Below are 934,643 nucleotides of genomic sequence, written 5' to 3' on the forward strand. Positions count from 1 at the left end.
TCTCATAGTGAATGTTAATAATAAACCCTCCGTCAGTGTCGTCACATTTTGGAACGCTATTTGTCTCGTGGTGCCTCACAGACACCATTTTCGAATGGTTAAAAAAAATGCATGAAAGTAAATAACTGTTTTACCTAAAATAAATCATTAATTGAATACTTAATTTCATGAATGGACAACAAATTTATGCGTGATAATGGTGAAGATGTTTGAATTTTTAAAAGACTGAATACTACTTATTTTGAAGTTTCTTATAGTGTTTTTTCATCAAAATCATATCAAAATGTTTAAAACTGACAATAAGTGCAAACATATTTTATACAGTTTCACAGTACGGATATGCTAATAACGTAACAAATAATTTTCAACACAGGGGGAATTATTGACTTTGGAGACATTTTATATTGATAGCTCGTTTGGTTGAACTTAAATTAAATATCTCCCATCGGATTGGGAAGCTGAGAATTCAATGCAGCTACAAAATTGTTATGTGTATGTTTACCATTAATGTATTGCATCTACACTAATGTAATAAGCCGCCATAAACGTATGTAGCAGCGCGGTAAACAGTGTATTAAACGCCAAAGTGCAAATAATGTAAGAACCGCATAGTAAATTCATCACAATAGTAATTCATCGCAATATTAGTTTTATTCTGGTCTTAAATTGATTAAAATAAAAAGAAATCGTAGCAGTAAGTCGCATGTACAAATTTTAATGCTTTTAAATAGTTGTTAGCTTAAATTATTAACGTATTTAAAACAATTGCTATGAATATCAAGAAGCTATTAGCATGTAACGTATTGTAACTTAAGTTGTATCGTGGCATCTACACTATAGTGGCACTCCAAAATCAACAAAATATCAAAATTAATTCCCTAAATATGGCAAAACATCTGATCATATCGGTGACTATTTCAGAATCCAAAAATAATAAGATACAATGTATATAAGTTTCCTAACCATAAAAATACGATGTGGGCAACGAAAAGAATATGGCCTGGTGTCTGGTAGACGCCACGCGACTAACCTAGGGTTAATTCACTATGAATAACTCATTTTTGCCCATGGAAATAACGTATAAATTTACTCGAAGCTTTGTTTTTCCGCTGTATATGTTGGAATATATGAGAATGCAATTTCAGTACTTATTTTTGTGAGTTACTACGTGCGTTGTTGTTCGTTGGTTTTTTAAATATAAGTTTCAGTTTTTGTAAATCTTTCAATAGGTAATACATGTGCTTTTGAAGTTCAAGTTATTAATTAATTTCCATCCTTGAAAACCAACTCGGGACCACAGTTTCAATGTACCCTTCTATTTCGCTGTCCCCTTCAATGCAACACATTAAAAAAAATGTAATGGTTCTACCTACGTCACCAAGAAACTTCTTCCATGGCTTTACTCTTCTGTTTTTGCCGAATGATTTTCTCAGTACAAATATAACATCAGGTGACGTGGGCCACAGCTTATGGCTAATGATTTTTATTGCTATCTATAACATAATTTTTTTAAAATATCCCTCACATAACCTGTTAATTCCTTTTTGGCAATCAATATTATTCTTTCAATACTCCTACAAAGCCTCGCGCCCTTGCCGAAGTTTTCAATGTTCGAGGAAATTGCATCACTATATCAATTCACGGCATAATTTGAGTTTTAGGAGGCTTTTGCTATAGGAGGAGAGATTTGTAACGACAAGGACTATCAGATAGGGAAACATTATTTTTAAGACTTTTTCATGAAAATTTGGTCGTATAAATATATCATCCTCAGCTTATCCTCCTTTGATGATGCCGAGGTTGTGTTTGGAATGCTTTTCACGGCCTAGCATCACGGCACTGGATAGAGCGTGGAGTATTGATTTTTCTCTGTCCTTCAGGAAGTGGCCATAATTTGTCGTTCCACCCTTAACATTTGGTGAAGTCATAATGCAGTGCTGACAGGACCTCGGGTTCCGGAACGCGGGGTCGGGCACACGCATCAATTGTCACGCTTCGGCAGGGAACGATTGAATTGGGGCTGCGAGGCATTCAACATGTTACCGGGCAATGGGGTGGAAGTTAATAAAATGGCATATCAGGGGTCGAAGGTTATTTGATAGAGCTCGAGATCAATTCGAATCATTACCCTCTACAGTATTCGTGATCCAGTGAAAGTTTAAGATAAGTCATATTGTTGACTGAAGGGTAGCTTATCATAATTATTATTCTGATTTCAAAAAATCTCTGACTAATATGTCAACATCTAATTCGCGAATGTTGTTCATTTTGTAAAATACTCGAAAAATTATTTTTTCCTCGTGTTGTGATTGTGTGCACGAAAAACCCACAATTTTATGTTGAAATCCGAATATTTTGGAATTGTTACATGCTTTGTAAATGCGTATTTTACGATGATTTTGTAATATAATGCTTCTCTTATGCTAAAATTACGTTTTTATACCTTTACGCCGAATTACATAAAAATATTTATTTTTTTATGAATTAGGTTTAAAACTGTTTTGAAGTTTTTTTTTAAACCTTATTCATGTGCAGTTCGAGTTCTAAGCAGGTGGAAAGAGTCAATGAGACTAAATAATTAATCCTGGGGCAATTGGTAGCGTACTGTCTTAATAATATACATCGATAAAATGGAACGTAATTATTTTAGGTGGTGATCGCAATTATGTTTACCATATTCATTGCCTGCTATCTACCGAAATACATCCAAAATATTTTATCCGGCTACTTCCTTTTATTTTTTGAGCTATATCAATGCAAAAAACCATCATCTCATGGGGTATCAAGCTTGTGAATGAACGGATGCTGCGGATAGCATTGAAAATAAAGTTCCTTTGCTACTAAGGCAAGGGATTTAAAAATTTCCCCACTAGAGTAAATCAAGTCCCTCCAAGTTCTCCGTCTAAATAACCAAAGTAACACCTTATGAACGTAGAATTATAACTTGTAATTAAGATAACCGCTTCATCAGAGAGGCACTTAATTTGTTAAAGACATCTTTATCGGAAAATACTTCAGATACCTCATCCTAATCAACACCAAGACATTAAAGAAATTTTCACGGCTGCTCTAAATTGCATCCCCGCTCAGAGAGTGCATCTATTTTTTTAACTTATAAAATGCTCTCACCTCCTTTTCCGATCGGCTCAGATTTCACCGCTTCCCATTCATGATCGCTTCACGGTGGATCCTCCAAACCCATGAATTGGTGCCAGGGACGCCCCGCGAGGTCTAACGCCAGGATGCCTGTAAGGGCGCCGCTAATTAGCTCATCTTAATTCATCAAGTTCCGCACTTCCTAATTAAGTTCAATTTTGGAAGTACCCCTTTAATTAGAGCATTCGTGGGTCTCCGACAATGGTTCGCGAAAGCAGTCTGGCGGGTGGGCGGTCGGGTTGGGGGGGATCAATAAGACGTGAGATGGGCCGCCGCCGCTGACGCCCGCTTTTGGAAAATTTCCTTTAAAATCGCTTAGTCATACGCATCTTGCGTTTGGCGGGAATTGTAGGATTTGATGAGAATAGGTCCGCTTCTCATAGGGCCATTCCGCCTACGAAAAGATTGGTTTGGACTTGTTTTGGACTAGAGTGTAATTTAGACTACTCTCTCTGGGAAAGGGGACTTATTAGTCGCAACCTCGCCCGAATAAAGGAATCTATTATAATTACTATTCCTTTGGTAAAGTTGGCTCACTTGGCTACCAAATATGTTTTTAACAGGAATGAGTAGATTGCAAATATCGTATCTCGATTCCACCGAGTCTCCGGCACGGAATCAAAATCAAGAAGCATTCGCGTATAATCAATTCCGATTCCAGTAAGATAAATATTTTGAACATAGACTTCAGGCTCAGGGCATAAAAGCCCCCCCAGACCTGAGCAATTGTGCACTGTACGTCATAAAGTTAACAATTCATGTCTGAAACAATGAAAATGTTCATTATTTTGTTGAGTAAGTATATTATACCAGTTCGCTAATCCAAATAAATAAACATTTTGCCCCACTAAATTGTCTTCGTTATTTTATTCCATTCATCTATTTACTTTTAACGATAGCAAGCCTACAGAAAACCCAGTGATAGTACGAATAAAAATTGACGGAAGTGGATTCAACATTCATGACTGAATTGAGATAGTGTGATCATTTCCATTTCAACAGTGGTCCATTAAAGCAGTGTACACTTAATAAATACTTTGAGAACTTTCAGCCTCATAACTTGGCATTAAATACCAATATTTTTTGAAAATCATAGTTTAGGAATTATTTATTTGGCTGGTCTTGTAATATACCTGGGGGTTAAATGCATCCTTTTAATCCACTTGTTAGTATGTAATATATTTTATTTTCACGTCAGATGCTGCGATTAACGAGTTTATAAAGTTAATAATCATAGTGCTAAAGGATATTTTCAAGTAAATCCTGTGACAAATAGGATAATGGAAACGACCAATTGGAATAATTTACATTAATTTAAGAAACATTAATTTAATGTTTCTTAAAATGGTTTAAACTATCAGCTGTCCTGGCTCTGCTCACGACTACGATATTGAATGTGTATTATGTTCCTCGATCCTGGCATTTTCTATACAATGCATTGGCGTATGAGTTACTTACCTCTGGTAAAATTGAATTTTAGTTATTCACACTGGTATTTTGAACATAGACTATAGGCTTGCGGCTACTTCAGAGCTTCCTGACTGATGACAACATCGTACCGAAGCATGATTCACGGAGTCCAATAATATTGTTAGTTAACATCTAATTTACCAGAAAACATGAAACATCAGATCATAAATAACGGAAGATGTGCCCCGAGACTGAGAAGGAAACCTCTCTTATTCCATACCAGTCTTATCACGTGCAACATAAACTTCGAGATAGGTAAAAGTATAATGCTGGTCGCAATTCGTGTGCATATTGCACATCTGTGGTGGCCAACACCCCCTGCCTTTACCCTATTCTGACTGCCTCGCAGTGTGCATTGTACATACATCCACTCATTCCATTCTTTTTGTCTCCCCCTACTTCTCTCGAAAGGTTGGATTTTGCAGCAGGGTCAACGAAGTGGTATGGGGTGTACCCTGAAGGCTCCCCTTTCCCCTTGAAACCCTTCGCTTCGCTGGAATGGGCCTGCCCTCTGGGGGAAGATGCTCCAAAGGGATTGATGGCGGTGGGGAATGTCAAAGCAGGGGTGCTCCAGGGTGTACAGTGTTGGGACCTCTCGCAGTGCAAGGAGGGAAGGGCAGCGGGAATGGGGTAGGATCACGGTGTTTTGGTAAGAATCCCTCCTCCCACTTCCTTCGCTACGCTACACTCATCCTATTCCCTGGTTGTTCTTTTTCTGGGTGGGGGAGATCGAAGATGTATCTCCTCACTTAAGAATCAGGGGTGATAGTGGTACTCTTCCGATATCGTCTACTAGATCGTGGGAGACCAAGCAGAGCCCAATGCCTCCAGCAATAGGGAAGTCTTGTTGGCTGACTGCATTTACGAATGCTTTACGGATTTCAAAAATTGTTACGTTAGAGTGCATTTAGGACACTTGGATTACTAAAATATTTACACCCCGTAACGATCCCCCCAGCAATTAAATTGCTTCATGTCTCACAGAGGCTTAGTGTTATTTAAGATCGCTTTATGTGGCAGTGATGGTATCATAATATTTTTCTACGGCCTAGTGCAATACGATTTCGTGGACTTACTCTAGTTGAAATTTTATGTTACAAATTTTTTTGGGGAAAAATAAAAGCACTGTCGGTATGAAAGTAAGGGGATTTATGTATAAGTCAGTGAACAAGATTTGACTTGTCAGGTGACAGGACTCTGGAAGAAGCCTTAGGTAAACCGTTTGAATAACTGGGTTAATTGCAAGAAGAAATAAATTGGGAAGATTTTTTAAGTTTTTAGAGCCAGAAATGTGAGACTTAAAATGGAATTTCATGTTTACAAGCTTGAATAGTTAGAACAATATGGATGTTTTTGGATCTTTTTAGGGGAAACGGAAGCAGTAGCATGCATATCAAGAGGAGAATAGTGCTGGCTAAGTTGGAAAATGATAAAGAGTTAGACAGAGAGAGAGTCATTTAGAGTTTAAAAAGGCCAGTTGAGATATTTCGTAAAGCTAGAACTTAAATAGCATTATATGGGCAAAAGTTTTCAATTTTTGGAGGATCAAGCGGCTTAAAGCAACTTATATTTGGGATATGCTACTAATCTTTTTGAGCATTATCCCCATAACCTCTTAACAACTAGTTTATAACCGAGTATCAAAATATAGTATTATTTGGCTAAAATTTTTCATTCTCAAATTGACTCAGACCTATTTACATATTTGAAAATCTTTCTTTGCTTTATCCTTTTTCTGCGTTCAAATAGTTTAAATGACCTCTGGAAGAACTAGTATCAACACTTTCTCCTCTTGCACAACTTTGATTAAGCGATTACATTCCCCAAGTTTTGCAAGCAGATGTTATAGGTATGTAGGAAGGCGTATCCTCGATCATTGTTCGTTTCGAAACCATGATTTGTAAACCAAATCACCTCATGCCTCAAAATGCTAAGTGGTCGGATTCAATCGGGCATTGATTCGTCAGCTCTTGCTCAAGTTTATTTTCCTCCGATACACACTCTATTCCCTCTGTATCAAGCTGAACAGGACGTGATGGATTGATTTGTATGTTGGGCTGAGAAAACTGCTCGGCAGCGTGTACCCTAGGGTGAGGATTGTGTTTAATTCCACCATTGATTTTTATCTAGATGAGCTCTTAGCTGTTTTCTATGCATTTTGTACTGAATATGTACTACCAAGATTTGCCAAATTTATTTTTTTTTCAAAAATATTTTCATTGGAAAATATAACCTTCCAATAAGTATAAGAGCCCATACAAACAAACAATTGGTGAGTATCAGTAAAACTAACGATGAAGACTTAAAAAAAATAAGGTTTGAAATTGAATCTGGAAACGCAAAATTAGATTTTCTTGAAATAAATAACAGAATATGGATAAAACAAAAAGTTACGCATTGCACTTTCGAAAGGTTGTGTGTTTCCGTATAATTTAACATAATATTCCAACGAATGACGCGATTTGCAAGAGGAAGGGAAAGAAAAATCCTTTTATGTTGTCTTACGGCATTTGAAGATTTGGAACGCTTTAGCGATCCGGATGTACTTCTGAGCGCAAATTTACTGTTCTTAATACTCGCCGTGTCATTTAAGTACGCATACTATACATTGTTCCAAATTCAATTTTTTATAATGCCTATCATTATTTTTATTATTTTATGAGGCTGGATTTTTTGGATCTGATTGTTTTTTGTTTTGAGATCTTTGATGTCACATGTGTTGAAAAACATTCTGTCTGCATTCGCGTGCATTGAAAAGTTGGCGCCAGGAGCGAGTAAGAATTTTTGAACTTAAATTATTAAAATATTCTTTTATACCTACAAAGGCATGATACGCTTGAAATAAACAGTCATAAGGCCTATGAGTACGACTGAATTTGTTATTAATGGAGGCTTTACTATCCATCCTTTTTCAAGGCCATCGGAATCACATTGGTTATCACTTCATCTGGCTGCTAAATTTGTTTCTACTTTCAATTCCGAGATTCGTATTACGGCTGTCTCCTTAAAATGATAGATAATGCCACGTTCTTACGAAGTACCCAGTTATTCCATTCAATAGAATTGAGACGACCATGTTCGCTATTAAATAATTAGAACGGCTATTTTTTCACTGATTCATTTTTTACCCTATGCACTGTTTTATAATCTATTTCCCCGTCTGCGCATATTAGGTGAATAAAAACACGAGTTCGTATGGAAATAGAAGCTTTTATCAAAAATAATAATGCACGATACCCAACTCCATATAGGGAATGACACATGTCATTCCCTATATGGAGTTGGGTATCCTGATATTAATTCGATTCCTCTGCGTAAAATGAACATTCTTCATTTATCTCTCTGATATTTATTATCAATCAGTATCTTCGTGGAAAAATTAATATGTTGGAATTATAATTCTATTAATTCGAAAAATAGCGTCTTTCATTAAAAAATTAATACATTTCTTGTTCCCTTGCTCTTTCTGACAATCTACTTCCTTATCCGCATAATAAGGCCAGGTTCTAATTTGAATCTAAATATAACCTGTGTGCATACGCAGTCATGTTGAAATTTTGAACATTTTTATTCTCACAGTCTGTCACCTTCAATATTTGTATACTCATACCCTCAATTGGTATAATCTGGAAACATTCCTGAACTGCAGTTGCACTCAACCTGCAACGCCTATGAAAAAAACATCGCGAAAAAAATTCGCATTGCCGAGTTGAATCCCTGAAACATTCAAGAGGGCTTGGACGTGAAAATATTCCTCATACTTCGATGAATGAGAGCTCGTGTCCCTAGAATTCCTTTTCCTCCCTTTTCTTTTTGATAAGTTTTGATGTTTGGCTAATGTCCTAGGCGAGATTCGACGGGCACGTGCATAATATTCCGGATAAGATGAGCGCGAACGAAATAAAAATATATGTAAATGCATGTGCATTTGTGTGTGTGTGGGTGTAAGCAAGACTCGGGACCAGTGAGCAAGCAAGCAAGTGCTTTCTCACTAATGGCCATTTCGCCCCAAGTAGTGCTCAACGTGAGCGCGATGAAAAATATACAGAGGCTGCAAACGGACTTCCACCACTACTCAACCCGTCTCTGCTCTCAAAAGCGCGGAACCACTCACTGCCTGCGGAACGAGGACAGCGGAAAAGGCGAGGGAGAAACGGCAAAGCGTAGTGAGGACTCTTGAAACGCGGGAATTGCCGTCTTTTTGCGTACCGCCTGGTAGTAGTTACCATCACTACCACCGCGTCGCCTCGAGCGGTCCTGAGACTCAACCCTCCGCCGCACGTTGATGTCTCCAGCTTCATGGAGACAAACGTAACTACACTATTCCACACGAAAAGTTCTAAGACAAGGAAATGGAACCGCTCTGAGTAAAGAAATGTGTAGAGGGCATAGAGAGATTTTGTTTATTCTCACAAATGAAAATAAAAGCGTTCAAATAACGTTAAATCATGCAAAGGGCACCATTGGCCCAACATGATTTTGCGGAAGTTAATATTTTGATGGAAACAAAACAAAACTCCCTAACTCACTGTTTCATTCGTCTTCAAGTTTTTTTTTGATAAATGAGGTTTGAATTCCATCGAGAGTGTTTATAAGGCGCGTTAATGTCACACATTCATGGTTGGGAAGGGGGGAGGGGCAGTTCCATCTGGATTACCTCGTAATCCGACGATTATTCTTAAGGATCCTTATGGATTATAACCCGGATAAGAATTTAAAATAATATTTAACGGCATTAAAAGCTTCGGTATAATTCATCTTACCACCCACTTTACCCATGTGGCTTTAGTGCTCATAATGACAGCTGAAATAGTCAAATGCAAGCTACTAAAAATAATACTACTCGTATGATTACCAAAAGAGTTTTCCCCATTTTCGGAAAGCTTATGGCAATGTAAGATCACGTGTAAACGGAGTATTTAAATATCGATGGGGTGTCCGGAAGACTATTATTATCCCACTGCAAAACTTTACCACGACAATCGCCTGGTAACGCGGTGACTGTATTGTTGTACTCTAGCAGCAGTCGCCTAACAATAAAATGATACAATATCTTAGAATTAAAAGATGTGCATTGTTAAAAAAAAGTTTTTGAACCATGTAAGGTGAAAAATAACTTTATATGCTGAAATAGAAAGAATATTTCTTGTATTCAGCAATTTTGCTCTTGATTAACTTTTACGTGACTCCGATTAGTAACACAATGCAACAATTCCAGTTTTTTGCTGAAATTGACAAGGTTTCGTCTTTAAATGCATTTCATGTCACATCCCTTGATCTCCCTCCTTAATTTAGCAGCCATAGCCATTTTCATTTCGAGAAATAGGGCTATCAAATACGGTATGGTATTTGTAGGAAGCGACCGACAGCTGAGGTTATTCCCGCCATGAGAGAAGGGTATGGAGGGAAGAGTGGAGAAAAACCTGGCGTCGGCATTAGCCTCATCATAACGATAGGCCCAAGGAGACCACGGCTTAACGTCCCACCAGACGGACGAAGTGTTGATATGTCCTCCACACAACACACAAACAGGGTTCGGGCAATCTTTGAAAATTCTCTGCCGCCGCCAAGATTGGAATCCGAGCCCACCCGGTGGGAAGCCAACACTGTAGCTACGACACCAAGCTGATTCCCATAGGGCTATTAATTAAGGGTAACTCTTACCTGTCTACCCGCTGTACCCTTATTTTTTTCTTGAAAACATGAATTAGTAATCTCAAAAATAAAATAAAAAGGATTTAATAGGGTAAACTTTTTTTCAAAAACAGTGTAAAATGTACTTAACACTTAAGGGGACGCATGGGCAGTATGGGTTTTATTCATGTGTCCTTTTTCATATGATAGCACAATGTGAACGTGATTTTTAGTAGCTGCACATTATTAGCCCTTTAAAGACGAAACTAACTCACCAACTGATTTTTTTCGCATAATATATTTATTTTATAACCAATTAAGAGATATTACGAAAGAAAACCCGAACAAAAATTTTTAAATGCTTTTTCTAAATTTTACTCTTTCCCGGAAGCAGAATATTTATGCTTTTCTCGGATTTCCTCGCGGGCAGTATATTCAAAGAGCGCCGGCGTTTCGGGTTCCGACTCTTTCGGTTTGTTTTTTGTTTTTTTTATTTTTGGGTTCCCGTTCGGGTAGCCTTGAGAATGGGTGACGAATCGGAACCCGAAACGTCGGCGGTCTTCGAATTTCTTAACCGCGCAGGGTCCAATGAGAGAGCAGCAGCCACAACTGGCGGGACTGAGCATGTAATTGCATAAGGACGAGAATCGTGGACCGACATCTTTGACCTGAAGACTCTGGCAGCAGTGCCCGCGAAACTGTTGTCTTACACCAACAACCGACGCGGTAGCACCGTAAGAATGGAGGCATAGTCCAAATTTTTTATCTCTAAATTTTTTTGCAAAAAAGGTTGAAAACTTAAGGCAATTAAAAGAAATGAATTTGGGCCACCACTGTGGTCCACGCGCCAAACCAAGTAACAAAATTTAATGCACCCTCTGAAGAGTTAAAATTAAAGCATAACTTTTTCATCACTCAAAGAACATATCATTGGATCTGATTAGATCAATTTGAAATGAGTGTGAACGAGGCTGATAGGTGAATAAAATTGGCACCCAGGCTTAATTTTCCGAGTAATTAAAAGGTTATTTATTAAATTTTAGTTTTATTCTTTGTGATAGTGAATCACGTAAACGATTAAACTAGATCTGGTGAAGAAACGTTAGCCAAATATATATTACTAACGCTGTCTTTTGAGAAAATTAAAAACTATTTTTATATTCGTATTTTTTAAATTCCGAATTCGGAAATATTTTATTAATTTTAGTACAATGGAAAAAAATGAAAAGTCTGATTAATGTGTATGATATTGTCATCAGAGGCAAGTAAATGTGCAAAATTTCAATCCACTACGATAATGAAATAGGTGTTAAAATCAATTACAAAGTTCCATCGATAAAACAGACAGACGAAGTAAACCAAGAAAAATCATATAAAAATGGCAAAAAAATCTTCAAGATAATTTTAGCACTATCCCTCTGTATATCTTTTCGCTGTGAAAACGGTCCATGTATATAAGCGCTTATGTATAGGATAACCACAAAGGGAGTATGTCCCAAGTCTTTTCTCACAGAAACGCTTTTACCGTCTCTTGGCGCTCATACTCAGACATGCGACGAAAGCGCCACAGGCTATCCAGCGGTCGGAATTTTCCCTTCGACCACGCCAACGCAGTCCGCCCAGAAATGTCGAGGGCTCTCTCTATCTGAGCGGGCGTAAGTGTTTAGGCCCTACACAAGGAACTTACAATAGTGTCCAAGGCCATCACGTCAAGATGAAACGGCTTATCTTCCAAGGTTTTCATGAGGCTCAATCTTCTATTACAAGTGGTAAAAGACATGATCCAAGAAAAAGAATTGCTCCGCTTAGTAGGCATTGTCATTGCAGTTCTCTCCATATTTTTCGGATTAGCTGCGTTGTCGAAATTGATTTCAGATGACGTCTCGTGACCTATGCTTGCCACATCTTCAGATCAGGTCCGAGTTCCAGTATGTGGAAATGGCCCTTTATGTATAGAGTAGCATAAAATCTTGCCCGATTGTTAAAATTTATCACAGAATAGCCATTTGACATATTAATTTAAATTGATGGTACTACATAAATCGGTGTTACTTCTTTTACTTACCAATTTACGACCACTTACATTAGTTAACTTCAGTGTGTGCCCCCTTGGAAGCTCGGAGAATGTCAAAAAGACATCAGACGTCGAAAGACGTCAGAAACTGGTGTGGTAAAGAATCTGTCATCGATCTAGCCATTTAAATTAAAATTACTATGTCAAACGGTTATTCTGTAACAATTTTTTATAATCACGGCAATACTTTATGCTCACTCCACATACCATCCTGAGGTAGTCAGACCTGATCTGAAGATGTGACTGGCATAGGCCACGAAACGTTATCTGAATTTAACTTCAATGTAGCTAACTCGAAAACAATGGAGAGGAGTGCAATATAGCGCAGCGGAAACCTCAATCAGAAAAAGACATTGTAATTCCCACTGAAGCCAATCATTTTATTCTCATTATATGTGGCGATAGCCAATGAGTTCCTTTTATGAAATCATTTTTAAGTTTACAAATTCCATATCGATAGTTGTGTTTTTTCAATGATATGTTGGCCATGATTGGATAGCCAACATCAAATTTATATTAATCGATGACTATTTTGAGATTGGAGGCATATAATAGCGAAGCACCTCATTCTTATCCTTGGCACTACTTTCCATGTAGGTAAGTTTATGACCACCAAAACAATCCATCCCCATTCATCTCTATCTTCTGCAACTCGCCTTTTTCTCCTGACGCCTAGTGTTCACAAGCTGGCCTCAAACTTATCAATCTATAACTTTGTGGTCTCCCCCAGCTTCTTCTTCTTCCTGGGGTGCCCAAAAACTCTCTTAAGATATATTTATGAATTTCATTTCTTCATTGCCCGTAGTTATCAATCTAACGGTGGAGGAAATTTTTTTATCTTTCCTATTCAAAAAAATTAAATTTTAAGAGCCCAATTAATTTCAGGATAGCCATATAAAGTCAATTTATTACCATGTGGATATCTTTTAGGGTTTTATGCACTTTCAACAATGTTTTATGCCTTGTCATCATAATATTGCCACGTACTCAATTAAAGGCTTAATTTTAACAAATGAATGCTCAATATTTACAGGTATTTTCATAGTGTAAAAGCTAGTAAAAATTGAATTTTTAGCTACGAATTGATTACGAATAATCAAATTTCCGACATTTTCACTGTGTGGTATACGCTAAAAATTAAAATAACCACGCAATTTGAGAATTTCATATTTAATTTGTCGGAGTAGTTCCAATATTCTAGGTATTGAAATAAGCATTTACAATTTTCTACGATTATTAACCTTTCTTCCGACCTATATTTCGATGCTACTATTTTTCAGAGTTTTTTACAGTTGTTCTTTTTTTCGTTTTCAAAATACGATAAGAATTAATCGTGTTTATTTGGTACTCCGCTTTGCTATTTGAAAATAACTTTTATTCAGTGAGGGAAACTTTTGCCACAAAAACTACAATGCGGTGTAAAATGCGAAATAATGGAGTATTCAACTCCTCACTTTTGCGCCAAGTTAGGTGGAAGTTGATCGTTATTAACTCAGCCCACTTGTCGGGGAAATAATGCTTCGCTACTTCGCGTTTGCTGGCTTCGTTATAGTCACGGGCGTCGGTGAATGCGTCGCCATTCCCGCGCTCTGCTGTTGATAGATGCGCCAGCGCATCTGCCTCTTCGAAGACGGAGAGCACGCCATCAATATCCCCGCAATCGTCTGCTTTTATCCGCCAGAGTCTGCCATTTGACGCTCCGTCGCCTCTCGCGCCTTCCTATTTCTTCGCAAATATCTTCTTCGTTCTGCACTCAAATGCATTTGTTTAAAATTCATTATGCATTGCACATTTAGTGAACGAGACGAGATACGACAAAAAGTCATTGAATCAACACCCTCTAGAACCGTAGAAAAAATAGTCGAAACACTAAATTTTCTATCCATTGCATGTTTTCAATTTCCCCTACTTGTTTGGGAAACATGAAGGTCAAAAACTCGAATTTTCGGCCTTGAAAAATCGAAAATAAGATTCCTGGTAGCATTTTCCTTTAAAAACTCCAGTTATTGTTTTTCAGGATATTTTTTGTATTTGAGAAAAGGTGAAATACGGCCTTAGGTTTAATATATTAAAGCTCAAAAAATTCAGATAATAGACAATATTAACGAATGGTAGGCAAAATAAATCAAGAGTAACTCGCCCATTTAATCTATTTTTTTCTTCTCAATCTTGTTCATCTTATATAATCTGTTCCATATATTTCATTCAATCATGATACAGTAGATTCCGTTTAATGGGTCCACCGGTTACTTGGGGCAGCTGCTTAATTGGGGGAGATCTTGAAGAACAGAACCCAATAGAGGAATATCCCTGAGTATTCTCCGCATAACTGGGACAGCATGCCGCTTTACTGGACCATGAGTCGGCGACATAGACTCTATACTCGCGACGAAATTAATTTTTTTGTTTTCAGAATACTATTTTTTTTTTATTTTCCTCCTTTTATTTACTCTTATTTTTCACAAATGTTCCTATTATTGCCCTACTTTGAAATTTCTTGTTTTTATACTATCCGCAAGAGGATAGGACTTTTCTTTAATAGTAAGAGATATTCATTTAGCATCGCCCGAGGCTGTGAAAAATATTTTTAACTAAATTGTTATAATTCTAAAAAATCATAATAAATTAACTAAACTCGCTGATTTACTAATCAAATTAATAGCTTAATAAACTTATGATGCATTTTAATCATTCTTTAGTCTTCTTTCTATCATTTCAACGTTTGTTTATGCCCATATGCAGGATAGTTCGCCTAATTGGGACAGCTGCTTAATTGGGGCATAGTGCACAAGTCCCGATGTGTCCCAATTAACCGGAATCTACTGTATGTTGATATTAAGTTGAAATATGGAACAAATTTGCTACGAAACAAACAAGGATGAACTTGATTCATCAAAGAATGGAGGAAATATGTCGCATTCATTATTTCTCTATCTAGTTTTCCAGTATATTGGCGTAGTTGGTAGATTGAATCAACGAAAGGTTTATGGTCAAAATTTAGGGAAAAGTTTAGGAATTTCTCCTTAAAAATATCCTCGTGATGCGAGATGACCCAGGGAAAAGAATTGGCCACCCTAACATGAATGTGTGTTATTCACTCACATGTGTCTTAGTTTATAGTGAGCTTTGCCCTCATTCATCAGAACCAATCCTCGTCTTCAGAAGAGATCTATGAAATAGGTGGATCAAATGGTGATGACTCTAATTATAAGGTAGTGCCTGCGGTACGTCTCCGAACTACGGATTTTTATAAGCTGGAGTTTGCACGTAGAAACTAAAAACTATTCTCTCCTATTATTCCGATTTAACAACTCTTCATGCCGAAAGATTTGATGGGGTCTTCAGCATTGAATACAAGTGGTATATTAAGAACATGCCGCGTTATTGGTCACATAATTACAATTCACAATAATTGCCACGAGGAAGAATTCCCAAAGACTGGAATCAAAACACTGACCTTTGGCTTTTCAGGATACTAGGTGGGTCCATCCGACTGCCCACTCGATTGCAACGTCATATAATTGTCGGCGAAGTGAACCGGAAAATCAAATATCCTAGGAACTGGGAATTTTTTTACAAGACAATTTTTGTAAATTAAATATTAACTTGAAAATTAGCCTCGAATCGTCATTTTTATGAATATTCATTCATTCACCGGATCAGTCATTAGATTATTGAGATAAGAATTGATCTCGCCCATTTGTTTCCGCAAATATTAAATTATTTATGCTTGGTGAATAATACCATGCCTGTAGAAAATGCCAACAATACGTTCACTGGTACTGTAATAAACTCTATTAGGCTCATATAAAGAATGAGCAAATGTGCAACACTATGGGAGGTTATTACAAAATTTGTGGCCTAATCAAGATGCTAACAGCTTCGATTAATCCGTAACAAAGCAAGCATGGAGGAGAACGTCAGGCATCCTAAACTGCATTCTTCCGTGCCAGAATCGGCGGGCTATTCCAGACCATCGTTCATTAGCCAGCATCAGCGTGATCACAAGATACAGGGTGTTTGATTGAACGCTAAGCCGGGGAATTGTAAAGTTTCACCGGTGATTAGAGAATGATTAATTGCCTCCCATCTCTCTTGCACTGCAGCGGAAACCGTGTAAGGGATAGGAATCGTTAAACTGCTACAAAATCATTGCTGAATACTTGAGCTCCAATAACGGATACAGCAACCTCAGTATATCCGAGCACCTACGTGTCCAGTTGCCTACTTTGTGGCCCTATAACCAATTAAATTTTTATGAATGGCACAATCAAGTTTTTCTTTATGCATATCTACCACTTGGCTTAATGGAGGAATCGTACTTTCGTCATGGAATATACTAATTCAAACTTAATACGCCGGTACATTTAAACGCCGAAATTCATACATTTTGTGCAACTTTGTTTGATGAAAACCTTACGTAGCCACGGCCGGTATAAAACCGATTCATTTTTAGAAATGCTGATTATGTCAAAAAGCAAGGCCTTTTGAGTAAGCTATTATTTGTTAATGTCGCAAAAAAAATTGCGAGGCTGTTTTTAAAATTATGATTATTTTTTCCTCATTGGCCTCAATTTTAATTTTGAATTGTGAGGAGAGATGGTATAAAATATAGTTTTCGCGCGACTTCTTTGGGTTCAAGCCTTGATTTGTTCATGTTTGAAAATTCACTAATTGAAATAGTTAAGAATTTTTGGAGTGACATTTTGGTATTCAATTATTTGCCAGTTTCCTTAAACGCCTCTGTAGCATGAAATTCTTCAGTCTTCATCGATGACATTGGCTGAACCTAATGATAACACAAAGCTTCCAAAAATCCCGGTTTATTTGGACCAAAACCTATATTTTTTTATTTACATAAGACATCAAAATTTTTCTCTTTACTTGCGAGCTCAAGACCTTTTGTGCTGTATAATAAAAATTATTTTGTAGATTATTCGTATGTTTTGATAAGGAATTAAGCACATTGTGCTAAAATAAATCAATTGGAAATTTAAGTGATGTCTACTGCAAACAATACTTAGAATTTTTATGTATCGTGACAGATACCTAATGTGGTAATTGTTTTTCTTTAATTTAAAAGCTGCATTTGAATCATCTAACGTATAGTGTGCTTATATTATTGACTTTGTGTCTTTCCTTCACCAATCGATGAAACGTGCATAAATACATCTCGATTCCATGCCATCCTTCTCAGTTGTCACCCCCTGCCAGTCCCCACACCTCCACCCCGAGGTCTAATCTGCCATCCGAAAATCCCTTAAATCCTTGCCACGTCTCCAGGTCACGTACCGCATCCCCTGTCCCTTTTATTTCTCACCCTACTCAATCGCGCGTGTATAATAACATCTCTTTGAAGAGGGCATGGCCGCTAACTTTTCTTTCACATATTGAACGCTTAATGGCCAGAACTAGAAGAATGATACCTCGAGAGACGTTCCTTTTACGAGGCAAAATTTTGGCGTCATCGGTGAAACTTAATCTAAATCTCACTTTCTGTGACTATTAGACAGATATCTCTACAGTTTTAGGTATAATATGAGTTTTACAAACTAATTTATCACTCAATTATTTTATTTACTCTTTTGCCAGCAAATTAATGGAAATAATGAGCATTGATACGTAGTTTTACTGCCAAAAAAGTGAATTAAAATATTTGTTTGTGTTGGCTCTCAAGAAGCACAAAATATTTAATTTGGCACGTGTGAAAGTATTTATGCCTCGAAAAAATTAATGAATATTTGGAAATAATACTCATGAATATAAGCTGTCGGCATCTCCTCGTTAACCATAACTTAACTTAACTTTACTTAGCTTAACTATGGTGTTAAGAGTTTGAGAAAATAGTTTTGCTTGCTCAAAAAAATGGTAGTTTAGATCAATTGAGCAACCAATGAGTAAGTCTTACTGATAGTGATAGAGATGAGATGAATATTTAAACTTACTAAGAAAGCGAGACAAGTTAATTCGCCATATCTTGAGGCATGAAAGCCTGGTAAAGACAGTCGTCCCAGGAAAAATGGATGAAAATAAGGGATAGGAAAAACCTCGAGTAAAATATATATGAACCTGGTAGCGAAGGTCATTAAAAAAAACTAATGCCTTGGTGGTTAACTGGTTGATGGTAGGTTGAATACAAAATATTGAAAATTAAAAAAAATCAATGTTCCAACCGCAAACGTTTTATTTTCAACCCCAAAAAGTTAGGAATGAGTTCCCTTCTTTATACAGGCAAAATCACCAGCGCAAAAATATGCACCCAATTTTCATTGCAGATATTTGTAAACTAGTTGGTTGGGGTAAGTCAATGGAGTCACTGGTATGGCATTCTCTAACATGACTTCAGCGCGGTTTTTGATATCGTGCTCCCAGAATACAAACCTAACTTATTCAAATTCAACCTTGAATTTTCAAATTCTTCTTACGAAGTTATAAATTCTCATGGAGTAATTTAATAAGTGGATAGTGACTTATTCGCGTCGTTGAGGCCATTGGTATTGACCCCGGCATCCGCCGCACACCATATATAGTACGAGATGCGCAGATAGAATAATATTTTTTGTAAATTTTCTTAAATTTGTTCGCATAGGGATTTTGATCTCATTGTCAGAGTTAATCATAAGACCTTTTTTTCGCCCATAATGGGATTCAAAGTGACTGATTGGGTATAACGCATGTTATTGGGCAAAAGGAGTATCCACTGCTGTATTAGTCGTGTGTGACCCATGACATTTTTTTGCATTTATTTACATTCATCAGTTTCTAATTCCAGCACGTGCTTCATTACGATGCCGAATCACACAAGTTGGATCGGGTAGAGAGTAACGCCGCGTTCTGAAGCAACTGCTCCCTCTGGTGCAGGTCCGGACCATGAAGTGGTTAGGAGATCACGAAAAAAAATGGAGTTTAGGAGAGGAAGAGAGGGTGCTTAAAGGAGTCTCCCTTTGCAAAACTGTGGTATTACACATACCTTTGGTTTAGCCTAGGGTGAGCTCTGCCGTAACATATCCCTGTCAATCTGTGGGCTTAATCATTGAGTGAGTGAAATCCTCTTTCTACTAATTGATGAATCAAAATGACGAATTAAACATGGCCGATCGCCGTGAGAGTACCGGCGCGGCGCATGTTAAAGTAACTTCCTCCCAAAGGTGTGCTTCGCTGTCAATTGAAAAAAAAAATTCCTCGCCAACGCCGGGTCTACTGGAATAATTCATGAATTTTCAAGAAAATATTATTTTTACTAAAATATATGCATATTATTATTAGTTTTTGTGCATTTTTATTCTTGATACCTACTCAATTTTTAAACCTTGAATGATCAATCCATGCCGTTGAGATTATTAGTGTAGACGCCGAGGGTCGCAAAATGACGCCCAGACGCCGTTACCATGCACTCTTTATTGTCAGCGCCCGCGTGTGCAGCATGATTAGACTCCTATCAAACGCACCAATTTTGGACGGATGGTAGAAGAACCGGTGGAGCTTTGCTGGGACATTTTATCGGTAGAACGCTGCTACCACAGACCGGTCAAACTATCACTTTCAACGGATTTCAACCGGTCAGACGACCACTTGCTTCATTTTTGTGACCAACCGACTATTTATCGGTATCGGTACGTGGTCGGACGATGTGCAAGCTCACGTTCCCTTCAATTTTTCACTACTGGAATGTGAACGACCGATATTTTACCGCCCGTCAAAAATCGGTGGGTGCAAGGGGCCTTAACTACCAGCCTTACGTCTACCGGCTCTAGTCTCGTAGTAGCGGCGCGGCGGCTATAAGTGATGTGACTAACTGTGATTGAATCACCGTTACTGAAAAGTAGCAATCACAGTCGGTGATTTAATACTCGAAATCACTGTGATTAGATCACTGGATTCGGTGGTGAAAGCACAGGCTGCTACCATGTGATTAACGATATATCGCTACTTGTGATTGAGGAGAAGTAACCTATCACTGCCGGTGACTAAATCACTGAATACTCGAAATCACTGCGACTGTGAATGCGGTGAAGATAGCTTCGGCTGCTACCACTGCTACCATCAGTATAATAAAGACATTCTTTACGAAATATACAGTGTATGTATACAGTGTATGTACAGTATACGAAATGTACAGCTAACGGCTTGAATCACGATGGTTTGAATACAAAATATGTTAAAAAAATACCGACAGAAATTTAATAATTGCCCCTTATCAATTCCGTTATCATATCAAATTTACTTAATTATCGTTATATAAACTCAGAATCGGAATTAATCCCTCAAAAATAATGTTTTGCCTAATTTTCCAATTCTAAATAAATTTATTCGTTTCTTTTGCGGAGAACTCATTCAGTGGAATTGGACAAAGAAGCAGAAATAGCAGCGCCGCAAATCACCGCTTACTTTTATGAGTGACTCTCCTCGGTGATCGCAATCACAGTTAAGAATCATCGTTACTGATGAGTAGCAGTCACAGGAGACGAAGTGATTGGAAAATCACAGTTCCGCTCATCACTAGCGGCTATGTCCGGCGCGGAGGAATGCTGGAAGCCGGCGGACTGGGCCACGGAAAACGCAGTTGTGAGGAGACGCTGGAGAACGAATGGAGGGGAGGGAAGAAGGAGGGGGTCCTTTACGAAGACTCGCGCCTGCTCAGTTATCAATCGATACGGCGCGCGCGCGTTGCCAACTTCTTCCCCATGTGGACACTTCCCCTACCACGCCTCGCGTAACTTCCCCTCTCACGGCAAGGGGGTGTCCCTTCCCCTCCTGTCCCTCCTCGGGCCCGTTCGACGTCTCCCACATGCAGTCACCGGCAATGTTTCCGCGGGAGTAGTGGCAGTCCCCAAGCTAACCCAAGAGGCAGCAGTTGTACCTTCTCGGACCGCACGGGAGACGTCGCCAGGTCGTGACAGTCAGCTCGACCGGACTGTGTGCTTGCAAAAGCCGGCAGATCGGCTTTCCTCGGGCCGCTCGAGGGAAAACATTGACGTGCCAAGTGTTTATCAAGACTTCTCAAGTCTTCTTAAGTGAATGAAGGGTATGTCTCCTGGAAAGGAAAAAATAGTGAAGTTGTTTGAAACTGTCTGCCATTTGGTCTCACAACAGTGAGTTGATTTTTCCCTGATTTGAGAGAATTTGATAGTGTCCCTGCTTGGGAAACTGCTGGAAAACTATTTGATTCCATCCCATTCTTTTTTGTTTTCTTGACGATTTTGATTTTAATTGCGAGTTGGGTGTTCTTTTACTTGGGCCACGAATTATTACTGTGACAACTGTTTCCCCTCAAAGAGTTCATCTACTTCCTCGACGGACCACGTGCGGTTTTTCGGAACATCCAGAAGTTTTCTGCAAAAACCATAGAAAGGCTGTATAAGGAGGTGAGGAGGAAGGATAAGAAGTTCGATGCGTCGTGGAGGAGTGAGTCTCCGGTTGGAAGACGGAATCTAATCGTCTCCTTGCAAGAAATGGTGTTGGGATGGCTGTTGGAGAGTGTTTATCGTTCGGCGTCCCAAGGAGGAGGATAGGCGCTGGGTATGGACAAGTCACTGGCAGTACCGGGAGAATGTGCCGCTATGTCCTGCTGTCCTGCGCCGCTATCGCCTCCTGGGCCATGCTCCCCAGCGCCGAAGGTTGGTCACCAGACACTATTCAATCCAAAGAAACTGAGTATAATTGCCTTCCAAATGGCAGGATATCGATGATCAATTTGTTGATATTTTTAGGCATTATCATTATATTAAGATGCTCTAAGAATCCTCATCAAAGGACAAAATTTTCGAGCAACTTGGAATAATTGTCCTCCAAATGCAAAGTCATCGATGATCCATTTGTTAATATATTTAGGCCTTATCATCATCTAACAATACCCTTGGTGAACTCAGAAAATGTCGAAAATTTACACGAATTATATCCCTCGGGTAAGCGTATTTTGGAAAAATACAATTTACCACGAATATCAAGCGTTTTCACTAAGACAAAACGGACCCAATCAAATACTTTGTGACTTTGTTAAATTTTTTAAAACATCCATTTTCACGTTGAAATATTATCAAAAAATGGCCGTTACACAAATTTAGCCTCCAAAAATATTTAACCGATTCAAGCGTGATATAGTGGAAGTTCGAATTACTAAAGTAAAATATAGTGGCTCTTTTCCACAGTTGATTCTATGCATGTGACCTGACGACTTTTCACGGTCGTTGTCGCGCCGTACGCATGAAAATAATTCTGAAAAAGCGAATTTACCGTTTTTTTATTATATCTATTATTAAGTGTAATAAAATTTATTTTACTATTACTATTACTTTATTTTACTATTGCTATTACTTTGCATTTTTATGAGTCCTTAGGCCAGTGCCTATTAGCTTATTACTTTATAATTTTTCATGGCGTTTCTGGCACAGCCTTTTAGAATTTCGCTGCCATAATAAGAAGTGAAATTCTTTAAAAAGTCTATTAAAATTCTTCATATTTGCGATGGGTTTCGTCTAATAGCTTGTGGTCATTTCATGAAAGAATTTCAGCGGATCTTGTCCTTATTTTTATTAATAAGTCTCATTTTAAATTTATTACGTTCATTGTTTTGCGTCTCATTTTTACTGGTCGTATGGCATTGTGTAGTGTATGAACTCCGTAATGAGAAAGTTTAACTTGCATAATACTGGCTTAGGAAAATTCATTATGCATAACAACGGCAAAAGCGTACTTCAACTCAAAAAATTATTAGACTTTAATAAAACTTTGGGAGACAAGAAATTTGTATGGGAATATGTTGTAGATGGCGTTTCTCTGAGAATGTTTGGGATATTCATACTTTAATAAATTACCTTAAATTTTCTAATGCACAATTCATACCTCTAATTGAAGTATAGCGTGCATAATAAAACAGTCTGTTATACGCTACAAACTATTTTCTTCAACAATTTAGCTTACCAAATGAAAAATTAAACCTTTTTTTTACGGACTATTAATGCCCTCATACATTCAGGAAATATTCCAATTCTCTCAATCCGCTTGAAAGATACTTGCGTTTGCTGCGGTTTACCTGATTTCCTATTTTCCTCAATGATTATTTAACTAATTAAGCCTTGTAAGCCCTTTGGATTAGTTCAAAAATTAGAAATGCAGGGGTATTGAGAATGGCAAGGCAATTTATTCATCTGCAGGAAAGCCCCGATTAAGAGAAATGAATGAGAACATTTCACTTATTCGCGCGTCGAAGTCTCGGCATGGTTTCCCTCATTTCAATGCCAAACGTTTTCTAAACGTTGGCTCCGGCAGAGATGATTTGTTTATTTATCGTCACCATCACCAAAATACTTCAATACCAATCAGCCTTTTTATTTTGGAAAAAATGGAATATGTGTGAATGTCACAATTAATAAATGTTATCAGCAAATTGACTAAGAGGAAGAATCTTGTTCGGTAAAACTAATTTGGATAAATAGATGCGGCATTAATCCGTCAGTTACTAAATATGTTACATCCTTGCATGCACTACAAAATTCGCACAAGTGTAAATAATCACTGATTTTTACCCGCAGTACCACCTTATAACTTTGTGGTATTTGTGTACGATATTCCGCTCATTTGCCGGGAAATACTGTTGGAACTAGCAGTATTCAATATTAGAAGTACTACTCCATTACATAACATACTTGTACTTACTCCAACGATGAGTATTCTGTGGTTTATTTCATCCAGTTAGAAATTATTTTGCAATGGAAAATAGATACCCTCGGAGCAACAGCTGATCATTATGCTAGGGGACTATTCTATTCCAATTCATGCCGAAGGTGCGATATCAGCATCGTGGAAATTTCTCAAAAAATATATTTTTTTATCAGTATGACTGACTTGAATGATTATGTACTTAGAATAAAGTAATATTACACGCATTGAAGCAATTCAAAATTACCAAAAATGGTTATTATGTCCAGCTGGGGGAAACCTTACTTTAAAATATACAAAATAATACATATAAAAAATAAACTTCGGACGTTAAACGGATAAAATATTGGAAATTTAATGATTTTTTAGTTATTTTTTAATATTTTCACATATTTTATAATTTACAAGCTGAATAGGAAGTGTATTATCGCGTAATACGTACTATCTTCAGCAAATATCAGGGTAATGTTTGAGCGGAAGGAAGGAAAAATATTCCATTTTTCCACCTTATTTTTTCACCAATACCTAATGTTTTCCTGGCCGTTCCGCGTATCAGACAAATCTATTTAACCACGGGGGCACTGCGGTGTAATTTACCTCATTTCTTCCGGCAAAATCACCGGTCCACGGGTCTCGATTACTCGTGATACTTACCTCTTATTGCTAACTCATGAATTGAAATATGCATTGAAGGAATAAAAAAAAACATCAAAAATGGTTATTCCGTCGAGCTGAGGGAAACATATAACATTCAAATGCTTTTGCTACGAACGTTGAAAGGATAAAAATGTTAAAATTTCATTATCTTGTAGTTTTTTAATTATTTTCTCATAATGAATAGCTTCTAAGCTGAATAGGGCATGCATTAATACGTCGGAATTAAAATCTTTATATCTTTTTTATCTTTAATTCATTAAATATCAGGGTTATGATGTATGAGTTAACACTTTCCCGGTGAGCATAATAAATAAACTTTTTTCGGGTTTCCGTGCGGGTTAGAAAATCTATAAGCGCCTGCCAACGTTTCGGTTTCCGCCTTGTCACGTACTAACGAAACGTCGGCACCCTTAGATATTCTACTCTCACGGAAACCCAATAAAAGTTTATTTATCAGGGTTGTGTTCGAGCGGCAGGCAAACACAACAAGAAACTATATTCCATTTCCCAGTTGAATTTTTCACCAAGACCAATTCTTTCCCTGGGCGTTCCGCCTATTAGACAAATCAATTTAACCACGGGAGCAATGTGTAGCGACGTTACCTCATTTCTTCGGCCGAAACCGCAGGTCCGCGGATCTGGATTACCCGGGATACTTCCCGCTTATTGCTGACTCATGAATCCCCTGGGAGTTGCTACACACGCTGAATTCTGTTATGGGTTCTCCGCTGTATTTTTTCCCTCCATCCCCGGTCCATTTGAGGGCGGAGAGCCACGTTCCTTCGTCACGCGCCCTTCTTGAATTCAGCGCATTCAGCGGTTGAGATGGACCATTACGTCCTGATTCGTTCTTCGCCCGTGCAGTCCTTCGAATGCTGGGTGGCATCTTGAACTTTTTTGTGGCCTGCCTCTCCCGGCACAAATGATTTCGAGCGTATATCCCCGTTGTAACTCGCTCTCGAGTCCCAAAGTGTATGTAATAGCATTGTGTCACGAAGACGAATCTTTTTCCCCGGCAATGAATGCGAATTGTGAAGTTTCTCAGATGAGGTTTTGAAATGAAGTGCTGCGTGCGTCAAGTTGGATGAAAATAATCATTCATTGGGGTGACTCCAGTCGGAGATTAATTTAAAATATTTCTTCAATCACATGTAATCTGTTTTTTGTGGAACGCTTTTTTTATTCATTACTCAGTAAAAAAAATGTATTGGTACATTTATGCTTGAAATGATTCCTCAGTTATTAGAATTTCATTTAATATACCAATATTTGAAATTTATTTCGTCGATTTAATTTATTTGATTCATGATTGAATCTCGAGTTTTAGTTTTGAAGCCAATTTATATAAAATATTTAGCATACCTGTCTGCAAGTAATAAAACGGTTTTGTATCAAGAAATCTTCTAACATTCGGATGCCAATTTTGAAATGAAAAGTTGCAACAGGCAGGATTATTTTAATCCGAATATTAAGTATCTTAGCTGATTTATAAAATTGTAGAGGTATTCGAGAGTAAAACACTTCTCGAATCCTTACTTTTAAGTCACTCAAATTGAATAAATATCCTATTTAGTTTTATTTTTAAATAAAATATCAACCATAAGATAATTTACGTTGTTCCGTGACTTATAATACCACCGCATGCCGTGGAATTCAAGGAGAATAAAATTGGATTTACAAAATTGAGATTTTTTTTATGAGGGTAATTTTTACTTTTGCGTGGAAGATTTTTCATGACGCGCCACTAAGTATTTGAAGAGTACATAAGCCCAAAGCGCTCCTAAAGTGGCTTGCTAAGTCTTTGCAAACATCATTTTTCTGAGGTTTTGTCTCATACATAAAAAAGTTTCAGAAGGTATTACAGTATCCGTAAGAGAAACACTTAGATTAAATGGAATACATCATTCTGTAGCAAAACATAAATTGAGGGGGAATTATTCATTATTGCGGCCAGTGATCTTGGAGGAGACTCAGAGAGATTGAGTTTTGATGGGGAAATATAATCCGTCAGCAGCTTGCGTCTGAAAGGCTACCTATCTCTCGTCCAATTATCGTGCGTCACTTTCCGTTACTAGTAATTTCATTAGTGGCCATTTTCCACGAAAAAATAAAGAGGACGATATCCTTCACCGCTGCGACATTAATGGAAATGTGTCACAAGTCATTTTTTATCGTCAATGTCATTTATATCACCAAAAATGCGAGGGTTTGTGATATAAACCCTTTTTCACTCCATGAGAAATTTAATATAGAAATGACAGCTGTGATAGTGCCAGTGGTAGGAATGGACATTATAAGCGAACCATTTTCTGTTTTATTTTAGGCAGATGTGTCACCTTTACGGTACTCAAAGTGTTTTAACATTCGAAGAAGTTATTAGAAATAGCAAAATATAATATTCATATTTTCCCAATTTCGAGTGAAAATTTCTACAGAAGATTCTTAGCCGTATAAATAATTTGATTCTCCGTTTAAGTTACTTTTTTAGGTCACCGGTAAATGTAAACAAGTTTGACTCAGTTTAAGTATTCATTAAAAATCTAGAAATACATGTAATAAACTTCCATAATTAGCCATATTGCTCGTAAAGTGAATTGAATTCGTGTCCCAGGATCAGTTTACTTCAGAATTAAATTTATGCCTAATGGTTGACCTTGCTTGTACTGTCAAATGATCTTACTATCAAAAGATAATGTTCTTCCAAGAGACCGTGTTGAGGTGCTCACTGTCGGTCTTCTTTGTGGGATTTTCCCTTCTAATTTTTCCTCATTATGCTTAACACGTAATGTCTGCGTCTTATGATGTGCCGAACTTGACTTTTTTTGTAAAATATCTTTCCCAGGTCCTTTTATTCTTTGAGTCCTCTTTATATATCCACGTTTCTTACATTTGATATTCTTTACCTTCTCATCATCCGTGTCTAGCACTAATATTCCTCTACCTTCTGTAAATTCTGCGTTGGTCCTTTTTGTCAGAGCCGAGAGAAATTGTTTCACATGCTTTAATTATTCCTTCCAATATTTTGTTGTTTAAGCAACACAGCGGATTTCTTCAATTAATGCCGTCTTAGTTTTGGTCACTTGTTTCTTTATTTATGTTTTTTAACAATGTTTAATAAATTGGAGCAGTCTTATATGCAGGTTACGAATCATCTCTGCGTTCTTTACAAATAAATGTAATCAGATAGGAATGGAATACATAGCAATAGATTAACTAATATGCAGAACAATTGCAAATAAAATATTCCTTTTCTAATTACGGCTTTGGCAGCTAAACAAGGCGATAAGGATCTCTGTTAACATGCATTACCTCTCATACTCTTTAGCACTTCTTCACCGGTTTTGCCATTTTAGCTGTTTACTTCTTTTTGTAATACGCGTGTACTGCAAATTGTGAGAATATTGCTTTGCTGCTGTAATGGAATTATATCGCTATTTTATCTAGATATTTAGTTTTTTTATGAAAGGAAATTTTGTTCATACTGAATTTTACAAGAGGGTGCCAGTGGGAAAGACCTGTTTATTATAGTTTCCGTTTTAGGTCTACCGTAAAGGTTTTTAATTTTGCTGCTTGGTTTTAAAAAAATGGGCAGTTGCAAAATTTTAGGTGAAATTGATAAATCTATGGTTTTCATGTCCATAACTAAGAAATTCTCAAACTCTTATGAAGCACAACACTTCCGTATGGGTTTCATTTTTCTAAAGAATATCGTATTGAGGGAATCGTGGAAGTTATCCATTTCCCTTATGTTCATGTTCTCCGGGAGTTTTTATGTTTTGCCACAAATCTTTTCTTAAATTTCAATTTTCCCTTAAAAACACGAATTCTTTATAAAAATGACTTCGTTTATCTACTTCTTTTGTTTTTAGCACTCAACATAGATCCAAATTCGTGTTAAAACTCCTGCTTGCCAGCTTTCTGACTCATAAAATACTCTTTGCTTCCTCGGCTCTCTCGTATCAAATTACCCAATCGGTGTACAGCTGTTTCATAATAGAAAATCCGCTGTGCTGAGTCCGATTACTCCGATCTCTACTTCATGGTTGAACACTTTCAAAACATTTTTGGCTGGCCCACTTAGAAAAGAGTGTTATGAAACTCATATGATGCCGTATTGGATGCATAAACCATAATATTCATTTTCTCTAAACTTCTTTTATATTTTTTCCTTTTTTAGTGTCTGGGTATTGCGAGTTCGCTTAAATTCACGGAAGCGTGAAATTCGACGAAAATTTCATAAACCTTATAGACGAATGAAACAAATTGAAGTTAAACTTCCAGGGAATATCCCTTTCCTTGTATCACTTTCTTGATCATGTGCACGATGCGTATTACTGAATGAGATCGTAAGTATTTCTTATGTTTGTAAGACTGGTTTCCAAAATCGAAAAGGAAACCATCATTACTGTATATCATGGTGTAGTAAAAATATATGTATTTACGATGCACTTAATATGTTCCACTAGAAGTTAATACAATTATTACCCTGTAAGCATTTCCTTTGTCTTCATCGTCTATTAATACCAATTAGTAACCAGGTAGACATAAATGAGTGTCCGAGTCTTGAATACAGTCATGGGGAATATTTAGACGGTTTCAAAATTTAAATAAATGCCGTTTATCCGTAAAAATGTAGGCAAGAACATGTATCGTAACGAATTTATAAATAAAAGTTACAATTACTGTACTTGTCATTCAAAATAGCGAGTTTTATAAAATTATTTGACTGATAAATCTCAGTTCCCAGAATTCACCTGGTCTTATTTTGATACTACGTTGTCGTTGTAAAATTTTGCTGCAAACCCATTTATCTTTAAAAAGCTTTCTTTTGCCTATCTTTGCGTTTTCAAATTGCGTTATTTCATTTAAATTGTACTTACCGTTTCTCTGCACGGGCCATGATTTCCTTATTTGTATCCTTTATTTAATAAATACTCAAAGGAAGAGACACAATTTATTCTTATTTAATGCATGCATTTTTTTACAAAATTTATTCACCTCCATTTTCTCTGAAATAAACATGCCAAATGCCTACATCGTCTCTATTTATTTAAAGTTGCTACATTAATGGCACGAGAAGCTTTTGTCTGTTACTTTTTGTACCGACGCATTTAATGTTAATGTTCTAGGCCCTCCTTGTGTTAATGACACATTATGCCGTCCACGTAACTATTGTCCTTTTTCTATCATTCTAACTAGTTCCTGGTATTACTCTGTTTAATACGCTTGGTTGATTCTAGAAAAGGGTATTTGGCTAATCCTCTTCATGAATTATCTAGATAAACTGGTACTACCCTGCGTTATATTGCAGTAAAATCCTTGAAAACCGTGTCATGCCAACTAGGCCGTGTTCAATTTTTTTCTATCGTGAATAAAATTACAAACAGCTGTTAATATCAGTGCTTTAGTTTCATAAAAAAATTGCACAGAGTGCATGTAAGTATTAGCTGAATAAAGAAATATTTAGTAGAATTCTTACCATTCCCTCTGCCCTTGCGTGCGTGGAACGGTGAAAATGCAGATGGCGAAAAATTAATGCTTGGTGTTAATGCATTTTATTTCCGCTATCATCTCAAGCGTTAGTTTTTTTATTCCAATTTTCTATTTTTATAAACTGCCACTCAAATATAATGCCTAGACATACGCATCCATCACAATTCCTATTAAAGAGAATAAAATTGGGTGGTAACAATGTTTATCTCTCCTGAATTTTTCGAGCCATTGAGCGATTGAGCGTTATTTTACCACGTTGAAAATTTGAATTGGTTTAGATATATATGTTTTTCCTGCTTTTCTAGTCGTTCAAATTTACCTTATTTTTTTTCTCCCATCCTATCTTCATTATCGGTGCTTTTTCACACTCAATGACTCAATGCAATTCAGAGCGTTAAATACTCTTCTGCCATAAATTTGGTTTAACCCATCATGATTGAAATATAAATACCAAATTTGAATTCTTTCAGGAATTTTGTTTTAAATTTAAAATCTTTACTTTAGGTTTCATGGAGATAATATTTAGTTAATTTTTTTAAGTCAGGCGATATAATTTTAGGAAATATAAATTCGGTGCTAGTTAGGTCTTATGATATGATTTTTTGATACTAAAAGCGTCATTCCGTGCCGGAAATTTTTGCCCACAACGCACTGGAAGGATTAATCAGTAATTAAGACCAAACTGTGTATGAAAATCTATTTTAAGCGTCTGAAGAGCTGAAAGGTTATGGTGCAGAAAGGGAACCCCTTGTAGCGTTATTTGATACGGACAGTTCCACTATCCGTCCCGTCTCCTTTATTCATTCCTTAGACCTTACGAGGGCATTCCTGAGTCCGAATCTTGTTTTTTACGACATCATGCCCAAGATTTATTCGTTATCTGGTCAAGTATTCATCGTGCGGAATAAATTTGAACGGCAGCGGTGAAGTGAATCGGCGAATTCGTATGTGCACATACGAATGACCGAATATTTTTATGCGACTACGCATGTACTCTGGCATACGAGATGACATCTGTTACCCCCACGGATATATTTATTAGATCACCATCAACGAAATATTTACTCCCCCAAGAAGTGTTGTCTCTAGCCCCCAACCCTCCTATTTATGATTTGCAATAAGGCTCCCTACCGTCTGGGGGGAGGGGGGGGTGAGAAGGAATATAAACCTAACCCCCCTCCCCCTTTCTGCGCAAAAATCTTGGCCGTAACATGCTGCATTCCTCCCGTCGCCCGAAACAAACAAAAATAAAAATGACGGGAACCGTAAACAAAAAAGCATCATCGCGCACAGACCCAGTTACACTCGAGCGCTTGAGCGAAACTCGGGAAAACGGCCGCTTCTTCGCTTTTATCGCCTGTCCGTTGGCGCGGAGGGACGACTCGCAGGGCCTCGGCCGATGACGGTGGAACGGCGGGGCGTCGCGTTAGGGCAACAGCTGGGACTCATCCGGCGGGCAAAAAGCACGCCGACTGACTTCACGAAATTCGTCATATTTTCTTTCCAACAGATCTCTTTTATTCTCTTGCTCCTTCATCATCGTTTCCCAGTTCCCCTCGTCATCACTCCAGCATATTCCTCTTCTGATTCCTCAGCGGAGGTAATATTTTCCGATCCTTTTTAGGGATACTTGGGAATGCTTCAAGACCTAAAAAATGATTTGAATTTTCTCAGATCAACTTTTTAGAGTGCAATTTCAAGGATCATCGGTCAAATTCACAGTTTTTATATTAATTCCCATATTTCCGAATCACTAATTAAATGCGTTGATATAAATTCCCAAGGTCATATCGTTCAAATTCATTTCACATTCATTTTCTTGGAAACTCTGACAATCGAAGTACTTCAGCACCCAACAAATGATTGGAATTTTTCAAAATAATGTTTAGATAATTACAAAGGATAATCAGCCAATGTCACAGTTTTAAAAGTAATGCCCACATTTCCGAGTCACTCATAAAATGCATGAAAATTACCAAGAGCACATTTGCAGTTTCAAATGGACATTTCTCTGCGTTCATTTTCTGTCCCAATGAATAACGTTACCTCCCCAATCACTCATTTGGTTTTTGAACCCCAATGTTGGTTTGGCAAGATGAGAGTAGAGCTCATCCTAGACAAAGCGTTAGCCGGATTTATTGTAATCTTGTGCTCCTTCAACATCGTTTACCCGTTCCATTTGCCATAATTCCCGCATATTTCCCTTCTGTTTCCTCAGCGGAGGTAATTTTTTCTACCCCTTTTCTTAATCTTGGACTTGGTACTTGTGGAGAATTTTGTAAGGAAAATGAGTATTTTAGGGTTTTCCGGGTAATTGGCTGCATGTCTCCTAATGTTTCGAAGAACGACTCGCACTTCATTCTCAGGGGATTTTCTGAAAATTTCCTGTGATCGGGTTCAGAAAATCCCCTTAGGATAAATAGCCAGTAATTTTTCGAAACGTCGGAAGACATGGAGACAACTGCCTTTGATACTCCGGGAAAACCTTAGACCTTAAATTGGAGTACTTCAAATCTTATTCACTGTCTATTATTTGTCCAATGCTGTACCTTTTTCTCTGTCATATTTCTTTTTAGAGGTTATTTTCGAAAGTCTACATTGATACGTTAAATTGTTGTGGATAAAATGACTTATGTGTTTGATTTCAAAGGTTCATAATGGCCGAATCAATTAAGTTTTTCTTTACTAACTCACGCAATGCTTTAATGTGAAGAAAACTGTTTCGGATATATGTTATACTCTTAGAAAGTATTCTTATCAAAAGATTATTTCAATAATATTATAGGGTCTGACCAAAACCGTGTAAGTGAGGCAAGCATTTGAATCAAAAAGTGTTGGGTTGAATACACTGTTTTGAATCTAAGTTCTATGTCATAATCTATTATACTACACTTATCAATAATTTTCATCTATTATTTTGATTTACCTTTCCAACACTCCATAAGACATCCAAATGTTATAATCTAAGCTTTTGGGTTCTATACGTTTCTTGTAATAGAAATGTTTATAGTGCTACATTGTTCCGTCATTTGAATATTGCTCGTAATATCTTTGATTAGATGATAGATTTTTCACTACTCGTACTTGATGAATTCCATAAAACTTTTGGGACGAACGGATTTATATAAATACAAATGTAAGATTATCTCGTGTGATACTTTATTACATTCCCGTATTTTCTAGTCGTCTGTGTTCTTGATTCCTTGTTTACCCTGTGCCACCGCCATACACATTGGTAATAATAATTGGTATATCAATGCATTCCTGGCGCATGGCATTCCAGATCAATTTATTCATCAGTATGATAATATCTCTCATTGTTAGCCTTCTGATTGTCCAATGTAACTGAAGTCCACCAGAGATTGCGTATGTTTTTCGCCCATTCTCTTGGATCCAATCACCATCGATTATTAGGACAGCAATTGGAATTCGACTGGAGCACTTCAGTATCGCGTGCCTTATCTTTTGGAATTCGAGACAAATTTATGAGGCAGATAAGCCGATTTCTGGCAAACTTGATGAGCTCTTTTGAGTCATAAGTTCTTCTTGTCGTTCAAATCTAACTTTCAAGTAACAAGGCTGTAGATCCATTTAAAAATTTACTCCAGATTTCATTATCTATTTTACGCTTTTATGAAACTCGATACAAGACGGTTTGGAGATATAGCTTATAAGGTCTCGTATATGTCTACATATTTTAAACCACATGGCCTATTTGCATGAAATTTGAAGAATACTCATATTGGGTTCGGAATGTGTCAAACAGTGATATACTTGTTAATGTGCCCAACAACGTTGGAGAGAATGGATTAGGAGAGCAATGAATTTCTCTTTGGCTCCGTGAATCTCTCGGGGTTTGACGCGTTAGATGTCAGCGGTTGGCGACTCCAATAGGCGTCTTCAGGTGGAAGATCTTTCTCTTTTGTTGGCTAAAACTTTTAAAAATTACAGTTTTTATCAGTTTTTGGATTTATGTGAATGCGTCCAAACGATCTTATTCTTGGCCATTGAGTCTTTGTGAAAACTTGAAATTTTTGCAAAAGCCTATGGTTGCCGGCGCAAGTGAACATTTCGCAAATCATGAAGTAGGGATGGTTTAAACCAACGCGAAGACTAGGAGTCGTACCCACACCCTGTTCCTTGGGAAAATTTCTTAGTGAGTGAGGTAGTGTTTATGAGTGTATGTGTGTGCTTATGTTACACTTTTGTTATGTCTTTTAATGTAATTCTACGTCTCTTTCCATCTGCCTTACTTCTTGACATCCACTCTAAGCCAATCTATTCCATCCTAATCCCTTACTCTGCCCGGAATGGAGTCTCGAGGAATTAATTTATAAAAAACCTCGAGGTAATTATAGTTCTTTTATAGACATAGCTGTAGGTCACCGCATTGTTTTTTTCGTATTCATTTGGCAGGTGGTTTAGCTGAAAAATTATGATTACTATTTTCATGGTTTTAAAATTGGAATGACGCAAAGCTTTTAGTCTTTGCATAAAAATTCAATTATATCTTACGTACACTCCATGTAATGCTCACGAATGGCTTGTTAATGCTATGGTAGGACGCGAAATCTATAATTACTCTCTTATGTTGGAACTCATTTGATTCCCTCACTTGGTCCTAGGAAGTCAGTTTGCGATTTCGGTGCTGCGTGCATCGTTATGAATAAAGAAGTAACAGGTACCGTAATAAAATTTGCGGACAATAAAATCAATATGAAGTAATTGCTCTATCATCAAATGCAATCTTCCAGCCTGATTGGTGGCGGGATAAAGTCCTCACTTGCCAAACTGAAGGTCACGAGTTCAAGTTCCGCGTGGGTTGGTTGGCTCTATCCAGGATATGGGAATTTTTGATCATTATTCGTTGTTATTCGTTAGATTTTTCCACTGTTGAGGCCTTAAGTGCGCTGCTTTCGGGGCGAGGAATGTAACTAAATAAAAAAACCAACATGAATGAGGAGTTGGAGACGAGTAGAATAAAGCAGCATTCCATAAGTGAGGGACTTACCAGTTACGATACAACTTTTGGAATCGGACATTGCTAGTGCTTTCTTCTCTTTTGAAAAGAAAATGATTGATATGGACATGTGTAAACTACTGACTACTGCTATTTGCACACTTTGATTCCTTTGGTATCTGATTATATCTGGTATGTTGGAATAAGCCTAGCTATGCCAGATTTGAGGAAAGTTCATCCATTTCTTGAGAATAATCCCAGCTAAATTCTCTTGCTAAATTCCTTTTTATGCGCAGAGTGTAATGGCTAATGAAAAAAGATTTTAAATTCTGTTGATGCCCGAATTAATTTTTTGTTATTATGGCAATTACATTAGTTTTTCTCTGTTCTCGGGAAATAATAAGGTCTAAATAGAGCTCTGATAGAAATAAATGTGAAAAATTCATTCAGTTAACGTATTAAACAATTTTTCTATGAATGATTTTAAAATCCTAATAAAGTGAATATAAAAAAATATACCATGTGTATAAATGTATATCTATAGGGTGAGTTATTTATTAACCTTGAATGTAAATATTTTTAACAAGCCAAATGCTTTACCCGCGTAAAAATATGTAGTGAAAATGGCTAAATAACTTATCAGGTTTATAAACGGAGAATTGGGTAGTTTCCTTCATCAAAGGAAACGAAAGACATTGATTGCGATTCGTTACTCACCATTACTGTATTCATAATTTACAAATTATTTGGTTTTAGAAATCCCAATGTAGACGATTGTTAATGGTCAAATTTAACCTCATTTGAAAAAGGCCAGATTGGCGCCCATGCGATGTCACTCCACTTGACGTCAGAGGGACCTAGATGCTATTCGAGTAGTCAAGAGTTTTACATTGTCTCAGATTACCAATGCATGCATGAGGCACTGAACTGTGCAAAACATCTCAATATAATCACCTATTAAAATTGCCTATGGTCGGAAAGTTTCCTTCGTTTGATAGGGTATTAATAATTATTATTTAAGTCAAGCGATAACTGCGAGGAGGGTTCTCTGCTATCTGATGGCAGCATGCATCGTAGGAGAACTAATAGCCTCTCACCAAGGTGGCCTCACACGGCGGCAGCTGGAACCAGAATGACGTCACACGGGCTTTTCCCAGCGTTCATATTTGGCTGTCGCATTTTCGCGTGCCTTTTTTTCGTTTTTTCACTTTTTCACACTTCAATTTTCACTTTTCATTTAATCGCAAAAAATAGATATCGTCATTTAAAAATCTAAAAGCGTGAATAACGTGCCCCAGGGGTAATAATCTTTCGATTTGGGCAGTAAAAAATAATAGGAAACCACCTTATTGAATAGCCAAAAGCTGTAGATATAGGTATTAATAGATGGGAACAAATCAGTTTCAATGATCATTTGCCATAAAAGTGGTGTTCATTAAATATAGCAGTAATCATAAGGATTCCAACTATCACGGGGCACACGAATTATTACCAGTCGATACACAAAGTACGCCTTTCAATTCTTCTTGCGACATCATACCCTCCACTATCTCCGATCGCAAAATGCAGGGACGAGAGAATGCAGAATATGGCGGAAGGAGAAGGGGTCCCGTGGACGAAAAACAAAGTTATTCCCTCCTTATTTTTTGCAGCCCACAAATTCAGACTCCATCACACGGGGCGCTCTTCCGAATCGTGTGCGCTGGTGGGAGATGGTGGCGTAAAGGAAGAGAAGTCACATATGTAGGTGGAAAAAAAGACATTTGTAATGGTTGGCATTGGGCCAGGAGGGTGAGGGAAGGCTTGTGGTTCGAGACCTACCCTTTTTCCACCTCGCAGGCGACCTAACGTTATCGCAGACCGACGCTTTTTCTAACCTTTTTCCCGCCTGCGTGAACCATCCCTCCCTCTCCAGGCTTCCCTGCTGGGACCCGGATGTGTGTTCCCTCCTCCACTCTTCCCCAGAATCTCCTAGTTCTCCCGCCCCTACCCTTTTCCGGGGGTGCAACGTAGCTATCTCCTCCCACAGATCTCCCTGGTATCAGGTGTGGGATCGCTTAGTGCCTCGGGCTTCTTGCCATCGGTACAAATCGTGGCACGGGCTCGCTGCTCGTGAAATACGGATTTTTTTTCTTCTATCTCCTCGCGAGAAGAAATATACTGTTGCGTATGGGGAAGATTGGAGAGGGTAATCTAGATTGTCTTGCCCTGAACGTAGTTTTTAATTGGTTCAGATGGGCGTTATAATGGGATTACCTTCGATATGAATCTAGGTTTTCATGGATGTTCGATATTTATTTTTGATGCTCTTGTGTGCCCGACTATCAATGTTGCAAGTAGTGGAAATAAAATGGCACAGTGACCTATGATGTATGACCATAGTTCAGCCCGTGGTAAGGAATTTTTATTTTGATGGACTCTATGTGATGATATCAATTCTTTTTTCCCATGCTGCCTCGGATCCATGTTACGATATAGCATAACATTTTCAAAAAGTATGTAACTTAACACGTATTAAAAGTTTGAAGCTAAATTTTAAGTAATTTATAACACCGTATTTCTCCTTTTTGGCTAAGTATTTGGTTGCATTACTGCGAATAGTGCCATGCCGGTAAGCGATGCAAATTAAAGTATTTAAAAATTGCGCATAATTAATGAAGACGGAGCTAAGGGTAGATACTATTTCCTTAATACTACCATCTCTATTTTATTCGGACATTCAGTTGCTAATAGTAAATAAACATGATTTACCTAAATGAAATGTGGAATGAACCCTGTTATTGATATCTCTCTAGTTCAACACTCATATAATGGAGGCACAACTAATATTCGTTTCTAAGTTTAGCGTGTGAGTGGATATTCAAATCAGAAAATAGAGAATAATGTGCACAGAAAATAAAGAGTTCATGCTCGTGGACCATTTTTGAATGAGACAACTGGGTTCGTATCATATTGTTGGACATAAGGTTAAATAGTGATAGCATATTATAGGTCTCTAAGTCAATTTTTTATTCAATAGTTAATATTTATGGAAAAATATAAAAAATCGATTTCTTCCGATAAGATCTGTGGAGGTAGAGATGTTGGCAAGTTAGGAGTAAATTACGGTCCTATCGTTTTTCCAAGGACGGTACGCAAGTCCTATTATTATTAATGGGTAAAAGAGGAGGTATTTATGCCAAATTCATATGTAGCTATTTCGATAACTAACCCGTTCCAGTAGTTTTACTAATGTCCAAACATGTCCTCGTGGAAGTGAACAAGGCTCTGCGTAGTATAATTATAAATTTTACGCTAATATTTCAGTTAAACATGACAAATTTCGAAATAATGTTGATTTTAACCTGTTGATCCCTTTTATGACCCCTACTAGTAGTGCAACTTAGCTAATCTTTCGTAAGATGACCTGCAAAATCATCCGTGAATTTTTCAGGCTTGCCATATAGTTACGCATTGTGTGTGTTTTTTTTTTAATATGATTACATTTGTATGGCCACGCTACTTTTGTGACCTTGGGTTGTATTCGATCGCAATTTTCATAGCCTTGTTCATTCTTACCTCTTAAGAGCGAATATAAGACATGGATAATAAACTTGTCTTCGATCGTCGAAGTCTCTCAGTTCTGAACAATCAAAGCCAGCGTCTTCTGGGACCTGTTGTTCACGACCCGAATGCATTAGCAAGTGCAAAAGTCACTCGTTTCCCTTAGGTGTGTTTTTGTTTACATTATGCGTTAGTTTTTACCGAGTGGAACTTTTTAGTTTTTACTTTCTGTAAACACAACCATTTGCTCAATGTTTCTGATGAAATACATACGCAGACGCCCAAAATTTCCCGATTGAAAACCACTGAGTTTGGCTGGCTCAATACTCTGACTTCACTCAGCTCTGCGGAACTTCCGAGTAAATTTCCCCTTAAAGGAGGGAGGAAGAGTAGTCCGCGACACATGGCATATGCAGCTAATATTTGGAGCCTTGAAGTGGGGCTAACGGCGCAGAAAAGGTAGTCAAAATTCAATTCACAGTCAACTGCCCTAATGGTTGTGCAAGATTGGAGTTGAAATTCAACAATTAAATGAGCGCCTAAGAATTCAGTAGCCGTATAGCATTCTCTGGACCTCGTGATAGGTTTTGAGAAATATTAAGATCAGAAAAATGTCCACAATAAGTGTGCAGCATCAAATCATCCGTCACTGAGACTTGGTCCATGGAACCTCGAATTCGTGGCGGAAAAATTGTTCATTAAGGCAGTTTAAATGCCTAATATGTCGGCTGTGTTCACAGGTGTCACGACGGGAGTGAACTCCATTCTAGGTGAGTCGTGGGTGAAGCATATTTGGGAGAATATAGGGAAGAATACGTAGCTGGATCTTTTATGCGTTCTCGGAATGCAACGGATCTGATTATTTCTCCGGTATAAGGGGCATATAGCTTTACAAAATCCTAGTTGTATGAGAGCATTACGAGGGCTAAATTTTGGAAAACTAGAAGTTCCTGAACTGGCTGCTTTCATTCGCCAATGAGCTGTGTGTTAATTTTTTTCAGCCACTCTACCTTCATGGAGTGAAATGCAACGCCAATAAATGAAATTGTTGCTTCTACTTCCCGAATTGAATCTGAGTTTTTGACTCATTCAACTAAACTTCTCCCGGAGTGGAAAATTCGAATTTTGCTCATTCCAATAGGTAAAAATTCCACCGTGTCTTTTCTGACGCTCTGTAATCATATATCCGAATGTTAATTTGGAGATGTAACATTGAAATGCTCAACGACATCTTATGTAGCTCTTGAACTTAATGGTAGCCGTGGTTCATGGAATCGGAAATTCTTTTTGCCATGCCTTCCTTTGACTAGGCAAATGGACTGACCTAAGAAAGTTGAAGACCTATAATGCATTTGTCATTAGATTGAGTGTACAATACCAGTTTAGTTTATATATTGAGGTTTATGTCAAAAGATATTTAAAAACGAAATGCCATTTAAAATTGCTCATTTATTTTTGAATTCGTACTTAAGACTGTCCACCATGGAGTATCCGCCTAGTTTTCAGTCGGCCTTGGTTTTTAGCATAAAAATAATCAGATAATTAATAATCCATTTGAATGCACCCTGTCGTATTGGCCCCTTGAAATAAAGCTGTGGTATTGGGTGTATGATCAATTTGGAAATCATATAAAAAATTACTGCTTAGGATGAGTCAATGCATCTTTTTTTTCGAATCCGATTCCAGATCCCACTCTTTCAAATCGATTCCCGGTTCTTGATTCCGATTCCATCGATTCGTATTCGCATTTACAAGAGGGATATAGATTTGTAAGTAGGATTGATGTTATTAAAATTTAAAGATTGAATGATATGAAATAACAGAGACAATTAAGCGGCCCAAAAAGTATCGTCATCATTATGAGTCAACAATCCTAAAACTAGGTCTCCATATTCAGCTCAACAGCTCTCCATTCCTCTCTCCTATGTGCTAGCCTTTTCATGAATACGTATTTCTTCTCTTTTGCGTCCTTTATAACATATCCTACGTGACTCCCAAGAAAGATATTTATAAAAGAAATTGCGAATTATTTATTTGTATTTTATTCCCAAACCACCGAGTAGAGCTCTCGTAGGCCATTTTATATCGGGGAATTTAACAAATTCAGCAATTGCACGTATCGAACAACTATACCCTGGATTGGGGAAACTTATCCAAGCGGGACTTGAACCCGTGACCTCTTGTTTGGCAGGCGAGGACTTTACCCCACAGCCAATGAGGCCAGCGCGACGTTGTGGTAATTATTGTTGTGTTAATATAGCCTCAGCTTTAATAAAATAAAGAACACTTTAACAGTTTCAGTATGAAAAACAGTTCAACAGTTGTATAGCGTACAGTGCACAATGCGATACCTCCACCACATAAACGCTCAAAAATCACTCACCGTATCAAATCCGTTCATCTGGTACTATAAGGGCTATCTAGATGAGCGGATTTGATTCGGTGCTCGATTGTTGAGCGTTTTTGCAGTGGAGGTATCGAATGGCTCTGGTGTGTGATGGCCTTTATGCATCAAGGTTATACTGAAATTTCAAAATATTCATCCTCCTGAATCGATGGAATCGGTTTCGACCCTATGTGATCGATTCTTGATCCCGATTTCGTGCCCGAGAAACGGTGGAGTCGAGAATCGATATTTGGAATGGAATCATCCCTAATCACTATTGAAGGATTTCATTCAACTGTTCTCAAAAATTTCCCTCTACCGTTACTAGACGGTTGTCCAAAGGCACTGTAGGAATCAAGTGACCTTGTTTGCAGTCACGCGCACTGCTGCATAATGCATGTGCAACTTGGGCAAAATTTACAAAATTTGCATGAATAAAAATGCCTTTTTGGTTTTGCTTTGTAAAATCTCCATCAATGAATGACGACAATACACGATCTTCCATCTGAATATGGCTTGATATCACAATCTACGTTTCATTGGTCCCAACGTGGATTTGAAGCGCTTAAACTCTTTTCGGTTACCCAGTCTGCAAATTTTCTTTGCTGGAAGATAGCTTCGCTGACAACTGGGTTCGAAACTCGGGAAAGGAAAATTATTGTATTTATTATAATATTTCAAAGTAAAAACATTGCTCATCGAGAAAATGAACTGGTGGATGATATTGAGCAAGTGTTAAAGCGTTGAGTGACATGCAATCAAGACTTTGATTGGGTCGTAACAGCGTTATCGGTCTTCGTGGCATATAATCTAGTAAGTGAAAAAATTAATAGTTAGTTTAAGTACAGTTCAATGATACTCTTTTCTCAATTTTCCCGTTTCTTGCTTCATGTTGAAGAGCTAGATCATCATTTATGTTGTCGTGAGGGAAAACATCATTTGCTGAGAGGGGAGGAAATCATGTTTAATTTTTGAAGCCGAAATACAAAACTATCCCGTATTAGTTCGTGTACACTTTAAAAACCTATTTTATTTATTTCGCATAAATTATTACTTTTTGAGCATAAAAACTCTTCAACGAAAGGGTTTTACCTTAGCAATAACGGGAGATTCCAATTGTTGACAGGAATTTGAATTATGACTGTCATTTTGAATTTTGTGCCATATTTTTTACTTCATTTGGGTTGTATAACTTTAGCTCTTTGACCTAATATGTGATTATATATAATCAATCATAAAAGATTTTGGTGCCGTTAATCCTATTGTAATTACTGTGAATAGTATTGAATCACACTGTATTAAACGTCAATGTGCTGTAGGATTCATTTTATTTCCAAAATATTTTATAAGAGCGGTTACCCAGTGGGTAGACCGGTTGCTTACTAATTGAAAGGTCCCGCGTTCAAATTCAATATGAGACCTTTCCTCATTTTCCGCTGGCATTCTCGAAGCTCGTCGTTGCAGAAAATACGGTAGTGACCTCCCCTAGCTAGAATGATTAAAATTCTTACACACTTGGCTTAAAAACAATTATTTTGAGCTCTACCCTTTCCTATACATATCGTACTATCCATTTTGGGTTGAAAAACAGGTGTGAGTGGTGCTGGAATAAAACTTTAAATTTTTTTCTCAAAGGGAGAGACTAATAAATGTTATGTTAATCTTATGCTCCAGAGAAACACTTTGATGCATCGACACGCCCAACTCAGCCCTCCGTTAAGTTGCATTTATTTATAAATATCTAATGAGTTTGTCGTTCTTCATTGAATCTAGACCTTGATTCGTTGATATTAATTAATTTACTGAAAGCCATAAACGGCTCCAACTAATAGGCTTATGCAAAGCTGTAGAAAAACGCTTTGATGAATTGTCTTGCCCGACATTGCACTCCGCAAAGTTACATTTAATTATAAATATTGAATGCGTTTATTGCTTTTTTTGATTCATGGATATTTATTTATTCACTGAACGCAAAAATAACAGCTCTAAGGTACAGTCACTTTCAAAAGTAGGTCCCCACGGCCAGCGCGAGCAACTACGTTTTTCTCGGAGGTCGAACTTCGGGTATTGGCTATGCCTTCTGTGTCTTGAACGGGCCAGTTTGACTTACTCTCACCGTCCGCGCAAGTCTTCCCGAGGCATTCTTCACTATTCCTAAATTCTTCGCGACTTCCCCGACTCCCAGTGCCACAACACAAGGCGAAGCATATGTTCTCAGTCATGGGATTCCCACCCTGATAGTATTCTGAGATGGATATTCCGAGTAGTCTGGCTTGCACTAAAAAATAACGAGACGTATCTGCGTCGCAACGCACATATGAGGAAGAAACGAAAATTGGAATTTACGTCTGAAAGAGTATTCAAAAAGTTTCCTACAAAATAACCTTTTAGATTATACCTTCAACACATTATTACCAACACCATCAATATATATTGCTCTATGTTTAAGTATTTTAAACACACTGTTTGGCGCATTCACTATTCCTAACCATTTTCTTAGGATACATATGTTTACCATGGTTTATACTACATTTTTCTACGTGTCTCATCACGCGAGAAAACAAAAATATTAATGTGCGCTAAATTGTAATGTTTAATTCTGTATCATATTTATTCCAGTCGTTACTAACATATCCTATATGAACAAATATTAAAATAATGCTTAATACATTCGAGGTATCAGGAAGTAATTAACCGATATCTTTATGTTCATCGAAAGTTCGAATGTCTTAATAGTTACCATAAATATATTTTCTATAATGAAAATACCAACGGAAGCATTAATTACATGACTTGTGTGCCTATTTCTTACCATTTAAAGGCACATTAATACTATATGTTTTATCTTTGCCCCTTCATTGAGAGGTTAACTCTTCCCCCTTTTTCGTTTCTTTTTTTTTCTGCTAAAACCAGTCGTAATTGGTGCCTGCTGATATCATGCAGGGCATTATCCTACACATTATTATGTATAAGTGGTTTTACATCATAAATAGACCTTAAGATCATGTAATGAATACCATGAGTCAGTCTTACGTGCGAACAAATACTGATCATATTCCTACTGACACTAAACTACGCACGCATAATATTCATCCGATAAAAATATACTGTGTTGGGTACCTAATGACTATTTCTGCATTATTAATACAAATTAAACTTATGAGCTGCCAAATATACTGCTTGGGATGTAGCGTTTGACGGTGTGGAAACTTAGGCGACGACAAAAGAGGGACAAGAAAAGAATGAAGGCATCCGAGATGTGAGTATAAAAAAGAAAGGAAAAGGTGAGAAGGATGGAGAGGAAAAAAAGAAGAAATGCTATCCATGGTCGAGAGATTTCTGGTAAGGGGGGAGGGGAAGGATGAAAGTAAGGATATGGTTAGAATGAAAGGGCCTAATGCGAATGGGCGTCACTTTTAATTAAAGGGGTAAGTTCAAGTTGGGAGGGGCGCAGGCACGGTGATTCGTAAAATCTTCAATTCAGAAAGGCAGGTAAATGATGTTTTTCTATGACCACCATAACTGGTTGACTCACCATCATAACTCCACGCACATGCTGCTTGCACTGTTTTTCTTAAAAAAATGAACAATATTAATGTAAGGGTATTTCCCATAAACAAAAGGACAACACTTCCTACGACGCATTATGGTCTAACAGCCTGCCATTTCACTTGATGCCAATAAACATCTCGCTGCTTCTTTTAATGAAAATTTATGTTTATCTTAAAAGCAATTCAATAAAATTTAAAGACAATCCAATTGCTTATTCGAAAAAATAATGCAAAATTATCTTCTCCCATAAAAAATTGCCGTACCGGTAGTTTTGACCGGTAAAAATTTAAAAACTTCTTCTGATTTTCTATTCACAGTATGGGGATAAGTTGCGTTATTCAAAATGTAGGCACTACTTGGGGAGTGACTGCTATTTAACTTGTAAACATTGAAAAAATGTCTGAAAATCTTTAACCGCCGGCATGGATGAACGCGATGACGGATGGTAACCGTGACGCAAATGACAATATTTACATAGGCGTATATATTTACGTATTTTTCACCAGGCGATGTGAAGAAAAAATATTGGAGGTACATGCTCGAAATGCTCCGAAAATTTATTTGCACAATATGTTTTGTATAATTTTACCAAACTACACAGATGTCTCCTCTCTTCCTCGTGCGATGGGTTACTTGCCGGAAAAACCCACATATTCTTCTCCGCTTTCTTCGGTGGTGGAATTGTTTGGCTGTGTGGGGGGGGGCTTCCTACCTCTGAAATCGTGCGTGGGGCTCTTGACGACGGTTAAAGTAGTCAAGTTGCACCATTTGTACTACCTGATCAAGTTGAATCGATCCCCAGTGGACAAGGAACGTGTAAGCAATACGCGAAGGTCGACTTCGGAGAATAACGGAGACGGCTGCGCCAGCTATGGGGACCGACTTTTGAAAGTGACTGTACATCGGTTTATTTGAAATTGCAGAGAAATTCATGAAGAGCTTAAATCTATTATCGAAACGATGATTTACATAAAAATTGTGAGTAATTTAATAGAAAGGCCCAGAAACTAAGGTTGAAAAATATTACGTGAGTCAAATATATCACAGATAGAGGAGGTGACAGAGAAAAATGCGTTTATGAAAAGTGTTTACTCTTATTATTTTTTCCTATATTGTTGAGTTAATGTCAAAGTTCACATCTAGAGAATTTGGCTAGTTGGCTCTACCCTTATATATACATACCATTTATTTTGGTTTGGAACACAGGAGCAAGTGATGTTGAGGTAAAACTTTCTTTTTTTTTACAAGGGAAAAGGTTCATAACGCTTATTCAAAGCTTATATTGCAGAAAACGCATCGATTAATTGCAGTGTAGATGACAGAAGGCAGAAGTGTTTTGCAGAAGGAAAAAAAACAGGAAAGGTGGGAAAGTTTCTACCCTTATGATTTTTTATACATTGTTGAGTTAGATATCTAGGGTAGGTGGCTAGTTGGCAGTAGTTAGCATTTAATTGGATTGGCATGTTGGATTGAAAGTTTTCTTTGATGTTTCATTATTACTTACCTATACCACTATTTTTTCTGGCTTACTCTATGTAATTTATAAATACAAAATAAAAGCATAAAATTCCTACGTCTCATCGAGTGTAAAAAATTAACACGCTGACAACTACGTTGAAAAAAATCCCTAAACTTGAACAATTAATATTTACAGTTCCTAAGAAATGTTTTTCTGAAATGCTAAAAAATATGTTCAAGGTATTTAGGGCTAAGCCGGGAAATTTTTAGCCTCCTCAAAAAAAATATTAAAATACCCATTAATGAAAACGGGGAAATTCTCTTCATTGTATGATATTTAATGATACCAATAGCTTTTAACATTCAAAAGTTCATATATATGGTGCGAGCGTATAGAGTTTTTCAGCAAAACAGAAAAAATCTTACCAATCGGACTTACTATAAATGCTTAAATAACTGGTAAATGGAAATTTTCCAATAAACAGATTAGTTATTATTTTTTCATCATAACAAGACTATTTTTCGTATTGTTTCTTTAATTTTCATGTCCTGATATAACGATCCTACCTTTGATGAGAAACCTTACATTGGAATACCACAAAGTTAATAATGAGTCAGTGAATTATGGTGGATAGAGTATTTTCCTTTTGATTCAACCGCGTTGCTGAGTTGAGGTGGTAAAGAACTCGACCGAAAAGAAAACAGGGAAGAATCAATCGATGGGGTGAGGTAAGAACTCCATCCCCCTAACCATCTCTGGCCAAACTCTTTCCTCTTTGGCACCCATTGAAGGGATCCCACATTACCCTGCCCCATTGCCTTATTTACCCTTCGGAAACCCGTCCTTGAGACAGGACGAGGATGATCTGGAGTGTGTGCTGTGGCGTATGGGAACGTAGCCGGGGCTACGTTCCCATACGCCACAAGGAAGAAGGAAGGAAGAAGAGCCAAGAAGAAAAAGTTCAGCTCAAGGAATTCGGAAAAAATGTGTGTATGGCAATGCCTTTTTGTGAGGAGAAACCCTGTTATTTTCACCAAAAATGACGAGGATGAGGAGACAGGACGAGGATGATCTGGAGTGTGTGCTGTGGCGTATGGGAACGTAGCCGGGGCTACGTTCCCATACGCCAGGAAGAGGAAGGAAGAAGAGCCAAGAAGAAAAAGTTCAGCTCAAGGAATTCGGAAAAAATGTGTGTATGGCAATGCCTTTTTGTGAGGAGAAACCCTGTTATTTTCACCAAAAATGACGAGGATGAGGAGACAGGACGAGGATGATCTGGAGTGTGAGCTGTGGCGTATGGGAACGTAGCCGGGGCTACGTTCCCATACGCCACAAGGAAGAAGGAAGGAAGAAGAGCCAAGAAGAAAAAGTTCAGCTCAAGGAATTCGGAAAAAATGTGTGTATGGCAATGCCTTTTTGTGAGGAGAAACCCTGTTATTTTCACCAGAAATGAAATTTCTCGCGCCATCACCGAGACGAACGTAGAAAACATGAAAGGAGAGGCGGGCGAGGGGTAATAGAACGTTGGAAAAGAAGTTGTGTAGCAGGAAGATATACGATCCATGCGAAAACGTTGAGCGAACTGGAAAAAAGGATGTGTACAAAGAGTAACGTTTAGATATTTGAAGGGATGTGATCGCATGGTTTTGCTGGAGATTTGCCCACTAGTATGTTGGGCGTTGATTCCTTCTCAATGACCGTTGAATCGCCGCGACGATTGTGTATTTTGTTGTGAAGCCGTCATTTTAGCTGATTTGTTTCTCCGAGTCATATTATCAGTAATTTCTCAAAGCAAAGCGTAAGCTTTTCCCATATTAATGTTATATTACTTAGAGATTAACTTAGCATATGAAAATGAAAAGTTACAAACCGAACGTAATGTTATAAATATTAACCTAAATTATATAGAAGTTTTCCAGTAGAGGTATTAGTTATTATTTTTTATTGTTACAAAACTATTACTCGCATTTTTACAAACGGATTAGTTACAGAAAATTATCTTTTTCAGCCACAGCCAGTGGATAAGCAAATCCCATGCATGCATTTTAAACCTTATTTTGTGGTAAATGAAGAGCAAACTTAGTGCATGTCCACAGTAATTTTATTTGGTACGACGCGTTTCAGCGACCTTACTTCGCTATCATCAGGTACAAAATGCCATATTTTCGTCAAGAAGTCATATATATATATACAATCATGCAAATGGGAGGGGTATATTTATGAGTCGGCGGAAGTGGGAGAGGGTTTGGGGGGGGGTAAAGGATGGGGGAAGGGGGTGGGGAGGTGGTTGGGATACGTAAGGATTTGGGGTTCGGTTGAAGGTTTTGAGAGGGGGGAGGGCTAACAACGGGGAATGACTCAGGAACTCAATGTCATTCAAAAGATTTTCCTTGCGTTTTGTCCTCCTGGTAATTTCCCATTGCTCGAGTGCGTCGAGCCGACGTCCTTTTCCTTCGAAGGCCAGTATTTTAGGTTGGAAACTGCATGAATGGTTCTCGTTGATAAGGTGAGTGGCTAGCTGGGATTTGGTGTCTTTCTTATCAAAACATCTTTTGTGCTCTGCTGTCCTTACTTTGAAATTTTTTGAATTTTTGTTGAATCACATGAGTCGCAGCTGATTGCATAAATGCCGGATCTTAAAAGAGGGTCCAATTTATCTAATGATTTGTCAAATAATTCAAAATTCATTTACCATTGTATCATTATGTTCCACAACATCTCACCGAACACCGTTGAATACACCTTATTTTGTGTCTATATTTGTCGTAGAATGAACTAGAATAAGAAGGAAGTATCCGACAGCATGAAAGGTAAAAAATAGTTGAATTAATGCTTGAGATTTTCTAGAGGTGTGCCCAATACTTAAGAATGCGTGCCACAAAAAATTAATATAATTCAGAAAAAATGAAGACGACATAAAAACTTGTAGGCTTCGTGATGAAGTGCGAAGAGCTTATTCGTCAAATTAATTATAGGTTTGGTCCCTTTGGTGATAAAAGCAAAGCAGTCGAACAAATTTGCTGGATATGTATTTACCAACATGTACAGCCTTTACTGCTTCTCAATTCCATCGGAATCGCAACGAAGATAAAAGCTGCCACCCCGACGTTATATTCCCAGAGGACTGAAAGTTTTTTATGAATTGGTATATAGATTAGAGTGGTGTGTGGAACAGAGGTGATCTTTTACATTCATATTACTTCGGGGACATAACTGCATGATATTTAGGAGGAAAGGTAAGTATTAGATATATTCTCCAATTGCTGGTTTCCTATTCGTAGAAGTTAAATTGCCTATTATTATCAAGTTTCGTACTTACTAGAAAGAATAATTTTTTATCAACATCAATTCCCAAGCATTGCAATTTTTCTACAGGATGTATTTTAAGACTGTTAAATTTCTCAGTTATAATGCTATATAAAGGAAAAGTTATAAACAATGAAGTTATCGATTAATTTTAACATAAACGAAGAAATATTTATACATTTGCTACCCGTAAAATAGCCGGTAATGGTCCTTCTAGGTAGCCATACGACCCCGTCCTGCAAGTTTTAATATGTATTCACGTTCATTTCCCAACCTTCCTTTTTCTGGCTCATTCTATGTTATTTATAAATACAAAATAAGAACACAAAATTCCTGCGTCTCATTGAGTGTAAAAAAGTAACACGCTGACAAATACCTCGTAATAATCCCTAAATTTGAACAATTGATACAGTTCGTGAGAAAGGTTTTTCGGAAATGCTGAAAAATATGTTCAAGGTATATAGGTCAAAGCCGGGAAATTTTTAGCCTCCTCCTAAAAAAGAAAGATTATAAAAATACCCATGAATGAAAAAGGGGAGATTCTTTTCATTGTGTGATATTTAATATTACTAATAACTCTTAACATTCAAAATCATCATATGTAGGGTATATGTATATGTATGGTATATGGATCATGTATATGGTGTGCATCATTCATAGTGTATTTTTTCCTGAATTTCCATGTCCTAAGATAAGGATTCTTCCATTGATTTAAAGTTAAAACTGGTGCAACTTTGATGTGCCTAGTCAGCATAGTAAAAGTTGTCGAATATTAGGAAAGGAAGTCTGTAAAATATACAATAAAGCATAATATTTCCTACGAATTTAAAATAGAGAATACGCCAACATTTTTATCTCTTCCGATAGACGTATAAAGCGTGGGAACAGGAGGAAAAAATAGTAAAGCTTCTGGGAAAGGATGGGGGTGGAAGGAGATAGGATAAGCGTTTGCTGGAAGACGCTCGGATTTAAGGGAATGTTTTTGGTCGGGGGGATAAGGAGGCCAAGCGGAAGATAAGAGCGATGCCAGGTCAACCGCTGGGTAGGAACTAACCATCCATGTGAAAAGTAGGTGTTAGGGGAGAAAAAGGATGGCAAAATGGGGCGATATCTCCCGAAATTTCTGCGCTGAAGTCTGACAGGTTTAGGCGATTTTATTTTAAATTCTAGTCGAAATGTTTTTATTTGTTTCCTTTCTTTGGACAGCGCAGGATTGATAAATATTCCACTATTATTGTCCTGCTTGGGCATTTCCTTTGATAGTTCCATGAATATTACAAAAGAGGATCCTCAAGCCTGCTTCTGAAAGTTTTATCACCCGCTGCGCATTTAAATGGGTTTACAATAGTCGCCACTCGTTTCGCTGACGGACAAAGCGGCTCGAGTTGCACGGGGAAATACGGCATAATCAAAAGTGTTAACCGAAATTGATATACTTCATGATGTCATCTAGCAAATTCATTGCTTTCCAATGCTATTACTCGCACTGACAATGAGAAAGATTATACTGCAAAATATTGGATGAGAGTGGATCGCATTGCGCTAATCACCGCGAAGAGAACATTTTTGTAAACCCATTAAATTGCATCTGAATTGGCATCAGAAATCAGCCCTTTAAGAAATTGAATTGGGCTGTCTCTATGCAGTACCCTTGGCTAGATCTAAAAGCGGTTTGGTTGAAAAAGTATTAATTATAAGTAAAAATGAACTTATTCCACTTTCGTCTCGGAGTCTTCCGTGGCGTACAGAATTATTGGTTTTCCTCATTTTCGGGTTATCGCCGCGTTTCGTGGTCAGAGGTGACGACAGTTTCGCCAGAATAGGGTAGTTTCCTTCATCAAAGAAAACGAAAGGCATTGATTGCGATTCGTTACCCACCATTAGTGTATTCATAATACACAAATTATTTGGTTTTTGAAATACCGGTTTAGACGAATGGCAAGGGTCAAATTTTATCCTCATTTGAAAAAGGCCAGATTGGCGCCCATGCGATTCCACTCCACGTGACGTCACAGGGACCTAGTTTCTACACGAGAGGATAGGAGTTATACATCGTCTGAGGTTACCAATTCATGCATGAGGCAAAGAGCTCAGGGAAACATGTCTTAATAATCACCTACTAAAACTGGCTAAGGTCGGAAAGTTTTCTTCGTTTGATAAGGTATTAATAAACCTTTTTTAAGCCAAGCGCTACCATTCAGCAAGGTACTCAGCTACCCGCTGGCAGCCTGCGACGTATCAGCGCTAAGCCTCGCCTCAAGGTCACCTCACCGGGCGGGAGGGGGAACCAGAAATACGACGTACGGAGATATTTCCCGGCATTCATACTTGAGCGTCGCGTTTTCGCGCGCTTGAAAATTTTCACTTTTCATTTAATCGCGAAAAATAGATATTGTCATATAAAAATCTAAAAGCGTGAAATACGTACTCCAGGAGTAATAATCTTTCGATTAAGGCAATAAAAAAATAATAAAAAACCACCCTATTCCACCAGGCGTCTTCGACCTGAAGATACCTGGTGGAATCCTGGCGAAACTGTCGTCACCTCTGACAACGCAACGCGGCGATAACCCGAAAATTGAGAAATCCACTTATTCCACTTTCGTATACTTACAAAAATATGTCCAGGAATACAAAATATTCAGAATAAGCACTCCTGAGTTGGAAAGTCTTTTTTGAGAAGGCCAATTAGCAAAAAGAAAAAAATTTACAGACTCGCAGGCAAAAATACACAGTTCAAAAATGCATTATGGAATGGAATAAGGCCAGGTTTCCAAACGTTCTTGTATAACATACTTTCCTTCTATTTTGGAAAAAATATGCCTACTCCTTTCAATGACTGAATAATTCTTGCATGCACCAGCGCTGGGACCAAATTTAAAATGTTCATGCAAAGATTCTGCGTCAAATTCAACAAATCCATCCCCGTAGTACTTGAATTGACTGAGATAGACTCCAAATGTGACTGCGCAAAATTCAGACCAACTAACGCACTGAAAACCTAATGTATATACAAGGGGGGACCCAATAATAACCGGACGGAAATCGCTGCGCACTTAAATCTTTCACTTAGGGCATCTCCCACTATAGAGGTGTTATTTCATCATTTCTGAATCAAAGTACTAAATGGCGTGGCTTTAGACTGTTTAAGCGAGCCCCTGTGGCAGTTTACATTTGAAGAGTTTTTTATCACTTCGATTTTTGAAATGGCTGATATTCGAGAGCAGCGTGCAGCTTTGAAAATTTGTTCTCTGCTCGATAAAATCTAGTTTTACACGGTTAATCTGTTTTCTACACCTTATAAAGAGCAAACATTAAAAAGAATTGAAGTGGTATTCGGAATTCAAACGCGGTAACCTGTCTGTCGAAGACATTTAACGCCCGGGCCGGCCTTCCATGTCCATAGAGCAGATGAAAATAAGGAAAAAAAAGTCGTGCCCATTGGCACGAGGATAAGAGGCGTACTATTTACGAAGTCGGTGAACAATTTGGTCTTTGTTTTAGTTCAATGCAGTGAGTTTAAGCTGAAGATTAATAGATGAGACGAATCGCGGAGAAATTCTTACCCCGCTTGCTGACTCCTAATCAAAATGCGGCATGTGTTGCTGCTTGCCGCGACTTGAGATTTTAAAGAGAGAGGTTAAAAATTTCATGACACTGCTTTCTCACCCACCCTACTCACTAGATCTCGCACCTTGTGATTTCCGTATGTTCCCTCGGATGGAAATGGTGATGAAAGGGAAATGTTTTGGTCACATTACTGAGGAGAAAATGGAATCGAAGGCGGTCCTGCAAGGCATCGAAAATAACGAGTACCAAAAGTATTTCGCGTAGCGGAAAAAAAGTGCTTACCAATGTATCAGGTTAAATGGAGAGTACTTAGAAGATGACTAGATTTTGTAACAAAAAAAATTATATTTTGTTTTTTTTTATTGTGTCCAGTTAGTTTTGGGTGCTGCCTCGTAGATTGATTAATTCTTCGAGGAAAGGATCTAAAAGAGCTTTCAAATTTCAAGGCTTTGCCTTCAAAATTAAATACAGGGGTAGCGTAGCAATGATTTCATTGAAGAGGGAGAGTGATTTTCCATTTTCCAGCCGAATGGCAATTGGGTGTCCTCGGGATGATCACGATTTGCACCGAAAAATGGAATTGATCAAAGCGACAATGCATTCCGCGCGGTGAGGGCTCCATGCAAATCCGCCGTCCTCCCCATTCTTCACACAAAGTTGGGGGCAAAATCGCATATTACGTCGAGGAGGATATCAGCTGATTAAGTCATTCCGACCGGTGATCCCTGACCAATATTGTCATTGCAGCTCCCAACATCGGTCGCGAAAATGTGGCGATGAGTGCGAGGCTTAGAGGAAAGTGACAGGTTGAATTTTTATGTGAAAACAAAGCTTTTTAAGTGTTCCCTTTGTGTGCAGAGCAAATATATTTAAACTGAGAGTTTGCTTTGTTTAAATTGGAAATCACAGTGACAAGCTTCATAAAAATAGAATTAATATAATTTAGATGTGCTGCTTTTAGTGATATTTAAAGTTTTTTTTAAGGAGTCTACCCTATGTAGTGGGAAACATTAAATAATTCACTAAATACGTCGCATGATTAAATCTTTGACAATTTTTGAGATAAAATAATGCACCACGGTTAACAATATTGATGAATATTTTCATTTTTATTTGATGCCCGCATTTTATTTCATTGTTGGTCTCCTTTATGAAGCGTAAATTGTTTTTTTACTTTTCCGGTAGTGATGAATGCGCTTTATTCGATAATACTTTATTTATGGCACAAGCGAAGGTTATTTCTACACCATTTTTATATCATTTCTCCCATGTGTATTCATCAAGTAAGCAATCTTTTTTTAATGATGGAATATGCTTTGTAACAATTAATTAATAACTACTATTACTAATGAATTTGCTACTATTGTAACCATAATCTTGCTTTTCTCTTTCATTATAACATTTATTCTTTGTCACAGCAAGGTGTGACCCATATTCTTTTGGAAATTAAGTGCCATATTTGAAAACAGAAAATAAATTTATTGTTTATATGTCAACATTGAGGTATTTAAAAATATTTCTCCAAGAAAGTTATATTTTATTTGTGAAGTTTAATGACATAAACATCAAATACTTGGACACACTCAATGCGTTTCAAGGAAATTTGATATTATTCATTATCTTTTGTTTTTTTTATCAAGGTGATGTTCAAATTTGAACTGGTAATCAAGTTGAATTTCAATCGATGAAATAATTTTAAGGATGGCGAAATTCTTACTGCATTCGAGGAGTGAGAGGTAATATAATATGGTCTGAAGTGGAAGTAGTATTGATCTGTAACCTCACGGAAACGATTTTTTTCGCATTTTATAGTTTTTATCAAAGGGAAGAAAATGGTATTGCTATTGCGACAAAACGCATGCGGGTAAAAGTTAGGGGGCGAGGCTACTTTTTAAAATTCTACATCTTTTAATGTTATACGAGAGAAGTCATGTCCCAAAATGTTGCTGAAAATCAAGATAATAAATTTTCAACGATATTCTTTCCCGAATTGTCAATATTGAGGCAATATATCATATTTATTTGCATACGAGAATATAAAAGTCTTTGCTCTGATGTTTCTGATGGTGATTAATCGCGTCACCGGTCGTTGTGCACGTTGAAAGTGAGATCTGAATTTTACGTTTTTCGATGTTTGATTTTGTCACTGTTGTAACAAGCAATGCCTTTTCATGGTTTTATCAAAAAATATATATGTTTGCTAACAACTTTTATTGGATATGCATTCATATACTCAAGTTATATTTCCCTTCTAATTGATTTTACTCTAATTTTGAGTGCGTTGAGACTCTTTTTATAGCTATTTATCTCATCCTCATGAGAAATAATTAACCTATTGTCTTTATTCTTCTGTTTACATTGATCATGAAATAATGATTAAAAATTTCGAACTCTGCAATAACGAATGGACCGGTAGAAAACTCCCATCCAATTATCTACCAGCACAATTCATTAAATATGCTTGATAGATTTTTCATGCTTTCTGGGGAATTGTATTATTATGTTAAATTTAATCACACTATTTCCTCACTTTAGTGTAACTTACTCGACTGAATAAATAGTGGAATAATCAACTCGTTTGCCACAAGGTCACAGGGTTATGGCATTAAATAATGAAATTATCAACTATGAAATAGAAACAATAATATTTTTGGAATTCTGATTTTATTGTGAATACTGTTGTTTTGGTAATATCAAGGAAATAGTTTTTTCGTGAGAACATATGACGAAAATTTATTGTTGGCGCTGGAGGCCGAAGTCACCGCTCATTCTGCAGTCGTTTATGTCACTATTGTAGGTTTAACTATATAGCATGATTATTTACCTTTCCGCACGTACGGACAGAAAACTTTGCCCGTCGAAAAGTGAAATCACGTTTGTCGCTCGGAATGCGTCTAATTAACCCATATGCCTATTCGCTGCGGCACTGTCATATCTGGGTCACGTGACACGACTCCAGGGTCGCGCCGCAGGTCATTAGTTTACCCTGCCGAATACGAGATTCCCCGCGGTAGATAGCCGTGCATTTTCCGCACGCCGGAGGAAAACTAATTGACGCCTCATCACCACCAACCAAACTCAAACATGCTCACGCCACGGAGCGCCAGTTTAAGCAACAATGTTTATTAATGCCACGGTGTCGACGCGTGGAGCGTTGCATTCTGGTGTCAGCGGCGGGTTGAACCGGCAAGTAGTCCCCTCCGGCAGCAGCCGAGGGAGGCTCTAGCCATGATGTTTACAGTGCGCCGCGCAGAATAAGAGAACAGCTCGCCCGGTGGTCGGAGCAGCCCGAAAATCGCGGTGAAACGGGTGCATTTATGCGCCCTATGTCGCTTCTCCGGTGCATTCTCCCATCTTGGAACCCAGACGCAGCCGCTCCGCAATATAAATGAGACGCTGGGAAGACATCAGCAAAGGTGCAAACCTTGTGAGACTCCGTTAGTGGGAATGCTGGTAGGTCAGAGAAGATTGTTGTTGCCTACGCGTTGAGATTAGCTCGTGTTTCCTTCTATGCTTAAATTTTCTGAATTCATCTTCGAAGATAGACTAAATAGTAAACCTTATTGTATTGCACACAATATTTATTAAAACACTCAACTGGGTTCAAACTATCTAGATCCTTATCAGTATTTGAGCTCGTGATAATGACCTAAAAAGGTTTTAACCGACTGAGTATTTTAATAAGTATTTTGTGGATTACAACTAAGTTTACTTTTTAATCTATGATGTTACGATTCCATAAGGTAACACCGCTAACTTTTTTATTCCATATTGTTCTGCAGGAGTTATTTATTAACCTTCCCTATACAAGGTATTTTAGAAAACTGTTGGGCATTTACTTACTCATTAGTTATAGCTTTGATTTATTCCTTTCTTTCTTAGAATTCAGATATATTTACCATCTATTTGTTTATATGACGTGCCTTTCTAAGAGATTCAGAAAATGTGGTATTAAATACACCAACGAATGAACTTTTCCATGAAAAAACATTTGACTTAGCAGGGATTCGAACCCCGACCTCCCAGCTAAGTCAAAATATTTAAATGGTAAAATTCATCCATTGGTGTATTTAGCATACATGACTGCGTACCACTTATTTCTGCAGTGCTCTGAATATTTTATTAAAATTGTTATGTATTTTTAAGTCCGACAGAAACTATAAAATCGAGTTGTATAATGCCGAAAGGATAGGTGTAGTAACGAAAGAAGCACTTCAATAAATACTGGGTTGACATCACCCAGTCAAATCTCTCACAAATCCTAACCAAATAATTTTTAGCATCATCGCATAGTTTTACGACTGGTGGCCTAATCCTTGCAGCATACCTGCATTTTTGTAAATATTCTCTTTTCTCTATGCATTAAAATTAATCTTTGACCTACTGCGAAAAATATGCATCTTTCGCAGCGCTTTTGTATCCACCGTTTTACATGAAAAAAGTACGTCCCTACTCAAACTAGCCTTTAATATTTTATTCTATATTATTCGTTATCAATTTGCGTCCATATTTCATGGTATTCGCTCTGCCATTAATACGATTTAGCATCTGCGCAAACATTTTCAAAGACTATTAAGGTCCAAGCATCTTCCGACTAAATGTGAAGTATATTTTTATGCAATACTTTTGTGTTTTATACTCATTTTCTCTTCAAAGCCAGGTGTACAAAACAGTATGTGAATTGATTATAAATTTAATCAAAAAATCCGATGAATCGTTATTTTGTGGTGCTGAGGGCTGGACCATTAACTGTGTTCTTCGAATAGATAAAACGTTTAATGAATCGTTCACCAATTAATTATTATCGATTGAAGACAATTTATCGTGGCTGGCTTTTTTGCTAGCTTATGTTATTCTTCATAATGATTACTTTTATTGAGTCCTATATCCGATAATAGCTGTTAAATTCAATTCATTTTGGAATTGCTTTTATTTTTATGACGAAAAATCTAATTTGACTAACACATTCCTAAATTTTAAATGCCTGGGCTAATTTCCATTAATTTTCTGTTTTGAGAAGGATTTCCGAAATTGTAAAAATTTTTTCCTTTCTCCCTCATGGAGCAGTGAATGAATCCCAGTTTCATGTCCATCTGTTAAGTTTCAGATCCAGTACAGAGCATTATTCTAGTGATGAGTAAGTTCCCATTTGTATATTTTCCAATCCATGTAACTATCAAATTATATGTTCCGCTAAAACATATGCAATATAAGATCAGTATGGATGAATACTAGCTGGTAACCTTAAATCTACCGAGCCTTCAGCTGCAACATCAGTGAGTTTAATCGTCAAATCAGCAGTCGTGGACAATAACTGACGTATTCCGAGGTATTATGGGCCTATAAGTCAGATAGGTCAACTAAATGATGCTTTAAAACTGTGACAATGCCGTAATTTGGCATCGTTACCGGTATTCAATCGTGAGGCCGCCAACAATTATGCTTCCCATCACTCTGAGGAGAGGGCTAATCCTATATATGGGTGAAAGTGAAAACCTCAGTCATCAGTGCACCGACATTCATTTCACAGGCGTGGTATAATTTACTTAAACGGAGGCAGTACTGCGATATAGAAGGCATGGGGAATATGCAAAATGAAGTGGCCAGAAAAGAAGGAACTTTTAGATTGGAAATTAGAGGATAGTTCACGCAGGATTTCCAAAGTTTAGGGATGGAGCCAGGGTAATTGTAAATAAGAGCACAGGAATGCAGGTGAAAAGCTTTTTCGTGATCACGAAAGGATAATTGTGACTAGGATAGAGGCCAAACCAATGGGTACCGTAGATACAGTCTTATATTACATAGAACGATGAAGATGAAGAGGTTTGCGAGGATATCGTGTAAGTAATCAAAATGGTAAGAGTGAAAGAGAAAATTTATTTAAGAGAAATGTATGAAGATAATTTTTTACCTGGAAGAGGGACTCGCAAATGGTCTAAAGTTACACTTTGCTTGCCAACAATATGCGTGATGCGGAGACTAAAAGTTATCCTACATTTTTCTGTAGTTCATTCAACACATTTACTTTAAGATCACGCACTTCGGAGTTTCATATCCTACCATATACATACTCAATAAAAGCGATCGTTTACATCATCATTCTCGTTGGAGCCTCAACCATACAAGCTAATCCAAACAAAATCGAAGCATTTTAATAATGATCGGAATCATTTATTAGCAGCATAATATTAGCTTTAAGGTCACTAACAACAATTAAGCTACTTTCTATGCTTTTAAATACGTCTTCAAATCAGATAAAAACAGGATAACTGGAAAATTTTGGATCATGCTAACATAAAATAAATTAAATTCGATACATTCTAGCGTGGAATTCAATATGACACAGTCTGTAGCGACAGTATTATTTGATCTCGAGTGGAATTTAATAGTATTTTTAACATACACTACTACATCTCTTGCTTGGTCACTATCTTAAGAGCGGGAATAGTTTTATAAATATTATTCTCTCTCCTAATTTGTAAATATTCTGTTTATTTTTATGTGCTCATATTTCAGGAAATATTATGCCATGGAGTATACGGGAATCTGCATAGACTCGCAACAAATATATCAAAGGTACATCAAAACTGCTAATGTTGTAATGGATTAAAGATTTTGCATTTTCATGAAACATGTAATTAATAGGAGAAAATTACATCGTGAGTCACAAATTGCTATTATCTTCAAGTCATGCACAGCCTTATTTTTAGCTTCTCTCATTCAGATTTTACCGCCACGTGTATACAAACACAAATATTGCTTACTAGTTAACCCGTGTGAAACTTTCACACTTTCACGCTTCAAGGATGCTACAAGTATATTAACGAAACGGTTTCATTAAGTTTTAAATAGAGAAGGTGTATCATACAGTACTTTCTTTATGCTTATTTTCTTGCAAAAATATACAAAACAAATGAATACAATACAGGCAAGAGAGTTTGGTTACAGGAGGAACCACCTCGACGTCTGTTATGTAAGATTTCACTTTTTCCCGGTGTATGAAAAGGATTTTATCGAAACGTCGGCAGCGATGGAGATGGAGCTCACCCGGATGGAAACCCGAGAAGAATTCATCGACGTCTGTTAATTTTGGTCATGAGTTTTCTTCATACTACCTAAATTTGATTTCTAATATTTTTGCTTGCTTACCTTAGTATCGTATGAAATCTTTTCACGCTCGATTTTCTGGAAGTTCAATATATCCATGATAAAAGAACGCAAGTGGTAAAATTCCAAACTTTTAATTCTAAACTCAACAACCAAAATTTTATTTTCGAAAGGTTTTTTATTTAGAATTAAAAGTGAGGAAATTAGTATTTGTGTTCTTTTGTCATGCTTATGCAAGTTACTTTGATTTAGTTATGGATTTAACGGGATTTTATGCCATTTGTTGAAGTTTGAAATAGATGATGTGCGTAGTCAATATACCTCGAGCGAGTATTAGCCATGGAAAAATCGAAACTTTTAAGTGAGATTCATGGGTATATTGTAAAATTTGAGATTGAGATTGGATTTTTTGTCAGAAGATGGTGATTCAACTTCAAAAATGATACCTCATTCATCACTGAAGGAACAGTATTAACATATACGGCATGACAGAAAAAGACCTTTCTGAAATAATATATATGATATCGCTCTACCGCCATAGGTCATTCAGGACTTTCTTCTCCTAGGACAGAGGGCTTCGTTGACATAAAGAGGGACTGTCGTAACCACCAGAGCAAGGTGTCTTGTTTGCCAAGGTGGCAAGTCCTTGTTTAGGAAAGGAATCATCCTTGACTTTCTGTCGCAAGAACCTCACATGTATCCCGCGTGCGGTTTCAATCGGAAGCTGCGGTCAATGCCGTCACAACCCACAAGTCGGTCTAGATTATATGTTTTCATTTTTTTGGTGCGGTTAACCGTAATTGTGAGTTGGAGAGTACTCTACTCAAAGTGACTAGACTTCTTCGTGACTTGGGTAAGTTGTTTCTTCATATGAAGATTTTACAGCATTATGACTCAATTTTTGGCGTAGAACTCGACATAATTCTTGCTTTTGGACTCCAGCACTGCGAATAGGTCACTAAATCTATCGTACAACTTTTTGATTGGCTTAACTAAACAATTCTACGTATATTTTAGTTCTTTTTTTATTCCGGAAATTATTTACGAATTGTATCAGTTGATACATCTCTGAATTAGCTGTTCTTTTCTTTAATTCCTGAAATTCGATATTCGATTCTGATACTCGACGCAGTTGAGCATATTTTTTTGCAAAATTTCTTCCTCAGTTTAGAATATCGAGGTTTTAACTATTCAAGGATAACATTTTTGTCAGAAATTAGGAATCGGATATCAATTTTATCGCAACTACCTCTATACTGTATCATATTTAGCGCCTGAAACATACAGCGATATTACTTTTCCATCTTTGCATTTGAGTGAAATGATTTTCAAAATTGAAAAAGGGGATAACATACCTCCGCCCGTAGAAGTCAATATTTATTCTTCCGCTCACCACCCGTTTACGATATCTTGGCATCCCTCGGTGCAGTAAACAAAAAGAAAAAAAAAAACAATGTTTTTCAAGTTCAATACGAATAAATCCGGTACATTCCCAGTCGCCCGCAGATCTCCTGGTATTCACCAATTTTTTTCCCTTTCTTTTCTTCCTCATTCGAAACAATTCCGAAGCGTTTCCCTACGTGACACATATCCCAAGCATGATCTGATACACGATTTATCCGACTCCGTGACCAGGGACCGAAATAAACCTTTATATGTCGAACCGTCGAACGTGGAGCCAGGCATTGTAGTTATGTTCGCAGCACGAAAACCCAAGACAAAATGCATCGCAACGGAATTCTTGGGTAGAAAACAGAAGAATGCAGACAACCGCAAACTCTTTACGAAGAACGACACATTATTCTCATGTTATTAATTAGCTGTGACAAAGCATAACTTTACTGGTTATTTCAGGGAAATTGAAATGTATAAATGAAAAATCAAAACTCGGAATTTTAACGGAATGAAATAAGTGAGGCATGGATTAATTCCAATGTAAAATGTGTGCAAATTGTGAAATGATAATTGATCAGGAAAAAGAACACGAGGTAAATTTCTTGTTCCGAAAACATCTAAAATGAAGGCCATTTCTGGATTAAATAACCCATATTCCACAAATGCAATGCACACAACTCTCAATTGAAACAAAAATCACCTATTCATGAATTTTTTTTGAGCTTCAGACCAAACTATACAATCCCTGAGCATCTTTTTTTACAGAAATAATACTCCATCAGAGTGACGCTATGCTGAACTTTTTTTCATTAAATTCTAAGAGAAAATTACAGTAAAAGCCCTGAGGAAATCGGAACAAGCATTTAATAACTTCTGACAAAGTGGTAGTCCCGAGAAAAATTAAATTAAATTCTGTGCTAAAGTTTAAAAATATTAGTGGAAATTAAACTCGAAAGCTGTGTGGAAAGAACAAGGTTGTATCATTTGCCATGCTAATCCTCGTTTTACCCTTTAAGAGCATCAATCAGTCTGCTGCGAGTATGTATTACCAAATATATGTTTAGAGGGGGTGAGCAAGTTTCTTCCCTGCAACTACCTCGCGAGAATAAGATGAAAGTTTTGAGATTTCAAAGCCTTTGCCCTGCACTCAAATCCGTAACCCATAGGTCGGTAATTAGCAATCATCCGTATACCGAATTAACTGGCAGCTTATTATTGTCTATAATACATTTATTTAATAATGAATCACTAAAATGGTTACAGTAAGTAATTTATGAGACATTACTCATCAATCATTTGCCAAGATAAGGAGGAGTAAACATAAATAATGTTTTTGAAATTTTCAACGTGGTCCTTTCCTAGAAAGAGAGCTCAAGCCCGATTTTTGAGATTTCAGTTTTAATTAAAATATTTATGTCAGAGATAATTCTTGAAATATGTTTATAAAATGCTTACTTGATCCCCAGAAAATGGTAGAATAGAGATAAATTAAAATTAAAAATATTAATACATTTTAATATTAAATAATTGAACAAATATTTCCACAAATACCCGGCCGATATAACTACATCATTGTTTTAAGGTGAAAACTGAGAGCCGATATCTTGGAAATATAAGGTTCAAATTTGGAATGATGGTGAACTAAAAGTGCGAAATGGTGGTAGTTGTATATTAAGTCCCGCTGGTCCTAGAAAACGACACTATAGTATTGGGGACGAAAAAAAAACTTTATCCCACCCCTTGCTTAGAGATATCCACGAGTGGTATTGTCCCTAATGCGGCACTTTCCTGGTCACGAAAAGAAAAGGGCCCAAAAATCCATTACTGTCGTGCGACGCAGGGAGATGCACTGAGGATGCTTTATGGGAGACACGGCTGAAAATATATAGGTCGCTCCGACTTGGCTCCGGGACCTAAAACATCCTCTAGTGAGTCGCATTTTTTTCCAGTGCCTATGCAGTTTTGTCACGCTCGTAGCATTCCACCCACCTCCAGGACCGGGCATCAAGACCCTCTGGGGTCAAAGACAATGTGATTTACTCAACAAATTGTATTTCCCATTTCAAATCCAAGAAGCGGAAGCTCCCTTCCTACAGAGCAGACGGCAAAATGAGAAGACTCCGTATTAGGAACTCTCCGAGAAAAAGCAGCATTCTTTTACGTTCATCTGCCGCCTCCAACTTAATTAGCGCCTCCAAATGCTTAGGTCAATGCGATTTTACATTCAGGTGGCATCGGTGCCAACCCGTCTAAGGATATTATAGCCGCCTATCTCAATTTTTCAGAAGAAGTTAAAAGTTACGACTAATGTCATACTACAGCCTATATATAAATGTATAAAAAAGGAAATACCTAAGTATACGTATCCGCATTAAATTCAAACTTCAAGCCTGATCAAAATAACGAGAATGAACAGCTTAGAAGATGTACAAGAGCTGACCTGAATTTCAGTATGCTAATCTCAATCAAGTTGTTTAAAAATAGTGATTGGTATTGATTACGTAACACAAATTTGCACAAATAAATTGTCACTTACTACTTTCTCATTGTTTATTTTGAGCACCTATACATTGAACACTCAAGTACCTCTATTTAGTAGTTCACCTGAATGCTTAATTAAAACAGCAAAATTATAAATGCTAGTAGGCATAGAGTTATCGATCAGATACTTTTGTACTTTTCTAGTCAATTTCAATGAAAATTTGATAATTGCAGAGCATGAATTACAAAATTCTACTCCTGCCAAAACTGTCTCCATGAAAAAATATATTGATAAATGAGGAGCTTGAAACTTGTTAAGAAAATGAATGAAATGAATTTTATTAAACAGGTCACTGATAGAGGATTAGGCTTGAAACAGACAACAATGAATCAGCATCATGAAATACTTAATGTAGGCAAAGCCGTACACAATAGTCGTGTGAGACCAAAACAGAGGCCATTAAATTAAATGGGAGGGTACTTTTGGGAAAATGATACTTTTTTAAAATGAAAAAAATTAATTACTGAATCTTTTATAGTTACGATGTCATTTTTATCTACTTCTGGCTGAGTGCACACCTCTACTAGCTCGCAACGTTCCTTAACTCCGTTACTCGACTGAAGGTGTTTCAATGGTCAGTGGTGGATCTTTATGGGGGCGGCCAAGGGGGATATAGCCTCCCCGTGGATCCCCCACCCTCTCATTGGGTCAAAACACACACTAGATTGAATCAAAATTTTTGGTGGTTGTCAGTTGTATATGAAATAAATGTATAGTTGTATTCGCCAATGTATTTACCTACTTTAACGTATTGAAATACAAATAAGCTCAAATCTTAGGGTCTATTTTTCACGCTTTTGGTATATTAAAATCCAGTGACAGATCCAGAGATGGGCTATCCTCCTCTCTTTGAGTACCTAATTTACAATAGGTAAAATAGTAATTTTTCCGGACCCCACAACCGCTGGTAGGTTACCCGCCACTTAGACACCCTTATCCTTATCCTGGATCCGCCACTGATAAAAGTGAGTGTGTCACGGACATGAACCCGTGCAAGATTAGTGACACATATGTTCGGAGCACGGTGCATTTGGAGTGCATACACTGTCACGTGTCGTCACTTACATAGGAAACAATTCCAAAATTTTCTAGCTAAGCAGGAAATCAAAGGACTATCTGCTGGCTGACAAGTGTGGCGGTATAGGCAGTCCAAAATGGTTCATAAAAAAGTATGAGCGGTGAACCTCCCGTCATTGTTCCAAATATTTCTTAGTTTATGTTTAAATTAATCGATATCTTTGTACCTTAGATGCAGCATATTTTATTCATAAATTCTGCTAAGTATTTTTTTACTAATAATTTAACAATAGAAAATGAAAATGAACTGCGTTCACGTCTTTACTGATTCCACTGGTCTTGTAACATGCCACTCGGTATAGTATATATTGCGCTTATTTCCAGTTAAAATATAATAAGGAATGTTAAATATATAAATGCGCTAACTAAAACATCAAAATGGCCTGGCGTAATATTTCCTGAATAAAACGTGCATTACCGTTACAAATATAACAATAACACAATTATTTGTGAAAAGTTCAATAATATTTTAACAGAATACGTGACATTAAAAATTAATAAAAGCTATAAAAAAATGAAGACGACAGAAATAATAGGCATTATGATTAAGTAAGAAGAGGTTACCCGTCAGAATGACGGGTCTGTTGCTTCTAGTATTAAGTCATAAGATTTCGTTACACTTGTCCATGCTCATTGATGATAAGCTTCTAAAGAATCTTGGGCTGTGTCAGTGGCGGATCTATGAGGAGGGGGGTCCAAGGGGGCTATTAGCCCCCCCTTGAGTATCCAATTTACACTAGATAGGATGGTAATATTTTTCCGACCCCCACTACTGCTGGAGTTTGAACCCCCACTTATCCCCCCGCTTGTCCCTATCCTGGATCCGACACTGAACTTCGATAGATTCTAACTTATTATGGCTGAGTTTACTAAAATTCACTGAACGGTTTGGGGAAAGATGATTGGGCATTAGGGGCTAAAAATGATGCACAAGCCGTCATTACTGGCATGTGCGACCTTCTAGCCATGTAACATTCCTCACTGTCTCGTGGCGCTGAACTTTGTGCATTCACAGATCCAGCCTACAACTGGCCACGCTCAACCGCTAGAGCTTCATCACACATGACACGGCGAGACTTCGCCAGAATTGGGCGACGGAAGTTGCTCAATAATTCAAACCATAGTATAAACAATTTTATTATGCTCAAAAATTAAGACACTGTAACTATTAAGTTAAAATATTGCAGTAAAGAAGTCCTAAAAAGGACTCCTAAAAATGGAAATTTTCAACATTTTGGCAAATGTTAGGCCCTATGCGCGACAGAAAGATATCAACTGGTCTTTAAAAAATTGAGACACATTATTTAAATTCTCTATTTGAAGAAGTTACAAGCTATTAAATTGTGAAAACATTTAAAATCAAAGTTTAGAATAATAATTGCAAAAATGAAACTTTTTCCATTTTTTTGCCAAATTTTAGGGAATATGTGCTGCCGCAAGATCACTTTGTTGTTACTAGCTGAATATTTAATGTAAGCCATAATATTTCATTCTTCCTGTCAGTGATCACTAGTGCTAATCTTATAAAAATCTTGGACTGTGTCACTAAAATATTCGGGAAAATTGAAGTGGGCATTTTTAAAATAGTGTTCTAACGATTAAGGTAGTTTCCCGTGGAGTGCTAAAGAAGTGATGTGGGAGTGTCCCTTTCCTTCCAGCACTGCATTCTTCAATTCATTTTAAGGCCTACTCCCTTTCAATCCATCTAAAACCTATTCGTTTCTTTCCCCTCCCTCGTTTCCCTAACATTTTACCCTCTAACACCGTTTTCAACATTCCTTTCCCGCTAAGTAATCCTCCCATCCATACCTTCTGTCTCCTCCGTATCTCATTTAAAAGCTGCCTCTCCTCGCCAACCATATCCAGCACTTCGTCGTTCCTTTTCCTCTCCGTCCATTTCACCTTCTCCATTACCACATCTCGAATTCCTCCAATCTTCTCTCGTCTTCTTTCCTAAGTGTCCACGTGGGAGCCGAAAACGATGAGGAGTACGAGGCACAGGTCGTCGCTACTGGCATTACCGGCCTCTTACCCCTTTTCCTTGCTTTCCCTCTTGGTAATTCGGTATGCTGCCCTCCGTACGTCCGCAGAACCCGCTTGCAACTGGCCGCGCTCAACCGCTGGAACTTAATCACTTATGACACGGCGTGACTTCGCCTGAACTTTCATTGCTCCCTTGCATACTGCTCGTTCTCTGTGTAACCTCGCACGTCATGCCCACCACCCGTATGATTCGTCTTCCTCTGACGCTTTCCTTCGAAAATTGCAATCTCTCCGTCCACGAGTCGCGTTCTCCCGCTCCTCCAAATCCCATTGTCTATCGTGAAAGCCTCTGTTTTTGGGATAACCTCGTTTGGTTTCAGTACCTAACCTCATAAAAATTTTCAGCATTCAACGTGGCTGCGCAGTAACCTTATTCTGAGGACAACATTGAAATATCTGACATCAATACATCTCAGTAAAATTTAAGTAAGTGGTTGGCTAAGTAGATATTTAAAATATTGATTATATAATCCCACTCGGGTAAAGAACCGGCAATTCGCCGGCCTATTCCGAGTTTCCTTGTGGTAAAAAGCCCGCAAACTGCCGTTTACATACATTCTTCTTTATATCCTCGATGAGGTATTTACCACAAACATAACACAAGTTGGGAAATACACAGTATAAAAGAGGCAATAAAAAAGAGACAAACATGAATTTATATTTTCGGTAGCACTATCACCTTCCTCAGAGTTAGGAGCAAGAGAAGTAAGTGTAGAGAGGCGTTGGTCCATAAATTCTTTGAAGAAGTTAGTGGTGAATGGGGTAAGTATATTATTATAATTAACGATGATGCATTCACCACCTAGCGGCATTAAAATTTAATTGAAATGAAAGTTGTATTCGAAATGAAGAAATATAATAGAACCCCATGGTCGAAAGGGACCTACTCCCTTCATCAGAGCAGCGATCTTTCCTGACTATGGGAAGTTAAATACGAGGTTAGAGATATGGAGTTAAGTGATTTTGTATGTTTCCATGTTCGTTTGGCTCTCATGCACAGAAATCAAGGTGTGCTCAAAAACAAAACATTTAAGCCAAAATACTTCAGATAAATGTGGATGTTTTCATGTAGAATAGAAAACACCGCCCGCTACAAGCAAGCCAGTACTGAAGCATTATGGTTAAAAAGAAAGCTTATTTCCTAAATTCCACTTTGGCAACTTATTAAGCCAAAGAGTCAGGTGGTTATACAGGGAGTTCTGGTTTAGGTACATGATATTTCCTACAAGGAATTTTGGTAATGTTTCACCTCATTTTTTGTGTTTTTTACCGGCAAACGTAGACGTAACATCTCCCACATGCAATGTATTTGTCACCTAGCATTTTAAACCATCACTTTAGTCATTCTTGCATAATTAATTCTGTCTATTCACAAATATCAATTAAATTTATATTTACCTTTATTAAATGGTCGATTCGTTACATTATAAAGCTTTGCCTTCTCGCTGAGTGTGGAAGCAAAATTAACAATATCTATTAAAACAATGTATTTCTCCCTCTCGATCAGTCAATTTTTGTGAAGTATTACTGGAATGAAACTGAAGCAATCATATTGAAATTTTCAGAAAATATAATAAAGGCCCTTGAGAATATTATTCTTTTCGCTATATTTTTTTAAATTTTATCAAAAGTTTTGGGATGTAAAATTTTCCTCGTTTATGATAATGAGCCTTGCTTTTCCCGGAAAAATTCCAAAATTAAAATTTTATTTTATGGCAAGCAATGCGCGAAAAAAATCGACCAAGTAGAACCAATTTACTTTGAGTGATATCTTTTCTGAGTAGCTTAAAGCTTCAACATGAGGAATTATAATCTTATTACCTTATGTATTTTTGGTAGATGTAATATGGTATGCTTTCATTTCAATCCCTTTCATTCAACCCGAAGGTTGTTTTGGAAAGTTGTGGGTAGAGCTCACCCCAGACAGACTTATAAATATCACACAGTGAGGGTAGGGGAGCTAGATCGATTAAATTAGCCACCTCGCACATCGAGGATTTTATTTGAGGTGCACGAAAGCTTCACCGAGACTTTGAACCAAGGACTCTTCTATTAGAAGCCAAGGTTGCAAACTGCCCCCTATGCTACAACGATTTTATACTCATCATGCATTTCGTTAATAGATTGAACAACATGATAAAATTTATCATTTACTAGGAATAATTATTTTTAGAAAGAATAATTCACTGTCAGACCACAAGGCTAAGAACTGCTTATTCACTGTGCGAAAATTTTTTTTGGCAGGATCTAAGTAGTATCCCTCGTCATTCAACAGTAATTTATTTTGGCTTCTCTGGGGTATTGAGTGCGGTGAGAAGGCACCCACTCTTGCTTTACTGGTAAAAAAGAGCAGTAGTTGTGTACACGTCCTTATTTTTTGTCCCTCTCACCATAAATGGCTTCCCGTCCTGAATGTCGAAGCCTTCTCTCAGAGTAAAGCGCTTTAAGTCCCGGGGAGTGATCTGCAACCTGTGGTGCCGCTCTTGTAGAGCTACGGAATGGAAGGCAATGAAAATCCTTGCCTAAAAATCCCCCTTTCCTACTCCCTGCTCTATTTCTTTCATCCTTCATTTCGTGGGATGCTTGCTTCAAAGCGCGGGTCCTTTTGAACTAACCAACACACACCCTCCCCCTCTCCGGCTTGAAAGCGCTTCCATTTTCGCGGAAACCGCTGCTGCCCTCTTGCGATAGAGAGGCAGAGCCTCGGCCCGCCGTCAGTCGATTGTCCTTCGGGCTTGCGTCGCGTCAAAAGTTCCCGTCAACAGCTTTGACCCGCATGCTCTCTTCGGCCCAGTCTTGCTTGAACGCCCTGACCTCCACGGTCCAGATTCCCACGGACTTCTACGCCTCTTTCTCCATTCTCTCAATTAGATCTCGCGTTTCCCTGCCAGAATTGTAGTTTAAAAAAATACATTTTACAGTATTGTATGTAAACTTGGCAATGCCATTGCTTTTATAAAGGAATTTCCGTTTTTATAGGTACTTCTTGAAATGGTAGAAGTCAAATTATTGATGTTTCTTGAAAATAATTAGTAAAGTTCATTACTTAATGGACAAATTGTAACTAATTGTACTCCTAAAAAATCATGGCTTGAAGCTAAGACCAAGCTGATTTTGTTTTTTTTTAGCTTACATGATTTGACTATGCATTATTTATTATGTATTATATAAAAATTGATATTCAATGTAAATGAAACAAGTAGGACCTTCGACCAAAAAAAAAACAACTAATAATCCGCTCTTCCACTCAAATTCATAATGCTCCCTGAATTTCGAAAACTTATTTCAAAACTGTCTCAAGGTTAGCTTTCAGGTAAACTTTGTATAATATTCCAAAATTTATTTGGCTAGTTAATACAAAGAAGCGCATCTCCTAGCGTTTAGCTCATTCTAATATGCCAAATAAATAACCGTTGTAATAATACATTTCCATTGCTTAGTTATTTTTTCATTTTTACTTATGTGATTCATAATGGAAATTTAGTAGAGTAATGGGAAAATCTAGTGGATATCTAGTGGTTTTTGGACTACTGACTGCAGGTCCTAAATTCTATTATACTTTTACTAATCCATTGAAAGTTCACACGCTAATGGCTTACTCTGGGATGAGATATACATTCACCTTCCGATATCAACCATATCAATCTTCTACTTGAAATGCTGAGTGATATCTCTGCTTGAACATGTCAGTCTTAAAGCCGTGATAAAGAAGAAACATGATTAAATACTATGTTGCTAACGGCTATCAGGAGTAGCTGCGTGTTGCGCTTTGTCGTACGAGCTTTCGCGTCCATTACAGAGCGCATCATCAACAATGCATGAAAATTGGGAAAAGGTTGTCAATTAATATTATTAATTATTGTCAGTTATTGTATATGTCAATTATTAATTGACAACCTTTTCCGAATTTTCATTCATCGCTTAATGATGCGCCTTGTGATGGACGCGAAAGCTCGCTCAACAAAGCGAAAAAAGCAGCTTCTCCCAAAAGCCGTTAGCAAAGATGCCTCTCGCTGCGAGAACCTGCATTCCATGAATAAATACATACACATACATGTCCATGGTAGCTGAATTATAATAATTATTATAGAATAAACCGAATTCCTTTTAAAATTCAATGAAACGTGATTAGAAGTCGTGGTGCGTAGGATGTTTTAGTCAAGCTTAGTAGGGAGTATCTGCGTCCAAGCTCCAACTCTATTCACGTGGGAATCCCACAGCGTTCGACCATCCGCGTGGATTCCCAGGGTTTTCCTCTCGGCTACTCAATTGGACCGGCAGGGAGGTGGCAGCGAGGGTGACATTCGCGCCTATTCCTGCCTCCATTCCATCCCAACCGAAAGCCGTGACCATCCCTGAACGGCGACTCCGCACTGACGAGACGCCGGAATGAGGTCGTTCATTCACACCCGAAATCCTGATGCGCGGAAAGAATTCGGCAGGTTGAAGGGAATGATAGGTTACGGCGAGATCAAATTCTTCATTCAGCCAGGATATAGTGCTTCCCTCTATCGAGTTCAAGATGTTTACTATAAAATATTATAAAGTAAATATTAAGGGTTTTAATAATTCAGCTTATGTATTGACGTGAGTGAATTTAAACTCCAACGTGCAAAGTAAAGATAGGAGGACTTGAGGACTGCAGTGAAGCATTAATTACAAAACTAGATTAAGACTCGCTGACTGATTTGGTCCTAATTCACTGTTTACGACGTTTCTAAAATTGACTTGTTCTAAGTGTATTAACTTTACATCGGATTCCATTTCTATATGTTTGTCTGTGCTCGAGTTCACTTAAACCGGTTGGGCATCGCTTGAGTTAAAATAAATGTGTTTTTTCCATTATAAACTTTGAAAGGGAAGTATTTGACAATTGAATTCAAGTTTTATGTGCTTGTTAAACGTTTATATTAAAAAACGGAGCCTTTTTCCAATAAAATACTTCAGATGCTTCCTCAAGTACCTACCTCAAGTGGCCTAGAAACATATTTAAGTGAATATTATATTGTTAATCTACTGTACATTACATCATTCCCTTGAGTATGGAGAGTAAGTAGCTCTTCGAAACGTAGAGAGTCATGGAGAAAATTACCCGGTTGAAAACCCGTGACATCTTTTTGCACTAATCACGTTTAAAATTTCGTGACATAACTTTTCTCCACCCTGTAGAATATACAGTGTATATACTCTGAGGCGGCTCTTCCCCACTGACGCCGGAATTCGGCCCGCCCCGATTACCTACCGCTGGTCGGCTCTCGAGCGCTCACCTCGTGTCGATGATGGCCTTTTATTTTTCCATCAACCCCTGCGGTGAAGCCGGTCAGATGGGTGGGACGCGTGATAAGTGGCGGTTGTGTTTTCGGGCGAGAGTAGTGGGTTAAATAGGACGTGGGTAGTCCGGATGATGGGCGTCAGACAGCGCCACCATCGCAACCGGGGGTGGGAAGCGTTAACTCGAAGACTGGGGAATTAGCGCAATATGTGTCGCGGCGTTTTTCGGTTGGGTCGGTCAGTTGGATAAGGGATATCGTCCCGCCATGGTCAGCAAATGAATGTTTTATCGTTGGAGAGCGAAGCCCCAGACAAAGTACCTAACGCGCGGCTTGATGATTATTACCATTAAAAGTCCGGTGATTCATTTTTGCCGAGCGATCCCGGCGATGATGTCTCTGTTAAGCGTAAGGTTTCCGGCATCACGGGCAATGATGTAATGACCGGCTAGTTGCCCGACAAAAGGAAGCTTAATATGCGTACCTAATACATATGTATTTTATTGGCTCAACAACATTTATTTGATGTTGCATGAGTGTAACCATGGGCGTGTTTATTATTTCTTCGCGTAAATTGTAAGAGTTCCGAGAGGACTTCGAAGTTAATCTTTTTAAAGAATTATTATGACATTTTCCTTTTAGTAACAAAATTATAGTACGGATGGGTATCGTATTTTTTTAATTCTCTTAGTGAGATGTTAACACTACAGGTAGCTATAAAGTTCAGGAACTCAATGAAAACGAGAGTTTATCCATATTTTCCAATGAAGAGTCGCAGGTGGTTTTATTCTGTCAAATAATTAATGATTATATTCAGTATTCATAATCTGTTATTCATTTAATAAGTTATTCATTACGTTATCTCAAACTAATTGGAAATTTGGTATGATTATTGTTTAATCGTAGTCTTCCATTCCTTCCATGCAATTAAACACCACCATATGGGTACTGCGAATATTATTTTATTATATTGAATTTCGCTCGTTAGATGATTCGGAGATTATCAACAAGAGCGTAGTCACGTATTGCTTCATTGAAATTGATGAGTCAATAAAGGTTCAATTGCATGGGAATAATATAATGCACTGCAGATTACTAATCTAGTATCCACTTGCATAGATTTTTAGGACAATTGAGGTACTTCATGAAGCATCTGAAGTAGTTTATTGGAAAAAAGGCGCTCCGTTTTTTAATTAAAACGGTTAACGAGCACATAAAACTTGAATATACTTTCCCTTTAAATGTTATTAATGGAAAAACACATTTATTTTAACACAAGCGATGCCAACCGGTTTAAGCTAACTCGAGCACAGACACAAATAAATGGAATCCGATGTAAAGGTAATTCTTATCACATGGTTGCAACATTGTACAATCAACCGGTTTGTACATTTAATAAATTTACAAATACGCATCACTAATGTCTTCATACCAGTGCTGATGTCGTTGTCTGTGCTTTAAAAGAATGCGATTGCAAGTGCATAAATAGCGAATTATAACCATAACCGTTGGATAGCCTTTATGTACTCTTTCGCTAGAGTCCCTCTCTTTTTCCATTACATAATGGGTTCTTAACAGCCGAGTCAGTACACTAGTTAAAATTATTCAAACCCTTAATATTTTCAGATGGCTATTTTTTATCTGCAATCTGGCCATCCCTTTCCCATCATGAACAGAACACATGACGATCTCTCGGAGCTAAGTCCTTTTAGACAATGTTTTTTTTCTCGTTTTCTATCATTATTTATCGGAGAAGCCTTTTTAAATATGTGAAATTATAAGTCTTCTGATTTTTTTAGTTCCGCAACTAAAGAGCTTACGCATTCAGATATTGTTATATAGCTGTTTTGATTGAATTTCATGAAGTCATCCTTTTGTTTGATAAACGTAAAACCTTTATCCGTCAAAGACCCACGATACATTCAAGTTCGAATGAAATGCTCCCGGAGTAACAACATCAAAGGGAAACCACATTAAAGCTTCGTTTAATAGCATTGAAGCAGCTTGATTGAAAAAAATCAATACTTGATGTGGAGAGATCAATGCGATTTAACATTTCATCTGGGTGTAATAATGAACTTCAATGACGTTTTCAAGAAAGAATCCAATATGTTATGAACCATAATGCTACTTAAATGATCAGGAAGCACTTGAAAGCACTTTAAACATCCGTTTCTCTTCAAATTTTCCAGATACTATTTTTGTGCGTATTAGACGGCTATATTTATCATCCATTGTTCGTCCAAGCTTTTGTATTTGCAACATCATTGAATTTGATTAATTTAAAATAATTCCATTTAAAGGCTATGCTTCGTACGTGAATTCTGTGCTAGGTGTATTTAAATAGAGATCGTTATTGTTGATATACCGTATTTTATCCTTATTACACAAGTATATTCTCAAATTATCGTATATCTGACATAACTTGTTCAGAAAAACGAGATTTTATGACACTATGTCCCTCCATCAAAGTTCCTGCGGAAATTTTTAAGGATTTTTGTTTGAATTTTTTTCGAAACGCTAGAATTGTAATCAAACCGGCCACAGTTGTAAAATTTCGTCAGAAAAACCTACATTTCGCACGAACTTACATCAGAATTCCACCGCACGGAAGAGTAAATCCGCAGAACGATTTCCGCAACACGCTTCGTGGAGAGCTCAGAGAAAATAAATATATTTAAAATGAAAATAAAAAAAGTTAAGAAGGCGCTTTTTCCAGTCTAAAATGCACTAAAAGTAAAAAATAAGCTTTTATTCAATATGTGAATATAGCTAAGTTGCAGAGTACAAATGAGTGTAGAAGATTTCGATAGGAGGGTAAGAATGGCACGAAATATTAATAAATGAACGAAATCAGAACCAACGCTATATTCTCCGACTGCTGAACAGCTCATCTTTTTCATTTTTAATGTATTTTGTACTGTATTTTCAAAATTTTTATTTTTATTTTCACCTAATCGTTTAAATCAGATATTTTAAATACATTTCTGCAAAAAAATATAACTAAAGCTATACATTCAGAAAAGTCGAAACTATTATCCCGTATGGAGTTTATGGTCATTAATTTACCCATTGAAGTTTATTTTATGAATGATTTAACAAATTGTTTTCATTTTGTTAATTAATTAGAGCATAACGGAACAAAATTTCAAATGCTTAATAATAAATATTTTGCTGTCATCAGAAGTAAGCAAGTGTGTAAAAATTCATGCCGGTCTGACAACGGTTAGTGGGTTGAAAGTCAGTTGCAAGAATCAATTGAAAAGGACAGACGGAGCAAGTTAAGATAAAGCGGGTAAAAAAATTAGAAACTTGCTATCGGTGGCGAAATCTTTGACATAAATTAATTGAAACTGGATCGTGAGGAAATTGCTTGAGTAAAGAAAGGTTTTGCAAGGGATTTGTTAGTGACGCCACTCTAAGCTGCTAAGGGCTGGGAACTGAAATGGGTTCATTGGATGGGCACTCCTGACGCATTCCATTTTGACGGAGTTAGTCGCAAAGATTTTACGCCTGGCGTTGGTGAATCTATTTCCTGTCACACGCAACGTTATCTAAGCTCCCATCCGCCATATCCTGCCGTCTCTTCGTCCTCAATCCTTACCTATCTACCCATCTGTCTCCCTCCCCGTCGCTCTCTCTTCTCTTCCTCAACTGTCCTTCTTCCATCCACCTCTCAGCCATCCGCTACCCTTCCTGATATCAAATGTCTCTATGCAAAATTTCTCGGAAATTAGGTGTATCTAGTCATCGCTGGTACCAACATACGGTATGGGTGTGCAGGTCGCACATTTTTCACACAACGGGGATTTAACCCTTCCTTGACTGTACGTAGTAATTTAGTTACCCCGAATTATGTTAATGTTGCATAATATTCTTATTTTTGATGTTGTCCCTTTGATATTCTACGTATTTTAGCTCAATCACTGTGTTGTTATTTAGGTGACGAATGATTGTTTTACATTTGAATTTTTTTAACTTCAATTTTTATCAGTAGAGTAACTCAGTTACCCCAAAAAACTATTGACGGGAAGAAAAAAAAACTTGTTTGTTATATGAATGCAGGGGTAAAAGTTGAGGGCTATAAATTTTATTATGTTATAACTTCAAGGACGCCAGTGTTTTACATGAAGGCACACAATGTACTTGTTTTTTAATAGAATATAAGTCAATGTATAGTTGCAATAGCAAAATATAAGTGACTCCTGCCATTTTGCCAAATCAATAAAAAAACTAAATGTAGCATAAAATGTATTTATAAATTATGCAAAACAAGATATTATATCATTAAAAAAGATTCGTGGTGTCGAATAACAGAAATTGCTAAAATACACCATAACATTTATGAATTATGAATGGGATACCTAAAATACCCACACAGTCGTTCGCGTAAGTTTTCTAGATAGGGGTTATGAAGTGAAACACTTTGCACTTTCCACATAAAAAATTTATTACACTAGAGTCGACATGTTTCGCTAAGTTTTATAGGCACAGTCACGGATGGGTAAAGGCAGAGGCAGTTACCCCGTCCCTCATCACACAAATGAAGCTCAAATGAACTTATTAAAGCCACATATTTTTATACAACCGGGTGTTTCAAGATGAGCAGCAAGGTTTTAACGCTTTATAATATTTAGTACACTTAACATGCATATATAAATGAGGCATCAAATGAAAAAGCAACACACAGTTCTGTTTGTTGATAACAATGCAAAAGTCTATTTAAACTTTTCCCGCATTTCCGCGTGGGAAAGATATTCTAAGACTGCCGACGTTTCCTGTTCCAAATCGTCACCCATTCTAAAGGGTTCTATCTCGAGTCAGAACTCGAAACGTCATATTCTAACAGCGCCGACGCGTCGGCGCTGTTAGAATATCTTGCCCGCATGGAAACCCTAGCAAAGTTTAAATATTCTTTTCGCCACGAAAGTGTAAAATCATACATATTGCCCAAGTGCACCCAATGTTTACGCTTCAATCTGGTGAGAAAGCGCTAGTAGCAAAGATTATGACTTGTTAACAAAAGGTTTGTGTGTTTTCAAGTTAACTGTTAAAACTCAAGTTAATGTGAGTAGTGCGTTCCATATTGTGTTCGGTTGTAATCCTCAAGGCAATAATAACATCCGTGCCTCCACTAAAAGCTCAAATTTTCTAATGCAGGAACAGGAACGAAGCAGCTGTTGGAAGAATAAGAGGAGAGACTATTTTCAACGTTTTGGAAGAACTCGCATATCATCTGGACGTATGCCGTGTTACGAATGGTTCTCTCATTTAACATTTAAAGGCTTTCATGCAAAACTGCTTAGGCTGCTCTGTCATTTTATGAACGATTTATAGCTGCAAGTTTAGTTTAATAAATGCCAGACAGCGTGAAAACCCCGCTATTCACTTTGAAACGCCCGGCCCATGGATTTCCAAGTAATGTATCAAGTTGTTTTTTCACAGGTCGTAAATTATGCTAGTCAACGAGAACAATTTCATAACGGTAAAAAAACCTAGCCACTATAATCGTTATATACTTGGGAATTTGGTAAAATAACCCATATTTGTTGGATAATTAACTTAGAACCAAACATAGAATTGAGATTTTTAAACTGGTTAAGACTTCAAAGGAGATCAATGAAAATGAAGTTACTGCTTTCGTAGAGAAGAGTTTTAGGTCTTGAAGTGAAGTCATTTTCATTTTGTACGACTAAATAAATGAATATCCCATGGAAGAGTATTTTAAATTATAGATTTTGAAACATACTATTGACTTCTAACGGTAAAGGGACAATTAAAGGGTTTATATCATTCTTATAATACACAAAGTATTGATCTTGAATATTACCGATATATGTGGGCATTAAGCTATATTTCACTCTTCGCTTAGGTATTGATTCAAAGTTTAACTCAGCTACTTACTTAAAAACGGTTCTCTGTGTCCAATAGTAGGTGTTCACAATTTAGGACTAGTTAAATTAAGATTATTATCACTCGTAAAAGTTAGATACTGAAAGCTGCTAAAAATATATACCACACTTGTCAATTTTTACGTAATATTACTATAATTTTCCTTTATTTCGAGTGAAGAATTCGTTTACCTCATATATTTGCTTGAATACGCGGTTACATCTCCTTTAGTTTCTGTTCACAAAATTAGCACAAGTTAATTCGTCAAGCTGCATCCTCTTACACTCCCATTGCTCAGTACCACCTCTCTTGAAACCTTGACATCGAGCTCTTCTTCCATCAGTCGCTACCATAATTTTCTTTCTCCAAGTGCCACTCGTGAATCTCGAACGTGGGAGACGAGAGCCTTTACAATCACTGCGCTCGGAAAGAAGTTTCCTCTGTATGTCCCGCATTCCTCTTCAGTTTCCTCTCCGCCCACGTCCTCTTCCTGCTACACCAAGTCCTTTCCCATAACTCTGTCTGGTTTCCCCCATCGCTGTTTCCCACTTCAGCTCTGTTCTACCTTCCGTAACACCCCTATGTGGTTCCTTTGTATCTTTCCATTTTTTACCCTTTCCTCGGCTAACTCTGACTTTTATTCGTCTCTTGAACTAATTTATTTAAATAACTAGCAGTGACAGAGTTATAAAAATATAGGCGCCCGTATTCACCTGTTTTTTCATCCTACTATTCGAGTTGTTAGCGGCGAAAATTTGATGAAATCTCCCCTATCTAATATGAGTTGATGACGTAATGAATTCCTACCTAAAGGGTCACCACTTCTCAGATACTGCTCGTGCTCACGTGTTTCGTTATTTTTTACGCTGTTACGGGGAACTCTTTCCCTCAATAAGCGGTTCTCCTTGGAAGAGTTCATGAAATTGACCTCTGCTGAGGTAACCAACTCATTTATAGTGGGCGGCGATGTTTGCAGTTTTTTATATAAAATAAAACTATGAGAGAAGAACTGAATTAGAAATATTTTTTTGTTTTAATCGGCTAATTTCAATATCTAACTGTGAAAGAGTTTGAAAAATAAATGGACTCGTGTTTGTCTGTTTTTAAATGCCACTACTTGAGTTTTTCGCGTCAAAAAATTGCGTCAAAAATCGCGTTAATGCGATGAAGGGTCGAAATTTTCTTTTGCAAACTTTGGGAAACGAATCTTCAACTTCTCACTAGTAATTGAAGCATACACTACTTACTAACCTTTTTTACTCATGGATTTTCGTAACATAAATATGAATTTATAATATTGCATTCATGTTTTAAGTGCAAATTTAAATAAGTTGTCTCGACGCTTGATCATCATCATCAGCAGTCAGCTATCCTAAAACTGATTGGACGCAGTTCTCTATTCAAGTAATTAGCTATTAATTTTACACTTATACAAATTATAAGTTTTATACCCTTTAATAATACTTAACTATTACTTTAATAATACTTTAAAAACATCCGTGTATGTCAATCAAGGCCTTCCTGCCGTTATTCTTTCCCACGTTATATTCAAAGATTGTATAGAGTAGTTTATCGTGACATTTATCAGTACATGTGACTAACTGAGAATTGTAATCAAACCTGATTGATGGAATGACTAGTTGATAATACCTGGCCAAGTGTTGCATCCTTGAAGTATTTCAATCACATTTTTGAAAAAGGTTGGCATTTTTGTTACTTTTTCAAAACTATTTATTTATTTATATTTTCTCTGAAATTGAATAAGACTGTCCTCTATCGTAAGATTCTGTGAATCGCTTCAAAATTCATCCATGCCAATCCTAATGCATCTATAAATTTGATGATGAAAATTTGGAATTGCCATATTCAATTCACTGTGTCTTTAGGGAATTCTTTTTGATGACTTTTGCGTTTCATTGAAGGGATAATAAATAATTTTCCTTCTCTTTTATCATCGAAACAGGGTCATTTATTAAAATCCTCTCTATTAGTGTTGGTTTCTCGGGTGCTTTACTGGGGTAATCTCTGGCATGGCTGCCGATGTTTCGGGGTACGAATCGTACTCCACCCTCAGGGCTGGCATTCAGCCCATGAAAGGTATTCAGCCCTGAATTTAGAGTATTAGTCGTTCCCCGAAACGTCTGAAGCATTGGAGGAAATTTCCCGGTGGATCACCCGAGTAGCCCTCTATCAGCGTACGACAAGAAAGCATCAGATCTTTTTACAATCTTCTCTCTACTCCGTCAGTTCAGGCAGGCACATATGCCAACTGCCTTTTTTTGAATGGATATGTGTTGCATTTCTTAAACTTTAGAGGAAAGTTCTATCGAATTCATGCCAGTTAATGTGAAGAAATACTAAAAAATGCTACAACTATATTCAAAAGTTTCAATTTTCCATCTTAGATGACCCTATGAGATTGAGGTTTCGGCCTCTCGTTAGGGAATCGGTCCCCCCGCCGAGGTAACAATGACGTAGCCAGGGGAGGGGGTTTGGGGGGTCCTTACCCGCCCTCCCGAAATATAAAACACAATTATTTTCACTCATAAAAGAAAACAAAATTATGAAACACTATGAATTTACAAAATATTTCTTTTACAAATGAAGTTTTTTTCGATTATGATGGGTGTTAAAAATAAAAAAAACCCACAAGTTACAATTAGTACCTACCCTGTTATTCAAGAATTTCCCCCCTGGTTTTGGACCCCTCCGAACGAAATTCCTGGCTACGCCACATGCCCAGAATGTTTGCAGCTCACGACTATGTGGCTCTGCTTTAGTATGGAGTGAGCTTTACCCTCACCTAACCATGTCAACCCTTGTGCTGACTCATTGTTTTGATCTAATAGTTTGGCTGGAGGAATGCGGGGAGGTAAATGTCCCATTATCTCTGCCTCCTGCCTTAGTAGCGCTGAAAATATCGTATCTTTCTAGGCCATCCTATCGCAATCACGTTGCCATCTCTCCCTTTGCCCTTACACCCGCTGCCATCGACAGTTCGTAAGCTTCCGATTTTCTCGCCACCTCACCGCATCCGCTTCCCGTCCCATCAAACGTGATTATCTGACGCCCGCGCCTCCAGTGTTCGTGCCACCTACTCTTTGCGGCTCCTCGCGCACCCAGTACCCCTGAACCCGTCACTCAATCCGACAGGCTCACGTCCTCCGCACAATCCACCCGGAGAGCTCCGACAGGGTTCGCCTTAAAAACCCTTTCCCCTCCCGAACGACCGCGTGGAAGTAAAACGTCCAGTCCCTTTATTTCAATTCCACCATGCTCCATGCGTTGAATTCAATCTTCTACCTCAGCACGGTACCTATAGTAATTATCAACGCTTTAGTAACTCATCGTTTTAAGTCAGCAATACTAAAAGCCTGTCCACACGGTACATTGATATGCACGAGTTAATATCTGTTTGCGTGAATGACTTTTGTGGGCCGGGACGGAACATATACGAATGCATGAACCAAATTAGAAAAGGTTCTATTTTCCGTTCATGCGTTCGCATAAGTTGGGTTGTTACACGGGGCGTTTTCGTGTTCATTCACTCGTTCATATATTTGGACATAAACTTGCACGTGATAATGTATCTTGTAACTGGGCCTTAAGATTGGTTTGATGCAGTTCTTCATTCTGCTCCACTATCTGCGAACCATTTCATAACAACGTATTTTTTTCTTTAATGTCCTTTTAAATATCCCTACGTAACTCTTTTGGGGCCGTCCCTTTCGCATTTCCCCCGGACGAAATTTTATAAAATTTTATGCAACCTGATCATACATTAATTTTGATAATCATAGATAATATCACATTCAATAAAAATTACACCAACTCCGATAGATATTTCCGATACTTTAAATATCCCCAAAGTTACTCTTTTGGGGCCGTCCCTTGCCCATTTCCCCAGGACAGAATTTTATAAAATTTTATGTAACGCAATCATGTATTAATTTTGACTATTTTAGATAATATCACATTCAATAAAAATTACACCAAATCCGATAGGGTTCTCCTTAAAACCATTTTCCCTTCCGTATGGCCGCGTGGTGATAAAGCGCTCAGAAGAGAGCCTTTTATTTCAATTCCACCACGTTACACCATGTTCAATTAAATTATCCTCCTCAATACGGCACCCAGAGTAATTTTCAACGCTTTAATAACTCGTCATTTTAACCCTGGAGAGGGCGCATAGTGAAATGTAACGTTAAAAGGATTCTCCTTAAAACCTTTTCCCTATCCGAACGGCCCACTATCAATCCCTATCCGCTAGCCTTTACGTAGTGATGTATACCTATCTTATTTTTCCTTCCTTTGCATCAGTCGTATGTAACTCATTCAGGGTTGCTCCTAGTCCTTCTTCCCTTATACCTTATATATCATCAAATAAGTCTTCCCCGTGTTATGGATGCGCAAAATTTATGAAATTAGCAATAAATATATTTTCAGAAGCAATTATAACTAGTTGATATTGTCCCTACGCCTAAATGACTTTACTCCACTTATAAGGGTTACAGCATAATTAAAATAAAGTTATGAGCATCGCTATAACTTGACATGTGAATATATATTGCAGAAGATTCACTACCTTTACATGCGGTAAAACTGTTCATGAATATGTTTTTTTGGAATCAAAGCTTCTGTTACGGAACAAATAGCAACGGACATTACGTATTAGACGAAATACATGAAAATAGTGATAGTGAAATCTTTACTTCCCACATAAAATTTATTTTAAATACATATTTTTTTCTCCATTTTACAACTGATTTATTTGCATATAAACATTAAAACAGAGCACACATATAAACAGCAATATTTATTTTTGCATCAACATATTTGGGCTCGTTCTTCTTCATTAATGCATTACATTTGTGCCTGATGATGACCTAATAAGTCGAAAACGATTGGGAAAATACTTTCGGCGATAAAAAAAATATAAACCACCAAAAATAACCTTCGTGTGGAGTAACAAAGTTTCCAACTTTTAAAATTTAAAAATGATAATGTAAGTTTAAATGATGATTATAGGTTTACCTTTGTGAAACCTTCCCATCGTGGGAAATAAAAAATAAACTTTGTTTGGTTCACTTATGTAAAGAAAAAGCACGTCCTGTGTTTCACAACATGGTGACATCTTCAAGTAAACAAATCATTCATGCATTCCTTTACGAACCAGACTTGATATTCATGGCGATGCATACATGATCGAGACACTGAAGATGTAAACATAATATGAAATCCGGGTTTTGTTTTCAATATGTATTAGTGAACCAAGCGATGTTTGATCTTTCATTTTTCATTGCCTAAGTCTAAGTTTTGCCGGAAACGGTGAATTTGATGAGACCACGCATACGTATATACGTATATACGATAATCTTCCACACTGTGCCGTCGCGAGACAGAATCTTGGTTATGCTCACATCATATAGAGGGTGGGTTCTATGCCACTGTTTCTCTCCCTATTGCACCATCACAGCGAGGCTTGAAAACCATCGTGCGCGCCTAAGTGAAGAACTTCATCGTCTATAAATCTTCGCTTCAGACGCACGATAAAGCGCCGTCCGCGCTCGGACACTTGATGAAGAGGGGAGTTAAGGTGTCGTTTTGACCATCGGGCTGTCGAGGGTGGGAGGGAGGGGGATTGAGGACCCCTGGTCCAGATCGATGAGAAACACCATCTCCCTACCCCCTCTCCCGCCTCCCCTCCTCCCCGAAGAGTAAGGGAACGCATCATCCCCGCTAGTCCTGTCCGTATTCCTGACGTGTTACTTGTCCAAAGATAATGCATTCGTAAATGCAGTTCAATTGGGTTCGTATAGCGGTTTTATTTCGCTGTTTATTAAGATAGAGTTTAAAAAATAAAAATTATTAAATAAATAAGAATAAACTATCACGCTTTTTCGAAAAATAGTATAAAATGCAGTAAATAATAAAAAGTATGAGGTGGATAAATTGGGGTATTTAAGGAATTGTTTTCCTCTTTCTAACCAGCATTAACTACTTTTTAATTTGTATACGTGACTAAATAATATAAAACTAAAATTTGATCAAGATTATAAAATAAATTCCCTCTCCAAACACAATGTCAAAATCACTAAAGAATAAAAATTAATAGTTTCATTCATTGGAAAATGTAACCTGGGTTATGATTTAACTAACTAGAAACGAACGTGGAACAGCCTGATATGTAAGTAAGGCTTGGCACGCAATATTAATATCTAAATCTAATCAGCATCGTGTGATATAAAAATTCTTATTTACTCTTTAGTACATTTTATACACTTATTGTACTACTTGTACCAAACTTCAAAGCTAAATACAATTGTAAATACAATCCAATGGGTTCTATCACCAATTTTCGTTCATTTTCGTTTGAGATACAGTTTAAAAAACAGCAACAAATATTAAAAGAAACGAACATGCTTTTCCCAAAAGCACTTTAAAAATTAAATAGCAAGATTTTCATTATTAATGTAAAAATAAAGCGTGGACGATGATAATTTTTTTATTAGATATGAGTGTAAAATAGAGGGTTATTGCAAAAGAATGGTGTAGTTTTGAAGATAGTTCTGAAAACAGAATTTATCACTGTGTATGCTCTGTGTTTTTCTAATTTGTCCTTCAAAACTATTCTTACGTGACTATCAAATGTCAATCTGTGCTTCCTTCGTTGCTTTGCAAATTACAAATGATACTCAACTTTTATCCAAAGAACAGTTAACATTGACTCCATGATGGCTGTCATTAGGTCATTAATCGTTTTCCTTTTATGCTTTAGGCCGAAAATTTGTCAAAATTTTATACTTTTTTATTTTTAATGTAGCGAATGAGGGATAAAATACAGCATTTTGAATTTCCCTACTATATTGCAATGAATTTCTAGAATAGTACCATTCCATTATAGATACCCTGTACTGAGTAAGGTCGGGTGGAATTCTCTTGAACGTTCATGTTGTTGACGTATTGGCAACATATTAATTATATATTAGCCGAATGGATCACCATTAAATAATTTAATAATGGATTAATTTATAATTAGATGCCTTAAGTAGCGAAACCAGTTTCAGAAAAATTTCATGCAATAAATTTTAATTTTTCATATTTTTTTAATATCACCCTTACCCAAGTATTACCCTCTCTTGAACTAAAAATTTGATTTCAAGATGAGCCCTGGACACAAGAAAATGAACTCTTTATTTTTCCCCCTGCTGTATTCCTTTGGCTGACCACTCCTTTCTCCCTCATCTCAAGACGCAGAACACGAAAAAATCTTTATCCACGTTTCATTTCCCATTCCAACGTCTCATCGTCCTTCACCCCCGGCCTTTTTCCCTCCCTCGCCTGTTTTTTCACCTCCCGCGCGTCGAAACCTCGATCTTTTCCCCAGCTTCTCTCAACTCTTCGCCCGGCCTCTCCGTACGCTTCTCCCGCATTTTTCCTCCTCTGGCACCACCCTCTCTCCCTCAAAGCCTCCCGCCTCCCTCCGCGTAGCAGTCCCTCAAACCCTGCAGCCTCCTCCTCTCGCTAGCAGTCCACGACATTCATCGCCCTGAATATTTCACTCGATTCAGATTTATCGCGGGATTTTTTTTTATACGGCCGTGCCCCTTTCTTCTCTTCCTCAGTTTCACTTCCAGCTTTTCTCTTTCATTTCCTCCCACTCAGTCTCCCTTTTTAACACTTCCCCCTTCTTTTCCCTCTTCCATGGCTCCTTAACCTCGTTCGCAACGACGTAACTTGGCGTAACGCGGCCAAAGGTTATCTACCACTGCAAGGGACATCAAATTAAATTTTTATTGAACTATTGCCCGTTACATATAATATTTAAAATTGGCTTGGCCAAAAGCTATCTACATCTGTAAGGGATTTTAAATTAGATAAATAAACTATTACCCTTTACATTTGAGTGAGCCGAGGGATACAATTGATTTCTTTTTTCATACATAGTTAGGTTCAGAAATTGGATCTAGAAAACAAACGAGATCGATTAGGTTTTAGTAGTTCATTTGATTTTCCACTCGATGCCAGCAAATAACAGAAACCTATTCATACCCCATGACAACCAAGTTTTTATTATTTTTCTTCTTACAATTAACTTTTAACCTTGTATGTTACAACGTAACTCGGCGTATCCAAGCCTGAGGCAGCTTGGCCAAAGGTTACTTACTGCGGTAAGGGATTTTAAATGAAATTTTAACAAATAAGTACTCTTTATGTATAAAACTTTACTGGAAATACATGCTATTACGGTGATAAAAATAAATTTGTGTGGCATTTAGATTAGCCATAGATTGTATCTGGTGATTTTTACGGGTATTCTTCCGCGTTTATCCATTTTGTAGGACAATATTTCGATGATTATGAATATAATAATGAATCTTCAGTGGACCTGAGGAAGCCAACTGGAACGTTGGCGAAATATTGTCCTACAAAATGGATAAACGCGGAAGAATACCCGGAAAAATCACCAGATATCATCATAATCTCCGCGGAAGCCTACTTGGAAACTTTAGCTATAGATTATTTCATTTATAACTTTACGGATTTTCGGTTAAATTACATGAGACGTCTTTTTATTTCAGTTGTGGTTGCGATCGCACAAATTTTGTGCTGTTTCAACGCTTATTCATTTCATTTTACGTTTTTCAAACTTCTCAACTTACTCTGCACCGACGTAGCTCGGCGTAACCTGTTCAAAGGTATCTTCGTCAAAGGTTACCTACCAAGTCATGGTGTTTCAAGTTAAAATTTAAGGAACTTTTACTCTTATCGCAAAATGCTCAAAAAATGCTGATTTCACGCGTGACCTGCTACGATATCATTGAGCAAAATAAAAGTGCGTGGCATTTAAATGAATCATGGATTATTTAATTACACTTTCATTGATTTTATAGGATTAAATACGAGCCTTTTTATTCCAACTATCTCGCTTTCGCAAGCTTTGAGCTCTTTTAACGCTCATTCACTTCTTCCTCCTATTTCCAAACTCTTCAACTTTGACTGCGGAATACCCTTGCCTAAGGTATTTTAAACAATTTTCAAGGAATTATTACCCTTAGAGTTTAAAATTTAGCGGTAAAAAATATTTCTTTTGCTTGTCATTTGCTCTGATGATCAATAGGTACAAATCACAATAACCTTATCTCTATACCGTCACTGCAAGATCTAAGGGAAAATAACATTAATGTAAGCGTGATAAATGGACGCTAAAATCTGCAATATCATATTTTTTTATGATGCATGGCTTGTTTTCATTCGGATGGGACACATTATATCACATATAGAAATGAACGGAGTACTTTTTATTCAGGGATTACTTTTGGGGATGTTTAAAAAATATAATTCATTTCCGCAAAATTCCAAATAATATCATACCTAAATATTATGGCATTAGGAAACAAAAATCAATTCATACTAGCTGGTTGTCTAATTTTCCGTACAAATCTCGCAAAGGGCTCGCCAATAGTATTTAGTAATTGGTAGAATACATTAATAATAACACAATAAAATAATTGTAATAATTAATTATAAGTTTAATGATTATTTTGAACAGAGAGTACTGTAGTATGCATAAAAATTGGGAAAATGATCCTTACCTGAAGTTGCCATGACCTAGTCAAATAAAAAAAGCTGCCTGGTTACACCACAGAGAAGAAGAACAGTCAGCTACTAATTCCAAACTAAGTATCGACTGTAATTTTGACAAAATATTAAAATAAGCTGCTGATCAACGAACTTACTAGAGAATCATTAATATTAATTAGGTAACCGGTAAATTACTTTAATAATAATAACCGCTATTGATCTCTACATGCGGTATTTGGTTGCCACTAATGTATAGGGAGTGAGTTAGTGAGGTAGATAATCATGGGCGTACCCAGCGACGGGCAGGGGTGGATGCAACCACCCCCTAGAAGCTAAAATCGCAAATGTCTTTAAGGAAAATAATATTTTTTCAAGCAAATATGCTTAAAAACTGATCAAGAGCTGTTACAGTTTCCGTAAAATGTTGGTTTCATTAACATTTGCTTGCCATGCTTAAGTCTTACCTATACCTTGAACAACCATGGCTCTCCCCCCTAGTTTTAATACTTGGTACGCCCTTGTAGATAATTTTGGAGAGTATTTCCAAATTAGATATTTAATTTAAACGAACTTACGCCGATTTAATACGTCACCAATGAAGGTTACCTTTATTTCCCCTCAGTCCCAGCTTCCCCTCTTTTTCCATTCGCCCTCTTTTTCACCTCATAACCTTCCACCCCTTTGGCCTTCTTTCCTCGGCTTCCTCTTCGCAACCAACTCTCGCTGTCGTGAAGAGCGCGGACTGTTGGGACGGGAGTGAGGGAAATCTCGCGAGCCTCTGTCTCCAACCAATTCATCCCCTGCTCCTCTTCCTCCATCTCCATCTCCTCGGCAACTCACATCGGAGAGGGGAAGAAGAGTGGCTGTCTTGCCGTCCATATCTACTGAATCTTCATCCTTCTCTTTTTCTCACGGCAGTGTGCAGGAGATTCTTTCACTCAGAGATTAACTCGTCCACATGCTTGTTCCTTCAAATTGTCTTTGCTAGGCGAGATTGTGCGTGAAAAATCTAAGCCGGTATTCCGCCGAACATCCGCCGATGAAGAGTAAAAGTGTGAAAAATCGCTATTCTATATAGATGAGTGTATATTACGGTGATGCTTATTTTTTATTTTTTTCTCGAATTTTTTATTTCTACCTCTTAAAATATGCTATGGGGTGCCAAATGGATATCCTAAAAATTTCAGCTCGACATCCATTTTCATTATCCAACATTTAGAGGTCGCTCAAATGCAATAACATTTAATTTTCTCGATTTTTTAAATAACCACATTTTTAGGGGTAACGCACAATTTTACAGGTCTTCGGGGCCAAAGTTCGCTCCATTTTTACGTCCTCTCAACAGTTTTCCAGGAATACAATACTTTTCCGCGAGCTACAGCCACGCGTCACAACCCGGACGGCGAGCTGCTCGCTCGTAAGCTGTACGTCGTCGCACGGTCAACCGGTAGATCCTGCGACCCTCTTTGCCTTACGCCCCCCTCGCGCCTTTCCTAACGAGAGTCGGCAAGAGGAAGAGATGAGTTACTTAAAAACTTGCTTTTTTTCACATTGATATAATTTCAGGAGACTGTTTCGTTGCGATTAAGCAGAATAGATGGAACCATTAAGAATGATGTTTAGAGACAAATATGTGTGTTTTCTTACCCAAGTTTGCGTGTTTCATACTTCCTTTAACCCTATCGCAGTCGGGTATCGAATGGCATAGAGTATATTGTTGGAGTCGAAACGCTTAAAAAAATTCCGGTACATACCATGCAAATGTTTTAGCTCCTCTCTTAACGTCAAAAGGGAGATACTGGATATAAGTTAATGATTAAGATGTAATGATATATACTCTAATGTTCAATCACTTAATGATTAAAAATTTAATCAATGTTTTTCTCTTATGCATGGATAAGATCCAGTAGTCGATGCGGAAAATATCGTTTGCATTTATAGCTTTTCCATATATTGCTTTATGGTCCATGTTGTTATTCACTCATTTTTCGGAGATGGAATAAGGTTTTGGAGTGTGGCACCCATTTCTTCCCATAGTTTGGTGAAGATTGAAATTCTGGCGCCAATGCCATTACCAGGTAATTTTACTTTGAGAACATGATATGTTATGCCACATGCAATATCTTTGCAGTTCGGTAAAATATGTTTTCATATTGTTGGCGATATTTTTCGAGACTGCTACGAATAGGATGTAGATTATGTTATTTTTATGACCGTTTAAGAACTAACGTTCATAATAGTAGCAGAAAAAGTATTATATTTGTGAAACTGCGAAGGGGGAAAAAAGGGTTTGCGTCACCTCCTTTCCAGGAAAAAATGGATTAAAAGCGTAGAGTAGGATGAAATTTCTACTCCTATAATTCCATTGTCCAAGTAAAATGTGCGAGAATTTTCTATTAAAAGCCCTCATATTTTTATCGCGCATTAAAATTTGAAAATATAAAAAAAATGCTTTCATCAGTTCCATTTTAACACATTCCTTCTCCATTGGATAATGTTTTTTTATATAAACCGAGAGAGCTAAACTCAAATTCAGCCATTGTTTAAAAATTATTTAACGAGCTAATTGAATTATAACACATAAATTAGAAAATAAGGATTCCAAGGGTTAAGGAACTATTTAGAAAATATCAAATTTTAGTCGTAACTTTCAAAATTTGCTAGATTTATTAATATTAAGAAGATGCTTGAACAAAAAATCCCCGTTACCAAAATGGTTGTTTTGAAATAAAAATTTACTACAGCTTCTCTGGGTATCATTTGGATTTTTCGTGCACGGCATTTATAAATTTCATCTCACTTTATCCGTGAAATCGGAATGAGATGTTTACGTAAATATTAAATTCATCGTTTTCTCCCAAAATTTTGCGAGATCCTTATTCCATCACATCAATGACACTTTCTCTCTCTTGTGATGCAGTTTTTTTTATTAAGCCGTATCGTGGAACCATGCATGACGTTTCACGGAGTCCGTGGGATTATGAGATTTGTATCGATCCCAATTTAGAACGGGTGGGCCTTGACTAACCTATCCCTCGTATCCGGCTACATTGATCCCATTATCTCCACTGCCACCACTCCTGGTTTTGAAGCTAATTTGGAATTTTGGTGAGGGATGACACCAATCGCGATCATGTTGGTAATCATAATTTTAAGATATATCGTAATTATTCCTCATATCTGCGCTGTAAAATTTTAAGCTTCAGTTGAATTTCTTTGGCCAAATCAACCTTGTTATTAAATTTTAAACCTTCAATGTACCAATTTTTTTACTGTAAATTTAGGAAATTTTTTCTGTTTGATTTATGCATTTTAAAAATAAAATGCCATCGTTTTATCTCACATTGTAACAAGTATTACGTAAATATTGCTTGAATACGTAATCCTAATAATTGGGGGCATTCAACGCATGTTATTATATCCCACACCACCGTTTTTGGAATAATGAGTTTCTATTATACATTTTTGCAAGCCAAGGACTACATTGTTGAAAATTTGTAATGCACGGTGAGTAAATAAAATGGTTAAAATAGATTGAGGGTATAAAATATGCTTCAGTGAAAATGTAAAAGTCCCTAGTTAATAATTGAAAATCGTTTTTTTTACCATAAATTTTGGAAAATGAAAAAGGTCTTAAATCAGTACCCTGATATCTATTACGTTTCTCATGAAAAAAAATTAATGCCGCAATCTACATTTAACAATTATCATGTACTTATACGGTGAAGTGTGAATTTATTGAAAGAACTGTGGGATTGGTTCAACTAGCAGGGAAGTTCGCTGAATGGCGAATTGGGTCACTTGCATTTCGCAAAATTCAACGAGTATCATCTTGAAGTCAAAACCCTGGACAAATACCGAAGTAGCTTTGGTCCATCAGAGTTTGCTTTGCATAATGTTGCCCAGGTGACGAAGCTTTAAGGCAACCTTTGACTTACTTTGACAATCCATAGTGTTGAGATTTGGGCGATCGATTGTCGGACTCAAACTAACTCAAACTATTTTCTCATTACAAATTTTACTCTGGATAAGTTAACCAATAACAATTTCGGTTAGTATTTTACACTCTTATTTACATTAATTAATTTATTCCATAGAGGCTGTGATTTATTGCAGATACCTACTATATTCTAAATATTTTCATTGGCTTCTAACTTATGTTATGTATAATTTTAAATGGATTTCTTTACGCATCTCGATAATAAAATGAGACTGCTATTTTCGAACACCGTCTTCAAAGTATTGCTCTCATAATCATTTCCATCGCGGCCATTTCTATTCATTCTTATTATTGAGTTTATAACTTAGTATATCATTGTTTATTTTCTTCCAATAATCTTGTATATCAAGTCTTAGGCTGCATTTTAGCAAGGGTGTTGTATTTCTTCACACATATTTGAACCTTTGATATTGGAGACCATAACTTTTTACTTATCTTGTCTGTGTTTCACACGGCCTGTCACTCTAAACAAAATAGGAAACATACATCCCAGGGTAAAGATATTGCATAATGTGTCAAACCATAGACAGGGCTTATATTGGTAGGACGTGGATATCATCACCTACCAATGTTTTTGATTTAAATAAACTTTTCAGGTTAAAAAATGGTTGCTCTTGGGTAACTGCTTGCCCATAAATGCAAGGCAAATCAAAATTCCTCTGTTTAGTATCCGTAGGTGAATAATCTTGATAGCAGGTCGTAGTTCATGGTCCGCGCCAGTGGTGTAAATATGGGAAGGGGGGATAAGCGAATAGATCCCCCCCTCAAAGCCTCAGAGAAATAAAAAATATTTTAAACTATTGTCTATTGACAATTTTTTACATTCAATAACTGTATCTGCTTAAAGTTAAATTTTTAGTGCCAAAATGATGTAGCACGTATTTCCCAGGAATGTCAATTTTTTCAAATATTTTCTCTGCGTTTTCGCCACCCCAAGCCATCTCATCCCCTCCAAAGCATATTCCTCGTTACGCTACTGGTCCGTGTAGTGATATGATTTTGCATTGCAACAAAAAAATGAAAACACGTAGGTGATGATTAATCTGAAGGGCCGCGGAGTTCATTCTCAGTGTTTGTTTGTGGATGGACCCCTTTTGTATTTCCTTCCCACGGATAGATCAGACGTGGGCACGGTTAAGGAGTTTTGCCGACCGCTCATAAGCACACAAACACTCTCCCTTCGCGTGGATGTCGCGTGAGTAGTGCTGGAGCAGAAAGGTATGTGCGTCGTTTCCGAGTGGCCCTTTAGCCTCCATTCCGTCGTGTCACTTTGAAGGGTTTGCTTCGTATACGCTCTCTCTCCTCCTGCTCTTCGACGTCGCACTCAAAACTTCATGACAGTTCTCCCCGTATCCTTCAATATCCCATACCCATTCCTCTTCCTCATCCTTCCCCTCTTTCCGCGACACTCCACCAGGTGGCTCTGTCCGTCCCCGCCTACACTTGACGGCGGCGTTCCACATCTCGTCAACTCCAACGGTCCTCTCCAACCTTCTCCCATCTCTCACACCACTCTTCTTTTTTCCGTTATGAGTGGGCGGGCTTTACATTCATGCCAGTTCTTGTATGCTCCCTCTCCAAACTGAGGATTTTCCAGGATGTTTGCGTCCAACTAACATTTTCCGTTGCCGCAAAAAGAGAGGGAGAGGAAGGTACGTTGGTCGGAAGTGCTTCGTGGGACGGGTGCGATGGGGTCTTACGCTCCGTAAAGCTTTTGACAAACGGTTTTCAGTCCCTGCGGAAACTTCTTTCCCATCATCTCCTTGGCCTAACGCACCTCACCGGAGGAACATAGTATGTGTACTCGAGTGCAGGTATTCTAAGAATACGGTTTTCAGCCTCTGCCAAAACTTCTTTCTCGTCGTCTCCTCGGCATTACGCCCCTCACATTAGGAGTGTACTATAGATACTCGTGTGCAGGCATTCTAATTCCCATATCGATACTCCCACTGTATAAACGCTCAATAATCGCCCGCTCGCCGGCCTCGGTGGCGGCGGGGTTAAATCCTTGCCTGCCAAACCGAAGGTCCCAGTTTCGAGTCCCGCCTTGGTAGGTTGCCACCACCCAGGGAATGGTTGTGTGTGATAGTCGTTGTTTCATGTTATTTCCTCCGATGTAAAAGGCCTTAAATGAGCTGTTTTCGGGGGGATGAAAATAAATAAAAAATAAAACAATGGCAAACCGAAACAAATCCGGTCATCTGGTTGCCCTAGTAGTACTAGATGAGCGGCTTTGATTCGGTGTGCGATTGTTGAGCGTTTTCGCAGTGGAGGTATCGATATAGTACTATATAGTACCAAGATAGGTCAAAAAAGATCTGATGCTTGCCGGTGTAAGCTGGTAATGAAGGCCGCTATGGTGTTCCACCGGGTGATCACCTCCATGGACTAGTCAGAATAAAATTTGAGGACCTTTATCCGCTACATAAGGCGACCACTTCCTGAACCACGATATCCATCACTGAGGATGGAGTACGGCTTGTGATCCGAAACGTCACTAGCCATGGAGGAGATTACCCGGTGGAGCATCCTTCACTACCCAGTTAGGTCATCGATTAATGTGACAGGTCCATAATAATGTGGAGGATACGCTTGACAACTCAGGTCATCTGCTACGCACAAAAATTCTTTTGTAAAGAGTTTTTATTTAGAAATTAATAAACTCCCTAATAAAAAAAACTCTCGTTCTTTGGAACATCAATTTTCTCATAATTCATTTCTCAAGGTAAGGTTGCTGTTTTCTTCATAAGAAAAAGAAGTAATGATTTTCCACATAAATGGTATAAATAGTACCTACTCATATAGTACCCGTATAGATCATCGTTTGAAGAGGCAGGTCAGTACCCAGACGGCACAGAATCCTCCGTATCTAATTCGTATGCAGATAGTATCCATTGACGAAAAGCGACGGAGCGGTAGTCAATGGATACTATCTGCATACGAATTACATACGGAGGATTCTGTGCTGTCTGGGTAGTAACTCGGAGGATGCAACCGTTAGCTAGATCATTTGTGCCAGAAAGAAGGACTGGGATGGAAGGGTCGAGAGAAACTACGTCGTTATTGCCCCTGTTCTTAACGAAAGGTGTCAGAAAGACCGCGGTGTTCTTCAATTGTCCTCCACAGAGCAATCATTCAACTCTCGGGTGACACTTAGATAACCTCTGAAAAATCTCTGCCACCGCTAGGATCCAGCCCCACATGGTGTCAAGTCAACACTATCGCCACCATATTAGCCCAACTCCTTAAAAATACAGGTAATCGAGTATCTATTTGATATATTAGTCTTAATCCTAGAGTAATTATAATAACATATGAATATTAAAATAGTACTGAGTTTTCATTTTATACATTGTAGACAAATCGGGAAATCTACGTGGTACACTGCCTCTGGGCTTTATTTCTCCCCTCTTTCATTCAGCCAATCATCAACTATAGTCAATGCGAAAACTTAAAACGATGAAGAGTAGATGAAATAAAGACAGAAAAAGCTACTAAAGTGAGTGAAGGTCAATATCCAAATAGCTCCCGTTATACGTGCTATAAGGCGGCTTTCGGGGTATTATGCACAACAATATTACTTAGTCTTATTTTCGGAAATGGAGTAATGTTTTGGTACTCGCATACCTCTCCTTGAGTGTGTTTGACTTGGTCTTCCTACCCTGAATGTATTCTGCACTCTGGAGTCCACATGCCTATGACCTTATCCGGGGTGGCCTATACCCTCGCATAACCGGAACAAGCTTCGGTTTTATTCGCTGAGTGGGTGAGTAAAGGTGATTGGCTGATTTCCTATTACCATACGCGCTATGGGGCTTCCAGGGAAGATGAGTGCCTACTTTGGTAATGGCACTCCGGGAACTTGGACGGGGAAAAAGGTCACATGCCCCGGGCGGAAGATTTAAGCGGGTAGCAAAATTTGAAATGTTTAATAAAAAATTAACTTCATTCTTTTAAATCAAATTATTTAACATCTTATTCCCAAGTCCGTTTTCCTGATTTCTTTTAGTTCCTTTTCCAATGCCGAATTGAAGAGTATAGGCAGTAGGCCATCTCCTTGTCTCACACCAGTCTTTACTTCAAAGCTTGTGGAGTATTCATTTCCAACTTTTACCTTGCATTTACACTTGCTATTTTTTCTGAGCCTAACTAACTGAATTAATGTCCTAGGAATTCCTAAGCTTTCCATTTTTTCACACACTTTTTCCCGGCTTAAACCACCATAAGCTTTGCTAAAATCGACAAATAAGCCATAAAAGTGTTTATTAAATTCCCAGTATTTTGAAACGGCCTATTTAAGTATAAATATCTGGTCAGTAATAGATCTACCTTGCATGAATACTGCTTGGTGTTCTTCCACAGCCAGGATTCATTCATTAATATTGTTGTGAATTATTACACAACGATATTAATAAAACTTCCTTACAGCAAACATGCGGTGTAATTTCCACTAACGCATCTCAAAAAAATTACGGATGTGTTACATTTTAGTGGTGGGGAAGGGGAAGGGATGGACGATGGGGATATCAGGGGAAGGGGGTCTGCCAAGTGATCTTTGTCCCCCTTGACAAAACTCCCAGTTCCAGTCCTAGGTAATGGTGTACCGTATCGGTACTCAAATATCTCTACTTGAATGTGTTTGACACACTTCCTTCACACCGCATGGTCTTTCTCGATGTCCTCCCCCACGCGTCCCTTCCTTCCCGCCAGTTCGCCCTTATATCATGCCGCGGAATCTACGCGGAGGGCACTCGCCTCATTTTGCCACCCCTGGACCGTCTGCGGTTTATACAAGGAACGGCCAATATGCACGCAAAGCGAGTGGAGAAGGAAGGATTTGAAGTTGTGCATACTTTTTTTCTCCCTTTCCTTCCCTTGAACTGGAGGGATCCTTTTGGATTAAGTTAAGCCTCGCCGTTGAAGAAGGACACGTCGGCACATTTTCTTCGTCTCCTTTTCCTATCCTCTGCTTCATCCCCTTGAGTTCATATTTTTTTCGCTAGAGACGCTTTGCCGCTTTTCTTTTTAAGTTATTTTTTTCTCTGTCGCTTCTTCTCTCTCCGCCATCTCCGGGTTTATTCGCCCGTTCCCTTCGCAGCACGATGCTCACTTGTCTCCTCTGGATGATTCTTCACTCTGCCGCAGGGTGGCCTTGGTTGAAAGCCGGTCTTCTTGCTCTTTTTTTATTCTTGGCCTCGTGTCTCTCGTTAAAGGGGTCCCCGTTGTTCACCTACTAGGTCTTATTTTGCTCGAAAAAATAAACAAAATGAGGCTTCAATGTAAAGAACCTTTTTTTCCCCCTTTTATTTTTGGTCATCTTGGGCTCTATATCGTGTGCGAGCGAGAAAAGTTTAAAAATTTGGCAAGTACGTTACCAGCGATGTGCTTTTTTTCATCGAAACACAGCCTCTTCTCCAAGCAATTTTTTCAGTTTTCTTCAAGCTTTAAGAAATGAAATTCTCGCAGTTCTCAACAGTTGCTACAGTTAGGAAACGAAGTTTTAGAATTTTCCATTTGATGTGAGTTTTTTTTTTTAATTTGTCTTCTTCGCACGTGTTAGCTCATCAAGAAATAGCGAGAATGATAACTGTTAGACTTAAGTTTGTTTTATAAGTATCGCATATTATTGAGTGTGGTTTCACATAGTTTGGATAAGAGTGCAAAGGGAAAGAAGAGGTCAGAGTTCATTGATAGTCTAACGGTTATTAAAGACTGTAACGAGCCGAAGAAATTAATTAAATACGGAGATTGGGGCAGGTTTCGGTGGTCAGTAACATTGATATTTCATCTATTGTTATAAAGTAACATATGCTTTTGATCAAACTCACGAAAAAGTATATAATAATTACGCCAGGAATGAAGGAATCGGTTCTTGTAGCGGTTGACATGCGTTAGGAGGAAAGATTACCAGGATAAGCGATTGATTCGTTTGATAAATATATTCACTTTCGAATAAAATTTCATGGTCGATCGTACAATTATTTTTGGGAGCTGTAGATTGTAGTGGATTTGCATTAAAATTACAACTAACCTGAGTGGTCCTGCCTAATTTATCAACATTTATCTATATAAGTCTATGTATCTCTTATAGTTTCTTGCTCACGTTTAGGTCGCCGTTTTATTTAATATTTTACTATATCTTAAAAATGTAGTGAAGATATTCTAGTAACCATATGGTATTCATGTACCCGTATAGATCATCATATTACAAATATGGTAAGTTAATATTCGGACGATGTGACCCACAACTTTGGCACAAAAGGGAAGGATAGAAAAGGAAGTGTGGAGAGAAACCCGTCAGACAGTGGGTTGAAATAAAAAAAAAGCTGGGAAAAAGCCGCTTAAGTAAGTAAGGATAATTTAATTTAACTTTTTGCAGTATATGTATTCTAAAGATGCGATGAAATTTATTTATGGAGCAGTCCACAATATTGTTTAGAAAGCCGATAACAATTAAAAATAGAGAAATGTGATGCTGGATGCATAGTTTCTCCGTAAGAGTCGAAATTTTGCTACTGGAGCATCTGGAGACAGATAGAATTACTTCTGTCATCAACGATTTTAAACCTAAAAAAGCTGCACATTAAGTAAATGAGAATTAATTATTTATTGGTATTAGTTCTTTAGACTCGAAGTTTTGGTCATTAAAGCGTAATAATATAAAGTAATACCACTAGAAATACTTTATTGCTAATTGCTCAAACACTGAGGCGTGCTGCTGTAATATCTATTTTGAAACAGAAGATGAAAATTTTTCATATTGAAAAAAAATTCTTTTTACATAAGAAGATGTTTTAACTCCTCTGGCGTTTCTATACTAAGGGTAACCCACGCAGAACAAGAAATAAAAGGAACTTATGTGAGACGAGGCCTATTGAAAAGGTCATGATTTATGGCAATCCTAGACACTTTTCTGGATATTATTTTACATTATCTTCTTAAATTCCCGTGTCATGATGTCACCTTGCCTCAGCGAAAAGCTGTGCAATAGGAAGAATGGCATGTTTAACATTCTCCGCTCCATGCATTAGAGCTTAGTAAATAGCTGGTGGTATGTGATACCATAGATAATGGTTTACAATGAGCTTAGATGTTTTTAGGAATGAGAAAATCGTAACATTTACTCAAAGTCCAGTGAAAATGTTTAAAAATCACTGAGAAGCGGGTAATAAAGTCGACCGGAATTCCTAGAAAATGATTTTAAACTCTGTTACCATTGTTGTTTAATAATTTTGTACTAACTGAAAGATATTAGAGAGATATTTTAGCACAGAGTCAGGAAGTGTTATTGGCTCTTTTAACCAAATTTTATTAAAATTCAGAAATCCGCTACTTACCGTAGAGCACTCATCCCACTTCCTAAAATATTGATGAAAACACTCGTTTTGAAAGAAGGCCACAAGTATCTTTTTTAATATCTCGCTTCCTTCCAATAAAAATTTCGTATAAAAACTGTTATACGAATGATTTCATCTGCATCGTAGATCCATCTATATTTACTGAGATCATACTCCATACTATGTAAATCTCGTTGAGTCATTTTTGTTGTAGCCACAACTCGGTAACTACACTTATAATGTCCTTCGGCACAAACTTCGACAAGGAATACAAAAGGGAGACTGATGATGAGCACTCGGCTGGAAATGATTGAGACAATCGGTTATATGACATATTTTGGGAAAATCCAATTCATAGAATGCAAATTTTCACATGCTTAAAGTAAAGAACAAATCTGGGGGCATAAAGGGCGAGCTGTTGAGGATAAATGGCTTGAGGGGGCGCGAACTGTTGGGTTTATTACAGTCCGAACGCAGCTTCCGCGCAAAGACCCGTTGGTAAAATCGTCAGAAAAGGTACATGCCATAAAAGATTCGCAAACAAGAAGTAATTGAGTTAAATTCATTCAAGATTTAGGGAAAATCCAGTCTCTAAACGAACTCTTACGCGTATCACGCTAAGTTCCCGATAGGATATCCAATGTATTGCGGGTCACCGGGCGCGAGAACCTCCTGGCAACATTACTTACCACAAATAAATGGGATGGGAGCAAATTGGGGCAGGATTTTTCTTTTGAGAATTAAATTTGACACTTTGCTATTTCATGTGGTGTAAAACCCATTATCAAGCTAAGTGAAAAATATAGTAAAGTTTTCCTCTACACTATGTTGAAAATACTTGAAAAATTGGTCATTTTTATTGCTTGAAAAAATTAGTGAAAACTATGAATGTAATAAAAAACTAAACTGCAACGGGTTCCTAAGATGCTCATTTTTATAATGGCATGGTTTTAATTTTGTCATTTTAAAGCAAAAAGCAACTGCAACAAAATACTTAAGTCAATTTTTTTTAAATAGGGAAAACATTTTGAGATAATTCTATACCAGCTTCGCAGACGTCTCCTGCTTTAAAAATGACTAAGAAATAAAATTATTTCAGCAATGTGTTCACTGACTATTCTATAATTAAGGAATATAATCTTTTTTTTCTTTAAGCGAAAGTGAAAAAAAATATTTTTGGACAGATTTTTTCAATTTCAGCCCGCAAAGCGTCGTCAGAATTAGCCTATTCTTAACGAAAGACCCCAAAAGGACCGCAGTGTTTTTGAAGTTTTCGCCACAAGACGCTCTGATAACTCTCGGGTAACTCTTACAACCTCTGATGAACACTTGCCCCTGTTTTAATTTTCTTAAAAAAAAATAATTTTTCTACTGCGGCTAGATGATTATGCTTCTTATGGTAAGTAATTTTTTAGATCTTTTGAAGTATTTTTAACATGAACGTAAATCCTTTATAAATTATTACTTTGTTGTCAATTCAAACGTAATTAAATGTTCCAAATACAAATATTGAAGTGATTTATTGGTGCCTTTCCAGCTGCTAATTTGATCATCTTCCATTCGGGCAGGAACGGTAGTAGTTATTCTTTTGTTCGAACAAAAATCCCTATGAAATGACCTTCTTCGAAGCAATCCGTCCTATTCAATTCTTGCACATTTAAACTCTCGTGAAAGAGTGTGGTTTTCCCCAGCAGCATTGCACCGACTTTATAATCGCACGGAATGTTGCGTGATTCAAAGCTGACATTCGGAGCACCTCGACTACGTTGAGTATGCCCAGGTGAGCTTCGTTCGCTCTTTCTTGGTGACGGCGCTGAACTTATATACACCCGCCCACCGTTTCAAGTAAACCTCTGTTGTTTTTTTCGCCGGAGATAACTCGATTCCCACCCTTCCCCCTCTTCGCCTCAAGTCTCTTTTCTCGATATACAAAAGGTTTTTCCCTTTTGCCCGGAGCGTACTCCTTCGCACGCATCGGAAGAAAAAACTTCACACCCCACCTGGTCTCCTCTCTCCCCATTTCCCCATATTTTCCTACCTCTTTTGATCAGCGCAAACCGCGAGCGGGCCCGCAAAAATACTGCCTCAGAAGAGCCGGAGGGCAGAAAATTCCTTTGACTTTAGACGTCCCGTGGGGGGTTAGCGCCCCGTTGAAATCATTTGTTTACCGGAGACGTGTTGTCAGATAGTGTCAGACGTCATGAGGCCACGGTTTCTTGCTTTTCAATCTTGCCCTCAAGGCAAAGAATTTCATACCTGTATTCATGGTGATAGTGGATTATTTTTATGTCGTACATAACCATGACTTTAATGTCACCCAGCTTTAAAAAATATATAGCACGTGATTTAGAGAATTCCTATCATTTTGAAACTGTAGCACCTATTCTTTTACAATTAATTACTGCAATCTCAGTTTACAGAGCCTAATGTCTATTAAAGTTTCGTACCTAATATCTTATTCGTATGTACTTAAGGAATGCGAATTTTGAGAATTTTTTGCTATCCGTTATAATATACTTATCAGGGAAGTTTTTAAAAATTGAAAAAATAATTTAATGAGCAGTGACTTCCAGAGGAAATGTCTCCATTCAATTGCTTCTCATTACAAAGGGTTATCTACAATTTCATGATTCCTCTCAAATAATATACTTTACTTAATAGTTACGTTTAAAATAATAATTAGGTTAAATTATTGGGATTCGTTTCAATACCCATAGCTGATCAAGAAGTTTTATTCTGCACATGCTAAATTCAAAGCTTTTATGGTGGTTGTAAACATAAAACAAAATTAATATGCGAGTTTCCATGGATTACTACAAATAATGCTGCCTATAATTCCGTCTCAAAAGTCCTAAATACGCTAAATTCCTTAAAATAAATAAGCTATGTTGTCTACGTAGTTTCACCATGTTTTATATTTTTTAAGGAGCGCTTCTTATTGCAAGGATCGTAACAATACAGAGATAATCCTCTAGTCTGTGTGTATATCGGTTGTCTTTCGTCGCCTAACTAACGATTGCCGTTAGCTACTGAAAAGGGAGCTGTCTGTGCCGAAGGGATCTTTTGCTTTACTTGTCGGAATGGGATTTCGTTCACATACTCTTTTCGGACTCGCACTCTTACTGCCCTTTTTTGTAAGCTATTTATTTTAGGTTGTTTTGTTGTTTCCATCAGTTGTGTATGCGTTACCCTTCGTTCACTTTTGATGTTGAATTTTCCTGCGTGAGAAATCGAGAGGATTGGTTCCCTCCCTTGTGTTGTTGGTCTGTCGTATTTGTGGTGCAGCGTGAACGGGAGTGCTGTTGGGTGTGTGTGACGATATAGGTGAAAGCTTTCGCTCCCAACAGCATCCCCCGGCATTAAGAATACATCGCGCGAATAAATCTGCGGTTTGAATTTTGCATCCCTTCCATTAGTCCGTCCAAATTCTCGCGAAAACCCCGGAGTGAACTGGGCTTACGTGCGAAAAAGAAAATAAAAGGGAATATTTCCCCTATACTTTCTCTTTTTTTTGTCCTTACAGTGGATTTTGGTGACACGCACCGGGTTCCATATTCTCCTTTGGTCCTTTTGTCGTGGTTGTAGCGTGTCCGTGTCGAATTCTAAAGGGGTCATGGGGTTTCGGAAATGGTACCATGAGCCAGTATGGACTTCGTTGGCCCGCTATCCGAGTGGCTGCTTTTACGAGTGCATTTTTCAAGGACTCGTCCAGGGGTTATGGAGAAGTGCAACCTCCTGGATTTTCATTTATACCTCGCTCTCCCGCTTGTGAATATGTAGAAAGATTTCAGCTGTGATTACTCGCGAGGGCAAATTATTTCGGTCGAAATCGTTATTCATGACTTTTTCAGCATGACGCGCCCGGTTAAAAATTCTCTCCACCTGACAGACTCGTTGTTAATTGATCCGCTTTAAATGGATTATCCGGGTAGACCGAAACCTTTGAGCGTAGTAGTAGTGTTACGCGCCTTCAGGCATAGAATTTGACGTTGGAGCTTGACTGAATCGAACTCGCTTATATTCATGTCTTCTGAGTATACCATAGTTAATCGATTCATGAGTTCTAGCGTGATAAATTAATCTCGCATTTCATTTGGCTGCAATTCTGTTCGGTCGATATGTGAGCAAAGGTTTTCTCATATGCTTTAATTGATTCACGAGCTTCGGTTTACTTTTTCTTTGACTCTTTTCTTAATTATAAATAGAGCCTATTTTTATTTGGAACTGTTTAACTGGCATAAAATTAAAAGTCATTTAAAAATAGTTATGCGGATATACCAATTTAAATATTATTCTCAATGCATTTCTTTATGATTTTGGTTGATGCTCCTCCAATTAAAATTAATTATTATTCATTAACTGAAGTTACGCCACTGTGTAAATGTATATGCATCGTACGGCAACATGTAATATTATAACATCATTTGAGTAGATTGAAATTATAGCAATGTATCTAGCTAAATTCATTATAAATGTTGCTTTCGGGATTTATGAAACTTCTGTTTTATATTCTGACTTTTTTCACGGCTAATACTCGAAAATATTTGACTGGCAGTTATTAAATTCTTTCTAACAATAATTGATGCCCATTATCTACGGAAAAAATGCTTGATTTTACATTGAATGCGGTAGAATAAATATATTCTTTATTATGCCGGCTTCTATTCATTCCCGTAAGTGGCTATCTCTTAGTTTTAATCGTTAAAGGGCATATTTGATTCGATTGTGACATGAGAGTTCGAACCCTTGGTTACCGTTCCCAGATTAGTGGGCTTTTTGTGGAATAGACCTCGGTGTACACTTAACGGGTCGAGAGAGGCTGATAGCATATACGAAAAGGTGCAAGTTGATTTGAAGGACTTTTAACTGCTCCATTCATGCGGCGGTGGATGTGGAAGAGCTATCAAATTTATGTGTAGGAAGGTGTTTTGTTTATATGCTGCCTCTAATGAAACGCTATTGACGCCCGTTTCACCATCATCGATTACATTATTTTGTCCTCAAATGATGAAATCCACTTATCAAAGGATGAGGCATTCGTTTTTTTTTTTGCTATTTGGCATGCAAAATTCAAAGGCTCGCCCCATATTTAAATAAATTTCGACATTCATGACCCCTGATCGTTTCCAGGGTCTTTTGCAAGCCTTGGATTTTCACAAAACGCCCAGAGAAATTGCCTGGATGAGTCAATGGTTTACTGGATGGGGCGCATAGTCTTTCGCCAATATATGCCTGGAAAAAATCTTATGCAGGGCAAAAATTTTATATGCAGACAGAACCCTCAGGGTTTAGGTCTGGGTCTGGGTTTAGGATGATAATTTACACAGGATCGGGAGACAAGAAGTTGGTGGTTTAGTGCTCGTCAACAAAGTAGCTAAAAAATTGTTGGAAGGGTTCAAAGGGAATTGGAAATTCCGTGTATCTTGATAACTTCTATAAAAGCACGGTATGCATATATTTCAGTTGCTGCTAATCAACAGTTATATTTTGTGCTTTCGTCACTGAGGTAAAAAATTTCCCTTTATGACTACCTACTGGAAATAATCAAGTCAATCTTACCAGAAACTCCTCCCCGTGGTTCGCGAACCTCAACCACTAGATCCACGCTTAAGCACTCCCCAGAATTCCTTCTAAGCTATTGCGAATTACTGCTTAAGAAGACGAGAAAATTTTTGAGGATAATTTTTTATATGAATACGATACAATTGTGCGGTACCTATTCTGGCTTTAAAACATGAAATTAACAAAATAATCCACACTGAAAGTATAATATTGTGAAATAGCCGAAACAATTTTGGTAGAAATAAGAAAATAATGCAAGTACAAGGACATAAATAGCCGAATTTATTAGTTAGCCTTTATTGTTGAAAATACATCCTCTAGTATATCCTTTATATTTTGGGGTGATTTAAGCCACATAGTTTGCAACACCGATACTAGCCTGAAGAAAAATACCGCTATTAATTAAGCTTAGTAACAAGCGCATTGCCATAAATATCATTGAAGCGGAAGTTTTTGGATTTAAACCATAGTTGGAGAAACTGGAAAATTAGTTATAAATTCTGGGTTGGTGGATGTATTTTGGTTTTAATTGTAAAGTTGAGAGAATTCATGAATATGTGTGGCACACTTCCTTATGTTGAAAAAGAAAACATTTTTCAATCCCAGGGACTTTAAAATGTATTTCCTTATTTCATATCGGTAAATAAATGATTAACTCGGAATAGGGGAATTTGAAAGAGAAAATGGAAAACCAAATCTATTCTTCGTAAACCGCCATAGAAAGGGGAATTGCTGACTTTTTCCGTAGGTATTTAATTTGGAAAAATATCGATATTGTTTGAAAACCTTTTAGATATAGACGAATCATGTGAATTTAATGGACTGCAATTTTTATGTCTCATTTAATTTGTAAAAAAAATATCTAGTAGTAACCGTAGTTTTCTCAAACCTGTTTCCTTATTACTAACCGTTTTATAGATGATTAGTTCGGAATAGGATAAATGAAAAACAGAATCTTAGCTTAACAAATAACAATAGATAGGGAAATAACAATAAACAATGTATTTTGAAAAACATTAGATTTTGTTTCTTAACTTTTTATTTACTGCCGAATGCTGTGATTTTAATGAACTGAAATCATTGTGCCTCACAGAGACTGTCAAATGGTCAAAGAATCTTTACGTGTAACGTTCACCGAGTCATTTAGAGCAGTATGCTCCGTTTTATCATATCGTGAATTTGGCTGATATTTACCGTCTACATTGGTATCTAGAGGGAAGCAGCTAATAAATCACTTGGGATTCGCTAAATGACGTTCCTGAAATGAGACTCTGGTTGCTTCTCAAGGCTCGTATGTCACTATATCCCCATACGTATGTGATAAAATGTGCTCATGACCTCTACAAGGTCTCGCAGAACAGATAGTTCATTTCACGCTGCATATTTCTAGTCGCTTCTGCCGCTAGAGCCTTCGGAATAAGAGGCATGATAGAAGCTTACCGCATTCAGGGGAAACCTTTCACATACCCATCTCTCTGACTAGTTTATGTGACGAGGCCATTAAATAGTGTGAATCAAGGTGTATGTGCATCTAGGGCGACGTTGGTTTTCATTTGCGAGGCCCACGATTGCTAGATTTGTTATCCGCGCGGAGCCCTCTCGTGATACTTAAGAAGGGTTGTCAGAGAAACGAAGAATATTTTATTTCATGAAAATTTTAAAATATGAACTGACGTTATGCCATCAGCTGACGGCAAAAAACATATCATAGCTACATTTAATGGGAATTTCATTTTAAAGTCATTTTTATACAGGCTCTTACTATACGCGCTCTGTACCTGTCTTAGCATAGGGATAATTGATAACTATTTGCTCGCCTTTTTTTAAATTGATCTTTACCTTGTATTTATTCATAGTTCGATATCTATGTATATTTTAACATTTTGCATTTATTAATGACCAGTTTAAAGATATTCTCTTGAATTTTAGTGGGTGGTAAGACCTAAGATATAGAATTACAGTAACTAAGCAGTGGTTTAGTGTTAAGGTGAAAAATATAATAATCCCTTCTCTATGTCATACCTACTAATTGAACGTCTCCTTTTCGTCCTATCTCACATAGGAATACATTGCACCTAAGATGTACGTGTTTTAGATCTGCTAAAACACATTTAAATGCATCTTTATCCTTAGAAGGAGCAGAAATGTCCACTGAGAGAAATTAACTATGATAAAGATTATAAAAAAACTTCGCATAAATTAAATAAGTTCGAGAAATTGCTGATAAGTGAAAATGATTTTGAAGCTGATAAATACACTTAATTTATTCATATTAAACACTATCTGCAACCTACTGTTTTCCTACTATCGTGCAAACGAATTTAGAAAGCCACTTGCTCAGTTAAATCAGCATTGATTCTCTTCACTCAATTATTCTTCCTATTCAAAATTTCTACTGTCGCCATGCCAAGTAAAAAAAAATTAAAATTAAATTTCGCAGCTAATCATTTTTTTCATACACAGGATGGTTCAAATAAATGTTGCCTAAAACCCGTTCCTTTGAATTATATTCCATGGCTACAACAATTTCGGCAACGTAATGCTACCTATTTTTCACCATGCTAGATCGGTTCAAGTTTTGCTTGTATTCCAGCGTATGGTTTTGAATCCAGTTTTGTCTTACGTGTTCCTTACCACTTCCATCATAAATTTGGTGAAGATATTAATTAAACGTACTTATAAATAAGGAATAAAAATATATGTGCATTTGTCTTTAAACGCAATCACAATCGATTGTTAAATAAATTTTGTAGAAAAGCCCATTTTTGGATTTTAAAGTAAAACATCCATAACATTTTGTGCATAAATAACAATCTTTTGGCAGACAGTCGACGCATTACAGCTAGAAGAGCATATTTTTATGAAAAATAATTGAATTTTTTATTTTTGTCTTAAAACATTATCGCAATGGGATATTGAATAAATTTAAGAAAAAGCCCATCTTTCGATTTAAAATGCAATATACATGAAATGAAAAGAAAAACATTCTTTTGGTAGATAGTCGTTACATTGCAAGCTAGTAGAGCATGTTTTCATGAAAGAAATTCGATTTTTTCGACTTTTATCTGTTAAACACTATCGCAATATAATGTTGAATAAAAAAAACATTTTTGTATTTTAAAATGCATTATTTGTAAGATGTAGTGCATGAACATCAGTATTTTAGCAGACAGTCGACGAAGTGTAGCTTGAAGAGCATTTTTTTTACGAAAAATAATGTTTTTTTTACTTTATCTTTTAAACACTACCGCTGTTAATTTTTGTACAAATTGTAGGAAAATCCCGTTTTATAACTTTGCAATTGCAAATTTCATTTCTTGGAAAATTTAGCATGGTAATATTATTCTTTTGGTTGTCAATCGATGAAGTGCAACTAGGAGAGCATGTTTCTCGATTTTCATGAAAATGATATTCATCTTCGTCTCTCCGATGAGCCTTCATAAGGTACTTCTGCTTTAAAACTCGCTTGGCCTTAATCAGTTCCCATCTCCCTAGCGTTCTCAGTCACTCCCGTTCTCTTCATATCTCGCGGAAGGCTTCCTGTTGCGGATTTTTTCTTCACTTTTTTCATCCAGGAGCATTGAAGTATAATGAGCATATTCCCACTGCGAGTTGAGGGCATATTTTAGCCGCGGTAAATATCGCTCGCATCTTCACGGTCTTGGTGCTCGAGGGGTTAAATAAACCCTTTGGTGGAATGCGTAAAGGATTTCTCTCGCTCATATTTTGATATGAAATGTATCCGATGATGTCGCGTGAAGTGTGCATTGATCAAGTTTCAGTGGTGTGGTTTATATGTTTTCTGGGAAATACAATCCGTGATGGAATTACTAAAACTCTTAGCAGCGTTTTAAAATCTTCTATATCGATACATCCACTGAACAAACGCTCAACAATCTCTTACCTAATCCAATCCGCTCATCCAGTACTACTTGGTCAGCGGATTTGATTCGGTGGGCGAAAGTTGAGGTTTTGTGCAGTGGAAGTATTGATGTGTGAAGGATTATTTTTTAATTAATTTCTTTTTTATTGTTATTTATATTAATGATAAGCTACTATCAAATTCAATATCAAATTGATGCGTTTATAATCGTTTTATCTTGAATATACGTCACTCATGGTCCTGATACCCCATGATATATTTTCGTGAGTATACAATGTGCTTTCATTGCAGTGATTCATTCATTTAATAATACATTCATTGTTCGTTACCTATGAATACCGAGGATCGGTTGCTATTATTTTATTTGAAAAATAATTACCATTTAATGAATGAGGTTTCACTGCATATATCTCAAGATATCCATTGCTAAAGGCAATGCAATATGAAGGAATGAATCCAATTCCCTTTAATTGAGGGAGAATAAATTTTGCATTTAATTTTTTTCGTTTGACAGTTTTCCCTAAAAATTCCCACTTCCTCATATGCCCTTGTTACTGTTGGGAAAGCTGTGCTCATCAACACGTTCTAATGGAAAAGTTTGCGGCAATCAAGGCATATTGTTTAAGGTGGTTTTCTGAATGATGCAAAACTTTTTTCGGAAGGACTCTTAAACGTTAGGTGAAAAGAGCCGGGGAAAGAGGAAAAATATTCCTTACATAATCACTTTGACGCTAAATATATAAGTAAGTTTTACGTCTACCTGAGCTTCTAATTGATTCATAGTCAGCTGTGTTGCATCAATTAGAGCGTTATCGTTATAATTTGATTTTTACCCGGCGTTTAGTTTAGAAGAACAACTTGGCGACTGATTCTCTGTGTTCAAAAGTAACGAACAGTGAATTAATGTTGAAATAATGTTGATTCTCAAAATCCCTTGAGAAAGCGACCAGCATCGTTCGGGAAACGTTGGGGCCAACCAAAAATTGACGCAGCGACATAGCCTAAAAGTTATTATTTGACATTGCGAAATTTTTAACGAATAGTTAGCGAATTAATGGACAGAACGACTACAAATGCAGTGATGCAATCTCAAATCGGAAAACTATTAAAATAATGTTGTTTCATAGTCTTCCGTGACCTTCTTGATCTTTAGTTTCTCCATCTTTCGGGTTTTATCCGTGTTGTTTGTCAAATACTCTTCATTGCACTTTCGATTTCGACTTTCGACCACTTAGCAATTCGACCTGAAGACTTCTGGTGTATTTCCGGTGAAACTGTCGTCCACCTATAACAAAAAAATGCGGAAAATACCCAAAAGATGGAAAAACAAAGAACTGTTAAACAACTTAATGACATAATCCAGCAGTAGAAAATATAGTGTTGGTACCAGAAGAAACTGAATCAAAATTTTTCTACTTAATTCAAACTAATTCGTAAAGTGTCTTCACTGCGATGGAGATAATAATAGCAATAATTCTTTTTGTTCTCCTTTTTCAACCATGGTATAGGTTCATGTGTTTCTCTTTCGAACACTTCACAGTTTGATCTAAAGACGCCTGCTGGTATCCCAGTAAACTGTCGTCCACATATGACAAAAAACGCGGCGATAACCCAAAAGATGAAGATATCAAAGAACTGTTAAATAATTTTATTGGCAAAATTCATTAGTAGAAAATAATGCATTTGTACCAGCACAAACTAAAACAAAAAGTTTTCAGTTAGTTAAATTAGTTAGGAAGGCATCTGCAGCACATTGTTGGTAGAGATGAAAATTGCGGTAATATTTTTGTTCCCCCTTTTGCAACCATGGTATTTGTTCACGCCATCCGCGATGCCCATAGCTCTCGAAACCGAATTCACGTTCCACAAACGATATCTTCCACGCCATTAAACCAACTCGGCCACATATCAAGCGAATACGCATTCCTAGGCCCTTTTCCATCCGCAAACCCTTCGTTTTTCCTCCACTGCCTGTCAGGTCAACCCATCCTTCCCACCTTGGTGAGATCCCCTACCCACTCCTCCCACATCCACGCCCAGCGTCCCGAAAAGGGTGCTATGTTATTTTGATGCTCCGTTCCGTCAGAAACTCAAAGATTGGATTTCCTTCCACAAACACGGTTACTTTGCTCTCCCGTTTTCAAGCCTGCCTCTCTCTCTCTCTCTTGCCTCGTCCCTATTTCCCTTCTTCCAGCCTCTCACACCCCTTTCCCACCCTTTATACCTTGCTACCCGCTTCGTGCCATATCCCAAGTTCAGGCGGTCCTCTGTGAACAGTCCTGTTATTCGGAAACCTTTTCATAGGCAGGCCTTTCACTGGTAGTTCTCGTTCCGATCATATTTCCTGCACGAACATATATGCAGGGAGACTAGGCCACGTGTTTTTGCACAGTTTTTTTTCCTCTGATCCATCGGTGTGGCTTGATCTAATAAATGGAAAACAAGTTCTACAAATGGTGAAAATTTAATATTTGTGGAGTGATTGTTGTGAGAGTTATAGTGATAGCTTTCCAGCTAGTGGTTCTGAGTTCAATTGTTGGCGGTGGCGTAGACATTTCACACAGCCCAATCTTTCTTTTTGTCTGTAATTTGTTCATTTCATTGGTCATCGTAAGACTTTATCTTTAATACGCCCTTGTTAGTTTCCATCTTATTGTTAAATTGACATTCTTGGTCTATTGTGTACCCATATTTGCGTATCCATTTTGCATTGTGTGGCAAACTGGAATAAGTTGATAATAAGAAAATTAAAGATTCTTGAAAAGGCGTATGGGGCTGACTTAAGTTTTTTACGCTATGCTGCACTCCAATCCCAGTAGTGGAGACGATATTTCAGAGACTGCCCAATCTTTCTTTTTTTTCGTATTTTGTTAATTTCAGAGATCGTAGGGCGTAAAATTAATACACCTTTGTTAGTTTCCTTCGTGATTGTAAAATGGTCAGTCTTGGTCTACTATATGCACATACTTGAATACCCGTTTAGCATCTTTATTAGACTTTTCTCGTGGTTGCATGATATCTAGTTCATTGCAACAAATCCTTTCCTTCTTAATTAGGAGCAACTTTTCATAGCCCGTTCACTGGTAGTTACCTCGTTTCGATAATATTTTCCGCACGAACTAAGTAGAAATCTAAGTAGACTTGGCCACATGTTTTCGCACAGTTTTTATTTCCTGGTCCATCTTCGTGGCCTACTAGAATAAGTAGAAAAAGATTTCTAAAAATAAAAGAATAAAATATTAGAGAAAAAGGTGTAATATAATAATGTGTGAAGTAGGCAGCAACCCTTCTACCCTGTAGGTATGAGTTCAAATCTTGGATGAGCAAGAGAATGAAGCTATTTTAGGAACTGATCAATCTTTAAATTTATCCGTAATTTGTTTCGAGGGGCTCATTAGGCCTATTCTTAAATAAGCCCCTGCTAGAGTACATCTTATTGTAATTCGCGCATTATTCGCCAGTTGAGTACCAGACGCACATGGATACCCCTAGAATAAATTAGGCTTTCCTCGTGGTAGCGTTAAATAGGGTCTATTGAAAAAAACCCTTTCTATTTTAAATCGGAGGACCTTTTCAAAGGCAGCTCTTTTATTGCTAACAATAATTCCGACATATGTCCTGCACTGGCGTAAATATAATTACATGAATATGCAATGAGAGAGACTTGGGTATATATTTTAGCGCAGTTCCTCCTCCTGATGCATTTGTGTGGCTGCAACAAACACATTGCAAAACATTTTTTAAATGTCAGTGAAAATAAAATAATCTTGAAAAGGGGGATAGTGCTTATATAGGGGTTGGATATAATGAGCAATCAAATTAACTATTTAAAGTTCATAATTCAACTCTCTCGCTGAAATAGTATTATGGTCACCATGGATTTCTTAAAACCAGCGCTACTTTTTGGATTTTAATCGCTTTTACCATCAGAGTACTAGGTCCACTAATGTACTCCTGTAATTTAATTTGTAGACACAAATTATACTACGCAACGCCTTACGTCACACCGACATTCAGACACTCACGTCGGATATTTATGCTAAAAACCAGTTAAAAATCATTTTCCTTCAGCTAAAAATATTGCATGTTGACGGGATATTGAGTGATAATTCTGTGAAATGGTTTTTGACACGAATAACGGTCGATAAAACTTCAACTGCGAGCCTTTGAGATATATACTTTTGGAATGCTTTAAATGAAGGATAATCTCCCCGGTCAGTATCTAAACGGACATGCATAATGTTTTTCTTAGAAAGGTCTCCCTCATCATGCTTGTGAACTCAAGATTATTTCCACTTTTCACTGAGTATCTATAAAAAAATTTCAATGGTGAAAATTTTGAGATAAAAGGCTTATTCGCGTGTTATCGAGTGGAATACATAAAAAATAGCTTCTTTTTAAACTATCGGATATTAAAAATATTTAAAAAGTGAGAAACATCTAAAATAGTTTTATAGGGGCTAATCCATCCTACCTTTTCCGTATTGGGATTTTTTTCCTTTCTCTTTAAATAGTTAGTTATACCTCTTTATTTTAAGTTCTCAGCAATAAAGAATAACCGGGTTTTCAACCTCTCCGATATTAATTTTTTAAATGTAATACCCGATTCAGTAACCATATAATCTTGAACCATGCTTGTGGCAAAAAAATACATTCCAGTTTCTTTATTTTGCAGTACTTTTGCTAAATAATTTACAAAAGTACATGACCAAAGAGGTCATTGATAGCGCATTACGGCTCCGTTTGAACTAGTAGTGTTTCTAGCTGCGATTAAATGTGTGAAAAAATATATTTGCTGCGATTTAATGATGGTTTCATGCTTCGAATGATTTTGATTACCAAAAGAAAAGACCCATTACCACATTAATTGTTTGGTCTCGTATGATTCTATTGCTGTGAGTAATCCCCTGCATCATGAAAATATACCAAAGAATTGGACAAATTGATGACACAAGTATGCTTGAAGCTAAAGAACTTAACAGGGCAAAAGGACCCATGATCGTTCTTCTAGGTTGCAAAAAAATTACCGTCCTTATATTGTCAACACAACCGTGTTTTAACAGTCATTGTGTCATCCTCAAGGGTACAGCACCAAAGTTTTTGGAAGAGGGTTTCACAGTTATACGAGTAGAGATGGGGTTTTACGGGTACAGATGCCTAACTAAAAGAGGGAAAAAAGCGACGCTAATTGGTCAGCCAAGATAGGGTAAGGTGATTGAATCTTAAATTATTTCCAGTTCAAAAAATGGTGTAAATGTTGAGAGTTAAAAGTATGAAATAACTTAAATATTTATAGAAAGTGTATGCCTTTTAGCATTTACCTCAGTCTCTTGTTTGAAAATTTTATTCAATATTTTTTCAGGTAGTATTCAAAATGTTGTTTTTGTGATACGGCACATTTTTAAAAGTGTTTGATACACTCTGAAAACTCTGATGTGATAAATTTATTTTTGAAGCAAGTATTTCGCATCGAAAAAGAAATCATACGACGCATACTCTTGAATAAAATTCATAAAAATAAAGTTTTACGAATATTTAATGTCTTAAGTGAAAGATTACTTTTGTAAATTTCGATTTCCTTCATTACATGCCGCCTATTGTTTCAACTTATCAGAGTAATTACTCAGGAATTAAGGGTAGTTCTGCGACGTAAATTCAGAAATTTTCACACAAAAAAAGTAATGAACGAAGAGGAAATTCACAAAATTAATATTAAATTTGTGTCATCATGTATTTCCCCAAATTACACACTTAAGTTTCGCGTTTTGATATTTAATGTGCTTTGCATGAAAATAACAATTTTCATAGGAAATTCATGATTATTAACTCAACGACTTCAATGAAGCTATGAAATCTCTTTACATACCTAAGTTTGTACGCAATATTTTATCCAGGGGAATCCTTAGGAGACGCTCTCTTGGTGCAGTGCCCAAGAGTTCCGTAACCACTTCAATTTGCGATGTACTTCAACCTCTTCGGCGGTTTGGTACCGTAGCCTCTACGTAGACGAGGCACAGAATTAGAACTGACGCCCGAAGACTCGTGGAACGAACGCATGGGCTCGGAGCGCCGTCAGAGGCTTTTCGTCCAAGCCAATTACACTTGCCTGGAAGCCGGGGACAGACCTTGTCCGCTATCCCCTCCCCGCGATAATTTTGGCCTCCAGCAGCTTTCAATTTTTGATGCGATTTTCCCACTTGTCAACCTTATTCAAGGGCGTCTCACGGCCCAGCGCTAGCGCGTGCGTTTACTCCATCCGAAACCATTACCTTATTCTCCTCTCTCATTTCGAATGAATATCGGTCTTATTTACCTCCCAACACTCAAGTCTCGGTTGCTTTATAATTATGATTTAGTTTGTGATTTAGTGACTTGCATCAAGGATGGATCCTTTTCTCTTTCTGTTAGTTGTCGAAAATCAGTACAGAGTTAGAGAATGCGGAAAGAGATTAAGATGAGGCGTCACTTACTCTCGACCCGTTACATTTTTCTTTTTTTTCGCGAGAAATTGTAATTGTAATTTTTAAATTATGCTATTACATTGAAACTTTCTTGTAGTCATTTCAGTTTTTTCCTATTCTTTCTGTTCCTCAAATACAAATGGTTTACTTCAGAGAAAACTTTGAGGTGAAAATTTCAAATTGTAGATATAGGGATACGCTAACACCCACATGTCAACGCTATGCCGTATTACAAATCTAACAATATTACTTCCGGGAAAATACTGCAGTAAATATATATATTCAAGGTACAAGAAATGTTGGTCAGTCCTATTTTACACACTGGAAATTTTTAAAGAAGTATGCGTGCTTAAATCAAGTAATACGCCACGATAAAAATACCAAATACATTTACTTACCACATACATTCTGTGGTAAATATATTTATCAAACTTTGGCAGTGCTAATGATTTAAATTCAGTCTTTGATCAAAAATCGTGAAAGATTCCAAATCTACGTATAAAAACGTTCGAAAGTTCTCAAGTTCAACATGGCTTATTTCCGCGGCATCTAGCATTAGTATATATTGGTGAGTGGCATTTGTTTCCACGATTAGTAATTCGTGAAATATTTTGAAATTTACTAGCACTTACATTTACTTTTAATTATGATGAAGTTACTGTTCATCCAGTAATTTGGATGAATAAGTATTTCACTTTAGAAAAGTTATTTTCCTACGAAACTACGTTTGGTTGACATTACTTCTTTGTTTTACGATTTTACTAGTTTATATGTATTCAGCTGGAGTTGTCGACCTCAGGAGAATCATTTTTTTTACTTTCTCTTTTCATTTATCTTAGGATTAGGTGATAAAATGTGAAAAGAAGCTTTGAAAACATTTTTTAAACCACCGGTTTTGCCTATCACTACTCATGCTTCCCATTATTAATCTTGACGAGGATTTACAAGTGTATCAAAACATTGGCAATGCCTTTTTTATGTTATATGACCTGACCGTCAGTAAAATAATAAAACTTGTTGATATATTGTCAATTAAGTGGCCAAAAATAACAACATAACTGTAATACCAATGGAATATAGGCCAAATTACCCTGAGTAAGTCATAGGGAAATGTACTTGGGAAAAATTAATTGGGGTGAAATTATTAAGAATCGAAAAAAGGAAAACGAACATTAGGTGACTGTAGAAAACTGCTTAGGAAAGAGAGGGCTGTACAGTACCATTATTAGGATTATGGTACCATGTATGAATAATACAATTTTACATTAGTAGTTTAAACGGCGTTAACAGTAAAATCAGAACCCTTCTTTCGCGAAGAAGAAGAAATCCACGCCAAATCAATCTTATTTCTTCTCCTTTTCCAAGATGGTGGGTCTGGTTATACCGGGTGGGGATTGTAAATCTCTGCTCGTTTCTTCTTCAATTTCCTTTTTTATATTTCTCGCATGCCCGGAGAACGTGTTATTAAAGTCTCCAGCCGCTTTTCTTTGCTCGAATACGAATTTCCTGCCTCCGGTTCCTTCTTCACTTTCCGCCTCTTATATATATTTTTTTCGCTCTATTCTTCCTTTGAGCCGCTACCACCAGGGATGAAGGACTCCGCTGGTCATGTCGGAATCAATTACCTCGTGCGTCAAGCAGAAAGTGGACCCCGCCGGTTAAAATATTAAGGGCGAAGCGGTAATCTGTGCGTGTTCAAATCTGGCCTCAAGCTGCGGGGATGAATAAATATTAGCGCTGGCTTTTGTGAGGGCGGAGGTCGTGGTGTAAAATTATAGTCGCTTTCGACCTCACGGTTCACAGCTAGGGATATTACATAGAGGAGGCCCCATTCCGTGACGTGGAAGCTTCATTTCTGTCACTATTGAGGGCTTATTTTTATACTTTTCAAAAATGTCCGCAGCGAGGCGTTGAGTGCAGAACGATCCATTTATTCTCAATAGTTTCAAAGTTCAACCCATTAGGGCGTGATATAGGCAGTTGAAGTTAAACATATGGAAGTAAAAGGTAATTGCACTTTATTTAATGTGTACGTCGCGTTTCGGCTCACAGGGCAATCATGTGGTACAGCACTGTAAACACAATACAATTCTTGTTCAATATGATGACTCTCTGAGCCGAAATGCGTCGTGCACATTAAATACCTGAGGAAACTTGTAACAACCTTTTATTTCAAAGTTGCAATAGTGCTTGTACTATCTAGGAATATCATTGAAAAGTATGAATTTGATGAATGATTTCATCCAATATATGAATATCGTTATACATGCCCGATAAAAAAACATTTACCTGTGAAATTTGGTACGCCCTGACGTTATCGACGTGAGCGGAGACTTTTGAAAACTCTTTTTAATGTTCTGGCAGATTTTACAATCCTTTTTTGTAATGTTCTTGGTCAATGGAATCAGTTGCAAGTAATTTTTTTATATTCACAGCTCTCAATGAACGCGCTATGTGCTTTTAATTTAATTTGCGATACGAGCAAGTGGCCTCGTGGTCACCTTACTAGTTATTGTTAATTGAGTGCTATGATGTTAAATCACTTTTTAGCGGGTCCTAATAATCGACAGAGACTTAAATACCATGTATTTGAGTTTAAAAAGTATCTTGAGCTTACTTAGATAAAATTGGGGCAGTGTCTTATTCTTCGGGAAATATTCTATCATTTATTATGTAATCCCAGTCATACTGCGGATAAGAAATACTTTGTGACAACTGGTAAATATTGTTGAATAATATGATAATAGACCAAGTCATTCACTTTCGAAAACTATATTTCTTTATTCGCTACGTTTATGTAGCTCTAAACGTTGTGTAGCTAGCCGTATTGTTGATTAAACTATTTTACAGTGCTGTGAAATCGAAGCAGGACGATATTGACCTGACATTGCATAAGAATAAGAAAATAGTACTCATTTTTTGAAAAATGAAAATTTCTGGCCTATTTTTGTTAACTTTATCAAATTTATTATCACTATGATTCGGCAAAAATAATTAACTTTAATTTCACTATTGCTACTTTGAAGCAATAGTTTTTTTTTCTAAATTTTAATAGAACGCCATTTTTTAGTTGAAGATACGTAAATTATGTTTCGTAAAAAGAAGAAAGGTAGATACCACCTTCTTCGTCTGGTCATGTAATCCGATGAATCCACGATATAGGCAAAATTGCAAGGACGTTTCAGCCGAAGAGAAAGTTTTACTTGCATTTACCATTCAACGTATTTTCCAGAGCAGATTTTTTTCTCTATTACCTCATTATAAATTCAGGGACATAATTGTATTTTGACGTGAGATAGTCTTTTTAAGTGATGAAACATCTATTATCAGCAGCGCGAGTATATTTTTAGAATGGTGGCTTAAAATCTAACCCATATCGGATGAATAAGCGTAAGAATTCCATATTTTTGAAGATATTTTGCATATTTTTTAAATTATTTTTATTAGCTATCTCTCCAATTCATTTTTGGAGTCCATACTATGCCTCAATATAGGTACCTCATTTCTTAAAATCTGACTCGTGGGTATAATTTTAAAAAATTAGACTTTTTTGAGATTATATGAGATAAGATCTCAGGAGTTTTATGAGACGCGAGCAAAATAAATGTGCCATTATACCAGACTAAGTCGTGATCATCCGCGCCGTCTGGCGAAACGAAATTGCTCCCCTTTAAATCAGGACCCCGTATGATTTCAGCTGGGATCCACGCTCTAACGCGTCCATCTCAAAAGAAAGACGTAATCTATCTTCCTTTTTCTCTCCTCGGATGTAGTCCCCATGACAACATCTGTACGTGCCACGCCTGTCATTTTTTTAAGCAGAGATTGAACGACCATTCTAAAAGTGAGTAATGAATCTCGCCATCTTTCTCTCTCCCTCTTCCTTTCTTTCTGATTTCCTGACGGGAATGTTTGGGAGTTGGGTGAGTGAAACGGTGAGGAAATGGAAGATTTGAGGTGATGCATCGGGCGGGAGAAAGGTTATGTATCAGATTGACTACCATGGAGACAACTTGGGCAGTTATTGTGTGAAAATTCAGAGGAGGGAAAAATACTTTGCCCCTATTGGGATTCAAACCCGTATCCCCGAGTACGAGTGAAGTCCTTTTCAGTATAAGAGGACGTGCTACTCCTAATTAACCAGTTCTCTACGACTAATTGCTCGTCCAAAACTTAGACTTCCATCTTTGAATTTTAAAGTAGGTGAGCAGAGTATAGTCCTATTAACATTTCCTGGTATCTCAAGTTTGAAATTTTACTTTAGTCCTTTCCTATAAGTAAAATGTTTAGGTTTGTTATGTAGGCAAGTATTCATAGATGAGCGTGCTATTAAAATTTCAATATATATATTTCAGAACATTTCAGTAGCGTAAGATTTAATCGACTACTTATTTGCACTAAAGGACGAAGTTTGATCGGTGGAGAGGAAGTAATGCTTCCGTTGAAGTTGGCAAGGTGCTTCATTATTTTGAAAATTATTTTATTCTGGCTAGAAATCGGTGGGTAATTTAATTGAGAAATGCATTAGGCAGCATTTTCCTTCAAGAGCAGGTAAATTCCTGGGTTGATATGGCTGGTTCAGAATGCATAAGTATGGATAGGTCTTCAATTGATCTCTTCCTAGGTTTTAAAGGTATTCATTATCTTTGATATTTCACAATGACTGTTATTATCTGTTCATTTTCAATGTCCATTGAACGTTAATCGCTGCCTATCCGCTTCCTTGGGTGGAGTTGAGTCCAGTTGCAGCTTCGTTTCTTCCGTGAAAAATGAGTTATATACCTAATTACTGATTTATTAATGATAATTAGGCGTCATATTTTTTACATTTGTAGAAATCATGCATGCGTTTTCCACCAATATATAGGATAGTCAATTCATTCAGATTGTACTGTAAATAGACGTGTAATGACTATTAGGCGTATAACAGAGGACGTCCCCTAAGACCAAAAAAATAAGGGCAAAACTTGTCGTTGAAGCTTTCGCAAACACTCGTCATAGTATAATAGAAATAAAACTTTTGGCCTATGTCGCGGAGTCAAATTTTGGGTGATCGCTAAGTATCGCGATCCATTCTGGTCGATTTTCCCCTTAAAGTTTTCATGGCCACGAGGAACTTTGACAAAGCAAACCAGCACGATTTCATTGTGCTCATTTGGCTTGTACACGAAGTTTTCAGTCTGATTAGTTTCAAACCACTACAAAGGAAATACACTTATTTTCCCTGCTGCTTGAGATTCCTATGCCCTTAGCGATTTATTGGCGTCAAAAATTGAAGGTACAAAGTTTGCATAAGGTTTCACACGCCTTTTCGCGGAAAAGCTTTTGAATTTTTTCTTGCCATTTATAGTTTTCATCTAATCTACAAAACACGTTTCACCGCGTAACATATTTCAATATACAAACGTCTCCATACCCTTTATTACTGTTTGTTATAGAGTGGAACGAATTGTAATAGATACATATCTTCTCAATTTCAGCTTAATTTACCTTCCAGTGACAAAAATTATAAGTAAAATAGTTTTTCCGGTCGGAATAAATGACGGCATTAACTATATTAATGACACATAGTAGTTATACATGGCCGGTATACATAGGGGTACGTAGAGATGTATAGGAATTTAAATAGCTATAAAATCGATTTTTTGACCATTTTTGGAGGAAGCGATTATCTTTGTTACTAGTTAAAATGGACTATGGGGTTGGAGAAAGATGAATGAAGGTAATGAAGAAAGTGAAATTCGTTGATGCTTAAGTATTGTTTTTCTGCCACAAATATGCATAGTTAAAAGGAGTCGCTTTGCTTTACCAAACATCTTGCGTCATTTCCGCAAAAGTGATTGGGAGTCCTGGAACTTCCATAAAGGATTGCCATGATTAAAAAAATATTTGGTGAATAGTTCTCGGGATCGCCACCGGGTCAGGAACTCCATATCTGCCAACTTTTCGATGTCCGACTCGGTCATCGTCCTCAGGGCTGTGAATGAGATGAGAAAACAATGTGAATCCACAGCCCTGAGGACGATGACCGAGTCGGACATCGAAACGTTGGCAGATATGGAGTTCCTGACCCGGTGGCGATCCCGAGAACTCTTCACCAAGTCCATTCGCCAAGAAAGCACGAAATTAAAAAAAATATTTACTCATCTCTCTGATTAATAAGCACCTACTTAGCATTATCCATACGATTCAATTCTCAGCTCCATTTCCTAAATTTTTGAGTTACTGATAGACTAAAAATTCCATTTCGTCTTACAGTATATGCAACTCATGCTAAAAATTTGATTCATACCGGTGCGTAAAAATTCTACAGTTATTAATGGATGAATGATTTAGATTTAGTTATTTCACCAAAATTTTTGCATAAATATTTACTAATTCGTTAATTTTTATGTATTATAGTATTGATTGGTGTAAATAATGTAATAAATAAGTAATTTTACTAAAAGAAAATATGCTTATTTTAGCTTATCCTTTGTTGCATCACTTTAAATGACATACTATTTTCTCCTTGCAGGTATGTATCGCGGCATTTTTCTTATTGTTTACGGTACCAGATGCGCTGAAGAGGAAGATGCTTCCCGTGAATATATATGCAAGTATTACAAATTACAATTAAGTACTTAGTATATGTATTGCAAATAATTTTGTTGCAATATTTTTAATGTATGCTTTTGGATGAGTAAAAGAGCTCAACCGTAAAGAATCAGCAGAAAGAGTGCTACAATGTGCTGCTGGTCGGTTTTATTTTTATCTTGTTTATAGACCTGCAAACTTATGTCTACCGCTTCTTTTCAAGTAATTTATAAATCACGCTATCGTTAATATTAAGATTTCACTCGACGTTTGGTACAAATTCGTTTTAGAGTACTTGCAGGCATAATTATAGGATCGGGGTACTTAGTCAGTAATCAATTGTTTTGTAATCTATAAATTCTATCTGGCTAAAGCCCAGATCACGAGTAAGTCACGACTCCTGAACGGGTCAACATGTCCTTTCGTGAATTCGTGATCTGGATATCATGCCCACGTTGAATACACGCAAACATGCAGTTATTTTGGCTTAGTAATGCAACAAGGCATTCGTTCACTGTTAACTAATTGCATCGCAATGAACTTGCAATTTAAATTTTTACAGTAGTTTGTTCTGAGCATTAATAGAAGACTTTAACTGCCACGCTTCTTTTTTAGTAACTAGGTCTCATGATATTCTATTGAAAAATAGATAAATAGAAGGAGTGTTGTTCGTATAAAGTTGATTAATTTCTTTAAAAATAGGCAATGAAGTTATAAAGCTAAAGAATTTCCTGAAAATGTATTTTGATCAAAGATCAATAAATAATTTTGTCGAAGGCTATATGATTATGTAAAAATAAAGACACAGTTGGCAGCCCAGCTGTAACTCTTAAGAACCTCATGGTGACAGGTTAAAGTAGTGGGATACAATTTAGCAAACGAGGAAAAACCAGGAATGGGAACATATTTTTTCCCCGGCGATAAAATTGCATCGTGTCGTATAAGTGAAGGATTGTAACACCCATTTGAAAGGCTATCGAGGTTAATATCCCCTCTCGGATCTTAAGGGGGAAAGAATACTTGAATCAAAAAAAGGCCCACGCGTGCTACTGTGGTAATTTGGAGCAGGGAACTCCAATGCATTTTTTTCCCATCCGATACCGTATCGAACGCCATCATCTAAATCGATTCCCTCTTTCGTCTCTTATTTTTGCCACGCGAGAAGGCGCTAAAAAGTGGTGCCGTTGGACACGGAAACGGATTTTGTATGTGAGTGTGCGGGTCATGTAGTAGTAAGTTGGTTGGAGCGGGGGTAGGCAGCGCCTGAGCTATAGGCGGGGTTGGAACGAATTCCCATGGAAGGAGCTCCCAGTTGCCTTGGCTCGGTCGTTATTCGCGTTGTGATAGGAGCGATGCCAAGTTCCCCGGCGCTATTTGTAACCTGGAAAGGGGAGTTCACACCGATTCCCCAATGGGATACTCCTCCCTTTACTCTCCACGGACCTCCCTCCACACGCCTTCTCCTGGCGCTGTGTCCGAAAAGAGTTTTTCTTTTTGGGAGATTCCCCCGAAGAATAGGGCAAAGGTTTCTTTTTTACTTCTGCCTTCCTGGGCTGCATTTAGTGTAGAATAAGTGTAATGGTACCAATGACTACATTTTCGATGGAAAACCATTGGACGGCCTCCTCCCTTTTCAGTAATTAATGGAAAAATTGAAAAGATCGTCTCTCCTCTTATTTTTGCCCCGCGTGTAGGAGCTGAAAAGTGGCTCCGTTGGACATGGAAAAAGATTTTGTGTGAGTGTGTGTGTCATGTAGTAGTACGTTGGTTGGATTACTGCCTCTTCTGTGGAAAAATAGAAAAGATAAGAAATAAATCTTTCAGGTGGCTCTCATTTACGAGGGTTGTTTGATAAGTCCGTGACTTTTTTCATTTCTCACCTAGAAACCATAATAACAACAATTCTCTCTTTTGTTGTATTCTAGCTGAAAACAGCTGTAAAATTAAGCTAGTTAAATCGTTTGGTTTACGTTTGAGAGCCATTTAAACCAGACAACTTTGTAAATTTTAACAATAATGGAAAATAGTGAATTTCGTGCACAAACTAATCATTACTTTTAGGGCATAAAAACTGTCACCGATACCAAGAAAAGGCTTTACAAATAAAATGGATACTCTACACTATCAATTCCAATGATAAAGAAGTGGTTTACTGAATTCCTTTGGGGTCGCACAAGCACAAATAACGTCGAACGAATAGGACGTCCGAAAGAGGTATTGACGCCATAAATCATCGATAAAATCCATGTAATGATACTGGATGGTCTAAGAAAGAATGTTGGTAAGATTATTGATGCTGTAGACATCTCAAATGCGAGTTTATGCCACATTTTACATGAATATTTGGACATGTAAAATCTATCCGCGTAATGGGATGGTCCACATCGAGCTTAATAACAACCTTATGAACACTTCAGAGAAATTTTTGGCGATGTTCAAATGCTAATGAACGAGTTTTTTCACCGTTTCGTAACCGTGGACGAAATATGAGCCATCACAATACAGCAGAGACCATTGGTTTATGTGGGTGAACATACACCTAAGAGGCCAAGGTGGGTCTGTCGCCCAACATGGTCATGACCAAAGTTGTTGGGATAAAAGCGGTGCTATTCGCATAAATTATTTTCAAAAGTATAAAACGTTCACCTGCAAATATTATTAAGAGTTTCTGGACAGATTCGATATTGGTTTGAAGGAAAAAACGAGCACATTTTAAGGAGACAAAAGAACTGTGCCGTCAAGACAATGCACACGTGCACACGTTTTAGTCATCATAGAAAACAATCTGTAAATTAGGCCACGAACTGCTAACCCACCCAGTATATTCTCCAGATTTAAGCCCCTACGACTACTTTCTGTCTCCAAATATGAAGAAATGGCTAGGTGGTAAGATATTTGGGCCGAACCAAAAGGTTATCATTGAAGCGAACGGTTTTTTGAGGTCCTTGGTAAATGCTATAATTTAGAAGAAATAAAAAAAAACTGGAAAAACGTTGAACTAAATGTATCGGGCTAATAGGAGTCAATGTATATAAATTAAACATTTTTTGCCGAAAAAAATATATTTTATCCAAAAAGTCACGGACTTGTCAAACAACCCTCGCAAAAATATTTACTTAATCAGCTAAAAAAGCAATAATTAATTTTATAATTTCCTGATGAATATTATTTATTTTATTATATTATATATTTATATAATATTATATAAATATTATAAAAATATATAAATATATAAAAATAACGTAAAACAACCCTAGGTTGGGCAGAATCACAGAACACACTAAAAAAAAGATAAAAACACTCACAGTAAGTACCAAATTTTCGGTAGCGTATTACCACCTTCCTCAGAGTTAGGTAGGAGACTATCTAGGAGTGATTTTTTTTTTTAGTGTGTTCTTTGATTCTGCCCAACATAAGGGTTTTTTTACGTTATTTACCTCGTCGAGGAACATTTCAAAGTGTATATTAATAAAAACATTATATATATTATATAATATTTTTCGGCTGTGAATATCCTCGCGCTTCCCATCGGGTTAGAAATTCCATTTCTGCCGAAATTTCAATGAAATGCTTCTTTCATCGTCCTCAGGGCTGGTTGGTGAAAAAGGAGGATGAATGAGCCTGAGGTAGGTAAAGAGAGGGAGATTGCTTTAGAGACACTTATCTGCTCTAATGCCAACTCTACGCGCTACAGAGTTAACGAAAAATAATTGTTTTCAGCTAAAATTCAAATCCGGGTAACTCCATACCCTGCCAGGTGTGCTACTAATAGGTGTTGAATGTAGGCTCTTTTCCAGTTTAAGACAGATGAATTTTTTTGTAGATTGCGTTTATTTGAAGAGTATATTTTTGTCCCAATGAAAGTGACTAATTATGGCAACTTGTATTTTATTTTATTTTATTTTTATTTTATTATCAAACCACCGGATACAGCTCTCATTGGCCATTTTACACCGGGGTGTTCAACAAATGTAACAAGTAAACGTACACAAACGACCATGCCCTGGTCCGGGGAAACCTACCCAGGCGGGACTCGAACCCGCGACCTCTTGTTTGGCAGGCGAGAACGTTACCCCGCCGCCACCGAGGTATCTGGTGTCCCTGGGAAATGTTTGTACCAGCGCCAAGGAAGAATTTCACCATGAAAAAACCAGTAGGAGACTAAACCAAAAATGTCATATTTCCGACTTGGCCTTCATTTTAAAACCTTTTTATTACTGTTTTACTCCTTGCATAACTCATCAGATACTTTTATAGAAATAAAAATGCATTTATATCTGTTACTGTTCGGTGGAAGAGTCAGTTATTTTGGCCACCAAAATCATATTATATGGTGATGAGTTAAGAGAAGATTAGAATGAAGCATCGAAAAGGGGTCATTTATCTAATTTTCCACTAATTTGAAATTGCGTTATCTGCTTTTTTGAATCCCTACTTTGGAAAAACTGATTTAATTTTATTAGTTTTACCTTAAAAGTACTAAAATAAAAATTATGAATATTTTAAAAAGTATTTTCGCATAATATTATGCTATTATATCCATGTTCACTCAGAAAATGCTGTTTTTGCGCTCTTTGACTTTTACTTACAATGTCATTTTGTTTTATAATTAACGTTTTCTATCTTCAGTTTTAAACGCCACACAAAAATGTGCGTGCAAAATAACGCTTTTATTTTCCCTAAGTTATGTTTGCCTAAAAATTTTAAATTCATTTAATTGACTTCGTCAAAGAGAAAACATAATGTTTTACCTGATGATGTCACAAGCCGACGAAACAGGTCACGTGGTATACATGAACTTATTGGGAAAGTAATGAGTCAATGCTATGAATGGGAGGAATTTGAACGAAGTAAAGCCATTCTTATTGAGTGTAAATTAAAAGCTTCTATTGTGCCACGCACTGATTCTCTAATTTCAAAATTGTTTCACAGATTGACAATCGCTATGAAAAATAAGTAATAATTAATCAAATTTTGAGTAAAATTGCCATCCCCTTATTCCTCCAGTTGTAAGTTGTTGTTGAGTAAGATTCTTTGAGTATGATTGAGTAAGAATTCTTTCCCTTCGCAGGATTTTACTCTAGCTCTGACAATGTCAAAAGTTACGAACAAAGTTATAATACAAAAGGTATTAGAAAGAAATGAATAGAGAAAAATGTATTACTTCCGTGAAATTGGGTGCAAATCAACTATCAGTGAAAGCAATCAGGTATAAAAAAAAAACATTCTCTGAAAGTATTCTTGAGGAGGTGATTTTACGGTAGTAATAATGGCTTATCGGGCAGACGATTATTGTGCTAGAATAAACATTTCATCCCCGTAATTATCCTTCGCATTAGCGTCCCTGCATTCATATCCCTTGGTTCATCTTCCGTCAGATAACGAAAACGCATTGTGGTTGGAAGAGTAATCACTTATAGATGGCACCAGGATATTTTTTTCTTTCTTCCAAAGCGGCGCTGCTGAAAAAAAATACATCGACGGCCATCAGAAGGGACTCAGTGCCTTGAGTGAATGGCTATCGCTTGCAACTAGCATTTCGCCCGTTCGAAAGACGGTGATAAAATCAGTCATTTTGGAGCTCTGTACTTGAGACGCGAAACGATTCCAAGGGGGCGTAGAAAAAGGTGTTTGCGAAACCGTGAGCGTAAAAGCAATGCAGTGCCGATGAAAAATTCATGAATAGTCTTTTTCAATGCTTCGAAAGTGATAAAAACTGCTTTTATTGCACTTAAAGTTCGTATTGGAGACAAATAAGGGTAGTCTTAAATGACGTCGTCATGTATCAGAAATTGCTGGTGGAATTTAACGATTTGTAGATAGTAGGTAGGCTAGGTAGTGGCTATTATTACTAAACTTTATTGTGTCATTTATTAAATTGTTTAACGACGTATACGATTGTTTTTAAATAGTGACTCCTGCCAAATCTGACCAGTTAACTTGAATCGTATCTAAAAATGGAACTAAACGCACCTAGATTTATTTCATTTGAAAACATTGATTTAATCTGCGGTATTTACTGTCACTCCGTTTTTCATCGTTTGTATTTCAAATTCCTTTTCTAGCCTGTCTCGGTTAGTTTTGATCCATCCCTATAAATAGTGACGGGTCTATGAGGGTGGAGGCTAAGGGGAGGGCCCTCCCCATTGGGTCGACACGCACACAAGGTAAAATCGAAGTATTTGGGGGTTACCACTTTGCACAAAAAGTGTTTAGTTATATTTTCCTACACATTTACCTTCTTTAGCGAATTGAAATACAAATTAGCTCCAAACTTAGGGCATAATTTTTGTACACTATTACAATGGTATATTCTATGGTGTATTACAATGCAGAGGTAGATCCAGAGAGGGGCTAGGTGGGGCTATAGCCCCTCCTTGCGTATTCAATTTGCACTAGATAGGATCTTAATCTTAGCCCCCCCTTGTCCCTATCCTGGATCCGCCACTGCCTATAATTGTTTAATCCTAGCTGTGTATAAGCGTAATGGGGTGGACTTCTAGCATTCAACTTTATTCAAATACATGCTGATCGCCGTAATTTCAAATTTTTTTCACGAGATATTTTATTAGGAGAACTCTGCAACTTTGCAGAAAAATAGCTGTGATCCCATTTAATACTCTCACGACTGTCGAATTCGTTTATATTGTATTTTCAGATTAAAAAATAAAAATATTGGGTTATATAATTTTAATAGGGTGGGTTGAGTGTGGTTTCTACTCATACGTGCACAGTGTTTAGCGATCGCCATTACATTTTATTGAGATTAGCTTGGGAAACGATGGGGTCATGCAGCAATCAATTACCCTTAATGATTGACAGTTATCGAAAATAATTTGGTTATTCAATTTTTTAGTTCCCATAAATGGATTTGGAAGTCATCTGATTTATGCAGAGGTCCATCGATTTATTACCAGTATGCGCCAAAAATTTATGCTTTACTAATATGATAATTTTTCAATTTATTTGCAATAAATAGACTTTATATTATCAAATGATCTTAAGTGATAAAAATACAAATTTTTAATTCAAATTTATTGATTTTTATCGTGGATCTTGATGTCTTCCTCTATAAAATCTCAGTGAGATGCCATGATTAAATATCCGCAATAATTGGCCACTAAATCCTCCCTTAGCACTATTATACTAGCCCTCATCGACCTAAAACAGGCCGTCCATCCGGTTGATAATTTCCTAGACAAGCGAGAATGCGTTTTCGAGACATTTTTCCTTCAAATAAAGAAGCAATTGGAATATTGTACTCGGGCATATTCTCCGATAGTAAAATCACTGTATTAATTTAAGCAACTGACATTCGATAGTAAAAACTACTCAAGCATCTAGTTCTATTTAGAGGGCCGAAATATCGAAGTCTTATCGCAGCCAAGGCAAGAAAAGTTTTGTTTGTAGAAAGTAAGCACTTTAGCGCGTAAATGTGGGTGACCCCACTGGGGAGTGAAAGCTACTCTGGTGTCTTTTTCCTTGAATATTAGTATCGCATTCTGGTCCTTCTCCATCTTTACACCTCCTACCAAGTTTGTCAAATGGGGCCGTAGAGAAGATTCAAGGCATTCTCGTTGTCAAGATAATTAATTTTTCCTCTGCATTTCACGTGAAAATGTTGGTGACCGCGCATTGGTGCAGCTAGCTCGTCCTGTGTATTTTTCCTTGAATAATATCGCAGAATCGCATGCCGATCCTTCTCCAGCTTTGCACCTCCTCCGTCAAATGGGTCCGTGGGGAAGATCGGAGGCATTCTCCTTGGCGATGACGACGCGTAAGCCCGCCATTGATGCCACGGACCGTTCTCGACGGCGCTTCACCCCCTTCCCCGCCGTAATTCCCGACCTGCCGCGCAGGAGTCCCTAACCCTCCCCGCACTTTGCGGCTTCCTCCATTCAGGGGGATCAAAAGCAAAGCCTATCGACTTGGCGGAGGTCTCCACTCTTTTCAAGGAGAAGTCATTTTTCCTGCCTTCCACAAACCCATCACGCCAGGCCACCTCCTTAACGTTTCTGGGGTTCCATACCCTCTTGTTCCTGGCATATGACCATCACTGCTCTTCCCACGCCACCCATCAGAACAGCCTCCCTCTTTAGTCTTCTTTTCATTCCTTATCCTTCCTCCCGGTTGACCTCGGAAAGGATGGTGCACAGTCAACCGTCTCGTTCCGTTGTGCATCCATTCAAATAACCAATTCTTTGTGTCCATGCAAACAACAAATATTTCACCTTGTTTTTTGTGCATAAGTTTTGTTATCGCTTTCTTCGATTTGTTCGCATCATTTCATATCGCCGTAATAAATTTTTCGCATAACTTTTTCTATTTTGTGTTTGCTTTATGTACCGGTGAACCTCTTTCCGTCATCATTTTAATATGAATACAACATTGGGTCTGGCATAATTCTTTTTACCCGTAACTTTTTTGCCAAACCTTGTGCTGATATATCTTTGCCCTCGGATTTTATTTATGTAAAGTTATTTTGTATATATACTGTAATTCTATTTGATCGACGCAAATGCCTTGCTCTCATGGATGACAGGTTGGTGAATTCTGATCACAGAAATTCTGCCAGGTACAGAAGTACTTTAATAGAGTCTTAGTGTATCAGTCGTGGGCTATTCTAACTCCTCTATTTCTCTTCTTGAGACTTACAAAATCTTATCCAATGTAACTGCATTATTAATGATTTAGTTCTGGAATATTTACATGTAAAAATGCACACGTGTTACTTTTTAGGGTTCATTACGGATATAAAAGAGCTATTTACGCCAAAGAGTAAAACATGGCCAACGCGTTGAATATATTAATTAATATTGAGCGAATATAGATGATATTTTTACTTAACTGATATTGCATTTTCTTAATGCACCATAAAATGCATTTTATCTACTGAAATTCTATAGATTTCAATAAGCATTATTTTTCTATGTCCAAATCTCGATAAATTTTAGTACCCTGAGCTTGAACCATCACAATATTGAAACTTAACAAGATTGTATTGAATTTGGCTGCACTTCATGGCTATCAGATCTAAATAGTTACAAAGCATTAACTAGCTGAAAATTATGAGCAAAAACTTCCATTTGAAGCATATTTAAAGGGAAGACTCTTCATCTAAATGGCGATATTCTGGGTTATGTGAAATTAAACGATTTACAAAGTTATTGAGAGTTAAAATAAAGCAGCAGGAATAGGGGCAAGGAGGAATCGCGTTTGAAGAAATGACAGTGGAAAATGTCATTCATCGCGATAGTGGGTGTGATATAGGTTAATTCAAATAGAATACCGCAGCTTTAAAATCTATAGCACTACAGGGAAGAAAAGAGGAGCTAATCGCTATCTATCGTCGAATTAGGAAACTTTAAAGTTCTAAATTTTCATTTAGATGCTCATTTGTTTCCTCATATGTTTGTCCGTGATTATCTGAACGACTACTCCTCGAGGCAGTGGATCGGACGACAGGCAGCCCATGAGATTGCATTTTCATGAATGGCCTCCAAGAAGCCCTTTCCTCACTCCCTGTGTTCTTTCCTTTTGGGGGCATATTATGCATCGTTCAGATTACGATTGTTCCAGCAATCGTTGGAACTACCGTACACTCAAACAACGATGGTTAAAATCTGTGCTGCCCTCTGGTGCTGACATCTAAAGTGAACGAGAAATTGACGGTCAGCAAAGCTGTTGAGGTATGCAGGGTCAAAATATTACTTTGTTCAACGTGTATTTAACGAATAATTTTCTTCCGCCCCTATTCTTCCTTGCTTGGAAAAGTCCATAAAAAAATCTAACGAAGGGAGCTTAACGAACTTTTCGTCTTTCTCTTGTAGCATCCTCTTCCGGCCTCCCAGCGCCTAACCATCGTAAAGTGGCAAGGTTCGGAACTGCAGTAACTATTGTTAGGACATGCATTCACACGGCTAGTTCGGCTAACTATCGTTAGGACGATCGCTCGGTCAATCGTAATCTGAACGAGGCATTAAGGATATGGCCTTTCCACCACCTCTACCATTTAGAATTGAACATGTTAAACGGGAATTAACATCAAATATCCAAATTGTTACGCCCGATATACTATTGAGAGTGTGAAACGAGTTTGAGTATCGATTTGATATCGCTCGAGTGTCGTTAAGGGGTCACATTGAACATTTTTATACGTGTTTTCAATAAAAATACTTTTCTTAATATTTTTCATATCGATGTACAACACAAGATTCTATTATGATTTTTTGATTACATACAAATTTTTAAAGATGTGGTATTCTTATTGAATCACCCTGTACATTCCATTACTGTGAATCAGAAATGAGCTCGCGTGCCATTTTTTCATTAATCTTGATTGCAATAGAGTTTGAAAAAAAGGCTTATATTTTTTATCCATTCCATCTTTTGCCTTTTTCTCTCGCTATTTGCAGCGAATATTCGACGCGCTTAAACCTTTCACTCATAAGTCAATGACGTCAATGACAATTCTTGCCAAAGCCGCTACTCCGCGACCTCGCTTATCCGACTTACATAGGTCATTGTCACTAAAAATCTAATGAGCAATTCTTTATTCAGGTATTTGTTTACGCCTTAATGAGCCAGAAATCGAATGACGTCGTTTACCCATGAAAAGTAGGTGGAGACTTTTATATTTTTTCATTTTTAAGTTATGTAGAAATCTGAAAGAGGATGATTTTTTTCTCTCCATAACTTATCCTTCACATCCATTTGCAGAATTATCGCATTAAATTGTGATTTCAGGTCTGAGTGAACGGTCCCATTTTCTACGCTCGCTTACGGGGACTGAATAGGATGCGGTGACGCAAATTTATGTGAGAACGTCTCCATGGTTACGAGTTCCCCATTCCGAGCGGCTTGGATTCGAAATTGCAGAATAAGAGACTAAAGGTGTCGAATAAAAGAAGAAGACTGCATGAGTGAGAAAAGAGTGGTGTGAGGAGCTATTCGGGACATCCATGTCAAATCCCTTCAACTCGACTTATCGCCCGAAGGGAGCCATTACTCCGTGATCCTCCGACATTTGCGCAGGACGAAACGATGCAGAGATAAAAAGTGCTTTTGCAGAAATATGAAATTTTATCCGATCGCTCTATTTCTCATTTGTTTTCCGTTCGTCTCCCATCTTACACCCCATCCGCAGTGGCATCATAAGATCTTCATTTCGGAGGGATCCAGGTCCTCAAAGACCAACTCCCTATTGTAATATGTATGTACAGTGGGGCGGAACGGAAAAATCGATTTTTTTCAACTCCATCTGGCCCGATGAAAAAAGTTGTGGGACTGATCAAAAATCATCATCATCACTGGTCGACGATACTAGGATTGGTTTGACGCAGCTCTCCACTCAGTTCTCCTATCAGCTTATCTTTTCACACCTACGTATTTCTTCCCTTTCACATCCTTCTTTACTTGTTCCATATACTTTGCTCGAGGTCTTCCTTTTCCGTTCTTGCCTTCCACTTGTCCCTCGACGATTGTCTACATCAGGCCATGCTGTCTCAAGATGTGGCCTATAAGGTTGTTCCGTCTTCTTCTTAAGGTTTCCATGAGGCTTCTCTTCTCTCCTACTCTTCTTAGGACTTCCTCGTTACTAACTCGGTCGATCCATTTGATCTTCACCATTCTTCTTAAATATAAGGCCTGAAAATTTTGAGACCTCTGGGTGAACCGCTGTGCCTCGCTCAAATGCCTTTTAGGGAGGAGCACCAAAAAGCGATTTGTTTAACGCCGACGAGGCGCCAAAAATGGGACAAATCGTCGCACTAAACATAATTTTTTACCTTCTAACACCTGCCGATTTACTATACCAAAGATAAGCACCGTCTTAGCAGCGCACGCAGGATGAATTTTGCTGTATTCGGGGCGTGGGAGGGGAGAGGCGTGCGGTAAGGGGACGGGAGCAGCCTGCCGCTCCTCTATCCGCTGCGTGAGCGTTGGAATATTTTCTTCGCGGACGCGCACTAAAATTAGGCATTTTGTGGCTTAGTGGTGGCAGAGTAATTTGGAAAAATATATTGGAAATGATTATAAAATATTAAATTTTTCGATTTTTGACACTTCCTCCCCCCCTAGAAGGCATTTGAGCGAGGGTCAGGGGTTCACTTAGAGGTCTCAAAATTTTCAGGCCTTATTTTTGATCAGTCCCACAACGTTTTTCATCGGGCCAGATGGATTTGAAAAAAATAGATTCTTCCGATCCTCCCTAATGTATAGTTGAACCTGGATAAGCGTGAAATGTATAACCTAGGAACCTCTAAAATGGCAGGCTTCGGACGGGGATATGTACTTACGCAGTTCGACGCAATACGGAATGAAAGCTATGTCACACTCAAACATTAGACTTGTGTATTTTATTTGACGTTTACATGCAGGGAACACAATCTTCATGAAGTTTACACACCCACCGTTTCCAAACATACAATTTGACGGAATTTAACCCTTAAAAACACGCGCCCGCAAGGATTACGCCTGTGCACGCTTGCGGCATTTTTGCAGCATTTTAATATTTCCGGTTTTCCTAAATATGAATTAAAATTTGAGAGAATTTTAACCTCTTTGGATAACTTCTAATAATGAAAAGTACTTTAAATATTTTTTATTTCACTTATAAACAAAAATAAGCATAATATTATGCAAATTTATTGGGAAATACTTTGAATAATTTTTCTTAAGGAGTTGCAGACGGCAATGCTCTTGGTCGAGGAAAACGTAAAGAAATTGAATACCAATATGTGCCACCAGTAAAGGCGCCAATTCAAATTTTCGAAATATGCAGCGATATCCCCGCTTAGCGTGTAACTAAGTATTAAGTGAGTAAGATGGACAGTGACTTTATTCCGGAGAAAATTTCAGGATTTTAAATTGTTTCATCTTTGAATCCAGTTAATAAAAATGTGCTGTTGTTGAGTCGTTTCGAAATTTATTTTTACGTAACAATCTATTTTTATTGATTTTTAATGGAATCGGAAAACCTGTTAATAATAACAAAACAGAAAAACATAACTAGATCCTTTAAATAAAAATAGTAAATTATTTAAAATATGTAGATAATCACATTCATATTAAGTTAATCTTTTAGGATTCCCTGTGATCTCCTCCCCATACTTCATTGCTATTTGTACGACCTTAAGCGGGAGAGGTCATCCCGGAACATTTATGTGTGGGAAACTGGGTAAATGTAACGAAAACTGTAAGCTGAGGAAATCTCTGTAGCCTCTGTAAGCTAAAAGAAAATGTCGGTCCCTTGACCTCTCACTTATCAAGGTTCGACTGCATATGATATGCTGCCGTGATCCATTGCCTACGGCGTTCGACTCATATGCGAAGATTCTAAGATCATGACTCGTGGGCAGTTCTTTTTGTCGGCCTCGGTGGCACCTGGGTAAAGTCCCCGAGTGCCAACCTAAAGGTCACGGGTTCAAATCCCGCCTGCGTGGATTTACCTCCATCTACGGCATGGATGAACGTGATTGTCAAACAAATAAATTATAAGAGGGGACTATGGAGTCCAAAATTCGGTTGTAATAAATGCTAAATCATATTTGTTATTCGCTCCGGAGAGGTCAAATATCATCAACTCTTGATGTATTTTAGGCCTTAACACCACGATAAGTGGAAATATGTGTAATATCTATCCAATTTTCAAGGTGAAATTTTATGATGATATGAGCAGTAAATAGATGAGGGCAGAATAAAATTGGTGAAATCAGTGGAAACGTCTTATGGAAACTACATTCGAAATTTATTCGTGACAAATATAGTTAAAGACGAATAGCAGTAATTATGTAGACATATACGAAGATGAATAAATGTATGCCAAGCGAATAACTTAGCGGATGATTTTTTTAACAACGGTACGTAATTATTTCTATATTTTGCTAATTTCGTGGAAGAAGCGAGGTCGGCGTCCATAAATATGTCCCTCCCAATCTAAGAATTGCGGCTTTCTGGATTTCACGTCTTGTTTCGCTAAATCGCCTCCCACTTTTCCGTGTTGGCGATATCTGGGATATCTGTCTAGGTTGGTGGTGGTTAGGGTGCCTCGTTTTACCACTTTTTTTTAGGAGCGAATCGTAATACCCGGCAAAAGTTGCGTACCTGGGTGGATATTACAGATATGATTTTTTTTCAAAATCGGTTAATATCTTCTGTTCGCCATTTTGTCTTGAAATTTCGAAATTTTCAACGAAAAACGTTAAAAATGTAAATAATGTAAATTTGGTTTCAGCAAGCACTCATTTTTTCCAATGGTGTATAACATTGGTCTTTCCTTGATATTTCAGACCAAATATGTCAGCTCTATTCCTTTTAATTATCGAGAAAATGACCTTTTATCCTGTCCCGGAAAGCAGTTTTTGTGGGTAGGCAACCCGCATCACGCATTGTCATTCTACGCTATGTATGCGATAAATGACGCGAAATAGAGATGTTTTTCAGTCAAAAACGTGTAAATGATGTCTGAAGTTGTCAAGGGTAGTCACTAGGATGAGTGTATGCTCTTTTATGCCATCGCCGACTATATTGATCATATTTTCGTGTAAGAAGATATCACTGAAGTTCCTGTCAAGGTATGTGCCGTTTAGAAAAAAGCGTCTATTTTAGTAGTTACGTAAACCAGAGTACTTCAACTTATCTCACGCTACATGATGAAAACAATATGGCAAATTAAATCCTATGGAGTAAAACGGTATTTCAGAAAACATAGGAAGACTTATAAAAGTCTTTTACTAAGGAGGCGACGAAACTATTTGATATAGCCTTCTGCAAATGTGCCAACTTTCCCAATTGTGTCTGTCACAAGAAAAAAATGTTTCTATCCTAGAGTACCAGTTCCTAATGGAACAGCGAGGTCGAAGAATAATCCGAATTGGAACTATTGACATCCCTTCGTCAAAAAATGCGAGAAAGGGCTGAACGTAATAATATAAATGAGCGGCTTAAACTCAAATCATCTGAATCAACATTTGTCGTTTTGTAATGATAGTGAATACTTTGAGGATACTCAAGTTGATGAGGAAAACAATGACGAGTGGTGCGCTAAGGATGTGTCATTTACCAAACCAAGAGAAAGAAAGTCCATAGTCGAATTAGACTTGACTAACAATAAGACTGCCATAATTCACCAGAGATGTAGCGTAAGTGGGGGGGGGGGGGGCTGCAGCACACATTAAATCCACTGTACTTAACTCAGCTTTAAAAGCTGGAATTGTAGTTCAAGACCAATATAGCGACATAACGTTAAGCAACATAGTTCTTGGGTATGACGGGACGAACACCAATGCGGGTTGGAAGGGTGGTTTCCTGCGAAAATTGGAAGAAATGTCGAGAAAACCTATGCACTGGGCTATTTCCCATCTGCTTTTCATTGAGTTGCCGTTTCAACCTCTCTCCGCCCACATTGACCGCGCTTTTTCCACCCCGTATTTTACACAGCTAACATACCTAGTTTCAAAACTGCCTGAATGTGAAAAGCTCCTAGTGGTGCCATTTCATCTCATAAGTTGTGACTTGCCAAACGACAGCCCAGAAGAAATCTGAAATCTTAATAAGGAACTGAAGTACTTAGTCAAGATACCCCAAGCCATTGCGTCTGGAATATGTCCAGAAGGGCTAGTCACTATGATTCCTGGGAAACTAAATAAAGCCCGTTGGTTGACAACAGCTAACACAGTTCTTAGGCTATACATTTAGACTAAGAAACCTACCAATAAATTCTTCGAAATAGTAACATTTATATAAAAGGTCTACGTAGTGATGCAATGTAGGATCAGGACTCAATCTTCGTTCACCGATGATGATCGTCACGTCTGTGAGACCATTCATAGATATTGATACTTGCCAAGGAAGTACCAAGCAGTAGTTTATTCATCCATCCAAACAAAAGTGTTTCCCGCACTCCCAGAATATATTCTTCTCGTAGTGATAAGTGATCGTCGACTGACTGTCCAACAGAAGGCACTAAATAAAATTCTTAGAGCTATAGATCACGAAGTAGGTAATTTAAACCATGGCATCAGATGCAAAAGTGTTCCCCATTTGAATTTTGAAGCCATGGATTATGGAGAAATGATTCATTGGGAAAGCACCGATGTTTCTACTATCGTGCTACCAGTTGTGAGGAATATATCAAATGAAGAAATCGTTGAAAGACTGTCACTTCCTGAAAACACTTCGCCAGAATAGTCATTCGCCGTATATCTCCACACCACAGTGGCAGTGGAACGGACAGTGAAGCTAGTCTCCGAAGCTGCTTCCCATGCATGCGGCAATAACGCCAAGGATGACGTTATCAGATCCACTTTGATTTCACGGCGAGTTCTGCCAAAATTTCAATCGAAATCTCCATTTTTCACAATATTTCCGGACGGTGACGATTCAGAACAAACAAACTGGTCTGCATAACGTTGGTTGGTTGGGTAGAGGAGGCGAAGTAGCCCAAGGTGCAGCCACCTCCACGTGATGGGCTCTGGGTCGCATGGTTAGATTCTCTGGATAGATGAGCGAGGAGCTCTACATTTGCTAGATGATACTAAAATAAATCTCTTTTCTGAATGCAGGGGAGGTGAATTTGACCCTTGAGGGACATAAAACCGTCTCAGTGAATCCCGAATGATAATTTCCATCTTCAGTGATATCTTATTACACGAAAATATGGTCAATATAGTCGGCGATGGCATAAAAGAGCATACACTCATCCTAGTGACTACCCTTGACAACTTCAGACATCATTTACACGTTTTTGACTGAAAAACATCTCTATTTCGCGTCATTTATCGCATACATAGCGTAGAATGACAATGCGTGATGCGGGTTGCCTACCCACAAAAACTGCTTTCCGGGACAGGATAAAAGGTCATTTTCTCGATAATTAAAAGGAATAGAGCTGACATATTTGGTCTGAAATATCAAGGAAAGACCAATGTTATACACCATTGGAAAAAATGAGTGCTTGCTGAAACCAAATTTACATTATTTACATTTTTAACGTTTTTCGTTGAAAATTTCGAAATTTCAAGACAAAATGGCGAACAGAAGATATTAACCGATTTTGAAAAAAAATCATATCTGTAATATCCACCCAGGTACGCAACTTTTGCCGGGTATTACGATTCGCTCCTAAAAAAAAGTGGTAAAACGAGGCACCCTAGTGCTTTCCTCACGGCCCGCTTTAAGCGCGAATTCTTTTTACTGCCCCACAAAATTTCAAAGAGTTAAGCGTCAATGGAGTGTCAGGCATTGCTCCCTCCCTCATAGAAGTCGTAGAGTCGGAGCCAAAAGAATGGTGTTGGTTGGATTCTATGGGAGGGAGAGTAGGGATGAAAAAACCTTTAAGGCTGAAAATGACGTCCTGGGAATAAATAACGAAAAGCACTTGGTGAGAGCTTTTCTGCTGATGAATAAGTCAATAACACGAAGCACCTCCCATGAATAAGTCATCGGGTGCCTCGCGTTGGGAGGGGTGGGAGGATACGGGAGAGGAGAGAGAGGCGATATCAGTGGAGGGGGAAAATGGTAGGTGTACTTAAGAAGATGCATACCTCCCGCTCGATCAGTCGTTTTTGTTGACAGATTACTCTCTTTTTATACTTATCTTATTGTATTGAAATTTTCAGGCTAAATAGAATAGACCCTTTACAATATCAGACAGTTAACTAAAAATTTAAAAAAATCTCAGAATATTACGAGATGCAGTTTTTTAATGTGTTAGCAACTGGAAAATGTTGGCAAAAGTTACTTTACTCCTTTAAAAATTAAACTTAATAGAATAGCGATTTGAAATCACTGACCGATTGGCAAGCTAAAAAATGATTTGTGCATGAAACTATGGTAAAGAAGTAGTAAAATTATCATTGCCTGTTTATAGTTTTTCTGTAAAGAGATTAATTTTTGCTCGAAAACTTTGATGCAAGGTAAAATATTTATTGCTCCTAAAAAAAATAAATATTATATAATTTAATTGGTACACAACCAATTTCGGAGCTTCAGGTCACCCCAGAGGTTCTTGTATGTTTGCGGAATCACCATCGGGAAACAATGTTGATACCTACTGTGCACATTCAGATAACTTTTGATGCAAAACTAATATACAGTTAAGATATCCTAAAGGAAATACAATGGATTACAGATTAAATTTTTGAAATTAAAAGAAACATGGCTTGAAGATACTTCTATGATATATCCCTTAAAAACTTTTGTTGATAAATAGCCAGTGTATATCATAGTAAATATTTTAATTTTGCGATGGTTTTTATATGAACCTAAACTTTGTATTTAAGGAAATGCAGTGCATCATGAGAATTTAAAGGAGATATCTTTGTAAGATAAATGATAATTATTAAATTTTAAACGAAGAATGAGATAATGAAGAGGGAAAAGTATGACCGTTTGAAATGGAGGTACGCATTCTGTTAAAGGTGAGACGGGCGAGATAAGGACCGCTGTGCTACTTGGAAGCCAGGCCACGTGGTTTTGGCGCCGTTGAAAGACTCCAAGAGGCAAATAAATTGAGTGTTGACGTGATGATTTTCGTTTTTCCTTTCAATCATTCTTCCTCTATGGACTGGAGATTATTTAAAATCATTATTTTTTATTGCACGAAGGCGACGCGCGGTTGTCGTGGTGACGAAATAATGTAGAAATAGCGTCTTCAGGTTGTGGTGAACAGTCAAGAGAGAAGGGACTGTCATCAGATGGAAGTCTTGCAAAAAAGAAGCTTAAAGGGAAACGGAAATCTTTTTATTTCGAGGGCTCAGACGGAGGTGCGCTAATAGAGATGGAGTAATTGTGATCGGCGATAAAGACTTCGCCTTCCAAGGTAGCTTTTCGGAATAAGGAAGGAGGTTTAGGAAAAAAACATTGATTTCTTGTGAGTTGGGTGCTTTTGAGTTCCACCTTTTTCCGCTTTGGGTGTCTGAAACTTAATTTAATGAAGGTAATGGCTTTTTTGAAGCTTTTATGATATAAATACTTTTATTTTCTGTATATTTATATGTATACAGCAACTCTTACTAAGGGGATTATTCAAATATGAAGGATTTACCAGATTACTTAAACTTTTAGATCTAAAAATGCCATTTTTATCATCAAAAGCCTTGAGAGTAGAGAAAAAGATGTTTTTATAATTATTTTTGATTAAAAAAATAAATAATGTATTCCTACGATACTTAATTATGTCAGACAAGTTTTCCATTGAAATTTATATAATTTCATTTTTTATTATTTTTACGTTTCTTTGATCATTAATGTGAGCAAGCATCAAGCCTGTCAACCGATATTTTTCTTTATTTTCTATATTTTTTGTGAGTTTTCTACCGTCGGGAACCAGGAAATGCTAGTCTTTTGAGCCCATTGATGCTACCAAATTAGTTTTCCATTTAAAGCCTTCTCCTTTTAACTCTTCCTTCCTTAAAGACGCCTACACCTCATTCTACGAAAGTTACTTTCTCATCCCATTGGATTCCAATGTGTCCGAGATTAGGTTATGCTTTCTTCATCAACTCAGGGATGTTGTTTGGAGGCGTGCGAAATGCCTTGATCCGTTAACCAACGGGAATAATTTCCCTGAAACGGATTTAATCTCCTGAGACCCGAAACGCTTTTGCATGAAGAGATTGTATCCGTAAGGAAGTCCCGCTGAATAAATTGATGAAGGCTGTTGACGCATGTAATTTTATCCCTTCCTTAATGTTAAGATTAAGGAAATCAAATTCTACACAGGCAAATGAGGGTTAAAAATGTATTTGCTTTTTACTAGATTTCTTCTCCTTTATGTTTCCTGTGACTATGACACGATGCCTATTAAGGATATTCATGTGAACGCACCAGCTATCCTTATCCCCGATCATATATCGAAGAAGAGCTAGTAATTTTAAGCATTTTCTTGAAGCCGAGGTCAGTAAAAGCTGTTATAAGTTTATTTGATGCTGTTATGAGATTTAGTGCCAAACACGGCAATTCTTATGGGTAGGACTTTTGGAGGACTTTATTAGTCAATATTTTGGGCTACTGTAACTTTGCCTTTGATACTTTCCATCTAATGGATGTTACATTATGAAAAGTTGTTATTCAATGGAATAGTTATATTTCAATATCTAATTTTACTAATAAATGATTGAAATGGATAGTTAAAATGCATAAGAAATGGGTACTGATAACTGAGTACCTCATCTGTAATAAATGCGTTTAATGAAAGAAACGACTACCAAAGGCTGAATAAAAGAGCAATGGTTTTCAGAATATCATGATATTGTACTATCGTTTTCAGTAATATGCAGGCACCCACGTGTCCATTATACTGATTGGGCCGGGTCGTTGTGTTCGGTTGCCACATGTGGCCACCTGCTGTCTTTGACATCACGTCAGCAAGAGCCGACGAGTGTGAACGTGGATATGACTGTCCCGCAGTGGGCTTAATTCGAAAGAAGCTGTACAAAACCTCGAAAATGTTTCTCTTTCAGTATGGAAATTTAAATAATGCGCAATTGTTACCAATAGATCAATCCATGATTCGATCCAAACCGTTTTTTATGAGTTAAACTTTTTAACTCATAAACTTTGAGAACTTTTTAACATAATACATGGCTCAAATTTGAACAAATTTTGTAAAGATTTTTCGAAATTCATTTTTCAGAAATGCATTCAAAACGAATGCCAAATCGTTTGCAAAAAATCATAGAAATAAAAGTTAACAAATTCAGTAAATGGTCCGTTATTGTAAATTATCATCAACTCTCACGACTAATTTGTGGTCCATATGAACCAAAATGACGGATTCTGGTTTTCGAAAGTCGAAATTTTGTCCTTATATAGGATAATAAAAAATATCATCGATTTTCCTCGACATATTTGGACTACATACACATTTAAGCCTATAAGGGCACCAAAATTTCCGCTGCCGACATTTTCCTGTTGGTAGCATAGTAGGGAACCGAAATTTTGGAACCCATTGAGTTCTGTACCCGGCTGTAGGTAAGTTCAAGAACTCTTTTTCAATTCGATAAGATTTCCTCACATGTAATCAGGTTTGACTTTATTTAAAAATTTTGACAGGACTCTATTTAAAAATGGAGTTTTCGCTAAGTTAAAAATTACTACTGCATCTTGCAATAGAATCGACATTTTTGGCTTTTTTAAGCCTTTAAGCAGGATATAGACCAGATTCGCTTCAGTAAAAATCTGTTTTAAAGCATTATAAAGTTCTCATCTCAATGTTATTTAATTTTTCGTTTCATCATTTAATTTTGGTGCTCAATTTACATGTATTTGTAAAATTCTTGTACTGTATATAATAGAAGGCGAAGGTTTCAGCGCTGAATATTTTTCATTCAGGTTGACTTTTTGCATTGATTGAACCTGATGCTAAATAAAATTTCTCAAGGCAATGGAATTATGGGGATATCGTTTTTTGATATATACAGCTGGTATTGAGACAGAAATTGTTTTTTAACCGTGCGTTTAATATTTTACTCGTGATTTCATCCTGTAAATTAATCACAAACTGAATCTCATTTTCAGACATTAATTTGTTTTCTTTACCCGCTTAAGTGCTTTTTGTTTACAGCTTCAGTGATGCGTTGGTGTGGTGGCTTATTTGAGGATATCCTAAACCCTTGCCCTAATCCTTAAGCGATAATGAGTTGAACCATTCATTCGACTGGATTTGACTCTAATTAAACGCGTCACATATGAAAAGGATCATTACTGTTTCTATTTGCATAATTAACTCGTATGTTGATTTCATGTTATGTGATTTTTAAAAGAACCATTGAATTTGAGCAGCTCTATGCGTTTGTTGTGACCCAAACGACTTATGATCCTCTATTAACAGGAGTGTATGTATGTGTCGGATATGGCAGGTTGAGTCCCAGTAATTTTACAGCAGTTATTAGCTTTAATCAGTTCTCTTATAAACCGCTATCTCGTTTGAAGCAACACGCTCACAATTGATGCGCGCACTAGCGATAATGACTGAAATTTCGTTTATGGGGCCGCAGGAAAACGGAATAACTAATGTACAGAATTAAGCCCTTATCGTCTCCGGCAATGCGATTCCTGATTAAACCTGTGATTGTAAAAGGAGCTAGATTTCCAATTCAGAAAGCTTAGAGCTGCATTTTTAACATATATGTGTGTAACGTTTCAAATTCTTGATCGTATTATTTTATGTATTTGCGTAAATATTTCAATTTGACGCGTAAATTTGAGTACCTCATCCCCATGAAGCCAATCTAAATATGCTTCCATTTTTATCTCATTTGTTTGAGCCATTTCTTCCATATTATGGAAAATAAAAGAGTAAAATTTGTACGTTTCACTAATGTATTTATATACCAGAACCCGGATTCTATAAAATTGTTACATCTTCACATACCCGAATATGTAACCATGATGACCGAATCGGGTCTTGCTTTTTTTTAATATGATAGTGAACCTTGCAAAGTTAATCCTTTTATTTTCTATAATGAAAGGTTTCACACAGCTTGAAGTAAGCAGGCATACCGTCCATATCAGTTTGTGCTTTTAAATTCGTTAGCGCCAAAAATATTTTTCTATTTCACATGAAAACTTTTCTGTTGGACTTATATTTTGTAAGGAGCTATGTGTGCATCAATCAATGTTTGTCTCATGCATTATCGACTGTTTGTGTCTGGAGTTGAGTAGAGAGTAACGAACTACAGACACAATATTCGGAACTAATAGATGTTTCTCGGGCTCTCCGAGCAAATACTCGAGTCTGTTAACGTTCAATCAGGAGGACATTTGCAGTCAAAATTACGGAAAACCGAGACCCATACCACATTTTATACCGCGTTGATTCGTCTGTGGCCAAGAATGGGATGTCCTTTTGAACCACTCGCACAAACTTTGCGGGGAATACTCATTTAATACTCAATCATTTCCCATTTGGCATTAGGTGCTACAGAGTTATTATAAATTACTAATGTATAGATTTTTCCCCACCTTTCAATTCCATATTTACCTTTTTTTAATGTCGGCGAGCAACTTTTTCATATCTTCCTTTTATCGTCCTTGTGTCACACTGGGAGTTGTTGTTTTCATAGATTTAAAAAAAGATTTGAATTATAATTTTATGATCCATTTACTGAATATATAAATTGTTGCTGCGTAGCACTTAATAGATATTATCTAATTAAATACGTAATAGTTGATATCATGAAGGCATTTTAAAACTCTGAGATGTTTCTCATGGTGTGCCCTCAAGCAGGGTGCAAAAACAGAGTTTCCTAACAAATTTGATTAGGGGTGTGCGAGAAATCGAAAATTTGAGTCGGATAGTTGGTAGTCTTTATCACACTTGTGCAAATGCCTTTACGCAGGGCTCTCCGTAACAGTTTGGATGCATATATGTATTTATTAAATTTACCAAATAGCAAAAGAGGTCAATTCAATTCAAATGCCCCAATGGAACTGTTTAAGACACATTCATTTTCATTAATATCCTAATTCTGATACAATTTCCATCAACGTAACTTATTATCTTTTCCTTTTTACATAAGGCTAAGCATTCAGAATAGAAAATTAACTTAGGCATAGGAAAAATAAAATATGTTATAGAATGCATTGTTTTATTGCCTGGTCAAAAAATGACCATAGTACTCGACTTGACTCGACTCGATACTCGCGAGAAGTTTTTAACTCGACTCGATATCAAAAAGTGCTACTCGCTCATTCGTGTATTTGATGGATATATACGAATAAATTGATTCTTTCAATTCTTAATTATTTTTCACGGTGTATTTCATTCTTGGTGTTTATAGCTTTTATTCCGTGTGAGTTTACACGCTCATAGTAATATATTTCATTGCATTTTTTAGGAAAACGCCTATTGTGGATTGAGGACAAAGCAGGGTTTACCTCTCCTTAAGTAGCCTTAGAAAGCACGACTTCCGTATCCTATGGTACAGCGTGAACTTGAGACGGCAACAGCTTGCTCTGGAAACTCAGTCTAAGATTCGCCTTGAAAGGAAATGATTTTTTGTTGTGACTACTGGTACCTCTGATCAGCAATCGGCTATCGATGATGCCTCCATGTTCCTGGGTTTCACCGCGTGGATTTTCTTTGTGACGACAGTTTCGCCGGTGTTCCAACCGGCGTCTTCAGGTCAATGTCGGGATTCAATTTTTGGTGACTTACATAGTTCATTTTTGGCGCCAATTTTTCATGCTGGATGCTGATTGGTCCACCTTCTTTTCTCTCGTATGACCCTCTTCCACGAGCTGTGGAGAGGCTATCGGAATATTTGGATTCGTATTCAGCCTGAACCAAATGAGCTTTTCCTGGTGAATTTCATCGATGGTGAGCATAATTTACCGTTGACATTACCCGTAGAAGTGACTACGTGCAAATAAATTTTATATTTCAATTCGTGGTGTCATCACAAGGTCATCCGATATTATTAAAGTAAATAACGCAGAATTTGGTGTCGTGAGAACATTTTAATTCACAGAGCTTGTTTTTATTTCATACTTTCAGGCAGAGTGCAAAAATAATGTTTGATACCAAATTTGGTTGATACTTCAGAATGGTTGAAAAGGAGCCAGTTCAAAATAAAGCAATTGTTCATCGATCAAAGTACAAGAAATTTTTTTCTGAAAGAGGTGCTTTAAAATTAATGGCATTTTTATCGCTACACATGACTAATAAAGGAAACTGTTTCAAAAAAAAAAATAAATGTGAAGCTTAATAAATTCAATAATGATGTACGAATTTCCCACTTCAAATTTCTAAAATTAATGCTAATGGGTAAAATAGAATCGTTCTCTAAATAAAACGAAAGGGAATGTAGCCGAATTGAAGGATTAATATGAATTTATCAACCTAGCGGGAATGCCGTTTGCAAATTTACGGCCATCGGAGTTGATAATTCATCTATAGCGGGTAATCCATATTGAATCTAGTGGATGATTGACTTAAGCTTATGGGAATCCTATAATTGAATTACCAATTTCATACTACTACACCAAAGGCCGCTTCATTGCTCACGCTTGTCGTTATCATTCGATCTATGATGAGCAATGCTCCCTAAACCAATTTGAAACTGGGACAATGGAAGAGTGTACGTATATGTATCCATTAATTCAGAATATCTGGCGGAAGTATGCTATGAAAAAAGAATTGTCAATTCTCAGCGGTCAATGTTTCATTTTCCAAAGCCCAGGAAGTAGGATATAAATGACTACAATGCGAGACGCTTCCTGAGTGCATATTTCATGCATGAGCTTGCTTTCTCGATCCGATTATTGTCCCTCTTTTATAGAAAATTACTTAACAATGAATACAATGTATTTTGACATAAAATATAATAATTTACGTGTTAAACATAATATAATTCATTCCTTACAATATGATCACAATTTGTTTTATTTACTCGGCATCCATTTTGTTTTGTTGACAGCTGTCGAATTGCACTTCACTTGTTGTCTGAGAAGTATTTTGTCATGTATTAAATTGAAACCTACAAATTAAATTTAGAAAAAACAGCATTATTGATGCTCACTTTTACGCTATATTCAGTCTTACTCTTTAACTATTTCATTTGCATTCTGTCCTCTTTCCAGATTGCCATACGAAATTATTTTGAAATCATTCTAAGGAATAAATCGTCTACCAATTCATTAACCTTAATTTGTACTCTGTAGGGTGAGAGTATGATTTTTAGCATGTTGTCTGTGTTCGACCATAAACTGATGTCATGTTCACAATAGTTATCTTTTATATTTTGCGTTTGTTTCTCAAAAGGTACGAGCGGCTTCAATATCGAGTAGCATATGCCTGAACAGTAGTGGTTATCCGTGTTTTATTGCAGAGAATACCTTTATTTTAAATCCTATAAACAATTATTGCAGATTGGTGTATACAGGCATTGTTTACTCGGTGGCACTACTATTTCCATGTGGACCAGTGCCTAGCAGCATTGCTTTCCTTTAATTTTAACCCGTCGAGTGACACTAATACTTGGGTTTATTTCCTACACATGATTGTGACACTACGAGGTGGTTGGATATGATTTGCGGTTTCAATAAGGTGCAATATTTCAAGCGCTGAACTGTATTCACGGTCATAAACTATCTATTGAATCAATATAATTGCCGTCATTTGCATAGTATTTGCTTGCGTAGTAGGTAGGAGGGAGGACAGAGGTTAGAGGGTAGGGTGTAAAAACGCTCACAACATTATTAAATTTCATGTCATTAAAAGGATTGTCTATCAAGGAGATGTACTAGAATAACACTAAATATTATTGCTTGCAATCGTTTAATGAGTTATTTTTTTCGGCAATTTTGGTTTTTATAGTTTATTATAGCTATAATAATCCGTTTTTGTACCGCAATCAAGTGAATTTACTTACGTATTCTAACCCTAACCTGCAATTTTATGGCTATGTTAGTACTGTGAGCTATAAATATTTACTAAGGTATTTGATATACATTCTCAATAGTTTTAAACTTCTGGAGTTGATAAGTTCAGTCGTCTTGCCAATGACCTGCAACGTATGTGCTTAACTTCATCTCCTAGGTGATATTCAAGGTAGGGAAGGTTAAATAGGCACATAAAATAATGGGATTAATCAAAAATTGATTGACGAACATAAAACTTTTTCCGCGATATTCACTGGACGACGCGACGTCACTGATTTACTGCGGGGTAGCGCCCTGGGGGGTGGATTATATTACATCGGACGATATCTCGTAAACGCTTAGACATAGGTCAAAACAAACAGAAATTCCGCCCATGTGGCTTTACTTTTACGTTTTACAGAGAAATAGCTCTTTATCACCCCCAAAAACTCAATTGAGGGTCCTGAGTGCTTAGGGCCCTTGGGACAAGGGTTTTGCCGTTATTTTAAAGTAACCAAATTTTAACACGTGAATATAAACCTCATTTGGATCTTTTTGAGGCTAGGAAAACATAAATTTTCTCAATTCTGAAAAATAAGGGCCGGCCTACTGGACGTGCTTCTTTAATATAATTTTTTAGTGATTTGAGTTATTTTGATCTAAACTATTACCATTGGGGCCAAATTGGGTAAGAATAAGGAAGATTCTTAATCTATGGGTCGACTTCTTAAATACAGTAGGCTTAAAAAATAATTTTACTTTAAGACGCAGGTACACCTCAAGATTTATGGTACTAAATTATAAGCTTAGACTGCTTACCAATAATCTGGTATGTACATGCCTAAGAATAAATCTGAGGTGATATCCGTGTACCTATTTAACGTCACCTTAGAGATGAAAATGAAAATATTGGAACTACATTAATTAATATATAATTAATAATTTGCCCGCAAGATTTCTTGGACGTACTTTTGTATTATTATTCTTTTCGTGTGCACTAATGCGGCCACATATGGGTCATTGTTTTATGCGTCATAGTCTAAAAACTAATGGTATTACGACGCAGGTAGACTTTAAGAATTGTGTGGTCCTCAACAGATAAAAGGTAGTCAAAGTATATTGCCTGTAAAATGTATATTATTGGCCCGCTTAAGAATTTCAACGAACGCAATGCTTCTCGTAGATTTGTTCATCGACGTCCACATTAAACAATCTGATAAGCGGGTTCGAGAATAGAGCTAGTGAAAGGAATGAATGAAAGACCTAGATTGGTGGGACAGAGGCGGCATAATACGTAAACACGAAGGGATTGGGAGGCGCAAGGAAAGTGAGGAGTCTGTGTTTTTGTAGTTTGGCCGTGCTTTATGCTGTGCGATTTACTTAATACCAAATGGCGAGGATGAGATATTTGTGTATGATTATATAGATGTCATTTTTTTCAACACTTTAAAAACAGGCGAAGTATTATTTTTTAACGATACAAGTGAAACACATTTTTTGACACTAATTTTTTTGTGTAGTTAATATTTTTTGTGGCGTTCAATTTTTTCCCTTGCAATACGCCTAACCCAAACACATTATCAGAGCACTTCTACAGTCGTTTAGTAAAAATATGGAGGGAAAACATATGAATGACCGCCAGAAAAAGGTGAACGGTCAATGGACCGCTTTGACGTCATTTGACTACCTGCATATCACTCCTTAATTGGACCAATGGAGCTGTACTTTCTGCACCTCCAATTACATTTATGTACTGAAGAACTACTGTCTATTGTACTGAGGTGTATTTATTTACCACTTTTTTATTTTATAAAATTTATTAGACAATATAGTGGTCTCAAAATTCCATTGATGCATCTGCAAAATCCTGAATGGTTTTCAGCATTTTTAAAAGGCGGAGAACTATACGTATATTTAGATGGAATCTACAGCTGATTTTTACAGCATCTTATACGATCAGTATGGTCAATGGAGTATTTACAGCACTATAGACCCTGCTATAGCAACAAAGGTTGCAGATTCATAAGTCATAGTTGTTGAGTTTTTATCACAACGAAATTGTGCATTACAAAAACGGTTAAAATGGAATTCCACAGTAGGTTACCAGGAGTTTTCCGTTCCAAGTAAATGGTGTTACCCTATGATGAAAAGGTTTTACAGTGATCTTTCGACGGCTTTCTTAATTTCGAATCCATTTATCTGTTAATTAGTGCCCAGCTGTATTTTATTCAATCGTCTTGAAGTGCCACTGTGGGACCGACCATTTGGCCAAAAACTTATTTCAATTGGAAAGAGGAAACAAGATTTTCATCGGCCCGATTGCAGACGCGTTCCCCTTTAGAGATACTTCGAGATAAACTTAAGCCAAACACCCAGGTGCAGAAGAACTTGGGCCAAATCCCTAAGGTGTGTTTCTTTTTTGAAAAGTTTTCCGATGTTGTTACGGAATTTTTGACCTCCTAAAAGAAGACCCGGAAAAATTCAACGAATGAAAATATACGTATAACTGCCTTTTCCTTCAGGGAAAATTTTCAGTCGTTACTCGGAAATTTCAGTCAATTCAATCAAATTTCAACACTCAAATATATTTCAACTGTTAAATTTCTTTGTTTTATTTTTTTAACGTAAATCACACCATACAAGGGAGTAAGATGGAAAGGGGTACAAGTCATTTTTTTCAAAATAGAGTGAGACATAGAAATTTATTGAAGATATATACAAAAACTTGATAGCCAAGGAATACGAGTGAGTCTTTGTCTAATGCTGGCATCCAATAAATATCGAATGCACAACTAATTATTATCCTAGATGATCTCTATTTCTTTCTTTGCCTAATTTCTGCACCTAGCTATGCTCAGAAAAAAATCACTTGTAACCATTGGCTTCTCAACTCTCTCACATATCTTCACTTCCTTGACTACTTGATCTCAGCAGTGTTGTAATCAATCTTGAACTGGAAGAATTAGCCGTCTGAAACCAGATGGCAGTCCTAACCTCGATGGGCCAGAGTCCTCTATATTGCCATATAATGACTTGATGAGAGAGTAGTGTTGAGAGAGCAATCTAGAGGACTCTGCGATGGCCATTCTTGGATAAAGAATGGAGCAGCGATGGAGGGAATTGCAGGTTTCGGAGACTCTCATTAGGTACTTGCAGTGACGTCCAAACTCTCCTTAAAATATATCTTATACTAATTTATTGATTTAAGTTTGATTTTTTTTTTTTTTTGATTTATTAAATTGGAGTCAAACCGGGGGGATCCGGGTTCGAATCCCAGTCAATGAGAATGATTTTTACCCCGTGGATTTTTCATTCCTCAAACTACCTATTACTTCAGGATAAGTCTACCACACTAACGCACAAAATATCAATCTTATTCCATGAATTAATATTTCGTTATTTTATCGTAAATTACACCTATAACTCCACTTCCTTTGCTTCCTGATCTCGGCAGTGGTGTAATCAATCTTGAACTGGAAGAATTAGCCGCCTGAAACCAGATGGCCGTCCTGAGCACGATGGGAATTCCGTGAAAAAGAATGGAGTAGCGATGGAGGAAACTGCAGGTTACGGAGACTCTCGTGAGGTACCCATTGGGACGTCCAAAACTCTCCTTTATACCTAACTAACCTAACGCACACACGCCACGACTGCGCCAGCCCGCCTTCCTGACGGAATTGCCTTTAAGATTTACTCAGCCACCCACCCCTGACCCCTTCTAACCCCCACTATTCACCCGTCGCGACCTCTGAGACTCGAAACTCCCCCTTCCCAAGGCGTTCTCTTCAATCTCACCCTCGCCCCTTGCAAGACCCGGAGGGCAAAAGTTGCGGACTTCGGGCCACGAGGGAGAATTTCGCTTGCAGAACTCCGAGGCATTCCGCTCACGTGCCGTCAAATAAATTTGGGCGAATCGATATGTACCAGCAATAATGCGGGGTTTGCAGCGGATTAATTGGAGAAAAATGAAAAAGTAGAGTTTAATTCGGGGTTTCCGCCAGAAATTTTTTTCCAGTTTTTAGAGTGGAGGTATTTTATTTTAAGTAAAAAATAAATATAAACAAATTCATAATTCAATTTTCTGAATTTGCTAACCTAATCAAATCGAACAAATTCAGGGAATGTTTACGGTAGAAAATGTTTACATTGATGGCGGCCGGTTAATTAGTTAAAATAACTCATTAGAAAGAAAAATTACCCAATAATACAGAAAATTCCATAATTAGTGACTCACAAAAATACCAAAAAAAATTCTAGACATGAAATAAGTCGTTTCTATGAAAGCAGTCACGAAAACGAGTAGAAATGTAATAAATGGTTTTTACTGTGCCCGCAAATTCCATATTAGGAGCATTAGTCCCACATGAATTTGCTCAACATCAAGAATGCATATGTGCACGAAGTGTAACTGAACGAATTATGGATCTAATTTAAGTCGGGAATAAGTCCGACGATTTTTCAAAGTTACTTCATTAAACTGCAAATTTACTGATATTTAACTGCTTCTTATAAACTATTTTGGGATCCTGGTTGATGCACTAGTTATAGCATAACTAAAATTTTAAATTTCTAATATTTTTCCTGGTGTATCATAGCTTCATCGATTATCCCAACCCAAAGAATATTGCGCACTCAGTGCAGGTATAAAATCATAAAAACTGATTTAACATTCTCTAAGCAACGTTTTTTATATATTTTGATCCCATCTCGAGGGTCACAAATTCAAACCTTGCTTATAAGAGTAATCCCCATTTATTTTAGTTAAATGCTTAGTCTTAGAAACAACGATTTTCGCATGCTAAACCGAGTTTATGGTCAGTTGCGCTAAAATACCAATAGTAAAGTGATTATTGATGAAATCACTTGAAAGAAAAATGAAAACAAAATAAACACTAAAAAATGAAATCACGTTTTAAGATTACCGGGACTAGCCACGATGATAACTATAACGGCATCACCCGCAATGGACAAATCGTACAAAATTCCGCGGACCAAAAATAATTCACCTTGACCGGTATTCGTACCCGTATCCCCCCATTTCCATTCGAGTGCTTTAACCAGCTGGTGGCTTTACTGGCTAAAGCACTCAATCTGAAATCGCGGGATCCGGGTTCGAACTCCGGTCAAGGCGAATGATTTTTTATCACCAAGCGCCCTCAGAAAATGAGCTATGACATAATTGACAAATAAATCTCCTATCAGGCTGCAAATGATGGTATACATACGTCGATGAGAACGAGAGCGGAAAGGTTCAGCAAAAGAAACGAAGGATGGAGAAGAACAGAAGAGAAATAGAATGAAGAAGACGGTGTAAGGGTTAGATTTATCGCATCATAAATCTTGGATAGGTGAAGAGAGGAGGAGAGGAGATTGGAAGGAGAGCGCAGGATAAGAATGAGGCAGAAAGGTATGGGGAAGCGGTGAGGGTAAGTCCGCCGGTATAAGAGGCCTTGAGGGGAAGGGAAAGGTACAGAATACACCTGCAACGGCAAAAGGGGTAGCGCGGGACGGTAAAGAAGTTAAGGAGGAAAGGGAGTCTGTGTGTGTGTGTGTGTAAGAGAGAGAATACCCTGGAGGATTCCCTTGAGGGTTCCAGGATGAGGAAGCCCTGCTGGAGGATCTGGGGGTGCAGGGAGAAGGGGCTAGCAAGCACCCTGATTGCCCGTTTTCGTATCCCTCCCAAAAACCCCTTCTGCTCTCTTGAAATGGTGCAGCAAGTTGGATCTAAAACCTCCGCCAGAAAACCTGCTCTCCCACCCGAACATTATCGATCAGTGGATGGGAGAGGAAAGGACGAAGTGAGATCGCGCGGCACAAACCGCCGTCAGACTGCGAAAGCACGGGCTTCTCCTCTCTTTCCTCGCGCTTCCCCCAATCCCACCGTGTTCACGCATTATGTCGGCTCTGTCCCACTGATCTGGGCCCATCCATTATTCCACTCCAGTAACTCCACCCATTCCCCAGCCCGCTAATCTGATTGTTTAGTCGGGGCGTCGATGAACACGTCTCCGGGAAGTATATTGTACCCCTTGAACGTATTCCTCCTACCTTTACATTTGATCGGTGAGACAAAAATTGAGGTCCGCTGAGTAAATTTCGTAAAGAAAAAGAAAATAATAATTATTTCAATTTGAAAGTATTTTAAGGCCATCTTATATTTAGAATATTTTGAGCTTGGGTATCAAAACGGAATGTATTTTGTGAAGAAAAGTTGTATTGCTCTTTCACTTGAAAGTTTTTTTTTTGACCTTCTGATATTAAGATTCACCTTGCTTGAATATCTGAACCAAAATTGATGTTATTTTATGTACTTACCCGAAAATACAGTCATGAAATTCAGTTGGCACTGGGCCAAAATTATTCCCCAGTGAAAATAAGCTCTATTTTCTGTTTTTAATTATTCAATCCCACCGTGTTTACGCATTATGTCGGCTCTGTCCCACTGATCTGGGCCCATCCATTATTCCCCTTCACAACCTCCGTCCATTCCCTAGCACGCTAATGTGATTGTTTACTCGGTGCGTGAATTAATGAAGTAGTCTCTGTGAGAAGGAATGGCAACTGAAACGAAACGAAAATGTTTCGTTTTGACCCGGAGAGGAACTAAAATAAGAGGCCCATATGTACTTTCGTTCCCGCACGAAACTAAAATCACCAAGGAGTTTAGTTTCGACCCGGGGCGAAAATTCACTCCCAGAAACGAAAGTGAATTAATCGAAACTCCGCTGCTCATGGCTAAGTTGGTATGGTATTTGGAGGAGGCGACTGACAGCTGGTTTGGTTTGGGATGCTTGGTTTCCCAGTGTGCACAAATTCACAAAAGATATATCTACAGGCAACACCCAAGCACCCCTGAAGCATACCGCACATGGTGAAGCATATTGTGGCGACGGACAGCTAAGGCCGTTTGCTAAGGTTTGCGCCTTGAGGGAAGGATAGGAAAGGAAAGGCGGAGAGAAACCCGGCGTCGGCATTAGCCTACTCTTAACGAAAGGCGATAAGGGGACCACGGCTTAACGTCCCATCTGACGGACGGAGTATTGTCCTTGAAATGTCTTCCACACAACATTCAAGCAGGGATCGGGCAGTCTGAAAATTCTCTGCCACCGCTGGGATTTAAACCCGAGCCTACCGGGCGGGAGGCCAACACTCTAGCCACCACACCAACCTGATCCCCATCGTTAAGTTTAGATCCCACAAGTTGAGCGGATGGGGAATGAGAGGGAATAGTTTCGACACATTTCATGATAAAATGCGTATAGTTTAAAACATTGAGCTTAAAATCGAATGGCCAGTTTGTGTTCACCGTTTTCCTGTTCGTGGTAAAAATACGAGTGCCCCCTTGCATCTGATGGTGGTAAGCCGAACCTCTACTTCATTCGACCATACTTCGTACTCGGTGTGTGGGTCAAAACAGAACAGTACCTACGATGGTGAAGTACGTGGTCTCTCCGGTTCGGAACATAATCTGTTTTTCGTTTCGTCCCAGAGGTTCAGTTTGGTTTTGACCCGAAGTAGTTTTGACTCCGATTTCACTTCCACCCCGAGTTTAGCTCCCCAGGTTTAAGTCTTTTTCGTTTCTTTTCTTCATTTCGCTCCCGGGAACGGAACTACCTATTAAAATTTTACTGGTGTTTACTTTCGATTGCCATCCCTTCTGGGAAGAGCGGGTGCCTCGAACACCTTCCTCTCACCTTTAGCATAACCTCATCGAAGGATTATTGTTATTGTTCAGAATAATGTAACTGATGTGGGAACTAGTGCGCTATGGAGATAAAATATGTATGCATATGTATGCTCTTAGAGAAGGAAGACAATAAGTTATATTCTCTTTCACTTGGCTAAATTTGTTTGGGGTGTCAAAAAAAAACCCCACAATGTATTTTGTGAAGAAATATAACATCCTTTTTTCATGTAATTTTCGACCTATTTCAGATCATCTTATATTTAGAGTTCGCCACTTTGATTATCAAAACAGAAAGGTAAGTTATATTTATACAAAAAAATCGTCATGCTATTCAACTTGTAGAGCGCGAAAAATATTTTCCTATAAAAAGAAGGTCTGCTTTCGGTATTCAAATGAGATAATTATATCTTATTCGTAATTTGACTTACACATTTCTCGATGTTGGCTGATTTTATCAAGTATTTTTCCAGGTAAAACTTCCGAAACTAATAAATCGCGCTGCACAGCTGCAGTTAGGCTAAAGAAGCTCTGACTCCTCCCGTCTTTCCTAGCGCTTACTCCAATTCCATAGGGTTCGCATATTATTTTGATTTTGTCCCATATATATGAGCCCACCCATTTTTCTCCTACACTATCGCCATCATCTACTTATCTGATTGTTTCCTATGGAACACTTTTCCGAGGAATATTAGATGCATTTATGGTCTACAAGTAGTACAGGTATAATTCCTCATTTATGCTTTATTTTCTAGTGAAGGCCATATTATTTCTGATAAGCCTTTTCAAGCACATCTTTACTTAAAATGGTGTATACATGGATCTTTTAGCAAGCGTCACGTCCGTAGCTTCAAAAACTTAAAATGGAGTAAATTTACTTATAAAAGGCATCATTTGGAAAAATCGAAAAATTTTCTAAAATTTTACATTTAGCCGGAAGAGAATTTTGTCTATCGAGAGGCGTAGAAACTATTTCAATTGCCCTAAAATAAGATATATGAGGGATTTTTACTGTCATTAAAGAATGCCATATTAATAAGTCGGGGTCAATAACTAAAGCTTTGTAAAGTAAAGTATTTTCAAATAGAGCTTTATGATTATCGTTAATTTTTTTACGGTTAAAATATTGCCTTCGATATTACATAATTAACACTAACAACCTATTTGTGTTATTACTTCCACGTCATTTCCTTTTTGATCTCGTGGACAGAAATAGAGACCCAATTAATATATATCTTAGCAAAATTTTAATACGACGGAGGTCTGTCGTAGAATTTAAATTGAGCATCACCTAGCTTGATTAGCGGCTCAGGAATGATCAAAGTCGCTTTAAACGAGAGGGTATTAGTGAAATTTGATTGGCAAAGGGTAAAAATGATTTTCAATTAAGATCAGCCGTTGCTTCGATTAATTTATTTAAATACTTATTTCTTATTTGATTCTGCCATTAATTATCTGATTTGGAGTGAGGTGCGAGTATTCTAAATTTATTTGTGGATTAATCCTCGTATTTTAGTGGCAGATGAAATGCTATTTCACTAAAGCTTCATATAGTTTACTTGTTTGATTGTGTAAATCTAAGCTCCAAGAATGCTATTATTGGCAATAGAGTAACCATAAAATAAACATGTTCCACTTGACAAACAACAGACATAAATAATACTTTATTGTTGTAACTATGAATAGGAAATTCGTGGTTTGATAGAAAATGGGCGAAGTCTTTCATTCTAATTTGCAATCAATTACTGATTTTTGCTCAAAAATCATGTTCACTCTCTGAGACTTCTAAACAACCATTCTTATTTTTCAAACTTTATAATTGCTTATTTTATTCAAGGAGATGGATGCTTAACAAGATAGTACCTTGTTAATTGTGCCTCTAAAATCCATGAAACTTGGCATCAATGCAAGAAAATTTTCTGAATATCACCATTATTTCATTTTGTCTGAATTGAGCTAATATATACTCGAACACACGTCTCTGAGCCGTATCTACCTTAAATTTTGATATTAGCATTCGCGAATGAACCTTCATGCGCATGATCAGTCAGTGAAAATTAGAGCATGTTCTATTTTGCCCGCATGATCCTGTTAATGATCACGTGATCATTCAGCATGATCATTCGCATGATCATTCACCGTGTATAGCGACTTTTATAAATGACATTTGCTGAGGAGTGTACGTGAAAGTAATGCACCGGATTTCTTTGAGTTTCGGAATAATTTTGATGTAACTGTACGTGTTAGCTAAGAAAATCCACTAGGATCGGTAGAATATTAATTGTGTAAGCTTGGTTTCGCTGTTAGTAGGGCCCGCCCGCCTTTGTGACGGTGCGGGATTCCTCGTCCCCTCCCTTCCTTTCCTTGGAGGTGTCGTCGGGCTCTCATCGCGGCGATGCCTCCCATCCTTATCCTTCCTCTGTCCTCCCCCTCTCGAGGTGGCACGGGCGTATAAGTCTCGGACTTGGTTCCCGGCCTCTCGAGAGCGTATCCTTTGCGGGGCCCGCCCTGGGACCCCCGAATCCACTGCACGTTTTAGCACTATTTTCTCTTAGCCAATCTCGAACAGGCACACCTGAGTTTCATGCTGGTAACAATACCCTCCAAAAGCTGTGAAAAATCTTACTTTTAGCAGCCTACAAATTTCTTATAATTAAAAATACATTTCAAGCCATCTCAGAAAAATATTCATCAATATACTTATGCCTTGGTAGATGCATGCATCAAAATAAAAAATGAATTCTTTATAGCTGCAACCATTGGAAATTGACTTTAGTCACGACCTTATTAATCACGTTCAAACGAAGATATTTTTTGCAACAAGAGGCGTTAAACTTTTACCTGTAGCAGCTATTATTACTTCAGTGTTGGTATTTCATTTATATATTCAAGTTCTCTTTTTTACTCACTTATTATGACCCACTAACTCTCGCTAAAAACAAATTTATTGTCATGATTTGCTATCAACTTCTAATGATCACAGCGCTGTCATCAGATTTTGGTGTCCAATTTTTTAACTACTCCCCAAAATCCATTTTAAATGAACTGATATATTATAAAAAATAGAAAATTTAGTTTTTCAGCAATTTTTAAAAGGTTTCAGACGATTTAATAAGGGTGGATTACATGTCTTTTTGTCGTATCTCGTCTCGTTCATCCCACGTATGGGTTAGTGGATGGTCAGAAGTTGTGTTATATAGTATAAAGAAATTATTTATCTTCCAATTTTTAAACGTATTTTTTGGGATTCGAAATTTAATCATGTTCAAGGTTTTATTAATACAGAAAAGTAATCAGCGCATTGGATGTTTTTAGTAATAAAACTCCCAATGGACAGGTATCGGGATACATCGCGTTCGGAATGTCCTCGTACGTGCTCTTACTAGCTCGAGGGCCTTATAGGACGCGTTTCATTCGGCCTTTGATATTAACGTCGTTTCATGGAGTACGTATTTAATAGCCGCATAATCTTACCGAAGCTTGATTAAAACTTGGCGCTGATGGTTCATGTTTATGAAGACGTGGGAGTAGATTAAAATGGTTAAGCATGACCTGAAATTACTTTGGCCATTTATTGAGGTTCTGAATGTCCATATTGGAAGGAAAATCCCCGTAAGAAAACTTCATTTATAGCTCCTATACTTGAAGAGTTTTGTATCACGAAAGGCATCGCAGAGGTTTGGCTCTGTGCAGATGTAACGTAAGTATTCCAAGTGGTATCAATCATATCGTTATGCTTGAGTATTTCCAACTTTTATATTTTAGGACCCATTGTAGTTTATGAGCTTAGATCTGGATCAGTCTAGGATTGTAGGGAAACGCAGCTTTTATTGCCCTTGCATTGTATACACGTAGCAAAAAATGAGTTAAAGACATTTTTCGTTTTAGGGCCTCAAATATGGAGTAACTTCCAAAAAAGTAATGCTAATATTTTCCAGGATAAAATAAACATATATAATACCATGTAATTGAATTGTATCCAATGCTTGCAAGTTTTTATTAATTTTAAAGTTCAGTTGCTGTATGGTATTTTTTACATTTGTAACTGGAAATATAATGCGCAGAGTGAGGACTTAGGAGCACATAAAAACTGTTAGCCTAGCTTTCCTGTCTCCGATGTTAAATTTATGGGTTTCTACAGGTACCGAAAAATTGTTTGCAAAGTTAGAATTAAGAAGCAGGTGAATTCTCAAATACTATTTTCAATTTTGAGATTCCTTCACATAAATGAAACGACCGTGAAATAACCTCATATACATAATTGTTTCATTTACGTGGTTGTGGAAAACGAGCTCTTACTCTAGCAGAGTAATGCCTGAATTATCTTTTTTTCCTATGTGGGTAGATGACTTGTATTTAAAATGGGATTTAATTATTAGCTGGTGAATTTTTTTATATTTTAGGATGAAAAACTTGAAATTGATATTTTCAAGATGAATGTTTACGGACGGATCTGATGAATAAGAATATTGCAAGATTTTATCCAGAAAGCTTCCAAATTGAGTGCTTTTAATGCATCACTTCTCTATATTTTTCCTTTTTTACTGCATTGATAAAATGTAAACAGCAAATCTTCTCGAGGTTTGCTGGAGAAAGTGCTTTGTAAAAACTGTTTCCTTCCCTTGAGGAAGTAATTTACTCGCCCACTTTCGTAAAGATTACTTTTTCTTATTATACTGCTTTTTCCATCCAGGGCAATATTTAATTTTAATCCACCCTCGTGTTTTCGTTTTCATAGCTGTGCAAACTATTTTCATCAAAAAATATCCAGAAAGGTCAAATATTTGCGGTTCAAAGGGAAATTTGAAAGCTTTCGTTTTCGCTTTTCTTCCTTGTGGTTATTGCTTCGGTTTTTCCTTGAGTATTCGTTCTCATTGATTATACATGCTCCCTCGTGAGATTTTGGAATAATTTTTCAAGACACGTTAATGGATGTCTGTTTATCTGTATCCATCCTCTCTGCTACTTAACGTGTTCTCTGCCACCCACCCTATACCTTGAGTCGTCCTTCCCAGCCCCAATCTTCCCGTACCTTTACCTCGGCGTACCATAATATACAAGGTGTTACAGGAAAAATTTTCAATTCTTTAGGAGGTGGTAGGGGAGACAATTTGAAGCATTTTTGTCAATAAACAAGGACTCGCAGCTCCTTAGTTCATGATCAATGGTTACGCTAATATTTTTTTGGATTCACTTTGTAGTTTCCATGGAAACGGTTTTTCTAGAGTATCCAGCCTTTTCGACATTTTATTTGATACTCTGTATTTTAAGGACATAAACTAACTAAGCTTGAAAGAAAAGATGCTCTTATCATCCAATATTTCCACTGCAAAAATGCTCAACAATCGCCCGCCGAATCAAATCCGCTTATCTAGTAATCAAACCATATGAATCCACTCAGCTGGCAGTGCCCGGAGCATAAACGCTGACCTTCAAGCTTGGAGAATAGGAGATGAGCGTTTATGCTCCGAACTTCTTCTTCTTAATCGTGCAATTTCAAGAAATTTGCTCCCCTCCCCACGATTTGTGGAGCCGTTGCAACCCCTGTTACCAGGTATTCAAACCCAAGACCCTCCGGCCAGCAACTCTACACTCTACTCACTGGCCCAAAATGTAATCCTTTACATCCATTCATTAGTAATCATGAATTCGATAACTAAGTCTCCTTGCACGCATACCGATAGTGGAATTCATCATTCTTCTAATGCACCACATTTCGAGGGCCTCGATTTATCCGCTACTGCCATTTTCCATGCCACACTTCCGTGCAGAAGTATAACTCACATGTATAAAATCGTTTCAGGCTTGATTTGGTGGAAGATCGACATATCCATGATATACAAGAAAAATTCAAATGGTATTTCATTCCCACAATTTGATAAAAATTCTACTATCGAACAAGGCTTTAACATATTGTCATCATCAGGGTGAAAATTACATAGTATTTTGAAACCATGGCCGGTAGTTGAGTTTTGTGTTAAGTTGTGGAAATTACCATGTGAAGTTCTTATCATGCATACAACAAATATATGATCTGATAATTTTTTTCCTTACTTCTATGTTTAAATTCTATTAATATTCTATTATTATTCCTACCTTTATGCTTACCCTCCCTTTACACCGTCTTTTACCTTACAGCCACCGGCCTTTTCTTAATTTCGCCTTTCTCAGTCCCTAATTCTTTATTCTAGTCCCTCACACGCATACTACATCCACAAGCTCTCGGCCCCGTCTACTTACTTACCCTCCGATTCGGCCCCACCTCTTCAGTCTGCCCCCTTCGTTGTTATTATAGGCCTGGCGTTTCATCCCACGCCTTCGTGTTAATCACAGTGCGGGAGAAGGAGAATAAAAAAAGAAGAAAGTGGGGCGTTTTAATCCCAGAGTGCCTCAATTTAAACCCTTTTTCCCTTCCCCTGCTGCGCGAAGTATTGGCGATTAAAATCGTTAAATATGCTTCGTCCCTGCCTTTTTAACCCTTTCCGTGCTGTGTAATCGTTAGGTGGTCAATTTACAGCTCTTTGGGAGTAACCTTTAAGATAAAATTAGTATAGCGGGAAGGGAAAGGTCTTAAGAGATAAGTGTGTTATTGATGAGTTCGGCACCAACTTTCTGTTTCATTAGCAACCCCCGCTTAGCTTGAAGGTGGTTATTCCCATTTGTGGAACATGAATAACACAGAGCATGATAGAACTTCAGCCGTTTGACTTTTAAAGATCAAATATCTCTGGTTCGGTAGCCTAAGATACATCCTTTGTCATTTCTCATTGATTCCTTTGATGGTTTTACCACGGTGGATGACTATATTTTCGATGATTTTCTTTGATCAAATAATTTACCTAATTAAAAGTATCTAATTTGAGTTGAGCTAATTATTGCAATACTTACGGTAACCACACAGCTAGACTAAATTGCAAATTATGAGCAACCTGCGACCTTTTATGATTATGACATGGCCACCAAGTTAGCTCCTTCGCATGCAGGGCTAGTGAATTGTAAGTTTTATTCGCGTTATGGAAGTTATTAAAAGCAAGATATTTCAATGACTCTACTTCGTCAGGGCAGTTACGGCTTAGAGAGTGGCATTATATTCAAACAAATCTTTGTTAGATTAGTGACTCATGATTTGAGCCAGCAATATTTGAGAGGGATCAAAGCATCTTTCTATTTAAAAAGGTTATGGGAGGGAATTTCAATTATCCTAGGGGCATTTTCATGGACATCTACGTGCTACTTTGCAAACCGCCTCAATAGGAGTGTGGCGGGGGTTTTAGGGCGCTAGCTATTAACAAATAAAAAGTAAATGTGCACATAAATTTCCGACTAGAAATTATTAAAGTCATAGTTCGGGGGACGAATTCCCTTACCTATCTGCAAGGCAAAGTATATTTATGAATTTATCATTTCTTTGGGACCGGGAAATACAGTGGGGTTTTAATATGATGTTCTCCGTGTCGCCCTGAAAGATATTTATCATTATTTGCTCAAGCAATCTAAGCCTAGCGGGAAACCTCCGAGTCGGTAGCGGCTCCCAGACTAATTCGCTTAATATCTTTGTAACGAAAATGATGGGGATCGGTATGGTGTGCTGTCTAGAGTGCTTGCTTCTCACCCCGCTGACGCGTCGGCTCGGGCTCAAATCCTGGCAGCGGCTGAGAATTTTCGGAGACTGTCCGATCCCTGCTTGAATGCTACGTAGAGGACATTTCAAAAGCAGCACACCGTCCGTCAGATGGGACGTTAAGCCGTGTTCCTCTTGGCGCCTTTCAGTAAGAGCAGGCTAATGCCAAAACCGGGTTTCTCTCCACCCTACCTTACCAACCAATCGATAATGGCACAAATGACCCAAGCCATCGGTCACCTCCTCCTAATACTATACCATATGAATTTGAGTAAGTGTATATTCTTTCTATTAGAGATTAAATACATTATTAGTGTGACAAATTATCACACTCTCGCAAAAAATGTCCTACCTAAAGAAATTCACCGCTATGCTTATATTTTTATTCCTCTATTTAACACACCCTCGCATTATGTGCTTCATTAACAAATTTTAGCAACTCAAAGTACTTTATCCACATTTCATGACGATGTTTAATGTTTTCACAAAAATATGTCTCGGGACTTGCAGTTTGGAGTTTTTCAACGCAACTTGTATTCCCACTCGGGTCCTTGTCCGGAATTTCTTTATTGGATATTCTTTCAAATTTTAAATCAACGTTATGAGGAGAGATTTTGTTGAACATACTGTTGCCGGTTACTCCTGAAGATTACTCATGAAAGGGTCGAAACTAGTTGAACGTAAAAACATTCAGGTGGACATAATGCTACATCCTTTACGTATTTCATTTACTCTTAAAATTCTTGCTTTGAGTCCTAGATTTTAATATGCCCTAAATCTGTCAAGGATGTCATAGTTGAAAGTGGGAGAACGAACGTGTGTTACCGCCTAGTGCTTGGAGTATCCCCTTACATCCTCCTCTCACATAACCAGGGCATTTGGTGCGTAAACGACTTTATTTACTCTTTCATAAAACATTAGACGCTTGTTACAGATTCGTAAGCTGAAAAAGACTCCATGCACACTGTGTATTTAAGCTTTATGATAGGGGAGAGTTGCTTAGATCGCACCGCTTCCCAAATCGCACCACCAACCTATAAACCAATGTATTAGATATATATACACATTCTAATGGCTGCATTTGGAACTTCCTGCATCACCAAGTACAACACCCTTCAATTGTGGCCACCAGTGTAGTGACAAGTCTGGAGCGTAGGTATTAAGACAAGAAGTGTCTCATCTGCTATTTTTTTCGTTTTAAGAATATTGAAAACAAATAAGTTTAATTTACACAGTTTCAGCTACATATCGTATTGAAGTATATTGCGTTTCATTTAATGCTATTAACAGAGTGGTATTATCATGTGTTAAGGCAGTGGAAATGATTTCACATAAAACAGGGGTCGCTCCCAAATCGAACCACACCTCTCTTTACCTGTGCGATGTAAGGAGTCTTGAAAAACCTGCCGTGAAAAGACTATTCTAAATCATAAACACTTCTTCAAAAGGCTGATAAATTTTATTTCAATTAATGTAGATTTTTATCAAGTAAAAATACTACATCTATTATTAATGTCAAAGATATGACTTATTTAATTTTTTTGGTTCCTTATGTTACGGGTATTTTAATGCACATGTTTGCTCTGTTAAGAGATCTAAAAATAACCTTAAATAACTTGCCGCTCTGCCTCTCATTGTCTTTGAAGTATCATTTCATAATATAGGGCTACAGTGGTGCGGATTAGGAAACCGGTTACCTAAATCGCATCGTTTGCAAAGGTTTGAAACTGATTTTTTACGCATGAGTTCAGCTTGGAACTGATTGTCCTCAAAATTGTGAGAGAAGTAGACATTCCTCCTCATATTAAGCATCATTAAAACTTATACTGCGTCACTTATCTTTGAGTTAATTCGTTTTCTTTCAAAATTGGTGTGATTTAGACAACCTTCCCATGTAGCTAGAATCTTCAACATATGTAAAAGAGGATGTCAGTTTGTCTGTCATCTTTGTTTTTTTTCTATCGGATGCATGGATTACACACAAAGTTGGTTCGTAGGTGCATCTCATGCTCTCTAAGCCCGCAGTGCTACTTATGGTTGTGTCTAACGCGTCCTTTGCGTCGATTTCTCATTCCCGTTTCTCTTTACGTCACGTCATACAACTTCTGTGGTTTGACATCGAGTTGACACAGCCTTTGACTCCCTCAAATAAAAAATAAAAATCCTGCTATGTGACCATGAATTCCAAGTTCCATGGATCCCACTTCTCTGCGTACTATCCTTCCCGATCTGCGCCGGAGTTCCTGTTTGTTATCTATAAATGTAGTTCTAAAGGTAAACATGACGGCCTGATGTTAAGCATTATGGCATATTAGGTCATAAACTGTAAACATCAAGACTTCGGCAAAAGTGTGAGAGATACCCCACTATTTGTACGTAAAAACATTAAAGTGGAAATTATAATACATCGTTTACGTTTTTCATTTTCTCTTAAATTGCTTGCTACGAGGCCTTGATTATTATTTTAAATCATCAGACTGCGTATATCAAGGATATCATGGTGAAATCTTCTTGGGTTTTCCACCTGGTTAGTTCATTGTAAGCTGACGTTTCCATAGCTATGTAGCTGCCATCATCCTCAGGGCATGAGGACGATGGTAGAGGTAATTATGTACCTACCTACTACAATCATCTCACCCGGTGGAAAACCAGAGAAGATTTCACCTGTATCATGCGTCGGAAAGGAACAAAATGACGTATCACACTCTTCTACAGGAATATGATGGTGGAAAGTTGGAGGACAAACGTGTGGTTCTGCGCAGTGTTGGAAGTAGTCCTTCACATCTTCCCCGCGCATAACCAGGCCACTTGGTGCGTTAACCGCATGATTTCCCACTCCCTCCACACCTTCCCCTGCTATCATCCTCCGAATCCAGCATGAAATTGAATCCAATGACTCACCTCTCCTAATACCCAACGTTATGGCCTCCTGAGCGTCCTCGTATCACTTGAGAGAGTGGGTTGGGACATCAGTAATGGTCCATCAGGATTAAACTGGGTAAGAGAGGAAAGAGGAACCTGGGTTTCGAATGGTAGCGGCCTGGTGGAAGGAAGCACTGGAATAAAGGCATCGGGATGATAGTTTTAGAGGAGGAGGTCGACCCTTCAGTGGGGGATGGAAATCGAGGAGAGGTTGGGAGGTATATAAACCGGGCCACCGTGCATGTTCAAGCAGGGGAGAAAGGGGGCTGAGGTTCCGCGGGACTATTTCAATGAAGGTACGTGAGATGGCGGCACGTAGGGAAGAATTAAAAAAAAGTTGAGCATCGGAATGAGCGGGGATGTGGGGGCGCTGAAGTCGAGAGATATAACGTGGGGCAGTTAAGAGAAAAGCCCTGTGAGGTGGTAGAGGGGAGGGGTTGTGCTGGTGGTACCCCTACAATCCCCGCTTACCCTAGGGTTCCTCCTCCTTCCCAGCCTCCCCTACGCTACCTTTAACACACGTACTCAGTTCCGCGAAATCACATCCCATACAGAGCCGCAAAACCTTTTATACACCCCTGTAGATCTAGGGAGACCATTGCCGCTGACCATACCTCTTTAATCGCAGCGCTCCAACCCTTTGCCCTCTGTCTTTCGAGCGACTCTCCATCTTCTTAAGTCCTCACACGTCCAGTTCCCACCTCACTATTGACCCAATATTGGGCTTTGAAAACTTTCATAGGATGGTCGGTTCCAAAAGTGTCTGGGCTTATTCCCATTCGTGGGAAGAGAATTCAAATGGCCTAATAACCATGGAAGGCATCCGCTCTCGAAGGATAATTTATGGCCTTCCTCCGAGAGGATGACGATCCCTTTGCCGTAAACATCGGTGACCAAGTGAATAGCATTATGGAGCCATTCACTTCTTTGGAAATCGTCCCATGGTTATTCATCAAGCAGGATTTCTCGTTGGCCTATACAATTACCTGCATGTGAGGATGCTGCAGATTAGTGAATTAGGGTCTCTTTCAGTGTGTTCTAGCTGGTAGAAGTAGCTCAATGGGTGCACTACATAACCTAATGGGCAGTTTTTTTTTTAATTTGGTCGAAATAGGAGAAAAAATCTATGGCGTTTTTTCAGCGATTAAAAAAAAAATTAGGATGATACATTTTTTTTACAGATTGCTATAGTGCACATATTTATTTGGCCAAGTTGTAGGACTCCTGTATTTAACCCCTGCTCTTAATCAATTGTTTGATTTATAATTGAAATCTACAAACAAAACTATGGCGCTATATAATACCTTATTTAACTCTTAAAACGAATAAATAAAGTCGTAAATGATCCATCTGTAGCATAAGTGGTATATATCTAACGTTTAAAAAAATATCCACGTGGTATAGAATAATCTAGCTATCATTTTTCAGAAAAAAATGAATAATTTACTTGGGAAACTCAGTTGCTAAATTATCAATAGATACGATTTTTAACATACGAATTTTATTGCGACGCTTGATTTAATTGAATAACCTCATTCATAATGACACATGTTTGAACCAAAAATATCTTAATGCCATATAAATTATTTGCCAATTGAAACCTTTTTGATGCTTTTAAAATTAAGGACCCATTTAATTAATTAGTTCACCCATCCATCATGGCTCATTATTTACTTGTATTTTAAATATTTGCGTTTGAATTATTTCAGATTCCCGATCATTTGCATATTAAATTTTATATAAATACGGTTGATTACTCCAATATTACCAGCTTTTGTATCGAGCCCTTCATAATTTGATAACTTCCTGAGCACACATTCAATGCTTGACATTTTTATGTGTTTTCTCATTATGATTACTCACAAAAGTTGAAGATTATTTTGACTTTACCGTCCAAACTCGGAAAATGATCCATTTTATACCAATGCTGTGGTAACATGATGCCTGTATTATTAAATCGCACAATTATTGCTGAGTTATAAAATTTGTAATCCGAGAGTCTGGATGAGACCCAGCGCTATCATTAGCAGGGGAAAATATTAAAACTGAAAAATTAATTTTCATTTCGTGAATTTTTCTGCGCATGTATATTGTCAGTGAGAGCCGTCGTAATATTAGAACTAGGGAAGAAATATGATTCGAAAAAAAATTATTCGACCTCATCGGGCTTTAAAAATGCATGTATAAATTCTCTATATCCGAAATTCAGGAAAGCTGGGTTTAATTCCTGAACGAGTCAAATTATATTTTTACTTTCGATTTCTTTCTTTTACTTATAAGTATGGGTGATTCATTACATGTAAATTAAGAGTCTCGCTTAACCCAACCCTTACCGATATGAGCTATGCATAAACGTCCGTTAGTTAATTTGTACTTTTTATGTAGAATTCAAAAATGTATGCTTAATCGCTGTACCTCTGTTGCAAATGGAGTTATTGACTTCAATCTATAGCTTAAGTTTAAGAGACATTTTTGAGTTTCACAAAATTTCCATCTTTAGAAAAACCACTCTTAATTGCTAATTTAAAAACCACAAATTGGTTATTCGTTTCTTAAAAACGTATCTGAATTGAAATACAAATAAATTGAAAATTTGGGGTTGAATATGTAATAATACTGTGTTGAGCTTTTCATGGAGTACCTCTCATAGCTTCCCTTTTGGGAGCGTGATTGCAAGTAAAACATCATTTGATTGTCGTGATTTAGAAGTTAATGTAAATGATGTCCACGAAAGTGTTTAAAAAAAAAGTGGTGGCGGTACTTCAGGGAGCAAGAGAGAGATAATTTCTGAAACCAATTTCTAATCTAACACCAAATTTCTAATCTAAAACCAATCATCCCATACCACACGCACTACTGTCATTATGTGGGGAAATGTTTTCAACATGTTGCTCCTTTCTAGTCTTTTGCATTGCACTTCACAAGTTGCCTCCTGCATTTAGCATTTTTAATGCTATAATTGGGAGATTTCATGCCAGCGATTACGTTTGTGTGAGGAGGAGATCAATTATGCAGGCAAAAATTTTCTTCTGTCAGAGTTAAAAATAATTCGTCGGATAATGACCCATTTAATGTTATTATTAGTAATAATAACCATTTATGGATCGGTAAACTTTAAGTTCGACTAACGGTAAGATAAAAGTAACAAAAGCACGCAAAATGTTGTGGAATAACATCCTGTAAGCATTAAAAGAAAATAGAGATGGCACTTTTCCACAGGTTTATTGAAAGTACGACGTGTTTCAACCGTTAGGCCATTAACAAGTACAATAATGCCAAGTACAATAGTCACAATTATTGTACTTGATAATGGCCTAACGGTTGAAACGCGTCGTACTTTAACTAAACCTGTGGAAAAGTGCCATATCCATTTTCTTTCAATACTAACAGTAAGATATATATTTCAGCAAAATTTGTTCGGCTAAAAATAACTACTTAGCCAGAATTTGAACCTGGAATCTTCTGATCCGTAGACCGAGGGGTAGCAGTTCTCCAACGAACGAGGGTAAAACAATCTTTCAGGAAATCAATCATCCCTTTAATTATAATCGTAGAGCCGTCACGCGTGGCACAATGGCGGACCACGTTTGGCACGTGGCTGGGCTCTACTCTTCTTCTCTGCCTCTCATAAATTTCGTTCTTCATACAAATTTTATAATAAAGTTGTCGGGATGTGCTATGGCACATATTCCATCGATCGTTTAAGTAAGGAGATCTCTCCCTTGATGGGAAATAGTAAAAAACTACATTTAGACTGAAAAATTATCAGGCGATTATCCGTTTATTAATATTCATAGGTAGATCAACGTTGCCTACCATGTAACAAAATTATTTAATAAGAACAGTCTCAGTTAAAATAGCCTGAATTTATCTGATCTAATCTCATCCGGACGTGGATGCAGGGGTAGTTAACGCTCAAAATGTTATTTAACATAAAGGAGATAGGCAAAAAATAGCATAATATAAAAACTAAGATAATAAATAAAAATAGCATCATCTGGACTCAGTGGCGTAGCTAGGAATATGCTTTGGGGGGATGAGAGATCTTTGGGGGGGATTGTAGGGGTTAGTGGGGGCTACTCCCCCCCAGGTATCGGGTAGTTCAGGAAAAATTTTGAAAAATAACATGCCTGAATATTCATTTTACATCATTTTCACATCAAATTCATTTATTAGCAGATGCAGTATTTTACTATCAAATCCAGACAAGATTTTAAATATTTTTTTTTGGTTTCTCTTAGGGTTTGGGGGAGATGCATCCCCTCATCACCCCCCATAGTCATGCCACTGTCTGGACTGAATATACCCGTACGTAAACGCGTGGCAGTTGCCACACAAACGAGAAGTAAAAGTAGTGGAAACCAACCAATCCAATGCAATAGAATCCATAGCCATCACACATGGCATTCTACACTAGCAAACCTCTTTTGGCACGGGGCCGAGCTTTGCCTCTTGCGGTCTACCCTTCACGAGTTGCGCTCTGCATTCAACTTTTGTACTACAGTTGTCGGAAGATTTCATGCAACCGATTCCGGTTGTATAACCGTTGCCCAGGCGGCTCAATTATACGCCCTTGGAAGCTTAGATAGCATCGGGGGGGAGGGGTGGTACCCACGCACACCAGCGCTCCGCGAACTCGGAGAGCTCACGAACTATTCCGGCAGAGTTTTGCGGCACGGATCCCTGATTTCGACTTGAATGTCCCTACAACCTATCCGAACCACCGCCGCTTCCCCACTCCATGGTGGGACCTCTTTCCTCCCTTCTATGCTCCTCATTATACATAGCCACGCGTACTTTGACAGTGAAACGACCTGGGCCGTGGCCTAAACTGCCCCCGGCCCGGCAGCTAGTTGTCGCTATTCGCCGCAGTCTACCTCGGGAGGGAGATTATATAGGGTGGGGGAAGGGTATTGGAGAGGTTATACCTACTTTACCCCTGTATTTCTCCTCCCTTACCTCTCTCTCTTACCTTATAGCCATGTCTCTTTCTCTTACGTGGCCACTTCATTCGTACTCCAGCTCTCTTTAACCTCTTAGCCTTTCTGTGTTACCTCCAAAACTTTAGGACATTATTCACAATACCTTACCTAAGCTAAAATTGACATAATGTAGAACTTTAAGTAAAAATTTCAAGCCATCTCTCTCTTACTTAGCTACCTCATTAGTAGTCCAGCTCTTTTCAACCTCCTAACCTATCTTTGTTCCCTCCCAGACCTCAAGGACCTAAAACCCTGTTCACAACAACTTGTCTTTTCTTAAATTTACATAAACTAGATCTCTTTTTGCAACCAAATAAATACAGACGATGTAATAATAATGAAATCGCTTTTACTTACTGGTATTGATATTACTAATCTTACCTTTCTTTTTGCAGGTATGTATTATGATATTTTACTTCCTACCTTACCGGAGCAAATGCTGTAATGTGGAGGTAGTTTTCTAAGGTATCTATGTGGTGAGTGTTTATTTATTTATACCCATAGTTCATTCTCAATTTCAAAGTTTCAATAGCTGTCATGGCACCAATGTGATAGGGTCGGGACTGTTTAGCCATTTACAAAATACTCATTTGTAATATTTCAGCTTTCCTATTTACCAATTTTTCATCAAATTGTTATATAAAATTATGTTATGTTAATAATTCTACTTTTAATCATTTTGATAGTTCATTCCCTGGATAAATGTTAACATTTAAAATTTAAGAATGCCTCTCTGATTGGATACGATCATGTATATGGTAGGTACAAGGCTTTGAATATAAACATCAACGGAAAAGTTACGCAACGAAATAATATTACTAGACTCCACCGAGAACGCGTTGATTGAAATATTTCGCTTTCTTGCTTCTGGATAATTTTTAGTGAAATTTGTGCTTTTTTGGCCAATTGCCACTGTTAACTATTTTGAACCTATTGATGCTCTTATTATGTTTCTACTCCTTAGTTACACCGAGTTAGTTAGGTTTTTATGAGCGAGACCATAAGCTCGATGGATTTAAATTTTACTTGACGCAACTTGATCAGTGAGTACTCAGACCTAAGAGTTAAAACAATTCAATAAATCGCAGTTTAGACCGTCCATTTATCATTTAATTTATTTTAGAAGATCTAAGAGATTTTTATTTTACATTTCAACAGAAAAAACATTTTATCCGATACTGGTAAATATGTAGATATAATTGTGCTTTCCTCGCCTACTGACTTGGCTAATTTAGTTAAAGGAGTTACGCCACGTTAAGCGCTCGTTAACCATCAGACACTTCTCTCAAGTTTTTAACTCATAAGTTACGCCAATTTAAGTTGTTGTGCACGAGACCTAACCTCTCCTGCCTACCCTTTCCCACTCTCTTTCTCTCTCTCTCAACCCCCTCCACCGCCTGGATTTGCAAGCTTGTTTAGCTTGTGCGCCAGGCTACCTTAAGCCCTTGATGAATGACTCACAATAATGGAGCCTCATACACCTAACGGAGCCTTTCGGCTGCTCTCTCTGTATCTCACTTACTCCTTCTCTCCATCCCTCTCACCATCTACCTCTCTCTCTCTCTTTCCGTGGAGTGGGAAACAAGAGAGTTCTGAAGTCGGCAGTGTGAGGATGTGGGGTGAATTTTTTTTGTGTGGGTGAGGAAACAAGAGGGTTGGTAAGGATTGAGTGGCGGTTGGTTTTGGATGAGTTTGGGTGGCTTGCTTGGCTTTTAAACACACAATCAGACTATCGATGATTTAAACAGCATATGTTTTATGGAAACACAAATAATTTAGTTGAAAGTTAAATTATAGATTATTATGCTTTAAGAAATAGAAGTATTTTCTCTGGGATAATCGTAATCTATAAAATCTATATAAATAAGACAGGAATTACGTATGTTTGTGCGCCATGTAATTCCATTCGGCTGTATATATCGTGACCAATACTTGTAAATAGGTGCACTATATGCTTCAAAACCTCTTAATTCTACTTTCAGTTGTGTCCATCTTGTCCTCTATGTCGTTTTCTCATTACCGTTTGCTACGTAACGTCATGCAACCCCTGCGGTTTGACATCCTTCCGGGTAGGCAAACAAATTGACACGATCATAGAGAAAACAAAAATCCTATATGTTGATGAATTCCAAGTTTCAAGTTTCCCTCTTCTCTGGATGCTATCCTTCCCGAGCAACGCCAGGTGGCCTGCTAGTACTGTATAAATAGAGGTCAGCGTGAATGCAAAATAATCTTTGGGATAGTTTCACTGAAAGAAATATTTTTGATTCGCAAAAATATGTTTAGTAATATTATCATAGAAATGCAATTAATCGCTCAAAATTGAACCAATTACTCCATGCACCTAGTGGTAAAAAAGAGAAATATAGAGTCGACGGTGTAAGGATGTGGGGTGAACTTTTTGTGCGGGTAAGGAAAGAGAGTTTTTGTAAGGAATGAGTGGCGGTTGGTTTTGCATGAGTTTTGGGTGGCTTTCTTGACTTAAAAGCACACTCTCAGGCTATGGAGGATTTAAACAACATAGTCTTATGGAAATTCAAATGTAGTTGAGGGAAAATTATAGATTATTTTGCCTTATGAAAAAATGATATTCTCTCTAAGACAACCACATTGCGCTTAATACGAGTTGTACATCGAATAAAATAACGTGGCACATCGAAAATTTGAATGGGAAAATTTCGCTGAAACAATTAGTTTATGCTTGATTAGAAATTATTTTTTGAAGTATTTAATCTCAGATATATAATGATATCACAAAATCTGACCAATCACACAATATACGTGATTTAAAGTTAAACGCTGGACCATGAGGTCTTTTAAATAGCCAATCGAATAGTTTTACTCAAACAAATCTTTAATTTTCTTTGCTTGCTTCTCTAATTTTTCTCTCTCATTTTCACACTTTTTCTTCATAGCGAAAGAGTTTGTAAATGGTAATTTAGTTAGGGCACATGTCTTGGGGTTGATTGTTGTGCATTGAGTAAGGTAATTAAGTTGGGATTTTATCACAAGCTATTGTTGTCGCATAAATATAAGATTAGGTACACCAAAAAATCTAACATATAGCAGTATAATGCTGGTAAAAAATTTCAAAAATCAATCAGTGAAGATGCAGCGTGCGTGAACTTCGAAGAAGGGTGAAAACAGCTGGAGGCGCTCATATTGATGTATCTGGAGGTAACTAATAGTGAAGATGGACCGAGAGGAAGAGATACGACAATTTGCTAGACACGTTGAGAAAGGAGAGGAAACCTCGATAAAGTATGTAGAACGTTTTAATGAAGCAAATACTGAGCGAAAGTTAAAGACAATATATATTTATTGAGCTCTGGGCACCACAAGTGGAGCAAATACTCAGCTGCAAAGAAGAATAACTTGGCTGAGAAAAACTATCAATAGGTACATGAAAGCGAGAAATAAATAGCTCTTATTAAACAAAAAAAGAGATGATAGTAAATAAACAAGATTTAAATTATTGCCATATCCGCATTTTTAATCTGTGATTTATTGACCTGAGTGAGTTTTAATTCCATTTCCACTGAGAAAAGTCATGCGTATTACATTTTTAATTTCTGGAATGAAGCCCTTCTGTTGTAAACTAAACGTAATCTGGTAAGTAAGCGAACAGGACAAATTTAAATACCATTTTTAGGGAATGACGGTAGATAAGTGGGAAGGGGAAGAGAGTGGGATTTGATTATTGAATGAAACGGAGTATGACTCATTACAAACTTTAGAGGAGAGTATAATCAAATCAATGGTTCACGAGTTAACTTCGTGGAATGGTACCTACCAAAACAGAATCGAAAATAAACTCTATTATATTTCACTCAGTATATATCTATTAGTTCCTCTACCGGTTGCCACCATATCAGGTCATTATCAAGATGTAACAGAACCTGTTACCTCTTTGTTACCCCTTGATAATGACCTGAAAATGTCTTAACATTTACAGGTTTTAATAATACGATGTGGACTACAATAAAGCTTATTTTTTATTCTATTAGGGGAGCCTAAGGTGGTAGATAATACAGGCTGGAATGAGTCGCAAAGTGCTCCATATAAACCTACCTTAACCAGTATTCCACTTTGATAATATTGATTTATTTCCTCATTATATTTGCACCAGACTTGGGTCAAGACACATGGTAGTGGAAGCCATATTTTTTGGGTTGGGAAAGGAGAGTAGGGGGTTCAAAAGGAGTAGGTTATAGCTGGTTTCAGATTGGGGAGAATCATGCGCGCGAGGGTTGTTGGTTGAAGAAGAATGGTTGAGGTTTGAATGCGTGCGTTGGGTAAAGGGGGTTATGTTTGGGCTCAGGAGGTGGTAGGATTTAAACTGTGTGGAATTCGTCCAACTTTGGGAGCGTGGTTGGTGTGCGTGGGAAATATATTTATTATGCTCGGTCATGCGGTCAGCAGGGTATTGGGTCGGGTTTTAGTCCGAACGCTTAAAAAGCCTGAATCGCTTTTGGGAGCTTACACGCCCATGAAGTTGTTTGGAAGAGGTCGGAAATTTAGTTCAAACTTGAATAATAAAATTGCTGAGTAAATTATGCGTGTTGAAAATTCCGTGAGGATATAATTCTTAACGTCACTGGAAGACATCAACAAATAGTTAAATTAGGGGCAAAGACTAAAAGCAGGGCGTGTAAGTTAACGTTCTATTAATAAAAATATAGTATACCTAACTAGGAATATGTTGTTAAAAATCATCCACTAATTAACCCTAGGGATAACAAAATGCTATCGTTTCGGTCTGAAACTTAGTTTGAATCAATTGTCGAGATCTTTCACAGCCATGGAGGTGTTTGTAAGAGGGTGGAAATTTAAATCAGAATATAATAATTACCAAGGTTAAAGTATAAATTTCGTTTGTGAAAAATGCCGTAAGGTTGTAATTCTTCAATTCACAAGGAGGGATCAAAATATGGGAAAAGAGCGACAGGATGCCGCAAAGAGAACTTTATATTGGTGAAAATATTCTGCGCGTTGTGAGCTACATGTTTAGAATAATCATCTCCTTTGGTTAAAAATGATGATATCATTAAGATGCAGGCGAAGCTATGTCCTGAAATAATTTATCATTGGGAGCCTTTGGATATGTGCATAGATATATTTTTTTTGATGAATTGTTAGAAAAACTATGAATGAAATACCTTAGAATGTGTTGAAATAGCGTTGTAAGATTAAATCGGCATAATAATCAAAATACTCTTGTGTGTGAGCTATTGACTTGATTTTTTAAATAATTATAATTTATTTGAAGAGAATTATGAATTCATAAATTAATTTTGCGTTTAGTTAAGGCACTATCGTTCAAGCTAACTCTATTCTGTGCAAAAAAAACAGGTAACACCCCTAATTAACGTTGAACATGACTATAAGGACATATTTTGTTTACAGATGTAGGAAAGTGACAGAAGATACGTTATACTGGTAGAGAACGATTTTAATCCCAATAGCCAAAAAGGAAATGTAGGCTTAATTTGATGAATATAGCATTGAGTTCTTAGAAATTGTGTACTTATTGCGTATGGCTCAAAAATTAAGAATAATTCTACTAATACCACATTACAGAAGTGTAAGAAGCTAAAATTGGGATAGAAATAAAAATTCCCATGTTTTAGATAAGAATTAGCTTGATTTAAAATACTTTTTAATAAATTAACATACGATTATAAATAGATACATTTTCGCAGTACTATCGTGTACGTAACGATTTTATCGCTTGCTCTTGAAAGAGTAACTCATTCTCTATCTAACTCTGGAGATAAATAGCAGTATATTGTTTGCTATGGATGGAGTTGAATGACCGAAAATACGTTATACGTTGCGATTGCGTAATCGCGATTGAGTGTTGCGCGGTAGAAGCGATTGGTGCCGAATTCGAGAATCACACTCGTCATCCATGGCTACGTGTGGAGAAATGTCTTTCAAACTGACCCTGTGGACACAATCCCGTCCGACGGCAGGCAAATGCATTTCAGCCGAGCGCAACCACTTCGCCGAATAGAGAGATCCCTAAATCGATTTCACCTCCATTGCGTTCCGAAGCTTTATCCCCTGGCATACTCATTTTCTTCGTTCCTCCATTACCCAATCATGTCCTGTCCATCTATAACCATCACTTTTTCCCTACGGTGTCTCTCTGCCGTCATTTCCCTTCTCGTAGGACACCTCTCCGAGTCCGCTCAATGTTTTAAACAGATTACCGAGATCGTGATAATCGTCGTGGCAATGCCAAGTGCAGTTTCCGACAGCGTTGCATGCATGCCGGGGTAAAGGGATATCTATCGCCGCCCGCATTAACGAGAATCAATGAAACGCGAGGACTGTGATGGATGGATTCTGGGCTAAATCAGGGTGGATGGACGTAATACTGTGATCATGTGAGGGCACTACGGGATCTATCCCATCGATTTTTCATTTGCGCTGATCCATTTTCATCACGCAGGTGGTATTTGCTCCGGGCTACGCGTCCACGCATGTCTACGCATTAAACGGCTGATTTATTTGTGGTAATAAGGGATCGGGTTCACCAGTGAGCGTTGTAAGCTCCTGCGTAAAGCGCTTGGCTACACGCCTAGGTGGCTTAGTCTGGGGTGAGCTCTATCCTCGCATATCCTAACTAACCTTTATATTACTTCGTTTAGTAAGTGAATGAAGATAGGTTCATTGTCCGCTATCTGCATTCGGTGTTTACTAAACATAATCGTGTATAAATAGACCGTTGACCGTTTTAAAATGACTGAGTTGCACTTGTAGTAATAAATATGATTATAAACTTGGATTAAAGTTCATTTTTTTTGCCTACCCGAAATTTAGCTGAATTTTACCAAAATGTTTTTCCAATTTAGGCATAGTACATTAAATAACGTATGATGGAGCAATGAAGAATAACCTGGATCATTAACAATAGGTCATTATTACGATATCAAGAGGTGAAATTCAAGAGGGCATTCGTGCTTCAACTTTTGATTATGTAAGGACCATTAGAGTTCAAAAATTGTAGATATTTTAATGATAAATACGGTGTATAATATAAAAAAGTTAATTTTTGAATCTACCATTCAGCGAAGTGATCTCCCTTTTGGTTTCTTAAATTTCTTAAAATTATGCGCTGCCTTTTTTCTCTTGAAATTCGTGTTTACCCTACGTTGCACTCCAAAATAGCGATAGTCTGCGTTTCTCCCTGCGCACTAATTCGTTCGCACGCTCCATCCGTTCCCCCGCTTAATCCCCAGGTAAGGTCTTACAACGGTTACGAAGAGCGCCTCGCGAAAAAATATTTTTCCCGACTGTAATTTCATTCACGCTCTTCATTTATCTCCAGTTCAGTCCGCGTGGAGGAGCTTAGCTCATCCGTTGATTTTTTTTCTCTATCTTTCTCTCTCACACTCCTCTGCTTGGCGAGAGGAAAAAAAAGACACCGCAGCCAGCGTGACGCTCCCTCACACGTGTTGCGATTCGTTTTAACCCGTGTTCTACTCACCTATTACCCCCGTCTTGGCATTAACTTTACGGCCGTAGGCGTAACGAGCTGGGAAGGGGAAGGGAGGCCTGTTTGACGCAGGTGGTTTGCCCCGGAATACGGGGGACGGGCTGCGGGAGTTTTCGGACGAAGGGAACGGAGTATCTGGACCGAATCTGAGAGGCTGGAAGGGGGGTGGGCGCGTTAGGAGGTACTTTGAACTCGGGTTGGAGAAGTGCGGGTATACGAGGCTTTGACGCGGAAAAGCGCAGGGCCAATGCGCTCTGTGTCCTTGTGCTCGGTAGGGATTATTTCGCTGAGTTAAGACGATCCTTATGCAGTCTTCCCCTACGTCCAGTTTGCACGGTGTAAACTATTGTAATGTTGAGTATTTCCGCGATTGTCTCTCATCATCGTATATCACCACTCATCGGTCGAAGTGTGTAACTAATACTTTTTTTATCCTCTTTGAAGTATAAACTATGATAAACCTTTTTAATCTCTTATAAAAGCGTGGAGAATCATTTTAAACGTCCTCATCTCCGGTGATTTTTTTCCGTGTATAATGGTTTTAAATAAGAGCTGTGAGCGACTTTTAATCAATTTATACGAGAAAAAAAATCTTGAAATGTCTCTCAGCTAAAACAACCCTTGTATCCATAATTTAAGGAAGAAGTTATGTTTATGATTTTGACTTTTGGGGTACTATCATTATAGTTACGTATACCACTGACATAAATTGAATTATTTATTACCTAAGGTGGAGTTCGTAAACATTTTCTCATAAAAATAGTTCTAGTTATTTTCATCATTAAACATTTGGAGTGTACACAGCTACCGAGTGGTTGAGCCCTACAAGTCAACTTTCTGATGTAATCGATTATGAGATATGGAAGTCTCCAATAATTTTCAACCAAGTTCGGATAGTACTAAATTAAGTACATGTATTGTACATGCTACCATACAATCACTCCCTCAGTGATTCAAACCGAAGACTATTCTCTCAGGTGAGTTTAGAGCTCACCCGAGACTAAGTCATGGCACGTGATCAACTCTCATTCAGGGTTGTGGGGCTAGTTATTTTCCCTTTGCCATTAACCTCACTGCGTAAGGGCAGCTAGAATATTCTAATCTCGATACACACAATTTCACGATGCCTTTATTTTTTGATACTTGATAATTTCGGTGCCATAAAAATTTTCGTATCTGCTGACGGGGAAGGGCACATTAGTATGTAAAATGACCTCCGATAGGGATGGGTGCACCCGCATGGATATTTAGCACCTCCCACTTTGAAATTCGTCTACCATTTCTATTGCCTTTCAACTATTTAAAACAATGTTTGTGAAGTAATGGTAAGAGTATTGCTGAGGAGGTAAATTCGTAGTTCCACTCCTTAGCGATTTTTTTTTCCTTCTCAGTCTCTTCAATTACATTTTTCATGTAATATTTACGTTTATATCGGTTTGAATCGAGCTACCAGTATCGTAGATTAAATAAAATTCACGATTATTTCGATACCACTTTGCGTCGAGTGGTATCGTCAGATAGAGTATAAAAATTCCTAGTATATTTCGTTGTCTCGCGCGTGACTTCATGGATTCGACTTTGCAAAATAAAATGCAAATAAACTTTATAACTTCATTTGAATTTAATACCGTACGATCTAAAAAGCACGTGGCACGTCAACATCTGGTGATGATAAAGCGTCACTTGAAACATACATCGTACAAGTATTAAATTTATGTGAAATTGTAAAGTTTTTTATATTTCATAGCATAGTTTTTTTATTCAACTTCAAATTAATTTCTTTACTGGTCTTTAATCACTATTGTGGGTGGATGGCGCATCGAACTCGAACCAAGTGGGAGGTTTTAAATCCATAGTTCATATTTTTCCTTGGTCTAATCAGTTCTCTCTCACCTTACCCCTATTAGCCTGCTACTGCAACACTCCAGTTCCATGCATGGATTCAGCAGCGTCCCCTACCATGGACTGCGACCCTCCCTACACCCATTTTCCCACCTTGCCCTCCCTTACATGCCCAAAGTCACTTCCTATTACCTCCTCCTCCTTCCTCTTCTCCCTTTAAAGCCCTTAACCCTTCACCCGGCCTTATAACTCTTCCTCGTGTCTTCCCGCAACCTCACGCACACCAGCTAAGGCCACTTTCCTCCCTCCCCTTCCCCTGCCGCCCCTAGCATCGCACTGCCTCCACCAACGCTATCCGTCTTCCCCTTATAACCACCCTTAACTACGCCCCAAGCCCACCGCAATCGCCGTTACGCCCTTCCCACTCCGATACTAATTTCACCTCGTTGCCTCACCTCTGCACTCTTCTTTCCCAATTCTACTTCCTCACCGTTCCGCTAAGGGGAATCGCCACGTTAGAGGCCTCTACCACTGCAGTACGGTGGCGTTTCCAGTCGTTTTAATTTTTTTTTTAGCTTTTTTGTTTGCTCTTGGTGTGAGTAAAAAGGGCTCAAATATCGATGCTTTTTTCACGTTGACCCTATAAGTAAAACATCCGTAATTGTTAGCGTGCAATTAAGTCAATGGTCATTCGCATTAGAAATTCTACATATTTATCATCTATGGAAATAATTTCAAGGAGTTATAATATCCCGATTCTGTTCTGAACAAAAAAAAAACGATACGTATTATAAATGGGTTCTTCTACGAATATATTTTCGTCGATTCTTATGCAATCGTGTCACTTCCGGACAGAAACTGCTGAGGGACAGAAAAGCAGATTAGTGACGATTCCACCGTCTATTTTAAGATCAATATGTAGTTTGCGCATAAAAACAGATTGCATAATCCACCGTTGGCTACCTCGTTTCGTTTGTAATTGAATAAATGGCATTCCTTGAGGTCTAAACTAGGATTTTTATTGAAACCTAAGGTGGCTAGTGTAAAAACTAAAAGAGACTTAAATAAACTAAACATCACTCCCTTCAAAGCTCTCAGTAGTTGTCCTCATAAATACTCATATTGCCGTGGCTCCACCGGGGTTGTCTGTCTTCTCCGTATAACCATCCTTAACTAAGCCCCAAGCCCACCGCAATCACCCTTTCCCTCTCCTCGCTGTTCCGCTAAGCGTAATCGCCACGTTAGGGGTCTCTACCCTTGCAGTCCGGTGGTATTACCAGTTGCTTTAATCCTTTTGATTTTTAAAGGATTTTTTTGCTCTTGGTGTGTGTAAAAAGTGTTCAAAGAGCTCAGAAATAAGGCAAATCGATTAGATAGTGTATGATGGGTTGAGAAACCAAGGGGCAAGAGGCCAAACAGATATTTATTAGTGGATTTGATTTTCTGCATGGAATCAGCACAGAACAGAGAATAATTCGTTTGCCTTGGCAACCAAATTTTTATTCAATTTCTATCAATTTCTCTGCTTGGTAAAAAATTCACTTAAAGCCCTTGGCTTCTCAACTCCTCGTATGAAACTGTGTAGATGGAATTTACCGCTGGCATGTTGAAAAAGCGATTTGACAGGCAAAACTAATGCTTACATGATGACCTCTGTACAGAAACTGCTCGGCATTAAGGTGGATTGTCTTTTTCATTTGATTTTATTTGCGTCCTTTTCTCATTTTTTCTAGGATTATTAAGAGTTAGTTCCGTTTTTTTCGGTTCATTTAAATAGATAGTTCAGTTTTGTCAAGTAGAAAGAGTAATATCAGTTTTTATAACGTGGTTAGAATACATTTCTGTATAATCTGATGTCACACAATTCGTAAAGAAGTCATTTAGTTCATTCTTTTACGAGATTAATGTTTTTACTTAGTAGAAGTATTAGTAGCTGAATTCATTATGTTTCGGTGCACTGATATAAATGAAAAGATGTTTATGTTAAAAGAAGAGTGGATAAGTGCTGATAAGGTTATCTGAAAAATTTGTATCACCGAATATCACAGGATTCGTATAGGGATCTAACAATTGACTTTTATTGGAGTTACTCTTTCATTTTCAGCAGGAGTGTTAGAATAATTTTCAGTATACTGTGGTTCATTGCAATATGAGAGAAAAAGAAAAAATGTACCAGCTTTAATAAGAAGATATATATTTTTAAATGATCTAATATCACTGAGTTCTAAATCGGCAAATTTTGATTTTTTATAGCATGCGCCAAATTTGCTCTGTCGCCGAATCTATCGAAAATTGAACCCATGGGGACAACATTAACACTTTCAATGCTGACCATGTAAAACTCAAAATCGACCCCCGGTGCGGCTGTCGTTTTTTAATGCAAAACGCATGCATTGGTGCCAAAAGAGCTGGGAAAAATAATGAAAAAATTTTCTTGGCCCTAATTTGTTAGCTATGAATTTTTTTATTTATGACGTGATATCACGTCACCCGCACAGCGGGATATAAACGTAATGCGGGTTGCATACTGTCGGCTTTTTCCCCGCGCTACCGTTTTCTTTCAATTTTTTTTCTGCGCTATGTATCCAAACAAATACGAAGAAAATGAATTTGTTATGTTCTACTGGTATCGCCATTGGTATTTTGCCACTGCCATAGGGAAATTTTTGGCTTAGATGGATGTAACGCAAGTTATAAGTACAAGGAATCGCCGTGAAAAGCTGTTTGATTGTGATGGTAATTCTGGGCAAGATATTTCGGCGTATTCCTTGTACTAGTAATCCTAAGTATCGGGGTAGGGTTCGATAATATTGAATGATTTCTACATTTTCTTCTGAAGCCACTATTCTCGTCACAAATTCCATCACTCGTTTCATGTTTTCACCTCCAATTCCTTTCTTCCCATACGACCACCCGTTAGCATCAGATATTTAACAAAAATGGTTTTCACATGCCATTATGTATTCCCTTCACTGCAGGTGCTTGAGATGGGTGGCACTCCGCTTTCGAGATTATTTTCCGACGGTGTATTAGGGTGTTTCTTGACGTGCACCACTCCTGCCGGCTGTTCTAAGGTTGGAGGGGGTACGACGGAGATGAAGCGAGTGGTGATAGTAAGATTTAGTCGGTCCACTTGTAAGAACTAGGAATAACTTTTTTGGAAGTGCCAACGGCACATCAAAAACATGGGGAAGGTATGGGGAAAGATTTTGCTGATACGTGTCCTTTTTGGGTCATTGGGGTATAGACTCCGTTGCCGAAATAAAAATGGATGTGGAAACAGAAATAATCAACCCATAACTTCCTCATTACTATCTTCTGAACTCAAGCCAATAACATATTTTTGCAATATGATGTTACCGAGTTAGAAATTAATGCATAGAAACTGGAACTAATAGTATTTGTAAGTAAACTCTTACAAGTAATCTTCATTTAGCCCACGTATCGCGGTTCTTACTACGAATATTCTGATTTAAATTTTTACCGCAATAATATTTTTTCATTTGGTGCATAATAATATTAATTCGAGTAAACCATTCAATAATACGTATTGCTAGGAATAGATTTGCAGCATACTTATTACTTACCCGATTACCGAAAGCAACGATACGTTTTCTTTCTAATTACACGAGGGAAAGACTAATTCCATCGTGCTTGGAAATCTCTAGTTGCTTCTTATTTATGTAAGAGCCCTAGTCTATTAAAAAAATGAGCACATGACATGAAAAAAAAATTATATTTACCCAAAACAAATTCAATACAATCGAAATGATGACCATTTTTAAAGTATATATTATATACAACTACGTACAGTCATTTATGTTTTACCAATGTAGGAAATACCTCTTTCACAAATTTTATAACAATATATTTAACCTATAATACTATTGCATTATATGATACAAAAATGTATAATACTATTTATGCCTTCTTATGAAAGAAAGAAAAAAGCTCGGGACAGAGTAGAGGAGATCTAGCAGCCAATGTAGATATCTGCAGTCTCTTTCCTACGCCCAAGAGTGCTTGCACCGTAATAGTGCAATACTTGCACCATCGATTCTTCTTTCTGCCACCTTCCTCTTGGATGAGTTCAGGGAAGTGATATTGAGATATTGATGGTAAAAGTGGCTTGGGATAAGGAATGTAGGATGGAAGAATAAAGGATCTAATGACAGAAAGACGGAATTTATAAGGGAAATCTTTCCGGCGGGTTCACGATAAAAGAAAAAGCGTGCATAGCTTTCGGGAAGGCATTATTAGGGAATCAATGGAGGAGTGAAATGAATCTAAAAGGGACGGATTTTTTAGAGGAAATACTCAGGCTCTGAATCGTTTGGGCCGGTGTTCGGTGAAAAATGTAGGGCTTGAAGAATGCTAAAGAATCAATCACGACTCATGTATTTTCGAAAGCAAAGCAGATCAAACAAGATAGCAATGCTCCATTAGTCGGATATATTGGTTATAGGAATACCTACCTTGTGAAATATTAGGCCTATGAAGGTAAAACTCTTCATAGGTCAATTGTTTCCGATTCCTAACCTATTCTTTCGAAGATTATGAGAAAGTTTGTCGGTATACGAAAGAGGGTGTCTGTGAAAAGGAGACGCAAAAACACTTGGGTCGTTGGAAGGGGGTGGAGTGGTTAGAGCTGGGTTTTCTATGAAAGTGATATTTTGAGGGGTCACTGAACTACGGGTCCACCGCGAAGGACGTTCGGATGGAGAAGGACTGACGTTATTGCAAGAGGGCTCAGGGAAAGAATAGGACAAAAGGTCGTCGATTGACATAAAGGGATCTGGCATAGAAGGAGGCAACGGAGTACCTGACTGTGAGGGTTCAACCTCCTCCCCACCCTCCTCCTCTCTAATTTCTAGCTCGGAGTCTTCAGAGAATGCCTGATCCCGCTCTCTTCCAGGAGCTCCCCCTTCTCCGTGTACATTCGTCTTGTGAAGGCAGAGAGCTAAGAAGGAAATGTTTGTGTCCTTGCGGAGGTTTCCTCCCTCGACGTCGATGGCTGCAAGTCCTGATGGAAGGTCGAAGACTGCTGAGCATCTACAAAAGCTGATGAATAGAGAATTTCACCTCTTTCAGGCGGTATCGACTACCGGCCAGCATGAAAAATGTTCCGTTTTACTACGCGCTTCCGTACCATCTGCAATAAATACATTGTATTTTTTTGTAAAAATTCCGATAAATAACAGGATCAAAGTAAACACTCGGTGAAATAGGCCAAAGCTGAAATGCTACAAATAGCTATACTAAAGTAAAACTATGTTTAGGAACTAAATATTCACAATGGCGAGACAAAGAATGGAAAGCACCCATAAGCCATTGATTTCACAGTTATCGATAAAATAAAAGCATTTTTATAAGCACTTCTTCGCCAATCCATGGGATAATGTGCAAACAGTTATTTGCAATTATAATAAGAATGTTTATAGGTGCATAATATACATATATCAACAATAAATATTATGACTAACTTACACTTTTTCCGTAAATAACTTCCTTCACTCTCGTAATATTGCCGCTTGTCGATTCCCTCCCTGCTTAGGAGTTGCACTGACAAACAAAGGAAGGGTGCAAAAGTTAGAGATATGTTACGTTGCATAAAAAAAATGTAATGGCATTTTAAAATTTACATTAAAGTTTAACTAATCACAGTACTTCATGTATTAATTGAATAAAACTTATTAACATCAGACAATAAAGGTTCGAAAAATACTAGGCTCGCAAGAAGAAAAAAAGGAAGGATGGAAAAAATCTATATTCTCGCTAAACATTATTAAAACAATAAAAAATTAATAAACACACATAATTAAGTTCCAAATATTAAATACTTATGATTTGTAAGATAAAACTCCAATAAAATTTGTCATACTCACGCATTAATAAAAAGAAATAAAAATAATACAGGGTGGAAAATGAATGGAAATTGGCTTACCTTAAGATAAAAGAAAAAATTTCTCCCGATCCTCCCAGGAAAGGTTGCTTGAAACGGCGTCCACAAATGCGCTGCTAGATCCCTGCTGAGCAACTTAGGGGCACAAAATGTCATAATAGAACTGAACCGAGCTCTTAGGGAGGGCCGGAACCCTCGGGGTACGCATGACGTGATATCACGTCATCAGCACCAGGGAATAGCGCACCATGACGTGATATCACGTCATGCCGCACTCAAGGTGTTAATATTTTTGGTTAGTACCTCCAATCAAAGTGAATTTTCCCCAGCGTAATAAATATTAGGTTAACTCTGTGTTGACTTTAATCAATTCCGTTTGCAAGCCAAATTTATAAAATTCATTTAAAGCGCTAAGCCTAGGTGGATACATGTAAAATTACTTTAAAAACGGAATCCGACGATGGTATAAGACAGTATGGGAGAACTTCTTCATTCAAGAAGTTCTGTTATTCGACCTGAAGCGCTGGATGGGGAGCCAGCCAAGCTGTTTTCATGGCCACAGCAATCGACGAGGTCCTAAGCGGAAATGAAGAAGTTCAACGCATACTGCGGAAATCCGCGTTCTCCGAAATAATTAAATCTTGCCCTAATTTTCCTCTGCTATATAGGTGTTGGTTATCTGTAATTAGTTTAATGCTTGCGGTGAAATTTCCTTGTCAAGTCACAGTAATCAATGAAAGGTACGATTAATACCCAGGTTATCATGGTCGATGTTGCAACTTAATTTCTCAAGGTATTAAGTATTCACGCATTATGTTTTTTAATAAGTGATAATCATATCAATGAACGTGTTCGAAAACCATGTGAATAATTCGTGAAATGCAGTGAATGGAAACTCGATGGTTAAGTATAAAAATGGAAGTCGATGTATTGTTACTGTGTTTCTCAATTTTTTCCTCTGTATTAAAAAAAACTCGCAAAAAGAAATAGCTGGAGCCATCTTAGATGTATTTAATTCATTTTGAAAGGATTTTCATATTTATTAATGTTCTTTGGTAAAGCTCAACAAGAATTTAATAAAATACATAGTATTTCTGCGTAAAAAAATAGATAGGACTACGCTTTCTCCATTTTGATACTCAATTCTTTACATAAATGCAGGTGTAGAATGTGTTCCGGTGTAAAAAGTACCGTGTAGCAGTTCTTGCTCTGAAAACATCGATACGATTTGAGGTGTCATTACTGCAAAAGAAGTCACTCACATGTGTAAACCCATTTTAATCACAGGTCTCTCACTCGTCCCCTCATAACGTTGCCGTTGTGTAGTCAGTAGAAATAGAGATGTGAAGGGAAATAAAACAGCTTGTTGTATTTAGGTAAGACTCGACAAGAAAATAATTGCGTATATAGTATTTCTGCGCATAATTAACGACAGGAATACGCATCTCAATTTTGCTACCCATTTCTTCGCATGCAACCCGGAAACACCGTGTTAGCAGTTCTTGCTCTGAAAGTAGCGACGCTATTCGAAGCATCTCTAATGCCATGTGTAATCCTTTTTCTAATCCCTTTACATTTTTAAACCAGAAATACTCTAACTTGAGACATAATAGTTTTTTATTGACATTTAAGAGTAAAAAATATATCTGCGATAAAACACATGACCCTAAGAAAATATATTAATAATATGCACTGAATTGTTGAGGCCTTTACTTTGTAGAATTCCATATTTAATGTTTGGAAGGAAATTTCTTAGCTTTTCTACAAAAACACACATTTTATTGCCGACTAGTTTCGGTTACACTGTACCATTTTCAAGACTCTTGAAAATGGTACAGTGTAACCGAAACTAGTCGGCAATAAAGTGTGTGTTTTTGTAGAAAAGCTAAGAAATTTCCTTCCAAACATTATATATTAATAATAATCTAATAAATGTAATAATCTAATAAATAAAAACTACTCTATACGATTCGAGGTGTCGCAACTGCCAAACCAGTCACTTCCAAGTGTAAACCCCGGCCTTAATCACAGATATCTCACTCACCCCTTCATAACGTTGTCGATGCGAAGTCAGTAGAGATTGGGGCTTGAGGGGGTGGTTGAGGTTGAGTGAGGAGGACGAAGAGTTAGGGTCGAGGCCGGCTTTACGTGGGTTTTTGGCGGTTTCGGGGTACGAGGGTGATCGCTGTTCCCTGGCTCGTTCGCGGCCCCAGAACCTCCCCCGCCTTCGGTGTGGCGGTCGCCCGGGACTGTTTTTTGTGTCGCCCGAGAAGAGAGGGAGTGAGCTCTGCGGTGCAAATGTCCCGCTCGCTCTAAATTATGGGTTCGGTTCTCTCTCGCGGTGTGGCCGAAACTACCGGGGAGGAGTGGAAGTGGTGTCAAAGTAATCGATATGGGCACCCTTAACGGGTTCATGATTCCCGGCGCTAGATTAGAAGGCGGAGGAGAGAGAAAAAGTGGGTTTCTGGACGAAGGGATGGATGCCATGGTAATGTGATCGGATCAAACGATCGTGGAGGACTGTTTCCCTATATCTTTAGCTAGTGCCACTAGCTGGAGAAGTTAAGGCACATGTATAGTCAATTGCAAATGACGTGGGTGTCAAAAAAATAAATGTTCCTCAGGCTATATATTGTAAAAAGCTTATTCATTGTAATAAGACTGCCAAAATACTAAGATAGGACGCACTGGGATCAACTAATATTTTCCCTCTTAGGAATTTTTTTCCATTTCATATCCTTCACTAACCGTTCCATATACAGGTTGAAGATAAATAATGTCACCAAATAGCTGACACCAGTGAACTGGAGAATTTACCGCTGATGTGTACTTAATAAATGCCTACCACTTTAGCGGTGGGTTAAAATGTTCACCTGCTAGACAAGGGGTCGCGGGTTCGAGTCCCTTCTGGGTAGGTGGTACTTAACCAGGACATGGGTTTTTGAGCATGTGTAATTGTTGCTTTATTGAAAATCCCCGATCTAAAAGGCCATTATACTTAGTTTTCGTTTTTATAGAAACAAAAAAAATACCTCTAATGGACGTGGAATTAAACAAAATAAATAATCATGACGTTATGTAGTAAATAGCTTCATCGTTACAATCAGATATCCACAATCCTAGTATGGAATAAACGTAGCTCTCCGCTCAGTTCTTCTATCAACTAATCTTATCATGTCTAGGTATTTTTTATTTCATATGTAATCGAGGAAAATTGCAAGTGTTTATATCAATATGGAAAAATTTCACTCCATCACGCTTACCTCTTCTGGTTTTATCCTTCGAATTAACTCGCATAATTGAGCGGTTTTGGCTGTTTCAGCATGCTTCATTGAAAATTCTTTCTTATCAGAAGTTTTATGCATTTATAATGGATAATATACATATATAATACATAAATAATGCATGCATATACTGTCGCGCAATTTGACCTAGAACTGGAAATCGGTTCGGGCGTAATTTTTTCTAAAATTTTAAGCATTCATGTGGAAAGAAGTTTTTGTATCAAGTAATAGTGTTTATTTGAACATAGACAACCTAACAAAGGACGCCTTTTTGAACGGAATTCAATATGTTTTCTTAGCACTATAACGTCAGCTCACCATGTTAACAATCACTGTGTTGATTTTGAGTTTCATCATTAAAATCGTTGATGCTCGGTTTGATAAAGCTCAATATGATGTTTAGCGTTATGTTCCTTTAGATATGAATGTTAATATGATTTTCCCGTTATTTATCAACTAAACCAACGCTATTTCAATGAGACATCTTTAAGGATTAAATTTTTAAATTTGTAGGACTCTTATTGTAGTTTTTATTCCGAATGTCTTTTTTAAGTATACCTACTTAGTATGCGGGATGATGTTATGACACATATGGAATGATTATAGAACCGTTCTGTGAGTAATTTTTCTATTATATCAGAAACTTCTGGAACATGCGTGCGTTAGAGAGTTATATTTAAGTTTCAGAAGGTATATTATCGTGAAGCAAGTACCAAAAAATAGGTGGTTTCAGTGGCCGGTGCATCCATATAATAAGGGAGCCGTACGTTGAGTTCTGGCTGCACCGTGGAACCCCTTACAACGTGGCCAAAACTCTTACCAGTGCTGCTTGAATATTAATCAGACCGCACTATGTTAATCAGATGCCCGAGATGTGTTCTGCTTCCCTTATTAAGGCCGCGGAGCCACAGTGGTCTGGCCGATAAACCTTCCTAGCAGCCGTTTTCACGGTGGACACTATAAACTTAAACGCAGCAAGGATTCACAAACGGTGGGGCGCAATTTTCAAGCAAGACAAGGCGATTTTTATGCTCGCTATTAGCGTAATTAGGAAATTTTGAAGCGTTAGATAGCAAAATCTGTTAATTAAAAGCGTAATTATTTAATCCTTATTTATGTGGTGAATATTATAGAGATTAGGACTGTTAATTAATAACGGCATTAATACATTGTTGCTAAGAGATTTTTCCCAGAGATATTTGTTGCTCTAAGTGCAAAATTCATCTTATTATTGAGGTCATCTTTGGGTCATTTTATACCACACTTACATATCGTCTAAGAGACTTTTTTAGAATTGAAACAGAACTTTATTAATAGACATTAATATTTTATTTTTTATTTATTTATTTTTTTATTCTCAAACCACCGGATACAGTTCGTATTGGCCATTTTATACCGGGGTGTTCAACAAATGCAACAATTAAACGTACACAAACGACCATGGCGGGACTCGAACCCGCGACCTCTTGTTTGGCAGGCGAGAACGTTACCCCGCCGCCACCGAGGCCGGCTATACACATGGAACCTCTATTACAGTATTATCAATTGTTTACGATTCGCTTGAGATGTATATTTCATTTTACCCATTTGAATGGTAAACGTTGCCAATTCATCCATTTAAATTAGCCTCAAATTAATAGCGCCTCTATATTTTTTAGTCATAAATGACAAAAGGCCATGTTTTGAGCAATTTTAACTTTTGTAGCATTGATTGTGACTGGATCTATGGTAAAAATTAACTATATGATGCTGTCTTACGCGCTTACTATGTTCGGAAGTCTGTGAAGGGAAATAAGTGCATGTATAACGCCATGAAATAAAACTTTTGCCGAGAGTGAAATACAGCGCCGAAGTGGAATTATAGAGGTATCTGGGAGTTAACGTCATAGCCTCACCAGTCCACTTGCTTCATACAATTCTAGGAATAGAGAAATTAATATAGGATGTTCGACTGCTTGCGTTCTTGGAAAATTGATGTTCCTTAGTTTGAGGGAATGCTTATCCATGAAATCCATTTGCATGAGACCATTATACAATATTTTCCTGAGAGAGATTTTAGAGCAAAATTTGGGTCTAGAAGCTAAAGTATACGAGAGTATCAATTTATTTCCACCGTGTCACCTATTTGGTTTTTTATTTTTGGTATTTGTTGGCTTGTCCCTACGCCATTTGCACTCAGCGTGAATACCTTTGTAAATAAAATTAATGGGAATTTATAATGACGTTGGTCTCTTGAGCCAAATTAAGTTTCGAAATTGATGTTTTTATGTTTTTATAGAGTTATTATTTTATAGGGTATATTATTTCCTTTATACAGATTTAGTTGAAAATGGTGTAAAGACAGCATAAAATAAGCATTTAAGACTATCAAAAGATGGTTAAAAGCTCTAAAAAGGCCCTTAATAGCGGTTAAATATATTTTAAACGTCCATTATTGCTTCATTCATGCATGTTAAAGTGAGTGAAAGAATCGCGGGAATGGGTTTAGGCCGAATTGAGCGTTGAAAAGACGTAGGGTCTCTCCAAACCAACGAAGTTAAAAAAAATCCCGTAATTTTCTGACCTCGTAAAATGCTAGATGCTCGAAACGTCGTAAATGCTAAATATTTTACTCCATTGCAGGACGATGAAAACCTGAAGAAGGCGCTGAATAACGATGAATTGCAATTTATACATTTATTATTTTCTCATTCACGCATGTTAAAGTGAGTGGATGCTCCCCTTGCAAGAGTTTGGGCCGAATTGAGCGTTGGAAAGATGTAGGGCAAGGGTTCTATGGTGGACGGGAGAGATGCTAAAGGGTGTGGGAGAGATTTAAGGAGCAGGGCAGGGTGCGAGGGTCAGACATCCGCCTTCTAAATCTGACGCCTCGTGACCCTCACAACCGCAATCTCGGCCCGCAGCCGGGCTGACCCTCGCAAGAGACGAGAGAAATGAGTGTTGCCCAGCTCCTACTAATCCTCGGTCTAAGGATAAAACCTCCTCCCCGCTCCGCTGAGTGCTTGGACGTCTTCATTCCGGCAAGTCTACTTGGATTCCTCCTATCTACTTAGATTTCAGCCCTCCAATTCTCCTAGCAACTACTCCTTAGCACTATTAGTGCTACCCCTTAACCCATTATAGCCCAATGTTGCTTGTAAGTAATATCAAGGTTATAAATACAGTTTCTTCTCCTGACCTTCCTTATTATTACAACAGTGTAGTGTTTATGATTTTGGAGTATAGGTCATGATTTAAATTAAATACACTTTTTGCCAACGTTTCTGAGATTTATTCTCCTTCCTCAGGGCTCTTAATTATGATGAATGTTTACAAAGAAAATAAAGAAAATAAATTAATTAAGTGGTTACAAAAATTTGAATACAATTGTGCAGTACAAATTCATTGGTAAATTAAAAATTGTGAACAGAATTAAACAACATACCTGTGATAGAAAATTTTCGTTACTAGGCTAATCATGGTTACTAATAAATATTGATTCATTTGTTAACAAATGGTATCTAAATTATACTAAACAATTCTAATTTCGATGAATTAAATAATAATAAATTTTACTTAGGTGTTCGATGTCCGATCTTTTATTGCAACTGTTATTTGATTTGGATATGTAAAACATTTCTTTAAATAATCTTTTCTTAAAATTGGTTTCTATGTCTAAAATTTTGGTGTTCTCGAAATCAAAATGATGGCTATAGTCTAGACTGTGATTTGCAAGAGCAGAAAGAGTGATTTTATTTTTTATTGATGATTTGTGCTGGGATATTCGGTTTTTTAAATATTGAGAAGTTTGACCAATATAACAACTATTACAATCGAGGCATGGTATGTGGTATATTATGTTACTTTTTAGTTTTTTTGGGGTTTCTGATTTAATTTTTGTGTACAGAAGTCTGCTTTGCGTGTTAGAAATTTTGTGTGCAATTTTAGCTTTAACAAACACAATAACGTCCCCATACCGTGGAATCATTTATATAAATAAATTATCTGAACAACTTACTAGAGTTTTCAAAAAATTAGATTATAAAATTGCACACAAAATTTCTAACACGCAAAGCAGACTTCTGTACACAAAAATTAAATCAGAAACCCCAAAAAAACTAAAAAGTAACATAATATACCACATACCATGCCTCGATTGTAATAGTTGTTATATTGGTCAAACTTCTCAATATTTAAAAAACCGAATATCCCAGCACAAATCATCAATAAAAAATAAAATCACTCTTTCTGCTCTTGCAAATCACAGTCTAGACTATAGCCATCATTTTGATTTCGAGAACACCAAAATTTTAGACATAGAAACCAATTTTAAGAAAAGATTATTTAAAGAAATGTTTTACATATCCAAATCAAATAACAGTTGCAATAAAAGATCGGACATCGAACACCTAAGTAAAATTTATTATTATTTAATTCATCGAAATTAGAATTGTTTAGTATAATTTAGATACCATTTGTTAACAAATGAATCAATATTTATTAGTAACCATGATTAGCCTAGTAACGAAAATTTTCTATCACAGGTATGTTGTTTAATTCTGTTCACAATTTTTAATTTACCAATGAATTTGTACTGCACAATTGTATTCAAATTTTTGTAACCACTTAATTAATTTATTTTCTTTATTTTCTTTGTAAACATTCATCATAATTAAGAGCCCTGAGGAAGGAGAATAAATCTCAGAAACGTTGGCAAAAAGTGTATTTAATTTAAATCATGACCTATACTCCAAAATCATAAACACTACATTGTTGTAATATCAAGGTTATAGGCATTTTCAACTCTATTCAGGAAAGATTTGAAGTACGTGTTCTTTTGTGCTTTAGTTTAATGCCAAAACGCATAGCTCCCGCAATAATTATTATTGAGTAGACATTTTCACATTTAAAAAATGAGTAGGCTTTAAATTTAATTTCTTCGAGAAGCAGCTCTGCGTTAGAGATTATCCTTTAGAGAGAGAAACCTGATCCCTTACTCTACTGTTTTGCATTTTTCCACAGTTTTAGAAATTTTTGGTACAATGAACGTTGCCAATCTATCCATTGTGAATTCGCCTCTAATTAATAGCACCTCTATATTTTTAGTCAGAAATGATAAAGGGGCATGTTTTAAGCAATTTTGAGTTTTGTAGCATTGATTATGACTGGAATTATGGTTAAATTAACTGTATGATGTTCTATTACGCGCTTGCTATTTTCGGAAATCTGAGAAGGGAAATAAGTGCCTGTATGACGCCATGGAATAAAATTTAGCCAAGAGTTAATATAGTCTGAAAGAGCCCCCCAGCGCAAAACAAGGTGTTATGCACTAACGTATCTGAGAGTGTACGTCATAGCCGCACCAGTCTACTTGCTTTATATGACTTCCGGGAATATAGAAATTAACACACATAGATTGATTTTACCACATACACAGTACATAGTTAATTGGAATGGAAACTTCTATCTCTTATACTCTTCCATCCACTTTATTTTAAATGCACTAACTCGTCTAATAGCATAATAATTATAGATAGGTATTTGACGGTAATGTAACGGCGAAATATGAAAGACGATCAAATTAAAATAGACGCAATATTATAAACGTTGCCCACATTTCTACGATGTCTCGTGAGAACGTAACATTACGTCATTTGCACGTCACTGCGTTTTTAATTGTAATGCCATCACGCAAGCTCGCTTTCTTAGATACCTCTAAAGCCAAAGTTTTGCGGAAGGAAGTACAGTATATTAGCCAAGGAAGGCTATAAAGTGTTCCACGGCTATACGTATTTTTAAACTTTGACTTGTTTCTGACATGAAAAAAATTATTGCTGGACTATTTTCTCTGAGAGTGCATCTCTATGGTTTATAGATAAGGAAAATCACGTGAAATTGTTGAAAATTAAATGAAAGAAGGAGGAACTAATAAACCAACTTTCCTACTTCACACACTTACGGCCAAAGTTGCGAAAACGCTAAATGAAAAAGAAATTTTAAAAAATGTTTCCAATTAATTTTATTTATGTAGAATTCTCTTTTTTCGATAGATATAGGCTTAAATTGATTTTCGGTGAGATAATAATGGTTTTTATAAATATTTTTAAAATTTAAAAAATACTCAAAAAGTGTAAATTATCAAATCATTTAATACGCAAGATAAATATGGTTTCATAAAAGTCACTATACCCATTACTAAGTGCTTTATTAGTCCATTTGTGCAACAACGCTTCATTTTATAGATATTACAACTTAAACTCGTTTTGAAATAAAAATTAATATCGGATTGGGAATATACCGTTGCTTTTTCGCAACTGCGGCCGAATTAGTTATTCTACATGAAGTTATGCAACCCGCATTGTCATAATTTGCTGTCTCGTAGGAATGTGCCGTGATACTTCGTGCTTTTTTAATTATGTATAATGAATAGTTATTGATAATAATTGATAATGTACACCAGATATCATGCGAAATAAGCAAAATGAGAAGTATTATAGACTTTAACCCTTTCGCTGCTGTTCAATCTCAGAAAACCTACTCCTATCATGCGGCTAAAATGTTAAAATGCGTTTCCTGGGCCCATGGAGCAGGTACTTCCAGGATGGGTGTGGTACACCCTCCGAAGGATCGCTAATCCGCGGCCCTATCCTTGACGAGCTCACCCACGCAGGACCGTCTCTTCGACCCTACCAGCAGGGGCCCTACCTCCTGAAAAATGACCGCTCTGACTGCAATTTGAAAATCAATGACTCAATCCAATCATCAAAAAATGATTGTTTTCATCGCAATAAATTTTTTCTTTACCTAATTTAGTTGATTCCGAAGTGTTTTTGAATCTGCTTTCATTTCTAAGGTTGAAAATGAAGCCCATTAGGGTGGAAAATAAAATTGGTACAAAATTATAACAGTTTAGCTGATTTATTACATTCCTTGTGTCATTATTTTATTTTATTTTTTTTAGTTGCATAGTCTTCAATGTTTCCTCAAATATGGGTTGATCGGTAAAAGTGTGAAACCGTTTTCACGGATTATAGAAATTAACTTGAGCTTGGATTGATTATTATCTTAATCTATAGAAACGAGAAGTTCAGGAATGAGAAACAAAGGAACTGCATCTTATTGGTGCGAAAATGATTTTTTTACCGCAGGTTAAAGTTTTTGCATGAATTTGACATTTTATGTTAATAAATACGAATTAATTAATCTTTTATTCTGTAATGCTCGTTATCAGCGCCAAATCCCGCTCAAAGTCTATCGCTAGCTAGAATCTTTTACCTGCCTACGGCTTGTGACATTCTTCAAGGCCCGCCTGACATCTAGTGGAAGAAAGGAGAGAGCTGATAACGGTGATGGTAGCCGAGAGGTTGAAGCAATCATAATAAAGGTTTCACCTCGTGGTAATAACCCTGGCGAGGGAGTAGGTGCGCTTAAGAAGGGCAGAGGGTGGCGTTAGGGCATAGAGGTTACTATACCCTGGGAAGGTCCATAATCATACTGCGGAGGCGAGGAGAGGTTGCTCGGCAACAAGGCCTCCCAGCTCAGCGGTATTTTTGCCGTCGTTAAATCTTATACGGAGACAGCCGTGATTTCGGGGCATATAGTTAAGGGCCGAGGTCCTTCCACTGGTTAAAAATGGAACGATGGCGGTAAACAACTCGAGTCGGATAATTAAATTAAGTACAATCATCAAGGGCCTCAGCTAGTTCTGAGAAGGTTACTTGTCTACAGGAATTGGGAAAATAATTGATTCAAAAATACATAATAATAATAACTAATAGATTCCGCGAAAAAAAGTTATATAAAAGATGTGAGTTCAATAATTATAAACAATACACTTAGTTTTATCTTCACTAATATTCTTTTCACCAAAGCAAAAGTGTATTTTTTCCTTTTATAAAATAAAACAGATGGTATACTTGGTCGTCGTTCTAGTACTCGTTGATAGTTAGAATAGGTTTTTTTAATAAACCTCATTAGTTTTTAATCGATAAGAAAAGATTACTCCGGTGGATGAGGTTATAGTTCAACTATTTCTCGCTAGAATGCGCTGAAATTTTGGGCATTTCCCCACAAGTTTCCCTCTCTTAAAATAATGGCAAATCTTTCCAAAAGAAACACTGCTCATATTGCACACTCAAAGCAAAGGGGCTATCTTATCCTCGCGGGCGTGGGTGCAACTGTCCCCGAGACCCGCTCGTTGCGTCGCCGGGACGACTTCTTAGCGCCTTCTTCTTCTTCCTTTTGGGATGCGCCGTAATTAAGTCGTTACTCCTCCCGCGGTGCAGGTCCGCCTCGCACCATCTTCGTTCTGCACTTCCCTAACGATGTCGGCCCTCGCGAGTCGCCGATGTTCACCGGCAGTCGGTACTCATTCTCCCGCGTAGGTTGAGGCCCATTAGGGCCGCTTGTTTTTAACGCCCCGCGCCGCGGAACAAGGGTTAACATCTTTATATCGCTGTGGGAGAAAGGGCATTCTTAGTGAAGAGAGAAGGCTTCCTGGCTTCCTTATCGCCTCTGGAACACTCACTCACCGCGGAAAGGGGCCTCGCGATTCCCCGTCCCTTGTGGAATCTTGCCTCCTCATGTCAAGAATGAAACGGCTTCTGCCGGTAAGCGAGTGGCTCGTTTTCGAAAGGTGCGAGGAATGTGTGGGTAATAATTTTTTTATACCCCTTCTTACTCCCACCCCAAACCTCTGATGCGACAGTGATTTCGTGGTAGTTAACTTCTCGTTTATGCATTGAATCAGGGTTTTAATTTTTAGGTCTCCTTGATGTATGATACATTGGTTTTTAAGTACGCATTCCTTTTTTTCGGTGTACCGCGCTGTAGAGATAAGCCTTTGACGTCTTTTGATAACTTTACCGTCTTGATCTTTCATTCACTTACGAATCTTGAATATGTCATCATCCTAAAGTAAGAGGAAGGAATTAAGGTATGAGTGTGTGTGGAAAATAGTGATTTGAATATGTTTAGCAAATTTATGAAGAATATTCAGGTAAAAGAATGATATGACGTAAAAGTATGGGCTAACGACATTATTTTCCTCTGCTTCAAGCCTTCAACTCATTAAAAGAAGAATTCCATCAATCTCTTTTCGGTACAAACTGCATAATACTCTCGGTCAATCATGGATCAACTTTGCTTTAATTGTTCATGTTTTACATATCCAAGTGGCGAGTGCAATATGACGAAAGTAAATAGAACTTCTCTGAGTCCTTTACTTTTTTTGATCACCACTTTTTGGTTTCCAGACATCCTTTTTTTATTTTTTTATTTCCCTAGCTAATATGGTGTTTGATGGATTGAAATGTACATGGTTGCAGCCTTCAATACGTATGCTTTACAGGTACCTAATGAACTCAATTTTCGTGCTAGCTATCTTTATGTTATTTAAGTGTAGCGCACATAAAATATTTAAGCACTTTGTAAGCAAATAATCGGCACTTGAAATACTGACTCGGATTCACTTTTGCTCCATAGGAATGCAAATCACAAAGGTTCAACGCACTGGCATCTTGAAGTGGAAAATTACCCAGGAAATAAACGTTGCAGGCAAAAGACTCGCCCATTACCATTCCAGAACGTACAAGTACCATTAACCATCGATATTGTGTGGATAGAGAGACGTGTTAGTGGCGCTCTTGAAGTAGATGTAAAGTCCTAAAATAAACTCGAGCACACTGACATTTATATTTTTTTATAGATTTTTACTCGATTTTCCCGGTGGTACTTTTCCATCTTCGACACCATTAGAAATCGCGCTTGAGTGGGCGGTAACAAAACGGTGTACAGTCGCCTGTTACTTCGCGACTCCTTTTTTTTTTAATGGTCTCTTAAATGTGCCTTGGGAGATATCTAAAAAAAGAAAGCTTAAAGAGAGGTCGGATCGGAGCAATTTTTATAGGTCGACCTCGCCCAATTAAGGGCGATATTCCCGTATTCTCGCAGACGATAGAATTGAGGCCGCGTTGGCGGAAGACGTGGGGTTGGGAATTATGACAGGCTTGGACCAACTTGGATGGGGAGCGCGGGGGTTGGTTGGGGAGAAAGGAAGGAATGGATTTATTCATTGCTCGATAAATTGACTGCGTGAACCACATTGAGACTTTATGCCCGCAATGCATGTGAGACGGCAAGGAGTGGGTGCTTAAAAATTGCTTTATCCGTCATTTTCCACTCGACTGCGCTTTTGGTCATCATTTGATTAGCACCAATGGAGTAAAATCCGGCTTTTTAGAGAATATGATAATAATACATAAATATTGAGGCTTTAATATTTCTAAGTAGAATAAATTGTTTTATAGAATAAAATACACCATATCATTACCAGATTCTGACAATAATGCAATTATTCCATGCTTACCTATGCTTTTTCCACTGATTTCATCATTCTATGTATTAAACACTTAGTTTTCGATTAGTTCGACTTATGATGGATTCTGCATGTGATCTGAGCTGGTTTTAAATTCCAAATTTCGCCGATGTCGTCGAGGAGATGAAATTGGAAGCAGGATTTGGTTACGTAATACTTAAATACAAGGCTTTAGTTTATATAAATTAATTCGGGTATAATATCATTTTGACTTTTCTTTGAGTTACCCATTAAAAACACCAACGGGAGTCAATATCTGTATGACGTTTTTCAACTGCATTTGGACGTTGTTTGTCTGTTCAGTCAAAAATTTCAAACAAATTTATCGACCAATTTCAACTTACCTAGAGCACTAAAATTTTCCGATTACCTTAGAACCGTATGTAAATGCAGTATTATTTCACTTTTACCATGATCGGAACAGCATATCGAATAATATTCAGAAATAAAAATCTAAATAAATATGGAGATTAGTTACAATCTTATTGATGCGCTGCAATCATTACGGGTGTGATGAACACTTTTCAGAACACTTTTATTTTTAAAGGAAGCCTGGGACTAACCGTTCCTTTTTTGATTTATCAGTAGTATTGTTTTTTTATGCGTGGACTTTATTGTCTTCACACATAGCATCCGCCCACTCTAAATTTCATCAAATATTCAGGTGACTCTTCTTTAACGCCCAATATTCCGCTTTACGGTACTTCTATGCTCCAATCACCCTCTTTCGCCGCTGGAGCAATGCTTTGTTCATTCTACGATGGACTTGTCGTTGACGCCCTCTTTATGCTATGGTTTTGCCACCATAATTGATAACAAAAATATACGCTATAATTAAAGCATGAAAAACTTTTTTTAATAAAGACTTTATCATGAAGTAAAAAGAAGAAAATAATAATTTTAATATGTGTCTGACAAGAGCTCTGAATTAATTGTTGCACTTAAAACGAAAAACGTCGGGCAGTACAAATTAATAGCCGTGTAAAGAAATTTTTAGAATATATAATCATATATGTAGCATAATGAAACTAAAAGCACCCATCGTTCATTGATGCACTTGAAGCAATTTTTTATGCATTCTTTTTACCTAAATTGCCAGTGAAAAATTTCCCCTTGAAGTGATTATTTTCCATTTACTGAAACCCATTATTTTCGATCTGCTTAATAATTTCCTTCCTCTTTTTTGAGTTCTTGACGAAAACGTTCTTTTATAAAAGTTTCTTTAATTTGTTTTTAGTATTTTAATAAAATTTGACAGATTATTCCCTTAAAACCATTTCTATCCCATATACTGACGGGAAGTTATCATTTCCCAGCAGCGTTTATTCTACAAATACCTCACAGAAAGTGCAGTATCTGACTTTTGAAAAACCTTCATAATATTTTTATTCCTTTCAATAATCCAGTGTGCCTTCAAGCGTTACCCTGTGACTTCTAGTGTTATAACACAAGACTTTATGTGAATGAAAATGTAATTCATCTCGAAAAATATAGTCTCTATGAATTTTATGTTGAATTCAGGCGATGAAATGTGAAGCCATTACTTGCGCTGGGAAATTAATTTTTTTCACTTTCTTTCCCTGACAGAACTTTGTTCCTCATTTGCGGTCCTCTGATCAGATTTCAATTTTGACGGTGGTGACATATCCGTTGGGCCGAGAAATGAATTTTTCATCACTTCCCTGTCTTCTCTCTCCCACTAATCCCGTTTTCTACTTCCTCAATGTGTCTAACCCATTATTTTCGATCTCCTTCGGAGGTTCCTTCCTTTTATTTTCTTCAAATTCGTCTGCGGGCCCAAGATTTCCTCGAAGATTGCTCGTGTGTCATGGAATTTCTTTCGTCGTCTTTTTGGTTGGAATCGTCTTTCCAACTTGCGATTTGTTCATTTCCTTCCTTGCCCTAATATTTTTCCTCCTTTCAAAGCAGAGTCGTGATTAATTGTGGTATACTGCTCCGAATAACACATAACGTTCTTATGCTAATAGCATGATAAAAGTTCGTAGGCTTTTTCGGCGATTATTACTTGTGCTTTGTTCTTGATTTAAGCATTAGTAACAGTGACGCAGCGAGGGGGGTTTTTGGGGGTTAAACCCCCCCAAGTACTCAGAGAATTGTTTTTAAATATTTAAGTGTGATAAACTTTGTAAATCATATTAGGGGGACGGAGGACTCACAAACAAAACATATCCAACTATTGACACAGCCGTAAAAATCACCATTTTGAACCATGTATCTTTAAAAATTTCTGCTGGAGGGCCTCCGTACCTCTCACTCACCTTGGCGGGTTTTCTATACACCCCAGACCCCTCAGTATTAGTTGCGCCTAAAATCTTCTTAGCCTTAATTCCTAGCTGCGCCCCTACTGAGTAGGGTAGTTGAAGACCGACTTACAGTGTTCCCAAATTGAAAAAAAGTTGGCCAAAAATAACATCGCTCTAATTACTAAATGTAAGAATATTACGTCATGTTTCGATTAAAGTGTTGATTTCGATAGTTTTTGATCCATTGATTCCAAATTTTGAGATTTATTTTAATTTTCACTTAATATTTAGTTTAAACATTAATTAATAACACAAAATTACATATACGTTGATGTGAAGGTCCATTTCCAAATTTTTAATTGATAGTCTCGATGAAAAAATACTTTATGTATATTTTTGGCATTTTAATTTTTACATTACATTTTTTTAGAGTTAGCTATTTTAAAATGAATATGAAGGTGAAGATCGTTTCCACAACAGTAAATTCGAATAATATAGCCGGATAAAATGAATACCATATTTTCAATCACAAATCTAATGAACACCATTGTGTAGTTTTGGAAAAGTATGAAACAATATATTACGCTGATAAATTGAACGGAGAGAACTTGCTATCTCCAATAAATAATCTTTTAAGTAGCTAATAGTTCAATAAAATCCTATATGTATTTGTACGAGTAATAATAGAATATTCTATCGTTATTACAGTCGAGTTAACTTTGGGAATGAATTTATAAATTGAATAATCAGCCATTTAATTTGATGCCACGCTTAGATATTATACGCCATAAAGTTTTCAGGTGATTATCTTAAATACCGAAAAGTTTATCAACAACGTCTGGTTCCACCTTTAAACCGGAAAGAAATGATGGAAAGGGGTTCGTTCTAAAAATGGTCGAGAACTATAATTTATGAAACTATTGACTTTTAATATTCGATAATAGCCATACGGTCGATTCAACTTATGGGTAATTCACCATTGTGTAGTTCCTTTTTGACAGGAATTAAAATTTGATGCAAAATATGGAATTAGATATAGTCGCTGACTATGCTTGGTGGAATACCGTTATGATAACGCAAATTTTGCGGCTAATTTTTATGCAAATAACTTCATGATAACCTCAATTAAAAGATACTATCATTAGACACTCCGTTTAAGCATAGTATAACTTAACTAGGGTCGTGCCTCAGTGTCGTTTTGACTTTACTGTGAGAGTTTTTACGAGATCAAAGTTTTCATCCTATTTACCCTACTTATTCGAACAGTACTGGGAAAACAGGTGCATTCATATGCCCATCGTACCGTAAGTAACCTCTGGTAGCAATCAGTACACAAATGTGTGTAGGGTGTTTTTACCACCTGCACGCTACGGTTGGGATCGCTATAGATTCGACTCTTAGATTACATTGATTTTTAGTCGAGGACATTTTTTTTCTCCTCCGGGCGGTCCTCTGCCTACATCAGATAATCGTTTAGTGCAAGTTCTCACGTATTTAAGGGGCGGAGCAGGCAGACGGCGACCAGAGTCCCAACACCTTTTCCGTAGGAATGAAGGCGAAGTATTTTTTTTATTCCTTCAAGGAGGGATCTTTCCCGCATTTTTTTTATTCCTCAAGAGACACTCACACGGAGGCAAGAGTGAGGAAAGCACTTCTACTACAGCGCCGTCACCGCCGTCGGCCCGTGATCGTTAATGTGAGTGGAAGGGGTATCGTGCCGTGAGCGTCGCGACGCGTGTCGACGCCTATAAAGCCTCTTTCCTTTCCACTCCCATTCGCGAGGAGAACTCACCTTAAATGGACTCATTTACGCCGTAGAGCACGCGACCACATGCAAGGTATACCTTGGCCTCTCATCTTTCGGGTTGCGGCCATCTGCATATTTCGTATGATGCTGGTTTGTCAGATGTCTGACCAGGATTTTCAAAATAAAAAATGCAAAATGCAAAAATAGAATGTTCTGCATCTGCGCATGAAACCGTGATTAATAAGATAAAATTTGGAATGAGGACTTCGGTCTGTTTGGTGGGAACGACAACAGTATTTGTTCATTTTTTGTTTTTCTTTCACTGAATTCAAATGAATACTAAGAATAATTATCCGAGGATTAAAAAAATATGTTTATGATTGTCGAATGAGCATTTTTTTTATTTTTGGCACACAGAAAATTTTACTGTGCTTATTTCGGCGAATTCCGTCACGCAGCGACGAATTTTGTCACGGGTTAACTGTTACTCTATTAGGATGCGTGTTGACGTCAACTTTGCATTTTCTCTTTCTGCTCCCCTTCGATATGATAACGCTTCACCTGAAACGGGCCCATTTACGCTAAAGTGCACTGGACCACATGCAGGCCACACCTTGGCCTCACTCTATGACATCTACATAGCGTCCCGCAAGCTGCCATTAATAGGCACAGGGATGGGGTTGTTAACAAAAACAGAAGAAAAAAACATTTTAGTTGGAGTCATCCCATTTATTATAATTTTGCATTGTTCAGGGTAAATAAATTCCTAGAGATACCCGTGCGGGAAAATATCTCTTTTTTTATCCATTATGTCAAACCTAGAAACATAAAGAAGTTCTGGGGTGATGTTATCTGCATCGCTCAGGAATGTATTTATCCAAGAGCTCATGCAATCTGTACCTAGCGTGTATGTTCCTAGTCTCTAGCGACTGCAAGCCTTATGCGTGAAAAACATAATGTGCTCCGATCAAAATAGTGCATCACCTGATTTTTTTAACATATGATCAATGGGAAACCCTGGTCTATGCAACACTTGGTTAAGGTAGTACTAAACTGATTTCCTTTTTAAAGATGTTCAACTGATTTTCAAATATTTATGAAAACCTGGTTCACAATAGAACAACAAAAGTTTTGCTCTTTTTAACAACCACTACGTAGCACAGAGTAAACATTTTTCGTATCATATTGAAAATAAAGGACGCACAGTATGAGTAAAGTGTATCATGAATTGAGATCGCCAAATTTAATCCGCAAGTAAGTAAAAGGAAGAATTTTTAGTCCTATAACTCATTTGTATTCCACATTTGGAATCATTATCCTAGGGATGTCTTAGGGATATCTGGTCTTCTCTCCTGCAGCTTAGATGGAACGTTGCGAATTGGGTTGGAATGCGAAACTCTTTTCTAGAATACCACCGTACGTAAGCCATATTTTGCCGCACCAGTGGAAACCATTAAACTATCGATCACATAGCAGTCCAACTGCTTGTTGTATAATTTTGTATTTTCAATGATCAACCCACCACCTTGTCCAGTTGCCAGTCGCCATGATCTCCGAGTACGTACGCAGCTCAACCGTGGCTGTATGATCGACCAAGGTTGGCCATTTTCAGCGCTACCACTACGAACATTCCGCTTGTTGTATTGTGAGTGTGCTCATTGTATGGTAGTCGTGGGAAAAAATAAACATGCCATTGCGAAAAACACGTTACGCACACTGAGACTCAAATGTCACACGCCCAACACACGCATTTGAGCGCTAAAGGGACCGTGAGAGGACAGAGAGAAATATAAATATAGCTGCAAGGCGGGGTAAAAAAAAATAAATAAAAATCGCGCGTAGTAGTGGTAGTAAGTATAAAAAAAGTGAAGTGCGAGTCCCGCCACGTTCCAAGTTTCCGCTTTATCCCGCCGCGCGAAGAGTGTGTGAAGACGAACGACGCGTAAAAAAGGGGACGTGGAGAAAATAGTCCCTCGAAAAGGCGAGAAAGTTGGGAGGCGAAGAAGTCGGCCGAATAGAGGTGGAAGAGGGAAAAAAAAGAGGGAAACGGTTTCCAAAGTGATCGAATCAGCTCGAGTGCTGGCTCGGAATGGAGTCGTTATTTATACGGGGCGAAAAAATACTCGCAATTCGAATTCGTTCGGGAGGAGGTTTTTCGCTGAAATATGAGGACTCTTGATCTAAAGGGAAGCGATTCCGAGTAGTCGTGCGTGAGTGTGTGCGTGGATTGGTGAGATATTCTACCCGATTTGCATTGGAAACCTCATTTCCATCGGCGATGTTCGTGCCTTCCTTATATCCGTGGTGCAATGAACGCTCTTCCTACTATTTCTCACCGAGAGAAAAAAATTATGAATGTAGGATGCGTCAATTTATGAACCGACTGATTATGATGTGATCGATCTTTATTTTTTTCCTTTAATGGCATTCGCATATTTTGTGTGGTTGCCATTAGTGTAATTGAATAGTAATTGCCTTAATGTGCCGTATTTAATTGCTAAAAATATCTTAGTGTTAATATCAAGCGGCAATACAATAGAGTTAATATCATTTCCATCGGCGATGTTCGTGCCTTCCTTATATCTGTGGTGCAATGGACGCTCTTCCTAGTATTTCGCGTCGAGGGGAAAAAATTATGAATGTAGGATGCGTCAATTTATGAACCGACTGATTATGATTTGATCGATCTTTATTTTTTTCCTTTAATGACATTCGCATATTTTTTTGCGGTTACCATTGGCGTAATTGAATAGTAATTGTCTAAATGTACCGTATTTAATTGCTAAAAATATGGTGTTAATATCAAGCGGCAATACAATAGCGTTAAAATTATTTCCATCGGCGGTATTCGTGCCTTCCTTATATCTGTGGTGCAATGAACGCTCTTCCTACTATTTCGCGCCGAGGGAAAAAAATTATGAATGTAGGATGCGTCAATTTATGAACCGACTGATTATGATTTGATCGATCTTTAGTTTTTTCCTTTAATGACATTGGTATATTTTTTGCTGTTACCATTGGTGTAATTGAATAGCAATTGCCTTAATGTGCCGTATTTAATTGCTAAAAATACCGTAGTGTTAATATCAAGCCAGTAGAATTTGAGTTCATCCACAATTTTTCGAGATTTATAGTCATATAGCTGTGTTGATGATTCATATTAATTGAAATTTCATGGATTGATCAGTGATTATAGTCCTTAAGCCTTGTTTTCTGTTGTACAACCGAGTTCTTTGTATTTTTACTCATAATATCATTATTATTTTTATCTTCTGACGATTGCCATTGGTGTAAATGAAAAGTGACAGCGTTAATGTACCGCATTTGGTTGCTGAAAAAATACTAGTGCTGATAGCCCGTTGAATATGAGTTTATCAATGAGTTCTCAAGTTTTATAGTCTTTTAGCTCTCCTGACCATCCATATTCATTGAAAGGCCATGGATCGATCAGTTATCACATGTGTTTCCCGGTGAACGGCCGAGTTCTTTGTATTTTCATTCAGAATATCATGATAAGGACTAGCTTGAGTGACTACGTTTCCAGTGAAAAGAGATTTTATGGTGCATTTTATTAATAAATATCCATGCGATTTTCTGCATTGATAGAATTATGGTGCAAATCAAAAGAAAAGAGGGTAAATAGACCCTAGAAAGAACTTTTGCGAACACAACGATCTAAATATGAGAAATCCTTCCTTTGATAATCCACGAACGGCCATATTTAGGACGAACTTTTGGTATAATAGACCTGCACCGCAACGCAGGGACTTATTCAATTACCCAAATGCCTTGCCTATATAAGTTTTTAACCTTTCTTTATGACATTTTTATCCCACAGGCACGTATTCCATGCTGGAAATTTTATTTTCCACAAGGCCTTATTCTGAGTAAAAGGGTGCTTGTGAGGTTATTTAAATGCAAGCCTGCCCTATTTTTATCCGCATTCCTAGGTCAGGTCTTGCCTCTTGATAGCGTTAATACTAGGAATATAGGGGGTTTCAATTATTAATGCAAGATTTGAATTGCAACAGCTGTACGAGATATAATTCAATTAGCGGTATTTTTCATCGAATCTATATTAAAATAGGACACGTTAACTTCGCGTGTGAATTGAGTATTGATATAGGTTCCGGAAGAAATTCAAGCACAGTGGTGAGGATTTTAGCAGCAAAGTAATGCTAGAAATTGTGACTCCTAATTTAGAAGCAATGAATACGAAGTATATGGTTGAAATTATTTGGCGTTTTAAGGAAATAAGACTTAAGAAATACTTTATTGCTGTTCACAGGTTTCAGAAGTGAAAATTTTAATTTTCGGAGTTATGTCACTTTTGCATTAGTGGTCCGTAATTGACTAGCATTCCTTCAACTCTACTGACTGTTAGGCGGCACTCTTTCTGACGTAAATTGGAAAAAGCAACGTAGGCAGGTCAGTCTGTCCTAGATCCTTCTTAGACTGAAAGTGTCCCATTTTTCATCCTTTAGAGCATTTTCTTTTAAAATTTTGATTTTCCCAGTTCGAACAGTAAAATGATACTTGAATTTATTCGTAGTTTCTCATTGTGTAACGATTTGTTGGAAAGCGCAACAATTTAATTTCCCAACCCATATTTCAATTAGCAGCTCAAGGTTTTTTACCTACCCTAATAGTGAGTAATGGAAATACAGCCATTTATCTAGCTTAGTGCCATCTTATAAATCAAATTATTGGTGTCTGTATTGTAACACTTATTTTTGAGTTGTTTTGGGTTCTTTTGAGTTGGATTTTGGTGTGATGATGGATAGAAGGTGAACAATGGAGCGAACAATAATAAGCAGCAGAGGTGGAGTGGGGCGATTGTTGTTGACGGCGCGGAATGGAGAGTTGGATTGTAATAGTTGTGGCTTACGGTTGTCTCTGTGCTCCAAAGTTTGTTAATAAAGTGCAATAATAATATTTGTAAGTGATTTGAAGAGAAAATAAAAAAAATTACAGTATGGATAATTATATATCACTTTTATCATCTTTCCACTCGGATCGCTTCAAACGTCTCACTTATATGATCTTTCCATTCTATTCGGGTTTCCACCGCGTCTGTTGTGTTTTAATGACAACGGTTTCGCTGGCATTGCAGTCAGCGTCTTCAGGAAACCGTTGTCATTAAAACACAACAAACGCGGTGGAAACCCGAATAGAATGGAAAGATCATCTAACCAACGCCGCGAAAATCTTCGAACCTACATTGTTACACTTATATGTATATATGCGGTGACATAAATTTTAGTTTTATATACTGTCGGAATTTACGCCATAAATTTAGTTTGTGATTAAAATTTGTGCAATGGGTCAAAAATACGTTCACGTTTCAACGGGTAATAAATTTCGTTTCACTTTCTTGGTTCAATTCTTTGTATAGTGTTGGAGAATATCGAGATATTGGGTGGAATTCGTCTTCATGCTCGCCCTTTCTAATCGGATTAACCGCCCAGAGGTTGCAGTCAAACTTTTTTCACAAAATTCCATCGATGAAATTTTAAAAGGAACGGAAAAGCAGGAGAGGAATCCGTGGTGGAAAAAAATATGGACTCGATCGGAACTAAGCCCGCACCGCGACATAAATTCCGATTTGCGGCCAGGAAGAAAAAAAAATCCCTTGCTCCCGCTTGAAATGAATGGGACTAATTGCTCCGCAGGCCTGATTGCCTCCGTTTTATTTTCATTGCCGTTTAAGGTGGGGACGATGAGAATGGCAGAGCCGGATGGAATGTGCCTACGAGCGTGTGTTTGTTTGATGGGAAATGATTTTCTTCCCTTCCCAAACGTGTGAGGAAATGGTTTTTTGGGAAGGTGAATGGAGAATCATCGACCTTACGTGGTTGTGTGTGTTTATTTTTTTTATCTCCCTGCCTCCCAAAGCTTAACTCTTCTTTATGGCTTACACACATTTTGAGCTTGAAGGAGTGAGTATTGGAGGAAATGGGCAGGATATGTGTTGTCTTCCTACCTGGTGATATTCTTATCTTTCCTCGAGCAGTTGATTTAATGAAGCGATGAGTTGTTACATATGGGGCCCAGTATTGACTCAGATCGTTAGCAGATGGGCGACGATGACATGGGTTTGACGAGGTGACAGACACAGTCCTGGTGACTTTAAGTGGCCTTGCAGTGGAGCATGCTGTGGAGAATCGTTTGCAGTTTGGTGCGGTCCTGAGATCGAGGTTAGCAAGTGAATTGGAGCTGTTTGATGGCGTGTGTTCTTCGAGGTGGTAGTGGTAAATGTGGGTGTTGAACAATCTTATCTGTGGACACAGATAGCGCTTCCGAAAGTAGTATTGGGAGAAGCGATATGATCCATACGTCCCAACCCCGCACGCAGGTTGACGAAAGGTTTTGCCACGTTTTATTTTCGCGTGTATATGCTCTTGGATCAGTGGTTGTGTGGTTTGTTCGTTCTGGTGGGTTGGATGGGAGCTTGTTGGGGATATTAATGGCACGGCGCTGCCGGCTTGAAGAGGGGCTCGGTCATGTGTGGGCAGGCCAATTAACGGTCCTTGCGTACAACCCTCGACGTTTCGGTGTGGGAAGCGAATTGCCTGGGCCCTTAGTCAATCCGTCCGCCATCCACGTGAGGTTTTTATTGCCTTGGCTCGACCTAATTTGACTCCTGTTGTTATCCACGCCATCTCTTTCACTTTTTGGTGCGACTTCGCGATTTTCATTGGGGGTTGGCGTTTTCGATGAAAAAATACGGCCGCAGTCCGCGATGGGCGAACAGGTAATCCAATTGGGTGGGCGGAATTTTTAGTTGTGCGCGCTCGGAGAGAAATAATTTATGGGGACGTCGTTGCTTAAAAAATGGATTACGACCATGATATGCGTTGATGGTGATGAGAATTAGAATTTAATGAAATTTTGATTCAGTAAATTAGGTTTTCCTGAGTTTATCGCCTTTTTTGTAATCCCTTCAATTTTCCACCAAATATCTGGTTAACTACGCCGGTTCTCAATTATTTAAGTAGGTATCAAATATAAATGAGAGTTGTATAAATTATTTCTGGTGCAAGTCTAGTTATAGAGGTAAACTCAACTCAATGGTAACTGAGACTATAAAAAAATTGTTTGAAATATATATTCCACAAAGGTTCGCATGAGTTACCTATCGTGCTGCTTCCTTTATTTGAATTATGCGTTGGAATTGTTTTTTCTCTGCCTTCAAAATCTGTCAATTTTTTAATGAAAAGTTTTAGGCTTTAGAACTGAATCTGTTCAGCACATGCTTCATATTTGAAATTGTTTATGTAAATACTGCTCACTTTGTCCATTAGCTATAAATAACATCTTTATTCCCATTGTTTGTCTGAAACTCAATTTGCAGACCATGATGCATGTTAAATACCACATGACCTGCAAATAACTGCAAATAATTATGAAATAAATTATGCAATAAATGGCTGAATTTAATCACATTAGAAGGAATAACCTCACAGCGGGGACTATGAGTGTTGCAGTTCGGAAGTAATTTCATAGCGCTTATATTCAGGGAAAGCTTCTTTATGATAGTTAGACGACAGCGGAGAAACCAAGATTGGATGGAAGATTATTTAAAATCAATGGTGTGAGGTGTGATGTTGTGGAACATAACGATGTAAAATGAAATACGCAATGGTTGAAGTGCATGTTAATTTTAATGTTGACTGGTGCAACTATATTTGCGTCCTCTCCATATTTTACTTTAGAAGACTAGATTTTTGCAAAACAGAAAAAAATTGAAGATGATAGATTTATTTTAGAAATCTTGGATAAAAGAAGGAATATTTTTATCGACCACACCATGAGACTCGGTCCAATTTAAATTATCGTTGAAGGTTATGTGTATGGGAAGAATAGCAAGCAAAGATCACGGATGGGAGACAAAGGGCAGGTGATGAAGAATTAAAAGCCGTTAACTTTTATTGGTGTTAAAAGATTGCCTGATAGAAAAATTGAGTGGGTTGGCAGCGTCAAAATTATCTTAGGATTGATTGCTGCTAAATATTGATGATTGTCTAGAAAAAGGAATCTAAACTGAGCAGCATGAAATTAAGTTTCTTCTTTGTCCTCAATTTTGGGTGTTACCCCAGTTTTTTGCAATAGTAGATACAAACTTTGTTTTTAGTTTCGAATACAAATTAAGCATGTCTACTACCTATGCCAAAATATTTCTGATAATTTTTTTCTCAAATGTCCCTTGATACTGTATATTATGTATTTTCAGCCATGCCAATCAAGACATAAAAATTAAATTCTTTAAGATGGCATTGAAGATATAGTTATGTGAGTTTGCTGAAGAATCTTAATGGAATGTTATGGTTTCGTCAAAAGTAGATCACAACCTGTTTGGCGGTTTTGTTTTGGTGCAGTTGCACTGCCATGAAATGTATCACACAATATTGCTTCCTTTATGAGATGAACTAAATTTTGAAGATCATATGAATCCATCCTGCCTTAATGAAAAGCATAAGCCATCAGAAATGCTCACTGTGAATTACAACCGTAAAAAAATGAAAATAGATTTTTTTAAGCCAAAGAATAGAAAAAAATATTCCTTTCTTAGAAATAACCGCTTTGTGTTATACCATCAATGTGATATCAGTCTATCTTCCATTATAATACAGGATGGGTTTTATTCTTACCTTTTATTTACAGTAGATTGAGAATATTTCTCATTAAGCAACTGGGTTTCAAAATTTTGAGAAAATAATCCGTTCAATGTTCTTTTTCCACTAGGTAGAACACGATACGTCCCAAATATACGTTATTCAGTCTCTTCGAGAAACTACTTTTTTCCCAATTTCCAATTGGGCTTACGTATTTCCTCATGCCGATTTTCATCTAAAAGTTCTATTTGGGGGAAACTCTCTCCACACTCTGAAGTTCCATCTGGAGAACGCCTAAACCCTCTATTACAGAGAATAAAGCACTCTTTCCTCATCGCTTTCTCAAGCGATCAGTTCTCATTGCTTTATCTTTCTGATGTTTCAATAAAAAGGATACCTCACTTTTTATAATTATTTTTTTCCCGAGTTTCAATCTTGATATTCCTCGTTCTTTCCCTGTCGTCCTTCTCCCGTAATCTCTCTTTCCGCCAACATATTGTATGGAAACTATTCGAATATTATGGAAAAAAGGTGAATTTAGCTCTCAAAGTAGGAGTGAGTAGATAATAATTACGTTCTTAGTATGCCAAACTTGTAGGACCAAACTTGTAGGACTCCATCTAACTTCTGTAAAGCAAGGTAACATTTCGCTACCTTGGTTTGACAAGGTTCTAACCGACATTTTTGCAAAATTTGGTGTTTTCACTCAAGATAACTAAGTTCATGTTTCTCTATGTGTTGCACCGGTTTTTATTCCTCTGTGTAAAATAATAACAGATTTAGAACAGTGACAAAGTTCCAACTGCAAGGAGAAAAAACTAATATTTGGTGTGACAAGGTTCTAACTGCATTTTACTTATTTTATTACTCATATAAACACGTAAAAAAATAAAATAAATAACATATTTTCTCAAAGTAATAATTACTACTGTATCTAGTGGATCACTAGTGTATGTGCCAAAAACCAAAAATAAATTCCTATTATTAATAGAAATAGAGCAGTTTAAAACGTTGACAAGGTTTTTCTCAAAACCAGCTGGTGGTCAGTTAGGACCTTGTCAAACCAAGGTAGCGATTTGTAAAAGTTTTCTGAATTACTGATTCAATCACAAGTAAAATATAACTCAAACAATTGTTCGCGCATTTTTTTTAAAGCTTTACTCGTCGGAAACAGTTTTTGGGAATTATTTCATCCCGTTTACATTCGCTATTTGACCCTATTAACGAAAGCAGTGAAGAAAGTTGATACTTGTGACAAAGCACTAAGTGTGGTCAACCATCTTCAATAGAAGAGCATTAAACTGATAAAAGGGCATTGCCTTATGCATAGTAAATTGAGAAAAAGAAAGCGTTATATCTAATTATTTTCTGATTTGATCATACATTAACGCATTGATATCATTCCAAAATTAATTCACCTTCCGTTGAAAATCGTAGGCTCTCCCGCCTGTACCATACGGCGTAACTACTGCCACTAACCCCTGTGTTGTGGGGTACACCCCATTTTACTCTTTTAATATGTGATAATGGTGGCAGTGAGTATATTATTCTCAATATATTGAGCTTTAGTCAGAGAAGACGTATATACTAGCAGGCAGAGGGTAGAAACTTCAGTGGCCCGTATTACTTGCCGTTTGGGTATTACCAGTGACAGCTTAAAATTAAAAACTTTGCTCTACTGTCACTAGACGCTTCATAATGCCTGATGAAGTTAGTTATATCTGGTCTGATCTCCAGCAGCGTAGATGAAACGTAACATTTTGAAACTCTTTTTTAGTTAAATATTTTTAAAAGGTGCTCACTTTATTAAGTATAAAAATAACAGTTATTGTTCTAATGATTCAAAACTGGTAATAATTTCTCAGGTGATACATTGTAATTGGATGCATTTTTTGCAGATGTATTTAGCAATCATATTTTTATTATTTTTCATCCATCCAGAGTTAACGCCATTTCTCTGTAGCCACGTTGTCTCATTATTAACTTCAGTTTCATCCATTGCACATTCGCATCCAGCTCTCTGGCTGATTCTGGATATTTTTTTCTTTGTAGATATTAACACTTAAAGCCTATATCATATACAGTGGAACTTGGTTGTAACGTCATCAAAGGGACCAGAAGATTTTTAACGTTATATCCGAGTGACGTTGTAAAAAAAGCAGCCTTTAATCTGAGTGAAAGGACAAAGTAAAGACGCAAATGTTCTGCTATATACAACACTGTTTATTGAAATCTACTCGTACTAAAAAAATGTTAATAAAAAAATGATATTCACAATTCAATATTTTATAGCCTAATAAAAACCCTACTTTACTGTCGAAAAAATCTGTGATCTTCTTTTGAACGGTCCTTTCAGAAATATAAATTCTCTCCGTTGTGCAACAAACGTCTTGAAGCGAGTGTTGAAGCAGTGTAGCAGTGAAGCACTTTTGCAACCTAAGAATCGCAAAATTTTTGACGCTATACCCGAGCGTCGCAATATTTGTCGACGATATAAACTGGTTTTCGTACAACAGAAAATGTTCAATTTTGGCTGGTCTATATAAAATGTGACGTTAAACCCGAGTTGACGTTACAGCCGATGCCGTTATAACCATGTTCCACTGTATATACATATCATATCGCTTAAAGTAATCATACCATGTGTAAACACGTAAATGAATATCCATATGACTCAACAAAATACAAGATAAGATTTAGTACACATGAGTTCTTGGCCACGCTGTCGGTTCACGCTAACTCTCTTGTGGAATGATCACGACTGCCGAGGCAAGCGCGTAGATCAAAATGGTGGGATTTCCATAGCGTCATGCGTGGGCTCAAGGAATGAGGGTGGAACTCCTCTCTTCAAGGGATTATAAGAAAAAAAGGCTATTCATCAAATCTCCGACGATGCCTTCGTGTTGTTTGGTGAATCTATCTCGTGGATACAGACCGTCGATGATGCGAAGAGGAAAAGGGTGCAGGGATGGACTAATGAATCCGTCAATACATCCGGAAAAAATATATCTTCCACCCTCCATTTTTATGAGGCAAGGGAATGGTTTATTAGGAGTTTGGGTCGGAAGACGCAATTGTAGGGGCGAGAGGAAGTTTTTTTTCATTTTCTTCAGGTTTTTTTTCCAGCGGGTTATCGGTTGGAAATTTTTTCTGATATTTGCCGCAGAATGAAAAAAAATTAAATAAACAAACGAGGATTATGCTACCACTTGGTGTTTGATTTGCTTCCGGGTTTTCTGTTTCATTTCTCTCTACCCTACCATATTTTTCCTTTAATGGTTAACTTTTCCTCGGTATCTCCCCGTTTTATTATGCGTTTTCATTATTTTTTATTCGACGCTCTCGCAAATTTTCCTCGTGGTTCATTGATACCTAATTAATCCACCGGGAAATGAGAAGTCTCGCTGATCTCTTTATTTTCCTACACTATTTGTTTTTGTTCGTTTCATGCTTTCTGAGCCTCTTTCCAAATTCTGTTAGCTCATATTTTCGTCCTTCCAGTATTTTTCCTTTTGTTCCCTTACCGCAAACACTCTTCCGGTGTTTGCCATTCCCTTAAACTGCTTTCCGGTCATATGCCTGTTATAATTACCTCTTTTGCCTTTTGTGGTTCCAAAGGATTTGTTTACAGTGAAATTTATTCTTATTTTGAAGAAAGTCTTCATTCCAAGGATGCAATTGCAATCATTCTGAAACATTTGGCTAATGAAAGAATGGAAATTGATAAAGCTCACTCGTAATGTTTGATTGACACGACCCATCCTTCTTACCATTGTTTTGTCTTCAAGTGACTGTTCCTGTTTTCATCCGTTTTTTGCCCTTTCGTATGCATATGCATCTGTGAGTCAGACACTTGGAAATGCAGTTATACTACGAAACTAAAATCTTGCCCATTTTGCCTAGCAATATTGAATTTTTTTATCATTCAAAATGAAATACTTTTTCATAGTAAGGCCTGAATTTATCAGTTACATTCCATGAACGTTCATTTGTATTAGTTTTGTTACTATGGACAGAAATATTCTTCGATTAGACAATATCTCTGTATTTATTTGGCATATATGTTTAATTTTGGTGTATTAACCTTCCGTCACGCGTAATAATGGCGCAATGTGCCTGACAGGCACAGATGCGAGAAAACATTATCAACTCTTAGCATGGCTCAGTGGTACACCTTAAATGTTAAAAGCATCATTGTAAGTGTAAGCGAACACTTAAATTATGTCTTATATACCATTTATGTACCCTTTTACACACCAACGCTTTCATACTGCCCCGGACCGATCCAGCAAAGTGCGATTTAATGTACACTTTATGCTATTAAGTACTATTGTATCCAATTTATTTTATCCTATGCATTCTATAAGATCAGTGTTTTTTATTTGGCTAATTATGCTTTTATTTTGCTATATTGTGCCGTTATTTTGTTTAACTATGATAAATAATCAGCCACTGATCTTTCGGAATAAATAAGGAAAGCAAAATACTGCATAGAGAATGCCAAAATAAACAGCTACTATAAGCACCAAGGGTCTAAGCCGCCTAGTGTCACGGAGAAATGAAAAAAAACACTCGCTCTGTGCCTGTCAGTTCCATTGCGCCCGATGAAAGGTTAAAGAGTAGTGAAATCACGATAAACTACTTTGTACCTTGTAGGCCTGCTCGTAAGTCTCCACAGAATCAGATGAAAAAGCAATCAATTTTTAAATCAAAAGTAAATTTACGAAAATGAGTTCCTAAAACACAATTCACTCGTGAATTTCTATAATACCTATGCACTACCATATTTCAAAGACATCATGCAATGATATTTACTTTACTTTCATTTCTTTCCCTTCAGCTTGAATAATTTAACTAATAGAAATTCAGATTTTTATTGTAATTGCGATTTTATCTGAAAAATCCATTTTCAGAAGCACTGCGAAGAAAGTACTTGTATTGGTATTTTTCAAAACCTATCTAGTTTTTTTAAACGGCCTTTTCGTCTGCTAGTACCTTAAATATGTTTTCAGGCCAGCTCTTTTATCTTTAAATTTTCCCAAATCTACAGGATCGATCAAAATATATGAGCTCTCTGATTTGATAGTGATGACTAAGTACATCTTCGACACTGCACATCCAATTATAATGTTTGTTTATGAGTGAAATGGGAATCAGTTCTAACTAATTAGTAAAAAAAATATAATTTCTATGCTTAATAAACTATTTGGCTTTTTAGCACGTTCAGAAATTTGATAAAACAGGTTGTTTGCAAAAAATAAACATTTTATTCCTAATATTGACCTCGTTTAATTCATGTTAAAATAGTTCTTGGAGTGTAGATCACTGTATGTTATGCAAAAAAGTATAAACTGAAAGTTTAAACAAAGTAATGTATAAGTAAAGTATAAAATATAAAAGTATAACTAAAAGTATGAAATGTTATTAAAAAATAAACTAAACATTTTCAATAAATCTACTGGGTTGAATTTCGTATCTATATTGTGTATACCTATCTGCAAAACCCTTCAATATGTATGAATTGATGCACATATACACATTTATATCTAGCATACTCTGAATCGGGATGCAAATAATATGCATCGTAAGTTGCACGAGTCGTTCGAGTAAATAAATAGTTTTCAAGTTTTCACTTGGGTTCGTTCCACGTGCCCTCTGAGATGGCGTCGAGACTAGAGGCGCTTCTGAACTCCACACGCGTGAACACTATTGAGCATCACCCGCTCTGCGAGCTGCTCAATTCGTGCATCATTAGGCTCTGCCCTTATCTCGCGAGCTGTATCTCTCAGGCAACAATGCGCCCTCTAGAGGTGGAAGGGGGTGGTGTGAAAGCCATACGGGCACCACCCTCAGCCCTTTGCCTCCACTTCCATTGGGGGAGGCGATAGAGGGTGGTGCAGGCTAAAGGCAGGCGGGCGAGGGAGAGTGGGAGAAGGTTCGAAACTTGAGGTTTCAATTCGCGTTTGATCGGAGTCAGTCGAGGAATCACTGGCGTGGAAAAGATCTCTGACGCTATCATCATAGCGATAATTCCACGATGCAGTATCTAGAGAAGCGTTTTGGAAAAGGTTTTTTTAAGTGATTTATTTTTTGAGATTCAATTTAATAATGAGAGCAATCATTTGTGGACAAACTACGTCATTTATTTATTTAATCCAGTCCAAAAACAGCACGGGGCCAATTACACAGGACTGACAATAACATAGTTTAATTGTAATATTTTTGACGAAAAAGGTGATTTGGGTAGAGTTAAAAATCAATCTGTACACAAAACTCTTTCTTCCTCATGAATATTATGAACAAGGTATAACAAAGCCAAACGAGAGATAATCGCTCGTAATTATAGCGTTAGGAGACATTTTAGGATTGCCTCAACAAAAATCTTGAGAAAAATTTGTGAACGTATTATCAACTTACCATAATATACCATAATTGGCGATGGTTGAGAGGTTGGAGGCTTGAAGTTTCGATGCATATTTGATCGGAGTAAGTCTAGAAGTCACTGGTGTGGAAAAGAGATCTGATGCTATAATCATAGTGATTATGCCACGATGGAGATCTTAGAGTAGCATTTTTTTTTTGTAAAAATGTTTAAGGTTTTTTTTCGAGATTCCATTTTAAAGCGAGCATTTATTTAAGACTTTGTAATAGTTTGTTTTAAATACTGATGAGGATAAAGGTTATTTGTATAGAGGTAAAATTACACAGGATTGACTCAGTAATATCATTGAAAATATTAATTTGTGAACCTATTATCAACTTATCAAAAATGATCAATATGTGAGAGTATCGATGTTTGTGGATTTCATGCATGCTTGATTAGAGTCAAGGAGCCACTGGCATGGAAGAGATCGCGGACTCTACAATCATGGACATTATGGCACGATACATCATCTAGAGAAATGACTGGGAAAAGTGTATTCGAATGATTTTGTTCCAATTTCGATTTTAGCGTAAGCCTGACTTTGCCATAGTTTGCTTGTGTTCATGAGAGAGAAGGTTAAATGTGTAGATGTTAAATTATTGCATTAATAGTCGTTTAACCATGGAAACAGTTATACCCTTGTAAAAATATAATTTGTGAACATCTTATCTATTTACTGACAGAAAGCGATTAGTGAAGGCTCGAAACTTAAGGTTTGAATGCGCGTTTTGTCGGAACCAGTCGAGGGTGCCATTATTACCATAGATATATATTACCAAAGAGATACTTCCATGATGAAGCAACTAGAGAAACGCCTAGGAAAAAAATAGTATATTGATAAGAAGTATACAAATTACATTTTTTTTCAAAAATATTACTGAGTCGATCCTGAAAAAATTGCTCATGCTAAAATTGAACCTTTACACAGATTCAATTTTTCCTCATAAATATTCATTGAAACCTCTAGCTACGAGCCTCTCACCTATCTTTAATTTTTAGCAAATGGATATTATGTGGTGAGGAATAGAGGTCTGACGCCATCATCATAGCGATAATGCCCCGTTGCAGTATAGTTGCAGAGAATCCTTTATTGCAAACATTGCTTAGAAGGTTTCTGTCTGTTGAGATTCCATTTTAACACCGGTTACAGCAGCGCAATTTGGCTCACTATGACCCAGACCTAGATGCAAAGCATATTGCCAATCAGAGGTCACAATGCGCATCAAAAATGAAATTGGTAGTAATAAATATCGTCATTGCTATCCAGAATCATGAAAAAACCGAAGCTCTTCTCAACTAATCATGGTGCTAAGTCGACTTAATCCACTTTAAGTTTCTGGGAACTAGCAAAGACTCTCCTAAAATTTCCTACGTCACGCCTAGCTGTTGTCAATGTATATTAAGTGTTGGAATTTGGGAGAGATTATATGGATTTCATATTTTGCATGCCTGTAATTTCTATATCACCATGTTTTTAAACGGTATTGTACTGTTTTTACTTGCGAATGCCTTTCGTATTTTTCATTTACTATTTCAATTGGCTATGCGAATCACTGCAAATATTTAGTATCGGCTGGAAGAATGAACTTCACAATCTTAATATATCTCCCCAATAAAAATATTTTAACACTATTATAAAAATTAATGTGCCGTTCTCCATGTTAGCCTGTAAAAGCTGGATTTCGGATGTAAAACTGGATATCATCACAAATAAATTCACTGCAGTGATAAAAAATTATGAAATAGTAATCATAATTCTAAAATTCATATAAATTATTTAATTTTTCCTCTAAATTCAGATCATCTGAGGAAATTTCTTTTTTTGAGCAATCAAACTGCATGGTTTAAGTATTCTGTGATGATTATAGTAATACACCATACTGTTTCGCTTAGAATGCATTCTTATGATTCAATGCGGGGTGATTCGAGGTTGGATCTGCATTTTCCGTCTTTTTTATAGTAATTAGAGTGCTCTCTTGATGAATGCAAGATAACAGTGAGCTGCGGAGTGGTGTGGAAAGTATTGTGTCGTGCACGAGAAGGGTCGCAAGGTTTTTTCGCAGATGTTGCATGAAAACAATGCGGGCTGTCACTGTCAGTATTATGAAGCGTACACTCTGTATTCCACGATAATTTATTTAAAGAGAGAAGGTGCATTGGAACTGAAACGTCTTTTTTCCTCAATGCTAAGTCATGTACGAATGATAAATTATTTTATGTTTATTATGTTTATGCAGCTGTGTCCGGTGAGATGTAATGAATGCACGTCTGAATGTCATCACTAAAGAGATATACGCCATGCAGTTCTAAAGAACAATTTTTTGAATCAGCATACTACGTATTTGTAATAGGTTGCTCTCCGTAATATGGTATCGATGCTATATTCGGCTTAATAAATAATAAATGATTTTTATTACTAATATTTTCTGTACTACTTGAAGATTAAGAGAGAATTGAGCATAAAAATAATTGCGCGGAGCCTTAGCATTATCCTTTCTCTCTTTGGGCTCACATTTTCCTTCATCAAGCAAATTTCCTCCCCACCGTTAGTGCATACAGTCTACTTCCTTTCTTTTATCTCACCCTTTAAAGTTGCGGGTATAGATTAAGGGTAAATATGAGGCCAGAGAAAATATTAAATGCCTTTATTACTTTTGAGTTTGTCCGATAGTAGATAATAATATTTTCGAAAGATAAAAGAAAATATTTGCGTCATTTCAGATAGCTCTCTAACATTACATGTTATATTTAAGATGATTAGAACCATTAAAATTTAAAAGGATATAAGGAATGGGATAAGAGTATAAATTTTAGTGGACTTCGGTTTTTATGAAAAACAATAACCAATCTATCCATTTTTAAATTTTTTGTGGGTATTAAGAGGGACTATTAAAATTTTATGTGAGTAATAGCGCAAAAATATTCCATCTAAAACAAATTTTTGCGGATAAATTATCGTGATGTTTGTCACTCATTAATCCATGACTGCGGTCTCAAGATCTCTTGATCTTTGTGTCTGATTATCTAGTACCATGCTTGATTAAACCTAATGCCGTCATCTAGAATTTTTCAGGGTACATGGGGTAGACCTCGGCAAATATTTACACTCATTCTTATAATTCATTGCTTACATCTGAGAATATATAGAAGTGAAGTTTTGAAATTTTAGTAGTGATCTAATATTGGCGAGGGTAAGGATTCCATAAAAACTAGTTTCTCTTGCCAAAACACTAATTTTGGTAACCTTATTATTGAAATTTTCCGAATGCTTAGGTCAGCATAGCCTCTGGAGGCCACACAAAAATGGAATTTCAAAAATATATCCGCTTGAACGTAAATAAACCGATGATGTAAAACTGTAATTTTATGTAATAATTGTTCTAAGAAAAATCTCTATTCCAAGACGCACAATTCGATAAATCCATTGCATAAACGCTCAACAATCGCCCACTGAATAAAAACTCCGCTCATCTAGTAGTCCTAGTGGTATTAGATGAGCGGATAAGCGGAGCGGTGGGCGATTGTTGAGCGTTTTACAGGGGAGGTATCGAATCCCCTCTCGATAGGTCGTGCTTTATTTTATTTTCTGAAGTATTATTTCCTTTAAGCCTTCGTTATCATCTTTAAATTTTCACGTTACACACACGAGATATCGATCAACATTTCCCTTAGAAATATACACCTGTATTCTTTTAACTTATTATATATGATGTAATAGAAATATTGACAAGAGGCAACGATATACGAGCCTACACCCAGGTCATATAATGGTATTTTTGTAATTTTTAAACAACTAATATTTGAGGAAATGAGATCAGCTGAGCGTAAGCAATGCATCTTCATAGTAATGAATATTTCTGCTAAAATTAAGCATGGAGAAGATATTGATTGACTTGTTCTGAACATTCAAACATGAAAATTTTGTTTAATTTAATTCAGTGAGGTAAATTTTTATGTCTACAGTATCGGAAATTGTTGATGAGAGGCTGCCACGAATATATAAACACGCTGAAAATTTGAAGGTGAATACCTTAGTTTTCAGCAGGCAATAATTGAAAGAATAACATCAGTCGAATGGAATGCGTCAGCGTAATAATACAAAATAAAAATGTTTTTAACGAAAAAAAAGTTTTAATCCCAAATTGAAAAGGATAGGTAAAATAAATTTTCTATGAGCCTGACAGAATCTCTACATAAATTGCTTTATATTAAACGAAAATTCTGGGCATAGGTATGTTCCAAAATAATATTCAATTTATAATTTCTGTAGTATATACCAATAAATACAGTTAACTACAGTTAATTACATTTTAACTGCATTTCCATCTGGTTCTCCTATATCCTGAGAAATTTAGCTTGACAGCTGATCGAAAAGTGGGTAAAAATTGAGTCGCAAGGTTTGACCCAAACAAACAGCAAAGCACGATAAGAAATATAACGAGTAATTTAGTGCTTGCTTTCTTCAAGCGGGTAGTCGATAGGTAAAGAGACGTAGTTATGTCAGAGTCATCAATTATTTCGTTTGAAGGCGGGAAACATAAAATACGCTTAATCGTAGTTAGCAATACTGTATGTCGTCTAGTCAAGTTTGCGCCTGTGGAATTTCAAGTTCCTGAGACATGTATAAATACCCGATAATAACGAAATTCTTTTAGTCCCATAAAGCTCCCATATTAATTCAAGTAGATATATCTCGTAAACTAAATGACTTTTTCGAGTTTTCGGATTTTTCCTTCGGATGAATTTTTTTACCTTTAAGTCCCATAAACATTTTTAAATTATGAATAACATCAATTACAGTTAAATATAATTTACAGTTAAAATTGTAATAAAAGTTATATAATATTGAATTTTCGTCTGGGTCTTTGTTATTCTGAAAATTAGAGCTTGAAAGCTAATAGAAAAGTGGGTTAAAATCGTGTTTTAAGTTTTGACGCGGACAAGATAGCAAGAAACTGAGTTTTAAAAATCGTTATAAAAATACAAAAAAAAAACATTTTAAAACTTTATGAAAACGTTATATAATGAGAATTATCTGCGAAAATCAAGTGGCGAGCCGGATTAGCATCCCTATGGTGCTTCCTTCCGCGTTGGTGCACGCTCTAGTCCCGTGCACCGCTTTCTCGCGTCCCTCGCAGCGAAATGTCCATGCACCGCGTTTGGGACCCTCGTAGCTTGGGGTTCAGATGGGGCGTCCGATTACCTGTGCGAAAACTCTCCTCTCTCCCTCACGGGCGGCCGATTTGCACTCTGGGGCCTGTTGTGCCCGCAGCCGGGGCAGTCAGGTCGCGCTGACTGAGTGAGTGAGTGGGCTATTGGGTCACGGAGCCGCCGGAGGCAGCGTAGAATTGGGAATGCACGGAGCCAGCAGGATTGGAGCATTCGGAGCTAATTGCATTTAGGACGGAATCTGCTTGGGGGTACTCATCATTTCATTCAAGCAGCTTAGCGTTCGTTGCTATGGCATTGTGTGCTTCCAAATTCGCTGAAAGAAAAGAGAATTCTACATAAATCACTCTGTTACCCTAATTAATTAAAAAAATGAATTCCTACATCTACGTATCTATTATACATGTCTATTACGTATACGTCTCTACTTGAATATCTACTGTTTCCTCTCGGCGAAGCTTATGAAATGATAAATGTCGTGTCTACAAGAGGCATAATTACACTGTTCTCCAAAAAAAAGTTAAAAAAATGCCCGGCTACAATTTAGGGTGTTTCTGGCTAATTTTGGTTCGCTGAATCCAAAAACGACCTCCGTTTTTTATATCACCCTCCATTTTTACGAGCAACCCCTAAATTCGGGAAAACAACCCCGTATCTAAACATATTGCTTTTCAAGGGAGTTTTACTAATGTAAACTGCTTCTGATTGAAAAAACTTACGTTTTAAGGCTATCAGGGCCACGAGAGAGGCAAACTTGACTGGAGTTGAAAAGATTTAGTGGGTTTAAATTGAAAAACTAACTTCAAAAACCATTGAAATAACAATTTTTCTTCGCTGTTTGTTGCATATGATATGGTAGCTAATAGAAAATTTTTTAAGGGATGAATACACTGTTCATCCCCCCACATTTTGTAAAGGATTAATGTAACATAAAATATAAGAGGGGAAGCGAGGTATTGGAGGTGGTATAAAGAGCTGTATTCTTCACCTCTGCATGCTTCTTATGTAAAGCAACCTTCTGACATGCCTTATGGCTTAGAAGGACCAAGTTTTTTATGCACACCAAGGCAATCAATGAATATAATTATTACCCGGCCACATTCGTGTAAGGTTAATGCCAACCAATTGGAGAGCAATGATGCCTCCTGTGATCGACGCCCATTTTGGTAAAAAGAGGTCAATAATAGTACAAAAAAACTTGACGTGGCAGAAAAAAACTAGCCATAGTTTTGGAACAAGCATGTCATTTTAACTCTAAACAAGCTCAAAAATTGAAGACAACAAAAAATATGTTAAAAATTGTTCCCCAGAGTTATTGACAAGGGGACTGCATAGAGGAAACCCAATTCCATCCCAAAGAAGGCCAATTACTGCTGCCACATCTGTCGCATTTTAATTGGTTTTCAAAAATGTCCGCAGCGCGGTGATGAGTTAAATTAGATCCACGTTATTTCCAATACTCCGCAGTATAATGTTTGTCATTGCAATAATTAGCATTGAAAAACAATGAATTTGATAGATTACGTCAAAATGTGAATACATTTCTTTTAATATCCCTAATGATATCCTATTTTCCCGCAGTAGTGGGGGTCTGAACAAAATAACCATTCTATCTAGTGTAAATTGGATATCCAGGGTATCCAAGGGGGCTTAGCCACCCTCCCTCCCCCCCCCCCCCCAAATATCCACTGTTTCCCCGTGAAATACGGATCAATTTTTCCGTCAGAGACAGTAGCGGCGATTATTGTGAACCTATTTAAATGTGCGGTGGAAGACGATATATTAAGAGGTCTACTTGAGGATTCTCTTACGCAATATTCATGGTAATTAATATTTTTTATGGCCCCTGGAAATTCGTGGTTAGCGTTATGCGTGCGTTATGTAAAAAGACTGGTCGAGGTAGACTACCGTTGCGTTCTCTGCAGAGCGGTGACCGTGATAATGAGGAACTATGAGCTGCGTTAAGAAGTGGAGGAAGGGAAATGCATTGGCGTGGGAAAAGAGGCCGGTGATTAAATGAACGCCGCCGGGAGACGAGATATAATGAGCACCCTTAATGCAGCAGCCAGTGTGCTTGAAGGTATCGGCGGCGGCGACGGATCCTTTGTCTCCCGCCGCCCGGACGGGCCTCCTGCCTTCTTCGCTCGCAATAGCGTATGCGCGAGTCTAGTGTGCCGACTCCCTTTCCCCTTGTGTGTGCGCGCTAGTACTGACTCGGGCTGCTTTCCACTCGTTGGCGTGCCACGGCGTGATCCCTGTGCACACTGGGATGGGTCGGAAGGTCTCCTGGCTTGACGAATGAGATTTGGAGTGAGGAAAGGAATGAGTTTTCGGAGCGTCGTCGTCGCCTGAATTTGACTTCACCGTGTATCGTACTACTGCTGTTTGAGTCTATTTCGCCTAAGTAGGTCTCGTATGGCAGATGGCCTTTTTAAATTCCGCAAGGTCCTGAAATGGCATACAAAATAAATGGAAAGAGTGACCCTCGAATAGTAATAGCTGATATTAAGCCTGCATTCTTGCATGGAGTCTATAAAGAGAATTGTAGGTATTATAAATTAAATCTTTACATATTACTGATGACTTCAAGCTTTACGTTGTGAAACCTCTCCATATTGGAAATAAAGGAATAAAACTGTAAGATTCACTATTATATTAATATGGGCACAACCCAGGTTTCGTAACGTAGTAAGGTACCTGAAGATGTAACTACGTTACGAAACCCGGGTCGTGTCCATATTAATATAATAGTGAACCTTACAAAGTTGTATTCCTTTATTTCCTAAATCTTTACAACCTAGTTACTCATAGTTCGATCATTGTCAATAACGCCTTGCCGATAATATTGACTGCGATTTATCCAATTAGGATTTCATTAATGTTGGTTTTTATTCATAAACGAACTCCTCTGAGTTTGGCAAGTCTTTCCTGATAAATTTTTAATGCGATCATTGCCGATTACTGCCAATAAGATCGTGATGTTTACATCTTCACTAATTGGGTTGCTCTCTTCCTACTTGTTCAACTCTTACTACAAATTGGGTTGCAACTCTTGGGTTGTAACAACTTCTCCTATTGCTTGAAGCTTTTTACTTTTCTGATATTTAACTGGAACCAATGGTTGGCGAGGTTGATAGCAGGAGACATCTACATTTTAAATAAAATTCGTAAGTAAACTTTTGATATCGCGTTCTGGTTTAGAGGTTCGAATTAGCGTGAAAAACTCTTAGTTAAAAACTGTTTTCTAAAAATCCGTTGCGCTGAGTAGCTTCCACCAAAAAATTAAAGGAATATCATTTTTCCAAAACTTGGGCTTCTCGAATACCGTATCGACTTTTGGTGAAAATTTGAGCTCACCGTGATAAAGGCCCTGGACATTGTTTTATAAGTTTCCATACTTGACCAAAACATATATATAATAAAAATGCCGTTATGGCAGTAAAAACTTAGGTATAGAGTCGTTACATTTAAATTGTGAAAAATATATCATAGACTATTCTCAACACTACATTTTATTCGTTGGCGCATGAACACAGAAACTTAACTAATGACACATTAATTGCATGGAAATAACACTGCCTGGAAATAATGTGTGTAGAGCTCATGTATGCTAAATATATTTTTTTTGGAATTCTTAAGCGCTTTTTCACATCAAAATTAGAAATAAAGGATGGACAGGAAATGAATGCAAGAATCCTAGCAGTATTTCATGCTCTTGTACCAAGAAGAGTGCATTGGATGAACAGACGTAATTTTCCGCGTGAAACCACACGAAATGGGAGAGAATGCAGCGAATTGATGCTATCGACCATATGACAAAGAACCGGAAAGAATTCCAGGCATGCTGTTTACCAAGTATTTTTTTCACTCGAAGAAAATTGCATAGATATCTGGGAGATCTGAAGGCAGGTAAGATTTTGGAGTGCATTGGAGAGAAAATAAGGGCAGTATTCGAGGAAATGAAGTTGAGCTTGAATTATGCTTATCCTAACTTACGTAGCTGGTACCTTACCTAGAGCAGTCACGAAGGTGGCATAAAAATGTAGAAAATGTTGAGAGAATATACATTGACTATAAATTTGGCTTTGGGGTTGATGCATAGAGGAGGTTAGAAGGGATTGACTGTGATAATGCGATGGTAGGGTTGGACATCAAGGTAAAGAAAGTAATTAGGATGAGTTGACGAAATACCCATTGGTGAATAGGTCGGTAAGATAGGCAGATTAATCTAATAAAAACAATCTACCATTCACATTTCTGGATGCCTGTGGTGGTATTTTCCGTGAGGATAGGATAGGATAGTCAAATATATATTTTGTACAGTGGCTGAATTCACATTAATTGGACTGAATCGATATGAGGTCGAAGATTTTAGCCCTATCTCAAGTTCTGAATTCGTGGGGTTTGATTTTTACCAATGAAATGTATTAGTCAGAACATCATAATTTGTAGAAATCCGAGCAGTTCCTTATGTCTTGAGTAATTTGGACGATGGATTAATTTTTTCACCTACAAAATTTATTTTTTGCACTAGTTTTAATTGTATTATCCTGAAAAATCTGTAATTACGCGGTAAAATCCATGGTTATCCAGGAAAGATGAGTTTTTGTATCATTGACCCAATGTAACCAAATGTTGATTTTCAGTCATGTTAAAAATTTATAAATTTTCGGCTCTATTCAGGAAGAAGATAAACATTGTGTTCTTTTGTAGTGTAGAGTTTTGTGGCGCAATATGTAAATGTCACAATAAATATGATTGTAGGGAACATTTTCAGTAATTTTAAGAAAAAAGTCTTGAAATATGATTTCTCCCAGAAGCAGCTCTGGTCACAGAAGGTTAAAACTGATTACTCTCACGCATACTAGCAAATTTCAGTTGATGTGATTCGTTGAAAATTAAAGGCGTAATGAGAACTCATGGCGGTATGACAAGTACGGTATTCTCTCCGGGATATATTACCTCGATTCAGCCAGGCAGGAGTTCTCACTGCGTTGAAGACATCGCATTTTCCCCGCCAGAGGATTTGACTATCCAATTTGGCAATCGCTATCCTTTTCTCCCGCGTCAGGCCAGGGGAAGGAAGATATGTCTTTGCCGCGGACGAAGATAAAGGAGGATGCGAAATGCCCGTGGAGGAGGAGGGAGTTCTAGAGGTTCAATCGAGTGAGTCTTTCGGTAGCGCGCCCTTTTCTTCCTTGCAGTGGCAAACGAATGAATCCCGGACTCCACCTTTTTCCCTCGCGGGAGATGCCGCTTCTTTCCCCCGCAACAATGCAGCCAGCCGTCTTTGTGCATTTATTTTTTTTCGGATTCGAATCCCGTAGTTTTTTCATTTTTTATATTTTTTCACCACCTTTCCATCCCCTTACTCGGGATAACATCTCCCCGATTGGCCTGCCGCACTCGTGGTGGTTCCGCGAAGCTCACGACAATGCGTCCATTGTTGCGAGACCCGCCTCACGGGGTCGCCCCCTTTCCCACACAAAGGGACACGGGTGTGACTGAGTATACCGTCTATCACCAATCTTTCTCAATAAGGGCAGTTTTGCGTTACTTCTCTTGGGGTTATTTTTCATCACTCGCGCATACTTTCCTTATATCTGTCTACCGAAGCATGGTCGTGAATTGGTTTTATGGAATGCCTCATATTATATGGATCATATATTTTTTTAAACTAAGATGTGTATTTTTAGCCTTAGTTTTTATAATTAGCCATAATGTTGTGGAGCGTATGTTCATTAAAAATCTTACCTTTCCTGCATTCCTCCCATCTATCTAAATTCTACCTGCAGCTAAATTTTTACTACCAGGCTTCAGATTCAGATTGTGGTGTTCATGCTATTACTAACAGTTTTCGTTGACCCCCCCACCATTTCATGAATGCATCTGATAGTTTAAAAAAATATGGCTTGATTTTGTAGTGAAAATCAAATTCCGATAACCCTGAAATTGTGTGAAATAGGAGGTCATCATCGTGGTCAACTACTGCTACAGGACTTTCATCATTTTAATTTCATTGTGTGACAATTCAGTCATCTACAATTGGGTCTATACAGTCGCAATCAGTAGCAATTATTTTTCTCGAGGCTAGAGTGTTTATCTATTGACACATGTTTGTATCACGATTATATCTTGAAGTCTCTCTGATTATAAAGATAGTAATGTAAAATAATAACGTTATGGTGTACCTACATCATAAAACCCACCAAAAAATTACAAGTGACTTTATTTCGTCAAGTAATGACCCAATATGCCTGAATGAGAAAGTGTGCCTAAAGAGTATTTATATCTACTTACTATTTATTTAAGAAACTGACACAGTAGCACCAATAATAGCGAATATTTAATCCACCACGTGCCAAGTAAATAGTTCAAAACATACATGTTTTGCATAATTCCAAGGAGATACGTCTATATGACTTGTATTTTCTATTGTGGTGTCCACACGTTTGCAATATTTTTATTTGACCAACTCTTCTTACCTTGAATCCATGTTATAGTTATATCGAATTTTTGCTTGATTTTGATGAAAAAATTACGTTGTGGTGCTGCAATAAAATTGGTACTCACTTCGGGTAACAATATTATTGCAGCACTATGTCATGATTCCGTAGGTACCTCCAGAGCGTAGATTTGAACTGCCAGGAAAACGTTATATTCAGCTAAATTTTTCTAATGTTAGGCATGCTCCCCAAGAGTAATATTATATTGCAATAAGTAATTTTCCCCTTAAGGGAACAATTTGAAGATTGCAACAATAACGCTGACCCTACAAGGCCAGCCAAGACCCAAGGTGGACCTGCCTGGTTCATTTAACTACTAAAGTCAGATCAGAAAGCAGAAAGCTTGATCATTTCACATGCCGTTTAACGAATTTTTCCTAAATTTAACCGAATACAAGTGTTATCCACCAAATGTTTAATAATATTTTCTCCATGAATATTAATTTTTTCTCCATGGGTATTTTCTCCCGAGGCCTTTTCTTTGATTTCATTAATGGATTTCTCGATGTAAACGTTGAGAATAACGGATGACAATGCATATCATTGTCTCACTTATTTCCTAATTCTTGCTTCTTTACTGTTGGGCCTTGATTTTATTAGCCTCGCTACTAGGATTATGAATAAGTGGATGATTCTTAGGTTATTGTAAATAACTCCAATTTCTTTTACGATTCCGAGCATTATGTTCTAATAGACGTTGTCAAATGCCTTCTCTAAGTCCACGAACGCAACAAATGTTGGCCTGTTCTTCTCTTTTTATTCAACAGCCTAAGGGCCGAAATTGCTTCCCTTGTGCCGATGTTTTTTTTCTGAATCCGAATTACATTAGAAAAATCCTTTATCAAGCTACTAAAAATTAGGCTCATTTTTCAAGCAATAATGTGGATAATTGTGCAGAGCTCTTTATCTTAGGCATTCATGAAAAGGAAATTTTAAGGAGCTTAAAAGCCTTTAAAAATATCACAGGCAAAACAAGCAACATGCTTTCTTGATGACTGATAAATAAATTTCACATATTCAAAGAACCTGGGTGATAACTCCCGGCATGGATGGAGGTGATATCATTAATGAAGCAGGTCATTTCAAGTAGAGAGGTTGCTTCCACAACAGTCGAGAGTTAGATATTCAGCCATATCTCTAGCCTTGAGCGTCATTCCAGATCTGGAATCACATAAAAAAATTAAGCCAGCCTGAGGGTGATAATAAAGTTTAGAATTACGGACTCGTGCGTTCGTCCACGAATTTCATAGAGGACGCTCTACGGGATTCAAATCTCTCTGACCCCGTTAAACAAGCCGAGGAGTGAGCTTTAAAAATTCTCGCATTAAACTTCACAAATTGAAGGACATCACATTTGCCCGCGTCCGCTACCGGCCCTTTTCCTTCAAAGCAGCGGTCTTGCTTTTATCCTATCAGCCCTTCACTCACATCCCGTCACTGTACTTTTGAGCGAGCCGTATTACGTTTGAAAATGCAATTTTACCCTATATAAAAAAAAATCACCCCCAAAAATTCCACTTTGACATGAAGCGTACTCCAGTCCGTGAAAATTGAAAGAGATATGTGCACGAAAATCGTCAAATATCGTGACACATCTCCACCTTATGCGCAAGCGTTAAACATTCATTTACACGTACTGGACCCATTCATGGAGTACAATAGGAATAGTATTCACTTCCGTGAATAATATGGTTGGTCTGATACGAATAACACGACGGGTGTCATATGGACGTCAGAATATTTGGCACAAGGGAATAATAAATGTTTTCCTCCATCCATCATTTCGTGCCATGTGTGAAAAGGTAGAATTATAACGATGGTAATGCTGGCGTAACAAACTATTGCCACTCGGGAACTGTAGGCTTGACTGCTTGGGAATTTATTGCATATCAAGAGGCCACCATTAATCTCTAGAAAATACCCCCTCCTACAGCCACCTTTTGCTTTAGCCTTAGTTTAAATAGCTAGCTGCCTATGATACCTAGCATAGATTTCATTTTTTTGGCCACAATAAATCCTGTGACATCATCGCACAGATGTTACTAGGACGTTCTGCTCCCTTACTCTGAAATTATTTTCTCCATTGCATCAAGACACCAGTCCTGCGGCATTAGGCTCTCAGCTACTAGAATGAGAAAAAAACCTTTCGATCGCATCTCGCTACCGATAGGAGAGGCTAGCGGGATCGTGACGCGGTGCCACACTGTAATCATGGTCCCCTCAGAGCCGTACTCACTCAATTTCCGCCTGAAATGTTTATCTCGTCACATTGACAGTGCCTAATTGTTCCATTAAGCCACGCGCGAGTATTCGCGTGTCCATATGCTATCCCCTACTTTGTGGCGCCCAAAACCCCGCCGCCGCGCCGTCACGAATGCCTTTCAGCCGTTGAAACACCGTGTGCCGCCGACGTCACAGAGGGACCTAATCCCCACAGGTTTACGCATCAGTGACACGGCGGGAGAGAATTCAAACCAATCCATTCATCTCCAGCCATCCCTGCCCCCGTGGATTCCGTAAAACCTAGAATTATGACCCTTTGACTGGAGTCGGATAATTTCCGTCGCTTTGCGCGTCGTTTGAAAAGGTAATCGCTACGTTAAACGGCGTCTGGAACTTTAATAGCACATAGCTACTGGTTGAAATCCCCATTTTAATCGTTTCTACGGTGGTAAACATAGGAATTATCCATCTCGCGTTACGTTAAGGCGAGGACATCAGTGTGAGACGGGGCTCAGTGGCAATGACGAATGGAATGCTAGACCGCGGAGTCGATAACAACAAGCTGACGCCATCAAGGCCACGATTGCGACGCTGACGAGCTTACGAGTCGGTGTAATCCGCCACCCCTGAGATTTCCCCGTGCGGAATTCTTCGTCATGAGGCGAAATTGTAAATTTATTAGAAAAGACTCGAGCTTTGATTATTCTTTTCCATACTAGGCTCCTCACGGTTCTCGCTTAGTGTTTCATTACGGAATGATTCCGCCTGCTTTATGAGATTATTTCTTGAGCGTAGCATCTCATTTGCATTGTGATTTTTCCGTCTTTAAACCTCATGAATGGTTCAAAAAATCCTCGAATGAATTGTGCATAAAAATATAACTCACTTGCGTTGTGAAATAATATATTCATTGGCAGCTCGGTTATTTACTCTCAGCGAATGATTAATTTGAAACGCGTAATCTGCAAATGATTTGCTTTTATATCACCTTTTCAATATTTTTTTTATTGCGAGTCATCTAATAGTTTGGTTGTTTTGCTCTTAATTTCCATTACATAAATGGAAATTGTTTTTCGTTACATAAATAACACCTTGGAATAATGCGTGATATGCGTTTTGAAGCAGAATTATAAAGTAATAAGAGTGATTGATTATGTTGCAGTGCAGCCAACTAAATTTTGCAAGATCATTTTGAAAATCAAATAATATGTTGCATTTTGCAAAGAAAAAATTTTATCCCAAAGTTATTGATGCTACATGCAGGGTCACATGTAGATGAAAAGGAGGAGGACCTTTCCGCTCCCGTTTTTAAAATGTTTAAATTACATGAGGGATAATAAGATACATCATTACGTGATACATATCAATATTCAAATTATTATCTGAATGTAAATAATTGAGTGCATCGGTATTTTATTTCAAATTTCTAAAATAGCTTTAGTTTAATTGCGTGTGCTTCTCTAATTGTAATTTTGCTAACAATATGAATTTAGGTACCTCTTGATCTTGTAGCCCTTGGCTGAAGCCTAAATTGCCTATAGGAAAATCCGGCCTTGACTACATAGTTTCCACTCTTGGATATGTTAGACTTTGAAGAAGAATATTTTATTTTATTAAAGGGGTTTGACAGTTTACTAACATTCCTCTATCAATGCTTGGCTTTGTTTCTCTGCTGATTATTTAGGCCACGTCACGACATCGCCTAAACCATCGATACGCGTCGAGATTTAGTAAAAATAAAAATGATTACTCGTATTAAAACAAAATAGAGGCATTGAAAGTATTTCATACAAACTTCAAAACTTGAGAGACCGTCCTTGACTCAAATGTATTTCTTTCTACTCGATTTATTAATATTTTTTTAAAGAATCGGACTTGCAACGCCCAAGTTTTCTCCAAACGGATTTGCTGAAAAAAATAAAACAAGACACGTTGGCTATCGATGAGTTTTGACTGACTTCAGTCGACTGGGCGAATAATTCTATCACCTAAATATAGACGGAATTTCCAAGAGCCAGGTTCTGAGTAAATTGGAGAAAAGAAAAGTTGAATGGAGTCGAGAGCACGAAATATTTCCATCGATTTATTCCCGTAACTGAAAAAGACTGGGTTTTTATTTGGCCTCGACCTCTCAGGAGAGAATAAAGCTAAATAATCTCACGTTCTCTAGCGTACCGCTGTTTAACGCTGTTATGACCCAGGTGAAATAACGTAAATGGCCTCGCTTACAGTTTGTTTTTGCAGTTATAATCATTTAAAATGACTAAATTAAATTTTAATAAGGGACAAGTTACATTCGTAAGTACATTAAGAGTTAATTTTACTGCAAAGAAAACTGCTCAATTGTCCCTCAAAAGCTAATTTTTAATATACTCTCACCTTTTTTAGCATTGACAATTAAGGAGTACATATTCCCATTTTTAGCTGGTGCCTGCATTGTGTAGTTATTGTGTAAACTATGAAAGTACAAGCGTGTAGTTAAAGCAGCAGTTATCTTCCGGCTATAGTGAATAGATATCATGAATGTATAGGTTACATTTCTGGCAATTCACTATGATAACTAAGCAATAACTCAAAGAGAACCGTTACTTGTAGTTTTCAATTATTTAGTTTGACTCAGTGAAAACTAGAATTTACAATTCCAAAAATAATTTGCACAAGGTCGCAAGTGCAGACCAAATTAGTTATTTTCGGAGTAAATTAAGTAGATTGAAAGAAGTCAATGATCCGAAGATTGGTTGAACGACACCCTCCAATCCGCTATTCTATCAGCTGACCTATTTATATTTTTTTCTTTTTCTTTTCTTTTACATTCTTAATAAATTATCCTGTAACCCTCTTTCAGGGACATCATTTACCCTTATTCTTGTTAATTTCTCCTTCAAAAATTGGTATTCTATGCAACTCCTGCTAGTAAAAATTAACTGAAGTGTAATCGTTTTCATTCGTTTTAATGAATTCAATTTTTTATCGAGTTAAAAGTACACACTGCGCTCTTAAAAAGGAGTTATTTCCTCTTACAAGCAGTTTTTTCTTCTTTCTCTGGATCTCAATGTTTAATGTTCATTCAGTGTCACAGAGTATAGGCCTTCAAGAATTTTACATGCTAATTTTTACCAAAGTGTCGGTATATTTATACACCTTCATCAGGGCTATGCATGAGTATGAGAACAAACTTTTGTTGCGTAAGAGATAAAAAAGTTATCATAATGTTTAAAAATAAAATATATAAACATTATTCAGTGTAAACTAATTAAGAAGAAGAGACCAGGACTTTGATTTACCTTATTTTTTTACAGTGAATTGGATACGTTTATTGATGTTAAGTAAGCTAATTCAGTTCATAGTTACCTATACCTACTTTGATTAATAAAATATCAATAAATTTTGCTTAAATTGTCCATAACATATTGCTCATTACATACATTTGTCCTTGGAAATATACCAGCTTCGGTTGCGTTCTCGCTTGTCAAGAAGAGGGTTCAACTCCCTCCTTGGTAGGATGCCTTGAGCTTGCACACGTGTAATTTTTAAATTTGTTGGACAAACCGATGTAAAATGGCCAGTATATGCTTTAATAATCTTTAAGTTCATGATTTATTTTTTATTTGCTTTGTTGAAATGTACAATTCTTGAATTTTCTTTTCTTTATTCCACTCTTTCACATCACACATTATGTATTTGAATATCAACATTGTGTACATGCTATTAGATTGTTTAAATGTCCGTAATCCTGTACAAGCCGCTGCTTTAAGATATGCGGATAACCCCAGTTCAGGATAATCTATGGGGTACCTATATTCCATTTTATTATTTTATTTATTGTATGTGTGTACTTAGTAATTTTTTGAATGAGTGGAATATTTATAACTATTATTATCATATTCGTTCGTATAGGAATGATTAAAAAAAATATAAAATGCATATCCCCTTCAATTTCTTTACAAGCAGTGTTGCAGTTACTTTCCTTAGTACTTATCATTCCTGATCACCACTACTCCATTAGATATGCTTCCTATAACTCCCCTTGACGTTTTTCTCTTGTTCTCCGAGCCCCGCATACACCTCCACCCCCTTTTCTCACGTCGCTAATTCCTGTTTGTGGTTTGGAGCCGGCATAGAAGCACAGGGGGAGTGGAAGGAAAGTCGTTTTTTTTTCTCGTGTGCGGGCAGAGAGGAGGGGAGACGTGAAAGTGTAAAATGAGGAGAAACTCGCCTCTTTGAACTCTTCGCACGAAATCGGTTGATCTTTTGAGGGCTTTCGTGAGAAAATTGGAGGGAGGTTGAGGGGACGGGTTAGGTGGTTGGTAGGTAGGGGTGGGGGTGTAGGACCTGGGAAATGGGGCGGAGGGATGAGTAGTGCAGGTTGGAGATGGATGATAGGCAATGAGTGTGGGGGACACAAGTCCCAAGGGGTAGCAGAAGGTTTGGGAGTTGGTTGAGGAGTAAAAGCAGCGGAGCGAAGTGATGACAACAATTTTCATCTGAGAAAATAAAAATCGCTCTACGCACTAGAGCTGATATATATTTACTTTATATTGAAAACTGAGGAACTAAAAAATGTTACATTAAATGGGGCTGATATATGATAGCCTTAATGTAATGGATGCCACTACAAATGTCTTCTATCGTTGTTTCTTATTTCTTAATAATAAAAATCTTAATTCATCAAAGCATGTACAATGATTAGAAAAACGCATAGATAGGCAAGCTTTAGGTTACCCTCAAGATCAAGTGGAGTGGAGGACAAAAAGAACGCAAACATTTCTAAGAAAATGAATGACATGTTAGAGTGATATACATGGCGCATATATTTGCAGCATTAAGCATATAGGAGACTTATTTTACAGTATTATTTCATAGATTTGCTTCACATATTCATATTGTAAAAAATTTCATACCCGTTTTTAAATAAAATTTCAATGCCATCATATTAAAGCAACCATTTTTTAGCTTGTTTTGAACATAATACCTTTTTTCCTTTTTATATATATGCGGTAGATACAGAAAGTAACATTAGGAGTTGTAGCTACAGGTTTACCAGATGTGTCAACACATTGTTAGTGTTATTATTACTTACTTAAACTAGTAAATAACTCCTGGTGTCCCTTTATGAAAGGATTGCGTATTCATGATCGAAAATAATACTGGTAATATACCAATCTTATTTAATACACAAACCAACGCGGGGTTTGGGTTTCATTATACTGCCAAGTGTCATGCTACAGTGTGCCAAGAAAATGATTCTGAGTATAAGAAGCCCTGATTGGGTTTTCGTTCAAATATTTTTGGAGGATATTTGGAGTTTTTCTCCATCATGGATATGCACAATTTGAACATGCGCATATCTGCTTAGTGACCGTTTTCAGTTTTTAACTATTTTAAATCTGCTTAAATTAGTACTACTCAATTATTTTCCCTGTGCCATATGTTAAGTTGAAAATATTTTAATTTAGCTCATGTAGCTGTCATTTCTGCTAATTCAGGCCAACTAAGCGAAAAAAAAAACCAGTAAAGAGATAAAAGTGCGGTATTACCTTTTAAATTCTTACATTTACCTTGATAATGAATTTTCTAATCACCTTTTTGAAATTAGCTGAAATAATTACTCGCTGGTCGTTGAAAATTGAGGGAAAATGATTTTTTTTCTTTGTGATCAATAATTTCCATTTATTCCGAGGTAACGGAACGTAAGTAATTGAACTCGAACTTCTAAAATGGACAGATTTTTTCAGACGAGTATTGACTATTTCCAAATTGCCTTTCAAATTTGGGTTTTTTTTCCTTTCCTACGATTTTGAATAGCTCGTGATTCCATTCCAGAATCAGAAATAAGTATTCTAATCGAGGTAGTTAGTATGCAGCAAGCTTCCGCTGAAGAATTCGCAGTATTCGGCCTACTTATGCATGTGCGATTTCTCCTCTTCCACTAGGGTGCACTTGATGTATTCGTAGGTAATGAACAAGGTCACGTCAGAAAAGTAATTGGGAATCATTTTTATAACCTTCTCGATTACTACCCTCGGCTTGTCAGAACTGCGAGCCATCAAAAGCCTTTGTACCTTTACGAGGAAGTTTTCATGAAGTGCCTCCAGTACTTAAGTCGCAGAAGAGGCGCGCATGTCACAAAGCTAAATAGGATTGCCTCCGGTTGGAATTAGAGCGAAATTTCTCGGCTGCGATAGATCAGGGGAAGGATTCTAGCGCCCAAATCACGACCTCGTTTATCCTATTAGTCTTGTTTTCCAAGTTTGCGAAGGAAGAACTGCGTTATTAGCACTTGAGTTTAACGTGCTTCGACAGCAGGTACCATTTGGCACCCACGTTCTGCCCTCTCAGGGACGTAATATCTGCACCTGGAGCTATATTGATGATAATCTTTCCCTATTCGTTTCGAAACTTAATATGCGGGACTACACTAATCAAAATAGATAGTTGTTTTTTTTACGGACTGGTCCAAATGGTTATGGTTTCAAGATCCTTAATTTTCTCCCATTTCTCAGACTAGATTCAAGATTTTTTGATGAATTACTCTCACAACTTTTCCATGCATTAAACGCAATGCATCAGTTCATCCCTATCGGTCGTATTATACTTTTTGATGAATTACCTCTCCTCAACTGGAGTTGTCACGTTGATATTTTCACAAAACATGGAGTAGACGTTCATCAGTATTTGAATTTGTCTAAAATACACAAATTACATTTACACAAATAACTAAAATACACAAATAACTAAATTACACCTGAGAAATGACTACAAGGCATGGTGTTATAATTATGAATTAAAGTAATATAAAATAGGTGCTACTCAACATACCCTGAAAATGTCTACATGAAAGGCTATTTTCTTAACAAGTATCGTTGACAAAAAAGATCGGTCCAGGGATATACCTAATAAAAATTCTCAAGTAGTGAAAAACAAATTTCCTACCGTCTTAGTTATGAATTCTTTCGGCATCGGTAAACGATGCGGGTCATCGATATTCATTAATAATAACTGAATCCACATACTGATCCGTAATACATTCAATGGGAATATGACTTGGGGTGTTTTGATGCCATGCCTTAACTTCTAAGCATATATACGTTTTAGGTACTGAGGCTGGCATACTATTTTGATTACTGCCTAATTTTATCATGGTCAATCAAATGGAATAAACGAGATGGGCCTGTGGAATAAACAAAATTCTATGAATTTCCGAACACCCTTTGTTCTGGGTGACGTCTATTCTCGGTCGCTCAAATAACTTAAGCCTATCCTTTAGCCTCCTATCAGAATGTATATCCTGACCTGGCCAGTTATTAAAAACATTTTATTTACTTGCTTTTAGTATGATTGCTTTGAAAACTATTGCATTGGATATTGGCTTATGCATGGGCTTCGTTGAAAGTATTTGTAAATCCAATATCTATTAATCATTTTCTACTTCCTAGAAGCTACTAATACCATCTTAGACGAGTTATTTTGGTTAAAAGAATTTGCATCGTAATCTCTAGCTCCTATATATATGTACTGAATAGCACTCTGCTTCAGTTTAATAATTATCCTTAGTTGACAATCTCTCACATGTTTTACTATCATACGGATAGAGATAATTACGCCGGTAATAGTCTAAGAGAAAGTATCAACAAGAGTGATGATCGCTTACTGCTCATGGACCTTGAAAATGGGACATGGTATTAAAATATCATAAACAAAGTTCCCTTTCTAATCCTCATTTGCGTTTATTTGAATTTTATGTTGTATTTCGAAAACAAAAGGTAAAGCAGAACCATCATAACTTTAATAATAGTCATCTTTAAGTATTTGATTCACTAGTTCTTCTATTAAACACAATAATTCAAATTTACAAATTTAGCCTGTTGTATTGGTTTCTGAAAAAAATATATTTACATTTTATGTATGTATTTTCTATGAGTTGATAATCCTTGAATATCATTTGAAGTGATCAAATACGTTCAGTATACACTTCAGTCTGGAGAGAATAGCAACGGGTGAAAAATAAGGGAATAATTTGTAACCTGGCTATGTAGAGAAGTTTGGGTGGGGGGAAGTCAGAATTAAGCGAAGATAGGAGGCAAAATGTCTATGGTGAAGCTATGAAACGAGAAGGAATACCTAGTGCCAAAAAGCTAAATCGGATAAAACCTCAATAGAGAAGATCGCGCGTGGGTGCTGGGAGTAGAGTTGTTAAATGAAGGAGGAACAGAAAATGAAGGAGAGAGGGAATGAAAGGAGGATTTTGCCTCTCTGTGTCTGAATATAAGATCATTGGGGCGTTTGCTGAGAGAAGGGAAGCTAGTATGAGGCAGGAATTAATGCTTAAGAAAACAAGATCCATAATCCATGGGATTCACGCGTTTGTGGTTTTAAAACTTATTCCATGCAAAACACAGGAAAGTAGTCATGTAAAGTTGTAGGATCTTCTACGTGCCGTATTCATTTCCTCTGAAGGCATTTTAATTAATAGCTGCACAAATACTCTTCCGTCAAATGGAGCCTAATTTTACATGATTTCATTTCATTTGCTATGAAAAAAATTTCTTTCGTTACGAAAGATTTGAATTAGGGAGAAATATTTTAGCCTCCAGCACCGCATAGTTGGTATTTTATCTTTGTCATCACTTTTGTTAAGTCCCATGGAAGAAAAATTATTCTCCATAATAAGAACTTTTGCCTCGAGAGATTTTCAAATGGGGGAGTATTTCGCTTGGAACATCATCTTCGTATTTTATTCGTGGCCGACTTTGTCAATTTCCCATTTGAGTGAAATAACTCAATGGGACGAGAAACGTTACAAGTTCAAGTTATTTTTTCAAACTCTGAATAGGAATTAACTTTGTGTTCGAACTTCAATTTATGCAGCATACAAGTAAATTTTACTCAGTGAATTTTCTTATCCCAAGCAAAATCTTCGTGGGAATGTTGAAAATATAACAATTGAAATATAAGACTGTATTAAAAGTGATAAGTTTGCTATTCCACGTAATATGATTCTGGAATCCAAGATTTGACGTGAGCATAACACTATGTCCTATGAAAACTGATGTATGTGAAATGAAAAGATTACTTTTTTCAATAACAAGTTTTGCATATACGATTAGGTTACAAGATCTTGAGGAATATATTTCGCTTTGATCGTGATATTTTAATGATATTGAGTTCACTTTGTTTCGTACAATTCTACTTCATAGGTAATGCTTGAGGAGTGATCGGTGTATTCAGGAATAGAAGACCATGTCGTATGAAATATTATGCCGAATGATTAAGGCATTATATTTTAATTTGTATTTTTCCTTAAACGGTACGCTTAAAAGATATTACGAAATAGATGTTACCTCGTCCTGATGTTTAATGATAGTCAGTTCAATTTGTTACGCACAAAACTATTTTAAAGGACAGCTGGAGTAACGATAAGCATTTTAGGAAAGATAAATATGTTTTTATTAAAAATTGTGTGAAATGAAAAGTCAGTATTTTTTATGAAAATACCACGATAAAAACTTCAAATGAAAATTTCCTCATTTACATACAACACTCAACTACCGACCAATGTTTCAGCTTATTATGTCCTTGAAAATGAAATATTATGTTGAAATAATTTTAATTTTTCATCAGGAAGATATACAACAAACGATATTATGCGTACATTATTTTTTATTCGTAATTTTTGCTCATGCGGTTCGCTTAAAAGACATTAGGAAATAGTTTTTTCTTCAATCCTGATATTTTAATGATGCCGTGTTCATTTTTGTACGCACAGCACTACTTTAAAGTGTATTCTGGAGCAGCGAGAAGCGTATTGGAGAACATACCATCACCACGTACGTCTCTAACGCCTCCAACACCACGACCGCCGCTCCACTAGTTCCAGATACGTTTCTTTCCCCACCCGCCTCCAACCCGTCCTTATTTCGGCTCATTAATATTCCCCCGTGTTGAGTGGCGGAGATCAAAAGACTCTCAGTTAGAACGGGACGGAGGGAGAAGAGGGGGGGTAGGCACCCCCCCTGGTGTCGGAGGCGGTGTTGCTCTCATGGCTGCGGGGGCGGGAATTTTGGAGGGTGGGACGTGAAAGCTCACATACAAACCCCCTTCACCTCCCTTCCCCCAGGCAACTCTCCACGTCAACCAGAAACCCATTTTTCCTTTGCATAAAAACCGCCGAATATCCTCCGTGCCAACGATAGGCCATTTATCCCTCGCGTCCTCGACTGAGCACAGACTTCCCCATAGCTTTCCTCGTTTCCTTCTCTCTTGCTCTGTTCACAGAGCCGTTACCACTTCACGCACCCTCCTTCGCTCTCGGCAAACCCTTCATCTGCATGCTCGCGAATACCTCGTCCATCCCCTCTCCAAACAGACAGGGTGGCCACTTGGTAGTTCCGGGAATATATATATTCCCGAGTTTTCCATCGAATGTCCCAAGTACTCATTTAGTTGAACGAAGTATCTATAAAGGTTCGTAATTATCAAAAAGGAGACAGGGAGATTAAATTGGTGAAATAAATATTATTGAAAGTGTGTCCGCAAATATTTTTATCTCATGAACGGTTTTTGTAAATTTTGTATTTTATTTTGGTTACTTTCTCAAAAAACATTTTATTTCAATTCCCTGGAGATGATAGAGGGTGTTTATACAAATAGTTTTGAGCAAAAATCACCTGATTTTTTTTACAAAATTTATCGAAACTGGTCAAAGAGGCTTAACTTTTTGCGGAAACTTTTTGTAATTTTTAATTAATTGAGGTGCTAGAATTCCACGATATCAACGCACAAAAAACTCTCATATCAAACAACATTTCAAACATTTTTTCGGTTGACTTGATAAGCAATTGGTGTGCATTAGTTGAACGTGAGAACTGCTTGAACAGCAACGCAAGCACTTTAATTTGCATAGGTGATCGGATAGTAGAGCTTGGTTACCTAGTGGTCTTATAATTTGGTTGCTAGGGTACCGGTTTCAAGCCCCGGGTAAAGCCTTTGGACACATACATGCAAAAATCTTGGAAGCACTGGGTGGACCAGGGAAAGCAAATGACCACCATTCCTTTAACGTGTGATTTTTACTCGTATGTGGATTAGTGCGAGTGGAGATCTATATTCGCGTATCAACTTCCAACTTCGCATAAAATCACTGCGTTGATGATGCGCTTATGTGCTCAAAATAATTTATTCCCTGGCAGAATAATTATAGGGCATGCTGCTGTGTGTGAAGAAGGCAAAACATCTTGAGAATATTCACATAATTGGTTTTTATATCAAGATGCACTACGTTATGAATCTACGTGAATTCTAGGTAATCAGCAAATTTCTGAATGAGTGAGTCATTTCCCTTAATTTCTCGGAAATTTATTAAGATCTTTGCTCTGTTTACTTGCCGAAAAATATTCGTTAACTAGGTTCAATTTCCAATTTTTCCCGGAATCGTTCCGATAGCTTCTGGTTCTCGAAATTTTCACGCATTTCCCGTGCATGTGGCCACCCTGCAAATACCATCCCTTCCAAACTCAATCCCTTTCCCTGACCGCACACTCATGAGGGTGAAAAAATACGCTTTTTATCATCCCCCTGAATAGCCCACACCCCTCGTGATAGCCGACTTGGGTAATTGCGATCGGAGGGAATTTGATTGATGAAGCCGGCGATGTATTTTTTTATTTCTCCTTTTCCTGTCCTCAGCACTCAAAAACCCAGCCTACCATTGTGTCCTCAAATCCATTGATAGGCCTTAATGAGATCACTTTTTTGTTTAGACGCACGCCGGTTTGGGCTCGGGTTTCATATTTCAAGTGTTTTGGAGAGTTTTATTGGACAGCCTCCCTTAGTTTTTTCGTGCATCTTCGCTAATTACGATGTTGCAGAAACGTGCTCCACGAAAATAAATTAGTTCTAGTGTATGTTTTTATAGTAGCATTTTTGGATAATAAATTGGTTTTTTAGCGATATTACTTGACTTTGATGGATTTAAAATAGTTTTTGCTAATTGATGAGTTGATTTAATCGGTAATAAGTTGCAATGCTCTCATTTGCGAAAGTAATGGGTTGGGTTGCAATCGGCACGCAAGGCTATTTCATGCAGAGTACATAGTAGGCGGTAGCGGATCCAGGATAGGGATAAGGGAGAGGCTAAGTATGGGGTAAAATCCCAGAGGCATTGCTGGTCAGAGCAAAAATTACCATTCTATCTGGTGTAAATTGGGTTTCCAAGGGGGGCTATGGCCCCCTTAGCTCCCCCCTCTAGATCCGCCACTGATAGTAGGTACCATGATTTCAGAGCAAGTATGAAATTACTGCCATGAATGCCTTAGTAGACTGCTATTCTGCATTTATTTCGTGCAAATGAACTACGATGAGGAATTCCTGAGTTCCGAAGCAAGGATAAACAAATTATTATTACTGAAGTAACTATAATCTCCACTCAATAGAGGCAAAATACATCGATAAAGGAGTTAAGCTGTGAATTAATAACAAGAAGTAATAAAATATCAATAAAATCTCTTTCAACCTATAAAATAAGAGGAAAAAAGGTTCCTATCGAATAAAATAATGAAATTCCTGAAATGATATGAAAGTAATTTGAATTCAGGTTAAAGACGCATGGTGTCTTGTAAGAATGTTTAGTATGCATGCGCCTATAATATATAATATAATGTACAAATGGTCATAGCAAAGACGTGGAAATAAAGAAAGTTGGGAAAACTATTTCTCATGATGCTAATATTTTTTACTTGAATTTCTTATTTATCTCTGGATGATTTTTAGATAATTTTTTTATGTTCTTGTGAAAATATGCCCCAAAATTTTGCATGAAAATGGTACATGATCTACGCTTATTTATTGCTTACTACGAATTATTTTCCACTTCCATTTCTTTAGCGTTAGCAAAGTAATAAATTATTGAGTCTGTTCATTGCTCAATTCACTTGTTGCGTCATGATTCATAATTACCTCCCCAACAAGAATAGAACATTTAATAATACATTCTTTGAAAATTTCGATTCTTTTAATAATTAGAGGAGATCTGAGGAGGAATTTATAAATACTTTCACCTAAATCATCTCTAGTATTCACGTTAAAGAGGCAGGTAAAATCAATTTAAAACTGAGGTGAGAGCGAGGGTTCTGCGCTATTTGTCACGTGGATGCTTTATTGCTTCTCGTGAAAATCTGACTAACTTAGAATTTACGACGTGATGAGATACGTCTCGTCATTTTAGGGCCCGTTCAGATGAATGAGCCCTTGTGATAAACCCTTCACGTCTTTATTTGTCGTTTGGATTAATGGGTGGCGCTCCCTTTGCCTACGCTTTGAATTTCACTCTGCCGCCGCGCTTTCAGACACGCGAGGGCCTCCTTCACCGTGATCCTGGATGCATGACGGCGATTATGTAATAAAAATGCCCGTATACTCCCTTTTCCGTTGCTCACAAGTGTTATCATTAGAAGGAAATCAGTCATTTTTCTATTGGACGCTGAAAAATCCTTCCTTTTGTGTATTTGGTTCGCAGTTCAAATTTTCTCCGCCCTTGTCGCATTTTAAGAATGCATCCAGTTTACTTTAGCTTCGTTGATACAATGGCTAAAATTGAGCGATAACCCCTGGAAGATTTTCATTTATTTAACTTACTCTTATCTTTGTTTCTTTGTTAGATGGACAAGTAATAATCTTTTCCATCAAATTATTATTGAAAGTTAAACTAAATCATTAATGTTAGGTGGCTTAGCAAACGACTCAGTTCGGAGATTTGTGTCAGGCACAATAAATGACAATAAGTAAACCCCTGAGTGTACCAAATGAACTCAATGCAAGTATGTTTTCGTTGACTTCCAGGTCTTTGTTGACAAATACTTAAGAAAAGCCTTCGATAGCATTACAATTAGGCTACTGGGAAAATTATATGGTCCTATGATGATAAAAAATAATTTGGTTACGTATGGGATCGTAATTACTTTTGAATTAGTGAACGGACCCAGTTTGCTTTAGTTACGTCGACAGCAATGGCTAAAATTTACTTATTCTCACCGGGGGATATTCAATTGTTCAACATATGTTCTTATATATATTATTATCATTATGTTCTTGTTTATATTCACTTTCTTATGCTCATATTTCTTGTTTATATTCACTTTCTTATGTTCATATTTCTTGTTTATATTCACTTTCTTATGTTCATATCTCTTGTTCATATTTCTTTTGTTTGTCACCTTTAATTTTGTAATTAGTGTGTTATATCGAAGTGCGATTATTTATTATTATTTTTTTTTGTCGAAAATATTGTATTGTTTCTTTCATGTACTAGGCGATATGCACTGTTCAAATTTGACTTTATATGTATATATATTTATTTACTTTTTATTTTATTTATCTATCTCAATGTGAAATGTAGAAAGATGTACTTATATTTTCTTATGGGCCCCAGTGCCTACGAAAATAAACGATATTATTATTATTATTATTATTAACATACCCTTAGTTTTGTGTCTTTGGTAGGCAAAAAAACTAAGATCAAGGGGGCATATTTGGTATTCGAGCAGCAATCATTAAAACCGAATAGAATGCGGGCTAGTATCGAACGTAGATCCCTCTCATGCTGCTCTCTCCCCGCAAAATGGCTTGCCAGTAACACCTCGCAGATGTAGAACAGGAAGCTTGCGATTGCCTCCTCACCACACGAGCAGATAATTCCTTGGCCTAAAACTTTGCCGAAACTCTCTCGCCATTTTTCCTCAAGAGTCAAGAGGAAAGACCATTTATGAGGAGCTATTCGGCTGGGAAGAGAATCATCGGAGAACGTGTGCGCGGGAGAGACGGTTTTAAAGCGATAGTGGTATGCTGAAAAGGGGAAGTTTCCCCGTCGGAAACAGCTAACCGAGTAAATTCACCTCACCTCTTTCTCACCTCCCTCCATGCTCATTCCGAGGGAACACTCCGTCTCGCCGAAAATTTCGCGAGTGGGTAAAGCGGGTCGTGGCTTTCTCCCTCGCAGATAGGATTGTGTGCCAAATGGCACGTGAATGGGAAGGAAGAGGGAATTAGGGGGGAATAAGGGGTGATGCTCCCCTTTCAACCCCCTCAACCCTCCCCCCCCCCCCCTGTGCCTTAATTAGCCCTCCCTATCTCACTCGTTCTCACTTTCAGTCACACTTTCTCTGCCTTCCTCTCTTCCCGTTCCTTTTGCGGTTTTCGTCCCCACGGGACCGCCCAGTACCATCGAGTCAGTAGGAACCTTACTCACTCGTGCCGTACCAACCAAAGAAAAGGACTTACTTGCGCCTATCTAATTCGTGTGGCATGGGGTGGTATCTGGCTCTTGACTTCCCACTTCTCTGAATTGGGGAATTGCAATCCACTCGCTAAAATAATCATGTCGTAATTATCTGGAATACACATTTCTCCTACGCTATTAATCTACATATATACTTTACAGTAAAACCTAATATTTTAAAGCAGTAAACGATTACTTAAAATTTTATCTAGCTCTTTGATTTAAGCTTACTCAGTCAGCCAAAAATCATTCCGTAATTATCTAAAATGCAAATTTCTCTTAAACTTTTTATACATTATTTTTAAATTTACAATTTCCCCGCAAATTACTACCGGCAATTAATGCTGTAGTGTTTATACCACTTCTAAGGGTTCTTTAGTTCCTAATAGCTTGAGATCTAATGGTGTCTGTCCCGTGCTATGTTTTTTGATTTCTAAGTTATTCTTACCAATGCTAGTCATTTATTCATTGAAATTTTCTCAAGGAAAGAAACTAGTCCCCATTTTCTTGAATTCACGATATCTTGCGCTTATTCAGGGATGTGATCAACCCAAACTTACATCAATCTACCCGCAGGTTAAAGAGATGATACTGAATAAGTGGGCTGTATGCCACATTACCCAAATCCAAAGTGAAACTTGGGACTGTCTCATTAAGTTAGACGACGGAAGTGTTAAATAAGACTATATTTCCTTTGGCTGAATTGAATTTTTTTCATTACAGTCCTCGGTTGTCTATTATTTCAAGAGAAGAATAGCGGAAGTTTTCTCTTTGTATTTTCCGACGGTTTCACACTTATTTCAAGGTAAATGGCTACGACCACTGCTTTCCTGATCACTAGTCTGCCGCATTTCTTGTTTATTAATCTTTTGCATTTATTCTTTCACCTTAGGTCGCAAATGCCCTTACTTTAATTTGATGAATGCTGAGTTGAGTGAATTTATTCCCACGTTTTTTGGTATTTTGGGCAGAGATGTGTCCAGGGATATGAATTCACGCACAGCTAGTTGAATGTGTTCCTTATTATTTTTCTATAATAAATTGGAATGAATTTATTACCATTTCTGATAGCATTTGGCACGAAGAGTCAATCTTGGAAATTTTGGGCTTTGGAACGAAAAATTTCCTGGGGTACGAATTCCAAATGAGTTACTAAAATACAAGTACAGTGAGTAGAGCTTATCTTGTATTCTAACTAGTTTGGTTAAAGTCCAAAGGACCAAAATACTTTCCTTTCATTCAGCTTTTATATCCTTATGCAAGCTTCTCAGTTGGAAACATATTTAAAAAGTATTTTGCTGCACTGGTATGCAGGCGAATAAGCGGAAAAAGATTTGGACCCTCTCCGAGAGAGAGAGCGTTACGTAGGGTGTCAATGTTGGAGGTATGGTTTGAAGGGACGTGTTGGATGAGATAAACATTGGGTCGCGGGTGAAAGTGTTTCGATGACGGGGATCGTGGTTGGCTTCCCTTTTACCTGCAGCCCTGTGTATGGGTGCGTCTGTCGCACTGCAACGGAGCCATTCGGAGCGTGCGAATCGAGCGAATTTGGACGCTAATTTCGTTTCGAAGACGTGGAAGGCGCTCACATGCAAATGACAGCGTGAGCTGCGGCCTTTTGGGAGATCATTCGTCCGGATATTTTCGTCGTGTCAATGCGACTGCGTTCCGTTCACATTCGGATGAAGCGCGCGAGGTCGTGAATTCTTTTGAATCGTCGAAATAAATTCCTGGCAGCTCATCCATCATGATAGTGCCGTTAAATTTCATTACGAGTCTTTTATTCAGGATTCCTGGTTTCTGTACGCTCAAGCGTGAATCTGCTTATGGCATTAAAATATGTGTTAACCTGTGATCTGCCCTCAGGGTGTATGGCAGGGGTGAGTATTACTCCGCAGTATGCATAAAGCTACATGTAGATACTACCGCGACTAGAAGTGAAACATTGCCGGAAAGGTTAATTTACACGGGGATTCCTTCTTTCACCTACGACAACACTTTTTCCCATTTGTGTAGGCACTTGCAGCTGCGACGATGTATCGATTCGTGTCCGTGTTTTGATTATGAAGATTCATGGCCAATAGAGGCTACGTCTTCAAATAGATCCTGCATTAACCACCAAATGTCGAAGCCAAAGATGAAGGCGTAATTTTGATACACAGAATACATTTGGATATATCATCGGTAATGGAATCAATAATATGAGCATCTTAATTATAAAGGTCATGCGGGTCGGAAGTATACATTTTTAAGTATTTTTTAATTACACTGGGGTATAGTGTGACCATACTCTTTACTTCTTTAAGGTAATAGTAGTGTTTGATGTTGACTCGTTGAGTGACATGGGCATTCCATAAGATTCATCCACTGATTTTGATTTTCTTATGAAATTAATGTTGTATATGAAGAATGATCGTAGGCTTTCCCGGCGTATTGAATTGTGGAAGGCTACACGGGATTTCCACTGGGTCAGGTTCTCACGTTTCGATGGGCGAGTTGTCCATCGTCTTCAGGGCATGTCGAGTCTTGAAAATCGTCCTCCTTATATATGGAAGCCAGTCCACGCCATCTGTTGAGAGAACACCAAGGTCCTTTGTCGCATAGAGAAATTTTGGGCAAGACTGACAAGGGAGGCCATTGAAATTCGTCTTAACACCACCATTAATCGTGACACTGGCTACAGTCTGAGCGCCTCATGGAAACCAGTGCTGAGGAGCATCCGTGAAGAACGAGGAAAGAGGCGGGAAGCTCTCGACCAATCACAGAACACCTGCCCCGGTTGATACCGCCGTCTTCCATATATAAGGATGACGAATTTCAAGACTCGACATGCCCTGAAGACGATGGACAACTCGCCCATCGAAACGTCGGCCGAGATGAAGTTGGAGAACCTGACCCGGTGGAAATCCCGTGTAGCCTTCCATAATGTTGTATATGTTCGTCATTCAAATGAATAAACCAGTATTTTTGGTCAAGTGGCGCAGTTTCAAGGGATTTATGTGAGCGTAATAGTTTCGTGCTTATACGCGTTCAAGTTGTAGTATAGCCAAAGGTGAACTACTCTTCCAAATGAAATGAGGCTTGGGGGAAATATTTCCGAGCGTTTTTTACCCGAATGGGCAACGAGCGTGGCTGTGGGTCGGTGACTGATCGATGCATGTGCGAGGAGATAGGTAAAACAGAAGTTTCTTTTAAGAAAACTTCCAAACGTACCTACTGGTGTCATTATCCATTTGTGCTGTCAAAGGAGAGTTAATCTTGATGGAACAACTCAAACCTTAAGCTATTCATTTTCTTGGTCTAAAATTTTTTCTCCTTCACAGGCGGAATTCGTTTATGACTTTAGGCAAAGAAAGGCTCGCAGGAAGTGGAACATTCTATCCTTGAATTGTTAAACTAATGCGTAATGCTTTTTTAAAGCTTGGTGGGTCAGGTGTCTCTCCATTTCCATATTATTAACTTAATTTTTCTTCAATTGGCAATATTTTGATAGTAATAACTCAAAACTTAGAGTGGTGTCGTGTCAATGCGATTTATACTTTTATTGCGAATATTTGGTCATAACGAACGTTATGTCCATTTTCGTGAAAATTAAAGTTATATTTTTGTTGAAAATAACATTTTTGAATGTTCAAAACTACACTTCCATCAGAGCCCATCTAAGTTTTCAATTACTACCGAGGAAAACCGATGTACTCGGGTGAACCCCTTATTTTGGGAATGGTGGTTTAGTTGCAAGAGTCTATTGAAATATCTTGGCTTCGCAGTAAAGGGAGATCGGATTGGTTTAAAAAGGGGGCGTATCGCTGGATTAATGAAACTATCCTCTTCTACGTAGTCACATTAGCTGATTGCAAGGTAAACGCATTTGCGTGGTAAAGCGAGGCTGTTTCCATATTTGTATAATATGATTTCATGTTTTTAAGAGAAAATTATTTTTTCATTTATTCCAATTTGTGAGTTTAAATTAAACTCAGGCTGAGTTTTCATGTGTTCAGGCACAAATAAGTTCTTTACATTCTTCATGCGCCTAAATGCTGCTGAATATTTGTCATCCGTCCTCAAACTCCAGATCCTTCCTTCAAGATGCACTGCTGGTATGGTGTTTCTCTTCCTCTCCCAGTTTATTCTCTCCTAGCTTCCAAAGCAGTACAACCAGAATCCTTTATCATAATGCGTAATAGCTCTTCTTTGTTCTGTCGGGTATAAACTCTTTACAATGTGGCGTTTGTATCAAAATCATGTGAATACACCAAAAAGCTATTCTGGCAGTTAAAATAATCATTGGTAAAAAATTTCAAGTTTTTATACGTTAGTACAGGAATGTTTCACCTCATAGGATCACGAGCTATCTCTCAGTTAGGATAAGTAAGAATTTAACTGGGTTTGAAATGGCAAAATTTTCACCGCAATTAATTTTACGGGTAAATGACGTTAAATGTTACGCGTGATTAGAAGGATAGTAATTTTCGACTTTTTTTCTAATTCCATGGGTTTATGTTGAAAATGAAAAACTATTTTTAAAGACTCAATTCATTTTAAGTCAAAGGAATTGTTTTGACGCACATTAGCCCCAATTAAAGATAGGTACTATGAAAGATCGAAAGCTCGAAAGCTTAATTTGGCTTTTTTCTCAATGGTTATACTAAAACCAGGCGAATTTTATTTCCTTCTAGGTCTTATACCAGCCAAAATCCAAGAAACCCTTCGCCAATCCCAAGTTTTCTGAATTAATAAAGTTGGTTTTTAAAAAGAGAAATAATTGAATGACCCTTTGAAGAAATGATTGAGAGTTCTTGTAGTTTTCCGCTCGACTTGAGGAAGCGATTGTGCAGAGGAGATAAATGACGAAAAGCCTCGGATTGAATTATCTTAACGCGCTCCATTAAGCTCGAAGCAGACGGGACAAATGAAACAGTTGAAGGGGACAAAGGGAGCCTTTTCATGAGTGGAAGAAGCGATTTTGATTGTGCTCCGCCGTTCCTTTTTACCCTTCAGAAAAGTTCCCCACTTCGTTCTTAAGGCACTTTGGATCCTTCATGCAGAAGGACCGCGTCGAGACGGGAATAATTGACCGGCCTTGTCCCATTCGTGCGCCGCATCCTCACAGTCCCTTCTCCGGGTTGAAAATAAACATTCAAGTCTCACAATGAAGTTCTTATAATCCCTTTCGAAGATGCAAACCTGCGTGAAGAATTACATAAGGATTTAAATTTCTTTAAAGAGAAGAAAACCAGTTGCAAACTATATTGGCATAAAAACCATTGAGAAAATATGGTTGGGTATACATGAACTGCCATGAAAAAAATCCCTGTATCGGGAATCGAACCATGGACCTTTGAAATTACATCAAGTACCATGAGCCTCGGTATAATTGCCGTTGAAATCAAGGAACCTGGATGACGTGTTGGTCTACTCAGAGGCCCGGAGGGGATTTTTTTTCTCGTGGTAATTCATGTATATTTCATCGCTGTTCATTTGGCAGGATTCAAAGTATTAAACGTATGGTAGGGTATCTAAATATTTTTAATGCTGGGAGAATCTGAGGCTGCACGCTAGATCGTTAGATCACTTTCTTAGATATCTTTCACAGCGAGACGGAGAACATGATCTTAGATAATAGACCAGATAATATATGATCCCTCTATATTTCCAGGCCCAACAGAAGCAATGAATTAAGAGAGTTATATATGCAGAACGGATAGATATGGGAATAAGTTTCTCTCCCGCATAATGGACTTTAATAAATACTATTCGACTTTTATTGAATCATTTCCTTTTTACTAGGGAGGATCCAAAAATAACCGGGCGCAATTAAAAAAATTGAAAGAATAATTTTTTGTTCTAAAAACGTTAGTACCTTTGAAGTACTCTGCATTTACAGTAATGAATTGGTTAAAATGTTTTTCAACTGCGCGAAACACCTTTGGTACTCGTCATTCCCGATGCCTTGCAGCGGCGCCTTCGATTTTCTTTTCACCTCCCTAATGTAAGAAACATATTTTCTTTTCATCACCATTTTTATCCAGGGGAACAAAATTAAATCACAAGGTACGAGATGTGGTGAGTGGAGTAAGTAGGAAGCATTTTCATACATTTTTTACCAAAAACTCAAGTCACGGAAAGGACAACATGTGCTACGTTTTGATCAGGAGTCAACAAGCGGGGGATGAATTTCCCTGCGAATCTTAGAATTTGCTAATTTTCGGCTAAAACCCGATGCAATGAACTCCACGAAAGACCAGATTCTTCAGAGATTTTGACAATAGTACTCCTCTTAACCTCGTGCATCAGGACAAGAGTTTTTTTCCACATTTCCATCAGTTCTGGACCCGGAAGGTCGGCCCAGGAGTGGAATGTCTTCGATCGACAGTTACCACGTACGAATTGTGAAAACCACTCGTAAACTTAAATTCTTTCTAAGGTGTGTCTTTTATAAGCTTAAGTTAACTTAACTGAGATCGACTCAATTACACCTGGCAGAAAACAAAATTTCAACGCTGCACGCTGTTCTCAAATATCAGCCATTTCAAAAATTTAAAGGTCAAAAAATTCCGTGACTGTACACCCCCCCTCCATCCCCTTCCCCCGCCTTACCGCCCACCACCCCCTCCTACCTTCCTATTTAAGCACAGCGCACTTGATAATTTTGTACCTGATGATGCTGAAAAGCGAAACCGGTAGTATTAATAAATGTAAAATTGTGGAAATTGCTCCTGCTTTTTCATTTTCATTCGTCAAAAAATTCTTCGAATGTAAATCCACGCCATTTCGCATGCTGACTCGGAAATGATGAAAAAATACCCATAAAGTGGGAAAATCCCAAAATATAACTCTGCTTCACATTCCGCGATTCCGTCTCTCCATCTCTCAACACTCTCTGTTCTACTGAATTCCAACCTTATTTAACCCCTGGCTTCAAAAATCCCTTTCCTGGTCCTATTTTCCTCTGCCACTAGTTACAAATCCTCCTCAAAAGGCCATCTGAATAATTCACCATTATCTAAGCAATAGTGCCCCTTCTTATGTTCAAAAATTAGTTTTTATTTACTGTGCTATTGTTTGTTATCATTTATCTATTATTTATTTAAGGAATAGCCAGTGTAAAAGCCTTTGTGCCGTTTTTAGTGGTAATTTAAATAAATATAAGAGGTACACGCGTAGTAATTACTTATTTTTGGGTCCTCCGTCCCATTAGTGGCACACCATCGGTTGGGTCAGGGGTGGAAAGTGAAATGGTACGAAAATATTTCGTTTCCGCACGGAGGCAGAGGTGTCACGGTGCCGGAACGCCGCACAGTGGGCTAGAATCGTAAAAGAGCAGGCCAAAACCTCAAAAACGATTTTTTTGAGCTAGTAAGTTGAAACTTCGCATACATATTTTAAAATAAATTGTGTATAACTTGCCAGACTATTTCTTTCCTGTACGGTTAATTTTTATTTATGCCTTATGCTCAATTTAAGGTACTGATTTCAATGTCTTACGTACATATCACAGTCATTATTCTTAGTAAACTAAACAAAATCGTTATTTCTCTGAAATATTTTACCGTACAAACAAAACATAAACACAAATAACACAATTTACACTTTTCCCAACTTACACACTGCAATTAGCACTTCTTTGGCTCAAAATTTGGTGGAAAGAGATGTTATTTTTATCAGTGGGAAATTCTCGTCTTTGTATCTTTTTGATAGGGAGCTTTCTTTTTTCATGACTACATCTCAACGATAGCTCCTGTGAGCATTAATTCTTTCCCTAATATAAGTTGACATCCCCATTATTAATTTATTGCCACGGCTTATAAGTATATACACTACTTATACTTACTCATGAAGTGTACACTTATCAACGTTTTCGTATACCTCAGCTCTAAAAAATTAGTTCACTTTTAAATGCAAAAATTTGACTTAGAGGGAAGTGATAAATGACGTTCAGTTTATAAACCGAGAATACTTTAAGACGCTAGCATCTAGCATCGCTACGCAACAAAAAGAGCATGACATGAGAAGCAGGAGTTATATGTCCTCATTTGAAAAACTTGATGCAAATTATTCTGCGACTGTAATGCTCCAACCAGTTAACCAACTATAGTCCAGAGCAAATGAGGTTAGGCCGCGACCAAGAATTCGCATTTAACTACTTTACTTTAAAATATAACTAATTTTCATTCCTTACTTTATATGCCACTCATAGATGTGCCACCCACAGTGTAATAATATGTTGAAGGGCAACCTTTCATAAAATATTTTTCCTTTTTTAATGAATTTTGAAAAGTTTTCTGTTCATATATTTTTGAGAGAAAGATGCAGTTTCTGTTTCTGTATACTTCAGTTAGCATCTCCCAAAAAATGAATGGGTTTCCGAAAAGTGATTGTTTATTTCATCAAGTGTGTGCGGAATGTGAGATCTCTGCTCATTTATAGTCAAAATATCTTGGGAGGAACCACTCAGGTTTGAAACACATAATTATTCGTTCACATATATGCTTTGCATAACACACATTCCTCTCCTGCTCAGAAAATACTTTGTCTAAGGCCCGGTGGACACGATTCTTAAGAAATTTAAAGAAAAAAAATTAAAATATTATAAGGGACTGACAAGGAGCAGGAAAAATAAATTTGAATAGAGAGGAGATGAAGTAGTCGATGGCTGAAGAGCCGAGAAGAAAAGGCAACAGCGCTTCGGAATCACGCAAAATAAAAGCGGTCGAGCTGGTATCCGGAGGAAGAGGTATATATTGAAGAAAAAAAATATGGACGCGGATGACAGGAGATAAGAAAACGAATAAAAAAACTCAGTTCTATCAACTCATTTTTTATCTCTCTTCGAGTAGAATATGCTGGAGCTTGTGAAGGGGTTGGGAGGAAATGGGGGAGACTGGGTTCGAGACAATCTGGTTTCGTGGAGAGATTGGAAGGGGTAATATATACAGACATATATATGTATGGAGTGGGAGTGGAGATAGCTTCGTATAGTGAGAGGAGATGGGCTTTGTGGGTCTCGCGAAGGGATTTGGAGAGGGGGGAAGGCCTTTAAGTTCTAATTGAGAAGAGATGTGACATCTCAATAATTAACTGTAAAGGAGTCTGAGGTATGAGGAAGGGATTTTGCGAGGAGGCGTTGATATAGGGAGGGAGGAAGGGGTTGAGTAGGGGTAAAGCTTCCATGGGAAGGGCCTGGAGGATGTGTAAGACGCTGGAGAAGTCTGGGGGGGGGTTGGGGGTGAGAGTTTTGGAGGTGGGGAACGGCGAGAAACTTTAGCGTTCACATCCATCCAAGAGTCCTTTCTTGTTAAGGCCTTAATTGGGCCCCCAGATCCTCCATCTTATATTACCCCCACCAACCTTCCTCCCTGCCTCTCTCTGGCTTCCATGCTGCTGTCTTAAAAACTAAGGTTACAAGTTTTTCGTCAGTCTGGAATTGTAATTCTGATTATGTTCATGCAGCATATTGCATTAATCTATAAGAATTACGCTGAGGTATGCCATTCAAAACGGAAATCGTTACGTCATATACGCACATACCTAATCATGTGGCGGAATATTTTTTTCTCAAATTATTTTGTCTTATGACAGAGACCTATTTTTCCAAAGACATTTTACTAAGAATCGAGAACTTGCCAATCGTAATGAATGATCTTTGTAGCACTGGAATCGTATTCTTGTTTTTTTCGTCCTGTGAATAGCTACATATATCGCGTTGATTTCAAAACACTCAGTTTAAATGGAAAGCGTTAATTTATGTACTGCGCTATTGATCATGTTACGGAATAAAGTTTTATGCAAAACTTCCATGGTATTTTTGTAATAGCAACAAATATTTTGTTCCAAATTTTATCTAAAAGTTAATTGCTTATTTTCAAAGATCCTCGATAAAAATGTGGTGTATTAAATTATGTGATACTATTAAACGGTTATAATGGAAACGATAACAGGGCTTAGTGCTGATAAGTCTCTTAGAGGCCTGATAAGTCTTAGGTTTTTAATTGGAAGCAGAGTGAAATAATTTTTTCCTTCATTGAAGCATGCACAGCATATAAATCACCGGTTATAGGTTTATTGTGACTATTGAACTATATTCTATATGAATATAACTGTACATGAGTTAAAAACCAGGCACTTCTCGAATTCCTTTTGATAATATGGAATTTGTGAAGCTAATTTTTTGTGGAGGACAAATATGTCCTTTTGTACCCTGCGTAAGAAATTGATCAAATTTAATCAAAACTGCTACGGATGGCATTATCATATATATCAGTATAACATTTGGTACCTGCAATGCTGTTCAGTATTCTTAAGGGCGTCAGATTATTGCTTGAAGTGAATTTCCCGCTAGTACTAAATTACTTTTTATAGATTTACATCTATCTTCTGTTTTAATACATTCTCCTATCACCTTCAATCGTTGACTCGATTGACCCAAATACTACATTTGTCAGCAGAATAAACGCTTTGTACTGGAAAAGGTATTATACCAGCAATTACAGACGATTTTATGGTGGAAATACGATCGCAATGTTCAAGTTACGAACTTGTGTGAAGTATTTAGTGGCCCTGGGACATCTTGCCTTGTGAGCTCCTTAAACTAATAGCACCTCTCTCGGTAGTTCTTGAGTTGCCGACATCAATATTTGAATCCAGCTATATATATATATATTTTTTTATGCAGATTTTTACGTCAATGTTCTTCAAAAGGTCACCAATTTCAAATCTAACGCTTCTGTTTAGCAAAAAAGCTTTAAAAGTTCATCCGTAGCAATGAATGTTTGATCGTGAAGCGATCTAATTTGCACCGACATCAGTTAGCATCACTCATTAATCAAAAATGCAATCTAAAGTAGATGCCTAGCCATCAAAGATTCGGAGGAGGTAAAGGCAAGGCTGCTATGAAAACTAAAGAAGGAAAATTCTTGTCGAAGGAAAATCAAAGAGTTTTCAATCCAAGAAGTCTCTTTTTCGATAAAACGCGTAGCTTGCAAGCTCTTGTATTTCGTCGGGTTAGGCGCAATGTCCCTTACGTATTGAATGAATGCCGTCTTTGATTCGAAATGTCAGAGTATCTGTGAAGATATCTTTTCCACCATAGTAGACGGACTAATTAGGTACCCCCACTAACCTTAGCTCGCCTCAGGAGGATTTGCCCGCCTGAGAAATCTCTTCCCTCGTTCCACTGCGAGAACTCGGGAGCCTGCCTCCGTCACTTTCACTTAAAGAAACAGGAACAAGAGATTCCCGTGGTGCGTGGATTTCTTTCTCCAGCCCGTCGTTCTGCGGAGGAGGAGATCCGGAGGCTTTCTTATTCTTTAAAGCGGAGCTAGAAAATGAACCCTCTTTTATCTCAAGCTAACTCCTTCCCTTGAACCGAGAGAAGGCAATGCAGAGGGCTTTGTTCTTAGAATGGATAACTTTGATTTTATCGTTTGACTCGCCTTACCTTACCTTACTATGCCTATTCCCCACTGTATGAGCACTCTCATTAGTGCATCTCTATCATTATATTTAATATCTGTATTCTTCCTTTTTCCCATGATCTTCCTGAATAAGATATTTTTCTTCCTCCAACACGACTTTCATTTCTTCTTTGCCCTTTTGGATATTTGTTCTTCCATAATAACTCATCCTACTCCTGAAGTTTACTCTAAAAATATGGATATATAATTCAGCTATCATGACTTATTTTGACATGATAGCACTGATATTGTATAGACGTCATTTTCATCAATATCTTATATATTTCTTCAGGTTTTTTTGTGGATGTGAGTTCAGTTTCACATATTGCTCTCCTAGGAAATTTTCTTACCTATGCATTATGTTTCCCTATATTGAATAAAATAATTTATTACCTATTGGTCTCTCGATTGCAATTATGTACCTTTTAAAGTCACATTTACAACAAAAAAATACTCACTACCTCAAAAATTAAACATCCTTTCCCTTGGCCTCCTGGCACTTTGTCTTGACGCCTGACATGGTTTACCCAAGGGATTTGGTGGATTGGCTGCTCATTGCCTTACCGACTGGGTGACTTACAAAAGGATAAAGTGGAGCAATTCTATTTATTCAATGAATGCAATAATGAGGGAGTTCATTGAAGCCCTAAATCTTGACTCAGTTAGATAAATTGATCGATGGTAAGGGAAATATAAGTTACGCCGAATAAAAACTCATCCTCATTCCACAAATCTCAGGTAATTTTGGATTTAAAAAAATATATAGCACAGGTTAATTAGTTTAAGACCTCAATTGAGTCATTTGCTTGTTTAAGGAGAACGGGTAATCGAGAAGAGTTCAGACAAACTTAGCTGTTGCTCTCAGAATTGTAAACATCAACGAAACTCGGTGGATGTGAGGAGGAGAAGAGAAGGAGATGTGGCATTCATCATTCCGACACAGGTTTTTTTATTTCTAAAAACTACAAATTCTTTATGAGTCTATCGCCTATGAGCCTATCGGTTATGATTCCTTGTCTATCGCAATCGATAATACAAGAGTAATTGGTGAACTAGGCCATTCCTGTTAGTAGCTAAGAGGTGCATGGTGACGTGAATCAACCCAGAGAGCATACGCCTACCTACACCATTATCGTACACACGCCTAACCACATCCATTGCACATATTTATGCGTAATCCGATGTTAACCCCCCAAGTGGGCCCACCATACACCCTCTTTGCCTTGCACTCTCAGTGGTGGGTTGCAAACCGGCGGGCATGACGGACAAAAAGTCACTCGACTTCAGCCATGTGATTGCCTGTTACATGTTTCCCATGGGAGTGAAGTAGCATTCCAATGTTAAAAAAATTAATTGTTTGAACAAAATGTGAAATAACAATTAAAGTATTGCAAATACATAAAACATAGTAATAAATTCAGAACAAGCGAATCAAAAACAGTAGGAATAGGCCTTTAGGTCAAATATATACATAAAAACAACGGCGTAATTAATTTTGGCCAGCTTTTTTCGATTTGGGACCACTGGGCGCCGTCTGCATCCGTGGCTCCCGGAAGGGATGAACATACGGGTGTAACCCTAGGACCCGAATATCTCACAGTTTCTGGTCTCAGTTTTCTCGCTCTTCTTATTTTAACCGTCTAAAGCAAACGTAAAATGTGAGCTTCCCTCGCAACCCTCCTGCCTTTGATATAGGGAAGTAAATTCCCTAATTCTTCTTGGTCATTAATCCAAATGAAATGGGATAATTCAAAATAACGGAGGCTTTCTGGCGAATTAAAAATTGCCGAAAATGTCTCTAGGATAATGTAGTTCTGTGATTATCAATATTTAATGTTAAGACAACTTAAGTTATAATGGAATGCAAGTACCCTTTAAGATTTTTGTTCTTCGAGTTCTGGGCTCAAAACCAAATCACTCTCTATTGTGTGTATATTCATATACAGTGTAGTTAACATAGTTGAAGCCTTTTTAAGTTAAAGTTTGTCTCATTCATGGAAAACGATTTGACAACGCATTTATTTTTTACTAATTTCATAACTTTTCAAATATTTGAGATATTTGTACTTTCCCTCAACAGAGAAATCCATTATTTTGCAGCTGTCTTAAATATTTGTAAATCAAACCTTGTACCAAGGATATTCATACAGCTCGGCCAACAAAATTTTCTTTCTAAGTAATAATTTTTATTCATGTCAACATTTCTAATTGATTCGTATTTTTCTTTCAGGTAAGATTTCACCAGCCATAAATGCAATGAATTGATTCCCATCCTTTGTGCTCTATGCCGTCATAAGTTGTAAGTATGCCTACAAATTCCTCTAAATAACGATAGATCTCATGTATACCGAAGTAACCTATGAAGAATGATTCAATGATAAGATTACTTACTCTACACAAATGAATTAGTTTATGGATTAGTCTGTTCGATATAGATATATCGTGATGGCCAACATGTTCTATCTTTAATCTAGCTCCAAATATTTTGGAATGAAAAATTGCGTGGCTGAATAATCTTGCTTGAGCTATCGCTTATAAACTCATGAATTCACAAGTTCAGGTATTACTGTCGAAATATTCTTTTTTTCTTAGGATTTAATATTTTTACAATCACTCTGCTGGAAAAATTGTGTGTTAATCAAATTTCAAGACGTACAGTCTCGAGGTTATAGACACTTATTAACTATGAGGTACTATTTGGATGCCGATTGAAATCTATTTATTTCGTAATTAGTCCATGCATAATATTTCGCCTTTCGGCCTCACTTCATGCGCAGAGAGTCAACCATCTTATTTTTAATTTTTAATCATATAATTCATTTTAATTTTCACGAATAAAAAATGTTCTGTTTTCCCTCAGCATTATTTCTTGAGTAGGTATCATATCGATAGTATGAGGAGCATATGTTTTATCACGGATCTCAATACAGTGTCTATTGCTTTCTTTTACTTGTCTTAGGAAACTCTTATACTCTGTGGCAAATATTACTCCTTCGAAGGATTACCTCTCACTCCTTATAATATTCACCTCCTTGAGTTTCCTTCTATAGTTTTTAATGACTAACCATGTGTTGATGACGGTATGTGCATTTAGTGTAGGAAGTGTCTTTGAGGTGACTCAGTGGTAAGTCGCACATTTGGCATAAACAATACCGCCATTCTCGATAAAAAAACGTTTCATTTCCTACTATATGACTACATATGATTTTGTCTCCGGGCCTATCTTCTTAATTATGCTATCGAGCATCCTATGTGTGACACATATGTTCCAAAGTATTCCACTGACAATATTTTGGGAAACTAAGATTTTTCGTGAATGGCGCTCACATTCTATCAGGTCTTCCTCGTCCCATCACTACAGTTTAAATATCACTCATTTATATCGTAATACTATATGCCCAAATTAAAAACCAGCCGTAACATAGCTTAAAATTTTAATTTATTGACATGTTTTCGGCACTAACTGCCATTATCAGGGTATATATCTCCAAGGTGAATGGGATGATGACACTTGTATTATACTACTTTGCCGCTCCATTAATCAAATTTACGTCGATTGCCATTTATTAATGCTTCTAATTTCGACTTAATATTTGAAAATATTCCACAGGGTTAGCCAAAATACGTTCAATGATACATCCCGTATCCAGTGCCTGTGTAATCGGCCATTGCCTTTTGTAAAACCTTGGCATTTATTTCATTTCTTTCTCATTCCCAAAGGACGAAATAGTCCTTTGAACTCTCTTCCCGGTAATATCATGCACCTTGTGCTTCCTAGTATCATTTTCGGCTCCGATGCTTAGATTCACGAGTGCGATTAGACGGGTGGAGTGCCGGCAGAGGGGTCTTTGAGGTGACTCCGCAGTAGGTCGCGTAAGGGTAGTAGTGGTTCACTCAGCGTGCCAAGGTGACGTCCCATCCTTTGGAACAAGGGTTCGGGGGTCGGAGGAAGAGGTACGCAGGGTTCGTGAATGGACCTTAAGGGTCGACGGCGGGAGGTCGGGAAAGAAGATCCAGGTCTTCTGCTAATGGACCCGCCGGAACGGGTCACTCGTTGCCGGAGTGCACTGCCGTGGGAGAGAAGGGGGCGGGGAGATAAGATTGTAGTAGGTGCGTGTGTGATCCACCCAGTGCTCTGGGAAGCGTCCGCCTCGAAAGGTCTCCAGTGCCTGTGTAATCGGGTAAGAGATGGGGGTGTTTGCGCCCACCCTGGCGTTGAATATTGGCTTTCGGAGAAGATGGTGGGAGCACAAGGGGATTGATTCCGTATTCGGGCGCTCCAGTGCCCCATTTGGAGTCACGCTGATGTATAACTAGGATGACGTAGATATGGGTGGAGCGAAAAATGACCTATTCTCGAAATCAAATTTTTTAAAATAGTAACAGATGACAAAAAATAGTAACAGATGACTTGTAACGATTACTTTTTCTGTATTTTGCATTTTAACAGATAACTTTTTAGGGAATGTCATTTTTTACACATAATTTACTCTTAAGGGTGAAAGAAGAATCGTATGTCGAACGGCGATTTAACTGCCGTGGTCATCCTCGGAGAGTGAATATTTTTGTTGGGAGTTACCAAAAGATTCATCTGGGAATTGAAGCTGGGATCCTTTAGTCAGTATCAAAGCGATCCCAAAACTTGAGATGACAAATGCAGAGCAACAATTGCCGTGAAATATGTATTATTACATAAATGTCTTGCCATTTTAGCTGAAAGTACCTAAAACGGGTTAAATTAGCACATTTATTAATAAATTACGTATATAGTCAAATTAGCTTTAAAAAGGACCTTAAAAACGGACATAAACACATTGTATTGTATTTTAAAGAACGTATTATTACATTGGATACAATCATGGTTATATTCATGAAATGCTATTTGAAAAAATTTCTCTGGATCGGGAATCGAACCACTTTTCACTTTGCCTTGGGACCTATTTTTATTTATATAATAATTTTTATTGGGACAATTACAAATTCCCTAAGGACAAATCTGATTGAATGGACAAAAATGGAGTGTATAAATTTAAGTGTGAGGACTGTGGTATGTGTTATGCTGGCCAGACTGGTAGAAGGTTCAAAGACAGAGTGAAGAAACACAGAAGTTTTGCATATAATGATGGAAAATCTTTTTTTGCTAACCATTTATGCCTGAATAACCATTTTAGCAATTTTGACGTAAATATTTTATATTGTACTGACAAAGGGCTTAAATTAGTTTTTATAGAAAAATTCGAAACTGCCAACAGCCCGAATGGACTTTGTAATGATGTTTTATTTTGTACTGATTCACCTTTGTTTAAGTTCAGCATCCGAATGACATGAATACCCTGACCCTTACTCACGCTCCACCTGTTGTATGTTTTCTGTTATCCCTTCATTCACTTGTTCACCTAAATTCTTCCTCCTCCCACTCCCCTCAAATCAATTCCATATGCCCCCACCTTCTATCTTGTCCTCAGTATAAATACTGACAGAGTGTTCCTTGTATCACGTGGAAAGTAATACAATGTGTTGAACCCCTGGTCGGTTGTTGAGTGTTGAGTTAAAAAGTGTGGAAATTACCATTTGTGTTCTTCACCAAGGATATAGCAAACTTCCCCAAGCCTGAAACGATTCTATACGTTATACTTTTGTCTTAATATCTAGATTAGAGGTCATGTATTGCCGCCAAAATCATACCCAATTCACATGTCCATCTGAAAGATGGTCTCAACAGCTCTTTTCACTCGGAAGAAGACCTTCCAAAGGATCACAACATGCTATTTCTCCGCACTGGAAAAACACGGGGTAAGCCTAAGCCCAAAAAAGACCCATGTTGGCGAAAGGATTATAAGAAAGCCTACTCGTTCCCCGTAATAAATCGTTTATCTTCTATATCCTCCCGAGTAACTGAGTGAATGATTTCGCCGGGAAGCAGTTTTCCTCTGGGAACATCGATCCGATTACGAGGAAAGAGCTTATGGCCTGATAGGAAAATGTCATGCGAGAAAAGAAATTGACAGACCGCGAATGGAAGCATGATGCGTGTTATTGTCAGATATCCTAATACAATGGGCCATCAACCATAGGAGAACATCAAAAGGACAAGCATTGAAACATGTGTCTTACAGCTCCGAGCATGCAAAAATAAAATAAAAATATAATAGATCTGAAGGAAATTTTAAATACAATTCTGGTCATTCTGGTTTTCAAAACCATTTTCCTTACATATGTAGTCAATGGCTTGTATTGGGAAAATCTATTGTAACTATGCATACACCAAAAAAAGACATCATACGTTACAGAATGTGCTTATTAGCGAACATAACTATTGCCTAATTTCATTTGCGTACTGAAAATTGCAAATACCATTAAATAAAATTTATCCTTCATAACTAGATTGTAATTATTGAGGTACTTTTTACAAGAAAGGAATTAAAATTTGAAATGCTCAATTTTTATGAGAATTATACGTAATAACATGCATTTTGGTGATTAACCTATGCGTTTCCTTGTTACGAAGAAGATGATTTAATTGTCATTATTTAAGGATAGCCGGGAAGAGCATGGGAATATTAAAGAATTGAAGAAATACTCAATTATTCTCCATGTGATTAAGCCTAGTAAAGCACAAAAATTTTCCAGTCATAGTTTGTCGTTCATTAATATTTATTTCGCCCCGATTAGTACATGGGAGACATTAAAAATAAATTTAAACTGGCTGAAAAATTAATTAATTTCAGCTTTAAGCATAATATAATTATTATATAATATAATGTTAATAGCAGTAGCCATTTATCCTTGGATATTTAAAATAAAGGTATTATCTTGAATTCTATAAAATGTCATATCCTCAAATATAATTCCCTTAATAATAATATTTCTTACAAATAAATAACGTGAAAGATAATAATTTTCGGACGAAATTTAAAATTGTTAACTTTGAATATTGATGCCTCCATTGTTTTAATAACAAAAGAAGCTCAGAATTTTTCAATTAACTCCTAATGAACTCATATTATTTTCTGACATGACCAGGGCTCAATAAACCTCACCAGTATCCGAAAGTGATTTTGATCGTCTTTTAGCCGAATATCTAACCGTGGAATTTTACCCTTCGTAAGCCTATGAAATGAAAACTACCTGTCAAAGAAAAGGGGGCAAAAAGGTAAAAACACAATGCTCAGGATAAAAAAATGGAATTAATGACAATTAGAGAGGAAGACAGGATGACTTGTGATATGAAATTCGAAAGATGGGCATGATAACATAGGAGATGAAATATACAAATGATCAGTTTAAACCAGCTCGGGATCTTACGTCGTATTCCTCCTGCCATGCAACCCTAATGCGAAGTTATTAAAACGTGGTCCATCGTATTAATTTATGGAAAAATATCGCAATAAAAGGGTAAAATGAAAAAAATAGGAAATATGGGCAAGCATGGATACGAGAGAGCTGCGATGGAAACTGGTTGGCAGGGCTGTGAGGCTAAATAGGATGAAGCTTGAAATCTTTTCCGTGGGTAGGGCCGTGCGAGGGTGAAATGGGGCAAAGAATGATGTTCCCTTTTCGAAGGGAAGGTTGTCAAACCGTTCGACACGGTTCATTAGCGACATATTCTCCTCGCATCGCGTGTTGAATGGGCGAAAAAAAGCCCGAAAAGAAAATTTGGACTTTGGATCACCCACACTACGCAGCGCCCGTGTGTTTTTCTGGCAATACATGCGTGTTTATACATAATGCATTGCTAAAATGAGGTTGTTACATGAGCATCATTATTGAAAAATAAAATTGCATAAACAAAAGTCCACGCATTATATATAAGGGATTGAACGAACTACGGCCGTTAAACAGTTGAAAGAAAATTAATTTCCCAAGACCGTACTCTTTGAAATTATATGTCACGCATTATATAATCCAAAGACCAAGGCTTCAACTTAACGTGCCAGTTTCAGGTCGGAAACAATGAAAAATCACAGACTCATTGAATTCATGTAAGGTTTTTGCTTAGATATAAGTTATTTTCATGATTTAACGAAAAGGAGTATCAATGAGTATTGCCAGGGACAATATTTTCCCAGTAAATAAAGAGTCACCTAAAACAGTGCCATGATTTGCGTAAAAAAATAATCCTTAATATCCTCACTATAGTTAAATTTTAATGTTTATCATTTAATTGCTTATTTTAGTGAAACATAAAAATATATAGAATGAATGATGGTAATTAGAGACTTATAAAAATAATAATTAAAATGGCACTCATAAAATTATAAAAATTTATATAGAGGAGCCTTTTTTGGCTTACAAAAATGTATTAGTTATAAAATTCTTAATCACACTTGATATAATATTAGCTCATTTAAGAATGGAAGTGTTACTCCCAAGGAAAAATATGTTGTAAGAAAGGTAGAGTGACTTTTAAGTGATTTTTAATCCTACTCACTGTAATTGGCTCAGGGACACTAAAGAGATGGTGAGAGAAAGCGAACGAAGGCAGAAAGGGAACCGTCAATCACAAAGAAGCAAACGTGGTGGAAAGACGAGAGAAAAATGGAAGAAAGAAACGGGGAAAAAATCCGTAGGGTTGCGGAGGAGAAAAAAAAACAAAAACGAATCGAAAACCTTGGGCAATGAGAATTAATGGGGCGAAAAAGAGCGCTCCTCGGGGCTTGACTCCTGCAGTTGTTTTTATTTATCTACACCCCACCCCACGTTCATTTTTTTGTTTCGTTTTCATTTTGTTTTTTTCGTTTTTCTCTTTTTTTTGTTCCCCGCTCTCGCCCCAAATGTCTCCTTCCTCTTCCTCATCCCAAGTTCTTCGTTTTCGCAAAGGGGAAGAAAAAGAGAGAAAGAAGGCGTGAGAAGATGGATGGAAAGAAAAAAAAACAAGAGACCAACAGCGATGCTATATACGACCCGGTGTTGTTTCACACTCCTCCCTTTCGTCTCGACGGCAGATGGCGTAAAAATTGGTGGCGAAAGCTTGAAGAAGTCGCCCTTATGGAGTCGACTCAGCCGTTTAGAGAGGAAGAAAAACGAGGTTCGATCATTGACACGCTATGTGGACTCTGGTGAATCCGAATCTGCGCTAGTCACATCGTTGGCCCGCATGACAGTCAGGGGAAGGGTCAGGGTGGCGTGAGATAGGAACGACAGGGTAACAGGGTTGTGAAAAGGGTGTAAAGAAGAGCAGACTCGTGGACCAAAACGGTGCCAGAGAAGAAGAGGACAAAATCTGAACAATTGAGCGTCGCGAGTGTGCCCGATTGAAACTAAGGAAGATCGAAAACAGTTTGGCTTTCTTTTTATTCGAGCGGGGACGATAAATTAGTCCGAGCATACAACAGGGCAGTTCCAGCGCTGGCACCCGTTGCAAAGAGGAATAGCGGAACTAGGACGAGGGAGACGCCTTCAATGATGTGTGCGATTGGTCACCGTCTCCCCTTTTTCATTTTCCTCGAGGATAACGAGAGCGGTTTTTCGTTAGTGCCGCGGGTCCTAATCAAGGAGAGATCCGTTTACTTTCTTTTTACATTCCTGAAATGAATCAGTTCCACCATTTTCCACCACGACCTACGTTGAAATAAGGTTCTCCTTAAGGGGGGGAATCATATACTTGGTTTATATCAATTAAAGGATAAGAGCGGTCATTTTGACGGTTAAACTATTTTTAATTAATCATATTGCGTAAAAAAAATTCTGTTGTTTTAATTATTTCTGACATTTATTTATTTATTATAGCATACATTTTTGTAATATAATTTAATTTTTCCACGTATAAATGGATTAATACTATCTGACTACCTTAAAAAAGCAACGCCCGACGAAATGACGGATTAAGCGATTCTATTCTATTTGTAGCTGCAACGCGTATTTTATGCAGAAAATCACTAGTCTATATTACGTCTGGCCATTCTGATTATCACATTTACGCATCGCACATTCCTTATTATATTTTTAATAGACATAAGCAACATACCTACAATACCGAGTGGCTTGTGGTAGGCCAGGGCAGGGGAAGCAAGAGTGACGATAAATTTAAAACCTTTAAATGTGAAATGGCTAGAAAAAAATACTCAGTTGTATTGATTAAGATAAAGGTTACAGTTAACGAATTTTTCAATTAATTTTAGTAAGCAAAGCAAAGCATACTTAAAATACATACTTTGCGTAAAAATGGCCCTTCTATTTAAAATCTTTAAATGTGAAATAGCTAGTAAAAATATTCGGTTATATTGATAAAGAAAGATGTTATAATTTACGAATTTATGAATTAATTTTAACATGAACGAAGACTTACTTAAAATTATTACTATCCGTAAAAATTACGGGTATTGGTCAATCTAAGTAGCCAACCCCGGTCCTTCTTGTGATATACATACTATCGGAAATGCTTGCATTGGTCATTTTATGCGTGCGTGGGGTTTATCTCAGCTTTTAGACAATTGGTAAACCGCCCCATCCTTTCATTCTTCCGCGCTCCGAACATTTTTACCGTCCTCTCGGCATCCTTTTCTCTTGCTTCCTGCTCCCCTTTTGCCGTCTCTGCACCCCGTTCCTCGCCGCACCCCTTCCGTCTCCCCCTCGGCGTGGCCTCAAGTCAGCATAAATGTGTGCAGCCAGTGACTCGGAAAATGAACTCGGCCGAAACATTATCCCAGTCCCTTTCTCGGCTTTCCAAAAACACCCCTACTCCAACTTCCCCTCTCTACCCCCTTTCCCCTCTATTCCCAGAATGCACCGCTCTCTGTGCCCACCTGTTTCCATTCCCAGTGACCCTATTGCTGGGTACGTAATGCGACCCGATGAAGCTCACTCGCTCACCGGAGCGATATTAATCACCGAATCACTGGAGTGATATTAACTTAATATATCATGCTGGTGTGAAATAGTCCTTTGGTGATTCTATGTATGACGGGAACAGAAAATCATTTTTACATCGTTTTCATATAATTTCATTGGAGCTATTCATATCAATTAGGTTCTTAAGCGATACTTCTAAGAATTCGAAAAAAAAATATATTTACAACAATTTAAAAATGTCTTTTTGGAATATACAGATTTAAAGTTAGTTATAGCACACAAAATTTTTACTACGATTCATTACCGGTCTACTTTCGGTGACATTAGCATAAAAATGATGCATATGAATTGAACACTGGAGATTAGATTAGCCTGGATAGCTCGGTGGTCTGAGCATCTGCCCGGAAAGCAGAAGGTCCGTGGTTCGATTCCCGGTTCAGGTGAACTTTTTCCCATGTGTTTTCGGCCTTCATTCCATCTCCACGCCACAGTGTGTCATCGTCTTGTATATATGTTTCTATCTCTTTGTTTCAATTTCTATTATATTTTATTATGATTGTATATTCGCCTGTGGCGACCTGAGTGAATGTGAATTTGAAATGTATGAGACCTATATGGTTCGTTTCCTCTTCTTGGGATCAGCGTTCCCCGAAACGCATGTGCTATATCTATTCTACTGTGGGTGTGATTGTGACCATCTTTAATTCCATTTCTTCTTCTGTCCGCGTTGAATTCTTCGTTCGTGGCGGGACCTACGCCCAGAGCCATCTCTTGGCCAAATAATAGGGCTAGACCTCGGGGGATTTGGTGTATAAACCCCCGCCGAAAACACTGGAGATTAGATTAGCCTGGATAGCTCGGTGGTCTGAGCATCTACCCGGAAAGCAGAAGGTCCGTGGTTCGATTCCCGGTTCAGGTGAACTTTTTCCCATGTGTTTTCGGCCTTCATTCCATCTCCACGCCAAAGTGTGTCATCGTCTTGTATATATGTTTCTATCTCTTTGTTTCAATTTCTATTATATGTTATTATGATTGTATATATATATATTTATATACAGCATGCCTGGAGGTAAGTGAGTGAAGCGGGTGGTTCCGCCTGTCTACGGGTCCAATAGTGCTTGTTTGAGTGCAAATGCGTACATATTTAAAGTAAAATTGAAGCTCAGACAGTGTAATAGAAGTTCGAAATAAGAAAGAAGCTTCTGAATGACATGGACTGCGGCATGTTAATCTTTGCCTACATTACCATAAATATCGGACTGCCAGTTTAAAAGATCGTGCATCAGCTTTTTGGTTCCAAGTAAATATGCATTTAATTTTCAACATTCTTGGTACTCGTAATTTTCTCTTTAACCTCTATAAATGCCATTATATTATTTTATGAATTTTTTTTAAACCTCACAGTCGTAAATCCAATATAATGAACTTGATAGGCCTGCACAAGAAAAGTTGCGAAGAAAACAAGATACTTATGTGCGTTGTCCTCAGCAACTATTTTTAAGTATCCATGAACAAAAAATACAAATAGGATGTTACAGAAGATTTCATTATTTACTTGAAAAAGTCTCTGAAGCATTTTGAAGAGGATAGTAAAAGTATTGCCATGATAGTATAAGGAACAAATTCTTTACAACCGCTTTAATTTGCTTATTAGAATTATTGGTTGGCGTGCATGTTGAAGAAAAGGTTATAATCGCATTTGTAAAACGTTAAATCAATGCTCGAGCTTTGCCAATGATATATTTTTTAAAGAAAGCGTCGATCGACACCCGCCAATATTTTATTTAAATACCATCTATTTCTTTATATATCAGCAAAAGACGATTGGCTCCCTGTTTTCTGCGGAACAAAACGCAAACTGGTCCAACCCGTCGATATGGCGATGGAAGATTTCCATTGTGTTTGCGATATATGCGGCTATAATAAGCTCCACGGAATCGGATTTCAAGTGGTTTCCGAGTCTCAAGGGCGTCTCCGGTATTAAAGAAAGCTATTACCCGCTTCCTTTGCTTTCATTGTTGGAATAACCTCGAATCCGAATACAGGCCAACGAGTAAAGTATTCATGAGTCGGTAGAGTTAGGCGGCAGTGCATTGCAGCTGAATTCTGTTACTGTTTTAACACCCATTGCTCCACCAATTCATTGAGTTTGAGCTCGTTCTCTGTCGTGTTTCTTTTGCCTGGTGCTAAGAAACGGTAGTTTGATCAAGGCAAACAGTACATACGCGATACTTTTTCTGAAGATTCAAAATGAGGGCGACCCAGGTTGATTTGCTAATGAGTTATATATCTTGTTTGCATATTTTTTTGTTCTTTAGTGTGCAGAGCGCACATATTTTGTTGGATTGATCATTCTTTCCCAAAATACGTAGAGGCATGATGTGTCTCCTTCAATTCCTGTGGTTATTGAGCATTGAAATTCCGTCTATTGTGGACTGAGATTTAAAATTCCTTCTCCGTGATTTACGTTGGATTTAATTATTTTTCCGTATCCATTTAGAAACCTTTACTGTGACAAACATTACCAAGAGATGCAGTATTTTCCGTGCTTAATCAATAGAAATTCCGTGTGATTTTATGTTGGACTGTGATTTCCTTCGGCCTTAATGGAAACGAAAAATGTTTCTTGTATTAATTTTTTTTTGTAAATTGAGATTATTTGTAAATAAAATAGTTTTCGGGGTATATTCAATATTTATTCAAGTTTATTAATGAGCAGGTTGGTGAAACCTTTTGAAGAACACTTTAAAAGTTTACATACTAATAGGTTAAATCAAAAATGTGAATTTTAATTTAAATCCTGTTGCATTGATAGACCGTTCCTATCTTAAGCACAATGGAATGATTAAAAAAATGGCTCGATTGCATGTTTATTAGCCAACTCAGATCTACCTGTCATCGATGACCATATAGAATAGCCATTTAAAAAATCCATTTCTTTCATACATTGGTTTATTTTCTTTGTTACTTGCATTTTGGTTACAAAAATATTGGAGAGGAAATTGAAGTAAATGATTCTCTAACCTAGCCTTATTGTGATGATGGGCTCGTCCATGACATCCTACAGCACTGATAAAGGGTCAAGGTCAAGTTTACTAATTTGGTAAATGGATAAGTTAAAGTAAATCGATAGGCTAAATTCCGAAAATCAAAAGTTTTAAGTTTAAAATCTGATAATGTGAAATGTGACCCTCGGATACACTTGGTCTCTCGAGTTGGTGACGTCATTAGATGTTGACCTCATTTCTCGCTATAGGGGTTGTCCTATTGAAGGCAAAAATGACTCATATCGATCTAAGTGACCAAAAAATGAAACGCTAACCCACTAAAATGAGGGGTACCAAGAAGACTAGATAGGCTCGATACAATGCAGTGACGTCAATAACTTACCAGCGAAAGGTCTAAGGCCGTTGGTTTTTCGTCGCGAATAACTCGATAAGTAGGTGACGGATGGAAAAACGGAAAAATACATGTCCTTTTACTTTTCAAACTCTATTAAAATCGAAAATAATAAATAAAAAATGGTAAACGAACCCATTTTTTTGTGCTAATTGGCTTTGTTGTAGAAAAAACGTGGAAGTTGATTGTTGTATTCCATCACATGCCTCAACTCAATCCTGCCTCCAGGCCTTCCATTTGCAGTTTCTTCCGTTTTCTCCGTCCTCACCAATTCCTTGCTTGCATTGCGTGTCCAATAGACATTCATCGCTTGTAGCGGCTTTTATAAAAACCGATAAGGGTCCATATCTTCTCGTTTTGTTAACAGTTTCACCGGAAATATATCAGAAAATGCTTCTTAATTTCTCGCCTGTCAGCTTACAAATTTGAGTGGTTTCGTGGCCATTACCCAAATATCTTAAAATTACACCATTATATCACCGAGTAATGATAGGTTTTTAAATTCTGATAGATTGGAAATGAAATATCATCGCCATCGAGATATGGTGATTAAGTTATAGATATTCGTTAACATTGGAGAAATGGTAAAATAGATAGTGATTTTTTGCTGACTATTATCCATCTTACGTTTGCATAGGTAGTATATTTTCTACAGTTGTAAATAGTTTGGAAACTCACCATAACACCTGATGCCATATGCACTTGAAGGAATCAATACATTTTTCATTAGCTTGTATGCTATTGCGTTGTGGAAGAAGACGCCACGGAGATTTTCAGCATTTTCAATTTGAACAGGTATTTTTAGCCACTGAATAATATCTGTCTTATCTCAAAATGTATAGTTTTTTAGTTTCAGAACCATTCTGTGAATCACTACGAAGTTCAATTAGGATAGGTGAGGGTAGAGTTTGCATGTGTATAAGGTACAAACGTGAATGTATCGCTCAGTTACGGTAAGGTGGGCAGATTCCATGGTTTTTGTTTTGGAACATTCGAGGGCTTTATAACTAGGGTTGAAACTCGAGGCTTTTCGGATGGGTGCTAAGTTTTTCTTATTTTTTAGGTTACTATGATCTTCACTATGATAAGAAATAAATTAATATGGAGAGGAGCATAAAGAATGAGTAACTCAACACATGGGTGGCGCTTTAAATCAAGAGATGGCTGAAGGTGTGGATGAACTATTTGCTCGAAGGCGATGGGTTTCATGTAAGAAATAGGCGAGTGATTAAATGAGAGTTATGAGTGAGGCAAAGAGTGGTAGATGCAATATTGAAATGAACATTGAATAAGGACCAAAGTGGATATACCCGTTTGTTAGCGAGGTTAGAGCTCTTACTTACAGTCTCGTAGAAATCAATCGATTCGGCATTAACTTTGTGAAAATCCATGTTGAAATGAAAATACACAACCTTGGTAACTTTACAATGGAAAAGTGCTTACTTTGATTTAGAATGACACTTGAGAATTACGCCTCAGCGTCGAAACGCGTCGTACCAATAAATAATTTTCCAGTGAAAATTTACCAAGGATGTGTATTTTCATTTATACAGTCTCGAAGGTTAAAATTCCAGGTGTGAGGGTTGTTGAGGGCATAATGAGGAGATTACTCTGTGACAGGACCCGTGAATCAATTGCTTACTCATGTGACATTCGCGGCTTAAAAGACATAGCTCTCATGTTTAAGCATACCGGGACTATACACAGTGATAACTTTACGGGAGTACCCGAAATGCACAAATTGTGCGAATAATCCACAGAGAAAAAAATCATTCGTCTTGATTGAAATCAGTCGTTTCACTGCTTCATAACCTGAAATTAGTACCAACGAGCGTAATGTGCCCGCTCCCAGCGGGCTTTCCCCGCTCTTTTCTGTGCAGGTCCACAGAGGGATAGGCGCGTTTCTAATTTTAAAATGTAGAAAAAAGGCAGGGTCTTATGTAAAAATATAATTGGAATGTTCATGTACAATTTGAGGTCAGAGGACCTCTTTAAACACAACATTGGAAGTAATTACACTATCCTCTGTTAAACGCACATGATGACTCATACTTACCTATCAACAGGGGACTTGAATGTGGAATCAGCTGCATTTTGGGAAAAGTTATTTAAAGAATGCGAGATGTTGTTGCAAATGAACAAATGTATCAGTTTGTAGGCCGTTAACGTCAGGAATATTTATCGGTTTTTGTTTTTTTTTGTTTTTTTAATTATTTAAAAACCAATTTTAGGAAACAATAGCAATATTTAGGAAGTAAGATATGCCGTCGCATGTTCTCTGATAAATTCTGTGCATTTTGGTACCTCATTTGTAGAGTTTGGTTGCGTATAAGTTGGGTAAAAGGTATCTATACAGTAGAAATAATATAGAGGATTGCAATCGGGATCGGGTTATTCTAGTTTCTATTGCATTGTTTTCCTAACTCAAGGGCCAGGGCTCAAGTTCAAGCGGTTGCAAAATTTTACGAACGTTGTCTAATCCCACTTGTGCGCTGTACGGAGATCACCTCATGCACTCGGATGAGACAAATGGGTAGGATGGGACGATAAGCCAATGTCTCTTTGGCACCTTTCCTTAAGAGCAGGCAAATGCCGAATATATTTTTCTCCTCATAATTCCTTCCCAACCTCTAAATAATAGCTACCTTAGCCAAATTTCGGTAACTCCTTTAAACTCGTATCCAACCTACTAATTACAGCCACTGTTAAAAGGCGTAAAGTTTGAACTGATAATTTTTTACTTTCTTCCACGTTTACCGACCATAGATAGTAGTTCACCACTACCAATGGTCAAAGGATCCACCCATGTAATTACGTTGCTCCTTATTTATTAAACCACTATCTTCCTCGATATTTCCCGAAGATTATCTGGTTTATTGGGTAAACTGATCCAGAATATCTCCGTAATCTCTGGCTCCAGAGTGAATTAGTCTTTTCTCAACCCTCAGATCCTGTCAAAGACCCCAATTCCTGAAACCTATTCCCACGTCACCCTTGTATCCTTCGTACTCCCTTTCGTTTGTCTATAATGCGTTTTGAAGATTCACCCCTTGTTATTTTCGCTATAATGGGATGATGCAAAAATGAAGACGAAACGTGGTGTATTTATAACTGTTACTCAATGCAAGCAAGTGTATTTTTAGTAGGAATGAGTGTTCTAGAATGAAACTATTCGCACAAGAATTATCGTGAATGGAAATGCTAGATATCCTGTTTTTGATCTCCTCCCGAAGAGCAACTCACTCTCAGCGCGTCTTAATTCCGCCAAGAACAAATGCTAGCTTTATGAATAAGTGCTTTACAGATAAATTTTTTCCGATTTCTGAATGTATATTCTCTCTGAAAATCTAAGTAATAAAAATTGTAATTGTAAAACTGCTTGAAAAAAATCACTCATGCTAATACATTGGTAACTTCCAGTAAAAATGTAACGGCAGCCACGGCGAAAATCCCTTCTTCATTGTTTTTGCCCTAATTTCATGGCTCAAATAACATAAAACTCTTGGTCCCTTGGTAGTAATAAAATATCATCATAAATTAAATTCACTGAAAGCATTTTTTCTATTTATTTAACTAGCTGACCCGACAGACTTCGTCCTGTCAAAAAAATTTGTAATGTGGCAGTGTTTTGTTCCTACCTTTTTTTATATTCTTTGCAAAAAATTATCCTGAACAGAACCGTCACCCTGGTAATAATTCGGTGTGAATTAAAAATAATTAAATAAAACACTATAAGCATTTAAAAGTTTTAATCATGTAAATCATAATTATTTTAAAAAATCAGTTCTATTTTCATTGTAGTGCTTTGTGATAAACGATGTTTTTTTTTTATTACCTGGCGCATAGACAAACAAATCTGATGGTTTTCCAATACGGGAACAGGCAACATACAATTGACCATGTGAGAAACATGGGTTTTCCAAATTAATACCACAAACACTAAATGATTGCCCCTGGGACTTGTTTATGGTCATAGCAAAAGCAAGCCGCACTGGAAACTGTAGTCGTTTAAACTCAAATGGCACATCAGTCGGAATCATTGGGATGCGCGGTATGAGAACATCTTCTCCTTTATACTTTCCTTTCAATATAGTTGCTTCTATCACGTTGTTTAGTAGTTTTTTTATCGCTAACCGTGTGCCGTTGCAAAGGCGCGGTTGGTTGATATTTCGCAACATTATAATTACCGATCCAACCTTTAATTGAAGATTGTGAGGTGGCAATCCTGGCAAATCCAGCGAGTTTAAAAATTCCGGTAGATAGTTAACTACATCGTCTTGGTTAGTTGGCGAATCAACTGATTTATATATCCTCGATTCGCCTGTAATTTGTTCTTGAATTTTGAAATTTAATTCATTTACATCAATGTTTTTGGCTGCCAATATAGCTCGTTCGCTTAACCAATCATGGTTTCTGTAATTTTGAGCAACATATGGAAATACCTTCTGAATGAGTTCTTCTTTTGATTGAGTTAAATGACAAAAGCTTTGTGGAAAGTTAATGCATCCAGTCAACATGTCAATAGGAAAATTGCCATTACCAATGTCAATGAGTTGTTTAGAGAATATGTTTCCAGATTGGTCATTTTGCAACTCAACACGCATATTCTTGCTTAAATGAAGTACTTTGACATATTTCCACAAATTGGATGACTTTAGACATGCGTTGAGTTCATCAGCTGGCGTTGATCGTGGAATCACTGGCAATGTTTGACGAAAATCTCCTGCTAATAAAATCATTGCACCACCAAATCGGTTCTGATTGCTCCGTAGATCTTTTAAGGTTCTGTCTAAAGCCTCCAAAATTTTTTATGTGCCATCGTGCATTCATCCCAAATGATCAATTGAAATTGCTGCAAAACCTTTGCCATTGCAGAGTTCTTCGAAATGTTGCAGGTTGGAGTTTCATTGCTTTGCATATTTAATGGCAATTTTAGTGCTGAATGGGCTGTTCGACCACCTTCAAGCAAAGTTGCTGCGATTCCCGACGAAGCGAGTGCAAGTGCAATTTTATTTTGTGAGCGAATTGTTGCTAATATTAATGAAATCAAAAACGTTTTTCCTGTACCACCAGGTGCATCTAAGAAGTAAATCCCCCCAGTTTCATCATTTGTTACTTTCATAAGAGTATCAAATACATACCTCTGTTGTTCATTCAACAGTGGAAGATTTGTTTGAATTAATTCTTTCAAAGTGTTGAGATCATACAGTTTTTCTCGGTGCAACTCTTGGTTAAAAGATTCATGCATTGGACGATTGGGCGCGGCATTGGCTTCGTTTTTGTATTTTAATGCTTTGCAATGTGAGCAAACCGAGTTCATAGAACCAATAACAACACATTGGTAGTTACTGTAGTCAATTGACACATCGTAACTGAAAGCAGCTCAATTCAAATTTGCGCGATTATTAGTTGAAAGTCGTGCTCGCGCTTCACGTGTTTGTGATATCCTAATTATTTCATGTTCATTTCGGTCGTCACGTTCTTGTGCAGTACGATTAGATCGGTAATTAGCTTGGTTTGTAGCATTTCGTGTTCTTCTACTTAAATTGCCTCGTCTTATAGGAGGCATTATTAAAATATTGTGTCACATGCAATAACTTTTTTTTCATAGGTAGATAACAAAACACTGCAAACAAAACAAAAGCACACTCAGTAGAGTATAACAGAAAATCCAAGAAAAACAACACCGGCAAAGGCTGCAAATCGACATTGACAGTTGTTTTTTTAATTTGTTTTTTTTTTAATCTGATATGACTTGAAGTCAAATCCTTTAAAGCCATACCAATGTTTTATTTTTTTTGTCGCCTACCGAAAGTAAAACAAAAGAAATAATATCGCGAATCCAACCAAGTTGTTATTATTATATTTTGTGACTATTCAATTTGGTCGGGTCCGCGATCACTTTTTTTTAGTTTCGGAACGCGACATTAAATCCTCCAACGACGTATTCTGTGCTCCAACGCACACACGCACACTGTTTTGATAGATATGATTGAATTTGAACTTTGTATAGCGGTAAGAAAGTGCAAATTTACTTTTTGACGTTAGGAACACACCTACATTTCTTAGATAACAGTGAGTGCTTGTAATTTAATATGAACTTTATATAATAGCAATAAAGCTCAAATTGATTCTACGTTTTAGTTAGAAAACCTTTGTATGTGAAAAAGAAAAGGGCTGTTTTTAGGGTTTTCCCGGCAATTATTCGATTTTTTCTCGCCGTAAGAACCATCCTTGGACTTCAACGAACATTTAAAAAAAAGAATTGGCCAAATTGGTCCAGGCGTTGTTGAGTTATGCGCTTACCAACACATTTTGCGATTCATTTTTATATATAAGACTAGCTGACCCGACAGACTTCGTCCTGTCAAAAAAATTTGTAATGTGGCAGTGTTTTGTTCCTACCTTTTTTATATTCTTTGCAAAAAATTATCCTGAACAGAACCGTCACCCTGGTAATAATTCGGTGTGAATTAAAAATAATTAAATAAAACACTATAAGCATTTAAAAGTAAGTAATTTTAATCATGTAAATCATAATTATTAACAAAAAAAATCAGTTCTATTTTCATTGTAGTGCTTTGTGATAAACGATGTTTTTTGTTTGATTACCTGGCGCATAGACAAACAAATCTGATGGTTTTCCAATACGGGAACAGGCAACATACAATTGACCATGTGAGAAACATGGGTTTTCCAAATTAATACCACAAACACTAAATGATTGCCCCTGGGACTTGTTTATGGTCATAGCAAGAGCAAGCCGCACTGGAAACTGTAGTCGTTTAAACTCAAATGGCACATCAGTCGGAATCATTGGGATGCGCGGTATGAGAACATCTTCTCCTTTATACTTTCCTTTCAATATAGTTGCTTCTATCACGTTGTTTAGTAGTTTTTTTATCACTAACCGTGTGCCGTTGCAAAGGCGCGGTTGGTTGATATTTCGCAACATTATAATTACCGATACAACCTTTAATTGAAGATTGTGAGGTGGCAATCCTGGCAAATCCAGCAAGTTTAAAAATTACGGTGGATAGTTAACTACATCGTCTTGGTTAGTTGGCGAATCAACTGATTTATATATCCTCGATTCGCCTGTAATTTGTTCTTGAATTTTGAAATTTAATTCATTTACATCAATGTTTTTGGCTGCCAATATAGCTCGTTCGCTTAACCAATCATGGTTTCTGTAATTTTGAGCAACATCTGGAAATACCTTCTGAATGAGTTCTTCTTTTGATTGAGAGAAATGACAAAAACTTTGAGGAAAGTTAATGCATCCAGTCAACATGTCAATAGGAAAATTGCCATTACCAATGTCAATGAGTTGTTTAGAGAATATGTTTCCAGATTGGTCATTTTGCAACTCAACACGCATATTCTTGCTTAAATGAAGTACTTTGACATATTTCCACAAATTGGATGACTTTAGACATGCGTTGAGTTCATCAGCTGGCGTTGATCGTGGAATCACTGGCAATGTTTGACGAAAATCTCCTGCTAATAAAATCATTGCACCACCAAATCGGTTCTGATTGCTCCGTAGATCTTTCAAGGTTCTGTCTAAAGCCTCCAAAAATTTTTTATGTGCCATCGTGCATTCATCCCAAATGATCAATTGACATTGCTGCAAAACCTTTGCCATTGCAGAGTTATTCGAAATGTTGCAGGTTGGAGTTTCATTGCTTTGCATATTTAATGGCAATTTTAGTGCTGAATGGGCTGTTCGACCACCTTCAAGCAAAGTTGCTGCGATTCCCGACGAAGCGAGTGCAAGTGCAATTTTATTTTGTGAGCGAATTGTTGCTAATGTGTTTGTGATATCCTAATTCTTTCATGTTCATTTCGGTCGTCACGTTCTTGTGCAGTACGATTAGATCGGTAATTAGCTTGGTTTGTAGCATTTCGTGTTCTTCTACTTAAATTGCCTCGTCTTATAGGAGGCATTATTAAAATATTGTGTCACATGCAATAACTTTTTTTTCATAGGTAGATAACAAAACACTGCAAACAAAACAAAAGCACACTCAGTAGAGTATAACAGAAAATCCAAGAAAAACAACACCGGCAAAGGCGGCAAATCGACATTGACAGTTGTTTTTTTCATTTGTTTTTTTTTTTAATCTGATATGACTTGAAGTCAAATCCTTTAAAGCCATACCAATGTTTTATTTTTTTTGTCGCCTGCCGAAAGTAAAACAAAAGAAATAATATCACGAATCCAACCAAGTTGTTATTATTATATTTTGTGACTATTCAATTTGGTCGGGTCCGCGATCACTTTTTTTTAGTTTCGGAACGCGACATTAAATCCTCCAACGACGTATTCTGTGCTCCAACGCACACACGCACACTGTTTTGATAGATATGATTGAATTTGAACTTTGTATAGCAGTAAGAAAGTGCAAATTTACTTTTTGACGTTAGGAACACACCTTCATTTCTTAGATAACAGTGAGTGCTTGTAATTTAATATGAACTTTATATAATAGCAATAAAGCTCAAATTGATTCTACGTTTTAGTTAGAAAACCTTTGTATGTGAAAAAGAAAAGGGCTGTTTTTAGGGTTTTCCCGGCAATTATTCAATTTTTTCTCGCCGTAAGAACCATCCTTGGACTTCAACGAACATTTTAAAAAAAGAATTGGCCAAATTGGTCCAGGCGTTGTTGAGTTATGCGCTTACCAACACATTTTGCGATTCATTTTTATATATAAGATATGTCTTTTCGCCTATTCAATCTTTAATGGTCTAATGTAAATTAGCGTCATGTAATGATGGATTGAGAGTTGAATTGAGTTATTTACAAATCGGCCGTTACATCCAGGTTATAAGCAGTGGAAGTGTTTGCAGTTAAAATATATTATTTTATTTAACCGATAGCTTAGAAACCAAGGAGTTGTGCATTGCTTTAAGTTTCATGTTATGTGCATTATTTTCTAAAGTTTAATGGAAGTAATTAATTTAGGGCTAGATTTAGTTTTTTAATTTTTTTCTTATTGTATTCAATGGAATAACTGATCCTCGTAAATTAGAATGCCTGCGGTAAAAAAAATTATAAAATTAAATATTATTAAAACCCTTTCAACGTTTATATAAACCAAAATGGATTGCTTCTACCTGGTTAGTATTATTAAAAACACATTTGGAAGGAGGATATAGCCTTAATTTTTAAAAACAATTGAAAAAATAACTCCTTCAATGGCTTTCTTTGGTTTACATGTAGTTGCTACTTTTTTTAATATCCGTAAACTACAGAATCTTAAGATACCACAGAAAGGGTGGTGTTAATCGTTGCTTTATTTAAATCCCATGTGTAGATGTGCTATTATAACTTCATGGAGTACGCAATCTGTAGAAATCGTGATCCAAATTGCAAATAAGCATAGCTTATTCTTTTTAATGTTTTCTTTCAGTATTTATGTTTACCTTCGTTAGCTCGCAAAATAGATTTCATTCTTTTTATCTTTACCTTATATCTAATGTAGATATTTTCCTACAGATGTTATCTATTGGTAATTGGTACATTCTCGGCTTTGATATCGAGTTCTTTGTTGATTCGCAGTACGATAATAATATTTAGGGATATTGGACTGTTATAATACTTTATATGATATTTTTTTAAATGCTGATATATTCATCGTCGTCTTGAAAAAAATGAGGTCAATTATGTCTTGTAATCAGATGAGTTCTTGGCTGAAAACGGGTATCGCTACAGACTTAATAACTTGGAATAAAATAGGTACGTGCATAAGGGAATTCAGTGCCACGTATATTGTGGGAAAATATAATTGTGTCCTCGTTACTCCTTCCTTGCGTTCTCGAAAGCGAGCTCAAAGCACCGCGACAATTTCTTTTACGTATATTTTTTGCAATTTGTGGAATTCCGCTATTCTCCGTACTCATTATGGAGTACACACTGGTGGACTACAAATTTACCTTAACATTCCTGGATGTTTTAGCCTTATTTTTCCAACTTTTTTCTATTCCTAGAGTACATGTGGCTTACCCAGTGATAACACATATACTAATAGGCGTGAAAAATAAGTTTGGAGTAGGTCGCGCTGCCCTTGAATTATACTTTTAACAGCTAGTTTTTTCTCCATGCTGTCATTCGGGTCATGCTAGGTCTAAACTATTTTTTTTAATACAAGAGGTATTTGCACTTACGTTTAAAGGGAAATAGCCCTTCTCTCCTAGATTCTATCAAAATGTTTTTGTAAACCAATAATCACCTCTAGTTTACCGTTCAGTCGCCGTTATCTGAAAATAATCCTGGTTAATTCAGACGCATTAACTTTTTTATGTTAGGTAAAAGCCTAATGTTAACATCACATTTATATTAAAATCTCCTTTTTTTATAATATACTCTTATATTAATCTGTGTTTATTTAATTTAGTGTTTTTTACGTATCCAATTGTAATTGCCTCTGAGTAATTATTTCTGGCTCAATATGAAATTACCTCCTTGCGTGAATTATCTATTTAATGTCATATTTTACAATTAATGGATGACCTTTCTATTCCTTTCATTTTCATTTATAACGATTAAAAATAAAAAATTGAAATGTATTTGTCTGTATCATATTCACTTTAACCTTTAGATTGTTTGTATTTCCCGAATTTTTCTAATTTTCTTGAATTTTCCTCGGACTAAGAGTGTTTTTTTTGTATAATCTATTTATTATTATTATTATTTTATTTGAATGTGTATTTTTAATAATGTTCTTTTTACCATAATTATTATGGCATCATAGATAATATCAGTAGTCGTAAATCAGCCCACATTGTCATGAGCATGCTTTCAGGCTGTTTTGAATACATTCACGCCTAGGAAGATAGCATTTGCTCTAGTAGCCCACGTAACAGCGTCGACTCACACAAGTATAATGAATGCGCGGAATCAGAGCATGAATTGAGTCCCGTGGCGCGGATTATGAAGTGATTGGAGGTGGGTGTTAAAAATGATTGAGATAAGGAAATCCTGGGCGGTGACGAGGTATATACCAGATTATGTGGACGGGGGAGCATGGAAATTGACCAACCAAAAAAAGGCGAGCAGTCAGACATGGATATAATGCTAACGGATACCGAACACGCAACTCAAAAGTGCCTCCAACTTAATGGCTCTTGGATTTCTGAAGGTGAAAATACCATTTTGGCTCTCCCATTGCCTCGTAAATAAATTAAAGCTATTTTTTCCATTATTTCCTTTTTTTATTCGGTTCTAGTTATCAAAGGTCTAATCGTCACTTATTTTACGATTTTTTGAGGCATTTTTTCCTACTCAAAGCTTGTGTATCACGAAAGAGAATGCTGGCGACACGATTATCTCCACCGCTCTTCAAAGCGCCCGTAAGTATGAGTTATTTTGACTTTAATGCATGCTAGCATGCGGCTCTGCTTTTTGTAAGAGGGCAGAGAAAAAAATCCTCAATAGGTATTTTATCGAACCCGCATTTCTAGAATGGATCTGATTTGGGCTTTAATGGAGAGTTTACGAGAGATTTCAAACCAAGAGAGTTCAATGGTTATTCACAGAGTCTGTTTTGCCATTTTCGCCTCTACCTTTTTGTAATTGTGGCAAATGGTGCTGACTGTGCAGAGTAAGAATATGTTATGCATAAATTCTATTAGGCCAAGGGAATCCGCGCATTATTAGTGTTTTAAAATTATTCAATTTTAATTATTCTAAATTATACGACGGTGAAAAATACTTGAATTTTTTAATCTCTGGCTTTTTGTTGTGTTATAGAGCAATTTGTATTACAGGCGATACTGCGTATGTATCGGTCGTTACTGATAATCCCCATTTATGAAACTCAAATTCCATTAATGCCCACCGTAACAAGTCACTCCGTCACGTGTAATAATTACTAAGTTATAAATAGATACGAGATTTCTTTCAATATTGCTCAAGTGCTCTCGCCATTTTCCTTGAGCTCCTAATACCGGATACTTTGGCACCACTATCGTTGATAGTGTTCTTCACCTGCAAAAATTCTTTTCGTCTCGTTAAGCATGCTCTTGTTCCACCGATTTTGACGTACAATTATAATGATCATTCTCTTATGCCTCTTTTATTGCTTTATTTTCGTCATCGCTGATTTTAACGCGGCCGTACGTGCTAACAAACGAAAAAGATAGTGATAATTGAAAGAAAAATAGTGTATTTCCACTTTTTTTATTTTATCTCAAACGTTTTCAAAGCTTACTCATCATTGGCAGTTCTTGATAATAATGCGTAAGCATTGAAACCGGTCAAGGAAGAATAAAAAAGTGTGGAAAAATACTATTGCTGTTTCAATTATCACTATACATAGACTTCCACAAAGTCAACTCAATCAGTTTGAAACAAACAAGATTCATTCTTCTCGAAGCGCTCTTCTGATATGACAAAATAATAATCTTAATAATCGACTTATCTTCGCTTTTACTTAAAGTAGGTATCCTTGAAATAATTCAGTTTAATGATTCGTGACTCACCGCTTGCAAACAGCAATTTTTCTCTTGGAAATTAACTGCTAAAGTGATAACTTCAGGAGAAATGACAAGAACCATTACCAATTTCGTCTGACCATCAAAATATTGACGGCATTACAACGAAAAATTTCCACTATTTCTGGGTCTCTGAACTAGCCATTCTATTATTGAGAATTTGTATGCTCTATGCTCTAATGGACAGTCTATATTTACTGGAAATCTGGTTTCTATGGTTTTAATTATTTTCAAATAATATTCGTCATAGCCGTAACATTTAATTCTATTTAAGTTCTGCACTCTATTTTAAGTCCCTGTCCATTCCATTTAAGTTACACCAAAAAGCTTTAATCAGTATTTCTGTAGTTCACCTCCAGTGTAAAGTGATAAAATTTCTTAAAGCCTGAAAATTTAAGCAGTTTAGTTGCAAGTTTCTCTCAAAGAAATCTTAAAACGCACAATTCAGTTATATTTCACCTTCATTGATTATTTCTCTATAGTGTGAATTAATTAAGAGGGAAGAAAGAAATCTTTTAGTGCATGCTAATTCTCCTGGTTGCACTGCATTGATATTTAGAGTTTCAATTCAATAGAGCTTAGAGTTTTCAGTTCAATTTCTTTCGTAGTTTAATAATGATTCTTTGAAAACTTTACTTCATAAAAATTCAGTTGTTTCATAAAAGTTCCTCATGGGAAATATACATTTTACAGCTAATATTTGCAAGCAAGTACATGCAACCTTTTAATAAAAAATACTCTCTATAGGTACATGAAATCTTCCTAATTTTTCTTCATCTCATTGTCACAAAATAGAATCATTTCGTACTTAGATACAAGCTATTTTTCCCCATTACACACGATTTGAATTAAGTGTGGCCTCCAATGATAGTTCTTTATCTGATAACAGCGGCCAATTCGTGCGCAAACGATCACATTACATGGCACTTCCATAATCATCCACCTATTAAGAGCACGGGCTGCGATATAATTACTTAAGTTGGACAGTAACCGTGATTAATACCGCAAGCCTTTTAAAACCCCGTTAATTGCAAAAGTTTGGCCGCGGCGGTGGGTTGGATGATAATGAAAGACGACAGTGAAAAAAAAAATAAAAAAGAGACCTCGCCGCATTTATTCTGAAATATTATTAATGCGACCGGGAGCGAATGTAGCCAACTCATTTGCCTAAACAAGCGACTAAATTAAAATACACTTCACGCCGGTAGGGGGGGATGTTATGTGGGGAAAAAGGAGGTGGCTGAAATAAGAGGTGGGGGAGGAGATGGTATGAGAAAAAAAGAAGCCGGTAACACGCCTCGCGCGCAAATATTTCAATGTCTCGTGGAAGGACGGGAGAACTAACACCCTTCCCCTCTCCCCTACATCCGGGTATCTCTTTCTACCCCCCTCCCCAGCTCCCTCATGGTCGAATAACACCGTCGCTTCTTCCACTACTCTCCGGGAATCGAAATATGCAAGTGCCCGCCGAAAAATATAATTCTCTAGATGTTACCCCCTCTATATTTTCCCTCTCCGCCCTCTGAATTTTTCCTCGGGAGGTATACAAATGAAAGCGGGGGGAAAATATATTTCCCTCGTGACTTTAATGAATAAAAGGGTTCTCCTCCGGCGAGGACGCCGTGGGAAACCTTGCTAAGCTCTCCCCTCACCCCCAACGCTTTTCCATCTTCTCATTCTTTTCCCCTCCAACCCCGTTCCCCTTTTCGCTCTCACCCCTCCCTGCGCTGACAAGCAAATCCTACGTTTTTCGTCGACGCATGGCAATCTTGACGTCACTCATATCTCTTTTCTTTTCAGACTTTTTCCCTTGTTCCCTGACTTCTATTCCTTGCTCGTCCCCCCTCCTCTCTCCGCCGGTTTTTGTAACTTACCCCTCATCTCTCCTTCCCAATGTTATAATATCGGTCATCTAGCTGGAAATATGGGAGGAAGGTAAAGAAGGTAAAGGAAAAAGACTAAAGAACGGGAAGATTTAATTAACGGGAATCACCACAGCAGCTTAAAGCGCCATCATAGAGCGTCATGATTTCGCATTCCATTGCTTAACAGTGATCGTGGTGCAATTAAATTTCAGTAGGTCCTAGACTAAAGATGAGTGGGTGTTCGGCTGTCCACAATCACTGCCGTCATTATGAGGCATAGTTATGTTAAACTTGGATTCGACAGAAAGTATCCACGAAGTGATGTATTTCCTTATTTTTACAACATATATACATACAGTTTCAACCGCTAAAATGAAGGTATCAATAAATTGCACCATACTTTTTTCTTTTATCTTTCAATGAAACATAGAATTCAATTTATGAATAAAAATTTAATTGTTTTAAACGATTACCTGCCTATCCTTCGATATTTTCCCCTGGTGCTCACTCGCAGTTTCCTGGAAATCTCAAAGTATGTATTTGTAAATTCTTAAGTACACACATATATTTTAAATTCAGTATTGCATTGAGTTTTCGCAGAAGATTAAGTACCATTCGCTTTTACTACATTTCGATCTTTCTGCTGTGATGGTGCGGGTCATTAAGATGTCATTCTTTCCTCGTCCTATTAGGTAAAGAAACGGTTTTTCCAGCCTTGAAGTTGATATCTACGAAGAATGTTTGTACATTTTTAATTTTTTTAAATATCATACCGCATTTTTGTTTCATTATTTTTTTCAGGGTTACATTGATTTTATTTCTAAACGGTAAACCGTTGGTTTCGGCATACCTTGGCATGGAAATACATATTCTAATTACTCAGCCGTTAGTAAATTTTATAATAATTTAGTAATCCTGCTAAGTAAGTTTCATATTTTGCGTTACGTGGAGCGATGCATGCTTGTGGAATCTCGCACCACATGAACAAATGTATCCTTGTTATTTTTATTATTGCTTTATAATCAAGTATATAACGCACTTACTGGATCATGCTTGGTAGTGATTTTTCACTCCTTGCCACACAGCTTATAGTTGACGTGCACAATTCCATGCAGATGTAGATGTTCCTTATTCAACGTTTCTTGTTTCTCCTCTTTTCTTAGCGGCCCTCCACCCCGTGTAATGTTGACAGGGAAGACGGTGTGCGGAATGTCTGGAATCGCTGTTTCGTCATTTGATTATTTTCTCCTCCTTTATACCCTCCTTCCATCCCCCGCATAGCATCCAACAGGGAGGAAGAGAATTCGAATATTCCTTCGGGGCGTAAAAATATTTTCGAGAGTAATTTTCGCTACGAGCTATGATGCAGCGAGAGGTGGCATTGCAAGAGTGGTGAAAAAAAGTTATATATTTTTTTCTCCTTTTTCTCCATTTCCATCTCCGCGTTCATTTCTTCCAGAACCTAAGCTCTTCCTTCCATTTGATTTGAGACAGCTCAGATTCTTTTTCTCGAGCCAGCGAGCGAAGACAACCTCTTTTCTTATGGATCAACCTCCTCATGCGGCCTCCATATTCGATTTATTTTTTTTATTCCTTCTTCTGTTTTTGTGGTTTTTTTTATCCCGCTTCCAATTTCACGAGCGCAGATGCCCTTCAAGATGCCCCTGTGATGTCCATGTAAAGTCATGTTGGATGAATATAATTACGCCGTCAAGTGCGAGCAAAAATAATGCAGCGCGGTGGTTCGATAAAAAAATTTTGTCCCGCGCCACCGAAGAGGAATATTCGTCGAAAATCAAATACTTCCACACTTTGTTGCAGCTGTAGCTTTCACAGTTTACGCTGCGAGTCTTTGGTACCTCCATAATTTTTTCAGAGGGTGTCTAGCTTTCTTGTGTTCTCCTGTTATTTTCCAGTTGGTATTCTACAGTCCCACATCACGGGAATCACTTTGTAACGCGTCCTTTGTGTGTGCCACGGTATTGAACGTTGCACCTCTTTTTCGCTGTCAGTCTTACCGGCCGTGGTGCTTGAAGCATTTGTTACTTGACTATATTTGTCCTGGTAGTAAAATATGCTGTATTAACGGCAAAAAATCTTTTTCCGGAGCAGGAATGACTTCTTTACGGCAAATGTCAGCCAGCTTCGTGGATGACAGCCATAGCCCACGTTCCGTTTTAGCCACCATGCAGCTAGTTCAGCTTTGTTTTCAGTGTGTAACACTCAATTCAAATACTTCAACTTCCTAGTATCTTAGAATAGTTAATGTTCATTTCATGCGGAATTCCTTGATTTATTTCATTCATGAATCATGTTTTTATTCTGATATGAAAGAACTTGCGTAGAAAGCAGAAGTATTGCGTAATTATGCTCGTAGATTATTGACTACTTGCACTTACGAATGAAATTAAATATCAAAGCTGCCTTTTCTGCAAGTCTGCTTGACACAATAATTAAATTAAATGTGAAATGAAATAATAAATTAAAACAATGATTTCCACTCATTGAAAATGTTTGTTTTAATTCTTTCGTGTAAAAATATATGTGTGAAGTTTATGAGGGTAGACTTATAATTGGTAGGCTATAATATCGGTGGGAAATGGGTAAATTTGTCATAGGCAGCTGTTAATTCTCATTCGTATAATTAATTTTAATAAAAAATAAATTCAAAGCTTTAGTGATAGAAGAGAAGGTAATTCTCAAAAATATTCTTACAACCAACCGATTTAGACTTTTTGAGACTACTATCCAAATGAGCACTGTTATATCTACTAGCTTTGCTACACATCTGAGTTACTTATCTACCCTCATTTTAAATTCACTTTTTATCGACAATAAACAAGAGATGATTTATCGGGGTCAAATATCAAAGAAGAATATTTTTAACAAGCCCCAACGTGCGAAAAAATTCTCAAATTATGTACTTCAATGAAGGGAAATCTAAGGAAAAGTTTAGTGGCCAAATTAAGAAGGAAATTCTTCAACGAGGAAATATTATGAAACAATTGATAAATAATTTAATGCTATGGAAAGTCATGATAGTAAAAATGGGGTACACATTAAACCTATCCTTACATTGCTGAGCTAAATAGCTCTAAACTAATGGAAAGTGATATGCTATGTATTGCATAATCCATTCTTTGGAAATAACTTTTTATATTCTATTAATATTCTACCTGAGTTACATGATTTGTTTGAAGTGTTAGGATATTTTAATCTTATTTTTATGCTACCAATACTCTTGTAGTGATGTTAATGATATGTCGTTCGCATTAAGCACTGAATAACATAGGCCATAAATCGCATGTCATATTCAGAGTGTATTAATATTTTAATCTTACATAAAAATGCACAGCATAGGTACGCACGATACCTCACATTATTCATTTTTATTAAAAAATATATATAAATATTTATTGTAAGTTCTCAACCCATCGCTTGAAATATTCTGATGGTTAAATTTGCAGGAGATAGATAGAAATGAAAAGATAAAATTCAATGGCACAATTCCACCACCTGTAATCATTTAAAATTCATTTATATTATTCTTGGAGCAGAGATGAGAAACACTGAAAATGTATACCCCCTGGCGACTTAAAGCAGTGTTTCATTTCTTAAAATTTTTCTATATTCGTCTTTGAGCATAGAACTGTACATTAATAACCCTCACATACTTAAATTAGCATTTTTTCAGTGTGGGAGAGTTGCAAGGGTAACCCTCAATCCTTCCAATATTTGCAGAAATAATTTCTATGGCGCGTTCGACCTTGTATAAGATCACTCAGTCAATGGCCTCCTGGCCTCCAGTCCAGCTTCAAGTGAGCAAGTGGCTTAACTCACCCGGACTAACGCCATTGTATTGCTAACCCTTGAATTCACGTCCAGACTCCCACAGAATCCCCGAGTTTACCCCCAGGGGATAGCGCAGCTCTCTCAGTTCACGTCGAACCTCTCAATACCGTCAGTGGCTGGGATCCCCAATTTTTAGACGGTTACGCTGGCGGAGCATGTCGTGCCAGGCAACGGAAGATGTTAACGTCGTCGGTAGTGGATTCCCGGCTTCTTACAAGGGGGATAACATTTTTGCGAGATGGGGTTTTCCGAAGGAGTGGCTTGATGGGAGGAGATGCTGAGGGAAAAAAAATATATAAGCTCCGGGGAAAAGACGATCGGAACCAAATCCTCAACTCCTCCAGTGCACCGCATCGCCTCGTTTTGCCTTTTTTCCCTGACGGAATCGCAGCTCCCGGGAAAAGTTTCCTACCAGTATCGATATAGCCGATGAAATTTATTTGATCGGTTAAAATCGATTAATGCCTTCTGCTTCTTCCGGTGCACTCTTCAAAGTGGAGTGCTAATTCAGTAGCTCATAAACGATATTTCGCTACTATTTTGAACGCATAAACGCCAACGTCTACCCCTATTTTTATTAAATTAACCAGCAATTTTTTTTGATCCCCTGGAAATATAGCATATAGGAATTATATGATTATTTTATCGTCAAAGCTTTGTAAAATCAAAAATAATTGTAGCTCAAAGACGATATTATTCTATCATTTTGAACAAATAAGTGCCGCCACAGTCTACCCCCATAACCTAATATACATTTATGATTAAAACAGATTTCTTCTCAGAATAGATTTAACATTAAGTAATGATATAATTATTGTATCATCAAAAACTAAAAAGTTCAGGCCTGTACTGCACAGCAATGCACTTCATAAGTTTAATATCCTTCCCCTGAAAAGGTTTGCATGTCAAAAAATCCCAGCCTAATTTTGCTCCGAAATTCTAAGGCTTTTATTCACAGAGTAAAAACAATGCTCGAAATGTTGAAGTAAAACTGTGACCCAAGTAATTCATGTTTTGCTAAAAACATAAAACCTTACCCTTTTGTACTCAGTACTTCGCTACTCAGTCGATTCTGTAAAAGTTGCGGTAAAAATATATCCGTATAGGTGAAAGGGATTTGAAAGTGATTTAAAATGGTCATGCCAATAGCCACTGATAGCGTCTCTTACAGCACAATTTCCTCTCATTTCGAAGTAATTCAATTACAGTTTTCCTATATTTTGTCTAAAATTCGTTCATTTGAGGCAAAACTTCCAATTCACTTGAAAATTAAATTTTAAAAATTTTTATTTCATTGTAATTCAACTTTCAAAATAGATGCCCAAATAAATGTTAATAAATGATGAGCATTATATTATTGCAATCAAAATCCCTATGAAAATTTCCATTCATTTTTATAATTTTTATTTTCGACATATTTTATACACCATATATCTTTGTAAAATCTCATTTCTGCACCAAATACGAATGCATGCCTGAACGCCATGACCTAAGGGTACACATCGGTGGATATTAGGAACGCTCATTCGCAGAAGGCGGCTCAATCCAAGCTGAATTGCTCGGCTCTCATGTCAGATTAGAATCATAGGCAGGTAAATGGATTGGCTTGAGGAATGATGAATATGCCAGCTTGGTAATTATTTGATTGCCAAGTGAGAGCTCAATTTGGAAGCATTTTGGAATCCACTGTAGCAATAGAATGCTCTAGTTGCAAAGCTCCAGTAATGTGTTTCCTTTGCATTCACCCGCTATGAGCTAGTGCTTTGTTCTCGACGGTGTTTAACTATGCTGGGTTGTTGCGCGAGCTGAACTGGCGTAAAGCCATCTATCGGTTCCTTGGCAAAGGTTATCCGTGAAAGATATGACTTTTGTGTGCTTTGTCTTTCTTCTGATCAGTTGTTCCTCATATTCTAACATTCAAGGTTTTAAGCTAAGAATCTTCAACCCGCGACTCCCGGGATGGATGAAGGTCCGCCAACTATTTTTTTCAGTCCCTAGAGGCTAAAAAAATATTGTATCGAGAACCAAATATCGACACTCGTCAAAAATAAAATGTCAAATCGCATTGATTGATTTAACTTATTTACCAATAACGACCATTGCACTATGAAATTACATGTTTTTTAATTTTATTGATGTGGTGGTAAATTGACTTAGAGCATAGTTTCCCTCCGATGCGTCGGGCGATGTGAAATCGATTTTTGGCTCTTGCAAAAAAGGTTGGAGATCCTTGCTTAATGCGTTGTGAAGTACAGACTAACCAGCGGCAAGCGGGCCGCACATATTTAAACTTTATCTGGCCCGGGATATGCAATTTCCGTTTGCAAAATACATTTAATTAATAATGGCTCAGATATTGAAAACACTTCCATTAATGATGCATAATTTTAGCATTCATTTACTGAGAAATAAGACAGCCTTATCTTTTAGGCGGCCCGCGGCGTTACAATGCATTTCAAAGTGGCTGGTAACATCATTTCCATCAATAGATAATGTGTCAGGTTGAAATTGGTGGAATTTCTTTCTATTAAGTAAAATAATTTTGTAAGTATCACACACAACACAAAAATTATCAACATTTAATTTGCCTTCATTTTTATTGACTATCCCTGGTTTTGTTACTCAAATAACCTCTTTGTTTTTTTATACAAAATAGAATCTGAATATGGTTGGTATCATTTCTTATTTATGATGGCTGACTTATTTTAAATGTTTCCCAATTTTTTATATTTAAAGGATTTTCCATGGCATAAATGATGAATCATTATCAATTTTAATTAAATGTAGCTACCATATTAGCCCAAAACCAAAGTGTATGCAGTACACATTAGCTTTCTAGTTGGCTGTTTCCGATAACCCTCGTCTGGCAATTAGCATCTACTGTGAAGTGAATTTCTATCAATCTTCGAGTGATTGGTGAAGTATTTTGTCCAAGGATAACAGACTGCATTTTAAAAATATGCTGAACGTCAATGTCTAGCGTCCCAACTGGCTATTCATCATCTCTACATAAATTTAGTAGTAGTATACGTATTTGTCTCTGAAAAACTTAACTCTGTCTACAAACATTTGTAGAACACATTCGGCTGTTGAGCAAGTGCATTTGATCATAATTCAACACATTGTGATAATGTGAACTACCCTTACTCCCTCCATCTCGTGACGAGAACTACAGCTAATTATTCTAATTTTATCGATAGAGTCTTCAATTAGGGTTGCTTGGATTTAAATTACTTTATTTAACATAAAATTAAACTTAAACTAAAACTTAAATTAAATTTCGATAGAATTTAAATTGCTCTAAGCAAAACTTGAACATTTGCTGTAAACAATTGAAGACTTTTGTTTAGGTGTATTTACCTCCTATTGAGGTCTAATTAAATACTTCTCTATACCATGTTATTATACCATTTTCGTATTATTGATTTATCCGTCCATTTTCGTGATTTTTTAGTAAGTATTTGATTCCATTTTCAGCAACTATTCAGCTCCGTATGCTACTCTTTCATGTAAAACCTCAGTAGACCAGCTCAAGTCTAGTAAATTGACCTTTTCTTCATACTATCTGTGACAGTTTCCTGCTTCTTCTCATAAAAATAATCCACCACAATCTTTTCTCAACTGCATCAGTTTGTTTGCGGATCATTCTGTAAACCGTAATACTTCCATTCCCTCAATCTATGTTCACCCTCATTCACATACCTGCTGCTGACATTCTCCGGGGTATTTATTGTTTTTTTTAACTCGAATGCATGTATTACTCTGATATTCTAATTTTAGATCCGAAATTTCACCATCATTAATCTGGCTGTACTTTGGTCCTTTTCTTGCCGCTGGGTGCTATTCAAAATGCCCTGAATTACTACAGTTTCAAAAGTTAAGAATTCCACTCGAGCATAATAGTTTAGAATTCAGTGAATGATTCTTGTTCGAAAATAGAGAATGTCAGGGGGATTATTTTCCATCTTTAATAGTGAATAACAGGCCAGATACATTCCTGCAAGAGCATTGGATTCTTCTCCGCATCTGAGAATAATGACTTCATTTTTCGCTTTCGAGACAATTCCATTTTCCGGTAATGAATTCTCTTGGGTTTAATGCTGCAAGCAGGTAGAATGGCTTTGGAAATACTGCTCTGAATGTTACCAGAGCGGGCACACTAAATACTGCGATAGCGTGGGCTGGTGTAATTTTTTCGTTTAAAATTGGTATTTAGGACTTTTCAACTTTTATTCGGGAAGTTAATCTAAGAATATTCAAAAATTGAAATCCTGCTTCAGTGCTCTATTCATAAGTCCTCGAAGTTTGTAACCACTCAGTAGAAACGGAGAAATGTCTCTCATGTCTTACTAAAAATTTTAAAACCTGCATCCTATTTTTAGTCTGGGTTGGCTGGTATGATTAATTTATTCAAAAATATATTAGTAGCCTGGACAACGATATTTAGAAAATATTTATTTTCCAGATATTGTTGATAATAGAAGATGGAAAATATATTTATTCCACCAAAAGCTGTATATAAATATTTTAATGGGTGAAGTCCACAACACGCTGTAAGATCAAATGTGTTTTTCTTAATGAGTTATATTGGCTCTTTTTATACTGTAAGTAGATGGGGTTTAGTTTGATTAATCTAGTAACGAAAAATCAATTCGTGGTAAAATTATGATGATTAAAAATCGGGAAGATGACATCAATTATTCAATACATGAATTAATCTTAAGTTTACCTCTATACTCGATATTTTTAAACTTATATTTTTGCCAAATGCTATTGATAACTTTTTAATTTGCGATGTAATAGTAAACGATGAGTTCTGGTATTGTGGTTAAGTTTTCTGCTATTTAAATTGGAAATTTTCGTTAAAATACGGTTCTTCTCATTTTTATTTAATATGGTTTTAGCATAAAAGTTATGCAGAAAAGTCATATTTTGGTTGCGTATCAATAAGTAGCTTTAAGTAAATAAAAGCAGGTATATACCATACCTTCAAACCTTTCAATATGATATTACTCTTTAATATTTTGTAAATTTGTGAATTTGATATCACTCCGGAATTCGTATAAATCCTTCACTATACGCTAGCACCGGTGATTGTTACTCTTTGGAATATCAGAGGAAAATTTCGTGGAGGCTAACACGAAAAAGTAATCTACGAAATGACTCGGATTCGCCGTTTCTCCATTCTCCTCTCACATACCATTCGTGCGGTATACTCGTGGAGAACCTGCCGCAAAAACCGATGTTTCACCGCCCTCTTCCCTCAATGCGGATGACGGTGAAAGCAAAAATAAAATAATGTATATAAAGCATCACTTCTCCGAGAAACCGGACGAAATATGTCTCCTTCACTGCAAAGCTAACGATTTGAGGAGCAGATTGCGTTTTCGGCGTGATAAATAACAGATAATCCATTTTCTTGATTCGGGGTATGGCCAGGGTTTCATATATATATTTTTTTCCAGAATCCATTTCTGCTCTTCTCAAGAGGAGATTTTTCTCTCCGACTTCTGCGGTTCTCTCAGTATCGGAGTAGTTTTCCTCCTTCTACCCGAGGAAACTTGTCTATAGCCTTCAACCTATTTTAATTTTTAATTTTTGCGATTGTTTTTTCATGTATTCGTCTCATTATTAATAAACTATTATAAATACTCACCATTTGTTTAATTAAATTTCTCATGAGATTAATTTTAGTTCATTTATTTATGCGTATCTTTATTAAAAAATTTAGGTATTCCTCATTCTTATAACTATGAATTTAATTTGAGGTAATTTTTTTTCCACGAAGAAAATATTGTAATCTAGTAGTTTAGTAAACTCAGCCATAATAAATAATAATCTATCGGGGTTCAGTGGCAGATTCAGGATAGGGACAAGGGGGGACTAGGTACGGGGTAGACTCCAAGCAGTAATGGGGGTCCGAACAGAATAACCATTCTATCAATGTAAATTAGATATCCAAGGGGGGGGGGGCTGAGAAGTCTCCAGCAGCGGAGACGAGTCTGTAGGTGGGTATATTTAATTGTCAAGTGGGTGTACCCAAAAAAATGTCTATGGATATTCATAACTAGTTAAAACATTCATGGTATTCATGACTTCATCTTTATAATTCCCTTTATAACTCCCCCAATATATCCGCCACTGTCGAGGTTTATTGGTATAGCAGGTGTACTGAATTGTGCTCATTCTTTTAGCAAAAACATCATATATTTGTTATTAATTAATCTCTATATAGTCTGTGAGTTTAATGGTGAATCTCATTGTAATCATTATTACCTCAACATCCCGGAGTGGGACTTGGCTTCTTCTACATTGTGCCTCCATTCCATTCTTATTGTTGCTATATCCTTCATATGACTATGATACAGCATATGACTATGGTTTCCTTCGACTCCTCTTCATCCTGAAAAAACTTCCATAAAGTTACAAATATCTTCATGAATCAGAAATCGAATCTGTATTAAGCACACTGGGGTCCGGTGGACCCCAGCAGTTTTTTTCTTTGCTGTAACTTTTGTAATGCACAAAATATTGAAAGCTCATACCAATGTAAATTTCCTTTTACATCTTAATAAAAGTTTCTAGTGTGTGGTGATTTTTTCAACGCGCTTATTGCTTTATAATTTAATATTGAAAATGGTCTGGGGTCCATTGGACCCCAGTGTGCACTTCATGAAATTTTTTTGAAATTGCGAAAAAAAATTAACACATTTGTTTATTGCCTTTTTGTTGCAAATACATTTGTTATAATCGTATTTATACGTTTAAAGTAATTAAAATGCCATTTATCATTTTTTATCACTTTGGGATATTTGAGGACATCAACTTTTTTGTGAAATATCTTGGTTTCCTCTTATGCAAATAATTTAGGAATTTCGGAGTGAAAGACGTACGAACAAACTTCAATGGAATGGATTGTAGAACAATAGTTTTGAACATATATTAATCATAATAGTAAACTATTCATCAAACATTGACGTTTGAAATCATTTGGAGATCGAAAGAGAGAGCGAAATTTGGTTTAGGATCTGCCTGGACCAAAAAGAGCAGTGCGCGACGTCAAAACTCCCCGGCAAGCTTGGAAATTACTGTTGGATAGCGCTTTACGAAATAAAATAATGACGCACACAAATGAGGAAATACAACGGCAGCGTCAAAATGTCACAATTCCTCAATCGTACCTACCACGGTGATGTAGATGTTGAGGAGATTGAGGCTTGTTTTGAACTTCTATGTTTTTCTGGGGTGCAGAAGACGTGCAACACAAATTTGTATGAACTGTGGTCAACTGAGTTTGGATCTACGTTGTATCAATGCACCATGTCTCTTCACCGATTCCTGTTTTTGCTGTCAACTTTGCGTTTTGATGATAAAGACACGAGAATGCTGCGCAAAACGATCGATAAATTTGCGACATTTCGTGAAATTTGGGAAGGGTTTGTAGATAATTGCAAGAAATATTACACTCCTCATGAGTATTGTACTGTAGATGAACAACTTCTCGGTTTTCGTGGCCGTTGCCCCTTTAGGATATATATGAAAGGAAAGCCATATAAGTATGGCATAAAAATTGTAATGATGAATGATACAAAAACGTTTTACATGGTAAATGCCTGTCCTTACATAGGAAAAGTAGTTACCAATCCAGATGAAACTGTTCCGACATATTATGTACGGACATTGTCAATACCAATTCATGACACGAATAGAAATATTACGTGCGACAATTGGTTCGCTTCTGTTGAGCTTGTAAATATGCTAAAAGATTGTTCAATGACTATAGTGGGCACCATTCGTAAAAACAAGCGTCAAATTCCAGTGGATTTTACAAGAAGTACTGTTGTTCGGTCTTCACGATTTGCCTTTGACCCTGACATGACCCTGGTGTCTTTCACACAGAAAAGAAATAAAATAGTGATTTTGTTTTCATATTTTCATTTGGATGGAGCTATAAATGAAGAGAATGGAAAGCCCGAGATTATTTGCATGTATAATGCCACTAAAGGAGGAACAGACACATTTGATCAACTGTGTCATGAATGTACAACAGCCAGAAAAACCCTTCTATGGCCAATGCAGATTTTCTATGGCATGCTAGACCAAGCTGGTATGAACGCAATGGTTCTCTACTCTCATATTGATAGTAATGAAAAAATAAACCGGATAACATTTTTGAAAAACTGGCTTTGTCACTCATCAAACCTCATTTGCATCAACGGATTTTGAAAAAAAACCTGCGTTCTTCAATCAGGAATACCATTGCGGAAATGTTAAAAATTGAAATATCAGCAATTGATAAATCTGAAATCCTTCAAAGCAAAATGCGATGTAGCTTATGCCCAAGGAATAGAGACAGAAAAACAAGAATTATATGCTCATCGTGCCGCGCTCCGATGTGTGACGATCACCGAAGTTATCTGTGTACTACCTGTACTGGAGTGAGAAATTAACAACAAATCATTTTTTTCTAAAAATTTATATTATACGTGTAAACTAAATAATAGTAATGTACATTTTGGAGCAATAGGAAGTCCTAATGAAATTTGTGAAAAAAATTTAAAAAAAAATACACAGGAAAATTTTGTTGTTTTCAATTGCTAAAATTAATACGTTTTATGGAAAGAAAAAATATGAAACATTTTTTTACATGAACTACACAATGTAATACTTAAGCTGTTAAAACTATTTGTCTGTACATCTAAAACGTTCATAAGAGTAAATAAAAGTAGGATTGGTGACTTTCTTAAAGAATTTTTTTGTCTTTAGAATGAAAAATATTGTTTTACTTTCATTTTATTATGTTTAAATAACTTATATTTACATATTTGTGTAAGAAACACTTCTATTATTGATATTTACTATATTAATAGTAAAAAAATATCAGGGGGTTGAAATTAAAAAATTTAAAAGTTATGGGGTCCGCTGGACCCCAGTGTGCACTTTATGATTGAAAAAAGAAATGTGCACTTCTAGGGTTAACAAGCAGTACGAGTAAAATATATATTGTGTAAACATTTACAGCACTTAAGCCCCTATACGTTTTTTTAAATCTCTAACAATATAGCAAAAATAATGTTTATTATAATAAAAATGATGTTATTTCTCCAAATTACTGATAATCATTGACAAATAATATATAGGAAGCTTTAGGTATTCTAGAAGCCACACCTGTGTTTTGGTTACCATCATTATATAAGTATTTTCCAGCATTGGTTTGAAAATGAACATGTACCGGCATGACAAAAATAATGGCTTGGGCTAAATATACTATTGCAATTAAAAGATTTGAACTAAAAAAGAATTCATTTAATTTGAGGATAAGTATACAGCCAATATTTTTAAAAATAATAGGAAGGTTTACCACCATTTTGTACTCGGTAATGGGTTATCCCTATACAACTTGGCTAAATATATGTATGAAACTTTTAAAAGAATTTTTAATGTGAATTGACAGGCAGGATGGGTCGCATTACTGTCGGTTTAAAATGGGATAAAATAAGCATATTTTCTTCCTTTCTTTCCTTGCTCATGAGAAAATGAATAATTTTTCTACCCGATATCAATGTACGTATTAATTTTTACGTTTCATGACGTCCACCTTTCTGTACCCTACCCCATGATCTAATTATTTCCAGAAGCTCCTCTTAAAACTACATCCTTCGTCGTCTTTTTTTACCATTCCGTACAGAAAAAGCATCAATTCCTCCTCCTTCAACCTTTCTACGTTTCTTTGGTGGAAACTGCCCCTTTGAATGCTTAATTTTTCCATTAAATTTCACGACGCCGTGGATAAATTTCCTTCAATTTTTTGTGTATCGCTCACCATCTTCTCCGCTTCTCCTACTTCACTCCTTCCTCTTACCCTTTCCTTTCATTCGTTTATTTTTCCTCGAGGAATGCTCCTTGGATTCCCGTTTAATGCATTAAATAACCATTTTTTTTAAGAGGCCCAATGTTTCACGGAATTAATATGGACGAGATTAATGCCTTTCTATTGGACAAAAACAGTTTTATTAATAGCTGGGTTTTGCCCAATAATTTTTCATGACGGTTTATTCTCGAAAGAGTTTTTAATCATAAGCTTTCAGAACTCATGTCATTTTTTGTCGTAATATCCATCCCCTTATGCATGGATTATTACTTATGATTTTTTTTTGTTTTTATTCTGTAGAGACGCGTTTGAACAATTAATTTTAGTAAAAACTCTTTTTATAAAGCCATAATGAAGCTTTCTTTCTTAATTGAGTTTTAGTTGCATTTTGATACCTCGTCAGAATCATGGTTTATTCTAAATACGAATTTATTTTGAGCATTGTCGATCTAGTTATTTTTTTTCAACGGTCCAAATTGTTTTTGAAAATTTTCATTATATACTCATAAATTTTTCAACGTACATGTGGAAACGCTAAACCCTGATTTAAGTCTTTAGATTTTCTACGGTTTCCAATCATAGAAACCAAAATGATTGTGCTATGGAATATTATTTACATGGAACATGGTAATAATAATGCGACCCAACGAAGTAAATTTTAAAATCTTCTCCGAAAAAAGTACATCTTCTCAAACGTGTAGATGTGGCAAAATATTTGATTGATTCAAAGCTCTGAAGCTACGGAATCGTTTCATAATTATACTTGGAATATACTGTATATACTTGTCTAAACATATGTATACTTGAAATAATATGTAAAAATGTAATACAAAAATTATTTCCTACGAATATTTATGAGTAAAAGCTTTAATGTTCGTAGGTGAAGGTTCGTATTAAGGTTCATAAAATAATATATGTAATCCTGAGGAAAGAGGACTATTTTGTTGATATTTCATGGTCAACTGTCATAGGAAATTTTAGGTATAATTCAGCAAATTCTTAGAAGATAACTTTCTATTATCCTCTCAAAGATTTTGAGCTGCGGGGTACCTCCTAGCATCCTATCATTGTAAGTAGATGTGCAATCTAAAATTTTCAATTACGCTGAAGTACTTAATTTTAAACTTCCTAACACGTGAAGACAGAGGGCATTAACTCACTAGAACGATATCCAAAGATAGCATTGCGTATTAGCATTCGTCATTTAGAAATCAAGTCTCCCAGCAGGGGATCAACGCTATGGATAATAATGATTCACAGCTCCTGAGCACAGCAAAAGGCGCTCTGGCCGCTTAATTATTGCCAATATGTACACGTGCTGCTGATGGAAAGCTGGCAAAACAGAGCAAAGTCGGTGATGACATTCAGGATGAAAAAATAACTGTTGAGTGCTTTGACGCGCACAAAAGGAAAAAAATCTCTCTCTCTCACAGATAAATAAACATCTGTTTGTGAAAAAGGAAATAACGGATTCCGCGAAAAAAAGTTTCGATGAAAACAGGGATAACGTGAAGCATCTATGGTTCCGGTACATTCACAGTTGACTAATCCGGAGGAAAATAACGCTATTGCATTTATTGCTTTTTTTGCTGAACAAGGATATCATAGATATCGGTATCAATACTCTCATACACCGGGTGAACGTGCGTAAATATCCATGTGTGTAAAATATAATAGGTAAGTACTGAGGTGTATTGTTATGATTACGACACGGAAAAAGGCGGGTTGCCTGAGAGGTAGAGGACGGCGACCAGCCGAAAAAAATAAAAGAAGCCTCTTTGGCGAAAAGAAAAGAAAACTCAATGAGAGAGAAGGGTAAAAAAAAATGACGGTGTAGTTGCGGGTGGTGAGAGGGACGTATGTTGGGTTAAGGGGAGTGTGTGGTGGAAAATCATTCAGAGGGAGCCCCATAGATGGCAGTAATGCTGTAGATGCGGGAGCGTGGAGTGGGTAGCTACGAGAGAGGATGGGGTTTTTGGCGTCGCTATGGGTTTGGCTCGGTAAAAGGATGGATGGCCAGGTAGCCGAGCGGCCGGCACAATGGCTTTTAAAAGGCTTTTCGTGAGCCCGGCGCTTTGTCGTGGCGGGTTAATAAAGGGAAAGAAGAAATGTACCTTTGCAGGCCATTAATTTTAACGATATAGGGACCTTCCAAGCATTCTTCCCAGTCCGCTCATGCTATCCCATTCCTTTTTTTCTGCTTTCCTTCTTCGCACCCTTTTCCTCCCTATTAAAAACCTTTCCCCTCTTTAGAGAAGTTCTTCATGTGCTCCGCGGTATCTACATTTTCTTTGCCAGAGGCATTCATCCTTAATCCTTTTTCCCTCACAAAACTACTTGCAAGCTCGAGTCGGTAGGCGTTGGTCTCTTCCTCACAATAATGCTCACTACGTGGACATCAAACGGTTGGTCTAATTAATGATGAACACGGACCTTGTTGTTGAATCTCTCAGTTCCGTACGTGACAAAAACTCATTTAGAATCTACATGAACGTGCACTTGAGCAATAGCTGTGTTCAAATTTTGTGAGCTTAGCAGAGAGATTTTTATTGGAAACGCAATCAATTATGATGTTTTTAATTACAAATATTGCCAAAACAGTGTTGTCTTGTGACTTGAGAAATTCATCAATTTTATTAGTTGTACCGTGGATTGAATGCTCATAAAAGTTAGAAAACCGGCCTCGTTGGCGGTGGGGTTAAGTCCTGGCCTGCCAAACCGTAGATCGTGGGTTCGAATTCCACCTGGGTAGGTGGTCCTTATCCAGGGCATGGATGTTTATGTTGTGGATTGTTTATCCTCCGTTGTAAAGGCCTTGAAGTGCTGTTTACGGGGAAGAAATACATTTTTTTTTATTAAAAAAAAATGCATATTTGAATAAGTTAATATTTAGAATCGCAGGTTTGGAATCAAATTTTAAGGAATTCATATAGCAATATGATATCTTCTGCCAAACAAAGGCCTATTAAAGAAGAATACCAATCCATATTCACATTTTAGCATTATTGAGAGTATTTTTCTTGTTACATCATTAATTATCATTTCAATGTTTATCTCATCAAGCTACCGGGATCAATTTATGTCACAAGGTGGTTTCTTTCCGGTGCTTACGTCCACATGGCCTTCCATTACTATCAGCATTAATATATCATGTCTAATGACTCGCCCAATTAGGGTGTTTTTCCTCCCCTAATGGCATACAGAAGACTTATCGTCCTCACTCTATTTCTTGGGCCTCATCATCTTTTGCTAGATTTCATTATTCACTAATGCAACATTATGACTGATTCCATGTATATTTTAAACGAATCTCCACAATTAAATGTTCCTTCAATACTACTCCGTGATTATTTTACCTCTCTTTTCTGCAGTAACATCTTATTTTATTCTTGCCGCAAACACAACCAATCTCAATAAACATCAATTTTATGAATTAAAATAATAAATTAAGTTTGCAATGCGATTTTATTCTTAATTTATCTGAAGCAGGAAAAATGTAATTACCAATCTTCAGGCTACGAGGACTAAATTCAATTTGAATTAAAGTTTGAAATATATTGACGTATTCACCAAATAAATTATCCCCTCCTGAATCTCTTATAATTAATTCGCTGGCGAATGAAAAAAGTATAGATGATATTTTTAGCTGGTTCCACGAAATCATGCTTGGGATAACGAAATTTTAAGGATCCACCTTTGCTTGCTAGCTGGAGTTTATGGTTTTCAGGAAAGAGCAACTGAAGAGTTATTCTTCAGCTTGAAGAAGATTTTATTTTTCCATTTCAGTGAAATATATTAAAAAATTATTCGTACATTTTTTTTAATTCCCAGCCAATTCGCAGAGCTATTAAGGTGATGTTTCAAGTAGATCTGAATGAGATTCTAAAGGGTACTTAGTCTAAACTACCTCTGCAAAAATGATTCAAGCTCGAAGGACACCTTTTTCTCGATCTTGACAGTTTAATTATTGCTATTTGAGTATTTCTTGTCTCAATATGCTATGTATTTCTTATACAGCAGGCCATCGTTTGCGATTTATTTGTTTTTTTCTTACCATCCGGTCCAATTAAAACATTTACTTTACAGTGGAGTTGAGTTTCTCTCTTACTAGGGGTAGATGGAGTATCATCTTTACTGCTAACTGGTCCATTTCTGATTCGCTAAGTAGCAGAACGCGGCTTTTCACTCGTTTCCAAAGTTTTGTCTGGAGTTTTTCGCACTAATTGCTTCGAGTTTGCCTCTTATCTTTTCAAATTCGTCGGTTGAATAGGTATCCATTGGAGAAAACTCGCTCACTAGAAGGGGCGAAACATTTTGCCTCAATGGAATCGTTTTCGACGATTTAGGGTGAATCGGTCCAAGAACTAGGATTCCTTTCTCATTGGTACGTAATTTACACATTTCTGCGATTGGGCTCAATAATTTGCGCGTAAAACTATTCTTTGAGTACTTGACTAGTCGAACCTCGTGAGACTGTGCTGGAATCCTGAATAATTCAAGACATATCTCATGTCTGATTGACTCTGGAGATAATTTTGTGAATATAAATCGAGAATGAATGAAAAATGACATGCATATTAAATTGCACGAAAACAACTTTTCCTCAGAAAAATCTTCTCGGGATTGCGCGCGGGTTAGATTATTTAAGAGCGCCGACGTTTCGGGTACCGACTCACTACCCATTCTCACGGGTAGCCGTGGGTAAGCAATTGGGTACCCGAAACGTCGGCGCTCTTAAATAATCTAACCCGCGCGCAATCCCGAGAAGATTTTTCTGAAGTTATTCGCCGGGAAAGTGTAAAATCATACATAACTTTTCCTCAATTATAGGCTAACTCATGAAAAAGTTTTCTTATTCGTTTCTATTTCACAGAAATTGATATGAGGTGCGTATGCCATTATTGAAAGATTTTTAAACTTCCTTGAAGTAAAATTTAATTATCTAGCCCTCAATGTGTGTGATTTAATTTTCCGACAACTAATACTGATTATGGGCCTTATGGAAGTGTTAAAATACGAAACAAACGCTAAATACATCGGAGCCGGTCAAGCGAGATCACATTTGTTTCCAGTTACTTATTTTTAAAACTCGGAAAACACATTGCTTATAGGACTCGTTAATTTCCTTAAATTGAATTCTCATATGCATCTGCAATTATGAGTAGTGCTCTAGAAGGTGCTGATATTTCCCTATAAGGTCCTATTGTTAAGTATTTTACTGAGAGATTGGGCACAGATTCTTGAAAATTATAGTTCCTATTGTTAAATCATTATTTTAATCCACCATTCTTTCTCAACTATTTTTTTAATATTTTCATCTCATCTTTTTAACTGCACAAGTTGGCTATAATTAAAGTGTCATGGTTTTCAGCTGTTAATGCCACCTCAATGAAAAGGATGCAGCACGTTGGACATTTAAATCTACATGCTACCTCGCAAGCCGCCTAAATGGTGTGTGGCAGGGGGTGTTAGGACACCAACCGTTCACACATAAAAGGAAATGCCTCACGAAATAATGACTAGCAAGTTTACAACAAGCACCAATTACGATAAACTAGTTTACAATCGCGTCGACTGAGAGTACATTCATAAGACAATTGTTCGAAAACTTGTGCAAAAATGAGCGTCAGACTCACTCGCCTAATATAGCTTGAATTCTAAATTTTCGGTAACTTAAGTTCCTTGATCAATTTTTTGCCCGTTCTTCTCGACCTTAACATTACAAATCCATTTAGTTGAATTTCTTGATTGAAGCTTTCGCGGCTCATAATAATTAAAAATAAGTCCCATACGGGTGTATGCCACGTGTCATACTGGAGATTGCCCCAACGTTTCGCGACCGACTGCTGGTCACTTTTTCAATATAATAGAGATACCGGATTAAGAATCAGCAGTACTTAGAACCCAGTCATCCGCAACATTTCCTTATCTTCCCCCTCCAGTCTTAACTCCTCACACCCTCCGCCCACCCCTCCCAAGTGAAATATAAAAAAGGCAGCAAAAAAACCAATCCCAGCATTATTCTCTTGAAAAAGTGACCAGCAGTCGGTCGCGAAACTTCGGGGCAATCTCCCGTACGACACGCGGCATACACCCGTACTTGACTTATTTTTAATCATTTAGCTGAAGTCTAAGAAACTATGACTGCATGGACTAATGACATCGTTTACAGGAACCTGTTTTGCGGCAATTATAACTTCTCTTGAAAAAGTGACCAGCAGTCGGTCGCGAAACGTCGGGGCAATCTCCAGTTCGACACGCAGCATACACTCGTATGTGACTTATTTTTAATCATTTAGCTGAAATCTAAGAAATTATGACTGCATGGACTCATGACATCATTTACAGGAACCTATTTTGCGGCAATTTTAACTTCAAACGGAAAGTGGTCGACATAATTTAACCGGTTGACCACACGAGAATCCATGCAAGCGATATGTTGGTGTGCAAAACCTGAGCATCAGACGGCACTCGCGCCAGACGTAGGGGGCCTTCCGGCGCATAAGCATTTTCGAGACCTCTTTATTCCGCTTCGCTCCAATAAAGCGAACACGCCTTTTTCTCGTCCCACCCGGCGCGTGAGAATTCGGAAGGGGGAGAGAATGCAGAGGCGGAGTGAACGTTGCTTGCATCGCGATTCTGTATGAAAGCTCGGCCCTGAATTCAATGCGCATGGTCAAGTTTCAATTGAGATATTTTGCGAAGGCACGCTCGCCTCTGTGTTGATGCCTTCCGTATTATGGGGCTTCGGCGGCGAAAAAGGTTTGAGGGATTTCAGATGGAAACACTTATCACCTTCTTGCAATATTCCATGGGTCTTTTGATCTTTGAATATTCACCGCTGCACTGACCGTGGGATAAAACTCAACCGTGCTAAAGAGATGGGAGTACTGCTTAACTTGCTTGCACGTCCTATTTCAATGAACAAACGCTGTTGAAATATTTCATTTCATATTTTAATGAGTGATGTATCTGTAAAATTTAAGTATATTTTACATATTCTTTAAAAATAAAAATTTGTTTCCACAAATTAGATTTTAAGGACTCTGCCAAAATTATTGGATTCCAGAATTTAATGTGCCTTTTTCTAAGTCCTTCATTGTTAATACTTATATTTGCAGTATCGTTGCCTTTTTTATTTCTAAATAACCTTCTAGGAGTTTTTTCATGAGATAGTAGTTGTTGTAGCATGCTTTACAATTCAGTGAAAATCAATAAGCAGCAGATCTTCTCTTTCAATGGAGAGTATTTCCGTTTACATACCATCAGTAGTTATATAATGTCGGAAGTTTTCTTTAAATTTTAAATGGAAATTCTCCATATTGATTTTTCTCCAATTTTGAATTTTAGTTTTCATATTTGTATGAAATGAAGAGAATACCATATTCAATGTAAGCATCAAGATTTTTTGATAAAATTCAGATGGTTTATTGGTCTCTATTGTGCATTACGTGGATGATTTAAAAGTATCAATGTATTCAGAATGGTTTTATAAGTATCCAACAGTGCTATTTATTAATATCCTTTACGCTTATTTTTCACAACCATAGTCAGCAAACTAATCATAATATACTTAATAAGCTCATGCTCGTTTATCGTATGAAAAAATGAATAAAAATCTTTGCTGGATGCCTATGTGTAATTATCGGAAATTAAATGGAATGTTGAAGTGAAAAATAAGGAATTTGGTACAATTACGACTAAAATTCGGGGATCTATAGACTACTATGACATAAAAAAGAACAAGTTGTGCGGGTAACATCGTGAAGGCAACAAGGCAATGTTGAAATCTTGGAACGGGTGCGGTAACGCCAAATGAGAAGCACTTCAGGCTTATTACTTAAGAATATCAGGTTGGATCTAGGATTGGAGGAGCAAGGGATACAATACCTGAATGATGAAAATTAAATGAGAATAAATGGATTTGGAAATTGAGAATAGTAAATTTTGGCTACTAAACCATCGGTATTGATAAGGAAAAAATGGGAGTAAGATATTTGAATACTTCATGCAATGTGATTTTAAAATCTAATGGGTGATAACTCGTTTCGATCGACTGAAGTGTTTTGCTGTCCGCTAAAGAATGTACACAGTCCAGCTTGAGCGATTCATCGCGAGGGGAACTGCAGTGTTAACATTGAGAGCATTAAACTTCGCCAGCGACGGTCGTCCGCCAGGAACAAGATTATTGGCCGCCTCATTACATTTCACGCGGGGCGCGTTCCACCACGGAATCCCTCCGAGGGTTTTCCGCCTAGGGGTCGCCGCGCATGCGCCCTGCGGTGGGTGCATCGTTCCCACACTCTCCCCTCCCCGCAACCCCCAGAAGCACCGGGATCAAGTGCAATTGCTTTTGGGGCAAAATCATGCATACGAATGAGTAGTCGGAGGGGTTGGTCTGCCGGAACAAGCCTGGGCATCCGTCTGGTGGAGGAGCCGGGAGATTACACACGGCCGCGCGCAGGAATTGGAAACCGCGGGAGCAGAAGGGTCGGTTGGCGGACTGTGGAGCGATCCTTCCCCGGTGTATATTAATGAATGGATCGGCTATGATGGCGATTAGAGCAGCCGTCTCCGGCGGAGCTGCAGAAACGAAAACAACTAGATCGGAGAACGTTGGATATCACAGATATATTCTGCGAGGCTGAGACAGATATAATGGTGTCAACTGATGTCGTTGGAAGACTTACGCGTTGATGTATGAAATTAAGTATTCTGATTTGCATAAATAAGCAGCAAGAAAGCCATTCAAGTTCACATTGATCACATCGGTTCACACACGCATCGGTTGTTAAGGCAATTAGAACAGCTAGGAATTTTGAGTTCGCATCTCTCTCTGTTAATATTGCTTAAGACATTATTATAAAATTATCTCCAATTTATGAATTGAAATGGTCTGTTGACAGGTAACCATCCTGCCTTTTCCATGTAAATAACATGACTGAAATCACGGAATTCACTTGCTATTGACTAGAAAAGTTGCCTTTAGCTGGGACGGACCATCTGTATTCAATTAAAATAATGGCAATTATGGTTGAAGAAAAAAGGGATTCATCTTTAATTTTCTATTTTTATGCCAGTTAAAAATTAATTAGCTCTGATGATCCAAAGTACATGTGCAATATTCAATTAGCATATAATGTTTCTAATAAAAATATTTTTTTTTCTTATAATCCCACTTCACGGTCTTGTAGCTCCAGTAGGTGTTAATAATATATAAATTTGATTTAGGAAGTTATGTCTAGGTGGAGTTTCAGAATATGCAGCTTTCATTCTCCACGCTTAACTTCCATTAAATAATTCTGTCGATTTTCCCTCCTCAGTGCGGCTCCGCCAACTGTAATCATTTCATCCTCAAGGCAACATTCACACAACCCTCCTGCCCTCTCGTGGCGTCTGTATGAAATTTCCTCGCCGTCCCAAAACGACTTCCCATTCCGAACCTCTTCCATCTATTTTGCCCTCTTTAAATATTTCATGCATTGCTTTACACTCCTGTTGATCTCCTGCGACACGGAAAACACGATCAAAATTTCAGTCACCCTTCTGTCTGCGTGTGTTAATATTTTTCTCTCATTTTTGCGCCCTTTCCTCATTCGTACTAAGTTTTCCCTTATATAGCCTCGTTGACGGCGGGGTTGATTCCTAATCTTCAATTTAAAGGTCGTGGGTTCGACTCCCGCTAAGGTGCACAATAATATTTGAAAAAATATAAAGCTTCTACCACTCATAAATAACGTGTTGCGGTCAGAATGCATGAATAACAGCTCTGGTGATTTGAAGCATTGTGACCCATGTAATTTTATCATGTAATATTATCTCCTTCGACAATAGAGGCGATAAGATAAGTACTCTGAAGAATTAAAACCTTTTCAAAATCAGTTGCCTGGAAGAAGCCTTCCGATACTTCCAAACGAATATCTGGGGAAAGGAACTACCCCATATCTCGAATCTTCGATATCGCCACCCAGTAGCAGTATCTCGAGTAAGGTATAGGGTTACCTATTTCAATCAACCTTCGCCTTCATTCACTTATTGTTATTAAGAATAGGTAACTTTTTGTGGCTCTGATATGATGATATTTATATTTAATTCCAATCCCACATAAGCACGTCATATCCGGAGGGACAATATTCAACAATGATATGTGCGGTACAAAAACATGAATAAAAATCAATTTCCCATTACTGCCCATTGGGCAGTAATGGGGAAAATCTTTATACTATCACGGGCAAAAGGATTTTTATTGCAAAATTTCCTATTTCATACGGCATCCATTTTTGACCCTTAGCCTCGAAACTTGAGAGGCCTTTTTCCTCTATCAGTTATCATCTCATATTTTTACCAATCTAGGTATTAGGGTATTTGTTTCCTTTACAGATTTCTGAACAATTTTCTGAGAATGCGTTTTCTAGCCAATTGCTGCAGATGATTAAATTAATGTTCGACGATCACTTACACCAGTTCTTTTTTTTCAATGATTATTTGAGACTGAAATCGAATTTGTGTCTCCCAACATACCTTAAAAATGAGTCGATATATCGTACTAAAAACGAAGATATTTATACTTTAATCATTATTATCGTCTTTACTTTTTTCACCATATTTTCGTTTTTCTCGCCCCTTTGCGTGTTTTTCGGGAGCCAGATGCTTAAGCTCGACAGGACTTTCTTTGGCCGTCTTTCCATATCGCATTCACCACTGAATCTCGTGTTTGCGCATTAACTACATAAGTATTCTCATGCATGTTTATTTCATGGAACGTTTACAGCCCTCTTCGATTTCTGCCGATAAATTTAGCCTAAAATGACTTCTTTTAAACTTTTAGAGCAAAGCATCATCGTTGTAGTTCATCGTGGAATTATTTAGATGGTTTTCTTTCCGCTTGGTTACATTTTTATTTTCAAATATCGTAGGTACACGTTTAGATTCCACGGGGGAAAAAATAAAGAAGAAGTAAGTTGAAAGCACCAAGCAAATATTATATCGTGGGCCGTCAAATAAGGGACCACCTTACAGTTATTATTTCACAACTCAATATCTTTTAGAGTATTTTTTTATTTAAATTGACTTTTAATATTAAATCAATCAACTACCGTAAATTCCAGTACTAATAGTAATATGGCAGAGCTTCAATTGTTATTTCAGGACTCTAATCAAGTACTTATAACTATGTTGCTAGTTACACTTCATCATTAATAACCACTGAACTAGCGCAGAAATATCTGCAATATTATTTGATACCCAATTTTCACTAGTCATTAAATCCTATCCTCATTCGAGTAAGCATAATTTTTCTTGACGGCAGATAGTTGAGCCTCATGAAGCGCAATAATGGGCTAACGAAATCATGCAAATCTAAATATAATGTCTTCCTCTAAATAAATGGTAATGAACTGATATACTTTGGAGGTATCTCTGAAATATTGCCTTTCGATAAAAGAAAATCTTTCAACTATCTAAAATGGCTCTCTTTTGTAATGTTAATCAACCCAACAGATGAAAATTTCAGTGCCATATAAACCTCGCCATTTAATTGAATCAACAGATTAATTATCAGCGGCCAGTGTAAGATTGAAGAGATTCTGTTGTAAATTGGTGATTTAATGATTATAATTGTAAGGATAAGTAGTATTATTATACGATCAATGACACAGTGGCCGAATACTCTTTGAAATAAAAAAATTTATATCCATGAAATTGATATCAATTTCTCACCTATTCATATGCCGGCGTGCATTAGAAGAATCATTTGCACTGCCAGTAATTTTGTTAATCAATTGATATTTTTATACGTGATAGCTCATTTCGGCAGCCAAATGTTTGAAATGAATGGCTAAAAGAACTCTTTTAATTTTTTTTCCTATTTCTAGTAGTCTAAACTTAGTTTCAATTCGTCTTTCTATTAACATTTTTGTTCAGATTTTTATGGCTTAGCAAGAATTCTGAAATTAAATTGTCCTTAACCCATTTTAACTCAATGCTTCTTCTAATTAACATAAAAAATGCATGCATTTTCAGCTCTATTCAGAAAAAAATTAAAACTACGTGTTCTATCTCTGTTGTCAAGTTTTATGCCGAAATATTTAGTTGCCACAATACCTATGGATGACGGGAAAAGATTCACATTTTTAAATTGGAAAGTCTTAAAATTTAATTTCTCCCAGAAGTATCTCTGGGTTGGAAAGGGCTATAACAATGATTTCTTCAATTGTCACTCGTGTGATGATGAGAATCTGTGATGGTGTAAGAGCCATTATTATTTCTCTGCCTTTGTATTTACAGTGGGAGGTGAGAAAAGACATATGCCTCTACGTTGTAGGGTTGGCAAACCTGCTTTTAGCAGTCACGCAAGGAGTGCCACTTACCTCCTCGAGAGAAGATTATGGAGTCACATATTTTTCCTTTAGTTTTTTCACCACTTTGAAAACTTAAGCTCTTAACCTCGACCCAGAATTATATTGTATCGATCTCGGTCTGGAGTTATTTAATATAGATTCTGCTATCGGTATTTTTTGCCTTCTCAATTTCCAAGAAACCCTGCGCACATGAAATATCAAATCAGGCTATAAAAAGAAGAAAAAAAAGGGCCATCTGCTCTCAATCTATCGTATTTTTTCCCCGTTCCTCTGGTTTTTCATGAGCTATATTTTCGAGCTTAAGCCGGTGTCCGTCTCTATATAGGGACACGGCTAGGATGCGGGAAGATATTTTGGAATTAAATAGGTATCTTTGCAGTTTCATGTTTCGCGTTTTCGATTATTTTTCAAACTCTGCTAATGCATATAATTTATTTCTCACGTATACCTTCCTTCATTTCTAGCGTAAGAGATTGAACATTCACATTTCCCGGACGATTCATCAAATCAGTGACGACGTCTGTCATTTATGCCACTGCAATTCCACGATTTATCATCACTGAGATTTACCTTCCAGCGGAATCATGAGGGTTATAAAAATAACTACACGATAAGATAATATTATCAGTACTTTTTGATCTCTCTGGAAATTTAAAATTAATCCAAATGTTCATATTTAAATCTTTAAATAAAGTTTTAAAAACCATCAGTGAATATTCAAGTAGGATTATGCATTTAAAATTGTTACAATTATTTTAAGCAGTCTATAATTTTCTGATTATTTATTAGACGACATATTTATTTTTGTGCTTTGTGGCGTTTTTCAATGAACTCGCTACTCAAATAGGTGAGCTGATTTAAAAATCAATTTTATACTGTTATGGTAATTGAGTGAATGCATTTGACGTTGCTATGACACTCTTGGAAGCCATAATACTAAGTAAATGATTGTTTAAATATTTTATCAATTATTTATTTTTTTGTCGGATCAATTAAATCAGGATAAATACATCAGGTTCATGTATCAAAAAGATTCGTTGATGGTATTACGATAAAATACAAGTAAGGAACAACCCACGCGTTACAATGCGTTGGATTTACAATGAATTAGCTAGACGAAACAAACTTGTTTGCGTCAGCTTTTAAAATCTTTATGTCTCTTATTTTATATCCACTCGCCTATTACATTACTTTTTAATAATGAAATGTTACCCCTCATTTGTTGGCAACACATCTTTTTTAAATATCACCATTTAGATGCGCTCATATCCAATAATAGAACTCTACGTAATGCTTTGACGTAGAATTGGTATACCATGGAATTGGATTTGAGATCAGTCCTTTGGAAGGCATTTTTATTGTTAAGTTCCCGTATAAGTTTGTGTTTAAGTATATATGAAATGGAATCTAGGGAAGACGACAGAGAGTTAACTTCATTGGCACCATGCGAGAAGGGTATGGAAATAAGGTTGAAGAGAAACCCGGCGTCGGCATTTTCTCGCTCATATGTGGAAGGAACCTCAGGGGCAAAAACTTAGTGTCCCATCCGACGGACAAGGTTGAGCTTCCTCCTCGCAATTTTTCCAGCTATGATTGGGTTACCTCTGCAAGTTTTCTTCCATCATCAGAATTTGAATCCAGGACCATGGTCCTGACACCATGTACATTGTACATCTGTTGGATTCACTTTCCGGGAATGAGTATAAATAATGGTCACTCACTTATCCAAGGCAATAGGTTTTTAGCATTTACAACAATTTTTTCGTAAATAAACTCTTTAATCAGTTTCAGTGTATTCATAGATCTTAACTTCCTGAATAACGGTAAATTATTTGACGTAAAAACGGGTATATACTACGATTTATTCCAAACAGTGGAAGTTAGCTCTCATCTCTTTAAAAGGACATATCACTTCCGAACAGTCTATTGTGTTTTGTCTTCGTGAAGTATCACTTGTTGTGAACGCACCAAATTGTCTTGCCAATATATTTTGGATGATTTTTATGCTTTGGCATTTTTTATAAAGATTTTTATTGCCATCGTCTGTGCATCTCTTTGAGTTGAGGAAAATAGTAACTATGGTTGGTATTTAAAGGGCCATGATAATACAGGCTTTTTTCACTAGCATTGCGGCTGATACTTATTGTCCATCCGAAATTCAATGTTCAATTAAAGCCTTGGTGAAATCTCATTTGTCGTGCCGAGTGTTCCTGTTTTTAGTCTCTCTTTTTAAGGGGCTCAAGCTTTTATTTATACAAACAGCTCCTAGCATAATTAGTGTTATAATACGTAATATGTTAACCAACAGTGAAAGCCGGGTCATGAACGCAGTTAACTCTCACAAAATAATCATTTAATCCAACGTATGTCGATACTGAACGATAAATTTGCAATGATAATGAAGTAAATTTTCCCATTGAGCCCATATATATTCACGCGCAAACGATATACTTGTGGTGTGTAACTAAGGACAACAAAATGAGTAAGTATGATCTTAGGTTTTCCCGGCGTATCAGCTGCAGAAAATTTTCTCGGGTTTTCCACCGGTTGATGTCTACCATGTCTCCAGACGTTTTAAGCAACTCGCTGCTCAAGATGTCGGGAGACATGGAAGACATCAACCGTTGGAAAACCCTAGAAACTCTTCGGCAAAAGGAGTAAGGGTAGCTAAATTTTGCTTATAACCTGAAGTGGCGCCTTAAGCTTTGTCCAAGTTGCATTTTTAAGTGACTGTTTCTAAATTCGCGATATCAATGTGTCAAAAAAGAATATGTCCACGAGGTTTATTTGATAATAATAATAGGTTAATGAAGTTTAAGTATAAATAATGTAGTTAAAAATATTGAAAGTATTTGCAAATGCTTTTATCCTGCGATATCAACGACACGCATTACTAGCCGGCGTAGAGATTGCGTGACTTCGGGATACCTAAAGTCAACAAGAAAGGAGAACCATGTGACAGAAGTTGCCTTGTGGGTCATATCAAGCTATTCAACGAACAGCGAAGTCTTACGCGAGGGGCCACATACATGTAAATTTTAAATTTATGAGTAAGTTGATAACCTCGAATTAATTACCATGACACCGTTTAAATAAGTATTTTTATGATTAATGAGCATAATAATTGCTTCACATTATGACAAAGATACGTATTTTTAATAATTCCTCATATCTATTCACATAATGGCTTTACAAATTTAGCTTTTATTGCATTTCACGATGTCGTTTAAAAAAAATCGTTGCCTATGATGAAAATATATTATTTATTTAAGACTGTCCGCTGTCTTCACAAAATAGGCATTGAGTATCGCATTTACTCAAAAATCTATTAAATAATATCGGGAAAATAGAGAGGGCTCTCATATAGCCTAATAAGAACTCGTTCGCTTGTTGAATTAAAAGCCCTTTCGTATCGCTTCATATTGAAATATTATCCCGACGCAAAATACGCTTTAACAAAAATATGAGCCTAAAAAAAATATGCTTTCAGGGCTCATATTTTTTTAATTGAGAAAGTTTGATACCGCAAGTATGCGTTAATATTTTTACAGGTATTTTTATCTATCCGAAACCGCTTTGACATGCCGTGTAACTTTCATAAAAGAGTATCCATCACCGCTTTCAATGTATTAGCTAAAGTTTATCTTGTGTTGATACGCGAGAAATTAAACATTTTTGTCATCCGCCTGGCTTTATTAACGCTCTATCCGCCGATCGACTTAGTTTTTGTTTCTCGTGCTTTTTTTATTTTTTGAATGAATTTTTTTCGATGCGTGGACAAGGTGAAAGGCTACACTTCCTATTTTGTTGAGGGTCAGCTGATGTGCAGCGCTTGGCAAATTTCCTGCTGTTTGCTCACCCGGTCGTTGCATTTCTACAGGATGATATAAAATCTGCCGCAGACATCGACGCCTCTTCTTTTGTCCTCCCCAGGCTTAACTAACGATGATGATGTAGTGTGCCAAAGCGTATAATGTTATTTTCCTCAATAGCAACATAAAAATAAATGAGTTAAACAGCTGATCAGAACTTTTAAAAACTATTTTCAACGATAAGAGCTCAATTAAATTCGAGATTTTGTTTAAATATTATTTTCGATTTCTGTATTAGATATATATAATTTCATCAATAGATTGCGTAAAATACTTTTGGCACTCCAAATGCTCATCATTATTTCATTATTCCCAAACCGATGATAAAACTGAAGAAGATTTGAGTATTCCTTATATCATTTTAGGTCATCGACTTATATAAATTTTAATTATTTGTGGTTAACAGCAAAGGCTAATTTATATTTTAAAAATTTATGACTAGTATTTGGTTCCAGTCAACTCACAGAATGGGGTAGACTTACCTTTTATTTTCAAAACGTCCAATAATTTTGCACTTGCCTCCCGCGATTAATATATTCCGTGACTTTATTAAAAATGAATTATTATAATGCGCATTATTGCCCAGAAAGTCCCTCTTCTTCTTTTAAAATGTAGCAGGAAGATTCTTAGTATTCCGAAATAATAAGTAAAATTATTTGAAATTGACGAGTAATGAAAATTATTCTCGAAATATTAATTAATATTGAAACCATTTTCTTTTTTTAAACCACCTAAGCAAAATACATAGTAACTTATATTCATGACACGAGTTTTTACCGCATGATAATGATTATTTCTTCATGTTTTAAGTTAGTTTAACTATGGATAAGGGACTGTTTTTCATCGTGCATGGAAGCAAAGGTGGTTTTTTACCTATAATGTCTACTACCTTAGGTGATGCAGTGATGAGTTTCCATATTCGAGAAAAAGGTAAAAACTCCTATAGTAAAAATACATATTTTAATTTATTTAAACTATGTTTCGTCATTGACACTATTTTTGTATGCACATCGTCGTGTTTACATGTTTATTTTTTATGATTTCCTTTTCAATTTTGCTTTTAAATTCTATAAATACCTTATTTATATTCCCAAAGAATAATACGATTTCCAAAATTTTATTTTCGGATAGGATAATTAGTTTGACAAGATCAAGCAAGGATGCATTTAAAGATTGAGTTCAATTCGTGATTTGAGTGTGCATTAAGATCAAAATATTATCTTTCTTGGGAAATTTGCTCAGAGCCAATGGCCTATGGCAGCTACTTACTACATCGATCACGATTCATCTAGTGTACCGGTATATTTGAGTAATGAGACTTCTAGAATCTTCGAATCTGTTCCTTCCTTTTTGAGATGGGTAGAAAAAAAATGAGAGTGCAAGATTAACAAGGAATGAGGAAATTGTCCAGTGAACTTTCATTTTTGTGGCTTGCAGTTAGAAAAGAAAAAAATAGCTCTTTGTTCCTGGTTTCCTATCAAATATTTTGCTAAAAGTATAGAAAAATCATAATGAAAACTTAATGGGATACACCATAAACATATCGTTTGAATATGTGAGATTCCATGTAACTCTTTCCCCGCCGTATTGAATGAGATTACCAATATTTTTTTACTATAGAATAGCTTATCTGGTCCATAATGAAAAGCTCAACATCGCTATTCAATTTTGTGATAAATACCTTAACCTAAAATTTTAATCAACTATTACTGCCATAATAAATTATATCTTCTTAGATTTAACTTTTCAATATGGTTTAAGTAAAAGAAGCAAAAATACCTTTTGAATTGCGTGAAATGCGTTATTTTAGCGCAAATTTGTAGCATAAAATTATCACATCGAGAAGTTGTCTGAGCTAATCTCAAAGTTACATAGATTCGTTCATTCGAACATTCGTAGTTATCGGTATCGTTCACTCTCTTCCTTTTCTTTTTAGATTTTTTATTCCTCATTTTCTTAAGCCAAGAGATGTTTGGACTAGAAAAGGAGGGTGTGAAAGATAGACAAAGAATGTTGAGAGTCTGAAGAGGACAGCAAGAGTTCCACGTGGGAGAAGAGCGGTGATTGGGGTGGGCCAAAGAGGGGGTTTTTCCTTCGCTTGCTTTCCGCCAATCCGCCGCCAAAACAACTTAATTACTCCCTCACCTCGCACTCCTCCTTAGCGGCGCCCTGACCCTTGCACCCACCTCCTCCTACTTCACCCCTCTAATCTGGTGCCTTTTTTTCTCCAGCCACCCTCTACTAACCACCACCATTCTCACCCTCGTTAAATCCACACCCTCTCCAAGACGCCGGTCTCCCTACCCCCTAGCGACTTCCCTAAAGACCCCTAACACACCCCGCCCTCCTTCGCTAATTCACACTCCTGACACCGCCACCTTTTTGGGCTTGGAAAAGGGGGACTTGCCAGGCCAAGACGTGAGAAGTTTTCAATACAACGTGAAACGGTGTCTTTTTGCCCTCCTTTGACTCTGCTCTGAGATGCCGTGCCGATCCCATCCCATCCTCCTCCGGCCTTTTTCTCCCTCCCCGACGAAACCCTCAAGAGTTTTACTTGATCCAAAACCACCCTTCCCTCGCCAGCTCCTCTAACTCAGGCTGGGTTAAGGGGATCCGACTAGTTTTCCTCGGGTTTCTCGGACCGGATTCCCGTCAGCAGTTATTAACTTAGTTTGGCCGGTCATCATCGCTTTCTGCTCTATTTTGTCTTCTTATTGATGCCTTGGGAAAGCTTTGGGTTCGCAGTAAATTATCGCGATTGTCATCCTATTTGCTTTCTTTTTGGTTTTCCTTATAGTGTCTTTGGCGTTATTTTCTGGCTCATCTAGCTACAAAGGAATTCTTTTTTTGCACTTTTGAATTACAAGCTCTCTTCAAAGTGCTTGATGGTTATTTTCGCTTTCAGTGGTTTCTTGATGGACTATTATCTCTTGGAAACGATAGCCAAACGGTGGTGAGAGGATTGAATTGGTAAATATAATGCTATAATGTCATTCCGAGGTTATTTATTCTAACTTGCTATCCTTTCCTTACTCCTTGTCACATAAATTGATGTCATGGAGGATAGAAGTGTATGTTAAAATTATTATCAAATGGTAATAAATGTGAGACAAGTGTTAGTTTATTACTAGGAGATTTTGGCTGTAAATGTCTTTGAATTATTTGTCGGCCATTGGAGCATTACTATAACAACATGTATGACAATGAGGATAGCTATTGATTAGCTATGTTGATTTTATTTCGAAGAAATAGAGGCATTTATGGGAAAGAGAGTTTTCATTCATGGAAGAGGGGTTTGTAAGCCCTGATTTTTTAAATTTTATTTTGAAAAAGTCTCAGTTTATAAGTATTTTGTTCCTAAATAAATTTGTTGGAATACAAAACGTTTTGAACTTCTTGACTAGACCCAATTTGATATCCATCTTTCATGAAGGGTCTTTATATCAAATTTTACGTCATGTGCAATAACATATAAAGAATATCCATTAGGAATTTAGAGTTCAATTATAAGTTTTAGGGTATATCTAATAAGTCATTGTGCAGCAAAGGGAATAAAATCACAACATTTTTTTAATATGCAAACAAGGGTAGACTGAGTTAATTCAATATTCAGGGCACGTTTTTAATACCATGATATCGCAGTTTGGTTTTCCATGCCTCTAATTTTTTTCTTACGTTATTAAAAATATATATCTATACGAGTTCTAATCAAAGTTGTTGTTCTGCTCCCTTCTTTCACTTCTCATATAGAATTTTGAAGTTTGAAGTCAGTAAAGCACATTTATATGAATTTCACACGAACAAAACTGAATTCTTCAAAGAAAATAACGATATCCTTGAAGGTTGAAAAATATCTTTCATTCAGTTCCAATCCAGAATTATAAGGGTGAAAAATAATTAATCAAGCATAACCCCTGTCACGGTTGCAGATGTGAAAAATGTATTTTGTTCTATTACCGTGACTTGTAGACATGCTCTAGTTCATGCTGTAACGACAGAAATCCATTAACCTTTTACGGCATAATTTTTTCTCTTTTTCTCGATTTATTTAAACCTAGTTCTAAAAAATAACAATATTTTTACCATTGTTATTATGAGGCACTCATTTTTGCGTTCATAAAAGCTCAGCGTGATGTGCGGCCTAATTTCCTGAGGTAGGGTATATAAAATAAAAATATGTTTAGTTATATCCTTTCTAATATAATTTAAATTTTTATTTATTAATTTTAGATGAAATTGGTTTATTGCTATGGATAAACAATTAAATTCATGATTTATTGTTGACTATCTGTAAACAGTTTTTCTGCCTAAAATGGAATGGACGATTAATTTATCCTTGGCACTCTCATACTTGATTTCCATCTTTGTTTCACTCTTAAGTTGAAATATATATTTAACTCCTTGTTACTAAAATTACTGGAGATGTACTCATGTGCAAGGATAATTAGAGAAATATTCATGTTAAATATGTGGTCGATCTTCTAAATAAGCAATTTCATTTTATCAATGAGCTGAATTATCTGCATGGCCCCGGTAGAATCCCACTTTAGGCTGTGATGTGGATAGATTTGATTACAAAGCATGCTCAGTGTACGTGACTAAATATATAGATTATTTTACCGATTTTACCGAATTCACGCTGCTTAATTTATCATGGAGCACAAGCAATTAAACCAGCCGCCACAGTATCTCATTCGTCTGTCGAATCATCTACATTATTTCTCATGGAATTACATCCGTCATATTTTTGGCGTGAGATTTCGATCAAGTAGTAGCCCAATAAGTTTCTCCGAAAGTTATCAATCGTTCCTCTCAAACGGCTGCATTGGAATTTGCATTTAGATTAAAAGTCGTCGAAATACCCGCAGGGTGACAGACTCTTTTTGCCGCGAAAGTTTTCCTTTCCTTTTTTGTTTCCTTATTTATGTATAAGTTATTTTTTTTATACCCTTCGAGAAGTAGTTATCTTTTCCCCCGCATCATTTGGAAGTGGCGCTCGGGTATGAGTTCACGAGGCGTTTGGGGACGACCTTTAGGACTTAATGGGGTTTCTCCAGGGGCTGTTACATATCCTTCCCCGGGGTCTCACGTCATCGACTTTGAGGAATGATTCCAGTTCCCTTGAGAAGCTTCAATTCCTGCCAAGGATACCCATACAATTCCACCATAAGCTTTCCCAAGTTTGCCTTCTCCAAGACTCTTCTACCGTGGAAATGCGAAATATCCTATCGTTCGCCGCCAGGTTGAATTTTCACCGCAAGTGATCAATTGCGGCGATATAAATTTATATTGGCAATATATTTTCACTCAAGTTTGAAAATATTAATTATTTGCTTTTAAGTGATAAATAATAATCATAAATACTATAATTTAGCGATAATTAATTTTTAAAAAATAATTCTTAAATTTTTCGTCAAAAGTAACCTCAATTTTCCGTATTACATTTCAAGTAGTACATAAAATCGATGAACATCATATTTTTGTTTCATTAATATGCAATTTAAATTATTTCTCAAACTTATACCGATTAAACACCACCTCAATCCTTCCCAAGTTTTCGTTCTCTAAAATTCGTCTACATTTGGAGAAGTATCAGTATTACTCGCCACCTGGTCAAATTTTCACCTTAAGCGATCAATCGCAGTGATTTAAATTTCTATCGGTAATAACTTTCAATTCATTTTTGGCAATATTAGTCATTGACTTTTTAGTGATAAAGAATAACTTTAATTTTTTATTCATAGGTAATATCTATTTTTTTAGCTCAGATGTTCAAGTAATTAAAAAAAATTAATGAAAACCATGTTTCTTATATAAATATTCAATGTTTCATATTTGTCTAGATGATCCCATGCAATTCCACCCCAATGTCTCTCAAGTTAGTGACATCTAAGAGTCTTCTACCATGGAGATGCAAAATATCCTATCGCTCGCCGCCAGGTTTAATTTTCACCGTTAGTAATCAATCGCTGCGATATTGGTAATATTTTTTTGATCATGCTTGGCAATATATCTTATTTTCTTTTTAGTTTTCAAGAACTTCCTTGAATTCTTATTCATTGGTAACATACATTTTTAGCTTTTACTTTGAAGTAATTGATTAAAAATTCAGGCGTAATACAGTAGGAATTCGGCATATTTAAGTGGAAGTTAGTCGCAAGTTTCCACTATTATTTAAAGTGTGCGATGCGTTTCGGATCAGGAAACCATCATCTGGTATAAGAAATTGAAGTGAACAATACGTACAATACAGTGACTAATAAATTTCTCACTGTCTTCCAGTTATACGTCTGTTTAACACCCCTTCCAAAAACTTGTCAAATCCAAACGTAGGTTGGTTCTCCTTCTTTAAAAGTATAAATGTGATGTTCTCACGTACTAAAATTTCTTGTACCCGATGATGGTTTTTTGGGGCGAAACTCGTCGTACGCTTTAAATAAGTTTGTTAAATTGCACATACCTTTGGTTTTTATAATTAATAACAAATTGACAAAAAACATGTATCTTATTTTAATATCCAATATTTCATACATGTCAAGCTCGTTTCAAAGCGTTCAGAAAGTCACGGTTCATGCGAGGATTTTCGGTAATTATATTGAGTTCCGCAAATTAATAATGATAAATATCCCGCAAACTAATAATAAAGTATATCCTCAAAGCCCATCCTACGAATTAATTTTGTTTATTAACTTTCATGCCCTCTTTCGCCGGTGATAAAAGTTTCGTTTTTATAAAAGGAACACTGATCTCTCTAAATATAATTTCAGCTCTGATGAATTCCATGAGAGAGATTTTATTAGCAGTATTAAATTATCTTCTTCCAATATTTATCTACATCTTTGATAACCATTTCTTTAAAAATGTTACTGATTAATTTAAACGCACTATTTCGCAAAATTTGTGTAAAAATGTATCTCAAGTGAAAAATGTCTATTGTTTGGTTTCGAAGCGTTTATCTCAAGATCTCACCATTCGTCTAAGTTTTCTCCTTATGAGTTTATATGAAGGTGATATGTGTAGGATATATGATAATAAAATTCAAGTTGTACAAACCTGGAGTATCGGATGAATGTATAATTGTTAATGAAGAACTGATTATAAACACATGCAATTTAGATTGCAATGGTGGTAACACTCACGTGATTTTATGAAATAATACTTGTAAACGAATAATTAGTTTATTGGTCAGTTATTATTCTTTATTAGCTTAACTAATTGCACGACTGGATATTTCATAGAATATGCCTTGCAAACCACCTAATGCTTGTAAGTACTCTTGAATACATCTTACTATGATAGTTTTCATAATAATTTTATTGGCAATCAGCAAACTCTCAATTTGGTGATTTCCCAGAGCATAACATATAGGGTTGGGAAAAAATATGTAATTGCGCGTATATAATATGCTCTGTAAAAATCACTGTGTTCAATCCGTATTATTTACGTAGGTAAACTTTCATTCAACATTTTATTTTTACCGGCTAGTTAACCATAAACTGATATGAATCGGGACTACTTATATTGAATACGATATATTTCATAGAAGTGAAGCGTAGGAAATTATATTAGGACATTATTGTGAGACTTAGCCAATGGAAAATAAGTCCTAACAAACTATTTCAAAACATTTCCATGAACATTTAAATGAAATAAAGTTTGACTAAGGGTATCTTAACACTAATTAAGACTAAGGGTAGGGTAAAGATTCTAGCAAGTTCAAATTATTAGTGCATACATGTAGGCATTTTACCAAACCACGTTGAACAGAGTTGACTTAAAGCACTCATCGGTTTAATTTTTTTTTTATATTTGACCATCTATCGTTATAATCTTTGAGAACCTAGAACGAACGAATGATTCACTCAATGTTTTGCAGAGTAGTTTGATTTGGAGTTGCAACTGAATTCATCTGGGCTTTCAATCGAATGGGATTACTTAATGGAAAAAAATCATTATGCAGGCAAGAGGAAAGGAATAAATGTGTAGGGTAATACTCAGAAATAGTTTTGAAATCCAAAACTCAACGAGAATAAACTATTATTTTGTATCGATATGGCCAAGGAAGTAGAAACCATGAGAGGATGAAATGTATGAGCATCATCGAATAGATATGATTAGGCCGAGAACTCAAAATCGAAGAAAGCCAACAAAGAATCATTCTGAACTTAATTTGTCTCACTGATATTTTACCCGGCTTACATTAGTTGACATGGGAACGGTATTGAGAGGTTATAACTCACGAGTTTTGCAAGCAGTAAAAGTTATAGTTAATAGAAGATAATTCTCAGAAACGCGTAAATTATTGAAAATGGATGCAAACTCTCGAATAGTGTGTAGATAGAAACTATTGGAATGTCTCCTTACAAATAGTCAGTATTTGTAATAATCAATGGCCGAAAATTATTCATTATGTCCTATTAAAGAGTATGGTGGCTGGAAATTGAGCTGAACAGAAAGATTTTTTTCTCGAATGTAAATAGTGACGTAATTAAGACGCAAATATTTTCCTTGTTTTGGATTTATCAATTGGAATTTTAATATCCCCCCCTGATGTATTTTTTTTCTTATGCATCTTATTGATTAGTTATTAGACTTTTCATTTCCAGATTGTTACTTATAGCTTTGAAGGAAAAGAGCAGGAAATGTGTTAATTTTTTCATAATATAAGGTGAATATCATTTCTAATTCAAGTATTCAAATTAAGCACACCTCAAATTCTTTCGTGTCCCGCCATTAAGAACTCCTAAGCCACATCGTATTTCGCCGAGAACTGGTCTTGTTTTGCCACTCTTCTTTTATGGTAAATTGAATATTGTAAGTAATAGATTAAAGTGGCAAGCATAATGATTCTATTAATTTTTACAAATTTTTCTTCGTCATTTTAAATTCGAATAAAATCATGAATAATTTTTTTAGACTGAAAAAGCAGTCACATATTTTGGAATGCAGAATTATTTCGTATCCCGTCTTTAAGTGTTCTAGTTTTGCCATTTTTATCTGATAGAAAAGTTAATTTTTGAAAACGTTTATAGAATGGTATGCATGAAATTTTCATTTACGTGTACTTTTTTTCTGATTCTTTATCAATTCGACCAAAATCATGATTTGTTCCTTGCATGGGAAATTTCTTTATAGTTTTGAGCATTGAAAATTAGAATGAATAATGCATTCAAGGGTAGAAGGGTAGATAAGGTACCTCCGTGGTGGCCATGATTGCGCGGATAGTCTACAGAATTAGGTTTTAATTTCAATTTTCTTAATTTGCCATTGAAACTTTGCAATGTGATCTCCTTAGTCAAAAAGCATTTAAATGTTTGAGTACTATGTGTAGCTTAATGAATGAAATGGGCTCTTAGCAATTGCCTTCAAATTTATAATGATGAAAGAAATCTAAAGTTGTAATAAAAGATACTGTTATATGTCATAGAATTCTTACACAAGTTGAAATTCTCAAACTTAATTTGCAGTTTCTGTTCATCTATGCAAATTCGAACGTCTTTTTGTTTGTGAAGACTTTTTTTGAACCTTGTGTTACTTTTGGATCAGCGCCTGCAAATACCTATGCAAAAAGGGGATAAAAATAAGGTGTGTACAATATGCACTACCTTCTTTTATAAGTGACAGCAATGCTTCGGTGTATATATCTCCTCACTATTCCGACTCTTGCCAGCTATTGCTTCTCCAATCGGCTTCTCTTCTGCTGTCTCCTCCCCTTCCCAGTGGGCTCTCTGCCATTATCATCCATTGCCCCTTTTCCATTCATCGCAATCTTTCCTTCTCCCTTACTTCTGGTGGGCATGTGCGTGGAATTATCTTTTGGTCTGTGCGGGAGAGGAGGTGGAAAAGAAGTAGGAGACCAGATCCCTTCAACTGCGGGGCTTAAAACTCTTTTCTTTTTCTCTCTCTCCCTCCGGAGACTCCTTAACATAATCTCATGAATAATTATGGAAGCGGTCCAAAGATGGAGTTGAGTGAATAGAGAAGGTAGAATGCGGGATGGATAAAAATAAGCGATGGGATGGATTGGCTTGGAGGGGTTCGATGGGGTGGGAGGTGCAAGTCTCGGATGAGAAAATTGGAGTGGGAAGATATGGAGGTTTGGAGAAAGGGTTTCGGAATGTGATTCTCTCTCCCGGAATCGGAGGGAATTCGTGCCGGGATGCAGGATGTGGCAAACTCTTTGGTGGTTGGCGGACGGATGAGAGGAACCGAAAGGGAATTGTTTTGCGAGCCTAGGGTTTGTCGCTGGGGGAAGCAGAGATTAGCAGTTAAATGAGGATTTGTGCGACTGACTCGTGATGTTCTCTAAAGATTCGGAACGCTCGTTATCGTCAAGTGAAAGCGGCTCAGTCACTTTTGTTTTTGGATTCCTTGTTCGCCTCGATTTGGGTGCTTTTAGTGCTTTAACTACATAATTACTTCGCTGATATTCTAAATGTATATTTAGGAGTAGGGATTTCTCGGACTCAATCTGTTGTACTCGATTTCTTTTCGTAGCTTATTCCTTTTTTTACAATTTCGTTTATCATCTTTAAATCAACAGGGTATGCAGCGGAACTTTGGCACGGAGAGCTTACATTTTATAGCTGAGATGCAGGCAAATATTTGAAAGGGTGTATTTTGAGCACGCTGAAAATTTGGGGTTCATAGTTGTAGATATTTGAAAATAAATTGGTCAAGCGGGAGGGATGAGTCATCTTAATTTGTTTTTTAATTCTTTCGCATAACTCGTTCGGCGAATAAGCCTCTCTATCAAATTTACACTACGGCATACGATAAAAAAGCTTTCTAAAATAGAACTACTTTGGGGTTTTGTGTAAATGGAATGATTATGCGCCACTTGTGGAAATTCATCACCTAGCACAGCGGTGGTGAACCTTTTGGCAATTGAGTGTTACAGTTTGTTTAGTAATATCGAACCACCTACTAACCCATGCCTTTATCACCCTTAAAAATCTACTAGCAGAAATAATTACTTCAGGTGTCATTTTCGGCAAACATGTAATAGATGAAATGTTTAAATGCCTGAGGAGTGTATTTTAAGCTACTGCTCTTCAAACTTCACGGTTCTTTTATGGCAACGCGGGCGATATCAAGTATTATAACAGTAGCAAAATTTTAGAATTTCATTTCATTTACAAAGTTTTATACACATAGTACGTGTGTTTACACGATGTGATTCCCTTTCATTTTTTACGTTATACAAATATGGTGCATTTAGATTTTATAATTGGAAGACCGATATTTTGAAATGTATTAATGAAATGAACATTAATGCGTACAAATTTCGTTAACATGGTACCATGAATAACAATCATCAATACGTACGACGCTACTAGTGAATTGCAAGTGCTAAGTATCATTCCTCGAGTAGAATTTAATTACTAGTTTCAGGATGGAAGATAATTTTCAGAAATTCAATTTCATATTCCATAAGGTCATTGTGACTTGTTCTTACCTTATCTTACCATCCTTTGATGTAATATCTTCTTTGGGAACACTATGGAATATATTTAATAATTTTATGATACTCCTAAAACCACATTAGAGATTGATTAGAAGTTGATTGGAATTTTCCGGTTTAGACAATCTTTAGGTCCTGAGGACAATACAAAATGTTGTGAAACCAGTCGCGGATAAACATTAATGTAAAAAAAGGAGAGTCAAAATTAAATTAAAAAGTGAAGTAATTGTGTGTAATCATCTGAAAACTTACATTTTATAATATGTTTTCACCGAATTTCACCAAATCAAGCCAGAGACCACTTGCGACCAAGTAATTGACACCGTCAGGTATTAAGAAAGAAGTATAATATGAATTTTAACCTAACTTTAAACAGCGACTTAATTTCGAAATATAGAAATATTCAGTCACATTTTCCTTCGTACAAAAATTCTGTCGGAGTCCCAAACGGTGTCCAAGACTTCCTTTCACACCCTCACCCAACTTGGATCCATTAAAATAAAATCGTCCGTCCACGCCAGGCCGCTTAATTCCACCCTGACCCCAACCGCCACTTTATTCAAATCCGAAATTCCCTATCCAACCACCCCGGTCCGTTTTTTTTTACCCCTTACACGTCCTGCCTCCAACCTCTCCTCCCTTACGTTTATATAACACCTTTCAGGAGCCTTCGTCCCTCACCGCTCTTAAGACCCGCAAAAATTTTCCAAACGACTCCTTGCACTGCCTCTTGACTTATACATTCATCTCTTAACTAAGAGTCTTTCCCAAACACCCCGCTTTGTTCACCCTCTACAAAAAACAGTCCGATTCACCTCTGAGTTTCCTCTCCAGAGAACCCATCCGTCTGTAAAGCAGGCCGAAACTCGGGAATCCTTCATTCTATCGGGACAAATGTGATAAAATCCGGGAATTTCCCGAGCTATTCGGGAAAACTCCTGATTGCCTTTTCTTAAAAAAAAATTGTGTTCAAGCAATTAGATTTAGCATCGTAGAAATGTCACTGTAGATGTGACTCATGTATTTCAATTATATGAGTAGTAATGAATAGCGGAATAAGTCCTAAAATATGAGTCGTTTATTCATATGATTTAGGCCCATAGGAACAGTAAAGGTTTCTTCAAGCAATTAATTCCGCATTAATTGTAATATGAGCTAAATTTCATATTACCACGCAGTAACATAAATGTCATGAGAGAAGATATTTTTCTTTAAGTAAAAACAGGGAAGTTTTTATTTAGTCAGCCAATCAAACATTAAACCCGAGGCTGGTGAGGCATCGCATCTTTTAGGATAGGGAGGTCTGTTACATTCCCGAGGCTATCTCGTGCTCAATATAAGTATTATTTGTTTCGTTGTGTCCTGAGGCTTCACTGGGGGTTTGTTCTCAGAACCCTCCAACTAGGCAAGCGTTATACCCACGTTACCGTCACACACTGGTATACGTATAACATGGCACCTTGAATATTCTAGTTGTAAATTTAAAGTCCTTCTTTCTCTGTAATAATACCGCAGAAAGTATTATGAATCTAGACATATGAATCGTCAGTCAGCGATTCAATTCGAGAATTGGCATGGATGAGTATAGTTAGACCTTACACTAGACTTGGGTATAGGTGTTTGATGCCATTTATACTCTTAGTAATATCTGCTAATAATGCTAATTTAATGATATATTGTACTTTGATTATGTTTATAAATAAAGAAGGCATGCTTCACATGAAGCATCCATTTCATTGATGGCTCAACAAAGCAAAATAACAGAGAAAAGCTTAGACTGTGCTTCGGGAAAACCGGGAAATGTTGGGGATTTTTATTTTTGTGGCATGGGTGATTACCCTGTTCAGTTCTTTTTCTCCTCACCACAAAATTTGTCCCCAACCCCGTCTCTGTTGCCTTTTTGTGATTGCCACCCTCACTCGGATCCACTACAGTCCCAGCAAAAGGGTGGTGGCGTTGGGGAGACGGACCAGGAGGAATTATAAAAACATCGCAATTTTCAATTAAGTCTCCACGTTCCCTTCTTTTTTCTCCCATTCTGTGCCCTCACTTCCCGCAAACTCTGTCCCCATCTCTTCACTAATTCTCTCCCTTTTCTTTTTCACCTTCGTCATTATCCTTGTCACTTCCCTCCATGACCTTACACTACTCCGACTCTTCCGTCTCCTTCCCTCAATTTGCATTAATCTCCCGGCCATGTTTCAATTTATACGTGCACTTGTACAATTATATCCCCGTGCTAGGAATATGTCTCCTATCTCTCTCTTAATGAATGAATGAGTAAAACACACTTTGCCGTTTCGTATGTTACGTGGGCACTTTTTTCTATCTGCACTCTGTCCCTTATGGTCATACTCGTGCTTAGATAATGAATGTCCTAATGACATTGACACAGAATTGGACTAGTGATACTACCTCGAAAGTGCATGTCTCATGAATGTTAAAGGTTGTCGGGCTTAGTAGTGTGACTATAGTCTTAGTTATGTGGGCCAATTACTTTGTGTTATACGCGAGGAGGAAAAATATATAAGCTCCCCGAATGAAGATTGTTAATTTCAACTAAATTTGCTCCTCGTATAAAATTTTGAGTCCTGATTATGATAGACGAGTAACGTATCTAACGTTGACGGAAAAAAACGGGCATGAACAAGGATTTTTCCCAGAATTTCAAAGGAGGATTTATGGATGATTTCCATAAATCCTCCTTTGATCCATAAATCATCATCCATAAATCATCCACTTGAGTTTCAATGTTTAAAGACTTTCAAAAAATACTTTCGGTTTTCATTTTATCCTCATTGATGTGGCAGTCGGCCTATTTCTATGTTGCACTTTTTGCCAAAATTCATCTTACCACCAACTTGAGTACTGATAAAAAAAACGAAATTAAACGAAATTTTCGTACTTTTAATATTTCCATGCTAGATTTTCCAATGGCATCGGAATTAAAGCATGGAAATCGAGATATGGAAAAGTATGGGCCTAAAACAGCGCACTGGTGGTCATGTACGCCTAAGTTATCAGCGCCTACGTTTACATTTTTCCTTCCACGTTGTCCTCGTTGCGTACAAATTTACTATACTTATTATTCCACACCAAGTTTATGAGTTTCAAGCTCTAAAGCATCAAGTCAATTAATATTATTTTAAAGCTTTTTCAATATTTCTTTCATGATACCTTTGCAGCATTGTATCATAGATAACCATACACATATTTAATGGTATTAAGATTTTAAAATACTACTCACTTTTATCTTTTAAATAAAAACTAGATACGTACGATAGTAGATATAATTTTTCTTCAAAATTCTCTGATGTAGCCATTTAACATAAGGTTACAAAATAATATTGACCTTTGTGAAAATTTAGGGCTTCATTCATGAGATGTTCACCCTTCGAGCTAACCGCTGCACCAAGGTAATGTGAATGCAAGAGGAAAAGAAGGTCGAGGAAGCTTTTCTAGTTTTCTGGAGTCTTTTCAGGTACTTCGATAAAAAAGCGTACATTTTTTTGGCTTGCGGTGAACGTTTCTTTTCCCTTACTTTTCTTTCTCATTGAATGATCATTAGAATGTTTTACCATTTAGTTGCTTGTCTTGATTGGCTACAAGACCTGAAGTGATAAACATAATTATTTTTATAACTTTATTATTGTCATTGATTAACTTTTTTACAATCTGTGGTGTAAATATTTTTAACCTGAAGCACTTCAAGAAACTCTTCATGAATAAATAGTTATCAAGACAGTGGCTATGATTTTCATCACACTACTGCATTTAAAGATGTTTACATCGATTGTTTTCTCTTATTAAAGGTCTACTTCAAGAGTTTTATGTACTTAAATGGCATTTTGTCCCTTACTTGTGAAATATTCCATTGCATATTTTCAGTGGTATGAGGATTTTAGTAGCTGTAAAAAAGATTTGGCTATATTATTTAGTCCGAGTATAGCCATATTTATATTTAGCTTCAATGATAAATGTGAAATTCTGGCATGATAAGTATAGACATTCCATATGGTGGACTAAAATAAAGATTTGCTATTCTAAATGATTTGGACTGTAAATTGAAATTGAAATTTTGCTTTACTCCTCTGGCATTCGCAACCGGAGATATACTATCTTAAACCACCTTAGCATTAAAAAGAGTTAGGACTTGCATATTATTTGCTAGTTTGGGCTAATAACTACAGGTGCATGAAAATCTTTAACACAATCCATCTGGTTCTTTCTGGTATTAATTAAGTACAGCTGCATACATATGTAATTATCCACTTTGTTTAGATCATCAATTTATGTGAACAAAACGTTTCGGCATATTAAAGCATTAAATCTTCAAGTTCAAGAAAGTTCCATCTCATATATGTACTGTAAAAGCTTTAATTCAACTGTCGTCAAAATTTGTGATTGGAATGATTTGAATTTCTTTATCTCACGCTGTGAACATTTTTATCAACTCAATGACCTAAAAAAGCGACACAAAATTGTCACGATGTTCTAATTTAACATTTTTGGAACGGAATTTCGGCTAAGATGGCTCACATTGCATAGCCTAGAAATAACCAAAGCGGCAAATACTGCTTGAAGGTGTCAGCTCTGATCGGAAATAGGGAAATAAATATGTAGTAGTAGTAATTTATTTATAGTTTAAAAAAACTAATGCGTACAAATATCGGCATTAAAGTATCAAAATAATTATATATCACAAGGTATTTCAAATAAAATATGTAATAATACTTGCTCTTATTTCACACATAATTTTGTACTCAGTAACAATGCGGAGGTTAAATTGTTGTCACGGGTCATACAATATCATGCAACACTTCGATGTATATAAATGTAACTACAAACGTGTTATTGGAATTTCTTTTAAATCAATAAAAGTTTTTTTACAAGCTCGCTCATCTCTTTTTACATCCATGATTTTATTTACCACTTGCTTCATTTATAATTTTGTTGCATATTTTTATACAATTAAAAAATTATATTTTCCTGTTCGTAGCGCATTGCTCATTTAAATAAAATTCGTTGCAGTTTATTATTTTTAATTGTGATTTCTTGTTAGTAAAGAAAAGTGAATGATTTATTCCCGGAATATTTGGACTTGCATACTAAATCCTGGTTTGAGCTAATGATTATTGATAAATGAAAATATTTTAGACAAACCATGTGGTTCTTTCTGAGATGGTTAAACCATGTCTGTACGAATATTAAACACTTAAGGTTACCAATTACGCCAATTGGCGAAATGGTGAGACAACTGCGTCCAAAACTGCTTCTCACGGCAATTGACGGAATAGTCTTTTCAAAAATATTTTATGAATTATTCTGTCACGAAATGTATTTTTCTCTGTGCATTGCTTTGTATTGTTAGTTACGTTTGAAGCCAATTTATAGCATAAGCATACATAAGTGGTGTGGTTGTTTTGTAATGGATTCTATAAAAGTATCATAAACAGCCAGCAAACAGGGAATGACCACCGGTTTTTGGGCCGGCATTCTAAGTGCTAAGAATCCATTTTTTGTGGCTCATCCATTATTATGATATAGCACCTTTATCATATCAAGCATATAATCTCGAGAAGAAGTCAGCAATGAAGTGCTGGAGTTAATGGGATTGGGATTTAGGAGGATCCTTAAAGATTTCAGGTTCAAAAAGTAACCTTTTGTTTTATCTAGTACGAGGAATTTTTTCCAAATTCATGTGAGATACCTTTGCTTTCACTCAGCTGAAAGCACTTATTTTAATATCGTGGTTATATGAGTGAACAATCAAATATGAGTAAGTATCTTGTTTCATAGTTTTATTTTCAATTCTTGAATGTTGCCAAAAGGAAACAAATGGTATTCTAACACTCGTAATACGATTGCGATACTAAAATTAGTATAGAAAAATTCGGCAAACACGTTAAAGTCATTTACTTCTTCGGAGTTGCATCATCTAAAGTCACAAGATAAATATTGTGGTATTGTTAAGGTTTTTTGCTTCTACTGCTCATTCTCTTATGGCAATATTACTGAGTAATTTATAAACTATCTTGCCGAATGCTCTTCTGTGTTGGGTTAAAATTAGTGCTTACATCATTACATGATGCTGAGGTACCCATGCATATTTTTTTATGTTCTCTCATTCATTTTATCTTTTTTATTGATTTAATTTTATTACTGTATTATGGCTATATGTTGAATTATGATTAAACGTGATTGAAAATTCGGAAAAAATTTTATACATCGCTATGGTGAGCCACAATGAAAACTTATTGTAGTTAAATTTGTAAATTTCAATAGGTGTTTTCATATTATCCACGTAATTGTATTTACCACATTGTGCAGATAACTATTTGAAAGCAGATTACATGTGAATGAAGTGTATAATGAGCAAAAATGGCATATCATGGTGTTTTTTTATAATTAGGCTTGAGATATGGCGGCAGAATGTATTGTTAATAATTGAATACCTAGATGTTATCATAAAGTTCATATATTATACATACTCGCGCTAAATTTTAGACTAGAGCACTTCCAGAACTCATTAAGGCAAGGAAAACCAATAACTGACCATGGCTCCTAATTGCGTGGCATGTTTATCATCTGCTTTTGATGGGAGGTGGGTTATGATTCCGTGTTGCAATTGGGCTTACTAGAGGAATGCTGGGTGCAACCCTCCCTTCAAAGTTCGTAATAATGGCCCGTAGGCTTTACGGGTCAAATTGATCGGCATACACTTTCCCTTGGCACGGCCCGTCGGACGTTCGGCCTCATTCAATCTTCACTGAACAGAAATTGTTCATTACGACCATGTTTCAAGTGCACAATACCCTCGGTCTGAGGTCCGCCGTTTAAACTGTAGCCCCAGGTGATTTCCATGGTTAGTAGGAGGAACCACATAGATATTTTAAACCTGAAGTACTTAAAAAAACACTTCATAAAAGAATAGCATTCAGGACAGTGGCAATGCATTTCATCACAATAGTCTATTCAAAATTAAGTTCATCACATTTACCAGTATTTTATATCCCATTTCTACCTGGAGCGATTTCATCTATGCAAGTGGCATTTGTGTTCGTTGATTACTCTTGTTCATAGCAGTTAAAAGGCTTATTATGTCCAGATTCTTTTTGAGTGGAATTTGCGACATGGGTTTTCTTTGCGACATTTATTCTATCCTATTTCAGCTTTTTCAATGGCCTATATGAACTTTGATTTTCATTCAGAATGAATACTAATTATATTTCAAACCCTCCGTATGGTTGTTATATAATGATTGAAATATATTCAAATACTCAAAGAAGTTATAGTTTTTATTTTTTAATGAACATGCCTTAACATTAAAAAAAAGTCAAACTTTCCTCTCATTTTATGGAGCAATCTTTCCTTTGCCTCCTTTTCATCATTTGAAAATCTGGCCTTCATCCATTTATCAGCATACCAAGTACTTTTACACTCTTCATTTCCACTTTCGCATGTGCATGTCTCATGGAAGCGAGAACTTATATGAGTTGCCTACGACTAGAAACGTCCCTTTAATTTTGGAGAATTTTGCTAGCTGTTGAACATGAGATTTATTCATCGACGGTTGGATGGCATTACAAGCGTGTTTGAACGTTGTACCTTTATAAATGCAAGCCAATTCCTATCCCAATAACCTCTTTTTCTCTGCCCCTCATTAAGTTTCTTTAGTTTGCTAATTTCCTCGTCGCAATTTAGCTAATGGCTTCCTTAAACATTGCCATTGCCTTAATTGGTAATTGAGTATTTTTATTTGCTATTCGCCCTATGCGCCAACAATCACTTGTATGGTTATACTTCCTATTTATGGTATTCTATGACTATAAAATTGAGAAAAACCCTAAGGAGTATTTCATCAAATACTTTGAAGTAAAATAAGTGGTACACGATATGAGAAAGAATGAAGAAAACTTCGCACGGAGATTCTTTTCAATTAGTTCTTGATAATTACTCTTAATATTTCATCCTCAGTTTTTTTTACAATTCAAACAAGCTTTTTATTTTTATTATCCACATTATTTTCTTTTGTGACTCTCGGAGCTGTTCATACTTCTTATTTGCTTGTAGTTGTAAGGCTAATTATTACAATATTCCTTTTTTATAAGATTCACGTCATGGTATTGCTTTGGGAAGTTTTTCCTTTTCCTATTTCAGCTTTTGCAATGGCCTTCGTGCGCTTTAATTCCCTTTTGTCTCTCACCTTTCTGCGTTAATTTTTTAAATATTCATTAAACATTTTACGCATTGTATACCAAAGCAAATTTATTCGTGGGCAGGTGGCTAGAAATACTCCTAATTTTAATTTAACGTTTCAGGCAAGCAAGTATCATTGAGAGAGAATTTTTGTATGCTACGCTTTTGTCTGGATTTCTCTCTACTTTTTTATTTGCAATAAATAACTCTTTATAGTCTTTAAAACTTCTCCATATATTTTATTATATACGTTCGCCATGTTTTTGTAGCTTGGGCGTTATACCAGTGCTCCTTTTCCACTTGGAACGTGCTTCTTTCTTCTAGTTAAAAAATATCTTTTACAGAAATAATATACTCACAGTTGAATTAAAATAAATAATCTTATCGTGCAATGACATATTTTCCAATATTCTTGTCATTAAATGTTTAGCCGTGAACTGTACAATGCCGAACCTTACTATTCAATTTCACCAAATTCCATTCAACATTTTATTACCCTTTCCCTCAAAACATATTGAATAGGTTAACGTTTCCAAGCTCTTTGAAAAATCCCATCCGAAACACAAAGGAACTTTTATGTATGAAAGGGAGAAAGTAATCTTCCCACTTGCTTGGCACAAACTACTGTTTTGCTTCCCAATCGTTCACACTCCGATGAATCTGTCCGACGCTTCACGATTGATTTGTGTAGCTGCTTGAATCACAGCGCGGATGAGTAGTAATGGACATTGATTTTCGGTCTGTGTATGTTCATGGGAAGGTAGGAAAATAGGCGATAGAATCCGGAGAAAAGGTCTAAGTATGAGCGTTCTAACAGCGGGAAGTTACCGTGGAGAAGTAGCCAGCTATGAACTTTTAAAATGTTACCCCTCCCCCTCATCTCAATCGAGATGCTGCAATTAGATAAAAGGGAAAAAATCACCTGAGCTGGGTCTTAGGTTGGTTTTGAGAAGTAAACAGAGTTGTTTTAGGTATAACGTCATGAAATTCAAACATTAATATAAGTTAAAGGATCCTGGAAATTTCCAACAGATACTTCAATTTCTCGGCCAGATTCTATGCATTGTGTATGGTCCTTCCGTGGCGTTTATTTATTGAGGTATTTTGCATGTTGACATTGAATCAGCTCGTGTGGAATGGGGTTGTAAACTCAGGCCCAAAATCGCAGCCCATTAAAATCTTTGGGTTGTTGAAAAAGAAGATAAAAATGAATAAAAAAATCCTTCAGTCATTCTCTTGAAGGCTTAAAATTAAAAAACTAATATTTCCAACTACTTTTCAGGAGTTGGTGACGTCACTCAAGTTCCGTTGCGTTGAATACCTTCAGTCACACTTTCAAGGTGAAAAAGTTTCTTTGAATGAAATCTATCCATTGGATAAATTGTAAGGAAAATGTCAAAAAACGTTACTTCATGTAATGTTATCCCATAATAGCATTTAGAATATATATTAATGACACACGTTTTTTTATGATCTCTACTAACTCTTTATTTTGAGTTGAAGCCTCACCAAATGATCAAGAACTACAGCTTGCTGCCAAAGAAATAGTTTAATTGGACCACAGCCTACCCAACTTGAGCAAAGTTATGTTTTTTCTCATTTAACACAGCTACTTAGCTGCCAAATATCAGTTGCTAAGAGCATGACGTTTACACTGTATATAATTTTGTTTTCAGCGCTATCTCCTATCTTAAAGTTAACTAATTCTGTTTCAGTTACAAATATAATTTTTTAATGCGCCGTTGCCGCCAGAGGAATTGTAACGGAGGCAATGATTCAAAATTTGGGAGGAATATTTTATGCTGAAATATGTGTCCAGAAGGCTATAAGGATAATTTTCAGCCGTCAAATAAATAATTCCTGAAAAAAAACTTCAAGGATTCCGAAATGTTTCGAATTCGACGTTATTTCAAAACTATAACTTTAACTTGCTGACGCACCGTATATTCTATTTTAACATTATCTGAGGAAGATTTCGATTGGAATCGAGTGGCACCTTTTTATCGACACTTCAATGGGTGTATGCACACATTCTGTCGATAAAATATTTTTTAACGATAAAATTTTCGGTCATTGTCATTCCGATCTTTTACTCTAATTTAAATGCTAGAGTATATTTGTCATAATAAGTGATGTTTTCAGGGTAATCCAACCTACTACTCCAGTTCGTCTGTTACGAGAGCCAACTGTTTCGAAAGGCATCCTGCTTGCCGTAGAAATCTTCGTAAGAATTTAAAGTATGTTTTTTCTAGAGTTAGCTGCTATGTCACCATCTTTGGGCAAAAATCAAGCAAGACTCTTTGAGAATAGCAGCACCATTCGTGCAATACTTTGAGGTCATTTAAGTCGTCTTCGGCTTTACCGAATAACTCCATGGACAGATATCAAGAGGATAGCGTAGAAGTCAATGTAGGGGGGCTTCAGGAGGTTTGAGAAGGCCGGCTGAAAGAGCAGGGACGGTGGATTGGAAGTTGGCAACCGCAGCCGCATGAGCAAACATAGCCTTCCCTGCTCCCCTCCCTGCCCGCCGCGCCCAAGGAGTTTCCAATTAGGATCGACTACACCCAATTAAACGTTCGGCGGAACGGCTGCGGAGCCGTGAGGGGAGGAATAAAGGCAAGGTGGATGAGGAAAGAGGCTTTTGGAATCTCGGGAACGAAGAGGATGAAGGACCATAGAGATGGAAAGCAAAGGAACGACAGATAGCGGTGGATATGGCATTGCCATTTATTTGTTCATCTCCGTCCATCAGTGAACACTATCAAATAGTTGTGTTTTGAGTTGAATTTCGCATGGACTTTGATCTTGATAACTATTAAGATAGCGCTTGGATATTGGAAGCATTATGATGGTAAACTATTGTAAAATCTAATCTAGAACGAGTACATCCATTGCTCGATTTAGATGTTTTCTATATTGTCGTATTTTTCTTATATTTGGCGCGGCTCATTTGGTTTATTTTCTTGATTAAATCACGGCCAAAAGAGTTAATCACGTTATTTTATCCCATTTTTGCTCTTGACTTCTAAAAGTTAGATCCCTCATCAGCATATTGTTACAATATCGTGAACTAATTTCAGTTAACGTTGAATTTTTATTCCTAATTGTTGCTAAATTCCATACTTGCATATAGTATTAGTAAACTTATAAGATATCTTTACGTGCTATAAACTTGAATTGTAGGAGTTCAATCAATTTCGCTCGTAATTTAGACTGACCATAAAAATTCTGTTCATGCGGCCTCGGTTTTTCATCATGTTATTTTTCTAGTAAGTTTTTTTATATCTTGAATCCACTAAGCGATTGATGGTTTGTGTTGAAAGTTAATTATTGACTTTGAGTACTTAATGATGTTTACGAAGGATCTGTATTTTTAATTAAAATGTTTTTTCCTAGATTCCGTACACGTTTAAAGTATTGTTTTCTTACCTATCACCTCGGCTATGATAGATAAATAGGTAAATACGTGAAAAGTATGCATAAAAATATTAATATGTTTAAAAATGAAGCTTCTGATAAAATCGCTGATTGGAATTTATCCTTCGTCCTTAACTTTTAAATCATAAAAATCAAATTTTTTTCCCTTTCATACAATGATTAGATGTACACATCACGGATTAAAAAATTTTATTCCCTCCCAAAAAGGTATTTTTTATGCTTCGCAACACAATAAAGGTATTTGATGAATATAGAAATTTAGAGTATGATCAATTAACAGGCATAAACATTGTTTGCACTTGAATTGGAATTTATCTTGAAGCAGATCTAACAGTTACTTTTCTGCATCAGCACGCAAATTATACGCAACCAATGTGAAAGTGAATATACGAGGGACATTTTTTTTCGACCTCCGATAGCTCAGCAGAAACACCATACAAGGGACAGGCGGGTACTGCGCGCATGAAGAAACTGCACATCCTTGGCACCACACGCTCAAGTCATTCCTGATCTTAAGTTTTTAGTTTAAGGCTGGCAGCAATCTCATAAACCACACTGCCTCAATTGATTCTTCCGCCAAGTGTGCACTGCGGAACGACAGCCAGATAACTCGCCGAATGGCTTCAGCATTGACATGTCTTGACCTTTATGCTGATAAAAGAGAATATTTATTTAATCCAATGTGGCTAGAGTGTGAAACATTACACCCATTCCCATTCAAAATAAAAGAGGAGACATGCTGGCTTCAGGAAGTGTTCTGATCCATGACAACGACCATCATCTCAGCGCTGATGCAGCCCAACTGCTCCTGGAGCAATTTTAATGGGATATTTCCGATCCCCCGTCGTGCAATATCGACATAGTGCCGTGTGAATTCCATCTTAACACTGTAGGTAATAAATGGCTAGGAGGGAATGGTTTTCAAACAGGCTTTGAGCTTCAAAATTAAGGCAAAAAAATTCAACGTAGGTCACTGGCGCTAACATCTTGTGAAAAGGGTATTGTGAAACTTGTTCACAGGCACGACCAATACCTCAATTGCCGATGCGATTATTTCGAAAGGGAACTCAAGATTTAACAATGAAAAAAAATGTAATCATTCACTTCGTCTTCTGTTCATGGCCTATCGGAGGTTGAAAAAAACGTCCTTCGTGTATATATTGATATGAATATCTGCATAAATCTGAGCATAAATATTCTTTTGTATTTTACCCAATAATTGCTTATTCAATTCTGCTTGTTTGACTACACCGGAAAATAAGGACAAATATGTGTACCACGAATCTCATTTACCAAATGATCTCTGCAAGAGTATTCTCATTGAGGTTCGTTTGCATTAGGTGCTGTCGATTCTCGATGGTATACCGGAAAAGAAGAATTTTAGCTTTCACGTGGTAAATATGGTCGAAGAAAGATGCTATCAGGATAGGAACTCAGCCTCATATTGCTCGAATGCCTCTCTTCCACTCACGTTTCGGATGGTTTACCTGTAAAAAGGTGAGCGGCCGTGGACACTGACGTTTTTTCTCTACATTTAACCATCCGTTCGGTAGGTGAGTCATGCGAAAGATTCACAGAGAAAAAATCATTCGCCTTGACCGGGATCCCGGTCAAGGCGAATGATTTTTTCTCTGTGAATCTTTCACACGATTGTGCATTGCGGGTGACTCCCGTAAATGTTATCACCGCGGCTAGTCCCGGTATACTTTAAAACTAGGTGAGTCATATTACTATTTTTTCTCCCAGCTTTCTATGCACGTGGAAAGATTTTTTTCTTGCTTCTTACACCGGGTGTGACAGGTAATATAAGCAAAATTCGTGGAAACTATTCATAAAAAGATAAATATGTTTAAAATTTAAGTTTCTGATTACATAGCTGATTGGTACTCCTTCGTCTTCCACAATATTTCGATAGTGTCAAGATCTATCTTTATCCTACAATGATTAGACGTACACTTGGTTCACGGATTAGAAAAAATTACTTCCTCTACATTATGTTGTTTTTTGTGTTCCGCAAAACCAGGACGGGATTTGATGGATATATACGATTTTGAAGTATGATCAACTAACTGACATAGCCATTGTTTGCACTGGAATTGGAATTTATCTGGAGTTCTAACAGTTAGTTTTCTGCATCAGCAGGCAAATTATACGCAACCAATTTGAAAGTAAATAATTATCGTTGGATATGAATACCTGTTAGAACATGATTATTTATAATCACTTGTACAGTGAAATATCTCCTTAACGGAATCTCTCAAACCTATTACTTTTTCCGGATAAGACAGTATTCCGCTTAACTCTAGGCCTGACTATTAAAAAAAGACCATGACAGCCACATCATGTCTATTTTATGCGTCTCCTAAAAGGTTGGTTTGACTCTAATTCTACATGTAGACAAAATTATTACGAACTAATAAAAGAACAGCATCGCATTGTGGTTAAAGTTGTGAACAAACGGCAACTTTGGCTGGTTCCGCTTTTCGGATTGTTTTATAGGGAGGCTCATTTTAGGATTTTATTTCCTTACGTTAAAATTTTTCCATGTACTTGTTTTTATAATTCTGCTTAACCGTTTCCGGCAATCAATTCCGTATCCTCATTTGACAGTTTCCGTTTAACAGAGGGCACCAATACACGTAAAAACCTATTGCGACCGCCAGGACCAACATTTTCCGCACAAGACAGGTTTCCGCTTAACTCAGGTCCCGCTTAAGGCAGGTTTTGCTGTATTTGACCCATTAATTGCCTATTGTATTCTGCTTGGAGCCTGCGAATGCATTTTTTATGTTCGTTTACTTTAGGGACTTTCAGTTCTCGATGGTTTATTGGAAAAGATAAATTCCGGCATTCATGAGGCGAACATGGTCGAGGAAGGTGACATCAGGATGGGAACTCAGCCTCGTATGGCTTCAATGACTCTCTTCTACTCTCCTCTCTGATGGTTTTTCTGGAAAAAAGTGAGCGGACGAGGACACTGTCGTTTTTTTTCTGTACATTTAACCATCCGTTCGGTAGGTGGGTCATAGTAAGTACGTGAGGTCTGGGCTGAGGACCCTAATCCATAAAGGGTACGCTTTTGGAAATGGAAGGAAAAAAAGAATGAAATCCTCCATCCTCGCGTAATGCGAAGGAGATTTTAGCTTTGTGGCGGTCGGAGAATGAAGCCGTAATGGCGCGCCGTAAAAGTTTCGCGGCAAGGGTTGATGCCAGCGTGTTAAGGGATGAGGGTGGAAAATGAGAAAGGAAATGAAGGAAAAGCCTCTTTCGCAGTGCTAAAGATAAAGGCCCTAAAAAGTATATTCGATCACGTACGGGGAATTAAAACTCCTCCGCAGAGGTACGTTCCCCCCTTCGTAATTAGGCTGGTAGGTTCCTCCTGCGGGCCTTAAATATTGTTTCGCGTTCCCAATAAGCCCCGAGATGGCTCGCTTATAAGGCGCATGAGGTCTGACTATCGACTCGAATTTAAAGATCATATGGCCTGAGTAGATTCGGAAAAATTAAAAGTTTTCGTTCGGTGCGTGAAGGAAATTCTGCTCATGCACCGTTATGTGCAGACGATGTTATTTTTTCCTTAACCTGAAGGGTTTGGAAGCAGTTAATATCCCGTTTAATTTCAGGAAAATGGTATTTCGTGCAAAATTAAAATGGTGGTAAGTTTTTATGTACTTTGTATTAAATATTAGTCGTGTAAATCATTAATTCTAAAAATATACTGCTGTACTTCATATGTGCTTTTACTTCAATTATAATTAATAAAAAAATTATTACACCTGTATAAAGATACCTGTGAATTGGTATGCGCATTGGCAGAATATCGATATATCTTTTGTAGATTAATGGAAAAAATTGAAAATTTATGATCCTAATGCAATAATTCTTTAAAAAGTTTCATTGACTATTGAATAAGATATGCATGATGGTACCTCCCTCTAAGCTACAAGGAATTCATCCCTGGAATCCGTATCCAATTGCTTTGTTGATTGATTTCACGATTTTCTGAGTAGGATACAACATTGAAAGATCTCACTGATCAAGTCTTAAGATTGGTTTGATTGGTCCACTCAGTTCTCTTTTTAGTTCATCTTTTCACTTTCATTCTTTCAGCTAATTTATCTTTAATTCCGTTTCTCATCCTTTATTACAAGTTCCAATCCCTTTATCCGATCCTTCCTTTTCTGTGCTTGCCATTCATTGTCCCTGGACTGCTTTCGTCAAGCTATTATGCCTCAAGATATGTCCTATTGATTTATTCCATTTCTATAAGACCTATCTTCTATCCCACTTTTCCAAGGATTTCCTCATTAGATAAATATCTTTGTTGATAAATTCAATGCTTGTTATTCGACTGAAGCACCATATTTATATATCCTTCCAACCATGATTTCTTTGTTGATGTCATCCACTTTTTTCAATTCAAGGAATCGGTTTCAAAGAGTCGAAGAAAAATATGAAGTAGATGAAATATGAAATAGAGTAGATGAAAATATGAAATTTATCTATCGAAGAAAAATATGAAGTACCATCTCCAATTTATTACGTAATTTAACATTTAAAAATCTATAATTAATACTTATGTGTTGAAATTATTTGTTAAACAATTATAAAGATTTATAGGTTTTACCAAACTTTAATATGCTAAAATATCTCAAAACTATAAATGATGCTTAGCCCTTTTTTTTAACCCAACCCATTCCATAGTGCCAAGTAAAATATTGGAAAACATATTTCAATATTGTTCTGTGTACGTAATGTTACAAGCTCCTGTATCAGTTCCCATTCGGGGTGAGAGAACTCGTAGATTCATCATGTCTGATCCATAATTTCCTCTCCAACTCGTCATGGACCCTGCTCTTACTAAGAGCGCTCCCTCCACGGTGGTTCTCACGTGCAGAAATGTTGAGACTCCCGTACTCTCCAGCTCTCTCAAAATCTGCTGCCCGCTGTTCATAATGAGATCCGATTCAGATACCCTTCACAAAACTGGAGCTTGGATAAACAAAAGGATTTTCGCTCGTTATCTCGCCTGTTTTCACTCCGAGACCGAGGAAGAAAATAGCTTTACGCAGGGAGAATTGTTCAATGACCACCCTAATATATTCCTCTAACGTACAAGCGTAGTTTAATGTTTCCGGTCCATGGTTAGGCTCGATCTAAGTTGATGTGTACCTGTTTGTTCTCTGTGTTGGCCAATAATTAGGGGTAGCCATCCTATTTTAGTAGCTATTATAAAAAATATGGCTCAAATAATTTGGTTTTGGCTGTTTTTGTAAGGTAAGAGAAAAATATAATAATAATTATTGTTTCCTGAAACATATTTTTGCGGTCACATATCTTCTTTAGATCAAAAGTATTTTAAAAATTGCGTTTCATGGCTCGGTCAATTTGACGTTGCTGCGGAATGTAAAGACTCCCCGTTATGGTAAATAAACAGGACTATCTGAATATATGCCGATCTATTATGCCTTAAGTTTTGCATGGTGGTTTTTTAAGATACACTTTGGCTGTAGTATATGCCCACTTTAATGTTTTCACATACAACTTCGGGTAACCGAAAATGACGCATTCATGGCACGTCATTTTCGGATACCCGAAGTGGGCATATGCTACATCCTTTGGGTATTTTATTTATTTATATTGATACTGGAAGTTTTTATATTTCCATTTCCAGGAACAATTTTCCTTGAAGCCAATTTGTTCCTTAAAATTATGCTTGTACCGTGCCCTCTATTTTTTACGGGAATGTTTCCGAAATGGCATTTTTTAATGATTGTAAAATACATATATCAGCCGTGTGGGTTGTGGTTGCTATCTTTACTGGTAATTTATGTGCTCAATGACATTAAAAAAGCTGAAAATAAACTTCACGTAAGGTCTCTCAATTCTCTGACAGCGTCAACTACTTTGTGCCACCTTAAAAATTTAAGCTACATTTCGTGTTCCATTGAGTACCCCTATCCTCTAGCGTTCTGCATTATTCCCCGGAAATGGTATTTTAACAGAATAAAAAATGAATATTATCAGGCATGTGGGTTCTATCAATGTGATCGCTATCTTTAGTGGTAATACTTATGCTCAATGTTTCTCGCAAAGGCGAAAATAATCTACACGAAAAGTTTTGTACCCATCTTCCGACATCTTCAGCGATTTCTAGCCATCCTTCAAAAAATTCAAGTTACTTTTTGTATTCCTTAGAGTATCTCTATTTGCAAAATCTCCTATTTTCTTTCGATGCGGAACCATTTTGAAATATGCCACGAAAAGGGTATTTTTCCAGATTATGAAATGAATATTATTAGGCATGTGGGATTTATTAATGTGGTTGCTATCTTTACTGACAATTTTTGCGGTCATATTATTCATTTTCATATTCATGAAATAATTTTCACCTAAAGTTTATTAGCTATCTTTTGACAGCTTCAATGATTTCTTCACCACCACTACGTCACCTTCAAGCACTTCAAGTTACATTTCGTATTCCATGGAGTATCCCTATTTGCAAAATCTCCTATTCTCTTGCGAAACAGAACCGTTCTGCAATATTCCACGCAGATTCATCAGCCTCGACCGCGGATTTGGTACCTCAGTGCCATTGTCAAGGATCGTGAGGAGCCTCACTAGATCTAAAGCTCCGGACGTAGTGTCTTGAGTCAACAATGAGAGAGTGTTGAAGGGAGGGGCCGGAGGAAAGGGTAGCCAAGAAGACGTAATGGGTGTGGGAAACTGAATGGCGTGGGTGGTTACGAAAAGGGTTGATAATGGATGCGACTCAAGGAAGGAGTAGAAGGTCTTTGTGAAGGCATTGCCACTAAGGCTTCGTGGTTTCTCGGGCTATCTCCTCAAGATCAAATCTCGCTGAGACGTTTCCGTGGTAGCGAGGAATTGGTTGTGGATCTAGGGATGTGAGGTGGGAACCGGGCTATGGTTTGAAAGGATGGATGTAAGGGTATTCGGTTTTGGGAGTTTGGGCGAGATGAAGAGGGAAAAGAGAGACAGGGTATTGTACTACATCCATGTTGTCAATACGAGCTTCCTCGCCAGAAAGCATGGTGGTGAGGCAGTGCCGTTCTTTTCAACTCGCAGTTCCTTTTGTAGGTGAAGCTTATCTAGTTGATTTTCAGTGCTTACGTTCATTTGTGTCTATTTTAGACAGAGGTGTAGAAGTGTGGTATATTCTGAATAAAGTAATAACATTATTCTAAAACAAAATAAAACACGCCGTCAAAACTGTATTAATGTAGCATTTGGTATTTACTAAACGTTAAGAAAACTTTGTATATGAAAATGAATTTTTCAAATAGGTATTCAAAGTACTTAAATGATACACATTTTTATTCATTAAAAATTAATAAGATATCAAATACCTAGAATATAATACACCTGGAAGAAGGGAATTTCATAGGGGTACAATTTTTTTTGTGAATGGGGAATAAATTTGGGATATTCTTGGCGTTAATAATTTAAGTATGTGATAAAAAATTCTTTGAATCAAGAATAGTTTTCTTTTTAATTTTCTGACGATCATTATGGCGATGATGAAGACATTTTATAATTAATTTACCCTCTCAAACTTCTTTAAATTCCAACATTAATTGTGCTTGTGCCATTTGAAAAGCATATATTTTGCACTCTCAAAAAGCAGGAATAATTGTAAAAAATTGAAAACCATCGTATGTTTTCACGAGTTTTTTTTTATCAATTTCAGGGAGAAGAGCTAGGGACATGTCCACTGGAGGGAATTCAAATGCACTTGAAGAATTCAGTGATGGTAAGTCATACGAATACTTTCTCGTAAAAAATAGAATTCCATGCTACCGAAATATTTTTTCAGATAAGCAAAGAGGTTTTGAGGCCCGAAATCAAAGTTGTGATAAGTTTATGGAAGTTTTTGTTATAAACTATCCTTAAATTTTGATATCTTTAAATAAATATCGATTTAGGGTATCCTTGTGTAGGCTTTTGCGGTGTGGTGAGGATTCAGCGTAGATGTTTTCTGGGTTACTACCGCGTAGATTCATCTCTGCAGACGACAGTTTCGCCGGCATTGCAGCAGGCTTCTTCAGGTCAATGAAGGGGAGATCCGTGGTATCGCCCATCTCTTATATACCCCGTCGGAGGCCGATGTCTTTTCATTGGATGGTTCTTCTCATTGGTTGATTCTCAAGCCACCCGGGCCTCCTGAATCAGCCAATGAGAAGACACCGGCCTCCGACGGGGTGTATATCAGACGGGCGATACCACGGATCTCCCCTTCATTGACCTGAAGAAGTCTGCTGCAATGCCGGCGAAACTGTCATCTGCAGAGATAAATGTACGTGGTAGTAACCCCGAAAACCTCCACGCTTAATATTTGGGGTAATTAATGTATCTTGATTCCTGGAGGAAGCCATGGTTATGCTTCTTATAGATATTCCAAATGCATGTTACTTATACACTTGACGATGTAGCTATGTTATGAAAATTAAGGCTTGCTTTTTCAAATATATTATTGAACCTAACAAGGTTTATTCTATCATTTCCCATAATGGAAAGGTTGCAAACAGTTAAGCCTGAAGTCATCGGCTGTACTTTCTATTTTCTTCGCCTTATAAATAGGAAATCAAAGATTTTAACCAAAAAACTCCAGTAATCCGTAAATATGAAAACGTCTTGCTTTTTTCCACTGGAAGAACTACCATTTTAAACCTCACATTACTATATTCTTTATCTTGGTACTACCATCAAGCTACTGACATGCAATTACCTGATGTGTCGTCAGAAAGTCTTTTTTGTCCTTATTAGTGGAAAAAAAACATTTCTTTTACTACGGTTCTATGCAATGAAATATGCTATTTTGGAGAACATAATATCGTTCTTTTGTGGTCAAGAACAATACCTTGTAGAATACCCTTGGGATATTATGTTACTCCTGAATATTTTTTTTTACTCCTTGAGATTTTTATCGGAAAATATCTAGGTTGCGTCAAGCCAAAAAACAAATTGTGGGTATTGGAGAGGATTAGAATGTCGCAATATCGAAAGATAGGAATAGTCGGTTAATGTGGCGTCACTACAAAGGTTTCTCTCGAAAGTAACGGGGATCAGTCGGCTTAGAGATTGAAACTCAGGGCCGTAATGGAATATATATCCTTATTGAAGAGACGTAAAAGGACCAGAAGCGGAACAAGGAAAACCACATGTCAGGCGCCACAAGTGATTCGATAAGAAAGCCTGAGAGAGTAAAGAGGATCAAAATGAGTTACTCTCGACTCTGTACTCGGGTCGTTCGTTTGAAATTATGATGAAAATGAATTTAAAGATAAGGCCTACGCGCGACAGTCTCATTCCTAGCATTTTTTCCTCTACATCTTTCCTGGAATGCGATACTGCCTGTGTAATCGTAGGATTTAAGGTATTGGGGATCTCATGTACTACGATTGAAACGAAATATGAGTATCTTTAATGTCTCATCTGCCGTACTGAAAAAATGAGCTCTTTTTAATCAAATTACTCAAGAAAACAACCAAAATGGGAGTTTTAGATAGATTTTATGGTTGTAGGGTAAGCTTAATCCATTCGACATTCCCTCAAATGACAGAAATATTACCATTAATCCATTTATGTAGACCAACTCTGTTCTTGCCTGATTGTGCATATTTCATCGATATAATCTTGCATTGGTTTGGAGTGGTTGATGTATTATCAATTCGAACTATTTTATGCCGCAGATTATTGTTACTCTTTTTTAATTTTATAAGCTATTTCTTTCCTAAGATATGTTCCAATGCAACATTCCCCATGGATTTGCATCACGTCCCACACATATATTGCTTTCTTATGGTGCTTATTACTGCCCAGTATTACATTAGTTGTTGTCAATCGCTTAACTTATTCTGATGGATTATTATTCTTAGGGTTAAAAAAATAGAAATTAATCACTCATGACGCTGACACTAGGAACCCCATGTGTTTGAGGAGGGATATTTTTTTCCTGGGATTGGTTAGCTGAAAACAACTCTGGAACTTAACGTGGATAGTTAATGATTCATACTAGAATATGAAGCCCTGTGATGAGGTATTATTTGACTGAGTGTTGGGGAAATGAATTAGATATTTTATTTCTCTATTGAACAAAAACTATAATTGATTAAAAAAACTGTGAAACTCTAAATTGATTGTGGTTTTTAAGGGTTTATGTTTCGTTCAGTATTTTTTTAAATTCTCCTAGAAGGTTCAGATTCTTCAGAAGACAAACACTATTTTTAAACAAACTCTAAACTCTAGCTGTGGCGTAGTTCGGACGACTTGGATTTCTAGATGCATAATATGCTCAGCAATCCAGGCTAACCTGAACGATATAGTCTAAAATGTCCATATTTGGGAATAATATCTCGGTAGGTTAAGTGATTTAAGTACTCGACGGGAAGTCGGGATTTGATTTCCGGTAAAGGTGAACCATTTTCAGCTTATTAAAACAACTTGTCTATTTCCACACTATTTTATTTTCTCCGACCATGGTTTTGGCAACTTGTTCCAAAACCATGATTTTGGTCACTTGTGCCTTGTCAAAGTGACCTTGACAATAAGCTGATGAAAAGGATGAGGTCAGTAAAGGAATATTATAATACAGTAAGTGACTGTGAGACTGAAATGATTCCTGATAATATTTATTGGCTCTTCAATTAGTTCTGGTAATACTTATGTGACCTTGACAATGGCACAAGTTGCCGAAACCATGGTCGGTGAAAATAAAATATTGTGGAAACAGACAAGTTGTATATCAAAGCACCCAAGCTGAATATCAAAGATTTGCACCGCATCACGCCGGACACTGTATCTTTTATGTGAACGATTTTTTCCCTGCGGAATTTTTTCACAATTCTTGTGCAATGCGGGTGAAATCGAAAAGAGCTGTCACCGTGGCTATTCTCAGTACACTTAAAATACTGTAATGAGAATAAAACCCCAGAGGAAGTTTACCCATCTCATTATATGCGAGGGTTGAACCGATTAAACGCAGAAGTCACGCATCCTAATGGATAGAAGGTCGTGGGGGTGAAAGTAGACTACGGAGCAATCTTTTGAGGGTGGGCGAGGAAACGGACTTGTATCCGATTCGATCTGGGGTCCATCGGTTGGAAGGCAAGCACATTAATCCGTTCTGTAGGGTTTACGCTTGAGCGGTGTAGATACGCAAGATGGGGCATTGAAGGTTGAAGGGGGATGTTCAGTGTATTGAGGGTTTGAGCAGTTTGGGTTGCGATGGGAACGGTGGTGCTACGTGAGCTTTGAGACCAAGATAATTGTATGATAATTGGAATTCAGATATCTATATATTATAACATTTCATGATTTCTCGGAGTATGGTCGGTACTTTTTACTCATGAAATCGATGGTTTGCAAAGTTAGTATTTTTTGGAATCTTGGCATGACATATTAAAATTAAACTTTGCTGTATTTCACATAGACTTCAAATTTCACAGGTTTCAACCTTTCTTAGGGTGTCTTATCAAGAGTCTTCTATCAAGTGTTAATAAATCTGTGTTGAAAATAACAAATTTTAATTTTAATACATCATTGATTCCTTAATATAAAATCGCCATGCCTAAAAAAGTTTCGCTTTTTGTAAAACTTATCATTTGGGCTACAGAAATTATTTTCGTCGCTAACTTCCCATTTTTGCCCACGGGTAAAATAGGCTACCAGCAGATACTGTTGAATTTAACCATCTGTAATGTCAAAATAATGTGTTTCCTTGTAATTTCAATGTTATTCTTATATATTAGGTTTCTTTCATATCATTTAGACATGAACATGTTTTCTCTTGCATCAACCTACCCACTCATGCATATTGCAATAAGTTCCATTTTCTGAGTCCACAATCTTCGTTAAATCGTTCGAGATGAAACTTTTTAAATTATAGAGTAAGCGATAAGAAAATTACGGCACTGTGTTTTTGTCGGAGAATATAGTACGAATTATTCGTATAATTTGATGTAATTGTTTCTCATAGGTAGTTTTCAAGAAACGTAAACTCTTCAATAAATTGGTCGGCAACGGTCAAACTATGAAACCAATGAAAGAAGCCCGATAATCCTAATGGCATTTCAGAAATCCCGCTGAAATTAACTGAAGCGTATGTAGTGAGGTGTTATGGTCCCGCAGACATTTACTAAAACGCAAATATCTGCAACACCGTAATATACGACTGGTCATAACCAGTTGCAAATCTTTGGTTTACAATTCTACTATTTATAAAATATTATGTATTTTCTGTTTCAAATAGAAAATTTGGTGAATTAAATGCAAGTTGAATGTTGCCAATATGTTGCGTTGGTCACGTTTGTACTGATGCATGAAAGGCCAATCTATTGATTACATGAAAGACGTGTAAAAAAAGACTTACAAAATTTGAAATAAAAACAAGAAATGGAATTGTATCAATGGATACCAGAAAAATAACGAGAAAATACTGGCCAACCTCCAACGAGCATGGGCGTATTATCATCCATAAAAAATAAAACAATCTATATTCTGTTTTCCACAGCTTTCCCCTATAATACATTTATTAATCAGCAGATGTTTTCCATACCATTAGGATAATCGAGCTTCCATCATCCTTTCCTAGTTTAAATTTTGTTGACCAATTTATCGAAGAAATCTCACCCTAGTTTTACAGGTAATAAAATATGGGTGCATCTGCATCTAGTTCCTTTGTGTTAAGGTCCTGGATGGATATATTTAGCTCATACGGAATGTAAAGTAATATATATTTGTTTTGATACAAGTTTTCCTTAAGCATATGCATTGATATTTTGATAAGCATTGGATATGCATTGATATTTTTCCTGCACGATTATCTTTTATAATTTGAGGTCGCACTCATAGAACGCTGAACGGATATAGGAAGACTCAAATGTTTCTGTTAATACAATGCACGTTGAGGAAATTTTCCTAATATTCTTTCATTCTGAACATCTCTGTTTTTAAGTAATAACTCTCTTTGGCTGGAACTGGATTAATGACTTTTGACTGTCCATACTTCCGCCTGTAAAGCCTCTCCCTTGTGCCTTATTTCAAGACATAAAACGTCAATGAAATAAATAAAATTGAGAAAATTTTGGTGAAAACTTCATCACCACGTGGACCTCTTCTAGCGGAAAGCCAAATAGGTCATCATTACACGGTTAAGGAAAGGGCACTGCGTTCTAACTCATTCATATCTTTTCACATAGAATGAAATATCAACCTCTTGTGAGAACTGCGACACATCCCTCAGTGTACAGGATACCTTGACGTGATAGACAAATACAAAGCTGTAAGAGGAACACTAAACATTTAAGGAGAAATCAAAACGTTTTTAGATGAAAACCCCGATTATATAGACACTGTTATAGGTTCCCTCGCATCTCTAAGCTTTTTAATAAATTATAACGTTTCTTTCTTATATTTTTCACGATTTTGTAAGAATTTTCCCAAATATATCAATCAATTGCAGTATATTTTAGAATAAAAACAAAAAAAGAAGAGATAGGTGGGAATGACCATAGCCGTCGAAGCAGCTCAGGAAATCAGTTCTTATGCCTGACAACTATTGATTGCCATTCAAATAAAAAATTCTTGATTTTCCTAGTAATATTGTCTTCCTGTAGGTATTCAGCATCATGTTCAAAAGATAATATTTTATTTATGTGGACGGGTGGAAATTCATTCATAACCAGTTAGTAAGATGGTGTTGCATGTTAGGAGGATGTATTTGCTGATAGGTTCCTTTTCTTTCTTTCTATCCCGATAGAGATCGCGTCATGGGTATGAAAGCGTTGTCTGTTCAACTGTGACTTGTTGGAGACGTGCCGGATCAATCTATGAACCCACTGGACCGTATTTCGGATGACTTGTGCATCTTTTGGAGCATAAATGTTCTTCTTCACATTTCTGCTCTTCTTATAACTACCTCACTCTTTCATTTCTGGCTTTGATAGGATTAGTATGTATGGTAGGAAGCGCTTAAAAAGTTGCATTTTTCAAAACGCGTTATTTCGTAAAATCGAGGGTTTTATTTGTATGATTGATTCCGGCCATAATGATCTAGAGTTAAAGAATTTATTAGAAGAATTTTTTTATCATTCTGCTAGGTTAATTTCTTACTTGTATCTTTTTCTAAATGCCTTTCTTATTTCATTCTCTTACGCTTAGATGGAAGGGCAAACATCACGGTTTATGTTCAAAGTTTATACATCAGTGTTAAAAATCATTGATTGGATCAATCAATCGCGTGGATATTTCTTCCGTATCATTAATATTTTTTCCCCTACAATCATTATACATACATATTTTTACGCTAAAGATACACATCCAATTAATTGCATTGGATTCTAGTAATCCCTATGAAGTCAAAAACTTTTGAGTAATGGAAAATAAAGTAATAAATAAATTGGTTGTATTCCACAGCGCAAGGTACATTAGAATTTCCAGCTGTAGACATAATCTCTTTTATCTTTTTTATTTGAAATGGGGAGCCTATGTGAGGAATCAATGTGCTCACTCGCGGAGCACGTTATGTGAAATTAAGGCGGAATACCAAATCACGGGAAAGGAGGCAATGGAAAAATGTCCGAAGACGACGGAGATAGGATGATTGGTTGAACGTACCCCGGTTGGTTAAGGATGCGACGGGTGAAGACAGGCGGGGATGAAGAGGACTTTGGGGAACTGGGCCAGGTGGAGGGGAGATGAACGAAGAGCTGAGGTCTCCCAGAAAATGAAACAGTCAGCTGGAAATACTTCCGCGCGGAAGGAAAAGAAGGAAGAAGAAAAAATAAGAAGAATAATAATAATCTTTTCTACTAGGGAAGACTTCCTCCCATAGGGTATCTCACAGAGATGTTCTCTAAGGGTATATAGGAAAGACTGAGGAGACCTCGCCCATTGTCCTTACCATTCTCACCATCCCTCCAAGTCCTTAGTCCCTTCTTATTCCCATCCTACCGCTGCCAAAATCCCTTCCACTCCTTCCAAAAGGGGTCCCACAACGGGCCCCTCACTTCCCTCGCTGTCCCCAGCGAGCGTAATGGGGCAGAACGCTTGGCTGGGCAGACGAAGTCATTTGTCTGCTGAAGCGAGACGGTCCGAAGAGGAGTTGGGGCAGATTGCAGAGGGTGGGAGGAGCCGGCAGGGACAGGGGTCGGTATCTTGGGAGAAACGGAGGGGTAGGTGGTCAGGGTGGGCGAAGAAAATGGCGAGAGTTGGCACTCCACTCCCCCTTAATCTTTCTTTTTTTCTGGGATGATATTTTATCCTACGATTCCCTCTCGTTTTTGTTTCTGGAGCGTGATTGTCACATGTTCCATTAATGCGTCGTTAATTGTTTAGCAATTAGTGTGGCAATCTATTTTTTCACCTACGAACGCTTCATCTTCTGTTTGGAGGGGTAAGTGTAAAGTGATCTTGTAATGCGTGCTAAGCTTTTTTATTATATTGTTTTATGGTTTGCCTATAGCATTATTTTACCATTTAATTAATGGGTTGCGTTTTTTGGAACAAGTGAGGCAATGTTATATTTTTCGCCTAAAACTGCCCTTTTTTGCTAGGAGTGAATGTTAAGTGTTCTTGTAATACGTGCAATTCGTTTACATTTTTATTGTTTTATGAAAGGAAATAGAATGATACTGTTTGGTTGTGGCTTCCATATGTCAATAAAATAATAGGTTGCGTTTTTTAAGAATTGGTGAGGCAATTCATTTTTTTTTCGCCTAGGAATGCTCCTTCCTCAGCCTTCTGTTCGGGAGGGGTATGTTTTAATTTCTCCTCAAATTCGTGGTAATGTATTTTTCATTTTTACTTTTTATTGAAGCCAATGGTATGGCAGAGTCTTAGCAAATACGATTTTGATTATAAACTAATGGGTTGCGTTTTTAATAACGTTTCAATATTTATGGATGCCAAAGAGTAATGCCTCATTATTGATCGATATCTTTGAGATATTCAGAAATTACCTCGTACGATTTCAATTGCCATTCTTTCTGGAAAATTTGTTAAAAAATGTGTGCTCCCTTTCGGCTCATTGTCAGCTCGAGAATACAGAGAAAACGGAATTTAACTATGTGAATTATTACACTCCAAATATTCTTGTGCTTGAATTGCTCAGCTGGAAATATACCGGTGGAATTATTTCTTCATTCTTCCAAAACTATGTAAAAATTGCTATAGTTTTTCGCTTGCATTTTATTCCTATGTCATTTTCAATACGCCTTTTCTGCAGTTCTGAGATTTATATCGAATATTAATGTTCAAACAATATATTTTGATGGATGGTTTTATGACAAAGTTTTACCTATTGTTGCATTACTTCATAATTTACAGTATTTCTAGCTTGTTACTTGAGGCATTGTTTTTAGCGCAAAGTTACCCATCATTTTGACAGACTCGCTTATGGCTTCGGAATTTAGAGTTGATATAAGACATCTTCTTGTTCTCGACTATATTTTAAAAGGCCCTCATAGCATAGGAATGAGGGAGGAAAATTTGTGCCTTCAGGCATTCTTACCTAAATCCTCAATTGGGAATCATGTTTTCATTATTTATTATTTGGAACGCTTGATCTCGTTTTTGTTATATATATGTAGCTAGATCGATTCAATTGTCTTAAGAAAAATCAATCAAATGGGTTATTTTGTAGTGAATTGAAAGAGCTAAGCACATGTCCTTACTGCGGGCTATAGATAGATACATTTTTTTCCAAAAACCATGCGGTACATCATTTGGTTTTCTACAATTTTGAGCGTACATCCAGGCCCACGCAGCACGATGAGGGTACCGGAGTAATACCTTGAGCCCCGGAACGCAGTTGAAGAGGCATAAGAAAAGTTGTCGGATAATTCTTGGCCCACGAAAAGGCTTGGAAACCTCGTTAATGAGGATGAATATTTTCAGCAACCATTTAAACGCATCCACCGCTCAATTTCAACATGCATATTACTTCAAGATAAAAGACCTTGAATCGGGACGTGAACGCCTGTGAAGGACCCTACATGCACGCTTAGTCATGCTTAATTTCCTCTTGCAGTATTCTGAATTCGAGTGGCATTTCTGGACGATGAATGAATGCGCTCAGGCAATGAGGGCTTGAATGGAGCAAGGGTGTGTGAAAGGATTAAGTGGACATGCATGAGTTTATAAGCCTTTCACTGAATGCCTGATTCTCATTCCGGCCTTTATCATAAGAGTATAAATGTAGGTCATTTGTTTCCCGGGTGACCACGGAAGTTCATTTCATAGGTCTACTAATGCTTTAGCATCATTTGATTTTTTGCTTCGTGATACAGTTCTTAACCTTTATAGGGCTCAATTATCTAACTTCATACAAAGCCTTTTCCCCCATTTGTGCATTATGAAGCCACTTTAGTGTAACCTGATGTGTATATCCTCTAATGTAAGGAATGTGATACCAGTATTATCCTATTCTGTTAACCATCGTTCAACCTGCGCGGGAAATGTTCCCTCAAGAAGAAGAAGGAAGTATATCTGCAGGGTTATAGTTGCTAAATTATTTTTTTAATGGTTTAAATCATGCAGTGCCCCTCTAAGTTTTTAGTGGTAATGAAGCGTACTTAAAGCCTTCTGAGAAAATTCAAAGAACCTATGAGTAAGCAAATCTGCACCAATGCTGAAATATATGTTCCCTCATACGAAGATTGAGTACATGTGCCCATGCTCCAGTACATACATGGATATTGAAACTCAATGCTCTGATAATTTTCATTTTACTCTTTTGCATTTTTACTCCGCAAATTTCTTTAAAATATTCCGCTGCTATAAGTGTACGGTTTTAAACAAATCCTTGCATTACTAAGGTAGAATATGAAATTCAATCACTTCCACTTGATAAATCACAATTCAATCACGCCTACATACCTAACTTCAAGGCACCAAGAGAATTTCTTGGTAAAGTTAGTGTTTTAAATGAAAACCTTATTACTAATTTCATGACCTGAGTACCCAAGTAACATAGAACTTATTTTAATACTCTTTTTTTAATTATTCAGATTGCTATTTATATATGCATATATATTATTCATCAACGGTAGCATTATAACATTTTAGATGATTTTCACCTCAATTTATTTTTCATTAACAGCAATGATTACATTAGATGGAAGAGCGAATTTTATAGTTTTATTCAAAAAGATACAATAAATTCATTGCAATAGACCATTTAGGCTAACGCATCTGTTCGCAGATTGAATTTTGACTATCTCTTTGGTAAGATTCATTTATCTTTCCCACTGATTCCCTTCTTTCGTCACATCATGGAAGAAAATCGCAGGGAGTACCCAGTAAACTACATTGACTTCGACTCGCCTTTCGCTGCTCATTTGTTCTCCTCTTCATTGACTTCTCCACGCTCTTCGCCTTTGGGGGAAGAGTCATGGTCGTTAAGGGCATTATTTATCGAGGTAGGCACGCGTAAAAGCGTCGGTATTAAAGTTTCAGCTCTGTATAAAAAAAGAAGAAAATTAAAGGAAGGAAGAGTGTGAGACTTCGAGGGGAGGTCTTGTAGCCTTTTCACTACGCTTCTCTGACCCTTCCCCCGGATATATATAACTATCCGTATCCTTCCTGGATTGAGATCGCAAGGGATTGGCTTGAGTACCGTTTCGCTCCCTCATCCCACCCTCTCTGTGAAGTCAACTCCCCTCACCCTCCCTGCCTTCGCTGCCCAAGCTGGCCCTTCCGGAAAGATGCTGACTGCGCTGTCTCTCCCCATTTCTCTCTCTCCGCCACGCACACAAACCGTGGGCTGTGCCGTCCGCAACCTCACGTATATCCTCCCCTGCCCCCTGCTGCTACATGGTAAAAGGTCCATTTCAGACCATTCCAAAAGGATTTTTCCCCTTTAGCTTCTATGATGTGCCTTATATTTCCTGACATGAAATTTAAAATGCAACTGCACCTATTTTACTGGATGAAAGTGTCTTCAATTACTCATTTTTAACTGTGTGGTATTCCGTTTTAAGGTTTCTTATTTTAATTAATTGTACCATGCCTTTTTTTCATAAAGCGGCCCGGGTTTCAATGAATTATCATCATTTACAAGCGTAAATTATAATCAATTTATATAGTTACATGCTGCAACTTTATTTACGTAACAGAAGAAGTTGATTATATATCGAACCCCTGGTCGCTTTGTTAAAAAAAAGAAGTGGTATAAGTAATATTTAACCAGACAAAATATCTAATAAGTTCTGCGTTGAAATACCATACCTTTTTCGATACCATCAATGCATCAGAGTTGGGACTCGAACTTAATCCGAGAAAATGAACGGCGGTATATATCTTTCGTAAGTCGTCCAATAATCTCCTTGTATATGGTGTGGATAGTTTCAACATAAAGGCGGCAAATGAATTATCTCGCAGTTATAATAACTTGAACCTATAGTGGGGAACACATGTAAGAAATATTTGTGGTAGAACCCTGAAGAAACTAGGACTCGTCAAGCGTGTTATTGGAAGATTTTCGGATAAAAAAATAAAAGACAGTTGCTATTTTGCACTCGTCCAGCCACTCCTTGAGAATGGAGGGAGATTATTGGATTCGGCGCACAAAGAATTAATCTGTGAACTTAATTGAATATAAAGGAAGACTACAAAGTTAGTCAAATACTGTTACGAGCGTTCAAAAAGCGTTTCATGTTCGGAAAACATCGTATTAGAAACCCACTATATTTCCAGGTCCGGCCGAAACGATTAAAAAAGATAGGTATTTTGCCGAAGAGATAGGTATGGGGATTAATTTTTCCCCCGAATAATAAAGAATTTTAATCAATGCTAGGCGTAATTTTGATACCAACACCCTTTATTGATACTGAGAAATTATGATCAGTAACCCGATGATATTCCTACCAAGTCACTCCCCCGTGTAGGGATTACAGGAATAGTTAAGTTGATCAAGCATGCTCACATTTTGATTTCGGCCAAACTCTACCTGTCATACTAGCATATTACCGTATTTCATCCAAGACATACTTTCACATTACAGTGGAACTTGGATAATTCGAACATCAAGGGACCATTTAAAAATCTCGAATTATCCATAAATTCAAATTAAAGAAGTCTTTATTAAGAGGTCTAAAACAAACAATTCATATTTCCAATCGAAATTCTCTATTAAATTGACACTCTTGAAATATAAATACTATGGTGAATGACTATTAACAGGATTAAGTTAACTTTAAAAGAGGAATATTTATTTCAACAAACTACGAAGTAAAGATTGGTAACATTTTATTATAACCTTACTAGCTGACCCGGCGAACTTCGTACCGCCTAACAATCAATGAACTTACGGTTTACTTACACCATTTATAAATCAAGAGCGGCTGTATCGTTTTTAATCATGTTTATCATAATAAAATAAGGATACAAATTCAATAAAACTACGTAAATGAGTACCAAAATTTCTTGTCAGAAAGACATTTTCTTTATTGAATCTACATGGGGTGGATCGGAGCACGTTTACGCGGATTTTTTTCAACAAATTTTCTTACGTTTTGGCTTAAGAAATTTTGGGCATTGTGGTTTAATAAAGCAGTTTATGAAATAAAAATTATACGCATTCAGTTGTTGGCTATTTGCGTTATTAGCTGTATAAAAATGTTTTTAGGTCCAAGTCTGTTGCATACACTTGGCCCTTTCAGAGGGCAGGTTGACACAACCCCAGACCGACGCTTGACTGATGCTCAAAATCGTGAAAGAAAAGCCCCTATGAAGCAGCATTCGCATTAAATGACTTAAGGCGCGCCAGTTTTAGCATCTTTATTTGGAAAAAATGCACTGCGTAAACGTACTGCATGCGTAAACGCACCACGGTGAGCCCTACACATTCGGGTTTAATGTCTTGCGTCAACCACCTTCTGATAAACAACAGTTTTTGTTTTGTATCAGGCGCAAGATGAAGCGGATGAAGCTAAATAAATATAGCGAAGCAAAGCAGTGACGCAGCGAGGGGAGGCTTTGGGGTATAAACCCCCCCCCCCCCCCAAGAGCTTAGAGAATTTGTTTATGAAAGATTTTGTTATTAATATTAGGGGGACGGATGACTAACAAACAAAACATATTTAACTATTCACACAGCCACAAAACCCACTATTTTGAACCATTTATCTTAAAAAATGTCTGGGGGAAGTGCCCCCACACTTCCCGCTTACCTTAGCGAGTTTTCTATACCCTACAGACCCGTGGTATTAGCTGCGCCCAAAACCCCCTATCCTAGCTACGCACTTGAAGCGAAGGAAGAAATACAGAGGATGGTTTATCGACTCGTGAACATAGCACGCTAAATTGACCATGAGAAAATCATGGGTTTTCATTAGCACATGATCACAAACAACACAAAAACTGAAAGAACGACCATGCGAGTTTTTAATCGTTATCACGAATGCATAACGAATTTGAAATTGGATACGTTTAAGCTCAAAAGGGCATATGAGTTGAGATCATGGAATCTACGGAATGAGGACTTCCTAACCTTTGAATTTTCCTTTGAGTAAAGTTGCGTGAATCACATTCATCACCAATTTTTTAATGATCACACACGTTCCGTTGGATAGTTATGGTTGGTTTAGGCTTCGAAAGATCATGAGCACAGAAACTACATTTTTCTGTAAATCGTGCCTTGGTAAGCCAGGTACGTCCAAGGACTTAAAATATTCAGATAGATAGTTTGTGATTTCGTCTTCGTGTGTTACACATTTAAAAGATTCGAATCCATGCAGAGTACGAACTATTTCAATTTACCTCGTTTTAGTCATCCACATCTTCGTTCTTGCTCGCTAAATCAACCATCTTTGACTCGGAACACGGACATTACCGTTTGTCAACAATTGCTTGGAGATTTGTTTACAAACACGGTAGTGAAGTGTCAACTCGAGCTGGGCCACGGCTGGGCTTACAATCAGCTCGAATTAAATTTAAAAAATGTAATTTCAATTTAATTAATATTTTGAATATATTTAGTAATTAAAATGTTATGTTGTTACTAAATTCAGTTATTAAAGTGGTAAAAACAAAACAAATTATTTAATTTGTAGTTTTGACCGACTTATCAATTGTTGTGTTACTATAACTCCTAAAAGCATGTCCATATGAAAGAGATGAATTTTTTTTGTGAAATTATCCTTTTTTTAATGGCCTATATGTTAACCCCGCCTGAGACGAATCCTAAGAACCTAATCTCATTGAAATCGGTGCAGCCGTTCTCGAGTTATAAGTGTTCTAACTAACACGATTTTCGACTTTTTTTTATATATATAGATAATGTCCTTAGCAGGATCTGAACTGCTGTGGACTACCAACTTGACTCGCATTATTATACGTTTAGACAAAATGTCATAGAATAATACACTGGAATAGAATCATAATAGCAAAAGAGATAAAAAAAATTGAATACGAACTTTATCGATTAACAGAATATTAGAAAATAAAGATAAAGCTCCTGGGATCGCACCCATAAAACAAACTCTACTGTTTTTCAAAAAAGGATGATATTTTTGCCTGTTTCCTCGAGTTAAGTCTCACGGCTGTTGAAAAAGCATATTTTCCGATGGAATCACAATTATTTTGAGTCGCAGATTATAATTTATACCTTAATTTGACACACCAATGATTCGAATTAACGAAAATATTATTCAATTATCCACGAACTTTTAGCATTTTGTAATACAAAATGCTAGCGACCTAAAAAAAATATTCGAATTAACGGATATTTCGAATAAAAGAATTTCAAATTATCCAGGTTCCGATGCATTAAAATCCTAAGAATGGTATGATAAAGCCCTCTATTCCTCTAGCTATTCCTATCCCAAAGCAAGTTCCTTCGCTTACCACGAGATCTTTGTCTTTGTGTCTTCCCTATCTATCTCTGGGTCTTACTAGGGGAACGTTTCTTCAAACATTTCCTATATTATGCTCCCTTCATCATTTTTATACTCTGTATTATCCTACTCCACGTACTAATATCTACCAGAAATCATTTCTGATAACGTGATCAAAATTTTGGAATCCTCTCCCTGAGGATCTTAGACATAAGGGCTCCATCCATGCTTTTAAAATTAAATTATACATGGCTTTACTCAGTGGAGAGCTAAAATAAAACTCCCACGAAAAATACAGCCTATTATGTATTATTATTATTATTATGTATTATGTACTATTGCCCAATATTCTGTCTGCCTATGATGTCAAATTTCAATCCTTGTTACGTGTTAATTCTTTTTTATATGTGTGTATCAAACAACTTTACTTGACATTTTTCATGAACTTTTTTCTTTGATGAGCCATTTTATTGTAAATTGTGTTTTTGATCCAAGGGTTTTTTCCAAGAGCATAATTAATATCTATTCTATTCTATTATGACAGATTCACTGGCCCCGTTCTCTGGCAAATGGAGCTCTACAACACACTCGCTTGGTGAAAAATGGCCCTAGTTCTACGTGACACTAAAATATATCTTTTATTCATTGTTCAAGAAACCAAATTCAATACTTGACATTAAGCTTACCAATCTTTATCAACCTTTAAGTACCCAGCATTATCGTTATCTTCCTCTCCCAAATTTACATATCCAATACCTTTCACCTTGTCTGCAGAGAGTACCCCAATTTTCAATTCTGCTATAATATGCTTTCTCCTCTCCTATTCTTTGGTACACATCTTAAACTTACTTGGTGAAATTCCTGAGAAGATTTTACCTTAATCGTACCCCCAGGAAGTGTCAAATCTTACGATTGCTCTTCTTTTTTCCGTTAAAAATGACGTGACCCAGCTGAAAGCTTTCGTAGCAGGATAATGGAAAGAGTGTGCGTGATGATTTAAAAAATTCCCTCTTTTTCCCGTGTCCGGGTGACATCTGCGTGCGGTGGACCGTGTCATGAGATCCAGACCAACTGGTGCCCAGTCGCTCGCTTCCTTGCCTCATCAACGCCTCCTTGACTCACCCGATAAACGCCCGGACCAACTCAGTCCATCAGCTCTGTGTGCGTGTTAAAACCCAGCCTCCCCAAACCCTTTTGCCCCCTTCTATGTCAGGGGAATATTATCCCCACTCCAACCCTTTTCCTCCTCCCCAAAACCCTCCCTCTCTTTTGACTTCCCTCAGTAGCACGTCTTTTGCACCTGGCTCTGCGGCTGGCCTCAGAATAGGCCCTATAGTGGTTGGTTATTGGTATCCCCTTAAGGATGGGGTTTTGGGTGTGTATATCCCCTGGGGTATGGGGTTTATATATGCGAAGAGGTCTCCTGGGGAGGGGACCAGCAAGGTTACAAGGGCTCCGGGGAAGGGCTGGTCCCAGGGAGTCATTTGCATGGCTTCGCGTGTACTGATGGCCAATTACGAAACGGGCTGGATAGGGACGTCGTGGACTGCCCCCAGCAGCTCCTCTCCCCAAAATTCCCTAGCCTCGTCTCGTCGCATACCTCATACCAGGCCCGTTTCGCTCGTCCTCAACGGTTTAGTTCCCATCCATCCATGTCGGCGACGTATTCCTAATTTAACTCCGAGAGGGAGATAGACACCGTTGCGAGCGAAGCAAATAGAGAGACCGAGGAGTTTTTTTTATCATGCCCCCGCACAACACGGCTTGCGGCTGCGTCACCAGTGTAAACAATGAGCGAAGTCGGTTTGTAGGGTGTTAACAACGTCGTTAAGGGGAACACGAGCGAGGAATTTAAATTCCATGCGCCCTCTCTGCATCTGCCCCACGCAATCTGTTTATTTTGCGTCCTCTTCCTCTGTGTGGGAGGCAAAAAATATATTTCACGTGCTTCGCGAGTTGCATATTTTGGTGCTATTAATTTCGTCTCAGTTTCATGATGTGCCTAAGGTCCTCCGTTTGAGCCCTGATTAATTTTGAGCCTCAGTAATTGTCATCACCATCCGTAGAAAGGATCTGGTGAAATGAAGTACAAGAAAATTTACAGTTTTAATGGAATCTTTATACTATTAAGCCCACTTCCGACCACTAACTCATACAAATGTTTGGGGTGAACGATACGAGATTCGACAAAAAGTCTTTTGACGACCTACTCTAAAATTGCCTGAAACTCCAGGAAAAAATTGTGCAAGCACTAAATTTCTCATTATATATCTGTCTATTCATATAAAATTGAGCATGGGGATAAGTTAAAAAGATTGCCACCTTAATCCATTGGCGGCGCGGCGATCTTAGGAAAGAAGATACAAACAAATAATCATTGCAGCATATTTGTTTATGCAAGTAATAGAAGCAAAATTGAAAAAGAAGATAAAGATAAAGAAGAAGGAATCAAAACAAAAAGATGGCAAAGGTAAGGTAGGAAATTTACAAAGTTACTTTTTAAAAAGTCAATGTATTAATGGCTTCTTTCCAAATGAACAAAAATCTGTTTCATTTATCTTTACGTTCTTTTTTTTCTTCTAAAATCGTTTTAATGTGAAATGTTATCCGTGAGCGGGTGCATAAAAAAAAGTGAATAATAGAATATGGAGGATAAGTGCAATAGCAGGAATTTTTATTCAATTATTTCCCTTATGAAAGTGGCGTTTCATTGAGACCCTAAGTTATATTGACGTTATAATCTTTGAAATCATGACATTATAGCGTCTTGTTCATCAAAAGTTGTCATCTGCTACTCACCAGATGATTTTATTGCGCATTGTATTGGATATTACAGGTTTTTGGAGATGTATCCCGACGCATTACAACTAAAAAGAGAGGTATTCTTTTTAGAGTATTTATCAAACTACAATTTACAAACATGTTTGGTGAAAGTAATAGAAATATTCAATACTCCATATTAATCCAAATTGCGATGAGTTCGATCATAAACTAGTATCCTTAATATGTTATGATATTAAGTATAAATTGATTATTGCAGTGGAACATGCTATCAACGTTTTTTATTTGAATTGAATAATTTATAGACTCTGTTAGACTCCTAGAAATTTATTTTATGTATTTAGTCCCTCAGGAAAACTTTGCTCGTCTATAATTTTTCTTCTCACATTATAACCTACGTACCATGCGCTCGTTTTAATTGAGAGTGGACTTTATACTATTCGTGTAGTTCTATTCTATTCTTCGGCAGTGGGATTCTATATATTCTCGTAAATTTTTCAATTATGTCTTAATCAAATAGTGGAACTATGGAAAATGAAAAAGCAGGAGCAATTTCCACAATTTTAAATTTATTGGTACTACCTGTTTCGATTTATCAGGTACAAATATATCAAGTGCGCAACGTCTTAAATAGGAAAGGCAGGATGGGGCTGGTACGACGGGAAGGCGGGGGAAGGGGAAGAAAGGAACTATCATTCTATGAAAGAGGTACAAAATCAATGCATCAATGATTGACATTTTTTATATAATTTATCAAAAAATCAGTATATTTTCCTTCAGAAATTTTCAATCTACATCCAAAAACTCTGTACGGTAGACAAACCGAATTCTATGTTCAAGCATCTGTATTATGGTATCATTATTTGATTCACGCGCTGAATGCCATATTTTAGACCAAGAAAAGGAACTATGACGTTGTGCTTAGATCAAGTGCTTTCCGGGTTCTACTCGGTACTCAGGCTCAACGTGAAGGCCTTTCTCAACTGATAAACTCCATAGTGAGAATAAAAAGGAAACAATATTTGTTTTAATTTAAATATTTTCAAAGCCGATCTGGGTTTAAGCATTATCTGGCTTGAAACTGTGATGTAATCCTGGCTGGTTTGGGAAAAGTATGAGTCGAAAAAATATTTTCATTAAAATTTATCCTTACTCAAACATTCATAGAATTTTTACTGGAGTGAGTTTAGATTGAATATAATTGTTCTCGTAATGTTCGTTGCTTGGCCTTTCTTTTAAGCTATATGCTGCACGGGCCTTTACTTTCCCCGCTAATTTCTGCGCAAAAATGTCAAACCGAGGAACTAAATCTGCCGAGATATGTGAAGCGTACTATGAAGTTAAGGCAGACAAAGATTTTACAAGCCAAAGTTTGCGCCCAGGGAACTGGCAGGAAGGGTAGTCTGACTTCATCCGCTCCCTTCTTTCCATCTCGCGCGCGAACATCCAACCGTAGAATTCCTTCCGTCTGGGTCCGAAATATTTCTCGAAGACGAGAGTTTAATTAGTCGCTCTCGTGGATGCATACGATAGGTCCCATAGGATGCAGCAGCGAGCGGGGCCAGAACTTCTTGGCAATGGTTTTGGCCGGGACAAGACTGCCGCGGGAGATAATGCCTTCCCTCTTTTCGGGAGTTGTGAGACAAACCACGGAAGCGTGAAAGAAGGAAACCCCGCTGGTCCACTCTCACGTGCCGTAAAGATTGCCAGGCGAAGTACCCTCTGAGCACTTGAACCGTAAATGGCCCACACAAACATGTTAAAGGCGATTTGCTCGAGAGGAGTTGGGTAGTTTTTGGGATCCCGACTTGTTTTCCTGGCGTGTGCAGCGTTTCTCAGGGTCCGTTTGGGGCAGAACCGTTTTAACTTCCGCGAGGAAACCAATTACAGGTGCTCGAGACAAACAAGAGTTTGCCTTCTGCGGAGCACGAGGCGTATTCTAGGTACTAGAATGCATCTCGGTTAACGTAAGGTGATGCAAAGTGCCTTTTGAGTCGTACGTATTCATTTGAGGATGAGAGCGTGAACGAGTTATAATGAGAATTCATGCTTTACACTTGTGATGTGATAATCTGCGCATTTTCCACCTAGCAGACATGCCTTCTCGCAGCGTGCAGCTAGAGATACTCGTTCAGGAAGTGATTTATTCCACCAAGGTCAACATTTTTTCTAACTTAATAATTATGACATTTTAGCTCATTAAAGCTTAAAATCCATGCATGAGTTATTTTTGAATTAAGAGTTTATGCTATTTTTTATTTATCTTGAAGCATGTTTTTTCTTCACAATTATTTATTTGGATCTTGTTGCTGTACTTTTTTCACATTACCTCCAAATTATTTGCCAGTTTCAATGCTCTTATGATAGTCAGCATTGCTAAAAACTCCATAAATGGCCAATATATTGCTATAATTGGATATCAAATGCTTAAATGGATAAACTCTTCAACAATATTTCACAATATTGTAGGTACTGGTTTGCGTAAAGTTAAAATAAGTCATCGTTGTCATTTCAATTTATTTTTATTAAACTTCAGTAAGGATATGAACAAATTTTTATATATTCTTCTTCTACTGCCTTTGTCTTTTTAGGAAAACTTCGTGATTAAAGAAATCAGCTCTCCATTAATTTTAATTCCTTATTTAGTCAAGCCGGTTTACCAATTGCCTTGCAGCCAATAAGAATAAGAATTTGAAATACGTTTTTATGTTGAAAATCCGGACTCATTATACATTTTTAAGGTTGAGAATGACGTGATTTTTTAGTATCTTAGAGCTCAAAATCGATAATTCCTATGTTTTCACATTTATATAATACCGTGTATTGGTACGAAGTAGCTACCATTGCCAGCTACCTAAAGGGAAAGCTAAAAAGGCAGATTTAGCATTTATGTTTTCCTTACATTTCTTTTCATCGAAAGATTCTTATTTCACCATGTACATTGTACAAATGAGACATTTTAAAAATGGGACGTTTTATCTCTTAAATACTGTTCATAAATAATATAAATGACTTTATGAAAATTACTTACAAGGGCTTCAAAGCGACGCCTGTTATGTAACTAAACAAATGCGATCATTTTTTGCCATTGATTTTGACCAGTTAGCAAATGGTGTCATACAAAAATAGTTTAAGCAACCCTCCTTTCATCCATGCATAAACCTTGAAATAAATTTAACCATTATCTTCTTGGGGCTCTTAAAAATTCTATTTTGCGTTCAATACAGCTTTATAGCCCTTCCCAACACGGTTTTACTTTCAACTACAAATATTTATTGGTTTTCTTATGCACAATCTTGCATTATTACTCGCAATTTATGACTGCAAGGCTTGGGATAGGAGAATTTCCTTCAAACCACGCCTGTTATGTAACCAAAACAATGCCATATTTGAAACAGTAATTTATTGTGATTAGGAAGAAAATGGGGTCAAATTACAATAGTTTCAAATTCAAAAACTCTTCATTAACTTGGTGGCATTCCACTATACATTTTCTTGGATATTACACAATTACTAATACCACTTATTTTTTTTACAGAGCGCGACCCGCATTTCAATGAATTATCACCACCTTAAAAAATGTAATTTAATTAATTGAATTTAATTTAATCTTAATTTTCGCCTGAAGATGATGATAATTTATTGAAACCCGGGCTCTGTAAAGAAATAAGTAATGGTATAAGTAATTGTGTGATGTCTAGGAAAACTAACAATAGTTTAAGCAACCTGTCTCATATATGTATGCTCTGAATTTATTTTGACCATTATGTTATTGATACTCTTAAATACTGAGATGATCTGCGTTTAAAACATTGTGGTTAGCCTTTCATAATGTTTTTAGCGGTGGCAATGGATATATTTTGATTTCCTTACGCACAATCTTGTATTACTACGTGCTATCTGTTTGATGGAATGAAGCGAAAAACTTTTGCAACTTCAAAAAACCAATAGGGAAACTTTGCCCTTCTCATCGGGGTCTGGGGGCTGGAGATTTGTTTTCGATCCCCAGGAGCGTAACAGGATAGGCAAAGGATATGTCCTGCGGGGAATGAGGAACAGATATGGAGCTGTGGGATCGTTATATTTGGCTACGTTTCAAAATCCTCACACATCCACTTTTTTGCAGGAGGGATGCCCTTGAGGGAATACTCCCTATGAACGTTTTTAGAGGGATTTATTGCGTATCGGGACACGTCATTCGAGTTTTACATCCCAGGTTGAGGGATACATGCTAAATCCCCTATCCCTTATGACCACGTCTTCTTCTTTCTCGTATCCTACGATGTCTCTACGGACGAATTCCCGCACCACCCAAGGCGTTCAAGTGGGGCCTTCGACTCATCCTTAGAGGCAACTGCAAACTTATGCTGCAACATCTTCAACTTTCCAAGATTCTTTTTTTTTCAGTATTACTTTTGCTGCTAATCCGCCCTGAGCTTCAGTCAGGATTTTGTTTTTTTCTCACATTCCGGCTGTCATCGCGGAAATGTGATATATTATTCTCCTATTTTATCTCTTTTCCACGTTTTTCTCCGATTCTCTGATTCGTATTCTCCACCACAAGGGACGAGAGAAGTTTCTCTGCATCTAGCGGAAAAAACGTGTCTCGGAAGAATACCTAAGTTAGAACTATCTATACGTTTATTGCCGTTACGCACAACCTTTACTGAGGGAATTTACTGAGTTACTCTGAGGTAATTTCCTAAATTTGACGGCATGCAATATTTCTTTAGCGTATACAATGCTGGAAAATGAACTTATTTTATGTATTAATAAGTATGTGACCACGTAGTATGTGTGTGAACAGACTTTTTTTACAAGAAACTAACGAAGATATTTTGTGACCGATTATCTGTAAAAATAAATGGTGGAGGAATATTGAAATAAAACCTGAAATGTGCATAGTTAATTTGAAAATCTCAACTTCGGAATTTCAATATTTTTATTTAACGATAGCACAAAGGATTTAATATTATTTATTGAAAATTATCCTAGTCTTACAACGATTATTTCGCAAATATGAAATTATTCGGTAAATATTTTTAAATGTTAAATTATTATGTTTTTCTATTTCTCTTTATTTCCGGAATACCTTTTTCAATTTTTGAAAACGGGTCAAGGGTCAATACATTTCGAAATATAATACAGTGTCCGTATTGAAATCTACTGGTGGATGCATTCATTCCGCCTGCACAGCAATCTTATGGACGTATCCGTCGTCTGTATGCTACGGATCTACTATTTTCCCGTTCATTGGCATTGTAAGGGTACTTAAGAGCGGCAAGCGTTATCTTTGCTCGTCTTACATCCTTTAGAAAGCACGTACTGTTCCGGAGTAAACTTCAATATTGCTCTCGTGTAACTGGGCTTAAACCTTGCGAGATGATTCTTTCGATATGCCCTTCACGATTCTTCGCCGTAAAACTTCTACTCGATTACGTCTTTAGATTCTCTTTGCACCACCTATTACTCGCAACCTGAATTTTGGAATTGATGATTGAGTGACCCTAAGAGAGGCTTGCATACCGTTTTACATACTTTTTTCTTCTTCTTATCGAATACCAGATAACCCGAAAGAACGTTCGAGCATGAGTTTTCAGGGCACTTGGCTGTTTCATCCTAGATGTCTGTCGTCGTTATTTCTTAAGTGCTACATTTACCAGCGTTTTTTATGCGTGGTGAGGTTAAATACACAAGCAGAGTGACACGCATTTATGTATACGTAGATATAGGGAGGTTAGTTATTTTTTTGATAGTCTTCATGTGTTCACGTTGGTGTTGCTTGGAATTTTACACATTATTTGGAACAAATAGTGGTCAACTAATATGGACAATTCCATTTGTGACGGAATTACCTATAGAGAAAATTATGCAATAGGATATTTCGATTGAATTGTAAAATATAAAAAAATTGTTAAACTTATAATTGTGCATGATCAAAAAACATTTATGAAGGTAATTTATTGTACAGAAACAAAATTAATTTCCGAAATACCTTCTAAATAACCCCATAATAAACATGTGACGGAATTACTGCCAGGTCAACCTCCTAACTGTGATGATATCAAACATCTTCAAAACTCTATGAATCGAAGTATAGTTTGAAAACTTTTAGCAAGGCAGTGAATAATATATCAAACATTTATTTCTTGAAATTCAATCAATTAGCTGTTGCTATATAAAGATAAAATATTTCGAGCATGAATTTTAAATTGTGAGAAAAAGTTGACATTTTCATGCAAATCCCCATATGCTGTATTTTCCCTCGGCCTGCCTTTTTTACATCAATTTTATAAAAATATCTTCATTTGCTCATGTATTTTTTTATTTCCTTTTTTAAAATAACCTATTCTTATAATTAATTGATATATTTTTCATCTCACTTTTTCTTAAGAATCATAAACAAAACGTATCAGAAAGGAAAAACAATGGCAGGTTTCAAAATTTATCAATCACTGTGACCGATTTCGATTACATAGCATCATCAACTTATAGCCTGATGATGATACTATGTAATCGAAACTGGTCGCAGTAATTAATAAATTGTGTAACCTGCCATTGTATTTCCTTTCTGAAACATCATGAAGGAGTTCCATCATGTTTCACCTTGAACTTGAACTCATAAATAAACCGATTCCTTGTTTAGCTATTTATTTTTTTCCTCTTGCATGTTGTCAATAATAAATAGATACTATCATGCATTTAAGCCTTCCTAATATCCGTTTGTTTTTGTTAATAAACTAAAAAGATAATAATCCGTGATACTTATTTTAATCAAATTTGATGAATGAATATTATTTTCACTGATATGCAGGAAAAATTTAGTCACTTGATTAATATTGTTTGGCATCAATATACTTGGAGCTACGAGAATCTGAATATAATCAATCGTCCTGTACTCAAGAACAACTCTTACTTACTCCTGGTGTATCAATGAACATGATCCAAATTGCCCCAAAATCACAAATATTTGTCTTTTCTTTTCCTTCCCCAATCGGCAAAGCCCCCCTTTATTCCACTTTCTTGGCCAGGTTTCGGCCACTCTCCACCCTGACCGCTTCGGCAATCTAATCGAGTTTCTTCCCTTGGACGAAAAAAAAGAGTAATTTTTTGCCTCATATCTCTCTTAAAGAACGATGAATAAAAGATGTGGTCTGCACCGGGTGCTGCCCAGCCGCTAAATCATTCCTGGAGCCGGCTTGCAAGACGGGAAGAGAGCGGGAAAAAGTGAGGTTCGGGGAGCTTTAGCTTGACTTTCACGATCCATGGCCATTCACAAACTGAAAAATGCTAGTGAGCATATTAGGAGGTACAGTATTTTCAGGGTTGCGTGAATTAGAGTAGCATTATGAATATTATGAATTATCGCTAGTAATCAAAATAGAATCTTCCGGTGAATGAAATGCAGAACTACAAGAATCCCCCACAATGCTTTCAAACAGTGATTGGACAGCCTCTAAATGTAATGCTTCTCTCCGATTCTGAACGTGAACCCATTGGATAGAAAGTCAACACTTTGGTTATTACCAAATCCCGGTACCCAGCAAGTACACTTGCATGGATCTAGTGTTTCTGGATAATTAGTGGTATTCATAAATTCTTCACCGATTTTAAAGTAGGTTAAAATCTCCATATTTGGTGATGCAGCGTTTCATTAAGATTGAATCACTCAATATTTTGGACGTACAAGACCTGTGTTCAATTCAGCTGTTCTTTTGAATGAAAGAAAAAAGTAGATTTCTCATACCTTGCAGGAAAAAGTTCTGGGATTTTTGCATGGTGTGACTGAGGTATTAGACCTGGTGAGGGTAGAACTGAATCGCAGAGATGACCTTAACAGGAAAGTAGAACAGTATTATCGCGTGAGAAAGCTGTAGGGACGAGAAGGACGAGTAGCCAAGTAGAAGTGGAGAGGATAAGGTGCCTGCAATTGACATTTCGTGTTGACTCGTTTGTTGCGTGATGAGGCGTCGGATAGTTCGTGACAACTCCGTGAAGCAGGAGTGAAAAATATTCAGGCTTGGATTTTTTATGCTTAAAGGCTATGTGAGTACGAAATTGCCTTGTCAGCAAATCTGAATATTCGGAGTTTTTATCTTAAAATATTTTTTTTGTGGGTAACTACTTTCAAAAAAACGTAAGCTGATTAAATGGTAAAGATATTTAACGTTTAAGTTTCCATATCTTATTTTTTGTTATTGAGACAAAGAATTTGTCTTGAGTAAAGTTTATGAAAAATCACTGGCCTAATAAGTGTTTCTGCTGACGACGAATAAGAATTTTTCTATACCGGCAAAATGTGTCATGAGTAAATTCTGTTGCATACTTTCAGCAATTAATAGTCCACTACTGATACAGTGAATCTGTATGCAACAGCAATTTACACTTGAAATTTGAATGATGCATTAATATTGAACCAATGACAGATTAAAGCCGAGCTTAAGATTTTTTTACTCTAAAATTTATTCTAAGTGACTAAATGATAGCGTAATCTACAAACACGTAAGATGAAATTGATCTCAGCTTGCCGTCCGCATTTCATGCAACGTTGAATTTTTCACCGCTTGTCCAGCGTTTTCACTAAAAAAAATTCGCTCGCCATGCTCATGGCATACTGTTTCTCGTTCTTCTTTCCATGAGGATAATAAAAAGTACCCCTGTGGCCTCGAAGGAAGTTCAAGTTCATTAACGCTATTTATTAAATTGTTCCTGAGTATTCATATCGCTGAGAATCTGGAGTTTAAATACAATGTGAAAAAAAATTATGCCACGAAAGTTTAACACTGAATAGCTGACAATATTATTGCGTACCGATCAATGTAACCGATAGGTCACTGATATTGTCAAGAAATATTTACCCTAAATTTCTGATGACAGTTGAACAAAAATTAGCGATGATGATTAGGGCGAAAACAAAACCTTATATAAACTACTTTGAGCTAAGCGCTGCGATTGGCCGCGAGTTTGCCAGCTGATCTGGACAACTCATGAATTTAAGTGCTTTAACTGCCACAGAGGGGATCAGGATGGCTAGAGTGTTGTCTTTCCACACGACGGGCTTGGGTTCAAATCCCGGGGATGGTAGAGAATATTCGGAGACTGCCCCATCCCTGCTTGAATAGTCTGTGGAGGACATTTCAAGCGCAACACTCCGTCCGTCGGATGGGACGTTAAGCCGCGGTCCCCATGGCGCCTTTCGTTAAGAGCAGGCTAATGCCGACGCCTGGTTTTTCTCCACTCTTTTCCTTACCTACCCTTTCTTCATGGCGCAAATGACCTTAGCCGTAGGTTACCTCCTCCACGTACTATACCATACCATACCTGCAGGCGATCACGTAAGGTAGAAAAGAACTGCAAGACCTTTTTGACGCATTCATGTTTCATGTTGGGAAAGTACAGGGTGATGGAAGTTTGTTCGTGTGAACTTGCTACCTCAGCGCTGCTGGTCAATTGATGAATCGTTAAATGCGTTCGTAAGACAGGACGTTTTGATTATGACGCCATCTCCGGCAGGTAAAGCATTCGAAGCCATGAGTTGTCACGAGTCTCTGGTAACAGGACAAATTCGGGGCCTCAAAATTTCTCTTCTTTAAAAAAAAAGTTGCGTTTTCTACCTAAAAATTATCGCTAATTTTGATTCCTACTGTTATCACAAATTTAGGGCAAATATTTCGTGACAATTTTTCTGCACCCTGTAAATTAAACCTGAGTTTTCTAGTGAAGATATAATTCAAATTCATAATTCAAACTAATTCAAAACAGAAAATCCATTTTTTCACTTGGGGAGAATTTATTCATTCCATATTAACAGTTATCATTCCAATAAGTTTGTCTAAAAAATCACTTTTCTTCTTCAAATTCATGATTTATTTCGCATTTGCATTTTTATTTTTTATCATTCTTGAATTTCATTTTCTCCATTTCCGTCAGGTACAGCACAAATATATTTAATGATCAAAATTATTTTTGTCTTTTTATGTTGTTTTTAAATGCTTATAAATCAGCATCAGCCGCTGCTTTGGGATATAATAGTAACCCCTATTTAGGTATACCTAAGGGGTACCTATATTCGAATTTACTCTTTTATTTATTGTATACATGTATTTTGCAATTTATGAATAAGTAGAATGAATAATATTAGTACTTAAATACATCACTGTGAAAGCATTTAATCGGGGGGCTATAACAAATATCAATAACTGACCACAAACATTTACATCCTAGTCAGGGGTCACGTACCAAAACGTGGATCGAGCAAGCTATCTTAAGTATGGTAATATACTACACAAACTATGCTATACCGCAACCGAGGCCGGAATGAAATCTTTAAGTATCATTTTCTGTCGTTTTATCATGCTCAGCATCTTTTTTTTATCCATCCCTCTCACTCCCCAGCTAAACTTCTCAGAAGGCCTTACATATTCTTGGATGCAAGAAAACGCATTCAAGGGAAGTTGGTGGAGAGGCTGGAGAAACCAATCTCCATTTGCGCGTGGTGAACCTCCCTTCACTCCCCATTGCGACCTACTCCCGCCTACCCAACGCAAACCTCTTTTTTATTCATGGCTTTTGACCGCCGGCTTAATGTCTCAGAGTTCCTGGGATTTAATTTTCCCTCCTTTTCCTCCCTTCTGCTGCGGAATAAACCTTTCCAATCCCGCTTCATCTCGTGCGTTTACCCACACCAAAATCTCAAGCCAATCGGATTATTTTTCCCCATGTTCCAGCTTCGTGAATGTGCTTTGTGTGTGAGGATGTGTATTTCAATTGTGTCGTTTCTCTTTGTCTCTCTTTTTCCGCCATTTAGTACATTTTTGCGGATTTTTTTTACCGTTTCGTTTTCTTAAGAGTATGGTCTTTTCCATAAGTTTCCATTTTTTTTTTAATTGAAAAAAAATAATGCATACGTAGTATCGCTTTCAGGGAGATGGCAATAAGGTTAGGCTTAAGTTTCCTGAAGCTGTGCGTGTATGCGTAGGGTCAAATCATTTTTGACAAATATTAATTCTTATTACATTTGTTGTAGTTTAATTTTAACCTTAAAGAAGGCCTAAACGATATAATGAGAAGATGCCTTTATATCTGAATCGACTATTAATGTTCAATCTTGAACTAATTTCTACCAATAAAGATAAATTTCAACAAAAATCTATTATCGTGTGAATGCATATGTTGAGGACAAATTGCGCCACGCGCCCGGTCGTGTAAAAATATCAGGCGCGCCCTCTGGAGGGTTAAAAGTTAGTCTATGTAAAATATTGGCAGTATACTATGCCGTTTTTAATTTAATCTTCATCTTCAATTCCTCCGTGGTCCTCCTTCTTTCATCCGTGTGCTCAACTCACCGCTTTAGTCCCACCTCTACTTCCTCTCTCTCCGCGATTTTTTCCCTCTTTTCCTGAACAGAGAGCACAGTTACAAAGTCCCGCTCTCACCATCCTCCACGCCTTGGGGCCAACTTCCGATCCGGCGAAAGGGGTTTGGCTCCGGTGGGGAAAAAAGCGCGCCTTTGATATTCTCTAACCCTTTCAATGACCGCAACCTTCGCATTCTTCCTAAACCCCCAAACCCGGTGGTATTCATCCCTTGCGTCTACAGCGGTGAGAGTAAGAGGAAAAACTCCCTTTTTCTCTTTTCCTCTAATTTTTTTTTCTTTCGCCAAAGTGCGAGTGATCCAGGGTTTGCAACCTCCACGTGCCCTGCCAAAGCCTACCCGAGGAGATTCTTGCCTCCACCCGCTGCAGCTAAAAAACTGCTCCCTGCTCGAATGAACTGTTTTCGAGAGAGAGGGAAAGTGAGTGGTTGGCGTGTCTGTATCCACTTCTGCTGTCGCCCGCTCCTCGCCTCTTCTTTGTCCAATTCCTTCTTCTTCTCCTTGACCTCTCCTTGAGTCTCCTTTCTTGTTCCTTTCAACGTAAGCACTTTCACCACCCAGAGCTTCCCTGCAATTCTTTGACTTTTTGAGGCGAAGTCGAGGTATTTATTTTGGCGAAAGCCTTGAAACTGGGGTATTTTCTTCCAAGAATCTATCAACTACAAGACTACAAAGTTATCAATTATTTTTTTATATATTTTCCCTATGAACTTTTAAGTTGCGAAAGCACTTAAACACTACAATTAAGGTCACCATTAAGATCATTTTTGTCAAGATCTAGGTCTTCTCAACGAACTGGGTGGGAAATTTTCAATCGGTTCCCCCACCGAATGAAGTGACCACGCTTTCTTAAGCTTTGATGGATGACACGTTTTTTTTTGTAGCACTGCGTCATTCCTGGGCTTTTGAATGTTAATCCTACGAACTTGGCTAAGGACCTCTGGATTTACGGGCTATTGAATTACGATGCGTCCCTAAAGACGATGAAGCTGAATAGCTAAATGAAAAATAATTGGAAACAGCTCAATATATTACTATGTTACATATAACCTCTGGTTATTACAATTTACGCGTCTTTCTTTTTTATTACTTTAAGTCACCTGATCACGTTCCTTGATGTAAAATTTGTACATAGAGGCATGTAGTATTAACAAATAGTCAACTTGCAAGGGGACGTTTGTTAGTTTTTTGATGCTCACCAGAAATATAGGTGAAAACAAAGGCCGAGAAATTCGAGATAAATCTTAGCAGTTGAAAGTGTGGCCTTAATAAAAAGCAAGGCAAGTTACATAATTTTCTATCGACATATATTTCCCTGTTCCTCAGCCCATCTCCCTTGCATTGATCCTATCTGGTCAAGAAGCATTATTTTAAATCAATTGCTGTTTAAGTTAGCATCAGACAAGTATTTCTATCGTTAATGCATTTCGTTTACTATTGCCTCTCTGATACTGAACTACTATTATGTGTGTAATAAATTAATAGGGAGCAAATGGGGTAAAGTTCACGGTCATTCAGTGGCCAGGTATTAAATACTTTTAAAGTATATAGAACAAGCTTTCTTTGTGTCTAAAACTCTCAATTCTGGTTGCCTACGTATAAGAGAGTCTTATGCAGCAGTGGCACATGTCTGACCTAGTTGCTTACTTTTGTTAAGTCGAAGGATTTATCCTGATGGAGTTTGTTTTGTAATAATCCCTTACATTTAGGTATGGATAGCTAGGAAATAAAATTCCCAAGATGAAGAAGGACTCAAAATGGTATTAGATAGAATTGATTTTTTGGAATGCCGATGGATTCATTCGCACGAAAGAATAAACAGTAAAGTCAGTTACTCACCAGTATTATATTCTAAAGCCTCTTTTCAGCAATTTTATCTTGTCGATTTCAAGGTAATGACTTTCGAAATTATGAAATGATAATAACGTTATGAGATTGTCGGACCCTAGTCAATAAAATATATATAAATGAAATAGGCTAATTTTTTTATTTTTCTGTGAGAGAGAAGGTAAAAATTGTTACCAATATAAAGACTCCACGTTTAATGTTCTGAGTTCACTGGTATTTTCCTGCATTTGACATTCGTGAGCGTTTGGAGTAATATTGATGAATTTCTTCCGGGATACATACTAGTTCAACTTCTCCACTTCTACTGAAAACTCGGCTTCGGACAACAGCGCTTATTCTTACTAAATTCAATCATTGTATGGCTCTATAGACCCCCTATAAGATTTGATACTTGTCGTACCTTAATTACTGTTAGCGGAATGGGAAACGAAATGAGAAGGTGAAATACTATTTATATTTTCTATTAGAATATACTCGACTCTGTAATTCTATTTCGGTCTTTCTTCCTTCAGTTACACTTATTCCTTAAATCAACATTTCAATAGTCAAAATGGTTGATTTAAATGCTGCATCGTCCTGGAAATGGTTGGTGTAACCTTATGACCCTCTCTGATGGTGAAAGTAATGGCACATGGAGATATGATCAGACTCAGGCTTTTACAAAGTATATGTCATTATACTGGCCGTGGGATAAATTTCCATTGTATGGTCCCCTGCCCTCCCAAATCAGTTGTGCGAAGATTTAATCATGACGAGTTTTTACAAAGCCATCCTTGGTACGTGGGTGGGTTGCACGTGCCACTCTGTGATACGGGAATTTTCTTCGGTCACCATTCTTTGCAAGGACCTGTGTTTTATATTGACGTAGGCGGAAATCCTTAATATAAATTAATGATGTTGAAAATAACGCAGAGAGTATTCTAACATATTTTAAATATGTCTTTTGTATGTCAACATGTACCCATCATTGGTTTTTACCGTTAAAATAAGATTATAAAACTGGGGTCGGAGAAAATTAAGATTTTTAAAATTATACAGCGTTGAATTATTTTCGTAATGTAATTAGATGATCTTGGAAAATGCTTACGTTATAGAGTAACATTTTTTTGGCACGTATTAATTTTTTAACGTGTTGCCAGCATTGCGCTCTACCGATAATGTAAGGCGATGAAAATTTGGTCGGGCAATATTGAGTTTTTTAAATTTTACTGCATTGAATTATTGTTGTTACCACTGTGTGATGCTAGATATATGGATGCATAACGAATTCATCTAACTTTTCTCTTAAGGTGAGGAGGAAGACCCAGGAGACAGGGGAAGCCGTGGCATACATTTCCACAGTTTAGTCCCATGCGTTCCCGAATCCCTTGCGCGGAGTTTTTGTCATGACGATTTTTTACAAAGCCATACGCGGGCTACTCCGTAAGCCTCCCGCGCTTCTCCTCTCCCTGATCGCCGGGAAGTTTTCCTCAGTCCCCAACCGGCCACCCCATTCTAATACCTGCCCCTAACCATTCCAAACAATTCCTTCTCTCTCCCCTTACCTTCTGCCCAACTTTCCTTCCCACTGCACCGCCGAAATCCAACATTTCGCCTCCCTTACCCCCTGAGGGGTTAACGGAGACCACCCCCTATTCTTCTACATTCCCCCTCAGTCCCAAACCCAATCGGCCACAACCGTTCGCAGGGAAATAAGGGGTTGGAGGACTTAGGGAAGGAGAAATAAAAAAGGGTTTTCACGAGGATTCGAAAAGTGGAATAAAAAAGTTGGATGGGAATACGAATGGTTGGAATGGTTTTGGAAGTAGATGGTTTTAGGGATGTTGCAAGAGCCAATAACGGCCGACCATCGAATGCTTGGAGGGTTTTGTGGGTTGAAGAATGGGTGAGTGAGTTCTGGAATACTTTCGCTGATTCCAGTGGCTGGGGCAGTTTTTGTTTGGGCAAGTTGATTTAAATCAACTTATACCAACGGTAGATGGAAGCGGCAATTTTTTTTCTGCCACAATATTCTTTAATATAGCCTTGTAATATACCTTAAGTGGAGTTAATGTATGTTCTGGTCATATGTAATTTCCCTCTTCCACACATGTAAACAAAATGTTCATTATATGTTTTACAACGGCATACCACTCTCTGTAGGGTATGCAATAGAGATTAAAGTAAGCATAACATAATGTTACTCATCGATTCTCATAACACTTGTAGAAAATGCACATTTCATAAATGTAGCAATTTATATATGCATATATTTTAAAAACTTTAACTAACTTTGTTTAGAAGGGTAAAAGTTACAAAATATAATAGATTATTAGGGTTATCCTCATGACTACCCGGCTAAATTAGTTCATTAGCTTTTATAAAATTTGATGAAGTTTTATCTTAACATCACAAGTGTATGAACAAGGCAATCTTTTCAGTTTTCTGTTGGTTGTGCATAATTTCAATCACGAGAGAGATTGGATTCACTTTTTGTTCCGTATTGGCACTAAATACATAACGATATGTTAAATTTTTACTTGTACGTTTCGGTGTATAATTACTCATGATAATGAGTTTTTATAGCATTATTGACGGTAATCTTTGCTGATACACCTTCCAATTAATGGTATCAATATTGCCTCCTCCTCACCACCAAACCTCGCCAGATTTTATTCCAGTGCGTTTTGGACAAAGGAACATATATTAATACTTCTTCCTTGATTTTCAGCGGTCTATGAGGCTGCTACTATCCTGCAACATATGTGACATCAAAGATGCGAACGGCTCTGTTGATGCATAATTCTAAGGATATAAATCACATATGAGTTGGACCGTTTAGCCGAGAGATAATTTCTGCAATTCGAGTACATGGGAATATTTAATTTTTTTTTACAAAGAAAGTGCAATGAGTCATATTCCACCTTTTATTACCAGTACTAGATATTGTAGATATATAAGTAATGGTGATTTAATATATGATTAATGATGATCTAATTTCAAGAGTCGTCTTTGATGTTGATGTAGAAGAGGTAAATGGTATACATTGATTGATATGATTAATTATTGTATCATATGTTCTTTTTTTATTTTCCATCATAGAACCAGCTGAAATGTTTTTTTTTCATCATTTATGCGTAGTTTCACAACCAATTCTAGAATTACATTGGATGCACCAATAGATTAATCTTTCACTGTTTTCTTTTGTAAAACATACCTCGCTACTTATTACTCATTAGGATTGATTTTAACATGTGGTACTATAGCCAAAATGTATGCTTGTACCTATGGCAGAATGTTGCAGAGCATATTTTTTTCACCAGCAATGCAAATGCATTGACTGGCAATGTATTTTTTTTTATCATTTCCTGTAAGAGAAGGGGCTGGTAACAGGTTTATTTTTTATGCAATTATATCATGTTACGAGAATCACTCCAATGCCAACAAGATAAAAAATATTGAAATTTGAGGAGACAGTAGATCTAATATAAAATTTATTATAGTAATTCAATGGTTACGAAACGTTGAAAGACATAATAATGCTTTATGTAAAAAGAATGAATTCTTAGGTAAACAACGAGAATCAGTATACCTTTTCTGCGTATATAGGTGAGAAACCTGTGGAATTGCACTTCATGGAGAAGCACGAGCATCCACCTTTAAATTCATCGTGAGAAGAGAAAGTTAAAGAATTCGATATAATTCGAATAATTTTCCCCAGTAAAAATGTGCATTAATTACTAGTTAATTTTTTCCTATCGACAAATTACTGTAGGAGGTGAAATTACCAGGTGAAATTGAACACCTTTGACTTAATTTTTTTCTCTATTTTCTAATTGAACGTATTTGCTTATAAATGGAAATTTTATGTGAAAAATGTTTGTAACTTCATCTCTAAAAATACTCGGTGTTAAAAAATCCTTTGATAACGTCTTTTGTCTTTTTCCAAGACTTTTCATTTATTTTATCAGGAGCGTTAAAAAGTATCAATTAGATTTTGAATTAGGCGTGTGACAGGGTTTGTTGATGTAAAATTCATTGACTAAATACACCTCTACTTGATATTTGCACGGTTATGTCAATTTTTTGCCAGTTAAATATATTAATTTTCTTATTCTTTTTCCAATTTAAAGTGGATAATTTTACAAGCTTTCCAAGCAACTTAAAGTTCATTCTCCATCATATGGCAAGAAGTATCGTAAATTAATTTCGGAAAGTACAATACGCAGCCCACAAACGTTTTTGGGTGTTTTTATCAGGGTCTTATAATGCGGACGAAGGAACTTCACCATATAGCTGAAATTGCGATTTCCTGAGATATCAAAGTTTAGTTACATAATAAGATAATGGCTTTAATGGAGCCATAAACTGTGGTATTCGTACAGGGATTGATTCTATCTCTGGATAATTACGCATGTAAAGGCATAAAGTTCTTCCTCAGCATTTTGATATGCCTATTTTGATCCAAGACCTATATTGCATTACGATAAAACAAAACATATGGCACCAAATTCATTCTGAGATAGGCTGTGTTTATTATCAGGTTATTTAATCTTAGATTATTCAGCAAACCTTTTTTTTCCGCAGATTCACTTGGGGTTCATTGTTGATTGACCTTTACGGTCTTTGAATTGCTTCTTAATTTATTTATTTTTTGAAAACGCGGTAACTAATCTACAACCTTACTGTTGAAAATAAGTGGTAGAGCTCAATCTATTTCATTATATTTTCAAAAAAAAGGTGAAAAATTATTTTCCGGTCATGGCGAATTTTCATTTCAAATTTAATCGTTTGCCATACGCCAAAAAGTATTTTCAAGTATCTGGAATTCATAAGTCTAAAATAATTTGTAGATATTTTTGGCATAATTTTATTCAAATGTCTTTCACAGATCCATTAGAATTAATCTTCGCTCTGTGAAAAAATAGTGTTCGCCACTTACATTATAAAATGATTTCGCCAATTCTGCACTTGAGGTCTACATAAAAATCTTAAAGCGGTATATTTGTTTTATGTGTTCCCATTTTTTCGTATAATTAGAATGCTGTATTTAAGTTATTATGCATAAAATATCTGGTTTTACAAAAAGTGCCTTTTACCGAAGTTTCACCAATTATAATACAATTACTTGGATTTTTACTTTTGAATTGTTTATTCTGTTGGCAAATTGTTTAAAAAAGATCTATAATCAAAATAATGCTAATATTTGCCCTTATTCGTGGAGAAGTTAGAGATACCATTCTTTATTTTCCGCCTTGCGTTTCTACTGAGCTTAATATTATTATTGTAAAAATCAGCAGCATGTATCGTAAGGGAAATAATTGAAAATGTTAATTAATAAGTGAATTAAATAAAAATATTGATATATTTTGAACGTTGAAATATTCATAAATTGATAAGTGAAGCTATTTCTTGATTATCTTTTCTAACTACTTCAAAAAAAATCTGCTTCATATCTGCTTATGGCATGTTATTTTCATATTCCTTTGGTATCTCTTCTTTCCTCATTTGATACTGACCTGTTTTGTCTTGAACGCCGAGTAAAGAATCTTTCAAGAGCTAGAAGTTTTCGGACGCTTTCAAAAAGAATCTTTATATTTCTGCTCTTCCTTCCCGTTTGAGCTGTTCAGTCAGGGGCTTTAAAGAATCAAAGAACTAAATGTTTCAGTGAGAAAAAAGATTGCGACGGTGAAAAAAGACAGATGTTTACTGAAAATCCCCGTGTTATATGACTTTTTTACTTTATAACGTTGAATTTTCCATTTTTTCGCCAAACTTCGAGAATTTTTAGTTATTTTTCTTTCATCCTCATGAAGTCGGAAGATGCACAGATCGGGTCTGTGTGTAAACAAGCAGACTCTGTTCAGAGTTTCACTCAACTTAGTCACTCACGGGGAAAGTGGGAGTAAAGAGGAAGAAAGTTGGTGTTTATTGTGTGGTGAAGCTGTGTCCATGACAGAATCATTTTCTTTAAAGAGATCCCTCATGTAGAACGTATTGGATCTTATATTCAAACGGGAAGTTTTCTCCTTCCATTCCACAAATTTTTATTTGAGGTTTGAGAGTATCTGAAAACTGAGGAACCACCGGGAAAAATACGAGTTCCTCTCTTTGACCATCTCCCAATAATTACAAGGAAATGCATTACCTAATTCTACCAAGTCCACTTCTTTTTGCGTTAAGGTAAGAAGTTTCTGGGCTATGCTTTGTAATTATTTCGATTTACTTCTTTTGATCCAAGGTCATTTTAAATAAAATAAATAATTCTATGTTTATCAAGGTAATATATATATGAATATAAGGTTAAAATATGTGTCAATGAATGCATTAGTATATATATATGGAATTTTACCAGCCTTAAACAAAAGTATAAATCATTTTATGATTTAGGAGGTTTTTTATGAAACATTTTAGCTTCAGTAGTGAGTGATGCGAAAAGTAATATAAAATTACTCTGTAGATTAAAAAGGTATTGTTAGAAATTACCAGCAATAAAATATGATGAATTGATAATGTGTCAAAGAGATGATTTTGTTTAGAAATGAAAAGTGTTGACCTTGAATGAAGTGAATGTGATTGATATTCCAATTTTGTTCACGGCGCGACACGGATATGCATATCCGTGAATTATTTGCCAACGAAAAGTATATAAACTGGTGTATGCTTGTGATTTAATAATGTCCTTTATAATCCTTTCACATAAATCGCATTTAACGCTGGCATGAACTGCATTTTTAATTTATAATAGTCCGCAATTGCTTTTCCGATGAGTTTGAATACGATCAGGTAGTCAATACGATACGCATTTGTTTTGAATACCGAAATTCGACGGCGATTTTTTGCGGTAAGACACGATGGTGATCTGTAAAAACAGAAAAAAAAACTCAGCTCTATTCGATCCCTTAATTTTAATGGTCCGTGAGCAACATGAATATACAGTTTGGACTTTTTGAACTGAATATTTCATATTCCTTTTCTAATAATGTGTTTTTTTTTTACTTAAATGTTCTGACGCTACTCCACCAGACTTTTCGCAATCATTGTATTTTTTTACCTCACTTTTTCATTCAATTACCTATTATCTCAACACTATCCCTCGTATACGGACTTCCTGTCATTAATACAATGTTAATATTACTTATGCTCTCCAAAACACATTTGGGGATATTTCACCACGAAAGTGCTGGTACAACTCTTTCCCTTTATTATCTTCAATTTCAGGCAAGTTTTGGTTTATTTCCATATATCCTAAAGCATGTTTTGTAATCACCTCTGGTCACGGAATAACTTTCCTTTTTGTTTTTCTGCTGTCGGATTTTGACTTTATGTCTTTTACGAAATTTACCGTTATATGGAAAATCCTTTCATTATTTTGTATTATCTCATCTTAAATTGATATTTCCACTCCAATGATTCTCATTACCTCCATGTGATAGCATACTATTAGCTCAATGGTATCTGAGAAGAATGCTTGGGCTTGAATACTAATATTTGCTCATCCGCAAAGACTGTAAATATAATTTTGTTTGTAGGGTTTTTGTAACCCTTAACCGTCACGATGGGATCCTTTACAGCCCTCTTAGCTGTCGATCAAAACACGTCCTTCACTGTAGACCTGGCGGAGAGCTTGCGAATAAATCCACTTTCCTTTGAAGTTTTGGTCCAATGCGTCATATAAATTCTCTTTGGTTTGCATGAAAATTGAAAAATGGATTCTAACGATGTCGTATATTCTTCCTTACGGCCATGAAATTGTGATTTTTATATTAATTCCGTCTTCTTTTTCTTGATAGAAGTAAAGAAAATAATCGAGTAAAGAATTACTGATGAGTTACATTAGCAAATGGCTATTTTGTGCATAAAAGTTCAAACCACAAACGAATGGAAAAAAGACGAGAAAAATTAAATAAGATATTGATCATCCCCTTTTCATTTTAAATTTTGGAATAAAATCATTGCTTCTAGCTTATTGACCTCTTCAATAGATTATAATTTTTGTGTGTGTGTTGTGAGTTCGCTCAAAATTCTGCTTACATTTTTAGTTTAGAGCACCGAAAATGTCTCCGCTTCAAAAATGAAAATAATCACCCGAACTGAATCTTATTCTGGTACGAGTGGCAAGTAAAAATATCACTTGACCTTGCACTACGCTCAAATGGCTTACAAATGTAACCCTTAATTGGTCACACCCCAAAACTTAAGTAACCCGTCGATTGAGGTCGTTGTGACTCGAGTTGAGTTTATTGAGATTTTCAAAGATGTCAAACATTTTTATCAATATATTGATGAAACTTTTACTGCTACTCACAAAGGTTCGAATAAGGTTTATATATTTTTATAGGTTTAAATGAAGGTAGATAGACATTAAGCATTGCATAAGTATGGCCGATGCATAGAAAACTGTACCAATATTTACGCATAGGACATAAATAGAATCATGAGTTTTATAAAAAGAGGGAAATGCATTGAGCTTGAAAATATTAGAAGAAATCAGCCTAGTATATATAAAACAGAATAATATTAGACTAGAACAAAATGAAGTGTGGGGTCAAAGGCAGAAAATCTTATACGCTCACGGTTGCCTCGGGTGAAAACATCGGTTACAGTGAAACAAAGCAATGCTTTGAAAACCCAACTTACCGGTAGAATTACAAGAAATAATAGACTAGAAAAAAATTCGAACGATGTAATTTTATTTAAAAAAAACCTTTATAGAAATCAGACGCTACCAATTAATGGCTACAATTCTGCAAATTATCATGTTAGTATGACTCTCTTTAAAGCTCTTGTAAGCCATATTAGGTGAGAATTTTCACTAATTACAGATTTTCTTTAATTTTTTCCATAATTTGCATTTTGTATTGGGGAATAAATCCATGCCCATTTGATTTAAGCGGAAAGTGAAAAAATGATTATAAAAGTTTGAGCATCCCCCCTTTTGTTTTAAATTGTGGAGTGTAATTATTGATTCCAGTTCGATGACTCTGGAATTTCCTCTTTGGAGCCGAACCTCTTTCGTTCAAACTTCACCCACAGGATCCCATCCATATATCTTAATCAGCAGTGACTCAGCCATTTCGAGAGCAAGCCTTTTCAGAAGCGAATAGAACGGGGAAAGAGAAGGTTTCACTTGAGTATAGGAATACTTTAATTTTTGTGAAACACTTTACTAGGGCTAGTGGGAAAAGTGAATTAATGTTTTTTTTTGACCGCATTCTTTTCGAGCTTCATAAACATTTAGTTGGATTCCGGAGGCATTTTTAAAATTCCTTATCGCACGCCATACAAGAGGCATACTGCCCGTTAATTCTCACATGCTACCACTACGAGGCGCTGCATCCGTGCTCCAGCGACACGCTCTGATACCACTGCTTGCTGGCCTGGTATGTTCCGTTCCTTTTATTTCTTCACCGCCTAACTGAATGCGCGACTTTTCTGGAATGGGATGCCGAAACGCTCTCAGCCGCGAAATTCGATACGAATCTCGTATATCATGCGTATCCGACAGTCCCTGGGACACTGGCTGCTTTATATCAATTGCGCGCGAGGCTGCCCAAAATAGGCAAATGGAAAAGTGTGAGAAGGAACAGGGAATGACGACAGCATTTCCGTAGATTTATAACTTTCAATCTATCGGCGATGTTTTTCTTGAAATTCACCTCCAAATATCACCGATCGAACAAGTTTTTTCCTGCTCCGTGTGGGTTTCACTTTATTACAGCTTATTCGAGATCAATCGCAATTTATGCACCAAACATTTTTATTACCCCCCTTGCAAATTTTTGCATAACAATTTTCTGTTTAATTGCACCGCTAAAAATGCTTTTTATTGAGCATAAAACATCATCGCTACTTTTATCATGAGCGAATTGCATGGCCCTTTTTACCTGTTTTTGTTTTGTGGAAAGATGTATGGTTTCATCGTGCCTGAACAACATGGACTTCTTTTTCCACGTACAGAATTTTTAATTGCTGTTTTACCTTTATTAATACTGTAGGTTTTTACGTAGTTAGATGTAATTCACTGATCTCAAAAATATAGTTGGTATACTCCTGGCAATTTGAGAAAGTTAGGTTAAAGGTAAAAATGCGTAGTAAATTAACAATATTTAAGGAATATATCTTTGATAATAATCCTCCAATCATCTCTTTCTCCTCATTTTCTAATTCTAATTGATACAGATTATTACATGGCGGATTTCAAAGTGTAAAATGATTTTGAGGAAATGATAAACGTGAGATCCGATCTTTCAGACTGCATTTGGTTTAATCCAACCCTAAATTCTTTAATTTCATGGCAACAACGATGTTCATTTCACCGTAGATGGAAGGGTTATGGAAATCATGAGGGAATTGACACTCTAACGATTAATCCGTAGCAAAATGGAACGCTCTATAACTTGACTGTTTTACTGCCGCCCAATCATAGCTTTTTAACCATCCAAGTAATCAGAGTATTGCTGCAAGGCAATAGTTTCCGGCCATCTCCGTCAATCCTTAAATTAAGTACATACTAATAACAAACTACATTTCTAGGTAATATTTACACTATACCCATAAAATTACGAAGACGTATGTGTCAACAAAACCATAGAAAAGATTCTGCCAATACACAATCAGCATTGAAATGTAACTGAATCCTAACTAGACGAAAGGAAAAGCGAAAAATTATTCTGGAGCAAATTAGTTTCCCTGTCCAAGGAATGCATTTTCAAATATATTGCTTGAAACATCCAACTGTAGAAATCAATATAATTTTTTTACCCATATATCATGCCTGTATATATGTCCATGCCTGAAGGAAAACTATTTTTAAATGTAACAAAATGTGTATCTCATATAGTTAACGCAGCTACTACATAGCCCACCGCTTAATTTTCGTTTAATGTCAATGACTCTGTCATTTCGCAATGTTCTAATGGTTTACTGTGACGCTATCATTGTGAATACGATATATTTTTTTAAACTCTGAAATCAGAGTTCCTATTATTCATAATCATATGCCTTCAGTTTATTTTTATCAATTTTCGTTCACGAAAAACATTTTGAGGAGGGGATTAAAATATATCCCGGATTCTTTTATTTAAGGGATATGCACCCCAGTGAAGACAATTTTGGTTATTTTAAGGCAACCAAAATTAAATTCCATACATCCAATTTTTTTAACTTTCTTGTATTCTGCTTGCGGTTCTTCCCATCATTCTTTGCGAGGCTTTCGTCTATCCTACCTTTAATGTTACTCTCAAAATCCCTATTTTCATCCCAAACCAACCCTCCCTTCTGAGCGAATTGCAGCAAATATATTCAAAGTGGATTCCTTCACTTACACCCCAGCGGAGCATACGTTCTCCGACACCTCTATCCACTTTCTTCTTTGAATTCCATACCCTCGCATATTCTTGCGTCATGCATAAAAGGCACTGGTGTTCGATTTTTCAAGTATGCCACTGTAGTAATAAATATATATATTACTATTGCTTGAATAGAATGCGAGAAGAACATTGAATCGTTTTTAATATATTAATTGCCAATAAATTAAAAAATCACTTGCTCGTAACATGAAAAATAGGTCTTATTTCGTATATTTATTTATCCAACATTAAAGGTTTATTTGCTTATAATAGTAATCTGCTATTAGACTAAAAAACTTATTTTTCACACAAAATTTCTCAATGGAAACTAAAAAAATATATACCATTAGTTATTTAAAACTGGGAAAGTCGTTGTCTTGTGATGTATTTTCTATAGTATGGTTTCATATCTTGCCATTAACAATTACGTGTTATCTCAGATTTTATTGTTCGCGCCAACTACATTTTCTTCTCTTTGTGATCTAAAATTGTTTTTTAATGCATCATATTTTCGTTTTTCTTACTCTCATATTTTATGTAAAATGCTTATCATTTTATTATAATTTATGAAAAAGTTAAACCAGCAGATAAATAAAGAAACAGGCAAAATAATCTTCAACTAGTCTTCTTTAGGGATATGCAAGTTCTCGAAAATCCGAGTCAATTCGAGTAGCTGGTACTCGACTCGAGTGTTTCGAGTTGCAATACGAATGTCGAGTCGAGTAATTTCAATTTAAGAGCTGTTGACACCAGTGAGTTCAGGAAGCGCTTTAATGAAATGCATGTATTGATACCGTTTTTAAAGTCAATACGTAGTTCTAATACCTTAGCCTGGCATGCTATATACGTAGCAGTCAACCTGTATATTCGGCGACGTGGACGTCAAAGACCTTTTCGTCAGCCGCGTAGTTTTTCGCGTGTACCTCTTCACTCCTTCGACCGTAGAAGCTAAGCGTTTAAGTTTAAACAATGTTTAATGATTCATTGTTGTAGCCAAATAAACAGTGAGTAAAACGATATATGACACGACCCTATGGAGCTTCGGCAAAATTTCGTACAACTGCTTAACCCGGTAACGCCTGAATCTAAAATATCATCCGAACTTGTTCGTAATATTCCATTTTAAAATCAATGAAATTTTCTTTAATTAGATGCAAATTTTATTGTATTAGCACTAATAGTCTTGAAGATACAGCCTGGTACAATGTGGTACCGCTAGGCCCTTAAGGAGTCAAAAAATCTAAATTATATAAAAATTGGTAATTTCACATTTTATTGCCAAACACGTTGAATATTTTCTTTTTTTTCACAAGAAGAAAGATTCATTTTCATCCAAAATCACTCAAAAATGTCAAATCTTGCTTAAAAAGGCAAACTGTTCTGAAAAACGTATCTATAAATGTGTTTATTAGTTTAAAACTCTCAAAATCCTAAACAAATTACAATAAATAACAAAAAAGGTTCGTTTATTATTGCACAGCCTACTGGTACCGCATAGTACCGCTAGGCATTATCGGGTTAAAATTCAGCGTTCTACCTTTTTTGCGCCGATAATAGTCTTCTTTGTTGCATATCATCACCCATGCATGCGTATATTCTAAATGCTTCAGGTAAGAGGTCCAGTATCTTAATTGGAGAAAATTTTACGGATATATTTCCCGCAATGTACTGTATTTTAAACCCTCCCCTTCCTCTCCCTAATTCATTTCTATTCTTGACTCTTCTTATTACCTACTTCTTTCGTCTCCACGTTCATATCTCCTCCAAATTCTCTCGGCTACGGTCATGAAAATCCGAAAAATAGGCGTGGAGAAGGAAGTTAGGGCTATAAGGCGTAAGAGGATGAGTGATTCGGGTTGGAAAGGACGGGGGTGTGCTGGTTTTTCCGGTTGAATTGTGCGACTTCTTCCTCTTCCACTCGTTTCCTTCCACCTGCCAAAACCTCCTTCTATTTTCGAGTTCGAGGAATAGGGAGCCTAACCCATCACCCAGCCACTATGCTTCACCTCATTCCCGGCATCCCTCTCTTGCCGAGTCTGAAAGGGAAAACCTCGTAAACGAATTTCTCGACTCAGAATCCCGTGAGAAGGTTCTTATGGTTATTTCATATGTGCCGCCTCCCTCGGATGAGCAAAGGGTATGTGCTCCGATGCCTTCGATGCCTGCCTGCTCCCCTGCAGTTTCAGCTCACAAAGCAACGCCGAATAAACTTGCTAGCAGCTTTAGTGATAATGGTTGTTAGTATTTTCAATAAATAGGGATCGAAAAAATCCTGAGGTTCACAGGGTAGTGATTTATGGATTATAGAACGTGCCATGAGGTAAAATTACTAAATATGTGCATATATTTTGAGGAAAATTAGCAATGAGACAACCTTAAAGTGTTTTTTGAAAACTCAAAGTTCTCAAAATTTTCTTAAATTCCCAGACCATTACTACTGGTGGGGGGTTATACTCCCCCCAGACCTTCACTTAGTCCCCCCCTTCTCCTTATCCTGGATATGACACTACTGCAATTATAAGATTAGTTTACCATACCTTCTCTATTTCTTTCACTCCCAAGCTAAATCCAACAGTTTCAGTATGTTTTTCTTCTTTTTATCACTAAGCCATCACAATTAATTACCTCAGTTTTCCGTGGGAGAGTTGTCCTTCAGTTTTATATTTCACCCGTTTCCACATTCTCTAATGGGATAGCCTACTCAGCGGACCAACCTATGAAGAGTCCTGATATCCCAGCGTAAAATATTGCTTAATGTTTTAAATGGTAATATATTTTCACGGATAATGCCCTATGTGATACTTCATTTTGTATACCTAAATATTACCCATTTATTGGTGACTGCTACGTAAATGCTATTGGTGGTTAGGGATCGTAAAATATTAGAAATGCATCAACTTAACGCTACCGCAACTTTTTAACAAAGAGAAATGATCATTAAGCTCGATCCCTTACTTTTGTAACCGATGTTCAACATTTCAACGATTCAGCGGGTCGCATCTGCATGCCATTAATTCTGCGCCCCGGCGGCGGTGCGGTCACCGTGAGATCGGCTCAATGAATCAAACAAGCGAATGTCTAAATGCCAAACGCCGGGTCACTATCGGTGAGCCGACTGTGAGAGGAGTTTTTACGATATCCGTCGCTTTGCGGGATTTTCTGTGGTCGAGGGCCCGTATTGTAACCGGCAAATATGGGAAAGTAACTAGCACCCAGGTGAATATCTACTCATTTCCGTCAATCTGAGAAAAAAAGGCTATCCTATGTAAATGGCAAGGGTTTTCGTTATAAAACTATTCAGGCTTTGTGTTTATTCTTTGTTACATAGTTATCTATTTGTTTGCAAGGAAAGTACAGAGACTACAACAAAGTCTGTCCGGTAGAGGCTTGTTTTTAGCTACCACTTCAATAGCTTTGTAGTTTGTTTTCAAAATCCCCATAGTGTGGAGGTGGGCGCATAGCGACCCATTCATTCCCAACGCTTGGATTTGAGTGTTTCCACTCGCCAGAAGGGCTATTAAAACTTTTTAATTCGATGGACGATCTTGAACATAAAATGGTGACAAAACCTCTAATTATTGCTTATTTTTATTTTAAATTCTGATCCACTTACCATCCGCATTACAAGTGGGGATTTTTGTTTTCCACCAAACCAATTTTGATGCACGGTCTATGATAGTGCTTGAAGTGGCTGACTAGAGATTCTCGTGGTAATATTGTGGTAGTGCCATTCATTCCAGTTCACATCGACTCGATCAATATCGTTCTGCCGAATCATGATTTTTTTCTAATCGTAACGCGCACCGTATTCTGCGGGCCTGTGTACCTTCTCAATACAATCCATATGGCTATGTTGATCCCGAGCGTATTTGTCGTTGGTCTTACTGAAAAAGTTTGCTCGCCACGTTTTCCGTCGGTTTTAATTCGAAAAATTACCTTGAATATAAATTACGTTTAATATCTTTAATTGTTAATACTTACTTTTCTGTGAAATTCTGAACTTTCTACCATCATAGCGTCTGAAGACTTTTGCTGACTTATAATGGTGTAAGATAGTGCTTTTACTTTCTGAATAGATATTCCTGTGGTTGTTCCTTTCAGTTAGTATCACATCGCTCTATATCGTTCCACCTATTGATGACCCCATCTTTAGAATGGTAAGGCGCACCTGGGTTGGCTGAGGCCTAGGCGTATTCTGCGGGCGTGTGTACCTGCGCTACACCATCCATATGGCTACGTTTACCCCGAGCGTATTTGCCGCTGGTCCTATTGGAAAAGTTCGGCTTGCCACTTTTCGCGAATTTTCAGGCGACGAAAAAGTAAAGCGGGGGCAAAGTTGACGGCGCCGATTCGAATCCAAGGATTCGTCCTGCCTCGCGAAAGTTCCCCTGGAAGGGCTTCACTCGGCCATAATTCGCTTAAAGAGTATCCGTCGAAGATTTAAACGTGAGCGGAATAGGTTGGCCAAGTTAACTTGCGCGATGGTGCCACTTACTCGAGTTACACATGCCGTTCGGCTTAAAAAGAGTCTCCTGTTGGCCCGACTTCCGAAGGTATGACGACGGGCTGCTTTTCCGGGAGTGACTCAGTTTTAGGTGATTTTCCAATCAAACATCGTTTAGGTTGAGTTTTTTTTTCTTTACTCGTCCAGAGGAAACTCGGAAGATATCCTCCACCTGCCTGTGTACATTTATTTACCCCAAGATGTACTTAAAAACACAGTATGAAAGAGGACTGATTCTTTGTATAACCTTCCAGCAATTACAAATAACCTTAAAATTTTATCTTATTTTTAAAAAATATCAATGCGTAAGACTGACAATGAGTATGTTCTGAAAGAGATAACTAATTAGACCAAGGGGAGTTAGCTTGTACATCTGTGTGTGCCTCTCATGGGTCCATTCATCACTTTTTTCCTGAGTTTTTCATGCCCTCCAATGATATGTGTTGAGGTTTTCTCTCCTTATGTAGGGGACTTTAAATACTTCTTTAAGCATTGCAAGTATTCCGTGGTAAGAGTTAAGGCGGCCAATTCTTCTTTGCTGGCGACATTTAATCCGTGGAAACTAATTTTTATTCCAGCACAGAGGAATTATTGTTTTGGTCAAAGAAATTCGCGGTTAGTTACTATTTGCAGGCTTACTACATTTTCAAGACGTTTTTCTGCCCCTAACTGCTAATATTTCACTTGACCGAGATTAGATGTGTGGTATAAAAGTCACATGATCCCGAGTTAAATTGCTAGCACTGAGAAATATTTCAAATAGAGAAATCCTAATCATGGCAATATTTTTGCATAATTATGCATTTTTAGGCTCATTGTTTATATTTTTATTTTTTTTATTTCCACACCTCCGAAAACAGCACTATTCGGCCTTTTACATAGGGGATTTTCGATTACATTTTAACAATCAAACAGTCACAAACAGACATGCCATGGATAGAGTTAACTTACCCAGGCGGGACTCAAACCCGCGACCTTTGGTTTGGCAGCTAAGACTTTACCCCACCGCCATCTAGGCCTGCATTAGTATTTGCAGGTTAATCCATTTTATAAAAGAATAACTCAAGAAGAACAATATTTTAACAAAGGCGTCTTTGCGTTAATTTTCAGCATCTGGCAACTTTTTTCACTCATCCTTCAAGTATCATTTTATTTCACCCCTAAAATTATTGATTGGGTATACTTTTAGAATGTTCCTCTTTTTTTGGCACTTTTTCGACAAATGTCAAGCCTTTTCCAGCAATGATGAGAGAGGAAGAGTAAGTGTCAGGAAATCATTCGTACTTACCTAGATAGTAAAGACACATGAAATCATGGTGCATCAATTATAAAGCGTAATTTTTTCTTGTATTGTCATTTTAAAATGCAATAATTTAATCTTCACCTCATGTGAACTTTAATCTTAATTTTCAGAGACTTGAAACTCGTAATAACTTTGAAAACCTCTCAGGCCTTAAAGATTCAGCTAATCTTCTTCACCACGCGTCAGATTTACCCATAATCCAGCAGTCAACCCCTTTCTTCATCGACCGCCTTTTTGTGGCCGAACGTATAACCATGCTAAATCATATTTAGAGCAATACGCGTTACATTCTTAAGTTTTTAAATGTAAAAGGAACGACGTACCTGAGGTGTTGAGATTGAAAATATGTGCCAATATGGGCGAACTACCTTTGGTTTCAACATGAATAAAAAGCAACAGTTTAAAATGAATCTTTTCCTATTCAAAAATTACGATAAGTCTATTTTTAATAAGTAACGAAAAGTAATTGAAAAAGTACGATCGAATTTCTAAGGCATTTACGAAATCTTCGAATCCTAGTCGAGGTGAATGATTTTTTCTCAGTGGAATTTTTGCAAAATTCGTGCATTGTGGGTGACTCCGTAAAGTTATTACCATGGCAAGTTCTGGTATATTTTAACCTAAGCTTTTAATTTTTTAAGTTTTCATCCCTTCGTCATGCGTCTTTCTTCCACGTCATTCGTACGCAACGTGTTTAAACAAAGCATCAAAGAGGAGCAGAGGCACAACACAATCATTAATGTAAAAGTAATCAGACGCTGCCACAGGCATTAAATATAATTTTGTTCTACAGCAGCGTATAGTTTTGATCTTATTCCTTGGATTTTTCTCCTCTAGCACTCTCTTCAACGCATTTCCCATCCATTCCATCACCTTCCCTTTAAGTCCTTACCTTCCGATCCCTTTTGCACTTCTCCTTGACACCTTTGTCCCTTCATCTCCTCTCCTGTGGTGTGGTGTCGCGACCCCACGCTCAGACGGAGGGAAAGGGACTTTATCCCTTCCATTTTTCGTCAACGTGAGCGTATATATATATATGTATATCTTCCCTCTTTTTCTCTCGCCTTATTTCCATACAGATCGTTTCCAAGGTGCTTTTAGCGGTGTGGCCCTCTCCCCCGCCCGAAAATATGCACCCGGGACGAAAAAGGACATTTTGTGCGTTACCAGGGGAAGGGTCGCGGGGGTACGGAACGTAAAGGGTCTGGGGGCAGGGCGCGAGGAATTGTGTCGAAGGCGGAAGTCGAGAACGACGCTGTGAAGGTGTGAATCCATTTAAAGTTCCTTTTCCCCTCCCTCACTCTTTATCGCCACTGCATGGGATTTTATGTCGCGAAACAGGCCACAGCACGTGTTTATTTCCCGAAATGGTAAATGCAAGAAGAATATCTTGTCGAATGTTAGATGAATTGTTTTTCAGGTTTAGGAAATGGTAAGCGTGTGATAGCCGATCTCAGGGACTCTGTGAGTAATCCAGTTCATAATTGTATTGATAATACCGATTGGCTGTAAATTTGATGCAATGCCATTCCAATGTCACTCAACCTAAACTTGGGACAGGATAGTAATAAGATAAGAATAGAGGAATAGGTCTTGTTAGATGAATTGTTTTTCCCGTAAAGGAAATGGCAAAGATATGATTGCCAATCTTATGAACTTCCTGAGAAATTCATTGCAAAATTATATTGATATACGCATAAATGGCACAAGATACAACACGTTCATATTCCCTGAAATGGAAAATACAAGAAAATATCTCTTAGAATGTTTGATGAATTGTTCTTCTCGTAAAGGAAATGGTAAACATAACACGTTCTCGTGAAATCTTCGCGACGAAGCCGATCTCAGGTATTTCCTGAGATATAAATTGTGCATTTTTATTGATAATACCGATCAGCTCTATACTTGTCGGAACGTCATTCGGAGACTCAACGTGGAGGTAGATTTGGACCGGTGGTGGTAGGTCTCACTCTTGAACTTGGATTAAGGAACGAACTTGTGGATTTTCACGTATTTAGAGTAAGGAGCGGGAGTACATTTTCTTGGGCATCTCGCAATTTCAGGATTTATTACTTGCGGATGTATAATGCCTACTTCAGTGATTTGAACCAGGAACTCACCGATCTATAACCAAACGCTCTACTCACTAAATAACGGCACTCTAGAATGATATGGCATGTAAATTCGCATACATTTACGTGGCTTGGTACATTCAAATATGGTTTTAAAAATTTAATCGTATTTGCATTCATTTTCTTATTTAATGGCATTGGTATAAAGATTTTTTACTTAATCCTGTACGATCTCATTGATTATCTATGTACGACTTCCCAAATGCTGAGTGCCATGGTAATCTAGATAATGAAACGTATGTTTCTAAACTGGGTGCATGACATAATTACAAATGGATAATTCACAGGAAAACGAATATTTAGGAGAAAGTTTCAGCATAAGCCTTCATTTTTTTATCATAACAATCCACTGTCAGTCGATGAATTTTATATTATGCGTGAACATTACTACCAGTCAATCTTTAAAGGCTATTTTAGAAATTCCAATGTATGCGCGAATCAATTTGAGATAAAACTAGAATATAAAGAGCACTTTTGACTGAAAACGGATGTGCCGGGAAAATTTTGACTATGACGGTTAACAGATGGCTTTTCTGTAAATGATACTTAGAAAGGAAACAATGGCCTATAAGAAGTGAATTTCACATCACTGGTGAGGTAAAAAAATGGTGATATAACTGATATAAATGGTTCTCAAAACCAAGATTTTATTTCTACTATTAAATTTACAAGTCATGTGTTTAATGCCTTCCTATTCCCACTTCATAGTAAATCTCCCTGGAGCAATACCTCCACGAAATATAATTTTGTTAAGTGGTATTTTATGCCCTTCAGTGACTTAAAATGCAGGTATTCCCCTGAAAATGAGTTTTTTTGCACATATTTACTAGGGGATAAATACGTTGAAATCTCCAGATAGTAAATGCCTTTCATTTGGATTATTGGTTAACTCAAACATTGCTGTATTCCATGGCATCGTAGTGTCAGCCCTAACTGCAGCGAGGACAAGAGAGTGTGTCGTCTAAACGTTGACAAACATGGATACTTATGTCGCGCAATAAAACATGATCCAAGTGGTTTCTCGGAGAAGTCCGACATCATTCGATAGATGAGAAGCCATTATTGTCAGACAATAGTATGAGGCGCAAAAATAGGACAATGGACTTAAAGCCATGACTTGGAGCAGAAAGAGGGAAAAATGAGGCAGGAATCAGAGATGATTTGAGGAATAGCGAAGGGTTTGAGGTGGATGGAGCAGCGGATGTAATTTGAACAAAAACTCTTGGCACGGAAAAAGAGTTATACAGGGAATCCGGATTAAAAGCGTTCCAATAGGTTTCGATCGTCTTTTTTTTCTCTTTCCTTCTCAGACCTCATCCAGCCCCCCACCCCCTTTTCCGGCAAATCTCCATCGCTACCATCAGTCGTGTACGCAGTTATCTCCGCCCCCATTTCTGCGAGCCATCTTAACCGCGTCACCCTTCGTTTTTTTTATCGCAACCTCACCCTCATCCGGAGTGGTTCCCAAAATGGAGTCTCTCTCAAAATGCCTTCTGCATCAATTATTTTCGCCTCGATCTTCGACCGAATGGGGTGGAATGAGACACGTGGGATGTTTTGCGGAAAATTCGCACCGAGAATTGCTACAGTGATGTGCAAAACTATATGGTTTAATAAGAAAATAAAATGTCTTCGATACCCACAGTTCGAAAAATCCACAGAGAAAAAATCATTTGCCTTAAAGCACTCGACCGAAAATTGGGGAACCGGGTTCGAATCTTTTCCGCACTGTTTGTGCGTTGCGAGTTATTCCGTAAAGTTTTCATCGTGGCCAGTATCACCTAACTTCAATACTCACTCTCATTGATTGATCAGCTGTAAGATATAACAGATGGTCTCAGTGGTATCAGGGTCAAGTACTTGTTTGCAAGCCCTAAGGTAGCGTGTTCGAACTTGGCTGTGCGGATTTTTCATTGAGGTAAGAATGGATGCTTGTGATTTTCCACATCGCTACATATAAGGGGAAAGCATCGTAACGTAGTGGCTAGGACATTACGCTTGTAACGTAATGTTCTATTCCCAGTATACGTCACTAGTAGATCTGATTGGGCAATATTTCATCAGGAGGAATGCCATCACATAATATTGAATGCAAGGCTGCTTCTTCTAAGAAAAGTAATGTCGTGTTTTACCGTTGCTTTCTACATCGCAGTACTCATACTGATTCGGAGAACGGAATAGTCTCGAGTTCAGTTCTCAAGTGTAGCCCTTGGACGCCAAACATGTGGATTCTTGTTGTAGGAGGTGGTCCATGTAAAAAAGAACTCACCCCCTACCCTGAATATGTATCATTCTCGTGCCAGCAGGTTAGGGTATATTTTATTGAATCGATAAAAACCTACGGATTGATTTGATAACTTAAAAAATTATTTTAAGAGAATTTGTCCAGTAGAGGGATGGATATAGAAATCATAGATACACTTCCGAAAGTTTATAGAAATAATCATATGTTTTCTTTATCACTCAAAACTTTGTGGTGGGAAATCACGTAAAGTAAGGATCGTTCAGTTTGTCTTTCTTTACTTTTGGTCGCAAGAGCTTGAGAAAAAAATCGCATTAAGTACCCTTGCCAGTCCATACCTTGAAATTGCAAAAGGTTTCTACGGCAGACATTTTGCAAGAAACGTATGTTGCATAGCTAAGAGTAAATTGAAAACAGAGCCTCTCAACCACCTATCCTTGACATGAATGAAATGCCTTACTTTTAATGGCTTCAGCTTTAACGACATTCCGTACATTTATTTAACCGTATGGAAGAAATAGCACAAGAATTGTCGTTAAAGTCACTTAGAGCATTGAAAAAAGAGAAGTTTGCTGCCTTAAACTTGCTGATACAGCACAGGATCTGGTAACATTACGAGGAATTACATTAAACGTTTCAAAGATGCGGAGGAAGAGAATGAAAATTTAGTGGATCAGCTTTGGGATTAATTATAAAGTCCTTGGACGAGTAGGACAAATAAAAGTCTTTTTAAACCTTCAGGAGGAAACAGAAAGAATTATTCGTCCTCGTGTGTGTATTGTTAGACTTACTAAATAAATGAGAAATGAAGAAAAAAAAAGAGTTTTCAACAGAGAAATTGTAGACACGATGAGTCCAGTTATATGTTTTACATTATAATTAACTTTCAGTCCGATAAACTTAATGATAAAAATCATCAGACATGATGGTCTGATGAGGATATTCTTTGGATAAAAGTCAGAAGGAAGTCAATGAAATGTAACGGATAAAATATGCTTATGTAACAGACGTAGGTGAATGTAAAAGAGATAAAAATGTGTATATTTTTTAACGGCCATACCCAATTACCGTACTGACGTCAATATCTGACCTGATCTCTACCCCAATGCTTTTTTGTTATTTCTTAACAAGCCTTTGATGCGAGGAGTAGGTGCTTAGTATCATCTTAAAGGAAGAGGTTTACTTTTCTTCATTGGTTTATTTAGAGGCTAGATTTAATGTTTAACCGCTTTGTTAAAAATGTCAAGCTACGATTTTTCATGAGACGGATGGTGTGATATTACGCCCTAACCAAGAATCGTAGGACTTCGCTCGGCGTAATATTACCCCCATATCATGCAAAGTGTAAACATACAAGTTGCGTTGAAGGCTCGTTTTTTACTCATTGGTGCGAAGTAACGGATTATATCGGTTAATTTTTAATAAACCAAGATAAAAATGATTGAAAAGTACATGTCTGTAAAAAGAAGTTGAGTAATCCATAAAAAAATAGAAGTCAGGTCAATTCCAGACTCTGGACATTATTATATAATCGACCTGCAATCAGAAGGCCTTAACGACTCTCAATGAAGCCTTATGAGGTACAATATAAAGTTTTGATTGGAAGCACATTTCCCATCGAGAAAGCTAATGTTGCCGCACGACCTAGCGCACCAGTGCCATATAGGTCCGAGGCGCAGAATTAATGGCCATCCTCCTCCCTCATCCTACTAGCGTCTTCATTTCCTTTCCCCGTACCACCCCCACCCTTCCTCACGTAATGACCAGGAATTCACTCATACCAGCGCGGAGCGGCTCATTGGACATCCCGTAAGGGTCTCTTCCCCCTGACTCAATCCCAAAACCTCGGTCCATAAAACCCTTTTTATGGGCTTTAGGCCACAAAACCCCTGCCGTTTCCCTTTCCCGAAAAACTGAAATCAGGATTCTGCTGAGGAATTCTGCAGATTCCTTTTTGCTTTCCAATAAAAGCGGGGAAAGTGAGAGATGAGGAAGAGGTAGTGGTGGTCTGTGGGAGTGAGGAATCGGAGAAAGTCGGAGGAAGCATGCGAGATAATAGATCTGGTGGGGTATGAGGCAATTACGTAGCCGGGGAAAAGGAATGGAGGAAGTTGAACATGGGGGATTTTTATTTTTATTTATCCGTGTGGATGGGACCAGTGTGGAAGGGGATCGTGGTGGGATCACCCGATTGAAAATGACAAAAGTGAAAAGCGGAGCACAGTTCGGAATCTGGGAACAAGAACGTATTGGCCTTGGGAGTGGTATGAGGGTGGAAAGGAATGCAGTCGATGGAGGAGCTAAGAAGTCGGCGGAATGTGAGTCAAGCCTAAGGATCCAGTATCTCAGAAAGCGGATCAAATGATGTGAAGACGAGTACCAATCTACATTTCCCATATCTGCGTTCAATTGTAGTCTCGTTATTTTATAAGGACTGCCAAATAGGGTGGTTACCTATTATTTTTTTTATTGCCTCAATCGAAAGATTATTACTCCTGAAGTACGTATTTCACGCTTTTAGATTTTAAAATGTCTATATCTATTTTTCGCGATTAAATGAAAAGTGAAAATTTTCAAGCGCGCGAAAACGCTACGGCTAAGTATGAATGCTGGGAGAACTCCGTGTGACGTCGTTCTGGTTCCCGCTGCCTCAAGTGAAGTGACCTTGGGGCGAGGCTTTGAGCGCTGATACGACGCAGGATGCTAGCAGGTAGCATAGTACCCTGCTAACTTGTAGCGCTTGGCCAAAATAAGAATTATTAATAGCTTATCGAACGAAGAAAACTTTCCGACCTTAGCCAGTTTTAATGGGTGATTATTAAGACATGTTTCCCTGAGCTCTGTGCCTCATGCATGCATTGGTAATCTCAGACGATGTAAAAAGCCTATTTACTCGTATATTAACTAGGTCCCTGTGGCATCACGTGGAGTGGCATCGCATGGTTGCCTATCTGGCCTTTTTAAAATGAGGATAAAATTGACTATTGCCATTTGTGTAAACCGGTATTTCTATAACCAAATAATTTTTATTTTATGAATACACAAATGGTGGGTAACCAATCGCAATCAATGCCATTCGTTTTCTTTGATGAAGGAAACTACCCTATTGTTATCGAAAATATTGATAAACATCGAGGTGCCGGGAAATATTACTTACGCCTAGGAATCAAAGAGCATATTCTGCCAAAACTGAAATATAATAGTAAACAGCCTCGATGATACATGAGATGCTACGAAACAGAGACAGCAGCACCAGTCGTCAGCCTGACGTTAATGCAAAAAATATCTCGACGTAGCCAATATTTGCACTTTATTTTGAGAACAATAATCGGATTCCTATAGCAATGCGTTCGGCAAAACATCTATCTTATTTTATCGTTCCTTTCAGTATTTTTTCTGTCAAAATGACAGCACGCTTCAACCCTCTAGCGGGCGCGCCTGATAACTTTACATGACCGGGCGCGTGGCGTACTTTGTCCGCGATACATTTATACGATAACTCTCGATTTTGTTAAAATTTATCTATATATTTGTAGAAATTAGTTTAAGCTTGAACACTTCTAGGTGATACAGATATAAAGGTACACATGTGGCACAGCTGGTACGCGGCCGGTCGCGCGGCGTTATTTATATGCCACGGGCGTCGGGTTCCTTTTGCCGATTTAAAAATATTTTCTACAATACTTTGTGCTTTAAAAACTCTCGCTACAGACAGTCAAAACGATATTGTACGAATATATGAGTCCATTCTAGAGTAGAATGAAAGTAAAATGTTGAAATCCTTGGTTTTGGAAGATAGGCATACTTTATACGCCAGGGCGTTTATTCGAGGGTTAAAAGTATTGGCATTGGGAGTGGAATGGCAGAGGTAAAGAATGTTGGCTAGGGTCTAAGAGCTGAGCGCAATAAAAAAACGGAGAAATTTTGTCCAAACAATACTCTTGAGGCGGACAAAATCACTACAAGACGACTATCAATCTACACCTCCATGATTATTGGGCGCTAGCTATTACTAGAAAACACATAAACAATATAAGTAGAAATATATAGTAAAAATTGATGCTCGTTGAGCGATAGTTTATTGACTGAGAACAAAAAAGGGTTGCGATTGAGACTAAATTTTCCCGCGAAAGTTATCGTGCAAATGATTTTGGATGACTTTCTCATTGAGGTGAGAATTGCGAAACACAAACTGCCCATGCAAGTCCGTAATCCATACAAGTTTGAAAAGTGTCTCAGTTGAATCGTAGTCATTATGTCATATGTAGCAAGATGAGTCCATTCATTATACATGATTTTGAAAATGTGAAGAATGACCATTTGCGTAACAGAGACGCTAAAAAATTAAATTTTCCAAACTGATTACACGCGTAAATCACGATTATGAAAATTAAAAAATACTATACAGAAAGATACACATTTGCGTAATGCTCCCAAAGCTGCCATAATGGCCTGGGAGACTACGAAAAACTTAGAAGCCCGTTAACAAGGTTTGACCTCTAGAGTTCAACTATTGCTCAGTTCTGCACTCAATGTTCAAGGGAGGAACGACTTTTTCTGCATAACAGTACATAAAAATATCTTTTAATGCTAATATTTTTGGACCTGGAAATACAGAGCGATTCTAAGATAACGCTCCCTGTGCTGCGCTAAAAGACATCTGTCCCATATGTGTCGATCAATCAAGTAGACAGAAAATTGGACCACTAACATCTCGGTGAGCAAGGAAAACAGGAGTACAATAGTATGAAACCTCTTGTCAAAAGACTGGTGTCTTGACAATCGTTCTTATGAACTTATTTTATGAGATTACTGACAAAATCTTAAAATTAATCGACCAGTTTTTATTAACTTAGACGATGAAACATTCCCTTTTATTACGTTCGCCACTTCTGGAACGCACTTTATGAATAATCACGTGAGTTCTAAAAGGTAATTTTTTTATCAACGAAAAGAATGTAATGAGCTTTTTCCTAATTGATGGGAAAATATGATCCAATCAGAGAGATATAAGTTATACCAATCAACGTTAGAAAGTAAACAAACCGCGTAAATATATTGTAAAAAGGTTTAGTAATTCATAGAAAAACCTCTCATTGGTTAGCACTTCTGCATTTAATGTTGGTAACTAACTTTTATTAAAAAAAAAACTTATGTCCATTTTCTCTTTCATTGAGTAATGGCAAAGGTTCGGGAATTCGGTTAATTTTGGATGTTTCGTGGGATCAGAACAGCAGGCGAATAAAACTTTTCTTGGAATACTACGCCATTACAACGCATCTTATGGCGTTGAACGAGCATGACTACCGAAAGCAGCCCTCATTTCTCAGCATAATACCTGTTGTCTATAAATTCAAGTTTATTGCACGTAAAATAATCTATCAGGAAGCAATCGCATACCCAATAAACTGAGAGACATGAATAAATCATTTAAGGTAATGAAAAATATGTATGAAGGGACAATTCAGGTGTGTACTAATAACGTTCCGATGATATTTTGTCTTGTTGCTAAAATATAATACTCCGACCTCTCAGACAACCTGAACTCTTTCTTGTTCTATTTTTTTAAATATAAAATCTTAGAGTGATGAAATCAAAGCTTTTATTCTCACATAAGTAATGTTGTGTTTTTACACGAATTGTGTTGATTTTTAAGCTCAAATGGAAGTTTACTAAAAAAGAATATAAATTTGATGCTACGGCGAGGTGTTGACTGAAGAGATGGATTCTGGGTCGTCATTTTGAGATTCAAAACAGGTAATTATCTGCAAATTTATTGAAGGTATATACGGGTAAACAAATTTTATGGATGCAAAAGCTCTACATTATTGACGTTAAAGCAAGATAATAGGATAATAAAGAACAAAACTAGTCCTTCAGTGCATTATCAGACCAATGAGATATGAAGTGAAACACTTTGCACTTTCCACATCAAAATTGTGGACAAAAGTGCAGAGTGTTTCTCTTCATATCTCATAATGGATCTCCACAAAGTATCTGCCTCATCCATCCAATTCATCAGGCCAATGATTTTTCCAGCTTTTAGAGGCAACTTCAATGGAATTAAAAGAAGCTTCATTCTTATGATTTCATCATTGATTAATGGTGATTTCATTTCTAGATAATTCTTACTTTTCGATATCACGAAGCTTTCCGCTTTTTGCTAATTCGCTTATCTACCAGACACGTGCGTGAAACTTCATCCGCAGGGCCTCTGAATGCCCACGTCCAGACGACGCTGTCGGAGACTCGAAGATCATCTCCATCCACAAGGCCTAGCCGAAAAAGTGTTCTCCGGTCCAAGGAAGAATGGATAGGATTAGGATTGGGGGTGGGGCGAGGATTTCTTGAGCTCAAAATCCCTTTTTACAATCTTGGGTGTCGGCCGATCACAATCGGCTCCTTCGCATGCCGGACCGTGGAAGGAGCACGTCGAAAAAAAATTCTTACTTGCCCTTTTCTTTAGTGCTAGATCCTTTCTTTCCTCGGCCTTGTAAAGCACTTTCTTTCCTTCCTCTCCTCATGTCACTCATGCATGTCCCGAAGAAGGAGAAATCATTTTAAACTATCGTTTCGAATAATATTTCCGACGGCAGAGTAAAATATAATTTTCATATAAAAGTGTATTTATCCGTGGTGCCATTTTGTAGCCATTCTTTGCTGTAATTTTGTGAAATACATTAATCTGTGTTTTCAAAATGCCTGCTAATACTTCCTATTATCTTGTAATGGTTTCAGTTAAAATAAAATTTGATCATAGAAGGAATAATGCTCGTAAATTATGTTTTTTTAGCAAGTACTGGCCAGTTCTCAAATTTAATTTTTTCAGTAGTTGGTATTAACCAGTGAAATTGTAATTCTTAGAATAGTTGCCTCGTTTTTATTATTTTTATAATATCTTTTACCTTAAAATGATTTTATGGCCTTTTTTAAACAATGCACAATAGATTCATTAAAAAAATTCATCTGGATAAATCCCTGATTCATCGACTCATACTATTACGTTTGAAACACTTAAATTCATTCTTTTGTCTTGAGGCAGGTTATTGTCTTAGGAATTATCTCTGGTCTAATATGTATGATCATTTGATGTTATGTTTATATATAATCATTTGATGATTTTAGAATAGCCCTAATTCTACGGTACGGCTTACTTAGAAATAACAATAGATTGTAATTCATTGGCTAATAGGTAATAAATTTATAGTTGGAAATTGCTATGTTTTTCTTTTATATTTAATTGTCGTGAACAATATTATGCTTGTAGCAGATTATATACGTTACATTTGTCATATGTCTTAGATATTATTGCTCGGTCATTAAAAAAATATTTTGTGCTTTGATATATAAATTCTCATTCACCGAAATTGCGGTTGATAAAAATAAGAAGTTCTTTGAAGTTGACAGCGGAAAAATGCCTCTGACTCATTAATTCTACATTTACTGGGTTTCTTGAGTCATTTTCATCTTGCCTGCCCCTTGAGTGTTATCGGACTTAATTTGAGGAGATCAGCAAAGTAAAGCCGACTCAGTTTTCGAGTTCAGAAGGGACCGTCGCGAGTTAAGCTGCAAACAATCGCATGTTGGTAAATCTACTACCTCGGCCTGGCCGCGCGCGCACGGCCTGCCCCAGTTTCCTCAAAACGCCTTACTATGGAGGCACTGGGGACGAAAAACGAGCATAAAATCTCCCAACTTCTGTTATTCTCTCGACACTGTGAATGAAACTCCTCCTTCCAGCTAGAATAAAGTTTCACATTTTCAAAAACTATGTTAGAGAATGTGCTATTCACACGCTGTTTCATGGGTTATAGGACTTATTTCATGTTTCATGAACTGCAATTATGATGGTTGTCATGAAATGCCGCTGCCGCCATTATCTCACATTTAGTTAATGATTAGCGTTTAGTCCGTCGGAAAGAACAAATAGGTATTTTTTGTTCATTTGACTCATTTCACTCTTTAAATTTTTTCGCCCTTACCTATATTTTGATATTACCTACCTTTCTCAATTACCATAGAAAATTTTTTATTAAAAATACATGTTTCTCGGCACAATTTTTCAATAAAATTGGGCACGCATCAAATTCTCTGCTATTATTTTTTATCATTATCCTTCTTTTTAATGACCACAGCTCTGCCATCGGATTTTGTTGGACATATTTTTTAACCAATCTCCATATTTAATTTTACGTCCTGAATGAAAATCGAGGTACTGTTCCAATCATAGGAAAAGTGTTAGAATATTGCATTGCCATCTGGTTCAGAGTCACCTAGAAAATATCACCTGGATATATAATTGAAAAGTGAATTAAAATTGAGCAGCAAAATTTGACCCATGCAAGACGGAAAACAACAAAAAAGAGTTAAAAAATATCGTTGTAAAATTATAATGATTTCATCACAGGTTGAGATAAAGGTAAAATGAAGAGACATTAGCTTTTACCCTCCATGAAGAGACCTTGATAAATTGGTTTGTTGCCGTTTCATTGCCAGAAAATTGCCATGGTTAACCAGATAATAATTCTTCTACACGTAAACCTCCATCAAAACGTAAGTATGCAATATTTTTGCGGACATTCACCTGTCAACAGCTTTCGTGTTATTCATTTATTTTCCTATTTATATTATAATAATATATTTTATGTGAAATAGTTCAAACACCGAAACCTACATTAACTTTCTTAATGTACACGTTGGAAACTTTGGCTAAGTATATTTGATTTAATTACTTCAGTTAATCTTATGGGCTACTTTCATGGAAGACGCCTCAAAAAAATTCAGTTACACGGTAGATATGTGATCATATCTTCTGGTAGAGGCATAAATTGGTACGAATTGATTAAAATCATAAAATATATGCATAGAATAAAAAACAAGGAAGTAACTAGAACGCATAAGGTAAAAACTATATAACTGCTAACTAACTAGTAAAATATCTTCCTCATAGCATTCTTTACGCCAATCAATGCAAGTTTAATGATTTCAACTAACGTATCCGGGTAAAAATGTCCCGTGGTTATATCAAGTTACATAACTTCTGGGTTAACCCGCTACTTGTGATGTAAAAGTCAACGTTTCTTCCCCTCTGCCGGGGACCTCTTCAGGGCTAATGTGAGGTGTGACTCATTTATGACAATTTATTAATTGACCAATATTAGAACACGAACGTTTTTACAACTTCGTCAAACAATTAATTTATCACAAGGGAAAATGTATTATGCCTAAAATGTGTCCACTTCTCTCGAGCATTAAGTATTGCAGTACTCTTAAATCTCATGAGAGTAATCTTAGGATTTCCTGCGGCATAAGTTGTGGGTTTTTAAATCAACTGTGAGACTATTTCAGATCTTTAATTTTTCCTCTCGTATTACTTGGTTCCTTATTACTTGCACATGCCTAGTCCAAGTGTCCTTGACTTTCTCCCTCCTTTTCCCGTTCAGCTTGGCCCTTAGAGCGCCTCGTGGTCGATTCTCTCCCCGTCTGCCATCAACTCCTGGCACTGAGCCACCAAAACCCTTGAGTAAGTAAACTCCGGGAGTTTCACTGAATAGGGAAGGCAATTCCTTCGTACAGAAAGCTTTCCAAATGGTTCTCTAATATCCCATATCCTTTTGTTTCTCGTCTCATTTAATTATAGTTATCGTCCGACTCCATTCAGGTAAATATCGAGGACCACTTCCGATTGCTAAGCTCAATTTTCTTGCGTCATTTAATTTTGTCGGAGCAGATAATATCGATTGAAAGATATCAGAGCGATGAGCTTTAGTTATTGTCTACTAATAAGTCGGACCAAATTCTACGGGGTTTTGTATTTTTTAAATATTTTATGTGGCTGTTTTTGCTAGCTTTTAAATAATAACTTGTGGATCAGATACGGTTAGAAAAATTTTAAATGATACTTTCACTCTCTCTTTTTTATAGAATATGTTTGGTAAATTTAATTAAAATCGATTGAATTTATTAAGCATGCAAAATTATTGAATTATATCCTTATTTCTTTTTCATATGAAGGTATCTTCACACAAGCATTTTTTGATGGATAATGTATGAAGTAACTTCAAAAGATAGGAAACTACAAAACATTTGAATAGCAAGTAAATTCCAAGGTGGCCAGGTTGGTATTGATCACGAACGATCTTTCAATAACATTTTAAACGATCTTTTTCACTTTATTTGGTGAGGCCGAGTGCCCAACTCGCCTGCTTGTAACCCAATCCTTCCGAAGAATTCCTGATTTATATCATGTTTACTTTAAATCTATAGGTGTGTTGAAGATTGCTTTCCCTTTAGGTTTAAGGGCCAATTTGGATTTAGTGCATAATAATCCAATCGCCATGATTTCGTCCTAAATCTCATAAGGAAGGTGATTGCATGGAGTTTTTTTTCTGCCGAAGTCATTCTAATTCGCTCACATTCAAAAACTACTTTTACCTTTCCATTTAATTTATTTTACCTGTAGCCAAATTTTCTTCTGTGTATAATCAGTTTGAATACACATAAATCAAGTATAGATAAAGCAATGCAGCTAGCTTAAATTGAATCATAGAAAACAAGAGCCGCAATTATTTTGCCTCATTGTTTACTCTCTCTTACGCTAATGCACAAATTATCTCCATGTCATTGACGGAGGAAAGACGAATTGTGTAAATTTAAAATATTGCTCTTTCTCTTCTAGAATTATCATTTGTAATCGCGTTATCCATAAAAAAAATGGTTCGATGTTATGTATTATGCAATCATATATCCAGTCCATACAAATTCATAACTGAAAAAAAATTATTTTACCCAGTCCAAATCTCTATCGCAGAAGAGGATATATTACTGGTAAATTATTTCACTTGACCTTTATAGCTGATTGAGTTTACTCTGTTACGGATAGAAACTAATATTTTAAAGCAAACTCTGAAATAATTTAGCAGTTTAGACTTTATTTAACTCCTCTGGCATATATACAAGCATTACATCATTCTATGAAAGTTAACGGAGTGAAAACCTCTATTTTGGACTTATTTATGGCCTGAGTAATTTACACTGGTATGATTAATTGTGGTCGATCTCATTGGCTTACTTACGGCTCAAGACCACGAATTTTAATGTTGCCTAATTTTCAACGTCATACCTTCAATTTAAACTTTTATATTCCGATCAATCGCTGAACTCCTTCGATTATTGGGCATATTTGTTAAAAAAATCTGAGATAGATGGACCAGTATTTCCAGATAAGGAGATAACGGTTGGGTAATCTACTTGCTGAAAAAAGAACTCTAGTTTAACTAATCTTCTTCGTTTGCTAGCTCAGCTCGGATAGGCGACGATTCATTCTCAGAAGATTCATCAAACTCCCGAAGGAGATCAGAAAAGGCTGTAGGTTCTCCCTTTTGAAGAGGATTGTAGGGGGAAGTGCAGGAAATGGGCACTCCGGTAGGTGGGATGAGGGTTATCGTTCTTAAAAAGACGAACGCCAATGGGAAGAGGATGGCGGGGATAGGACGATGTGTTGCTGTGAGGAAGGAGGGAGCTTAATGGTTTTGGAAGCACATACAACGCCTATCCCCCTCCGGCAGAGTTAAAAGAAGAGAGGCAGATGGGATGATGTCGAGGTAAGGGTACACAAGGACGTTGGAGGCTGAGGTTTTTGAGGTTTTGGTTTAAGGGGGACCGTGAGTAGTTCGTTTTCACGCCGGAGAGGGCAGGGATGTAGCGGCGAGGGGTGACGTATCGGGTGGGGAAGAGGAAGCGAGAAAGTAGGGGGATGGTCGCTTTTTTGAAGAGATGCGTAAGGCAAGGGGAGGAGGAGAGAGAAGGGTGAGGTTTTGCATTGTGCCATTGATGGGACCAAAAATGGCGCAGTGAGAAATGGTTCGTGTTGATGCGCCAAAGACCTCCTCTCCACCCTACTCCCTCCTATCTCACCACTCTCCCGGAGCAGAATTGCCTGAGTGGTTCTTTGAGGAAGCTGTTCCTGTGTATGCGTTTTGGATTCCGTTCGCCTCGATATAATATAATGGTGGGAGGACGTGGTTGTGTGCGGAGGATTGAAGATCAAGCAGCGCGAGATAGGCGGAAGACGGACGACTGTGGGCCATGAGTGGGAAGGAGGCTGCAGGAAGAAGGATTGACTGAGGGTGAGGGGCAGAAAGGGGTGGATCATGGAGGAAAATTGAGCCGAGAAATACGGCACAAAGGAATGGGATGCAGAGCAGATTTTATTGTATATATTTTTGGCAAATATTTTGCATTTTAATCAGATTTGCTCAGATAAATCATGAATTTCCGTTTAAGTATAACGCTCCTTCATGAAGGTTCAAATAAGGAGAGCAGCGTTTTATTCCGAGCTAATTTTCTTAGAATTTCAAACAGAATATTTTCATGTTCTACCTTCATATGCACATTGCATTCAGAAGTAGGATATAGATTAATCCCATAGCTTATGTGTAATATATACCGTGCATGCTACTGAGTTCACATTCGTTGAAGTAAATTTTAAGCATTAAAATACGAACATTCAAGCGCGACGGAGTGGAATTTTTCCATGTTGAAGATGTTGTAGCAACATTAAAACCTGATGGTAAATAAATTTATTAAAAAAGGGAAAATTTATTAAATTATAGACTTTTATCCCCTAGTGCATGTTGGTGGTGGTTTACCTCCTGGCAAGCACCTCTGTATGCGGCTTGTAGAGAAATATGTAGGTTTAATGTTTCGCAATATGATTTCTATCATCTCCAGAGTTTTGCATAGATGAATTTTTGTGCACTCACTTCTTAAGGAAGGTTTAGGTTGGTGGGTTAGCAGTAGTGTAGGGTTCCACTCTTAGGATTCAGATTGAAATCTTGAAGCTTTCGGGGATCATTTGAGAGATTTGCCGATCCTTGCTTGAGTGCTACTTTTGTTATTTTTTATCAAAATATACCACTTTCTGTTTTTTAATCATTTTTTAAACAATCGATGTTATTTTATTTCAATTTATTTATTATTACAAGCTGGTATAAGCTATATTTAATGCACTGCATACCATTACGTCGTATTTATAATGCTAATGCACTATAAAGTCACCTCAAAGGATGAATATTTTTATGAATGGAAAGGTAAAGATACCATTCGTATGTGTGCTAGGCACTGGACGTAACCGAAAGATAAATGAATATTCCCGAAAAATATCATTTTTTCAAACAATGACATCATTAGACTCAACTTTCAACTTTGGTCGAATTAATTTGTGGATTCGTGAAATTTCAGGACAATTGGAAGTGAAAAAAACTCGCCACTCTGCTTTCTTTTCCAATGCCTCGATTCCGCCCTCTGTATTTCAGTCGTCATTACAGGTGATTTGCAAAAATGATTTTTATCTGAATGAAAGTTATGAAGTACTTTTGAAGTTCTTCGTGGAAGAGTGGACCTTGTATATTTTTGCATGATGTGGACCAAGTCAATAATGTAATCACAACTAGATTTATCTAGTAAATCACTCGCCTTACAGTAAAAATCGTCAACCAATTCAAGTTTTATGTTTACATTTATGGTATTTATAAAAAAATTATTTATTTTTTGAGAAAAAATATCGAAAATTGGAGGGTGCAATGACAGACAATTGAAAAAGCATTATTCCTGGTTGATCATTTATCATTTTTGACCATTTGAGCACTCGTTTAAAGCTTTGGCTATAATCTTGAAATATTCAGGGTATGCAAAGTTGACCCTTTTCAACATTAGCCTGTACCACAAACGTGGCTTTATTATTTCACTGCTTCCTCAGACGCAAATATTGTAATTATGTGTACAAGCTTATCCTGATAAAGGTTTGCTTAATATGCCATGAATATACCACTTTATAACATGGATTTTTACGATGGCAGTACTATTTCAAGCCTCAGAGATATAGCCAAATCTGTTGGTATTTCCATAATGTGATTAAAAATTTTAAAATTTTAGGGAAGGGGACAAAATATCGGAGGATTTTTAATTATTTACCTACTTCAATTGCCTATCCGAAGCTGCCAATGTACGAGTATTTTAGTGAAATCGGTAAAAGGGTGTATTTATCCAAGGCCTTATGATATAACTTGTTGACAATTCCTAGTAGATACTGGCCGTTTTAATAAATCATCATTTTCAAGATATTTTCCCACTCTTTTGACGAAAAAATAGTCCTTTGAATGGATAATAACATTGTAATATTTTGACTCTAGAAGGATCATAATGAGTTTTTTCTAGTATAAAATTATTTTCAAGAGAATTTATTCTTGTATTTCGCGTGCGTGTAAGACTTTATATTTTTTTCCAATTGTACGACTCTTATAGCAATAATTGCAATTTTGGAATAGAGTAAACGCTCGTTGCATACTCTGTTGCTTCTCGTTCCCCTCCAGTCTGGTGTATCAATGGGAGAAAGAGGCTCGTATCAGGGAACTGGGGCTTGGAAATCGGAGGGATTTCTTGCTAAGGGTTTCCGCGAAGGTCTTCTGGATCCCCCGACAGAGCCCCTTGCCGCCTGCTTCGCTTCATCCACCACCTTCCTCGGTGGAGAGATGCCAAAGGGTTCGTAAATGGCAGGAGAAGGCCTCGGCAGCGTCGGCTTGGGTTTGTTAATGGGGTGAGAATTAATTAATTACATATTGCCTCATTGTGTACGTTTTCCCTCAGCCCGCTATACTCCTCGAGCTTTGCTCCGGAGATTAATGAGGGAGCATTGTTTGGAATGGATTTTTGGCGGCCCTCCACATAGCGTTCGCATAAATACCCTTGTTATTATTGAATACACGTATTTCCTCTTAGGGAGCCTATGCCGGTGCACCTTTTAATGGCTGTTGCTCTGCCTCCAGGGTTTTATTAATCACTGAGGCCGCGTTACTTTGCTTTTAAAGGATATCCGTCGCCACTATAAAGAAAGACACACAGATTAGGAAGCTTTTTGTGGGGAAAATTAAAAGAGAAAATGGTAACCAGATCACTATTTATCACAGGGAGCAAAGTATGCTTTTTATTTCATTTTTCAGCGTCAGGGTTTATCGCTAGACGATATCGAATATGATGTTACTTCAATTTAGTTTTGGTCATTTAACCCTCTGTCGCGCGCAATGGATCTGATAGGCACAACGCGAGCTTTTTCCCATTTCTCCTTGCCGCTAGGCGGCATAGACCGTTAGCGCTTAAAGTAGATGTATGTTTTCACGTGTTCAATAGAGCCTTTTGCTTTTCGCATTTATGCTGACAGATCGGTGGCAGATTATTTATATATAACAAAATAATGGCAAAGAAAAGCGAAATATATGTATTATTAGCTAAATAAGTCAGCAAATAAAGAAACACTGATCTTATAGAATTCTCGTGCTAAAATGCATTACCTATTATAATACATAATAGCCCAAAGAGCACGTTAAATCGCACTTCGCTGGATCGGTCCGGAGGCCTATGACGGTGTGGAAAGTGGATTTATACATAGCAAATAAGGCATCAAGAGCTCGTTTACACTAATAATGGTGCTTCAAAATTCAAAGGTGTACCACTGAGCCATGCCACGATTTCATAATGTTTTTTCACATTTGTGCCAGTCAGGAACATTGCGCCTGAAGTCAGGAATTCCAATATTGCGCCTAACGGAAGGTTTGATCCAATGATGGCTTTCAGAGTGTGAATTGATTAAATTATTTTCAGCATGGCTTTTGTCAATGAAACAAAACTAAACAAACATAATGCGACTTTAAATTCTGTAATTATATTCCAACATTTATCCCGGCTCAGTATTTACCCTCGAGCACGCTGAAGTGAAAAGTATTTAAGTATTTAAAATGGCCGCACACTACTAATATTTTTATAGCCAGCAAGTTTAAGAACTTCTCCATATGCAATGTGCTGACGAAATATTTTATTCTTAATGATATAGAAATCCGTTTAATAAAATTAGAAAATTGTTTTTTTGTGAATTACGATTCCAAAATGTTTCCAACACATAAGCACGTAATAAATTAACAATATATGTTTTTGTTGTTAAATTTATTATTTTATTAGCAACATAAGAAGGAATGCTATGGCGGTAGACCATATTTCTGGTAGGGTATCATCATTTTCTTACTTACTGGTGCATTTAAGAAGAAATGTACATCCGATCAAAACGAGGTCTTTCTCCTTGTACTAGTTAATATATCATACACGTGTAGCACTATTGTTACACACATTGTATTTGCGTATCAAATGTAACAGTAGGTTTCCAGTATATTATAATCTATACGAAAATTAGATTAGCTTTGATAAAACATTTGTTTTAGCTTTTTATTTACCTCTTTGAGCAGCATACATTGAACCCTACATACTTAATATAGTCGTCAATTTTGGTTTAGTATAGAGTTGTATTGAAAACAATTTGTTCTGTACTTTTTGCAGAAATTTCTTTAGCTTATCCATAAATATCGCTCGTAATATTCCCTCTGAAGCTAAATATGATACCTTTGCCGTCATATGCAAATCGTATTTAATTCTCAGTATTTATTTATTAACTCACATGGCAATGAACAAGTCTACCGCATTACTATTAAAGAACTCTACGTTAATATTAATTTTTGGTTCATTAAATTTTCCCTTTATTTCTAAAGGATTCATCTTTCGTCAATTTTTTTCTTGCATGGAACATCATTATTTTTCTTCTCGGAAATCCCATCTCACATTCTCGTATCAAAGTATATAACTGGGCATATATCCTCATGGCCGCCGTAATTCCTCCCGATATTAGTAATGTAATCGCATGTGAAAACCGCCACAACAAAGGGCCGCGTCTTACCCTTGCGGACCCTAAACTCCTCATGCACCCTTTTGTTTTCCTCCGAAAAGTCCCCGACCGGTCGCTTCAAAAGAAGAAAAAAGAAAATGAAATGAGAACGAAAAGAAAAAAATTGCAACCCCCCTCCCGCACGACGTAATAACCTTTCATTTCCTATGCACCCCTGCGGTTTTCTTCGAGCAAATAAACTTGCCCTCCCTCTCACTCTTTCAATTGTACTTTTTTTTGTCTTCCAAAACTCTCTCCTCCTCATTCTGTTTTCTCTCAAGCGCCATTATAATACCTCTTGCCTCGCTTTTCCTTCCTTCCATCTTTACTTTCCACTGCGTTTCTTCCTTTGCTCTGGAGCCGGGAGCGGAGAAAGGGGAAATTGCGAAAACCTCCAATTTTGTTGCTCATTTGTTTTTCCTAGATTTCCCTCTCTCTTTTCTTCGACTCAACATCTCTGTCCTTTTTTCCCTCAATAATTTCCCTACCTTCTTTTTTCTTTTCCGCGCATTTTGTCTTCTTTTAAGTCAAGGAAGACCAAGGGGCGAGTGCCTATGACGGATCGAGAATGATGCGGAGATAAGAAGCCTAGGTAACAGAACTCGCGTGGGATGGGGAAAAATTGATTGCGTTCATGGGTCATGATCCCCTCACCGAAATTGCATCAAAAGTGTAATATTTTAAATCCTGCCGCGTGAACGACGGTGAAATATTCATGAATTGCCATAACAAAAAATTCCTCTGGACCGGGAATCGAGCCGCGGCTTTCCGGGCCGATGCGCAGACCCTCCCTAGGCCCTCGCGGTCCTATCAAGGATGGCAACGCGAGGGAGAAAGGGTTTGAAATGTTACAAATACCGCTTTGCGCTGCCTTAGCGCAGGTTTGACGCTCTAAACCGGTTGTTGCTTCTGGGAGGTCCTTTCTCCCTCGCGTTGCAATCCTTGATGGCCCGTGAGGAGATAAATCCTAGTAGGATAACGTTCGGTACAATTGCCGCGGGAATCAAGGAACCTGAACAGCGTAGTGGTCTACGCGTTGTCCCGGAAAGCATAAGGTCTGTGGTTCAACTCCCGGTCCAGGGAAATTTTTTTTCTCATGACAATTCTTGAATATATGGAAATTTTTAAATTATTATTAGTTTAATAGCTTTGGTATCCTTATAAAGAGTGTGTTTATGCAAATGCATAGCAACAAGTCTCAATGTGAGATAAGGTTGGAGTCCTATGTATCATAAGGAGCAGCTCTCCATACTGAAAAAACGCCCTTCTCACGCGGGGACATACCATACCACTCGCAGCGAGGTCGTGACCCCTCTCCCCAAATTTAATGCTGAATTCGCCACTGGGTGCAATATACTAATCTTACGATTGCTTTACTTCCAGGCCAAAAACTAAGAGCGAATTTATTGACCATAGCTCGTGGAATTTTTTTTTGTTTAAGTTTATGTCTTCATGTCTTCAATTGTCAGTTATCATATATATGTATGTTTATGCTCTTGCGCATTTTGTCTGGCTTTCATTCCGTACAAGCCTCTTGTTGTAGCATCTGTAGTAATTTAAATTGTTTTCAGGTATTTCACAGAGCGTGGGCGTTAATTTTGAAAAGAGAAACTGTCTTTCGGATTGTTAATTGATTTTTTTGTAGTTTCAATTTCAATGGTCGCATGATAACGAAATCGATTTCGAGGGTTCCAGTAATGTCTTTGGGTTTTGCTGAACGTGGCGCTGTATACAGTAAAATAATATTTTTTCTCAGATTCTCTAGTAATAGATTCCTAAATTCATGTAGGCCAGTAGGTTAAGATAATGTTATATAATTTCACATAATTTTCAATATACTATCACATGTGATTTATATTTTTATCTAATGTTCAACTGATAGAATACTGAAATTTAGTCAGCTATTTTGTTGATAAATTGCTAAATATCAGATGGCATTGGTTCATAAATACTAGTTTTATTCAAGGACATGAATATTTAAGAATAAGCAAGTCTTTCATCGAATATTTAGTTTTACGATTGATTAAGACTGCCATCAAATGGTTTACTATCGTTATTGGTGCCCATAATTGTGGTTATCTAACAAGCCACTCAAAATAAAATATATACTATGGTCTTTTCCAGACTTTGTATTATACGACTACCATAGATATGAATCAGGTATGAAAAAATCGATATTTCGAAAGTAGAAATCGAAACCGTCAGAAGTGGTGAGTAGTGAGAAGGATAAAAATATTAGGAATAAAACGTTTTTATACATCTGTTAGGAGTTAAACAATTCAAAACGCTAATCTAATTTTTAAGTGTGCAATTTCCATAAAATTTCACCAATCATATCTGAATAATGGTTACACAGACATTATTACAGGCAAAATTGTTTTATTATCACTATTGATCGTTGATGTCTCATCACGGCTCCTAGGGTTTTGAGTTCTCATATTTTCCTTTTTCTCTCATTTTCCCGACCTTCACTATTTATCCGTTCCTTCCTTTGCTCTGCATTCGTCTTTCGTTATTTTTTTTCCACCAGTCAGCCTTGCCTTTCGGCCACGCTTGCTCTTTCCTCGTGTGCATCACTCCGTTCCCATGGATATGGGATGCACACACAATGGACGTTTGGGCCATGCTGTTTTATTTTCGCTGGGAAAAAAACGAGGAAAAGAAATGAATAAATGAAAATTTGAAGCGCGCCCCGAGGCCGATACGGTTCCATACAGCTCGCGCCTCCTCACACTGAAGAGGGAAACGCATTAACTAGTTTTTTGCCTTCCGGCGGCGGCAAAAATGTGTGGTTTCAGGTGTCGCATAAAAGCTTCTGTTTTGTGTGAGCGCCGCGCGCCGTTCCTTGGCCTTCTGGGCTTGTTGTTTTGCTTCGCTACCGCTTGCCCGCACTCTTTTGTTTGTTATTTTTTTGTTATTTAATGTTTTTGATCCCCCGGGCGATTTCACCTGGACAAAACCGTCTCCCGTTTCACGACCGGAGTGCTCATTTTAAAAAAAATCGTGAAGGTTTTTCATCTTTTAATCCCCGAAAAGAAAAAAATGTCTAGCGAATTCAGCTGATTTCCAACGATTGATTCCAATAATCACTGGCATTGGTTTGATTCGTAGGGAATCCATCCTGCTTTTCTGTTTGTCATTAAACCTTTCTCGAAATTAATCAGTTTAATTCCTGGAATGGGTTAATGGGCTTCATTGCTTCATCAAGAATATGCATCTCCTATTCATTTCACTAAATTTAATGGGATAACAGTTGAATAAACGTACAATTTTTCAAGCCATTATATTAAAAGGAAATGGTATTTCTTATTTAATTGTCAACGGGGCTAATAAATATTTTCAAATTGTTTTCTAAAATATTTTTCACCTTTCATGGAATGAAAAATTTTATGCGTTAATGCCTTCACATTAGTTTTTTGGCTCGTTATTTAAGGAACGGCAATGCTGTATTCTACACAAGCCAGAATAGTTAAAACAGCTCTTCTAAGCTCTTCAATTATTGTTAACTTTATTAAGATAAAGTTCTTGTGACCTTTATCTTAAGAAAAGTGAAAAATGAAGTTAAGTGAAGATTCATCTTTAATTATGAAGGCCATACGAGATAGTATAGATTATGTATGAGTTCAACTGGCCACTTGGACATGCTAGATTCTGGAAAAAGGCTTTGCGTTTTAATAATTGCGCTGACTATAAATCTTTTAGAATCGTCTATTTTATTTAAATATATCGTCTACAATGACGGCAATATTACTTTTCTCATTTCTCCTCGTTTACATCCTTAAATAAAATGAAATTTTCTTCTTCGGTCAATGGGTAGCCCGGTCAAAAGAGACATTGACCCTTGCATAAATTGCCAACAAGCTGAAAATTTGCATGAACCTTAAGAATACCATTCTAATGAAATCCTGAAAAGTCCCCATCGATCCCGTGTGTGCAAAAATTTTTATTCAAGGTCAAAGGTCACAAAAATGGGTTTTTTGCATTTTTTGGCCAAACGGCCATGGGTGTCGGATTCCCCTTGCCGATCTAAATAAATTTGCTACAGTACTTTGTGCTTTACAAACTCATACTATAGGCAGTCAAAATGAAATTGTAAGAATATCCGAGGCCATTCAAGAAAAGCAAACCACCAGGTACAGAGCCGGTTGTACGGCGTAATTTGTACGCCACGAGTGTCGGCTCCTCTTGCGGATCTACATATAAATTAGCTGCAATACTTCGAGCTCTGAAAATTCGCACAATAGACAGTCATAATCTATTCTAAGAATACACGAGACCATTCTGGACCATAATGTACGCACAATGTAGAATCCTTGGTTTTCGAAGATTGGCGTCATTTTTACGCCAGCGCGACCGCTCGTAGGCTAATGACGTCATAAACTCATTAAAATTGAACGGCAACATTTATGGATGCATAAATGAATTTCTTTTCATACCTAAGAAATTTCATCAGAAAAAGTTGGAAATGAGGAAAAATTTTTTTTCCTAATAATTTATGAATTTCATCTAGCGAACTGTCTTGACTGCGATTTTATTACATTGCGTATTAAAATCATTGCAATTTCCAGTTTAAGTGAACGACTCCATAACTCTGACAGTGTCCCAACTGTAATACAATACGTCCAGTAAGTCCTCAGTATTCATTGTGACTTGATCGAAAATAAGCTTATTGTACTCCTGAGTCGTCCCAAGGGAAGCCTCGATTTGATGGTCAATAAATAACGTTCGACATAAACGAGCGGTCACATGTAGCCGGAAGGCTGAGCGAAAATACATCAAACCAGGGAAATTTTTTATGGCTCATAGCTCCCGTGCTTCGTGGGCAAGTTCATTACTACTCGGAATGGGGTCAGCGGTTTGTCAGAGAGAGCGAAGAAGGATGGAAAAAAAGTAGGAAGAGCACCATCCTAATTCAGGAGCAACTATTGCTTTTTTTATGCGAGGCCAGATCCCTTTTATTTTCAAACTCTGTCGTGTCTGCGAGCCAAATTTTTAATCATTCAACTCCTGGAAGGTCTCCAATGCTCTGAAAACGCGACGATGGATAATTGTTGGGTTTTTGAGTGATAAAAGAAGTAACGTTACCTTCATCCTTAATTTTTTCCACGTCCGTGGACAAAAAAAGCCATTTCAAAAGGTTCATATGAGCGCGACCACTACATGAAAGAATCTAGCGTCCCATTTCGAGTACACCAATCAAATTTTCAATCAGTGTAATTGGTGTGCTTCTATTTCGTTCTGCGCATACTTTACGGAAGCGAGTCGCGAACTAAAGCAATTTTAGAGCCTGCAGAGGGTGTCTATAGGAATATAGCATGATGCTGTGTTGAAACAGGAATGGGATAAGAATTATAGATAAATAAAAACGCTCTATTTGATCGTGGTATAGAAAATAGTGTTGATATAGCTTGAAAAATGATAAATGTTAGGGTGGTAGTATAGTACTTACAATAATCGTTCCGAAAAAGGAAAATACAGGGAAAGATTATCCTTTAACCGTATAATTATTGCTTATTGTTGCGATTAACTAGGTTCCAAAAAGTGAAAAAGTATAGATCACATTTTATTTAATTATTTCTTTCTTGTGTAAGTTATAGAATGTAGCTAATGTATTGGTCACCAACTAAGTATATGAACGCCAACTTTGTATTTCATAGCCACATAATATATAGTTCCCGGAGAATCACGTACATCACAAAAACTTACTGTTGTTTACCCCTTGCTTTGCTTTCATTGATTTAGTTGTAATTCAAATGTAAACTCTCAAAAGTACAAATATACATTGGATTGAGTGTACATTATGTCTATGTGTCAAAGAGCTAGGTTTTTCTTATTGAAATAGTCTGGATTGGAGTGGCTCATCATATTATCACTTTAAGACTCATATTATGCATCTGGATAGAGAATATAGAATGTCATTTGTTATTTTTTTTCATGGGAGCATATTTTTTTCCTTCGGTTTGTCTTGCATATCAGTGCCTCAATGATGTCCGTTTATTTCTTATGTTGCCAATCAGTAAGAATAATCCTTTCTTTTGTTTCGACCAAAATTATGCGCAGCTGAAGTGAGAGCCTTTAATATTATCAGGACCTAATGGTGGCTTCCTTTAGAAAAAAATCAATATGGTATGAGTTTTTTTTGAAGGCTTATAACAGCAAAATGCATGAAGTTTCTTCAAAGCATTTCTTTTGAATTTTATATGTGTATCTACTATTTTCAATTATTTATTTCTTGGACGGGTCGAATATACTGGGCTTTTTTGTCATCAAAACTTTGTCCAGCTTCAACTGTATGAATATTGCGACTTTAAGGGAGAAATTCTTTTATTCATTTTTAGTGTTTTCATCGGATTTTATCTATGCGAAATCCTTTAGAGTGTCAAATTTGTTGTGATTTTAATTTAAATTATTTTATTTACAATTTTTGTAATATTATCCCTGGAGACTAGAATATGATGTAAGTCAAACATACGAAAATGTCTTCGTTCAGATTCATCTGAAGGATAAAGTCTTTGATTACCCTCTTGATTTATCATATATGAAATAATAATGTATGAGTGCACTTTTATTATTTATATTATTGATCAATATTAAAGTTTCAGGCGTCGTAAAATGACGCCTGAAAGCCATCGGCTTATTTTTCTTTTAAAAATGCACTAAAGGTCAAATGCGTTTTGCCCCAGTACTCGTTGGAATGATATATTAGTTTAACAAATATTTTATTCGTATATCCCTCTATGAGCACGAACACCTGTCATTTTATACAATGTTTACCTCCGTATGATTGATACAATGGGAAAATTAAGGGTATTAATGCTATTTATATTAAATGAAAATACACATTAGCCTTGATATTGGGACGTTACATTCAAATATTCGGTAATATTGGTTTCTTCACTAGAATAGTTAAGTATACAGTCATTAATTTTCGTAATATACCAGCTGATACTGTTTTTTCTACACTTTCTACCTCTAACACTCCAACTTTAATTCTCAAGTCCGATTTAGAACTAATAAATAGATTTCTCAACTCTGCCATACATTGTCCTGATCTCACCTCTAAGTTAACCTTAAAAGTTCCATGCAGACCCACTCGCACGCATTCGCTCCTTCATATGCCCATTCCCAGATTGTCACCAACCAAACTTTCCCTACTCTTTCGCCTCTTTTCCCTCATAACTTCTCTTCCAGGCCACATTGACCCGTTCTCTTTTCCTAGCCACACTTTTACAAACCGCGCTCTCTCCTATCTGAATAGAAACTCTTAAGGCTAATATGGTCACATTTAATACATTTTTATTTATTTACATTTATTATGTTTAATTCTGTTTGTAATTATTTATGTTTTTTTATTGTGTCACTGTAAAATGGCAAATATGCTGTTGTGGACTACTCAATAAAGAAATAAGTACACTCCCTCAGGTGAGTTGGTGACGCTGTGCCGAGGTTTCGATACTAAAATAGGACATGGAAACGTTAGCCATACCTAATAAAGGCATTTAGTGGCGTGCCCGATAAAAATTCACCCATAACCTATCAAATGCTAAGCGCAATACTTTTTATTCAAGAAATAATTCAAGCATCTTCAATCAACTTTTTTAATGAACATGCTTATCAAAATTTAATCCGAAGAGGAAACTATTTTTCATTTGCATCCTCACGTTATTTTGTTTCCTTTAAACTTTAAAGACGAGAATAATTTTGATGAATTTTAAAAGTATTCTAATAGGAGCAGAACATATAAGAAATAATGCAATTAAATATACCTGTGTTACTTCAGACTTTTTCGTGAATTTGACTATAGTTTTCCAGCTTTAAGTAATTAGATCAGAGATTTATAACAAATAATTCGGCATCAATTTTGATTCCACATAAGTCTCAACATATCTCAGCTGAACGTTTACGATTCAAACAAACGCAAATATATTGTTACAACTATATCTTTATAATACTCAATAGCATAATAGATTTTGCCTTGTCATGCATTTTTAATGTGTCCAGTCACTTTTATTCGCATTTACATTTTTAAGTATATACGTCAGTATATCTTGAGGTCATGAAAATGTCTTAATTTGATTATAACATTAAATCATTGAAATTATTCTGCATAATGTCCTATGCGAATTTATTATTGTAGATTGTATAGTTGTTTTAGCATAGATACACAAGAGCACTAGCAAATAATTTAATACAGGGTAACATTTCATGTACAAGGAGCTGGAAGAAAGGGAATATTTCCTTAAGACAGCTTTCATAAGCCGGTCGCATGTTTTAGCTATACTTGAGTTTATTCTTAAAGAAATTCTTGAAAAAATAATGGCTATTTGTTCCGCGAAATTTCACTTGGAAAACAAATGCGTTTTTTTTAAGTCCGTGATCACGCGCCAGTAGCATTTATTTTTATTTTCTACGATAAGAACGCTCTAATTCTCAGGCACCTTCTTGTAGCTGTCTCTCGAGTGACACGCGTTTATTCACGTTCGCAGAGGAAAATGACTCGCGAGTTGTTTAGTTTTGAAGCGATGAGATCAGAGAGATGAAGGCTCGATACAACGGGATTAGGAGGCATTCACCCACAGGGAAGACCCCTTGCCCTCCTCTCCCTCTTAGCTCCAGTATATATATTTTTTTATCTCGAACCATATTCCCCAGGCGGACTTGCGCTCAAAATCCCAAGTCGCATGTCACGAGACGAGGTCCTCGGCGTTGTTTTGACTGGGTAACTAAGTCGTCCTCAGTCTCCAAGGCTCAAGGAAGAAGCCGGAGGGATAATTCAAGAGACTTGATCCCCCGTCGGGGAGCAAACAACGGCAGCTCTCCTTCGCAGCCCGAAACTCATCCCTCATCTGATTCCTACCCTCTCCACCCCTTACCCCAACCCCCCGCGAATTATCTACCCCCATTCCACGAACATTGCTCCCTTTCCTTCCTTAAACGGGACGCTACACATGACGCCGCCTGCTGATCTTCCCATAGCAATCTCTGTCCAAAAATCTCCTCTCATCCACTCTCTAACCCTTCCTTTATCCCGCATATTTTCAGTGGCATGGCCTCTTCCTTGGGATGGTGAGAGATATCAGCAGAGAGATAAGAGGTGTTTGCGAGCAGTGATTTGCAAAATATCTCATGACCTCATAGGAACATGAGATTAAAAGTTTTGGGCTTAGTTTTGAGATTTGGTATTATCATTTAACGGATTTGTATCTTTGAATGTGTAGTTAGAAAGTGGACAGTCTTATAACTTTGATTAATAGACTTGTAGAGTTTCAGTATTCGCAGCCTCAACTTTCCCTATTCGTTCTCATGTCCATTTAGATATTATATCTGTTTATGCGAGGCTTTAGGCCTGTAAGCAGCGAGGGAAGAGTACTGATAGCATGAGTTTTTTTATTACAGCCATCTGAATATGAATAGCTAACTTTAAGCTCCTTCGCCTTCTTCGCCTCTGGGCGGAGAAACTCGAAGAAATTATTTATTGCTGTAATCTTTGAGGGTTATGCTCAGTTAATTTGATATGTGTGAGGAAAATAAGTAATAAAGAGTTTCAATTACAAATCCATTTGGTTAGGCTTGCAGTAATGCTAATCAGGGTATTCAAACAGTAAAAAAATGAAGTTTTGATAAATATAAATGATTTTAAAATACTAAATTAACTGCAGCGTACTCAATGAAAATATGTTCGTAGTGACTAATCATCATCAACTGGTTTTCAGCCCACTGGCAGGTCTCAAACGCCCTTCTCCATCCCCTCCAATCGAAAGCATTCTTTTTGGTTTCCTTATACCAGTTTGCTAACCTCACTGCATCTCTCATCTTCAGCCTTCTTTCTATTTTAGCGATTAACCCATAAAGAGCCAATTTCCCAGATTTAAGACTGAAATAAAAATTTAATATTCATAAATCATCCCATTCTCTATATTAATCTCCTTAAATGTTCTCTGTACATAGTTCATTCCCACCATTAAAATTATAAAAATTGTCGATATTCTTTCCCTCACAAGAACTTTAAATATTTTACTTGTCAACATATGCTTTGCATTCCATACCGTTTGTATCCTGTATCTCAAGATCGTAAACTTAACCATTGTATTTTCCCAAGTATGGTACCGTTGGTGACTTTGTGACCAGGAGTCCATTTTTCGTATTTTGAATTTTTCGTCGCGACTCATCTCATTGTCGCTTGTCTCATGAAAGAGATGTACTTCGCGTTTCATTTGCCAGATATTCCGCACCATGTTGCCGTAGCCAGGTGGAGCTTTTAAGCACGTGTAGTTCCTTCTGGTGATGATGTCTGGCAATACTGATTTTTACGCTTTCGGAAAAAGAGGGAAACTTTACATCGCGAAAAATATCTGGTAAAGACACATCTAAAACAGCTATGTACATTGTTTATGAATATATTTGGTTATTTGTTCTACAATGTCGATTAATTCAAGCTATGTTTGTTGAGCATGTGAGACAAAACTGGTATGCATTCACTCTGTGTGGTAACTTTGTGACACGTGAGCTTGTCACAAAGTCACCCCGCCATGGTTTTAAAGTAAGTTATATTATGGATTTTGTCTTTGCAACGCTGAAAGAAAGATAAGGAATTACGAATAGAAGATTGGTGCAATAGCTTATAGAAATTAATTTCCATAGACGTTAAATAAGGCCGTTAAAACTGGTTTTAACAAAGAAATTGACCTTGCAAGCAGCATCTTAGAGGTTAGTGACCATTCGTACAAACATTGCTGTTATAAAACGGGTTTCTGAACCTATATGGATATTCTGGCATTTCACCCTAATAAAGGAAGGATCTATGCAAAATTTAAGCTTACCATATTAAAGTTCTGATAAATTTAGATTATTTAACTTTTTTCTCTTGAATATCTTTAAGAAGCTATTTTTCTCTGATTTTTAATAAATAAAAATTAAGTCCGGTACGCGATACCGTATGCATGTTTTATGCGTTCATTTTTGCTGCTTTTAGATTCAATGTTAATACAATTTGTAGAGTATCACCAGAGACAAAAAATTTTCGGCCATCTTAGATCTTTCAAAACATAAATCACTTGTAAATTAAGTAAGTACAATTTTTGATTGGTCAAAGTGGTGACATTATTTTTTTTAACATACCTGGTATCCCCAAAAATATTTTGTTACAAAGTCACCCCACGCACTGGGGTGACTTTGTGACAACTTTTTTCCTCATATATAGTTGCTCATATTAAAGATACGGATTTTTTAAAGAAATAACCTTTTAAATAAAGGCTGAAGCGATCTTATGGAATTCTAGTTTATGATCAAAATTGATCAGTGTACGAGTGAAGATGTGCAAAACTTGTCACAAAGTCATCCCATTTTACGGTATTCATTTATGTGACTTAAAGGTCAAAAAAAAATATTCTACTCTTTATAATCAGATGATTTCATAATAGATTCGTTATTTTTAAGTAATCATCACGATATAACACTACCAGCTGAAAGAGACTGTTACCTCAACATTTTATCGTCGGTGTCGGAAAATAAACTTCTCTCAAATAATAACGAAAGCAATCTTAATTCATTCTCAATCTACTAGCCTTCTCTTTTCGCCCATATTTCTCTCCAGCGAAGATTCTTGAAGCTTCTATCCCGGCAAAACATCTCCACCGTACACACAAGGGACCTTGTCGTTTTCTCACGGCAAAACGACCGATCCCGTGAGACTTAAAATCCGTCACCGACGCCAATAAGGGCCCGCCGTGGCAAAAAGCGGCCGACGCTGAGCTTATCCTCTTACGCCCATGGCGGACGAAGCAGTCCCTTCTACCCCTTCAAGCCACCTAGACCTCGGTTCCCCGGTGGGACTCTTCCCTTCCCTATGTCCACTTCCACAGCCCTATCAAGGCCTCGGCTTATCCTCACTCGCCGCTATCTCTCGTTTTCTTATCCGTCCGAGTCCGGCGGGAAGGGAGAAGGGAGGCTTTCTGGCTCTTATCACCGTTTACCGTCAAATTGCCGCTCTAAATAGTAGCTCATCTCTCACTCATTTCTTATGGGCTTACTTTCATACTTCGTTATTTTGCCGGTCTTTTTTTTCTTTATGCTATTATTTATGGGCACTTAAGCCTTATCATATACACAGCTATAGCCAAAAGCTATCTTGATCTTCGTATTTTATTTGCAAGATGTGGATTCCTTGGCTGGACTATATTTTTGAACAAATATTACATAAATTTCCTATTTTTTTCTCTATACTTAACCCTTATGTCGTTATTATTAACTTTAACATTATTATAATTCTTAATGACTCCTCATTCTCATATTTTTTGTGTCTTTATGGAGGTTTGGTTGGTTTTTAATCAGAAAAATTTGGCTTCATATTATCTTTACCATAACTGGGTTAAGGCTGTTCTGCTTCGTCGTATTTATCATATGATTATATGTATTAATCGGTAGGAGATTGTTATTTTGGGTTAGGTTTGGTACATAAGATATATTATAATATCTGGTGATTTTTTCGGGTATTATTCCGCGTTTATCCATTTTGTAGGGCAATATTTCGCCAACGTTCCAGTTGGCTTCCTCAGGTCCACTGAAGTGAGTAAGAATACCCGAAAAAATCACCAGATATCATCATCATCTCCGCGGAAGCCTACTTGGAAAGATATATTATAATTAGAACTAAAATATAGTAAATACTAAAATATACTCTTCCCTTCCCCATGTCCACTTAAACCGCCCTATAAAGGCCTCGGCTGTTCCTCGCTCGACGCTATCTCTCGTTTTTTTATCCTTCCGATCCCAGTGGGACAGGAGAAGGGAAGGAGGCCTAGCTTATATCACCCCTTACTGTCAAAGTGTCGCTGTAAATAGTGGCCAAAAGATCAACTCTCACTCATTTCTTTCAGGCTCTCTCATTAACGCGCTTCATTCTTTTACATCTCCACTCTTTTTTACCTTTATACTATTATTCAAGAATGCTATAGACATGTAAAAGACTTAGCTATAGAGGAAGAATGCCTGTTGATCTTCATATTTTATTTCTAAGATATCGATTCCTTGGTTGGTCCACCGATATAATTGCTTAAATAGCCATTGTTTATTCTTTCTGTTTGTTTCTCAAAATTTTTATGACTTTGCTATTAACTTTTCTACTAATATTTTAATTTATTAAAGTGTATCGGGACTAGCCACGGTGATAACTTTTTACGGAGTCACCCGCAATGCACAAATAGTGCGAAAAATCCACAGAGGAAAAGCACTCGGCCGGAAATCGAGGGATCCGGGTTCGAATCCCGGTCAAGGCGAATGATTTTTCCTGGAGTAGCACTCGGCCGGAAATCGAGGGATCCGGGTTCGAATCCCGGTCAAGGCGAATGATTTTTCCTCTGTGGTTTTTTCGCAATATTTTAATTATTAACTACTCCTTTTATATTTCTCTATCTCCATCGAGATTTGGTATGGTCACTGTTTTTGCCAAGGAGAGAAATTTGCCTTAAAAATTAAGCTTTATTGTAACATAAAGAGCATTTATTATGTCGACTGTATTTTCGCGAAAGAAGTTTGTTATCTTTAGCTAGGTTTTGTGTATTATGTATTGTAATTAGAGTAAGGGTATGGTAAATATCTATTCGGTAAGAATTGGAAGTTTAATAAAATGTGAAATTTGAATAGACCTTTCAAATGGTCACAGATTCAACGCACGGTTCTTTTGCCGGTTTGCAGTTGCTCTACGCAACTATGCATTTCGCATCGGATATCTCTTCCGTGGTCGCACAAGTGATACCAAGCGCTTTCTACGAGCTTACAGTGAAGGGTTGAGTGGGAATTAGTCGTTAGCTTTACCCTTCCCTTACTTATCCACGTCCTTGATGATGCCATTCCGTCGCGTGGAAATATTCCGCCGAAGCGTGAAGCGTTCTATTTCCTATGCAAACTTGGAAGGCTGCGAGTTGGAGCGTATCGCCTTGAACTTGAAGTAACTCTTTGCCCGAGCAGCAAGCTGGCTTTCGATTACGGCAGTTGCAAAAAAGGAAATAAGTTAGTGAATACCTCAACACATATACGGCTGTTTCCAGAAGCCAGGCCGAGCGATGGTTAGGAATACTAATCATGGCAGATGCGATCTTTAATAGGAATCGATCTAGTAGCATTCAGTGATCTCACCTAACAAACTAATGGAAATATGATCGTAGTAATAATTTCGTAAACAAATGCATGAGGGCCATTAGAGTGAATTTTCTTCGTCCTCATGGTTTGATTATAAACAGATGAATGCTGATTAAAGAAAGCAGTTATTTGTACTAATTTTCGTTTTGTAAATATTTTTATCATTAAATAATGACGGTATTCACATAGATTTGTTTTAAAATCTAATACGGTATTGTGATAATTAACTGAGTAAAAGAATTAGAAAAAAATCTTTAGAACCCCTAAGCCTATTGTTGGTTGTCGTTGGTCGACATAGTTAAAACGGTTTAAAGGTATTTGCTGAGTAAAATAAATTGTATTGCTATATAAATAGGTGCCAACTTCGCTCAAACCGCGATCTAATAGTAATGAAGATTTCAAGACAAATGCGGTTCATTTTTCAATGATATTTTCTCAGATATCGTGCTAAGGTCGCCATATGAATGGAGATTACGAAGAGAGATTCCAATTGTAAAGGAGCTTTGCTAAGCGTTATTGAAGTACGGTAATTGTTTTACATACTGGGTATATATTTCAGAGATAAAATAAGGTGATTCATCTTCGATCTCTTTCCTATTATTGGGTCTACCATGGCAAAAATATTCCCGGATAAGGTCTAATTGGCTTAGTGGCTCACATAGTGGGTAAATAATCAGCTGGTGAATAAAGTTCTGAAGTGAAATCCTTTTATTTAACCCCTGACGTGTTTTTGCTTGCTTATTCGTGATTGAATAAAATGTTGATAGATTTATGCAAAATTCCGTGAAATGGATTAACCCCACAAATTTTAAAATTCCTAAGAGTAATTTCTTGATTTTACCTGTCGCGGCTCATGATGATTAAAAATAACTCACATTCAGGTGTATGCCGCGTGTCGTAGTGGAGATTGCCCCGACGTTTCGTGACCGACTGCTGGTCACTTTTTCAAGGGAATAATCCCTTGTATAAACATTATTCCCTTGAAAAATTGACCAGTAGTCGGTCGCGAAACGTCGGGGCAATCTCCACTACGACACGCGGCATACACCCGAATGTGAGTTATTCTTAATCATTCATCAATGCTTTTATTTCATTATTATTTATTGGGGAGATTTGGAAATTCGATGATTTGGTTCAAACTTAATGTATCAGTTTTATATACTGGAATTTATGTATTTTTTGCATTCAAAAGGTGTATTTTCTGTCCCTTTTGTTTGTTTGTACAGAGGAGGACTTTTAATTCATTTATTTAAACTTCATGCTACCACCTGGCAATATCCTACATGTAGCAACAATAAATATTTCATATAATTATAAAATAATAAATATTTCATAAGAAATATATATTTCATTTTTAAATGCTATGACACTTCGGGTCCATATACCACATTTATAATCATTACAACACGAATCATCAAATATATTCTATTCATTTGCCATTGGAGAAGATAAAGTTTAGTTGCTTGGCATACAATATTTATGGTTAATTTTTGTAAACTGTAATCTTATAATATTGTCTTTATCTTGGCACCGTTTACCGCCGAAACTCCATCGTATCCTTACAGATAATTGGGTTGTTTTTATAAGCGTGAGGAAACTAGGAACATCACTTCATCTTTCTGCTCTTTCTCTGAGTGAGGCATTTAATTAAAATTGATTTTATGCTGCTCGTGTAGTTTTTTTTAGACTCGTACGTTCTTCAATCCCACTTTCCGCTGTTTACATCCCCTCAACGATTTAGAATCAATTACCTGGGCGTCAATTTAATCCGCAAAGGCCCATGACTCGTGACAGCTGTTAAAACCAGCCGCCGCCGCGGTACGTATGTATCCATTAGCATACGCTTGTCGTCTCAGTTGGGGTGGATCCCTCATGAATAAATATCGGAAGATGGGTGAAAGGAATGAGTGTCGGTAAGGGCAGATACGGAAGAAGTTTTAGCGATTGTTGCAAGTAGTTTGAGGAGGGACGTAGAGAGGGTAGGCTGGGAACACGGGGTTGGAGTTATTGGGGTGAGTATAGGAGGTGATTGACGCATACAATCCATGGATTCCATTCGGCTGCGGGAAACCTTGCCACGTGTCCATGAGAACTCCTTTCGCTTATGTCATGCAAAGCTTTTGACAACTTATCCTGAATAAGTTCCTCCCTTCCTCGTACGATATTTGAAAGTTATATTTCCATAGTAATTGGATAAAGCTGTACGAGTTTCCTAGGGTTTAAAATCTTAGTATTCTGACGAGGTAAAGTGATTTTTTTCAATATGGAGTATTACGATGTAACCTTCCCTCACTATTCCCGAAGCTATTCAACTTTTCAAAGTATGCGTAAATTGAATTTTTTTCATTATTATTTGTACCCTAACGAGGTAGTGACATTAAAACCTGGATAGAATTTTTATGTTTTCCTTAAAACCTAATCATTTTCTTAGGTTATTTTGTCACATATTATTTTCGATTAATGAAGTTTAATTTTCGATCTAAAGGCATCCAATGATTCATCAGGGAAAACTGTAATCCTTACAAACTATTGATTAACATACAAAGCCATGCTGTGAGTCTTTTACCATGTATTTGGTACTATTGAAAAAGATAAAATTCGGTACATTATCGGAACTAGAATAAATTGTATTATTTTTAATTATTCTAAATCTAAGTCAAAAATATTCGTTGAAGTCTTTGGATAATATGTTAATAATTTTTAAGTTAATAAACATCCAGTCAAGTAGAGAACACCATTTCGGAAATACAATTTTTTTCAGGGATATGTTGTATTTTCATAATTACCTACAGTATCTCATACATAATTACCTTTATCTCCCAGATTTGAGGGAATGGTTTTGCTGACATTATTGGCAATTTAAGATGATAACACTAATTGTCAGCATTAAATATTTCACGAAAAAAATATTAAGTGTTACAATATGGCAGAATTATTTATTTTTCAAATGAATAGAAGCATAAATACCGATAGGAGATTGGAAAACGAGTTTTCATGAGCAGCAGATCATCAGAAATTTTAGGGAAAGAGATGTTGATATTGCTGTAATGATACGTTTGTTCTTCCTCATTTAAAGCGTTTTTTTTTTACTATTGCCTTTGAAACAAGGGTATATTTTACATTTGGAGAATATCTTCTCTGATTCGCGAAGAAGACGGAAGGCTTGTAAAATGTGAGATAGGTTATTTGGAAAGGGGGCGTGGTGGTCTATAGGGTAGAGCACTTGGCTGCTGATCGAAGGGTCCTAGTTTTAAATCCAGAGTGAAGCCTCAAATATCCCCAAACATAACCCATTAAGTGTGGGGTGGCCTAGGTAAAGTAGCTGGCCCCCATAGCCTAAATAACTATAGTATGATGATGGCGTTCGTTTTATCAACGTACAATTTCAACAATCACTTTTAACCCTTGACGGTAACCGGTGACGTGCGGTCTGAGAGACCGCTGCGTTCCTAAAAATATGAATATTTTCAAAATTAATATTTCAAAATATCTATAATTCTCGTTAGCTTCATATTTTTGCATAACAAGGACGTCCCACTCTTAAAATTTAACGTTCCTTTTATTAATTTATGTAAATTTTCAATTGAATTTGATTAGCGGTGAGACCGCACGTCACTAAATTAGAAAAAGCAATGAAGGCAATGCTGGTGAAATGATTAAAAAAGTTGTTAAAAACAATTCGTAGTGGTTTATTAAGCATAAGAATTATTTATATTTTGATAAGAAGCATCCTTTGTAGTACAAAGTGGGTATTCAAGCACTTAATTTTTCTAAAATTCATTAAGTTAGAATAAATGACCAATCAAGAATTTTCTGAAGGCGAACGTAAAACAAATGAAAAACAGTTTTTATTGGAAATATCACTTAATTTATTGCTTAAATTATAACATTTTTTATAAATGTTATCAATAACTAGAAGAAAATAGTGGTGAATTTCTCGTACCCTTAGCAGGTAGTACACGTCCAATATAATTTGTAAATTGGAACCAATTGAACCGAAATTTCGCGCGCTCACGGCTGGAGCGCAATATTTGTTTACGGGTATCTTTCAGCAGCCGGTCTCCTTGTAAATATTTGGGGACAGAACATCTTAGCATTGAGTTTTACCGCAAGAAGAAATAATAAAAGCACCGAGAGTGAAACGTCGAAATGCAAGTGAAATTACGTCTAGATTTGTCCGAGACGTTTTTTTGGCCCCTTTTCTCAAGTAACAAGAAAACCCTCGAGTGCGTAGTTTCTGAAGTAGTTCGAAAATCTGTCGACAAATGTCGGCAAATACAACTGATAGTGAAATAGGGAGCACAGATGATGATAGTAGTGGGATAGAGACATGAAAAAGATCTCCCCAGGTAAGAACAATTTTTTTACAGGAGAAATAGCTATCCGTGGTCATCAAATGAGCCAAAGTGGAAAATTCGTGTTCTCTTCCATAACATCGTTACTCACTTGGTTTTAAGGATTACATTGCATCACTGGTAGAGATATTGAACCCCTTGATTATTAGTCTCAGATTTTTGGTGAGCGAATTTTACAATCGAATACGTTGGTACGGTCAAAAAAATGGAAGGGCCTAATCATGGGATGATATAGAGTCAGGGAAACCAGTGGTAATTGCATTTAACAACACAACTAAAGTTGGCGTAGATACTTTACACAATTTGTACTGTACATACACATCCGGGAGGTTGCCGATGACAGTATTTTTCAGAATATTATATATTTCCTTTGTCAACTCTTTTATGCTTCAGCAGTCTGAGAAAGATGGAGAGATATGACACAATTTAATTGCATTAAATCAATGGCGGAGATCTCGTTAGACCCCATATGGGAAGGAGAATGTCAAATTTAAGGCTCCCGAGAAGGGTAGGATAAATTGTTGCGCAAATTCTCCATCTAGCATAGGAAGAGGCTGAAGAAAATTGTTTGAAATGCGGTAGATTATTCCCGCCGTACAAAACACGGAAAGCCTCTTTCTTACTTATCCAATGCCAAAAGCCTGTGTGTGCTTTTGTGAAAAATTGTAATTTTGATTGCCTGCAGAAAGCATCAAGAAAATGAATAAGCGGGATAAATTTCAGGTCTACTTATTACTTAGTCATCTAACTTTAACATTTAAGGCGTTATTTTTAAATCTGGCGAAATATTGATTCATAAATATTAAAATTATAACTCAAGTGTTTTTTAAATCAGTTTTTGACCCTGCTTAAAATAACAATTTTTATTGACAAATCGGTTCGTATTGGGAATGTTAACTTTGTTAGTGTTAGAATAGTTAAGAATTTGAAGAAAACTTAAACAAAACAATAAAAATGGCGTTGCAACATTTTATGAATTTTTGAGTTAATGCGGTCTCCCAGACCGCACGTCACGTAATGTAACAAGAATTGCACGCCACTGGTTATGGGTTAAGGTACCAGTTGAATTATTTCTGAAAACATGGTTTCTTATTAGCAAAAACCAATTTGAAAACTTTTCCAATAAACATATGATAGTAATCCAGAGTTAGCATTATGATAAATAATCCAATCAACTCTGGTTCCGATCCTATTCCTAGCTTCAATCTCTTCAAAATCATTTATAGGTTATTGGTGTCAGTGGCTTAATGCTAGAGAAGAATTTGAAAAAGGTGATAAAATTTTGAATTTTACGGAGAGAATTATTGTGTAGTTTTCCTGCGATCGTCGAGTTTTATGAATGGAAAAGCATTACTTATGTTACTGCATAAACCTCAAAATTAAGAGACTTTGCGCGAAAATATCTACGAATCATGAGAATGCATACATTGGTTGGTGGTCAAAGGATGCTTCGCCGGGTAGGATCTCTAGATTCGTTTAATTGAATAAATTGTTAAAGCTCATTTAGTTACATAAGCAGGGAAAACTTTAATGAAGCATTTCAGCGAAGAATTAATGAAGAAAAGCATAAGACCCGAAGATCAAGAAGAAGTAAGGGCATTTTTCTTTTACACCCGCGAGAAATTTTCACTCACATTTTTTTCGACCCACAAGCCTCATTCCTTGGATCAGTTCCCCGTCTTAAGTTCCTCGGCCAGGTGGCTTCCACGAACTACCCAAGCCGCGAGAACGCACAACTTTTTTCTCTCCCCGATCGTCTTCTTGCGAAAGGAAAAAAAAGGTGAAAGAAAAGAATTTATAGAACCCCGACTTTTCCGAGCCAAATGCCATTTCTCTAGCTGTCCTTCCACTCCTTCACACTCCCAGCTCACCTTTCCCCATCGAAACTTTATCTCCACTTTCCCTTTCCTTTCCACCTTTCTCTTTTTCGCTTCGACTTCGTCTCCTGACTTCGTTTCGACATGTTCCCATTCTCTCGCGACCGAACACATCCGATTTTCCACTTCTCGGGGCGCCCGTATGAATTCCCACCTGGCTTTTTCTTCCGCGATCATTCTTCCGATACTGTGGAGGAAGAGTTTCTTTCAGCCTCCTCGGAGTCCCTATCACCTTTGTTTGCCGGAGAGTTTACCTCCTACTTGATGTCTCCCAATCAGGCAGCCAGTGGAGTAGACAGTAGCTAACATTTTTCTCCACTTACTTGTAATTCACTAATAATTTATTATTCTTTCACTGAAATTTATATTAAAATATTACTTCTCAACGCATTGAGGGTACTTGGGTAATGAGAGAAACAGTATAATCTAATATGAACATCTATTTAAGTTAAATTGGTTACAGGTTTTGGGTATTTTTTCTTCATTCTTCCCATTTTCACACTTCGCGAATTCACCGCATTGTTACGCTCCAAAAAGGCTATTGTTTATAAATAAGCAAATTTACTTTATATTTTATTTAAAATATGTGAGAATTTTATTTAAAATACTCACAAAACTATCGCTTTTAGATAGATGGCAGTCTATAAGTGAAAAAGAGGTATGAATCGAGGAATGAAATTATGTTTTCCGCGATCATTCTTGCGATACTGTGGAGGGAGTTTCCTCAAACCTTCTCTTGAGTCCCCATCACCCTCTTTTGTGGGAAACTTTACCACCACCCTGATGTCCCTCAATCAGGCAGCCGGTAGAGTCGACAGTAACTCACATTTTTCCCCACTGACATAGCATTAACTTATCACTCATTATTATTTCCCTCAAAATTATCTTAAACTATTAATCTTCTCTTCACTGAGGACAACTTGAGTGGAGAGAGTTACAATAGAATTTAATCAAAATTATCAATTTAATTTAAAGCAGTTAAAGTCAACTTTTTCCGGTAGAACATCATATAGAATGACAAACAAAGAAATCGCACTGCCAACTAATTTTATTTAACAACTATCTAATAAAACAAGTGAGCATTACGATATCTTTGTTTATCATTAAAGCAGTGACATGGCTTGAGTATATTCGATTTCACATTTCACAATTTTCGTTGAATTGTTTTGCCACAAAAGGGCTATCGTATAGTTGCATACACACCCATATTTTCTTATAATTTCATGTACATATTCGTTCATCTACATAACTGTTAAATAGACGGCAATTTTAAAATCGAGTAGAAGAATATATCAAGTGATATAATTGTTTTTTTCCACGGCCCATCTTCCCATACATTTGGGGAGTTCTCTTGAAACTTCTTGGAATATCTACACTCCTTTTATGTGGGAAGTGTTTTTCGCCTCCTTGATGTCCTCAATGAAGCAGTCAGTAGACCAGACAGACATTCATTTTCTTATCTGTCGCACTTTCCTTATTTCCCAATCCTTATTTCATTTTGTTTTTTTTTTCTCTCCCTCAAACTGTATCAGGAAATGCTACTTCGACGCGTATTATCAAATTTATCGGAAGCTACTTTCCTTTTCAGCGAGAATCACCTGAATGGAAGTTCGAAAGAGATTAAATACAATAAATTCAAATTTTTGTTTAATCTAGTGGACGTATTTCTTCCCTACAACCGTGTCTCATTATTGTTTTTTGTAATGCTTTGCTTAAAATACTTTTCCGATCAACTTGAAATTTCCAAAAAATATATAGTAGGGCATCTTGTCCAGCATTTTCTTGTCATAGTGATTAAGCGTTCAGTATAAAGATTTTGTATCACAGTATATCCTTAGGAAGAATTTGAGATCTTAAAATGGTGGTAAAAATTGAAAATAATCTCTAGCATCAACCATGAGAAGTACAAGAGTTAGAGCATAAATTATAAGCGGAATGTTCGTCACGATAAACGACCTGTCAAGTACCATTGATACTCTCTCTTAAAACTTGTCGCGACATAATAACGGAAGAAAGTCATTCCTGCTTTACACATCTCACACAAAAGCAACCTTATTTACGTGGCAATTCAAATGATCACAGAATTTTATAACAAAACTTATCACTTTCAAAATTCAATGTAATATGGAAATTGATGAATGCCATGGAAGAATAATTGGTGGTAAAAAATTATTTCCACATCTTTCTTTCGTTACAGTGTATTATTTTCATCCTACTTCTCTCCGTTTCCATCAAACCTACTAGTAAGAGCGTTTGATTGACGCCCCAAAAAACAACTAGACACATTCTTCACTACCTTATTTTATTCATTTCTCATTAACCCTTAGCGTGCTGAATTTGCATTTATAAGCCGAAATTTTGAGTGAGACCAGCTTCTGAAATAAGTAAATTATGTAAATTATGATTGCAGTTAAAGTGAGCCTTATTTAAAAAAAATAATATCCCCTATTAGTGTTTTTGGCGCATTTAAATTACCAGGCAAGAGTTTGTGGTTCAAGCAATTTCGTCGAAAATAGGTCAAGTACTGGATAAAATCCAAGTTCCATAAATCTATCATCAAGAATTTCTCAAAACGCTTTGAGAAGTAATTGTTTATAGTTTCTTAGAAAATTATACTTAACTACTTGAATTCATTTGCTTAAAATTCTCAGTCTTTAGTCGTGACTCAAAATTCATTTCAACTTTATCTATCTGCATCAAATTCGGGTTCGCTTTGATTAGTAGTTCTTTCTTCCCTCTTTTTGCAAGCAGCATAGAAGGGCAGAAATAAATGCTTTTTTTTAATGATATAAACCTCTTTTCCTTGCTTGAAAATTGGATTGTACTTAAGAAAGTGAATTGAATGAAAAGTCCTTGCAATTTTTATTGGTATTCATGTAGCTGTGGCCTCCGTTTTCCCCTCTCCTTATATATACTTTATCACATTTAATTCATAATTGGCTTAAAAATTGGCTTAAATGGCAAATTTGGCTTAGTTGGATTAATAATTGCGATACAAATATTCAAAGACTTTTGATTTTTTTATCGTCATTTCATATTTATTGTTAAAGTTTTTTTAATAAATCATTTGATAGGCCCACTTTTATCCCTCCAATTCACTCTACCTGGGCTACGAGAAGTTAACATTAGTTTTTAATTTGAAATTGTAAGCTTACTAATTCAAAATTCACCTCGGCAAAATATCTGTGCCAAAAAATGCAGAGACATCTCATAGTCCTTAATATTCAATGTACTTAATAACTATTGTTTCTCAAGGTTCCGTCGCATAAAAACCAATAGTTTGAATAGGGTATTAAACCTTTAGATGCTTGCTATTTCTTGATATTTTTTAAGAATTTCTTAATTCATTGATAAATAGAAACACATCTTGAAAGGCAGATCTTGAAAAATTAATTTTTATTGCTTGAAGTAAACATGAAATTGCTGCTAGTTTAAATAACACAAAAATAAACATTCTCACGCATATTCTGGCTCTGGCAAAACTGGCTCATGCAAAACTCTTCTAGGCTCAAAGTTCACGGATGATAAAACGAGCGAGCTCAAAGCAATCCCGAGCGAGAATTGTGATCTCCCGCCGCGCATTGAGGTTTAGGAGGCATATCGCAGCGGAGCAATCTCGATATCGGGTCTCTTCAAATTCCTCCCGCACCTCCGAGCGGCGCTTCGTCACGAGGCGCGTCGGAAACGCCAGTCATGAGAGTGCTTGTCAAGATTGGATCAATTCCATCGATTGCAGTGCGGTGCAGCGGTGGAGAGAGGGGGAGGACAGCTTCAGTAATCGAGGGGGATCGCGGCTCTGTGGTACCCACTTGTGCAGCTTCTCATCGGCAGCCAATCGAGCAGGATATCGGAGTAATTATAGGCAGATGTGATGTGGGTAAGCTTCAGACTTCGTTCATTTCCGACTACGCTCCTGATCATTTTGTTTTCGGTCAAGGAAATGGAGTCGATTACTTAGTTTGACCCGAAATCGCAACATAATTTATTCATCTCGGTTCAGTTATGTTTGAAATGGAATTTATACTGCAAAAAACAATAATCCACATTCAGCTATAGTATAAAAATAAAATTAACTGTAATTTAAAAGCCTACCTAATTTGCAGCCTTTTAGAGTTAAGATATTGTTCGTTATTAACATTTTATGAGAAGAAGTGTCATTGCCTTTCTTTAACTTTTAATTTCCTAATAGCCACACCACAGAAACCAGCGCTATTACGTTTTTACAACCAGGATTGAATAACATTTATCAATAAAACGTTTACGAACTTCAATGCCTTTGATAGGATCAACCTTCCCAGTGGGGACTCGAACCTGGGAGCTTTAGTCTAGCAGGTAACAACTTTACCCCACCGCAGCCGCGACCATTAATGTTACGCCTAATCGACGCTGATTGCGGTCAATCTAATGGATATTAGGTGTTGTAAAATACCTCACCTGACGGCTATGAAGTGCGCATTGTGTTATTTTCAATACTTACCTCGATAGACCTTCGACAAGGAAATGAACTACCCTGGGAACTCTTGTCGTATAATGATCTGCCTTTGGTACACATGCACAATACGAGATGTGGTATAGTGCGTAAGCACCGTTTAAACACAGAGCATGAGGAAAAGGTTAGAAGTGATTATCATGCCCCCGTCCTCTGCGCCAGTCAGATGTTATCTACCAAAAGCTGAAATTCTCTGCATTGGGGCGGAGTGTGAGATTTTATCACATGTCAAGGGATACGTAATTTGCAGATTAATTCGTGGTAATATCCCACGCAAAATAGTGTTTACTGGTCATGAATCATGCACTGTCCATTAAATACTCTTTGGAGACAAGACCGTATATCTTAATAGTTGGCCCTTGAAGTGGAGAAATGATTTCCCTTAGCCCTCTTATTTTTTCTCTTATCTTTTACACTAGTTAATGTTTCAATTCAATGGATATGTGCAATAGAAACTATCCCATTTGGTTATTATTCTATAGACAACATTAATTTTGATGGAAGTCCTGTTGGATTTTGGTTCTATTTACGCAATTTGTTTGGTAAAAAATCCTATTCCTTGGAAGATGTTCAGTTTTCCTCTGAATAGAGATTTATTAATTCTATTTGCTCCTTAATTTTGGTTGGAATCACCTTTCTGTTTACCTGTACCTTCCTTGGATGCTCCTAAATGGACTAAAAAGTTCCAAACATCAGGGTAGGTATACGAATCATCAATTGCTTAAAAAATGGATGATGTATTGCATGGTTTTTATTAATGTGCTTTTATCATGCATAAAATATTTATCACGTATTGAAAAGCCTCTGCTACGTTTTTAAAAATTATAATCATGTTTTTTTTAAACTGGACTACGGTGAAAAAGTGGCGTTTTATTGGTTCACTAGTCTGACAGTCTTATCCATTGATCCCTAGTGCCCAAGTAAGTATCTTAGGCGCGAAATTGTCATGACTTAAATGTACCAATTATTAATGTTATCTCTCAAATTAGGAATCAAAGACTGTCTATTGAAATATCAATGGTAACGAATATTAACGGAAGACGCAGCTGCCGCTTTTAAAATCCAGCGCATTGAACTTGGATAATAATTTCATGCAAATAATTATATTTTTTTTAATATACGGTAATAATCATGTGAATGGAACAACCTCGTGTTCTTCTTTGCCTTAAATGTATATTGATGAACGTATGAGGGGAACTAGTGGTAGACTTTCATCCGGGACCGCTATTCGTTGGCTTATCGGGCAGCAATGAGCGTAGGCTCTTTTACCTCTGTGACCTAAGTTCCTCCTCTTGTGGAATTGTAAGCATACCAGTGCAGAATGTAAATTTTCGCGCCAACGTGACTCGATTGCTCGTCTGAAGTAGTAATACCGCCGTTTTCCTCGAAGGAAGAACTTACATGCGTGAAAGAACTCAATTTTTTCTAGTACCCTGGGGAGGTGCAAACACGGATAAATTGCAATTGGGTCACGCTGTTCAAATTTGCGGGGTAGAATGGTTCAGAGCAATTGGAGTTAAGGAAACTAGTACCTGGTGCTCATATTCTCCTCCTCGTCTTGAATAACTTATGATGTGAGCTGGAGACAAAGATGCTATTGGCAGTCTTGAGTTGAAGTAAGCACAGCAGAAATTTAGTAAGTAGGAATGATATGCTCCATTGAATGACGTTAACGCGTTAGATGATAAATGTAGTCTATTGATTGGCTCAAAATCCAGATCGTATGGGTCTGGAATAAATAATGTGAATACATTTCTTTTTCTTGACCTCAAGAATTTAATGATGAATAACATTTCGGAGTAAATGTCTCAGAATGATATGCAAAATTGTTTGGCAACGTTTCAATATATTTCTAAAACCTTCTTAAGGGCAATGATTCATGGCAGTTACAATAAATTAACACATGAAAGTATTTGTGATTTATACAATGTTTTTTAGATTAATAGTACAATAAAAATATAGAAAACAATTAAATTGCACATAATTAAAAGGGAAGAGACAAGAAATTTGACGTACCTTACTTGCAAAGCATTACTTGCATTGTTTACCGATTGCTAATTATCTCGCATAATATCACCATCATGCTTCATACCCCTACAGGATATACAAGGAAGATATCGAAACATTGGAAAAAATAACACATTATTCTCACCCATGTCTATACTCCAAGAAGTTATTCATCAATATTGTGAATATTTCCGAATCCATAAAAGGCAAACTACTGTGTTGGATTAATATTCATTTTACTTCTTGTCAGCGTAATATCACTCTAAATTATTGCATCGAAGACTTACTGAATATAATTTCTGTTCTCATTGCGTCCTTAGAGTTACAATATTGTGCAGCATCACAAACTTTTATGGATAAGTTTATGCTTATTAATCAGTTTTCAAGGTTTGGCTTGCTGGCGCAGATATTTCTATGAACCTCAATTTATTTTTCTTTGACCTTATTTCTATGAAGTTAAATAACTTTTGCTGAGTTCATTTATTAGTGAAGGTGGAATTATCTCTATATGAATGGCTGTTTTCTTCTGTTATATAAAATAATTCATGGCTTGAAAGAGAACTTATGGTTGCTACAATTTTTTATTATTTTTTCCTTGAACCGTTTTTTTGAAAAACTATATTTCTCTAGTATTCTTTTAACGCCCAAACTGTTAGATGTACTGCATAATTATTTCGGAAAATCTGAGTTGATGACGGGTTAGTAATATTTTGGTGGATGCAGAGAAAGGATAAGTGTCAGTTGTGAAGAAATGTATCGAGATAGTTTAAAGTATACCGGGACTAGCCGCGGTGATAACTTTTACGGGAGTCACCCGCAATGCACAATCGAGAAAGTTGGTAAAATATAGAATGTTTTATTTATGATAATCTTGAGGTGGGCATGTGGAGTAGCGAGTTAAATCTGGGTGAGTCGAGATGATTTTCTTACGTTTAAAAAAGCTCTGGGCATTAAATGTGGACATCAAAGACGCTGAAAATGTGTTCTATAGCCGAGTTGGAAGAGCCTCACGGAAAATTACCATAATATTTGGACGCCTGGCACAGATTTGAGTTTCTAAATTTCACAAATTTTGAGAAAACAAATCGTAAAAGCTGGCAAGATATGTGAGAACAAGCAAATTAATGTATTCATTATGTATTTTAATCCTTTGCGATTGCTTTTAAGAACCTATATACATTCCTAAAAGGTAATAAGTGACAGTTTCAATCATTAAAGATCTCGAAGGGAATTCCACCTGGGAAAACGTCAATTCTTCCTCTGAATCACCTGCCAAACGTTTAGTCGATGTGCTATGAAGGAACCTAAGCTTGGAGAAGATGATTCAAGAAGCTGGGGAAGGTTTATACATCCAAGGAGGATGTCCTTGAGGTGAAAATGTAGAATCGGGGGCTGAAATAGGTGTGTTGAAGAACAGAGGAGTTCGCGGTTCACAGACACGTGAAGCATATAGCATGTACATGAGGGAATATCGCAGTGATGGGAAAACGTGTCGCTCATACGTCAGGCGAGCCGTTATTTCACGACTGCGACACTCCTTAACTTCAGCACCGCGGAGGTGAGCGAATCAGATGACGTCTCTGCCGTGAGGTTGGGAGTTGTGATGACTACCGCGCCTGGAGATGGAGTAATAATAAGTCTGGTGAGCGTAGTGATGGAAGCATGGCTCTTCCTCAGGAGTGAGTAGGGGCGAATGTTTTAGTGGAACGGTGATGAGAAGACTTGGATGAGGACTGGTTTTCCCCTCGGCACTCTCTTCCTCTTTTTAGTCCCGTGTCGCCCTCGTAGTGTCGAAAAAGTTGGTCGTTCCGCTGAGCTCATGCAAGACGGGAGAATAATCATCTCTTGAGTTAGCGTTACCACAAGGGGTGTCGTCTCGTCCTGTTTTGTACATGTGATAAATCTTACCTCTGACTTGCCGCAAATAAGCACCGTGAGTGACGTAGACTTCTCGGGTATATAGCCAGATGTTTTCTACAATGAAGAAAAATCGTTTGCTTCAACATGGATTTGAAATTAGCTCTCCCAAATTATGATATGGCATTTGGAGGAGGCAACCGACGGCTTAGGTCATTTGCGCCAGAGGGAAGGGTAGGTTTGGTGAGAGAGAAACCTGGCGTCGGCATTAGCCTGCTGTTAACGAAAGGCGCCAAGGAGACTACGGCTTAGCGTCCCATCCGACGGGCGGAGTGTTACGTTTGAAATGTCCTCCACGAAACATTCAAGCAGGGATCGGGCAGTCTCTAATTCTCTGAACCCGAGCCCGCAGGTTGGGAAGCCAACACTCTAGTCACTACACCAACCTGAACTCCTCCGAAATTATCACCGGGTGCTTTCATACTTAAGGCATTTTTCTGTAATGTAAATGTATATTTAAGTTCGAATCCTAATCAAGACAAGTTCAATGCTTTGGAACCTTTGATTTCCTCTACAAAATTTTCTCACTTATCTTGCAGTTTTTAGTGACGCCGTAGTGGGAAAAATACCCGTTATTATACGGTCAATTTCTTTTATAACGAGTTTCTATCATTTTTACGGGAATTTACTTACTTCAGTGAGCTTAGAAACACTTGGCTAAGTGTGCAAAACGCAGGTTAGAACTTTGGACATCCATGAACAACATTTCTGGCACTTTGAGGTCAACCATGGGAGGGAACAGGCCCCTACTCAGAATGCGTCATATTCACACGCTTCTGCCTTAGCCTGAAGTGGGCTCTGCCCTAAGGTATCCAAACCAACCTTAAATTGAGTCTCTAAAGGAGTGGTGCCGCTATTGACATCGTTTCGATATCGTAGTTAGCTAGCATATTTTGGTCAAAGGCAAGCCTAAACATTTATGACCTCTGATTAACAAAAAAGTTGACTTATCTTAGCGATATGTTTCAGTAAGAGACCTAATGTAACCATCTCTTGAGCATTTATGAGGGAAGCCTGTGAATTCAAAAATGCATTTGTTAAAAATCCTCATTTGTAAAAGCAGATAAACCCATCACTCTATAACTGCATTTAATGTGAAAGTTGAAAGAACGCTCAAAATCACGCAATTTTATACATATTTATTGCACCGCTTCCGTGTAACTTTAAGCGATTCAGTGCGGTTATTTTTCCAGTCTGGATCTTATGGACAAAAAAAGAACTCTTTCATCTTCTCAGACGCTGGTTTTATTACGTAGCCACAAGCATATCCATTTTTCACCAGCCGAGTAAAAATTAAATATTTCATCGCCAATGTTTGTCTCATGCGTGTTTTCATCATAATCTTCGGATAATAACGATATCATTTATTGATTGAATATGCACAAGAAAGACAGTTACGAAAGGAATAGCCTTTAAAAAAAACTGTGATTCTATTAATACCATTGTAGTTTCCTAAGTTGATGGTAGAGTAATTAAATTATTCAAAACATATAGGAAATGGCTACAAATTCATAATATAAATGCATTGTCCAATAATGTAAATTATCTCATATAATGGTAAATTATCTTTTATTTAAGTCATTAACTTTGAATATAATTAGGGGAAAAACTCTGTCAATAGAATAATATATTTCTCCAGCTGGGCAAGACTTCAGATTATAACACGTGTTTGATAATTAAATTCATCTCTGTCATCGAATCGAGGCCTCTGTGACGGGTTCTTGCCCTTATCTCTTGGCTGATATCTATCGTACTCGGTGCTATAATTAATCTAATTTATAACGTTTGGCAGAGAACCATTAAATGTGAGCAGAGCCAAGAATAATCAGACCACCGTATGTCACTGTAGAGAGTGAATCATTCACACATGGAATTGTATCCTGCGTACGAAAATTAAAGTCGTTTTCTCATTGAAAATACACGCATCGCTGCGTTGACCCAAATCTAATTAGCACTTGGAACAATCCATATTCTCAGCCTTAATATATCAGCCATAACTGGAGATTTTTACAAATATAAATTTGATGAATATATCTTGATATTTTCTGTTTCCAATAACGCGTATGCGTTGATTTGAAAATGCCTAATTTTGCGTGAATAATATCGTTATTTTGCTCTTTAAAAGGAAAGATAATTCACAACACTTTACTCAATTTATTTTTCATCGTTGCATTTTTTATCTCAATCTCATTTCAGTTTTTAATTCAGTTTGGTCTCGTATCTTGCCACGAAAATATTTTTGTCACATGATTAAAGCAGTTACAGAAATTTTACTCATACTGATGCATATATTGTATAAATATTTACTTGTATGTAATTTGTTCTGCTATTAACCGCTTTCGACGTCCGCAAACCTAGTGAGTCACTTTATCAAGCGGTGGGGCACAATAAATAAAATAAAATGAAAAAGAAAAGTAGATGATAACCTGATATAGTTCTATTTGTACTATCACCGTCTTTTTTCATTGCCAACCTCGGTGTAGGCGGGGTAAAATGCTCGCTTGCTAATCAAGAGACCGCGGGCTTGAGTCCCTATCCAAGACATGTTTCTCCGTGCATTAATATTTTTTGAACTGTTGAATAAACCCCTATGAAATAGGCCATTATGTGATGTGTTCGGTGGTAAGGGAAAAAAATTACGATTGTTTTGGATTTTTGATTTAATATTTAAGTTATTTTGGGAAAACTCTGATATGGGAGAAATTCATCCAGGAGCGTTGAGTAAACAATATTGGGATGATATAAGTCTCCTAAAGTCTTAATCATTTTATTGTAAACGTTTACTTACTTATTAAAATATTAATAAAGAATGTTTCCCCCGAATGTATTATTTTCTTTCATTGCTTAGTGATTTCTGGTTCATTAAATCAAATTTAGTACGGTTTTTGCTTTTAATTTAATTTATACGCGACTCGTGAATTTACAAAGGACCAGGGGTGGATCCAGGATTTTTTTCTATAGGGGGCCCAACGGTCTGACAGGCTAGCGATCATCTCATACATTTTTTTTTTTATTTTATTCTCCAACCACCGGATACAGCTCTTATTGGCCATTTTACACTGAGGTGTTCAACAAATGTAACAAGTAAACGTACACAAACAACCATGCCCTGGGCCGGGGAAACCTACCCAGGCGGGACTCGAACCCGCGACCTCTTGTTTGGCAGGCGAGAATGTTACCCCGCCGCCACCGAGGCCGGCGATTCATGAGATTAAAGACAAGATACAAAAATTACTGTACGAAATATTATCTTTATTTTGATATGAAAGTAATTGATATGAAATTAAATGATTGAGGCTCCGTACACAAAATCATACGAACGTAATGATAGCAGTATAAAAAATATTTTCAACTTATTAAGCGTCTGAAGGGGGGCACGTGCCTCCCCCCCTGTAATCAGCCTATTCAAAGGACTCACTCAGGCCTTGAGGAGACAATATTCACTGTAAATTTTCATAGTTATACACATCTAAAATAGGGCCCCTTTCACGACAGCTAATAGTGTATTAGCAAGTTGTTTTTCCTAATTGAATGGGAAATGAGAAAATTAAGACTATTTTCAGGAACACTTCTGAGGAAGTCGGACTGATTCCTGGAAGTCATCACCCAGGCGCATCCCCTTCCGATCGTTGAATGACTCACTAATGGCACTAAAATGCCTGCCACTGATGATTTAGTGAGATGCTCCCCTTCGTTCTACCGAGTGAACTCTTGTTTTGAGGTTGGCTTGGAAGATGCGGAGCAGCTGAGCGCGAAGAGCTGTCAAACTCACTAAATAAAGGAATGTGGAAAATCCGGGCCAATTAACTCCACCCAGACGGCGAAGAAGGCGCAGTGAAATTATATTTCCTGCAGACATCTCACACCAACGTAGTCAGTGGGTTTCCATGTTAGCGCCATAAAACTCACACCAGTGATCATCGGCGAAAATAGTGGAATGATTGAAATTGTGATGGTATTGAGTTTTTGATGAGTAATACATTTATAAGTTTTTTTTAAATTTTTATCTGTTATCAGGGCCCGAAAAAGATCAGTTTGGCCTTTAGATTTAGAGGGGGGTTTCTAAAACTTAACATTGGACAACTAGAAAAACAACCATGGTTTGTGGTTATCTACCCAGGCGTTACACGAACCCGCATTCGACCCGAACGGCCTTCAGTGTAGCAGGTAACTACTCATTTCTACCGAGGTTGGCGATATAAATTTTTTTAATAATTTCATAATTATATTTTTATAAATATATAAGGAAATTTTATAGTATTTAAATTTTTTACATATTTATAATTAATTTATTTTCATAAAATGATACATAATTTTGCCTCGCGCAATCGTTTTGGGACAAATTTTTACCGACGGGAATGGAACGGTATTAATGCAAATCATTGAACGGTCCTCATATTTCCTCATTATCCGTATAAATTCTTATTTCACCATTTTCTGAATGAATTTTACCTGAGTGTGGGGAGGCAGCGATTCCTCGGATGTAACCATATGAAAATGCTGCGCATCCGCTCCTACAAGCAACAGTAAGCACAAAAATTTCTGATGTTTTCTTAAAATTCTTCATAATATCAATAACAAATCGTTATAAAATTTTGTGGAAGAAATATCCAAAATATTATCCACATGTTTGACCTAAATTTATTGCAGTTGAAATAACCGCTATTAATCATGCAAATTCATCATTAAATAGTTCGCTTTTTCTATTTGGTTATTTTTTTATTTTTTCGGGAATTGAACACTTCAGGTGTAGTTTCCTAGAACAAAGGTCTTCCTGATAGAAATAAGTAGGGCGCGAAAAAATAGTAGAGCTAAAAATATATACGCTCCCATATAAAATAAATGCTGTCTCCAGTGAACTCAAAATATGTATTTAAAGTATTGATTGAAGTTTAAGAAGACCCAACTTTTTCAGGATTTGAGCTCCCGCATGCAAATACTCGTTCCCGCTAAAACTTTTTAATGATGAATGTTGAGGGATTTTTGGAAAAAATAACCGTTAGCTGAACCCAAATCTAAAATTCTAGAAAACGACTTCATGAAATGGTACAGACTCCATATGCATAGCAATAAGCTTTAGTACTATCTTTTCTTGGCTTTCATTTTCCTCATAGAATTCTTTAAAACCGATGTATCCGGCTTATTTCTTTCCTTGTAACTGATTTATGTAGACTGCGAAGCGAAGTATGGCTATATGGAGGAATGTTTTGTGAAAAATCGTAGTTTTGATGAAGAATAATTCAATTTAGGTGATATTTTATATCGATTTATGCACTACCGAAGTACTAATTACGGATTCTTTCAATTGGCTGCCAGTTCTCAAAATAATATATATGTACATATAATTCTCCGACACATTCAGCTGTTGTAGTCTCTTTCTCCCCAATAGTTTGGTGTGATATCCCCTGCTAAGGGCATCGAAAAAAAGGTAAACTTTTTTTAGTTTTGTGAACGAATTTTTTTTCGGGAAAGACGTATCAACTAAAAAAATAGGTAGTTGGTTCACCTGCAGCATATGACTGTTTCTCAATGATCCTGAAGTTTCTGCTTTGCTAAAATCAAAACAAGAGATCCAGGAATGAGATTAAATATCTGCACGTAACCTATGAATCTATGAACTTGACTCAATTTTGTGCCCTATCAATTCTTATCATACTTTGTTCTATAAATCATTACGCCTCGATATTTTCCTCTCATAAGGATAAAGATTTTAGGAGTGAGTACTGATTTCATTTTAGTGGCCTTTCAACGTATCCTTTAGGTTTCTTTTGAGCTAGACTATTGCAGATGAAGACTACCTTATAGCATGTTTTTCGTTATAATGCGGCCAAATAAATAAATTTGGCCAGTTTTTTGGGAAGAAAAAATGCGCATTTTTATGGTGAAATAAAAAAGAATAGCTACAATGAGAAATGTGGCTTACATTATATTTTTCCAAATGGGTGATAGGAAATTAAATCAAATACATGTACTTAATACCGCTGTGTATAGCTGTTTTAATTTTGTTCGAAACGGTAAATATGACTTCTTGTCTTACAGAAACCCGTCAATATTTTCGCTCAATTTTATTTCTCGTTTAACTTTGCCCATTTAAATCATACAATCACTATAAAGAGTGATTTTTCGGCCTTTAGCATGCAACCATTTATTCTCATGAAGCTATTTTTTTCCAAATTGAAACTTTATTTTTTGCGTTATATGTATTACGTGACCCCGGTCATTCTCTCTCGCATTTTCATAGCTTTCTAGCAATCCATATTTTTCTACTTTCTCTTCGAACGGAGACTTTGCTTCGGAAAACTTTCATGTATTAAGCTTCATAAAGAAAATTTATGTGCCCAATTGTTTGAGTATAGCATTATCCTTGCACTTTACAACTTAGTTTAAGCCTCATTATGTTTTTTTAGTTCTACATCGCATAGTAATACCAGTTTCAATGCATTAATTTTCAGTAGCTTGGTATTAAGTTTGAGCCCATTTTTTTAAATGCAGTATTTGCTTTAAATTGTCCAGCCACGGAATGCCGCCTTAAGTCTGATTACCAATATTTTGTAAACTATCACTACAGTGTAATTGTAGCTGCCATCGGCAGCGATACGATAGATGGAGTTAGAAGACAAAAGATACGCTCAGGTAGAAGACATAAAGGAGTTAAATGGCGAGGGAACGGAAACCTGTTATTAACAAGTTAACCATAAAAACTAATATATACTTGCTTGCTTGCTTGCTTGGATATCAAATTACATACAAAGCCTTTTAAAATTGTGGAACCACCACTGCACTGAGCGTTACCCCTTTTTATTCAAGTAATCAACGGAAAAATGCCATTCACTAGTAAGAGACGGAATTATTTATAAATTTTTGGCCGCGCAAATTTTTTCCCTCATTTTTTAATTCCCAAACCTTTGTTAAATGAAATGGAAGTGGTCAATAAGAATATAAAAGTGCAAATTATTAATTATTTTCCCCAATGAAAATTAATTTTTCCCAAAATGTGAAGCGCAGTGGTATCTGTTCTAAAATCCCCAGTCGTAGAATAGAGTGGTCGTACTACCTCTTCATGCAAGTTATTAACGCATTTCATTTGAGCAACCATCGGCAACGATTCAATATATGGAGGAAGACGATAAAAGACGTAACGGGTACGATTGGGTGGGGGAGAGAATGGAAGGAAACGTCCCTCGGGGGAGAAATGCCGAGTGATGGACATTTATTAATGCGCCCCATCTGAACTCTATCCATCAACGGCATTTTGGTGGGTTTCGGGACTGATACGGACGTCTGCGGAGGAGGAGGGCCGACGGTTTGTGGGAAAAAGAGATCCCGATGATATCGTGGGGCGAGGAAGTGACGGGGGTGGAGGTGGTTGTGCCCAAACCGCCTTTGGGGTTGTGAGGACGGAGATGGGAATGGCAGGAGACTGTAGAGCGTTGTTCGGTAATGGTGGAGATGATCGTAGGATAAGGACTGAAGGTAATGGAATTCATGCGAAAAAATCATGTCTCGCTGTGTCAATAGGGACCGGAAAACAGTAGGTATTGGGTACTGATAATTTTGACGAATACCTAATAGAAAATGGTGGAAGATTTCTCAGATCATTGGAATATTAACTATTATTTGAAATATATCCGCGTATTTTAAGTCAAGATTTCCCTACCCTGCTGAGGGTTAAGTAAATGTGCAAATCACAGGTAAAAAATACAAGATTCATTCGAAACTAGAATCTTGACGTGTTGAAGGGCTCCATATTAGCAATGATAGCATTTCCACATTTATTTTAAAAAAATACAGCCTGCTTCGTGTGTCATGCCACTATCAAGTATATGAACAATAAATCACTCACACAGCAAGTCATAATTTTTAAATTAATTAAGGTGAGTGTTGTCATTGCTAAGTATCATTCACCAGAATACCTATGCTTGATAGAATTCGAGCAATAATTGGGATCGAAAGTAACGTGCATGAGCTAAGCTAGGTTTGCATAGTATAGGCTGTAAATTCAAATATCATGCTCCCAAATGTATCAGTTTCAATTTTTTATTGCATCAACTGGGAGCGGAAAAAAGCTTCTGCATGGATTAAGATAATGTTTTCAGGCTCCTAATTATAAAGTTGCACATGGGTCAGCAATCACCAATTACATGCTTCTGAATATCGAGGGAAGTTGGTGTCAATATACCCCTATTTTACCACATATCCACGTATTGGAGTATATGTGGAAGTGGTAAACTTTGGTCACAGCATATGGCCAATGAAAGCTTTTTTCGTGCAACTATATACTTCTAGAAATAACTCGTAAAAAATTTCAACGAAAGTGTCTAAAATAAAACTAATGACATAGAAAAGAAGTTTTCAGAAGGAGGCACTTTGTAGATGAACTTTCCCTGCTGTTGATGGAACCTAATCTCAGAAACCGAGCCACTAACTGGAGGCTTCCGAAATAAACCCTATCCTTTCTCTTCGAATACAAGGATTTCTCAGCCGTCACACCTAATTCCACGTCATACCTTCCAATTTTTACTTATACCAGTCACAAAAAAATAATGCAGCAAGTCTTGCTACGAGACATTTTCACGGAGAGTGCGAAAATATAGCAAAATAACAGTAATTTGCGAAGATGTCATGGATATGAGGAAGAAGACAGATGGCTGACGGGAGGATCCAGGCTAAAATATATCCCACGCGATATAGTCTCTGGGTTTGGTGATGTGTAAAAAAAGAAAAGGAGCAAGGAATTTTTATAAAGCTGAATAGAATTGTTTCTTCGCTAGAATGCAAAGTGATGCATTATATGTTGTGTTCAAAATAAAATTGTTTTTATGTAAGCACGAAGATATCACTAAATTCAAACGTAGTGATATCTTCGTGCTACCGAATAGCTAGGAAATTTTGCCGTAGGAACAAAAAACATTCATTTTTTTCATACGGCCAACTTTCCGCCACGCAAAATCTACTGTAACACCAATTTTCGGGAGTTTCAGAGGGTTAATCCAAGTTAAGTTGTTGTTGTGGACGGGGTTTTGCATTGTTAAGTACTCGTGTGGTATGGTAGGGGGAGACGACTAACAGCTTAGGTCATATGCGTGATGAGGCAGGCAAGGACTGGGCAGTCTCTGAAAATTCCGTGCCACTGCCGGGATTTGAACTCGATCCCATAGGATAAAAACCCATTGCTCCATCTGCCGAACCCATTTGCAGGGTTCAATGTTTAATAATTGCGCTGAGACCTCTCCAGTAAATGCGAAGAAAACTTAGCCTCACGCATTTCCTTCAGCTATCCGGACTATGTGAAAATGTAATGTGTCGTGCGAGCGTGTGATGACGCGGAGATAAAAATAAAAGAGTATCTTCGGAAACGGAACGGAAGATGCCGAGAGGTGCCGCGAGAGGGTAGCATCGTCGGAAACAATGACTCGCGATGCTCCCAGTCTGTGGCGATGCCTCGCCATTAGTGCGGGTCGTTTTTTGGTCCAAGCAGGATCGCTAAGTGCTAAGAGGAAAGCTTTTAAGCAAGCTTCAGAATAGGGTCGCCCCGTTTTCAGAATTTGAGCTTCGCATTGCGATGAAAGTTTCCAACGAGGCGCGCATGGAGCAAAACGTCAACAACAATGTGCGTGAATTACCGTGTCGCGTTCCTCATAGCCATGTGATACGAAATTTCGTTCCTGTGACATAACTATATTTAGCATTGTTTGGCATATAGTCATAAAATAGTCTCCGAGAGAGCTTATGTCCTCCAGGTGATGCAAAGAATAAAATAAATGAAAGATGTTGAGGGAGTTACAGATGGGAACGACGGGAAAATTAAGCAGATTGCAGGCAAAATGGCAAAATTGTCTATTGGACCAAATATTGACTCTACGTCTCAGACATGTCGAAACAAATACCCTCGAAAAGCGAGGTGGACCAGAGGATGGAACTAATGCTCTTACACTGATTGTGTGAATTTCTCTCACCAGTAGTTTAGACCGAATTGAGATGTACCCTCGCCGACTCGAACCAATCCTCGGGTTGAATCACTGGTTGTGAGTTTCTTCGCAAAGAAATGGCATGGCGTCTCTTCCTTGCAGCTAAAATTGTCACTCATTGAAAAACTCAGCGGAATTACCTGGATGATGATAGGGTAAAAAATGTATAGCCAATGCAACTGAATATCCATTATTTAGGTGCTTGGTATTTTAGATTAAGTTTCAGCTTAAAATGTGCGCCACTATTACTTAGTCGCCCGCAAGTATAACTTTGCTCAAGGGAAATTATCTAAGAAGATAATGCGTTTCCTCTTTCATCGAACAATATGTTCGGACGCTTCGGACTGGGATTTCAATGATATCAATATTTTATTCCGTCCCTCTCTTGATAAGTTTATTCCGGGCGTACTTTTCCCGCAAGAGATAAATGTTAATTTATTTCACAGCTGTCGCAAGAGAATAAATCATTTTCGCGGGATTGGAATTCCTCGATGGTTTTGTCGATGATAATTTCGCTCTTTTAGGCAATGTTTTCGCTTTCCAGGGTGCAATTTTGTGGTGGTCATTGAATTTTCGTTACAATTTGTGAGTTTAAGTTGAAATGAACAGAATATTAATGGAAATATACTCCATGGATTTGCAATTATCCGATACTTTTGGGATGAGTCTAAATCAAATCGACTTCCTTATAACGATAATAGGTAGCCCTTTATTAAAAAACACCGATAGGCTGAAAGAAATCAATTATTCTGCCTTGTGTTTGATTTTTTAAAAATTGCCATTAATGAAGGCTTCCAAAACCATACTCATTAGCCAAGAGCGGGATATTTTACTTCACAGCACGTGTAGTATTAATTTGTGAGAGTCTAAATGAGTTTTTTATATTTCACTGATGATATTGTATTGGTTCCCTACGCAAAGTAATTATAACATTGCACCTTTTAGTTGATTATCATTGCGTTGGTAAAATAATAGATTGATTAATTGATTCTGGTGAAGTACATAAAAATTAAAATGAAACAGCACTTATTTCACATCATGGAATGGATGCTGTGTCATTTCCATGCCCCAAACGCTGGGATATAGCTTGAATGAATAGGTGCCGTTCTGAGGAAAATTAAATAAGACATATATTGGAAAATAGATTGAGGGGAAAAAGTATTGAATTTGTGTTTAAAATGAAGGGAAGGAAAAATGAAACTTTTTGTTTGTTTGATATCTATCTCTTTTTTATAACGATAAATCTTGAGGTAAATGCCCATTTATATAAAAAAACATACTAGCCAACATTTTCAAAATAAGTTTTCTACCTTAAAAGGTTCATACTAAAAGCAGAGACGTACAAAACATACAAAAACTTGTCAAGTATCAAATATTAACCTCTCAGTGCAAAAATATTCAATAACATTTAAACGAATATGCTTAAAATTCAAACAAAAATTGGGAAAATCTATGTGTCCTTATATGTAGTATGTTATAGTGTCATACCTTATATTTGGTATGCTACTAGCTATGTTATAATATCATGTTTACATTTTCATCAATTTTGAACAGTTAGATCACAATATATTTTACTTAAATGTATTACATTACTTTTCAGTACAGTCAATTTGATAATTTACATTTTTTATCCAAAAGTATCATAATCGAATTTGTGGTTAATAATAATTCAATAATTAAAAATTGTACAGAGCTGTATGTTATTTATAAATGATGATTTGCGCTATGAAAGATAATCTTAGAGGCAATGATATGTTTGCACTTCGTAATCATGGCAAGATATTTATTTACTTTATTGATTCTTCCACTTTTGGGGACTCTTGATTTTGGCTGTTTGTGCATAAATTGAAGGTGAGTATTTTGATTCACATGAATTGTTTGGTATCCTATTTTTTCCGAAACTTTCGTTATTATTAGTGAATATTTTCTGTTGAAATTATTCCACGGTACTGGGAGTAGGAGTTTGTTGGAATTTGAACATTTTAGTTTTGTTTCATGAATTAGGGGTGCACGGACAGAAATTTCTTGAGTGCAGAAAAAATTAAAATGTTGGTTGGAAAAGTTTTCTCTACAATACATTCGTTTATTTTTTAGATTAAAAATATTTTCGTGAATATCTCTTTTCTCTATCGACATACTTCAGCCATGTGAAGCTATGAACTCCTCCCTCATGAATTACAGTAGTGTGTCTGATCCTCAAACTGTTTCATCGATGCTTTTGTATGCCCTTAAATTATCATTCTCTCGTTAAAGTTGGGAAAATAACCCATGGAAATATTTTTCGTTTCTCTGTACATTGACACTGCTTAAATTTCTCTGAAACTTCCTGTGAAGGGTGCCATTGTAAGATATAATCGATTTAAAAAGGTGCTTTTCCGTATTCAACCAGTTTTGACCTAGAAATTCAAACTGTTATCAGTATAAAATGCTAAATTATGCCTTGGTTAGTCAAAAACCTCTTTTGTACATATTGATATCAAACTTAAAGGTGAGTCTCAATAGTCATTGATAATGTCTTTTTATAAGGGGTCATTCTACACTACTCTGCCAGAGACTTAATTAGAGAAAACTATATCAGAAAAGTAGGAAATATATATTATCTATATTTGCAAGAAAGTAAAAACCCAAATAATATACTATATAGTATCAAAATACATTCTTTTATCCTTGTTCCTCAATATTTTTTATATTGTTTGGATACCTACGTCAAATATTTTTTGACAAAAAGCGCAGTTAAAATGCCAATCGGTGTTGCATATGTAGCTTAATGGTCAGGTAACTCTCTGATTTTCTCCTCTGTATTGAGAATCGTAATGTAGGTAACGAAGAAAAAGCTCGTTGAATTTAAAGGATCCTTCATTCCGCTTCCTGGAACTTAATTAAAAAATCCACGTGGGAAGCAAAGTTTGTAATCATTCGCGTTCCTTCTCATTACATACTTCCATATTCCAAATGCGTTTGTGTGCTCATTATCCTCTGTAATGTTCCTTTTCTAGAGTTCACATTCGGAATTAAAATTTTCATGGCGAAATGAGGCATGCTCTACTTATAACTGCCGTAATTGCCCTAAAAAGAAGTATTACCGTCTCAACCTCAATCTTCAATCGATATTCTCTCCAGGAATAGATTTATGGTTAATTAAGCGCGGTTTTTTTGTTCATGGTTAATTCACGGATTTAATAAAAATTAAGCTTTCTTCCAGCGTACTCTTTCGTGATGGGTGAGACTTGTTATTAATTGGTAAAAATTTCTCGGGTTTTCTACCGGATCAGTTGCTTGTAGGCCGAAATTTCGATATATACCTCTGCCATCGTCTTGAGGGTATGCCATAACTGAGGAGGAGTATTGGAGATTCAATTAAGGTTTCATAATTGGTTACTATCTTTGTATATTTATTTTAGTATCAGGGTACGCATTTTTAGCCACTGTCTATGTATTATAGTTTTTTTAAGTGTAACACGCCAAATAAGAAGTAAAAGTAAAGTTTATTATTTCAAGTACCCATAAGAATTTTTTAAAAATAAGTTTACAAAATCATACCAAATAACCAATATTAATGACCTAAGGGCGATCTCAGGAATTGCTATCGAAACGCCTGCTTACAAGCAACCCACCCGGTGGAAAAACCGTGAAGATTTCACTAGTTTCATACGCCGGTAAAGACCAATATCATATCGTAGGTAATTCTTGTAATTATTTGCATAATCTTTAAAATTCCAAAATTACGGGTAATATCCCAGAAATGCCTCAATTAGCGCTGTTTCTCCAACCTAGGAAAGCATAAGCTTGAAGAGGTGAGTTCTCTTACCTGGGAAGCCGAATTACCAGCAATGGACGGAGCAAGAAAGTAATAGCAAGTAGAATAGCGCAGGCGGAGAGGGCTTTCTACAAAAAGAAGAATCTTCTTACAGCTGAAAATACCAGCATAGAAGTAAGGAAACAATTCATCAGATGCTACATATGGAGTATGTTTCTCTATGGAAGCGAGGCTTGGACGTTGACAGCAGCAGAAAAGTCATGAGTGGAAGCATTCGAAATGTAATGCTACCGAAGAATGATGAAGATAAAATGTATTGACCGTGTGAGTAACCAGGAAGTGCTAAGTAGAGTAGGAGAAAAGAGAAGCCTCCTAAAAACATTAAGCAGAAGAAGGGACAACTTAGTTGGCCACATTTTGAGGCACGATGGTCTGATGAAGACAATCGTTGAAGGACAAGTGGAAGGGAAAAAGGGCAAGGGACGGCCCCGAATGAGTTATATAGGACAGGTTATAAAGGATGTAAAAGAGAATAAATATGTAGCTATGAAGAGATTAGCGGATAGGAGACAGAAATGGAGAGCTGCGTCAAAACAATCTTAGGATTGTTGACTAATGATGATGATGATGATGATGGAGATAGGTATTCTAGCATTCAAAGTTGGTAACGCGAAGCATTTCTACCATTCATTTACACATTTGCCCACCTCTCACATTGAACGTCCTTCTTCAATTCGCAGTAAGCCTTATTTCCATTCATTCCACCTATAATTCCTATTCCCCTACTCCTATCTCCGTGATTGGCCGATATTCCAGCCTAAAAAAACTTTTTATCAATGCCTTTTCGCACTTTATTAGCACTAATTATTCATGTTAAAGATTCAGTTTCGAAGCCCCACCAAATCAAATAATTTTTTCATTAGTTGGTTTAAATATTAATGAACCTGAAAGTATGTATTGTCATACAATAATTTTAATAATGCAATCATTTGTTAAATATCCATTTTTTGCTGTCAAAGGAAGAGATGGATTTATTTTTACAGACAGTGGTTTTTCTTGGCACAATAAACTCTCGGTGATCGAAAATAGACTTTGTGTCCTCTTACCTCTTTCGATTAACGCAGTAAGCAATGCTAGGCAGCTATCTTCTTAACCGAAATTAAATTTTCCAATTAAATAGTGCAATAACCGCAGTTTGATTGCGGTTAAGAATATAGCTGCCTGATATTTTAGTTAGGCAGGACTTTTGTGTTTACTGCTCAATATAGTGTCATATCGAATTGCACTTTATTTCTCATTCTTTCGAGTCAATCGGAAGCATGTGACATATTCAAAATCGTTTGATCCCTGGGAACTTGATTTATATATTAAAAATGGGTTTAAATGACTTATCTAATTTTCCTAAATTTCATGCATTTAGTAAATGGCCGAGAGAGATTAGTGGGCCACTGCACAGAGCTGTTTGCTGCTTCTCGAAAGTTTTGGGGCAAAAATCGTGGAAATCTTTTGAAAACCCAATTTTAAATTCCTCTATTTGCAAGGGGGACAGAAAAAGGAACTTCCTCCTCTTGACCTGTCAGTGTAAAATTAACACGCTTTGGTTCATCATGGGGTGAGCTCTATCCTTACCAATGCTAGTTAACTAATCCTAATGAGGAATTGGTAAAATTGCAGGATAAAACGAGGATAGCATATTTTACATGAGGTGCAACTTTGTATAATAGTCTCGCACTAACCTCCATTCTAAATCAAAAATTCTCTTGAGTCGTATGCATTGAGTCCAAAATACTCCTTAGGACTCGTTTGTAAGGAATCTGCCCTTAACGTGTGCAGTTTGGAAAGAATCATCACTGAAAAATAAGGCCTCGGGAATTACCTCGGCACTGCCTTACTTCCTCCATTGCCCGAATCAAGTCTTCAATCTGTTTTGGCTCGAGCATCTTCCCCGGTAGATTTTCCGTCTGGGAATCACAGCTCTTCCTTTTTACCTTAACTCCCCAGCCGTCCACTTAAAACTCCTCTTTAACTGAGTGGGGCAGAGAAGAGGGCGTACCAATTTCTGGATGGGCATAATAGCTATCATGGAGGAGAGAGGAAAACTTTTTCCCCTGGAGAACCGAGTTGAAAGCAGGGTAGGAGTGAGAAAAAAGGAGATTCACAGAATAGGATTTTGCTCTTCTCTTCGGACGATAAAGTCCCCTTTTGCCTTGCATGCCTTTTTCTTCACTCTATTCGTAAAACCTTGCAGCTTTTTATATTCATTCTTTCATAACCCGAACACCTTTCACCTTTCGTGCAGGTATCTTTATTGTGCGTAGAGTTTATCACTATGCCTTATTCACCCCCTTGGCTCGACCGTTGGTGGCGTTGTTGATTTGCATACTAACTATCTGATGAAGACTCATTCCTCTTAAACACCTTTCTACTCAGGCTTAACATATGTTTTTCAAGATTAGCACATCTTTACTGTCTTACTTCCTTTCCACAATATCCCAATTTTGTTATGCTTTTAGGTCCACTTCGGCGAAGTATCTCTCTTAATTTATAATTTCTGTTGGAACGGGAAAAATGATGAGGCTCCAATATGATGTTATCCGTGTCGCTCTTAAAGATGTATATTACCAAGTGCTCAAGCAATCCAAGGCTAAGCTTTTGAGCTTCTCTTTGAACGGAAAGTCTTCTTTTAAATGTATTTTTCTCCACTCTCGTCGTAATACCTTGCAGCTTCTTATATTATATATTCACTCTTTCAAATCCCGAAAACCTTTCAACTTTCAAGCTTTTCTCTCTTTCTTCTACGTAGAGTTTATCACTATCACCCTCATGGCTCAACCGTTAGCGGCGTTGTCGATTTGGGTGGTAACTATCTGATTAGGACTCTTTCCTCTTAAACACATCTTTTTCCAATGCTCTAAAAAATGTCATTATGTTCTTCAAGATTTCGCACTTTTTTACTTTCTCGTTTCCTTTCAACAAGTACCCAAGTTTTTAAAAATCCTTTCAAGCTTCAATTTGGCAAAATATTTGTCTTAATTCATCGTTTTTATTGGACCGGGAAATAAAGTGGGCCTTTAATATGATACCCTTGAAGTCGCTCTTAAAGATGTATGAAGGGTTGAGAAGCCAAAGGATACAAGTGATTTTTTCCCCAACAGAGTTAGGTAAAGTTAATTTTTAGAATAAATACACAAATACTTGGTTGCCAAGGGTTACGCTATATGCTGACATCGAGTGGAAAATAAAATGCACTACTAAATATCTAATTCATCTGCTTTGTTTTCTATGCCTAATTTCTGTACCTAACTCTGTGTAGAAAAAAGAAATCACTCGTACCTCTTGACTTCTCACCCACTCATATATCCTCAATTGCTTAAGCAATGTAGTACTAGCGCGCAGCCTCAGAATCTCTAGGGGCTCCCAGCATAATTCGTTTGACATCTGTGTAACGATTTCTGTACGCCCTTAGCAGTTTTGACGGATCTCGAAGCTTTATTTTGTATTTTATTATTCATACACAATCGAGAGAGATGAAAATGAGGGGAATGAGGGACTCAAACTTGAATTCTCCAGCAAATCTGAACTTCGATATATCCCTCCTATTTATTTTCTCCTCAAATTCAAAATTCTTTACCATTCCTTTTCTTTTTATGCACCTAAGTAGTCTTCCTCCAAATATTTATTCTTTTTGGTTTTATTATTCAACTTCTGGAAAAAATTCTTTCATTCAATATTGTAAGGCTAAAAAATGACTTGGTAGAAGCACAAACATTCGCTAGGGTCAAATAAGAAACGAAACTTAAGATACTCATCATTTGATTGGAATATTTCGTTTAGAGTTACAGAGCAGAAATATCTGGTACAACACTCGCCCGCAAGCAACTACATATTATTAATGTATTGCATGTAAGAAAAATTGATGTCCATAGCTTACATGGATAAATGATATATCCATGTTGATCTGCTTCATTTGGTTCATTGTAAAAATGTATTTTCTTAGTTTCTGGAACACTGAAAGCGCTTAGTTTATTTAGTATTTCTGAATGACAAATTTGTTAAGCGAGAAAAATTATGTTACAGGACCGTCATTTTAGAGCTTATGTCTTCAATTCATATCGACTAATTTAAGTAAATATACTAATATTAATCAGGCTTGATGGAATAACGATATTTATTAACATTCAAGACTTAAGAGATGCATCATCTTTCAAAGCATATCATTATCAATATAAGAGCAGAAATGCGTTTATTTCCCTTGGGTGTTATAAAATGTGTTTTTTTAAGCTCTAAGAACTAAAAGAAGCAGCATTATTTAAATTTTATCTTTGGGGAAATAGGATCATTTTATCTGAAAACGCTGATTTACTAATTTGAGGAGCTCATTGAAGCAATGTAAAGGGCAATAATATCTTTGCACCTACGTTAACGAAATCCAATTAGAAGGTTGAGTACATTCGTTGCCGATCCTCTTGAGTTAAATACCTTATAATTTAAGTCTCTCAAAATTCTCTCAAAACACATTGTTTCTGAAGCGTTCAGAAACAAATGCATCACTTCAATGTTAGCCAATTTTTCCATTTCTATGCGTTTCTTATTTCATTACGTATGGATTTATTCACGGGATTATGTTCTCAAAAAGACAGGAAACAAGAGGACAACCATCGTCTAGGAAAATATTTCCTTACTGCTGTTGAAGCCAATTAAAAATTTATTGAATACATTTACGACAAAGGCAATGTTTATTCATTATATAATTGGATTTTATTCATTATATCCCATGAATTACGTCAAAATTTAATTAAAAAATGGATTTATTAAAACAATTACTGGGAGACAGTAATATTTTTAGTAAATATTTATTGGTTTCGGAAATTATAGCTGAAATCTAACAATTTGTAATGAGTGTACAACAGATTTAATTGTATCCAAAGCTATTATGACCCTTTTTTGTCATGAATGATCATATCAATATTTAAATCCGTTCTTAAAATGATTACGCGCAATCTCAAAATAGTGGTGAACGATATCTGGCGACATATAATTTTAAATATTTCAACCCTATCATGCAGCTTTGGATAACCTTTCAAGCTCAAACCGTGCATAACTCATTGCCGTCGAGCGTACCCCGAGGCGAGGAGATTTCTTAAATATTGGGGCCTTACGATTTGGAATAAATGGAAATTTCAAATGGAAAAGGTCGCGAGATAATTTCATTGCAAAATTTTATTTAGTGGTTTTAATATCCTGTAAATTTTTATGATAGACGCTTTTAAATCGTGACGGAACGTGCCAGAGTATAATCGGATGGTAGCTTTTATTTTATCTGACCTTGTATTCTTATTCTTGGCTTGATAAAGCAAGCCAAGCTGCTCGTAAACAGGATTTAAAAAAACGTGTTACCTTCGAAGTGTGTGATGGCAGATAATTTGAGTTGCGTGGCAATTTTAAGTATAATGTTCTCCTTTTTCCTCTTATCTCAATGTAGTCACTTGATACTTTCATTAAACTGCCCACCCGGCGTTACTCAGACGTGGATAGCCGCTGAAAGTTGCTATTGCTGTTATGTCATCGCCTTTACAACCGTAAACACTTTATTTTACTTCCATCAGTGTTATATCGTAGCTTAATAGTTGCGTATTTGGTCTCTGCGATAAGATTTTACTCGTAAGAATTAAATATATATTTGTTCCTATGCACAGGTACTATTTGATACGAATGAGTACGGCACCAAGACTTAAGTGATGAAAAAAAATTATTTGGCTGTTATTCTTGATCTTGGGGAAATTCTTGTTAATGGGAAGGTGTTATTGCTTGAGTGCATCATTTCAAGTCTTTATGGGAATATAAATAACTCGCTTAGTGAGTGGTGCAACTCATAGGTTGGTTTTGATGGGTATGCGTAGGACAAACAAGGAACTAGCCAGGACTAACTAATCCAGGGGGTATCAACCAGAACTTAGCCAAGTGTTCAAATATTTAGGGTAAATAGAAAAGTTCGTTTCACTTAGGGGGTTTTAGTTTTGGGAATTCTTCACAGCTTCACGCGCTTAAGCCTCCAAACGCGCTAACCACTAGGCTACTTATATTCTCCTCAATGAATACGCAGAGCCTCAGTATTTATTTTTTTTCTCAATCAGCAGGAAATCAATGCTGGTATTGGCAAACATTCTCAATATAGTGCCTTTATTTAGTCACTCACGTTCGGAACATTTATATTGTTTTAGTGAACACTTTTGACATGACGAGTACCCGCGAAAGTTTTGACGAAGTTAAGTTTTACTTATATTGTTGTCTGCTCATCTCTTGTGCGTACAGTACATCGTTATAACTTCTTCCTCCATCAACAGCATAACCCACCCCTGACAAATACTCCAGTATTTTCGATGTGTATGGAAACTTTCTAATGAGATCTCTTTCCTCCTTAGGACCTATATCCTCCTTTCTTCGCTGTCGCCTCATGCCATTGAAGCTTTGGACTTCTTCCATTGCGATATTCCTTAGTCCACAGTTCCCACTCCTGCAATACTTTTTTATATCACCTCCTCTCTTTGTCAGTAGAGCTGTTTGGAGGTTTTCTCGGAATAGAAGTCACTCAATTGTCAAATGTATTCAAGAATTATAAAAATCTTTATTGTAAACGAAAAATGGCTGAAATTATGATTTCGTAAGAGCACTAAGAATAGGTTGTGTTTATGCTTTATAGTCTAATTATTTTCTGTCGTATGAAAATTAAGATGATTTGAGAAAACTCGATACAGTCCTTTATAGGAATTGCACGGGCACGTTTTTGTTTCAAAACTTTTCGAAGAGTGTTTCACCAAGATCAAAAACCTTGGATACAGCAGGCAGCTAATTGCGTTGATGTAGGATGAAGTAGGATGTAACATCCCGATTCCATGTTACCTTTTTGAGGAGCTCGTTGAAGTAATGCGAAGGGAAATAATATCTCTGTTACAACACAAACGAAATCCTCTCATGAGATTGAGTTCCTCCATTTTCGAACCTTTTTACTTAATTTCTAATAGGTCTCTCAAAGTGCTTTCAAAACACATTGCCTCAGATTTATATTGAAACAAATGCACGTCGTCAATGTGATGTTTTATTAATGCTCCTTTTCGTACAAGATTTTGCGAACTTATTATAATGGGAGAACTTTGGCGGGTCCATGTTTTATGAAATATTGGTAGAAAAAGGAGCCATCGTCAAGGAAAATATTTCTTAGCTATGCCTAAAAGAAATTGAAAGTTGAATGAAAATGTTTAAAAGATATATTTATTGTTGATATTTTTTATTTATTTTATGTGAGAATGAAGTTGGGGTGTTCATTGAACAAAACAAAATGATTATAAAAGTTAGTTGGAGAACATAATGTCGGTATTTAATGACTTTCTGCTGAATATCCAAAAAAGAAGAAGAAGAAGGAGAAGATATATGATCCCCAATATATAACCCACATTACATGCGATGGAAGATACTTCTAATAGCATGGCAATTTTAAGCACAACTTTCTAATTTTTCCTCTTGTTTCAATTTAATCATTTAGTACTAAGAAATATCCACCCAACCGCCGTTACTTTGCACCAGCCGCTGGGAACCCTAATAGCCATTTTAATGCGTTGATGGGTATAAATACCTTCACTACTGGTACATTACATGTTTGAACGAATGAATATTTGGCCTCCACATGAGAAAAATCCGTCGTAAATAAAGGAAGTTTTCGGTACATACGTGATAATACATCTGGATTGTACTTTTATAAGGCACCATAGTAAACATGATGGAATGAAAATATAAGTGGCCATTCATCTTAATCTTAGGCAGCCTTTTCAAATATAAAAACATTGAAATGACCCTTTTGTCGTCTTAAAACATCTCTACTTAAATTATAATTATCATCAATGTAAGATAAACCACCAGTTTTCACTCTCTTTTTCTCTGTTGATTTATGTCTGGAGGAGCAATTTTTATTAAATATATCTCATTTCTGCCCATGAGATATCAGACGGTGATAGTCCCATAGATATTTCTTATAAACCTGTAAACTGAGGTATATACTGCAAAAAAGCAGCTATCCGGATTCTAAATTTTTGAAGAGCTCCATCATCGCGTTCGTTGTAAATTATGCGTACCTTACGCCATTACCTCTTACCGGTGAGGAAATGTAGGCTTGACTTGGATTGGAGTTTTTAGGACGGACTGGAATTTGCTGTACTTGGATACTTTTAGATTTAATTGCATTCATTACATAGCATTCATTTCATTGCCTTACATTTAATTGCAACACCAGCTGACACCATCTCAATATTTCTAGAGCCTGACTCATTTAGAGGCACTAGATTTGTGTGTACTTGGGCACAAGTCAAAAGACTAGCACGACTTTCCATTATTGGCTGGAAATACCTACTATGTCAAATACCTGTTTCCATAGCTTAATTTTATGAAATATTGTAAAAATTTATATCGCCATTGCAATTACACAGACATGATTTTTGTTGAGCAAAATAAAATGTACAATTGAAAATAACCCTAAAAAACTCCTAAAAATGTGGCTTTCTTCCTTATAATTCATAGATTAATTATAGCGACATTATTAAAATGAAATAAGGGATTAATTACTTTTACTGAAAATCACTTTACATTACAATACTTCCCAATGAACTATTATTCTTTGAGTTGCAAGTCAATTGCATCTATCTTCCCTGTCCACTTGTTAAAGGCAATAATTACTTCATGAGTTGATCTGCAAAGACTTTCTGGACCAATTTGATAATTATAAGGATAAATAGCATAATTTATTGCTCTAAAACAATATTTAAAAATTAAAAAGCCGTTAAATATCACGATGACGTGGAAACAAGTCCAGCTAAAAGTATTTGTTGTTGAATCCCATAATGTTGCTTGCATTACTGATAATGATAAAGTAATAAAATGCACCTTGTTTTTTACAGGGATGTAATCTCTCCACGAACAAATTTTTAATATTCCCGGAATGTCGGAATTGTGACACAGAATCTAGACTTTCTCATGCTAGAGAAACAATGAAAGGAAAAAATTAAACATATTTGCTGCAGTACGTTTACTTATAGGGGGTAAAATTAACGAATTTGAAATGAAATTGAAGGAAGAAGCGGTAATAATCGTGAGAATTGTGTTGTGTAAGGTAAAGGAGTGTGAGATGGAAGGAGAGATATTTTTTGGGCGCGAACGAGAGAGTTTATTTTATTCTGCTTTATTTTTCCCCAAAATGCATAGTTAGGAGAGTAAACTCGGAAAAAACGCCCCTGAGGTATCTATTGCGCCGGGATACGAGACACAGGCGAAAGGAAGGCACCCGAAAAAGGGACTGTGTGTCCCTTTTGCCTGCGGATATAACCCATTATGATTTCTTTGCGTTCCCGAGTGTGTGAGGGGGTTATGTTACTGCGAAGGATTATATGACTAGCTTAAAGCGATTTCCGCGGGTTTTTCTCTTAAATTAAATACGTGAATGCAGCTATGCTCTCTTCATATAGCACTACCCCTGGGTGTCTCAGTATCCTGCCGTTTCTGAACTTATATAAATAAATAATTATTCGAATATCAAAAATAATCATATAAAGTTATACATTGTAGTCACAATTATGACTATCATTATTATATCATATTTTTATTTTCGAAAAACTACAACAGAATTTTATATAAATAAACATGCCAAAATTTTAATTACTCAGACCAAAAATAAATCAATTATCCACATATTAGCCTTATTTTTATTACTAGGAATTCTCTGTTACTGTGTATTTTCACAAATAACTGATGCTAAATAAGCGAATTCATTTCAAAGGTATTGTGCTCAGCAATATTATTTTGATAGTTTTTATATTTATTTCAGGTAACTTTTGACCAATAAGGAACTAATTTTAGTATTAAGTTACTTTAGAACCCCAGTCGTCATAATTTGGCTATACTCCTAGAGAGATTTAGTAATTATCTCGAAAATACATTTGCAATTAATCGTCCATTCTGAAACCGTCTTAGTAAAATTTGACTAAGATAATTTTTTTAGGATTCAATTTTTTTAATGCAGCATTTTATAAAATCACTCTATTTGTTTGAGTAAATATGTGTCATCAACAAATGCATATTTTCAGGAATAAATTAGAGATAATTTGTTTTGCACGACATAGAAGAGAGTTCCGTATTTCTAGGTATACTTAAAACAGCTAATTGTCGATAAATCTGCGTGGTTTGTGACAGCTGTCTGTCTATACTACATCTAAGTTATTTGTGAAAATCAAGAGTAAAAGTGAATTCCTATTAATCAAACAAAGACTGATATATGGATAATTGATTTATTTTTCTTCTTAGTAATTAAAATTTTGGTATGATTATTAATATAAAATTCTGTAGTGCATCTCTCAACCATCGCCGTTTTACATTAACTTTTAAACTTTTTCATAATTGATTTCGTGATACTTTCACTTCCTATTGTTACTTAAAATATTTTGTTTTCATCGATAGCGAAAAATTTTAATAAAATGAAGATATTGCAAATAAAAATATATTTGATAGGCTAGCGTCTAATATATGTAAAGGGGAGCATTTTAATATGCACTATCTAATTAATCACGAGAAAAATGTTTGAATAATGTTCAGAGTGCGTATTGTGGAGGAGTTTGGGGATAAAGGATCTCAGATATTCGTTGACTGAAATCCAAGAACTGACGTAAAACTGAGCGGAGGAGAGAGGAAGAAATGTCCCAAAGCTAAAAGAGCGGAGATTTCTCTGAATAATAAATAGATGCTATTATACCCTGAAAAAAATGTAGCTTGAAAACTCAATCTGCAAAATGTGAAAACTTTCGTTGATTTTCCCAACTTTCTTATGTGCTTTAAAGGAATTTAATGAATCCGTGTACAAATGTCCGTTAATTATTTAGTAAAGTCAGCTGAGAAACTCCACTTCCATGCTAAGAGTTCGTTTCTTAGCACAAAATACGTATCCCAAACGTGCCATTTAAAGTTTTATCTCATGTCTTGAAACTGCAGATAAGCTTTGTGGGTTTCGAGTATTCTTTTGGTGATGTGAGGTAGAATGTCACTGGATCTGATGATCAAAAGACCTACAGAATCATTGAGTGAAAAATTTGTGAATGGAATAGTAACGTATCAACTTGTTTAGAAAATGAATAGAGAATTAAGATTTTGGTGAGATATTGAACATACTTACACTATCTAAGCGTTAGGATTGGATTAGCAAGTTACGTTTTTCAAAATTTTAAGTTATTATAAGTTAAGTTCAAATATAGCCTGTAGTACCAAGCAAAGAGGAATATAATTATTTTTCCGATAAACGCCACCCACACGGTAGCATCAAGACTACGAGGAGAGTGTTTGGCCTACGAAGCAGCACCGTTAAAACTCTATTTCTCCAGCAAATTCTTGGTCAATTGCTTTTCCTAAAAAAATTGTGCATCACTATCATTATACATTTCCAAATTATCCCTTTCAGATTAATACAATACTTAGTTAGTACATGTCTCTCAATTGTAAATTAGTATTGAATGATAAAAAATATTTTCATGTCATATGTTGTGGTTTTATTGTAGTAATCATAAGAGAAACATGGGTGCAGAATGAATATGTTCACAGCTTGTATATAAATAGGCATAAAATGTTTCTATGTTTATTATTATTAAAGTTAACACATTGATAGGTGCAATTTTCTTCAAATGGTGCTCTTGAATGTAATAGGTCCCATCGTTTAGAGCATTGGGTATTCTTACAAGCAGTCTAGTGATGGCAACGGGTGACTTTCCACCTATTCTCTGCTTGCCAAATGTTTCGAGTGGCAAAAAATAGATCCAAAATCCATAGATTCAAGCGTGATGGAGTGGAATATTTTCATATTCAAATAAACACTTTCAATTTTCCACGATGACAAAAATTTAATACGGCCTAGGTTTCAAAATTACACAACATCATTCGTAGGTACAAATGCACTACACCATTTTTACCTTAAAGATGATGTAGTAATGTTAAAACTGCGATCGTAATAAATTTTATAATCGGAAAATGCTAGCAATTATTCCGATAAAAAAGAAACTGCCAGCTAGACCCGTTAGGTACGTTTGATACATCACTTACCACATCGAGCATTAGAGCTATTCTAAATTTCTTGATTATTGTTTTTTCTGAGGCTCGATTCAAGTTTTTCGTTAAATACCAGGGCCTATAATTCTTAATTGCCGTGATACTTACTAAATATGGAACAGTTTAGTTATGATGATATCTACTTCAGATAAAACGGGAGCATCTGGGCGCTTGAATCAGGAGATGAAGTGAAGACTTGATGTTTTTTTTCCTCTTTCGTATCTTTTTGGGGAGAAAAGTATGGAAGAAAGGGAAGATGGATGGAATGCCGTGAAAAGAGGGAAATATTGGGCGAGGCGGGAATCGCCATAGCGGGTCTCTTACACTCCAAGGGGCCCCTGAGGATAGGGCAAGGGCCTTAGGGCGGGAATGAGGGCCGAAAAGGAGCTGAAAGGCATTGGAAGGTAGCTGCGAGATGGCAGGGTTTAGGACCGTGATGATCTCGGACGCAAGAAACCACGGAATAAATCCCAAAAGAGGGGGACGGCCTGGCCCCGATCCAGGGATATCTCTTCCAAACCTCTTCTCTATAACCCCTTTCCAACCAGGGTGACCACCCTGTCGGGATCGGTGAGAAAAACTCGGCAAGGAGGAGAGTATGGGAACTTCCATTTCGGAGTTTCGGAGGAATAAAGGCAGGGTTTGAAGCATAGTCTTCATATGGTAGCATAATTAAAGTAACGATTTTCACCAGTGCCCTTTATTCCAGCCTTTATATCAACTCACCAACCTGTCTGTTTGTTTGTCTGTTTGTCTGGTACAAATCTTGTAACTCAAATTTGACTCACTTCCTGTGAAGCAAAAACGCTGAAATTTTGCACACTTCTTCATTTCCGATGACAATACATGAAAATATAACTTTTTCTCTCCAACCCCCCTTTAACCACCCCCCAGTCAACCTATAGCCCCCCAAAACATATTTTTGATCTAAGAAGTTCCAAATGGTCGATTTTCGTGTTTTTTTTTGCTTTGTGTCATCTATAAACGTTGCTCATCCCCTGTAATCTAAATATAAAGGCTGGTTTAAAAAAAAAAAAATTTTATAAGAGCTTATTTTTTCTCGTCGTTTTATAACGAGTCTTTACGCTGTTTAAGAGCCACGAAAATTTTTTCATCAAAAGAGTCACTATATGATGCCCAACAAAATCTTTATTAAATTCTAGGGACTTTGCGTCTTAATTTGGGTTTCAAGTTTCCTGCATTAAATTATATTTACGTTAAACTAAATATATTTGGTCCATTATTCGGAAACAATTGGGTAAGCATTTCGAGTCTGAACCTTAAAATTATTTATTTGTTCGCTCAATAAGTGCATATGCTCGTATTAGTATTTCATTTATTTTAAAATGTTCTCTTTTGATGAATCCATTGGTATTATAATAATAGGGGTACCTTTAATTCTTTATATTAGTTATATTCGTTGATTTTATTTCATTAATTTCCTTGCATAATTTTCAGCACAGTTAGCCTAAAAAAACGAAGTAATCGGTTTCACCTCAGTTGTTTTTTTAAATTCTATAGTCTAATAGTTTTGAAATAATTCCAAAAAATTTCAGTTAATGTAGTAATTGACATTTCGGCAGTACCAATCCAAATATGTCTGCCTACAATCGATGTGTTAAGATGCTTTATGAGGTATTTTGAGTTATTTTCTATATCTTGACCTGAATTTTTAATGCCAATATGTGTTTTGGATTGAAGGTTTTTATGAATCAATGCATTATGCCATAAGATATTGTGCAGAAATTAGGTATAAAAATCTACACTTAAAGTCACTAATCAACATTCATGACTCATGAGATATTTCGGAGTAACTTTGAATTTTAGTCAAGTATAGGAGTATAATACAAATGCATAGGGAATTAACTGGTAAATATGGAAACGCAGTCCAGTATACTCGGAAAAATTGGGAATTTTACTTTATGCAGCCGAATCGCCGCTCCCTGCTTCTTACCCTGCTTACTTTCCCCCTAAACCCTGAAGGGAAGTTCCCTTATATACCCTTTTCCCCCTTTTTTCCTTCCATCCCACGATAAAACCTCCGAAGATCCTCTTTTTCTGGCTCTATCCTCCCTTGCTTTTTGGTCCCTATATATATTGGTCTTTTCCTACCCTCGGGGGTCAACTCAATTCTGTATTCCTATTTTCCGAACCCCTCCCACGCTTTTCCTACCGTCCCATCTTTCGGAGCGCATGGCATTCTTCGCTATTTTTTTTATTTTGATGACTCAATAACTGAAAGTCTCTCCTTTATCAGGAGATGTTATTATCCGCAGGGGGCTTAATATTAGGCGTCGGGAATATGGCAGCCGGACAAGCTATCGTTTTGGAGTACGCATGGAGTGCCCCTTTGGCATGGCTGAACAGTTGAAAGGGCCAAATTGAGGGTATCCGGAATATGAAGGAGAATTTTCACTTTTCAGGTTATTTTCAAGCTCTTTCCATTCTTCACGTGATATGGAGCATTTTTTTCATAGGTATCCGATAATCATGAATGGTGACTTGGTTGAAGAGGAGAAAATAAATTCTCAACATATAAATCCTTTATTATAATCAGTGGCGTTTTAAGTTGTTATTCTACTCCTTTGAAGTTTAAAGCTCATTTTTTTGTGACTAAGTTTAGATTGGCTGCCTATAATTCGTGTACTATCTCAGCGATAAGGCGCTAGCTAACTAGTTAATAGCCTTTGAGTAGCACTTTAGTCTTGACGCCTTTATTTAAAAGCCACGTGCATTGAAAATAAGCACATTGAGTTTTCCATCTGAAGTATTCCTGTAGCTACTATTATTATCTCGGTTATAACATAAATTTATGTACTTGAACAATGCGTGTGTTTATCAACAGATAATTTACGCAAAAACTGTTTCCCCACCTCCCTTCGTGTGGTATTGATCATTTCTCAAATTTTTATTGGAATTGGGTAAGGAAAACATTAGATTTGGAGCGTCAAAATGGCCGAGTATTTATGCAATAAGCTGTCAAGATGCTACATGCTAAATTTAATTCATTCGATGCAAGTTGTAACTGATTAGAGGTGACCATAGTATGCTGTTGTCTTGCAACTACATTCATCTTGGATGTTTCCGCGTAATGCAGGCAATGGTACTTATCTGATGCTATGATATTTTCTCTTTCCACTATAAAAATTAGGTTAAGTATTTTTAAATGGTCTGCAAAACGTTTTTTGCGTCATTAATTACACCCAGTTAGATTGTTTTGCTTTTAATTTTATCATACGATACAACATTTCAATCCTTTATTCTTGGGGTATGTTTATCATATGCTGAATCCAGATGCTGAGTTTTCATGAACTCTTGCGATGGAGATACTTACAAATGATTTTAAAGAGTATTTATGGACATGAAAATTAATTGGCCTGGAATAAATTCTTTCAGTGAGTAAAAGGTTTTTCAATGCAATGACTGGGAATTGCCGACCTAATCGCTGATCGAAGGATAAGGCTTTGTTCCTAGGGTTTTCCAATTGGATTACGAGTCTTTGGAAACACCCACGACTGGCTTTAGTTCTTTTTTTCTAAGGAGACCATCCACCCACGTATATCCAGCCATAAAATAAGAATATCTGCTACTGCTATTTTATTTCCCGAAGAAACATGTCTTCTACAATCCTTGTCTCCCGAAGACTCTTCATTACTTTGAGTACAGTGTCGTACTCATACATTCGAGGCGTATGGTTGTTACAAGTGGGAAAGAAATGAATTGAAACTTCCAGAAAAATTTTAGGCAGCTAAATGAAGGATCGTTAGCAGAATATTTTATTCAATCCCATTCAAAGGATTTCTTCTATTTATTAATTAATTATAATTTATAATAATAATGTTAAAAATATTTTTTATTTGCCATAACAATGTACAGCAACTTTTTTCAACATTATACAAAACCATTTAATATATAAACAATACTAAAAATAAAAAGCCACACATCATGCCCATTATACTCGAATCACATTATACCCTGCTAAAATCATCAAATTAGGACATTCAACCTTTCATATTTGAAGGAAAATAAATCATTCCTAATGTAGCGGACATCCTTTATTAGTTGATCAACAGAATGTAAGACCACAACATAGAGTAATATGTAACACATATATGGTTAATTTCAATGTTTAACAAGCAAACCAAAACAAAATAAATACACACAAAAACCTGTACAGAACTTGAACTTTCAGTAGAGACTAAAAAGAGTCTCCATTGAGTCTCGTAACATTCGAATTATTTTACAACCACAGCTTTTCGAAAAAATATTTATATAAATGCCACCTACCCCGTTATCTAATATGATATCAAAGTTTTTCAATAGTCCTGCTAAGCTATTAAAAACTTGTCAGCAGAATCACTATTTTTCATTTTTCCTCTCCTTCTTTTTACCGTCTTTAGCTTTGCCTACGCCATTTTTAACTTCACTCAATTTATTTAATTTTTTAGATTTAGTGGCTTATTGTTAAATATTTTTGGTACTGCAACGTGCAAATTTCTTTCACAATACTCGGTGATACACTTGTTAACTTTATATCTTACGTTATCTCTTAAGGCAGATTCTGGCTTTAATAATATTAATAATAAGAATAATAACATTAAACATAATAATAATAAAGTTTATAATAATAATAACTAATCATTATTAAGGTTAGGTATATTTTGTATTTCCATCCTTAAAATTGTAACCGTACCTTCGTAAGTGCTTTTTCTTGGAGATTATCACATGCGTATCCGTATGCCATTTTTTGTAAAATACATTTTTTCGGAGTCTGTTGATTAAAATTTTAATATGGTTCACTTTAAATTCATCTTCTAATACTTGTTAATACTCCATACTTGTCCCTGTAATCCTCTTCTCCCGTATTTTTTACACATTGAGAACTAAAATAGGCAAAAAATACAAAACTTTTAATTAATTTTTCGTATTTTTCTACAATATGGCTTTTGATATTTGAACTCTATGACTACGTCTTTTTATCATAGGTTTTAAATAGTTATTGTTACCATGTTCTTACAAATGATCACAATTATCTTCATATTTTTTGCTATAATCTCATCGTTGATATTTAAAATAATTCTTTTCTGCACTCTTCATTAATTGACTGGTATTCTAAAAAGCCATTTCAGCAAGGAAACATTCAGTTTTGTTGAAGCATAGTTATACATTTTTACCAGTTTACGTGGTTGCCTTCTAGGTTCATTACTCAGAAGAGTTTAAAAGAAACTTTTATCCGACCTCCTTTCTGCAGTTGCAGAGCAAGTTAAATTGCTTCCCACTCTGAACACACTTTTTCATTAGCTTAACTGTACGAAATGACCTCTTTTGATGACGTTTAAGAGTTTGATATTTTGAAAGTTGCAATACCTAAAATACTACTACTACTATGTATTATTACCTAGGTACTTATTTCTCCGAAGCGTTGTTAGGTGAATGGCAATAAATTTCTCCAAAATATTTATCTGCTGAGGTGACATTTATAATCAGACTACAATATTTTAGTATTTTTCAGAGTGAAAAATGTTTCAATGTAACATTTTTATGAATAAAACTAATTATTCAAGTCCATTAAGTAGGGTATAGACAAGGATAGTCATTTTGGGCAAAATTTTACTGATTTTGAAGTTAATATATTTTATAAAATGTTATTCGAAAACATTTACAGCCCTTCACTCTATTTTGATGGTTTCTCACAAACCTCATCTGCCGATAGAACGCTACTCTGCACACTAGATATTTTAGAGTAGAGGCATGGATTTTATTATTATTTATGGCATGGATTATATTTTATTCTCATTAATTGAATCAGCTATTTTAATTCACATCGATGCTTCTAGCCATTTTTCAAAGCAAATTTTCATTACAAAAAGTTTTTTTTAATTTTCTGTTATAAATAAAATTTTCCATGCCTTTACTCTGCGATTGGGGTCATTTTTAAAAACGATGCACATGCTTTCATAGAGACCCTTGGATATTTATCGAAGGACAACCTATTTGCTTATTTAATTATTGGGTAAATAAATTATCTTCCTGTAGCACTTATATTAATTTTTATGTCTAATCGAAAAATAAGAAAAAAATTTATGTTACATTGTTTTAAGTTTGCCTATATGAAATTATTCAGAGATAAATGCATGACTGTAACCCAGTGTGGAAAGCATTTGATCCAACAAAACTGATTTATTTCAACTCTGTAACATAAAAAATTCTGACGGTAGCATCAATTTCCTCTTTTCAAACGACGCGGTGTAATTTTCCATTCTTCTATACAACTGTTTTCTCTCTCGGCACTTTTCCTTATTTAATGACCTCACTAGGCTGGTGGCTCACAACCTTAAAGGGCTTAATGAAAGGGGTGCATCAACCGCGGAGGCAATTATCCATCTTTTCAAAACTATTTCTTTTTTTCTATTTATTCTTTCATTGTGAAGGCAAGTATGCTCTTCTTCCACCGATACTGGGACATTTTTATAAATATATTTTTCGTCTAAAATTATTTTTGAAACCATTTTATCGTGCGTTTTGCTCCAAAAATGTCTTCTCTCTTCCCTACGGAGATCCATATTTTTTATTAATGCAAGCATTCTTTATCGGCAATCAGCGAACCATCGCGGTCATTCGACCAAGCGACCCATTGTGATCGGTTAACGTCATCAAACTTACCATCCACGAGGAAAATGATCTTCATTTTTTCTTTTCTTCCTGCACACTCAATAATTCTGCTCCTAATGATAAAATATGAAAGAAGACACTGGGTTAAGGGGTGGGAAAGGCTGAGGTTGGGTCGAGCGAGGCAGAATGGAAAGATATAATAGAGACTTTTAGGGCTGTGGGTGCTTGAGGAGGGGGAGGTAGAATGCAGGAACTAAGGGATGAAAATTTCCTCTTCGAAAATAAAGGATAGATCTAGAGTCACAGGCTGCTGCACTCATCCACAGTTAATGTACGACTTCCGAGTCATTTGCCCCGTATCTGCCGGGTGAGGGTCAGGATAGCTCGGTGGAAGTAAAGGGTAGAGTATGAAAGGGTTGGGGATGTGGGGTGCAGTGATAAATCGTTTCTTAGAACCACGAAACTGAGGGGTAGTGATCAGGTCTGAATTGTGATCCTTATGAGCGACCGGTACTTGGATCCCACGGTCTCGCTGGTTGATTTTTCCTGAAATTGGGGAAGTTGGTAAATGTCTTCGGTCGAGTGGAAATTCTTAAGCAGGATATTCCAAGAAATTTCAGAAATGTTATTACCATGGAAATCCAAAATAGGCTCCTAAAGCTGTGCTATATCAACTAATTATTTAAAAATGCTCCTTAAATATATTAAGGTACGTACAATGCATCATATAAATTGTTTTCTAGAACCACGAAACTGAGGAATATTGCACAGGGTTGAAAAGCGACCTTATGAGCGACCGCTGCATGGAACTCATTGCCTCTCTGGTTGAGTTTTTCTAAATGTGGGGGATTTGGTTAAATCTGTCACTGGTGTGAAAATTTTTAAGGAGGATCTTCCGAGAAATTACGGAAAAGTCGCTAGCAAGGAAATCCCAAAATAAGCTCCTGTTACTGTTCCACATCCACTGCATTTTTATAAAATGCTACTTTAATATATTATTTTATGGAAAATACATTATAAAATCAAAATATTTACTCAGGCTCTCATGCGGATCATGATCTAAGCTTCTTAGTAATCATGAATAATAGGCTCTGTAAAGTGTCTACTGAGTAGTTTTGAGTTCAAGTAATCTAATCCAAGTTAATAGTTTTTAATTCACATTAAAGCGAATTAAGGAAGAATGAAATAACTCTTCTTCATTATCCGTAGTCATTTGCCGTCTCATACATTCGGCTTTCGTTAAAAATTGCTTAAGTTATTTACAGCGTCAAAATTTGGTATCGTAAGTCGCAAACAGGAAAAGAGCAAAGAAGTTGCAAGTGTGAAATAGAAAATAATGATAACGAGATTTTGGGAATTCTATTTTTAGGGATCTTTTTAAAGATGTTTGCCTATCTATGGGCAAAGTTTCGATAAAAGAATATTGCCTGAAAACATAAATGGATTGTTAATTGAAAACAGGTTAATAGTGTGTGAGGACTGTGTATCTCGGATTTTGCGTTGGAAGATTGTTATATCACTTTTATTCTTAGGTAAATAAAAATGCCGAGTCGGTAGGGTAGGAAGGTAGGAGTTAATATTTAATTGTTTTTCTGACTGGTTTTGTTCTTGTTGAGAAAATTTATAGCAAGACGTGGACGAACTCCGAGCAAGCTAAACAGGATAAAATAAACTAAATAAGGCAGAAGTTGATAGAGTCAGGTTTTCTTGATTATAGTCGTGTTATTTCAATCGTAAGAAGAGGTGTTTTATATTATCTTTCATACAGGTTTAATCGTTTATACCAAAAGCCTCTGTATTTTTCCTTTTGCCAACTACTTTCAATTGCCTTATTTCTTACCATTCTCACAACAAACATCAACTGAAAGCTTCTCTTGACGTTACCATGAAGCAAAAATGCTTCAACTATATGCTATAAGGAACTTTCTTGGATTTTTTACCGGTTAATATTCTCCATATCTCCATGCGTTTCGAGCAGCGACTTGCTATTCATCCTCTGGGGATCTTCTGAATTATTGATTGATTGATAGGGAAAACCTAGAGTTCTTTTGTTTATCTAATAATTTTTTTTAATTATGTCACACAAACATGTGATCGTTATCAGAACATTAATGACTAAGCTCTTACAACACGTATCTCAAAATGGCAACTTTTCAGGAGAGCAAAATATTGATTTTTTAATTGTATATAATTTTAATTTTAATTAAAAACCAAAAATAAATATAACAGAAATAAAAGCAAGCATTTGCAAACAAAGAGTTGTTTTATGCTTAATTTAATTTTTTATTAACAGTATTAGGAATATTAACTCAGACCGGTCAAATTTGAGGTACGAGTTGTTAGAACGTAGCTATCGATATTTCCTTTCTTGCATAAATACCTTAACTTTGATATATTAAAGGGCGAAGAACTGAGTGGGGAATAATAAATAAACCAATTGACCCCCTTTTCCCCTCGAAATATATTCCTCTCTCCAAAACAACCTCGGAAAATGGTTTACTGGCTTTGAATGAATCATCTAGTAATTATTGCTGTCAGTCTTAAAATTATTTGTATAATATGGTATTTCCTGGAGTATAGGTCATTTATACAAAAGTTAGCAGCCAACGTTTCGATTTATTTTCTTAAATCATCTTCAGGGCTATGTTAGAAAAAGTGTAAAAACCGTATTTTGATTTCATAAAGCATTCATGAGACAAAGAATTAATGCCATGACTTAATTGTGTAAATTTCATTTTTCTCTTGAAAGTGATATCACCGTATTTGCACGTCAGTGGTCACACAGAACTTGGAAAAAAAATTCTATTTGTTTTTCACAGTGGCTCAAAAGAGATAAAGAAAATGAGAAAAAACAATCACCATGCTCATATAGCCTTCAACAGCCTTCAAATATATATATAACAACATATAGCCTTCAAACATCACAGTATTTAAAAAATAGAATTTCACAACACAAATCAACAGTAAAAGGTGGTATAACTCTGTGTGCTCTTGCTAGCCATTGCATAAGCAATGGCCATAGTTTTGATTTTGAGAACGCCGAAATTTTAGATCATGAAGTTATATTGGAAAAAAGACTTTTCAAGGAAATGGTTTATACTTCAAAAACAAAAAATTGTTGTAATAAAAAAACAGACATCGATAACCTCAGCAAAATTTATTTTTATTTAATACATCAAAATTCATGGTAACCTAGGTTGTGGCAAATCCTTAGAAACAAAACATCAATAAATATGTTCAAAGTTTAGAGGTATGTCAAAATTTTTTGTATATTCCATTCTGTTCTTATATATATGTTTATATATACACATTTCTTTAAATTATATTGTATTAAAAAAAACCAATTGTTCCTTTTCTATGTATAAATATTGTGTATCGTCTTATTCTCCGTATTTTATATTGTTTCACACTTTTTCTAACATAGCCCTAAAGATGATTTAAGAAAATAAATCGAAACGTTGGCTGCTTACTTTTGTATAAATTACCTATACTCCAGGAAATACCATATTATATATTAAATAAGGTCAAGAAAAGGAAAAAAAATTATAATAAAAATTATTTGTGTGAACCAGCTGAGAATAAACTGAATTAAAAGCTCTTATTCTCTTCAAGGTTAATGCCTATTCCTATGATGTCCTATTAACTCGCACTAATCTTTACGTACTTTTCTTGCAGGTAAGCTACTTCATTTTGGCCCTGAGATCTCATGGATTCCTAATCGTATGCTGACTCCCAGCAATAGTAAGTCAATTTCGCTCTATCATTCCACCTGAAAGTAACGTATGAATATTGAACGCAACCCATTATTTACCCATTGCTGGTAGCTTAGCGCAAACTTTTGTTTTCCCCACTTTAAGAATTATTTGAACCTCTACCAAGGTTTTTTTTTACAGTTTGTCTACCTTTAAAGATGAGTTGATGCATTTGCATTTTGTTGATCAAATGTCATGCATCCTTTTAAAATACCGAACTGTATGATTTGCTGTTTTTTGCGATCCAAATGTATGTCAACCCACCGACCTGAATTTGTGGCTCGAGGCATGATGCAGTTATTATCCCCTTTGCTTACCTATTGGCTGTTTGAATTGATCGTTACATTCTTGATATGCTTGAATTTTATGGTTTTAAAATATGATGCATCGATTACGCTTCCAAGTGTAAGGCATCACATATAGGACAATCACCGTTAAGTTCTAAGGGCATAACTTTCAGCATCGTCATGATGAAAAAATACCGCTGTTGGTCGTGCATAAAATGTTTTCCTTCATTTTTGTAGGATATACCTACCCGTCTCGTTTTTGTGACGTCGTATTTCACGGCAGGGCTCGTAATGCAAAGACAAATGTGAAAGTAGGTTGTGATGCTAATTCGTAAAAAGAGTATCAATTCCACGAAAATAATTCAACTTTCATCTTTGAATACTGCATAGATTCTAAATAGCAACAGCAGAAATGTTTGCATAGCCACAAATCTTTTGGAGGATTTTGAAATTCTTTTTAAATTGAAAATCTGGGTTTCATATTGCCTTGCTGCTATTTTCACAATTTTGTTATCAGAAATTACCTATACGGTAAGAAATCTAGACGTTTTTTGCGAGTAGTTTCATTATTTTAGAAAGGGAACGAGTTTCTAAGCATAATTTTCTCACGTTGCTATGCATATTTTTTACGATTTCTGCAGTTCTAATCTATTGACTACTCTAAAAGTTTGGCGAATCTGACGACTTTATAAATCTGGGTTACGCAGGTATGTACAAAATCATTAATTCGTTCGGACTTTAAATATTTGTTAGGTTTATTATTCGATTCTTTACATGGAAATAGTGATTCTGAAACACATAAATTAATAAGTAGGTTCATTTTCTCAGCAATAGTTGCATTTTACTGAAAGAAATTTTTCTTTTTTATGCTCCACATCTTCAAAATTAATAGCACGTAATCTGCACACCATAATTTTACTCTCACAGCCTCAACATGCCAGAAGCCGACATTGGCATACGCGTCTTCACCACTCCACCTAAGCTATAATATGTTGTGCTGGTTACCTTCGATTAACTGTCAATTTTCAATTTCATGATTTAATTTCTATGAAAAAGCATAGGAGGTTTCACGCTGCTGATTGACTTTTTTCAACTCAATGTAGTAATTTTGAAACATGTTGGTTCAATGTTTCTGTATATTGCCCAGTATCGTGGGTTTGATTTTTTAAATATCAATTTCCTTTATTTACATTATCTACTTCAAAAATATTTTACTTTATTTCTTTGTTACCCTAAGATTAAAATGTAAAAAGACGTTAATGAGGGGATCGGGTTGGTCTGGTGGCTACAGTGTTTTCTTCTCATCCCTTGGGCTTGAGTTTCATTCCCGGCGTTAGTAGAGAATTATCCGACTGCCCGATCCCTACTTGAATGTTGTGCGGAGGATATTTCAAGCCCAACTCTCCGTCCGTCGGAAGGGACGTTAAGCCGTGGCCCCCTCGGCGCCTGACGTGAACAGCAGGCTAATGCCGACGCCGGGTTTTGTCACCATACCTTCTTCCCTTCCCTCATGGCGCAAATAACCTCTTGGTCACCTAGTTCAAAATACCATAGACTTTAACGAGTGTACGTCTCAGCATTTCTCAGCCGTTTGCGTTGTTTGTTTTTGGGAACTTAATGTATGTGAAGGATAACACTCCCAAAATTTACGAATGAAATCGATGAGTATATTTCACGAAGCTTCCCTCTGAGCCTCGATGTACATGGTATCATGCAGGTTTCAGCGAAAGTGGATATGGAGAGGTCGGATAGTAAGGCGTGTAGTGTATGCAATCGCGTGCGTGGAGGCCGACTCAGAGGGACGTGTAAAGGCAGATACAACTCTGCCGATCTCCCCACACCGCCTGCCTCGCACTCAGGTGGGATATGGCAAGGAATGCCGAAGAGGAAGTCGGTTGCCATATCGACCAGGCTTTTTGCCCGGCGTCGCCGTCGTCATCGTAGCAGGAGGGCACCCCGGCGACCTTTCCTGAACCCCCTTCTCGCCCCCCCCCCCTCCCTTCTCCTTTCCTGCAGCCACTTCCCGCCACGGGAAAAAGAGGCGAAGGAAGGATAACCTCCCACCCTGCTGTGTATCTTTTTCATCCTTCCCGGCCGCGGTTTTTACCGTTTCGCTTTTCTGTCAACCGACGGAAAAAATCTACCACTCTTTTCGACGCACGAGTAATAGTATGCAGTTTTTCCTGCTCTTCCACATCTGGCAGGCAAAGGTTTGTAAATTGGACGGTTACTATGTTCTTCTGCAAAGCCAGGAATAGTGAGTTGGCTTTTTGTAATATTTTATAGGATCAAGAAAGTGTATTGGAACTAGATACGTTGATGATGATAAATTGGAGAGCTGTATCAAGCCAATTTGAGGAATTTGCTCAGAGGATTGACAATGGACTTAATGCAGAATTTTTTTATAATTTTGAGAATAATTCTGCCTTTCTACTCAAATAGTCTGAGCATAAAGTCTGTTGCAGGTTTTTGACGGTATCTTCCATGCGCTCTGTGGAAGCAATATTCGACACGTGTTGGATTATGGACTTCGCTGCTCTGCATAGCAGATCTAGCAAACTTTTGTCACTTAAAAATCTTATTCCAGTTCAAGGGCTGTAACTGAAGATTTGGTCATTGAGAGTTTGTAAAAAAAAGAATGCTTAAAAAAAGGAAATATCACTTGATACAAGATTCATGAAGACAGCTGCGCTTATGCAATGTTAGGTCCGGTTGTCTCGCAATGATGATGGAACGATTTATTGATAAATGTGGTTCATACCAAGTTATTATCATGGATAGAATGCTCTAGAACCCTCAATTCAAAAGGCCTGATTCCAATTCTGGTATTCGTTTTGTAATTTAACTCCAATGCTATGTGGTAGATAGGTTCTGTTAGGAGGACGCCACTTAGCATCCTAGATTGTTTACTTTTTCTTTCTCTCCAACACTATTTAGTTAGCTAAGGTAGTTTAATGGCTGTAATTTTGTTTTTTCTCTTATTTTGACTCAAAATAAAGGTATATCTAAAATACTTATTCATTATATCGTAATGTGAAGTTAGCCAGTATGAATTGCAAGCATTAATATTTTTGCCAATTTGGTGTGTTAGATGGTGGGGGTCATTTTTAATGTAGGTTATCTGCAGTAGATGAATTCCTGTACCTTATGATTTTTGTGGTGCGGGTAACGCTAAAGTTATAATTTCAAGTCAGTATATAGAGGTTTCATGTGCCATTAATGAATTTTGAAAACAAAGCTGAGTGTTAATTAAGGTGAAAATAACTTTTTTATCGTTCTACGCGCTCCTAATTTAGAAAAGTAATTTTCATGGAATTTTTAATTTGGTCTCTTCTGCAATTGCATTAAAATATCGTTACCATGCTCAGAATTCCAAAATATAATTCACCTAAGTGGGACGAGAATGGATTTAAGCACTTATTATTACAACAGTTCAATGCCAACCGATGAGAGGTACCAAGGAAAGGTATAGGCCCATAACTCCTTGAGCAAAACCCAATCCCGGTAATGGAGATCTGTGCCTGATTTTGAATTCAACATTTGAAGGTACTGTTCTCTCTTCCTTACTTGCCCTTTCGATTTATTGTTTTTCCGTTTGATTGAATTTCTAGTCTCCTTGACTTCTATTGGCCCATCTCTCTCTGTTTTTGCCGATCACTGCAAATTTTGCGATCAATAGCGAGTCCCATTTGCAAAAAAAATCTCATGAATGCCTCCACATATCCTCTAATCCATGTTAATCCGTCCGTCTCATTCCAATAGCCTCTTGGTATTATTATAATGGAGGGGGGAGTGAAACTTGATTCTCTGTCTTCGTCTCATTTAATTTCGCATCTATAATGAGTGTGAGATAATCTCGGGTCGTTATCCAAAGCTGACCCCGTTCACAACATATTTGATTTGTTTTCAATTTTTCGTTTCCATTTCGATGTTTAGAATTACGAATAGTTCCATTGGAAAAGTATGAAAGATGGGTTTAATGTGATTTAATTTCTTGTCCTTTACTCAGTACATGATATTTCAACACCATTAATAAGCTGAGATGAATAATTTTATGATGGTGTACGCTTAAATTTTTATGCTTGATGTCCACCCGGAAGGCAGGAATTACATACTGTAATATGATTTTCAAATTTTACATTTATCCGAGGTTACGCACTGAAAAAAACATTATAAACCATATAAAGCAGTGCAAGAATTCTGACAGAATAACTTATATCATAGTTGTAATATAAATGGTATTGTAAACTTAGTGATTAGCAAAAAACCTCTTTCTTCAATGATGATAACACGTTGTTGATGAATGAGAGCTAATGGGTGATTTTAATTCATTCTTTCAAATGTTTTAAAGATTAATCCAGCTATAAGTATGATGTAACGTAATTCATAATTATATTGAATACGTTAATAATGATGCCCATAATTGTTAGAAAAATAATTCAAAGTAAACATTACCATGGATGCTGGTATTTTTAATGATGATTTCAATCTATTCAGTGTCGCATACTTCGATTTCACGGAATCGGTCCAAAAATAAAAATAAAATGAAAGGAAACTGGTGAAAGTAAAAAAATTGCTCTGAGACGGAGTCTCAAGATAAATCTCCAAATCGAAGTTGAAATCGAAACGTCCCAAGAGTGCGTCGAGGGAAGGAAAGGCAATCTTCAAATCCCACTCCACGATCTTTCCCTCGCTCCAACCACTCCGCGCATTTCTCCTTTTTTCGTCTCGCTCTTTTGCGATCTCCGTATCCTTCATCTTCATCCGCCTTTCCTCTGCCGTCTCAAAATCCACCAACACGGATCACCTTTGAAGACATAATTCCGGTAGGATTTTCCGTTTTTCAATTTTGAAATTCAACTTTCCGCAAATTTATGCATTAAAAAATGGGTGCAACAGTAAAATTACTGAGACCAAAAGACTATTTAAGCCTAAACAAAATATAATAAGTAAATGAAGGCATAAATTTTCTACCACAGTTGGAGTAGGAATTTTAACTTTTCCTATTTATGGCAAAAGTGTAGTCTTTTTGGGTTAAAGAATGGGATAAGAAAAAATAACTGCGCACACTTACAATTAGCTAAAAATAAATGCTTCTATGCACCTGTAGATTAATGGAATTTTCTTGATATTGATTGTAATATCTAATAGCACGATGGAAGATCATTTTGAATTCTGTCTTGATCTTAACGTGTTTTTTCGTATGTTTTAGGGATTAGTTCATCCGCTCTATAATTACTCAAAATATATATATTGACCTTATTGGAAATGGATCATGTTTAATGTTTTCTTTAATTTACCAATTTTATTTCCAATGTTTTACAATTATATTTTTTTTAATCTATCTATACATATAAAAGATTATGACTGTTTGTATGTCCACTAGGTGTTTCCATACGGTCATTTCCACGGATTGCGACCAAAGTTAGTACACAGTTGCATTACATTCTCCTTAACCCCCCAGTTATACTTTCAGTTGCGTCCGATGTTTCCTTTGCGTCATTTTCCCATTACCGTTTGTTATGTCACGTCAAACAATTTCCGGTGTTTAACATCCAGTCGGGTGTACACCTCTTGACACGCACCAAGAGAAAACATGAAAATCTTGCTATGTGATCATGAAATCCAAGTATCAAATGTTCCTCTTCTCAGGTTACTATCCTTCCCAAGCAACGCCGGTTGGTCTGTTAGTCGATAATAATTTAAGAATTGAATCTTCAATAGGTTCAAAACATATATTAATTTTTAAAAAAGTACAGAAATATCCATCAATAGTTAATGTTTTTCGTCTCCTTCCGTCTTCCATTGCAGCCTCAAAATCCACCTTCGGAGAGAAATATACCTTTGACGGTATAGGTTGGGAGAGATAAAGAAAAGACTTAGCAATCCTTCAAGCGAGGTTTCAGAATGTGAGCAGACGGATACACAGCTTCGTTGCCATTCTTTGCTTTCCCACCCAACACACCGCTAGCATACCCTTACCCTCTGCTATCACCGCGGCGGGATTTCCCGAGCTACCCTGTAGCGTGCTGCAAAATAAAGAATGTTAATAAAAGCCGTAGCCGTGCTAAGTGTTTTCGAAGGGGAAGTCGTGATTTTTCATCCTGGAGAAATGCATAATGTGGCCGCCTCAGTTAACCGCAACGACCAGGAGCAAGCTGTATCCGTGGTTACAGCGGAGCACTCGGAATAAGAATGTAGTACCAATAACATTTGCTTTGTGGTTTCAACATTCAATATTTTGACGTGCAACTTGAATTCAATGCTTTTAAAGTACAATATCGTAATTTGAAATACCATCTTAGTCCTATCCTTCTTCCCACGGTTCTGCCGAATAAGGCGGAGGGTATTCTCATAAAATGAAGCAACTAGGAAAAAAATGCAAAGCTATTTTATTACATATCCATAAGCAGTTTTTTTAAGTTATTGAGGTTAAAACGGTTAATGTAAACGAAATATTTTTACGTTTACTGAAATATAATACGTCAATGTAATAAGTCATAGCAAAGTTAATAATGTACTACATGAGGGCCAATATATCGGATCACCGCACTTTTCGCTCGAGTGGCAAAAGCCGATATATCGGCCCGCCGCACTAAAAGGGTAAATAAATTGTTCACTTTGAGGGATGAGTATTGTAATAGTTTTTTATGTAAATGGGCTAAGATCCAAATACGGCGTATGCCTGAGATAAAAGTGTATGCCACGTCAAAGCTGTAGATTTATAACATTTTCTTAGTATTCCAACCCTCAATATCTTCATTGCCGGTTTATTAGGTTGGTAATTATATAATGTGTTGATATTTTACTCTTTATTGGTGTACAATTTTTGTTTTTGGTTCATCAGCCTTTATGAAGCTTTAATAATTAATGATGAAAAATCGAGGTGTGAAATACAGACTTCTAGTTGTATACATACCAATTTACTACCTAACTGGTATAAAATTTTATAACATTCAAATTTGTAAAGTAGGCATCAATTACAAGTAACTCTGCTCATATTACTATAGCAAAATAACTCAAATGTAAGCTTTCGGTATCCTTTTTCCCAGTCTTTGGGTAGTCATGTCAAATTACTATTGAGTGGCTCATTTTAATTCGTATCACATTTATAAGATACATATTCATGGCAGGGAAGTGGTATTTTCACTTCATTTCGGAGCCAACAGTGCACAGGCTATTGATTATTTACCCACTATTCCACGCACTTTCCCGTAATGCATGGAGTGATATTGCCGGATGTAAATATTCTCCATAGAGGAGTCCTGTTCCATCCACACGAGTATTATCGATTGACCAAAATTACAAAATATTAACCGCCACTTAACCCGCTGTTTTTCTAAACTTTTTTTCAGTGTTTAATTGTTGTTCTTGGTTTTTCAGCTCTAGTAGAGGTTTAAAAATAAAGTGACGGGTTGAGCAAGCAATATTTTAATCCCATGGGAAAACTTCAAGAACTTCATATTGGTAATTAAAAACAAAATTATTTAATACGCAGTGGTCGGTGCCTTGTTCTTTTAAAACTTCGAAATCTGGCAGAACTCATCTCCTTTAATGCGTGTGCCTTCAACAGGAGAAAACGAGACGTCATCTTGTTGCTTCCCTTCAATCTCGCGATTATTTTTAATGGACCAGGGTTCCTTAGAGCAGACTTGGCTGGTAGCATGATGCATTGAAGTGCTGGGAACACCCGACAATGGGCATTTTGAGGACACAATTTGACCCGCTGTTGGTCGAGGCTCGTGTTCGGCCGCAACCAAGCTGTCCACGTCCCGAAAGGAGCGAAGGGAAAGACAAACTGGGGTTGACCAGCGATGAATTGTTAAACGGTCACCACACGAGCTGGCTCTTAAATAACCGTTCTCCAGCGCAATGTGAGGGCGCAGGTGGGAGCACGGCGTGTAGTAATGAAAAGTTTTGTTCGTATGCTTTACCTGTGACTCATTTTATGCGATTTGGGAATGAAGTGAAATCGGGGTGAGCTTTTTTCGGAGAATTTTTGTGGGACGAAAAACAGGTTCTTTCATTGGTCGAATTCTGGACCTATCCCACATAAACTCTGTTCGATATGCTTAAATGTGCCTATAATGCCTGCGACTACATCAATGATCAAGTTTCTATGTAGTATTTGGACTCGATAATGAGATGAAATTTCACTACGTCAGGTCTATGAATGGATTTACTTGAGGATGTGGTACCAAGGCACCTTTAAATAATGGGCTCTATTTAAATCCTCCAAAGAAATTTTAACTTTTTTAGTTGCTAAGTTCTTTCAATAAGTGATTTAATGCTAAATTTCTATTCGATAAATGTTTCATTCTGCATACTTTAACGTAACACCTCTCGTATCGTGGCATTTTCATTGTTTATATTGTGCCTGGAAAACAAAAGATAAAAGGAATAACGATGTTACATAATTCATCTGGTTCTCAGTTTTTATTACCGATAATCTTTAACCTTCGCTTCATTGATTTCAAAAGGTTTTAAGCATTTTTTAGCATAATCTGAGTTAATTTTAACTGACCTTTATAATCTATCATAAATGTGATTTTTTTGTTCCTTTTCAATAATTCCCTAGTGCTTCACTGAATACTGGCCTTACTAGGGAATATATCTTTTTTGTTTGCAGTATTCAGTGGGAAAACTATTTGCTCTAGCTTCATTCATTTAGCGCCTGGTTTATATTAAATTCATATCGATAATGCACGTATAGAGCAGTCAATAATGGGGTGATTAGTGGTGAGATTGAAGAATAATTAAACCTGAATTCTGTTGCTTTACGATAGGTAACACTATAATAATACAACTAAATTTATTGTCCTAGGATAATATCCTCTGGAACATATGAAGTATACATTGGACAGCAGTTATAGAAAAAAACCAAAATCAACAAAATGAAACAAAACTTGTCTATAAAGAATTATCTAAAGAATATGTAAAGTGTATTTTTAGTCCAGCTCACATTACAGTAAAGCTGCTCCATTGGAGAATGCACATAGGTGGATATAGGGGCAAGGGGGCACGTGCCCCCCCCCCCCCCAAGATCCTAAAAAATATGTAAGATTTTTAATACAGTCCCATTATAATTGCGTTCGTTTTGTATTACGAGGTAACCTTGTGCCCCCGCAGGACAAAATCTTGGATACGCCCCCCCCCCCCCCATAAATAAATCCTGGATCTGCCCCTGACTGAATGCACGTTACATAACCATCATCAATTGATATATACAATTACTGGTGAAGAAATAATAAAATTCGTACACGAAATAATACGAAGCTCATAATTATTGAGAGATTGTTCACGGAAATAAAACATGGTAATATTTATTTCCATAAACACAATAAGCATGTAATGCACAAATATCAAATTTTCGAAATAATGCAAAGAACACTTAAAGTGAATCTTGTAAAAATAGTAAAATCTTGTTGCAAAAAAGTCATTGTTTGATTCAAAGCAATAATTACACGCTTAACTACACTAGTATCTACTTTTCAAAAGTGGTGACGTTTTCTATTCATTGGCGCAAATGTACTTTTGAGGTCACACATCCAATGCGTATCTCTTGCTTTTAAATACCTTACCTCAAACAAACATTCAGCTGGACCTTACCAATTGGCTGGTTTTGTCCAACAGTCCCCATGCCTTTAAATCCGTAAGCAAATCTTTCGCGTCACATAAAGAATCCCGCGAAGACTCGATAAAAATCACCATGGAAACAATGGCGGGGACTATAAATATTCGTCGTCGCTGCGCTCAGCGTAACATATTCTCTCCACAAATGCACGCGTGTCTGTCTTTATTAGAGAGATAGGATTTTGGGGGAAAAATTCGTCCACGAATCGCAGAGGTCATAAATTTTGGCAGCAAAGAAATAAAGGGCTATATATTGTCCCCGAAAAGGGCGTTGGCGTCCAAGTCCAGGCTGTTCCTTCCTCTACCGATAGAAGCGCCTTCAAACAGGGAATGGGAAGGGTGGTGACTGCTTTTTCCGGATCTTTCTCGCAGATTTAAAAGAAACGTTCTGCTAACATGTACCCAGCGCAACGCAGCTTGAAAGTAAGCACGCACTCGCAAGATATTGAGTACCTAAGAACTCGGAATAAAATTTTGTGCGATGAGAGTATTACTTCCGCATATAAGATATGTAACTGAGATATCCTTTCCATATTGATTCCCAACATTTTTAACGCAATAATTTTACCACCAATAGACCAGCACATTAAATGCTCTTTCCCCGTGACCATCTAATAGTCCTTAATTTTGTATTTTAGTTATCTTTATTTATATCCGATGTTTAAAAATATTAAAGGCAAAACCTCAACTTTATATAACTTTTAAATTATTTTTGTACAGCGTTAGTTTTGTCCAAATATATTTTGGTACATACTTACCCTTCGTGCTTAGTATTTATGAGGAATTTCACACAATAGTAAGACTTCAAACACATATAGTCGTACTTTTAGGTTGTTGTCCACCCTGGACATGAAAACTTAATTTCCCGTACGTTGGCTGAGTAAACTATGGATAATAGGTCAAAAACGGCAAATTCTGATCGAATTCCTACCGGTAAATAGTTATAACGCATGCTTCTTGTACGTAAATCCATTGAGTATTATGATAAATCATTTTTGGCTTTCTAAAGTATTTAAATGATTTATACTGGATACCTAAATTGCAATATTTCTCTAGTAGGTTGTTATATTTTGTTTCCAACCCTCTTAATTCATATAGGCTGTTTACAGTAGCGAAGCCTGTAATTTTTTTCCGGCGGGGGGTTCAAAATCAGGAGGACAAATTTTTTAAAAACACTGTTCTAAGTAATGGGTTTTAATCTAATTTTAACACTTTTTATAATCGAAAAAACTTCATTTATTAGAGAAATATTGTGTAAATTCGTGATTTTTCATTATTTTGTTCACATTTATGAAGGAAAGTAATTGCATTTTCATATTTCGGGGATTTGATAATTAATTCTTAGGTTTTTTTGTCCCAGCAAAACGCGTCGTGATGAAATAAATTTAATGAAAATATTTCCATTGAATTTATGCCTTATAAAGCCTTATTCCATTGAATTGCAACGTATTATTTAGCGAATACTTAAAACTTCCACCAACACATTCGACATATCATTCAAGACACCAATTTGATTGATTAAATACATTTCCAAAAATGAGTCACTTTATTTACTTAATTTTTTAAATTGCCTTTAATCTGTTTTATTTTTATCTGGTTTCAAATTTAATAAAATATTACCTTTATATTCTCTTCCATCGAGAAAAAGTAAACTCTCCTTTTATCTGCTCCACCAAAGTATCTGAAAATGGCGGCGTAACAGTGTTTATGGCTATGTAACAGTGCGTACAAGAACTCTTTAATTTTTATCTTCCTTGATACAGGTTTAAAATTCAATACAGATTTTTCTTCTGTTGTAATTCCAAAGAAAAAGCAGTTCCCTCTCCAATAAATTTTAATCTGTTCCACCAAGGTATCCATCAACGGTGATGTAACAGTGTTGACGATTAAGTAGCAGTCTGAACAAGCACCCTTTAATTTGTTTCTACCTTGATTCAGGTTTCAAATTTAATAAATTTTTTTTTCTGTCGCTCTTCCATCTAAAAAAGTTATATCCTTTCCATTTACTTTTTATCCGTCCCACTAAGGTATCAGACAACAAAGACGTAACAGTGTTGATGACTACGTAGAAGTGCACACAAGTCTTTAATCTTTATCTGTCTTGATTCAGTTTTCAAATTCAACACAAATTTCTGGTGCTATTTTAAAGATAAAGCAATACTAACTTCATTTACTTATTATCTGCTCCAGCAAGGTACCAGAAAACGGTCACGTAACGATGTTGATGACTATGTGGCAGTGTGTATGAGCGCGTGTTTAAAGGAGAAGTTCTCTCACCCTGCCGGTGGTGTATTAGCGAGAGGAATAGTGAAAACAGCAAACAGTGCGAGAGAAACTGCTTGCCCTTTCGGCGTCGCGCCGTGTCAATAGTTTCCCTGCAGCGCGAGCTCCTTGTTTGCTCTTGAGTCTGCACGAGTTTATCCAGAGATACTTCAGCCCCCCTTAAGTCCCGAAAAACACGTTGCGGTATTTGAATAAATTTTAATTCCACGCCATAGCGCTCCCTCGCTACCTGCTCCTCTAATTAAATATAAGGATAAGTTGATTTGACATTTCTTTTTTTTTTTAGCTGTTATGCCGTTATCTTCATTAGCGAAATGGCGCTGCGAGCGTAGGGTTTGTTTGAAATCGTAAGTTATGGAGACGATCATATTATCCCTTTTTTAATTTGAACAAGTTCTGTCAATAATTATTTTGAATCAAAGTAAACAAATGCATGATATTCAATTATTCTTTATACTGAATAAGTTACCTTTATGCACTGATATTTTTATACTGTGGGTAGAACAAGACAACTTATAATAATTTTTTCAATACAAAATTAGAAAACGTGTGAGACAAGGAAAAGTCTCTCCTATTATTTTCAATACTTGCACCCAGAACGCCGTGAATCAACTTCACGACACTACGGAGGTTTGGATAAAAATTATTGAACAGAAGACACTGTACTTTTGAATTAATTTATTCAATACATTTTTGATTTTAGGTGACCTTTTTTAATGAGCTAACTGAGCTAAATATTCATTGGGGAAAAGAGTGATGGGCATTTAATTTGCTATATTTTTTTGAGCCGTCACAAATCTCTTTGGAGGCTGATAAGTCTATTCTATTCATCCCGAGTTTTTAGTTTTGCCTTTTGTAAACGAGGTAAGATAGATAGGAAAGATAATTTTGTGATTTATGGCTCTCCGTTAATTATTGATGCAATTGCTTTAGTTTCCTTGTGTAATGCGTATTAATGGTGAGAATAACGTACCGCCTATGGTGATTCGGAAATTACAAAGGCTAAAATTCCCGTACTCTTGGTTTGAGACCCTAGGAGGGATTAAGAATAACCACGCTTTTTCACCCCTGCAAACATCCTTTACCTGGATATTTTAGCGTTTTTTCCTATTTCAAGGAGGTCGTGATGATAGAATACAATGAATCGTTTCTTGATGCAGCCAAGATGTACCGTTGATTATCTTCTATCTTGATATTTCTTTAAACCGTCAAACCAGTAAGCAACTCATTTTTGAACTTGAAACGTCTCTTGGTATATTCTCCTTTCGTAGTTTTGAAATTAATCACTATCAAGAGTGGAAACTACGGAATGCGATGGGAATTCAAAGCCCTTGTTAGTAGAAACATTCTGTACTTACTCTGTGGAAAATGTTTGATCCGTTGTTTCCCGGAATTGTATTTTAAATTCTGAATTAGTTACATTGGATGTTTTGGTTGTTTTCATTCTGTACTTTTGTAGAAACAGTACGTAAATTGGAAGTTGAATGCCCATTAATGAGGGAATTTTTAATGCTCGATAGTAATTAATCTCTGCCAATAATTACTGCACCATTGAACTTATGAATTGTAATTATGACTTTTTTTGCTACCATGCACCGTTAGTATCGCAGCATTGTCATAGGAAAGAGATCAATGTATCCGTTTTCCCAAACACGTTTTTTTTTTACGTTCTGTTGTGGCACTACCTTGGTGTTTTTGTTTGGGGTATGCCGGATATTATCGATATTTGGTGTGAGAATATGAAATATGACGCCTACTTTTTGCTCTTATCAGTAACATCACCCTAAAATCAAGGAAATTGAAGACTTATTTTCCTTCAAAAGATTTTTCATTTTTCTTCGAGAATTCCCAGCTCAACCATATCGTCGGTTTTATACTCACCAGAACATTCAAAATATTCATTTGACTTAGGTACTCGTGATTTTTCAGAGTGAGTACAAGGATGGACGTAGAAGAAATAGTAAAATATTTAATAATTTGTGGTCAGAAAACAAATTTTCAAAGCAATGCTACGACATTCCTTGTTCCTTTTGGACATACAGTAAGTCAAGGTAATAAGCAATGTTTACTACAATTACTTTTAATTCAAGTGTGTCGAATCATCTTTCTCACGATTGTCAACATGCTAACACATTTAACTGGTCGCCATCTGTCCAAGACCGAGTCAAATAACAAATTTTCAAAGCAAGTTTACGATTTCTTTTGGATATTAAATAACAAATTTTCAAAGCAAGTTTACGATTTCTTTTGGATATTAAGGTACTGTAATAAATAACGGATACTACAATTATTTATCCTAACAGTAAGTGCGTTGAATCATCTGACTTAACACGAGGTCAGGTATAAGTGCCACGTTCCCTTCCATCTTTCAGCCAATCTTTCCTATACCCGACTACGGAGCATGCTAACTTCACCTAGCATCCGTTAGGAGAAGAAGATGGGGTCTTCAAAATCGAGAGCTCACGACCAGTACCCATTTCCTCAGATTTTTACTGAACAATATCGTCGGTTTTTCACCAGCAGTGGCCTATCCAGCATAGGGGCAAGGGGGGGCCAATTATGGGGTAACCTCCCTGTTTTAGCGGGGGTCCGAAAAAAATTACCATTGTATCTAGTGTAAATTGAATATCCAAGGGATGGGCTAGAGTCCCCTCTGCCCCCCCCCCCCCATAGATTCGCATTTGCTCACCAGGATATATTAAATACTCATTAGACTTAGGTGCTAGTGACTTTTCAGAGCGAAATCGATGATAGACGTGAAAGAAGTTGTGAAATACTTTTGAAATTCAATGCGTGATTTTTATCACGATAACATGTTCACTTAGTGGCCACCTGCCATCAGGCTAGGAATGAGCTGAACAACGAATTTTAGACGAAGTTAAATATTAGATTTTTGCTAAGCTACATCGTCAATTATGTCCTCATCAGGTTAAATATTCAATGGAACTAAGTATTAAGTATTTTTCAGAAAGTGTACAAGAATTTACCTGAAATAAATAGTAAAATATTTCTTAACAACCGACGCACGATTTTCATCATGCTAACATGTTTACTCAGTCTCTTCCTGACATAAGTCCAGAATAGAAATAATGACAACTTTTTTAAGCAAGTTTAAGATATTCCTTATTTATTTCGGATATTGAATAAGGTACCATGAGGAATAATAGATTCTATTTTTAATTTCAACGAATGTATTTTGAATCATCTGACTTTAGTATGCCGTCAAGTAAAACTACCTCGTTCCCATTCATTTTTTCAGCCATCCTTTCCCATATTCAACCGCGGAGCACGCTAACTTTACCCAACATCCGTTCGGAGAAGAAGATGAGGTCCCCAAAATCGAGAACACACACGACCTGTACCCATTTCCTCAGATTTTTTTCTCGCGGTAGATGGCGGGCGATATTTCCGATGCATGGAGGGAAATGGCGGTGCGAAAAAAAATTCTGGAGGAAAGAGTGTTCCTCCGCTCCGGAACACGTATGTCTTTCCTCACTCCGGCTATTGCCTCCCGAACGCAGCGCTGTCACCGCGAATGCCATGCCTTCTTGAATGTAGCCGCCGCCGGGTCATCGTTGTCGGCGCCCGGGGGTCGCGTGTTCCGGGCCCGGGCGCGATCAGATTAGAGCCGATGACTAGTGCCACCTGCCCTGTCGACCGGGGACATTAGCGTCGAGAGGGAAGGGTGGGTATCTCTCGAAGCATGGGCAGAAAAACGGTCTTGTCGAACACGACTTCTCCGCCTATTTCCCTTCCACTGTACGACGTCGCCTCCTTTCTCTGGTACATTGAGCACATTTGCGTTCGCCAGTTCTCCGAAATCCCAACTTGACATGATTTAAAAAACGAGAGGAACATCATCACGATGTCCAGTTACCTACATTCTTTCCTTTTAGTATTGGAAAGACAGGATTTAGTTTCGCGATGTTTTTAGCTCTCTCTTCAAAATGCTCACAAAACGGGCATAAATTCCAAAATTATATCAATGTCCAGATTGATCATATCAATAGTATGGAAAGATACAAAACTTCGTAAATTTCTACGTCGTTTATTGGTCCTCAACCGATTTCATTGAATAAATTCCATTGTCAAATGTTAATTATTTGTAAAAATATCTTTAAATCTGATTTTCATGCATTGATGTTGACAAATTTAAATAAAAGATGGTAGCACTTTTCCACAATTCTGTGGAATTTTGAAAGTGTGGAATATTTTGGAAATTTTATGTGGTATATTGTGAAAAAGTCCTACCATCTGATGTCTTGAGCAATCAGATACTTTGAAATAAAATCATACTGCAAAACGGTAAGATTCAGTATTGACCCGTATGGTGTTCTATGGTAGTTGAGTACATCGAGTACGGAAGCAGTCACTGTTGGGAGAGGGGCAAACGAATTCACTTGACGATCATGACTCCACTATTTATTTCCTTTCTACTACGAGGATATCTCTCTTTCCTCGTACAAGGAGACCATTTGCGTTCAACAGTTCTTCGAAATGCTATCTCCACACAATATAAAAACGAGTAGTAGGTTAAGACGATGGCCAGTTTCATGCATTTTTCTGTTAGCGCTCGTGTTTTTGGGGTTTTTTAGGATACAACTCCGAATTGTCGTGTTGGCTTGTTATCAACTCGATCAACTACCTATTCTAAAAACAAATATTCAATGGGGTATGATTAAAAATTTAAGTATTTAGCGCTACACATAATTCACTGGTTTCAGCGTATAGTTGGCATTTTATTGACAAGTATCACTGTTAAAATTTTGTTTTCACTCGAGTAAAATGCGTAAATGAGAACTCATCCAAACGTACCTTACCTTTATTTATGGGGCACTTCTCTTTTTTTAATAATGTATCTACCATTTATTGTGGATTTCCTCAAGTATTCTGAAACAACAATCTGACAGCCAATGGGCTCAATTACGTTATGACTTGCCAGAATTTTGATGCGCTCCATGGGTATGAAATATCAGTGCGTGGCAAGTTTTGTGTGAGAGGTGGTGGTAAGAGGATTTTTTGGGTTACCTACTCTTTTCCATTATGTACTCCTTTATTAGGTACATTGTGCACATTCTTAATAGTCCGTATACTTCGAATTGATGTTTTTAAGGGCCACATTAGTTAGAATATTTTTTCCACCTCAAGCACTTTAATTTACTTTAAAATATTTTCATATTATCGGAAATTAAAAAAAAACATGATTGGAGGTTTCAGAATTAAATTTCTGTTTTTTTAAGAGGAAGAAAGTTTATGCATTTTCAGACGAAATTGAAACATAGGAAATTCAGACATTATTTATAATTATTATTATAAATTTAAACATTTTGGCAATATTTTAACCACGTGCATTTTTGTACTACCTACATAATTTAATGGTAAAATATGCAGCTGCCGCAATAATTAAGATTAGTAGAAAATTTTTATATTTTAAAAATGAAAAGATTGAGATTTCATTTCTCCCAGAAGCAGTTTCGGGTTAGATTGGGTTAATTCTGGAAATCGTTATTCCCAATGATTTTAGAAAAAGGCATCACATTTACCATTGGTATGCATGCCTACTTTGGAACCACCCACCATCTATTCTTTTAATGCCCTAAACTACGTGAGATAAACCTTAACTCTGAAACAACCAGCTCTCATACGCCCACAGGGCCTGGATGGGCGAGCCTGAGTTTTAGGCAATCACTGAGAAGGGGACAAAGTGAAGGGGAATGGGGTTAGAGGTCACTGAGTGGTTCACCCGAGGGCACGGCCATTGTTGCGGCGAAATACCGGCTGACTTCGAGAGACAAGCGGAAAACCGTGAGAGCGTGGGTGGACCTAAAGCCCTCGGGGTCAATGTTTTCCGCGTACGTATACGTACTTTAAATAAATTTTCTTGACACCACGCACCTAAAATTCTTAGACTAAAAAATGGACCCGGTATTAAAATTGTTCGTTTTTAACTCATGTGCTTGTACCCAAATTATTAAAAATATTAAACACATTTGGATACTCACGTAGTTAAAAAGTGGAGCATTAGGCATATTTATGTTTTCATCGGTGAATTATTTGGTTTGGTTCTTGAATAAGTTATTTTTTTATGCTTCATTTTTTTGTTCATAACAATTTTTATCAATTTTAATCAGAGAATCTTTAAACGTTGTATCGCAGAATTTATGATGATGGCTTAAAAATATGGTCATTATTTATAATCATAGTTTTTAAAACAATTAAAATTATTAATAATAGAGAAGTAATTGATTTTCAATTTTAAAACCATTATTAATACAAAAAAAAGAGATTTGAAATGTAAAAAGTGAAACTGGCACGCGTGAGTGAGTGATTTGGTTGGGACGTTTGCATATTAAAACAGCTAAAAAATTGTTACTTTTCTAGTTTACTTAGCGTTTGAAGTGTTTTTATCAAGTATAAATGCTAAATAGTGCTGATCTGAGAACTCAAGGTGGAAAAATTATCAGGACATTAAAATAATTTCTACGCTCTACAATTTGGGTACCCTTGTTTGCGCAAAAGATTTAAAGCGAATTATATGTTTCTATTTCTTTTACTATCATTGTGGTTTCAAAGGAGTTATTATCCGAGAAAGCAATATTAGAGTGTAAATCACTCCCATAATTGGTTTTATGATTTCCATTACTATTTAGCGTTCAAATTATTGAATAGAAATACCACAGTATGAATCCAATTTCTTTTCTATTGTAGATTTTAAATTATGGTAATTCACTTTCATATTCACAATTTTTTCTGTGTAATTTAACGTTAAAAATATTGAATAGAAATACCAGTATATGAATCCAGTTTCATTTGTCAAGTGATAGTAAAAATGGAAAGTATTTATCTTATTTTCTGCCATTCACCACGTTAGTCTTCCTAAAATTGGAGAAATTGACATTGTCTTTAGCAATGAATTGCTCGTGGTGGATTGAAGCCTAAGGTAACCTAAAGTGGCGTGGAATGGGGTAAGACGTCATTGATTGCGCCACCCCAGGGCACTGCCATTGTTGCACGAAAAAAGTCGGCAGGAGAACAAGGTGGCTGAGTTGCGTTGTTGTTAGGGACACCGGCGAGTAGCCGTGTGTTCGTTGACGGGCCTATAGGGTTGCCGATACCCTCGGGGTCGCTGCGACCTTCGGACCTTGCGGGACCAAAGGGGGAGCGAAAGGCACTTCGCCGTTGGTTGAGAGAAAGAGATGACTTTGCGGGGCGGTTGCGCTAATCACCGCGGGCGAGAGGCATTCCGCCGTTGAGGGACAGACAGGGAGATGCGGACGATGTGGGTTGGGCCAGGAATGAGGTCGCTCGAGGAAAGGTCTGATAAGGTGAGCCATGGAAGAGGGATGGGTGGAAGGAATACAGTGCCCGGATTTGCAGTGGCGGCTTCGCGTGCGTATCTAACGGCTAGGGCCTAGCCAAACGGAGGTTACCCCCAAGTATTTTAGGACTTTCTTATTTTTAGTCTCTATGGCGGATTTTATTCAACAGTTAATGCTGTTTAATATGGTGAACCCCTAATTTACGATGGGTTTATATTTTTATTTCTTCCCATACTGCCGAAAACAGCGCATGTTTGCCTTTCACATTGGCGTTTTCAATAAGATAACAATTGTGTGCACGAACAACCATGCCCTGTAAAGGGACAACGTAACCGGGAGGGACTCGAAACCGCAACCTCTTGCTTGGTAGGCGAGGGCCCCGCCGTCACCGGTTCGAATTATGATTTTTTGTATTTAAAATTTTTCCTTGTGACCACTCGCATGATGTGTCATCCATTACGTAGTTGTGCGCTTTTTTTCTTGCTAAAAATTTTCCAAACAATCTGGAAGAATTTATTTGTATCCAAGTTAATTTTTCAAATCTGACAAATGTTTAAATGCTAACAATTAAATTCACCGTGCCGTCAGTGATGGTTAATTTACTAGCAGTGTAGCTAACGCAATACTAGAGTGGTGTCGTAAGAATACATTCTGTGGGTTAATTCCATGAACAGAATATTATCGGATGGATTATTTTCGCAGACACCTTCGCAGATTAAATAAAACCTCCGTTAATTCCATTCCAAAAGTTATCATGCATATGCAACCTTTTCAATGTTTTTATACTGAATATATTCATGATTTCGATGGTATTATATTTGACTGAAATGGGATCGAGATTATTTTGAAGCTTTATCACAACACTAAATCAACTCCCATTTTAGTCAAACGTAGTTGGTACCTATGCTTGTATATTGAAATAACAGAATATAGCAGATCCGATGCGTTTATACTATACTGGGCTAATACTATAGAAAGCAATATTTCAGACTAAAATTAATTTAGCCAGAATCAATAAAATGAAAACGGACTATTATTGAATTACGTGGAGTCTCATATTAAGCGTCAAATAGTTGTAGACTTCTGGTAGAAGGATTTATTTATAACATGCGTGGGGTTCTATATCAGAATTTTTTCATAACTGGATATCTTATCGAGCATTATTACGTTAATCTTGAATCAGGACATCTCAGTTTGTGCATGGAGTCAGCGGGCGATAATTTGCGTCCTCCGAAATCCGTATTTTCTCGATTTCCTCCGCTTGAATTCCGTGAATTTTTCCTCCCGGACTCGTCGCAATTTGTATGCTTCCGCGACTCCCGTTTTAGTTTAATTCAATGAAGCTCCCTTTCTCGGCCGGACGCGAATGTTCCTCCGTACAGAACATCGTTCGTCGCCCATCGCCCTCTTTGCCCGATTACGCATTCCTTTTGTGAAACCAAAATTCTGCCGCCAGATGCCACCTCACTCCGTGCAAACATGTGTTCGGATGCGAAATGAATTTTTATTGACCTTACCGATCCGTTGCAGCGTGTTACACGGGAAATTCGTGTCTTAAAATGAAGAGGTCATGGAGCTAGTGTTCTCTTTTCCATTGGATCGACTTTTTGCTGAATTTTCAGGCTCCATCATCATATTCCCCATATGCGCTCACCATTTGGTATGTAGTGCGGGTTGTTTTTTTTTGTATTTCCGTGTTGAGCGAGTTGTTCTGCAGAATCATGGGAAATTACCCCAAAAAACTGTTTTTGCCCTTCTCATGTGAGTGCAACGTACGATTTATTCATCCATCACTACCATTGCAGTTTAATTTGCAATTTACAACTATGAAACATTTTATGATCGGGCGCATTTTATTGATAAATTTGGCAAATGGAAATGAATAATGCATAGGATAATTTATATCAGGAGGAAATCCAGCTTTCGTGCTTAGGCGACGATCCTGCTTCTGATTATTTTTAATGCTTTTTCTGCCATGAGTTTACTATTCGTTGAGTGCAATCAAAAGTAATTTATATCAATAACTTTATTTATTGGATTCTTAGTAACTTAAATATTCTTAATTATCAAGCAATGTAAAATGTACCTATATTAAAGTATAAAATTTCTGATCTAGGTTTTCGCTTCGTTCACGCTCACATTAGGATAGATTTCCGTGTACCGTCCACGTTGTAATTTTGAAAGCGAGTTGACGTTTCAACTACTATGATGTAGCCATCGTCAAGCCAGGCTGAAGCGATTTGGCTATTTGATTTTTTGCTAAAAATAAAAAACTAATTTATTGCTATAAATTGCTATAATTTATTGCTATAATAAAATATTTTGCTAAAAAACGATAGCTAAATAAACTCTGGTATGGGCATTTCCATGAAAATGTCAAATTTTTCTCTCACATTAAAATTTAGGCTGAAAATATTTTATCTTGATAAATCAACAGCTAAATGATTGAATTTTATGAAATCAGTATTTTAACATTATTCAGAGCCTTATAACAAGTTTTCAAGTTATACTTAGATTCAAAGAGTTTTGAAGATGTTTGAAATCATTACACGTAGGAGGTTGACCTGGTAGTAGTTCCGTCACATGTTGATTTTGGGCAGATTTAGAGGGTATGTTGATAATTAATTTTACTTCCGATTATGAATATCACCTTCATGATTGTTTCTTCATCATGCACATTTAGATGTTAGGCAATTTTTTTGTATTTTACAATTTTATCGAAATATCCTATTGCATAGTTTTCTCTAAAGATAATTCCGCCACAAATGGAATTGCCCGTACGTCATTCGTTATTGTGAGTGTTTGTATTGAAAACTTCACTTCAGCCTGGCCAGAGGACGCCTACAGCACAGTTAGTGAAATGTCGCCATCACAATGGCAACGCGGATATAAAGCGGATATATAATCTACTATAACATAAAATGACGAAAACAGAGCATAAATGATGAAGAGTTCTTGCTTACTTGGTTATTAAAGCTGGAAAAACATTATCGGGCTTCCAACGGAGGCAGATTCTTCATACCGACGTTCTCACAGTTTACTCAACGATCTTCCTCAAAGCAATAGTGCCTTGACCAAGTTTCGGTGGTCTTATAAAGATCAGGTTGGCGGAGGATGTGCCATCTGATTGGTGGATTTTTTTCCACGTCTCATTATGTTTCGCACGATTGGTCTCCACGAACGGGTGAGTTGAAAAGTAGTATTTCAGTTCATTCCATTATCCTATAAACCGATTGCGATGATTTCTTCTTCTATGCTATCGCAGTAACACGTGGACCGCCAAACAAACTTAGTTTTATCCAAGTGAGCTTTTTGGAAATGTTGGCATGTTGCAAAATCCGACCTGGTTATAAGCCTGAGAGTGTTTCCTACCGATCAGAAAATGATTTACAGTGGCAAAAAGATACGTAATATAAGTTCTTTCGTAAAGTTATATTCTCAAGGTCTTTTTCTACAGGGATTCCACGGGTAAGTTTTTTACTTTTTTCCGCCATCACTTAAAATATTTGTACAACGCATACTAGGGTTTCCTTTCCTGGAAGGTTAAAAGTTGGAGGCTATCTATGCAACATGCAACCGGGGGACGAATAATCCGAGTAAGTTTTTATATTCGCTCGCTCCTGGACCGAAAATTCTACGAATGCAGAGATAGTTAGGAAGCTGCTGTGGAATCCACTTTGTGCGGAAAGCCCGAGGGCGAAGTGTCTTAATTACTAGATGACCTTAATTAGAGTTTTATGCCTTTAGACCTTTGAAGTCATACAGGGACTGAATTTTTGACGTAAATACATTCAGATAAAATGAATGATGATGATTATGATTATTTATTGCTGATAAAATGTTGTCTAAATTGACTAAAATGTTGAAAGATTGAAAGACTTCGCGAATAAACATTGAATCAATTTGGTAGATCGTAATAACCATATTTTCATATTTTATCCGCTCAACATTTATTCAGTTTACGTAGTTCCTACGCTCAGGTTTAATTGAAGGAATATTCTGCTCATAAGAGGATATATATACATCTTCTTATTCTAACAGTCACGTCTATTAAATTGATTTATTTATTTAATTTTACTGCGCCAGAACTATATAATAAGTTATGAGAATTAGTTTTATTTGATTTTTTGTGCGTCTTATATGACAATAATTGCTCATAGTGATTGAGTATAATATAATTGCTACCGAAGGGCAATTTAATTTAACTTATTTTTAGGTAGGTTAATTATGATTGGCTTTAACTGTATATTTCAATTTAATAGATTGATATCTCAAATATTTCTATAAACTATGCTCAATTTTCCACTACAAACGATGCATGATTATGGCAATTCGGAGTTTCCTTTGACCACAGAGGAACCGTTGAGTAAAAAATAAAATATTCCATGTGTGTCTAGAAGAATTATCGGCAAATCATAACTATTTCCATCCAAACTCTTATTTTTTACCACTATCCTAAGGAAAATAGAGGAAGTTTTTAATGAAGTAACATTTTAGTAGAAGAATTTTATCTTCTTTTAGTTGAGTAAATTATTGAAAAACATGGTCGGATTTGTACATAGATATATTGTCAGTGTGAAATATACAAAGCAATTATTTTCCTTCATCCTGGTTCCACAAATAATTAAAGCCGGGAACTTTAAACATTCAATGACATTTTATTCTGCTAGCCTTCATCCTATTTGTCTTCCTACTGTAGACTATTTTTCCCCCTACGTTATCGTAGTTGAATATGGCCTTCTAATAGTTGCAATGTGCTATTTAGTGTCATTTAATAAATTAACCATGAAGAAATTGCAGTCTTGTAATCTAAGTGTATACTTTTGAGGTGGCAAGTGAAAGACCATGTATTTTTAGGTATGATTTATCCTTAAAAATACTTTTTTTTCAATCCGACAGTTGCTTACATTAAAAATGTTTGAAAAAAATGTGTGGCACCTTTTTGATGCAAGATAAGACTCCACGTAAATGAGTGCCAGCATTATTTCTGAATTTAGGAGGGGATCCCACTGGAATGTTAGTATCAAATTTATTTTTAAATTAAGTATATTCTCTTATTCATTAATAATATCTACGTCTATTAATGAAAACTTCATTCTTTGGATGCAAATATTTCTATTCTAATATTAAGAATTTTTTCTTGTACTCGCAAGTTTCCTGCCGCCAACGCTAGATAGCATTTTTGACTCATTCAAGTCCTTTATAAGTTAGAATCATCTCTTCGGTGGTAGCCCTAAAAATATTTTCCTTTAAAATTAATAATTTTTTCTTAGCAAGAAAGAAACAAGATATTATCAAAATGTTCAGTGCCGTATCAAGCATTAAAATAATGCAGCACTTTAAAAAAATTTTAAACTTAAATACTTGCCATATCAATAGCTGGGAAACATTAACTAACCTGCTTCGGCTAGCACCAAATCATTATAGGTGTCATAGTTATGCCACCTTGGCATTAGATTGGACTTTTCACTTCTGCATTACTTGCAATGTAATTATTTGAGAATCGATTGCGAATCAATTTCGGCCGCAACCAAATCATTAATGCCGTTACAGTAATGCTACCTTAGCATTAAATTAGACTTTTTTTACTAGCTCTTCTTGTATCGTTAGTCATCTCTGCTAAGGTCTATTTATCCACAGAATACTGTTGATTTCAGAGAACTGTAATTCTGCCACATAAGCGCCCGTGATGTGTATTCAGGGCTTCGCACGATGGACTCGAGGAAGAGTTTCCCCCTTTAAAAAAGCCAAACTTTTGCCTCACCGCGGAGTAAAAGTCTCTCATTTTCCTGCGCTAGACAAATGGCGAGCAATTTTTTTGATGTTTCCACCGTGACGAAAGTTAGTCGTTGTGCCTGGGAATGAACCGCTTCTATTTTTTTTCCTTCACAGTAGCGCCACCATTTTGACCTGATTCACTCGTATTTTTCTTCATCTTCCGCTCCTGGCCTGGTGTCCCGACCGCCACTCATACCAACATTTTCTCCCGTCCTATGACTGCCTTCCCACTCATCCCTGACCTCATCGCCCTTTATCCTTCCATAGAATGCGAATTTTAATCACTTCAACGTTGGCACGCTTGCGAGACCGCACAGTCACGTCCCGATGTCGGTCGTATGCCGCCTAAAGCCGAACAGTGTCCATTGTCTCCCGGCCTGAAGCCCCTTCGCTCCACTACGAATGCTGACCCTGTGTGACCCCTTCCTTCTTTCTCGTCCCCTTTCCACCCTCGCGAGATGACCCAACCGGTGACGCGGAAGAGGGAAATGGTGTATACATTGCTGATGGGCTAACACCGAAAACTCGAATTACGATTGAGGAAACAATTTCGACCACAACCAAATCAGTATTGCTGTTATCAACAACCAAACCAGAATACTCAGCACCAGCAATAATACCGATAGCACTAATTTTCGCTAACCAATGGAGTTGACTGGGTACAGTTGTGCCAGGCTACGGTAGTGACAATCGTCCAATTAGCAAAACTATTGGGAATAGCGGGCTATCCAAGGGGATAGAGGAGCAGCTTGCACATCTGAACCTATGCCATAGTATTGCGTCAGCCATCGCGCGCAGTAAACTGTAGCAGGGGGCCCATATTTGAGTTCACCAGCCAAAAGTTAATGTTTTTGTTCGTTTTCTTTTCATAATATTTGTTACATGATTACGGAAAGAAAGATGAGTATTTTTATCGATATAAGATAGTAATTATTGTTTGAATAGCTGCTATCACTTTTTAGGAAGTCATTTTGTATCGACGTGGCATTTGTTTTTTTTTTTTGCAGAAGAGTGCTCTCGGTACGGTTGTAACACAAGTAAAAGTTGTTTTTTTTTGTTTTAGTTGGCCAGAATATGCACGAGAGAGACTAGAAGCGAACAGTGCGGCATTGCACTATAAATACGGTTACAAAGAAGTGAAACTAGAGACTTCTTTACGGATATCTGCGGTAATTAGCAGAGTCAAAAGCTAGGATATATTCGTAAACGCTGTAGCCCTGGTGCGGGCGAAAATGAAAGCATTATCAGCATGGGGTTTGTTGTCTCAAAATAGTGTTTTCGCCTTTCGGCAGAACCACAGCAGCAGCTATAAAAATACCTCGCACGTAGAACGGACATTTATTTTGGACTCCTCATGGACTTTATGTTTCAATTCCTTTAAATTTATGATACGATTCCTTTAAAGCGTATTTAGAAATCTTTACTCAACTTCTGATACTTTTAGATGCTGCACTGCCCTATCGGTTCTAAACGGTTGAAGTGTTCCGAGATTTCATTTCTTTTGCTTTTAAGTCGCAATATTTCCTGAAACAAGAGTATGCTGGAGTATGCTAAATATTTCTTGTAATTAAAATGATTTCAGACCATTTTACAGTATTTTAGGAACCTGTCACTACCGATCCGAAGAACCGTCACAAACACCTTTGGGGTGTGGTCGGTTGTGACACTTAAAATGTTTTATAAATTGCTCCTATGAACTAAAAATTGTGTTCAAATATTCACTTTGATATCAAAAACATAGTCTCGTAGAATTTATCCAATACTCGATACTCCAAATGTCACTTTATAGACAGGTATCGAAGTATCGACTGGTATCGAATCCCAATGCGAGCGTTGGACGCTGTCGGCTTAGGAAAGAAAGGGGTGTCGCAGCTCAATGGAATGACTCATGTTGCGGCGGCCAGGGTCACCGCACTCCACGCCTTTCAGGTCCGTGGTATCCTTGTTTGCTTTGGAAAAGTTACCTCTGCTTCCTCTGGCTTTGACGCTCATGGAAGCTGAGATACCTCAGAAGGTAAAACATTTCCGAACTACTGTTTCCTTGAGTTGGCTTACCTCTACCTCTTGATGTCCTCAGTTTTAATTTTATTTTCTCATTACGATTGGAATTTAGAAAAAAAAAACTCTCGTTAGTGAACCTGGTCAGACACAGATATATATGATGTTGTTCAAAGCTTATTACGATGTCGAATGATAAGTAAATATATCGTACTGCTCACTAATTTTATTTTAAGGTGTAAAATGAAAGAAGTGGTCAGTACTATATCTCTGTTTATTCTTCGATATGTTGTTCCAGGATATCTCTCCGCAAAACGTAGGCTTTAATATTACGATATCTTTCATCGGCAAAGTTCCGTTGCATAGTTATTTTTTCTAGCAATTCTTTACCAATTTTCTCTTTCTATCAAGCCTAATTTCCATCAAATGCGGTAAACTCTAATTATTTCAGTTCCTGTACACCTTATACCCCATTGTAATCATGTAAACACGCATATCTAAATTTAATTTCTAAATTATAACTGTTCCACCCACATCTTGTCATCATGGACAATGGAAAACTTAATCTCTGACCGAAATATAAATAAGTATTCAAATTACTACAAACTGCATGCATATTCAATCACAGCTATGTGGGTTCATTCATATTCCATGTAATCATTTAATTAAATCAAAATTGGCAGCAAAGGTTACAAAAAAGAGCTATCCTTCCATTCGTAACTACCAGTTAAACAATGGTTGACTATCCTCGTCTCAAAATTGTCTGCTGAAAGTATGCAGTGTGTCATGGATAGGGTTAAAAAAGCTTTGAATTTGTGATTTTTATTGTAGGATAAAGGCGTCTTTTAACTTACGCCAAAGTTTTAACTACTATCAATTTTGTCAATAAGAGAGAGAAAAATTAGTGCCCCATTTCCCTTAGGAATTTATTTTCCTCTCTCATAGTTTTCAATTACCTTGGAAAATCTAATTTCTATACAGTTAACCCAAACTTTTTCTCAGTTTAAATCATTATCATTCTTATATTTTTTCTCTGCTATACGTTTTTGGTGTTTAAAATAATATTTAGAACATTTACGGTGAATATATCGTATAAATTACAATCTTAAATAAATCCAAGTCTTAAGTTACCTGATTAATTATTATCAGCAGATGATTGCACTTAATACGCTGTTAATTTGACATTATAAAGTGATGGTAGTCAATACTACCCATAAAATGAGTTCTATTCCCAAATAAATGCCGAAAATAACTGTAAAACTAAGGACCTGATATCCGAGATGCATTTAGGCCTTTATTCTTTCACTCAGCTTAGTTAAAGTTCTTTAGAACTTACTTTAACTAAACCTCAAGTAACACCTTTATTTTTATAAGCACATGGAGTCAAATTCGCCATGAAAAAATCATTTGGCTTAGCCGAGATTCGAACCCGGTTTTTCAGTCAGGAACTTTTCCACTGCTTACCCCCTAAAGCCGTCATCTTCCAAAAAAAATTCAGGATTTTATTTTTGTGTAAAACCTTGTGCAAATGGATGTCACAAATGTTGAAAAAAAAGAAAATAGAAAACCAAGGACTTCTTAGACAACTTAATTTACAAATCCCAATTTATCCTCAACTCAACTCTCGAAAAATCTCAATTTCAATTACTTCTTTCCGTATAAGATACTCATAATAATCATGAAGGAAGATGGTACCATAATTTGGCTACTTTTGCACGTTTACCACTCCTGTTTCGAATGCTGTCATGATCTTTATTCTAAGAGACATATTTTTAATTCATTCCACACATTCGTATTCACTTCGATTTTTAAGCTTTAATATAATTTCATCTGGGCTAAAATATCTACAAATATCACTGGTCCTAATAATGCGTTTAAGTTTTTTAGAATACCGTCAAAAAGATTCATAAATTAGCGCGTCTTAAAAGAATCGTATTCTCCATTTTGCTTGGCGGCGTCGTACTGTATGGTCTCTAGGCACTCTTTCGAACTTTGGATTCACATATTAGCATTTAAATCTTCTTTCGAACGTGAAAGATACTTCCACCGGCAAGTAACTTTCTCGTTCAGTTAATTCCAATCCTACGCTTCCACATTATGCTGAGATCTTCTGAGTCATTCGTAACCCCACGGGTCAAAAGGAGTGTGTTATATTTTTTTTCATCTTTTCCTTTTTAGGATGAGAATTTTCGGATCCAAGTCTCTGACATCTGGTGGAAGATTTTAATGATTTTACAGCCTTGACCCAGTACGAGTCAACTTCAGACTTTTTATTACACCGAAGTCTCCTTTATCATTGCAGCGGGATAATGATTGCGGGAGCATTGCTTGAGACGAAGTAGGATTTTGAGACGAAAAGCTGGCAGGGAAAGAGTATATCTTCGGCCGTAAGCGAGGAAATACGCCACTTGGTCTTTTGCGAATGCTCCAGGGCATTCCTTCTTTACTCGGTAGAGATCAGCGACACCCTCGTTATGGTTAAATCCTCATTTCTCCGCGAAAGTGCGCTCTTTTCCCGTCTTTTTTTTTCTCTCTTCCTCCCCGCTACCTGAAGGCAAATGGTGAGCAAAAGACGGCGCTTCATTTGTTGAGTTGCGACGTCTAGGGAGTATTTTTCGAAAAAAATACCTCTTTCAGAACGCGTTGCGAATCAAATTGGAATATTCGGATCAAAGAGAGTGGATTCTTTCTTGATTCTTTGATCCACCGATATTGTCGCTACTGCCGCGCCGAAGGCAAGGTGCATAGGAGGTATTGTGGACCTAACGTGTACTCAAAGGCTTTTAGGCTTGACGTGCATGTAAATCCAAATGTATCGTCTCATAAAAACGTATAGTCTATTCCTTTCCGAAATTATGCTTCCATTATTTTCTATTTGTATAAATGGAGTGCCATTAAATTGATGTCCTTCAGTACGTCATAGAGCTTGCAGTACATATCAGGTGCCATCTGGATATATTTTGTAAAACATAAAACAGATTGAATTGAAAAAAATCCTAACTATATACTTTATGTATTAATACAGTTAAAACTACTAGCAAAAATTATTTTGCAATTTTTTTTTGCATCTTTCAATATTTTCTATGTTTGCCTGACATGCGTTTCTTTTCAAGCAAAGCTGACTTCTTATCTGAAAGAATGCGGATTGTTTGGAAGCAATTTAGTTTGGTTTCATTGCAATTGTTTATGTTTGAACATTGGTGCATTTGAAACTCTTTTCAACAATTAACTTTATTTTTTAAACTTAAGCCACTAATATTTAAGAAGAACATACACACGACGATGCGTTTACAAAAACTTCCAATTTATATTTTACTGGGATTAATATTTGTTTTCAACTTCAATTTGTCGGATTATCTTTAACATGATATTTAAATCTTTTGCTGAAGAATTAATTTCATGTAAGGTTTGATACTTCGTTAAAATTAACTGCGATGCATTAATCTCATTTTTACCCAAGCACACAATATGGACATCTAATTATTCATTCACCAGCTAATGGATTTCCATATTTTTACACTCCGATCAACGCCACGTGTTGTGTTTTGGGTAACGTTAAGAACAGCTGAAATGATATTCTACTCTAATAAGGACAGGTACCCGTTCGCCATGTATTTATTTCTAGAACATTCCTGCTACCAACTTTACAACATGAAAATATTTTAGAATGGCATTTTTTATCGAGTTAATAAATAAATCCATCCAATTTTTCCGATACATACTAGATATTTCAGTTGTGATGTACTAACTCTGTAGCAGTTCATTGCTTAGCAGCAAATGATAAAGGATTTGTTTCTTTATTTTAATATGCTTTGTTATTCTATCATTTCCTGAAGAAGCTCCGCGGTATCCACGTTAATGTTCTATAAAAATGTAACTATGTTTCAATGTCACTCCTCTCGTGTCAAATCTTGAACTCCACTATTAAATAGCCTTGAAAAAGTACCTCGATCGAATGTGCGGGAGCGATAAATGGTAGTTTGAAATGTATTCCAGGTTTCAGCCGATATTTCTTTTTAATTTTAATTATTTCCAAACTATTTGTAACTCCAAGGAGTCAATCTCATAGAGTAGTACGTAGCCAGCAATCGTTTACTCGCAGCTTTTATCTTCTTCTAATTGGTAGATATTCACAACATGATGATAAAATTATTTTTTATTATATTTGAATGACGTAATATGGACATTTTATTTATTTTGTGGGCTAAAGTAGGCAGTATTATCCATAGCCAGCGATTTTACATCATGAAACAAAGACATAATTTTAGTGGTTGATAATTTTTTGAGTCTTTACATCATTTGATAATCTTATCTTTTGTTTTACGACAGAAACGCTTCAATGAATGTATATGTTTCAATTATAATGCGGTCAGAATGTATTTTTGTAAATAATTTACTGGTAAATAGCCGTAAAAGGTGTAAAAAAAGGTTACTTACCGGCTGAAAATTCAAGAAAACCCGAATTTGAAAAAATTTCCATAATTGATTGATGGCTCCATTTTTATACTGACAAGTCAAATCATTTTCAATGTAAAATTATCAGCGATCATTTATGGCAAAAGCTCTTAATACCGGGAAAGTGAATGAGGACAGAAGGATAAAGATTTTTGCAAAGGGACATTCGGGCTTCCCAAATCCCACTTTGAGACTTTTTGGCAGGCGGCGTATGCTCGGCCGACTTCAAGAAAAAAAAACAATCCAAGATGCCTCGATGCAAAAGAGCAAGGGGAGAGTAAAATTGCAGCATAAAAAATGATCCAACGCAGATTGTGGGGCACAGTCTTCTCTTTTTTGTCTCATCCGTGAATTCGTGAGAGGCAAGGGAGAGGAAAATGTGATTGGAAGGGATGAGGTTGTGTTTAATCTCAGAAGAAATACGTTATTGTATTAAAGGAATGGTGTGGTTTTGAAAACATTTTAAATGAATGCAGAATAACATAAAGTTATTGTATTCCGTTTTTCGAATTTCACATCTAAATTCGTTATTTCCCCAAAATTAATCAATATCAATATATACGCTCTTATTCGGTTAATAAGAGATAAATCTGGCGTCGATATTAGCCTACTCCTTACGAAAGGCAGCAATGGGGCCACGGCGTAACGTCTCATCCGACGAACGGAGTGCTGTACATGTAGTGCCCGCCTCAAGGCACTCATGCAGGGATCGGGCAGTCTCCGAATAATCTCTGCCACCTTATCCCTACTATCGTTCAATTAAAACTATTGAAATCATACCGTTCTTTTATGATAACCCTGTTATTCTATTGTGCGCATGGTAGCTGACCAGTGACCAAGTTTTAACCAGCAGTAACTAGGTTTTTTCCATTTAAGTATTGATTCTATTCATAGATCCCATAGGCACTCTTGTATATATTTCTCCTCAGAGATAAAGGAGGATAAAAAAATAGTGTAAAGAAGTAATCGTCAGAATAAAATGCTTCAGTGATTTTATAAAAATAAAATATGAAATAAGCAATAAGAAAACAAACTATATTCTTTTAGATGGGCAATCAGTCCCCGAGGATGCAGCACGTGATCTAGGTTTTTACTTTTACAATATTGATGAAATGCGCAAAATCCCATGAACACTCTTGTAAATATTTCTTATGAGAGAAAAAAGAGGAAAAAAGAGTATTCCTCGAAATAAAAATTTTCATTGATTTTATATTAATATAATACGAAATATACAGTATGAAAACAAACTCCATTTAAGTAAACGGGCAATCAGATCCTTAGCATCCACCACTTTATCTAGGTTTTTTCCATTTTATTATCGTTTCTATGCATAGAATCCCATGAGCACTCTACCGCTTTTATGAAGTATAAAAGAGAATTATTTTAAAGCATTTATCGTCGAAATAAAATTCTCCATGATTTTGTTAAAATTCGATATAAAATAAACGTTATGGAAACAAACTATATATTGTTAGACGGGCAATCAGTCGCATAATTCACCATGAGATCTGGGTGTTTTCCATTGCAATATTGACTGTAAGCATGAAACCCTATAGACATTCTTTTACATGTTTCCTCAAAGGGAAGAAAACACTAGTTTAAAGCAGTAATCGTTTGAATTAAATGCTTCAGAGATTTTATAAAATGCAATATGAAATTAGCAGTGTAAACACAAACTTTAACTCAGCAGAATTAAAAAATTAAATTATGAAATGCAGTAATCGTCGAAATAAAATGCTTCAGGTATTTTATATAAAGTCAACATGATAAAAACTCTATTCTAGTGTAAGGCAATCGGGCTCGTAGTATTTCCCATGTGATATTTTTTAAATATGTAATATGGTATTTCCTGGAGTATAGGTCATTTATACAAAAGTTAGCAGCCAACGTTTCGATTTATTTATATAAGAATAGAATGGAATATACAAAAAATTTTGACATACCTCTAAACTTTGAACATATTTATTTATGTTTTGTTTCTAAGGTATTGCCACAACCTAGGTTACCATTAATTTTGATTAATAAATATGTTCAAAGTTTAGAGGTATGTCAAAATTTTTTGTACATTCCATTCTGTTCTTATATATATGTTTATATATACATATTTCTTTAAATTATATTGTATTATATAAAAAAACCCAATTGTTCCTTCTTTATGTATAAATATTGTGTATCGTCTTATTCTCTGTATTTTATATTGTTTCACACTTTTTCTAACATAGCCCTGAAGATGATTTAAGAAAATAAATCGAAACGTTGGCTGCTAACTTTTGTATAAATGACCTATACTCCAGGAAATACCATATTATATATTAAATAAGGTCAAGAAAAGAAAAAAATAAATAAATAATAATAATATTTTTTTTATATTTTCATTTTATACTCAAATCACCGAGCGCAGCTCATATAAGCTATTTGATATCGGATTATTAGGCAACTTTAACAATTGCACGTACACTAACCAACATACTGTTTATAGAGGAAACCAATCCAGGCGAAACTCAAAATCGCGACCTCTTGTTAGGCGGGCGTGTATTTTTCCACGCCGCCACCGAAGCCGGCATAGGACATGCCATTTTTTAAATTCGAAAAAAAATAATTTTAAATTTCCATGTCCATAATCCTATGCGCACTTTTCAGCACATTTCCTTTGGTGGATTAAAGAGGGAAAAAAACTATTGTAAAGCAGTGATCGTCGAAATAAAATGCTTCAGTGATTTTCCCTTTTTTATTGTTTTATTTTTTCGGCAGGGGAAGCATCAAGAGGAGTCGATTTGCGTGGGAGTATGATGAAGAGGCGGCAACAGAGAAAGGGGTTGATGTTCGATAAATCTTCCACGCGATGCCGAACGCCATTGAAGTTCATAAACTTTCACTCTCTTCTGGGTAGCGAAAGAGTTGGGGCCGGAGAGGAAAGAAAAAGCAGGGGTTCTTCTACTCGCATCGCCCTTTTTTTCCCCAACACACAACTCCAACACTCCATACACTTTCTCCCTCTTTCTTTTCCCCCGCTATCCGCCCGGAATGATAAAGGAGGAACAGGCCGGAGAGTGGCGAATCAATCAGAATGCTCCTCCAATCGTATCGGAGCAAGGAAAGTGCGTCTCGACCCCATCCCTATCTCGCATCGACAATGAAGTCACCCCCTCCTTCATCGGGGAGGAGGATAGAAAGTCTCTCTTCCCTGACATGTTACACGCCTTCCCCTAGCCCCGCATCACTTGGCCGATTCCCTGGGCGCGCCCACGCCCTACCTCCGGCTCAAAAATACTGATACAACACCTGGGGGAAATAAGTGAGCGGTATGGCTGGTGTGGCTTGCCGCGGAGGGGGTCGGTGTACTTTGAGGTTTTTTTTTGGTGGCGGCGACTCGATTTTTTCGAAATATTCATCTCAAAGTCGGCATATCTCAATTTTTAATGGTATACTTTGATCTGTTCGAGATTTTGAGACCGTCATCTTTGGGTACCACAGCACCTCCGCCAAACCGTTGGTATTTTCTCTTTCTTTTATGATTCATTATTCGTTCGAAACTTGTAAGTGCATTATATAATTTTAAAAATTGTGTAGACCGTATACGGATTACATGATTGATTTTTCACTTGTTTTAAAGCTCAATCCAGCATTACGAAATTTTCGAATTGTTTAGTATTGTGCAAATTACATGGCTCCTTTTGAACATCATTTTTCCATTTTTCAAATTCGAGTTTTTACCTGGGATAGGATTTTTTTAAATCTTTGATACAGGCTAATTCTGTTACTGTAAAGATCAGCTATATTCCTATTGGAAAGTAATAGAATTACAGATTCATAGAAAGACACCTATCTTTCATGTCTTCGTTATCTTATAGTATCGCAGTACCTCCACGTAACCGGTTGTATTTTATCTTTCTTTCATGATTTAATTCTTGTTTCAAAGCTCATGATAACATTACAATATGTTTAAATTATGTAGAAGTTGCGATTCAAATGGTTCCTTATGAAAATTTTTCCATTTCTTCATTTGAATTTTATATCACTTATGAGAGGATCTTTTGTAATCTGTGATACAAGCTAATATTAATCAGATCAACTCTATACATTTTGGAAATTTATCAATGGTACTTTCGTTATCATTGAGTATCCTAGTAACTCCACCAATCCGATCGTATTTTCTCTTACTTTTATGATCAAAGGCTTGTTTCATAGATCATTCCAGCATTATGAATTTTTCAAATTGCATAGAAGTGAGCAGATTACATGGTTCCTTATAATTATTTTCCCAATTTTCAAGTTTTTTAATTTTTTTACCTAATTAGGAAAAATGTTTATTTGTGTGATACAGGCAAATATTCATAAGATCAACTCTATATATCCAGTAGTTTTATAAATGTTATCTATATTATCTTTTATACCTTCATTATCTTAGATTATCACACCAACTCCACTATCCCGGGCGGTTTTCTCTTTCTTTTATGATTTACTAGCTGACCCGGCGAATTTCGTACCGCCTAAAATTCAATGAACTTTCTGTTTAGTTACACCATTTATAAATCAAGAGCGGCTGCATAACTTTTAATCATATTTAATTTATTATAATAAAATAATGATACAAATTCAATAAAACTGAAAGAAAGAAATAAAACTGAATGAGGATCCAAATTGCTTGTCAGAAAGAAATTTTCTTCATAGAATCTACATAGGGTGAATCGGAGCACGTTTACGCGGATTTTTTTCAATGAATTTTCTTACGTTTTAGCTTAAGAAATTTTGGGCATTGTGGTATTATAAAGCAGTTAATGAAATTAAATTATACACATTCAGTGGTTGGCTATATGTGTTATTAACCACAAAAAAATGTTTTTAGGTCCAAGTCTATTGCGTAAAATTGGCATTTTCACGGGGCAAGTTAACACAACGCCAGACCGACGCTTGACTGATGCTCAAAATCGTGTAAAAAGAGCCCCTTCGTATCAAATTACTTTAGGCGCGCCAGTCATAGTATCTCTGTTTGGAAAAAATATACTGCGTAAACGTGCTGCATGCGTAAACGCACCAAGGTGTGCCCTATACATTCGGGTTTAATGTCTTGTGTCAAGCACCTTCTGATAAACAACAGTTTTTGTTTTGTTATTAGGCGCAAGACAAAGCCGATGAAGCTAAATAAATATAGTGAAGCAAAGCAGTGATGGAGCGAGGGGGGTTTTTGGGGGATAAAACCCCCCAAAGAGCTTAGAGAATTTTTTATAAAAAACTTTGTTACTAATATTAGGGGTACGGATGAGTAACAAACAAAACATATTTAACTATTCACACAGCCGCAAAACCCACTATTTTGAACCATTTATCTTAAAAATGTCTGGGGGAGGGCCCCCACACCTCTCGCTTACCTTAGTGTGTTTTCTATACCCTACAGACCTGTAGTATTAGCTGCGCCTTAAACCCCGCTATCCTTAATTCCTAGCTGCGCTCTTGAAGCGAAGGAAGAAATACAGCGGATGGTTTACCGACTCGTAAACATACCACGTTTAATTGACCATGAGAAAATCATGGGTTTTCATTGGCACATGAGCACAAACATCACAGAAACTGAAAGACTGACCATGCGAATTGTTAATCGTTATCACGAATGCAATACGAATTGGAAATTGAATACGTTTAAGCTCAAAAGGGCATATAAGTTGGGATCATGGAATCTTCGGAATGAGAACTTCCTCGTCTTTGAATTTTCCTTTGAGTAAAGTCGCGTGAATCACATTCATTATCAATTTTTTTAAATCACCAAACGCGTTCCGTTGGATAGCTATGGTTGGTTTAGGTTTCGAGAGATCATGAACGCAGAGCCAACATTTAGCTGTAAATCGTGCCTTGGTAAGCCAGGTACATACAGCGGATCCAAGGACTTAAAGGACTTACATCCAAGGACTTAAAATATTCAGATAGATATTTGGTGATTTCGTCTTCGTTTGTTACACAGTTAAAAGATTCAAATTTATGCAGAGTACCAACTATCTTATCCTGATATACCTCGTTTGAATCATCCACATCTTCGTTCTAGGCCGTCAAAATTGTTCGCTCAATCAACCATTTTTGATTTTTGTGGTGATCAATCATATTCTGAAACACTTAGTTGATGAGCTCACCTTCCGATTAAAATAATTTTCAAAGGTCCTCGACAGGAACACGGACATTACTGTTTGTCAACAATTGCTTGGAGATTTGTTTACAAACACGGTAGTGAAGAGTCAACTCGAGCTGGGATTACAATTAGCTCGAATTTAATTTTTTAAATACAATTTCAATATTTTGAATATATTTAGTATTTTAGTAGTTAAAATATTATATTGCTACGAAGTTTAGTTATTAAAGTGGTAAAAACAAAACAAATTATTTAATTTGTAGTTTTGACCGACTTATCAATTGTTGTGTTACTATAACTCCTAAAAGCATGTCCATAGGAAAGAGATGAATTTTTTTGTGAAATTGTCCTTTTTTAATGGCCTATATGTTAACCCCGCCTGAGACGAATCCAAAGAACCAAATCTCATTGAAATCGGTGCAGCCGTTCTCGAGTTATAAGTGTTCTAACTAACACGATTTTCGACTTTCTTTTATATATATAGATTACTTGTTTTAAATATCATGCCATTCCATTATTGTGGAAATTTCAAATTGTGTAGAAGTTGTAAATTGCATGGTTATTTATCAGAATGTTTCCATTATTCATATCTGATTTTGTTTTTCTAAGATAGAAGAAATTTTTAAATATATTATGTAGGCTAATATTGATCAGATGAATATATGCATCTAATAAATTTATAAATAGCACATATCCATTATACCTTCTTCATTCTTGAGTATCGCAGCACCTTTGCCAAAAGCGTTGTATTTCTCTTTCCTTTACAATTTATTACTTGATTCAAATCTCATTTTAGCATTTTTATATTTTCTAATTGTGTAGATGAATTTCAATTACTTGGATCCTTATCAACATTTTCCGATTTTAAATACGATTTAAAAAAAATAAGATGACTAAAATTTTTAAATTTGTGATACAGACTAATACTGACCAGCTCAACTCCAACCATTTTGGAAATTTATAAATGGTACCTGAATGTTATGCGAGTGTTGCGTCATAGCAAAAACTGGTGAAACGGAGGAGATGCATCCTTCAAACAACTTACTGGAATCCGCTGGAACCACTGGGAGCCGCTGGAGATTCGGTTGCTGCGCGCTATGTTTAGATTTCTTGAGCGATTAGGAATGGATATCTTTAAGATCAACAAGGACAACAATAATATTAGAGCCCCACTATATTTCCAGGTCCAACAGAAGCGATAATAAGAGATATGCTTTGCCGAACGGATAGATATGGGAATTCTTTTTCCCCCGAACCACTAAGGGCTTTAATAAATGCTAGTCTTAATTTCCTATAAGCACGTCCTTTTTATGTGCAAACGGCTAAGGTCCTTACACCCCCGGCCACACGCCTTTAAGGCAGATTGCGGGATATCATTTAGATTTAGAACACAGGATAGGTATGTGGGGAAAAATTATGGAGGATAGAGGGACTACGCAAGTGTGAAAGCATTCGGCCTTAAATGAAAAGAAAGGAGAGATGCATTTAACCAATCTTAGGATTCTATACATATTTTTCCTCCAGGTTCTTTTGATTATCGGTTTCAAAATCATGGGAAAATTATTGAAGAACGACATGGTAATATCATGAAAAATATAATGAAGCAAAGGCTAGGTGCATTCCATGGTCACGTGTAGACATATGTTATTGCTGGTACCTGTGTATGATAGTTACCCCGTGGTCAGAACATAAGCTGATGATCACCTATAGCCTTTATTTATGAAGTTTGAAATACAGAAGTTTTGTGGAAGAAACGCTCTGAAGAAGAAGCGTGGTAGTTCAGTGGTTAGGACATGTTATGTTAGGTTATGTCCGTGAAAGATAATTTGACCAGTGCCTTCGAATGTGACAAGTTCTACCTTCTCTTTTCTTCACCAACCTTTCGGTATAAGACCTTAGATTTTCCCGGCGTATCAAATGCAGAAAGAATCTCAGGGATTTCCACGGGGTAATTTTCTCCAAATCTCCCTACGTTTCAATAAACGACTTGTTCTTCATCCTCAGGGGATCTTCTGAACGTCCTTCGTCGTTCTTCGAAACGTCGGGAGACTGGGAGCCATTTACCTGGTTGAAAACCCGATAATCCTCGCTGCAACCTTTCAGTATGAAACACCACAGTATATTAGTATCCCACTGAACAGCATTCAGGTTTATAATACTTAAATAAAATTATACTTTTATTTATAAGTGATTCTTTATTCCCTGAAAGCGGTCACAACCACAATCAACCCTCTCCCAGGCCCCAAAATACTGATACAACACCAGAGGGAAATGAGGGAGCGGGGTAGCAGGCGGTGGTGGTCGGTGCTGCTGGGATATTCCCCTGGGGTCGCCTCAGGAGTGCCAGGGGCTGCAGGAGAGGGTGGGATGGAAGGAGGAGTAAAGTGACACGGGGAAGGAGAGCTATGTTTCTCCTTCCCATGAGGAGGGGACAGGGTTGAACTCCGAGAAGACATGGGATAGGGACTCATGGAACCGTCCTGAGTGACGCGCGCAGGATACAATGTTAGGATTGGTCGTGCGACAATCTCCAGCACGTAATCCTATTACTGCCACTATTTTTGTCTCTTTTATCCATTGTCAACCGAGTTGATTGATTTATTTGTTTACTTATACGTGTAATGTTCACTTAGTGACAGAAGAAGAAATTTAGTTTTTCATTGTTGTATGACTCCTCTGTTACCCCCTTTGTCTCTTGTCAACGAATACCTCGTAATGTAATACTATATTTCAAGGTAGGTCAGACTCCTACTATAATGAATGAATTAAATATTAATATAGGCAGTTGCGGATGCAGGATAGGGACAAGGGGGATTGAAATTCTAGCAGTAGTGGGGGCCAGAAAAAATTACCATTCTATCAAAGGTAAATTAGACATCCATGGGGGGGTCTCCCCTTAGCCCGCCCCTTAGATCCGCCACTAAATGTAGGCACTGCTTTTCCCTTCGTATTCTTCCTTTTTTTACGACGCCTCTGTGACCGAAATTTTATTGGTTAATTTATTCATATCATTTACACTTATGAATGATAAATTTTGCAAGTTTCCAACATTTTTACTATTTACCGACATTGGTTTCAGTGGATTTCAACTATTATCAAGGTCATTGAGCTATTACATGTGTAAAATCATGTATTTTATTACTGCAGATTACGTTTTTCCGTATTTGTCTTTAGGGTATGAAGGTTAGGCATGTAACATATGATATCCTTTCAACTATTCAACTATTATCAAGGTCATTGAGCTATTACATGTGTAAAATCATGTATTTTATTACTGCAGATTACGTTTTTCCGTATTTGTCTTTAGGGTATGAAGGTTAGGCATGTAACATATGATATCCTTTCGCTTTTTACTGTATATTCTAGTATAGCTTTGCATTACTGCCCAAGTTTTAACATAAGTTTTCCAAAATTGCTTTTAAAGAAAAATATTTTTGGCTGGGTTTTGTCTTAGGAAGAAAACAAAACACCAATCTGGAAAGGTATCTTTTTCATTACCTCCACAATATGCTTTGGAGAATTTTATGTCATCATTCTTCAAAAAAAATACCTGTGGTTAGTAATATCTAGCCTCGCTTTAACGTGATAAATTGACAAGTTCTACCTTTATAGTGTTCCACTCTAATCATCATGCTGTGATAACATAAATTCATATTGAATGCTTTATTTTATTAGTGTAGAGGATAACGGAAAAATTGTCATCTCTGAAGCATTATTGGGCATTAAGCAGTTTATATTTGCTGTAAAAATGAAAATTGTTTCAATGATTAATGGAAAAAACTAAATTAGAGATTTTAAAATTTATTTTATAATTATTTTTTAAAAAGTTTGGCGATGATTTGAAGGGAATCATAGTTCTAGCGGGCTATTAGAGGGCGGAATTCATTAATAATAAGTTTTTAATCCCCGTGTTTTCCTTTTTAGAATCCAGGCTATTCCCTCACTATTACATTAAGCCTTCAATGGCGTGATGTAGAATATAATTTATTGTATAATCATTTTAGGAAGATGAATTAAACAGTCATTAAGAACAAAAGGCTTAAAAAAACCTTTTGAGCGTTCATGTTTTTGCATACCATCAGCATGCGATATCATGGATTAATGTAACAATATCCCTCGACTAATGGAAGCAGTCAATTTAAAGTTTCTAATTGCAGTACGTTGCTAATATTTCGCATTAATTCCTCTGCTGTAATTAAATGAAGTATGACCGCACATTAAGAAGGAATTTAGTTTGCAATAGCTTTGTTAATAGTCCTGAATTTTTAATCGCCTTTAAAATCAAACGTAGATTCAATTTCTCTCTCCTGAACTAATGCGTGTGAAAGTATGGCGCGAATTAATTCAAGTTGAAAAAATAATCGTTATAATAACAGTATTTTAAATGCTCCAACATAATATTACAAATTGGTACTATACTAACACGGGAGCTTTTGGTGGTTTAATATTATATGAATGGAGCTACGAGCTAATTACAAAAATTATGTTATAATAATAGTAATAAATATGTTATAATAGTAGTAATTGTTAATGATTATCGTTGAATTTAATGCACAGTAAAAATATGATCCACACTTTCTTTTGCTTTAGTCTGTGGCACAATTTCTGTAAAAAAATTATCATTTCTGTAAAAATGAATAACGCATGGTTAGGAGCAGTAAGATTGTCTAATGATAAAGGTAGATCCATTCTATCAATTGCAAGTACTCTGTAGTAACTAAACTTCTACGAGGAAATTTATGAATTTTTCTTGGATCACAATTTTGGCTGAGGAGTAGATAAAAAAAGTGATTAGATGACCTCTATCATGTTGCTTTTTCAAATTTTTCATCTCCTACTCGTTTCTATAGGTAATAGGTAATTACTTTGTTAATATTGCATAACTATCCACTTTTTTCTGTAACAGGAGGAAGAATTCTATCGGCATTATTAACAAAAAACGGTAATGAAATATTAGTCATTATCGTGAATTTCTTTTCCTTTAAGCTGTCCTCTATTAATCCCTAGTTAAGCCTTGACTAACACGGTTGAAGCTGAAAATTATTCCTGGTTTCATTTTTGATACACAGTAACAATTAAAAAAGCAGGTTTGATTTAGTACAATTTTTTTATTAATTAATGTACTTTATTCCAACCGTTAGCCATTATTGATAATGGCTTACATATAATCAAGCAGTGCCTATCTTATTACTTTTAGTGGTAACTGTGACGTTCTGGTAAAAGATAGATAGATGCTTTTAAATCTTTTATTCTTAACGACTCGTAGAGTTGTGGTAACAAGATCTGTAAATGAGACTTTATCAATCAAATTCGTGCTTCACACTCGTATCAGTTCCAGAAATCAGTTGCTAATTAAATGTGTGTCATTTTTTCATTTACTTGAGTCATTTCAGCGTAGTTAAATTCAAATCTTCAAGAATGGTTTGTAATTATTCTGATGCCCAAATACCTCGTTCTGTTTTTTTTCTGTAAATTTATTATTTTTAACCTCTATCACTGTTAAGGGTGTTTTAATCTACATTCTTTGCATTAAACCTAAATATTTTTGGATAATGTAAAAGATGTAATTTTGCATCATACTTTCACAATTTATTTAAGAAGTCAAAATTTCTCGCAAATATGCTGCTATTTGCAAGCTGGGGAGAAGCTGGAAGAATACTACTGTAAAGAGATTGTATCGTATTTTTATAGCATTTTTTTGTTTCCCCTCGTACTATATTTTATATCAGGCTTTGCTCATATTCTAGAATATTCACGATATTGAATTGAAAATCGCACACAACTCCTTACTTCTGGTTCTTCGTATTACTTTCTTCACTCCCCATAACCGGCCTCTCGTTCCTCTAGTTTTCAGTGAGGATGTCTCGGAAAGGGAGTATCTTCACTCTCATCTACCATGGGGCCATTTTCAGCCCATTCACTCGAAAACTTTCTCATCGCCGCGCAAACAAACGAATGCTGACGCCCGTTGCCAAGCTATTTCCACTTCACGCCGCGAAGATTCTTTTCGCCACTCAAATCTCAGTGTCTGGTATAAGTTTTAATTTTTTACCAAAAGGAGAAATACACAAGCTTCGTTCTATTCACACCAGCGACTTTTATTTTCATTTTGTTAAAGGTTATTTTTATTTTTTATTTTACAGATTGATTTTTAGCCAAAATAAACAATTTTTTCTAACTGTATCAGTGCTGACTTAGATTGCTACTGTTTGGTCTGTCTTTTTGCTAGTGATTTATGGTCTTATCATGCGTCATAACTACTGGTTCAAAATAATTTTACCAAGCGATTCTGTTTTTTGTAATTAATTCTCTGATTATGAAGTCCCGTAAAATTGGATGAGCTATAATCTATAAAATACATAATACATCGCTTTTATTTTGAGAAAATTTGTGTTTAGGATATTTTACATGAAAGTATGACTTTAAATACCGTGGAATCTGGTATTTTTATTGCTATTTCAGTGATTCAATGGCTCGTTCAGTAGAGATTGGTGAGGATAAAGCCTACTCCATATTAAGCCAAAGGCGTGTGAATGTTTACATACTTAGATTAGGAGTCCATTTTCTTTCCTGGAACAACTTGCGCTTCGAAGATTTGTGTACGCGGATATGTGTCGGCCTTAGCCAAAATTTGACCACGGTACCCTACGGTTTACAGAAAACCGGTCAACCGTTAAGAGTACCACGCTCCCCTATCATTCGTATAGGTATCAAATTAGATGTCTTCCTTTCTACTGACTTATCCACTGTTTGATTCAGGGCTCAGGATCCAGGAGAGATGAATCTTCATTGGATCATGTTGTGTGTTTTCTACTCAAGTATAAAAATAGCATCAGCTGGCATATATTATATTTATATTATCGCAATATTCCATGTACTTGTCTAGGTATAAGTGGATCTCGGCGTCGATAAGTTCGTCCACGGTGAATTTCATTGGGATAAATTATCATTTTATATATATTCTACGAATGTATATTTCATTTATCAGTACTCTAGGTTACTCTTCAAGGTTTCAAGGCATAGTTCGAGTTTTTCCTTTCGATACAGTACCTTATTCTATTATTTTTTAGAAAAATTTGATTTTGTATCATGTGTAATTACTACAAGGACATGGTCCATTGAACATCTACTATTTTTCCGATAAATGAAACTCAATCGCACTGTGAGTTTGCGCTTTGTGCCCCCTGGGGCAATAGCTTAGGAGCATCTCTATGTTTCAGTTTTTCCGCTGAGAAGCGTTTAATGCTTTCCTGGTAAAATTACGTGATAAAACCTTCCCAGGCTACCCACCATTATTTCTGTTAATGTTTCGATTAAATAGTCCTCATGTCTAGTTAATTGATCATATGTCAGCTGTGCATCGAAAGTGCCAAGTCCATGATCTTATCACAGCAAGGTCAAAGGGTTGTCGGTCAGTTGCGATGAGTTTTTCCGGGTTGTGACCAGTTTAGGTTCTCCAATTCTGCCAACGTTTCGGTGGAAAAGTATTTTGTCAAAATCTAACCCAATTGCAATGCAATTTTACACCTAATACTTCGTTAACGGTTTAGTGACAACTTATCAACAAGGAATCAGCCTCACCTCTAAAAAGAATTTGAAGAATTCCGGATAAACAATTTCAATTAAATCATCCCGGGCTTTCCACCAGACACTATTTCCATCGGTGATTCGAGGGAATACTCTACAATCGTCCTCATGACTCATTGATTGATCACCAGCCAGCTATGCATTTAAAGTGATAATTCTATGATTTTATCTCAGGAAGGTCTTACAAATGCTTTGAGGTGCAGTTGCAATTAGTGTTTTTATCCGGATTTCCTACCGGGTTAAGCTCTCGTAAAGACGGCGTTACGGCGGGAAAGTATTATATAAAAAATTTTTAAGTCTTTTGATTGATGAATTTCATCATTTCGGCAACAGAAGTGAAGAGGTCGACATGGTCCGAAGCGTAAGAAAAATTAATTAGAATCGCTCATTTGTCATTTCAAATACGCTGTCAATATCACGTGAGAGACCGTTTACTTTCGATGCATTACTCAGCTCCGCTTTGTCTTGTCTCTATAGTCTCCACACAACACATCTCCTTACTAGCGGTCACCCGCAGCGAGGCTCTCCTGGCCCACTTATACACCGTTGCGGTCCTGAGATGAAATGTGCTCGGCCTTTTATAGGGTCAACAGTTATGCATGACCCACCCACTCACTCCCAGTGACCCCTTGACTGCCCCCTTGCTGCCGAGGAGTTAGCCGACGCCGCGCCGTGGGAATATGTGCGGCACACGGCCTCGAGTTGTTATCCCTTCCCCGGCCTCCACCGAAAGAATAACCCCACTCTGACCGACCTCCACCCATATGACCAAACTGCTCCCTTAGTGGTCCTCTCTTGGCTAACATATGCTCACATGAGATCCTACCCTTATAGACACCATCACGTGTAACAGAATGTATTTGCAAGAAATATAGTTCATTTTAACGTTCCTTGCAATAAATATGTATTTTCAATGGCCCTAGAAAGTAATAAATTATTTCCACTCCAAAGACATTATCCATGTAATTTCACGAAAACGATCAACTCTGCACGAGTTTTTACTCAAGAGTGCATGGACGATATTATGTATAACAAATTATATTTATATATAATATAGACGCATAACAAATTATTATACAACAGGTTATTCATTTTTACTATCTCGAGGGTATTTATAGTATTTTATTTATGTACATAAAGTAAAGAAATCATTTTTATTCTAGAGATACTATATTTTATATTATCTCCGAAAGTGATCAGCTCATCACGATTTTTCACTAGAGTACATGTGATATAAATTCCCCATGAATTCTACGTAACTTAATTCTACTTTGTAGAAAACACAGAAATTCATCGCGTTTTTCAATTCCTACTCGGTACTTGTCGTATTTCACTTATTCCTAGATTATAATTCAGTGAAAACCAAATACTGTGTTTTAATTTAGCCAATAATAATGTTACTTGATCGAATAAAAAACTCCATTTATTACCAAAAACCGAAACATTCGCAGATATTTTTGAAAAAGTCTTTCAGTAAGACTTTTGTATATTTGCCATAAATTTAATATATTTAACTTAATTGATGGATAAAAGAGTTCAGAGACGAGATTTTTGTAGTTTATATGAACCTGATGAAAGGAAGGACCATTTCTTTCATTTTTACATAACAATAAATACTACGTTATGTGAAAACTGTCAATTAGCTTAAAGAGATAAGTCCTTACTTAAATTTTGATTCTTCAAGTACTAGATAATTAAATAATTTGACAATGTCCTTCTACAAGATACCAAAGATTTATATTTATACTGCGATTGGCTTCCAAAAATTATAGCATTTTTTCATTTTCTCGTTGCAATTCTATTTTTTTGGACGAAACAGACTTCGTTCTGAATGATCTCCATTATAATTTTCCAAAGTAACTTATAATTTGAGGCGAATATACTAGCAATCGTAACAGGTTATGCAATTTCAAAACATGTACCTCTACTTTTTACTCATCACGACAATTATTGTCTACTTGATGCTAAGAAATATTCAACGTTTATCGAGGATGGAGTGATTGGAATACCAGTTGCGTTTAGTTTTTGATAATAATGTGATCACCACATCAAATATTTACTTAGCCATGAAGATTGAACCCAAAATCTAAGAAAAGTTTTTCATCGGAAAAACTCCCAAATATATCTGAAAATATTTATTTTAAATGTTTAATTTGATGAAATAGGCGAAGTTATATATTTAGAATAACAAAAGTCACACTTAAAAATAAATTGAAACACTTTTTTCTCATTTTAATAATTATTCTTCAAGTGAACAAGATAATAAACACTTAACAGTTTTTAATCATGGAGCAATTATTGACATTTTAAAGGGGATAAGTGCTAGATGGAATAAGTGCTTTTGTTTCGTTTCGAAACAAGGCACTTTTATATACACCGTGATGATTGCGTTCATTTGTACTCGCTATCGGAAAACCAGTGTAAATTAATGGACCGCATAGAATGACCTTTACAGAAATCCCATTTTTCTGAAACTGTAGAAATCTGTTGCATTTATGGATAGATAGATATCATAAATTGATGTCATTAGTTGAAAGCAAAGACAATTGCATAGATATAATTTTTGCTACCCCTGGATTGCCTCCTTAATTGGAAGGCCACAAAATAACTAAGTCTCACGGAATATTGGGTAGCCCTTAATAAATAAAATTTCACTCACATTATTCTCGGGTTCACCCTCAGAAAAAATTTACAAGCTATGCTTTTTTATTGGCAGCCATTTTGAAAGGTGGCTGAGCAAATTTTGATGAAAAACTTGATTTGCACGAAGTTTAATTTTGAAGTTGTTTTAAAAGATATCAGAATAATGCATAAACCATGGTGTTTAACATAAAGATAACTTTCGGAAACCATTTTCTTTTAATTTTTATCTCGTAATATGCAGTCAGTCAAAATCCTTTTGGAAAATCTCGGTAAAAATTTGTCAAAACTAACTTTTTAAAGCCATTAATTACTCTCACGAGTCTCACTTATAAAAGGTTATATCCGAGTTGAAAACCTAAAAAACTACTTGCAGTATAAGTTTTAGTTCTCAAAATGCGCTCCTTTCTTCTAACGCTTGTCAAACAATTTCGAAAGCCTTTGAACGTCTATTTTCGGAGGTTAATTTCTAAAAAAAGAATAAAATTAAAACGAGTGAAAATATTACAGAATGATCAGTATAAACATACAAATATGTTACAAAAATTATTATTGAGACTTCACTACATTGAGAGCAGTGGAGTAGTGAATATCAGTATAAACGATACCAATCTACACGCTCCTTCAGAGCAAACAAGGGATAGTGCAGTGAAAGGAAGCTCACAAGGGCTTGATTCAATAACGACATAAACAATGACTTTTATCAAAAGAATTAAAATTAAATCTAAATTGTATTTTTTTTAATTTAGGCCTGCCTTACCTTTATTATAAAAATGTATTTTTAAAAAACAAATATTTTGTACGTTATCCTGAGTATACACATTAAAAAAAAACATTTTATATTGCCTGCATCGTAACCGCCACCTCTTAAAGCCACAATGCACTTGCGGGAGTAAGCTTCAGTTCAAAACAAGGCAGTAAAAGCCATAAAATCATACCCGAACTAATATGGATAAGTTTTTACCCATTTTATGAATTTCCAATTTTTCCGGAAAAAGCCGCCGAAGCGAGTGCATCAGATAGTATGATAAAGCTGATTCTGAGTGAACCTGTTGGACACTACCAAAGCAATTCTCGATCCGTGATAGCTAGGTTAAAAGGATCGTCCAGTCTACCCCTTATGAGCGAGCATCGAGGTTAATATAGTTATCACAAGAATTGGGGCGGGAGGCGCTTGATACTATAAGGCAACGAGCTGATTTGAGTTCGTTAAGAATAAATTGATTGAGCGATTTGGTTCAGAAATGTTTTGAGAGCTATGCGGAGAAAATCTTCTCAGAACTTCAATATGTTTTCAGGGGTTACAGAAATGTTAAAACAAGTGAGATTTTTCGCCGAATGGATAGTATTTTATGAGAACGTTTATTCTCTCTGCAATAAAGGACTATAGTAAATGCCGGTCCAAATCAATTACTTTTGCATTCTCTGTGGGGTAAATGGATGAAGCTACCGCTACATGCCTATTGGTACTTTTTTGGGGTAGGCGAAGCGTTATATAAGGTGTCCAAATTATATCTTAATGAGTTCACAATGGCATCTCCACACGTCAGATGCATAAGGAAGCACTACCACTCTCTGACACTCAGGCCGCCACCGCAAACGCGGCTACTGTTCTCGTAGAGCTCTAAGTATCGATTTATTTCTCGCCCATTGCACGCCACGTACTAATCCAGCTTCGTTCCCATTCCATACGTTCGTTGGAGTTCTCATAAATGCTTTGAGGCTGTATTGCTGTCCACAAAGGGATTCCCATCGATTTTTATTTCCATTCATGAAAGGCGGTTGGATGTAAAAATAAAACTGAATACTTTCTCTTTGCTCGGCTTTGATTTCAAATTTACCCACCTATCATTCTGATTCACTGAAATGCATACCCTTTTCCCAAAAAAGCGTGACGAGTGCTCTCTGTGAACACTAGAGTAAAATAATCGTATTCGTTAGTTAAAAGAAACTGAAGTTTGGGCTTTGAAAAGGTGATAAGGTGTTCATGTACCGACTTAATGGCTTTCTTTTACTCTTGATTTGTTTTTGCTATGATAATTCTCACCGAAGAGAATTTTAACTTTACTAATGGAAAAAGCGCTACGTCCTAAGTAAATTCAAGACCTTTCTCAATATTTTGGTTTCAAATTTCAGTTGTTCAAATTTATATAATTCACCTGATAAATAATCCTTTCAATAAATTATGACAAAAATAATATCACCTCAATGTATTTTTTTGTACCATATTGAAAGCAAGTTTTTATGTCTCTTACTGGGGCAGTACGCGTTTCTGTTCAGTAATAAATTCTCTCTCTTACAACCAGCAATGTTTTTTTTTGCTAGAATAGATCTTACCGGGGACTAACAATAACCATTTCAAAAGTTTAAACTAATGATTGAGAGCATAAAACCTAGCTCATTTCTTTTTGGGACTGTATTTATAAAACGGAATTAATTGGACTGCAATGAATAACTGAAAATAACTTTAGGAAGAAATTACGGGAAATTTTAATTATATTCTTTGTTATACATGTATTTATGTATTTCTGCCTGAAAAGTTTTATTTTAGGTGAGAACAGATTTAACCCGGCATATCGTGGGATATTGTTTAATGTAAGACCGAAAACATGTGATAACTAATTTTACACCCCTATTAATGACGAATTGATTGCTTCTATTTTAAAGCATCAAGTGACTCAGAAATGAATTATCTGTAATGTTTCCTTTTTCGTTATGGTGTTTGTTTGTTTACATCACAAAACCGTCATCATGTGTACGCGTTTGTTTCTTTTGAGTACCTCCCCGGGCCTTCATTTATAAAAAGCCTTCGGATTATTTTCCCCTGGAATGAAAAAAAGCGTATCATATTTGGTTTCGAAATAACTCGATTTCTTTTTACGACAAAAATATTTACTCACGCTCTCTCCATCATTTTTAACTAGTAATTTCATTCGTCCACGTGTACTTCGTTCTGTAAATGGCGTTGAGATACCTTTTTGGTTACAAATAATATCTATCAGAATAGATGTTTGCTGCCAGATTTTTGTTTGGATCGTGCCGAGCAGCAATAAAAAGACCAGCTCCTGTTGGAATGGTGGCAGCTATATTTGTATTTCTTTTCCCACGAATATCCTTCTCATCCGACTCTATCAATCCGTCTCTGGAGTGCAAATCGTGGAATGATAAAAGCCGTCAGTTCCGGACAGCTTAGGTAAATTTTTGCATTTAACAGGGAGTTCTCAACTCGGAAACTTCGACAAACACTGCGATTTAATAGCACAAGAAGTACACGAAAACCATTGCATCATTTCATTTTAGCTTCCGGATAAATATAAACCGAACAAATGGCACAGGAAATCACAGAAGAATATTTTTTCAGGACTCTATGATTTTAGCGAATAAAATTGGTTTCGAATATCACCATACTGCATCACAGGGTTCAAATCGTGACGATGTTGAGCACTTTTAGAAGTACAGGTAATCACTGAGGAGTTCCTTAGAGAGAGATACAAATATTTACCTAGATATTCGGTCTTAAGACGACGATCCTCGGTCACTTTGGTTCGATTCATAGACATTGCTGTCGAAAATCATAAATAAATCACGAAAACTAAGCTACATTGCACTACAAAATATGCTACATTAATGAAATTAGCTTATGATGGACGTTACTCATTGCTTTTTGTATTATTGCGCTTTGAGCTTCCGCACATCGCGTGTTAAAACTTGAGTTGTATTATTCTTTAGCTTTCCCCATGACTTTTCTGGGGCTCATTCCTAAAATTCTTTGTTATATTAATGTTGTTTCTCATCTTATGACACATAATTCCATGTTTACCGTTGGAAATAAATGATTTCGGAGAACCACGAAAACCGCGAAACCACGATCATAAATATACCTCAGTTCAGAGTCTGTCACCTTGTATGCTAGATGTCTTATTTAATTTCACGATCACTTTAACATTACTTTACCATCAAGTTAACTTACACGCTGCGTCACCTGGCAAATAGCCAGTGAGAGCGTACGTAATTATCCAATTATAAAAAATGCAATACATTTTATTTAATTATGTCGGATTTAACGGTTGGTCATTTCTTCAGGTATGAAATAGGTTAACTCTTGTATTTTATGTAAATGTCAGTAATATATAAAAATATATATTCTCGCTTTTAAGAACTTATGATGAATAAAAGTGGTTAGCATTGAGAATTTAATCATCACGTCATTATTGCATCATGAAATACCATCTGTCCTCTACATTTGTAGTATGGGTTATAATTCTAATTCATAAGAATGAATCAGCCCCGTCTCCCCTCCGGTATTTGTTTCTCGAAATCCTAAAGAACAGAATGTACTTACTCTAAATCGGGAATTATTAGGATTTACTTAAAATCGGGAATATGTAGAAATTAGAGAGAATTTATTCTTTGGAATAGCACTTTTTAAATTTTGTCACCAAACAATCAATGCTTATTCAATCAGAAAGATGCACTTTTACAAAGAAAATAGGAAAAAACCTATTTATTTTTTTCAGTAACAGATATTTCTTTAATTGTTAAGTACCTCTGACAATGCATATTCTCTCACTAGACTCTTCTTGGCATCATGGTTGCGCTGTTAAATGGGTCAGTAAATTCAAAATGAATGATAATAGATAATTCTTTAAATTCTCATTCGAAATATTAACAATGTATATTTTCTCGAGTCCAAAACTCAGAGATCGTCCTACAGGGAGCATTGACTCAGGACGGACGCTTGGGTGCGTTGAGGGGGGACAAGGGGAGGTTTGTTCAGCGGTCAACCCCCGCCTCCCTCCGGTCAGCATCTGGACCACCAAGCCGTGTGAATCTCAGCTCGGGAGGGATCGAAGCGAAAATAGTCAGCTCTTTCCCTCAGCCGAGAATGTCATCTTTCTGGATACGCTCACGCTGTGCCTCGTGGAGCGCTAACCTCCTGAGAACGAATATATACGAACTGGGTTTTTGTTGGGGTTCTAAAGGGTGATACCAAAACAATTCCTATCATAGACCACCCTGTAGTGTTACTACAACGACTGTTGCGTCAACAAGTTGATGTACATCTCGACTAGGCACTACCTTTATTTTTTGATTACTCCTTAGATATCCGTACCTTTTTTAGCAATGCATAAAGATATGAGTACCCATAACTTATTTTTATTAGGTACTCCTTACTGATTAAAATTTAAGGCTCAATCCAATTAATTATTATATAAATATTGTCAAGTATGAAATTAAATGATGAATTTTTATATTTCAGGTAATGAATCCAAATAAGCGTTTTTTTTCGGAGACACATTACTGTGCTATTACTTTTAATTATTGTTCATTTGATGTTACGGCTGCATTATACTCCAGTTAACTAACGTTAGCAAGAAATTAAAAAACGGGATTAACAAATAAAAATTATCGAGTCTCCATGGCCTTATACTCAGAGTACAATCCATTAATATTTCATAATTTACCTGTTAGCAGTATCGTATCGTAGATTGGAAAACTATATCATTCCTTCAATATCTTCTTTTCCATATACTTATCTAAAATGCATTTTTTATCTAGCTTTACATTGAAAGATGGACTATGACGACTACTGAGCAGTTTATTAGTCGATTTTTTCGTTAGTAAGCTGGTGATATTTGTCGGTAGGAATGTCCAGTGATGGGTTTGTTTGTAGAAGAAACATTTTTGTTCTCGAAAATTTTATTTTGCTGGCCCAGCCGCTGTTGAGAGAACAGATTTTAAACAGGCTTGCTAACTACTATGTGCCCCTAATCTCCAAAACATTTTTTCTTGCCTTCGCCTTCTTGAAAAAGGACTAACCTCACTATCATAGTTAAATATTTTTTATGATAAAGCATTTGATTTTAATATTGTAACGGAATGAAAAATTTAATAAATTGCGGTAAAGTAATCGATTTTAAACATGTCATTGATGTCGTGAATGAATTGACTTTTTCCATATATAATTTCCACCCTTTATGCGTACTTATAAGTGACTCCGTGAGGGTATACCGCAGGCTAGTTAATAGTGGCCATTTTCTTGAATGATGATTGTAATGATATACGATTTGATGGATTAATTACCACATATACATTGCTTCCGCATGAAATTAAAGTGCAATCATATTCCTTATTTTTTTCACTACTTTGATATCACTTTTTCGATTCCATGTCGTCTCTATATCTTTTACTTTTATTTGTAATTGCATACAACATAAATAACCCAAGTTCAGTCATTGGGGTGGTTTAGGTGGCCTATAAAAATTCTTGCTTCTTCATCCGTTCTTGCAAGGAAGGGGAATGCAGCGGAATGGTCATATTTTTTCCCTCCTCTCGGCCACTAGTTGGCGCTGCACTGGATGCGCAATAGACCATTCGAAGGAGCTTGTAGGTGATGCATTTGATGCTGTGGTTTTGAGAAGTAAGGTGAAGTTTATTTGGACGACCGAACTCATCGCGGGCCATTGAATTGGAAGCATGGCGGGAGGAAAAGCGAGGATTTTTTCTCCTTATCTACTGTTCTCGAATGGTAGAAAGAGCATGGTTTCATATTTCATGGATTTTTGAGGGAGGAAATAGTTAGTTGGTAGTTCATTCGTGGAAAAAAAACATTCTTGTAAGTTTCACTAAAATTTAAACTCCTCAGCAATCCAAACATAAGAACAATGAACAATGTATTTATGGTTCCCCATAGGTAGTTCGAGAACTATTTTTTATACGCATCCATTTTCAAGCATAATATATTACGCATTTCATGATATAGCACATTGGCATGACCGAATGAATTATTTTACATTTTTTTCATTACAGAATAATTTGAAATATAATTATGTTTGCCCATACTAATTTATTTACCTTAGTTTAGAAGCTTACTTGTGGAATCAGCTTAGCATTTAAAATTATTATTTTTCGTAATTAATTGAATTTTCAATTCGTTTTCTAAGGCAATGTGTCATATCATTATTAAATTATGTTTACATTTAAATTTCAAGAGATAAAGCGGCATTAGGTAAAGGTATGTAATAAAATATTTCACGACAATTTAAGTCCCTGTTAATCGCCTTCTTATTCACATTTTTGGGACAGAAATGTATTGCGCTACATTCAGGACTACAAATAGTTATACCCCTGCGCATTATATGCATCCTCTATAATAATTCAATCGAATAATGTTAGATAAAACCTGGATATATAACTAATTTTCAATACAATGTGGCAATGACAATGTTAAAAAATTTGGTATATCTATATATAATTAGTAAAATACAATTTGGAGATGATACGCCACTAATTAGAAAAATGTCGGAGACTAAGGCACGGACGATGAGAGAGCTATATTTGGAATATTCAGTCAATGCCAATGCTCAAGGTTATATTAGTCAAATTGAATTCTTAATCACATTAGTTCAAACAAACATCTCCTTGATTCGTTTAATCCCATATACTTCTAATTCTGTCATTGTTATGTCACATACTTTCAGCGCTCACAACCACTTGGATCTGAGTGTGTAACATTCTGATTTAAACTGTCGCTTTTTCCAGCTTTAAGTTTACATAAAATATCATGCTTTTTATCTCATAATACAATTCTGTCTCAAAAATATACTATCCAGAAGGTGAACTTATCTCCTGGTCAGGGACTGGCTTGCTTTCCATAATCTCAGTCGCCAGCTGATTACATGATCTTGTCCATGGTCATCAGGCTCGAGGAATTATTCACGAGTTATTGTTGATTTTGCTCTGAGGAACGTAAACATTCCTCAAATCAGAAAACGATCGTCGGGGAAGCATATCCGACGGGGAGGCATGAATTGCATTGGTTGGAGAAGCAGGCTTGTTTTCGATGTAGGAGGCAACTTGAAGAGAAGAAGGGAAGGGACAGGCATTCCGCATTTTAAAACAAAAGAATGCACGTCCCGATGATTCCCTCCCTTCCTCCCTCTCCAGGAGGCTAAGGCAATCTCAAGTGTAACGATTTCGCCATGGCGGAGAGTTCATTTTGCAGGACGAGAGTCGGAAAGCCTAATTCCACTCAGTCAGTCAGGCGAGCGGCCAGTAAAATGAGCAGCCAGTTGAAAAGAGCTCCGCGAAAGAAAATAACAATGCGAGGACTTTTCTTTCCTCACTCCGTGCGCGCCATAGGGACCAAGTTTGCGAAGGGAGAGAGAGGGAGGATTTTTTATATATATATGCATTTCTTTTTCTGTTCCCATGGCTCCCTCAGCGAGGCGCATAAAAGGGCTTGCGCTCCATTCGTCAGCAAGAGAGCAGCAACAGCGTTTTAGTCGCTGGCAGAAGGAAAGCACACACTCACACAAGGACCAACACAGACGTACTCGCTTGCCGGCTTGGGAAATTTGCATCGCAGACGCCCCACTCCGTACCAATACCCTACCCCCCACTCTACTCAACGTTTTCCCGCCCGTTCGTCAAATGGCGCGTGTGTTGGTTTGATGCGGCGGCTGGCGGGCGAGCCTATAGCGCGGGAAAAGCGGAGTGTTGCCTTCCCGCCGTGACCGCGCGTGATAACGTATGCATCGCGATGTATTATCTGGAAATACATCGCAGATGGGGCGATGGCCTCGGGATTGGAGTGGAGGGTTTTCGGGCGGATTGCAGCACTTTCATCCGGGGAATAATATTTTGGTCCAAGCGTGTAAACTACGGGCGTTTTACGTCCGTCCCCCATCTCTGGGAAACGCTCCCTCCCCCAATCTCTCTCGGCTGGATGAGAATTTATGGGTGGCTGATGGGAGACGGAAAAACAGTTTCCATTCCCCGGGTGTGTCCCCACGCGACGTTTTAGCCGCTCGTTTCCCTATTGACACAACTTCTCGAATTTCCGACTACCAATGATTTTCCCGTTCAGGAAATTCATTTGCACTCGGTGGCGTCGCGGAAGAGCCCTGGGGCGGTTTTACGACATCCGTGTGGACGTACTCATATGGGGATATGCCCGTATTTTCTCCGTTACGGGTATAAAATGTTGGCAAGGCTGGTTATTATGTTTGGTTTCGCCCTAGGGAAGTGAGGAGGAAGCACTATTTTCCGAGATATTAATTTCAATATATCTCCAAAAGAGTAAACTTTATCGTTTATTGCAAACCTCGGCCAAACTTTAAGTCATTTCTTGCGGCGACTGCTTGCACACTCTCTCTTCTGAACAGAAGGATGATTTTCGGAAGTATAGAGTCACAATCAACATATCCATGCTGATATTTTTTACAATTTTCTTTTAAATATGTATGTTGGAAACCCTGCACTACTTAGTGTTAATTGGTTCGTAACGAAAGGTGAAATATCAATATCAGTATGCTTTTTGAAGCCAGGGCCTAAATGTATGCACTGAAATAAATTAACCTTAGTTAAAAGTATTCTTGGGGTTACACATTATGATATTAGAGCTGTAGATATTTTTTGTATCATAAAAGTGTATATTATCTTTTCCTATATTGTATTTCTGGTTTGACATGTTAATTGAGTGACTGGCAGTAATTCTGGCAGTGCACGATTTCTTAAAACTTTTTCTACCATACACCATGAGACAGAAACCGGGTTTAGATGCAATGGAACTTAACGTGCCTCAAAATGGCTGTCATTTTGAATGAGTAAACTACGTTAAAATCAACTTTGATCTCTATATCATGAGTACTCTTTGTTCTTGCTGCGTGTTTTTCACCTTGTTATGCTTGATTATCTAACATTTATCCATTGTTTGATCAGTTATTCTAATGAATTTCCATAAATGATATACCATGTGAAAGTAATTATTGTGGAATAAATTGATTTTTAAAGGAATTTTATGCAAGATTTTTTCAAGCGTTAATCCCACAATGTTTTACTGGCTGTTGTCGAGTAACTGTTTCGATTTTCAAATATCTGAAAACATAACCGAAGCCATGACAGAGTCATCTCCCAAGTTCATTTCGTACGCTGATGCCCACATCATTGACGCTCGCCTCTCAATCATTGTGATATCGCGGAAAGTCGCTCCCATCTGTTGGGTTGGCAGTGGGTAGAAAGCGCGTGGGAATTTTAAGACGCGGCTGACGGGTGGTGCCGTGAGTGTTATCACGACGCCCGCCACTGCATGCCACCGACCCAACCACTCCGCTCCACCGACTGCACGAAATGGAAAACACGCGGACCGAGTGATTCCCCGCGAATGAATTAGGGCGTTCTCTCGCGTCTCCTCTGCCTGTTTCCCGCGTCCTCCTTTGCTTTCCTCCGATGTGGGGTCACGCTCTCTCGGCAGTATATTCCTCCCACCCTTCACGGTCCACACCTCGTCACCGCTTTTCTGCTGCCTGTGATCACCGAACTCGAGATTTAATTCATATTAGAAAGCAGGGGGAACACTGATTTTGAAATAAATATGATTTGTATACAGGGTGTCACATCCTTCTCTACAATTGCAATGCATATTTTCCCCGTGTGTTGTAATACTGTTCTCTGTGAAGGCGGGGTAAAGTCCTCGCTTACCAAGTGGAAGGTCGTGGGTTTGAGTCCCACCTGGGTAAGTTGTTCATGTGCAGGATATTGGCGTATGTGAATTTTCCTCGTTTTTAATTGTTGTTTCCCAGCTATCAAGGCCGTAAATTTTCTGTTTGCGTGGTAATGAAAATAAAAAATTAGTACATAAATAGCGTATCAATATAGAAATAATTTAAAGCAATTGCACTAAACAAAAGACAAAGATTTGAATGATTATACACTGGATATAGAGCATAGCCTTGCTAAATTTCTTTCCAAACTCTTGTTTCTTTCCATCTGGGTACTGAGTCAATCTGCAGTCACTTTGTTTTTGCACAATTTCTGGGTAATATTCCTAAAGTTTAAACACCAATTCGTTGTAAACGTTGATAGTTACGGGAGACAAAGAATAGCTTTGTCTAACTCCTCTCCTTAATCTCGCTTCTACGCATATGGATACTAATCACAGGCACTTCGTTTTTAATCAGAATGAGAATAATTCACCCGTAACTCTACAGGGTGGAGAAAATTTTTTGTCTAATATGACTAATATTCTAGCTAATATGAAAAGAAAAATTAGCATTCTCAGCCAAAAATCAAAACGATAATTATAGGGAATTTTTATGTGATAGATGTGAAGCCTTCTAGATATAGTTATTGCATTTTTAGATGGCTAATTATTAACCATGGAGAGAAATAAGTATTTAACTTTTTTTCTGATGAATTTGTTGCCATCGAAGAGGAAGAAATGAATATTAAGAAAATTATAACTAATATTTAATTGACAATTGGAAGATTTCAGCAAGAAATTATTACGAAAAAACTAACGTAGGTACACAGCAAATAAGTAATCAAGACCACCGTTAAACTGGAAATAGGAAAACTTAAATAATATAAATATTCTGTTTACTGAAATACCTAATAACAGGTATGGAAGAAGCGATAAATTATTATTCATTGTAATCACTCCAGGAAAGGGAGCTTTCGGCAAAATAACTAATTTGAAACTTCTGAGAATACGAGAACGTGAAAAAACTCATTAAATAAGAGTTTCATGCTCAGGGTCATCATCATCACTGGTCAGTTATCCTAAGATTGGTTTGACGCAGCTCTCCTCTCAATTCTCTTATCAGCTAATCTTTTCACACTCACGTATTTCTTCTGTTTTACATATTTCTATAACTGTTCCATATATTTTGTTCGATGTCTTCCTTTTCCGTGCTTGCCATCCAGTTGTCCCTCGACGATTGCGTTCATCAGACCATCATGTTTCAAGTTGTGGCCAGAATGATGTTCCGTCTTCTTATTAAGTTTTCATGAGACTTCTCTTCTCTCCATTCTTCCTAGGACTTCTTCATTACCAACTCGGTCGATCCATTTGATCCTCACCATTTTTCATTAGCACCACATTTCGAAGTGCTATATCCTCGGTTTCTATGCTGCTGTCATTGTCCATGCTTCACTTCCGTACAATAGCATACTCCAAATGTAGGTTCTTATAAATTGTTTCTTTACTTCCATATTTAAGTTTCCCGCTGTAAGCAGGTCTCTCTTTTAGTGAAATGTTCTCTTCACTTGGGCGATTCTGCTGATAATTTCATCCTTGCTTCTCCTGTCACTAGGGATCCTGCTTCCCAAATAGCAGAATTCATCTACCTCTACCGGAGTTTGCTCCCCTGCTTTAATGTTAGCCTTGACTTCTTCTCTTCCCCTGCGTACTCATATCTTGGTTCCCTTTTTTTCAGTTGATATTAACACATTATTCTACCCATATTGACCATAGTATTTTTCAAGTCCTCATGTTTCTGTTATGAAATCATAGCCTTATCTCACACCATTTCTAATTCTAGCTTCTTCGCAGCTAGGTCCTGATTTTATCACCGCTACTTGGTTTTTGTATAAAGTGTGAATGATTCTTCTGTCATTGTTAATAACTTCAGTTTCTTTAACGATTCCAAGATTCCAAGCATTGTGTTCCAAACCACATTGTCAAATGCTTTCTCTAAGTCCACGAACGCAACGAATGTTGGCATGTTCTTTTCCATTCTCTTCTTTATCGGCAGCATATGGGCCAATATTGGTTCCCTTGTGCCTTTGTTTTTCTCTTAATCCAAATTGGTCCTCATCCAAATGCTCTTCTTCTCTTCGTTCTATTCTTCTATAGATGATCCTTGTCAGTATCTTCGACACGTGTGTAGATAGGCTTATGGTCCTAAAATCTTCGCAGTTCTCTGATCTTTTCCTCTTATGAATTGGGATTATAATGTTCGAATCGAATACATTTCACTAATCATTTTGTTCATCTATAAATAATATCTTTAAATGCAGCGAGCATGCAGGGATAGACGTCGACAGCAGAATACATGAGGCGAGTTTATGGATTTAATATTTTGTACAGCTGAATAACGATTACGGATTGACTAAGCAACAAGAGTAGCAGGCAGAGTATTGTTATAAGTAGAAGAATAGTATTTTAAAATTCCTAAGTAAACTTTATTAACCATGTCATAAGGCTTTATGGTCATAAGAAGACGGTCATTTGAAATACTGGGGGAAGGGGTGAATAGCAAAAGTAGAAAATGAATCAGTTATTTACTTTCAGCCGATAGTGTATATGTATTGCTCGTAATGTGAGATGCCGATAATTGAAATCTAATGGATGAAGATATTTCTATGATACATGCATCATTTCACTGAAAAGAGAGGTAAATAATGTGGAAAAATATATCATACGTTACATTTTTATGTGTATATATAAATATATATGTAGTTAAGTAATTTATGAAGGCAAAAGAAGATCCAGTGTCAAGCCCCTGAGGTCACAGGCGAAAGGTTTTTTTCTTCTTCTGTCTTTTGGCCTCTTGAACGGTGGATATCGGGTGGTTTTAGGTCCGAAAAAAATAAGGCTCGGTCCAATGCCGCAGTCTTCAAGTTTCGCTCACCGTTGAATGCCCAGACGCCAAAGTTTATGGAGTAGAGTTCAAGGAGTCAGGAGGAGGTGAGATAACTTCTCACCCTTATCCGGTGGAATGGAGATCAAAGTTTGGCCTACACACAGAGGGGCCGAAATTGACCGGCGCCAGTAAAAATGGCAATTAGGGGCCGGATCTCTGCGGCGATACCAAGTGGAGCAATTATTTTCAGAGTTCTATTTGCCCTCACCTTCAATGGATCATTATTGAGTGTGTAGGGTGGAAGAGATAGCTTTTTGCACTGTTTACCTGGCCCACTTTATGTGGGTCGGGGTTGATGTTTTTTTCGAGAATAAAATTTCATGTTAGGCTTTTTATTACGAAGCATAATAGGCTATTGCACAGTACCTACCCAGTATTGGCTCAGAGAGACATACAGAGGGGTGAATGCTTTCAATAGTTCATACATCGTTACGACCCAAAATAATATTCGCAACAGATGACACTGAAAAAAATACGCCAGAATGTTTTCATTTAGTTCTTTTAATTTTATGCATTTCTCTTTCGAGATATATCAACGGTTGTTTTTAATCTTCTATAGACAATATTTGTTCTCAAACAGGAATTCATCTCAATATTTGATTGCGAATCTATTTCGAGTTTAGCTGAAACTCTTTAGGAAGACAAATGAATATTTACATGAACAATTTTGCAATCGATAGGAAGTGGTATTTCAATGCATGTTTCAGGTGCACCTTGAATTTAGGCGCTTACTTAGCTATATGCACGCATCGTTTTTGTGAGCATTACTTTAGCCATTTTTTTTTTGTTTTCATGATTGAAGCCCGTACTACCAGCGCTATTGAAGCAGCTTAATTTCTAGTTTCAAAGAGGAGGGTAGAACTAGCCTCATACTGATGAATTTTTACGAAAAATTCACCCATTAATTGAAAAGTAAGATCCTCTTTTGGATTCGTTCTTTGGAATAGTGATGATGGACGCACATGAAAATTTTTGTGTGATGGCTGTCGAACGCTAGCTAGCTAGCGTCGAGTTATTTCAATGAAACTTTTCCATATCTCCAAACCCAGCTTTATTGACTGTGCTGTCTGCATTGGCAAAGAAAATTTATCGTATAAAATTGATTCATAGAATCTATATTTGAAGTACATAAGTTCACTTATCCCCAGGATTGAATTTCCAAAAATAAAACATTTTATATCTAGGTAGCGAAATTCATTAATGTGTATTTTTAAAGGTTTAAAATTCGATTATAATGCCTGTGTTAACCGATAATAGCAACAGTTTTATTATCGTGCGTGCCATGTGGATTAAATATACGTTGAATAGCAATAACATTGTATTTCTACCGAATAATAATGGAAATACTTTGAGCATGAAAGCAGCTAACTTTTCTTGATAAATGTATTAATTACTGACATTTCATTGACACGTTTATTGGTCTAGATGAATTTCCTGCCTTTTGCCTAAACATAATATTGAAGTAACTTGATGCAATTGCTTTCTTCTCACTTCATCCGTGCTTGTTGACAACTTGGAAAATAATTTTAAACTTGCGAGCTGGGTCAAAACATCGAAGTGAATGACTCACACGTCAATGATGGATGAAACGCGAAGGGCATTTTCACTCTGCGCCGGAGGATTTTCCCCACGCTCCCAATCCCTTTTTGAGGGAAAAATAGATTCGTGACAATCCTTTTTTCCCTCTAGGGAATGAGTGTATGGGAGGAGGGAGAACTAAGCCTAGTATTTCATCGTCTCTCCAGTGCTTCTCTATCAGGTCCATTTTGCAATTATGAGGAGGGATTTACCCCGGCTTTCACCGCCACCAGCGGTGGACGAGTGCCGCAGCGAAAAAAAAAATCTCTCCTAATCACTGCGCATTGGAACATATGCCAGCTTCGAAAAATCCAATACGCGGATAAAAGGCTCGTATTTTTTTTCCTCTCATCTCCAGTAACGCGCGCTTTCCACTCAGACTTATTGAGAATCTGCATCGAGGAAAATATGTTCGCTCTTTTGTGTGTGCGTCCCGTTGGCCCGCCCTTTGGGGACTCTGTCGGTGGCCGGAATACCCAAATTATTCGCGTTTCTATGAGCCGCCAAAAGTTTGGATGAGAGTAAAAGGCACTGCATTGTTATTGGTCGTTTTTTGGAAAGACAGATGGAAATATCTACCAGTAAATATTATATCAGTGTTAAAATAAATAAAAGATCGTAGCTTTTTTCCACATTTTTTTTACTGCGTACAACGCGTTTCGGCTTACTGAGCCATCATCTGGTACAAGACACTGCAAATAATTTGACAAATCAACTTTATACCCTTGAGAAAGGGGGTTGGAGAGGATTTGACATCTTTGAAGAAGGGGGTGGGAACAGGCGTACAGAGTGGACTCCTCACCCCCGCCTCTTCGTTATTTTACTGTTATGACTAGTGTCCTCCTTCCAACGTGGGTTACCCACATCCCGTAATTGAATATTTTCCCACAGTCTCCAATCTGTACGCCTGTTATCACCCCCTTCTTCAAAGATATCAAATCCTCCCCAACCCCCTTTCTCAAGGGTATAAAGGTGTTTGTCAAATGTTTTTCAGTGTCTTGTACGAGATGATGGCTCAGTGAGCCGAAACGCATCGTACGCAGTGAAATAAAACTTGTGGAAAAGTGCTACGTTCTTTTATTCATTCAATTATGTCTAACGTCCACCAATTGAAGCCTGAATCTGTTGAAATAATATCAGTTTTTGGGTCGCGGCTTAAATGGGCATACTTCTAAATTTATGAACCAAATACCCCAGCCATAACGCATTGAAGTAGACAATTCCCTCTCCCACTCAACTACCGAAGGATCTTTTTTTAATTTCACTTTAAACATTTGTAATAGTTTTTTTTTAGTTATAAGTAGAATTTAGAGAATATATTACTCTTCTCTGCATTATAAAATGAAAGTAATGATGAAATATATTGTAAAAACACACCTCCAAAGGCGTCCTTGCAGAGAAAAACCGGGTAAATAGAAAAAATAAATAAAAATAAAAAAATTTTCTTAACTTTTCGCACGGGAAACAGGCGAAAATTGGTGACTGACTCTCTCCCATACCCTAACTCCGGTGGCTGGCGCTCAGGGCGGAATATAACGCAAGAGGAAATATGACGTGATCTGTACGTCCTCAGTCACTCAGTAGCGACTGCCATGACGTAGACGTTACGTCATGAGCACGGAACGTGGAGAGCCGCAATGATTATCTACCCAATACGTAACGTATTATAGATTTAAAAATAATAAGTACTACGTTTTGCAGCTTTTTCAGCTCAATAAACATATAAGATTAGCATTTCACGGAATTTTGTATCATTTATGATACACTACACTCCTTACCGGTTATCTCTGAAGGGCACAATTCTGCCTCTCTCTTATGGAAGGTGTATCGATATGAACACCCCATCGTTGTACTATGTGGTTCTCATAGCAGTCAGTAGGTGCCAAAAAATGATCAGCTTCCAATGATGTTGAAAGAAGTCAGCTCCCTGCTTTAAAAACGAGTAAGAGGATGTACCCGAGTGCTATCTATATATGTAGGAAATTGATAAAGCTTAGTTGTAATTATTAAAGGCATTAGTAAGATTATTGCGTCAATGAGAAGTTTTTAATGTGTATTTGAAATGAAAACCTTCGGTGGAAAATTGCCAAATCTGTGATACATACCCATTTAATGTAAAATTTTTCTATAACCATAATGTATCATATATAACACATATTAAACTGTTTCCTTAAAATTCAAAAATCAGCCGCAGAAGTTATTTAAATGTAGTAATTAAATCGTTTCGGGATACATTTAATTCTCCACTATTATTATCTAACGAAAACTAGCCTTTCTCAAAGTAAGAGAGTGATTTGAATTGATTTCCGTATTTCAATAAACGATTGTATGACAAAATCTGGCTATGGTATATATGGAAAAAAGTATTAAAATGATGTGGAGCTGATTTCATTTTGATTCATATAGCCATTGACTCCTAGAAGTGCAATAATACATTAACCTAGCATGACCTGAAAGGCAATTCTTTCTTTCAGACTATTTACCTTCTCAGCATATTATAAGAAAATTACTGCTATTTCAAGATTGAAATAATAGCCATTTCGCTGTGCATTCCACGTTAAAGCAGGAGTTTTGGTGAGACATGCATTTCAGCACGATTCTTCTTTTCTGCATTTTCTTCTGGAAAAGTGGTGCTTCAGAATTATTGCAAATTGAGGGAGGTATACGTAAAGGCAATGGGAGAACTGCGCTCTTTAAAGGTTTTCCGAGGATAGAGAATCTTTTCCTAGGTCTCAATGAGAATCAAATACCTTTAGTGGAGGAGAAAAAATATTTCGTCGTTCGAGTTCGTGAATCCGTAGGAGATTCAATTTGGGACCTCATTCACATTATTCTGGAGTGTAACTCCAGGCAAGTTCCTTTTCTCTGCAATTCACCATTTTTTCATCTCTTTATTAATTAAAGCGTAGTTGTTTTAGGAAAGGTCTTTCCGTGAGACTCGTGCTCAAAATGGCTGTGATATTACCATTGTTGGAGGATAAACATTGCTTCTTAAACATATTGTCTTGCAGTTTTTCTCTCAGAATTCTCAGGAAACTCAAGTGTGATTGTTGAAGTTTATTCGGGATTGCCACCGGATAAGGTTCTCCATCTCTGCCGACGTTTCGATGGCCGAGTCGTCCATCGTCGTCAGCCCTGATGCAGCATACGCCGGGAAAACCTCAGATCTTTCTTCAAGTGTGATTGTTTTGTGCGTTTATTAATATTTAATTCAGTTCTAGATAACAAGTCACAATGTTATTCGATTTTGGTAATTGTTATTTTCAAGTTTTAGAGACGTAAACGTATAGAGTGATTAGAATTACAATATTCGTTCAAGCTCCAAAAACATTAAGCGTTGTACAAAATATCCGTTGTGAGTATCCGGAGCCAGATGCATTTTCTGGAAAAAATTAAAATGAAAGGATAATTCTGTGCTTCAGAGTTTTTTCTTTCCTATTTATTTGCAATTTTTATTAGCCGTGTAAATAAATTTTGTCGATGAAATTTTTCGTCAAATAACCTCTAGCCTTATTTGATTTGGCCAACTCAATCTATTAACCACCCTTATAGTAGGATTATGGTAAGTTTTCTCGTGGTTCTCATGTTATGATTGAATTTTTTATGCCGACAAAGAGAGAGTGGCTGCCGTTTTCACTTTCAAATAATTATAGTTTAGATATGATGAAGATATTAGTTGAAATCCTTCCTCTGTTTTAAAATTTCCATTATTCAAATCAACGTTTCGGTTTGCGTTCAATATACTAGTATCCATAAAAGTAACTTTGTCTTCAAGTCAGCGGCAGAATTATTATATTCGGCTTAGTGAACAATATTAAGTGTACGCAGATTTTTGATACTTTATTCCATGGTACGTGATAGGTCGTTCCTATTTCCAGTTGAGACTAATTCTCTGAATAACGTTACTGGTGTGTAATTTGTGCAAAAGGTTAACTAAAATTGTAAGCATATAAAGATGCATGGACGACTTGAGCATTGATACTGAAGTTTTGGATGAAATTTTAGATAGTTTTCGTAACAATAACGGACGTTGTCAGAGAAGAACCACCAATGACAATCTAAGATACGACTATGTGATATATATTTTACTAACTCACCTTGCGAACTTTGTATCACCTTAAAAAAATAAGAGCGGCTGTACTGATTTTTAAAAATAATTTTTGCCTTATTATAATAAAATGAGAAGAAAAAACAAAAAATCCGCAGAAGTAAGTATTACAATGGCTTAGTGAAAATACATTCTCTTTATTTTATCTACATAGAGTAGACTGGGGCACGTACACAAAGATATTTTTTTCAATGAATTTTCTAATTTTTATATTTTAGCTAAGCATATTTCAAATTTGTGGTCTTATAAAGCAGTTAATAAAGTCAAAATTGTATGCATTTATTTGTTGGCCTATTTGTGCTTTTAGTCGTGTATAAAATGTTATAGCCCCCAGTCTGTTACGTTACCTTGCACCGTTCTTGGGGCAGGCTTACACAACGCTAGACCGATGCTTGATTGACGCTAAAACTCTCGTGACAAGCCCCAAGGGAGCAGTATTAATATGTCATGACTTATATATATTTTATACGTTGCAGTGGTAGCATACTCAATTCGAGAAGAAGGTCCCACTTAACAGCAGCAATGGAGTATCCCCTGTCACTCCAAGCATAATTGAAGTCCAACATATTGGAACCAGAGTTACTCATAATTTTGGGTTGATTGCTAAGACTTGATGTTAACCATAGTCTATTTTCATTAAATCCTGTGATTGGTAAGGTGAGCTGGATACCGAGCCATCTAAATATTCATTATTTTTCTTCGTGCTTTTCTTCACTCTGTTTTTACCTAGCCAAGTGTCATATTCAAATTCTAGGCGATTGAGTAATGGACATAATGCATCAGTAGTCAGCTAATTATTTGCTATCATCCCGTGTTACATTCTTTTCGTGGTAACAATGCCTTAGCATTTGAGAAAATGTTTTTTTACCCGCTCCACACTGTATTCACTTCCTTCTAGTGCAGGGGTGAGCAATTGTTTGGGCTCAAGGGCCACTTGGTATGAGCGGAGGTTACCGGAGGGCTGTACCGTTTACAATAAATGTATTCATCAGCTAACATTATATTTAATTTCAGAAAATATAAATTGTATATTAAAAATTGAACAATAAAGGTAGTTGTGTTCCACTTATTTATTTGGTTAACTGTAAATTTGTTGGATTTCTAGCTACTACCACATTTAATTACATCATCAATTTAATGAGACAAGTGTAGCCTATCACATTTTATTAAATACTGTGTCGGGCCACATGTGGCGCGCGGGCACAGCTCTGTTGTAGTGGGTTCTTATCGTCTCCCACCTTATTCACCTAACTTGCTTCTATTGCTACAATCCACCTTATACCCCGCCATCCAGATCCTTCCTCGCAGTAGCGTCTCAGCGTTTTTCCCGAAAAACGCACGTTTTCCTTGAGCGAGTCGAATGACTCCTCTCTCCGACTGCATTTCCCCATTTTATCACGTTCCCGAGAAAATTCTGTCGATCGTTCCCCGGTCTTATCCCCCAAATACGACCCCCATTCCCCCGTCCCAATTGCCGCAGAATCTCTCTCCGGCTTCCGTCACAATCTTCCCTCGTCTTTACCGCACTCTGACCTCACACCCACAGTCAATATCGTTCCTCTTCAGGCCCAAAACTCTTCGTCGTTATGGAAAAAATCTTCTCCTCTGGCCCTCTTTCGTGTGAGTTGTCAAGAAATGCTTGCGGCATTTTTCATTTCATTCCGATTCTTTGACGGTTTTATTTTTTCTTGGGGTCGTTATTTTCTTGGACAAAATTGACGATCATTTTATCGATTCCTCCCGCCAAATAATATCCTTCAACTGGAAAGTTGTTTTTGATGATGAACCGCAGATTGATGTTGCGTCAGTGTCAAGATGTTTAAGAAAAACAAGTAGCGTTCAGCCACTTTTTATTTTGGTAAATCGATACACCATCGTATTTAGTAAAAGTAATCTCTATCCACTATCACGTTGCCCAAATTGATGAGTGTTTTTGATTATTATATTACTTGTTAGCGTTAAAGTATTCCTAAAATATACTGGATTTGCTGCAAATAATTTTCATGCCGATGATGCTACTTTTGTCCTATTTTCCATGCGGATAATTTTCTCATAAAAATCTATTTAAAATCAAAACTTTCAGCAAACTTACTAATATCACATTTTTCCCCCAACGTTCAAGTAGAGGGTCTTCTTTTTCAATAATTTTTCATTCTCGTATCCAACAATGAGTCCGATTTCAGTTGTATGCTGTAGGTATACATCACGTTATTTTTTAAATTTAGCAAACGTTATATTTAAAGAGATGATTGGATGTGATCTCATCTTAAGGTTTCAAGGAATAGGGCACCAAAATTTTTTCTCCTAACTCTCTTAGTTATATCGTTGAATGGACGTTAAAAAATCATGCAATATAAATATGGTGAAAGTTTTTTTCAGTGCCTTATTTTAATTCCTTGAATAACTTGCAATTCATAGTATAGGACCCTTCTTGCGTGCCAAAAATTTTATTTAATATTATTATTGTATATAATAACATTTTTCCTTCCCCGTGATTGAACCATATATTTTGTATTAGCTGAAATGGTACCGACGATGTAAGAATGTCATAATGTTTGGTGTCTTAAATTTTTTCCAAGTCGTAAATGATATTTACCGACCGTCATCGGTCGGCATTTAGCGTACTTGCTACTCAAGATCATTTTTTAACGATTCATAATGAATTATTCTTCTCCTTTAAATTTCTGAGGCCGACACATTTTATTGAATTTTACAAAAATACCTTTCTGAAAATCATGATTTAACGCACTTATGTGACATATTTAGGTGTCGTATGTGATCACCTTATTTAGAATTGTTCTACATGAATTGACGTGAGGAAAAATTCCCCTGAATCGGGAATCGATCGGGAATGGACCGGGAATCGAACCACGGACCTTTGAGTTTCCGGGCCACTTCACAGATCACTACGCTAGCCATCTTCTAGACTTCTTTTGGCCACTGAATTTTCCCATGGCAATTCTAATATATTCCACCATCGTTGACGCAGTAGTCTTTAAAATATTACACAAGAACTATTCTGAACCATGGTTTTGATTTGGTGATTTAATGTTGAATGGGATTATGAAAATAGTAGGCAGTGTGAAATATATCTCATGCAGAAATAACATCGCTTTGAATTGAGAGCCATCAAATGCTGCGTTTACGATGGCTAACTACATTCACATCCTTCAAATTAACATTTGTAGCCATAGTTGCTCAAATATTGTGATATTTTTTACACATATACGGACGTACAACCTTCCAAGACCATTAAACAAATTTTATATTTGATAATTATTATTTCGAATGAATATATTTTTCTGGGCATAGTTTCCTATGTACAGAATTTAGAATATAAGAGAAAAATTGTATTCATTGTGAAAAATTGTGAGAGTGAAAATTGTATTATCCTTATGTTTCTGCAAAATTAATACCATTAGGTGCATTCTAACCAAATATAAATCAGAAATTTCATTTTTCTTGAAGAAAAAATTGGAAGTTAGATTCATATTTAATGTTAGACAAACGCGTTAAGGTGTTTGCTCAAATTATCATTAGATCTGAAAATTTACCTGAAAGATTTTCAGGTCGATACGGTTAAATGATAGTAATCACGTGAGTAAACTGATTATTTAGCCTTCATCGTATCTCCTCACATTCTATTATTCCGGTTTCAATCTCCATTTTTTTCCCTCTCCACGGATGCCTTGCAGCGTCTTCTGAGATGGGGTCTTATTTCTGAAGTAGGTCAAACAATTTGAGGCTTTTAAATGAATGAAATGCATACAAATGTGCGCTAACCGAAGTGCCTTGTCTTGCTCACACTAGATAACTATCTACGCAGCAATTGAAATAGATCTTAATACCATGGGGTGGGAACTAACAACTTACATAATCTTCGCTCATTGCACCACTAGTTTATTGTAGCTTTTAATTGTTAGAACTACATCTGTAGACAAAGAATGATGACAAATTATCATATCTAAAAGAAGATAAGCACAATCTAAGCCTCTGTACTGTACAACATATCTTACCATCGTTGGCAAATGATCAAGGAAACTTCAAATAGAGCATATAGACTTTAAAAACCATGCATATACTGCATGTTGTACGCTTTTTTTATGTAAAGGCAAAATAATCTGTTTGATATCATCTAATTTTGTGACATTTAGTGATAATTCAACGTTACTATTTGGCTGAAAGCTAAATTTAGATGTTTTAAATGACAAATAACTATGTTAGGTATAATATGCATATTTATAAGATATCAGATATCTATAAGAAACTAGATCTCTCTTTAGCTAAATGTACCTGGAAGTATGATGCACCGTGTGATGAATAGAAGAGAGCTACTTAAAATTTTGAAGAAATTATGCGCGTTCTTATATATTGGAATTTCTCCCCATCATCAGTCTTCTTAGCTTCAAATAAAAATTTTCTAAATCTGTAAAAATAAATATTCATCGTTTACACGTATTCAGCCTTGTCCATTAATTTGTTTGTTTTTAAATTTAAATCTAGTACTAGTAGTTTGATATGTCATATTGACTTTTCGGTGTTTTATTTCACGTTTTTTTTATTGTCTTGAACCATTTGCAGCCTGATTCGTATTTCAGTACCTAGAGAAGCTTATTGCACTTGTCGCCAGCATTTGAAACATAAGTGCATTACTATATTTTACTTTTTTTTTCAATTTGTCTCTCTTAAAGGCCTTTTCCCAACAGTCTAAGGTATTAATAATATTAATACTTTAAGGTATTAGCTTTATCGGATGATGTGTAAATTACTATGGCATGGAATGTTTTTAGTTTAATTTGAATGTAAATCTTGTTCATTGAATATGTTTGATTTGCTCTTTCCTTGATCCGGTGTTTCATTTTCTGAAGTCTTCAGCGTGAATAATTTCGTTAATAATGAAATAAAAATGAATAACTATTTATGTAAATTTCAGTTATCGCCATCATAGTCCTTTATAAATAAGATTGTAATTAAAGAATTGCATTGACCGTAAAGGTACGTATATATAGTTAGCATGTATCAATCAGTTCAAAATCATTTCTCAGCTGGAAATCGATAATTTTATTTTTTCCCGAAAGTAGACACTCGTGTTTCGCCAAAATAAATCGTTAAAATTTAGTCCACCAATTTATTTTTATATATTTATATTTTTCTTCCAATTTGCCTCTCCTTTCAGCCATGCCCCGAAAGATTTTCAGAGTTTTATTTTTTTAATTCTATCTGTCACGCACGTTCTTCTTTATCTCGTAAGGCCTGGCCTTTTACCTTCCCGATTTTCCCATGGAAGTTGTTTTCCCCGAGTTGAGGCCGGAATACAAAAGCGAACGAACGCGGTGAGCGATGCGTGTTCTTTTTATTTCGTCTCCAGAAAGGGAATAGGGAATCGGGGGATAGGTGTGTGAAATTGGCGGACGGTTCAATCGGATCGATATGAAGTCGAATCGGATGAGAAGAAAAAAAAGAAACCTATATCTGCAGCGTCACATTCTCTCGAATCCATTTTTCCTTTCGGTTGACTTTTAGATGGACTGGAAAATTATTTGCGTTCATGTTCCGCCATAGGAAGTTACAGACGTGTCGTTGCTTCCTGCAAGGAATAATAACTCATGCCGACACCAGTAGAAACATTTTTTCTCAGTTGACTTAATAATTTGAATTATTTATATTTATAGCAAATTACTTTTCTGAAAAAAAACTAAAATTTTGTTTTTCCACTGAATTTGTTTATTGCCTCGCCAGATTCTTAATTCTTCACCAGAAAATGATTTGACCGTCGAAGCTTTGGTAACGGATTTTCATTTCTTTTATTATTAATATTCATATGTTAATATTTCTCCTTTATTTCAAAACGCTCAGCAAATTCCACAATGTATCGCCAGAAGCAGCCAACTATAGTAAATTATCTTTAAGTTTTTGTAGTTATTTTGTAGTTACGGGAAAAGGAAATCAATCTGATGTTTAGAATACTCCTCTCCCGATAATACCATACAGCTTTTCAATGTTTCTTTACCCTACCCCCTTATAAGTAACTCATAGGTTTTATATGCCTCTCAATACCTTAGTAGCTACTCGTGATGACGACTTTTTATTGGACTTGATCATTTATTAGCTGTGCAAATATCCAAAAATATGCAGGGTTATCAGCAAATAAAGCATCGCAAAGCAGTTCTCCTACTTGAATAGGACCATAAGGGACTTGAACGACCTACCAGCGAAACTATTTTAGCCCTTCCCGAAAAATTTACATATTTTCAAAAAGCGTTTAAAGAGGTTGGGACCAAGGGGTTCCTTATGATGTCTTCAATATCTTTTTGCATGGTATGTTCATGTCATCACCAGGTCAATGACTTATTTGAAACAGTGTAATAATAATAATAATAATAATAATAATAATAGTATATTATTTCAGAAAGTTCCTTTTCTTTCATTCCATTTATGTTCCGTTAATGATGCACCCACGGTTATAAATGAGGTATCATTTTAAACGTTGTATCACCGGATTTTGAAGTAAAATACTTTGCCTGTATCAAGTTTCACTATTTACCCATTAATTTGACTTAAAAGTTTCGATTTTCCATGTCGATTACTCGCTCGAGGTACATCAACTTCGCACATTTTTTTTGTCTTAACTTTAAAATGAGGTTTAAAACCCTCTAACTCCGTAACAAAACGACCGTAAAATTGAGCCGGTAATAATATTATAAATAAAATATGCGTATGAAGAATGATAAACGTTCTATTAAAAATATGTCGCCTGTAAGGACCTTAAAATATAATGTGTATCATGAATCAAATATCACGTGTTGAAAGTATTCAAGAATTATTATCCACGAGAATTGAGAACAAAAAATGAAAATAGTGCACGTAGTGATTGTGTATGGGTGAATAGTAAAAAATTGGTATGTTTTAAGAGATGGAGATTATTATGAAATTGTTTTAATAATTATAAAGAAAGTACTTTATGATTCGCCTTCCTCCCTATTTAAAACCCAATGACACCGTTATCTTATCATAATTATTCCTTTATAGCGTGAAAGTGAGATATTTTCGCGCGGGTTACATATCTAGCTCCGGTTACCAAAAATGTAGCTCTTTTAAGATTATATATTATAATCCTAAATTTCGAAGCCGATCATTTTTTTCCAAATAGAAGCGGCTGTAGTATAACGCTGCCAATCTTCTACTCTCCATTCATGTCACGCCTCGTGCCACGTCATCATGTTTGATTCCCATCCGAAGTTTGTCTTCCCTGGGAATGAAGTTTCTGTGAAGCTCTTTCGATACCTCGTCTATCATAACTGAATGAACTTTTGTATCACTTGTACTTCGGTTCGCTTGCCTTGGAAGGAAAGTTTGATTGTAATCCATGGAGGAGAAAATAGTCTCTCCCTCTTTTTTTTTTGTTTCATTTTGGTGTTTGCGATAAGTCATGTTCACCGGAGTAATAACTTTCCGCAGGAAACGTCACATCCCATGTGCGAACTTGGTAAGAAGTCTCCCTTTGCTTCTGTACGGGTTTCATTTAGAGCGAAATTAAATTGTCTATCCATTCGTGGAATATTGCCACTTGGATCCAATTTCAAATAGGAAGGCAATGAAGCCCGATTTTTTTAAAATTTGGATGCTTGAAGAAATCTTACACATAATTCAAATGAATGAGAGACACGGGTAAAGAATGGAATATCTAAAGATAGTCACCATCGATTCAGGTTTTTGATATCCTACCGCATCCCAACGAATGTACCTTTCGTAGACATTATTTTCATATTTTCCATGTTTTAAACGAAGGAGCGCGAATTAATTTCCTTGCCAATAAATGATTTTTATATGGATAGCCTAGGAATATATAGTAATTCTAACACTTTCGGGTTCTATTAAGTGGAGCTTATGTGTCGTAATCTGCTAAACTAATTTGTGATAATCTGCTCACTCTACCCTTTCGGGTTCTGATAGGTGGAGCTTTTTCATGATGGAAATGGTGCATTAGACAGGCAAAGAATCTGATATCTGAAGGTATTATTTTGTTATAATCTTTAATTTTCATGTTACCATATTCAGATTTTTCCCGTCGATATACACTTTTGTTATGGATATAGGCTAAAAATATCTTGTAATTCCAACAATTCAGTTGTTGCTTATTCATTGACTTTCAACTAGGGTATTGTGCACTATTGTATATGGTATGCAACGCTTTTACAGGTGCCCAATGCTACTTTCTTTGGAAGAGGATATATTTAGCGGGGTAAACTGTAGATTCCTATGACCATGAAGCCAATTTAAAAATTCCATGCTACATGCGTAATCCTAAATCCTATAATCTTATCACAATTATTTACCTTCCCTGCCCATTCCTTTAGCTAAGAAAAAGAGTTCAAATGTGACTCATTTTTCAAACTAGATACTACTTAACTGGCCAATAAATTTCATCGTTCTGAATAGGAAACATAATAAGCACAAGGACACCAGTATAATTAATTTAACACGATCCGTGTAGCAGCGATTTATCATCATAATCAGGACATAATAATGAGCAAATGTTTCTCGCAATACGCCCATAAACCCTGACTGATTATACGAAAGAACATTGAGTCTCTATGAAATAAATTCCTGAGTTTGCTTTTCGGGAGAATCCATGCCGTGTTTTATGCCTTTACTTTAATGTAGCATTGTGTGACGTTCTTCTTCCAATTAAATTTTGAGGAAAGGAGTACCACTAAGTAACACAAGAAAGAATTATTTTTTCTAACAACTGTAATTATTCTCATGTTACTTGATACAAGTGACTAAGGTATTCCTCCTTATCAGTGCAATTTGTTCTCAAAGGCAGAGGAAAACACAACATAACAAACCTCCTTTTGCACTCGGCAATGTTCGCTGGCAAATAAACTCACTGTTCGTCCCGCGACAAGTTCTGAGTTATCACTCTTCCACCTTTTTTTTACGCTCGCGAATATACTCCCTGTCTGACACATGTGCGCGCGTTTGTCTACGTTCTGCTCTGCTCTGCTTTGTGTGGGTCGCTCTACTCTGAGGTAAGTTCAAGGTCTGCGGGAAGCTTGGCTCACTTGTTAGTTGCCGCCGTACTCGTGGGTGGACCGAATGAGAGGATACGAGGAGATTTCGTCGTGTCCTTGAATGCGAGCGCGTGGAAAAAAAAGACAAAAACAAAACGAACATCGAGAGACTGCAACGAGATGTGTCTCGAGCAGGCGGCACTAGCCGTGATAGAATGAGGAGGGACTATATAGCGTTCCGTTTATGCGCTATTTCAGCGGGAGTGTGTGGAAAACCGTGCATTAGTCTCCGTAAAGTGGATCTCTATGCAGCGACCATCAGAGCTAAAACACGGCCAAGGACTGGGGAGGAGGGTGGGCCTTTCCCTTGAATCGGCGAAATTCTTTTTTTTTTTCTTTGCATATAATGCTTTTAAAGCGACAATTTTTCAGCCTTCCTAGCCGGTTTTTCCTGCGAAGAATTTCCATAGTTTTCCTCGTTCCTCGTTCTGTAGTCTTAGCATGGTGGCCAAAGGGTCGGGCCAGTTCTAAATTACCGAATCATCGATAGTTATTCTGATTCCCAAATAACAGAACTCAATTTCTTCCTTCAGATATTTTAATTTTAGTCTTGGATTCTTTCCTGCTTTTGCGTACTAATTTTTCCCAATTTTGAGGAATACCTTTCCAAGTTTTAGTGATGATCACAGTATTAAGCAATTATAATCGTGATAGAAGAGTCAACCAATAATATTTCTTAAGATCCATAAAATAAAATCGGATTCATCACGATTTAAAACCTAGATTTTCCTATAAATATAATAGCTATTTAGTTGAAATGAATCGAAATATCAACGAATTCCAGATTCATATGCCAGGTAATGCCTTTAGGAACCTCGTAACGAAAAACAGTTTAAAGGCTAGGTGACTCAAGGTAGTGTTCTGGCCCTTCTGTTCTTAAGTTGTGGTGAACACGCTTATGAATTTTCCTGAGGTGATCTGTACCCTCACCTATCGAAATCAGTATAGCATTGTTAGATTTATTAATCGATAAATACCGAAATGATTTATCCTGAATTTGGTGTGTATTCTTTCAACCAAAATTTACGCTGACAATTGTTTAATACCACCTCAGAAGTATTAAAAATATACTGAGAGGAGTTTTTCAGAAACTAGTAGGTTAAAGCAAAACTACCTGTAGGGCAGAAATGTTATTTTTCCATCGTTAATTCAGCAGTTGCTTACCCAAAATATGAACGTAGAAAGTTATTTACTTTAAATTAATTCTCAATAAAAGCGAAAACATTTAGTCACGATTTTTATCTCATTATTATTATGGTATATGTTAGATATCTTTTCGTCTTCGCGGTCACTCACATTTTCTACGCCGTTCAACTAATTTGGATGTTTTTATAAATATTTTTGATTATTCTCCTACAGTATTTTCATTTATATAGTCCGTAGCGGTCATGTCAACAATGCAAATTTATCCACATCATCAAGATCGGCTAGACACGTACGATTTTATCATCACGTCTCTATTTCTATTTTATCTTTATGGAGTTTTCTTATCTTTCACCATTTTAACTGTGAGGTTATCCAACGTGTTTCACATTCAAAGATTTTGTGATTTGTTCCCAAAAATTTGGTTTTATTCCAGGAAATAAAATTTCCGCTACTCCACCGCAGGGCGTGAAGAAAAAAATCTACGTGTATCTGCAAGAAAAAATATCTTGGGATACTTGCTCAATGAAGCAAGTTCGTTATGTAAAAGGGCTCTGAGCAGAAATAGGTGATGAATAAAAATTGGCTTCATTACGGATTCAGGCAGAGTTCAAGTAAAATATAAGAGACTTCCTCCAGAATAGTTATAATTTGACTTTTTGCGCCTTGCTCTGCTATCGAGAATAAGTGGATAGCACATTCATATCAATTTTTTTATTTTGGAGGAATTCTCTTGTGAGAGTTATTAATTGCCTTTTCATTAATGCCATTCAGTTCATAGTATCAGAAATTATAAATCAAATGTGTAATTAAACAATGGATATCCAAGAAATTTAATTTTTTGAAAATGCTACTCACATGTACTCGTTTATTTATCGCGTTTTTGTATCCTCATTTTCATTGTTTCGTCAATCATATGGTACCTTCTTTTCCATTTGCTTAAAATTATGATTCCATTTATTCAAGGAAATATAAAAATGAATAATCAAAAGTCAATATAAAAAGCTTGTTGCAATGGACAACTAGGACGATTTAATTAATTTAATTATTATATTTATAAATTATTCTCGAATATAAGAGTTAAGCTAGATAAAATAAATTTAACACGATAAACATGTGGTCTTTGATTTCCAAAATTTGCAATACGTCTGTTTGTAGCAGCTGATTATATTCAGCAAACTTGTGCCTATAAATCTGGACCATAGTAAGACTCATTATTTAACTCAAACAGATTAAATTATCTCTCGTGGACTATCGTGTTTTAAATTAACGTGAACTTTTTGTGCTAACATTTAATGAATATTTTATGAAAGGAGCATTTTTTGATGGAAACCATGACATGAATTATGCCAATGCTTTGAAGCAGCTTTTATTGTAGTCAGGCCAAGATAATTAAGGGGACTCTTAGAGGGTTTAAAAAGCGTTTTAAAAACTTTTGTTTCCGCTTTTTTTTCCTCCGTCCAAGTTCTCCTTGTGAAGATCCTCGTCGCTTTCATGTTTTTTGGCAGCGGTGCATTGAGGAAGACCCTTTACTACCTCCTCTTGTGACTTGCTGAGCTTCTATCTCCCTAAGGGTCCGAGTGAGGAAACTAAGAAAACGGAGCAATCAAACGATTTCTCCACTCTTTTCTCCGTTCCTCGCTTCCCTTCTTAAAGGTTGCTGCCCTGACGTTTTCAACGCTGCACCTAACCTGAATAGATGCTGGAGTTTTTAAAAGTGCTTTTTAATCTTTGCTGCTTTCCCATTTATTTGCGGTACGTTTAACCAAAGTACTTTGCGTGCAGAATGATGACGTAAGTCTGAATTATCTTACAACTTAGTTCCGGTTTTAAATAATTAAGGCACTCTTTATGAACTTTTTTTTCTGTCTTCCACTTTCAATCTCTATCGCGTAATCATCATATAGCAGTTTGGGACTTGGTCTTTGAATCTAATGATTGCTGTTTTGCAGAAGATGTGCCTGTAAAACCGTATAGTTATTAACTAAATATATCATCTAGAACCTATTCAATGAAAATTTCGTTTTTTAACGTTGTATTTTCCCTTTGATTACGTGCCTAAAATTTAATTAAAGTGCAAATGCTATACAATGAAACTATACTTCATTAATGAATTTCATAAAAAGGTAAATATTAAATGTTTGCTTATGGTATTACTCAACGGCTTCAAATAAAAACAGAGTTTCTTGATAATTATTCCAAAATGAGATACTTAGATGAAGTAAGAATGGAAATAGAGGAAATTAGGGAACTGAAAGAAATAGCTATAGGGAAGTATTCCATTGTATTACTGTGAAGAAGATTTTTTCTCAGAACGAATCAGCCCTATGAAAATTAAATTATGATAGTATTTGCATTGAAAATGCCCAATCAGACGGTCCTCCTCGATATATACTTTTGTTATGGATATAGGCTAAAAATATCTAGTAATACCAACAACTTAGGCATCTATTAGGTGGAGCTTTTTTGTCTTAATCTGCTAATCTAATTTGTGAGAATCTGCTTACTCTACTCTTTCGGGCACTAATAGATGGAACTTATTCATGATTGGTGCACTGAAACCATTGTCATACATCTTGTGCATGTGCATGATGATGACATAAGTCTGACTTACGATAGTATTTGCATTGAAAATGCCCAATCGAACGATCCTCCATATTTATTTCTTATGCCTCCCTTTAATTCTTCGAGTCTCTTGCTCTGTCGTTTCCAATGCTGCAGTGCTTTCGTGAAAAGAGGCCGGAGTGTTAAGAGAACGGCTTGGGGAGAGAATTTGGGCATTAATAAATAAAAGCGAACAAACTATGTATAAATCCACCAATTTATTTTTGTGGTACTACTAGTTTCGACGCAGCGGCGTCATCATCAGGTACTGGTCAGGTATTGGTACCTGATGATGACGCCGCTGCGTCGAAACTAGTAGTACCACAAAAATAAATTGGTGGATTTATACATAGTTTGTTCGCTTTTATTTATTAGAATGAACCTCCACAAAGTTGAGCCTGTTACGATAGAGATTATCAATTTGGGCATTGCCAAGACTGCTGCCTCGGCCCTCCTCGTTAAGAATTCCCTGAAAGGTTCTCAAGTAACTGGCTGTCCTTCGGGATGCTATCCAAGTTTGGCGCAATTATTGCGCCCTTTCACACCGAGTTTTCTTGGTCAGGCCATCTCCTCACGTTCGCTTGGCGCCCCTAGGCCAATCAGGTCTCATCATTTATTTTTCCATCCTCAACCACCTGATATTTCCCCTCCCAAAAATACACGAAGAAGAGAAAACCCACGAAAAAAGTAGTCATAAATAGATGATTTTTAGAAGAATTCTTATCGGGACAGCTAATCATCAATATTCTCTATGACCAGTGGCATAGAGCCAGGGGGGAGGTGCAGGGAGTCCGGGCACCCCCCCGAAAAACGCAATTATTTTCCATCATTAAAGAAAACAAAATATTGAATAATCATAAATGTATAATATATTTCATTTACAAATCAAGTTATTTCGATTATGAAAAGTGTTACTTTTGTTCTAGACTTTTCTGGTGCATAGACCGTATTATTAAACAATTTTGAGAGAGGTGTAATGAAGGGAACCCTAAGGGAAAAAGTTCTTCTAATAAGACTAATGATTAAATGCTTAGATGAAGTAGGGATTCAAATAAAATATAATAGGGTTACTGTAAGAAATAGCTTACGATAGAGAAATATGGTGATTACAGAATACCAGTCTTAGAATTGTGTTACTGTAAAGAAGATTTTTTCTCAATATTGATGAGCCACATCACAACTTCATTTTGGAGTATTTATTTTCTTAGCCTTATAGAAGGCTCTTTTGCATCATTTTCGATGCTAATTCCAAAAAACTTCTTTATCTTGATGAAGTATTATATTCATTTCAAGATCAATTGGTGTCATATGAAATTTTATTTATGTTATGCTGCTGATATATAATATTTAATTTTGCTCAAGAATTATTTTTCTAGTGGCCTATTGTGATACGATTACAATTAAAGGATTTACTTTATAAAATGTTTATTTCAAGAGTTTAGCGTCAAATAGGCTTTTCGAATCCTTCACTTTGTAATAACACATATTTTTCCTATTGAAACCATTCCTCGACATCATTTTGCTCTTTTATATCTAATTGAAAAACTTTTATCAATAGGATCCCAATCAAAAATATGTTTTTCCCGTATAAAAAGTTTGATATTTTAATAGTGTAACGAAATAGCTCCCTTTGAAATTTACAGGTACTCTCATTCCGTTTATATATTTAAATGAAGTGTATAAAATATGCATTCAATTTTCCTTCATTTGTGATACAAACGTCAGCTCCCATTTCACCAACCGATATTGAAAATTAAGGGAGGGGATTCGCTCAAATGAGTAGGAATTTTTTTCGGAAATTGCCGCCGTGTATGCACAATCACTATTTTTACGAATAACACTCTTTTTTTACGGTTAAAATCCTCATCCCATTATTAATGATGACTCCGCGGTAATCTAATGTCACAAATGGATTCAGTTTTCCCACTCTCAACATCTGAACGATGCACGCCGATGATGTGGTATGAATTATTCACAGAGGAAGCTTAACTGAATTAAGAAGACCATTGATACGACCGGACAACGAGCACAGCATATAGAGGTGTACGTGTAGTGAGGCTGGATCGGAATTAAGAGCTGGACCTGGAGGTTATTTTGTTTTTAATGGAGTTCTCGTCGCGGGTACGGATATAGATATGTGTGCATATTTATTTCGGCCCGCATGGATTGTAACTCGAGATCCACGGTTAATGTCGACCACTACCTCGCCGCTAGCATTCCATTTTCAGTTCGAGCTCACATGTTTTGTTCCAAAACTGCTAATGCGCGACGCATCAGTTGAGCCTTTAATTTTAGCTATTAGCCGCCGTTGATTCGCCAGGCATAGGAACCGATCCCCTTCCCCTCCAACCGGCTGCCATCCTTAATTCGCGGAAGAAAAAAACTTTGGATTCATAAAACTCGTACAGCATTCCCGCTTGGAAATCGGAACCCGAGATTTTTACACATGAATCTGTTTTATTTTAATCAAGCCCCCTTATGGTAATTCCCCTTAATCTGCAAGTCCTTCTGTCGCATGGTTTTTAATTATTTTTTGAGCGTTTCCTTTTTTATTCGTACTGTTTGCGCTGTTGAAAAATAAAAATTACGATTAATGTGTCTGGAGTACTGTTGCGGCTTTACAATGGTGGACGTAGAACAATTTACAGTCGGCAATCATATAAACACTTAGAGCAGTAAATTGCTCTCATTTATTTAATAATTGATGCCGTGGCCACATGCGAGAGATATTGAAATTTCATTAACTAGCTACATTGAAGGTACTTCTTTTCCCTAATCTTTTTCAATTGATGGGATTTGTCAATCCATATTGTAGGTTAGAAATTATAAAATATAGAGACTATTGTACGCACATACCGTACATATGCAACCATAAATATTTGACAGTTTAATTAATATTTTTTATTATAATTTCTGACTACAGGAGCCCTAGGATGAGTAAATGGATAATTGATGATATTTCCCTCCGCGGAACAGTGAGAAAGAGAAATATATTTAAATACTAAAAGAGACAGAGATCGCAAAGCCCCTGTATTCATAATAATGCAAATCATAACCTTGATATTCATGGTAACTATGTTAATGTGATAAAACATTAGTAGAAACTGCTATAATTTCACCCCATTAATTGAATACGAGTATATTTATTCTTCTAATTGCGTTTCTTCAATGATATTTCAAACAAAACATGTGTTTATTGTGTACAACCTCTTTGTGTTTCTCTTAAGGGAACCAATCCCATAATCTTCTCTGAATCTGCAGGTGACTTGCTTTTGTCTCATAAGCATTATTTTTGTTATAATTTCAGCAGTTAATTTTTTTCGATTACCTATTTTTTAAATTTTATACCTGTATTTTAATGCTTGCTGGAAATGCTCATACATATAAATAATGTTGAGTGTTGTTTTTACTTTTCACTGGTACGTTTAAGAAGCTAGTCCACCATGGGTTTAGTTCTTGGTGTAGGTCATAAAAGTCCTGGAAAGTAGAACTTTTAACAGTTTACAGCTGTTATTATACATGATACCGACGGCATCGTATGATAAAGGAAGAAATATGTTTCTTTTTACACCATTAATTGAACGAGGTATGTTTTGAACTTGGGGTTCATGAGGCGTAATAAGAGGTAAAAGGTTATTAGGAGAGACGGTGATGTAGAAGTGGGGTTTCTCGCATCCATGTGGCAATGCAAGCATCTTCATCTGCATATCTTTGGCAATGCTTGTACCCTGCGCGTAATTAGCCATTAGCTGCCAAAAGCCTTTTGGAGGGAAGGAAATACGCTTCGATTTAACATGGCATTACGCTAATTCACTTTAATGTACGTCACAGAATGTCTATATCTCTCCTTCACCAGTATTTCATCTATTTTCAACGAGATTTTCTATGGTAATTACCTGCTGAGATTTCTCCGACATCAATATGTAAAGGTTTATTGGAAACGGTCTCAAATGCCCTGCGATTTAAGACCATTAAGGCATTTTGCAAAGAACAGAATACCGATGCATTCGGTCCAATTGCTTTCTAGTTCCAAAAAGAAACGAAAAAAATATTTCTTTTAACGGCACTTACCCTTCTTTTCTTAAGCTTCTCAGCCCGATAACTTCACCCGTATTATACTTTCAGAAGCTCTTCGTCCTTCATTTCACCATCTGCCCTGATAGGTAGTCAGCCGAATAATCTTCTAACGTGCAGGTAATCGATCCGGTATCTCAAATGTGGAGAAAAAGGGTTTTATGGAGAAGTGGTTACCTGATAACATCCTTCATTGTATCCTTCATTCTCATTGTATCCTTCCCCCAATACCACTAAAATGATGGTTGAAAAGGAAAAGAGTTAAGTTGGAGGGCAAATTTAAAGCTGCAACTCTGCCATCAATCCTCACTACCTGTGGAACGACTTGCCGAAACAGGTAAAAGACAGTGCATCACAGGAAATATTTAAGAAAAGGATTGTCATCCACCTACTTTCTTGTTACCCATGAACACTGATCATGTAATTTAATAATCATTTATCTACTCATTGATGTGATTAATACCTATTGTTGTGTTAGAAGTAGTAATCTAGTTCTTGTTTCATTTGTTAAGCTAAATTTCCTTTATTAATTTTGTGTTATTTATTTCTTGGTATTTTTAATGTTCGTTTTTCTGTTACAAAAAGAAATTATTCTTTTCCAGATTTACTATGATAATTCCAGTTTACTATGTTAATTGTACTGCTCACCACTTTAACAACTTATATGTTCCAAAGGAGTTAAAACTCCTAAAGCAATAAATGAGTTAATTATCATTATTAATTACCAAAATTTTTTTTATCTAGCGACGCTCCGCAGTCTGTTTTCCGATAAAATCAGCAGCAATGGCTCATGGTACATCAAGTTACCTCAACGGCTTTCAAATATAGCACGTCGGCCCATAACTATTTTTCTTCCGACAACTCTATTTTGCAGTCATATCTGAATTTTCTATAGTTCAGAATAAAAAAAGCTTAGTATGCAATCTTTGAATGCCTACGCCATGATTATTTAATTCATAAAATTTATTCAACGTTTAAATAAAGTGTTGTGCTCAATTATGGGGAAATTTAATATAAAACACGGTCTCCGGCGTTACTTTGCGGAAATGCTTCATCATAGAATAAAAAATACTTTGTTCTATTCCGCACTTTATTTGAAATAGTACGACCCGGGTTTCTGATATCATGCTATCGTCAGGTCGTACTATTTAAATAAAGTGTGAAATAGAACAAAATATTTTTATTTTAAGCGTGGAATAGGGCAAAGTATTTTTTATTTTATGATGGGGAAATTTTAACGAAATTCTATCATCTATTAAAAAATCACTGTTTTAGTAAAGTGATGAATCGCCAATGGATTGATTTCTTATCTGTTATCGATGTGTTTGCTTTCCATAAGCTATTACATCATATACGTACCAAGTGGAAGATTTAAATGGTCCTCTGATTTACATAAGAAGATTATCTTGGCTTACGTTTGTTCAAATTTGCTGAATATGCGTTTATGTTCCAGGAAATTGATCAAAATCGACGCTCTCTATGTTATCTTACAACTTCTGGAATGATTTTTCATTTTTTCTTAACTTAATGACTCGCTTGCAGTCATATCTTTTCAGTTTCATTGTGGAGGAATATCCCTTTATACCTACCAGAGTATGATATTCCGAAGCGGCAATTCACGTGCGAATTGCTCAGCATGGAGGGATAAATATGCTCATTGGCGCTGTATTTCCGGTATTCTCAAACCGAATGCAGGCGTAATTGGATTTCTGCGTAAATCAGTGAGAGGCGCGGTTGAATGGCAGCTAGGCTCGAAATTTCCTACCATTACGAGACTACCCTTTCAAACACAGTCTTCGTGTTCGGGCGTATAGTAAGCAGGGCAAATATCTCATGAGGAAGCGATTGAAGAAAATTCGGTGTTGAACAATCCATCTTTCTCTTCTCTCTCCGTGGCAAATTATAGTTGATATGCAGATACGAAGTACGAATTCAAGAAATAGGGGATTGCGAGTAATTAAAGTTCTAAACCTCTAGTAAATCGCCTCTTTTATTGGACCGATCTCTGAAGATTATGTAGTAATTGGTATGTATGCATTAGTATGAACTACTACTGCAATAAGTGATAACTACTTTCATGTGGACGGTGAGTTTTTCCTCATGAATACCAATTGTAATTTACAAAAGTCAATATCATTGTAGGTATACAATTCATACAATAATGCTTAATCATGTAAATAGATTGCACTATAATTAAAAAGGGAAATTATTCAAAACTGAATCCGGAAGGTGATATAGGCAGTTCAATTTTTATGCATATTCTTATGTATCCTAAGAAAAAGATTGTGATGTATTGCATCGTACTTTTAAATTTCTTTGTCTAATGAAGTAATTTTAGCATGGAAGACATAATATTTTTGAATTTTGCTATGATGGCGTCATGTCAAAATATTTCATTTGCAACGAATTCAGATTGCGTTATTTATAGTGCTAATTCTCCCTCCATTGTTGGTGACTACCACCCTTATTTTCGAGAATAGTAACTTTGAATATCAACCTGAAACATCGTTTCGCCATTGTCCGACTCAGCTGCCAGTGGGAATCACAATTACCGAATGCCACAAGATGTTACAGACCACAAGGATGGGTCGGAAAGTCCAAAGTCGTCTTGTGAGAGCACGGAGATGGTGTAGTTGGCCCCTTAGTCTGTGGTGACCAGAAAGGGAGACTCAGATACCGTACTCCGCCACTGAGCGCCAAATAGCGTGGCAGCACCGTCGTTCTCCGCCCGAGTTCCACTCCCAACCAGCTTAAATCCCCACCCTGCGGAGTACACCCCCTGCCACCCACTCTTTTCATCTTTCTACCATCTCTCATACAACTCTCCTCGTCGCTGCACCCCCGCCCTTGTGGGTATGGCCATAACAGTACAAGGGAAAGAAGGATGGGGAGGCCCTTGCGTAGACGTGGTTACCTGGAAAAGGAGGAAGATCTAGACCAGCCTCCCCTTTCCAACTCCTAAACAATCCGATTAGTTTGGCCGTTTCATTAAAGGTGAGGTTGGCTGGGGGGGGGAGAGGTTGTATGGGTTTTGCTGCGCTCGTGGAAGAGGGGATTTCTAAGTCCTTTCCCCGAGTCTGGGTGCTCATAATTGCCGTGGAAGACGAGATTCGTCGGTGGAAAAAGGGAAGAAATGACTTAAGGGTAAAGAGGAGGAGATTGAAAGGAGGGGAGGCAGCAGTGGAGCAAAGGGTGGAAACATAAATAGAAAAAGAAATGTGGGATTATGCGGGTATCTGAGCAGGTGGGAACACCCATGAAAGTTGTGTCCAGGTAGGAAAAAAATGAGAGAAATGAGGGGAAAATTACGAGTTGAGAAGCTTTATTTTATTTAAGCATCATTCAGAGGGAGAAAGGACATTTCGTTGGGCTCATTTCCGCCGCTGTGGGGTGCCGAAAGAAAAATAAAATTGTGAATTAATTTCCAATTTTTCGACATCATAATATTATCATTTAAAAAGGCAGCCGTCCTTATGAAAATGGCGGCGATGAAGATGTCGAAGTGTGTCAGAAGTCTAATTTTGTTGGTTTGAATGGGAACACGTTAATTTCTTGATTCTATTTTTTATCAGCTGCAGGCGAAAAACTTATGTACTTAGTGCTGTTGTAATAGCAGCTTCTCTTGTTGATATTCCTTTTCTATCCAAGTAGAATAGTGGTAGATTTTTCGACTTCTGTGGCGCGAAGGATGGAATGTAATATGAAATATATATGTAAGAATATAAGAAGATAAAATTAAATAAATTAGGTATTTGGGCTCGAGAGAATACTCGTGAATGTCGTGTCAATACAAAAATAAAGTGACGGAAAAATAAAGAGTGGAAATACCTTATTTGACGAGAGTACCGTGGATTAAATATTAGAGAACATACCATTGAGTTCATTATCAACCAAAGGGTAAACTGAGGTTAAAACTAAATTATTAATTAATTTCCTAAGTTTTCTCAATTTTTAGCAACACTACTTAACTCTAACTTATGAAAACTCATCTTTAGAGGTAAAGAGGAGGTGAAGAGTTTTAAAAAATGTGTCGCTTTCATGTAACTAGCTATAAGGTCAACATTTTTGTCAATTGAGCTTTGTAAAGATAAACAGTGGACATTCTATTGATAATTATATGTTTTTATAATTATTTTTTATCTATGATTAAATATTCTAGAGGAAATAGTTGCCTAATTGGATTTTATTTTGCAAGCAAATAGAGTATTTAACCATTAAACTGAGTGAATTGATGCAAAGAGATGGTGGAGCTTGCTTTCAATTTGACGCTTAAAAAGTTACTACTTTATATGCTCTTTGTGTTTAAACGAGAATTAGTTCATCTACTGATATTATTTTATCAGCTGTTTACGAATAATATGTGTATCACTATGGTAAAACAACTTCATTGTTCTGAAATTTTCCAATAAATTGACTGCTGTGTGGTGTAATAATTGCAGAATATTTTACATTCGATAGTATAGAGTACTGCTGATGGGAACATAAGTGAAAATTTACACATTATGTGTGTACCTGTCTTCGTAGGAACACATAAAAGTTTTATTCAGGCAGGAATATAGGAGAAAGAAAATAATTTGGTAATTAAAGTATAATTTCGGGAAAAATGGAACAGTCATTGAGTTCAGGTAAAGTAAAAATTTATTTACAAATTTTTCTCGACAGAGTAGCATCGCTAGTTAAACAATTTCGGTCTGGAAGTACAAAATGTTCCTAGTTATGAGTTATTAAATCATATAATTAATGATTTCTTTAAATACCTGACGCTTTACGAGTGCTTAGTAATTTCCACTGAAGTGGGAAAAATCCCGGGTGATGATCCCACACACAAATATATAAACAAAATAATTGTGCCTCTTCATGAGATCTGTTCTCAAAAATATAAATTTGGGCAAGGGAATTACCAATTTTTTTCGTGCCCCGGCACGAGAGGGTATCCTTCCAAAATTCCCCGGGAATTTCCATGATCACAATAGAAAAAATCTGCTAATCATATACTACAACGTCTGCTACTGTTGGCATGTGGTGGATTTGAGCCTGAAATATCTCAGGAAAAATCTACCCTGAAAGAAGTTCACGCCATATTGTTTGGCAGGCGTTTAAGTCACCTTTATTGGACTGTTTTTGGGGAATTACGGGAAATCTCACTGCCGGAAGTGTCACGCTGAGTGCAGAAGCCCTCCTTTGCTAAAATATGCACGTTCGCTTGAGTGCGTGGTCTCCAATGCCAACTAGCGCCTTGGATTTCGCGCGAGGCTCCGTTATAAATGATGAGCAGCTCTCTGGAGTAGGCAATGAATGCCGTAAAATCTTTTACCATAGACCATACATTATGCAACGGATGAAACTGTGGGCCGAAATCGAGTCAGCATCACGTAATGTACCGACGTCTGCAAAGCAGGTCAGTGACGCTTGCAATTGAACTGAGGCTGGCACCTCTGTTTTCACGCATTAGAGGTAAATTCTTCCGTTAATTTTCTTTGAGAAGTGCTATAGCTATTTACTCCCTAGTTCTATGCAGGTAAAAAATTTGGCAATGTAAGTTTGTGAATGGAATATATGGTTATAGATGGGAAAATACCATAGATAATTTAGCACTCCCTAAAGTTATTTACGTACTACTACGGTATTACAAAGTGAAATTTGAAGTTATCCCATAGATATAGGCCTGTTGGTGGAATCACCTAACGATTATTACTTCCGAATAAAGTACATGGAAGAGTATGTTATTATTTAGTATTTACAATCAAATTTCATTGCAAAATTCCTGCGAGATTTTTTTTACTTATTTTCTCTCCATTCTATCTCTGTACTCTATTTTATTGCTACTACCTTGCTTATTGTTACTTTCAGTTAAGTAAATTATGTCCATGAAAGTTTTTTTTCAACCGCAAATAATTCTGCCAAGGTTTTTTTATCATCTTGTTACCAACCTGTTTTTTAGCGCTAAATTTGAAATAAAATCCAGTTTTCCTTAATAAAATGCATTGTTGGCAGTGAACATAAACTGTTAAAGACATAAACTAATAGCATAATATTCCGACATGCAAGCTAAATTATCGTTAACAGGATATTAACAAATATTCCTTGTCGAAAGAATGTTTTTTTGATGTAATAAAATAATGAAGCCATGTGTCACTCGGTGATACTCGCCTTTTTAATTTTTTTCTTTTTTTATGGTCGCATAATACGTGAAACGGAACAATACTGTTTTTATTCAGGTACGGATGACATTAAAATATAATATCGTTATAAAATTAAACTATCAGACACACTGTTTGTGAACAAAATATTTGAAAAAGTTAATCGATATGTTGAATTCATAATGAACAGTGTGTTCCATGTTGAATATTAAATGCACCACAAATTTCTTATACACTCTAATGCTATGAAAACGCATCAGGGTGATTCACGAATAGGATCAATACCAGGTGGATGGAATGCATGTGTTACTCTGTGGAGCATTGCCCTTTTGGCTAATATCACCGTCGAAATTAAAGCCATTCACCTCCATGTCTCACTTTAATTATGGATTCGCCTCGTCTAACAGCCTACAGATCTACATTCATTTGGAGCCTAGGCTTATACTTAAAAGGTGAATGATTGGAATCTTGTTAGAGTTGAACTCGCATAAAATCGTTCCAACTTTAAATTCGAGTCAATTCCATTTTAATGCTACGTGTATCCAAATGCATCACAGCATACCTTTTAGAACTATAAATGAATAAATTTCTCTCAGTCTAGGAAGTCTATTTCGTCAGTAATTACTAGAGGAATTACCATCCTTCATGTGTTCACATAATCTCACGCTCATTGGGTTTGTGCTCGCCATCGTGTCTGGTCCACCGCCAAAAACCAAAATTTGACATTATGTGATAAATTTTTTCAAAGACTTATTTAAATCACAGGTATTAATGTATTATACTTAACTAATATTATTAATATGATATCGATACAGGTGGATTTTTTTAATGTTGCCGTAAACAAATTTGCTCTAAATTCTTTTTTGGTATTATTTTTTTGTCCTAAAGAAGCAAATCTGTCTTCCAATAAAAATCGCTGTCGTTTTTTGTTTTCGACTGTTGATGATGTTGTACATTGTAGCATCCACGTTTAGGTGTAATTTATTCCTGATTTTGAAGGAATTTGAATTAACTTGGTGCTAAGTGGTCGTATAAACTTTTCTGTATTTGATTTGCCCCATTAAAGAATATAAGTTTCCGTTCGGAATCTTAATTGCGTACTCACTTTCAATTCAGCTTTTGCATATTTTCGTGTCGGTACTTGACCAAAAAGGTGTCTACTTTTTAGTATTGCAACAGTCAATGATATTTGTTTCATCGATGGTACATATCGACGGTAATTTATTGTCCACAACAATGTTCTTTAAATACAACGGGATGCAACGCCTCCGCGTCATAATTAGTGCAAAAAATGCTATACAGCTAATGGAAAAAAATCTTGCTAGGGTAATTAATTTAGAATTCTGGAAAAAATAATAAAAAGGTGGTACACTAGCAAAAGGTATTATTAACTTTATTTGCTTAAACGGCAATAATTTAAAAAAATACTCGCTTGTTCCAAAACGGAGACGGTGAGCCGCGAAATCATGACCACGAATAGTTTACAGTTGTTTCCCGGGCTGCAAAGTTAAAGTATTTTACGAGCAACCACGAAACTCGCTTCATTATTGGCTTTGCAGCAGCAAACTCTGAGGAATTATATTTTGTATATTTTTTATTTAAACGATTTTTATCCGATATTAATTAAAAACTTCAGCTTCAATACGGGACGGAGCATTATTCCTTGAAACGTAACCCAGCTTTACAAAATTTTCCGGTGTAAGTTACAATATATCCTAAAAATTAGATGGAATCACTGGGAATACTTTTTACTTTGAGGCCTGAGCATTACAAGGAAAAGTTGTTGTATCCGTGAAAGGCTACCTGAAAATTACTACTTAACAAGAGGAGCATATCAAATCCATTCCGTTCGCAGGTAAAGTACGTTAAAGCACGTTGTCACACTGGTGCAGGCGTTAATCGTATTTGGTTTCGCTTAAGAACTTAGTTTAATTACGACCCGCATTGGAGATAACTCCATTTTCGATACAACCCTAAGAATTTCTCCTCGGTTTCCACAAATTTGTTTTTGTCTATGTCGCAATTGTCAATAGCGAAAGTAATAAAAACATACTGATTTTTATTAGCAAAGTTACAATTCTTATCCCTGAGTGAAAACATAAAATATTTTATAAAATATATAGGAAATTGGCGGGCCTTGGCATGAAAGACAAAAATAGTGTGTGAATACATAACTATTTTGGACCAGGAAATCTTTCCATACTTTCCATTCTAAAATTTAACTAACATTTTCCTAAAATTTGAATTGATGATTAAAAATATGTTGACTATATGGAAACCTTTACTGATTAAATTGAAAGAAAACAACGTTTTTACTTACGCTTATAATTAAACTTTTTGACCTAAGTATAAAGAATACAATAAAAAAGTGCAATTCTATTAACAGCCTAGAACTAGCTGGGTAAAGCGGTTAATCCTAAGGCAAAGGAGGGAAGAAGGCTTTAAAGAAAATGAAGTTAAAAGAGGATGATAAAATTAAGATCAGATTGGCGGGTTTTGGCTCGGAAAAAAAGGGAGGAAGTAGAAATAAATGGGAGAGGAAGTAAGGAGAAAAAATTAGGGGTTGTGAGTGGGAACACAGGAAACATCAGTCAGTGCCGGAACATGCAGATGAATAAAAAGAGAAATATAACCGTTATTAAAAAGTTTATTACTGAAATAAAAGAAAAAAAGACAATTCCAACTATGAATGAAGTGCAAAATAAGAATCTGAAATTCACAGAGCGTACAACTGGCTGTGTAAAACAACGTAATCCTCAGAAAATAAAGGAAATAATTCTTTGAAGAGTGAGAAGCAGGAAGGCGTTGAGAAAATGAAGAGTATATTGGCTAGCTGTGGCATGAAATACGAGAGAATTTCATCAATATATCATTATATTGGATAATATTAATATAGCATTGGAGTATAGGTCAGGGAATGAAATTCAAAACTGTTTGCTGACGTTTCGACTTTTACTTATATCTTCATCAGGGCGATGAATATTGGTTACAAATAAATTAATGCATGAATGCATGAGCGTTTTTTACAATTTGTTTCACAAAAATAAAATAAAAAAATAGTTCTTTGGAAAATAAATGAAAAAGAAAAACGAGAACTTTGACATACCTTATTTACACATTGATTACCAATTTTAACGAGGGTAGTAAAATAAAATTGTTATCATTAATTTGGACTTATTGCATTAAAAAAATTACAGAGATTTTTATTGCCTGATCTTTTGTTGCAGTTTTTTTTATTTTCGATGATATGAGTCATTTCTTTCAACAATGAATTTGTTAACTGCTTTCATTACCTAAGGTTTCAGCAGTGCCAAAATCACAAGTATGGCTAGTGTCTACAGTATGCGAGGTTGATAAAATAAAGAGTAGATTGGTGGAAAGAAAAGGGATGGAGTGGGAATAAGCAGGAATGGGAAGTTTAGGAGGGAAAAAAGGGGGTCTTGGGTAGGAACACAGAATGCTGCAGTGATTGCCAAAGCACGCGAAAGAATTAAAAGTGAAATATTAATTCTATGGAAGCCTTCACTAGTAAAATGAAAGAAAACAACCGATTCTTACTGAGAGTGAAAAGTAAAATAAAAACTTGCACTTCATGAAAGAGCGTACAACTAGCTGAGTAAAGCGGTGTAATATTTAGGCAATGAAGAGAATAAGACTTTGAAGAATAAGAAGCTAAAAGAGTTTAATTAGGTATACAGTAGATTGGTGGAAAGAAAAAGGAGGACGCAGGATTTTTCCATAATAAAATCGTGTAATCCACGATAGAGTGTACAATTGGCTGTGTAAAACGGTGTAATTTTTATGCAGTGAAGGGGAATATGCTATGATGAATGAAAAGCTAAAAGTGGTTGATAGAATGAAGAGTAGATTGGTGGGTTGTGGTACGAAAGAAAAGATATGGAGTAGGAATAAGTAGGAAAGAGAAGTTAAGGGGAAAAAATGTGGGGTTGTGGGTGGGAAAACAGAAGGTAGCGCTGAGTGTCAGAGCACGCGGAAGAATTAAAAGAGAAATCAACTCAATTAAGAGCTGGAGGTGGTGGGCTGTATTATTACGGGGGAGGCGGTCGAGTTAGGGAGGGACAGGCACAGCAGGTGGAAAGAAGAGTTATAAGGTATGAGGGGAAACGGACGAGGGAGTGTAGTGGTGAGATGGTAGCGGCAAACTGGAGAGAGGGAAGGTTGGAATGGAAGCCAGTGGAAATGGGATGAGCAGATAAGGAGACAAAAGGGACTAGGGGACTGGAGTTTGGGGAAGGATTTCCACCCCTTCCGAAAGGGAAATAAGTAGAGGAGGCTTTCTTTTTTTGCCTGTGGGTTTTTCGGGGGGAAGGAAGCGAAAAAGGCGTTTTTGAGGAGATGCGGAAAGATAAGAGCAACACATAATGTGAGAAAGACAGGGAAAGGTGGGGTCTAGGGGTTTTTTTGGATGGAGAGGGGCGTAGCCAGGGTTAGAATCGGAGAAAAAAGGGTAAGGTAAGGGCCCGATAAGGCCTCGGAAAACAGGTAAGGCCCTCGCGGAGGTATTGGGAGCTGAGGTTATTTAAGTGGGAGCTGTAATTCGGTGGGCGGGAGGTTGGTCACATGAAAAACGGGAATATATAGATGCATCAGAAATCGATATTTCTGTCAAAGTTTCGGGATGTCTCAATTTGCCGCGTCCGGAAGGGACGTAATGGTGTGATGTCCAAAGGTCCCGTTCATTGTAATCATTTAAATGCCTTGTGAAATAGTGCATAATAAAACTCAGTCCCAATTTCCTCCTCCTTTCCGATTGCCTCCAAAAAATGTCAAATATATTTTGTTTAAATCTTTGCTACTCCACAATGGAATAGTTTACGATAAACTTTATAATTATATTTTTAATAAAACTCACAAGAAATTCACAACAAAAATAATTATATGACACATAAAAAGTTTCACACCATTGTCATATTGTGAGAAGTAAATTAAAACGGGTAGTCATCGGTATTACAGCTGTAGATCGGAGGATTAATTTACGAAAGTGAATCAACGTGGTATACGCACATGCATATTAAAAGTCATTGGAATCACTTAAAATCCGATTTACCAATCTCACGTTGCTACCTTAGTTGGTTATGCTCAATTCCATATTGTATTAGTAAAAGTGTAAATACCCACGTCAATACTACAATAATTACTACTATAGAAATGCGCCACAATTAATTAAATGACACAACAGGCTTCCATAAATTTCATACCGTCGTTATTTTGAGGGAAATCTAGTAAAATGGGTTGTGCTTTTAAACTATTGCTAGAGAATTTCTTGCAATAATAAATATAATGCAATAACTATTCTCAATTTAAATAAAAAGCAGATGATGGACTCTGCTCTTTTGTGTAAGGCATCAGTCTAGTATCTCACCCCTTATCATCCATGAAACTACGGTTTGTGAGTGCCAACGTCATTATCTAGCAAACTATGTATGTACCTTCTTAAACAGATCTTGACGGAGAAAAATTTAATATTTACTAAATCAAAAGACATGCATTGTTTAGGTGCATTTATTAAAAATAGCAGGTGCCTTCTCATAAGTCTCAATTTTTGTTGACACGCAGAGAAAAATTTGATCGCTGCATTTATCGTAACAACCTATAGGCATAGATTGATATGACCCTCAGCAACGTATCTTAATCGTAAGTAAAGTTTCTCATGTAAAACACGGAAATTTCCTTTTAAATAATCAACAGTACGTATGTGTCTTATAGTAAAGGCTAGGGAAAGACGATTTTCTCCCAGTTGCTAGAAGATTAACATAGATAAGGGCATTCTTAGGGCCTCATAGTGCCTTTCCTTTTGCTTCCTTGTGTAAGATTTTTATATTTTATTAATTCATGAAAAACCTTTATTTCGGCTTTTATATTATTTTCCTGCATTTTTTAGCATTTTCACATAAGAAATATAGAAAATATTACACTTTAGTACTTACGTTTTGGGAAACACGCATGTTTTCAACGATTTATTCCTTATATAATTCTTCTCTTATGCTGGTTTTAGAAGCTCCTGGGTGACATGCTAACTCTAAATGAAAGAATATAATTAGTTCACTGAATAATGTAGTAACATCATGAAATTAAATTTTCCTTTGTAATTAACCTTAAGAGGACTCGCAACATTTGGTGCGTTCAATTTCGTGTATAATTTAAAATTATTTTGAGCAACCAGACGCTAGCCATAGAGACTAGAGTAAGACCTATCTATCTTTTGTAAGCAAACCCTATGACCCCCATCCCAATAGCCGTTAAATATAACTAAACACTCAACACCCCACCCCCTCGCTTTGGGATGGTAAACGTGTCCCCTTATAACAAATCGCTTCATTGCAACATTCATAAATCCGGATATTGGTATGAAGCAGGTCTCCACTCAATTCTCCTATCAGCTAATCTTTCAGCACCTAAGTAGTTATTCTGCTTTAAATCCTTCATAACCTGCTCTATGCATCTCATTTGAGGCCAACTTCTGCCGATATTCCTTCCCACTTCAACGGTATTTCATGAGAAGATGTCACATAAAGTGGCTGATGTAACTATCCCATCTTCTAGCAAAGCTTTTCAAAAGAATTCTATTCTCTCGCATTTTTCCTAGAACTCCCACATCATTCACACTATTTCTCCATTCAGACTTCATTATTTTTCTTCTACACCACATTACTAAAGCTTACAACTCTGATTTCTCCACTGATGTCATCTTCCGTGGTATCAATCATTCCCAAGAAATAGATGTATGCTTACAATATTCCCTTGTTTTTAAATTAAATGTTTTTTTCTAGCAAAATCGAATGCTCACATTTTATAATTCACATCATTAGCATAGCTTTTCGGGAAAATATTGAAAATAACTTGGAAAAAATGCGTATAACCTCAATTTTATATATTTTTGCCGTCGCGCTCGCTTGAGGGAAAAGATTTTCCTCCAGTTATCGGAGGCAAATCGGATGGGGACAGAGAGGAATCTAAGATTGGGGCGCACGAGAGGGTTTTGGATCATTATCGTTGAGTTTGAGGACGCTTTTGCCGAGCACCAGACCAATTGAGAGCACACTGGGGGCGGTTGGGGGATCCCTAGGGTTCAGAGTGCAGTGCGAGAAAATGGATTTTTCAGGGAGAGAGGGGAGGATAGCAGGACTGGGGGGTTGGAGAGGGCGACTCCGGGAAATTCAATGAGCGATTGGAGCAGAAGCGATCAGCCATTCCGGAGACTGGGGCACAGAGGGACAGTTCTGGAATGCTGTTTTTTTACTAGAATAAGTATTAAAAACAGAACAATTTTGGTAGCAAACATTTTTGAATAGGGTATAAATCCAATTATCCGAATTATTTGGGACCATACCATATTCGGATAATCAAACATTTGGATAATTCGTTTGTTCCCAAAAATTGGGGTATTTAAAAAAATATTTCACTTAATGAGTCACTAGGAGTGCAATAATACTATACGAGTATAATTATAACATTTTATATTCATCGGGTGAGATACAGTAGAACTTCAATTATCCGAATTATTTGGGACCGTACCATATTCGAATATTCAAAAATTTGGATAATTCGTTTTTTTTCCCGAAAATCGGGGTAATCATAAAAATATTTCATTTTATGAGTCACTCAGAGCATAATAGTTCGAGTATAATTATAATATTTCGGATTTATTGGGGAGATCGAAACAAGAAATTCCCATCTTCCATCTAACCCTATATCGATTCAGGGAATACGTGGGAAGGGGGAAGGAAGAAGTATTCAATAATGGAACAGCATAAGGAGACATTGACTCATCATCCCCCGGACAGAGCTTATACTAGCTGCGCAAAGACACAACCGTCATTTTGCGAGTCTTATTGGTTTTCGGTTTTAAAGTTTTTTTCTGTAAGCATTTCGGATAATCGCCGATTTTGATTGTTGGGTTCGGATAATTGGAGTTCTGCTGTATATTTATGTAACCAATTTCCATTCACCGTTGGTAACCATACGGCTACATCCTAAAATTCTGAGCAATTCTACCTTTGAAGCATTGTGCCTAAATATTTTCACAGTCGAAAGCTGAAGGTATACTGGGCGTTTAGGTTAGGTAAATAGGTTTACACGTTTCGTGCTCATGACGTAGCATCGACGTCATGGCAGCCACTAACGAGTGACTAACGTGGACGTATTATCCGAAATAGGGAACATCACCTTCGTAAAAATATCGGTAGCACGCGTAATATTTACTTTAATTTGATAAAACGTATAAAATCGTATAAACTAGCATCATTTTCACGCTAAAAAATTAAATTTGGCTGAATTATGATGTTTCTAGAGCTTTTTTTCACAAAGTAACAAGGTTTGGGTTTTCTTCACAATGCTGATGAAGAGCGAAAAAAAACGTAAATTAGGACTCGTAGTGCGGGGAAGTATCACCAATTTCATAAGAATATAAAAAATTTCATAAAAATGTTGAAAAAGAACGACAACATAGTTCCAGCATCAAATCTCATAACATCGCTTTTTTAATTAAATTTTAAAAATATTTGATGATTTTCCAAATTTTCAGTCACGATTGCCTTTAAAATGCGGTGAGCATGGAAAGCGTTAATGCATATTCAACGTCTACAGCACGAATATATGTTCGCTATGGATATAGCATTGGAAAAGGCTGTGGGTGTTCAAGATATTGGTAATGCAGGAGAATGGAGGTGATGAAATGGATAGAGTTGAAATGGAACATCTACATAATACCCCGCAAGCCGCCTAAAAGGCGTGTGGCAGGGGGTGTTAGGACACCAGCCGTTTACAGCTATTAAAAAAAAAAGAAGTGCTCTAACGAGGATGGGACAAGCGTTTATTAAATTCCTTTATTGTTCGGGGGAAAAACGAATTCCCATATCTATCCGTTCGGCAAAAAATCTCTCTTAATTTATCGCTTCTGTCGGACCTGGAAATATAGTGTGGCTCTAAGATTATGTTCTCTGTGTCGCTCTTAAAGAAATCCATTCTTAATTGTTCAAGCAATCTAAGCCTAGCGCGCAGCCTCCGAGTCTCCAACGGCTCCCAGCCTAATTCGCTTAACATCTGGGTAACACTGTCTGTACGCCCGTAGCGGTTTTTGACGAAACGCGCAGCCTTCCTTTGTATCTTATTCAGTTCGCGGAAAAGAGGCAGTGCTAGGTATACCGGGTAAGGAGAGGAAGCTACAAGAGGAGATAAGAACGAAAACGCGCGGAACAAGTGAGTACTAAGATTGGAGAGGATGCCTAAAACGTGTAAGAAGGGAAAATTTCCATGATTCCATTGAGAAGGATTCCATGTGTGCCAAAATGGGTTAGGTACGGTGAACGGAATAAAATATTGCCTTTTAACATTTGACCTAATTGTAATAGCTACGATGGGCATTATTCCACGGTGAAAGTTAATGAGCGTTGCATCACTGTACCCATAAGTCAATTTTCGGTGAAACTTTTAGAATTCTAGTAACAGAAACGGTCGAGAGTGTAAATTCTATATCGTAGGAGTTGATGAAACAAAGAAATTGCTTTTCTTTGCTTTTTTTAACTGACGATTTATTTTTTCCGACCATGGCTTCGTTACAGCGTAAAATTTTCAAGGTGAAACCTAATCTTGAAAATGTTACGCCATATCATATACATTTGTGACGATATTACCCTCCCATGGTTTTTTCCATTACCCTGAAATTATTTCTCCTCTTCTAGATCTATTTTATCAGTTATTTATTTTTACTTCCATGCTAATATCAATCATGTTTTTACTCTCTTTTTTTCATACGAAGGACTAGTAGGTTTAGGAAATGGGATCTTGCCGCTGTGGAGTTACAGTCAAGAGGTAGATATATCGATTGGCGCTAACAAGATCGACTTCCACTTTGAATGGAAGGAAGTTCGAGAGCGCGCGTGGGTTGGAATCCAATCGACCGATCGCTACTCGAAAGCTCGCTTCTTTTTTTTCAATGGCAACCGCATTATTTACGGATGCAAGATAAAACTAATGATTGGATTTTGAATTATGCAAATAATCGAGGTGCAACCAAATGCAATAAAAATGGGCAATTACTTAGTGAGAACCTGCCACAATCATTCCTTAATCCCAATAAGACTCGATTAGAGTCGGAATTGGCTTGTGTCATACAGAATAAAATCTGAAGATTCATGTAAGACGGAGTAGAATTTTTCCATGCTAAAATAAATGTAGCTTAGAATTTTTAACGATTATAAAATTTATTTCGACCCAGGTTTCAATCTTACCTCCTCATTTTCTAGTTACAAGTTACATTTGCTCCTTGAAGATGGCGTAGTAACATTGAGACGTAGGTTGTTGTAAATTTTATAACAATGGAAAATGACAAGAATGTATATAAACATAAAGAACAATGCGGCTGTAATATTTTAGTGCTTAGTCTTTGCAGTATAAAACTGATTTGATTCGACATCAGCGTAATATAAGGATCAATAGCGTTCAACAGGCTCAGCCAGGCTCAGTCAGGTTCTACGTGCATTCTACGTGCGTTCATCTGGCATTTTTTCAATGAAGGTTTAATTTTTTTGTATTCTACTGTCAATGCAAAACAGGGGTAAATATTCCATACAATTACAAAAATTAGCCAGAAAATGTTATTGCTATATAGCAACCATTCTGGTGTTCTATCTATTGCTTATCAGTGGAACTTATTGCATATTTTTTTCCTATAATTTCCTTGAATAGCTATTAATTTATCTCCTTTGTTGGATTTTACTTTTTATTCCTATTAATGGTCCCTCTCCAATATTAGGTCTTTATTTATACCCCTCATTTCCTCCTTCTTTATACGGCTTTACTTGTGTATGGCTCTAAGAAAGCATACGTTCATATGCCTTGCTCCCTGATACATGATTTTCAATTCAAAGGTCCTAAATCTGTAGAAAATATCGATGAGAAACCGTTTAATTAATGGTTAAGCATATACTAGCCACTAGTGGGGAAGGATACCTTAAGGCGTTGAAGGGTTAACACTTTGCGTGCTGTGGGTGAAATATTACGCCAAGTGGAATCCTTCAATTTTTGCTACAGTGTAATATTACGCCATCCGTCTTTTGAAAATCTTTGTTTACAAGGTGGTAGTAACCTAAAAAAAAACAAAAGCGAAATTCATTCTTTAAAATGATGCTTAACATATATTCCTTGCATCAAAGGTTGGTTTACGTGAAATAACACAAATAATTGAAAATAGCCGGCTTTGGGGTGCAGATTTACAGTACTGAGGTCGGCAAGATAAGTCTGAAGATACGTTCAAGAAACCATGCATCAAATGCTCACACCACTTACAATCTTTCCAAGCAAAAATTTATATTTTTCATAATTTTCACGTGTCACTGATGCGTATATCCTTAAATGCGATAGAAATTTTATTGCTTGAGATAACCCTCGGGCACTGTATCATGCTCGCTAATCGACCCACGTGAAATTCATAGCGGGGGTGTAGATCTGGAAGGTTTTTGGTGAGCCATATTTTCTAAATCCCCTGGAAAGATAAGAGGAGAGGGATTCTCTGGGCATGAAAAAAAATGGAAAAGACAATGGCAGAACTGAGGGACCGAAGGAGGAAAGAAGGAAATCTTTGGCCAGTGTCCCCAATCCCATCCCTTGCCGCACTTTTTCCAACCTCTCCCTAGTCCCAATGCCATAGCGACCACCACCTTCCCAGATGGCAACCCTAGCCCCTAAGTTACGTGTTCGAAAGGGACAAAAGCTGTTCCATTTCCGGGGAAAAATCTTGAATTTTTTAAAGGTATCCATGGGGGGGTGCGTGGTGTAGGTTTTAGGCGAAACTCTCTATGGGAGGTGTTTGAGGTGGTAGTTGGGGCTTGGGCAGGATCGGAGCAGATGGCAGATGAAATGGAATGGCCAGGGAAAGTTTCCCCTCCTCAAAAGGAATAAATAAGCCCCACACAATCACTTAAAAGAAAGAGGGTCGTGAAATTTAATGATGGGATTACTCAATCTATCGTTGGATAGGGGAGAGAGAATTGAAAGTCTTCGGATGTTGTGGCAATTGGTTTGATGTTGATATTTAGCTATAATTCAAACTATATCGAGCTCTAGCACTCAAATCTTTCAAAGCCCTCTCCTTCATTTTTTATTATTCTTCCATAGGTTTACTAATTACACCTCCTATCGAAGTGGCATGAGGGGAATGTAGAGGAGTATATTAGGAGTAGATTAATTGTATTTGTAATTAAGTGTTACAGGAATACACTGATTGCGAGTAAAAACAACGCCTTTTGAACTCCGTCATTAAATAAAATAGATTTTTGTATCGGAGGATAGTTTGATGACCACTAATCTTCTGATGGGTAGTCCACCTGAATCAATCATAATTATACGTCTCCAGTATTTACATTTTTTCATGCGACATATTCTTTTTTATTTCATTATGAAATTTGACTTCTATTACCGCCCGATCGAAAGTCTCATTTTTTCGACATAAATTTTCCATTGTCTACGATATAATGCACTAAAAGACTTTCAAAAATATATTGCAATACCCTTGCTTTTAAGGTTATCGTATATTCCTCTGAGCGTCGATTAAGGAGCTCTCTAAAATTTGCATTCATTGTGAAAACATTTATTTGTAATCGACCGACTTTGTTTAGCGCCGAAGAATATGAGTTGATTTTTCATATCATCCCATTGAATGGATTATTTTTTCTTGGTATTTATTTTTCAAAAGTCATGTTTTGAAAAGACCTTAGTGATTGGCATTGTATTGATGGAAAAAAGAAATAAATTGAAGGGAAATATAATGTACGAAAGATTCTCCATTGTCATTCACAGAGCATATCGTTTCCACAACAGGCATATTTTATTTTATTTTACGTGCAGTGCTACTTGTTTTAAACTTGACTATCGTCTTGAAATTTCCTAGTTAAAACGATAAAACTCCAAACTTACTAGGAACTACTATCTAGATAATGGACTAGATACTAACTAGAAACATGATACTAGAATTCTCTAGATAGAAAACTAAACACTTTCATAAATATATCTAGACTTAAATACGAACATTTTTAATATTAGAAAACACGGATGTAGATATTCAAAATTAAGATGCATACTATCACATTCTTGCGACATCCTGCTCCATATACCCTGAAAATTTCTAAATAGCTCATGTTCCAACCGTGACATAGGTAACGAATAAAATTGTTGAGTAATGCGCTTTCTTGATTAAGGAGTAAAGAGAAGTTATATCTTCGGTATACTTGTATAAACATCGAAATGCAATTTCACATAATGGTCTAAGAGAAATATCTATTAGTTTTTTCTGGATAATCAACGCGATTGAAATATCTTACCGTCAGTTTCTTACTCTAAAAGCAGTAAAAAGGTATCAAACGGTAGCTGTACTCCATTCTACTTTGACTATCTTACAGTTCCTAATATTATGTAATGTGAGGTGGTAAGGTGGGAAATTCGTGGTTTTAAGGGACGATTGCTTTCGTAATCTTTATAAAATCATAGGACTTTAACCCTTCCACAAAGGTTGGAGTAATTGTGCCAACAGGTCCGTAGATCCATATTCCTTTCAACAGATAAAATTTTATCCTAACAAGGAAGGTTTCAGGATCTCGTTGATCTCAATAAAATGACGTTCCTCTTCCTTTAGATACTCATCTAAGAAATTTCTAAATTTATTTGAATTTTTAAAGTAATAAAATTTGTTAATTTGGGAGATTTGCCTGATTCTATTGCTCTCTTTGAAATGACAGTGCGCTGAAGAAATTTGATAATTGATCGCTTATCGCATAGTTGGTATTTCAAATACTGAGTCAGGCAGAAACCTAAAAATCAAGATTCGAGAAGAGGAACAGAATAAGATCCTCTGAAAATATCAAGAGTGGTTCTAAGTGCAAAAATATGTGAAAATTGCCATCATATTGCCGGAATATAATTTACAACCTTAACTTTAAGTTTCTTATCTGCAGGCGATTCCGTAATATTATCATCTATAAATGATAAATAAAACATTATGAAGATTACCATTGTAAATTTTGCGTGGACGACCCATCGTTAACTTAGGCTGCCTTCTTACTTTGAGTTCACAACTGGTGTAGATATCATCTACAACTGGGCCGTAGTTAAGTATCTACTCGAAAAAGTCATGCGAGGTGTGCTCATAAAATTAATATTATTACGGGAATATTACGTTTTACGAATTACGAGAATATTACAAATTACGTAAAAAAACGGGAATTTTAGTTTTGTGAAAAATTATTTTATTCGTCTACATTAATTCTGCCGCCTTCAAATACCGGTATTATTAGATATTATCCACTTTTACCAGTGCTTCTTTCGATCTTCGAAACACTTTTCGAAGTCGATCTTTGTTTTTAGCTCTGTCAGCGGTTTCTGTTCATGTCATTTATGCTTGTAAAGCGACGGCCTTTAAATTTTTTTTTTGGAAGATGTATACAGTTACACGGAGTCATTTTTAGTGAATATATAGGCTTTTTCATCGTAAGCATCGCCATTGGCCAAACATTTACGAACAAGCAATGAAATGCGAGCCAAAAATCGCCGAGCTCATAAAAACGCATCTATTGTTAGCGGCTGCCACAGGCAAAGTAAAAAATTAAAACAGCTGAAAATTTTACCATACGTAAGGGGATATGTAAGCATAGTAAAAAAAATGCTATCGGACAATAGAAATAGTAGTGACATCAGACCACAACTTAAAGAAAAAACATGAAAATGAAAAAATGTAAATACTTACCAGAGTTTGGCCTGAAGCCAAAAAACTATGGAAACAAAAACTAGTCGCGGTTACCTTATTACGTTATTAGCTAGAGGCATCGTGCTTAAATCACTTTACATTGGAATTGATTTATAAAAAAATTTAACTGAACTCCTAATATAAAATAGGCCGTCAAATTATGTGCATGGAAGTCTGATAGACTTTTTTCTCAAACAACAATTAATTGAGCCAATGCCTTGACATAGTCTTTTGATATTTTCCAAGGAAATATGTGAGTGAATAAATAATAATAATTTGGATATTTTATCCAAAAGTACCTATTCATACTATAGTTTAACTCTATGGTCTACTTTATAATACTCTTTTCTAGAGTTGGAACTATTCCCATCCATGTTTATCCAAGCCTCACACTGGGCAAGAAAATTCGTAGTGGGTGATATTTAGTCCACTTATTAAAAGTTTGTGTCGAGGAAATGAAAGCTAGTGAAGTTTAAGAGCACGCTGAATTGATGGATTAAAAATTGACCTTTACACCATGCATAAACTTTGTCGTAATACTAGAAGCATGTAGGTCTGCTAGAATCTTTCTGAACGAACAGTTAGTTGAGCCAATGTCTTGACCTTGCCTGACACCGGTGTTTTCCAAGAGGACTTGTGAATGAATAAATAATTATAATTTGAATAGCCTTGGCCCACAAGTACACATCCGTAAGGTAATTGGACTATATGGTCTGCTTTAGAATAATATTTTCTCGGGTTGAAGATATTTCCATCCATGTTCATCCAAGCGTCAGAATGCGAAAATTCCTCGTGTTAAGCAGCCACCACACACTGAATTGATTTATTAAAAGTTGACCTTTACTGCATGCATAAAATTAGGTGTCCGGGCACCAGATTTTTTCTTAGGAAACTTGTGACAGATTAAATAATTATGATTTGAATATTCTTTCCTTGAAAATACCTTTTCATAATGTAATTCAACCATATTGTCTGCCTTAGTATATTTTTTGCTAGGGTTGGAGCTATTCTCAGCCATGTTAGATGCATATAGGTCTGTTAGAATTCTTCTGAACGAACGGTTAGTTAAGCCTAGTCCGAGACCTAGACCTAGTTCGGCACCGGTTTTTTATTAGGAAAAGTATGAAAATATAAATAATTATAATTTGAATATCCTTTGCTTGAAAATACCCAATCATAATTTAATCCAACTATATTTTCTACCTAAGTATATTCCTTGCCAGGGTTTATTATTGCCAGGTTCTATTCCCATCCGTGTTCATTAAATCTTTTGACTGCGCTAGAGAATTCCTTAAGTGAAGCGACCATAACGCAATAAATTGATTTAATAAAAGCTGCCCTTTACATCACTCATTAATTGGCCCTCATTATAGACACATGTAGGCCTGTTGGATTTTTCTGAATGAACGACTAATTGAGCCAAAGTCTTGACTTAACCCGGCACCGATGTTTTTCTAAGGAAGCTTGAGCCAATTAATAATTATAATATCCTTTGCCTACGAGTAGCCAATCATAATGTAAGTTTTCTATATCTTCCGCCTTTTTTAGAGCTTTCTCTGCTCGGCTTAGAGGTATTTACTCCATGCATAAAATTTGTCGCCATATTTGACACATGTAGGACTTTAATAATCTTCCTGAACCAACAGTTGATAGAGAAAATGTCTTAACCTTGCCTGGCGTACGCATTTTCCAAGGAAACTTTTGAAAGAATAAATATTTATGTTTTGAATACCCTTTGCGTACAATAACCTATTCATGATATTAATATTTGACTCTGTCGCCTGCTTTAGAATATTCTTCGCTCGGCTTGGAGCTATGTTCATCCTAGCCTCAGCCTGCACAAGAAAATTCCTCGTGTGAAGCGGCCATAACACACTGCCGCCTCTGGGATTTCTCCGGCCATTTCTTTTTTTCTTCCTTCCTCGTCCCTCGAATCCCCTCGACGAAATGCATGCCTCGGGTGTTCCCTTAGATTTATGCCGCCGTGGAAACGCTCGGGCTAATGGCTGCGGAATTTCGGCCTTCTTTTTTTCTCCATCCCCATTCCCGTGGGTCTTCTTGCATACTTCTTCTTCCCAAAGTAGCCGGCTGCCTCACTATGCGTCCTGGCAATCGGAATGATACCCCGGGGAACGGACTCGGTTATAAATCTTCCGCCCGCCGATGTTTAAACTTTGTAAATTTACGCAAAGTTACTGCAGGAATTTCTATGTTTATTTTAGGTTTCCACGCTTCTTTGCATTTCCTATAGACTCAAGCAGTATCTACTCTCAAATAGACTTTTTTACCTATCCGATTTGCATGTGTAGTGCTCCTTTGAAGGTGGGATCTGGTAAGATTAATTCCAGCTCAGTGTTCCCTCGTATGAAATTGGCAGGCAACTTTCTAAATGCTGTGATACAAAATTTCTACTCCTCTATATCACTCAAGTATATTCTCAGTGTCTGCGTAGTTACCTTTTTTGTGACAGGGTTAATCACCCCCTCCGCTAACTGCCTTGGTAGGAAAATCATCACAAAGGCTTATCTATATAAAGCATTATTGAAATTATCTGTGTTTCTTACTTCCCACTGCCTTATCCTGTGTGTAGCTTACACAGAAACACCGAATATATCCCTCCTCTTTTATTACTAAACATTATTGTGAGTTAAAACGTATGAACCACCAATGAAAAGCGTTATGGCTGAAGTTATTTAAAACACTCTTATGAATACGACTGACTAACTTAGGCTTAATTCTTTGTTAATAATTTCGCGGGTACTCGTCATGTTAAATAAAAACTTTTGGGCTATGTCGCCAAGTTTTGGGTGGACCCTAGCTTTCCCGACCGATTCTGGTAGCTTTCTCTAGGAATCCCCTTAAGAAAGCGACCAGCATCGTTCGGGAAACGCTGGGTCCACCCAAATATTGACGACATAGCCCAAAAGTTTTTATTTAACATAATTTTGGCTTCATTTGGTGGCATCATTCCCTGTTGCAAGTATTTATTGCATATCTCTTGATGCACACGTTACAATCCATTCAGTCATTACGAAGAGCTAGCGTAGAGGAGATAGGGAGAAAGAGCTGAGGAAGTGGGAAAAAGGGCAGGTTTTACGTATGTAAGGATTACTTTCGAAAATGTCAGTTCCTGGAATATTAACGTGCTAGCATGAGATAAAAATTGTGATTAACAAAAAATTAAGTGAAAACTCCATCACCATTATAAACAATTTCGACGTCTGCACAGACCAAAATCAGCCCATATCTCTGTAATACGATTTTGATTTCTCTCATTAATCATCGAATTTACGTATTATTCTCATGTTTGGACAATAAACATTTTGATTGAATGAGTTAGTATTGAAATTGTAATGTGCGTTAGACTAAACCTGAATTTGGATTAAGTTGGAGGTAATTTGTCATTGTATTCATTATTTTATTTTCAAGGAGATACGCGGTGAAAGGTATGACCTTTTACGGAATGAGTATAGAATTCTCCACCTTTTAGGTTGAGTACCCTGAATCTGGAATAGGGAAACAATGTTTAATGTGATCAAAGAGTGCATGATTGTTGTTTACTACCTTTTAAACTAGTGAATCCAGGTCGTGTCAAAATAAAAAGGTACACACAGTATGGAAATTCCTTCTTTGCCTGTTACCTTTCGTTGCTTTTCTCAAATGACAGCGGCAATGGACCCACAACAGAGGTAGCAAATTTTAGAGGCGAGACCTTTTCCTGTGTCTGAATGGAAAAGGTGTACACACACAGGGATTAATTTAGAAGATGCCTTCCTTCCGCGTTTTGCAATACATTTGAAAGACGATTTCACTCCATCCTCCCTGCAGAGTCCATTGCAGTAATAAAAAAAACATCCAGGTTAAAATACTGTAAAACTGCGTGGAAGAAGAGTGCACGGTTTAGTCTCCTCAAAAAAGCAGGCGGAAAAGAGGTAGTGGGGAGGATTTCTTTGGGGCCTATGGGGACACGCATAGAACGTTTCAAAGGAGTAGTTGGCCTCTCTATCCCCTCCCACAGCCAAACGGAGCTTCAAGAGACAAGCTGAGGGGAGGAGAAATAAAAAAAACATCCGCACCCACACACAAAGAAAAAAGAAAGGGATGAGATGTGAGAAAAAATAAAATTTCCCGGCTAAAAGAAGGATCAAATCCGCGAGATATCCGTCTTTGAAACTGGCTCAGGGGGTTTTAGAACCTGGTTCTTTTTCTCCTCCGAAAGAGCAACTGTTCTCCTACTTCTTTTTTATTATTTTTATTTTCATTCCCCGCTCGTATTTTGCGCCTTAGGTAAGGGATTCGTTTGGTCGCTACATGGGGAAGAGTATGACGAGAGACCCTATGGTTGGGAAGGAAAGGATTCGTAGAGTGCAGCCGCATATAAAAACCACGGCTCGGAGGGATTTTTTTAAGAGTGAGAGAAGGCGGGGTGCAAGGATGAAGAGTTGAGATATGAGACTGTTAAACGAGGGGGGCTGTGAAGAAAAAAACGCTCTCTCGGGAGAAGTAGTTGTGTGGGGAGAGGTGGTAACTTTTTCGCGTTGGGGACGTTGGTGGGCGCGGAGCAGATGTGGGAACGTTTTGTGGGGATTGGAGGAAGGATTCGGGTAATGTGCGTTAACACTCGGAACGGCTTTGGAGGCGAGAAGTGCCGCCAAACGACGAAAGACCCAATCGAACTTACCCCTTTACTCCTTCCAACCACACTTCCCCGTTCTCCAAGATGTAGTTGCTGCATGAAGAGCGGCAGAAATTACGTTTACATCGCACAATGTAAGTAAAAACTATAGGATTTCCATTATGATTTCCTGCTTTATTTTAGCTGGTTCTATTGTAGTTAAGATACTCAGCTTTTTTGTTGCTTATATCTCTACCGTTTCCCCTTTTGAAGCGTAAAATGAACGAATATCCATATCAAAAGAATGAATGACCGTAAAATGAACGAATGTCCATATCATTGTATAAAAAAATTAGATTCAAAATTTTTAATTTTTTGCGAGACTGCGATTCTTATTCGAAGTTGTACTTTCCGTTTTGTGCATGAGGAGAAATTACGTTTACATCGCACACTGCAAGTATATAAATAATACATAACTATTACTTAAGTGTACTTTAGTTGTAGTGAGCAATCTATTTTACTGAATGAACTCTAAGTTTATAGAATTATGTTTTGCTTATCCTGAGGTTTAATCTATAAAAGAGAGTTGAACTCTTTGCCAACTGGGGCTTGGAATCGCACACTGCCATAATAAGTACATAAGCGTACACTTATTTTATCAAGAAATCTATTTTACTAATTTGCCTATTTAATTCCCTGTTCATAGAATATATTTTTACTTAACATGAAGTTTGGTAAGAGAAAGACCATTTCGTTCTTTTCAAAAGTTTTCGCAGGTATTAGCTATCTTCGGGGCTTTGTATCATACTCTGTCATATTCAGTACATAAGCATACATTATTATTAGTTACAAATGATTTTAACTAATGTTATTATAGAACTAGTATATGATAATAAAATTATTTTTTGCCTAAGTTTTTATCACTGTGATAGAATTTAGTTCAATTTTTAGATAGTTATTAGTCATCCTAGGGCTTAGAAGTTCATTGAGAAATATGTAGAAGAAATACAGTCATAACGTAATTCACAATTCATGATGTTTATATCGCACACTACTTTAACTAGTAAGTAAGCGTACACTAGTTTTAGTTAGCAGTATATTTAGCTATTGTGCTTAAGGAACTCTAAGTTTATGCAATTGATTTGTTTGCTTATCCTGAGGATTGGAGAATGAAAGAGATTTCAGTTCTTTACCATAGATTCTTACGAAAGAATGAGTTCTTTACCAAAGATTTGACATTTTTTGTCAACCAAATGTTGGAGCAATAGAAATTTAATGGCATATGTACTCGGTGTATTCCTGGAAGTTGGCCAGATAGGAAGATACGCTTACTTATCTTTGATTGAAAACATTCATTAATTTATTTGTGGTTTGAAGTTGTGAGTGGTAACAACTTTCATTGTATAGCTTTGGCATTCCATGACAGACCGCTTACGACTCTATTAATTTTTGTCGCCTGTTATGTTCAATTTTCTTACTCTCGAATATTTCTGCTAATATTAGCTCTGATTTATGTTTCTATCCTTACCGTACATATTTTCTTCATCTACTTCTTGGTGCCTATCTAATCCCATTACTTGCTCGATTTGCCTCAAACGCCAACAGAATCGGATTTCCTTTGTTCCCGTAAAAACTTCATTTCTCTGATTCAAAATTTGGCGCGCTCCAATAGGATTACCGGCTTTATTTTAGCTGGTTCTATTTTAGTTAAGATATTTAGCTTTTTAATGGCTTCGACCTCTACTTTTTCCCCTTTTGAAGAGTAAAATGAATGAATATCTATATCATTTTATGTAAAAAGTAAATTCAAAAATTTTAATTATTTTGAGAGACTGCGATTCCTAATCGAAGTTTTACTTTTCGTTTTGTGCATCATTTTTTATAGTTTTATTATTTCCAGGGAATACCAAAATGAGAGATTCTCTTCCGCTTGCATTTCTCCCAGCCACATCATATTAATTCTCAAAGTTTCTCATATCATTACGGCCCAGCAAACTCCGCTCGGAACGGGTATAGAGTACCTATTGATCCTCATTTTCCCGTGGTATTTACTCAGGAAATCTCGGTTCATAATTTCCTCGGCCAATTTCCATTTCGCAATTAGGGGGGATTTTTGCTAAGCTGGATCGACCCTGACCGTCTTTACCCTTCCTTCATGAAACCCAATTTATCGTTTTAAACTGTGCTCCGAGCCCAACGCGTGGGATGAATCTGTTACCAGCCCTCGTGGTTGTCAATGTATGCATATTCTTCGATCGATTGAGATCGTTAAGGCACATTAAAAAAAATAGCTTTAAATTCAATCGTAGGGAGTATCGCTTATGTTAGTGCGATACTGTAGTACCCATGGGTCAATGGCGGGGTGCATAGAAAAAAATAGCGCGAAAAATGAGCGTGATGGCCTCGGTTGTGGCGGGGTTAAGTCCAGGCGTATTAAACCGAAATTCGTGGGTTCGATTCCTGGCAGAGTAGGTTGCTCATATCCAGGGCATGGATGCTTTAATTGTTTTTCGTTAAGAATCCCACGATGTAAAAGCCAAATAGCGTTGTTTTTGGTGATGTGGCAATAAAAAAATAAAAGTATCGATAAAATTAGAGTGGTATTCCCAAATTTGAATTAAATTTGGGAATATTTGTGTGAAATTTTGGGACCACGCTTTGTGGAGCACACATCCATTTTCTTTTCATGCTCTTTTATCAATGGTTAGTAAAGTCAATGTATCAGAGAAGAAGGTGTCTCATGATGAAAAATAACAATTATTTAACTTAAAATAGAGAAGTGAACTCCGGAAAGGACGTCGAGGCAGCTGAGAGACAGCTGAGAAATCAATTTCAATAGTTTATGCTGCATTATGTTGTTAGATCTTCAGAGAAAGATAGATTGTGTCCTGTGCGGATTAATACATTTACGACTATCAGGAAAGAATAAACTTTGCTAGTTCGACAATAATTTATTCACTTGAGACCGATTTCGAAACATTGCATCATCTTTTTGCACTGTATCAAAACCGATTGATAGAAAGTAAATTATTGTGGATTGTAAAGTTTATTCTTACCTGATAGTCATGAAGGATTTCCATCAGGTAACGTCTCAAACAATTGCATTTAATAAAGTTAGGTACGCCTCGGTGTCAATAAGCTAATTTTTCCTCAAGCGATTGATCTAATTTTTTCCGCCTCCACCCGGTGTGAATTTACCAACTCTGACAGCCCACGCCGATAGATAGGGTAGGCAGGAAGGCATCGGACACGCGAAAAGAACGGCGGGAAGAATGAGGCCATATTTTTTTATTCGACGCGGAGGTCGAAGCGGTTATGAGGACTTAATTGAATTGGGGCACTTGCGTGGAGTTACAGGATATGTGGGAAGGGGCGGGTTGGGGGGGTATGTTTGGCTTGCGAATGTGGTTTGAGAGCTTCAGAGATGGGAGGTCGACGCTGTAAAAGAGGCAAACGTGCTTGAGTTTGCGGCGTACGGGTTTCGTATGAGGGGGGAGTTTTGGCATGCTTCGGCGTGGGGATTTTAAAGAGGATCGTAGGGAGGTTGGTCGGGGATAAAAACACGTTCAAGTGCGGTGGGGAGGTAATTGAGGGACTGGGGAACTATGCAAACATGTCAGGGGAGAGAGAAAGAAACGGAGTATGCTACCGGTAGCTTTTTCAAGTAATACCGCCGAGAAAATTTTGCGGAAGCAGGGCACGAGTGCGTATGATCGAATTCGTCTTATTTTCACGGAACTCTCCTCACATCTGCGTGGTCATTTATTCACTCTAACATGGTGGCTTCCGTGTAAACTCCCTACTCTTTTTTCAATGGGTACGTCACATTTTTTGTAGCATGTTAACTAGCGTGTCTCTTTGCTATGATTCTCGGAATCTTTTCAATGGGTTCGTGCTCTATTCTAGATAGTGTGGCATAAATGAACTAGACGGCTCGCTAAAATTAAACCGCAGTTATTTCAGCATTTCGCGATCCTTCCGGTACCGTTCCGAATAATAACGAGTGATACATTCTACCAAATGCAACATTCATGATATTTAAATGAAATTTTTCGTATGTTATGTGAAGTTATGCAGCTTAAAAAGATAATTAATCGCATGAAAATCAGAAACACTTGCCAATGGGCAAAGTAGTTTCTTTACGGCGATACGAAGCTGCACCAAACTGTTGCGCCGCAAACCAATCGGTTTGACTACGGCAAGGAGCAACAGATCCAATGCTTTATACGCAATATGCTACATTGTGCACAAAGGTTAAGAAAACACTTAGCTGTTTCACAAAATAAAATATATTGCGACCGGTTTCGATACAGCGTATCATCATCTGGCCTAATCATCTGGCATATGATGATGCGCTGTATCGAAACCGGTCGCAATATATTTTATTTTGTGAAACAGCTAAGTGTTTTCTTAACCTTTGTGCATCATGAAGGAGTTTCACCATGTTACGCCAACCACCATCGCATTTATGCTACATTGTATCAAGCTTATTCAGGGAGACATGATTTAATTTTATAACAATGTGAGTTTATGGAGAAAACACAATGTAGGTACGAGCCGGCGTGATCGTCCAAACTCGCCCCAGCTTACGATACCTATGCATTTGCTTCAGATCTGTTGTTGGAGTATTTATCTACTGGAAAGTGTACATGGAAAGTAAAATATTAGTTATGAATGGGTAATGGCGCTTGTTATTTGACAAACTATGGTTGACTCATAGTAATTAATTGCTGGGGTTTTATAAATTGTAAAAAATAGATAATAAAATTACATAGCGCATCTTAATTATTCACCACAAAGGAATCTAGTTTATGGTTACAAAATAACAAGTTTAAGATTAACTCTTGTACTAAAATACGTCAGTTGATATGACGTATTTTTTGACATTTTCACAAGCGTATCTCTTTGCTATGATTCTCGGAATATTTTTAATGGAATCGCCCTTTATTCTAGATACTGAGGCATAAATGAAGTTGACGATCGTCTTAAAAAATAAAGCCGTAGCTATTTCAACAGTTCGCGATTCTTTCGGTTTGTTTTACTGCAGACCTCATTTTGGTGTGTAAATGAACTGGAAAGTGTGCATGCAAAGTAAAGTAGTTGTTAACAATGAATGCGGTAGGAGTTTACTAGCACTTGTTTGATTTGACAAACCATGATTGGCTCATTATCTTTCAGTGTTGAGGTCTTTAAAATTGTTTTCAGTGCTTTCGTTGACAAAAATCAAATGGAATTGACTAAGAATACCTTAAATATTTACCAAAAAGGAATTTACTTTATGGTTATAACTTAACAGGTTTTAATTTGTTCCAAGTCAAGAAATAAATAATATTATGGCCCCAATAAAGATTAGTAATTCAATTAAATCAAAGTATATTTCAGCTGAATCCTCCGACATACTGGAATTAATTCAATCTCAAGTTATAATACATCAATCTTACTGATATATTTTGGATATAAAGATGTAAATAAATGCTGTCTTAGAGTTTTTTTTTAGATTTTGCTATTAGAATTCCAAAGCTTGTTTCCACTGCTTGCTATTAAAATGGATTGATGATATTTCAATCATGCATTACCTTTCCAAAGCTAAGCAATCATATGCAAATTCTCGAAGTAAGGAAGAAAGATATTCCAACATTCTGGGTGCAGGTAGAAGTTACTAGTTCTGTTAGTGCGAACGTTATTCAGCTATTAGCTGACGTTTTCTTTTGCTTTACCACGATTCGACTATTTCTTGTTCTGGTGCTATTAAATGGTCTTATCTTTGTGCTGTGTTTTCATTTTATCATTGAGTGTTACATCTTCAAAACTTTGTAATCGCGAGTAACTCCTTAAAGTTATGCAAGCAGATGATTAGAATTTTCTCTGAACCCAGAAGAGCGAGCTGAAATGATACATGTCCTCCAGATTCTGAGTAGAAATTGGAGTCCTTAGCTACGTTAGTGCGAGCGTTAGCCGGGCGTTCCCCTGAAGTTCTAAACCATCCCATCCCGAGCACATTCCAAGAAGAGGTTTAAACTAATCTTCAGCGCTCGTGTGATGCTCCAGTTGGCAAGGGAAGTCATAGTGAGGGAAGCGTTAGAATCTGCGGAGGGTTATAGTGGGATGCGTTACTTGATGACGGAGAATAAGGGATTAGGATGGGAAGAACGACGTAGGGAAGTGTAAAAGTGGAGGGTCTCGGTGATGAGCGCTCAGCTCCCGAGATGCATCGGGGCGGGTGACGGTGGTCCTATCGCTTCCGTGCAGCGCAGGGTCGCAGCTTCTTGGATGCGTCGACATCCGGCTGAAACTGGCTGGTGCCAAGCGAGGATTTTGGAGTCGGTTTAGGTTAAGGAGGCCGTTTGCCTCTTCCAGGGTGCGTTTTGGAGGCACTGAGATTTGATGCCGTCCAAGTCATACTCTCGTATGCTCGCAAGAGGTTCGTCGTAGACAGATCAAAGAAATTATTTTCCTTCTCGATATAAGGCTAAAATATTTCTATGCTAACATTTTGTGTAATTTAAATGGAGTGATATTTTTTGGGTCTTTAGAATACTTAAAACTGATAACGCAGCTTCTTTGACACTATTTTGATGTAACTTTCTACGTGTTATTTTAGAATTATATGGTTGTCACTTCAGGAGTATGTTAATGGAGTATCATTTAAGAGCAAGGTATCTCTGAATTCCTTTTTTTATTCAAAGCATTGGGGTTAGTCTGATGAGTTACTGGGTTTGAATAACGCGTAAAATATTCAGTATCATAGTATCAATTCAGGATGTTAAATCAAAAATAGTTGTAAATCATGTGTAAAATCCTTCCTCCAGTAAAATGAAAAAAAATATGTATTAGCAACCTCAGGCTTTACTCTGTGAAACCTCTCGAGTTAATAAAATGAAAGTAATTATTGGGCAAGACAAGACTACCATAACAAAGTGAAATCTTCTGCTACTCGAAGATATAACCATGCTATAAAGTTCGCGATGTGCTAATATTTAACTTTACGAAGTGTGATACTTTAATGGCTTGAGATTACAATATCACTAAAATTGATATACTATAGTACTTCCTTTTTTTGACTATTCATTGTTGTTACTTTCTCGAGTGAAATAGTAACTCAGCCCATAAATACTTTGGAATAAGGTAAAAAACATTTTGGTGTTAAAAATGGATTATTGTCACACAAATTTCCTTTGGTGCTGCATTAAACCTAAAGAGAATGCATGACAGAGGGAAATATGGATTGAGTAACGAGATACGTGCAGAGAAGTTGAAATGACCTCATGCGCAATCAATATGTGTCGGACGCGATGCAGGTGGAAATTATGAGAAACGTTTAATCTGCGGTGGAAAATATTTATAAATGAGACTCTTAATGATTAAAAAATTTAGTTTTAATTAAGAAGTCGTTATTTGATGGCTTTTAAGGAAATAATTCTCATTTTCATCCGTTTGCTCTTAGTTTCGAATCATTAACGATGTTGCATCTATTCCATTTTAACTACTACTTTTGGTGCATTTCCGTAAGTATGTTTAGTTATATATACCTCGAGTAATTTCGGAAGTATCTCTAAGGATTGCAATTAAAAAAAAAGTATTCCTGAATTCCTTTCTTTCATTCATAGAACTGTGCTTTAAAATAATTTAAAGCCCTAACAAAAAAGCAGTGGAGTGGTAAAGTCAATGGGTAAAGTCAATGCGTCCAGCGATGTATTTTTTTCAGTATATTAAAAAACTATTGACAATGAATAATATTTTTAATCCTTTCTCTTGTAATTTTAAGGTTTTTTTCTATCGTTGATGGTTTCATTATTGAGACACCAATTTTGCATTGGAAATTTTTCAAATATGCTAAATGCATATTCTTTTTCCGAATACCGACATTGGCTTTGATACTCCATTCAGACCTGTTGGCTAAATTTTCATCTTTGGAAATTGTTTTTGGCATCACTTGAAAACAAGTTTATCCCTGTATCAATAAATACGACATTATAGTCCTATGTATACCTATACTAAGAGGAAACGAAGGATATCCTTAGTATATAAAATGGTCAGTGGAATTATTTCCACACATTTTTTAGCCACGACTCCGACATAGTTTCAGCTTATTATCAGGGTGTGATAATGTGCTGAAACTCTGCCCGGAGATGTGGTGATTAAATGTTGTACCAATTATGGCTATTATTTTTTCCAACTTATACTGACTAAAGACTCCATTCAACATAATTACTTCGTAGAATTTACGTTTTTCTAAAATAATTTACCAATGTGAATATAATTTGCCATTTCAAGCAAAATGTTTTGAGTTATTAAGGATATTAGTTATGCAGAAAAAAATAAATTTATTCATTTACGCAAAATAAGATTTAAATACAGGATAATATATTATTACTAACCTATAACACTAATTAAATCCGACCCCCCCCCCCCCGGTAGAATGAAAAATTACTCCCAAAGGGGTATGTGGAACCGTGGCCTCCAGCTGGTTGGTTTTTCTCCTTCAAGCATGGGCATTTTCACGTAAGGGAGCATTAATTTATGTTTTAATAGAAAATCAGCCATCCCTTTAATTATTTTTTGCTGAAAAGGTGTTTTTAAAGATAACACGCATTATCCTGATTGAAAATTTTTCACAACGTCACAATCATATAAAACAAGTTAGAACTTAATTTATTAAAATTACTGAGAAAATGCTGGCATATGTCTTAATTTCCCAAATTTTTCTTGAGAATCATGCTGTCACTGGCAATGGCTTGTGGTAAACTCAAAAAAACACATTTGAAGGGTAATAATGGTTACGACATTCAGAGTTTATGCCAATAGTGTTCCCTTAGTACTCTACGAGTAAGCGTACTATACTTGAGTATAGGTAAATATCCCCTGTCTAGTTAGGGGCCCTATTTTGAATTGGCCGATCACATTAGCAGGGTAACCGGAACGGTGTCTCGTGATAGAAGGGAAATTTGGAAAATCAAGCGCGGGCGAATAGTAAGAGTGTAAAAACGACGATGGGAACTTTGACTGGGGTGCATGGAGGTCGGACTCAATGTTGCGAAACTGGAAACGGTTGTGACATCTTCGTTTTGGTAAGAGGTAAAAGAGAGTACAAGGATTTCGAAGGAAAAAATTCTCTATCGTAGTTTGCGTTGTAGTTTTCAGGCTCCAGGCTAGGAAAACCCGAGGCTCGGGCTGACGAGAGAGATTCAGAGTTAGGGTCTATGTAAAAGAGGAGCATAATATTATATTTTATTCATAATTTTCATAATTTATATTACATTTTTAAGCATCATTAATATTAACTCGCTTGCGTTTCCGAATTCAAACTTAAAATATTTTATAAATCCTCTGTGCGGATTGTCAGCAAATATTTAAAAATCCTAGCCTTTTACCATAACCCAAATAATTCGTTGAAATTTTCTATGCGTAAAAGTAGTTACCTTCTGTATTTTTTTTGTAATTTCTGTTAATGAAATTATGTTTTTTCTATGCAGTCATTCAACTAGAAACGATAGGGCCACAAAATTAAAATAATTAATTGCGAAAAACTATTGACTTAATGAGAAAATTGATACCATAAATAACAAAGTTATTTAATCAGCTATAACTTACCATGGTGCATTGAAGAATGGAATGGTTGCTGCATTATTCATTCGTAAGCACTTCAGTTATGTTTCAAAATATGTTGAGGATTGTTTTCTAACATCATATATTTTATGTGAAAGTATGATATCTAAAAACGTTTACAGTTTAGCAATCTAGTGTGGACTCAAAGCATTGATCATTTCTTAGTATTTTGAATCGTAATATTACTATTGAAAGAACATTTATCATCTTAATTCTTGCTAATAATTTTTATGAATTTGTACAATTATTATACTTTTCATATTGGTGTCTTTCACTCCTTATGTGAAACAGCTATTAATTTATTTCTTTTTAAAGAGAGGTAGCTTTCTAGCTTTAAATCTAAATTGTGTTGCTTTTTAAACGGAATTGTATTAACTAATGGAATAGCAGAACACTTTAGGGGCCATAACGAATTTTTAAAGCGATCAAAAATTTTATTTTTATGATTCCTATCGATGTGACATTGATAGAGACTTGAAAAATAGCGCTTGCCTGTCTGGAAATATTTCCATGAGCCTTAATGTGGGATGAATGATTGCTTATCTCCTCTTGCTGGAGATGGAACCCTGGATACCTAAAACCATGAGGCGACAGCTTAATGGCGAAGTCAAAAGGAAGATAGGATCTCGCGTTGAATTTTAAAGCTCCTCGAGCCATGAAAACCGCCGCCTTCGGAATAAACTCGTGAGTGTTGTGTGTTATTTTTTTCCTCTCAAGTGCCCGGGGGAAAAAAATTTGCTTGGAAAGGATCGGTGCGGCGGCGCGGGCGTGACTTGGTCTCCCAATAACGAACGTCCTATCACTCCTCTTCTTTATAAGAAACTCACCTCTATACCCACTCCTTTGAGATCCGACTTAACCTCAAACGATGAGAAGGTGCTGATGCTTGAGGGATTAGAGGCACTGAAGACTTAAAGATTTCACTTAATTGCATTAAAAACATAGCAGCTCTTCTTATCCAAGAATGGAAGTAATGCTTGAATGAAGAAGGTGAACAGTCAAAATTTTTACAATGTCTTTTTCTCCGTGTGATCACTATATGAAATAGAACCTTTAGTAAGTGATTTCAATGCATCTTATCTTTACAACTACTTGTTCCATGCATACGTTTGATTTTTGACACACTCAAAATTCCTAGTCATTTTAAGCCCAAAATGATGTCTTAACTTTTAGAACAAAATGATTTTAGCAGCTAGGCCGTGAAGAATCGTCACTTAAGTCGCAATAGTATCGATTAATTGCCATACTAGTGTGAAATACATGAGGAAAAGCAAATCGGAATTTGCAATTTGATGGAATACCCTAAATTTTCCGGCTAGCGTGGCCATTTCATTCAGTGCGCGCTAGATACCCGGGATATGATAACAAAAAATTGCCATCTTTTTTCACATTCTAATAACCATTGTGCCTCGAAAAACTTAGAGCGAACATGAACAAGTGCAACTATTTCTTTTCGTGCTCACTAGTTTATTACCACTTAATTTACGGGCATTAATATTCATGAAATTTCCAGAAAGAAATCACATAGAGGCCAAAACGTTTTTTCAAAAAGTCAGGAACCTTTTAGGCAACTTTGCCAACAACTTTAAATCTTAAATTTCCAAGAGGGAAACAAATATCTAAGCCAAGAATATTTCATATCATGAGGCCCATAATTGCCAACCGAGCAGCATGTCGAAGTAATATTTTAATCTTTATGATCGCTCTTCCACAATGTTGCCTGATGATGATAAGGATTGCTTAAATTTAGTGATCCAAATATCATTTTATTTCGCATGCTGTGGGTAGCAAAAGGTCGCGTGAGCATCCGAGTAAGATAAGAGGACGGAATAAGAAGCGGGAAATGAAGGGAAAACAAAAGAAGTACGAGAGATTATGAGATAAGGCTTTGTGCTGGATTAAAGGTTTTAAAATCCGGGCGAGAGGAGTCGTGAAAACTTGCTCCCAAGGCGGATCTTTTAAATTGAGAGGAGCCGGAAGGAACAGTTTGGAAGCACAAGATAGGCTGCTCGAGGCAATTGCCTTGGGGAACTGTCCCTGTTTTTATTCTCCAGTTAACCAGCTACTACTTCTTTTGTCTCTTGGATAAATATAAGGTTGGGGGCGTATTAAAAATTATTTAAAAAATATATTTTAATGAACTACGTTTTGTTTTCTCCGTGGTTCAGACGCTCATGAAAGCAACCTTAATATACTCGGAAACAATTATGCAATTTCCCGAAGTGTGGCCTCATTGCTCCGGCCACTTTCTTAGTAATTAAGCCTCGGTGTCAAGCCCAGCCAGATCCTACGCGGTCGCGATCTTGACAGTGTTCCTTTAAAAACGCGCTCGCCCGTTCAATTGGTGGGAATTACATTTTTATATGCGAAATTGCGAGAGAGAATTTTTTCCAGAGAGTAAGCGTTGGACGATTAGGAGCGTTAATTTCATGTATCAAAATGAACGGGAATTAAAATTCTGCATTGTAATTTTTCAACTTTCACTCCGTTGAGGAAAATTTTAAGCAGGAATATTTCCCTTTGATTGAATAATAAATTTTAAATGGAGTGTTCTTGGTTCATAATGCCATGGTATTTTTATGCTGTCAATTCAAGGAAATAGGAATAAAGGGGTGGTATAGAAAATAAGGGTAATTGTTTCAACGTTTCTACCTCAATCTTAATGGCTGTTTAAGATAAGAAAATACCGCCTTTAAAGTATTATCTTCCTCTTTAATATACGTTTGGATATTCCATTCTTCGAATCCATTCACTTAGGTCACATCCAGTTAGGAAAGCATAATATACAGAATGGCTTCTGGAAATATTTTAAGCATTGGCATTTTTTTTATTTAAATTTTTATATAAAGCACTATGCCCGTGTTGCAATGAGCATATCGTTCCTATTACTCCGTAGAGATGGTTGAGTGGATACTATTTAGTTGCTGACGTGTTCACTTTTCGGCGTCATTCAATAATAAGTTAATGAGAGACTTCCTCGCATGTTAGGTAAGGATACGTAAACATTCAGAAGGCGATTTTTGAATCGTACGCCTCAGTTAATTTGTTCCCACTTATTTATTTACTTGAGATATCATTGGAGAGGAAACTCATCTTTGAATATCTAACTTAAAACTATAGTCCTCGGCCTAACCGCGCTTCCTCTTTCATATGCATCTGGATATTTCATTATTCGGAAAGATTCCCTTGAAGCCCGTTATGTAAGCATATTACAAAGAATGACTTATAGAAATATTTCACTCCAGGGTATACTTTCTTCTTTTAATTTGTACACGCTATAAATTTGTTGCGATGAGTACATCGTACCTAGAATATCGCAGTTATGATTAAGTGGACGCTATGAAATCGTTAAAGGGTTCACATTTCGGCGTCAATCAATGATAAATTAATGAGAGATTATGTATGATAGGCAGGAATAACTACAAATCCATTGTATCAGTTTATAATATAAACTTTGATATAAAAGGGAGAGCCATTAGGCCAATTTTTTAACCATATCCTTCCGTATATTTGTTCCAACTCATTTAGTTACTTGAGATATCATTGGAGATGAAAACCCTTTTGACTTACAAACTAAAAACAATTATCCTCGACCTGACCGTGCTAAATAATGCCAAGAGGGTAAATTGCCGGTGCGGGGGTGATTCAAACCTCCCTCCAGGTGGTTGAAGAGGCCGTTGTTGGTGTGGTGGATAGGAAGTTAGACCGGAAAGGTTTTAATGGTGCTAGAGTGGCGCGAGGCGGGGGAATAGGAAGTGAAGGGGGTATGAAGGAAGAGAAGGATGCGGGAATGGTGTGATAGCGCCCGCGGCAGGACGTGGCTGAAGTGGGGAGAATTATGCGTCGGAGAGACTCAATTAGCGCTGCATGGTGGGCCCATAGGCCGATTACCATCGCGTCCGGACGGAGGTGGACTAATGGCAGAATGAGAGCAGCGAATTAATCGCCGAGAGAGCCAACCATTTGTTGGGAGTTTCGTTGACCATAAGAAAGGGTTGGATGAGCGAGTGTTCAATGCTAAAAAAAATGCTGTTTTTAATTTCAAAAACCCGGTGTGGACCAATACATCTACATACTACTCCAACTTAAGGCTGGAAGGCGATACTTGGTGATAGGAAACATAGTGAAGATACACTTTTGCATGTTCCACAGGAGTTTTAATAACTGACCCAGGTTTCGACAGTACACTATGTCTTGATAATGACATAGTTTACTGTCGAAACCTGGGTTGGTTATTAAAACTCCCGTGGAGCATACAAAAGTGTATCTTCATTATGTTTCCCACATACTACATCGCAAGCCGCCAAAAAGCGTGTGGCAGCGGGTAAAAAGGGGGTAATACTCGGCAGTCCAATACAAGAAATATCCCTCAAATGCTACTACCAGATTTCGTTCAAATGTTGCTAGGTGATAGCAAATGGATAGGCCTGCGATGTAGTTTTTGCTTCAGCCACCAATGGTGAATGCTTGTTGAGATATTAGCAGCGGATAGTACCAGGAAAACGTTGAAATGTATGCAATCCGCGCAAAGCGCACCAATACATTCCGTTGTTAGGACGCATGGTGGACGGATGATGTATTGTCGTGATGTGAGTTGCATAGATTTAGAAGTTTTCATGTTATTTACCGTAGCTAATATTTCGAAAAGTATTGAGCGTTTGGCGGCTGAAACAAAAACTAAGCCTTTTAGGTATCCATTCCCTTTCTCTTAGTACAATTTGAACGATATCTGGTGATGACACTTGAGGGATTTTCCTTGTTAGCCCTGATAACGATGAGCGAGTTTCTCATCAAAACGTTGCCCTAATATAGCCCTACCCGGTGCCTCCTTATGTATCCTCCTTTTATAAGCGTATACCTCTATTACTATATTTCTTTGAATATTATTTACTTAGAGAGAAATTACAACCCCTAGGTTTCATTATCTATTATTTTTGCGGGTTGAAACTAAAATAAGTTAGGTACTTGGAAACTATGAGTCTGCCGGGTCAATTTGTTGAAGAAGATCATAATTTTAGAATATAGATATTAGTTTTAAAATATCAATTTTTCATTACTTTTGTCTGCTTAAGAAGAGATTCGCCTTATTCAAACCAACCTACTACATTATTTTAGAAATGTTTACATTAATTAGTGAATATTATCACGTAGACGTAATATTTTAATTAAGGGATGGGATGCAGGCAATATAAAAATGATGTAATACATCGTCTTTTCCCGGGTTCATTACTTAAGAATGGCCCTAAAGGTAATGCTCTATTTGTCTATTGATCTTTTAGTAAACAAAGAGAATCTTAAACCAGATAAATCGCAGCAAGATTTATTAGAATGTAAACAATTTATTGAAGAAGATCATAATTTTATAATGTAGATCATAGTTTAAAAATATCAATTTTTTACTACTTTTGTAAGCTTGAGAAGAGATTCACCTTATTCACACCAACCTACAAAATTATTTTTGAACTTTTTGCATAAATTAGTGAGTATGATCACATAGACGTAAAATTTTAATGGTAGGGTGAGATGGAGGCCATCTATACGAGTACGTATGTATATATATAAGGAGGAGTTATATCAAAAGGGATCTCCTAAGGGTCCAAAACTTTTAAAACGGGGTTAAAGAGAAGGGCGGGAAAAAAGACGTTCCGAAAGGGTCCTCAAACCGGAGTCCAGAAAGTTTTTAATGTGACACCTGGAGAAAAGAGGCCATAGGTTACCTCCTGGATGAGTTTTCTTTTTTTTTTTTTTTTTGACCGCACTATTTCTCGTGAATTTAATACTCTTGGGGCGGAAGGGACCCTATCTGTCCCGTAGTAGTGGTTCGGGTGAGGCTGCGCAAAAGAAGTTCGACGATGCGGTAGATGCTGCGAGTAATCGCCACCCGAATATGAGGCGAAAAATCCACGGAATCAAAGGAAACTGAGGTCTAACAGGGTCACCAAAATCAAGAAAAAGAGTCCGTGGAATCGCTCTTTAAACATGAGTATCGGTTATTTTTGGGGCAGACTTCACTCATTACGAGACTAATATCCAAGGCGTTTCGTTGCGTTACTGTAGTGTACACTTGCCGTAGGAGCTATTTCAATGCTGAGTTAAAGTTTGCTGTTTGCCAGAGTTAATTATTCTTTACAGTTGCGTAGCCTATTGACATGTGAGGCTCGGCAAATGTGGTAAATATAAATAGCACTCAGGGTGATTGCGCATTACCCAAAAACTAAGGGCAACATTGTAATCCTCAGCATTGGTAAATACGTATATATGACCTGAAAAAATGAAGTTAACTTGATATTTATGATTAGTAAATCTCATTGCCTCAGTTTATTCATGTGTGCTGAACGTACATAAAAATAATTATCATGAATAAATATCGTAATAAACAATGTCTTTATCAGAATTTGTCAATAAGCAACCATTTAAGAAGTGGAAACGTCTTAATATAAGGATTGTAGATTACGTGATTTAGTAGTTTTCCATCTCAATCTTGGATTTTCGCGCGAAAGTCACGATTCGTCTATCGTCCAATCATAAATCTTCCTACCTTTAATTTTAGCCTCGGGTAGGTAAACATAACTTTTCTCTAAGCCAATATCGTCTATTAGGTCTCATCGGAGTGGTAACAATGAAAGTTTGAAATTTTTAAGAATAAATATCAATAATTTAATGATGCATTCGAGGTAACTGCGGAAGGAGAAAAGAGGAGAGGAATAAGAAGGCTGAAAATGACAGACGAAGTGAGGTTAAAAAAGAAAGTACAAGGAAACCAAAGAAGAAGGACGGTACAGGGATTGATGGAGACAATTGTGATGTTTGGGACCTGCCAGTGGGCAGAAAATCAGTGGATAAAAAATGTCTACGTCTTTGGCTTAGCAGTGTGGAACTACCTTATAATAATTAAGCACTGCGCACACTTTTTATCCCACATTTTTACTTTCCCGACAATTTTTCGACAATAATAAGTCACTGTCAAGGTAACAAGCTACTTTTGAGGAATATAAATACAAAATTTTTAATTTTCGGAGTCCATTAACTTAGTTAATCGTAGGTAACTAAGTCTGCTGTGGAATCTGGCAAAAGAATGGATATTATTTTTTTTAATCTGCAAGTTCGTTCTATTCCTTATCAGTTCTTTTCCCTAGTATTCCGCATTTTTCGAAGATTTATGTATGTTGGGTACATACGCTTCATATCATGTAGGATTAAAAAAATATATTGTTCCATTTAAAATATCCCTTACCGATACTGAACCTAAATGTGGGTACTGTTTAAGCAATAATGCTTTATAAGTTTCCTGGATATCAGACAATTAATTATACCTACCACTTATTTTTTATCAGAGCGCGAACCGGGTATCAATGAATTATCATCATCTTCAGGCGCCAATTTTGTCGCGCTCTAATAAAAAATAAGTGGTATAAGTAATTGTTTGATATCCAGGAAACTTAAAATCTAATACCACAAACTAAAGCAGTTAGTCAATAATGCTTTGCCTGAAAGGCAGGTAAATTGGCCAAGGGCCTCAAAACATTAATAACATTAGTTTTTTGTTCGGTCGATTTGTTTATGGTGCTACTAAAATGAGTTGTAACTTGAGGCAAGAGAGTGGGGCGAAGTGCTGGTGATACCGTATGGGCCAGTGCATGCGGCCGAGGAAATTTGCGTCAGCCTGATTTGGTAAGCCAACGGTTTTACTTGGGAAGTGGATATCTCCCGCAGCCATAATACAGGAACGTTCAAGGCAGCACAAATACGGTTTCCTTCACGGACGGGGTAAGGGGAAGGCGCTGACGTCTTCGTACAGCCGTGTGGTGAGTTTCTGCGGGACATGGACGTTTCGAAGCAGTTTGGGGTTTAGTCCAGCGGCCGCAAAGCGGCTCCACATTCGAGCAGAGCTACCGGAGCAGGATTCGAAGATCTTGTCCGGAAGGGGATATGGAGTTCTGCGTCATTCTAAGGAATATTGCTTTCCCTCTCTATGAAGTACCCGAAGGCGATAAAAATTACATCTTAGCATAACTTCTTCCTCGCTAATATTTGAGCTCATGAAGGCGAGTTTTGGTAAATAAAAGTGCACAAAGACTAATGGATGTATATTAGTCATAATAAGGGTTTGAAGGATCCAGTACCTTCGTATAAAACTATCGGGCATGAAAAATATCTATATTTGTCATGCTGTAAAAAATCTTTGTTTTTATATCACTATGCTTTTAAGAGCAACTATCATTTAAGTACTATTTCACCATTTTTGTTACTGTCCATTGTAATAGATTTTGAGAAATTTGAGAAGATCCTGGGCGTATTTCTGGAGATATTCTATATGAAGGCAATGTAACTCTGTCAGTTAACTCCTATGTTTTATGGCGCCAGTAATTTGTGAATAAAATTTCCGATAATAATTGGTCCATATTTTTTCAATTTTTTTCGATTACCATGAAACTTCTTGGGATGTTATTGTAGAAACTATTAAAGTTTTTCCGGAGTATATTATATTTATGATGAACTCACCATCATGAATTCCCCATGCTTGTCAATGTTTTGCGATTTATTTCTGTCTGCGTTTTTATATGGGTTGCGCGGTCGAAAACACGCCTAGCTGAAGGTAACGTAAATTTAATATACACGCCTGATAGAGAATTAAGCCCTCCCACAACAATTTAAATTAATTTTCAGCCGTACTTTTAGGTGAAACATTTCACCAACATAAGTTCAGGCCGCGTATCAATCTCAAAATCGATTTCAGAGAACTTTGAACTCCTAGTTTAAGCGGATGCCGATTGGCATTCATTATTTTCCTTGCTAATTGCTAATTTCATGATAAGTTGCTCTTTTTTCTCCTCATGACGTTCCAAATCAAGTTACGCTACTTCATTTTGTTTTTAACGAGTTGCCGATATTCTTACTGTAAGCCTTTTTTAGTCAAATTTAGCTTTAGAGAATGTGCTATTTACATTGAAAACCGGGTCATGTACTCCTCTAGTTTTAAGATATTTGGAAAATTGCCTAATTTTTTTCATATGTTCCAATTTATATTCTCCTACAATGAATGTATGATCTTATTCATTTAGAATTTATGAGGCAGCTATTGGATGTTTTCATAACTACTATATGACAATCAGAAGAAAGTAATATATTGCTTCTCCACTTACTCCACTACCTCTATTAACTCAATCATGCAACATTGTCGTAAATCAGGAGATTCTAGTACGTCCAGGGAATCACCCCTTGGTCAAGTCCTACGTATTCCTCCTTTTACCTGTCTATGCTCATGGCGTCCTGGGGGCCAGTCGTGTATCTACTACTCTATCTTTCATTCCGATCCAAGATACCCCTTTTTTCCGCGACAGGATGTTTCTTTTTTCCATATGTTTTATCTCGTGCGGGACGAAGCCTTCATCTGTTATACATTCAAATCCTTCGTAGTCGCGGTTTTGGCCTGTTATGACGCCCGAAGGGCGCGTCCTAAAGTACGCTTAAAACCTCTCTCCCCCTCCACCCCTCTTGCTGGAATAACCTCCGCGACCGCTCTTTCCCTTGACCAAAAAGACCATTTCTCCCCTCTCTCTATACCCTTCCCTGTTATAAATTAAGCGCGTTCGTAATGGAATCCAATCCACCACTGTTCCTCTCCCTACCCTAGCGGTTCAAAGTGGCGAAAGCGCTGATGAAAAAGTAAAAAGTTCGGGAGGAGTGAGCGAGATTATTTGGGTTAAGTTAGGTCTGGTGCCTTCTTTTTTTAATTCCGTCGGGTTTGTACAGAGTGGAACGCGATGCATCGTCTATGTATGAAGCCAGGAATGCTCTCCTCGATGGAGATTCACCACGAATACGATCCCTCTCGCATTTACTTGATCGGCAAAATATTCGCTTCGGGCTAATAAACCAATGCATGAAGTTAGCTATCACTTCAGGAATTCAAACTATTTGCGATTTAATCATTCATATGACTTCGAAAGTATCGATTGGCCGCAATAAGCTTGGAATTGAGATAGAAATCTCTGGTGGCCTTGTTGTTTAATTTTCCTGGAAATCGAGTATTAATGTTCAAAATAAATAAAGTACATTTAAAATGATTTAATGATTAAAGTTGTTATGCCGAAAAGCCGTCCGAATCTGCTTTATTAAAATTTATATATTATTTTCTATTGGTACGAGCCATCTGTTAAGGTCTACTTACATCCTACGGCAAATGTTTGCATTCAAAGGTATTTCCTCTTCTTTTTCATTGTTCGGGAAAAACCATTCCGTTTGCGTCTTGCCAAATGACATAGATTACATTCAGAAGGATTCTGTGCTTTCTAGAGTCCAATAATATGATTAAATGCCATGCCGCGTCCAAAAGAACACGTTAAAGGATAAATACATCTCTTATGAACACTGAAGACTACTTTATATCGAATTTAATGCGTTCTTCAATTGAAACAACATGATATTGCATCGTATGACTGCGTCTCTTCATATCATAAGAGGCTATCCACAATTAGCCCCATTGGCGTTTAATATCGTCGCGCATCAAGCCTGTTCTGGTTCCACTTTAACGAAAACGGTATCGAAGAGCCTCACCACGAATACGATTCCTCTCGAATGTACATGGCCAGAAAAATATTCACTTAGGGCTAATAAACCAATCACTTCAGGAATACAAACTAAGTACAATAAAACGACTTATCCGACTATAAATGCATCAATGGCCATAGAAAGTTTGGAATTGAGAGAAATATATGATATCATAGCCATTTATCTTTTTTAGACGCATTCTTCACATTAGAGAAACGATTTATATTAATATCCCAAAAGCAAACATGATAGTACTTTTATGAGTAGCATATTAAGTATTTGAGGCTGCTAAAATATCAGAAATGTTATGAAATGATTAATGGCGTAATTGTTCAAAAAGATTTCTCGTACTGATTCCTCATTTATATATGATTATCTAAGTATTTCACTCCAAGCAAATGGTTGAAGAATTCGTATAGCATACGACTAAATATGATTTCTCATTTTGTATTTTAATTTCCTTCGTTTTGGATTCAATTTAATTCCATATTTAGTGCGTTCCTGTGCATCGCACCATACTTTTCAGTCTGGTACTGCATGTAGTTGATAGCTTAGAGTTAGATACATTTCATCTTATTTCGAAATTTATTATGAAATTACATTCTTGTATCAAAACCGATGAATAAATTATTAATATTATGAATTTGGATATGAAAATTTATGGAATTAAATTTATTTCAGACAGATTTGAAGATACGACATTTTAATTTGGCGAGTTTTAATTTTCTGTGTTAACACTTGAATCTGTCACTAATTTTCTGTTGTTGTCTATTGAGACAGTACGAAAAAAAAGAAACCAGAATTTTTCGGTGTTTAGATCAGTCCTTTACTTTTTAGCAAAGTGCGGCGAAAAATCGAAGGTCCTCATCCTTTTGTATAATAGCACTGCATGAACAAGTGACTACGTACGCAGTCACGCGCACGGGTGCAAATTTAAATGCAACAAAGGATGAAGTTCGCCATAAAAAATATTTGACTTAGCCGGGATTCGAATCTGGAGATCCGGGTTCGAATCCCGGCTAAGTCAAATATTTTTTCATGGCGAACTTCATCCTTTGGTGTATTTACTTTTGCATAATAGTTGATGGCTTTAACGACTCCCACCTCCTTGGCCTCGCGTATCGACCTCTCGTGGTTTATTTCTGTTTTCTTTCTCGTTAGGGATTCCTTCCCTCAACAAGCATTTCTCGCTGAACGAGTTAGTAAGAAAAAACTCGAATGACGTCACAGACTCTTTTAAAGTAGGGTAATTTTTTTTGCAACATTAATTTCAAATTTGTAAAAGAGTGGCTTTTTAAGTGTTCCGAACGGATCGCAGTAAGAGTGGAAAGCTTTTCTTGCAACATATCTTTGCCTTTTATCTAACGGATTTTATAATTAATTACGACTTCGTGCCCGAGTGAACAAAGCAATATTACTATTATTTTATTTTTATGCTGGCCTAAAACTTTTTACCGAATGGCACTGTAATTGGAGGAGGGTGAAAGTGTGGTACTATTGATTTTTAGTTTGAAAAAATGGGAGGTTGTGTAAATAAATGATTATTCCACAATGTAGAGATGATTAAGAGTTTTTATTTGCAGTAAATATTTCATTCGACGGATGTAGGATATTCATTACAGACGCGTAAAAAGAACATTTTCATTGTGGTATTAGCAGGCGGTAAATAGCGGGGATAATACGAGTTGGATTCTAACTCATTTTAATTCCGATCATATTGAATTACATGCTCGTATCCAAAACGATGAGTGCGACATGAAAACCTGAAAGTAGTTTTCATGCGTAAGTATTTTCAAGCTGTAAAAGCTTATTGAAAATTTATTGAGATCATTAATGAATGGCGTTATTGTTCTAAAAGAGCTCCAAAGTCATGAATAAATAATGTGTGCTACGAATTGGTATCAGTATATGCAAGGAAATCCATCCATTAATATTTTTAAACGAGAAACACTCAATACGGTGAGTGTTTATTTCTCAAACAAATGAATTTAGCCTTGAGTGAATTCGTTATCACGTACTAAATCATATATTTAGGCTTCTCTTTGTGTGACCATATTTCGATACCTTTGAGCACGTAATTTTAGATTTTTATTTTCATGTGAACCTCAATTTACCGGCCATGGTTTTGACAGCGTATATTGTTTTAATTCAGACACTATATGGTATAGCCAAGGTTCCTATTGATCGCAGCCCAGATTTATGACAACAGTTCAAAATTAGCTTTGGATAATTAGCTTCTTTCCTATGATTATTTTCTTGACATATATAACTGTGTGTAAAAACTATCACTCGAATATATATTTGTTTTCATCGGCTCCATTACTTTTCAAGAAATTGCACAATCACCTTTTGTTGACTGCAGTAGCATAGAATGATCTAGGAATATAAAATAATAGTCATCAAAAACAATTTATTTTTCATTCCATTTCCTTCCCTTCCTTATATCACGTTGGTGTTGCCAATAACCTGTAAAAACCTGAATCCTAGGACGGCGAATAGAAATATCTGTGAATCATCACAAATTAAAGCTATTTCCAAACGTCTTTTGTGGATTTTTATGGGGTCGAAAATGCTCACTGTATTCGGAGAAGGGTCACGGCGTGATATCGTGCTTGGAAATTGGTTTGAAAGAAACAGTTGCAGCCCCTATTTATGTCGAGCAGTTTTTTTCTCCCCTTCCAAGAAACCGGGTCACATTCAATTCCATTTGTACGGCCCGTTTTGGTATGCTCGTTCCAGGATGCGTTTGAGGCATACAAAACCCATAGTGCAGCTAGGGCTTTTCAGTTCCCGGTGTACTGTTGCACGGTGGAGAATTTCGCCGTAAATAAAAAGTACTGCGAAGAATCTTGTCACTCTAAGTTTATTTTGCCATAGCGGGAATGCGAAAAGGGGCCATTTTAGGCTTGGGGCACCGTTTGAATATACGGTCTTCTTTAATTTTCAGCAGCGCATGATCTTACTAGGTATGAAATTAGATTTCCAGTGCCACATATATCTCAATTCAGATACCGAGAAAAGGCATGGGTAACGTTTTAATCGAACTCACCTCAGAGTTGATGGTCAAAACCTCAAATAACGAGAATATTTAGTCTCTTTCCTCGTACTTTTATATTTTGACAGTCTATATTTTGATTCACTGTCATGATACGCCATGGATTTTTTTCTTCAAATTTACTATTTTTTCGAATCGGAAATTTAACCTTCTTGACTGCTTTGACATTTTTATTATGATAGAAAGTGAAATATAAGAGTGCTCCATTTCTATACAATTATTTTAATTAAATTTGTCTGCCCATCCATACACTTATTGTGGTTTCATCATTCCTGCCAAACTGTTCATTTTCTCCTCAACTTTTCTAAGAAATACCGTCGACATTTTGTCGTTTTTTGGCATTCTATATGATTCATAAAATTAAATGGTTGAGGACAACTTTTTGACTAATATTTCTTTTCTTTTTTCGAAGAAGGTATCCTGTTTATTTCATCCTTGCTATGCTTCTAAATTACTCTTTCCCTCTTGCACATTCCACCTCTATGCCAATCACCATTATCAGCCTTGTTGTCACCTTTCCTGCATCTTTTTTCCCATCTGTGGTTGCTCGAACTTCTTTAATGATATACAATGTCGCACTTTATAAGTACATGCACAATTTAAAATTTTCTTACTATGACCAATCACTATTTTAGCCAGTGCAATGGCGTTTTCTTATTCTAATAAGAAAAATAATATAAGCACACAAAATTTAATATTTCAATTTAACCGAGATTTTAACATAAAACTAGAAACAATTGAGAATCTTTTGAAGTCGCGATGACTTTTCTGCTTGGTTAGTAATGAATAAATGTATCTAATTATAAATGAATAGTCATGTAAAACTCTTTTTACTGAAATGATTAATCATTCCCTCATTTTTTTCAAAATAAAAGTTCAGTTCTATTGGCTATTAGGTATTGATCTAAGCAAATGTGATTCCAAATCCTTTAAGTAAATATCGTATTTTAATTTGCACTCATCAAATAATCATCATTTACAATGTTTGAATAATCAAAGTGAAGTCCTATCTTTTTATGGCGGTTGAATTACTGTACTGCATTATACTGTTCCTGCAGCAAAGTTTTGAGTCTTCCGATATGATACCAACATTAGTATAATCCCATTAGTACAAACACACATAAAACCTTTGCATATGTGTATCTTATTGATTTTTGATGCTATTTAATGACGAATTCCCTGTCTCATTGTTATCATAATGTAAGTATAGTACATGCTAAAGGGCATAATATCCATGAATTTTCTCTATCTTTTCAGCAGAGGCCTTACTCCCACGGTTCACAGAATCAATTCCCAACGTCACGGTGAGCGTTGGCAAGGATGCATTGTTGGCGTGCATCGTGGAGAACCTGAGGGGGTACAAGGTAAGGATCACTTTTTTATTCAATCTCTCTACCTTTCTCAAAGGAGTTAATTATCACGTCACTCATTCAGACCTGAAATTGGTATTTATTAAAAGTCATCGACATCTACATATTACCCCGTAACTGCTTGAACAGGGGTGTGGTAGGGGATGTTAAGACACCTCATATTAACAATTAAAAGAGAAAAAAGAGAAGAAAGAAGAGTTTTAACTGGAATTTATTAAAATCCTTAATTTTTCACGTGTAAATTTAATTCCCACGCCAACTCTTTGGGAAATATATCTCTTTTAATTTTATCGTTTCTTTTGGACCTAGGAGCACGTGATTTTATAATATGACGTCCTCTGTGTTGCTTTGTTAGATATCTATTCTTAATTTCTCAAACTATCTAAATTCAACGGATTCAGTCGTGAGTCTAAGTTGGATATATTAAAATAAAATGTAAGTGCACCAACCCACTTGTTACTATACATACAACGCGTTTCGGCCTAACATAAGATTTAATTAGATTTAATGAGGTACAAGAAGTAGAAGGAGATGATGACTCAGGGAGACGAAACTATCGTAAAATTTCCGGTGAACTATTTGCAGGAATTCTCATCGGTTTCCCATAGCCGAGATTTCAATGCAAATTCAGGTAGATGAATGTCGACCAAAAGTCCTCGATCGCCTGGTTTACTCTTTCCGGAATGTAATACGCCGTGTGGTTGGTCAGCAGCAGCCAATCCGTTGTTATTATTGCTCCGTTGGTTTTTGAGTTCCTTCAACGTGCGTTTTCAAGCCTTGCTCACGGAAGAGCATGTGTTCCGGGTTTAAATTCCTCTATTCAAATCAAATCTCATTTTCTTTTCGTATGATGACAATTATTGAACTTTGGAGAGCAAGGTAGCCTATTGGAAAGATCGCTTGGCTGCTGATTGAGAGGTCCGGGGTTCAAACCTCGGGTGAAGCCTTCGGAAACCCACAAAGACATCCCTGGAAGTGCAAGGTGATCCAGCGAAAGGAAATAGCTACCTTATTTTTAATATGCGAAATTCTCACTACATTGGCATAATTTGGGAAGAGTTCTACCCTTAGATATCCAAACCAAACTTTAGGTTGAATCATTGAGTGAGTGAGGGAGAGTAAATATTCGTGTAAAATTATGTTTTCGAGTGAATTGCCGACTATAACAAAAACATAATTGAAAGTGTACACCATGGGTAAAAATTTAATCAATATTTTAATTCAAATTTAGAATAATCCCTATTGCTGCATATTTTGCGTGAATTACACTCCAACAATTCGATTAGAGCTTTGAAACATCAGTCATTATACATCCAAATTTTAAACTTGACGTCATAAACACTGCTTATTCGGTTATAGGGAGCATGGGTCTCCATTCATCATATTTCAAATACAGATAAATATCGGTTTATTGTGACTTCATTAAGTGCTGTGACTCTTTATTGCGTTCTTATTGATATATATTCATTCTTGTAACGATATTACGTGCGACATTCGTTGTGCTTCATATGTAATCGCGTATTTGAACCCACGTCAATGATTCTTCGATTAAAAACACCATTTTTGAATTTTATTGTTTTGGAATACGCTGTGATATCCGCTCTTGAAAAGAGGGATAATAGCATCATTAAATTTTGAGCCTGCATTTGTGTTTCAATCCTGTTTCGAGCTAATTTCAATGATGGTGAATATTCGGGCGCGTTAGCAGAAAGAGAAAGCTTTCGTGACTGGCACGTGAAATATGCACGCTGGTAGCGTAAAAGCTCTCCATCATTTCGGGATATGACATGTGTGTTAAATAATTTTTAGCTATGTTGCTTGCATGCTGAGTACTTTCATTCCCTCTTTCACCTTTTACATCAAAGGCAGATTCTTTGTGTTCGCACTTTTTTTTGTATCTTTATCGCATCGCATATGTATATATTTATTTATTTTCCATTTATTCCTATACTACCACCGGAAACAGCTCTTTTGTCCATTTACAGTGGGTTTTAGCTTAAAAATTCAACATACACAAACAACCATACCCTGGATAGAGTCAACATACCCAGGCAGGACTCAAAACTGCAACCTCTTGTGTGGCAGGTAAGGACTTTACCCCACCGCTAACGAGTTCGGCAATTATTAAATATTGTTAATGATCTTGAGCTGCACTAACCTTAATTTCAAACATTCTTTATTTAGGTAGGGCAATGCAAACATTGCCTAATGCCATGAAACATTCATTCTGAAAACGAATTGTTTCTTCACGAAATTTTTTGAACGAAGTATTCGGGAATATTTACTGAAATCGGTTTACTTAATGGCTGAAGTAGTAGATTTCATATCCCAAAGAGAGCACATTATTTACTTATGTTTTATTGTATCTAACTCATATATAATCTTGTGTTTATATTTTTATTCATTTATTATTATCATTAATAGCGTTGCTTTAACCTTCAGGATAAAGACATTGGGACAAAAAGTCTTGTAATTTTCATGTTTAAATTTTCGAGAGCTTTCACTGAGTAGAGAAAAAATCAATTTCACTGTTACCTCTTAAATTGTATAATATTTATTTGTGATAAAACTTGTTCTGGGTACTTGAATTAGACCTACCATGCTTCTCCGTTTTAATTGCGAGTAGAACTCTCCTTTAATTGTAACTCAAATTTAAACTCGCAGATGACAAGTGTAAATTTATATTTAGAGGCACAATAGTTTTAATAGCTTGCAGTTTACCATCTAGCATCATTGATATCTAGATTCATATCCATTATTATATCCCCCATAGACAACTATTAAGAATATTCAGGTTTATGAAAGAAGATCATCCCAGTAAATAATCGTGAACTAGTCAGCGGCGCAGCGCAACCTTACGGCGTCACCCACAAGTGCTTGATAGCGAAAACAATTCTCATCGTAAAGTCCGCTGAAGAGATCCCTTCGTGGCTTATGCGAAATCGGGAGATTTAAGTTCCAATATTGGTCGCGGAAAATAACTTTTTCTCCGTGAAAATTTCTGACTTTACGAATGAGGGTTTAAAATAAATGCGAAAATTTTAAGGGGGACTGCATTAAATTAAAATTAAACTTTTACAGTGCCATTCTAAGATAGGAAATATAACAATTTTGCCTTCTAAAACTTAACCGTTACTCGCCAACTAGTTTCAATAGATATAATCATTTTCAAGACTGTTTTTTTTTTCAAGATCCAGTCTTACAAATGATGCAGAATATTGAAACTAGTCGGAGATTGAAGTTAAAATTGAAGAAAGCAAAGTTGTTATTTTTTCTAACCTGCCTATGGGGGACGTTTCCTCCTAGGCATTTTCGAAGATTATAAATAAAGGCTTAAAAGAAAAGCTTTTTGGGGGACTGAATTTTCGAGGATTTAACTTTGCAGAATTCCATTTTAAGTTCGAAAAAATAAAGAATTTGCTTTCGACGACTGAACTTTATATCGTCGACTAGTTTCAATATTCTATATAATTTTGAAAACTAATGTTTCCAAGATCGAGTCTTGAAAATGTACCTTGACTTTCGGGTTCGAATATTGGTCATTGCAAATAACTTTTAATTCCTTGCCATTTTCCCACTTTTTCATCACGGTTTAAAAGGAATAAGAAAGGCATTTGGATATATCTTGAATCTCATTTCCTTCATGAGCTAACAGAGTGGGTAACAAAAGGGAAATGAAAAGGCATCGGAAGACGAGGAAAGGCTTCCGTCTCCCGGGAAGAAAAACATAAACGACAACAATCTCCATTTAGATTCAACAAAAGAAGAAGACAACTTCGTCTTTTACGCTAAAATGTAAGATTTGAATTACAATACTGTCCACCTCAAATGACGTTTCCTCCTAGGCATTTTCGAAGATTATAAATAAAGGCTTAAAAGAAAAGCTTTTTGGGGGACTGAATTTTCGAGGATTTAACTTTGCAGAATTCCATTTTAAGTTCGAAAAAATAAAGAATTTGCTTTCGACGACTGAACTTTATATCGTCGACTAGTTTCAATATTCTATATAATTTTGAAAACTAATGTTTCCAAGATCGAGTCTTGAAAATGATACGTTGTATTAAAAAGAATGGGAACGGTATTGGGAGATATCTTGACTCCCATTTGCTGCATGAGCTGAGCGAGTGTTTCATATCACACTAGTTTCATTACACTTTTTCATTTTAAAGGTAAGTGTTCTCAAGTTATAGTCTTGAAAATGAAACTATGCATTGAAACTACTCGACTATTACAGGTTAAGTTGTAGATAACAATGTTGATATTTTTCCTAGCTTCTTTTGAGAGCATTTTCATTCCCATTCCCTTCATGAGCTGACCGGGAGGGTAGCGAAAAGAAGAGAAGGAAAGGCTTCCGTCCCTCGGGGAAGAAAAAAAAACTGACAACAATCCCCTTTTAAATTCAGGAAAAGAAGAAGATACCCTCGTATTTTACGTTAAAATGTGAATTTTAGTTTCAAAGTTGGTCGCTTCAAATGAAGGTTCCTCCTTGGCATTTTCACGGATCATGAATTAAGGTTTAAAAGAAAAGCTTAATGGGGAAGTGAATTTTCGTGGATTTAACATCGTAGAATTCCATTTTAAGTTAGGAAAAATAGCAAATTAGCATTCTAAGACTTAACTTTTAATAATCGACTGGTTTCAATACTTAATATTATTTTGAAGACTTCAGTTTTCAAGATCGAGTCTCGAAAATGATACATTGTATTAGAAAGAGTGGGAAAGCCGTTGGGAGATATCTTGACTCACTTCGGTACATGTGCTGACTGAGTTTTTCATATCACACTAGCTTCAATACACTTTATTATTTTCAAGGTATGTGTTCTCAAGTTATAGTCTTGAACCTAATCGACTATTACAGGTTAAGTTGTAGTTAGCAATGTTGATATTTTTCCTAGCTTTTATATTGGGAGCATTTTGATTCCCATTCTCTACATGGGTTGACCGTGAGGGTGATGAAAGGGAAAGGCAAAAGCGTCGCAAGAGGAGGAAAGGCTTCCGTCTCCCGGGGAAGAAAAACAAAGCACCTAAATGACTCGGTGTGAGCGCGTTGACTTGTGGACAGTCAACGAGGCATTTATTTTTTGCATGCGGCGGCGAGTTGGGCGGCCAGGATGTGAAGAAAATGAAAGATTACGGACGGGTTGACGTGGAGAGCGACGGGAAAACGGTTGGAAAAAGAGGAGGCGAGGATTTCGAATGGTGGGATGAGACATGACTGGACTCCAGCCCGGTGGCCATTTCCCGCACATAAACAACTCCGCCGCGGGTTTTCCCCCGATGTCCGTCTCTACTTTTCGGAGATGTATAACCCCGTTAATTTCCACCACAAACGCTGATATTATGATACGGTCGCGCTTGAAAAGTCGAGAGCCGCTTTGATGCATTATGCCGCATCATTTATATCCGCGCGTCCTTAATTTATTTTTTTTCTATTCGTTTCTTTTTATTAGCTTCAGCTCTGTAGTCTGCTATTATTCTTCACAACCGTACTTCCTCCTTTCCGGTATCCAACTCAACTACATCATTTGAAAAGCGCTTGATTTAACTCTCGTACGCTAAGTACCTTATCCTTTAATGTTCTTTTAAAGTTTATTTTCTACATACCTGTATTTTCTTAGAAACATCAATTAAATGATACCTTCAGTAAAAGAATGTTGTGCTACCCAATCAATTTAAACCTAGTATTTTTTCTCTACCTTGGCGCTTAAGTATAATATTGTTCTTGTGCAATATGTTATCAGTTGTACTTCTAGCATATTCACTGAAAATGATACCCATAACGATGCAATTATATCCGTGTCATTTCTTTTAATCCGCTTTAAGGATGAGCATAACTTTTACTTCTCATTTTTATAGAAAAATCCTGTACCTCATCGGCTATAATAATAATGAGGCATTACAACGCCCTTTAACAGCTAAAAAAATCAGATGTTTAGTCCCAAATTAAAAATAATTAATCGTCTCATTTTTGTTGCATTAATTGGTGGAGTTTTCATGGAGTCTTCCGTTATACATTTTTGCAAAAACATTTTTGTCTTCATATTGTTTTAGAAACATTTATTTCAGCAAGGTAAAACTCCACTGGCTAATAATTTATGATTTGTATATTTTTTATAGATCTTTGGAACTACAGGAATAGCTGCTTGTATTATTTTTGCATGAATTTATATCAGTGCTTTTGTCATATCTATTCATTTGGCTAATTCTAACCATAGTAGATTGCTATGGTTATATTTAAGGATGCATAGAATAGTGGTTTGTCTCGAAAATTTTCTTTAGATGAATATTACTCTTTTGGATTGACGGCAACAAGTTTATTCAATGTTTTACCATTGCGTAGTGCATATAAATCATCTTCGCAAGTGAACAATCCGGATTTGGGTCGGATACAGTTCTATTTAGTCCGCTTTTACCTGGGCTTTCTTTATTCTCATGAGCTTCATAAATGAAATATAATATTAGCGTGAAATTTTCTATTTACATAAATATCCGCTAGTTGCCTCAATAGACATGGCTTCCTTATGCCAGCCATGAAAAATGAAAAATTAAAATCGCGTACATGTTTCCACCTAGCACTTATTGAAGTCATTTATTGTTCAGGGAAAAACTAATGCCCAGCTCTATGTAGCCAAAGTAACTTACGTAACTAGTGTTTAAAAAATGGAAGGATTTCATAAAACTTAGGGAGTAAAAAGATGTAGCAACTCACTAGGCGTAAAGGCATGAATTGTGAAAAATTAAATTCGCATTCTTAGTTTCGCCTATCACTTATTAAGTCCTGTATTTTTCGGGGAAAAACTAATTCCCTGTTCTACGTAACCTATGTAAATTACGTAACTTTTGTTTATGAATTAGAAATAATTTGATAAAAATTAGGGATAAAAAAAGATTAAACCCTCTTTCAAACCTTTCTAACCGAGAGCTACTACAAGGAAAAATTAAATTTCAGGACTTCTCATTTTAAAAAAGTGAAAATATTCTACTCAATGTTAACTATTGTGGCATCTAAAATTTACGCTGTTTAATTTTACAGTAAAAAAGTGCATGTAGCCTCAATCTTTCCTTAATAAAGCAGAAAATTTATACATTTTTGATGTTCATTAGAAGGAACATGAAGCAACATTGGGTTAAAATATGTTAAATAGCTAAAATTTAAACATTTTCTGCTAAACCCTAATTATTTATGGCAGTGGCTGCTACATATTACAACATAAAACTTTACCGTATAACACGTAGTTTACATATTTCCTTAATAGAGCTGAAAGTGTATACATTTTTGATTTTACTTAGAATCAACATTAGGTGAAATACACCCCTCGTGAAAGCCTTTGTTTTTTTTACGTGCGCGACGACAATTCGGGACGTGTCCATCATCCTTTCCGCAGCGATGAAAGATGTAAAACGTCCGAGTCAGAAATGCGTGGCGTGAGAAAAAAAACGGTCTCCTTTGGCTCCCGTCCATCGACGCACTGCAGGACTCCCTTGACCTCCGTGACGGAAAAAATACTTGCGGAACCTCCCTCTCTCCAGGCTGCAATCAACGTTCCTGAGTCTCACCCCTCCCTCGGCCTAGTGAACCAAATTCCCCCCTCAGGCCATTGCTTCATAATGCGCCCTCTCACGCGTCCTTTTTTTTCGCGAAACCCTGCGGGACATTCTTTCCAACCCATTCCATAGTCTCTTATTCATCCCCACCTGCAGTTTTTTTCCCTTCGCCTTAAGTGATGCAACCCTTCACGCATCATCCCGCCCTGAAGCCTTGTTCAAAAACTTAACGTGGCTTTAGGAATGAGTTGAAAACTCAAAAAGACCATTTGTTGCTTCAAAACGACTTAAATTGGCGTAACTTGACCAATATTGCCATTATAATAGCTGGATTTTTACATGAAATTAACCGGATAACTCGACTTAACTTGGCATTACGATGGCGTAGAAAACTCAGAGGGACCATCTGTTGTCACGCAGCAACCTGAAATGACGTTTATCAACTATTTTCGCCATTATTTGATTCCACATTCCATTTTTATAAGAATATTCCTCCTGATAGGTAGATTTTTGTTATATCGAGAGAAATAATAGCTCGAAAAATCTCTACCTTTAAAAAAAGTCGATTTCACAAATAATGCGTAATTTTTAGTTTTATTTAATGAATGTGTATTTATTTTGTCTGATATATGCAACACATTATCAGGCTTCACTGTTTGAGACCACGTTATAGAGCTTGTAAAAATTTTGAGCAGCAATGTTTCACAGAATTTTTTATTAACCGATCTAAGCTTCAATTCTTTACAAATCTACATCCAGAACATGTAAACCATTATAAAGAGTTGTAAAGAGTAAACAATCATGTGAATAAGTTTAAAATTTTCTTCAGAATATTACTAAGTGCATCTTCAAGTATTTGTAACGCATTAATAGCGACTTGTAAAGAACGAAAACTTAGGTCGGTAATCAGATCGATTGTTGACGAGAACACCTTTTGGAAATTCATTTTAATAAGATGCAAACAACTAAAGTAATTTTCCTCACTATTTGCTGAAGTAATTTTCAGCATTTAATTTATATTTCTAAAAAAAATAAATTTTTAGTAAAAAGTGTGTGGAAAATACACTACAGCTCTTTGTATTTTAATACGTCAGTAAGCTATAAACTTTATGTAGAACATTACTTAGTGCAAAAATTGTTATCGAATGTCGTACAGGCTCATGATAAGGAAAGTTACGCTGCGTTAATTTGATCTCAATGTAACTTTATGCTCCATCATTCTCCCTAAATCTACCTCCACCTCCTCTTCCCTCTTCATTTCGAGTACTTCCCCTACTCCATTCCTACCACCCCTCTTCTCACTATACCCTCCCCCCGATTTTTTTCTCCGCCACTTGTTACAAAAGCTTTAAGAGTCCATCAACCTCCCCTGTTGTCTCCTTTGTCATGCGCTCGTACACAAAGAATACTCAGTGTCGCTCCGCAGCCTCGCCCTCTGTATCTTTCTTCTCTTGTTCCCTTGCACTCCACGCTTCGTCCTCTTCCCAAGCCCTTTTTGTTTCCTTTATTCCGTCCTCTGAAATATTTTTTTCACGGTTATATTTATTCTTGCGCGTTACCGTGCCTTCCCCACTTCTCTTTCGGAGTTGATGCTCATTTTTTTCCTCGATCTCCCACCCCTCACAGGAAATATATGCAAGAGCAAACACGACATCTGCGCAGTAATCATAACCCCAAATTTCGTATCATTTTGTGAAATGCAAAAGTTAGCAAATTCAATACCTAGTCGTGAATAATTTATTTTTTTAATTTTTAATGGAATAACTAAACTCCTCCTTCGTTACCATTAAATTCAAGGGAAGGTCAACCTCACGAATTGGTGTTTGTCGATTACAACTACTACAATCAGGAGAAAGATCGATGCTCTTTTCCAATTACTAGCATTGTTTCCACGAAAAGTTACTGGATTTTGTGGAGGTAACTTCAAAGAAAAAATATTACTTAATAAATGGTGGCGGTGCAGTATCCAAAAGTTGACGCAAGAATGGAAACTACAACGTTTGTATTGCTGGGAAAATGGGATAAGTATTGTATTGCCGTAATTTTATACCAGATACTTTTCCATTTATCTTCATGCGTATTTTATTAAATGGAAATGAGTTTTTCAGTTGCATTGGGCAGTATGATAATAAACGCAATTGATGTAGTGAGCTAATCAGAATCATCACATTTTGTGCATTATTTGGTGTAGTTTTTAACCATAGTAATACCGATCACTTGCGAAGTTTTGTTAACGCTCTTTTTATAGGTCCTCTGAGGGACGAGTGCGAGCGTACCTAATAGCTACGCAGTAATAAATCCGAGGTGACAATAGAAACCCGTACTTCCATATTATCATGGTAAATCGAAAAATTTTGCAAATAAAGTATTTGTAAATTATTTTTACCAAAGCATTCCACCGATTAAGGCGGGTTTCCATTGAGTATTTAAGAATCATTCTGACAGTCTACATGGACTTCGTTCTTAAATTCACAGTAAGGCCTTCTCTCTTCCATTCTATCTAAAATTCCTATCCTCTTTCTCCCTCTTCCTCATTTACCTAGCATTCTATCCTCTCACACTGTTTTCAAAATCCCCTCCCCGCTAAGTACTCGCTCCATCCATACCTCCTGTCCCTCTCGTAATCTAAAATCTGCCTCTCCTCACCCACCTTGTCCAGCACTTCGTCGGCACTCCTCTTTTCCGTCCACTTAATTCTCTTAATTCTTCCTATCCTTCTTCACAAGGATATCTCGAACGCCACCAGTCTTCTCTCGTCCTCCTCCCTTGATGACCACGTTTCCGTATCGTAAATCACTACGCTCCAGATCAGACTCTTCACAAACCTTTTCTTTAACCCACTAGATAACGACCCTCTCATAATATTCCTCCTGCTCATAAAGGCCTCATTTATGCAAACTGCTAGTCCTACCAAAATTACTGTTTTTTTCCTTAATTTACTGCGTTAATAGCTGAATTGTTCTTCCTACTGTGTGTTTTCAATTAATGTTCTGCGTAAATAGTTTAATTACTCTTCTTTTGGTCTTCCTGCTCAAGTTTTTGCCTACCTGCTTTTATCGTGGGTCTCACTCTATTTTAAATAGATTTTATTCAAATTCTGATAATTTTTCTCCGAAGTGATGATTGAATATATTATTTAGGGGGTATTTATAGGAATATTTTATTTATTTATTTAGGGGTATTTTAACGATGGTCGTATTCGCAGTATTATGCCGATGAGGGCTCTTGTGTATATATATCCCTCTGAGATTCACCCCCCCTATCTCTCCCCCTCCCCTTCCCATCTCAGTCACCGCGAAGTGCTTTCCAAGTCGACGGCTTAAAATGGATGGCGACCCACCCAAACTCACACTAGCACGGTCGATTTGTTTCGTTTGTCTCCGCGTCGCTTTTCCGTGCGCATCGCGACTGTCTTTTCGCCCCCTCTACCCTTGGCACTCTTCCGCGCCATCTAGAGCGTCAAATCCTCTTCTCTCTTTTTCTCTTCATCCTATCCATCTCTTTCTTTCTCTCTCGTGGGTTTCACTCGTCAAATTTATTGGCTCGCATCGAAATAAGAGACTTTTAAAATAAAAAAACTATGCGTAGCGGAGAGCTGTTTTTTTCTATGCTGAATCAGCTCAGGCTCCTCTACGCTTGTGTTTTTTAGTATGGAAACTTTTTACCACTCCAGAGTTATTTTTATGGAGTTGAACGACTGGTGTCACGGGTGTGGAGCATCTTCGTACACAATTCGTTCTTCTGTTGCAAACTCAAAAGGTAAAATGATTAAACTATAAAGAGTCATCTTTTTAAATGGGCACACTAATCAACTGAAATACAATCATTACATCTCTTTCATTCTATTGAAAAATTGGAATCTGGTTCAATTAAGAATTATGGTATGGCTCGTGGCAATTATCACCCATTTTACCGCCTTGCGAAATCATCTTGGCAAAACCATAAAAAACTTTTCTTATTCTGTGTATGCTTACATGTTTTTATATTCATTGATATTTAGGCTATTAATGGGCTTTAATATTTCTGATTGGGATAAGCATTTGTTGATGGAATCCTCAATATTTAGTCCAGTTATAATTATACGAGGTAGAAAGAGAAGTGATAAATTATGTGGTGGTTATTAATTGCCAAATAAGATATTCTTATACTACCGTGATGGTGCCTCAATGCTGCACAATTTGTAGAAAAGTTTTAAATAAATATAAAATACAACAAAAAAACTCTAAATTGAATGATTTCTACTTCCTCATATCAAAGGCCGAAGCCGTGAGATGAATATTTATTAATTATTAGCCAAGGATGGGAATAATAATATCATTTAATAAGTCACAAAACCGCACTAGTATATACTTCATATGTTCATTTTCAGTTATTTAAAATTACAATTCCTTTGGACTTATGAAATAACGAATAAACTAGGTACCCAACAAGGTAAACACATTCTCACTCAATAGCATTGCTTTATTATTTAATGTAGCATCTCGACTATCTGTCAGAAACTTTGCTCTTTATCTACGTATTTAAATTGAGTAAAATTGGGCACATTACTCATCGAAATCACGAGGTAGAAAGCTTAGCCCTCTCAACAACGAAAACAAGCGTGTTAAGTGGACGAGCTGTGTGTCTCCGGTTGAAATAGCGCCCGCCAGGTTGAGAATGGTCACACATGGATTACTGCTCCTCTCGTACGTAATAGGATTAAGGTCATGTGCCATGGGGTGGTATTTTACTTCATCCGATAAGGGAACCTAAAAAAAGATCATGCCCCTCTCTACTAGTTAATGCCGTTTCCTGCATTCTAGGTAATCTTTGCGTCTCTCATTTGCTATTGATTTATTTAAATAATATTGGCTCTAGTTTGGGGATTTCGATCATAAATTTTAAGGTACTACTATGAGTTGAAGTTTTTTTAATAAACTATAGAGTGGAAATGACTCTTCTTTGAATCTAATCTTTTTTCAATTAGCGTCAACGTTTTCCCGACCAAATTGGCTGCCTCATGGTTTACTATGATTATCTTAAAAACTTTCTGTTCTCAAAAACCTAAATATTCTTTTACCATATGCAAAATATTTATATATGCAAAAAGTAATGTACTTATATCTACTCATTCAAATTTTCCTTAGAGCAATTATCTACGTAAAATAAGGTATCTTTCGGCAGAGTAGATTTATCAGCGCTTTGAGGTTGCATGGAAATTTTATCACTTATGCTATTAAAAATAGTATATTATGCTTGACAATATGTCGTAAAAAACTTCGAATCAATGTATGCATTGAACCAATACAGATAAAAGTTAACTTACTACCTATTATGTTTTATCATGTACATTCTTCGACATTAGCTACTTATTTCGATGATAGTAACTTAAAATATATTATTTATGTCGAGGAACTTTCATCGAATTTTATAATCACATTTCGAATTAGGATGAGTGTTTGCTCATAGTGGCCCTTAACTCTTGATTTCCTTCAATTTAACAAATTAATGTTGCATAGTAATTTATGAAAATGAATAATTCCTACTGATACACTCCTGTACATAATTATGAACCATAAACTGTATCATATCGCGATACAAAGTTATCAGTTCATATTCGTAACTTAGTCACAAAATATGGGCGATAAAAACGACTGAGCTCGTTCATTACGCCTCCAGGAACTTCCTTGTTGCGTGCATGCTCCAATGAGAGTACTCCTTTTCACCAACGTAGTGTGCGCCTTTCCGTGTTGCATACCCCTTTTTCCACGCTAGGACTAAATGAACGTTATTTCCTCTAGAGCACAATTTAATGCGAGGTCCCGGAAAAAGGCCTGGCTGGGCTGGGAGATTCCCTCGGTCAAGTCTGCGGCTTTATTCCTCCCGTCCGTCGGTCTTTCGAAAGGCAAGGGGTCCTTAATGTGGGGACGCGAGGAATGGGATGGGAAGATACCGTGGACACAAAAAAATCCGAGGCTCGCGGCGCGCGGCTACCTTAAGCCCCTCACCGCTGCCAGGGGGGGCTCCGAGAGCACCGTTCTTGTTCGGCTTTTGGGAAGGTATAGGAGGATATGCCCCGTGTTTCTGTTTGGGAAGTGGAGGGGATATTTCGTGAGACAAGTAGGGAAAAGCATTGCACCGTTCAACTGCTGTTCCATTTCCCTAAATCCATTCACATTGCATTTCCACTCTAGCTCCTGATGCAGTTCGTTTCATGAGATATTCCATTCTAAATGTCCAGTAAATACCTGGAAATTATATTGTCCAAAAGTAATTTTAACCAATTGCCTATCCCTGACATTAAGCGTAAATTCTGAACTCTGAAATAAAATGATTTGTAAATGGTATAATATTTCATTGATAATACAAAAAAAATCAGAAAGACCAAAAGTAATTCCGACCATATCAAATTTTCCTTATTTATTACAAGCTTTTTACTCAACATTTTATTGGTTATTGATACTATAAACTAGTATTTAATAATTTATTAATTTTATTGGTTTAAATTTGGAGTAAAAGTCTGTTTTTCTATAAATTTCTTCGTCATAGTACAAAAATTCATGTTAGAGCTTTCATTTACCTCTATTTTTTAAGTCACTCTTGCTTTCCTTCTTTAAAAAATATATAAACAAGGCCAAATTTCTTCTTCATCTACATCAACATACTACCCCGGATGCTACATAAAAGGCGTATGGCACGGGTGTTAGAACACCTGCCATTAAACATAAATGCGAAATTACGATTAGCATTTAGTAAAGTCCTTTATGGTTCGGGGGAAAAACGAATTACCATTTATATCCGTTCGGCTAAATATCTCTTATAATTTAACGCTCATGTTGGACCTATTAATATAGTAGGACTCCAAGAGAGGCGATCTTGTTCGGCTTTTGGGAAGGTATAGGAGGATATACCCCGTGTTCCTGTGTGGGAAGTGGAGGGGATATTTCGTGAGACAAGTAGGGAAAAGCATTGCACCGTTCAACTGCTGTTCCGTTTCCCTAAATCCATGAAGCTTGCATTTCTACTCTAGATACCGTTGAAGTTCGTTGCATGGAGTATCTCATTCAAAAAGTCTCGTAAATACCAAAGAGTCCTTATTGTCATACAGAATTCTGTATTTATTTTTTTATTTATCTCAACCAGTGGCAGAGCCACAGGGGGTTTTCCTGTTTACATCACCCCTTTAACTTTATTGCTTTCTTTAATGCCTATTAAATACGTTTTTTTGATACAATTTCGTACAAAATTACTGTTTTTGAGTTCTAAAAATCACGTTTTCAGCATCAAAAATTCCAAAATTTTCGGCTGGAGGACTCCAAAGCCCTGGGGTATTTTTCATACAGCCTGGCAGGGCCCCAATATCTCCAGTAGGTAAGAAATCCCACCATTTCAAAATCCAGGCTAAACCGCTGATCTCAACTACCTCTGAAAATAAGGGAATGAAGCCTTTACCACGGGTTTCAGCAGTTAACGATAGATGACACACACATCCATGCTCTAGATAGGAGTAAATCTTTCCAAGCTGGATTCGATCTCTTGACCTTTGGTATGGTAGGCTAGGACTTATTCCTGTGGAAACCGAGGCAAACAGTCCCATTTTGATGTGAAATCTCTTAATCGAATGCCTATTTCTCATGGAAAATGCAGTTTATCAACTCTGAAATGAAAAGATATGGAATAATTGGGATAATAATTATTTGATACACACTGAGTACAAAATTAATAAAAACACCAAAAGCTATTCCAAGCATAATGTGTTGTTTGTATTTGGTACTTGCTTTTGACTAAAACTTTTATTGCCTATTGTTGTCAGTGGCGTAGCCAGGAATTTCTTTCAAGGGGGGTCCAAAACCAGGAGAGAAAATTTTTGAACAACACAGTACTAAGTTTTGGGATTCAAACTAATTTTTCAATTTTCATAATCGAAAAAAACTTCATTTATTAAAGAAAAACTTTGTAAATTCATTATTTTCCAATATTTTTCATTAAGGAAAATATTTTTATTTTTATATTTCGGGGGTGCGGGTCCGAACTCCGGACCTTCCCCCTGGCTACGCCACTTATTGAAGAGTTAAAATATAATTAATTTCATCATACCTTCCAGTGGTCACATTTTAATGGGAAAGTATGTTTTTCTTTCAATTTCCTTGTCTTAGTATGTGAAAATTGATATTAGAACTTTCAGAGATTCATATTGTTCAAAGCCCACCCCAAGTTAAAAAATAAACAAGCCCAAATTTATTCTTCTGCGCATGCTTTCTAGATTTAAATAGCAAAATCCGAGATCACGTAATGTGTCTGATAGGTCTGATTGAATGATTACGACGGTGATGTTCGTTTTCTCAATTACCTTTGTGTTCCGTAAGTGGCTTGAAGCTCTCCATATGAAGATTGGGTTGGTGTTTTGTCCGGAGTGCTGGCTTTCCTCCCAGAGGACTTGGGTTCAAATCCCGGCGACGGCAGTGAATTTTCAGGAACTGTTCGATCCCTGCTTGAGTGTTGTGTTGAGGACATTTCAGGCGCAACATTCCGTCCGTCGGATGGGACGTTAAGCCGTAGTCCCCTTGGCGCCTCACGTTTAGAACAGGCCAATGCCGACGCCGGGTTTCTCTCCACCCTTCATTCCATATCCTTCCCTCATGGCACAATGACATTTAGCTGTCGGTCGTATCCCTCAATGCCCATGCCTCCCTCTTCTGGTTATTATTCCCGATGATTCAAAATGTCTCGTAAATACTTTTTATCGATTTCCTATCCCTGATGGTTAATGTAATTTCTCAATTCCGAAATAAAAAGATATGGAATGGGTATAGTATTTCTTTTATGTGCACTCGGTACAAAAAAAACACAACCAAATTTATTCCAATCATCTAATACTGTACTTACTTGGTAGTTTATTTTTGCTCAACATTAATTAGCTATTGATATTTCAGCCTATATTTCATTACTATACAACTGTGATTGGTTTCATATAGGTAGAAAATACGTTTTTTGGGCATTAAAGTTCATTTTAGAGCTTTCTTTTACAACTATTGATCAAACTCACTCTTTCTTCCCCCAGAAAAAAATACAAACAAGGGTAAATTTCTTTGCTTTTACGCACATTATCAAGATTGAAATAGCAAAATTTTAAATCACGTAATGTGGCTGATGGGTCTTATTGACTGACTGACCGTAATGATACCAACAGCTAAGGTCATTTGCTTCATGGCGCAAATTGCCGTAACTGTCGGTTGTATCCTTAAATGTCCAAGCCTTCCTCTTGCAGCTGCTATACCAGATGATTGAAAGTGAATATTTCAGGTTTAACGATCTCAGGTATTCATTACTTTGAACAAACAGTTATACATCATAAATCAAATGAGAGAGCAACTCAATATAATTTTATGGAAAATCGTAAAAAGGCTAATTCCTACGCCGGGTTTCTCTCCACCCTCTCCTCATGGTGCAAATGACCTTAGCTGTCGGTACTTTCCTTTAAATACCGTACCATACCGGCTCTTTATATCCCTGGACCTGCACATCTTCTTACGTTTCCCGGGAATTCCCACGAGGTTCTCATACCGAAATCTTCCCCTGCCCCAGACTTTGTCGACCTTGCCCTGCCTTTTCTGCGTTCCTCCACTTTGTTCTTCTGTAGTCATGACTACGGACCCCACCCCAACATCCCAATGCCCCTTAACCTAAGCCTACCTTCCTCGTGAGCGGGTTAGCAGCGGGGGGTCTACCCCTGCTACCTCTTTCCCTTTCCAGCTGCCCCCGAGCGTTTGACCCTACCACCCTACGCACCAACACGTTCTGCATTCCACGCCGCGAAACATGGAGAAAAAACTCCCCCGAAACTCACCAACATCCCGCTTACCTTTTATTCTTTTGTTTTTTTAGTTCTTGCTTTTCCCGCGTCCTTCCCCGCATAAAATAAGGAAACTCCCCCTAGGTCATTTACGAATGTGTTTTGTTATTTTCCCCTTCCTCTTTTATACTTCTGCTCTCTTTATCCTTCTCTTGCTTTCTTTCTCTCTTCCTCCTACCCTCAGTTTCATTCATTTTTATTTGTTTTTTTTTGTATTTTTCTCTTCCCCTGCTCCATTTCCTGGCTTCCTTCCCCATACTTTCTGCATCGTCTCCAACCTTTTTAATCTCTTCCTGTCTCACACTTGCGATATTTTATCGTATCCTCCCCTTTAAGCTCTTTTAATTCGAGATCGGACACAATAGAAGAACTTTCTCATTGAATAAAATAGGGATCGGGACCTTATTTCGATTTTTAATTATTCTTTCTCATTATAATTTGGTTTGCAATGCTCATCTCTGTGTGGTTAGTTGACCTTTAGTGAAATACACTTAATTTTGTAGATTTCAGTTTCTTTCTTTTAATTTGGCGATGTATTTCGAGGGATATTTTTCCTAGTATGATATACTTACTGCGTTTTTGGAATGTTAAAAGCCATACCCGATTGATTCATTTATATCTGCATAGTTCCCCTCATCTCCCTTAATAGTTGGGTAGCGGCACGTGTTAGGTCACTAGTCGTTTGCCTGTAATGGTTGAATGTGAGCATCAAATATTATATATTATTCATCCAAACGTTTCTGAATCATAAAAGTTACTTCACTACATCATTTCACATGTAGTTGAACTCGGTAAATACAACTCTCTTCATGACAGTGATATGTACTTTTCAAAATGTATATCTATGAGGTCTGTTATAGCACCCTTCGGCTTCAAGTAGGCGTTGTTTCGCCATATTTTATCCAACACTGTCGCCACACCGCATGGACAATTACAGTATATATATTTTTATTTGAGATAGAATTGCCGTTTCCTATCAATTAAAACATTTCTTCCCAATACACTATCATTAGAATAGGCATTGTAAAAGACTCGATCAGTAATATCACGGAGGCAAATTCTGCAAATCATGCACAGAAAATTCATTCCTCTCTGTTAGCCATACTGCGTTGGAATCCATAGGAACATCTGACATAATTATAGTTAAAACATTTTCCTTTCCGATTCATTTTATGCGAACTATTTCTCTTCCGGCCATCCTTCGTCCTTTGGGCTAAGTTGTGATAAATATCGTATTTCTGCACTTGACTGAGCATTCACACGAGAATCGTAGCACGCGTATAAACGCACGCAATAGCTTTTTGATATTTTATATCACCATGGAGGTCATACCTTCTCTCTTAAAAGTACATAGAATCAATCACGTGAACGGCACTCCATATGCTGTTACAGCAAGTGAACTTAACTCAATCATGTATTCATGTCAAAATCAGTAATCGGAAATCCTATTTTTCCTCAGAAAGTTTAGGCTAGGTAATATTTTACTGTAGACGTGTGTTTTCCGTGCAAGGTAAAACTTTTACTCTCAAGTACCGGGGTAGTTTAATCTCGGTCTATCGATCCATCCATTCCAACATGAGTTGTCGTCATTCACTCAACGAATGGACGCGTACTTTCATTCCAACTGGACCCATATGCTACTCAATTTTTTCCATAGCCCTTCAAAAATCGGGACGCTGAGAGGCCTTAGGAGTTACTGCTATTCCTTTACTGAATGCTGAAAGCATTCTTTTTTCTAACGTTTTGAAGAAGGAACTAAAAATTTCATCTAGCGTAAGATGTCGTCCAGGAATATGAGAAAAACATTCCGAATTTTTTGCTGAGAGTATGATGCGTGCTGTAAGACTTGTTTCTGACCCTTTTTTCGTTCCACAGAAATCTGAAAATTGCATAGCCTCGACGGTCGTACCCCGCAGGAATCTTTCATAGATGATTTTTTCTGTCGTTTTCCTGTTCCACATGAAGCATTTTTTCCTTCATTTGCCGGGATTCTACACTGTGAATATTTTTACATTGTTATTGAAGTATGGATATTGCATTCACAAATTTTCGAGGCTACATCTGAGATGATTACCTTTAGTTGCAGAGGATTGTTTCATTTTTTAAATAACTGTAAAACACAATTAATCCATTAATTTTCAATCGAAACTTGTACCATATATTTGATAGAATATTGAAGGTTTTTTTTCGTTTTCTTGGCTTAATTGTTTAAATAGAGTTCTTTCAACTTTCATTTTTCTCATTAGCATCGTCTTAGCGCACTAAAATAATTATTTCAGGATAATAACATGATATAAAATTTTTTATACATTATAAACTACATGATATTTCTCTATAGTTTTTCTACATGATGATGACTTTTCGACTTAGGAAGATATTTTCGTGATCAAATGTGAATTGGATCCCTATATCTCAAGGTTATGTTTTATTACTTTGAAGCAATAATTAACAGTGTATTATCAACTCAAATACGGCCCTTCATTTGAGTGTACCACCTAAAGAGGCTAAAAAAACCTTCTAATAGTTTCTTATATTTCTCCATTGAACATTTTTATTCCTACAGTGATGTAGGTACTTTTAGTGCCATTTCAAGCTTAAATATTGTAAAACAGCCCATTCAGTGTACAGCATACTTAATATTAGCAGAATAACTTTTTCCCGTTTTTTTCAATTACCTATGGGTTCTTAAATCTTCAAGGCTTATCTAAACTAACGTCCGCAAAGAATGGGCAGTACATTACGGATGATATACACTTTGAATTTTAGTTAAGGCATGAAGAAATAGCGTAGTTTCCTTCATTGAAGAAAACGAAAGGCATTGATTGCGATTCGTTACCCACCATTAGTGTATTCATAATACACAAATTATTTGGTTTTAGAAATACCGGTTTAGACGAATGGTGAGGGCCAAATTTTATCCTCATTTGAAAAAGGCCAGATTGGCGCCCATGCGATGCCACTCCACGTGACGTCACAGGGACCTAGTTTCTACACGAGAGGATAGGAGTTATACATCGTCTGAGGTTACCAATGCATGCAAGAGGCACAGAGCTCAGGGGAACATGTCTTAATAATAACCTATTAAAACTGGCTAAGGTCGGAAAGTTTTCTTCGTTTGATAAGGTATTAATAAACCTTTTTTAAGCCAAGCGCTACCAGATAGCATGGCACTCAGCTACCCGCTAGCATCCTGCGTCGTATCAGCGCTCAGAGACTCTCCAAGGTCACCTCACAAGGTGGGAGGGGGAACCAGAAATACGTCACACGGACTTTTTTTCCCATCATTCCTACTTACGCGTCGCGTTTTCGCGCGCTTGAAAATTTTCACTTTTCATTTAATCGCGAAAAACAGATATCGTCATTTAAAAATCTAAAAGCGTGAAATACGTACTCCAGGAGTAATAATCTTTCGATTTAGGCAATAAAAACATAATAGGAAACCACCCTATTCTATAAAATGTTATTCGTACTTTAATGTCATTCTGTTTCAACTAATTGTAACAAAGAAAATTTTTAGAAGTCTTATAATTAACTTACCTATAAAAACATATAGTCTTGCAATGGTTAATAACTTTATCCTGATATTTTCTAAATGGTAATAAAAAAATCATTCTAAGAAGTTTCAGCTTTATTCTATGCTTATTATGTATTCAATACCAGGACTAGCTTTACAGGAAAGTGTAAATATCATATTACATCCGTGTAGACATCCTTTGCTTTATCAGCAATAAAGTTAATTTTATACTACATTAATTATTGAATTAATCGTGGCTCCGGGATACTGCACTAACACTCCTTTTGGATCTCTGAATTTTCTTTTCAATAATGGTTATTGTGACAGCTAAATATTCCGCCATTAAACTTTACAGCACATTAGGACACGTAGTTTAAATCTTTCCTGAATAAAGCTAAAAACGTATGCATTTTTGATGTAACTTAGGATCAACATTGGGTTAAAATGGGTTGACAGGAGAACGTAATATCATTTTTTAAGAATTATAAAATATCTAATTACACCCTCGCCGGTATCTTTGGTCTAATATTTAATAAGGTTAATTATAAACCTAATTTATTATTGAATTAACCGTGGCTCCAGGATACTGCACTAACACTCCTTTTGGATCTCTGTGAGTGGAGTGTTTGATGCTCATCAACGCCTCCGTGAAGAGAGAGACAGACTCCATGCCTTTCCATCGCTGCCTCATTAAATTTAGAAAAGCTAGGCTCACCGCTGCCGTCCGGGAAGCGGATGGCCCAAGCCGAACCGAGTTCACGTAATGGAGAAAAATTCTTCCCCAAAAAGGAAGGAAAGGGAACAGCACCCGAACGCGTTGATGTGGAAGAAAAAGGTGGGAAGAGAAGAGAAATCCCTCCTGGGGATAAGAATCAGGAAGGTTCTAAAATGAGGAAAGGTGCGAGGATGCCGGGTGAAGAGGAGAGGAGGCGAACGAAGTGAGAATACAGATGGAGAAAGTTGATAACAAGCAGGAAGACGTGAGTGAAAAGAGTTTGAAGGGATTAACGGGCTATCACTACCTTGGTGAAAAGTAGTGGTGCTGCACTTATTTTATCATGCATATTTTTAGACAAAAGATGGATTTGTTTATCATAATCAATATTAGTCAAAAATGCTAAGATTGGTTTGATGCAGCTCTCCATTCCGAAATGTTTAGCCCTAGTTGCAAAGGATTGCTTGAATACCTCCTAAATCACTGCAAAATACTATAAATCCAATTAATTTCAATCGAAACTGCATTATGATTGTGTGTGCATTTTGAATTTTTCACTATCTACAAGAGTTAATTGGTTAAAAAGAGTTCTTTAAACACTCTTTTTTCGCAATCGAATAGTGTCAACGCGCTAAAACGTAGTTTTTCAATTTAATGTATTTGATTATCGCCATCCATATGAGTCAAATGTCCTAAGTCAAATGTCCTATGTGATAACTGCTGTGGGCTGAAAACTCTTGCAATCAGTAGGCATTGCTTCATTTATGAATGAACAACGATATCCTTAAAATGCCTATGGATATTTTACTATAGTATATTGTTTATTTTATCGTTGGCATTGAGGAAAAATCGACTTTAAAATAACACTTTTCTGGTTTTTCCCTCCATACATTCATGGAGTGTCATCCAAAAAATCTAGATATGAGCTAATAGCTGCAGAGATTGGTTGTTTATTGCCAAATGGCACACATAGCTCGAAGTTATCGCCAAAACTCTATAATTTTTGTATGGTTCAAACCTTACGTTATTTTCCTGCTAATACCATCATGTGTACAGGTAGCATTCATTCAAGAAAGAAGTAAATTAGTATATTTTGTTCTCGGGATTCATTTTCTTCATTACGCGAGAAAAATGTATTTAGAGCAAGGAGTCGTTTACTGAACTAAAGAAGTTTTGATACAAGAGCAGAGGATCAACTACCGCTGTTTCTTTTTGAGCTTTACGATTTCTAACGAGCTAATTATTCCTTCACAGTATAGTGCTGGTGTAGATAAGGAAGCGCGAGAATATATGGGATAAAGAAAGGATTTAACGATATAAGTTGTGTGCGGTTGAGTATGGGTTTAGGCACTAAGACATCTGCCCATCTCATACAGTTCGTCGCCTCCGTTTACAAAGGCACCCGTGAGTTGGAGACTCAGCAGTCCAGAACTTTTGTGCGTCCTGCCATCTGTGAGCGTGACTTCCCTCATGTGTTTTAACCCGGAAGCTCTTACGAGGACGTATCATTTCCGTATGATCAGCCTTTCTTTGTGACCCATCACACTTTTTAAACTTATTAAATGGTCCTTAACTTACCATGTATATCCTCCTGAAGAAATTCCCTCCTATAACCAAACAATCCTTATGTTGCCACGTTATAAGTCTTGCTTTAATAAAAGACATACGAAATGAAATTAATCGTTAGGACGAAGCTCGGCTATTGCTAAATTGTTGACTCTTTTTCCCAAATAATACTTGCGTGATTTCCCGACGGCAACGTGAAATCACTGCAATGCTCAAGAAAAATTTAAAGGATATTTCTATGAGAACCTAATGAGAAAATATTTCTCATTTGTGTTTTTAACATTAGCATGAAATTAAAAATTATTCATTTACAAAAGCAAAATTCAAGTCTCTTCGTATGCGCGGTTGACAATAAATGAAACTGATGGATAATAGGATTACTGAAATGGTTTAGAGAGGAATTTTTCTATGGAAGGAAATCTTTGCGAATGCGATTGCGTTGATGTTAGGAATTATATAAATTAGATTATGCATAAAATACTTCTTGCTTAGTAAGAGTTTTGAATGCGCACTATGGTGGGAAAGAGAGAACAAGATTCAAAGAAAGGTCGTGATCTTAATAATAACCTAGATTTTAAACTTAATTTTTTATTAACTTTAAGGTTTAAATGAAGTTTTTTAAAATTAGGTCCTTTAAATTAAGGTAGGCCTATATTGGGAGATAAATGAGAGACTTTTTAGGATTAAATTTGCGAAGTTTTGGAGATATTTTATAGCCATACCTATGGTAAATATTTCGTGCTACTTGATAGGTGTTCACTCAATGGAGAGGACGAGGTAGAAAGACGTGATATTAATAATATTATAAGGTTAAAAACTTTAATTTATTTATATATACCCACAAATTGAGTGAAGAAATCTTTATCCATCATCGATAAAGTTACTAATAGCCATGTGGAAAATCTTTTGTGATGATATATTCATAATTTCTTTGACCTCTCCGTAATTAAATCAAGGCCTGTGCTTTAAGTAGAAGCGATGAAATTACAATGAGAGAAATTCTTGGCCAAAATTATTTTATCAGCTTATTCTAATGTAGGTTTGGCTAGCCAAAATTATTTCCTTTTTCCTTTCACCAACGCTTCACTTATTTATTTCAGCATCATAAACTTTATTTAAACCAATTAAAGTCATACTGCATGGATGTAACTTCGTTTTAGCAAAGAGTGCCATACTGCCAAAAAGGATGAAATACTGGGACAATTACTTGAAAGTGTAATGGTACGCCAAATACTCGGTAGAAGAAATTTTTATGCACTCAATGGTTGAGGCTTTTATTTTTTTAATATTCCATTTTAGGGAAGAAAGCTGAAAAGTTTACTTCCAACAAAAATCACTTAATTTCTACTAGTTTTTATACGAAAGTGTATTGATACTAGTAGACAAAAAAAGTTAAATTCTTAGGAAGCAAGATTTGTATTTAAGAATAAGCAAAAAAATGTTCCTAAAATTAACTTTTACTTTTTAATAGTTTCGATATGGAAGTACATCGAAACTAGTCGAAAAAGCCAGTTGATTAGTAAAAAGCAATGTTTTTTTTCCTCGCGTAAGATATATTTAACTATAATTATAGACCGTGTTTGGAGATATTTTACATGCATCTATAAAATGCGTTTTTCTACTTGAGAGATTAGCGCACCGTGAGGAGAACAAGACTGGGAGGGGGAGGGTAGTAGGAGAAAGAATACATAAATGTATGCATCTATAACTGTTTACGAGGACAGAATATTATGATGAAAGAGAAGTAGGAAGACAATCGTGGATAATTGACTAGTCTGGATATTGAAACGATGTATCTTAAAACTATTAGAAAGTGAAACTTTGTGGAAAGCATAATTTGTATTTTCCCTCTTAAGATGTTTTTTAGCTATAATTATTGGCCTTGTTGGAGATATTTTACTAGCATCCATAAAATATGTCTTGTTCTGAAAGAGGTTAGAACATCGCGTCCACTAGTTTCTATACCTAAGAGAACAAAAACTATTCGATATTAAAAGGAAATTTTTCGGAAAACATAAAAATTTGCTTGCTAAAACCAACTTTTATTCTCGACTAGTTTCCATACCGAAATACATCGTAATGTAGAATACTGTCGAAACGAGTTGATACTAAAGTTAATTTCTGGCAGAGAGTTTTTATTTTTTTCTTTAAGAAATTTTTAGATATAATTATAGGCCATTTTGAAGCTATCATATGTGAACCTATAAAATATTTCTTGTTTAGAGGTTATAACATCCTGAGGAGAACGAGATAGATAGGGGGTGAGAAAGGAGGGTAGTAGGAGAGTGGTAAGGATAGGGCTTTGTTTGTGTGTGCCCACGGCGAAGGTGTGTTGGGCTAAAGGTGTGCGGACGCCAAGCCTCGAAAAGGACGTAAATTAAAGGTGTACGTGATTCGGTTTTGATGCGAGAGAAGTCCCTCCCTCTCTCTCTCTCTCTCTCTTTCTCTCTCGTCTCAGGGAAGACCGTGCTCTTCGTCGTCTCGAGAGCGGATTAAAGGATTAAGGGTTGGTGGGAAGATGTCGGGGTGTGATAAGCAGGAGAATGGAGCAAGGCGTGAGGAGATGAATCTCTCCTTCCTCTCTCTTACACACAAACACCTTCGTCTTTGAACACATAATGGCTCACGGAGAGTTACTCCACCGCATTCCACCGCTCATCTTCGATGCTTAGCCCCTCGTCTTAATCCTTGAAAGAGGGATGATAGAAGCATTGTACGGACGCGTGTACAAGGGCGGGATATGACGAGGACAAAGAAGTATCAAAAACTTGATAGTGAAAACTTCAAACACGCACGAAAATTTCATAATGTGTCTCAATTTAAATTAAATCATCATATTTAAAAAATAATAATAAAAATAACGATTAAATAATTCTTTTTAATAAAAATTATTAAAACTTCTTACGGTAATACGTGCTCAAAGGGCACAAAGTTTTTTATTGCATTTATTAAACCTATATATTATGTAATCTTGACATTAAAACTCATGTGATGCTCACAAATACACTATAAGAGTTATGGTAAACATAACATGTAGTTACGCCACTGCGTGACTGTTTTAGATACTAAACGAATGATTAAATTGAAGTAAAATCACATTCGTTGGATGTTAATGGTTCTGCTGTGAACTTCAATTGCCCAAAATAGAAATAATTCAAAAGACACGTATAGTATCACCAACATATTCACTCTTTTTTGCTTAAAACTCGACGTGTTTAATCTAAAATGGTATATTTTTAATAGTATGCGTGAAAATTAAGTGTTTTAAACTGTGCAGTGGTAAAAGTCTGCAGTGGTAAACTGTGCAGTGATCTTTGGGAGAAAGGATCAAGGAACGCACACGAAAGGTATGAGGAGATGACTGAGTCCTTCTGTCATTCTAACATACGAACACTTTCGCCTTTGAACGCGGAATGGCTTAGAAGAAGAGTTACTCCACCATATTCCACCGATCATCTTCGATGCTTAGTTCCTCGTCTTAGTCCTTGGAGAACGCATCTTCAATGACATAGATGGCATAGGGTGGACGCGTGTACAAGGATAAGGTATGATGAAGACAGAGAAGTATCAAATTCACGCCAGTGAAAAATTCAAACACGCATGAAAATTTAAAAAATCTTTCAATTTAAATATTACTTTAATATGAATGCTTACAAAAATACGTGTTTTAAGGGTATAAAAGTTTTTATTGCATTTTTAAACCTATATATGTACTTTTGACAAAAACGTCTGTGACACTCGTAAATAAACCGTAAGAGTTATGATAAAATGAATGCTACCATTGAAATCAAATCGCGTTTGTTACGTACCGGTGGTACTGTGGTAAGCCTGAATAGCTGGGTAAGTATTTACTTAATTACCAATGTAGTGTTATTAACATTTTATTCGCCCTTTTATGCCTTCATCTCGACTGACGTCGTCTAAAATGGGATTATTCATAGCATAAGGGGAAGTTAATTGTATTTCAATGCGGAGTGGTGAACCTACAGGAGAATGGAACAAAGGATGCTAACGTAAGGTATGAGGAGATGAATGTGTACTTCCGTCACTTTGACATGCAAACGCCTTCGTCTTTGAACAGGGAATGGCTCACGGAGAGTTAATCCACCGCGATCTTCGATGCTTAGCTCCTCGTCTTAAACCTTGGAGAACGTTTCTTGAGAGACGGATAACGGAGGCATAATATAGACGCGTGTACAGGACATTTTGAGGTGAAGAAAGAGAAGTAGGGAACTAAAGTTGGTGAAAAATTAAAACACGTATGAAAATTATAAAATATGCGTACATTACTTCACTTTTTTGAAAAAGATAAAAATAAAACAGGCTTATAATTATTACAGTTTAAAATCCAATGTTTACAAGAGTTCTTACGGAAATACCTATTTAACCATTAGAAAGCTCTGATAGCTGCTTTAATATGCATGTCATTTTGAAAAAAAAAATTTATGGTAGCTACGCCAGTATGACTGTATTAAAATAAAATTTAGTTACTTCATTGCATTCTCGAGCTAATATCATAAGATTGCTGCATACTTCAGTAAAATCACGTTACATCTACAAGAAGCACCTCTGGGAGAGAAAACGCAGCAACATTGCTTTGTGTGTCTGCTAATGGCAAAATGCCTCCTCTATTATGTGCTTTGAAAGGTAAATCACAGAGGTTTCCGTTAGTGTACTAATACTACGGCCTTAACATACATATTTATCAAAAATTCGCATAAATATTTTTTTCTGATCATTTGAAAGCACTGAGATAGATCCAGGTACCCAAAACAGTTGTGGCAGTGCTCAAATGAGATTTGCCATGGAGTGATCCAGTTGGTGTCATGGGGTGACTGGGGTCAACTGAGACTTGAAAATAATATAATATAGAATAACGGTAAGAGTTAGAAATTACATTCAAGTCACTTGATATGCTAGTCCAATTGTTGATAAATCATAAACAGTTTTTTTTCTCAGCCATCCACTCGTATTATCTGCCCAAAAACAATTAAAAAACGATATTAAACTATCACGTTGAAAAACTATACTCCAGTTACTCCCGAGCGCCTTATTTCGTCAATGGTATCAATTTAAAAAATAAATTTCGCGAAAAGTAAGTTAAAACGTGGAGTGGCGAACCTGTACGAGAATGGAGCAAATGGAACAAAGCAGAGGATGAGGAGTTCAATCTCTAATTCTCTCCCTCTAAGACAATAGCACCTTTGTCATTGAACAGGGAACGGCTCACTGAGAGTTTATCCACCACATTCAACCGCTCATCCTGAATGCTTAGGTCCGCAGCTTAATACTTCGAGAGCGTTTATTGAAGCGACGATAGTAGTAGTATTGAAGCAAGGCATATGGCAGGCAAAAGGGAATAAGGGATATGAAGTAAATGAAAAAATAATCGCTCAAGTAAGAGCGTTACTTCCTTTATCATTGGTTTCATTTTATGTAGGTTTCTTTCTGCAGCATTTAGGAGTGTTATACGAAGGGCTGCAGGAAATTTAAGGGGGTGATTAAATTTTGTTTAAGGTAAAATAATTGATAAAACTTTTGTTGCTTTAACATTTGAAAACTAAGTGAATACTTACACAATTGTTACGAGGTAAAATTATTTTTTTTAAATAATAACCCTGCTATTTGAAAGTATGAAATACATTAAATTTTGTTCAAAATCCATTACAACGTAGGTATTCTTAATTTTTGGGTGATGACAAAGAATACTCAAAAATATCCTGTTATTTAGCACTATTAGTATTAATGACGAGTTTACTTGTCTCTTTTTAGCGCATTTCCTCACATATCACGACCTTAGTCTGAGGCTTTGATTAGACATTATTTTTTTGCGATTTTCACGATTTTTGACAAACAACTTGTGTAACTAGCAACTTCAGGCTTTACTTTGTGAAACCTCTCCATATTGGAAGTAAGGAAATAAAACTTTGTAAGGTTCACTGTTATTTAATTATGGGCACGACCCGGGTTTCGTAAACTTGTGTACTTTTGTATAAACGTATGATGCATGCAAGATCAGTCACCTGACGATGTAACCCGGGTCGTGCCCATAATTAAATAACAGTGAACCTTACAAAGTTTTATTTCCTTACTTCCAACTTCAATGTGATTTGAACCTGCATTTTTGATTTTGGTGTTAGATATAAGTTTGCAGAAGAGGTATCGAGCCTCAGTTTGATATACTTATCGCAGTTTAATATATAATCACTATAAAAAAATGATTTATTCGTGATAATATGTGCAGGATGTCGCTCACTGCAGTGAGTAGTGATCTTTTTTTATTTACATGAGCAGTTTCAGTGATTTCTTTTTTTTTCATCACAACCATTTCGGACATGTAATACCTTTAACTAGATTGCTTTGAATCGCCCCTAAAACCAAAGCCAAAAAAGTAAGTTTTTATTGATTTTTTGAGAGGCATCTCCGTAATTGAAGGGGGAAGGAATGAAATGGGACTCATTTTCAATCCAATTCGTCGGGAAATGGGAATGTCATTCGCAAGGGGACGCTTTTGAGAGCCAGGGATATCAAATGTGTTCATGGCAACGATTTGAAATATATTTTGACAGCAAATGGGATAAATTTTATGACGCCGTCCATATGCGTTTCCGTCAACCTGTGACTTGAGTGAAAGGGAGCAGGCAGAATTCCGTAAAGAAATTGGCGTGAATCGATATTCTTTATAATTACTTTTCATTTATTCGCTCCGATTTCCAACAGGCCCAAGACTTATTCGTATTTGTCCATTCCTGAGGAGAGTTATAGAAATAATACCTCTGTAAAAACTTGCTCACCTCCGGGCTCGGGTTCAAATCCCGGCAGTGGCAGAGAATTTTCAAAGGCTGCCCGATCCCTGCTTGAGTCTTGTGTGGAGGACATTTCAAGCGCAACACTCCATCCGTCGGATGGGACGTTAAGCCGTGGTCCCCTTGGCGCCTTTCATGAAGAGCAGGCTAATGCCGACGCCGGGTTTCTCTCCACCCTTCTTTACCTATCCTTCCCTAATGGCGCAAATGACCTCAGCTGTCGGTCGCCTCCTCCAAATACCATACCATACCTTGCTCACCTCACTAATGACACAGAAAGACTATTCCAATTCTGATCTTGTTTCAGTATTATGTTCTTTTAATTTTTTTGCCATTTTAAAATATATTTTTTCTTGGGATTTGTTTTCTTCATGAAGCACGCGAAAAATATAATATTTACAATAAGGAGTCGTTTACTGTATTGACTTTGAGATGGCAGGCATTTCACCAAAAGTAAAATTTTAAGCAATTCCACATCTGATGACATGACCGTATACATTTATAGCTCCTACTTTAGAGACTGCGGTAGGAAAAAAGTTGTTTTGAAAGTGAATATTTGCTCGAATTACGAACTAAAATCTAAATATTAGCTCTTATAGCAAAGAAAAACTTTCATAATTATTATATTATGTTGGAGTGTAGATATAAAGTCAAGATCCATTTTTGAGGGTACATTGGACTATAGTAAACATTTTATGACTTTATTTTTGAACGCGTAAATCCTGATAAATTCAGTTAAAAGGTTGGGTTGGATTTCAAGAAAGTAACAGAAATTATTTCTCTGTGAAACTTATTCACCTCACGAGTGGCACAACTAGACTTCTCCAATTCTGGTCTTATGTCTGAACTTTCTGAAAGTGTGTGTGCAAGTATTAATTTTATGTGAGAAACACATGCATTATAAGGAAATTTTCTTCTCGCCGTAGCAAGGTCAATCAGGAATAAATAACTTTATTGTATATGGTGTACAAAAAACTTACCTGATTTAGCAGCAGTGATTTTGCGTCGATGTTGGGTAATATCTACTTGAACCGATCTCCATTTAAGATAAAGTCAACTTTCTTAGGAGATATGACGTGGAACATAACTAATGATAATGATAAACGGAGATATCGCATTTTCCACAATTTATTAACCGAGTACTACACGAGTTTCCATTGTTACTCGTATAATCATCCTCAGGCATTAACAGAAACTAACTTTAGTTTCTGTTAGCATCAGAGAATAACAACAATGGAAACATCAGAGAGTATAACAATGGAAACACGTTTAGTACTCAGTTAATAAATTTTGGACCAAACGATATTTTCGTTTATCATTATCCATCTAAGATGATTCTGTTACTAGCCAAGATGTTAATGCATGACATTGCCATTGGTACTGTTAGCATACAGAGTCCCTAGCTTTTTTTTAGTTTATCTTGACACCCTAACATTAGATAGGATCTAACAGGCACATACAAAAATCTCTAGAACTTAAAAAAAATCACTGGGATCACTGGATTTAGATTACTGAAAAATAAATTTTTGACTCCTCTCCAAATATTCAAAGTATCACATATGTGGAACTTTTTCGGGAAATTTTATAAGAGTGGTCCTATGCAACTAATACGATTTTTTTAAGCAACCCGTAGTTTACTTACCCATAATCTAAGAACTATCACAACTAAATAATACTTTTATGGCTTGCACTTATAGCATATGTCCTGAAAATTGTCAAAATATATGTCCTATTTTGATGGTTGACATGGTCCTTTTAAAAAATACCCACTTACCGTTACACCCCTTAACGTTACATCTCATTGAGATAAACTCACTAACATTCTTAGAGCAAGGATGGATGTAATTAAGATCGTGCAGCAGATATATAACTTACTGCTAACAAGTGGGCGATGCCGTGTTTTTGCTTGTATGCACCATTGCAAAATAAAGTAAATATACTCTGAGTAATTTTTTCAAGCCCCTCTCCACTCATGTGACGCATGCTTTCTGACGGTCGTAACATCGCCGCAGCTGACGTCAAGTCACCAGCTTAAAATACTGCCCAAGCAAACAGCCATGGAGGTGTAGGAAATCATGGCGGAAGGCTACTTTAACTCTACACATGCTTTTCCAAGGAAAACGGTGATGGTACCAAGCGCGTGGGTGTCCAGTTCAAATCGTTTAATTCTAATTATAAATAATGCCGCATTAAACTGCTCAACTAAAACTTACACTGCTTAAAGACTAAAATTTCCTCCTTTCCACCTTCAACCTTGTATCCAAAGGTGGATGCAGGATTTTTTCTGGTGGGACATAAGGGTCTGATAGGCAAAAAGTCTTTTCATACTTGAAATTAAAAAAAAGATACAACAATTACTATACGAAATATTCTCTATATTTTAATATGAAATTTATTAACATGAAGTTAAATGATTTAGGCTCCGTAATACACACAAAAAAAACAAACGTAATGGTAACCATGTTAAATATTTTGTCGATTTTTAAGCGTCTGGAAGAAGGCACGTTCCCCTTGCCCCCCCCTAAATCCGCCTGTGTTTCAAACCTTGCCTCTTCAAGAATACTAGAGAGCCCTAGATTCAAGGGGTATCAGTCCAATTTTTAAAATGAGCGAGGTAAGTGCAAATAATGGTTGCTCTAGTACAAAATATTGTCGTAAGAAAGAGATAGCTTAGCTATTATACTTATCAGTGGTCACTTGTTTCCTATTGTTAAAAAAATATTGTGCACCCCACCAAACATCATCTGCTCTTATCTCCAGCATTATATAATCTACACACGTACTCCTTGGCTTCTAAATCCTCAAATTAAATAAAAAATTTGCAAATTAGTCCTCAATTTACAAATACACTAAGCCCATAAATTCCCTGATTAAAAAAAATATAATTTATCGATTAAAAAAATAGTATATTAAATTTTTAATTTAAAAATTAAGCTTATAACGTATTTCATATTGATTTCATTTCATTTCTTCCCAGTGCAAAGCTACACAGACGTGGAAAAGCTTAGTGGTAGCCTAGAAAATAGCAATCAGCGCGCATTGCTGGAGAAATAGGCGGGAATAGCTATGCCTGGACCTAGTACACAAACCCTTGAAAGTCTAATTCTCCAAACCTTTGCACTAAACTGCTTGACCTCAAGCTTTAAAGCCCCAATGTACCAAGCATCCCATACCCAACCTTTCATCTCCGTCTCTTCAACAAGAATAAATAAATGCGGTAACCCATTAAAAGGGCCTGATATCAGCACCGAGATCCCAGAAATTAAGACCCTCACACGGGGTTCAGAGACACCCACCTTATATACAAGAGAGTCATCCGCGCTATGTCACGTCTCCGCATGCATTATTCCTTGAAGCATTATCCTTTACACCTCCTCGTGTCTGAGGGTTCACACACGCCGGGGTTGTACGCAAACACGAGAGGAGTGGGAGGGGACATAAGAGGTAAGGTGGCTGCGTGCAAAGTGTTTGAACACGGCACCGAGTCATTTATTCCCTTTCATGATGAGCCAGGAGGGGCAGGGGGAAAAGGTTTTGAATGGTTAGGGTTGGTTCAAGGCGATGGTCGGCGTTTTTATGTGACGAGGGGCCGTGGGAGGTGAAGTAAAGAGAGAAAAGTAGTCCCTGTGTGGTCTTGACCCAGGTGAGGGTGGACTAACAAAAAACGCCAAATATGAGAATAAATGAAGGAATGGACAGAGGATTGTATCTCACATAGATAGATGTTATAATGAATGAGAATGATTAGACAATTGTTGAAGGCACTGGCGGATCTACGGGGGTGGCGTATGGGGGGGGGGGGGGAATGGTATTGATGTGGTTTTTTATGATCCCCCAGCTACTTTAGAATAGTTTGAGGTATTTCGAAACATTACATCATCACATATAACCTGTTTATTTTTTTATAAATGTTAAATATATTTATTAAGGAGAGAATACTGCTGTTGCAACCCATCATCTTAATTGGACTGAATTTGCATACACATAGGATTTAGCATCCTATCTATATACGGGGGCTACATACTCCCCCATTTGGTCGAAACACACACTAGTTAAAATGGACGTACTTGGGGGTTACCACTTTGCACGAAAGTGTTTAGTTATATTTTCCTACATATCTACCTTCTTTGACTAATTTAAATACAAATTAGCTTTAAAATTAGGGCCTATTTTACACTCCTTTGGTATATTACAATTATTAAAATCCAGGGGTAGATCGAGAGAGGGGCTAGGAAGGTGTTTAGCCCCATTTCGTTATTCAATTTACACTAGATAGTATCGTAATCTTAGCCCGCCCCCTTGTCCCTATCCTGGATCCGCCCCTGGTTGAAGGACAAGGGGAAGGGAAGAAGGGCAAGGGACGTCCCCGAATGAGTTACATAGGATAGGTTATAAAGGATGTAATGAAGAAAAAATACGTCGCAATAAAAAGGTTAACGTATAGATAAGATGAAAAGAGAGCTGCGCCAAACCAATCTTAGGACTGTTGACTAATGATGATGATGATGAGAGTGATTAATGTTAAAGGTGGTAAGAAACATAATCATGTATGTTACAATAATAATAATGCTCCGCATGAATGAGAGTTGTTTTTTTCAGTTTCACTCACTCACTCTGATTCAACCTGAAGTTGTATGGATTGGTGTGGGTAGAGCTCACCCCAGACTAGGTCACAGGCGTGTCAATCTGTAACATATTCCGAGGGGGGGCAGTTCCTTTCCACTTTATACGCTATGTAGGTTGTCTAACCCCGGGTCAGACCATTAAAAAAAATGGTGGTACATAAAATATTACTGCATCTGCTAAATTATAAATATAGTATTAATACAATTACACAGTTTCACTGCTCATGCATTTTCAGTCGTAATCGGTAGATTTCTTCTTCGAATGCCAGATTTCTTCAAGCAAATATCTTCCATGATATTTGGGTTAGTCAACGTCTCTAACTCACTGTCATTTATCTCTTCCTTGTTCCCTGTGGTAATTTAAATTTTTTTTCTGACCGAAGCATAGTATTTTAATTTTAATGTATTTCTAACTATATTATGAATAACATTTTAAACATTTTATTGATAATATTTTTATAAAGAACTTTAGAAAAATATATCATCTAATGATATGCCGTGATATGGTCATTTTGGTTGACTGTATCACTTTTTTTTTGGCCCAGTGCATATCTACAATAAAATGTTGGCTGTAGCCGGTGTTTTTTTATTTTAGCCATAAAATGATGATTATAGATTAGAAATTATTTTTCTTCAATGATGATAACTTTCTATCTAAACCAAATAATGATTTCACTTCTTAATATACAGAGAAAAATATTAATCTTCAATATTCCGAGAAACAAGAAATTCCGAAAACTTTTTAATTTCCAAATTTTTTCCTTAATAATTGATCAAAATTCCTCACAAGATTTGATAAAGCCAAACTTCATTCCAAGGTAAATTTTAATCTACGTTTACTTGGCGTTAACTATGGTGAATATTTGAGTCCCCTTAATATATAATAAAAGTACAATAAACGATTTTAATTTCTCCTGCTGATTTCTATTGGTGAATTCTTCTCGGGTTCTCGACCAGGTTAACTGAGTATTATAAGCCGACGTTTCGGTGGACGACTTGTCTCCTATTTTCAAGGCGGGTTAGGACTTTCAATGAGTAACAATGAGGTATTTTCTCTGACGAGAAGCACGAATTTCAAGGTACAGCTTCAAATAATTATCCGCTGCGTACACATCTTTTTTGCCCTTAATAATGGGGGATTTGATGTAATTTAATATTTTTCGTACCATATTTAGCATCACTTGCTGAAAGCATAAAATAAAATACCGCACGCTTCGATGTAATCAAAATGGAAAGACTAATCAATAAGACCGATATAATCTCAATAATTTTCGGCTCAATGCTGGTGCAATATTAATTGAGTGACGAAATGAGGTTTCACCCCTTTTTTTCCGAGGCTCAAGAAATAGGTCAGTAAATCCGCAACAGCCAATAATCCGCAATTACTGTCCCACCCAAATCAGTCGGATAAAAATATCTGGTTTGGAAGTGAGCCGCCGTCCGGTAATTCCGATGATCGTTAATTAACGACGATGGCTCTTGGCGTTTCAATCAGCAGTTTCCACCGAAGGGGGTCGGAAAGGCGAGCTCTCTTCTTCCCGTTGGTCGCATCGCGCGGACCTTAAGTGCGCCCCACCGCCATGGTCTTTTTATTATTAGCCAATCCTGGTCGAGAGTTCTCTCGCGTCGTGCTCGTGTACGGTTGAGGGAATAAATGTCCCGGGAAAAGGTGGGGAACGAGTCAAATGTGCCCCGTCCTATTTAACCCCGTCTCTCTCTCCCATTTCAACTGACTCTTTAAGGTAGCTGAAGTGGTTTTATTTCAACGTGTAGATTTGTTGTCTTTTTTGCAAGATGCATAGTTAAATATGAAACAAGTTGTGTCCCCTCGAAATTTAGCGTAAAATTTATTTGTAAGAAATGATTGCATAAAAACATGGATTACGGAGAAAATTTAGTATTTCCATGCTGTTTATTATGTAATTTTCTTCCACAAACCGATTTAAAAGTAAATGAATACATTAGATATTTAAAATGGCATAGAATCATACGGATCCAATCATTTTAAAAATTATTCCTTATGGTTTTACTAATTCTTTTAGCTTGATATTTATGCGATTACTTTCTGCAGAAAGCTAATTTTCAAACTTTATGCATACATTGCCTATTTATCATCTCTATTTTTCAAATTTAATTGTGGATACACACGAATAAGCAATTATTTTTATGCACTTTTTCCTTTCTTATATCTTGAAGAAGTAATTATTTTCCGTGGCATTTAAATTTCACTGATAATAGCACCCAAATTTAAGGGTAGAGGTGTTCTGGTGAAAATTTGTTTTTACAGGTGCATACCATCATACTACCCATAGGTGCAATGCTATCTTCTAATTTAAATTCTGATCAGTATACTCGGCTCTTGCAGGTATTCACTCGATTATATCATCATCAAGGGCACCATTCAGCAGTTCAGTTAGTCGAGGATAGCACGTAAAAATAAATCTTTTTTGTTTATGATTACTAGCAGGCGAGTTGAATATTGGTTTAAAAACGGATCTGACGAATGAATATCCTAAAAATAATTGAATTAAATAAGAATTAAAAAACACACTTTTCCTCTTAGCTCATAGAATAATCTTTTCATCACTTAGAGGATAAAGAGTTGGAGCTGATTAGGTTTAGTATAAATGTGACTAGAAGAGCTTGATAGGTAAATAAGGATTGGCACGCACTGTTTAGTCTTCGAGTGATAATAATCTTATTTTTTACTTTTTAGTGCATTTTTTCGAATATTTTGAAAATCGTGTAGGATACATAATTTAACATATTTTTATTTTCCACTCTTTAGAGGTGAATTATGTAGCCGATTGAACGAGAACTGTTGAAAATATGTACCTTAGAAATTTTTATGTTAAAACAATAGTACTTATTTTTATTTTTACAAATGAAAGATTGTGATATATTATAAAGGTAAATTTAAAAACAAAATTTCGTCATGTACTAAGGTTCAACTCATATTCTGCGACAATTTTCAGTGTCAACATTTTTGAAAGAATTTAGCGTAATCTTTTGAGAAAATTTAAAATTTTCCTCCATACGGAAGCTCAATTAATTACAGCACAAGGGAAAAAATAATTCCTGATTATTGGATATTGTATTATCATCAAGAGCAAGCAAGTTTGCAACATTTCAAGCCGATCCGACAATAATAGGCGATTTAAATATCAATTACAAGGTTTTATCGATGTACCTAACCGGCAAAAAGACGAAGCAAGTGATGAAAAAGAGTTTAAAATTACATGTCAATGATGAAAAAAATTACGGAAAAAATACATATAGTACAGCGCTAGATTTACCTTAGTATTTAGCAGAGAGCATCTCTCAAAAGATCTTTCGCAGTTTACGGATAAAATTGACAAGAATGGATGTCTACCTTAGTAAAAGCCGCGATCATGTCAACGAAGCGCCTGACTAAAACACAACTGTAGGCAAAAAATGCTTTCATTACCATATTAAAGTCAATTTCTTTTTATTCCATTTCAACCCACAATACAGCTCATTTTTACTATTTCCCTGTGCCCTTTTTTTTCCCACGATAAATAAACATTTTGAAATATATGGTAATGAAAACAGAAGAAGAACAAAAGGTGGTGACACTAGGGGTGTAGAGTTGGGAATTGAGGATTAGAGTTGGAAACGGATATGGGGGAAACAATGGCCCGTTTGGACGAGGGAGTAGCCGGATGATACGTAAAAGTGGGGCTCTTTGTAGCGAAAAAAATTAAATATATGAGGTCGACAGAAAAAATGGGACGAGGAGCATATTTTCTGGAATGTTAACCGGAAGGTGGCTTTCAAGCTTTAGGATAATAAAGAGTGCGGTTAAGAGGAATGTTCGGGTAGCGTAAATATGTGTCACATTTGAAAAACCACTCAAAAGACAGATGTAATTAATTACTTGGGACCCTTAATCTTGGCTTTAAGTGTTGAATTACCTTCAGGGTTTATCTTCCATGCGTGTAATGCACTCAGACTTTATCATTCATTTCTCTCCGCGATGGAAACTAGCGATAACCACAACGTATTTGAGTGAATAATAGTGTTATTTCTATAGTTGTTGTTTATAGTGGTTTTATTCATTGTGAATTGAAAACATTACGAAATGCACATTTCTCACATTCTTGTATTTAGTGGGAATGAGAATCTATGTTTTATGTATTTAAACGTGGAGCATCTCCGCTGGAAACAAGCAAGCTCTGCGGATATTTGAACGGAAGGTTTTGCGAAAGATATATGGTCCCGTGACAGATGGGGTAACTTGAAGGATAAGAACAAACAAGGAAATAGAAAATATTATCCGAGGCGAAGACATAGTGAGGTTTGTGAAGACCCAACGGCTAGCTTGGCTAGGTCATGTAAAAAGAATGAGTGAAGAAAGGATGCCTAAGAACATTCTACATGGAAATATGGATGGAAAGAGAAAAAGAGGAAGACCGAGGAAAAGATGGATGCAGGATGTGGAAGAAGACATAAAGGCTATGCGGATTGACAGATGGTGGGAGAAAGTGCAGAACAGGAGAAAATGGACAGGCGTCTTGAGGGAGGCCAAAGCCCATACCGGGCTGTACCTAGTGCCAAGGAAGTAAGTAAATAAGTAAGTAAGAATTTATGTTTTCCGTTGACTTATTCTGTCGGCATTCGCCCAAGTCAGATGGAATATTTCACAAAGCTGCTCCATCAGGATGCATTGTTTTACTGAGAGAAGGCATGTTCAGCAAACCCATGAAAATGGTTAAAATATCCATCTCGTCGATGAGTAAATTTTCTCCCAGTTAATAATTAGCTAAAAGTTTTATTTGCTACTTCTCGAAGCTGTTTCCAAAGCATTTTATCTTTATATTTTCCAATAGGTTTATTGCACCATTGAATTTTTGCTCTTTTTTCTTGGTGAAATTTTCATATCCCAAAGGTTGTATCAATATTTCAATTCATCGTCAGGAAAATGTATCTTTGAAATGGAAAACTGTAAAATACCACCTGTATCACTCTTTAACGGAGCATCATCTGATCCAACAGATGTTTGCTACTGAAAAATTGCCAAATGGACATCATGCATGGTGCCAGATTCATCTTTATTGCATCGGACATACGATTTGGCAATTCCTCCAATAGTTCCTGCCAGAGCGAATCAACCACTCCTCCCAAAGCTGATTTGTGAAATCAGCTATTGTGATTAAATGTGGCTGCCGCATATCATGGGAATTAAAGATTCACTACACTTGTACCTCAATGTTAGATTGTCTTGTAAGTGAATTGTAATTTTTAGCACGAATAAATATGGTATTTTATTTTTATTTTATTTTATTTTATTCCCAAACCTCCGAATACAGCTCTCGTAGGCCATTTTAAATCGGGGTATTCAACAAATTCAACAATGAAACGTACACGAACAACCATACCCTGGATAAGGGGAACTTACCCAGGCGGGACTCGAACCCGCGACCTCATGTTTGGCAGGCGAGGACATTACCCCGCCGCCACCGAGGCCGGCAAAATGCGTTGGAAGTTCACCACAGTTTAAACCTTTAAGCTATATATTACCTGCAATTATCGTTTTTGGACTTTTTTGGTCAATGTAAATGAATTAAACTTGGAATACTTCAGTGAGTTTTGGGAAAGAAGAAGTAGGAAACTAAATTTTTTTTGTGTCGACTGTATCCAACCAATATCACTACCTTTTATAATAAAATTATTTTAAAACTGCCATATTGAGCACATCTCCTAGTAGATAACTCAACTAGAGAAAGCACTCCCACAGTTTAAATTGCTTCTTCGTCTTTACCACTAAAACTCAGTAATGTATGACCTAACACTGAGATATCAAATTTTGATTATCAAAAACGTAATTTCATGTAAATTGCCATGGAAACTATTCGTCAAGACAGGAAATTAATGTTCAGAGCTGTATGGTTCATTGGCGACCTGAACTGCCAAGGTTCTACCTTTAATTCTGATGGCTATTTTCGAGTATCCGATGCTATACCCTTATGGCAGTGGTGGTGGTGGCGCTAAGAGGAAATTTGTGTGAAATTAAATGCAAAATCCATATTTTTCATTGAAACTATTCTCGGAGGTAACACGGTATATGATCCTTAAATACATCCATTCTCACTAGTGCTAACGTCTAAGGGTTACTCAGCTAATAAAAATAGATGCATTTTTGCGGTAAGGTTAGCTTGTCAAAGTAATTGGGTCTTTTGAAATGGTTATGTTCGTTTACGGGAAGAGAATACTATTTCACGTTTTCTCCGTAAGAGAAACCTCGGGGAAAACCTTCATGAGAGGGAAAAACAATCTTATCGGCCATATCTTTTGACCTGTTGATCTTAATAAAACAATAATTTTTGGAAGCAGTGAATGGGAAGAAAGGAAAATAAACAGAATGAAATGTATGGAACCGGTAAATAAGGATGAGGAAGAAAAAATATACGTTGATGCTTGCCTGACGGGAGAATTTTGTGGATACCTGCGTCAAATCAGTCTCAGAATAGTGATGATTATGATGTTCTTTCTACAGAGCTTTGGAGCAGTGGTTAATATTTTTTTTTAATAACAGGTCTTTTTGTGCCTTTCCGAGGGCTTAAAATGAGAGTATGATAAATAGTCCGTAGGTTTCCTCTAATTTGCAATCACTTACATGGAATGTTTAACTTAATTTTTAAACAAACAATTATCAGGAATTCATCAAACCGTTAATTTTTCCTTGCGCAACTTCGTAACTTTTCTCTGTCCATAACGTTCCCTATTCATAATCCCTATGCATAACTTTTCTCAATCGTCAGGGCAAATAGGATACTTTTTATCCCTAACCATCCATTTTATCCATTTCACTCATGCAGGGAACATATGGCATCTTGTAAATGATTAAAATGAGAGTATGATAAATAGTCCGTAGGTTTCCTCTAATTTGCAGTCACTTACATGGAATGTTTAACTTAATTTTTAAACAAACGATTAGCAGGAATTTATCAAACCGTTAATTTTTCCTTGCGCAACATCGTAACTTTTCTCTGTCCATAACGTTCCCTATCCTTAATCCCTATGCATAACTTTTCTCAATCGTCAGGGAAAATAGGATACTTTTTAACCCTTAAAACATTTCACTCATGCAGGGAACATATGGCATCATGTAATTGATTCTCTTTTTCCTAAAATTATTTCCTTTCCTTCTTCTTTCTATCCGATATGTCAAGCTCTTTTCCCGTTTCGAATGATATGAAAAGAGTAATGAAGTTCCCATTCCCATGATTTAGGTTATTTTCATTTCATACTTGCCACATATCTTTCACGACGCTTTTAAATCAGTAGGCTCGAACATATTTTGTCACTTTTCAGCAGAGGAAGTCTTTTTAAAGGAACACAAAATAATATGCTGCTGGAATCGAAAAATTGTAATTTCGTGTTTAACGTAAGCAAATACATCCAATTAGAGACATAATTTGTCGCACTGATGCAGGCGTTCCTCAAAGTCAATATCAGGCGTGGCGTGTTATAGGAAATAAAGCCATTAACTATGCAACCATAATCCATTTCCATGTTTTAATGGAATGAGCGCTTTGCTCTATCAAAATCGGCTCGTTCAAATTAGTCCGACGCGTAAGCCGAAACGAGAAAGTGCAGTGGGACATTCCAGATTAGATAAAAAAAAAAGTGAGCGGAGCTAAAATTACGACGTCCAATGGATGCATGAGCACTGCACGTTCCGTGGCTCCCTGATTAACAAACAATTAAGCCTCAAACATATGAGAGTGTGGCGGCAGAAGGAAGGGATTCAGCAGGACCGCTGCATCTGCCGGAACATTTTCCATTACCCGTTGACATGACATCTGATTAGGTCGGGAGCTGGATGTTCTCCCCCCGCGAGAACCGCTTGCTCTGCACCGGGTGGAGATATTATGACGTCGGAGGTGAATTCAGCATCACCTACTGGAGAGAGAGATTTTTAATAAATGAGCGATGACAAACCTTTTAAAAAAATAATGAAAAGTAATATTTCCACACTCATTAATTCCAACTGAGCCAGGTTTCGGCATATAACGCTATTTTAAATACCTACACTTTTTTACAATATGCTTCAACGATATTCTACCATATCAATGAGGACAATTTTAGTTATTTTACTTCAAGGAAACGGTAGTGATACCCGCATTAATTGTTCTCCTGATAAAAATACATTGCAATTTCATTTAAAATTTCCCAATCGTTGCATGTCTTTCAATAAATTCCCTCCTCATAATTTTTTGGCTCTGAAATAAATAAATATTTTTTTAATTTTTTTCGTCTACTGGCGAGAGAGATTTAGAATAAAAAAAACGATGAAAAGCCTTTTTCACAACATTATGAAAAGTACTATTTCCTCACATTCATTCCAACCGACCCAGGTTCCAGCATATAATGCTATTTTAAATATCTTTGAATCTTTTCAAGGTATACCATAAATTTTCGTTGAATTCCTTTAACTTTTTTTGAGCATCAAATATTACTTGTTTAACTTTACATCCATTGCAATCTATACATGTCGAGTCGTTATTAAATAAGATTCAGCTTATGCCCTTCCTTATTGACTCATCAGAGTCTTTGTTAAAAGGCATTGTTAGTTTTAAATAGCACCATTTTGCAAGTAACCTAGAAAAGAGGATTGTGTGCCAAAATTGAGTCGATTGGAATAAACAATTCTTCAAATAGACATGTATTTTCATTATGTTTTCTTTACAGACTTGTCATTATTTTTATTCAAAATCTCTCAAATATTCGCTCACCAGCTGGCGATCTAACCGACCTTGGTTTCGGCACATAATGCCATTTTCAAGGCATATTTAGAAAATGGTACCATATGCCAAATACTGGGTGGTTTGGAATAAATACGTATGGAAATAGACATATACTTTTCATTACGTTGTCGATATTATAAAGTTGGAGGTGAATTTAGCATCGCATACTGGTGAGAGAGATTTTTAATAGAGAAATCGATGACGAGCTTTTCAAAAGCATAATTAAAAATACTGCTTCCACTTTTATTTATTCTAACCTACCAAGATTTCAGCACATAATGCCATTTTAAGGGCAATTTTTTTTAATGGTATTATGTGCCCAAACCTGGGTCGGTTAGAATGAATAAGTGTGAAAATAGGCAAGTACTTTCCATTACGGTGGAGATAACATTACGTTGGAGGTAAAAATCACCATTGCTTTAAAATTTATATAACAACCATAACAACCGTCGATTTTAAATAAAAACCATAATAAAAAGTATTTCAAGGTATTTTCAATTGAAACATAAAAATAAAATATTTAACTTTTTAATGCATACTTTGTAAATGGCATTATTTAAAACTAAAAACGCCTTTTAACAATGAATCTGATTAGTCAAGCGTAAGGGTATGAGTTCAATCTTAATTAATATAAATGGTTTCACATACATGGATTGCTAAAGATGTTAGATTATTTGGCGCTCATTAAAATTCCTTAAATGTATGGTTTGCCTTGAAGATGGTATTATGTGCCGAAACCTAGGTTGGTTCCAATTCTTAAAATTGGAAATAGACAGGTACTCTACATTGTTTAAAATATCAAAGATTTCCACCAAATAACGTCGGTAACCTTTTTCTTTTAAAACCAGTTTTCAGTAACTAAGCTGCTAGTAAAATTGCGAAAATTTCGCTCAGCCCTCAGATTTTTTGTTTAATTGATTCAACTTTTAATGGATATCAAATACCACTTGTTCCTCCATACATCCTCAGCAATTAATAAATGATTGGTAATTTACATTACCCTTACGAATGAAATCCAAAGATTCGAGCGCGATATTGTGGAATTTTACATTATTGGAATGAATACAATGGGGAATTCCACTGAAAATGGAAGATTATGCGATAAAAAAATATCCTTCGTGCTGAAAATTACAGTGAAAGCAGTTCTTCTCTAACCTGCGTATTATTTGTACAATTCCAATTTGAAAATTGTCTTTGAATCTTGCGCTCCAAACGACCCATCGCCATGTTGGTTGAGCGTGACATCAGAGGCCAGTAAACAATATGTTTATGTGGTACCAGTAGAGATAGACTATTTGTCCCAGTTTAAGAAAAACCTGTATCTCACTGTACAATTTATTTTTTTATATGTTAATTTCACCATCAGTCATGTGAAATATTTATCCCGAATAATTGACAGGTTTAAAGAATGTATGCGTAGTTGAAGATGCAGCACAGTCTTGACAAATAGTGCTTATTACTTTTTCATCATCCTTATCTACGGCGGTTTCCACAGTATTAGAAAATTACTAAATTTATCTACCTTCGGAATGTTTCCTTAATGCGTCTTTTCGAAGTCGAAGTCAACGATTGCGCAATACACGCACCGGAAAACTATTAAACTATTCACAACTATTTTCACACACCCTTCAATTTATAAATCAGTATCATCGTAGATGTTTGTTATCGTCGTTACTGTTTTGTTATTATTGTTTTGTTATTACTGTTTTGTTTGATGGAGCGAGTCTGCTTACTCGCAATCTGACGTCATAGGGCGTTCTTGTAGCGCGAAAGAATTTAGTAATTTTTGCGAACTCTGAAGCTCTCTATCAACAAGAGTATCGAGAATTATGAAGTGATATTTCGCATACCGCTATAAATTTAACTTAGTTATCTAGACATGTAAAAAAATTAATTTTTTAATTTTATGAGAGCACCGCATTTTCCACGATCTTAAAATTTATTGTGACCTAGATTTTAATGCTACTACATCATCTTCAAGATCAAAGAGATCTTGAAAATGATGCAGAGACATTTAAACCAAGGTCAAAGTAAATTTCATTATCGTGAAAAATTGCAAGTATTTATTTTAATAATTAATATTACGAATGTTTGAACTCATAACGGTCCGTAGAGACTCATCAGTTCCATTGTAAAGAGACGTTATTAGTTTTAAATACGTATCTTACTGCACATATGAATTACTTTTTTTGTTCTCAGCGTTTACTGTATTCTTGAAACTTTGTTTATACATCTTTTAATCGCCTGCATCTGGATATATCCCTTCCATCTTCTTATAAATCTCCCACTTAATTAATCCCAATCCCAATTACTTACCTTAGGCCATCATCTTCCGAGGTAAGAGATTTTTAATGACAGAATTTCTTTTTGAAATGCCTGTAACTTTCTTCCCTTCTATTTTCTCCTTATAGAATCATTTCATGTGAAACTGTTGTCCATAATCTTTCCTTTTATATTCATTTTCTTGTTATTGTAGAGGAAATTCTTGAGAATTTCTTAAAAATTTTCTAGCGATAATAAGTGAATTTTCAAATATCTCCCAATATTCAATTTTTTACCCTGAAACGGCTAGGGGTATTTACAATTATTCTATTGTAGTAAGAAATTTGAACCAAGGTAATCGAAATATAATGCACATTAAAATACTAGGTAACCGGATGCATCGGCAGAAAATATTTTTTCTGTGACGCTACCGGATTTGAAGAATTAATATAATTAATTGATAGTTAATGTGAATATTCTTAGTGGATAGAGGAAAACAAATTTATAAAATAGGAGTTTAAATATTCTTAATTTAATAATAGATAGTAATCCAATGCCTTAAAGGTTTTTCTTGCCATCAAAGAGTGGCAATCCGCGCAATTTGGTTTCATTTAGCATTACGATCATTGTCTCAATCCGGAGTCCTTGACGCGCTCAAATTGAAATAGCCTTTCATTCGGACGAAAGGTGCAGCACAGACGCCTGCTGCCCATCGCATAAACATAATGACTGGCCGTGGGATGAATTTTCTGAGCCTTAATCTCTAGTTTGAGGTAGAGCCCCCATATTTCTCTTTCGATCACTCACATTTCCTGCGTAAACCTCTATCTCCCCAGCTGACTTCATTCACTCACCTTTCCATCTCATTAATACCATTAGGTATTAAATCGATATCCAACCATAACGTCTCATTAGATTTATCTTTTAAATACATCGTTATTTTTAGATAATCTTCCTGCAAATATAAATTTAATTTCTTTCCTCGGTAAATCATTAAAATTTCAACCGATGTCTTATTTGTCATGCGAGTCTTCTAACCTTAATGGAAATTCAACCATATCACTCCTCTTGTGTATTTTGCAATAAATACAAAATATTCTCATTATTTCAATCATAAAAAATGGGATATTTACCAATAACAGTGGAAGTCTGAAGAACCGTATTACATATTTTAAACAATGTCCAACGTTCTGTTAGTAAGAATACACTGCTCTTTCTCCATACTGGGGCATTTCTGTCAACCCTCGATGATGCGCAATCACTCTTTATTCTTTTAGAGTATGATTGACAAATTGTTAGTACAATTTACTTTACCTTAATTCACTTATGAATTTTTACGATATAGTTGTAATGTAGCAGAATTCAGTGACGTTCATTCCTAGTGTATGCCTAACGATTAGATTTAGTTTTCATGATTAAATGTCACTTCTCATCGAAACCAGGTGTAAAATTTCTTTAAACGTAACAGATGTTATATTTTTTTACCATTCTTTTCTATATAAACGACATATTTCCAATAAATCTTTTTCTATTATTAATTGGATGTAACAAATAATAGTTCATACAGTTTAAATTATACCTAGACATTGGGTTAGTCTATCTTTATCGATTATTTCTTATCACTACCACATCTTCGACTTTGATGAACCCCCACCCTGAGACACACCATCCCTCACTTCCCACAGAGCCGCAGTCCAACCCCAGGAGCGCCGCCGACTTCCCTATCTACTCATATGGAGGCGCTGCATACGTCAAAACGCATGAGCGCTTGTCATAGTCCACTGGATTGCGGACGGAATAATTCATGCGGCCGCCGATCGTCGATTCGGGCGCGCAGAGCACCACGGGATGGGTGCCCTCTGGCGTAGAGGTCGCAGGGAATAATGCGCGGGAAATAAAGGGTGATGGCGCGCGCTGGTGCTCACTTTTTTTCATTCCGAAAGCGAATTAGCATTTTCGGAGCATATAACAGCGATCTGGCCCAGGTTTGAAATTTGGACTTTTTTTTATTTCGTGACGCTAAACCGTGCCATTTAACGCCGCGTTGCGTCGCTTTAGTGTAGCTTTTTGGGCGCCAGATTTTGAAAAAGAACAAATGAGGAACGCATCGCGGCAAAAAGCAGCACGTGTGGATGATATCGTCTCCTGAGAGTGGGGAAAAAGTGGCGTATGGGATTATTTGTGAAAAAAAAGAAACGCGTTTCACTGCCGTGCGCTTTGTGACCACGTGTGCGAACGTTGGTAAAAAGATGACGGCTCGAATGCGTCACTCGAGTCTTGTGTGTACTTATTTTTTTTATATTTTATGTTTGTTATGCCTTCTTTGCCTCTTTCTCTCATCCCGATGTTCAATTTGTTCTGTCCCTCCGCTCGCGTGCTTTGGTTGGTATTAAATTCATTTTTTTCAGCTTTCGTGCTTTTTCATTAGAAAAATCTCCGTGTTCGTTACGGTATGATTGAATTTTATTTACTGGAAACATCTTCGAAGCTCATGTAAATAATTGAAGAATATCGCGAAGAGAATGTTTTTTTTAAGGAATGAGAAGGCAGCTGTTGTGTATTTGTCCTAGAGTTGAGTATACCTATGCCATAACCTAACTATGACCCCCTGATATTAAAATTTCTGCTGCTTGTGATCTTTGTTCGTTTGGCTCCAAAAGTAAATGTAATATATATTATTATTAGTAATGAAGAATTACATGTTTTATTGTTTAGTCTGCAATTATCCGTTTTCCTAATATATTTGAAATTATACATTGTACTATTTAGTAAAATAATGCACGTTTCGTAAATAATTGTGGTAAACTCTCTAATACATGCTGTGGCCATCAAAATAGATTTATTAGTTGATATCATAGTTTATTTCTTTGCCGTGGAGTGCATTTTGTATATTTTGGCCATTCATCGGCTCAGTCCGATTCCTTTGTCATCGATAGCATAGCTTTACAAATAGGCTTGTGCTGAGGGATAAACGACGAAGACATAAAAGACATATGTGTAGTATTGTCCGGAGTTCTTCTCTACTGGTTGTTTACAAACGAGCATTTGTAGATAGACATGGCCATTTTTATCATTTACACTATTCAGAATGAAAATATTTACGATAACTTATGTACTTTTTCAACTAATAATCCAAATCCTTAAGGTATTTTTATCGGTAATTTGTACAATTTTCTTATTTTACATAATAATTACGCAAGCACTTAAATTTATATTTACGATGATGGTGCTCCTAGAATCGTTTTCTCGTGTGACATGAGATTTTTCCCCAATTACTGTTACAGTAAGGTTTTATTTTCATACATTAGGAAAATTAAAAAAAACTGTCTAAATGAAACGTGACAAAAGCTAATCATTCCACCTCAGCCACAAAAAAATTCCATTTTTATTCTCAATCCACTTTCATCCATGCAGTCTTGTTTGGAAAAAAATATGTTTTCATTTCTTGCCTACCTTATCCAACCTTTTTCCGTCCATCGTCCATCTTCCTATGGACTTTCTCCATCCCTTTGGGCTTTCACTTCTTCACCATTTTAACGTCCACCAAAGCCATTTCTGCAACGCCACCATGGGCCTTGATTTGGATAATACGTCATCAGGCAAAAAAGCCCTTTGTCACCACGCATCCCGCAAAACCCATACCCCCCTCAACGACTTTTTCTGCTCCCTATCTCAGTCTCTTATTCTCTTTCGACAATTTTTTTTCGGGGGCAACACCCTTTCCCTTTTTACCCTTGGAGAAAAAATTGGCGTGAGGCTAGTGGACCAGCGTGGGTGCTTGGATGACTTCGATGTTGGGGGACGCTGAAATATTTTTTCCACCCCATACTTACTCAATTCCCCTGAACTTCTCCCCCCATGACATCCAGGGTCTAACCAATCCCTTTCACTCTCTCCCATACGTGCTAACGCATTAAACCATTGCTATTTCAATGAGCGTATAACATTATCACTTTCTATTTTATGCATAAAACTAGTATAGAAACTATATTTTTATATGGTTGATGCCAGAATCAAAACATTTATTAAAAACAAATGTAGTAGGATTCCATTTAAATTCGTTTTGGTGAATATTTCACATATTCGAAAGAAAATGGCAGATGCGCGAGAATATTCTCGTGCGCTTGTCGATTCTTGTAAATATTTTTCCGCCATGAATTTAAGACTATAGCAGTTGAGAAACTGTTCAGACCAATACGCAATTTTTCATGCAATAGTTTTTGATAGAGCATTTTTTATAGTTCTAAAATCCAGCCTGCTTGTTTAGACTACGCAAAAAATTCGTTATTATGTACCATAGAATTTAATATTAGGCTTAGTCTAAGGATAGCTTAACCCTCAACAATCAGTAATTCTACCACCTACTAAACCACTGACTGAGTGAGCTAATCAAATTTCCACCAAGAGATTGTGGCCATAGCTAGCTGCAACATTTTGATATTGATTAAGTTCGGAAAAGCTTTTATAATAAGGCAGTTGGGAATCATTTAGACTAGCGAAAAGTAAAAAAAAATGCACATTTATTCATGCACATTAAATCAGTCCTTTTTTAGATGGATTGAAGAATATTCTTATGCACTCGTCATTTGTTTAAGGTATTTCTTATTACCGTTGTGAATTTAAGACCGCAACATTTGAGTATCTGATTAGGGTATTATATTTCTTATGGAATTGTTTATAATCACTTATTTATGACTTTACTTTATTAACCCAGCCCTTCCACTCAACGACATTCAAATTCTAACCAATCCCTTTTACTCCCTTCTATTCGAGTACTTGTGCATTTACTTTTCCTTTTTCTGATGAGTTGAAGGATATTCTCGAGCGCTTGACCTTTCTTTTGATATTTTTTACCTCGAGAAGTAAAAACTGCAGCAGTTTAGCATCTGATTAAGGCAATATCCAATATTTCATTGAATTGCTTTCTTTAGGCACTTTCTTTAGGTTTTGATAACGCCGGTAATTCATTGCTCTGTGCGGTAGAGTAATTATCAGGCTTAGTCTGAGGAGAGCTTTACCCTCACACATCAGCATATCAACCAACCACTGAATCGCTGACTGAGTAAGGATATCAAATTTCGATTAACAGCTTGTGAGTGTAGCTTTCTGCAAAATTTTTATAAGGTTCGGAAAAAACCTGTGTATCACCATTTATGAAGGCAGTTTGGAATCATTTACATTAGTGAAAAGTCAAAAATTCACTATTATTCATTAAACATGCTCTTCAAACACCTTTAATCACTTGCCTCAATACAGCTTACATAACACTTTTTATTTCGAGTGAATTATTTTCGAGTGGTTCAATTTTTTCAAACTATGATATTTCTTGGAACTTGCGGATTAAATATCAGCTCCACCAATTATTATTTTTTTTATTTTGGATATGCAAAAAAGTATCTAATGATAAAATTATTTAAATTTTACTGGATAAAAGTATTTCTATGGAATCACTGATTTAAATATTTTTGTCATATAAACATAGGACAAAAGTACATTTTCACGGTGCATAGAACTATTATTGATACATGTTTTCAATTTTCTTGGCATTTAGAAAAAATAGTGTGTGAAACCTTTTTACATAGGTACATATATATGTATGTAAAAAGGTTTCACACACTATATATATGGAAGAATTTATGTATTCATATGCCGACACATTAGAGAATGTAAAAAAATGAAGCGGGGCTCATATGAATTTAATGTAAGCCCCCTTGTTGATAATACTGATTGAATTGAAGCCCATTTCTTGTTAATACTGCCATGATGCAAGTAAAACAATCGTTTCTACACTAGTTACACGCATAGAATAGGAAGAATTTATGTCCTGATTTATGTATTCATGCCACCGGTTCCTTGCGGGCTAAAAAAAATGAAGAGATTTCTTTCGGTTCATTTCGCTCCACCCCTAGAATTACTTTCCAAGTGGGAACTAATATTTTTCCCGCCGTCTCATTTACAGGGGCGTTCATGGCCTCCTTTTTTTACTCACTCCTCTCGACTTTGGGGTTCGCGGCCTGATTTTCTTCTCTTTCCCCATCCCATCGGCCATTTTCTCCTCCTAAACCGATTCCACACCGCGTATAAAAAACTTCACCCCGACCTTCCCCGTTGTTTTTTTACAAAGCGTCCTAAGCCGTTTAAAGTGTTTGCGTTCTGGTTCGCCAGGGTAAAGCAGTTGTGTTGCTATGGGTTCCCTACCGTGGTGCCCTAGCTTATTCGCGCTAATTAGGTTTGTAATGAGGCGGACGAGAAACCTTCTGACACCGGATAACAGTGTCCGATTAGAGTATTAATGCTCTGCGGCTCTTCGCTGCTATAATCGCGTTGGCATCATGATCCGCTTTTTTATTCTTTCATTTGCCGGGGGGATTGCAGTAAATTAGAATGGACCAGCGCTGCAATTTGGTCCACAAAGCATCATAGGAAAGGAATCTACCGTAAATTTTAAAAATTTTACTGGAAAAAATACTTTAGAGTACGTATCAAAAATTTAATTCAGTGCGTGCCCTAAATTTTTTTATCCAGTAAAAACTCTGAGACTCGGCATCTTTGTTGTTACTAAAATATATATGTTTAAGTGCTTGTTTTCAAAAGTAAAATTTATTCATTAATGATGTTTTAATTCTTTCGTGCCTCCAGTAAATACGTACTTCATACTCCAGTTAAATTTAATGAACAAAATGAATTAATTAACCATTGAATACGAGTCCCATTTTTTTAATCCTCGGGCAGTGTAGAGTGTGATAAGTGAAATAATACTCTTGAATTACCAATGTGCTATCGGTTAAAAAAGTATCGCTCCCAAGCGAAATTTGACTTTCCCTATTGGCGTATGTTACTCTAATTTCACAATCTTGAAGATCGAAATACAAGCACCATTACATTTTAAATTCGCAGATGTACGTAGAATTAAATAAGAAAATACTCTCGTGCTAACATTCTAATTTTTTTAAAGTTCTATCATTACTTCTTTTCGTTTATAGAGTTTTTATTTTTCCCGATACTTTTAAATTTACAAGTCTTCAAGTCTTGTATGCTTTCATCGTAAACTGACATTTATATGTACTTCGCTGAATCAGAAGGCTAAGGTGGCCTTTGAAAAATGGAATTATAAACCTTTGAAATATTGCCGGTTTAAATAATTTAAAACGTATATTCTTCTTAGCACTAGGTTCTACTTCGTGACTGCTAATTTTGTATTCAAGTTAAAGATACAGAATTCGGTCCCGTTTTAGTTGCATAGATAGTATGGAATTACATCTACAAAGAATTGTTTTCAGTGAAGAGTTCTCGGGATCGCCACCGGGTCAGGAACTGCATAACTGCCGACGTTTCGTTGTCCACATCGGTCATCGTCCTAATGTGAATGAGTGACTTCGGCAGTTATGCAGTTCCTGACCCGGTGGCGATCCCTAGAACTCTTCACTAAGTCTATTCGCCGGGAAAGTACGAAATCTTTCTTCAATTGTTTTCAGAATAAATTGTATGCTGAATACCAATTAATACTAAAATTGGGTCATTCTATATTACATATCCTATGTGTTTGTTGTCTTTATAAAAATAACACGTTTATCAAGCAGTGAGACGACATGGTATTAATCTATGTTATGGTGATATATGCAATGAGATAAATTAATAAAGATGGCGTCTTGTAAAGCTGATACGTTGTTTTTTTTCATTTGTGTTTGGGGGTGACTGAGTAATTTGATACGCATATAATCTCATTGTGAGATGTTCTAGATGATGAGGCAAATAACCGTGCATTTTTTGGGATTCGTCCTATTTTTGACGGAGTGAAATATTTAAATTTGAGTTTTTTTGGTTCTTTCCACAATTCAAGTGAAGGATCTCAGGGCGTTAGGGTCCAGGGCGTTATGGGGTAGAGAACAGACAGTCAAGTCCTTTTGTAACACAATTTTCATAGGATTCCTATTTTATAGCTCCCAAATGCAATGATGACTGTTAAAGATTAATCCTAAAGGCCATAACATGCTTGGAATGTGCTAAATAGAAAACTATGTTGAATGATGTCTGTGGATAGGTATTTATTCTGCTTAAGTAAAGATATATTTGTACGCGAGTGCTATACTTACTGAATGTTGTGCAAACTGCTCCTATTTCACCAACATCTTAATTCATATTTCTCCTTTGTGGGCCTCCAATGCTTCAGCAAGTTCCTTCAGCATCAGAGACTTCGCACTTTATGGGATCATGGTCTGAGAAAGGACTCTATTTTGACCTCAGTGCTATGAACTCCTCATCTTTAGGGATGGATTTTAGCTCACTCGTAATGTCATACATTTTACTTCTCAAATAATGCAGCAAAAACAATGTCAAAAATAATATTATATTATGAATAAATGTGGAGCACAATATACTGGGTTAATGATGGAGGTAATGTCGGCCAAGCTTTCTAAAGGTCTCAGTTTGAATCTTGGCGATCATTTTTTTATAACAATTCCGATCTCTGCTTGTGCTCTACATGGAAAGCGCTACGTGAACCAATAAAGCCCTTGCTGCCTCATAATTCTGTGATCTGCTGAAATGCCAATGAATGTACCTTACGCGTTATGAAAAATCATTGTTTACTTCAGCTGAGATGAAAATAATGCACTTTTAAATTATAATAAGCGATAACATACAACTCTTGTCCGGTTTTCTACAAAAAGAAGAATCTTCTTACAGCTGAAAATACCAGCATGGAAGTAAGGAAACAATTCATCAGATGCTACATATGGAGTATGTTTCTCTATGGAAGCGAGGCTTGGACGTTGACAGCAGGAGAGAAGTCAAGAGTGGAAGCATTCGAAATGTGGTGCTACCGAAGAATGATGAAGATAAAATGGATTGACCGTGTGAGTAACCAGGAAGTGCTAAGGAGAGTATGAGAAAAGAGAAGCCTCCTAAAAACATTAAGCAGAAGAAGGGACAACTTACTTGGCCACGTTTTGAGGCACGATGGTCTGATGAAGACAATCGTTGAAGGACAAGTGGAAGGGAAAAAGGGCAAGGGACGGCCCCGAATGAGTTATATTGTACAGGTTATAAAGGATGTAAAAGAGAATAAATATGTAGCTATGAAGAGATTAGCGGATAGGAGAGAGAAATGGAGAGCTGCGTCAAATCAATCTTAGGATTGTTGACTAATGATGATGATGATGTCCGCTTTCTCAGTATAACATTCAAATATTTATTCGAAATGATAAGAAAGATTATCACGGCATTATGGACGTTCATCACAATAATGAATCCCTTTTTACTCGCGAAGCAGTTCTTCCGAATTCTTAGATTGCCGGCTCGATTTATTATCCTCAGAGTTTCCAGTCTAATTCATTCGTCAAAATTTTAATTTCGCATACAATCATTTCAACACTCACGATTTTTTGAGAAATTATCGTCCTCTTAAAAAAAAGAAGATCATAAGATTGTAATGGAATCCAGTTATTCAAGTGTGGAATAGCTAGTATGAGGATTCGAGGGGTTCCAAATCGTGATGTGTGATTCGCTGACCTGGTTTCTGTAAACTTCGCCGTCCAACCAGGCATTTAAATCCCATGTAGAGAGAACTTCATTGCATGGAAATGGGATCTTCATTCACATACCTTCGTAAGTCACTCATGAGGCAGGTGCGACTACTTTAATTTCACTCCCTCAATAGATTTCCTGTCGAAAACGTTCAAAATTATTAATTATCCTATCATATTTTACACTAAAAACCATTTTCTGCTTCAACAATATTCTACCTTATCAATGAGGTAGTATCGTTGTTATTTTGCTTAAAAGAAGCGGTAGTGATACATTTATTGTCCTCGAGATAAAATTGGAATTTTTGGAATTGGAATTTCATTTAAAATATCCCAATCGTTGCATGTTTTTCAATTAAGTCCCTCCTCGTTAATGTAGAGACGCTACTTTTCCGTCATTTTTATCGTATTTAAAATAATTATTTTTTTTTTATTTTATGTCCTGATACAACTCAAAACAGTTTTTTTTATATTTATCAGTAACATGCTTAAAATTGTTGTAATAAAAAAAAACTTTGATTTAACATTTTAAAAAGGTGCGAGGCCTTTGCTTAATTTAAGTCTCTTAGGGATCATTTTATACAAATCTTTTTTTTATTAATTTTATCATCTGTATTTTTCTATCGTGCAGAATATTGATAATATTTTTCATACTCCGATTTCACTCCAATATAATCCCCCATCGTCTTTCACTTTAATCAAGGCTCTTGTGGATCTCCTTTTTTTAGCATCTATGCTGAATTTTAAAACCGAGTATTTTTAATATAACCCCTTCTGATATTTTATTGCTTTGCTAGTTTCCTTAAGGAATTATGACTTTCTTCACTGAAGAGAGATAAATAATGGTCTGCTAATCTGCATTTCATACCTCTGATATATTCTTTTCTTTAATGTTAATACTGGCTGTAATTTAAAACTGGCAAAATTTTCTCTGAAGCAACTTTAAATTGCATTGCATAGAATTGGCAATGCCGAAAGTGGACTAAGAAATTGGTTATTCCTTGGAATTTAACTTTTCACACAATGGAGAAATTATTTGATGAATATAAGATTTATGACGCAGCGAAACATAAGGTAATCAAATTTACATCGCAAAACGCAGTAAGTAAATCTTTTCTTCATCGCTTAGCTCAATTACTTTTAAATGCGGCTCTCAAGCAAGTAATCAAAGTGTTGACGTAATTTTTCACTCAAGTTTAACATGAATTTACGGTCTGCAGTATATCTGGAGTGGGGTTAATCTTAAGGAGAAACACTAAATATATAAGGGTCCAGTGTTACTGTCATTTTAGGGAGTGACTTTCTACGAGGAGTTTATTACCGACTGCAGTATAATTGTTAGTTCATGTATTTTTTTATTATGCAATATATTCTTCACCATGAACACACTACCACACTTTATTCTCCATATCATGCTTATTTTGGGCAATTTTTCTCAACCAAACGTAATAAACATGAAATTGTAAATTTTGAGTATTGATTTATAATTACATGCGATTCCTAATAGAAAAGGAAACATTACCGGTATAACTTTTACTACCCAGAGCATTTTCAGGAAAGACATTTTTGATTGATTCGTCAAAGCAAGGGTAGAAGGTCAGTAAGTCACATATCGCGGTAGATAATCCAATGCTTAGCGAATCCCTGCGGAGTTCCCATGGTTTCCCTTTGTTTAGTGGTATCAAATACACTGATAGCCATCTATCAATTTGAATGCCGATGATCGATCAACAGATGATAAATTGGACCATTTCCTTTTTTTAGGACACCTACTATCGTCTAAAATGGAAATAATAGTGTTTTTTCTCCGAATAACCAGTGACATTCGTGATTCCGAGTATTTTTCCTCCGCCATTTTTCCCGTTTCGATGGAAATTTTGCGGTTTCAGTGCAAATCACTCTATGTAGGTTCTCCGTGAATGATACGGAATAAAATACACGTCGTATCCTTTTGGGAACTCTTATCGCGACCACTCAGTGAAAAATGATCCCACGGCTGCAAGTGTATGTGTGTGTCTGTATGTGTTTTAGGTCGTTTGCCAAAGCCGGGAGATTTTTCGCTTCCCCGAGTCAATTATGGCAACTGATCTTTTTATCCTCAGTTTAACGCTTCAAATTGATGAGCGTGGTTGTGAACGCGCGGCGGTACGAATGTTATGCGGTCGCGAAATTGGCAGGATTTAAACTGGCCTGTTTTTTTTCCGCGATTTACCCGGTTACATACCATCCATCCTCAAAATTGATCTGATTGCGAAGCTGATTCCCTGTTTGACTTTTCATCCATTTGTGGAAATGTGCAATGCATAATTCTCACTTCTCTTGCCATTTTTTTCAAACTTTGTGCACCGCGTCGAAGATAAGTGAGAAAAAATGCATCGAAAAAAATTAAAGATATTCCTCTTGAAGACACAAGAATAGACAAAGGTATTATAGAAACAGGGGCGCAGCTAGAAATTAAGGCTAGGGGGTGTTTTAGGCACAACTAATACTGGGGTGATAGGGGGTATGGAATACCCGCCAGGGGAAGCTGGAGTTGCGGGGCCCTCCCCCAGAAAAAGTTTAAGATAAATGGTTCAAAATGGGGAGTTTTACGGCCTTCTGAGGAATATTTTTATAATCCTTACATTATTCTATAAGTAATATTAATCCAATTAAGCAAAATGGATTAAACTTTTTAAAAATTCTAAGCCCTGGGGGGTGTTTTTTTATCCCCAAACCCCCCCCCCCCCCCCCCGCGCTGCGCCACTGCATAGAAATATAACATAAATGTATTGATCCAACCTAATCCACTTATCAGTAATTTTGTTCTTTGAAACTCTGCTGAAAACTAAAAAGCCGTTGAAATAGCCTTTTCGAATAACCATTTCAAAAGAACATTACTTTCTCTTTCGTCTTCTGACACCTTTATTTTGTTAATTTTTTTCAAAGTCTTTTTACACTGAGCATGTTTTAAATAAAGCTAACGATAAAAACGTAGATTTTATGTTTGCAAAAGAAATTTTTGTCCAAGGAATCAGAGTGTTTTATCATTACACCCTCCGTATGCGCTTCACGTCAGACGAAAGCGTTATAAGGGCCCCCTAAGCTTGGGACCATCGGCGATTGCCGACCAGCCGACCTGGCCAGACAGCCCCTGATCCTACCATTCTAAGCATGTGAGGCTCTTGAAGAAACCCCACATTCCCTTTTGCTGTCTAACTTATTAAAGCTTGAAATAAAAGAATCTACTTATTAGTTTATTTGTGAAGCCGGTCGAAATAAGCCCAGTCAAAGAAAGTGACGGGTGCAGAACGGATATTCAATATGGACGCCAGCTGCCTGTAAATTACATGCAAGCATCTTCAAAGTAAAGAGGTAATGCCATTGCATAGATTATTTTAACTTTTCTCGATCAAAAAATATGCTTTCCCTGAAAATTCATCCTTTCTATCAAGATCACTCATTGGAATGGAATAAGATTGAATAATTGAATAGATTCTGACCTCGTTACCACCAATTGTAGCTATATGGCTACATAGATCATTTTGCAGAAAAACATGTATTACCAAAATATTTCACAGAATTACTGAAGACGACCATGAGATCTGCACCCAAATATATTAAAAATCTCAAGCATTAGGGGCTGGCGGAAATGGGTTAAAATTCAATTCAGAAAAAAATTGGTAACACAACTTTGGGTATTCATGTAGATTAAATGATTTGCATCAGTGTAGAAACAACCAGTACTCACTTGCGCACTCAAAATCTCATTCATAAAATAGCAAGTTTTTTTTTAATATGTCTAGCGACGTCTAATATGTATGTTTTAGTATGTTTAGCGAAAAGTAAATCAATGCTTAATAAGGAGAATAGGAACAAGGATAATAAATAAGTTGCTCTTTAATTTTTTTAACATCATCAGTTAACTACCCGAAGATTGGTTTGACGTAGTAGCTCTTCACTTCAATCTTATGTCAGCCAACATTTTCATATTTGAATATTCATGCAAAATGAGTGGCATGAATTTTCAGATTAAAACTTTCGCAGTTGGAGCCCATGAGTGTTTTTTTTTTTCTTTTTTTTACCCACGTCATTTGTAAGAGCGGCCACCTTTTACTATGTATATTACGGGGCAAGAATTTTTTGAAAAGCCCCGGAGTTAGAAAACAATTTTAACTGTGACAACGGACAGGCAACATTAGAGGCATGTGGCTTCCAGTAATTTGTAAAAGAAGAGAGGTGCATCACTGAATATGCCAAATAAACTCATAATCGGATACATATATCGATGCGCTTCATAGGGAAGGATATTAGCCCTGATGAGGTCAGTAACAGATGGAAGATACGTTGATAACTCCTTCACTTGACACGGAGAAGCCCAAAAAAAAAAATTACAAATGGAATTTATTATAATATTTGTTTTCTCTTTTCTGCTAAACGTATGAGACTCAAGTGTCTTGGTGAAGTGAATTTATAAGCGTTAAATTATATTTTTATGAACTTTTAATGCGTTGATAATTTAAGACTTATCAACAGTAGGTTTTAACGAATGGCTTGAAATGAGTTTTTCGCCAATTAAGAGAATGATCCTCTAATTGAGTATTTATCTGATAGATTATCTTTTTATGCGTTGAGCCGATATTATCAATTCGAACTAATTTTCCCCTAAAAGTGTTCCATTAAAATCGTTTATTATTGCAACCCGAAATTACTGAGTTAAGTCCTCTCCTCACAATTCATTTGCATATTTATTATTCCATTATTTTTAGTGGATAGCCTGTAGATAACATTATTTTGGAATAAAAAATTCATTTCTGTTTATTCTTTCTCTCATTTCTGTTTATTCTCACGCTTTTCATATATTTTCAATTTACTCATCTCCACACTTGGATTTACAGAAAAAAGGACAGAATTTATACAGTTTATATTTTTTCTTTAGGACATTATCCAATACAATTCCACTAGTGACCTTTTTCAATTCGGAAACGAAAGCGTTAATCGAAGGATTAAGTTTTCATTATAATTTTGAATCACACAATTAGTTAGCTACTCACACCGATGATGCGGATTTTTCGCCTTCAATTAAGTAGTACCTTTTAGCTAGTGCATACAAAACGCACCCACGTTTACTACATGACTATAAATTTTGTTATGACACTTTTTTTCCGCAGATTAAAAATATTATTTTGAGTTTACACCGGGTCTGAAGTAATTAATTCGAAGCATAATGGTAAATTAAGATTCCAATGATTTGGAAAATACAATTGACAAATAATGTCGCCATTGAAGTAAAAATGGAAGATATCGTGAAATTACTTCAGATACAATAATATAATTCAACAGGAGAGTTGATTTTGCCTCCTAACCCAGATTATATCTTTTTCCTTTAAATTTTAAACCTTTAAGAGAAAACTGAAAAATCCTCCAACATAACAGAAATGATACTTGTTAAAGGCAAAAGGTTGTTAAAGTTGATCAAGATTTGTGTCTGCATGGAAACTTAAAGGTTGTTCGGGAAAAATGTTCGAGAAAATTACTGAATGGGTTAGCATTAATAAAGAGCAATTATTATCTTATATATGACATTCCCTGGGGCCAAGTTTTATTTTTATTTGGATCTACGATACATAGAAATTAGGCCCAAAACATCTTTTTATCGCATAAATACCGTGTTTTGCTTACTTTTGCTAAGGCCATTTGACCTGAAACGTGTGTAGCGTGATATCCTAATAGGTAGGACGCAAAAATACTGACCGCAGGGCTTTAGGTACAAATGTGGGTTAAAGCTCTCGGACTCCTCAAATGAAGCCTCGAAAAGTGAGCTGATTCGTGGAAAGAAATGTTATGTACCATGTATGAGAGTTATTCACATCTCTTTATCTTACCCTGGAAAGGGCTCTACCACAACCTATACAAACAGCCTTCAGATTGAATTACTGAGTGAGAGTGAGAATATAACGAGTAGACTTTATAATCATCAACTTTATCGTTTACTCTTAATCATAAGCTTAATCATTAACTAGATTTCTCATTACCGATAACGTTGGATCTAATTGTGCGTAAAGCGTATGATATGTACGTTAGAACTGGGCATTAAATTTTACCCTACATGTTTTTAAACTCCCTTCTTCTCTTAGTTTTTCATAAATTTTATTGTTTTTTTTTCTTTTTTTCATTCTTTTGACCTCTACTTTTTACATCAATTGTCTTGAAGTGTAGGCTATTTAGTATAAAATGCAATTTTGCTAACGTTTAGATGTATTCTTATACTTTCATCAGGACTGTGAATGAATAGGGTTACATTCGATAGATTCATAAATCCAAGAAAGGTTATTGCAATATTATTTATAATAATTAAATAAAAAAGAAATAGAGCTCAATTGTAAAATTTTAATAAGAAGAGAGAAAATTTTTGGCATACCTTTTCTATATACATTGACATATCTTTAATTATTATTATTATGCGTAATTATTTCATATTACTATGTGTTTCTTTATCTACAAATATTCTCAGTACTTAAATTTTCTCCATTTTTGGATGGACTTGGACTGCCCTTCGGAAATCGATAGCCTCACTGCCTTCTTAAATTTTCAAGTAAGGTGTCTTCTTGGTGGCGAACATATGCGGACATCAGTGACAAAAAAGTGAATATGATCACGGTGACCTCCCCCGAGTCTACACGTAACTCTACACTCATGCCCCCGTTTCCGGTGGGGCACTCATTCCTGCCGCACCGCATCCAATGCTACGAACCGCCATTCATCGAGAGGCACATGACTCCTGAATCTTCCCAGGGAGGGAATCCCTTGCTAGCGTATCTCCCTTACCGCAAACCCCTCTAGCCTTACCACAGCCTCGGCTTACCGCCGGCAAAACACATAAGACTTCTCGCCAATGTCTCCAATTTTTTTCCCACCGTGTCCCCCATCCCAAAGGGTTACCTGCATCGCAAGGTGTCATGGGGAAGCTTCCTTCATATTCACCACCGACCCCTCCAGGGCACATTATAAATACAGTAATAAAATGAAAAAAGGAAAATAATTCAATTGAAAATTAATAATAATGAAGAGACTATAATTACCATTTATTACCTTTTTTATATGCATAGACATACGTTAACATATTATTTTTTCAGAGGTGATTTTTTTTCGGGTTAATTCCGCGACGACTCATTTTTTGGCGGATGACAGTTTCGGGTGCCAAAAAATATTCCGACGCAGAATCAACCCTAAAAACAATCACCAATTTTATCACCGCGGAAGCCTCCGAAATTATTTTTTTCATATTTTATCGGACCAGTGTATTTCATCTCTGCATCTACACATGTTCGCAGTACTTAAACATACTCTTTTTCGGGATGGACGTGGACCACCCATCGGTAATCGACAGCCTCTCTTATCTTCCTTCCTGGAAACCCCTCTAGATTTACCACAGCCTCGGCTTACCGCCGGAAAACCACATAAGACTTCTCGCCAATGTCTCCTATTTTTTTCTCTCGCTGTGTCTCCCATCCCAAAGGGGTACACCCCTAGCATCGCAAGGTGTCGTTCGGGAAACCTCCTCCATATTCGCCTCCAACCTCTCCAGGGTACACTCTGCGGAAGGGGTACCCTAGTTCTTGAGGTTGACTCCACTTCCCAAGATCCTTTACCCTTACGCCACTTGAAATCTTCCGTATACCTTTTGGCCACATCTCTCCGGGGAAGCGTTCTTTTTCCCCTTACAAGTGACAGAAAAAATTCCGTTTCCCCTCTTCCCTGAAGTCATATCTTCCCACTATCTTCTTACCCACAGTCCTAGCTGAACCCTTAGGGGGTCTAGATGGGGAAGGGGTTTTAAACCCTCGTGTTGGGTCCCTCCCTCAGACTTGTGCAATATACGTGAGGGTTAACGCATAAAGTGCCGTGGCACCCGGCCGGAAGAAGGTTGAACCTATATATCTTTTAAGGTGATGTCAGTTTGAATATGCAGGTGCCTATTCTGGTATTATCCAAAGTAAAATTGTAAAATAAATCCATTTGTTAAATTTTGCTTGATCAAATCCTGGATATCCTTATTTTAGACGCCAATTATTGAGGCTCCATTGGCATTTGCTTCCAAGGGTAAGAAGTTGACCGGAGAAAAATGAGTAAATATAAGGGTTAGCAATAACATTGAAGCCGTGAATTTCAAAATGGCACAGGTTCATTCAGTTAACAGCGAGACAAATTACTCTCTCTCCACATATTCAGGACCTCTTAAACCATCACTTTGAGTTTTCCTATGAATTTAAAAATTTAAAAATTATAAAATTATAAATTATACGAGTAAATTATTTTACTAAATATCATTCCATAGAAACAGTGCAGCAATTAGCGTTGTGGGTAAAGCGTCTGGCCGCGGATATAGGGTTCCCAGGTTCATATCCCGCATGAAGCCTTTGGACACCCCCGAACAGCATTCACTAAGTGAAAAAGTCCTTAAATTTGTGAGTTTCGCTCGTTTGTGACTTAGTTCGAGTTTATTTCATTTTATCCCAAAACCTCCGAATACAGATCTCATAGGCCATTTTATATCGGGGTATTCAACAAATGTAACAATTAAACGTACACTAACAACCATGCCCTGGTTAAGGGAAACTTACCCAGGCGGGACTCGAACTCGCGACCTCATGTTTGGCAGGCGAGGACTTTACCCCACCGCCACCAAGGCCGGCGTATTTCCATGAGATATGATCACTAAGTGATCTAAGATTAGAAACTATACACAACTGTTATCAAGGCCATATTAATACATTATGTTTATTGATCTCTAATCCTAAACTACAGTGTACTTCATTTTGTCCTCACTTTTATTTACATTCTTTGCATCGTATAAAATAAAAACTGGAGCATGATTTATTTTGTTACTCAATGCTTTGAGAAGTTAATACATTATGCTTATTGATCTCTTAGCCTAAACTTACTTCACCTGTTAAAACCAACCTCCTGATTGAATCATATAGTAAGTATTTCTTATCTCTAAGTCTGGAATTTTTTCTGTTTTTCAACGCATAATACATGAGACAGGGTTTATATAATCACTCATGATGCTTCGTGGTAACATGTATGTGATGATACAATGTGCGGCTAGTTTCAGTAAAAATGGAGGGAACTGCTCTACGCATTTCAACGTATTTCCATCTGATATGATCATCCTGATAAACATTATAAGCTTACCCATTTATAATGTAATTTTAAAAAATTCTGTGACTGTTACGTAATTTTTGCTTTATCTCATATATTTTCCATCATTTACAACCATGGGATCAATTTATCTGTGAATATATTCACAAAAACTTTAATCAGCGAATGTGATCTAATATTAGAAACTGAACAGGATTTTTCTTGTAACCATATCAATACATTATTTTTATTGACATCTAAGCCTAAACTACTGTGTACTTTATTTTTTCCTGACTTTTATTCACGATCTCTATATCGTATAAAATAAAACTGGAGCATGATTGATTTTGTTGCTCGATGCTCTGAGAAGTTTCCTTTATTACGCCGTAAGGAAGACGAAATAGGCTGTCAAAAACCGCTCATTTGTTCTTTGATGAAACAGGTATACTGAAAAAGGAATGACCAGATAAGATACCGGGTAGAAATCTAGAAGGGTAGAAAAAGTAATCTATGCTTTAACCTATACGTAATATTTATAATCATTTTGGGAAATATTGTCACCGTTTATCTTTTGACTATGTTAAAGATAGCGTAATTCATGGCACAAATTGTGGAAAATATTCGATGTTTTCTGTAAAATGAGGTATCTTATTTTACGGAAGACATAGAATACTTTTCTTGTGCCATGAATTACGTTCTCTTATGAAGTCATAACTGATGAATTAATAACCAAAGAAACGATTAGGTAAGTGTATTATTCACCGGAACACTTCTATGATAGAGATTGAGGCATTAAATGAAAACCTTTATGAGACCATAAAGTAAGGAGGAGAATTTTTATCAGTTTTCTTTCTTTACCTCATCCGCTCTTTTTTTTCTAAAGGCCTTAATATGTATTTGATCATGCTGATCAAAATCATATAATCTTGACTCCGAATTTAATCAAAGCGGGAACTTAGTGAAGGAGAGTTTATTGTGGTATTTAAATTCCGTAGAGTTTTCCTTTTTTCCGCCATAGAGAAACCGAGGTAGACCCTGATAACCTCTCCTTTTTTGAGTGGTGATGGAGACATAATGAAAATTTTGGTAACTTTTTTAGATAAGGGGAAAAAGGTAATCCCTATTCCAACCAATCTTCGTGGTGATTATGTATGGAATCGTATGGTCGTGATGATATTTCTTTTTTTAATCTATTGACAGTAAAAATGTTATTCTGAATAACTATCGCGTTTGTATCTGCGTATATACTAATACTTACTTCATTTAAATAACTGTCAAAAGACAATTAAAATAATAGGAATTTTATATTAATAAGGGCAAATACTAAATAATTGACAAATTTATCACACAATTTAAAATTAATTAAAACATTCTAATCGTCAAATTCGTATTTCTTCGTGTTTTCAAAACCACGGAAATATTTTTAGGACATAAGTAATATAATAGGTACAAGAATGTAGCAACGTTAAGTTTCTGAAGGAGTTTAAAATATCATTTATTTTGTCCTCTGCTTCCTAGCAGTGTTCGGTTCGTTCCTGCAAAGCTACAGTTCATTTGATGACGCTCTTTGACCTGGTATTAATGACAACGGAGGCATAATTGGTGAGATTTCATTGTGTCACACAGACACCAGAGATGTATCCTTTATTCCGCCGTAAAGGAGCCGAGGTAGAAGGTAAATAACCACTCCTGTTGATGAGTGATGGGGGAAGTGTAATGAAAAAACGGACGGCTGATTGAGATGAGAGAAGGAAGAAAAGGTAGAGCAAACACGCTTGGATTTGCCGGCCACGATAATATTTAGGAGAAGAGAGGAGTACATAAAAGGGCAGCAGGGAAGATGAGGTCCTTTTTAAAATGTTCTGGAGACGCCGCGCCGAGGCGACAAACCGATAAGGACGGAAGATTGGCCGAGAGAAATTTTGACTCGCTCCGAGTTATTGTCTCCTCGCATAGTTGCCCTCTTGAGGAGCCGCGTCTTAATTGGGTGAAGGATGGAGCCCCTGGGAAGATGATTTGGGTGTGGGGGAAGGGGTTCCTTTCGTTGGAGGATGGGTAGGTGGGATTTTGAGGACAGGCCTATGGAATGGGAGGGAGGAAGAGGTTTGGCGTGGAGGGTGGATCTTCCTATTAAGGCGGGAGAATATGAGAATATGGAACCGATCCATCTAAATTAGGGAAGCGGGGTCGGGGGAAAAATATGAAGCGATGGGGTGTGGGTTGGAAGGAGAGACGCAGGAGGAGGAGGAGGGGGAATATTTGAAGACACCCCCTAAAGCGAGTGATTAAAGCCGGGCAAATTGCTTTCCTTAAAGAGTGAGAGGAAAGAGATTTCGAGTCAAATGCGGCGAGGATGAAAGCTTGAATGGGGCCGGGACAAATTTGCAACGCAAATTGACTGGGCTTCGGATAGAGGAGAATATTTTCCTTCCAAAATTTCTTTTCTCTTCTCTTTTCGAGCTTAATCCCGCGACGACTACGTTATTTTCGGGCCTCGCGACGTGGAATATTTATGTGGAATATATGCCTGAAACTGTGTGCTCGATACGAGACGCGCATTAGTCGTTTATTCCTTGAAATAATCTTAGATAAATTTGCGCCAATAAAGTGTTCAAACAATGCTAAAGCGATCCCAAAAGCCGGTTGAAGCGCTCTTTAGTACTCGTCTCTTCTGAGATGGATGAGTATCGTCAGCTATCATAGAGACGTAACCTTTGAGTGAATGATTTACTAAATTATCTCCCATTAGCGTGAAAGGTATGTAATCCTTGTGAGAGCAGAGTAATTTACCGTATAATTTTCAAGAATTTTACACTGAAGGCAATTAAGGTATTGTGAAAAAATGTTGAAATTCAAATCTAGATAGCTCTCTTGGAATTTCTATTGCGTTCATTGAGATAAACTGAGATGAATCTTGCTTTAACTTTGATCTACAGCTTTCATGTACAACTACAATGGTTTTAACTTATGCCTCGATTATATCTGGGATTTCTTCTTATGGACAAAGATTTTTGTTAAAAAGAATTTCGAAATTCAAATCTAAATTAATATCTTGAAATTTCTATTGAGTTAATTCTGGTAAACTGAGATGAAATATTCTTTAAATTTGGTCCACAGCTTTCAATTACAACCACAATAATATTAACTCATGCCTCGATTATAACTGCGATTACTTCTTCCCTTAATTTTGATATAATGTATGTTCATTAAGATATATTTTCTAATCTTTGATCGGTAAGTGGGTGTTAAGGTTTTTGAGTCGAAGGACTCGAGGTAAGAGCGTATGGACAGCGGAATTGATAAATAACATCCAGTAATAAGATAATACTGGCAGTTAATAAAAAAGTTCGACATTAAGAACATTGATAATTGGAAAACATACTGAGTTCACCAAAATGTGCCATTATATTTTTAGTTAATTTTTCGGTTAATTCATGATTTCACGTAAATGGGAATATTATTAAGACAGATGTGTTAAGCTGGCATTTTAAGCTGGATAATTGAATATTTCAATTTTTCCATCATTTTTCGTTGAAATTATATAAATATCTCTTGGGTTGACGATTTGACAGTCAGCATTTAAACAGTGGCAGTTGAGTTCCATGATATACACGTTTTTCAAAATGCCTTTTACTTGCTCTATATTTTATAAAATATTCTTCGAGTTGCGAATTTATAATGGAACAGCTGAAAAATAGGCAAATATGAAAAATTAAATCTGATCGTGTTTCGTGTTTAGAATTTTGGTATTCGAGAAGGAAGTAGGAATCAATAACATCAAGTATTCTAAAAATAACAATGCTGTATTGTAATGAGCCGCGCCTCGTGGAAGAATAGCGTAGCGGCTATAAATCGGGCATATGAAATGAGAAATCAGTCAAGCTCTCTAAATATACTGGCCTCATTCCGGCATCGTTACAAGCATAAATTTTGGCAATAACCTTTATATTAAGTCAATATTTCCTCGAGCAATCGATACCTCACATTCAAGAGTAGAGTTTCACGTCCAGTTAAAGCATATAAGGCTGCTTGCAGTGGTAATATTACTATACCTTTCCTCTTAGTTAATTTTGAATGTGATATAAATCTGTCCTTCTCATTTTAAAAATCGGATATTTCTTGTGAATAAAAAAGTATTATTACTAAAGATGGACTAATTAGAATTATAAAAATGTTAAAATAATACTGACTGATTTTAGTATCTAGTCCTGCTGACATAATTATTGGTATATATTTATAATATGTATTTCTCCATTGGGGATTCAGCCCAAAGGCAAGTTTTTATAGGCAAGGGTAAAGCTCATCCTAATCTTAATGTTGGAAGCCGCAATAACACACGTTAGGGGCAGAGGGGAATTTAAACTTAACTCACTTAAGTCTTAACTTAAGGTCACCTCTCGCATCAAGAATTATCGTTGCGTATTCAAGGCATCACTCGGGATCCAAGCCCTGGACGCTTCGATATGTAGCCCAACTCTCAACCTCACTTTACCTTAGATACGCTCACATTCACACTGGTTCCCCAAATCCCTGAGAAGGAGATCCTCCACATACCTTCAGGTAGGAAAGAGATATTAGGGAAAAAATACCTTTTTAGCCGATAACAACGCCCAAAAAAATTTGATGCCCCTAGCAAAAGTTTTCGACGAGAGAACCAAAACATTACTTAAAATGGCCTAAAAAATCAAACCAACGGCGAATGCAAAAGAATTTAATGAATGCAGATTAAATACAAACATCCTGAAATTGCTCGGAAATTGAGTGCTATTGATCAAGCAGTGTAATTGCCGAAAGGAAAAGCGTAACGTAAATACAGGTGGTGCTATCTTATGGAAATTGGTGGAAGGTGAGGAAGGTATTCAGGAAGTTCCATTTTTTTCCTTAATTTTCATTTAATTAACCTATATATTGATGCATGTTAAGTTGTTACAACGGAAGTAATCAAATCTTGTGAATTATTTCGTATTAGATGCTTTGTATCTCGAATTTTGTGTCCTGTGGAAGTCTAATAGAGGGTAGAGCTTTCGGCTGGTCATAAAATGGTCCCGGGTTCCAATTCACGGTGAAGTTTTCGGGAATCTCAAGCAAAAATCTTAGTAGTACAAAGTAGGCCTAGGAAAAAACTGACCTCAGTAACCAGAATGAGAGAAATTCGCATATCTGTATGTTAATATAAAATGAGCTTTATTCTGACTTATTCAAACCAACCTACGACTTGGGTCACTGTATGTTTGTGAAACCTTAAAAATAAATCTATTTTTTACGATTTTAGTTAGTTCTGTATAACCGTATAACCTGTGCTGATACTCTAGTAAAAATTTTATCAAAAATTTGAAGATTAACACAATTAGAAGAACTCTAAAAAACAAAACCAGAAAAGAAACAAAAATAAAATTAAGAAAGTGATGGCAGCCCCTACTGTACTCTACGGATCAGAATGTTGGGTACCAAAATAGAATGAATTAAGGCAGAAAGAACCATCGGAAATGAAATTTTTAAGATCAGTAAAAGGCTGCACAAGATTGGATAAATAAGAAACACTCAAATAAGAGATGAACTGAGTGACCAGGCAGTCACTGACAAACTACAAGACTACAAACATAGATGGACGGAACATTTACTTCGAATGCCAAATGAAAGAATTCCAAAACAAGCAATGGAATATCAACCATTTGGCAAGAGAAGTATAGGAAGACCAAGGAAAAGATGGTAATGTGGAGCCGGAACAGGCTTAGTAGCCTAATCCTGGAAGGAATAAGAAGAAGAAAAATTTGGTCGTTCAATCAGATCCAGTATCGATAATTGTTGAAAGAATGCGGTTGATCTAATTTGAAGATAAGTTTTCTGAAATAGAGGTCTTCCCCATTCATCCGTTCTGTCGTAAATTATTTGTTTCGGAAAGTTGTCCCCCACTTTTCATGGGTGCGTGACGTCATCATAATTCTGGTTCACTTACTTGCTCAAGCAGAACCTATCACTGAGGAAAGGAATCGCCAAAAGAGTGTAAACTTCAACGAGCCACGCGAGAAAAATGCAGAATCACGAGGATTTGCTGAGAAGAGGTGAAGCGCTCGGCATGAGTTTATGAAGCCAACAACTTATTTGCTGATGGCTTAAGGCCGCTTAGTTTCACCGGGAACAGCTCTAAAAGTGGTTGGCAGAATGAAAAACAGAAAAAAACGGCCTTCTTAGTTTTCAAATACCCCCACGATCGGAAATTATAAAAAAATAATAATGCTGAACGAGCTCATTCAAGGAGTTACACAGAAGTCAACGAGACGACCCAAATAACATTTCAAGGCATCTAATTGTACTCCTGGATGCTGTTAGGCACTTGAAAGAGAAATGCAGTCGAATGTTAAAGGACTTCATGAATGTAGATTAAAGTCTCGTTGGTTCGATAATTGACTTCTTTCGATCGTGCAGTGGCACTTCCGAAAAGGATGGCGCATGCACACCATGGCGCATGCGTAGGAAGGTTTTCGGGTTGACCTCCGCGTCGTTTCATCTTCATGACGACAGTTTCGCCGGCGTTGCAGCTGGCGTCTTCAGGTTCGAAGTGTTTGATCCAGGTTTTTGCCCGTCTTATATAGGCCTTGGTTTTGGCTAGGTGCGTTCTGATTGGTCCGTTTGGGTAAGAGTCTCTTCCAGATGTTTGAGAGTGAATAGATGTCCTCCCTGTTGAATGTGGATGTTTTCGCTATTTCGATAGCTTCTCGTATGTGTCGGGGAAAATAATGCTTTTCTCAAGCGATGATTTTTGCATTTTCAAAGTCCACATTGGCTTTCAGTTGAATAACAATTGTATTTACGAAAAGTAACGGTGTAAGGGAAAAAGGGACGGTATGAATGTCCATGTGATTTATAAAATGGCCGGTTGATTGATCACTCTTTTGATCCCTGAAAACCTATCGCTGGAGCTTTCATTCCGAGGGTCGGAAAAATTATCGTGTGATCCAAGTTTTACTTACCCTCTACTTATTTTTTCTCAAACGCATACATTGAATCTTTCTCATAAAGCAGGTGTCTCATTATCACCACTCAACACTCAACAATCCTAATTTTGGTTTGACGCAGCTCACCACTCTAAACCGCTAACATATTAACACCTACGTATTTATTATCTTTGGCATTCTTCTTTGCCTGTTCCATGTATTAGATTCGAGATCTTCCTATTCCGTTTTTTCCATTTACTTGTCCCACGACGATTGAAGGAATGAGAAGCCAAGGGGTGCAAGTGATTTTTTTTCCAGATAGACCTAGGTACTGAAATTGATTAAAAAATATGGAAAAACTTTGTGGACAAGGGATACGATTGAGTCTCTGTTCTGTGCTTACATCAAGTGGAAAATCTAATGCACTACTAAATATCTAGTTGATCTCGTTCGCTGACTCTACCTAATTTCTGTTCCAAACTCTGTTCAGAAGAAGAAATCACTTGCATCTCTTGTCTTCTCACCCCCTCAACTGTCTTCATCAGACCATCATATCTCAAGATATGGCCTATATGTTTTTTTCCGTCTTCTTAACAAGGTCTTAATGAGGCTTCTCTTCTCTCCTACTCTCGTTAGGACTTTCTCATTACTTACTCGATCGATCCATTTGATCCTCATCATTCTTCTGTAGCACCACATTTCGAAGGCGAGTACTATTGATTTATCCGCTGCTGTCAATATCCATACCTCACTACCGTGGAGATGCATAGTCCTATATAAGTTCTGATACAAGGGCCAGTGTCTATATGAAAATTTATCATCCTATCTACGTCATTAGTGTAACGGGTAATTCGGAAATATTGCCTCTGACTCGAATCTCTAACCATTAAGGTCCGATAACAACTTAATCCATTTTTCCAGCATGTGTTCGGTGGTAAGTGGGACGTTGCACAAATCTCAGGGTGGTTGAATTCTCTCTTCGGTGAAGAGATGCGTAACGGCACAGTCACTCATTAAAGTCTCATTGGCAGGGTAATTGATTTTTTTCCAATTCGTATTGGTATTGCCGATAGGAAAATCACATGCTAACCACAAGAAGCCTCATTGAACATTTCTTTTCGGTTTGAAGCGATAAATCAATGGTCGGCCGTGCCGAGAAATACTTCCGAAGTCCACCCTCTTACGAATAGACGTGACTCTTTGGCATTTGCCTCGTGCATTCGAAATCCATACTGGGGAAAGGAATCCTTAACAAAACCTTTTTATTGCCCAGGCAGTTGAAATGCCAATCGCATATTGTAGTCGCGTCGTGACGTCCCTACCTGGCCTATTGGAGTCTTCCGAGGGAGCTATTTCCCTACCCTGTCGATACTGACCCCCGACGGAAAATGAAAAATAGAGGCAGCCCACAACGAAACGTACGTTATCAGAACACGTATACTTCCTGCTCGGCCCTTCTTTTCTAATTATTTATTTCTCAGTAAAAACTTATTACTTGCTGAACTCTGCATCTTTCTCAGGTTTTCTTCGACGTCAGTTGGTTTTTGGGCAACAATTTCGCTGGCTATCCTGCCAGCCTCATCAGATCGAAGGTATTGGCGTGAGATTTATGCTTCGCTTACATGTTGTAGACTGCTGGGTGTTGTTCTCTCATTGGCTGTGAATGATTCTTTTCCAAGCTCTGTGAATGAGATATCCGTCCTTTCTGCTGAAATTCAACGGTGTTGTTTTTTATAGTATGACTTTCCTGATTTTCCGAAGGAAGTGTTGGCTTTCTTTTGTTGAAATTTTCGTCATCGGGTCCTGGCCAAGTAGAGTCGGCGACGCGGATTGTCAAAACTTCGCCATTTAAATGTAGCTAACATGGTTTGACTTCAAAAACAGTAAGTCATTTAGCAAGAACTCAGAATGCAGTGCGGCTATGTATCTTATTTCATTTTTATCGTAATTTTTATGGTACATCGTGCCCTTTATATTTTTCTTGTAGTTCTAATGAATAATCAACATTTTTCCTTTGATATTAGAAGTATCGCCATAACTTTTCTATAAATGCGAATTTGAAAAGCAATTTCTAGAAAATATAGCCTGAAAATGCTATTCTTGAGGTCGTCAGTAGATTAAGTGCATTAGAACCTATTTTGAATATTTCGTGAAAAATAGACACGTACTTCACTCCTCGAGCCAACCCCAAGGGTGACAGAATGCTAAAAATCATGATAGTCATAATCGTAGCAATGCAAAGAGATAATTGTCGCAAATCATGGGAGGGAAAGGAAGGTAGCGGGTGCTAAGTTGAATCAATACACTAATTACAGATATTATACCTCTAATATTTCTCAAACTCATTATTTCTGATCAATTAGTGAAATTGTGTACCTACGTATTTAATTATATATTTTGTTTATATTCATATGAATGTCTTACTCCTGAGTTCTAAGCCGGCGCTGACAGAGAGGGAGTATTTGTGCCTCACATTCTCAGCGTTAGGAAGAGAGACGCAGAAAAAAGAACCGTTTTGGGGGATGAGGAAGGAAAAATAGCCAAAAAAGAAGAAGGATGGACGTCCGGGGCCAGCTGGTATGGTGCACGTAGTTGCTTGTTTACAAGGCTTTCGTGATCGAAACAAGAAGGTTCTTCGGGAGAGGCAATGGCTTCTTGACCTCATCACCAGTTGGCTGAAGCGGGGGGAATGGATGGGTGAAGGGGAAAGAGTGAGCAGATGCCTTTATTCCAGCGAAATTAGCGATGCAACGGACTGATTCACCAATGCTATTTTATCGCCGATTGTGATTGAGTTTTAAAAATAAAGAGACTTTTTTTTCGATACGTCAGATTCTCGAAAGCACTTCCCGAGATATTTGCGACGATAAATCGATGGCCTTTTCGCGGATAAGTCCATGACGTCACGAACTAAGTCAGAGAGGGTGTCCGCTTCTACGCTAATCGTCAGTATTGTGCATTTTCCTAGAGTGTTCTGTAACAGTTGACTCTTGTGTGCGATCTCTAACCATAACTGTAATGACGTCAAAAACTCATGATAAGGGGGCGGCAACTTTTTTCGTGTTCTTATTTTTATACGTACGAGAGAAAGCATTCATTGATTTTCCAATTTACTTCGTAGAATTTGGATATCATGGCTAAATAAATGTATTCATATAATAAAAATTTTATCAATTTCACACCGCTTGTTTTAGCAGTAGGTCCACCAAGATAAAATGCAACTTTTATGTACGAGTAAATGGCTCAATGAAGAAGGATTTTTTTCACAGTAAATTCATCTTTCCCGTCTATGTACCGAATTATTTCAATGAATTGCGATTTCGATTCTAAATCAACTACCATTATGAGCAGGTAGGGAATGAGATGACATCATTACGCAAGAAATGGTTGTCATTGTTCACACAATTGTAGCTCAAATCGTGGTATCTGTTGATCTAATAAGAGAGATCCAAGATTGTAAGGGTATTTTTTTAAATAAAATTACACGATTGAAAAACATTGAAGAAGTGAAAAATATTTTTCTTGTTTAGTGCTTGATAAATGAAAATATAAGTGAAATTTATCTATCGCGGTTTAAAAAAACTCCAAAAAATTACTTATTTATTCTGAACTATGGTCTAAATATGGCATTTAAAAGATCAAATTTCGCAACTATTGTAAAAGTTAATTTTTCACCACCGTCCTTAGCTTAGCCCACCAGATAGAAATGTCTTAATCGGACGATCGAGAAGATTTGCAAGCGTAATACTTCCCTTAGCCTTAAAATGTTGGCTCAGTTTATGTATTAGTCTACCGTTAATCACCAAAGAGTACTTCAGTATGTAGAGCGTAGAGTGTTTCCATAAATGTTTTTCAGTATATAGGTTTATTTATTAGGGTTAGTATTGAATTTTTAAATGTTTCCTCGCTATATCCTCTATTATTTTACGTTCGAGGTGAGGAGAAATGGTGACAAGAGATCTATATATTTATCCATCTTGAAATATCTGCCATGAAAGTTTCAGTTCGGTGGAAAATGTTTTGTAAGACTCGCGAAAAGGCAGATGAAGGCAGGCTTAGGGGGGAGTAATAAGTTCTCATGATGACTATTAAATTTACAATATTTGATATTTTCCCCGCATATGTAATAGGGGTTTTCCTCAAACCTAAAACTCCTATTCATTAAAATAATTCATTGGAAGTAAGGTAATGATAAGGTACCGCAAAGAAATAATTTTCCTCATTGAGCCATTGTCTAATGAGCTCTAAATGAAATAAACCCACTTTCATGAGCAATATAAAAAGTAGCCGCCCACTATTCATGTCTTGGTGACGTCATAAAGTTCAAGCTTATTATCTCCCTCGAGAACAGCTCATTTTGGGAAAGAATCGCTCACCTGAGTGCAACCATTAACGAACCGCGTGAGAAGGATTGGCGGGAGGGATTAATAGTTGAGTCTAAGCTCGCTTGTCAGGAGTGCGTGACTTCATCTAATGCATGCGCAATGGTTGAAGCTCCCGAGTTTTCGTCTTGTATAGCTATGGAGGTAATTTTCGGATGCAAAAAAATAATAAATATTATTTATTTTTTACTCTATCCCAAACGAAAGTTAAAAAAAAAATTTCTTTCCCGCTTTCAAGGAGTCCGTGACGTCAACTTATTTCCTGAATGGTTCAAGCTATCGAATTTTCACCTAAAATAGCTTGAAAAGTAGTTGGCAGATGGAACAAATTGAAAAATAGAGGTTTCTTTCTTTTCTAACTTCATCCCAAAGAACAAAGGAGAAATTGATGAACTCTTTCCAGGTGTGCATGACGTAATCAACTTATTTTCGGAATTTTTCAAGCTGGCGACTTTTCGCCTTGTATAGCTCTAGAAGTAGTTGGTGGATAAAAAAAGTGAAAAAATACAGGTTTATTTATTTTTTAAACTGTATCCCAAGTGTCTATAGAAAGAAATTGGTGTACAGGCCCATTCTCTATCGGACCGTATCGAACGCGTCGCGGGCATTAGACCCAGGTGTTACGTGAAATTGAACCCTTCCCTGAAGCTATCCGTATTTTCCCCAGAGCCAATGCATGCAGAACCCTCACATTCAAACCCCATACGCTCTATCGAAGCACGGAGCATCACCTCCGATGGAATTTTTATAAGACCCCACGACGTGATTCCGGTGGTTCAAAGGGGGCCAGTCCTTTGAAAAGTGCACAAACGCCGAAGAATAGGGCTTCGTTCTTTTATTTACCAGGTTGGAGTGCATGGAAAGTGTGTATCCTTCCAAGAATCCTACGAATATCCATTTCAGTTCGGGGGGCTTTTTTTCAACCGGGGAAACACCAGTTCATTCTGTCCGTCTCGACGTCTGCGGTCGCGGAGGAAGAAGAAATCAATTTCTATTTCCCCACTAGTTCGAGGTCTGACTCGCGGGATCCGAGCGGAGAAGCGAGCGGGTATCAGCGGAGCATTAAAGGTCTATCCCCCTCACGGTTAATAATAAATGGCAACAGTTTCCTCAAATAGAGGACGCTGAAAACCTTTTGGCTACCGGTCCTCCCTCTTTCAATCGTCGTATCGATTGCTTATCCGGGGAAAGAAATGCCTTAAGCCCTTAAGAGTGGCGTGGTAAAGGCCATTCGGAACGACTTTCGTCTGAGAACTGAGACTGATACAAATTCAGAGTAGGCATTCAAAGTCTCTCACGTTGATATCGAGCGCCGTGAATTCACAACTAGGGCTAAAATTTTCACGTGATAAATCAGAGCCCACTTATTATGGCATTAAGGACTGTTATGGGCCAAGCTTTGCACAGTGGCGTGAAAAAATAGGCCCATAATGAAGTAAATAATCAGGGAATTTTTTTTATGCATTAAGATAAATAAAAGAGAAGAAAATCTTTTTTTCCTTGGGTTCTCCATCGGCTCAAATTAACCATGTACAACGTAGCAATATCCGATTCGTGCAAAGTCATTAGCACAGCTCACAAAACACGTCCTTATGGAAGTAATAACAAAAGGCACTCAATACTTTCCACACTGGTTTAGTACTCGGCAACTGGTTTCAACGTATTCTACGTCTTTATCAAGCACAACTGCAGTGATACCAATCTTTAGTGAAAAATCCCTAAAATAATCAATTAATAATGCATGATATATCACCTTTTAGTACAACTATCTTCTCAATTAAGGGCAAATACATTTTAGTACCTATTTATATTTATCTATAATAAAAATCTCTCTTTTAAGCGCTTTTGTTTCCAGATAAAAACTCATAAAATGTCAGGATGTCTCTGCAACATATAATTTATATAATGGCAGTGCAGTTTTGCTTGATAATGACGAAGTATATGTCTGAACCGGTTTCCGAGGATTAAACTAATGTTAAAAGTACAAAGTGCCTCTTATTACTGATGTACATAACTTTCATGAAATGGATTCACCTACTACCAACTTCTATACAGAATATTATTTCCAAGAAAATTTTTCGGATGGTTAATGTTGAATGAGAATTGGTTAACAAAATACGGATGAATCAAAGTGTCATATGCAAAGAATAGGAACTTGAACTTGGGGTGAGAGATAAAAACGAGAGAATGAATTTATTAGATATGCAGTGTAAAGTTTGTCTTTGAAATTAAAAAGTAAAGGGATCAGCGTGATTCAGAAAAAAACGGACAGATATTTGGAAAAATGTTGAGTGAAAGGATATTTTGGCAGGCAAATAATGTCGAGTGCCAGAAAGGATTCACGTTTTAGGGACGTAGTTTAACTCAGATGCTGGGATCTCTCATTTCTCAGAGGTGGTCGCAATAAAGAAATACACACCAATTGTTTAAGTAAAGTCCATTTAATTTGCAAATATTATAAAGTACAGATTGGCTTACTAGTCGTAGAATATGGCGGCTGGTGATGAAATAGATAATGGCTCGAACGGTTAAGGTCCGGGACATAACAATATTTTTATTGTTTCCGATGCATTATTCTCAATTTAGATAACATATAACCGTAGTAATCTTTACTTAAAGAATCCCTTAAATAGTCAATGAGCAATGAATGTGATAATCACATTTTAGTACAAATTTCTCTATCAATCAAGTGGAAATTAGTTTTAATTTTACCTATTTATGTGGCACGATTTTTTTATAAGCACTTTCGTTCGCAGATAAAAACTCATAAAATGACACGATTTTTCTGTAACACATATTTCATGTAATTTCATAAAATGCATTTCAAAGAGTAATGAAATTTAAGTCCTTGATTAAGCCGTTTTTACGTACACAAAAATGTTATTTGACAACATCATGGAATGAAGCTGGGGGGAAGAAGTCAAAGAACACAAACTGATGGCCATGTACCATTATGGGGAAGAATCTTTTCCCTTAAGATTTTCTCAGGCACATTTCTTCGACCAAAGCTGCCCTAGGGATTTGGGAAGTGTCAGCTCTGCTTACCGTAGTGACACCTAAAGTGATTAAATGACCTCAAGGAACGAGCAAGTAGTTGATTTTATTATTTGATAAGTAATAGTCGATTCGATGAGTAATTGAATTCACCCGATCTTTTTTTTATTCTAGTCTCGTAGTTTTTCCTTCAAGAAAACTCTTTTTACGCTGCCCAAACGGCTAAAAAGCGTGGGTAAAATAAAAGATTTTGAAAAAGTTCAAGGGAGGCATTGCGTGGATTAAATTGGAGCGGAGAACGGATTTAAGGATCTTGCGATAACACGAAGGAAGTGAATTAGTTAAAAGGATACTTCGCATGGGACATTCCTTTTACCTTTCAAGTAGGATTTCATCGGATTCGGTTGAACGACAATAGATTTCTTCCACAGCCGCGAGTGGAATTTCTTCCTGGAATGAGAATGGTATTCCAAAATAAGGTGATACGTAACGTCTTACTGCGTATAAGTTTACCGTATTGGGATTTAAAAATAAAATTACGATATTTCAGGTTATTTTCTTTAAAATTTTGTTTTATAGTTTTAATTTTTCATGAAGTCTTCTCGGTAAATCAGCCGGGCAGCAATGTCCATCCTGACCCGGCTGATTATCCGAGAAGACTTCATCAACGAGATTCACCGGGAAAGCACTTAATACTTCATTATAATTTTTCAGTTGCATTTTATAAACCGAACTCTTTCACAGAGGAATACGTTCACTATGTATATGTAACATTAAGCATGCAATTTTGTAATGAGTTATGATGTTGGAACATGGAACGTGAGATCAATTAATAAGTGCGGGTAAGCTGTAAAATATAAAAAGAGCATAGGAGGCAGTCTGAATAGTGTCTACGGTGTGATGTGAGATGAAGGGATAACTGGGTCTAATGGAATGATGGGTACCGGGTTATAGATAGTGTTGTGGAGGAAAGTAAACGATGGGTGGATTTAGCACTAAACGGAAAGCTGGGTAAGAGGGTAGTAGGTATATATCAGGAAAATGATTGGTTTCTAATGGTATAAATTGAAGTGCATACTACCAACTTTGTGGTGGTTCAAATTTACGTGCCCACTGCCATTCATAGGGAGGAAGGAGTGGATGAATTGAATTAACACTTCAAAGAGATGATCAGGGAAAAATCTTGCAGTGATGGAGGGAGGACTCAACCGGGGATGATAGGGACGGAAACGAAGCAGGATAATTTGTATTAGAAATACGAAACGATAGGGGAGATGAAACAGTATAATCATTCAGGAGTAACAAGATTTTCATTACAAAGACACGGTTCGACCATTATAAAGGGCGAAGGTAGTGGAGAGTCTCATTTGGAGGTAAGAAATTTTACGATGCGGGAACATGGACTCTTGATGCATTACGGAGAAGTCAGAAGACATGGATAGAGCGAGTACTGAGCGGAAAGGGGATTTTAGAAACAGTGTTAGAGGGAAGAATGTTGGGTAAATGAGGGAGAGGAAGGAAAAGAACAGGATTTTTAGATAGAGTGAAAGGAAGATGGCCTTAATTTGAATTTAAAAACGAAGTCCATGAAGGAAGTACAGACTGCCAGTAAACTCGTAATTTGTAAATACTTGATGGAAACCTACCTTAATCTGCAGAAGACGTTAATGAAATAAAAATGAAAAATAAACGTGCTAACATATTTTATTGAATTAATAAAACTGAGAATTGAAGGAAGAGAACACACATATTTTTGTGTGTGAAAAAATTGCTTAGTGAAGAAGATTTTTTTCATCGAATCTTTATTTTCTATCTATCGAATTTTTTCGATTAGTTGCGATTTTTGATCTAAATGAAGTACCGTTTTGAGCAGCTAGGAAATAGAATGGGGCAAGAAGTGGTCGTCATTTTGCTTGCAATTTTGGTTCAATATCATTCATTCCTTTAGTTCAGGAGAGGGGTGGAAATATAAAAGCGAATTCTGTTTAAATAAAAGTACAAGATTGAAAACCATGAAGGAAGTGAAACCAGGAAATCAGATGAGTGAGCAAGAATTGGGGCTCTAAGATCTAAGCTTCTCCCGGCGCGGCGTGTCAAGCGTAGAAAAGTTTCTCTGGCTTTCCACCGGGTAATTTTCTCCATGTCTCCCGACGTTTCGAATAACTCTTCGTCCTCAGGGAATTTCTGAATCGTTCTTGTCCAATGGGGTCATCCTATATCCTACCTGATCAGAGTGGCAGTTCATTTAAATCCAAAATAACAACTAATTGAAAGTGTTCGGTATATAGAAATAAAAGATGAATTTACAATGGGAAAATATCTTTTCCATTCAGCTTTCGTTTTTAAAAAGCTCTTGTTTGTTTCATTTAAAATGTTTTCTTCCTTCGTTTCTCAAACTCATCAACATGTGTTTACACTTTTATTTTACACTTTTTTATTTTGCTAAGGCTTACTACCGATTAATTTAAACTTGTATGGAGTATTTACCAAGCATCCTTTCAATATGTGCTCCCATAATACACCTCCCTCTTCAATTCACAAATGGTCATCTTCCTTTCATTCTGTCTAAAAGTTCTATTCTCTTCCTTCCTCTCCCTCGCTTACTCAGTATTCTTCCCTCTAACACTGTCATAAAAATCTCCTCCTGGCACAGTGCTTGCTTTTCTTCCGAATTAATCATTAAGAAGATCCCCTAAGGAAGAAGAGTAAGTCGCTCTCAAAATTTCGAGCGACATTGAGCAAATTACCCGGTGTAAAGCCCGAGAAACATTTCTGCAAACATCGGGGCACCTGTAAATAATTTCTCACTAGAGCTCGCCGCACGCTTAGAGGGTGCATTACTTCCGTTCGACCGCTCTTCTTTCGTAACGATTTATGTATTCGCTTTAAACTTACCCTCTTCAGTTCCAGTGTCCCATATATGATGCATGCTGTTTTATCATTTCCTGATCGAAGAGTGTCCGTAAGTGCCGAGCGCGGCTTGCATCGTATTCCATACATTCTGCGCTTGAGCATACTCGGCTGTTTTCCCACTCTCTCTTAAATCTCAAGCGGGATTAATAAGGAAAGATTCCAGATTTGGTGTTATTCTACAATTAGTGATATCAAGAAAGGTGAAAACCATTTATTGATAACTGTTTAACTTAAATCCAATAATATGACCTTATATAACATCAATACTATGCATGTATGCAATTTTTCTTTTTGCGTAAAACCATTTTCTTGTGACTATTGCATTTTTTTACCTATCAATGGTAAGTAACAATCAATCGTATCAAAGGTGATAAGAAACTTATTGCTAAATGATTTTCGCTAAAAGATTTAATAATTTTTTTTACGCGGGTTAATATTTTTTAGTTATATTTCTGCATAAAAATGTGGCAAACGCAAATTTTCTGTGGAAAAATACACTTTCAGGTCTGAAGAGTTAAGTTAGTGCACTGCGATTTTCAGTGTGCTACTCTGCAGTGTTCGGTGACGTGCCTTGTCAATCTCTACAATTTGTGCTCTGTTGTCCGTCGCAGGTGGCGTGGGTTCGCGTGGACACGCAGACTATCCTCTCTATCCACCACAACGTCATCACGCAGAATCCGAGGATATCCCTGTCGCACAACGACCACCGCTCGTGGTACCTGCACATAAGGAACGCCCAGGAGGCCGATCGCGGATGGTACATGTGTCAAATCAACACGGACCCGATGAGGAGCAGAGTCGGGTACATACAAGTCGTCGGTGAGTACCTTTCCGGAATATTTCCTTTCACAGCCCAGCCTGCATATTTTCTGCACTCCCACCATTGTGCCTGTGAAAACATTTATTAGTCTACCTATGTTTGCTGAAATTTTCAGTTAAAGTTTTACGATTATTCCAATTTTGTGAATCATTTATTAAATTGAATAAATAAAACATAATAAAGTAAAAACCCACATTAAATGCATTTAATGCTTTAATGAAATGCGTGAAGTTATGATTAATATATTCACGAAATGATTTATGTAAATATCATAGTATTTTCATCCTGATTAGTTTTGCAGATGGCTAAATATAAGGATCAATAATTTAAATCACAAAAACGATTTGAGGAATTTATGATGCATTACCATTAAAAATGTTTATATTAAAAGTATAAATCGTGGAGTTATTAATGATATCTCAATGCTTGGAACAGCTTTAAACAGCTATTTTAAGATGCAATATTCCAAAATTCCCGGACTTCCCGTGTTGCATGGAGGTATTCTGCTCCTTTACATATTCCTATAATGGAAAATGAGAATTGAGATTTCTCTTAATAGGTGTCGGTTACAGTTTGAGATGTATTTACTCCTTCCTCAGTACCACCGAGCATTGTGGATAAGGAGACGAGCAGCGATATGGTCGCCAGGGAAGGCGCCAATGTAACGCTGGTTTGCAAGGCGCAAGGGTATCCGGAGCCTTACGTCATGTGGCGCCGAGAAGACGGCCAGGATATCAACTACAATGGAGTCAATGGTGAGTCATACTTATGATTCTTCTTCATCTATAGCTTCATATTAAACCACCATCTACTTCAGTTTGCGTACGGTGAGAGTTCTTAGGAAAGTTGCAGGGAAATACTAGCACATTTTATAGATGCGTATTGAGTGTGATTAAGCACTATAGTTAGGCCTAGCATTCATCAAAGTCTAATACAGCTATACAAACATATTATACAACTGATGAAAAAATTTTATATTTACGTCTTACCCATTTATCTGTAGTGATCTATCTCCTGTCTGCGATCGGTTTGCCGGTTAAGTTTGAAGTTTGCACAGTCGATAAAGAAATAGTCGTAGTATTAAGGCCTAAAGTGAGGGTCTCCTCAGTTATTTTATCTACTTAATTGATGTTATCACCTTTTTGTGAAGTCAAAAATTGAATTTATTTTATTCTTCTGATTGGTATGACTACTTTTAGTGAGATTTATTGCCTCAAAATTATAAGTACTTCGATGATTTCGAGCTGCCGTGGCTCTCTTCGTGAAATATCTAAAATCTTGGTTTAATTATTGAAGAATAAATGAGGGGAGAGTATACTAACAGTCTAAAAAAATTTACTAACTGACCTCCATTGTTCCTTTTTCTTTATTTTCTAGTCTTAAATGAAATGCTGAATTAGTCGCACCGCGCTCTTGAGTCCATGTAGCTTAATTTCCGGAATAAAGAAGTACCTTTTTCCATAAGGAAAATGTTTTACATGTCTTTATAGCCTAGCTGGCTCACTGTAAATATTTTTTCACCTTAGCAGTTCAGCACTTACATGGGCTATATGTCAGAGAACTGAAGTCTTTAGAGGGAGACTAAACATTTTAAAGGGAAAAATTAAGCTGGGCGTAATAAATGATTGCAATATGAAGTCTGGCGACGCAGTAATAATACCATTCTTCCTATATGGTTTCTCTGGGTAATTACTAAGTTTTTCCCGTTTTCATGTCGTTGGGTTTTATTCTGTAAAGTATTTTCACCCAGAAAACTTTCTGCTTGCGATTGTGATGATATTTCGGTTCAAGGTCGGTCCCAGGATTTTTTTCTGGGGCGGGCAACTGGGTCTGACTGGCAAATTGTCTTCTCATAATTGGGATTTAAAACTACATCCAAAAATTACTCTCCGAAATATATTCTAAATTTTATTATAAAGTTTATCAATTTGTAATTATTTATAACTTTTACATCAATATATAAAATTTATTAATATTTGTATTAAAAATCCCGTCTTTTTTTAAATCGTCTGGGGGGATACGTGCCGCTGTGCCCTCCCCCTCTAAAACCGCCTATTCTTCGGTCCTTTGCTCCGTCATTAGCATTCCAGTTGAATATATATTGGTAATACATCAACTTGCTTCTTCAGACTGATCCGTAGCCATATCATTCAGAATCTTTTTAATCTTTTTTGTTTAATTTCTGCGAGTAACCTTGATGGAAAAGATGAATCTTCAGAGCAAGTATATTTTTGATGAAGGAAAGTTAAAATAGTATATGGGATTCCATCTCCAGTTTACTTTGATCGTACTCGCATATAATTTACGGACAGTGGGCGTCCATATTAAATTTCCGTTTCGCACCCGTCTTTTTCTTTGAGTGGGTTCATTTCGAGCGGATTCAAAAATAAACGAATAAGTGGATTAGGGGGCATCTATTAATTACGTGTGGAGTTCAGCAGTAGTGGGGGTTAAGCCGAATCTCATCCAATCTAACATGGGGGAAAGCTATCTTACATTGCTTTATTAGCTTTTGTCTAATACTCTGGCTTCAAAATGAATATTTTAAATCCTTTTTTATGTAGTTTATTTTACTACTCACCGATGAAGTGCTCAAAATTTGAAAAGAGACAGAAGTGAAAATTGTGCATTGCGACGGTCAACTGTCTCATTTGGACCGGCTTCAAAAATAAACTATAAGTAGATTATATTATTTCAAGCTTCAATAAGTTTGACAGCAAAAAGGAGGGTGTGGTCTCTTCATGTTAAATAAATACCGAAGTCATATACTCAGAATGGTAGGATTAGGGGCGGTCTGTCCAGTTCAACTGGTCGGTAATCGCCGAGAGTCCCGGGATTAGGGGGCTCTCTCTTTAGCTCTCCTCTAGTGCATATGCAAAGGGTAATGAAAAAAGATTCCTTGAACAAAATTTTTTTGCAATGATAAATTTATGTTTCATTTTCATTGCTTTCTTTGTTTAAGGAATACGCCGTGTGAAAAGATAATGAAAAAATAAATAAAATAAATAAAATAAAGGTATCAGAAGACGAAAGAGAGCCTAATTCTTTTATGAAGGGGTTATTCGAAAAGGCTATTTTAAAGTTTTTTTTTCTTTTAGTTTTCAGTACAGTTTCAGAGGACAGGTTTACTAAATAATAGATAATAGAGCCATGATACATTTTAAGGTTGTATGGGATGTGAAATTGTCACTTTTTATTATATTTTTTCTTACGAAATTGCTATTTTTTTAACCTTTTATTTAGTTTTTAAGAACCATAATGGCGTCAAAATCCATTTCCGGGCACGCAATTTTCTAATATTTTCCGGGAGAGGACCTCCACATTCCCGGGTAATGACCCTATCATGATCATAAGTGGTAGGACCCCAGTCACCCCGCATCGACCCTGGATAGGATGTAGCCATTGGACTAAGGTGCACGGTGTGCTGAAATCAAAAAAGGCTGGCCAAAAATTGCTGTAGTCTTTAGTATTGATAAATTAATGAAACATTTTGCAATTTGTGTATAGTAGGTATAGATGCAATGAAACTTATTTAGAATGATTCAGCCCACAATATTGTTTTGGAGGCCAATAACAATTGAAGAAGTGAGAAGCCTAGGCCACAAATGATTATTTTCTAAACAGTGTTAGGTACAAAAATTAGGCAAAGAATAAAATTCGAAGAATCAAGCGAGATGGAGTGGAATTGATTCATAATGAAACACTGACTTGCAATTTTTCACAAAAATAGAATTTAATTCGACTCGAGTTTCGATGTTACTACATCATTTTCAAGGTACAACCTTGTAACATCGAAAGTCGAGTCGAATTAAATTTTATTTTTGTGGAAAATTGCAAGTCAGTGTTTCATTAGGCAAAGAAATTAAACGAGATCAACCAAACATTCATCAGTGAATTTGATTTTCCGCACTATTTCAGCAAGACAGAAACTCACTCTTGTCCCTTGGCCACAAAGGTTTGTACGTTTATTTTATCAATTTCTGCACCTAACTCTGTTCAGAAAAAAAATCACTTGTACCCCTTGGCTTCTCACGCCCTCAAATAAAAATAGAGGACAGTGATGCGGGAGGCACAGTTTTCTGGAGCAAATCGAAATTTTGCTACGTGAACCTCTGCGGAAAGATAGAATTTCTTCTATTATTAACAATATTAAGGCTATCAAATAGCATCTTTTAAGGTAAATGTTGATTAAACATTGTTATTATGTCTTTAAACTTAAAATTTTCGTTATTGAAGCTTGATAATATAAAAAATACCATTAACAAATATATTTTCTGCCAATTGCTCAGAGACTACGCGAAAAGAAGGCGTCCCATTTTAATTTATATTCTGAGCCAGAAGGTGGGCGGAAATGTGTTAAATTTTAGTGAGTCAGGAAAAAATTTACTCAAATCTCCGCCCTTCCACCCACTCTGTACCCGCGTTTTAAATTATTATAATTAAAACGTCTTTCGCGGCGACGACAACGCACGTCCACAGAGAGTGCCTCCCAAGAGGACGAGGGAGGTGTTAAATAACAAGACCCGCTCTTCTGTATCATTAGCTTCCTCTTCAAGGGTCCCCTCAATGTTTGATCATCCGTAACTTTAACTCTCAAAGTGGGCGCCAAAGGGGATGGCAAGTGTGAATTTAACCTCATCAAAGAAGGCAACCCCTTAAACAACCCAGAGGCCTGTGAATCGTGCGGGGCCAAAGACTCTTTAATTCGCCAGGCGGGCGTCTCACACAGTGGAGGCGGAAATAAAGATAAATCGACGGGGTGCCTTTTCCCCTGCAGAACGACACCCTGTCTGAAGGCGCCCTCCGAGGTCAGTGTTATTCTCGATTTTCTGTCGGTTGGGGAACCAGAATTAATTTTCTCTCAACTTCTACTTTCCATGCTATTTTCTTCATCATTCTTAATTCTTAAAACAATTCATAGCTCCCACCCAACCGGTCGTATTTTGTTATTTTTATTGACATGTCACTTGTCTAAAATTTGTAAGAAACAGGCCAGATATGTGGGTAAAATCTTCTCGGGATTCCCACTGGGTTAATTTATCCAAAATAGCCAACGTTTTAAGCTCCAACTCGGGGTTCATCTTCAAGGATGAATATTGTTTTATTATTAAATACAACGTAATAAATAAATAAAAATTCAGCCCTGAGGATGAACTCCGAGTCGGAGCTTGAAACATTGGCTATTATGGATAAATTAACCGTTTAACCACATAATTCGCCGGGAAAGCACCAAATCATAGTTTGCATGACATGCTTTGAAATTTTTGTCAAACATTCCATACTATATTCAGATATATGGATTTATTTTTCATGAAGTCAATTATGTAATAATTAATAGCGTCTTGGTGTATAGGTCTGAGGATAAATTGCAAAATGCCTGGCGACTATTCGATGTATTTCTTATATCTTCTTAAGGTCTAAAAATAAAAGTTAAAATATTTATGCATTAATTTATTTGGTATTTGTAATTTAATTTTGGAAATTGTAATTTACTTCACGCATTAATTTATTATAAAAACATTTATTTATTATATTTAAAAGTATTTATGGCTCCCATTCAACCGATCGATTTACTTTATTGTTATTGACAGATCAATTTTTCAAACTTATAAGTATTATATGAGATACACTTTGAAATTTTTGTCGAATTAAACATTAAAAAAGTATATTGGTTGAGAATGTCATCTTTCTACAAATACTACCTTCCTTTGATGAATAGTCTACCCTCAAAAGACAACAACTCAAGGGAAGAAATTAGTTATACAAATAAATGAACCATTTATCTTGAACTTTGCCTGTTTGATAGGGTTTATCATAATCAGGTGAAGAAATATTGACTTCACGTTCGTTCAAAAATTACAAGTATCATGTGAAAAAGGAATTGAAAATTTATAATAATTGAACATAAACAAAAACACAGATTCATACCTGATTAAATCCTGAAATTATTATTAATCAGGTTAAAGGATTAATAATTAATTATATCAATAATAATTTCAGTATCCAACCCTATTTAGTTAAATAGTCTATCCTCTCAGGGAAACAACTCTGGTTGTACAAATAAAGTAGTCATGCATCTTAAGATGTGCCTATTTGAAAGGGCTAAATTTAAATTACATAAACGAATGGAGAAATATTGACTAAAGTGGGAGCGCAATCGTGTAGGTTTCATTTTTTCAACATAGGTTCAGTTTCATTATTACCACATTTTTAGGAGCAAGAGAAAAAAATGATTGTAATTCTTCTTATACCAAGATCGTGAGCAAATAAATTATTTGGATTTGGGTTCAATGGGAATTTGGATCTTAGTGGTGCAGGAAATGTATCTAATATTTTGCATTTTTATTGCAAAAATAATTGAATGAAGGCATGATATGGCAGGAAGCTGTAAATTTGAAAAATTTAATTGATGAAAAATACAGAAAAAAAGAGATTCATAGAGCCTTGGAAAAAACACCTAAAATATTGGCAGAAGAAGCAGAGCTTAGTGCTCATACTAATTAAAATAAAAGAGTAATGCTCATAGTAATTAAAATTAAATTATTTAAAAAATGCCAGTATTTTGGGAACATGGAAAATTCAATTTTCGCATTTGTAAGTCCTTTCTGTTGGATCGGCAAGAGTTAAGTAAAAAGAGGCTTAATTAAAATAATATTTTAGAATTAATTACTCTTTCCCTGGAAAAGCCACGACGTGGTAAGGAAAAATCCAATACATCAAACAAAATATGAAGAGTAAATCTCTTTTACAGTTGCCATAATCATCTTTTTTATGGTTTCTTAGAATCATCTATTTTCATAAGTTCTTATAAATGTCTTACAAACCATATGATTTCTTGGATTGCAGCCGATACTGGGCATTAAAAAGGATAGCGTAATTTATACTGGCGGCCAGGAACGAAAATAGTATCAATTCACTTTTTTGGCGATCGGTTCATGAATGGAATAGCCAAAAATAGTGAAACAAAGAGAGTCAGCTCAAATCACCAATCAAATTAAGATTTATGAGATAATATTCTCAGATAATAACGACTCATAATATCTTAAAAGATTTGTGAGAACCCAGAGGCGGATTTCAGAAGCAGGAGAAAAATTTACTGATGCATAGCATTCATCTAATAAAGTAGTTTTACTAGATACTATTTTTGGAAATTCCCCATTCATTAGATAATATTAAAGAGAGAATGTATTCCAGCCTGTGTCCAATTATTTCCACCTCTACAAACGACCCTGAAACATGATATTTTTCCCTCGAGAGAAAATTATTTCTCCTTTCAGAAAGGCGATTACTAAATTTTTTCCAGTCATTTCTCTCAATTATTTCTCTCAAAACTCTAATACGATTAGATATTAATATGCGGTAAGGAAATTTTTCCTTTCAATTTCGAGAAGCCATGTAAATTAACGTTTGAGAGTGATACACATTTTTTCTTTCATTAACTTTTCTTTATAGCCGCCTTTCTGTTTTCTTATTTTTAGTACCTATTTGGAAGGTTTGAAATTCGCAGACATGTTTTTCGATTAACGACAGTTGCTTGGTAACATTTGACTACGTATGAGTATTTAAAATCGGCACATTTCTTGCCATACATTTTTATTCATATCATGCCTTTTTTCACCAGCAAATTTAGAAACTTCTGTGCCTTTATCCACACGGTTGTTTTTTTGTAATTCCTGATTATATTTTCTTATATCTTAGTCATGCATTGCATTCAGAAACGTTTTCAGTGCCCTCGTTTGGAATAATGCATGGCGTATTATCTCAAGTAAATGGAATGCGAGTACCAAATTGGAATATTATCATTTAAAATCCGTGCATCAAAACTTAGGATGCAATCGTTGTTATTTATTCCACGAAGTGTTGTCTCGCTGTGCGTTGTGAATCGATAGTTACAAGTTGTGTTTGCTTTTATACCTACAGAATTAATTTTAGTGGCATTAATTCAGAAGTAATGAATAAGAATTTTTATCTCATGTGTAAAAAAACGAAATTGTCATTTTTCACCCATTAAGTTTATTTCCAACGCCCGTACGGGATATATATTAGTGCATCTTTTCACTATTATTTTTTCCAAGATGCTATTATATAAATGATAGAAGAGTATACTTTCTTTACTGTCATCTATTTTTGCTGAAGTTTTTTTCTGTGGCCACTAAAGCGAAAACCTATTTGTTTTCCGAGCTTCAGCTCGCATTCCTAATTTAGCTATTCTCTCTCATCTCATTTCACTTTATGCCTCCTCTTCTCCCTTGTTATCGCACCTCAGATCATCTGCTTCCCTTCCTTCTCCTACGTCAAACCATTCACCTTACATCCACCTGCTACTTTCCTTACCCTTCTTCGTCCACAAAAAAATTCGCATTTTCCCTCTCTACTTTATTTTCCAAGAGGTTGGACAAAAGCACCCTACCCCGTCCTATCTTCTCTGTCTATCCCCATGAGGAACTCACTCATATACACAGCAGTAAAGAAGACTTTCTGTTTGAGGCTTCCACTTCCGTAAGCCTGCTCCTCTCCCTGAAGGGAAAGAAGCCCTTAAGGGCTGGTATACCTTGGGAAAGCGTAGATCCCTCTATGCTCTGGACGTAGTATGCTGGACAGGGTCGAGCAATGTAATGCCCAAGCAGGAGGAAAGAGGGTGGTCCCAGGTCGGGTCCTTGCGGAACCCATCTTATTGGGGGATAAGCTGCCGTAGCCTTGGTAGTGGACGGGCCTGGTTATCGGAGTAGATGAACGGGAGGGAAAAAATGTGGAAGAAGTAAGGGGGAAAGACTGCCTGGGTCCAGGGGCTTTGGGAAGAAGGGCAACAGGGGTCTTGGAGTGAGAGTTTGACCCCTCGCTACCTATCTCACTCGATAAACGAATTATGGCGGCCTCTTCGCTGATTGTTTGCAAAGGCGGCCAATAGATGGAGCTGACCTCCTCCACCTCCTTCCCCGTATTCCATAGGGACCTCCAAGATTTTCTTTTCCCCCCATGATCCGGCTGAACGGGTACGCGCGTCGCATATGCGGACATTCCAATCCGTTCCAAGAGAGGCTGTTGCTCGACCAAGGGGCTCCGCTTATTCATTTAGTGCTCTGATATATCATCTAAGGTTTTCTCTCCGAAGGTCGATTCTGAGACACCGTTTTTCATTTGGTGCGGTGGAGCTATTGGCTAGACACAACAAAACAATTAGTACATTTCATTTAATTCCCAGATTGAGAAATTAAATGGAAAAAAGGAATTAATCAGGTGTGGGAGACATTTCTATCCGGCTACCTTCAGGCAATTACTAGGATTATTTTTCCGATTCCAATATCTAAAGAATAAGATAACATTTTTTTGTTCCCGGTAGCTACTTTTGCTTCTGAAAAACTTAAAACTAACTCCTGAAGATGACTAAAGAACGGAAGCTGACATTTGTCTAAAAATCTGCTGAGAAAAAAAATCATTCGCCTTGACCGGGATGATTTTTCTCTGCGGATATGTTGGCTTATTTTTTATTTATTAATGATATTCGCATAAGCCACTGACCTATTTGAATAAATTTACTGTATTTGCATAATTAAATTTTATTAAATATTATTTTATTATATACGTGATTTAATTCTTATGATGCATGTCCAATTTTTTCCTAGTTTTGATATTAATAGTTTTTTAGTTTTGTTTTCGTACATTTAATATAACAATGCCATCAATTTTTCATGGAAAGTCATTGGGGTAACACTGTACTCTACCTTTATTATCACATATTATCATTTAATAATGAATTGACTGAATAACTTACGGAACTCAACTCTGAATTTCTAGAAACGTGAAAGCATTTTCATTCAGTCATTTCATCTCTTCCTTAGAACTGAGGTTCCAGCAGGAAAAAGGGAAAATACCAATGCATACGTTATTAATTTCATTAATCCTTTCAAAAATTCGACCGATTATTTTCTTACCACCAGGGCGGGATCGTATTACTCTTATGCGTATTTTTTTATTTTTCTAGTTACCAGTGATCGGGCAATTAATGAACCCAAGTCTTTCATGCGCGCTTTTTTCTGCTAATTACTGGATGGCCAATTTATTTTCTTTGACAAGAGAGCTTTTTGGAAAAGTCTTTTGCTTTTTCAGCGGTTTTGAAATGGCAAAAAAATAACTAATTGGCAAGAAAATTAAATTATATTTTTCCATATGTCACCCAGAAGAGATCTTGTTAAAATTCATTGCACTAGAAAAATTCAAACCACAAATACTGCCCAAATATAATGGCTCAGCTTCCTTTATATGACGTTCTTCAGGAATTTTTTCGTGGACTTTTTCGAATGCCTTTTATGTACCCCTAGCCTTGCCATTTCTTATCCTTGTAGACCTGTGTTTACTACTTGCCTTTTTCGATGATTGAATTCGCCCACGTTCAACGTCTCTATGGAGGTCTCCTTGGTCAATGCAGCTCAGTAGACTCCTAATTCAAGATTTTTTCTTCTTCAACTACCTAATTCCCTCTCCCGCCTCGAATGGCGTGCTCTGAGGGCTTTGACTTAATGCCCCGGACTTCTCCTTCTCAAGAATACCGAGGGGAATGTCTTCTATCCTTGTCCAGGGCAATGCAGCATTCAATGGAGGATTCTGGTTGTTATTAAAAATCATGTCATTGTTTAGATAACCTATATAAAAGCATATTTTCTTAGCGCGCCCTTTTAATTCCAAAAAGCTGCCAAACTTATGCTTTGAATTCCCTAACCATTTGGCTACCAATCTCCCTCGCGATAGCTAAGACCTCTAAAATATATTTCATGAAAATGGCATCTCTATACTATAGACTATATTTTTCACTAGATAGACTATACAGTATGTATGTATGGCACCTTGTTAATTGAGGGAAATATTGAAGCGTTGCTCAACTCTTCCTTATATATAAGTCACGCACATTTGTGAACCAACATGCGCTATTTTGGACTATCAACTACACAGTAACGTATTATTTAATCTGCAGATTTTTAAGCATTTGGTTATTGAATGAAATACATTTTTGGATTTATTTCCTCTCCAGATCGCCCAGCCCTGAGTTATTTTACACTGCGTGATTAACATTCTCTCTGCAAGAAAATAAATTGTGTACTTTATTAAAATGCTCCCCATCGTGGATTTTTTTATCTCCTATTAATTTTGAAGTTATCTCTTCCTCTTATTCTCACACAGACTGATAACATCATCCATTATTAAAGGGAATGGGAAAAGGAATTGAATATTTATAGTACATTTATTCTAATACATTTCATACTCGGAATTAGCTTGTCTATTAGTCACTAAAAAGACTAGTTCATTTCGAATTGTTATTTCAGTGAAGGTGTCAGAGTGGATTTCCAAGGATGAAGTTAAACCTGGTTAACCAAAGTTAAGTTGTAGTGAACAAGGTGTAACTCTTACTTAGTCAGAGTACACAGATACACGACATGAATGAACTTTTATTTCCCAATATTCTTCGCGAGCGCAAAATATTGAGCAAAAAACACGCCTGCATCGACTGGAATTTATTAATTGAATAAATAAAGATGGTGGGATTGCAATTTTAATGAGAAGCCATCGAACTAAAGGGAGTTGATATTGTCCGATGCGAGGCGCTGTGTACGCCTTTCATTTTTCCCACCGGTACCAACCGAGGTCAATTTTTCTGCCACTGAATTATTACTGAGAGGGCTTAAGTCCTACATGGCAGACTCACCAATATCTCGTCCCGGACAAGTTTTGTTCATGGCCATTTTTAATTTCCGCATCCGTTATTCAATCTACTTTCACTATAGATTGAGCGGAGCCCTTTGTTTCAACAATATAACCCAATTTCAATCACACGTACCGTAGCTTTAAAAATAATGTGTTCGTTCTATTTCTTAAGTTTTTTTTAACAAACCGAGACTTTTAACCGGTGTATGATTGAAGTGAATTGGTGTAAAAGCTTCCGGAATACTTCCAAAATGATTAGCTATTTCGGACAGCAATATTGGCCCTTAAAAATTTCTGTTTGAATTTAGAGTGATGAAAATTAGGCTAGGGTCTCCCAAACGTGTTGTCTGGTATAAAAGCTTTTAATTGCGTATTGATATTGTAATCAAACAGACGGCAATGCAGTCATGCATCCCCTCAATGAGTTGTAGTGTCCAATCATGACATGTTATCACAGTCTATGGTCGTATTGGTTTAATTAGCACCCCTGTAAAAACAAATTACAATCTCGTATACTTTTCCCCGAACGTAGGCACTCATATTACCACCTATCCTATCAAAATGTGGCCTCTGAAATATTTAATAATGCTTTCCGACAGCATTAAGGAAAACTGGTGAGCATTTCTTATAAAAAGCTCTGTATCATCTCTTCTCTGTGTTTTAACGAGATTCTAAAAGAATGAAAATGGAAATAAAATTAGGAGAAAAAATGAATGGTAAAGATAAAAAATTAGGAAAATCGCGAAGCTGCCTCTCTATTTGTTTTGATGAATTTCCACAATGTAAGCTCGTCGTCTACTATCAATCTGACGAACCTCAGGTTTCGCAAAAAATTGTTTGCAATTCATTAAATATTCAACTGGATAAATTTTGCTATTTTTTTATATTCTTGCATATTTTAGTTCCAATTAATTATTAACGAAACTTTATGCCATCCAATAAACGTGAATAAATAATACATAATGCTCGGTTTTGGTGTTCAACGGTAAAAAGTGAGTGATGGGTACTTTTATTGGTTATTTGAAGCTTATAAGGAATTATTGCCAAGTCATTGATGTGGGTCAAAATTTTAATCAGCTGCCTCAATGAGATCCGAAGGCTTTAAGCAATTAAAGGATCCCAGTCATTCCCTGGACTAAGTGGATTTTCTAGGAATTAGGTGTGGCTTTCTTTGAACTGGTCTTAGCTATCATTTTGTCTTTGCGCCACGCTTGAGTGCAGTTTACAGTGACTGTATAAAGACTACATCTTTGCCTGTTCAATGGTGTATCCTAAAATAGGTTAAAAGTGAACGCCTTTGTGGTTTTAAAGGCTTAAGTCTCATAGAGGAAGGCACTTCACCTAAATTTTGCGCCAACGTAGGCAATTTACATCGTTGCATCAGATGAAGTTCTTACATAGCCCTCATAAAGCCGCTAATCCAAAGCGTAGGTAGGGATAAATCGGTAAAAGCATTTTGCGTGAACTCCCAGGGTCCCGAGACTGATCTTTACTCCGTGAGTGACTCTATCATTTTACAGTACCTCAAAAGGTAAAACCGCTGAATATTCACGCGTATTTAAATAGAATAGGTTCCTTCACTAACGATAAAATACTTTATCTGCATTAAAAATAAATATTTACATGAGCTACGATTATATTTCGGTACTTCGGCAGGTTTTAAATGTTGTAATCATCATAATTGTCAGCAATTCTGGGATTGGTTAGATGCGGCTGATATCTCGATTGTATCAACTGATGTATTCATGCTGACTTATTTCTTCTTTCTCTTGAAGCCCGAACAGTAATATCATTTGATACATATATTTCGAGGGAGATCTTCCTCTGCTATTATTAACTTTGTTTTGGCAGATTTATTTGGGAGTTAGCATAGACCAACTTTTCTTCTACTTTCTTATTGTTATATGCGGTTCCACATTAACACGTTGCAGTAATTATAGATCGATTGCTTGACAAAATCTGTTAGGGAAAATTTTGTCAAGCCTTCACGATATGGGGACCCTGATGAGGAATACAAAGCGAGAAATTTACTAGAAAATAGGTTTCTCAAAATAATTAAATGATTTCAAGTGTCAAATTATTATTAAATTTCAAGCTGATGGATGATTTGTTATTTTTTGAAGTCGGTATAAAGCTATATTGGTTGCTGAAAAAAATATTGATGCCTTTATCCAAAAATAAAGAGACGGAAAATTTTTAAACAGGCTAATTACCGAAACATTTTAGCAGAAATTATAATTAGGGCTAACAAGTCTCACATAAATTCTTACGTCTAGTCTTTAAAGAATAAATAAAAATTTCCTAAGCTGGACAACGACATTAATTTATTGTTTTTAAATGTAGCGAACATTGCATCACGCAACAAAATCCCGGCAGCGATATTAGAAGTATTTATTCAATATTTGCGGCTGTATTTCATGTATTTTGTGAGCGCTCCCCAACTAGACTTCATTTTTACGCGACAAAAACTTACCCTCCAGTTCCGTGCGTCGATGCATGGAATGTAATTACAGAGCGCAGGAACAGGATGCATGGAATGTATTTACAGAAAGCATGTGAGCTATTTTGTTCGTGTTACGAAGTTCATCTTTGATAATCATATTGAGGTCAACTAAAACTAGATTCATTCCCTTTTGAGCATAATGGTTTCGAATTTTTCCGTGCTATGCTCCTTAATCATTTTCGGAAAATATGTTTTTTGATCCGCTTCAGCTCAGTCTATTCCTCAAATTACGCTATCATAATTCTTTCCGCCGTAGAAAGCAGGGTACCGTTTTTCGACGTCGTTAAATAGATTGGCATGGAACTTACATCAAAGACTAAGTCTATATTTGAAACTGCGCTTCTTCCCGTCATCTAATTAATGTTTGATGTCACGACTCAGAGCTTAGCGTCTATTAGCCGATACGTAAAGGTTACTGCAGAGCATGCAGAGAATTTAAAGCTGTAATAAAGAAAGGCTGCCTGTCAGAATTACCAAAAATTCTCTACAGTTTATAAGCATCGATGAATTTTATCAATTTCAATTTAATTTTTCTCTTTAAAAATATTTCCTCTCCTATCTTTATAATTACATTCTTTTCGATCGCTCATGATTCAATTCTTTTCCATTCACTGCTATTTTTTTCTAACCTGAGGATCGAATAACCAGAGCATGAACACGCCGTACGAAATTCAATGAATTACTAATACAAGATAGGTTGTTATGTGGATGCGGATGTAAACACAAATGAAAATGATTACCGGGTGTTTTAAAATTAATATCGGGGTTTAACGCTTACTAATATTTATCACACTAAATTCACTGCTATAAATCATACATCAGGTGAAGGAGAAAATCAAATAGTTTAACATAAAAACTAAACCATGCGGACACACGTCAATTTATTATGCATGATCTTCCCAAATGTTGATTGAAGTCTCACGATAAATCTTGGTACTAGCTGTTTCAATCCTATTTCTCAGTGCGGAAAGGTGAGGTGGTAGAAGAGGCACGGAACTTATTATCACCAGATGGATCATAATCAAACTTAATACGGAACGCTCGCTGCACAGTTACCACAGATTCCGTCTTTGGAAACGTTTAAACACAAAAAGCTTTCTGTTTGCAATCGACAGCTTTCCTGCTAACGCTTTCTTACTGGTGGCGACTGATAGATCATCGGAATTAAGATTTTCCCTACTTTTATTAAATCATATATCATATGTTTCCGCTCTATTTTTAACCAAAATGCACTCTGCTGTGTTTATTTTAAAGAAATATACCTTTTAAAACATCTCCATGTTTTGGAACGTAGCAAATATTACACCATATTTCTCAGTGTAATATTGCATTTTAATTTGAAAGGAAGTGGATTGCAGATTCGATGGCTTTTAAACCTAAATGTATACGTTTCAATGTTATGTGTAATATTTCTTTACAGAAAAAATATTAATCATCTCTTCAACACTGTGTTTTTCATCACAGCTTATGGTAAATTTTACTAATATAGTTCTACTTCCTAATTTAATAAATTTAATACCCTCCAACAGAATTAACGCTCTGTGTGTGCATCTAAGGCTGGTTTCTCCTACTATGCATTTTCCATTGATGTCTTGACACTTCTAATTTTACTAGCAACTTAACAAAACTAATCATCGAAAATTCTTTATGTAACGTGGATATGAGTGATGAAATTTCTCTTTATCGCCCAAGAAACTCTAAGCTAATGAATTTTTAATTGTCTCTGGATCATGTTTCATTTTTAAGTGCCGCGACTATCAAATTTTCGTGGCATTCCTCACTTATCAGCTTGGAGAGCATGCAATTCTTTTTCAATCTCTCTACCGTATTTCGTTTTTATAACGAGCATTTATTTGCCCCTTAATGAAGCTATATGTGCACTTAAAATTTTAATTGTCTAATTGACGAAGATGATATCTCTATAAATTGATAGTGGTCTGCTTGATTTCACCGTAATTTTGACCGCGTGTTTTTGCGAAACGGAAAGTGTACCCTTACAACCTTTCTCCAAAATTATTACGGGGTTTATGGAAGTAGTCCCCTACAAAATCCTCCTTCACCTGTTAAGTACACCCGCATATCCATTTGGGCTTCCTCCAGGCGTTTTTCAAATCATTATGTAGATGTAGCCTCTGTCACCTTTCATCGCATTGATGGAATTTGTTCGGCCTGGCTCACCTTTTGTGTTCACAAAAGCTACCGTGTCCCGGGTGGAAAATTCAACTTCCGCCTTTCATTTTCAGTCATATTTCTCTCGTTAGTCGCAGGAATAATATTGAACAGCGAGCTCGAACAGAGTGATAATGCTATAATCACGTGACATTTTGAATGTCAAGGAAATTAAGAGGTGGAAGGGAATTTAAAATCGCATTAATGCGATTAAATTAAAATCAGGACTAGAATAATGAAAATGTTTTTAAGCATTTTCGTATGAATCAAAGGCTAAGTGGTTATAATCTACTCAACTTGCTTTGCAAAAAGTATGTACCCCAGCTGCTATTTGAATGCAGGTCCTAGAGGTCCAACAGAATCCAGAAATCCAGATAATAACATAACCCAATTTCCCAATAAAATAAATCCTCACTCATATATTCTTCTGTATTCCTCTCCATCATTCAGAATTTTATCTAATGAAAATAAAATTAACTTCTTCCACTAACAGCTTATATAATAGAAAATAATACCTTCATCACCTGAGATTATTCCACAACCCCGTAGGACTACTATCTCTTAGGGCTCTCTCAGGAGAGTGGCTGATCAGGCTACTGAATACTACCTTCGGTTCAACGCAATTGCAATAGCTATGATGGATCAAGCCTTCTAAAATCACTACAGCAACGGTTGACGGTTAATTTAACAACTTAATTTTTTTCTGCTCAGTTATTATAGTAAATGACTTAGAAAACTACGCTCCCTGTCATTTATTTGTTATAAAATATAATAATTAGAAAAGCTCTGTAAAACTCTCCATTTTTTGGGAAATAAGTTTGGAAATGCTACACCGTTTTTCTCTGTGTAAAATTTTAAATTAATTTGAAAGGAAATTAAGTACACATATGATGGGTTTTTAACCTTAGATTATGTAATTCCAACTGTTATATGTGGAAGAAAAAAATACCTTATCCTGTTCTCCAAATTATATAACAGCTTTTTGTAAATCTTACCAAAATAAGTCTCTATTTAATAATTGAGTAATGCTACTACTCTCTGAAAGAGTTGATGTTCTCTGTGACATTTGAACTTTAAATTTAATACTTTTAACTGATTTGAGTTCCATGTTCATTTTTTAACAACAGAAAAGAGTTTATCTTTGTGATATATGGCATAAGAAAGCCCTAATGAAAGCAGGAATACGTTTGGTGAAATTATATTCGAATGAATGCAAAAGTATTATATAAGCTGTTAGTGGAAGAATTTAATTATCTTTTTGTTAGATAAAATTTTGATTGATAGTGAGGATTATAAATGAATATATGAGTGTGGAACTATTTCATTGGTAAATTGAGTTATTATTGAATTGAATTGAATGTTAAAATCTGGATTACTGGGTTTGTCTAGGACCTGTATTCAAATAGCAGCTCGGGTACATTTTTTTGTAAAGCAAGTTGAGTAACTTCATTGGTAAAATGTGAAGGCCCCTTTCAGTTCAGCAGTCCGCCCGTCCTTCGTCTAGTCACGATTTATTTGGCAGTTAATAGATTGAAGCCTACTCCGGAATTCTCTACACCTCTCGCATCATATCGTATGGGGTCTTTCAGACGACTTTTTCGTATATCACTGAATATTATTGATAATTAGTCCACTTCCGTACCATAAGAGAAATATAATTCAAAGAATAAAATAAAAATACAGGTCTTATGTGTCGTAAATATTATTCTCTTGAATCAAGAGGCAAAAACAGGATTTGAGATTAGAACTGTCTTTAAAAGTTTCGAAATATGGTTTTTTATTTGAGATAGTATCCTATCAGAAAATTAGTCTCAATATAAAGTATCAAAATATAATATTAGTATCAAAATATTCTTAAACATTGAATATTTTCACACCATTTAATAGTGTCCCAAATCCTTCAATTAGGAAGTCCTGTATTATTAAGGATATTATCTTGAACTCAGCCCCAAAAACTTGACGGCATTTGTTCCTCCAAAGTAAAGAACTCTTAGACGGTGCACATAAAGCATTACCCTTCAGCGTGATTGAATGTGCTTGGATAGCTACGCAGGAAAAATCGTAACACAGGTTGGAGGACCAATACATTTTTTTCCTTTTTAATGTATTGTAAAGCATAGAATCCAGCTGCTTGTTTTAAATCTTTATTTCTTCATGTAAATTTCTATAATTTAACTCCTGTAAATTCGTCACTTCAAACATTCTCCAATAATATAATTATTTTTGGATGACATTCGTTCTGAATCAAAATAAAATCAGTTCTTTGTGGTTTGTGTCAAGAATATATGCCTCGCAATTTATGATTTTTTTTATTTTTACTATTCTTTAATTCATTGAATTTTTACATAGAATTGCGACTTTGTGGTACATTACAGACAGAAAAGGACACAATTTTAGAACTCCAAACCGGTTAAGTATACAAAAAAATTCCTAATTGAAAAAAATGAAGGGGTTAATTGATGGGAGAGTTGAGTGCAGAGCTGTATCAAAACAATCTTCGCCTTCATGAAAAAAGTATCTTGGACCGGGAATCGAACCATGGGCCTTGGGCTTTTCGGGCCACTGCAGAGAACACAACGTTATCGAGTTTACGGATTTCCTATGCCAATTGTAACGAGGCTCACGATACTTGATGTTAGATATCCTCTCGTGGCAATTTATGTGAATTTCACCGCCGCGCCGGCAGGATTGGAATATGACTTAATCTTCGCTCTGTTGATTTACAAAAAAGATTGCCACAAAAGGAATAATATTTTAGTATTGAGACAAAAAGAGCAGTCTGATTTTCCCTGCGTGTTATTCATCATAAAATCGTGAAGTTGTCCCAGAATACAGGCCGACACCGAACGAACTTGGCCACGCCAAAACCGTTTTTCTCATCACATTTCTGACAACTCCATCTCATCACAAAGGGGTCAAACTCGCGGCCAATAGCTTTGATCGTTGAATAATCGACCCTTCATCGACTCTTCGCTCGCGTTAGCTATCGATTTCCAATCGCGATCGTGGGTTAGAATCATTCGTATCGATTAGTCGAGCACCGCTTTGAAAACCTATGGCCGCGGACTTCCCCGCAGATAAGTGCCTACCACTCTGGGAAGCTTATTCAATGAGGATATCGAGTGGGTAGTTTTGGTTAACCGCATCGGAAACTCATTGATGTTTCTTCCGGCACCAATTAACCCAGCTTCCGCCGGCCCATAAAGCGGAGTTCACCGAGTAACACATTTGCCCTGCTATTCGGCGTTGCAGTTTCTGACGATGGCCGGCAATGGCCAATCACAGGTGAGGGTGAGGACGCCAATGGTATTGGGTGTACATGGATTGGCAATTGCCCTTATTCGGAGTTAGAATTGGTCCGTTTTGTCCATTACATAGCCGCCTGTCTCCATGGTCTCCATGGCTGGGATCACATTGTACCTTCACGCGCGTATACTTTACATACTACTAAGTACTACTTAGTCACAAAGGGGTGTAATTTAATTTAAATATTAAAATTAATTAAAAAATTAATGTAATTTTAAAAAATTAATATACAACATTTGTTGGACAGTATTTTCCAACAAATACAATTTGTTGCCTGGTAATATCCATGAACTTTTGACATTCAGGAATAAATCATAAGAATAATATGATATAATTTTATATTTATAGCGCTAGGTTTTACAGATATTATTTTTAGCTGACCATTACACATTGGTACTTAAGCACCAGATTAAATTGTGACACTAGACTAGGGACTTCACTTTGTTGTCCAACGGAATAAAATATTTCTTATTTACAAAATGCATAAATAATCTGTAATTAATAATTTACTAATTATTAATTTATTCACTAATTTACTAAATTTTTAATTACATACTTAATTGTTACGTTATGCCAAATCCAAATAGAACCAAATGAACTTTACTAAGCCTAAAACGTTTTTCTCACTAACTACCACTTAGGTTTACAGGATATTATATTTAATAGAGCATTATATCGTGGAATGTTTGAACCTCTGTGGAAGATCAACCATTATTGACCTTATAAGCTATTTGATAATTGACTAGCTAGTGTGGCCAAAACAGGAAAATAGATATAACTTAAATTTTATGTCTCCAAACCATTTTTTCTTTAACGTGTATTTATTATAAGGCATATAGAATGAAAACTAAATGAAAATCAAAAAGTAAAATGAATACCATTATATTTTTGGGTACCGTTTGCAATACTAAGAGCATACTTTTAACAGACTTCACATACTTCGTAAAGTATCAAATTTTACAGCCAAGCATTTGAGCTGTACATTTAAAAACCATTCTCAATTATTTCTGTTAGAAAATACCACATTTTTTTAATTTGATTACTGGGCAATTTTTGGATAGTACAAGAGTAATTTCACATAGTAAATAAACATCTTGGTTACACAATCGGAATATATCCTCATAAAAGATTCACCATTAGTTTTTTTTTTCGTAAAATTATCCCGGCGAAACTGAGCAATTGCATGGAATTCCGGTGGTTCGCCGGGCTAAATATTTTGATTCCCATAACTCATCTGCATTTTCACAGCAAAAGTAACTTTTTCTTGTTTTGATTTAGATTTTACATCGTCTAGCGGCCCAGGATTTAATTAAAGATTTCAATGAATGAACCAGCCGTTTTTTTACGTTTTTCAGATAATTGAGGTAATTTTATTCTGAATTAGCGTATCAAACTAAATATTTTGGAGATTTCCGCAACTCAAACTGCCAAAGTATTGATTGAGGATACTTTTCGTATCGTGGTGTTAATGAATTAGCAGCTGGTCTTAGCAATCGGTACAAACAATCAGAAATTTTTATATCCTCAATTTATTATTTGAAAATTCGTCCGTTAATAATTAAGATTCTTTGTTTTGAATGTTTTTGGTTAATTTTTTGGAAGGTATTGTCTGAAATCATTCAGTGTTTAATTCACTACCATGTTTAATTTTTCTACTCATACATCTTATTCGTATTTTATTATTATTACATTATCTAATTACACAATTATCGAATCATTACAACTAATACTTTAGGATCTCTTCCTTGTTTAACGGACGTATAAATGGAGAAAAACCTCATCTGGTGGCATTAAATTTTCAATTCATTCGGTCCATGACGGTTCCAAAAATGCGAAAGAATTCTTGGAAATCTTTTGTCATCTGGACAAAGAATAATTCGCAGAATAAGGAATCGGGAAAGAGCCTAGAACACTATTCATTCCACTTTATCCTCCCCGAGGAAGGAGACCAGTCGAGAGAAGGAATACGTTTTTTCCGGCCGTGGTAATGGGGACATAGATAATTACCCACAAAGTGTGACAGGGGGGGGGAGATAATGCTTAGGTGCCCCAAATTTCGAAGGAAGGGTCCTCGGAAGTTGAAGTATGAAGTAACGGTTAAGGGGAGAGACAGACATGGGGTGGTTTGGGGGATTTCTGTGGGTGATGGGAAGGAAGATGTAGCACAGACTACCCCTACTCCAAATCCAGGGACAGAGAGAAAGGGTGGAAGGGAGACATATAGGGGAGGGGGACCGTGGACTGCTTGCCGTCGTATTCTCTCCACTAACCACTTACCTTTCCCTCCACCCCTCTTCCGTCTCGCCGTCTCATTAGACACTGCAGCAGATTCGGATCTCCTCCACCCCGAATCCGATAGGTTATTATATTTTCTGCCGGTCGGGTTGAAGAAGGACAGGGACATGAGCAAAAGGAGTTTTCCCTCGTGCTTTCGTTACTTTTTAGCCTGATGGTGGTATAGGTTAGGAAGAACACTACAAAACGATGCTCTTCTCATAGAGTACACACTTAAAAGAGCGATTTTCGTCTACTGCGATTGGAACCAAAATTTAAATAGCAAGAACGTCTCATTTTAAAAATGTAAACCTTGGGGTCTGTATGTAATCCACCCAAGGTTTAATATTTTGTAATACTTTTCTCAATTCAAAATTCGTGATGCTATGTACAAAATATAAATGAAACATTTCTCTTTTCATTGGTTTCCGCACATAGTACTAAGAGTCAAATTTAAATATCTAATAAGTTATCCACTAAAACCTTACAATGCCGTGAGTATAGATGTTTCAAGTAACCACAACATTTTACGTATTTTTAGGGCTGTGGTAAATTTTATTTGTCTATTATATACATATGAATTTTGTATATATTGACGAATATATTTTGCATATTTTGTAGATAGATTAACTCGGACATCTTATTCGTATTTATTATTTAAAATATCCAAAGCATAATTCTTGAATCATTAAAACAATTGTGTTACTGCCTCGTTAAAATGTATTAATCTATGTCGTGATTATAGTTATTTCAAATTATCAAAGCCTTTAGTGTATTTTAAGCGATGTGGCTTGAATTTGAATGTTTTCCTTTCAAAATATTAGAATGAAGTTTTTTTCCGGTAATATTTCCGATAAATAGAACTAGACACTTGCTTGAGCGATACTAGGCTGCTGCAAATAGAGCTAAGATTGAAAAATAAAAAATTTCTTACCCTAAAAATGTGATCAGGAGATAAGGTTCGATGTATATTTAATTACTTAAATTGCTCAATTCAAAATCCTAAGTACTAAATTTAAATGTAACACTTATTCTTGCATTGGCTTCTGCAGATGGGACTAAAATTGGAAACTAATCACCTTGTCAGACCAATGAACTAATCAGTTGCCTACTAAAAACCTCTTCTGTCCTTATTATAGTTGTTTCAAGTAGCAACAGCATTTTTTGTACATAAGAAGGCTGTGGTAATTTGAATCTCTGTATTGCATGTTTTTGTGCAATTGCATATTTCCATCAGCTACTTATTTTTATAATTCTTTGATGAAGTGGTGAGAAACGTAGCTTTTGTCCCATGATCGCATTACTGCCGTAATTGAGCAGAAAGTTTTGCCAAAAGGAAATTCAAATTTTTTCGTCTTCTCATGGTGGAACAGCGAGATGAGGTTAATTTCACTACAAACTATTCTTCCTCGGGTGGACTGCATTGGTAGCCTGCAGCAGTCCAGAATTGATTTAATAAGCGTTTCATCACGACCATGATCCAGGAAAAAGCATTCATTTATACGAGCAAAAGATGTGACGCTTCAATGAAACTTTATCATAACCCCTTAATTCGACGCAAAACTTCAATGAAAATTTATCATAACCCCTTAAATTCATCCTCATCACTTCATATTTTATGTGACGCGTTGGTTAGAATTAAACCCTAATTCGCAATCCCAGTTATTAAGATTTTACTTGATAAAAATTGTTTACAATAAATAAATTAATTGATTAATTGATTGACATGGTCAAATACAGATGTTGAAGCAATCCCTTATTTCTATGATTTTATTTTCTAATTTCATTAGTAAAGAAAAATGATTTTCACTCAACCTAGGACTTAAACGATTTGCAACATATCGTATCTTAAATGAGGTACAAACTTTCAAGTTTCCGTGAGTGAATCAATTTTTTCTGTTCTGCATTGTATTTTGTAAATACAAAGCTTTGATTCTTCATATATTAGCCCTTGTATTCACTATAAATTTAAGGCAATTTCACCGCGGTTCATATTTATTTTTATTGCCATAAGTGCACCAATTATTGATTTCCATTCCTGCAGTTGATTTAGAAATCCACCAGTTCGCCAATTCTTTTGATCTCGAGTTTTCTCTACAGCTGTCATGGAATGAATAAACATGTACGCACCATTTATTAATGGTAATTAACTTTAAAGCAGAGGTCTTTTTTATCTATATGGATCACAAGACGGCTTAAGAGCCTGATTTCTCAAATGTGCTATGGACTACCTCTACAACCCTTTGATCAAGAGAAGAAAAGTTAAAGCAGGTTCCCTCATTAACCATTCAAAATTTAAATGCAGCCACTTTAGGATAAATTAGCTCTTTACTTAAGAATATTCCTTCTCTTTAGTGTGCTTGTGACATCTCAGTTTCCGAGATGTTTTTATGCGTTTTTCATAGCTTTTCAAGTCATTTTTAAGGCAAAAAATTTAATCAGGACATTTCTCTATAAATCTACCATAATCTTTAAGATATGATCCGAACTTTTATAAGCAGAGTTTTGATTTTACTTCCCAATGTAAAGCTGCATTTAAATCCTTATAGTGCCGAGGGTTTTTCTGAGAAATATTGAGTCCTACTTCTATAATGCATCTGTAACTCGAGCATTTTTTTCCGCGTGGTGAGAATTTAATTTATTTACCATTTACGCTCATTATGACCTTATGAACAATTATTCCCAAATATTTGGTAATATAGTCCTTCAATCTGATTCTAAATCATAACTCAATAAGAAAATTCGGCTCACGGAAGCGGTGGATAAATAATGGCAAAAAAAATCTTTCTTATTTAGCCAATCTTTCATATACGTTTCAAATAAAATAGCGCAAAATATTCCTTCTAATTTCATGAATTGGAAAATTCATTGGTGTTTCGGTTCATTAACTAATTCAAATATAACTTTTAGAGAAGAAATCGATCACAAGAGTAAAAACAACAGCAAGATGAGGTGTATAGGAGAAGCGGGAATCCACTACAAAGGATCGTGTATCGCTATCATTTTATCCGCGAAAGAGATATTAGTATGAAAGTATTCTAGCGATTAAGGTAGGTTTTATGCAGTATTTTTGAAATATTCTGGCCGTCTCCCTTCCCTTCATGGACTTCTCTTTTATAATTCACAATTGGGCCCACTCCCTTTCATTCTTTCTAAAATATATACTATTCCCTTCCTTCCTCTCCCTCGTCTACCTAGCAATAGCAATACCCCTAACATCGTTTTCAACATCCCCTCCCCGCTCAGCACTTGCTCCATCCATATCTTCTGTCTCCTCCATCTACAAGCTGCCTCTACTCACCCACTATGTCCAAAACTTCGTCGTTCCTCCTCCTTTTCGTCCACGTCACACTTTTCCACACCCATATCTCGAACGCATACTGTCTTCTCTCGGCCTCCTTCCTAAGTGTCCATGTTTCCGCGCCGTAAAGTACTGAAAGGAGTTATGGTGTAAATTATTTGGCATAAATAGCTCGAAAAGTAGGCGATGGAAATATACTGTTACCCTTATTTTTAAACTCTACCATAGTCGACAATGTAAAAGTAATGGCGAACGAGCCCATTGTTCTAGCAATAAATTTATGTGCCAATACCTAATGCATGGGACAAATTAAGCAAAGGGGAATAAGAAGGCAATAAATGTCGTGTACATTTCAATGAAAAGAATGACTGATAGAGGAGGGTTTACAACTCAATCAGATAGCAAGTTATAAGCACCTATTTTTACCACTATTTAGAGCAGCCTATATTTCACCCCGATTTGAACGTAGACCATCGAGTACATCTCCTAATTCATCAGTAAGAATAACACTCAAACCGCTTGCTCTCTAATCTTGCTTATATTTTCTAAATATTTTGTGTAAACTCTATAATGTTTTTGTATTCAAATAATGATTATTACGACCAAAAAACATGGTTGCTTTGCACGCTCCCTCCTTGTATGCTCAGTACGCGACATGGGTACTTATTCAGGCTTTTCATGTGGTAAAGTTATTATGAACTTATTTAAGTATATATATATATGTATATAAAGTCATTATTTCTTAACTTCGACAGTGTGCAGAAAAAGTTATTTGCCTAAAGACTACCCGGCGGACTTCTGTTTATTTTTAATTCATGACTCCTTATGCTATTGGATTGATATTCATGTCTATTTCTGATTTTATCGACTATATTTAGGCGAGAAAAACTTTTTAATATCAACCTAGCATTCCTTGTCGTTGAGCTGTTTCAGAAATAATAGCTTCTATTCGCTTCCCAATGTCTCGCAGGAAATTTCTTTCTCCACGAGTTTTAAATTTCTATTTAAATTTCAGGGAATTTATCTCATAACTGTTAACCATTCTAGTTATTTGGTGGTAATAAGAACATATCACCTACAACATTGCTAATAGAATTTATATTTTATTATATTCATGTGACTCCAACAGGCTAAGCCGGAGATTGTCATGTTGCTGTGGTCTGTAGGTGTAAGCTAACTACTCAATGAGTAAAACTCCTTCGTATTGATTCAGAGTATGGATCGAATAGAGAATGCTATGTATATTTCGAACAAAAAGGTTAAGAAGGTGGTTAGGGGAACGCAGGAAGTAATACTATAATAATGTACGGTATAATAATAATGTGCGGTACTGTAGAACTAGGATGTAGAGGCGAAAATGTCGCGGGGACTGAGAGAGACACGTGCAATCGATTTCCAACAGATGGAGAATTATTTATTGGAAATGCAGGAAAAGCTCGTTAACCTAGCCACATTTTTTTGCCATTACCCAGTCATATGAGCCCAAGGGGTATATTTTGGCGTGAGGGACCCTTGATCAAGGTATTTGATTGAAGAGTATGTAGGCATTTGCTACCTACCTATTCAATGTTAGGCATCAGTAATAAATATTTATATGAATGCACATTGCGAAAAAAACTACTTCTGAATCGCCTTAATTGGATTGTCTACTTAGCAATAGCGCCCCGATTTTTTATTTTAGTTATTCCTGCCGAATTTTTATCTTGGGTACGGGTGCTTCATTGATATCTTAATATACATCGTTTTTTTACGGTAGGTATATAACTTAAATAAATTATATTACGTATTATCAAAAATCGCTAATATTTAGGTTTGATAAGGGAGTATTCTAAGGTAGGTAATAACGAATGCAGCCGCATAAGATGGTATGTTGTGAAAAAAACTGATATCGCTAATCGTATCCACAGGAGAAAGGTAGGAATTTTCAAATGTAATCACATATGCTAATAGGCATTTAAATGGAAGTGAACTCACTTTTATGAAATTAACCTCAAGCTGATAGTTACATCGTAATAATGTTGTCAGTGCCCTAAGGCGTGATATTAGCAGATTAATAAAAATCATACAACTTTACCATTCCGTTTAAACTATAGATATCCATTGTCGCCATATAATTACCACCATAATCTTACCCATTCCACTATTATAAAAGTTGACCTTTACTTAAAGTTATTTACTAATTTATATTTTTATTTAGTATTCTTAACATGATTGTTCACTGATTTTTTTTCTATTGGTGATTAAAAATGGATCATAATTCTACGCGATAATTATAAGAATACATAATTAATCAACTTTAACTCTCTTCTCTTGGATGAATGTTATTGTGGTCAGCAGAAAAGCGGATTGTTCGGTAAGAGCGGAATAACAGCAGGAGAGGAAGTGGATTTTGATCCTGTGAGACCTAATTGAAATCCATTTGGAGCTTGATTGTTTAACCTGCCATTCAATGGACGCAGTGCTGCGCTTTTGGTATCTCTAAATGTCACCAATAGAAGGTAACAGTGTGCCGCGTAACAGCAATCACGAATGCTTGAATCAGCATAATCGGCAAATAAAACTTTTTGCCCAATATTTTTCATCGCGTTTAAGAAATATTTCCTCCTCTGCGAAGATATGAAATTGTTTCAGGCAAAGTCATAAGTTATATAAATTTAAAATAATTTATGTCTTTCTACTATTTCATTCTTATTATTGATCTATGTCACCTGTGATTCGTAAATAGCTGACATCGATATGATAATTTCAAAATCGATTATCTATGGCTAAAACTAAAAGATTAATTACATTTGTAAATAAGTGAATATTTATCATTGGCATCAGTGGAATCCCGGCTAAGTCAAACATTTTTTCATGGCGAACTTCATCCTAAGGTGTATTTATACCAATACCCATAGTCTGCCACGATTTTTTATTGTGTATGGATGTCTTTTTCGAGGAAATCAATAACTGAATACGCTCCATCAGCACTGTTTGTCATAACATTTCAGTAGTACTTTGCTATTACTCCTCATAGAGACCAGAACGTAAAACTACATGATACTAATACCTACTATCGGTCTTTTAACTAAGCTAGACCCTCTCTGTTGCTCCTATGCCTAGCCATGACTGTGGATAACTGCCACTATTTGCTATTCGGCTGAGAGGGTTCAAATAAAATGACCATCAACGAAACTATCCTCTGTACCTTTGACTATTTTATCGAACTTTGGCGAATGTTCATCGATCGAACGCCCATTTGCTAATCATTGAATCAGTAGCCATTAAAAACAGGAAAACACCTGCCGTCGATACTTAAAGGCTTAATCTCAATAATCCGCTGCTTCTACCTATTCCCAACTCTTCGTACTAATCTTTTAATTGTTGAATTTTTATTTTCCGAGTTGCGTTTTTCAAATCTCTCTCACTATTATCTCTCTCTCTCTCCCTCTCTCTCTTTCTCCCTCTCTCTCTCTCTCCCTCTCTCTCTCTCTCTCTCTCTGTCTTTCTCTTCAACGCTTCTGAAATTTTTTCTTAATCTTCCAGGAAAAAGAAACTTATCTGTAATTTTTATCAGCAGCTAAAAACATGATTCTGGAATTTATATAGATTTGACGGTTATATTACAAATTCTGAGCTAGAATTTTGCCATAAATTTTATTTTAATCACCCTCAAATAGTTTTTACTCAATAAAAATTTTGAAAGACGATATGGTGTGTTAGCCCATTTGATACTTAGCGTATTTAATTGATTCTGCAACTCATTGATTTCTCTGATGAAAGCTTGAAAAATGAAAATACTACTAAAACAAATCATTCAAATATAATACGAATACGAAATATTTAGTGCTTTCGCTGCGAATTGACAGCGAGAAGGGTTCTCGAGGTCGCCACCGGGTCAGAAACTAAATTACTGGCGACGTTTTGATGACCTACTCGACCTACGAAACGTCGGCAACAATGCAGTTTCTGACCCGGTTGCATTCCGAGAACTCCCCACGCAATGTTACAATTATTTATTTCGTTCAGACTGGATGTAGACCTTGGGCAATCGAGACATCTGAGTGGTTAGTTGACAGTGGATTAGGGCAGACATTCAGCTGCATCAACCTCTCCAGAACTCCTCAGTAAATGGGCATTTTTGGCTTCGGCCGCAAGGGAAATACATTAGGCCTTGGCTTTTTTTTATCCGCGATACGGTGCCTGCTTTTATTAAATATCTTCGCGTCTTTTGATATGGAAGATTAAATTGCGGAATGCATCGTTTTTGAGAGGATGGAAATCTCCGAAGGGGCGGTCTTCGTCCTCTGTGCCTTACCGTCATCCCCCACGGTGCGCACTCCCGCCATGTTTTTCTTTTGTTTCGCGATGCACTGATTAGTCTCCGCGTCGAGATTCACTGCCATATATCCCCCCATCTACTCACTCCCCATCGACTCCGCAGGCCTCTTATTTAGGTCTCCAAAAACAACCACAGCGTGTGCATATAAAAGGAGGAAAGAGAAATAAATTTTAAAGTATCCCCGAGTGAGTGCCACGCCAGAATTTAATTAAGCCCGTCTCTAATTTTCGCGGAGATATTGCATATATCCTTTTAATTTTTTTGCTAAACCTCGCTCAATATACCTTTAATTAATGAAGATTTTTGCAGTGCTAATCAAGCGAATTCTATTACTTTTTTGTTTATACTGCCAGTAACCTCCGTTTTATAGGATTTTAGAGTCTTCTAATTAAATAGTGGCGGGGTTCCCTTCCGTGGCTGGGTAAATTCCTCGATAAATATTGTCCTCTTTCTCAAATTAATATAAAATTTGCGCCAACTCCGGTCGAGATTGTGCGTTTTAAAATTGGAAATTTTGGTCGCATTTTTAATTTGATTCTAAACTTCATATTGCTTATGCTCGTATTATCAACAGCGTATGGAGGATTTGGTATTTAATGTAAAGAATGGGATGGAACTTTGCGTTGTGACTGGCTTCCCTTAACCCTATTATATGAGTTTCGACCCTGGACATGGTGGCGAATTCAGCTTTCTCCCGAATATTAATTGGGATTGGGAGTGAAAAAAACACAGCATAAAACTTCGCCCTGCAGTTGTGGTTTATTTTTTGCCTTTGATTATTTATTCTATGGAGTTTATTTTTAAGAGTGGGCTAATGCTGGTATTGGGTTTCACTTTATACTCCATCCAGTATCTATATGTATCTGTTTTTGTGGCCTAGCCTACTCAGGATAGCGTTAAACTTCCCAAACATTTCTTATCTCAATTTAAAACTTTTTGACCATAAGAGTTTTCTTTTACAAAATTATCATCTGAATATACATATTTCACGCCCTTTCTTTGCTGACCAGGAAGTTTGGACGCGCAAAAATTTTATTTGGATTTAGTTGAATTTATTAGATTTTTAACGGATAACTTCAGGCTTGACTTTGTGAAACCTCTCCATATTGGAAATAAAGACGTAAAACTTTGTAAGGTTTGCTATTGTTTTATTATGGGCACGACCCGGGTTCCGTAACGTGGTTACATCTTCAGGTGTAACCACGTTACGAAACCCGGGTCGTGCCTATATTAAAACAATAGTGAACCTTACAAAGTTTTATTTCTTTATTTCCAATTATTAGAATTGCTAGAATCGAGTATTCTGGAAATATATACCTGGGTGAGTATAATAATGATCAATTAACGTTAATGAAATATTTGTAATCATTTTTCAGATACACGGACGGCATTTTAAGACATGAGAAGGATTTTTCGCGTCAATCTGAATCCGGCTTTAATACTGATGCCGTGCTCATCTGTGCTTGCTGAGCTAAAGAGTTTGGTTCAAATAGAGGCTTGTTGTTCGTTTTGCTTTTTTTAGTGTAAATTAGTGTCTTATGATTTTGTTACCGACAATGCCGCCAAGCCTAAAATTAAACAGCAATTTTTCTTAGGAGGATGAATTGTTGTGGCTGAAGATTTTCAAGGTACTGGATGCCATGGAAGATTTTGAACCGGAAATGGGGAAGTTGGATTCGATGAAGCTTTCTATCTAACATAAGAAATAGCATGGAAGAGCGTAGCATAGTCTTATAAAAAGAGGAAACGATTATTTTCTTCACCTCGTCGTAGTGATCCATCATACAGTACTAACCTCCTTAAACAGTTTAAACATTGAAGAGTATATAAAATGAAATTTCATTGATAAAATACCAATTTTTGAGATTTAAAAAAAGGAATATGGACTGAAAATTCATCTGTGGGTATTGCCTATAATATTTTGATGCTAAATGGCTCTTTGATTATTTAAGGCAAGCTGTTGTAAATATTTGGCTCCATATAATTAATATTAATTGTCATTAATTGTCATTTGGTGCATTTTACTTGAATATCTATACGTTTTCACGTCTAGCGCACGTTTGATTTTGGATACGGGGGACGACCTGGGAACTGAAGTATCGAACAAAAATTTTGCAACGGCACCATTTTCTGTCAGATATTTTTCGCCATGTGCAATTTGGAGGGCCAACTGTGTCGGTGGATATAAGGGCTAATTCAATGCTATCAACCGGATGCAAAGAAATCCCACTCAGTATGCTAGCCGCATGTACACGGAAATTGCTTGTTACGCCAGTTATTTTGTGTGTATCCTTTTGATTATGTAGTCACAGGCCGCCGGGAACATACTCGTTCTGCTGAAATGATTTAAGTAGATTTGCGATTGCACAATGCAAACTAGGAAACGAAGTGTGGCAAAGGAATCTTATTCAGTAGTTTGGTATTCTCAACTTTTGATTTGAAAATCCTAACTAATAATCTCTAAGTGAATTTCCTGAGCAAAGGTGAAATAATATATGTTAACTCACTTTAGAAAAATTATAAAGTGATTCATGGGTACGTTTACATTCGCTGAGCGTTATTTTTAATGTTTTAGAAAAATATTCTATCTGAATGTACATCTTTATCAAAACATAGAGCGGCTATTCCTTAAAAATTCCTTTAAAAAAACTTAAGTTGAAATTTTATCGTCGAGATTTATTCATAAATAAATTAGCAGTAGTCAATAATTAAATTATTCCATCAGTAGAAGTCTACAAAAGTTTGTTATGCACTCGAATTAGCTTACTTTTTGTAATATTTCCCTCAACACATTGGTTTTTGCCATACTGCAACATTATTTTTTCATTAAAAGTGACTTTTTTTAAAAACCCCTTTTAAAACAGCAAAATTTATAAATGAAATATTTAAATATTTTGGCAATCTGTAGCGTATGTATTATTGACAATAACTTCAATATAAATGTATGTTTAAGAAAAAAGGGCCTTGAGGTCCCTAGTAATATAAGTGTCATAGTCAAAGAAAAGCATTATTACCTCACTGTACGACATTTATGATTATTGAAAAACAAGTGTTGGAAAGCAAATCAAATTATGTATAATAATAATAATATTTATTGTTCTTGGACAATGTCCATAAAGAACATAAGATGAATGTTACATACAAAAGAGATCACAAAATAAACTTGTACAAAATATATAGGAGCGTTGAATTGAAGCGCAATTTCAGCGAAATAGCTGAAAGTAATTTAATTTCAGTGTTCGATTGGTTTATGGGTCGTGCATGATATTTATGTTTTCTTATCTATGTGTAAAATGCCTTCGAAAATTTTTTGCCCGTAAAAGTATATGTTTAAAATCGTTTCGGCGTTTCATTGAATAAAATATGCTTGATCTCTATGATGATGATATTTATATCCCTACCATTAATTTCACATTGGACTCTGGCTTCTTATATACGATGGAATCTTGGTTCGCAAAAAGATTTTCAATTGAAATTGTCCCGTTAGTAAGACGAATATAATTACTATAGTGTCCTGAAATAAGAAAAAAAATTCATTTTGTGAAAAGAAGTTTTCAAACAATGATCAAGGTCTGTGTTTTTTTTTCACGGGCTGCGCTAAACCAATAACCTTTATGTGCGAAAAATCCACAGAGAAAAAATCATTCGCTTTGACCGGGATTCGAACCCGGATCCCTCGAGGGATCCGGGTTCGAATCCCGGTCAAGGCGAATGATTTTTTCTCTGTGGATTTTTCGCACAATTGTGCATTGCGGGTGACTCCCGTAAAGTTATCACCGTGGCTAGTCCCGGTATACTTAAATTCAATAACCTTTAATTTACGTATGTTGGAATTAAGTATCAGTCGATCACCTATAGTAAAACATCGTGTAAATTGAAATAATTATTATCATTACATCCGCAAGTATGTTTTTCTTCGCGGATCGCCTAAATAATCAATTACCACATTCATCGCGATAATTTCCGCAATTATTTATCTTGCAAAATAAATGTTGGTGGTCATGTGGTGGGCGGTGTCACTTAATTATCGGCTCGCTTAATTTGTTTGCTTTTCCACTCAATTAACGCCTTATAAGAAACCGAGGGCACTAATCGAATAATCGCTTAGTGAAAATTGGGATATATAAACGTTTACATAAATAAATCAGGAACAGCAACCGTGAGATTGACTTACCTATAATTACTATTTCCCCAATTTCCTCTTTATTGGTTGCGGTTGGCGTCTGTCGTTTGTTGAGATTCGTTGTCGTCTAAAATCTGGAACCAATTAACTCGGAGGCATAATCTTCAAGTTTGGGCTTAATTTTTGGATGATTCCATTCTTGATTAATCCTACCTCCTTGTTTTTGTTGATCTAATGTTAGGGTGCTTGATTACAGAGAGTGCGTGATGTAGTCCAATATTTTTTTTTATTTCAGTCCGAGTTCAAGTAATCATGCTGGGTATTTTATCCAAGCATAGCTTTCATTTGAACATTCCGCCATAACGTTTTTTACATTTATTTTATGTATACAATATTTTTTACTTAAATGTTTCAGCTATATCTGAGCATCCATCTATTAAACTTGATTGTTTCTGGCTTTACTTTGTGAAAATCCATTCTTAATAATAAAACGTTATTGTACTTTTCCACACGATTTAATTAATTTAATTTATAATTTAGTTTAAATCGTGTGGAAAAGTACAATAACGTTTTATTATTAATCCATCTATTGTTGTTTCTGTGCAAATTTGCACTATATGTTCATTTTTTTATTAACTCCTAAAGATTTCATGTGCGTTAATGTATTTCAATGGCTATGTTCTAACAACAGGTATCTCAAAATTTGGCCGGTTTTGTGACAGGTACCTTAAACAAAAATTAATAACATTTTAAAAGTAAAACTCAACCAAAAAACAACTCCTTGTTTGCAAATGTATGCTTCTTTTCCAGTTTTATGAATTTTTTTGTTTTCAATTTCAGGGTAAAATTAAATAAAAAGTATATATTTTTTGCTCTCTGGAAAAGATGCTATTTTTTAGATATGTGTTGTTAGAACTTAGCCATCGATTTATTGCTTTTTGGCACCCAGCGCATTGAACCTCTTCTCTTCTTCAAAATGGATGCACTCTGGGATTCCACCGTTCGTTTTAAGTGATGTTCAGCCCGAAAACGATGTGTCAGTTATCATTCAGAAACTGCTCGATCCCTGCTTGAATGTTTTGTGGGGAACATTTCAAGCGCAACACTCCGTCCGTCGGATGGGACGTTAAGCCGTGGTCCCCTTGGCGCCTTTCGTTAAGAGCAGGCTAATGCCGACGCCGGGTTTCTCTCCACCCTTCCTTACCTACCCCATCTCTCATGGCGCAAATGACCTCAGCTGTCGGTCGCCTCCTCCTAATACCATACCTCAGTTATCATGAGATCCGATTTTCCTTGGTTATTGATCATGATCATGATTGAGTTGGAAAAATAAAGGGACCCGAATTTTTTCCATTTTTCAATTCGATCCAACTTCTCAAGTTATCCGTAAGAAATAATCGACAGCCTTTACCCTTTCCAAGATAAGTAGATGACGTCACGAACAAATGCCTAGCGTGTGCCACCTCACAGTTACTTCTCGGCCTTGTGCATGAGCCTGTTTTAATTCGTTGCTCTTTACTCTCTCGCTTTCAATCCGTTCCTTTCAGGAAAAGTTCTCCTTGATCGAATTTAATGAACCATAACTCTAATGACGTCACTAACTAATCTAAAATGGGCGGCTATATTTCATTATATTAAAGTCATGAGAGAATGGCTGAGTGAGAAAGATTTGTTATTTCTTTTTCACCTATCTCTCCCTTTCACATACCGATTAAGTTTATTAATTTTTATTTCCGGGCCTAAGGCATTGCTCTATTCCTTTCATTCCACCTCTCATTAGAGGATAATAACTCTTTAATCTTAAATTTGATCACCTTATGAGTGCTGAGCGGTTAATTTCGTTGATGTGGGCTACAAGAACTGGAAGGAACACATGCGAGTATTCAGTCGCGAAACATGTGAAGTTAGTGAATAGTGTGAGTAATGAAGCTTTGGCCGTATGGGGAAGAGATAATGACTTCTTGGTGAGGTTTGCAGAAAAACTGTCGCAAGTCGTCGGTTTTGGAGGAGAAGATCACTCGTGGAGAAGGATCTAATCGCCCAATTTCATCGGTGTCAACGTTTCGGGGCGAGCCCTTCATGTCTTCTTCCCACTACTCCTCGAAAATCCCAACGGGCCATGCCCAGTTGAACTACCCCCTCTCCTTCATCTTCTTTTTGTCCGTTAACGTCGTTTCCTGGATTTTAATCGTCGTTAATAGGCTCTGCTTTTCGCGTAGGATTCTCTCACTCAAAAGGCTTAAAGATTTCGTCCTAATCCGGTCACTGGGGATGTGGAGTCCCTAAGCGGAGCAGGATGAACAGTAAAAAAAAAGAGAATCGGAAGGTTTCAGCCGAGAGAAAGAAGGCAATCGTAAAGCGAGCGAGCAAGATCCGTTGGAGGATTTAAAAAAAATAGGAGAAGAGTTTTAAGCCGGAGAATGTGATGCGTTTCGTGAAAGAAATTACGCCGTTTCGGGGCTTAAATTTGGGGAAATCATGTCGCGTGTTTGTGTACCCGATTCATCTTTTCCTCTGATTGCAATGGAGTAATTTCAAAAGTATTTGGAGTAATTCCTCCGTTCCAAACACGAATTACCCTTAATTCCTTGGGACTTAATTCGGCCTTAAGCGTGGCTCTGAGTAGAAAAAGTTTTGAAGTAAAATTTTCATTTTCTACAATTTGGATTGTTATCAAGTTTGGATTTTTACAAATCAGCAAATTTCACAAAACCTTATCTCCATAGTACGAGTGTCCCCGACGTTTAAAACTTATTACTATGTTTATAATGAGAGAGTGGTAGACTATTGCGCTGAGCGTTGGACTACTAACCATAGTGTCTCGTATTGAAATCTAAATAAAAGCTTTAGTCACCATGATTGACTTGTGGGAGGTAACCTTGATCACCCGTGGCTTGTTCTAAGGTGAGCTTTTCCCTAACCTATGGAGGTCAACTTTCTGCTTGAGTGACAGAGTAAAAGTGTGAAAATCAACAATAATAATTCTACGTCTTTATTGGGTAAGATTGGGACTAGAAAGTCCCATCTAACCCCTCGTCAAACATTAAATAATTGCAGTTAAATACATTGTCAAGTTGCAAATACAAAATTATAAGTAAACAAAGTTACCATTTACCAAGCGTAAAAAGATGTGAGCAAACGTGGGAAAAGCCTATGGACTGTGACTTATTGACTTTTTTTCTTATTACCTTAAACATATTTACTTTCGTCCTTATTGGAAAAAAACCCACTGCAGGAAAACGCCCACACAAGAAGGGGGGAGTGAAAAACTTGCTATTACCTAAAGAGAAAGAGCTAATATAAGCATGGATGTATATAAATACAAGAAAATGTCACCCAGTACCTTTAAAGTAAAATAAAACTAGATGAAGCATGCGGATATACGGGTTGAATCTTTCCTACTGTTCCCATGATGTTACGTGTCTCGTTGTTATTCTCGGAGAAGTTTTACGTGTAGTGCCCTTTTGAAGGAGGCGAGTGATGATGATGCAGAGAATAGCTGGTGTTTAACCCATTTCCGCCCGGAAAACTTTCAGCTAGTGATTGTTAATATACTTTGTACGTTGCTCCTATGATCGTCTTTACTTATCCAGTGAAATATTTTCGTGATATGTGAACTTTTTATATCAAAACTTGAAGCTTGGACGTGGTGAAAGGGCTCTATATTATCAATATCAGACACTTTGTTACTTCCATAAAATGTTTATAAAAATTTCAATGGCTGGTTTAGGCTATTAAACTATTATCAAGTACAGAAAATAGCTATATTTTCTTTATTTTATCATGGGTTAATAGCCGAAAACGGTGAGAGAAAGTTTTATAAATATTTTTTTTAAGTAACAAAGTGTTTGTTATTGATAATATTCAACTTTTTCTTCAGAATATGACCCGTAGCATATAGCTCCACTGAGTGGTGACGAGGTCAGAATCAGATGGTGCTCAATGTTTTAAAGTGATCTTGATAGAAAACATATTTTTGAATAAGGGGAAGTTAAAATAATCTCTACGATGCCATTTCCTGTTTACTTTTATGATACTCTCATATAATTTACGGAAAGTTGGCGTCAATATCGAATTTCCATTTAGCACTGTCTTTTTCCGACAATGGGCCTATCTCGACCGGATACAAAAGTAAACTAATAAAAGGATCAGGTCCAGGATTCCACAACACTTGTGACAATTCGACAGTAGATATAAGTGCGGGTTTTCTTCACGAGTCTCATACGCTCAGAATGGTTGGATGTAGCATAAGGCAACGGTGGGTGGAAATGGGTTAACAAATTAATATTTGATAGTATGTTTTTAGTTTTTTTCAGGAAAATACGGCGAAGAAATCTTACTAGTTACGAAAATATAGAGCATTTAATTTTACCTGCGACTAGTTTTTTCTATCAGATATTATTTCCAGTCACTGACACGGGATTTCATAAAGGAATGGCAACGATCCTAAGTTGAGTTTCGGCTTGTTTTCCATGATTTTACTGCTTAGTTTTTGCTATATTGTGGTTTTATTTTGTTTCGTTTCATGGTTTTTAAAGAAAAATGTCTTGGCATAATGGATGTGTTACGTTTTAGCGTGTTTGTCATAAGTTTTATTTTTGCTGAGTTTTCATTGTATTTAGTTGCTTTTGTTTGTCATGGTCCTATAGTAAAATTTCTTGAGAAAGTCGTTTAACTTCGTATCTCACAATTTGGTGTTGATTTAATCAACGTAAGCCATTCCTGAATAACAATCTCTTAATAATTTATTTTACAATGGATGGAGTTCATCATTTTTCGGAAGTCAACTATTCCATTTCAATGCGTATGATATTCTATTTAATTATTATTTTAATATGCGTCTATGCGCAAAAAAATAGAATTCCGCGGTATAAATTAGCGTACATTTTATTGATATGAATATTTTACTTATAATTTTGATTTTTATAGGGGAGATGATAAAATATGTATGAATTGGAAATGCATTGGATGTCAGGTGCGTAAGCGTTGACCTAGCAACCTTCTTCTCCCCGCTTGTTTATATATTTGAAACGCCATCCCCTTGATCTGCAAGCCAGCATTCCTATTTAACTCATACTCTTACATTTCGCCAACTTCGGTTGTTATTTAATCTTTATATTTCTTCTAATTACTTTATCCCCTAAAATCGATACCATTTATTCTGTAGTGGCGAAAACTCAATCCTTACTTCCGTACCAATGACTCTTGGTTGTATTTAACCTGTTGCTACGATGTATCCTGCACATACAGAGATACTACTTCCAGCCATTTTAATCCCCGATAATACTCCAAATACTTCTTGCCACAGAAAGTCAATCCTATAAAACCTCGATTAGATTACCTATTAACTAGGATTAGGGGCTTGAATCTAGGCGTGTTGGTCTTAACCGTACCAGAAAGCTACAGGTTTGGACTCCGATTTTCATTGACTGTCGAACATTTACCACTACTTTCTCACTTAGTGGAGAAGAACTTGAAAAGAGTGAAAGAAATTTGAATAATCTGGATCGAATAAAGACATAATTTCGCTATGTGAAAATTGAAGACTATTATTTGCATTTTTTATAATTTCCACTCTGAGTTTGTGGAGGGGAAGTAAATTATTCTGAACGGATCATGTAATAAAATATTTTTTACAAATCATATGGTGAAAATTTCATTCTAATATCACGAAGATATATCAATCCTTCTCGCATATGTCCCTCCATCCTATTTGTCTGTGACTTCCTCTGCCGTTTATTCTTTTGCCGGGCCAAATAACCTTAAAGACGCGATATACCATTTAAACCCCCAACATTGACTGTGGATGAATAAGGTAGATTTCATTTAAGAAAATGGAATGCAAGAATGAGGGAACAAATTTTTTGGATTCCGAAATGTTTCTGCCGACGATGATTTTTCAAACAGAACCAACCGTAATATTCATTTCAAACTTTAATTAAGTCTCAAGAATCGTTTAATATAGTTATGCCTCTTAACGGGAGGAATCAAATGCGTTGCTGGGATTAAGATGGCATGAAGCGGCACAAGGAAAATCTTCCAGCTCTCGACAAAATCCTGGGGTGCGGAGCAGCGTTCCGTAGTTTTAATGCTCAGAATATCTCCTAATCAAACCCAACAAACTGATAATTAGCTTTGGCGTTTGTCCCACTTTCAACCAAAGTTCAAATCAAATATTAAATCTTAAGGCCTGTAATATGAAATTTTAAAATATGTTTTTATCATTCAACGCCCGAGGTGTATATTTGGCCTAACATATTCTCACAAATCTGCATATTGTAGCCAAAAATATGACAAAAAATCCATAACTACACTTAGAAGGAACTGTTCTTATTTATGCTATTATGCATGCTTCTTTTCCATTTTGAGATAAGTTCGACATATAATCCTGTTTTTTTCCTTACAATACTAAGTAACACCATTTTCATACAGTTTAAATACAGAAAAGTTTGTAGTATGGTGTAATTTAAAGATTTTAAAATTATTGCTATTCCAGTTTTCTTCGAATGAATGGAAAGGTCACCTTTATTTTGAAAATCACGCTTGTCGTAATTTATCTTTAATAGGGATATGGTATTCCTGCTGAATAAGGAAAACTTTAAATTTTAAGTTATGCGATGTGCACCTTAAACCGCCACTTTCATCTTTTTCTATTTTTAATGTTCATTACCTATCGTAAAGAGTTGTTTCCACACTCCAAATATTGCATTTCCAAATTCATTCAATTGCATTCCATTGCATTGCATCTGTATTTCCAAAATACTCCTCATTAAATAGATTCTTTAGGATTCATAATTTACATGTTTATCGGTAACATGGTCATAGTGAAACGTTTGTACGGTCCATAGGCTTTTATTAACCAAGCCAGGTTTGGAAATATTATGCCTACATATATTTATTGAGCAACCCAGGATTCAACAAAGTATCGTCAAAATATGCCATTACCAAGGATACATCTCTATAACAGACCTTTTATTCAACGTTTATCGAAACTTGTGTCATTTAATGAAAATCTATGGGCCATAGAAGCGTTTGTCTGTGATTATATAGACTTTCTCCTAGTTGTGCAAATTATCGCTATCTATTCATGAGTTCCACATCATGCCCTTGCGGATGTCAGAATCCTGATCTGTTCATCGCGCTGACTGTGAGTGTGTATTTCTTTATTTTATTTTTCTACTTTATTGGTGTTATAAGGTCACTGGCGTAAGTGAAAGCTTCGTAAACCTGATTAGTTGTATGATTGAGACGTACGCAAAAATTTTTTAAGTGGGTATGCTTGTACGTTTGTGTGCATTCTTTTATTTTTGGCTCGAATTAATGTATTTCACCCATTTGACGTCCTTTCTAACATCCCCAACGCCCTCATTTTTTCCCTTCTTTTCCCTTTTTTTCACTCAGTTAAGAGTACCGCCTTCGAGAATTCATTTCTTCCAACTGTTTAGCAACCGTAGAACGTTTGTTATTCGTACTTTTAAGTTGGTTAAATGATAAATTTGCGAAGAAGCAATAAATAATTCAGAAAGGAACGTTCAAAAATTATTTACAGCCGATCGTTGTCAAAAAAAGTATTTACAAAATAAATGTAGTGGTTAACTTGTTTGTTCCTCCCGGGTTCAGTCCGAGAGCGAACGAAGTTGGATTCAATCATAGGGCATTTTGGTCGTTCTCACATTTTTCCGAGAGGATCTTCATTGCCCGAATCGAGATAGAGCAATCGTTTTGTGGTCAGAAAACCTCGGATGATGCTCGGAGAATAGCCTTGGGGAAAGCAAGGGACAGTAATGGAGAGAAGAAATAATAACAGCCCATAAAAGATGGGAAGTAAATCCTCGGGAACCATTCGGAAGGAATGTTGTGGCAGCATTGCGGCCTCTCTGAAAAAAAAGGAAAATAAAAACGCTCAAAATTGCACGTATTGATGAAAGGGTAGGTCAAAAATGCGGAAAATCTCATTATCTTCGAGGTAGTTGGGGATGGTCAAATACCCCTAGAATGCGATCCTTTCTGTTATACCAGCCTTTTCCCCCTCTCCAGGGTCCTTTCTCTACCCTTCCCCTCCCCAAATCAAATCACGTCCATCGGAAGGGCAGTCCAAGGGGTCTCTCAATTTCTCCCTACTACGAGGCAACCCCTCCACAGGTATTCCATTCCCATTCCTTTCTCCAGCTAACCAATTCGACTAGACCGATCTAGTAGTAGCTTCGACTGGACAGGAGTCAGTGAGACATGGGTGAATTGTACAATTACTTAACAGGCATTCCCTAGCTCATTGAAATTGATATAAAAAGGCCTCAGCACTCTCTCGTAAACGGTCGTAGTGTGCATTTTTTCATGACGTATTACTCGTTTAAAACATGTCATCATCTTGAATATTTCAGGGTATATTTTTTTCCTTTATTAAAACTGATTGAATTTCTACTACTTTCATTACATTTTTTGCTCGTTTGGTGATGAAATAGCAACTTTAATGCAATTAACAAGTCGGCCCTTGAACCGTGCTGAATATTTCCTGAAGAAATTGTTCCTGAGTTCTGATTTTCCTGTCTTTCGACTTCGTTTAGTTATTCTATTGTCTTGTGCGTATTAGTATGTACATACTATGTATACATATGCATAGTCCTATGTCAAGTGGCTAAATTATTTTTCCGAGAAAATTCTATGGTAAAACGTGATAACTTGAGATTCTAGCAAATTTTGACAAGGAGTATAAGTACTTCGTACACTCTGAAATTTTCAAGATGATTGCATAAGTTTTGAACGATTACTTTGACACGGTAAAAGAGACCTCGTGAGGGCGTGACACTTCCCCGTAAGCAAGTAACTAGGTGCTTTATAATGACATACTCCCGGTATAAATTGAGGTAAAAATCTATATTCGCAATGGAACGAGAAAATTTTTTGCGCGCTGGCGTTTTCAAGCATCAGAAAGCGATTAAAATCGAATCTAAATTTTTAATACATTTTTTTGTATGAATTCCAAAGACTACGGTGGGGCAAAAGTCATTTTTTTTGCTATTATTATGTTTTGGCCAGAAAGTTTGAAAAGTGGCATAATGAGACGAAACTCGGCGTATAAGACGACCCCATACTTATTAGAAGATTTTTCAGGGTGGAATAGTCGTGTCGTATGCGGCAATATACGGTTTTTGTTTGTCAGTAATTGTTTCTCATCTCTTATTCCCACCATCTCACAGTCACACCGAAGACGCGTTCTCTATTGCCTTACTGGTGAGTCCAGTTTATCAACCAGCAGAATAGACCATATTTTCAGAAAGAATGAATGTTCTGGCACATATTTGCGTTCACCGAGTTACATGCTGTTTTTCAGAAAAAGGAAACTAAAATCCAGCAACTTGACATTGAAAAACGAAGCATTTGAGTACAATAAAAGTTAAATGAAAAATAATTGCATATTTATAAATTTGCATAGCAATTTTTTCCTTTCAAATGGCTTTTTTTAGTACCATACAGGTAATTAATTTTATTTCTTTCTGGGACTCCCATTTAGACCGAATATCTTCGCGATTTCATGGTAAGAGGTTCCGGTGAAAGTTGCCTCTCTGCCTGCATTTCTTGAAATGCACGTTAACCCCTTGAGCTGATATGACGAGTATAGTTTGTCACAAATTTCCAACGCCAAATCTCGCAATGACGAGTGTAGTTCGTCAGCAGAGTTTCATAATTTTATCACCACTTAGTGGAACTAATCATAGATTGCATAAACAATCATAATTTGCATAAAGAACTAATATTTCATGAAATATGATGCTTTGGAAGTAACAAAATTATTTTATGTAAGTAGCGATAGCTGTGTTCTCAAGGTAATTAACTAGATACTTTAAAATATGAAATTATTATCACTTTTTATTACACTCATTTTCACTACCAACCATTCCATTTAAAAATAACCATAGAAAAAATAAAAAGACGACAAGTGGAAGGGGTTAATTTAGTTAGTGCAAACAATCGTCCCAGCATTCTGCGGCCACGTACCTTATCTGTGCGCGTGGTAACGCACGACTCCATGCATAACATCCTCCCGATTATTTGAGATCCGCGCAGCGTCGCGACGTCAAATTGAAGAGATACGACGGGGTCGCTGGAGAGTACACGCGTCCCGCCGATCCCAAGGCGTTACGCACATATAGATGGGAGCAATCAGCAGTGATTTATGGATTTCGGATGGATTGACGATGCACTAGATGCGAGTGTTGAGGATGATAAATCATTGTTGATAACGGGCAAATACCCCAGGATACCTACCGTGACGTCAGACTCTTGTTTTGTTTCCGCAATACAATTAACTTTTTCCGCACTAATTCCTTCTCAATTCTTTTTGCTTCTCCCTCAACAAACCCACCTAAGCGCAAAACATCATCACACATTCAATAGTCCGACTAAATATAAGAAATTTTTATCATCCAAAAGTAATAGAAAGCATCGAAGAATTTAAAGTTATATTTCAAAAACTGTACTCACAATACTGCTCGAAATTAGTCAATAACAGATTTATTCCTGCTAATTCAAATGCATAAATATTACTCATTTCCAGCATCATTGATAGTTGAATTGTAACCCATTGCGTCTAATTTTAGTTTCATCTTCCGCGCGACAACCCCTCTAGTTACCGAAGGAAAATAAAACTTTGCTTCCTAAACATTAATTTGTATTGTTGAATAGTTTGACTCGATGCATTATCACTTAGACTAGCCTGCACAGTAGGCCGGCCCTTATTTTTCAGAATTGAGAAAAGTTATGTTTTCCTAGTCTCAAAATGATCCAAATGAGGCTTATATTCACGTGTTAAAATTTGGTTACTTTAAAATAACGGGAACCCGTGCCCCAAGGGCCCTAAGTACTGAGGACCCTCAACTGAGTTTTTTGGGGCCGAAAAAGTGCTATCCCTATGTAAAACGTAAAAGTAAAGCCCTTTAGGGCCGATTTTTTGTTTGTTTTGACCTATCTCTAATCGTTTACGAGATATTGTGCGTCGTAATGTAATCCACCCTCTAGGGCGCTACCCCGCACCGCGGCGCCGCTGAGGTACGGCCCGCACCACTTACTATAGACTTCCCCTCCACCCCCTCCCCTCCCTAGGCAAAGACTGCTCCTGATGGCAAGATTTGCATGCCAGTGGTACGGATTTGATCAGAATGTTCCTCTTTTGTCATGATTAATGTTGTTAAATCCCGCAATGTCAATTTTAACCCTTCAACTAGGTACCAACCCCTTAAATCTTAATTTTTTGCCACCATACGACCGTGCGCCATTCCAGCATGCTTTGTTCCAAAGTGCTCTTTGTGTACAAAATATTATAAGTATGTCATACAATTGCGTTCGTTAATTATCAAGGAATTAAAGAAATGAGCAGGGCTTCCAGGGCTCCAACAGTAGATAGAAATATTTAAGGAAAAAGAAACGACGCAGTCAGTTCACTGATGTAGATCAATGTGGAGAGATAGTTAGTTCTTGTGTATAGTGTGCAAAGGATAGGGAGTGCTAATTCTTTAGGATTTAAGGAGAAAATTAGTGAAATAACTAGTTTACCATGAATACACCTGACGTTCGTTTTAAGAATAGGCCAACAACGAAAGGCATGAATTCAAGACTAAATTCAGACATTGAACTGGTAGAAAAAGAAAGTGGAGAAATACTTGGCTCAAAGTTACCTACAGTGAGAGAAGTACTGAGTGTTTCCTTTATCACCTAATGGGCTCGAAATGTATTTGACTTGGTGCGCGAAAAAACATCAGAAATGCGTTTTGCCCACGGAAAAAACGAGAATTCCTGATATTACAGAGAATGAGGCGATTGAAAAGTTGGAAAAAGTACACAAGGAATGGATAAAAGCGCGACGACATTAGAAGAGAACGGGAATTACCGTAGAGATGAAGAGAAGAGAATCTTTCGTGACAAAACTTGATGATTTGTTTGACATTGCAAGGAGCGGTGCCATTGAACTTTTGACATACGAGGAGGGATGTGCAGTTGATCTCTCGGAAAAATGAGCTTGGGCTGAAGAAATAAAATTCTTACGCAATCAAAGAGGAGTACGGAATGCAGTTATTGGAGGGATATATTTCAATATGTTCAAGAAGAAAGAAATAGATGATGTTCTCCGCTCCTTGTGCTACATCTGCTGCAAAAGTGACCTGCAGTTCCTAAAAAGACTTGTTATTTAAGAAAGTGTAAACCAGGACTTAGCGAAAGCAGTACAAAAGAGGTTTTCAAACCACTAGTGGTACCTGAGTGAGGAGTTGGTAGGCCTGTCTTTCATTGACGGATCCTTTTCTAGTATTGAAAAGGAAAACGTGATACGCTGTACGAGGACATGTGAGGGAAAATATGATCTACCGAAGAACGAATTCTATAAACACAAAGACCTGACTAAGGTATCTATATCAAATTTTGTCACTACTAATTATAGAAAGCTACCTACTTAATACATTGGAAATATGCATGGCATTCTTTGATGTGCCCACGTGAGAATGGGATGAACATACTGATTACAAGAACGATTTGTAAATTATTCGGGGTCTTCAAGTGGTAAATGATCGTACAGGGAAATAGGTGAAACTAATTCAAGATTTTAAGTCAGTTACGTAGGAGAAAGAGTGAATTACTAAGTGTGAATTTTCATCGTAACACGACCCCAACGTGCGCAAAAACACTTTAATCGTCAAATATGGGGTGTCAGTGAAAGATTAGAAATACACTGGAAATGTATTTTATTTTGGTTAATATGTACCGAAAATCATGGACAGAGTGAAAATAAATTGATCACTTGGATTGGAAATACTGTCATGGCAATTAAATTATTTCTAACGGAAGCACATTTCTTCAGAGGCTAAATCTTGCCAATAGGAGCCAAGACTTTGCTGACGGAGGGGAGGGGGTGGAGGGGAAGTCTATAGTAAGTGGTGCGGGCCGTACCTCAGCGGCGCCGCGGTGCGGGGTAGCGCCCTAGAGGGTGGATTACATTACGACGCACAATATCTCGTAAACGATTAGAGATAGGTCAAAACAAACAAAAAATCGGCCCTAAAGGGCTTTACTTTTACGTTTTACATAGGGATAGCACTTTTTCGGCCCCAAAAAACTCAGTTGAGGGTCCTCAGTACTTAGGGCCCTTGGGGCACGGGTTCCCGTTATTTTAAAGTAACCAAATTTTAACACGTGAATATAAGCCTCATTTGGATCATTTTGAGACTAGGAAAACATAACTTTTCTCAATTCTGAAAAATAAGGGCCGGCCTACTGCACAGTGTATCGAAACTAGTTAATTTGTGGGAAACAAAGTTCTTACTTCCCTTCCGGAACATGAAATCCTACAATGGCATTCAAACAATTCCTGCATCCCTCTGGTTACTTTTCGCAGGTATGCGTAAGGTAGCAACAGTCGGTTCACGACAATATGTATAAATACACTGCTTCTGTGTTAAGCGTATCAAAGTATGAAAATTACATCCTTTCCTCTAATGCAAGGGTTATTCAACCCATGGCCCCCGGGATGCATGGAGCCTGCCGACTAATTCCTTGAGGTCCCCAGAGGCAAAAGAAAATAATGTATCGCGCCACGCAATATAAAATATTTATCGATGCATTCGTCAAAAAGAAACATCGTCAAAATAGCATTGATTGAATGAACTTTTTAGCCAATAAAAATTATTGCACTTTGAATTTTTTTTTGTAATTGATGCGGTGGTAAAGTGACGTGGAGCATTGTTGCCCTCCGGACAATGTGAGAATTTGGACCTTGGAGGCTGAAGACTCCTGCTCTAAGGGCTGAATCAATTTTGAAAAAATGAACTGTGGATATGATTAATACCATATTTGAAGCGTTATTGGCATTATATCAGCTACTGATAAGTTTATTTTGTTCCGACCAAAATCAAATCTGGTAAATTGACATTAGTTGGATGAAACTTTCTCGGGTATTCCACCACCGCGTACGTGGAGAAGTCGTCATCGATGGGTGACTCTTGATGATTCTTGCCGAGTAGCCGATCGATACGTTGAGAGAAATCTATTCAATCACCAGGGTGAAGACTGGAGAGAAATCAATCTACATATTTAGACACAAACCATTTCATAAGGACTTGGAATGTGAGGATATCAATACTTGCATGTTAAGCTACCAATGTTTACGTTTTTGTCACTTAATCATTTTCCGTTCATCTTACTTCAGCTTCTTTAATTTTTCCACACGATGTTAATAAAATATAATAAAATAATATAATAATATTTATTTTTCTTGGAAAAATTGTCCATTAAGAACATAAGATGAATATTACATACAAAAGAGATCACAAAATAAACAAAATATCTCAGATATTTCCGAATGGAATGCAGCACAACTAACACATCAGGGCATAGAAATGAAATCTTGAAGTTAACTCAAACAATCATAGCAAGAAAACCTAAGTATGCACATATACCCATCACAACATTTAGGGTAGAACATGAAAAAATAATTAAATAACTAAATAAGTAGAACATGAATAATGATAAATCATATACTCCAACAAGTATGGCATTCGATTTCAAACAGACCTGAGGTTAATGTTATAAAACATCAATTATGAAGACTAATAGTAATTAAGTAAGTAAAGACTAAGATTAATAGTTGAAATCTCAATGACGAATAAATAAATGCATACTTAACAAGTTTGAAAACCAGTAAATACTTTGCAATAGCATGGACATAAATTTTTAAACATGCTAATGGCATTGCAATTGCGATATATTATGTATTTCACATTATTCAAGAGTTTGCAGAATTTTTTTTTAGCACCATCACTTATTGCTACCAAATCCACATCTATACAAACTAAAAATATTTATAAATGGTAACCACAGGAGTAGGCAGACACATTACAATGAAAAACAATACAGGAACACAAAACGAGGTCATACATTTTCGAGGGTTTTAATGAATTGAAGAAATCTTTGCTTGAAAGAAGACCGAGACATAGAATCTATTACATTCTTTGGATTGCTATTCCACAGACGTGCTCCGACGACAGAAAGTGATTTTTCATAGGTGGTGGTTCTGTGTCGGGGATGATGAGAAAGTCTGGAGCCATTCTTGTCAAGATTTGAGATTTTTTATCTCTGACCGAAAAAAATAGCTTTAGGTAGCTTGGCTGATCAGTATTGAAAAGAGAGAAGAGGTATATACCAAGCAGGTACTTTCTCTTGGCTTTTCCTTTCAACCAACCAAGACGGTTGAAGTAGGGGGAAATGTAATCATCCTTTTTTATATTAAAGATAAACCGAACGCACATATTTAATGAGCGTTGAATCTTAGCATTGTGCTCTTCAGTTAGCCTCCAACAAAAATTTATTAAGGTTCCACTTTTCTATTTGCTAAGTTCTTCTTTATTAATATAAGTTTCAAACCTATTCACAGATACTCATCATTTTTATTTTTTACATGTTCCTCCTTTTTTTCTGGCCGTATACTATTTTATATTGAATTAGTTAAGTCACGTAGAGCAAGGGCACCATTTTACAGTTCCTAAGCAAAAGTACACAAGTTTCAATATTTGCACTGGCAATACAACCATAAATATAAACAATAATATTATTAACAAAAAAAATCAGGTGGCTTAGTTGGGGATATATACTATGAAGGTGACGAAGTCCATATGGAAAGGTCACTTACCTGTTAATTGAAAGGACAAAGGGATCAATGAGAGGAGAGTTTGTTCATTAGAGAAGATAGGCGGATAATAAGAGAACGTTTGGTAATCGAAAGCCTGGGAATAGGCTTATGGAGTAAAGGATGTGAGCGGGATGGAACTTTGAAGTTCAGGCAGGAGAGCAATCTAGGGCAGTCGATGGTGTAGTTAAGAATATTATAATTAAGTTTCTAGTCTGCAGTGAGTCTAAGGGTGGCGAGATTTGGAATGGAGAGGGAGGAGTTAATTCTACTGGTGAACATGTTGTGCCTCTCAGTGCTAACTGTAAGTCTTTTATGATGGTAAATGAATTTACTAAAATTGTTTAAGTGCGATATTTCAATCTTTCGGCTGAAACTGATGAACTATGCGCTGCATTAAATTGCATTACGACATTGTACGGCGTTTGACCATGCCGTAATGCAACAATCCATATCGATAACTCCACTGCACAAACGCTCAACAATCGTAAGATATTGTGATAATAAGACAAATAAATCAAAAATTATCAATGCTTTTTTCATATCTGGTTTCTACCAATGGATTCTTCATATCCTCAGTGCGCCTTCTTTCTCCTGATAGAGTGGTTCTAAACCTTAATATTTAATTCTATCTACACATCTTGTAGTTTTTCATAATGCTATCAATACCTTCCTGACATCTTCAGGAAATCCCTTTTCACCTCTGAAGTATCCAGTATTTTCACACAAATTATTCAACGTTTTCACTTTTAGCTCTGATAGTACTTAAAGGGTTTTTTTAATGATGGTAAAGTGTTGAATTACAGTTTTGAATGATTAATTATTTTTCCCTGCCATAAATGTCATAAATTCAATTTAAATGCCGGGTATGCTGGGGGATTGTCCTCATGACGGAGAAACAGAAGCTGTTTTAAGCCACTAATCTGGGTTTAGCCTTAAGTGGGCATTCACTTCTGATTGAATTACGGTAACCGATGGAAATTCAGTTCTTTAACCAACTTTTTTTCCTCCACCGTCGTATTTAGGAGGGGATGTTAAATTAGGTTAGGTAAGTAAATTTGATTTGCCATTATTTTGGCTTCGTTGCAGATATTTTGGTTAGTTTATGGAGATAAGCTTTGCCATTAGAGTCATCATAGCTTAATCGAATGGCAAGACCTTGATCAAAAAAAAACAAAAATTTGATTTAAGTTAAAATTAATTGTTATACAATGATAGTAAAAATGAGGGAGTGAAAAGTTGCTGATCAATTTTTTATATAAAAATTAATTGATCGAAATCGAAAAAATCACTGCAAACCCATTGATATCATAGTCGTCAGGGCCCTCAAACATTTCTGCTTACTATTTTAGAACTTATATTTAGGTGAAATGACGAATTAAGCCTTATAGCCTGTTGCATTTTAAATATTAAAATATTTAATCTAAATAGTTATCGCTTTCGAAATGGTTACAGTTTTTCGATTGATTTTATTGGTCATATCCGAGGTGAGATAGCAATCACCGAAAGTAATTTAATTTCATCATCATCATCGCTGGTCAAAAATCATTAGATTAGTTTGATGCAGCTCTCCACTCAATTTTCCAATCAATTAATCTTTTTACACCTACGTATTTCTTCCCTACCACATCCGTCTTTACGTGTTCTTCATATTTCATTCGAGGTCTTCCTTTTCCGTTCTGACAATTTATTTTAAACCATTAGCTCGAACTGAAACACTAAATGAGGAACTTTGATGTATTTAGTATTTCAGCTCTTTGATCCGTAGAGAAGACTTACCGAGTGTGAGTTTGCGATGTGATGTTGAAGAGAGCAATTAGATAAGAGCTCTTTTTGAATATCACTCATTTACAAGGCCTCATTAAAGGTCTCTAAAAATGGGCTCAATGCTACGAAGTCAAGTTCCTAATGAGCATAATGTAATTTTCCGCTTTATCCACCTTCCTTTTAAGTTATATTTCTAGAAATGTATGGAGATGAATATATTTTCCTTATGGTATTTCGTAGCATAGATAATAAATTTAATGTCAATATTAGCTGGTTTACCACCCCTTAAAGCCTTCAAACTGCAACCAATCTAACCACCATAACATTTAACCCTAATACGGGCAAGGTGAGTCTCTTGGACTCATCGCATCACATTTTTGAGAATTTAATTATGCTATTGAAATGTCAGCATGTTGTAATTTTTTTACTTCTTGTAATTGTATATTTCCAATAAATTAGAGTAACTCAAACTTCTTTCGGAATTAAAGTAACTTAGAAATAATTGTTTTCCCTAAATTCCCACAAATCCGGGCAAGGTGAGTCTGTTTGCCCGAAATGTAAAAAGTAATGTGCATTTTACAAATATTTGGTTTGAATTGTCAAAATAATGTAAAATTATCACTATGAACATGCAACGATAAATATTTGGTGTTTTATGCAGTGAAAACAGAAAGAATTAGTCAACAGTTCACTGTACTCGCTGTTTGACTATGTATGAAATTAATAAGTAATGTAAAACTTTTGTTGAACAAAAAATAATCAATTTTATGTTAAATAATTCTATATTGCACATTATGTACAAATTAATGTGAAAAGTTATATTTTCCACTGTTTAATAGTTTAAATTAAAATCATAAGTTAAAAGAGTCCATTGGACTCACCTTGCCCGATTACGTCAGAAAAATATGTTGCCCGTATTAGGGTTAAAGGTATTAACCCTAATTTGTAAATTAATTAAGTAAATTAATGACTTAAATAATCTTTACTCATTTGAAGAAGTAATTCACTGGTATAGCATACCGGGACTAGCCACGGTGTTAAATTTACGGTAGTCACCTGCAATGTTCATCAGTGGGACTTTATAAACGCGCTTGTAAGTTTTCATTTTTTATTAGTATACTGCACTGTGCCTTTACTTAAACATAATACAGTTTTTGCTGCTAAAAACATTTCATTTTGATGACTTTTTTACATAAACCTCACACAGCACAACACAGTATGAAATATGATGACAAATAAACTCATTAATTTAGCTGTATTTAAACCAAAAATCTCATTAAATTATGTTTTTCATGAAAAATCGTAAATTTTTATTTCTACTGTGCTATTGATCAATTATTTATGTAAACCTTTCATTGTGTTATTCTGATATAGCATCAATAATTGTGTGGTCCTTTAAATGAATTTATTACCAAGCTATACTTTAATAGCTATTTGAAGCTTAGACCCTTAATGAGTCAAAATTCCAGCCCCATCATCTATATATTTTCATGAAGTCCCCCATAAGGAATAGTATCATTCATTCCTAATGAGAGTGTTAACGATTGAGCCGATCTGGAGTTCATCATCCCAGAAGAGGAGGTGGTGTGGGGGTGTTAAGATGATGTTAGGCTGCTCGGGCGAACATGTGGCGCCGCTCATTGGCGACGGCTGTTACCCATAGAGACCCAATCGCTGCCTTTCACCATACCCTACCCTGCTGGTGCTCATATTGGAATCCCCTCAGGGTCTCCAGGGCACCGACGGTAACTGATAGAGGCTCTAAGGGATGACGGAGGGGTTGGTCGATTCCAAGCAATAACTTTGGAGCAGCCTTTCTTTTTAAGGCCCAATTTTTTTCCTCTAAAATCCCTTATGGTTATTTCCCGCATGGCGCGTGGAACACTCAATATTAATATGAATAATAAAGTAAAGCCACATTTTTTTACTTCTTCCTGCCGTATTCTGGAAGTGGTAGATCGGCGCCTTTCGTAATTTCTGGAAAAAATAAAAAGGTGGTACTCTAATATAAGTTTTCATTCCACCAAATAGACCAAAGAAATTAAAATCATTTTTAAATATCTGAAGGCCAATTGTACTTCGTTAATTCTTGTAACTTGAAAACTTGTACTTAAAATAGGAAATATTTCAATTAGAATCATCGTGATCTGGAATAGATTAACATTGAGGTAAAATTATTACCTGATTAAAAAACGGGTTTTTCTTATTGGCGCGTGGAACATTCAATATTAACATGAATGTTTAAGTAAGGCCACACTTTTTTGCTACATATTCCTGCCGTATTCTGGCTGTGGTAGGGTAAGGGAGTGTTGGGGGCCTGCGTACTTCGTAATTTCTGGAAAAATAAAAAAACGTGGCTCTTGAATAAAAAATTTTAATTTGCCAGGTTAAAAATTGTTTTTTATAATAATTGAAAAATATCAAAAAGTCACTGATAGCATATAAACCCACAGAGTTATTATCGTCGTGAGGTGTTGCACACCAGTACCAGGCACCAGGATAAGTAATGAACCGCGCCCCACGAGAACAATAATCTCCTATTTCTGTGCTAATAGACAAGCCTGTTAACTAGCATGAGACTATTTCACCATTATTCTTGAGTGATATCGTTTTAAAACTTTTTACGGATATTATCCTGTGTGACGTAACAATATACCGATTGGTATTGATAGGGAAGGATTTCTTTCTTCTGTTACACTCCTGCCATTACATAATGGGTATTTGAATTTTAAACCAACTAGAAATTGTCTATTTCATACATCTTTTCGCTTAAGACACTCTACTGTAAATGGAATAAGTAGCTCCAAAATGATTTTCTCCTTTTAGTGATATTATTGCTTTTCATATTTTTCTTGAAAAGGGGAGGACTAAAAAGTGTTGAAAAAAAGTGTTGGAGTAAAAAAGGATCCCATTTACAGTTTCAGCCTCACGCAAAAAGTATTTTTTTAAACATTGTATTGAAAATATGTGACACAAGATATGCGATTCTGAACCAAGGTCATAATGTTGAGAATATTTTATTTGGCAAAAATATTTTACTGGGAAAATAATCGAGGTGAAGAACTTTGAAATTTTATGGCATTCAATGGATCTCAATTATTCTTCCATATTGTTATTCATAAAACGGTAGTGTCTATACAGATTTATCAAATTTATTACTTACTAAAAATACGTTAATTAATTTTAAAACTGCTTAATTTATGATAAATAGAAAGCCATTTTTGCGAACCATTTTAAGATGCGCAAAACTTTTTATTCACGATGCTCAATTCTTCTCTCGCTTTAATGAATCTGCCGATCGAATTGGTTCAAAGAAACAAGGAAAACCCGGAGAACAGGAAATGGAGTAATAATTATAATTTATAATTTTAACAAATGAATGAATTATAATATATAAAAATTATAACCTCTTGGTAACTTCTTTGAAGCCTAAATAAATAAATATATAAACTGGATTTAAATATACTATATACGGAATCATAAAACACTTGATATTTATTTCGTAAGCATAACAACGAAGACAAAGATTCTTATGCCAATTCAAACATCAAATTTCATCAGTCTTTTTATAGAATAAAATAAAATTACTTTGTTTTTTTCCACACTTTGTTTTAAATAGCACGACCCGGGTTTCAGCATCTAGTGCTATCATCAGGTCGTAGCAATGATGATAGCATTAGATGCACTAGAACCACTAGATAGCACTAGAACCTGATGATAGCATTAGATGCTGAAACCCGGGTCGTGCTATTTAAAATAAATTTTGGAATAAAACAAAGTAATTTTATTTTATTTTATTCCATAATGAAGCAATTCCACAAAGTAACGCCTCAGACCGTGTCTTATATTCATTAGTTTTGCATTGACGTTGTGTATTTGAGACGAGGATACCACGAAAAAAAATTATGCTGAATCGTAAGTTGAGCATTCCATTATTCCAATGGCATTCATCCCGCTCATTAATATTTCATTTTCAACTTCTTGAAATACAGAGGTGTACCTAACGTTCGGAGCCAGTCACCTGATTCACTCTGCTCCCTTTTAATTACGCTTGAAGATCCTTCATTTGCTCACGGACTCGGTCTTTTGGCAAGGTGGAAGCGTAAGTGGCACACTAAGAAGGTGGACTTAGCCGGAGTGCGGCGAAGACTTCTGCTGGCGAGAACCGCTTTGGAAGTTGCCAAAGTAGGCCGGGAATACTGCTGGAATATGACCAAAAACGCTCTCTTAATTTGGCATGCAATTTTGCTAACTAGTAGTTTCGACTACTTGGCCGCTTAATGGAATAACTTAGCAGAATAATAGCTTAATCAATTGAGTTCAAATTTTTGGTACCGTGCATTTAATAGCGTGGTTTGTTTTTTTTTCCACCAGCTCATTAGGGTGGAAAAATATTCTGCCTCAAGAAGACAGTCATAAACTCCCAGGAAAGGAAAATATTTGGTTCTCGTTTCAAAATCCTGTTTTAAGACTGCATCTCGATGTAAAATTACTGCTCACAATCTAACCAGGAGTGTGGAACATGCAAATCTGCAAATAAGAAAAAATAGAGCTACCCGTATCTAATTCTATCATTTTGCTTAACGTATTTGTGACACCGCGAAAAAAATTTTTTTTTTCAGAATCGTTGGATAAGCATCGTTTATCCATTAGCATTTGTCCCGCTTAAAAATATTATTGTGACGGGAATGAAGAATAACTAATGATTTCAGTTTTCAAAAGTTTACATATATTTGGTATTACTTTACCTGAGCATATTTGGTAATACTTAAAAGCATCTACCAAATGTCACATGAATTTTTCAGTATGCAACCCCTCGTTGATTGGTTAGAAAATAATTTGGGCTTGTTGATCATTTGGAATGAATCAAGATTTTTTAAACACCGTTTTCGTCATTATTTCGGCTAACACAGTATCCTTGTACTTACTGAAAAGGTAAAATCGATCTTTTCAACTTATTTCTCTTCATTTTTTTCCGATAAGTTAAGCTCAAAAACTAAAGCAATGTCAGTTAAAGTTGATAGATAATGCACATTTTTATGGGAACTTCTACTGGCTTCTTAGAGCAAAATTTGAGATCAAAAGTCGCAGAAAAGTTAACTCGCGGACTTACGTTTTAATGACGCAATCTCGGTAAAGGATCGAAGTGAAAGGGATGAGAATCAGATTAGTATCGATAGAGCAACCAACGTATCGGCGGGTGACGTCATAGAAGTTGAATTCCGCATGCATAGGATAATCCGAAGCTATTCAAATCGCTTAGCAAATAACAAAAGGCTTTTACACTACAGGTGGCATGAGTGGAGGCAGGTTGCCCCAACGACAATACCATTGCACTTGCCGGACAGCCAACGCCGCCTATGCGTTAAGATGCTGCGGGTCTATGAACCAATTTTTCAGATGTACTTTAATTGCAATGTATTATGAAACTATATCATGTTGTTTCTATATCAATGCCTTGTGAGATGAATAAAAATAAAGTTAATGATGCTACATATTCCCTATTAAGTATTCATGAGTATCATAAGTTCCTAAATAAGCATTGTACGAAAAAATTAACTTGTACGCATTCACTTTGGCGTAGCCAGGATCCGAATTTTAAGAGAATTGCCATTGATGGAGATGACTTGGTGATTTAACTAGCAGCATGCCTAAACAGAAATCGGGAGATTCGAGTTCGCATCCCGGCAATGCCAAATGATTTTTTGATTGGCTGCTTTCAGGTTCTTTCCCGCGTCTGTTCATCTCAGGCGACGACATGTTAAATGATTTTTTTGGCATATTTCATCTTTGGTACACACTCCCAAATTAGTTAAATTAAATTTGGAAAGCGAAATATTCAATTGTAGCTCAAAATATTTCACTCGTTAGAGTTATATTAAAAACCTCACGCATCATTCAAAACCCCCAACCCTTTCTCATTTTGGATATTCCGATGACATGGCTTACCCTCGAAACACGTGGTTAATTGGAACATAACGATTATGGGACAGAAATGGTATTGCCAAAGCACACTTCAAACGAATCCGTTGCCAAGTGCAGGTGTACATTCTTATGCGCACCCGAAAGGTTTTTCCCTTGTTCTCAGCATGCTTCACAAGTGACTACACATCCGCTGAATGCCCATGTCTGTCCTCGGAAACCTACCATCCGGGCCTGACCGCGACGGTAAATCGATCACTCGTGTGTCCTGCGATAGTACAGAATTACCTCGGGAACTGAGCGTGCAAACGGTGATGCGGGCGCAGGCACGATAGTGAGTTGATATTCTGTTGAATCCCGGCATCGGAGATATGGCAGGTCCTGCAAGCTGGTCGGATGAATAAACCTGGCTCCGGAATATAAACTTGGCTCATACAATTTTCATAGTCTTAAGGCCATTTTATAAAGGGCACGTACTCATATAATCTTACGTGTGCACGAAGGTGCAGTCAAAATTGCGTTGTGTAGAACGGTAAATAGCAAGAACCCATGCGAGAATGCATGGACGTGAGATGGCAAAATACTCCCTGTTCTAATTTCATTCGTGTGATTGCGCGCCTTACTAAGAAATCAATGTAGTTTCTAACCTGGGAAGTTACGTTCCCCGTGTGAACCGGCCTTTACAATCCTAGATAGGATATTAGTGTGCTGAAAGCCACCCATTACCTTTTTACCAAACTATTACCTTCAGTTTATTGTTGTTCTTTTTATTTATTTTTATTTGTTTATTTCCATCTTCTCTGTAAACAGCACATTAAGGCCTTTACAACGGAGGATAAACAATATAAAATCCAAGCCCTAGATAAGGACCACCTAACCAGGTGGGATTCGAACCCAAGACCTACGGTTTGGCAGGCGAGGACTTTACCCCACCGCCACCGAGGCCGGCAAAAAAAAATTTGCTGCGGACAGGATTGTGTTTTTTATTATGATTTATATTTTTTGTGTCCTTCGTTATCTGTCCCAATTTAACTCATTTCTAGGTCCCCCTAGAGGGACTCAAGTCTGTTACTTCAATTTTTTATATCCTCCGTTAAATAGGGAGTTTCTGGAGAAATCTGCAATAATTGAGGGCGTTGTAGGGGAGGCAATGTTAAGAATTTTTTGCCCATAAACATGGGTTCGCAACTCCTTCCTTACAGAGCTATGGAAACGCAAATATTTTTATTGGTACACTTTTCAGTTACCATGAAAATGGTTATTCTTGGGTATCCAGCTTTTTCGATATTTTATTTAATACTCTGGATTTTAAGGACATTAAATAGCTTGTGTTGGTCGTAAATGTGCTATTATAATCGTCTGAAACTCTGGAAAAAATGAATCTTTGACCTCAGATAAAGAAGACCTTTGATCGAGTATCAACGATATCATCGCCCATCTTGAGATTAATTGGATTGGGTACCGAAGAAAAGCCGTTTTTATGGTAGGGTAAATCTGGGATGGATGCCGCATGCGGGATAGACTTTGCATAGTTTCGGCGTTTCTTGACATATTTTGGGCAGATGCGCAATGCAGGGGCAGATTAGATGCCAGGGAATAAGTGAGGATTTCCTGTTTGTTTTTCATTGGTTTTACAGACTTTAAAGCTCAAATACTTAAAAAATTCTAGTTTTTTACCTTCGAAATTTTTCTTCGCCTTGCACTATATTCGTATCGGACTATGAAATACTACTATATTACGATATTATGAGGTTTGAGGCAATAGTATGTTTAATTACGGCATATTTACCTTAAAGGCTGCTGCTACGCGTTCAGTGCTATTGATTTATTACAGTTTGAAAATAAGCCACATAATGCGTTCCTGACGATGAACATTGATTTCTTTGAGCGGTGCTGGGTAGCGTCTATTTTTTAATTTTTACGAATAATTCATGTAAAAATCCCAAATAAAGTTTTATCCATCATTACAATTACCTGTTGTAATCCCCTTTAGATCAAGGCATATTTTTAGTTTAATTACGGCATATTTACCTGAAAGGCAATAGAGCCACGAGGTTCGGCGTCTCACCCATAGAGAAAGGGAGAGACGGCGCACTGAACTTCAGTATGCATGCCGCATGGACGAAAATGTTTAAAACTTTCTCCCCTAACATCTCCTGAAGTATTGCAGATTCATCCTTTAACAGCGTTTCCGTAACGTAAGCAATGTACTACAAAACCCACTCCCGACCTCCGACTGGCTGATTCATACAAATGTTTGGGGCTAACGATACGAGATACGGCAAAAAGTCATGGCATCGATACCCTCTAAAATCGTTTGAAACCCTAGGAAGCACTGTCGAAAAATTAATTTTCCATCAGGCTCAGTTTTACTGATTTCCTTTTTTTTATGATATTTCATAGGGTATAGGTCAATGTAAACCAAGTTATAGCCAACGTTTCGATTTATTTAAAATCATCCTCAGGGCTATGAAAGAGAAAACATGAACAATATAAAACACAAAGATGACAACGATATACAATATTTTTACATAAAAATGTTACAATCGCGTTTTTTATACAGTAATATAATTTAAGGTATGCACATATGTAACAACATAATAGAATGCACAAAATATTTTGGCATACCTCTTAACTTTGTTACATATTTATTGATGCTGTGTTACTAAGGTATTGCCACACCTAGTTACCATCAATTTTGATTGATGAAATATCATAAGAAGTTATTAAACAAGGTCAAGAATAGAAGAGGAAAAGTATTAATAATACTAATTTGATTTCCTTAATGCCTACATCCACTTTTTGGTGAATTCGGGGATCAAAAAATCTATTTTTCAAAAATGTAATCTTTCGAAATCTACGTCGAAAAATCTGTTTTCATACCGATGGGGTACTTTTAATTTCAGCCAAATCGTGCAATTGTAAATTGGCAAAGTAATCATAAAAGACCGCAAATCTTCCTGGGGGTTTAGGATGGTAGAACCCTCGCAGCGAGTGAAAGCGATTCATTATGTCTTTTCACATGATCTATCCACAGGGTCTTTCTCTATCACATGTTCCTCTACGTTTACCTTGTACAGTAGACCTTTTCTTTTTCATATTAATCCGTTCTAGAGGGCCGATTTTAACAATAATTCCGTCGTTCAGGAGTTTCATAAATGAGTTTCAATGGCATCAACGCATTTCATTGTTGCTATACTTAAATAATACGCTTTGTTTACTAATACGATGAGTTTTTACAAAGTAGATGACATTTTCTGCAATATTTGTTGCGAACATAGTCGGCGGAATTAGACTTTAACAAAATAGCGTGCAAATCGGGTCAGAAAATATACCATATCCATCTTCCATTGAACCCATCGTATAGCAGGGTGTAATGTATACCTGAAGCAAACTTTTGTTTTATTTTTCTTACTCTTTAAAATTCTTTGGAAATGATCGGAAGGAAATTGTGATTAATTCGAAGGAAAATTAATACTACTTATTGTCAGGGTAAAATCAGTGCATTGGAAATTCCAAAATTTTCTAGTTATCGCGAGGGGGTAGCCCATTCGAGATTTTCGACTTCAGTGCAAGAAGTTGCACGTTAACACCACGGGTCGGTCTTCTATGGGTAGTGCAGCATCCCATCTGGCCGTGAGACACGTCAGCACGGGCTGAGGCGAGAGCAGAGGAGCCTTTTGATAAGAAAAAGGGTGAAAGTTCCGATGGGGGAGGCGAACGGCCACCATCTCTTTTTAGCCCTCCGGGCGCGAGGAAGATAGATGGCCTCCTCATCTCGAGGAAGGCACTGGGAGCTAGGGAAAAAAAGGTGACGAACGCTGAGCGGGAGGGAAGGCGTACTCAACACGTCAGGGCGCTCAGGGCTCTCTTCCCAGAAGGCGTGCCGTGATTGGCCCATCACTCATAAGCGCTGCCTCGTCGGGTGCGTGAGCCGACGCGCGTGTTCCCGCCGTTATGTACAAGGGGGCCAAAGTCTTGTACATATACGAATCTTGTTCCCGGCTCATCCTGCTGGTGCTCCTACTTTGAGGAAAAACGGGATCCAGATAAATCACTCGGTGCGTCGTAGCGACTTGATTTTTATCGGACGGGGGTGTGAGGAGGAAAAAAATAGCAGATGGTTGTTTGCGAGAGGCGTAAAAGTTTTAGTTCCCCTTCGGCACGGTTATGAAAGGAGCTATTCGTCTTATTTGGTCTTCATGTTGAGGGGCTGGGTGGGGGGTAGAGGGGAATATCGACTCGACATCCTCCAAGTGTTACCTTGGCTACCGTTGCAGAAATGGACCCTTTCGAAAAGAGTTTTCACGTCTTGGTGAAATGTTTCCATATGTCCGTGACACGTGTAGCTTGAGGGGAGTATGTATTTCTACGCTTAATTGTTTTCGATTCCATGGCAAAATCTCAAGATATGAGTCATAGACGTAATACCGTCGATATTTTAAAAACTCAATGGTAGTGTAAGTTCTGAAGAGAGAGATTTTGAGAGCTGAAAAAAAATTGCACAGTACCTACGAAACAATAGCTACCTGTACTAGAAAAGGATCAAGCTATAAAATTGCTATGGAGACTTACAGGGTTTGTCCGGAAAGTAATAGGACTGATTTTCTTCCACCGCGACTGTACTTCGGAGCGTGTTTGCACCGACTGAATTTGGTAGAGGGTGTTTCTAGCTAACGAACGAGCGGCGGGTCAATTGTCTGCTATCACCTGCAGAGTCAGGACAGACTTTTTTGCGCGACGTGTTTCTGTGAGCGGTGCAAGCCGAAAATGCAGCGTTCGTTACAGCAGAGGTACGCGATTGAATTCTGAGTGAAACTCGGTAAATATGCGACAGAGACGTTTGTTATGATCAAGTAGGCTACCCAGATGTTGCTTTAGCAAGAAGTGGTGCGTTTCGGTGGCACTAGGCCTTTTTGGAGGGCCGGGAAGAGGTCGCTGATGAAGACGGTGCTGGAAGACCTGTGACTTCGGCAAGCACCGACATTTTGACTCGTGTGCACAAAGTTTTGAACTCAGACCGTCGACTAAGCATTCGTTTAATTGCCCAGATGTTACATTTATCAAAATCTGTGGTTCATGACATTGTGACGGAGCATTTGAACATGCGCAAGATGTGTGCGCGAAGATGGTCCCAAAAGTGCTCACTGAGAACTAGAAATTGCGGCTCACATCGCTTTCATGTGAACAGCTAATTAACCAATGCCGGTATCCCAACGCTTCCGCCGCCGCCCTGCAGCCCAGATGTGGCCCCCCAGACTTTTTTTTTTGTTTCCTTGTGTGAAATGGCCGATGAAAGGCAAGCATTTTGAGACGACATAGGGGATACAAGCAGCATGCACCTCGGCTCTCGAGGCTATTTCGGAGAATGTCTTCTGTAACGCCTTCAATGCTTGGAAATCGCGGTGGCAGCGCTGTATCGACGCAGAAGGAGCCTATTTTGAAAATTTTTAAAGAATTGTAACGATTGGCTCAATAATTTTTTTTTATCGACTCAGTCCTATTACTTTCCGGACAAACCCTGTAATTCTTCTGGCATACGTGTATTGGTGGCTTATACACTTTAATCTGAGGTTTTTATTCAGAATTACTGATCGAATAGTCACTTATTTATAAAAATATTGAATTTAAAAAATTGTTTTGCAGTTTTTCAGTCATCATTTTATTAAGCTGTAGTTACGGAAGCTGTAGTTACGAATTGGTAGCAAATTTGATTTTATTTACGTTGAATGAAATTTATTCTGTTGCAAAGTCAGTCTAACAAACTGGTTGTGAAAATCAGTGTAAAAACCCAACTTTGCTATCCGTAGCTATCCTAAAGTCAGCGCTGCACAGTGGACCTATATCAGATAACTCCGCACTGAAGTCCAAAATGACTTTTTTAGGCATAAACTGAGCGTAAACGTAGAAGAAACTAACCGTAAATACTCTTAAAAGATTACCAATTGCGAACCCATACGTCAATTCTAATAAATACGACCCGTCACTGAGATAGAATGGCCTAAATTTGACCAATTAAAAAAAATACGCGCTATATTGCTTTCTGCGAAAATCTTTGCATTTAAGCAGGTGGTGTTGCGGAGGTATGATTTTTATGGAATAGAAAACAAATACTTCTTTTTCCTGCTGCTTTACCTACAATTTTATCAATGAATTTTGAATATTTTGGCCTACATTTGTCTGGTTTTGTAAAACAAAATAGCATACCCGGTGTTCACGTAATTTTTGATATAAAGTAGACATAATCTCTCGTTTACAAAATGCGTTACTCGAAAAATTTACATCACAGGCTAAATTATACATTTTATCATAGTTATTATACTACGCAGAAATCTTGGATAACAGTTTGCGTCTGCGGTAATGAGAGCAATTTTTCGATCACGTATCAAGGATAAGCCACCCGACGCGGGACCGTTGAGGCACGGTAGCCTCGGTCTATTTTTCATGTTTTTTTTAAAATAATTATTGAGAATTATCATCTAAAAATGAGACATGGTCAGTATTAACTGAAAGAGTTACTATAACTAATCTATACTTAAGATATTACCAGGATAATGGATCGATCGACTGGGCCATTTAATTACTCTAGTAAATTATGTATATTACAAAATTATTATAATTCACAAAATAAATAATGATTTAAATAATGATTTTGTTATTATATATTAAACCCGGAAAACCGTCACCGAAGATGCGAGATATTGAATATTTTTTGGAGCCATCCCACCTAAAATATGCTTCGGGAATTGAGTTGAGTAAATTGAGTTTCGGGGATTGAGTAAACAGAATAATTAGGAATTTAATAGAGAGAGAAATAAACAGTTTTCGAGAAAGGCAACAACCGATACGCTTTTACCCTACCCTTCCGTTTCCACCTCCGCCGAGGCGGGCCGCGCTGAAAGGGCGTTTTTTCACCACGCACCGTATAGAGAGATTGCAGCTCTTGAGAGTGAGTCTCTGAGATTCTGGCTATCTACATCTAGGCATTTTTATGAGGCTAACGTCAACGACCTATTTGACCTTTAATTTCACATAAAGTTTTCGCGACACGACGTGGTCATAGGGATTATTATCCCAAGGTGTAAGTAACAACATTGGCGTAAAAAGCATTAAAACGATCGCAGGCATATTCATCTTGTTGTGTTCTAGAACTATAGGTTTTATGATCCATGTAAAGCATAGTAACCACGCAATTTCCATGCCTATTCCTCAGGAATTAACTACATGTATGAATAGACCATCTATCGGACGGGTTACTTGATGAGATATTCGGAGATATTTTGCAAACACTTTCTACGAAATAATTTTCGTCAAGTCACTTTTGTCATTATATCTTCCATCATTATTTTAGCCGATTGTAATGATCAACTTCAATACTTCTAGTCTACAACCGTGAATATGTTCGTGATATCGTTATCTCTCCTGAAATAAGAGCATAGTATATCGACACTATTACAGAAATTTCGTTGAAAATTTGGAGGATCAAGTAGACTGGAGGATAGATTATAAGCATATCTTATGCATCATAGTCAAAATGGTGCCACTACTTACAATTAGTACAAAATTTCTTTCAGTAATGTTTTATTATTTTTGATGACTAAGAGGATATATTGTTTACATTGCTTTTATGCCATAATATTAATTATCACATCGTTTTTTTCTTACAGTGAATGTTATCGATGGAGAGGTAATCACCATTACCAAAGTGAGCAGATTGCATATGGGCGCCTACCTGTGCATCGCTTCTAACGGTGTGCCTCCATCCGTCAGCAAGAGGGTGCTGCTACGCGTTCAGTGTGAGTATTCATTTATTGCAGTTTGAAAATAAGTCACAAAATGTGTTCCTGACGATGAATATAAATTCCTTCGAGCAGTGCTAGGTAGCTTCTTCTTTTTTTTAATTATTGCGAATAATTCACGTAAAAATACCATAGAAAGTTTTATCAATCATAAAAATTGCCTGTTGTAATACCCCTTAGATTAAGCATATGATATGATGTTCCTAAAAATAAATATTAATCGTATTGTGCACTTTTGGGTAGCTTCATTTCTATTTAAAATTTCACGAAAAATTCATGTTAAAATTTCATGGAAAGTTGCATCCACCATAATAATTGCCTGTTGTAATCACCCTTAGATTAAGCATACGATACAAATTTATTTTAGTGGCGTTTAGTACATAGTAGTAATAAGTAAACGGTATTTATTTTATCAAGGAGTGGAACGCACAAAATCGATTCAGGCTTGACTTGGTGAAAATGCTATATATCCATGGCAAAAACTAAAAACGATAATGTCCACGCTTAAATATAAAACTCCAATAACGACCATGGTTTCAACATACTATGTAATATTCAAGGTAAAAAAATGGCTTAGAATGTCGACACCATTGTCGGTAGTATAGTGTTGTACTCAAGTGTAGAAATTAGCATTAGTGGTTTATATCATTGAAGGAATGAAAAACTCGTGAATTACTAGGTTGGCACTTAATAGCCATTTACCATGGAATTTTCATAGAAATAAAGCCAGTAATCAACATTATAATTAATATAATATTAGCTACGACATTTTTTATAAAATACAGAGGAAAATATAATGAGAAAGAAAATTTGCGTCTCTATCGGGAAATACAGCCTCCCTCTCCCATTGCATCGACTGATAACATCGGCTCCGTTCTTGCACCCTTACCAAGATATATTTTTTCAAGTGTTCATCCATTGATAACGTTCTCCTTTGAAGCTGAAGAGTAGACTTTATTTGTTGATAAAATTCCAATGCTATTTTTATAGTAAATATCTGGAGGGAGAATTTTTGCTGTTGGTTCTCTTTTTTGTTATCATCGAGAGCACTCGTTAAAATAAACATCCAAAGCCTTTGCGCACGATTTTATTTTCCGTGATATTGACTTAATCCCGCCTGGAATATGAAGATAGCTTCGCTGAAAATCCTGGCTGGCAGCCTCGATCATAGTCACGACCCTCATCGTGGAAAACCCCTCATATCGCTGCTGAATATATTTTTTTTCGCTCGGCACTTCCCGTTTAAGTGAGGTATAAAAGTGATTACGTTGTAATTTACCTCACGAAGAGTTTATATCGTACTGGAGTAGATAGGAGTTCCCGGGAACTAAATAGAATTACCGAATTAAACTGGCCTAACGGTTCATAGTCTTTGCTATTATCTGAAGCAGTGACGCAGCTATGGGGGATGATGGAATATATCCCCCCTTCTAAAGCAACAGATAAATAAAAAAGTATTAAAAACTATTATCCAGTTTTTAAATTTAATAACTGCATCTACTTAAAGTTAAATTTTTAGTGCCAAAATGATGTATTATGTATACATTCAGACATGCCATTTTTCAAAACTTTTCCCTTGTGTGTAGACCCTCCCCCTATACTTGGGGCCTCCCCAAACCCCACCAAAGCATATTCCTAGTTACGCCACTGACCTGACGCATGTATAAATTTGAAGTTAGGCTAAATATTTTCATAGATTTTTAATGCTTAATATATTCGGAGTTTTATATTTCATGATTTTCTCATATATATATTTATGATCAAATTTCATCGCAAGTATTATCTCATAATTGCGTTTAGAAGTACATATTTGAATGGCTTGAAAATGATCTTAAGCATTCACCGTGATTATCGTACATAGATTTTGATTAAACGGTCGTGAGCATATTTTATACCTCATGATGCTTTCGTTCGTCAATATCTATCACAAGTATCGCAATATAGCTACGACAGTCAGGGAAAAATACTTGTAATACAACCTGCTTGATTGTGGATGGTGTTTTGTTCGGTTCAAGCAGTTCACTTAGTACAATTACGAGGGGAGACCCAAAAACAACTGGAAACAATTTTTTAAAAATTCAAAATTTAATTTTTTGTGTTACAAACGCTAATTACCTACGAATTTCTCTCCAATTAAACTGATACATTGGTTGAAACGTTTTTTTTCCACTGCACGACACACCTTTGGTACTGGCTGTTTCCGATGCCTTGCAGGAACACCTTCGATACCATTTTCACCCCCGTAATGCGATGAAAACATTTCCTTTTCATCACCAATTTCATCCGGGGGAATGAAAGGAAATCACAAGGTGCGATACCTATTGAGTAGAGTGGGTGAGAAAGCAGTGTCATGCAATTTTTTACCAAAAACTCAAGTCGCGGCCAGCAGCAACACGTGTCGCATTTTGATCAGGAGTCAGCAAACGGGGGAATAATGCCGCCACGATTCGTCTCATTAGCTAATCTTCAGCTTAAATTCACTGCAATGAACTCAAAGAAAGACCAGTTTGTTCAGCGAGTTCGTAAACAGTACGCCTCTTATTCTCTTGCACAAGGGCACGATTTTTTTTCCACATTTTCATCAGTTGTGGACCTGAAAGGCCGTCCCGGGCGTTGAATGTCTTCGATCAACATGTTGCCGCGTTTGAGTTCCGAATACCACTTGTGCACTTCATTTTTTAGGCGTGTTTTTTATTAGCTGTAGACAAAAGATAAACCGTGTCCGACTACATTTTACCGAGCAGAGAGCAAATTTTCAAAGTTGCACGCTGTTCTCGAATATCAGCCATTTCAAAAATCTAAAAGGTCAAAAAACTTTTCGTAAGTAAACGGTCACAGGGGCTCGCTACAACCGTCTAAATTAACGCCGTTTCGTATACTGACTCAGAAACGGTTAAATAACACCCATCTAGTGGGAGAAGCCCAAAATACAAGAGTTACGGGCGGAGCGATTTCCATCCGGTTATTTTTGGGTCCCACCTCATACTTAGTGTTTAACATACAAAATTTTATTAAGAGAAAATGAATTATTTTACCTTCGAAAAATTGTCATGATATTTATTACTTGACGTTTTCAAATGTGAAAAAAATGTTTTCTTCAATTAGTGCCGATAAGAGTGAATTTGCAGCGTAGAATTCGCGATGAATGGCTAAGCTCAACAAATATTAGTGAGGAAAAGTTACGTTCGGGAAAGTGATGCCTATATAACAATAAATCTATTAAAGTTTAGTTTCTGCAAGTTTAAAATTGTACGAAAATATATTAACAAAGTAAGCCATTGAGGAGAATTGAAGTTTTGAATAGGGTAAAAGCGTAGACATGTTAAAATGTTAAAAAGATGATTTGAGGGAAACAAATTATTTGTTTGTGGCCTTAGTAAATTCTTTATTTGGTATCTGTAACGTTACCGGCAGTTAGATAAAAAAGTGTATTATTTTCACAACTCGAATTAATCTACTTCCATGGTAATGCTTTTTCATTTGAAATATAATCCTCTGTAGGACTAAAAGTCATTCCCAAGGGTTATTTTCTGCGACGAAACCAAGCTCAAGGAAGCATCACGCACGTTGTTTTCTGCCTAAATTACATTAGTTCTCCCACAAAAACTGGGGAAAAGTCAGCCATCATCCAGCTTTTGGGGAATCATGGCATGGATTTTGAAATTACTTAAGTTAAAATCTGCTTTCCGGAAAACCGCGTCCGGGCGAGGTTTTAAGTATCCTTTTCATTGTGATAATGTTGTTGAAAATACAATTTTATCAGACTAAATGAGTAGTGCCGTAATAACTGAAGTAATCCTGTCGAGCAAGCATTAATTTCTCTCCTGCCCTAATGCAGGGGTATTTTTCTGTGATGAAATTGGGTTGTATGAAAATTTGTTTGATGTTTTTGACCTAACTTTCCATTAGTTCTCCCACAGAAACCTAAAAAGCTGAGTCATCAAAGCGCGTACGTCAAATCAGGGTATGGATTTCGTAACTTCTTTAATTAGCTTTCTAGGAATCCTGTTTCAGGGAAGTTTCGCCATATGACCATTCGATGTCACTTCTGTCTTTAATGAAAACCAATTACCTGAATAATGTAAAAAAATGTAGTAGGTTCACAAATTCATATCGTTAAAATATTAATTCACTTGCATAAATGAATGTGACATTTTTATTGTAATGATATGCATATGTTTTTGTTTAAAAGACTCACTTTTTTCCAATAATAATTTTAACTAAACCAGGAAATTCAATATTGTGGTTCATCGGTGACGACTGATTTGTTTTGATGGAGTTACAGAATTGATTTATTAACTCAAAAATTTTGTGTTACAATTTTTGTTTCCAATAGACGTAATCGTGTCGAAATATTAAATTCAATTCCATTTTATTTATTGTTACTTTTTCATTGGGACGTGGCTGACTTCTAAAATTAATCAGATTGATTGAAAAGTAGCGTAATGGATTCATACATCCAGTAATATAACCTTAATATCAGGTATAAGATAGAATTTGTGTTCCTTTAGTCGCCTCGGAATAGTATTCTCTATTTTGCGTTAATTTTTCACCGTGACTACATAAAGGGGCCTAAATTTAATCAGGTTGAGTGGAAGGCCGTAATAATTTAAGTAATCCAGGAGAGCAAACTTAAAAGTATTAGATATGAAGGGGTGAGAAAAGTGGGTACAAGTCTTTTATTCTAAACAATGGTACAGTAATAAGGTAAAGAAAACAAATGATATGCACTAGATATTTAGTAGTGCATTCGATTTTCCACTTTCTGTCAGTGCAGAGGAGAGACTCACTCGTATCCCTCGGTCACAATTTTTTTATATTTATTCTATCAATTTCTGTACCAAACTCTGTTGATAAAAAATATTCTGTACTACTTGGCTTTTAACGCCTTAATATTTTCTTTACTACTTTTTGCAACATTTCATTGTGGTTACGATGCTCACCTCTAAATTTATCCAGAACGGGATTGCCGTAGCTGTTTGAGTATACCGGTAGACTGAGGATTAATACGTTTTCAAGAGCCGTAGTTGAATGGTCATTGTCATCTTTGTGTCCGCCTTTAATCGAATTCCTTTTCATCATCTCCAGTCCCGCCAATGCTGTGGATCCCGAACCAGCTGGAGGGGGCGTATATCGGACAGGACGTGGCACTTGAATGCCACACAGAAGCCTATCCCACTTCCATCAACTACTGGACCACAGAGCGGGGAGACATGATCATCTCTGGTAAGCTGAATTGACCCAAATGTAATTTCAACACCCCATCACATCCACTTGCCGAACTTACCGTTGAAATTTATGAATATGGATGCATGTATATTTAGGCTATACCATGCACTAGTTCGCGGTTTTGTTCCCAATAGGTACGTCCACCATTTTTTTATTCAAAGAGCTTCAAAATATACTAGTAAATATGTAATGATTGTAATTATTAAAGTTAACAATGCTTTTTGGAACCCCATACAGTCAAGAAAATAAGTTGATTTTTATTAATTAGTGATCAGCTCAATAAGATTATTTTTCATCAGTTCAACAACCTAGATGGTAACCATTAGCTTGTAATTAGCTTTTAATTCTTAAACTTTCAAGTTAACGGGCAGCAGGTCAAGAAATCTATCGAATGTTTTGAAAGGTAAATCTTTCTGCCCTGATCACTAATTAATAAAAATCAACTAACTTTCTTGATTACTTAGTGTTTCCAAAGCATTGTTGACTTTGATAATGTCCATGGTGAAACAAAACCCAGTACTATTCCAAAAACTTTTATTGTCTGTCAACTAGTTTCGACGTTTATACCGTCATTATCAAGACTAACTTTGATAATGGCAATGATACACGATTTTTGTTTTCAAATGATCCATTTTGATAGTGATAGAAAATAAAAGGACCCATACTTTTTCGCTTTTTGATCCCTCGCCGACTCCTCGAGCTATTCGCGGCAAAAAGTTGACGTCCTCCAACATTTGGCAAATTAGTAGTTGAGTATGTCACATGCTGCTGCCACAAAGATCTTCAATTTTCAGATTCTTCTTTCTTTCATGCATTGGCCTCCTTCATATTTTTGTTTTTTAGAGTATTTCTAGCGATTCCTCTATCAATGAAAGATTTTCCTAAACGAGCAGATGAACCGTAATTTAAATAACGCAACTAATTCATGAAAAGTGGGTAGTATCTTTTCATCGCGTTCTTTTATTTTTAACTCATGATCGAATGGCAAGATGAGGAATGTATTTTTGTTTCTTATTCATCTTTCAGCTCATTCAATGGAAGTCTTTCATTAAAGTACCATTATTTTCCTTAATTGAAGCTACTAATCCCAAAACGGACAGAAAAGTTTATAAATGGACTACTTTCTCTGCACGCTCTTCTCCAGATGTACCAACACTTCTACTTCAGATTTTCCTCATTAGTGGATACGATACACTATCCATTCATAGAAAAAAGTCGTACCTGCAGCACTACTAGCCCTAGAGAAGTTTGAAAATCTGTCATTCACAAATATCTAACAAATGGGGTTTTACCGTTCTTGAAACTATGACTTTAACATTCATTTAAAAGTTTTGTATTTCGAAATATTTTCCACTGGTAACTAAAATCTTGGTGTTGGTTAGTTCCATAAGTTGTAAGCTTAAAAGAATATCTACACGTGTATTAATCTATTTATTAAGTATATTTATCCGTTAATTTTCGAGTTCAATCAAAACAAAGGTTTTAGGCTTTCATAATGTTTTGGATAACTCGAATTCATTTCCCTTAACTATTCTTCCTTCCTAAAATACCTTGTTTTTCAATTTTAAAAGAAAAACAATCATTAAAAATAAAATAAGACGTTCAAATATTCATAATTGGTCAGCATTTCACTGGCTTTCCTCTGAAATTAGACTTCCGTATCCGCGTTGAGGGAAAAGCAGCAGCAGGCGAGCAGGCGCGCAAGGAAAAGAATTTATGTTAAATTTGGTGTGGTTATAATGGCATCAACCATACTTTTTGCCCCATAAACACACATTTTCCGGCTAAATTCCGTGTTTTTTTATTTTTAAACTCCTTTTTGTAAAAAGAGCACTCAATCAGCGAACCAATCTGGAGGTACTCTTATAGAGATGAGCATAGTATTCACCCTAGGCTGAGTTGGATCAGGGAACTAATGAAAATGTACTAGGAAAGTAATAAATGGAGGTGTTCAGTATATCAATCTCAATTTTGTAGACCTAGGAATGAGTAAATAGGTAACTTACATGCATTTGGTGTAATATTCGAGTAACTAAATTTTGATGAAAAATGTAAAAAAAAAAGCCCCTCGAGGGCATGAAGAAACTTACTTCGCTCACACATTGTGCCAAAACCTTTAGACTCGTTTGGATAGGTGAGGATTGAGATCACTCCAGATACAGTAACGTGGTTGAATATTACACATCCAGAGTATTAGGGCAATCCCCTTTTCCTGGGTCGCATCGCATATATTCGAGGATTTATTTCTATTATGGACTCACAAATTGAACCAGGAGCATTTCAGATGAAATTCAATTGCCTATGTTACCTCGCTTTTCATTCACAATGGAGAAAAAAATAGGCAGAACTGTTTAGTTCATCCTATTGAGTACCAAAATCCCATTTTTAGGGCTAAATTTTGGATAATTTTCCAGCATTTTATTTATTGTTTTGCTTGCTGCTTTTTACCGGTTTTTCTTGAAACTATCGATTGATATTGTGCGTTTTCAATAAATGTACCCGTGTTTCTTTTCGTTTTTTGATCCGTGATCTACCTCTCGTGCTATTCGCCGCGAATAAAATTGTCATGTAACATATCCTGGGTCACCTCGCATATCATTTCTGTAAAATAAAAGTAATATATGCATAAAATACCTTTCACCTTGCTCAGAAATTGAACGAGGAACATTTCAGATGAAATCCAATAGCCAAGGTTATAGTACAATCTATTCACAAAAGTAAAAATTAGGAGGAATTCCTTATTCCTTCCTTTTCAGAAACGAAATCCCATTGTTTTAGGTCTAAATTTTGGACGTGCCTCGCCGGACCCAACTTTCGCGACTGCTTTTGAGCGTTCCGTTCATGTCGGCATGGAAGCGCGAAATTTGATGGCCCGTCAATTTCGGACGAAAATTGGGATCAGTCGAGCGGTGGGAACGATCCTCCGTAAATGGCGACGTCCGTTCCCAATAGCCATCGCAAAGCACTATCATTGAATGTTGGAATATAAGTTAAGCCAGTCGCTGGCGTGGGGGAGTTAATCCACCTCTGAGGTTCAGGTGCAAAAATTCAGCGTGAAAGCTTGACAACCCGCCTCAATTTAAATGATAGCGTTCCACTCATTTTTCTTATCCGATCTTTCACTTATATACACTACCGTAGAGGCTATCATCTTTTGCCGAACCACGTGCAGCATTGAAAGGATTTCTCCAGGATATTACTTTTCGAAGATAAAAAGTTCTGTCATCGTACAACAAACTCAGAATAAGTATCCTGTAAAGCTTATCGAAACAAGCTTAGAAACGATTTTATATTAATTAAAAATTATAACTATCAAATATTCAATCTAAATATATCATCTTACCACAATTTATAACATGTGACTAGGTAGGTGATTAACTGTGTGAAAGATTTCCGTTAGGTAAAATAAAAGAATGAAATTTGTCTGTTTCTATCTACGTATATCATTATAAATATCTTCGTATGTTCTAATATATTTAGAAAGAACGATCCGGGGTTCATAGCATTGTCAGATATTCAGGTTACTTTTACCTAATACCTTATAATTATTCTTTTATTTTTCTTTACCACATTCCACTAATTTTGCTCCCCATCCTCTCTCATGCTTGCAGGGTAAGCGTTATTAAGCCTCGATAGAAAATTAAGATGAGTACTTTGAACCCGTTTACTGTTCAGAATACATTTTGTTTGTATTTACATAGCTAGAAAAAATTAAAATTCTCACAATGAGGAATTACTTTTTTGAAAATTTTTTGATAATCGAATAAAAAGTAATTTTAATCTCCTTCACTACACTCACCTAATATGGCTTCGAAAATTTATTGTATAAGGCCGAGAATTTTGGAGTGTTTTTACCTAAATATTGGTATATAGGGCCGAAAAAGTGTCTATTCAAGGATTCAAATAGCAGAAAGAACATGTTTTTATTTTAACTTATTTTACTATGGATAGCCATGATTTCCTTCAAACTTTGCGGCTCTGCAGTCTGGAATGTTGAAACTATCGATATAGCCGTGAACTTGTCGAGAAATCATTGGGTTTCCTGAAAAAAAATGATAATTTCTGCGTAATTTATTACATATGCCGTTCTAGCTTAATGATAACGGTAGATTTGAAGAAAAAAGGGATCACCAATAGGCTACAATAAATATTTTTGGGATATTATGCTATATCACTCCTAAATCGTGCGGCAATTATTCTCTACACGTGTACACTTAGCCTCGTTTTTTATTACATCATATTTCCGAAAAGACTCTAGTATTACTCGTCAGTTCCTTATCCTCAGAATTCTCATCCCTTACTTTGAATTAGATATTTTCTTAGTTTAATATTTATTTTTCATCTTTAAAGCCAGAGAGTAATTGGTGCAAATTATTGAGATGAACTATTTGATTAAATATAGCTCTCCGTTCCTGTTCATCAAAGTATCCTTCTAGCAATCTTCATTTGAAGTGTAGCACATTTTTACTGAAGCATTTGATCCCTGAAATCTAACTTAAAAGATTAGTTATCTATAACTTCTGAACTCGTTGAAATGTCCCGATGCGCTTTTCACAGATACATGTTACTAAAAACGGCAAAACTAACCGTAGCATACGAGGAAATCTATGAAATTCTTTGCGAAGGGTTACATTTGTAGTAGGCAACGCATTAATTATGACATATTTTTGTTTTTTTTCATTTAACCACTATTTTTGCTTTTGGATACCGAGTAAAAGATGAATTTTTCCTATTGGAAGTCCCTTCACTAATCCGAGTAATCATTAGCGTCGTTATAATAATCAGAACCAAATGTCATATGTGTCTTTTTTGTAGATATTAATTTTTAAATTAATTTTCGCTAAGACTTCTTTGACCACTGTATTTTCAAACACTTTCCATTGATTTTATCTTGTGGAAGACGCTCTTCGTCAACGAACTACGGCGAAGATACACACATTTCATTTCCACATTTAGAACAGAAACATAGCCGCAAACTAATAATTTATCACTTAATGTGATCCCCAAAGATGAAATTGTCTCCCGTGAAAATGACTTGCGATGTCTTCATGGATGTCATTATTTCCTACCAAAGAAGCATGGAGCAGTATATTCTTTCTTTGCTATCATTCGGCTTCGAAAACAGACAGTTCTTCATTGAGTCCTTTCGCGAGGTTTGCTGCTTGCATGTAGAGCGAATAATTCGAGTAAAATTCATGCCGTGCTTGAACTGTCAACACACTCGGTACGTTCACTTTGACTTCCAAAGTCACCGGGGTCCCCTGTCGACGCCTGTCTCTCCAAGTGACGTGAACATACGTCATCCCCAGCTATGCTGTCAATCGTGCTTTTTCCGAGCAAAAAGGGGAAATATCGATTCATTGCACGAGAAGACTTAAGTGCATCCTCCATTATCTCTTAATCCAACTACAATTCTCTTTGGATGAATTAAATTTTATATGAAAACATCGACTTTTATCGCATCTAAAATATTTGCTAGTAACGTAAACAAGAGAAAACATAATTATTATTGAGTCATTGGCGAATACAGATGGGGACAAAGGGGGCGCGCACTCCCCCCCCCCCCCTTGCGGGCCCGACCGTATTGCCAAACATTGCAGAACCACAATTATAATTTTATAACTTTTTTATATTATAATATGGCATTGTCTTGTATATATGTGTAATAAATTTAATTAAAATTTTCTTAAATTCTGCATGTGACTTGATTATTTTTTATTGGGAAAAAAGTAAAGGTAACTCAAGATATCTTTTGTGCACCCCCTCGAGTTTTTTCTGTATCCGCTACTGGTCCAGGCAGTGGCACTGAGAGAGTAACACGGCCTTGAAGATGGTAAGTCGTCTCTCGAAACGTCGCTTTATACGACAGAATTAACCTGGATGAAAACCCGAGAATAATTCATCAATAGTATTATTGTATTCATCAGGATAGTTTAAAATCATTTATTAATCGATCCTAAGATTGATTTGACGCAGCTCAACATTCCGCTCTCTTACCTGCTCACCTTTTCACATCTAGTACGTATTTTTTGTATTTTTAATCCGTAATAACTTATCATACGTAATACATCCCAGTTGTTCTTTGCCTTCCTACCTTTCCACTTGTTCTTCGGCGATTGTCTAATGATTTGGCGTTTTAAGCAGTACTGTCATGTACATAAGGTTTTTAAAGGGCACATCTTTTCTCCTACACTTCTTCTTATAAGCACTTCCTCATGACTTACTTGATCAGTCCATTTTTTCTTCATCATTATAAATCATAGTTCCTCTCATCGACTGCAAATTCAAATGTCTGCTACAATCAATGTTTATGCCTCACTCCCACAAAGAAACGTGCTCTTGGTTTTTCCTTCAATCAATTTAGTCCAGGTAGTAGTAGATTCTTCTTTTCGTAGAAAGACGTCTCCTTCTTCTTTATCATTCTACTATTTCTTTTTCCTTTTCTGGTTATTCGGTTCCTAGGTAGCTTCTTTTCTTTTCTTTCACCTCTTCAAGCTTCTGTTTTCCTGTCTTAATTTTTGTCATCGTCTCCTCATTTTCGCTGCAAACTTAAATCTTAGTATTCTTTATTTTCAAGTAGTTCTTTCTATAAGTAGTAAGTCTTTCCATATTTTATTCTTCTTCAAATCCTTCTCTCTATCAGCTATAACTGCTATCTCATCGGAAAAAAACCATGATTGAGATGGTCTTATGATCTTAAAAGCTATTGATACTTGGCCAAATTTTTCAGGTGCACGGAGGATTTCTCTCAAAAAAAAACTCCCTTGTGCTTTCTCTCGGTGTCTTTTCTGCGATATCGGCTGGCGGAGCAGTGGATTGAATCACCTCATGTGTACGGAAGTAAACAAAATCCCTTTTTACAGCCCTTGCCTCGTCCTCTGGAAAAAGGCGTAAATATTTAAAATCTGGGTCTCATTTGGCAACGGCCATACTCCCCGTGGCATCCCGATGGGGGAGTAGGGGAGTAGGTCGAGGAATGGGGGGGGGGGAGGTTGGCAAGCCTGGGGGTTCACGGAGAGGGAAATAAATTGGAAAGGTAAAGGGGATTGAGAATATCGAATTCACGTGGGAAGGGAGGAGAATTGGGCGGAGAGTTGAAATCGAGAGTCCGATGGGGATAGGAGGGAACTCGTGAGGCCGGAGGAATGCCATTTTATTGTCCAGATACATTTACTCTGTTCCGCCCAGGTCGAGTGTGACAGTATGAAAATGTATGGGACAGAATTGGGCTTTGCCTTCCTACTCGGAGATACATAGGTACCAACCTCTGAGTAAATATTAACTGGAGGGAAAATCGACTTCTGCGCATTCGACCAACATTTAACGCATTATAACCCAATGTTGCTTCTGAGTAACATCAAAAATATATACATTTTCTGCTCGAATCAGGAAAGATTTAAACTCCGTGTTCCTTTGTGCAGTAAAGTTTAATGGTGAAATATGACCTCATGCGTTATTAACAGATGTATGTTGTAATTGGAGTCAAATCACAAATTTACCGTGGAAACACTAGAGAAAAATCTCGTAATACCAGTAACCACTTTGAATACTGCACTTTTTACTCCATGAATGAACTATCGTATTTTTTTGCTTTCTACGGTTAAGGGCCACTATTTGCTGGTATTGGGAGATATCTTCATTATTGGTGTCGTGGCTGCATGAATTTACGCTGTAAAACTCGGGAATCACCTTAGTTATACGTATATCTTTCCTCAATTTCAACGTTTGCATGAACAATGTTCCGTAATGTTTGCACAAATTCATTATAGTATTCATATAATGTACTGAAAAACATGACTGAACTATGGCAAAGGCTAATGTACGAAATGGGAAATGGTGATGGCCTTTGCTAAACATTTCGCCGAGGTGGTAAGCCTCCTTAATACTCAGCAGAGAAAGCTGGGTGCACTTTTCGGAACTGGTTTTTGTGTGGGCTGATGGTCGAGGGAGTAGTGGTACATTCTCTTCTCCCACCCTCTCCCTTGGTCACCGGATTTTTTCCCTGGCCACATTCTCGGTGGCCGCGTAAATAATGGAGGGCGAAGGATAAGGCGGCTTTTTGGGGGAAGGGGTGAATTTGAAAGGGGAGAAGGTCGCAAGAGAGAGGTTCGGTAAGATTACGGGCGGAGGGACCGAGGGAGACGCACCCGGGGGGGTAAACCTTTGCCGCCCCGACTGCAGCCGGCCAATTCCCTCCTCAGATGCCAACTCCACTCACTACGTCTAGTAACACTTGAGCTAGTCCTTTATATCCTTCACGAGTACTTCGCTTAAATGGAGCACTATTGCTACTGGTTCTTGTCGATTTTCGTTACTGGTCAGGGTTTTTGTCATTGAATAATTATGTAGAACATAGAATTCATAACCGATTTTAGGAACAAATATTCCGTATTCATTTATTTTATTATTATGTAAGTATTTATTTAGTTAGTTAGTTACTTATACATTCATTTACTCATTTATTTGTTTTGTTATTTATTCATTCATTTATTTATTCACTCATTAATTTTTTATTATTTATCAATTTACTCATTTATTTGTTTGATTATTTATTTATTTTTTATTTTATTCATTTATTGTACTTATTTGTTTGCTTGCTTATTAATTTATTTCCTTCCATCACGTCTTGTAATATTTGAGTATTCCAAGTGAATCCTTCACAAGTATTTCGCTTATATGGCATTCTATTGCTTCTGACTTTAGTCGATTTTCATAAATGATCAATGATTATCCCCATAAAAAATTGGATTGAAATTTACAATTCATAACCGATTTTAGTATTAAATAAGAGACTCGTGATAAAATATGAAAATGACAGAAAGTGTCGAAACTATTGTTGGTAATGCAATCATAAATTAAATGGAAATTACCTTCTGCTGTTTATATTTTATCCTGTAGGTTTATATTGCATTTCCACCACGTCAAGCCTGAATCGATTTCATAAAGACACCAGTGGTTCTTTTTCTACTAGCTTGTGGTCTACTTACTTCTGCCCGTGATCTACTGGGTCAGCTAAGTTCAAGCCGCTAAGTATTCAAATTCGACCATTTTATGGACGAGTTCAGCAGAATAAACTTAATTATTTCTTCCTAATTTCTAAACTTCGCACTAAGAGATTCATCAGCTTAACAGAACAAGGAACATAACATAAAAATCTATTTCAATGTGATCCAATTTATATGGATTTGTATTGCATCGCGGGTGAGGATTAGCATAAATTCGGATGGGCTCCAAATCGAGCTGATGGAACAGTTCAATTACTTCGGCGGCACCAAAAGGAAAACAGACTCAACAGCATGGGTATCTTTTAACATCATTGGAGAAACACGAGTTACGGCGTCAGCAAAGAGTTCATGAATAGAAAGAGCAAGTAAGAGGGTCTATATGTTAGATTGTGGAGGAAAATCCTCAAACAAGAGTGTGAAGTGTTACACCGCTCCGTGAAGATTTTTAAAACTATCACTTTTATTTGCCACAGTTTTGGTACAGGAAGTACGAAGTGCTTGACATGGCTGGCGAGGAGAGGAAGTGCTCGAGGAAGATTGGTATAGGGCACATGGGCGTACTCAGCGAGGGGCAGGAGGGGCAGCTACAGCAGCTGCCCCCCCCCCCCCCAAAATCGTAAGAGTCTTTAAGGAAAATAATATTTTTTGAGCAAAAAATATTTTTAAGCAAATAATTTTAAAAACTAATAAAGACCTGTTTATCCTTAAAATGTTAATTTCATTCACCTTTTCCATGCTTAAATCTTACCTACAACTTAAACAACCATGGCTTGCCTCCCCCCTAGTTTTGATCCTGGGTACGCCCTTGAGAGGGCAGTGTTTGAATAATTGAAATGATAAGTGGGGATGAGGAGTACGTGAGAAGGATAAAACATAAAATGAAAGGTAATTGACCATATTGGGAATCGAAGAAAGTTCAATATTCTGAAAGGTAGATAAGCGAGTTGATTTGTAAAATGCTTAATGAGAAGCCTACTTTTAGTGGTCGGAGTCCTTTTACAGTTGCACCACGATCACTCGGTGTATTTCTCTGTAATTGTATTCTAATGTCTTATTATCGAGGAACTATATCCTTTTCTATAAAATTTCTATCGTCTTTTTTTTAATCATACCTAACGAACACTCTCGTCATTCCTATTGTTAGCAATTCCAGTTCCTGGTGGAGTAAAAGAAAATTTTACATAAATACAATACTTAGTAAGTACCTGCATGAAAAATGATGAACGATGACGACGAAATTATTCATGAAATGAATCGTAATGATCATAAAAAATCATTTTAGGACGTTGCAGTTTCGAATCCGCGGTTAATTCCATCACATTTTGAGCCAATGACTTTTAATCCATGTTTCACCTTTCTACTCTGGGGTGAAACGTGATCACACTCCCCCTTAAGCCCATGAGGATGGTGTCCATTTCGCATGATTTGACAGATGGGTAATAAGCCCTGCTGCAAAATGGAATTTTGTTTCACACACAGTCTTTGGTGATTGAAACCGGCTCCGGTTCACCCAAGCAGCAGTCTTAATTGCAAAAACCTCATGTTTGGAGAGATTCTCGTCGTTGTTCATTCGATAAATTGATTGCGATTGGCTATTGCTCACGACTGCTCGTCATGTGTTTGGGTTATGTCACATTCGACTCACATTTGCATTGGACAATGATTGAATAAGTAAGATTTATCGTAATCTATTAACGTATCCTTCCCATCCATTTATCAAAATTATTTTAACGGAATGCCATATAAAACGAGCCATTGTTCGATATTGTACTAGCAATACACCTATTCCTCTGATTCATACTAAAAGTGGCGAATCTAGGTTTTGACCAGATTCTGGAGATTCTGGAGAATTCCTCTCAGCCGACGGGGGATTCGGAAATTTTGGAAATTTGGGATATTCAAGGCTCAAAACTGAGCTGTTTCAGGCTAATTCTTTGACAAAAAAGACACAAATATACCCTAAGTTTAAAACTATTTGTAATTCAATTCGTACTAGTTGTTAAATTTACCGAAAAATATAACTAAATATATTTGTGTAAAGAATTTTTTCAGAAATTTCCAAAAATTTCGATTTTACCTAGTCTATGCTTCGACCCAATCAGGGAGGGTATAGCCTGCCCCCCCTTTATAGATCCGCCATTGCGGTGCGCCACAGTGCCTTTTTTAATATTTCCCTTAGCAATAGGAAAACTATTTTCATCGCTAAAAATTCCATCCCATAGAAATTCGTCTACTTTTATCGGATTTCTCTACAAGAGACTAGCTAAAATTCATAACTGTGGCTTATCAAATGTTTATGCTCAGACAAATTGCACCCTCAAAGACCAAATTAATTATATATTTTGCAATTTTTGAGAGCATACTGAGATATGGAATCACAGTTTGGGGAATGGCCTGTAATACGCTGTTAAATACATTAATTAGAAACCATAAAATAATCTTAAAATCAATTGCTTTGGATGGGTTCTCATATTGTAGAAACATTGACCTGAAATCACTTTGTGTAAAATTTAATGTTTTAACTGTTGATAAATTATTTAAAAGGTTAATCGTTGTGGAAAATTATTTTAAGAAAGAATAAAAAGTTCCCTTTATCAATACACATTGTATGTCCAAAAGAAATACTCATATGCTGATAACTTATAATTATCAAAATTTTTTGGACATTGTATGTCCAAAAGAAATACTCATATGCTGATAAATTATAATTATCAAAATTTTTATGGAAAAAGGTTGCCTACATACATTATACCATATACATGTATACATTGTATGCCTAAACAATTGAGAAATTTAAAAAGAATGGCAGAAATTAAAAAAGTTTCAAGGGGTGGTTAATTAATGATATAGTGAATTCGTAATCCCTTAAAACTAATCACTATATTTATGAATATGTTACATTTCTGTGATCATTTGTGACTTTTTTTATTTATATCATTGCAATATTATGTTATACTATGGCGAATGTATTCATTTTACAGGTTTTTTTTTTAGTTTTTTTTCTGAGGTGCGTTTTGAGTTCTGTTTTATGCATGTTAATTTTATTTTCCACAATGTGACATGCCGCTGGTATGAATACTACGGAACCTTCTGACAAGCCAAGTCTTGGAAGGTCCTGATTGAAAAACGCAATAGAGGGAAATTATAAACTATAAAAAAAGTTCCTTCTCCTATTTGGGTTCAAGTCTCCTTCCTTTCTGGGAATAACGTTGCTTTTTGCCCTCAGGGTTTAGGTCCTTTGGTGCCATGATCTTCGCGGATAAGCCCTCCTTATGTCCTTTCTCCCACCCCAGTATCGAACCAAAACATCCCTTCCTATCTTTCCCGCTAACTCTACAACTCCCCGTGGGTCCACACACCCTCCCTGAGGACGAAATAGACAAATAGATATCATGGGGCGAAATTCTCGTTGGCAGAATGGGGTCGATCACCAACTTTAGTTTATTATTGACCGTGAAGTTTGAAAATTTTAGAGACCTGTTTTTTTCGTGTTTTTATATATAGCGCGTTCCTCACGAGCTATCGAATATTCCAGCGAAAAATCGACGGCGTATACGCTTTTCCTAGATAATTATCATTTGATGGAAAAGCCGAGCGCTACTGAGCTAGTGTATGAATAATTCAGATTTATTTTTGCCTTCGTGACCTATCTCTCCATTTGCCTCAGTCATATAGCAAAGTTCTTAAGCATGAAATTTGGATCTTGGAATTTTCTACACTCCAAGGTTTAAAATTATTTATTGAATCGATCCAAATAATCCAAATTTGAATCTAGGAGTGTAAAACAATCCAAGATTCAAATTTAATAATAAATATGAAGGACAGTAAAAGGAAAAAAACCCCTTTTTTTATCAAATGCTTTAGTAATGAGCCTATTTTTTGAGACTTAAATACCGCAACATCATCTTCTATTATACTCTACCCTCTCATTGCCATCGTGTGTTAAATATCTGTAGATTTGGACCTTATTTTACGTATCCCTCATACCAGTGAAATGTTTTATTTGTACAGTTCCCCCTCCATTTCTTATCTCATGCATCATTCATTAATTTCGAAATTGTTTTGTATTCCATTATTTCCACATATCCAACAATGCAAGTCGTAGTACCGTGGAGGATCGGAATATACCCTTTTCTTCTAAAATATAATTTATCTTCATATCCATTTTAATCCTTCATCCATCCCCCTCTTCAATTGGGGATTTCATTCTCCTTATGATTTTTTTTTCTAAATTTACCTCATTGTCTGAGTTACATGGACATTCAGGTTCGTTTCTTCACTTATATAGGCTCTTTAACCCAATAAATTTCTTCCCATGTCACAAATTGTCTCTTTCCCGCTGTACTCCTTTTAATTGGTAATTTATCACACAGCGGTCAATATTTTTTCGTGATGAATACAGTATTTTGTAAGCATTTTCCAATCGCTTTGCAATTTAAACCTTGTCGTAGGAATTTTGTTTTGCTTTAAAGTCGTTTGAGGCAAAAGAAAAGATTCCGAGAGCGACAAAGATTAACGTATTCATCAGGTCTTTAGGTGAACCATGGACGCAGCGCCTTGTAAGAGAGCAGTTTGCTTGTCAATTGCCCAGCTGTGAAGGCGTTAACGTGTCCATTTTCCCAAACTTCTTCCACCTTTCATTTTTCAACATTCTTCGACTATTCTTTTTGAGAGATTGTACGATTTCAGATTACTGCAATTTTCCGAGTATTTTTTGCAATTAAACACCTGGTTATGATTGACATTCTTAATCCCATAATGTCTCTGCATAAATTATGTGCACCCGAGTATGGATTAAAATAATGAAGTTTTAAAATTGGAACTAAAGCTCATTCATTTTTTTCAGTCCAGAATGTTTTAAGATATGAATTAAAAATTTTGCATTTTTCACCGTTGTAAATAAAAATGTACAAACTCGTTTTTGGTGGTTTTCGTAAAAAATCACCAGCTTAGGCAACCCATGACTCGGGAACGAGTCTATTGCAACCTCGTTTACGGCTAATATTAGATATATGTCTTTGCAATAAATGTTATAAGTTACAATCACGTATCTTACTCGAAAATATATTTTTAAATATTGTAAAATGTGGACGAAATGGGAATCGGGCCCTGTGAAACGCGGAAACTATGCTACTAATAATTTAAGATGATCACCAGCAATTTAATCCTATTTCTATGTCTTTAAATGATAATCAATACATATCAAATGCACTTTATAACGTTTTAGGGCATTTAAGTAGCGCTCTAAACAAGTGCAATGCACCGCTATCAAGGAGAATACGATGCCTAAGTTCTATTTTTACCGTATTTTACATAATTACTAACTGCTTTACATAATTACTAACTGATGCTTTTCTGAAAAAGGTAGGCAACGACGGTTAACGGTATTTAAGCAACGATTTACATCTAGGAAGCGTTCAAATTTGGTTGCAACCGAAAAAGACTCTATTGGTGCTTCGCCCGAACACAATCAAAGACAGGTGCTTTTTTCGTTAAAATTAAATGTTAATAATTATCCAAATACAATTTATTTTTTTGAGTTTAGTCTAAATTAACTCAGACTCAAGCAACTAAAATAGCTGTATAATAATTTTTATTTAGGGTATTTAAGGATATTTAAGGATTTGTGTCATTATATCCCTTAAAGATATTCTTGGCATCCAAAATACTCTTTAAGGGATATAATGACACAAAAATTAAAACCGAAATTTTAGTAATTTTCCGGAATACTTAGCAATGAAAAAATATGCATGAAAAACTGTATATCAATAGCCTTTTTTCAGGTAATTTGGAATCCTCATCGATTTTACGTGACAAGCGTGTCCTTTTACGAAAGGTTTGTCTATTTGTGTCACGTAGCTAGTCAGGAAACGATTCCATTTTATTTTCCTGCACTGCTCTGGGTACTACGTACCGGTGTACTTATCGGCCTAATTGATGGAATAACCTAGAATAGGACACCCGATCTCTGGTTAAAGTACTCTACTCCGCGATTACAAACGAGCAGTGTTTACCTCCGTATGTAGTTCAACATACAAGCACGGAGATCCGGTCATCGATGTTTCCAGATTTCGCTTGCTCTTTGGTATTTACTTTTTGGACACAGGCACAAAAAATCCAACGTTATCCGCTTTCGCTTCAGATCCACTGTTTCCTGATTCAATTCATTTAGGGGTATAAGGCTCTCTTTATTCATGGTAATTATGATCAAGAAAGTAGTTTGCAAGGTTAGCATTTATTTGGTTGGATTAAATACAAAAGTTTTTAATTTTGATTAATACCAAATATACTTACGAGATAGACGAAACTAAAATAGCTGAGCTATATTTATCAAAACTTATTGGCGCCAATATCATTAATACCGAGTTCTCCGGGCTATTCATTTATACGTACCCATTATTCTAATTTTTGGACTTTCATATGCGGGCCGACAGACTTTCTTGAATAAATGTTCATTGGGGGATCTATCCCCTTTTCCCCCATAATTACGCCACCGATTCGTAAAGGAGCTACAATTTTCCGACCGAAATAAGTCGAACTTTTATTCCAACGAGGTTGGTTAAAAAAGATTGTTGATGCTATGAGTTGTTTAATCTAAGGGGAAAATTTATAATTAAATTTTCTATCGCATACAGTTCATTTCAATACAATCTGTTGGGTAGCTTGCGAGATAAAATACTTCCAACTTGGGTATTAGATACTATATTCTGGGTCAATATAATACTTGTATTTTTATTATAGCCTTGAATATCGTACTATTGATTTATTTAATCAATAAATAGGTAAAAGATAACTTTGGCAATCAAGGCGATTTCTGATAGTGAATTGAACTTAACCGTTCATAGTCCAATGTTCCCATTTGGGAACAGATTTAATAAAAATTCATGAAAATTATATTTAGTATCCGTGATTACTTTCATAGCTTTTGTTATTTAAATAAAATATAGAAGTAGTTTTTAAAGTGAATAGCATGACTCGTGTACATACATTGGTCTTTCATTATACCTTTTAAAAATGGGTTATTTTCATCATCTCTTTAAGGGGTATGCGATGTATTCGATATTTTCCCATACCCTCGCTCTCCAGTGACAAATGCTCATTTATTCAATAGATATCTACGTATTACGTTGTTAAACTTAGTTTTTTGGTAAAGTGTATATTTATTTTTCACGCAATAACAAAATTTTGTGGCATGTTCCCATTTGAGAACATTTTTGAAAACGCATTTTAAAATTTTTGTTCGGGCTTTCTTTCATAATATCTCGTAATTAGTTATAAAATAAATTGGATATGCAAAAAAATTATAAAAATAAGTTGATAAGTTAGTTCGGTCTTTAAAGGGTTAATGCGGAAAAAATTATTTTTTAAAATCTGTTTCTATATATATTGTTTCTTGGTTATGTTAATCGAATGTTAAACTGGACGATCTTTGGGCAGAAAAAGTACTCATACATGAGTGCGATCGGTCATAGTACAAAAATTTTTCACTACCCTCCATTCGGAGAGCAATAATTCGGAATACATTTTCCCTTCCTCTGTGATCCTGTGCTTGTTTACGTTTTATCCCAGCGTTTTGTTGTGACAGAATCCAAAGATAGAGCACCGTATTTGTCCTAGAATTCTTCTGCCGCGGTTTCCTGGAAAAAGTGGGAACAAATTTCCAATCTGAAAAAAGCATGCCATACGTTATGTTTACTTTATTTATTTACTTTCGCCTTCAATACGGCGGCGTTGATATCATCGCAGTTGGCCGTGTTGTCATTCTCTAAGCCTCCTCAAAGTGCTTGAAATAACGTCTTTTTTCGCGCAAAATTTAGATCTGATATTCCACTTTCACCCGTTTCTCTTTGCTGCAGTATTTTAAAAATACGTGGTGAATATTTACTTTATGGAGTGTAGATAAAATATTTGAATTCACAAGAGCTGATGCTGAATAAAGGGTAGATGTCGAAGGTTCTTGCATCTTCCAGCGTAATATAATATTTCTACCGTTGATTCAACTTTTTACAGCATTTCACATATTTTTTATTCGACGTTATTTTTAGGCAAAGGGGTATACTTTTAAAACTCGGTGACAATACCGTTCTTAAAACTGCGTCAAAATGTCAAACTAACGTAGTTAGAAGGCTAGATTTTTCCCTTAAAAACACGAAAAACATTAAATAAAACTTATGTACCTGATTTTATAATTGATTTTTAAGTCCCTATTTTAAAAATCTGTATCGACCTTTTCAATTTTCCCCGTTTTCTTTTAGCCTCTATTTCTCCACTGTAAGGTATGTATGTACATGGAAAAAAATGCCCATGATCACTGACGAATTATAAACTGCATTAGAAATAAGAAATTATACACACATGTATTGAATATATACTTTGAAGTAAAAGAATTACTCATTGGCTTTAAATTTATTCAGCTGGATGCGCAGTGTAATCATCATTATTTTATTTTTCAATGAATTCCGATTCAAATGTATCCGTGACAATATCCTCAAAGTGCATATTAAGTTCCCTAATGTTTGCTTTTTGCATGTTTTAACATCAGTGCTAATAAATTCTTCTGAATTTTGTGACGACACTATCCCTTACCTCACCTAAGTGTCACTGTTATTCAAATTCCATCGTTCAAAGAATAAATACTCGAGGTTGATCAAGATGGTCTCAGGGATGGACTTCAGACATTTAGTGAAATTTTTCAAGAAATATATCTCTGTAGCTTGATGCTAAAAGGGCCAATGTCAAAAGTGTATACTTTTCTAATTGTGCCTCCGTAGCACTTTAAATCTTGAGAACTATGTAGTGTAAAAAGAGGCAACGTCTGAAACGAATAAGAAAAAAGTTATTACAGTTATTCTGGCCAGTTTCACCGCACATCATTGAGCACTAAAAATTTAATCTGCAAAAATAATAAAATATGAAAAAATAATTGTAGAAGGGATTCAAGTGAATAATTTTCTGAAAATTCCAACTTTTTTTAACTTCTAATTATAACAAGGTTGACTTTTCTCTTAAAACTTCAGACCGCTCTCCTGAAATGTAAGCAAATTTTATATTGGCCCTGATAGCACCAAGCCACAGATATATAAGGAGAAGCTAGAGAGGAAAAATAGTTCAATAGAAGTTTTAGGAGTTCAATGCTATTAAAAAATGAAAAGTTTATTTCCTTACGTTGAAATTGGAAATGGAAATTTTTATCTCGATCGGCAGTAATCTTGAATTTGTATCATCACATAAACACGAATGACCGTGTTCAACGGAGAATATCCTGAATTGGCTCTATTGCTAGATGGACAGTGGGAACTTTATATGACGCTTGATTAAGTATTCGCAAAATTAAATTTTCTGTTAATTTTGTCGGTAGTGGCTCGTGTTTTATTTCAGCCCTTTCGTAGTCTTTGTTCTCTCGAATTTGATGCCGTATCGTATGCCTTCTTTTCAATGGGAAAACCTCAGTGCGTCACGCTGTGAAACTAGAGATATTTCGAAAGCCGGCTATAATTTCACGGCGTTTCTAGGATTGCAAGCTGAGTGATGCCAAAATTCCTGCTCACCGAGGTGAAGGTCCCAACCGACACACTGAAATCCCTATGGATTTTCCCAGCATTCGTGGAATGATAAACCTGGACAGTTTAATAATGCCATCTATTTGCTTTGACGGAGAAAACTTGAAATGATACCCATTCCTTTTCAGTGGTTGTTCCTTTGAAGTTGAGCTCTCCATGCAGAATAAGTCTTTAGAAAATACACTTTATATCATGTTTTGTCTCTGATACAGTTGTTGCCTCATCATTAATGCTATCGAGAAAAGGTTAGAAAATTGTTACCAATTTATTTGTTGTGTTTAATGCATATGCATTTTTATATTTTATTTTTATATATGTGCATCCGGTTTGGTAAATTTGATTTCCCCGAATGAATTATTAAATGTTGCAAGTACAAGATGATATGCAGAATGATATCGCCTACATATCAATTAAAATTTGAACTCCTATCAGTGCGAGTTTATTTTTCAAATTCAGTGTTGTACGGCTAGATGATTTGAATGACCAATCCCTTTATTTACAAATGTTGATTCAATTGATTATCTCGAACTCTTATTGAGCTGTATAAGCTTTTTTAATGATCCCGGCATTCCCTTCCCTTGAAATCTTATCATTTTCTCTTGAATAATGTAATATTATCTTACACACTTAATATCGTGTTTTGTCTCCGATACATTGGTTGTCTCATTGTTATTGCTATCAAGATAAGGTTAGAAAAGTTTTACTAATTTATGCCTATTTGTAGTGTTCAATGCCTATGCATATTTATCGTCATACCGATTGCTGTATGTTTAAGCGTATTTTTTGGATAATTACAAACCGCAGTATGATAAATTTATCGAAATCTTGCTCTTGGTATATAGCCACTAATTGTCTTTTGTTTGCATTTCTTCCGTTGTCTATTTAATTTTATTTACCTCATAGCAGAGTAAGTCTGAATATTAATTACTTTGCTCTGAGAATATTTTTACTTTATCTTAGAGCTATATCGTGTCTAATTGGAGCTTCATCGTGAATAAAAGTTTTTTTGTAAATTAAATTACGGGTGAGGATTATCCTCTCAAAGGGAACCGTTACGAGATCGATAGAATAGAACTATAAATTCCTTTATCCTCAATATCAAGAGTGGATTGCACTCATATATCAGGAGGCGGATTTTAAAAAAAATGCCCATATCAAATAAGGGTTTGTGAACTTCATTGAGTTGCCAAGAAAACGTGCGAGTTGCAAGTATTTTTAATATTGTTAAAATCCCACTTCATAATCATATCTGATCACGAAGGATGATTTTAGGCAATTTTCGTTTAACATTTAATAAGGGAGTTCAATTTGTAATCGTTACAAAATCATTTTTGCAAAACAATGTTACGTGATGGAGACGTACCTTTCTATATTTCTCGAGTGTATAAAGTCATTATAGGAAATTAAGTTAGATACCTATAAAAATGTATTATAATTATTCTCAAATGCCTAATTGTATGTTATGACATAGGTATTACATTACACGTAAAACATACCAAGTCTTGGCTTAAAACAAAAATAATGGGACAAAAATAATGAGAAAAATGTATTATAATTATACTCAAATGCCTAATTTTATGTTAATACAAATTACATTACAAGTAAAACATGCCAACTCTTGGCTTAAAACAAAAATAATGAGACAAAAACTGTGCAGGAAAAAATATGAGATGACTTTTTTATGAAGACCTATCTGTGTTTGGAGGTATTTGCATATTTTTGGCATTTTTGTCGGACTTAGGAGATGTCGTACATTATGTCACTAACCTTCAATTTTGTTTCAGAAAAATTAGAGCATATTGAAATTACCGACACTATTTGATGTTATATTTTACCATCCAAAACAGCATTCAAATTATAACTGAATAAGTTCTGCGTGAAGATTTATTCAAGCACTTCGCAAGGAAAATGATCGCATTGAGAATCATGCCATGAAACCACATTTTTCTGTAAATTCCGTTAACCGGTGTTCTTTTATTGGATGAATTCTGCATTTTATCATAGAGGGTCAACTATAATTGAGGATTGACCATTTTATTGGTACATAGATGGCGTTTATTTTACCATTATTCAATCTCAGAAAGTTAAGAAAACGCATCAATTCTGTTCAACTGTTCTGTTTTCGTAAATTGTTACTCAACTAAAACTAATTAAATCATATTGAGTTTTTCAGGAGATGCGTAGTTGACCTTCTTCAGAATTTTCCTATATGTTTTTGATAATGTTACAAACGCACTCTATCATACGTTTTTTTTATACTTAAATTAAAATTATTAACAATGCAGGTAAAATCCATAAACTATATAAATTTAAAGGAAATTTCAAAAACGAGAATTTCGTTACTAAGGATAAAAATTTACTTTCTCTGAAGAATGAATGCTGAGGCCTTAATTTGCCAAATAATTGCCGAATATAGCCGGAGCACGAAATAACACGTTCGTAGGTCACTCTTGCTACGTAGCGTATAAAGCCGATTTATTTACTTACATCCATTGTTGAATAGTCATGTCGCTGTGGTCGGGCCGTGGATAAGTGCCTCAGTTAGGATGTCAGTTGAAATTATTCTGATTAAAACATAGATGACACTTACCCAGCAAAAATCATTCTTCATCACAGTCAAGACAGTTGCCAGAAGAGAGATCAAGGAGCTCAAAGCTTTGTCCTCCGTAATTTCTTAATTGGTCGCATCATTATCTCTCGATTGGTTATATTTTATCTATTGTGGCGACCTAATCCTGATTTTCAAGTTATATTAATATCAGTTTTAAAATTCAGGGAATACAGAGAACTTACTCTAACTCTACCCGTCATATTTTCTTCTTTTTCGGGACGTTTCACTCGACTACGAAGTTGAAATTTTTGGGGAGTAAATTTTCATTTGCCTGTATCACAAATTTAAACGTTTAACTTTCGGAATAATACTGAGGCGAATGCTTAAATTTTGGGTGCGAGGAAATGCTGAGAGAGGTCTACTCCGTATGTACCTACCCTGAAAATTTAAAGAGGATAGCGTGAATTTAAAACGTGTGATAAAGCAAGACGAATGCCAGTCAAGTGTAAGTGATGCGTCTTCTTAAGTTTTTAATTCATAAGTTCATTTCTCAATGATATTTTTAATACCATCATCGCCTTCTTTATTTTGAAGGATAGTGTCACCTATTGTAAATTTATGGTCTCCGCACTAATTGTTGTTCAAATTAATAAAACATTTGCGTACAATTTAACATATAACCCCAAAATTACTAAATGTTGAAATTGCTGGGTGACTTTTCTACTATCAAGAATGGAATACTATCCTACGGCGAGGTTTTACATCCGTGAGTTCTTTTTTTAAAAGTGCAATTAATACTTACACCACCCACTACATCTCAATGGATAATGTTAGCCAAAGTAACGGCATGTTCTCCCGTTCCTGTCCAAATAAATGCTACATCTGCGGTTACTGTTCACCAGCGATCCTCAAAATTGCCTATAGGTACCTGCAATTGCATGGTAAATTATCCACCGCCAGGTACGTACATTTTTTCCTCCTCTCCCGCGAGATATCATTTCATTGTGCACGTTTTCCCTCCATTCGCCGTGCATCACGGCAGCTTTCACATAGCCGAGCCGCGCGCACAGACAAGCGTAATATTCCGCTCGTTCATTATAATTCAATTAAAAAATATGAATACCGTCCGTTCCTCTGTATCATTTTTTTTTCCTCTCGACTCGCATGGCCCTGCTCGCTTGCTAAATGAATTACGGGAATATTATCATCCTTCGCATAAGTATTCTCTTTCCGTATCTCGCATTTTTTCATTCTCTCCACCTTCCTTTCCCTCTCCCTGTATAGGTAACCATCCCTGCCGTAATTTCCTCTTCTCTCTCTCTCTCTTCCATCTGCTGTCCAAACATAATCCGGCCCCCAGTTAAAACCTTTGGGAGAGCGGTGGGTGGACTTGTTGTGTTTGAGGGGTAGCTCCGTGTGCCAGGAGTAGGTGAGCGGAACACGTTGTATCTCTTTCTCCCCCACACAGACCGTATTCTTCTGCGAGGGCTGCCAACCCTCCGGCATTTTAAGGGAACTCCCGTATTTATATAGAGTTATCACAAATTTGGCAGGAAAAAAGTTTCAAGTTCAATGGGAAGCGTAATGTAAATTTCAGGAATGTTTAAAAATCACATAATTGGGAGACAGTTGACATATTTCCTCAACAGGGAATGGGAGTGCTATAAGAAAAAATAGCTTGATATGTAGTACTTGGTGTTTTTACTATTACTAGTGGTTGGCACGTTAGTGGTGACTAATTTTTTAAATAAAAAATAACTGCTATTAAATATGACTTTGAATTATGAAACAATGTAACTTTCGCTTGAACATAAGAGACTTCATTTAAAAAAAACATCGTAAAAACTTTACTAAATTGGCTGAAATTTAATAGAACGCTGTGTATCTCTTTTTCCCCACGCAAACCGTATTCTTCAGCAAGGGTTGCCAATCATCCGGCATTTTGAACAACATTCTCACAAAAGAATAGTGCGGCTTTTAACATGGTGTAAATGAAAACAGAATTACATACAGTTTATGTATTTTTGTTTTCCGAATTTATCGTCTTAAATATTTTTTTACATAATTGATAAATTTCAATATGTGCGCCGCTAGTTGCTTGACAAGAGATAAACTTGGTGTCGACATTAGCCTATTCCTAACAAAAGGTGCCAAGGGGACCAGAGCATAACGTCCCATCCGACGGACGGAGTAATGCTTTTGAAGTGTCCTCCTCAAGTCCCTAAAACAGGGATCGGGAAGGGTTTTAAAAATATCTGCCAATCTATCCCTACTATCTTCTAATGGATTATTGAAACCATTCTTTTTATGATAACCTTGTTTAAATACGGGAGCTCCTTCAAAATACTGGAGAATTGGCAACCCTAGCAGAAGAATACGGTCTGTGTGGGGAGAGAAAGATAAGCGTGTTCTGCTATTATTCAGCCAATATAGTGCTCTCATATTTCAATCAATTTAGATAAGTTTTTAGATGGGTTTTTGAGATATTGACTCTTATTTCATGCGTAAGTTTCATTTTTTCATGCTTCAAAGTCATACTCAATAAAAGTTCAACAGTATTGGAGGTATCAAAAAATAAATGGCCGCTAATATTTCAATCACTAATACTAGCATAAGCACCAAGTACTACATGTCAAGATGATTTTGAGTCAAACTGACCTCCCCAGCCATTTACTCCCGACCATTCCGGCTTTTGACCCATGTCGACCCACTACGTTTGTCATTTGCCTGGATTACATCTTCAAGAAACTTGGTAATTTAAAAATGTAGCAGTGTCCCAAAAAATAGATATGCTTCATTTCAAAGATATAAAAACGGTGCGAAAAATCCACAGAGAAAAAAGAACGACTCGCCTTGATTTGGATTCGAACCCGTAACTCCCGAGAGGGTTGCTTAAGTGGCTGAAGCACTCGACAATAAATCAGGGTTCGAATCCCGGTAAAGGCGAATTTTATTTTTCTGTGGAGCTTTCGCACAATTTGTGTAAAGTCACTCGCAATGACTCCATAAAGCTCTCGGTATACTTAAATTTGATATAAAATACATTAACTTGATGTAAAACGGATAATAGAGAGTAAACTCTTTTTATGAAGTTTTTTTTATGATCGAGAGTAAAGAGTGGCATTATTTTCTATCGTGGCCATCATGATAAGTCAATTATCCTCGGTCAAGTAGCTCTCCACTAAATTCTTCAGTCGGCTTATCTTTTCTTTCTTATTAAATTCTCCGATTTTACTTGCGATGTATCGCCTTCCTTCGAGGTTATTTCATGGTACTTGTCCTTCACGATTGTCTTCATCACACTTTCATCCCTCATTACGTGGCTAATGAAGTTGCCTCGCGGTCTTCCCAGTTTTTAGGAGACTTCTCTTTTCTGTCATTCTTCTCAGGATTTCTTCATTACTCACTTTTTTTCTGCTACATTAGCAACTTTTTATGGCGCATTTCATCTCGAAGTACCTATTCATTCATAGTTGAATCTTGTACCTATCCATTATCATCTCCGGTACATAATCTTATGATTATTTTTTGACGTAGCTTTCCACTCAAGTCTCCTTCTAACAGCTAATCTTTCTTCAACGTTATTTTTTGTCTTTCATTATATCCTTCATTATATTTACCATGCATCCCATCCGAGGTTTACGTTCCCATTTTACCTGCCATGTTTCCCTTCGTTGATTGCTTGCATCGACCTATTTATCCCCATGATGAATCCGATGAATTTGTTCCATCTCTATAATAAGACACACTTCCCACAACCGATATTTTTTTCGATATTTCGTAAGCCTCTTTAAAACAGATGCTATAATCGTGAAGTTTTCGGGCTCATATAGTACCTACACAATTTCCAGTATTTTTCTATGTCTAAAATTTTAAATTTTCAGAGGGGATTGTCTCAGGTGATACTCATGTAATTTCTTCCTGATGAAATAAGATGGTAAACACCGCACACTTATTTTATATTGAGCGACTGGTGTTTTCGCAGCTCAGTGTCATTTCCCTTTTTTACCACAACCCTTGTTGTCTCTCACTCTTTCATCAACTCTCTCTTCCAACTTTTTTATCAATATACAAAACCGCAACAGAATATTTTTCCCGGAAAATGGCACTAAATTGGCGAAACTCGAATCTTTCAATATCAAATTAAGAGTTGAGTTTACATAGTGAATTTGGCAGAATCCCTCATCTCTCGTATTTTTTTCATATTGGCAACCTAATATAAGGTTGCCAGTAGATATAGCTAGTAGAATTAACTAGGAATATGCTTTAGGGGATGGGGGGCAAGGGAGCCCGGACCCCCCAGGTAACTGGGGTCCGGGTCACGTCACCTCTAAAATTTCTTGAGTCACCGGTCGATACTCAGTGACTCGTCTCACTGCCATGATATTAATAAATGATCTTTAGCTTTAAGCAGATGCAGTTATTATACTATGTCAAAACTAGACAATAGTTTTAAATATTTTTTTATTTCTCTGAGGCATTTGGAGGGGGGAATTAATCCCCATCGTCATCCCCAAAGTCACGCCACTGCTTTTGCTAATAATATGTTAACACTGTTTGAAATATGTAAAATGTTTTTCACTTCATGCTCAAGTTACCCTTATGGGTGGAAGAAACTAAGGTTTACACTTTTTTGTGAAAGTTTTGCCGAATCCCTGACCTCCCGGATTTTTAAAATGTCGGCAACCTTCTTGGTATATGATTTCATCTTGTCATTGTCTTTTGTCCTTTTTTCAATAAAAATTGACGCTACAGCGGTAGGTAAACATTGTTTGAAATAAGAATCTATATTTATGTGAGGCTAAAGTTACCCTCATTGCTCCAAGCAAACAAATGTCTACTGTTTGTTAGAAGCCTTGCAGAATTCCCCGAATTAGCGTGTTTTTATTGATAGCAACTTTATATCTGATTCGCATGTTGTTTACTTTATATTTCTATCGTGTTTAGTCCATTTTTTCACTGAAAATTGACGCTACTGCAGTTTGTGAACTATATTTTAAATAAATTGTTTATTTTTCTAGCCGGGCTGAAATTGCCTATCTCAGTGCAAAAGTGGCGTAGCCAGTAATTTCGTTCGGGGGAAATCAATAACCGAGGGAGGGGGGAATTGTTTTAAAAACAGGGTACTAAGTAACTAATTTTAACCCTTTTCATAATCGAACAAACTTCATTTGTTAAAAAAATCTTTTGTAAATTCATGATTTTTTTTTCTTTTATGAAGGAAAATAATTGTGTTTTTATATTTCGGGAGGGGTCCGGACCCCCTCCCCCCCCCCCCCCCCGGTTTCCCACTGGCTACGCCACTGGAGTGCAAGAAAATCAGGTTTAACCTTTTTTGTAGAAGTTTTGAGGCGCCCCTGATCTCCAGAATGTTTTTTTGAATTAGCAACCTGCTGCTCTCTTCCATTCCATATTTCCATTGCCTTTTGTCCTTTGCTTCACTGAAAATTGACTCAACTGCTCTATCTGAAAATGTTTGTAATAAATTATTAATTTTTCACTTCGGGCTCAAGTTGCCTTCATGAATGCAAGAAACCTTTTTTTGGAGAATCTTTGCTGAATTCCGTATTTTTTAATGTTGGGAATCCTATATAGGTATGTTTTACGCTTTTTTGTAGAAGTTTTATGGGACCCCTGATCTCCCGAATTTTTTAAACTGGCAACCTGCTGCTCTCGTTGATCCAATGTTGTCATTGTCTTTTGTCCTTTGCTTCTCTGAAAATTGACGCTAGAGCGTATAGGTATACCTGCATTATCTACCGGCTATATCTAAGGAATTTTAAAAATAAATAACCAATTTATCAAGTCGGACTCAAGTTATCCTTATGTATCCCTGAAATCCGTTTTGTAGAGTTTTTGCAGTATTCCTGATCTTTCTTTATTTTTTAATGTTGGCCACCCTATCTATATCTGCTGCTCTCGCTGATTCCTTATTGACATTGTCTTTTGTCCTTTGTTTCACTGATAATTGACGCTATCGACAGCTGTATGCAAACAATGTTAAAAATTTATAACCTAATTATCAAATTCTCAAGTTATCCTTATTTTTCTCAGAAAATCAAGCTTAACGTTTTGTACAAGTCTTGCAGTATGCCTGATCTTCTGAATTTTTTAATTTTGGCAACCTCTGCTGGTAATCTGCTGCCCTCGTTGATTTTATATTGCGATTGTCTTTTGTCCTTTGCTTCACTGACAGTATTCCTGATCTTTCTTTATTTTTTAATGTTGGCAATCCTATCTATATCTGCTGCTCTCGCTGATTCCTTATTGCCATTGTCTTTTGTCCTTTGTTTCACAGAAAATTGACGTTACCTACAGCTGTATGTAATCAATCTTTTAAATTTATAACTTAATTATCAAGTTCTCAAGTTATCCTTATCTTTCTCAGAAACTCAAGCTTAACGTTTTGTACAAGTCTCGCAGTATGCCTGATCTTCTGTATTTTTTAATGTTGGTAACCCTATATGTGCTGAGCTCTGTCTGTGGCCACCTTGACCCCACCCCCAGCCGTCTCCGTTTCCCTCCGTGTTCCATTTCTCGTTTAGAGGTATGCCGTTCCAAAACACGATATGCCTGCCGTCCGGAAACTGCCCCCATGAGAACTCGGTCGCCCGCTCACTCACGAAATCGAGTAGAGGCGTCCATCGATCTCATTCCGTCAAACCTCCCGCAAGTTCACTTCCTCCTCCTGTCCTCTCGTTTTATATTCTCAACGTTTCCATGTGTACGTATACAAGCGTATCAGACATGAGAGAAAGCGTCGTCCTCCTCGATCGGCCTTGGTAGATCACACCAAAAAATAGCCACATTTCATTATAAAGTTACAATACGGTTTTTTGCTAGCATGGGCGTACCCTTGAGTCCTGGGTTCAAGACCATGTGAAGGCTAATTTTTTTTCTGTCTTATAATTTCAGAAATCACTGTTACAACTCATCCCCATTCGTTTAATTTAGTTGCTTAGGGATTTTTTTATTTTCGTGTTAATTTATGGATTTTTTTTGTTTTTATATTAGTCCCACCCTTCCTCTACCCTTCCCCTACACTCCAGGAAGGAGAATGCCTACCCACCAATGTGCTAAAATACGCTCCGTCTACCCTTGCTGAAGAGTATAGGAAGGATCCCTTACCCTCATTAGAGGGTAGACCTCTCCACAATGGAGGAGTTTATTTTTATCAGGGCAGCGGGGGGCAAAGGGGGCCAATGCCCCCTCTAGAAGCGAAAATAAATTAATTTCAAAACAAAAGTTATGAAAAAATTTTCTTTTGAAGAAAACTGATATTAGTATAAGACTGGGAACTGAAATAAAAATAATTATTTTTCCAAGCAAGTAATTATAAAAACTAAAATATTACTGTCATAATTTCCTTAAAATTTTGGTTTCATTAACCTTTTGTGAGCAAAAAAGTTACAACTTGAACGACCCCACGGCTAGTCTTGCCCCCCCCCCCCCCCCCCCCCGCCTAGTTTTGATTCTGGGTACGCCCATGTTCGCAAGAAAGCTCGTTTCATGAAACAAATTGATTTTATGAGCGTTTTACGTAAAAATCCACCGTGGTTATTCAAAAATGCTCAAAACTTGTACTATCATCTTGAAAATAATTCCCTCTGTTGTCGGTTGATATGAAAAGAATATCCATTAACCACTAAAATTCAAATTATAGTTTATAATCGTTCTGGCATATCTGTTACAGGTAAAAACAGGGAATCATGTAGCGGAAAACAGGAGTCTTTACATTTCCATCCATACTGAATTCAATTAATCTACAGAAAGCCATTTCTGTTTTTAACGTTTTCCTGTGTGTCAAATTGGCCACACATTATCAATTCTTAGCTGCGCCCTGACACACAGGGGCGGAGCTAAGAATTAAGGCTGGGGGATGGGGGGGTTAGGCGCAACAAATACTTAGGGGTGTTGGGGTATTGCATACCCGCCAGGATAAACGGGATTTGCGAGGGCCCTCCTCCAGAAAATTTTTAAGATTAATGGTTTTACGGCTTTCTGAGGGATATTTGATTAGTCCTAACACTATTCTATAAGCAATCCTTATCCAATTACGTAAAATGGATTAAACTTAAATATTTCTCCCGAGCTCTGGGGGGGGGGGGGGTATATCCCCCAAAACCCCCCTCTTGCTGCACCACTGCTGACACTAAAATGCTTCGACTTCAACACTCTCTAAATCCTATAGGGTAGGCAACACAGATGACTTTCTTGTAACAGAAGCTGTGCAAGCTCGTGATAGTCCTCCTGATACCATAAACTTTCAAATACTAAAAAAAATGCAGCAAATTATTGAATGTTTTTTTAATAATATATTTTTTATCCAATCTCTGTTACAAGGCCCTCTGGTACAGTGGATAAATAAAAAAAGAATGGTTATAGTTGAGCACCGACAAAGGGCGATTCCCTATAACACACTGAAAATGCTATAATGTACCAAACAGAATATTTGAGTGGCACCAAAGTGTTGACTAAATGGCAGAAAGCACTTGACTGCACTGAATTAAACTTAATAGAAAATCTCTCTCCATTGATCTCTATGAAACCACGGAAGAGTCAATTCTTGGCTTGATTACCGACTTGGTTGTAATATTTTTTTATCTTCTATTGAACAACTTGCATCCCTATCTGATTTTTGGCATATATTTCTAGCCATTTTTGCATCTACTCTTGACTATTTCAATGATATTACTTTGCTTGAGTGCTTGCTATTTGAAATATTCATTCCATTTTACAACCAAAACCAGAGGAGATCTGGGCAGAGGTCATTGGCATCAACTTTGTCTTACCTACATTCTTTTAATTCCTAGAATATGTGCCCTGCTGAATCCATTTACCTGAGTCATTTACTAATTTGCATCAGTAATTCAGTAAAATCCGGGCTATAAAGTGGGTCTTGGGGGAGACAGTTTATCCCCACCTTATAGGAGCCCGCATTATTAAGGGAAACTTTTTTGGAAACAAAATAAAAAAACTCTAAAGATAAACCCATACTCGCTTTTAATAGGAGTCACAAAATAATTGGATATTTACTTTTGGCGAGGCAGTTGATAGGACGCATTTTTATGATAAGTCACCCTGAAGTAGCAATTAAAATTATAAAGTTATGACTTTTATGGTGGGATATGGTGCGACCCTCGGTTTATCAGAAACCATGTTTTAGTGGGACACATTAAAAGTGGTTTTCACTTTATTTCTATAAATAGTGCATTTTACCAAATTTTATTATTTGAGTGGGATACTCACCTGCAAAATCAGGAGTGAAAAAGAGGAGGGGTACAGGTCCAATGGCCCCCCTCCCAGATATGAGGAAAATAAAGAAAAAACTAAGTACTGTCTTATTTAAAATTACAAAACCTATCAATCCTAGATTTTTCCCTTTCGCCAAATACATACTCTCTATCGCCTACAGTGCAAAATCCACACCAAGCAGTAAATCCAATGTTTAAAAGAATAAATTTACTTAGTAAAAGTGTCAATACTTTGTTTCAGGAGACAAGTACGAATCCGTCTCCGTTGAAAATGGATACAAGAAGTACATGATGCTGAAAATCAGGAACGTGACTCACAGAGACTTTGGATCATACAAGTGCATGGCCAAGAATTCCCTTGGAGAAACAGATGGGCTCATAAAATTAGATGGTAAGTTTATGGCTTAGCATGTTGGTAGACACGTTTAAAGATTGGTTTCTATTTCTCTTTATTTCAGTTTCTGACACAGAAAATCAGAAAACAGGGTTTTTCAAGAGTAAACTCCAATATATACTTCAGGAGGTGGTAAGGGAGACAATTATAAGCATTTTTTGTCCATAAAAATAATCTCAAAATGGGTGAGATGGCACAGTTGTTACTCACTCAAAGGTCTCATTGATGTGCAATTGTGCAATTATAATTGTTTCAAGCAATTATAATTGCACATTTTCATCCAACCTTAATTATTTCATGTCCCTAAAAATTCAGAGCATAAAAAAAATGTTGAAAGGGCTGGTTACTATAGGAAAACTATTTTCATGGAAACTGCAAAGTGCAAACAAAAATATGTTTGTGTCACCATAGCTCAGAAACCGAGGAGTTACGACCCCATGTTTATGGACAAAGAATGCTTAAAATTGTTTCCCCTACTGCCTCCAGATATATTGCATTCCTCCTGAAACACCCTGTACTTTTTGACAAAATAATCTTGGAGGAATCAAAGAATTAATCATTCAAAAACTATAAAAGCTGTCCACCCAGGTTTCACTTTCTGCATCACATTTCAGGAAATAGTTGTTAGTAGTTTAGTGAATATATTTTAGGTCAAAATTACTTTTCACAATTGTTTCATTTTACTTCAAATCCTTCCTTCTCCTTCATTTTTTTAAGAATTACAAATGGTAAATAAAGGTACCTATGGTAAATCCTTATGGCTTCAACCACAATTTCAATTACCTCTGCAGTCTCAAGGCTGGGGCCGAACTTGTTAACATTAAGTTGTCTGTGAGGACAAATTTTATGGAATATGGCAGAGCCAGGGGTAAACCTTAACAAAATTAGGCCCAAATGACTGCAAAAGTGTAAATTTCACTGAGGAAAACTCATTCACTTTGATCTGGATTAGGACCAGGATCTTGAACCTTGTATGTACATCATATGCTCTAACAGAACTCCTTTCTGTCAGGGGAAGAAATTTGCTTTGAAAGATCATAAGATCAAATGGATAAGGTTGTGATTTAATGCATACATGTTGCTTTTAAAGTTCTAATACTAAATGGCTCAGTGCCAAGGCAAATAATTTTTTCCCTGTGGATTTTTTGCACTATACCTACTCTTTGTTCAATTACATTCATAATGCCAACAAATAAATTGTGAAATTCACCTCCAGTTTATCAACCCTCTTCTTTCTTTATTCTGTTTTGCAGAAATCCCAGCACCATCGACAACAACGACCACTCCAGCTCCTCAGCCACCTTCTCTCACACTGTCTCCTAATGACAAGAAAAAAGGTTTGATATTTCTCCAATTTTTCCAAGTTGTAAGCATCCTTAATTCAAATACTTGATTAGTCTCAGATTGAAACTTTCAAGGAGATTTTCAAGACTAACTCTGCAATGGTAATATTTTTTTGAAACAAAGAGTTTCCACAAAAACTAATCGAATAAAGAAAACAATCTTCCTTACTGTGAGGCATAGTTTTATCTTTTATGAGTAAGTCATTAAGTTTTAATCACTGCATATTTCTCAGAAAAGTAGAGTAAGGCCAAATTAATGATCTTCCATGAATTATCAATTTCAATTCATGGTGGGAATCATGAGAAAATTCTCATTAATATTAAATATATTTTTTAATAATTGAGTAAAAATATTGAGCAATTTTTTCACATGAAAACTTTGCATCCTTAGGACGGTCAAAGGGACGACAGCGCCACAGTGACACTGAGAGGAATGAGGTCCTGAATCGAGGACGAGAATCAAAAGGTTGGTTGGACTTAGGTAAGGGCATTGAAACTCATGCCTGACCTTTGCAATAGCCAAAATCCAGGATGAGTATGAACCTAGTAATGTAAAATATTGTATATGAAAAAGGTATGAAAGCCCCTAGCATGTAATCAATGGAAAGAGGAACCACAAGGGTGCCTTGAGGATTTTTAAGCATATTTACAACCATATTTCTTTTAATGTTTTCCTGTTAATTTCTTGTTTAAGTAATTGTTCAGCATTAGTAGCATGCAGGGGTAGTCTGGGGTGATTGGGGACCCTCAGCAGGGGCTTATAATGAGGCTCATCTTACGAGGAAAATTGGAAAGTGAATTTGGAAAAATGTTAGGAAATTGCATGCCCGAAAAAATGGATCTTGACGCTATTCTGGCACTTAAAAATATTGATAAAAGCTAAGACAAAATAACAATGTTGTAAGAAACAATACTATGAAAAGTGAGAATTTCACACCTAATAAAATTTAATAATGTATTATGGTTCTATTATATATTTAGTGAATTTGCTCCCTGAAACTGCTCTGAAATTTCAAAAAAATTTTAATACAACCTTTTCGAATAACCGTTTCAAAAAACCATCTTTATCTCTTTCATCTTCTGATACTTTTATTTTATATATTCTTTGTATCATCTTTTTACACTGATGTATGCAGCAAATAAAGCAACTAATGAAAACATAGAAATTTATAATTGCAAAAAAACTTTGGTTTAAGTAATCTGAGTCCTTTCGTTACACCTTTCATATATGCTTCACAATATACATGAGCATTTTGGAGACCCCTGAGCTCGGGGCCCTCCACAATTGCTAACTTGGCCAGACCACTCCTGGTTGAAAGCATGAAAAAACATATAATTTCACTTAGAATATATTTAGGAATTGAAAATGGAGTCTCATGAACCATTGTCAAAATGCATACTATCAATAATCTTAGGTATACAATTTTTAACTTAAAAAATAGAATGGGCTTTTATCCTTGCCAAGAGATATTGTTCTTCATAATTTTTCCTGACAAATAGGACCAATTTTATTTATTATTATATTTCTCTCAGGCTTTACATAGGGTAATAGACTTCATTTCTGTCAACATTTTACAAAATGACATTATTTCCACCCTCAAAATGTATTACATCAGCTGGAATAGCTTTAGAACTGACTATTGCTTCAATTACTACTTTTTATATCAAATGAAGAAATAGGGAATTTATTAAAATAAATTGCACACATAAGAAAAATCATGGTAATGATGAGATTTATTAGAGGTAGCGTGATCCCCCCACATCTTGCAACTCATCTGCATACATCGTCCTTCTAATCTAAAACTCTTACCATTAAGTTAACAAGAATTTTTAATAATAATTTTTGACATCACATATCCTTGTTTTTCTCTTGAGAATGGCTTCTTATCTTTACTTGTGTTTCTGAGACTTTTCCATTTTCCAACATTGTCTTTTCCTCCAAGCCTCTCATACTTTCTGCATTTCCTGCAGCAATACATTGCTAATTTCTCTATACATATATCCTGCTGCCCTGCTTGGTATCCATGTACTTCCTCTTATTTCTCTCCTTCATTTTACTAGTCATTCCTACCATTATCAACAGTGTCTTAATCCTTCTGCTTTCTGCATATCCGATCAACTCCATCACTTTGACTATTGATTCCAGCCCTGTTCTATCCTTCTTCTACTGAGTAGTACATATATGTCCCCTCCTAATTTTTGCTTTCTTTTTCTCTTCAAGTTCCTAATTTTCCCTTGTCTTTGCCCTATTCGTAGCTGCTACAATCTATTTCCTGGGTCCCCTGCTTTTTCTAAGCTGTTTGAGCCTTGCCTTACACCTCATTAGCTTTTGATTGTGGTCAGAATCTATATCCACTATAGGGAAGTTGCACAAGTTTTTTATATTGTTCCTAAGCCTCAAGAAGTTCCCTTTGTCATCTTCAGAATTACTACATTCTATCCACTGGCTCCTCAGTCTCTTCCAAGTCATTTTAACTCAACCATATCATAGGGGTAGATTGTGGTCAGAATCCACATCTGCATAGGGAAGCTGTACAGAGTTTTCAAACTATGCATTCCTAAGTCTCTGCCTGACTTTCATGTAGTATACCTCCCCATATCTCCTGGACTACTCCATGCTAAATTATATTTGGATTCTGTGTAATTAGTAAATAACTTGATTTTCCTGCAAAATTCTACTGTTTTTCTCTGGGTTGTTCCTTATTTTTAATCTAAATTAATCAAATTTCATTTTAAGCCCTCCCTTACTGTACTGAAGCATTTATTTACCCCCTATTCCTCAACACCTCAGGCAGTTTAACACCTACGTTAATCTAATGTTGCTCGTCAAAGCTAATTATTGGTAATATTTTATGAACTTCACTTGCTTAGAGCAAACTGTCATGTACACATGTAAAATCTAAAGTTCATCAGCTTTGTTTGTTTCAATGCTCATAAATTGAATACTATCCATCCAAGATATTAGCTTTTTGTTTATTTCTGATCTAGCTAGACCGAGGCAGTAAATATACTAGTATATTTACTGCCTCGGTACAAAAAATATGTCCTCACCATGCTGCTCCTTTAATTCATTCTGTGCTCATAGCTGGTTGATCTATCACTCTGGCTTGGCTTCATACATCCATACCAACATTCTCATAATACATATCACATTTTATATGCCCATATACCTCCTTGACTATTTTTTAAGCCACTATGTCACATCCACATTCTACATACTCATTCTGTGCCCCAATGGCGTGGTCTAGCAATATGCTTTGGGGGGAATGAGATTGCCTGGGGTGTCGACCCCACCATCCTAGGCAGGGGTCCCGGAAAATTTTTGATAAATGACATATGTACCTGCATATACATTTTACATCATTTTGGTTTTAAATTATTCTTTAAGCGGATGCAGTAATTAAAATTCAACACTAGACAAAAAGGGAAGCAGTTGGGAGTAAAATGAAAGAGGATGCTACCAAGGATCAGTGGAAGAAAGCTGGAATATCGTTAAAAGTGTACTACAGGAGGTAGCAAAAGATATTCTTGTGAGGAAAAAAACTGTCCAAACAAGAAAAATCCATGGGTCACAGATGAAGCCATAGAGCTCAGAAGGAAGAAGCAAGTACAATGATGCTAAAACCGAAGCAGGGCTTCTCAACTACTAGAAAATAAGGAATGAAATAAGCCTCAAAGTGGGTGATCTATCCACCCTAGCATCTGGAATTGATGAGCAGAGCTTATTAAAAATGCAGGGGAAAAGATATTCACTCAGCTCTACTAAACCATCACTGACAGAACATACAAAGGGACTTCGAGTTGAGTATCATGGTTCCTAATCCCAAAAAGGAAGAGGAGGAGAAATATGAAGATTTTAGGACCATTAGCCAAACCACTTGTGCAGCATTGATGTCAACTAGAATCATCTACAAGAGAATAGAATGGAAAGCAGAGGAGTTGCTGGATGAGAACCAATTCAGATTTAGGAAAAACAAAGGCACAAGGAAAGCCATTTTGACCCTTCAGCTGCTTGTAGAGAAGAGAATGTAGAAGAACAAGAATACATATATCCCATTTGTGAATTTAGATAAGGCTTTTGATTGCATAGACTAGAATTTCATGCTTGAAATGCTGAAAGAAATTAGAGTGCTTTATAGTGACAGGAGATTTATACGAAATTTATATAAAACCAAGAAGCTGTGATTGAATCTTGGTCCAGCTGCAAAGAAGCAAGAACCAAGATAGAAGTGAGACAGGGTTGTGCTCCATCTCCAGTAATTTTCGTTGTTTTCATTGAGAAAGCTATCAATGAAATAAAAGAGAAAGCGCCATGAGATAAAATCCATGGTGAAAAAAACTGGCATGCTACGATTAGCTGATGACATAGTGGAAATGGCAGAGACAGAGAGTGACCTGAAGAAAATTCTATTAACTATGGAAAACATAACGATAATATATAAGCTGAAAATCAAAGCCAGGAAACAAAAGTATTGGTCTGCAGTAGATGAGTGGAGGTGAGGACCAACCTGAAACAATTAAGGAAATCATAAACTTGATGAGGAGAAGGAATTCTGCTAGTTGGGTAGCCAAGTGACCAATGATGGATAAAGCAAGAAGGAAATACGAGGGTCGTTCAATAAGTAATGCCTCACATTTTTTTATAAAGCCATTGATATACATAGATCAATGTCCTTGTCAGAGCTTCACAATTGATGTCTGTTCTCTGTGCTGATGAAGTTTGACACCGTTCCAGCATATAGCAGAACCATAGTTCAGCGTCAAAATGGCATCTGCATACGCCTCACGTTAAAAGCAGCATGCTATTATTGAAGTTTTGTGTAAAGAAAAAGAATCCATTCTGAACATCCATGAATGTTTGTGTGCATTGTATGGCAATGCTACAGTTGGTAGGAGTAGAGTTGGGCGATGGATAGGGAAAGTTACAGCCTCAGGAGATGCAGAAACAGAGCTCCATGATCACCCACGCTCGGCATTACTACGCCTGCATGACAGGAGCTTTTACCACCAGGGAATACATGCTCCCCCAAAATGTTAGTGCTAGGCCTTAGAACACAATAGGTACTATGCAGAAAAATAGGGCCTGGATAAGACATGTTGATGCATATTGCCACCAAATTCTGACTCTTTACAATTAATACGTTCTGAGAAAAAAAATATGTAAACAACTTATTGAACGACCCTCATAGTCAGTAGAATAGCCTAAGCAAACAGGGCATTCACCAAAAAAAGGAGTCTTTTTACAGCTCAAAATATAAGCTTTGAAGTCATGCTATATAGGTGTATGTATTAGGGCCCACATTTGGAGCATACTTCCATATCATTGTGAGGTATGGACGTTAACAGCACCTGAAATGGTCTGGCTCTGTTATTCAAGATACTTTTCAGAATTTCATTCCATACGCTGCTACTTTTATTTAATCAACCTCAGAAACAATCATCCTCTTCAATCAATTTCAGCTGTCTTATTGTTAGTCATTTGGTCACAAAATTGGACAAATTGTCATAGAAGCCCCATTTCATCCCAATGCATTTTATGATATAGACTGGGGCTATTTTTGGCTTGTACAATGCATATCCAGGAACAAATAACCATTTTGTGAAGAAACTATGGTAAACAAATCATAGTAGCCCAATTTTACTGGAACATGAAATAATATTTATATCTTTAACTACTTACACACCTGCTTCATTTTTAAGTTTTTTGAACACTTTTTATAGCGATCCACTATCATATGTAGGCCTCTCTTGTGTCTTTTTCTCAACGGCTAATGATAACAGCATTCGTTGCTCCAAGTGTTTCACTTCTTTTTTATTTTGATAAGTCTAACTAATGCTTCAAGTGCAAGAACAAGTGGATGTGGGATGGTGCCATGTCTGAACTGTATGGTTGAAATCATTGAACTGCTTCAAACAAAATAGTTCCTAAGCAAACACTTGCAAGCAAGTAACAAACAATTTTGAGTAGTTTGCTTTTGTGGACATCGGTAAGAATTTTGGGAACCCATTGAGAATAAAACTTGCAATAAACCTAAGACAATATTATGGAAAAGAGGTCTTAAAATTTTGGGAAATTCATTAGAAAGCATTATCACTGTGAAATGTGTGTTCTCATGAATGTTTCAATCGACTCTCCTTACGAGATCATCATTGACAACAGATGGTGGACCACTTCCAGCCTCATCATATTTTCACCATAAACTTCCAAGCACTTTGAAGCCAAAGCCAAAGTGTACCTCAGTATGTATATTTCCTGCCTAGGACTGCTGTTGTATTTGATACGGTGGGAAAAATTCCACACTTTTTCTTGAGGCTCCAAGTATTTAGCCTCTTTCAATTGCTATTTGGTCTTCTTGTATGGAAGTTGCTGCCATTTAAGAATGTTTATCCATCCAATTTTTTCTCTCAAATCAACTTTTTTGGCACAATTTTATTATAGAGCATCCAACTCAATACTTTGACAGCCAAAGAAATTTTTGTAAGCGCAAAGCTTAATAGAAAAGGCCAGGTTTGGAGAAGGCACAGTAAGATGGGTAGCAGACATCTGTTTTAACACATTTAATTCACCATGCACAAGTACATTCAAATCCCTTGGGCATGCCGCACAAGCCTGGCATTTGCCCTCCAAGCAATTGCCTCGCCCTGCATCTGTCTTGTGACCCTCTTGGTGTCCTCCTATTGGCCGGACATCACCGCATGAGTTTGTGTTACCTCCACCTTCCCACACCAAGATGCTGCAAACATGTTAAAAGGCATAGTGTTGGAGACATACACAGAGACCAATTCCACAGAGGTAGCAAGGTGTCAGGGGTTTCAGACATTTAACCCATCACTTGAGCATAACTCAAAGGATTCTTACATTTAACACTTTTTGTGTGGCGGGCCAATATATTGGCTTTTGCAGCTTGGGCTACAGGAGAATAGAATGGAAAGCAGAGGAGTTGCTGGATGAAGACCAATTCAGATTTAGGAAAAAAAAGGGAACAAGGGAGGCCTTTTGGGCCTTCAGCTGCTTGTAGAGATGAGAATGGAGAAGAACAAGCCTACAAATATGTGAATGTTTGTGAATTTATATAAGGCCTTTGATATCATAGACTGGAATTCAATACTTGCAACCCTCAAATAAATTGGAGTGATTTATAATGACCGGAGATTCACACACAATTTGCATAAAAACCAAGTGGCCATGATTAAATCTTGGTCCAGCTGCAAAGAAGCAAGAACCAAGATAGAAGTGAGCAGTTGTGCTCCATCTCCAGAAATTTTCAATGTTTTCAATGAGAAAGTTATAAATGAAATAAAAGAGAAGGGTTATTTTGCTATGACCTATTACATTGATATACTTTATTTCAGTAAACTGTGATGTATTACGTTTGTCACTTGATCCTGCCGCTTCACGGCAGGCAATTGTTCCTGGAATAAAAACGTGGTGTTGCCGCCATCTTGGCAGTTGCACGCTGGCACTGGAATGGTCGTGTTGATTTGCCCCGATATACCACATTGGTTCTTAGGTCACGCCTATCACTTCTCAAACCCAGCATTAATCAGACTGTCACCACGAAGCAGGAGCACCAAAAGAGGTCCCATGGCACCTCTACCCAACTGAGGACCTTCAATGTGGGTGACAAAGTGTGGGCTACAGCTTACACCAGAGGAGGAGCAAGACAGTGGAAAGAAACTACTGTTGTGTCAGTGCTGGGATCAAGAAATTACAGGGTGGAGACAAAAGATGGAAGTGTGTGGCATCGCCACATTGATCAGCTCAGGGAAGTGGGGACTGGGGTGATAGGTAGGGCTGAGGAAACTCAAGTTTTGAGTGAAATGAAAAGTGAGTTAATCGTTCCAGGGAAGGCAACTGCTATGAGCTGCAGCAGAAGTGGTAGTTCAGAGCCTGTGGGGTACTGGCAGACAGGGTTGGGAAAGGGTTGTGACAATGTGGGGAGTGTGCAAAATGACTCAATAAAAAAAACAGGGGGGGATAGTGAACCAAGAGTTGAGGAAATGCAAACACGGTACCCTAAAAGGGCAAGAAAAGTAAAAGAAATGTGGAATGTGTGAGCATTGGTGGGGGGGGGGAGTGATGTCAATCATTGAGATTTTTTTTTTCTCTTTCTTTCTTTTTTTTTTGCTAATGTCAGCTGTTCCTCTGTGTATGTAATTAATTCCTTTGTATTATATAATTAGTCTCTTGTTCGTCGGGTTGGGATGTTCCCTCTCTTTTTGGGAAGGGAGGAGTGTGATGTATTACGTTTGTCACTTGATCCTGCCGCTTCACGGCAGGCAATTGTTCCTGGAATAAAAACGTGGTGTTGCCGCCATCTTGGCAGTTGCACGCTGGCACTGGAATGGTCGTGTTGATTTGCCCCGATATACCACATAAACGTAAAAATATTTTGTCAATATTAAACAGTTTAACCTCAATAATTTAAAAAAAAACACTTATGGTTATGTAATAAAATAGCTTTGTATTGTTTTTTTTCCTAGTAGCTACATTTTATGAAAATACACTCCGTTTTTTTGCCAGAACCCCAGGAAGAAGGATAGCACTAAGAGGGGTAACTATTAATACTCTTGGTGCAAACCTTTTTGCTTGACTATGTGTTCCCATGATTTTTTTGGTCTGTGCAAGTACAGACACAAATAATGGCCAATATTGTGGAGCGGGATGTAAGCTAATCCCCTGTGTGGTAAATGGAAATCACTTTTTTCATTGTTTGCTTTTACATATGTATATCATCATCATACCTGCTTTGTTCCTTTACCTAAAAATGCTGCCTTGTGACCATAAGCTCCAAGTTTCCCACTTCTCTGGGCAGTGGCGCAGCGAGGGAGGGGCTTTGGGGGATTAAAACCCCCAGAGCTCAGAGAAACTTTTACGTTTCAACCATTTTACTTAATTGGTTAATATACTTATAGAAGAGTCTAGAAGGATTAATAAAATATCCCTCAGAAATCCATAAAACTCACCATTTTGAACCATTTATCCTAAAAATTTTCTGGGAGGGGGCCCCTGCACCTCCCTCTTATCCTGGCGGGTATACCACACACTCCAGGTCCTGTTGCTCCTAAAACCCCCCCTAGCCTTAATTCCTAGCTGCGCCCCTGTCTCTGGGTACTATCCTTCCCGAGCAACGCTGGATAACCTACTAGTATCTAATATTTATGAAACTCTTTCATTCACTTGAATAAATTCCTCACCCACCAATACTTTTTCCCATTCTTCAAAGCAGACTACAGCTCCAAGCTGTCAGGAGATCCAGATGACATGGACGACAATTACGACAGTGGCCAGCCACCTTATCTCGTAGACTTGCACACTGCATCCTCATCATCCTCGTCTGCGCCCAACGCATCCAGACCCTTCTTGCCCCTGCCGTTCTTGCTGGGGGCACAGTGGGCAATGCTCACGTGGATCGTTTGCTGCGCCCTGGTGGCCGGAGCCAGCTGACCGAGTCGGCTCTGCCCGTGAAAGTGAACCGACTACCTGAACAAACCAGAGAGTGACTTCATTTTTGATAATGTGTTGGACATATCGGATATGCAATGTTGTCAGATGTTGATTTTTGGGTGCTTTCCAAGACTTCAGCGAAGAGAGAGAGTGACATGTTGAAAAATAAAATGGAATGATTACAGGATGGCCTTCCCTTGATGGTCGTGTCACCCTCATAAAGCTCTCTTGACCCGACGCTTCCTACCAGCAAATGTTTCATCCCCAACCCATATCTCCCCTCATAATAATGTCCCTTCTGCATAGTTACAAGAGGATTGAAGGGAATGTTAAAACCTCCCCTCCTTGACGACCCCATCTATGCTATCTATATCGAAATGGGTCCAACTGTGATGTGTTTTATTACTGTGCTCTCTCCGTTAAGTGATGAAAAATGCTTACGAAAGTTTGATGATAGACTTCTGAAAATAAAAGAGGAAATTTTCAGTAAATGACTGATTCAGCCGCTGTCACAGCTCTGAGAGCATCTGAGTTAAATCCCAAGGCAAACAATCAATTTTTTTAATAGCTAAATGAGCATGAGGTTTTAAAACATATTAACGCAGAAACACCTCAATTGGCATGTAATTTGAATAGCTAAAAACCTAAGGGTGTAGAGATGGTAAAATAAAAATAGACTTAAACAACTGATTTGAGCATGTATTTATGTCTGTGCCAGGGAACATAATTTTTTCATATTTTTTCATTCCCTGGACTCAGAAACTGTAACAACTGATGAAGGGCTTGTAATGTTTGTCAGTGAGAGTGTGATTTTGCATGAGTGTTGGTAACAGTGAGTGTAACTGTCATTCGTGTTAACTGTTCTCAACAGGGTTCTAGTAAGTTTGTTGAACAGTATATCATAAGGCATCTCTGGAACCCAAAGGAGATAGTAAAATTGTTCATTGTAATGTACTCGGAATCATTTATAAAGTTGCAAAATATAATGAACTAAAAAAATAAAAATAATTAATAACAAAGGTTACCATAATTCTGTCTTGATTTAAGTCAACCTCCAAGGATGGATCATGGATTTTTTCTGGGGGACGAGGCACAAGGCACAAGCAAACCGTCTTCTCATATTTGAGATTAAAAGCAATATACAAGAATTACTGTACAAAATATTCTCTTTATTTAAACATGAAAGTTATTAATAAGAAATAAAATTATTGAGGCTCCAAAATACTCAACAAACATACTAATGATAACCGAATTGAAAATTTTGTCTAAGTTTAGGCGTGTCGGGGGGGTGTGTGCCCCCTGCCCCTCCCCAAAATCCTCCTTTGTCAACTTCCATAATCTATTGAATCATTAAATGGTGCCTAAACCCAGTGAGAAATGGGTGGTGGAATCCACGTGGAACCCACGTGGAATCCACGTTGAGTGGTGGATATTTGGTGGTGGTGGATATTGAGTGGTTGGACCCACGTGGAATCCACGTTGATTTCAAGTGGATTTGTGGTGATTATCATAAAATGTTAAACAGAATTTCTAATTTGTGAAACTTAACTCTCTGGTGACATTTCGTCATTTATCATCCTGAAACCACGCTAGTTATGTGAAAATGTATCACACATTCTATTTTTATATATGTAATTCGTGGAAAGGCAGCCATGAGAGCACATGAAAAATCGTAGACACATATATAGAAGGTTTAGATATAGAGTGGTTGAGGTTTTAATGGTTTTAGGACAGCACCTACTGCTGTTTTAATTTTTCCACCAAATTCCCACGTGGGTTCCACGTTGATTCCACGACCAAAAACACGTGGTATCCATGTTACATCTCCACGTGGGTTCCACGTGGATTCCACCACCCATTTCTCACTGGGGTAGTAGTAATGTACCCATATAGTAAGGCAACTTCATCATCATGGTTTCATTATGGCTTGGCCTTCAACCAAAGAGTGGGGCAAGTATTTTTATCTTTTTAAATAATTGATTCTAACTCTTCAATTGACTATGCATGTGTTCACACACAGTGAAACCTCTCACTTACAGACACTAGCAGTCCTCAAAAATGTGTTTGTAAGTGAGAGATGTCTGTAAGTCTGAGGGGACTCTAAGGAAATCTTATTTTTATGCTAAATTTTACTTCACAAATGAAAATTGTCGTAGATATATAAAATGATATAGAGGACTAAGACATTTTTCATGATGTCTTGGTCTATTGGTTGTAATACACTTGCAGTGCTAGGAGGGAAAAAAATTATTTGATATTTTTTAACTATAAATTGGGGTGGCCAGGAGCATTGTCAAGAAATATAAAAATCTTTCCTTTTTCCTCTCCCATTTATTCATCAAAATTTTTACACCACTTTTTCATTATCTCTATATCCATGCTAGCTACTACACCACGGCAACTAATGTCGAGTATAGGGGGCATAGTTACCATTACAAATTTCAATGATGTAGAAAAACTTAGCTGGTGCGTGAATGAAAAAACTGAAATTATTCAAGGTCCACACAATCTAACATTTATGAATTTTAATTGATTGTGTGGTAACTCGATGAATACAATATATCTATTAGAGATCCCTTCCGGAATTTTTATATTATTCTACGCCGCTATTCTTGAGAAATTATGTGTTTTTCTTACGACTGTCGTATCGCCATCATTTCATAAATGTGAATGATTTTCAAAGTATGGCGGTATGATTTTATTTCTCCTCATTATATAGAAGCATCAAGAATAAAAACATTATTCTTATACATAAATGCCTTAATGAACACTCTGAAACGATGGGATAATAACAGCATCTACGGAAGTGCTGAAAGTTTGGCATCCATTTATCATTACTCTGGATGTTTGTCGGCCTTGCTGTAAGAAACCCAAAATAAGCTTACTTGATAAGCACCCTCCTAATTCCTTCCTTTCACCTTATCTCAATGACTTATAATGTGTTAGCTGGGGCAGGAGTCATGAAATGGTAAGTAATTGAAAATTGAGAAGAATGTGAGTAATGCAAGGAGGCTGTGCACCCTTGATAAAAAGAGGTCTTATAGATGTTAAAAAAAATTGTCTTTGAATGAGGGAATGAAAGGGGAAACTTGAAATACAAGTACCCCTCGCTTGACAATGGAGGTAAGTGTTGAAAGGAAAATGTGATTGTGGAAACGCCTGCAAGGGGGCAGCAGAGGACAGGTTTGTGCCTTGCATAATGTAGCTATAGTGTAAAGAGAGTTGTAGTAATGACATATACCATGATAAAGGGTAAATAAATAAGTAAAGCCCCATCATCATAATTTTCTTCAATGCATAACCGTTTCTAGAGTAAAACCCTAAGAATTGTCATGCCAAGCAACTTTAGCGTTACATGATATGTGTAATTTAGGTGGTATACACTTGGGGCAGCACTGGTTGCAATTCCTAGGGCTATTTTGCCTTTACCCAATGTTCCCTGAGTTGCAAAATCATCTCTTTTCAAGGATATCTCAAATAGGGTGGTTTCCTATTTTTTTAAATGTCTAAATCGAAACATTATTATTCCTGGAGTATGTATTTCACGCTTTTAGATTTTTAAATGGCAATATCACATTTAAATGAAAAGTGAAAATTTTCAAGCACGCAAAAATGTGATGGCTTAGTATGAATGCTGAGAAAAGCCCGAGTGACATCATTCTGGTTCCGCCTGCTGCCGTATGAAGCCACCTCGGTGTGAGGCCATGAGCGCCGCTAGGATGCAGGCTGCTAGCAGGTAGAAGAGTACCCTGCTGGCAGGTAGCACTTGGCTTAAATAAGGATTATTAATGCGCTATCAAACAAAGGAAACTTTCCGACCATAGGCAATTTTAACAAGTGATTATTAAGAGATGTTTCCCTGATCTCTGTGCCACATGCATGCATTGGTTATCCCAGACGATGTAAAACTCCTGACTAATCGTATAGCATCTAGGTCCCTGTGACATCATATGGAGTGGCATCGCATGGCTGCCAATCTAGCCTGTTTCAAATGAGATTAAAATTGACTATTAACATTTGTCTAAACTGGGATTTCTAAAACCAAATAATTGGTACATTAGGAATACACAAATGGTGGATAACGAATCGCAATCAATGCCGTGTGTTTTCTTTGATCAAGGAAACTGCCCTTTTATCACTGAAAATATCATCAAGAAATCTATATATGTATGTAGTTACACGATTCTTTAATCTATGATTTACTGCCCACAATAATGATTAAAATATTAAAGTTTGTCACAGACTCAGGCACTACGCAAAATTGGTGACCACAACTAATCCCACTACTTACTGATCAGAGCACCCCAAGCATGATATTATGAAATGCATGGAGGAGGTTGATACTTTGTGGAAATCCATTATAGGATATGAAGTAAAGACACCTTGCACTTTCCAATATAAATACACATTTATTTAAAAATCAGTCAACATGATTCACTGCACTTCATCATCATCTTGACTAACATAGAAGTTAGAAGATTCTAGAATAAATAGTAGCATAAGGAGGGTAGAAGAAGAATATTCTCCTTTCTTTAGAAGAATATTCTCCTTTCTTTAGCTTCTTTATGAGATTTACCCATACACCTTTACATACGATTTCCACTGTTCCAACAGCATCTGTTGCCCTCTGCACTAAAATCTGGAAATGATCAGGTCCACTGTAAAAATTGTCCAAATATAGTACCTAATCTTTCTGAGGCTAATAGTTTCTCACACAAATTTAGACAACCTTTGTTGAAAATACACCTGTGTCCTTCATAATTTCACAGCCTAATTTTGTACTTGAGCTATAGCAAATACCGTATATGTCTGAATATAGTCCTCCCTTTTTTTCCAAAAATGCCCATGGTAAAAGTAAAGGGGGGAACTATATTCAAATGCATTTTTTTTTACTTTTCTCGAAACTGAAGCCTCAAAATTAGGGGGGGGGGACTATATTCAGAGGGGAACTATTCAGAGGGGGACTATATTCGGAGAAATACGGTAATAACTTTCCATAAAAACCCTGAGGAGTCACAGAGTTCAAACAATTTTATTCCAAACTGGAAAGATTTCATGGGAATGTACCTACTATTTCCATGACAGCCTACCTTATTTCCACCGTGGCTTTGATTAATCTACACTGATATTCTTACCCAGTATACATATACACTTTTTGGAACTTATTTTTCAAATGCTCACAAATTTTTTTACAGTTTCTGATCTTTTTTACAACATCCTCATTGGTATTATCTTTAAAATGGAGAAATTTGGTGAGCAATGAAAACCTTTGCATGTTCAATGCATTGGCATTGAACATGCAAAGGTTTCATTTTTCTAATACATAAATGTTTTCTACTAAAATACACTCTGAGGCTTGGTTTCTAAATTATTCCCATCAACACAGTAAACATAGAAATTCTCTTATTTGCCCTAGCATTGTGGGAACTCACTTTTGGAAGCGCAATTTTTTTTGCTTCGTAATTTTCTCTTTCTCACAAGCAAGAAACTGCTGCGTAGCAGTTTGTCCCAGTCACTACAATTGAAATTATTTCATCATCAAAAAACAACTCATAATATGCCAAGAGATCATCTCTACATGGAAGAGGCAATATTTGTTTTCCAATTAATTCACACACAAATGGTATTGTAGGGTCAGCGCTGTCGATCTCTAGCCAATTATTATTTTTGTAAATTCACAGAAAAGTGAGAAGGTTCTTTGGAACTGGCATCCAGAGAGTATCCAATTGAAATTTCCAAAGTAGTATCTGAGCACGCTCTCTTTTTCCAAGCATTATTTCCCCCAGGCACCATGGGAATCCGCTTTTGGAAGTACAATTTCTTTTGCTTCATTATTTTTTCCTCCTCGTGAGCTTGTTTTGCTGCGGTCTGTCATAGTAGTAGTATTTTGTTTTTAGGGTGCCTCGACAACTAAGGTCATTTGCACCACTGACAATCTATAAAATCAAAATTTTAAAAGGTACACAAAAAAAAAACATTTAAACATGCATAAAAAAATTGAAATAAAAGGGGTTGTCAGTTTGGATTTAAACGCTGGAATTTAAACGCTGTTAATTAGTGCGGTCTCCATTAAAAACTTTATGACTTGGCTGACACTATCAGGGTCGTCTCCTAGGATGTGCCCTAGGTCTCCCCTGATGTTCAGCCGATGGCGCACATCACAGTATTTTCCACACTCTGTGAGGAGATGTCTCACAGTAATGGGAGAGTTGCAATCATCACAAAGGGGTGAAATTCTCTTTTCAGTGAAGAGGTACGAGTGGGTGAGAGCGTAATGCCCAATTCTCAACCGTGTGATGTTGAAGGGTGTGCTCAATAGTTTCTTTATGCCTGTCTGCTATGATCCTGTATCGATTGTTCGATACTATCGATTGTATTGGATGATTGTCGATTGTGTGCGCCCGCACTTCCGGTGCACGCTAGTGGTCTCTCTGTGTGTGTTCGCGCCTAATGTTCCATTGAGTTGTATCCGTTTATATCCGAATATATCTTGTTGAACTAACGCTGTGTGAATCTTATTACCACTGCCATAACTCCCTATAACAGGTTATGGGCCCAGGGATCGTGCTGTGTGGTGATAGACGTTAGTGATTCGGTAAATTGGACATAATAGAAAAGGCGAGACCATGGCGGATCAAGATGAGTTGCTGGATTCGGATAGGCAAATGAATCCAATCCTGAACAAGGATAATTACGAATATTGGAGGACCATGTCGGAGGCGTCGATGATTTTTCTGAACTGCTGGGACGCAATCAACCCGGGGCTGAGTGCAGACAAGTTGAAGAGACCAGAAAATATGCGCAAGGACAACAAGGCTCGCGCATACATTTTCCGGCATGTGCGCCCGGAGTACCTCACAGACATCAGCCATTTGAGGTCAGCCAAGGAGTGTTGGGACACCTTAGAAGAGATTCATGGGAGGGCTACATCCATGGATATAGCTATGTGTCTCCGAGAGCTGGGTAGCATTGAGAAGACAGAGGCGATGAACATCTCAGCGTACACTGGGAGGATACAGGAGCTCTGCGGTAAATTAATCAAAAACGGCATCGTATTCCAAGACCACGTTGTGGCCTCTTTTATATTGGCGGGACTCGTGAAGGATCCACAGTATTCTACGTATGTGAGAATAACAAAGATCAATGAGAGACTGACGTCGAGGGCGGTGAAGTCAGACCTTCTGCTTGAGGAGAGAAGGATTAATGCTGCGGAGTCCTCTGAACATGGCAGTGCGTTGGCAGCGCGGAAGTTCAGCAGGACGAGAGCAGCCAACAACGGAAAGCAGAGGAGCACTGCTGATCAGAAATGCTATAAGTGTGGTAAGTGGGGCCACATTTCTTACCAGTGTGGTGCGCCGAGGGGAGACAAGTCGGAGGAAAGAAAAGGAAAAGGCGAGGAGTCACGGGAGAGACACAAGAAAGGAGGGGACAAGCCGAAGTTTAAAGGACTCATATCTGCGTTTGCTTTGGCTTGCTCCCAAAGAAAGTGTGTTAGTTACCTAGATTCATGTGCTTCGAACCACATGACGCCAGACCGTCACCGCTTCTTCGATTTCCAACCTGCCACCGGAGAAGTAAAGATTGGAAAGGGACGTCTGGCCGTGAAGGGGAAGGGAACTATTGTCATCAAGTTAGCAAACTCTTGTGGGGGCTGGACCTTGTCACTATCAAATGCTCTGTGGGTACCTGAATTGGACGTGAATCTTGTGTCTGTCAGACAGCTGGTGAAGAAAGGTGTACAGACCGTGTTCAGATTAAATGAAGCTATTGGAGAGCATGATGACGGTGATGTGTTGTTCAATGCCTTAGTAGAAAATGATGTATATTATTTAGAGACTGAGCCAGATGAGAGCTACGTCGCAAATGTTTCTGTCAACGATGAGTGCAATGGTGGTACAGAAATCGAAGTATTTCAGGCCAAAGCCTTCAAGAGTAAGTTGTGGCACGAGAGATTAGGACATCTCCATGAAGGTGCTATGAACAGAATCCCAGGTCTTGATCTCAAGAAAGAGGATTCCAAAAGGGACGATGAGTTATGTGAAGTCTGTGTGAAGGGTAAAATGACTAAGTTGCCATTTCCGAAAGTTGCTCCTCACAATTGTGAACGCCCTTTAGAAATTGTCCACAGTGACGTAAGTGGCAGGGCACAGTGTCAATCGTTGGGGGGAGGTCATTATTTTGTGACTTTCATTGATGATTTCTCTCGATTCACAAATGTCAGGATAATCAAGAAAAAAAGTGAAGTATTTAAATGCTTTAGAGAATACCAGAGAGAGGTTGAGGCTCAGCATCAGGTGAAAATAAGTGCTTTTCAATCAGACAATGGTGGCGAATACACAAGTGTTGAGTTTGAGAATTATTTGAAGGCTGAGGGTATTCTGCATCGGAAAAGTGTGCCTAGAAACCCCGAGCAAAATGGTGTGTCTGAACGTGCCAATAGAACACTAGTGGAAATGGCAAGGTGTTTGCTTATTCAAGCAGGGCTTCCTGTTTTCTTGTGGGCTGAAGCAATAAGTTCAGCATGTCATATCAGAAATTTGTGTCCATCGTCTGCAATTGAGAACAAAATTCCCTTGGAATTATGGAAAGGAGAGAAGGCTGACATCCAAGGGGAGCTTTCTAGATTGCGGGTGTTTGGTTGTAAGGTCTGGTATCTGGTGAGTCCAACTGGAAATAAGTTTGGCAGTAGGGCAGATGAAGGTATTTTTGTGGGATATGATAGAGAAGTGAAGGGGTACAGAATCTATTTGCCAAAAAGTAGGAGTGTCATTATATCATGTCATGTACGTTTTGAGGAGAGGGTGTTCCCGTGTAAAGAGGTGTGTGAAATCACTCACATTCCAAGGAGATGTAATGATTGGATATGGCATGTGGATGATGAAGGGACCTTTGACCCGGATGAGCCTGAAGTCCAGAGTGATGGTGAGTATGAGGAAGGAGATGGTGATTTTTTCTTGGAGAACTTGATGAATGGAGATGAAAATCATGAGGGGGTACTTGACGATGGGGTTAACTTGGGAGCTGAAAATGTACTTGCCCCTAGGAGGTCTTCCAGACTTCGAAAAGAAAAGACTCATTCTTGTTGTGGGAACATTGCAATGATTTGTAGGGCTCAAGATCTGTGTGTGTCCATTTCTGTAAATGATGCCTTAAGGGGAAATGAATCTGGAAAATGGAGATTAGCTATGGAGGCTGAATTAGAGAACCTTTACAAAAAGGATGTCTGGGACATTATCAAGAGACCGTTAAATACAAATGTGATCGATTGTAAGTGGGTTCTAAGCATTAAAAGGGACTCAAACAGACTTAAGGCTAGACTTGTAGCAAGGGGATTCTGGCAGAGACCTGGGGTGGACTTCACTGAAACCTTCAGTCCAATTGTAAAACGTAGAACATTGAGGATTCTACTTGCTCTCTGTGCTGAGAATGAATGGTGTTATGAACACATTGATGTTGAGTGCGCTTACCTGAACAGTGTCTTAGATGAGGACATATATATGGAGCAACCTGAATTTTTCGAAATTGAGGGAAAGAATAGGAACCAATATGTGTGCAAACTAAAGAAAAGTCTCTATGGGTTGAAGCAAGCAGGGAGAATGTGGTTCAAACACATAAACAATATTTTGAAGGGTATGGACTTGAAACCTTGTTTGAGTGATTCATGTGTATATGTAAATGAAACTAAGGATCTCATTGTGGCTGTGTATGTTGACGATTTTTTTATTGTTGGGAAAAAGTCTATGATTGAAGGTTTTAAGGGCGAGATTAAAGGTAAGTTGGATGTCAAAATGTTGGGCTCTGACACCCAATTTCTTTCTGTTCATCTAACTATGCCTGACAGTGAGACGGTTGTGTTCGACCAATCTGCCCAAGTGAGTCAAATGTTAGAGTTATTTGATATTATGAATGAGACTGGGGTGTCAACACCTTTAGCTAACGAGTGTGAACCTGGTTTTGATATTGATTGTGATGAACCCTTTGATAAAAAATTGTATGAGCAAGCTATTGGTCATATAATGTATGTTGCCACGGTAAGCCGTCCAGATGTTGCATGTGCCATAGGTAAACTAAGTCAAAAGTGTGTAAATCCTACCTTGTCTGATTGGAGAGCTGTGAAGCGTGTGTTTAAGTATTTGCTCAAAACGAAAGAGTTGAAACTTGTTTATCGAAAGACTGGAAAAACTTTAAGGGTGTTTTGTGATTCAGACTTCGCAGGTTGCACAGTGGACAGAAAATCCAGGAGTGGGTATGTCTTTATACTGGCTGGCAGTGCTGTGTCTTGGTTGTCAAGGAAGCAAAAGATTGTATCTCAATCAACATGTGAGGCAGAATTTGTTGCAATGCAGGAAGCAGCTAGAGAGGCTGTATGGGTATCATCCTTGTTGAAGGAATTAGGGCAATCCTTTTACTGTCCTCAACCATGTAAGATTTTTTGTGATAACCTGGGAGCCATTTCATGGTCCAAAGACGAGGTTGTTGCTGAAAGTTCAAAGCATGTCCAAGTGCGTTACTTTTATGTCAAAGACTGTGTATCCAAGGGTTTAATAGTTTATGTGCACATCCCAAGCTCTGAAAATGTAGCTGACATTTTAACCAAGGGATTAAACCATATAAAGACTCAGAAGTTCACTAAAGAATTGGGGCTGCAACTATGAGCAAAGGGGAGTGTTGAAGGGTGTGCTCAATAGTTTCTTTATGTCTGTCTGCTATGATCCTGTATCGATTGTTCGATACTATCGATTGTATTGGATGATTGTCGATTGTGTGCGCCCGCACTTCCGGTGCACGCTAGTGGTCTCTCTGTGTGTGCTCGCGCCTAATGTTCCATTGAGTTGTATCCGTTTATATCCGAATATATCTTGTTGAACTAACGCTGTGTGAATCTTATTACCACTGCCATAACTCCCTATAACATGTGATTGTGACCTCCTCCCTGCTGTGGTTTGTCTCAGTCACCATAATTGTTGTCATTATAATTTTGACTATGATGAGCATACACCAATGCACAGGTTGCCTAAATGCCTAACAAAATAAATTTTAGTAAAAATATCAATATTATTAATTACTAATTTATTATGCTTCATTTACCATTCAGCACACCCAGGCAGTCCTCTATCGACCAAATTAACTCCATTGGCTCCTCTTGCCCATTCATGCTCACACATGGGCGTACCCAGCTAGGGGCAGGAGGGGACAGCTGCCCCCCCTTAGAACCAAAAATCGCAAATGTCTTTAAGGGAAATAATATTTTTTCAAGCAAATAATTTTAAAAACTAATAAGGAACTGTTAGAGTTTCCTTAAAACGTTGATTTCATTCACCTTTTCCATGTTTAACCCTTTTACGAGGAATGCCACACCTGTGCGGCGAGGATTTTCTTCCATAAACAACGAATGCCACACCTGTGCGGCATTAATTTTCCTAACCCAAGCAACGAATGCCACGCCTGTGCGGCACAGGTCGAAAAAAGTGACCGTGGCGGACACAATAGACCCACGGACACGGTCGGTCCTCGTGATACGCCTTAGCGCGAGCCCAGTCCCATCTTCGGCCACTCAGGTCGACCCTTTCTTATCCTCTCCATGCGGTCAACTACTGTTATTTGCAGTGTGTTTTCCAAAACTATATTTGTTGCTTACTTTTGATATCTATTGCTATAAATGGATTCATCTTTTTTTGCTGACCACATGGAAATTTCAAACAAAATTCTAACGTTAATATCAACGGAGTTATAGACCAACTAGTAAATGTACTAAATCCGTCTATATCAACGTTAGAACTTCGTTTAAAATTTCTGCACGCTCAGTAAAAAAACACAAAATTAATTTTGAATGTAAAAAATTGATGCGAACAACAAATATTTGCATATATTTTGAATTAATATTTTAGCCAGTTGACTGCGGACTCATCCTAGGAAGGGGCTTTTAATCCCTCAAGGGCCTGGGACAGAGGCCAAGGAAAGGGATCGGCGCCCCACTGAGTTGGGTCTAAAAATGGTTAGGGAGGGAACCACTACCTTCAGTCGATGCGAAAAAGCTTCGTACAGTGGAGTAAAGAAAACTTTCAAGAGACTCGTATTGAGGAAGAATTTCCCTCAACGAAGGTCCGGTGCGAAAGGGTTAAATCTTACCTACAACTTAAACAACTATGGCTTGCTCCCCCCCCCCCTAGTTTTGATCCTGGGTATGCCCTTGTGCTCACATAAATTGAACCCATTGCTCCAACCACGCCTATGACTCAGGCAGCTTTGTTTCCCACATTAGCATCACTGCATTGATGCCTATCATGCGTGATTCACCCATGGTGCAGTAGACGGGAAGGCAAGAAATAGTGCCACCTATAAACTTGTGATGAAGTTTTTGGCAATGAAATGGGGGGTTATGTGATGCAGTAGATTCTCCACTGTCAAAGGATGGAGTTTTACGATAGAGCAGGTAATTTTGGGAGTTATTCTTGTAAATGAGAATAGCTAATCTTATCTGTAGGGAAATAAATGAAAATGGTGAAAGTAAATATTTGAAATGTTGAAATTATAGCTTAAGTTACGTACCTGTCTGTTAAGTTAAATTATTGGCTAAGATGAATTTAAGGTCGACAATGTCAGTTTTTAGGAATGAATAAAAGTGATAGTTTAACCATTAATTTGGATCATTATCAAGGGTGGACTGGCCAGGTCGGCTGGTTGGAATTGCTGAAGACCCCAAGCTTAAGGCGCCTACACAACACTCGCTTCTATTGTGAAGCGTGTATGAAATATATAGTAAAAAAACTTAGCTTACTTGAACCAAACTGTTTTTGCCATTTAAAAAATCTAAGTTTTCATAAGTTGCTTTATACACAACATGTGTACTTATAATGTAAAAATATTATACAAAAAATAAATAATGGTGTGAGAAGATAAAAGATAATCTGATGCTTTGTTGAAAGGGTTATTAGAAAAGGTTATTTTAGAGGTTTTTTAAATTCCAGTGCAGTGTCAAGGAACAAATTTGCAATATAGATAATGGAACCATAATAAATTATTATATTTTATAATCTGTGATATTTCACTTTTCATTGTATTTTTTGCTATGAAACTGCAATTTTTTATTAACATTAATGTAGATGCTTTAAGTCAGAATATCATCAAAATCCATTTCCAGGAATGCAATTTTCTAAAAATTAATCTGTTTTTTTACTGAATATTTGTCGTAACATCACGTTTTAAAATGAGAATACACTTACTTCACATTAGTATGTCACATGAAACTTTTCAAAACAGCCATCATGTAAATTTACATTACATTTTTTACAACTTTTTATTGATTTTTATCGGTGCACAGCACATCGGTTATGTTTTGCAGCATTAGCAATCCAATGGTTGGTGCGATCATATGATATTTTCCAAGGAATTCTTAGAAGTAAGTCTTTTGATGACTTAGGTAACCTTCTTGTAGCTGCTGACCTGCCATATTTCCTCAAATATACGTGAACAACATGCGTTTTGAATAGTAGGGAATCAAGATCTTTGCTGTTTTTTCCTGAACAACTGTCATGCATTGTAAACACAAGTATCCAAACAGAAGCAGAATAAGGGCCCCCACCACTTCTTTGCTCTAATGGATATCCTTTAGTTTTCAATGTTTTTATCCAATCTATGCACTCCTCCCATGAAATGGTTGTACAGTAAAACCCTCTTTAAATCATAATGGAGGGGACCAAAATTTGGGCAATTTGATGTGTGGAGGTTCACTATAGAGAGGTTTCAGTGATGGGCACCATTTTTTCATACCCTTTGGAAATGAAAGGCACTACAGTCTTCTAAACCATTATATTTATGTGTTTAAATAAACATGCATGCATTAGTGAACATATATTTATTATTTAATAATAACAGACAGTGAGCACTATTGCATGATTTATACTATGATTTGAGAGAAAATGATGTGATCTCTCTTAATTCAACAATCACTTAAAATGATTAGGATAGTTGGGTACCTTTTTTTCTTATTTACTGTTCCTTATGCTCTCATATGGAACAAAATGGCCACAACTAATGATTAACTTGAAAATTACAGCATATTAAAGGTTTACATATAAGAAAAAAATAAGAGTGAAACATTTATCGCTGAAAATGTCATTCCATGTACGTAATTGTGGCTGCATTAATGGTCTCTAGTTGTCTCAGTATGATTTGCGGAGGTAGTTTGGCTGTCTTGGGGGTATCTCCTTGGTATGATAAGTGGAGGTTTTAGGAGATAAAGAGGTTCACTACATAGAGGTTTGCCTATAAATTTACATGTAAATCTGACGGGACCGTTGGAGTGGTATGAAGTATGGAGGTTTATGATGTAAAGAGGTTCACTACACAGAGGTTTTACTGTATTGTTACACAACGTGTGGCTGAGGTATTACCATATTTTCCTTTCAACAAAAACCCATCTGCTGGCAGTACCGATAAGAAATGCTGATTCGCATGAACTTATCAAAAGAACCGTTCTATTTTTAAGATTTTCACTAATATATAGTACAGTTTGTTAAAGTATCTGAGTGATAGCTTTCTCCACTGAAAAAAACCTTTTTTCTACTTCAGGTATTGGCCTACCTTCCAATCGATTTTTCATCATTGTTCCTGCGTACCCGTAACCAAATTTTTTCATTCTTTCTGCCAGCTTTATGAAGGAGAAAAATCTGTCCACTTGTATTTTAAATGCAATATTTTTTTGCAAAATATTCACTTAATTCAGAATTACTGATGCTCTGAGGCCAACTTCTGAATTAGGGCGATCTACCTGCTTTCCTTGATCAAATTGCATCGAATAACCTAATGGTTTACAGAGACATCACATTTTATATCAATATCTTATAGGGTTCCCTTTAAGAAATTTTTTAGCCCCATGTTTATCGAAATAAGGAAACAAAACTTTTATTGAAACATTCAGAATCCGTTCCCCATCACATCCTCCATCTGCGAACAGTTGATTATTTCGAGATGATACAAAGTCTGGAAACTCCTCCACCAAATCCTTTTTCGTCCATTCCCGAAAATAATTTGATTTTTTCTTGCATTGATAATAAAGATCAATTGATCTGTTTTATCACTACATTTATTGAATTGATCTTAATTATCACTACATGTTCTACAATTTTGTCCTCAACCCACCAATTCAGATTCAGCCTCTGCTTCTAGCTGGCGTTCATTTACATTGCTGATATTGTCTCCTTTATCTTCATAACCACCGTCCTCCCCAATTTTTTCTCCATCATTAGTTGGTGAAATAAGACGTGAGAAAAATGTCTGCTCTCGTCATTTCTTCATCATATTCCAATATTCTAAGTTCTTATTCAGTGCACAAAAGTATTAAATTTTTTTGGAAAAAATGTATTATACATATTATAAATATGGAAAAAAATTTATTTTTTTACTTCTCTGATTGTTGTTTTTTTTTAAGTATACAAGCAAAGTGTCAATAATTGAAATAATATAAACAATTGTAAACAATGAAAATAATTGGAAAACATCATCCGTGGTATGTCATTATTCTAAATGCCGCTCTCTACTGCAAGAGCTCACGGTGTCCTCTCCATTTGGCTGCTAAATGGAGACTGAAGTACATGATCTAGACGAGTCTTGCGACATCGTGCACTTTTTCCTGCACTACTACTCCCACACAATTGTAATTTTACACTTAATGTCAAAAACATAGTTAAAATAGTTCCATAAGTACCTGGATTTCGATTGTAATACAATTTATAAGCTGGATAAAAAGGGTGTACCCACCTGTTCCCAGTGTTCCAAAAATGGAACACCGTTGTTTTTGTTGTTATAACAATGTGACCATGAAAAACACTTTATCAAATTGTCGTAAATCATAAAATAGATATTCTGCTCAATATAATGACCGGAAAGAAAATCAATATCCTTGTATCAAAAAGTGTTATTATTCAAAAATCAATAATTATAGCATAAGAAATTTTAAACTATAAATTCTTCAACTTATAGTTTAAAAAATAATGGCAGGGGTGCATTACAATTGCAATGATGGCAGTATCCCTGCTAATAAAATTCATATCATTTAAAAATATTCTAATGGAAAAAAGATATAGTCAATTCTTGCAATCAATATTTTTGTTCCAATTTTGGAACACTGGGAAAAAATGGGTTAGATTAGTGTTCATTGTAGAATTTATGACTTTGTTATAGCTGAGGATACTTACCTATTCTCGCTATATTTTTCATATTTTAAAATTTATATATCAATCCAATGAACTTTGATGTGATGAGGCCCAGGCAGTTACCCTTACAAGTTACCACTTACTTAATTAGTTACAACTTACACCAAATGGATTAGCACTAACAATCTTTATACCAAATCATCCTCTGCAAAGAAATCTGATTCAACATATGATGGATGATGAATCAGGGTGGGCCCATGTCCACCCAAATAAGATGGACAAATTTCAGAATCAAAGTCCTAAGTTAAACTCTATTTTATTAAATTAAAATAAATTGTATACTGTTATAGGTAAGCATATGGAAAACCACTCTGATAATTGCTAAACAATTTTTATATTGCTCATATTATAATCAATTTATATTTCACAGTTCTTTGCTTTATTCTCAGTGGCATCAATTTTGCTGCTTTTTAATGAGTATAAAATGAATGCAATCTCAAAAACACGTTAAGGCCTGAAGCATAATTTTTTTTTGTTGCCTGGCATGTCAGGTAAGGGGTGCTATTTGTTCAAGGTAAATCAATAACTGTTTTAAACCATATTTTATCCTTCATTTTTATCCAAACTCGAGGTTAGGCCCACCTATTTTATAATCTGGCCCACCCTAGGCCCATCCGTGTGACATACCCTACAGCCATTGCTGATCATGAGCCTCAGCCAAATCAACCCATACCGCCCCTGATCGTTATGCAACTTAGTTGCATATTTTCTTGATATTAACACTATCTTATTTTTTGAATGATTATAACATTGCTTTTTCACCAAACTAATGAATCAGCGGGCCCCATTTTGGAAGTTCACTGGCCAGTTCACTCATTTTAATTTGAAGGCAAGTATAAAACTCGGGTCATAATTTAAAGGCCAAATGCTATCTGTTGCTAGTTTGGAGAAAAATATTGCTGCAAAAACTAATTAAGATCTGAGAACATTCTATTTAGCATAAATACAGGTAACAATTTTCGGTAATGACGTAGTAGGTACCTGTCCTTTGCTGCAAATGTTTCACCCCTACATAGCGTCAATGCCATGGTTTAGCACTGGTTCTATTTACAATCATGATTATTTGGGAATATAATATGTAGTAGGTATACAATCCAGTAATTTATTAGCCAAAAATCATGTAAAAATAATTCAATATGATTTTATAATCTATTGCAAGAATATGGCAACAGATAATTAACATTAGAGCAATTGTGCATGCATTTGCCACGGAATTGCAGTGTTCATCGTAGAATTACATAATTATTTTGTTATAGCTAGGATACTTACCTATTCTCGCTATATTTTTCATATTTTAAAATCTATTTATCAATCCAATGATACATGAACAACTTTGATGTGATGAGGCCCAGGCAGTTACCCTTACAAGTTACCTAACCTACACTGAATGGATTAGCACTGACACTCTTTACACCAAATCATCCTCTGTAAAGAAATCTGATTCAATATATGATGGAACTCACTTAACCATTAATTCTCCAGAAGGGATTAATCCAATTAAGCAAAGATCTACTGTATTGCTTAATCTTTTAGCTACGGGAGTACATCATTTTACCTACCAGCCTGGGTGGGAGAGAATTAACAAATACATACAAGGTGTGTTCCATACGTAATGCAACCAAAATCATAAAAAATCATTTATTGAATACATTCCTACAAATAATAAAAAATCTTCAAAATAGCACCCTCTTGCATCGACACACTTGTGAAGAGCCGAGGTAACATGTGCCTGGATGCTTTCATTCATGCCCCAATTTTTTCCTTTCATCGCTCCTTTTCACTGAGGAAATGAATAAAGTCAGCAGGAGTCAGGTCAAGACAGTAGGGAGGCTGGGGAACCAATTGGGTGTGGTTCCTGGCCAGGATGTTGTTGACAATGCAGGTGCTGTGACTCGGCATGTTTTCATGATGAGCTTTTCACGCTAAGTTGATGTCGCTTCAGAAGCTTGCAGCCCTCCTTTTCAGTCTTTTGAGATCTTTCAAGTAGAAATCTGAGTTCACTGTGGTCCCGCTAGGTACGAATTAGTGCTGGAAAATACTCATCATCATCACTGGTCAACAATCCTAGGATTGGTTTGACGCAGCTCTCCACTCAGTTCTCCTATCAGCTAATCTTTTCACTCCTACGTATTTCTTCTCTTTTACATCTCTCTTTACTTGTTCCATATATTTTGTTCAAGGTCTTCCTTTTCCATTCTTGCCTTCCACTTGTCCTTCGACGATTGTCTTCATCAGGCCATCATATGAATGCATGTCTCAAGATGTGGCCTATAAGGTTGTTCCGTCTTCTTATTAAGGTTTTCATGAGGCTTCTCTTCTCTCCTACCCATCATTCTTCTGTAGCACCACATTTCAAAGGCCTCTATCCTTGCTTTCTCCGCTGCGGTCATTGTCCATGCCTCACTTCCGTATAGGAGCATACTCCAGATGTAGGTTCTTATAAATTGTTTCTTTACATCCATATTTAAGTTTCCCGCTGTAAGCAGCTCTCTCTTTTGGTGGAATGCTCTCTTCGCCTGGGCTATTCTGCTGATAATTTCTTTCTTGCTTCTCCCGTCACTAGTTATCTTGCTTCCCAAATAACAGAATTCATCCACTCCTATCAGTTTTTGCCTCCCTATTTTAATGTTGGTCTTGACTTCTTCTCTTCTGCTGCATACTAAGATCTTGGTTTTCTTCGTGCTTATTTTCAGTTGATATCTACTCATTACCCGACCCATATTAATCAGAATATTTTTCAAATCCTTCTCTGTTTCTGCTATAACGGCTATGTCATCAGCAAATCTTAGCATTCTTATTTTTTCTCCATGGATATTCACTCCCAATGCCTTTTCTTTGATTTCATTAATGGCTTTTTCAATGTAAGCGTTGAAAATTACGGGTGACAATGTACAGCCTTGTCGCACTCCTTCCTTATTTCTTGCTTCTTCACAGCTGGGCCCTGATTTTATCACGGCTACTTGGTTTTTGTATAAACAGTGGATGATTCTTCTGTCATTATAAAGAACCCCAATTTCCTTTAGGATTCCAAGCAATGTGCTCGAATCCACGTTATCAAATGCTTTCTCTAAGTCCACAAACGCAACGAATGTTGGCTTGTTCTTTTCCATCTCTTCTCTATGAGCAGTCTTAGGGCCAATATTGCTTCCCTTGTGCCTTTGTTTTTTCTGAATCCAAATTGGTCCTCATCCAAGTACTCCTCTGCTTTTCGTTCTATTCTTCTATAGATGATCCTTGTCAGTATCTTTGATGCATGTGTAGTAAGGCTTATGGTCCTAAAATCTTCGCACTTCTCCGCTCGTTTCTTCTTAGGAATAGGGATTATAATGTTCCTCTCGAAATCCTTTGGTACCTCACCTGTCGTATACATTTCACTAATGATTTTGTATAGCTGGTTCAATGTCTTCTCTCCTGAATTTTTGATTAGTTCTGCAGGAATGTCATCAATGCCAGACACTTTATTTATCCTGAGGTCTCTTACAGCCGCATCAAACTCCGATCTTAGAATTGGGGCTCCCATGTCATCGGCATCCACTTCCCTCTCGTTTTCGATAGAATTCGTTCTGAGGCGACTTCCTTTGTACAAATCTTCCAGATATTCCTTCCATCTCTTCCCTTTTTCTTTGTTTTCAATCAATAGTTCTCCGTTTTGTCCCTAAGGGTATTACATCTTACGCCCCTTTCCTTAAAGTGGTTCCTCACTATCCTATAAGCGGCCTCTACTTTTCCATGTTTAAGATTGTTTTGCACGTCTTCGCAAATGCTTTTCATCCACGTTTCTCTAGCCTTCTGCGCTTTACGACATATTTCATTCCTTATCCTCTTGTAATGATTCTGTCCTTCCTCTGTTTTTGCAGCCTTGTATTTTCTTCTTTCTTCAATGAGATCTAATACTTCCTGCGTGATCCATGGTTTTTTCATAACGACTCTTCTTTTACCAATAACTTCCTCAGCTGCCGCCTGCAGACCACTTCTAATGGTTTTCCAACTCTCTTCCATTGGTTTGTTGGTCAAATCCTCCCCTATATTATTTTCTACAGCCTCTTTAAAAGCCAGTTGATGCTGAACCTCCCTCAATTTTTCAACCTGCAATATGTTTTTCACGGCTTTCTTCAACTTTTTAAATTTAAGGTGGCATTTCACCATAACTAGGTTATGGTCACTATCGATATCTGCCCCTGGATAGCTTTTGCAGTCCTTCACCTGGTTCCTGAATCTTTGTTTCACTAGAATGTAGTCGATTTGGAATCTTCTACGGTCTCCTGGCATCTTCCACGTGTATCTTCTTCGCAGGGGATTTTTGAATAAAGTGTTGGCAACCACTAGCCTGTGCTCCATGCAGAATTCAAGTAGCCTTTCTCCTCTTTCATTTCGGTTACCCAACCCATATTTCCCAGTTATTATTCCGTCTTGACCTTCGCCGACGTCAGCGTTCCAGTCCCCTAAAATAAAAAGATTTTCTTCCCCTCTTACCTGCTTGATAACTTCCGCTATATCTTGGTAGACATCTTCTACTTCTTCGTCTTCATAATCTGACGTAGGCATGTAAACCTGTACCACTACAGTAGCTACGGGTTTAGTATCTATCTTCACCATTACTATCCTTTCATTAAACTGCAGGTAGCTTTTAACACGCATCCCGGCGCTCTTTCTAAGCATTATGCCTACTCCAGCATTACCATTTAGCGATCCCGTGTGTATCATTCTGTAGCTTCCACTCCAAAAGTCTCCTTCCTGGGGCCACTTCATTTCCCTGATGCCTAATACATCGAGGTTCATTCTTCGCATCTCCACCTTCAAGTTCTCTAGCTTACCGCAGGTACGAAGTGATCTGACGTTCCATGTTCCTATCCGTAACATTCTATCTCGTTTGACCGATGTACCCTCTCGAGTAGTCCCCGCTCGGAGATCCGAATGGGGGACTAGTTTACCTCCGGAATATTTTACCCGAGAGAATTCCATCATGTCATTATATAAATTGAGTGGAGTAGCTGTGACTCCTCGGGATGATAATGTGGTGGTTTCCCCTTGCCTTCCACATCGCAGTACTACAGCCGTTAAAGTAAATGTTACCACGCCCGTAGTGGAATGTGTGTCGCTGTACCGACCAGTATGGTCTCCACCTTCGCACATGTGAAGAAGAGCTGCTGCCCTCTCCCCAGGGTGATGAGAGGCATAATTATTGGCGGCCCCCAGTCGCCAAGTCACGGTATCTTCACAGGTTTTGGTATCTTTTAAATGGCCTACCTTACCCAAGGGTAGCCCAATACCCCCTCAGAATACCGCCGCTTTTTGTCCACGACTGCTTATTCGATGAGAGAACTCGCTTATCTTGCAGCTAACCTCTATATCTAAAGGTCGACCCACCATCCGCAACCCGGTGGATGCACTCGGTGGCTTTAAGCTCAGCCGCGAGTGGAAAATACTACTGACGTCAAAGAAGAAAATTAACATGGTTGAATCCATGAATTTAAGTTTGATGGTCGTCCACTGCGACATCCGTTGGTGATCTCTTCTTGGCCCTCCATGAGCATCTGGTGCCATCAGAAAACTTGCGATTTGGACAAACAATCGCACCCAAAGACCTGCTGAATTAATGGAAATGTTTCGGTGGTGGATTTCCCAAGTAAAACGCAAAATTTGATAATGTACAGTTGCTCCACAGAATATGCCGTATTACATGAACACAAAATGGGGTTCAAGTGAATGCACGTCCTGACCCTCCCGCAGCTAGCAGCCGAAGGAGATAGGGCACATTTTGAACCTAACATACCCCTCCACCTAGCCTAGTAGGTTAGAACCCCCTGCGAAAAACTGTTGCATGGGGAAAAATATGCTCGCATTACTTATGGAACGCACCATGTATTATGCCCTCTGGCCTGGTCGAGTGTCTGGCAAAGAATGAATCCTTTATAATCCAGGGCAACCCTTCTTCCTTTATTGCTAATGGATTGCTTTATTTGGGTACTTGTTTAAGGCATATTGACATGGTGGAGTGGGAAGGAAACAATACGAAATGGGCAATGGGAAATGGGAACAAAAGGATATGACAGGAGGCATCCCCTCCCGTGAGGGATGGCCGGGGAGAGTTCAGCTGCATTAGCGATCCCTACAGTGAGGGAAAGTGCACTCTACCCAGGTAGCAATAAAAATTTTTGTGAAACTGCAGCAGGTAGTCGAGCAGTGGACAAATGTTTAAAAATGTTTTTCCTGCAGGCAGCGTATAAAACATAAAGTTCTCTTATAGTTGAATCAATGGATTTAAGGTTGATGTTTGTCCACTGCGAGGTTTGTTGGTGATCTCCTCTTGGCCCTCCATGAACGACTTGTCATGAACGAGGATCGTCCACTGCGAGGTTGGTTTACGGGAATGTCCTTTAGAGCCGAGGTACAATGTGCCTGGATGCTTTCAATCATGTCCCAATGTTTTTCTTTCATGGCTCCTTTTCAAGCCCGACACGTACCAATGTGATAAAATAAATCAGTATAAAAATTCTCGTTTCTTTGAGGTGATTGTGAGATAACTGACAGCTGTAGTTATACATAAAAAAACTGCTAGAATCGGAATTTTCTTTTGAAGTCTAGTACCATATGATCTCATTTTTAATCAATCAATAAGTCATTACTTCCTACATATCCATGTAGGAAGTAATGGCTTATTTTTTTGCACAAAAAGTTCTTTTTTTAATTTCATAGAAAAATAATACATATGTGAATATTATTTCAAAATAATTTCAAAATTATTTTTCTTACATTTTAAAATGATTTTGTAATACTTAGATAATTATTTTGAAATCATTTAAACATAATTTTGAAATCATTTTCAGATAATTTTGAACTAATTAAATAATTATTTTGAAATCATTTTAAAAACCTCATAAAAAATTTCATTGGTACATATGATTTTAGTCATATCAAAGTGTATAAAATAAACCAGTATAAAAATTCTCATACCTTTGAGGTCATTGTGAGATAACTGACATCTGTCCCAAAAGGAGAGGTGGGATGCTGAGACAGGATCCTGCCTCTCCTTTTTACCGGAGTCTAAACAGTGAGCATCCTGTTACTACCTACTTTATTTTTCTTGCCTGGGTTTCCTGAATTATGTCCTCTAGCTGTTTGTACTTCATATCTACATCTCTTCTCTACATACTTTCTAATAGGAATGTGGAACAACAGGGGAGAGAAAGCAGCTGAAATTTTGCAGGAGAAACAAGTTATTTACAACAAACACATCATAAAGGGCCTAGGTACACATGGAAGATGGTGATTCAATTTCACATGCTCTCTAGCAATCATAGAGAGGAAGAAGTAGATCTTCTTCTTCTTCCTTCCAGGATTAGGCTACTAAGCCTGTTCCGGCTCCACATTACCATCTTTTCCTTGGTCTTCCTATACTTCTCTTGCCAAATGGTTGATATTCCATTGCTTGTTTTGGAATTCTTTCATTTGGCATTCGAAGTAAATGTTCCTTCCACCTATGTTTGTAGTCTTTAAGTTTGTCAGTGACTGCTTGGACACCCAGTTCATCTCTTATTTGAGTGTTTCTTATTTTATCCAATATTGTGCAGCCTTTTACTGATCTTAAAAATTTCATTTCAGACAATTCTATCTGCCTTAATTCCTTCTTTTTTGGTACCCAACATTCTGATCGGTAGAGTACAGTAGGGACTGCCATCACTTTGTAAAATTTTATTTGTGTTTCTTTTCTTGTTTTGTTCTTTAGAGTCCTTCTAATAGTGCCACATATTCTCTGAAATGTGTTAACCTTATTTATAATATCTTTTTCCTCGTCATATGTTATATCGCATCCTAAGTACTGGAAGTGTGACACTTGCTCCAGGACTTGATCCTCAATAACAATTTTTGTTCGTATCGGGTTGCTTCCTAAAAATGCCATAGTCTTTGTTTTGTTTTTTGAAATTCTCAGGTTGTATAGCTTGCTCAACTGGTGTAGTCTGTGTACTGCCATCTGGAGTTTGTCCTCTTTATCTTGTATTATAACCTGATCGTCAGCAAACAGCATTATATTTAAGTATTGAGATGGTCCTATTTCTATGCCTGGTGATACATCATTCTCTTTCCACATTCTCAGAACGTCATCTATATATAGATTAAACAAGGTTGGGGATAGGCTGCAACCCTGTCTAACTCCTCGGTTAATGATAATTTCTTGGGTGATCTGTTTCCCTGTGTCAATTACAATTCTGGTGTCTCTGTATAGACTCTGGGAAGATTTTATTAGATGTCTAGGAAACCCTCTTTTCTGCATAACTGACCATAACATTTCTCTATTTACACGATCGAATGCCTTTTCAAAATCTATGAATGCCAGATGCATTTCTAGATTGAACTCTCTTCGTTTTTCAATGATTTGTTTTAAAGTAAAAACATCGTCGATGCAAGATCTTCCCTTCCTAAATCCAGCCTGTTCTTATAACAAAATGGTATCAGAGATAGCTTGTAGTCTAGTATTTATTATTCTACTGTAAATTTTATATGCAGTATTTATTAGACTTATACCTCTGTAATTCTCTGGATTATTTCTTTTTCCTTTTTTAAATAATGAAACAACCTTAGCCACATTCCAATCCTTTGGGATTTCAAGCTTTTTTCCAACACATGTTGTATAGATGGAGGATTCTTATTTGTAGGGATGTACCTCCATATTTTATCAGCTCTGATTCAATTCCATCTATGCCAGCAGCTTTCCTATTTTTTGTCTTATTCAGAGCATACTCTAGTTCTTTCAAGTCAATAGGGTCTACTCCTATGGTTTCCTCTGGAGTGTTGGAAGAAGTAGATATAAAGTACAAACACCTAGAGGACATAATTCGGGAAAACCCAGGCAAGAAAAAAAAGTAGTAACGGGGAACTGGAATACCTCAGTCAGAGAAGGGAGGGATGGCAACAAAATAGGAGAATTTGGAATAGGAATGTGGAACAACAGAGGAGAGAAAGCCGCAGAATTTTGCAGGAGAAGCAAGTTATTTACAATAAACACATCATAAAGGGCCTAGGTACACATGGAAGTGTCCAGGGGATACCAGAAGATATCAGATAGACTGCATCATGGTACAACAGAGGTTTATGACTAGTGAAAAGAAAACTAGTGCAGCATCCCTGTGGAGGATGCAGATTCTGATCACATACTAGTGTTTATGTAATGTAATAAAAATCAAAATACAAATGAAAACTAAAGTGGCAATGAAATGGAATATAGGAGCTCTGAAGGGGAGTATGAGTAGAGTAAGTAAGGAAATCCCTAATCCTTTCCATGGTCTTACACACATTCCCCACCTCCTCGGCCAAACTCTGCAGAGTTCCCTGGATATTCCACCCCTTAATCCACACTTCTGACCATAGTGTTTTTGAATTTTTTTTTAAAATAATAATGCGTGAGACTATTTATTCTCTGCCTTCTATGCATTTGTAACAGATGATGATGTGCCATGCCAAAACCTCCCAGACGGCACAGAACCCTCCGTATCTAATTCGTATGTACATAGTACCCATTGACTAAGGGGATACTATGCCGCTTCGTCGCTTTTCGTCAATGGATAATTTCCGTTCGCGGCCTGTCGACGAAGCGCGTACGCAGCATGTGAATGTCCGCTACTAAGCACGTACGATTGGATACGAAGCGCGCAGGAACACGGCACTCAGGCTAATCTCAATCGATTAGGTCGACATTAGATATATCGTAACTCGCACGATCGAAAAATGTATCGAACGCAACACAATCGATAGCTACCGACCGTAGCGAGAACCTTGATACGAATCATTATGAATTGTAAGTTCTCAATAGGTAAATAACACCATATCATGAATTCTAATTACCATGAAAGACTCACGACCGACAAAGTTTTGTCGGTTGTGAGTTTTTCATGGTAATTAGAATTCATGATATAGTATTATTTACCCATTGAGAACTTACAAAACTTACTCGGCCACTTAAATAACTCTGCGAAAAATGAGATTCTCATGGCTAATTCACGCACCCCCAGCATCCAGCATTGTTAAGTGGCTCGTACTTACTTGGAAACTTTGAGATGTTAATGAGAGTAAATTCTTATTAATTTTGACACTAAACAAGACATCACATAGCCCACGAGCATTAAAAAGCTTACCCTAAAGCCTGACGAAATAAAATTTTTAAATAAAAATTGCCGATGAAACAGGATTGCTGACACATCTGCTATTAGTATGATCGAATTCATCAAAATGCAAGCAAAAATTAACGTATAGTTCAGTCTCAGCTACTAAAACTTACCCATATCAGGCGCTAAAGTATTTGAAAAATTATTTGGGATGAGTAAAAGTCCCTAGGTCACTGCAGTAAATGTATCACCCTATTAAAAATATGAAAGTCCTGCCAAATCACCAGCATAAACACTTGTAAAATAAAACATGTTATCTCTTAGATCACACCTCCGATTTTATACTTACTTTGCATGAAGTCACCACCGCAAGAAATTTTAAAGAGGCAGGAAAGAAAAAACCCACAGAAATACAATACATATATTATGTATTTTCTATTGTCAACCACAATAATATTTCCAATTTTCTCTTCTATCCCACATCTAATTTAGCGAAACAATTACTCTTATTCTCTTTCGAATAGAAAATTATTTAAAAGAGGACTGGTCGATACATACAAACTATCGTCAATACTTTCTCCGATGAACGTCCACTATCACTGCACCAACTTGCACAAATCAAATCCACATCCACAAATATGTCACTTCTGCCACAATGTCTGTCTTCTTGGCGACAGGTAACAGTGAAGCAATGGTACCTTCCTCCAATCTGGGCACCTCCAATTCAGCAAGAATTTTCTCCTCGTCTTCTCGTCCAAGGCCACAGATTATTTTCTGATATCACAAGGTGCGATGTGAAGCTCAGACACCTAAAATTAATAAATAATAAAATACCATGTAACTTATTAGGTCAAATCATTTCCAATTTTTGGTATTTCTGCATGAGAAATCAAATTACTAGGCTCGTAAATATAGTAAATATTTTTATGCCTGATATTTTTATTGTTTTAAACTATAGCATAAGATAATTTGAAATGATGAAAGCCGACGTGTAATACACCATAGGGCAAGCTAAGAAGCAATATTCGAACCTATAAACTTGGCAGCTTATTCCTAGTTTCTCCTTTAACCACACGTTTACCGAATGAATTAATACAAAAAAGACAACTAAAATGCAAGAATTTTCAAAAGAATTGCTGCTACAATATTTTGAATCACCATTTTTAGTACTGAATAGTACTATAGTACTTCAGTACTGAATAGTTCGGGATGTTGATGCATCAACATCCCGAAGCCACTTCTAACTTAAAATTACATCCAAATAATTACAGCGAGAAAGAGTACATACCTCACAGCTTTTCGTAGGGGTGAAATGTTTTCTTCTTATCGCCCAAATGCACTTCTTCTTCAACTCAGGATCTTTTGGAAAGCTAAAACCTTGAACCACGTCCCGGAGTTTCCATTACGTCATCCCGACAATAAACACACGAAAGGCATTTTTAACAAAAATATCTCACAAACACGTTTCTGAAGCCCAGTGAATGAAATTAAAGAATAAGGGAAACTTCACTATTACCAGACACTCTATTTTTCACAAACTTAACCACAAAAATCCCTGAAATGTGGTAAGACGTTACGTAAACGACGCGATCTCCAAAGCCTTGTGCTAGCTTGTGAAGACATGTGATCTTTCTAGGAGGATATGGCACGATGGCACCAGATGGCACCACCCGCGTAAGAAAATAGTCCCAGACCGAATACAGTTTTATCGATGAGATACAATTTTATCGATGCATATGAATTTGCCAGTCCTCTTGCATCTTTATTCGTCATTAAAGGAAATAAAGAAACAAAACCTTCTAAGTAACTTCTTAAGCGCGATTTTTGTATCTTGATTGTCCACCCTCGTATTTAGGTACGAAAACTTCCTGTGCCGTCTGGGCTAGGTCATACATAAAATATTAATATGGAATTACTAAGTTTTCTTTACTTTTCACCAAACTAATGGATACATATTCTCAAGAAAATAGGTGTAGATTAGAGGGATAGGTAACTGATTTATAATTTATATATGGCCTAGACTGTGCCAGTAAGGGTAGCAGATGGAGAATCTGGGTGAGCAAGCATTGGCCAAGGAGTGAGGCAAGGATGTCCTCTATCAATGCTGCTTTTTGATGTTTAATGCTGGAAAGATGAAGAGAGAAGCGTGAGATGAGTTAGAAGCTGGGGTGAAAGTGGGGGGAACTATGATAAAATCAGTGAGGTTTGTAGATGATCAGGCATTCATTAAAAAGTCAGGGAGGAGGTTGCAGGCTCTAGTGGATGCTCTAGACGAGCATTGCCAGGTATATGGCATGAGGATTAATCGCAAGAAGACGAAGGTCATTTGGTTTTGTGAAGCATCACAAGCTAGGAGTGAGAGACTCAAGGTGTAAGCAAGCAGGGAAAAACTTAGACAGGTAGAGCAATTCAACTATTTGGACAGCACATTCAAGGAAAATGGATACAGCAGTAAAGACTTGTCTTAGAAAAGGAGGCATTCATGAACAAGAAGGAGCTTATGAAAGGATCATTATGTAAGAGTTTAAAGAAAATGTTGGTGAAGAGTCAGATCTGGAGTGTAAGAGGTGATTGGGATTTGTTGAATATGCACAGATCTCATAATCTGCTTCCATTCTACCAATATTTATTTTTGGAAAACCCTTACAAATGGCTCAGGCTAATTTAAAATAAGTGCTTGAAATATTCAATATAGATGCACAAAATTGTTATCAAGTTTCTTGTAATTATCCACAAAATAGGATTTTCATCAAGTATATTGCATATGTATTTGCCCAGTGAGAAATGGGTGGTGGAATCCACGTGGAACCCACGTGGAGAATTAACGTGGATACCACGTGTTTTTGGTCGTGGAATCAATGTGGAACCCACGGGGAAATTTGGTGGAAAAATTAAAACAGCAGTAGGTGCTGTCCTAAAACCATTAAAACCTCAACCACTCTATATCTAAACCTTCTATATATGTGTCTACGATTTTTCATGTGCTCTCATGGCTGCCTTTCCACGAATTATATAAAAATAGAATGTGCGATACATTTTCACATAACTAGCGTGGTTTCAGGATGATAAATGACGCAATGTCACCAGAGAGTTAAGTTCCACAAATTAGAAATTCTGTTTAACATTTTATGATAATCACCACAAATCCACTTGAAATCAACGTGGATTCCACGTGGGTCCAACCACTCAATATCCACCACCACCAAATATCCACCACTCAACGTGGATTCCACGTGGGTTCCACGTGGATTCCACCACCCATTTCTCACTGGGTGTAGGTTAAAGTTGTGATGTCCTATGTAACTAAAATATGCTGAAATTTTGAATGGCCAAATTATGCCATTATTTTGACCATCAGTGTTCAATTTGATGTGACTATGTATGTATTTAGTTTCAGATTTGGTAACAGTATCCTTCGTCTTCATGAAGTGCCTGCAATTGTTGTCAGTCCTTTCGTGGCTACTTCCCATACTGTTTTAATGTGACTTCCAAATCACTGCTCTCCTCCTTGGTACAAAAATAATTATGTAATTTTATCAACTTTCTGAAGAGGTAACACTGTGAACTAACTGCCTTTAAAATTTTACTATGCATATTTAGTTTAACACTCATTCAGAATTTAATTATCCCCTGGTCTAAATTATGATGCCAATGAAGTCTTTTCGAAGTTTTGAATTGATGCAAAAGCTATATATACTATGTACTCATCTGAATCCTATATATACTCATTTATTCCAGTATATTTTAAGCTATATATGCTCGAGTAATACCTACTCATGAGCTGTGGTAGAAGTGGCGGATTTAGGGAAGGTTATAGTAGTCATGATCTCCCCCTAAATTTTGTAAAAAGTTTTGAATTTTTATTGTTCTAATAGTTTTTGTGAACTTTTAAAGGATTATAGGGAGTAAATGTGCAAATGCATGGCTACAAGTCCCAAACATGAGAGATTTTTGAGTTGTATTTACCACAAAGCATAGCATTCTCTACAGTAAACCACCCCTCTCTCTCAAGGGGGGGACCCCATACTCCCTGGTCTGAGATTATGAAACCATCCTAAACTGAAGCTGCATCCACCCCAGAGTGGTTGCATAGTGAAAGAGTAGCATTTCTCAAACTTTTTCAAGTCATCATCCACTCCAGAAATCAATGACATATTCCCTCTCTCCTTTTGTGTGTGTGTTTTTTTTGCCAATTGTGAATCTCTTGTGTTTGTAAATTTGTATATATTTTTTTTCTTTTATTTATATTCTTGACGGGTCCTATATAAGTATTACATATCTTGTGCTACCAATAAATATATTATTATTATTATTATTCATGCCCAATGCAGGTTGTATCATGATTAGCACACCATTACTGTGTTCCATTCTTTTTTTATCTTTGATTCCTATCTGTATTTCCTTGTAGTTCACTTGTGTGAGTAGGAGCACCTCAGTGGCGGCTCATGAGTCAAATTCTGGGAGGGGCACACTCCACTGGGGGGGTAAAAATTTTTTAATATTTTGTATATTTTAGTTAGTTTTTAAGGCAACCTAGAGACCATTGTGACTCACTAATACACAAAAAAATCACTAACACTAAAACACTAACTCGATTAACTCAACTACAACTAGGCCTATTTACATTACCTAAAACAATATACGTAATAAGTCAACTGGTCACCAAAACAAGGTATTCAGTAACACTGCCACACCGGTTGCTGGCCAGTGCGGCAATGTAACTAACTAGATATGTCACTCTGTGCATGCTCGGGCGGTGTCCCAAGACTTCCATAAGGCACAAGCTTAGATGCGTCATAGCACCAGCAGCCCCCACCACTACCATTCTTCATATAACTGCATGGCAATATTACTGCATAGATTGGGACTTTCTGGCCAGTACCCTACGGCTACAAATGTGAACCTCTTGCACTATTTTTGCATGTTTTTCCTATATTTTTGATGCATGCGATTGAAAAAAACACTTTGGTTAATTAGATGTATAATTATAATTGAATGGGTATTTAATTTTCATTCCTTTTTCAAATCTTTGGGAAGGGTGGCGTCTGAGAATCCTTATGGGCAAGCCACCACTGGAGTACCTTTTAAATTGAAAGTACATATCGATGGCTAAGTTCTAACAACACGTAAATATCTCCGGAATAGCAAATTTTCAGGGGAACAAAAAACGACTCATATTTTTGATCGTATACTGAAATCAAAAACCAAAAGTTCATGGAACTGAAAAAGAAGCATTCATTTGCAAACAACGAGTTGTTTTTTGCTTGTATTTTATTTTTTTAATGTTATTACACTTTGTGTTAGATACCGCCATCTCAAACCAGCCAAATTTGAGATACGTGTTGTTAGAACTTAGCCATCAATATTCCACTTCATTTTCATTTCCCGTGGTGGTGTAGCCCATGGAGATGCAATAACTTGCAAGAAATAGCTCCTTTTGCAGTGGATTCTGAATATGACAAGTTAAATTAACTCATGATGCAAAAACATTCATTATGCCATTAACAGTTGATTTCTCTGAATTTATGGAAGGAGTACTCCCAAACCCCTATTTTGTTTCTAAAATTTGCTTATAACATATTACATCATGCTGTAAATCAGTTTATTCTTCCCCGTGAAACCCACCTTAATCAATATATATCTAAAAATGGTAAAATATCATAATCTGAAATTTCAACAATAGAAAACCTATTAGGTATATGTTCATAAATCTTTGTACACTGTGCCTAAATATTCCAAGGGTTCCCTGATATAATCATTGCTTATTCCAGCCTTCTCTTCTTCCTTCTAAAATTTACGTAATATATTAAATGTAATTTACATTTTTCAATTCCGTACATGATGTAACAAAAATTATTCCCCCAATCATCTTTGCATCTGCTCCGAGCCTTCCTAGGACAAATACCTCCGGGACAAAGAGCTTTTGTAAGTATCTGGCATATAAAAATGCTGTGTGAAATTCATTAGCATGCCATTACATGGATGTACATATATTTAGCTTCACATCTCAGTAGCCATTATCTCAAGATGACTCTCCGAGAGGTATCAGCCCTGATGTTATGAGTTTTCAATGGCTACCCTCCTGTGTTTTGCTGCAGTTTGCAAATTTCTGATCTCATTCCTGGAACAGAAGTAAAGTAGTAGTTTTAGTGAAGTGCAATTATTAATCATTAAATGAAGGGTATTCAATGGACAAGGACTTAGCTAGTGGAGTCATTGGGGGGCCCACCCTCTTCCCCACTGCAAGAAAAATTTGGCAAATAGAAATTGAGGTGACTACACTTCACACCGTGCAAGCAATCATTCAATATTAAATATAAATGCCATAAGAAATCAGGCTTAATTTAAGTTCTGATAAGGTTACAATTTTAAAAAATTTCGGCACAGAAATATCCACTCTTGAGTGACCAAAGCACACCACAGACTAGAGTGATACCCATTACACAGATCCCTGGAGAAAAGGTGCTCCCATAGCCACCCTAGCCATATTTCCTGGCTGCATCCATGGAAATGGGACTCAAAAGCAAATGTTGCACCTCCTCCAAACACCGCTATGAGATAGCATAATAAGATAAATATATCCAATTAGTATGAGAGCTTATCTTTAGTTGATGATGCTGATGATGCTACAAGTGGGCAGTTATCAGAAAAATTAGTGGTGGGGAAGTCAGATGCAGGAAAGTACTCCCTCCTTACAGGTGACATGCTTTATGATAGCACTTACTCTGGAGAGTGAATTTTTATGCAATCTCACATTCCTGGTGGCATCGTCTGTGCTTTGGCAGCCCGTCTGCATCCTTCTGTCTACTACATGTAAATTTAAGTGTCTATAATCAGCTGGGATGTCATGTTCTTGACGAGATGAAATGCCGAAGATAAGAAGGACCTCATTCAAAGCGATTAACCAACTCCTCAATTAAACTTCAATGTCCAATTATGCATGTTGCAAAGGACAAGCATGAGAATTAAGATCTGGGTCTTGCCCAGCATATTAACTAGACATTTGTTTTTTTTTATTTCACTCCCAAAGAGTTGGTTCATGAAAATTTTCATTTTGAGGTCTGCAATGTTCGTTACTAACAGGAACATTTTTTTCATTTAGTCAGTGATTTGAAGAGGATTAAGGAAGAAAATGATATTATTAATTTTCATTAAACATTGATGACATGATATTGCTCCTCTTAGTTATAATTATGCCATCGAATTGTCACCTACCCTTGCATCAGACTGAAATTACAATAAGTTATTTCTTCATGGATATCAATAAGTTAACCTACACATGGGAATGAGGGTAGGGGAAAAGGAGCAGTGAATGCAGTACCATCAAGAGAGTCATTCAGCTCTTCACTCCCTTCAAAGGTCAAAACCCGTCACTTTAATTAGAAGAGGAATTTTATTTGATAATCAGGTAACATGTGAAAGAGAATTTTGAGAATAATCCATGTAATCGAAGATTGGAACTTGCCGCTCAACAGTGCTGCATTGTGACAGCTGTGGTTTCACCAATTCTGGCTCTCATAGCACTTACTCTGGAGAGTGAATTTTTATGCAATTTCACATTGGCATTGTCATTCATGTCCTCCATCATCTCCAAAGAGTTCTCCGGCAACAACGGTGTCAGCTGAAGGGAATATCACTGGCAAAGGTGACAATTAGATATTTCATTGGTTGAATCCTTAATTCAACCTAGAATTTGATTAATTATCAGGCTATTATGACATTCCTTTGATTCACATTCCTCGACTTGTGGGAGTTGTAAAATTTTTTACCTGTGGGACACCCTTACCAGAGAGCTAAAGTTATGGTAATGAGCAGAAATTCACAGCTCACCCGCAGAATTCAGTAAATGAAATCTTGAGTAGGTTGGTGATGCTTACATTCTTGTGAGTGAATCCTTCCCTCAATGAGTGGCTCTCCCTGAAATATTAAAGGAACCAGAAGTCCTGACCTCATCAACTCATTTATTGTGGGTGGTGACTTTCATATTCTTACGATTTAAATTTTTTTATGATTGGCAGAGGGGGAAGATTTCTTTTCACTGTAACTTAACTTTCTCTTACATAATATGCTGAATTCAAAACAGTAAAACCTCATTATGCTCTTGTAATAACTAGTATTTCATAACAAAGCCAGTCAAACAAATTTTTTTATGGGGCATTTTTTAGTTTAAATAATCTCCCTAAGAACGGGGATTCGAGTTTAATCTGAGAAAATGTACAGTGGAACATTTCTTCCAGAGGTCGTCCAACTATCCCAAAATATATGCTGTGTATGGTGTAAACATAAAGGCAACAGATAAAGTGAAATATATATCTAGGAATTAAGATGATTTTGAACCTATCGTGGGTAACACACATGAGATACATTTGTGGCAGAGGCCTGAAGAAGCTAATATTCTTCAAGTATATTGTTGAAAGATTTTCAGAGGAGAAATTAAAAGCTATTTCCCACTCTTCTGGCTACACCTTAAGTAGCGAGTATGTAGCAGGCATAAGGGAACTGGTCCTGAAAGACTTCATCAGTGAACTTAATTAAATATGAAGGGAAACTGCACAATTTGTTGAAAACTACAACGGGCATTCAAAAAGTATTACCTACATAGATGTCAAACAAATTAAGTCGTGAGTCGCTACAGACTCAGAAGCTATGCGCTAGGGTAAGATTGCTTGAGCAACTGAGAATGAATATCTTTAAGAGCTACCCAGAGAACAATATGTAGGAACTACACTGCATTTCAGATCTGACAGAAATGATAAATTAAGCGAGATATTTTTCCGAATGGATAGGTATGGGAATTCGTTTTTCCCCTGCATGATAAAAGACTTTAACAAATGCTAGGCGTAATTTCGTTTGAGCATTTCCTTTTTATGAATAAATGGCCGGTGTCCTAACACCCCCCAACATAGGCCTATTGAGGCAGCTACCAGGGTAGTATGTAGATGTAGATCCTAGCCTCCCCTATTCTCGTTTTCTACCCTTTTTCAATTCAAAACAATATGGTGTAATCTGTCTTAAGTCCCCACCAAACAGGTTGATGACAAGGGAGGAGGTTAATGCTGGATAGAGGTGAGAGATTTCAGATGCCAGGTTTTCAGAAATGAGCAATGGTAATACATATCTGCATTTACATACATATTACCCTTCAAGCCACGTGCATAGATAGGTGTTTGGTGGGGGGATGTAAGACACCAGCTGTTAACAAAAAAAGATGAGGAGATTCACATTTAAGATACATAGATGTCCCTGAGCCCTATCTAGCATTAATAAGTCCTTTATTACACAGTGGAAATATGAATCATGCTAAACCAGCAAAATAAATGAATGAACGATACCTATCTGATATAGGCATAAACTATATGTAAAATATCTCTCTTATTTTATTGTTTCAGTTGGACTATGAAACATAACTAGGTTCCAACATACTGTCCTCTGTGTTCCTTTGAAAAGTATGTATCTATGTATTCTTAATACATAGCTCAAGCAATCAAAGCCTATCACATAGCCTTTGAGTTTCTAGTAGCTCCAAGCCTGTAATAGCTGTATAACAGCCAGTAGCGGATAAAGAAAAAACTCAAGGGGGGGTTGCAAAAGATTTTTGAGCTATGTATGCATGTATGCACTGGAAGGAACACAAGGCATGCTGGAGGAACAAGGATGAGTTGCCAGCCTTCGCTCGGCACCACTTGGTAAAGCAATTTCGAATCAGAAAAACTGCATTTTACCGGGAAAGGAAGGAGGATGGATACCTTGGAACTTCTGGAGATTGCAATATATGGAAACCTTGTGAATGACATAACCTTTCCCAACCCATCCCCCTTATTGCTCATCACCCTCCCAAAACCCCACGCCCCCAACCCTAATGGCAAACTTTATTTTCCCCCACCTCCTTCCCTCCAGGCATTATCAATCCCAGCTCTGAACCCCCCCCCCCAATAATAACCATAGCATGTATAAACCTGTTCTCACCATATTTTTTTATATTTTATGTACTTGATAATGGCGTAACAGACAAAACAGGTCAGAATTTTTAAATATATTGTGGAAGTAAGAAAGTGACTATTAAAAGTAATGGAAGTGGGCGAGATATAGTGGAATGACATCCTATTAATATTGAAAGAACATTGTACGTACTTGATAATGAGCTGACAGTCGAAATGCGTCGTACTTTCAATAATAAACTTGTGGAAAAGGTCTCTCTTCTTTCAATATTGAAAGTGACTTTTATTGGAGACATGGAGCCCTTCCACGATGCAGAAGCTTCAAGTTTTGATACAAAAGGTTTCTTTATTTTTCCAACTATTCCACATTGGAAACTTAAATAAAAAATGGTTTACAAGCCCATTTTCTATCTCTTTAATTAACCATTTAGAATTTCCCTCATGGTGGGACTGATTATTGAAACCAGGGGTGCAGCTAGGAATTATGGGGGGGGGGGGGGGGGTTAGGTGCAACTAATACCAATATGTGGGGGGTATGGAATGCCCACTGGGATAAGCAGTATGTGCGAGATTAGTAAATTGTGGAATTTCAAGATAAATGGTTCAAAATGGTGAGTTTTGTGGCATTCTGAGGGATATTTTATTAATCCTTACACTATTCTGTTAGTAATATCAATCCAATTAAGTAAAATGGATTAAACTTAAAAATTTCTCTGAGCTCTGGAGGGGGGGGGGTTATCCCCAAGGGGGTATCCCCCCCCTTGCTGCGCCACTGATTGAAACTACTGCGCTGAGATCAAATCATCACAACTGTGGGGTTGGACCAACTATAAGGAGTGGACCTCCAGCATTGGGGACGAAACATTGACATTTTAATATGTCCTTGATGCTGGAACTAACCTAAAAGGAACTTTGCTGGACATGCACAGACCTCAAAAGTATTTACCAGCTGACTAAGTAGAAATTATTTACCAAGATTTGATAAGTCTGTTTTTGTCCCAGAATGCTAACTTTGCAGGGAGGGTAAAGAAAACCCTTTAAAGGACAAATGATAATGTTTGCATTAGATGTGAGTGTGAGAGAAGTTTTTAAATGTATACCGAGCTTTCTTTTAGGAGCTAATCAAGTTATGGTAGTAACCCACACACCTATCTGCATTATTAGAAGCTGTACCTACAGTGGACACTGACCTGTTCCGATGCCACATAAGTGGTGGGTCATTTACCAAGAATGATAAAATTTTATCGGAGCATTAGAGAAGAGCCGATGAAAAAAGATACTGTGAAATTATTAGGACAATTAATTTGACTAGTATTGAACCAGAAAATAAACTGTCAATATCTTATTTTGTATGCTTGTTCCCTGATTCTTATGGAGACTATTGTCACACTGTGGTACAATTGTAGAGTTGTAGAATATGGCAAGATGCCAACCAATAACAATCAGAGATTTTTCGGCTGGATTAATATTCCTGACTTGTTACCTCTATATGTCTCAGAATGCATACATGAGAATAGATGATTGAGAATCAGGGATGGCAAGTATTAGCCGATTCATGAGACGAGGCTGTCAATTTGTTTATTGGGTGCACTGAGGAGATGGTGAAAGGGTTGCAAACACTGGTTGATAAGTTGATTAAACAGTATGAGCAATTTGGCATGAAGATTTATCACAAGAAGACCAGAGTGGCATAGTTTGTTAAGTATTATGCCAGTGGCGTAGCCGGAATTTCTTTGGGGGGGGGTGGGGCAAAACCAGGGGGAAAATTTTTGAAAAACAGGGTACTAAGTAGAGCGTTTTAGGGCCCCCGCGCACTGGCAACTTTTTAGTTGCGGCAACTAAATACATAGTTGCTTTGTAAAAGTTTGCAGGGCCCTTAAACTAATTTTAATACTTTTCATAATCGAAAAAGATTCATTTGTTGAAGAAATATTTTGTAATTTCATGATTTTCAATATTTCTTTTATGAAGGAAAATAACTGTGTTTTCATATTTCAGGGGGGGGGGTCCAGACCTTCCGGACCCCTCCTCTTGCTATGCCACTGTATTATGAACAACCAATGTGAGGCTTAACATAAACAGAGATGGGCTCAAACATGAACAGGTGAAGCAATTTAACTATTTCGGCAGCTTGTAGGAGGAAAATAGGCTCGGCACTCAGCATATTGGGAAGATTGGGAGAAGAAGAGCTCAGCATTTGCAAATAGGAGTACATGTGTTGGATAGGAAAGAACTGATGACAGCATCACTACATAAGAGTGAAAAAAGCCTATGAACAGGAAGGTATGTGTACAGAGAGTACAAGGAATACATACAATAGGAATGATGGATATTATGAAAGGGAATAGATCATATTGTCCATTGGAGAGAGATTCAGTGCAGGAGGGGATTGGACATGTGATTCTTAAAATGCTCCATGTAAACTAACTCATCTCGTTAGAAAACATAGCAGTGAATTATTCTCATAGCATTGGTAGTGTAATGCTTCTTGGTGAGAAACTTTGTGCGTAAACATATATAGATTCGCTTGTCTAATCTATATATGATTTAGATAAGATTTAGAGAAGATTGTCTTGTCATATATAGGAGCGTTTGTCTATTGTTTCGTAGATGCTACCACTGGTTGGGGGTATTGAGACATATGTGTTCTTCTCGAGCATGGGAGTATATGCACCATGTCGTTATGGTACAGAATTGGTTGTGAGTGGTGCATGTGATACAAGGGTAATAAAGTGTTTATCAAAGTATACTACGTGTTTAATAATTCGGACCTCCTCTACTCATGTACACTTCACTTTGAAACTACATTAAGAATGTAAAAAATTTCTTCCGGCAGCTAACATGAGGGAGAGGAGGAGATTAGAAAAGGTGAAATTTAGACAGAGAAAAAGGAATAATGAAGGGCCAGTTATGGTGGGATAGAGGAGATATCTTCCAGAGAAGATTTGGAGAAGAGTCTGGATGGAGTGTGTGCTACAGATGTCGGCAATGCTGAAAGAAGATTTACAGAGAAGAATTGGAGGCATTCAATATTTAGCAATGGATTATGTGAAGTGGACAGAGAGGAGGGGGGATAATTAAGTGCTGGACATGGGGGGTGAAGAGAGGAAGCCTCTAGATGAAATACAGAGCAGATGAAAGGTTTATTTGGAGGAAGTATTTTGCTGGGAGATAATTTTAAATACAGTGTTATAGGGAGCAATGTCAGTTAAGCTAGGTCGGGGTGCGAATAAAATAAGATTTATGAGCAATGTACATATTTACAATGAACAATTTATGCACAATGAAAGAGAGTACCCTTCTTATGAAGTGAAGGAGCAGATGATGAAGACTTACAACTAGAAAAATTCACCAAAAGCAAAGTGCTGTGGATAACCTACTGATAACAAAAATCACGGAGGGCTGAGGCATATTAAGTTGATGAAAAATGAGTAGATTTAAATTATGCCAGCTGAAGGCTCTTCAAGTTAAGAGGGGAGATGGGCCACATTAATCTGAAAAATGCTTCTCATGTACCCAGTGGCGTAACTAGGAATATTCTTTTGGGGGGATGGAAGGGCCTGGGGGTGAGGCCCCCCCCTCTAAGAACAGGGAGTCCAGGAAAATTTTTGAAAAATAACATTTTTCAACATTTTGGCGCATAGAATTTCACTTTGAGTAAATGCAGTAATTATATGTCAAAACTAGAAAATAGTTTGAAATATTTCTTTTATTTCTCTGAGGCTTAGGGGGGATCTATCCCCCTCATCCCCCCATAATTACGCCACTGTATGAACCTACTTAAATGGGTAGGGTACTTAAATAAAACTTAAAAGTACCTATATGAGCTTGATCATTCAATCTTAGTCTCCAAGAAAGCAGTGTGTAATATAATTTCGTATACATTTCCATGCAGCATGGTGATTTGTAATGTTTCGAAGTCTGGCAGCTGGCAATACTCAAATGATGGATTTTGCCTGTGAAAATGCCCATCTGCTGTTGCTCACTTCTATCTGACTCAATGTGGTTCTTGAGTACTGGGACGCAAGTCTATTCAATGCTTCAAATTTTCAGCTAATGACAAAGAGAAGGTGAGAAAGGTCAGAGATATCAAGAGAGGCTGTTTCAAATCTCATGACAAAGTATTGCTGATGAAGAATTGTGTAAAGAGTAATGAGCAAGTCCCTGTAATAAAATTTTTATTATTCTACATGACCTAATCAAGTGTATGGATTGCCACTATGGGAACATTGAGTTAGAATACCCACTTGAGATCCCTTTTTTTCAGCCACTGAATGCTCAAAGATTTATAACTAACTGCTAAAAATTTAAAAGAGCTGACTCAAGACCCGGTCACTGATGTATCATCAGGTGCACTGCCAGATCTAAGATCAAATACATGAAGAGTATGTTTGCGAGAGTTAGGATAATGGGACTGAATTTGATTGGCAAATAGAAGGGATTAATGGAAGGCCTGAAAAATTACTGCTTTCTATATAGCTTGTAGCACATGCAAAACAGGGGCCGATTCAGCCTCAAATTTAGGGGCAAGGGGCCATGACCTGGGTCTGGGGAGTATTGAACCCGGGAGAGATGGGCATTCTCCCATGTCATTTTTTAAATACCATTTTACGCATTTTGAAACCTACAATTTCATTTTTATTCTTAACAACAGACGAAATGGAACCAACCATTTTTAACATTAAGGAAGTTAAGCAATGGAGAAGCTAGAGAAATAGCCTAAAAACTATCAAACGAATAAAATTTTTAAAAATTGATAAAGTTTTGGTGGAAGGTCATGTGTTCCCCCGACATCTGAGGTCATTTGCGCCAGTATTATAAAATTGGTATATTAATTATATATTTGTAGAGAAACCCGGCTTCGGCATTAGCCTACTCTTAACAAAAATCTGCAAGGGGACGACAGCTTATCGTCCCATCCGACAAACTTAGAGTGCTTATCGTCCCGAGGGTTTCACTTGAAATGTTCACCACAAAACACTCAAACATGGCTCGGGCAGTCTCTGAAAATTCTTTGCCACCCCCACGATTTTAACCCGAGCCCACGAGGTAGAAAGCCAACACTCTCGCAACTACAACTGGCTATCTGCCAAATGCCAACGCAGCCATTCATGAAATCCAACCGAATTATTAGCATACAACTCGAGTTATCCATAATTAAATATGGCACGCATTCCTGTATGAGGGATCCTCCGAATATTACACTTTCAACACTGCGGGAAACACCCCTGTCTCCCAATTCACTTCACAAGTTTTTTGCCTGAAATTACTCGGAGATGACTACCACGTCTGCCACTTCAAAAAGCCACGTCCAGACTGGATGTTACGCCGAAAAATGACAGGTGACGCGATCAAATATCAGATATCAGTGATAAAGAATGGGGCACTGAAATTCACAACTTGGTCAAATGGGATAACACCAGGGCTCACAGCCAGGACGCGAAACGAGAGCTGTCACGTGGTTATCACCGAACTGGTTGGAACTGTTGGAAGGTCAAGAGCACGAATAGTACAAAGGAGGATCCTCAAGTCGGCTTTCTAATGTGTTGTCACCGAGGGGCGCAGATAGGAATTTCATTTTTAGGAGGGGTTCTAGTCGCAACGAATACGTTGGTGTCTGGGGGTATGGTATACCCGCCAGGGTAATCGGGAGGTGCGGGGGCCCTCCCAGAGAAAAATTAGGATAAATAGTGAGTTTTACGACTTTCTGAGGGATATTTTATAAATCCTTTCAAAATTATATAAGTGATATTATTGAAATTAAGTAAAATGGGTTTAACTTTTTAAAACTTCTGAGCTCTTGGGGGGGGGGGGGGTTATTATCCCCAAAACCAAACAAATTATAAAAAAATAATAGGAAACCACCCTATTCCTCGTTGGGATAATACAAAAACCTCGCCACGCAACCAAAATAGGGAGATGGATATGCTACGAGGCGGTTAAGAAAGTAGGGGTGCCTACCCCCGCAAAGCTTTAAGACCTCCTCCCGAAACATGTCTGACAACTGTGTCACTAAATCATAAACTTTGCAGCCGAGAACTCCAAAACCGCACGAGCCCATTCAGCAAAGTTTTGAGACAAGCTACTTTCTCCGTACATCTACTGAGCCACCATTTCTGCATTTACCCAAACATAGATAAACTACTCTTTGTACAATTAATTCAGTTAAAAAATCAAATCAGTCGCTACAATAGCCCAAAACATACACAAACCAAGTGGACATCTTAATTTTTTTCCAGAATGACTTGAGGTGTTTTGGTAATTCAATTCCAAAATCGGAAATACCTGATGATCAATCTTTTTCCAATGCAATATTTTTATTTTTGAAGACTTGCATTCACATTTTGATTTTAAGAATATTTAGAAATTGTAAGTATCACGAAGATGGGACGTGACCTCCTTTTTCCACCTCTCGCCACCCACCGCCCACGGGCCGCTGCATTGGCGGTTTGCGTCTCGTCTTATCACCCTTCCTGTCACGTACCCCACTCCCCATCGCCTTATGCGTGAGAACCGTGCAGCGTCAGCAGAAGGCAGCCTCTTGGGTGGCCGCGAATGAGAAGATAGAGGAGATATCACGCGGAGAGGCGTGCTAAGAGAACGGCCATCGGAGTTGCGTCCACGAAGAGCGGAGAGTGTGTTTGGCGGCTGTAGAGTGCGGATGTGCCCAATAAACCTGCTTGAGTAATGGAGTTTTTCCTTTAAACTAATCCTGCCTTTCCCTGATGCTATCGATATACTGAACCTTACATCTGGTGTCCGAAGTGGGGATCGATATGTATCAAGGGGCAGTACACGAGACGACCTAAGGCGAGATGGCGAGTCGGGTTAGTTTTGGCGGGCAAGAGGTGGACCTCCAACGGGCGATCGACGACTTTTCAGACAAACTTGAGCAGCTGGGTGCTGAGAACGAGCGTTTGAGAGCCGTCGTCGCCAGGGGAGAAGGGCAGGAGGTCGCTTCACCCGCGAGTGCAAAATTCACCCTCCTAAATTCCATAGAACCCTTCCATGGTCGCCCCGGCGATGACGTCGATGCCTACCTCGAGCGAGTCCAGCAGGTGGCGTCCCTGAGCGGATGGAGCGATGGGGAAACGCTCGCCGCCGCGCGGCTACGTCTGGGTGGGGAAGCCGCGGTGTACGAGCGCACGAGACTAGAATGTAAGACGGCGGCCACTTACTCGGCATGGAAGAACATCATTCTCGACCGCTATCACTCGAAAAAGACCGCTCGTTTCTATCGAGAGCTCCTAGCAGTCATTCACATGGAGCCGAGGGAGGACATCGAAGAGTTCGCGGATCGAGTCAGGCGGATCAACGCGCGGACGGCGGAAATCGGCGGAACTCCGGAGCGGGTGGAGGCAATGAGATACGAGGCTGATCAGCGAGCCTTGGATGCCTTCTTGAGAGGCCTTTCGGGCGAATTGGGCAGGCTATGCCGACTCGCTATGCCCGAGAGTTTCGACGCCGCCGTCGCGACGGCAGTGAGAATCCGGGAGGCTGAGAGGACGCCGCGTAATCCATCGCCCAGTCGTCGAGCGTTCCAGGTGACGGCTCGTGAGTGCTACAATTGCGGGCGCACTGGCCATCTCGCCCGTGAGTGTCGCAGCCAACGCCGTGGGAAGTGCTACAGCTGCGGCGTGGAGGGCCATTTTGCTCGTGAGTGCAGGAAGGGGTCATCGAGCCGGGCGGCCAATTTAAACGGCAAAGGGGTCGACCGTCCCGCCGGCGCCGACCCCTGGTAAAGGAAGTGCTGATTCCAGCCGTCCAGGTGAGTGCGGGAGTGAAGGACTTAGTCGTGCGAGCGGTGGTTGAAGGGAAAATGTGCTCGTTTCTGTTAGACACTGGGGCCCAAGTGTCATTATTAGTGCGGGGATCGTGTAGAGGGAGCGGGATGAAGCCGTCACAATATCGCATCCGAGGCGTCGCGGGGCGGGTGCTGAAAAGTTATGGTGAGAAGCCGGTGTCTTTAGAAATAGGCGGTTATGTTTATCCAATCAATGTGCAAGTAGTTGAAACATTGGGCGGTTTTGAAGGGATTTTGGGGTTAGATTTTCTATGTAAATACGGATGTGTAATCAACCTTCCAGAAAGGGCAATGAAACTAGACGGGCGTGTAATTCCGCTGTACGGGGCTGATGGGGTAGAGAATGATCGTTCGGAAAAGACATTTAGTGCGTTCCGGATCACTACGGACAAGGACCATGCGGTAATTCTTTCAGATGAGGAGTACATACCGCCGCGGTCGGAAAAAAGGTTTCTTGTGACTGTACCACGCGCGGCGGTAGGGGGCGCAGAAATGGTTGTGATAGAACCCAGATTGATTGAAGTGGAAGGGTGCGCCGTTGCCCGGACCCTGAGTAGGGTGGATGAGGAAAACCGGGTAATAGTAATGATGTCTAATTGGAGTGACGAGGGAGTTAGAATACGTCGAGGTACGACGATTGCCGCGGCAAACGGTGTGGAAATTAGTGAAGTTCCGGAAAGAGCAATTAGACGCGCGGAGAAGGACAAGTCGGGGTGGGATCTCACGGAAAAACTTGCACACCTTTCAGAGTCGGAAAGGAAACCTCTTCAGGAACTAATAGAAAGTTTTCGGGGACTATTTAGTGAAAAGGAATCCATCCCTGTTACTAATCTAGTCGAACATCATATTCCTACTGGTGACGCTCGTCCAATATACCGACGTCCGTATCGGATTCCTTTTCACCAGAAGCCCTTGGTTGAACAATTCGTCCAAGAGCAGTTAAAAACTGGGGTAATATCCCCTAGTTCCAGTCCTTGGGCGAGCCCAATTGTTATTGTTCCAAAAAAGTCTACCGATGGAAAGCCGGCGTACCGTTTTTGTGTAGACTTTAGGGCACTTAATGCTGTCACAATTCCTGACGTGTACCCGCTACCTAACATAGTAGAAACTTTGGATTATTTAGGGGGGTGTCGCTATTTCACTACTTTGGATATGACGAGTGGTTATCACCAGAACCCATGGCTAAAGACTCGCAGGAGAAAACCGCGTTTATTGTCGATAGTGGCCTGTATGAGTATAAACGCATGCCCTTCGGCCTTAGGAACGCGCCGGGAAGTTTTCAGCGGATGATGGACGGCGTACTTAGAGGCCTTAAGCCGGAACGTTGTCTCGTCTATTTAGACGATATTATCGTATTCAGTGACACGGTGGATGATCATGTTGTCCGGTTACGCTCTGTTTTCCAGCGGCTAAGTGACGCTGGGTTGTCGTTAAAAATGGAGAAATGCAATTTTGCGGAAAGCAGCGTGAAGTATTTGGGTCATGTGATAAGTGGTGAAGGGGTGCGACCGGAATCAGAAAAAATTCAAGCGGTGCGAGATTTTCCAACACCTACGAACGTCCGAGAGCTGCAGTCATTTCTCGGCCTGGCTAACTACTATCGGCGATTTGTAAAGGGATTCGCGTCGATTGCAAAGCCGCTCACAAATCTTCTTAAAAAGGGGAGGGCATTCGAGTGGGACGCTGAATGCGAGGCTGCTTTGAGTCAATTGAAATACTCTCTAACTTCCACCCCTGTGCTGGCATATCCTGATTTTCGGAAACCGTTCACGTTGTCTACCGATGCTAGTAATCACGCCCTCGGCGCCGTGTTATTACAAGAGATTGGTGGAGAAGAACATCCCGTCGCCTTTGCATCTCGTAGGCTTAATCAAGCGGAGCAAAATTATTCTGCCTCTGAACGAGAATTACTCGCCGTCGTTTGGGCCGTAGGGTATTTCAGGTGTTACTTATATGGGCGAAAATTTAACATTATCACTGATCATGCGGCTCTTAAATGGTTATTTAGTCTGAAGGATCCTAATAGCCGGTTGATTCGTTGGACATTAAAATTGTCGGAATACGATTACGAGGTGTGTCATAAGCCGGGGAAATTGCATGGGAATGCCGATGGGTTGAGCCGCAAGGTAAGAAAAGTCGCTGCAGAGGAGGAACTGAATCTAAAGGAGGCGCAAGAAGCAGACGCAGAGTGCATCGGATGGATCGGGAAGAATAAGTTTGAATTTGCGGATGGCTTGCTGTGTCGAATTGAGGAAGGGGTGCACAAAGTAGTTGTTCCTGCTGGTTTGAGGAGGCAAATACTAACGCAGTATCATGACCATAGGCTCGCTGGGCACATGGGTGTAAATTCCACGAAGTATCGCGTGGGCGGTCAGTATTGGTGGCCGGGATGGAAGAAAGACTGTACTGATTACGTCAGGGGGTGCGTGTCATGTCTACGTAGGTCGCCATATGGGAAGACAAAGGCGCCATTGCAGCCGCTGCCGGAGGCGGACCGACCATTCCAATTCATTGCACTAGACATCGTGGGGCCGCTCCCAAAAACGGAACGCGGAAATCGTTACGTATTATCCATCATAGATCATTTTTCACGGTATTTGGTGATGGCGCCCTTGGGGGATCAAACCGCGGAATCTGTGTCCGTTACTCTGGTGCGCGATTGGATACTTAAGTTCGGTGTCCCGGAAAAAATACTTTCCGATCAGGGTTGTAATTTTACCTCGGAACTCTTCCAGAATGTGTGTCGGTTGTTGGGCATAGAGAAGTTACAAACCTCCCCATTCCACCCCCAATGTAACGGCAGGGTCGAGAGAGTACACCGTACAATAGCTCAGATCATCTCCCACTATGTTAATTGCAAAAGCAATGACTGGGATTTATGGGTAGGTTATGCAGTCTGTGCATACAATTCAAGCTGGCATAGAAGCGTACGTCGTTCCCCTCATGAAGTGATATTCGGGGAAAGGCTAAAGACCCCCTTTGAGTGCGTGAAAAACGCCCCTGTTTCCGTGGACGATTTTGTGTCCCAGCTACAAAATAGACTGCAAGTGATTTGGAAAGATTGTAAACGGAATAATCGCAGAGCCCATGAGGAACAAGCTAAAGGATTAAAAAACACTAAAAGGGGGAGAAATTATGTCGTGGGTGAGTATGTGTACTTGACGGACCCAGTTCTTAAACCGGGCAAAGTGCGAAAGTTTCACAGCCCCTGGAAAGGACCGTATAGGGTGATAGAAGTACTTTCCCCCTCCAATTTAAAATTGCAGCTTCAGCATAGGACTGTGATCGTACATAAGGATCGAGTGAAACCCCACCCTAGTCATCTTTCGATTCCTCCCCCACCCCACGGAGAAAGACGGCGTGGCAAACCGAGAAAGGCCGTATCCGATAGTGAATGGGAGGAATGCATTGGCGAAATTCCGTTTGCGTGTGCTGATCGAGCGTGCAAAAAACAAAAGCGAGAAGCTGACTGTATTTTCCGCCCTGAGGTGTTTAGAAGGGGGAGGGGAAGACCAAGGAAAAATTTACCTTATATGACTAATTCCACATGTCCTCCTCAAGAATCGCCGAATACGCGAATTGAAGCCCCCCCTTCCCAAAGTGAGCCCTCCCCCACCCCTAGTGTTGGTGAAATCCCTCAAGTTTCCCCCCCTGAGTCCACTGTCTCTCGAGAGGAAGCATCAAGCCCAGACTTGAATACGGAGTGTAACGAAGAATCGAGTGTTAACTCGGCGGCCGGCGAAGAAGAGTGTCAACAAACAGTGCGGCATCATCTGGGCGGTGAGCGTGAGATAGGCTGCATTCCTGCGAAGGTCGACACGCCGGCACTTCCGCGGAGACCCCCATATCATCTCCGCCCTCGACCGCGACGGCAGGACGTCTCGCCGCCAGCTGGAGACGTCATTGACGAGAAGACGCCCTTACCCTCCCCTGCCCCCCCCGACGAGGTCCCAGTGGGTGTGAGTGGTCCCCGTGTCTACGACTTACGGCCGAGACGAGAAAAGTAATTCAAAGGCCATTGATTGTTGCGTGAAATGTTCAGAGTGTGTGACTGATTTAAAATAAAACTGTTTGCCCTTCCCAACCCCCTTGCCCCGAAGACCTTTTTCGTGGCTGTCAGAGATCCTGAGAAAAGTGAAAAAAATTTTATTGTGTATCGCGTAGAGTAAATGAAAGTGAGGAGAAGTGAAGTGAGAGAGAGAAAGGCGCGTGAAATATTTGAATGATTTGTTTTCTTCCCAATTCTTTCTTTCACGGTGGCGTTTGAAGTGTACTTTCATAGTTTGGTTTGTGCTTTTATTGTTGATGTACTGAATTTGTTGATTTGTGTAATGGTAGAAGTGTATTCCACGATGGTTTTGATCACGTTTATTTTTTATTGTCTCTCAGAATTTATTTTTGTGTAAACATTATTCCTTGAATGCTATGTTTTTTCTTTTATTTTGGGGACATGATTTACCATTACTGAGTGTTAATTTTTTTTTCTTTTGTATCGTGTGGGTAATCCCAATTACTTGGATGTTTTTGGTTCTTTGGTATATATTGTCACTTATTAAGCATTTTTTCAGTTTCCGGCCATCCCCATTTAATCGGGGGATTAAATGTTGTTTGGAGGGAGGGTGATGTAAGTATCACGAAGATGGGACGTGACCTCCTTTTTCCACCTCTCGCCACCCACCGCCCACGGGCCGCTGCATTGGCGGTTTGCGTCTCGTCTTATCACCCTTCCTGTCACGTACCCCACTCCCCATCGCCTTATGCGTGAGAACCGTGCAGCGTCAGCAGAAGGCAGCCTCTTGGGTGGCCGCGAATGAGAAGATAGAGGAGATATCACGCGGAGAGGCGTGCTAAGAGAACGGCCATCGGAGTTGCGTCCACGAAGAGCGGAGAGTGTGTTTGGCGGCTGTAGAGTGCGGATGTGCCCAATAAACCTGCTTGAGTAATGGAGTTTTTCCTTTAAACTAATCCTGCCTTTCCCTGATGCTATCGATATACTGAACCTTACAAAATTAATATTTTGAAATGATAATAAATGGTGCCTCTTAGTTTAAGAACCATTTCATTGCTCAAATAATATAACTAAAGAGAATTATTTATCAGTTCGTTATTCGTATATATATCGTAGGCTACGTTTAAACATACTATGCTGTCATAGTCCCGCGGCTACGGTGTTCTACTCCTATTCCAAAATTCCAGGATATCTCGCCTGCGGTATTTTTTAAAAATAACATATTTTTACTTTTTCCTTTCCAGAAGCTTTCGGGCAATTATTTTCGTGGTTTTCACCGACAATATTCTGTCTGTGCGAGGAAATTCTTTTTGTGCGCATGCAGCATCTGACATTTTCCCATTATTTCTTACGGAAGTTTCCTTTGAATTATTTTATTTGCGTAGCACAACGCAACGCATTTTGAAGTTACACGTGAACATAGTTTCATTTTATATTTCGATACGATATTGTGGACTCCTTCTTACACTTTAAGCCTTGTTTTCGAATCCTTGAAAAAAAAACGTTGAAATCCAGAGGGGGTGAGGGAAAGGTCTCTTCTTACGGAGCTGGGGACGGTCAACCAACTTTTCAAAGAATGGTCACTCATGTGAATAACTATCAATTATTATAGGTAAAGCATATAGCTTTCCGGTTATGTTTTTTTTTGCTAATCCGCAGATTGCTGAAATTTCAACTAATAACTCATTCCGATGCGAAAAATATACTTGAATTCTAAGAACGAGTCCATAATATTATGTTGCAACATAAAAGAAAACCAAGTACGAGTGAATCTTAAAAATGCGTTGTGTTGCGACACGGAAATAAAATAATTCAAAGGAAGCTTCGTGTGAAAACAAACTGGAAAAAAATGAGACGCTGTATGTTCACAAAAATATTTCCTCGCACAGAAATTAATTCTTCTATGAAAATCATTGTGAATAGCAGGCTTCTGTAAAAAAAAGTAGAAGGAAATTATCATAAAAACAAGCGTAAATGAGAATCGATCTTGAAAATTTGGCATGTAAATCGAACACCGTAACTATTAATTCAGCATTGTTGGAAAAAATGGCGGTAACGTGCATGAAAATAGAGCAGCTTCAGGGGAACTCTAGTTACTTTAGAAAGTTACTCTATGGAAAGAAAACTCTTCGTTTCCTAATAGCAGGGACTCAAAACGCATGCATTGTAATTGATGGATGGGGAACTTTTTTAAATTTGAAATAAACATTACAGTCTATCCTGAATTTGTGTAGAAATTAAATAGCTCTTTGTTAATTTTTACCTCTTTCCCTGTTCAGAAAAGTGAAACGATATTAACTCAAATTTTCCGGGTGCATCGATTAGACCCTCGTCAATATTTTCCTGTATATCAAATTTGTAACTATTTCCGCTAATTCTCATAAGTACTTTTACAGTAGATTTTCAGGCAAAAAAAACTGAAAAATGTAATTGATGAATACAAAGATGATAACGTTAGTTTTTACGAGAAAAAAGTCACGATAAAAGAAATATAATGGACAGACTGTCTGATTTCCTTACGTATATCCTAGTTTTTCCACAATTATTTTTCCATAACATTTCAATATTCATCAGTAACCACAGCGTAATATAGAACTGAAGGGTCATAATTAAAATACTCTAATTAGTTAACCTCAAATGGACAACAATAGTCTATTACTATGGATCCATGTATTTAATTTGATTTTGTTGCATAAAATTTTACGTATGTGAGAAACACTCCTAATCGTTGTATAGACGTAAAGACGTAAATATCCAAATTCGATTATCTTAAATGGTTAATCTCTTTCGGCACAGTCTCGTCCACATATTAAATTGGTAAAGTAAATTGTACGCCTGCCGCGTGACTGGGCCTTTTAATAGAGGATTACCATGATTACCGGTGGGATCGGTGTTTATATTTTTGGTTTTTTCTCCTTTATTGTTTGAGGGTGGCGTGGTCTTCGTTCTGCGGCCCAGTGGATGTCGGAGGAATTCAGGCAGGTGGGAGTTCCCTGAAGTCTTCCGGCCCCCACGGGGACGCGCTCCATGGAATTCACAACTTGTGGAACCACGTCGTCCTCCCCTTTTCGTTTCTTATTTCATTTTTATTTCTTATCATTGAAAACAAATGAAGACTTTGTCAATATGAAGGTCACTGGATCGAGCCCCACTGACGGCTTGATGGAAAATTTTTTTCCTCCTTTTCCCCACTAATTTATCAATAAAAAGTCATGGTAGACCAGTATATTTTCAAAATGAAACTTAAAAACGGTGGTAATTGCAAAATATAATTCGGGATCATACCTGATGAGTTCAGCCTAGTAAAGAATTTTAAGTTTAACCGCTAAGTACCTCAATTTTTCATAAATCATAAGAATGGTATCATAAGTTGTTTCCCTAAGCGGATTTAGTGATTTAGAAACTGTCAATATCTGAAAATTACGCGCGCCAAAAAGGTCATGGTTCAGTTATTTTACACTTAAATGTTTTGCCCTCACATCACGATATCCAAGATTGTCGTCTCTTAGTGAAAGCACTATATCATTAAAGCGGTAGTTTGTGATTTGGGATCTAATCCTCGCACTAAAAATAATCTATATTAGATATGCAATAATATATATTAGCGTGAATGAAAACGATACAAACACGATTTTGTCATTATTTAAAAACGGTGCGCAAAATTTAGCAGTCAATTGAATCATCTTGTATGAAAACGCCATGAATAAGCCTTTGCTGAAATTCTCGATTGATGCAAGTTCAGACGAAAAATTATTTTTGTAGGGAGAAAAGTAATTATGGTTGCATGGAAATGTTATTCGTATCAATCATATACATATTTATACTTCAAGGAAAAATATTAATCTGACACTGACAAAAGCAGATGTAAATATTGTTTTAGGATTCGCTATTTAAAAAAGGCGTATAGCACTAAGCAGGTCATTGTTTGAATTTAATTCACACATATGAGTTGTAACATTTTTTTTTTTTTTCTCTTTGCTTCACTTCACTTACAAATATTTTAGTGCACTTTAAATAATACAAACTCGGGAGCAAAGAAACACCCGTCCGCCATAACTATCACAATCCCACTCCCCTCTTCACTTCCTCCCGCGCCGTCAACAACCACAACAATTACCTCACTCCACCTCTGCTGCTTATTATTGCCCGCTTCACGTCACACCAAAATCCAAAACAAACAACTCAAAATTGGGTGTTACATTTGCCCCATTAAAATAATGACTTGGAATTACATGAAAGGAATTATTTTAAAGCCTTCAAAATGAGTACTGTCGCGGCCCCAACGCCTTCAAACTTTAGCCTTCCTATGAATAAATTCTATACATGAGTATATATGGCGTTGTAGCAGAAATTAAACATGAATACATCAATATTAACCAACATACTTAAAAATAGCGTCTCCTCCTTTCACTCATGATATATGATACACCACATAAAAGAGAGTCTCTTCCATTTCTTCTTGCTTGAGATAGGTAAATTAACACAAAACCAATGAAAATCTTATTCTCGTAATTTAAAAACAAGAACATATTATATAAAACAATGTCATTAAATGATACATTGAACGTGAATATAAAATGCAAATAACGAAACTCTCCGTCCTCTTCTCAACATTCATTCTCACTTTTAGCCCTTTAAACTACTGGATAATCAACAGGCCATACACATTTTCACTCCACAACACTTAAAGTTCCTTCATGCGATCTAATATCCCGCCTTCAGGCTCAATTTACGTCCACCAGCCCATTCACACATAAACAAACATGAATCAAATAATGGCAAAATGACACTGAATATACACACAACTGAAAAAATAAGAGAACGAAACATACAAATCCACCGGCCGCCTATTTCACCCCCTCTCTCTCGTTCGTAAGCTCCGCTCTTATGTTGGGTCCTGATACAATGTATAACATTGGCTAACAGGTCTCTCATGCTAAAACGGATCAAATTATTAAGTTGCGGCAGCGGCCTTCTCAGTTCAAGTCAGTTAGGCTTCGGTCTTCTTCTCGTATGCGTGTGTCTTATGAGAGTTGCCCAGTGCCGTGCTATTATTCCCTATATAGTTTAATATTGGTGAAGTGGAATGTGCCTCGTATTTCGTTCGTTTGTGGACTAAATACTACACACGTAGCTGGCCCTCGGAATGCTGAAATCTCATATGGATCTTCGTATAATGCCAAAAAGCTGTGATAAATTACCCTCTGCTTATCGGATACCGGATTGGTACGTACTAAAACCTTATCTCCTATTTTAAATTTTGCTCCCTTCCTCTTGTCTTTCTTCCTTCTTCTCTCCGCCCGCTTTTCGCCCTTCTTAATGATATTTTCGCGTATTTTCAATATGTCATTTGCGATCTTCTCAGAGTCACTTTCTTCTACTGATATAAGCCATTTATCCCATATTCGCTCCGATTTCCTCCCGAAATGAGCTTCCATTGGTGTGAACTCGGTTGTGTCGTTGTGTGTGTTGTTCATGCAGGATTCTAATATCGGTAGCCATTTTACCCACGTAGAGTGTGCCTTATGACAGAATATCCTTAGCATTGTTTTTAAAGTGCGGTGTTATCTTTCAACCTGGTTTGCCTGCGGGTGTCGAATACTGCATAACACGCATTTTATGCCTTCATGCCCAAGTCTCCTTAACCATTCCGGGCTAGTAAACTGAGTCCCTCGGTCTTTCAATATCCTTTTATAATTCCCCGCTTCTGGTAGGTGCCTCTCAAAGATAAACTTGACTATATTCTTCGTATTAGCTCGCCTGATTGGGTATAGTTTTATGACTTTTGAGAATCCATCTATTGCTGATAAGATGTATTGATAACCGTACTGCCCCTTTGGTAGCGGACCTACAATATCGATGCATAAGAGATCGTTTCTTCCTACCGGTACCACTGTTTGCATCTCAGCATGGGTGTGACTGTTGGGCGTCTTAAACATTTGGCACATGTCACATGCCGCCGTCATTTTGCGGATTTCCCTTTGGAGCTTTGGGTACGTGAATTGTTCCGACAATACTCGATATAATTTAGATGCACCCACATGCCCGTACATCTTGTGCGTTTCTTCTATTAAGGTACTTAACATGGTGTTAGGGATATATTACTTCCTTCCTCTTTTTCCAAGGCGAACTAACCCTTCTTCGATCAGCTGATATCTTTTACAGGATCCGCCTGCTTCTAATTCAGCAATTATTTTCTCTAGTTTGGGATCCCGCCTTTGTTGTGTTAATAAGTCGCGTAGCCCCATGCACAACTCATGTAATGGCTCTTCCGCCAAGATTATGGCAATCAACGGTTCTTCAGTTGGAAATCCTTCCTCTTCATTCACTCCATACGGGTGCCGGCTCAGGACATCTGCAACTACGTTATCCTTGCCCTTACAATAAATTATCTCTATATTGTATTCTTGAATGCTCATTATCCAACGTGCCAAAGTGTTGTTCAGGAGTCTACATTGAAAAAGAAATGATAACGATTTATGATCAGTTATCACGAAGGTCTTTGCACCAAGTATAAAACTTCTATACTTATTCAGGGCATGCGTTATCGCGATTAACTCCTTCAACGTAGTACTGTATGTTGGCTCGGCGCCTCTCAGGCAGCGGCTGGCCAAATAAACCACCCTTTCTTCTCCATCTTCATCCTTCTGATGCAAACGGCTTGCGATGGCGTATCCGCTGGCGTCCGTCTGAATGCAGTAGGGTTTCCTCGGGTCGGGGTGGTGTAACATTACAGATTTACACATGTCGTCCTTTATCTTCTCAAATGCTTCTTGGTGTCTCTCCGCCCACTGCCATTCTCGATCTTTCCTCGTAAGCTCATTCAATACTGCCGTCAATTCTGCGTGGGCCTGATGAAACTTTGAATAATAATTAATTAAACCTAAGAATGCCTTTATCTGTTTCCTGTTTTGAGACCTAGGATACTCCTTAATTGGTGCCAACTTCTCCTCCGAAATGGTGATTCCTCTCGTGGATATTTCATGGCCCAGGAATCTTATTTTTTTACGGCAGAATTCAGATTTCTTCAAATTTACTGTAATACCCGATTCATACATCTTCTTCAAAACAGTGTTTAAATTCTGTAAATGCTCGGCGAAGGATCCAGAAACAATAAGCAAATCATCTACAAAGTTGAGGCAATATTCCTTCACTCCGTCGTCCAACACATAGTCAAGTGCCCTTACTAATGCGCTATGCTGCATCCGAATGGAACCCGTTTGAACTGGTAGATCTTGCCCTCGAATGAGAAAGCGCAATATTGTCTTGAATCCTTGTGCAGCTGAATCTGGTAGAAGCTCTGAGTTAAGTCGATGGAAGTCATAAACTTAGATCCTGCACATTGCTGAAAAAGTTCCTCAGTTGTTCTGGAAGTCGCGTCATCAGACTTTATAAGTTTATTTATAGATCGAGCATCGATACACAGCCGAATGGATCCGTCCTTTTTAACCACGCATACTAATGGCGAGATATATTGGGATGTACTTCCCTCAATTATTTCTTCCTGCCGCATTTCTTGGATTCTCTGTCTTTCCTGGCCTCGGAAGTTCAGCGAAATTCCATATCCCCTCTGGCAGAACTCTCCTTCTTTCACTTGAAACTTATATTCGAACCCTCTTATTACTCCGGGTGTATCGCTGAAAATATCCTTATACCGCCTGATCACCGCCGCCAACTTTTCTTTGCAATCTTCTGAAATTTCATTTATTCCTGCGACAGCTTCTCGGATCCGTTCTTCTAAGCTTTGTTCTCGTGCCTCTTCCTCGCCATCCGTCTCCCCATACTCCTCGCTGTTTTCTATGTGCATGTTGTCATATTGTGGTTCCACGCACATTTCCCTAAACTCACATGTGACCTCTTTCTTTCCTTCACTTAGGGTTATAATCCTGCGATCGTACTCAATCTTCGCGGATAATTGAGCTAATGTGTCCGTCCCCATTATGAACGGTTTAATCAGTTCCTGCACCACCGTGCAAGCCATATTTGTGGTGAATCCGTCTATCTCTACACTAGGACAGATCTGTTTCCTTATAAGTCCACTCCTCCTTCCAATAGCTCCTGCTATCCGGATTCCTTTGACTGGTGCCTCCAAAGCGTTCCGTAGTGCATTCTGATTCTCCCGATAAAACTCTTCGCTAATGCACGTTAGCTCCGATCTCGTGTCTACCAGTGCATTCACAGCCATTCCTTCCATTCGAACTCTAATCTCCGGGCATTTAATTACTTCCGGCACATTCGCTTCTCTCTTCGTCAAGAAATCTCGTGGTGACTCAAAAACATTGCATATTGTCCTCTCCTCCTGTGGTAGTGCCCGTTTTGTTCTCATTTTCCGCGTTTTCGCCCGTTGCTCCTTGGGTATGTCCCAGAATCCATTTTCGTCTTCCGGCTTCGGCATGATGGGGCCTTCTTCATGCCTTGCCGCTAATAGTTTCCCAGCTCTGGCTTCCCTGCGGCGTTGCTTCCTTCCGCCATCATGAAATTGAGAGGGCGCGCCTCCGCCATATTATTTTGTTCTCGTCGTTGATCAGCTGATCTCTCGCCCGGCCGGTGAACGTATCCCTCGCCGCGAAAGTTATTGTCACGCCGTCCCTCTCTCTGCTGGCTCGACGCTTGCCACGCCCGTGGTTGTGATCCCTTCTAGTCCCATCCGTGGTGCTGGTTGTGTTGGGATGTGCTTTCCGATGTCCTCCTCGTAAGTTCCTCATGTGGCCTTGGGTGTTGACCTTCCCAACTTCGGTGTCCGGTCGCCTCGGAGTATCTGTCTTCTTTCGGTATGTTATCATAGCGGGCCAATAACGTCAAGAATTGCGGAATTGTATTTATGTTATGCGAGATCATGCCGACGCCTACTTCCACGCCAAAGTGTTTTTTGAGAATCAGAAGGATCATTTCGTCCTCTATTGGCGGCGTCAACTCCCTCGCCATGCTAATTTTGGCCGTCGCGTATTCTACTCGCGTGAGCTCTCCGTTCTCCTTGTATCTTTCTGTGTCGAAACTCCGTTTTATTAGCAGTTGTCGTTCCTCTCCCAAAAACTGCTCCGTAAAAATAGCTTTGAAAGCGTTCAAATCCTCATACAGGTGTCGCGTCGCGGCGAACCACTCTTCCGCTCTCCCAACCATTCCTTGTCTGATGACCTGGAGCATCATCTGGCCAGGCAACCGGTATATACCTCCTGGTATTCGCACAGCTCCTGTAGGTATTTCATGGGCCTTGATGCATGCCTCCCGTCGAACGTCGGGACCTTTAACCTTATCATTCCCGCGGATGCCGGTGTGACGTTGGGTCTTGTGATTTCCTCACGCACGATGCGTTGGGCTGCTTCTTTATCTAGCCCAGCTGCTTTTGTGGTGGATTGTTGTCCAAGCTCGTCCTCTGTCTTCTTGAGCCTTTCCTCCACGTTCTCATGCAAATTCACGTAACTCGCTTCTAACTTTTGGACCTTGACCTCGCTCACCTCCAGCCTCGCTCCTACCCCGTTAATTTTATTCGCGACACCTTTGCATATCTCTACTAATGCCCCTACTATTTTGGCAAGCCATTCATCATAGCCATGCTCAAATGTTGCAAAACGTTCCTGCGTCCGTCTCAGCTCTCCTGCTATTTCTTCCAAAAGCTTTCTGTTTCTTTCCTCTGCTTCTTTTTCTTCTCTCTCCCTATCTCTTCTCTCTTGCTCTTCCCTAAGGGCAGGCGCGCACTAGCACGACCACGGCCACGACCACGACAAATCTCTGTCGCACACCTTCCGACCAGAGCACGACCACGACCACGATAGCAAAACACATTCACCACTTGCTGGTCGGGTCCGAGTGAAGTCGGAGTCAGTGCGCGCCGCGCCATAAGAATGTGTGTAATTTCTGGCCGCAACGACCGCTGAGTCGGGGCCGACTAAATTCAAAAATTTTGGTCAGACGACTCGGGTCCGACCATCGAGTCGGACTTGGCCTAGTGCGCGTCGCTCCATTTGTTGCAATGCTAAAACTGGTCGTGGGCCACTGGTCGTGGTCGCGCTAGTGCGCGCCTGCCCTATATTGCCCCCACATTTCTGCACCTCTTCTAGCTTGCTCATCCCTAAATTTCCTAAATAGCGCTTGCATCTCAGTTTCCACTGGTTCCTCACTATCGACGCTAAACTCATAAGTACCTACTTTTATCTATTCCCTCTTCTTCTAGCGTGTATAATAATCGCTGCTGCAATTCTGGCTTGGTTCCCCCTACTAATAAGTCCCTCTCTTTACAATACTTGCCGTAGATCTGCCGACTTCATCTCCGGAAATTTCTTCGTTTTGCCCGCCATTTTCTTTCTTCTCTCCTTCGGGATGGTCCTCTTTCTCTCCGGTTCTCGTGGTCTCACCTCTCGAGTAGTCAGGCCTCTCACGTCGTGCGCCAAAATGTAACGTTTTTTTATTTTCTCTTTGCTTCACTTCACTTACAAATATTTTATTGCACTTTAAATAATACAAACTCGGGAGCAAAGAAACACCCGTCCGCCATCCCACTCCCCTCTTCACTTCCTCCCGCGCCGTCAACAACCACAACAATTACCTCACTCCACCTCTGCTGCCTATTATTGCCCGCTTCACGTCACACCAAAATCCAAAACAAACAACTCAAAATTAGGTGTTATATTTCAAGAGGATAATGGTTTCTGGAGCACTGTGAGACACAATTCGAGAAAAGAATATTTCATAAATTGACAGTTGAGATATACCAAAGAAGAAAACAATATCATTTCAGTGAAGCATTTCCCACTAACTCTGACATGAATATATTTGAAGAAATGGAATCAGTGGCGAAGCCAGGAATTTTGTTTCGGGGGGGATCCAAAAACAAGGGTGTCCGGAGGATAATTTTTCAAGAACAGGTTACCGTGTGAAGGGTTTTAAGTAATTTTCACATTTTTCATGATCGCAAAAATCAATTTGTCAAAGAAATATTTAGTAAATTCATTGTTTCTCAATATTATATCCTTTATTATTTAATTTGTCTAGTTTTAATGATTAAATAAAAGGGCAATCTTTTTTTTATAATGGCATAATAATTTATCACTTGCGACTTTCCCCTGCTCCATGGTTAATTTATTTTTTATGTCTCAATATTACAGGGGAGGTGGATCCAGCCCTCCTGAATCCACCTCTCTACGCCACGGAATGTAATAGTTACTAACTCATCTTCCGGCAAGAAGTGGAATTTAATATACTACAACTTTTTAAGCGCCGTTACTGCATCTATTCCCGCGATAAACTAAACGACTGATCTGAAGATTTTTGCGGCATTTTCGAAGACACCGTCGTCATCAGACATTAAACAACGCGGTGGTATCTCAGAAAACATGACTGTATTAGCTATTCATCGTGGGATCACCGCGGAAGCCTTCACAAGAAAACCTGTATATTATAAAAAAATAAATACATGTGGCTTTTGGCGAATCAGCTAATACTTTTAGACTAACATTAATACAAGGAATAGAAGGATCAACAACTTTGCTTCTATTCCTGCGATTATGAATTTCCGCTCGCTACTATTAATTAACATTAATACACGTTGAGTAAAAATATTGTTTTTATTATTAGTATCGCCATCAAGAGTAATTTTTCGCCGACTCGTAGTGAGAGAAAATCATTTTAGCTCATTCATTCCCCCATCATCAAAATAAAAACAACATTGAACTTTACGCAATATGCTTCAAAATCAGTATCCGGCGTTAAGGGATGGAGGATGCGAATGGTTTTTACCACTCAGAGAACATGATAATCTTTAAAACGCATATTTTTTCCATCCATCCTATCCTACATTTAACTGAGTTCAACTCAAAACAATGGAATTTAGGATAGGGCGAAAGGTCATACACTAATCAATCATGGTCATACACTAGATCATAAAGATACTACCGCGGGCCAGCAGAGGCCATATCTGGCGCCGCAACAATACTTTCGTTCACCTTGGCTACCGGTAAAACGTAGCCGTACGGTGACATTTTATCAATTGGATTTTCAAAGCGATAGAGAGCGGATGCGATAGCATATTGTGGTGTTATAAAAGAAGTTTAAACGCAGTGGCTACAGTATAAAACAGATTCAGTGAATAATGCATCAATCACTTGACTAGCAGAGGAAGAAAATAGTCATCTCGCAGGGATTTGCAGTGAGCTACAGCCGGCGGAGTTCCAACTTCGACCAGCAGAGTTCGAAAATAACTCCTGAAAATAAGATATTGCATTCATTTCCTGCTACTGAATCTCATAATCGATTCCATTCAGTGGATTTGGAGTTGATACCAAAGAGCAGGTCTCGCCATCTATATTTTCCGCCACGTACATCATGGTACGGATTTTAAAGAGAGGTGCACCGAGCATCTCTGAAAGTGTGCTTAACAACAGCCTGGAGGAGAGGCTGGATTATGAGTATATTGTCCACCTGGAGCACATTCAATCGAACTTGAATGGAGTGCCCAACGAGCTTCTCAATCAGGCAGAAAAATGGTTGATTTACCTGGTCGGAGTGACTACCAAAAGCCTGGAGGAAAAGGAGAGGCGAAACATCCACCTGTTTGCTCTCCTCAATGCCATGGCATCCGGAACTCTCACGGGTATGCACAAGAACACGAATCCCCCAAAGCGAGGGGAACCAATGCCTCCGTGTCCGAGAATGTACTTAGACGACACCGGGGAGGAATCGCTTGTCGCGGAGGTCATTGGAGAAGAGCTAAGCGACGCTTTGTGCTCTGGACTGAACGGAGAGGAAGGTGATGATGCAAATTCGGCCAAAAGAGGGCGAGTTCAAGAGCATCCAGTGACACGAACTCCTGTCATCGCTAGTGACATCTCGCCTGGTGACACAAACCGTCCTTCCATGACGGCTGAAAAGAAAAGAAAAGGGCACGACCATGGAAGGGGTCACACCGACGTTCGTCCAGATGCCGAAGGTGAGGTAATAAATTCAATCCATTCCAAACCTGTGAACCGTGGCACATTTAATCATTTTGTCGTGCCAACTGAACAGAATACAGAAGGCAGAAACGAGGGAGTTGGTCGCAAAAGTGCGAACCTCAAAGAAAAAGATAATTTGATAAAGGCAAAAGGCGGACGCGAGGAAACAGATTACACTAATACTCGTGTCAGTGTTGACTTTGTGATGGTGATTTCTCAGCTTTCCCCACCAAAAAATCCTGGCGCTACATATCGTTGTTGCGTGCCAGCTAAACAGAAGGCAGAAAGCTTGGATGAGGAAAAGGGTTACAAAAATGGGAACCTCAACGCCAAACGTTTCGCAATAAATGCATGCCATATCGAATCAAAACAGGTTGATGGCTTTAAAAGGTCAGATGGGAAGAGAATAGCTGGAGAGAATGGCAGAATGGGATGCAGGTATATACACTTCCATGGCGAAGGAAATGTCGACGTTGCAAATGAACGCATTTATTCCGGCAACTATCGAGTTCTTCCATTCGAGAGTAAAGGAATTAAAAGGAAAATTGGTGGCGAGAGTCCTCCCTTCCATGAGAACGGTAACGTTATTAATGCACGCCACTTCTCACCACAGCAAGTTTATGATTTGGAGAATTCTGATTTGCCACCTAAGAAGAAAAAATTGTGCCATAACACACAAATAGGATGCAATCACACTTTCGGCCGTGGTGAAGGTGATTTTTCAAAGCCCATGTGTATCCCAATAGAACGTGCTGATGCCTACAATCATCATCATACGTTGGCTAAAGACGAGACACAGGAATTGGATAGTACAATGGACTGCGATAGCCCTTATCTTGATACCGAAGGTGAAGCTATGAACCCAAGCAACATACCATCTCAGCATTCGCAAGAGGAGACAATAGTGGGCCGTAACAAACTAATTGGATGCAATCATGCTCACTGCCCTGATGAAGGGAATTTTTCAAATCCAATTTGTATCCCATTAGACCGTGTCGACGCCAACAACTATCCATATATGTTGGCTGAAGACGATAGACAGAAATGGAACAATAGAATGGACCGCGAGAACCCATACCATCATACCGAAGGTGATGTTAAAAACGAAAACTACCTTCCATCACAACAACCTAGTGCCTTCCACCATCCTTATGAGCCAGCTGACCAGATGGAATTCTGTACCCATGGAATGGACGCGATGAATTCTCGCTTCCAAGTTGAATATGACTTTGGGCATCCATGCCAACATGAGCCCACAGAAGAATGGGAAGAACGGGAAGGTGCGACGCCTGGTGACAGGTTTGCAGCTTATCCACCCGCACCGATCTATCCGCGATCCGCCATCTACCAAAGGCATTCATCTGAAAATGTAAGTACATAATTCAAATTTAATTAGAATACTTTTGCCGAGGGTAGAGGGTTTCCTTTCTCTGAGGAACATACAAAATATGTACAAGATCGAGCATCGATTTCCTTGCATGAGACCTGCTTTGAAAAGGCGAAAACCTTGATTCCGCGGTAGATCTGTAAGGGTGTTTAGTACCAAAACCTTTTTTTCATGTTGTTTCTTTCGATTGGAATTAGCATTTGAGTGAGAAATCACGAAGGAAGAGTAGGTACTGTAAATATTTCAAACAATACCGTAGATGAAGTAAGATACAGGTGGGAATGTATGAGAATAATTCATATCCAAGTGCACAGAAATTGAAAAAAGAGATGAACTTCTTGATGGTGAAATAATTCAAACAATTTCACATGCTCACTTAAACGACTTAATCGCAAAACAAATTATTAGTCTTAACATTCTCTCTAGTTCCGATGAGTCAAAGGCAACAACATCAACGCAAATTTGATATTTTCATAAAGAGCCCGTTTACCATTATTTTTACATTTATTGTGATAACTTTTTAAACACGGAGGGATCTAAATTTTTCCTGTTTTAACTGCGTCACCCACTTCTCGAGTTCTTCGCAGCGAAAATTTAATGGTCATCACCCTCTCGCACAAAAGTGGATTAGGTTAACAGCACAATCCAAGCTCGTCGCCGCTTCTCAGCTACTCCTTGATCTTGTGCATTTGCTTCGGGTGGTTTGCATTCTCGCTAGCAATCAGTGGCAGATCCGGAGAGATAGTATAATATATGGATTTCATTAAATTTAATATTGTAATATTGTCGAATATATACAGGAGAGAATAGCCACTAAAACGAAAATTACTAAAAATGCACATAAATGTTTGTTTAAAAAAGTTAATTCTTTGAAAAATTAGTGATTGGACAACATCAATGTGTTGTTACAAACTTCGAAATCCTCAAAATTTTCGTTATCTCACCGATCCCCCTAGTGCTGGAAAGTGACATCCAGGAGCGCATCTAGCTCCCTTGTCCCTATCCTGGATCCGCCACTACTAGCGATAACTCCCCATAATATATGATTCTCCTAAAAACGAATAAATGGACAAGAAAATACAATGAAGTCACCAACTCGTGGAAACTGGGTGACAAAGTTCGTGTTTTCTTACATTGAACTTAAAGGAGAAAAAAATACATGGGAAGGATGTTTTTGGTCGAAGCTTATCTTTATTTTCGATAAAAATTCTTTCGATGAGTTGCGACTTTCTGTGTGAACGACAACATTCAAAATTTAATTCTCTTAGGCCCAGTTTCACCAACACGGATAATATTCTCTATTATCTCAGTTTTCAGAAACTCGGTTAAAATTATTATCTCAGAAATGTGAGGATCGTGTTTCACCAACGATGTTTTATCTTATTTTCCAATAACCGAGATAATCAGAATAAATGATTCGGCTCGTACGTTTCTCATAACTAGAGCGCGGAAAAAAAGTCTCCAATTTTTCAAAAAAAGTCGCCCAAAAAGTCGTCAATATTTTTGAAAAAAGTCTCTTGAAAAGTCTGAGTTATTTACATGAGAAAGTGGCTGAATTTAACTGAATTAATGGAGAAAAGAGGGTATAGATGCGGATTCGTGGGTTTACGTGTTATATTATGGACTTTTAAGACAGGAGATTACCATAATTTACAAAATATTTTGTTAAATTCTGAATAACACTTGCTTTTATGATCAGCAATTGTTTAAGAATATAGTTGACCCCTGTAATTATTTAGCTGATCAATAGCTATCTTCATTTTGAAATAGGGATATTAAAGTCAAGTTAAAGGCTATGGTTAACAGATTTTATTCATTAATGCATGATATAAAATAAAGGAAAAAAACTTATTTTCATTCACTTTGAGTTGTATTACCAAAACATTATTTAATGAAATAGTGATAGATAAGGTATTTTTCTATGTTTTCAATGGTAAATGTTGTGCGACATTCGGTGAAAATAAGTTTATACGTCGAAAACGATCGCTCTACTTCACATGTTGTAATAGGAGCATATCGCAGCGTAGCCACTTCACTTAAGGCGAGTTTTTGTAAAACATTAGATGTCTGCCCCTTGACCTCTCCGTTGAGAATCTGAGCTATACCAGTCATTGACTTGAAGCCTTCGTTTTTATCCAAAACATTGCACAATTTGCCATAAACACTTACGGCTTGTTCACCCTATACACATTCAAGTTTCTTCTTCTAATCCATTATTGTTGACACCGAATCACTGAGGCTCAGGATGGAAGATTCAAGATATTTGATTTTTTCTACCAACAACCCAAAGGATGCTGAAATACATATCATATTCAATGGGTGTGTTCTATATTCAAAGAGTTCTCGAGCATTTTCTATACATTCTGCATCGTCTTCAGGGTCAATATTCTCTATAACCTATAAGTAAAAAATTAACAGTTTTCCTCTTCTTATTTAGAACGTGTAGTTGTAGTTATTTTTAACTGAGAAAAATTGCAGGAATTCTATGTCGTATAATGAAATTGATTCATCAGTCACAATCATAACTACAAATAATTGCTTACATTCTTAATCTTCTCGAAGTGTTGTGCATTGAACACGCAAGCTTCCAGCCATGTTCCAAATCTCGTGAGGACTGGATCCGGAGGCAATGGCAGATCACAGCAAAATGTTTTGTATATTTCCACGCGCGATAGTGCTTTCAAAAATACCTACGAAAATATTAAATATTATTTCTGCAGTACTATATTGCAAATTTTATTTTTATTTTTTTAACAGCTAGTACCTACCTTCTTAATGGTAGAGACCCACTTATTTGCAGTGGGAAATATTTTGCGAATTTCTTCGCATACTCTGTGAAGATCATGCACTTTGCAAGCAAAACAGCAAAACATTGGCGGCTTTAACCATGTACGCCGCTCCATCGGTTAGGAGAAGTAGTAAAGTCTCTCTAGCATTATTATCTCCAAACAAGGAAGCTTACTTGCAGGTACTTGCATAGTGAACCATACGCGGTCTGCTTGGCTTCTGAAGACGTCTGTCCTTTCACCTTGTACATTTTCTTGGGATGGGCTGCGTAAACGAGTGGACGATGGTCTGGCGACGCTTGGGGACCTCAGCAAATGACTGAAACTTTACGCGGCTTACTCGAATATATAGAATTGTTATTCAAGTATACTGGGACAAGCCACGGTGAAAACTTTTTTTGGCCTTTGTGAAGTCTCTGGACACCCTTAGCAAAAAAGGGTGAGGTGGCCCAGGGAAATAAACAATATGAGAATTTAACATGCAATTGGATAAGTACGTGGTGAGCTCTACCCTCACATAACCAAACAACCTTCGAGTTGAAGCACTGCATGGGTTTACTTCATGAACGGTGGAGTAATCGAAAGAATTCATTGCAGTTTCCGGAGCTATTAATAAAATTCCGCGTCAGCAATTAGTTAGTAGTTAGTAGCTTACATTTTACGGTAAATATCTGCTTCGTGTAGTATGCACCGCATAATTAATAAGATTTGTCCGACACAAAGTTGAACAAGTGTGGTAACAACAGCCAAATATTAACTAACAGATACAAACAATAATTAATACAAACGATAATTAATACAAACAGTATTTTCAATAAAAAGTCCCAGAAAAGTCTCTTTTAATCGGAAAATACACGCCACATCAAAAAAGTCCCAAAAAGTCTCTAAGACAATCATTAAAAACGGTTTTATTTAATGAGATTGGCGAAGATTTGTATTTAAAACCACAAAAGTCCCACTTTTACAAAAAGTCGAAAGACTTTTTTTCCGCGCTCTACTCATAACTCTGACGTGGGAAAATAAATGACGGTAAGCAACCGTATGACATGGAATCAGGTTTAATAAGCCGGTAACTGTAAAATCAAGTAAATACAGATTGAGAAAATGAACAGAAACAGTGTTAATATTGACAATGAGAGTTGGAAAAGCTCAAATATTACGTTTTCGTGGAAGGATTCATTAATTTGCCTTACCGAATACCACGCACGGGTAATAAAAAATAAATAGGGGAACCGCGTTCGGCAAGAGCAAGGAATGCGAGAATATTGCGGTAAAAAAAACTTGTAAGCACCTTTGTTTAATGTATCGTTATTTAAAAATGAAAATTTTCAATTTACCGAGACTCCCAGATTTAAATAAACACAGTTCTCGGCTATTTTGTGCTACAATAATTAATTACGTCTCACATCGGTAAAATTGCGATTTGAAGATAACGATGCTGTTACATACGTATTAATTCAGGAAGAGGACAGAGATTAAAGGTTTTTGTATATATATGTAAGAAAATTCAAAGAGAGGCTTGTGATATTTATGAATACGAACATATATTGGCAAGAGTTGTCACAATCATTGGCTGAAGAGGAGCATAGGCATGGAAAAGCTTAAGTTTTAGAGAAAGAAAAGTGAAATTGCTTTGACGAGGGGAGATCACATATCCTATTATGACGATAAAAAAAAATTTCCTCATGTCTATGCTTGCTTCAATTAAAATTATTTATATGCTTGTCGCCGTATGATCAAAATGAAGATGACAAAAAAAAGCTTTGATAAAGTTGCTATTACGTAGGCTCGAACCCTGGCCCCCCTACGAGTCGACGACGGTACCACTACACCAACTGCTATTTTAGCATTTCACATAATTAATGTATGATGATTGTTAAAAGTACGGCATGAAAATTAATTAATTACATCCAAATTAAGGCCCATTCATTAGAACTACTACCAGTTTAGAGATGTGTTCCCCATTCCGAATGCTATAAAATATACCTCCCCTTGTGAGTAAAATTCGTCTTCTTCAATGAGAGCGAGAACTGCCTTAGCAGTTTCATTTGCCATTTTGGGATGAGTAAATAAATGTACTTTACCATACATATTAAAATAATCTGCACGCTCATTTATCCATAAGGAACGTGTTCTCCGAATAGAATGTCGATATTCTTCATCGCTGTCATTCGTATTTTCCTAGAGCTGATGAAGCTGCATGCGCACCATACTACGTTACATCTGCCCTTAGATAATAAGCTTTGAACGGGGGAATATCGTCACTAAAAGTATAAACCGAGATAACAGCCCAAAACCGAGTTAATGCATCTGGTGAAACGCGATTGTTGTAATATCTCGGTTTTTGGAGAATATTATCCGAGTTAATTCAATTTACCTTGTTGGTGAAACTGGCCCTTAGTATTAGAGATCAGCTAAACATTATCCATAACGGAATATTTTCTTTTTTTCACAGACGAATCGCATGGATTACGGCAATGCATCGGAAGGTGGAGAAAGAAGACATCATTCCCACACCATTGTCGTTCATCCATGGAGGAATGAAACCAGTACCAACGCCGAACTGGATATCTGGGAGGAATGCTGGTGAAACTCAGCTGCGAGGAAGACAGCGGAGAGGTACATCAGATATGTCTTCCGATCTCCAAGAGTACGAAGAAATGGTACACGAATTGAAAATGCTTGAGAAGAAGAGGAACTCCTTGATAAGGGCATACAACGAAGGGCTGATTCACTGTTCTCATGTCACAATAAGTGATCAAGTACCAAATTATATTCCTTTGCTCTTTGTAAAATCTAAATTGCTAGTTGTCACTCATCGTGTTCATATAATGGCATGAAAAATTGTGTGAGAGCAGTACGTCATTCACGATAAACTATACTAGCTTAAATAATATTCATCGAACGCTTTCATTTTGGTCATTTTCCAATTCGGTGTGTTAATGTGATTTTTCCCTACATGGCCAAATTGCCCTACATATCATGATGCATATCACCAAAGGCATCGTCATAATATCATTATGGCATGCCACAACTAAATTATATTTCATTGAATGTACTTAGGGATGCATTAAAGTTTGGTGACGTGGTTGGCTATCTAATTGCATTGCATTATAATTTTTTACCCTTATTCTCCCATTGATCTCCATAGAGTATATATTCCACTGAATTTCATTATTTGAAAAGCATCCAGTACGCGTTAATTTTTTATCAACGACCACGAGCTGTTTTTAATTATTGCCACAGTAAATTTATGCCAAATCAAGCTAGAATGACGCGACCAATATCCACGTACTAGTTCAGGGATGGCGAAAATGACGGCTCAAATCATGACTCTCCCACGTAATCATTTTCAGAGATGGCAGGCAGTTCCCAATCGTTCACCATACAGTTATATGAAGAGTGGTAGTGGTGGGGGCTGCCGGTGCTATGACGCGTCTAAGCTCGTGCCTTATGGAAGTCTTGGGACGCCGCACGAGCATGCGCAGTGCGACGTCTAGTGAGTTGCCATTGCCGCACCGGCCGGCGGCCGTATAATCTTAGTGTTGCAGAATACCTTGTTTTGGTGACCACTTGACTTATTATGTGTAAATTGTTTTATCGAATGAGTGATTGGTATGTAAATAGGCCTATTTGTAGTTAGGTTAATCGATTTAGTGATTGTTTAGTGTTAGTGAATAGAGTAATAGAAAGAATAATCAGCGTTTCAGAATCAGCATTACCAATTTACAATTATATATGTAGTAACTTTAAGCATGAGAAATTTCAGTTGAGTCATAATTTCAAAGGCGGTCAAGATTAAAGTCATTTTAATGGTGAGACAGGGCCATGGGTGAGACAATAAAATCTGCAGTTCCATGTATCAGGGATATAGAGCCTAAAATAGCTTAATCGACAAGAGCGAATCACAAATAGTCCCGAATCGCATAAATACTATTCCGAAGTAACAATCGTGGCTGTGTTTAATTGCCGTAGTTTAAGAAATAAGATTCCCGATTTCCATCATTTAATTCATAGTACGAAGTGTAACGTAATTATTGGAACTGAAAGTGGGCTAACATATGATGATTCAGGCAATGAGATCTTCCCAAAATCGTTCACCGTTTATCTGAAAGAAAGAATTAATCGAGCTGGAGGCGGAGTATTTATAATTGTAAAGCATTCAATCGTCAGCCAAACGGTAACTGTAACTGAGACCAGCGTTGAATCTGTGTGGTGCTCAATTAAATGCCCAAAATCCAAAACAATATTAGTATGCTCGTATTATAGACCTCCCAACTCAGATATAACATCAGCGTTGGATTTTGAAGCCCAAATATACAGCATAGCATCCAAGTATCCTGAAAAAAAACTTGATTGTAGGTGATTTCAACGTAACCCTGATAGATTGGCAGACGTATAGCTTCATTCCTGGTGGCAGGGATATATTGATTTGCGAGGCGTCATTACACACTTTTGTATCAAATTCATTGTTTCAAATAGCATCCGTACCTAACAGAGGAGAAAGTATTCTTGATTTATTAGCGACAAATATACCTCATCTGGTAATAAACGTGAACACCGTCGAAGGAATAAGTGACCATTGGGTAGTAACTGCAAAGTTTTCTCGAAATACCGCTGAGAACCTGAGAGACTTCTGAGAACTCATCCAAGACAGTGCATCCAAGAGATCGCATGGAACTGTTATAATTGCTGCGGAAGAAAAGACTATCGATGATTTATTAAAAACGTAGAACATAAATTAGGATTTGAAAGTTGTTATGAAGATACCCCAAAGGACATTAGGAAAGTGAACAATCGCTAACGAATACAGTAAACCTTTTTTCTGTCATTATTGGAAGGCTTCATAAAAATGTGCCTCGAATATATTTTCCCAAGGAAAAATTTTTGTCAATCACCACGGTTCCGCTGTGCAGCTAGCTTAGCCAAAAAAATAGGGAAATATCCATTCCCCTGCACTTCTACTGGTAATTAATAAGATTACAACCAATGGAAATCTTACGATATAGTACCGGTCGCAATAATTGTACGAAAGTATTTTCACGATGATATATTATCACCACTATATGGCTATATGGACAGTTTATGTTACATTGGAAGGACACCACAGGTGATATAAATATAACGATATATAAATATATATAAATATAAATGATATAAAGATAGGCCACAAAACACTTAGACACAAATAAAAGAGAACTCACACGTGAGTTTTCGAATTTTCGACCCGTTTGGGTCTTCGTCTGGAAGGAGACAAGTAGAGACTCATAATATACACATTAATATACACAGTTTAATATACACATTAGTATGACGAAAGATCGGAAGCTGCAGTGTACTACCTGGACTAAATTTAGCACCTTGGCTCATTCAGTGTTGCTAGAAGCTAATTGCAACCAAGAACAAAAGTTATAAGCCTACAATCCATGCATTAGAAGCACCAACTACTCGGCAAATATGTAATGAATATATCCAATACTTTTTATTTGTACCGAAGTTTAACTGTCCTCTCCTCTGTTAAAGTCAACGTCACTAAATACATGCATGCATGCAACTCATACATGGGAAAACATTGGTCACACAATGAATTATTTCGTTCTACAATCATAGCGAAATAAACGCAAGCAAAATATATGCTCAAAATGAAAATTCATCTTAGGTCGCCTGCTCTGGCTAAGCCTGCTAAAATTTGAAAAAAAATCTATTATTAGTGTCCAAGAGTTTTTTTTTTTGATCAGGGGAACATTAATCAAGGTAGTTTACTTTACTTTCGGTACCAGAATCCGTTTTTTGTATCATCTTAACAAATTATGATAGGAGTGCCTTTCGTTCTCAAGGAAACATAATGATCGTTAACATTAAAGTAAATACTGAATACCTATATATAAAGAAATTAGGAATCATACGCTATACATATCGATACATATATTACAACCCCTTTTGGTCCCAATCGCCCTCTTTAATGGCAATAATGAAGAAAGGGAAAATAAAAATGAGGTATCATGGCTAAAAGATAGCGATTAAAAAGCACCTAAAGTAATGGAGTATATACCATGTAAAAATCAAGGTAAAATATACCGTTTATAACGTATATAACCCTATTTGATATGAAGGGCCAATAAACATTAACTAATGTTAAATCAGATCGAAATTTAGTAAATAAAGGCTCGGCTCTCCTACTACATTGCTCCCAAGGGTCGAGTAAAGCAAGTCAAAGAAAGAAAATACCTGAAAATACTACACAAATGGAGCAGTTGCAAAGAATTTCAAAACAAAAAATCTATTCAGCTCAGAAACATACCTAAGAATGAAAATCATTCCATATATTTCCAATATTGCTTGCTTCTAAACCCAAAACAATGTCGCATACAGTCTAGCATCGATAAGCGAGAAATGGGTAAGTGAGACGCCTCTCTAATTGAAACTCAATGCCGATTCCCGTCATTTTTCCCCCTGAAAAACATCTATAGGTGATAATCTAGGAACCAAGGAGGATGTAAATATCTGAAGGGGGCACCACTGGTTTCGAGCGTGGAGCGAAGTGTGGCCGGAATGGGGGTGCTTGGGTAGGAAAGCCATTGACAATCATAAAAGATAGCGATTAAAAAGCACCTAAAGTAAAACAGCAAAAAGGTCTATGCTGACTATTTGGTGAAATTTTTGGTCACAACTCGTTAATACATTAAAATAAACTATGGAACGCACAATGTAAACGTTTTTTTCTTACTTCATCAGTAGGCTTTGGGAAGTTATGCCTCAAATATCTTTTCCAAGGAAAAAATTATTATAAATCACCACGATTACGTTCTACAACCAGCTCAGCTGAAAATAAGATTTTACGAGATTGAACAAGTCATTTACCTGCACTTATACAGGTATTTAATTTTACTATAGCCAACAGAAATTAGCAAATACAGTAATAAAGTATATTTTCGAGGATATCCCCATCAGCAAAGTGGCTAATGGAAACAAAGTTTATACATTAATGGAAATATCGCGAATGATGAGAAAAATTCTATGACAGTCACCGGCGTGATACTAATGATTATGGTAGGATTTTTCACTTAATTTAGTTCATTTTTAGAACAAACCTTAGCCACCTAAAAATAACAGTCGGAGACTTAGTCCAAAAATTATCAAACCCGCATCCTACTCGTAGCACGGAAAACGTTTTCCAATTGTAGGCGCCGCACAGTGGGCTGAAATCGAAAAAAGCTGGACAAAACCTCAAAATCGATTTTTTTAGTGCGGGAATTGAAACTTCGCACAGTTATTATCAATACTTTAGTGCATTTTTTTTGACGCAAACAGTTTTTCATAGGTAAAATTTTTAAACAAATTACTGGGCCTCAAAGTTGAACAAATTTCACAAAAATAGCCCTCATTGAATTTTTTTAGAAATTCAGGAAGTTAAAATTAATGCCACACCTTCTGCAGTAATTCAATAGTAACAAAATTAGCAATATTATTATGCCATGCGGTTTATTATTGTTAATTCCTGGCAACTTTCACGACTCGATTTCAGCCCACTGTGCGCCGCGGCAGGAAAGGCATTAATAAGTATATAACTGTGGATTCCATTCACTCTCTTCTCCCTACTTCTTTATTTGTACTTCTATTAGTGAGAAAGGTTATTTCGGAACCTTTATAAGTGAGAAACCCCTATCAGCTAGAAAAAAATGCTGGTTACTCCCACTTATGAAGGTTCTACATAAGTGCCAAAAGAATTCAATGAGATTGATAAAAGCCTGAAATAATGCCTGAAGCGCGGGCCTGATAGAGTGGAAGGTATAAATAATAGCGACACTTAATATGAGTCTGATTGAAACCTTCGAGACAAGTCTCTATTTTGCCAGTGTGTTTTCCGAAAGCTCCTCAAAAATATGATTATTTAATCTGAAAAGTAAAAATTAATAGTGCTTGCGAATGTTTCCATTCAATATTTTTTTGCACTTTTAATTTTCAGCTTTGAAACATTTCTTTAATACGTTATAGGATTTGCGTATGTCCCTATTTACCCAAATTAATGTAACAACATTTTAATTCAACATTTTTACAACTATTTTGGCACCCTCCCTTTAGAACAATTGTCGACGATTTCGTTTTGTGAAAATTCATTGTTACGTATACATGTCATTATCAAGAGGCAGCCCTTGATAGTGAAGTGTAAACGTTGATGCTGGTTGAGCGAATACATTAGTGTGGAAAATTACTGCTCCTGATTGTATCTTGTTACCTCCCTTTAGTCCTAAATTTATAGTACTAAACACCAGTATCACATTAAGATTTAGAATCCCTAGTCCCGAATCCCCGAATTCCCAAAAATATACTGTCACAACCCCTTCCAAAATCGCTAAGGCTCTCTCAGTGCCGTGAAAGTGCCACTATACTCCCCCCCCACAGGAACCCCTTGTGTTACGCGTTGTCACGCGTCTGGAAAGATATTGCGCGAAGCTACATCAGTCGATTTCTTCGGAGATTGCGGCCGCGATGCGCAGCTGTCTTCTGCCGCCCTTCTCCATCTGAAATGACTTATGCCCCATTCTTCAAAGATTCATAAGGCAATCCGGCGGCTCCATCGCCCGGCAGTGATGGGGTCCCGCTGACCGATGACCCCAGGCCTGCTGCCCATGCCAAGTGATCATGCGGACCTCAGGAGACCCCTGCTTTGGTTGCGGGGCAACGCACCTACCTCTCGATCAACAATTCGGGAATTCCTCTTCAATGAATTCCCCAGTGGCACACATAGGCTGAAAAAAGGTGGCTGAATATTCGTTGTGTAACGACTGCTTCATGCGAGGTATTAGTGTTTAAAGTGTAGGACGTGCGTTGTTTATGGCCTAATATTTATTATAGTACTTCTAAATTTTCACCGGGAAAAGAATATAGTCCGTAGTCTTCAGCATATAGAGTTAATGGTGTAGAGATTTTTCTCAGAAACGAAATTTACTTAGAATTACATATTTAGTGCAGTTATATGGATGGTTAAGGATCCCATATTTATGTACCTAATTTCTTATTTAACCTTAGTGTCTTCTGGAAAACACAAATCACGTTTTATTCTTATACAATTTGTGTTTTTATTGTATGTCTATCACAATAACGCAATGTAAGCGCCGTAATTTTGAGAATAATGCTTTCAACATGATACTGACAAAAGCAATTGGCGATGTAAAGTTAGCACTTCAGAGTAATTACAGTGCAATAAATTCCTTCGGAAGTAAGTAAAGTAATAGCTACAACAATTTAATGAAGTGAATTCCGTTACAAGAAAAACTTACGCAACATCTTCGAACATGATTCATTATCGAAGGCAGATAAAAAGGAGAAGGTAGTACGAGAAGTAATAATAAAAGTGAGCACAAACTATCATTCCAGCGGCCGTTATCTTTAAAACTTGATAATGTCAATTTAAAAGCAGTCATATAAAAGCGGTAACAGTATCAAAAGCAGCTATTTTCTACTCCTGAACATATGAAACGACTGAATATTGACGATATATTCTCGGTTTTTCTATAAAACAATGAACACTAATTCACCTCATGTAAATATATGCTGCCTTATTTGCTTTACGGTCGCTCACTCCACTTTATCCAGCCAGCATAGTAATTGATTAGCTGACTTTTTAGCAGGGATGGCAATGGAAACTAAACGAAAGTCAAAACCAGTAAAATTTCAATAGTTTCGTTTCCCGGGAGCGAAATGTAAAACGAAACGAAATGGATTTAAATCCGCGGAGTTAAACTCACGGTCGAAATGAAATCGGAGTCAAAACTACTTCGGATTGAAACTAAACTAAAACTCTGGGACAAAACGAAACGCAGATAATGTTTTTTGCACCGGAGGGACCACGCGCTTCATCTTCAAACAGTTTAGTTTCGACCCACATACAGAATTCGAAGTATGGTTGAATGAAGTAGAGGTTCGGCCTACTGCCATTAGATGCAAGGGGCACTCATATTTTTACTACTAACAGGAGAACGGTGAACGCAAACTGGTCATTCGATTTTTAACCTCTCTACACATAAGTCGAACGTAATGGGTCGACACTATTCCCTCTTATCCCCCTCCACTCAGGGGTAGAAACTCAGCTATGAGCAGCGGAGTTTCGATTAATTGAGTTTCGTTCCCAGGAGAAAAGTTTTGTCCTGGGTCGAAACTTAACCCAGGCCTCGTATTTTTGTTTCCCTCCGGGTCGAAACAAAACATTTTCGTTTCATTTCACTTGCTATCCCTGCTTTTTTGCGACAGAAATTCTAAAAAATATGGCCAAAGTATGTTTCTAACATCAATTCAACCTTACAATACATATAGGTATCTTGACTCGCGTAAATTCGATGAATTTCCTCTTCCCACCTTGCAGACCACACGAACATACCGACCCTTATTGTATTCTATATCCGAAAGGGGGTGGGGCGACGCCTTCGCGTGATGCATGACGGGAACTCATCGCGAAAAACGAGGCGACGCTGGTGACGAAGGTGCCGGTTCGAATGGGGCGAGAGCGTGACCGGCAACGGCAGGAGGGTCGAATAGGGTGGGGTGGTCGAATTGAGTGACTGGTTTCCTTACGACCTGTGCAGGGCGGTGATGGGTGGGGGGTTGTGCAGGAAGTAAATTGGGTGGAGGAGGGGGAGGAGGAAGAGATTCGTGGGAGGAGTCAAAAAGGGGGTGGGGTGGGAGATTTGTTGTTTACGCCCTTAGCTCGATTATCTACTGCCTCTCAGCACGTAATGTCGTCTTCAGAGGGAGCCGAGAATCACAGCCTAACAGTCATTTCCTTTCAACTACGGGGGATTTAGAAATGACGAACTAATCCCGTTGACGTACTTGGGTGGTAAAAATAATTAGGTTTTCAAAATAAATTTTTACGAGTTTAACAATGTGGAGTGATTTTTTGTGATGGGTGCGACTAACGATGCGATAGATTCGATGTACATACTATCCGAGCCGATTTCGTGCTTGCTTTTATATATTTCAAATATTTCCATCCAAATTTAAATTTGTTTCCACTCGCACAGTATTTCATCAATTGTGTAAATATACACCTAATTATTGAATAAACACTTTTAGTAGCATATCATTTAATTGCGCGTATGCTATTCCTCGTTTCCGAAGTATTGCCGATTCCACATACGATGTAATTTGTTTTACGTTCGGTACTCCTGAACGGATAATATATCATAAAGCGAGGGTCTACTGTACAAAGATCATCTCTTGTATGGGAGAAAATATTAATATAAGGTTATATTAGGTAAGTAATTATAAACAAGGACCCCTATGATATTTTATGTTTAAATTAATTTGTAGTGAACATAATTAAGGAAGTGCGATAGTAGATAATTGTAAGTAAGTACCTACATAGATTCTAAGTAATACGATAGCTCTAAGCGGCTGGCGGTAGAGAGCTTAAACGATAACACTTGAACTCAAACGTTCTACGAAAAGTTAAGGAATTACTTGGTTTGAGTGATGCCTTGAGTATTATTCGTAACATTTATTTTACGAGAGTAATGAGTGAGGCGGGAATTTGAAAACAGAGGTAGAGGAAAGAATGTCAGGTTAACGAAGGAAGGGAAAATAGAGAGTAGGATTTGTAACACACATTGAAGCAGTGGCGTAACTAAGAATATGCTTTGGGGGTATGGGATAGCCTACGTTGGCGACCCCCTTACCAGGTAACGGAGGGTCCTGGAAAATTTTTGAAAAGTGACATGCCTGAAAATACAATTTGCATCATTTTACACAAAATTTTAAATTTTAGCAGATGTAGTTATTATACTTATGTCAAAACTAGACAAAAGTTTTAAATATTTTTTCAATTTCTCCGAAGTTTTGGGTAGGTATCTATTCCCTCATCCTCCTCCATAGTTACGCCACTGCATTGAAGTATAGATAGAATCCATGTGAACACATCTTATTGAGTATTTAATAGGATATTCCGAATTTGGAGGGAAACAGGACGCAGAACCTACCTTAGCTGGTAAAATACTTGAAAAAAATTGAATTCCTGATACTTCTCCTCCTTCGTTACCACTAAATTTATTGGAAATATAATTTCCAATCGCATTAAACAACACGGGAACCAACGGAAGGGAATAGGATATATAAGAGTATATTATCGGATTTATATTTACCGACCTTGGTGGTAAAGTCCTTCCCTACCACACAAGAGGTCGCGGGTTCGAATCCCGACCGAGTAGGTTGCCCCCATCCAGGCCATGGATATTCGTGTACGTTTAACTATTAAGTTAATGACTCCGATGTAAAAGGCCATTTGTGCTGTTTTCGGTGGGATAGGAGTAAATAAATATGGAGATAACGAAAAGGAAAAATTCTTATTGTGCATTGCAGAGGAATATTCAAGTGAGAGGGAGATAGGCAGGGGTGATCTACCAAACTCTCCATGTAAACCTGCATTAACAAGCAGAACAATTACATAAACATTACCGATAACATTATCAATGTGGTAAAAAATTGGCGTGGTTTCAGTGTTTACCTCAGCTTTCGTTCTCTGCGCATCCGCGTCGAGCATTCTGTTTATATTTACTGAGGTTGTCCCAAACAAAGCTCCGCCATGCACGGCAGACAATGTGTGCAAAAAAAGGACGGATCCTCTGGGGTACACCTCGCTAACTCGGTAATTGCGGTACTGCCTGTGGCGCGTGGAAGGGTCCCCTCGAGGCGCAGGCAAAGGAGCTGGACCACCTATGCACTAGGACATGTAACCCGCTCACGGCCCATCGGAGACGTCGGGGATCGATACCATGGTCCTGAGGACCAGGGGACCACCCGACAGAGAACGGGGGGCGCCTGTGAAAGGAGGGGGGCGGAAGGTGTTTTGTGCACGGCAAAGGACAAGTCCCAAGGGGCGCCTGTGTTGGTGGTCCAATCGTCGGAGACTGACAGCCGGAGAGGTTGAAACACAAAGAGAACATGTTAGAAGCTCAATGGATTCTCTCACCAAATTTAAATCATGGCTCTTCGCGATACAGCTATAAAATAAAAAACGATATTTTGTTTATTGGCCATTTGCTTACTTTCTGAGTAATCAGCTGCCAAAAAGCGAAGTTCAATCTGTTGAAGTATATCTTCTCGGGTGTAATCAATGATATGAGAGTTTACTATGTGGAATATTGAAATGATAGATTAAGGAATAAACTTTGTTCTTCTCCAAAAAGTATTCACCTTTTCACAAGGGATGGCAAGTGAAACAAAACGAAACGAAAATGTATCGCTTCGATGAATTCTGCTGGTTTTTCCGGGTATTCTTCCGCGTTTATCCATTTTAAACGCGGAAGAATACCCGGAAAAACCAGCAGAATTCATCATAATCTCCGCGGGAGCCTACTTTTGAAAAAAAAAATGTATCGTTTCGACCTGAAAGGGAACGAAAATACGAGGTCTAGGTTTAGTTTCGTTTCCGCGCGAAATTAAAATCACCAAGTAGTTTAGTTTCGACCCGGAATGAAACTTTATTCCTATGAGAGAAACTAAATTAATCGAAATTCCGCTGCTCATAGTTGAGTTTAGATCCCAAAAGTTTAGTGGAGGGGGATAAGAGGGGATAGTTTCGACCCATTACGTTTGATACACGTGTGGAGAGGTTAAAGCGTTGAGCTTAAAAATCGAATGGCCGGGTTGCGTTCACCGTTCTCCTGTTAGTGGTAAAAATATGAGTGCCCAATGCATCTGATGACAGTAGGCCGAACCTCTACTTCATTAAACTAAACTTCGAACTCGGTGTGTGGGTGGAAACCAAACTGTTCGCAGGTGAAGCACGTGGTCCATCCGGTGCGAAACATTATCTGCGTTTCGTTTCGTCCCAGAGTTTTAGTTTACTTTCGACCCGAAGTAGTTTTGACTACGATTTCGTTCCGACCCTGAGTTTAGCTCCCGGGTTTAAATCCATTCCGTTTCGTTTATCATTTCGCTCCCGGAAACGAAACTATTGAAATTTTACTGGTTTTGACTTTCTTTAGTTTAAATTGCCATCCCTGCTTTTCACCTATTGATAATGACCTGTTAATGTTGAGAATGGTCGATTAAAAAAATACTGATTGGTATAGAACAAAGTTTATTATTAAATATATATTCTCGAGTTTTACGCCGGGTCAAATTCTCTACGACCGACGTTTCAATGCTTGAAACACGTATCACAATCAGGGAAGGCTTTACTCATGTGCCCAGATGACGTTGCAAGAGTCTAGTATCAAATCACAGGCCATGAAAAATCCGACTCGGTGGAGGACCCGATGAGAACTCCTTTAGCTAGTTCGCCAGGAAAACCTTCGAACTTAATTCACGATGTACTCCTTCATGGGAATTTTACTGCAACTCCTTCCTCAATGAGGGAATATCTATGAAAGAATCAATGAATCGGAACTTTCGTGACGTCACTTACTCATTGAAAATGGGTGACAACTTTGGTGCTTTTTTATTTTTAAAATAAATCGTGTAGGGCTGAATGGGGAAGATTATTTTTTTCGTGTTAATTTTATTCATCTTCTACTCACAGAATTCAATTCCCACATTCACCCTTCTTTTGTGCTTTACTTTCATATACGTGCTATTTCACAGGGGGAGAGGATCTGTTTTTGCGTTAAGTCGAGTACTTATCTACTATTTCGGGTACTTGCCGGCCTCGGTGGCGGCGAGGAAAAATCCTCGCCTACTAAACCGAAGATAACGGATTCTAGTCCCGCCTGAAAACGTAGCCCCTACCTACGGCATGAGTGTTTGTGATAATCCATCATTGTTAATTGCTAGAATACCTCGATAAAACTCTTAAATTAGCTGTTTTTGGGAAGATAAAATAAGTAAATAATTTTGCAAATGAAATCTCGCAAAATGACCATATCTGTTAATGAATTTGATTTCAGGTCACAGTGAACAACTCAATTGTCCTCTGTGCGGGCTCTCGCGGGACAATGTGGGAGTCAGATATCGATTATTAATACGTATGCCACCACGTTCCGTAGCGGCGAGGGAAGACCAGCGTCCTGCTACCTACCTCCCCCCTTCTCCACCAACCGAAGACCTCCCTGGACATGACGGATGAGTTTTCCATCCTCCGAAATGTGATCCTCTTCCAACCCACCCCAAAAGCATTCCCTTATTTTTCCTCTCCTGGGATAGATACTCCATAAGGTCCCCCCTACTCGGCAATATTTCTTCTTCTTCCGTCCGATATCCCATGCGGTCTGCAACCCTCCACCTCCCCTTATACCTCCGTGTCCCTTCGGATGCGGTTCTATGACGGAGATGTCGGATGACAGCTCGCTGGATGGAGCGGCTTCCCTTTCTTCGACGAAAATAGAAGCCGCAAATATGGATCTCTGCTACTCCGCGAGCAAAATCCGCATCAAGAGCTTGCGAAAGAGATTCGTCCATTCATACCACCGAGGATGGCCCACTGGTCCTCAAAAGGCCTCAAGAAAAAGAGAGTTTGTCCTTGTATTGTGGATACTCCTTAGGGGCTCTTTCCCTGCAATCTCCTTGGCGGCGGGACAATGCTGGTGGCGGAGGTTGGCTGCCTATACTCTTCTCCTTAAGCTCCGCAAAACATTTCCACTGATTAACCTCAAAGGGGGGGGGGGAAGTAGTCCTTCGAGAGGGACACCGCCAAAGCAGCTGGACTCCAAGCGGTGACGTCTTGAACCTCCGATTCAGAGCTTGGATTTAAAGACAGAGAGTTCATGTATCTCTCAAGTGTACCTGTTCAGTTCCATAATTTTTCATGGGTGAGGTAAGACACTTTGTTGCGGGCCCACTTTGTGTTTCACCGCCGATCCCAGAGCTAACGAAAACGACTGATTCCAAAAAGGGGAATTTTGGAGTGGAGTGAAAACATAGTCCTGATGATAATGGAAAAAGCCAGAATATAGAACAGGCAAAAGATTTACAACCTGAGCTATTAAGGATAGAAGAAGAGGACAAGAATTGCAATTGCAACCATTACCCTTTACGTGCGATAACGAGAGAAAGAAGTGAAATTTTCTGGCGGGGTAAAGAGCTTGTCTGCCAAACCAACGGTCGCAGATTTGAGTCTCGCCTGGGTAAGATATCCTTATCCAGGGCATGGATGATTGTGTGCGTTTGATTTTTTTGATATTATCTTGAAACCCCGATTTTAAGGCCAATTAGTGCTGTTTTCGGTGCAGCGAAAAAAAAATAAAATGCAAAAAACTAGGACTCGCAGCGGAGAAATATTTCAAGATTTATCGTAAAAGATAAATGTTGTTCATTTATTTGTTACAATGGTCAAATTTCCGAAACACAATAACGAGGCTGCATTGTTTTCTCGAAAAACAGATTCTGAATATATTAATGACTTTGACTTCTTAAATAATAAATTCTTGGAAAAATATTGACCCCAAGTGATATGAATTTTTATAATATGTTCAAAAATATTGAATTCATCGCTTATTTTATTGTAGTATCGAAGGGTATGCCGCACTTTGGAAGTACTATCTCACAATGTAGTCAAAGTATAATGAAATATATATAAGCATGTATAAATCTATGTAATATGTACCAGAGCTCCTTTAAATTGGCGAGATTTAGATGGGATGGCATTACCCAAACTCAATATTGAAATTTTTAAATGAATCCAAAAGAGCAAGTAAATGAGCATGAAGTGTATTTTAAAATATACGTGATGTCAAATCATAAAATATGCAATAAATATTTCTCGCAATAAAAAATAATAAACATTGATTAATCACTTTAAAATTCAGTTATTTTTAATAGAATTTACATATTTAGATGGATTCATCCTATTTATTAATAACTAAGTCCAAGTCTTTTACACCAGAAGTTAATAAAGAATATAATTAAGTATAATTCATTCGTGACATTGGCGGTATAAGAAATATATTTCAATGAATCATCAATATTTCCGTAGTTGTATTTTTACTCAGAAAATTCATTGCTTTAGTCATCGATATTCAAACGTTCTGGAAAAATATATCATTCTACGTCTAAGGAAAAATTGAATGGTTTCTAAAGCCTGTGAACATATTGGGGTCAAATTTTTAAATTAAAGAGACAGGCAGATGTTAACAAGATTTTACCTATCCTGAAAATTTCAAGATGATAGCTTTTGCTTTTAATCAGTTACATGACACCAAAAATACTGGTTGATTTAGAGTGATACTTCCTCTAAAAATACCGTGATACGCAAATTATTTAGGAAAAACAATTAGCATATTTACGCTATATTTATGACCACTTTCATGACTTACTTTTGAATTTATTTTGGAAATGGTTGACTAAAAACCCGAAAATAACGAAATATTGAATTTTTAGATGGAATATGACAATATTTATCTACCATTATAGCTATAAAACTCAACAATAATATGCAATGAAATAAAATAGATTAAAATCATGTTCAATATCAATTCATAAGCTTTAGGAAAAATAAAAGTTATCCATGCAATGGCGTTTAAACCGAGGAAAATAAATAAATATATAATTGGGAGAAAGCTTTATATCCATGCTACATATTTTGACTCTAATTTTAAGCGGTTATCGTTTGTTTTAATAAGATAGAATATCCCTCCATAATTCCTTTAAAAATGTAAGAAATGAAATATTGTTTTATTTGACCCATTTAACCATTATATTAGATGAATAGAAATAGTAGCGTGCACCAATAATACGGAAATATGTTCAGTACGATTCCCTTATCAGCAATACCTTCGAAGTGGTAAAACATACGCTTATTACGAACGCTCATGGGTAATTATGCATATTGATTGTAAACAAAAACACATCTGGGCAGTATCCTTTGAAGAGGCCGCTTATCGGTGACGGACTCGAGTAAGAAGACCATCGCTCAAGGGACTGTAAGGAAAAAGGGTGCTTTGCCAGACAAAAGGTAGGCTTCCCTTCCAATTGGCCGGAAAATCCCCTTCCACCCTCTCCCACGAAACTACCTCTGTCCTAAGCTGTCCACTGTAGGCGTCCGCCAAGTTTCACTGTGCTCCAAAACATGGAAAAGATCCACTGGCCTAGCAACTGGTCATATCCCTTAGGACAGAAAGGAAACCAGCCCGTAAGTCGCCGGTAACAATCGGACCTCGCGTTGCATGACAAAGTGCGGTGGTGTTTTAAACAGTGGACGGTCAATCCGCTATGACAACGAGGCCGGTGGTCGGAGGTCGACGCCGGCCGGTGGCTGTAATCTGGTTACCTTTTTCAAATTGTTTGATGGCGCGTGGGGTTCCCTCGCGTCAACGTAATTCTCTTCCAGAGAAAGTCTGCGGAAAGCGACCCAACAAGGGGAGTCTCGATTTCCGTGGCTGCAGGACAACAGTGCCGCATCGCAAAGTATATCGTCGGACAAAAGGATAAGGAGTTGACACCGCCTTTATTGTATTTCACCACAAATGTCTCACCGATACAAAGCAAAGTACCGCCACTATGCAATGCTACAATGTTAATTCCTTCATCGCTTTTGTGCATTACCTTTTATTTCGTTTCACAAAGGGTTGCCGCAAGTGTGTCGTCCTCTTGCATTGAAAGGTGACATCATACTGGCCATGGCGGCACTGAATGACACAAAACTGTAGGCCATTTACAGGCAGGTTAAGACAGACTCCACTGGGAATTATCCAATATTTAATTCATACTTGTTGGTGTTGGGTTTTAGCCCTTAAGCCGGGGAGCGCTATCGCGCTTTTCCTATCTCTCACAGTCCTCCTATTTCTCTTAAGTGCCAGAAGGCGATAGCGCTCCTCCTGCAATGTCACTCTTAGATACTGATAGTTCACTAATTATGCAAGAGACATATTCATTTTATTTTAAGATTAACTATTTTCTTTATATTCTAAAAATTAACACATATTACCAAATATTCGTCAAATTATACATTAAAAACGTGAAACCGCATATCGTAAAGATTTCGTAAAGTTTTTGAATATATACCTTTAGTTTTTTTTAGATCTATTATTTTCCTAACTTACTACAAAAGCGATAAATATGCCTCGGCGCTTTAAGCACAGTACCTATGTAATCGGTTGGCAATCAAGTGTTAATATCTTTGTTAAAACTCAGGAGAGCTAGTTCAAAACAGCAATGACAAGACAATAGGTGGGAAAGAATAAAATAGTTGCTAGATAATAAAAATAGTAGAAAAAACCTTCTTAAAATGTCTCACTTATTTGTCCTCAAATTGCGTAGTTATTGTATAAGGCTTTAGGTAACGCACACACTTTCTTAGCACTTACGAAAATTTTATAGAAAAAAATTAGTAACAAGTGTACATTTATAATAACAAAAAATAGCTTCACAGCATCGAGATTCATAGAAAATAATTACCGCGCACTGTAGGACATCTATCATTATTCCGCAGAACTGTAACAGATTAAGGTGTATTTAAACTGACATGAGTAACATGTTATACTATAAACAAGTTACATATAACCAGTGACGTCCTGGCAAAATTATCAGTCACGGAACACACTTTCCTTAACTTTTTTAAAAGTTAAATATTACTCTGTTTGTTTATTTATTACAGGTTATTATTAAAATTTTATTACATTTTTTGTAATGGTTACGAATGTATATATTAGAAATTTTTGAGGTAGCAAAATTGATTGAAGTTGTCTATTAGGAATGAATGTTATGTCTTTTGGCTGACTGACTATTACTTTTGCCTTTAGTCAATCAGTGCCAGAACGACGTTCCGGCACCATTCACTGCACATAACATTTTTTTACGAAAAAGTTACAAATCCGTGTAACATTTTACATGTAACATTGTGTTATAAGACAAAAATTCGTGTTATAAAACAAGTTTTTTGGTTTTCCGCTTCGTGTGGGAAACCTAAAACTTGTTTTATAACATGAATTTTTGTTTTATAACACAATGTTACGTGTCACATGTTGCGTATATTTTTGAATTTTTCGTGACATATGTTATATGTAACATTTTTAAATAACATGTTACACTGTATAAACGCACCTTTGCTGGACACACTAGCCACACAACAAACCCGATCCCCTCCACTCAATGGTTTAAACGAGGCTACAATCTTAAAAAACAAGGCTTAACCCCCCGCGTCGGAAATAATAACAATAATGACATAGGAAGCGACATAAGGGTTAAGACGCGCGATAATTATATTCGGAATGAATAAGTATTAAAAATCTCTGGCTTCGCCGGGATCGCCGAGCCAACAGGGTGGGAAGCCAGAACTACAGCCACCACTCCATATTTCCTATTCCGCTTCCCTTCAGCGACGTAAATAAATGATGAAGGGAGCGACAAAGACTCGCGCGATAATTATATTACAACCCGGGTTTTGATCCCGGGCCTAAGGATACGGAAGCCATCACATTCACACGCATATCATTCTCAGTGATTTAAACGAGGTTACAATGACCTCCTTCCCCGCATTCTTTCCTCCGCTTTATCGTCACAATCGTAAATAATGACGAAGGAGGTATGGCCTGCGCGATAATTATATTCGGCATGAATAAGTATGACCCCGCGTCCGTAAAGCACACTTCGTTCGAGCAAAATTCAACCAGGGATTGGGCAATTTCTGAAAATTCTCTGCCACTTCCGGGGTTTGAACCAGAGCCCATTCGGTGGGAAGACAACTTTCTATTCATCACACCAACCCGATACCGAAGCCAACACTATGGCCACCACATCATTTTTCCTCTTCCGCTTACCTTCAGCGTAGTAAATAAATGACGAATGAATTGACAAAGACTCGCGCGATAATTATATTATTATCTCCGGGTTTTGAACCCAAGCCCAATGATTGGGAAGCCATCAAACTCATTCGCACATAATATTCAATGATTAAAACGAGGTCATAATCTTCTCCTTCAACGTATTCTTTCCTCTTCCGCTTTACTTTCGGCATAATGACGAAGGGAGCGACAAAAGAGGTACGGCCTCCGCGATATTTATATTCGCCATGAATAAGTATGACCTCATGTCTATAAATCCCATTTAAATGTCATACACACATAAAAGTTCGAGTAAAATTAAAACAGGGAATGGGCAATTTCTGATAATTCTCTGTCACTGCCTTGGTTTGAACCCAAGCCCATTAGGTGGGAAGCAAACACACTATTCATAAAACCAACCCGATCAACATGAACTCCTGTTTACGACTCTGTGCCTAAGCGCTTTTATTACGATCCCCACCACTCAATGGTTTAAATGAGGTTACAATCTACTCCTTCTCCGTATTCTTTCCTCTTCCGTTTTACCTTCGGCGTCGTAAATAATAACAATAATGACGAAGGAAGCGACAAAAGAGGTACGGCCCGCGCGATAATTATATTCGGCATGAATAAGTATGACCTCGCGTCTGCAGTTTCCGCGGGACAGGAGCGGGGTCGGTGCGGAGTGCTGGGGAGGGGAGGGGGGTAGGGTTGGGGGTGGCATGGGAGGCGCCAGCGCCGCCGCCGGCGTCTCCGAATCGATAAGGCCTCTTCCTCCTTCCCGGGTGACTTGGCCCCACCCACCCACCGGGGGCGGGGCGGGCCCCCCGACGCGTTATCTCGGGGGCGGCAATGGCGTTGGCTCTCTCGGCCGCCACCCCGTACCCAACCCACTCTTCCCCGGGCGCTGGCAACCGGACTGCGAGGCAGTCATTACACCGCGGAAGAGACACGAGGAGAAGCGACCGGCGTGAAGAAGGAGAAGGACCGGGAGAGGAAAATCCCGACAATTTTCGTGCTGTTTAATGTGGTGACTCTTAGTAAGAAAAGGTACTAGTGTTAGCTAAATTCCCAACTTCAATAGCTAAATAATCAACACTTAAATTCTATCTGAAGATAGTGAAATCTGGAAAATGTACTACATTAACAGGCGCAAAAATATCAGTTTAACCTTTTTAGTGCCGTACTGTCCACAATTTTTATTAGTGGATTAGTTATATAAAATAACATTGTTAAAAAATTACCTTACTCTTTAGTACACTGTTCCATAAAATCTTGTCTGACACGCCTTGCTTAGTGGCGTAATTGAAATTTATTGTAATTTTTTATGTGATAAACATTGTAGCTAACGTAACAATATTCGTTTACAAATTATTTTATTCATATATTATGTTGCATTTAGAAATATTTTGACAGATTTTTTCATAAAATAATTATGTAAAATAACAAATAATATAACTCAAAATACTAAAAGAAGTTTTGAAACGTATAGAACCAGACTAATATCTAACCAATTCAACTTAATTCATACTCCGAAGTTCGGGCCAATTTCATCGTCGGGTATCGTACCCAATAATGAAAAATGTACAGATTCATGCAGTCGGAATCTCGGTGCTTATTTGAATACGAAACATAACGCGAAAGTTCAGAATCGCTAACAAACTGGGCATTTATGACTTATTTTGGAACATGCTTAAGTAATAAATTATTCCTAACGTCCTTGCGGCAAATAAGGAATTGCATACTGTAAGGCTTGTGAAATATAAATAATTTCAAATTATCATAAAAAATAGTTATTTTTTAGAACAAAACCTAACTAGACACAATGCATTAAAAATGAGGACTAAAAATAAGAGCTTAAAAATAAAAATTATCAGTATTTGCCTGTTATTAAGGTATAAGATAAATAATTTCTTATGCCTTGTATTTCAACAATGACGAACCATAGTAAACTCACGACATAAAAAACTACATCATAATGATTAGTAGGTGATTGGGCGTTTACTCTCTCCTTGGCTTTAATTACACGAAACAAAAAGAGAGAAAATGGCATTTTAATTGAAAAGTTTGAACTAATTTCTTACTGTGCCTACGTGAAAGCTCAAATTTATCTGAAGGCTTATGGGAGGCAGATACGAGACTTCAGTGCGTCAGAAAATGGCACTTTTATATCAGCAATGAAACATGACCCGCCAGACTGTAACGGCTCAAGTAGGAGAGTTCATCAAAAAGTTCTCAGCCCCAAACAGAAAGAGTTCTAGCACGACTAAATGAAAACGTTGTTCCCCAAATAAAATCTTCTTGATGACGTGACCCGAACTTTCGAATACGTGGGTTATTATCTATTTTGCGATCGAGTAAACCATACGAGTTACCGTGTATTTCTGGACATAAACTATATTGAATAAGGAGCGATAATGAAGTGCTATGTTATAAGATGCTTTACCTCCATAAATATACCGGGGAAGCTTTATTTTCACGTCAAAATATCCCTGATAGCCTTCCTATAAGATAAAAAAGTGGTGAAGCTGCTGTTGACGATAGTGGAATACTTTTATAGGATAGCAAATGGTATTACCTATTTATATGAGACTTAATTTAACTTCATGTCAGAGATTTTAAACGGCGTTTGTCGCCATTACGATACAGGATGGCGTACGTTAATTTTACGCGATTACTCACCAATATGGTATATAATAAAATGCGTTTAAAAATGTCCATCGATTGAATATGTACGACGACTCATATATATTATTTTTCTGATGAATATGAAGGGTTTTGGAACCGGTAAAAATACCTACTCTTCCAATCAGAATACCCCGTTTCGCTCACCTTAGCCTCATGCACATGGTAATTGGCTATATTTCCTAGAGGGTGGTTTCCTATTATTTTTTATTGCCTATATCGAAAGATCATTACTCCGGGAGTACGTATTTTACGATTTTAGATTTTTAAATGAGGATATCTATATATCGCGATTAAATGAAAAGTGAAAAATTTCAAGCGCGCGAAAACGCCACGGCTATGCATGAATGCTGGGAAAAACCCGTGTGACGTCATTCTGGTTCCGGCCTCCGCCGTGTGAGGCCACCTTGATGCGAGGCTATTAGCGCCGCTACGATGCAGGCTGGTAACAGGTGGCAGAGTACCCTGCCACCAGGTAGCGCTTGGCTTGAATAAGGATTATTAATACCCTATCAAACGAGGAAAACTTTCCGACCATAGGCAGTTTTAATAGGTGATTATTAAGAGATGTTTCCCTGAGCTCTGTGACTCATGCATGCTTTGGTAATGCCAGACGATGTAAAACTCCTATCTACTCGTATAGAAACTGGGTCCCTGTGACGTCACTCCGAGTGGCATCGCATGGGCGCCAATCTGTTTTTTTTTAATTAGGTTAAAATTGACCATTGTCATTCGTCTAAACTGGGATTCCTAAAACCAAATAATTTGTATATAATGAATGCACTAATGGTGGGTAACGAATCGCAATCAATGCCTTTCGTTTTCTTTGATAAAGGAAACTACCCTATTAAGCTGCGAGTAAAGGCTCTAGCTCACAAAATTCACCAGAAAATTTGTATCGCTCCACTCTCAGCAACACAAATTAATCGCGTAGCCAGGGGGAGGTACGGGGGTCTGGACCCCCCACCCGAAAAATGATTACTTTGCTTAAGAAAATCCAACAAAATATTGAAAAATCATGAATTTACAAAATACTTCTTTTAAAATGAAGTTTTTTCGATAATAAAAAGTGTTAAAGTTAGTTTACAATCATCTAATTATTAACCTGTTTTTCAAATATTTTCCCCTAGCTTTAGGCCCCCCCGAACAAAATTACTGGCTACTCCACTGATGTGAATGGTGACTTTTGTAAAACCAAATGTATGTGAGGTGTATGACAGCAAATCTAATCAATAACTAAAGAATCCCAGTCTGCAATAATCTTGCACAGATCCATAAGTCCTAGTCGAGAGTAACAGTCGACTGCCACTGTCGTCAACATCGTCGTGTAAACCATGGTGTTGGAGCGTTGGGAATTGACAAGATCAACAGACGCAAGGGAATTAAAAGAGATATTAAAACACGCTCTTTCAAAAACTGCTGATTAGATTTATTAGAAATAAGGATAGAGGAGCCTGATATGCAGTGACGTCGAGGCAAAATTTGCAGTGTAGGAACGCACTTCACTTAATTTTTTTTGGAAGTGAAATATTACTCTCTGATTTTTTATTAAAAGTTATTATTTACATTTCATTTTTTTTATCTTTTGGTGACGTATGTAAGAAATTTTGAGGGAAAAAAATTGATAAACTGTTATTTGACTATTGTGTATTTTGTTGAGCAGTACCGGAACGGCGTTACGGCACCATGACACCGCTGCTGACATGAGAGTAAGGATTGGCACTAACACTTTTTTCTCCGAGTTATCCATACTCTCCGAGTTTCAGGAAAAAGTGCGTTATTTATCTTTTTTACTTTTAGTCTACTTTTTTAATTTTTAGTTTGAATATAAAGGTGAATTTTAATTTTTTTTTATTCATTTGATATTATTTTCAGAATTTTATAGAAGCGAGGCCTCTATGACTACGAAAAACTTCCTTTTATTGTGTGTGAAATAGCAAAACGCAATACGCTTCAAGACGATTAAAATCAACTTGTAAACAACCATTAAATCACCTAGTGCAGGATTCCATCCTTTTATCTACTTTTACTTGGCAGGCGCGTTGACTGTTGCACCTGATGACGCCTTCTGTACTGAGGAATAATAAAATATTTAATAATTACCAAGAAGTTATGCGATAACTTCAAATGTTAACTGACAATCATCTAGTTCTTATCTGTAGTGACATTTTCAAGTCAATCTGACAATGAGAAGAGGGTTATAAATCAATTTCAAGAGTCCATCGATGAAAAATACAAAAAAAAGAAGAAATTTCAGAAAAAGCCCGAGAAATTAACTTGCAAGCACTATCTTAGATATATTAAATTAATGTACAAGATTCCGTCGATGAAATAGGTAAACAAACGAAGCAAGTTAAAGAAAAGAATGTAAAAAAGACCTTACATGCGCTACCATTGATATATGAAATCTATTACAAGATTCTATCGATGAAACACACAAACAGATGAAGAAAGTAACTAAGGCTCAAGAAAGAGCATGAATTAAGATATTACATGCAATACCTGAGAGATAAAAAATGAATTACAAGATTCCATCTGTGAAACGGCAAGGAATGCGATGCAAGTCAAGAAAAGGCATGTAAAATAGAACTTACATGCTCTACCTGACATGTATGACTGGTGAAGACTAGAGAGGTGGAGTTCCCTAGCTGCAGACATTTTCCAGGCAATGCATTTTCGTCGTCTGGTTCTGATCTGTAGAGAAATTTTCAAGCCGATCCGACAATTGGAGGTGGGTTAAAGAATCATTTCAAGATTACGTCAATAAAACAGACAAACGGACACAGAAAATTAAGAAAATGCATGGAAAAAGAACTTATAAGCACTACGTGAGATATATATTAAATAAATTACAGGATTTTATCGATAAAATATACAAATAGACGAAGCAAGTTAAGGTAAAGCATGTAAAAAGAACTTACGAGCACTATCAGAGATAAATAAAATCAATTACAAGGTTCCATCGATGAAACACACTACCAGATGAAGCAAGTCAAGAACCAAGATTCAGGGAAGAGCATGTATAAAGATATAATATGCACTAACTGAGAGATATTAAATCAATTACAAGATTCCATCGATGATGCAGACATGCATACGATGCAAGATAAGAAAAAACACGTAAAAAAGAAGTTACATGCACTTCCTGAGATGCATAAATGGTGGAGACTGTTCCCTAACTGTAGAAATTTTCCTGGCCATGCATTTTCACCTGGTTCTGATCTGTAGTGAAATTTTCAAGCCGATCCGATAATGGAAAGTGGGCTAAAAGACAATTTTAAGATTACGTCGATAAAACATACAAACAGGCACAGAAATTAAGAAAAAGCATACAAAAAATACTTATAAGCACTACCTGAGATATATATTAAATATTTACAAAATCCATCGATAAAATAGACAAATAGACGAATCAAGTTAAGGAAAGGCATGTAAAATTAACTTACAAGCACTACCAGAGATATATAAAATCAATTAAAAGATTCCATCGATGAAACGAAAGACAAACAGACGAAGAACGTTAAGACAAATCATGTAAAAGAGATTTACATGCACTACCTGAGATGTTTAAAATCCATTACAAGATTCCATTGATGAAAAAGACGATGCAAGTCAAGAATAAGCATGTAAAAACGACTTATACGCACTACCTAAGATGTATAAAATGATGGAGACCGTTCCCTAGTTGCAGACATTTGCCTGGGAATGGTGAGGATTTTCACGTTAAGAGTTTGCCTTATGCAAAGGAGCATCGAGGGACGTTGTCTGGGAGGGAGACTCGCTGATGCAAATAAAAGCGGAGGAGATAAAATAAAATACAAGACGAGAGGGCGCTGAGAGGCGAATAGGGGGTGGGGGGACCGGAGAGGGGTGGGAGATTTAGGGGGATGGAGAGAAAAAGGCTTTCCTTATCTACTAAACAAAACACTGGCGCGATGCGGATTTTTCCCATCCCTTAGAGACCGGACGGGAAAAAGAGCGTAAGAGGTGGAGTGAGGGGAAAGGCGAGGGTAAGCGAGTGCTGTGGCCAATATCTTTTAAAAACCAGGGGTGGCGGTGTGCTGGCCAGGGCCGGGAGGATGCAAAAGAGGCGGCCGTTCGCTCAGGGGTGGCATATGCTTTGTGGAGACGACGAGCGTGCGTTGAAAGAAAAAAAAAGAGAAACGGCGCACGGAGTTACGGATTCCATTACCTTGATTTGACTCCCTGCCGAATGGGTAATATCGACGGTTTTCACCAGCTTTTCCCCGCAATGCTTTAACCAAGTGCCGGAGGAGACTCTGGAAATCAGTCTACGTACAACACCACCTCTTATTCTGGACGAGTAACCACCATTACTTAAATAAAAAATATTACAGCAGAGTACTCTCCAATCAGCCACCATATATGCCACGAGTATTACAAAAGAGGATCCTAGAGTCGGACTCTAAATGTGTTGTCCACATTTTCATTCCTCATCAAAGGAACATTTTTGAAAACCGATTAAAATGCTCCAGAGATAAAAGCATAAATCAAGCATCAACGGTACAGACCGGTTTTTCCTCTAAATAGTCCCCTGGCGGCATATATAGAACTCTATTGTGTATATCTAACTCTAATGTAACTCCTATCTGTTTCTATTCATGTGTAAAGCATCATCCAGTGATTCCACCCCAATGTGGTTTTGGTAAGAGAATTTACCTCTCTCCCCAAACTGAGGCACAGGCTAGTTAATGATAGATATTCAGCGTTTGGCTGATGATTGAAAAGTCCGCGGTTCACATCCTAGATAAAGCCTTCGGACACCCTTAAAAAAATCTTTGCAAGATCGTCCAGGGAAATTAAATCCCCCCTCCCGATCCTGAATGTGTGTAATATACACTTCTGTGGTTAACCATCAGAAGAGCTCTACCCATATCTACTCAAAACAATCTTCGCTTTGCCCACTTAGTGGTTCATTTTGGGCAATTTATATATTTAAAATATGAAGATAAATATTTTTCAAAACTTTGAATTTGCTGAAGCTTCGAACCTTGATAATGACTGAGTAATGTCGAAAACAGTTTGCTGAATAAACGTGGCGTGGAAAAATACTAAGCCGTCATAACTCCCATCATCACGGCGTACTTCCACAAAGCTGAGTCAGCAAAGGTTGAATCACTGCTTTAGATATGAACTTACAGCCCTATATACACTAAAATATTTTTATCAATTCCCTTTTTGAATTTCCATGGAAAAACCGGCTCTCATTGAGGCGGCCGTGTGAAGTAAAGAAAAATTCCCTTAATCAATTCGAAGTAGAAAATATGCTAAACATTTGGCACATGGGAACATCTATATGTGATATGGTGAAATTAACTCCGAGACCCTCCATTAAGAAAAAAGGACATAATTTTCATTATATTTAGAAATTATGGAATCGTTCAAAGAACCCAAAAAAATTAACTAAATTAACGAATTTAATTTTAAAATGTAAAAAAAGTTAGATGAAGTTTACGGATGTGAAATATAGAGTAGGTATATGATGGAGAATGTAAAACAGTATGATTATATAAGTGCTACTAGACAAGCTGTTAGGAGAATTGATTGGAATGTCAAACCAATCTTAGATTAGTTGACCGTTGATAACTGATATTCCAAAAGCTACGGAATATATTGAAGCCTTGGGCTATGGGAGAAGGAACCTGGAGATATCAGCGTTCACGGATAGATGATTATATTATTGTGACGTTACTTTACTCACTGCTTTAGTTCACAGACTGGGAGCGAACTAGGGCCTGAAATCATAGTCACGATGGAAAAACTCATGGGCAGAGAAAGCGTTTTTTCAAATAGGTGGATTTGTACTTTGCTAGTTTCACTATAAAATAAATTTAATGCAGTCAAATTAATCTCATAAATGATAGACACCTACTTCGATTTTCATTATTAAATTCCTCAATGAAAGTTATTGGAGTGCTCCATTATCAAATTCAAAATCTGCAAAGTCAAAAGTTGTTTTGAGCTAAATAAACCGATTCTCAACATTTACACGATTTAGGTTTGAGGGCACTAGAGACACGGAGGATAAGTTCCAGGCTTATTAATAGGGTTGGTGAAGAAATAGAAACACAAAGCTAAGATTGCTTGACACAAAGTTCATCTATTTCACTACATTTTCAGGTCCATCTGGAACGATCAAATAATATAAATACTTTGCAAATGGAGAAGAAGATGTTATTTTTGTGGACAAGGGTTTTAACAAAAATTCCGCCACAATCAAAAACTACTTTAAAAAATTTAAACTCTCTTCCAGAATACAGGTTGGGTTCCTAATAACATCTCATCGTACGTACCTTTTGAGGCGGCTTGCGTGGTAGTACGTAGATGAATGAGACAATAAAAGAATAAATGGAATACTTTTCTATGTTAAAATGCGGAATTGAAAAGTTCAAAGTTAAGCATTAATAAAGTGTGGTGTGAGGCAAGTTATGAGGTTCCAAATGTTCATCCCATAACTCAACGTAGGGTCCACGCCCTTGAAAACTTAATTTGATATTAATTCAATCAGGGTAAGTAAAAACCATTACAACGATATCTAAGTTCTAACAACACGTATTTCAAAATTTGGCCGGTTTGAGACAGGTATCTTTAACAAAATGTAATGAAATTAAAAAAATAAAATTCAAGCAAAAAAAACAACTCTTTTTTTGAGAATTTATGATTCTTCTCCAGTTTTACGAAATATTTGCTGCAATTGAATTTCTCACTGCAAAGAAAGAAACTGCAGGGAATGTTCATAAACTTTCGTCCAAAGTCTATGGAATATTTTCTGTCAACAGGAGTACTGCTCTTCGCTGGGCTTAGAGGACGAGGACATCGGAAGGCGGTTCGGCGGAGCTCCAAGATTTGCAGCGGTCGGGGACCATGACAAGGAAAAGTAAGTACCAAAATGGCATACAAGCCCTTCTTTCTCGCTGGAGGAAGGCTATGTAACAGGACGGAGATTGCGAGAAAAAATAGGGTTTGGAGATGTAAGACCATTCTTACATGTGAGTAATTATCATTAGGCATAGAAAATATATGTCGAAGAAAAAAAATGGTACATTACTTTCTGGGCAACCCTCGTAAATACCTAATTTATCAAAATGATACGTCAATAAGGGTATCAGGCTTACCTTTATAGTTTGGCTTGGTTCCTTTCAAAATGAAAAATAAATGGTTGCGTTGGGTGACCTTGATATTACTACTACAAGGCGAAACCGTGGTCGGCCAAGTAATTTAATACGTGAAAAGTTTTTGTTTTTAATTTTTTTACGAATCGAAGACAAAGTTTGTCAGCCTTGGTACCTAGAACAAAATATTTTACTCCTTATTTCATATTGGGTACCCTCCTCAAGGGCTACCTGACTACACCAAAATCTATTATTATTATTAAACAGTTACAAGTAGGCAATTGACCTGGTGGTAACATGAAAAAACGATTAAAACAATTGAAATATATTTCAACAACCCCTGAAACCAACTTCTTCAACCGATAAAAAAAACTTTTTCGCGATGAGCTCAAATATTTTTGCTGGTAGGTCGCTCCCGTCCCGTGTGGTCCTGTTTAAGAACTGCTTGCCTTGATCCACTTCAGCGTTCCTTCGCGTGATCTGGTACGAAGACCGATTGTCGTGGGAGACAAGACGTATCTCTAAAACTAAAATCCCTACCGACCAAAAAGTTGTCAGTGCGCGGTGGTCTGGAAGTGCTTCGCAGGCCGCAGGTCCACTAAGGGGTCAGAGGTCAAGGGGGATAGAGGTGGGAGAGTAGATTCTTAACCCACGCATCCGCTGGGCCAACCCCTCTAGCCATTTCCCTAGTGGAATGAATAACGTAAAAGCTTCCATTTCCCACGAAAGAAAAAAAAACTCCTCTCAACCTGCCAAAAAGGCCCACTCCTGCCCATAAGAATACGAAATCCGGAAGGAGAGAGGCTCAACCCCTGCCACACGCCTTTACATACCCGCGGCTCTTCCTTCCCTTCAAGCGCGGACATTTCGGATTCCTTAAGCCGCTTTCTTTGCCTCTCCCACCAGCCAGTCTCACCCACACAAACGCATGTCGTGAGTCTGAAGGGAAGGGATTGTACGTAGGTACCTCCTCGCAAGTATCTCTCTCATTGTTTAGTCTGCAGTTCCCAGCCAATCTGGCTGTCTCCTGGGTGTTTCCCTTTTCTTGTTGTTTCTTGCAGCTAAAGACAATCACTTTTTAAATTTTTACATGAGTCATGGCATAGTTAATTGGGGGAGTTAGGGATTGGGAATGTGGGTAGGGTTTAGGGCAGATTTGGGATAAAGGTATTTTGGTTTAACAGGTATTTCGTAGTCCCAGAGATTTTCTAATAATGGATTTTTAGTAGCAGCGAAAGATTTTTCGAATTTAGACAAGTGCGATTTTAGATAAGTTCGAACTCGACATAGTTTGAGGTCTTTCCTGATGTTTTTGTTGCTCATAAGGATTGTACGTACGAATATACCTCCCTTCCAGTGTCCTCTCCTCATCGCTATTCAGAGACTGAAGAGAAGGCTCCCGAGCTGAGTGTCCATCACTGAAGAATTAAGGCAATGCATTTGATTCTAAGTTCACACGTGTCGTTCCGCCTCTGAAAAAAACTCTGAGTGACCTCCAGTGGCATCTTAGAAGGGTAAAATATTTGTTTGACTTGAGGAAAGTTTTGTAATATGCCAAGTGCACTTCAAATCACTGAATGAAACACGTCACTTTGTGCGCGATCACGTACCTGGGTGCAAAGTTAAATACACCAAAGGATGAAATTCACCATGAAAAATATTTGACTTTGCCGGGATTCGAACTCGAATTGTTGGTCAGGCGTGTTAGTCAGTTACACCACCAAGCCGTTTTCTCGGTGCGGCATTAGGGAGATGCGAGTTCGAATCCCGGCTAAGTCAAATTTTTTTTCTTGGCGAACATCACCCTCTGGAGTATTTTCCAATTTTTCTTGTTGAAAGTACCAAATGGCAGCTTATCCGTTCTTACAAAAGCTCTGGTAAAGTTAGGCTGTCATTCCACCTTAGGATACTTGCTCCCTTAACCTTTCGTCAGGCGCAATATTGGAATTGCTGAGTTCAGGCGCAATGTGGCCGACAGGTACAGATATGAAAAACATTATAAACTCTTAGAAAATCTCAGTGGTACACCTTTAAACTTTAAAACACCATTATTAGTGTAGTCGAACACTTACATGACATTTTTCGTGCTATGCACAGATCCCTTGACATGCCGTCATAAGTCCCCGGACCGATCTAGGAAGGTGCGATATTGCGTGCTCTTTAGACTAATAAGTATCACTCACTCACTCCTGTCGCCATTCGAAACCTAGAGGGTCTTTGGCCTCACCAACTAGGAGCCTCCACATTCTACGGTCGCCTGTCATGTCCAATAAGTATCATTATATGAAATGTATTTTAGAATTCGAAGTCTATAAAATCAGTGCTTTTATTTTCCTATCTTATTTATCCAATATTTTTTTTTTCATTTTCCTTAATTTTGCAATTATTTTTCTTAATAATGCTGAATAATCCGCTACTGATCTGTTTACGTAAAATCGAAAAGTAAAAGGTTGCATAGGGCATGTCAAAACAAAAATCTACTATAAGCGTCAAGGGTCTATGCCTCCTAATGACGCGGAGAAATGAAAAAAAACTCGTCCTGTGCTTATCAGATCCATTGCTCGCGACGAATGGGAATTCGAAGAAGTCATGAGTTAAATGAAAGACTAATGGGTCTGGTTTTTCATCATCTGATTTTTTCAAATCTGAGCCAATTTTTTTCTTTGTAAATCAAGTGGAGTTTACTATAAATAAAAATATTCCTCTGAATTATTTGCCTTTTTAAATGGAGAATACTTTTCTGGGTCTATATACTGACCACCGTTGGAATAATTTTTACCATGATATTAATAATTCAGAATATCCTCTTTTAAGAAATCAATTATTTAAGACATTGGTTTCCAAAAAATGTTTTCCAAACTTTATCTGCCTTAAAGATTAGTAAATTTTATCCTTGTGTCCCATACATTTAAATTACTTCGCGAACGAGATTCATTTGAATAACTCTACCAAAATGCGCTGATAATTATATGGACTATAGAAAAGTTATTTTTAGTTCCATGTAATAAATTTGTAAGAAGAATTTGATCCAATAATTTTGCTTTAAATTAAAAATGCCTGGTTGACTGTGCCCTTTTAAGTATTTTGCTGAACCTTTCATCTGATAATTCAAATAAACTCCTATCTTCAAAGCAGTGACTCCTTTTTTTAATTCGATCGATGCCATTCATCGTGAAATCCGCTAATCAGGTCAGAGAAGGTATCGTTAACGGCTATGGCACTGTTAGTCATTTCAGAAATGCTCACTTTAACAATTTTATACAATAATCTCTTCATATGATACCCGCAGATGGAATCGCCACTGCATACTCATCGTGGACCAGTCGTTATTTCAGCGTGCAATTCTTTTCCACTCCTTATTCCTCGGATAAACTCACACTTTTTGAATTCTAATTTATTATATTGCTAATCATGAATTATCTTCCTATACATGCACGGTTTTTTTATTACGCCGCAATTTGAAATGGATCAGTGAACGAGTTTGATTTTTAATTTGTTAACTCAAAGCGTTCATGAGATGTGAAAGAAAGTAAAATTTCTTTGGAAAAGCTTGATGAACTTAATTCGATTTTGAAAGAAAAATACGCATTGGTTTGGCGAATCAATTATTTAGCTGAATTTTGAAGCAACATAAAAAACGACTCTTGAATTTGAAATCGAGAGAGAATATATCGTCCGGAGTATGATAAATAAATGCATTGATTCTTGAAAGATCTTCGAAAATACTGATCCAGTTCTAACGGAAAAATTCTAAAACATAGATTCTAACAGAAAAATCCCTGATGTTTTTTCTGTATTAAGTGGGTCAATGAATATTAAATTAGAGAATTAAAAGCAACACAAAGCTATTCTTATCGACACGTCTTATGAAGGTTTTATCTAGTTCCATTGTTCCTGAAGGGAAGTCCCTGATTACTTTGCTGAATAAAGTTTTTCTCTGAATATTGAGTGCGAAGATTAAAAGAAACACCCAGCTGGGAGGTAAATCTCTTGTTCCATGTCATCAACCTTCTGGAAACCCGCCGATAAATTCAGTTTCTTTACCTCAAACAGAAAATACCCTTCTATTTTTGCTGAATATTGACTGAGAAATGTAAAAGAAACACCCAGCTATGAACCAGAATACTTTTCCTTTCAATCGTGCAATCACTTAATCAGTTCAGAGAAGGCATCGGTCATTGAGCTGTTATTGTTGCAGAGACGCTCACTTTGAAAATCATATTCTACCACTGAAACCTTACTGTGAATTAGTCGTTTACACCAGCGAGCCTTCTACTTTGTAGCATTAATTAGACTTGTAAATTATTTTCGACACTTCTTCTGCAGACTCTATCCATTTCCATTGATTTTGAATGGAAAAACCCGAATAAACCACCTAAAACCACAGTGTAAACATATTAGCCGGATGAAGTGTTTCGCTGAGTATTGGGTTAGAAAATGAAAAGAAACACCCAGATGGGAAATTGATCATTTATTTGTTCAATCAGCCTCGATTTCATGAGGAAGTCTGCAGATAGATCCAGTTTATTTACCTCAAGAATAAATATCCTCTTACTTTGCCGGTTAAATTATTTGGTTGAATATTGACTCAAAAAACTAAAAATAAAATCAATAGCTCCCTCTTAACTTCATGTTAGGTATTCCATTGCATGGTTTCTTGGAAACTATGGTTTCTTCTCATTCTATGGTTTCGAAACCCAGGTCGCTTCATGTAAAAGTAGTGGCATAAGTAAAAATTAGCAATCTAAGAATGCGTTAAAGAAACTTCCACTTATGTACCAGCGAGCTTATTCTTTCAATCGTGCAATCCCTGAACTAGTTCAGAGAAGGTATCGGTCATTGAGCTGTTATTGCTGGAGGAATTCTCACTTTGAAAAACATATATAGCCTCGCCACTGAAGGCTTAGTGTGGATTAATCGTTTATTCCAGCGAGCTATTCACTTCGTATCATTTATAAGATTTGTAAAATTCTTCTCCACACTTCTTATGAAGACTTTATCCAGTTCCATTTGTTTTGAAGCGAAAATACCCTAATTATTTACCGGATAAACCGTTTCCCTAAATATTGAGTGAGAAAATTAAAAGAAAATCCCAGTTTGGAAGTAGATCTCTTGTTCCATCTCATCAACTTCTAGTCATGAGGAAAACCACTGATAAATTCAGTTAACTTATCTCAAAAAGAAAACGCCCGTTTATTTTTGTTGGATGAATTGTTTCGTTGATTACAGACTGGGATAGGTAAAACAACACCCCGAAATGGACCAGAGTGGTTGTTTTTTCAATCGTGTAATCCCTTAAAGAGTTCAGAGAAGCTATCGATCAATGAGCTATTACTGCTACAGGGATGCTCACTTTGAAAATCATATGTAACTCGGAATTTAAGCCTTACTGTGGTAAAATCGTTTATTCCAGCGAGCTGATTATTCCCGAATCATTTGCCAGACGACAGGTTTCGCTGAAAATTGTGTCAGGAAATCAAGAGAAAAACCCACGTCGGAAGTAAATCTCTTGTTAATTCGAGTTCATATCGCAACCCGCCGATACATTTTTACCTCAAAAACAAAACCCATCTTTGTCTCTGGATAAATTATTTCGCTGAATGTTGAGTCGTTAAGGTGAAAGAAACACCCAGCTTTGAACCAGAATACTTGTCCTTTCAATCGTGCAATCCCTTAATCATTTCAGAGATGGCATCGGTCATTGAGCTGTTATTGTTGCAGGAACTCTCACTTTGAAAATCCTAAAGTCTCGTCAATAAAGCCTTACTGTGTATTAGTCATTTATTCCAGTGTGGATTCCCTTCCCATACTCCTCGCCCCTGGAGTACCCCCTCGTTCCTTTTACGTCTGTTTTATTTTATATCGCAAATCCCACCCCCCGACAGCATTCCCTAATACTCATTCCACCCCATGCAGATTCCCATTTCATTCCTGGCCAGCCTTCCGTGTCCATCATCGCGGCCATCGAAGGATTTCACGGTGATTTGAGCCCGGCTGGCCGTCGTGCGCCAATGGATTCCAATGGACGTCCTCCCACCAAATCCTCCCCCCTTCGACCCCCGCCCCCACCATCGGGAGGAGGGGGAGGGGGTGGGGTGGTTTATGCAAAGGGGTGCGGTCGAGTTGGAGGGGGTAGAGGGGAAGTGATGACGTCGAAGGAGGCAGGGGGAGGTATCCATCTCTGGATCCTCCCCGTCAATCCACTCACGAACTCTAAAGAACGCATGTACCTGTGGAATTGATGGCTCTACGGAGGATTCCACCATTAAATTGTCATTTACCACCAACTACTTTTGAAATCAACCCGTAACCGAAATAAAATAAAACTGAAGAATGATCGTAGGCTTTCCCGGCGTATAGAATTGTGGAAGGTTACACGGGATTTCCACCGGGTCAGGTTCTCTAACTCCATCTCGGCCGACGTTTCGATGGGCGAGTTGTCCATCGTCTTCAGGGAATTCTTCATGCCCTTCTTCTTCATGCCCTTAAGACGATGAACAATTCGCCCATCCGACGTCGGCCGAGATGGAGTTGGAGAACCTGACCCGGTGGAAATCCCGAGTAACCTTCCACAATAAAATAAAACTATTTAACTTATTGAGAAGTGCTTGTGTACTTCCGAAGTTATTTATACCAATCGACCCGAATACGAATCAATTGACCAATGGGTTTCGGCACATAATGCCATTTTCAAGGCATTTTTTTCCCTTGAAAATGGCATTATAGGCAATGGAAAATAGATAAGTACTTCTCAATATGTTAAGCATAAAAGATTTTCACCGAATAGGGTGTTTTTATATTATTTTGTTACGGCCTAAATCGAAAGATTATTACTCCTTGAGTACATATTTCACGCTTTTAGATTTTTAAATGACGATATCTATTTTTCGCGATTAAATGAAAAGTGAAAATTATCTAGCGCGCGAAAACGCGACGGCTAAGTATGGATGCTGGGAAAAGCCCGTGTGACGTCTTGCTGCTGCTGTGTGAGGCCAAGGCCAATCTGGCCTTTTTCAAATGATTTAAAAATTGACCCATTAACATTCGTCGAAACTGGGATTTCTAAAACCAAATACATAATATGTATATTATGAATACACTAATAGTGGGTAACGATTCGCAATCAATCCCTTTCGTTTTCTTTGATGAAGGAAACTACCCTATTATACCGGAAGTTGTGTCTTTTACCCAAGAGCAAAATTACTTAGGCATTTTTCAGAGATTTATTTATCAAGGATGATCACTAGTTTGCCATTTTCCTTTTGCGCTAACATTGCATAACGTTGCGCGAACGTTACGAGACTACATTTCTGTTTCAAAAGGACAGCCAATCCTTTCGGTCACCATCCGTCGCGTCGTGTCGTCAGTTTACCTGTACTAAGTCTGGATTGTCATATTTTGATGCTATAATAAATTATATTATCGTAAATAGAGATGGATTTACTTTAATTTTAGTTATATGTTAGCTCTATTTTATTACAACTAAGATGGGGATTGGTATTATTTTTACTTTAATGTAAGCTAATATGCTTTGTTTTACCTATTTCGATGATGGACTAAAACTTCAAAGTACATTCTCCATCTTTGTTTTTCCTCCACTGTCGTCGTATTATCGTTCATCATCACCAGTTGGGGACAATGTCGCACAGAGCGGTATTACCGCAACTGGTGTACGGTATTGCCCCGGCACTCGGGACAATACCGTGCAGTGTAAAGGTTTTGTAAAATAGGTGTAACACTCAAAGTAAGTTAAATTTTCCAAATATGAAGCAAATAATCGCTGGGAAATCGAATTTTCTTCAAAATATCATGATTGCCTCTTTCGTTGAAGTTTTCCATTTAAAAATATAAAATAAAAATGCTTAAGGGTACGGTATTGCCCCGCTCTCCCCTATACACCAGTGGATTAGTCTGACCCGAGCTCTACTCTCTCCTATCCAAATTAGTCTTTTGGGCGAATCAGTGAGTGAGTGTGTGACAGTCATATTCAAGACCTTCCTGTTGACTGAAGAACACTTGAAACCTACGTCGGCGTTATTAAAAATTTGCACAAAGTCGATAAATTGGTGTTTTTCATTTCATCTGCATGCAATCTCACAAATTCATTCCTTCCATTATCACACCAACCATTTATCATTCACATTTCAGGTGGGAAATTTTTTGACCCAGAAAATTAAGATTAAATCCATGAGAAATGCGGCTCATAATATTTTGTTTTACATCGAGTTCCACCGCCCAGTTCAGGAAAGGTATTTTAAATGGCTACTATTCACAATAAGCAGGAGAAATTCATGTCATCTCATATTTAATGGATTTAATCATTAGTAATTAATTTCAAGAAATTTTCTCACTATCGAAGGTACTTAAAAATTTTCCCTCACACTTGATACTTATTCGAATGTAATGAAAAACCCTATAAACAATTATCATAATTCGTTTCAGCTTCGATATTGATTTGTAATCCACTCTGTAAAATTTTTATTACAAAACAGTCCGACGAAAAAATGTCGATAAATGTCATAATATAGATCTAATATTAATATTCGCGATTCTTTATGCTTAGACTCTACTTATCCGTCAAAAAACCGGCATTAATCTCCACATTCGCTGAATTCTTTTGACGTATCTGTACTCCTACCCTGAGTAATCATAATTTCTCCATATTTTTTCTAATTATAATTTCTTTACATTACGGATTGGAGAATTGTTTGTCTTCTGTAGTCTGTTCATCGACTGAGCAACCCCTGCCTTTGCCCTGTAGACTCCAAAAGATTATAAATTATATTGAATAATCGAATAATAAAATATCAGAGGCGAAAAAATGACACGATAGTTTTAGCAGACGAAATATTTGCCGCCGATCAGAGGTGACCTGGGGCCGTATTCTGTATTTCGTCGGTACCGCACCGATCGGTTTCCCTTTCAAGCCCACCGACTGGACATCATTCCGTACTGACAACGGATTCCGTACCGACGACGACACTTTCAGCGATTCTGTAAGGTCGTCGGTTTCAAACCAGTCGGTACGGTTCCCCTTCCTTCCCAAACAGGGAAAATCCGAACACATCCGAAGTTATCTTTTATTTGCGGAAATTACGACTTATTGTTAGATTATGATAATCGATACTGGATAACTTGTTAGCAATGCTTATATAATGTGTGAGTAATGCTGTGCCTGCATAATCGAAGGAAACAATATTACAACATCAGAATATAGTTTGTATGTGATGGAGATTGTTGTTGTTGGAATGAATTATTGAAACTATCCTTGATGTCGTAATTTCTTTTTTTATACATTGGTTCCGTATATTGCTCTTTATTCATGATTTGGTAATATAGTTGTCATAAAGTAAGTTCCGTCTAAATGTTATCAACGGAAGGTTATGCCATTGGCACCGTAGCAGACGAAAATCACATACCATGGAACGTGAACGTAGGATTCAAAAGCAAATGTAAATGTTATATCAGAGGAACAAGTAAGAAAATTGATGAAAAATATGGAGCTGGGTGTAATTAAAAGAAGTGTAATGACGAGGAAGTAAAGAAATCGTGATTGGGCGAGATACATATGTATAAGTTGCGCATTCCAAGTGAGAGAAAATGATAATATTGGGGTAAACCTCATACTTATTAACAAATATCTTTTTTTTATCGTCAAGGGAATCAATGGCTGACGATAAAATGAAATATAGTTGCCTATTACAAATGAAAGAAACTGATACCGTTGCGGCAAACTTCATATTTAAATAAAAAGATCTTATTTCTATGTCGAGAGAAACGCCAAATGATGATTGAGTGAAATAATAGTTGCCTATTCAGAGTGAGATAAAGTGATAGCATTGCGGCAAAACTCATATTTAATCAAAAATATATGTTTTTTTATGTCAAGGGAGTAAATAAATGATGATACGGTGAAATAAATCCTATTCCAAGCGAGTGAAAGCGATGACAAAAATGAGAAAAAGTCATAATACGGTGGCAAACCTCATGTTTATTAACCAATATCTTATATTTATGTCAAGGTAATCAATAGATGATGACACAGCGAATTATAGTGGCCTATTCGAGTAGGGAGAAAGAGATAAAATTGCGGAAAACCTCATTATTTACTCGGTGATGAGGTGAAAACAAAATAAATCGTGCAATGCGCACCGGGGAATTCATGAAACCCACTAGTCGGTGGCCGGCGATCTCCCGTTTTCGTGTCGGTGCCGCACCGATCGGGTGCATTCAGAATCGCACGACGAGTTGGTGTGACGTCCCACCCGACGAATCGGTGCCGCACCGATCGGTTTGGAGATATAGAATACGGCCCCTGATCCGTTATAAAAACACGTCAAAATCTAGTATTAATATTCTAAAATCAAAATATGCTTCAAGCATGGGAGGAAAAACATTTTCTGATGATACTATGAGACATTTTTTTCTGAAAATAGACTGCTGTATCCAATAGGAAATAAAACAAGAAGACCTTTTTCTGTCAGTCTCCAAACGATAACAAGACACTGATAACTTCATTCTAAGACTTTATGGTTGGCCCGCAGTGCGAAAGCATTGGGGTAATCTTTAGATATCTCTGGATAATACACCACTAGGAAACAAATGATCGATTCGCTTATAAAATTAGATTATAATTGAAAAGAGACTCTTCGGCAATATAAAGTAAAACACAAACTCACAACAAAAGAATACTAAAAAACGTATGTTGAAACGCTTTATATTTAAGTAATATTGAAGTGGAATTTATGGCAAGAGAATTTATTCCACTCACATGTCGAAAAATGACGAGCGATTTTAAATCAAATTAATAACATATACTCCAGGGGAATTTTCATATAAAAATCAAATGTTTTTTTTCCACTTTTTCCAGAGAGCTGAAAATGAAATATTAATTTCAATATTAGATACAAGCCTATTATCGGTGAAAAATCAATGAGTATGACCCAGCGAATCAGTTATTATAACTGAAAATCTAGTTTACATTATATTTCCATTAGTAACAACAAAATTGGATTCCAAGAGGTGAATCGCAACTACTCTTACTATGAACGACTGGATGAATGTTCTCATCCTACCTCTTTGCAAATTATTCCATACAACCATTATTTATTTTCTTGAGGAAAGAGAAAATTTTTAAACATGCGAAGAAAGTGTGAGTAGTTTGAGAGAAGATACAGTAATCTAAAATCCAAAATGAATTTTTTACGGGGTTAGACTTGAGAGTAACAAGACAATTCAGGAAAAACATTTGACTGAGGTACAAAGAAAAAAACAGCAAGGCTCAGTAAATTAAAAAAAAGAAGTAAAAAACAAAATATAAGCCTATACAAGCGTATAAATACAATTGAATCCGGAATGCGGATACCCGGTAAACCAGCCGCACAATTTTACCCTTGGAAAATATATCACTAGGAAAATGGAAAATGTTTAGGTCTATCAAAAAAACGTGGCACCAATAGAAAATTATATCATGTATACAAAATATATTCTCCCCTCATCACATCAGTAATCAATCACATCAGTATGGCTAGTTAAAGTGGGAATTGCCATGAACGTTTATGGAACAACTTACACACCTTATTCTTCAATATTCTTAAAATGAAATACATGCATTTCACCGGTTATGCCTGCTATGCCTACACTCCAAGACCCTAATTAACGCATTATTACGCCACCAATTGAGACAAAATATGCTCTATTGAGCAGGAGTGATTCGTCCTCTTAAGGGTAGTCAGGGGTAGGTACCAACAGGGTGGGAATAGGAGGGGGTTTGGAGGTAAGCAAATCAAAATCTCCCCTTCCAACGTCGTCCATATTAATGTTTCAGCCTTTCATTCAACCCCCCCCCCATTCCTTGACCCCTCTCTAGCTTCTCTCCCCCTTGTTTCTCATTTTTTTATTACAGAGCGGAGAAGAGGGGTTAGGGGGAGCTGTCGAGAAAAACTCCAATCAACCCCCATCCCCTTTCTTTGTCTTACGTCGGAGGCCCTTCATTGTTTCCCGGAGAAGGTTGCCAATTTCCTGTTCTTTTATTATGATACTTTTTTTCATCTCGACGGACGGGGAAAAAAATTGAGCATCAGGGAGCGAGCGAGTCGCGATATGAAAGGCCGTTAAAATTCTTTTTTTCTCTATATTTTCATTTCCTACATACCTTCTCTTCCTCTCTGTTTAATTTTATATATATAATTGATTGCATAAAAGGACCAGGAAACTCGGGACGAAGGGGAAACATTTCCGTGTGTGCCTTCTCTACTACTGTTGTGTAGGCGGACGTGTCTGTGTATTTTTTGTCCCGGTCGCATTGTTCCTTTAAACCGATGAGGGAGTCAATTCCCGAAGAGGTGGAGTGGGAAAAAAGGGAACTGCAAACGAAACGATATATATTCCTATCTCCCTCTCATCCAGTTCTTTTTTTTAAGCTTTTGCCGATACCTCCCCAGTGGAATGGTCCCACAAACCACTTGCCTTTTGTGTTCACCGAAAAGTTCTCGACAGAAACTGCGTCGGCGAATGTTTGTGTGTGGCCATTAATACGGAGAAAGAACTCGATTCTCCAGAATTTTTCCTTCTCCGCGTCGACTGCCCAATTTTCCTACATTTCTCCAGTGAGCGGTCGGTGCCGAAAATAAAAATGTAGGTACGATCTACTTTTTTCATCGAACTCGGAAAATCTGGATCGTTTCTGCTGCCAAAGCTCTTGGGTCACGTGTTGATATCGCCGCTACATAAATTATTTCGACGTCGATAACAGGATGGAGAACTCAATTTTCCTCATCCATTCTCTGATTGAAATGCACACACTTTGTTTATCTCATATTTTGCGAAGAAAATTCCACTACTCGACCAACACGTGCCTCTATACCTACACGTAATAACTGTTGGAGTATCACATACTCGGAAGAAATTGATACTGGAACATTGTCGTTACAAAGGCTGTGGGATTGTTAACTTTGTTTCGGCATCAGTTGCACAAAATTCTGATAAGCTCCAGGGAACCGGGGTGACTTTTCTTCGATATTTTTTCGGTCAGACTGTCGTGATATAATCCGGAAAAATGATTGCAATTTTCCCCGCCCCCAATCTGAACGCAGGCGAGCTCCTATGCGACGTGGCAGGAGCGTCTGGAGATATTTCCTCTCTAGGCATTTATCATCTTCCCTCACCCCGTACCAATTTCAACCCTCGTTGAGAGTGGGTAGGGGTGGTTTTCCTCGCACCCGTAATTGCCTTCCCGGCCCTATCAACCCCCCAAATATTTCAGGAGGACAAATGGACTCAAGTCGCCGGCCCGACACCCCCAACCCCCATTCCACCCCTTCACATCGCTTGACAAAGCGACTCCGTTCGGGAAAGGGGAAATATGGGGGTGAGAGTACCCCTACTTTGGTGGACGTGAAGCAAAGTTGACTCGAATCCGATTGTGTCGTGATTTCGGTGAAGGCGCGAAAGAAGCAAAAGCATCATCATGACTACTGGTTAACAACCCTAAGATAGCTTTGATGCACCTCTCCGCTCAATTCTCCTGTCAGCTAATCTTATCTATGTATCAATGTAAACAGTATCATAATTGGTGATTGGTAAAATTTTCGTCTTTCAGCGGTTGCAGAGCATGCATGGTCGGAACCTGGGCACGTCATACTATTCAAGGAATCGAAAATCATCGCCAGGAAAAATAAATATTTCCCTAGGCTGATAAGGGAGGCGATTGAAATAGCGAGTCACCCTAAGAACTTCAATAGGGAAGACGGCTATCCTTTATCCTCATCTTTCAAACGGCTTTTCCAACAATGGAATTAAAAATCAACATCCGTCTGACTAGCTGTAAATAAATAAGGATCACAGATCTGCAAATCATTTGGACCCGAAGACGGGAGCTGGAACGCGCCCGAAACTGTCGTCCGCAAAACATGTATCAACGCGGTGTAAACCCGGAAAACCATCACCAAATAACTAACCGCGGAAGCCTCCGTAATAACAGTATCATAATTATTTAAGTAGTCGACCGATCAAGGTAAGTTTCCGTTGGGAAATAGCCTGGGAGCTTCCCTTTCTTTCGAGCACTTCCCTTTTCAATCCACTGTACGACATACTCTATTTCATTCTATGTAAAAATCCTATTATCTTCTTTCCTCTCCCTCGTTTGCCTAACATTCTACCCTCGAACACTGTTTTCAACATCGCCTCTCCGCTAAGTACTAGCTCCATGCATACCTCCCGTCTCCTTTTCCCCTCATCTAAAGGCTGCCTCTCCTCACCCACCATATCCAGAACTTCGTCGTTCCTCCTCCTCTCCGTCCACGTCACCTTCTCCATTCTTCTCCAAACCCACATTTTGAACGCCTCCAGTCTTCTCTCGCCCTCTTTCTTCAGTGTCCACGTTTCCACACCGTAAAGCGCTAAACTCTACATCAGACTATTCACTAATTTTTCATTTCCTGATTCGATTCGATTCTCTCCTGAGCTCCTTCCTGTTCATGAACGCCTCATTTGTTAACTCATTTTTTCTTCCTGATATCCTTACTGCTATATCCGCTTTCCTCTAATGTGCTGCCCAAATAGTTAAAACGAATATAGCAGTGAGGACATCAGTAATATAATAAAGTATATATAATAAGATAATATAAATATTAAAAGTAAGTACATATTTCCGAGGAAACTTTTCCAGGTTTAAGATACAAAAAAAGTTGACAGGGGTACCTATGTATGTAAGAGTATCTATAATACTATGTACCCTGAGTATCTATAATATATCTATATATACTATGTACCCTGAAAATTCCGAGATTTGCCTCATTAGATTACAATAGCGAAATGGACTACTGCATCTAACCCGGTCTCCACGGTCTCCTCCGTTCGTTCAGTAAACAATGCTTATGCCTTCAATAGTGGAAGCCAATATTCGCTCATTAGGTACTTTACAATCATATACGGTAAAAACAGTGCAGTTCATAAGGAAACTTTATGGAATTATCTATTATCATCATCACTGGTTAACAATCCTATGATTGGTTTCGCGCAGCTAACCACTCAATTCTTCCATTAGCTACTCTTTTCACATCTACATATTTCACATCTTTCTTAACCCGTTCCATATCGAGTTCTTCCTTTTCCGTTCTTTCCATATACTTGTCCCACGACGATTGTTCTCATCAGGCCATCATGTCTCAAGATATGGTTTATAAGGTTGCTCCATCTTCTTATCAAGGTTTTTATGAGGTGTCTCTTCGTTCCCACTCTTCTTAGGACTTCCTCATTACTAACTCGGTCGATCTATTTGATCCTCATCATTTTTCGCAGCACCACATTTCGAAGGCCTCTACCCTTGTTTTCTCCGCTGCTGTCATTTTCCATGCCTCACTTCCGTATAGAAGCATAATCCAAATTTAAGTTCTGATAAAGTATTTCCAAATTTCTATTAGCAAAAGCATAAGAAGAGATAAATAAATCGCTCTACACGAGCAAAAATACGCTATAAGTTTCCAAGCGATAACACTTCCTTCAGTAACTTGTCGGCCAAAAGGTGTCATCCATGGCTGCAAACAGAATTTGGTAGTGGGAGGTAACTTGGATGGGAAATGCGTTTCAGGAGGTTTTATAAAGAGAGAGGATGAATTTCTGCGTGGATTTCATTTGAAATTATTGCAAACCTTAGCCTAGTATCTCCCAAATATTTCGCGCGTTGGATATTTGGACCTCTGATTGTACCCGATCGCCTGGGATTTGGTATCAGTACAGTTGCAAATAAATACAGTTTATTTTGGAGAACATCATATAGCAATGGAGCTTCAGTTAGCTTCAGAGATTTATTTCAGCGTCGGAAATACGTAATACTACTTCAGATATAGCTTCAATGGTTTACATCTGTTTATTGACTACCATAACTAATAAAATTTCACCATATTTGCGCCCTTAAAAACTAATATAAACCTCCATATTTCTAACTTTTGTGCAAGCAATCCATAAAATTTTCTGATTTCTAATTTGATATATTTGTATCAAATTTATTCGATATAATTCGCATACAATAAGTTTAAAGAGCATATTTTCAAATCAGCAATTTTCCATAATTTCAGCCTTTCAGCTGTCTGTGGAGCCATTTTAATTCAATTGACATTCTTCGGCTTCAGGAAAAATCACGGAAATCGCTGACCCGACACCACCAACCTCCTTCGCATCGCTTCAAAAAGCGACTCCGTAAGGGTAAGTGGGATAAGGGGGAAGAGAACCCCTGGGGAGGACATGAAGCAAAGCTGACACGGAACCCACTTCGAGCTTTGGGGGAAGGATAGAAGAATAAGAAAACAAAAGGGTCATAAATAAATCGTTACTGACAGTACAGTAAGAAATTTAGAAAATTTCAATTTTTAAAGCAGATTATTAGCTACCAGAGCGAACATGATTTCGACACGTTGCATTGGTTCGACTGAAAGTAAAACCACTATATAAATTGAGGACCGTAGAAGCCAAGGGTTAATAGTGCAATGTTTATAATTTTGGAGATAAGTGCAGATACTTACTTGTTGGAGTACACAAAACTGTTGCGGCAAAGGGATACAAGTGAATCACTGATGATTGTATAAATAATTATGAGTGAGTGAAAAGCCAAGAGTGCAAGTGATTTTTTTTTCTAAACAGAGTTAGGTACAGATATTGATAAATAAAATATACAAACATTTGGAAGTCAAGGTATACTAGTAAGTCTCTGTTCTGTGCTGATATCTGGTGACATCTTAAATTTTTTCATCAAAACTTTTCACAACAACTACAAATTACGTTAGCGTTAAATATTATTTTTTCTCAAAACTATGAAACCATAAAAAACTACCCGGTCGCTTATATAAAAATTCAGTGGTATAAATAAAAGTGAAATATCCAAGAAACCTTATTAAAACACTACTTTTCATCCTGGGCTTTTTATCTCCTTAAATATACTTATCACTGCATTACTTGCATCCCTTGGCCACGACAATATTGTGTACCCCACCAACCATTATCTGCTCTTATCTCCAAAATAAAAAAAATACACTAGTACTCCTTGGCTTCTATGGTCCTCATTTTTGGTCAACGACCCTAATCGTATATTATCCCTCCGTGAAATTCTGACCGCTTTACCCATCAGTGTTGCGAGTGTCGGATTTATTACACCGGCAGACCTTTAAATAGGTATGGGAGGCTAAGAAGGCCATGGATCATGGACGGCTCTTGCCTAGAAAGAGAATTTGTTTATTAATAAAAGAGTACGTTTCTCTACGTTAAGCACACGATGGAAGTTCTTTTTCCATAGTTGTACATGGAACGCACTCAAAGAAAGAAGCATTTCAGTGAACCTCTTGCAAAGCCCAGTGATTGCATAATAAAAGTCATTCGTAGTAATATTCATTAATTTTACTTTCTGGTGATTATTTCTATCACAATTATAACTATTATCCAGATATAAAAGTGAATGTGGCCGTATCGCATCCACACGCTTGCTGCGTCGCCGTACTCTCCGCCGCCGCCGGCCAGAACCGGAGTCGACCGCACGCTCGAAAAAACAATTTAAAATCGGGGTTGCAAGTTGGTGCAAGATTTTACTTTACATTCACAACATAGAAGCTTCATAGAACGACGTGGTATAAGTTACTTGACGAAAGTCGGCGGAAGTATCTACTTTTTCTCTACGTTTATGGAAACAAATTGGCTGAAAACAGGCTCCACCATTTTGCTATGTATCTAAGGTTATTGATGAAAAAAATCTTTGAAAAGACATCGAATGAAATAAAAAGAAGTGTTTGAGCTTCAAAAGATATGGTTAAGAATTTTTGTCAATACAACTATTCATGAAACCACTGCACGAGGATAAAGTTGGCAATTTTCAGGAAAAATCGAGGGTGGTCGTTTTTCGCTAAATTTATTCAATTTTGACCTCAAATATATTGTTAACGTGAAGGCACAGGAAAAAAATAATCTGGCAAGTTATGCAAAATTTATTTGAAAAATATGTATGTGATATCTCAACATCCTAGCTTAAAAAAACTTTCTCGTTTCTGACTAAAAATAACTCTCTCTAGCTCTCGTTTTTGAGGTTTTGGCCAGCTCATTTCAATTCTAGCCCACTGTGCATCGGCTGCCTTAAATTTTCTTACCCGCGCGCAAACCCGAGAGAAGTTCTATTCTTTTGACCTGGAATGTGTTAAATCATTAATAGCACATCTGGTGGCCAACTGGAGCATCCTCCATTGTAATATTCGTTGGTTTACCTATCCATCACCCCTTCCAAAATCACCCACACGACTTCGGAGCGGAAATGCTTTCGAGTGATTCTCTTGAAGAGCGGCGCAGACAGGAGGATTGAGGACTGAGGTGTCAAGCGAAAGAGTGCTTTCTCGAGTGGGCTGCAACCCTTCTTTCCCCAGATCAACCCGGCCGTGCCCCTGTCACGCGAATATACGTGCCACTCGGGACACCGTGCCTGCCCGCCACCAGGGGCGGCCGGAAATGACCCGGCCCTGCCCGTCCTCCTCAAACGTCATTCACCTTGCACTCTGACCACTACACCTCTCAAGTTTCCCATTATTCGGATTCGTATTGGCCTGGCCACAAGAACCCACTCAGGACGAAGTTATATCACGGGGGTGATTTTCGTTATGACGGATTCGTTATAAACACGAAAGCTCACTCGTTGAGCGTGACAAATATATTTATACATTGTCATTCTAGTAACATTCTGAATATATGAATCACAAATATTTATGCTCTCAATTTTTTTCAAGGCTAGGACTTATTTCCTCATTATCTCATCATTTGCGACGTGCCGTCCTTGTTACCATTGGTGTCTTCATTTTTAGCTTTTTCTTGAAAGTGAACACTTTTTACTAAATGCGCTAGGGTCTTAATCTCCTAATATCTATATTACATATAAGCCAGCCATGTTAACATTGTTGTCCTCACTATCACGTTTTTAACTTTGGCTTGTAAATAAAAACTCTGATCTAGCTGCGCTGAAATGAGGTTAAGATCCCAGCGAGGCTTGATCAGTGTTTATTTTCAAGCAAGAATAAAAAAACGATAATGAATGAACAATTGTTAACATGGACCGCATACTTCAAATGATTAAATAATTTGAAAATATTTTGCGTTCTAAATCGAACCATTTTCTCAAATATGCCCTCTGTTGGAAGGATGTCCTCAGTGCTTCCTACAATTCCAATTTTGAATCCCTGGACTAACTGCTACTTATCCAAAAATTAATGTGTACTCAAACTTACTCGGGCGTATTCTTGTAGACGGAAAAAGAAAATAAGGAGAAGGAAACAGAAATAAGATAAGTCAGAATACGGTGAAGTGGAAGATGTAAAAGCCGAAAAATAGAGGATGAACCTATAGCTTGACTAGGACTCAAACGCTGATGCCGGACTGAATGAGCTACGTGGCCACAATAATAATTGACGCCGCCATAATGTTTGCTGCGGATAATATCTTAGAATTTCCCTTCAGCTAGAGCGTGTACAAATGCCTTAGAGAACTTAGAAGAGCTAGTATTTGCTCAATTAAGCAAGAATTAGACGAGAACGCTGGAAGAGAACAAAAAGAGTCTCATTCATAATAATTGTGTTACAGAGAATTAAATACAAACAAAGCCATTGGAATATTAATCCATTCGGCCGTAAAACTTGTTGTACAACTGTAGCGTAAAGTGGTGTACGTAGATTGCATCTTTGAGTGAGGAGCCATGTAAATGGAAGGTGAGGCTGAGTACTTTTGAATTAGTACCCCAATAATATTTTTAATCTATAATAAATTTGACATAAAAATAAGGAAGAACGAATGTTCTAGTAGATTAAAGGAAATACTATCATAGATCTAAGCGACGGGCACCTGGTGCCCTAGGGCCCGTCTCCTTATATTAACCCCTGAATAACTTGGAGACTAACGTAACTTAAATGAAGATGTTCAAGAGGGCAGATGAAGAAATATCGGGACGGGTAATATAGAACAAATTAAGTCCATATTTTGCGTGAAAAAAATTATACCGACAGTTTTAACGGTGCTCCCATGCGAGAAAATTGGTTTTCTTTCTGATGATATAATTTTCATGGACCTAATCCATGATGTGAGGGTGATTCAAACACGTCACCGAGTCTTACTCTATTTACCGTAAACAGAGTGAATCGTTGGACTTCGGCCGTGGGTTATGACCTGTTTGCACGGTATATTAACCTGAACGAGTTAATTTCTAAAAAAATATCTTTATCTTGGATTTTAGATAACACTGCAAAGCAGGTATTAACTCAATAAAGAAAAAGTTAGACGAGGACTCTAGAAGGGAGCAAAAAGAGGCTCATTCGTAATAAAAGTGAAGCAGAGAATGAATGACCCGCAGAGCCAAAGGATAATTAGTCTATTTGGGGATAAAACTTGTTCATTAACTCCGGTAGCATAAAGGAGCGTTCCTAGATGGCGTCTTCGAGAGGGCGGCGATATAATTGGAAAGTGAGGCTGAGAAATTTTGAATGTTTACCATGATATTTTGCATCTAAAATAAGTTCGATATAATTATAAGGAAGTGCGATATTTCTTAACGATGAATAAGATATGATATCATAGCTCTAAGCGGTGGACAGCTGGGCCCTTGGGCACCTTCTATTTATATCCACCCGTGATTAATGCAGACATTATCGAAAGGCAAGAAAATATGTTAAAGGTGGCAGATGAAGAAATGTAGGGTAGTGAAACATTAAACATACGCAGGGGAAAACGTGGAATCCATGTTATACTAGAAAAAAAATCTTACGACAAATTTATTGGTGCCGCTATTGGACTGTAATAAAATAGGTTTCCTTTTTAATTATACGTTTATCACAGGCCGAATTCATGACGTGAGGGTGATACAATAACTTCACACAGTCCTCCTCCTTTACCGTATATGGAGGGGATCGTTGAAATTTGATCATGCGTAAGAGAAGTTGCTAGGCCAGATCAAAAAGGAGGGGAAGAGGAAATATACAGGGAATTCTGGGTAGGGGAATTTATTAGACGTTTCAGAGGCACCAAAACATGGTTTAACTACGCCGTCATTGGTAACGCGCAAATTACGCGTGTGATTGACAAGATGTAGATATTCCGCCACCGACTCGTGCAGTCAAAAGAGGAAAATGATTCAGCATGTTTTAATTTCACTCTTCCGAATTTAGTAAAAGAATAAAATGCCATCAGGAAGGTAACAAATTTTTTCACAGACCTATACCGGGGGCACTGAATTTTATTGGGCTGCTTTTTTCCCCTAGGATCTAAATGCTATGGAAACCAGTACGTGATCCTGGGTACTTATTTCAGGTCACCGCGACGTTATACATTCATTACATTCTGTGCGCATTTGGTTGGATCTCATTTGATTATTTTTTTAATTTTGACACAGGTTTTTGCCGTAAATTACGCTATAAGTAACGATATACGCGCTAAACACCTTTAAAATGCCTAATGCAACTAATTTTCGTCTTTGATCCACTGGGATTTATTACAAGTTTGATCAAGGAGTGAATAATAGAAACCCTTATTGAAATCTGAAGGACTACATCTTTGAGTTTTAGTATTTATTTCACCTCAATTTTTCTCCATGAGACGCTATAAAATTTTCCAATTTATTCCTTGCGAGTGTAAATATTCTATAGCAAATGAGAATAAAAAAGAAATGAATAGCTCAGCGAACTTCACCGCACGTGGTAAATTTTCTAAAACCGATTAAAAGCGGCTGAAGAGGCGGCTTGAATAAAACTTTTGAAGGACGGACTGGAGCCCCTCCATGTAGTTTCCTTGCCTGAATATTTCATGGATGACAGACATTGAGCGCTGCAGCGGTGTCATCCCAGAGGTCTCTACCCATAAGGGGAGAAACTAGCCTCGAGATGGGCATTTGTCGGACTGTGTCAAAACAAAGGCACCTCGGTGACGCCTGAAACCATACGACGCGGACGTGAATCAAAAAGGCACGTGTTTGCGCTGTCAGAATAGGAGATGTGACAAGCGACGGCCAAGCGAGCAGCTAAGCAAACAACGTTTGAATGTCAACTATCTCGGTTGCTGCGTTTGGCGTTTACTCTAAACACCATCTCCCTAACAAGACAGGTAGGAAATGTGAGCAACAGGGAGGATTGCAAATGAATAAATATATGTGCACCATATTGTTTGAGGCTGGTGGCGTTAGGGAGGTTATTCCTGGGGTTGAGGAGACGTATTCCCTTCCGTGGATATAGACGCTACGTATTCATACTTCGTCACGCTATTTTATCGATTACTGAACCCCAGCCCGTTAGAACTCAATGCAATAGCCTTAAATATTCTTCCTATCGGAAAATCTCTCTAGCTCATCCTCATGCTGCACCTATTTACTTTGGGAAAAAATTTCAATATTTATTATCAGTATCGGTAAAATTTTCAAAATGGGTTGTTTGTCCAAGAGGTAAAGATATCAATACAAAAATGTTTTGTGAACCTTAATTAATTAATGTGTGGTAAACATTTTCTGACAATTTTAATGACTGTTTTAGAAGCAATGAAATGATTTACCAGATTAATTTTCTACAAAATTTCAGTTCAATAAAATTTTTCAGCAGTATTAAATTGGACTGTTGTTCAAGACTGCAGAATTAATTAGTTTACCCTTCTAATGTTGTATATCATTTGTGAAGGAATTGATTCAATAGCTATTATCATTATCTTCAAATATATGAATATTCATGGAATTAAGACTGTTTACGCCTAACACCCCTAACTTCAAGGATATTAATCAAGAAAATCACATAAATACATCTTATTAGGTTGTACATGCTGGAGATATACTCCTATTAAATTTTTCCCAAGAATGTAATCCGGAAAGTAGAAAAGTTCCACCATCGAAGAATATAACTCAAATGAAATAAACGGATTCAACACGCTAATTGAAAAATAAATAGTTGAATTTAGGTACCTACTTCATATATACGATATTAAAGTGAAGAAAATGGTGAGAAATATTTATTTCAATACATGAAAATTTAAGGGTAAAAAGACCCATTCCCATCCACGCTTTAAAATTAATAATTTTTTTATTAAAAATTAAGATTTTTCACCATAAGTATTACGTGGGTAAGACCATCCTTACCAAATCCTTACGTGGGTAAGACCAAATCTCTTTTATAAAAATCGGGGGAGTAGGAAGTGGATAGGGGACACACAAAACTGTAAATATTTCCGGAACTCATTCATTTAAAATGGAAGAAGAGTGGCATCAGCAGATCAACGAAAAACCTATTGGAAGAAATCCAATAAAACATTAGTAATTAAACTTGCGTTTAAACACAGTGTGCTGGTCAAATATACCCATCCCAGCCTTCTAATGCTAAAGCAACACGATAATTATATGGAGGATAACAATGAAATACTATCATTTGCGAAAATTTTAGCAGCATTTATTATAAGTACTGCTATTGATGCTACGATCTTATAACCTCCTTAAAAACTCACCCGATAAAAATTAATGAATGAAGCCATATGTGCCAAATAATAATTATGTTAGATAAAAACTTTTGGGCTATGTTACTGCGTCAATTTTTGGGTGGCCCCAACGTTTCCCGACCGATACTGTTTGCTATTCCATGGGAATCTGATGAAGCAGGAATTTTTATTCATATACATAAGTATCCGTGTTTCATACATGAATAAAAATTCCTGCTTCATCAAATTTCCTAGGAATAGCGACCAGCATCGGTCGGGAAACGATAGAGCCACCCCAAAGCTGACGCGGCTACATAGCTCAAAAGTTTTTTATCTAACATGATGAGCAACCGTCAAAGTTTTAGCGAAGAAATAATAATTGCTTTACCCCTTCTAAAGATGAAGACGACATTACTTGCGGATGTTTATAAAATTTGTGCGATTATCTATCTGGGACATGAACAATCTCTTTTATAAAAATCGGGGGAGTAGGAAGTGGATAGGGGACACACAAAACTGTAAATATTTCCGGAACTAATTCATTTAAAATGGAAGAAGAGTGGCATCAGCAGCAAATAGCAGCTATCAGGAATGTGCAAAAAATGTTGGAGGGGAGAGTAAGTCATCTTTTTTCCGGGGGTACAGTCGTCAGGTTTCGCAGGGGAAGGGAGAGCGAGCCGATAATACGTGGTGGTACATGTAAATTTGTTTATGGATACATTCACAGCTCATGTAATCGGATGTTTAATTAATATGGTAGTGTACGCCGAGCCATAAATATAGATAATGTTAATATATTAATGGATATAGTTGCATTAGCTCTATAATAGAGCGCTTTCATAAGCTGAATGTGGTGTTGACAATATGAACCGAGTTTGAGGGGAAAAGAAAGTGGCCGCAATCAAAACCTCGGCTTCGGTGACGGCGGAGTTAAGTCCTAACCTACCAAACAAGAGATCAGGGGTTCAAGTCCCGTCGGAGTAGATTACCCCTAAATACGGCATGGTTGTTCGTATTTATTTTATTGCCGAAAAAAAACAACGGTAAAGGCGAATGAGCTAAGGTAAATTTTCGGTGGTAAGGTTATCCCATTTACGGCCAAAGGTGCGAAAACGCACCATTTTTTAATTAGTTCGTGAAAAATTATTTACTCCGTTATTTAATAGTTTTTCCATGGTAAATTACCCTTTAGATGGTAAACTTATTTTTAAAACCATTTTCTTTAATAATTTTGACTTGATTGTTTAGTTATAATTTTTCAAGTTTACTAAATTTCATGCTCATCGAGGGCTATCAACTTAATATTTTTTTACGAGTGCACTAAGAATATTTATGAATCCTATTAAGTACTAGTATTATAAGTGTACTAATAATGCTTAATTACTCAGATTTTTTAAACCAAATAATATATTTAGAGATGTACAATTTTGACACTTGTATATAATGGTGCGTTTTCGCACCTTTGGCGTTTGGGGGTATGGCGGATTAGGGCTGAGGCACCGTATCGAGAGACAAATGTAGCAAACCTTGGTCACTAATATTGTAAAAAAAAGTTAAAATCCACCTTGCTCGCTTAAGAGAACGCATCAGCCAATCGTTTTCTGTCTTTTTCGCGACGAATTACCTCTTTCAAATTTTTGCTTATGTTAAAAAAATTCAGAAACAAAAATTTTATGAGTGAAATTTTATTCAGAAACCAAAAGTACGAGACACAGAAAAATTCTACCAAGGACGTACCCAATAAGCGCTAAGTAGTTCATAACTGTAAACTAAAAGAAACCATCCATTACCAAAAATGGTAGAGTAGGATTTTTACGTCCTTTTAACTGTGATACCTCTACACTATCCAGTTATATCAATATGTACTCTGAATAGATCACAAACCTGGAATACCCAACCTCCCTTTTAGTTTTACGAATCCTGTCTCGGTCTAAAATGCCTTTTTCTCGGGATGTCAGAGTAAATATATCTGTATCCCAAGGTGGCTGCGCATAAGCCAAAAGCCAAAGCAAATATTGGCACCAATACTTCGGTGTTACTTATGGGAAATGAAAAAGTTTAGGATACCAACAAAGTTAATTAAAACTGGATACTTTTTCTTCTGTATGAGTACTAAGTAACGGAAATAAAATAGCCAGTTAAAATAATCAGATTAAAAACAAACTTCATCGTCGTAGCAATCCAATGACAGCCGTTAGACGCATCATGTGATCTCAGAATTAGTTATTTCAACCTTCAACTCATGAGAAGAAGTCAATTATTCTTCTTGTTCAAATTTGCTCTAACAATGTGGCGACTCCTGCCACCCATCAAACAACTCTCCTCCACACCTTCATGAAGTAATACTTACTCTATTTTAGAGGCATATGGTACAGTTCAGCACCAACAAATAAAGTAGTAAACAATGCACCAGCTACTCGGTATGACTTGTGAGGTCATTTTCCCATAATTCCGCGTTCATGCTGTTTTCGCCAACGTTCGAATTCTTCAATTCTTTTTCATTATTTTATGCCTAATACTGTTCCATTTTCGGAAGAAAATATTTACCACGAATAAATTGACGGAAAGAATATTTCGGTACAATTTCAGGAAATCGGTTCATTATCCTATTGAAGAATTTCAACTACTCACCCGCTCATGAAGGGTCGAACTGCTTGCAGCCCAACAGCTTAGTCTGTACTCAATCCTCCAGTAAGCTTACCAAGACGATCTCCCCTCTCGTTCACTCCCAGCGAAGACCTTCCGCGACACTGACCAAATGGCGACTGGCCGAGCGACAAACAGAACGTATATTTACTATCCCTCAAAATTGGGCAGAGAGGCGAGAGAGATTTTGACCACAATCCGATGGTACGTAGTGGTGTATTACTTGGGAGACTTGGTTAATGGGTTGTGAAGGATAGTAGCCAGGATTAAATGCCGAAGGGAAGGAATTCATACGTTGACTCAAGCATGGGTTTTGTGAGTTGTCTTCCGGCGGTATTAGTTAAACAGCTGTTGATGTCGTTACGATTGCACGAGAGGAATTCACACTCTCAAAGTTAGTAGTAATCAAGAGATTTTTATCTTGAAAATATAGATTAATTACTCCTGTCAACTCAGCGTTACGCGAGAAAATTAACTTAAATTTGGGAAATGCCGATCAACCTGGGAAGTGATTACTCTTTAAGGAGAGTGTTTTTCTCTTAAATTCATTATTTTAGATAATAGTGAAATATATTGAACGTTGGAACGGTGGAGGAGGATAACTAAATAGCTTTCCTTGACTAGAGTAACACACGATAGTTATATGTAGAATAAATGCTCAAGTGGTTAAACACAGAAATATTAAAAATAAATAAAAGTTACATTTTAAATAACACATTTTTCCTGAAATCAGTTAAGAAATGTACTTCTAAATGAGCTTTTCATCACTTGTAGTTTAACGCAGGGGTGCATTGAATTTACCTGAAATTATGGTAGCTAAGCGTGTTAAGTTCGAGAAGAGGGGCACGCAATTTCAATTTTACCCTTATCAGCGCCCACGTTTTATGGTGCGAGTGTTGGAAAACTTATTGTTTTCTTCACAGTACATCTTATCCTGTTTTTTTAAAAAGCCTGTTTGAGTAAACTTTTATAATTTTACTTTTATTTTCTACATTTTAGCGGTGAATGGTGTAATCGATTGAACCAGAGCCGATAAAGAAATTTCTGCTCCAAAATTAAAACTAGCGCTATCTATTGAGATTAAAAAAAAACTATTTCCTAGAAAGGATTTATAGCTCAATGGAAATAAAATTTCAAATGTGTAATTACTGAATAGTGTATTTTTACCCGAAGCAAGCAAAAGTGCAAAATT

The 934,643-nt window shown here is 37.0% G+C and overlaps 2 protein-coding genes and 1 non-coding gene across 9 annotated transcripts; all 3 read left to right on the forward strand.

The window, feature by feature from the left end:
• Positions 1–21,115: 21,115 nt before the first annotated feature.
• LOC124166847 (lachesin-like) lies at positions 21,116–812,703 on the forward strand. Of its 7 annotated transcripts, none has more exons than XM_046544547.1 (12): positions 21,116–21,951; positions 349,099–349,161; positions 483,445–483,510; positions 617,607–617,713; positions 699,838–700,045; positions 700,646–700,801; positions 764,764–764,892; positions 769,984–770,121; positions 800,736–800,885; positions 802,142–802,225; positions 802,623–802,712; positions 811,462–812,703. In XM_046544547.1, the coding sequence occupies exons 1-12, from the start codon at positions 21,798–21,800 to the stop codon at positions 811,677–811,679; spliced, it is 1,563 nt and encodes a 520-aa protein (XP_046400503.1). In that variant the 5' UTR covers positions 21,116–21,797; the 3' UTR covers positions 811,680–812,703. The 7 variants fall into 7 exon arrangements, with proteins under 7 accessions (XP_046400503.1, XP_046400505.1, XP_046400504.1 ...); XM_046544549.1 differs by having other exon boundaries at positions 802,623–802,697; XM_046544548.1 differs by having other exon boundaries at positions 800,739–800,885.
• Trnas-gga lies at positions 270,941–271,013 on the forward strand. Its single transcript has one exon. It is a non-coding gene; the product is annotated as a tRNA-Ser (tRNA).
• A 41,899-nt stretch (positions 812,704–854,602) lies between the features above and the next one.
• Positions 854,603–860,546, forward strand: LOC124166940. The gene is made up of 2 exons (XM_046544656.1): positions 854,603–855,699; positions 860,304–860,546. Exon 1 carries the CDS (start codon positions 854,747–854,749, stop codon positions 855,671–855,673), a length of 927 nt encoding a protein of 308 aa, XP_046400612.1. The 5' UTR covers positions 854,603–854,746; the 3' UTR covers positions 855,674–855,699; positions 860,304–860,546.
• The last annotated feature ends 74,097 nt before the right edge of the window (positions 860,547–934,643 follow it).

The sequence above is a fragment of the Ischnura elegans genome, chromosome 10 (genome assembly GCF_921293095.1).
Source record: "Ischnura elegans chromosome 10, ioIscEleg1.1, whole genome shotgun sequence".
NCBI classification, from domain to species: Eukaryota; Metazoa; Arthropoda; class Insecta; order Odonata; family Coenagrionidae; genus Ischnura; species Ischnura elegans.

Bases quoted from the DNA above. Each gene is read 5' to 3' on its own strand.
- LOC124166940 (XM_046544656.1), top strand. From the start codon at position 854,747: ATGGCGAGTCGGGTTAGTTTTGGCGGGCAAGAGGTGGACCTCCAACGG.
- LOC124166847 (XM_046544547.1), top strand. From the start codon at position 21,798: ATGGCTGTTGGAGAGTGTTTATCGTTCGGCGTCCCAAGGAGGAGGATA. The intron at 770,122-800,735 runs GTAAGCTGAATT...ACTTTGTTTCAG, and splicing joins GGGAGACATGATCATCTCTG to GAGACAAGTACGAATCCGTC. The intron at 800,886-802,141 runs GTAAGTTTATGG...TCTGTTTTGCAG, and splicing joins TGGGCTCATAAAATTAGATG to AAATCCCAGCACCATCGACA.